This window comes from Lasioglossum baleicum, chromosome 3, assembly GCF_051020765.1.
Source record: "Lasioglossum baleicum chromosome 3, iyLasBale1, whole genome shotgun sequence".
NCBI classification, from domain to species: domain Eukaryota; kingdom Metazoa; phylum Arthropoda; class Insecta; order Hymenoptera; family Halictidae; genus Lasioglossum; species Lasioglossum baleicum.
Window position 1 is genome coordinate 11,276,589 of NC_134931.1, and position 925,064 is coordinate 12,201,652.

The window sequence follows — 925,064 nt, forward strand, 5'->3', positions numbered from 1 at the left end:
AGAAGACCATCGACGTGACCTCGTCGGTGCAGAAGGCCACCGAGGAGATTCTGATCCAATCTGCCGCACATTTGTACCAACATCACCGCATTCCTGCCTGGGACCTTCCTCTCACCTTACTATATGATACACATTTAATATTGTAATTTTTTTGGTGAAAAATAAAGAATTTTAGTTAGAAAAGATAATGTATTCTTTCCTCCCCCCCCCCGGACATAAATATTCGATAGTACAATTAGATTAACATTTTCGAAAATTTTTTAGCCGTCTGGCTCAACGTTGAGTTGTACTACTGAATTTCGTGCCACCTCTATACTCATAATGGTCTCCTAATACAAATCTCGATTTTTTCGAAGCTTTCGAAAATTTTCGACCGTCTGGCTTGTCGTTGAGTTGTACTACTGAATTTCGTGCCACCTCCTTCGATATCATATTCTCCTAATACAAAACTCAATTTTCGACGTTTCCCGAAAATTTTCGAAAACTGAACTTTGTATTAGGAGAATATGATATGCGAGGAGGTGGCACGAAATTCAGTAGTGCAACTCAACGCCGAGCCAGACGCCCGAAAATTTTCGAGAACCTCGAAAATCGACTTTTGTATTATTAGAACATGATAACTGAAAAGGTGGCACTTCAGTAGTGCAATTCAACGTCAACTCGGGCGGTCGAAAATTTCTGAAAAATTTTGTATTTATATTAGCAGAGTTCTATTTTCAAAGTTTTCGAAATATTTTTGGCGCTTCTGGATTTGTAGATACCTACTAGATTTTTCCATAACTTCTGCAGGGTGGGAAATAAGAACACTTTAAGTTGTTATAAAAATAGTCTTTACTTATTACCATCACATTACAATTTTAAATGTATAGATATAATGTAGGAAAAATTGCATAAAAATTTCTATAATTAATTTGTCGCTTAACAAGATACAACACGTTCCACAACTCAACATACGCTTGTCGTGACGGAAGTCGCAGAGTACAAGGCTAGTCGTGATCTGACGACAATGTAGAACCCAGACGTAGACTATCAATGTTATCTTTGGATAGATAGATGAATTCTTTTCCCTTAGGCTCTGTAACAGAAAGAACAATTCGTTTAAATTTATTCAATCAACCATCAAACAATAAATCCGTGTAATAAAAAACTAATATATAATATATAATAGATTAGAATATACAATAGAAAATTAATCATTCAAGTTGAATGTAAAATCAAAATTAATTTATACTAAAATTAAATAAACTTTATTTCAAGAGGAAATTATCGCGGGAAGGCAAGCATTCAAGAAAAAATTTAAATCGTTGAAAAATAAATACTTTACTTGAACACCGAATTAATTTCAAATGTTCAGAACGAAAGATTCTGTAGACTTCCCCGAATACAGTGATATGCAATATTAATATTGGATATCACTGCTGTATCTTTCGCTGTAAAGAACAATTCAATATCTTTTATAATAAAAACACAATATTTCTTTAAAGTTGAAAAACGTTTTTTTGCAGTCGTGTTTCTCAAAAACTATGCGTCTAGGAGAAAAATTAAGGGCAGATTAAGAAAAACTGTATAAGTACCACCCAACAGTAATTGTGGAACAAATTTGGTGTTGGACACTGTAATCGATATGGTTCTGTGACTATTTGCCTTCTCACCGACGAAAATCTCCTCAGTCGCCTTCTGCACCAACGAGATCACGTCGATGGCCTTCTGTTTCTTACTCCAGCCAGAATACATCCTAGAGGGCGTAAGAAAACACCGACAGCCTGCCAGCCCCTGTACTATTCAGCGGGACCAGTAAGCGGACGCGAACGGGCGCGGGGATAACGTGGAACTTACAGTGATCTGAAATACCACATCGCTAAAAGTTCTACCACCGACGAGATACTCGTCAAGTAGAAGAAGAATGATATAGTATAGAATGCTCACATTACCCATTCTGTAATTGCCTTATAATACTATCACCGACGAAATACTATCTCGTCTCTTTACCTAAATAGAACCAGACGATATATGACATTGTTCACGCCCGGGGCGAACCAGCTTGAATAATACATATATTTTGTTCTGAAGGAAGGTGAAATTGCAAAATGTTATGGAAGACACACAATAGGTACAGGAATAGAGTTTATTGAAAATCAACATATTTATTAAATGTGCAGCTATTAGCTCGATATTATCCTTTATTCATAAGACACTAGAAGGTCTTACAAATAAAGGATAATACCGATTGCCCAGGTCTCACCACGAGGAGGTTGCTGCACAAGAGACTCGAAAGGGAGTCAGAACGAATGCAATATTCCTTCTGGCTCCCATTCTTACAACGACGGACTTATACTAAATTACGCAAGTATGTCGAGTAATTATCGCGGGGCAAAAGGTGTGAATCGGAGAAGAAGTCTCCGATCCACGTGGGATCAAAGGCGAATCAGGCAGAAGGCTCTGATTCTTTCAAAGTGAGAAACAAGAGCGAACCAGAGCAGAAGGCTATGGTTCCGTGACGATTTGCCTTCTCACCGACGAGGATCTACTTAGTAGCCTTCTGCACCGATGATGGCCTTCTGATCTCCATTCAGAATATATCCTGAAGGGCGTAAGAGAACACCGAAATATTCGGGTGACACGATCTCCCATAAGGCTGGCAGTCGGTAGAATCTCGTATCTCGTCGGTGCCCGAGCGTGAGCCCTCTCATTTCCTCTCTGTTAATAGTATCTCGTCGGTGACTAAGGCATTTTCTACAGAGTCGGTAATTCAGAACCGTCGGCAGAAAAAAGCACTGCATGCAATGTCTGTGGGGATCTTAAATGTGTAGTGAGGACTTGCTGCGTCCTCTTCTCGTGGATCACACATTTTTGTGCGTCTGAATTTTTGAACGATTGAGAGCACAAATTAGAGATATAGGATCGTACTCTGTGATAGGGACATAATGGTTCTGAAAAGAATATGAAAACATTTAAAATTATCGATAATCCCTGTCCGTAAGTTTGGACAAAATTCATTCATATTTAAGGGGGTGCTTGGTATCAATTTTATAATGTATTCTCGTAGAAATGTTTGAGCGTTGGAGACCTTAAGTTAAAGATGGAGTATTTTGTAATTGGTGAATTTTGGTTAAAAGATAAATACGAAATTACATATGTTAAAAAATCGATAATCTGGAGCTCGGATAACATTCATTCGAATTTAAGGGGATGTTTGGTGTCGATTTTAGAATGTATTCTCGTGAAAACTTGTCACGTTCAAGAGCTTAAATTGAAGATAGAGGTTTGCATTTTACGATAGGCTCTTCTGAGGAAGATTCGAAATCATACATGCGAAAGTTTATATAATTTTCGACCGTTCTACTGATACCGTTAATAAACGCTCTAGCACTTTTTCTCGCGTTTATTTTGTATAGAACTAATATCTTGCCTAACTGAACTGGACATCGAGCAAAAAGGAATTCGTTATGCTTATAACGAAGTTGGACGTAACGTACACTTCAGGAACTATGTTTGCACTCTCTTTGGGAGGAAGAAGTGTAACAATTCATCGATAAATACCCTTTATTCAATCGGAGTAACATTTATACTTACTTAAAGCATGTCATTGAACTTATAATATTCGTACAACTTTATCAACGGCAACAATAATAATCGTAATAATGACGCGAACATAACGGCAATAGTGGTAATAATGACAATAATAGCAATAATATCATCAGAATGGTAACCTCGAGAAAATCGGACAGTCCGAACGCGACACATATATCTTCATACACCCGTTCTCCTCGACGTTCGCGTTTTACACATTGTTGAGCAAAGAAACAGATCTAATCACAGTGATAATGGCAATTAGAGAATCGTAATGAATAATGACAATGACAAGAATAATGATAACGTCGAGATTAATCGTAATCGCCGGCCGACTATCGCTATACTTTAATTTATTAATACCCTCACTACACGGTGTTTGGTTAAAGTATATTCCTCGCTCCTCCCACACGGTATCTTTGATCGCGTCTGTTTTTTCGACAGACAACTAATTGATTCGCCGAACTCCCACACCCACGAGTCGAACACCTTTTTCCCAATTCACCAAACCCATCCCTATATACAACTGTCACGCTCTAATCACTGCGACGAAATGATCTCAGTCTGCAAAATAAGAAGCACTGCTCGCCGCGACGTTACTCTATATCTTCGCCTCGTTGAGTCGTGTCGCCACGTCGTCGTATCAACGTTTTTCATTGTTTCTCCACGCGAAATTACTACCATGTTTAATTACTTTTGTTTCGTATACTTGTCGATACCAGTAAAACGAACCCGAAAACCATTCTCAAACCCGATTCACATACCGTTCTGAACTTATCGTAAACCGTAACGGCCTGTTCCTCCAGTACGGTCCATGTCAAAGCGTCAAAGAGGCAGAAGATATTCTCTCTTAGGATAGGCAATGCGTCGATATTTACACTCAGTCCCTCGTGTATTTTACAATTCATTAAAAAAGACGAAATAATCACGGGACACGTAAAGAGATCAACGGAAAATCGTAACAACCCGGCGCAGACGCAGCCAAGATACGTATATCACTGCTGCGTCGCGACGATACAAATCCTCTCAACGGAAAGACGAAAAAAACTATTGCACGCAACGAACGAGTACCCGCTGTCCTCCGATCGATCGATCCGCGACGATTACGAGAATCAATTTCATAGATGGTTCCCCTGCGATCGTCGAGCTCGCCGATCCTTAAACTAGTAGATTTACATCAATCGCAGACACGAAACCTGTCACTACCGATCACACAAACTATCTTTGCTACATACAGATGGTCATACGTTTTGTATCGTCTGGTGTATAATATTCTACCGGACAGTGTGAACATTCAGAATATCGATCTGATCGGCACTGATCGGACAGGTTCCCGTGCGATTCATAGAAATCTGCTTCTGGAAATTCGATAAATCCGCCACACCGAGATAACGCGAACGATCTCGAACTCGAGACACGCTCCAGAGTCTCTACGATCGATCCGTCGCGCAGCTTCAATCGGCGATCCCATCCACCGATCCATCGTATAATATTCGTATCGTTCCCCCCCCCTTTTTTCTGCGACCGTATGTACACCCCCTATGGACAATGTGTTCGTATGCACCGTTCGTAGTCTCGTTGATAATATAAATGCGTCGGTATACTCGTCGCTATATATCCTATATCAGACAGTAGTAAGAGTAGTGGTAGCAATAATAATGATTGGATTAATCCTAGAAACGATCTTGGTGGTTGTAACAGTGACAATAGTAGTAATAATAGTATCTAGCGGTAATGAGTACGCAATAATTCATAATCAAGTAGCCGTCGGTTTAGCAGAAGCAGCGTTTTGTTCAGCGGGTTCTTCCATATCGTCCTCAGTTTTCTCCTTAGTTTTCTTCTTTGTCATTTCATCTTTGTTTTTGCGTTTTCTCTCGTTTTAACGTTAGTCGCTTAACGGTTACGTAAAACAGTTATACATTGTTTTTCTTGGTATGAGCGATACGATTCGATATACATCTAAGCTAAATCCATCCGTTGTCTCCGGCCATACTGTGTCCATTGTATGTGTGTGTCTAAAGTTTTTTTACATATCTTAGAGATGAGATGATCACATCAACACGTTTCTTAAATGATAGAAATATGGGATCCTCTTTCTCTCTCACACATACTCTCTCTCTCACACACACACTTTCTATCTTTCTCTCTCGCTCTCTCTCTCTCTCTCTCTCGTTCACGCGCGTTTTATTTACATGATGACTGCGCGGCGATCGGCGCCGCCGGCCTTAATACTTACGTGGTATAAGTTCGTTATGTACAAAAGATATCGCTATGAGTTACGAGTCCGTGCGCGATCGGTCGCCCCGACTGATTGATCACCGTCGGTGGCTGCATTTTAGATACCGTTGTAACATTTACTAACAGTCTATACAGTCGTCGGCGTGCGCTCACCGACCGACGACACTCGGATCACCCGATAATTCGTAAAAACATTGTCTTCTATCGATTATCTCCCTTTGCGTGCGGGAAGCACAATAACGTGCCACCCACTGACCGGAAGTCCTTGGTACCGGAAAGAAGAGGACTCTCCTTTCCATCGCGACCGATTACCAATTCCCGACATTTTACGTTCACGTTCAACGCCACAGAGTTCGTTCGAAGATTGGCAATCTCGCGGTTCCATACCGTCCCAGCTAAACGGTATGTGTATTCATTGTTCGTCACAACGATCGGTCACTACGCGAAACGCGTCCGAGACCCGTTGTAACCGATCATCGAGCTTTAAGGATGGTCTCAGATGGGTGTCGGTAGGACCGTGAAATCCTGAAGGGCGGTCTTCACCGTCTCGTATATTGGCCTGTTCGACTCGTCCGCGCAATAACCGTCGGCGGTACACAGCGTCTGTAGCTTCGTCAGGTAACTGTCGAAGTTCTCGTGGCCCATCTTTTCCTGCGGTCCGCCCGGGGCGTTCGGTATTCGCACGTGCTCCAACAGCGTGATCATGTTATCGCGCAGCGACTGGAAGTACTCGTTCACGTTGGTGTTTCGCGTGGAGATCGCCGTTGTTTCCTACAGAGAACAAAAGCCCTAATTTAAAACGACGTCGCGCAATCTGTACCGGCGACTGGTACGTGGACACTCTACCTTCGCTGTCGCAGAAAGCTGAATGTCCATCGAATAAGAAATCCCGACTTCGAAATCTTCATTCATAAATCATCGATTCAACATTTTACTACAGTGGATGATTAAATTGTTAGAGCCACATAGATCAACAATTTTGCATTAAAACACATCAATTGTTGAATGGAGTACTTGTTGTTGATCTCCTATGATATATTAATATTTTCTCAAGATACGGCTTTAATAATTTCTCAGTCTGTAGTTAGGCAATAAGGGGTGGAAGCACGAAACTGTTTTTGATTTTGAGTTAACAATTCCTGAAGATTTTGAAGTTCCTCGGATTCAGCGTGTTTTCTGCATTGTTAGTCACCGGAAGTGTTGGTGTCTCCGGTATCGTCGCACGGTAATAATCGATTACCGACTGAGCAAAACCGTACTGACCTTTTCACCTTGCTTCAGCTGATTCTCCATGGCGGTGATATCGGAGCGCAAGCGCAACATCTGCGATTCGACCCGAGCGTTCTCTCTCTGGAGCTCCGTAATCTCGGCCTCCAGTGTGTAGAGATCCTCGCCCTGACCACTGGCGGTACCGCTACCACTCGTGTTACCCTGACCCGTACCCACCGCACCCCCGTGAGCCGGACCACTGGTGTCCACTCCTGAATACAGGACATACATCGTCCACTTTTAACAGACTGTCTGTCTCTTTCGGACATGTCGTTTTCTCTACTTCCAACAGTTTCCTCTACGACCACGTGTCCGTCGTGATACATTACGTTCGATTACAGAGATTTATACCATGATCATTACAATGACCGTCGAGGACATTCGTTGTCAAGGGAAACCGTCGGAAGACCAGCCTTCAACCCAATCACGACTCGAAGCTCGTTAGGCTCTGTCCACGGCAGTGGCTCGATGTTACAGAGAAATGTATAATATACGATCACGGTACTTAACAGGTGTGCGGGAATCGTAATGGAGGGTGTCCCACGGAAAAGGGTTGCATCTTTTAAATGGTTTGAATTGCGAGGTGAATCTGTACAATCGGAAACTGGATATGATTCCTGACGCTCTATCGTCGCTATCTTGTTCGATAACTTCTGCATTCGTGTCGAATGGAGTCTCATATCTTTCCCGAGTAATTCTACTTAACGTCACAATATACCGTGTGTGTCTCTTGAACGATATTCGGAAGATTTGATGAAACTGAAAGGCATTATGGTACTTTCCGTGATGTACAATGTGAGCAATAGTGTCTCGGGAAGGGAGATATGAGTTTCCAATTGCAGAAAATGTGCACGAGGATTGTTGCGACTGCATGCATGCGCGTAAACAAATGATAGTGAATATATAGGAAGCTAGAGCATCAGAAACCATCCAATCTTGGCTTTTTCTATCGATGAGGGTGAAACCTTTTCAAAGACAAAGCTCGTCCCTAGTTCTGTGTGACACCTTGCAGATACACAATAAGATGCGAGAATGTGGCGAGCATGTAAGTAGCGCCGGGAAAGCTTCGGACAGCGATTTGGGTTGGCCCGGTCGAGAGAAACGTTTATATACGTATAAATATATACATATAATATAATATATAATATTTTCGGAAAAGAATTGTTTCGAATGGTTCGCTATTCATGATCGTGTTTGCCAGGCAAGTATACTACTGTAATTGGTCCCAAGTCGCTACATTAGGATTTGTCTGAAATATGGGATCGGTACGGTTTCTTCTGCTAATAGTTCGTGCTTGACGTGATACAGAGACAAGTCTGAGGAGTTTTTCTTTTGTTCTTTTGCTCTTTTTACAAGATCTTTTTTCCTCATGAACCGTCATCGACAGGCGCACGAACCTGACAGGAGTGCCGCAGGAGCAGAGAATGATCGGGAACGATGTTAGGGTGTTTGAGGTAGCGTGAGGTGCCATCATACCAGATAGAAGAAAAAAATGGGAGACACCGAGTGCTGGCCTTTCGCCTAGAATCATTTTCATAGACTTATCTTGTCACGAAATACATGTATCTTTCTTTTCGGTTGCCATTGTCAGGCTTTAGTAGGACTAGAAAGAAGGAACCAGCGGCTGCTCGTCAACACTCGGTTGTCATCTCGTTAAAGAAAAAATTACTGGTGTGTGGATTCTTGTATGTAACACCGAAAACACATAGAAAACAAATGGCGAGTACGTCAGTCCCTTACCTTCAAATGTAAATGTTCTCCTCAAAGGTATATGGCAGGAAAGGAGCTGATCGTGATCCCAGAATAAATCAGAATATATTATTTTTCATTAATATGACATACGGTTGCTTTTCGTTCTGTTTTCGTTTGGCTTTACATTCTTTCGTTTCTCTTGCACATAATAATCATTGTGGGAGAGGTGGGCTCTAGGAGGAGAGAGAGAGAGAAGGGCGAAGGTAGGTAGGTAGGTAAAGGGTAGAATTCATAACCGGAGGAGGCAATAGTGAGCACAAGTGGATTTCGGGTACGTTCAGTTCAGGTGTATCTCTCTCAGGGGGAACAAGTCTTTCCTCTTAGTATCCGGTGACGCGGACACGTCACCTGGACACTGACTTCTTATCGAAAAAACGGGGAAGCGAGAACTGAACGTGACACTCAATAAGTAAAGAACGACAACAGAAGTAACTGAATATATATATACAGGTAGATAGAAGTGGGGGCTGGGAGCAGGGAGGAGGTTACTCTTGTTGGTATGACAGCACATCATTGCGTGAAGAGTAGAGTATGGCATAGCACGGGATCAAAGTCGGGGGTCATTTATGCACAAAGTTTACAAATAAAGGTCCATAATTTTCTCACGGTTTCGTCGTCGACACTCGTCCAAACATTTCGGCGAGCTTCACGCGCTCGTCTTTCCATTCGTTCGGACATGTCAGTCGTCAATTTGTTGCGTGCACGCGTTTGGACAAGTGCGACGCGGAAGCATAGAAAAGAATAAAAGGCAAACTTCGGATGACCATGCCTACTAGATATATAACACGGGTGTCCCGTCTACTTTCGTAGGCAAATCAATCGTCAAAGAATCCGCGCTGTTGGCGCCGTCACTCGGCGTGAATGGAGTCCTCGATCCGCGTGCATGAGCTCGGTAATCGGACAACAACATAATTCTCATCGACGACTCGCTTCACGCAGAGTCGGCCCATCAACATTATCACTCCCATCTCTCGATCATCAGCGGTCGGGCATCGATAATCGGTCACATCGATCATCACGTCAGAAGCAGCTTGATCCTCACCGGGGATTCCTTTGCTGTACATGGTCGACATGTCGTCGAACTTCGGCTTCTTCGCTCCGTAACCGGCTAGAGGACAACCGGACAGGGACCTGTGGGTCGAGAACGAGCCGTTTATGTGCCCCATCCCGTCACAGCCTGGTGTTGGACAATTAACACCCTCAAACTTCATCGCCGTTGCTGCAGCTACTGCTGCTTTGTGCTGCTCCACGGTGCCCCCTGACTCCAACAGTCGCGATTTATTCCTGTTCGCGATCGGGCAGCCGGACGCGCTGCAACAAGAGTCCTCAATGTTAGCATAATCAGGCCTGTATCCGCTGTGTCGCGTCTTTTCGTCGCCAAACTTAAGGAAGAACCCAAACCTTTCTCTCGAAACTGCTTCCCGTTCCTTGATTTTATCGCGTAACGATTGATCGATAGCCCAACATAAATTTTTGAAGACTTCATTGGATTTTAAATTGTAATTGCGTCGAGTGTTTTGTTATAATCTTTCGTATCGTCTAAATTATTTTATCGCGCAGAACAGTTGAAAGCGAAGGAGAAATACAAAGTTTTCGCTCGGAGTTGTTGTTCCTCGTTCGAATCTGATGGCAGCCCTAATTTCCAAAGACTTCGTTGACTCGTTTTATTAGTTATGCTAAATTCTTCTGATTGTCTTTATTTGATTCAAGTAATTTTATTCTTTGTTGAACAAGCAAAAACGAAGTAAGAATGTCAATTTTGCTGTCATATTTGTCCATAGTTCTATATAAATTTCTAAAGACTATAATTTTTGCTTTCACTTTACAAATATATGTATCAATGCACTAGAACAAATGGACATCGAGTGAGATTTCAAACTTCTCTGTAAATATTGTTTATTTTTATAAATTGAGGATATTTCATTTTAATTTCAGCTTCTATCGTATTAAATGCTTGAAACATTCCGCTACCCGGTCGGGACAATTGTTTCGCAAACGAAAATAAGTTTGACGATGTTTACTCGAAAGTTTGCTACTGTAACGAAGCGTACTTGAAGCTTGTTCAAACGTGCTCAGACTACGGAAGTGTTTGCAATCAAGGGAAATTTCGAAATTCAGAGAAATAAGTCTAAGAAAGCGGACGAACGAAGGAAAGGTTTTATTACGGTAGAAATATAGAAGTCATTGTATGATTCGTTTTGGAAATGCTAGAAGGCCGAGAGCGAGACGACGCGACGCGACAGTTCGCGAATCGAATTTCAGCGAATTTTGTTCTTCGTTTCCGCGTCTTGAATACAATTAGAAATGTTCCGTAGATGTTCGCGGAAGAAAATGACAGAAAGTCTTACCTGCGATGGGACAAGAATTTGCCAGTAGCATGGCCAGACCCGTCGCAACCAGGGATTGGACATCTGTAGTCCGAAAAGCCAACACCACCATTACCAACACCATACAATCCATCCACACAGAGAGCGAGCATGAAATGAGCGGAAACCGCTAGTTATTAGTCAGCGTCTTCGTCTTTGCGCGCTTGGGAAATGGACGGGGTTAAAGGGATATACGCGGAAAGGGTTGGTATAGCTTCCCTTTTCGGCCTGCTGGCGGATCTTAGTACGTGCAATGTGGTCAGGAAGATAACCACGTAGCTACGTGCAACGTGCGAACACGGTGAAAGCGCAAATTGAGATCGCGATTACGAGCAATACAACAAGTTGCAGAGTTTGCAAGAGACTGGTATCTCCCTCGATTAATTCTACGGCTGTCTGCCGATAAGATCCGAGTCAATTGCGCTGATTTCGGATAAGCTCGAGAATTTTGTCGGCGACAGTTACCTACAGCGGTTTCAAAATTAGTAGAGATCGGCTGAGAAAGCAGCGAGGATTATAGGGGATCGTTTCATTTGGAGAAAGAAAGAGACAGAGAGAGAGAGAGAGAGAGAGAAACAGTGTGTGTCTGTGAGAGAGAGAGAAAACAATGCTGATCACGAAGACAGACCTTAGAGGTTCAGAGTCCTGTCCATCCCGCGGCTTGCTCTTTGGTTTATTGGCCCGAGGACATCCGGATAAACTCCTGTGGGAGGAATAGTTCCCGGTCACGTGTCCAGATCCGTCGCAGCCTGGCGTCGGGCACTTCAGCTCCTGGGAGTGTGCCTGGATCTGCGAACGATCGGCCCGCGGACAACCGGACAGGCTGTAAACGAAACAAAAAGGCTGCTGTTCAAACTCGTTCAAATTATACCATGACGATTCTGCGCTACTCGTCGTGCTTCCCGATGAAAATCTCTCGATCGTCGTGCGATCGCGTTCGATGATACCGATCAGTAGCGCACTAATCCCCATGGTCAGAGCCACGAACGCACACCTCAGATACATCCAACGATGGCTTCAGCAACACATCGCATGCAAGTTACGCGACGTTGCCAAGAAGTCTCGGGTACTTACGGCCGGCCTCCGGGCGTCGAAGAGGATCTCGATGGATCTGTTAGAATCCCGTTTCGTCGGTCGCGAAAATGTCGCTATTAACCCTCGCGCGCTCCTCAAAAATAATTACACAAGAAATTCCAGGGTCGCCCGTTATTGCTTTGTAGGTGTCCCATTTTTTAAGATGTAGACTATCATAATGAACGTTTTGCCGTGTCTAGGTATGGGTGAATTTTGCTGCTGAGGAGTGTACGAGGGTCGTGGAGAATTTAGCACACCGAGATCGTCTAACTTAGGCTGCTGAAATCATCGGATGGCAGCCTACTACACAGTATTTTCTTGGACGACTTGCCTTGCGTCCAGTTCGAACAAAGACATTGGAGAAAGGCTCGAGACTCGACGATTTTCCGTCTGTTTCGAGCAACGCGAATGTTTCTTAGATCCCAACAAAATAGCTACTCCCGGCCAGTCGTGTGAATGGTAGTCGCACAGTTGAAACGGGCAATCAACGATGTATATTTATTATAGGTATATATATAAAGATTATATATATATATTTATTATAGGTATATACATATAAAGACTATATATATATATATTTATTTATAAAATTTATATATAAATATGATAGCATGCAAATGGCAACGCCGTGTTCCAGTTGGATCACTCATGAGGTGTCGCTCGCACGATCGATGGCATCGCGTTCACGGGGTTCGTGTCAATACAAGGTTAGCCTTACTCTAGGAACACTGAAGGGGAGAGCAGGGAGCACACTCACACCTGACCCCAGTGAAACTCGTCAATTGCCAATTGTTTCATTTCTCTGCGGTTCCCGCGAGTCGACAAGTGAGCACGCGTTTCGCCGGACGTTTGCGGTGGCAATCGTTCGATTTCGTGAACTAAACAGACTGTGCGTTTCTTTCAGTCCTGGTCTTTACTTTTTATCCTCGGTCACTATCACGGCTCTGCTCTGACATGGTCATTGACAACAGTTCGCTACGAGGCTGCCCACTCGAGGCTGGCGAAGCGGTTCTTTAACGGGCGGGTTTCTTTTCCTTTTTGCGGTGAGATTCGTATTCGTACGCGAAGCGTGTCTAAACCGTCATGAGACAAGTATCGGTCCTCAGATGTCCACCATGGCATCAGCACCTTCTATTTTACCGACTACATACATATATTCGTGTCGACTCGGTCTAGCTGTCACGAACTATCTCACAGCCGGTTTTATGCAAACTTGATACTAAATTTTCTGTTAAACTTACAGAAAAAATCCGACAAAAACGTTTAACAAGGGCAAACAATATGTCAAATTTGTTACTGAAATGTCCCAAAATGGCCTAGAGAAAAGGTTACCCACGTTCAGCCTGAAATTGGTTGATGCCTCACAATAATGCACCGTCTTGCATTGCAATGTTAGTCAACGAGTTTTCGCCTAAAAAAAAGGTATTCCTGTGGTTGCACAGATTTGAGTCCACGCAATTTTTCTCTTTTCCAGAAATGAATGACGTTATTTGGACACCGTAGATAACATTTAAAAATTTTAAACTGATCAACTGGAAACAGTTACGATAGAAGAATTCCAGCACGGTTACCTGGGAAATAACTTTGCAATGACGTTCTCTTGAAGGGGATAATGCTAATTTATTATCAGCCGAGGCTTAAACGTTATCACCAAGCTAGTCTCATAGCTTTTTAGACACACTTCGTCCACGCAATACGTCGGCTGCGTTTGATATGCGAATATCGAGCGTACTTGAATCGAAACAAAAGTCAGACTTCGTGGAAGCATCGTAGACGTGTCTGGCCATCACGATCGCAGTCTTCCAATGATTTTGCCATCCCTTTTCGTAGGGGTCGGGTCAAAACAGGGAGCAAACGGTACTTCATTCAACACGAAACTCATCTACACACTTTGATATAATAGTAATCGTAATCAACGCAGTGAGAGGGGGGTGTGTGGGCGGATAGTGAAGGCGGGGGTGAACGTGAGAGGGCTATTTACGTACTCAAACAAGGTACACAAACATAGTGAGAACAGTGGAAGAGATCAGAGAGACAGTCCTCGGAGAAAAAATAAAAGGAAACAGAAGAGCGAGAGAGCGAGAGAGAGAGAGAGAGAGAGAGAGAAAGAGAGAGTAAACAAAGGAAAGTAACCGTATACAGTTGCTGCTAATTATACCAACGGGTGTCGTACACGTATAATATTATAATATAGATATATGCAAACAATATCGAGTGGGTAGTACAAGATTGGTTCAGCTAGGAATGTGGAAGGTGGTCGGGGTATATTCTAGACAAATAATCAGTGTCACAAAACACTTAAGAAGCCACTACGCCACGGAACCACCAATATGCATCGATGCAAATAAATCCATCTATGTATAATAATCTCGCAATTCTCAGTGACGATACGACTGATGTGAGTTAGTATGTGTGTCTCTGCGTGTTCACGTGTGGACCACTCGTTGCGCACCGTTGCAAAACGTATTCTCGCTATAATAGGATCATACTACTTCAGGATGTCTGCGATTGGACCGAATTCAGGGGTAGGCTAGGGAGTGTTCCTTTATCTACGCGTGTGTGTCTGTATGTATTGGGTCGTGTAACGTGAAATGTCAGATTTCAAACCATCTGCAATTTGATTGTCCAAGTGATTTTTTATTGAACGTTGAGAAGATGGATATATCCGAAAAAGTAATCCATGAAAAACTTTTTTATTTCTAATGAAATTTTTACCAACATATTCGTGAGACGGGAGTGTTCTGATAATAGAATGAATAACTCGAATTCACTCGAATCGTATACATGTGAAACATTCCAAGAATTGAGCAAGTAAATATGCTCCGAACAATGTCCCGTTTCGTATTAATCAGAAAAATGTCGCAAACATATTAGTAAAAATTTCAGATATCTCAGCAGATATCTCTTTCACATGTATATTGATATTACTATAATTAGAGCGATTGGAGAATCCTGCTCATCAGAATTGTGCGTCAGCACAAACCGCTTGACATTCGAACAAAAAACCATTTGAACAATCAAATTGCAGACGATTCGAAGCCTGTCATGTCATATCACACGATTCGGTTCAATGTACGAACGTGTCGTGTTCGTGTAGAGCGTGCGTGCGTGCTGCATCGCTATATCAATATAGAAATATACACAATCGGATGTCGTCGTTCATGTAAATGTCAGTGTCAATTGCCAATGCTGCCTTGCCTTCTGTGGGTAGCGTAGTTTCCTGAGACATGACCCATGCCATCACAGGACGACGTGGGGCACTGTATCAGCTCCTTGCCATCGCGACCACGAGGGGCGGGCCGAGGCGCAAAATTCAACGAATGCCGCCTCATATTCATACTGCACCGAATAACATCATCATTGAATAAAACAGACTTCAACGCGATTGCTCGTCTCTCGTATGCCTGACCGGTAAAACACGCGAGAACCGTCCCGTTGCTTGTACAGGACAGTTCTATGCTCGCTAACGACGTTACGCGATGGATCACGATTAATCGTAGAGGGGTGCGACAACCCGAAAATGTCGGGTTCGGGCGGGACAACGATCTTATTCGGGATCGGGACCTGCGCTCGAAAATTTCGAGATTCTCGAATATATCAGGATTCCCATATTCGGGTACTCGAATATATCAGGATTCTCAAATATTATAGGGAGTCCCAAATGTTCTTGGGAATCCCGATATATTTATTTGAGGACCATCGGGTACCCGACATTTTCAAGTTCTCGCACACCTCTATAACCACGTCCCATTTCAACATGTACTCTTCATCCACGAGAAGAATGGCACGCGAACTAACAGAGACGCAACGTGATATCTCCGAGACATCATTCGTAACACTAGCACAGTTCTGTTCCAGTCACACTCGACTTGTTTCCTTCGTCAACCGATCCAGGCTATTGCCAAATACAGTAGTGCACAATTAAGCACAGTCGGACTGAACACGTGAGGAGGTGACTTCAACCGGAAGAAGGAGAGGTGTTGAAAGGAAGGGAGGGAATTAACCAAATTTGATGTGGATTTTTAGGATACCGAATGGTTAAAGTATCCTCTGTTATGATAGATTTGGATTTTATAGTTTTGATTCTATTGATTAGATTATTCTGATTTGATATTCGTTACTTAACGTGTCAAGTGTGCGCTACTGTACTTGTAATTAGAAGTAAGAGGTATCAGGGGTTCTTAAAAGTTTCTCTGTGTCTTCTTTTCATGGAAGACGAATGCTACTGATCTCCCATGGATTTTATTGTGATACACCGTGCTGCATCGCGTTACATCGCGTTGCACCGTACCGCGTCGCATCGTTAGAGAACGGGATGGCAACCCGGAAAGTTTTATTGCGCCTCTCGCAACTTTTCCTTACTCCGACGCGGCGAAGAGGGAGGGGTGCCTCGTGTATGATGGCGGGCGTGATAGCGACATATGAGATAGAAAAAAAACATTCTGAAAAGTTCGGCTACGGTGGAGAAAGAGCAGGAAGAGAGCCGCGTCGAGAGGAGAGTGAGAGGGAGAGAGGGAGAAAGAGGGATGAAGGGATGGGGAACGGAAGGAATATATGCGCGGATCAGAGCCCGAAAGCAGTTTGCTTCTGCTTTTTTCTCGTCTCCTCGTAGTCTCGTAGATGAACGAACTACCGCCGGCTATGAGAAGCCTCGAAAACCTCGATGGCCCTTGAGTGGCCACGATATTGCCGGGCAACCGAGCCGACGGATGCGGACTTGAGTGCAATCCAACGGTACACCCCTGGAACGCTCTACCTTCGTATTTTCCCAACCTCCGTCTAACCGCTTTCCTCTGCCTTCGAATAAATGATAAGTCGTGATTCTTCCTTGTCCGTCCCTGTATCGCAGTTTATTATCGGGAAAGGTTATTACGGTGTAAAAACCCTGTTGTTGTTAAGGGTGTGTATTCCGAAATATTTGGTACTTACAACTTTGAGAATGGATAGCAAGTGGACTAACAGGATTAGACATTTTTCAGGCTGAATCAAACGTGTCGTTGTTAATTTAATATACACTGTTAGAGTATTATATGACGGGCAACGTGAAAATGGTAAAATGGTACTTTAGAGACATTTTAAAAATTCAGGATAGATGTGTAACATTAAAAATTCAGTGTGTGTAGAGTCTCTGACTTGACTGTCGAATCGTTGTCCTTTTTCATTTAATATATACTATTAGAGTAATTTCCATATTATAGATGATGTGCAAATGGTAAAATCTCTGAACTCAATGGTACTTCTCTAGTGGTCACCATTGCACTGCTTGGGTACTCTAGATAAGCAATTTCGATAATTGTGTCGTTTCTTGTTTAGAATACTTTAGAAAAGAACTAGTTAGCTTGAGTCTTCAAAATTGAGACGAATCCGTATTGTTGGAAACTCGAATGTTGGCATAGTCTGCGATTGATTCCCACTTTAATGACGATGTGCGTGTTCAGATGCATAGAGGAAAGCCACTCCCACTTCCTTCATTGGTCAAACGAGCGCAAGCAATGCTCACTGAGTGACAGAGTATACTTTTCTACCGCCTGTGCGCCAACTCCTGAGCTTCCAATAATGGTTATCTAAAATTGCAGCTTATTAAAAATAAATATGAAAAATATAAAGGACGTGGGTAAGCAATCAGTAAGCTCAATCTGCCAGGGTTAATTTTGCGACTTGAACGTTTCCTCGGAGGAACCAGGTCTGCTCAGAGGATGTGTTTGCCGGGGTCGATCAGAGAATCGAAAAAAGACGAGAGCAGTTTCGCAGGGCGGTATCCGAGGTGCATTTCAAGGATCTAACCACGACGGGACGACGGGACGGGATCTCGACCCATAATCCAGTGCGGTGGCAACTGATTATACCCCACCTCCCCTGCCGACCTTATCCACCCTTGGCAGCTCACCGCCTCCCACACCCTCGTTCCACCTCTCGCCTTATGCGCCGCCGAACCGCGCCTTCTCCACCATACCGCCCAAGCTTTACGTCAATTAGAATAAGGTTGGCACTTTCGGTACGAAGAGTAATTACTTTAATTAACAAAATGGAGGTAGGTATGCGCGACCTGCGCCTCCTCCTCCCTCTATGCCGATGTTAGCCGCCCCCGCCGTTGCCTACGTGCCTTTTCGGCCGCGAATATACAATATATTTCGCGAGAGAGATTCGCGCGACCCTTTCCGCAAGGCAAGTACCAAATCCGCGACGCTCGCATGCACGGTGTTCCTCGTGGACGTTTGTCCGGCTCATTTGGTCACCGTCGACCCACCAGAATTGAACGTCCGCTACGATTTTACTTCTAATTCCATTATCTCTCATTCTACTACGTTACCCATGATTAGGGATACTTGCGATGTCGTCGAATACACAGTTTTTAAATTCTTGATCTTGTGTTATTTCTTGACATGGAGAAAGATATAATGAACTCGGGACTCTGTTATTTAACTTGTCTTGAACATCCGGTAATTAAAAAGACAAATACCTTTGACTTTAACAGAATTTTAAGACTTCAACAGTTTTTCGTAAGAAATACATCCTTATCAAAGTGAACACACTGAGACTAGTTCTTTAATTTACCATTATTGAGATCAATGAATGTATTTCTTTGAACATATACTATATGATAAAAAAGCTGAAAGTCAAACTAAAATGTATTCTCGTTGAAGGATCATCGTCGTATACTCTTTAATTAAAGATGGTTCTTTATGATATAATAGCAAAGATTAAATATAATCTCACGAAAGAGACACAATTTTGTATTTTTTACAATTTCCATAAACTTCAAATAAAATCTTTCGAGATTTTCATCAACGAAACGACATCGCAAGTGTCTCTAACACAAGATCTCAAAGAGCAAGAATTTAATTTGATAGATACAGGATTTACGTTTAATGAACCGGAAACGTCATTTTAACAACCGCGACGCTACGATTTAGGGTAGAAGAAGTCATTATGTTCCTTACCTATCGTCTTTACCGGCGGGTTTATCAAGTGGTCCGACCGTGTGTTGCGGTGGCGGCATACTATAGCAAGGTGTCGGCGTGTATCCTGCTGGGATTTGGTAACCGGAAGTCACAGGTCCGCCGGGATAAGTTGCACCGCAATTGTAGCCAGTGGTGGGATACGGGGTGTAAGTGTTTCCAGGGTATTCTGGTTGAACACCTGTCATACCGTAACCTGGATGCGGGCTCATCGGTCCATATCCTGTCAACAAAAACAATTTAATTCATGATTACTATAATTTATAGTTCTATATTTAATTTATAGTTAAATTATAGTTTCAGTTTCAGAGAAAATTACATTCTGCATCATTGTTCCTGCATTTATCTGGTTACTTGTCGACTTTTGGATGGACCACAAAATTTTGTCGTTTCGTTTTTCGTTTATGCATGTATGATAAAAACGGGTGGGTGTAAATTGCGATAGGAGGAAGATTAAATGAATTGGAGACTATCAACACATTGTTTACTACTTAATGAAACTGCAAAAGACAGACAGAGGCTCCTAGTTGGATCCTATGACCTAAAAGTAATGCACAGAATTTTTATAAAAATGATCGAAATAAAAATGAACATTAGAAACGGACAGGTACATTTAAAGATGTTATAATTTTCGAAAATTGAATTGCATTCATTTAGAGAAGGACATATTTTTAATCGAACGAAGCTGATCCGGTCGTACGTTTTTTTGACTTCTTTCAAAGAAGTATATGAATTTTTATACATTTCTTTTGAAGGTTTGATTTCACAAAGCAGTAGCAGCATTTCGGTAGAAGCGCAGAAGAAGATGTAATTTTTTCGTCGGAAGAATAGAAGAGAATGGAACTTTTTCACTTGGCACGGTGGACGCGATTATCAGCTCTCGCAGTATAATTCATTATTCGGGATGCACCGGGAGCGTTTCAATTTGACGAGGATCCCTTAATATGCTCGCGGGCCACAGAGAGTTGGCGCCGAGAGGAAGTGCAATAACGAAGCGAATAAAGAACTGTAACAAAACAGGAAGCGGTTGGCGAGCGGTGGAAGTTCCAGGGCGACCCGCGCGGCTTGATTAACCGTTGTAAAATCTACGCATTTATTTACTGGCAAGAATTCATTTCGTCCGCAGTGCAAATAGCCGTCGGTCGGGGAGGGCCGGCGTGGGTGCGACGGTCGCTTGGACACGACGACGTGCCGAACGAACGAAACGAAACGAACGAAACCAACCAACGAAACGAAACGAACGGACCGACGAACGAAACGTACATGCCGGTGTGTGCTCGAATGTTTCAATTTCAATAACTACTCCCCAGCGTCGGAGTCCGCACAATATTGGCCGCGCCGGACTTTTGCCGGCTACGTGTACGCGAAATATTGATAATTAACAATGGTCGTGTACTGCCACAGGGGGGATGGTCCCAGCAGGAAGGGTGCCCACGCACATCTACGGGAAGGGTGGAAAGAGGATGAGAGGAGTGAAAGAGACGGACAGGGACGAAGAGAATGGGCTGTAGGTTTGGAATGCCAAGGCACAGAGAGGCCGAGGAAAATGAGAGTCGGGGCCATAGGTGCCTATTATGGCAGTCATGTACTGTTCTGGCGAATTTTTATTCGACCATTGTAACCGCGTATCGCTCTCTTTCTTTCTCGCTCTATCTCCCTCTCCCTCCTCCTCCTTCTCCTCCTCCTACCACACCATCCCGGCGCCACCCCCGAGGGCGTCGAGCTCTTTGTCCTCTTTCGGATCCCTCATCCGCGAATCTCCTCGCTCGCGCAACCCCCTCATATCGTTCACCGTTACACGTCGACGATGTAGCGACATGCCGCCTGGCTCTCCTGTGTTTCGTGCGTGCACACCCGATGAAATTTAGAACACAGTGGACACCATGGTAGCTACCTGCTTCTCCTACCGTACACCGTGGCCCCGTGTTTGACCTCCAAGATCGTTGCCATAATTCACTTCGGCGTCTCTCTTCTCTGTTCAACACGATCCCCCGATCGCTCGGACCATAACCACGCGAACTTGAGAACCCTCTCGTTTCTTCAGAGCTGATAAATCGCGCAAAATGATCGAAAGAGCCTGGAGATGTCAACCACTAATAGGTAGGTGGCCTCCCCGAGGGGTAGACAATTTTTTCAAATTTTTAGACTGCGCAATTTACGCGTTTATGACGACAATGGATGAAGTTGCTCCGAGGGCAAACACTTTTTTACTAAATTATTATACAAGGAAATAGAATCGAAAAATTAAAAGATTTAGAGATTTTAATTAATTACAGTTTGTCTCTGGACTTTCGTTTTTGAGAAAATCGAGATTGAAAATTCGTCGGTGACGCGTGCTATTACTCATAGTCGTTAATATTAGTATTAATATTAATATTATACATATTGTATTAATATTAGTCAGACGTGTTTGATCATGACCAGGCAATACTACTTCCCCTGAACGCTAGGACTCGCGTAGCCGTTATGCAATTGTTTTCTGATACTATCTTTGTGGTATGTATTGTATGTATATTATTAATTTCCTTTGAACCGAAATTACATTGTATTTTTTGTTGCTATCGATGTAAAATAAGTACAACCTTCCTTCTTCATTTAAGCAATTGTGAACAAAAAAGGAGCTCTAATCACTGGAACCGTAAAAACCAATCGTAATGCGGGGGGTTAAAGAATATGTTAATTTCCGGAGCTCTATTATCTCCCCATCGAACCCGGTGATTGAGTAATTACCTAAACGACAACGGCGCGGCGCGTTCCAAAGGCAGGTTGTCGGCGCAGTTTAAACGACAAGGGAGTTAACAACGACTTGCCAAGATGAATGTTCGCGATAGGATGCTCGGGACAGTCGCGGGTCATAAAGCGTTACCGGGAGATGGATGATGAGTTGTCTGCCAAGTTAAGCGATAAACAGTGATAGCTCACCGGTGGGATCACGGTAGGCGTCCATGTAGTGGGAACCGCCACTGTCGGGGGTGCTTTCTCGACTGTACGCAGTGACGTGCACACCGGGTGGTGGGAATCCTGGTACAGGCCTGATTCCTGGACCCCCGCTGAAATTCACCGGCTCGTTCGCCGTCGAGAAGTCTACCGGCTCGGTTTGCTCCTCGATTGGTCTGGGTGCTGGGAATCCCGATCCGACCGGCACCGCAACAGCCTCACCGTGACCAGTTGGATACTGGGGGCTGGGCGCGCCGCTGTAATCAGATCACAGTGATGTACGACTTAATACATCTTCCTGCTACTGCTGTTGTCGCAGTGTTTGTTGAAATTCCAGAAAAATAAGATCTCTGAGACCTGTTCTTTGAAATTGAATTTTTAAAAAAATTAAAGCTCTGGTTCAGAAGTTTATAGGACTTTGTTAGAGATTATTGCTCGTGAAAATCTGTACTTGTCTTATCTATACTGCTACTGCATAAGTTGTTGCATATGGAATATCCGATTTTATGATGTAAACGTACCGAAGGTTTTGATCAAGAAATATTATTACGATGTACAGGTTCATTATACACCATTTCAAGGTACAAAGCTGATCTTCAAGGATTTCTCTTAAAGTTTTATTTAGATATATATATATATATATATATATATATATATATAAATATACTTTTATATAATGTTTTGATACGTGTGTAAAAGTGATTTTAGCTATGATTCAAAAGATTTGCGATTACCTGTGGAGCCTGTTCACACTGAGATCTAGGGTCTGTCCCTGCGGACTCGGCACCTGAGGACTCGCCGTCAAATGTGGACTTGCTGCCGCTTGAGGACTGCCACCTACAGTTTGACCGCCACCGTACTGTGGGCTTAGACTGTTAGAACCGTATGGCGGTGCCTGTAAACGGTAACATTGATTCTATAAGCGTTTCAGTGACTCGAAATCGTTTATAGTTTCGTGCAGTTACAAAATAAAGACGGACCTGTGGACTCGTGGATGTGACGCTGGAAGTTGACAAGTCCATCACAGAGCCGCCTGGCGAAGTTGGAGGGCCTCCAGGCTTTTGCATCTGCTGGACCTGTGCTACTGTGACACATTTCACTGTAACAGTTATACATTCATTTTCTACATGACTGTGTAAACGATAAGATCATCAAACTTGAAATTCAGTAGAGCTTTAACAGAGTGATTGAATGGCATATGTTAAATTAATTAAAAAGTCGAAACCAGATGATGAACGCAATAAAATAACGGGAGGACGATAGGGGATATGGATTAACCTAAAGATCAACCTAAATTAGAAATGGTACCCGAACCGAACATCGTTCCCAGCTCGACAAGACCACAAGTAACCATAACAAAACACAGTATCAAATAAGGAGACAGTTTAGAACATCGCACAAGTATCTCACCATCCTCAGTCTTCATCATCCCAGCAGCCGTGGCAGCAGCCATCGCCATCTGATGCTGTTGCGCGGCGGCCGCAGCCTCCTGATGGTACACCCGTTCCTGTTCCTCCGGCGTCATCCCAGTCTGCCCCAGATAATACATATTCGTCCTAGAATGCAGCTGCTGTTGCTGCTGCTGTTGTTGTTGCTGCTGCTGTTGCTGCTGCTGCTGCTGTTGTTGCTGTTGCGAGGATATAGGTGGACAGCCTTGAGTATCGTATCTGTCGTACGCAGATGTGGTACCAGGATCGTAAGGCCGATGATTGGCAGCGCTCGCCACGGCGTTTTCGTATCCTCTCGCTGTTGCGATCTCATTCGAATAGGACACGACCGGTCTGGCGATATTACTCGTTGCCGGGTGCATGTAGGCTCTTGCGTGTTCCGCGGACCTGTGATGATAAAGTTCCTCGCTGGTGGTAGCAGCCGCGGCTGCTGCCACCGCCATCATCGCTGCTGGTTCGTATGGGGACCTTTGGGACATCTGATGGCTCATCCTCGTGTCTTCTACCATCGGCATAGGGTACGCGACAGTGGGCTGCATCGGCAGGACGTGGTGCGTAGGATGCTGGCTTGGATGATGTATCGTCGCCCCGATGGATCCCCTGGATCCCATGGCGTCCATCGAGGATAACGACGAAGAGTTCGAGTCTTGGTTCATGTACGAGTCATAAGTGGGTCTCACGGTAGGAGGCGGGGGTGGTGGAGGTGAATTCACTCGACAGGAGGCAGTGTCTTCCGTTTTTGGGACCAACAAGTCCGACGTCGTCTGGCCTCTGGCCGGCAACGTGTTGCAGCAACTGCCGCTCGGCGTCATGCTTTCAGTTTTAGGGACTACTTTCGCGGTGCGGGAAGACGGGCTCTCTTCAGGTGTCTTCGGCGGCTTCACGTTGAGCCCGGTGCCCTTCGTTGTCGCGTAGTAGTCATAACTCAGGCTATTCAGCACAGGTTTCGTGTCCTGCGTCGTGGAACCGTACTGGGAGTAGCTCTTGCAATCCATCGATGGAGGCAACAGGTTCGTACTGATGTACTCTGGCGGGATTCCGGACACTGGGGTAAACAGACAATGTTTATTTTGCGTTTATGTGAATGATGATTATGTTCATGGTTGTATTGAAATATTGTTAATAGTGTGTCGTATTCGCTACGCAGCAAGTTGAAATGAAATCTTGCAACTACGGTGGCGCATACAGTGGTGCGAAGGGCGTGCAGCCAGATGCTGAAAGTGAAGCTGTGGGGATGACGTGTTGACAGCTGTGTTCCATTCTTTTATCGATTCTTTGAAATATTCGAAGGACTAGCCAGACAGTAGTTGCCTTTGGTTCCAGATGATACGTGACACAAGATTCGAATGTTGAAATATTTTTATCGGAGGGTATTTATTCAAGATTAATTCAAATTTTGCACCCTTAAATCTTGTTTTTTCGAATTTTTTAGCCGATAGTATTTCCCGGAGAGTCATGACCGGCATTCAAATCTCCACGCTACGATCAATTGATCAAAATGTTCGATCCACATCAGTGTTCCTCACAGCTTCATTCATCTCCCCTGGAATTTTCCGAGATCTAACATTGACATTTCATTGATCCGGACCTTGTTCATATAAAAAATACGCGAGATACCCAGGAAGTAAGTTCCAGTTGGCCATATAAAAGTAACGAAATTTTATATTTTCAAAATAATCATCCTTAAACTATGTTTGTACGTCATTTCCAACGTTAACGAGATCTTAAGATCTCGAGTCCGATCTCTGTACAGTAAGTCTCCTGTTGGAATTATTTTCCCAACGTTACTGAATTGCAGCTAACTTTGTCAGCATTATTTTGTCTGGTACATGTCATTTAACCCTTGATAAAGCAGCCACGAAGCATGCTTGGGCAACGTAGAAGGAAAACAGTTTCAGAAGGATAAGGCGCCCACTGAAAAGCCTTCTCGATCGAAGCTGTATGGGCGAGGAAAGTCCGAAATCTCAGATTATACATGCAGCAGTTTTTACTATTGAGGCTTTTTGGGTAACAGCCGTTTCCTTTTGGAATTATTTTCACTACGTTCCTGAAGCATTCTAACCGTTCATGAAGCTAGCAACGAAGTGCAATGCTTGCGAAGCATTGTAGAAAGAGAACAGTTCTAAAAGTACTCGGCTTACAGCCTGAAGCCTTCGCAGTGGAAAGCGTAGGATGGCGTATGGGCCGTGAAAGTCCGAAATCTGAGATTACACATCCAGCTGCTTGAGGAATGGCGTTGCTCGGATCGGCGATCGCAATCGGCCAATAAAAAAAGCGGCGGAAAACTGTGGATCGCATGAACGGGAGAACCAGCACGGAACGATCCGGGGTCTCTCGCGGGCGGATTACTTAGCCCGGTTTGTGTGCTGTGGAGCTTAAGTCCCCCGATCTGATTTCGCGATGGGGTCGTGGCCACACGCGTGGATTTACGTGCGGGCGAAATTCCAGGCACGTTTGAGGGCCGGTTGGTGCCAATCCGCCTTACCTTGAGCCTTGTGTCGTGCCTCGCGTGCGGCCTGCTTATTGGCCGCGGCAATGGGACATCCGGACAGGCTCCTGTGCGTGTTCCGGTTCGAGCTGACATGGCCACGGCCGTTGCAACCAGGCGTCGGGCATTTCAAAATAGTCTCATGCATCGCCAGAACTGCGAGAACCCAGAGACACGTGGCGTGGTTACAGAAACGTTCCTCAGAACCGTGGGCTCGCTAGAACCGTCGAGCCACATCCGCGCGCACATCGAACACGACCGGAAGGATTTGGCGATATCGTTCCTCTCGTATGCGTTGAGTATAATTGTTCCGAGTGATCGTTCGTTTCAGACACGCTCTTTGTCAACGGTATAGACAGGAGAGAACCAAAGAGAAACAATAAGGAGGAGATACAGAGAGAAAGAGAAAGAGAGAGAAAGAGAGAGAGAGAGAGAGAGAGAGAGAGTGTGAGAGCGAATAAAGGGATACAACAAACGTCACGGGATGAAATACAAAATCAATGTGTAGAACAGTACAATCAAGTATACCGAGCGGGTAGAGAGAAACTCAAGTAAAGACATAATCAATCCAGTGAAAAATTATAAGACAAAAACTTGCAGTCGGTGTATACTGTGGTCGGGCTGTGTTCTGTGTCGGGACAGGTGGTTCAGAGTCTCATCGGACGCTGCATGTTACGTGCAAGTTCCTCAGCTTCACAAACAATACGTTCATGAAATCAATCAATCCGAGAAATGTCTTATAAATCATTGTTCTATCATTTCGAAAGCGTTCGAAGTTCAAACTGTAAAACGGGACTTGGTTTTAACACAAAGGTGCTATTTAACTTCTTTGGAACGAAACTGAAATGTAAGGACTTCAGAGTAGACTACGGATTTTACGCATTTGTAACAACAAATCTATAGTTGCAACTTGAAACAGCAGCAAGATTAATAGAATTTAAGGATATTCATCTTTCTAACATTATTACCATTAGAATTAGCGAACTAGTTAAACTGACTGGATCCTAACTTTTTCCTTCACAATTAGTGAAATTATAAACACGTTACCATAAAAAATTGTTGATCCTCTTCATTAACGAAGATATAGCAATAAAACTTGTATAAAGCTTTGTGATTATTACAAAGCAATATACTCGGTAGTTCTAGTGTTAAGGACAGAAAAATACTTTTATTAGGCTGCTATGTCTCACGACGTATGCAGAATGTTTTCGCATAAGGATCCGCAGTCTGCTTGCGAGTTAAGAAACGAGGAGTTTCATCTGGACTAACTGGTCCCATGTATCGTTCTTAACGAGAGAGGAGAGAAGGAGAATTTACAGGTGTTCTCTGACTGATTTTTCTGTGGGGGGGGGGGGGTCCCATACGGTTCCCGAACGTGACTGCAGGGGTTCGCAGGAGTGTGTGATCGCCGTTTAATTATACTCAATCGCAGATATCCTCCGTTCGGTTACTGGCGCGCGCTAATCACGCATCTACCGAGTGACGGTGCCACCCGTGTCTCGAGTTCTCCAGACGGCCAACTTAACCAAGTACGTAAAGAGTGTGGTGATAATTTTCTACTGATAATGAGTAACTACGAACAGAACGATAAATCAAAACGGAAGTGAACGCAATCAATAAAGCTCTCTACCCCGCAAACTGAAAAGCACAAAGAACGTAACAGACAGACACATAGACACACACAGAGACGGGCGATTACGCGCCCGTGTATCATTTTCATTTCTTTTCTTTTCTTTACCAATTATACGTCACGGTGAAGCAGATATCTTTCACTTTCGTTTCGTTGTGTCGCGTGGCTGTGTATCGACCGGAAGCGAGGAAGCCTCGGAATTTAGACGAATTTAGAAATGAACGTGTACGCGAGTAAAAATGAAAATCACGTGAAACTATTCAAGATGTATCGGTGGAATTACGTTGGATGGTGCTGATTAGAGGTATGAAAAATGTACGCAGTATTCCCTCGCTATGGTCTCTTTGATCAGAGAATTTAGAGAGCAGTAGATATTGTTGCGGGATTGTTTCATTGGCCGACGGATTGAGAACGCGACATTGGACCCGCCCACTGCGAGTTGCCGTTGGTGGGGGTAGCGATCGTACGGAGAGTTCGAATAGTGGAACTATAGGGAGGGAATACTGAACTGTGATTGGCGCTCGCTAGTTTGCTCGCTCGCTCACTACTGCCTTGCCCTGTCGCGTGTAAAAGGCGATCTCGCAAAAAGAAGATGCATCTATGTAACTACGATAAGTAACAATGTTTTCGGTGCAGGCTACTTACTTTCTGGCGTCAGTTTATCCTTCCTTGGACAACCGGACAGGCTGGAATCACAATAATAAAAAACGTTGAGGCTTCCTTGTAATTTACGTTCAGCAACAAACATTTTAAAATTACGGGAATACTACAAGAATCCTATTATATAAAATTTCGAAACGATGACAATACTACATCGATTATCAAATGTTTAATCTGAAACGTTTTCAAACATATTCTCATTCATTTGATACTAAATTATACATTCCGGTTTGTTCTCATCGTATTTTTAAACATACGTTCACAATTCAGAAATCATTCAATTTATCAGCCAAATATTCCACGAACTCGTCAGAGATTAATTGAAGGATAGTTTATATGGGCTCTCCCGATGGTATCTATTGCAAAATCGACAATGTCTATTGTAGTAGGATTCGGTCACGATTCGATGTACCAAATCGGCTTTGCCAATGTCGGTAACGATTCACACACCGCTCGGGCGTCGGTGTTTCCCTCGTAGCGCGTAGGTGTCTAATCGACCAGGGCAAAGTGCAGAGCGCAGGTTAATTACCGATAATTGCTTACCTGCGGTGGTGAGAGTAGAGCCCGGTCACGTGACCCTGCCCCGTGCAGCCTGGGGTCGGGCACTTGTTGCCCTCTGTAACAAATCAAATCACCGCAATCGGTCAGATCTCGTATGGCCAATCGCCATGCTTTTCATCATGGACTTTAAACACAAATATCTAGTACGCCCTCCTTCTATTACCACTCTGTTCCTGAAGAAACTTTCTTTTTATTTTCTTGGTACAGTTAGTAAGCCTCTAACGTATTAACTACCATCAATTAAAACGAAATTCTAAATAATTACCCTTACTACGAAATAAATTTGGAAAAATACAGGAGTCTCGGAGAAATATTCAGATCTAATTAGTAGGATAAATTTTTGCTGATGGTCTTTTTTTAGTATACAGTAGAACCTGGATCATTCGAATACGTGTTATAGACGCGGGCAATTTAATCTACATCGATTCTCATATGCAACACGACTCATTGTTCAAATTAATAAAGAGTTAAATTAATAAACTGCTGTATTATCCGAACGCTCATATTCTACTGATTAGTATGAGGTTCTGCAGCAATGAGAATGCGTTTAGAAATGTTCCACTGTGTTCGGTAAAGCAGCATTATTTTTCTAAACAACGCTTCCCAAATTTTTACGTGTTCCATTCACATCGTTTCACACGTGCGCAGCACATTTAAATTCGCCGCGAATGAAGAGGAATTCGCAGCGATGGCATTCACGTGTACGGACTGTTAACGCGTGCCGTTCCACTGCGAATAGCGGACGCAACATCGATCTCATTGATAGCGAGCCATTTAATTTAAACTAACAGCCCGGGTCGGTTTGTTCGGACGTAATTGTAGTTGCCAGATAAAGCGTGTCAGTTCCGATTCAGCCAACGGCGGAGTTTAAATCGGTCATATTGTGCTCTTTAATTATTATCGATTATGCGTTGCGTAATTGTAATATCGAGTAAACTGCAGTAGAGCGCACAGTATTTTCCGCGGTGCCGTCGTCGTTTTCCAGCTGAATTTAATGACCGCGACAAGCCGGTTTGATTGTGAATAAAATACGTATCCGCTCATCGTATCGGAATTTCGGTTGAATTGTTGATTGTACGAGTGACAGCGGGCTCCCGATATCTACCGGGAAAATATTGTTACTGCGGACGGTCTTTGTACTTTGTAATACGGACAGCACATGCGACACATTCCAATGTCCACTTTCTCTCTGACCGCCAAACAAATGGTAAAAATTGATATCCGAGAGAGTATTCGTAATAAGCGTGCAGATCCCGCGAATCAAACCGAATAAAAATAAAATGTCTGTCGATCTGAAACTGCCACTGTGACTCGCCTAATCGAATCGGAATGCACTATCATATACTACGATATTATTTATTAAAACTCGCGTGCAACTTGTGTAGTGCTCGTTCACGGTGTTATATCTCCAAACAAATGTGCTATTTTCTCCGTCATGTTTCAGAATTTTTCGGTGAGTATCTTCGAACCTTTAAGACTGGAAGAGGTACCGAGGAAATTAATATATTGATCGAGGGGATGAAAATGTCTGCGTGTGGCCATCTTGGATTTCATCGCACGATTTATGCATTTGCGAGTAACCACTGGGATTTCCCTGCCTCGTAACTAAACCACAGAGATTAACACTGTACTCACGATCGGTGTGTGGCTATCTGTAACAGGAGGAAGCAATCCCTTTGCTGTTGTAAAGAAACCGAACTATTAAATATATGAGCCACAAATATTTAATTAATTTATGTTATAGTTTCTGTAACTCTTCACAATTATTAAACTCCAAGCCAATTATTGTATTGTAAATTTTAACCCTTTGCAGTCGAAGCTATTTTAACCTGAAAATTAAACATTCTTCCAACCCATAATAATTCCGTTGTATATGATTTTTTTTCATTTTATGGATATGAAATTGATGTAATGCCTCATACAATACTTAAATGTGTAGTAATTGATTGAATACCAACATATTTAATAATGTAAACAATATTCTAAACAATGGTACAACAATTTTTAGTGGTGACTCTGAGTCCCTCCTCGACTGCTAAGGGTTGAGACCTTCTTCCAAGAATAACCACACAGTTCCTACGAAGGAGGAATTCGGCATCTCCTAAAATGTTGTGAGACAATTGCAGAAGATTGCACAAGACAAGTGGTAATACACTTGATTAAACTAAAACTGTTTACTTTAAGATGTGACTACTTCCGTGTTATTCTCAAATCGTGCACGAATTATTGTAATTATCCAATAGAAGAAACCATAAAATCTGTGGTAGAAATAAAGCGAAATAAAATTACACAGAAGTTTCGAAAATTAATACTTGAAATTTGTGTTACCGATTGTACTAATTTCCATCAATTAAAGCGTGCCCGAACATAAAATCTGCTCGCAAAATTTTAATTCGCGTGGAATGATGAATGCTCGCGCAGGCATCGCCGGTAATAAAACGTCACAGGCAGCAAATCGCCGGCTGTTTCAATCTAAGTGTCGAAACTTTCTAAAAATCCTGTCCAATTTTTTCCCCGAACCGTTCTTGCGACCGTCACGAAATTGCATCGGGGACATGCTCAAGCAACCTGCACCATCTGCCGTGTACTGGCTGCAACTTAATGGCTTGTATGGTGCACGTCACGTACGATCGTGTTCGTGTTCTCGGGCTGACCTCGCGTGACCAGGCAATTATAGGTTTCCAGCACCCTGTACGTAGCCCAGAAGTACCAATCCGCTTCGGATGAGACCATCTACTAGCTGGCCCTTCGTTCCTGCCGCGATTCACAACCTGATCCTAGCGCGAATAACGCTTTTCCGTGATGATTACCATCCCGATTAAGCCTACCTATGTCCAACGAGAGTTATAATTCTGATCCGTGAAATTATAGGATACGCGCTGCTCGTTCTCAGGTAAAGACTTCCATCGTTCACTGGCAACTTAACACTCACTTACGAGCGTGACATAGATAGGGTCGTAGAGCCATCGACGGTTGCAGTATAGATAAAGCTAGTTTGCTACCGTGAACTTTTCTGTGTGAAATTACTGTCCACTTTCAGCTAGTTTTATTTCTTAAAAATCTTTTACGGTAGATACGCTCGCTCACAAGGTTTATTTTATCCTTCATTTTTGATTAGCAATTTATGTACATGTAACCATTACAATGTTCGGTTGTCATAAAAATTAAAAAATTAGCATTCATTATTTATTGTAGCCTAGGTTGCGTGTTTGGATTTCATTAGAATGTTCAATTCATAGCAAATATCAGACTGTAAATTGTACGGATTATGATAGGAATCAGTATGTCCCATTTATAATAGGAGAAAAATGTATCATATAAAATTTAAAAATATCAATGAATTATTGTGAATTTGCTGAAATGATCAGTCCAGTCATTATAAATGTGACCGACCTCAGTGCAGTAATTCATTTGATTCTGCAAAGCTGCACAATGCACAGCAAATGTCCAAGTCCGAATTAGATCCATAAACTAGCTTCTGTTGTCTGATCCGAACTCGGAGCAGCTATGTGACGTATTCGATTCCACGATTTCGGTGCGATAATCCCGTTTCAGCGGAGTTTACGATCTTTATCTTACGTATTAAGTCATTTCATCCTACGTGCGGGGCCAGGTCGACGTTTGTTAACACGAGAAGCACGGCTCTAACGGCGAATAGGTAGGTTTGTCACGTGTGCTAGAGGGGTTGTTGGAAGGAACCTGAAGGGGAGTGGTGGGCTTTAGGTCGGTCGCGGGGGGTTGTCCCTTGGAGTGAGCACACTTTTATAAACTTTGTCGTCGACTAATCCTCCTCTGGCCCTGATCCCTCTTCCAGCCAACTACGGCCGACCTCGAAACGGTCACCAGGATGCTGGGAAACTTCATCAGCCCGTCATTTCGCGTTCCAGAAGGAAAAGAGGGAACCGATTCGATCCCTGCTTAGACGCTCTCCTCCTCTCAGTCCACCTTCCCGTAAATTGGATTACGATACGTGCGTCATTAGCGACATACTTTATTCGGCGAACCGAAGGAACATGGAAACCCCGGGCGCCGTTAATGAAACGAAAAATTACGGAGCCCTGATTTTTCATCTATAATTCACTTTGGTTAACGAGCACGGTATTTCAGGATGCGAGAGGAGTCGCAGGAGTTATGGGAGTGATATAGTTTGGCGTTGTTTCAATAGCACAAAGTCACTCTTCAGGTTGAGTTTTAAATGTTTTATCTAGACTTAATATATAATCATATTGGAAACTGCTCGATGATTATTGATTAAAAAAGCAAAATTTACATATAGGAAGCAGATAGAAATATTACTTGCTGCTTCATTACGGTATAAAGCTACCAGTAAACGTGTCTGACCACTGTCTCTTTTCACTTATTCTACTGGATTCACTCAGCTACTGCTGAGCTATCTACATATAATGTCAGTATAAGCAGATTGAATTAACACTTCTACTCACGAGCAGACTACGAACAAGAAGATTCACTAGTTCAACGCACTTCCTGCTTAGTAATCACACCCACGACTATATGGTAACACTACATCATCATTATGTACACAATATGCATTAGCACGAAGAATATTGACCGCAAACCGACAGGAAAATCGTGGCACGCGCAGCCACCGAAACGTTGAGAAAGGAAGCAGGACTCCGGCGAAAGAACGATAAACCGGGATTCCGGCGTTTTAATTAGTGGCAGAATAAAAAAAGAAGAGAGACAGTGAGACAGAGAGGGCGAGAGAAAGAGAGAGGGACCGGTAAACCGGCTAAGTGAGGGCGAGCGTGGTCGGCCGCCGGCGGGATTAATAAATTAGCCGTAAGGTTTTAAAACGGGTGGTCGGCGCCTAAGCTCTGGCGAGGAGAGAACGACAGAGAAAGAGAGGAAAAAAGAGAGAGCAAAGGGGCAGATAATGGTTCCGGTCAACAAAATGAATACCGGCACGCGCTGTTCTTTCCGGATCTCTGAATAGACTTGTAACGAGTCGGTCGGACCTCTCCGTTCTCCCCGTTCCAAGGCCCCCACCTCTTTTCCCTACGGGATCCCATGGCGGGCACGTTGGTAGGAGAGGGTCAGAGGGAAAAGAGGAAAAAGCGGATCCGAGGGGCGAGAACGGGGATGAGCACCGGCCGTGGCGAGGGTGAGGCCGTGGTCGAGTGTGTAATTGTGTTATTTTGTTGCCATTTCACGTGAGGGTCACCGCGGGAGGGCCAGAGGTGTACATAAACACCAGGATTGTTTTATTCATTCGGCCTGGTGACCGTGCGACGCGTGCCACGTTGTCCTGTATCTCTCTCTCTCTCTATCTACCCCCCTCTCTCTCTCTCTCTGAATCTCTCTAGTCCTCTTTTACATTATTCGCGCACTCCCTCTCCAGCAGAATCGCAGAAACTCTCGTGTGAAGAAAGAAGAATCGCCGCGAAACGTCACCTTGGGACTAAATTGCGACGATCGGAGTTCATAAATAGGGTCACGTTTATTTTAATCACCCTATACCGCAACCTTTCGCTGCGTTCTTTATAATTTATCGAAGAAGAAACGAGCAAGAATGTGTGCGTAAGTGCGAGAGGGTGCGAGGCTAACCCTAGAACATTTAGCTTGGAGACTAAGAAATTTATAGGTGTACTTCGCTAAACATTCTTTCAAGAATATCTTGCCAAACTGTCAGTTAGTCCCCGGCACACGGCATAGGGTGATTCACTGGGTAGTGTACTCAATGACAGTGCTGCCATCAAACCATCACAACGAGAAACGCGTTTCTTTGGCTACATTTAACCCCTTGGATGCGATGCGCTTTAATGCATTATTATCCGCTTCCTATAATTTGACAGTAACTAGGGAAAATATCAGAAAGTCTACATCACCAAGAGATTATTGTAACATCATATAACGTCACTCAAGCAAACTAAAAATCCATCGTCATCCCCGAAGGGTTAGGTGTCGGCGAAGAGACCGACATCACTTTTTCCGTCATTGGAAAGTTGTCGACGATGAACCGCTACAGACGGTTGTGCGCGTGTATGTTAACTGGATAATCCGAGGAAAAGAGAATATTTACTACCCAATGAACTGCCCCGTTGTATCGAGGCTCATGAAGAATTCGCGAAGAGGAGACATTCTAAGGAGCCGCGACGAAGACATCCTAACGGAGGTTCCAGCAATCACTTCTCGGACTTGGTGGACGAAGGAGTCTAAAAAAAAAAGAGTAAGCGGCTCAGGGACCAATCACGAGGCACGTATTTACACGGGGCGGCGCGCGCCCTTAACGCAAGGGTAGAAGCCCCTGCGCGCGAGTAAAGGTCCTTTTTATGCGTGCGGTCGCAAAGGCAGCGTAAAATTGAGTTACAGGGCAGTTTATTTTTTTATTAGCCAGGCCAACCCTGCCTGCCGCGCGGCGGTTTCAACGCGGAAAGGGTGGTGTTTGCGGCCGACGGATTTCCCGATAGCGGTTTTATGGCGTGTCAACACGCTCTTACGCGGCCTGGTGTGTTCGCGCGCGCGTCCAACGGAAAGGGAAAATAAAAAACCGCCGAGGGCTGAAGGGGAGAGAGAAAGAGAGAGAGAGAGGGGTAGAGAGGAAGAGAGACGCAACCGGTGCACGCGAACCGACGGCTAAATCGAAAAGATCAGAAGCGGTGCGGAGCGGAGAACGAGCCTGCCGATTAAAACTACGGCTCCGCCCGGGGTCCGGCCAGGCCTGTACCGCCGTCACGCTTGTAAGTATGCGATTAATCGTGGCCACTTATCGCGGGCCTGCGTTTATTCGCCGAGATTTCCGTGGCGGTGGATTGCCCGAGCAATCTCGGCCTCGAGATCTTTTAATAATCGACCGCGCCGCGAGATTGACAGCTCGACGGTGAAAATTCTCGAAAATAAATCCTGATAATTTAACTTGCCTTTGGTTAATTATCACAAAAGTGTTCCACGTGAGGCCCAGCGATCTTTCGTGTGATCGATGCACGAGAATTTTTGCTCGTTCACCATTTCGACGAGAGAGGATTATGCGCTACGGAATATCACCGTATTCCAAGATCATCGAAGAGTACTGGCACACGACACGTTCCCTCTACGCGTCTATCCACGCCAATTCACTTCAGGAATGTTCATTTCCGCAGGTTCAGCCAGAGAAAACGCTAAGGGGATAATGAGGACAGGCAGCGGAGCCGCACGGTGGTAATAAGGTAGCGTGGTGCGGCCGGGATGCTAGTCACGTTTCTAGCTGCTGACAGCTGCGGCTTATACGTATGACGTGGTATCAACCCCAAATTTCACCGCCTAAGCACATCGTGTCATCACTGCCCTAAGACCCCGGAATGCACTCGAACTCCCACCTGTCACACCACGCAATACATTCCTCCACGAAGCATGCAACATTTCTTCCCGATCCATCCTTATTTTTCCGTCTGACTCTAAATCGTTCCCTTGGTCCATTTATTTCAGTCAACCCCTTCGTAGTCGTTAAAAATCTATAGTAATTATTAAAACACGAACTTTCTGCGTTTCAGCTTGCAAATCGAAAGTCGAAATAAAACGAAATGATATTTTAATTCTTGTTGTCTCATGATAGCATAATAATGAAGTCTGAAATCATTCAGATTATCGTTCAGACACAGAACCGTAAGGGCAAGAAATTTTATTAAATCATTTAGCACATATTTTACATGAATATGCAGAATGTGAGAAAAACGACAATAAACTCATAGCTAACTATCTTTATTAAGTACGAAGTGTCGAGATTCTCGGTGAACAAATAAAAAATGAAAATTGAATGAAGTTTCAGAATAGACTCTAAGAGGGTCTCTAGAAAGTCGACAGTCAGCGAGTTCCCATGAGCAGCACTAGCGTGCACGGTAGCGCGTCGTTCCACAATCGAGCAAACAGCGTCGACGCGCTGGTAGAGCCGAGGACAAGGTAGCTATAGAGAGCGTAGGATATGGAGAATAACTTTACTTTGAGAGACCTTGATTTCACCATTTGAGTCATCGCCCCTTGCTTCGTAATTATTGATTTTCCGCGCTACCCTAACTGCCCTAACTTCATAGAGAAAGTAAGAGAGAGTGAGCGAGAGTGACAGTAAGCAACAGAGTGAGAGAAGGCGAACCCGACCGGGATAGAGCGAGATCGAGAGGGCGACTAAAGAAGAAAGAGCACGTGGGTGAGTCGAAAATGCGTTCCTCCCCCTGTCGCAGGGGACGGAGCGTACGAGCGGTAACCCTACCGGAATTGCTATAGCCCTTATCAATGACTGCGCGAATTTCTTAAACCGTTCTCTATTTACCTAGAAGAGGATCGAACCAGGGGACGAGCGATTTCGACAGCAGCCCGTATTTGCTGTCGTTAAAGTCTCGAGACGGGTAGAGTGGAACACGTTCGAGAGACCGAATCCCCAAATCGCTGGACTCGGAACAGGACTCGCGGGGGATGGTTGAGATTCCTTCAGCGTCGGGGCTCGGTACGATAAGAGATTGGAATTCTCACCTCTGCTGAGACTGGACGGAGACATGGACATTCCCGGCCTGCTTCCGTCAAATGTGCCAGGCCTCTCCGGCATTTTCATGACATTCTCTTGCTGACCTGATCCACTTCCAGACAATACGTCGGCGTTGCTCGTCGGGCTGGACGTTGTCGTGCTGGTCGAGACAGCGGTGATACTGATACTGGTCACATTGCTACTGTTCCCGTTACCGCTGGGATTCACGTTACTACTCGCGCTACCACTACTGTTGCTGCCGGTGCTCTTGGCAGCAACGTTGCTGCCACAGTTACCGGCGTTCCCGGTCCCGTTGTTGTTGTTGCCATTCGTCGAGGTAGCGTTCGTGGTGTTACAACTGGTCACGGCGGTCACACTGACCACTCCCTCTCTGGCTATGTCCTGAATCGCACTGGCCGCCCTGGAGCCAACCCCGGCCGGTTGGAGAATGGTATACTGTTTCGAGGAGTCGGGACTCGTCACTGCTGGAAGAGAACCCGTGGGACTTTTGGTCCCGGGAACAGAACTTGCAGGAACCTCCCGCCTCGCCACGTGATGAGTCTCCTCTTTCGAGGATTTCAACTGCAGTAGCGATACTGTGGATGGATGTTTGTCCTCGGTGGAGGTCGACATGCCGGTAACAGGTTGTGGCGTGGGCATCGTGGGCCCTGGACCAGGTGTCGGGTAACCCACGAATGTGGCTGCTGCCGGGTACGGGCCGATGGGTGGAATTGCTGCGGAAGGCACAGCCACCGATGGTGTTCCGCGGCCGGTAGCCTTCGAATGATCAGTATTCGGTGGCCTGAACGCCGACGTCGCCGAGAACGGGGAATTCGTCGGAGGAGACGACGAGGAGGAGCTCGAGGTAGCTATCTGCAGAGCCTTCAAGTTGCTTTCACTGTACTGTCTATGATAGTTCGCGTAGAGCTGATGCTGCTGTAGCCTCGCCGCGTTCTGAGGCGACTGGCCGTTCCTACACGTCCGATCCCTGTCCCTGTCGTTCATCTTGTCCCTGTCCGCCTCGTCTTTGTCGGTGGTTGGATCCGACATATCGATCTCCAGTTCGTTCGAAGAGTCGTCCACCAGTTCGTTGAAGTCAGGAGGATCGTACCTGGAGTACTTATCTACCTGGCGACCATGAGGATCCACGTGACCGCCCACCAGATTCCTGTCATTGCGTTCTTTGTTCGATAACGATCTCACGGGTACCGGTCGGATTTTGCCTGGCTCGTTCACATTGTTTAAATGACCCGCACTCTCGTTTTCTGATTTTATGAAACTGTCCAGGTCTTTCTTCACTTTCACGGCATGTTGTTGCTGTTTGATGGCGTCCTGTTGCTTCAGCTGTTGTTGCGACTTTGCACTCCGGTCTTGTTGTCCGCGGAAGGTAATCACGTCCTTCAGAGAGCAGCCGGCTTCGTTGCTGGTCGTCGAGGAGTTAGACACCGAGGACGGCGACAATTTCGGGTTGTCCTTCTTCTCCTCGAACAGGTTTTCGAAGTTCGACTCATATTTGTCCTCGTCCGAGTTGCCTCTCTGATACAGAGATCCTCTCGGGCCGGGCCAACTTCCGGACAAGCTTTTCAACGCCGCTTCTGTCTCTCTGATCAGAGTCTCGTCATCTTCGGGTTCCTCGGAGTGCTTGCTCGATTTTCTCGCTGGACTGCCAGAGTTCGGTGCATTGAACGCCCGTTTCTTTTGTGGCAACGGTATGCTCTTGCTCAGCTCGTTCGCCTCGAGCAATTTCCTCGTCTCGTCGTCGCGCACGCTTTTCCTCCTTCGTTTCGCAGCAGCATCAGCTGTCTCCATTTCTTGCAGTATGGTCGCTTGCGCACACTTCTTGTTGTTCAATGGTTGCTGAAACTGCGGCAGTTGTTGCTGTTGTTGTTGTTGTTGTTGCTGCTGCTGCTGCGGTTGCTTAGGATTCGGGCTGACAGACTCTGCTTCCAACTTCCGTTTTTTAAGATGAGCCATCGCATTCTGGCCACCCGGCACGCTGGTCAGTTCCACCCTGGAACACAAAAATTCCAGAGGATCAGGAAATCTGCTCCCTCATCGAATGCACGGATGGCAGTAGTGACCGGTTTTGAACTGTTTTTTTTTGTTTTTTTTTTACGTGTGCAAGCTTGTCGCTCAAGGTCGGCCGCGGTCTAACGATACTTTCAAAGTTCGTAGATAGAGGCTCGAGGGGCCGGTTCTGTCGGTTCCAAACACGATCTCGGACCAGCCGAGTCCGTCCTCTCCGTCTGACGAGACGTCGACTGTTAACTTCGAAGATTCGCGCACTCGAAAGCCTACGGGACGATCGCTTTGTGTTTGTTTTTTTTTTGTCTTTCAAGAAACGTCACCTGAAAGCCGTCGAGGGCGGTCGAGGGCGATCGCCCCGAATCCTGGGACCGCCCGTTCCATCCAGAGTCGAGACGTGTCCAGTGTCACCAGCCGGAAAGAAGAACCGTCGCTCGCCGATTCCCTCTTCGTCGGTCGGGGGTGGCACACTTCGGACGCCGTGGTCTTTCGAAGGTAAACTCGGCCTTTCGAACAGCCACGATCCCCGCTGACACGAACGTGTACAACAGTACGTGTATACGTTTTAGCGCGGATACGCACGCGCGCGCGCGCGTGTTCACGCGTCGCGTCGGTGACACGCGTGCTCGCCAAGTTGCCGTACACGTATGGACGGACCTTTTGCGTCGGCACGGGTGCGCGTCGAGCCCTTTCCAGAGAGGGTGCTCGCGAGCTACTGTGCTATGTTTAAGTCCGTTCGGGGGTGGCGATCTTCCTGTCCCAAAGGAGGGGATGAAGGCTTGCGCGAGCAACCGGCGGCTTCTGCTTCGCCGCGAAAAGTGGGGGCGGGTTCTGCGCACTGTCCACCCCTTTCAGCTTAGCTGAAACGCGACTCCCAGCCTCTCAGCACATCCCCTTACTCACCTCACCTCTCCGCCGAGCCAACCACCCAACCACCCACACCCCCCGTTCGCGATAGCAGAGGAGGGAAACACGGCCCCCGGATGCACACCAACCCAGTCAGTGTATTGGGGATACGTGTGCTTGCCGTACACCTTCGTCGCCCCTCACACTCACTCACGTCTTAACTTCCACCGCCCCCGTTCCACCACCTCCACCTACGTGTACCTGTGCTACCTGGTTCTCTTTGCTACCTTAAGAGTCCTGGCAACGCTGGTTCCCGGCCAGGGACCTCTTTTTCCCTCTCTCACTCTCTCTCTCCCTCTCTCTCTCTCTCTCTCTCTCTCTCTCTCTCTCTCTCTCTCTCTATCCCTCTCTCCCAAGCTCGTTTTTTCATTTTTTTCCACCTCTGCTCCGCTTCACTCCGCTTCGATTCTGTCTCGTGTAACGAGCAGCCTCGAATTAATTCAGCATTAACAGCAACTTTCGAGGCGATGCTTTGCCCAGCGTCGTTCTCTATTTACGCTCGATACTACGCACGGAACGGTGAACACAAGGGTCTATGCAGTTTTACTGGCAACTGCGAGCTGGAACATACTGCCCTGACCTGTCTATGGTATACTGGATTTTTCGCGTTTCCCGTAGCTTGGTGGACTCGCTTGCTCCAGGCCACTGCCTTGACCTGTCTTCGATTTACTAGTCTACTGAGTTTCGAGTGGAAATTGGTGGAAGCTAGTGCCTCGAGTCAACTAGATTTTGTAGGTTTCTGATAGTCTAGATCCGTGCGTTTTATAATAACATTGTCTACTGAAAGTTAGTGCCTTGAACTGCCTGGTTGGATAGTCTAGTTAGAAATAGTTCACTGATGTTAGTACCTTAAAGTTTCTAGATTCATCTAGAGTTTTCAGATTGCCGATGGTTAGGGTCCACAATGTTTTGTAAAGTAATTTTTTCGTAGAAATTACTGCTTTGAATTGTCCAAGTTCAGTGAACTTTTTATAGCTATGGTCCATAATGTTGTATAAAGTAATTTTCTGTGGACAACTAGTGCCTTCAACTGTCTAGGTTGACCCTCGAATTGTTGCTTTTTAAAAAATGAGAGTGGTGTAAATGACGGAGTCACAATCATCTAGGATGGTATATATATATGTGTGTAAATTGCGCGATTTTTCTTTCCACAATGAAATGATCGTGTAAAGGTCTGTTTCCAATCGCAAGACAACACCCTGCACGTAAGGTTTAGAGCGATAGCGAGGACCTCCGGTTCGAATTAGATAAACCCACGTTCCAAGAGGCGGTGCAGGAAGAAGAAGAAGAGCAGGATCAGCGTCAGCGCTTAGCGGAGCTTCCAAGGATCTCGAGAGTGAGAGGGCTTTTCCTTAAACCCTAAACCCACCTCAGACCACGGGAGCTCGGGAGTTTAGAGCAACGAACTCCTAGAAAGGACTGCGGGAAGAGAATGTGGTCTCGACTAAAATCGGAAGTTAAATCGCGCCCGGCGGCTTAAGACATTATCACTTTTCTTCGGCGGCCAGTTGTGCTTGGTCCGGCGGCGGCTGTCGGTAGTCGATTTCGAGCAGCGACAGAGAAAGATAGAATCGGACGGGAGCAAGGAACAGCTTGAATCCCTTCCAGTCAGGGATCAATGCTTCCTCGTCCACCCTCCAATTACGTGTCATCCCTTATGGCCTGTGGGGAATAATTAGAAAGCAGCCCTTCTCCGGGACCGAGTGCCTACGAGTCCGTCGACGGATCGTGAAAAGATTAGTTTCGTTTTCGTTGCGTTAGCGACGCTGCTGCTGTTCAAGTCTCTGGCTGGACTTCGAGGGCTCTGAGGACTCTTTAATCCCGGGCAGGACGCGAAAACAGCATTTGCATAGCACACAGTGTGTAAAGATGAGTCGCGAGCGTGTCTGACCACTGCCCCCTTTTCTACTTTGACATCGCGTTATGTCGTATCGATCTTACTTCCTGCGAACTGCTACTGTGTGAAAAACAATCGTGGGAAACAGATGAACAGATTAAGAGTTTTACGGAAACTAACAAGTTGTAAGTTGGTACAACTCTCGTTTTTATTTACAGCACTCTTGATTGCTTTATGCTCGAGTATATCTATTTCTTCACATTATTTAATTGCTGCAGGGGATCAAGTAGGAAGTTTACGGGGATTTTGAAGTATTTTGGTGAAACGTCAAGCTCGCGAGTCTGCGTTGGCAGATAACAGTCCGCTCTCTCAACGGACATGAAGATCTCGACACCTCGAAATCCGTACTCGTCAATTAATTAGCAAGTGCCGTTCGCAGTGGAGGAGATGGTTACCCAGGAACACCAGGCTGTAGAGCGGACGATGGTGCCTCCACTGAAGGGATTAGAGTATTAGGCGACGTCACGTCACCAGAGTCTAAAGGAGCCTCCTTGGAACTGTGCTCTTAGAGATAGCCAAACTTACACACCCCTGCTTTACCGATGCTTCTTTACTCACACTCTTGTTCATCTTCAGTTTCTCTCCCCTCCTCTCCTCTTCTGCCCCTTCTGCCCCTTCCATGGTTCCTCTCTTTTGGATCGTAGCGCTTTTAACTTTGTCTTTAGACTTTCGTTAGTTTCTCACCCTACGGTAAGTGTACGACAAAAGATTCATTTATGTGTTAGTTGGTGCTTAGCAACTGTGATATATGTGGTTTCTGGGATTTTTCTACCAACCCTCACTTTCTCTCCCATGCTTTCTATCTCTCTTCCTCATCTCTCTCGTTGCTTCTTTTTCTTTTCCACCCTTTGGGGGTTATAATGGTTCTAACTTCCTCTTTCAACTTTCTCTTCTTTCCCCTCCTTTCAGTATACGATGGAAAATGTATTTCTAATTTTCTAGGTATTCGTTAAATATGAAATATGAGCTTCCCAGGATTTTTCCATCAACCCAAATGAATCAGAATCTTTTTCGTCACTTGCGTTCCGGCTGAACACCCGGCGTGGGTGTTCTCGCGAAAGGAACTCGTACATCTTTTTCTCGCCGACGTTCAAGGCAGGAAGGGCCGGATGCTGGATAATTTAGGGGTCTCTCACGCGTGGATAATGGGGAACTTGGCTAATGCACCCCACTTGGCACCGCGTGGATTCGCACGAGCTTTGCTCAGACTCTTCGCACTACTCCCATAAGCCTTCTTCTTTACATTTCGACTGCAGACCCTACGTGTTCGTAAATATATGTGCAATCAATCGCTAAACATTGATAATAGAAATAACAAGATACAGATCAATATTCCAAAAATCTATAAAAATTGCCAATAAGACCACAAAAAATTTCAAGGACAAATTGAAAGGAAGTATTGACGAATTTAAAGAAAATTTCAGGGGAGAATGAGCATGGACGTCAAGAACACTTCTGTGATGCGCCAGGAGTAGTAGCGAGCGGCATTGTCTGACCGTGGACGATGGCATTCCACTGAACATGATTCGCGTCGGAGAAACCTAACGAATTAGCTTTATTTCGAAAGGGGATTGCCGTGATGCTGGCCGGTATTCTCTGCCGAGCGGCTTTCATGGTATCGGGGGCCGAGGGAAGATTTTAAAGCGGACTCGTGTCGTGGCATTAGTGCAAGTGGAGGAAGAACGCTGTGACTGGGACAGCTGCCGGGTTGGACATCAGTTCGCCGGTCGGCTCCCGGGAATACCTCGTCCCTTTACTAACTATCCGCTCTTACGTCAACCACTCCTCTCTCTCTCTCCCTCTCTCTTTTCTCTTCACTCTCTTTCCTTCCTCTTCCTTTTCTTCCCCTCCTTAAATTTTCGACGTGCGGTACCCTCGCCGATGGACTGACGTCTTAAACCAATCGAATTCTGATCAAATATTTAACGCTGCCGGGACCAACGCTTTAAGTGGCTCTTCCATCGCTGGACCCTGTTCCTCTCTACGAAACACCTTACATCCTTGCCTTGTCCCATCGGGTTCCTCTTTTCCAAGCCGTTCTAAGTGAGAAATATAGTCCCTTATTTTGGAAGTTTTAAGTGTTCTTCCTCGAGCAGCTAGAACGATTCCAATGACCCTGCCTTGCTCACTGACCTTACATCTTCAACTACTTCCCGGAGGAAGATAGTTTCGACTGGAAGCGGTCGTGGAGTGGAATTTTGTGTCACCGACATCGACAACTATGCTACTTCTAGCTAATTATACATAGTCCACAGAATTTTTCAATTCCTTGGTCCTTCTGGAGGCATCTTTTAGCTTCGTTCACCCCTCGTGCTAATTTGATACAATGTTCACATAATTTGTGCCGCGAATAAATTTATTCAATTGTACCTTGGTCTTGCATGTACAAATAAAACATTTGTCGAGATAATCATCTTTTCATTCTAACGATATGTTACCATTGTGTCAATTTAACACTGATGGATAAATTAAGCTAGAAAACTGACTGGTGTATACAGGTCAAATAATCATCAAGATAGTACATTTTATATCATTCTACTGGAGATAGCAACAATAGTTTCTTAACCTCTTGTCGCACAAAATTGAATCATTGAGTCGGGACTCGTTATGGAGATCTCAAACACACAGACTCCACTAAATATATATTACTCATTTCTGTTAAATCGAAGTACAATTACATAATTTTGTTATTAACGTTCAGCGATTGGGCTAAATGTAGGTACACTTTATTCACAACACAGAAATTGTGAGGCAAGTGGTTGACGTACCTTCAAGTGCAAGGGGTTGAAATTGATCGTCTTTGGTTTAGAACATCACGGTCCCGTTTCCGTCGATCCGAGAAGGTTTGAGGGTTTCTGGGCCCGGTACAATGAAAACGGTTTTTCTGTCTCTTTCAGCATAGTGCTGTACGTCACGGGTCCCGGTTTCGGGGCGTAATTAAAGAGAGCGCAGAACAGCGTGACGCCTCGGGCCTGCCTGGGGTAAGGAGCGGGGCGAGACGGTCGGGGAACAGGGTGTGGGGTATAAGGGATGTGTTTTACCGAGGGATACTTATACCATCCCTACGCGGCACATATTTTCATATAACAAAACCATCTGCGTGCCGCGCATAACAAATTTCAACTGATTTATAGTGAGGCTGGGGTAGGCGAACGCAAATTTTCGCAGTTACGTCGACGTCGACGCCGACGCCAGAAGAAACTCTGTACGAGTCTGTGCTTTCTTTTGTCGATTTATACCCTTGCGAATTCGGTTCTGCACGAAGACGATACTATTCAATGCGTCTACGAGTTGATACAAGCAACTCTCCAAAAGTCCTGATCAATTATTATCATTTTTATTGGAGACACTTGGTAGATATATTCTATGTTCATTATGGTATTCAGTGGTACTTCAAATTAGATAAAAATGAAAATGGAAACCTAAGTATTATAAATACATATGTTTGATCCGTAGCAGTATTTTAATAAAAGTAATAAGTTAAAGTAGTTCAGAGACACGTACAGAGTTTCCAACTCAAAATTAGAGTCAATTACAAAACACATCTGTACTTCCTTGTAGTACTTGATTAATCCTATGCATTTAAAGTGCATTTAAAAAGTATATAAAATTGAAAATATTCTACGTATGAACGAATACTAACTGGTGTAAATGAAGTGTGATTAATTCTTAAATTAACGTAAATTTATTCTCGAACATAATTCGTATATATTCCAGCGTTTCAACCGCTACACGCACGAGAAATCGAAAAGGATGCCCCTGCAAGTTTTACAGTGATATCTGTGAGGAACGCGACCCTAAAGGGTTGCACGAGGGGGTTGCAAAGTCGGGTATGTACAGAGTAGGACAGGGATGGTTGGGGGGTTGTAAGAAGGGACCGTACTCTGACCAACCGACGACGGACCGAGCCATTGGATCGATAATGTCATAGTGACAAGTACCAGCATGTGTTTCCTTCTTGTGCTCCCAGCCATACATATATGTAATATACATATATACGAATATATTCAAATTCTGTTTCGTTGTTTTCTCTTTGGTCAAACGATCTCCGAAAACCACCAAATAAAACAGTACATCAATAAATATATTGCTTATAATAACTCTTCTAATTTCACCTTTTTAATTACCTCTCAAGGAAAATCAGACTGCGTTTATCGAGACACCACACAATTATTTGTGTCTAGCGAGTATCTACAGAAACATTTTTACAATCTCAACAATTGTGCAATAAAGAATCTTGACTCGGTCATTTTTACGGGTTCGTCAAAGTTTTTTCTCTCTTTTATTTTGGAATTCTCGCTTCAACATCATACAACAGCTGAGTAATACAAGAATAATTTTGTTGCCACGAAATTGTGGAATTGTTGATGAATGTGTAAAGAAATGAGTAAATGGGTGCAAAAGTTTATGTCAAATCCAGCTCGGCATAGGACCGGAAGGGTTCACGATCAAAATTCATTTCTTAGAGCGATATGGAAGGGATATCGAAGGGTACATTTTCCGAAGGATTAACTAACTTATGATTGACAATTCCGTGACGGCCAAAGAGATAGTGGCATCTGTAAACGCGGCGAAAACTAATGCGAGTCGAAGAGTTCTTCCTGTAAAACGCGGCGGGGTAGTAAATCCTGAAACGAACCTGGAATAAACTGTCCGAGGTACGACCATAATAATATGCCTCCGTCGCCTCCGCCGCCGCCAGATTGTTACGGCTTGTTGGAATTGCCTCTCCGAAAACCAGTCCGCTTCGCAGTGTTCTTGGATTACGATGCAATTTCTCGAGCCTCATGGGCTTGCACTGATGACGGCCCTTAAAACTCAAAAGCCCTTTCTGGCCAGGCTTTCTCCGCGGGAATTATGTGTAGCCGTGTGTGTCGATGAATTCGAACGATGCCCTCGGCTGTTTCCGGTGTCACAAAACTTTTTCGACGAGTGCATCTCATGAATAAATGAATCAGCCATTTCGTCCTGGTCATAACTCCATGCCCCGACAATGTGCTCAGTTTTTGTTTCCCCGAAAAATTTGTTCTTCGACGAAAATCTGTCGAATTAGTTTTTGTACTGTAATTCTCCCTCCTACATAAGAAAATAGGTCGAAAGTATGGAATAAACTTTTTTCATTCGATGCCTCGTTCTCGAAAAAGATAAGTATAAATGTCAGACACGTACTGATTCTAGTTCTCACTAGGCACGCGAACTCAACTTGAAGATTTTCAGTCTCGAGTGAAAAAATTTATTTCATATTTTCCATTGATTTCCTCGCGTAGAATCATCCACTCCACGATTGTACCATCGATACGGGGGGACACTCCGTATAATATCCCTCCGCTATAATTCCGACTGCTCTGTTTTCGGATCATAAATACTCGGACTTCGGCAACTCTCTCATTTAGCAGCGCGAAGAGTGTTCTATGTGCGTGTACACGGCCATAAAGTGAAAAAAGGTCCACCGCCGTTTGTTACCGGGAGCAGTTGTAACGGAAGGGCACGTATCGGGTAACATGATTACAAATATATCATAACCTCCTTCGCCCTTTCTACGGGAACGTTCCCGGAGAAAGGGCCCGAATACGGGAGAGCGTGTCCTTCGACACGCGATACACGTGCGTCGCCTGTCGATGCGGCTTTATCGCAGCAAATCACTGCCGACCCGAAGAAATAAAGACAAAGGGCGAGGGGGTGTAAGTGAAAAGGGCACGTAGCACATCCCTCTGCTAAATCGAATTGACACAGCTCCTTGTTGTGTACACTACAAACGAAAAAGACGCGCCGCGAAACATTTTCTGGAGACATTGCCTGTTGAATTTGGAAACAGCTCCCTGTGACGACTTTCTAACATCCTCCCGAGACTATAGTGTTCTGCGGCAGCTATAGTTGTTAAATCCCTCGTTAATTTTCCATGAAGGACATTTGTCCTTCTTGTAATCAATTTTATATTTTGAGTATAATTGTAGAACGTAAAGGAGCAGTACATAACCTTATTGTATGTTTAATGACAACATTAAGATGCTAATAATAACGTTATGTTATGAAGGACCAACCAGACATTTACTCCTATTAATGTACTGTATTATTATATATTATATCATTAATGGAGCAGATAGAAAAATAAAATTATCAAGTTCTAGCTGAAAAATTCATGTATTCCCTCCATAAAGCCCGCAGTCTACTAATCACAATCGTCTAAACCGAATGAACTAAATACACGAAACAGAACTCAATTAACATCCGCAAAATCAATCTACAGATCAGACAAAGAAGAAGTAATCATAATTGCCCCAGATTCCGCGCAATCGGGCAGATTGTTCAGCCAAACCGATCGTCTTACAACTAATGAAACGTTTGCCCCAACGGAAGAAGATAATTTGTGTGAGAGCAAAACGATCCTACAGAGCATACGTTCAGCCATACGGGATTAGGGGTCGGCTAATATAAGAATATTATGGACAGGGGAGTAATCATCGTATCGCGGATCAGCGTCCCGGAAACTGGGACCGCTCCGCAAGCCAGACAGCTAGATATCTCGGAATGTTTTACACCTCATTAGGCAACAATGTGTTGTTGCCAGGGTGAATTATATCGGGCATGAGACGCCCGTCAAGACAAATGGCTCGAACCGGAGGTAATTGTGGGCTTTTATTAGCTCTGGTTTCTCCTGTTGGCTGCAAATCGCGCAACGCGCCTGGGTCGCAGACAAGGAGGCAGCAACGCACCGGCTATGCTGGCAGGCAACCCTTCCAGCTCCTTCTCATCTATTTTCCTTCTCTCTATACGCCTATCCTCGTTCGTTTTCGAGATTCTCGTGGACTTCCTCTTCGTCTCTCTCGATAAACGCCCCCGCGAGTCGCGAACGCTGCCGCGTAATTACTCGCGTGACAGTAATACTGGAATGCGAATCTCGTCGCTGCGTATCCTGTTGTGTCATCCTAGACGCTCTGCTCGCTGCTGACGCCCTCGATCCGATCCATCTTTCCGCGTTTCAGATCCCATTTTCACCTTTAACCCCTCGCCTTGTCATTTATTCTACGACCACTGTGATTAGGATCTATTTGACGTTTGTCAAACTGCAAGTCTGTACTTTCTTTAATGATTAATCTACAAAAAGATAGAATTTCATTTTGGGTTAAAAGAACTCGATCACTGGACTGTGAATTTTATGCATGTATTATATTTACGACAAACCTAAATAGCTGTGCTTTAAAATAGTAGCAGGGTTGAAAGGGTATTTAAAGGCTTACTTCAATCCTGTTTCTTGCAACAGGTGCAAAAATTTCTATTTTGCATAAAGGTCCCCAGTCTATTAATGCTACATACATATGTATAATAGATTGTACTCAATCTATGTTGTGCTCAAAATTGTGCTTAATCTAATGCTATAACTAATATTATGAAATATTGATGCTTCTTCGATTCAGTCTTTGAAGATCGTAGAAGTTTGTTGAAGTGATTTACTCTATGTATAAGCGTTCAGGTTTTGATCATAGAAAATTTCGATCTAAAAGGACAGAGACACTTTTGTGATTATATTATTGTTTTACCAGGAATAACAGAAGAAATCTGATAAAAGTTTTCGATGAAAAATACAGTGAACCTGCCGATGTTTATAACTGTTGTGTACAGGAAGCGTTTCGAAAGACCAGCCACCCTCTCCCCCGCATTTATTTCGAGGGGAATAAACTTCCAACAAATTTCTTAGTCGCCGCAACCCCGACCACGCCGGTGTTGGTGGACTCTATACAGGTTTTGAGTTATTTGCGTGAAAGCGGCGAAGTGTAGCCGTCGACGTTGGTTAAAGTATGCACGAACGGATCGGCAAGATTAATGTGGTCAGCGTGTTTCTTGAGATATTTCACATACTTGCAAGGTTAATTACTTCCCCGCGGAAAATTGTTGCGGCCAAGGCACCGCCTGTGACCAGCTCCAAAATATTCGTCCACTTCGCGCTCTTCAATTATCTTGTTCGTCAAAGCTTTGGCTACTTTGCTCACCGAGATTCTAACCCGTAAAATGTGTACAGAGAACCCTGCCGAAGTTTCTACGAACAACCAGCTATTTGATTATGCATCTCTCAGAAATATTTATTTAAATATTTAGTAAGCAGAACAATTATTTTCTTCGTTGGGAATCCGCAAAAAAAGCCACGACTTTAAATATTGTATTAATCTCTTGGAGGAGAAAGTGTACGATAAAAGGTTTTTGTAACTTATCCAACCACTAGACGTTTTTGTATGGTAACTTTCTGGACATTCTTATTAATACTTGTCTCCCACTTTACCCCTCCCCTTCCATGACGCCATTTCCCCTCTTTCCGGCGGCAAGCATCCCCACGCTTCCGTCACGGCCTGGTCACGTGACGTTATTCGTTTCTGTCGTGTATATGTGACACTGTCGCGTGACTAATCTGGTACCGTCAGAGAGAGGGCAACTTTTACCCCTCGATTTTCGAGTCAATTCCCCTGATCTGACGACTCTGGATACAATCTCGACAATTCAGTGTACTTCTTAAGAAGAGAGCGTACAATAAAAGCCTCGTGCAGTTTATAAATGTAACCTAGAAATTTTTATTTGAATTCGTACACTGTAATATCTAGGACAATTATGTTCTTTATTGCAATTCAATAAAAAGAAGTCAGGACTTCGTGCATCCTATTGTTCTCCTTAAGAAGAAAAGAAAGTCTACAAATTCTGTATCTGAAACCCTTCAAACTAATAAAATCCTGTCTATTTTACACGATCAATCACTTCCGCGTGAAGTATCTTTAGCACCTTGCTCTGTCTGATTAAATTACACTATAGTAAATTGGTAAAATCTAAAAATTTACTGAAAATTGTTGCAAAGTGGCTGCATTCTTTTCGTGCGAGTTTTCAAATAGGGGATTTGTCGAATTAAAAGTGCAGTGTGGTTTAACGATTCGGTTGCCAAGGCGTTTACCATAAATGCCGGCGCGAACCCGAAAGTAATAAAATTCTCTGTCATTTTTCATCCGAGCGAACGAGTTCTCCCGGTCGAAATCGCAGTATTTTTTCGAGTGGGGGGACCAGGACATTCCGAAAGGCCGCATTTTCGCGAGAAGAGAGCCTGGTATCCACGCGTTATTACGCCTCTAGGAGGTACAACTCGCTCGAGGCATATGCGGGCCAACCTTATCCCCGTCCCTCTTTATCTCGCAGTTTCGCCGTGGTTCATGTATTTATGCATTTCCACCCACCCGCTGCTTCTTGACTAGACTCGACGCACACACAACGATACAGCATTGTATGCCAGACGATTTACATGTATTGCTCCTCGATGATGTGCCGTAAAAGATGGCCGGTCGAGGGGCGAACGTGTAGTCGAGGAGTTAGAGAATTGCTTTTAAATTAGCGACACGCAGTTTCTGTCGTTTTAATGTGATTTACCGTTGGCGATATGAATTATTACACCTGGGGACGAGAACAGTTCGATTTTCGGAGGAACGAAGTCCATTGATGGCGATTCGCAGCTTCCATTTGCCACTGGACCGTGGATTTTATGGATTTATGGTTCACTAGTACGAGAGAGACACATTGTCTTTATCTGTATTGAAAATTCTATTCTATATATATTTCTATCCCTTCACCATTTGACGTGCCATTAGTCATCAATAGACTGCAGATTTTATGCATTTATGACAAAAACGGGCACGTACAATTTAAAGCAGTGGACGAATTAAGAAGATTTAAGGACATCAGTGGATTAATTTCAGCTGAATAAGACAATTCAAAGAAGAAAGGAAATTCTATTTGGTTCCTGTGTGTTACAAACAATACAAATATTTTTTATTTTGCATAAAGATCCGCAGTCTAGTCATCAAACAACTTCAACTTACAGATCTACATCCATATTGAAAATTGTACTACAAATATTTCTATTTTAGCTTCCCGATTATTTTCGGCTCGGGGAACGTTACCCATCATCTAACAAGCAAATGGTCCTCGAATAACTTCAGCGAATCCAATTAAATAAAATTGAATATCTGGGAACGGTGCGAGTCATTACATAGTGTCACAAAGTTAAATCGTTCGCTTACACTCGGGCAATTAATTGTCACACATCGGACCATTAATTAGAACACGCTGCTGCTCCCAAGTTCGCATTATCGCTGCTAATTTAATCGAACTCTTCCCGAATGCTATCGTGAAAATTGTTATCCGAAATTCCTCGGGATAAATCTCGAAAGACGACCGCGTAATGCATGCACAGCTGCGATATCATAGTAGTAATTTTCATCCCGGATCTCTCTTTCATGAGGGCTGGATCCACGGTTGCCTTTCATTATTCGACCCGCCATATTTACTCATTGAATTCAATTCGGATTCACTTACGGTATGATTTACTCTGCGGAGGCGTACCTGAGCATGGAGATGGGGATTTATTGGAGACGGAGGTCGTTCTCCGAAAACGGGAAAGGAAGACGCAAACAGCGGCGATGTAGAACACCAGGGAGAGGTCGAGAGCCTGGCGAAAGGGACAACGGGCAAAACCAAGGGAGAGGAAAGTAAAGGGCGAGTCCTTTTCTCATATTCTGTATCCCATATGGTCCGTCGTAAAAGTTACAAGAGCATCTTTTTTAAATTCTGATTTACCGTACCCTTTCGCGGCCGTTTCGTCGGGCGATACATATACACACATCTGCCTGTGTTTAGTATGAAACATCAGCATTCAAAATTAGTGTAAAATTTTAATATTAAATTGTATAGCTGTGCAACCATTTTTTAGAATTTTCAGACAATTAAGAATTAAATCAGAATTTTAAACATGTAGTGTCAACTCAATTTTAGATGTTAAAATGATGTTAAAAATTGGTATTTTCCTCAATTAAATATACAAAATATTCTTATATGTGAATAAACAGAGTTGAATCGATTTTTCGTAGTTTAAGATGATGAATAAGTGGACTTGATTTTACAGTTACTGGCAAAGTAACTTCAAAAGGTATTTTTTATAACATTGTCTGACCAGAAGTGATTCTATGGGTGGTCTTCGGACAATAAATGTCAGTCCAGCGCCTCTATATTGCTCTGAACGCGAGGGATATAGCTTTATTGGCGAATACTGAATTTTTATTCGACCCCTGCGTAAATAAAGCCATGTAGAGCTATCCTATACAGCCATTTTTTAAAACGTCGCTCTTAAATCAAGCTAACAATAAGTACGTCCAGTAACTGGACACGGCTAATCGATCCAGGAATATTTATTAACCCGAAATCGAGTTGACAACATACTTAAACAGAAATTCTCGACAACTATGTATCTCAATCTTTCTATTTTGCGAACAGCTTCAAAAAATTTGATCATATTTCTATCATTTTTCCTTGCTCTATATTTTGCAGGAAATATTAAAATGTCCGTTGTAAATGCAAAAACGAACAAGAACGCGCAGCAATTTAGACTAAAATCTGGTCGATCAACATGGGGCTCGGAACGCCACAGGCCGAAGCGGGGGTGCCATGGGGGTGGTTGGAAGAGAAGGGAAGGACACCCCCCCGCGAACTCGAACATGAATTAAAGTTTTAATTTCTCTAAATCACTGTTCGCCCTCGAGCGCTTTCCACCAGACGGTCCGTTACTTATAGCCTTTGCCCTTTTTACCGCCTCCTTTTTTGCCATTCGCCTCGATCTTACCACCGACCAACCCTCGCCAATCGGGAGAAATCGATATGCACTTATCCGATGACTCTTGAGACCCTTCTTTCTTTTTTTACCGTAGGCATAACAGCCAGCCATGGTTTTCCTTTTGAAATTTAAATATCTCAGGCCAAAATTATCTTCGTTATCCGAGGACCATTTTGATTTATCCGATACAAAGCCATTCTGAATTAACCCTCAAATAGTGCGTATCCCAATCATTTCCGAATGATATTGCTAAAATTAAGTTAATTTTTTGGATGTATAAGTTTTTCAGACATCTTTAGTCGATATTTAAGTATACTGTGTTTCATTGTTAGGGGTCCAGAGTTAGGGATCCTAAAGTTTCTTAAGGATCCTAAAAGGATAAAGTCTCCCTAGCACGAGGACAAATCATGCGTAAAACAGACATCCAGTCTAACAATAATACCAATCGTACATTTGAAAATGCAATTTATAATACTATTAGTTTGTAAACACCTCCATATGCATAATGCAATGTATTTCCTTAAAAAGAAAGAATATACATACACAGTTTACAGTGTCTAGTATTCTCCTCACATTTTAATTTTTCAGTTCCAGATTTCTTTAAGGATCGAAAGCAGCGCTACAGAGGTTCCTCAGTGAAACAAGGACGACAAATTTCGTGCCAGCAGGATCGATTGAGGGAAACACCGATAACTGGATCCGAATTCGCCCCTTTCCGTGGGCTCGACAGCCCGAGACCGGCGTTGTTCATTTAAAATCATGACGCCGAGCGTAGGGCGCAGTCACGGCGGAGGCGTTAGTATTAACGTTAGGTGCCACCGGGCCGGGCCATCTACAAGAACTTCGCGCACCCCCTTACCACCGGTGACATATTGTTTCCATTCTGCTCTCGGGCTAAAGCGCAATAAAAAACTGGCATAAATATCAGCCCCCTTGGCCTCACCACGTCCCGCAGCCACCGATGCCATCCGAGCTCGGTGGCCCGCGACACCGTTGCTACAAGCAAGAACACTATGGCCCCGGATACCGGCGGTCTACAACTACGTGGAAACGTTCTTTCCCGCGTGAGAAACGCCAAGGACTAATTTGTCTGAGTGGCTTTTTCGACGCTCGTAAGGGCAATGCGGATTGCCAGCCGAACCCGTGATCTTTGCCTCGGTCGCCAATCGCTAGGCTAAGTATTTGCATAAACTAGTCGATTTTTAATCATCAGGGTATTAACTGAAACACGTTTAATTTTATAATTCTAGGTTTCATTGATTTAATATAATTATTTTTTTATTTTAGGCCCCAGTGGATCTTTAAACTAGTCGATTTTCAGTCATCGTGATGTCCAATGTGACAATCTTGTTTTATTTAAAAATTGTGTCTTCCGTTCATTGATTTCACTTAATTATTTTGTTATTATTTTGTCTTGTTAGTTTGGGACATTTTTTTCGGACATTTATCTGGTACTTGAAGTACTTGAGGTACTTATCTTAAATCAATCGATGCATCTTAAAAGTGTACACGATTGTCTTCTTTCCCCAGCATTTTCTGTACGGAAACTTGTACACTTGCTAAGTGTTTTCCTCTATTTTTTCAACCGTAGCAAAAAAAATGATATGCAGAGTTTAAATTAGATTTTACTTACAGCGTGACAGGTTCCTCAGGGCTCGAGGGTGAAACTGAGAGTGACATGGTGGCAGTTAGACATCGTGACGTTCCTGGCGACCTAACTCGATCGTTCACCTAAAACAGAAAGGAAACTGTAAGGAGCATATCAGAGTAACAATGTTTAATCATCTACAATCGTCTTCACAAATTAATCTACCTTGAAAAAATGAAATTTGATCCTAAACATAACTTTGTTCCAACAACGATCCACCCCTTATATTCTTAAAAATTGAATTATTTTTCTCCTGGAATGCATGTATACATGCAATAAATGCATAAATCTTCGCAGCAAGAAAATGACATTGTGAATTCTCAATGGTATTTCAGAGACGTTTCCGACCTCAGGATAGAACGCACTCCGCTTTAAGAGATTATGCACACGATCGAATTGAAAAAATACAGAAGAGACATTCCTCCGTGTAACTTCCGAATTCTTTGCACGACTCTTGCTGTCGTCGATGGGGAATTGAGCAACAGGTAGAGCAGATATGTCCTCGAGGCATCATGCTCGACAGAGCATACGCGTGATTTACCGTATAAGTGACTCATCGAAATCACCCTTTTTTTCTCTTATCTTCGAGTCTCTGCTGGAAACCAGAACTGGAGGAAATAATTCTTTCACCTAAACGGTCCGAGGAAGGGGAAACAAGGATTTATATTCGAGGGTGGTATCCATGTGCTCTGATAAATTGTCAATTCCAGAGCTATAAAATTTTTGTAATATGCTGCAGGACCGTCTCTTAATCCACTTCCGCGTTTTGACGTTCGAATGTTTATACAAAAACCTTCTTTACCAAAAAAGAATGTCAGCAATCGGAAAAAGCTAAATATATTCATCAAGTTGTTAAAAATAAAGATTGTAAGTATCGATGAATATACATATCTCACTCAGAGTAGTTATTACTTCTAGAAGAAATAGTTCACAGTAACATTTTTGTATTGATAATAACAAGTGATTATGTCTCGAAAATAATTTAAAAAGAGGTCGTATTAAATTAATAAATACAATTATTACTGCATGAAAATACAGCTATGTTTCCATAAAAATGGATCTATAGCACTATTAATGTGTCTGAATGTATGCAACAAATTCACATTGCGAGTTTATATTTTACTGAGCGATAGGTTATCCATGAATTATAACGATTACCAGCGAGATATCGCAGTGATTTTCTGAATGAGGGCACTCGCGCGGCACTCGAATCAACGGGGGCGGATAAATTCGGTCGGAATTGAGCGGCCCTCGCTCAAAGAAATATTACACCCATATTTTTCTCCGGTGAACGATGACTGAAGCTCTCCCGCGATTTCCAAGGGATTAATAATGGCAGCAGACCGTTCTACGACAATCGTAGAGCGAAACAAATGCAGCCCGGGGCAAGTGGACCAGACTCGCGCCGACATCAATCTGAACGAGCGAGTCGCACCCCTAACGAGCCACCGAGTCATATAAATTTTATTGCCATTTCATAAATCCCGTCGACTGCCGCGAGTTACCGTTCCGCGGCTCTCCGACAGAGATTATCAGGAACGTATAAAGTTGTGGATCGTTGCGCCGGTTAGGGCTTGATTTTGTCTCTCGCGACACTCATTTCGGGCCCGAGTTTCGAAGGGTGGCCGCAAGAAATATCGCGAAAATGTTTGCATAATATCGCCATTTCACTATCGATCCCGTTTTTTCTCCATTGGAAATAAATGAGAGCAACTAAAACTCTTGGTACAGTACCCTAGATTCTTTAAATTACTTAACTCTGAACCAAACTATCATAAAAATATATAGAAACTACGGGTTTTCAATTTTACTAAAATTGGGTTACCAGTTTTTTCATTGAGATCTTTCATTTTTTATAACTATTCCCAGAAGCAACTTTCACATTTTGGTAGGTTAAGATCTGTAATTTTTTATCTCAGTTCTGCTCGTTTCGGAATAGTGTAGGACTGGTTGCGATAATATTTGCATGGGGCATGCAAAATGCACCTTGATCCAGGAGATGTAAACGCAAGGATAAAATACACGTCGAGCAAAACCGCGGCGGCATATAGATGCCAGGACTACGTTTATAATAAATAAGACAGAAGTCTGCACGAGGAAGATGGAGACGAAGCACACAGTTAATTCAGTTTTATACGACAACACTTCCGATCCACGGTAAGCCGGCGACAGTCTCGAGCTCCTTACCCTCGGCGTTCTCTTCATCTTAACGCAAAGACGAACCAAAACCTGATTTACATTTCTCTCTCTCCTCGCTATAAAAATTCTGCGACGATAACTTCCTTTGTTCCACCCTCTATGGTCGTAGGGGCGAGCAACCCCTGCGGCTGGGAAGCCACGGGGAGTCCCCATAACCCCGACTAGTTTTCGGTTTACATTACATTCTTTTCCTTAATTAAAGGCATTGCGCACTCGGGCTCGTTGGGTGCTTTATCTCACTCGCGGAAGCGTTCAGCTTTTCATTTTATCGGACGTTCTATTGAAGGTACAAACTGCGAAATATTAGAAATTATTTGAACATGTAGTCCCCCCCCCCCCTCCTTGTAAAAATATTTTCTTGTTAAATTCTCTAGTCTTTATTCAAGTACGCGTGACCATAAACATCCCACGAAATCTGAATAAATTCAATCCTGTTAATTATAAAGAATTATAGAGCGGTCTAGTTTAGGGCTCTGTAGTTCTAGTGTTAAACTAGGACCAATTCAGCAGGCGATTGAAAACTATGAAACTATTTATAGTTTGCTTTTAGCTGGATGAGTACAGATGGATTGTCAGTTTGCTTCTGAATAGTCATTTTGATATTTTCTTTACCTATATAAAAATCTGACCTTCTGCAATCGATTGTGAAAAATTTCTAAGAGTCGGTACAAGATAGACTATAATATAACGAATACCGTATTCTTGTAAAACAAGTGAAATATATTTCACAGAGAATTAGTACGACTGTTAAACGATGGTTGATCGTATTCAAGAAGCAACAGTCAGTCGAAGATGACGATCGTTCATTCAGCAGCAGAGATCGCGTTCGTCGTGTAGGACGAGGGAGCGAAGAGGGCTAGAGAAGGAGGGCTAGATAGGATCGAAATGTAATTAAGAGAGCAAATAATCCGAGCCGAACAAACTCCATGAAATGGATCAAAGAACTGGAAAGCGAGAGGGAACGAGATGCTGTGGGGATAGAGAGAGGGAGAGGGAGAGGGAGAGGGAGGTACATGGTACCGATAGAAGACTGAAAGGTAGCAGGACGAACTACGACCGACTGATTCTCCCTGTCGTCGTCCTGTCTAGCCCGAAGGAGTAGGGCAACGAGCGGGGGCCTCGGCAAAGACCCTCGATAAATATTTCCGTCAAGTGACCGGGGTTGGAATTCAAAGAGAGCCGAAAGGTGGAATCGAGAGCAAAACGAGTCCATCCTCTCTTCAACGGCGGTTCAAGGGATGGCCGACGGTGGATGGGGTTCGAAACTAGGGGGTGAGAAGGGGCGCTCATGGGGGGAGAGGCAGGCAGCCAGTATATTTGCGTTACGTTACGTAGTTGCGCGTTTAATCAGCCGTATACCCGGAAAGGGCGCGTGTGAGTGGGAAGAAGGAAAAGAGGGACGGGGACTAAGAGGAACCGCCTCGACTTCCGGATACTAAAGAAGGACAGGGGCTAAACAGCATCCTACCTTTTGTCAACGCAAAGAGACCAGATTCTGTTTGCCGGCGGACTCTGTCCTCTGCGACCTCGTACGACTACCTTCACAGAATGTCGCTTGCTCAGCTCGTTTTTCTTTATTCGCCTTTTTACCCTGGCAAACTACAAAGCTGACGACCATTTTCGGATTTTTTACCGAGGAAGTTGAAAACGTTTCCTTTTGTTTGTCCAAACTTCAAACGGCATTCCGACTTGCGGACTGCCGCTGATTCGATATTGTCAGATCATTCGCTGTGAAGAATTTATTGCGAATTGAAAGCGCTCCGATTTGTTCAGTGGTTTTCGAGTCGATTAACTTCGTTTCTGGATTTTTCTCGTATTTTTCAGATAGATTATTCGCGTTCTTATCTTACGATTTCGTGCCAGAAAGTAGAAGAGGAGAAAGGCCAAGGGAAAACAGAAGAGTTGGCGCCTACGAGACGTCGATGGCGTGACAGATTGCCTCCAGTATTTTCCACCACATATATCATCGGCATCCGCCAACCCTTAGTTCTAGTTCAATGCTCACCACCGTCGTCTCCCTTAATTGGCATCACCTATACCAATCTACCTGTGCCATGGCTCAGAAAATTTCCTACCACAGTTAATTACAACAGATTATATTATATTTACGCAGACTTGCTTCCTGTTAATATTACACAGTCAACAAATTACACATACGTATAACCTCAACAACGTGTTTTACATGCAGAAACGGTGCAAACTATCTTATTCAGCGTTCCACTATCTGTAATAACAACTGATAGTTATTAAAGGTAACATGAATAGTTATAAACAATATTTTTATTGAAAAATATGTTAATTAGTACTAGATGAAGGATATTTATTCAATCAAACCCTCTGAAGCGCAAGAAACGCACGGAGAAATCGTATTGAAATTAGTTAACACATAAATTGTTGTAACTTTCTAACTATTTGCACCATTTAAACATACCTTAGATATTCAGAGAGCGTGAAGCCTGCGCTTTACAACAGTTTTTGTTGCACTAAAATACGATGCTTCGTTCTCCAGATATCGTCGTGTAAAGGCAAACGTATTTTTTAACATTTGACTATCTCTTTCTCTCTCACACACTCGTCACTGACCTACCCTCACGCACCGTGAGTTGAGGCAGGTCAGTTTTACTATTACTATTACTGCGTACGCACTTCTAAGAAATTATTTACGAATGGAACCCCATTCCATTCGACTTACTTGAAAATTTTGATCGCTTATATCTCGAGAACGGATTGAGATATCGAGACGGGACAAAATGCATTGGGAAGAACACCGACTGTACTTGCTGCCGCGCGGATTAACGGTGATAACGTCTTTGCGCACACAGTTGTGATATAGTGTAGCACAGACGGTATTAACGCAGAATAAAATTTATTTCCGGGAACATAAACTGTATCACTCATTATAATTTTCAAACCGACAAACATAACTTGATTTTTCATCGCCGTATTGTTTCTGTGGCAGAAATAAAATATAAATTACTACCTCGCGTATCGTGAATTCAAAAGAATAAAATTATAAATTCTCTTATTTTAGCAATGATTGTGAATTGAAGTTTTATTATTGTTTTTGGTGAAAATAGAAGGTCCATTTTCCTAAACCCCATTTATCGCGCGATTGTTACTCCCGATCTAGGACTTCCTGTGCCCGATAGCCACGATCATTAATTATCTCCACGCCTACGAGATTGGATTTCGAATTAAACTAAGGAACCGAGTAATGCGGCCGGGTGGATAATATATCGATAACAAACCGAAGGGTCGGTGACAAACTGCAAACCGCACTTTCATCGTCAGGGATACGATTAGGGAAAAATTCGTCCTGTTTTAATGGCCAGTGAAAATTAAATACCGCGGTGTGTCCACCCCTTTGGTCCGGCCACCTAATAATTCATACGAGGAATGTAAAAAGGGCGAGCCCTTTTTCGGGAAACCCCTGCGATACCACCGCCGCGGAGGAACACCGAGTACGAGAACCAGAAAAGGCAGAAAAAGGGGGTAGGAAAAATACGAGCTCGTGTTTATCTTGAGATTTGTAGCCGGTCCTGTTCCTGATATTTATTGGCTGAATAGGGAGACGCACGCGGCTTGACGGACCGTTAAATTTTATTATGTTTTTTCACCGATGCCGAAATAACGCGTCGCTGGATACGGCCGTACAGGCTGTAAAGATAAATCCTGATCGTTCGCGGATCATCGTTTCCGCGAGGAAACAGACATCGTAACACATTTGCTCCGAAGGCTCAACGTCTAGCATCCGAGCTGCACGCTAACTGTTTCTAGAGTCGACCTGGCACAGTTTTCTTACCATAATTGCAGTTTCAGATTATTTAGTGCTTGGTAATCAAATTTTTCCGAGTTGGACACCAAGTGGCCCACGATCTTACATTTCACAAATTAATATGTTGTTGTTTAAAATCATTGTAAGAAACATAATTTTCGGAGAGGCTATAATTTCTTGTGCTAAATTATTTTAATGCATGTTATGGCGCGTGGAGTTATAGAATTCCTTGGGTTTGAATTCCCTCGATAAAACGAAAAAGAATTTTTCATGGAATACGTAATTTGTTTCTGTCGAATGTGTGAATTTATTAGATGAATACTGGTGGAAGAATTAACAAATAATGTTTGATGGCCACGGGGTCACTAAGAACAGGAATGAAGATTTATAGGACCAGTGAGCATCGACGATAACCCGCGTCTTACCCCAACGAATTCATAAAGAAGGATCTCGAGGACGCGAGGGTACACGGAACAGCCTAACTGCCTACCGAGGTTATATTTAGGATTAAGGAGGCGGCGGTTGCAGCCTCTTCAGGGCCGCGATAGTTGCGAGACGCAGTGGAGACTTAGACCTCGTTATATCGGGCCGCCCATTATCTTAACAAATCTAATCTCGCGGTGGGTGTTTATAAATGTCTTGTTTTCCAGCGGAACGACGCTGCGAGGCGCGAGGGCAATGGAAACGCCACGTTTCTAACCGCATTTCGGTTCCTTCGTTAATGGAAGGGCTGGCGAGAAATGAGGAATACATTTGTAAACGTAATTTACCACTGCCTGGGGACAGCTTCGGTTATTACTATCGACGAACCTCCGAATTTTTCGACGATAAATGGCCCATCTAAATAATGACTGCGGACATTCATGCAAATTGTCGTTTCCGTACGCAGCTTTTGAGAAATGCAGTCGAATTTTATTTCGCCTACCGGGTGAAAGACAACCGAAATCTCCGATAAATTCTATTCAACGCTGTGATTACTGTTCTTCGAAAACTTTGACGAGCTATAAACTCATAACTAGTCTACGGATATTTATGCTTTTTGTCACACACTGGTTTCGAAGGTTTAAGCAGACATGCATATTAATGAAATTAATAATGCTTCTCATTTGCTTTTTCTCCGAGGAATCTTTAATTGACTGAACGAAAAACCCTCATTTTTATAAGTTCTCGTAAAATTATGGAATGGTACCTGAAATGGCAACATGTTTCTTGAGTCTAAAAACAGCCCCCATAGAATCCTTCTAAAAGTTTTACGAAAATTTACCAAAGCAAGTTTAAGACTACAAAATCCAAACGTTTGAAAGAAGTTAAACAAACATCTCATATCTAGAATTATTTTGAAACAAATTCTAGAGAAAATATTGCTGGGGTGGCGAAAAATCTCGGTATTTTATAAAAATTTGCATAGAAATTCCTGTTCTACCATCCGGAATGAATCGAATATACATAGATAGAAATGCTTTATCCCTATCCATTTCGTGTAAAATCAAATTTCTTTTCAATACTACGCGACCAAGCTTGCTAGCCCCTTATTCGCCGATTAACAGTGTGTCAAGGAATTCAACAAAATTCTGCGAGTATGCTGCGAGAAGCTAAGACCGTGTACGGGCGCGAATACTGATAAACGTGGAGCGGAGGCTGCCGGGACGAACACAACTATGGCATCCGGGAAAGGGGTGGATTCTTGTTATTATAGGACGGAGAGTACAGCTAGCCGCAAAACTGGCGGCCCTAATCCCTTAAGAACAATAATAAGAATCCTTTCTCTGTTACTCCTGGATCCAGCATTAAAATTGCCGAGGTGTATGGAGGACAAAGGCGGGATAGAGAGAGAGAGAGAGAGAGAGAGAGAGAGAGAGAGAGAGAGAGAGAGAACGTTCCGAGACTTAATTCAAGGCCTCTAGGAGGTTGCGCCGTAATCTCCTATTCGACTCCCCTTCAGATCCTCCGAGACCACCGACTAAACCTCCGTTCACGCTTTCTTTTAACCCCTTCTTACCGCTGTATCTTACAACGCTTTTCATATTTTAACCGCCGCTGGGGATTACCTAACGACAGACGATTCCCCGGGTAAACGAGTGCGATTTCTCTAAACACCGTCCTTGTAATACTAATAACCAAGAGATTCTCTGTCGAGCAGGCTCAATAAAAATGGAGACCCTCATTCGTTCAGAATGAGGTCCGGTCGCTGAGAATGGTAAATGTATTTCATGTAATCAAAATTAAAAACGAATTATTTCTTGTCCTGGAACCTCTTCCCCCGCTTTTCGTTTCTAACATTGATTTACAATTTTCTAACATTTCTTCCTACAAGACAAATTTTGCAAATGTGTTGTTCAGTCACTAAAGATTCTCATTTCTTTGTCATTGCTCACGATTAAGTCTGAAGTAGTGATTGGATCAGATTCAAATGATGATATGATACGTTCTCCTTTTACTATCGCAACGAAAAGAAAGTTTATGAAAAATTATATCCGAATTTTCAATTCGAGGTACACACACGTATAACGTACGTGTAGTCACTGCTTCAGGTAATGTTCACAAATGAATAAGTGTCTAGAAGAACAGAGCATGTTATATTTTACACCGGAGCACGTAAAAACAATTCATTTTTCACTGCAGCAACAGAAAAAGCAGCTGGTGCAGCGCCCTTCTTTCACTTGATGAAATGAAATTCTACGTTGTCTAAAATTTTATTTCAACAATGTCGGAAGCAATGATTTTCATTCACGACTTTATGTCTACAGTTAATAAATTATTTTTCATTGTTGGAATATTACTTTTATATGAGCTACTTATTAAATTGCTGCAGAGAGCAATGAATTCTTTCTACATTCCCCAGTAAATTTTATGAAATATAGCATACGTCCTTCTGTTAGACATTTATTATGCCTTTATGAATATTACATGAAGTTACTGTACAAGCATGCACACATATGAATCTCTGATTAACTTATTATAAATTGAATTATAAAAAAGAAAGGGGCGGTCATTTAAAGCGACAGTTTTATTTGTAAAAATGTCCGCCTCAGTTACGTGCATATTTTTGACACGCATGATTCCCTCCCTAAAGTCTTCAGATAAATCTTGCGTAAAATCGGCGTTGAAATCAGTGTTGTTCGTCTCCCTATGACTCAGTGACATATTTCGAAGCAGTAAGCGCATTTACAGCTGAATAAGTGAATTTTAATTCAATCAATTTCTGTTCTTTCTTTTGTTCATTGCTTCACCGCGGTGAGACGCCAACGCTACGCTCAGTAAAACCTGCTGCCACTCTACCGGACTCTCCTGCCTATCGCTCGCCGAGGCCGCGCTCTGATTGGTCCGTGTTTTTCGTTACTAGCTCCTTAACTAAGCCGAGGTTGACAGTTTTGCAAATGAAAATGTTATTTCAAATGATCTCAGGAACCGTCCCTTCCAAGGCTGGAAGACATTTTTCGGACACCCGTATATATTACGGAAGCGTTAGAAATTTAGTTATTCAGTGGCTGATCCTTTTTCAAGTGATTTTTCACGCAACCTTGCGGTTTCAATCAATATTAACAATGAAAAAGAGTTTAATCAGGCTTCCAGAGGGAGGACGACCATGCCAGGAGGAGAACTCTTTCGCTTTAAATTTTCATTCGGCTCTCGTACTAGGAGGCTGCGTCAGGGACTTGTTTCATCCATGAAGCCTGGGCTGAGACTCTCTTCTGCGTCCTCGTCCTCGGCGTAATTTGCACACAAAGTACTGAAGACGTGTACTGCTCGGGTACCACGATACCAGGTTTATGTGTTGTGAAGACACAGACGTGTTCACGTACGTTATGTATGGTACGTATTTGAAAACATTATGCTAACGTTCCTCTCGTCTATCCGATGCGTTCATCTAAATAGTTATTGCTTGACTATGAACGATATCGTATTTCCATGTTAACGTGGTAATTAGAGAGAAACTTTGTTCCATTCCGAATCTAGCAAACACGCTCTCGGGTCTCTTTCCCTTTTATTCTTTCGCTTTTTTACTGAATTTAGTCTCTAAAAGATAGCTAACGTTTGAGCACTGGAGGATTGTGCACACTAATGCACTACTTGATATTATTCCAGCTACGTGTCTGACTATCAATTTTAGTAAATAAAAATGTATTAGAATAATTGATAAGTCTGACTTTCAAGTAAAAGTTAAAATCCTCCCCGTGAAGGTTTGAGAACGTACATTTCATAAACAATGCTTCTTCTTATATGCTGTGTTACAAAATACCTGCACTGGCTCGTATAATCATTGGAAGACAGTAGAAAGTCTCGTGAGTGATCAGACATTAAAATTCATTGAAAACTCTTTAATTCTGTCGAAAATGATGCAAAAGAATTATAGTTATATTTTTAAATTTGAGGATTTATATAGGAAAGACTGATAAGTTTGGAAATTTGACGATTGAGATTGAAAATAATTTGGTATGCTTTCAAAGATTGAGATTGGGAAGACTTTGGTATATTTCTGAATAGCGTGGTCCGGAGTAGGTAAGCTGGAATATTTTCAATCTAAAACTGATTTTCCAATTTGCCCTCGGCAACGCTAATAGGGAATTAGGTGTGTCGCGTATATACATAGCTAACGAGCTCGATCAGTCTCCACGGACGAGGAAGAAAGTCTTTCTATCAGATAATAAAAAACCTGTCACGTAGCGGCGGGTCCGCCGAGGACCACAGCCCTGAAACCGGAGGGTAGTCGGGAAGAAGGAAAAGAATACTAATTCATTATTCAATCTGGGTCGAGTGATTAGCATGCGCCGGTACCCGGCATCTTCGTCCTCGACTCCTTCTAAATAATGTAAGACGTACACCACCGCAAGAACGTGGTGGTACAGGCATCGTCTCGAATCCCTGCTGCCACCCTTACAATTTTGCACTGCTTCAACGTTCGCATTTAAATAATTATGCGCGACGTTCTGGCAACGTGCATGGGAAAAATATTTCGCGGGCTGGGAGACGCAGAAATTAGCGCTAAAAACGCCTGAGCGAATCTCGCGCGTCTGAATCGTAATTTTAGACATTGTTCAAATTTAGACAATATTCATATTTAGATATACAAATTATTCACAAGCTCACTAAATTTACAATTATCAGGATGGATTTATAAGTTCACAAAAATCGGTGTAGCACCAGTTCCATTTTTGGATAGTCAAGTATCCAAAAATGCTTCACATGTAAATAGATTAGTTAATTTAATTTAAAGCAAAGTATTTCTTGCATAAAGCAATAGAGATTGAATCTAGCTCTGTAACTAAACAACTGCTCTAATATACGGACGTTCATGTTTCCCTGTTCAGTACAGATTAATCGAAGTGTATATGTTGTCAAACTTCGCTATAACTTTTTATAACTTCAATGGACATCGTTACTATTCTAACTTCGTGTATGTTCTTTCTACATTCAGCCCGTAGCTATAGGAGGATTCAATTCTCTGTCTATATGTTGTAACATATTCGTACCACTTGCAGAACGTTTCTGAAGATAAAAAGGGGCGCAGAAATGTTAATTTGCGCGGCTAAATGACTTCGGCGCGGCAACGGCCGAAAGAGAAAAATCCGGCCGATCGCGGCGGTATTAAAAAATACCGTGACCCGCGAGGAATTCTATTTTCATAAATTTCGTCGCGGAAAGTTTGCACTATTACACGGGACCCGCGGCGAGCAAAAAAGCCCGAGGAAGCGGAATCGCGGGCTGTCTGCGGGCATTAAATCAACCTTCGTCAACGGGAGAGGAGAGAAAAATCTCGGGACGGGTGAATTCCATGGGGCGAGGAGGAGGAAGCGGCAGCGCCGGCCAGAGATAAAGCATTTTTAATACAATTAAGTGAGAATCTCGACGGTATCCGTTCTTCTTTCCTCGTCGTCGGAGCTGGGAGCGTCACCCGGGGGCCCCGGTGGTCTCGGTTCGAGATCTGGATGTAAGAAGGGTTGTACTCAGCTTGCCTCCGGGGCATGTTAATGCACTCCAAGATCTTAGCACTTACACTCCAACACGCCCGTCCTCCTCGTCGTCGTTGTCGTCGTTCCTCCCGCCCTGCTTTTCCATCCCCAACCATTTTCTCTTTCTCTTAAACTAGCCCCGACCAAGACTCCGCCGCCTCCAGAGGGCTTTCACGGACGACGCCTTAAATCCGGATCTCTACCTTCCTCCATCCCTCTCTCCGTAGTACCTACCCCACCCACGCAACCCTCCCACGATTCTTATTCAGCCACCTTCTCAGCCGCCTGCGAATCCGACGTTTCTGCCGCGATTTTCTTCGCTGGAACGCCCGTGAATCAGGTTTTCGAAATGTACGGCTTCCGCCTGCTCCATGGCACCCCCTCCGCAAATTCGGGATGCTTCTACAGATTCCCACAAGCTGAAACGGTGCCACGGGTTCTGACCAACCTGGCTTGACGGGTAATGGAGCCCGGAACCGCTCTGCCGCCGCGCCGAGAAGGTATCGGGCATCGTGTTCGAAAGAACGGGTTGCTTCGAGGGTTGAAGAACTGGTAGCTTCTTGTGGAACGTCTTGATGTTTTGATAAAAAACGATTTTTGTTCGTTGATGAACTATAGGATGGAATCTTTGTTTTATTAATTTCAACGTCGTACTGATTTCGCAAATTGTATCCTGCTCGAAATTTGTTTGTACAACCCGTGGCACACACTAAAGTGAAACAATCGAATCAGATCTTCACTAAGGGTTCTAACTATTTAATTGTATTCTGATCTTCACTAACACAACCCCTATCATACGGTCAATCTCGTGATTGATGGCACCTGCTTCAAATCAGAATAACTGTTCTCTAAATGAACCAAGCGACTTTAGTATTTCTGTCCAGCTAGATGGATTAGTTTACTAGATGAAGTGCAGTGAAAATTTAAAAAAGTAGTAAATGTTGCTTTTGACAACTTTTTTATCCGGACATTTAATAAAAATTTGAAAAATGTGCTTCGTATATTCGTATAAGTCATGGAAATTGTTCAATTCGATAAACTGTAGGTTTGGTCCATCTATAAAAAAGTTATTGATTTAAAGTGTGCCATCAATTATGAGACTGACTGTACATAAATATGTTTCTATCGTCACTAACGAGCAACATCGGAAGGTACAAACAGATCTGTTCGAAATGAGTAAATCTGTTACACAAAATGAAGGTTTTATATACTCTTTGGCAGTCTGTCCAGTGAAACTGAAGGTGACGAGGCATTCAATGGTGGCGATTTTTCATAGTCATATTCACTTTACAGCGTCGTTCTCCTCGGACTCGCTAGAGAATCGCGGCGTTAATCAATCCGAAAATCCGATTAGGGTAACATGAAAATCGATGACGCGCGCTTGACACGATGAAGAGCCATCAATCCCCGTTGAATCAAAATTCCAGCGCTCGCCTACATCAGAATCGTTCCAATTACCTCTAACGAACACGCGACGCGGCTTTCGCTGATCGTTTCACGCTAGTGGCCGGCGTAGAGCGATTCGCGTAAAATCGGATCGCTTCGCCGTATAAATCGGTGGTTTTCCACGGTGGAAGCTGAACGAAGTGGAATCTGTAGGGAAGAGAAAAGAGGAGAGAGAGAGGAAAAAATTGGAGCAGAGATCCCGAAGAGGGACGGCTATTGCCGCTCTGCAGAAAGAAATCTTAATTAACGAAGCCATTGTTTCGGCGGTGGAAACTCGACGAGAGGCGACAGCCACGAGGATCGAGCGTGGCTTACCGGCCTTGAAGGGGTGAGAGTCTCGCTTTCCGGGGGTCGTTTCGTTCGTGGCTAGGGGTGGAAAGGAAAAAAAGGCCGGTTTTTTTCAAGGACGATGGGCACACACCGGCCACACCGACCACCGCCGGTGCCGCGCACGCCGCTCTCTTTCTCTCTCTCGCAAGGGCATACAAAGCCCTTGACGGATGGGTAGCCACTAGCCTGTGCCCGCAACCCTCACGGTTACGAGTGACCACCTGTTGAAGGTCCTGCACGCACCTGTCTACGCACACACGGGCTCATCCTACGAGCTCCCCCGCACCGGACCTGCTCGCTCCGGATGATATTTCCATCCGTGATGACCGAAGAAACGGCCCGGAATAACGAGTGCCGAACGTTCTGTCCGACACGCGTCAACCCGCTCGGAACACGATCTGGTTAACAGCTTAGCTCTGTTTGACGAGCGTACTCGCCGTCAAACAATGTTCGCCGTTTTCTATTTGCATTGCAACTCTTGTAGAAGCTCTACTGTACTCGTAGCTTTCAGACATTTTACCAATGCACAGCAACACTGAACTGTGAACGGTAAACCGCGGATCTTTCTATAACAGTTTGTGAATATTATAATATTATTTTCAATATATTCAAATGGTTACGGGTAAAAATCAATTTCTATGTCACTATGGTTCTTGCAATAGTTCCTTCACACATTTGTCCTTGATAGAAAACTATTATTAAATCTGTATGTACTTTGTTTAATATTAAACATTGTAGTTTTTAGATCCAAGAGACTTCCAAAAGATTCTTAAATATTGTAACATTGAAAATATGTACCTGTTAGGTAGACTAGGTGATTGCTCATACAAGGGTTGAAAAATTCTAGACCTCCGTACCACAATTCTCATCGCTAGATTATAAATAACCAACAAGTTACGAAATTACACTAATCTACAGTCCTAATCTTATTTCATCTATTATATTTTTTCTAAACCTGATTGAAGGACAAACAGATTTAGAATAGACGATCGCGCACGAAATGGCATACCGTTTGCATCTAACGATCAGGAGACTGGTCAGCGAAGGATAAACTGTAGGATCAATTGTGGCAATCTCTTCGGGATCGGAATCGTCAGAGCGAATCCAGAAAACGGTCGGTCCACTCATCGGGGTTGCTGGAAAAGTGGTCTGTCGTTTTTACCGGTCGAGCGCTCGTCAATCTGCAGATCGAGGGAGGTTTTGTTTTATTCCCTGTCCCATTTCCCATCCCTGCGTCAGTTCTCGGTGAGTGAGCCACAACCGGAGGACGACGGGAACGCTTTATTTCCACCCCCGTCGCGATCATTCCATTTGTTTCGCAGTCGGCATTGCATGGCTCGCGGCGACGAGCATTCTCTCTTACTTTCTCTGTTTACCCACCCCTTCCACTAGTCTCTCTCCCTCTCATTCTCTCTCTCTCTGTTGTATCTCTTCGCGCTGGACGCAGTTGCCCATACACCCCATGGCAGATTCGACCGGTGGACGAATCGTCCCAGCGTTATCTCGACGTATCCACAGGTATTCGCTTAATACGTCCCGCCGACGTATTTATTCACCGAAACACTCTTCCACTTTGATGAATGACGTGTCCGTTCGACCGCTTCCAGCGTATTTGCGATCCCACTCGCATGCGACCGTTCAACTCGCATGGCGAACCATGAAGCACCGGAATCACGGACCATCGGCTGCTGAAGAGATCTTGAGTTTCAACGGATAATGCTCGTGGAGCTGCTGGATTTTTGTTACAAGCTAAAATTTGTGTTTCATTGGTCTCTTTTTTCCACAAAATTTTCAGTTATTTCATCATGCTATAAAATAATGTACAAGTTTGCACAAAATATGATTTAATAGTTAATTCTGCTTATTACAATACTATTAGATTCACTGCGTAAAGCTTTTTTTCTTTCTAGTCCATCGGTGGTATTATTTACTAGAATAGAATACATAACAATTTGATTAATTTCAATTTAATGAAGGAGAACTCTGAAAGACCACCGGTTTCTGAACATTATGACCATATTTGTATTTATTGACCATATTTCGAACAAAGTTAATATTCATGAGACCATCATTTATATTACTAGACTCCGAATCTTTATGCAAAATAAAAACTTTGTGCATTAATTCAAAGACACTGGAGATAAATATAAATTTGTATTTTTCACTAATCAGTTTAATGCAGTGAAAATACTATATTAACACTCTTAAAGTCTTTTAATATTCTCACTGTTTTAAATTGCACCTACTCGTTTTTCGGAGTTAATTTATTATAAATGATTTTCTGTTTCCGTTTTAGACGTACAATTTTCGTCCACCACGAGCGTAATTAATGGCAAGATTAAGTGTGCGAGATAAAGAAGCAACGGGTGACATAGATAAAACGATTGGCACCACAGGGCCTTGAAATACATCGCCCAGAGCGATGCTGATTAGTAATCCGAGATCGTCTTAGCCATTACGCATTTAGACTCCGAGATAACCTCCGAGATGCTATTCCCAACCCCCCATTCACGTTTCATCTTCTCTTTGGCAATCCTTCGTCATCGGTCGGAACCACCTTGTCGTCGCGTAAGACCGAATATTACGGTGCTTGAGGACGTAGGCACGTCTTCAAATTATGTTCGCTCCTGTCATTCGGTAGAATATGCTCCTGTGATTTTATACGAGGTACACGTATGCTTGACAATAGACATTTTCATTAATTCACTCGCTCATGTTTCTATGTATAAACTTAAAGATACAGTAGGATACGTTATCTATATCAATGAGTAAATCATTAAAATTTATAATGCATTCCATTAATTAGACTGTGGATTGTATGTATTTATCACAGACACGAGTTGTAACGATCTAAAACAGTAGAGAGATTAAAAGATTTTTAAAATGTCAATATATTGTCTTTATTTATTAAATTTATTAAGATCGTTAAAGAAGAAAATACAAATATGAATTCAGTAAAATTTCACAAATACTTACGCAGTCAAAGTTTTTTCTTTACATTTTGCACTGAAAATATGCAGGGGGTGTGAAGGTCACGTGAAGGTCAACATATCGTAGCCGTGATGAAAATATGTAGTACCATTTTAAAAAACTTCGATGACCTCGAAATCTCGAAAAAGTGATCTAGAGAAAATGTTTTCGAACCGAATACTTTATTCCTCTGACCTCTTTCCTATTACAAAAAAAATAAGCGAGATATTTAAGATGATCAAGTTAGGCGAAATACCCAGAACATGTATGCAGAGTGATGGTTAAAAGAAATTGATAAACACCCGAACAGACCAAAGTATTTCTTTCTATGTATAGACCAATCCATGACCGGTTAATTTGCGACTAACTTCTGCCGTTTGCGTAGGAATTCGTCAAAGCGGTCAGAGTAGTTCGAGGGTGAGTGGCTGTCAACGCCGGGGACCGGCCGGTTGCATCGAAAGGCAATCGACGAAGGAAGTGGCACGAGTGGGCTACCGGTCGACCGGCCAAGCTTTTTCAACTTCGTCGTTCGACGGAGGAGATCGCCGTTTAAGTGGCGGCCCCGCTAACGATAGTCCAACCCTTCGAGGACTCGACGAGCCGGCTCGCCGCGGCCTCTCGAAGTCGGCCTGCATCTGATGGTAACTTCAATCCGTTAATTGGTGTACAACTTTTTCCCCGTGCTTCTTCTCTTCCTCTTGCCTCCTCGGCCCACCCCCCTGTCACCCCATGTCGCCCTTTGCCGTTCTACATCTCCCTTACTCCTTTCCTCGTCCTCATACAAGAGGAAGGAAAAATTTTATTAAATTAACAGACGACAGGCGACGTCGTTCGGTGGCTTCACAGAAAAAATGCTCCTCTGCTCTGCAATCCCTCTGCAGCCCCTCTATACTTTTGCTCTCTCTCTCTCTCTCCCTCTCCCGTTCTTCGTACCATCCGCCGCACACTTTATCCGGGCGGCCCTCGCTCATTCTCGACGTCCGTCGCTTGAAAGAACTTCGGAAACTCGTTTAATCGCCAGGCGAGTAATTTTTAAGCCTTCTCCGGCTGGTCGCTGGTCAGCAAACGCGACTTCACCGGCTGGAACCCTCTTTGACCGTGGAACGTGAAACAGAAAGTAGGTATTTCACGGGTTGCGTCACAGAGCGGGCTCGTCGATCGTGTCACCGTATAAATTATATATAGTGCCCGGACCCCGTGGATTTTAATATTAATTAAAGCGACCGTAGTTCCGAATCGTCGCGGATCAAACGCGGATAGAACGAGCTTTGAGGCATAAACGCCTGGAAGTCGGGGAAATGGAGAACGCGGGGGATGAATTTGTAAAGTGTATTTTTTTACTATAACTTTTTACTCGAACTAGAAGACGAATATGGATGTATTATTACCTAACGTGACAATAGTGATTTATTGTCCCGAATGAAATGACGATGAAACAATTTTCAATTCTCAAATTGAACGCATGAAATCGGGGAACGAAGTCTTACAGAAGTTAGCCCCCCACTTTCAAAATTACGTAATTTCAACAGTTGTGCTAAGTTTGTGCTACATTGTGCTCGAATATTAAAACTGTAATATCAAAAATGCGATAAAAAGTAGAGAAAAACGGTTTTTAGAATTTTCTTGGCATTTTTTACTCGAAATGGAAGGCACAGTTGAATGTATTATTAATTTTTGTTAGATTTATAGTTTGAAGAATGGATAAATTACTAATGGGGGAGGTAATGTTGGAATAATGACAATATTGAAACGTGTCGGATTATATTTATCGATTTTCGCTCGCCAGAATGATCACTTAGCAATGCTAACAGAAACAATCGGCGTAAAGAGGGACAGAAGCGGCGTGGTTTCGAATCGATTAAAGAAAGAAGTGGATATCACCGGCGGTATTCAAATCGATTACAGGACAGCCAATGTAAAAATTATGCAAATGTCGTTTACAAGTGAATGGGACCCTCGCGACGAGGAAGGTTACAATTAAGCGGCAGCCAATTCAATATCGAGGTCCATTCGACGGAATATTCAACGGGACGGTATTAAACGTCGACTACTCCATTTGTGCGAAAATGAATCGCCGCTCAATTATTATCGATGACTGTTACACATACCTATCCTATATATAAATTACAACATGTAAGTACTTTATTCTTTTCGATAATTTATAATTATCTGTCCTGTAGAAATTGTTGACCTAAATAAAATAGAAAAAAATTCATTTTTATACGACAGACATGCTACTCATTTTTAGCACTCGGTAAGTTTAGTATTGAATGGAATACTTCCAAAAATTATATTCAACAATGTATTGACATTGGAACTAGTGTGTTCACAGCTTACAAAAATGTCTTTCACAATTTACATTGATAATCAATATTTACATTGACGTAAATATTGAATTAGGGTTTATACGAAAACCGACTTTTTAAAAAACCGGTTTTCGGTTTTAATTTTTCCATGAAACCAGTTTAAACTGCTTTTGAAATTTTATAGATAGAAAACAAGACATATTTACAATTTAAAATAGAAGCTTTCAATTTTTTTTATTGATAATAATTCAAAAATACAAAAAAGGAAAAGTAAGATACATATACATACATACATAAAATTATTAAATGAAAAAATTAACAAAATAATACCCATAAAAATCACAGAAATTAACAAGTGTTTTATATTTATGTAAATTATTATGTTACTTCTTTCTTTGTTTAATAAAATATGATTTCAAAAAGCAAAGAATGTCAATGGATTTATTGCTTAGTCGTGTCCTCAGTTTGGACACAAAATTTCCAGAAATAGAAAAAACTCGCTCACTTGCTACTGAACTTGGCTTAATTGTCTTTAAAGCATTAAATAAGACTCTCGTGTTGGCGACTACAGTCAGCATATCACGTGTTCTCGTGCAGTCGCACTCCACTAAGCCAACAATGTTGCCAGACCTTTCTCCGCTATACTACTAGCTGTGTACTTTTTGAATCCCATGGGTTTTTTTCAGTAAAAAACCGGTTTTCGGATTGCAAGATTTTCTTTCAAAAACTGGTTTTTAAAAACCGACAAACCCTATATTGAATAGTATTGCCATCAATCAGTGTCATTTTGTTCCATTTTCATCTTGATTTTACTTCACTCTGCTGGGAGTAGCATTCCCAATGAAATGCAATCAAAAACGCATTAACCATCGATGTCTCGAACGCACGTCGACTATCAAATTCTGAACTCGGCCGAATAAAATTACATTTCGAGAGAACGCCACTATGTAAGATTCCAAGCACGGATACATCTCTTAAGCAGGCTTTGCTTAAAGCATCGATGGAATTACCGGTGGCTGATGAGTTTAGCAGAAGGGATAGACAAGATGAGAGGTCTCTCTTCCCTCTTCACCTTCGTGTTTCTTCGCATATCGGTCTTGCCCTTCCCGTCTGTTCTATCTCGTGGCAAAGCGTGTTCTGCCGCGTCAAGGAACCGCGTTGATATAGGCCTCCATACCCTCTGTCTTTATATTTCCTCGTTAATATCATCGTAGTACCTCATATTTCCCAACGCTTCGTGACTCGAAAAGAAGCCTACTAATTGCTTCCACACACAACTTTAACACAATATAATAGACAGAAATATTTTATAAAATGTTATACACTCCAACTGGTACAAATTTATATTTGTCTTGAAATTAATTTAATTCTAATATGAAATGTAATAAACATGTAGGAGTGGAAAGAAACATTATTATATGCTACTATATCATAATATTTGAAACGATTGTTTCCATTAATACAAATATTTATTTAACCCGCTTTACTGGAATGCCGAGATCGGCTCGTCTTGAACTACAGTCGTTAAGAATTATTGCAACAATAATCAATTTGTTGCGCAACGTAATTCTAAGTATAGTTAACCACTGCTCTGTAAATCAAAGAAACATCAAACATTCTGTTGACATCATTGCCTGCAAATAAATTACAGTAAGCTTTACTGTAGCTTGCAGAAAATTGAGAATGCATTCGGCAGAAAATATGGAGATCCCACGGTGGTTTTCGATAAGCTTAACGATTCGATCCTGAAAACGAACGATTTAGGTCCTCCAGGTGAATCCTTCGAACCTATCGCGATATTATAAGCCTCTAGCTCTCCTCGCGCCGACCTTCATCTACATATGTTCTCGTCAGCTGCTCTTTGTTTCCGGAATAAGAGCTCATTACGAATGCAAAACCGTCCATTCATATTCAAAATTTTATATCTCGTCCGCGTTCCCGCGGCGGGGCTAATTTATTCGGCTTCGATCCGCGCCGCGACAAATCCAACGACTCTTGCCGTTCCTCTCGAACCACGTTTCTCCTCCGTTTCCCTCCGCTTTATTTCGACGCGGCACTCGCGGCCATTAATAACGGCCTTTTTTATTACATGACTTTCAGATCAGATCAATTTTTATGATCGAAGGAATTGATGCCAGCTGACGTCCTCCTTGAATCGAATGGATCTCGAAATCAAAGCAAATGCGTCTTAACTATTTTGATCTGTTCCGACAATAATTCCTAATGTAGTTGTTTGTTCAGTGTATAAGCATACATTACCCACAGTACCAAGCCACACTATACAAAGATTTTCATTGTAAGTTTCATTGTAAATTCAAGAGACTGCAGATACTACATTCGCCACAAAATGTTGCATACGATAAACAATAACGAATTAATTCACAGAATGCAATTTAAGTGTTCAGTGAAACGAAGCTGCGATAATTAATTTCGATCGAATAATGCGCTAATCCAACAAAGAAGGAGATTACGATGTGCTTTCGATCCCCGAGCATGATCGTCGTTGAATGTCAGCGGCGTAGACGCGTGTAAACTAATATTCCTCCGCGTGTCACGCGGGAAGGACGAATCGTGAGGGGTAGGTTCCGCGGGCGCGCGCACGGCAGAATCATTATAAATAGTCATAATTACAACAGTCGCGCGTGCCTAATTCAATTAGGCTGATTAACGTTGTACGTTGCAACTTCTCCCCGGTTTCGCCCTTCTGCCGGAGCTTCGGTAGGCAACCAGCGACGACTAGAGAGAGGAGAGTCTGGCTGGCGTGTTCTGGATGGTGTATGTATATATAGCAGTGTGTGCGCGGCCAGGCAGAGCGCGTAAAATATACCCCGTATCCTGGCCAGGATCCCAGGACCACGCCGCCACGGTATTATGCTTATGCATAGACAAGTTATAGCCCGGTTAATATGATTATCTCTTCGACGAGAGGCAAAGCGAGTTAAAGAGAAACGGAGGGAGAAAGGGAAACGAGGTGCAGAGCCCGATACGTTGCCCGGGATCTGGTTCAACCGCGTCGAACCCGAAGAGTTAGCGCTGCATGCATATATTATGCATGCTATGTGCACTATCGAATTCGCCATTTTCTCGGCGACCGGCCAGCTGAATAGTGACCGACTCGGTTTTTCGCATATTCTTTCCATTCGTGTCTAATTGTCTCGGTACCTACATTTAATTTGAGAGAGAGTTTAAAATTTGGTGTACATTCTTGTCGACAATTAGTGAAATTGCTACTCGATCTACATTCTCGGATAAGTTTGAATCAATCTCCTTTTGAGGCATAAGAATGTGAGTTGAAGTTATGAAGACTTATTCAACGTCGTATAAAAATTTGGGTGTTGATATGAGGGTTAGAAACAAGTCAACATTCTTTTGAGAGACTACAGGCTATACTGTCTTTTAGAGCTTGCTGAAGTAATTATGATCTGTTTCCTATCTTGCATTTGTCTTTCGAGGTATTGTAGAATAGAAATTATGATAAGTAAAAGTTTAGCCTGCTGATAGACTTATGTGTGTCTACTTAAAGAACGTGTTACTGTTAGTTGATTCTTGACATGTAAAATAGGAATGTCAAGGCTGTACCTTTTCACATAAACTGCGCCAGGTGTCTGAGGAAGTCGCAGCTTGACTTGAATAATTGCAAAGCGAAAAGCTGGGCGAAAGAGTCGAACGCGTTTTTCCGGCAAACAGAGAGTAACCTACTTATCTAATTTGCTCCCTCTTTGGCCGTAAAGATGTGCTGAGTAAACGTAGCGTGATAATGAAAGCGGGTGTTTAGTCAGGACTTCCGGCCGAGTCGTTCTCTTTGCACCTTTCTCTTTTAGCCTCCGGGTGTGTTTACATCCCTCTCTACCGTATGTTCGTTCTCCCGCTTCCTCCGTCTCTACAGTGTCGACGGGCGGCATGCATCGGAAGTCGTACTTCATTAAGTCGGTAACACTTCTTCCAGCCGCGTTACTCATCCCTTTCAGGAAGACGGGACTCTATGAGCGAAGGCGAGGATTGAGAGGGAGTAAGATTAATTGCATTCCGTCAAGAGAGGAGGCGTATTTTAAACGAAACCGCCGGTGCCTCTCGCTGAAACGACGACGCCGAGGTGGTTGAAAGGAACGGGATGAGACGCAGGAGAACGGAGGGGGAAACCGACAAGCACCCCTGAAGAGAGGAAAGGAGAGATGGAGTCGTGAGCAGAGCGAGATTCCTGCCACCGATGATGGAAGAAGAGGACCCCGTTTCGCGCCGCCAAAGAGAACCCCGGAGAAAGTGAGGGTGGGATCCGCAGCAAAGAGAGGAGACACCGCCTAAGGCCTTGTTGTATTTATCATATAATTACCATAATAGAGCCTCGAACCGCCCGTCGCCACCTCCCACTTCGAGAACCTCCTCTCTTACCCCTGCAGGACCAACCGCCGACCCCCCACCCCTCAGTTCTAACAGCCGCAACCGCAAATTGGAAACTCTCGAATACATTTTCCCTTCGTTGCTCTCTCGTTCTTCTCACCCGAAATTGTTGCCCGTAGGATCGGCCCGAGGACGACCGAGAGGATGTTAACGACGCAGGATCATCGACGTCGACCCACTCAATCCCAGACCGCGAATCTTCAATTACCTCATTCCACTCGAATTATTTTTCTGTTTATATTACGCATTCATCACAATGGCATTTAATGCTAGTAATCGGCCATCTTAAGCGACGTTATTCTTACAGTTAATATACTATTTTCTGAATGTTTCATTTGGAGAGACATGAGGGTACACATTGGAAGTAAGGGAATTGGTGGAGCATTGTGCTCGTTGAGATGTACAGAGTGACCTAAAAATGAATGAAACATATTTAGAAAATTATTAGAAAAATTTATTAACTAATTACACCCACCATTTCTGAATCGTTATTCGAAGCGAGTTCACGTGCCGAGGTGACGTACCCCCAATCTAACTTCCGCGTTAATTCCGTCCAGAATCTAAATAAGCAATCTCTCCAGGCGAGAGAGAGAAAGAGAGAGAGAGAGAGAGAGTGTGTGTGTGTGTCAGGGGTGTGTGTGCTTTTGAAAATTTCATTTCTCCAGAGGATTTCGTCCACGGCCGACCGTGGCAAAAAATCGCGCAGCTCTCTGATCCTTCGAAACCTGGAGGACTCTTCATCCTCGCAGGATCTCGCGACGCATAGGTTATTTTTCGAGTGCGAAACTTTTCGCGAGTGGCTTTCTTTCTTCAGTTTGACGACGACGGAAAACGAGAACGGTGGCGTCAGTGAATGGAGCAATTTATATCGATGGCTTATTCTCCCTGGCTGCGAGCGATCGGTCCCGAATCTATTCTCAAGGTCTATTTCGAGTCGTTTGTATCCTTTCCTCGCGATATTGGCTACGACATCGGGCTAAAGCACGACAGGGCTCCGAAGATGGCTGCTTATGGTTCTCTCGTCTGGTCGTTTCGTTTCCAACCACCCTGCGATCGAGTGGCACGCGCAATATCCTCCGCTCCTGATAGTTCTCCACGGTGATTCCTTTCAATAAGGGTATTTTTCTTCCAGTTTTCTTACTACTGTTCCATTAAGGCGCCGGTATATTCTGCGCGCGGATAACTTATCGGTGCTTACGGACCTCTAAATCAACTTTATTCCGCGGAAATATGAAGCCGCTAGCCGGTTATAGTCCGGGGGAGATTTAAAAATTTCGTACGGTTCACTCGGGAATTTTATAGATCAACCCGAACGGCATTATTGATCCAGAAGTTATGCGGCAGATGAATATTTTGCAAATCCATCTTGGCAATCCTGTATTTCATGCCAGGAATACTTCGTCGAACTTCAACTATTATTTTCTTCCTTCCCGATAGAAAATATAGACAATGCCCATCACTCAAGACGAAACAATCCTGTGCTAATTACCATCCCCACTTCTCGTGTTGTCTATTACGTAGCCAAGAAAGTTAGAGATGTTTTTATCAGTAGAGATGAACGATACACAAGAAGTGGATCAAGCAATAACTGATTCAGAAAAATTATAATTACACTGAGGGTTTCATAAATGTATAGCAAATGTGTGTAAATATATTAAATAATGTAACAATATCCTCAAACACTTTAGGTACCGTCATTGCTCTGTATTTCACTTACACACTTTTGGTATAAATGCATGAAAACAGTCGAATCATTAACTAATAGAGAAAGAAAAAAATTGTCCACATGTCTGATACTAAATGAAAGTTTCAACTCGTAAATGATTCCATACCAGTTATATAAAATTAACAGACTCGTTTTTACTTGCTACAATGTGTGCACGTATATTTTCAGAATGATAAAAGCTGGAAGCAGCACGAACTTTCCCGGCTGGCTGATAATTACAGCGTTTATTCATCTACGAATAGACAGGCTAATCAGAGCGTTCGCGATGCAAGTTTATCAGTATCGATTACTCGCGGACGTATTCACACTTCCTTAATTTCATCTGCCGGATCAAGCCAACTAACTTTGAATGCGCCGGCCAGGGGCGAAGGGAGAAAGAGCGAAAGACGGTGGAGAGACAGTTCTTGAAGGAGGGCAAGAGGTGGCTTCTCCGGTTTCTTCGGCAACCACGAATCACCACCTCGACTCCTTCCCCATTCAACCCTCTTTTGGATCCCCGGGCCCCCTCCTTTTCTGGTCACCGATGTGCAGCCGCTGGAAAGATATTGCAGCTAAACACTCGGTTCTTTGATACCACCTCAGCCACGTACACCCGTCCCTAGACCCGAGCTTGGCAGATAATTAACGTTAAAGGTTAATCCCGCGGAGAACGATGGCCAGATAAAGATAGATCCGCCAGGAGGAGATTTAATAACAGGGCTACCTTTTGCCCGTGTCCGTCACCCGTAATTTAAAGTTAACGCCAAGTTCCTTGCAAGCAAACAAATTATTCACGCACGTCTCAGCACAAAAATATGACGTGAATGATATTACGCATTTGTGACGTGATACAAGTTACAGTATAAACTCCACAAGAGTTTACTACTTTTGTGTGTGTGTGTGTGTCCCGTCTAATATATCAAAATTATTTAGAAGGGAAATGCATTTCTCTCTCTCTCTCTCTCTCTCTCTCTCAGCTTTCAACGTGTTTGAAGAGTGTTCTAGTGGTCAACTCGTCACTGCAGATTGTATGCATTTAAGACAAAACGGATTGGACAAATACTGATTAAATTTTTATTTTGCACAGAAACCCAGTCTAACAAACGGCTAGTTATCCGCTATATTTACTTTAACCTTAAAACAAAAATTCTACAATTAATCATTTCACCTCGCTCGATAATGCTAGTATCAGAAGACTCCACTCCTAATAAAAATCAATTTGGAACGATGGAGCTTTCCGGGCAAGAAAGTCGGGTATCAGCGCCGGTTTAAGGCTCGGTAACCGTGGTGTCGTTTACACTGAGGGATTTGTATATTCGCAGGTCGCCGTAAACACTCTCTTTTGTTGGTCGCCGGGAGTTAAGCCGAGGTCTCCCATTAGCGCCGGCCAGAATTACAAAAATAACACTTGTCCCTGCAGCGGCGCCCCACGGGTAGCCCCGGTGTAGTTAAGTAAAATTAAGCTAAAATTTCCGTCGAGCCGCGGTGTATATTCAACCCCTTTTCCGGTAGCTCTCTCTCGCTCTCTCTCTCTCTCTCTCTCGGGCGGTGGCCAGCTCTGGCCAGGGACAACCCCAGTCCTCTCGAAAAACCACCCCCGCCTACCCCATATTCCGGACACTCTCTCTCACGCTCGCTCTCACCTCACTTTCCGCGTATACGTTACACTTCACGCTGCCCCTTTCTGCCACGACGGCATTAAATATTTACCTTTCAATGAATATGCAAATATAATTATTTACGCGCAATTTAGACGTTTTTACGCGCTTCGCGCGCCGCACCGACCATTTCTCGACCGTTGGCGATTTCCAGCAGGAAGAAACGCCCGTGGCCCGACTCCGATCCCCTAAATTCAGCGCTTTTTATGATTCATTAATTTCTTTGTTTGCGGGCCGCGCTCGTAATTAACTGCGATCCGCAATATCGCTACTTCCCGAGTCCCTCGACGGTGTAATATCTTGATTAGGTCTCTGTCCGAAATAATCAGACGCTGCTTGTCTGCCCGGCGTTCGCATATCCTCTATTAATATTCTCTTATAATATCCTTCATTAAAAATCATTAGGAGCACTTTATTTGCACAATGTCTGCGTTCATAGTAGCATTTTAATACAAACAAAATTGTTTAATAGGTACACTGTCGACCAACTCCACATTTAATTGTGAATGTATTTCTTGATCTAGCCTCTACCAAAAATAATCAGAATATGTTTGTCTATTTGTGTTTAAACTATCACGTGGATACAATAACAATGTTTTCATACATTGCCAATGAATTATAAATTTATTTGCTAATTTGCAGGATGGATCTATTCGTTGAATATTTAACACGGTGACTGTCATATCGATCATATAAGGATGACACCTATTATTCTAGAATACGTCAACGAAAATAAAATTTTATTAGAATGCAGAAGAATTTTAAAAAAAGACTGATAATAGAAAATCAAATATTTTATTAGAGTGCAAAAGAGTTAAAAGACTGATCACTATGATACAGTTTGCCTTTCCAGTTTTGATCTGCTCAAGCAAATCACTTCGACTTGATGTATGTCCTAGGAATTCTAACTGTGCGATTAACAAATTAAAAATTTACGAACCTCACAAATCCACTTCCACGTTCACCGAACCACACGTTCCTCCCAGTATCGCGTTCGTGAGTCGTTGGCACGACAAAAGGCGCAAATCACCGTAGGTGGGAAATCAATTAAAAGTTTCGGGAATATCGTGGCGGCGTAACGTTTGGTTTTCAGCGAGGTGAGACTCCGGCGAGCAACAATGCTCCGGCAAAAACGTTTTCCCTCGGAGAACGAACGAACGAAGTATGTACACGTTACTCAAGAAGACGTGAAAGGGACGCTGATGAGATTCAAGGGAAAGTGTACAGGCATCAAGCGTCGCAAGTTACAGAAGCTGGGACGCGTATCGAGCGTGAATATTACATCGATCAGGGTTTGACGATGATACGCTGCCTGGCTAAGGGTGGGCTAGGGGGTCCGAAGGGAGGTCACGGGGAGGTAAAGGAAGTGGGGATGATGTCGCCTATTATCCGGTGAAACACCTGAGCCCCCAGGTTCTCGGTTACACGTCGCTCGTGCCTCTCCCATCGTGACAGAGTGTATGAAAACCAGCACGCACTCTCCAGCAGGGCGATGCCGGGCGTCGACGTCGGCGTCGGCGTCGGTATCGCGGCTAAATTACATGGGCTCCGCGTATTATCCGGCCCTAAATTATTCCCTGCTAACCACAAAAATAGCCCCTTGCCGCCCCTATTTCTCTTCGCATGGTTTCCCGGTTTTCTCCGTTCTCACCGGTGTCACCCGGCACGGTCATCGTCTCAACCGCATCGACAGTATATTCTACGCGGTCGGCTGCTGAGACTTCTTCGGCAAAATTTCCCACTCTCAGGTGGCTGCACCTGCTGGCTAGGAACCGCTGATTTATCCTCCGGTTTCTCATTTTTATACTAACAACGCAGGTTGATATAATTCTCAGCTAGTGTTCTCTTCGTGCCAGACAGTTCAATATTATTTTATTATTCCATTTGATTGCACACAGCGAACCAATAACATTAAATTAATAATAATAAATAAAGAGGGCAATATCATTTTAATATTTACACTTATCATGGACAGCTACCTTAAAAATTCTATAAAATCAATGGAATTGATTGAATGAAGTAAAGATTGTATACTTTTTCAAGCTTCTTACATTTTATAGATCCAAATTTAATACAATGAATACATTAGTAGAAAAATTCATTTTTCAATCTGGACAAATAATGTCATCTCTAGAAGACGTGACACTGAAAAAGTTAATATTATAATAGTTTGCAAATAGAAATGATATTAAAGTATCCAAATAAATTTCTTTAAAGTAAAAGATCCCACAGGATTATAGTCGAAACCAAACGATTGCACAAAGAAGTGCTTACCAGGTAATTCAGAATGGGTCTTCCCATTCCCACTAATTTTCCAAGAGCTATGTTAATTAAGTCAATTGAAGTCTGAGTAGTCGAGTGTTCATATTGCACTAATGCGAATTGTGAAGGAACAGAACGTGCCAAAGTGAATAGTGATGCTAAAATGAATGGTGAAGAGAGAATGTGGTGATGGAATTACCGTCTCCATGTCCCTGGTAGTTAGAAGTTTTACGAAGGTATTATTCCATGTTGTTAGCATCGGACCGTCAACGTCGAAACACATCCCACAAATAATGACGTATTATCATGACGTCAGTCGGGCATCGTGATCGCATCTAACGTGCATCAATAATCGTTAACAAAATTCCCAGCACGTCCATCGATGTTGAACTTTCTCCTCGGTGGTATCGGCCGGCACAGGTGAATATTAACGAATGTTTGCCTAGGGGAACGTGTTCTGTCCAGGCATGATGGACGCTTTCGAAGGCAGAAGTTCGGATAGAAATAAGCTTCTGACGTCCAATGTTCGACCCCTGTTCGACAAGAGATGGATCATCCAATTCCCAGTACACTTATTTCCTCAAAAATACAGTCACCCGCACAATTGATCTCCATAATTCGGACCTTGATATTAAACCGAACAAACTATACGATTATTATTTTTATCACGGATTAAATCGTCAAGCTATACGAGAAGAAGTTCCAATCTCCTTACGTCTTCACGTGACGAACTGATAAGTCCCAGGTTAATATTAATAAACTTGGAGACAGGATAAGCGCACACACACGAGACAGACGAAAAGTTTAATCATAAAAATTGAACGTGGAAGCGGACGGCTGACCGGCCGTGTCCGATAAAAGATATATCGCTCGAATCTTGTTATATTTTCGCGGGATGAAATATTTACGCGACACTTCCGCGAGAATTCCTGGCCACTCGGAAATTGTTAGAGAAAAGGACGTGCCCACCGTCGCGTCGGGGATACTATACACGCCAACAAAACCACGTTCTTATAGTATTTAGATTTTTAACATATTTAGATCAATACTCTGTCTGTGGCCATCATTAAAATCGTCAAGTTACTTAAAATTGGTAAAAATTTCACTAAACTTTGATATCTCTTTCCTTCTAGAAGAAAACAGACCAATACTGTGCACATAAGACCGCGTGATCGAAGTGAAAACTTCTAATATAATAAAATAACTTCTAATCTCGGCTCCTCGAGTTTACCCGAATAGCGTTTCACATCGGAGCGTGACGGAACAAACTCATTCACTGCCCAGCATTTGTGTACACGGTGCGCCTAAAAAAGTTTTCACTTCAGATAATTTGAATCTAAAGTAATTTAGATACCAACCCATGACTGATGTGGCAGTGAATGTATTAATATTTGTGGATTAGAAGCCACGTCATTGTACCTATTGCTCGCAAATAGTGAGTAATGATTAAATTACTTAAGAACATTACAATGATTAAAAGAAATCTGCCTCTGGATGAAAGGAATGATTCACTGAATCTGATTTTCCTGAAATAAGCAGATTGAAACTTGTTTGAACATTTATGACCCACTCATGATTGAAATGATTTTTCTACGACGAAGTTAAGCGTTGACACTAACTATCAACGCACAGATGTCACTGGAAACGGAAACCAGTCTCTCTCGAGGCAACAGTTGCGCGCAAAAACATCGAACTATCAGGTTCGATTCGATAAAAGATGGATGATTCGACATCGAGCGTAAGGCCGATCGGTCTCCGAGCTGACGCACTCGAAGATGAAATGCACCCTTGGCGACGTCGAAGCCGACCCTAACGCCCTGTCGGCCGAGAAGAGTCCTCTCTCTCCCTCCCTCCCCTCTCTCTCTCTCTCTCTCTCTCTCTGCCCCTTCTGTTTTTGCAAAAGCGAACGAACAGGCCACTCGACCAAACCAAACAGGCATATTTACGAGAAAGACGCGTGCCCCGCGTTGGAAGCTACGATCATCCCTTGGATATGCCCGATTTCGAATACAAATTCCTCCATATGTAACTTCGAGAAACGGTTATTGGACCAACTAAAGGTTATTAGGTCCGGAGGTAAATGGACCCTTTCCCGGTGACCAAGCGGGGCGTACTGACGCCATGAACTGGCCAATGTGTTCCAGATGCAAACACTTTCGGTTTTATTTATCGTGTACCGTGCTGGACCCGCGGAGTCGGGATAATGGTTTCTCGTTTCTAGCATTTGCTCCTGGGAATGATTTCCCGTATCGAATATTCTAACATTTTTCGATCATGATTCTCCGAGATCCTTTTAACTTCTTCAGATCTTATCAATATAGTTTTAAACACAGACAAATCTATTCTGCAAACATGCTGTCGGAAATTTCAAAAATTTATTGCAAGTAGACTCCACTAATGACGAACGTAAAAATTTAATTAAGTGATTCAAACACGAAGAAAGTATTTTTACCTGTGAATATAGCGAGGAGAACTTAATAGTAACAAAGAGCCTAGTAAAATTAATGTTACATGTGTAATTTGCTTACAGAATAATCATAGTGGTTGGATTTATTTCTTGAAATTCATGAGTTCAAACCACCAGATGTGGGGTGGCATTGTTTATTTCTTTTTGTAGCTTTTAGAAGATTCACATCAGCAAATATGTTCCCTCTTCTAGTGTTCTCTGTTCTAAATCTAGATGTATATATAATTTTATATATTTAAAGCACAAAAATTTCGTATGTCTTCAGGAGAAGCTTCCTCTATCTCTATCGATATTCACCTTCATCTCCCATAAGCTGCGATAGAGTTCTACAAACCGAGAAATATCAAATCAGCCATAAAGAATCATTTCCCCCAGGTATCGATAATGCTCCTCGTTCTAACTTAAAGATACATAACGAGTGTTCGGGCGAAGGTGTAGCAGATTTATATGAAGGGACAAGAAGGAGTATAGTCGAAGAGGGCGCGAGGGGTTTCTGGTTAGCTTTCGCGAGGTCCCCGCACGACGTCGTCCGTGCCGTAGCGCAGCAGTACATTATTTCTTGATGTCAAATAAAGCAATTAGCATGTGCCCTGACCAGGGTCCATGGGTTCTAACCCGAGTAATCTCGCCCAGGGTCCCCGGCGTGTGCGACATCTTCATCAGAGACGGACCCTCCTCTTTCCACCTCTCCTTTCTCCGGCACTTTCCTATCCTACCGCCCCCTTTCGCCGGACGATACGCAGCTCACGTGACTATCCTGCACCCCCAGAGACGAAGGGACAGGCTCACGATGGCCTTGGGAGCTGGTAGGTAGAGTCTCGGTTAGAGGAAAAGAGCGAGAGACATCCTCCGAAGTGGAATTGGAGTAGCGGAGAGGAGGAGAGACGGGGTGCGGAGGGCTTGGAAATGGCAAAAGGCGGCGTGTCCGACCACGATGCAGCCGCTTCCAAGGGAAATTTCACAAAGGCTGACCCGTTGCTAATGAATGTTATATAACCCTTTTAATGCCTTAAGCCTCTTAGATTTTTCAGAGAGCTCTCCACGCGCCTCCTTCTACGCCCCCGCAGCCCCGAGGACTCTTTCCTTGCGCGGTGCACCAGAAGTGGTTCAACGCCACGGGAGAAAAAGAGAGCCGGCCGGGTCGTGCCTCGGGGGTAGGTAATTATGTGGCGGACGTAAATTAAGCTTGTTTAGATTGGGATTTTTATTAAGGTCCTTTATGAAAGAGTGCCGCCACTAAATGGCGCCCGGAACACTTCATCCCTCCGTGCTCCTTTAAATGCTGCTTTAACGGAGCCTCGGTGCTTTCGCGCGTATTAATACACCGGGTTCTCAGCACGATCTACTCTCGTGCATTAAATTTTATTTTTGTTGTTATTAATGTATCTTTTTCGGGTTTCGTGGTTCCGTTCTGGGACGGTTTTCATCTTCGAATCATCCTCCGGATGTCCCAACAAAGTCGTAACCAATGATCAGGAGCGAGGTATATAAAGGCGGAGCAGGATGTACGCGCCGGGGCGAACGGAAGAAATAACTAAGGGTTAGTTTAATCGTGTTTTAGGAGCCGTAGGTTTTAACGTTTTCCTTATCCCCCATTTACGGAGGGTAAGAAAGCACTGGCGAAACCCTGTGGAAGCAATAGCGACCCGATTTTGTTTGCGCCGTTACCAAAAAGACCCGTTAATCGATACCTTTACAGTCTCAGGAAAATTATAATGTCTTTAACCCTAGACAAACCAAGGCGGAGCTCTTGGGGCGTAATGTGGAAGATATGCTACATTTGATGTCGACATATTACTGTACATTTTATAAAAATTTAATTCACAATGTAGCCACTCCTGCAAGAACACGCATAACAGCGTAGGAAATCGTGGGGAAACTCAATTTTTACGAATCTTAATTTCTGATAGAAAGATGGAAAAAGAATAGAAAGAAAACATATGAAGTGTTTATAGAAAAAAGGGGGAATGTGAATGTTAAAGAATGTTCTTTGCCTTTTTTTCTCTATCTTTCTACCTAGAGTTAAATTGCAACAATTGCTGACCCGCGATTGTACATAGAACCGGTTGTTTCGAGGTACCAATCAAGAAAACCGTGTCCACTAACGACGAAGCTAAAATCTTGCGAGCAGCATAACGTCGAGACTTGCACGTCAGTGCAGGACCCGCTAGCAATTCACGATCTAAACAACCGTCAGCATGCGCTTCGCTCGCGTCTGTCGTCGGCCATTCGCCTCGGAGTATCGAAAATCGAAATTCAGCAGCGTCGATTTTCTTGGATAGCTTTCGCGAGGCGAGCCAGGGTATGCTCGCTCGTTCTCTCGATTAGGCTTTGCCGTCATTAAAAGTTTATAAAGAAGCAGAGCTACCAGCAGCCGGGGCACACAGTGGTGAAGAGGAACGAAAGGGGGCAACGTTGGAGGAGCCGGAGGGGGGAGCCGAAGGTGGGCGTGGGTGGGCGAAGGGATCAACACCACCCATCGTCGAATAGGAGCGGAGGCCGACGGCCTTGGTAGAACGAAGAGGGAAAGAGATTCCAAGGAAGTTTTCTCATGTACAATGCATAATGAGGAAAGGCAGACGGCGCATAAAGGGCCTACAAATGAGGCACGGGTTATACATATACATTCCCCCGGGTAGATACGCGTAACAGACGCACACAAACACGCCGGATCCTGGCGTGAAGGACTTCATGTAACATCCCGCCTTCTTCCTTCTACCACCCCCCTCCTCGTCTGCTCCTACGTTACAGCGTTACCGACTTCTAAGCGTGCAATGAAGTTAAAAACTTTTCCCTCTGATTTTAGTTATCCCCGGCAACTTCGAAAACGATGGACTCGTAAAGTTTTCTGTTAATCTGCTGCTTATGCAACGCATTGTATCGGCGTTGTATCGCGTACCCAGGCCACGGTGATTTCTTCGGGAAATATGATTCCGGTGCATGTGGAATGTTTACGCGAGAATCGATTCGTTCCGTAACCGGTCGCGTGTGCCCCGAGAGCAGCGATAAATGTTCTGCGTAAAACGAGGTCGCACGGAGAACACGTTTTTCTTGCAGACGACGCTATTCTACTGAGGTCTACGGCTTAGCCTCCTTTGTCTCTTAGTAGAATGTGCTAAATAAATTTGACTACATCGTCTGTTGCTGCAGTACGCTTCTGTAAATGACTTTCGTAAGCATTCTTTGTCGTTCATTAGAGTATGTTTCAGTAAATGAATTCTGTAAGCGTTCTCCGTGTTTTATCTAAATGGATTTTACAATTTGTCTTCGCCTAGAAATAAACGTTGCAAGGCCAAAACGATTAAATAAATAAACTGATCTGGAAAATTATTACTAAAGCCTAAAGCCGTATTAGCGTCTTGTTGGATTCCAAAAGGAGTTATTTGTGAATTCGTCCTGTTCGCGTGCAACAACCAAGTAGCAGAGGTCCGTAGAATATTTCATACGGATCCGTGTTCTACCAGATTTCAATAATCGGCCGGGATATGGGTCGTCGAGCACCGTTACGGCTCTATCAGTGGATTTTCACTCATGAAAGCGTTGTTGATTGCTTGGCACAAGCCACCGAAGTAATAGCAAGCAAAAGTACGAGCACGCAATGAACCGGGGTGGGGGAGGGGGTGGCATGTTGCATGAAAACCGATTAAAGGTGTTGGATCGATCTTCCCTAGTAACTGACTCGCTTGTACTCGCTGATGGAAGGTGCAAATCGTCGATCGTGCTGGTGGTAACCGTGGCGCGCAACTTCCCCCGTATCGAAGCTAAACACGTTGCGCGCCCCTCTTCCGAGAATCTTGCGCTGATTTCGACGCTTTTGCTTTCCAATTATTAATCAACCCGTCTGATTAACGTCGCTGCACTTACCTTATTCATGATTTGGCGGGGATAGTCCCGCCTTGCGAGGGCCGACTCTGAAACAAACGGAAAAGTTCCCTTTATTCTCCAGACGTTCTCAATTATAAATTCGAAGCGAACAGAAATATTGTAAACAGATATACAGGACTCGTTGTCACCACATGTTGCAGATTTTAAAAAGCAATTCATATTAGTGGACTGTGCAAAATAAAAAATGTTTGCATGAATTGTGGAGCTATATAGACGTGTGTTTATTTTCTTAATAATTCAAATGAGCTGAAATTAATACAGCAGTGTAAATTTAAATGTTCTCACTGTTTTATATTCTACCTACTGACTTCGGTCGTAAATGCATAAAATCTACACCCTGCCTATTAATGTAAATAATTTGACCACAAACTTAGTGTGTACTACACAGTGTGCATGAAGATCCATTCATTTACAGATCATCTAATAAACGTGAAGTATAGATTACATTTCTATAATCTCACTTCACATAGAATAGTTTCTTGTCTCTCAGCTGCTAACATCACTTTTGCCTCTATTTCTTGCTGAACTTTTTAGAGTCATTCTGTTCGCGATATTTGTAATAGATTGTTGAAGGGAAGTTAGTCGTATTTCTGGTAAAATTATCTTTCCAAGTTTTCGGCAGCCCGGTTCTCTAACGACAGCTAATGTGTGCAAGGTTTTGGTCCTCGATCGTGCACACAGTCCCGCATTTTCACTCCCCGGAGTCCCCGGTGCCCCCTTCTCAACGGGTACCGCCGAATTCCCGTAATCTAATGAATGGCCTAACCCCAATATCCTCTCGGTTCAACCTCACCGCCACCTACCCTCTATATACCTCGGCAGAGTATGTACCATGCATGTAAATACGTTCACGGGCGAAAGATTCGGGAAGCGGTATCAGGTTGGAGCGGCCGTGTTGCGACTTCTTCAAAACTCTCGAACCCTCGAGCGATAATTAATTATTTTGACATTATCGCGAGCGTAGCCCCTCGATCCAGCCGAGAGCATCGAACTGGACGTTCGGCCGAGTTGCTTCGCCCTCGATCGTTACTTCACGAAGACTCTTTGGCGAAAATAACAAGCGTTGATTACTGACAGGACAAATTAGTATTATAGACTTCAAGGGACACGAGAACAATTCAGGAAAATCCTTTGGGTTACAATTGGGTAACAATGAGTACAGGATTCTTCAGTGCAGTTGGATGCGTTAATTCATGAATGCTGGTACACCAGACGAAGGTCATCAGGATTATTACGACCCAATAAACTTCCTAGGTATACCATTAGTCAAATTATTTTTCACACCACTCAATTTTTTTGTATCTAATAAATTACTAATGGTCAAATACAGTGAGTAAGCTAAGTATCTCCCTCTTTCTCTCTCTAAATTATCAAAGAGCTTTTGGCTACCATGAGTAAGAGACCCCAAACATCCCTATCTAAAATTATGCCCCAGCAAAATGGTTCCAGCATGAAAGGGATAAAAATCAGCGAAGACACAGTAGCCAGAAAGTCGAGCACGTGCGGATCTGTAGGAACGCGAATCCGGTTCGCAGGGACAAGGTCTAATTACTGGTGCAGCAAGGCGAAGTTCTTTGGTCCAGAACGAGGGACGGACAAGTCTAGCCGGCGGCGAGGGCTGCAGGCTGGCTCGCAAGAGGGTAAGGAAGCGCAAATGTGTTTATTTTCGGGGAATAATAAAAAGGGTCTCTCTCGTGCAGCGGGTCGGTGACGCGACGCGGGCAGCGATCGTACCAAAGTTGCGAATAATGTTTCGGACACGACGCTCGTCTGGCTTTGCCCTAGCTCCTCCACCCACCTACACCACCACCCCCCTCCCTCCTGGGCTAGCCCCCTGGCTGCCTCCCTCCGATCTACACCAGCCTACCCTTATACGCGTGTCCGCCGCAGATTCAGACTCCTAATTAAGACGAGGGTGCGAGAGGGGTTTCAGGGGTTTCTCCCGGGTTCTCCCCGAAGGGAGGTGGGAGGATGTGGGTGAGGGTAGTAGAGAAGGAGGGTTTTCACGAGGTAAGGGGCACCCGTACCGCGCCGGAGGGGTAAGCCAAGGCAAAGGGGGTAAGGAATATTGATCACGGGACCACCACGGCGAGGCAGGGACTGCCCGTTCTCTCCTTCTCTTTCTCTCAGGAAACTTCTCTCTCTCTCTCTCCTTCTCTCTTCCCCCGCCCCTCTTTCACTCTGTTTCTCTCATGCTATCTACCTCGTTCTATCTTCCTCGCTTCCAACTTCCGTCTCTCTCACGTTCTATCGTCTTGTTCTACGCTAACCGTGTCCCACGCTCTCCAACGTAACCGTGGTCGTCTTTCGTCCGCTCCTCTAGGCGCGCAACCGGCACAGGTCCATGCCAGACTAAACCACCAAACGCCAGATGCGTGAAATCAGTCGGTTAGAGGCTGCCCCGCAGCCTTTACGAATTATTGACGCTGAAACCGCGACCGCGGAACAGATGATGCTGCGCTGCGAGCTGTTTGCCGTGCTGGAAACGCCGACGGAAGAAGGACCGACCCCGACATCCACCACGCGGAAGTATAATAAATGCGAGAGGAACAGTGACATCGGGCACCGACCAACGTCTCGCGGTGTTGACGCTATTATTCCACGTCGACTTCAGCCGCGATTGGAACAGTTGGCGCCGATGCTCGACGAGCAGATTAAAAGCACCGGCTCAGGCTCGGTTGGGTCGAGATTGGTGGAGGTCTTGGAGGAGATTCGAGGCGAAAGGATTTGGTTACCGATCCTGCTTAATTATTGTTCTCGCTCGGAGGTTCTTATTGCAATTGGTACTCGGGGATTGTGTTCTCAGAGGCATCTGAAATTTATTCCCGAAATTGGGACACTTATTTTAAGAATTAAACTGGATTGCAGTTGAACATTGAATGCTGCAGAAAATCTAGTTCTTAATTCGTACGACATTCAATTAATTCATGTATTTCAGCACAAATAATTGAAAGCTGCACTAGGATTGAATGTGGAAGGTGTCAATTTCCCAAGCACCTCCATCTGAGGAAAATTTTTGTTCATCGTTGTTCATCAGTACATTTCTATGCTGTACTATCATTGTACTGTCTCCTCATCAGCAAGTAGAACAGGAGTTTTGAACGAAGAACTGTATTTCTCGCGTGCATAATTAAATAACCTAAAGTAATGGCAACACAGTATGCGCGTAATTATTAATTGTAAATGAAACCCCATTTTGAATACGCCATTTTCAATGTACATTAATCAAACCTGGTAACTCGGACAATAGGTACATGTTTGACGATTGAAGAAATACGTTCGGAACTTGTTGAGTAACTTGCCGATTTCACCGAAGGGAAGGGAGCCTAAGATTCGCAAATAATCACGCCAGCTCCCCGACAATTCCGTACAGGTGAGCAACATCCTGATAACGCGGTCCGGGCTCCCGGTACAAGGTCCGTGTAATGTCGACAAGGGAAACAGGACCGGTTGGATGAAACTTCAGCTGGCTGGAATCGGGGTGGGTGGCCTGACGAACTTTGACGCACACGCTCGGTCGGACAGATCTACGTCGTAGACGTGTGCAGCGTTCTCACGAGTTTTCGAGAGATCTTCTAGAATGGTAAGAAGGATGGAGGACGGTCCCGTCCCCGAGGCTACGACAGGGAAAGAGGGAGAGAGAGAGAGAGATCGGGGAACGACGGACGGGCTCGAGTTTACACGACGTAGCGACTCGTCTTTCTGTCCGTCGTCGCTCTGCCTTAATTAAATCTCTCGACCCTTCCCGAAGAACTCGCGGGCTTCTAGCAGGGTGCTAGAAGTAGAGCTCTGCTTTCGTCATTTCTTGCCTCGACTTGCCTCGCCTTGTCTTGTCGTAACGCGTCAGGCTTGCGGGATTTTTCCCGCTAATTGCCGGGACTGTTTACGAGGACGATGAAGTACCGTCAAATTATCCTGCGAGTATGTCTCACGCCGCGGCGCCGCGTGCGCAACTTTCCGTAAGAATTGACATTTCTTCAGCAGATAAGATGTTCGCGTTATTACACGGCGCTACGCTACTTAGATGGTTGTGAAATGTGTTGGGGCAGAACATGTACGTTCGAGTTTGTAAAAATAAGATCAGTGATTCGAGAGAAACTTCAGGATTCTACATTTGAACATAATAATAAGGCTGTAATAAACAGAAACAACCTGAATTAGCAAATAATAGCTTTACTGTATTTGTTCTTACACGTTGGTTCTTTATATATATTAAATTTTTCATAATGAAGATTCAAGTTTTTAATGCAAAGTTACCGGCTCTCTAGAGTGTAATATTGCTACTCATTATAGTACATCACTTACAGATTGTATTTTGCTGTGATTTATTCGCAAGAAACTGTCCTCATTGCGATATGTTCTCAAAATCCAGTCACTCAGAACACTGTAACCTAGTATTATCTTCCGAGATTCTTATTTAAAACAATATTGCGAAGGTTCTGTTCGATGTACCATGTATCAATCGTTTAAAAACCTGCTGACAGGTGCACTCATAGAACTTGGATTCCCCTGGAGACATATGCTTACATCAACTTTGCAGATGGGAAGTTTATCAATTTTTACAGGTTGCAAATGAACGGGCTAGCTCCAGGTCCTCGGAAACGGCAAATGACAATTACGCGTGTGAAAAGGCAGCGGGCACCAGTCTCGGATATAATGGCCGTCCGATCTATGACGGGCCCGGTCTTTTCTTAGCGGGGCTCTTCAGGGATTCAATGCACCACCATTTTCATGGCTCAAGGTGCCGTTATTCGGTCCGGTAACGAACGTCAAGGGCGACCTCGACGAGACCGGAAGAGATCTCATTGTCCAGGAGCGGAGGCCACGATAGGAGGGTTGCGCACTGCCGGCAACCAGCCAACTCAAACTTTGATATGGTTTCCTAAATAACCAAGGCGACCGATACCGCAGCACGATAGTCCTCTCCCCTTGGCCATCCCCCCGTTTGCCCCCTCCCTCGTTCAGGTCTGCATCCACTCTGATCTATGGCGGGTCCAGGCTGGGTATCGTAACTACTGTCGAAGCATATTGAAACCCTCACACCATCGATGACCTAACTCGTCGCCCTCCAACCCTATCTAGCCTACCGACAGGACCGCATCGATGCCCTTCCGTGCAAAACCTTCGAGTGCGTTTGTCGTTCACACCATCCGCAAAAGGTTTGCGTGCAGTCCTTCCACAGCTCGATCGACCGGTCACCAGTTTTAGCAAACGCGGTCCGCGTCTGAGCAATTTGAAAGCGGAGTGACAGGCAATCTGCAAGGTAGCCACGCTAAGATGAGAACGGAGGGGACTGCGGGACACGCGTAATGACCACCGATTTATCCGACCGGGGACGAGTGAAGAATTTGAAATTAAAATCTCCGCTCGTAATTGCACGGACAGAGCTGCGCCCGGAACTCCCGGCCCGTGGGAAACTTTGTTAGCGACCGGTAGCGTTCCACCGAACGAAAAATTAAGGGAATTGTCCTCTCTATTAGTTCAACGGATTCCACTAATGCGCTCGTTGCCTGGAGAACTGGCACCTTCACCATCGAAATTGATTACTAACTCTGGGGTTAAAAATTTCTTATAGTTTATTCCAATCGAGTGGGGGAAAAATTGGACTCCAATCTGAGAGCTAATATCTGAAGGCCACTATCATTAGTAGGAACCAATTATACAGGCTTCAATAGTTACTTTTCTCAGTTGTATTTTTGAAGGAACAGGGAAAAAGGAAGGGGTAGTTTAATAATTTTACAAATTCAAATATCTCTAGCGGGCTTAACAAATTTTTTGTTGGTACTCCGAGACTACCGAGGATTTCAAGATTCAAGACTTCTCACCGTTTTATCACATATTGAATGAAATTTGTACCTTGATACACCATGAAAAGTTTGATAAATAGAAAATAGAATAAAAGGCAATATGAAATCGTAGTACGAGTATAGTTATAATGAGAAAACTTCAATCGTCGAATACATGGGTAAATTTCATCAATTTAATTTATAATTGAGTCAAGTCAAGAAACCGGAGGTAAAGACTTTATCCTATAAAATGGACTCATCAGCTCAAATATATACTATTTTTCGTCTAAGACTTAGCAATCCCTGATTCGAGAACAGGACATTACAGAATTAAAAATCGATTCCCGTAGCAAGTTGGCAGAAAATTGAATTATGGCTCGCAGGGATGACGTTCGAACAGAACTCATCCTGGAGAACCTCAGCATCCGGGGCTTTGCTGGTCGGATTATTCGCGACTAATTACCGACGAGAAAAATTTGGCTGGTCGAACTTTTCCACCGACCTAATGCTCGTAGGTCCGTTAGTTTCGCAGGCGGAAGAAGTGCATGATAAGAATCGGGGGCAGGAATTCACGTGCGCTTGGCTTAGAATATCTTTCGCCTAGACACGGTCGAGCGGCGAGCTGTATCTGGAGGTTAACTGTTTGTCCGCTAATTAGAAGCTAACAGCGGAGCTAAAGTTCGGAACTTTAAAGTTTCTTGCCTCTGCAGGAGCCTCCTACGCCCAGCCGGTACCCTCTTTAGGGGGGCGGACGCAGACACCCCAGGGGCGAACACCCTATCGTCCTTCCAACTCTTCCTCTCTTTTACTCCTTCCTCCACGACCGGCTAGCGTTAATTACTAATTAATTGTTTCGCATGTTTGAGTTTTAAATGGATAAGTTAAACAGCGCATAAGAGGCCTGTGGACCTCCGAAGATCGAAAGAGAGAGAGAGAGAGGGAGAGAGAGAGGGAGAGTGTTAAAGCCAGGTTCCCGCTTTTGCTCCGATCTCTCCTCGTCCGTTCTTCTTTCTTTGTCCCTCTCTTTGCCCCCTGAAACTCACCGCGTCTCTTCAGCCCCCTTTCGCGTACGATTACCCTGCAAACGGTGTACTGTCGGTTAACGAGGTTAGGATGACCGTGTGAGCGAGAGCCGGGCAACCGCGCGCTCGTCCGTTTATTCGTTTTTCACCTCGTCATCAAAACGCCGCAACCCCGCGGGTTCGTTACATACATAACTCTCGTAGCTGGAAAACTTTGATGCGGCCGCTGTATCGCGTGAAAAGTAATGGACTGTGTCACGGCTAGGGTGCACACGGGTCCCTTTGACCACTGGCTTTTTGCGGAAAAACACCGGCCTGAGCAACGCCCGTATAGAAATTGAATGAAGATTTTTATACAATGATTGGCAACAAATTATTACGAGCTGTGCATTTCCTCCTTGGAAAACCCTTTCCATTCAAACTGTGCAAAATGTGTGCTAGTAAGACACTGTATAATAAAATTGAAAGTAACAGAACCAAAGTTACAGACATAGTGTGAAAGTAAAAATCATAAATAGAACCAATGCAACAGAGACAGTATAAAATGGAACACCACAGAATCAAAGCTACAGACACAATTTATAATTGAAAATAGTAGAACCGATGCGACAGACACAGTATGAAATTAAAAATCACGGAACTACAGACACAGATTAAAATTAAAAGCAGCAGAGACTCCTCTGTTAACGTCGTTACCCTGATCAATTCAATTTCCGCAGCTGATTCGATCCGACAAATCAGCCAGCGTGCTCCTGATACCTTCCCGCTGATACAAATTGATGTTTCAACTTATTCTCGATCAAAATCCTGATCCCACGGGAACGTAAATCCCCGACGACTCGCGTGTGTCGCGGATCTACAAATCGTTTTACCTCAATCTTGCGCCTAGGTGGAATCGGGGGCGGTTCACCCCTCGGAAGCGGTAACAGGCTTCCCGCAGCTCTAATCGGCGCTCAAATAAAATGCCGTAATGCCAGATAAAACATCCCATTTGTCTAACGACGATTTTTCTCTCCGAGGCAGCTTCTCTCTTCCGCGGCCGGTGGGGGATGAGGCTCGAGAGGACGCGGGATGGTAATCATCTTAAACACCATTGTCACAGACACCTTGCGCAGCCCCGGCTCTGCCACTCGGTGCCACGCCACCTGATTCTTTCGTAATTGAGATGGATCGATAAGGACAGTCCCCCCCTGTCCGAGAGAGAAAGAGAAAACCAGAGGGTGCTGCTTTTTTAATTCGATGAGCTAATGTACCGACAGTTACATTAATGGTGTCTCTAGGGTGTCGCGCTTTTTTTCCACGGTGCCCCGATCCCCTCAAAACAAAATCCTGAAAGCGGTCCCTTTGCATATTGTCGAGATCCCAGGAATTGAGGATATCATTTGTAAGTTATTATTCTGATTGATCTGGGATTATAGCGAATGTATGTATACAGGGTGAGTCTCGTAACGTGATGATCTCAAATATCTTTGTTGTTTTTAAAGATACGTCAAATGCCTGAAGGACAAAGTTGACTCGTATACAATACAAAAGAAAATTTTGTTTTTATATAATTTTTTTTAGAGATGAAGGTCACCTTCATTTTTTTAAAATGGAATGTGGTATTTTTTAACACATCAATCGATGCAGCTGGACATTCGTTATAAAAAAGTACTAATCTATATATGTCGAAAAGTTAGTAGTTCAGGAGATATTTCAATTTAAATCACCATTACTGTCGTACTAACAATAAGACGTTAGTGTTTACTTAATTGTGTAACGTCTTAGTGTTTATTTACTTGTCTTAGTACGACAGTAATGGTATTTTAGAGTTATTTAAATTGAAATATCTCCTGAACTACTAACTTTTTGACATATGTACATAGGTTAGTACTTTTTTATAAACAATGTCCAGCTGCATCGATCTATGGTATAAAAAATACCTCATTCCATTAAAAAAATGAAGGTGACTTTCATATCTCTAAAAAAAATTACATAAAAACAAAAATCTTTTTGGTATCGTGTGAGCACCATTTTACCATTCAACTTTGTCCTTTAGACATTTGACGTATCTTTAAAAACAACAAAGATATTTGAGATCGTCACGTTGCTCTACAATAAATATATTGTGAATCCCAGCTGATTTCTTGGAGGAATAACTTCTTTTTAATGTACGTATCTAACTCAAAGGTATTTCTGAATATTTTATCTTATCCTTGTGTTTCATCTTAATTTTAATCCTTGTCTTCAAATATTGGAGTATGTCTGTAATTTAAGTACCAATTAGTTATAAATTTTGATCGTTCATGATTATGTGAGTACATCATTTAATCCTTAATGTAGACAAATTTATTTGACTATTCGAACACGCAACTATTTTATTTCAAGTACCTAAAAAAATCAACGTACGACGAACGTAAAATGTATGTAATGTGATTCATATTAAAAATTAGCTCCACATTTATCGTTAAGGATGAAGAACAAAAAGAGCGTTCTATCTCGATGATCCAATAAAGCTTGCGAAAATGTGTTCGGTGAGTGTTCGCCGGAATAGAAGAAGGAGGCTTGCGGATTCGAGTAATTGTGAAATAACGAGTCCGGTTGTTTTGGCGAGTGCCGGGGTAAAAACGGACGCGCGGGCGTAATTCCTTCAAGCCGGTTTGGTGTCTGATCAGATAGCGAATAGTAGGAAGGAAGTCCGACGTTGGTCGTTTCGCGCGTTCCCTCCCTAGGAAGAGGAGGGTTCGGTAAACGCGTGCGAAAGCTTCGACGAGGCCGTCCCTCGGCAACGATGGTCCGTGTCACTGCGTGGCCCTGACAGCCGGCAATTAACAGCCGCGGACTCTCGCCTCTCGTCCTGGGCGCAACGGTAGCGTCGCGCTAGAACGTCGTACTAGACGCCCCGGTAAATAATTGTCCCCCCCGTCGGCCGGTTAAGACACCGATCCTTCCTGTCCCCTCTCCGTTCCCCTTCCTCCAGACCCTTGTTTTCTACCTTTATGCTCTAACACTCTCGGCAGCCCCCGCGTCTCCTCCTCTTTTTCCACCCCTGCTGGTTCCTGCACGCCAGTCAATAACAGACCTCGATTTCGACGACCCGTTTTCCGATCATTCGAGATTTATCCCAGGGCTACCTCGCCCCCATCGTGCTCTACTCTATTTCGCCTTCATTATTTACTCCGGATAGAGAAGAAGCCTATCATCCGTTTTATCCCACTCGAGCAACCGTTGTTACGGTTACCGGGCCTAGAGAACCGAGGAAACCGTGGCCTCTCGGCTTCCGGTGCCACGGGTTGCAACAACTTTTATTAAACCCGCTGATAAGTGGGGACTACTTGACGGACTCATTATCGAACTGTTCTAACGTCTAACTTAAAATACGCAGTTATTGACTGTTCTAGATAATCAGCTTGTTAGAATGTTCGTCGAGACTTACTGTTTTCTTCATGTCCACCTACATTATACATGTTACACATTTCTTATTATCTCCTTCTTAGTATGTGCAAAAATATACGTGATGCTTCTTTCTAAAAGCTGTGTTTCCTACAAATTCATAGACATCTTGTAGTAAAATAAAAGAATAAAAGGGGCCGGTAATGTTTCGCACGGTTCTCTAAAATTCATTGGGTTCCTAACGAAGTAAATCCACACATAACTCCTTCATACTATACGACTCTAATTCTTCAATCGTCGCGAAGAAGATTACTTAATACTTTATCTACCGGAAGCCTATAAATAGGCTTTTCAATAATTGTGTTGAAAATCTACTACACAATAATCCCAAACAAAATTATTAGATTACGTTATAAGTAGCTCTTGCTGTTGTGGGATCTATTAAATAATCCGTAACCATGGGATATAAAATTAAAGGAAATATGGAATAATCGCTGGTAGTTAATGTGTTATATGAATAATTATGAAGAAACAATTCACGTTCATGGTTTGCAGGAAAAACAATTGTGTCACAGAATAAATGAGAAATCTGCGATCAGAGCCAGGTTCAATTTATCGCGAACCCTTCGATTTCTCTTCCGGGTAACGCATAAAGAGGTAGAAGGGCGGCAAAGTTGGGCGCAGGACGTAATTTGAACGTTGACAGGTATTTATCCTGCGCGGCAGGAAGCGGTGCTATGTCGGCGGTCGAGAGAAAGTGGGAGGGAGGAGCGGAGAAGTAGCGTGACGACGTTAAGAGCATTAAGGAGACGTTTTCCGCCCGACACTTAGGTTTTCGTTCCCGCGCCCACTCCATAGATTCCCGGCCTATCGGCTTAGCGCTTGGCGGGCGGTCCCGCGCCACCCCTGGCTTCCTTTTCCACTGTCTACTACCAACGGGCTCCTGTGAGCTTCCGAGAGGAGGACCACGGTTTGTTGCTGGAGCCGCCGTTACTGTTTCTCTCTAGGAAATATTTTCCTAAGCGTAAGAACTTAAGTACTCGGGGGCATACGGTGCTTCCACTCATTAAAGAATTTTCTTCGCGGAATAACAACGTTCTGGCTCCATAGAAGGAACCATGATGAAATTTGAAGCCACCGTCGCGTCGTGCTACGGCTTGTAATTGTTGGTGGCGGTATGCTTTCCGATGTGGTCTGAGAGACTCGGAGTCTTTGAATCGAGTTAATGAGGGAAGAACAAAAAGGAAACTTAAAGGCTGACTTGTACTACTTGCTTTGCAATCATTGATCTCTGCCACTTTGTCTGATCGTGACTGCCCAATTTTATTAGGTCACTCATGGCCGATTTGTTCTGTTTGTCTGACATGGCTGACTTATACTACTTGTTTTGCAATTCTGTTCTATACTACTTGCTTAGACGCTGATCATCTCATTTGTCCACCTCATCATTGCAGATCTCGTCTACTTGTTTGATCATGAATCGTGTACTTCGCTTATCAGATTATGACTGAGCTATACGACTTAAGCGATCTATTAAGAATAGTTTTATCAAATCTTGCTGTCATTCTACAGAGATTTTGGACTCTCTCGGCTATTCCTATGATACTTTCAGGATATTTCTTACGTGTTTGTTTCCTAGCTTCATACTTAATTATAAAACAATTACAATCTACAGTATATATTTATATTTTAAACAAAGAAACGGTTCGGCAGAATCGGTAGGAATGCTCTTCAATCGTCGAAGAATTTCAGGAGACGTTCGAGAACTCCGAGTGCGTAAACGACTACCGATTGGCAACACGCGAGACTGAGCACGTCATAACGGTGTCTTGGCTTTCGTCTGGAACTGATAGTCCTCCTTTCCCCTGCGGGAGGGCTTCGTTAAGCACGATGTTGGCGCGCTTTCCCGCGTAAATCGCGCGGCTGCCGGTGTGTGTGTTCGTTCGTTACCCAACTGGCAGTCGAGGCCGAAGGTGTTTGATATATAACTCGATGTATCGGATAATAATGCGCGATATGACGCGTGAGTTGTTAATTCGCGCGTCGCGTCCGTTGCACATGACGCCAGGAGCTTAACCGACTCCGATGAGGCAGCTCGAACACCGCATTCGCGAACCACGTATTCTTTTCTCTCCGATCTTTCCACGCGAGTTCACGCCAATGGGGAAGCCCTTGTGGATCTCTCGATGGAACAAAAAAAAGAGAAGGAAGAAAATTACCGGCAAATCGACCGACGAGCACTTCACCCCCGGGGACATGGCTCTCCTCTGACTACGAGGGCGATTAAAATCGGATTCCACTTTGTTATGGAAGATGGCGAGATGATTTTTTAATGGAGCCCTTTGAAGAGCTCGACGCGCGGCGACAGGTGGCTGCTCATCGTAGCACCTCTTCAGGATTATTGCGGCTTTGATCTCCTCATTTGGATCATCGATAGGCTCCCTCAGTTCCTCCAAATATTTGCTTTGGTTACAGGTTATATATGTAAATTTTTTTGGCTGCGACGGAGGTAGCAGTTTTAGTTGGTATTATGTATCTTCAGGATCTACAGTTTCGAATAAACGATTCTGTACTATAACTTTTGAACTTTAAAAGAACATCGAGGAGCATTCGAATTTCACGTCTCTGTAAAGTTTCACAGCGATTTTCAAAGATCAAGCTTTGAATTATCTGTTACGAGGAAAATTATGGAAATAGATAGAAATCGAGAAGAAGAGTGCAGTCCTGTCGCGGTTAGACGAAAACCAATTCGCAAAGGGCGCTGTAAGTCGTTGCGCCATGGAGGCCGAGACTGCCTCTAAAATAATGGGGCTTAAGTAGCCAATTTGAAATGTAAAGATCCATCAACATAAATTAAACATGGAGCACCAACGTAAAGGATTGCTTCAGTTTCACTGATAACCGCCTCTGTGAGGGAAAGGGTTACACCAGAATTATTGAGAATGTTTATACCATACTTAAAAATGCAATTTGCGCTATAGAGTACATCAGAAAGGCATACAAATTTATGAAATATACACGATCTCAAGAATTACCTATACATGGCTTTGAATTTAATGTACATGTTCAGTGCACGTGTCGCGATTTAATTAATTTGTAGAAGCGATTATGTACAAAAGCATACTGTGTCCTAAATTTTGATGAGTATGCCCATTAAGAAATTTGTAAACGTGACTGTAATATGTATGATTGTATTCGTAAATCTTTTCTGCAAAGAGTGTTATAATTTGACTCCAGAGCACCCTCTAACATCTTCCAATCTCTTCACAAAAATCCTAGAGGACTTTCAGTCTCCGGCGAACAATTTAAATGATTCTAAGGGTACGGGGCACCGCACCGTAGAGATGATTTAGTCGAATCCCGCGGGCTCGCAGGAGCACTCTATAAAACACAACTAACGCTCGCCGCAGGATCGGCATGTTTCTTCGAATATTGATCGGCAGAATCGTCAAAACGAGAGGGAAAAGCGGAGCCGTGAGCAACGAGAGCTCCAGCAAGAGGTGGCAGAGGTGGAGGAGGTTAGCGTTTCGCCCGAAACTGCACGCGTTGAAAAGGGTTGATTAGGGATTCGGCGTGTTGGGGTCGAACACGTCGGGTATGTTGAAAGGATGCTGGACCGTGCTTGTAGGCATCCGACGCTCCGCGTCGGTTCGAGGGCGCCCGCCAGGTTCGGGGCAAATGGCAGCGGGATGATTGATCGCCCGGCTAATTGGATGATCGATGACTCAAGTTCATCAGTGGCTGTTCAGCTCCTGGCAAAGGATGCCTCGTTCGCACGTGAGCTACCCCGAGCGTTCCTGTGAACGCGTGTCTGTGCGAGGCGCATCACGCGTCTGTGTTCGATCCTGTGCCGGGAAAACTGGTTCGATGTCTCCGGCAACCGTGAAACAAACTCATGCTAACTGAAGGTCCCCTCCTTCTTCATAAGCCTTGAGACTTTCAATATTCCTTGAAACAGTCAATGCAGACAATATTTTCAACCAGATTGTGATTAGCAATTTTTATGTAGAATTATTACGCTAAATTAATTTGTTCAGATTTGTAACGTTGAAATGCAGCTTTAGTGTCTAATTTAGTACGTAGACTTTGTTCGACTCGTTTAGATTCTGTAGTTTTAGAATAAAAGCTAAATGCAGTGCATTTTGTCAGAGTTGCACTTTCACCTGGTACAGTATATCAATTTAAACGCAGTTATTTGTCACGTTGAAGTACAACTGTAGTACCTCCTTTGATACATAGACTTTGTCTTAATTGGTCAGTGTATATAGTTTAGAGTAGAAGCAAAAGGCTGTGCAGTTTTGCTAAATTAGATTGTCAGGGAAAAAATTGATTCGATATTCATGAAAGGACTAATTCTACGTTTATTTAAATATCGTCCAAAAGTGGTGATACATAGCTGAAGATGTTTGAATCAATTTTCCTCACGAGTCAAGTTTAAAAGGAGATTTTATAGATCCTTTTACATTTAGCATAGTCATTGAAAATCCTACTAACGAACTTCCTAAATTGTTTAAGCTTGGTTATCAAAATGATCAGCTGGATATTTATAACATTCAAGAATTGTAATAAAAATAAAAGAAACATCACATAAAATGGCTGAATTGTGCGGTCTATAACTCAGTCTCCAATTAAGAAGCTCCACAACAAGAATAAAATCAGTATCCCGAGCATGCATCGACTGAAGAAAGTCCAGTTTCCCAGAATCCTCTGGTGCGACAACTGGGCAGAAGTTAGGATAAAACAAAAACGATTGTTCTTTCCTCACATGCTCGTACAATTTCTTGTAGGGTGCAGTGAAGTGGATTAACAATCCGTGAACTAACGGGCCGGACGGTGAGCGAAATATTATCTGCTCCGCCTTTAAAAAGGCCAACACCTCGGTAAACGGTTTCGGGTTGTACGAAAGTAGATTCCAGAGAAGGGTAACGTAACCGGTGGAAAGCTTAGTTCACGGGTGTATGCATGATATACGGTTGGCACGTGAATGCAAATCAGACCGTAAATCACGGGAACAATGTCTTAATGTCCCGGTCATACGACGCCCACTGGCGCTGCAAGACAACAGCCTTGGTTTTCGCGGGAAGGAAAGGGTGCCTTTTCGGATATTCATAGGGAAATAAATTAGTAGGCACACGCGTCGCCAAGGAGCCATTACCGTTACCCCTGCACAAGTCTTTTGCCTCGCGGAAGGGCCTAAAACTTGCTGTAATTACACCCGCTTTTATCACAAAGAAATTTTACGCTTCTCCTCGCGGAGAAGGGTGCACAGAATGCCGGAAGATTTAAAGAAGAAAAGGAGGAATGAAAGAAGAAGACTATCTTTCCCGCGTGGTGTTCGTTTATGCCATTTAACTTGCAAATCCTTCCGCCGGTACCGCTGATACTCGCGGAACATGTGTGGAAACTGAAGAAAACTCTTAGCCCTGCCTCGCTCCGAAGAAGTATCAAGAGGGTAGACTGTGGCAATGGAAAAAGAGAGACAGAGAGGTGGGCGTGTGAAAAATCCGGAGGAACAAAGGTGCACGGATCTGTCTGCAGCAGTGGAAAGTAGCGATCCTTAACGTGGGGATGCTGGGAAGGGATAGCGATACGTCGCGTCGCGTCGGATGAAATATTTCTCGTGTACAGCGACGAATCAAACGGAATCACTAAAATGTCGACCAACTTCTGTGTTAACAACGGGTCCTGTTCCCAATCTATATTAAGACGAACTGGACGACACATTAAATTTTTCAATATAATTTTTGCAATTTTTTATCGATTGGTCAGCTCATAAAGTCGTTTACAAGAACTCTGAATATAATGACTAGACAGGAGATCTTTATGCCAAATAAACATTTTCTATCCGCATTGCAACAAACTGAAGTTCAGTCAGTATTTCTAAATTCTTCTAATGTTTTCAGTGTTTCAAATTACGCCTGCTCATTTTTGTCTCAAATCCATGATATCCGCTGTCGAATAATGACTACGTAACAAATTTCATTTTATCTCCCGATGGACAAAAGAAATATCAAAGTGTGTACCCATAAAAATGGGTCCAAAAATCGTCCACGACAAATGATCACAGAAGGACACCATGAAGATCCAAGTTTTGCAACATATGTCAGCCAAGACAGTGACATGTTCAGCGATAAAATCGTGTCGATGGTTATCACACCGCAATGGCGACCGTAGAAAATGCATTGGCGCGAAAAATTGCGCGATTTCTCCGCGTTACGACTGACACACTGTACAACTGTGATCCCCGTGGGCGGCGCGATAATGATATTCAACGGGGATGTCGGTTTTACGAGCGATTATCGCCACGGAATCCTTCCTCCCTGGAATACTGGTAACGTTAGAAGGAGGATGCAGCTGAAGAAGCTAAGATTTGGCGCCGGACCCGCGGCGCACGTAAAGGGAATCGCGCCATCATCGTAAACCGACTAACCCCCATACCCGCGGCCGTTTCAAAGAAAGAGGATGGGGCTCAGTGAAGACTCGAAGCACCTCGACGTAAACTATCTGGCAACCGACTCTGATCGCAACCACTTCTCCATCATCCTCTCATCTCCGCTAACGGTGGAGTGCTGTTATAACGGGGAATCTGTATAGCTGATGCACCCTTAGCAACCCCTCACCCCCGTTACATTCTCATAGAATTCTTTCTTCGAGTCTTTGGTCCCGTCTCTTCATGATCGTCTTTCTGGATCGAGCAATGTCCAGATGCTTTTTTAATTCCTATTTGTAATATCTAAACTCTGGATTTTATGAATTTACTAAGAAATTAATATTTTATTCTACTATTATATTAATAATATAAATATATTATTCTTCACTCTCAATAAAATTGTTCACGAAACAAGACATTTCTATGTTCCATCAAATTAATACAATTATTGATAATATACGCAGGCTAGACATATTATACAAAATTTTTCTGTGGATTTCAACACTCTTTTCATCATCTTTACATACTGTACATTTTCTTTGCTTGAACTGAGACTGGTTAACAGTTCTATACACAATGATAAGATCTTTACATACACATGTATTTCTTTTCAGAATGATTGTATTTTATTAGTTCAATACAATGTTACAGTGTTTCTAAATTCATGAAACGTTTCTACTGATTTGTATTTGATCTACATCAAATTCGCAGTAATTATTGTTTTGTACGAATGTATTTTAGTATGTGAATGGTAATTTATTGTTCAAAGCACGTAATGAATTGGATTTATGGTAAAAACTTCTAAACAACCAGGAGAGTCTTGACGCGTCGCTGACAAAATTGGTATAAATCGAGCTTCATCCCCCCTGCCGTAGAAGAACTACCGCCGTTGAACCGTGCGGTATCAATTTTTACTGAACCGTGACTCTCGACGTCGAAACTTCTTCGAATATTAATTCCCATCTCGAAGACGATATAGCCGGAGCTTTTTACAAGCGTGCTCTCGTCCTCCTACTTCCGTTTCTTTCAGTCTCGTCTAAGATTTCACCGTAACGGCAGAAATTTCCGCCGATAAATCCACGGGCGCAACAAAAATCTCCCTCACTGAAGGCGAACGGGTAATCGTATTCCCGTTTTAAATGTATTCACCGGGCTACCCCCCTTTCTTCGCGTCAACTCTCGTGCGCTTGTATCCTTCTCGCTGTATGCACACAAGGATGTGTGCCTCGCGTTATCCGTCTAACGGCCGAAGGGAGAAAATGGTATAAGAAGGTAACAGGTTTCGCAGAGGAGACCCAGGTCTCGCGCGGAAAACACATGTAAGGGCTGCAGAGGGTCGGGGTTAAGGACGGCTGCCGGAGGTTTCGACGGAGGGCAAGAAAAGAGGATTCGGACGGCTTGTAATCTCGGCTCAAGGTGTCGTTCGTCGCCTCGATATCCTGCTGGACACGGAGACGAGCTTGAGAACCGTAGAGATTAAGGTGTGTTTATTCTAACCCTCGCAGAAAGACTGAAGTCGACAGGGGAAAAGTATCTAGAGTGAGAAAGCGGATCCTTACACTCTATATCTGGACTTAAGACTTGGTACAAATAAAAAAGACGTCCATGATAAATTGACATTATAAATTAACCCTTTGAGAACGTCTTGTATTCAATTTCCCGATGGGTTATATACTCATATTTTAACATGAAAACTCTTACATAAATGTATTTTATAGGAATTATACAAGAATTTTCTAATATTGATTCGTACATGATAAGATATTACAGTGAACACGCTAAAAAATATTAGTCAGAAATTTCCTAATAATAATTCATAAAGGGCAAGATTATATTCTTGGCTACATAAAATTGACATCTTGCAGTAAATATACCACAAAATATTCCCTGAAATTTCCTAATAATAATTCATAAAGGGTAAGACCTTATTCCCAGCTACATAAAATTAACTTCTAGCAATAAATTTGCAAATTTCCCGGGTCCCCGAAGACGCACTAAGGGCAAATAGGAGCGAAAAAGGCGAAGCTCCGTTGCCTAAACTGCAGACAATTTTGTACTTGTAAATAGGGTTCGCAGGGGGAGGCATAAGTAAATTAGGCCGAACGAGACGAAAGGTTTTGATAAGGATCTCTCTCCCTCGGCTTTCTTTTTCTTTTTTTTTTTAGAGCTGACTCCCTGGGAATTGAGACGTCATCACGATGCTCTAGCTCGTTTGCCTTGGCTTCCTTACCCCCTGGCCGTTCCGCCTCCTTCGAGGGCCGTTTAATGCCAAAGCGACGCGCGTTTGCCCTCGCAATAGAACGCTCGCGCCTCGTCCTTTGTTTCGCCTTCATGAGATTTTTAAACAGCGCGAAATGAGCTTCGCAGCTCGTCGCCGGGAACGAACGATTATCGTCTCTCAACCGGCTGACTTAATTTCTTCTTCCGTCCCCCTTCGAGAACGACGAGGAATTTAAAAAGGTGGCCCTTCCAGCGAGTGCGTCGTGCCCTCGCCTTTACTGCAGCGTCTGGTTTGGAGGAAGGTTCGATTGGATTGGACAACGAACTTTTTCATACAAGGTATCATTTTTACCCTTGTGGCATCAGCTGAGATCTTCTTGGGCATCCTAGCACATCGTAGTCGTTCCTCCAAATATCAGGTCGTTAAGTATGAAACTTGACAAATATGTTTGATATTTGTGTTTCATACTTAATGACCTGATAAAAAGTATATACTAATTGTTCAAGAAAAAGAATCCTTTAAAAAAAAATTGAAAGTTGGTATCCAGGTGTCAAAGCGTCGATATAAAGATTAAAGTGGAAGCAAAGTGTACAATAAATTACAAAATAAAATTTCTGGACTGTGATTATCTTTAATAAATGCTCTAGTGACTTCAAACACTGTTCTCCAAATCTCCAATGTCCGTACAAATAGCCTTTGCAATATTATGAAACTAAAACCAGTATGAAATGACGTTAAAAATTGCAGTTTTCTCTAACTCAACGCCACCATACATCCACAGAGAATTTTATATCACAAATTTATTCATCTGCCCATAAAGTTTAGAATGGTTTAAAGTCTAGACCGAGGTATCGTGCACCAGTTAATATTCAGCTCGCGAAGTGGGCGTTCCTTGCGGTATGGAGCTAGCCCGATCCGCCAAAGGCCAGTTAAAAATCAAAGACCCAAGTTTCCGGGCGGAAGAATCGGACCGGAGGATTCGGTTTTGCGGGGGTGGCTGCAAGAAGAAAGGATGGGAGCCGGATTCCAAGCATTTGTATCGTTTTGTCGTACTTCAGTGTCGGCACGCGTATCGTATGGCATCGCATTATTGCTTTTATGGCCAATAAAAGGAAGGCCGCTCTCCGGCGAGGCCAGCACTGTGCCTGTCCACGGCAACGATCGTCCCCTCGGTCCTTGGACCGTTCTATCCTGAAACCATCATCCACTATTCGCTGCCCCCTCTGCCCCCGGCGGTGGCTGCCGCTGTTATTGCTATTGGGTCGTTCGTTCGACCATCGGAGGTGTTGCGATTGGTTTCGTATTTGGACGGGAATATAGTCCGGGGACTCCCCGGCCCAGTTAACCGTTCAGTCACCCTTTGGGACGAAGGAAACGACACCTCCCGGACCTCTGACACCTTCTTTCTCTATCCACTCTATCGCAAACACGGGTCTTCTTGGTCAACATTTACGACACCTCGGACATCCTTTGTTCTGTGAGCTTCCTGATCTCTCTTTATGACCCCGTTCAGACACGGTGGAAATCGCGCGTTTTCGATCGCACCATTTTTGTTTTCGATAGTTCGAAAATTGTTCGAAAAAATGATTGTTGTGAACGAATACGAAGACGCTAATGTAAATAATATCCGCGCGGTCGAAAGAACGAAGTTTCAACCGTGTCTGAACGGGCTCTATCTTCAATTCTGATCTGCGATTTTCTTGTACGTGGATTTATATTATATTTTTCAATTCCACTCTCATCTTAAAATCAGGCAAATTTTGCCCGAACACTCTGTCGAGATTTATTATTTGCAAAATGACAGACACACACACTCTGTATTTCTTCTTAAATCTCAATGCACCTATTACGAAGTAATAATTTAAGTCTTCAAAAGTTCGAAAATTTTTAAATCAAGCAAGCTCGCGGCCGAGATTTATCAATTAACTATGACTACGAATTTCTTCCTGAATCTTAGTATACTTATCACAAAGCAGGATCCTGCACCTACAATTTAAGCTCACAAAAGTTTGAAAATTCCTAGGAGAATACATTCTAGAATCGAAACAAAAATCATGGAAATCGTGAAAATTTTGTCCGAGCACGTGGTCGGGATTTCTCGATTTCTCAAAATGAGCCTGCATCTCTTCTTGCGTCAAACTGTACCTGTCACAAAGTGCAACGCTACACCTTTAATGTTGGTCCTCAGAAGTTTAAAAATTCCAATGGAAACTCATTCTAAACTCGATTCGAAGAGATCCATTAAAAGAACACATCGAGGATCACATTCCGTCAATATTACAATGAAAATATTTGAACAAAAGGTCCGCAGAATATTCCGAACAACCTAATATAGCAAGAGGATGAAGATTGTGGACACCGTGGTGAAGCAATTAAAAAAAAACTAGTAGTAAGTCTAAACAATTAAGTTCCCGTGTCAGAGGCGTCGACAGACAATGGTGGACCGCTTATCTCGCGGGGCGCATAAAAGAGGGACACTCGCGAGACTTGTTCAAGGTAACGTCGTTAAGGATAGGAGCGTTGTCATTCTTGCAGAACGCGAGCTCGTCTTTTCGGAGGAGAGTGGCAGCTCGTTGCACCTACAGGCAAAAGATAACCAGCTCGTCCCCGAGACATCAAGCACCCTCCTACCCCCTCCTCCCGGTTCGAGCTTCGTTGTCCCGAGCGACGATATATCTCCCGGCCCGGCGTCCGCTTTCGTCGTCATTCGTCTCGACTGCCATGCCACGCCATCGCCTTCCCGGAGAGTTCCGATGCTACTGGCGAGGGTGCACGATGACACTCGGTTACGACATTAGCGACGTTTCCCACACTGTCTATGGGTCTACTTCGTCAATGTCAACCGGCACACGGCCACCCACGCAACGACTTTTCTCGAGTAACTTTCCAAGAAATAAACCCCGAAAATTGGAAAGCGTCCGGCAGTTGGACTTCTCTTCAACAGCTATGGTCTGGAGAAGATGAAAATCTCTGTTGCGATTTATTGTAAGCCACACCTGTTTCGTCATCAAATTTATCTTCATTTAGGTAGTTGTTCGTCAATGTTTTTGAAATATATTTTGAATGGGGTGCATTCGTGTCTAGATACATTGATCTCCTTATTGCACACAATGTATAAACGAGCATAAATAAATTAAATCACTAAGATGCCTTTGAAGCGCTAAGTTGAAATGAAACTCAATCAAATAGGACCTCGCCATACCAATGTTAAATGGTAGAGATTAAGGTATGCTTGAAGATCTTGTATTAATATTGTTAAATATTAATGTTATTGATATTATTATTGTATTAAAGCCTACCTGACTATACATTATTCTAATTATTTTACTTTTATTCATTCTCTCAGCTCTTGCTAAATGTGTATTAAATCTTTTAAATACTCAAGAATGAAACAATCAACTACATACTCTGAAACAGCAGTTTAATATATTCAGTAACACATGACCGTCTTAGAAAAAACAGATTCTCAGTTTCTTGAAGTGTAATTCGCATGAGAGATTCAGCTATCTCAGTATCGACAATACGTTTGAACAGTACAAGCCAGTTTAATGAAAGTCGATTTGAATCGTCGTTTCCGGTCTTGTCTGCCGAAGCCTGTACCCGTCGACGTCTGAGTGTTTAAAGACCACAATTCAAGGAGTCGAAACGAAGATCTGTGGAGATTGATCGCACAGATCAGAGGGTTTGCATCAACCATGCCTTTCGACACGACAAATTAAATCCCTCCCGTCTGTCTCGTTCTCTCTACCGTGCATAGAGGAATCCAGGGATTTCTAAGGAGTTCCGTTTCGTCCTATGCTCCTTTCTGACTTTCTCAGGGGGAGACGCTGCTCCATTCCTGGGCTCGACAAAGACGATAATCGATACGCTTGTTGGTAGTATGATTGCCAGCTACAAACTGGAAAGGACAATCAAAGTCTATCCCCTTCCGAATAAAAATTCGTTATAAACCTTTTGCGTTTGAAGCTGTTTAGCACGACGAGAATCGAGATGATGAAGACAACATGTTTTGTTAAAAAACGTTCTCAAACACCAGAAGACATTATTAAATACTAGAAAACATTTTTAAACACTAGAAGGCGCTCTTGCACGCTAGAATACATTCTCAAACACCAGAATATCTCAAACAGGACTGAGTGAGATCACTAAGAAAGTATCAACAGGGAAAATCGTAGGTCCAAGCGTGATCGGTGTCTCGGAGAAGAAAATCAGAACCGCGATGGCTTGATTTACGTGTACAGGCCCGAGGCGAGAGTCGCCTCGACTCTCGGTCTGATGTAACAGTACCACTCTGATTCCAATAACCATGAATCTATCAGACGTCAAAACGCAATCTCCACCTGAAAGCGGGCCGCCTTCGGCCGTACAGCAGCGCGCCCAGGCGACCACAAATCTCGCGGTATCTGCGACCGTATATCTTCTACTTACTGGCGTGCAACACAGATGTAAAAGAGGCTAGCCCCCGTCGGAGCAACGGAGAGAAACCTATGAAAGAGAGAAAGAGAGGCGGAGATGCGAAACACCAAGGGGGGAAAAAAGATGGAGGGACAGAGTCCGCCAGGATTTCGCTCCGTTCGACGCCGAACCGAGGAGGAAAAGCCGGGGAGATTGCACGGAACGCCGGAGAAAGTTGCAAACTCGAAAACTTTCCGAGGCCCTATTATCTCCGACGAGACCACCGTCCGGCACCAAGGGGGTTGTCCGGTATACCTCGATCTCTAAATACTTCGCCTCTCCACTCTGGACCCACTCATCCCTTTCGCGGTTTATTTCGGTGAAAAACCGGCAAATAGAGAAACGAATGCGAAAAGGTATTTTGGGTTTGGCTATACTCGCTGTGACGAGGTTCGAAGATGTTCCCGATGGTTTCAACATATTGTTTCGACAAACCTGTCTATGTATACATTTTCAGCGTTAGTGTGCACACATTTATAAAGTTACTCGAATGAAGAAGTGGAAAGTTTGAGACTGTATTCCTCCATGTGGAAATTTGGGAGACAGTCAGGTTTGATGGGTCAGTTTTAAACTATCGCAACATTTATGCTCATGTTTAAAATATTATAATACACTGACACTATGACGAATAAAGACTATAAAGAAGGATGTATGGCTTGGCTGATCAATACTCGCTGTTTCTACTTAAAATCTTCACTCTGGCTGTTATTATTTTATATAAATGCCATTGATTCATACCAGAATAAACTGCAACTAAATGCATTATGAACATTCCTAATTGCATTTATAAGATCGAAGTACTTAAACTGTTTCATTCAACAAAAATCACGTTGAAACTTTGTATGAATAATGTCTAGAATAATTTCGCTTATTACAAGATTCTGTGTGAACGATAGAAGAGGTGTGAACAGAGGTTGAAAATATTGCAATAAATGAGCGATGCACCAAGCAGACAATAGGGTTCAGGGAAAGTTCCTGGCTGACTCCACGACGTCTGCAGAAGACGGTATCAGCCGGTTGCGAAGAAAATGAGGAATGGTGCCAATGACAGTGCTAACGCTGTACAAATGAATGCACACCGAGGCTTTGACGTGCGATAATTTATCACCTTATCCTGCCGCACCCTTCCTCGGCTTCTTCAGTTAAGAGAAAGCGGGAGAAAAACGGCTGTGGAAAGGGGAGGCTGAAATCTGGCGACGGTGATTGGGACACATATAAATAAGCCAATCGTTGCCCCTCCTGCGAATTTCTTACATTCGTCTTCTGGGAACGAATATGTAAACGCGGCTTAACGGATCTCGTTAATCCTGCGGGAATAGAAACGAACGCGTGACGACTTACTGCTGTTAGAACGGTAGGGTTATCATGATCATTCTCGATGAAAAATACTAGAATATTTGTCTTTTCTGATCCTCCTTCGAAAATGGGGTTAGAATGCTACAATTTAATGCCTTGATTTTAGTACATTTTTTATAGCTTCTATTTAATGATTGTTTAAATATATTTGTGGTTGTCAGGAAGAACGCCGCATGTTTAAAGTTGTGATCATTAATGCTGTGACATAGACATCGGTTAAATTTTAAAATGCAGGATTATTTTGAGCCTTTCGAATTTATTTTGATGACTTTTTTCTGGTGAAGACGTAAATCCTAAACTATAAAGTTCAATTGATGCATAAACTTAAATTTTTCGTAATTTTGACATGTGGCGTTTTTCCTGGCAACCACAGGTATATTGCCACAGAAAATTTCATCATAGTGGGTCTGATTTCTTATTATTCTGGCTTATAAAAAAGCGTGAACAAATTCTGGAGTACTTATTAGCCTTTAATTTATTATTCCAATGACACCTTAGCCAAATGTTTAAATCTTTATGCAACAACAACACAAATTCGACTGAAAGTTGTCAAGCACTCGGCAGTTGCCTGGACCCATTATTTAGTCAAAGGGTTACAAACAAAGTGTATAAATTATTCTGCCAATGAGTGTTTTATACATTTCTATTCTCCACTTCATTAACTTTTATTTTTCAACCGAGACATTTTAGCAGAGAAAAGATGATAATACTGAAATATTTTTTGCAATTCTGGGTTCAAGATTTCTTTTTATCAATGAAATACGTCGCCACGAAATTCCGGCAAGGATAAAAGAATGCACAGTATCATAATTTCACTGGCAAGCCGCGGAATCAGTAATTCCGACCGACCGGAATGGTTTTCCATCTAGAACGTGGCAATAAATGACCCCATAGCCGTGACATTGCGGGACACCGTTCCTCCTCGGCAGCTTCTGGTCGCCACCTTTTCTCTCTTTGGTGCCAAAAGTTTTTCCAACTTCGTATAATCATTTTTCCCGGAATGTCCCGACGGTGCCTCCCTCCAGCTCTCCCACCAAACCACCCCTAAGCCGTCGCTTCCTCGGCAACCCTCCCCCACGACCGCTTATCTCAGAGAAATTCTTTTCGCGGTTTCTTCCAGGGAACACAGCCGGTTCTGCCCCCATCCGCTTGCAGGTTCGTTGGCGCAGAAGAATTTTAATTCTTCCCCTACCCACAAGAAAAGCTCTGCACAATTTTCTTTCCCACGAGCATTCGTACATCAAAGGATTCTCGCGTTGCTTTCGCGGGAAAAATGTTCTTTGTTTCAGCGGAGATCGTTTTTTAATTGCTGATGAAGTTACCAACTCGTTGAAGTCGCTGCTCCGTTCTGATTTCACGCTGTCCAGTAAATAAACAAGTTGATCCAAGAAAAAATATTTCCTTTTTGCAGTTCAAGAATGCATCTAGAAGTCCCAAGAGAGTTGAGCCGCATTTTGTCGTTTTTGTTTACACAGACTCTTCACAGAGGTCCATAGCTATTCATAGTCTGCAGCTATTCAAGATTAAATCAACAGCTGAGAGAAGTATAGAAAACATAGGTAACAATAATAAGATGAATTTTTATTTGGAAAGTATGGCTATGTGAATTTGAGTTTAGAGGGACAAGAAAATTTCTTCCGATGTTGGTCCCCATGAAATGAATAGTAAATGAGTGATATTCTTTCGACGGTGTATAAAGAGCATCAAATATGCAGGTGTCTCGAGGAAAAGAAAATATAAGACGGGACGGGGGGGGGGGGAGGGGTGAAAAGCGCGTGGTGATTAGATAGGGGAAGGTCCGGGACGTTGGGTTTATTAACGATATCGCGAGGCAACGAGGGTGGAAGAAAGGACTCTCGATAATTTGCTGGCTCATGCACCCTTGAAAGAAAATCCATATTCTGACGTTAATGAGATTTTATAGACCGGCGTTTGCTGTTGGTTACCAACGAAGCCGGCCGGATACCGCAGAGATTAGAGAGTATAACAGATCGGCCCAATAATCGTTCCTGGTTACTGCCTTCGTTAATTGTTATTGCGTAAAACGGCGAACTCGATTCACCCGGTGGGAAATTATGCCGTGTATCGCACCAAGGATTCCATAATGTTTGAATTAATTTTGACCTGGCTACTCCGCTACGTCGTCGCTTCATCTTCACTATACTGTGTTCCACTCCTCACCGAAATCACTAATTGTATTGAGAACCCCAAATCTTATAATAAAAATTCTGCTGTTATGTAAAAGCAGAGTACAGTTTTCGCTTGAATTGTATTCCATATTCTATTAAAAATTATATTAAGTCTCCAATAGAATGAGAAGCCTAATAAAATCTATTAAATTTTTAAACAAATTTTAGAATATCGCGTGCACTAACTAGCAGTCGAGGTGCGACTCAGAGAGTCACCACTAAAAATTGCTGTACCATTAATCACAATACTGTGTACATTGTTGAATATGTTGGTATCTAATGAATTAGTACACATTTAAGTATTGTATGTGGTATTATGTCAATTTCATATCTATAATAAGCGTGGTAATATAAAATGAAAAAAATCATTTACAATGTAATTATTCTAGCTAGAAAGAAATATTTAATTATTAAGTTAAAATAGCTCCGACTGCAAAGGGCTAAAATCTAATTCTCATGGAGAACAGAAAGATCTCTTATGTATCGACGTCACGAATATTTAAATTCAACATCTTAAGTGTTAATCGTGATTTGGATTTTCGAAACTGATTTCAATAAAATTACGTGCATTTAGGCAACGCGCGCGGCCGCATGCATAGCTTGGGTTGGAAAAGAAAGGAATCGTTCTCGAGACCAGTAACCGCGGGTTCTTTCGTCAAAGGATGAGGACGACAGAGGCCTGGCACCTCCTCGCAGCGACAAATATGGAATTTGCATATAAATCGGGTATTTCCATCTGTGGCCCTAGCCCTGCAACACCGGTTGGTTCGTTCGTTCGTTCGTTCGCGTGATACAGAAATGAAGAGATCTCCCATTTCCTCTTACCCGAGCCAGTTTCCCCTGCTCCTCTTTCCTCCTCGCCGCTCTGCTCGGAAATACTAACCTCTAGATATTATTAATAACCCGAGATGAGATCGAACGCATCCCTCTTCGTCGTATTGAGGGGGTGGAAATTGGGAGGAGCCCAGCTGAAATCAATCTGCCATTCGCTCGTCGCTTCTAGCTGCCCTTTTTCCAATTCCCTTTATCGAACACGCGATCCTGCTGCTGCTCTTTCTGAACCGCTTCAAATTTTACATCAGCAATTCACAATTAGCCAATGATATTACTATTTTCATAGGAACATTTCACTTAAAGTCATCGAGTCAAGTGAAATGAAAAGAACATTACAAAGTTGATACGTAAAGTCGCTGTTACAGAGGGCATATGATCCGAGATTGACGGCAAAGTTTTTTATCTACTATCACAGATAAGTTCTTGAAATGAATTTTAAATTGCTTGATTAAATGATTGTACATTTAGATATGCAACACGAGAATCGTAAAATGATGAATACAATTCTCGCTCTTTTTGTATACGAACAAAGTGCAGGTTCATAATTGTTTTTCGTAATGACAAGTGGAATAAAAAGCGGATACAATGGACAGGCAAGTTGCTAAGATGATCGTGGACTACTCAAAATTATTTCATATTTAATTGAGCTATTCTTATATGCGCCATACTTGTTCAACGCGGGAGAACAACGTGCACATACAGACTGTTTCACACGAACAAGTAGACTAAAATGCGCAGACGAGTTTAAAACTGTAGGGCACTCCATCACAATCACAGTACAATTTCTAATTTTCTATGCGCAGGTGCACGTGTATAGTAGTTTCGCAGGAACAATTGATTTGCATCGATCGGCTATGATATCGATTGAAATACATTATAAAATTCGTTTGGGGTCCGAGGAACGGCTTGATCTGCTCGCATAAACGGCAGATTCCATGGCTCTCGAGATTTCAGACGAGAAGAGTGGTTTCAAGATCGTTCAGCTCGAGATCGCGTTACACCGTTTGCCACCCTCGCCGTCAGCTCACGGTGAGAAGCTGCAGCTCTTCGTTCGCGCTTTTTTCCTCCTGGCAGCGAGTGAAAAGGAGCAGAAGAGGGCAAGCAAGCCGGGCAAGGGCGTCAAAGAGCCAGGGGAGTAAAGCAGCTTTGTAACCGAAAACCTTCTCCGGGCTCTCTATCATTTTTAATCGGGAGAATAAATCGTTTGATTCAATTATCAGGGGGCATCTCTCTCACCCGTGCCGCCCTCGAGGACCTCCGACGAGTGGCTCCCAGTGAATGGGAAAAAAACCATCTCTTTGTCCGGCTTAAGATCCTCGGAGACACTTAAGAGGCTTAGGATCGGTTAAGGTCTGACGTTAAACACACCGACTTTCCCGGCTCCGTTACTCCTTTCCCCTAAAGATGCCGTTTTCCTGATCGTAGTGCACCTATCCTTCTCTTCGAGGTATAGTTAACCCTCCCGTCTAGGTACATTCATGTTCGAGGTGTCATAAGCAGACTGCGCGGATCTTTTCTTCCGATCTATAATGATCACTTCCAGTGAAAATAAGATTTTATTGGATTCCACTTTCTTAAAATTTGTCCACAACATTTGAAAACTGCATAAATATCGTAAAGATGCGTTCTACTAGTTTGGAGCATGTAATTTCCAATGACATAGCTGAAAAGTAAAAATATTCTTGAAATGAACGAATATGAAATTTCGAGATAAATGGCTTCAACATTTCGTTAGGTTAGGTTATAACTTCTGTAATTATGCGAATGTTTACATGAAATTTGTTTTAGAATGTTCATTAAGAATGAGACTATTCAAACGAGCAATAAAAGAAAATCGATTCTTTCTGTCTATACTGTTCTACCCTTTTAAACGAGGCACCAGCGAACACAGTTTAATGGAGACATTGATATTGTAGAGGGGGTCCTCCAAGTTGATCAAACTGTGTTGTAAGAGGGCGAACGCAATTTTTTTTATAGTGCTCTTTCGAAAACGTCTTTAGAATGTCACGTTATAAGGAGGTGGAGTGTGTAATAAATTGTTTCAGAAGCAAGATAACAGCGATTGCAGCTCGGAGGCCACTAACGAAGGATAAATTCGAGCATAAAAAAGGCAGCCACGTGTTGCAAGGCGGCGTGTGCCCACCGATTCTCGGAGGAGCGTTTCGAAGACGGTACGGGGGATTAGACGGAACCAACCGGAGTCTTTTCCTTATTTTTATCAGGTTTTCCAAGGGGATGAATATTTAAGGGAAGCGGACTTAATCTGCGCTCGGGGATTCGCGGCAGACGCGTATCGCAAAACAGCCGATCCCCCTTTTTTCTCCTCCCCTTCTTTCTATTTATCTATCTTTCTTGCTCTTTTTTCCCCGCTCGTTATTCTCTCGCTAGCATCGGGTAGGAATAGGGGGCCGAGGAGACTGTACCGGAGGTGGAGAAATAACGAAGAGCATCCTGGAGGATGGAGCACAGTCGCGGTGCATGTTTCCCTAAATATTTTATAGCCGTTATCGGCTCTTGACCGAGGGAATTCCGCTGGTAATTTCAACCCCCGTCGGCGGCGTTTGATAGCGAAAACTGATTCCGCGGTGGGGCCTTAAATACGCGGCCGAATGGTATTCAGAGAAACATTAACGGGAGAACAATTAAACGAACGTTTTGCTAAACTGAGAACGATATAAACTCCACTGTATGTTATTCGGGAACTGCGGTACGAGGTGCGGTTAAGTTTCAACTGTCGTGCAGACTGAGCCTTGCATCATCGAATAACACGCTTTATTATCTTCTGTACACTTCTATACGCTGCACGGTGCGGTTCATGAACGCTAAATAACTTTCTTTGGGAGATGACCCGCGGGGTAATAGCATTATGGGCCGAGTGGTTTGTGGGAAATGCGCACTAAATGAAGATAATTGGTAACAGCACAATCATTAAATGTTAGTATCATTGTTTGTTATGTTATTTTTATGTAGTCTAAGCTCAAGTGAACAAAAATTTCATTAATTTTAAGTACTATACGAATCTGACGATTTACGTAATTTCCCTTGTTTGATGTTTAAAAGTGTGAAGGGGAGGACAATAACAAACTCAATGAAATCACTAATATCTATGATGGCAATTTTATTCAGAGAAATATAACTTCTTCCTTCTACTAAACAAATGATTAATCTCTAGAGCCACTTGTTAGTATTACAGTTTCTAACATTAGAGTGCGAGATTTGAAAAATTACAAGACAAGTAAGTCTTTATAATCTGAATAATTGCAGAATGAATAATACGAGATCCATAATTTCGATGAATTCAGCGGTTTCAGTGTTCACAAATAGCAGATAGGTAAATGGTGTAGTTTTGTGCAAACGGCTCTGACCACTGGAATCTTCCGGAGTCCAGGCCGGCGAAGCGAGGCGAGGCGTCGCAATAAAAACATTTCTCACTCGGGGTAAACGTTTTTCGTTTCGTATTAAAATGTCAGGCTCGTTGATCCGTGGGCAGGTCCGTTTCTGGGCCGACGCGACGCGACGGGAAGCTGACGGACCGGCGACCCTCTGACACCGAGACAGGATCCCGGGGCTTTCCCTTGCAAATTCTCTCTTTACCACTTCTCTGTAGCCCACCGCCGGAGGCCCCGACTACTCTTTCTCTCCCGGGGGTTTGTTTTAGCAAGAGCTCGCCCCCGAGTTTTCGGATGTATGTATGTATACACGTACACACGCGCATATGCATACGCGTATATGCACGCGCGTCGGGTACCGAGGGATCGGCGGAACCTTCACCGCAACCAGCGGTTGCTGTACGGCCAAGCATGCCTGCCAACCTTTATTGGTTTTTACCAAGCAACACACAGTCCGATATTTTTTTATTACGACAAAGCACGCGCTTAACCCCACCCTCGACCGAGCATAGCCCGGCATTCAACGCGGAAAAGCCAGCCCGGAGGAAGGAGTTAACGTGCCTTCGCACGAGAAATGATAACGGGGGCGAGCCGCGATCTTCTGGAATCTCGGGAACCGAAATTTTTCAGGCTCGAGTGTGCTCGGTTTTCGGTCGTCCTCTTTGTTTTTCGCTTCTCGCCTTCTGCACAGCGCTTTTGTTTTTATTAAAACACAAGAGGAAATGCGTGGCTCTGCTGTTTTATATTCGAGTCCTCCATAGTCACAATCGGGGTAAACAATTTATTAAACGTTCATTAAGATTTTCATTTTACTATGGGCAACACGTTTGTGTATCCTATTATTGTATAAAATTCACACTGTGATTAGCAAGTACTTAACATGTACTGGAACATTCGATGTATATACTGTATTAGAATGTTTGATAAACTATAGCGTGCATACAGGGTGTCTCAGAACGGCGCCAATGACCGTGATTCTACAAGAAATACTGAGTAAAAAGAACGAATAACTTTCCTTTGGCCGCCGCTTAGGTTTCGAGACGATTGAGTTTGAAAATTCTCAATGTTCGCGCGAAGTAGAATTGGTTGGTTGTGCTCAGACGCGTCAGACGATTTCTATCTAATAGTGCGCCTAACGAGATGCAACAGTTACAGTTTTAGAACTATGTTTTCTGGTTTCGTCTGAATATTAAATTTCTTATTCTCTATTATAATGGAGAGTACAACGAAATTTGTTTGTCTTTATGTTGTACACGATTTCAGAAAGGAATTATCGTTTCGGGACACCCGTTGTGTATATGATTTTGACTTTTCCGAGCGTTTCCGTTTCCGAGGTTCTGCGAGGGCCGTTGAAAGTAGCGGGCCAACCTTTAGCCATGCGAATTACGAAATACTTTTACAAATTAAATACGCGTAGGTATACAAGGGTAGGTTGGCGGTGTTGGCATCCATCGGACCGCAGTCTCTCGACAAAGTATTTCCAACAAGGGGGCGGGAAGCCCTTTTGGATCGTCGTCTCGGCCGCCGCAATTTTTCAAAGACGGCTGCGCCGTTGCTTTCATATATGTAAATTAAATATTAATTCCATTCGTACAATTACATGAACCACAGATTCTTAAAAATTTTGAACAATTCAGTCATGTTATGAAACTTAAACTTTGCAGATAATTAAAATGGCTCACTTCTTGGCTTCGAAAACATTTTTAAATAAATGTTCATTCTGCAAGAAAAGTCAATGACTTACAAGCATATCCGATGTATTGTTTCCTTCATGTACGATGAAGACATTGTTGAGCAGTAATAATTCGAAGGAACCTTTTACGAAGTCATAAAGTTTCTCTTAAATAGAATCTTTTTGAATGAAAAGTTTCCACTCACCTGAGTTACCTTTGTGAAAATCACAGTTTTTTTCGTATCTACTAGTCATACACTTGAAAAGAATTTCAGTTGTAATTCTAAGTATAAGTAGCTACGAAGTACTCAGCCCTTTGAGGATGAATATTGAAATAATAAGGTTTGTGTATCAAGTACCAAAAGTTGCAACAACTAATTGAATTATTTAAATGTAGACGCGAAGATATTTTTTTCAAGTGTAGCTGTCTGAAAAAATATTTTTTACATTTCAGAAATTCCAGAGTGGATTAGAGTAGCCTATATTACTACATATGACAAGCATATTAAATCTCGTACACAATATAATATAAATCCAGTACAATTTAATTAATTTTCACATAGTATTCGTTATGTGTGTGGCTATAATAATACAGGCATACATCCTTAACCACACAATTCTGATCGATATTTAAATAATACCTCAACAATTACAAACCTACCAAGAGCTCCACTTCTATATATTATAATAAAAACGTTTGACCAGCAGAAATCGCAAAAAGCACTAATAACGACAACATCCGAGTACCCCATCCCGAAATGAACTCGACATCGAGCGTCTAGCAGTGCTTCAGGGGTTTGGAACTAGGTGGGTACACGGCAGCAACAATGACAATCTCGCAGCGGCTAAATTCGTTAACTTTTCCCGTAGAGTAGCTCTGAAAATGAGCAACACGGTAACACACAGATCGAGTCCACGTGCGAGAGAAAGAGCACCATTCGTCTTTTTAGGGCTGTATTGCGGGAGAGGGAGGGGAAAGAGAGAGACAGAGAGAGAGAGAGAGAGAGAGAGAGAGAGAGAGACAGAGAGAGAGAAGGCAGGAAAAAATAGCGGAGCATTAAACGCAAACAAGGGTAGCAATTTCGGAGGGGACTCGAGGAGTCGAGAGGTCGCGAGCAAGTGGAAGAGTGGAAGGTGGATGGGAAGGAAGAAGGGGGACATTGTACACGTAAACCCGGGAAGGGAGGATCAGCTAACCCAGCAACCTGGGAGAGGGCTAGGAAGGATCGAGCGAGAGGGTTAAGGGGCTCGTCCAGGGTTAAGAACGCTTTAAAGGGAGGGCCGCCGTTCTGGCGCAGTCACACGATACTTTTTAATTTACTAAAAATGCGCATTCAACCCGTCAAGTGCCTCCGAGTTCCTGAAAGGGAGCCCGGAAACCCTCCTGGGCCGGTCTTCGAGAGCTCCTGGACCAACTTCAATAAACTTATTCGGATCGAGCCACTAACTACAGGGCCAGCGTCGAACGATCATGAAGGTGCAAATGACACAGATTTATCGGATTCGAGAACTTCCGTTTTGTCCGGATGATTCACGCGATACGATCATTCTTTCAGAATTAAGAACCGGCCGACCGGAACGAGGGCCGTTTTATTCTCCCGCAATGATCATATAAATTTTCCTCTCGAATAAGCGAGAATCGCCGAGTCGTTCTTTGGTTCGAGTAATTCATCCGCGTTCCACCGGCTGGAACTCGCGTATTGAATAAATTATAATTACTCGCGTTGTGTGTGTGATCACGGTAAATCACAATTAACACGGGGATACGTGACGCGAAACTGGATTACGAAATGAAAATTTTTCTTACGAGACCCGTGAAATCTTCCCCTGCCGAGTTTTTCGTCCCCCTCGATGACAATCCGAGCGGAAGAAGCGATCCCGACCCCTGTGTCCCGCCGCCGGCCACCCACGCAAAGACAACCTTCTCCCGTTTCCACCGCCTTTGTTTGAAATCACGAGGTAAAAAGCCAGAATGGCCATGTAATTAGGTGTATTAAACCTCCGAGAGTCGGAATCGATCCCGTGTTTTCGGTGTCAACAACATTCCGCTCGGCTCATTATCGCTCTCTCCTCTGTCGAACTTGAACGTTCGTAACTAGAGAATTCACCCAATGTTACAGCTCTTCAGACAGGCTCTCTTCGAATGAACAATTTAGAAAACTATAGCAGCGAATTTCTGCAACAGTTTCAGATCGAAAGAACAATATATTAGAAATTCGTTTTACTTCAATGAAGCAATATGAAAAATATACCAGTGAATTTCTAGAACAGATTCGTTGAACTAAACGATATTAACAATTTAATAGTCCATTTCTGAAGTAGTTCTCCTTTGAAGGAACATTATTAAAAATTTAGCAGTGATTTTCTAAGAAGTGTTTCACTTTGAAGAAGCAACATTAAAATGCACAACAGCGAATTTCCGAAAAAGTTTCACTTCAATGGAACGATATTACCACATTTTGCATTATTTTGTAAAAATAACAAGAATGTACGTATCCAAATTTTTAGCCGTTGTTTTTATAATATATTATATATCTAAAGAAATAAATTCATTGAATCATTCCTCATGAATGCATCTTTACGGTCTCAATAATCGTAAATTTGAAATATTACCTACTATTAAAAATATAGCATCAAATTTCTGAGATAGTTTTACCTCTTTGGAACAACTTTTCTTATATGAAGCATATGAATGAATTTTCTAGACATAAAATTAAATGATAATTATCTGGATAAATAATGTGTAGTCAAAAACGCTCGGACATGGGTCTGTTTGTGTTTGCTCTTGATTCACCAGAAAAAGTTTCATAAAAATCCACGAGCCCACCACTGTGACCTCTCCTTGTGAGTGTAAGAATTTTTAGCTAACTATTTAAAAGGCATGGAAGCGAAATATGTTTGATTCATGAAACAATTTGTGCCGATCGACTGTTCCTTTGGATCGGATGCTAATGCTTACGACCTTGCGGATTATCGACTAAGGACCATATAGCAGAAAGGGTAGACCGCGCCGAAATAGCTAGGGTGGAAGATAATTCGAAGTAACCGCGACAAATTCCAATATCTGGAGAAATATGCGGCGTGGCGCGTCGTTACCAGCCGCCACGCGTTCCTCGCGGTTATGTCTAACCTTCGTCTTATTACGGCTGAGGCACGAGTCGAGCCCGGCTTCCCTTTTTTATTCTGAAACTTGTGTGTTTCTGATAGACACGGCGGGATTGCTTCCCGACCGAGCTACTGAAAGAATGTCGTGATACTCCAGTCAGCAAATTAAAGAGATTGAACATTTTAAATTACACAAAGTATCCCGGAGCTCCTCTTCGCATTAAAATAACAACGTCTCTGACTTTCCGTTTGCGTCTTTAAGGTAAAGAAAATACAAGATGGAAAATTATAATGGATATAATCAATGTGCTGAACTATGCTGAAGAGAATCTTTAGAATGCGAATGCTGAGCTTGGTAAATTAATTTCTCATATTTTTCGAGATATTTCAAGATTCCTTAGCTTCTTGTCTTTGTATTAACAGTTCTGATTTTAATCATCAATTAGAGTTAAAATAGTACATACCAATTAAAATAAATTAAACTAAAATTTGATCATATGTTTCATGAACGAAATTTTAATGAAATCCTTTATATCTAGTGTACAGATTAAAGCGGTTTGAACTCCAGGTTTCCAAGAGAAAAGAGAGATACGAATAAATGAGAATAGATAAAACTTCGCATTTTTAATTAAGGGTTAAAAGATTTTGGAAGAAGAAAATCACATTAAGTCAACTACAGATGTAGTTTAAGTTTAGATTAAGTTTCGGAATGCTGGTCGAGGAGGCCAGTGTGGTTTTTCTTTCTGAAAATCTGGAAACCTTCAGTCGGTCTCGACGACGCCATCTTTTCCCCCCCGATCGTCCCATTTGCTGTTCCATTCCCGATTCATTCCGTACACGTCACAGTTTGCATTGTGCCCGCCAGGCCGATGTGCCCAGCGTAAAGCGATTCCCCGGCGAAATTTAATTAAAACAATCAAATTATGGAAGGAGACGACGGCTGAGCCGTTGAGATCGTGAAGAAGAAAGGAGAGAAAGGAGGAAAAGTGACGGGACAGGCCCACGAGACTGGAAGCTGGATAAGATTTTCTTCTCTTGCGTTTATTTTCACTCGGGCTTGCCTTCCCCTTCCCAGTTTTCTCCTTTTCTACCCCGTCTCTCTTCATCTTCCTCCCCGCTCGACATCTTAACCACACTGTGCTTCGTCGATTTTCTTAATAAGTTACTCGGCCGATGATGCAACCAAAATATTTTGAGATTATTAAATGTTATCAATGCCCGCGGCAAAAATATTCAAGAATTCGTAGATTATGACGAACACGTTCTTGAATTTTTTATCGTAGTGAAACTAATTGTGACATTTCCTCGTGTTACATAGTGTAATCTCGAAACAATATTTAAACGTAGACAAGCAAAAAATTGATAATGTTTAAATTACATTGGAGACAAACAATTTTTATCATTTTTCTATGAGTAATGGTCGAACAATATACACGGATCCATAAATATCCTTAGTTTATGTTATAAACAGATTGCAGATTTTATGTAAAAACATTAGAAATGATTAATCGCAATACGAGAAAGTAAATTGTTTATTAGAATTGTTAATTGGAAGAATTAAAAAATACTGTTGTATTTTTTTCAAGTCATCACAAGACATAACTTTGCATGTATTGTTGAGACGCAATATAATGCAAGACCCACGGAAGTGTCTCTAGAATTTGACACAAAGTCCCAAAGGCTTCGACCACCCGACTAGAAGCAATAAATTAGTCTAATGTATCATCAGTTGTCTGCAATCAATGCAGAGGATGTTTATTTCACATAAAGAAGTCTAGTTTAAGTTTAGTCTAGTTGTGAATGTAGATTTATTTGGCAGTCAACTAGTTGCTAGCTAATGTCACAGGATAGCGTGCAAGACATTTGAGAAATCGTTCGGCAAAGTGTTACGCAGGAAGCCTGTTGAAGAAGTTCTCGTTACTGCGTAACTTTTTGAGAGTTCAGTTCGTCATTATACCGGAAGAAACTTTCGGTGAAAGTTCAAGTTCGTATTCGAAAGTTTGGACCCCGGGAAAAATGAATGCCGGTGAAAGTTCACTGAAACAAAGTGAAACAATGCGGAGGCCGCGGATACGCTATTAGAATTGCATCTCCATTTTAAAATCATAACCGGTCTCGATTTGCCGTTTTACCGAAAACGAGACGAGACGCGGAGCGCCGCGACGACCAGTCCGTAAACTTGCGGTATTATTTCTTCAATTAGTTTGGTAAATATGTAACAGTTACTGGAGCGTCAGTGAAGTTTGTCCCTGTCGGTGAAGTTTCTGTTGGCGGTGTCTCTGCTTGCGTGTTTGCTGTGATAACTCCATTGTCTCCGATAAGTTAGCGGCACTCGCGGGAATAAACCAGACATTTTTGCACCGAAACGCTAAATATTCCTCCGGCATCCGTACACATTTTATCTCAACAATTGTCTTTTTATATCGCAAAGTTTCAAACTTGAAATCTGCTATAGTATATATTACATGCAAGAACAAGATTTGGAGTCAGAGAACAATCAATCTACACATTCTTCATCTTAATCCACACTTTTCTTCATATTCAAGGTCAAAAGGATAATCATTTTTTTTCATTGCGTCACATTCTAGCCATCACAAGGATAAAAGGTGCTGTATAAACTTGAAACGAATGAGACTAATGAGTCTCTAAGGAATGAGACAAAGAGAAGTGGAGATATAGAGTAGAAATTAACGTGTAACAAAGAACATAATATAATAAACGGAAAATATACAAGTTGTGAAACAAAATTAGAAAATATACGGAAGACGGAGAATATTTGGTGTGGAATCGTGACGTCTGCGAAGACAGGTTTGAAACATGCTGAGCAGTCAAGTTTTTTCGTTATCAAACCGATTTGATTTATATTATATTTTCAATATATTTCACACGCAAAGACTCCATCTGACTGAAAAATTAAAATATTATATGATATAATATAAATAAAATCAGTTTTTTTGACAATGAAAGTTTTACCACAATTTTTTAATCTTAATTAATAATAATCGTCAATTTTATGCTTACAATGAATAGAATTGGATGCCATCAAAAAAATTATTGACCTTTTAACCTTGCAGTTCAAGGTCAAAGTTAATTTTGTGGCAGCTTCCTTACATCAATTTCTACCAAACCGAGGGCATAGAATCTCGTTATAATGATCAAGACATATAATTTATATACACCCTGTATGTACGTCATCCCGCAGAGTTATACACAGCCATGTTTTTTTCTAAAAACTTGCCTAATCGTTCCCATTCTTCGCAATAATCCCAGACCATCGAAGTTTACCCCAGAATTAGATGAATGCTCTTCGGTGCAATTTCAGAGCCTGGCGGTCTTTGATATGCGACAAACGCGTCGCATCTGTCCGGTTCCGGTTAGTTGGCCTGCGGCTACTTAGCAGCTAGGTACCTACTTTATACTTTGTTTGCTTCTGATGGCATTAACCCCCGGGGGTGATTGCGGAGCCCTGGGTAGCCCGTTCTAATACTCGGCCTCCGCCTCCGCCTCATCCTTGGTCTTCCGTTGTCTGTCTGGCCGGGGCTATCTATCCTCGAAGGTGGGATAGCTTTTGCTACCAGCTACGATGCTGTTAGCATTGCACCACGTGCTCGGAAATCCTGATCGACACCTCCGCCACGTAGCCGCTATCTGATCCACGGGACCTGACCGTTCGGCACCCTCCACGACCCCTGGCACTCGACTCTGCGAATTGAATTCGCCAGTTTGCTAACCAGGGGAAGTCTAGTTCGGTTTTCGGTCGAAACTCCACCGGCGCGGTAGCGTGGCCAACATGCGTTTTACTTATTCATCGGGAACTTTCCTCGCCGAGGCAGAAATAAAAGTACTGCGTTAAATCATTCGACGTTGCCCAATGATTTAATAATGAGCATAGATGATGGTGTGGGTGGCACCGCGACGAAATGTTCGCCGTAACTTCCAAAGTGTCGAAAGGGCGACTGCTGCACCGTTGTTCCCGACAGGAGATGAAATTAAACGAGCGGAGAGCGATCGATGAATCAAAACCTCGACGCACCGCGTTTTTCGGTTGCCGATGGAGAGATCGGATTGTGACAGCCTGCGCGATAATTAGAAGCAAGATTGGGTAACGTTGAAAGTTGGAACGTTAAACCGCGGATTTTGACTCATTAGCTGCCGTTATTATCCGATACTCGGTCGAATTTCGCAGACTCTTCGTTGCGGCCGGGTCGGAGAAACCGCACACGAGGTATACACGAATAATCAATGGATCCGGTATTAACGGGAATATTTAATAAATTCGTGATTAAAAATATTCCCCGGGCGAAACTTTTTTTATCGTATTTAATAGCATCATCGTCGGCGCGCATGACGGAATCAACGGAGGATCTATATTTTGCCGGGGATCCATGCCCGGGCACCACCGGGGAAAAACGAAGAACTTCGAAGAAGAAGATGGAGGCGGAGCACGGAAGGGAGAGGAAAGAGGCACCACCGTGAAGAGCCTCGGTAGCGTTATTGGAAAACGATGATTTACGATAATGGGGGTTTTTCCCTCCTTCGGCGAGTGAACGGGAACGGGACGGCGGACGAAGAGAACGAGACTTTAGATGCTGGAAGAACGAGAGAAGAGAGAGAGAGAGAGAGAGAGAGAGAGAGAGACCGAGCTTCCACCTACCTCCCCCGGAGTTCGAAAGGTGGGGCGTTAATAACGTTAATTAATATTTCGCGAGAGGTTTGGCGTTTCGCGAGGGGCCGATACCAGGTCTACACGCTGCCAGCAGTCGTAACCGGCGCGGCAATCTGCCAGTTGGCAAACCGGCCACCAGTTTAGGATGGCAGCTAGCTGGGGAACCGTCTAGGCCTACTGACTTTTCGTCTATAATTGTCTTTCGAGCTCTAGATGAGCTTGTTCATGCTCAAGATCGTTTCCCTTACGTAGAAAGATCTAGCAACGAAAAGTCACTGAAGATAGTATTTTCTTACATCTTGGACAAAAATGTACAAGTTTCGGCTAGCATAAGGTAGACTTCTGAGTGCTCTACCAAGTTGGCAGCGCCATGAGACGACTGGGCACCGATCCCGGTGGATCCAGATGGATCTCTACAGGATCCCCGTGGACCTAGAGGACCCTGGCGCAACTTGTCCTTTCCTGCTCTCTTTAGGTGATTTACTTTCCTGCCCTGGATCACCCACCTTCTTCTAGCTTCCTTAGAGAGAGAGAGAGAGAGAGAGAACCCTCTAGTTCCTCTGGATCTGTCCACCTTCTTCTAGCTTCCCTAGAACCCTCTACCTTCCCTGGATCCATCGAACTCCTTTTTGTGTTCCCTAGAACCTTGCCAAAATCTCACCACCTTGACTAGATCCTTCTCACCTTCTCTAGATCCTTCCACGTTTCCTAGATTCCCTACATCTACATATAAAGGGATGTGTGTATTTTCCCTTATACATACCCCTTCGCTTAACATTCGTTAATACCAATTCTTATTGATACGGCAGGTTGCATATGAAGTGTATGGTAATAATACTCAACATTGCTTGTAACATACAACTCCGCCGAGACTCGTAACCGAGTTAATACTCCTCAGCAGTTATAAACGTACAACGCCAATCGAAACATTAAAGTGCAGTTCGCTTATATAATATTGATGCCATTCCCGCACACGAACTGCAATGAAGTTGACCGCAAAAGGTTAGAGCGCCACCCTACGGGATCGACGGAACTATATCTGGAACAAGCACTAGAAACCCAGTGCCTATCGCTGGATCGCGCATCAAGCGTAGGAACACCTGTTCACCCTGCGATGACTAGGTCTAGAAGTGTTACATTCCGCTGTTGACCCGGCACATAACGCTCGGCGTTGTTAAAACCCCATAAACGACAGGCGGATACGGCTGCTGCTAGCTAGTTTCGAGGTAGGACAGAAGAGCCTGCCGCTGTTTTAGGCTTGCGGCGCACGTACCGTTAATCCTGGCCCCGGCGCTTATGTATCGTATTTCGTCTTTCTCATCCCCGAACCGGCAGCGCTCTTGAAAAGGAGACGCTGCCAGGACGGCGACAGGGTGCCATGGGGGTTGGGTGGGGAGGGAGGGGTCTCACTCGGGCCTCCACTCGACTCAGCTCGGTTCTCTCTCGCCTCTCTTTCGGTTGACACTTAATTTCCGTTATTCGTACGCAATCCTCAGTACACCGGCTTTATGTCACCTACCCATCCCTCAGAACCGGTGCTCACCCCTTCCACGGCTCTTCTTCAACCCCTCGGAGCTGTCTCCTTCATTCTCTTAGTCAACCACCCGATCCCCCGCGAGTCCTCGCGTTACACGTTCTTAGCTCAATGGCGTTTGCCAACGTGAAAGAGAGATCCGCTTTTGAAGCTGTTCTTTCAATCCATTCAGTTCACTCCCCGTCAATTATTATACTTTCTAGATTTTGCCGCGCCATGATTGAAGCTAGAAGCATGATTAGGTTTCTCAAGGATCTTGACCTTAGGATGCTAAATGTTTCAGAAGGATTAAAATCAGCTTAAGGGTCATTTAGCTGTAACCTCTTACACAAATTCTTCTTTGAATAACTAACGTTTTCCTCATACGGTGTAAAATTGAAAAGTTGGTTCTATGTTCTGAGACATGAAAATTGATTTAATACAACTTTAATAGTCCACTGATCTTTGAAAAACGCTAAATCCTTCAGGGGTGGTTCTAACAAAATTTATTTTACTCCTTCATCACAGAAGACTTCGAATTCTTTGATGAGAATGACTGAAGCGTAAAGCTATACGCAAATCAGGAATAAATGCGGGATTCGATATTACGAGCTGACGACAACGCGATGGTATTCAGAACGGCGGAGACATGGTTGAAGATAAAAATCACCCTTCATCGTGGACCACCGTGAACGACCATCGGGGTCTCGACTCTGGAGGCGTCGCCGCGATCGTCGCGGTTGTGAGGATTACATTGTCATAAAGTCTCGAGAAATTTACATGAGGAATGCCCGCAATAAAACATTGATGCGACGGATTTGAATGCGCGAGGGCTAGGACCAGTCGTTTGATTGAACTCCTGGTTCTTACGACGTATTCTTTCGTCGACTGCTTTGGCTGCAAACATTTGATTAATTTTTATGGTCCACCACGTTACCATAGAAGAACGATAAAAGAAAGAGAAAAACGCTGCCTGAAAATGATTGTACACTGTAGACTCTAACAATTTATTCCTATTCATGCATTAACAATTTCAATCTGAAAGTGTCTCCCTACTTTCTACGGGCCTTTGACCACAATTTAAACAATTACCTAGCTCACTATTATAATTTTCAGGTCCCAAATAATCATCTGTGTGCCCAAGAGATTAGTAAATCAAAATTGCAAAGGATTAACCACTTTACTCCTTTCTTCTCTCCAACACCAACTAGGTAAATATTTTTTCCAGTGGTCGAATGATAATTTCTGATTGAATATTGTAATATCGGGTCACCATCAGGATCGACGGGAATCGAGGATTCCCGAAGCAATGGCAAAGATAAAGTCGTAGTCGTAACAGGAAGGCAGCTGCTAGTAAAATCTTCGATTTAACCCGGATACCGTGGAAAAATATAAGAGGAAGGGTTAACCGTGGCTTCGATTGAATCCAATAAGATCGTCGTAAAGGGAACAGAAGACGGTAAGAGACAACGTACAGTAATCCTACGTGAATAGCCCGAGGGGTTAGATTCCATGGGGCGATGCCACCAGAGCCAACCGATGCTCCAATCATATTTATGGGTTCGCTGGCTCCTCGGTGTGGATTCCCGTGCCTGGATTACGTGGCCAAATAGGATACCTTACGGTATCCAGGCCGACATTCCTTGCTTGCCGTTTTCCTTAGCCTGTCGTAAAGAAAGAGTAGCCGGTCGACCGTGCATGAACCGTGCATGGATAGTGACTCAGCTTGATTCGACGAAAGAAGTGACCTTAAAATATTCGTACTATCCACCAACAGGCCATGTCCGTATCCTTTTGAAGTAAATTCAGTGATGATAAACTCTAAGATCGGTTTATTAAGAGGGAGGCGTAGAAAAATGATCTTTTCGGTGTTTGATGAAAAATATACCCTTATGCATAGAACACAATATTTATAAACTTTTCCTGGAAAATATATTCGTTGTTACATATGTTAAGAATTTCCATCATCAACAATTTCTGATTGCTGCTCATTTCTAAAGTGTTTCTATTTTAATTTGTACGTCTTCGTTAGAACAAGTATGAAGTTACAATTAATACAAAGTTTGCTGACTTGAGAATAATTAAGATTTGGACATTTTAGCTGCACACCGTACTATCAGGAATGTCACTCTTAAAAGGGAGGGATAGAGAAAGAGAGAGGAGACACACGATACTTTCAGGAGACGCCTCACCTACCCACGAACGATACGGGGCTGCGATTAAATATAATTACGTTTGCGAGTGTCAGTAAAATGTGGAGAAGAGGAACAGGGAACAGAGACGTCCTCGTGGGACTAAGAAAGCCGACAGCTCGGTGATAATGATTCACCCGACGCGGAGCGCCTTAAGACTCTTCATTTGTATTTTAATTAGTGTCGTTATGCTAATTATGCGCCATTGCTTCTTGTCTCTCGACGTTTTTGTTTTCCGTCGCCTTCTCGCGATATTTGACGAAAAATATCGTCGGGGAACCCGGGAAATTGCATTTACCGCGTAGCTCACAATTAACGCAAATTGATGTTAAAAAAAAATCAAGGAAATAACAACCCTCTGACAAATCAAGTGTGCACAACCACGATAATCATTAGACAATAAAGGTTCAAAAATAATCTAATGTAGTTTTATAATTTTTTCTTGCGCTCTCAAATGGCTACTAAATCAGCTCCTAAATGATTAAAATAGTTTTTTGTGGCGTTTGTCTTGATAAATTGTGTTTTGATGGCGTTGGTAACCATTAACACATTTTAATTTATGCTGAATAACCATTTGTATTCACGGTAACGTCTCACCCTTAAATTGTTGAAGTGACCCATGAAAGATTTTAATGTATTTTCCACCTTTGATAGATAACCCTTTGCATTTGAAGCTATTTTAGACAACCTAACCCACGTCAGACATGTCTGCTTGGGGTTCCACTTGGTATTTATCTAGATGAGAACAACTATGCTGTTATATAATATAAAACTTGGTTAATATTCGACCGATCCTCGTAGGAAACTCAGTAAACATAAGCTTGAATCATCAACAGTTCATTCGAACAGAAAGTCTGCACAATTTGCGATCGTTTATTTACCATCCCATCCGATAAACAGAAACTTATTTTCACACGAAATCGAATCGTCGCCCCCGCCCCCGTTTTCACGGCCGCCTTTTTGTCACGCTCCGCCCCCGGTCTCACCCCGCCGACACGTAGCCCGACGGAGCTTGTTGCTTTTTCCACCCCCGACGTGGCCCCGGAACTTTTTGTTATAGTCGCGCGAACTTCTTTAATAATGCAACTCTTTATATTCACGGGCGTTTTTAACAAGCGTCGGTCTCGAGATTAGGTGAGAGGAGAAAAAGTGAGTGGGCGCGAACCAGGAGGGTGCAAGACGGGGGTGGAAGAGCTGCGACCGAGGGCATTTAAGAGAGAGAGAGAGAACGTGATACTCGCGCGCCGAATATGCTGCCGTTACGATGTTTCTTAATTATTATTATTGCCATTGTGTTGCCACCGAGCTAAATGTGACCTATCCCGCCACCGACGACGACAGTAACAACCGCGCGGCCATGAATTGCTAATCTCGCACGAGCCGAAAACGCAACCCTCGTGCGAGACGCAGTCTCTCGTCGCTAAATCTCGCCTTTCTCGAGACGGGAAGGGCAATTCCAACCGTATTTTTGTATTTCCTGCTAATGAAAGGGCCCGCCAGTCGTTCCCGTCGACAATAATCTCGAGGAATCTCCTAACCGGAGACAATAAAGATGATTGCGTCACCGAGAATCTCGCCAGCGAACGCGAAAAAATCTGACCGCTTTCCCCGGGAATCGTGAAATTGTTAAGCCAGATGAAACGACCTCGTTCAATTGGCGTAATCGAATGAGAAACTCGTGAATTGGTGAACTGCGGTGCAGTTACACAGCCAGCGGGAAATGGCGAGTCAATTGTCAAATAGAATTCGCGGTCTCGCGTGGAAATGAAAATACAGAGCACCGTATGTGCGGGTGAAAATGGTTGTTCAAATTTTTCGGCTGGTTCAAGGTGACCAAATGGCGAATATGGAGGTAGAATTCTTCAATGAGAATCGCAAATATTCGGTTTGGAACGTTGAGTATACAAATTTTATTGTGTAGTAATCTGCGATAGAGGGTCTGGCTCGTGACGGTCTCAATCTACTAATGTAGACACTCAATTTTAAGGTCCAATAAAACTCTGTCTCCCTGTTATCGACATTTAATCATCAACCCCTTGCATTTAAATATCGTGTCAGACTCGTGATGAAGATTTCCAACAGTATCTGCTAAATATACCTATGTGTTATTAATTATTATAATTATCCTTGAAACTGGAATAAAATTATATTTCATTTTTGTGAATATATAGACAGTGAAGAATAAATAGGTATAAATAGAAATTTTCTTCTATTTCTAAGAAATTATAATCTACAAAGAAATACTAATCATTGCAACCGTGAAATAAATCGTAATGCGAGAGGTGAATGAAAGTATAGAAATACGAATTATATAGTTTTAATTTTCTTACAGAGATGAATGAAGGGCAAAGAAGTTCCAACCCCTTGCTAATTGCGAGCAACCCCTTAAGAATTCAGAGCATTTTGAAGAATTAAAAATTTTTCGCGAAAGGGGGGAATGGACGTGATCTTGCTAAATATTATTTTTTTGTGCAGCAGAGCTATTTCAGTGGATTGATCGAAGGACGATCATTCGGACGAAGGGAGTCGTGGAAACGGCGGAAGAGGAAATTCAGGTTTTTCGCAGCGGGCCTCGCAGGGGCAGGGGGGTGCCGCTTTTCAGACACCAAAGCGATTATGGATTTCTTTAATAAGAGGCCGCGTTTAAACAGCTTTGATCAATTCACCCGGGCTAATTCCCACCCGCCGCGACCACCACAACGACCTTCGTTTCCCAAACCTCCCTTTTTCCCTTCCGGTCGACGCTCTGTGACGTCTCGCGTTACGTGATTTAAGGGGCTCTAAAAACCTTCCTCTGATTAAGCGACCGGCTCTGCCAGAGCGTCGCTTGCCCTTTTCATGGGCCTTCGCCATCACCGCCCCCCTGCTCTCCTTCTTTTTGCGACAGGCGACTTACGGACTTCGTGAAAACCCACCCCTCTGCCCGATCGACGAAAGTCCATTACGTTTCTAGCGGAATTTCAATGAATGAACCTAACGACCGACGTGAAAAACAGTATTCCGAGGGATGGGGGCAGATTTATAAACGTAATATGCCTTGCGAAGGCTGGATGGTTTCAGACACGAGATCCACAAATTATTTCAGAGTTTGTCGTCAATTTTTAGAAATATTCATATCATTCACACCAGAACGTTCGTATTCAAATTTGTTTAGTTGAATGTAACCTCAGAATCTACCTTTAGAGAATGCTAATATGCCCTCAATGGATACTGAGTTTTATAAAAATAGTGAAAGGCTATAATATTATCAATGATGGTACGTACCACTTTGATGGTACAATGTATTTTTAAAAACCAATGGAGTCTATGTAGCTTTATGAATGCTGATGAATCATCAATTGATGCTGCCAAGCAGTTCAATAAAAAGTAAAAGAAAAGTACAAAAATATTTAGTTAAATGAGAAATGCAGCACAGTTTTTTATAATTTGCTTCCACGACGTCAATGATTTTTATGAAATAATGAAATGTATGTAACTTTAATGAATGTACATACCATCTAATGGATAGTGGGTTCAATAATGATGATAGAAGGTACACTAATATTATAAGTGAGAACCGTATGAGTAGTTTCATATTAATACTAACCTTCTACAATCTCGAGTCTGTCGACAGGGTACGCGAGATTCGAGGAACACAGAGGATCTATAGCTCGAAGACAGAAAATGAGGATGAGGCGACGGAAGAGGTCGATCCATGGTCGTCAAGTTAGTGAAATGTCTTTGCGGTGATTGAGCAAATATTTGATGAAGCCAGCGAGCCCTGCTCCTTCTGCCTCGGGGGATGAAACGTGCGGACGCACAATTCACTCCGCGATGGAGAGGAACCGACGAATCGATCGGCATAAACGATGTTCAAGGAAGAATGGCATTCTGATACAAACGGTGAAACTAATTCACGCCTCACGAACCCTTAAAATTCACAAAACTTGACAAATACTTCACTAAACATATTTACGAAGATTGCAAACATTTATCAATGGTAACATTCGTTAGCTATTGTGAAAAATTATTTCAAATAATCGAAAGAAAAGTTATTTCTCCGTTCAAATGACATAACACGTGATTGTGGTTACTTCAAATAACATGTAGTCGAACAAGATGATGTATTGTCTGAATTATTATTTTTCAAATAATTCATCTGCATAATGCCCAAGTCTGATAAAGACACAGTAAAGTAATTAAGCAATGAGTCAATTAATGAGTTTGTTTAGAAATGCGTTTCTACGTTCGTAGTTCCAGCATCAACAACAGAATGCTCTGAAAAAAGAGCGAAAAAGTCGAAAAGGTTCCACGGCCGAAGTAAATTGAGTTTAATTTATCCTAATGCTTATTGCCGGCGTCTGAATGGGGAAAGATACAGTATAAGCTTAATGAAAGGCCAGATGGAAGTCAGGAATCGCAGGACCGGTCTTTTCCCGGCGTTTCACAAATTAAAACTCGCGCAATTAAGCGGTCAGGAAGACCGGGGCTAAATCTTGCCTTCCTGTTTACGGTTGCGTTCCTCTTTTCGTTGGGAGCCTGCGCCAACAGATTTCAGATCGGAAGGACACGTCCTGACCCTTTTTCTTTTATTTGGTTTAGGGAAAAAAGAGGGAGCGAAAAGTGGACGCACAGCGTCACGACGGCGTCACCGCGTCGGCTGGCTTCGCAGCAATTATACAATTAGTTAAAGTATCTGGCCGCGTAACGGCCCATAAAACAAACATGATTGCGGGTGCTAACTGCTAGATACAGGGGCAAGGGTTTCGTTCTAATTGGCACTGACAAGGTAATAACGGCTTAATGATTTTATTGACCGACCTTTCCGTATACTCGCGCAATTTTTACGTTATATTGTCATCCACTAAAGCTTAATACTAAACAAGTAATAGGCTTTTTAATTGAAAGCTGAATTTCTAACACACAGCAAGTATGTTAAAAATATTATTATTAAATCATTTCCATTAGCCTCATTCTCGCGGATTATTCATTTTTTGACACAAAATCAATCTAGCTTCTGGCTTCTATATAAAAATGGATAAATTTGGAATTTTAACCGAACCAAACAAATTTAATTTAACCCAGAATTGATAGAAAAATAAATACTATTCCACAGAGATTACATATATTGCATTGTGAAATAAATTGATTATGTTGTAGATATGAATATGCTATAATTTTAACGGATTAATTACGACTCATTGTAAATGTGCGCAAGTGTGATTGGAAAGAAGTCACTTGCAGTCAAAGATTATGCAATTTATTGAATATAAAATATATATAATTTTAAAATTATTACAATTCATGAACGTGTGAATATTTCAACGTGCAGTAAAATAAATGAACAGTATTCTTTAAAACGAGGTATGTAGTTCCATGTTTTCTGATCTAAGTTTAAAATGCCTTACTATGAAAATGACGCTATTACGTCAGCTGTCGGACTCTATAATTCAAAGGAGCTTACCGAGCTCCCTCGTGATTCAAGGAGAATCGATGGCGTTTGCCACAGCCATAAGGAGTCTCGATAAATATTTCAAAAAAACATAAACACCAGGCTCGTGCAAATCCCCCAGACGTCACACGGCGAAAACGCAAAGTGATATTTGAGCGAGAGCCCGGTGGACACGGTCGCCCGAAGAATTTTAACATTCTTGGTGCGCGTGCTGTGCTTCCGGGCACCCCACGACACTCGTGTATTATGCATGGCCTACAGATCGCATTTCCACTTCAGAGGAAATTCGCGAACTCGCGAACACCGCAAACGATCTGCGATACCGCGGCAAATGTCCCCGATGTGAAACCGAGCGAATGAAGTGGCTCTCGGAACTCTTCTTTCCCTATGTCCTCCGCTGCCGAGCTGAAATTAACTATTGCACGAGTACACCGACCATTGTTACCGAGTAGAAATGGAAAAATAGTTTTGCGCGAAATTCTACTGAATTCGCGAATTGAGTGTTAGACAGTTTTATCACTTGAAAACGGTGGTTATTTAAAGAACCACTTTTATGATGGATAATAGATTCAATAAGGAAACCAATTTCATTATAAATTAATAAATTAATTTTAGTAGAATATAAAATCTTTTTATATAAATAATGCTTCTGAAAGAGCTTATTATTTTAGAAATAAGAAGAAATTAGCATCTTTCACGAGCGAAACTTGAAACAATAATGGAAAGTATAAAGATATAAATTCAATGATATACTCAACAATCTTGTTACAACGAGTAACTATTTTAGCCATTATGCCCTTCTCATTATATTAAAAACACAACAGTCGCAACAAGACTATAATGTAACCACAATGAACAAGTGGTTTCTTGTTAATCATATTCATACTCCGAACGAGTATAACGAAATACTCTACCCGTAGTCGACCTTATTAATGTTACATCTAATAAATCGTTTTAACCTTTGCAAGGTAATGTGGGTCTCAGAGACCCCAGCTTCAGATTTCTGAAAAGAATTTTTATATGAATAAAATTAAAAATCTGTTTGTTTACTTGTTATCCTGTTATTCTTTATCCCAAATTTATTAAAAACGAGACTATTTATGAAATTCATTTGTCAGGGTCTAAGAGACCCCATCTTATTATTTATGTGTTGTTAGACCTTACCTTGCGAGGGGATAAACATGGATAAAGAGAATGTCTCTTTTTTAAAACAATATATACAGCATTTAGTTCACAGCTCCAGGAACAGAATAGCGAATTTTATGTAGGATGAGTACCATTGCACCAAGTTCATGACCATCGAAATCGGTTTTCAGTTAGCGGCTCCTTCCGGAAGCCCAGGCGCATATACATAATGCATAACCGAACGCATCATCGTATCTCCATTTCGTCTCTCTGCAGGCGGGAAAGAAGCAGCGGCAGTGTTGTATCGAGAAAATGGCAGAGAGGCCGTCTTTTTTCACGTTGTCCCCCCCTCGTCGACGTTAGCGACGGCTGTTACGGGGCGACGGAGGTGACGACACGTGTGCCAAAGTGAAAATGTATGGCCTGCGAGCACGTGAGCTGACTCCCCCGCTTGCAACGTCGCTAAAAGAGATTCTCATAACTAGATTCGTGACAGAGGAGAGCCGTGCCACTAATCTCTTCTCGATACCGCTTTACAAAAGTCCTCTTGTGTTCGGGAGCGTTGAGTGACAGCCGATTCGCCGCGAGTTCCCGGCGAATTTTCAGTCAGGCGATGCTGAACCGTCTATAGTATCCGACAGTGAACGTCTAAACGTTGTATAAACACTGTGTTCATAATTTAAACGCATACTCCATGATTCATAAATTAATTGTTAGAAAAATATCTTCCTGTCAAAGTTTCGATTTATGTGTCTCTGTCAAAACACACATATTAACAACCGTGAGCTTCGAATTGACAAAACTTTAGAGATGTTCTTTCTACCGCGGTTCGAACCAGTGTCGCCAGACTGAAGAAATCGAGGGGAATACAGGTACCCCCTCTCTGATGGCCAGTCCAGTCTACGGCACGGGCACCGTGGTTTACGGTCTTAGCGGGTGACGTTGGAGTGTGCACACGGTGCTGGAATAGGATAGCGGAAGGGGAAAAGGAGGAGAGGAAATGAAGCCACTTTCTACCTCATCTGGCGACACTGGTTCGAACGACACTGATTTTACGCAGGATTTTTCTCAAGAGTTTAGGAAGGGCATCATGCATATCGAACGACGCGGTGGCCAGACAAAAAATAGAACACGATAACGACCGCTGTAAGACTAGAATTTATGGCAAACACATGTTCCGGTTTTTTTTTGCAGATTGGTACGTAAAATCGATGGGTAACTGTTCGAAAAAAGTCTGTGGAAGCCGGTATGCCTGCTAACTCCACCACTGTGACCAGTCCTAGGGTGACGGGAGAGGGGGTCAGGATCTCGACCGAAAGTCACGGACCTCCCTCCTACCTCATGACATCACGGGTCGCTCGCCCGGTCACTCACCCGGTGTCCCCTCTCTCGCAGGCCGCTCGGCTGGGCTCGGCGGTCCCCGGATCCTTCTCGTGTCCTGCTTTTCGTCTAACCTCACCTCAACGCTACGCTCAGCGGGACCTGCCGCCTACTGCGACTCCGCGTTTTTTGTTAATAACTCCTTAACAAAGTCGAGGCAGACAGTTTTGCAAATGAAAATGTCACTTCAAATAACCTTGGGAACCGCCCTTCATGGTGTACAATATGTACCTCGATTGTGTATATTTCTCAACTGTGATTTCCTCGAACGTCTTACAATTCCGGGTCCTTCAAAGTCTGTATAATTTGAACAAATGTTCAAGAGTGACCAAACGAGAAAATCATACTTGTCGCTTGTTTGTCGAAACACCTTTGAGACTTTTAGAAAGGTGCCGTCAGCCATATTATCGGCAGATCGGAGCGCTGGGTGCACGCTGGCGAGGCGAAGTCTGCATAAATAAGGAGAAGGAAATTTGCAATTATGAATCGAGACTATATATATATAGAAATACACGACTGCTGTCCTGAGCACCTAGCGACCTGCGCCCCCTCCCCGGCGATCCCGAACTCCTATCCGCCGTGAGTGCATACCCGCACCGCCGAGTTTCCGCAGAGTTTCACAGGAGGGTGTGTCGCAGGAAAAGTTGAAGGAAGCACAGCTGACGAGTATGCAAATGCGAGCCACCCCCTGCTCGCACCCTCCCCCCGCCTACCCTCATCACACGGTCCTCCCAGACGCCGAGCCGAGCCGCGCCGACGAAACAGTGCAATCCCTATGTGCGGATTCGCATTAGCGAGCAACTTTCTGGAGAGCGGTTTGCTGGGAGACTGAGGGAAACGGCGGAGAGCGGCGGATACGGTTCCGGTGTCTGTCGGGGGTGGAGGCCGAAAGTCGGCAGGAGTACAGAGAACCATTGATGTTGCCGGCTGATCTCACTGTTCGCTTAAACGCGCCACGGGATGAATCGCGACGCAACTGTCTGCCGATTAATCAAATCGAACTCGAAACGAAGCTCGAACGCCTCCGAGGTTTTCTGGCCGAATTCGCTTTGTTTATTTCCGAATGTCGAGTGATCTCATTTAGTCGCATTTCTACTTAACTCTGCGGCTGTTTATTCAGTTTCGGTTGCTGTTAGCAAATTGCGCAATCACTCATGATTATTAGAAATATTTTCCTTTTTTTAATAGAATACTTAGTATTTCATGTATTGAACGCCTCCGAGATTTTCTATCCTATAGATCAATTTTGTCTGTTGCTAAACTCCGTCTGATTTAGTCTATTTTTTACTTAACTCTGTTAGCTGCAACGTAGAATTATTGGAATTATCTCCAGGATCTATAAAAACACTTTTCTCTAGTAAGAATTTGATTAATGCTAGAAGACAAAGCAACCTATTCTTAATTGTTTACAAAAAAATGCGACTGGATATTTGTGTGAAATTAAAATTTTAATCAAAATTATGTGAAATTAAAATTTTGTGCATTGTTTGCAACAAATATGAGTTAAGTAGACATTGATTTACTTTCTTATTAGGATTAATAGATTGAATCACGTATGACAGTATTTTTAAATTCACTTGTTTTAGCTTTTTTATATTCAATCTACTCATTATTGTCATGAATGCATAAAATCTGCTATCTAGTAATAACATCAAGGATACGAAAGATTGAAGGTAAATGTACGATGCAAAAAGGATTTCTATTGAACCGAGTAGCAAGTCACATTTTCTTTGCACAGTCTCGGAGTGCAGAATTCTCGAAGTAAAGACTTTCAAGGAGGAAGAAGAAACTCCGGAGATCGGTCGCTCATTTCCATATAGGTTCGAACCATTTAGTTCAAACATTTCTTTCCATTCGCTAAAAGCATCCGCGAGCCCGGGCCACATCTCTCGATGGCATCTAACTTACAATTTAAATAAAAGCAAACACACGTACGTAGGGCCGTCACCCTCGGCTATATGAGTTCGCATACTCTTTAGATACCTACCTATTCGAATGCGAGTGAACTTTCAATGGGCTCCGAGATAGAAGACGTCCCCGACAGATTCCGGAGGGTGTGATGAATGTTCTTTAACCTCGTGGCTTTTCAGTCTTCTTCCCTTGCATTAAAGATCAATCGTGGGTGAACGCTTGGGACTTTATCAGGCAATGGCTCGATAAATGTATCATAACGGTGACTGATTACGCGGGCTCCACGGGGCACCAGCTATTTAGAGACAGTTTAGCAACTTTATAGAAGTTGCATCACTGTTTTAGATTTTGCAGAGTAGCAATCTTACTACTTCTTTAGATTTTCGCATTTGTCGACTAGCAATACATTAATTTCTATGTCATAAAATACAAATCGTACATTAAAAATGACTGTTCAAAATAGTTAATTCAAATATTTCACATGCAAAAGTTTTTTTAGTTTTAACAACTATCGAATGGAATGTATAAAATCATTTGAAAATTTGACTCGTGTGCACTAGTCTATACATTATTTAAATGCAATAAATTGATTCATCCATATCAGCTGAATTAAATACAAATTAAGAATGTCATTCTTGACATAATTTTTACATAGGGTAGAGAGTTACTGTGAACCACATTAATAATCGGACAATTTTAAAAAGACGATAACTTTTTTATAATAATATCAGATCGGTAAATGCGGAAAAAACTGCAGGCGTTGAACGATGTAAAAATACTTAGATTTATTTAAGTTATAGGCCGAAAATCGTAACAAATTGCGATTTTCACCATTTTGAAAGCCCATATAAAAAAGATGTAAACAACTTCCAGCATTTTCTCTGTAATTCCGATCAATTTCAATTTTCTCAAAAATTTTGTTATGTCTTGCAGTAAACTAATTGCTCTAACTTCTCAAAAAATATCCAAATCGTTTGATCTAATACTAAAACAGTTATCGTCCCTTTAAAAGTGTTCGAATATTACTATGGTCCACTGTATGTTTCTTGGTCAGAATAAATCTTAATTTTGCCAGTAGTCTAATTGTCCACAGAAACGACAATATTCGGGTCCAGTGTAATGTATCGTAACGAAATATATCTGAAAGACAACGCAGTATGGTTTGATAGAATATTACCCAGAAGTTTAGCCCCGCGTGGGGCTGTTTTATCCGTGATCTATCAAATTGACCCAGGCAGTTCGGCCCTTTCTCAGCTATATACGGGTCGGGATGATCCTAGTAACCGAGCGGTCGGATTGCGAATTCGGCGCTCGTAAAATTAACGAACCTTGTTGCTTCACTCACTAACTCCCTCTCTCTCTTTCGCTCTTCCTCTTTCCCTCTCCACTGTCCCTTGTTTCTTCTCTCCTCGCCAAAGATCGAATTCCTCCTTTGAACGCCCGCCTACAGTGCTCCGAGAACTATTCACGAACTTCTTTGTGCGAAGCAATCAGGAGCTCCGCGTATAAACGCTAGATACAACCGGCACGTGCCGTGAAATTCATTGTCCGCGTTGCTAACGACGGTGTTTAACCTTTCATTTCTCGAATTGATAGTGGCGCTACACCATTTCGTGTATTTGAAAATGATCGTTACAGTTCATTGCTGGTAGTAGGCATCTTATTATACCTTCTTTTACTGTCAAAGATCCAAATTATTTCCTGCGTAAATTTTGACGATGGATTTATTTAGTATGATAAAAGAAGGCACTACGAATTATTTCAAAATGATTCAAATAAATTCACTTGTCTTTGTCTGAAATTAATAGTGTCTACTGGGCTGCACTGTTATATATGCAGTTCTACGAACATCGCGTCTGCTAAAAAATTCAAACGAACACTTCGTGTCTAAATTTTAACAATGAATTCAGAAAGGACGCTGAAGGAAAATCGTACAAAATTATTTTAAGATGAAAGACGATTGTATGACACTTGCACTCGTTTAAAGATAACACAGACCGCCACGCTATTTTGTTTCAAGAACTTCTTTTCTTAAATAGTAGAAGCGGGTACTATCGAGCCAACAAGGGTGCAATTTGGGGGCGTGCATATTCAGAAAATTTCGCGGGGCTGCACTTTAGAGATCACGTGTCGGTTATTGCAAAGCGACAAGTTTCCCCCAGTGGCAGTATCGCGCAATATCTGCCGGCCAGGTCAATTTCGCGGAGAACACGGCCGGTCTCTATTGTCACGCGGTCAGGCCAGGGAAGCTGGTGTCGTGATACGACAACTGGAGAAAATGGAGACGGATGATTTCCTTTTTCCTTGCCGGGTTTAATGGGTCGCGTGACAGCTATACAGCGAGCTGTGACACCCACGCGAAAAGGTTTCGCAAGGTAAACGCGGGACGCTTACCGTGATTACGGTGCTTAAGGGTCGCGCTCACGTGTCGCGTGTGTGCGTAGAACCATGTATGCCTCGGTATATCCGCGACAGCCGCGTTGCTTCTGAGCATAATTTAACGCGATACGTTGGGGTTGTGCTAACTTGCTTAGCGTAACCTCAAATAGAACCCGTAGGTCGGGAAATTTGCTTCTGTGCGGAGCACCGAAATCGACGGGGGCATCGCTTGCCTGCGGAGAATCGCGAGAATCCTAATTGCCGGAACGATCATTTAGAGGGAAATGACGTACATAATTAACGAACGCCGTCTGATTTATTAAATCAACCCTAGCGCCATGCGCGACCTTGCGATCCGACGCGTAAACCGATCTTCCGTGAACGATTTCGGGAAAATCTACATCACCCGCCAATTCGAAACATCGACTTTAGAATCGCTTATGAAATACTCGGGTAGGGGAGACCGGAGCTGTCAGTTCCGATTTTGAAGAAACATATAAAATGACGTAGAAATAGTATAGATATTCTCATCTTTAACGGGTAATTTATTGTTAAATTTATTATATTTTAAAATTCTGACTTCAAAATTAAAATATTGGAATAGGATTTTCATATTTTTTCATTTATTTGCCGTTGAACGAAGCTGAATTTTTGTCCCGTTGTAGGGCAAGTTGTTTTTACTTTGGGACGAGTTATTCACACAAATCCTAACATACAAACATATCCGAATAACAACTTGTATTAAAATGAACATCAAATACCAAGCGACAAAGAGTGCAATTATTTTTGCATCGACCTAATAAAATTATTTGTCGTATTTAGACAATTGAATGAAGAGTCTGATCAGAATCATTAAGTGTCTCGCTTGTACTACCATTACTGAATTCTACAAGACTCTGCAGCTTTTAATAAACGTCTGCATAATTTAACTGAATGATCGAATTGCAATATCGTCTAAGATAGATCGTTCATTATCGATTAGCGCAAGATGTTGGGACTTCACCCTATGGTTATTGATGACGGCAACATTAAGTCCGCGGTCCTGAGATGGTCGCATTCAAGACAGATTACTCGGCAGATCATTAAACGGGTCGAACAGCGGTACACATTCAATGGGATAACCAGCAATTAGGCTGGAATCGTAATCATTCGATCCCGGAACACAGTGACGAATCAAACAGCAATGATTTGACATCGACGCGTGTAATTATGCGACTCTATTTAACGATCGCACGCGAATCTAACGGCCAGTTAACAGAATTACACGATGCTTAATGTATCCACTGTCTGCCCGATAACTATCTCGCTTTGTGATATATCGGCCGTGCTCGTGACACGTCGTAATCGATCGTCATGCACGTCGCACCGCGAATACATTATCTTCGCGTGATTAATTTGGCCGACTTGCCAGCTGGATCTAAGTTTCATGTGAACAATTAATAAGACATTCTGGTTAAAGATGCTTAAATTTCATCGAAACAAATAGTTATTTAATTCCAGAATTTTCCCTCATTCATTACACGAGTCATTCTCTACGCCAGTCACCTTGCAAGCAATATTTTCAATTATGATAGTTCATCAAGTTCTACCTTTACAATCTATGAAGAAAGATTTTATCCGATGTTACTCAGACTAAAAACAATGCAATATATTATCTGACTTTATTCCGCCTATACTTGTATATATGAGAAATTCAAGATTTTGTCTGATATACGCAGTCTGCAAAAATACAAAATTTTGTCCGAACCTACCCAGTGTATAAAAATACAAATTTTCCATAAAAACAATCATGTAGTAAAAACGATCACTAGTAAATATCGTATAAAACAATCATCGTAGCTTCTTAGATCTAGAACCTCACTTTAATCTGTGAAGATTCACAGTTTCTGCACGAATATGGAAGAAGATGAACAGACGTTAAATCGCTTCAATTAACGAAAACTCAAGGAAGATAGTTTTCAGGCTTTCGAAGTTAGAGAAGCAGTCGAGCAGCACGGAGCCATGAAAAGCTGTTCGAATGCGGAGACTTCAACGCTGCGGGAAGAAGCCCTCACGCCAAAAACTGGAACCTTGTAATCTGAGCCCGACAAAACGGCAATGAACGGGCGAGGAGGTCGCAACGTCGGATCCTCCGTGGATAGAAACGGTAGCTAGCGCTCGTAGGAGCTTTGGGGCCTATAATCATGCGTCTTGATTAATGCCTCGCGCTCAGTGATCATCCCGAGTCTCTAATGCTTCCCTCCCACGCGTTCTAGACGGCCCTAGCCCCTGCTACTTCAGGCTCCTTCCTAACCCCAGCATAGTAATATTCCTTGCCTGGCTATCGGCTGGATCAACTCACCATTGTTAATAATTTCGCTTAGATATGTAAACAAATCCGATTAATATTTAACTTATGACGGAAAGACTCGTTGATTACAGATTGACAAAGAAGCTTGAGATCCAAGTATCAAATTCCTTTGAAATAAATTCTCTTTAGATCTCGTTTTTAGATTTAGTCTTTCGATCTAGAGGCTCTGGAGGCATATAATTTTTTTAGGCAAATACAACTTTCGTTCTCAATATTTGGACCGTTTATTTTGAAAGTGGTGTAAGTCCATTTTTGAAAAAAATGAGATATCACGTAATTCATGCTTAATTTAATGTAAATTTTTTATGTATAACTAGCCCGTGTTTAATTTCTTAAAAAATTCCCATGTTTTGTACAATTTAAAATTGGTCGGTAAATGAAATTGCATAATTTACCGTTACTACAAAGACAATATTGACTATTACAAAGACTTACTACAAAGAAAACGTAATATTCTAAATTATGAATGTGGGATCCTATATGGTCCAAAGATGAACACTGAAAAGAAGCACTTAATGCTGGTACAGGTGTTTCCTGCAATATACAGCGAAATAAACAATCCAAATAAATCTCGAGTAAGAAGCGAGTGTCTCGAGATACGATGTAGAACGAGCTGAACCAGTGATTTGAGAGACCAAGGACACGATTGCTGGAACGTGACTGGACGCCGGTAAATCAGCACAGTCTCGCGGCGGTCGTGGAGATAGTAATTCGTGGAATACTTCCCGATCGGTTGCCGAATAAAGCCCGTGGTTCAAGTATATCGGCGGTGAAACTTGAAAGGGTGGCTTCCCGATAGGTAACCAAGCGTAACCACGAATAGTTGTAACCATCGCTAAGTGGAGTCGTAACTACGTGGAGCCGCGGGTCTGGAAAGTCCTGGCAAAGCGCAAGATTAAGCAAATCGACGGTCGGTCGGCGTTTAAGGTCCTGGTCAATGGCGCGGAAGAGACGCGGAAGGAGGGCCGAGTAAGCAGGTTATAGCTCGAGCACCGCGCTACAGATGGATAGGTAGATAGAGGCTGGTTTGGGTGGACCAAACTGATACAATTAGATGTGATCTTAACGCCATAACTCAGGGCTAATCTCGGGGTCTAGCCGAGGCCCGGGTGAATTTCGCCTTCCGGCCAAGGCGCGATTCACTTCATTATTCATCCCGTTCTGCTGCCGGCCTAGTTATCTCTGGCAATCCGAACCGGATGTACCGTCCAACCTATCGACCTATCGACGCTGACCTGACCATACAACGAACGTCTCGCAGCTCTACCTTCCAGCCAAGACACCGGCTAATCGGGAATCGTAACAATTATCGACGCTTCTCGCTCGGACGACGATGGACCCGAATTTGGATCACTCGATCCGGAATGCTACTAATATAATACACCGATTTGATGTGTTGCATTTGCAGCTTCTGTAAATGCAACGTACTTACTGACGATTTTCTGTTACAACATAAAATGTTCTTTTAATTGCTAGAGTAATTTGGTAGAGGGATTTGCTTCACATACGAATTAAATAAAATTCGATGTGACCAAAGATACTATTCACTTGTAACTTTTTACTTAAAAGTATTGTCTTAGTAATGAATTTTCTAGTGGTATTTGACCTTAATATTAAACAATATAGTGAATGTGTACATTTGCAAACACACGCCGTATCCAAGACGGTTTTGTACTTTTAGATAAAAATGTGTGATTCGGTAGCCATAGTGTTAAGTACATTATTATGAAATTAATGCTATGTACAGGAATGAAATTGTTCAAAGAATGTTTTCAGAGAGGTGTCGTATAACGTAAAATGTTGTATTATATCGATCTGTGTTACCTTTCATTAAAAAAAGAGGACTTGTGCATCCCCTGCAGCATTTCTCAATAAACTAAATATACCATCGCAGACGAGACTCGTAACAGTTCGATAGAGAGTCGACTCCGACACTTTTTTCCTTTAATAAACCATAACTCCGTTCGCCATGAAAACGAGAGTTACATTAAAATCGTGCCCGCGGACGCCTCTCCCTTGTTCGTCGGTTATTGACTGACTTCGCTTATGTACTCTTGGTTTACGATGCTAGTAAAGTCACAGGAAGGAGTCCGGAATCGGTCTGTTAAAAATAAAACGGTCGCCCCCTGTTGAACGTATTTCCTTGAACTTTTAACTGTGACCGAGGAAGATTCGATACGATCGTCGCAAATTTTCGGGAAGATGCAAATGGAAGTCTGCATTTTATTCTCGAAATTTTTATTCCGAGGGATGCTATCATTATATAATCGAGGAATGAGAAATCCTGAGTTCGAGTCTCGATCAAGAGAATTTCTTCGTCTAACGAACAGTTTAATGACTCGAGTACGAAGTTCGATGGCCCGGAAGCGCAGGACGATAGTTTCTGACCCATTTACCTAAATCTATCGACGAGAGGATATAAATGATCCGAGCCCGCCACGAAAGGAAGCAGAAAATTTAACTCTTCAGGAACGACGAGCGATAATCGGTTTCTATCTATTTGATCGACAGATTTTCACTTCTTGTACTGTAACATCCAGTCAGACTTGTGATGAAGATTTCGAACAGAATAGGTGTAACAAATATGTTATTAATTTCCTTTCAACCAAAATAAAGTTCCATTGTCATGAATATATACAGAGTGTCCAACGTAACTGTAGCCAGAAAATTCAAAAATTAAATTTGTTCATGAAAAATGAAGGTCATCTTAATAATATTATTGCTCAATGTCCTGTGACCATGTGACCTTATCAGTAATGCAGGCTGGAGTTAATAATTCTTTCGAGGGATCAATTTCTTGACCAATATGTCAACAACTTAAGATCATATCAAGGTCATTGTATACTAGGCCGTTGAACCAATTCTAATCACTGAAATCGTAAAATAAATCGTAGTGCAAGAGATTAGCATAATCTAGACAGCAAAAATGTCGCTCTTGAAGGGTTAATAAACAAAGCAGAGTGGCACACGTCGACAAATCCATTCCTGAAGAAGAGCGCCTTTCGCGAGGATCAAACGCAAATTGAATCGGCAGGGAAGGGAACACCTTTCGGTAGCCCGGAGCCGTTTCGCAGATGAGACCGTGCAAATAATGAGGCGGTGATCGCTGATTAAACGTAATTCTCGCGTCGTTCCTAACCAGCCAATCAAGGGAATCTCTCTCCGGCTGTGCTCTCACCGCGTTTTCCGCACGGTCCCGCGTCGCAGGGCCGCGACACGCCGAGTCAGACCGAAATTCAGCTACCTGTGGCTTCGCCTAGTTTCACCGAGAAATACGACAATGGCGCGAATTAGCGCTGTTGCGCATACATACGTCATATCGTCTGTATCATCAGCATTTGATGGTGCGGAAGGTGCGGCGAGGCAGCCGCGCCATGCCACGCCATGCCGCGCCGTGCTGCGCCGGTTTGCCGTAGGGGAGCGGGTTGGCCGCTTTGTACCATCAGGGTGATTATATTGCTGTTCGGCGAGAAACATCGAGTCACATGAGCAACCGAGGGGAGAGCAATGAACGTTACACGCGCGCGTACACAACACCGCGCGTACATTCGTTCTCTCTCTCTCCCTCTCTTCTCCTCTTGAAACCGTTGTTCCGAATCCTGTCCGGAATACAGGGACGCGTCTTTTGTCGGTCGCAGGATGAATGCGGATACCGTGCCTCGCGATATTGTCGTTCTTCGCCTGGCGACACGCTAGACATTAAACAATGCGCAATAACGAGCCGAAGATCCGGAATTGCCGGACGAAGAACGCCGCCGTGAGGATTTAGCCGACTCGGGATACTCGGGGACCATTCTCGCCGGAATTGCCGGAATCTTAATCTCCAGGAATATCTCTCGAGTGTGATTTGCAACTGAGCACAATGGAACTATGTTGCCACCCTCTGTGGTCGATAGACGCTCCAAATGTTTTCGGAACTTTTTTCGATAGAATTGAGCTTGTGTGAGCTTTCCACAATATCTTCACTCTTTGTGGATGTTCCCTATTATATGCTCTCCTGTTAGTCTTTGGTAAACGTCAATTTTTGGCACCAGGTTAAGAGGCATGAAATATTTTATCAATTTTGGAAGGTTGAATTGCTTCAACCCTTGATAATTCAAGTGTTGATAATTCTCAATATCGATTTATGAGTTTGTTCAAAGTACTTCTCGTAGACCCGTTAGCCTCTTTATTGTTTCTAATCGCTTGAAACTGAGTGTCTCTATGATGATTTGAATAGTATCGGTAAAAATAGGCCCAGGTACCGCTGGCAAAGAGATAAATGTAGACATTTGTTACAGAATTCAGTGAAATTACTTTAGCACCGAGAATGTCTTCACTACTGTTTTTAATAGAATGTTTAGATAAGCTTGTGTTGGTCGCACTCCTTGTTTCTTCATTCGTTTTATTATTATTCAGATTTGCAGAAGATATTCCGTGAAATGTTGCGATAGTAAGGATTAGGACCAACCACTCGGACGTCAAATTAAACAATCGCCATGCGAATTCGTTTAGCAAGCATTATGTATTCAGCGAACAGCGGTCCCTTGTCGCCACCAGTTTCTCGTTGTACACCGTTAATAACTCCAATCAAAGAAGACTCGAAGCATCGTAAAGGCGTGTACAAAGTACAAAACTCCGCGGGCGCGCAGATGTTGAAAGACGAGTCCCTGGAGTAGCTGATAATTCCTACGGAAACTATTGCGAAAAGTCCTCTTACAGGCACTCAAAGGGATGCCGCGGCACTTCGTAGGAATTTTCTCGGCTCGTCGCGAGATTTCTCGCAGACGAGACCCTCCGTACCTCTGACACCCAGGACCCTCTTCGTCTCAGCGCGGTTCTCTTCGAACAATTCACCAGTCAAGCTGCCGAGAGAGAGAGAGAGAGAGAGAGAGAGAGAGAGAGAGCGAGAGAGAGAGCGAGAGAGAGAGAGAAAGAGAGAAGTCGCGGAGAACTTCCTCTTTACACCGAGAACACCGGAGTCTTCCTTCTACACGGCGGCTGTAGAAGAGAGCCACTATTCACGCCGCTTCTGGAACCCCTTTCTTTCCCTCCCTTTCGCTCACAGTATGCCTGCTCGAGACAATGATATCGCAGGAAGAGGAGAGAGAAGAGCGTCACGGACCCGCTTTACAGCTCCCACTGGGGTTGCCTTTACCAGGGCAAAATTAATATCATAAATAATATCGTAAAAAAAAGAATACAGCCCGCCAGCGTCACGATGGCCACCGCCGCAAAACGTTTCTCTCGCGGCTTGATAAAGAACGGGGGTGGGGCCGAGATGGGGTGAACGATGGAGACAACCACCCTCGGGAAGGAAGCTGGGTCGACAAGAGACCCTGGATTAAAGAAAACGAGTTACCGCGGGCTACCAGTGTATTCCATTTGTTCGTAGCTCGTGGAACTCCTGATTTTACCGGATTCGAGAAAATATTGCCGGAGACCGTTGATAGACCGCTGCTTTCTTTCAATGTCCTCCATTTTTCCATTTCCTCCATTTCATTTGTCCGCAATTTTTTCCCGCGGTTACACGTACTATTCAATAGTTATCTCCTGGTGTGTCTGACCATGGACAACCAATTCTACTTGTCACGAATGCTAGGAGAGCTGCTGCATTTTTTAACACTTTCTTCGAAAACGCAGCGTCAAACGAGAAAATATGAGACACCCTGTATAAATTGTAGATCATTGTTGCTACAGATCACGATAAAATCGAACAAAAGTATGTAACATCGATCCCCACAGTACGCCCGAGAAGCTCAGGTCATCGCACAGGAATCAGAAAAACTTTCTGGCCCTCAGTGGTAATCGCAGCGATTCCCAGAGCGACTCCATCAATTCCCAGGGCGAGTTCGAGCATCGATGCGTTCTTCGATCAAACCGTACGGCCGGATTGTTCAGAAAAAGGGGGTTAGTCGCCCGGGGCGGTCGCCGCGCAAGTAAATCCAACTCCCACGGATAAGTAAAATTTAAAACCGTTCCCTCCAGTCCTCAAATTACTTTCCGGAGGTGGCGGAGAAGGCGGAGAAGGAGGATAGAAACGGCTTCTCGGCCCCGTGGAAACGAGACCGGATGATGGTTCGCGAGATAAAAGCAAGCACCCGGGGAGCTTCGGTCGCCACACCGAAAGCTCAAGGCCGCATTAATCTCGGTAATTACGTCACCTCTGTTTATCCCCCCGTGACGTGCTTGTTTCTCTCTTCCGTCGCGTCTCTCACCCCCGTCCCCCGGGCCGCTTTCCCCTCGCCATGGTTCTGCAGGTTGGATCTTGCGGTCGAATCACTTCCGAGGGCACCCTTGAGCGAGCTCGAAAGCAAACCCGGTAAAGGGATGATGGAGCGGTGACATTTTTCAGCCGCCTTTAATGTAGCCAAGAAGTAATTAAGCGACGCCCGCGAAAAAGGCAATTAGACATTGTAACGCGGGCACAATTGCGCCAATAAGCCCGGTGGAGAGCAGCTCTGCCGGGTTAGCTGGCTACGAATGGAAGGCAAATTGCCGGCGATTCTTCAGGGTGTCTGCCAGCCGGAACCCCGTGCTTGGAGGAACGTATGGCGACGAGCAAATGCCGAGCGTTTTATGAATGAACTCCGGGAAAGGTTCAATGTTGCGTCAGCGGCGAAAACGTGATTGTTTTCAGCGTGAATGGGAGCCGGGAACTGCTGCCGCGGAAGAGGTGTAAATGTGGAAAGGATTTAAGGGTGTAATTAGCGGGGAAGTGCTATTATGAACGAGCCACTGAACGACTTGAAAGAAAGAAACACCGACTCTTATTTGCTCGTGTACTACGCTCGCTTCACTCAATGAGCGCTTGACATTCGGGGATCTGGGCTGGCAATCGGATGAACTTGCACCTTCAATTTTCATTTTAAATATCTACATTTTTCAACTATATCACAAAATCAACTTTGTACCCCGTAATTTATGTACATCTATTAAAGGTCACTTTTGACATTTAAAAGTTCATTACCATTTCCACCGAGTCAAGGCAAAATAATAATGTCCTCGGCAAACAAATAGTTAAATAAGTGCAAGCTTGGGAAATAGTAAGACATTAACGAAAAGGGGATTGCATCATGTGTGTATGCTTATGTCCCCTAACATAACCTAGTGTTTCTGAACTTATTCTCAATATTCGTCTTTAGAATGAATAAAATAAAAATACTGCGGGGCATGGGGGGTAGTTGGTGGAGTAGAAAAGATAATAAGGAATGGTTAATGTTTGGGATACTTCGCATAGTTGGCGAGTTAGGCGGAACAGTTTATCGGCAACTAGGCGACTGGCAAGCGTGATTAGATTTTGTTCGCACTGAATGTGGAAAGGAGCCACGAGCAGGAACCCTTTGCGGAGCGATGTTGTCGGAACCGCGTTTTCCCAAGAGAAGCGAAGAGGTTACGGGGAAGGCAGCGTTATGGTAGACCGCAAAACCAACAAACGATATGCGCCAAGAGACTATGGGCCCACATATGGGCGGGCACTCTGAGGCGTGTGCAGACGAGAGGCTGTGCGCCGTGGATTTACGATCGCGTAACAGCCTTGTTCTAACGTTATTGGATGCGTAACCACGTGCGGTTATTCTTAAGAACATACTACAAGTCTTCAAGACTGAAAGGACTCAACAAAAAATTCCATAACATTTTTCAAAAACGCAGAACATAAAATACTGAACTTGAATTATCCAATCGAAAAGAATTAATTCGACGATTCTAACAATTGCGAGGAAATTATTGAATGGAGGAGGAATATAATTCAATGCTGCATTTATTTCACTCTTTACAAAACTGATCTATGTATTTGTAAAATATTCTGTTGTTCGTAGATTGTATAGATTTTGTAAGAATATAATCTACATATGATAAGACGACTTTCTGCTAGCAACTGGAATTAATTTAACCTTTCGAATTGAATTTAAGTAAATTTTTGTTCTAGATTTGTAACATATCTTACCGTTGAAAATGGTGTGAACAGGTGAAACACTTTCTGCGATAGTAGAAGCCATTGAGCAGAATCGAACGCACTTACAGCTGCCTGGTATAGAATAGATCAATGTAAACGCCCACCTATTGCACTAAATTCGTATAGACGGTACAAACATAGAAGGGTGTGCTTCGAAGCGAATTGCCCCTAATTCAGCAATAGCGTAGCTTAACCACAAAGCCAGCTAATATGGCGATTAGATGCATGTACAAGCTAGCAACGTTTGCTCGAGGCAATGTTTCGACTTGCGTGACACCGATACAAGGATTGCTTACATTGATCGCGGTAACATCAAATACTTCATTATTCGTAACAGCTTCAAACCTGCCAAGAAGCGCCAGAATCAAACCATACAATCTAAACTAACGCTTCCCAAAATTGAAATTAGACTTAGTCTGCAAATTCATTCAAGCAAATGTGACAATAAAAATTCTTTTTCGATTTATGCATAGATGAGATAATAAATCTCAATTTGTAATATTCAAGGGATACTTCAAAAATATCCAGAGAATATACATACAGTGAATGAACAAAGTATTCGTACACCTCTTAAAAACTAATAATTTTTTTATAATAGTACCAAACGACATGATTTTTTATAATCAATTAGAAGCATTGGTTTGCGAAATGATATGCAAACAAGATTTTCAAAAAATTATAAATTACAAGGTTACATGCAGAAATAAAAAAGGGATTTTTTAAAACTTTTTTATTTGTGCCCTCTATGAAAATTTATGTTTTGTAGATCTATGTTAGATACACATATGTTGAAAATTTCATCGAGGTCGGTTAACGAACATACGCGAGCTACGAGCGGTTAAAAATTGTGATCAATTTCTGCTTAAAATCTACAGAATCGTACATCTTTCGATGCGTGTCGTTTTTCCCTGCGTCAAGTGATTTTGATGAAATTTTCAGCATGTGTATAACTAACATAGATCTACAAAACATATATTTTAAATTTTCATTGAAAGCCCGAATAAAAAAGTTTTAAAAAATGCCGTTTTTATTTTTGCATGTACCTTGTAAATTATAATTTTTGGAAAATCTTTTTTGCATATCATTTCGTAAACCAATGCTTCTAATTGATTATAAAAAATCAGATCGTTTGGTACAATTATAAAAAAGTTATTAGTTTTTAAAAGATGTACGAACACTTTGTACACCCATTGCATATGTATGGGATATATCTTTATTCGAACAAAAGTGGCAATAGAAATTTTGTATCGTTTTAGATTTCTGCACAGCTGAGGAAATTAGTCTTAATTAATCTGATGTTAATTAAAGCACTTTGAACATACCTAAGGGTTATCTTCGAAGTTTGTACCTTAAATTTGAACAATTGGGGAAGTCGGAAAGCCATCAGTTTCATTGGAAGCGCAGGGTTGGCGAACGGGCGCGATTGCAAGACGCAGCTCAGATTTCGAAGATATCTGGTTCCGGTATTCCGTAGCTGCCCTTAAGGGCCTGTCCACAGGGCAACGGTCAGTCGTTGCGGTCAACTACACAGCTTGTCTGACTTGCCTTCGTGCTTCGGGTCCTTTGGTGATTAACGAGAGGTCAAACCTACCACCACCCGAAATACGAGCAAATACTCTCTCTCGTGAAATTGGGTTCCAAAGCGAGTCCTGATTGAGGTGTCCACTATTGCGGCCTTCACTAAGCTGACTACTTCATCTGGAGCCTGACTATCCAGAAACGAACGGCCGGGGAACGCGTTAGAGAAAATTTGCGCCCAATGTACACAACGGTCCGCCCTACGGTACGTTTTAAACTCAATATTGCGGTGAGATGGTCCCCCGAAGCTAAATCGATTCTATCCCTTCGGCTAGACGACTTCGAACTACGATTCTAAAGGAAACCTACCATCACGCTCTTTCGTTGAAAACAGTGCTAATTTTTAATTTCATTACAAAAGCGAATAACATATCATGCGCGAGTATATCGCATGTTTTAAAACTCGACGTCAAAGCTGCGATAACAGTATCGATTAATCAAACTTCTGAGTCACGAGCAAACAATTTAGCGCAACTGGCGAAAATGTCTCGAGACTTTTCTCGACGAAATAAAAATTTTTGTTTCAGTGTTTGCGTGAATAACGTCACACGCGAGAAACAATTTCGCAGAGTGCTTGATTCGACAGGAATTATTCACGGACATCGAATAACACGTTCCGAGACGTAATCTCCGAGCCGTCCTCGATGCATAGCCATATATCCGTCGGTGTCGTAGCGGAAACTCGTAATAATACTTAACGAAAGGAAGCCCCGAGGAAAGTGCGAACGACGCCCGTAAGAAACGAATCTTCGTTAACACGGCAGCCCGGGGACCGGGGTTTATTAGTCAATATAGAATACTTAGCGTCATATCCCATCAAACGGGATGTCGGCGAGAAGAAAGAGGTTCGTGCGAGCCTGCCACTTTATCGGATTAGTCAGTCGCGGTAAAAGCGTCCCGGAAAGCGTACCCTCCAATTCGTTAATTCGCTCGGCCTCGGTCGTTTCTTTCGCGCTGATATTAATTGGCCCCGGCGTTCACGAGAGTCCCTCAATCTCGGAGAATATCGCGGCCGTACACGCTGTGCATTATAAAGCAGTCTCGCGTTCGCCGGATCTCGACCCGAACTCTCGAAATACGAGTTCGAGGAAGCAAAATCAAATAATGTATCATATTATAGTTTGGGAATTTTCTTAACGACACAATTCATAGTAACGTATAGCATTATAAAAAACCTTGAAATTGGTCGCTGAGAAGAATCTTCAATTCGACGTCCCCCTATAACTTTCCATTTAATCCCATTTAAAATTCAATAAGACCACGAAGTACATCAAGTTTTTGGGAATCACTTTAATGAAGAAGCTTCAAATTTATGGTAGATGTAATCACGAAAAATTCTTCAATATTTTTAGACATGTGTTAATTTGTCGCTTCTTGGAAAATCGGAAATCTAGAGGACCTTCTTGGAGCCACTGGAAACGTTTTCATAATGAAATATATTATTCATGTAAATACGAATATGTTAAAGACCGCATTTCATCTCCTACAAATTCTGTACAAAAATAGTACATAAAAATGCAAAAGGACCCAAGTGCGGTCAATGGTTCCCGAAAGCATGCATAGCGTGAGCTAGCAGTGACGATTGGTCCAAGAATACTTTTGGGGATTGCTATACGGGATACTTTCGCTATCGATGGTCGCGTCGCGATGAGACGAGCAAGTTGAACGCGGTGGCATTGTGTCGGAAAACAAAATCGTGCTGGTCTGAGTCGCAGCGGTCCCCGATCTGGCGACGTAGCTGGCGGCGGCGATCATTTTTTCCCAAACACGTTCCCAACCGGCGAACTTTTTTTCGGGGGAGTATTGTTTATTCAGGAGCGTATCAGCGTTGCCGAGCGGAGGAGAGGACGGTGACCACGACGGGAAGGCGGACGAAAGCGAGAGGGCCGCGTGAATGGCGCTTCCGGTGGGACGACGGGTTCCGAGGTCCGTAGGGCTTCGCAGACTCTCGCTTCCGGTCAGGCGTCCGCGTTCCTACCCCATCGAATACAACCCAGTCTCCGGATTTCGTTGTGTCCGATCCTCCTCTCCCCTGTTGCACCCTCTCGGCCGTCGTTCCACCCCCTTCTACGCCCAACCACCCACCCTTCCTTCTCTCCACGGGCAGGAGTTCGCTTGCACATCGGACCCACCGGCGTTCGTTAATTAAGATATCGATTCTTATTGTCCGCCGGCTGCCGAGTCGAGCGGACGTCCTGGCCGGCGTCCGATTTCACGCCCACGGTGCGCGTTGTCGGTCATCCACGGCAACCAACCCCTATATTCCTCTCGTTCGCGTCGACGCTTTTTCGCCCCAGGATTTTCTGCACGTTTCTCCGATTTTTTTTTGGGCACGAGGATTCCTCCGCGCTCGAATCTGCCGGAGGAGACTATGCTGTTCCTTTATTCGGCTGTGGAAATGCTGGTACCTTCGGTTCATTTTCACGCAGAGCAGCGAAATCATTAATTAAACCTCCTGTGTACTTCGTTTTCTCAGGTTAAACCTTTAAGGATGATGTATGTGCTTTGTTACACACGAGGATACATATGAACAATTTCAGAAAGTCTAAAACACCAGAAAATTACGGTGACATCTGTAACATTACACGACGTTGAAAAGGAAGTAGTAGTAGTGCCTGAAGGATTAATTTTGCCCCTTGGTCGAAGAGACACAATGACAAAACATGAACGTGATAGAAAGATGAGTACTAGCTTGTAAATTTCTTCTTTGACTAAACTCAGATCTGAGGAAAATTGAGATGTGTTCGTACTAAGATGATTAGCGCAATAAGCGTCGTAATAAGCTGATAGAACAATATGTGAGACAATATGTGAGACAATATGTGAAATTGATATAAGGGATGAAGGTTCAGAGTTAAGTCGAATAGTTACTCAAATAGAACTGTGAAACAACCCTGAACATTGTAAATTGTTCAGTTGCCAAAAAAGTTCCCCGTCCAAGGGTTAATCAATTTTATTATTTATTGTATTAAATATTTCAATGTTTCAAAATACTAAACCACTCAAGACCCTTTCTATTCACAACCGTGATTTCCATTCGAATCTCAAAAAATAAATAACAAAACAATAAGAATCCTTATTATCCATCGAGATGCACATACAAGCTACATACCAAGAAAAATAAACAGCGAAGAGAAGAGATAGCGGAAAGAAGAGGTAGCTGGGAGAAGATCAGGTGCCATAAATCGGTATCAATGAGCAAAGATTGTGGCGAAACGGATTCAAGGGTAGTTATTCTCAGCTCACTCGACCTGTTCGTCCCTTTGAGGAAAAGGTTCTGGAAATCTCGGCGAAGAGAAAAGAATGCGCAAAGGGTCGTGTCACGAGCAGCGTGGCACGCGACTACTGCCCCGAAGGGTGGGTTCGCTCCGAGACGTCGTCCGTGGAAAACCTCAAGAAGGGACGGATCGTAAAGGATGACCAGGGTTGTCACCTGATAAATATCTTTATGGCCGAGCAACCGAGAGTCTTCCCGAGGTCGCCATTCATCCTATTCCGGTGCTTTCCTCCGAAGGTACGCCACGCAGACGGTGCGAGGTTCAAGCTGCCGTGTAAAAACGAGATACAATGGGGCCCGGGGAAGAAAAACTATATCGGGTAATTATGAGGATTAATCTTAAGTCCCGTAAAGTCCACCACTTGTGGAGTCTATCCCCCTTTCGCTACGGTCATTCGACCCTTGGCGCTTCCCTCGTCCACGGAAACGATGAAAAATCTGTTCGGCTGACATGGTTCGTGTAATTCACCTGTTTCTTCCATTTTACACTGTGCTGATTTAATAGTAATCTCAAGATGGCAGAACTTGGTGTATTTTTGGCTTATTGTTAGTTTTACAAACGTTTTAGCTGACTTAATTTCTTAGTGGTCAGTTTACATTATTGGTTGTTTTGTATCAGGCATAGTAGAAAGATCAACGTTGATTTCGAAGAAGTAGGTTCGAAAATGTATAAAATAAATTTGGTTAATAGGAAGGATCTACTCATTGTTGCCATAATATCGTCAACAGGATCCACCTTAATGGTTAAAGAATTTCTATGTCCTTCTGACAAGTCTTTGCAATGATCTCCATTTAAATCCCTCCTTGCTTTGCAGTACTCTTTGCATGATCACCATTCAGATTCCTTCATGCGTTGCAGTTTTGAGTACCCTTTTGTGACAATATAAATAACTTTACGAGCAGTTCACTTCATAAAAGCTAATAAATTGATTTGGATTAGACGAGACCAATTATATCTGAAGCATAAATTTGCGAGAAATTAAGTATAATAAAAACATAACAGTCTTAATACAGGGTTAATCTGCTACTGATTACACGACGCATATATGAGCCTGATGCCCAGGCCGGATATTAAGCGAATGAATATGTAACAGGAAACAGAACGATCACGGACCACTTCCGTATCTTATGGAAATCTTGCCGAGTGATAATTTTTTGCCCCTCGTTTCCACGATGGGCACAGTCGGCGTACGTACGCACATACATATGTAGAACGTCGAAGCTACAGGTGTCAGCGAGAACAGTATTTTTCAGTGAGCTCTGGGCGAGGGTGTAGGTGATAGAGGCAGAGGGAGGCCGGGTAAAGAGCAAACCGGGCGGAGGAGAGAGAGAAGAATGGAAATGGAGAGTGTACAGAACAGAGAACGCGAGAACGAGGCGGACAGAGAGAGAATGATTTCACCGTGGGCAGGATAGCAGCCATGTGCCGGCACGCACGTTGAATCTGCTAAACGTTCCCGCTCGTGCGTGAAATGCCTCGATATCACTGTTTTATTTCGGTTCGTTCGTTCCACGCCGGCTCTCTCACTTTTGAAATTCTATCCTTTTTACCCTCGACCCGTTCGCGAGTCGGACGAGCAACCCTTCCTCGATTCTCGTACTCGTTCCCGTGCTCGTTCGTGCGGATTTGATGACCCTTCCTGTTCGATTTCATGATCATTTAATCGTTCACAATTAATTAAAACCCAACCGTGGCTAGCTGATGCGGTTCGAACATGGCTTTGACCGTTTGATGGATCTTCTCTGTTTGGCCGACAAAGGACTCATTGCGGGTGGAAAGACTGATGCTAGAGGCGATTATAAGCAAAGGTGCCTAAGTGGGATATTATTATTCCTTCAGAATATGCAAGTCTGCTAAATGGGGACTGTTTGATGAGAAAAAAATTATTTGTGAAATTTCTAGGATGAACTTAGAACTCTGTGATTATAATGTCAAGATCCAGAATTTTGAGTCTTTAGGTTTAATTTAGGAATCCCGCAACATTACTGGATTGGATCACTATACATATCTTCCAATAGGTCTCATGAACCTTCCTACGCAAAATTGCATTGTATAAATACATTGTTCCAGATTTTTAGTGTATGAGAAGACATAACCCAACATTTTCCAGAGCCTCCTGTAGCAACACAGTGCAAGAGGTTGCCGATAAATCGATAAATCGCGAAGTGGTCCGTTAGGTCAATTTAATTAATAATTATCGACTAGAAGAGGAGCACCTTGCACAATGGCGATACTTCCTCCTGGCGTAATCCTTGGAAGATTAACGAGCCCGCGTACCAGGAGGGACTTCCCTTTCCCTTCGTCCTCCAGCCACCCATCTCCTCCTCTCTCTCTCTCTCTCTCTCTCTCTCTCTTACCCTCTCTTACCCTCGTCCATTTTCTCTTCTCCGTTCACCGGTCCTCGCCGTCCTGGTCCCTATCTCTCTTACAGCCGCAAGACGCCATAGCGCGCCTTGCGGTGGTTGCGGCAAGAACCGTCGCCGTACCCGCATTAACGCAATTATGAATTTGTCGCGTTGGGATCTGACAATACAAGATGTCGCTACCACTCCACTGCTCTCCCAACCACCCTCGCCGTCCTCCGACACCGTGAACCCGCCACTCCACATTTACACTAAAACCAATTCTCGACTAAGCAGACGGAAAGAACCTCCGGCAATATCCACTTTTCCTTCGGCAACGATTCTCTCAGAATTAAATATGACTTTATACAAAATGAACACTGCAGTCTGTATCTACCAAAATTTTTTTGAGCCATTTACGAATTGCAATTATTCGGTTAGGGATTATTATTCTTATAAATTATATCATATTGCAATGAATACAAAAATCTTGTAATATCCTTCTTAATACTTTAAAGTACTTCTATTCCTCTTTTAGGGCATCAAAATAACAAAACTAATCTACCCATCTACATATACACCTCTACAGGTCAAATTTGGCATAATAATTCTGTAAAAAATCATTTACAATTTTTCATTAAAACGTTCACTGTCTCCTATGTTGTGATACTAGCAGACTAAGACGGTAAGAAAAACTATGACTGAAATAGCTCACAGAAGTCACGTCACCATATTATTTAAATCATAAATATTTGCGTTAATAAAAATATGCAGACTGTTTCCAATCCGATGGAAGAACCGGAAAAAAGTAAAACGGGGGTTGACGCGTCTGACCATAACCTGCTCAATCTTCTTCGTACGACTATCCGATGCACGAGTACCTGGCCCAATTTCAAAGCCGATTTTTTCGAAAACGAAGTCTTGTTCAAAAAAATTTTCGACATGTTTGTTCCTATAGAATGATCCTCTTCCTGGCTGTACCAGGATGTATTGTATTCCAACTTGAAAAAAGACATTTCTTACAACCTAGAATATTTCTATACCACACGAAATCTGTCATATTATAAGAAATATTTCGGGTGATGACTATATATAGACTGCGGATCTTCATGCAATATAAAAAGTTTCTTCGTCAATCATAAGACACAAGAAACCATACAAAAATTTCTTCCTATCTTTAACAATTTTAACAAATTGAGAAGAACATATGAATATTCTTAAATTGTCTTAATGTTTTACTGTCTTAAATTACATCCACCCATTCTTGTCATAAATGCATAAAATCCGCAATCTAGTAGTAATATTCCCCCAGAGTCGCCATTCGAGTGCTAACGGTTAATCTATGTTTTAACAAATGAAGCTCTATTACTCTTCACCGAAAGCCAGCCGCTCGACATCACACATCGCGCAACAGCGATCTAAAAGATCCATTTCTGCAACAACATAATAATTGATTCCCGATTCTTGGCATCATGCAATGGGTAAGATCTACGGACAGAACACGGAGTGTAATCTTCACCATGATATCGATAGCGGATGTGCATCGCGTGCCTCCTTGTTAACCGCGCGACCGTTTCGTGGCGAGGAAAGCGGGCGCAGTTTCGGCCGACCGAAGTTAGTTTCGAAGGGTTTCGACGCTATCGTCGCCGGGGACGATGTCCCCCTGTAGCGTGCGGTAGCGTACAATGGCTAGAACGACGGAGGATCGTTGCGGCTGGCCGCAGGCGACTGCTGCGACCGGTTTCTCGCGACAAATTCCTCCCAGTTCGAGGCGTTTCGCTCTGCTAACCCTCTTCCGTTTCCCTCGGCGTGGCACAAACTCCGTTATCACGGGCTCGTGTTATCCCCCCGCGATTCTGCACCGCGAGAAAATCAATCGACCCTTGGGGGGTTGAACCTGGGGGGAGGGGGTGGCTCTGAGAAAGTCCAGTTTACTGGATGCAAGGACCTCTCCTTCCTGTCCCGGTCTGGACCGGTCAGGATCCTCGAGGAGGTTAGAGAGCTAGCTCTAAACATCGAGAACCTCCAAGGGGGTTCTGAACGGGGGTGTTCGATGGCGTTAACGGTGAATGCCTAGTCAGCCCTTAATATCGTAAGAGCTGGATCCACGCAAACAACCCTGGCGGACCTAACGCAGCCAACGGTTAAGCACTGGAAAGCCCCAGCTTTAACGTTCGACCGCCGCTGGCCCTATTATCGCTAACTAATAAGGGACCTAATTGAAACGTCGGCCTTTTGTTTCCAGTACTCGAGCGCGCTGCTCGCTTTTCCAACCGCGCTTGTATACGCCGCTGTTTGACCAGGCTGACAAAGAGAGAGTGGGAGAGAGTCAGAGAGAGGGGGGGTAGGGAAGGAAGGCAAGGCTCAAGCTGGTAGCTCAAGTACGGATTGAAATTAATTTTCGAACTGGAATCCCTCGAATGAATGAATTTTCGTCCAGCTCCTCGAATGCCCGCGCAAGATCGATAGTCTCCGGGGTTTCGAGCGTTCCCGTTCGTTCGTCGCGCACTTTTCATCGTAGCGATTGTATCGATGGGTTTCGATTCGGAAGTTCACCCGGGAAAATTTATAAACTTCAGCGGCGATCCTGATCATTACAGCTGTAATGGGTCTTTTTGTAGTCTTCGGTGTCTCATGGTCGAATATAACCGTTGTGTTTCGATAGGGAGGTAAGGTAGACGCGATTATTATAACCATCAGGAAAGATCGGTTTCACCCTCGGCGGCGATTCACGGTCAGTCGAGGAGAATCATTTTCGTGGCCCCATATTTCGTATTCCACGCATACATCCCCGGTGCCCAGTCCGAGCAGGACATTATTCCTGCTGGTTGCAATCATATTAGTTTCCGAAGTTATTAGAATATTTATGCGAGACCGACGTGGGGTTATGCATGATGCCCGAGTTCCTCCTCGCTCGCTACCGTCCCCAGTGCTGCTCGACGTCGCAGACGAATCGTACATTCCGTGGAAATCCTTCCGATCGATGAAAATGGGGAAAATGCGTGGATGCGGCTTCCATGCTCGTTGAATCACTCGGAACGTCCCTCTCTTTGATCGCTCATTCTCTAAAGAAATTACTTTCATTATCAAACTTTCCAAATTTACTTTCTGTAAATCAATTCGCCAGAACAAGTACATTTTCAGTTTTTAGTTTCTACAACATATTGAACGAATTCTGGGGTGCATCGTCTATAAAAAGCAATTAGTGGACGTTTTTACCAAGTTGTCACTGTTTTTTCCTAATTTTTTAAATAATATTATGCGATGTTGCACATCTCAACATTCTGAGAAAGATGTTTAAAAGTTGTTTTAGGTTATTTCAAGATTATTAAATTTACATCTTTCTGCAATCTGTCTTTTCGCAAACAACAAATCAATTAAAACCGCAGCCTCACTTTATCCCCGCGGCTACCGGAGGGTAGTTCCAAGAGGCTTAGCCGTTTAAAGAGAGAAATGGACCGATTAAGGTGGCATCGTAATTGAGCGCAGGTCGCGAGAGGAGAGACCTGTGTTCTTAAGAAGAGGTCCTCTTCCGCGCGTGCGAGCAGACAATTAAAACAGCGGCGACGATAAAACCCTTCATGCCGGGCAATAAAGTCTCCGGCGCGTTACAAGACACGGCTCGAAGATTGTCGGTTGGGAAAAGAAAGAAGTGAGGAAAGAAATCCGCGAGACGTGTCCCTGCGGACGTCGTCGCCGTGCGAAGGACACGCGGTTCCTCCGTTTTGTTAAAGATCCACTGCGAGAGGCGGCCAGGATCGATATCTCCCGTATCGTTAAATCCAAGATTTTGGTGCTAAGTCAGTTTATTGTCGAGCGATCCTCTTTGTGCCGTTTCCAACACGATTCCTGTGCGCGAAAGTCCGTGCTAGTCAGCTTCTAGGCACGAGTACAGGTCGGTCGGAGTGTATAGTGCGGTAGGACATCGATACTCGGATGAAAACATTAATTGAAGTTCAGGTTTCATTTAATACTTCATTTTCCAATTTCTTTGCAGTCGAGTCTTGGATCTAAGAATGTTAGTAGGGAGGGTCGACTGCAGCAGGACCTCGATAGATGCACAGAGACGAAGTTAAATGTTTAAGCTTGTCCTATTCCCTCATTTTGTATTTTCTTTACTCGCAATTGTACCGTTGCTTTAGGAGGATTAATTTAGAGGGTTTGACTGCAGTAGTACAGTTGCAAGAGTACACTAAGAAGAATCCATGAAATACCTCGACAACTGCACAGAAGCGAGGTCGAATATTCAAACTTTTCTTTCTATTCTCTCATTTTCTATTTTCTTCACTTGGTACCGATGACTTAGGAAGAGCAATTTAGAGGGATCAGACCTCTGCTGGAAGACCTCAGTAGTTGCACAAAATGACAATACATCAAAGCGCCACTTCCTAATTTTTTTAATTTTCTTTGGTCTATCATTTGCAGCACGTGCTGTGTGTTCATCTTCCGAGGCAGTACAGTATTTCGAAAGCGAAATCGATAATTCCCTGCGGTGGAAATGGGCCCTGTTTCCTCTCGAGGATTCGCTGAAATTGTCGAGAGGACTCCTTTTGTGAACATCTGGAGAAAACAATGCCACTTTGGGCCTAATGCAAGCTACAAGAGATTGAACAGAAAGCTACACCACATTTTACAAATACTAGAATAACGAAACTGCAGTTCATATTTGTGTCAGGCCTAACAAATGATTTGAACTCGTCTCATTATGCTTGTACATATAGTACGTTGTTTGAAATATAAGCAAGGGACAAAATTAATTACCTCTACCATAAGAAATTTGATGATCCATCGAAGAAATCCGTCCTATGAAATGATTTATAAGAAAGAATGAGAACGCGAAGATTCACAAAGGGTATATTGGAATAAAACCGGAGATACACAAATCGTTCGAACCAAAATTAGTGGCACGGACGAAACGTAGAAGGTCGGTAGCAATTGGCCATTATTTCGCTGTCAAATATTTATTCCAACCGAGTACGCACGAAATCGGCAAAACTTTCGAAACGTCGCTTGCATTTCGACTGTGCCTCGACTGTTCGGCGCACGTATGAAGCAAATATTCGCCGCTAGAACGTTAAATGGCTGTGTTGCCTGCGAGCGTGCCGAACCGAGAGAGAGAAATGAGAAAACAGCAAAGGAAGCGGCTTTACCCAGTCGTCGTGTGGTAGGGGAATGAATCTTTTCAAATGCCGCCAGAAATTCGCAGACAGTTTGCAGCCGACGAGCAAAGCCAAAGATACTCGGTAGGAACGAAGGTTGTTGAGAGAAACGGTTGGCCAAAGTTGATGAGCAAAAACTTACCTTGTTGACGCGCTGTTGGACTGACTGTTCCTGGGAGACTGTGCTGCAGGTCGCACGAAAAGCCGCTCTGCCGTGACTTGCTCAGATACAGCTGCAAAACAAAAACAAGAAATATTCTTTAATAGTGTCCCTCTTCATTCTTGACTTCGTCTAAAGTATATTTATCAATTCTTTCTGCTAAACATACTTCTGCTTTGTGTACTTTTCATTTTACCCGCCAGGAACGACGCTTAATTGTCGATTTATTTCTGTACGATCGACGTTGCATGATAGTACAGCTGTTATCACCAGATTTTAATACGAACTAGTTGCAATTTAGAACAGTAAAAGCATTTAAAGAATTCAAAAATACTGTTCTATTATTTCCAGCTTACTACGATTATTAAGGAAAGAAATGAATATCCACGAGGTTCCTATAGCGTCAAATTAATGTAGACACTTTTTATTTTGCATAAAATTGCATTAAAATGCAGTCTAGTTATCAGAGATTATTTATACTTTCTGATATCTTTCATAGCTAGCTCCAATTTCTAAAAAAATTTCTAAGCAATAACGAATGGAAAGTGTATCATGTCTCATAATCTGATCACGTTTAATCAATCTTGAAACATGTTGTAGAGTCAGTATGATGCATAGACGTCATCCCTTAAAGGTTAATGACGGCCAATTAATGATGGCAAAGAAACTTTGCTGCCTTGAATCGAGTCTAAATGAATATTTTATAAATGTTTAATATTATTAGAAAGATCAATTTGCAAACTCCAGAACGTTTAACAGTCGATGACGGTACTTTGTCCCAAACATTCAAGGCAGTCCACGTGTCACATCCATGCCTCTTGCTCATCTTCCCTTCGAAAGCATCGCCACTCGACTTTCGTTCTGTTCGCCAATAAGGAACAACCCCGCGTCCGATCAGAGAATTTCGGTATCCCGATCACGCGCTAAGGGTGGACCATCCCCTTTAATATTAGGACCAACTCGGACGGCCTCGTCTTGGTATAAAATAAAGGGCTGACATGTGAGCACAGAGCGGAGAGAGAGAGAGAGAGAGAGAGAGAGGGAGAGAGGGAGAGAGAGAGAGCTGCAGTCGCGTAGGGGAAGGGAAGTGAAAAGAGAGCCTCCAGAGGAACGAAGATAGAATGAGCAGGGAAGACAGCCGAGGGAAGGGTGGCTTCACCACCATCGTGAGGGATGACTGAGCGAGTCGGTTAAACGGGCGTCTTCTTTCATAAATTTCGAGGGGCCCCCGGATAAAGGTTTAGAATAAATCGTTCGACTTGTTATCCACTCCGACGTCGGCGGATAACGCCAGCCAAGCGCTACAGTTACTTGAAGTATCTCAGCGATTTTAAGAAAAATTTCATTATCTCTTCGCCGGTTGTCTGAAAGAAATGCGTGTACAACCTAATTATAAAAACAGCAACCAGTGGGAGAGTTAGAGTAAAGCCATGAGATTTTATACTTCAGCGCTTTCGCTTGTGTATCCAAACAGCACATTTGACTATTACAACTTGTCTGAATAAAACGTTACGCGCGTGCAAGTTTGAAGTAACACCTACCACTTTAGCTACCAGTAGCCTATTAAATAGACGTTCCAGTGGCTGTATTGTATCTAGAAGAAGCTCCATACTGACTTCTTGAAATGTATTATTGAAACCAAGAAGTTAGATCACCAAAAGACGAATGGCACAGCTCTAGAAACGCTCAAAGATGAGCACACCACTAAATTCACTTATGACACACGGTTCGAAAGACAAAAAATCCAGAATAAATCGCATTCTCTCCGTGTTGCAGGCCGATTACGCCGCGTAAGCCGTCAACGTTGCACTTTGCACGCCATAACTCAACCGCCTCGGGGAATGGTGTACGCAATATGAAAGTGGAGGAAGAAGAAGAAGCGGGTCTGAAACGCTCATAAATACGTCCTCGAAGATCGCACAAATCGCTAGTTCGAGGCCAATCCCCTTCGACGTTCCTTGCGAGAGATACGAGAGGGAACCCCTCTTCGTCTCGCGGAGTACTGGCTACAAGTACATATATGGTTCACGTTCATACATGTATGTATGTATATATGCGCAACGCGCCGATATAACGTCCATAGGCACTCGCGATATAGAAAAGAAGCATCGGAGAGGTTCGGAGGGCTTCGGAGGGAGTAGAGAGCCAAGCAAGAGGGTAGAGGAGAGGGCAAACCAGCCAGAAAGCCAGTCCAATTTCTCAAACCTGTCCAATCCGTGTCGTATGCAAAATCAATCACGCTCCGGCATCTCTCTCGCCATGGCAGCATCCCGTCGCGTCCCCGGGAACCCCACGATTTTCAAATCCGACCGAAGCCACACGGTAATCCAACTCCCGAGGCGAAACTTCTCACCCATCCGCGATCGCCTGGACGCAGAAACATCCTCTTCGTTCCACTTTTTCCGATCTCATTTTCCAGTCGTCCTCCGGCCGTGAATCTTACGCGCCGCAAGCCCCTCCCGCATTGTCGAACTTAAATTCGCGTCGGCCCGTTCCAATCCAAAATGAAAACCCCCTCTCTTTCTCTCTGTTGGTCTCTTATTTTAAGATTGCCTCTTCTGCATCGTCCGAAGCTATTTCAGTCCTCGAGCAAGAAAATTTTATTCGATGCAGGTCTCATTCTTCAATTTTTGCATGAATTCATGAAGATAAGATACATTCTAATTGAATCGAAACTGGGAACGCTTATCCTGTCTCAATAATCTTTTCGATGCTGCTCTAAAGCAATTTTATTCGGAAGACTTTGCAGAAATTCAACTGGATTCGACAATAGTTGTACTTTACTCGATGCAGTCCTTGTTCTCCAGTTTGTATACGAACTCGTGAAGAAGGGATACGTTCATCGTATTCAACAGTGCTGTATTTTTATCGGTCGTTGGCCGGGGATGCAATTTATTTCGCAGAGAGCTCGATCATGCGTGCGAGAGAAGGTGAAAAGAGGAGGCCCGAAACCTATTAGAAAGTTCCTTCGCATGTCCGGCCGAAGCCTACCCATTGCTATGCATCACCTTCGATCGCAGCTGCAATCATTAGAGGACTTAAGGGAGAGCCGGCTTGGCTAAGGGTGCGAAGGCCACGGTGGCAGCCTCAAAAAAGTAATTTGTCCTTTTTGGAAGGGGTTGGGTGGCGCTGGCGACTTCAAAGTGCTCACGGGACATTTGTCCCAGGCTTACTCTGACGAGAGCAATGTTCTACTTGTGCACCCTTTCTACTTGGCGGGGCGCATCAGACTTGCTGATTTTTCAACGTCGGGACATTGTCCGGCGTCGGTCCGTGCGTCAAGGGCCCCCGGTGTCGGAACTCGGACGACGAAGGAGGGCGAAAGAGAGAGAGAGAAAGAGAGAGAGAGAGAGAGCGCCTGGTGGCTACCGAGGGGTGCGAAAAGTTTAGCATACGCATTTTGTACATTGAAATCCCGACACGCTCGTCCAACTTTAAATTGAAACCCGACTGCCGCGCGCTGCCACCGCCCTAGCGTCGATAGCGCGCGGTCTGTGAAGCCTAGAGGAGACTCCCAAAAACGAAAGATCTCTGACACCCCCACGTCACTGTTCCGATCAATCCGGTATGGACAGGGAATGGCCTTCAGTGACGTCACCTTCGATTCCCAGGACGTGGTCGTCGGTGATGCATCAGAGGATACAACTTGAAGAAATGCGATGCTGGATGCTGTATGGATGATGTGCATCCTCATCTTTGGTTCTCATTGAGTTCCCAGGTTATAACCCATTTCGAGAACTTCCTTAATATATTTGTTAACAAATAGTAAAATTATTATAGATTTTTATGTTCTTGGATGATCGCAGATTAATTTACATTCGAGGAATAAAAATGTGGTAGAAACACCGGAAAATAGAAATTGGAAGGACATTATGGCGCTATAAATCTCAATATGCAGAAACACTGTCATCTTCTAGAGAACCGTCACAAATAGGGGAGATTATACGAAGATTACACGCATCTTGTGCTCCAACTGCAAATTTATTCTTACAGAGAATTCTATGAGTGTTCTGGTGGCGTTTCTAGAAGATGAGACAGCATAAACAGCCTGATTATCGCCAATCAAGAATGCAGAATAGAATGCATAAGACAACACAGATATATATATATATACTCACGGAGGCGACGCGACGGTTTTTAGCGTTCGACGTTGCAGTAATCCAATTTACAGGCGACTTCCCTTGCAGCGTCGGTCGGTCTTTATGAGAGGTGACCATAATGAGACCGGGCATTTTTAATTAAATAATACTAATCACGGAAACCCTCTTACGCGGGCAAATCTCATCTGGTTGGCTCCTCGCCGTGGCCCGTTCCCCGCCTATCTTTCTTCCTTCCTGCCTCTCCACCTCTCCACCTATCTTCCTCTGTCTTTCGGCGCCGCGAGTCGTCTCTCTTTTAGACTTCGAATTGTAATTAACATTTGGTTCTCCCATTAGTGTAATTAAAGTGCCATTCCATAATCTAGGAGGCCGAGAGAGAGAAGAGGGGTACCTTATCTTTCAGACTTCAGCCTCGGCTTGCGGGGGTCGTTTTAACCCCGCCGGGCGTCTCCAGCCCCTTTTCAGGAGAGAGAGCACGCCGACGCTGCGCTGGTGTGCCTGTAGCTTCCTTCGCCGATAACTCCTTTCTGGAAAAGGACTCTGCTAAGGGACCAGCAGCGGGGAGGGGAACGGAGAGAGAAAATTGAGGGATCAAGGGTGGGGATGAAAAAGAAAAACGGCGATTAAAACGTTTGGAAATCCGATCCCAAGCCCGTTCCTTCGCCCTTCGAGGTATCCAGGAACCTGAAACGCTCCCGGGATTCCCCGTTGCGCATTCGAATGGCTGACTCCCACTCTGATGGACCCGATAGGACGGCAGAGATTAATTTTAGATCCTCCGCGAGAAGTGATTCTGACCGGACGACCGTTATAACGCTGCCAGACTCCCTACATAATTTTAGCCGTGCGCATATTCTATTCAGAAGACGACGCAACGAGCCGCACAGAAAAATCAAGATCTTCGATTGAGTAAAACTTTTATGACTATGCCAGTTCTTACTTTCTCTGTTAGCAACAGTCTAATTCCAGCAGCAACTTGATTATTTTCATCATAAAATACTCTTTAGCTTTCCAACAAAAATGTTTTTTGTTTCACAAATATTATTTTGAACAAGGAATGGACACGATTTACCACAAGGAGGTGAAACAGCACAGTCTACCTTCCCGAAAACAATGTTTCGAGCGTCTTGAAAAAAACCTTATGTAGAAGGGGTTAATAAATTCTTGAATTGACACGATTTACCAGAAGGGGGTGGAAAATTCTTTACCCCCGAACAAGCTAGAAGATAAAGGCGGCACGAGCCACGCCTAAGGGAGACGAGACGGGAAGCGGGTGTCGGCGTTAAAATAAAGAAAAGCAAGGAGATAAGGAGCCGGGCGGCGTTGACATTTTCCGGTGGTTGAGTTAATAATGCGCACGGTACACAGACCGCCGAGTCAGAGGGGGTGGACCCGCAAAGTGCCACCATAAAGAGGCGCGGATGTGTTTATTCGGGAATTTGCCTTTTTTCCTTCCTCTTTGCCGGGCAAGCCACGGCGCTGCGAGATTTTATCTTATTTTCGGCGACGATCCCGAAGGATTTATGCCCTCTCGGTCGTGGTTGGAGGAAGGAGGACAAAGTGGGAGCGGGATCGCGATGCTGAAGACAGAGGGTGCGACCGGGACAGAGGGCGAAAGAAAGGGGTGGGCTACCGGAGTCGGCCGGAAAAAGCGGAAGAATCACGATGCAATTATTTTCGTTCCAGCTCGTGAACGGATTTTAAGGTCGTCCGGAGCAAGCCGCTGGACCGAGGAGGAAGGAGAAGGAGGACCTGAAGGCCAGAAAGAAGGATTAACCTCGTCAAGTGGGAGAGTCCGTGACAAAGACGTTAAAGTGGTCGAAGGGGATGAGATATATCGCCCGAAAATCTGGGGTGAACGTTCACATCGTTCGACCGTCCTGGGACGTCGAGACACTAATGGCATTTTTATTATTTCTCTCCCGGAGACCAACGCCGATAATGGGCCGCCTGTATGGTCCATTGGACACGTGACAGCCCTGACAGCTTCTCACCTTTTCGCCTAGATCAATGGTTAAAGCGCCGCAATGAGACACGTCGCGCAAAAAACACGCCGTGCCAACCGGAATACCGAAATCCCTGGATACACATCTGACTGAGGGAAGATATATCTGTTGCTTATGATGATATCCGAGGGTCAGCTAACTTTGCTGTCGTCCGTCACTGTATCGGATCTTCAATTCTTCTATACGCTGATCCTTCATTTTGTATTCGATTCAGTTTTAGCGAAATACCTGTTTTCAAGGTGTCACTTGTTGGTCAAAGTATGAGGAGCTAACGTACGTATCAATTTTTGTAGTGACCTGAATTAGACATGTATCTAATCATCAAGATATTTGTAATTTAATTTGACACATGTCCTCTTACAATTTCTTGAAAAGATTGTACAGTCCACTAATTACAAAAAAAACACAAGACCAATTTCTAACGTAGTAGATTATTAATCACGATTTTTTATTATTTCATTATTAAAATCTTTAAGCATTGAATAAAATGGGATAAGATTTTAATAAGAGAGCGCCAGTGACCATATTTTATTTTTCTCTCGGCATCATAAATTGGCCACACGTTCGAACTTCAGGATTAAAATAGACGTCGGCGGGTGGAATGATAAAAATTGTAGAAGTCGTAAGTGTATCGTAAAGAATACTGTCGACGGTTTCCGAAACGTCTAATGCCGTAAGATCGCAAATCCTAAATAGCACGTCGGAATATATGACCCATTGCGAACCCGTGTACCAGAGGAGCCATTCGGCTCGCTGGGTTTTGATGAATGAGGCTCGCATAAAGCTAAAGTATGGTAAAAGCCGCCGCGGCTACTGCTGTAATATTCTACCCCGGATGCTTTTAGAATCACTAATGACTAATGGCACCAAAAGGTACCCCTCGACGATGAATGTTGCTGCACCAGTGCAGATTTTTCGAAAATGGTCTCTACTCCGGTTCTATATAATCTAATTTAATTTTTCACCGTCCTCACCTGCTCTAAACAACAAATATAATCGCGTAAGTGTAGAAAATTAACAAAAATGTTTAAAGCATTGTCCATAAAGCATTGTGTACCTAGCTTAGGTAAAATTGAGTGGTTTCAATTTTTATCTAGTCTAAAATTGTTAAGATAAAATTAAAATTGGGTTTTCTGCCTTCTCAATGTTAGAGAAAAATAGGAAGAAAAGTAATTTAATGACATGAATTCTTTTCTACTGTCATTTATTTCTGTATACCGAAATTTATTATAATCAATGCTGTCTAAAAGGGAAGAAGATTAAGCACACAGTATTTTGGCAAGTCAGTTTCAGTTATTCTAATAAAATTTTCACTGTGTTAAAACAACAAATTTTTCATTAGAACAAAATTGTTTACCTCGCACACAGTGCCTTCCTTGAAAAACAAGTTGGAAACCCTTTTTCGATGAAACGTGCACGCGGTTTAATTACATCGAAAAGAAGCGAAGCCATGATTAATGCCTGTAACCTGACCATCGTTATTGCGAGCGGCGAGCTTATCGCAGTGAATCGCGAACGAGTCAGCAGGACCATCACGTGCAAAATACGCAGGAGGCTTAGTCGAGGCTTACGATTACTCGCGATTCGAATGGCAACGAGACCGACGAGAGAGGAAGAACACGAAAGAGAAAAGAGAAGTAGGAGGAAAACGGACGGGGGCCACGAGGATGGGGAAACGGAGGAGAGCGTCGGTCCAGAGCTCCGGATTGGCGCGGAAAGGAAAGGGGGAATCGAAAAGTACTTTAATATACGGCAATCCCCTTGGCTTGGAACTCGCAAACTCGGACCGACTAGCTCTCGTTGCTGCCTTTCCTCCCCGCTCTTTGTCCCTTCCCAAGCTGCTCCGCGTGTATTTCCTACCCGTAGTAGTCGTCGCATGGCTTCCGATGAAATTTCACGTCTTCCTCTCGCGGTCCGCCTTTGATACTTGCTGCCATTCTAATTGCTGAAACGCGCAGGAATCGGCTTCCATTTGCCCGCAAAAACTATTCCCGCCGTCGTCGCGTCGGTTCCTGGTAGACTCCATCTGATTGCCAGCTTTGTGGCAGTTGCTACACGATTTTCGGGGCAGTGGACATGTACGGTCCATCTGCAATCTCATCGAGATTTAATTGGTTCGGAAAAATGATCGATATATGATCGATGTATCCATTAATAGCTAATTTTTTAAAATTCACACTGTCAGTATTTTACTGAAGTAGGCACAATAGTCACGTGGCTTGTGTCATAGGCCTAGTAATCAGATGAGTATTTTCTAGTTTTGCCCACTAACATTGAAATTATCATACTGTTCTCTATCAGCAGTCTGAATATTTTCACTATTTTATTTTCTATTTTATATGAGGATTAATGGATAGATGAATTGTGGTAAAAAGATAGCAGACGGGATGCAATGGGACGTGAAGAAGAAGCAGAAGAAACGAACCAGAAAAATGGCGAATGGCCAGAACGTGAAGAGAACATGAACACCACACACACAAGTAAATCTGTTTACAGCAAATAATAGAAGTAAATGAACGCCACCGTAGAGATTGAAGCAGCCCAATAACGACGAAATACCGAAGACGAGGTGGGAGACCAGGTCCCTCTCACTCGTCCCTTGCTTCTTCTTCTGTATAGTGACTGATTTCGCTGGCGAGTCCCACGAGAGCGTAACACCAATAGAAACCTAAACCGATCATTTATCCTTTTATCGAGCTCACTAATTCGGCGAAATTCGACGGTGCTTCGACTGGCCTTTGCAATCTTTCTTTATTGCGAAGAACCAGCGTCCTATTATCACAGAATTGAAGTTTGAGAAAGCAGAGTCCCACTATTCATATTTAAGGAATGCGTTCGTATAATTCTGTTGCTTGTTCGTGGGACTATTTAATCGTCTAAATAAAAGTTGCTTTCACCGCGGTCAAGTTTTGCAGTCGCAAGGCGCGCCCGCTTCAAGATATAATTCAGCTGAAACTTTGCTAACAAGATTTCCCCGTAATTGCACCGGTGAAACTGTTCGCGTGTAATTTGTTTATCCCGGTCAAGCTCTTCACGTGCGGCGCCAGAAACCCCTCGATTATCGCGTCTGACCCGAGACTTCCGCCTAGAAAACCGTGACCTTATTCCCATAAACCTAGGAAGTCGTTGCTCTTAAAGGTTTTGAAGTGAAAACTTCTCTAGGCGCACAGTGTACACAATTGCTGGGCAGTGAATCCGGGTAGTCTGATCCGTCACACTCCGAGGTGAAACGTTATTCAGGTAAACTCGAGGGAGTCGAGTTTAGCCGAGCGAGCCAGAAACAGAAAGGATTGCGATACGACGCTGACTTTTTGCTGTTCGGGTATACTAGACAGGTGTGCAATCGCCATACAAGTTTTCACTTCGGTCATGCGGTCTTATGCACACAGTATTGGTCAGATTTTTTAATGTGCTTACAGAATTATGTTTTTACATTACAGAATGATTCGGTTTTAAACAAATGTTAACATCACAGCTGCGTTATTCGTTTTTTAATATACTCACACAATGATGTTTGCAAAGTGGTTCGGTTCTAAAGGTACATTTATGCTGGAGCCGCGAGAGAAGCTGTAAGAGTCATCTGGCAAGCATTGTTTCGCTCGTCGCATCATTGTGAATGCTTCCATTATAAAAAAATACAATGTATTTCCACGCTTATGTTCTCATCGTTGCGTTGATCGTTTGTGATAGCTCTAACGTGAACGTACTCTGCCATATTCTGAAAAGCGAGTGAAACAAAACACGTTCTAAAATAAAATAAAAATTTTAGAAAGGAATGGTTAGAAGACAATTTTAGTAAAACTTTAATTCTCTATGATCTGTATGCAAAGTTTTGGTAAAATCAAATTTTATTTCCTATATTAAATAATGAGTATTGTCAAAAACGCTCACACATGGGTGAGCTTATTTTTGCTCTAGATTCACCAGGAAAAGTTTCATTAAAATTGACAACCCCACCACTGTGACCTTTTCTACTAAGTAGATTGAAGATGCTTTCGTGGTGGGAATAATAGAAAATATAAGCAGATTAATGTATTAATGTAATTAATGTAGCACGAATGTAGCTTCTGGCTGAACCGGTACTATTCTACCGGTACTATTTGCACCATCGACACAGATTTCCGTCTCTATTTGATATTCCTGATGGGTATAATTGAAAATATAAACGTACAGACAAATTTAGGCTCCAATCACGTAATTCGCTCGACTTTGAAGGGGTTGAAGGGACATCCGGGCTGGTGGAAGGCCTCCCCGAGGATGTTCCATAATCAAAGCATGGTCTCGATCGCTCAAAGACGAAGAAACCCCACCGGGGACGCCGAGAATCGCGGGACAACGGGGCCCGGACGTTTCTTTAGTCCGCGGTGGGGCGTAAACGGCGTAAAAGCGGCACCACCCCTTATCTACATATCAAAAAGGCAATCCGGAGAACTCGCTTATGTAAACGGCGTGGGTGGCTTCGTGTCCCAGCCGGGGATGAAAAGAATTCCGAAATCCGTGCGCTAATAAACCTGCTCTCTGCCACCACGGACCGACGTCGGGGGAAGCTCTGACGAGATATTCGTGGGGTTAAGCTCTTTAAGCCGCGGATTAAGCGAGCCGGCATGAGAATTTAAAGTTCTCCCGCGGCCGACGTCGACGATGACGAGCCGAGCCGAGCCGAGCCGAGCATAGCCCAGGCATAGAGAACACCGGCTCCATCGGCGCGTACGTGGAAAAATAAAAAATTAAGAGTATATTAACTTCCGGCGAAGTTTTTACATACACGCCAAGCGGATATTAACTTGTACGGATAATAACGAAATACCAGCCGACAGGATGAAATTCTATCCCGCCGAACAAAGTTGCAGTGCCGACCTCCGTGTGCACTTACTCCGCGTTCGTTTACGAGCGTAAGCCTCCTTCTGCCTCGATCTTTTCCCTTCTTCGAATATTGCATTTCACGATTTTATGCTTAGTCCGATTCCTATTCCATTTTAGAAACTTTTCGACGTTAATTTTTGAGACATTGAAGGTTATTGTTCAGGCGGTGGAAGAAATGAATTTTTGTGTGATCTATGCAAGGAAAATTGATTTTTACAAAATGGGCATTTTAATGCATAAATGGAATTTTCGGCTATCAAATAACATTTCGTATTAACAGAATCTTCGTGAATTTTCTATATCAGATTCTATGCAGTTCCGAAGGAGAGTAACTGTAACCCTGGCATTTTGAAAGATATTGCAGTAAGGGGAAATTGCTATAAATTACACGATATATGTACTTCTAAACAAGATTTTTATTTTTAGAAAGGTTCTGCTACTGTCCGCAAAGAAAAATTCTCAAAAATCACGCTTGCGTCAGGTCATAGGCGTGAGCCCATCAAGAATGCATTCATATACGGAAAAATTATTTTGGAGGCAACAATCAGTGTAAGATAGAAACCAGCTGTCCAAGGAATTTAGTTCGAATGAGTTCGACCATGAGCCTCGTCGGCAAAAGTGTGGAACACGGTGGTACGATTTAATAACTCTCACAAAGCAATTCACGCACTCGCGACGCGGGGTTTCGGTAATCACGGTCGGAAGAATTTAATCAGCTTGAGGGCTGGGCGGAGTATTTTCAAGCAGGAACACGTCTCTCAGTTCGGGCCCTGGTCTCTTTGGGTTCACCTCCGATTTCCAGGGCTCCTCGAAAAGCGGCTCCACTCTTGCCGGCAACTCTTGGCAGCCCTCTCGCCTCTAATTCGAGCATTCGTCAGGCTGCACACACGAGCCATTATAGCCGAAAGTTTCGCCGGCATTAAATGCTAATGAGACCGGCTGGATTTTCCGGCGGTCAGAGGCCACCACTCGTACCGATTACGATTCCCAACAGATTCGAGCAGACCGCGCAAAGCTCCCGTCCTTTTACTCACCGTCAAGATCCGATCTCAACTATTATTTCGTCCCGAAAGCTCTCCGCACCGAAAGCGTGGATTTTCCGGGACCGGTCCGACTCGCTCGTTTAATTGATGCTTGATCAAACGATGTTTCAACCCTTTTCTCTAATCGACATCCTCCGCCGCGAGAGGATGCTAATTTCATTAGAACGAACAGCCTCGAAGAACTGTTTTTGTAGGTTCATTTATGGTTTGTTCTTCTGACTTACAATCGCGGTACTCTGCCCACAGGAGATTATTTCAAAGATAATTTTCGTTTGCATTTTCGATACACATGAATTTCTTTATTCACAATTGTAGATTTGCTTTCTCATTAAACCAAGACAACATTCTCTAGACAAAATCTAAAGCGCCAATCTTCACCTTTAGAATTACAATTAGAAATTTATAGTATTAACTTCTCGATCTGCAGTCTTGTTATTACAGATTTAATTCAAGACAAGGCGAATTTTTGTAAACTTCGTGAAATATTTACGACAGAAAATTGGCAACCGAGATTTTTCGCAGCGAAAGGAAAAAAAACACGGTTGAGAAATATTAAATATTTTACGAGCCGGTGATGATACCGTCCCGAGGCTGAAATTTATTAAACTATTAATGTCTTCTTGCCGGCGCGATTAACTCGCGACCTCAGAGGCGGGCGCGATTAATTAATCACCGGCTGGGAAATTTGCAATTTAAAGGAAGGAATTAACTTCACGAGCGGCATATAATTTAATTAATCTTCTCTCTTCGATTAAACCGGTAGCCGTGCGTGAGCCTTGAGCCTGATACACGATTAATTCGAGGCGTTCCCGATAAGACGATGCCACGAGACAAAAGGGTGGTACAGGTGGTAGAGCAATATCTACCAACGCAACGGCGCGGCGCGATTGAGAGACCGGCCAATTAAGTGGACCCTGGAAAATTGGTTTTTAATTGAACGACGAAAACTGATGATATTAATTACAGAAGTCGATGGCTACTGCGCCGAGCATAATTAACGAAATTTTCGCCGGTGTTATGGAACAACGTAACCGGCGACATTACCCCGGGAAATTTAATAATGGCTGTCCGATCCGGTGTAAATTACATGCTCGTTGAAAGAGCGGAACAGTGCTTTCAAACGAGCTCGAACTATGTCTGGATATCTGTATTGTTTCGCCTTTTATACAGCGTTGAAACGTGAGTTTTCTGTAACATACAATTTCTAGAAGTGAAGTTTTTAAACCGAGCAATTTGTATCAATTAACACTAAACATTAAAATAGTGTAGTCACTTCTGCCAGAAAATATTCAATTAACATCGCGAATATAATTATGAAATGATAGAGTAGAAACATGTCAACAAACTCATGAATGCTCCTGTCTCTTCACCGAACATTAAATAAAACATTGTTCATGGTAGTAACTTAGTAAATCTGAGAACGTGTGGGAAAACTGGATACTTGTTAAAACATATAATGTATTTGCAACGACGATGACGACGATAGAGACTATCAAAAAAATTCCTCAATGTTTGAAGGTGATTGAATCCTTAAACAATGGTATTCATTTTCATTCGTGTACGTCGAATTCGACGAGACTTCGACGAGTAATGCTGGGAAGGAGCACTAAAACCATTTCCTCGCGTAAAACAGGGAACACCTTTATCTCGGACGAAGCTATTCGGTGCCAATGAGATGCATAAACGTATGCAGGTAATGCAGTCGTAATTTTACTTAGCTGAAGCCATATCCAGCGGGCAACGAGTCTCGTTTCCAACGGCACCCCGTCGCGTCGTCCCCAAAGCCTGCAGACGCAACAGCCCCGCTGGCCCCTCGCAGTCGCTGTTCACGACGCTGGCTAATGTCTTTTCTGTGTTGTGCTAGTCGTCGTCCCTCGACTGCGAAGACTCGAGGTCCTGGCCGAGGTATTATCCTATTTCGCGTGCCGTTCTGTCCTCAACGTGGATAACGCGCCCCCGCAACTTTCCAGAGACGCGTTGCTGACAACGGAAGCGCAAATGCAGACTCTGGACACTGTCTATCTAGCTTTCGCGACACTTTTCCCATTATCATTTTCTCTCAAACACTAAATAGTCAAGCAGCTTTGTTTTGCGAAACTTGAAATTTTCATGCTCAATTGCTTTGGGAGGAACGAAAGCTTGTGGTGATTCTTAGATATGGATATGGAGAGACAAGATAGATAAGGCATATGCCTATGACGTATGTGGATACCGTTAGTACATTGGTAATCATCAGACAGCGGATTTTTATGCAAGATACAAATGTTCTGCCTGAATTGCAACCAACTATGGTGAAATGGAAATATATTTTCTGTCTTAATATATTTAATAGGTTGGAGAATAAAGGATTCGAAACAAGTACAAGTGATTTTCTTGTGCGAATATTTTATGCTTGGCATCTTCATTGTATTTGGTTACTGATTGAGTAATTCGTTTCAGGAAGAAGCAAAAATTCTCGTTGTATAGCTTGAGTAGGGTGTTCATTTGAATCTTGTACTTTTATTTTAAAAAGTACAGCAAATGGTTCATATTATCAAAAAGAAGTGATTGAGAAAATATTGAGACTAAAGGGGACCCAGCTCCGATGACCTTCATCTTCAGATATGTTGTCAAGGTCAACGATCCGAATAACTTTTCCCTATACCTACATATGTATACCCGTCGCTCGGTCTTAGTTTCGGTGATAACTGCAAAAAACTTTCGTTAAATCTAGAGATTACAAGTACACTTTATCCTCCTGCAACCTGTCACGGAACGGTAATTAACCCGGTTGGGTTGGGAGGGAGGGGGTGGCTTCACCCAACGCAGAAGCTTACAATGTTTCGCATTTCACATGGATTTCTGTGTGTATTGTTGGGCCGGTCTAACGGCCCAGATCTAATCCAGAACTAACCCAGACCTAGTCCTAACGTACTTTAAATCGGCAAGGTCATAGACAACCGGCCCGAGTACGCTTGCAATGTTCCGCATTTCACATGGATCTCTGTATGCATTGACGGGCCTCGGAGATGGCCGGTCGTCAGGCCCTCTCTGCCGCATCACGATCTAATCACAACCAACTCCAAATCAGTAATGTCATAGCTTTTCTAAAAGTTCAACAAAAATTACATTTGTTTTGATGTATTTTTTTTAGATAATGAGCAGAATGAATGCAATAAACGTTTGATTGAAGATTCAAGGTTTTTACACAAATTTCAAGGGCAAAACGATCGGATTTGGGTCTCCTTGTGTCAATATTTACCAGACTTTGTATTGACTGTTTCATTAGAAATCATACCCTAAATGTCGAACACTTATTCAACCCAAAAAAGCATAAAACAGAAGCTCAATTTTAGTTTTGATTGAATCCATAAAAGTTTTAATACATTTAAGCTCACGAAGCAAATATCATGGGTTTAAATGTTACGAATAACAATGGCTATAAAATGTTTGGGGTTCGAAGAATAAAAGCTGCATTAACGAAGCATTTTCCGGAAGCTGAGATCAAGTTCCTAGGAACACTTATTAACAAGATGGCTGATCGAGCCAGCCCTGCATCTACTTGCGGCTTTAAAGACGCTGGACCAGGGAAGGGCCACACTGGATCACGCTGTAATGTAAGAACCAAGCAATTTGTTGGTATCAGGTGCACCGGGTATCTCAAGTTGTAAGCCCCCCGGTTTCGCCCGCTGCCGGCAATTAACTCCATTACCACCCTGTAACGTCGTGAGCTGACTTGCCTTGCACGAAGTACGCGCAACTCGTTAAGCCTTCGGGTTTTGGACTTGGGCCCTTTGTTGAGCCCGTAGGGGCACTAGATGGGATCCGGGCTCTAAGACTGCCGTAAGTCTGTCAAGCGGCGGTTTACAAAAATACGGTCAGTTTAACTCCTTAGCAAAACTCGATTATTCTTACATATTATTCTTGCATTCATTGCCTCAGAAACTCAGACGAATTTCGATAGTTATAAGAATACTCGCGAACAGAATGGATCCGTCAAAGTTAGCTGCAACTGTTGCAATGTACTTAATAAAAACATGAAATATTCCAAAAAGAGAAAATGCTGGTTTAAACCATGGATGGTGCTTGCGATCGGATCTAACTAATGAGAATATTGTACGAACAATACTGCTCCTGGAGTCTCCTTGGTATGTATTTGACAATATATAATTGTAATAATTTGGTAAATTCATCTTTTAATAAAAATTGAAAAATCGGTGTTGATATATAAATACTTTCAAATTGAGGATTTCTCTTGAGGACTTCTGTGTCAGACCATACTTTCCCGCCCATCGTTCGATTTATACACGTATGTATAAATATATGTACTGTGTAATGACAGAGAAAACTAGCTAGAAGACTCACAGCTACACGAATGGTGTTCGTAACCTGTCCATTTGCGAGATTCGAGATTCTCCGAGAGTTTTTGTGCAGCTCTCCGCTAACACGCTCGGTACCATGTACACTGACGAATTTGACTCTCGAGAGTAACTCGGAATAGTTTTACTCTCACAAATGTGGACACGCACCTTTAGCGAAGCAACAACAAACGAGAAGCATCGTGCGCGTACCTCGCATGTCCGAGGAATAAAATAATTCAAGTAGCGGACCGGAGGGTGAATTATTTCGGTTGTCGCGAGACAAAGTGTAGCGTACACTCGGCGTAGCGAGATACATTCGCGGTAATATTAGCGCCAAGGGATGAAACCGGGACACGGAGCGTCTCGCGACGGTAACGTATGACCGCAGACCCCCACGAGTACCACCGTCCATATAACTCCGTGGGTTCGATTCATATATTCATAGGGAAAATGGCAAGCAAGGCTCGCGCAGGAGGAGTTGGGCTAGTTTGGGTGGGGTTTGTGTGTACCGCGATTGCTGCCGGTCGCGACCTCATGCATACATCACGGACAGAAAGTGATGGAACGCACCCCCGACACACGGGTCACCTACGCGGGCAAAACTGTCAGCCTGACTGATTGCCAACTCCCGCGACGTATACCTCCGCCAACGACTTCGAACAGTCGCCGACTTGTCGGCAAAATACCATCACCACCACCACCTATCCTATGGCGGTTCCTGGAACGGTGAACGGTGCCCAGCAGGCGGCGGAATCATCCCTGGTCGCGGGGATTAATAACGAGCGAAACGTGGGAATGGGTTTTGCTGAACTGCACGGTGTTTCGACAACGTGACACGCTGCGCTTATGATAATACCGAGCTTGGAGACTGGCTCGTGCTTCGCCAGTAATTTACTTGTCTTGTCCGGTATTCTCGGCTGCTTAGCGACGCCAGTCTTACTTTAGTTTAGCTATCGACCCACAGGAATTACAATCCTTTTGCGTTTGTTTAGCCCTGTCACGATTAGTAAATTACTTGGGAGAGGTGAAACCGATGAATTGAAGACTGTGCGAACGAACAGTTAAAATGTGATGCATAGGTTTATTAGGGAACTAAACGTGTCGTTGGGAGTTTAGAACTTGGCTGAAGTAAAAATATAGAAGGTTATCCTATCTCTCGAATTGTACGTCCCTGAAGACCAGTTTTCACTGAGTTATCTTCGCCGAGATATTCCTTCGTTTTATCTTTCAATGTTAATGATCCTTTGTCTAATAAAGGAAATGTGGTTGGCTTCTATGCATGTATCTGTACAACATAGAACATCCTCAACACCTTGCAATGTAATTTATTCATAGACGATAATGTCTATAAGTAAAATTTAATTTTTCTCAATTTTATCATATAAAATTTTCTCGCTAAAAGAAACGGTTTGGAAGAATAATTGAACACGTCAACCTTGAACAACTCTTGCTAATTGCAGCTCGTCATTACACAGATCATTTAATATAGTCATTTCAGTGAAATATTTGAGATGCCACCCTAACTTCCAACGATGGATAATTTTCTAGGAACGCTGGCATTTTGCTTTCAGTTTGAAGTAGAGTGATAAGGTAGATTAGGCAATAATTAAACGTTGCTAGTGAGATTTAGATGCAGAGGAAGCCCAGACTACGTGACGCCCGACCATGGCACAATTTGTAAAACACTATACCACGCCGCGGAGAAGCATAACCCGCGCGCCACCAGAGAATATGACGTCTTATAAGCAAAGACGCGCGGCGAAAGAGGAGAAGCGGGAAGACGTTAGAACGTTTACGAGCGGCGCACCATTAGACGGATGTTGTCAACGCGTAATTGCCAATGGAGCAGTAACTCACTTCCTACGACTTCGCGGCTTTCAGCTCTAACGACGCTTTACCGGCGTCGCCGACAATAACAAATAACACCGGCTGGATACCGACACCTTCCGCCAGGAATCACTTTGCGCGATCAACTATAGCGGAGGGCATCTTGATACAGACCGACTATAGTCATCTTGCAATATGTAATTACAGAAATCTTTTCTGTAACATGTTCACGCCGTGGGTACAAAAATGGAGAATTTTCATTGTACCAGATTTAATTTTTTTAGTAGAACATATTGTAATATTATGATATATAGTGTAGTCTTTCTTACAACCCTAATTAATGATTCTTATCAGGAGATTAAGTCTATTCTTGACGAATAATCATGGATATATCTCTACAATCTCAATAATCGTGAATACAATATAATGGAACGCGGTCCTGTATACCTGGCGTTAAAAGAAGAAAAATGGTGAACTTTTCCATCGTAAGGAAAATATGAGAGTTCAGATCTATCTGGTAAGTATTAGGTTGTCCCAAAAGTTTCTTCCGGAATGTGATCCTTTAATATTGCTAAATAAATATTAGGTTGTCCCAAAAGTTGGTTTTCGATGCATGCACATAATGCAAATTCATATTAAGAAGTACTAAAATATTAACATAAAGATTATCGTATTGTTTGTATTTATTTAGCGACATTAAAGGAACACATTCTGGAAGAAACTTTTGGGACAACCTAATATTTCAGTAAAATCCAATGCTGTTTCCCAGTTCGAATAGTTAGAAAATGTTCAGAATTCTGCAGCTCGAAAAAGTCTCAGTGGAACTCGGCACAACTCTTTTACATATTGGATGAGTCTTCCAGACCGAGTCTACCAATCCGGTTAATCCACGACTATTTCCGTGGCCAAAGACGGTGAAAAAGTTGTGCGAGGTAACCTGTTATCAAAGTCCCGGTCGTAGGACAGTGTTCGTCAACGGTCAAAGTCTGAGCGTTCCTCGAGACCCGCAAGTGACCATCGCGAAAAGGGTGTTCGAGAGCACGCAATGCTGGAGGTCAGACAACGAGGAAGGGGATCGAGAGAGAAAGAGAGAGGGAGATAGAGGAGATAGAATGTGTGAGAAAGAGAGAGAGAAGGAGCGCGAGTGGAAAGCGTAGGTCGAAGGGACGGATCGAGGCCTAAGCACGTTCTCACCCTTGGCGCTGCTTGTGAGGACCCTCGGAGGGCCTAACGAGCGGCTTTGTCATTTCTGCGTCTTCCTTCCCGTTCTCCCTTGGCCGTGGCCGCTTTCTCTCTTAATGACGGTTCCCAATACACGTAAATAGGTCCAAGCCCCAAGCTCCGCGTCGACTGGAGTCAGGATGAGCGCCAGTACACGCTCGTCTTCCGCCGTTAGCCACTCAAGACTGCGTTCCCATCCACGCATGTTGGTTTATCCGGGGGACGGTTTGAATGCGCGTTAGTGGAAATTCTACGCGAGGCCGGGACACTTGTATTATCATTAACGACGATTAAGGCGCGTGCCAGCCGCGGTGATTTCGATGGAAACTGCCTCTCGACCGCACGTACGGTTATGAATACATTACCAACCCGCCCGGGGTCCCCAACGTGCGCTAGAGGTGGCTTTTCCTTGCTAAAAAAAATATTATTCCTCTAGATCCCTGCCTCCGAACAAGCGATTAGAGTGTTAGCAAAATGATCAAAATGACGCGACCTGTCCGCTTCAGTTGGCGATCTTTGTGAAAATGCGCCAGACACACAAGTATTTTACTATTATTAGTATTACTTTACACATTTTACTACTATTTACTACTATGCTTTGGAATTAAGTATTGTGACAGTAAACATTCATATTGAATAATTAAGAAGTATCTGAGATCAGCTATATATTTACGTCAATCCTCAATAAACCAATTTGTTTTAAGTCTAATTCGTGTAAAATTGCAATACAAAAATACTTTGTATTCCAAACATATAGTAGAACGATGGAATACTGTGCTAAATTCTGACGATAAAATGAACAAAGGCTTGAAAAATGCAAATAACAAACGCGTGACTTCAAAATTACCCGAAGGGTTGGAAGCATTGCAACTTCGAAGAATTGAATAAGGCAAATCACGAATGCGTGACTTGAACCTCGCACAGACTTACAGAGGGTGAAGATTTAATTGAAAGCATTGCAACTTTGAAGACTAGAAAAATGCAAATAGCGAATGCGTGGCTTGAAAGCTACACGAAACCATTTTTAAAGTTGTACAGACAGCCATCTCTGTTTTGTAAATCGTTCAGCTTGATTACTTAGGATCAAGGGAGCTCGATTAAAGAGTCAGGGATATACAGTCACGAGTAAATACATTGTAATAAAATGGAGGACCTCGGTCGATCGAGGAATGAAACGGTTTTGAACGATCGGCGATATAAATGGCGGAACGCCGTCAGATTTTTACGTATCCGGCCTGGAGTTTCTCGGTACACATTCCGCGATGCAGGAAACGCTGATTAGTATCCGGTAGGAGAAAACTTTTCGAAGGATCGTTGTACAAGTCCGCCTTGAGATTCTAATGGATTCTCATTTAAATAGAAATCTCATGCCGATACACACAGGGGTCGGGCCGCCGCTGTATGCGTCCAGGATGGAAGGACAAACCAACGGGTCCAAGTGTGTTTGCCATCCGAGTAATGGCCACCGGAGGGTCCTCTCTCTTGGTCGGCCCGCCCTGGTCAGACCCGGTCAAGGATAACCATGCAGAGAATGGGCGTGCAAACAAGCCACCCATGACCCCATGTCCGTGGACCGTCTGCCCGTACACATTTTTGATCGTTATTCGATTCCACTATTTCACCGATGCTTCCTCCATCTTGCCGTGACAATAATAGGTCCATTGTGAGACAAGGAAACCTCTCAAACACACTGCAACGTTTAGATCCATCTTATATTAAATAAATGTCTGTATGTTTATATTCTCTTTACAGTATATTTAGAGAAATTTTGAAAAATGTAGAAAGTACCATTAGTAATACTGTAAACATTTTTTTCACATGATGCAGACCTGAATCAGACCCAGAGCATAATTCATGGTCAATTGACAGCTTCAATAGTGCTGCATGTATTTATCTTTTTTAAGATGTAAAAGCTCAATGTAGGCACAGATCCATATTAAGGTCATCTGACTACGTGTAATTAATCTTGGAATATTAATGTTATGTGAAGAAAATGTTTAACGCTTGGCAGACCCAGAGTCACCACTAAAAATTGCTGTACTAAAGTATTCACAATATTGTTTCTATTAAGATAATTGGTATGTAATCAATTACTAAACAATGGAGTATTGTATGAGGTATAAAATAAAAAATATCATATACAATAGAATTACTCTAGGTCGGAAGAAATGTTTAATTTTCGAGTTAAAGCTTCGAGTACAAAGGGTTAACAATTTTCTTTTAAATGGAAAATCAGGAAGAAATGATTAAATAAGGTCTCTTGTAATAACATGGTGATTTCCAATTGAAACTGCTATCGTTATAGAGTAGTCCTAGTCACTAGTGCTTTCCTGAAGACTATTGAGTGATCTCCAATAGACGAAGAGCTAATAAAATTGAAAATCGTTAAATTTGTAATGGGTACCGGCAGAAGTTGGAGTATCGAGGATAGTCGCGATCGACACATGCACCAGAAACGAATCGGAGGCTGTTAACTGGAACGAGCTTTCTACAGTAAGAAAGCGTCAAGCGTCTAGAGATATTTCTGTACGTGTCTCGGTAACAATGCTGTTCCCCGCTGCTGGCGAACGCACCTATATATACATAGAAAACGTTCCTCCTGGCTTTTTCCCCGCTACAGAATTTTCACCCCATTTCGCAAGCATGTCACTTCCTGCCTAAGTTCGTATCGGTCTGCGGGCAAAAAGGAGCACGCAGAAACGTCGTCGGAACGTACGTATGCGTTCGTACGTTTCCACAATGGCGCCGACATCCGTGGTCAGTCGACTGTTGGTACTTTGCATGCAAACAGAAAGCGTTACATCTCCTCCTACCATTCTGCTGGTTGGTCAAAGGGACAGTAAATTCTGAAAACTACCAACGTCGGGCCACTACTTATCGCTGATCTCGCCCTTTTTTTACATTCTTTACCGTTGACCCCGCTTCCGAACGTTACGACAGCAATCGGAAACAAATTCTACCATGAACGTTCCCCTGGGAAAAAATCAATAGTTTGCAGATCCCAGGCAAACTTCAAAAGGTGGATTCTAGTAGAGAACCTCATTGACCAGCTTCAAAAACTTCGTTCATTTTGCTTCAATGAATAACTGAAAATTTAGAGATCATATCCCTGAAATGACGACCCTAAAGATTTCCAAAGAAACATCTTCTTGGACCGATCAACTTTAACTGTATATTAAAGAATGATTCTTTTCATATTTGTCGTACAGACAAGACGATAGACTTTATATCTTTTATTAATTAACAAAAAGTTCAGGCAAATAAACATTTTTATTTGAATTTTGACTGACCCGCTGGAAGTCATTTCTCTATGTTGATTGTAAGTAAACAGACTAACAATTGGAATTTTTAATATCAGTACAAACCGTATTTGTAAGCAAACGAGGCTGAAAAAATGGTATAAAGCGTAATAATAACATATAAAAAGTTTCAGAAGAATTAATTTCAATCCATTTTCGTAGAAAAGAAATGGGAAATCGCGGGTTAAAGTGTGGGAGTAATATTGGAAACGCTAAAGACAAGCTAGCTCTCGGGTTTCCAAGCGAGCAAATGCACGGGGGCACAACTTCCGTCAACAATTTTCCCGGGCAACCGGTTCAATTAAACTGAATCCCGGGACCGGTATCGAATTCCGGAGTCATACGACCGGAGACATTTCTCGAGTGTAATGCTCCCGTCCGCTACAGATTTGTTGCGTCCACGATACGCGAAAAAAACGACAGCGAGCGGAATCAAATCAAAGTTGGGCTTGCAATTGGAATCCTAGAAGGAACGCGAGACACAGGAGAGGAGGAAGGCGAGGTGAGGGTGGTTCTGGGTGAAAGAGAAACAGAGAAAAAGAAAAAGACGAAGAACACCAAGGATAGGGAGGAGAAAACGACGGAACGGCTGGCTGGTTGTTCTCGCCGATCAAATTTCCAGAATGGCTCGAGCTCCATTAAACAGGTCCTACTTTTGCTCCTGCATCCCGGAGAAGCCGGCTAACCCGTCGCAAAGCGTTCGAGGAATACCTCCATGGGCTGCAGGGAGCTAGTTTCCCCTTCATTTTTCTCGTGCCGCGAGTCGGAAAGTCGATCCACGATTCCAACAATCCCCCGGGTCTCACACGATTGAGCTCAATCCTGTGTCTGTTATTACCCATCCGCCTCGATGACACTGCCTTTCCGAACGAAAGTCAGTCTGTATTCCACCGAAAATTCCGGAGAAACCACTAGAAACCCATTCCGTCGCTTTAACTGCTGACTTGTTCTACTGGCGAAACATAAAACCTAATGCTGTTTTCAACTTTAACTTGCTTCCATAAATAATCAGAATATTTAGATGTATCTAAATATGATTATCCAAGAGTTCCTAATACTTAACAAAGGAAGATCCTAATACTTAATAGACTAACTATAATTATAACAACTCTAATCTTTATGTAAAATATAAATTCTCTACAGTTTTGCAAGGAACAAAGCTGCTTCGGAATTTTCGTCGTGCTCCTATACCTTTAGCAGGTTGAAGCCGGTTGAAGCAGGTTGAATATATTAATACTCATGAATTCTTATAATATTTATGCTGTTTCAAATTGTAACTAGTCATATTTGTCATAAATGCATAAAATCCGCAATCTAATGATGGCCATTGAATGGTCCACTCTGTACGTTAATGGAGTTTAGTGTTCAATTGTTTCCTCTAATTAAAAAGTACAAACACACAAAGAATTTTATCAGAAGTTACGTTGAACTTACGAAAATGAAAACTATGGTCAGTATGGGAACATGTTAAAACAAGAATGATAATTTCAAAAAAAGATAATACAGCATCTTCTGTCTGGATAAACAAAAACATCTGAGATCCTGGGCAATTGCCAGCTAACTGATACGTTATCAGCTAGCTTCGCCATTTTGTAGCGACGGCCAGGTAGAAGTATCCTTCCCCGTTGTGACCGGCTCTGATAACCAAGGATTTCGCTCGGGTCCGAAAGTTTGTCTACTCGCGTTACCTCGAGCTCCATGGCATCTCCTCACCTATCCTCCTTGCCGGTATCAACAGCTACTCCGCTTCGCCTCGATATTTCCCTGGTCCAATATCCGCATTGTCTCGTCTTGTCTACGTCTTCACGTGTGTCTAAACTAACCCTTCGGCATTCAACACCACCTCTTTCCGTTTCCCTCTTCTTCTCTTTCCCTGGCGTGTTAGCTGAGTTTACGCTCGAAAATCATCCGGTGGCCCCTTCCTACCGGATCCTCGCCCCGGGATAAAGCTATCAAATGCACGTTGCGTCTTCGAGCCGAGTCGGAGCCGGCTATGACGCACTGGGACGATCAACGTTGTTATTCTCGATGAGGTTCGTTCGGATTTGACCCCCTCCTGGCGTGAGAAGCGAAAAACTAAAAATTAACACGGCTACCTTCGCAAAGGACCCATTCCATCACCCAAAAATATTTCGAAGTTTCGATCACTGATTCCCATTTGGAGGTTCCAGTAAATAAGTTAATTTTACACTCTCAGCTTCCGAATGTTCCCGATGATGTCATACAGCGAGTTTTGATTCTGTCAAGTTGAAGTAACGAGATTAGTTGGTCGTCAGTCGACGAAAATGTTAAGAAATCACCAGGTTGGCAGCCATCTCTATGAACAGCGTTACAAGTTATTGTCTATCACCCCGGCTGTCGTTACACAGTATTCTAATATTCCCTCAGAGGCAGTCGACGGGGCCGTATAAACCGAGAACGGCTAGGTATCGGAGTCCCGTAACCTGTAAAGAGTTTATCGAAGAAGAAGAAGGACTGTTAAGGGTAAAGGGTAGTTTTGCGAGCGCGGTAGAAGAAGAGCAGAGGGGGAGAGGAACGAGGATGTAGCACGCCGGTGAAAAAGAGAAGGAGAGGGACACTGTAGCGGGACAATCTCATCTCGATCCCATCGTACATCGTGCCACCCGAGGCCCTACATCTCCGGCCTCGTCCTGCGTCCCTCTGAGGAACCCGAACACCCTCCTACGAGTCTTCGTCCCCATCCCCGGGAACCCGTTTCCTTTACGTTCTGGTAGGTACACCGGGCTCCTGCGACCCTCGACGTGGCAAATTGAGCACACTCACCCCTTCGAAGAGAGCGAGCAGCGTTACGAGCGATATATGTGGACCATTCGACAGACAAACGGCTCTCTTTCCCTCTCGGATCCTCTCGTATTGTACGTCTTTTCTCCTTCTACCCCCTGCCGCTCTGGATCGAGGCGCGATCGTAAGTCGAGCAACGCGAGTCGATTGAATTACGAGTCGAACGTCCGAGCACCCCGACGACAAATAGAGACGTTGCACAGTGGGCTGGATCGAGAAATTTGGTGACATTTTACTATAACTTTTGAACCGTAAGAGATATGAAACCTCTAAAATTCATTTAAAAATTATTCCTATATACTGGTAATTATCGTAATAAATATACATGTATTTTGTAATAAGTTTTTAATTCGTTGTTCAAATTTTATTGTCTTAAAATAATATTTAAAAATGTTTACTTGTTACTTATTTAGTACTTTTGCAGATGATTTACTTGGAGTATCTGAAACGATGGCCCACGTGACAATTATAAGTATTATAATTATAATTACATTATATACAACATATATACATTATATACAAATTATAATTATAGAAAACTCGAAAAATGGCCACGAGATAGCGCTCTATTTGGTAATATCGGATTCGACTCGGGACATTGTGAACTACGTGGGAAGAGCCGAAACGCGTCATGGGCCGGCCCGTGGCACGAGCATGGGGGAATAGCGTTTGGGAAGGGGAAAGTGCGAGACAAGTCTCAATTTGGTGCGTTGCTCTGGCAATCCCATACCAGACCAAATTGCTAATAAGTTGGTAGTTTTTGTTTAACATGACGTTGTACAGTTCGAATACGATTAGTCGAATTGTGAAAATAGAAATGTTTAAATTAAAGACAGGAATAAGGCAGTTGCAAATATGTGCTATAGTATCATTTTCCTAGAGCAGAGCCGGAAACTGGCGGCCCATGGACCGCACACCAGATGAGTTATTACCTAAATGGAAATTATATACAGATTAACCGGATGAGCTACTTTGGGAAACATTTTCTCAGAAGAAAATTTAAAATAGGTTAGCCAGATGAGATAGATTAGAAACTTGTTTCCCAGAAGCGCATATTAAAGACAGGCTAACCAGATTGGTTAGACGAGGTTTTTCTAAAACGGTAGGACAGATTTTCAAGTTGCTGACGCCACAGCGAGTCTACGGCGACAGCGTTATCTGGTCGAAGCTCTCTCTCAATTTGAAATTTCATGAAGAGAGAGAGAAAGAAAAAAAAACGCTGAGCCCGAGTTTGTCGCAAAATGAAGGCGGTAAGAAAGAGTGGAGCAGGCGGAAAATATCCTGGAAGCTTTTCATAAATACTGAACGATACCCAGGGTGAGCCCAGACGCGACGGAGGCCTCCTGAATCGGGCTCATCTCGCGCCAGCGCGAAAGCGGTGGTTTTCACTCGGGTCTAATAAAGGGTTAATTAATACGCTTTAAACCGTCGCTCTCGAAAGGGGTGCCTAGGGTGGAGGTACGACCTACAAAGTGCTCGAGAGAACCGGAGGGAGAGAGGGGAGCAAAGAGAAAGAGAGAAAGAGAGCAAGGGAGACGTCGGCTGTCGCCTTCACACCGTGCCGTGGCCTCGAATCAAATCGGTAGGTGTTATTGCGTGAATCCCCCCTTTTCTGACACTTTGCTTTCAGAATGCAACAAATGCCGTTCTGGAAGACTCCGCAACTCCAAGAGTCTTCTTAGAGCTTTGGGGGAATGATGTTGCCGAGTATTTTGTGGGAATCTGGCTAATTTGGATGGTGGGTGGGTTCCTGTTGCGTGGCACGTTCGAACTTTATACAGCCTGCTTCTATTCAACACTATTAGTCCAATCTAGTAGTGACGTTTGATATTTTAATACACTATAAACACTGTCACAGACATTGATGAAATACTAAGAGTCTTCTAGTCAGCGTATAAGTGGATTATAGTATGAGCGACAGAAGAGAAAGAAGAGCAATCTTATCGAACGTCTAAATCATGAATCCCCAGCGTGACTATCATCCTACTATCATCAATTGGTGATATCTCTGAGAAGATTTTGGAGACGCTAAAATATCAGTTTCTACTTATTATAATATTCAATCTAGATTTTCAAGTTAAACAACAGAGACAATATGTAACTTGAAAAGAACACTGTTCAAAAAATAGTTTAAAGAGCTGACGAGCTATTATTGAGCTGACATCTTGTTGCGACCAAACAGGTGTCCATCATGAACAAAAATCGTGGTAAGATAGGTTAGTTACGGGCCAATGGTTGAGCAGCACGGTCACGCGTGAAATTTCGCCGAGCGTCTAGCGGAGTCTGCATAATTATCTTCTTGGTGACAGGGTACCGTAAAATCAGCCGCGTTACCGGCAAATCCGTACACCGGCAGTGGCAACGGAGACTCGTTGTAGCGGCGGAGAAGCAACGACGCCTCTTCCACAGTAAACCCAATTTATTTCGTTCCGGGCAAGGGAGGTGAGAGCGAAACGAGAAAGCCCTTTTCGGGGTGGGCGCCAAACGGTGATGCCACCGGCGACTTGTGAACCACTTGTCGCTGTTACGGCCCCATAAATTCACGGCGCCGCCGACACACCGAAGATCCACCTCTCTCTCTTTCTCTTTCTCTCTCTCTCTCTCTTCCTCAGCTTCTCTCAGACTGCTACTCAGAGTCCCTTAGACGCGTGTTTGGATGCCTGCTTACTTACGTTTACCCCACGCCCAGGATTCACCGCCACGAGGACCCTAATCGAAATCAACGTTTCCGCTCGTTACACTATTCTATTGTCGTATCCTAACGGGATTTGGTACCTCCCACGACTACGGGAAAAAGCAGACCGCGACAGGGATCTTCGACGGATAAGGCGCTCTGCTGATGCTCGAACATCTTGCTGTGGGGACAATTTCTGACGCAAACAAACTCGTCTGTCGCAGAACAGTATATCAGGCTGTAACGTGAATTAGTTCAGTTGAGAATTTTGTTACGACTCCAATGTATATAACTACGATAAACAGTTAAATGATTCGATAAGATCATAGCTCTTGTTTCAAAAGAAGTTAGCACGTTGAACGCCATGGCAACCACCGGTGACCGACACTATTGTGTTGCTTAAAACTGATTGCTACAAAATTGATGGCACTGGACATCAATTTATTACTGCCGAAATTAACCAGATTATAACGTAAGGTGAGAATTCCATTATCCAACAGCTAACATGAATGAAACTTGTGTGAACGCGACATTCAACGTGATAACCAAAGTAGCACTCTGTCTGTAGCCTCAGGCTCTTCAGAACGAAAGACCACCCTGAAACACTGATTTCTATTCAGTTCTCAATCGGATCGTCATTGGCACAGTCACGGCCCGCAGGATTGTATCGCCGACGGTGTTCCGGTTGTCCTAAATTTCTTTGGCAGCGACGCGTGAAGGGGCTCGACGGGGGTCAGAGTGCCGTTTGTTTCCGCGACATAATCGTCTTGCACGGTTGCTTTTCAATCTCGCCTCGTAGATCGGCAACACACAGTCCAGTTGGCCGAGGTAGGACCTGGCGCGATACGGTTCCACAGAGAGAGAGAGAGAGAGAGATACGGGCGGGACCAGGCCTTTTCCCTTCTCCCTTCACCCTTCGGATACCTCACTCCTCCTGGTGGCTCTGGTCGTCCTTTGTTGACGGTCTCCGCCGTTCCACGGAAACAGTCGCCAGGAAGCGAGCTAGCGCAACGACGAGGACGCCCACGACCGTGACGTCATACACCACTGACTTCATCTCGTTATGTTACGTTCCACGACGAGACGTCGGATGCAGGAAGCCTACCGTTTCTCCCTATCCCTTTCTTCCCGGGCGTCGTCATTTCCATCGCCCTTCCACCACTATCACCATCCTCGTTTTCTCTCTTCCACCCAAGTGTCTCTGTCACCCTCTAGCCTGACCCTCTTCGTTGCCGGGCTCTGTGTTCTCCAGCCGTTCAACCCGTTAGCTCCTGGGTGGCCCGCATGGCGGACTCGGAAAGCCGCAAACCCTTCGGGAAGACAGATACCGGGGATCGATACTGCTTAAAGGCCGTCCAGAAAAAACCCTTCCTCCTTCTGATCTCTAGACTCTGATGGACTGTACACGTGGGATGTTAGGCAGAAAGATGAAAGATGTATTGTATTGGTTTTTGGAAGACGACACATGGAGACGTGTTGCATTACTGACTATCATACTGTTAAGTCAAACTTCCAATGTAGGAGCAAAATGGATGGTCATCCTCAACAATTGTTCATCAAACGATATGAATCGTTGTGTTGAAAGAAAATTGAGATTGCACAATGAATGTAACTTAATAGAAACCTATGCGCTTTCCTAGGTGACAGTATGCGATGCGACTGATCCGTAAGTAGACCACCAAGGTCTACAGTGTTAATCTTGAATGTAATCATCTTTAAAGGTTTGGCTAATCATCTATCATTTACAGTGTCTCACTAAGAAGCACCGCTAAATAAATTGAACGACTTCTCGTGAAAATCGTTTCAAAAGTCCATTTAATGGTTAAACAATCTATCTTGGGTTATTTTTCAGACATGTCGGGTTCGCAGACCGCTAGCCAACGGTGTCTCGGTAGTTTCGCGTCAGCCTCGGGACGACGACGTCGAGCGGGAGACGAAGAAAAAGGATCACGAGGAGGAAAGACGGGGCAGCGCGGGGTAGTAGCCATATATACGGCGGCCCCCATTGAACGTCGTACTTTGAAAACTTTGGACGTTAAGAGAAAGGGTAGCTGGCTGCTCAGGACGTATTGTAAAGGCTCCGTTGCCGGGCGATGGAGATGGTTGCGCTGTGTCGGTGTAGGGTGGCGCTGCTGCGAGAGACCTCCTAGACATCGTTTCGATTTAAGGAGTGCCAGGGACCCATGGGGTGTGCAGAAATGCTAGGATTTTGGATTCTATCAGGGCGGAGCCACCAATCCGTGGGACAAGGGGGAAGCAATGAAATGCTTTCATCCTGGTAAAATCTTCGGACGAGGACGACATCGGGGTAGGGCGACGACGGGATTCACGAAAACATCGCGAGACGAAATAGGAATTCCTTCGAGATCGATTCCGTTTCGTCGAAGCAGGAATCGGAGAAGTGCGTGCCGGTGATTTGACGGGACGACATGATCGGAAGTCGTCCAGCGTCGCGCATTGCGCCGGAACTTCGAAGGTCTTAAACGATTCGAGTCCAATACGCGTTAAGCGCGATGCGAATTTCCCCGAAAAGCCTATCAGCGCAAACATTGGCGAAAAGGCGAGACAGAGATTCTGAGACTCCGTAGACCCTTTCGAAGAGATCCGGCAGCTACCGTGAAAAACTTGCTCGTACTCTTCTCAAAGGATCGTTCCGCTTTGCTTAACAATTACTCCAAGAAAAATAGCGCGACCGGTTGCCGGAGCCGTGATTCTCGCGCAAACAACCGGAAGATCGATCCCGCGAGAAAGAGAGCAGCCACGAGAAACTACATCACAGACGAATGCAAAGGAGGATAAACAAGTTTACGCGACCAGCCGTTTTCGAACGAAACTTCGCAAAACGCGAGAGTTTCGAGCCGGGTTCGCCGAGCTGTTGGTTCTAGGGCCCGGGCTGAATTCGCCAGCGTTATTAGGACAATGGTCCATCAAGGCTATCAGAAGGAAGTCGTTTCGCGCAGTACCATTCGAAGACTGCTTGTGTTCTCTCTCGTAATAACCGCTCGTCCATTTTGTCAGCGTAAAGACAGCTTTTAGCCATCCACCCACCTAAGCCGCGTCGCGCCGCTGATGGCAGGGAATGGTTGAAACGCAAGGACTCGCGCTAATGAAGGACGAGCAGCAGCACGGCTGCCTCGGCACAACGACAGGCCGAGCAAAGGCCAACAGGTCGCCATTAGAGCATACTGTTTCGAACTACTAATAGCCAATTCATGCGCCGCCCGACCGAACCCGGTCCGTCGGTTGCCCCTGCAGCTACCGCGGCCAAGATTGTCGCCCCACATAAATAGACAAGGCCGCTGGGACTGCCCTTCGTCTTTGCCGATTTCTCTTCCTCAACATCGTCCCACGAAACGCCGCAAAATTTGCAAAATATTTACCCCTGGGTGGACCAGTGGGCCCGCGGAGGTACTGTTTACATTCATCCTAACAATTATTTTATGTTACTGCATCAGGATTCACCTAAGCACTCATCTACAAAGTCAAATTCTACTTGCCAATCTGGTGAAAACGAATGTTAAGTATTTTCATTGGCTTGCTGCATTCTTTAAGTTCATTTTGAATGTTCATGCAAGAGTTGTACTGTTTTCTCCTCCTTTGGATGAAATCGTGGTCGTACTTTCTTATTGTGCAGACGAAGAACCCAGATAATATGATGCCAAACATAGTTAAACATCTACAGCATATATCTTCTAAGGATTGTTTTGTGTTCAATGCACGAAATTTTGCAACCATTGCAGTCATCAGTTCCTATGTATGCATAGTTCCGTATAAAGAAGAAAGATTTAACACACTAGCAAATGATATAATTTATGTCACCACTGAAATATGACTACATTTTTGGAGTAGCTACAACAGGAGAAAGATAAAGAATTGCAAGCGACATATTGTATATTAACCCTTTGCGGACCAGATATAGTCTATCTTTTTCGCCTATTATCTCTATGAAACAAGATCACAAGCTAAAAAGCTAACTATAACAGTGAAATAGTGTGAAGAAAGTTAATGAAAATCGGTTTAAAATTATTTTAGAATTGGTTGAACTGATGTTTCACACAAATAATGGACGAGTTAATTTGGTTTTTCCCTAGTTAATAGCTCCCTTGGAGTATTAGAATATTATAGAATCAACGAAAAGATAGACAAATTTCGGATCGAGGACTCGATTTTCTTGGGTGTTTAGAACGCTTTATAGTCAACAAGAAGAGAGAAAATTTTTTAAAGGACTCACAATTTGAGTTTCTCGAGAGTCGAAGATCGCCGAGGATTAATGTATTCTACCACGCAGGTATTAGAGCTCGGTTCGCATTAGGATTCAATATTCTTGATTTGTGAAAGAAAGCGAGCGGTAGAAAAATATCGGGAATCATTGGGGCAGAACTGCAGCGGCCGTAAGTTTCGAACTTCGCGAGGATTGAAGAATAGCGGGCGATAGAATGCCGGCGCGATTATCGTCAAACTTTCTTGCATCTTATTCCGTGGCAGCGAAGAGCTTCGACAGGAGTTCTATACATTGGCTTGGGCGGGTAGCTACCCGACGGATATACGAGGTATTCCCAGAGGTCCGCACCCTCCTTGGTACAATACTTGGTCTTCGTCTTGCGCGCTCTGCCCGCGTAATTACGAGGGGAAAATTAAGCACCGACACAGCCGCCGGTCGGTCGACCTGTCGGTCCTTTCGCTCGGTTAACGAGAGTAAGACAGTGCTCTGCCTGGGAAGAGAGAGAGAGAGAGAGAGAAAGCTGGTGCTGCTCTCGAGTAAGGGACGAGGACACCAAGGAGAAGGAAAGGAATCACGTTCCTGGGTGCTTACACGAGAAAGACGACAAGGAGACGGGGCCTGTGCCAACCAACCGCCGCACCGCGCACGGAGCCTTCTTAGATCTCGGCAATGGATCCAGCCACAAAGCGACCATTAAAAGATCATATCATCCCCGGCGTTACGGCTTTTGAAATCCTTCATCGAGATATTTCGCCGGCCACCGAAAGGGCTATTCATCCATCTATTCATGATTAAAAAAGTTATTGTTAGCCAAGCGCCCCGTGCGCCGTTCCGTATTTAAGGGTAGGCAGGAGATGGGACTCTTTAAAGACGTCCCCTGTCTCTCCCTTTTTATTCTACCTCGGTTAAATGCGACTCTCTTTCATTTCCACGACTTTGCTCCGCTGGATCCCGATTTTCAAACGATCGTGCAGCTCCAATGAAATTTCACCACATTCTTCTTTGGATGCACTAAAGTACAGTTCGTGGATCTTCATTTTACACTCGCTGCTTCGGATACAGCATTGAAATCAGTGACAGTATTGCTTGAAGGAAGGCTGGCTTTGAATTTATACATAAGATATAATTCGTTTATTTTCAATGTGATTTCATTGAACATAGAATCTTGGGACAATGGAGTATTGGGATAGAAACTTGAACATGTTTGTCATGATCATACTGACGAAGTTACACGCTATTACAGGAACTAGGAGCTAGCTAGAAGAACAGTCAGAGACAACAGTAAAGTAGATTCAGAACAACTCCGAAAATTCCATTGGTGGAGTCTTCTCCGGACGGAATACTTTCTGCGTCGCCTTACGTATGATTTCATTGACGCTGGAAACTCGCAGGCTCGCTAAACCGGCGAACTTATGTGTCGGGAAGTTCCACGGGGTACGGTTATGCGACGGCTTATGGAAAAAGCCGCTCCTCCTCGCAGTAATCGTCCTCTTCCCGATGCGAGTCTTCCTTTTTTCGGGCTGCACCGAGCGTCTCTCCACTTTCTTAATCCGTTTCACCGCGCGGAAGATTATTTTACGAGCCTGCGGTGCCATGGTATCAGCTGCGTCTTCGCCGCGACCCCAGCTCACCGCGACGAACACCATACAGAGGGAAAAAGAGGACCGAAGACACCCAGCGCTCTAATGCGAGTTAATAATACTCCCCTATTTTCCGAGAGTTACTATTTTATTTATAAGACGCAGTCCCATACGCGTAGAGTAATATTTACCAGGCAAACGACTACTATCTCACTCCCCGGTACGTTCGGTTCACCGGGGGAGAGACAAATTTTCGAGGACGATGATCCTCCCCGAAAATTCTGTGCTTCTTCTCCGAAAGTATAGCTTGTGATTCATGGAATCGAATTTAAAATTGGCTTAATTGTGCTGCGACAAGACTTTGAACTCCGAATTTTATTGCAGCGATTGCTGGTCTAGAAACGTGAATCTGAGAACCTTTATGGAATACATTGTAGAAGTGTTTTTTATTATATTGTTATTGTGTGGTGGTCATAGGGATTTTATGCATCTATAGCAGAAATGGATGAGTACAATTTAGAATAGTGAAAAGATTAAGAGAGAGAATTTAGGAGCATCCAAATATTATTTTCAACTTATAGAAACTGTTAAAGAAGGCACGAATTGTTTACTTGGCTCCTATTTTTGAAGATTTATGTACAATATTTTTATTTTGTATAAAGATCCGCAGTCTAGTAATTGTCAAGTAAAATATAAAATCAGTAGGTACTCTATATTTGACATTCGTTCAAAAATGAGTCCAACGAAGCCTGATCTCAACGTATCAGCTAAGTAGTAGATATTTTTCATTGTCTTGACAAAATTCCTCTTCCTACTTCTTGCAGAATGATTTCTATAGAGTATAGAACAATAAAGAGGCTCCCGGATAGTCTAACACTTCTCCAACTACTATGACTAAATATCTAACCTCGAAATTGTGTTTAACAAAGCCTGACATATTTATCGATTTCATCGAACTAAGTCTGGGTTAAGTCGATTTGATCGAACAGCAAATGGTCACAGACAGTCTGAAGGATCCCCAGGTTCGGTAGCAGCCACGCAAGCCGTGCTATAAAAGGTTTTCCTTGGAATTGGCGGACCTGGGCACACGTTCCTTGGACTTCCAACTCGCGGTAACAGTAATAGGCGGAAGGTAACGTTCCAGAAGGTACGTTTAACGTCTGACAAAGGGGTCGACGTGAACAGGAGGAAACCTTGGTGTGGTAGAAGCAGGACAAAAGCGGTCGCTGCGGTAATTATCGTCTACATGAACGAAAGGCGAGGACAAGGAGAAGGCGCGTCCATGTGAACGACGCGGTCATCGTCGAGCTCCGCAACAACGGTGAGGACGAGGACGAGGACGCCGACGATGGCCGGCAGGGTAGCTGACTGGGCTTCGCCGAGTTTCTAGCCAACCAAGCAGCCATCCAGAGTGCTGGACAAAGTTTCCGTTGGTCGTCGGGGCTTCCAGGCTTCTGGAAACTTTCGGCCCAACCCCCGGCGGACAGTCGCCGTGGATTGGGCTTCTCAGTCCGCCCACCTGGTCTGACCACTGGGTGCAAACACGGCCGCTGCAGTAATTGCAATAAACGTCTATTCGTCGACGGTGAATTTGTTCGGGTTCGGGGAGAGACGAGTCGGTGCGCAAGGAAATCAATTCCGTTCCTTTCGAATCAACCGATCCGTGGCAAACGGGAATTGCTGGCTTCGGAAAATTCGAGCGGCGAGGGGAGAGTCCTCAAGATACCGACGGAAAGTTCATTTTCAAGAAAAAATTGTATTCGAGATATGAATCGCTTCATTTATTCGGTAATTGGTTCTCAGTGTGGATCTGGATTGCTGATTTACGTTGCTGAAGACTGATTATCTGTATGTACTTTCGGGAAAGCTTATAGGTTTAGAAACAGATAGTGCTCGCTATAAATTAATAGCTATGAATCTATTGCCCGAAAGAAGTCACAATAGCATCCACTTCAATCTGACTGAGCTATTATGATTTTTTTTATTGGTTATTTTATGTCGCACTTGACTGCCAGGGTTTTTTCGCGACGGACCTACAGTTTTTATAAGGTGGGTTCCGAACCACCTTGGGCACCACAGTTTAAATGGCACATGGAATATTTCCAGCGGTGCCGGCTTCGGGATCAAACCCGCGACCACGGAGTCCGCAGTCGCGAGCTATTCTGAAGTCAGGTGTATTTATTCGAAAAAGAAACAATTAGTAGCTTTATACATATTCATGATTTACCTGCACGAAGCTACTATTTATCTTTCGACGGATGGAGATACTGGAATTCATAATAGCTCTCCATCTTACTCCTATTATTTCAGTTTTGCAACAGGAGTAGAGTTGGAATGCTTACGACAGAAGGGTGCAGCTATTGTGACGTCTTTAAAAAAACAGCCCTATTATTTCTAGCAATTTTCATGGTCTAGAGAAAGAGGTGTACCTCTTCAACATGAATAAATGGGAAATGCTGCCCTCGAATAAACAAACCTGAACTGTCATGCAATTTGATACATGCAATTAAAAATTCTTGCTACTTCAGGAGTTTCGAAACATCTGGAGTTACCTCCTTGTTTCCTATGGCCCCTACGCAAGAAAAAACAAACGCATAGTTCGAGGGTGTTCTATCCAAGCCTAATTGACTAGCGACGCCGCGCGCCGCGACACGAATTTTCCGTGGAGATCTTCGGATTCCGAGAGATCCGTCGCGAATCTCAGAATTCATCTCTCGTCTCTCGCTGGCAACGCAACCAATTACAGTATTTTCCGGCAGAGCGACGCGGCTTCTCGAACGCGGCGTGTACTCTCCTCCTCATCCCGGTGTCTCTCTTATGGAGCGTATGTAAATTAGACTGTCTGTTCGAAAGCATAGCTTCCTTCAGAATCTCGGTGTCCCTCTCCATCCTCCATCTTTCTCTCCCTCTCCCTCCCACCCCCTCTCTCTCTCACTCTCTCTCTTTACTCTCCGCGAGCACATGGGGTCCTAAGACCACGAACGCCGCCGCTGATGGGTTTGTATTCTAATTTCGGGCTTTGGTTTTCGCCCGGCTTTCCTCGCGAGGCAAGCCCAAGGTAACGCGGAGCAACTCGAAGGAGGGAGGGTAGCTACGTTTTCCTGGCTGCATCCACCCACGAGGATGAAATCGCTTTCCGACTAATCCCAGAGGAGCGTTCCAGCCATCCCTGCAAGCCGCGCGCAACCACCCCCTCGCTACGATATCCACCTTTTCTTACGGCGCGCGGAGCCAGCCTCTCGTTCTGGCCCCGTCAGCTGGGCAACTGAGGCATTCTGGATTTTAATACACGTAAAATTAAAATTAGCCTCGTATTTGCATCTGGTAATGGGAAAAAGAATGGTTCGCCCGGCCGCGAATTCCCGTACAACAGAGGTGCTCCGGGAAAACACCTCACCCTGAAGGATCCGGCCTCGACGATGTTAGGGCGGGACTACACACCGTACTCCTCGCAAAAGATTGGAATTGGATGAATCTTGTTTGCGGGTGAGACGCCTTAATTCCCGCGGTAACATTCTAATCACGGGAAAATTGACTGCGTAATTTCTCCAGAAAAATGCTATATCTTCCTCTCCCCCAAATCGGTACCATTTTCTATTCATTTTGCTGAACGGAAACGGATGGAGCTCTTCCACTTGTTTTACCTTCTCTAACAAGGTAAATAGGTGTACTACCCTTACGCTCTAAAGTTGTGACTCTGATTCTTGGAATATTTCTTTGAACGAATATTAAGAATGGGAAAAAGTATCACACATGACCAATCCAATTTTAAAGGATGTTCGTAAATATTCTTGGCCCCATCATCAAATATAATATAATGTCTACCACTGTCTACAGCCATGAGGAAATTATTTAAAAATTTACGTACTGTGACACGGTATCAGAATACATTTTAGTATATTCATCAACAATACAAACTACAAAAAGAAAATTTGTCAGTACTTCAGGGATGATTCTACCCTTCCTCAAATTAGTGTTAAATGTTTTTGTACTACATAAACGCATTGATTTTTATGGATTCCATGGATAGTCATGGAACAGCGTGAATGTGTCCGAAGTGAACACCCTCGGTGATAAACATTGGGGTGATTTGTGAAGTGTAGAACGAAATTCTGAATAAACAAACAACAGAATCTCCCGCGAGGTTTCACTTGGTTGTAGGGCAAAAATTCAACCCTATCCGATGTCTATTTTTAAGACATCGCGATGTGGGACGTGTTCAGGTTTAACCGAGCCGCGGAAGGTATATCGAGGCGCAAAGACCTGTGAAATGGCCTCTTTTCCCCGAGTGACCCGCCACTGAATGCGCAGAGCCCCTTTTTCCGTGTGCCGCAGGAAACCGAGCCCACTCATCCTTGCCGTCGAACCCCCCTCAAAAAAAAATCGTCCGACAACCCCAACGCATCTCTTCCTAGTCCCTTCCTCTTCCTGTTTCCCTCTCGCGCTTAAAAATAAACACCGGGAATCGATTCGTTTCCCGAAATAATTAGCCACGCATCGCGCAACGTTAAAAGTACTAAATTCACCCTTCTCGCCGCGTGGCTAGCCAGCCGGAATGAAATTCTTCTACGCCACCAAGGAACGCCTTTGAAATCACTGCCTGTATTCACGGAATACACGGTATTGACGGAATGGCAATCTGGATGGACAACATTCGAGCGATTTCATTACGTCAGTTGATAATAATTACGTCTTTTACAAGAATTACTTAATTCTTGTAAAAATAAATTCCAAGGACTATTTCCATTTCTAGTATTATCTTCTTCTCATAATAATTCACTTACGCCATCCCCTGAATCTTACAAGAACTGTTACATCAGTGTATCCTGGCTCATTCTATGTAAACATTTTTTATTTAACAATCTAGATTAGAGCTGCCATTCGTTGAAGATGTAGAAGAAGATTTGTTCAATTGTTTGTTCAATTGTTTGTTAATTCTTGCTAATTAAACCACATGTCTGGGACTTTATATAATTGGCAATGTACATATACATATGGATTGACTGAATACTCGATAACGAAAACTATTTATTCAATCAAAATAGAGAAATGGAAAAAAGAGAGAATAATGCAATAAATCTAGTTTCCTCTGCTGTAAATTCGAAGAAGATAATCATTATTTCGCAAAAAAAATCACGTATATTCCTCGAATGGTGGTTAATGAGTGTAGAAAGTTTGACATCATTGTGATCGATACTGTTTCCTGAAAATATTCGGAAAGTGTCGATGTAATCGGAGCGTCGAACTAGAGAGACCCCTTAAGTCAGCCATGCTTTAATTCGCCAGGTTTATACGCGCGGGGATAGGCGAACATTAATTTAGATTACGCTTCTAGCCGGTTGTGGCTAGCGAGGATAAGGGACGCCGTCCCCGGAATTGAAACCTCCTACGCGGCTAGCGGGAGATATATCGGCCCATAATTATGAAAGTGGTCTGGGTAAAAATTTCAAAAAACTCAGTTTATCAGTTATTTCACATCACATTATTTTAAACTAAATTAATTCATTGTAATTTTTACGATATTGTCAAAAATGAACCGTTAGATAGTACTTGTTATTGCAATATTATGTGGAATTCATTAAGTGTTAATATTCTTTTTCTTTAAATATCTTGAAACAAGAAACATATGATTTAGACCACTTTCATAATTATGGGCACATATACGCTTGCACACCTTTCGCTATTAAGTCGCCCAGGTCCTGCTGAACTTCGGGATATGATGTACCGCATGGCGTAGAGGTATTGAGCGAAATCCTTATCGTCAGCCTAAGGTGTACGGGCCAGATTCCAGATAGGGAAACGATACGAGGAGTAGGGCAAAAGGCCCGTGTCTATAGAGGTTCGCCGAAGTCCTAACCGCGGCCTAACGACGGCTATCACCGGTATATCGGGAAAGGAGAGGTGCAGATCTTATCGGTGCGTTACCACCTAAGCTGTTTGCGTCTTGTAAACTCGAAGATTACCAAAGTGCTCGACGTCTCTCTCTTTCAACGTCCACCCTCTCTGTGTCTCTCTCTCTTTCTCTTCCACGGCGTCCTTCTCCTTCGCAGATAGTAGATAACGTGACCGTCGAGGAAACTGTGGACGAGGGTCCAGAAGTGGATAGAGCCGGAGGAACCTTCGACGGCATTGAATGTGTGAATTGCGGGGTCTCGGCTCTCTGTGCAGACCTTATCCTCGGTCTCGTCTTCTCGTAGGGCGCGTGCGAGACCTTGCATAGGGATGCGACGCGGTTTCCTCGATCGCTGATAGAGCAGATGACGGAATTCTGATTGGTCTCCTTCGCTCTCAGGAGAAGCGATACGGCCCGGGACTTTGGGATGTCTTTCCTTGATGGTTAACTAATTTTTCTTTGGTAACTGCTCGATTAATATTGAGCTTGCAGAACCTTCAGGATATTGTCGAGTTAGTTTAGAAACACTTCAGTGGCGAAGCTTTATCCAAACTCATCAGATCATGTGAAGTTCACTTAGTGAAGTAGTAAAACAATTTTTTGAACTGCTCAAATTAACAGATAACATGAAATTAATAGCTTTTTAAACGTGCATTTGAAACGTGCATTTCTCAAAAATGAAGCGTTGATCGTAAAAACGTCTGTCCTACTACCTTTTGCACATAGAATCAGCCCATGTTTGTTCGTACTCCCGGATCATCCAAATTTTTGTTTCTTCCGAAGATCATAGACTGCGGATCCTTATACAAAATAAAAATGTTCTGCATCGATTGTAGGAAGCAAAGTTAAGTGAAAATGTATTTCTTCATCTAATAGCTCTAATAAATGGAAAAACAGTGCAATAATTAGAGCCACAGAAGTTTTTCGACAGAAAATAAGATATTTCCAAATCTTTCTTTAGTCCTAAAATTGGATATTTTTCCTTCCACTTAAACTAAAAAACAAATAGCTTTGATCTTCCAGAATGTTAATAGTTGCGGTCTGGGCAGTTTTAAAATGGCGCTAGTGTGGTGTCACGGTAACATTCGTCGGCCAGAGAGAATGAGCTCCTCGAATCTATCCTAGCGTCACGTAGAGACCGTCGATATGCCGGATTCACGGAGGCATTTACTATGCAAAGTAACGAAGTTTCCGCAGCTCGCGGCCTGGCTGGCGTAGCACGCCGGGCAAGGTGGAGCCGAAGAAGTGTAGGCAGAATAGGCGAGCAGCGGTGCGGCGTCCGTGGAATCGCGGATTTGCGGACCAAGTAATAACCAGGAGGATGCCGCGGGTCTGCCGCGGTATCGCGTTTAGTCAACACGTACGAAAGTGGATAAGCAACCGACGGGCGAACTTCATTCGCGTACTGACGCGCTCGGAATAGGTTATAGGTAACACGAGCGCGTACTCCGCCTTCTAACTCGTCCCCTCTTTGTTCCCCTTCTAACAGGGAACTGTCCTTTCCTTTTAGCAACGATCTCCCTCGTACGAAAATGCAATAACAACTGAGAGTTGCTGCACCTCCTTGAGCTCGCACCCGAAAGACGCCTTAACGCCGGCCCTGTGCCTCGTAGTTAGCCCACATTAGTAATCTCCCCTAGGTGTTCCTGGATTCTATGTCCTCGACGTGTACGGCCAGTCATCGCGGATTATTATGAATTCAAGTCCAAGTTTCTGGCGGGTGTGGGGCCACCTATCGGGGATCATTATTGAATGCGGGTCCTCGAGATACACGCCGGGTCTAATGATATTAATACGGGGCTCGAAACATGCGACTGAAATGTGATAACCAACCCCCTGAAACCTGATAATTTTCTGTCCTTGGCACTGTTTCGTTTAGTTCGGCATCTTTAAAATTCGTGAAGAAATAATTACGGGGAAAAACAAGTTGCTTACACTTTTTAGGATTGGATGGAGAAGATGAACGTCTTGTCTCGATGTGAAATTGTGAATATTTTAACAGTAAGTTTCGTGTGTTTGATAGTTATCTTAACGTCTCAGAAAATTACCAAGTCTTTGATTCACCTTGACCGAACACAATTTTTCTAACACGTTGATTATAATATGTGTACTTTAACACGATGACATTATTCATACATGATTGCTGTGATTAAAATTAAATCTGATAAAATTGCTGTGATTAAATCCTTATGAACCAATTTTATTTTACATATTCTCGAACCAATTTAGATAGAACAATCGTTAATCTTCTTATTGGCTCTGATATAAATAGCTAATAATTTAGACTAGCTGCTCTAGATAATTAGAATTTAGATACAATATTTGTAACTTTCGTCAGTGGATGGTTAAATAAATTACTTTCATTTACTATTAGGACAGTAGTGAACATTATAATTCATGTACATACCTCAGGAATAACAGCATAGATTTTTATATTTGATGTAACTTGATCTAGTACACTATCCTGAATCGAAAGATTAATTTCGAACAGCTTCAGAATACAACCCGCTTCAAGCCGAGTGAAATTAAGGGATCGTTTCTCTCGCAGTAGTCCGCATTTGTCCCCACGGCTCGGCCGACGCGGAGTCGCGGTCGGAGAGCCCGATAATTAATTAAAATCGCCAAGATTATCGTTATTGCGAAAATAAATCCCGCGAGGGGCGGGGGCTCAGCTCGGGCCGGTAGGAACGGCGAAGTTTCGTGGGGCGAAACTCTTTTCCACCCTCGTTTCCCTCGTGAATCGCGAGCGTTTTTCTCCAATCTACATGCCACCCCTTCACCTCGTTCGCAGCCACTATCGCCGTAACAACTGTTACAATTCGCAAGTCCGCCGTTCCACGGTCACGAACCATTTACCCGCACACTCGTTAGTAGCGGGCTAATTAATACGCGCGCCGGCAAGTATCGAGCAAACGTTTCCACTAGGGTTGTTGCCGCATTAAGCGTTGTCCACAAGAAGAAAGAGAGGCCTTCGGCTCGGTTCACGACGGTCTTACCGACGAGGCTTGCCGCGAAGATTATTCGTCGCAATCGTGTGTCCGGCGAAGGGAAACCGACTCGAAATCGGTATGTCGGCGATAGAGTGGAGACCTCGAAGACCCCTTCTGTCACGAGACGAATACGAAATCGACGAGTCGGTCTCCGGAGGGTTGAAGGGTCGTTTCCATCGCCTTACGGGTTCGCGCCAGACCAAATTAACCATGAATGGCCAATTAACCTGGAGACTGTGCCAACTAACCGCCATGGCCGACGCCACCCGTGCACCGAATTGATCGCCGTCCCACTGGTCCGGCAGTTAATCGCTGCCGACTGTCTAACGAGTGACCGGGAAACGTTTCCGCAAACAGGACCACCCTAACTACACTGTCACCTCTTCATTATTCTTTCAATCAGACGATCCCGATCTAAATACTCCTCCCGAAATTCTATACAATGCTTGAAAGGACATCACCTTCAAGAAATAAGTAAAAAATTGCAAAACACTATTTTTCCTATTTTTCAAACTCGTAAATTACCTCTCCGGTGACTATGGGAAATCATCTCTGACGTAGCATTACTTTTCTAAAGAATTCTATAGGAAAACAATTACATCGCAAAGATAACAAAGCGAAAATGTGAACTAGAATTGTTTCAAAGATTAGTTTCTAAATAGAATTTTAACTTGTTCATAATTAGGTGAAAATTATTGCATAAAATTTTTAATAAGACCCTGTGTACAGTGAAAACATTATTTACAAGTATACTAACAGGTACACTAGTACGTAAACCAATGTACGATGTTTTTGTACACACCGCGGGAGTTTCGCAAAGGGTTGTGCGTATTGCTTAAACCATCAGGGCGCCATCGCCTCCGTTAAAACACGAAATGGTACCTGGGGTTCGAGAAAAGAAGCAACCCCTAATTCCCACACCCCCGAATCCCCGTCCTAAACCGTCTTCCGCGGAAGTGGTTGGGGGCTACCGTACCACGCGATGGTACATTTTTAATTACTTACACCCACGCAGCTGCATCGCGCGATGACTATAAATCAACCGGAGCGCCGCCCAGCAAAGTAATTACAGCTTGAATTTTAGATAATGTTGCCGCAAGCACGGATCACCGCCGTACGCCGCCTCGATCCCCCTAGAACCCTCCACAGTTTTATCCCGTCTGGCCCTCATTTTGGCTTGATCCGTTGTGAACAAGTCGGTTTCTCGGATCTTTTTCATTGACAACTTCTTTAATTATAATCATTTAACCTCGCGAACACGTTTCAAATCATGTATTTGCGTTCCGTCAGAAGTAGTTTGCGGATTCGATGCATTCATGACGAAAATCAGTAGATCACGCAAAAATAAGAACAATCTGTGTTGTTTCCAACTCAATAAAATTATTAAGAATGTAATTAATTGTTTACGTAGCTCCTGTGTCTTATAACTAATACAAACAGCTTTTATTTTTCATAAAAATCCGCAGTCCAGTCATAAGAGCTAACTTGAACCTAGACTTGTTCTTAAAGAAAATATGAGTAAATCCACCTCGTTGAACTGCCTATTACAATAGTAATATGACAGTGTTCTCTACTAAGCTATCATATGTATATAAGAAAATATACAATAGAAAGGAATCGTTAAACGGTGTGCTAATTTTTGCAAGACCTTCTGGGACTCGTGGCTCGTACAGTTGCAGAAATCTCCACTAATTGCGGCCTCGCTAATTTCGTCCCGATTTCACGTGTCCCCCGGTCTTCCGGGGAATAGTTTCGCGATTTGTCACGGCTGATGACACCGGTAAGTATAGAGTAGTCACGGTTAAGCGAGGACGTTTGAGCCGAGGGGCAACGGGGGAGGGCGGGAGTGGAACGACGTCGGAATTGTTTACATAATTATGCGCCAATTAAGAGAGCGGGGCTGAAGGAGGCGCAAGGAAGAGGAGCTTCGCCGAGGAGTGGGAGTATCGGTAGCGAGTGGCTGGCGAGGGCAGCAGCCATCTCGATTCCAGCGCAATTAAGGCGCGGTTGAGAAAACCTAAAAAAAAATACTCGCGGCACGCTAGGAAAGAGTGGAATTTAATTAGGAGCTCGTGCTCTCTCGTATTTCCAGGCAGCCATGAAGAAACGAGACAGTGGTAGCGAGCGAAGTGTAGACGTCCACGGGGAGGAAAGAAAGAGACGAAGGGTGCGGAATCGGAGAAAAACAGAGGAGAGAGGGAAGAGAGACGATGAGAATTATTCAACCGTGTAATTCGACGGTGAGAGAGAGCCAGAGAGACAGAGGAGAAGAGTGAAGGAGACAGAGGTATCGTCGGCAAAGACATAACAATCAGAAATATGATAACACGCAGGATGGATGCTTATGTTCACCTCAGACCTCCTCCGCAAGGATTCTCAGCAGCCGAGCTAAGGTTGACGGAGAGGGAAGTTGAAGTGAGATGAAAGATGATGAGTGAAGGAACCGCGGTAGGGGTAGGAGGCGCTTAATTAGAGCCAGACTTCCGTAGGATGCTTGAGGCTTCCCTACGCTCTAAAGTTCTATCTTCCCACAGTTTATCCCTGTAAAGTGGCTATCTCGAAATTACCCTCGAAATTATATCGAATTTCGGACCGGGTCCGCGAAACACTTCTGTCATATTTTGCGCTGCGCGAATCCGTTCACGATGGCCTTTCTTGGACCAACACCTTCGTCTATTAAGCATCAATCTTCTCTCACAATGCGGTAAATGTCGGTAACTAATATCAAATTTACTAGATGATACCACCTAACGCACTCTGTATCGTATATCAATTAAAAAGCAGTGGAGAAGTCTAGATTTATACATTTGACAAGTTCAAAGGAGCCTTCAGTCACTTCTACGAGAGATTATAAAACAGTCAGTTTGACACTTGACTTGGAAAAAATTAATCCTAAATAACTCTAGATACCTTTTTCTATTTATTCACAAACATAATTTACCTCTGAAAGAAGCGTGACAAGTAAAATACAAAAATTTGTTATCGAACTAATCGAAACATTTAGCAGATCACCTGATATCAGTGTCAGAATATACCGATGTACGCTGTATAAGAGTGCTGCCCCCGTAGGGTACATTGTGAAAACATAGGTTTGTAGCGCGTGGGCTCTCGTCGAAGTTGTATCAAATATGTATCAAATATATATTCACACATAGTTATACGTTAAATGCGAAGTGTTCTTTTAACCCTACTGCCACGAGCCATCCCTGACAATCAGAAACATATAAAGGGCTAGATATTTGGGAATGAACCTCGGGAGTACTGCTATTTCGTTGAAAATACAATTTTGTAAATTTCCATCTTACTTCCTCCCAATTGCGGCGGATTTCGGCGAGAATGAAGTCATTTTCGGCGAGGGTATTTCTTGCGAGCAACAGCCGCGACGACAAGCCGATGTTTACTTTATCCTCGCTAATCAAGGGACGTATTTGCGTTTTATAATCCCTGGTCGACTAAGAGGGTAAAATCTGAAAGCTTAGTGGAATCTCCTTTCGGTCGGATGGGTAATCCTAGCTTCGACCCTCGATTCCTCCGCCGCTGCCAGCCCTCCGTCTTCCACGGCTGAAGAGGAACGCGTCTTCGTGGAACGTCTTCGTATAACGGTGGCGAGGAGACAGCCGCCGCTGACTTAATGGCTTATTTTATCCGGTAATATTGCTGTCCGATTTCCAGAGCGCCAGGCGATGAATTATCGGGACGATCGGAATTCGCGCGGCAACTGAACGAGTCATTGAACGCGTCTTTTGCTGGCGCCTTCGTGCTCCGACCGATCTCATATTCGATATACTGCGGTTCGTTATGCGATTTAAAATCTCCAGTGCTTGCTTCGTAATCCGAATGTAATTTTACAGACAGGAAATTACACCACAGATCAAATATTTGTACTTACAATTGAAATCGTGCGTTCACAAGCAAATATTTCTGCAGAATTTATTTTCGTTTCAACACGCAATTTTTTATATTTCAGTTAGTAGACGACCGAAGCTCCCATGCGTAGAAGATACATCGAATAATTAATGGGTAACGAGTACATCAATGTCCAGACCAAAGGAAACACGAAAGGGACGAGCGAGCGGTCTGTCTTATCGATAATTCACTCGATCTGACCGATGTAGAACGATCTGCCCGTACCACCCTGTAATTCCATCAGGTTCGTCGTATTTATATGATTAATGCGTTTATAATGGCTATACCAGCCTGCGTTTCCACTGACTGAACAATCCAACCCCCATCCCCTGGCCTTATGTGATAGAATACATGTCTACCATCCGAAGAGTTCCGAAGACATGTCGTCGATATAATTTCGCAATAAAACCAGTGTTTACATGTAGTAATAGCATCCTGTAATACCATGTTACGGCAAATTGCTGAAGATTCGCTGCGCTATTACCGCAGTCTGCGACGAAGTACTGACCATAGTTTCTGTGATGGGGTTCTACGAATTCGTTCCAAGCAGAGTCTACAGTGTTTGTGTTTGCTAACCAGTCTGTGTAAAACCGGGAACGAACCTTTATGAATAAAATGAATTCCCGAGGTATTGTTAGAAACGAGGTACGATGAGTTTGTTAAACAAGGAAATTGATATCCTTTGAGAAAATTGTGGTCAAATGAAGAGCAATTTTTCATCAAGTTACTTAAAAATCTGAACATACCTGTATAAATAAAATTATTTTCATATGAAGTGTGAATTTTCTTGGATAAACTTCCAAGCGTTCAGATAGAAAATTTGAGGGTTCAGAAAGATGAAGTCCGAATGGTCCCTGTGGAAGGGTTAATGGTTAATCGCGATCGATTGGTGTAAAATTTCTCTTAGATGCCGGAGGGGCATCTACAGTTCGAGCCCGGTGAAATCGAGCTATCGAATCGACATCCGTCATGCGAACGTCAGAAGCTATACGTGTTCTCCTACTGGTAACTCTAGCCACTCGACGGTAATTCTCTGGCTGGCATGCGACCGCCACTCGAACGACACGACATCACACGAACCATTCGACCATTCTCTCTTTTCCTTTTTTTTCCTCCTCATTTTTCAGTTCGTCTCGTGCGGCTTTGGGCAGCGCGTGCACGAAACGAGACTGCGGAACAGAGAGGCCGCGGCAAGAAACATTTCGAGGTGCATAACCGCTCGCGCAATTATATTTCCCTTTGGATTTTATGGCCGCGAGCTGCCGCGCCAAAATAGCCGGCTTTTCGCAGCTGGATTTTCATCGATCTCGGACATTAACACTTTGCCTGGGGTTGTAACATTCCGTCGAAAGGCGGGGGTTCGGCTGCTTTTCCTCGACGATAGCAATTTTTAGAATAAAGGAACTTCTGTTGTTCAAAAGAATTACTGGACGGTCTTAAAATATGTGTAATCAGTATACTGTGGATTTTAATGAAAAATTATTTGAAAGAAATACAAGTTAAACATAAACGAATTTCTTCTTTTAATAATTTTGAAAATAATGCAATTGTATATTTATATTCTCGAAATTATTTTTATCATAAATGCATAATTAGTTAGTTAAAGCTTATAGTTTAGGCTAAATTAATTCATTTCAATGGTTGCTACGGTTTTCGAATTACATATGTTGATTCCAGTTTGAAATTATTATTAAAAAAAATTATTTATCTCTGTTCAAAATCTTTCGATCATGTTATTCAACCTTTAACTACTTCGTCATAGTATTTCAATAAGCTTGTTCCAAGTATTATACATTGATTGGAAAGTCGGTTCTAATGCATGAAGTATTGAATTAAAGCTTGCATGTCAAATTAACGCATTTTAGTGATTACTATTTTTCCAGACGCGATCCACATACAATGGGATTTGATTCATAATTCAAGATACTGGTGCGCGTTCGCGATTTTTCTATATTTTCATGCGTCCGTAAAGCCATGTATTACTCTCCCCCAGGCTCTCGAGGCATTTTTTCCTGCTATTCGTCGCAGTAAACCAACCGCCAATTACAACTAACCACCTAGTAAAGGAGAGCGTACTATAATTGAGGAACATTTTGCATTGAGTATTACCGCGGCGGCTCTTTTCCAAGGGTACATAAATGATAGGGAGAAGCGCATTCAGATTTGATATTGTGCAAGCTGAAATTTAAACTCATACAATTACACCTCGAAACGCGGTAAATCGAATCATTTTTCAATGAATTATGACGATTCCTCTAAACCTGTATTGATGCTTCCCGAAATATCCTTTTAAAACGCAAACAAATTACAATATCCCAAGATCAAGCGATAATGATTTCAAAGCTGAAATAAAGTGAAAGAAGATCAAACGGACTTACTCTTATTCTACCGGAAAGCAGTGTTCGTGGTTCACGCTAGGTTCCTGCCACTTCCCGTCTCAAGGCGGTCAAACTTCCTCCAACTTGCTCGCGAGTAAACATGCCTCTCAAAGGAACATCTAAATACCGGAACAGCTTTCGAAAGGCAATCTCGTAAAACTATCAAGACACGTAGACAACACTAGTCCTCCGAAAAACCCGTCGGAAATGTTTCTGTAAACATCACAATTCTAGACGATTAACTGATGAAACTTATCAGACACCACTGTTCCAAACATATCTAAACTACAGTTCAAACATTCATTTTGACCATTCTCCTCAACATCCATCAAACCCGTTTACCGAAGTCTAACGTATTCTGCCAATAACACGTGGGGTTGTTTTTGTTCTTCCAAAATTGTAAAAATTTAATTTATGATCACTGGGAGTCACTTGTACGTCTTTTAGCAGCAAGACGAGGCTGAATAGGCTGTCCCAAAGTCCACGAATCATCTAGCGTAAATTATTGCGCATTTTCACTGGGGGGTGTGAGAGGTGGGTGCGATTAGGTGCACAGTAGTTGATGGGAGCCGCGCGGTAAATTCACGAAGCAAGCCTAGCGACACGTATGCTGATCTACAGTAAGCGTGCCAAGGTTCAAAACAGACTGATCGCAGGTCGCGTCGGATTGACATGGTAGTCGTGGTAGCTACGCCGAGGCTCGGCCGCGGGTTTACGCGCCACGTGGCGTCTCGCGGTGCAGCGTTCGCGAGCCAACAACGTGACAAATGTGACAGCGAGTACAGAAATGGCTACCTCCTCCCTTCCCATTCCACTTTCCTAAGCGGTAATTCTAAGCGAACCGGCTCTATGTGCTGTTAGCCGCCGCCGCCGGCGCGAGCGGTGTACGTGGCTTACGAGCACGTGGGAAAATGCGCGTGCGGAACCACCGTCGGCAGGCGGCAGCCTTTACAGGACTGCTTTCATAATAGATGCCCACGATATACGTCACCGCACGTTGGCCTGCCACGCGAAATAACACACATTCGCGGCTAATTTCGTGGACGATCACCGACGAAGGTTTCAACGCCGGATGACCCACCCCCTAACCGCGATCCGAATTTCGACCCCTATGCGTCGTATTCGGTTTTATGCTTTTTTACTTCCCCTCGTTCACCTGCTAATACCGCTCCGCTACCGATCGATACGGAAATAATGAGTTCATTTAACCGGATTCACCTACATGTCGCGTCGTGCGTCCGTACGATGGGGGTGCGTACATTCTGCGGCGTAAATTGTTCGAATCACGAGTATACATTCCTGGCGATTGCAGTTATTTAAACTTACTTATAAATAGTTTCATTTCTGTATGAAGTTATTACAAATTTTCGGAGATAAATATGTTAGCTTTTCCGGTGGACTTTTATTGAAGTGCGTGGTTTTAAATGAACATAGAGACTATACAATGAGGAATTGAAAATGAAATCATTTTTGTGGTGGTATGTACACACTGTTCGTTGTAAATGGTATAACATTTATGGTGTGCATTCATACCGTATAAATACAATTGTCTGATACTGTGAACAAGATCATAAGAATTTGATCAACCTTTTACCCCTCTAGTGCGTGGGTTCAGCGAGCACAAATTTTTATTTATGAACATTGCTTTCAATACACTAAAATTCTTTTAGACATAATGAGAGTGTTACATGACTACAAAAAGCTAATGAAAAAAAGGTTTTATTGAAACATTCTGAGATGGATGAATGAAAACGAGAAGAATAGGCGTTTTTTCTTCATAGGTTCGCCAGACCATTATTTTGTGTAATCCATAATGAAGTACATAATAACATTCGAGTGCATAAAAATTTCCATTCGCCTGAAACCAGCAGGCTAATAATACTAAGTGTTAGGTTCACCGACGATTCTAGATCTCCGAGTGAACTTTGAATTTCTCGGTCAGAAAATGCGGAACACTATGGAAAACGATCACACTATGGTATGAACAGCGAGTAAGGGACGGACACGTTACCCATGTCGTAAGCTATAACGCCGCGTGCCCCACAAGCGTTTGGAATTGATTTTTCTTATAAGAAAGCGGCAGGTATCAAATTTCAAGAATGCACGGCAATATCCCAAGCACACGTAAACCACCCACCGTATACAAATCTACAAAATATTTAAAACTAAAAAAAAACTTAGGATCGCGTAATTCGAAAGATCTGTTGGATCGTCGAGCAAAGTTGCGATGTATTTGTTTGTAACGAGCGTTCGAGATGTGTATGCGACGACCCGCGAGCGGCGCAGCGGCTGGCAAATTCGAGCTGGCAAAAACGAGACGCGTGAAATCTGAGAGCTGTAGCGAATTGTCTTTGTGAATAGCTGAGCCGTCTTCCAATATTTCAATTAGTGCATTCCAGTGCGCGACACCTCTACCTTCTATTCCATATTTAAATACCTTGTACGCCTTAAGCGTACCGTGCGATCGAAAGATCCCACATAAATAACACAATACCGAGCGAAGTGGGTCACACAAATGGTAAACAGCCTTCAGAATCAAGCCACAATGACGAAGGTACATAAACAAGGGTGGGGATCGATGGTTGGCAATTTTAATGACAAACGAGCAGTGATTAAGGAATGCGATTCTCGTTCGCGCTGCTGGTGACCGAATCGATAGCGGAAAATATTAAACAGTTTAATCCACTTGGCGGGGCAGCGACTCGGTCGCGACAAAATTCATCGAGCAATTAAAAGTTCATCGTTTCGCTTCGATTTGAACAACGAGTGACACGCAAGACCGGACGAGGTGAAAGAGAGAGGAAGAAGGGAGCGAGCGAGAGAGAGAAAGATAACAGATTTATCTGCCGCGATTCCTCGCGCGGCTCATATCCGTTCGACGAAAACCAGGTACCGGCGATAAATTAAAGGACTGTGGGGGAGCGTGACGATTTTTAAAAGCCATGATTTTCCGATGAAAGCTCGCGTTTCATGGTGGCCGCAGAAGGGCGAGCCGAGGCAGGCCGAGCCGCCTGCCCCGTTTAACTGCAACCTGGCAATTACCTGTAGGGCATAATTGTCATCCCTTACGTTTCCCAGGCCGGCATCCCTCCACCCTGCTTCACCTGACCCGTTCTTCATGCTCTTTGCCCAGGGCCACCCCTGGGGCCACCCCAACGAGGCGTCGGGTCACGCGAGGCCGTGCCTGTCGCAGAAGTCCACGCGACAAGCACCGCCACGCAATGCCGAAACAACACCGACTTACCTTACCCTGTATCAGATTTCTAATTACTAATTTACTCCCTCCGAACACCCCCTCGACCTTCCTTGGCTCGACACACACCACCTTTCGAACCCACCTCGACGCCGCGCCAACGACGACAACGGAGTCTCTTTCCAGGTTTCGGCCTCGCGAACTTCCTCGCCAGGCAAGGAATTTATTAATTTTTTCGAAACGTGCGAGCAAGCGGTTCCGTGCACACTCGATATCGTCGGGTCGCCGAAACTTGCGATCCGCGGCAAGTATTTTCAAGCTTTAGACTTACCCGACGGGGGATGGGCGGGCCTCGAGCGATTTGCGACTCTCATGCGACTATGGCCGTCTCGTGGTATTTACCTGCAACAGAAATGTTCCCAGGAATTAGTATCGTGGAATATTACAGTGTCGAGACAGACTCTTCAATTTATTATTATACTGAACTGTGTTCAGTGTATTCATTTTCAAAGTGCACCAGCTACATTGTAAATACATATTTGTGTACATTTTAACACTAAAACTACCGAACACTGAAAACGATTGAAATGTTTTAACTGATAAAAATGACAAGGCTCTATTTATTTCGATTTTGTGCAATTTTTATTGCAATATGCGCTTGGATAAAGAAATTTGTCAAATCATTTTCCACGTAAGCAACGTCATAAATTCAATAATTATAAAATTAAGAAAGTAAAACCGGTCATTTGACCGACAATGGTAGGGTTAGTGTTAATAAAATACGTTTTTATTTTTTCAACTGAAAAGTCTTATTTTTAATGCATTCAAAAATGTACGAGCTGCTTTATTGTACAATTCTGAAACTAACTGTTCTATTATCCGAATATCCAATTAATTCGGATAACCAACATTCGAGTGTACGTACGAACACTCATTTTATTTCTTCTTCTTTCATCTTTCATAGTCCTTTCATTTTTTTCATTTTCCTATTTGTAAGACTATTCAATGAGGCTATACTGTCTTTCGTAATTTCTCCAACGGCTTTAAACGTTCGTCTTTACAAGAAATTATAGATTTTTTAAAAGAGGCGCTTCGAAAGTTTCAGGTTGAAGTATTGAATGTGTGTAGTTCAAATAATTACGTGGGATACTGTCAATCTAAGACCAGTAGTCGAAGGAGGGCCACGTAGATGACAAGGGTGAGGTGTGGCGAAGGGGGAAGGAACGAACGCAGGCATAATTGCGAAAATTAATTATTGCCTTGCACGAATGTCATGTGTCTGCCTGTTATTAGCCTGCGGGCATAATTTAAAGGGAAGCCACTTGTTAGTACTACAATTCTCTTCGCAGTTCGTTCCCAATCTGAACCTGCACGGCAGGTGGTTCATAAGAATAATTGTCTGTTAATGTCGAAATTTTATTGAAAACCAATCAAAAAAATTTTTGATATTTCTGTTTCTCTGAAGCTGAGTATCGTTTAAGAACAATCAAGTTCAAAATTAACCGATAAAATATCCTCAGTTAAAAATTACTTCTTATATACTGCAACAAGAAAGAAAGCTCTGCTACCTCAACGCTGCTATCACTTGATGAAACAATGATAGGACATGAAGATCCTTTATATGAGTAACGATGCTTTGACGACGCTCTGACAGCGGTGCCCGGGCTTGTTTTGACACATGGTATCAAAATTGAATATCTAGCTATTGAATCAAATGAATAGCTGTTACATTAGAAACAATAGAGGGACTAGTCTTCTCAATTCAAGATTGGAATTAAAAAAGGATCTAAGTGCCAACGCCAAAACAATGAAATAAGGCTGAAAGTTCCCTGTCGATTGGTTAGAAGTTTTGATTTGGTTACAAGATTGGTTATACAGGGCGATCTTACAAGTTTTACATGGATTATCTTCGGAATTTTTATTTTGGCACTGACAGCCTTTTTTAATTCCAGTCTTCAATTGTATAGTTACAAAAAGGGTCTGCCTTCCAAGGGATAAAAACAGATCAATACTGTGCGCATAAGACTGCACAACCGAAGTGAAAACTTTTATGAAGATTACACACATGTCTGTTTCTCGCTCGCTCGGCCAAACTCGATTCCCCCGAGTTTACCCGAACAGCGTTTCACCTCGCAGCGTGACGGATGAGACACATTCACTGCTCAGCAATTGTGTATGCGGTACGGTTTGAAGTTCTCGCTTCAAAAAGGGGGCACGTAATGTAATGTTAGAAAATATTACATGATCATAATAGCACCAAATGAAACTGGTTGACTGGAAGAAGACCCTAAGATCACAACAGGCTTGATACACATGAAAAGTCATAATTTACATCTCGAACCATCAAGTATATCAATACCGATAGATGCTCCAGAACGACCTCAATACATCTGAGGGCACTTCAATCTACCAAATCAGAGCTTCTACAGATCGGGAACCGCGGCATCCGCTTCGGCAAACATTATTCCACCGCTTAATCCTAATTTCATAGCGCGCGGGGTAGGGTTTCGCGGCGTATTCGCGATGCATTATCATCTCGCGGCCGGGTGTCTTTGAAGCGGCATCGCAGTCGGGGCACGTTACAACATTTACTTACTGCCGTTTAACCACTTATCACGTCGGATCTCAGGACCCGGGTGCTTCTGCAACGCGCCTAGAGGCAGATTTCCGTGGATAGAGGAACGAAGAGAGCACATCGAGGCGAAATCGAGCGGCGGCAGCGGCGCGGCAGTGGAGGCGGCTGCACGCCATACCGTCGGGGGGCCCGGTTGCAGCCGAGCTGCGGGGGGCGGACAGGGTGAAACACGTCGGTAACAGGTCCGACAGAGAGAAAGAGAGACATCAACCAGCGCATATCCATTACGCGGTGCGCGTGGGGGCGTTTAACGCAGAAGCGTGCGAGTCTGGCTGAGCGAGTATCGGCGTCCTTTATCCACCAGCACGCGTTACACGCCTCGCATGCTTCAAGGACATATCTGCTGGATATCAAGCCGACTACTCGATCCGGCTAACCGCTTACACACCCGGCCACCTGCCCCCCTTCTTCACCTCCTCCTCCTCCTCCTCTCCTTTCCTCGTTTCAACCCTCCCAAAGCTACCCTCTCCTCTCTCTTTCTCTCTAGTCCTTTACACCAGCCGAGTACAGATATTTACAGATTCCAATTGGTTTCGTGATTGCGTCTAAGTGGCTGGATACGCGGGTTTCGACAGACACCCCGCGACCGCTATCAAGCAAGACTGCCCGTAGAACGCGACCCCTGGAAAATCGGGGACTTTGGGTGAGCGGATCGATTACCGAGAATCTTTGGCAAATGTGAGGAATTGACAAAAAGTGCTCGAGCGTGCAGCAATTGGGTGAAACAGCGGCTAGGTGGCGATTCTTTGCTTCTTGGTCAAGTAGTGGTCATCAAGTATTTGATATGGGTCTCTTTTCGTGGAGATAGTTCGAGTTCATGAATATCTGAAGATTATATTAACCCTTAGCACTCGAGTGGTGACTCTGAAACACCACTAAAAGTACTGTACCTATATTTACAATATTGTTTACATTATTAAATATGCTAGTACCTAACCAATTACTAAACATATAAGTATCGTATGAGGTATTATATCAATTTCATATTCATAAAATAGAAAAATAATTTTCGAGTTAAAGTAGCTCCGACAGCAAAGGATTAGTAATAAAACATTCCTGGTTGTTTGATGTATGTGATTTGAACAGTTAGTTGAACCCTTCATCTTGCAACATCGCATTCAACTCGACCAGAAGCTTTCAAACAGAATCTTTAAGGATATTTCGGTCTTGGATACACATGCAAATTTTGTAAAGAAGAAAGCCTGGTTGGAAATGATAGTTGACAATATTTTCGCAATATTTTCATTTAACACAACGACTGTCATCAATCATCCCATAAAAGTCGCACAAAATTAATGTGATTAAGTCATTCTAATGAAAACTGCATAGCTTGTCACAGCAATTGCTCCAGGAACACTTTGAAGTCCTAATGAACTTCAGTTTAAGCATGTATATCATATGAGAAAAATTAATTTTACAGACAGTGAAAGAACCTAATGCTTTGTATAAATCGAATTTAGAGATCCACACACGATGATGTTAATAATCTTGTCAACTTCTCAGTTCGCTTGCTGAAATAATGATCCAGAATCGAGGATCTCATCGACCGTCAATTATCCAGAATTAAGACATTTAACATATTTCGATGTTGTCAGAGAGGCGTTGCTGAAATCCGACGCGAAGCAATGAGTACTAATAATCCGTGCCTGGAAACCGCACGGTACGGGGGACAGCTGCAGACAATGAAATATGCATCTCGTATTAAAACTTTGTGTCGCGCGGACGGCTGAATGAAATCCGTGAAGGATTGATCATCAGAGACCGAAGCGCTCGCGGAGCGTCGTAAATTATGATAGATACGCGCGGAGCGAACCGCGCCCGGAGAGAAAGGGTTGCAGGTTAGGTGAATATGCCAAGGGCCCTTTCTGGCTGGCTCTGATGTGGTCTGCGGCCTGAGCTTAATAACCGTTGGCCCTCGGCCTCCTCAAACAAACGTTTCTAACCATTACGCGCCTCTTAGCCTCTGGCGCCGAAAACTCTTCATGATGACATGCTTAGGAAAAGAAGACAATGCAAGGAATTTTGGAACTAGCCCCTGATACGCCAAACTGATCCACCATCTCTGCCAAACTATTTGAAGATATCTCAGCTCGTTATAAATATAATCACATCAGCATATTAAATATAAATATCGCATTATATATCTTTCAAGCCCTATTCAAGTTGCGTATTTTTCGTTCAAACATGAAACAATTGCAAAACAATGTAGACTGTAATCGATCGAGATTTATGAGTTAGATTCAGTGCTCCTCAACCTTTTTATCGCCGCGGACCGGTCAACGATTGATAATTTTACCGCGGCCCGCTGAGGGGGGAAACGTTGATTGTTTATACTTTAGATTGTTTTGATTTAATAATTTTAATTTAATTGTATTTAAATAATTGTATTTAATGTTCCTTGGGCGGCCCGGTACCATTTGATCCACGAACCGGTACCGGTCCGCTGACCGGGGGTTGGGGACCACTGAGTTAGATCACTGTGTTCGGTCGTAGGTGTTGGAAATTAACTGTTACATTGTTATGCGTTCGGTCAGCAAGGGGAGTGGTTTAATTAAAAGCATCAGTTGGTACGATCAAAGAAAAATACAGGAAACTACCGTTTGTGTAAAAAGTCTCGCAACACCGCGAATTCCGGAGCGTATTAGCGCAACATATCCGGGTGGTCGAGTCTCGCAGGAACTTGCGGAGCCGTTAACGAAGAAGTGCATCGTCCGTGGACGGTTGGTTGAAAAATGCGGGGGAAAAATGTAAACGTTCGACGAGCGAATCAAATGAACGCGGTCGGAAGCATCGCGGTTGGTAAAAAACGGGGTTGATACGTGTCGAGAGGTACTCCGGTATTAAAAACGCGGGCAACAGTCACGAGGAACGAGGTACCGGATTATATCGTTGCCCCGAGCACAGTCGTGTGTAGGAGGCAATGCAAGAAGAGCCATGAAGAGGCGGGGGTGGGCGGCGAGTGGCTCATCGACTGGTACAGGCTAGTACCGATATTACCCTGCACCCCCAAACCAGCCAACTAGCGAGGCAGAGAAAGGGAGAGAACCAGAGTAGAGGAACTAGAGGCTCTCTCTGTGTGTACGCGTGTTCGTAAATGTACAAGAAAGAGAGAGAACAACGGGTGGGAGGAAGAGAGAGAGAGAGCGAGAGGGAAGCACAGAGGAACATGTAAGCTCGCGTAGGTATCCACTTCCCTTCCGCGATCAATTAATTCCGGACACTAATGCTTTTCTAAAGACACACACCTAGCCAGGCTTACCACTCGGATAACCAACAACTATTCCTAGAGCCGTCCGTCCGAACCATCGAATTACACGTCACGCGATTCCATCGCAACTGAGCCGCGTTTCCCTCTCGACGGCTTCTATCCTGACGGGAAAGGCGATCGGATATAAATTGGATAACACTTTTTGAATTGCATCCGCGCTCGAGACGTCGAATTGACGAGCTACACGTAAATCCATTGACCAGCTCCTGTTAAATTCTATGGATCCTTCACACCTCTTTGAGACACGAATTTAAATGCGGTTCTGGTGTTTCTTCGTGTTTAAAGAAGTGTCTCTCGCGGGCATACGGTGGTTCTATTAAAAAAAATAAGAAAAACGAAATGAAAATAATTTTCTTAGTTGACGCTTCAGCATTCACAAAAAGTAGAATTGATTGGTCATGATCAGACTCGCAGACGATTTCTATTCCACATTACGCATAACCGCCAAATATTCAGTTTTAAGTTTTCCGAAAAAGAAGCATTTTTATACACACATTTTCAAATAGAAAGAATAAAAAACTTTTAAATCAAGAACTCAGCCTCAAAATAATTCCACAAGAATATCTACCATTTGAATACCCTATGAAATTTTTGAAAAAATTTCAGGACCACTGTAAGCCAATTTTTTCAGGAAAACAGGATCGACCGATTGTGGCGTGGAATTTGTTCGAAAGTTATTAGCATGTTCCAATCTCCGAGCGATTTTCCCGGCAAACCGCGCCGACCCTCTGACGATAAAATCCGTGGCAGTCCGATATCCTCGAGTCAACGATATTTCCTGGAGGCGTGGGCTAGATTCGTTCGGGAGATGCGCATTCCCAGGGCACAATAAATCATTATCCCGTCCCTGTCTCGCCCACACCCTCGCTATTTTCCGAAAATCGACGACGGCTCCCCGCCTTAATAGGCACCTATCTGCACGTTACTCTACGACTACGGGGCCGGCAATCCCCCTCTCTCTCTCTCTCTCTCTCTCTCTCTCTCTCTCTCTTGCTCTCCGGAGTATTCTAATTGTGAGAGACAGTCCCGGGAAAATACTCGACGGAAGTTTCCGCCGGGTTCGCTTCGCCGGCATATCGCCGGTATTTCAATGTGCCACCAACACTATCCTGCCTGCTACCGACGCGACGCGGCAGGTCTTACCTCTAGGTAACACCTACGCCGTTTCCCACCCACCGAGTCCTCCGCGGCGGAATTAATTCCGAAAGCAAAATTAAGTACCTACGAGAGCTGGTAAATACAGTCGCCGGTAGGTTCCAACCCCGGCTGGAGACTGAAGGTAAACCCTGAGGCTCGTGTCCTACTTCAACCCGCCACCGGATGCATGATTTTCCAAGCTAATATCCTTTCTCACATTGCAGCATCCCATAGATTTCATATATCCAACTTAAAAAATCTTCTGCAACCCTCCAAGAACCTTTCTTCATCCTTTAGTGAACAATAAACAGTTAGCGAAAACTTTATTAAATTAAATTTAGACATGGACAACTACAAGAAATCCTCTTCTATTAAGGAACTATTAAAAATGAAATTGTTCCTGCGAGTCTAGTCACAAAGTACGTACGTCACTCGTAAATGTTACTCAGAAATAGTTGCACAAAAGATATAAGATGCATTAAATCCACTAAAGAATTTATGTTTTAATACAGACAGGAAATATATTACAGGAAATAGATAATACAGTTTCTGCAGACATCTAAATTCACCGCAAACAGATACATTAAAGTGTACAGCCTCAGGTAGAGTCTCGTGATAATTCTACAAACGTAGAGGCTAATACAAAAATATTTTAATAAGATAGTTATTAAACGTTTAGGTGTAGGAACATGTCTATTCCTACTTGGAAAGTGACCTGTACAGGCACTGTATCATGCACTATTGAAAGAACATTTTGGAGAGTGCAAAGGAACATTTTTTTAGCGCAGTATTTCAAAGTGACATAGTTTTTATAAACATTGTGCTGTGCAGTATTGACTGAACAGTTCAGGAACATAAAGAAACGTTTTTTTAGAACAGCGTTTTAAAATCATATGATTTTGAGAATCATCATGCTATGCACTATTGGTAGAACATTTTTTAGAGTCTGTTGGAGCGGTAATTGGACGGCGGCGGCAGTGTGGAATTGAGCAGTGTTTACGATTCCGACAATTACCCGACATGTTTGGTGACAGCCACGTCGCCAAATTCTTTGATAATGCGCGCACCATCGTCGAGGCTTTTGAGAAGTTCCCGAAAGTGACGTTGATCCCTCTCCCGTTACTCGTTGCGAATGTCGCTCACAATTAACCGTCCCGAAGGATCTACCAGCGAGGAAGAACAGAACGGAAGGAGTACCGAGAAAATAGAGGAGAACAAAATGAAGACCGGGCGAGCAAGATAGGGGTACGAAGTGACTGCTACTTGACGGCGCATCTTACATGACAGTCTTTGTACTATCGGATAACTTCTTCCTGCCAATCCTTTGGTCTCCCGCGTTTTCGTTCGTTCCGAGAGTTCTCCTTTCCGAGTTGTTTCACAAAAGTAGTTGCGACAAATGAAACTGGGAAAAGTACCACCGACAAAATCAACCCAGACTTCGTCAGCGTAATCGTTCATTCTTGAAAAAGTGCAATTATACTCTTAAATGCTTAATAGAGTGTGAAGGCTTCGAAGCAAACTACCCAGCAATTACTAAAGTAGTCCACGACTCTTATCATCGTTAAGTGGCCTTTCGCACTGTTGTTTCATTAATCAAGGACCTATACTACTGTCTATCGGACGCGTTTCTGTTATCAAAATTAGATATATTTATTTGAACAAATTTTTAATTCAGCATGGAACTAAAATTAGCAAAATACTGTCCCACTCGCAACCATGATAAGCTTCGTGCAGCGTTACGTTATAGATTCGTGCCAGCTATTATCGATAATCTAAGCAGTCGCGCCAGAAACCTACGTCCACTTAATTATTGATCGAAACTACTTCCTGCAAGCCTCAAATTGTAGACACAGTGCGACATGTCCGTGGTTTGCGTACGCGGAAACATGCTACAGTCAATGAAATAGGGAAATGTCAATTGGCCGACACGTTTCAGATCATTTTCCGCCACTTACAGCTGGTGGCTATATGGTCGCGTAATTGGAAACCGTGATCGAAAGAAATAATTGGCTTTGTTTTCAACGACGGCCGACCATCTTTCCTCCCCGCGTTCATTTTACATCAACACACTTTTCGTCACATTCGCCGACGCTCAACCACCGTCTGAGGAGACCGTGAATGCCCAAACGAAGGTGGTTGCGCCGTAGGCAGGGACAGCTCATTAATATTTAGACGTATTTTGAGCGGCGAGCCACCACCACCATCGCCATCACCGTCGCTAACTCCGGCACCATCGTCGTCATCATCTTCGCCGACGCCTTTATACATAATTATACGCGCGAGATTGGCGAGTGTCGGAAGAGCATCGTCTAAAGATTCCTCGCACACCCTGCCTCGCTACATTTTCGCCACGCAATTCTACGCGACCCTCCAGCCCCAACCAAATAAATATTCTTTGAACCCAAGCCTTAACAATTCGATTTTATTATTTTATCAGCAACGAAAGTGTACTTTAAAATTGTATGGCTTCCGGTGATCTTCTAAAGGAGTAACCTAAAAGTTAACATCCCTTTTGTACTCTATTTACAACCATTAAAAAAATTATTGATGCACATTGTGACATCAATCACTTCCTTTAAGTCAAAATAAAATTCTATTCCATTAGGCAATAAACTAAGTCCGGACATAAAATAAATATAAATTTCCTTGTCTTATCACCAAATATTTGAGCACAATTTTCAATCATTTCAGATATGAACAAAATCATACAGCGATGAATTAACCCATTCCAATTATTAATATAAAAATAGAATTTTATTTTAGCTATTGTAAGCTTCGGGATTCTAAACTACTGATGTCGTATTTTGAGTAAAACATTCACGGTCTAGTAGTAGTTATATTTAGTATGTCAACCTTTTTGTCAGTGATTGTAAAACTTTGCAACTCAGTTGAACGTAGTACGAATTTATTTTTGCCACTATTTATAGGTTCTATTTCTGTCGGCGTTCATGAAATTTCTAGCTGGTTTCACGATGTTTATCGAGCTTAGTCTTAGTATTTTAACTGATAAATTGAGGGTGAGTGTGGAAGATTTTATAGAAGTTCCCTTAGGAATCCCAATGCGGAAGAAAGTACTGAACTATTTATCCTGATACGACATGATTAGAAGGTAGGAGAGGTACGCGCGATGGAAGAGAGAGAATATAACAGTCTGGAAAGTATAATAGAAGTACGGTGGAAATCAATATTTGTGAGCTACCGTTTTAAAATAGACGACGTACGGCAACGTGTATGTAGACAGTTAGTGAAGTTCGTACCTGCAATTTGCAATCAGATGTAACAAAGCATTACGTGTTACCGTAATTCGATAACTGTGTCTCATTATCGGGAATCTTTCATTCCAAGTGAAATAGAATTAGACTTAGAATGAAAATATATTATTGATCGAATACTGACAGAATAAATTTGTGATCTTTTAAGATTACTTGAATGACAATGGAGATAATTATAATTGACCCTCCTGACATTCAATATTAGCTACCATTGTCTCGCCTATGGAGCTCCAGAAAACGTTGAAATCTACCGGAGAAAAGGAGAAATCGTTGAATCAAAAAGTTTCGATAGTAGACGAAAATAGTTTCGTTGCCGCCTTTAGAACCGTTCCCCGTGTAATTTCCCGTGATCATGTCTTATTCACTTGGTTGCTGTTAATTAACCCTTTCCCGTGCCTCCCCAACGCCAGAAAATGTTGATGGAGGATAAAGCAGACAGACTCGAGGGAGCTCAGATATCTTGTCCGCGATATCGTTAAATTTTCCGATCTTAAAAATATCAATCCTTGCACAAATGCTGGCGAGACAAACTTCCACCTATACAATCTATTATTACTGCAACTGTGAATGACTTCGAGATATTTAAAATGTAATAACTAACAAACTTCGCGTCGTTTAGCATTACAACAGTTGGTGATAGATTTATTTGTTATTTGTATATTTATTAGGATAACTTCATTATGTGTGTGGAAAAGTCTCTAGAACACACATTAATTACGACACGTCGCATCGCCAGAACAATCTCGGTAGAGTCGTCAAATCATCAAGTTTATTCCTCCGAAACCGGTTAATTCGGAACCGACCAATTTAGCGACTGCATTCTGAATACTTGCCAATTCCCAGCAACTAAATAACGTTCTAAAACCCGTGAACATTGGCTCCTATCAAACAGCTGCAATTTGACCGATAATACAGGAATTTTGGCAACAGCTCGAGTCGATTGCTCCGGAATAATCGCTTCTCAGAAGATGCAGCGTGACTAACATTTCCACTCGCACAAGGTTATTCATTACTGGTTACCAGGCTTTCGTTTGGCTCGCGTTGATCAGCCAGACAGTTCGGATTTAAGAATCGATGTCCAAACGTTTGTACCATCCTATCCAACTCACAAGACAACCCGTAGCCTTCTCAAAAACATTTTTCTATCATTCACCATAATATCAATCCCCATTTTAATTCAATCACTATTTTCTCGAGTCTGCTGTTTTTGTTATTAACAAAATTGAAGTCAAATCAAGGGAACTTCAATAAATCGAAAAGGGATGATCAAGTAGCTCAAAAAGTGATTGAAAAGCCTGATGAAACACTGTAAAAGTGAACTAGAATTCTTTGCTCTCTCGCTACAGTAATCGAAATCACGAATGACCCGCGAGAATATTGAGCTAGGAGCTTTATTGAAAGATCGAAAGGAGCGCGTAGAATACAGCAAGCTAGCGAGTTTGGTTCCACCGAAAAGTCAGTAAAAAACTACTTTGAACTCTTTAAAAATGAACTACAATCTTTTTTAGGATGAATCAAAATCGAGGATGATCCTTGGGGGTATCGAGACAAGGACGCGGTTTAAGGGAAGATTGACAGGATCGCGTGGAAAGCGGCTGGCTAGCAAGGCCTTCTTTTCTAAAGTCCCTAATCGATTGCCACGGGTTTTAAAGTTTATGCTGCCAGCGCGATGGTCCCCTTTCGCGCCCTCAAGCCGTTCTTCCGTTTAGTTCGCAAAGCCGTCGGCGGCAGGACGAAAAGAAGGAGAAACGGTGAGCAGGACAAGAAGAGAAGGCCAAGGACCGAAAGGAAGCACGCAGCCGGTGGAGAAACAGTGAGACGTCGGGAGGCGCGCAGAGGGAGGGGGCGGTGGAGACCGAGGGGGCGAAGTCTGTAAATTTTCTTACATTTTATGAGCCATCAGAATTTCATAACCTCGAGCCAGTCCGCGTGGTACTTTGCACGGGAAAAGTTTCCGTTGGCTCGGTTCTCTTACCCGGCCGTTCTCGCCGCTCCTTTCTTCCCAGTTTTTCGCCCCCGCGACCGCTTCCTCGCGGCAGAAAGAGAATAGAATCGGAAATAACCGAGGTAGATTGCAGCGCGACCGATGCACGCAGGAATGTGGAAGAAGCGCCGCGAGATTATGGTCTTTGAAGATACCGTTCCTCCCTCCCTGACTTCCCCCCTTGGCTTCCTCTGCGGCTTTCAGCTTCCTCTTTCATTTTGGAACCAGAGGAACGCACGGGAGCGAAGAAATTGGTTGCAGGAACCAAGAGAACGAACATTTTTCACTTTCTAGAATGTCAGAGCGATATACTATTTCCTGAGGTGCAGCATTCTTTGAGATAACTACTTTGAATGTCGGTCTTGTGACCGAATATGTTAGAACGTTGTAAATATGACATTTTCAATAGACTGTCTAGAAAACAATAGATTGTCTTGAGCTTTTGTGTCGAGTTTCGTTGTTCAAAACTCAATCGAGTGAGAATACATTGATTCTTCAACAGCTCATCTTGTACTATTATTTAAATTGATACTATTGTTAAGAATTTACAAAGATCGAGATCCGTATGTGTACTGAAAATGTAGGATCTACCTTCGATACTAAACAGATGTGGCAAAATGTGAAAGCATGAAGCGTAAAATGATGCCGCACTTGTAAGGTCCATCCGTGGGCGAAGTAGAAAATGCGAGTAATGGTCAGACACATTAGACAGCTTCGAAACACACGTACATAAAAGTGTTTCAAACTTGACCACCTCAGAACCATGTTTAACGAAAGTTTGACCAAAAGTGTGAATATAACTCCCTGTGTCAATACATCATGTAAGTAGTAAGAGACTACAAAATTCAACGAAATTAAAGATGAAACAGACCAACAGATCTAAATATTCTGAAGAGTTCAAAATAATCTATGCATCTCATAAGATACTCTGTTATTTATCTTATAACATTCCTCCGATTTGAACGGTCTAGAACAGCGCGAAGTCTGGTTTCTAATCGCCGAACGTCAGAAAGTTAATGAAAATCACTCGTCTAATCGTTTTTCGAGTCTCATTTGTTACAGCATTAACTCGCACGGATAATGGCGGCGTATTAATTGCGCGCACGTGTACGCGGCACAATGGGAACAATACGCTTGACGATCAATGAGCGACGAAGAGTATTAACGCGGCGTTTCTATAACGTTGCCGCGGCATTCTCTCATTCACGGTGCGCGGTGTCACTTTCTCCTTCGATTCATTGATTCGTTCGTACGCGTTTGCCTCCCTATCGGCGTCGCTATTCGTCATTTCGCGGCGACTTCTCCGCCGCGTGTCCCCCGTTTCGTTTTATCTCCGCCGACAGTCTGTCTCCGCTCTGCTCGGACGATTTTCGGCGGCTCGCCGATTAGCCGACTATACACATACACGCGAAACACTATAGTAATCCCTCGACGAAATGCTCGCGTGTCCCGCGGGTCCCGCACTCGCGTGACTGCGTGCTTAAATGGCTTGACGTGCTTGACGCGGCCACGTCGATCGCGGACTCGTTAACTCGTATCTGCCTGACGAGTTCCTTCTTTCGATGCACAACACTGTTTTCTTCTTTGGCTGCGGCGACGACGCTGCACGAGCATTAGCCGCATGGAAATTGATTCAGGAAGTTCGCGGGAATCCCTAAGTTTCGTGTTGTCTCGCTCGGCGTTGGTGCTTTTTGCGTGCTTGATCGTTCTGGACAGTGGTATGCAGCTTTCGAGCCTAATGATGTTGAACTTCTCAGGGTTATGTTCGATCCTTCAAATCGTGCGTTTAACTGCCAGATTCTTTTTTATTATGCAGTTTAGAATCGGTCTGTCCACTTCAAAGGAAAAGAACTGAAAAATTCGTCGCTGTGCCTGTACATGGCCGGTTAATTCTACTGACAACGAACCCCTTACTGTATATTTTGTTCTAACACCAGAAACTATTTTTAAATTCTCCATGTCTACCAGCCGATTGTATCAGTAGATACACCTTAGCCAGTAAATACGATTGGAGTAAAAATGCCCAGCAATAGTCAAACATAAGAGATCAAATGCAAATAATTGTGAAACGATATCGAAATTTCTGTACTCGAATCCTTTCACGAAATCGAGTTCAGCCTACGGCACGTTAAGAATCGTTCAATAAAAATTGTTAAACAAATTCGTGAATATGATAAAAAAAGAAATGTGTATTTTTGGATATTGAATGGTAAGTTGACAGAGTAACCAATGAGGAAACGAAGTGTTTCGTTGGCCACTGTGAAAAATGGCGGTGGTAAACTTCGCCGAGGAGAGCCGGTGCACCTTTTTTTCATTGAAACGAATTCACGAGCGTCCCCCGTAATAGACGTGGTCGGCCTGCTCTCGTCTCTTTCTTCCGTTGGATATTGCTTCACAAGATAGGCTGCGAGTGGGCGGTTCTCGATGCCGTGCAAGCGCCGAGAATAGAATAAAGGTCGTCCTTGCCAGACGATGAAAGCGCAGACCGGCGAGTAGAAGAGCTAAGAGACGCGCTCGTCGGCCATGTTGTCAGAAAACTTTCGTCCTCCCTCTTAAATATAAATATATACGCGAGAGTCGGAACGATAAAGCGCCTTCCTCCCGTGACTTCTACGTAGCTATAGTCCGCATTATCTTGCGGGAACATTTCTGCACGGTCTCCGGATGATTGAGGGAGTATCATAAACGCGCTGGGTGTCGGGAAAGCGCGAAATACTGCCAAGAAAAGCTTAATTGCATGCTCGCTGGAAAATCCTACAAACAGGAGTCTCGAAAAGGAAACCGTTATCAAGACCATAAACATTCTAGACATATTGAAGCATTTTCAATGTTTGACAACTTTTTGCATTGATTCTAGTAGCTTTTAGTACTTTTAATAATTTTGAAAATTGGAGAGATTTCAATTCTTATTGGAAATCCTTGTTTCATGTAACTCTGTGAGTCGAATGGTAATATTTTAAAAAAATTGTCTATTCTGAAAGGGTAGTTTTTGAACAGATTGTTATCGCGCCTCATCGTGATTTTCAGGTATTGTTTGGTAATAGGTCCTGTTTAAAATATTACACGAGCTCTCCTTTTGATAGCGACTTCTAAACGACCCAGAATTATCTCGTTCAAGTCAATATAACTTGGACCGCATTAGGTGCGCGTGTATCTCGAGGTCTTTATCTCCCTTCATCACGAAACAGTTTCGCCCAATCGGCACTGGCAACACGCGCCACGAAATAATTGCAGTCATTCCGAACCATTCGGTTTATTGGCCGAGATAATCTCATCGCCTCCAGTCCACGTTTTATCCATTTCGTCGTAGTACGTGACGTCCGACCGACTTAGAAAATTTTCTCGATCGGAAAGACTTTTCGAAAACAGAATCGACAGGAAAATCGAACTATTCAGCCATAAAGGGTCCTTGGTTTCTCTCAGCTTAAAAGTAAATGAAGAAGTAGTGCTTGTACAACATCATCGAACAGTAACTAAGCATGAAACGACGTTGTCATTATAAACGGTTGAGGAAAACTTAATTGTACATTTAACTTAATTTAACAATTGTACATTGTACTATATAAATTAACCGCAGCTGCGATTAATTAATCTTCAAACAAGAGCTGTATTTTGTAAACACTGAAATAAGCCTTTTGTATCCATCCAGCATCCCTCCTAACAACTTCCATTCATGAAACTAAAGGAAAATGGCATGAACGTGGACTAGAATTCAATTTCACCGGAGAATCGATCGGATCATTGGAACACACTTTTCGAAATCAGCGTCGGCGTCTATTCCGAAGCAACGATCACCAAGAGCCAAGGCAACGAAATACCGAGCGTTTATGGTGCACGGTACACGGTTCCCATGCACAACGGAGCAGAAGCAGTAGAAGTGTCCGACAATGTTCAGCCAAACAGCACGATTGAACGAACGACGCGGCGCGGCGGTGAATGCGAGCAAGCGAGCGAGCGAGCGACGTTGAAGGCACACGCGTACACGTATGGTGCCAGTTCACCGCGAGACGGCTGGCGATATTTCACCAAGGCAAATCGGGTGAAATGGTTCAGAAAGGATCGAATCATCCGCGTTTTGGTCGAGCGATCCGAGCACACCCCACTGTCGTTGTCTTTATCTTTTATCCCGGGTTGTTCCCTTTCTTCCTGACTTTCTACCTCGCGCACAGGTGTTTACCCGACCGTGCGCGCCCGACACACTACTCTTTCCCCTTTTTCCCGGACTGCTCGTACGATCATCGTCGGATTGATCTCTCATCGAGCGGAAAACAATCTGCTGCCGATTCGCAGGACACGGGACGATCGGCTGAGAAACCGACGGACTTTGCACTGTAGTGTACGATCACCATCGACGAGAAATCGGAGGTTCTATAGGCGATCGTGTTACTGAAACGGAACGTTCACCAGTAGCGCACCAATCACAAGAGACTCTCTGGACACAGTGGTGGTTGGATAACGATGAATAACAGAAAGAAAACTATGTTTCTCCTACTTACTGTAAGATCGCGGGAAAATCGGTCGACCGAACGACCGAAGCACCTGGGTGTTCCCCTCCTTCTCGCGGGCGATATCACGCCTGCCGTGTCCGCGCTCGTGTCCAGATGAGCGCAATCAATCGTTCGGTTCCGCGGAGGGCAGCATGTCGTGCGCTACCGTGGCGGATGGTTTGGGACGCGTACTCGCGCGGAAATCGTCGTGGAAATCCTCGGCCGTGGATATCCTCGCAGTCGGTCGTACGTAACGATCCCCGCTCATGCCGTGAGAATCTCTCGCGGCCACTTGTCTTGGGTAGCCGCCAGGAGACGCGGGGGCTTCAGAGAGAGGAGGAGAGGCCGACGCTCACGCAGAAACAGGCGGGAGGAGGAGGATGGCGAGGCGGATGAAGAGGAGGAGGTGGTGATGGCAGAGGTAGGAGGAAGAAGGTGGATAGTGGTGGTGTGCTGGCTCTGGAGGTAGCGGTGATTCCAACCTCGCGGAGAAAGGGGGATGAGAAGAGTCGCAGGAGGTAACGCGAGTGAGAGGGCGGAGGTATTCTGCCCCACCCGTACTCGCCTCTGATTGGACCACCCCCGCTGGCTCACCCCGGCCGTCCCTCTCCCCCTCTTGTCCCCCAGCTCCTCTTCGTCCTCAGAGTCCTCCTCTTCCTCTTACACCTCTTCCTACTCCTCCCTCGACCCCCTCCCACTCCTCCGCCGCCTCCTACTGCTCCTCGTCATCCACCTCATCCACATATTCTGTAGCCGCCGCCGCCGCCGCCACCTCAACCTCCTTTTCTCTCTTCTACGGTGCCTTCTAGCCGCCACCGCCAGCACCACCACCGCCGTCGTCGTCGTCGCGCGCCGCGTCGTTTCTCTTCTTCTTCTTCTCGTTCGCGCCACCTCGTTCTGTCCGCCGGCACGCGTAAGAACGCCCGCCTCTTTTTCGATGCACCGGAAAACAGGTGCGGAAGCCGGTCGTGGGGATTCCAGGATTTCTACTGGCTCCGGGGGAACCATCGCCCTGCTCTGTTCCCCAGGCTTTATTCCCCGGATCTCGCGCCGCGCGGCGCAACACCAGGGAACACCCTTCTCTCACCCGTTTCGTCGCGTTTCGAAAATATACCGAGAAGACCGAGTCCGATGCAACACACAGCTCACCAGACCCGTCTCTTCTCTCTTCTCGAAAACCCCTGCCTACCCGTACCCCGTGTATCGCGACGCTTCGCCGATCTGCCTTCGGTGCATCCCCGCCCCATCCCCTTGTTGCTTGCTTTCTAACCCCTCTTTCCTCTCTTTCCTCTTTTCTCTTTCACTCCGTTCGTCCGTCGGTCGATCGGTCCTTCTCGGCCGCGTCTCGACGTTTTACCCTTTATGATTATTTATTTTTATCGGGATCGATAAAAGGGCGGCGGAACCGAGTTCGCCCGCTGCCAATTGAACGCGTCTATCTTGGAAAAAGCCCGGCCGTGCCGTCGCTCCCAACCAATGGTATTTGGCTTTTGGGAAAACGGCAGGCACGACTTCCGGGCAACTTCCATGACGGCAAGTTCCCTGGGAATTCGGGTGAAACCAATTACACGTTGATCAAAGTCGCGATTTTATATCGGCGGACGGCTATCGATCCGGAATCTTGTTTAGGGTCATTGTTTGCTGCCGGTACGGTGACCAGCTTACCAATGACCTGCACCTTAGGGGCTCTTATCAGGACGAGTGGGAGGACTGACCTATTTCTACTGGGATGATCACTGTGGGACCGAAGGCTTTCAAACGGTCTATGATAAAATTGGGCACGACATATGCGAGATGAATAACTTGAGGTGCAACGATCTGACTGGGCCATAGTATCCTAGGTAGCTTAAAGAATGCACATGTGTCTATCTATTTAGTAATTTGATTCTTTTGGCATCGGGGATAAATTGGTAGCAACAATTTCATTTTTATTAATAATCACGGGCTGGAATGAGTGTTGGAAGAGTAACCTGGTCTGAGATACTTCAACTAAGTTGTTAGCATTCTAAGTTGTTCGAAGCGCAAAGTTCAAGTACGAAGCACAAAGTTCCAGTCTATTTAATTCATTCTCGCGATCCTGACATCAGGAAGATAAGTGATACCAACAAGTCAACTTTTGTTGCTTCATAAAAGCAGGTGAAACTAGTAATCGAAAACGGACGTAAACTGTTACAACTAGAGCTTAGCTCCCTTAGCAGTATGAAAAGTATACAAAATGGGACGTGGCACCTTAAGTAGTCTGAAGAAACAACAAAATTGGTCCGAGCACTATCTAGTTCAACAAATACACATCGGCCAATGTGGCACTGGTTTCTCCTTGGATCAAGGAGCAAAATGCCACATCAAAATCTGCCTTTTTGAATGCATACAACGAATGAACAGTTCATAGATCTTCATGTAATCCTTGCCCCAAATCGATAAAGACCGAATCGCAGTGATACGTTTCTGGTCGATTTGGGAGTAAACAAGACTTATCCTGGAGAGCTAGTCTAACTCCCTGGCCCTAGCAGAACAGCTATTCGATTCTCGGTAGGTAGGACGTCCCCGAAAGGAAGCACAATCGTCGTATTTCGAGCGGAATAAACGATTCGCGCGTATCGACTATAAATTACGGCGCGTTTGCGGGGTGGTTGAGGGGTGGTAGTCGGGGGTGGAAGGCATCCAGGACAGGAGACGGACAGGGAGCATGGCGAGGATGCCTTAAGGCGACGGCATTTCGATAATTGGAAACCAATGAGGCGGCAGTGGGAGGGTTTTCGGGGTAAAAATCAACCCTTCCACCGTGGCTCCGAGCCCTAATGAAGCGAACCTTCGCCGTTGCCTGCCGACGTGCATGCCTCCGCGTCGTATTAATTGCCTGCCCCTTCGGCTTCCCGTCCCTCGGCGCGTCGCCTATCGTTTCCCTCCGTCCATCCCCTGCGTCATCGCAAGCCCATCTACCCCTTTCGCCCATCTACCTCCTCTTCTTACGCCGCGCCGTCTCGCAGTTACCCGCGATAGCGCATTCTTCGACAAATTGGATCACGCTATCGTGCGAACGCCCGACGGTTCCACTACTGAGCCAGGATAACCGGTTTCTGCTCGATCCGCTCGATCACGATCGGCCAGCGTGCGGATTTCTTCCTAAAACCAGCGCAAGTCACTTCTGGGATACTAGTTTTTTCGTTTGTAGCCAACACCCCTTTTCGGAAGGCGTTGAAATACCTTCGAGACGAGGCTGTACTTCGAGATTGACAAAAGACTATAGAATTGTAGATAGTCTCGAAATGAGTGTAGAAATCCTTATTTGTGAATATGTAATCAATGGTTGGGATTTTACTGATGTTTGTAATATTATGGTACATTAAAGTTTGAGTCTAGTTTGGATTATGTCGACATAGTACGAATTTACTCTAATCAAGATCATGCATCCAATTCTCAGAGATGAAAAGAACTTTATTGTATGAATAACAACAGATCAATGCTTAGTCACGATTTCATCGAAGATACACGATTTCATTCCTAGTCTCATTCGTATAGGGTCAATCTTTGAAATGGCTACACAGAGGGATTGCACAATAAGCAAGAATTGTTTTCCCATGGAAAATCCTGTGCAAGAAGAGAAATATGGAATTCATATTTCATGATAAAATCGTATATCGAATGAACGCGATCGAGTAACCCGTGCACTGAACAAACAGAGATTCGTTTCATTAGAGTAAGCACGTATTTGTATAAATACAGATGTTTTATTCAATAGCTCCCGGTGAGAATTGCATGTTGTCGAATCCGCGTTAAAAAAAGTTCATGGAACGTGCGAATATTAGCTCCGCAGGAGTACCGTAACAATCTGAAATTTGCATAATTGACCGAACGTGGTGGTCGATAATATCTCCCGGCGAGAATAACGCCAATGCATGCGATTCGCAACAGAATACACGCTTCCTTATTGTTTAATCCGGGACGTTTAACCGACAGGTGGTTTATCATTCCCGGCGTGTGTTTATCTCGCCGATAAAATACCATGTAAACGAATTAATATCGACCGTCAATTACTTCGTCCGAGACGAAACACCCAACACAATTTTGTCACCCTATTCATAAAAAGAATACGTTTCACACTCCACTTTCTCATCTTCGGGAAAGACAACAAATTAAATGTATAAGAAACCTCGAAAAAGAAGGATAAATCAACTGAAGTAATTAATAATCTAGCTAATTCATGATCACAGTTCTAGCTTTTTGGTAGCTGACAACAATACAAACTTTCATTTTGTAAAACCAGATCAATTTCAAACACGATAAGTATTTTATATCGTTGTACACGAGATATTCATAATAATGTCAATGGCCAACCGAATTATTCAATGGAACCAAATTTACAGGGCTAGTGTCCGATAATTTAATGAGAGTTCTCAGGATTATTGAATGTCATACAATGTCTAAACAGTCCAAAATTTATAAGATATTTGTTAGGGACGTAACAGAAGAATTATGAAACAGAACGCAAGTGTTGCAGAACCTTGCTAGGACCTTCAAAATATCGGACGACGGCCCTTAGCTCGTGGCTTTAAGGTTGTGCGAGGTTAGGGCTACTCTCGAAGTAATTCCGTTAGGTAGGCCTCGAATCGATATAATCAGCGAACGCACAGGGGGTGAGTTTTCACCCCTGCCGGTTGCTTCACTACGATTCTTCCTCCTAAATTCAAGCCCCGAACGCCCTGTAATCTTCGGACGCTCTCCAGACCAACCCCTATTCCTCTGAAGGGTGCGCCACCCGACACGAACCTGTCCGACGGTTTGAACTGGTGTCACCGGGAAGAGCAGTGTCACGAACATCAGTCCACAAAACACTATCGTATGCCAAACACATTTCATTATTTCGACGTTAAACTCCAGTCATCTCCACAATTGTGCCAAAAATTCGAGATGGAAATTTAAATCAAGAAAATTAAGTCTTCTCGATCAAATATCCCATTATTATCAGTGAACAATGATGCTTAATCATCAAAATCAAACAGACAATCATACAAATTCTATCAAACACTAAATTCATCCTAGGGTATCAGGCGATGGTCAGCTCACGCTTTAAGAATCAAGCAAGTATTTAAAATCACCTCTAAATCTGGTAGAAGACGATAGTCAGTTCTGCATTGCGACCGCCACTGAACATGTTAGGTGACATTCTATACTAAAAGGATCCTGAATGTATCAGGCGATGGCCAGCTCACAATTTAAGAACGAAGAGACTTCCAATTAATTTTCTCTTCTGAGTCGACTGTAAATATTATATTGTGATTCAACATCCTCTGTTAATCACGAATGAGACATCAATTCTTCTAGTAAGGATATGAAAAATACATACACGTCAGACGACAGGTAAGGTTCCACAAAAGGTGCACGAATTGAGGATCATTTGGTGACGGTAACCACGAACAGCACACATGTAACAGGGTGATGGTACCGCAACGACAGCACACAGGGGTGGCGCACCCCGTCGACGCGAACGTGCACCGACGGCGACGTCAACGTCGAACGTGTAGGACGTTTTGTCGCGGACGTTGCGCGGATTAGATCCGGGAACGTAGTCGCGGCGAGAACGCTCGCTGCCGTCGATGACGAAGTCAAGACGCTGGGATGAACATGGACGCGAGATGTGGCACACCCCGAGACCTAGACACTACTGAACCAGCCCCATGGCAAACCTTGTTAACGGCAGTCGACAACCAAGTTTAAACTTCGGGTAACAATTCCCCTACCGACTCACTCTCTCATTCTCTCTGTCTCCCCCCCTCTCTCTCTCTCTATCTCTATCTCTATCTCGGTTTCTCTCCTCGCGTGCTCTCTCCCCCTACCCCCAATCTGCGCCAAGGCACCCTCTCTCACCCCCCTTTTGTCTCCCGAGCCGTTCGCGGACGAAAGGTGATAGAGAAGAATTCTTAAAGAACGACGAGTAATTAATCATGCGATCGACCCAGGGTCAATGGAACCCCTGCCGAGTCCCTGTTAAAAACTTTGCGAGACGTGCCTCGGCAAGTTGTGTTTTAGGGGATCCGATCCTGAATCGCTTAGGAACGACACGGGGACATGGGACCGAACTTTGCTTTTTATGGGCGTGTGTTGTAATTGATACGGCAGACGTTGGAGAAATTTGGCTCCTCGGACTCCTAGAATTATGTCTCCCGGCTGGCGAAGTGGAGTGAGGAACGTGAGCTGAGACAATAATATGTCTTTGTGGTTCGACTGTTGCAATTGTCAAAGTTGATGGTAAAGCATCAAGATGAAATGTTTTATAAAAAGTAACTAGAAATGTTCCGGTGGTTCAAAGATACAGTTAAAGATGCTAGGAAGTACGATTGTCTCAGAACTTTGGCTTTCTATTGTTTGGACTGTTTTATGCTTGGACTGGTGCGGTGACACCAAGGCATATTTTCTAATCAGAAAATTATGGAGAACCAAATTTCTCGACCCCGCCAGTTCTGGATTGTACTGGCAGCTACTAATAGCAGCTGGGTCTTGCTACTAGCAAAGTGGAGCAAGAGACGTGTGCAGCGTTGCGAAAACAATAATAGTAAAGCTAGACCGTCTTAGCGCAGATGGTACAAGAAGGAATGTTTACAGACACAGAATGTTACGAAGAACCAACTTTCTCCATCTTGTCGGATCTAGCTTATATCCCGCTGCGAGCAAACTACAACAAAGAACTATTGTTTGAATAATCCTGATATGGAAACAAGAAGTATTATCAGCTAGAACTGATCGTCAAATTCGAAGATGCAATCTGAGATGCTAAAGCAAAGTAGAATAAGAGTTCCTCTTGCAAAAAAGAGATCCTTTCATCTCTTCAAACTAGAAGAATGGCAAACTAGAAGAATGATAATAATAGATTTCAAACAAATCAGACTTCTGCCACGAAATACCCAATAGGCCCAACTCGGAACGACTACATAAATCTACAACGCAAACACCTTTTTCCCGAAGTAACATGTCATCGAACCGAGTTTAGAATGACTCCAAAGTATACGTAGCTCTCGATAATCGTCATGCCAACACACAAGAAAGGGATAGTTGGGGCCAAACAGAAGTTCGGAGTCTCGGTTACTGCTCCGAGTAACTGGAAGCCTAAGTTCAGGCGGAATCAAGTTAAGACGACGTCACGAAACTCTGAATGGTACCAAAGAAGTCCCCTTGTACTTGGCCTTGATCGGGTCTGTCTTTGGAAACCAGGACGAAACACGCCAGCTGTCGTTAACCCCAAACCCCGGTGATCCTTCGTGGCCGAAACGGGAAGAGAGAGAGTGAGAGAGTGAGGAGGGAGGGGGAGACAGAAGAGGGGCAAGGGGTACCAAGTTCACCGGCGCAACCTTCCCTCCTAAGCGGGCGCGTTGGTGCGAAACTTGGTAGCCGCGTAACAAGAAAGAAGTAACTATCGTTGGAGCGGACTAGTTTGTTCAATGGCACGGGCACACCGGGCCGCGAGCAGAGCGAACGCTCCGCGGGGGCAACAGAGGAGGCCGGGGGCAGTTCGCAGGAGAGTGAGGGGGAGCAAGGGGGCCGGGGAAGAAGGGGTGCAAGGGAAGGTGAGCCAAAGTTCTTCGCAAGAACAAGAACAAAGTTCCAAGCCAAAGCGCTCCTCTCCCGCCACTTCTGATCCTCTCCCGTCGTCCCTCCCCATTACGTATCCGTGCACCCTTGCAGATGCGCGCACTTGCCGCGACCGGTTCACCTTGGAAACTTTGACAAAAATCAAATTCCAAGTGCACGCGTTGCCCCAGTCGAGGCCTTCTCCCGCGAACTTCGAGGGCAACCTCACCCACTTGCGAACCCCGGAATCGCGACCCCGGTTGCAACGCTGCAACGCCTGGAACTCGCGATTTATGATATATTGGCTCCACAGTTGGGGTCCGTGATCGAAAGTGCAAGTGCTGTATTGTGTCTCTACTGTCTCTACTCCAGGAAGAGACTCGTGGTATCCTCTGGGAGAAGTCAGAGTACAATGCTCTTCTTCTGGGATGAAAACGTAAAGTGACCGTGGTTAGGAGAATGTATCAGAGCGTTGTACCATCCTTTCAGTAACTTATTATGTACCAGTGTTAACTTTGATTTGTCGAGGATGTATGGAAGATTACGGAACATACCCCATTACCTCTTTTGTAACGCCTTTAGAAAGAAACTATTCGAAAATCAGTTGTGCAAAGTTCTCGGACTTAGCACTTTGTTACCAGCCTAATTTGTTACGTACACTCTGTTTGCGCTGCGGAAGAAGCTTGACCAAGAAGATTCGAATGACAATAACACCAGAATAACATAGCTTCTGACTAGGACCATGTAGCAATCACTTCGTCAGGATTGATCCTTTCCACCTCGACTGTGTCTTTGACCTTACGATTGTGTCCCAAACTACTTATCCGTGAAGGATTCAGCGATCTCTGAATGAGAACGGTTTCTTACGGCGATGGTGATCAAATACACAAAACCGACAGATGACGTAAACTGAGATGAAGTATAGTCTGACGGGTAGCCAGCGCAAACAGCGAGGAATCGATGGTGACAGCTAGTACTTACTTGAGGGTCCGAAGTCCTTCAGCGGCGACAATGCGGCCGCACGGCGGTGGTTCCGCGCGGATCCCGGCGTCGTCGTCTTCGTCGAGTAAACGCGGTCACTGGTGAAGACCGAGAGCCCGGTGGTTAATTTTCGCCGGTGTGGCTGAGGAGCGCGTCCCCGTGGACGATATTCAAAAGAGGAGCCGATGGACCCGTGATCGACGTTAGCCAGCCGAACGAGATCCGTCCAAACCGTCCGCGCCGCGCCGTCGACGATGAGCGCCGATTTTCCACGAGCAACCCCGAGAGGTCGTACACGGCGTCAGTAGGAGGTCGCCGTAGGAAGAGGAGGTGGAGAACGGTGAGACGGAGGTGGAGGTGGAAGGAGCCAGAGGAGGATTTTGAGCTGGTATTGGTGAGGAGAGGTCCGCCGCGTCGCTACACCGTCGGGACGCCGGTTTGGTTGTGTGGGCTCGTGAGGAGTTAGATTAGAGGAGAGAGGAGAGACTCAAGAGAGAAAGAGAGGCTCGTGAAACACACAGACGAGAGAGAGAGAGAGAGAGGGGGGCGGGAGGAAGTTCGATGCGCGCTACCGTGAGCTGGTGTTGGTGAGAGTAAAACTTTTCTCGCTTGTGTTCGTACGCACGCATCGACTCGCCTTCGAGGAAGGGAGCAAGGGGGCAGGCGGAAAGAGAGAGCACAGGGAGAAGAGAAGAAGAGACAGGGGAGAGAGAGGCGGATAAAACCGGAGGAGGAGGAGGAGGAGGAGGAGGAGGAAGAGGAGGAGGAGGAGGAGAAGGATAGGGCGTAGTACGATTTTGCTGGTACGGAGACGAGCTCCCAAGCAAAACGCGTGGTCCACCTCCGAGTTATTTCCTTTTCCAGCTATCCTCGACCACCCAACGACACCCCCGACCCGTCCCTTAGGCTCCCTCCAGACCACGGCGCAAATTATTACCCGTCGCAGGTGCATTTTTTCTGCTCCACTGGAACAGCGCGCGTTCTCGCGCCCGCGTTGCGCGCTTCCTTTTCTTTTCGGCCGAGGACATCAACTGCCTGACGGAAAGTCCCCGGGAAAAACTGTCAACCGCAAGCTCTCGTCCCTCGTAATTGGAGACCAATGTAAATTCGAGCGAACGACGGATTTTATTGATCAGGTTAAACGCTTTTCCCTGATACCGTCCGCTTCGTCTCCACGATACTTCCGTGGCTTGTTCATAGGACTTTCCCCGCGGTTTGACCTTAAACGGTCTGAACTACTAATATCGGTTCCCTTCTTTCGATCGAAGGTATTACTACCTCCTGCGCGACAGCTATACATCTGAATGAATGCTGGTGCATAGCTCGCTAGTGCTCGGTTCGAGAATTCCTCGATGAACGGACTATAAATAGACTAAACTACTGTGCTTTTGTTTCTACAAATTCAAAACGTTTACGGGAGATTAGACTAGACTGGTTGGAGCACTGTTATTCTTGTAAAGACAAGAACGGTCAGACCTAACGGCGATACGTGGCCTTGCAGTCCGTTGTCTGACTAAAACGAGCAAGTACTACTGATTTTATTAACCTACTCTCGTGTACTTGTCGGTAGAGTTTGGAGTCGACAATATTGAGATCACCCGCAACAATGGTGCAAAAAGGGATTAAGCACTTTCAGTGTAGATTTATAGTGAAATTGTTATTGTAGGGGTCAGAACCGTTAAAGGAGTCAACGGTTAAGCGAGCGAGAACGGAAAAGCGGCAAACGTTTTGCCGAATAGGTCGCCCGCGAATTGCCGAAACAATAACACGGGGACAGGTGAATGCCCTACTGAGCGATTGCGAGAGAGCGAGCGCGTGAGTGAGAGAGAAAGAGTCGTAAGAGGCAACGACCGCGAACTTCATGTGTGAGATAGAAAGTATGAATGTTTGCGTAATCACAGTAGGGTATAAATATGAGGTAGGTCGCGGGAGCGACAGAGTTATCGTTGGATTGTCGAAATACATAGAGAGGAAGATAAAGCTAGAGAGCTAGTTAGAGAGAAAGAGAGAGAGAGAGTGAGAGAGAGAGAGAGTTAGAGAGAGAGAGAGAGAGAGAGAGCGTTTCGGCTTAGAGAAGCCAGCAGTGCAAACTAGTGTATTTTTAGTAGTGTTATTCAAATTAATAAACGAATTGTTCTTCGTATCAAGTTGATTTCGACCAGCCTGACACAAATCCCTACAAATCTTGGGGGCTCGTCCGGGATCAGTTCAGGCCAAGTCAAAATTAACAAGAGAGTAGAGCGGTGAGCCGCGGGTACCAGTAGCACAAGTCAGTCTACAGACGGAAGAGTATCATCGCGATGGAGCAAGGAAGGTCCGCGGATAGCTTCTCGATCACAGAATTGAGGGAAATAGCAAGGAGACGAGGCATATCGGCAGGAGGATCGAAAGCCGACCTGATAAAGAGACTCAACGAGCAAGATCCGTCAGGCGCGTGGACGTCAGACCTGGATGTAGAGGATGATCCTCCCGACGAGGTAAAGTCGCGGTCGTTGGAGGAGAGCCTCTACAGGCAGCAATTAGAGATCCGCTCTAAAGAGTTGGAGCTGGCACAGCGCGAATTGGAGATCGCGAGACGCGAGATGGAGGTAATGCGTGTGTCACAGTACGGAGCTCACGAAAACACGATGGTGACGTCTCAAAGGGTGAACGTGACGGCGTTGGCCGACTTACTTTGTCCTTTCAGCGGTGACTCGAAGGAATTCGAAAATTGGGAAAGGCAATTGGCGCTTATCAGAGCGACGTATAAGCTGGACGAAGGTTTGACAAAAATACTGATGGGAATGCGGCTGAAAGGAAAAGCGTCGGAGTGGCTACACTCGAAACCTGAACACGTAGAGATGTCCGTAGGCTCGCTGTTAACAAGGCTAAGAAGCGTTTTCCATTTCCCACTTAGCAGATTAGTCCTCCGGCGACAATTCGAGGAGAGGACATGGAGGAGGAGCGAGTCGTTCCAAGAATACGCACACGATAAAATAATTCTTGCCAATCGCGTGCCAGTGGCAGAAGAAGAAATTGCGGACTACTTGATTGAGGGAATCCCTGACGTACGACTAAGAGATCAGGCCCGGATGGGAGGATATAAGACCGCGTCGGAACTGCAGAAGGCGTTCGAGAGAATCACGCTACGAGAGGGAGGCCAGCCGAGCATCGTGAGGAGAATGGACCGGCCGGAAACGAGGAGCAGCGGGCAGTACGGCGCATGGAGAGAGCGGACGAGTGTAGAGCGGCCAAGAGAGCGGCCCTGTTATAATTGCGGCATGCGCGACCACATCGGGGTGAACTGCCCCACAAAAGCGGAGGGTCCGGTGTGTTTCCAATGCGGCGCGCGGGGTCACCTGGCATCGAGGTGTCCCAAAAGAGCGGGCGGACAACCCAAAAATGTATGTGCGGCGAGTGAGGTAAGATCACCGAAGTTTAAGAAACGCGTAGAGATTAACGGTCGCGAAATAACGGCGCTCATAGATACCGGGAGCGACCTTTGTTTAATGCGTAAAGAGCAGTACGTCGGAATCGGTTCTCCTCCGTTGAACTCTCGCGAGGTCAGATTTCGCGGCGTCGGGTCGGGCGAGAACACGACATTAGGTGAGTTTAAGACAGAAGTGCGAGTAGACGGGAATACCTATCCGATCGTCATTCGAGTTATCCCTGATGAAATCATCGAGCATGGGTTTCTTATAGGTGCGGATTTCTTAGACACGGTAGACGTCATGATGCGAGCGGGAAATGTGTACGTCAACCCGTCGCCCGAGCAGTTCACTGAAAATCTTCCGGAAGTGTTTCAAATAAACATAAACGAAGAGGCGTCGGACAGGGACGTAGACGTCGCGCACATACCGCGTGACGACCAGAGGGTCGAAGTAAAAAAGTTAGTTCGGGAATATAGGCCGGTTAAAACACGAGAGGTAGGCGTAAAGATGTCAATCGTTCTTACGGATGACGTGCCGGTTTTCCAGAGAGCGAGGCGATTAGCCCAAGCAGAGCGCGAAAAAGTAAACGAGCAAATAGAGGGATGGTTAAGCGAAAAAATAATACGGCCGTCTCTGTCGGAATACGCGAGCCCCGTCGTGATAGTGAAGAAAAGAGACGACACAATACGCTTGTGCGTCGACTACAGACGCTTGAACGAAAAGATAGTTCGTGATCGGTATCCGCTACCGCTTATAGAAGATCAGTTAGACCTGCTTCAGAATGCGAGATTTTTTAGCACGTTGGACTTAAAAAACGGGTTTTTTCACGTCGCGTTAGAGGAACAGAGCCGAAAGTACACCGCTTTCATTGTCCCCGATGGACATTACGAATTCCTCCGAGTCCCTTTTGGCCTGTGTAATTCGCCATCGGTATTCCAAAGATACATAAATGCCGTTTTTAAAGATCTCATACGTAACAAAACCGTAATCACATATATGGACGACCTTATAATACCTTCACGGGATCGCGAGACGGGAATAAGCGGGCTGAGAGCGGTGCTAGCGGTTGCGAGCGAGGTCGGACTAGTCATTAACTGGAAGAAATGTTGTTTTCTGCGAGAAGAAGTAGAATATTTAGGCCATATTGTGCGAAACGGACACGTGCGTCCGTCGCCGCGTAAAGTAGAAGCCGTCCGAAAATTCCCTGAGCCGACCAGCGTGAAGCACATTCAAAGCTTCCTAGGATTAAGCGGATATTTCCGAAAATTTGTGCCGTACTATTCCAATATAGCACGCCCATTGAGCAATTTGTTAAGAGCGAGCGTGAAATTCAAATTCGGCGAGGAGGAAAGGGCAGCGTTTCTCAGGTTGAAAGAAATACTGAGCAACGAACCCGTGTTGCAACTGTACAGACAAAACGCCGAAACTCAGTTACACACCGATGCATCAATGCATGGCTACGGCGCGATACTCCTCCAGAGAAGCTCGGAGGACAACGGGATGCACCCGGTATATTACGCGAGCGGGAAAACCACAGCGGCGGAGTCAAAGTATACGAGTTACGAGCTAGAGGTGTTAGCGATCATAAAGTCGTTGCGGAAATTCCGAGTGTACTTGTTAGGCATACCGTTTAAGATTTTCACAGATTGTCGGGCGTTTGCGTTAACGATGCGGAAAAAGGACCTGTGCGTCCGTGTGGCGAGGTGGGCCTTACTATTAGAGGAGTTCCATTATGAGATAGAGCATCGACCAGGGAGAAGCATGACACATGTCGATGCTCTTAGCCGTAGCCCGCTGCCAACCTGTATGTTTGTAGAAACATGTGACGATACAATAACCTCACAGTTTAGAAGGGCGCAGCGCGAGGACCGAGACGTAGAGAAAATTCAGCACCAGCTGATTACGACGGGCATTCCGAGAGGGAACGGTCAGGTAGAGCGCGTAAATCGCACCCTTATACCCTTGCTAACGAAATTAGCACACCCGAAGCGCGAGGAGTGGTATAGATGGTTAGAGCTAGCGCAGCAGTGCCTAAACACGACGATGCACCGAAGCATAGGCACGACGCCGTTCCGCGTCCTTTTTGGTACCCACCCCAGGCTACGAGACAGCCCGGAAGTCCGGGAACTCCTAGAAAGAGAATGGATCGGCCAATTCGAGACCGAACGGGACGAAATACGGGACCGTTCCAGGAAAAACATTGAGGCGATACAGAAAGAAAACAGGAAGGGGTACAACAAAAGGAGAGTGGTCGCGAGGGAATACCGAGAGGACGACTTGGTGGCGATTAAGCGCACTCAGCAGGGGCCAGGGTTAAAGGTGGCCAATAAATTTCTGGGTCCATACACAGTCACGAGGAAGCTGCGAAATGATCGGTACGTCGTCGAGAAGGTAGGAGACCATGAGGGGCCCTTCCGAACCTCGACAGCAGCGGACCACATGAAACCCTGGGCTCGATCGACGGACGGAGATATCAGCGAAGATGAGGCTGGAGACGATATCCGGGGTCGGATATCAACACAGGATGGCCGAGTGTAGGGGTCAGAACCGTTAAAGGAGTCAACGGTTAAGCGAGCGAGAACGGAAAAGCGGCAAACGTTTTGCCGAATAGGTCGCCCGCGAATTGCCGAAACAATAACACGGGGACAGGTGAATGCCCTACTGAGCGATTGCGAGAGAGCGAGCGCGTGAGTGAGAGAGAAAGAGTCGTAAGAGGCAACGACCGCGAACTTCATGTGTGAGATAGAAAGTATGAATGTTTGCGTAATCACAGTAGGGTATAAATATGAGGTAGGTCGCGGGAGCGACAGAGTTATCGTTGGATTGTCGAAATACATAGAGAGGAAGATAAAGCTAGAGAGCTAGTTAGAGAGAAAGAGAGAGAGAGAGTGAGAGAGAGAGAGAGTTAGAGAGAGAGAGAGAGAGAGAGAGCGTTTCGGCTTAGAGAAGCCAGCAGTGCAAACTAGTGTATTTTTAGTAGTGTTATTCAAATTAATAAACGAATTGTTCTTCGTATCAAGTTGATTTCGACCAGCCTGACACAAATCCCTACATTATTATGGAGGAAGAATTGTCACCACCATAAATCAAGCTCTACGAAAGTAACCCCATAAGTAGCATTTCAAGAATATTATCTATACAGCCAATGTGTGATAATTCAATTAAATTGATCGTTGTATCACAAGAGGCTACGATCATTGAATAAAAGACTCAATGTATACAGAAGAAATTACTTCGAAACTATGATTACCTCTTTGAATGAATCATGTATACGCTCGGACTATGGCCTGGAGACATGTTCACGCTCTCAGAGTGCGAAGTACGCTCGCGTGTAAATTAACTGTTCATGTTTATCAACCGATAGTTTAGCAAAGAATATGATCGCATTTTAGCGAATGCACCCTACAGCTGTGCTTGCGCACGACAAGCATTGGATATGGAATAATATATTCTACATACCTACACATAACACAACTCCTGTGTCAGTTTCGGTCATCAAAAAAGTCTTTCAAGCTCTGTCTCTTGAAGAGATCTGAACGGATCCAAGGTTCTGCAACCGTGCACTAGTCAGAATCGTTCGATCCTCCGCCTGGAAGTCCAGACCGAGTTGCTGACGGACACGGGGAAAGAAAGATGGGATCGTGCGTGAAAACCGAAGATACCTTATGATCGTGGACAGCAGCTCGTTCATCGACGGTAGGCGGACTACCGAACGTCGAGTTTAATGCAGATTAAGGAGCGCGGGGGCTGGAGGGTCCTTTGTAGAACGCGTTTCGTTCGGTATTAGCTGGAAGTAGCTCGTAGAACCGTGGTATTACCTGGAATTACGTCTCAATCTACCGTGGCCGTCGACTAAACTAATATTAAAACTTTTAACGTAGTTAGAGCGCGGCCCGTGGTTGCTTTACCGTCCGTGAAGCTGCTCTCTCTTTCTCCCTCTTCTTCCTTGCCTCTCCTGCTCCCTGTTCCTTTAACCCTCGCTCTTCCACCGCCTGACCCACCCCCTCACTCTCTCTCTCTCTCTCACACACACACACACTCTCTCTCTCTCACTCACTCTCTCTTTCTCCCTGTCTGTCTTTGTGTACGTGTGCACGGGTTGCATTGACCGTTACTGAACTTTGATGTGTTTCCTGCGCAAAATTCACCTCCGAAGTCATAAATTAGCTACGGAGACCGATGCGTCTCTCCCTTTGGCCGCCACCCTTCGAGCTGCACCAATACACCGGGCCTTCGCAGCACCGAGCAGAGACGCTGGTCAAAAGCAACCGAGGCGGCGCGGCGTACACGTATGCATCTCCGACGGATCCCTCGAAATTGTTCGAGCAGCCGCCCACGGTCCCGATCGAGAGAATAAACTCACTTTTCACCCGGTTCGTAGAACGCGTTCTTCCACCCCTTCTCACCGGTGAATATTTATCGGCGACGATGAACGACGGACTCCTCGCATATACCATCCATCCATCCAGCACACCCCTTACTATCCTCCTCATACTACTCCTCCTCCTCTCTTTTCCAGCTCGTCCGATCCAACCCCCCTTCCACCCCCCGGTGTAGTTTGCATGCGCCCGTTTACCGGCTTGCGAATACCATCGGCTATTTCGGCCTGCAACACGTTGCACCGACCAGCCTGGACCGGGTTCCACCGCTTAGAATTTCATATTTTACACGGCGCGTCGCTTTGCGGCCGGATCGCAAATTATTACCACGATGTTTTTACGTTTTCAAGCCCACCCGCCGGTGGTCCGAGTTCGATAGGGTTGCTGGGTTTCGATTTTTTCGAACGAGAACAATGTGAAAGATCTCATCTTCCTGAATGCTACATTTCGCCACCTCTGCTTTTTTATAGACATGTCACCACTGACACACAGATTAGCCTTACACGAAAGTTATTTTATTATTCCTAATAGCTATTTAACCATCTTCAAACATTGTTATCAGTGGTTCAATATTTTAAGAAAACAAAAACAAGTTGCACATGTTTGTCTAACAATGTGTATCAGCAGTGTTGTCCAAATGGATAATTTCTGAATGTTGCCCAGAATTTTTTGTTACAGTTTGTCACACCTGTAGATTAATTGTTGACGCTACCCGGTGATCGTCCACTTTCCACGTATTTAAGCCGGCGGCCGTGATTTTCATAGAACTCGCCGCGTGGTTCATTTATTCAGCGGTTCGCCAAAATTGAATTGATTCATTAATGTCGACGGTTAAATCGCGAGGTTCCAGGGAAATACTAGCGTGGTCGTTATCTCTCCTCTGAACAGGACAAGAAGTTTTTATTCCGACGCTTAAGAAACGGTCATGTCCTGCCAGATCAGAGTTACTCCATTTAGAATCTATTAAGTGGATTAAGTTCCACCAATGAAGTACTCCTTTCAACTTCGTCTTTCTCTCTCTCTCTCATCCTCTTCCTTTCTTCTTCTTTTCGCCAACCGTTGGTAACTTCTGCTCCTTTCAGCTACCTCCGAAAGTTCCCCGACGAGGAATTGCCGCTGGTTAAAGGGTGGAGAGAGAGGGGGGGGGTGGCAGGACGGGAAGACGCAGAATTGAAAATTCACGCGAAAATTTACGCAGGGAAACGTGAAACCGCAAAGAAGGCGGAAACGAGAGATCTATTACCAGGAAATGAACGAACGAGAAATTATGTGAGGAAGGAAGCGACAAACTCCGTTTCAAAAACAAGCTATCCAGCGAGATATACTTTCGGCTCTTCATTTTGGTACTTGCAGTTTTTACTCGCTACCAGTTGCGAACATTTCTCCATTAGCTGTAAAATACTGAGCTTATATGTCGTATTACATATTTTAAAGAGAATTATCAGAGAGACAGACCTGTTAGGGAAATGTTACACAATTGTTGTGTTTGGAAATGTAACAATAATGTTGTATCACCGTTGAATTCGTCTAACTCTGTTTGTAGGTTATAGCAAGTTACATTTTCAGTAAGTATAATAGCAAACACATGGCAGAAGTTAGAGGAAGAGGGATGAACTATCGTCGAAGTTTCAGGGAACGATAGAACAAACTACTCTCGTCTTCTAAATCAATTAAAAGTAATCGTTGTCAATGGAGGAATGTTCAAAACTTTTCTTTGTCATTTTCGCAGAGTAATTGCACTTTTTAACGTTTATGAAAAAAAGTAATTTGCAAGCGACGATGATAATGCAATCAAATTAACTTTCTCAGCTGTAAATGCTATCAGTGCACTGTCCATAAACATGACACAGTAAACTGAAAATATATAATAGTAGTTTGTCTTTCTGAAACGCCTGATTAATCATTGGCTACGATCACTAGATTCTTGTGAAAGAATACATGAATGTGGTAATGCATGAAATTCCTGTAGAACAACAGTTTCTAATAACTTTTCGAATAATAGACAACTCGAAGATGTCAGAAATGGTAATATGAAAGCTTTTTCAAATGCTAAAACGAAGCAATAATTACTCTCTCATTACACTGCAATTGAGTCAAGATTTTCAAACCAGTTCTCGGCAACGATCAGAACTACAGCCGCAGCTGCTCTCGTCATCTTACAACCGACTTATATCGATACTTTCTAACTCGTAGAACCGGCAAATGGCCGGGAACAAGAAAGAAGCCGACGGGTGGGGGAAACTTTCGAATCTGAATCGCTTTCAAGTGAAATGTTAATGACTCGAAGAACTAGTTGCTGCAGCTGCTGTCCCCCATTATGATCGCGGCGAACGTTTCGCATTATCAACTCCGCCAAGTCGGTCAGAGACCATTAATTACCATTAATTAACGATCGCCGGGGTGGCTTATAAAATCCCAAATTACTGGGATCGATTCCCAAAATCAGCCGCGTTCGTTCGAAAGTCACGAAAATAAATCTTGTTACCAAACACGTTGACCCCGTGCCAAATAAAACGAAGAATCTTAAAATGAAATTGCTGGGGGAATGTCGTAATCCTGTCCTGATAATTCTTGGACACCAGGGTGCCTCGTAACATCTCAAATTATCGAGAATTGATCTCCAAAATTACACCTGTGTCATAAATAAACAAATAACAAAAACAAATTCCACAAAAAAGTACATTGAGTAAATTCTTGAAGAGAACTTACATGAGGATCGTTGAATCATATTTTGCCGATTCCCATTCCCCTGAGTGGTTTATAAAATTGTTACAAAATAAGTACTGTGGAGAAGTGTATCAAGCAACGACGCACAGAATAAAAATAACAGAGAGGATCTTGAAGTGAAGAAGGCTATTGTGGCCCTATCACGACGACCTTCAATTGCCAGAGAGAGTTTAACAATCTCAAATTGCTAAAGATCGATCTTCAAAATTGTCTACACTCGCATGGGCCGAAAATAAATGTTGCAACGAAATGTGTGGCGAGCGACTTAGTGCGAAATAAAAATAAAACACAGGATCTTTGAGCGAAATAGCTTATTTCGGAGATCGGTCGAGCGCAGGATCGTGGTGCTCGCGTCCCCGATCTTCGAGGAGGAGTGCTGTAGTCCTGCCCCGGCGATTCTCGACGTTCCTCCTCGCGCGGCCATCCCAGGCCACTGGGAAATTCTAGAGGTTTTCCGTCTCTCTCTTTATCTCCTCCGTAATATCCGCAGGCCGTCTCTGTCCGCGAGTGGTTCGCGCAGGCGTCCTCCCCCGCCACTAACGAAGCTCGAACTTTCCGGGGTGAAAGAGAGAGGGAGAAAGATAGAGAAATAGAGACGGGAAGCTAGAAGGAGAGAAAGAGCGGGTGGGCGGCTGTGGGGGTAAGCGGGGGTGGCGCGCAGGGTAAACCTCCACGATCCACGCCTCCCACGATAGGCTTACTTTCCTGTAACTTTTTACCGTTGTTGTCGTTGTCGACGTCGTCGTAGGTAGTCGTGGTCATACGTGCACGAGCCACGAGGAAAAAGCTCTCTCTCTCCTCTCTCTGTCTCGGAAGAGCATTTCTGCCCGGCGACCAACGGTTTTCCTCTTTTTATCCGACCTCTCCTCTCTTCCACACCCTCCTCTCTCTCTCTCTCAATCTCCCAACTCGCTCTCCCCGTCTCTCTTCCTCACTCTCTCCTTCCTCTTCGCCCGGTTCTCTCGAAATTTTTTGCTCTTATTGTCGCCGCGTCCTCGGCTATCACGAGCAATAAACGTCTCCGCTCGCGAAATTACCCGTTGGACGATGCCATAGGGAAAAGATTTCCTCGGAACTACCGGAAGAGTGTAGCAACGTGTCCGACGAAAATGAGATTCGCCAACGGACGATTAGGTTCGGAGACGTTTGTGTTCGAGCGATTCTCCTTCGCCGCGAGCTACCAGCTTTTTATTTTCTTTGATTCTACGTCGGTATTCGCATGCTTACTGGGATTTTATGGTGGTGAATTATTTTTGGGAATTTATACTCTTCGCACTTTGACGCGTTAGGTGTGATCTCGTTAGACTACTCGCCTTTTTTTTTTTAATTTTCTGACTCTTTGCTGTTAAAACGCTTCATCGATTATTAAACACAAGTTTTAGCAGGTTCTTATGAAAGTGATCAATATACTCTTGCTTTTCTATGGAATGTTAAATTACAAGTAATTTTCTTATTGTCTACAAAATTGTCTTAAATAGAAAATCTCATATCCACGCATAATTTAGCAATTACTCCAACATTATCATCTTTCACTTCGTGCTTTCGTTTTAATTACACAAAAATGAATGTTTAAACACTCGGGAACTTTCGAGATCCACAATCTTTTTGAAAAGCATTTCAATTATTTTAAAGAGGTGCGTCAATCACACAATTTTTACATACGAATTACTTGCGAGTAATAATAATATAATTTCGCATTACATTTGCAAATAATGACGGATTAATATGCACTACGAGTGCTACATGCCGCAATTTAAATTTCCAACCCTGCAGATTTATATTTCATTCAAAAAAATGATCAGTGAGGGTTGACCTTTTCACCGAGTAACGCGGTAGCCCGGGACCAGCGGACGTACAATTATGCAAATGGTGGCCGAAAGTAGGAAAAATGCAAGAGAGAAGTATGTTAATGGCCGAGAGTGAAATAAAACGGCCGCCCAGTTACTCGACCGGCAAAGTTCAAAGTTTGGTAACCCCTTCTCCTAACTTCGTCCCTCTCTTCATTGTTACCAGACATCCTGTCGTAGCCTAATGATTTACAATAATCCCATTACGGTAACTGGAACACCAATCTCAATACAATTTTCTACCCACATCTCCGTACAAAGTCCACGAATATTTTCTAAATTTTGTGACCCTCCCAATTCACCCTATCATTTAAACTTTACTGTTTCATTTCTCCTCAAACTTCTTCGTTCGCAATGCATACAATTGACGAAATTACTTTTCAACCGTCAAGAGACTAAAGAGAATGATTGCCGGTGATCTTGCTAGTCATATTTATTCTGAATATTAAACAAAATTACGTGAATGTGTACAATGAATATAAGGACTTACTATTCAGAAGATACAAATCTTCCGCAAGTGTTGAAATTCCGAGTGTGACCAAGTTCCACGACAGAGTACTATCAAGAACGATAGGACAGAGTGCGAAACATTGTTTATGGAAGGCAGAGAAAAATCAACGATAGCCCCGAAAGTTGCCCGTCAAAGTTAAGAATTTCACTTCACGGATATTTACCGCGGGTCGAGTTCCGCGAACTTCTGGGATCACTTAGGTCACCAAGTTGCTCATTATGTTTGAAGAATAACTTTAGCCGAAGTTCAATGAATCGGCTGCTCGCGAGTGAAACACTGGTGAGGGGGTGGAGAGGAGGGAAGAACGCGGAGCCACCGTAACCGATGGGAATATAACGGTGCGGCGGCGCAGCCGATTGCACACTCCTCCCAAAATCCTTTTGTTGCGCCCGCTTTATAAACGATAACTTGGCAACTTTCAGAAATATCGTTCCGGCTACACAAACAAGTTGCGCACGCAATCCCGAAAACTGGAGGACTCGAATCAGATGGGGATCCACGCCGTTGTTTCCTACGTGACTACATTCTATTTCGCTCCTCGGGTAATTAATTCCGTCGAATGAACGATACGGTGATTGCGGGCCGAAACGTTACCGAAGGTTGGAAGTGAATTTTTCCTGGCCGAAACCGACCCACCGTGTGTGTGAGCATTTTTAAATAATCCACCAATTGAACCTTTCTGAAGCGTTTTGACGACTGCCCGAATAATCGTTTAACTAGGAGAAAAGAATTTTTTATCGTTTCCTGTGTTTGCGTCCCGAAATCGTTTTTCCAATTTGTAATTGTATCGGGTCGTTGTAGAATTGAATGTAATTTGAGACCTCGGGAAATCAGTGGTTCGTGATAGTACGACGAAGAACTTTAAATAAATTTTACGTACATCCACGTAAAACACCAAATCAAAAGATAAGATAGTTCCTATAATGACAGAACGAATATAAATCTATTTCTGATTTGAATCAACATCAATTCTATCAAAATACGAATAGTCTCAAAGAAGAAAACAAATACTTTCAAAGAGGAAAACTTGTTCTCCATCATTTCCATATTTCCCATTTCATGTTTCATAGGACTTCGACTAATTGGGTCTGCCATGGCCCGATTAAAATAATCAGGGATTAGTCGCAGCTATACTTAGCAGGATGAACGAAGAAGAGTGTTATGCTAGTGGAGGGTGTTACTGATACAATTCCGGAAGAATTTCTCGGGGAATTTTCGGGGTTAGCCGGGAGACAGGACGAGATATGGCAGATATAAGAAGGCAAACACGAAGGACATGTGTATACATATCGGTACACGCGTATTTGTACGTAAATACAGGAACCCTGGGCGTTGCGTAACGGGGTAAACATCCAGCAGGGAAGAAATCGAGAGAGATAGAGGCACCAGGCCGTATATACAGCCGCCGTATATCTATCCATTGAGGGGGAGAACGATGATGCCTCCTAGTCCGAGACATAAATCCATCGGTTTGTTCTCTATCTTTGCGACCGTACCACCTCGAGGCGTCGGGGAGACTCTTCGCGGAATCAACCTTCCATATCTCCTCCCTGCAATTTTTATTGTCTTATAGACTGCAGACGCGGATCGATCTTAGGGTCAGAAGAAATCTGCGAGAGAGCCGCTCTTATCTTGAACACCGAATTCCCTTTGTCGAAGACGAACATTGTCTCTTGCTAAGGCAAGGATGGAGAAGTAAAACCTCTGCATTAAATTTCTAATACAACATTATATCTGAAACCAGCCTTCTCTATTATAAACTTTTAACAAATACAATTGCTACGTAAATGCATAATTGCATGTAGTTTAGTCAGACAAAATTTAATCAATGAGTAACTTATGTCTCTTGTGTTCAATTGAAAATTGTAAGGAGTTAGTACTGGTGTATCATTCGTCATGTCTTAAGCTTAATTTTAATAAACTACATAGATGAAACATTTAATGTCACGAATCTTGAAGAAAAGCATCGACGTGCGCATGATCAATTAATATGCCTTCGAATGAATCAGTGATAGACGTCTGACGGACGTCTAACGCAGATGTCGATAAAAAATTAACACGCTAATGATGGTGGGGAAATCAATGTGAATGATTGTCGCATTAACGTTTAGGCCGGGTTCGAGTATTACGAGGTTAACGAGAGCGTTGCAATCGAAGGGTAAAGAAAGGAACAACGTCGATGCCCGGCATCACGATATTAATTGACGCAAGAAATTAGGTCCACGATCCCTGGAATGATTGATCGCGTAATGAGAAATCCCTAATAATGACTCTGCCGTTTGGGGGGTGGAACGAGCGACGTTAGCCAGGCGATGGAAAGGGTATTAAGAAACGACATTAGATTATAATTTATATTAAAATCTGTGCAAGAAGATAAAGAGAGGAGACACCCACCGACGGTCGATCTGAACCCTTCGGCATTGGCGTACCTTGCGGCGTTGAAACACCATGGACCACATTTAGATCTCGGCGAAATTTCAGGCCATGGGATGAAGCATAATCAAATAATATAATCCGAGTTACGGAACCTGGATAGGAATTTTTTAACTTTTTATTTTGATCAAGGAAATATTGAGCATTTTTATTACTTTTCTGTTGAAATTTTACTGTTGAAAGACCATCAGGCCATGGGAAGCATAATCAAATAATATAATCCGAGTTACGGAACCTGCATAGGAATTTTTTAACTTTCTATTTTGATCAAGGAAATATTGAGCATTTTTATTACTTTTACTGTTGCGGAGTTAATCATTAAAACGCTAGACTAATGTTTACGAGGTGTTCGTAGTTGGATGAGTACACTGATGTTGGCGGGTCACATGGAAATGGGTGATTGTAGCTGGAACCGGAATTGTGATCGATATAGACCGAAAGAGGCTTTTTAATTAGGCTCTACGCCTATGGAAAATAATCGAAGGGGAAGGCCAAGGGGGCGCTTTATGGCGGAGAAGAGAGAGAGAGAGAGAGAGGAGATGAAGGTATATCGCGTGGAGCAGGCGAGGCAGGAGAGTATTATAGTGATGCAAAGATGGGGTTGGGACAGTATGCTTAGACGTAATGGGGTAGAACTTCGGACTTATTCCGGTTAAGATATTAAGCGTGCAACAATACATGTTCTTTCTTATGGCGAATGCAACCGAGCATCTACGAAAAAAGTATATCTTAAAAATTCTGGGAGTCTTATTATGTCATCTATCAACCAAAAATGCAACCCACTATGTCCACAAAATTGATTTCGTCATGTAGACTACATTCAAATCAAAATGTGGATAAAATTTTTACAAAATTCTCATTGAATCAAATCTGTATTCGTCGAATAACAGCATCGATCCAAACAAATTCAGCTAAAATGGTTACAAAATTCCACTAGATTCCAGATCGGCAGTGTACCATCTCGAGACTGATCAACGAAATCAGAGTTTGTATTAGGACGATTGGTCGTGTATCGGAAACACGTTTCCCAGGCGTTTTCCCAGAATGTTCAACCCCAGAACCGGGTGGCACGCTGAAAATAGACGAACCGATTCCCGTCGTTCTTTCATCTCGCCAGGGTGAATCCAGCGGATAGGATTATCGGCGGAACAGCGGCGGGGTACTAAAAATATGCACCGGTCAGGTTTGAATGGCATCGTCGAGACGAATATGTGTCAGCCCGACTCTCGGTTGCGCTCCCCCCTGCATCACGTTCCCTACTGTCGGGGTTTAGGTTCTCTAACGAGAGCGTTGGTTCTCTGGGATCCCTCGCTTTCCGATAATAAAATGCATGATTTACCTTTCCGTTTGCGCGAGCGAGCCGAGCGCTCTACGCTCCACTCCGCCTTGCTCTGCTCTGCTCTGCTCGGCGCACGAAAGCGCAACAGCAATAGGAACGGGAGCAATAGCAACACCGAGAAAGACCGACCCTCTTTACTCAGCAGCGACGTTACGAAAGGCGACCCGCGTTACATTCGAGCGACAGGACGACGCCATGAATTATAAAATGACGGTAAAAGCGAAAGTTTCCCGGCGGTTTCGCGGAAGCACCGAGTTAGAGAGAGAGAGAGAGAGAGAGAGAGAGAGAGGATACTACAGAGCTAGAGAGGAGGGGAAGCGTGTGAGAGAGAGAGAGAGAGAGAGGGGAGAGGTTGACTGGCTGCCGGTCTGAGGCAGGCTGCCAACGAACCGACCAACCAGCCAGCCTCCTTCTAATTTAATGAAATAGCGAAGGGTTAGGCTCTCCTAGCAGGTGAAGCACCGAGCAAATGTTTAGGCAAAGTAGCCCGGGCTACATGACGTGCCGGCGAATGTGGAAGTGCAACGTTTACACGTTCAACCACGTCCCACGGCATCTCTCGACTTTGCCTCGCAACGGCCTGTCCCTCCCATGCCTCGCTATCGCTACTGCTTCCTCTGGCCTGCACTCTCTCTCGTACTGGTGCGTGTGCGAAGTCTCCATCGCTATCTTTCTCTCGATCTCTCTATCTATGTATCTCTCTCACTCTCTTGCTTCTTCCATTTCTGTCTTGCTAGCTAGTCTAGCCCAGCTTAGCTTAGGACATAGTGTCTTCGTCTGTCGCACCGGGAATCCATTAAAATGGATGCGAGACGGTTTTTGGGCGATGGCGATGTTGGTCGCTCGCAGCATCCTCGCCTCTCCCACCCACGCCGGCAATCTAACCCACTGCCTCCGAGCGAACATGCAAATTCGGAACCGGTTACGCGGACATTTTCACATCCGGAATGACGCGGTAACGAGAGAAATCCAACGAGACGTCTCCTGGATAATTTCCTTTCTGCGACAGACGAGGATATTCTCCAAACGCGGACGATTGTCCCAGACCAAGGGGTGGAACACGTTCTTTGGCAAGATCCAGAGTTCTACCTGCCACATTTTTAGACCTTCTTTGTTTGTCAGGATTGCATCTTGGCGGAATAGCAAGAATACTCACTTGCTCACACGTTGCGTCTTCGCTAAAATCAGTACACATGCCGAGACGTTTTTCGGATATTGTCGACAGGAATATACATAGATTATATGCATAATATTTTAGAAAATATTGATGGTGAAGAGGAGTTCGTACAAAGGAAGTGCAAAGGATCAAATGAGAATTCACGGTAAGGAACTGTCGTAGTTCAGTTGGGCTTTCTTCCACATTAACGCACTGGAAACACCAATGTCATGGTTGTCAACTTTATTTCTGTTTATAAAAAAAGAAAGTTAAGTTAGCTTAAGTAACCAAAGAAAGTTGCAACACCTGCAACAGAGCTGTGTACTTGAAATGCGTTAATATGCCTGCAAATTATTTCACATGCAAACATTGGCCATTATACGTAATTCTCATCCTATGAAATTGTATAACTAAAAAACAAGACGTGTCTCAACCTTTCCGAGAGTCCGTTATATGTATTCACAGTAACTAGAACGATTTTTTTAAAAATGCTTTTGAACTGTTGAAATTATATAATTCTAAAAGTGGAGAGCTAGTTTCTAGGAGGCTTTTCCAACGCTGTCAAAGCGTCAGAGATAGCCCACTTACAATGTGTTAAGTGCAAAATGAAAGAGGCATTTCAAAGCAGAACAATACATTGTTTAAAATAAAAATTTTGTATTGTTGTCGAGTGCTGAATCTAGTGCTGACCGACGTCTAACATCTGATAATCGAATGTTAATTTAATTCCTACATGTTCTTTTGGGGGGGGGGGGATATTTTTATAAAAGATTATTCCTGCCATTTTTAATACAAATTGTCATTTCTAGTCATACTATCTGGAATCCAGTGTTAATAAATATGAATTGCGTCGGGATTGCCAAAGCCACTACACAGCGTGAAGCAAGATTTTTAGTCAAAGTTGTAACTGCTTAGGAGTTACAATGTAGCGTAAGATGAAGCAGATGGACTTCCCGGGTTTTTTCCAAAGTATTTCCTCAGCAATTGCGAAATGTTGCTAGACTTCGGTCGCGGAATGTCAGACTTCGCGATGTTTCAACTTCGGCTTGCAGTCTATGTTGCAGTTCGCGCGAAGTACTCGACTAGTTAGCTTCACAAATTCTGCGCTTCAAACTTTGGCCTATTAAAATAATGTTGCCCTTTGCACGATGGCACACTGACCCATTCCTTTCGCAGTGACTGTGCAATTAATCGCGCCCGCGCGAGTCCACGTTCGACCTTCTAGTCGGCGCAACAAATAAAACTTTCAGCGATGAATTTTAAAATGGAAGTTTAAGACAACGTTTAATATTTCGAAATCAAAGTTGGGAAACGCTTCTAACACCGGCGCGGTTTCTATTAGTTCTAGATGGCTAGAATAAATATGCGAACGTAGGAGGTAGCAGTTTGATTATTCTCTTTCCTGTCCAAACTATTATACTTCAGGATGTTAGTGTACAGCAAATGTATGAATTGTGTCTTCCACTAAGAGAGAGTTTTAATGTAACGTCGAATTATATTATATTGGACATATATATATAGCAGTCTACACTACAAAGTTTAATAATGTTATATATATATATATACAGTGTAGACTGCGGATTTTCAAATAGTAAAAACATTAGAAAAATACTATTACATTATTTTCGACCTATTGAATATATTAAGGAAAAAAATTCGATTTCACTCCAGTAGAAGTTGAAGTAGAATATTTTTATTTCGCAGAAAGATCCGCAGTCGAATGATGATGCAAGTAAAACTGAATAGAGCTAAAATTGTCTTAAAAAGTACCCCTACTTTAAACCTATCTATATTCTTGTTAAAATAACACACGTGCTAAGTAAACAAATTGTTCAACACCATTGAAATGTTAAAGAAATAAAATGAAGACATGTGTAAAAAAGATATTCACAGTAGCATTTCAATAAAAATGGCATTACTCAATCTACTTTGAAGACATAACGAACAAGCTCCATACATAAATTTGCTCTTCCCCTATTGTTAATTATCAGCATTGTACTCGAAGACCTCTATCAAGCGTTTCAGCATTAGAATGAAGAGGCGAGCTGTCCTACCCGCAATAATCGCATCAGCTCGTTGAAATGGACATAGCGGATGGTTCAGTTCATAGTAAATGGCGTCAGATAGCGGCAGAAAACTAGGAAAACGTCCATCCGGGTGAAAGAGCCCGTTGGCTTAGCTGGTCAAGTGAAAACAGGTGGTCCAGAGGCTGGTTCTAATGCAACGTCATCCAATGGCGACACAGGATCGAGCATCTCAACGTCTCACGGCGAAAAGCCGCAGGAAACTGTCGGTAACCGTGGACGGTTCCGCGCGGTTATCCATCCACCTAGGAAGCTCTCGGTTCTGGGATATCCTCGCGATATCGTCGCGAAGGTCCGGCGAGGCGACGATGGAAACGAATGGAGAGGATGTCGGACGGCGGTAGCAATCTGGAGGTATTCCCCGGACAGCGAGAGGCGCGTGACGCGGGGATGAGAAGGCGCGATGACTATGCGATAGGCAAAGAGAGTGTCAGGCGAAAGGGGAGTGTGAGAAAGCGACACAGAGGGAGAGAGAGTAAGAGAGAAAGTGTCAGAGTGAGAAGGAGAGATAGAGAGGTGGCGGAGTCGTGATTACAGTGCCGTGTATTCAAATGGTCAGTCGGACCCACACCAATCACAACGAGCAGCACCCCCGAGCATCCCCGATACCCTTGTCTAATGCCAGAGGGACTAACGGCCGGTGTACAGACCCGGATAGCCTGGATGTGTGCGTGTGCCTACGCACCGATGCCGTGTCCTGTTCCTCGCACATCGAATCGAGAAATGGTAATATGCAACTTGGCCGACAAGCTTCCCTCCGTCGACTGGAAAATTCGAAGGACCTCCCCAGAGATCGGGGCCGGCCGTAGCGCGACATCGAAAGACCCCGAGCTCTGCCCTTTCGTAATAACACTGGACGCTGCCCGCCTCGCTGAAAGATGGTGCACGCACCGACGATGACGCGTATCCACGAAATTGCGAGCCACAGGCAAACTTTCTTTCACGTCCGATGATATTTGTACTTGGACTGCGCTGGCTCCCGTCTGTGCATCGGAGTGGACGGAACGTGCGCTATTCCTCTCGCTGAACCATGATAATCCCTGGAAACTGAAAAATTTATTTGTGGAAGAATCAGGATTCAAAGGTGAAGATTTGTCAGGATGAGCACATTCTTGAACCCTTCCGTAACTTCTAAAATCAAAGAAATCATACGTTTGTCACGTCATCTAGATAGAAGAAACACTTAATTGCATCAGTTATGCATGGACGATACAGTAGTTGAATTTTGAATGACGATGCCAGGATCCATTTTTACCCAGCAGTTTAAAAACGTCACCTACTCAGTTATCTATTCAGCTCGTAGTGATCATTTTAAATTCTAGGTTGTTTAATTGGGTGAACAAAATCGATGAATAATTTCCTGAATGGAACTAAGTAATGGCATTCGTACAATACAATCAGCAAACGGATTCGTCCTTTTAACGATGACTAAATAAAACGGGAAGAAACGAAGCAAGAAGATAATACAATCAAAAAGAACACTGCGCGGTGTCTTTAAATACCTACGTATTCATCAATTTCCATTTGACCTTAAACAACCATGATCGTCAAAGTCATCCCAAAAAGAGCAACCAAAAGTGACCAATAAATGTAGAAAGATGAAAATGGTCTTTGTATGATATCTATTGAGGAAGAAGGCTAGCTAACTTGGGAGTAGCAATGTTTGTGCAAGTAGAACGATTTGTTTAAATTAAGATTTGTTTGCACCGAAGTTGGCGGTCCGCGATGAACACCTCACGGTTCCCAAACATTATGTAAATCCGGCGATCGGCGAACGCGAGGCGAACGCGAAAGATAACCTCCTTGTCGACAGGCGTGATAACTTGTGGGTGGCAGACACGTAGGAGGACGAGAAGGAACCGGCGAAGATGGCGAGAGGTCGCAGGACGACCCTAGTTAGTCCCGGGTCTATGAATCGTTAATGCTAATCAGGATCACCAAGCCCGTGTACCGTGGACTAGGTGACGTCAGTCCTTCGTCAGAGATATGGCTGCGACGAAAGGGACTTGATCAATTAACCCCACACGATATTGATAAACCCCGAAACGAACCCGCGAAATCCTTCTGCGGTCATTCCGAGTAGATCAATGTTCGCTGTACCCGTTCAAGATCCTCTCGTAGATTAACCGCGGGATTAGGATGGCGGACCCGTGGCTCTTGAATAATTCCGTGGATAGTTCGACCGTAGACTCCTACGAATTAAAAAGCTAAGTGCGGGGAAGAGCTCAGTTACTTCCGATAATTAACCCCTTGACCGTGGCGGGCGGATACATGTGCTCTGATTGGTTATTTAACATTCCGGATAAATTACTTGATTATTAATGGTACATTCAAGATCAGGTCATCGCATTTGTTTGCATATTCACATGTATTTTTCATAACGCGACGTGGTAGTCGGCGTCTAGACCAATTCAACTACCTACACACCATGACCTTGAAGGAGAAAAATCAGTTTCTCTGTTGGAGGAATGCAAAAGTACTAAAACGAAAAGAGTAATATCATCTTATTTCTTATAAGTCTGCAATGTAAAAGAAAATGGGACCAGCAAAGAGCGTATTATCACTGATCAATAACTAAAGCAGAAGATTCGAAACAGAGAAAAGCATTAAACAATTGTAAAATAAATTACACAGGACTGTGCCAGAGGAATTCCCCATTTTCCCATAAAAATGTCATCGCGCAGCTACCCAAAAGGTGCATAATCTTCGGGGGGCCGAGCGAGGTCCAACGTTAAAATAATCGGAAGTTCGTAACGACAACGTTATAGCTATTACCGATAAGCCGATCTCGTAATCGAGGGAGTACAGCGGCGGGAGAGAGGCGCACAGATTAGTAGAAAATCATTCCCCTTTCCGGAGACTCAGCAGAATCTACGATACCCTAGAACAAACATTTCGTAAAAGGGTGGACGTAGGTTGTGCGCGGGGGTGGTCTCCGTTCCACCCTCGTCCAGTTTAGCCGCGACGTCGACGCCAACCGGGGCCAGATAGCAAGTGTGCCTTATCTGCCGGCGAGAATATAAATTTCTGCGGAAGGCCGGCAATACGTTAGAACGTAAGCACGCACGCACAGCCGATCTGCCATCTCCCATTATCCCGGCGATGTGTTTGCTCCGCTCTTGACCGAAGATTAACGCTCGTCGCCGGACATCGATCGCCGCGTGTATGCACGCACACGCACACGTGCCGACGCGATGTATCCTCGAAAAAACGTGTATCGGGAGCTGACCGCCACGGAATTTATCGGAGAAGAGATGCTGGGAAACCTGTGGCTACCGAATCACTCGTTTCAAGTATTTAGCCTAACATTCCTTTAAAAATCAAATACACTGCATTTTTACAAATTGCAAATGCTGTCTAAGCATCTTATGAACATAATATCTTTTACAAATGTGTACGTTACGTTGCGTACGTCATAGAGGCACGTATCAAGTCTCTACGTGCATCAAACACGAATCAATTATACACCTTTGTTGATCGTATTGCTGCATGTTAGGCGAATTTGTAATTGTTAATAACTTAAAGACGACCCGACAACGGAATTCATTTTCGTCTTATATTATCATGGAGAACCATCCCTGCAGGGATCAAAGCGAGTTGAACGACGACGTGGTACGAAAACATTCGATTTTAAACGACTTCATCTCTGGTTGGTTCATTCCTTTGAATTATTTGTGGTTGGTCAAATGAAATATATCATTTGAAGAAGCCTGAGCGATTCATAATCAACAAACATCAGGTTAGAATTTCGGGTTTGGTTGCCGATCAGCCGACCGTTTGAACCGTTGCGTTGGTTGACTGAACGATCCCCATCCGGGAAAACAAGCCTCCAGATCGTACACAGGTAAAACACGTTCGCGCGATCACCGTGAGTCAGAGTTCACGGGATTTTCTTCGGGACGTCTTAATTACGGGCTACCCTCGTGGATCGAAGTTTCCAAGGTTTCCGGCAAGTTTCCCGACCGAAGTTTCCGCACACAGACGAGCGTATACAAGGTTAGGTTTAAGTTCAATCTCATAGATTCAACCACAGCGAAGCCTGTTTTGGAATGTGAGCGTGTACCTTGGTTCACCGTGGCTGACTGGTATCAGGGATTGTCGGGGATTAAAAAGGATCCGCGGTGACGGGATTCTTGTAGTTTCCATATGGTTTCGATTCTCGAGTACTCCCACCGTACGTTTGTTTTTTGGTTCAGAAAATTGGGCTTTCCTCGTCTGACGTTTAGGCTCCAAAAAATAGTCTATGTTAGTAGACATCAGACTGTCTTTGTTGTTATCTATTAGCCGTACAAATTAATTCGTAGTCGTTCCTTGAAGTAATTGTTGATTGAAAAAATAATTTCCATCACTTTGCGCGCATTTACTCGGTCTCATAGATATTATTGAATCTTCAATTTGGTGGATAATAGATCTGGATTTCAAATAATGTTACAAATTGATCACAACTTTTTCACACGGTGAACATCTCCCATTTGCTATGTACCATATATCTGTTATAAATGGATAGCGGATTTAGTCGAATAGCAAATTATTTTCATTCTTAATATGTTTAATAGATTGAGAATAATATAACAATATGTTTAAATTCTTCTAATGTTTTTACTGTTTTCTAGTCTAGTTATAAATCTACCAATTCTTCAGATCCAAAGCTTGAGAATCTGCAATTTAGTTTAGTTGTCATATCTGATGTAAGATAAATTTAACGACTTTGTTTTAAATTTTACATTGAATATAAATGTACAATCGTATGTTCACCGAAGTTTTATTAATTGAGCTTGTTTTGGTCGGCGCTGGTCAGAAGGGCCGCGTGTTTTAATGGAACGAGAATAACTCGAAAATTCTGGTTTTCCTCCACGACAGGTAAATAGACAGTCTTGACCAGCTCAACATCGGCAAAATTTCTCGTGCGTCTGTTAACTAGGGGGCTAACGAACGCAATATGTCGAATCCGAGCGAGAGGGCGGAAAAGCAGCGGGGTCGAAGCGAACCGAATGGTTCGGGGCAGTGGCTGCCACTCATTGTGAACGAGAAAACGCGCGGCGAAATGAAGCCGAACAGCCGGCAGCGATTTTTGTCGGTTATTCAGTTATTAGTTCCATTCAGGGAACGGGACCTGTGTTAGACCCGTTAGACGCTTTCCCATTTCGACTAGCGATAGCCTATTGTTTAGCCGATGAAATCTGCGGGGCTTCGTTCGAAGGTTCTGCTGGAAATGCTGGACTACAAATGTAACACAAGATGGCTGATTCATACCATCCCCGAAAAATACGGGGAAAAATTCGAAAAGCTATATTTGCCTGCTGAAATATAATATATTTACTCGATCAAATACTAAAATATCCTGAAAATTATCGCGCAGAATTTAATCAGCGCCATCCTAATTATTGTTTGGTAACAGAGGAAAAACTGATTTAACTTAAATTACTGTTTATTCTAGGTGGAATTGATTTAATCATGATGTTTTTATGGATGATACGAACAATTTAAATGTAGCAGCTTGAACTGTGTCTTGTAAGAGAATATTACGCGAAGAGTCTCCTGCAGTTAATGGCACAGAGAAGAAATATTGTGCAAGTGTTGTTAGAAGTTGCTCGTTTAGGGCACTCATGAGACGTCGATCGACAGGGAACCCGATAAATTCGAGGAGACAAGAAGAAGAGCCCTAGTCGATAACAATAGGACGATCCAATGATAAAAGCAGCGACATTAATTGAGATTTTAGATACAGCGTGGTGACTCGTAGTTCCAGGAGACTGAGTGTCAATGGCCGACCTCGAAACTTTGCACGAAGCTACGAGTATTGTTAGATCGAAGATAAAATATTATAAATGTATCGTCATCTTACGAACAGGCAATATGATTAAATTGTATTATACAACAAATCGTTGAAGAATGGAGGAGAGACGCGTCCGTTGTCATCAACGTGTAAGATCAAAGCTAGGCCATTAAGTATTCCAGAAAGACGAAGCTGTTACCGTGGCAAAATAAGTTACAAACCGGATAGAAATCTTAAGGTTGAGTAAGGGGGTGGTTTTAATGGGGTGTCTCGGGATCTGAACAGCGTGCTGCCCTCGGACGACGGCGAAGCAAAGCTAGAGGGTCGGCTCCTTTGCATTTTAAGCAAGAACGTGCAGTTTCTTAATAGTTTCGAGCATAATCTGTGATTGATAAGTCCACTGCACTCTTGGAAGCCTTCTTTGTAGACGTGGAACCGCTACCACTACATTCAGCTGCATAAACGCAAATACAACTAGTTTTGATGAAAACTCAAATTTCTAAATGTTAGTGCTTGGTTACCTTCGAAACTCGTCCCTTGGAAATGATTATTGAATTTATTTATAGTTAAAAATTTGTGTATAGAAAATTTGCATATATTAATGTTTTTTTAAAGAGTATAAATAGTACATTATCTTCTCGGTCAATGTACCATTCATTATTATCCGCTTCTGCATCTATAGTTATATTTCTGAACAAACTGCAGCTCCACATTGTTGATGTGGACTTTCTGTATTTTCACTCAAATTAATTCGCTGCGCGTCCGCAAAGTTGATATTATTCCTACTCGAATTCAAATAACAAGTAGTAGCAGGCATGACAAGCATCTTAATGTAAACTTGGCAACTTTCATCTTTACCTTAGTCAGTTGATCGCTCGCGTCAAGTGAACCGAATATATTTATTACCGTCATTAATCAATGACAAACAAATATCTTCAAATATTCCAGACGAGAGAAATAATAAATTCGTAATATATCACAATTATTGAACTTGAGGAGATCCGTATGGTCATTTTCATCCAATTTTTCGGATCACAGAAGTTAAATCGCAATTTCTGTCTGACAGCTGCGCACTTGAAATGCGCTAATATAATGCGTTTTGACTTCATTTCAACACTTACTTTTCAGAGTTTTTGGGGTATCCCAACTTATACGGAAAATTATTTTGTCTTGAGAAAATTGGCTATAACCTTTTATCCGTTAATGCTATCATCATACTTCCTGCAGTGAAAACGTGGCTGACAACTATACCTTTCCAATGGTACAAATTTTTTTGCTTAATTCTCATCCTATGTAATTTTATAGCTAAAAAAACAAAACGTGTCCCAACCTTTACGACAGTCTCTTAAAGAAAACTTGCGGAGGAATCTGCGGTGAAGCAGTCGCGCGTTTCAATAATGAAGCGGGAGTCAGGGATCAGCAGGGCCGCGTCTGAGGAGGTATGTAGTGGCAGTTTCGTCTAATAAATTTCGGCGAGCGGATGTATTCAGGTAACGGAAGGCTATTACAAGGCGATATCTATCGAAGAGGGGTGGACGGGAGGGCCGCCTGGAGAGAAATAAAGAGCGATTGCCTCGGTAAATCAGTGCTCCCTCCCCCGTCTCCGGCATCGGGCTCGATCCGGTTCGCTCTCGGGCCACCTTCTTCGTTCGGGTTGCCGTGCTGCATACCAGCCACGAAACGAAGAACACGAAGAACATACGTATCGGGGCATTAGCGGACCTTTGTCGTCCCCGGCGGTCTCTTTTCCTCGCGTCCAAGTCCGTTTCAACCCATTCGAGGCTCTACGAGCGCGACGAAGCCGTATTACTCCACGCACTCGGCCCTCCTCCGCCTCCTTTCTCTCCTGGCCGAAGTATTTCCCGAACAGCGATAAAGCCGTGCTATGCGTCATCCGGCCACGGAAATAAATTGTCCTCGAACACGAGCGGAATCTTCCCGTGCTTATTTTTACCGGGCCGCTAAACCGAGGATTTCGGGAATCGGTCTTCCGCTCGGAGTTTCGCGGCCCGGAACAGTTTAATTTCGCCGGAGGACTCGCGGCTCCGGACGATAATCTCCGGATTGCGGTTAAGTGCCGTTTGCGGAAGACAAATCGCGGCCGTCGCCGCTGCTGCGTGCAGACGCGTGTCATGAACGGTTCGTGCTATCGCAGAGTTTGTCCGCTTCTTCTTGTCGAGATTTCGTTCCGCTATGAAGCATGCCGCACGTATCTCGGCGTACTTTATTGCTACGACTGCAATTATTTATATGGCAGTCAAGTAAAAATAGTTTTTGCAACGATGTGTACAATTTTTTAATAAAAATTTCTAGAAATTCCATACTTACTGTGGTTGATTTCCATCATTGTTGTACGAACCTTCAAATTGTATAAATCAAATAAATGTTAAGAATAAATATTTTTTTAAATTATAAGACAGACAAATACAGGAAGTGACAATTTAGGTTAAACTAAATCAGACAGTTAAAGATCTGAACATGATCATGGTACATTAAAGTAGGTACATTCAGGGCTGTAGTACTACAATGTACTGATAAATGTGTCCGGCCATAGCTTGCCATTTCCAATCGTTTCTATCGGCGAAACCGATATTGTTTTAGCAGCGGAACGATTTTGTTTTACTAGCGAAACGATATTGTTTTACCAGCGAAACGATATTGTTTTACAAGCGGAATTATTTTGTTTCAGCGTTGTTAAATTTGCGTACAAATGTCAGAAATTTTCGTCGAAGCTGGCTGTGTGAATGAACATTCGATTCTATTCCCCGTGATCATTGTTGCCGCAGCAAATGGAACTTCTCCAAATTTAGATATTTATTCTACAACATGCATTACACACTGAAACTCTACGGAAGCCGAAGGTGAAATTAAATAGCATTGGCTTCGCAGCGGAGCGAAAGTTTCGGAACAGTAATGCAAGTAGAAGCAGCCAGCGATGGTCGGACACGGAAGTGTCTACTCGAATCCAACAGAAGCAAGCGTCCGACCGTTTCGTGTAGTTTGAATGTACAAATTTTGCTATTTTTTCCGTAGCCTTCTACCGTAGATTGTTTCGCATGCAATAATTTTTGGGTCGGTTTACGATACAGGGGCGTGTTTCCCTTGATCCCCACGGAATTCGCCAAGTAAACACGCAGCGAGGAACGCGAGCAATAATTTTTCGAACGGTCCGAATTCCTCCTGGGATTAACCAGAGAGTGCACGCTCGCGCGTGTCTCCGATACGTGACACAGTTATTTAGAACGGGAAGAATGAACATGCGCGAGCCACGCCACGATCAAGCTTTTCGGCCGTATCACATCGGAACCTTGCTCACGTAATAATAAATCGACCGATCGTCGTCGATAAGAGCCGCAAAGATACGCCGTTATCTCGCGCAACGACCGGCGCGCGGCTGTTTTATACACAATTTATCGGTTAAGCAATTTGTAAGGGTCCGAGCACTGCGGGAGGAGTCTGCTGATAACCACTCACTGTTGGTCTACCACCGTGTTGGTTCATAGATCCCGGAAATTTTCATTCACAGCTGATCGTAGCAGCGAAATCATCGAGAAAATTGAATTCGCTTGCTCACACAGAGCCCTTGTCTCTAAGAAAATGTTATACAATAAATTATCCAGTTAGGTTAATAATTCTTAAACCTCTACGTTCTACTGTATTCTATTAACCTCTACATGAATAAATCTAAAACCTCTACACTTTACATTAACTTTAAATTACAAGCAAACTTCACCTTTGACCAACTAATGTTGGATTCAGTTTGATCTGATGCTGTTCCAATAGAGCTACCTAGTGTCTCCATTTTTAATCCTCCAACTACAGTGAACCACGGTTCTATTCGAACACGTTTAAAAGGACATCCTGTAGTAAATTAATTGTTCTAACTTCTCAAAAAAATCCAAGTCGATGATTTGATGTTAAAAAAGTTATCGTCCTTTTAAAAGCGATAATGATAGCGCATATCTAGCTTTAAGAAATTGTTATGACTAGACAGCGGATCTTTGTGCAAAATAAAAATTTGTTTAAAAAATTGGATGAAATGGAAATTTATTTTCTTTCTTAGTATGTTTAATTGATTGAAAAGAATACAACTGTATTTTTAAATTCTCCTAATGTTTTTACCGTTTTAAGTTACACCTACTCATTTTTGTCATAAACGCATAACATCCGTTGGCTAGTTATAGATCATGTTGTCCTATCTTCAGTAATTTCGAAAGCTGCGTACTCCGAAGGTTAACAATATTCTGTTGAAGCTACCACCACAGGAAATAAAATGCAACACGATGCTAGTTTCCTCAGACTTAGGCAAGTTAGTTCTAACAAGAGTCATTTTATTTCCCTGCCACTTCACAAGTGACCCGTTATCCCCTAACGAAGTAAGGCGGATACGTAGCGTGCAATTGTTATTTCTAGCCTGATTCGGACAGGATGCGCGGCGTTCACATCAGACGTCAAAGAAGTCAAGGGAAAAAGCGAGACGTGGAACTTCAAAAAGTTTCAGTCGCAAGCTGTAGGCAATAGGCGGTAACGGACGCGTTGACAAGCCGGCTAAGTGAATGAGAAAGCTCGCGGACAAGAAGCGAAGCTATAAAGTACGCTTGTCTGTCGATTCGAGTGACAATAGGAAAGTTGCTTTTTCTGTGGGCGGATTTCTTTGCGATACTTCTTGCAGTGCACGAGAACGAAATAGAAAAATTGTGTCTTAATTTCACGAGACTTGTTTGGAGGATAAAATGAGAACCCGAGATCAGAAAATATGAATCTGCATTTTCTAGGTTCTGAACCAATGGATACTTGTCCGCGATACCAGCGGTGATAGCAGCGTCTAAATTTCCGCGGAATATTCAGACGGCGAGTGGAACTTCGAAATTATAAACTCGTCAGGCGTTTACGAGGAACGATTAAAGCCAGCTCATGCCGTTATCATACGGATCACCGTAAGAAGAAGAGAGGGCTAAACCGAGGCAGAGAAGAGGTATATTTGCGACTGTGTGCACGTGGTTTACGCTGAAGCTAAGCTCGCGATGGCTGCACCACGCACGTTCTCGCATTTTCTCAACGGTTATACCATCTCTTTCGCTACACGCACCTTCTTGCAAAATAACTAAGAAGCAGCGAGACCCTGAAATCTGAATCGAATCTCATCGATTCCAAATCTATCAAATTCTCAAGTTCATTCTTCTCGATTCTTCTCACTCTCTCAATACATGTAAAAACGGTTTTATAAAAGAAGTACGTATGAATTAATAAAAAATTATATGAAGCTAGTGAGGGAACAAATTACTATTGTTTATCACTTTGGCAGTTTTATCTCGACTGTCGTCTGCATTAAATTTTGGCAGTGTTACCCGGGACACGCAATAGATCAAGGAGGTGGAAATGCGGCAACGTAACGGCTTATTCATGCGCAGGGATCACCGGCGGGCTTCTCGTACGGCGAGCTTGCAAGCTCGAGGAATTACGTACGTGGACGACGCCTTAACGACCTGCCTCCCTGTGGTCCGACTCAGGATTTCACGGGATTCGTTAAAAGCCACGTTAGCGTTCGTTTCATCGTTCTACGACCGCGACCGCCCTTTTTCTACCAGAAGATTTGACAAGGGTCCTGGGAACTTGTTGCTTGGGATTCAACAACTAACTTCATTGCTCACTCCATTATACGCGACATTATGTTGCCAAACAATCGGTAAGTTCCTATATTCACCAACAACGTATCCAAGCAGTAATGAAATTTACAAAATCTTCGTATATTTTTCAACCGTCGTATGTTCGAAACTAATGAAAGTTGTACATCCTGGACTGTTTGAATTTCCTAAACTGTATTTCGAGACCGAACTCAAACAACTCGAAAACTCCAGCGGCAGTCTTCACCTTCTACTCGGCGAGAAACTCGCGAAACGCACGAACTTCCATTCACTTTTATCAAAATTTCAAGCGTCCACAAAACCAGGAATTCTTCTGTAAAAACATGACAACGCGTAAAATATTCATTATTGGTCGCGCGGTCTCCGGCCGGAATTCGATACCGCGGCGAATCGAAACAACAACCGCAAAAATAAAAGCGAGCTGTTCCGCGAGGCATGCAAAGATTTATGGCGGTTGATTCTTACTCGTCTTGCATCGAGGATCGATCGGAACTGGGAGCGCCGTGATCAGAAGCCATCTTTTCCTTCGCGGCAAACACGGGCCACGGACTTTCCAGCTACGTTGGCTCGCGAAACTTTTCCGAATATCGGATTGACGTATCGCCTCGAAAATAGCACCCCGAGTAAACAACCGATACGTATTCGCATCACACGAAACGTCCCGAGGGATGTCCGTCTTCTGAACGCACTCGCGTGTTCCGCCGCGCCGGCTGTGGCTGAGAAAACAGAAAAGAGACGAGCTGGTCCGGATCGAGACTAGCTTCCAAGAGAAAGCATCCCGAAACATGTTCTCCACGCGACAGGATAGCTTCCTCCATTGAGCATCATTTTCCAAATTTGTGTTTCCTGATGCACAGTGGAGAAAATGCCCAATCTGGCTGAACAAAGGTAATTTTTCTCAAGTATTCTAGTCGTGATTTTGAGGGTACACAGTATTACTGGAAATACCCAAGTACACTATTGTAACGAATATACTTGCTTTTTGCCCTTTTTACACATGGTAAGAACTAATGAAATGCATCAAACATGCGACCTGCCGAAAGTACGAACCTCAGTGTCGCACGGAACGTTGAGTGTTCTAAGTAGTCACATGCGAAAAACGAAAAAACCCACTTCGAAGCTACTACCCGGGGCACTTTCCTTGTTGACGTGTCCTGGAGAATCTAACGCTAGCGACACTAATGACACTTACAAAAGGACGAGTGCTGATGATTCAGAACGTTCTGATAGCAATTATTGAACTTACATAAACAACTTATTAAATTTACATTGAATAATTTCCTAGAAAAAAGTAAACTCGTAAAAAGTATTTCTTTTAACAATTAAGTTTCAAGTATGAACTTGAAAGATGCTATAAATACTTCCACGACACTTTTATCCAGCTAGACATTTTTCCCACAATATGACGAGGTAGTTTTTTCTTAAATAATACATGCAGTAGCATCTCGATGGTTAGAATATACGTTACGCAATGATTTCGGGTACAAATGAATTTTTCAGCAAGTTTCTCTTACAAATGTCCACCGATCCAGAGGTGTAGATTCACTCCTAGGACGGATGTCCATTACTTTTTTTATACACCCTATACATCCTCGCTAGTGTAGTATCATTATGCTACATCTATATCACGATGTACATCAGGCATGTCAAACACGCGGCCCGCGGAGCAAGTAGTCCGCGGCCCGACCAAAAAGGAACCTATATGGTAATCTATATTTTTTAACATTTGATAACACTGGATGTCTTAAAATTAGAATTATAAGTTCATACGTGTATTAGATAGATTGTCTATTTATAGTCTGATTTTCGAGAGTTGAGACCCAGTGTGCATAGTCGCTTATAGGCAATAGATCTCAACTCTCGAAAATGAAATTACAGTTACACATATGTAATATATATGTATTTTTGTAATATTATTGTTTTGTAGATATGTTATTTTGTATATGTAACTCCAATGTGTCAATAAAAAATGTGTTTCTTCTTTACTTATCGAAAGAGTAACTTCCAAACATCAACAAAAAACAACTTTCTCATTGAAGTGTCTGAAAGAACAACGTAAAAAATATCAACAACATCAACAACAACAAACTGTCTGAACGTACACTGAAATTGAAGGTCGAGGATGTTGCTCGAGCACGAAACTCGAGTGAATTGCGAAGACCGGCGCGGAATATCCGAAACAAGTTGAAAATGAAACTTTCCGCGATAATGTGGCTTTGAACTTTGTTTCCCCCGTCCCCGATAAGTCGATTTCAGCCTGTTGACGTGCGAAAAAAAAAGATGAAAAGAGGGAGCCGCGAAAGTTTCGCTCGAATTTCTTTGGCCCTGTTAAAACAAGTTCGCGCGAACTGGTCAGGAACCTAGTTGTTCTCCAGCAGGAGGGACACCGTGTTCGTTGACAATTGAAAGAAGAAGTTTCGAGCAAGTTCGCGTGGCGAACCGCTTAATCGCAAGTCTCGACTTGGCTCGACTCGACTCAACACGACGCGACGCGAGCCTCCCGCAACTATGCACGCAAAATATTCCAGTTAGGGAAAACGCGCCTTCCAAACTTCTGCCCCGAGAAACTTGCATTCAAACTCATAGTTTAGCGTTCTGCTGAGTGTGTTCAAAGTAAACTAGTACCGGGTCACCGGTAAGTCTCCAAACTATCGTCGGATTCAATGTCGGTGGAATAAATTTGCCGAGCACGTCAACTAACGCGGTTAAGAAACAATCGCGTCGCGTTATAGTATCGCGGGATACTGTTGACATTGTTCCCAAACACCTAGCAACCATTACGGAACTCCTCTTCATTCTGCACAACAATTTTTACATTTTCTATTCAACCATTTTAGACTACAGTTCTGTGAAAAATTTATAATGTCGCACAGTGCATTATTTGCCTCGAAAAGTTGGCCAAAATACGATTTTGCAAATCTTACGTAAGACGAAAAATTTTGGTTGTCTGAGTTATCGGAATACATAAAAACAGGGTATCAGTTTTATTTTCTTATTTATGTACTCATGCAGCGTTGTTATGCATTGAAAGCATAACCTTCTAACAAATTTTCTAAACAGCAAATAAGATTGACTCAAGATGCAAACATTATCGAAAAAGAGTGTGAAAATCATGGGTCTACGGGTGTCCTAGAATACTGAAAAAGTAGAATTGGTTGGTCATGATCAGACGCGTCGGAAGTGTCCTATTCAACAATATGCATAACTACTTTTCGTGTTCGCTTAAACTTGTTGTTGCACATACAACTAACTCAATCATTTCTTTGTTAATGTATTATCATTTCCTAAGCTTTCAATTATTCAATCGCTACGTTTGCTTGCTTCTAATTTTTATTTTTAAAGAGAGCGATTTAAACATATTGTGAAACACGTCGTTCGCTTTTTAATTCGTTTTAGAGCGGAGGGGCGAATTATAATGGTATCATTTCGCAACGACGTCGCTACAATTGCAATCGCGCGGGGGCCGAAATTTTCGAGCGCGTCGCAAAGTTTCAACGAGGAATTAAGCGTCTACGATCTGTAACTTGATTGGCTTCTATCCGCAGCCCTATGCGAAGTCCGTGTGACTAATTTAAAGCTGGCAAACACGGTAATACGACGAGCCGCGCACAGAAAAGCGGCTCTAAATGTCATTACCTTGTCGTCAACGTGGAATGCTCCGAGTTCGCCGAGTGTCGTCGACGCCATTTATGGGGGAATAAATATTTTATTTCCATATTTTCAGTGATACGAGTCGATGAATTACCCAACGTACCGCGCTCGAAAACGGGACGCGATTTCGAACGGAGGTAGTCGATTTTATTTCTCGAAGAAATTCGGAGATTGAAGACGAAAAGAAGAGGGACGTTGATCATTAAATCTTATAACTCGTAATATTCAAACAACTCGTAAAATCCTTACGGACAGTCGAATTCAACGGCAATTTTCCTAACGGCGCCATTATGGACGCACTTTCCACGGTTTACGAGCAGTTAACTGGAGGCATCAAGAGGATATTGGATTTATTGTCATCGGAACTGTTTTTTCGGACGCTTGGATGACACGTTGGCGTTCGTGATGTTAAAGAATGGGATACTGTGAGATTTTACTAGAGGTTTGGATATTATGACATTAAACAACAGGAATACTTTCAGTTTTTACTAAAGGTTCGAAAATTATCTTCAACATTTTCTCTTGGCAACATATAAATAAATACTCCACTCAGAATATTGTTCTATCGTCGTAAAAAAATTATTTAAACAACTTTTCTCGAGTACAGAAAATGAAGCAAAACATCTTTTAGTGCTGATCGAAGAAGATGAACCTAAAGTGAAAGTGCCAAGCTAAACTGATACAGTTTGACAAGATTTAAGGAAAATAGTATAAAAATTTGAATGGAACCGGTATCTGACGCTCAAGGGATTAACTCTCATGTTACCCTTGTGCATGATCAGACGATTAGTATTGAATTTTAATTTTACCGGTGGTCAGTACTGAGTATTAACAACCCTAAAATCTTTTTAATCCTTGGAATTAGCGAATATTCCCAGCAATCGAGGCAGGATATCACCCTCGCAAATACATGTCCTGGAATCTCTTTTCATCTGTTCCATACATCCCGTAATCGCCGGTCCGTCTAACGCGCTCGTTTTCTGTCTGGTCTACAGTCCCGAGGTTGGACATCAGAAAAATTGCTCTGGCCGGTAGCAGAACCGTATTAAGGAGGGGTGCTTGGATAGGCTGACCGCATTAGTTCCGGCTCGTATGTACAGGAGAGAAAGTGGAAGTAAAGGGCCGACTAATCATAAAGGACGCGGGAACGAAGTGAATTAATCAATGGATTAAACGCGGAACTACGATGAAACACGTGGGAGTGGGACACACGGTTGTAACACAGGGTGGGCGAGATGCAGGGGGGATCGAGAGAGCGTTTTGACAGGGAGTGGGGTGGCGTAACCCTGACATCTCTCGTTTGTCACACAAATAACCGAGCATTTGGCGGGAATGTACCTACCGGTCTCCGCTCGATGGACAAACTACGCGGAGGATGACGAATCCCTACGGGACCCGTCTCGCTATTTCACCGGAACTTCCTTGTTTACTTGCCACGCTGGCAAAAGTATCGTTCGAAAACTCGATTACCGATATGCTGCCAGAGAACTTGCCGCTGGATTCTCGAAACTCGCGATTTTCATGCAAATACCCTACTTTCGATCCCGGGCTCTGCTCCTTGGGGTTAGTGTTCTAATAACAGCGTCTGCACCATGGGAGGCTTCATTAAGATTTTTATCTCGGTCCGTTCTTACGGTTTGGGGATGCTGTATGTACGTGAAAAATGTATTCTTGGAAAGGTGTGCTGAAAGTGATTAATCTGCTGTAGAATTTCTAGGACAATTTTTGTGGTACAGTTAATGAAATTGAAATTAGAATCGAGTATCTTATCTATCAAGAATATGATGCACATACTGCAAGAAGAATATTCGTATCTAACTCGACTACAATAATACACACGTTTGAATATCGTTTTAACAAGGCTGTAATTAAATCTATGGAAGATTTAATAATGATCAAGAACTTGTGACAGAATATGTCAAGAATATGTGACAGTCGCGATTATACTATGTACTTTCCATAAAGAAAATCGAATGATGCGTGTCGTTCTTTAAAATTATACCTCGACGGTCTTATTTCCTTCCTGTGTCGTAATGTTACAGTGTTTGTGTTCATATGTCACAAGAGGATACGTAGCATTTAATAGGAAGTTCTAACTTTACGTATGTACAAACTGTTAAAATATAACAGAATGTATCTCATTCTGCATATTAACAAACTTTAATGGATTTTTATGTCCGTGTCACTGAAGTGTCACTGAAGAAACAAATATTTCCGTGATTTCAACTCTTATAAAATAGCCTTCAAAAATGGTGATTCTCATGAAGATCCACAGTCTAGTTAAAACAGCAAAGACTTGCTTAGATCGAACGTATCAGAAAGAATTGTTCTCGAATGTGAGCCAACATCGAAATCACTTTTGCAGTTTAAAGTGGCCAAATCAATTTCGCCGGATGACAAGGGAGAACTTGCGTGTGATTAGTCCCGGCGGAATATCTCTCTTGCGGTTGATTCAGGGTTTGCTAGTACGAATGGCGATACCTTGCCGTCTTCCGGCACGTAGAAACGGGAACCTAGGGCGAGGTGGAGAGAAGCGAAGCAACAGAGAGAGAGAGAGAGAGACAGAGAGAGAGCAAGAGAGGATGGAGTGGAACAGAGAAGAGGAGACCCGAGAATTCAATATGAAGCAACACCGCAACGTATCAAACATCCGTCGGTCCTCATCTTCCTCGTCTCTTATACCGTAGATCGTCTAGATACGCTCATATAGGAGATATCCGCAGTCGCACACACTGCCAATGAGCGGAGACGTCGGTGGCACGGTCTTTGATGGCAAAGTTTTCCATCCGGCAAACATCAGTCCGCGGAAATGGATCGAGCTTCTCGCGCACGCGGAGAGCCAAACACGACAGGAAGTTGCCTTTAATCGAAGAAAAAGGAAACGACGGGAGCTGCTGGTCCGAAAGGGTAGCTTTCACGACCGTCAAAATTCGGAAAAGGCTCCCGGCTCCTTTCGATGGCATTGTTTTTCGCTTTTGCGTCCGCGTTGGCTTCGAGGACCATGCTCGACAGACTTATTTTTCTCGGCAGTGTGCTTTTTGAGACAGCAATAGCTGAACCCTTCGAAATTGTACATTGTTTTTATGTGAGATTGTGCGGTCTTGTTGTGTTAGTGTATTGTCATGTGAACTTACTTCTTCGATTTCAAGTGTGCAATCACTGAATATTGCAGAGGATCAAATTTATAGTTCATGTCTCTGGAGAAATTGTGAGAAACTTAAATAATGAATTAGATACATTCTAATCAGATTGTTTCAAGGAATCACTCACCCTGTTCCTTGTATTTTGTTGCAGCTTGAAGAATACAGAGGGGAATCAAATTCTATAGTATTAGTATATATGCAATTCTATTACCATATGAACTAGAAAATAAAATACGGAGTCGTTAATAGTGTCGTTAACGCGGTAAACCGCACAGTACGAATATTTAACGTATTTATAAATACTTCATTAATTTTAGCTCATTAAAATTGTGAAGAGAAGAAATAAAAGTCCGCGTTGCTCCTGTGACCAACAATTAACGTAGACCATTTTTATCTCGTATAAAATTTAGCAGTCTCTTCTAACATTTATTTTACCATAACGAAAAGGGCACGACTTCGCGGCTAATATTTTATTTTTCCGGGGGATGGTAAGCGGGCAAAGATTTGAAGTCCATCCATCACCGGGATAGATCTCATAAATTATGTAGGAGCGGGATCAAGGCGAAAAATATCGTAACAGATGTTCTCCGTCGGTTCTGATCAAGGTCGACGGTCGGAAACGCTAGGAGCGCGACTGCAGACCGTCCGGGGAGACAAGGGCCGTCTAATGGCAGTAATGGCTAATAACCTTCGAATCTATCCATGCTAATGACCAATGTCCTCTCCAGTCGGAAACCACTTGTACCTAATACGCTTAATACCCATGGCGAACTTGGCACTCAAGCCAAGTTCCGACTAGCTCGAGGTGAGTTCCGGTCGGAGTGCCAAGAAGACACGCGTCACATTACCTATCCGCCACAGAGACAATCCCACAACGTGGGAAACCGGCTACGAAACGGAATACGAGGTGAACACCGTGAGCGAGAGAGGAAGGGAGAGAGAGAGAGAGAGAGAGAGAAACGAAGGTTTAAAGAGCTGGAACGAGGCGATAGGGACCAGAAGACCGGCCAAAACGGAGACGATGGAAACGGAAGAACAAAGTGAGACAAAGAAGCCGATAATGACGCCATCTGGCTCGCGTCGCGAAACTTTCCAAGAGTTTTAATACTCCGCCGACGACAACGTCAGAGCTTTCCTCTGTCGGGTTCGATGAAATAAAGACTGCCTCGCTTATTCCGACAATTCCTTTGTCCCTCGCGTCTGCATTCGCACGGAAGAGGATTAAAAGTCGATCGTCCAAGTACGGAGCTTCTATTCGAGCCGATCGATCGGAACCTGTGATGAGCACGCTCGATGTTTATTGTTGTTTCCCTGGGAAAATACCGTCCCAGCATGCTCGCGGAGAGCTTAAAAAATTTAGCGACAGTGGACGAACGATAATTCAACCGGTGTTACGTGAAAAATCCTCTACTCCGTCGCGAGTCCCTCTCCGGCTCGAGTGAAAATTTTAAACGCGCGACTCTACTCTCAACGCCAGACAGATTGCTGCGCAAACTTTCGTGTTAAGTGCAGCGTTATGAACGATCTATAAAACGCAAGAGATAGTAGTCTTTCCGGGAGAAACTTCAAACGTTCTTCATTCTGTACCGCGACGCATTATATCGCTGGGAAAACGCGCTTCTCCAGCCTACTATAACCTGCGATTGCTTCGCATGGTGATTGGAAACAATTATGCGCTTCTGTGTTGCATTTTGATCACCATATTGCAGACTATAGAACATTGTATTTTCTTCTGCATGGTTCTTAATTGATTTTCAACAAGTCTGTCTTCATAGATATTGTTACATACATTCACCAAAAACGGTGACACTTTCCTAGCTGTGTTTTAACGACGGGCTTAAAACGTTTTGGTGTTTCGAATGAATTTTTAAGCTGCACAGGGGAGCTAATAGTCTGCACCTTATCGAACAGGGAAACGAGCATCGGAAACCCTCGGAGAGCGCATGGAATTGTTCTTGAATAGGAGGAACGAGGGATTTTTAAGGACCGTCGAGATGACGGGCTGTCAAACGGCGGGCGGAAGGAAATTATTGAGCTAATTGCTGATAAGTTGCCAGCGAAACACTCGAGCCGAAGGTGATGGCGCCGTCCAGGAGGAGAAGACAGAATGGAGGGAGAAGCAGGCAGCGCCGCTACAATCACCCAGAAGGAGAGTTTTTCCTCTTTTCCGCGGGAGAGACCCTCTCTCCCGTTTCTGTCCGCCTCTCCAGACAGAAATATGCGAAGCCGCGCGGGCCGACGGTCGAAAAGCTCGGACGCTTAATTGGACAAAGCCCCAACCTTACTTCGGTGAGGGCCGAGCACTCAGCCTCGGTCGCAATATGCCAAAAAAAAGAAGAAAAATATATATGAATCACTTCTCGCAGGAGCTCGGGGTGCGTAAGAGTGGATGACATTGTGCCTGCCGTCCGGGGGTGGAAAAAGAATTAACAGCCTGGACAAAGAGCGAAATTCTAGATGAGGGCTTATCTCGAGGACGTCTGATGGCTTTGCGCTGCTCTGTCACCGAGACTGCACCTGGAGATCGACTGTGTAATCACAGGATCCTCTGATTCCTCATTTTATTAAAACATTTATTACGTTTCTGAAAAAGTCCTGATATTTGATAGAAGTGCATTATGCCGGTACATCGTTCTCCGGAACCAGTGTGCTTCCATGAAGCTGCCTGTGCATGAGGAGTAAAAAGGTTTGAAATGTCGTAAGCAATGGTTGAAGAATAAATCTATGTACGTACCGCGCGAGATCTTATCCTGAGATCATGAACAATAATCGTTTTACACATTGTGTAAGTATAGTATTAATACACGAATATTAATGACAAAAATTTGCAGACATCAAGTGGACTTACAAGTAGAAGTATGTATTCCAAGATTATTCAGGAATATGGAGTAAGAATTGTTATCATCAGGATAGACTGTTAATGTTATCATAATCAGCGTAAAATGATTCTTCTTGTGGATATCAAATGAATTTCTGAGAGGAAATATGTGATCCAAAAGCGTCTATTCAGAAGTCAGGGTTGCTTCCAGCCTTATCAGGATAAAGTCCGAGTACTAGCAGACTCAAAGTAGAACGATTGCGCGCAGTATTCCCTAATGAACTATCGTCGTGCAGTCCCACATGGGAGCCCGCGTTAGGTATAATCTCGCAGGATATAGGCCACTTAGCCAAACTCTCCGGTTTCATTTACAGCGTGGCGCGAGTGCCGATTTTTCTCTTGCGGTTGGTCCTTCTCTACCCGAGCATAGCTCCATAACATCCTCCTCTGGTTGAAACGAGGTGTCGGTGGCTGACTGTTCGCAATATCAGCCGCTGCCTCCCGTCATCTGCGAGAAGTGCTCAAAGAGATATCCGCGAAACAAGTTTTCCCGCAATTTTCCTTCTATTCCTTCGGGAAGGTCCCGGAAGGATCTCTTCTCTCTCCCTCCGCCCCTCTGTCCTTTCCGTCCTTCGCCCCTTCTGTGTCCTCGGTGATCGAGCCGAAAGGATAGAGAGCATGAACCCGATGGCGGTGCAGGCGACCAAAGGGAGACAGCCGGTCAACAGAGGGAGAGAGAGAGGACGAAAGTTTGGGAGAAAGAAGACAGGACCCAAGAGATGACCGTGCCAGGCCGGTGGCTATAATTTCATTAGCCGCTACGAGACAAATGAGCGAGCATTGCGAGACAAGCCGCGCCGGTTGGCCGGGAGATTTACTCCCGCCTCTGCCTCTTTTCCCGTTTTCGAAATAACATAACGCCGGATCGGGATAATAACGCTCGTGGCAAGGGACGCACGCGTTTGCTGAAAATTAATTTTCACGCCGGAAAAATTGCGTTAACGCCCGCGTCCGATCCCGACACCGGAGTTTGACAGTTTAATCACGATTCTGCGCTGTACTCGTACACTGTATACCCCAAAATAGAAGCGCAAACATTGCACGCGAAGCATATTTAATATAAGAAAAGCTAGAATATTATTTGGTTGAAAGCTTTCACCGACCTCCACATTTCCAGCCAGTATTTTATCAATGAAGTCTAATTATATATGCACTTTGAATTTTACATATTTATGACAATAATGGATAATTTGAGAGACCAGGAAGATAGAAAAAATTGAAGAGTATCAGAAAGATATTCTTACGTAGGGAGTAGACTCGTTTCCAGAATTGCAAGGGTATGGAATGTGCCTTCTCATTTCTCGATAATGCAAAGGTAGGGTTTCCGGTAGTCAAAAGTGCTAGATAAAAGATTAATCTACGCCGCAGTTGCCCTCAAAAGTCCATTTTTACGTTTATGAGGTTTAATTTGCATCATTCGGCAGCATGTAGCTTTATGCTTCCGAATAATGCAAATTACGCCCGGTCAACTTAAAAATAGGACCTTTGAGGGAGACTGTGGTCTAGGTTGATTTTTTATTTGGCGTTGTGACTACTGAAAAACCCCATCTTTGCATTTTCGAGAAGTGAGAAGGCGCATCCCGCACCCTTGCAATCCTGGAAACTGGGCTACGCCCTTAATTAGTGATTCTGCACAAAAATCCGCAGTTTTCAGTTTCGAGTTTAAAATTAGAAGCACCGTCAGAGAATATAAAAATCAGCTAGAAAGATCATGATTTCTAAGGATCTCGTCTGTAATTTATTTTAAAGAGCGAGTATTAACCAGGATATTTTGTCATTCGAAAGAGCGTAATTATGTTTGCACGGAAGCAAAACGAGCAAAGATTTATAAGGTAATTTGGCACATGGAGTTTCATTTAGCAATGGAACTTACATTCAGCGTGTCTTGCTTACATCTCCGAGGCGGACACCTGACTTTTTAAACGATAACACAAATTGCGAGTTCAAAGTTGTTCTTTAATTACATAAAAGCGGACGGGTTCTGCAGCTCCCGGGGTGCAGCGATCATTCCCCTCAATTAATTCACTACAGCGTCGAGTCTTCTTTCTTGTGCTTCATTATTGCCCGGGCCGTCTCTCTTTCGCCGTCAACTATTTGCCTTGGTAATTACCGGCACACGAAATACATCGCAAGAAAAACATTAATATCAAACGACGTGGCTGCCGACAGTGTAAATACAGTATCTTAATGGTGCGCCAACTTTCGAGCGATCTCGAGACGCGGGAGAAGGAAAATGAGGAAGTATGTCTATCTGCTAACTCTTCTCACCCTTGATGTTTGCTTTCTGTCGGTTCTTATTTAGCCTTTCGGTAGTCGTTAATATTTTATCTCCGCCCCCGGCTAATTTCGTTTGGCCTTAACGAACTCCCGTTAAAAAATCAAAGGCCTCCGTGCGTTGCCGGTCTCGAGCATCGAATTTCTGCAATGCGAGTGCTAATTAGGTGACACTACTAGTTTGAAATCGCGTCTTACATTTCGGGATACGCTGAAAAGGAATTTAGACATTCGCCTGCACTCCAGAATATACAAGGTGAGCCATCTAAGACAAGCCACCTGAATAACTTCTACATTTTTTGAAATAGGAAGAAATCTTTCAGACAAAAGTTGTTTGGTTTCGAGGGGCCCATTACGTGGTGTACATAACTTTTTTCAGGTGAAGGTGCTCAGGAGATTTGAAGGTCAATCTAGTTTTTTAAAATGGAACCACATATTTCTGAACTCGTCTGTAACCGTTTAACACCAAAACTACCGAGCACTAAACACGACTTAAGAATTAGAATGAGACTACGGATTAGAATTAGACAAAACTTGTCAGTGTCAGTGACTGTGAAAGAGCAAATCTAAGAAGAAGATTAACGAAAGCCACCAAAAATTGGTAAGTTTCTGGATGGTATTTAACATAATATCGTAACTTATATTTACAGTGTGGAGCATCGCGTAATCCCGAGATCACGGAATTGCCTCGACGTGTCGTTTGCCACCCTAAAGCTCAAACTAAAAAAAAATTACACCAGCATCCCCGGCCGCTTTATCAAGATATGTTAATTCCGGGGGAGGATGGGAGGTATATATTGCAGGCCCTTCGGTGATACTAGGCAGCAGTACTTGCACGGAACGTTAACCTGCCGTTCGTAGGCCAGGCGTATCCCGGAATCCAGTTATCAGCTAATGAAAAGAAGAGCGAGGCCGCTCAATCTGCTCCGTTCACAGTGGCTCGTAACTGCCTCTAAGAATCTGCCGAGGGCGGGGTTAAAGGTTGCCCCGAGAAGAAGGGCTTATCTTTGCGCCGGATTTTTTAAGATTAGCCTCCTGTGTCGTATTAAGCAAGGACCGCTTAAGTTTGCCTCGTACGAATTGGGGAGGCGAGCCCTCGAACTCCTCCCACGGTGGAGTTCTGCCTTCCAACACCCTCTCGAGGAGCGCGATGCTGCACGTAAATAGCTACTTGTCGGATCGTTTTGGAAACCTGCATGCAGATCCGCTGCCGGCTGGAAATTAAGACCCCCATGGAGTCGCGTAATGGCGAAAAATTGGAGCCGAAGCCGATACCGGCGCAAATTGTCCCGAAGGGCTCTAAGAATTGCAGTGAAGATAGGGCTGGCTTTCCTGGTCTTTTGGCAAGCAGGATTAATCCCTTCCGGGCAAACAAACTCTTTACAACAATTAATCATTAAGTCTGCAGATTATTTTACTATAATATAGGCGCCAGATCAAGGGAATTCACTCGGATTGAAGGGAAAACTACTCCTCTCTGCTAGTACCGCATTAGTCACGTGACACTGTGACGCATGCACGACAGAGACGTAACGCGTCACATGACCGGGCCGTGGCGGAAGCGTGGGAGAATAGTCGAAGGGGTAGGTAGAGTGGGAAGACAAGTCTTAATCTAACGACTCTGATTCGAAGAGTTATTGTCTTATCTTTACTAATAATTCAAGCCCTGTTCATTTTTCTGAATGTCAACCCTTCACATGTAAGTGTATCTCAGAGCAATATTAAACTAATATTATTGCTCTTGTAGCTACCGAAAACCTATTGATATATTTTGTGTAAGATACATTTAATGTGATTTCCTCTTAGTAGTCTGAAGAGAAATCATTGTATTATGTTATTCAAGCTAACTTGCTTGGTTTACGACACGAATGAAACTTCTACAGCTGTTGAACGATCTATTAAGAATTTCTTGATCGTCGATAGCCGTCGTTTTGAAGGCCTGTTAGACAATTGAGGGTAGCTAAAGCACAAAGTACCTTAATTCCAAGACTCGTTTTAATAACCATCCATAGAATTCCATAGGGTCCATAGAATTTTCTAAACGCGTTCGAAGCGGAGTCCCACGGAGAATGCGAGAGTTAAGGGGTTGCGAACGAGCCGCGGGAACCAAGTCGAATAAAAGCAACAGTCGAGAGTACAGTCTTCAAACATCGGGAAAGTTCACCGGTTTTTTCGCGAAACATTAATATTATTATTTCAACGATTGAATGCGCCGACGAGAAGCGGGCTCTCATTTATTTTTCTTTCGCTTTGGAACGCTCGCGTTCGAGAGAAAGATAGAGAGAGAAAGAAGAGAGAGAGAGACCGAGAGAAGCAGTCCCTTTTCCCCCGGTTGCAAACCGCCCCTCCGCCACTTTCATCCGTTCGTGGCAAACGGTTTTTCCCGCAATTTCCTCGGGACTGCTTTTACGCAAGTTTTCCACCCCAATTGACTGACCCCCTCCTCGACCAGATTATTTTTATAATTTTTCTTGGCGCCCGGCCTCTCGTCGTGGGAGCAACCCTTTGGCCGCCTTGCAACCCCTCGTGCAGGGCCGCGGCACCTGCTTGCCGTTAATTTTTATTAGGCGAGCGAATGACGCGGGAGCACCTCCGGCTCGATTAACAAAGCTGTCTGTAAGGTCTCCTTCGCCTCGTATAAGGCGTTTTAATTACACCGGCTCGACGAGGAAACTTTTTTCATTTTCGCCGGAGACGTCGCTCTAAAAAATTCAGAGGAATTAATCTATTTATGAAAAAACACGCCACCGCCAGCCCGAGTCGAGCAACACACTGCCCCGTGTATTGAATGCGGTTCTATACAGGATATTGTTGCGCCGCCACCGCGTAATTTCGCCGGATATGAAACGCTTGCGTGCACACAACAACCTCGCACCGCCGACACTGAATCATAAAGTTTTACTCTGAGTTACGCGAGAATTCGCGTCTTCGCGCTGTTTTAAATCGTCGAGCTCCGTTCAGCGCTGGACCCACCAGCAAACTTGAAGGTAAATACATTTTATGTTTTTGTAGTAGTTCAATTAAAATAAGACGATGTGAATTATACAGTCTGCATTGACAAACTATATTGTCAATATGATATTTTGGACTGTCTAAAGTACCAATATGAGAAAGTGAAGCATAATAGTGACAAAGGTTAGCAATTCCGATTTATGGTTACAATAAAATAACGAGGACTACTGTAAACTTTTGTATCTCCTCGTTTGAAGTAGCTCAATGCAACCGTGCGCGTGGCTCGGTGTTTCCGAGAATTTGCGAGTATATCGAACATTTGAGGGCCCAACAGAAGGGGTAATTGCAGCCGGGGAAATAATTCCGATTAGCAGCGGGTTCGCCGATTACGGATTTACTTTTTTCTCCGGTCGAAATACTCGGGAAGCGATCCCGTCATGCGAATGAGGGCAAGCAAGCATGGAGAACAATAAAGTAATCAGAGGAGGTTTTCAAATCGGGCTGGAGGCGGCGGAAGGAGGACGAGGCAGGTGGTCGGAGGTGGAGATGGTGTAGGTGGAGAACGTTCATGAAAAACTCGACGGAGGTTTAAAATGTGGGCAACCACTCGAGGTAGTGGGGTTGGGAGAGCCCGGGCGAGAGAGTTCCTACATTTTACGAACCATTGTACACGCTCCTTCCGCATCGAAAGAATTTTAATATTTGCCAATTTAGCCCGGGCGTCCAGGGAGGTAAAGAGGCGAGCCTCTACCCTCGGCGCGATAACCACATCAAGGCGCCTCCGTCGGTTCAACTTTTGCCTTTGCATCGGTCAGTTTGCACGCCGGCCCGAAGAAAGAACCGAAACGAACTCCGACGAAATAACCCGAGCTCGAATTCAACCGCGCGTACACGCTGATAATAAAAGGAAGCCCCCGGCCTTCTGCCCGGCGGGGCTCGAGAACGATCGCCTTTCACCGGCGAATTAAACGCCGCGGCAAGACTCGCGCAATCGTTTCTGACAACTATTCCCGCGATTCGCTTGCTCCGCGGCGCGGGAATCCCACGCGCTTTCCTGATAGCGAATTATTAGGTTGCCCCGAAGAGTTCCTGACGGCTCGGTGCGTGGATTCGCGTTGATCGTTCCTACTTGTTTCGTTTTGCCATTTTGCCAGCACTCTCTCATCTATTTTTACTCACCCGTTTCATTCGCAAACAATTATCTCAATTATACGCTGCTTTACTTGAAAAAATTAGCTCGTTTCGCCTCTCAAACTTCTCCTTCATTTTTCAGCGATTCTTTCTAGGTAAGGGGATCCTTTGTGCAGCTTCAGTTGTTCAAACTTCCCCGTTAATTTCGGGGGAAACGGACAATACAGTCAGAAATGTTTCTTAATAATCATTAGTTCACCAAGTCGAAGAAGGTTCTATTTCAGTCATAAAATTACCTTTTAGATTAAATTATTTTATATATACAGGGTGTCCCAGCTAACTTTATTACCCCAAGTAACTATTGAACGATACATTTTATGAACATTGTGAAACATGAAACTTAAATTGCTCCGACGTGCCCATCTCATACAGCACTTGCTTTTTGTGCGTGGAGGTGTTCCAGATATTTCAAGGTCACCATCATCATATCTCGTTAACTATTAGATTTAGGACATGTGAAGGACAATACATTTTTACTCAGATGATTTCGAAAGAAGACGAACTCTGTGAACACAAATATAAGGCACAGTAAAATAGTATATCGGCAACGCTTTTCTTCAACTTGTGAAGCGCAATTTCCTCGACCAAAAACTGTCTTAGGTCCACCAAAGTAAAACAGCTAGCAAATGTCTTGGTCGCGTAGACTTCCAGCAATCACGCAGCATTTAAGCGTGCAAGGGCATGCTATTGGTCGGAAAGCAGCTGTCATAATTGCCGGGGAAGCATCAAAGGAGGGCCATGGCATCGGTCGGAATTAAAAGCCACGGTGGCCGATCGTCGAATGAAACCAGAACCGGTGCTCGCCGTTACGGAAGGATCCTGCGCGCAGGGGTGGAGCGGGGTCGCTGTCGCGGTGAACTTTGATATTTCGTAATTCCATTGCTTGCAATTAGGGCCGGTAATTACCATAACCATTAGCGGGCCAGCGGGACACAGCTCCGAGAAACTACCCGGAACACTCGGGATACCCCGGCTGTGTCCCGGACATAAATACTGGTGGTCAGCCCGCTGTAGGAATGGCCACCATCCAGTGGCACGAACGCCAGGGAACTCCGGCGACGTAGCCGGACACACAATCAGGAACTTGTCTGAGGAATGCAACCACAGCCAGTTTCTTAGGACGGCCGAATTAAACTCGTTCCACGCGCCAAACCTCCGGGAACGGACACCCTCTGGCCGAAAGGGGACACCCAGCTCGGAAAGATGTCGGAGGTTCAGACCCGGAAACGGTGGAACGCGGCCAAACCAACACCCTGATCGGGGGTGGACCCTTCGCAGAAAGGGTGCGTGCCGATTCGACGTGTGCCCGAACGTGCCAATTCGGGGAACACGATTTGCGAATTCCGAGGGAATAAGAAATCCTGAATTTGGGGACCGCCGCTTCTGACCAGTTGCTGGATTCTCGAGACTATGCTTTCGGGCCTCCATGAATTCAGAATCAAAATTTTTCATCTTACCATGGTCAGATGATCACAAGCATGTCTTTTATGTTCCACTTGTGACTTATGAATGGTGTTGACAGCTTTTTCTATTCTTGTCTTTATTTTATCTAAACTGTTTTGAGGCCTAACCCTACCTCTTATTTCATACAAGAGTTATCATTATCAGATGAAAACTAAAAGCGACCATTTTTATAAACGAACATCGTAGAAGTATCAACTGAAAAATAACTATTGATCTAAAGAGGTACTTGGGAGTATCCCCAACGACTGGTTTGCTCCTATCTCCATTTCCACAGATTATTTTATAGAAAATAGAATAAGACGTTGCTTCTGGTAAACATAAAATAGTTCGTTAATGCACAAATCTTTTTCTGCCATAAGTGCATAATGATCAACAGTTTAAACCAGTGGTACTTAAACCGTGGTCCGCGGACCCCTGACCCTTTGCCGGGGGTCCGCAAATCAATTTTGACGTCAACAGATATTTTTGCTAAAAAAGAAAAGATTATTCAAATCATTTTCATGTACAAAATGTTTCATGTTTTCACATTTCCATGTTTCAAATGAAGTCTCAAGAACTACGTAAAATGCCTAGGGTTGGGATGGGGTCCGCAAAGAAATGTTCAAGAGGGGGGCCCCGGACTACATAAGTTTAAGAACCACTGGTCCAAACAATTCCATAGAACCCAGAGCTCTGATAACGCTAGTAAGTAATACACCTTAACCTCGCCTCACCCACAGATTAATCCGGAAAGGTATCCGAATAATTTACACGACCAAAAAACCTGAGCCGGTTTCCACCGGCGCGGCGTGTTGCCAGTGGGCAAAGCCAGGGATCCAATTAAAAAAGTCAAAGGTACGCGGTGGAAGTAGGTCAATTAGTAGCACCTTGATGAAAGATTTAACCTACAATGTTCGAAACGGCCGTGGTCCTCGATTAGCCGGCTCATCTGTCGCGAGCCTCGTGTCCCATGGAAAGGGACCGATTAATAAATCCGGTGGTGAGAAGCGAGGGTGCTCTCGGTGCGGTGGCGCAATTGCAGGATGCAACTATGCAGGGGAGTAGTAGCGGCAAGGCGAATTCAATTAATCCAGCAAATCGACTCGGAGGTGGACAGGTATATCGAGTAGGCGCCTGAAATATCCAATTTTCTGAATGGAAAAGCACATTAGCCGAATGTTTAATTGCTATCCCGGGATCAGGAGTGGCCGTTGGCCATGCGAAGAGAGAGAACGCCGTTCTCCCGGCATCGTAACTGCATTTCCCCTGCAGCAGCCCAGCAACTTTCGCCTCCACCTCCTCACCCTGCTTCTACTTTCCGTTGCCTCCACGCGATTTTCTCTTTCTCCGCCGTCTCCGTCGCCCTTTCCCCGAAACCACCCTCGTTTTCCTCTTCTCTTTTGCACACCACCGCGCACCCACGCTCTCCGCCGTTTGTTTCTCAGTCGCTCTCCGCAGCGGTATCAATTAATCTCCCCTCTCTGACCCTCTTCACCGGGGTGCGTTCACCCCGCGCGCGCGACGGCATTTCCGGCCGAAACTTCGTTTCGTAGTCTATGGCCTGTGCCCGCTCACCCTCGTTCTACGTTTTCATTTCGCCGAGAGCGCAAGGCTCGGTCTGGACGTGCGAGAAGAACAGTCATCGCCGCGCCGTATCACCTGCCAGGCGATTATCGGCGCCAATACCGCGGGAAATTCAAATATTTTTCACTCAATCACTCATTTAACTCTTTACACCTATTAATTAGGTATGACTCGACTCAATTTTATTCGTGAAAACTCCTGCGACAAGTGCGAATCGGCATTTTCAAATTGCCAGTTAAAATGCAGCACGTATCAGCACGAGTGGCACAGAAAGCATAGGGTTGTTATATTTGCAAAAATCAGTAAAAACAGAACGAATAACATTTTCTCGGTCGACGCTTCGTTACCAAGAGAATCGAATTTGAACATTCAGCAGGCTATGTGTGTCCTTAGGGTCGTGAAAGTAGAATTGATTGGGCATGGTCAGACACGTTAGCCAACTCCTGTTCAGTAGCAGACGGTACCGTCGAATTTTCTGGAAGATGTGACAAAATGGAAATAGTACAAGAAGAAGTAAAGCCTAGAATAAAATGGAAATAATATAAAATGTAGGATACAATTAAAAACAAATGTGCCACTGCTTGGAGAGAAATAAAACTGTTAGACGACAGTGTTCTTTACAATATTACAATTGTAGTAAAAGTTTTACAATATTTTTCACAAAATCGTCTGTACAGATATATTTCTTCTAAACTTCATTTCAAGGATTATATTTTCACAAACAATCTGACTGGAAACCTTGCCAAGAATTTGTCCGTTAACATTTTTATTTGCTAACCAGTCGCATACCTTTACTTGCACCAGTTAGTGTCATTTAAAATAAAATGTCTATTCGAAGCTGACGCGGTAGACACTGTAAAGGATTCCAATGCTGAAAATGAACATTCGAAGCGTAGCAAACGCAAGTTCGAAGTGAAGATTGCATGGGACGAATATACTTTTATGAATATTTAACCAGGTACAATGGCCCCGCGGAATATCGTGCAGAATGTTTTAAGAGACCCAAGGATTTTATAATAAAAACATACGACTGGTTAACAATTCAGCTGATACTCCCGACTTTAGCAGCAGTCCATTTCCTCGATCCCATTCCGGCGGGTTCGTAAGTCCCGCGGGATGTGAGATGTCCCGAAGTCGATAGTGATTAAAACTTTGACTTAACTCGCCCAGCCAGAACTCGGCTGGCTATTCGGGGATCGATTTGGTATTCCGGATATGTGACATCTCGCGAGTTCGACGCAACGAGACGATCCGTTGCGCGAAGAATGAGAATCGACGCGGACGCGACGGTAATAATCAATGCCGGCTGCAGGTGCATCCCCTGGTTTCGACTGTATTTGCAATCAGGGAACATTATTTCGTTCTGCAAAGTCTAACAATTATACCACGACAATTAAATTTAATTTCCTTTTCTTTTAACGCCGTTTCCATAGAAATTAATTTTTTCCGGTTCTACTCTTACTGTTATTACTAGACTGCGGATTTTATTCATGTATGGCAAAAGTGGCCAAGTGTGATTTTGAACAATAAAAACATTACAAGAATTCAAAAGTATCAAAACATTTTTTACAACTTAATAAAACCAGTAAAAAGAGAAATAAACCAATTGTTACCCAAGTTTTGTAATTACTCTATACGATTTTTATTTTGTAAAAACCATCCGCAGTCTAATTATCACGTTTATAGTACTAGAGAGATGTACAATTTTGTTGTTTCGAATAAGTTGGATAAAAACATGGGATTTCGAATAAGTTGGATAAAAACAAAGATCACTTCAATGTATAAACAAAAATTATTTCTTCAAGAGAAAAGAATGATTTGATGATTCACAAAGGTTTTATTTTATTTTTAGCATTCAAGTTAAAAAGATAAAGATAAATGCCACAACATGTCGACTCTAGACTTGCAATTAGACAGATTGAAAATTGAATGTGCAGATTGTATAAAGCTCGTAGATTTCTTTAAATATTTTAGCCAGGAATATATTGCTCATTGTCAGATAATTTCAGTGTATCTCTTCAGGAGATTCATTGTTGGAATATCCGTCGGCAAATGATGAAACACAACGAAACATTGTATTGCTGATGACGGGAGCCGGTTGTTTACGTTATTAAGTAAATGTACGAAGATCGCACTGTGTATGGGGGTCTCGGGATGCGGGCCTAAACGCCGACTAAGCACCATGAAATTCTCATCGATCGAGAGCAACGACGTCGAGGTAGACGTCGTCGTCGTCGGTGAATAGATAGGCGCCAGGAAGGCCGACACGCCAATTTATAACGCACTAAAACCGTCGATGCGTGTGATCCACATGCGTCACGCACGCCGCAGCACGCATCCACAATAAACTCGGTTCGCCAACCAAAGGACTACCTTCGAACCGATCAAGCCAGACTGACGAAATTCTCAATGAAAAATCCAATCGCCCGGCATAATTACGGCAGTTCTGTTCCTCTTGCAATAAAGATCTCCTAGTAAAATGAAACTCCATACTTGCTGCTACTTAACACAATTTTATACAGCCTAGTAAAATTGGAATCACTGTGCGAGTTCGAGGATCGCAGGGGGAGGGAGATTGCGCCCGAGTACATGATGGGCACCCGAATTAAAACTGTCTTCGATGTGCAAAATGTTCCGCACGATCTACGAGAGAGATCGTCATTTACGGAAACATTTTTGCAGCCTCGGATATCTCCGGGTCTCAAATCAACGTCAAAGGGGTCGAGTCGTGTGTATTCGCGGGGGTGGCCGATCCAGCAACGTTTCGCATAAATATTTTTCATCGCTGCTCCTCCGCGTACCCCCGTCGTCCCCGAACAAAACCGGGAAATGTTCATCATGCATTACCCTGAAATAGTAGGGGGTGGGGGGTGTGCCGGAAGCAAGTGGTAGGGGATACACGGCGTAGATACATTTGTTAGGATAAATTCCAGCTGTCTGCAGGAAGGAGAGACGGCCGCCACGAGAACCGGACGGAACTTTTGAAGCATAACGAATTACTCGGATATTTAATGTATATACGTGATTTCGGGATTTCGTTAGTGTGGAGAATAGTTGAGAACGAGGGGTCCGGTTTAGCCCGGGTATCAATTACCTAACTGCGCCAGCCAGAAAAGAGACCAAAAATCCCGGACTCGACGGAGAGAGTGACTCTCGCGATTGTCGCTTGAGCGTCGTCCCATTTGTCTGTCCCGCAGTTTTTAATTAATAACATCATAGAGCCGAGCGCCGGGAAACACGAGCGGATCCTACTAATCACCGACATCGGAAATTGATGATTTTTGCTCGACCGTGAACTTTTATTCACTTCGCTCGTTTGCTAATTGAACGAACCGATTATTTAACGCGGAAATAAATATGTGTATATGTCGGCTTAAAGGTGGAAGTGAATTATTTTTCGTTATCGATTATTTGTGTAATGCATTATCGATTTTTTGTATGTTAAGAAATTGTATTCATCGCTTGTCTATGTTCATTCTACTAACTTTCATCTGTGCACATACAATTATATCATGTGGAATGATGATCGGAATATATGACCTTCAATGGTGGACACCGTGAAGTAAAGCCTTGACCTAAGAAAACGGAAACCGCAGGATTTACGAAAATAGAATATCTCCTCCGCTGCGGGGCATGCACCGCGAGGACACAAGAAATAGGAAAACCACAAGATCTAAGAAACAACACGGATCCGAGGGTTTTTCTTAGATCAAAGCTATACTCTATATTGAAATAAAGTAAGAATTGTTTCTGTCTTCCAACAATTCTCAAACAAATTGATGTTTTTGATACATAATTGAGGATGAACCTATTAAAAAAACTGCTATTTATGAATTTGAGCGATACGTTTCTAAGAGTAGATAACATTAATATATTCTGTAAATTAAAAGAAATTACTGCAATTCTGAGTTACTTCGAGCAAATACAGTTTACACAGGTGAACAACTTGTGCAATACAAAAACCCCTGCAACTCAGAAGTATGATCATGCGAGACATATATCTGTATGTCCTTTTTACTTCTTTTAATGTGTTAAATTCTCCAATAAAATCGGGATATATCCTTGTGCAGGGAATAAAGATTGAATGAATTCGTGATTGTATATCGGACAGGTGGAAACTACGATTCCGGGGCCGGTAACAAGATTAATCTAGTATAAACTAGGATTGGACGTGGTCTCACGGGTGTCGATATGGACAGCTGCCGCGTGTCGGAATTCTCTTCGAGGTCCCCCGTTTCACCTGCAAGGTGAGGCGAACGAAGCGAGAGCAAGGCAAACTTTTGCGACCGATCCGCGGTCAGGATCAGGGACGGCTGGGTTGCGGGTGGCAGATCTACAAACCGGAATGGGATCTGTCCGCTCCAGACGTTACTACCCCGCCTATTCCATCCAAAAGCAGTACAAGTCGCCTCTACGTACCACCCACGATGAGGAAATGGAACGTCGACGATGGCAACGCCGAGAAACCTCGTCGTGGCCAGCTGAACAGAGCCTACTTCCATCGTACGTGCGGCCTGGACGAATTTTCGGGAAACTGCATCGTCTCCTCGGCTTCCAATTTGCGAGTCAACTGTCCATGAACCTCCCACAGTATTCTCCGCCACGAATAAATACCGGTTCGCTTATGAAACATTATTTCCAACCACTAATTACTTTACGGAAAAATTTACGTGTCACGACAATGAAACTAATTTTTGTGAATTTTTTTCCGACTAAGTATTAACAATATTCAACTAAAACTTTCAGGGATATCAAGGTAAAGTTTACAAGCACAATATTAATTTTTTTTAAGGTAACCCATCAAATTCTTTATTAAATATTGTGTGCATTCCTCCTACTGTACTACCTGCAAGAACAGTTCCACCCTCGAAGAGGATTACAAGATACGGATAACCTCACATGTGAACCACCAGAAAATTGGAAATAAAGAAAATTACAGTAATCAATCGTTAGTCAAGAACAGTTTCACAAGAGTATTAATTTTGTAGCTATTTAAAATTATATCGCATTATAAGTATGTACCAGAACGTGTTGAGTTGAATTTCAGTGTTCGAAGTTGGTTAAAAAAGGAATCTGAAATGTATGCAGAGTTTTAATTAAGGAAAAGATGTGTAGAATCAATGGAGCGTTTACCATTTCACCCAAGACGCTCTCTTGTTATCGGTATTTTTACAGACTGCTGTATCGGTTGCTTCAGAAAGAAGCGGCAAAAAGTCTGCTGAAAATTTTAGATAATTATTTGAAGAGAAACCTTTCTCGCCGCGAACCGAAGTTCAAAAACTTCCCCGGCATTTCCGACCGCAACTTCACCAATTAACTGCCCCGTACTTCTTCGACCGAAAAACTGAAGAAACCGATAACATTCTGGAAAAACCGGCAATGATTGTACAAAACTACTTTACGATAATTACAAAAACACTTAGCTGCGTCCGAGTATTTGCTGCCTGTAACCGGTATGGTAGAAGCGACTGAAGAACCTGAAGAATCATGAAATGAATGCAAACAGTTGAAAAATTACATAACAAAATGTAAAACTACAAGCACCCGGAGAAATAGTGGGCTTGCACACGAAGTGCAGGAATTGAATTTGAATTGGAAGGTGAACCGGGCACTCAGTCCTATGGGACCATTGTACCCGACACGAAGTGCAGGAATGCAGAAAGATTATTTGTGAACATTTTTTCATTCAAGAACCACCTAATGAAGCTGCACCAATGGTTTAAATTTTCGATTTACAATTTTATGAATAAGAACATCATCAACGCCGAAAGTTAACTTTTCTGTGGCTCCTGTGAAATTTATAGTGAGTCTCCAGCCAACGTATAATGTTTGAGACTGCATGTTACTCTCTCTCTCTCCCTCACCCCCCCCCTCTCACTCTCTTTCTGCCGGTACCGAATTAGTCACGTGACATTGTGATACATGCACGACAGAGACGGAATGCGTCATGTGACCGGACCATGGCGGAAGCGTGGGGGAATAGCGTTGTAGAAGGGGAAGGTAGAATGGGGACACTGGTTGGAGACTTCCACAGAATTTAATGCTATATTGAAAAACCACATGATCGACGCCTGGGCTCGTAAAAATGCCGCCGCACTTCATAAACAAACGAGCGCGGCGTTTATTGTGCCGCGAACTATGATGTCGTTGGCAACATGCTCTCGCTGGGAAGTCATTTTAATGCAGTCCTCCCACGACCCGTGAAGCAATGGTTTTATAGCCGGACTTTTCTCCCCTTTTTTTTCGTCTTTCCCGCAATTTCTCGCGCTGTCTTCCGACGATTCAACCCCGCGACGTTACGTACACTGAACACGTAGCGGCACGATATTAGCCTTTCATACGGCGGAGACCCCCACGCTCGATCTACATATCGGTTCTTTGTGTAAAAAGGACTGGCAAACAGAATTTAAGGTTATTTCTCGGGAATAAGAATGCGCGGACGCGGAAACCGCACGACGAGGTCCTCCAGATGCCGAGCAATTCCTTCTCTATTCTCACGTTCGCGGGTTAGGTGTTCACGAACTCGCAGATGAAAGTGAACATGACGGGGAATGATTCTTTTCTAAAAAATGGCCCTTTGTGCCCAATTTATATAAATTTCTATAAAATTATTTTCGAAAAGTACTTCGCTCTGCCTTTGTACACCAAACTAGAATCACTAGACTGCAAATCTTTATCCATCTATATGGACATCAATGGAAATTAATAACATTTTAAGCTTAACCGTGACTGTAAGACACTTTTAGTAAATAAAAATAATCTTTATTTCACTCGAAGTATCGTGACATAAAATACAAAAGTGGGAATTGATACAAACATACAGAGTTTAATCACGAATTGATTCTACTTAGAAATTGTGTGTGTGTGTGTGTTCTAAAACTGTTTCTTAAAAAATATCAATCACGGAGATCCAGAAAGTATGATACATTACAAATGAATGTACTGCATCAAGATATGGTGTAGTACCACTAAAAAATAAAATAATATTGTATAATCCACTATCCACAAGACAGTATTAAGGTTTATCTGATACAATGTCTTTGACAAAAATTTTTTACAGTCGAAATACAGTAGAAAAGTTATGGAGATTTGTTAATTACAACATTTTCTTGTATTTCACAGAGTTATGAATTTCATAAATGCATAACATGTAATGATTTCATACAATCTTTATCATGATGATATTTCGTTATATATTGAGCAATTGTTAACTGGGATTCTCTTCTTTTTGCATATAACAATGTAAATGCATGCATACACTCCTTCCACAAAACGTCTCTCAACCTAAGTAGAACAAAGCTGAATAAAAACTGAGTTGATCATGAACTTGAAAGATATTTTCAAGGAACTACTTCTGACTCAATAGCAGAAAATTACTGTTACAGTTTACAGTATACTATCTCCTGCCGTCTCAGAAAAATTGACGATCGTTCACCAGTCCTTTTCCTCACTTTACTACGTCTGTAAGGTAGCATTCATCTATCATCAATCTCGAGGGAAGGCATTTCATTTTCGCGAGTGCGTGGGCGGCCGTGTGTGTTCCGAAAATTTATGAACAGCACCGTGTCGCAGACGCGGTCGGGTTCGTGAGATTTCGCGGCGAAAAAACACGCGGCACCGATTTTACATGTGACTTTACGAGCGAACGTGCTCGCGAAACAAGTCGACAGTAAATGCGTCCTCCCTCGAACGAATGACACGTTCCGGGTCGCTGGGTGCACAGAGTGAAACACGTGTGAGTTTGATGCACGATTTTATTGCAATCCTAGAACGAGGAATACGGAAACATTGCAAATAAAAGGGTGAACGCGACCGGATGCGTTTTTGGTTGTTCTGGGTGCTGAATAACTCCCTTCGACTCGCTTTCTTCCATATTGTTCAGCGTTAGGTGCGCTTCATTTGAGTAATTGCAAATTCTGTGCGGTTCTGTGCCACATTTAAGTAACATACAACAAACGAGAAAACAAGACAGGAAATTATCCGTTGGAATTAGGAACTCTAGATTTCCCTGACCGAGCTGCACCGAATACATATCTAAAGACTAGCAACATTCTAGGGCAATCCTCACGAGATTGTTCCAGTTGCAAACGTTCCGCTGTGCTTCATTGTTGCGCGGTCATGAAAATTGAAACTGTCCATTTATAATAAAGATTTTAATACAGTCGATGATGAAGCTCTGAGCTCCCAACAGTATCACTTCCCCGAAATATTAAATAAATGGCCATAGTAATAATTAGACAGCGGATTTCCTGCATTTATGACAAAAATGAGTAGGTGTAATTTAAAACAGTAACAACATTAGAAGAACTTCAAAATACGTTTATATTATTTTCAACCTATTAAACATTTTGAGAAGATCCGCTGTCTGGTGTATAAATACAGTTTATAATAGCATCGATGTGCAAAAATGATCCACACTATGTATATCATAAGAGAATCGAGAACTTTTCCTATAAGAATAAATAATTCTTGTATACAAAGTCTAGTAGCACTCGAGTGAATAATACAGAATGAAAAATTGTTTGAACACCTGCAAGTTTCTGTTAGACAAACGATTCCTCATCGACACAGAATAAAGTGTGACCACAGCAAAGTTTAAGAGAGATTGTTCTTATATGGCAGGGACCGAGTACTGTAACTTCTGTCAGATTTGGGAGACGGGTTCCGAAATTCGGCATATTAGGTCAGATTGACATTCCGAACGCGTCCGTGTTAATCGTCTTACCATCTCGGTTTCCGGCGATCTTCCACGGGATATGACAACCTGGCGGAGGGTAAAAGTGTCACGTTGACACGTCACGCGACGACCACAAAGGAGCTGCTCGTAGTCATATTTGCGGATAATATTGACCAGAGCTGTCAGACCCTCGCCCTCTAACGAATTTCATATTTCCTCGTCGGGGGGTGTCCTTCGCCCTTCCAGCAGCTCCGAGTGTCGGGATCACCATAAGATTCTCGTACATTATTTTCCTTCTGACTTGCCCGCGTATTTACACACATAATCCTCGCGTTTATCTGACTTAATACTCGTAGGGGGCGGAAAAATATTTTTTCTCCGAGCGACTCCGTCGGAACGCCCTGCACTATACGTAAGCTCCTTGTCAAACATGACCGCTTCCACTTAACCATTAATATCGTACATATTGAATAAAAATATCGTATGGAAGTGGCTGGACCTATTTTCCTAATTGGTAAGTCAAACGAATAAAGGAGATATATTCTAGTATCAAAGAAAGAAAAGGTGATATAAAATTAAAATGCAATTATTTTTCTGATTATCAGTTTAAGTTCTGAACGAATAAAGGAGTGAGGCCTGCGAAGGAAAGACAATATCAAATTAATAGAATTTGCGCATTCAATAACGTAAGGCGCAAGTGCTTCTTTTTAATTAAAATTTTTGTGAAGTGATGGTAGAATTATTGTTACTTGAATAAAACAGTTGGAAGAAGAGAACGATGTTATGTTTGAACGCGAAGGAAATGACACGTGCTCAGCTGCAATATTAGCTGTACTACCACAAATACCAAGGCCGCCTTTGCGCGGTTTGTTCTTGTTGTTGTTGCTCGGCAAACTGCTGGAAAATTACTAGCTAGTGTGGTCACCGTTAACGATATTTGTAGCGGGACTGGACTTGAACTTCTCGGAACCTTCCCTCTCACCACCATCTACGATGGCAAAGGACTCACGACAGCTAATGGTCAAGTCTCAGCGACCCGAATGACCACAAAGTGATCGCCTTCTCCACTTCCTGACTTTGCCTAAAGTGTACTTGCCGTATTGGCGGTACACAAAACGGTTGGGACACTGACTTAGCACGAGCGAAGTCGTACATTTTCCACTTTGAACAATTATTTCCCTGTGGACAATTTTATTTTTCAAATTTCGCTAGAGTACAACAATCATGGGTAGCAAAGAATAGCTTTTTAAATACAGTCCGATCTCTTCCATGAAATAATAAATTTACAATAATTCTAGATCCAGGCTTGCATAAGGGCTGCCCTATTAGCTGCTACTATTTCTTATCACGTTCAAACAAAAATCAAAATGGTGATAGTAGGTAGTGAATAATGGGTGTCTTACTAAAGGCAGTCTGATTCTACTTAATGAGCAAATTCACTACTATTTCTTAATAACACAACGTCAAACAAAAATTATGACACACACTTGCTAGACTTCTACTGCTATAAATTCGACATCGCGGACGACGATCCGGTATAAAATAAAAATTGCAAGACAGAAGGATCCTCGATATAATCCCGTAGATGGTGTGGGGGGCGGCCGATCGTCGAATTACGAGGGAAATCTCTGTTCTAACAACCGATTAACGATCCGCGGCTAATTGCAATTGTGTCGAGCCGGCGGAGGCACGGTGGAGACGAAGGGATTAAAAAATGTCCCGATATAAAAGCAGCAATAGCTGGTCCGTTGCGTTCTTGTACGCACTATACCGGGAGAGGGAGTTAACGCGGGAGAACGGAGGAGGAAATCCAAGTAATTAACAACTTTTTGAAGCCAGAGGATAATCTCTGGACGGATTCCCTTCGTTTGGCTGAAAGAGTTTTCTCCAGCGTTAAGCCGTGACCATTTGGCCGACGTCGTCCTCGTCCTCGTTCTCGTCGCCGACGTCGTAGACGTCGTCATCATTCTCGTCTCTTTCCCGAACATCGGCCTCCTCGTTCTGCCCCGGTGTTTACAATTAAACTTTTTTCCTACGGCCACCCTCCCATGGCTGTCTGTTCTCGTCACGGTTCTGCTTAGTGATTCTAATTGTCGCAGACCCGTTCCCTGGCTGTTCTTTTTACTCCTTGATTAGAAGATCGATTCGCGAATTTTTCGGTACGTTTAAATTCCGTTCCAACTACCTTATTTTGGAGTGTATAACAAATTGTCTATAACAATACTAATAGTGAAACATCTTTTAAAATAATCCTCGTTTGTTCTTGATTAATTCATTGAATCGTTGAGATGAAGAATTGTATATGAGAGTGACTAGAATCTGATATGAGGCTTCGAAAATTCATAAGGATTGATAGAACAGTGCTTGGGTTAATAAGGAATGCTTGGGATCTTTGGAAATTTCGAAGTCTACATACAAAGATTCATAACAATTAATAGAGGAGGGCCTAGTAAACGTTTTTTCAAATCAATTATAGTTTGTAATAGAAGTTGTAAAAATAGTGCTCGCTCCCTTACAAAATTTGAATGTCCACGATAATCCATAGAAGTCGATAGATTTAAAGTTGATGTCTGTCCCCTGGACAAAATTGTTCAAAATCCACGAAATTCGTGACATAGCTCCAGGTTTTACAGCCGCTATAAAATTTCTCGATCGCAATTGAAATTGTCAAACGTGACTCAGAAATCGCAGATTCGAAGAAGGATCGGTCCAGCAACGATTCAAGTGTAAATTAGAATCTTTGATCTAAATCACCGCAGCGAACGGTGTCAAATGTAAACTTTCGCGAAGGTTTGCTAGGTATGCCTGAAACTCTACTGTTATTTTACAACCCGCCGAAAGTTACCGAGTTTTGGCTGTCCCTCTTTCCAGCTTCGAGAGATTCCACTCTCTGTGGACGTTGAACCGTTTCCACGATGCATTCGTAACGAGTTCGAATCAAATGTATTAATGAAACAGAACGTTTCAGCTGAAGTTGGAACTGGGAACGTAAGAATCTCTGGCAACGTGTATTAATCATATTTTCCAAACCAAGCACTTGTTAGACGGGAAAACTGGCAACTAGACTGCGGAGCAACATTGAATACTGTAAAAATATACAGTCAACTTAATAAATTGAATAAATTTCCCACTTTGTTGCGCGATGGTATCCACATTAATATAAATATCGCACTTACGTGGATTATGTTGATATTTTTTATCTCAATTTTACTAGTCTTTCGTTACATCTTCGTAAGTGATCATTGGACAGCGGATCAGTATGCAAAATAAAAATATTCTACTTGAATTACAAGATCTTGGATTGAAATAGAAAGTTATTTTTTGCTGAATATGTTTATTAAGTTGAAAATAATGTAACAGTGTTTCTAAATTCTTCTAATTTTTTCGCTGCTTTGAATTGAAGACTGAAATTAAAACAGTAAAACTTTAAAAATCATCTTGCAACCTATCTTGTAACTAATAGTCAGGGACTTACAGCCTTTTTTAATTCCAGTCTTCAATTACATCTACTGTGATTTTTGTTATGCATAAAATCCGCTGTCTAGTGATACCTAATATCTCTGAAACTGGTTGTCTGGGTGAAGAGAGAGGATTTTTCGCAGGCCCTTTTGGTCGAAACCCGAAGGCAACAGCAGGCGCCGGGGGTCAAAAGATCGCGGACCCTTGGTTTTCACTCAACATCGATGTTTTCGAGGAGAACTTTTAATACCTTTCATAGATGTATACACAAAGCTCGTTGCGGCTGCTTAGCTGTTTACCGTCTGGCACGTCGTCGACAGGGATTGTTCCTGGCCTTTCCCTCTTCCACATGTAAACACCCATGCACGGACACAGGCCCGCGCATAATACTCGACGCTCGCATACAGACGACAAACTAGTTACAACTTTGGATATGTAATAGCGCGTGTGGGCGATTAGGCGGTGGACCGGCACTGCCAGAACCATCGAAGTGTCGGATTACAACTTCGCCTGTACGCCGGCAAAAACGGTCGACACCCGATGAAGATTACTGTTGCTCTACCTTACATCTGGTCCCCCTGGCAAATTTCTTTGCGAAACTGTCGTTACAAATTTGCGGCATTATCATTAGAAACCGTACACCGTTCCAGACACTAAAACGTGCAATCTCGAAGAGCTTAATCGAATTATCTATGCGCGCGAGGCTCTATTTTTAAGTCTGGACGTGCACGAAAGAAAATAGTGATGTTTAAATATATATACTGTACGTCACAGTGAAAAAGGTCGAAAGTTTTCAGAAAGCAGTTTAAAATTACTTTACGCAGGCACGTGTAAAGTATGCTGTGTCACCTGTATCGTGCCCGACAGTCTTTTTCCGTCACGCCAGAATCACCCATAACTGACGCAACGCTTCGAGTAGTTGAATTGGTTGGAAATTAGTTAGCGACGTAATGGCAAATTAAGGAATTTGTTCCGGTCAGGTGTCACGAGCAAATCGCGTGAAAATCCATTAAAGTTTCAAAATTATATCGAAATAGTCGCGTGAGCATGGCTGGCCCGTTTGAACGAAGACAAATTGTGTGGATCGCGAAGAATTGCTTGATGGTCGCTTAATAACTTTCCCAGAAGTCCAACTGTTTCGAGCGGGAACTTTGTTTCTCCTTTTCCCTGTAAAATACAACCTGTCCTTCCCTAATTTTACATGAAATTAAGTGCTTGTATATATACAAAAATATATCAATAATTTTAAAATATCATGCTTTGGGACAAGCTATTCGATGGAAGAAAATATTGATGGTATTCATGGCAGTGATGTACTAGTTTGAAGCCATCTTTCACCGGGGTTGTTCTTTCTTTCGGCGTCCGTCTGCTGGCAATACGTCTGTGCGCGCCTATTTACCGAAGTTAGACGCACACAAGGACCCTAACAGATAGGATTCACGCGACACGACGAATAGTTCTTCCATTGTTGGTCGGCTGTTAATTAGATGTCTAGTCCCACCGCTCAAATTCACCTTACGCGCTGAACCAGCCAGCCCATTGTTGCAGCTACTCACGCTGCTCCTACGCCGGTCGACAGCCACTATACCGCAACCAAGTGCTCCGGCTATGAATGGTCGTAATATTACAACAGCAGAACGTGATGTAAATCCGTGAGAAAGCCACGTAAGGCTTTCACCTTGGGGGCGAGTGCGTTGCTCCTTCCCCGTGAAGAACGGCTTTCGAATTTTCCAGCGAATCGCCGTACAACTCCATTAAATTGTTCTCGCTGGCCACGCTTATCGATTGTCTCTTCTTCAATTAACATTATTCGACTCTAGTTAGCGACTATTTATCGACGAATTTTTCAAATGCAATTCGTATTATAAGTCTTAATTAGAATTGAGAACAAGTTTTCAAGTTGTTACCATTTTTTTCCAAACTTGTAATTACACTGACTATTTTGTACATTTTTGTTTTGACTGTTTATTGCCAATTTTTTCTGTTATGACTCTTCTTACCAGACTTGCAATTAATTTTCGTGGATTTATGAACCGTGCAATTTTATATAATCATAGAAAAGGTTTATTAACAAACACTTTAGCTGTTACTATAAATATTTCCTTTGTTTTATAAAATAATTTATAAAAGTGGACATTTCTTCGAACCATTTCTTACAGTCTTATAACTCTTTTGACAATGATAAAATAATACATGTATGCAATGAATATTAAGCCTCGATCGTGGAATATTGTTTTCTTGGTGAGAACTATAATGCTGCTAGGATCTACACGTAGCATATGTATTAAAAAATTCAAACTTTCTTTTCTTCGTTGTAGGTCGTACACATTGAATCGAAGTGAGATATCGATCATTTTGCTATCCAACTTTAGAATGTATACAGAGTAAACTGCTATGAGAACCGTACACAACACTTTCGACACAAGTAGGTGTAGTTTTGCAGCAAATAGGTAAAGACTTTCTCCATTTCCATTCTTGAAAATATCATTTTTACCTTGAATAAAGAAGTATATGGCGAGGTAATTATTGCGAAAAGGTTACATACTCCGATCTTGATGAAATTTAAATATGTTATGCAGCAACACATTCTGAATAACTTTTTCCTCTTCCAATATACATAGGCGTGGGGGGGGGGTCGCTTTTAGTTTTCGAGATATTCGCAAAAAACTATTGCTAATACTGTATTGAATTTTCTGTATTCTTGCGTGTGTATATATATATATATATATATATATATATATATATATATATATATATATTTGTATTCGAATCACTCTAAATATCTAAAACCGAGTTCACCCGAATAGCGTTTCACTTCGGAGCGGGACGGATCAAACTCATTGACTGTCCAGCAAAAATTGTGTACGCGGTGCGCCTAAAGAAGTTTTTACTTGAAAGATTAGGTATTGATTTTGAGTTACGAGGTAGTTGTAGCGTTCCAATAATAAATTACAGGGAGCCGTACGGAGGCGTGTTTGAAATTTGAAGAGAATAGGGATGGGAAAGAACGAAAGAATAATATGCCATAAATCTTGGGCAAGGCGCTGGTCGGAAAACAGCCGTTCACGGTCTGAGATAGCATTAACGTTTCGTAAAGTTCGCAACAAAAGCGTAGCCGACGTCGGTAACCACAACCACGGCACCATGGAAGGGACTTAGCCGAAGACCATCCGCTAGTTCATTCTGCGGGATGGCGAGGAGAAATCGAGAAGCGAGGTAACCGGGGAACGCGGGTATATCCAAAAGGAAAGAGGATTCCTGTATCGTACCCTCCGCGGCCTAACCCATAGAAATTCGTACCGCAATTACGTGCTGTGGCCGCGTTCACGCGGATCCTGGCTAATCCCGTGAATGCGACAACCGAACCGTGACAGGACGACTCCCGGGGGCTGTTCAACCAGGACGACAATGGACGAATCGCGCTCCGGGACAAAGATCTCGGGCGCCAATTAATGTCCAACGACGATTGTGTCCTTTCGCCAGCTAACGGCAACGATCTCTCCTCGTCGTTAAGTGCGAGCGTAACTCGCCGCGACGCAACGCGAGCGCCGACTCGACGTCGCACGCTAATTAAAAACGGGGGCAATTACCGCGAACGAGGCGTAATGGCACGCGGACCTCTGAACGGCCCGCGCGACCCTTGTGTTACAAAGTATAATTGTTATCTCGCCGATATTCGAACGAGTTACAAATTAATAATCAAAAGAGATGAACGCCAACAGTGGGGTGATCTCTGAGGTTTCCTTTAAAGAAACTATACTAAAGTAAAGGATACATATAAAGATTTATGTAGGAACTCACCAGCGGAGATGCAAATGAATAATATGAAGATGAATGGAGAACTTCTAAAAATGCAACATTGACAAATTCGAAGGATTTATGGGATCATGTTTTATAAAACAGTAGACATGGCTTTCTGGTCTTCTTAGTCTGAGTAAGAAAAAGGTTTCAGAGAGGATTGAATAAAGGAAACGAAGATGGTGTGCTTCCCTCGGTGGTCCAAACAGAGAAATGAATTACATTATTTGCCGTTCGGCGTGGAATAATTAAAAGACGGTATGACGGTCCGCGCGGCTGGTCCCATCGCTTTGCAATCTGCAACGAGGAGGGTGGAAAGATTGACAGTGAATTATTTAGCTTTAGCAATTAAACACGGCTAACCGTTCGGTCTTTCTTCCCCCTTTTTAATCACACCGTTGATTGTACCTAGGACTATATCTTTTTTGAGAAAAGCTAAAAAAAATAGGTTCTTTTATAAGATGTACTGCTAGGGAGCTTGTTGTATAAAAATCCATGCATCAGTGCGAAATTATTTAGTCGGTTTTTTACAGAAAAATATCAGTGTTCGATCACCGTCATATGTATGTCGCAACTTTGAGAAGCTATCCATCAATTACTCGAACGAATGCGAATAACATCGGAGACTGTTCGCTGATGGTTCTTAATTACGAGGTGTAATCGTGGTTGAGCGCACACCGGGAAGAAAACATTGTAAACGTCGTCCCGGTATACTTGCACAGCGCCCGATGCGCTAGGATGCGAATGATGCATAATGGAAATTGATGAGATAATCGAGGGAGCCCATGACGGGCGCGGCAAGGGCTGAGAAATAGGATAATATTGTTTCAAAGGTATATAATGACAACGAGCTACCTAGGAGGGCCCCGAAATATAAAGGCAAACGAGCTCCTCCAAAGTGACTTTGGCTAGGGCAAAGGATCGTCACGGTGGAACTGCTCCTCCTCCAGTTATCTATGTCAATCGAATTTTCTCGGGAAATCTCATGACAATTATACGCCCAAACTGAATTTCTCCCAAGTTCCCGACAAAATACTCGGACGGTAACGGGCAAATATTTCGCGATTATAAATTTGATTTAACTTAGGGAATCAAGGAATCAACTCTGAGAACCAGAGAATCAAAGTTAAGAACTTTAACATCCAATGATTTGGCCCTGAGATCCCATTGGATGCAATTCTAGCGACCATAAGACTTGAGAATTCAGCTCATGATCTCGAAAATCCAAAACAGAGGACTTCTGAGGATCTAGTTTTGAGACCGGGGAACTCAAGTTTACAGACCGTGGGTTCTGAGGATTTAATTTTGAGAGTAGAGGGCTCACGTTTAGAGACTTTGGGATTAGAAACTTCAGACCTGGTACTCGTAGAGTGTAGATTGAAGATTCAACTCAGAAATTCAAGGATCCAAGTGGTCAAGGTGAATACTTTTGAACACAGCAATGTAACGAGTCTACGATCCAAGGATCCGAGATATGCAAACCTGAATTTAAGGACTGTAATTCCATACTCACAGAAGGAGGTATTATCGGTGCTTAAAGAACCAGCTCAGATAGAGAAAATAACGAAACCTAGCTATCGCAGGACACTGTACACTCGAAAAATCGATAACCTGAAGCTGACCGCGGCGAAATCAGTGGACGAACGCGAAGGAGCTCGATTTCCATGGCTTGGGAAAACTTCGGTTGTTCATTTAATCTGGTTCACTGAATCTCCGACTTCGAAACAGCCGATAGAATAATAGCAGATCAACGCGTGGCAACGATCCAGTGAAGCGACAAGTTCCTGTCTAACGAGCAATCCCCGTTACGCGGCTACCCTCTTAATTAATGCAACTTTTATTATTGTTTCCTTGAATAATCCAGCGGCGCGTGCTGCCCTCCACGTAGCTCGATCCTTTTTGCTCGACGTCGAGACCGGCTCCCTTGGAATATCTCCATCACCTCGACACACTGAATGCTTGGGAAGCGCGGAGTATCATTCAAACAACTTTCGGAACGAACAGGTAGAAAACGGCGGAGGACATATCTATCGGAGCGTGAACCGCGCGCCGCAAACAAAAGTTTCGAGAACATAAAAGCAATCCAACGAGTTCGCGCGCATACTCGAAAGCCCTTTTTCTTTTTCTGATTTGTCTCTCGGTCTCGCTCTCTGTCTTTTTTTTTTGTTTTTATCCCTCGACACGTTAATGATATTTTTCGTGCGACGTGATTATCGTGAGGCGAGAACAATTCGAAACGACGTCTCGACGATACGCGCGTAACGAGAACAGTAATAGTAATGCTCCTTTGATATAGAATAAAATTTCGGGACACTGATAGGAGGCTATTGCAACATAATAGGAGCATGGGAGGAGATTTATTACATTCGTCACGAGCCCCTGACAAAAAAATCTTGAGACGTTCAATAAGATATTCATCACTCGGATACATTAATTTCCCTCGAACAGCCAGCTGGTGGAAAGCTTATTTCAATTTTATTTTGATGAAAATTAGCGTGTCACGACGACGATCAATTTCTCTTGTGACGCTATGGGGATTTCGTACAATGATTATTCATTTGATTCATTTTACTCTACAACGAATATTTAATCATTAATAAACAGTTTGGTGGATTATCAGTGATAGTCACAAAGTCGTGATTATGGTTGACCTATTCTACTTGAAATATAGGTACTCCGAACCATCGATACGAACAAATGAATTGATTACCTACCGATGGAGGAAACTGTAGTCTCGGTTCATAAATGACAGAATAATATAAATTTGAATGGAAATTATTTTTCAGTGAATCCTGCCACCTTCTCCGAACCAGAAAATTACACCACACCGAAGGGAAAGAAGCGCGACAGACGGAATGGAACGAGAATTTTTTAACGTTTCAAAACTTTGCTCATTAGTACTATGACCTTTTGCTTTTTTACTCTAGATTGCTCCTCTTCCTCCTAATTAATTCTACCTACGATATCCACGTCTATTCCCCGCAGCATGTGATTTTAGTCTACCACATACTTCATCAGCAATTACGGTTTTTAATTAAATCCTGAACGCGTTTAGCGAGTTGGGTTAGAAGAGGCACTCGAACATACATAATTAATTACGCGAATATTCGAGTGGGCTTCGACACAACCAGACTCCACAATGTTGCAAGTGGGGAACATTCAACATATTCCACGAATCGATTATAAAATTTGGTATTACAGAAACCCTGAAGTATAAACGATCAAAATATGTCGCTGACTAATGCGAAATGATAAGTAGATTGAAATTCAAATGACTAAGTTAATTTTGTATTCCGTGACAATCGCTCTACACTCGGTTGTCTTGAATCGCAAGTACCGCAAACTTTTCAGTCGAAATTACTTCAGGGAAGATCCCTTGGATCGTTCGACTGAAGTTCCTTCCACTTCTTAATTTCCAAATACCTCCTAACGTGAAAGAATATGGCGGTAACGTTCTATCTGATCAGCTAAAACACTTTACTAAATTCTACAAACATAGCGAACGAATGTTAATAAGAAATTAAATGAATACACAACGTGGTGAGAAAGCAACCCTTCGTCTAATGTATGGCGGTTGCCACTGGACACGATACGATTTCTTGAATCGGCAGCTTTCGGGGACAGCGTTCATCCTATTCGTGCGTTACGTCAGTCAGTTGTTGGTGCACGAAATTGAACGGAAGCTGTTTACGAGGTGCGAGCGAAACGCCTTCGTCCGGGTTTGTTCCGGCGTTGCAGGGCGAGTGTGTGCAAGGGTGGTGGTACGTGAGCCGTGAGAGAGAGAGAGAGAGGGGGAGAGAGGGGAGGGAGAGGATAGCTGATGGGTCGGGCAATAGGAAACAATGGTCGAGCGAAAAACAAAAAGATCATCCCTCTCACAGCCGACCGGCTGCCGGCATACGAAGTGCTCCTCGTTCTCCGATAGACTTCAATTATGAGCTTCCCGAGCATAAAAGAAATCTCAATATTACTGACAAATTTGAAAAGTTTCATAATTGATTCCTCGCCGGCTCTCTCGGTCCTTGCCGCTCCCCTTTTGCCACGGACGACGAGCGAGGCGCGAACGCGTGCAAGTGGGAGAGAGGGGAGGAGGAGAAAGGATGACGGAACGAGCCGAGGGGCGAAAACAGGGATGTAAGAGGACAGAATGAAGAGCACCGGCAAAAACAAAGGCCCCCACTCGCTGCCACCGGCTGTCCGATCGAAAGGATTGACGCTTCAGCTTCCGAGATATTCTTCGAAGAACTGACACCTTTGTCTCCAGTCGGAGCGGACGCTCCGACGTTCTTTTCTCCCGTCGCTCGCTCGTTTTATCTCGGATTGAACGGACGGCAGCCAGCCGGCTCCTATTAACCAGAATTCCCAGAGAAATTGCACGGCAATCGTCGAGTGTCTTTAAACGCGTCGAACTACCGGCGATTCAATTCTATGTGGACGGAAAGTGATTGGGAAAAATTGTACCAGACGTCTTCTTGAAGATTCGTTTTAAGAATTCAGAGGATTAATTAGTTTTTCTTTCAGAGGTGAGTTAATAGTGTAGGAGATGCAACGAGGAGATTGTAGAAAATAGGATCGATACCCAATGGAATGCAGTCTAGCCAGCTTCAGATTTATCGTAGCAATTACGAGGATGTAATTGATGGTCATTAACGTGTCGTTATGGCTGCTATACGTCCCACGAACGATTTTTATTAGGGCGAAATCGTGCCTTCTCACGACAGTCCGCGATTGTTCTCTGGGAAGTATTGTCTGTCATTAATTATGGTGAAAATCGATATTTGTTGCGTTTACGATGGGAATTGTTTACAAATGTATTACAGTACGTGAAATTTCAAACAAAATATTACGGAATTGCTTTTCATTTTTTTTAGAAGTACGTGTCTTATATTACATAGACTTCCTGGTCGTTTGTGATAGCTTGGACTACTTAGTTATTTTTTCTTCAAAAATGAATATTGTCTGAAATTTTTTTAAATATGTTATACATTTCAGTGAACGATAAGAGGAAGATATTACACGAATTTTAAGCTATTATAATATCTGAAATAATCATGCTGGTATTCTTTAGCGTTAATCTACGTTAATGAAAAATTCAACGAATCTGCTATCATTACTCGTTTCCTTCGTATCACTTTTTAACGGCCTCTTGCCGGCACTTCAAAAGTTTCCTCACGATTTCTCTGAAGGACGGGCGGTAATTAGGACGAGCCTCGTATCTCTTCAAGAACCGGAAATCCTGCGGGTTATCAAACGGTCGTCGCACTTCCCACCCAGCACTGTCACTTCGATGTGCGAGCGTAAAACTGCTCTATACGATTCTTCATGAAAAATTTCTGTTGCCTACTTTTTTACCGATTTGCCCGAACGAAACCAAGATAAAAATCAAAATGGAACAGCTGACTGACACTTAAAATCATGCTTCGAAATTTGTACGAATCGACTTTCTATCTCTTTATCGTTTTAGCAGAGACCGAAACAAAAATGAAAATTAAGTGGTTACTTTTACGTATGTACATCGCCCGTTACAAATCAATTTATCGAACACCCATTACATCAGACAATTTTGCATAGTCCAACATAACCCACCATCGACAACACATGACAAACAGCTTTTACGTGACAAACAAAGTGCCACTCTTCGTTGTCCATACAAAACTCCCACACACCTGAAGTCAAAAGCATCGTACAAACGTGTTCGTCAAACATATACCACGACATACAGATTCCTCCACGAGCAACAGACCGTTCATTCGTACCCGCGGCAAATTTCTATTTACCAAATATCAATCCCCGTGAAGCATGGAACCGGATCCGTCTCAGAGGTAGCGGGCGGCGATAAATTTTACAATTTAAATCGAGGCATTTCTCACCCTTCGGCGATGCCGCGAGGGAATTTTCCAAGGAGCAGGAGGAAGATATCCTGGACGTAAGGAGACGAAGGATATTTCGAGGGCCCGACGCGCTCGGTCACGTTTCCAGTCCGCGTGTCCGTCACGTATGCATATCTTGGGACACCGTACCGAAACTACCCTTGTGTCGAGCATCGGTGACCGCTTGTCTCCGTTCAACCTCTCCAGGTTCTCCTCTTTCGATTCTCTCTCTCTCTCTCTCTCTCTCTCTCTCTCTCTCTCTCTCTCTTTCTCTCATACACACACCTCTTGCCACCCCTCTCGCCCTCTTGGCACCCCCTCACGGCCACTCCCGTGGGATCGTGGAGCCGAACGTACGTGGTCAACGCGGACCAAACTGTCGGCGAAGTTACGTAAAATAGTTAGCGACACTTCCAGCTGCCCTGCACCCCTCGAACTCCACCCACCGAGACTGGCAGAACCCGCGTTGGCAGTGTTGGAGCAATGCTACGGACAGGCTGCCCGGCGCCTCCAGAGTAAAAGGAAGACGACCGATAGAAAGAGGAAGGCCATGGGAAACGTACCGTATCCTGTCCGCTCGTCACTGATGTATGGCCAGCGCGGGGACCTTGCACCCTGCCTGAGATACAACACGTACGTGACCGATATAAGCGAGATACCCAGCATCACAGATACCACTCGGTCCCTCTACACACATTCAGTCGCACATGTGCAACCACGTCTACACGTGTTTGCTAAAACACACCGCCGAAGACTTCGTTCCCTCGACCTGTCTCCGCAGCAGTTTCAGGTGTTCCCCACCACCGATAGTGAATGCAATTTAATGGCCAATCGATGCTGATGCCTCCGTGATGCATCAAGCGAGGATAAAGTTCCTGCTATTGGTTCCATTCACGGTTTATTTTCGGTTGGGGCGAATACGTTACATAGGCGATGATTGTTGTTGGGTCTAGGTGAACATTGCTAGAGGATGTTGCGAGTTGGATAGATTTTTTTGTCCGGAAACCTGATGAACATGAGCATATTTTCTCATGATGATCGTTTTGTTTTGGAAGTGTGATGAATTTTAGATTTTTTTAAAATGGTAATTTTATTTTGAAAGTCTGACGAATTTGAGAATATTTTTTAATCATGGTAATTTTCTTTTAAAAGTCTGACGAATTCGAGAATATTTTTTGAAGATGCAAATTAGACATATTTACGGTTCAAGTTTGTGGATAAAGGATGTTGATGAGTCACTGATACATCGAGTATAAATAATTAAACATTGACGACTTGTTTTTCGTTGGAACAACCTGATGCGTGTGAGAATAACATGGACTGCCTATTTGATAACCCGTTGAGCACCCATGGGACACGTTGAGATTAATATGGAGGTGACAAAATAAGATTCAAAAAAATTTGAAATAGACATTTTGGCAGTTCTGATAGCGATTAGATACATTGTCAAAGGCAATGGTTAGTTCCTCCTGCGATATGCATGTCCATTGAATCTAGCCAAAGCTTGTTAGAAGGAACTACAAACAGTTAATTTATTTTCCATTTAATAGCCCAATAAATTCGAGAATATTATTTGAGGTTAATAGAGGGTAGCAGACCACATTCAAACCTGAGAATAGTTGAATGGTCCATGTTGACGCTACAGTAAAATATAGGGTTTAGACGAACATTGTTAGCGGGCGCAGCGAGTTGTGTCGATGGTTCAGTTTTCGTTTCAAGCTGACTATGATCTGCAATTGAAGTCCATAACTATGAGGGCTCTGAATTAATGAAATAGCACATACTACGAATAATTGAAACAAAATAACTGGGCGCGTGTAGGAGCGCTAATGAAGATTAATGGAGCTTAGATTCTGAGTAGGAAATTGGGAAACAATCGTAGTTCTAAAAGTCCAATTAAACGGCTTGAGAACGCTATACCATAAGGAACATATGAACAAAAATTAAGCTGGAAAAGCACTCGTCGAATAACATCGGACGACGGACGTATGCAGCGGTTCTAAATCAAGGTTAAATATTATCCTGCCGGAAGAAGGTGCACAGGGTGCACACGTATGCATGTCGGGCAAACTGTGGAGCTAGTTTGATCCCGGTATGGAATCGCACCTTATCCACTTGGAGGACAGTTCGTGTAAACATTTGCGCTGGTAGCGAGCGCAGATAACGCGCGATTTTCAGAGCCGGAGAAGGTACACCGACGATAAATCCAGCCGAAGTATCCCGGAGTCGAAACGCGGCTGTGGATGCGGCAGAGGAAAAATTTGTCGAGTCTAAGGATAGGTTGCGCTTTGAGGAAATTCTAGGGAGTAGGGCTCCCGGGCCCATAGAATGAGAGTCAACGAAGACAGGGAACGAAGCGGACAGAAGCGAGTTAATTGCCAACTCATTCGTAACGGGAAGCAAGGCCTTGGGATGTCGGTTCTCCTGGTGCCGCTTGTGTTTCTAGGACGCGGTCCACCCTCTCGCCTCTTCTCTTCATATCCCCGTTGTTCCTAGGAGCTCCGCAGACTGGCTCGGAACGCCCGAGGCAACGGTGGTCCCGGGAACCATGAGCACAACTTGGCTCCCACCACCCGACAGAACCATTTTATTCCATTGACTATAACGCGAAACTTACTTGGCCGGGCACTAACCGTTGCTGCCACCACCGCTACCATTGCTCAGTCTCTCTTCCACCCTCTCTCTCTCTCTCTCCCGCTCTCTTGCTCTACTATATTCTCTCTCTCTCTCTCTCTTGCTATTCCTCTACCGTTTTCGGTTACACGAACATTCCCTCTCTTTCTTCGTCTTTCTCCTTTCCCTGGCAGCGACGCGGAACCAGGCTAAACAACAAGTTCAACGGTACCGTTGTACCTCCATCTCCCGGGGATACGGCAGACCCCTACGAGGAACCACCGAAGGTGCATGCAACCCTTTCCACGACCACGACGCTCTGCTGTCGACGGACTACCACTTCAACCCGTTTCTGCAGCAAAACACCCCCGGTCCCACTTACGCCGCGCTGGGTCTCGTTTCGCTGATCTCCGAGACAAAATCCTGATGGTTTTGCTGCTTGCCTACGTACTCGACCACCTGATAGCATTTTACGAACCATGAAACTGCTCAAATCGCCATTTCAGCTTTCCGTTATTGCGTCAATCTGTTATTCCTACTAAACGAAGTTCAATAGTTTAGGAATATATTGCATAAATTTCTCCGATGTGTGTATCCATGTCCATAAATATTATTACCTCGATGCCACTTATACTAGAGCAACACGCATCGCTCCAAACCCACATAACCCAAGAAGTGAAACAAGACGCAACAATTTAACAGAAAAAACGCTGTTAACACACTCGAACGTCTGTAATAAAATTAATTGATAACTATTCAAAATTATTCATCATCAAAATTGTGATGATCGATGTTTCTAGAATTAGACATATCGATTGGTTAAATAATTGTTGTAGTATAATTGCTGTGTCAGGAATGGTGTGAATCTGTTACCAAAAACAATTCTCACGAAAACGATGAGGGATGCAAAATCTGAATCTTTTCTCGTTTCCCTGAACCACCAAAAAACCAGGAACCAATATCTTCTTTCTAAGCGGTTCGCAAATTATCCGTGAGAAAGTTTCGCAATGTCGCGATAGCGGCTGTCACAGGGGCGTGCAGGGAAACTTCACGGAATCTGGGGAGCACAACGGGACTCTTCATTTCCACGGGCACACGGAGGAAGTCTCGAAACTTTGGTATCGAGCCGGGGAGAGTCTTCGTCGGGGGCGATATTCAAGGCCGATCGGTGCGGCAAGGTCAGGGCACGAGCAACGTGCAGATAGGTCAAGGCTGCGATGAAAAAGGTGCGGCGAAGAGGGCACCGGCGACGGAGCCCGGCGGCGTGGCGCGGCGCGGACGGAAAGAAAGGATCGGTGCCAAATAAATACAAAAGACGGATAGTCGGTCGGAGATGGAGAACTTTCCTGGGGGCTTAGCCCCGTTAAAATATTTTTTACGACACTTTCCATCGCAGCGGCAGCCGCCGCCGGCCCGGGGAGAGAGAACCGAGGTTACTGACAGTCGAACTCCAGCCGAGTTTGCCAAGTTTCGCCATTAGACACGGTTAAAACTTTGTTCGAAACACTTTCGTCCGCGTGCCGTCCGCGACCGTGAAATAAGCGCGCTAAATTCTGAATATTTTCTTCGTCCGCCTTACCTCAGCCTTCGTCCGCCAGTCCCAATGCCATGGGGCCCCCCAATTCCCAACTTCCGTACGATTCGAATGCTAACTCGTCGGCAATGAATTTATGTAGTCGCTAATTTACTTCAGAGGTGGGGGAGGACGAGCGTAAACGATCTTTGAATTGAGAGTATTAAGTGGAAGATGCTAGTTCCGAATTAAGTTACCCTCGCTTGAATCGCTTAAGAACTTTTCGGTTTGTCCGGCGGTTAATGTACCGTCGTTCTTTCCGGCTTCTTCGCGCACTCAAGTATGCTAATCACTCTGCACTTTGTCTCGACCGTGTTTCTGTACTACATGCACGATTTTCATTTTTACAAATCGTATAGTGCAAAGGAATTATCAAGGAGAATCATATTAATTCTTTTTTAATAATCGATGAAAACTGTTTCGTTATTTTCAGTTTAGGAACATGATTAAAAAGAAAAACAAATTTCTGTGTACCTTCTGCTTCTTGCAATTGATGCAGAATGTATTTGCCTTGCATAAATGTCTACCGTTCAATCATGACAATTATTTAAATCGTTTTTCTTTTTAATTTCACTGAAAAATTGTTCTTCTACTAGTTCAACGCTAAAGTTTTATATGTTTGTATTGTAAGATGCCTTTAGTATTCTGATCATTTTTATTCGGAACCCAGTGCCCGTCAAATGTCGACCATCGCTCTTGTTCGGCCGGAGTTTCCAGCATTTTTCAATAAGGACAGCTCGGTTCTTCCTGTCCGTCTATAAGATAGGATTTTCGAAAGAGTCCAAGATAAAATACCGAAGCAGCAGCGCCGCGTGTTTCGTACGGTTGTGCTTATTCCATTGTACCGACCCCTGCTGTGCTATAAATATTTTACGTGTTATGATTTACGCACACCACAGTGACCATTGCGCTCTTCCCCCAGTTTCATGTGCCTTTTTTTATTCTCCGCGCGGGCAGCGTTTCTGAAGTGGGGTAAAAAGCGGCGCTCATATCATCTTTTTCGAACTCGAATCAATTTATACACGATCCTGAAAAACACTGCCTTCCAGAACATTATGCACACTATATTCCAATACAAAATTATTTACCCACACAATTGAATACTTCGAACAGCTGATTGTGAGTTATCTTCTATAGATAATTTTTTATTTTCAACATTCACCATGGAGTCCACTGCTGAATAAAATTGCATACATCTTTTTCTGTCGCCTCTTCTTTTTTGTTATCTTCCTTCCTTAAACTTTTGAAAATTGCATTTGACAGTTTTATAGCAGAAAGGTTTTGCGCACGATGATACACATTTTGCAGGATACGGTGACTTATTAAATGGATCGCCTAGTAAACGAGGTCACGCACAGCGTTGGTTAAAATTGAAACGGTGATTATTACCAGAGATGTTTTCAGGGACGAAGGGAGGCAGTATTTCCACAGAAGAGGGCTAATTGTCGTCGAACGAAAGGTCCGAGGGGGTGACCGCATCCCCCACGGCATCAACACGGTAAGGCACTCAAGCTCGGTCGTCTTTTAACTCGTGTAGTGCGCATTCCTTCACCGTACGAGAGGGTTAAATGCGGAGTTACTCCCCCTTTAAGCCTGTTATATGTCTCGAGGGGGTAGTCCGGACCTCTTTCCTATTTCCTGCCTGGCTGCAGAAACCAAACGACCTTCGCATCTTACACACACGACGCTCCAGATTTTCGAATCACCAACGGGAACAATTATGTAAGTAACAGTAATGAACAATTAGCTACCGTCTCGTGTAAACGAACTAATTCTTGGCACTTATCGCTAGTAAATTATCCGGTTGATGGACTTATACTCTCAAGTCCATTCTTCTTGCAATTTTCATTCTATCTCGATAATAAGTTCAGTTTGATCTGCTTTCAATTTTGCAAAAAAAAGATGAATAGATATAGTGATCTTTTGGGATGTAGCGACTGCAATGGACCATGAAAAATTGGGGAGTCTTCAGGATCGTAAGAATGCTTCCTCGAGGTAACTAATGTAGCGGTTTCACGCGTGCGACTAGTGGATGTGCTACGTCCGACGAAAACAAGCACTTTCAGAAACGCGCAAACAGATAAGTCAATAAAACGACCCGGTCAACACTGCGATTGGACATGCACTCTTAAATTACAAATGAATTGTTCATGTTAAAAGTCACCCCAATTATCGTTTGCTTTCTGAACAGCGTGAAACACTGACTCAATCGAAGCGGAAACGAACACCTCTAATTGGCGTACCTGTAGTTACCTATAGATTATATTTTCCTTCTTGATCACTGACCACGTAAAATTTTCATAATCTAACTCTCGTGGTACTCCTCAATGGGAATTTTTAAAACACATGAGACCGAAAAGATACGTTGCTCATGAACAAAAGTATCAATTTCAATTCATCGTACTCGTTCAACCGTTGTACGTTTGTCAAGTATTGAACAAATCTCAGGCAAATGCGTCAAGTTATAACACCATCATAGAGAAATGAACAATCTTACAGTGATTACTGGACTGTGGATCTTTATGCAAAATAAAAATGTTCTGCATCGATTGTGGGAAGCAGTAGCTCAATAAAAATTCATTTCACCCCTTATAATAGTCTCTTTACGTTGAAAACAACATAACAATATTCTTGAAGTTTTTATACATATTTTTCACTGTTTTATATTTCATCCAGCTAATCCCTTCATACATGTATAGAAATCCGCAGTCCTGTAATTACAATAGAAAATGGGTGAAGAGATGCACATATGGAGTACATGGGGTTACGCATTAGCATACAAAAAAATCTTTGTGCCAATCAGTACCTATCTATTAAAAATTCATTGCTATTTTTCTATGTTTCTCATTATCAACTCTGTTACATAGACACAGAATAAGAAAGAAATTGGCTCAGGTGATGAACGCCAATCTTAGAAAATGTTACTCACAATTAGTCTCCTTTAAAAAATGTGCACTCCATGAACAGGTCGATGCAATATGATGTTCGAAGCCTCCATCGGGCATCCAGCCAAAGTAGATCGCTTACGATCTTCAGCCCTAACATCGTCACGTAAGGCAGCGTCATGTACACCGGCAACCAATTCTATAACTTCGTTTCCTCCCGACTGAATAATTTGTCCGGGGCATTTAGCCTGGGCGAAGTGCTCCCGCCTCGGTGATCAGGCCAGTTAAACTATCGAGCTTGACGGCGATTAATCCAGTATATCGCGCACCGTTGGGAATCATTAGTCGTTGCCGGTTCCGCCCTAAGGACCGTCACCGAGGACCGGTATCGGTCGTCGATTCTGGGAAGGTGGGCTTCGGACCCGGAGCAAGAGCTCCGGAGCCCCGCGAAGAGGCGGAGGCCGCCTATGGGCGATGCCTCGACTGGATTAAAGGCGCATTACACCGCTCCAAAGGGCCCCTAATTAGATCCGGAAAGAAGCAAAGGGTTCCCCGAGTCGCGTAACTCGGTTTACCGAAGGGAGAACCCACCTCGGCTCTGCCGGCATTAACGGCTTTTGCGTCCGTTGAGACGCGACCTTTTACCGACCCCCCAACCTGTCCCTTTAGTCATCCGCATATTCTTCGATCTTTCAATGACTCCGTCTTGCTGCCGCTCGACCAAAAATGACGATCAATCGAGGACACTTCTGCCTGACTCAATGATAGTGTGGTTCACGATTTGTTCAGATCTCGAGTAAAAATGCTATTGTTCTTAGGGGATCAGCTTCACTGACCTTCCCATGTGTTCAGGGTTATGAGGGTGTTCAAGGATCATCAGTGGCCTCTAGAATTATTAAATTTATACAGGATGGTAAAAAGTAAGGTCCGATATTTATAGGACTTATAGTACTCACCGCGAGGAGTAAAGAATATTTAATCAACATAGGTTATGAGAGCAGTCCTTTTCTTGTAAAATCAACTTTTGTTACGTATTACTGTCCCATATCATAACTAGTTCTTCTTGCAACACATCGAATGTATCATAGACATGGCTGAAGATTTGTACTATAATTGTGTTTACAACCTTGTGCTTACGTGTACCTCTTGTGTTTAATCTTGAGCTATTACTTCTAACTGATCTGTGTCGAAACCAAGATACACTAATATTATGACGAATGAGAGCTTGTAGATCGAACAGCGTTACGATGAAAAATAACAACAAGGCAATGTGTGGTTGCTTAAGTGTTGATCAGGGTTCATATTTCTCTAATATGTGGGTTCTAAGAGTTGATGTTTCTTTAGTGTGTGGCTTCCTGAAACTCGATCAGGACTGATTTTTCCTTAATTAAGAAAGCAAAGCCGCGGTGCATTCTCGGGTCTATTTCAGCGGCCGTTCCGAACCAACGAAACGCTACTTTTATCGAACAAAGTTCGAACCATTCGGTTTTATGGATGCCTAGCTAAATACGCGCGAGGACTAAGTCCGCTGTTACGCTTCAGCGTCTGATATGAGGGGATCGGAATCGGACGGGCGAATGTGCACGAGCTGCCGTAAGTGATTGGCAAACAGACCGACCGGTTTTTACGACGTTGCCCTCAACATCCCCGCCAGTAACCCTGTGGGTTGTTCGTTCACCAAGTTGGCCGTTGATCAGCTTTGGGCCCCGGCGAATCAACCGAAGATCGTAAATGATCGTAAACCTGAAATATTGGCGTAACGCGTCATTCGTGACTCTGGACTAAGTATACAAACTGTCTTGGCCTTCTTCCTTTCAAAAATACGAACCTTGACAATTCACCTTTATTAGGTAAGGAACATGTTGATGAAGATCGATGATGATAATAAATCGAGCAGGATAAGATGTTACAGAAGTAATATATTTAAATGATTGAGGTTGTTGTATGGAAGTTATCCGTCGCCTGTCCCTTATAACAATTCAACACATTTTTCATCACTTCTAATTTGTTACTTGCAAACTTGTGTGGTGAGAATAATTTTATTTTATTTATTTCTGAAACAAGAAATTAACAAATTGAATAAATCATCTATCCACCACAGCGGCCTTCTACCACTGTGCTAATATTGCACCAACGACCATATGTAGGTAAGAAAATAAGGGTAAATCGACCCGTATCAAATAACGTTGAATCTCGGCAATGTAAGCGAAGTAGTTCAAGAAACTTCCCGTTTCCTTTCCAAAGAGCGAAGACCAGTTCGAAATTGTGCAAAATAAAAATGTTCGAGCTGGCGGATGAAATGTCTCGATTTTCCCGTAGCCTGGTAGAAGGCAAGAATACCGGTGAAATATCGGTACACGTGACCGCGTCACGCCAGCTGGAGACTGGAGGCGCGAGTATGTGACCGGCAGCGGGCGGGCAAGGTGCGGGGAAAAAGGCAGGAAACATCGAAACACGTACGGTGTACGCGGAACGGAACTGCTCGGGAGTATCGTGACTCGGTGTGGCGCGCGCCTTGGTAACGGTCGAAAAAACGAGCAGAAGAAAAGAGTAAACGGAAGAAGAGGTAGAAGAGAGCACGGGAAGGCGTATCTGCCGCCCACGTACATGCCATCCGGCGGGTTTTGGCGGATCCTGGGCGTTCCTGGTACCGTGGTGGAAGCCCAATCGTGGGTTCGAGGTTTGAAACCCGGCCGGCGCACTGAGGACGCCGACGCCCACCGTCCTCTTGGCCCACCTTGTGCAGGGCCGTAGTGCGCACAGCGTCGCGCAGGCGAAAAACGCGCTGACCTCGATACCACCCCCCTCTCGCCCCCTGGCCAGCCATCCCCCGGACACCCCACTCGCACCTCTACACCCGTGGCACCCTGCTCACCCCGTCGGCCGCGACCACCTCTATCGGCCGCGCGTCGCCTCCTGTCGTTCTAATTCTCGCCACCTATGTACACACGTACGTAGAACGATTTCAGGAGCTGCCAGCTGCTTGTCGTCGTCGTCGTCGTCGTGGACCCTCTCTGAGGCGGCCGTCGGCCCGTTGGACGCGCTGATATGGGTCTCATGAAATCTCGTTCCAGGTGACTTTTCTCGATGACACGCTCGTCCCGAATACATTACCGCTCTTTCACTTTGCTGGGAATATCGAAGACGGGGACACCCCCGGCACCGTACGACTACGATATTGAATTTCTACTTTTAATTCCGACGCTCTGGACACCCGGGCTTACGGACTTCATAAATAAGGACAACCGAGGGGACGGGGAAAGGCTTCATATTCCGCCGATCAGTATGCCATTTCCCCGCGATTTCCACAAAGTTACACACGGCATACACATCCAGTGTATATACCTCTTTCCCAGCATAGCCGATCTCTCTAGCCCAGGCCGGTGGCTTCCTGTCGAGGGCCACTCGATCCCCGCTTAATTCGACCAATAACTTCGGTACTACCGTGTGGTTTTTAATGCGGCAAGTACACACTGAAGGAGACTTAAAGTTGCCCTCTTCCCTCCTCCCGGCGATTTTCAATTGGAATTTATAAATTTACGGAAATCCCGCTCATTAAATGCTAAGCCGTGCGCCCGGCCGCCTATCCTTACCCGATGGAGAACATAAGCAAACAGACTCGTGATCCTAATTTAATTCGAACGGAAATCCTATTAGCCGTGGCGGTAGACGTGTACGGACGTAGTTCGCCGGAAAGGTCCTTGAAAAACATGATCGCTTCGCAACACAAACTGAAAGAGTCGGCTGTGATCGTTCCTCACATTTTAGGTATAGAAAATTGTACAATGCTGCCGAATAACAAACGCGAAAAAAAAGATCTTAACTAATTAACTTTCGCATTAATCCTGGAACAGTTACATGGATGCCAATCCTTTAAAATCTCACAGTTAATATTGCCGTTCTTTCATTCAACTTTCCATTGAATCCTTATGTTACAAAACAGATAAGTATCTCTCAAGCTTCACTGTTTAAAAATTTTCTCAACAATCTTTATCTTGGAACTATAAATAAATAAATATTATAATAAAGAACTATAAATAAATAGTAAATGAGCACACGCTTGTCAACAAAAATACACAATTCAAATTAAATCAAGTACGAATAATGTCATTGCAAAATCTACAATGAATAACGATTTGGATCCATCACGAGTACTACAGGGTTAATTGCCACCACTTAGCATTGTGCGCATTACATATGTAAAAAAAATTATTTAAGTATTATTTAAATTAAAGATGTCTAAATAATAAAATCACTGTATAGTACCATGATCAGCCGAGTCTGTTTTAAGATGAGCCTCTAATTGAATCCCGAAGACCAGGTGAAGAAGAAGAAGCTGAAGCTCGTCAAGACAGGTCCGTTACCACAGCATTAACTTCGCGAAGCATACATCCTGTAAAGTTCTCGCGCGAGCCGATTCGTTCACAGAAAAGTTACTTTCCCGTAAACAACAAGTAGTTATCTACTCGAGAAACGTTCTGGGAGAGCACTTTCGTCTGTGCGCGTGCCGTGCTGTTCCCTTGCACGAACACGGGGGACCCGAGCCCGTGAAAGCGTAGCGGATGTCCGCGAAAACTGGAACTCGTAAACCAGCGCCATCCCCGCGCCGAAAGTCGACAAGTTCAGGCTCGCGGGAAAGAACAAGTCGAATTCGTGTCGTCGAATGCGTTTTGACGAACGACTGTTAGACGATACGACCTGGCGACGACTTGCTACCAACCCTCCGAACCCGATCGTAAAGATTTCAGTCATCCCGCAAAACCGATGGGACCCCCGTAACGATTGTATTTTTCCGGGGTCCGTGAGAATCGTCGATAATTTTCTGAGAGAACGTCGACCATGGTTCAGAGTTGCCAGAGACTCAAATCGGAACGGTGATTTTAGTGAAACTAATATTTCTGCAATTTTTTCAAAATGTTCTGATAGAAATATTTAAAAATATTCTTGTAAAAATGTTTTTACCAAATTAGTCGGGTTGGATGTGTATAGTTTGTGTCATTTAGGATGTGGTATTACTTGTAGCAAGACTGAAACCGTTTCTGTTGAGGTAGATCATGGCCATAGTTGTAGGAATACGTACTTGTGTCGATGGTAAGATGTCTGACTCTGTACTTGCATCTACTACTTACTCCAGTCAAGCATTATGATTATTCATTTTAGTAACTGAATAGAAGGACTGTGAATGTACATATGATTTTAAATAAATAAAAATACAATGTGTGATTCATTTCATAACATATACAGGATGTCCAATTGTTTAAATTCAATTACAACTGTCCATAATATGTCGGATCATCCTAGATGCAATATTCCTTCCCTGTCATATTTTTAGAAGATGAAATGTAGAACCAGAATCACAATCATTACTCTTGTATATATTTTTCATAATTTTCTACAATCTGCAAAATAATTTATAGAAGTATTCACCCTCCTTTAGGAAAGAAAATTTTTAATACTCATCGAGTGATCTAATACATTTTCTACGACATATAAAATAATATAAAGAAGTATCATCGTTCAATTTATGAAAGAAAATGTTTTATACTCGTACAGTGACACAGTTGTTCTCTGCAGCCTATAAAATAATGTACAGAAGAATTTCACCCAGCAAATTTATAAAAGAGAACTTTTACTATTCCTGAAGTAAGCTAATAGATTTTGTACAACCTATACACTAATGTATGAAAGTACTTCACTTCATAAAATTATGAAAGGAACTTCACATTACTTCTCAGAATATCTAACACTACGTCTTAAGACAATAGTTGGATACCAGGTAGCAGAGTTTTTGAGGGACCTTCCACGGATCTTGTGCAGCTCGGTTCTCGATGGTAAGCTAATGTCACCCGATAAACAGGAAACATAATGTGGCATCGAAACTGGAAGAAGTAGGAGCCGATGGTTCTGGTAACGATGGTTCGCGATGGTGGTAGTTAGAGCTGGGGCGCGTGGCGACGGGGTCGGGGAGGCGGCAGCGACCATCAGTCATTATTTTCCGCAACATTTAGCAAGCACTTCAAACTGTTTCGCGCTCCCTGCTAGGTCCGCTATCCTGCCGCAGGTCCGAAACTTTCTCAAGTATGTGCCATAGGAGAGAACAGCGTGCCGCTCTTCCGACGGGCACCTCTCTCTCTCTCCCTCACGTCTCTTCTTCCTCACCCCGTCGACCGACGAAAAGCTCAGGTTTTTTCCGTTGCCCCCTGAAGATGAGTTATGAACCGACAGGTTGGTCGAACATGCTTCCTCATCGGGCTCGACCCGAAACGAGGACCCGGTAGTAATTAAGAACAACCACCAAAAAAGGCCGCGTCCGCGCGCGAGCGCGCTTTCCACGAGATACAATTAAGCGGGCTACCCGCGGAAGAGATCTTGAGAGGGCGTGTTTGTTAGTCTTGTTACCGGGAAGAAAAATGACCGGCCCCGGAACGTGTTCATTTGCCGTGGAGAGGTTCGACAGCGAGCATTAGCTGTACTCGTGCGTGTTTTAAACTGTAAGTGTTTGCCAAAAATCCTAACGATTGTAATGCTGCAGATAACCCTACTGCATTGGCGCAAACGACGCCCACAAAATTCTGTTCCAGAGATCACGACAAAAAGGAATGACTAATAACCAGACTGAGTCTTTATGCAATCATAAATTTTTATGAGTTATTTCATAGAAAACAGAATCTTAAAAAAATTCTTTAATCACTCAGGGGCTTTATTATTTTCTAATAAAAATAAAAATCGTATTAGACTCCTTTGAACATTCTTGCGCACCAACCTTCAAACGACAAAACGACATTTTCTTTCTAGTTCTTTACCATGAATAAAATTAATTTCCATTTCCCAACGATTTTTATTGTAACCTTGAGATACGAGTTAAACGAAATACGATATGGACAAAAATACCATTTATCATCTAATTTGTCATTTGTGTAAACTTACCAAGTAATATTCGCATCAATTCAATACAGATACATTTGTAGAATGTTAATAGACATGTTGCTGATAATATTTGCTATTGATACTAAATAATATCTTGCCTTCATTTATATGGCATAAGAAACGCGACATATGTATATGTGGGACGTATTCAAACGTGAAGGAATATACTATGAAAGTACAGGAAAAATAAGTATATATAGGGGGTTGCATACAAGCACAGAGAATAATTTCAAAGAGAAATAGCAAAAGGTCAAGAATTATTTAGTTCGTGTTTACTATATTTTCGAACTTTTCGTCTCGTATCCCCCACGGTCGGAAACCAGCGAGGACCGTCGAAATTTTAATCGAATTTATCGCAATGCTATTCATGAGGGAAACAGAAAGAGAGATAGGGAGGCTGAAGAAGAAGAAGGGACGAGAGGGTCGAATAGGAGGCAGACGAAGTCGTATATCTCGACGTCACGTATAGAGAAGCCAGGAGAAGTAGCATCGGATGTACTCGTCTCGCGAGCACGGTGATACTGGCCATCCCCTATCTCTCACCCTCTCGAGACTGTCGAAACGTGCAAGCCAAAAGTGCCGCACGCTGCACGTAAGTTTCCACGAAGTAAGTTTCCTGTCTTCTCTTTCTCGAGCACACCGAGCGCCGACTAATCGGAATTACAAATGCTCGTCTCCAAGCCCCTACCTACCCCTACCCCTCGCGCTACTCACTGACAGTCGCCTCATCCATTCCTCGTATGGACAGAATTCAGATCCCGTGAAGTTACTATTATCGGGCTGCTTTAAACGCTCCGCTGGCGAAATAGTTCACCAATTGATCGATGCGACGGCTGCCGAGAAAATACTGCGAAAAGAGCAATGTATTCGCGCGAAACAATGATCGCTTCGTACGATTAATTCTGCTGATAATCCTTTTGCAGGATTGGATCTCCGGATATAAATTCTCTAGCCTGCAAAGAATAATTGACACACTCCTGCAAAATTCTGTTTTAAATAAATTTTTTACATGAAAAGACAATGCATATAAGAATAAATACTGCTTTTACTAGCTATATTTAAAAAAATGTACTTTATTCGTTTATCAGAATAAAGAGCAAATGTCTTAATTTGTCAGCACATCAATGAAAATTGTGCGACTATAAGAAATGTGCTAATATGTGGAGAATGTTTTAATAGATTTTGCAGAATGTTGAAAATTAAATCATCGCGAAGAATGTTTCCCGGAAATATAAATATCTGTGAATGAAAATGATTGAAAACTCACCATTTCGGTGAACCAGAAAGTAGACTATCGTTCCAAATTTTGTAAAAGCCTAGGACGTTACCTGCACGAAATAAAGAACATTTATTAGCAATAAGTGTGTAACAAAATATGTATTATAGAAGTTGTTGATTAAAGGAGTGGATGTAAAAGTGTTTAGCTTTCTTGAATTAGTTGTCGTAATGACGTTTGCGAGTGCTGGACAATTATTGATTTGCTGTGTCCACTCGCCCTAACACCTGGCCAGTTTATATTGCCTTCGCGGATGAATAGTACTATTGGCGACGTATTTAGGGTGGGCAACTCCTTGCGTAAATTCGAGCAACCAGAAGGCCAGGAGAAGGCAAATTGATTTTGCACGGACCGTTGCAGGAACTTGGTCGATTTATTTGATTATGGTGCGCATGATTAGCAATATTGACAAATTAACTCTCGGCCAGTGGCTCGGACACTTGGCACGCATACTGTTTACCCCCGCTGAAGTTATCCAACCTCGTTTACTCGGCTCGTTTTGCTCAATACACGAACCTTGCCACCGCCGTGACCTATGACCAACTTCGCCTCGTAATCCCTACAAAAAGCGATAATCCTGCGAAAGTAAACTAATACGCCGCAATAGCCACCTTCAATTAATCTACAGCATGTCTCCAATTATTTAAAATTGATCCGATACGACTAAAGAAAAAATTCTGAACGAAACATGGAATTCTATTCTTGTGTGAAACATGAATGTAGAGGAACAATACAATATAAAATTTGATTAAATTGGTCTTTTTAATCGTGTGACATTTCACTTATGAACTATTATGAATACATACTGTAAAACAAATAGAATTGACGTTAGAAAAATGTTGCGCCACAGTCAACGTACAAACAAAATACTGACCAGACTGCGGATTTTATATGTTCATGACAAAAAATTAATAGGTGAGATACAAGACTGCGAAGAAATTAGTAAACGAATTTTAAAATGTTGTTACATTTTTTCGATTTATCAGAATGATCTGTTGTATGATATGTTTTAATTTATATTCTCTTCCCTGCGATTGATTGACTAGAGTAAGAGAATTATCTGTTAAATAAAAAGAAAATGATAAAACTTAAAAGGATGATAGTGAACCTTAAATTAAACTAATTAACTGTCAACTTCAGTCTGAAGAAATCGAACCTAGAAATTTTTATTTTGCATAAAGATCTACAGTATAACTATGACACACGAGAGTAAGAGAATTGTCTGTTAAACAAAAAGAAATGGACAAAATTTAAAAAGATGATAGTGAACATAAAAGTTAACTTTCAATTTCAGTTTGAAGAAAATACACCTGGAAATGTTTATTTTGCACAGAGATGAATACAGTCTGAAAAAGATAATCATCGAGAGAGAAGCAGTGATTTGCAGGTAGCAGAAGTTTTTTTTATTCTGAATCTGGATGTTTGGAATCGAAATCTGTTCTTTGTCGAGGCCTGCAATAGAGAGGAATCGAGAGGGTGGTGCGCGGGAGTAGGCTTTTTAGCATATTGCCCCGAAAATCGGACAATCTTAAGATTAAAGCCCCGGACAAATCAGAGACGGTTCTGTCACCTAAAAGAGCATCGGGAAAGTCGGCGGAACGTTCGCCTCGGAGACGAGCGTCGCGAGGAAGACGAGGAAACGAGATAGGCGGAGATATTCGACTCCATATCCATATCCACATCAAACTTGTACCTCGCCCCCTCGAAGCCAGACCCGAAACTTTTCCTCGTATGTAATTCGGTATGGAAACGAAGTGGGAAAGGGAACTTGCCAGCAACGAAGAACGCCGCTCAGAGACGTAAAACGTCCATGCTGATGCATAACCCGTGCTCCGATTCAAAAATCCCTCGTCTCTCTTCGCAAACGAATATTTTTCAGGTCAACGGAATCCTTCGATTTCGCGGTGGCGAGCGGAATGTATTAATGCCATTCGTCGAATGACGTTCGACTGACGGATCAACGTACTGTGAAACCAAAGGGGATCGGGCGAGTTTCAATCTCCGGAAATTCATTTATTTTTCGGCAATGAAAGGGACGATAAAATTCCTTCAATCTTTCCACTATGTTCTCCTCGTGAAAATAGTTTCTGCTGAAAATGTTCTAAAATGTTTCTAAATATAGAATAAGGGACTGTCGTAATGGTTGGCACACGTTTTGTTTTTTAACTATAAAATTACACAGGATGAGAATTACGTGAAAAATCTTATACCGGTGGAAAGGTATAGTTACCACAGCTACGTTCTCACTACAGAAAGTATAATGACAGCATTAACGTATAAAAAGTTATAGCCAATTTTCTCGAGACAAAAAAAATATTGTCGTATAAATTGGGACACCCCCAAAAATTTGAAAAGTAAGTGATGAAATGAAGTCGAAACGCCTTACATTCAATGTTTATTGAGTATTTATTTTTGAAATCATGATTTGACACAACAAAAATATTCATAAAAATGACATCTATATGCAAAACGAAGAGAAGAAGTTTGTGTTCCAACTTATACGGCACGAGTGTTCCAACCTTTACAAAAAACGCCATTTGGAGACACACAAAAACAACAAATTCACATTGCAATAAGTGCACAATTCTTTTTGCACATTCAAACAACATTAAATTTCCGACAAATTAGATATCTTTAAGCAATCAGGGTTGAAAGATTTTCAGTTGAAAACGAATCCATAGCAAACACAATAAAACTTTTTAGGACTTATTTTTAGCCTTTGCTTGGCACAGCTACACTGAACATGACTTGTTGCTTGTAATGCTCATGGAAAGTTTGTTAATAAATAGAATTATGTTGACAACCATAACATTGGTGTTTCCAGAGGGTTAATTTGGAAAAAAACACTGTCCCAACTTGTACGATGTCCCAACCTGTACGACAGCCCTTATATTCAGAATAATATTCGAAAATGCTCTAAATTCACCCAAAATGTTTTTAACTTGTAAAGCAAAGTATATGAAGTGAAAAATAAAACACAATTTGATGTGTAAAGCGAAGAAGGATATTATCTTAGAATCATTTAAAGAATTAATTTTTAATTTTCATTAACTAAAGTTTTATTTTAATGAACTCGTCAAGTTTCTGGCGATCATTTCAACGTTATTTAATTCCCTGTTGCGTGGGGAAATGATGTTAAATGTCCCGGGAAAATCGGCCCTCTGCCGAGCGTTTGATGGAGTATTATAATGCAGATTCGCGGGGAACGATTTATACGATTGCATAAAATTGCGTACAGACGGCGTAACGAACGGCGGAACACACGCGTGGCGTTTTAATGTCCCGCACGATGGCATTCGATGTAACATCGTGTAATTTGGGTCCGGTCATGAGGATCGTTAAGGCGACTGCGAAGTCGTGGGCACATTAAACGTCGAGTAAACACTATTTACTGCCCCCTAAATAAGTTTACGTCCTGTCGCGATTCTGTTTCAGCGTTGCGGTCTTCGGACGGTTCGAAAGCTGGACTGTCTTCTGAGGGTTGCTTGCATGGAAATTAAATTGTTGCATGAACCAAATGAAAATGTTGATTTCTGTAGTTGACTCGCGACGATTCGAGAATTTGGTACCTTGCCAACCCATTCATTTGAAAGAAAACTCGCTTTAATATAATATAGCTTGGAAGCCTTTTCTTCCAACAAAAAACTGAAAACTGATGATATAATGTAAATACTTTTTCACAGTTCTCAGGAATTTTGTCAGATTCGAAAGACATGGAGCAATGCCAGTTGTTCGAACGTTAATTCGCCACATAAGTAGTTAGCAGATACGTTCGATCGAGCTGATGAATCAAACGAGAGCGGAAAAACGGAAATAAATCGTGGATCGGGACAGCCAACAAAATGGGCGAGACATAAATCGTGTTTGTCTCAGCCCGATCAGATACATCGTATTCAGAAGCTAAGTACAGCTTCAGGGATGCCGATACTTATGTCCGAACGGCTTTATACCCGACGAGTGACCCTCGTTCGCTGCTCGTACACCAGCTCGTGAACGTAAGGGCGTTAGATCAGTGGGGTTGGAACGAAAAGGAGTCTCCTTAGGGCACTTAAGGGCGTCCTCGTGCGTCCCTGTCGACCCCCAGGACCGGATTCTCCAAACAACTTCATGATTTGCTTGATTGCACCCGCCGATAACTGCTCCCGGATACATGCAAGGAGATTCCCGAGAAAGTGGAGGCGTCATCGTTCTATCGCGGGCTTCGAATCTATCGAAATCCTGCCTCCGATTTTCCAGATCTGTCCGCAAATGCTCCTTCCAACTTCCTAAGATTTCTCATCAATCTGACAGAGCCGGGCGAAAAATAATACTGCCCGCAAGAGAATTTTTTAATTAGTTTAGGGTTTTACAATGAGCATCGAGGATTTCAGATCATTTCCTGAGGGTAGTACTGCTATTTATAATCCGGAGAAGTTGTCGTTCAACTATGTATACTACATATGACCAAGTTCTTAATTCTTAGATGAAGTTTACTGAATCCATTTTAGTCAATTTAAATTGAATGCTGTGAAGATAGTTTAACTGTGTAGAATGAGCAGATCAACGAGTCTAGCCAGTCTGTCTATAATAAATCTAATAATTGTTATATATTATATGCATATGGCCTTAGATCCTTTTCCTGAGAGTTGATGCACTTTCAGTTGATATTGGACTAAACACGAGTACTAACAGATTTGTAAGATATTGATAAGAACTTTATACACACATGATTTCAAGAACATGTGAAGAATATTGAGGAAGGTGATTGGTAGCCCTAAGAGAAATCTCGAAAACGTTCAGTGAGAAAGACACTACAGTGATAGCTGCAAGAAAGCTTAGAGTAGCCATAAAGAACAATTGTGACGTCTTCGGTTCCAGAAGAGAATGTCTTGAAAGAGTTTGCGGGAACAGCTTTTGGAACGTATCATGGCGAGTAACAAGGTCGTTCGCGGGTGCTGATTGCAATAAAATCTCGAGCGGATCATAGGTGGCCCCCAGGCGGAGGCAGAGAGTCGACCGGTCGGTCAGTCCCGAGGCTAGTCTGGTTAGCTCGGAAGCTTTATTTCCCAGCTACCGTACGCTACTTACGTTACAGGCAGCGTAACGGGAGTTGAGGAACGCACGTTTACGTTCCCGGACTCGTACGCGGGCCGTGTATGTGCGTGTTCAGGAAGGACGCAGCGGGCAAAGTACAAGCCAGCCTTCAGCCAGCGTGAAAGGCCCTCGGCCAACCAGATTTACTACGCTCTCCTGTAATTATCATCATAAAGTCGACTTTACGAGCAGTAAGAGCCCTCGTAAAGGAATGCTTCATTTCGCCCTCGCCCTCCCCCGCCGTCCTCTTCCCGACGACCCTCGGGCTACATCACCTACGGGAAACCACCTTGGCCATCTCTCGGCCACTCTCTCTTACACTTTACCCTTCGAACCGGTAGTCTATCCTCTCCATGCCGAGCGACGCTCTTGTTACCCGCTCCTCGCTCTCTCTCTCTCCTTTCCCTCTCTTTCTCTCCTTCTGCCGACCGCATTGGGAACGTTAAAACCTGCCGAGGGCTACCTTTTACTTGCCAACCGACCGGTGAGATACCCGTGGATCGCGGCATCGTCGACCTCTGTAAACAGCCCTATCGAAGCCACCGGGCGTTAATGGCTAGCGAAACGATGAGAAACGGCCTGGCAATAATTAGCGCCGGCCTACGCGAGAATCCGCTTTGCCAAAGCAGGAAGAACTTCAGGTTCGTCATAAGGATGATCGGTGCTGGAAGTTCGATTGTACTGGAGAGATTAGAATACGATTTCTAACACAGTGACGGTTAAGCGTGGTCCTAAAAACCACGTTAATTGTTCATGTGATCTTATACATCTTCGTGTGACTAATAACTAGACGGATGTTTATTAAAATTGAAAATTGTCTGTATCTGTTGGTAGTCCATGACAATATAAGATAAAAATGAAGAATTAACAAATTGCTATATTCGCTTCGTATTTTAGTTACTAACAATCAAAGATCCGCCTTCTCTTTTTTTTAAAAAGGTGGTGGGGAAATGCATGTTCCGCCCCCCCCAGATTACGGTCGGTGGGGGGGGGGGTAGTGTAGGACTCACCTTGCCTGAGAAAAACAAGAGGCGAAGGCATACCCACTAATACCCCACCGCCCAGAGGCCTTTTTAAGGACCCAGATCTCCTTCCTTCTTGCCGGAGACTACACAACTCTCGCCGACCCGCTTTCCGTATTCAGCGGGAGTGTTTCCTACGGCCCAATATACCAAACCTGTTCTTGGCCATAGAGTTGGGCAATACTCGACTAATATTTAAAAATGACTAATAGTCGTTTTGAATGTTGGTCATAGAAAAACAGTCATTAGTCAAAACTTTTTGATTAGTTAGTGATAACTAAATGGCAAATAGTTAATCACAGCTCTAAGTAATCGTTAGCTATTGCTTATTAGTTAATTAGCAGTTGATGATCAGTCATCAATCTTTAGTCATCAGTCACTATTGTGCGATTAACATACATTAATATTGATAATTAGTTATCACTAACTAATCAAAAAGTTTTGACTAATGACTATTTTGCTATGACTAACATTCAAAAAGACTATTAGTCATTTTTAAATATTAGTTGATTATTGCCCAACTCTGCTTGGCCATTAATCAAAGATCCGTCTAAAATGCTACAACCTGACCGACAGTAGTGTACGTCACATGAGTACGTATCTGTCACTTGATCCGCCTTTGTTGCACGCGCATATGTATAAATGCAATGTATAAATGTGAAATGTGTACAAATGGCACAACTGTCAAATGGGTAATATTATTGTCTTAAGAGATAATTATGAAATGAATAGACTGATTTGTGAACGTGGACGAACTACACAAATGTACATGTTGGAATTAAATATTGTAACTAATGTGAAATGAAAATGTTAGGATTGCACAGGACAATAGACAACAGTGACGAAAATTAGAAATTTTGATGTGAGAAATGCTTATCAATGGCCACTTGTTAAGTGAAAATTCGAGAATTGAAGACCCTCCGTTGGCAAATGAAATGTAACAGACCCAGAAACAGTAGAATCAGCTAGGAAACGTGTATATTTTATTAACATTATATTTACTGGTCGGCTAGCACTTGTTTACTTACTAAGACACACAGCACCACTGTCTGCTGCATAGGGAAACCGCCCTAGTAATATACAGGTTTCCATTAATGCTTTGTCGTTTAACTAGACTAGCTCCGGAACGCCTTCCGCTGTCCATGGAGAATTACGTTTACCCAGTGGAGAACGGAGTGGTGTGGGCTGTGCTACCAATCATAGCTGTTTATTGACTCTTCAACTCCCTCCTTCATGTAAAAATTCAGCTTTACTTCGGCATTACTCTCACACGTAAAAATTTAACAAAAAATGTCGATGGCTTCCGAGTTTTGTTTCTAAAATCCTTTTGCATTAATAAAAAGTTAAGAAATCCCGAAGAAATAAAACAGTTCAAAATGCATTATATCGTTTGTTATACAACATCTTACTAATATCAGTTTAGATTGTGAGTGGTTTGAGAAGAGACGCTTTGGTAGGGCACCCCTCGGCCACGTTCCCCCGACATCATAATTAACAGAACACCGGGCAAGGATGTTTTCGCGTTTCAAAGAATGCCGTTCTTTCAGACGCAAATCCTTAAAACAGTCCGGGTCATTACCGTGAATTTACGAGCAGCCCTAGCGGGGCCGGGGCGAGCCTTTTTACTCTCCCGGCCGATATTGCCATGATCGAATTAACGATCGGCTTTGAACACTACGTTTGGTACCTGTCAAATACTTTAATGCCATTATCTTCATTAGCGGCGGAACCAGCACGGATTACAATACCTAATGAACCACCTCGTGGCGGGCAAGAGCAACTTTTTCCAAGCTTTCTCTTTGCCTTTCTTCATCCCTTCTTCGCTTCCCTCTTACTCTTAGCTTGCAACGTCGTTCGAACCAGCAATCTCCCTTTTTCTCCTCTCTCCTCCACTCATCTTTCTCTTGGCATGCTGAAGGGTGGTGAAAGCTAAATAAAAATAAACAAATTTGTTTTTGTATCGCAAATGCTGCCGGCCAGCGAGAGGCCCTTTGAGCTGAGCGAAACGGCCAAGTATGCTGGTTAACTCGGATTTGCAATTTTAATTACGCGCCGCGCCGTGACGAGATGTGCGAGAACGAAGAACGGGAGGCAGGAAGTGGCAAAGGGAAGACGAAATTAGCTGAGCAAAGCGGAATCGTACGACGAAAAGAAAACTTCGGGACGTCTGACGCGAGCCCGTTTTGTCCGGATTTTCGACGGACTCGCTGGAATCTGCTGCGAAGTCCACAAAAATTTGAAAGACTGGGTAGTCGACATCTGATCGGAACTGCCTCTCGATCTCCAGGAGAAACTCTACATTTCCTCGTAAAGATTAATTTTTTACGAGGACCGATGTCTTCTTGTATACAGAAAGATGTAAGACATTTTATTGAACATCTGTTATCTTTTCTAGAAGACTAGAGTACGGAAAAACGATATTTATTCATGAAAAATGAAGGTTACCTTCATCTCTTTAAACTGCACTACATATCTTTTAGTAAATAATATAACTGTTCATGCAAAGGCGAGTTCAACGGCCTAGTATACTATGATCTGGACATCGACCTTGAACTCAAAAATGCGAAATCAATTACATGTTTCCGTTAATAATATGTTTTCAGTGCTTGACACCCTGTACATAAACAAATTGGGTCCTTTATTCTGTATTTTTGCCGAAGAAGATCCCACGTAGTACAAGAGATGTCCCCTTAATCAGGCCTTTACACAATATTGTAGTATATTGATCAATTAATTAATAGGAAAACTACGAGAAAGGTGTATTAAAATTCAACAGACACTTTCTGTAAACTTCAGGCGAACTTTCTAACCAGGCACTACCAGGTTGTAAAGGAAGTGGCCAATATTCAAACGTACTCTGAACGCATCATGGATGTCTCGTAACTACCGCGCTTGTCCTGCGAGCCGGTGTCCGTCCAGCCGACGGCCCGAAAGCTGCAAAGTGAAACGAAGTTTTCTGTACAACAGCTTCTGCGCTATTAATCGATGCCTTTCATCTGCTCGCCGATCTAATTACCGTCGCATATAGTATACCTCTCGCGCGATGGTGAAGTGTCCTTAACGAAGGAACAATTTGGGAACGGTCCGTCATCAGATAATTCGCCCGCGAACTGGCGAACTCGATTAGCCGGATATTGCATTACGCGAGAAATAATGGAACGAACGTAATCTCCCCCATCGGTTTTTCTGTACGTGGATGGGACGAGGAAAATGAACGGAATCGAGGGGGTTTAGGGCGGTGCGGTGGGTGGGAAGAGACGCCTTTGCTATCCTTTGACTCGTCCTGCCGGCTGCGGTGCATTAAGAAATACCGAAACAAAGGACAACGGAGACGACCGGAGAATGCTCTCGTCGACTTTTCCACCGGCGAATGAACGAGAGGGTCGTCGCGCTATCGGCGAGAGAGACTATACGACTGTCTCTCCCTCGCTCTCATCTCTGTGCCTTTGCCTTTGCAAGCGTTTTAAGTGGCAAGTTGTCCTGGCCGACGCGACGTCGCTCTTTTTGCCCTTCCTCCGTCGATTCGTCAAAGACGAACTTTGGGATACACGCAACCAGTCGAAAATGACCGCTACGCTCCGCGACTCCTTTCAAGGGGACCGGCTTTTTCCGAAGCCTGGATCTCCACGCAAGCTTCCATCAAATACCGGCGCAAAAACCACGAAAAATATACGCCACTGAATGGTCGCCTCACTTGAATTTTGACGCCGGGACTACCGGACGCTACACGCAACTGGTTCATATCTTGTATACAAGAGTTGACTTGATAAGCTTGATGATTCAGCTGAACGATTGGGCGGAAGCGTGGGAGAATACCATCGTAGAAGTGGAAGGTAGAATGACAAAAGGGTAACCCCAGCTTAGTCGCCAGATTTAGACTTGTGTACCCACTCTACCTTCCCCTTCTATGACGCTATATACAGTAAATCCTCTATAGTCGCAAAAGCCTCGGGAGGTCCGTTTGCAAAGTTCGTAGACGGACACTATATTTTTTTGAACTTCAAAGACCGAGCCCGACGCGGACAGAGACTCCGCGCTCTTTCTTTTCCATAAGCTGTTCTTCCTTGCGCCCGAAACTTTCATCGTCAATTAAACCACTAAATACAGTTGAAATTATATCGTGTTTGGTATTATTTTAATCAGAAAAATGTCACAAATATAGTGGTGAGAGATTCATAAAAAAATAAGTAATAATAAAAAAATTTTTATTTAGTAGTGGTTCACACCGATATACCCGAGCCGAGATCAGATTACTACAGTGGAGGGGATATATTTTTTGCATTCATCGTGTATGACCTTTTTGCTACTATGGAGGATTTACTGTATATATATGTATACATATATATATAGAGAGAGATGGTCAATTCCCCTCGACTGGCGACTCTGACCACGGTAAGTAACTGAGGTTCTACAATATCGTAAATTAAACGAATAGACTTAATTGTGTCATGTTTGGTACCATTTCAAAAAAAAAAAATGTCACCAATATATTATGAAAAGTTTCATGAAAATATTATTAGAAATATAAAAGTATTAAAAGTGTTTAAAAAGTGACATCTCGATCCCGCAGTTCGAACATGTATTGAGATATTAACCACATGGTTGCTTTCTAATTTCGCGGTTCTTATTTTGGACCAGAGGCATCCGCAGAGGTGTCTGTCGGTGCCATGTGTTTCACACTTAATTTATTCCATGTTTATCGCGACCGCCCGGAGAAATTTGACTCGTATCTCTTTGAAAACTTGGACAGGCCTCGCAAACTCCTATTACTAGCCTGCCACGAGGGACCGGACCGTCGTCTCTCTCGCGGGTTCATACTTCACGCTGGGCGTCCAACGGTGTCAAACGTTGTAACGTATCGACTGTTTCCCCGGGACTGCACCACCTACATGCTAACAGTTAGCTCCAGTTTGTATGACAGTCGACGTCAGCCCGCACAATCGAAGTTCAGACACTGGCCATCGAAGATTCCATCGACAATTGGATACCATTAACAGGTGCCTTTAGAATGCCATACGCGGAACACGCGCGGGAGCCGTGCGCTCTCCTAACAAGATACGCCGTGAAAAGTATCTACGTTTACATTGTAACTGTGAGCACCAGCCCACCGGTATAGATTACTTTTAAAAACGTGAAGGCACGCGAAACGTACCTATCGTCAAGGATGAGCTTCTATTCCATGTGCTAAGAAATGTGGACTAGATGGACTAGACCGTATAATGGAGGCTTAGCCAGTGGTCGGATAGTGTATTTCGTGTACAAGTGATCTGATGGTATATGGATGTAATTGACTCTGAATTGGATGTGTAATTTTTGGACTTTGGATTTGTAGAGTTTAAACATTCAATTTTCTTTTATTGATGTCGTGACAGGCGTGTTTGTTTATGTGGCACATAGCAAGTTAAAAGCTAAATAAAAAACAAAAGGGTCTGTATTCTTTCTAAAATTTCTTAACGATGTCCGAATAGCCTAGGGCAAACAATAGATATTCCTATAAACATTTTTGAAGACGACATACAAAATATCACATCTCAATAAGTTAATCATCTGAAATAAGTTCTGCAGAATGAAAGAAAATGTATATATACTGAACACATAAAGACCTTTGAATTTGTTTATCTAAAAGCACTTTCTTTGAGCATTAATATTACACAACTTTTATTCCAGGTGCCGTCGCCATTAAAACAAGACCCATGTACTTTTATAAATCATTTAAGAATCGATAGATTTGAATGTCAAATTATTACTCAATGGAAGTACTGTAGTGTAAAATAACGTTTTAAAAAATGTTTTCAACAAGAATATATTGAGATGTGGATGCGAATAAGGACGGAAAGAAGAAGAAGAAATATCGAGAGGTCGAAAATAGTCGAAGGGCACACAAGAGACATTAGGCGCATTTTGAATAAGATCTGAAATAGAAGAAACAGGGAGGTGGATGGGGAGATGGCATCCCATTGGGAAAAGGGATTCGAGGCCCTATCTGCGAATGATTTGTGAATATGCAAGGGCAATGGGACGCCTCCTTCGGGAACTCGACGGTCAAGATAGTCCCCGATTCCCCGGGCACCTAAAACACGGAAAATATTCGAGTGGACAGCCGCAAATTTATCGTTCACGGCATCCCTAAATTTTCCATTACACATCGAATCCCGAACATGTCGAAAAAGAATGTGCTTGGAATTCATTTGTCCGGCCCTCGTAGCCTCATCGTAAATATTCGTATCCTGGTTCTGATTTTCATACGCGAATTTAGTCCTGGAACCGTCCTGAATTATAAAAATTAATGTCGTCAAGTTCTCGTAAAAGTTCACAATTAAATAGAAAAATACAGTGTCATTTTTAATGGATAATTAATTGTATAAAACGAACTCTTTTAAACAATAACCCTCAAACAACCAGATTAATAATAAAGTAAATAAAGCTTATGTGACAGTGAAATGTAGCAAATGATTTTTTATGCTCAGAGTACTAAAAACGATTAATACTATGTGAAAAATGTATTGAGTGAATTAATAACTTAGTTTTCATAAATATGTTGTAACACAAAAATTGATTACTTCTTTTTTCCAACCATTTTTCATTTGTGATCATGCTTTTCCGGTCTTTTACGTTGCTCTTTTGTGGTAATTTCAGGGTTAATATACATTGCAAAACGTGTTTATTCGAATAGGAAAGACTGCTCCGAATTTTTCTTAGACAATATCAAAGAATGAAAAGATATATATGTTGCACATAAATATTAATTAATTACGCAATATGCAGGACCAGACTCGTTTAAACAACAGGACATATACTGAATCGCTTCTAAAATCGCAATATCCTATACAGCAGAGCCAGGGAACTTCTTCCCTGCCAACGCCGCCCGACTCTTCAGCACCACTCCTAGCTTACTGAGCGAGGAAACTGGCACGCAGCGTCCCGCGGACCGCACGCTATTTCTTTCATAGGACGCTGGTAGGCACAGAGAATAGGGAAAAGAATTAATGTGGGGCCCATGGGCCGCTAGTTTCCCAACTCTGCTGTAAAAGATGAATAAAAATGTGTCACTAGAGGAATAATTAAAATTGAGCGAATCCAGGGAGACGGATTTAAGCGATTCCCTCGGGATCGTTAATTTCACAGCCTATCACATAAATTGTCCATAAATGGACCAGGGCCGATGGCGACGATAATGAAAGGAGCGTGGCCGGTGCGAAACTGCATTTATCGTTCGTAGAGAAAGGGTTATTTCTTTCAGCCGTTATTATGACTGTTAGAGTTGTTAACGCCTCGCGGCGAGCAACGCGGGGCCCGGTAATAAAGCCCTAAGAATACAGAGCCGATCGTAAAATGATAATTGCCCGCAGTAAAGCTAAGTGATATTGAACTTGATGTCGACGCCGCGACGAAACGGCCGAACCGAGCGGAACCGAAACGTTATGTGCGAGGCGGCGCGGGGCAGGTGGCTTCCTTAAGGATATATAACGGCTATTGCGTTCCTACAACGTCTCGCCACTAAAATAATCATCGGAAAAGAACTTTCCACGGGGATTCGGCAGGCGGTTACGACTTCTCGTCGTGTCGGAAAGAATCGGCGGAATTACGGCTTATTAAACAGGCAGACCGGCGCAGCGTCTTAGAGCAATTAGCCCACCGGGGCCCTTAAAAGGACTGCCAGTTTTCGTCTTGACAAACTCCAGGCATCAACCGTCTCCGTTAAGAACTCGGCGATCGCTTTTCTGTGAAACTTAAAGATGCAAGGTTGATTGTAAATAAAGAATTAATGATTATCGTCCACTAAAGTCTTTCGGACACAATAACGAGTTTTATGCAATTCAATATTGTTGGTCTTTTAACACTATATAAATTTCTTACAATTATTAAAATTATAAGTATGCTTTCATGGGAAATCGATGGCTTTCTTTCTTCTGAGAATCTAGTAGAAATTTCTTTAATCTATCGCATGTATAGGTAGTGTTAAAATCAGATTATTGAGTAATGTAAAAATCATGTAGCATTTTTTGAAATGATTAATAAAACAAATTTTTAGGCAGCAGATGATCTATGTGTGCAACATACAGCCACAGTCCAGTTTTCAAATAAAGGGGCAATAATCAGAATGACGTCTGCTCCATTACAAACTGGAAGTGTTTACAGAGGAAATAAGAGTTGATCAGAAGTAACATTTAATAGACTTCCTTTTAACAAAATCTCGATAGGGTGAAGTCACACTGAACAGAACGTTATTTCGAGTCTCTTTTTTCAAAAACCAAACAATAACCCTCGTTTCACCATGGCTCTGAAAATTTGTGCACCTCCCTCGAGGCAATTGCAGCAGTAAATTTTCATTCGACGAGCTATAAATTCTGTCCCAAAGAAGTCCTTCCCACTCTTTAACCCTTCTTCTCTTAGTTCGAAAGTTCGAGGCGAGGCCAGCCGTAATCCTACGCTCTCCCGCATTCATTCCGCGATCTGGCCCTTCGTACCCTTCGTGCCCTTCGTCTTGGAGGCCGCGTACACGCACGCACCTCCGCCCACGATCAACCAACACGCACATACAAATACATGTGAACCGAAATCGAGGCGTGATACACACGCGCACACGGTGGACCGGCTCGACGGAGGAAAGTTTCCCGCAATTTTGCGTCTCCTCGACAGGAATAATTCATCGTGTCCCGAGGAACTTTTAAGATTTCCACGACCGACGTGCGACGAGTCCAATCGGAATCCGAGGGTAGAGATGGCCCGGCGGACGATCGACTCGAAAAGAAACGCGGAAACGTGGGAAAGGGATGCACAGAATGGGAGAAAGGCGAGGATGTGGGAAAGATACGCGAAAATGAGAAAGGGACGTGAGAACGTGAGGAAAGGGCGCGAAAACGTGAGAAAAAGATACAAAACCACGAGAAAGGGACTCCAAATCGCGAGGAAAGGACTCAAATCGTAGACAATGGAAGCAAAATCGTGACAAAGAGACGCAACGTCGTAAAGTGGGGTTTTGGCCTTAGAAGTCGAAAAATTTATTTTGTCGATATTTATGTGGTCATTCATAATATAGTAGGTTGTTTGCTCTGTATACCTACTTGGAAAGCTTCTACAATGTAAAAATTTAAACTTGAAAATCGCTGATGAATGAACGCTATTTCAGAGACTGCTTAAGAACGCACACGAAGTGTGCTATAAAATCCCTGAAGTGCCCTACTTCGATATACAAATAAAAAAAACAAGGCTAAACTTCCGAAGACGTGCATGCCCAGAATTGAATAAAATTTTTAGAATAGGTTCCTTTTTGACTAAAATAATGATAGAAAGATTTTTGGCGACTCGAAAAAAAATTGTTTGCAATTTTAATGTGACTCTCAACCTTACCGACACAGTCGCAGGCGGCCCACATAGTTTCATACCTGTATATCTAATTCAATTACTTTGTTTCGCGCACAAATTCCTAACCCAAGGCCAGACCTAACCCAAACCTAACACAGCCTAATCCTACAAAAAACTTTGTCGATAAGATAGTGTAAGATATCCTTTTGACAATCATTATTTTAGTTAAAATGGAACCTGTTTCCAAAATTTCATCCAATTCTGAGCATGGGCGGCTTCGGAAGTTCAGCCAAAAACAATACTGAAACCTTATTCTTCAGAACTTCAACTATGTAGGTTGTGCGGCAAAAATTGTAAGACTTGCGCAGAATTTTGAAATTGACTTTACTTTCCGACTTTTCGAGCCAAGTATCCCATCATTGAGCGTCATGAGAGGAAAACGCGAGAACGAGAAAGAGAGGTGAAATCGTGGAAAGGGGCGCGGCATGGCGAGAAAGGAAGGCAAAGGCATGGGAACGGAGTGTGAAAAAATAGCGCGTTGATTCGAACGGAAAATAGTACGTATTCGAGGTGTGCTAATAGCGAGAGCACGAGCGAGTCGGCGCTGATATCGCGCGTGGAAGGGAAACGGGGACGAGAAATTCGTTGAATTGAAACGCGTCGCCGACAGACGTAACGAACGTGACGAGAGCCACTGGAAGTTTTTTAATGTGAGAATGTTGCACGTGCGATTATACGTGTCCCGGTGCGCAGTATGCATATTGTAACGGGCAAAAAACGAGCAGATGCTGGCATTCGGGGAAAGTTTCCGCCCGTGCTACAGGCACGTAGATGTTTTACATTTAAAATGGATACACGGGCCTGGTGTTCGCGTTATTCTTCACGGCGACGGCGAAACCCACGCCGATGTTTTTTAACGGGGCCGCGTCGCGAAAATTCTGGATGCCTTCACGACGGAATATATATCATAAAACTCCGCGTGCTGGCTCACGGAAATTGTTATCGGCTGTTGTCCGAGTCTGATGTAATTGAAAGCGGCACGGAATAATTTCGAGCGGAATACCGCGATTATGCGTCGTTGTAAATATTATTAATTGCATGCGAAAGAGAAAATTGATTTATGGTAGACGTAAGAAATTTTATTTTAAATAGAGGTGGTTTTGAAAGTGTTGTATCCGGATTTGTTAGGGGGTAAACGTGGTATCCTACCCAGTCAAGATTGAATGTATTATTTCATATTGCTCAATTATTTTTATTAATTCTTGTCACACATCTTATTAATTCCCAATTCCATTCTTAGTCAATTGATCCAGGAAAATCAATTGTATTTTGATGCATCAGTACACATTTAAGAATCGAAGACTTGAATATAAAAATGGAGTAAGTATATTTTTACCACATGTTTAGACATACTGCTTATGGCGTGGTGCGATGTTTAAACAATTTCCCGAATCTGGAGTTATTTGGTTCTCGAACCAAAGTCTTTTTGTTAATTTAAAGATTAACAGAACTTAAATCTTGAATGTCACAGATCCCCGAGTAGAATGTTATTTAAAATAAAAGTGGTCATGTGTGGTTTATTCCTCCAAAAGAAATTTCAAGAGTATAATGAAAGTTTGATCTTATTCAGAGGGGGATAAGTTCGAGTATGTTCCGGGATGAATAAAAGAGGCGTTTTGGACCGTCGCAAATTCGCAATAATATTGATCCCGATAGTCGACGCGTTAATTAATAACTTCTGTTACGGGAAGTTCGCGCGGGAATTAATAGTTTAGGGTGTAGCTTTACGACCTGAAATTTTCATCGAAGTTGAACCGGATTGCGATCGAGAAAGGCGCAGGGCACGGAAGGTGGTGCGCCGGAAAAGGGCGGGAAGGATTAAAATGGGCTATGTGTATAATCTACTTTGCATTTCCACGAACCCTTTCTAAGCGCGGCGACTAATACGGTAATGCATCGGAATCCCCTCAACAGGCGCGGTAGTTTCCGGTAGTCGTAAAGCCGGTTTAAGTAATTCCCGATAGAGGGAAGCTTTCTCCGTGCAGCTTCTGCTCCGAAATCTCTCAGCCATGGTACGACTGAGATACTCGTGTACCAATTTGCCGGATTTGTCTTTATTGAAATTCGGAAAAACGTCTTCGGTAGCTCCAACGAGCCTAAACCCTGTTTCGAGCATTATAACACGCTGCTGTATCCTATACAACGCAGTATTAGTTCGAAACTGCACTCTATTCTTCGAAAGAAGTCACTGGACAAACGATTTATAAACAACTTATAAACGAATTTAAATGATTTATAAATAACTTTCCTAAAATTTATCAAGTACATACATATATCTCTCTTGTAATGACTTATGTCATTACTAATTCATATAAGGTTTTCGAAATAACACAAACGGACAGCTTTAATTTCCTACAGTGTAAGGTTTGGTACACAACGAATCAGCATTTCTTATAGTCGAATGATTAAGATGGCACGATGAAGAAGAGCCTGATCAGGGGGAAAGAATGAAAGAGAAGGCGCGACGTCATCCGAGGCTTCAGAAATTGTTTAACTTTTGCGGAGCGGCAGGCGACATCGACGATACAATAATGGCTCTCTGATGCGATTTTAACTTTTCACGCCCCTACGGCGTGCTGGATTCCATCGCTGGAATATCGGGCGTGCTATGATAAAGCACTAAAACGGTGGTACCGCGCCACGGCTGATCCGTGAAAAAAGTTCGTTGCCGACGTTCCCCGGATTCTGACCTACCGAATTCCTTTGGGACGGAAACGAAATTCCGAAGAACTCTCAGAATATTGTATTCCGCGTTAGATTCCGTCTCTCGGAAAATCGGGCTGCCTCGTGTTAAATTCGTGAAATCCCGAGATTAGTTCGACATGTAGTCTGGGAAATAATGTTATCGGTAAAATTACGGAAGGAGCTCCTTTTTTTAACAACCTCGATTTTTTTAAATATTTTACGAAAAGGCAAATAAAACTAAATTAATCCTCTATGTTCGATTTGTTAACAATCTTCTCAATCAGCTCCGAAAATCTACATAGTTAGATACTGTAAATGTTCTTGTACAGGGTGTCCCAAAAACATTGTACTTCCTTGAAAGGGGCGGATTCTAAGGTCATTTGAAGTAACTTTTTCCTTTGCGAAAATGTTTTCCGCAGCTTTATTTACAAGTTATTAACGAAAAACGCAGACCAATCAGAGTGCGGTCCCGCTGAGCGTAGTGTTGGCATTGGCCGAGCCGGAATCCGTCGGCTGTAAGTCGCTCTCTGATTGGCCCGAGTTTTTCGTGAATAACTCTTGAACGAAGTCACGAAGAACATTGCCGCAAAGAAAAAAGTTACTTTATATTACCTCGGGAATCACCCTTTTCAAGGAAGTACAACATTTTGGAGACTGTATAACTTCCTCAAATTTCTGCTGGATGCTTAAGAGACATAATCATTGTGCTGTACTAATTGAAGCAAAATGGAATCGATTTTTCCAAGTTGTTAAATGAGATACTCCCTTGATGATAAACTATAACAAGAACTTAATTTCGTTCCAATAAGCAGGAAAAGAAGAAGCAACGAAAATGTACAAAGTTGAAGATTCGCTGTTACTTTCACAAATGCTGCAGCTTAAAGAAATATTATGGAATTACAGGCGTCGTGGAGCAAAAAGATGGCTGTTTGTTCAAAGGGTCGGATTTTAAATCATTCCAGAGGAGTAATTAACAGATGACAAAGCTCCGACACGTTCGATTATACCGGACGTCTGTGTTCGCGCGTATTTTACTTCTGTCCTTTACAAATGGCGTTGTTTGAACAGGATTTTCGAAAGGCGACGCGAATGGTATTATCAAAGAATACCTGCCTCCGTCCAGAACAATATTTCCTGTCGTAATCTGCGCGAGGTACTTCAGTTAAATACATTACGTCGTCCCGAGGAGGTTTTTCTTTTGTCTCGGAGCACCTTAGCGTGGAGGTTCCGCCGTTAACAATTTATGGCTTAAAAAAGGAGGGGAGCCACCCTCTGGGAGCAGAGGACAAGCATACCGGTGTCGAATTAGACGGTGACTCTTTCTCCTTCTTCTCGCTGTCTTGGAGGGTCAAAGTTCTTGTAAGCGATAAAGGGGACACCTACTCGTTAAGTCGTTTCGTTAGACAGCCATTTGTACCCAGTATTTCCAATATTCGATCTCATAAAATTATCTTCGTGCGACACACATCGACATAAGGTGAAACTTTATTAATCAGATATAAAAATGCAGGCTGCTTAAGAATGGTACAGGTGCACGTGAGGTGATTCTATTTGCAAAAAATAACATTCCCTCGGTTGAAACTTCGTTTTTTAAAAAATTAAGTTTGAAAATCGATGGTTATGTGTGTCCTATCTCTCACGAGAAGTAGATTTGGTTGGCCATGATCAGACACCATGCAGTGCACCATCAGTCCTAACACACCCTGTACTGCATTGTGAGTAAGATAAACAGTTTTGTAATGCTGCAAATAAGAATTTATTTGAATAGAAGAATGTTTGAAATTTTAGTTCCATTCGTGTTCGATTAGATGTGTTAAACCATAAGCTAGGTGCTCAAGATGAATTATAAAACGATTAGCTCTTTTACATAGAGAATTGTAATAACTTTTTCGAGGATTCGTTTATTTTATTGAACATTTTTCATTTAAAATGAGCAGTACTATTTTTTTTACAGATCGACATTTTTTAAGGGAACGGGACCTGGCAGCGTCCCGCCCGGATAAATAAGATTTCAATTGTAGCCTGGGCGGTTGTCGCGGATGTGCTGAATCGATGGAAACACGGGGCAAGGTGGAGTGTTCTTTCGATTGGCAGAAATCCGGGGCACGAGGACGCAGGTTCGTGATTTCGGTGTTCCCTGCCGCCATAGATCAACCATGTCGTGGCAATTGAGTTAGGAAGGAAGGAACCAGTTCAGCAAACACTGCTGTCTCCCTCTCCTTTCTTTCTTAACTTGCTCCCTCTTAGCCACGAAATTTATGGCTTAAAAAACTCTCGAACGGGCGAGTCGTTCGCTTTATCTGTAATGTACTGATCTTGCCTTCGTCGAGGAAGCCGCCCCTTGCTTTGCCGCTCCTTGGACTATGCCCTGGACCAAGGAGCCTACGATCTGGATACGGGATCCACCCCTGACCCTCTCCCTCTCTCTCTCGGTCTCTCTCTCCTACCCACTCCTTGTCGGTACATAGGGGTGAGCCACCCTGCAGGTCTCATGATTTATATCGACGAGAAAGACGGAACGTGCGAATCGAACAAACAGTCCAACATACGGGGAAAGAGCGGGGGAGACAGAGAGAGAGAGAGAGAATCGGGAAATCAACGGCAACCGTCGGAGGAGTTAGGACCTAGCACAGTTTGGACTACGTTTTGATAAGGGTCTACGATTCGCGAAATCCTGTCGGAGGCACTGGCACAGCAGCTGGATTTCCGAACCAGTCCAGAGATGGAGGATCTAAGCGAGCACAGAGTGGGAGAACGATCAGCGGAACATAACTGATAAGACGCCGCTCTAATCGAAATCGTTTCGAGGTCCTAAGAATACGATCTGAGCTACTTCATTCGGAGAATCATTTAGAATTCCCTTGCCATCTTGTTTCGATCTGTTTGCAACATTGAAATTATTATTCACGATCATCATGTTGGAAGTCTTCAATGTCAGCTAATTGTAAGCATTTCGAGTCGCAGTCGAGGAACAGCAGCAAATTTTTCTTAAAACTACCATGATATATACTCGATTTTTTAACCACAATCAATTTGCAAACAACAAGGAAGTCTTCCCAAAATGACAAGAAATATCAGCACATTCATCGCAAAACTACTACTTTACATACTAGATTTTGACTATTCTTCATTAAAGCAACTATCTGGAGTTACTTTGCAATAAACCTTCTGATATCACCACGTTATTCGATCAATCGAAGATACCCGTTCCCAGGATTCTCAGGCTGACAATTTCCAATAGACCCGTGTAAATTGTGTTGTCAGCGCAACCATGTCCAGGTGAAAAAGCTGAAAGTCTTCGGGGAATGCCTTACAAGTCCGTCCACAGTGAAAAAGCAGACGAGACGCAAGGAGCGACGACACAAGAGAAGGAATGTCCCTCTCTAACATCGGAGCGCTCGCTCGAAAGGCTGTTCTAGGTTTCCCAAAGGCATCCGACGTTCGTAAGAACTCGGGAAGTACAAAGTTCCTTCTGCTCGCCGTGCGTGAGGGAAATCTCGGGGAGGGAAGAGCGAGAAGAAGGACCGGGCAGTCTCGTAGACGAATCGGATGGTCGTCGTCGTCTCAAGGCGTGTGCAATCACTTAGGTAAATATTCACGCGCAAATGCATCTTCAGCATGTGGGTTGCTGTCTTGTTGGACCACGGACTACGTGTGGGTCATAGGGGTCCCTAATTGGGGTACCGCTACCACACACCCTCCTGCGAATCGATACCGTGTGTACCTATGTGTGGTACTGCCATGTACCGAGTATTGTGTTCTCACTCCGAAATAAACGCTTTAAAACAATCGTTCTACCGAAAAAGAAACTTACGGTACAATTTAACACTAACCGTACCAGGACCGGTCAAATGACCCGTTTCATATTTTTTATTTTTTAACCCTTTGCACTCGGAGATATTTTTACTCGACAATGAAACATTTCTTCCGACCTAGAATAATTCGATTTTGTGTTAATTTTTCTCTTTGTATGTGAATATAAAATTGATATAGTACCTCATACAATACTCAAATGTTTAGTACTTGATTAGATACCAACATATTTAATAACGTAATCAATATTTTGGGTAATCGTATAGTAATTTTTAGTGGTGACTCTCTGAGTGACCAATCGAGTGCTAAGGGTTAATTGTGAAAAATTTAAATAAGTTCAGTCTTGTAATTTTTATAAAACAATGTATGTATATCTGACACATTTTGTACTTGGTACGCTTAGTGTTAATCAATACCAATACTAGTAGCTGGAACGAGAAAGAAATTTTTATTCTTGCATATACACCAGGCAGTTCCAACCTATTCCCCTCCGACAACTGCAAGGTCCCCCACCATCGAACCTCTTTACAATGTATGCGTGTGCATCACGTCTGTCGCACGCGGCTCTCGTGGTGGGAGCTTCCCACTACTATACATATATTATAACGATGAAGTCTAAGAGTGGGGGAAGCATCTGAGCGGGGAAGGTGCCTCGAAAACCACCGGTGCTACTCGTTGGAACTGCCTGATATACAGAATCATATTCTCATTTCTTTAACCCCATTCTTCAACCATTTTATAATATTCTTTTCACCTAATTAAGGCATCTCTTTATCAACGATACGTTTAAGGAAAGTATAAAATGTTATTTGAAATCAATAATTCAATCGTAAGAAGGTTCGTAATACAGGATCTAAGATAGAAGTTCTGGCTTTTGTCTTGACTAACTTGTTTTAAAAAGGGCAAAGTCTAGAACAAAGAGGTAACGAAAGGTTGGTTTTGGAGATCCCGTGCAAAGAAGGGCAAACTGAATAAAACGGGATGAAGGAACTGTTCGATTAAGTCTAATGAACGATGGTCGCCTAGCGGGCCGCTTCAAAGACGTCTCAGACACCAAACGATTCATCAGGATACTCAGGGCTCAAATCTCGAGGTATTTGCGGTTTGGCTTTCTTGAGGTTGGTTCCGGAAAGTTCGCCCTAAGGACCAGTATATCTGGCTCCTTAAACCTGACCTTCCCAGGTAAGTAAGCGTGATTCCTTTGACGATATCTCCCCCGGTCGGTAAAGAAAAGGGCACCGCCTTACTTCGGCCAGGTCTCGCCAAAGGCGAAGATCTGCGAAGTAAGATCTGTCGGTGATTCGATTGGTTCTTACAGGAACGGGTAATGCTTCCTTTGGCATCGTAATCATCCAAATTAATGGTGAGCATAAGCGTGAAACGAGAAATTAAAAAGGACCACTTGCGATTGTCTAACAAAAGGATGGAAAATTGTATGATCGCAAATAGAAAAAAAGAGCTAGGGACATACGAGACACGTTATTGCTGCCTCTTTCATGAGCGAAACAATGAACCCGCAAAGTGCACACTCAAACTACACATTTGGTCTAAATGGGAGTAAAGCTTTCATGAATAGATTTTGTTACACTGGCATTCAAAATGAAAAATATAAAGGAACAACCGGGCTACTACACTTCTTTACTCACTGTCACAATACTGTAAAATTTTAGCTTGCTTAGAAATGTACTATTAACATTAGGTCTACACTAAAGGGGACTACATTACTTATCCAAATTTTTAGCCATTTTATTTTTGCAATATATACCCAAAGAAACAGATTTGTTGAATAATTCTGCATGGATGCATCTTTACTTGTATTGCTAGTTTACTAGTAAATTAATAATATTATTATAAAATAAGAATTGTTTGCTACTATATGGACGTGTTGCTGCTAAGTTATCTGTGTGTGTCGTATTTTGCAAGCATCACGATTAATATTTCCAATATGTTTGCGCACGGGGCACCGGCGTTCCCGGTTCGTGACAAGGAAACAGCGTTCGAGGAATCGTTCCTTAGCCACAAGGGACAACGGATCTTTAACGCATCTGTCGAGCACGATAACGGCGATTACTTATGCGACCCGTGCCCTCTCTCGCCAGAAGCTTCCTCCGTGTAGCCCTTCTGCTCTCTTACCAGGATGTAGACGACGTGGGATGCAGGTGGAAGAACAGGGGGGGGAGGCGAGTGGAGGAAGAGGACGCGCGCAAGTTAACGCGAACATATAAATTAGCAGGACATCTTAGCAGGCCGCTTGCAACTTAGTCACGTAGCGGGTTTAAACTTGACAAGAGGTGGATCCTACAACGGCAAGCGTACGCCACCCTCCTCGGCTACTACCCCGTCACCTGGTACCTTTCGTGGCACGACTGGCCACGTGGAAGAAAATCCGGAAGTACCTTGATTTTCAACCGCGATGCGGTTTCGAGCATTTTAACGTTGGAGGACCCATAATTTTATACCGTCAAACATTGTTAGTCCAAAGACGTTGCGAATCTTTACGAGTCCTCGACAGCATTGAAATGGTGCTTATTTAGTTCAATTATATTATCCTGAAAGTTTTATGTGAAATGAAGTTTAGTCCAGTTGGTGAACTGTTTTTCTTTGGGTCCAATTTTAAAGGAAGTAAGGGTACAATTGATCTAGCTCTGCCTATTTCAAAACGATTGTCGACATATGAGTGACGCCAGGACTAGGCATCTAATTCATGAAGAAATCACCAGATAGTTTCCATTTTCCCCAGGATTGAAGACTTTGACACAAGATGTAGTTCTCTGAAATGTGAAATCGTGGTTGTCACACATATGTGGCGCTGGTAGCGAACCTTAGATAAAATTCGAAATTGGAGGACGTGTTCAACACAAAACAAAGATGATCAATACCCAGCAGAACGCCTAATTCCACAGAAAAATATCAACGGATTGCGCGTAACATGTTTCCCATCCTGCAATGGGGAGCCCGGCAGATATAAATCACAACGATAATATATCTTAGAAAGCGTGATTTCAGACGATCCAGGTGGTAATCCCGCAACTGACGAAGTCTAGCCAGAGGCGAATCGCAGCTCGATCTTATGTTAACGCAGGTATACGTCGATAAGGGAGAATGGGGTACACGGTACCCTTCGGGGAAGCCTCGAACTTTCGATTTATGGGCCGTCGTCTCGAGGGATTCCCGGCACTAGTCCCCGGGATGTGGTCAAAGTGACAGGGTGGGCGATTAGGTGCACAATACTCCGCAACAGTCCGAAACAGCATCTGCGCCGTTCATTGATCAAGCTCGAGACCGACACTGGAAGTCCACGAAAGGACGCCCGAATATATCGGGAGAAAGAGAGAGCACGTTATGACGTGATCATGTTAGATCCCAGTTTCGAGGGGCCGTCTGGTCGAAAGGATGGCCGACGCCGTGTCCGCCGCAATTGAAAACTCCCCTTTACGCAGTCCAGATCCTCTGCACCAACATCTGCTTTCTTCAACTTTTTTACTGGCCCCTATATCCTCCGTTTTTCCCAGTTCTTCAACTGTGATTTCTTCGTGTCTGTCCTCTGGAACTTGTTTCGGTGTCCATAATTGCGCGTTCATTGAATTAACGCGTCAGCTACCTACTGTTATTCAGTCCTTAAAAATAGTTTAATTAGTTGATTTTTTGAACATTGTTAATTGTTCGTATTATTTCGTGATGAAATATTAATCATAAATGTGAATTACTCCCAAGATGACCAAGGGGTCATCTTGTTCAAGCTCGTCAGTTATGAAATTATGAGGATGTATTATTCTGTCTGTCTACAAGGATTTGAAAGAGCAAATAAAATCCTCCTCACCTCCGGATTTTTGAAGAATATTACAAAGACATTCGTACTCCAAGGTTGGTAACCAAGGGATTATTTTGCCAGAACGAAGACACAGCGCCGCGTATGTCAAAGAACGTATCCTGCGAAAAGGGAATCGCACCCCCTTGATTTTACACTCAACAAAGACCCCTTGCTTCGACTTCACCGACCTAAGCTAAACCAGCACCATCATAGTAATTGCAACCTCGCGTGTTAGTGATTAATGCTGCTTGTTATTAGGATAACCCTCGAACATCTTCGAGGGATCGTCGTTGAAGAGTTCCTAGGGGGTTACGTACCAAAATAATCCGACCCCCCCCCCCCGAGTCAAACGTTTTGCATTAATCCACCTTTCTTACGCGATCGGTTGCAAAAGCATTAATATATTTTTCTTGGACAAGTTTGAGGTTGGCCGTTACCAAGAAAATTTCTGGGACAAGATGGGAAGCCGCAGAACAACGCAGCTTCGCAGCTTTGGAATACCACTGTCCGCACGGACGGTCACGGGACAATGTTTTCTTATAATTAATGAGTAGGATATTCTGAATGGACCGGTGTACCGCCTCGAGGAGAGAAAGGGTACAGCTAAGAACGTAGGAGCTACCTTCTAAACTCCGAAAGCATCCCAGGAATTCTCTCTCTCCGTCTATCTGCTCCCCTACTCTCTGCTGCAAGGCAGGAATGCTGCGGCATTATTGGCTACGTTTATCATCCTCTTCGCAGGACACGCATGAAATCTTTGCAAGGTGACTGCCTCCCGGATCCAACCGCCCTCGGAGTCAAACCGTTCAACTTCCGCGAGGGAACTGCTTTCCTATTATTCTTGGAGCCCGACGCCGCGTCTTTCCGACGCAAAACCCGGACCACCCCGACGTCCGAACGATATTCGACGGGGGATATTTTGTTCCGAGGCAACATTTTTCCTCTCTCTCTCCTCTCCGAACATCGTTCTATACGCTCCCGTCCTTCTCTTTCTCTCTCGCCGGTCTTTATACATCCCTTTTCCCTTCCTTTCTCTCGAACGGGGCTCCCAGCTCTGCCTTCGCGAAATTGCACGGCGGTCGAATTTAATTATGTCTGGAATTCGGCGCTAATTAAGTTTGATCGAACGAATCCGCAGGTTTGTTACTGAGCTTGCCCGGCAATGCTTACGAAACAAGGATACGCCCCCGCTGCGAGCATAATATAAATTAAATTATCCTTTATGCAGGACCAGCCTCGAATTCTACCGTGAGCGTAGTATAGTAATTTTTTTCCTGTGTCTCGACCGAAACCGGTGCAGCGAACGCGGAAGGATAATATGTGATGTAATATGCATTCCTTCGATTCTTTGTCAGGCTCAATAAAACTACACCTGTCCCTTAATTTACGCGTGTATCTGTTCTACGTGGATTTGATTTACGTGAATAAAAATCCTGCAAATTGAATCTGTCGGTGCTCCGAGCACTACGGCCGTCACTGGGACCGAAACGCCCGGACAGGAGAAGTGGGGGTATCCGAGAGGTTGCCTCCGATCGAGCTAGTTCTGTCCCAAAATTCCTGCACATCCCGGAAATGGGAGGTTCTTGAGACCATTTCCGGGATGTGCATGAATTTTGGGACACCCTGTACATGTTACGGTAAATGTAATGAATTGTGGTGATTATATATGTATAATAACCGGCAAACGTAGTAGTGATTATATATAATAAAATCACATTTACCGTAACATATACATATCTTACTGCGTAAAATAAGATCGCGTAAATCAATCCTGCGTATAAAAAGTTCCGCGTAAATTGAGGGACGGGTGTAGTGAGAATGCGTCGCGAGGCTGCACTGTACCTTGGGTAACCAGAAATTTTTGCCTTTTTCTTATATAACCCTGTAGATTTTAGCGAGAAAATACAAAAAGTCCAAGTTTCAATCCTAGGAGATCAGTGGCTAAAAGTTATGAGAGTTTGAAGTTGAGCGATTTTAGGTTTTTTGACATTTTCTTTTTGAACTTCTTTTTGACGGTGAAGACTCTTTTGTTATATTATGCGTGGAAAAAGAATAAAGTCACTGAACAAAGCAACATAATATGTGTGTTGTGCTCCTCATCTTATTAGAAACAGGAATCTGTAGGTTTGGGGTATCTTTTTGACTTTGTCATCATAATTAATAAAGCATAACCCCTTTTATGTCAGAGTATACATTCAAAGTTCTTAAAACCTAAAAATTTATAATATATGTCTTTGATTTTGTCCTTAATAATGTCCCTCTCTTGCCAGAGTATACTTGTAGAGCTCCAAAAAGACTCTAACTACAGATATGCTAACAAATAGAGCGACTAAATGAAGAAATTAATATCGTCGTTTCTGTTAATGAACAATCGTTCGAGGAAAATGCTTTCTTTGAACTGGGGATAGTGTAACAGGATTCCAAATGCCGCGCTTCGATTCTTAGAGCTGTTCGGCCAATTTTTTCCCATAGATTCTTGCAAACGAACAAATATGCAGTGGGAGTGTGGAGGTCAGAGGGAAAAGGGAGTCGAAGCCAGAGGCGACACCCTCGGGCACGCTGGGTTCGCCCCCTGATTGAATGAATATTAAATTCTGGTCACCAGCAAACAACCGCCCCTCGTCCTGCTTGCTTCTTCGGTTACGACGATTGAAATATGTATCCGGCGCAAAGTCAAACATTCCGGCGAAGTGTATGACCCGCTACGTGGCCCGAATTTAACGGGCGATTTTTGCCGAAAAGAGGAAGCATATTCACCCATTAACTTGAAAATTAACGCACCGAATCTTTGGCTTCTACATTCTCATACAAAAAGAAAGTGGTGCGTTCCGTCGATCGGTGATGTTCGAGATAAATTAGAAACGATTCTTACGCCTTCGGGGGTTGTAATTGCTGAGGATGAGACGGGACTTTCGAAGGAATGCAATTTTGTTTTACATCTCGCCGGTATTATTGATCGTCCTCGGGAAACCGCGATCATTCGCGAGGATGAATGGGCAATTACCTCCGACAAATTACAGAGGGATGATCACAGTCTTATGCTTTCGGAAACCTGTGCAATGTTACATTGTTACAATTTTTTCACAAGTTCCATTGTAGTGTTTAGTCGGCTGCCAATATTGAATTCCTTCAATTTTGTTCCGTTCCACAGGAAGACTATTAATCCTGTATATTTATAAATCTTTATTTATACAGGGTGGGTCACCACATATTACAACTTCGATGTACACACTGTTATGATGTAAATGATCATCACATTGAACTTCACACACACACACATATCCCTTAAAAGAAAATTATTTTTTCACAAAAGTAGGTTGACACTTTCTTGTACAGAATATCAAGCTGCGTTAAGTGGAGCAATAAAAAATATACGTCCTCTACGCGACCACCTACACAAAACTGTTAAGTCAGAATGTGCAACTCTTGTTACCATTCAATTTTACGTGAACCATTTCCACTACGAATAATAATAGTCATGTAAATTGAAGTGATAATATAAGTATGAATTAGTTTATATAAATATATACACAGCTCCTATATCTTGCAATTGTTATTTAGCATAAAAATCCGCACTCGACTAATGAGTGAAGCAATTAAGTGCAAGAATCAGTTACAGCTTTCAGGAGCGCGAAACGATGAAAGTGCTCAAGGATGACGCGGTAGTTTCAAAAGAATGTAATTTCCTTTTTGCATTTCGCAGCCGGCCGGGATCGTCATCAATCGCTTCCATAAGCGACACAAGCCGGGCGACGCTTACGAAGATGAGGCGGCAATTATCTGCGAGAAATTAAGGGCGAACGGAAGATACGCGGAGAAGCTGAGGGGATGAGGCAGGGTGCGGGTGGAAGTCTTGACAGAACAGCCGTATTTCGGCAAGAAGGGTGGGACGCTTAATTTCATAGACGTGGCGCATGGGGCCATGCAAGCAAGAACAATCGAGCCCGGCAGCGTGTGCGATGGAAGGTTGGCCAAGGGTAGGTTCCACGCACTCCGAAGGGATAATTACAATAAGCAACCCTCGCTGCCCTTACCTCATCATTGATCTAAGAAATCCACTAGCGTAATTCCCCATAAATTTCAGCCGGACCAAAGTCGCAGCCGCTCCAAATTTCTACTTAACGCGTTCGCGACCGGCATTTATTCCGGCAATTGTTGCAATATTCTATCGAATACGGTGCGCCCTCTTGGAAAATATGAAAAAATACTGTCACTAAACCTAACCAATTGCACATTTTTTGAAAAAATAGACGTTGTTTAAAGAAGTGCTGCTCGTAAAATTCGAAGTATCTGGGATTGAAAACAATATATCGTATTCTCTGAATAATAATAAATGTGTGTGCTAAAAAGGAGTTACCCGGACCTCACCGACAATCATTTCATTGACATTTCACCGACACGATTGTATGTAGTCAAGAGTTTATCTAACAATTAATACTTCGTTCCACCACACCGCATATTTAAAAGAAACATGCAATGCCTCAGAAATGAGCTATTAAAATTAATCCATAGCAAAGATGACTGAATTTTTGTTAGCTGCTATATGTTGACGGTTCTACAAAAATGATAGGAAAAATTTTGAAGCATGAGAAGCGAGGAGCATTTAAATTCGATTATTCGCAATTCGCCGCTTTGCGTTTTAGAGCGAGGCGAAACCCTCCATCCAGCCCGATTCCACGAAACGTTTATTCGATTTCGTTAAGGGTAAATCCCCATAATTCTTGCACGTACACGCAAAACACGCCTGCCCGATATACTTTCTGCTACGAACGCATCGCAAAGTACAAACTTAACTGCGCGTCGCGCCACGATAAAACATCGGCGAATTCGCGCGATTGAATTACAGTTTAATTAACTCGCGGGCAATTAAGGCCCCGCCCGCTACCGTTCTCTGCCCCCCCCCCCAATCCCCGTCTTTCCTGAAGGAAGCCCGGCACCGTCGCCATCCACCCAAAATGAAACCGTTTCCGCTCACCCGTCGAATCTCATGCATCCGCGAGTCCGACCGTTTCAAGCTGCAAGTTTCGAGGGTACTCGCGATTTCATCGGAAACTTTTGCACGCTTTAATCGTTTCTTTTTTATTGTCTCTCCCTTTCTCTCTGTCTCCCACTCTCTTTCTCTTTCGCTTCGGCCCTATCCCCCTCTTATCTACATATCTCCGACTTGCTTTCGTTTCCCTCGCGTTCTCAAAACGAGCGCAGGTGCATGCCGCCCGATAATCGACAAGGGAACGATGCTGTTTGTCAATTAAAACCTCCGTGCCGCAGGTCACTCGCTTACGAGTAAAAATGAAATAACTGGAATAAATATTATCGTACTACATTAATTGATAAAATAACAACATTGTGTTACGGGAAGAAAATTGTGGTCGATCTGAATGAAAACTGATCGCTATTCGATAGAATCGGGGATAAAGTGCGACACGCGTGGGCGTATGTGCGACGGAATTAGACAAGACAACAGTGCGGCGACATAATAAGCGAAACCGAAACCGTTCACCGACAAACACTAATCCGCCATTACATATGCAAGCATCCTAGTAACACGTAGCCAGTATACACGGTACACTTAGCCGACGGGAAGCCGTAACTGCCGCGTAGGCGGCCGATTTAACGACGAGTGAATAATTATGGGGCTTTACGGTCCGATGCAGGAGAGGTTTGCCGAATGGAGAAGCGCCGCTATGCTCGTAGTTATATTTATGAGCCGACAATGACAGCAATTTCGTCCGTGGAACCGACTACGAAGCTGTTCCTAATCGAGAGTTCTGCATCATGATTTCATTGGCCCGTCTTGAGTCGAAGGAAGAATGAATCAGCGGATGTGAAAATGGTAAGCGTTCTTATACGATGATACTTTCTCTCGGAGGGAGAAAGAACTATCTCTCGGGGGGATCGTTAATCTGTAAATTCATAAAGCGTTTGATTACCGGTGCCCGAAGGCTAAAACTATTTCATGGGCGCGGAACGCGAGCGATGGTTTGATGGCTCTTCGCGAGAAGACGCGTGCCATGGAGCAATAACACCCATCGAAGAACATTACGATCGTTAATGTTCAATGAAACATCCCCTGACACTGGAGCCACTTCGTGGAGCCGAGGGATGGGCCCACCCTAAAAGGGACACTGCTACTGCCGATTTTATCGTTGTTCGTTCCGTCGTTTAAGCGTCGTTGCGGCCAAGAAAATTGTTGCGGAATCTGTCCGAGTTTAGAAATTATATGTTGCGTCTATCATAGCGTGATTCTATACTCTCGGTTTGGCGGAAATCGATGTAAAATTAAGTTTGACTTTGAATAACAAGGTCACGAGGTCAACTTCTTTTTGTTGCATCATATTCTACTCATCACAAGAATAAAAATTGCAAAAGGAACCATCGATAAAAACTCAATCGTTCTCTTAAAAAATTGTGGTGGTTTTTCCATCTTCAAACTAATTTTATTTATTGTATATTATATTTTCATTCCTCAGTCAGATGGAGTTTATATGCATAGCTTGCTGTTGATGAAGCCGTTGGAAATTATTTCTTTGCTCGTGAAATTCTACATCGAAAATATAATATAAATACAATCAGGTTGATAATAAAAAGAACATTTGATACGATTTTTACCAGACAGCAATTGATCCCGCTATCAACAAAGTAACACCAGAGACAATGGAGAAGCCTTTTCAGCATTGGAACCAGTTTAAATTCTAACATATGATTCCGTGCAACCCGCTCCAGGGTTCGGATTAAACGGAAAGCGGGAGCTAGATAAGTTCGTCCACGGGTGCGAGCATTTATAATTAAATGGCGTTGTTACTTATTACATCGAAGTTCGCGAAGAAGCGAAATAGGGAGATTGTTAGGCTTTGGTTACTTGGATAATCTCCTTCATAATGTACGGGGGCAAATAAAGAGGCGCCGAACGAACTTCCCACCTTATTTCAATGGAGCCGCGTTTCTTAAATAAATTAAAAATTTGAAATAGTGATGAGCCAGCCGGAAAGTCCGAAGATTACGTTGTCTGGAAAGTATAGTAACTAAACATCGCATAAACCCGACCAGAATTTAATCAATTTCAAACCAATAATATAAGAGACGTATCAGTTTGTGAAATTTTGTATCTGTCCCGTTATGTCCAGCTAAAAATCTGTGAATTTTAATTAATTAAAATTTAATGTGAATAATTGCAAAAAATAAATTTTGTTTAAATACCACGTTTAAAAACGGACTAAAAAGTATAAAATAATTTAAATAAAAATAGATTTTTAAAAAAATATGTTTAAAAACCGGACGAAAAAGTATAAAATATAATTTTTCCCAGCCCCATACAGGTTCCTAACCCCACACAGATTCCTAACCGCATACAGATAGTCCTGAAAATTTGTGATTGTGAATTTTAAATAGCTATGAAAATACTTGTAAGATTTAAAACGGGAATTTAGTTTAAAATCCATTTCAAAATTACCGAATAGACAAACAGACAGACAGACAAGAAAGCGAGCTAATAAAAACGTGGTAATGAAACATCTGGAATCGGCTATCTGACTAAGAATTGTAAGATTAATTTTTTAATTGAAACAGTGATTAGTGACGAATTTTAAATACAAGTACCTTTTCTATTTTATCGTGGGGGCTGAATGTTCCCCAGCGATTTCTGTCACGAGTGCAAGCACGTTCTATGTTGGTAAAAAAATCGGGCCGCAACCCATGCCCATTGTTCCGCTTATTAACCAAGTCGTGTTGCGTCGCCTGGAACGACATAAGTCGTGGCGCTGTCGGAAAAGTCGATATCGAAAGGCACGGGTTTGCGGGGGTGGAAGTGAGGTGTGTGTCGCAAGGGTGTCGAACGCCCAGGTCTCGTGACAAATAGAAGCTTTGTGCCGCGACAATGGGGAGTTTATTTCCGGGCCGGCTGGGGCTACAATGTAGGCACTATACTGTAATTAAATTCCCAAACCCAAGGATTCGGAGGTTATAGAGGACCAGAAGGAGGAAAAGAGACGGCGAGGAACGGAGGGAGACAGAAAGAGAATTTCGGGTGGTAGTAGACAGGGGTAGCGCGAGAGAAAAGCAGAACCTTAGCATATTGCATACTGACCGGTCCGCAACAGTTTGGGTTTCTCGTGGCTGACGCCATATTGTTTGCTCTATGTTCATTCCTTCCTACCTTCCACTACCTTCCCTTCCGCCGAACCTTCGGCCCAAGATGAAACGAATTCCACCTACGGATATCTTTGTCGATTCGAACAATGTGATCGCGGGGAGACTCTTTCTTAGGTTCTGATTGTTTCCTTACATCTGATTTAGGAACAAGTGGGACATTGAAAGTTCCTTGATCTACTGGTTCTCTATATTAAATTACAAGCATGCAATTCCTACGAACACGTTGATAGTCGATTACAGGAAATAGAATTTTACATTGAACAGTCTTCGCTTTCATAACACGAAATATCAATAAAAATGATTGTCTCTTAGCTGATCTAGTGGTTTGCAGTGCGCCCCACAATTTCTTTCTTTTCATAGATACACTTCGAAATTTTCATCGAGGCCAAACGTTGAAGGAAGTTCAGTATATTTGAAACAAGTGACACCACGATTTGGTTAAAAAGAAGCGTGGAACAGACGAAATTCATTGGTTTATTTAAAGAATTTATTGATCCAAAGATGAAAGAAAGATAGTGTTGTGTAAGAAAGAATATATAGTATTGTCTGTTATTTAGAGAAAGATTTCTTAAAACGCGGGTACCCTCTATAAAATATCGGTTACCCTCTCGATTATGAGAAAACAAACAGAGGGTTGATAACCCAGAATGGGCACAGAAATACCCAAGTCCCCGAAGATCCCCGAAGCTTAACAGCTTGCTCGTACCAAACGATGAGCAAAGAACGCGACACGGTGTTGGAAGTGTTAACTACAGATATTTCAACTTCCAGACAGATGGTGGCCGTTTGACAATAAAGAACGGGAGGAAGAGTTCCAATGGTTGCAGTACAAAGTTTGATCCGTCAATTAGAGGAGATGGATCTTAATAAAATATTTCCATGTAAGATGACCAAATGAATTTACTCTATGATGCAACAAGGATAGCATTTCGCAGACCATTCAAGAATGTGTAATCTGCGACGCAGTTTCGCAGTTGCTAATCTGACGAATAGGTTCGTGTAATTGGATTGATTGCTTGGATAAACGAAGCTATTGAACAACCAACACGAGGAGAGAGAACGAGGGAGAGGGACGGAGGAGAGAGAAGAGATGGACAAAGCATTCCTCTAAGCGAGCTCGAAACAGCTATGCGTCTGAAGACTCTAAAGAGGATCTACAGAACGGGAAGACAGAACTCTGGATCACTTTCCAATAACTCGACATCGCAAATCGCATTAAAACTCCCAATTCTAGTATAACTAAAACACAATACCATTCTCAAACGCGTGGAACAGAATAATCAAAAATTAAATCCTAACTGTTTTATTAGGTCGAGTCATAAATAACTACCGTTTTTACAATAGATTCTACCTCGCTGCATCGGAACTTATTTATGACCCGACCTAATAATAAAATGATCGTAAGGTCCAACGCGATTTCTGACAGAGTACCGGGTAATGAGTCTCCGAAACTATAAGGTCACTGTCCTAATACTATTTCTCTCGATCAGCGCTCCATCATCCGCCGTAATAATTTGAGTGTCTTATTTCGATATAATTGTCACAATACATTTCTCAAAACGCATGCAACAGAAATTATCGAAGAACGACTTCGTACAAATTTAATAAAACGATTGCAAGACAACGTGATTCCCGACGGAGCGCACGGATAAGTAACCCCCGAAAACTACTTATGCTCCCGATCAGCGCTCCACCATCCGCCGTAATAACTTAAGCGTTCCAGCGTATGAAAAGTAGATCTTTCCCGACGCTCCGTTTCCGTCGGAGTTAATAACTTAATCGCGACGCACCGAACCCTACGGCGGGGGTGTCTTGAGTAGAGCAAGACAGCGGTTTAATGCAGGGCAAACACATGTATAGGCGTTCGCCGAACGGGAGACCGAAAATGGACTTGTCTAAAACGAGTGTAAGAGAGAGAGAGAGAGAGAGAGAAAGAGATACAGACGGGGGGGCGAGCAGGAAAGTTTCAAGAATAAGAGCGCGTGAGGGGCTGAAGGGGGAGAGGCGGGGGATGAGGATCGAGAAAGAGAAGCAGACGAAAACGTTCGTGCACGGTTTGTCAGGGCGGGGTTGGCTAAAATGAAAGTTGGAACCACGGCTTGCCGCAGCAAATCCGGCTTGATTAAAACACCGTAGGAGGAATCCCTTACCCCTTTAGTTCGTAGCCACCAGCTACGACCCTATACCACCCCCACAGTCATCCGCCACCGCCCGCAGCCCCCCGTTTATTTCGACCTTCTTCGGTCGCCAAGGAGCGCGCGCGGCAACGTATAATCTTAATGCAGTCTTATACGAAGCGGAACGAGGCTATATTTCATTATAACCCCGCAGTCCTTCCGGAGCCCTTCGCGTGCAACCCTTTCCATTTCGACTACTATAAGCGCGAGACCGACCGGGATTTCGCTTCGAGATATCGCTCCGCGGAATGGGGGTCTCCTTCCGCACCAAACCAGATAGAAAACCGGAGAGGGTGCTACCGTTTCGAATAGGAGCCGAACAGGGGGGGGGGGCAACGAACAGGGCCAAGGGTACCGACGAGCCTGTAAGTATTGAAACGACGACATTGGCTAAAGTGCCTCGCCAGGAATGCTTTCCCTAATCTTTTCCCCATCCTGACGAAAAACTACGACCGCTCCCGGGGATCGAATTATAATCCCGGATCGCATTTTATAATCAGGACGCCGCCGCGCCGTGCCGCGGAAACACGGAGGAATCTTAGAGCGTTGAAATCGATTTGGGCCCAGTAATCTTGCTTTAGCGTGTCTTACAAGTATGTTCGTACACAAATCGTACAAGTTTTATAACATGAACCTTGCCAATGATGGTCCTGGGTGCTGCTAATTTAACCTCCATTGAGCTCCAAGCTCAAAAATCAGAACACAATGACCCATTTTCTAGCTGGTGAATGTGAAACACGCTGATGGAATCGTTGGCTTTAGCTCCATTCCAATCTGTGGATATAAAAAGAGACCCAATTGTACTTGACTCCTATGAAAGGGTGGTCTTACGTAGAAGACAACCTTTTTGTACAACCTCAAAGATTAGAATAGAAAGACCTTTGTTCTTGCCACTAGGTGTGAATCACAGCAATAGAAGAGTTGGCCTCAGCTTCATTTCAATCTATAGATCTAAAAGAGATGCAATTGTGCTTGATTCCTCTGAAATGAGATGTCTCAATGAAAAAATTTATATAGAAATTCAAAATTTGTCCCTTTGAAGAAATTACGCTTCTCCTAGCCATTAGATGTGACTCACAGTAATGGCAAACTTGACTCCAGCCTAATTCCAATTTATGAATGTTGAAGAGAAGCAATGATCCTTAGAACAAGTCTAACACAAAGCAATCTTGTGATTGAACAAATAATACTGACACTTGAGTTGAATAGATTTTTTTTAAGTTCTAGTTTGCACCCCACAGAAAAGGCCTGAAATTTCAAAAGGGAGTTTAAATAACTAAAAGCGTAATTACTTTATTTCCGAACATTCAATCCAGCGTCGGTGACAATGGTTCGCGGAGTTACCGACCGACAAACGAGAGAATCGAGGGAGGCGTCGCGACTTGGAGCTCGGGGGGTAAAAAGAGAATGTATTTACGACGTTACAATACCCCATGGGCTAATCCTCGCCTCGAGCTGCGCCTAGTACATCCGATCGACCCCTCTCCTTGCTCTAAACATCGCAATCTCGGCGCGAGAGCGTAGAAATCCCGAGGAAATGGGAGTGCTTCGTCTCTTTCTCCGTTAATTCGGTTCATTTCGAAGGAACCGGCCGGGATTTAATTGGCACGAGTTCGTTCGACAAACAGAAACTCAGAATCCGTCTATCGTTGCTTCTACGTATTCGTCTAGCTCATTAGATTTCTTATTGGGATTATTTTTTAGTTAAGTGTCGAATACAAGACGCAAAATTTTCGTGAAGAGCCGCTCGAAATGCAAATCGCTTGTCAACGATCTCTTCATAATGCGAGCTTTAAAGCCCTCGCCGTTGGAACACCTTACCCAGCTTGCCTTTCTTTCTCGAGGCCTAATTGACACGATTTTTATAAACTCCCCTCTGGTTACGGAGGGTTAAGCCTTCTTTTGTACTGCCGCTAACACTTTCCGCCGCAGCCCCTTCCGCAAAAGAGTCCCTTTGTAGCTAAAGAGTGCGACGATGTTGGTGCACAATTACGACTTCACATCCCACGCGAAAATGTTCAAGCCCAGTGCAAGAAGCGCGCAGCCCGAAACGACGATACACGTGGAATTATGTTGGATCGTGATATAATCCTTTTAAAGGATTCCCTCCAGCGAAATGTGCCAGCGAATTTTTCACCGTGCATTTTTTGTTGCCGTGGAACATTTACGAAATCTAGCAAAAACCCAGGAAACTGGTCTGAGAATAAAATACTTGGAATAGGCAAATGGTGTTGGGAGCAAGGGTTGCTTCACACATAAAAATTTCGTTGCGCGTTTACTGGATCACGAGTTGATGGTTCGAGTTTTTTTAGACTTATTTACTACGAAGGGCTGCGTTTTAACGACAACACCGTTCCCTTCGAGTTTGATGGGGTAACCGTTACGAGAACTTCTAATTGAGAGTCACTGACGTAAATATAGGTACAAGGGTGAAAACAGGGTGCGCATTCCAAAGCCCTGGATCTACGTATCCTCGCGCATTCATTCATAAAAATTCACTCAACCGCGTGGCTACTCCCACTGAGAGAATTGGAGGGTTCGCTCCAACCCCGATCAGTATGACAGCTCGACACAGTTAAAGGGTACGAGCGCTTCGTCTTCCCAGCTATCCTCTACAGGAAGTGGCTACCGATGCTGTCTTACAAGATTGAAAATCCTTCCGTGTACATGAAATTTTAGAGAAGCTACTTCTATTAAACGTTCCTTAAATATTTCAAACTCCGAGTCATATTGTACTGGTTATTCCGCAACAAGGTCTGCAAAACATTTCTTGATTGGACACTAACAATATTCTGCAAACCTCGACGTTCATGGAAATTAAATTAGAAAGTTTGTTAGACCCTCTTATCAAATTCGGTGGTTAATGTGACAATTTTTTATTAACAACGATAGAAAAAGTCTTGTTAAAATGGGGGAAGAAAGCAAAGACCATAACGTTCATCGGCGTTTGTGTGAACCAGTGTTGGGCAAGAAATAAATTTATTTAAATAAATAATTATTTAAATAATGATTTAAATAACAAGTTATTTGTAATTTGGATATTCAAATAAAACGTAAAAATAATTATCTATTATTTGAGCAAGTCTAAATGAATTTATTTAAAATAATAAAGTTAATTGTTATTTACAAATACAATTTGCAATTATTATTTGTATTAGCAAATCATAAATTAAATTGTATTTTCATTCATTAATCCGCCCTCCGAACGAACCGGACTACTCCACTGGCGGTATACCTGAAAAGGTTGCTTTAGCAGAAAAAAAACGCGCACGGATCAGCTCCGAATCGGCCGATTATTTAGAACCACCGCGCTCCGACAATTTCAACTCCGACAGATGGACAACACGTGCAACAAACCCAAGCAAATTGGTACAAAAAATAGTTGTATTTACGTAAATATTATACATACGGGTAATCACGATATTCATTTCGCCACGTGTTCATTGTCTACATACATATACAAAATACAAGAAATAAGAGAAGACCAAAAACTATTTAATTGATTTCCACCTCAGTCCAAATAATAAATAATCTTTTATTTGCAAATAAGAAATAATAAATACATCATTTTTGGAATTATTTAAATAATTTTTATTTAAATAAAAAGTTTAGTTATTATTTGCAATTAAAATCACACGTTTATTTATTATTTAATTATTTATTATTTAAAATAAAATTTGCCCAACACTGGTGTGAACTAGTTTAAGGAGGATTAGACAGCAATGGTCAGCCACCTGTGGCAAACATAGCGGACGTGTTCACAAATTCGATTGTGTTGATACCTACTTTTTTATACAAAAAAAATTTCTTGTTATCTTGAAACTATCCTAATCAAATACACTATGAGTGCTTCAATGACTAGAGTCATAGTTGTGATGGACAACATTGAATTTTGAATTTCTAAACATGAATACTTCATAAAAAGATAATTAGAATTCACAGCTGCTTTCATTTGCAAAACAATCGTCTTAATGTATAGCCATGAATTTGTTAAATAAAAATGTCCATGAATGGAATGAATCACATTACTATGAAATGTTACTAGAAATGGCCACGTACGAGAGGAAATAATTAGTAAGAACGATTTCTCAAATGGCGGAGCTTAATTATCTGTGAAAACGAAGGAGCCCGAGGAAATCCTGAAAGAATATTACACCGAAGCTGTAAAGGTTCTCCTTTAAGAAGGATGACTGCTCATAATCGTAATCGTAACCGTAACAGCCTCGCCAGTTCAGTCGGCGGAGATTTTAGCATTAATATTCCAGCAGCGCGCAGCGAATTGCTCGGAGGTTCGCATCTCGGGACGTTTATAAAGAAATCAGTAGCGATTTCGAAATGTCTATCACTCGTTGGTTTTTCCCACTGCCGAGAGGACGAAGGGGAAGAAGGAGCATCGTGCTTTAACGCTGTTGACGATCTTTAACGATCGTCGGGGAGTTAGCACCAATTCAAATGGACTTAAAATGTTGCACCCCTTTATGAAAGCATAAAATAACACGACCCCTTAAACCTCATAGTAGAATTTCGTAATGGTGTCCTTTCATTGAGGCGAACTTACGAGCACTTGGGTGTTTATACACAATTTATGCTTTACTTGTATCACGTACATTTTACTATTTTCCAGAAGTTAATATTATATTTAAGTAGCATACTTCATTTTATCAAATGCGAATGAAAAAGATGAAATATTGTTCACAATTGCATTATCAAGTGCATATTATTAAGTATATTTTCAAATTCTTAAGTGTACATTTTTTCTATACATTTTTGAACATACATATTTATTTTAGTTCAGCTATTGTCAGACCTAATATGAATGTGTGACAGTTTAAAGTAGCTACTAAAAATTGAAATTTAGATGAAATGTTTGCACCCCTAGGTCGAAGTGAACCTAAATGCCACCATCCGAGAGATAATGAATTTATTAGAGTTACGTTCACGATTTTTTTAATATACATATAGGTTGAAGTGTTTGAAATCATTGATTTAAATATTCTAATGAACTAGGGTTGAAATTATTTTATTTACCTCGAGACTTGAACGTACCAAACGAGGGAAACGAGGGTAGATGTACTAGTGGCACCCTCTGTAGCCGCGTTCTCCAGATAGGATGCAAGGTACGTCCATTATTGATTTTTAAAAATCCATATTTTACATTCACGTTTTATTTTACCAATTTTTTATTCTAAATACATATGTAATACAACCAGAATTAAGGGAAGTAGAATCCTGCCTAGTTCGTATTTCATGATTATGAAAAATCGTAAAAGCAAAATAGTTTAACAAAAACAAGTTTTGTACTTGGAATATAAGCTATAAAATTTTAATTCCAACAACCATAATACTGTATATAGTTCTCTATTTTATATTATATATAATATGTAACTGTTACTGAATGAAAAAAGATAGGTTTTTCGAAATAAGGTAGGAATAAAATGAAAATTTTTTCCTACCCGACCTTACAACACAGACAAGTTGTTCGTCTATGCTTACAACGTCGACTTTATCTTATTCACGGTCTCACGAAATCCCTTGGCCTCATTCCGTTATGCGCGCCGTTGGCTAAATAGCTAACTTCGCACAACTATCCCAATAGATTATGATTATTGTGGAGGAAAGCTCTGATTTATGCAATTATCATAAATTCAGTTCCGCCCACCACCTTGCGTATGCTTAAGACGCCTCAGACCGTAGTTCCATTCACAGGAATTCAATAGCAAATTATTTTCCCGTAAAGCACGTGCATTCACCCCAACGAAAGATCCTCAGCAAAATTCGAATAGACATTTTGTCCGCCAGCTTGTGTATATTGTGAAGACACAATCCATAGATTGTTGTTCTGCATGCGAAAAGATAATATATTTTACCTTTTTCATTTTCTTAACACTATGGATAGGTCTAATGTTCTGATCTTATTATTATGCGAACAAGTATAATTATTACAATAAGCAATATTTTTAAGTGTTGAAGAAAAAATATTCAATGTTTAAAATTGTGTGCATCGTAACATATACACACCACAAAAGTAAGATTTCTTTAATAAATTGTCTAGGACAATTTACAGTGACTTGAAAGAATTCATTAATGTGTATATTTTTTTGTGTACGAAATAACCATTCATCAATTAATAAGAAACCGTAAATATGTGTTAATGTTCACTGTTTATCGTAAAGTCATCACTAAGTATTTGTTTTACCACTTTTAAATGTGTAAGTACATTTTCAAAACATTGATTGTCAGCACTTGTAGCGCACATCCCGTGAACCTACTCTGCGAAATCCTGTTCAGCAGGATTCGTCGATAATAGAAGATCCTTTCCTCTGGGAAACTCCCTTACCGACGTATTTAAACGTGACTGAGTCGGTATACTATCAACAATATCAGACACGTAGTAAAAATACAGACAATGCATAATAATTGACAATTGTGTAAGTACAGATGAGATATAGGAATAGATTTACAATATAATGAATGTGTTTTTGTGATGAGGGGTTGAAAACCTTCATTAACAGTCGGTGTACCCTCAAAGTTTACCGACAGAAAATATATCGACAATTGGTCTGGTTTTAGGTTGAATAGAAAAAGGAAGAAAATGGAAAGTGTATACATTTTTTGGCCCAGCTGACTTCGAGTTTTTAAGATTTTCCAATACGATTTGACATAAATACTTTGTTCATGCAGTTACCATATGGGAGATTACCATTCATGTCAGCTTCGTTGGTAATGTATCAACAATGTGTGTGATTCAATCCGAGCTTTCGTAGGTATTGTAATATGGTCAGAAGTGGACTGGGAACGATGAAATACCTCCGCTGAATGCGAAAAGTGGGACAGCGGAGGTATGCAATCATCGTTTAAAAAAAAAAAAGGTAGTGTAATATGGTAACATAAACGAGATATACATAGAATTGAATCACAATCACAAGATGGAATTTTATGTCGTCTAAAATGCCGACATTGACAGAACACATTGTTGATTCCATTACGTAAAAATTGGAAACAGTTTACATCATCCTCATTTTATGGACCATAGTAGTATAAAACACAGTTTTGGACTTATTGTGATACTCTCTTAGATACAGGACATTTTTGTGCGCTTTATCAATCGAGGGATGTCTATCCTATCACCAGGGGTACCGATGTATGTAAGTCATCGATGGAAGTGGTGGAACTCTGGTCAACTCCCTTGCATTTCCTTCCCTCCTCCACCTTTCTATCCTTCTTCCTCAGTTTCATTTCCCTTCATCCTTTTCTTTCACCCTATCCCTGCACCCTTTTTCTGGTTCCCTTCCCTATATCCCCTCTGCACCCTACATGCTGCCTTCCCTTTCCTAGATCCCCCTTCTTTTCCTAGATCCTTTCTTCCTCTCTATTCCCCTTTCTTCCTCATTGCCATAGATCCCTTCCTCTTACCTTCCTTCCCCAGATCCTCTCCTCCCTTGCCTTTTCCTAGGTCCTCTCTTCCTTCATTCCATTGCTCCTCTCGTCTCTCGTCCCTAAATCATCCATTCCATTCTTTAAATCAGGCCTCCGCGACGGCCCATTTCCGAAGGCTACGCCCCCTCAACACGGCCGCACGTGCCGCTCCCCGTGGTGGCTCTAGTTCTCGAGCCAGCTCAGGCGCGTAACATAGGTACTATGTTCCCGTAGATTTTTCCAATTTGTCAAGCACGTCTAAACGTGCGCGAAAATCAGGTTATTCCAAATGTTAATTTTACACACACCTTTTGTGTTGCAACGTCATGTATGGTAGTACACTAGCTGACCGTTCAATTTCGATAGAGTCCGCTATTGTGCCAGAGCAATTTCTACAGAGTCTATGCCATTACAATGACACTGGATTTGTGTATGGATGATGCCAAAAGTGTTATATAAGTATTACAATCACAGACTCTCTTAGTGCAATACAAACTTTAACAAGTAAAAATATTAATGTTAAAACTAATAATTATATTTTAAAAAGTAAAAATAAGCGGAAGTAGAGGCTCGTTTTTCCAGGATTGCAAGGGTGCGGAATGCGCGATCTCATTTCTCGATAATGCAAAAATGGGGTTTTTCGATAGTCAAAAACGGTAGATAAAAGTTCGATCTAGGCCACGATCGCCCTCAAAAGTCCTATTTTTTCGTTTACGAGGCGTAATTTGTATTATTCGGAAGCATACAGCTGCGCATGTAGCTATTTTCATAAAGTTGCGACAGCTATATGCTTCCGAATAATGCAAGTTACGCCTCGTGAACGAAAAATAGGACTTTCGAGGGCGATCGCGACCTAGGTTGATCTTTTATTTACTGCTTTTGACTACTGAAAAACTCCATTTTTGCATTATCGAGAAATGAGATGGCGCATCCCGCACCCTTGCAATCCTGGAAACGAGTCTACCCGCTTATAGGAGAAATGTACAGACGACAGTAAAGTAGAATTTATGTGGATTCCTTTGCATCGAGATATCGAATGATATGAAGTTGTAGATTGCTTAGCAAAAACAGCGATAATAACTGATTATAATAAACAAATTAAAATTCCTGATACAGATTTTAAGCAGATATATAGTGAACTTTGGAAGGCATTTAAAGATAATCTTAAAAATCAGTTTATTACAAAAATATATTACATTATGCAAGATTCTACGAAACAAGAAATAAATTATGATTTCATAAGAGTGAAATTACTATTTAATTGTAAGAGGTAGCAGTTTAAAGGTCAAATCATTATAATACTAAAGAATCATTGGTTAGAAAAGGTATAATAGAAAGTTTGAAATATGTATAATTGTGGATCTATTGGACAAAGTATGCATCATATATTATATTATGGGACTGTCCATTATACCAAAAGGGCAAACAAGAATTTATTAGAAAATTGGAAAGAGTTAACATAAAACCTCCGGTAGATGTAAGTTATTTTTTAAGCAAACCAAAGACTAAATTATTAAAAAAAACTTAACTAATACTATGATGTAAACGATATTAGAGTATAAGATAAATGTATTAAAAGGGCAACTAATAGCATGTACATAAAGGGGCCTATTTACGATCAAGAATTTGGCGTAACAATTATTGTGTAACATGGTGTTACGCAAATCCAAATTGTATTCAGGTTGACACATAATTTGAGCAATCATTCAGTTTTTCACTTATTGTTAGTAGTGATGAGACTCGTCTGACAATATTTGTGCAACACTGCCATTCACAGTACAACGCAACCCATTTGTTGTGCACAAAATATCAGGAAATTCTGATTTTACACAACAGGTTGCGCAATCAGTCAATCACTATCATTCACGATCAATCATATTGCGCAATAGGCATTGTTGCGCAAAATGCTTGATCGTGAATAGGCCCCTTCAGTCTAATTGACATAGATATAAGTTTACACATGTATTTGTAAATAATGGATCCGAATCGATTCAAGTCTTTTATATATTTTTGTTATTACTCTTAATAGAAATAAATATATTTATAAAAAAAATTCTACAGAGTCAGTCTGTACGGATCTTAAGTTTGTGACTGACCTTAAAGTCTGTGACATGAATTTCGTTTGCGGTAAAGGGCTTGCGCCCTAAACTACTGCGGGTAATAGGAAATTTTCCGACCGTCGCGTCGGTAACATAACACAACGACGTATCATACCTCGCAACTAGGTGTATTTTTTAATCTTTTTAATTTATTTATATCCACCACGTCAATGTATTAACATTTTAACACCCAGTTAATATCTCGGACTATAGAATATTTACTGTACATTAGTACGATAAATTCAATAGTTACCTTCAGCATATCTCGTGCTATAAACACAAGTTTGCATACGATTTACATTTTTGGAAATCGGAAAACATGGACATATTTATTATTGATAAAACTTAAGAGGTTTTTGAACCATTCCAATATGTTATTGAAACACTAAACGTAACTTCCATATTACACGGTTAAGGGAAATTCCTTTCCTCACCAATTACGCGGTTCAAACTTTGCAAACTTCGTCGGCGAATCTCGGGTGGGAACAGGTTTGAAACTCCTCGAGAAACTTTAAAAATCGTTATTTTACAGAGAAGCCGAAGCTTCCCCTACAGAGTTACGTGAATCCCTCTTCATGACTCGCTGTCGGATAAAATAGAACGAAAAGGAAACAAAAGAGCAGCCGTACACCAACAAGAAAAAGTTTTTCAATCAGCCAAAATAGATTTTCTAGCGCGTGTTTAACGTTATGTAAAGAATAATATACACATCGCCCTCCATAAAAACGCAAACTCCTTCTTTCTTATCAGGCAAAGTAATATTGTGCTTACTGTACCGAATCGACTGTTTATAATCCGACTACCTATGTTTTTGCAAAAGGAAAAGTTTCTGCATCAATTACAAGCAACTCTCTTTCTTTTATAATTTTAACAAGTTGCAAAATAATATTATACAGCGATTCGCTGAAATTCTCTTACTTTTGCTATTATATTAAATATCGATTCGTTTTTGTTATAAATACATAAAGACCGCCGTTTAATTGTAATCAATAACACATACGAACGGGAATGTAATTAATCGTAGAAAATCGGATCACAAATTGTATAAAAATTTATCCACTCAATCGTAGCGCAGAAATTTGAACTCGCATCGACGTTTATGCGGGCAATAACAAAGTTCCACGTGCCGAATGATCGATAAAAAAAGCCACCGGGGTAAAGTAAAACGTCAGCAATTTATGCGGCCACAATGGTTCCACTTTACGCTTCTCGTCAAAACCCACTTTTTCCACGTTCAAAAGATAATTTGCTCGCTGTTCATTTCACTTATTTTATTTAACGCTACAAGCAATTAAAACTGCGCAATCTCACGGCAATTTTCTGCATTACAAGTAATTAGTACGTAATCGCATTTCGGGATGAAAGTTATCGGAAGACGATTCTTGAAACTGCCCCCGCTATTTTTTCAGGAGAATTAATCGCGTTCGCGGCATTGTAACAACGATTATCGTGAATGATAAATAGAAACGTATACATATTTGATTAATATAAATTACATTCACGAGTCATTAATTCAAAATGTTCACATTTATGCAGCCACGTTCTAACTGCTAATAAATGCTCGCATTTAATTTAAGAATATATCTGGTGTACCGTGCTTTTTAAAATTTCCCTTTGATCATATTTAAAGCGGTGCCGCGCAAACTTCAGAACTTATCGTAAAACGGCGAAAAATCTGAATATTACATTTCATTCGCTACAACCCGCTCTTGCCTAAAATGTACGTATCATTAACAAAACTAATGAAATCTAGAGACCGACGGAGAAACCCTACTCTGCCGCTTCTCAGTTTTTATATAACGAATACAATTCGTTTCAAAGTAATTACTGGTACATATTGAAAAAATGAGCGCGAGATTGACTTTTCTTGTAAAAAATCTCGTTGGTCTACCAGGGCCATAATTCCATTAATTTTTAATATTCTATTCGTCGCAATTCCAATGCAACTGTACTCAAATCGAACACCGAATTGGTAAATTTATTTATTCTGCATTGCAACATCATAACAAACAGCATATTGCGTGATTGGATTATTACGCTCGATACAAAATGTAACTGTAAACAATTTAAAATCGCGTTTATTACTAGAATTCGGATAAATAGATTTTGAAAAATTACTTTCTTTCCAGTAGTAAATCGGCCGAATAATTCGGTTTGAAATAATTACTGATATTCAGAGATGGAATTCAAAATTGACTTTTTTCTGGAAACTGTCGTTATCCTCCTACCTGATGCTATCATTTCATTAATTTTTCAGCTTCTGCGAACGAGAAAAATTATTTTCATGTTCATTGAAAATTTCTTTGGAAAGAAGTATTTTTCTACTGTTATAGTATATGTGATTATAGAATTATAAAACCATCGTAATGATGTGCACAGTACAATTTCGTTTGGTCGGAAGGCAGTGTAATCGTGTAAAGTTTGGAATCAGTGAGTATGGAGGATGGTGAAATTGGAGTAAGTGAGACCAGAAAAATGTCTTTCTCCAGCTGCTGTAAACCAGAGGATCGCTTAATACGGATTCACAGTGTCCTGCGATGGTATAGGGATTGGTCGATACGTAATGGAAGGAGTCGAAAAAAGTAATTGACATTTAGGTTTCTGCAAATCGAATCGCGACAAAGAGAGTTTTTCATTCGAGTACACGTTCATGCTTCACTTACCTTTTTCGGTGAGAGATGGAGGACGGTAACCGGGACTTGTCGAGGTGTTGGAACGTGCGGCGTTTGGGTCGGCTCCTTGGTCGAATACAGCGGTAATTTTGTCTCCCTGTTGGTCGGCAGCTCGAGCAAATGCTGTATAGAATGGTCCTGCCTCGTCTTCTTCGATGCCATGCTACGAAAACAATGAACTATTCAACAACTTCGGTCGAGAGATATGTATTCGCTGCCGGGCGTTTAATGTAATAGCAACCGGAAATAATGCGACATACATATCGATAAATAGCATTTCAATTAGTAAGGCCATAATAACCGTTTTAATTATTACAACGAAATTTATGACAGATCACAGTAATGAATAATGAATAAACACCGAATGATTTCGTTATCCCTGTTAATTGCATTAATTAGCCGTTTCTATTGATTTTTACCGCGTCGGTGGCACGCGCGCTGTTGGAATTCGTTCCTCAAGAGAGGAGTTGTATACAAGATTTAGAAAAGATTGAACTCGTTTCGATTGTTATAGAATACAGAACACAGTTATAATTATAGTTACACGTAGTTATGTTATAATTATTGTTATACGTGATTATACGTTATAATTATAGTTATACGTACTTACATGTTATAATTATATAATAGTTATAGGTAGTTATACGTAGATATACCTTATAATTATCGTAGATATCGTAGATATCCAAATTTCAACGTAACGACGAGCGCGCGTGCACGAGCTCGAATTCCCTTTTTCCAGCAGTGTCGTGGAGCTGGATATCGGATAAAACTTTCGCATTTAACTTTTCCGTCCTGCAGGGGAAACGGCCAACAAAGCTCATCACCGGAAACTTTTCCGAGACAAAGAGGAACGAATGGGAGCAGAGCGAGACGGAGGATGACGCGCGCCGCGACGCTGACCACGATATAAACCTGCTCTACGACAGTATCTTCCTACCAACGTTTAAACCAACGATCGTAATCAAACTATTCACTATACAGTTGTCTGTACACAGCGAATCTCGATAAATCGATAAACGATTCCTCAGACAAACGACAATCGGTCTCATCGATTTTCTAACCGAGAATGTTGCATTTTATCAAGCTATCACAGCAAAAATAATTTGAAAATGCTACGCAAATATTAGCCGGGGAATGCTTCCTTAAAAATCGAAACAAATAGCACACCGTTTGGACTTTTATATTTGCGTAGTATTCGTGCAGATATATGATTTGAAAAATAATTTCTTAATTAATTTATCGATTTTTTTATACGTGAAAAATAATGACGACTTCCTACAAACCATTCATCGAATCGTTACATAAAATATGATAAAACAGCTTATTTATTTCGTTTCCGAGAAAATCGAATTTGAAGATCATCAAGTATGCTATTTACTGATGACCCTGATCGGGACCTGCCGATGCTACTTCGTACAAGTACTACAGCACATGGCCTTGACGATTTTTCTAATATTCAATATTAATATTTGATGAACTTATTTAAAATATAAGATTACGAATAAAATATTTAAAGTGTAAAATGAGAATGGACGTACATTAACCAAGAGTTTTTTGTGTAACTACAGTGGGTGTTCAGACTCTTGGAGCCACAGTACTAAAAATATATTTATTACCCATGTGAAGAATACTGTAGCCTATACTGTCGTTACACCTATATTTAAATTTTAATACTTCATAAAATTGTTCATAAAAATAACAAGATTCTAGGATAGCTAGACCTACACATAAAAATTGATTTAATGTAAACTCATCAATGTATGCAAACGGCTATAATAATTTGATCACTCACTGTATTTTAGAGGAACGTGTGGTTCCATAAAATAAAAGTCGTTACTTCAATGTCATTTCAAATAGAAAAAACTGACGTGTCCAGGCAACGTACCTTGAAGAATAAGTTTCCAAAAATAGACAAACGATGTAAACGGCGTTCAGTGTAATAAAGCATAAATAGGTTTTCGGTGCGCAAAATGTTAATGGCGCATGGGAATTTGCTGGTAGAATTGATTCGGATCGCTGACAAAAATGACAGACTTTGAGATTGCGTCGGAAACGACTCGGTTTTCCCGCAACGGCGAACAATTATCGAATTTGAAACGCTCGTCGATGGGGACGCAGTGTTTCACGTTGCGAGCGTTGCGAGCGTTTCGATCGCGAGCGAGAAGTAATGCTCTTCAATGACCCAAACCGAGCAGACGTGCGAGCGTGTCTAGGTGCGTTTAAAATTGACTGCACGTGCTGGTGCTGGTGGTGGATCGCTCGGCGCGCTTGTCGGCCACCGGGAACGCCGGTGGGGTGGTTCTCACCCCCTTGCAACCACCACCACCACCGCTGCCACGAAAGTTTGTTCTCCCCGTGTGTTTACGCACGCGCCGGATCCCTACACACACGCTCCACCGAGTGCTCTTATAGCACTGCACAATGTATCAGCGAACATTACGACCGTGACCTTACCGGCCGAATTCGGATAGAAAAACCAGGGAAAGTGCGAGAACCCCGCATATCACTTCTGGAGTAATCAGTTATCCCGCCGATGAATGAACGGGATACCACCCCTGCCACGAAACATTCGATTGCAAACGCTATTGCTCAGAGGATTATTCGAATGCCCCAGAACACAATCGCGACACCATCAGCTTGAAAATTGAGATAATTAACACCTTATGATTGTCGTCTCTAAGGCACCCCTAAAAATTACTGTACTATTATTCAAAATAATTCATACATTGCTAAATGCCTTTGTGTTTAATGAATTGCTAAATGTTCAAGTGTGAAACGAGTAAATATAATACTTCCGATTTCGTACGATCAGATGAAATGTCCGAATTAGGGTGGAAGTGGAATCAATCCCCAAAATTCCATTAAAGGCAAGGAAAATTACGTTAAAATTATGAAAAAGATTTTAGTAGTGTGATCACGTATTAGAACACTTTTTAATTACGATCTGTTTGTACGAAAATAAACACACTCTGAAAATTTCATTTTGCTAAAGATGTATGTTTCCAAATAAGTTTACATCAGGATCCACTTCGAATTAATTTAATGGTTGAATTAAATTATTATGGTCATTATATATTAAATGTAATGGTCATTTTGTTGATGTTGCTTTCACATCTCGGCATACCACTTTTTTATCTTCCTCTTTACATATGTATATCTCCCTCCTTGTCTCGTTAGAAAATAGGACACGATGTTTCTAAATTATTAGTAGCATCAACTTGGTACGAGTATTTTTGTATCTGTCTCTAAACACGAAATCATCGTCTACAAATGAGCTTGTAGTTGACGTCAATAACCAGATTGCTTACTAATTGATAGCTCGTGGTAGACAGTCAACGTTATTAGTGGAAAAATCAGAAAATTATTTATATATAGACCCCAGAAGAAGTAATTGCATTACGATATTAGGGATAACTCGATAGTTTATTCAATCGTACCAAAAATAAATTTGGTTACAATGAATATTATTTTCTAAAAGTGGCATTCTCATTGAAAAGCTGCAAGTGTCTTCCTGTTAATCACAGTTATATACGTTAGCAATGATAACCAAATTGTTAGAATTAGAACATGTTATAATCAAATTCTCCGCAGCAGAATTTTAGAAGTTGAACTTGTTTACACTTGCAACTAAAATTATTCATTATACAATTTAATGAAACCGTCATCTAGAGATTTATAACGAAATCCTCAGCAGCAAACAATAGATGCTCAAAACTTTTTAAATAACTGTCGGTGGATGGTGTGTTTAAAAGATTACATGTGTGTAGGTGATATACGGAATAAAAGGATGATTTCTGGGATTGGATTGGAATTTATATCTAGAGTGGCAGCAGACAATATTATCTGCGTATTGCATCAGATATTAGATTATAAGATTGACCTATCTTTCTGGCGCGGTCCATCCGTCTTCGTATTCGCAGCGGTCGATTCGATACGTGCGCTGCAGTAGATGCAGATGTCCTTTTGTCAGACGTATAAGTAGTATAAAGTGGAGATGGTGCAACAGCAAAACACATCAAGCAAATTAATGCCGTTATGCTCGCTGCAGTTGTCTATCTCGATGCGAAGTTTACAGTGGAGACAAATAAAGTTGTTCAAATAAAAAACGTCCCCAATAAACGAATAAATTTGTTACTATAATCATTCGCGGCATTAATACAGATTTTATTTTTCCGCATATTTCAATTCAATTACCTAAAAACCAATACAGTAAACATACGTACACACCCAAATGTCCATGTATACACTTTGTGCACAGTAGAGATGAAATGGATATTGATTTTTGTAATTCCAATACTGATATTCCTCGAGAGCACGCTCAACTACTGTTACTTAAAATAACCGGTGCTTTCACAGTGCTAGAAATTTCAAGATAATATGATAATGATTGCAATTACTGATAATGCATCCCATAACGAGTTTATTGAAATTAGGAAAATTACAACAGCATGTGGACCTACGAAACTCGATAGAAAATAATACTATCACTCCCAATATCAAACATGTTCCAATTTCGAAGGACCAGAAGAGTTTCGCAGGTGCTACGCTGTTGCCTGTCTGAAACTATACGATATATGTATGTATAATACATAAGAAAAGGATATTTGTGACACTTTTATCTTTCTTCTGATCCTCTAAGTATCTTAGAGATCCTGCGAGTATCTCAAAACCTCTGTGATCTCGGAATCCCCAAGAATCCCCAAGAAAAAAAAGAGAACCTCGACACCTTTTTATAAAAGTAGGGTTCTTCTCTTGAAACCTTTAAAGTCTCCCAACTGTTTGCGACATCGGTGCCAGAACTAAGGAAAACTCCGGGTCTAGCAGATCTCTTGACAACCTAAACATTTTGAGATATCCCGAAGCCCTCGAAGCAGCCGGCAGCTTCCCGGACATTGCAGATTCTCCAAGTTCCCAACACTTTAACAGGTCCGCGGGCTTTCACGGGTCCTCAAAAATCCTTGAAACTTGCGTTATCTTGAGAACCTGGACAGCATTCAAGAATTGATCCTAATTTTCGAATTTCTTGGAACCATTTCAGCTTCGAATAGCTCCGTACCTACGAATCCTGCGAATCAGTGCCCGAGTTCGATCCTACTGCGCGGCATCCAATTTGTCGAGAATGATTCTAATACAAAGGGAATGGTCGGCATGGCGTCAGATGATTGCTAAGTTGCCCGCAGGCTCTGTGTAGACGATACCGGAACAGATAGTATCAACGTTGTCGGGGGATCAAATGTATTGAGTCTCGTATTGGCAAAACTCGTGCCGCTTAACTCCCGACATCTCGTTCCATATTTGCACTTTATAATCCCTAAACATTCTGATAAAACAACGTACTTTTCTCGACGGTTTTCCCTTGTTAGCATCTTGCGATTTGGGGACGCGGCGAGACGATATCGAGCAACGAACGCTATTGGCCGGCGATTCGACGTTGTCACGAGACTAAAGACAAAGTGGGATGCTATTGGATGAGCTATCGAGTGGCGGGGATAAGTGCGGGATGCTAACAAGAGAAAACTGTATACTTTGAGCACAATGTCGAAGTACGAGCCGGTCTACGAAACGTCTATTCTTACCCGATGCCACCACGCGAACTAATTAATAAGTACATCATTGCGGAAGTATCGGGACTTAGATAACACAATGGCCGTGCCCCAGGGGGAAGGGAAGAAGAAGAAACCTGAACGAGAGAGGCAGAATGGACGGGGAGGCGGCGGTAGGTACGTATTTCAGTCATCCGGCCAACTTTTGCAAGTTTAATGCCCGAGCGCTCGAGTAATTTAACACGACGAAATTAACTTTTCAGTTTTACCAAAGTTTCCTGGCAACTTAACCACGTTCCTGCGTCCCTTTCCACCCAATCGCGCGTTCTCGCTTCTTCTGGCTTCTTCTCCCTTCTTCTTCTTCTTCTACTTCTTCTTTCACCGGTTCTTCTGCCCCCCTCGTTTCACGAGCGGCGGCCACCCACCCACGTACGAACACGAATGCCCCAAGACCAACTTTTAAAGCGCTCACCGTGGTAACAACTGCGTGGCTTAGCGCAAGCTCTACTCAACTATAATTCCACCCTTAAGACCCGAAGTTTACAACGTAAACTTCCTTCGCTCGCTCCGGCGGTGTCGGGACGCGGCGCTGATGCCGATACTTTGATTTCGGGGATCCGGGGAAAACAAGGATGGCCGGCCGCAACGATGGAATACACAGCCGCGCTGCGATATCGAAGATTTCTAAGCGAAAACAATTGGATCACCCCGCAAGGGAAATTCACCGAGTCACCAGTAACTACCTAAACGGATATCTAAAGACGGCATTACCGTTCCACGATCCCTCACTTATCCCGCCACGGAGAGGGATAATCGAATCGCGTTCTGGAAGCAAGCTCGACGCCGCGAAAAATCCGATGAAAATTTCACCGACGATACAACTTCGAACCTCCTATCTTTTTTGCACTATTATTTCTGCACCGCCGCCGTCGCTCAAACGAGACCGCACCTCTGTTGCTCTTCCCCTTCTTGCAGTTTATCGTTCTTCGATAATATGATTTTACGGGAATGTTTACACTGTGTTTATATATGAATAAAATAAATATTAATAAATACAATATGTAATAAAAATAAATAAAAATATATGAATAAAAATCACAGAATAACACTAGATGGGTGAGGTACTTTACCGATCATTGGAACTGTTCAGAATTTTTATTCTCTACGAATCTGTTCGATTTTGAGCGAATTGCAAAATTGCAACTTCGAATGATTTTTGTACAGGGTATTTACGATCTGGAGTAAATTAAAATAAGTTGAAAACGTCGAATGAAATTTTGTTGTCTGAGGTTTCGTTTTTGAGAAAATCGAATTTGAAGGTTATGCGTCTGGCCACATGACCTGCCGATACTACTTCCTGTAATTACTGATACACGAGAACCTGTAAAAGTTTATTCCACATTTTCCTCTTACTTCCTTTCTGCAGAACCACCAAGCAAACACAGTGTGTCCAGAAAAATTAGGGAAGCTTTGTGCACATTTCAAAAAGCTTCTGTAATTTTTATTCATAATTCATAATTTATTTATAAATGCAGCTTTAAATATAACGATTTTTATATGATATTATGACAGAATGTGAACAGATAAATACAAAATTTTCTACAATCATTATATGTATAATGTAGAACGCGAAATAAATAAGAAAGAAATAAATTGTAAATGCAGCTCTAAATGGGATAATATGTTTTCTCGATTTGCAGCGATTTATTAATAGAAATTGTTGTATTATCGCAGCTTTGAGTGTAATCTCAATAATTCTATAGAATTGTGATAAACTGTATTAATTAATTGTATTACATAAAAATTATGGCACTCAGCATTGCAAATTATACGTCGACGCGTGGCAGCTTCTTCCGAGGTAAATCGATTTATGGAACGCCAATACGCTCGCGGAGTTTTGCCTGTGTATTATAGCCGCACGAGTGGCTATCTGTTACTTCCCATTCATCTGTCCCCGCATCCGCAACTTCTCAACGTTTTTGAGCCTTTTCGCCAAGAGTCAGCACGAAAACCAGCGAGCGGATACTGGAGCTTGAAATATTGTCTCCATTGCTCATTCTAAATGCCCGTGATTTCAGTAAACAGAACGTTTAATGATCGAACACGCACCTATATTTTCCATTGCTCGGTCAAAAATGGTCGATTGTTTGTTATCGATTTATGGACGACACCGAAGAAGCTACGATACACGTTTGTCTGCTAAACAATAACTTAAACTTATGGCAGATGCGAAAAGAAAATAGATCGAATAAACGACGCGATATTAACTTTTATCGTTGTTTATATGTCGCGTCTTTGGCAAACATGGCGTCGACGTAGGAGTTCCGAGGAGCTGGAATAATCAAATACATTCTATGTGTAAAGTTCGAGACAGGTTAGCAGTTTCTTATCAATTTTTATTTAGTGTCCAAGTTCCGAAGTTCCTCCGCTATCCTTCTCGTTATAAAAACGATAAATTTACGTTTGAGAAACTGTCCGAATGTTTTTCCCGCGGCCGAAAAAAAACTTACGTCTACCTAACATCCTCATTAGTGTGTATAGTATCGGATGAAATGATTTCGGTGACATTTCTTTTCGTATACAGTGCATATTAATGCATTAAACCAGTGTACTAAACCTTAACATGAATGCATCATGTTTTAAGTACCTGCACATTCCTGGCAGTGTTTGTTGCAAAAATGTGAATTCCGAAATTCACGGTACGTTTCACTCGTTACTAAATGGAAACGTGTAAACACTCGAGGCAAGGAAATTATAACGTTATGAATTGTATGTCATACTCTATTCAGAAGAGAAGAAAGAGTATCTAGCACCGGGCATAAATTATACAGAATATTCTCTGCAGAACACAAGGAAATTCTTTTGATTCACAAAACCAGAATCCAGTGGCCGAAAATATGAAGATCTACAATTTTATGTTATAAAATGCGCTGCGTGCCAGACATTTTATCGCTAATTACGCTGCGTTTTATATCGCGCAATTTTACCGTATTTGTCCTCAGATACTATTTAAAAATCATTGTCGCGCTAAGTATTGAATTTCTAGGAAAGTTTGCAAATATCAGATTCAATGGAAATATTCACTTGCTCTTTTACAGGTACAGAGTGTCCTCTTAACAATTAGCAAAACACTAATATTGAAATTCCCTGATTCCGGTTTTACATAAATTATCATTTTGTGCTTAAGGTCAATTAATTTTCGTTGTAAATGCATCGAAGGTAACGAAGGATGTCATCTCCTCCTTGAGTTGAAAAGTTCTCCCTGCTTATTCGCTTGATATTGATAACAAGATTCTATTTGATTACCATTCCGTTAAGTAACTTCAACATCATTCAGCATAAGTTTTGAACTAGTCAGCGATGTACAAACATATTTTAACGCATTTATTGGTTTATAGCTAGCACGGTTACACGATGGTGTGTAACCCTCCATTACTTACGTGGGGCATCTGATTGCCAGTAAATTAAAGATATTGCTTAAAAATTAATTACTTAGTCTATACATAGTCTAAAATGTCTCACATAAATTTCAAGAATTTTACAAATGAGCAGAGGAACTCCACATAAATCTTAAATATTCCTTATATGAGCAATGAAAGGTTAGCACTTTTGAAAAATAAGCCCTTAAATTCTTTTTACTATTTTAAATCGTAGCTACAAATTTTGTTACAACTGCATAAAATCCGCAGTCTATTGATGACGAATATTTTCTGTAATCATTTTTTAATAAAGTGTTCACCTATATATATATAAGAATCGGAAAGAATTTATTTCTCATTTTTAGTGAGTGAGTGAGAGAGAAAGAGAGAGAGTGACAGAGTTCTGAAAACAATGGTATTGTTCGAGCGCGATAATAACGTTTCTGACCACTTCCTCGCAAGACAACAATAAATGTGTCCTGGCAGATTTCAACGCACTTAATGAGTGTCTTCTCCCGTTGTTAGACGCGTGCCGCGTTCGCCTTTTGCGAAAGGGGGCACCATAGACAATGATACAAAGCATCGGGGGTTGATTCTTCCGGGTGATATTCGCGCGTACACGGTAAAAAAGTGGCAACGGCGACGAAACACCGAATTAACTTCTAGCTGCGTTCTTGCGAGGCGCGTCGGAGAAAACAACAGGAGACAGCCAGGATTACGGCATGACGTCGTTGACGACGACTTCAACCTCGACGATGAGACGCACGCGCGTGGAATTTGAGTTGAAAGGCCTTGGACCACGCTTCGGAGGATCCCAAAAGCCCCGGCCAACAGCCACTTGGCGGAATTCGAAGCACAATGCCAACAACGCGGAATTACACCGCGGAACCGTAATGATACCGGCTTAATTAGTGTCTCTCTAGTTTTTCATACATCGGGCTGCCTGCGAGGTGCCACTAAACGGGGACAGAATACCACATTGTGCATTAAAACTCAAGTAGTATGCTTCGGGTTCATCGGTGGCGCGAAGAAACTTGCCAAAATCAATGTTTCTTCTGTAAAACGTGTAATACTCTCTCGCGGGGATTTCTCTCCGGCAAAATTAAAAAGATTCACGAAGCTATAAGTCCATGAAAACGCGCGCCACCGTTTGAAATGCGTTTTGCAACAGGAATGAAACCCCGCACAATTTATTCTACGAGCTGCAGGATTTCTATTGAAAACCGTCCAGGGGATAAAAAAATTGTTTTAGCTGCGACGCCCGTTCTCTATTTTCATAGCTGACACGTTTTCTTTGAATTAATTAGCGATAATTATTATTCGCGAATTACCGCGGACGGCGGAACAGCCGCGCGCAAGATTGCACGCAAATGATGTCAGACTGTGATAAATTATCTTTTAATTGTATGCAAAACGGCCGGAAAGATTGAAAGAACTTCTTATCCGACGCCTGGCTTTCATCGCGGCCGGAGATCGCGGGGCCTACGCGGCGAACTCTCGGGGAGAGATTTTCCTACTAAATGTTTTGCATGGATTTATCATCCCGAATGGGGCAGCGAATGTTTATACGTATGGCTTCTTCAATTATGCGCGATTCAAAACGCGGCGTTCTCGTGGCCACGCCGGTATACACGAATTCTTTTTCAGAAAAACTGCCGAGCGTAATTTGCGCCCGCTCTTTTTTCTCGAAAATCATTTTGATTCGCGTACGGGGGGAGTACGCGGAGAGGAGTGGGGGGAGGGGGGGGAGAGGGAGTGGGAACGCTTTGTATTCTTCCCCGGTATGACATAGATTTTGACAACTACCCCGACCGCTACGATATTTTATGTAGTTCCGAGAACACGACGTCAAGTTCCATGCCGTGGGGATTTCGTGCTTGAGCTAGGCTTTTTACCAAAATGCGTTGCTTCGAATTTAATGCCGGCAATCCATTTGTATGAATAGGAGATATCGCGAATGTCGCGTGTCGAGTAAATAAAAAAAAATACAACACGAGCAAGAGAAAGAAAACAAATAAAAAAAACGGGAGGATAAAAAAAGAGAGAGGCGGAAAAAGGGGAATCAACGTTAATGGACACGGATGTAAATGAAAGGGGGGAAAATGTTGTGTATATCGAAACGAAATAATCACTGAAAGAAAATTCAGACGCCGCGGGTTACGCGCGCGCGGCCGACGATTCAGCGCGGTTGTCAGCGGCCCGACATAATATTGAAACGCTTCGTGCGTGCAGAGCTTAATATACACATCAATGCAAAGTTCATTATATTGTATCAACACGGCGACTTTTCCGCCCTTTCCGTATTCGAACGATCCGCGCGGAATGGAGTGAAACGCGATGTGAGGGTCGAATCGCGCCAATCGTGCAACGCAACGCCGGCATCCCGTGAAACGACCGTCCGAGTTAAAAACCAGCTCGACGCGTTATGGCCAACGAAAATCACGGTGGTCGTTTCCGTGAACGCGAACAACCCTCTGTGCGCCCCCGCATTTACGTACGGCGACACGCAAGAAACAATTGGCCTGGTGTGTACGAGCACGAAATTTCTCGGTGCTCGATCAAAGCCCCGCAGCTGCGGGGACTGCGAAACTTTTCGACGCTCATGAAACTTTCGAACGTGCGACCGGCGGCCCATGTATTGGTAAGTTCACAGCGGAAGGGGTGAGCTCACAGAGGATTAATCTCACATTGAGTCTGCGCGCTCGGAATCCCGATAATCAAAAGCGTTGATACTCTCACAACAAGCAATGTTATATAGTGTCTGGTAAATGATCAGCTGACCTATTCCGCTCGTGGAGGCGACTCGCGGACGGATGACGCGACGCGGATTGAAGAATAACATCTCTAATCGGGGCTGCCGGCAGCGAAATCCCAGATGAACCGATTTAGATGAACCCGCGCTTCGAGATCTGCCGGTTTGAAATTTGAAAAGTTCGCGCATCCCGTCCTCCATGAATGAAGAAAACCGTCAGATCAATTCTGGATCGCTCGGATCGTTGACCATTGCCGTAGTCGCAACTGGTGGATACGTACGTGATTTGTAAGTTGTAAGTCGATTGCCGCGATCATCCAGTAATCCTGTCTAGTCTAAAACACAGCTCGAGCATCGTGTCAGCGGATGCACTCTCCGCGATCGAATCCGATCACCATCACCAGCTCAAACAAGTAGTTCCGATTGTCACTGAACGTTTCGGCGGGCATCGTCACGGGAACGTGTAATCCGTCTTGACGCGCCTCCTCTGATCCTGATCCGCGCGTTTCATTAAATTACGCGCGGGATCGCGGTAGTCGAATCGTACGGGAAAGACACGTTCTGCGAGTCGTCGCGATCGAACGCCGTAATCGCGGCTGCCCGTCAGTTCCTATACCACTTGACTCTCATCCCACTGTCACCGTAACACGCGCGACACGTTTATCGCTGGCACGCGTCCGGCGTTACCGACAGAGCAAACTCGTTACTAGGTTAGAATTCGCTGAAAAGGGATCCCGGTGAGCGCACGCTACTAGAAAGCGGTCTCGCTTTTCCCCTCCCACGCACAGACTCCCTCTCTCCACCCGCAACATCGCTCGTAGTCTCTCCAGGATCTCGGGAAAACTTTACTGGAAAGCGGCGGGCGGCACGAGCCCGGGTGGGGGTTGACAGATACGTGCACCCCCGTCCAGAGTTTCGGTAGGGGAAACACAGTTCCCCTCTTCGACCCTCTTTGTCTCTGTGTGTAAGCATGAACGCGGTAAATAAAAAAGTTTCAAGTCACTCGCGGATCCGCCGGCCAGCAATGCGCAGGAACCAAGATGGCGGATTACTTCGCAAAACTTTGTTCGGATATACCTACGAATTCCCGAGCAGCAGCCCCTTCCTCCGAGAGGGTGGTCGAGGGCGGGAGAAGAAAAGTATTTATTTAAGGAGTTCGACGCGCAACAGAGGAAATTAATCTGAAGTTGGGACGGGCGAAACCGTTGATTGAATCGCGCTGGAGAATGATCGAGGATTGTGTGCTCGACGAGCAAAGTATATAGGGGAAGTCAGATTGTTGCTAATGTGTGGTTCCGAAATCGATTCCATAAACTAATTAGGGAGATCGGCTTTGCGGCTCCTTTGCGAAAAGGGCACGCGCTCCGGGCTAACCGCGGTCCGATTTGCAAGTTGTACGATTGTCACGCTCGCAACTTGGACACTTTGTCTTAGGTCAAGACGCGGTTGCAACATTCGAGAATTCTTCCGACGATGCGGCGTTAAAGTTTGCCGTTGGACTGCGGCCGCGTTAGCTCCGTGATAAGACTTCGACTGGAGCATATTTGATGTTCGGAAAATTTCCGTGGACGGACTCGAGAGACACGCGAACGTGAGTAACACGTGGCGTGGCGAGGAGCGTAGAGAAAAGCGCGGCATGATTCGAGTTCGGTGCAGGGCTTGCAGCAGCTGACCGATCGACACGACGCGACGCACGGAAGCGTCGAGGCGGACCATTTTCGAAGTCTCGGGGATCTTTGGGCCGCTGAAACTTGGAAAGTGCATACTCGACACACATGCGATGATTTCCTTCTCATCGTCGGAAGCTGTCTACTCGCGGAGGTAGCCGTACCTGGTTGCCTGCCGCCTGCCCTCGTGGGAGTCAGCTAAGGGAAATCAATATCTCACTAGGGGTAGAGAATACGAGAAAGAGAGAGACAGGAACCGACGAGAGTAGGAGTCCGCCGAAGGAAAACCAGGAGAAAGAGGAGGCAGAGAAGATGTAGGAGGAGGCGGCCCGGAGGAGGGTGGAGGATGGAATCGGGGAAGGAGCGGAGAGCAGAGACGGAGCAGTCGTCGCTCATGGGTGAGAAAGACGCAGTCTGCGCTCGTCGACGTCGCACGCTCGCGGCGGCCCTCCGCTTCCTCGCGGCCGTAGTACCACGCGTGAATTCGAGTACCACGGGGTAGCACGCGTGTAACGCGTGCAACAATCGCAACCCCCTCGGCACCCCTTTTTCTCTAGATCCCCTCCACTTCTATGCTATTTTACGGACGTTATTACCGGCCGCGCTCGGTCGGTCACACACGCCACCACGGGCCGGACGGTTCTGTCGGTAGCGCGTGCCGCATGCCGCGTGTGCTCTTTCGCGCTGCAAACAACCACCCTCGCACCGCGCACGCTACCTGGACAAACACGTTCACCCCCCGCGTGTGCAACCGTGTACAGCCAGCTCGTTCCAATCCTGTCGGCCGCTTAGCGGGAACTGGAGACGAAAACCTTGCCCGCACCGCGTTGCCGTCCTCCGGACTCGCTCCAAACTCACTCTCATTCTCCATCCCCCCGTCGCTCCCTACCTCCAACCCTGAGACCGTCCTCGCTCTTATTCTCTTTCTCCATTGAGCCCTCTCTCGCTCGCGCCGCGTTCTCACACTCCGCGCGCTTCTCAACGAAACTTTCCCGGCGTCGGGACACGCTGCCACCACCACCACTACCACCACCATCGCCACCGCCGCCACCGGTACCGCTACCAACACCATCGCTACCCTCTACCACTACCATCACCCCTTCGTCTTTTCTACGTTTACCAACACCGCGACAACTACTCGATTCTCTACACATCGACGAGACGACCGTCTCTCTCCACCACCGAATCTATCCCTCCTTTCATTCCAATTCTACACCCGTCGCACCCTCCAACCTCCGAAAACCGGTCGCTCTCTTTTCCTCGTCTATGCCGCTACTTCCTTCTCTAGTTCTCCTCCAAGTTTCGCTCAACTTTTCCTCCCCTCCGCCCCGGCTATGGAAAACTCGACACTGCCGCGACGACATACGCTATATTCCGCGCGCGCCTCCGATCTTTTCTATCTTTATTTCCTTTCCGCTAGCTAACTTGCGAGCGTGCAAGCGAGCGAGCGAACGACCGGCTTCTTGTCCGGGCACGACGCGTTACACCCCGAAGTGCGCTCTCACACGAACACGCGTCAACGATGGAACACTTCGACGGCCGTACACAAATGCGCCGAACTTCCGAAAGTGGCGGAACGATCCTGTCGGGCACCGATTCGCCGCTTCAAAGACCGGTCAATTTAATTGGCACTTGTGTCGCCCGCCTCGGATTCGACGAATCATTCGGCAACTTTTCAAACAAGGTTCCGAAACTGTTGCGAGAAGACGCGACTTCTTTCCAGCTGGCGATAATTACTTTTCCGCTAGTTTAGAAATTTGTTTTCTCTCATTGGCTGGGATGTGAATTCGAAATTTTCCGAAGACACTCTCATCGCCTTTGGACAACTGAGAATTTGTAAATAATTCATCGGAAATTTTAGTGATGAATTCACCATAGGGAACATAATCCACATTCGTTACTTCCGGAATTAATTTTCAAAGGAAGATTTTCTAGAACGTAGTCATTGAGGATTGTACTAGTAGGCTTCCGGTAAGTAACGTGCTAAACGAAATAATACGAAACGTTTCCAATTACACGAGATCCGCGTTGCGGCGTTAGGGACAAGTGAAAGAGACCAGGGAAGCTCAAGAAGGAATGCTTTGACGACTCGTAAAACCTTGAAGAGCAGTAGTTCGCGCGAGAGGAGTTTTACGTGTAAATCATAATGCGGTAGACCTCGTAAGCTCAACCGACTGCGTCGGACAAGAAAACGTCTATTGTAGTGCATGCCTTAAGCAGCGGCACGCTCCGACAGGGGTTCGAAGGGGGTAGAAAACGGGTGTGCGCGTGGCTGGACGTCGTGACGCCTGCGTCAATCTGCGATTCATTGCCCTGGCAACGGCGACGCTCACTGACATGCCTTTTTCTCTCTCTCTCTCCCTCTACCTCTGTCTCTCTACCCCTCTATATCTCGCTAAACTCGATCGCCGTTTCACTTATCTCTTTCGACATACGGATATCTCCATTTTCCTCTTCTCGTGACTTTTACCCCCTTCTCCCAGCGATCTCTCGCTTCTCCTTCTCAGGGTCTCTTCTTATCCCCGCGTCGCGCTAACAAATCGTTCAGGTTTCCACGACGTAACAAGTGGATATTGTCATTTTCTATACGATCATTTCCTTCGCCTAAATCTTCGTCAACGCATCACCGAACTGTATTGCTTTCGTTTCAGCACTACGGGATGAACGCCATAGAAGTTGATGACTCCGGGTGAACGCGCGAGAGAAAAAAGGAGGGAGTGAGACAATTGTTTAAACAGTGCCTGCAATATTTAAGGCGTATCAAAGTGTAGTTTAATTCCGACGCAGTTAAAGGGCGCGAGCGCACGGCGTCGTACCTCTATTCCCAGGGGAACATAAAGTAAGAATCTATTTTCCCTCTTCCGACTTCGTTGCAAAAAAGGAAAGACAGGACAGAGATAGATAAAGAATCCGATGCACTCATTTTTCATGCTCTCCAAAGAATATACATATTTTCTCCTTTTGATAAGTTCGCAGACAATGTCATGAGTTATTTCTAAAGAAACATCATTCGGATACGGTGTCTTTGTGCTCTCCTGGACCAGGCATTACTTGTGCACGAATGCCGCGACACTGGCGATACAGTTAAAGCCCGGTGAATTATATAATAATCTGATGCCGTCTCTGAAAATTCATCTCCGCCGTCGTCCGAAAGATAAAGCGAAAATCATTCCGCCATTAAACGACGCGGATAAAATCTAATAAACCGGGAGTCGCGAAGAGCCTACATATTTCATGAAGCGACCCTAACGCCGGCTGGTAAGTGACGCGTGACCGAAAGGAGGAGCAGAGCAGTTCTCCAAATCTGCCGACCCGGGAGCTGGAGCCACGTTTACGTTTTTATCGACTAACGGACGAGGCTTGCTCGGAAAAACACGCAACTCCCGCTTCGGTCTACACACGCCGGGCTGCATTCTTCTATCCGGAGAGAAATCCTCAAAAACGTTTCCGAGAATACACGTGCACCCGGCTTGGAGAGATTACTGAGGACGTGAACCTTCGTTGTTCTGTTTATCAAACATTAATTTCGATAAAATACCACGAAAATCATGACTATACGTATACGGAATGGTGCGGCCTACAAAGTGTTGGAAGTGGTCATCGATGACTGGCGTGAGATGTAACTGTAACTTCACAGACTGGAGAGACTACGCCAATGCTGTGAAATTATATTATTTCAATAGCGACAATGCGTGCAGTAGTAGGGGAGGAACCTTCTATACCTAACCATCAACTGACGGACGAACAGTACGAGCGCTAAACGTATAAAAGAGTAGTCGCGTTGAGGAAGCTGTTCCCCGAAAGACGCTCCCCCATTATAGCCGGTGCGGCTCTCTCATCGATTGAATAACGAAGTCTCCCGGTCCCTTTATCGCGTATAAACTTCTCTGTCATAATAACTTTGGCGTCTCTAAATGGTACGTATATCCGTAATAAATTGTTCTCGCAAAGTTTCTGGATAGCAAGCTATATAAATAGTCTCGCGGATTCCCCCACCGTGCCGCGTCGGCCGATCCATGCGTTCCCTACACACACAACCCACTTTCACCCCGAAACCAACCCCAACCCCGTTCGAAACGCCGCTGTACTACTCTTAAAGATGCTTTTCATTGCACTCCCGCACAGCGGAATCCGATCGATGCCCCTGTCCCGTTCTAGCAAGGTCTGCTCGTTTCGTTCAATGTCCTCCTCCGGCAAACCGGACCTCGGATCCGACTGTACGCATTCCCCATTGTGTACGTCATGCCGCGACCTTATCTCCTCTCCTCCCCACGATTCTCAAAAATCTCTTCCACTTTTCTACCGTTTCCTTTTTTCTTCCTCTTTTGCCTCGTTACTTTCGAGCGGACCCCTCACTACCCGGCGTGTCATTGGATACGCTGGATTGGCTCCACAAATTCGAGCCTGATCTTCCGAAGAGGATCACGTGTGGTTCGTTGATTTCATCGTCGAATCTCCAGGCGCGAACCCCATTTATTCTCGGGCCCCGCATCATCGTTGATCGCAATTTTCCTTCCTCGGCCGTTCTAGTTGTTCTCCTCGTCCATCGGCCTCCACTCGTCAACGTTTTGCATCGTCGTCGACTTAATTGACCTTTGCTTTGCCGCGACATCGAAGCGGGTCCCATTGAGATGGTGCCGGGTCGGTGTGCGAGCGTGTCCGCAAAGACCCGGGACAGAGTGTGCGAGTCCCTTGGCCGAATATCGACAGTCGGCGATTTGAATCGCTGTGGAACTTAATCGGCGCGTAGCGAATAGATTATTCAGAGAAATGTAAACGAGTCGTGGCTGTCGGCAAGAAAAAATTTGAATAACCTCCACTAATAAAATATTATTGGCGATCCCGTTCGGCTCGAGTGCACCTTTAACACCTTTGATCGTCACCTCTTTTCAAAAGGATTAAAAACGCTCCCGGCCGTCTAAAGACTTTCACACCTTTGATCGAATCCGAAGTGCCTGGCAGCGTCGAAAGTGGATGGGTCATCGTCGTTCGTTACGTTAACTCTATTCTGATCCGGCGCACCGTTTCCAGAGAGACCTCCACCACCCTCCCAACCCCCGCCCAACCGACCACGGTAATAATAAATCCGCGAAGAAACGTGCAACTCGCGAAGAACCCAGGGTATAATTTTCGCGAGGTAAATTCATGGAAACTGCCTATTCATTTCCGGCTCGGGAGACTTTGTACCTCTTTCGGTTTACCGAGGAAAGTTCTGCATGCGCGGCCAAAGTTTTCACTCGTAATTACTTGGGCATCTAAACTTGCCGAGCGGTAAGAAGACTCCCCTCTTATACGTACCACCTGCTTGCTTGATTTAATGAGATGAAGTTTCCTCAATTTACTGAATAGAACTTCGAACAATCGCATTACTAATATAACGACAACAACGTTGATACTGATATTGTTAAAAACAAGTGGTTACAAACTCGTCCGCTGAGATCTAACCTCAGTTACAACTTCGCATTCGCTGCATGAAACTGTATCATATCTGACACGTTTTACAACGAATTAGTTTATCTGACTCAAATAAATCGTACGGTTATAAGTTTATATTATCGAAAAATGAATACGAAATAAATAGTTATTTGATCAAGCAAAAACAAATAGAGCAACTGTACGATTTTGATACAGACTAAAACACGTTGTAATAGCAACCTGAAACGAACGTTCGAATTCAACAAAAAACGACTGGGTTTTGGATATAACAACTGGTGCCGGCGGAAGGGGAGTAAGTTATTAAAACGAGTTTAAAAGAACATTCAATTGCTCAGTTGTGACCTGGAACTAGTCCAGCCATTACTCCCGTAATTTGTCAAGTCTCGAAACCCCGACCAATCATAAAATGGAGAATAGCAACTTTTAAATAATTGGTGCACGCTTTCGTTTCCATAACGAAACTTGCTAAAATCGCTGAGGAACGACCAGAATCGAGGGGAAACATAAATACTGGAAAGCAGATCTATTAAACGACGGAAATAGCACAGCCGACAGTCAGAGTTGGGCAAAAATTTTATTCAAATAAAAGTTTCGAATAAAGTGGGTTTTTTCCAAGTGAATTTTAAACCCACTTCATTCGAAATTTTTATTTGAGTAAAATTTTTGCCCAACTCTGCCGACGGTAAACCATAAAGAAATTTACAAGAACAAAAGTAATTGACGCGTAACTTTTACTTCGCAACCTAATAATGTTATTAACAATCACAATAATTATTATTGTCTGTATCTTGCAATTATTACTGATACTAGAAAATGTCCGAAATGAGAAATTAAAATGAATTTCAGGCGTATCTTTTGCGTAATGCGGAGACTTTTATTTTTGATTATGAATTTTGAATATTTCAGCCTTTACTCTATTGCAATGCAAGTATCGAAAAAGAAAATCACTATACATTATACTCAATAATGTGACAAATATGATGAAAATTCGAAACAATTGAAAAATTTACTGTTTTAATACCAAATTCGGAATCTTTTATTTCTAGTCATAGTTTTCAAATATTCCCGCCTTTCTTCATTATGATAGAAGTATTGGAAAATAAACCAGTATATACAATATTATTGATTTTTATAATGAATGTAATGAATTTGAAACATATTTAAGGTTTACTTTTGTAATAATAATTTTGGAATTTTTTTTCTGGTCATAAATTTTGAATTTTCCCGCTTTACTCTATCGCAATCCGAGTATCGAAGGATAATTGTACGTAGAACACATAGCAATGGTTCTTAGTACTCTAATTAATATATACAAATAGTATAAAATGCTATGAAACACACTTCCTCAAACATAAAATACAAAGATCAAAAGGGACTTACCACTCTGTATCTTTGTATAATGCATGCAGAAACAGTCATAACTTCCTCCTCACGCAATAATAATGAAATCACATTTCATACAGCAACTATCATCATAATGAAGAGGAACATGAACTTTTCATATGTATATCGTTTGTGTACCACAAACTTCCTAAATTATATTACTTACAAAGTCATCCATTCCTTTCGTCACACTCAATCCTAAATTCGAACGTGTAATGCTCACGTACTCATGCCATATCGAATACAACGTTTCTAATAGTTTCGACTATTCTAAAAGATGATTCTTAGTGCAAATATTTCACACATAAAACAGGTTAATTTCGCACTATTTTCTTGCCTTTCTGCATCACTTATTAGCGGATTATACTAATTGACACGACAGCTAACTAACCATGTACGTTGCAACTTGAGTTTCACCGAAGTTTTGAAATTTCTATCTGAATTTTGATTTGTTTGCGCAGAAAGTGGTGGGGGTTGTTATGAACGCTCCACAGTGCTGCCGCACATGCTCATTTGCGAAGTTCCGTTACATTACCTGCGCTGGTGTTACAGTTAGCAAGCGTATTGACCATCTGCAAATATTTATCAAACCTTCATATGGTAAAAGTGTTGCACATCATCACAGACGAGAAATATCGGTGCGCTAGCACCCCATTTCCGTCCGTATCGACGGAAATAATATTTGATATATATATATATATATATATATATATATATATATATATATATATAATATAATATAATATAATATAATATTATAATATTATTTTTCATAAGGTGTCAGGTCTATTCCTATATCTCGTCTGTGCTTAAAGCACCGACGAGATACTATTAAAGACTGCCAGCTCCTGTGTTATTCAGCGGGACCGGTAACCGGGCGCGACGGGCGCGGGGATAACATGGAACTTACAGTGATCTGAAATACCACATCGCTAAAAGTTCTACCAACGACGAGATACTCGTCAAGTAGAAGAAGAATGATATAGTATTTACCCATTCTGTAATTGCCTTATAATACTATCACCGACGAAATACTATCCCGTCTCTTTACCTAAATAGAACCAGACGATATATGACATTGTTCACGCCCGGGGCAAATCAGCTTGGATAATACATATATTCTATCTGAATGAAGGTGAAATTGCAAAATGTTATGGAAGACAATAGGTATAGGGATAGAATTTATTGAAAAATCAACATATTTATTAAATGTGCAGCTATTAGCTCGATATTATCCTTTATTCATAAGACACTAAAAGTTCTTACGAATAGAGGATAATAACGATTGCCCAGGTCCCACCACGAGGAGGTTGCTGCACGAGAGACCCGAAAGGGAGTCAGAACGAATGCAATATTCCTTCTGGCTCCCTTTCTTACAACAACGGACTTATACTAAATTACGCAAGTATGTCGAGTAATTATCGCGGAGCAAAAGGTGTAAATCGGAGAAGAAGTCTCCGATCCACGGGGGATCAAAAGCGAATCAGGCAGAAGGCTCTGATTCTTTCAAAGTGAGAAACAAGAGCGAACCAGAGCAGAAGGCTCTGTTTCGAAGGTGACGCGGCGCGTACAATGCTTGCAGTGCAGCTCCGGTCAGAGCCGATACCTGACGTGTCCTCACCAAGAGGAATGGACAGTGAGAAGTGTTCAAACGTAACACCATCTCTCTGCCAACTACCTGCCACCAGGCAACGCATTGCATTGAGATGACGTGGGTAGGATGACGAACAGAGAATTTCTCTGCCAACTACCTGCCACCAGGCAACACAATGCGTTGAGATGACGTGGGTAGGATTACGAACAGAGAGAATGGCAATACGAGTGAACAGGTCTCAATGAACCACCCCTCTCAATGTATCGACGCCGACTACCGGCTCCAACCGGTCTGGTACATACAAGCAAGGTCCGACACAGCAGAAGGCTGTGTCGGAGTCAAAAATACGAGTCGAGTAAAGTGACGTTACGGCAATAATTACTCGACATATTTAGAACGACGATATACAATCTTAATAACTAACGCACGCAAGTCGATGGAATTATACTAAATTACGCACGCAAGTCGATGGAATTATACTAAATTACGCACGCAAGTCGAGCAATTATCGCGGAGCAAAAGGTGTGAATCGGAGAAGAAGACTCCGATCCACGGGGGATCAAAAGCGAATCAGGCAGAAGGCTCTGATTCTTTCAAAGTGAGAAACAAGAGCGAACCAGAGCAGAAGGCTCTGTTTCGAAGGTGACGCGGCGCGTACAATGCTTGCAGTGCAGCTCCGGTCAGAGCCGATACCTGACGTGTCCTCACCAAGAGGAATGGACAGTGAGAAGTGTTCAAACGTAACACCATCTCTCTGCCAACTACCTGCCACCAGGCAACGCAATCCATTGAGATGACGTGGGTAGGATGACGAACAGAGAATTTCTCTGCCAACTACCTGCCACCAGGCAACGCAATCCATTGAGATGACGTGGGTAGGATGACGAACAGAGAGAATGGCAATACGAGTGAACAGGTCTCAATGAACCACCCCTCTCAATGTATCGACGCCGAATACCGGCTCCAATCGGTCTGGTACATACAAGCAAGGTCCGACACAGCAGAAGGCTGTGTCGGAGTCAAAAATACGAGTCGAGTAAAGTGACGTTACGGCAATAATTACTCGACATATTTAGAACGACGATATACAATCTTAATAACTAACGCACGCAAGTCGATGGAATTATACTAAATTACGCACGCAAGTCGAGCAATTATCGCGGAGCAAAAGGTGTGAATCGGAGAAGAAGTCTCCGATCCACGGGGGATCAAAAGCGAATCAGGCAGAAGGCTCTGATTCTTTCAAAGTGAGAAACAAGAGCGAACCAGAGCAGAAGGCTCTGTTTCGAAGGTGACGCGGCGCGTACAATGCTTGCAGTGCAGCTCCGGTCAGAGCCGATACCTGACGTGTCCTCACCAAGAGGAATGGACAGTGAGAAGTGTTCACACGTAACACCATCTCTCTGCCAACTACCTGCCACCAGGCAACGCAATCCATTGAGATGACGTGGGTAGGATGACGAACAGAGAATTTCTCTGCCAACTACCTGCCACCAGGCAACGCAATCCATTGAGATGACGTGGGTAGGATGACGAACAGAGAGAATGGCAATACGAGTGAACAGGTCTCAATGAACCACCCCTCTCAATGTATCGACGCCGAATACCGGCTCCAATCGGTCTGGTACATACAAGCAAGGTCCGACACAGCAGAAGGCTGTGTCGGAATCAAGAAAACGAGTAACGTGAATTTAAGACAATAATTACTCGACTTACTCGGGTGCGGCCTATCGGCGATTCGGGTACCCCGGGGACGCGACACCCCGTACTCACTCACGGCACCATCCGTGAGTGAGCCCCTGGGGGACCTCCCTCGGCGAATAAAACTACAACTTCGTGGTACGTCCTCTTCTTGGTGTGTCCTCTTCTTGGTGTGTCCTCTTCTCGGTGTGTCCTCTTCTTGGTGTCTCCTCTTCTTGGTATGTCTTCTTCTTGGTATGACTTCTTCTTGGTGTATTCTAGCTGAAACAGACTAATAATATAGTTAGACATAACAATACATAACCCTGCACACGAGTGCAAACCTAATACCCGCTCACGAGAGCAAACCTAACACCAGCTCACGAGAGCCAAACAAACCCCGCACACGAGTGCGAATCTAACCAGCTCACGAGAGCCAACCTAACACCAGCTCACGAGAGCCAAACAAACCCCGCACACGAGTGCGAATCTAACCAGCTCACGAGAGCCAAACAAACCCCGCACACGAGTGCGAATCTAACCAGCTCATGAGAGCCAACCTAACACCAGCTCACGAGAGCCAAACAAACCCCGCACACGAGTGCGAATCTAACCAGCTCACGAGAGCCAACCTAACACCAGCTCACGAGAGCCAAAATTACCCCGCACACGGGTGCGGCCTATAGGCGATTCGGGTACCCCGGGGACGCGACACCCCGTACTCACTCACGGCACCATCCGTGAGTGAGCCCCTGGGGGACCTCCGATCGGAGGAATACCAATTTCAGACAAAATATGAAAATGTTTCGAAGCGGGACTTGTGAAAGTCCCGATGCAAACAATTGGAAATACAGAAATACAAATTGTCGAGATCACTGATTGAAATAACGAACTCAAGGCGGGCCAAGGGTAAACGCAGAAAGCATTGATGTACCCTTGGCCGACAGCAAGCTACCTCAAAGTAAATTCACATACAATTTAATGAAATACATATGTTTCTATATCTCGAAAGTCTTAAATTCTAGTACACAATCTTATCGAAAATTGTACATGTGCAATGTGCAGCTATTAGCTCGGTATTATCCTTTATTCATAAGAGACTAGAAGTTCTTACAAATAAAGGATAATACCGATTGCCCAGGTCTCACCACGAGGAGGTTGCTGCACGAGAGACCCGAAAGGGAGTCAGAACGAATGCAATATTCCTTCTGGCTCCCTTTCTTACAACAACGGACTTATACTAAATTACGCAAGTATGTCGAGTAATTATCGCGGAGCAAAAGGTGTAAATCGGAGAAGAAGTCTCCGATCCACGGGGGATCGAAAGCGAATCAGGCAGAAGGCTCTGATTCTTTCAAAGTGAGAAACAAGAGCGAACCAGAGCAGAAGGCTCTGTTTCGAAGGTGACGCGGCGCGTACAATGCTTGCAGTGCAGCTCCGGTCAGAGCCGATACCTGACGTGTCCTCACCAAGAGGAATGGACTGTGAGAAGTGTTCAAACGTAACACCATCTCTCTGCCAACTACCTGCCACCAGGCAACGCACTGCATTGAGATGACGTGGGTAGGATGACGAACAGAGAATTTCTCTGCCAACTACCTGCCACCAGGCAACACAATGCGTTGAGATGACGTGGGTAGGATTACGAACAGAGAGAATGGCAATACGAGTGAACAGGTCTCAATGAACCACCCCTCTCAATGTATCGACGCCGACTACCGGCTCCAACCGGTCTGGTACATACAAGCAAGGTCCGACACAGCAGAAGGCTGTGTCGGAGTCAAAAATACGAGTCGAGTAAAGTGACGTTACGGCAATAATTACTCGACATATTTAGAACGACGATATACAATCTTAATAACTAACGCACGCAAGTCGATGGAATTATACTAAATTACGCACGCAAGTCGAGCAATTATCGCGGAGCAAAAGGTGTGAATCGGAGAAGAAGTCTCCGATCCACGGGGGTTCAAAGGCGAATCAGGCAGAAGTCTCTGATTCTTTCAAAGTAAAAAATAAGAGCGAACCAGAGCAGAAGGCTCTGGTTCGAAGGTGACGCGGCGCGTACAATGCTTGCAGTGCAGCTCCGGTCAGAGCCGATACCTGACGTGTCCTCACCAAGAGGAATGGACAGTGAGAAGTGTTCAAACGTAACACCATCTCTCTGCCAACTACCTGCCACCAGGCAACGCAATCCATTGAGATGACGTGGGTAGGATGACGAACAGAGAATTTCTCTGCCAACTACCTGCCACCAGGCAACGCAATCCATTGAGATGACGTGGGTAGGATGACGAACAGAGAGAATGGCAATACGAGTGAACAGGTCTCAATGAACCACCCCTCTCAATGTATCGACGCCGAATACCGGCTCCAATCGGTCTGGTACATACAAGCAAGGTCCGACACAGCAGAAGGCTGTGTCGGAGTCAAAAATACGAGTCGAGTAAAGTGACGTTACGGCAATAATTACTCGACATATTTAGAACGACGATATACAATCTTAATAACTAACGCACGCAAGTCGATGGAATTATACTAAATTACGCACGCAAGTCGAGCAATTATCGCGGAGCAAAAGGTGTGAATCGGAGAAGAAGTCTCCGATCCACGGGGGTTCAAAGGCGAATCAGGCAGAAGGCTCTGATTCTTTCAAAGTAAAAAATAAGAGCGAACCAGAGCAGAAGGCTCTGGTTCGAAGGTGACGCGGCGCGTACAATGCTTGCAGTGCAGCTCCGGTCAGAGCCGATACCTGACGTGTCCTCACCAAGAGGAATGGACAGTGAGAAGTGTTCAAACGTAACACCATCTCTCTGCCAACTACCTGCCACCAGGCAACGCATTGCATTGAGATGACGTGGGTAGGATGACGAACAGAGAATTTCTCTGCCAACTACCTGCCACCAGGCAACACAATGCGTTGAGATGACGTGGGTAGGATTACGAACAGAGAGAATGGCAATACGAGTGAACAGGTCTCAATGAACCACCCCTCTCAATGTATCGACGCCGACTACCGGCTCCAACCGGTCTGGTACATACAAGCAAGGTCCGACACAGCAGAAGGCTGTGTCGGAGTCAAAAATACGAGTCGAGTAAAGTGACGTTACGGCAATAATTACTCGACATATTTAGAACGACGATATACAATCTTAATAACTAACGCACGCAAGTCGATGGAATTATACTAAATTACGCACGCAAGTCGATGGAATTATACTAAATTACGCACGCAAGTCGAGCAATTATCGCGGAGCAAAAGGTGTGAATCGGAGAAGAAGACTCCGATCCACGGGGGATCAAAAGCGAATCAGGCAGAAGGCTCTGATTCTTTCAAAGTGAGAAACAAGAGCGAACCAGAGCAGAAGGCTCTGTTTCGAAGGTGACGCGGCGCGTACAATGCTTGCAGTGCAGCTCCGGTCAGAGCCGATACCTGACGTGTCCTCACCAAGAGGAATGGACAGTGAGAAGTGTTCAAACGTAACACCATCTCTCTGCCAACTACCTGCCACCAGGCAACGCAATCCATTGAGATGACGTGGGTAGGATGACGAACAGAGAATTTCTCTGCCAACTACCTGCCACCAGGCAACGCAATCCATTGAGATGACGTGGGTAGGATGACGAACAGAGAGAATGGCAATACGAGTGAACAGGTCTCAATGAACCACCCCTCTCAATGTATCGACGCCGAATACCGGCTCCAATCGGTCTGGTACATACAAGCAAGGTCCGACACAGCAGAAGGCTGTGTCGGAGTCAAAAATACGAGTCGAGTAAAGTGACGTTACGGCAATAATTACTCGACATATTTAGAACGACGATATACAATCTTAATAACTAACGCACGCAAGTCGATGGAATTATACTAAATTACGCACGCAAGTCGAGCAATTATCGCGGAGCAAAAGGTGTGAATCGGAGAAGAAGTCTCCGATCCACGGGGGATCAAAAGCGAATCAGGCAGAAGGCTCTGATTCTTTCAAAGTGAGAAACAAGAGCGAACCAGAGCAGAAGGCTCTGTTTCGAAGGTGACGCGGCGCGTACAATGCTTGCAGTGCAGCTCCGGTCAGAGCCGATACCTGACGTGTCCTCACCAAGAGGAATGGACAGTGAGAAGTGTTCACACGTAACACCATCTCTCTGCCAACTACCTGCCACCAGGCAACGCAATCCATTGAGATGACGTGGGTAGGATGACGAACAGAGAATTTCTCTGCCAACTACCTGCCACCAGGCAACGCAATCCATTGAGATGACGTGGGTAGGATGACGAACAGAGAGAATGGCAATACGAGTGAACAGGTCTCAATGAACCACCCCTCTCAATGTATCGACGCCGAATACCGGCTCCAATCGGTCTGGTACATACAAGCAAGGTCCGACACAGCAGAAGGCTGTGTCGGAATCAAGAAAACGAGTAACGTGAATTTAAGACAATAATTACTCGACTTACTCGGGTGCGGCCTATCGGCGATTCGGGTACCCCGGGGACGCGACACCCCGTACTCACTCACGGCACCATCCGTGAGTGAGCCCCTGGGGGACCTCCCTCGGCGAATAAAACTACAACTTCGTGGTACGTCCTCTTCTTGGTGTGTCCTCTTCTTGGTGTGTCCTCTTCTCGGTGTGTCCTCTTCTTGGTGTCTCCTCTTCTTGGTATGTCTTCTTCTTGGTATGACTTCTTCTTGGTGTATTCTAGCTGAAACAGACTAATAATATAGTTAGACATAACAATACATAACCCTGCACACGAGTGCAAACCTAATACCCGCTCACGAGAGCAAACCTAACACCAGCTCACGAGAGCCAAACAAACCCCGCACACGAGTGCGAATCTAACCAGCTCACGAGAGCCAACCTAACACCAGCTCACGAGAGCCAAACAAACCCCGCACACGAGTGCGAATCTAACCAGCTCACGAGAGCCAAACAAACCCCGCACACGAGTGCGAATCTAACCAGCTCACGAGAGCCAACCTAACACCAGCTCACGAGAGCCAAACAAACCCCGCACACGAGTGCGAATCTAACCAGCTCACGAGAGCCAACCTAACACCAGCTCACGAGAGCCAAAATTACCCCGCACACGGGTGCGGCCTATAGGCGATTCGGGTACCCCGGGGACGCGACACCCCGTACTCACTCACGGCACCATCCGTGAGTGAGCCCCTGGGGGACCTCCGATCGGAGGAATACCAATTTCAGACAAAATATGAAAATGTTTCGAAGCGGGACTTGTGAAAGTCCCGATGCAAACAATTGGAAATACAGAAATACAAATTGTCGAGATCACTGATTGAAATAACGAACTCAAGGCGGGCCAAGGGTAAACGCAGAAAGCATTGATGTACCCTTGGCCGACAGCAAGCTACCTCAAAGTAAATTCACATACAATTTAATGAAATACATATGTTTCTATATCTCGAAAGTCTTAAATTCTAGTACACAATCTTATCGAAAATTGTACATGTGCAATGTGCAGCTATTAGCTCGGTATTATCCTTTATTCATAAGAGACTAGAAGTTCTTACAAATAAAGGATAATACCGATTGCCCAGGTCTCACCACGAGGAGGTTGCTGCACGAGAGACCCGAAAGGGAGTCAGAACGAATGCAATATTCCTTCTGGCTCCCTTTCTTACAACAACGGACTTATACTAAATTACGCAAGTATGTCGAGTAATTATCGCGGAGCAAAAGGTGTAAATCGGAGAAGAAGTCTCCGATCCACGGGGGATCGAAAGCGAATCAGGCAGAAGGCTCTGATTCTTTCAAAGTGAGAAACAAGAGCGAACCAGAGCAGAAGGCTCTGTTTCGAAGGTGACGCGGCGCGTACAATGCTTGCAGTGCAGCTCCGGTCAGAGCCGATACCTGACGTGTCCTCACCAAGAGGAATGGACTGTGAGAAGTGTTCAAACGTAACACCATCTCTCTGCCAACTACCTGCCACCAGGCAACGCACTGCATTGAGATGACGTGGGTAGGATGACGAACAGAGAATTTCTCTGCCAACTACCTGCCACCAGGCAACACAATGCGTTGAGATGACGTGGGTAGGATTACGAACAGAGAGAATGGCAATACGAGTGAACAGGTCTCAATGAACCACCCCTCTCAATGTATCGACGCCGACTACCGGCTCCAACCGGTCTGGTACATACAAGCAAGGTCCGACACAGCAGAAGGCTGTGTCGGAGTCAAAAATACGAGTCGAGTAAAGTGACGTTACGGCAATAATTACTCGACATATTTAGAACGACGATATACAATCTTAATAACTAACGCACGCAAGTCGATGGAATTATACTAAATTACGCACGCAAGTCGAGCAATTATCGCGGAGCAAAAGGTGTGAATCGGAGAAGAAGTCTCCGATCCACGGGGGTTCAAAGGCGAATCAGGCAGAAGTCTCTGATTCTTTCAAAGTAAAAAATAAGAGCGAACCAGAGCAGAAGGCTCTGGTTCGAAGGTGACGCGGCGCGTACAATGCTTGCAGTGCAGCTCCGGTCAGAGCCGATACCTGACGTGTCCTCACCAAGAGGAATGGACAGTGAGAAGTGTTCAAACGTAACACCATCTCTCTGCCAACTACCTGCCACCAGGCAACGCAATCCATTGAGATGACGTGGGTAGGATGACGAACAGAGAATTTCTCTGCCAACTACCTGCCACCAGGCAACGCAATCCATTGAGATGACGTGGGTAGGATGACGAACAGAGAGAATGGCAATACGAGTGAACAGGTCTCAATGAACCACCCCTCTCAATGTATCGACGCCGAATACCGGCTCCAATCGGTCTGGTACATACAAGCAAGGTCCGACACAGCAGAAGGCTGTGTCGGAGTCAAAAATACGAGTCGAGTAAAGTGACGTTACGGCAATAATTACTCGACATATTTAGAACGACGATATACAATCTTAATAACTAACGCACGCAAGTCGATGGAATTATACTAAATTACGCACGCAAGTCGAGCAATTATCGCGGAGCAAAAGGTGTGAATCGGAGAAGAAGTCTCCGATCCACGGGGGTTCAAAGGCGAATCAGGCAGAAGGCTCTGATTCTTTCAAAGTAAAAAATAAGAGCGAACCAGAGCAGAAGGCTCTGGTTCGAAGGTGACGCGGCGCGTACAATGCTTGCAGTGCAGCTCCGGTCAGAGCCGATACCTGACGTGTCCTCACCAAGAGGAATGGACAGTGAGAAGTGTTCAAACGTAACACCATCTCTCTGCCAACTACCTGCCACCAGGCAACGCAATCCATTGAGATGACGTGGGTAGGATGACGAACAGAGAATTTCTCTGCCAACTACCTGCCACCAGGCAACGCAATCCATTGAGATGACGTGGGTAGGATGACGAACAGAGAGAATGGCAATACGAGTGAACAGGTCTCAATGAACCACCCCTCTCAATGTATCGACGCCGAATACCGGCTCCAATCGGTCTGGTACATACAAGCAAGGTCCGACACAGCAAAAGGCTGTGTCGGAATCAAGAAAACGAGTAACGTGAATTTAAGACAATAATTACTCGACTTACTCGGGTGCGGCCTATCGGCGATTCGGGTACCCCGGGGACGCGACACCCCGTACTCACTCACGGCACCATCCGTGAGTGAGCCCCTGGGGGACCTCCCTCGGCGAATAAAACTACAACTTCGTGGTACGTCCTCTTCTTGGTGTGTCCTCTTCTTGGTGTGTCCTCTTCTCGGTGTGTCCTCTTCTTGGTGTGTCCTCTTCTTGGTATGTCTTCTTCTTGGTATGACTTCTTCTTGGTGTATTCTAGCTGAAACAGACTAATAATATAGTTAGACATAACAATACATAACCCTGCACACGAGTGCAAACCTAATACCCGCTCACGAGAGCAAACCTAACACCAGCTCACGAGAGCCAAACAAACCCCGCACACGAGTGCGAATCTAACCAGCTCACGAGAGCCAACCTAACACCAGCTCACGAGAGCCAAAGAAACCCCGCACACGAGTGCGAATCTAACCAGCTCACGAGAGCCAAACAAACCCCGCACACGAGTGCGAATCTAACCAGCTCACGAGAGCCAACCTAACACCAGCTCACGAGAGCCAAACAAACCCCGCACACGAGTGCGAATCTAACCAGCTCACGAGAGCCAACCTAACACCAGCTCACGAGAGCCAAAGAAACCCCGCACACGAGTGCGAATCTAACCAGCTCACGAGAGCCAAACAAACCCCGCACACGAGTGCGAATCTAACCAGCTCACGAGAGCCAACCTAACACCAGCTCACGAGAGCCAAACAAACCCCGCACACGAGTGCGAATCTAACCAGCTCACGAGAGCCAAACAAACCCCGCACACGAGTGCGAATCTAACCAGCTCACGAGAGCCAACCTAACACCAGCTCACGAGAGCCAAACAAACCCCGCACACGAGTGCGAATCTAACCAGCTCACGAGAGCCAAACAAACCCCGCACACGAGTGCGAATCTAACCAGCTCACGAGAGCCAACCTAACACCAGCTCACGAGAGCCAAAATTACCCCGCACACGGGTGCGGCCTATAGGCGATTCGGGTACCCCGGGGACGCGACACCCCGTACTCACTCACGGCACCATCCGTGAGTGAGCCCCTGGGGGACCTCCGATCGGAGGAATACCAATTTCAGACAAGATATGAAAATGTTTCGAAGCGGGACTTGTGAAAGTCCCGATGCAAACAATTGGAAATACAGAAATACAAATTGTCGCGATCACTGATTGAAATAACGAACTCAAGGCGGGCCAAGGGTAAACGCAGAAAGCATTGATGTACCCTTGGCCGACAGCAAGCTACCTCAAAGTAAATTCACATACAATTTAATGAAATACATATGTTTCTATATCTCGAAAGTCTTAAATTCTAGTACACAATCTTATCGAAAATTGTACATGTGCAATGTGCAGCTATTAGCTCGGTATTATCCTTTATTCATAAGAGACTAGAAGTTCTTACAAATAAAGGATAATACCGATTGCCCAGGTCTCACCACGAGGAGGTTGCTGCACGAGAGACCCGAAAGGGAGTCAGAACGAATGCAATATTCCTTCTGGCTCCCTTTCTTACAACGATGGAATTATACTAAATTACGCACGCAAGTCGAGCAATTATCGCGGAGCAAAAGGTGTGAATCGGAGAAGAAGTCTCCGATCCACGGGGGTTCAAACTTTTAAACCATGAACATTCGCACGCATTAATTTATTCGATACAATTGACAGATAAATTTATTATATCTGGCTGTTTAATGTTTATAACAATTCCTTTTTCTAACGATGTTAACGAGCACTCCCTTGACCACCTTGCCATCTAAATTTTTCGTAAAAATACTCAATAAAACTCGAAATATAGAATAACTTTTAAATCATGAACATTCGCACGCATTAATTTATTCAAAATTGATTTTTATTATATAGAAGATAATGCCATGAGTCATTTATTAATTCTAGCTACATAATTAATGTTTATAATAATTCCTTTTGCCAACGACGTGGACAAGTACTCTTATCTTAAGAGAATAACTATAACCCCGCACACGAGTGCGAAAACAACCAACGAAGCAGCTCACAAGAGCAATTATAATCCTGCATACGAGTGGGACGCTCAAAATGTAATTTTTATAAAGAATAAAATTGATAAATTTGAAGAAGACTCAATAGTCTTCATTGAAAGTCTCGATAAACATTTCAAAAGTATGAAGGACGAGTTTAAAAAGACAAAAGAAGTTTTGAAAAATATTAGTAATCAAACTTACCGTTGTTCCTTGAATTGACAGTTGAAGGTAGGCCAGGGTAACTGTAGATGACCTCTAGTCCACCTCTGGTCCACCTCTGGTCCCTCCGGTTCTCCTGGCGCTCCTGGTCCCGCAGCACGTCCGCTCACACCGCTTCCCCCGCCCCGACTGACTGACCACTGGTGAGCTCTCGCCGATCTGCCGAGCTCGAGCGGCGCCCCCCACTGCGCCGAATATCGATCGATGTCGATCGCCGTGACAATTATTGAAAAATTTATTATTTCCAGCTGGTTAATGTTTATAACAATTCTATTTGACAGCGATGTCCACAAGCAATCCCTTGACTATCTGACCACCTAATTTTTTAGTCAAAGTGGCTAATAGTTTTCGTGATTCGTAATAACTTTTAAACCATGAACATTCGCACGCATTAATTTATTCGATACAATTGACAGATAAATTTATTATATCTGGCTGTTTAATGTTTATAACAATTCCTTTTTCTAACGATGTTAACGAGCACTCCCTTGACCACCTTGCCATCTAAATTTTTCGTAAAAATACTCAATAAAACTCGAAATATAGAATAACTTTTAAATCATGAACATTCGCACGCATTAATTTATTCAAAATTGATTTTTATTATATAGAAGATAATGCCATGAGTCATTTATTAATTCTAGCTACATAATTAATGTTTATAATAATTCCTTTTGCCAACGACGTGGACAAGTACTCTTATCTTAAGAGAATAACTATAACCCCGCACACGAGTGCGAAAACAACCAACGAAGCAGCTCACAAGAGCAATTATAATCCTGCATACGAGTGGGACGCTCAAAATGTAATTTTTATAAAGAATAAAATTGATAAATTTGAAGAAGACTCAATAGTCTTCATTGAAAGTCTCGATAAACATTTCAAAAGTATGAAGGACGAGTTTAAAAAGACAAAAGAAGTTTTGAAAAATATTAGTAATCAAACTTACCGTTGTTCCTTGAATTGACAGTTGAAGGTAGGCCAGGGTAACTGTAGATGACCTCTAGTCCACCTCTGATCCACCTCTGGTCCCTCCGGTTCTCCTGGCGCTCCTGGTCCCGCAGCACGTCCGCTCACCCCGCTTCCCCCGCCCCGACTGACTGACCACTGGTGAGCTCTCGCCGATCTGCCGAGCTCGAGCGGCGCCCCCCACTCCGCCGAATATCGATCGATGTCGATCGCCGTGACAATTATTGAAAAATTTATTATTTCCAGCTGGTTAATGTTTATAACAATTCTATTTGACAGCGATGTCCACAAGCAATCCCTTGACTATCTGACCACCTAATTTTTTAGTCAAAGTGGCTAATAGTTTTCGTGATTCGTAATAACTTTTAAACCATGAACATTCGCACGCATTAATTTATTCGATACAATTGACAGATAAATTTATTATATCTGGCTGTTTAATGTTTATAACAATTCCTTTTTCTAACGATGTTAACGAGCACTCCCTTGACCACCTTGCCATCTAAATTTTTCGTAAAAATACTCAATAAAACTCGAAATATAGAATAACTTTTAAATCATGAACATTCGCACGCATTAATTTATTCAAAATTGATTTTTATTATATAGAAGATAATGCCATGAGTCATTTATTAATTCTAGCTACATAATTAATGTTTATAATAATTCCTTTTGCCAACGACGTGGACAAGTACTCTTATCTTAAGAGAATAACTATAACCCCGCACACGAGTGCGAAAACAACCAACGAAGCAGCTCACAAGAGCAATTATAATCCTGCATACGAGTGGGACGCTCAAAATGTAATTTTTATAAAGAATAAAATTGATAAATTTGAAGAAGACTCAATAGTCTTCATTGAAAGTCTCGATAAACATTTCAAAAGTATGAAGGACGAGTTTAAAAAGACAAAAGAAGTTTTGAAAAATATTAGTAATCAAACTTACCGTTGTTCCTTGAATTGACAGTTGAAGGTAGGCCAGGGTAACTGTAGATGACCTCTAGTCCACCTCTGGTCCACCTCTGGTCCCTCCGGTTCTCCTGGCGCTCCTGGTCCCGCAGCACGTCCGCTCACACCGCTTCCCCCGCCCCGACTGACTGACCACTGGTGAGCTCTCACCGATCTGCCGAGCTCGAGCGGCGCCCCCCACTCCGCCGAATATCGATCGATGTCGATCGCCGTGACAATTATTGAAAAATTTATTATTTCCAGCTGGTTAATGTTTATAACAATTCTATTTGACAGCGATGTCCACAAGCAATCCCTTGACTATCTGACCACCTAATTTTTTAGTCAAAGTGGCTAATAGTTTTCGTGATTCGTAATAACTTTTAAACCATGAACATTCGCACGCATTAATTTATTCGATACAATTGACAGATAAATTTATTATATCTGGCTGTTTAATGTTTATAACAATTCCTTTTTCTAACGATGTTAACGAGCACTCCCTTGACCACCTTGCCATCTAAATTTTTCGTAAAAATACTCAATAAAACTCGAAATATAGAATAACTTTTAAATCATGAACATTCGCACGCATTAATTTATTCAAAATTGATTTTTATTATATAGAAGATAATGCCATGAGTCATTTATTAATTCTAGCTACATAATTAATGTTTATAATAATTCCTTTTGCCAACGACGTGGACAAGTACTCTTATCTTAAGAGAATAACTATAACCCCGCACACGAGTGCGAAAACAACCAACGAAGCAGCTCACAAGAGCAATTATAATCCTGCATACGAGTGGGACGCTCAAAATGTAATTTTTATAAAGAATAAAATTGATAAATTTGAAGAAGACTCAATTGTCTTCATTGAAAGTCTCGATAAACATTTCAAAAGTATGAAGGACGAGTTTAAAAAGACAAAAGAAGTTTTGAAAAATATTAGTAATCAAACTTACCGTTGTTCCTTGAATTGACAGTTGAAGGTAGGCCAGGGTAACTGTAGATGACCTCTAGTCCACCTCTGGTCCACCTCTGGTCCCTCCGGTTCTCCTGGCGCTCCTGGTCCCGCAGCACGTCCGCTCACACCGCTTCCCCCGCCCCGACTGACTGACCACTGGTGAGCTCTCGCCGATCTGCCGAGCTCGAGCGGCGCCCCCCACTGCGCCGAATATCGATCGATGTCGATCGCCGTGACAATTATTGAAAAATTTATTATTTCCAGCTGGTTAATGTTTATAACAATTCTATTTGACAGCGATGTCCACAAGCAATCCCTTGACTATCTGACCACCTAATTTTTTAGTCAAAGTGGCTAATAGTTTTCGTGATTCGTAATAACTTTTAAACCATGAACATTCGCACGCATTAATTTATTCGATACAATTGACAGATAAATTTATTATATCTGGCTGTTTAATGTTTATAACAATTCCTTTTTCTAACGATGTTAACGAGCACTCCCTTGACCACCTTGCCATCTAAATTTTTCGTAAAAATACTCAATAAAACTCGAAATATAGAATAACTTTTAAATCATGAACATTCGCACGCATTAATTTATTCAAAATTGATTTTTATTATATAGAAGATAATGCCATGAGTCATTTATTAATTCTAGCTACATAATTAATGTTTATAATAATTCCTTTTGCCAACGACGTGGACAAGTACTCTTATCTTAAGAGAATAACTATAACCCCGCACACGAGTGCGAAAACAACCAACGAAGCAGCTCACAAGAGCAATTATAATCCTGCATACGAGTGGGACGCTCAAAATGTAATTTTTATAAAGAATAAAATTGATAAATTTGAAGAAGACTCAATAGTCTTCATTGAAAGTCTCGATAAACATTTCAAAAGTATGAAGGACGAGTTTAAAAAGACAAAAGAAGTTTTGAAAAATATTAGTAATCAAACTTACCGTTGTTCCTTGAATTGACAGTTGAAGGTAGGCCAGGGTAACTGTAGATGACCTCTAGTCCACCTCTGATCCACCTCTGGTCCCTCCGGTTCTCCTGGCGCTCCTGGTCCCGCAGCACGTCCGCTCACCCCGCTTCCCCCGCCCCGACTGACTGACCACTGGTGAGCTCTCGCCGATCTGCCGAGCTCGAGCGGCGCCCCCCACTCCGCCGAATATCGATCGATGTCGATCGCCGTGACAATTATTGAAAAATTTATTATTTCCAGCTGGTTAATGTTTATAACAATTCTATTTGACAGCGATGTCCACAAGCAATCCCTTGACTATCTGACCACCTAATTTTTTAGTCAAAGTGGCTAATAGTTTTCGTGATTCGTAATAACTTTTAAACCATGAACATTCGCACGCATTAATTTATTCGATACAATTGACAGATAAATTTATTATATCTGGCTGTTTAATGTTTATAACAATTCCTTTTTCTAACGATGTTAACGAGCACTCCCTTGACCACCTTGCCATCTAAATTTTTCGTAAAAATACTCAATAAAACTCGAAATATAGAATAACTTTTAAATCATGAACATTCGCACGCATTAATTTATTCAAAATTGATTTTTATTATATAGAAGATAATGCCATGAGTCATTTATTAATTCTAGCTACATAATTAATGTTTATAATAATTCCTTTTGCCAACGACGTGGACAAGTACTCTTATCTTAAGAGAATAACTATAACCCCGCACACGAGTGCGAAAACAACCAACGAAGCAGCTCACAAGAGCAATTATAATCCTGCATACGAGTGGGACGCTCAAAATGTAATTTTTATAAAGAATAAAATTGATAAATTTGAAGAAGACTCAATAGTCTTCATTGAAAGTCTCGATAAACATTTCAAAAGTATGAAGGACGAGTTTAAAAAGACAAAAGAAGTTTTGAAAAATATTAGTAATCAAACTTACCGTTGTTCCTTGAATTGACAGTTGAAGGTAGGCCAGGGTAACTGTAGATGACCTCTAGTCCACCTCTGGTCCACCTCTGGTCCCTCCGGTTCTCCTGGCGCTCCTGGTCCCGCAGCACGTCCGCTCACACCGCTTCCCCCGCCCCGACTGACTGACCACTGGTGAGCTCTCACCGATCTGCCGAGCTCGAGCGGCGCCCCCCACTCCGCCGAATATCGATCGATGTCGATCGCCGTGACAATTATTGAAAAATTTATTATTTCCAGCTGGTTAATGTTTATAACAATTCTATTTGACAGCGATGTCCACAAGCAATCCCTTGACTATCTGACCACCTAATTTTTTAGTCAAAGTGGCTAATAGTTTTCGTGATTCGTAATAACTTTTAAACCATGAACATTCGCACGCATTAATTTATTCGATACAATTGACAGATAAATTTATTATATCTGGCTGTTTAATGTTTATAACAATTCCTTTTTCTAACGATGTTAACGAGCACTCCCTTGACCACCTTGCCATCTAAATTTTTCGTAAAAATACTCAATAAAACTCGAAATATAGAATAACTTTTAAATCATGAACATTCGCACGCATTAATTTATTCAAAATTGATTTTTATTATATAGAAGATAATGCCATGAGTCATTTATTAATTCTAGCTACATAATTAATGTTTATAATAATTCCTTTTGCCAACGACGTGGACAAGTACTCTTATCTTAAGAGAATAACTATAACCCCGCACACGAGTGCGAAAACAACCAACGAAGCAGCTCACAAGAGCAATTATAATCCTGCATACGAGTGGGACGCTCAAAATGTAATTTTTATAAAGAATAAAATTGATAAATTTGAAGAAGACTCAATAGTCTTCATTGAAAGTCTCGATAAACATTTCAAAAGTATGAAGGACGAGTTTAAAAAGACAAAAGAAGTTTTGAAAAATATTAGTAATCAAACTTACCGTTGTTCCTTGAATTGACAGTTGAAGGTAGGCCAGGGTAACTGTAGATGACCTCTAGTCCACCTCTGGTCCACCTCTGGTCCCTCCGGTTCTCCTGGCGCTCCTGGTCCCGCAGCACGTCCGCTCACACCGCTTCCCCCGCCCCGACTGACTGACCACTGGTGAGCTCTCGCCGATCTGCCGAGCTCGAGCGGCGCCCCCCACTCCGCCGAATATCGATCGATGTCGATCGCCGTGACAATTATTGAAAAATTTATTATTTCCAGCTGGTTAATGTTTATAACAATTCTATTTGACAGCGATGTCCACAAGCAATCCCTTGACTATCTGACCACCTAATTTTTTAGTCAAAGTGGCTAATAGTTTTCGTGATTCGTAATAACTTTTAAACCATGAACATTCGCACGCATTAATTTATTCGATACAATTGACAGATAAATTTATTATATCTGGCTGTTTAATGTTTATAACAATTCCTTTTTCTAACGATGTTAACGAGCACTCCCTTGACCACCTTGCCATCTAAATTTTTCGTAAAAATACTCAATAAAACTCGAAATATAGAATAACTTTTAAATCATGAACATTCGCACGCATTAATTTATTCAAAATTGATTTTTATTATATAGAAGATAATGCCATGAGTCATTTATTAATTCTAGCTACATAATTAATGTTTATAATAATTCCTTTTGCCAACGACGTGGACAAGTACTCTTATCTTAAGAGAATAACTATAACCCCGCACACGAGTGCGAAAACAACCAACGAAGCAGCTCACAAGAGCAATTATAATCCTGCATACGAGTGGGACGCTCAAAATGTAATTTTTATAAAGAATAAAATTGATAAATTTGAAGAAGACTCAATAGTCTTCATTGAAAGTCTCGATAAACATTTCAAAAGTATGAAGGACGAGTTTAAAAAGACAAAAGAAGTTTTGAAAAATATTAGTAATCAAACTTACCGTTGTTCCTTGAATTGACAGTTGAAGGTAGGCCAGGGTAACTGTAGATGACCTCTAGTCCACCTCTGGTCCACCTCTGGTCCCTCCGGTTCTCCTGGCGCTCCTGGTCCCGCAGCACGTCCGCTCACACCGCTTCCCCCGCCCCGACTGACTGACCACTGGTGAGCTCTCACCGATCTGCCGAGCTCGAGCGGCGCCCCCCACTCCGCCGAATATCGATCGATGTCGATCGCCGTGACAATTATTGAAAAATTTATTATTTCCAGCTGGTTAATGTTTATAACAATTCTATCTGACAGCGATGTCCACAAGCAATCCCTTGACTATCTGACCACCTAATTTTTTAGTCAAAGTGGCTAATAGTTTTCGTGATTCGTAATAACTTTTAAACCATGAACATTCGCACGCATTAATTTATTCGATACAATTGACAGATAAATTTATTATATCTGGCTGTTTAATGTTTATAACAATTCCTTTTTCTAACGATGTTAACGAGCACTCCCTTGACCACCTTGCCATCTAAATTTTTCGTAAAAATACTCAATAAAACTCGAAATATAGAATAACTTTTAAATCATGAACATTCGCACGCATTAATTTATTCAAAATTGATTTTTATTATATAGAAGATAATGCCATGAGTCATTTATTAATTCTAGCTACATAATTAATGTTTATAATAATTCCTTTTGCCAACGACGTGGACAAGTACTCTTATCTTAAGAGAATAACTATAACCCCGCACACGAGTGCGAAAACAACCAACAAAGCAGCTCACAAGAGCAATTATAATCCTGCATACGAGTGGGACGCTCAAAATGTAATTTTTATAAAGAATAAAATTGATAAATTTGAAGAAGACTCAATAGTCTTCATTGAAAGTCTCGATAAACATTTCAAAAGTATGAAGGACGAGTTTAAAAAGACAAAAGAAGTTTTGAAAAATATTAGTAATCAAACTTACCGTTGTTCCTTGAATTGACAGTTGAAGGTAGGCCAGGGTAACTGTAGATGACCTCTAGTCCACCTCTGGTCCACCTCTGGTCCCTCCGGTTCTCCTGGCGCTCCTGGTCCCGCAGCACGTCCGCTCACCCCGCTTCCCCCGCCCCGACTGACTGACCACTGGTGAGCTCTCGCCGATCTGCCGAGCTCGAGCGGCGCCCCCCACTCCGCCGAATATCGATCGATGTCGATCGCCGTGACAATTATTGAAAAATTTATTATTTCCAGCTGGTTAATGTTTATAACAATTCTATTTGACAGCGATGTCCACAAGCAATCCCTTGGCTATCTGACCACCTAATTTTTTAGTCAAAGTGGCTAATAGTTTTCGTGATACGTAATAACTTTTAAACCATAACATTCGCACGCATTAATTTATTCGATACAATTGACAGATAAATTTATTATATCTGGCTGTTTAATGTTTATAACAATTCCTTTTTCTAACGATGTTAACGAGCACTCCCTTGACCACCTTGCCTTCTAAATTTTTCGTAAAAATACACAATAAAACTCGAAATATAGAATAACTTTTAAACCATGAATATTCGCACGCATTAATTCATTCGATACAATTCACAGATGAATTTATTATATCTGGCTGTTTAATGTTCATAACAATTCCTTTTTCTAACGATGTTAACGAGCACTCCCTTGACCACCTTGCCATCTAATTTTTTCGTAAAAATAGACAATAAAACTCGAAATATAGAATAACTTTTAAACCATGAACATTCGCACGCATTAATTTATTCAAAAAAGTAAAGTCTTTTCAAAATATTTCTGTCCAGATCGATTCTTGGAACATTTATGTATAAAAAAATGAAAGGTAATAATTCTCGTTTATGAAATGTTTTGAAATTACAAACTGAGGTGTCTCATATAAAATTTGAAATAGGAATAGTTGATTTTCCCAAAAAAGTATGCTTCAATAATATATTTCTAAGAATTTTTGTCCTTGAGTTTTGCTTTTAATATTGAAACCAACATCGTCTGAAATATCTGCTCGGTACAGAATGTAACAATTCATGATGATCAATATGGTTCCGTGACGATTTGCCTTCTCATCGACGAGAATCGGAGAATCTCCTCAGTAGCCTTCTGCACCGACGAGATCATGTCAATGGCCTTCTGTTTCTCACTCCAGTCAGAATATATCCTAGAGGGCGGAAGAGAACACCGAAATATTCGAGTGACTCGATATTCCATAAGGCTAGCAGTCTTCTGGTCGGTGGCACAGGGCACCGACGAGATACTATCTCGTCGGTGCTATCTCGTCGGTGGGTGAACTGCCGAATGTCGGTCAAATCGCATTGAGCTAAAATTTGCACACAGGTGTATTTTGCATAAAAAACATGTTTTGCAAAGCGATATTTGCCGAGTCAAAAAACAATTTCTTATCATTTTAGTGTCATTTTCTACGTTATCATGTTTACGTTTAATAAAAATTAAATATAATCATATCCAAATCTAACCCAGAACTAACCCAAACCAAGGTAGAAAACACAGACTTAGAAAATGACACTAAAATAATAAGAAATTTTTTTCGAGTCGGCAAAAATCCTTTTAGGAGACATGTTTTTAATACAAAATAAACCCGTCGATGATAAACCTATGTGCAAAATTTTAACTCAATCCGATTTTACCGACATTCGGAGGTTTACCCAAGTTCGTTACCGACGAGAGACGAAAATTCAATTCAATACTAGCAACACCGACGAGATACTATTATCTCGTCGGTGCTAGCAATATCATTTTGCGAATATCTCGAAAATTAAAAGAGACCCACTCATATGAGAAAATGAAAAAGTTGTTCAAAATGTCGACATCTATAACATATTTAAGTTTTATCCAAAACGGAGAGGAGTAGCTTTTTCTAAATAATTACCGTAATTTTTAGTAAAAATGTCATGTTTGCATAGTAGACACACAGGACAGGGAATAATGAATTGGTCGGTCGATTTCAGTAAGATATCATTTTTATTCATCGCATTTAACACAACTGTGGCGCACGTGTTTTGTATGTATGTACAAAAAAATCAGCTCAGTATACAAATGAGTCGGCGACGCGATATACAGATGAAATCAATCGTAGAAAACTACACTTATCACGGCTACACGATCGAAGACAAATAGAGAAAAGAATCATATGAACGCGAGATTCCGTGTCCCCGAGAAAACGGAACGCGGCATGGCACATAGCGAATGGGAAACGCAAGGAAGATTGGCGCCGATATGAAAAATCATTTCGATTGGCGCTGGCTGAACGCAAACTTCTGTTTGATTCCGTGACGTTCGTTATTACAATTAGTCCTTCAACGTGAAACGCTCAAAGGCAATGCACGGTCTCGATTATACATGAAATGAACCAATAACTGGCTTGCAATTTAATGGCGCACGTTCCACGGCCTGTCCTACATTACGAAGTATAAATAAAATCGCCCTTGCGACGCAGTCGAACGACGTGTTCTATTTACGATCTATACGCGAGCGAGCGCGCGCACGCACTTTTACAGAACAATGAACAATCCAAAAAGAGTCGAAACGGAAAGAACGGGCTCGACAGTCAGAGACCATTGGAAGAAAATGACACGGGTGTACAAGTTCAATGATCCGAGGCAGGTTTCCGAAATGTCGTGCTTCCAGATAGTCGACTAAGTTAACGATTAAATACAACGGCCTGCGACCCACCGCGGCAATTGCAAAAATGATTCGACTATTATTCCCGCGCCTCTAAATAACCCTAGAGGAAGAAGCATATTACATTATTCGTTCTTTGTTATAAAATTCATATAGAATACATTCTTCAATAACGACAAACACGAATTACATATTCCCCGCTGTATTTACAACAAAAATAATTGCACGTGACGCATCGACGCTTTCGAGACCGTCTTCGAGCGTTGTCAAACACTTCAAGCTCTCCCTCCCTTTTTCTCTTTTTCTTTCTCCCCATTTCCTGTCGTCGGATAACCGGTTTGCGCGTGTCTCGTCGTTTGGAATATTCGAAAAGCAATATCGCGAAATCATTTATATCCCCCCCCCCTGCCAGAGCGTACGGAATAGAGATTTTTTTAGGACCGGGAGTCAATATCGATTTTCTGTTTGCTCGAAGTTTTAAGATGCAACTGAGACTCTATATGGGAGAACTGTCTTGGTAAGCAGCCGTTTTTCCGAACCGATCAGCGACCGGTCGCGAAAGCGTTTATTATCCAGACGATGCAATGTCAGAGACTCTACTTCCATTGGCGGCAGTTGGGTGCTAAACACACAGGCAGATTTCAGGTGACGAACTTGTATCTCAACGCGGAACGATCTCGTTTTAACGAGAACCGTCCGGTCGACCCCGTTTCGGTTTCGATTTCGGTTGATACAAAAACAATTGTCGAGCGTAGCATGCAAACTATGGACGCGTTGCTCCTTTCCATCGCTTATCTCTTTCTCTCTCTCTCTCGCTCTCTTTGTTTTTTCTTTCCACTTTTTGTTTCTCGTTTCTACAGTAGTTTTATCGCATGTTTCGCACGAGTTTCGCAAACCCCTCCGCGCTCGTGCGTCGAAATAATGGTTAACAAAGCATGGGCGCCTGTCGATATCCGACTATCTGATGAGCTACTCTCAGAAACGGTATTGACTGCCGTCGTCATTGCATGGTGGAAATGAGTTTAGCACAAAATATATCGTATGTTACGTCTATATGTATATATTTTGTCGTCGATAATCGCGTTCCAGGCGCACGGCCGCGCCCCGACGCCATAGGGGGCCGTCGCAGCCCGGCCGTCAGCTCGTTTTCCATTTATTTTTTTAAATCGTGTACAGATTATAGAATAAAAGCTTTCGTAAAGAATACGGTAAATTCATCGGATAAACTTGTGTAAAACTTGAATACAAATTAGGAGCATGTGACCCGAACGCCGTGCGCAGGATCGATCATCGAGACGGTGACGGGGAACTTGGCGCGAACGGGCTCAACTTTCTTCACCGGTCTCTCTTTCTAGTGAAATAGAATCGTAGATTAATGTGTGTATATTAGGTCGTAGCACATGTTATGCGGTTTTTCGGACAGGTCAAGTCGAAGTACCGTGGTTCCACGACGGTTTCACTTACCTGCTCGACGCTCACTGCCGCTCAAAGCAAGCTTCGACAATACGAGGCTCAGTCATATATTAGCCGGATTTTGTCATGCGAGCTGTTTTAGACAAAAGTGATGCAAGTCAATATTTATCTGTTGCGCTTAGCACTACACCTCAAATAGTTTAATAGTTGTTAATGGACTGAGAATTTTATGACAAAAATGAGTTGGTGAAATTTATGCTCCAAGTAGGAACCTCGATGCACTATTTTCAACCGCTCCAAATCGTTAAAGGAAGATAGAACTTTTTATTCGGCGTCCATTCCAGTTTCGTTATTAAGTAAAATAAATGCAATACAATTTTAACGTGTCTTGCATAAAACGAACGTGACATTCTTTGATATTATTGTGGTTTATAGAAAGCGTATCTAATTTCCTTATTATCGAATGATTAACTGTATCGACTTGCATAATTTTTGCAGCAAACCCGCATAAAGAGGTTGCACGACAGTCACATCGATTGATATTGAAATAAATTAGAAAAAAAAGTGAAATTAGATGTGTAAATAAAAATTGAAGATAGATCCTTCAAGATCAGCTTTGTATGTACCTTCAAATGATGTCTAATAAGTACAGCGGATCTTCAGGAAAACTAAAAATGTTGTACATCGATTGCAAGGAACAGGAACTGCACAGGTATTTATTTCTTCTCTTAATAATGCTAATAAATCACGAATGATACAATCGAATTCTTAAGATCGTCTGATATTTTCTCTATTTTGTGTTTCATAACGTTTGTATTCATAAATCGGGCATTTCATATGCAATAACCTGATGGGAGAATAACTCGTTGGTCTTTCGAAAAAAAATCCACTGAAATAAAAAAGTAAAGGAAAAGTCCGGCGTATATTTGACTGACCCTGGTACTTCCGTTTCCGAAATTGTCTTTTACGCGAACAAACGTTTCATTGGATCTATCGTTTCGTTGGAGCGATGACATGGTATCGAACTGCAATCAAAAACGAAAGATACGCGAGATTTTTGAACGGCAGTGCACATGCAACATTAAATTCGGATTCTGTGTATGGTTATGACGAGCTTACGTGTTTTCAAAGGAAACGAATCTATACAAACGAAATAAGCACTCGTATAATATTAACGGTAGTACTTTTAAAGTACTACTAAGTGAAAAGTATCCTTTAATAAACCGAAAAACCGAATTACTTACGGCGTGACCTAATACTTTCGCAGTGAAACGTCACCGGAATGAAAACGATAACTTCGACGAAAATAAACGTGAATGCGAGACATTTGCGAACGATGCTGAAGCGGGATTCACGAATCGATCCTGCGCCCCTCCCGATTGGGCATTTGTATCTTTGGTTTATTATCTACTATGTTAACCGTTAATCGTTAATGGTATCCTTAAATTCATCGTATTATTGTATATATTTGTTCCGGAAGATAATACAGATGTTTTATTTGATCGCTCTACGTACGTATTCGGGTCTTTCCATTTGTCGCATTTACGCTCTGTTCTCGTTCGTCCTCATTCCGTTCGGGCGGAAATAGCGGAGCTGATAGGATGTTACCGATATTTTCTTTTACTATTTTTCATTCGAATCCCGATTCGCGCAGCACAAGCCACCTCTCGGCTTAAACATTTCAAGCTGTTACCATTCCTATCTGTTTCTCTCGCAATCCCCCCCTCCTTTTCGTATCTCTACTTTAACAACGTGATAGTCATTTGTTATTCGTTCTAAATTCATTTGTACCTCAACCCTTTAGACTCGTGGCAATTTAAACCCTGTGTGTTCAGTCAGTTGAAAATCGAATTATTCACTGGATTCGCAAATAATTTTTATTGATTTCTTTCGAGTAGAAATGTTGAAAGTAAATTGTAATCGTGCGCGATCCGATCGACATGACAGCATTAGTAACAATACTGTTGCAACGGGACGATGTAATGCCATAACAGATGGACGCTGACTCGCCGTAGGTGAGTGTAAAACATGCGAGTGTAAAGGGTTGAAATGATAATTTCAATAACTCTATGAAAAATCGTAATAAATTCTAGCGTAACAGCGCCGACTGTGTGGTTGATTAGGATCAAAACGCAACGATCGATCGTCGTTCAAGTCAACTTCTGTTTCATGTTGGTTTTTATTTTTTTTATAATATTCATTTTATTATTCGTTTATCTTTACAGTGTCATGGAACTTTCTTGTGCCGCGCGAACGCGATTCCACTTAAATCGATTGAAACCCCGTCTGGGTCTGGTTCGCCTCTCTCTCTTTCTCTCTTTCTCTCTCTCTCTCTTTCTCTCTTTCAACTTAACGCTAAAAACATGTCGGATCGTGTCTGTTCGCACCACAACAAATGTCGCTTTGCCTCTTCTTTCTCGTTTTCTCTCTCACTCTTTCACTCTCTCACTCTCACACTCTCTCGCTCTTTAACATTGGTAGTAATTGTAATATTTCTAGGTAAGGATTCTCTTAAGCGCATGTACAGAGATAAAACTTTCCTCTACAATTTGAGCATACCGCGCGGCTTTATTTCTTACTCCTTATTTTATTATTTATTATGTATCCCCTTCCTCGGCTTCGCTTTTGTGCAGACTGCGCACCCTGCCTGAACGAGAACTTTTTAATGATTTTCTTTTATAGGCATAATATTCTAAACCACGTTAAACGCCTATAACGACTCAACGACTAGAGTATGAGAAAAACGAACAGCGGCGGCTCGAACGGCAAGCACTCTAGTTTTCATTTCTCTAAAGTGTGGAATCTTCGATTTAACCGGTTGCGAAAAATATGCATCACGTTTCATCCGCTCGATATACTTGATTTCCTAGTTTGCCGACCTGCGAGAAGAGTATAGTTGCTTCTAGTATGTATTTCGTCTCGAGTTTAGTTCGTTCGATCAAATTCTCTTCGAACGCGAGAATGTGCGGCCGACTGCGTCTTCTAGATTTCGATAATTTCTACTTTAAAATAAAAAACAGAATTTTCTCGAACAAATCAGTGGATAGTTTGACTAGAATTGCTGATTAAAGCGTTTCAAGTGACCGGTATGTCCGGTAACAGCGTAGTATCTACTGTGGAACGATATTGTTCAGTCTCGGATACTGTTTCTCATTTTTTTATCCAGCTAATATTAGATAACGAATAGAATAGCAGAACAGAATAGTGTGTCTAATAAGTAAAGCAAGTAATATCCGGATTACAAATTCACCGATGCACGAATATTAAATCTTCGAGATCAATTTCACTGGAGATAGCATTCTATCGTTTTCGCAACGAATTTCGACAAATTTCAAGGCTCATCCTGTGGAGTACCGAGCAGCCATTGTCTTCTCGCGCAGGCCGGATTGCCATGAAGCGAATCGCAACTATTCACAACGGATTCGTCTCTCGCCGAAACGCGGTTTCCGTTCAAGCGGTCGCGATTCGTGCCGCCGCGTATCGCTCGGTTTCGCTTCGCAATTGCGGTGTTCTCGCGTGTGTATGCGTGTAAGGTAATACATAATATGATCGTATGTGTCTTGTACGTACAGAGAGACTATATACAATGGTCGGTAATGCCCGAGATGCAGGTTTCTTTTTCTCGGTTCGGTAACGATTAGTCGTCATTGTGCGTCGTTTCGAGTGGCATGCAATGAGGCTTCTTCTTTTATGTGGATAGATTCGCATGAACTCCGATTGACGAGGTGGGGGAGGGGGAGAGGTGTATGGAGTAGGATTGGAAAGGTGAACGAGCAGTCCTCTTTTTTTTGTTGGTCTTTGATTCGGTTATTCTCCGTGTAAACTTGTTTCGTTCGTCTCTACGGTTCAGGTATGTTTCACGTAAAAATGAAGAATGGCATACACGCGAGACGACCTCCGCCCCTTTTCTTCTCTCGTCTTCGCGCGGAAGCGACAGCGAATGGCGTAAGTATACAGTACGGTAAACGTTTTGTCCTGCGTTTTCGAGCAACGGAGAGACAGACTCGTGCCTCGTCCTCCGAGGATCGTTTCCTTTTTATTCTCCGTAGATTCGTCGTTTTCTCGTGATTCGTATGGCTGAGCGTTCATTCTCACGTGACTATAAGCCTACCGTTAATAACATACGTACGTATCGTGTGTGTGTGTGTGTGTGTGTGTGTGTGTCGGCACGCATTTATGTGTTTTTGTGTATTTATATAAATGTAAACAAAGGTATCCTGTTGGACTCGCTGGCTTATTTTTTATCGACGTAATCCTCGACAGCCCGCAAAACACCCCTGCAAGCTCATCCCCCTTCCCCAGGAAACAAAGAACGGAAGAAAAGGGTACGTTCGCAGCCGTACGGAAATAAAAATAATCCCAGCGAGTCTATTATACGTATATACAGCTTCCGGTATATTTGTATATATTTCGAGGATGCGGGTCGTAGTCGTCACGATTAAACACCGATCACAGTACTTCTTTTTTTCGCAACACGCACTCGCGTTCCATTCTGCGGCTCGAGAAACGATGAAGAACGATACAAAAATCAACCCCCGCGTGCACGCGCGCGCGCGTTTTTCGTACGCGTGACTGCAGAGAATAGGAACAGAGACGAATATGGGGACAGACTACCTGGTTGCCCGTGTAACCTAATTCAATTCCTTTGTATTTAGTTCATTAACGACTCTCTTCTTAGTATTACAACTTATTAACACTTCGCGGTTATCCATTAGTTTAACTTGTTTCGAATCGTGGTAGCGGTTCCTATCTTTCTCTCACGAGTAACACGATAATCCATCGTTCTTACTTTCTTTCTCTCTCTCCCATGCACACATAGACGTTCTCACTCTTTCTCTCTCTCGCTCTCATTCGCTCACTTTCTCACCGAATCAGACGCACTCATGCACACTGCTCGAGGGCTTGTTAATTATGTATATAGAATTTATAGAATTCATATTTATGTAACGTATCACCTAAGCAAAACGCCTATTCATAGTATTTATACGTAATGAATATAGATGTTATCTATACATATGCGCTCGCGACTATTTTATTTATACGTATATTCGTGTGTTCAAAGTATGCGTATGTATAGTTATGTATATAAATTACGATGCGCTTTACAAAGAAACTCTTCTTCTTTCTTTTTAATACTTCGTCACGTCTGAAAACGAACTCGCTCAGAGTGTAACAAGTGCTTTTATTATGACCACGCGCTGAGTCTCGCCATCGATACCGGTGCCATCCACCATCGTAACGTATACTACACCCAACCGTTTTCTGCACAACCATAATCAGAGCAAGTCATACAGTGGGAACGCAAGAGTTGCGAGAAACTGTGTTTCCGCCTGGGATCAATCGGATGCGGAGGATTCGTGGCCCCTTTTATATGTAGTCAGAATTACGACTGCCCCTCTGCTCCGCTGTTACGAGATCTGCTTGCAGTGTTCGAAAAATCGTTAAGTAGAAGAGTATAATTGCCAGGAAAATGAAAAATTCGATCTAAGCTCGTACGAGATTCATATAGTATTGAAAAAAAGAAATACTGAAATATTAATCCACAATTGTATGTATCTGATTCGCCATATTTCCAAACAGCACAAGTTCTAATAAATATCACGAATATCGAATAAATTGTGCTATATTCATCATCGATAGAAACACCGTTGAAGGGTATTTTGACGATCGGTAATGTTCAAAGCACGCACGGTATTGAGAGTATCAACCCGAAATTGCCTGGAAGCCGGCTAATTAGACGATGATTGCGAATTTCCACCCTAAGCCTCGTTATTTCCTGTATCTGGCTCACCTTCGTTCGTCAAGCGGAGTTCCTCGTAATTGACAGCAATTAGTCACAAATGAAGATGCGTTAAATTCTACCACGTAACCCGCGACCAAAAGGATCTGGCGATTGTTAATCCTCGAATACCAACGTAGCTTTATGAAGAGTTTAGTACCATTTATAGAACAGACCAATATTTGTGGAATAATTAAAAAACAAACCTGTTCTGATAAAAATATGCACAAGAACAAATAACGTGTTGAGAAGCGAAAAAAAAACAGTTTTAGTTGCCAAAAACGTTCTTGTGACTAAAAAGAATATTCATTCGGATTGCAGCTCTTTCAGTGAGATTCATATCCGATTTCGTTTTAATTCTGTATAATTAAGATTTTACCATAATATATTGAAATGAGAAAGTAATACAACAGTTAGAATCAGGTACTTTAATATTTATTAATTAAAAAGAATCTGAGAAGAGATTGGCTCTAGTTTCACAAAACCTAGGTGTCAATCAAACACGTTTGGTCGTGTACAAGGGCCTTAGAGCATTGGGCTGGAAATACACACCTGTCCATGACTGGTCAGACCTGTTCGAGGTCATCCATTAGTAATATTCGAATTCTGGCCGGTCCAAATCGAACAATGCCGTTTTACGCGATGCGTTTTCTCGGGCAAATGATTCGATGTATCGAAGCACGTCGACCGCAACAAACACGCTCCATATCGAGGAAACGATTTAAAACGGTCGAGCGACGATGCATTCGCGGAATCGAAGAGCATAATCGGCGAATAAAAGAACCGGTCTTCTCCGACTGGAAGTTCATCTCTTCGCGTTTGTTTATCGGGAAAATTCGATTAGGGAAAATTGATTAACAACGTTCAACATATTTTTTTCAGCACGCACACATTCTCGTTTATCGCCAGACCGAGCAACGTTCTCCGACTCCGCATCGTTCGGAACCAGTCTACTGAAAATATGCGATTGAACGCGGCGATATTGATGTGCAGTTCATACGTGCGACGCAAAGCGCACGCTGCACTCGCGCGAAAAAGATACGCGTTTCGAAATAACACTGTAAATTGATCTGATTTTTGTGGTCGTTGCATGGAATTTAATGCTTAAAGGATGTTCTGAGATTTTAGAATATTTTATTTATCTAAGCGATCAAATCTAGCAAAATACTTGAAAGTTTCTCGAGAACGACACTGGAGCAGGAGGCGGTTCTACTATGAAACAGGGGTTCGCAACCATCGGAAACATAACAAAGAAATGCTCTGATAAAACTGTTTCGTAGACAAAAGTGGAACGTAAAACGACTTTGATGAGATACCGGGAATGGAAAGTGGTTGACCCTCGATCCTCTAGAAAACCGTGATTATAAAAGATACTCCTTAGAAAATAGTAATTCTAGAAGGTACTCCTTACTGCAGTATATGTTTCACTGTATCCATATAGTCTCTTTAAACATCTAAGTACGTGTGCGTTACTCGTGATAAATTCGAGACAGGTTTCGAATCTGTACAAGCATCGAGAACGAAACCGGAAACGGTCGTTTCAATAAGAAGAACTGCACGGAAGACCAAGGTGGCCCGACAGCACCGGCTTCGATGGGGTATTCATTTCAGGGGGTTTCGCGTTCGGCAAATGGTTAATAATCGATTCTTATCACAGAAGTTATTTACACGATCCCGCGTTATATATGTATATATATATATATATCGACCTCTCAAAGGATCGAGAGCCTCGCGTCGAACGGATTATTCTCCGGGTTCTCGTTCGCGTTCCTTTTCCTTCTTTGCATTATTTCTCCTTTATAAGAAACAGAGACAAGAAATCTAGTCGTCCTATCGGAAAGAGACTCGAGAGAAAATTGCGCGTCCTTGCCCGTCGCCGTTGCCGATCCTCGTTCTGTTTTCCTCCTGCTTTTCTTTATTGCGAGGACGCGACAGGGAACACTTTGCTCCCCTCGTTTCGTTCTTCGCGATCAAGTACGCGTGTTTCGAGAATTCGCGAGCTAACAACGAATGTACACTTCTTCACATTGGATGTATATCGCGGACGAATCATCTACAATGATCATGAACGATGCAAATCAGAATATCATCGAATTCGATTCATTAGAAAATGAACGATGAACGTTTGGAGTTGTCACTGCTTTTTCACTGTTCCATTTGTGGCCGAATCATTCTGATGATTTGTTCACTAATTACTTTGAACGATCATTTTTGATGAAACACAGATGACTACGATCTTTACAGCTTCCATCGTTGACGAATCATCCGCGATGTACACATACAAAATGAAGAAGTGTAAATTCGATCCTATTTTGTTCAGCAATTAGTTTTGATGATCATCTCGGATAAAACACAGATGATAACGATCTTTACACCTTCCGTTGTGAATGGACCATCCTGGGTGTACAACGTGCAAAGTTTAAATTCGTGAGCTAACCCCAAGAGCAAAGGGTCAATTGTTTCAGTTTCGAACGACCAACCGTGAAAAATTTCGATCCGAAAGGTCGGGAAACGTTTTCGAGTATGCTCACGCGTTTTTCGGGGATTAATTCGAAAAACCTTTCTTTTAGAATCTTACGCCTACTATGCGCACCACGGGTGTCGTTCCCATAACCGGAGCGAAAGTATTCGTAACCGTGAAACGAAACTTTCGACAACGATGCTTCTGATAACATTTTACTGTTTCAACGCGTAGCATAATTCTTCGACGAATTTCACGAACATCTCTTTTGAAGTCGTGTCTAGATATGTATATGTGAAAGATGCCAACGAAATCGCTGCCATTGCCACGCATTCGAACGAATGATCTAACATTAGAATTTCGATTAAAACGAAACGATAATGTGCATACCTTGTCCAACGAGACGAGACAGTCGAGTACTAGCGTGCGTTTATGTTTACTGTTTCGTCTTGTTGGACAAGGTATAGATACTCGCGCGACTCTCGTTTTGTTGTGAGAAGTACAATAACAGTTACGATAACGGGAGAACAATGATGACGATGGCAGTAGCAGCGATAGTAACAATTAGACTGCGGATCTTCACGCAAAGTAAACATTTTTTAAGTCAATTATAATTCTTTTAATAATCTCCATATAGTCATATACGAACAATCTTAGATTCATATAATATCTTCACATTTCTCTGTTTCATTTATTCATTTCTATCGTCAACAAGTAAAATCCGCAGTCTAGCGATAATAATAATAATGAAATAATAATAACAGCAATAATAGCGATGATGTTGATGAACGTGATAAGAAGAGTAACAACGAAACCATAATAACAACAATAATAATAACAATAATAATAGTGTTTTATAGCACTAGCAGTATCTGGTAATAGTATTATAGATATAATAGTAATAGCGGTAATAGTAGTATCTGTAATGATAGTAGAGTCAAATGGATGCGTTTTCGGGAACAAAACGATAAAATCGTTCACACCGGCGAAACGGTTACCGTATGTACCAATCATTAAATCTTACTCGGTACGTTACACGGACGCCATCTTAGATTCATTTTTTGTGTGTGTCTGTTAGAGCAACGATAGATTAATTTTTCTGTGAAGAAGACGCACGTTCGATCCCTTTCAATGAATACGAATAACATTCGACATATTTTGTAGCTTTTAGCCGCTAGTCTTTTATTAATGAGCATTCGTATTAAAAATGCACGCGTTGTCGTACGCTTCATCGATATAAAACTTTGTTCCTTATTTGTTTGTGTGTTTGTGTGGGTATGTGTTTTTTTATACAGCATTATAGAATACGTTACATTCTATTCTCGTTAACGGTTACGCGTAGTTTATCTCGTCCGTACCGATATTTTAATCTATATAGTTGGTCTGTCTTTTTCTGCGACCGCGCCTCTCTGTCTTGCCGATTTGATGCTTCGAACTCGGTGTTTCCGATGGAAAAAGACGATCGATCGATTGATCGATCGATCGCTCCGCGACGATCACCGAAAATATTTCGAACGAAAAACCGTCGCGACAGCGAACGCGTTTCAGTGCTCAGCAAGCCGCGCCGCGATTTAGAAAATTATGCTAGGATTGTGTAGATGAAAGCACGTCCCGATTATTCAAAATGTCTCTCGAATTCGCGTCGACCGTAAACCGTCGATCCCGGTCCCGTTCGATCGCGCTCGAAACGTGTTATTCGCTAAAAATTCATTTGTTCGTTGTTCTCGAAGCTGTCCTCTCGTCGCCATATCGATTCGTTTTTTTTTCATGTTTCTGTTCAACGAGTAAAGCCCCCTCGGTAAGGAACTATCACAATATTGCGTTCTGCTTCTGTCGTTTTCTCGCGTCCTGCTTAACATGATTGTCGGCTGTGTTCGAGCAACTGTCTCCGAAAAACCGTTTTCCGAGACGAGAAATTTTGATAAGTCCGTTTTGATTGAAAGCACGCGTTCCCTCGGCGTACGTATATGTCGATATTTGCTGTTCTCGAAACGACGACCGAACGGGAATCGACGATTTCGTTAAAAATATGAGAACCTCAAAGAATCACTAATTATACATATGTATATTCAGTTTTGTTTACCATTACCGCCGGAAAAATGTTAATCGTTACATTGGAAAATCCTCCGATCCTGTTCTCAGATCGAAACTCTCGTTTCTAACTAGTTCTATATTTATCGTTTTATTATCTATCCCTTAGACTTTATCTGATACTGCTTTTTTTTGTTTAAATTTTTGATACCTATTACGTCGCTATGATGTATTGAGTCCCACGACATGCAAACATTTTTATATGTACATATTTTATTTGAGTATTTAATCCGAACACCTCGAGGTTATTCATTATTATGTTTTTCCCGTCGTTTTAACAATAAATAAGTACTCTCACAGTCCGTACAGCTCTGCTACTTGGAAAATAGAGTACGTTCATTTCGTAGATACGTAAAGATTCAACGATTTTTGTGCGATTAGAAGATCAATGACTGTACTACTGTGACCATGCACGCCACGTTAGCGTCCACCATTTTGCTCTTTGCCGTTTTGACCGTGCATAGAGACCGTATGGAAAACGCGGTCGTGTTCACGATGATCGAGTATAGTATGTATCTTCGTATATTGTTTAACTTTACATTCGTTGTACGATACGAGGAACGCAACTGCCGTGTTATGCAATCGTCTTACATTTATCGCTTCTTATACAATAGTTAGCTAAATGTCATGAGCGAAACTTAAGCGGGCTAATGAATCGCCATCTTGCACTTCGTTTAGTATTCATTCGTATCTTTAACAAATTTCTCGAAAAACATGGACTGCGCTTGCAATTCATTCTGTGATATTCCTACGAAGATTTTGAGTGGTTCGTTCATTGTTGATCACTAAATTTTCCGAGTTGGTTCGATGAGATTTTCACTCGAGGTTTCTATACTAACTAACTCTTCGAATCGGACACTATCCTTTGTGAACGCTCTTTTTTAAGCATTTTGATTTTTCTTTGCGTCATAGTCTAACTGCTTTTGGTATTTTCAAAGTCGGTGGTGTTACTACGAAGAAGTTAAGATTACAAATTTTGCAATAGTAACGTTGGTTGCTTCTGACGACATTAGAATTGAGTAATATCTTCAGGAATATAAGAAATTTTCAACGATTTATGTACTAATATATTTAACTTAAACTTTCATTCGAATGAGTACTTTTAGCAGGTAACTTTGCAAATAATCTTTTACATTCTAAGTTTTTATTAGAAGGGCAGAAAAAAATGTCATCCACATTTAGATTAGTAACTGTAAAAATTTACACTACTTTTTTATGAAAACAATTATGGGACACTATTGTAGATTTCGCGAACAATGATGACGAAAATCACGTTAACCAATTCTAACGTTACATACAGCATTATAGTGAACGATTTATCGTGTACGAGAGTTGTCACTGCTCACTGATAGTACAAAAGTCGTTATACGCGCAACGCGTCATTAAGTGTCGTAATTTTCAGCGAATCTCATGGTTAGTACGATCGCGCTTAGTATGTATGTACGCATGATCCATTGCGCATCATCGTAATTCTATGTGACGTCTGGTGGTATCCGCTTTGCCGCAAGAACGATCGATAGATTTATCGGGCTTTGGAATCGTCTCTTCAGGCAGATTTTTGTTCGGATATTTAATAGCGAACCAAAAATTGGATCCTATTTTCTAGTCGGTACTTTGTTTCATGCATTGACAGTCATGTGCCATTTTTGTCTCTCTTTTCGTGAAATGTGGTGATTATAGTATACTATTTTCTTATCAGTTAGTTGTCGTGTTGAATATTCAAGAAAAATTGCGAGTAAGAAGTAAATGAAAGATGTACAAATATTGAGCTTACAATTATTTTTAAGCTTCTACAATTTGTAAGAATGAGAATACTTGAATACTTTCATTCAATTTTTGAGGAAACATTTGAAATGATCGAACATTTTTACAGAAATAGGATAGAAAAAAATATTTCACCAATGAAAAGGAATGATGAAATTAGATAACATTTTACACCCGAATCAGACTATTGTAAGACGAATTAACTCATGTTAGGCCAACTATTTATCGAAACTCTCGTGTTAAGCAAGTTAAGGATCCAGAGGCTGAAATAGGACCAATCTAGGTCGGCAGACTCGACCAGACTAATTCAGACCGACATACATCACTTTATGATCAATAGACTCGAACTAGATCAACCTAAAGCCGAAACTAAAATTATGCTAACCTGCTCATCGTTCAAAGAGGCCTGAATTAAACAGACCCAGAATCAAGAGAGCCGAATTCGACAAGTCCGGATAAAAACCAGTCTAGGATCTAAATCTCAAAGTGTTACATAGCAATCAAGATGATACAATGATTAAAAATTGAAATTAGACGATTCTCAAATCCTAGAATCTAAGCTATTCGTAAAAAATAGATATTGGATTCAGAGACATAGCGAAGACTCGGGGAACAAAAACGTAATAAAGCAATTTTCAATAAATACCTAGAAAAATGAAAAAATTTTTGCAGGTATCTAAAACTTCATATCGACGAATAATCACTTAAATACATTATTCGATCTTTTTGATTATTTGAACGCTTTTGTTATCTCTGTTTACAAGTGTAATTTTGATTTTACTTTCATTTGTCTTACATCTTACTTTTACATGTCCGCATCCCTAAAATTTGTAACAAATAGAAATCTCGTGCCTTAATGGCTCGAAGTTATAATCAACTAACAGACTACAACAGAAAAAAAATCGAACTGGATTTATTATGAACGTTTAAGAAATAATTTTTCCTATATAGAAAACATGATAAATTATAAGTAAACAATTGCTGCTGCTTGTGGAGGGTTAGAATAGAAACAAAAATGTTTACAAGGAACATCGTTAACTCTCAACTGGTACTGGCATTTTCTGTGTATTCAATTAGGTTGTGACATCAACAAGCTCAGTTGAAAGCGTATAAGTATTCTAATTTTAAGGATTCAGTTATGACAATTATATAATCAATCACTTCTGTACTTTATTAGTGAATAAATGAATAAAAAAGATACTGAACATAATGTATTTATGTTACGACTCAATAATTTCCTCTCTTAACCCTTGTATTTAAGACTCCTTGGCTAAATCATTATTTTAAAACCATAATTTGAAGGAACAGTGCTCAAAGAATGGGCTCAAAGAATATTCCAAAAAGTTCCTAGAGTTTCAAAGACCCCAGTTAAGAGTTAATAGGAAACAATGCGGTAAAACGACCTCAGAAATTCCACGGCAAAAGGATTGTGATGATCGAGACGAGGAACCGGAACGAGACGATTGCCAATGTTCACTTGATCATAGTACAGTCATTGAAAGCTTCCGTGTGGTCGTAAAAGTGCGATGGCAAGTCTGCCAGCGCTCTCGATCTCCCACTTTTTCTGGACGCCAACGAAACCAATTATTACGGATGTCGATGACGCTCGAAGAACTCGAATTTCATGTGTCTGTACGGAAAGCAGAGGTTGTCCAACTTGGCAGTTTTGTCTACTAAACCAGTCCCTTACCAGTCCTCGTCGGTGACCGCGAGATCTTTGCAATCACGACGAAGAGACAGTATTCAATTGGTGGTATCTACGCGTTTCGAGGAATAAGCTTAACCAAAGACCCGCGTGTTGTCGCTGCGATTATGCTGTTTCCCATGCTGGTCGTCCACTAATCGAATACCATTTCCATCCCGGCTAATTGTAAACGAACTGCACGTCCACGCCTCCACGTCTGTAAAAAGGTTGGACACCCCTGTCTCGAGTTTGTTCTATTTTGGCAGTTATTTAAAGACCGTATCGTTCCCAGGAGAGACCCTTTAACGATCGTGACACGTCCGCACACAAAAGCGATTATCGTTAATAATTATGTTCTCCCATCCGTCGTTTCCTTAACGTACGTATAGTATATCGTTAACGGTAACGTTATCGTTAGTATTACTCAATCGGTTTATTAAATTATTCGTATCCGTTACCCTTAGCACTCTATCAACCATTATTATTACGATTATTATTGTTATCCTTATTATTATTTAATCATTATTACTATTATTATTATTGTTGTCCCTCCTCTCTCATCCGCTCGGATCGTTACTATTTTATTTTATTGAAAAGGCCGCGACAACGCTCCCTCGAGGAATATACAACACCGCGTCACGGGATTCTCCTCTTCTAATCGCCGAACACTCGTCCCTCGTTTATGTATTCGACCTACGCGCGCGTTTTACAATTAAACATTACACGATCGGCATTTTACGGCGAAACATCGATTACCTATCTTTCGGAGAGAAAAGTGACAGCGGTCGATTAATTAGGTATCGTGTTATTTGTTCTGTAATTATCTCTTTGTTTTTTCTTTAAACGAAGACAGCCGAAAGAAGTGAACGCACAACGTGGCCGTGTATTGTCAGCAGTATGTCGAGGCGCTATTTTTCGTCCTCCCTCTGTCGCGATCCCTCTTCTCGAACAATCACCTTGTGTTTTTCATTTCGCTCTAGATCCGTACCCCTAAATCCTGTTTCTCGTCCGCCGGGTACCCTAAGCGTCGGCCGTTCGTCAGGATCGACACGGGGCGCGGAACGGAATTATACTTACTCGAACGATTTCGGGTTCGATTCGCTTAACTCCTAAGTCAATGTGAGGTAAAAGAGAACCGAACAGACGACGATCTCTCTCTCTCTCTCTCTCTCTCGCTCTCACTCTCTCGCTCTCCTTGACACGCTGATCGGGTTTCCCTTTCCCCCATCCCGATCTTTCTTCTTTTGTCGCGTTTCCCTGCTTTTTGCCGTGCCGCTCGCTCCTTCCCTCTTTCTTTCTCTTTCTCTCTCTTGATCCTCGCGTTGTTCCTCTGCTTGCCGGCTGTTCCCACGCGATCGTTAAACCGAGGAACGTTGCACGCGCAACTCTAACTTCCTCGCTTTCGGTTTTCCTCGTTTCCACCCAGGTTTTCCCCGTCGACGGAGGAAAATCGAAGAACACCAGGCCCGAGCCGGCCCGAGACCCGAGAAGAAAGGAAATGGAGAGCAACGAATCCGTGTCCTCCTCGTTTTTCGTTGCTTCGTCCCGCCGTTGCTGTCTCCTCGAAACCCACGCGTCGTCGTTTCTACGAGAAGATCGTGAAAAGTATTAATGATCGAATAGCTACACCTCCATCAACCCGTTGCCTTAAAATTCAATTACAAACTTCTGGATTATATCATGACTTATATCGTTTGACGCTCCAAACACGCATCCATGGAAAATAAAATAATTTCTATTGCTTTAACATCGACGTAAAATAGTTGGGTTGCTATTACATATGTCTATCCGATTATAATAAAATATTACGCTTGCACTTTAAGGCAAGGGGTTAACGCTTTCATCAGACGTCGAAAAACAATAGAACTATGTACTAAGCTACGTTCACGATGAAGCAACAACGAGCAACTTTTACTTGCCGTTGCATGTACCTCAAAAAATTGGCGATGAACTTTGCGACAAAAAATCGCTCAATGTTGCCTCAGTGTGAATATAACGTTAGGTTGCTGCATATGAATTGATTGTTGACAATAGCGTTAAACCAACGTAACTTCTCCTGATAAAATCTTGCTCATCGAAGCGTGCACCATCGTGATCAACATATTACGTCAACGAACTACAAGCTTCTTGATTTAAAGTTGTCACTTGTACCTCGATTTTAAAAGACACTAAAAGGATGAGATATTTGAGAGTGTCTGCCAGCGGATACTTATTAAGGAAGCAAGTTCCTTCTTCCGGTTCCTTTTGTTAGGGAGAAAGGATTTGCTGGCAGCTTGGGTATCTCAATTGGTCAGAGCGGTAGAGCGGTAAGAAAAATATCCGGATCCGAATTCCGGACCAGTAATCCAATCGAACGATTCTCATCCTACGTATACAGAGGGGTAGATAAGAAATTGGCTGATCGTTAGATTGGATAAGGCGAATTTACACAGAACTTACAGAAATGAAGGATGGAAACTCCCTAAAGCCAAAGATTTAATAGTGTGGCAGAGAGCGAGTGACTATTTTAAATAATCGAGAAAGTTAACGAGAAGTGTAGACATTTATGTAAGCAGCTAATTATTAAGAATTAATTTCTTAGATCACACGACATTTTATAATTAATAAAATTGTGGGAATAAATTTTTAAAGATATACGAATAAATATTTAGAGAAGAATTTTCTCTGCGGATCATATGAAACGCAGCTCGAGTGTCTGAAGATTTAATTTCGTCTTAACGTCGATTTTCACCTTACTCATCAATTATTCGTGGAAAATTGTACATCACTCCGTGGAAATGATCAACGTCACAATACATTGGCTGACCTCGTTACGTAAAACAAATTAACGTTCTCGCAAGCAGTACTCTATCAATTTTGCTTTCTACGTGTCCCCTGTGTCATGTAAAGTTTTGCGTTATATGGTACTCGTACAGAACAGAATGTGTGGACAGCGTTATTACAAATTAATGTGTCAATCTCCATTTATAATTAATGGCTCGACAATTATTTTCTACAATTTGTGACTTACAGTAATACATATCGGATTAAGAATGGAGTTTTAATATTTTGATTAGCTAGAATCTAAACATAATTTAATGATGCGTCTGTGTAAAATATTTCTGCATTGAAATTGATTTAATCGCGAGACACGAACATTGACGAATGAAAATTCTTTGGTACAAAAATATGTCACTCTACATTTTTTACTAAAGTTCATTTCCAAATACATTGACGTTCAAAATGTTGTGTCTCGGCAAAATGCAAACTTCATCGCTACAAAAATTGCAGTTGGAATTGCCCAATTATTTTTTCATACAGTTTCAACCTTTTTCAGTTTGTGTTATCAATTTTTTAATTAAACGATACTATCAGGAACATGTGAAAATATGTTACTATAAAATTCTACTTCAATTACGATGAATATTTTTTCACTCTCAACTGCCTTCACATAATCTCAAATACCTCATGGAATTTCTTGGATGAATAATTATTCAGATTTGTTGAATATGCAAGCTAAATGTTAACGTTTGGTTGGACAGAAAGAAAATGTGTAAGAAAAAATTATGGTATTTCAGAGTCTTCCTCGGCCGTTAAGAATGAAATATTATTATGATTATTTAATGAGATATTACCGTTGGTATTTTTTGTGCTTTGTTTCGGTGGCTTGACCGGGGCAGTCTATTTACTGGACGATTATGTGTGGCGCACGACACAATATTACTATTGTAGCCAAAACTGTGAATATCGTGAAGATGAACAAGCAAAGCCTGCAATTAAGAGAGTCAAACATGTATTTAGCAGTTTATTAAACAAAAAAAAAAATGGAGTAAATAGAAAATAGCAATTCTAACTTAAAAATAACGTTGCTTTGTGATAATTGTATTTCACAATGCAACTTATGCTGCAGAATAATTTAAAAGATCAATCTTATAACTGTATTTTTCGAACAGAAAGAAATTGAAATAAATGCGAATATGTCGGACCTGTCCACTACCATAGCGGCGAATTTCCAATCACTAATAACATCCTCGCCATCGTCCGCCTTTTTCATACGATCCGTAATAAATCGCAGTTCCTTAAGGATCATATGCAATTCCTCTTGCATACCATTTAAAGGTAACGACGCCGAAGTATCTTCGACCGTCGCCGGTCTTCCTGTAGATATCGGTGTTCCAAACGCCGGCCTATTGTTGTGTAGAGCAGATTAAAGACATTAAAAAATATTGTTATATTATTTTCAAGCCGTTAAATTTATTACGAGAGAGAATAAATTGCAATTTGATTGTTGTTTGTTGCAATTGAAGTAAATTATTTGCATTATGCATGAAGCTCTGTAGTCCAGTAATTAATATTATTACTAGAATGCGGATCTGTATGCAAATTCGCAATTTCATAAATAATCTCATGGAAATTGAAAGCAAGAAAAGTATTTCAAATATTCGTAGAAATAAAATATAGAATAATGTTTTCTAGCGTAAAGGTTTTCTTATATTCTCGAAACTGATGAATGTTATAATATATATATGCATAAATATTCGCAGTATAATTATCAGTCCTCCACTGACGTAGTATTATACATATTTCTGCATCAAAATTTGCATGAACTGTCTTCTGGATCGAAAACTATATACCCCGTCATCTCAACTATGTTAATTCGAAATCACGCATGGGTAACGCGCTGTTCACTTCCAACGCATTTACATATTCACGATTTTGATGCAGAACTTGCTATTCTATTATATAGTTGCAACAATTCGAGTAACTAAGTTGATAAATGAATTGCTGCTTTTTCGGAAGAACTTCTCTACACCTAGATTGCAAAGTTACAGCTAATATGATTTTCATTAGACTACGTTGCTATATTTATATAAAATTAATTAGAGCCTATCATATTTAATTATTCTACTTAATATTTCTATTGACGATTTAAAAACAAAAGACATCTTTGGTAGAAACGGTGGAATATTTTTCCATATGGACAGAGCTGATCCTACTTAATTGTATCATTCTAAATATTGTTTTTGAATGAGGCAAGATAAAATGGAAACGTTCGATCGTGAAAGTTCCACTTTATCTTATTTGTAATTGGGCGACAAGAGCCTTTACATCGTAATATATTTCTTGTTATAAGTTTGTTTTAATGATATGTTGTTAGACTGGTCTCATGATAGTAACTTCCGCGACGCAACTTCGAGGAAGAGATTATCTAGACAACGTTGCAAAGAACTTAAGAGGTACAACTTTAAGGGATTACGTTACCTTATGTATCCGGAAGGAGGATTTGCGCTATTTTTATGACAAAAATCATCGTTGATATCTAAAACGTTTGCCAGCAAACTTTTGCTACTTCTTTCCTGGAGCTCCATGTCCTTCATCCGGTTGCCCATGAGAATATTTTTCTTCGTGGTTTTCTTGCCCGGACGACTCATACGCAGTATAGATGGCAGCCATTTTAAAAACACTGTTTTTACCTATATGCAACGCAGAAAAATCAATTAAATTTACGTCCAATCATTCGTCTTAGTAAATTGTATGCTAGGCGTCTGTAATGTTAGATCGATGCAGAATTAATTGTGGTTTATTACTACTTCAAACTTTGACCATTATTTAAGATGGATTTCGCTTTATTGGCTTGTGTAAATTGTTTTCGTAGCAAACGTTAAATCCAATGTAACAGAAACTGCTTCATGCAGACTTCAACAGTAGTTTACAAACTGTCAAAAGAATATTAATTGGAAAGTAAACGACTTTGTGATGTTGTTATGCCACTATAATTTAATGCAAGTCGAGATTTTTATTAATTAAGAAGCAGCACAAACTCCGTGGAAGATTTAATGCGCTTCAAAACTTTGAAACTCTGTACATACTATTAGAATAAGTAGACTTGTTTCTTGTCGGAAAAGATATACATATAGCTGTCAATGGTTTCTATTTGTATTAATAAAATATATTTTAATCAAAGGTGTAGTACTTCAAAGTAGATGATTTAAAATAACAATTACTTTTGCATCGGCCTAGTAAATAATACAAAATGGCAAAATGATAGATAACTGACAAAACTTCAGGTTTTTACCACGCGACGCGACGTGCCACAAAACGGTGTACTCACGACCAGTAACAATAAATTGACATTGTTAATTAGCATAACGCTAGTGATGTTCATGCAAATCCGTAATATTTTTGCACACATTGTACTCAAAGAAAATGCAAAAATCTCAATTTTCTGAAAGTGAAAACCAGAATACCCCGTTAATACAAAATGATGAAAGCTGTGTATGTTTTTTCCTCTTTACGTTTCAGGCATTCCCTCAGACCACAAATAAATAAAATCCGCAATCCTCCGGAGGGAGCCGGTGAATTTGAAAGTTTAATTCTGGCAGTCCAATCTTCCGAACAACGTGTACCGCGCACTATCTATTTTTTTACTGTTCTTTACATGAAGTTAGGTCTCTTCGGGGCTCACTTCCATTTGAACGTAATGGCACGAAAAACTACCACGGGGAATTTTTTGTAGCTGAAGGATTCTCGTCTCCGCTTCGAATACGTTTCTCCTTGGTTTATGAAACTTCTAGTAATCAACGGTCAAGAGGAAGTGCTAACGCCTTGAAGGCGCTTTTAAACTTTCAGCAACTAAAGCGCTGTCTTTAGAGGCCGTAATGGCTACCGCGGATAAGACTTGCCGTTTTATGGACTGAAACATGAGCCATTTCCTTCTTTTCCCTTTTTTTGTGTAGTTGGTTTCCGTTGCTAAAATGCTTTCGCGGGTTCGGCAGAGTTAAACAAATTTCAGAAGCTTGTTACTTGATTTGCTGCGAGTGCCTTCTACCATCTGGAGTTTTTTAATTGAGCACGGCCAAAGGGAACTCATCGTAGAATTATCTACTTTGCACTTGCTCTTTGTCGACATATTTACCGAGAAATGGTCTGCTTATTTTCATATAAATGAAAGCTAATATTCTATGAAATAAAAACTCAACCTTCGAAAGTATTGACGAAGTACAGTAAAGCCATGATCTAAGAAAACGGGAACTGTAGGATCTAAGAAAACTTAATATCCCCCTGCCACTGCGGGCATATCCCACGAAGCGGCAAGACGCTATTTTCGCAGTCTGATAAATGACACACAGCATTTCATTGATTATATTTTTTCGACATCTATGACGAAAACTCTACGTCATCTTCTCTCGGAGCACTGATTGCCCCGGTCTGGTTTAAATGACAGTATACAGTACGTTTCTGCCGTGCGGTTCGCGTTTGCACGCGCTATCCTCTTCTACGTCCGGCGCGGTTACAAAGAAATAGTAGAGTCAAGGCTTTACTGTAATTTGTACATCACATTGGCACTCATTGCATGGGAAGGTCCGCCTTTCTTCCAGACCTTCATTCAATTAACCAAGTCACGGAGAGATGCTGATCGACGTCTGAAGGCAGGGAACCAATAATGGAAACAATCAATTATTCATTAATGACTTGTTTTCATACCGAGGACGTTGTCCTGCTTTATATTTAAATCACCAGACGTTTCTTTCAATTGCCGCGCAATTACGAATTTGCACAGACACCAGCATGAGATTAACATGTAAACGAGTTCCTTACCCACGTCGGCATTGTGTATCTGTCTGGCGATCTGTGATGAAAGTTGAGCACCATCACCGTTAGGACTACGCTGCTCGCCACCATGAACATGATGCAATTGAAGTACGACCCTGAATTCGGGGTGTTCCCGAAGTTCCCCCGAAGAAAAAAACACAGAAAGGAAGCGATTAGTCACGGTAATGGATAGGAGATCCACTCAGTCAGTCGCTAAGGATGAAAGACAATTGGGGTTTCGCCGGTTCTTAATATTCTACTTTCGCAATCTTGGACAGCTTCGGCCCAGATGATCTTTCATCATTTCACGACTACGTTCATTCTTGCTCTCGCACCACAACACGGGAAAGAATCACTCGCCTCGTTCATTCACACAAAGTGATGGACAGAGGTAACAGTCGATCTTGTGCGTTCTTCTTGCTGCATTCATTCGCCACATGCCAGTCACACAAGTTTACATACGCATATACTATGCATATTTGAGATAGAATAATTATATGTATAGAAGTACATATTAACATTTAATATTCTCATCTACGATATTTCGAAAAATATTGCAGGTAATCTTTTGTTCTCTTCGCAACAACGACTCTTCGTGGCAATACCCAGAGACATGTAAACTGGTGTAACTGTACGTCGAACAGGCAGTGCGATAGACCACCGACAATGTACTCGAGACAGTGGAACCGGACTCAGTAAATCACGCAACAGGGAGTACACGTTTGTCCACCGGTTGCGCGTGCAAGATCGTAATTCGTGGATCGAGCCCAAGAATTTCGGAAGCGTGTGCGCCGATGATGAAGAGTCCGGAATTGAACGCGCGGCTAATTAGTATCCGGTTAATCGACGTTCTATCGCAACGCGTGCATACGGACGCCCAGACGCTCCTACAGCTTATCGATTCGCTCGGCAGGATTTCGTGCAAGAGGTGTGTCGTGTTCCACGGGATATCCGGTTGCCTTCTAGATCCTTAGATCTTCCGTTTGCAGAGCTCGCGGAGCTTGCGTTTTCGCAGGGTGTCGTTTCGCGCACAAGTATTCCTCGCCTGAATCCGAAGAGGTCGCCGATTCTTTGCGGGGATCGTTTCTCGTTACAGCGAGAGGGGGAAACACAGAGAGAAATAAAGAGAGAAAGAAATTAGACGGGCGGAGAGAATGTAAGCAAGATCGTGAAAAAGCGCACAGAGTGTGCGTGTGTATGTATGTGTGCCACACGGCCAGAGGTAGTAGAAAGAATCGGACTAGCCGTAGACACGGAAACAGAGAAGCGTCACAAGCGTGCTCGTGTACACATCGCGAACACAAATATTATATTTTGTATCGTTTCGAGGGAAGTTCAGCCGCGGCCAGGCACTCGCTGCGGACCTCGGGGAAACTCGTTAACGCGACAGTTACGTGCTTTGTGACAACTTCGCCGCGTTTATGGCGTTTATGGCAGACCAGCTGCGTGACAGAATTTTCATTCTGTTCTGAAAATCTCTTTTCTATGCTTCCGTTTCTCTTTCGAATTAGGATTTTTTTGTTTTTAAATACCGTCGATTTTTCTACCATGTTTGTCTAATATATACATTTAAACAATGCTCTTTTCCGTTTTTAATATACTCTCAAACAACTTTTTCAACAACGACATTCACGATTTTGATCAAATCGACATGATCAGACGCGTTGCATTATCTTTAAAATCGATAAATAATCTAAATTTTGTAGGAAATGAGCTCGAGCTTAACCAAAATTGTGTATTTGTGAAAACTATCTTAATAATTCTAATCAAACCTCTGAATTTATGACTGTCTCGAAGTTTATTTGTGGTTTTGTTCAACATTTTGTTGAGCAGTTGATTCTCCGCACACTGTAGGAGCACAAGCTGATAAGATCGCTCTTATAAGGGGTCTCCTGGAATAGTTTGCAGCGATATGCACCGGCCAGACTGTTACTTCGGCAGAGAAACATCTAATGCATTGGCATGCAGCTACGGAATGCAATTACTACGAGGATGCATCGTGCGTATTAAGGTACGAATATTGTTACAGTATCCACGGCGTCATGCGCTCCAAGAGAAACGGAGGACTCACATAAGTGTCCAAGCTGGTTCCAGAGTAATAATTATTAGTCACATTAAATCGTGCTTCGTTTCCTCCTTCGAGAGAAAGCTGAAAGTGCAGGTATAGCGACAGACTTACTGGAAAGATGTTACTATATCCTTGAATCACAGCTTTCTAATTGATGTGGGTGTCTAAAGATCATTAATCGACATTCTGTGCGGTTTGTTTAGGTAGATGTGGCTCGTTTTTATTCGCTGGAAACGTTCGTTTAAATAGCGCTTCAAATATGTTCGAGAATATTTTGTGTGGTGTAACAGAATTATCGGCAATAATGCATTATAGATTTAGTTCGAGAAAGAAGGATAATATGTTGTTGTGTTGAAAGGAAGAGTAGTAGATCGAAAAATTGTTATCTTTTCATATAGAACATCTAAGACGACCACAGTTAAGATACAGATTCTCTAGTTCAGATAAGGCTCTGATCTATAAAGGTTGTATATTATCGTATATTTTGATGTTTTATAATATTGGTTAAAAAAGGCAAAGTGATCTTGATTTTTCATTGAAATGAAATTTGTCACAAATTCCTAATAGCGCAAGTTTAAAAGAAACATTTTTTTCAAAAAATCGTGATAACTAAATTGTATATTACCCTGTATACAGTTTGTTTCGACAATTGAATGGAGATCTCGAAGGGTCTACGTTATACAGTTTCTCGAATTAATATTCGGACGCTCTAAAAAAGACGATAACTTTTTTAATATTGTACTATACGATTTGAACTTTTTTGGGAAGTTGGAGCAGTGTTGGTTTACTGCAGGATGTGAAAATTTTTTTTTCAAAAGTAGCAATTGATCGGAATTGTAGAAAAAAATACTAAAAGTTGCATTTTACAAATTTTTTATGTGGGCCTATATTGAAAATTTAAAAAGTACGTTTTGTAGGTCTGTGTCTGCACTGTGAAAGTTTCATCGAAATCGGTTGATGCGGGATAAAACGACAAGCATTGAAAGATGTAAGAATTCTTAGATATAGGCTGAAAATCGTGAAAATCCTGCAATCTTTACCATCTTTAAACGTTTGTAGCTCATTGCAACGTCGACCAATTTTGACGAAATTTTCAGAATATTTACATTTTCAATATAGGCCCACATAAAAAAGTTAGAAAATGCAACTTTTTGTATTTTTTCATCAATTCCGAACAATTCCGATCTATAGTAAACTAATTGCTCTAGCTTCCCAAAAAAGTTCAAATCGTATAGTACAATATTAAAAAGGTTATTGGTTTTTTTAGAGCGTTCGAATATTGATTCGAGTAACTGTATGTAGTGTATGTATAATGCAAACAACACAGCGTAGACCCTTATTCGAAGTTTCAATTCAATTTTTAGATCGGGTTACATGGGACTCTGTGACTCTTTTCCCTTTTGTTCTCCGTTTGCATTCCAAGACTTAATCCCACCCTTTTTTACCCTCCCGCCAATCGGAAGTTCATGATAATGCAAATCCATTGTCGCGAACAGCTATTCGATCGAGGCCACTCTGACACGGCGAAGAACACGATGAATTCGACAGGACACGACGTTGTCGAAAATGAGGGTGAAAGAACGAAGTGGTAATCTCGGTGATGGCGGCACGAGTCGAGCGTCGAAGAGGCGGCGTTAAAGGAAGGGGTGGCTTTTAAAATCCCCGTTATCTTCGCGGTCGCGTTTAACAGCTCCATAAAGGCGGTGGCGTCACTGACGTGATTAATCGTCGGCTACGAACGAGTTTACCTCCGCTATCCTCTTTATTAATGAATCTCAAATTCAACCCCAAGCTATATGCATGCGTACAGGATAAGGCGCCTAGGATTAGAACCTGAAATATCGCCGTTGTTTTTAATGACACTGAAAAGAGTTTACTATGCAAACATCATTTTTCCCTCCAAGAAGCTAACCGTCGCGTCGTGATGAACATTGTTTCCTGGATGTCGTATTTTCCAGGATTTCTCTTCGTTTCTTATCATTCAAGTCTTCAAGTCATCTTTCAAAATGAAACTCGGAGAACGTCTCTATCGAGATCCAGAATATTGTCTTACCCCAGACAATTGTATAAATAAACAAAGTGTAAAACGAACGCCTTATCTTATTTTATTTTACTTTGCGGCAAAATCCGCAGTTCACCAACAATATTTCAGCTATGAAACACTGATGAGTACCGAAAAAATTTGGCACCAATGACGTTCTACGGAAAATCGCGCGTGCTATCGGAAATAACGCGGCCCGAGCAAATAAAGCCATTATGAGTGAATTCCCGGTTAATTGGTGGCCGATAATTTTTTGTTTTATAGCGAGAATGATGTTATGTGAACTCGGACCGATGCTATCAATGGAGAGAGCCGGTATTCCACGGCAGAAATCGCGCACGGTTCAATCGACACGTGTTTTATTTCGCATTTAAATATAAATCGCTTTCTCGTTCCTTTGTGCAAATATGGAATCGCCGCGGATGACACTCCTGAGAATGCAAATGCAAAAGTGAATTGTATCATAGTTCCGTTCTAACATACTAATCAGTATTTTTATCAGACGTTAGTAATTGGTAATTTCGTTTTTAATTTAAAGACAAAATAGTGAGCCAACCAGAGGAAATGTTTGTGACTTTCTTCTTATTCATCGTGGTTGTTGGCAGATTAAACGAATACGAAGCAAGATTTCAAAAGTAATATGCGGAATCTGCTATCTAGGGCAGTAGCAGGGCCACGTAATATTTATTACTTTGTATCGAACAGATACACGCAAAACCGCTCTATGTTTGCTCGCGTTCGACAGAGGATTTAACGATTCGTTTCGGAACGGTCGATATTACGCGTTCCGAGTGACCATGATATATGTATATCTTCGAAATGGTACATAACTGTATGATGTCGTCATTTCATATAATTCAGATTAATATGATTTGTGGAAATCATGTATTTCGTTATGATCGATACAAAATGAATAAAGAATAGCACTGTAGAATTTTAAGGAACCTGTAACTATTATTTTATCAATTTCATTTGACGTTTACATCCGATCTAAATTTACACAAAAAGTCTTGTCACTTGAAAATAAATAATCTCTGTTTTTATATTTTACACGTGGAAACTATTATATTTTTAATAATTTAGAACTGTTAAGTTTGTGATGAACGTACCCCTCAGTTTTGCTACGTAAGACTTCAAAAAGCATAGGTCTTCAGTTTTCACGTACACTTCGTGTTCTAATTATGCAGAATGGTAACTTTTGCATTATTCATGAATACGTATTTAAAATGGTGTAACGTTGAAATTAGCTTCGCGGGTCCGAGTGATTTAATCTTTCTTGCCAAAATTAAAACATTACGTAATACATGAGAATACAATTATTTAAATGACATTCTTAAAGGAGTACATTTTAGTTCTGTTAGAAATTACACGAAATGTTTTATGTACACTGTGGCATATAAAAATCAATGCCATACTTTGAAATGTACACAAAATGGATGATTTGAATAAGACCATTGTATTCTGTGAACTGTCACGTATTTAATATATTTCCAAAGTATTCAAAACCGTCATTACGTTTTGTAAATGAAACACTATCATTAATTCAGTTCACGAAATACAATGAAACATTTCACTTTATATTTTTCATAGTATTAATAACTTGAATGACGTAAAACGGATAAATAGTAACCATGGATATCGTTCTTCGTATATCTATTACTAACCACACTATATCCGCGAACACGAGACAATAGATGCATTCGGATAATAAAACTACGGATGCAATTTTTTACCGTTTCGAAGAGGGACAGTTGTCGATTTAAATGTGAAATCCCTTTGTGGAGACTCAATGCGCGTGTTTCATTTCGTTACACGTTCATTTATAAGTCGTGACCAGATTTGAATGCGATCAATTTTTTTTTGTGCCAACCAGTTCACTCAGAAATTTAACGGATACGTTACCTGATACGCCACTCCGTTTAAATGCGCCTTTTATCTCGAAAAAAACGTGAACGAGTTTCAATAGAACACGCGGTTAGCGCTTGGAACGCAAAGAACATTTTCTAAAATTGTATGTAGTTTCATCTCTTCGGGAGTTTTATCTCTTCAAGTCTCTCTCTTCCTCAGTCTTTTACTGATTCTTTGAATGTCTTACCTTCGTTATATCGTTACGAAGAAGATGCTCTCTTGTCTTGTATCGCTTGCATCCATTTTTTCACCGCCATTATCTAGCTTTCCCTTGTTATCTCACTGTCCCGAGCAGTCACTCGGAATTTCATTCGTTGAACCTGTTCCTTGATTACTTCGATTCAACAGTAGCTATCCCTCTCCCCGTCTTTCTGTATAGTAAAGGCCTGTCTTGGCCGGATTAGTTCGACCGAGCAAATCCTTAATCTCGCGATTTTAATGACGCTCGTGGCCCGTTCTTTGACTGCACGCTCGAGTTCTCGCTCAATGGGCTGTGTGCGTTTTGCGATTTTTCATCTTGCCGTCAAAGCGGTTCGAAGTTTCTTTACGCTGAAAGCTATTCGGCAGCCTCGTCTTTCGACACTTTTTCGTCTACTTCTGCTCTCGGATGATGACACCCATCCTCCGACCAATTCAAAGTTCATTCCCGATTAGAGAAATCCGTGGCTCTCCTCTTCAAACTTTCGCTCTGTCGATTGCCCGTTCTTTTTAACGCTGCGCTGCCGATGCAGTTTAACGCGAAGCAGTCTTCAACGTTCACCTTTCACGCGAGTTTCTATCAAGTACTGGAATAAGTTTCTGCCGTTCTTTTCGTGAACAATAGTCTCTTGTTTCAATAGAAAGATAGACAATATTTTATTCAAAGCATTTCCCATCGGAAGTAATAACGCAACTATAAAATAGTTATAAGACTGAAAAGTGAAATAAGTACAAGAATGATCTTCATTTAACTGTGCCGCGTTACGAAAAGAAATTTAGATTATGATACTATAATTTAAGAAATTTTACACATTTTTAGAATCTTATTTTGCTGGAAAACTATCTCGCATATATGCTATCCAGACTGTTTTCCCAGAAGCCAGAGTTCAAAATTCTGTTTTCGCACAATACATGCAGTTTCGGTGGTGCATAAATATGCTAAAACAAATGTATAATTAATTATTTTTCTTTAGCCGCGTCACGCGATGCAAAAATGTTGGTTTATACCGCAGAATCTCTTATTTGCATACCGAATATTTTCACGTGATATTTTTCCGTAATTAATTCCTTTTCGCGTGAAATTCATTTTAATTAAGTGAAGTTACATGCGCTGACGAAACCGAACGGGGAAACTTTTTCAACCATAAAACGAACTGATACAACGCATTATCAACATCGGACACATATTTATATGTGAACGGCGATAGCAATCGATTTAAATGAAATAAAATTGAAATTGATTCGCCGGTTTCGCTTTGACGAGCTCGAAGGAAATGGTGTTTCGCGGATAATCGATTTTCAAATTGGCATTATATTTATCGCGTCGTGTCGTCAATCATGGAAGACATTAAAGACTTTTAATCATTGTTGCGTTTCATTGGAAAAATAATTTAGAATGAAATAGCTTTTCCGATATTATGAAATACCTACCTTGACTATTTTCGCAAATTGAAGCTCGAGTGCACGGTTCTGTTAGAGTAAAAAATTATTTCAAAATTTCGTGATCAATTAATTGATTACATTCTTTGGATTTTAATGATTATTCGGTAAACCATTTACAGTTGGAAAACGTTTTAAGTGTCGGCTGTAATTTTATGGAAATAGTAACGAATTCTTTAATCTCTTGATTTCCGCCTGCTCTACCGTAGTTTGATTGCAGTTTGATTCTCTGGTCCAATGCGCACGCTTCTGTTATCCTCACGTAGAAGCGTTTCCTCATTCCCACCAGCATCAATATTTTCCACCAGTCCGTTTCCGTTCTCTTGTTTCACCTCCCTTGTTTTCGCGGTTTGTTTTTCTAGTACTCGGCTTCGTGGCTTGATTTCACTTGAATTTCAAACGGAGGCCTTCATTTTAAACTTCTTTTTAAGTATTATTGTTTAATTTTTCATGTCCGTTCTAAGTATTCTTATCTCATTCTTCGTGTGCCCTTTCTATATATTCCCACTTAACGTCACTTTTAAAATTATAATTAAAGTTACACGACAAACAAACTTCTGGGAACGGAATCTGCCAATTTGTATAAAAATACCACAGGGACTAGAATTTTCATTTCAACACTACAAAGAGACTGAATGTAATTGAACATTCTTCTACATTTGTTACAAGATGATATGGACCGTTTATTTTGAAAGTGGTGTAAGTCCATTTTCTCTTGTTTCGAGAAAATTAAAGGTTAACATAATATGTTAATTAAAAAATTTAGGCAAATTATATGAAGTCTGGCAATGTTTCTGTTAATTTGTTTTTCATAGCGGAATTATCTTCATCCTCTGAATCTAAGATTATTCTTCTGTTTAAATTCATGGGCTTTATTTCTGTGTGAATTTATTTAAAATTAAATAAAATAAATATTTTCAATTGTCACAAAATAATATTGATTTACCATTTGTTCTTACCTATATCACTATCTAATGTTAATATGAAGTTATCCATTTTAGGCAAAAATAGAATAAGTAACCTAAACTAGTAACTCTTGACACGTAATATAAAACAAATGTAGAATAACAGGCTACTGATCTCATCAGCAACCATCTGCTAAGACACCTACCTCTGTCAATTGGACTTACACCACTTTCATAATTGATAATTATGCAATTTCATTTACCGACCAATTTTAAATTGTACAAAACATGGGAATTTTTTAAGAAATTAAACACGGACTAGTTATACATAAAAAATTTACATTAAATTAAGCATGAATTACGTGATATCTCATTTTTTTTTCAAAAATGGACTTTCACCACTTTCAAAATAAACGTTTCAAATATTGAAGCAGATGTAATTAAACAGGCAACCGATTTTTGACATTTCTTTTTAAAAATTCATACTTCTTGAGGTTTGCAAGATTTCCCATTTCCAACAGTTCCAAAAATATTCGACTGAATATGTTTCTCAGAATTTCAAAGACGTCGTAACGACGTCATTTCTATCCTTTCCGTTTTCTTACAAAAATTCTCAGTTCATTGAAATCGCAGAGCGACGAAGCAAATGGTCTGCTGAAATTAAAACACTTTTAATCAACTGCCTTCTGTCAATTGGACTGAATACCGATCAGGAGTTTCTTAGTTGGATCCTTGTCTCACGCTCTTCATCCCTTCGAGCCTTCCCTTTAATCCTTTAATCTGTTCTGTTATCGAGATACTTTCCTCAGCTGCGCGAGGACAGAACTTTTCAATCCACGAATTTTCTTTGGGGAACCAGGAACAAAGGGGACTTTCATGAAAGTAATTCGGCGAGCCAGTAAATTCGTTTCAATATTGTTCCGGCCAGCTTCTGTCTGCGTCTGCTCAACACTTTCTGGGTTTAATATGGTTTTCTGCTCGTTAGCACAAATATATCGAACATTTCAAATATTCTTAAACACATCATGCAACGTACTCTTTGAAATTCACTCAATTTCTTCTCTTCAAATATTATTTTTGTAAAGGATAGAGTTTAAACATTTTTAAATATATTATGCAGTGTTCGGTGCATTTGTGTGGATTTGTGGTTTCAGAGAAATTTCCTAATACGTTAATTCATTTTCTGTGTTCCATTAAAAGGTGATAAAACTTTATGGTGGCTCAAGTGGATAAGTAGATATGGATGCGATAAAAACTGAATTATATTTTAAAAATTTTTTCATGCATAATAATCTATTTTATTGGAAAATTTTTCCTGCTATTTAATAGTATATACTTTTCACTTTTTAAGAATATGATATTCGTCATTCTTCTTTGTTTGAAAATTTATACTGTAAATTAAATTTTCCAGTATTCACTGCCGCTTTCATCGTTACGCGAATTTGTTTCTGCGTATAAGAATAAAAGACAACAGTGTAACTAATTATTAGACTACAGATCTTTATGCGAAATAAAACTTTTCTTCGTTCAACCGTTTTCAACTATACACTTTCTTTCTTTCTCTAATAATTTCTCTAAGCTGAAAATAACTCACAAGTCATAAATGCATAAAATCCGCAGTCTATTAATTACAACATTTACGGACAGAGAGAGCACCCCTTTTTTGCATAGATCTCAAATTGTCAAAACCATATTAAGGTGCTTTCCTCTACGCTTCCCTATATTAAAAGAATTCCACAACTCTTTCGATCCCCGGGACGAACGAATCATTATCGGTTCACACGAGGAATTTTCCGGGAAAATAACTAGAAGGGAATGGGCGTCAATTAGTTTCCCGGTTCTCGAACGTCACGAAGCTACGGGCTTGCAGCCCTTCGGTTCAAGTGTCTTTTTCCCGAGACATCGAGTGCAACACCGAACGAGCTTTAAGGAGCTTTTCCGAGGGGAGAAATGGATCGTTTTTCACGGCTGCAGCCGCAATACCGTCGCAGCTGCCGCCTCGGGGAAATGGGAGAGCAGGAAACGAAATTGTCGACTAGCACGCGCACCCGAGGGTAAACAGCGAACGTTCGAGGGACGGTTTCGTCAAAGTTCCTCGACGAGAACGTCCTCGAAGATGTTCTTCGGGGGCCTTGTTGCATGGTTGCAAACAAACGGTGACGGCAGTGAGCTGTTGGCTACAGTGAAACAGAACGGAAACGGGCTTCCGCGTCGCTTTTTTTACGTTTTCCTAATCCTCTGTTCTCCTCGGTTCCTCCGCGACCGACTGGCGCGTGTAGGATTAAACATGACGTTCCTTAGACACTTCCATATCGTGTTGCTACCTTCATATGAAACTCTGTGCAGTTCTGATCCAGTTTTATTTGGTATTGCGATTTCATTGCACTTTCTGTGCACGGGTCAAGGATAACACGCTTTAGCTTCTGTATTACGATGCGTTTTCACCAAACGGACGAGTGCTAGTTTGGCCCCCACTCCGACAAAATTGATAATCGAACGAGTTTTCGTCTATGCTCGTTAAAGTAATTTCCCCGAACGTTCAGAATGATCGAAGAGTGCTACGTTCGCCGAATGTTCAGCACAGTAGACACCCTGTCGTCATCGTTGCATAAAAGTAGATACATTTACATACACATTAACGGATTACTAATTACAGTAAAGCCTTGATCTAAGAGAACGGATACCGTAGAACCTACGAAAACATAGATAAGTAAAATATTTCACTGCTGATGGAACAGGTTAAGGAAAAGGGTGTATAGTGGAATGTAAGTGGGAACATTGAAAATATCATACCAATTTACTGTTTCATTAACCACCTGTTGTAAAAAAAATCGAAATTTCTCAATTTCGAAAGTTTTCAACAACTCCAATAAAAAGGCTCTGAACTTCATGGAGAGTAGTGTACTTTGGACCTGCGCTTATGTTGTAATATTCGCGTATCTTTAGAATAAAAAATATACTTGCATTGTGATTAATGTTTGGAATTGATTATAAATTGGGTCAGTATTGGAAAAACAGTGATCCGATATATAATTAACAATGTTACAATCAATGCGACACCATGTTCATAATTACTAATGATTACGATTCCTAAATAACCCAGAATTCATGATTATTGAATAACTGAAGTAATCAAAGCAAATTTAATCTGTATGCACGATTAATTGAATAATCGTTGTTAACTAAATGATTAGTATTATGAGGACGGGGTGTTCGGCAACAGTTGAGAGAATTTCAGGAGAGCTTCAGGGAATTTAATTCGTCAGTAAATGGTTTTTGTAGCCTAAACTTGTTCCTTTCACATCGATAATATTCACTAACTTTTCTATAGCATTGTCAGTCATTTTACCAAGACACCCAGCCTCTATGGAGCAACTTATAGAACGCTATGTTCTTTCTCAGTAGAAACGGTTTGCCATTTAGAACGCCGCCTCGGAATTTCGCGAAACGGCGCACGTTTCGCGATTCCGTGGCTGTGGATTCCGCATTATCGTGCCTGTAACGCGTTTTCCGGACGGGTTACGATTATTCCCGCGGTTCGTTATGATCTGTTCGGTTCGCCGCCGAGATTCCGAGAGACACGTCGCGAAATTACATTTCGCGGAGTTCCGCAAACGCGGCGCAAAACCGGTCGGATGTGAGCAAACTTCCTGGTTTATCTCATACCGTTCAACCAGAACTCTGTCAATACACTGCGGATGATCGTCTTCGGGTACGTTTATGTTCGAATTGCGATAGAATTGCAACAGAAATCAATTTTCCTAGTCAACGCTTTACCCACCGGCAATTATCTACTTGTCGTCTTTAACATTAATCACCGGTCAAAATGACCGGTTCCAGATTTTTTATTTTACGATTATTGATATAATAAAAATAATTTCATAAGATATGATGGTATAGATATTCTTCAGTGGAGCTTCATTACAATAGGAGCTGCACAAAGACTAAATAAAATCAATCTTGTCATTTTTATTAGGGAATATGTACCAGTTACTTTTAAGGCTCGGTAGGTTTAGTGTTAATCTAAAAATCTTTGTTTCTAGTACATGTTTTCAATGAAATTCTTCCAGTTGGAACTTTGTACAACAGTGTTTCTTCTATGGGTTTCACTCTAGAAACTTCTGGATGTGTACTAATATCCTCCTCGTTAAGTTAGGACAACGTCTCCCATAACATTGCAACTAGGTTCTAGGGCATTGAATGAAACAGTCCCATTGTCAGTGGACTGATCGATATTCCAACCAAGTCAGATGCGATGTTATGGGAACGTTGGAATAATATATTCAGAAGGACATGGCTCCCACCACGAAGCTTCAACAGTGGAATTTAGGTTGCGACCATTTTCAGTATTCTTGCTCGAGATAATTGTGTGCTACCCGTGGAAAAAAGTATTCATTTCCGCCTCTTTCGTAAAAGAAGGAATAACAAAAACGTTGTAGAAGTTTTCTAGAATTTAAAAATGTACAGAAACAATCCTTATGGCATGTTTTATTAAAATTTTGAGAATTCTTCTATTCTATTCCCTCAACATATATTTCGTTTATTAACATATTCAAATTTCATTCGTGATCAGGAGACTGCGAATGTTTATGCAAATTCTCATTTCTATACATATACTTCGAGAAAGCGAAACTAAGTACAACCATACTTCTTGTAGCAACGGTTCCCATGGAATATAATCAACCTAAACTCTTTCTCTCTCGCTCTCTGCATTTTATTATTACTTGAAAATTTGTACGAGTAATAAATTTATAAATATTCCAGACCGATTCTACTGAACTCGTCAATCACTTTAATTGAACAGTAGACTGTGGACGTTTATGCAAATTGCAACTATTATTTCCCGTAATAATAGCCGTCGTAAGGTAAAATCAAGATAAATCTGTAATGATTAAATTGCATAGAATCTGCAGTCTAGTTATCATGATAGACTTGTGTGATCTAATACTTTTTTTAGAGGTAGCACACAAAACAAAATTTTCAAGATTTTGGTTCGAACAATGAGACCACCGCCATTGACAGCGTCCTACAGTACTGAACAGTTCAATACGAAAGTGGTGTAAGTGTTAAAATAAGAAGTCGAAGAACATCGTCTTTTTGGGGAAGTTGTCCACCGGTCCAATTTCGAAAATTGCTGATAAATCAAGCATTGCTTCACTTTGCACGAAAACGAAAAATCGATGGAGTAAATTGACGTACACAACTCTTGCATTAAACGGTTCAGTTAACGATTGATTCCCAGGAGTTCACCGCAGAAAGCGGAACTCGGCTGGAGCCGAGTCGATCGATCTGTTTCCGATTTCGTTCGGCGACACACGTGGATCGTTTCTCTTCGACCGAGAGAATGGAGTTTCCTGTACAATTCGGCACGTAAGGGAGCTTGTTGATTTTAGGGAGTATCCAGCACGATTTTACCCGGCACAGGACACGGGGCGGTAAACTTTCCTACCGGTTAATTGAAACGCTCGACCGCGGATTGTTTAATCTGTGATTCGGACGCGCGTGACTCCATCAGCGACGGAACAGCCGATATGAGCTGCAGAATGTACCATTGGATTAATGGAACAAGAGTCGATTTTGAAGTCTATAGAAATTACTGCAGTATTCAATTTAATATTTCGTACGTAACTCGTTTCTATATTATTGTTTTTAAACGATTAAACATCCCTTGAAAAGGAGTTGATTTTACATCTCGCCGATTTACTGGCGACCCTGTATAAACAACGACCGAATTCGCCGTTCATTATATTTCCCCAACCACAAACAACGGCAACAAATTCAAAGAACGCGAACTCCAAACATTTTCGCGTGCAACGCCCATTGTTTTACTAATTCCGGTTACAAATTCGCAGCGAAATAAACAAACAAGGACCACCGACAAATTGACAAGGATATCGCTCCGCCGAACATAATAGTCGTCACTGAGCAGACGTTTCGCGAATTATTTCGAAAAGAGTGAACTGTGGACGGGGTAGTGAGGAAGAGGGAAAGTCAAAGGAAACAAACGGTCGAATGCAAAAGAACGCGAAGGAACGGTTCGTGCTGACATTCGCTAACAACGGTGCTTTTCCGAGCCGTTGAACAGAATGAGTTCGCAGGAACGACCAAATTTAGGAGCCGGAGAGACGGTCGGCAAAAAGATTTCCCGCAATTAGTCTGTCCGATTTCGCTTGGCGGCCGAGCAGGACAGTTAAACAGCGTTAAATAACATTATTATTTGTTCGGTGGGTCGAGTGCCGGGCTGACATCGCCGGACAGGAAACGTTCGCGCGGACTCTCAACAGAAACGCTCGCTCGGTCGACGTAATTTCGCAATCTCGCAATTTCGCTACTTTACTCGAGCTTCACGGTAGGTAAAGTCGCTCGAGCCGCGAGGGTTCAGCGGTGCCACTTGGTGAACAGAAGCCGTGAGTTAGACTAATGAGAACTGGTTACAGGACGCGGCGGCATGGCAGCAGCAGCAGCAACAACAGCGGAAGAAGAAGGAGGAAGAAGAAGAGAGGTTAGAAGAAGCTCGTAGAAGAGAAACAGAAGAAGAAGAAGAAGGATAGTCCGGAAGAGGCGATGCAGAGTTGCTGGTAGAGCGATACGTCGTCCAACAGATATGCTCCGCGTGTCCTTTCAACGTTGAAGCCGTAAGTTAAACTAATGACAACTGGTTGGAAAATGCAGCAGCGACAACAATGAAAGAAGGAGAAAGACGTAGAAAGGTTAGAAGATGCTGGCGGAAGAGAAACAGAAGACGTAGATCAGGCGATGCAGAATTGTTGGCAGAGCGATACGTCATCCAAAGCGTCCCTTCAACGTCGACGCCGTGAGTTCGACTTATGACAATTGGTTGCAGGACACAGCAGCGACAACAGCGGAAGAAGACGGAGGCAGAGGTGGAGAGGTTAGAAGAAGCTGGTAGAAGAGAAACAGAAGAAGAAGAGGAAATCAGAGGAGGCGATGCGATGCGATATGTCATCTTGCAGATATGCCTCGTGTGTCCCTTCAACGTTGAAGCTGTGAATTAGACTAATGAGAACCGGTTGCAAGACGCAGTAGCAGCAACAACAACAGCGGAAGAAGAAGAAGGGGAGATCAGAAGAGGCGATACAGAATTGCTGGTACAGCGATACGTCATCCTATAGGTACGTTCTGTGTGTTCCTTCAACGTTGCAGCCGCGAGTTAGACTAATGAGAACTGGTTGCAGGAAGAAGAAGAAGAAGGAAGAGGTAGAGAGGTCAGAAGAAGCTGGTAGAAGAGAAACAGCAGAAGGAGACCAGGCGATGCAGAATTGCTAAGGGAGCGATACGTCATCCAATAGATATGTTCCGTGTGTCCTCTCGACGTCGGAAACAATATCGCAGCGCACCATGCACGACAACTCTCTACGTTCCAGAATCCCGTATATATCCGTCGAGTAGCCGTATCGTCGGAGGCTAGTTGCCACGTGATGGATGTGCATCGACCCCGGTTATCAACCAGCCGGTGTCACAGGCCGAGGCTAAGGTACCCGGAATTCCTAGACCCCAACTAACTCCCCCCGGCTTTTGCACGACTACTACATAGACAAAACGGCGCCGAGCGGTCTACAACTTCGCGACACAGAGTGTCTCGAAAATACCGTTTTCTGTACACGTTGCCGGGCTTATTTCGGCCCGACGACGATCTTCGGTGACAAGAACTTTGTCTCCTCTAATAAAAAACACCGACCGCTCACAACCTGCACCGTAAAGTTGCCTAATATGAGATTTCTCATATGACACTGCGGCTCAATTCCTGTACAGGGTCCTCCAAAAATCCTGGGCCGGTCAACTACCTTCGAAGCAAGCATTTTTGATAGAAATATTTCTTTCCAACATGTCTCATATTGGACAACATTACCCAACTATTTTTGTTTAAGGGGAAACGTTTTTCGGGCTGGTTTTCAACATTGTCTCCCACATCGATGCACATTCAAAACGCCATAGTTCGCGGTTAGGTCTGAAAAGCCAAACCTTCGAGCAGCCTACTACCACTTTGCATCGATCTCGATGACGGAGCGACGCGTGTGCATATTTCAAGAGAGAGATTTACGATCGACTACCACCAAAGCCCTTCTACTGTCAGTGAGGAAAGAAGATTGCTTTGCAGAGTGATTGAACTAGCCACACAGCGAGAGCGAGAATAGCGACGACATACAGAGTGATCAGCCCAAAGTCTCAACCAATGTACTGTCTATGAGAGGTTCAAACTTACGAGTACAGAACGACAAGATGTAGCGCTACAAGTAGTAGAGGAAAGTATGTGATCAGACAAAAGACAGAGAGAAAGAGAGATTAACCCTCGAGTGGTATGAAGAGTGCAGTCTCGAGTGAATGTTCTTTACGCCACTGTACTATGTACAAGTACAAGCACATCATCGAGTTCAACAAACGGATGGTAGATTCATTTTTCTGTTAATTATTGCGCAAATGAACATTGTTCGCGCGTTACGTTGTTGCGCAAATGAACAACGTTACGTATAGTGCTTATTTATTCAGATTAATATTTTCATTTCATCATGATTTTTTTGTATGTTATGTAGCATGTAAATGTTGAAGTGTGTAAAGTTTAGTGCTATAGATTTTTTAGTGTTTTATGACTTGATGACCGATTAAAAATCGATTTGTGTCAGTTTTAAAGTAGAATAATATACATTTATATATTTCGATTATTTTTAGTCGTAACGAATGCTAATGATTGATTACTAAGCATCGTTTGTAACTATTATTTATAAATAGAAAGAGTCATGCATTTAGTGAATCATTGACAGATACATTAATCAGTATCGTATTTAATAAAATATGTATGGTAACATACGAAATGGAGGTAGATTATGTTCAAAATCAAGCTATGGTCAACGAATTGATCAAAGTAGGATTATTTGCCATTTCTCTGGTTATATTACTGCCATATTCATTTATGTATGATATGTAAATACTTAAATTCTATTATCATGTCACTGATAGAACTTCGATGATTGAGGGATGAAATTAATGTGAAATTAAAATACAATATGTACTATGAAAACACAATATTGAAACGCATAGCTCATTCAACGATTAAAATAACCGCGACCCAGAAATTGGAGTTAATTTCCCATGAAAACATGGTTTTAACAACTGGTTATTTCATCGTTTTGTGTTAATTTCGCATTTTTTAAAACCCCTTCTCCATTAACATTTGTTTCATCTGAAAACAGATGGAGAAAACTACCACTTGAGAGTTAAAATGCACATCAACCCTGCGGAGGTTAGGATCTAAAAATTTATTTTACATTGCAATCTATCTACACACTGGAAATTTCAAATTTTATACTTCCGAAAGATTTATATAATCACGCTTGTAGAGAGAAGAAAGATTGAACAATGTTATTAAATTTAAAATACTTAAAACTGAGAAATAGTAATCTGTAATCTTCCGCAGGGTTAAAGACAGCTCGACAGAATGAAGAAGAGTACGGAAGAGAAAGAAAGACCAAGTGCAAACGGTGCTTAGAGTAAAGAGACAATTTCTTTGCCACAGCCTTCGGTGCATACCTATAATATTAACGACACATGTAGCACTAATTTGCATTTACGTTTGCACTAAACCGAATCGAGGCGTTCGCTTTCCTTTATAAAAGTCCGCGGGAAAACGAGTTCGTGGATCGAGATCGAATGAGACAATTACATCGATATGTGCCGACCATATTTTCGACATTTCTTCGCAACACTTTGCGAGGTATTTTCGAGACTAGGAAACGAGATTCTCCACACGAAGCTACAAAACAAATTTTTTTTAACATTGCCGTGGAAAGAAATTAGGTTTGCATAATGCACAAGTAAAAATTCACTTTTTAATGGCTGAGCTGTATCTAAACGAAGCTGAATAATTTTCTCTTTGTTTTTGGGCAACACTAATTAAGGAATTCTCAACTGTTGTAGATTTGAAAAGGACCATTAGAAAATTTCCGATAGATAAAGTGTTAAATAGCTGACAACTGTTCTCCGATGTCGCATTTCACGAAAATTCGTTCGCCTCATAGAATTCCATTGATGTTAAATGAATTTCGCATATCATGTTTCGAAGTATCTGCCGTAGTACATAGACACACACATATATCGGTGTGCATTCGTCGCAAATATTGGTCCCGCCGCGACAGGGGTTGATACACAGGTTGAAACGTGCGCGCAACAATTTGTCAATGGATTATGGAAATAAAAATTTGTTTGCTCTCCATAAAACGCGCGTCCGCGAAAGCCCCTGCGCCAAGACATACACACAGGAGTTGCATTGCCCGGAAATGCACGAGCCGAGCCCGGTTTTGTAGCGCGATAACTTTGTAACTCGAAACTTAATGCAATCTTACGGAGCCGGGGCTGCACCCGATGCACTTTGCGCCGCGCCGCACCGTTCCCCGTGTCATCGCAATCCAACTTTGTTGATTTAACGACACGGGACCGAGAAAACTTTACGTCCGGCGCCGTATGAAAGATTAATAGAATACGCGATTAGGGTAAACGTACGTAGGCGATTTTTACGGCGTGACGCTGTTCCGCGACACTAAAACTTTGTTTTATGGGCCGCTCGCGCTCCCTTCGGCAAATAAAAAACGAATTCCGGACGTGATACGCCGCCCGGCTCTCTACTTTATATTTATTATCGTTCCGGAAATCAATTTGAACCCCGCAGGGTCTTCAACTTTGTTTTTTTTCGGGGTGGGGGTCGACGAAGTTACGTACATTTTAATTGTATCGATTCCGACGACCATGATTAGACTGCAGATTTTATGCATTTATGATAAAAACTTGCAGAAAGATTTCAAAAATTGAAGAACATTAATCTATTACCGCCGACTTATTAACACTATTGAAGAAAGAAAAGAATTTTTCTTTGGCTCTTGTTTCTTGCAACGAAAGCTCGAAACTATTATGTACTTCGCATATAAATCCACAGTCTAGTATCAAGGAAAGAATAGTTCATAATGTGTATATTATTAACATAAACACAATTTATCATAATAAATACTCCACCTCGATGTATCTTTGTAAAACGTATACATCTCCCACAGCAAAAAATAGAAAAATGTTATGAACCACCGAAAATAAAATACAAAAAATTATTCGAAATCATGAGTACTAACTTAGTATTTACTAATGAAAATATTTGTAATTAATTTCATTGGCTTTCCACTTTTTATCAAGTACTGCTAAATGTGCATTTTACAATTTGCAGCCTTAATGTACGAATTAATTACACGTACAATGTGACAAGAATATTCAGTTTAGGGTACAATTACCTGTTAAAAACTAGAACCAATGATTTCACTGTTAACGAAGTGAGTGATTAGCGAATGCAATTATACTTATTGCGTGCGTGCGACGCGGTGTTCGAATTAAAATGGTTTGAGGCAACGTACGTTCCACAATTTTCGATGAATTCATATCGTTGCGGGCTGGAAATAAATCGATTCAAACTCGGTGCATCGTGGAAATAATTTCTCGTTCGAAATGTTTCGTGATTCAGTTGGTTCGAGAAATTGCGATCACCTCTCGTCGACGGAATATATTATAAAATTACATCACCCCTGACGCGTTTGCACGTCTCTTGCACTGTATTTCTGTATGACATTTTTTGTAGGAAATTGTTCGCTTTAATACAATAGCGATGCAGAGTTAGCTTTAATTATTGTCGTTAAAAAGGTCGCAGCATTCAGCCTGACGATTCTATCAGCGAGGAGAGAGAATTTGTATAAAATAAATTATCACGATGGTACCAAAAATTTGTTATTTATATTAATGTATCAAACGATTCAGTATTACTATTATTTAATTTCTTGGTAGACAAGTTCATTAATCCCGTTTTAAAATTTTACGTTAACAGTTTTTTTTATTCACTAATTCTACTAAACATAGTTGGTTTCGATTGTGAAGAATTAACATAACCAATTATGTCTCATCAAAGGATTGAATTGCCATAGTGTCCGACTTTCCATTGACAAATATCGAGTAAGGTCTTTTCAAAAAGTCAGTTTTAAAAATATTTCATATTGAAGCCTCTTTCTTGGCGAAAATATCCCTTGAAAAATTTCTAAAAATGTCGAACTTAAAATTTTTTATGTATTTATATATAAAATGTAAATCTCTATAATTCACCGGAAGTTTTTTAAAATTTGTTCGTATCTAGGGATAATAACGTACTACCTTTTTGCCAAAATTCACATACACCGTTTTCAATAACCGGGATCCACTGCAAAATTGAAGTTTCCAAGATTGGCGAGAATAGCTTTTTTGTTCGAATGAAATTTGTCATGGATATTTCTGGCATCGCCAATTCCAAAAAGCTATCTCGTGCAAATTGCATTGCTACCATTTTTCGAACTTCTGCAATACACTGTACAGATTACTGATATTTTCGATTGGAAAAAAATAATTAATTGGTAGAATATCATTTGATAAATGAAAAACATTCTCCAATATATATCTTCACTTTTATTGTTTCTGTGTGTAAGAGAGATTTAATAAGAGAGTATTAATATTTTCGGGAGGTTCTGTTTTGTATGGATGAAATTCGATCGCGTGGCTGTTATTTATGAACGGAGTTCCATATTCTTCAGCGATGCTCACAGTCAACACACATTCTCATCCAACTTAATGCGTTCGCGCGTTAATATGGATGAGATGTGCGAAAAGTCCGGCAAAAACAGCCAGAATTTCATTCTCTCTTTGATCTTTTGCGACAGCTTGTGCGCTGTCCGCTTTGTAGCAAAAAAATTGTAACAAAGAGAAGAAAAACTTCTCGTGAAACTATTGAAAGACGCGATCCTTTGCGTATTAAGATTCAACGTGGAAATGACTTCCTTTAATTACCCCCAAGTGTGAGAAAAGAGCCGTCCACTACTATCTACTAGCTGAAAAATTCTAGTTATAATTGACTTAGACGCCATACATGAACTCCGATTTCGCGACAGGGTCACTAGTCGCCCAGCAAATGAAACACTAACAAACGAGTCTGATTATCGGTTTCGCGTCGTACGAATTTGCGCCGGACACGTGTTACAGGATTTTCGGGCACGGAAACGCGGACCGGTTTGGACGTTTCGTTGCCAGTAATAATAATTAAACCAGTGTGTGTGACCGTTTAACGCGTTTCGCTAAAACGCACCGGGGATTGCTACCGCGAGTCCAAAAACCGTTCAACCTAGCTGAATATCTGCGTTTGGCTGTGCACGCACGTTCTGAAATAAACATCTCGATCATCTTGTTGGAAATCAACAGATATACGTGTATTAGGTTGGTGTCTTAAAGTCAACAACATATTGTTATCTTAAAGTGAACGTATTGTAATCGTTAAGAGAAGAAATAAGAAGTCGAGTAAAAAGCGAAACGGCCCTTTTAGCTCAACAACCGAGGAAACGCTTCTCAGGACGCTCTTAGCTTGTTGGTATCACAGCACAGTAGACGTCATTAACCCTTTGCAGTCAGAGCTATGTATATTAACTGGAAAATTAAACATTTCTTCCATCCTAGAATAATTCCATTGTACATGAATATGAAATTGATATAATGAATCATACAACACTTAAATGTTTAGTAATTGATTAGATACCAACATGTTTCATAATTGAAACAATATTTTGAATAATGATACAGCAATTTTTAGTGATGACTGTGAGCCACCCCACGACTGCTAAGGATTAATTGTAGTTCGCAAAAATTGTAGTTTGTAGCGCCATATAACGTAATACAATACAGTACAGTGAAAATTGTAAAGTTTCACAATTGTACGATAGTACATGACGCCCTGAAAAATGAGTGAACAGCTCCGGAAACTGACTGCAATAATATATTGTCATTGAAAAATTTGAGTTTTCGGTGGACGTATCAAATAAAAGATTCCCATAGTCACCTCTATCGATTTAATTACGTGTTCATATCGAAACTGTCGATTTGCTTTAATTGTTGGTAACAATTTTTATAGGAAGCATTCAAACATGAAATAAAAATACAACGTTCTTTGCATTCTCAAAAATAAGTAGAAAATTTTTTTTCACTAAGTCGAACGTATTAAATTGCAACATGTCAAATATTTTCTCAAATGAAACATTAATTGTACGTAACTTCGTTTAGACGAATTGACGATGTTACTGAAGGTTAAACAAAATCTGGAAAACGTTTGTGACGAATTTCCTGATGTAAAAGTTTGAATTGGCATTGTAGTTGATTTGATTGATGCGCGAGTTTTACAAAACGAAAAATAAAAGCTATGGCAATATTCTTTAGTTTTTTCGATTATATCTCTAACACATTTCCGAGCTTTTAATCCTCGCACGGTGGTTGCGGTTTAAAATTGGATGCAACATTAATTTAGCCTCAACGCGTTAGCCTTCAACCCGGCAGAAGATAAATACAAATACACGTTTTTTTGGTCATATAATTAAAGGATAGCATTACGGTATTTCTCCAGGTTATTAATTCAATACTTCCATTAATTCCGCCTATAGTTATTAGTTTATTATAATTAATGGACTACTCTCTGCGGGAAGTGCGCTTATTTCAATAATTCTGCGACTGCGTTAAAAGAATCATCGTACTTCGAATCTTTCTCTAACAGAATTAAAATTATTTGGCATTAACAGGTTCACTATTGTTATTACAAACGCTTCTCATTTCATCTTCTCGTTTTATCCGACGCTTCTGCAGCTGCTAATTGATAGTAAATAAGAATTGTCCATATCTATTGCAAAATGTAGAAATTGAATGAAATTATATTTTCTGTTTTAATCATTTAAATTTACTTTTATCATTTTTGCTGTAAATTCACAGAATACACAGTCTATTAATTAACTAATGAATATATAGCAATAAACGGAATTCAAATAGAGACCAAGGAGTAGTTCCACTGTCCCCAGATGCACTATATTGATTTTCTACGAATTTAATTAAATCAATATTTGTTCACTCCATATACGTATCCTAAATTAATTGTATGCAATATTTACTATTCGAACATTCAACTTTCCTCGTTCTCCTATAATGGAGGAAGAGGTGGTACTGTGGGGCTTTATTACCCTCAGTTGTGTAAAAGGTCCAAAAATGATTTAATTTCACAATACATATTGAATTGTATGAAATTATTTTTCCTTTACTTCCGTCTTTTATTCAGAACCGTACCATATTAGTTTACCTACATTTTAAGCAAAAATTCAAATGAATTTAAATTATGAATCAAATTCTACGAAGAAATATGAATTTAGAAATATGAAAGAAATTACCACCCATTCCTCTATTAAATTTCGAACAGAACAGACAGCTGGCATTAATTCAATTCTAATATTTTATAGCAGACTTGTGTAAACATTGATTGGCTTGTTCGAGTATTGCGTTTCGCGCGCGAAAAATGTACAAAAATTCGCGGCCCATTGATTTATGGTATTTACCACCGAAAAGGTGCGTACATAGATTTTGGGTATCAGTGGGACCGCTGACTGATGTCAGCTTTCACTGCCATAAATTTCAAAGAATGATTCGTTGCGGTTTGGAAGTGGACGTTTGCAAATTTGATGGTCAATAATCCAGGGTACAGTCTTCAATTTCCGGGGTTGCTGGTTGTCAGTCAGCCAGTTTTGCTAGACCCGATTAAATTTCTTAAGCAGATATGAAAAGTTTAAACGCAATTTGGAAAATGTATTCCGCCGAAGTGCTGCAACTCGAAGCGACGCAGTTAATAATGCAATGAAGAAACTCGAATCCCCATTGTCGATATGTGACCACGCGAAATTTCACGATAACGACACCATCTATAACCTCGTCACCCACTTTGCGTTCCACTACTTCCGTAGTTCGGACATTTTTCAATTTACAACCGTATAAACTTTTTCCCTTGAATTACGACTCGTTAACCTTCCTTCCTAAAGCGATTCTTCGCGCGTTATTAAATGTCGAGGCGTTGCCACCGTTTTGGATAGCTTAAATGTTATGTTTGAATCGTTTCAATGATTGTTTTACTTATGATCATATATCTGACTTAATTGTTTCATGTTCTTTACGTTCGAGTGACTCGATATTTAATGCAGTTGATTGAAAAGTCGCTTTTGTCACTGATTGGTACATACGAAAGTATTGGTTCAGCTAGTTTTTAATTACATGTATAGCTGTAGTATATATAAATGTCAAGAACAATGTTATACCGTAAAGCCTTGATCTAAGTTGATAGTAGAACTACGCGATCTAAGATACAGCACGAACCCGAGGGTTTCTCTTTGATCAAGGCTTTACTGTACTTGCTTAGTCTCTTTAAGAATTATAATTATTATATTTATAATCTTACAATAAGGTATTTTTATGTTTAGCAATCTCAAACCAGAGGGAAACAATATTTTGTATATCAAGATCCAATTTTGTAACGACGAAAGTATTGACACACTGTTAACATAGTAATATAATCTCATTCAATTAATTTATTTAATACTTTGTAACTAGCCAGAATCAGTTCATTCCTTATATTTACATATGCAGTTGATTAATTAAAAGCTAGCTTAACATTTGTGCTTCTATTCGTACCACATTTCCATTTCTAAGACGTGAAAAATTAGAATAAAAACGGGTCGTTTAAAGCTATGACGTAGTTCCAACAGCATTTGTAAATAAAAGAGTGGTCGATATAAAAATAGCTGAAGCTCTGAAAAAAATGATTAATAACCTCGAGTTCTCTAGGTTCACTAAAATCCACACGAAAACGCGAACGCCAAATGAAAAATGTTTCTAAATAAACAAACGAAAAGTTTCAATGTTTTCTCGAATGAAATATATTTGAACACTAACATCAAACGATTCGGAGGATAAATTTTAAAGACTCAAGGAAAATATAATATGCGCACACTATTACAAATCTAACTGAATACATATTTTCACGTTTCAGTTACCTATCCGGGTTCATGAATGCAATCGTTGGCGCGAGAATATGTTCGTCCGTATGTCGCCATTTTTTCTGGTTAACTACGACGGCGCTTCTCTTCGGAATTCTCGATTCACGTTGAATCCATCGTTTACTCAGAGAATACGATTCTATCCCCAGGATTATTCTTTAATTGAAGCATAATCCATTCTTATATGACTAACTACAATGGAAAGTAAAAGAGACGAGAATGCAATTTTATTGAAACGACCCGGGAAGCTTTAAAAAAATTCTCGAACGCAAACTCGATTACCGTTTCTCTCTTCAATCACGTTTATTTCGTGTTTGAAGATTTAGAATTTTATTCGGATGTGTTTGTTTAAATTTAATGAATATATAGAATGATATGTACTCTTTGTATTGTTGTCATCGTAAATTATGTCGATTTTGGTCAATGGAACGTCAAGACAAGATACATTCATTGTTCAACTTATTAGTGGTAAAGTGGTTCTCTATTCTAATTTTAAATTGGCCTATTTAACTTTGACTTGCAATTTTATAATTTTTTCATTTTATCAAAATGTTTAATAAAATCAGTTATTTCGACGTTATTTGTCACGGAATCTTCATTTTCTCGATGAAGAAAGTTAAGTGAACTTAACTCTTGTTACTTCATATAATTGTCGTAACGTACTACTATTTAAAATTTAATATGATAAATTAGTGGAAGATGTAATTGGTTATTACTAACACTCTCTTCGCTCTAGTAGTATTCAAATCAAGAATATTCCTAATATGTATATTGTTTAATGCAAAAAAAGCAGTAACGTAAAAATTTTAGACTGAAATAAGGCAATGCTCAGATCATTGTATGCACATTCATTGTATACTGATTTGATACTGATTTTGATGGAGTAGTCGAGTTACTGGATTGACGAAATATGTATACTTGGTCACTCTAATCGAGATAATGTAATGAAATATGAAATATGAAATACAATTCATTCCAAATGGCACAGTTTATACAAATGACATGCACAAGGGTTAATTTTGTTTCTCCCGTTCTTATAAAAAAACATTTGAACAGAATTTAATCACAATCGATTCTTCGCAGTTTATTCTACCAATCGTGAAAATCATAGTCTTAAAACACGCAAATAGTTGCAATAGCTGTCCATCCCACCTCGAACATCCCACGAGAACTAATTGAAACAATACAGACACCTTTTACAACCTCCAATGCACTTAAAACATTATCTCTCATAAACCAGGCTACTCTTAACAACAACTAACAAACGATCATCTCCTAAACCAAGACTCTCAACCATCTCAATTTCCTCAGTTAACCAAGTACTCATTTCGTCTACCTAGTTCTAACCCACCATTTCCAATCAGTATCTGAATCCTTACTAAAACAAACAATCAAAACCAAATCAATACCAAATCAACGAAAGTTCTAACCCACCAGTTCCAATCGGTATCTGAATCCTTACTAAAAGAAAAAAAAAACAATCAAAACGTCAGTTGTACTCAAGAAAAATTGAAAACCAGGACAAAAGACCAGCCTCTATCGTCTTCAACAAGTTTCCCCGAACGGAAAACATATGAAAGACTAAGGCCGTCCACACACGGGTCGATCGTCGATTCGGTCGACGCGATTCCAGTCGCATGCGATTCCCCCCTCCACGTGACTTCCAATGCAAATGAATGGAGAGCCACACACGGGTCGATTCGTAGTCGACTGAAATCGGCTCGACTGAAATCGCGTCCGTCGCATGAACCATCCACACACGGGTCGATCGTCGATTCGGTCGACGTTATTCCAGTTGCATGCGATTCCCCCTCCACGTGATTTCCAATGAAAATAAATGAAAAGCAGCACATTGAAATCGCCGCGATTCTAATCGCGTGCGATCGGCAGCGAAGTTGGAAAATCGCGTGGATCGTACGATTCGCACGACTCATGGAGGTAAGTTTGTGCAGTTCATGTAATTTAAATGATTTGGCCATTATTTTTTGTAGTTTGAGTGCATTGCACTCTTCTATGTGGTCTATGTATTTAGGTTACATAGGTTATTATTTATTTATTATCTTTTTTTATGTTATTACGCATACTAATAACATTAAGGTAAGCTTTTTATTTACATAGTTGAATATAACCATGTAGGTTTATGAAAAACAAAAGGCAAAGTCTTCTCAGGTCGATTTAATCCGGAAGTATTACCACTTGGTATATTGAGCGAAGATTGAGGGAAATCTGTTGAACTTCCACCAACCTCATCTATGAGGAGCAATGCTCATCTGAGGAGTTACAAAAGGAGAGCTTTGCTCCTCATAGATGAGGTTGGTGGAAGTTCAACAGATTTCCCTCAACCTTCACTTAATATACCAAGTGGTAATACTTCCGGATTAAATCGACCTGAGAAGACAACTCCCTAAGAACACTCCCACTCCACAGAAAATTGTACAACAGTTTATCAATCCCTGTTACTTCAATTTTTTTTTACTTTGCCTTTTGTTTTTGTTTTTCATAAACCTACATGATTATATTCAACTATGTAAATAAAAAGCTTACCTTAATGTTATTAGTATGCGTAATAACATAAAAAAAGATAATAAATAAATAATAACCTATGTAACCTAAATACATAGACCACATCGAAGAGTGCAATGCACTCAAACTACAAAAAATAATGTCCAAATCATTTAAATTACATGAACTGCACAAACTTACCTCCATGAGTCGCGCGAATCGTACGATCCACGCGATTTTCCAACTTCGCTGCCGATCGCACGCGATTAGAATCGCGGCGATTTCAATGTGCGGATCTTCATTTATTTTCATTGGAAATCACGTCGAGGGGGAATCGCATGCGACTGTTCATGCGACGGACGCGATTTCAGTCGAACCAAGTCGAACCGATTTCAGTCGACCACGAATCGACCCGTGTGTGGCTCTCCATTCATTTGCATTGGAAGTCACGTGGAGGGGAATCGCATGCGACTGGAATCGCGTTGACCAAATCGACGATCGACCCGTGTGTGGACGAAATCGCGTCCGCCGCATGGATCGTACATGACGAGCAAGACGTACGAACTTCACGACGCGATTACAATCGACCCGTGTGTGGACGGCCTAAATGATTCTCTTTCCTCAGAACCTGGACGTCTCGACCGTGCCGATGCGCCGAGACCTAAGAAGATTAATGTTATCAGCGTGTCGTGATTGCATCGTGTCTGTACGTGGACAGTGTAGGTAACAAATCTAATCGCAAAGTAGCCGACAGCGACAGAGGAGAAATAGAGTCAGACAACGAGCGAGCGAGACAGAGGCAGAGAGAGAGAAAGAGAGAATTAGAGATAGATAGAGTGTTGTCGTTCGGCAGAAAGGGATAGAGATAGAAAGACAGACGAGAGAGAGAGAGAGGGGGGGAGAGTGAGTGAGAGAGGAGAGGAGAGGAAGAGAAAAAACAGAGGGGCGGAAAGAAGAAGCACAGAGGCGGAAGTCGAAGTGCGACTTCGCATTGGTCGTCTTACCGTTCGCTCGGCTTTTGCACCGAGCGAAACAATTTTTCCGTAGTGATCCGCGACTAAGCACGATCTTGACCCGAGTCTATGTTGAACGAGTAGGTCAACATCTAACCGGAATTTCGCCGGTCGAATCGCCAAAGTATCAGGAAAAGTCGCGCGAAACGGTGACGTCGCGAATCCTCTTAGCAGAGATCGGAAGTTGCCGAGCTGATGATGATTCCGATTCCTCATAGTAAAATACGATTGCATGTACGGTATGCGTATTAAGCTGATGTACGTATTATCGTAAACAGTTAGAGCAGTTAGAACCCTTTAGAGGGGATTAGCTAGAGCTAGAACGCCACTTCCCTTAGCCCTATGCTCTGTTCAGTTTGTGGATGCTTGGCAACTTACGATTCTGCACAATGCCTGAGCTAATGCGACCAAGCCACGGTGTGTGTGCGTGTCTCGGTATATAACAAGCAACAGCTGGCATCGCATACGCTAATTTCGTTTAGCAACCATTCGATTCGGATTTGCTTTCGAAACGTTCCGATCGCTGTTTGACGATTCTACAGTGGCGGAGGATACATTTGACTGCGCTCAGCTGTTCGATGGTCGTAGCGCTTTGCGTGCGATCGCACTGATATACACTGCCAGTTGGGTATAGTTCATTTTGTATTAGTTATTTAGAGAACGGTGGAAAATGCACGAAATGTTTCTCGTTGATTCTTTGTCTTTGATTTTTGTGTTCAAGGAGTCGTTTGTAATTTATAAGGCCACCGCGTGTATGTCAGTTTGCTATTTTCTAAAATCTGTATGTCGACCTTTCATTACCATGACGTAAGTTGTGAACGTGCCAATTACGAACAGGATAAAGGACACAGAAACAGCGAAAAATGTTTGCATAATAACGTACGTCAATTTTGTTTTCGAATTTTTTCCAACGGGATAAAGCTTTGAATATATGTGGACGTTTTTACCAGCGAGCCAATGGTTTCGTAATATCTGAACGAAATTGTTGAACGATTCAGCGAATTTCTCTTTATTTCCATCATTTTTATAACGATTTAAAACGTTATCAAAATGTTGTACCTATCAAATGTTACAATAGTTTCAATTGTTTCTACCGGGAATGCTCGTGCCGCGTGTCAGGTATGTAGACATGTCAGGCGTTAGCATTGCACAAGCGTTTCTGCAATATCTACGTTCTACTACGTGGAATTGCAACTTTTGATACGTGTGAAATTTTGAAAAAAGTTTCAACTTAAAATAAGGTTAAATAAAATTTTAGAGCTTTTATCATTGTTTTTATTCACTCCTGAAGTGGGTCCAATGTGTTGTGGTTGTGTGTCCAATGTATTTCCTGTTTAGATTTGAAAAGTGAGCTGACTCTTTGTATTCTAGAGCGTTTCAACAGAAACGAGCGTGTGCGAAGCCAGCCAAAAACAGCGATTGCACTTACACTGGTCGACAAAATTAAACTTTCTTTTTCCGTTTTTCTTAAACTGGTTTGTTTCAGCATCCTCAGCTTTTGAGAAATTTAATTTCAAAGAAACCATCAAATTTTCAGCTTTGAGAATTTGTTCTTTTTTAATCACAAAAGAAGTGCGGATCATTCTTTCACAGAACGGTTCTGCATGCTTTTCGAAATACAAAAGCGTTCCAATTTTCATCGATATTTTGCGAAGGGACAAAATGTGCTCTATCGCATGGTATAGTCATATTTTAATTAATTTTACTTAAAAATAAGAGAGAGAGAGTCGAACAACGTCTGAAGCGTCTCGAATTCTTTAACACCCGTATAAACCCTTTGAGATTGCTGGATCGGTAGTCAAAGTGCAAAATATTATTCGCAAGAAAACTATTGACCAGTGTTGTCAGACATTGCCTGTAACGCGAGCACCGCGCACACAAGTAGCCTCAATCGCGCGTGATGCGACTATACATAGACACCCCTTACCATCAACTATACCCGCGTGCTCACAATGTACCATTCACTCGTCCCTTTCTCCATTTTATTTAGGCAGCACGAGGAGAGAGGGTCGCGCACGACTCCGCGGTTTTTCACGAGCCCGCAGCGAAGGGCGTTTCAGGAGATCAGAAAGAAAGCTGCTTCTCCTCGTGCCACCTTCTTTTCTAGTTACTCCGGCAACCTCCTTACCGAACACGAACCGCGGTTGCAGGTCCTCTCGGCCCTTTTCATACCTAGTTTCAACCACGCTCCCTTTGTTCAACGCCGGTTTCTACAAGTTCGTTGTTCCTTTTCCGAAAAATCCGCCTGTACCACGTTCCTTTCCTCTTTGTCCGATCAGACAATCGGAAAATTCGAAACAGACTGCGGATTTTTATGCAATGCCTAGATCAATACAGGGTGTCCCAAACTTGATGTACTTCCTCGAAAGGAGCAGTTCCTGACATCATTTGAGGTAGCCTTTTCCTGTACGAAAATGTTCTCCGTGCTTTGTTGGGGAGTTATTAACGAAAAACACGGGCCAATCAGAGCGCTGCTACAGTGGACAGATTCTGATTGGCCAATGCTAAAGTCGCGCTCAGCGGGACCTTTCGCTGAGCAGGAATCTGTCCACTGTAGCCGCGTTCTGATTGGCTCGAATTTTTCTTTCTTTCACTCCTTTCAAGGAAGTACATCACTTTAGGGACACCGTGTATATTCGGTGTATCTACTGCCCGTAGTTATGTTTCTTCATCTAATACTTTATGAGAATTGACATTGACGTTAATTCTTTTGATGTTTCTCTGTTATTTTCATTTTTTGGCAAAAATATTCAATTCAAAGCTTCCAATTTTTCTCCCAGTTACTCTCACGAGAAAAGGAGTTTGCATAAGCATCCACAGTTTGCCAGTAAGGAAGACGGTAACAGATGGTTTTGTACTAACATTGTACATGGTAATCAGCAAAAGTTTTCGCTTTCCGAAAACGGAATTTTGTAATATTGATTATTCCATACTGCAAGCTAAACAACCGCCCCACTGTGTAAAATATTTTATGATTTAGAGCCCGGTGGTTGGGTAAGTTAATCCCTAAATGATGAGCTAGGTTCGGTACTCGGAACTTTCTGCATTAGATCATAGAATTTTAACATTTCTCCCAGGGCAAAGCATTCAAGCCAGTTTACGGAGTGTATTAAAACAAATAACGCCGGCGAAATTTTATTACTAATAAATATAGCGAGGTTGTCACTTGTTTCGAAAGTCCCGCGCTCAATTAGCCCACTTCATCAACTAGAGGTTAACATTAATTGAGCCGTACAATGCAAAAGTGGTGTAAGTCAACGTTCATTTGTGTGTTTAACACAAGCTATCAAGGGTTTAATCTTAATTTTAGCGTGGCTTACATAGAACGTTTACTTAATCCATTATTATGAGTCGTTTTAATTTTGAATGACTCAACTATTGGGATTTTGCGTTGACCGAAGTTATTTTGCACAATATTTCCGGTTTCCATTTTTCGCCACGAATATTTTCTGAAGAATCGAAATTTTCAACTTTTGACAGTAATTGAAGCAGATGAAGAATGAATTTCTCGAATAGTTCGAAAGCCAAACTCTACTCGTGTTCGGTAAGAAAATGCAGGAGTGTTAAGTGAAACAATTTAGGCTACTGAGAAGGATTACGTGTAAGCAAATCAGAGATAGAATAAATGACGAATCACCTAGAACACGAATTCTACTTGTGTTCTGTAGTAGAATCGCGAGGGAGACCACTTCTACAACGCGACTCCATTGGAAGCAAGTTGCTTCGGTCTCTTAAGAAAAACAAGATGCTCGCGACAATGGGAGCCATTGTCACTTTTAGAGCGACTAACAGAAAGAAGAAACTGACAGAAGAAACGCAGAAAGATAAAGGATAGATCAGTTTGGTAATTCTAACGTAAGGTTAAGAGAACGGGTGAGGAGTTTTCTTGAGCTTACTTGCGGAAACCTTTTAGCGGACAAATGGCGATCTTAAAGCACTCTTTTAGCTAATTTCTCGGCTCGCTTCTTTATGCTTTTATTACGACTCGATCGTTATTCTACGCTGATTTCTTTTAGTTAAACGTTTCCATGAAAAGTATCTTTATTTTCACTAAAAGGTACATTTTTTCTTTCTTTTTATGTCCGCATATGCTGTTCATTCGATCCGTTTGTTACGTATAGCAACGTTAACCGATTTCAATGAAATTTTAGCCGTGTATATAATCGACATAGATTTACAAAACGCATTGATTGAATTTTAATTACAAGCTCTGATAAAAAAGTTGAAAAAACTGACTTTTACTTTTTCCTTCGCAATACATATCAATTTTCTCAAAATTTCAAATAATTCACACAATCTCAACTAATTTGATTAAATTTTAAGAAAATGGTAGTGAGTGGCGCTTTATATTATATGAGTGGCGCTTCCGCGACGCTCACGCGGCACACAGATTGAAAAACACTGTGTCAACTGTGAATAATCATACTGAACCATCGAAGACGCGATTGTGTTCACCGAGAAAACTCCTCGCCGCGCGTGAGATTTCACGAAGGGGGCATAGGTGTTCTAGGAGAAGGTGGATGTATCGGTACCTATAAGTGGCACCGCCTCGGAGGTTCGCGTCAACACATGGGCCACCAGCAGGGAAAACACCGTCTGTGACAACAGGATGGTCACACCTGCAACATCGTACACACAAACACACACACACCGCTGATTCGGTGTCCTCGGACCAGCAGCACATCGTAGACGACGTGCACGCTTGTGCAGAGGTCTACGCTCGTGCAGAGGTATCTACACGCGGATCGATCCTCGCGTGCAACCCCGTTGAAAAACGCGACTCGTGGGCGGAACACGTGCCAGCCCCGGATAAATGTTTTGTGTCGAAACCGTTGAGATTCCCGCGTGAAAGGTTCTCGAAAGACGAGCAAGGGGGACGGGGGTTTGGTGGTGGTGGGGGTTAGGAGGAGAGGGAGAGGAGAGGAGAGAAGGAAAAGGATCCTTTTGTTCAAGACTGCGCGCGTTGTTTGTCCGTTCTCGCGACGACCATAATACCAGAGACACGAGCATTACCGTCGGAGTCCTCTGCAGTTTTCCTTTCTCCTTTCTCTCTTCAACACCCCCGCGACTTTCACCCCGATCTCCCTCTCCCTTTGTCTTCGTCTACTCGCTTTTCAGGTCCTCGTCTCCTCTCCTCTCGTCTCCTCTCTCCGAGTGTCAAACGTCGCGATCGAATCCTTCGCGGCAACCACACGAAGAATCTCTCCAGGACCATTCCCAAACCGTGCCCAAGGTATCACGGACAAATGACACCGCCCACCATCTGGCGATCCGGTTCATCTAGCTTGGTACGGGGACGCTAATGAACTCGGCGAAGGCGATTTGTTACCCGGAGGAAGAGATTCGAAGGATGGTTTTCGCCGACCCACCTCTCGCTAGCCAGCTGATAATGAATCTTAATCCTCTATGATCCGTGCCCGGTTCGCCCCGGAAACGATTTAGATCGGTTTTCTGTTTGCTGCGGACTTAATCCCTTCCCGCGGTCACGCTATACTGAGCATCCTGACTTAGCGTGTCACGGGAAAACTGTTTTCCTGGGGCTCGATCTGGAGTATTTCTCTGACCTTAAAGGGAAGGGTTTCGTACGGTGTACCGTGCTTTGGTTGCGTTGAAATTCGATTTACGGAGTGTCTCACCAAATATTACCGCCTTGATTTCCAAGTCATTATTATTATTCTCAGTGAGAAATATGTTGATGGACGCGCGGATTCCGCCGTGTCTGAACGGGGCCTTAATGGTATCAAGAGATGCATATACTGGGGTCATTAGTTCTTTTTTGTAGGTGGACGATTGAAAGATTTATGAAGGTGAACTCTGACTTGTTAACCCTTTGCGGTCGTACGTCTGCTCTCAGCCACCAAAACTTTTTTTACCGTTCCAGTCGTATGTCTGCTCTCAGCCACCACAGCAAAGAAACATACTGATCTTATAATACAGACTATTGTAGGTGATTTTCGTGATGGAGCATCTTCAAAATCAGAAAGACCATCGTCCTCAGATGAAGAGGAAAGGCTTAATGGCAAACTACACATACATATTGCGGCACTGTGAAGATGTAAAGAGTAAAGATTGTTCTGTATGTTCAAACATAAAAATTAAGGGCGGAAGACGCCAGACTAATTATTTTTGCGACACATTTTCTCAAAAACCAGGGCTTCTTATTGGAGACTGCTTTGAAAGATACCACACGATGGAGAACTATAAAATATAATTTTTACATAAAATTAAAACATATTATTGCGTTACATATATCCAAAGTTTAAAAAAGAATTAATAAATTTTGTTTTTCCTTCATAGTCTTGCATATTATGCATTACTGTTCAACGAAAATTAATTCCGACCAGCATGACACCTACATATGTATAAACTTAATACGACCGCAAAGGTTTAAATGGAATCGTGTATTACCTAAATCAAGCTGGTAATATCTGGTGAAACACCCTGTAGAGGTGTTTTTGTATGGAGAACAGCTAAGAAGTGTTTGTGAGCATGATGATATTTGTGTAGAGACCTATAGGGTTACAACGTTTATTTACATGTACAGCTAAGTATTTTGTATTTACCAAACAAAAACGTCGAAATATTACAACGTTAACGACACCTGCTACGGAAAATGGCGTGCCCGTCGGAGGATTAAAATCAGATAACCAAGAAAGTTGTTCCTTTCTCAAGAAAAACACGAAACCCTATTTAAAATAAAATAGTTTTCCAATCCAACTACTCTTCTATTCCTTTTTGGTTTTTTTATTATAAAAGCTTGTGCTCCTGATATCAAAAAAGTGCTTGAAATGGTGACAAAATCGTGGAACACTCCCTCCAAATTTCGAAGCATAATTTTCCGTTTCGGCTCATCACGGCCTATATACTCTTCCGTGTATCGCCAGCGTTTTCCGTGAAAAAAATCGAGACTGCAAGTGAAACATTTCAGGATATAGAGGATTAAATTTAATGGTCGTCCCCTTCGTCTACGACTGTCTACATTCGTTACCTACACGTGTCACCGTTGATGCATGAAAAACTGTCTGTGTCAGCTTTCCCGGAACTTTCGGAGCATGTGCAACAGTTTACGCGAGAACAAAATAAAAAAACGCGGTAGCGCTCGAGAGTGAGAAAGGGAGAGAGCAGTACGAACAAATACGAATTTTCCAATTTCGCGATCGCCGCGAACGAAGCAACAACGCGACGCGCACACGGCGCGGCGTCGCCGTTTGCGCGCGCGCTGCGCCAGCCGGAGCAACGAAACAAAACAAAACGAGACGTGAAACTGGTAAACGGGTGGAGAGGGGAGGGGAGAAAAAAGTGAAGAACGCCGAAAATGAAAATAGAAACGGACACAATCCTATGCCCAGATATCCCTTGCAAAAACATTATTCCACGATTACTCGTAGGAAGTAATTCCGGAGGGCGATTTTAATCCGCCTGTTCGCGAATCGAGATTTTGCGCGGAGACGAGGTGCGGCGGATTGAAACGTGCCGGCGACGTTGGACTTTTAGATTAAACTTTATCGGACACAGTCCGGCAACGTGTCCCTCATGTAATTCCGTTGCTCCGCCACGGAATTTCGTGAGGATCAAAGGGATCGTGCCTCGATTACATTCACGATCTGCCAACTTCGCCTAACCGGCCCAGAGACCGCGCGCGTATGTACTTGAAAGTTCACCGGATCGGAAAGTCGAGGACACGCGTCGGCAACGATCGTTTTCCGCATACCGCGATTCGCACCGGTCGACGTGCCGCGAAAATTACATCTCCCCTTCTCCCTCCGCCGCAAATCCTTACGAACTTCCGGTTCATTCGTTTCGTCCGCCTTTCATCCTTTTTCGAATCTCGTTCATACGAGAAGTGGGCTTCAAGGGTTCTCTCTGGTTTGATCGGTTGCAAAACTCTGCTTCTGTATTTATTTTTACGATTTACTATTTCAGAAACACGTTCTCCAAGCACATTTTCCGATTCTGCGTCGAGCCCGACTCGACATTAAGAATGAAGTTGCCACCGTGAACAATGATCATATTTGAATAATATGCAATTAGAATTGGAATCGAAAAAATTGTCACCGAGACAAAGGGAAATATTGAACGAGGGGAGACGTATAATTCGATGACATGTCAATACCTTCGGAAAAATCACTTTGAAATTCTGCCCCGAGCCTCTGTCATATTGAACAATTTTGAAAGTTAATATTGGCAGAAAATACGATATCAGGGACTCTGCATTTCACGATTGTTATCTTCGCGTTGTCACCGACTCTTTCGCGAACGGACAATTCGAAACCTTTTTCCGCTCACAGTTTCGGCAAAACGTGTGACACGGTTGTCGATAAAAGCCAGGAATTAGACGTCTATGCGCTTAAGCTCTCGTCAGAAAGTGATGTAATGAATTACCAATTACTGTGAATGCTTCTCTGGGGCTATCGAGAACTATTACAGGATTGACTTGTCGTCTTCGTCGTCTTTGGAAACCCCCTCGTCTCCGTAAGTATCCGAACAATTCTCAGACCGTATTCTTTGTCCAGTTACGATCTGAAGAACGAACAGTACATTGTCAACTGTATTACCTCTATGATGACTACGATAAACATTGCTTTCACCGAGAAACAGTTATGTTGCCGTAACACGAACACACAATTTCTATGAACTTTAATGTGCTCGGATACTTATGGACGCGAGCATGTATTCAAGTGAAACGAACGACTTCGTTGGTAAACACGTTACTGTAAATGCGTGTTAAGGCTACCTTTTGCGAAGATACGGTGGAAGGTTGCTCACCAGTGGTCCAATCTATCCCAGATCCCTCGTGTTAGCCCTTTGTCCGAAATCGGCAATTTTCGCACATCATGAGGCGCGACACGCGGAGTTTTCATGCTAGCCGCTCGTTCATGTCGCGCGATCACGCGATCACGTTTTTCGTTGAATCTCGGTGGAACGGATTCCCCTTTCCTTCCTTTCTTTTTGTTTCTCTTTTTTTTTATTGTTGTTGTTGATGTCGGTGTTGTTTGTCGGTCGAACTGCGAACGTTGGACTTGCATCGTCAAGGATTTACGACTGATTGACGGCGATGAAGGGTGTATCGTCGACGAATCAGAATTTAGGGTGCTCGGACCGGGAACAATAGAAGGGACCCATCGAAGTAATTGTTTGTCCCTCGGTGGAGTAATTCTTTTTGGCAGACTGCGCTCACGCGATTTCGTGCATTCGTTCCTCCGCGATTTACACCCGCCTATCGCCGGCGCACGGATTTCGCGCTGTGTATTGTTTTCAGACGATTTTTTTTCGAGGATGCTGGGCTTTTTGTGCCTCCGGAATGGTTGCTAATCATTACCGATGTGCAGAATTGGCCACTTGAATCGTACCCCCGTGTATCAGTGGTTGTTTATTGTGTGCGATGTCTGGTGACGAATATAGTGGTTTTTGCAGTGTGTCGTTTCTCCATAACAATCGTGTTTTGGAGTAAACTTTACTTGACCGGACTCAAAATTTGTGCCTCTCTCTCCTATAAATTATGATGTATTTGGTATGTGATCCAGTAGATTTGTACCCGGGGCGGCTGCAGATCGAAGTTTCGATCCTGTCGGATCTATAGTTCAAGGGTTATGCTTGCTTAAAATTGAGCAATCTGCAGTGTTTTTGACAGGTAAGTAGTGACGATCGCGAGCCGCTTACCAAGCAGAACTGCTAGATGGCTGCACGGGCACACCGTAATATCGCTAACATAGAGAAAATATCTCCGAAAATGTTTGAGAAGAAATATCGTGGAAAATATTTATAAAAACCTAACTTAGACCAGTTAAAACGCAACATCGTGGCCATTTCATCCAAAATTCAAACAACAATCGCAATACCCGCTCTATATTATCAGCATTAATTTTCTAGTTTCTGCTCGGTAAGCGGCGCGCGATCGTTACTACAAACCAATATGGCGGCGCCCTTACCTGTCAAAAACACTGAAAAATGTACAATTTTAAGCAAGCATAACTCCTAAACCATTGATCCTACAGGATCGAAACTTCGACCTGCAACCGCCCCGGGTACAAATCTACTAGATTACATGCCAAATACATCATAATTTATAGGAGAAAGGCACAAATTTTGAGACCGGTAAAGTAAAGAGTAGCCCAATTGTGTTTTGTGCTCTTCAAATTGAATCGAGAAAATCAGAATTGATGCGACTTTTGGCATTGCTTGCATAGTAATTTACTATTAATTGCGTGGTTAAATGAAACATTTTATGCAGGCTACTCTAAATCAATTTACCTTCAGTAAGAGAGCCAATTAGGAAATTGCGATAAAATGAGCTATATAAACTATCTTATAGAAACTTTAGAGCAGTATGTACGTGAACGCGATACGGTTCTTTAATGACAATAAACTAGAAACTGTTGCGCATTAAATGTGTACGCTAAACGACAGTCGTTGGTCATTACTAAAATGCTTCGCTACCATTAGTTCGGAATGGAATGATTACTTTAATGATGAGCATACTGTGTGATGTAAAATTTACGTATCACAGAGATAAGGAGAGTACCTACTGTTATTTTGTATTGTTAAAGTGATTTAATAGTGACATGGCAGAAAATAAACGAAGTTATGTGTTAGAGAAAACACAAACGTCTGGGGAAAATGAACAAAATCTAGTATGATCCACTTAGTAATAAATATTACATTGAAATAATATTAATTAAAACGGTAATTATTTTTTCAACAACCTGATACATGATATTTATAAAGAGATTGTGGATCTTTACGTATGCATGAAATTTGCAAATTTATAAAAGACAAGGATGCAGTTAGTAAAACGAACTTTAAGTATTCTGCTTTTCGTGACTTACCCGGTGTGCCAACAGATTCTAATAACCCTCTCGGCGAGAACTATGAATGTTGAGTACCTTCGGCACTCGCGAAACTGTTAATCCTATCAGAAACGATCTTCGTGAACGACGCCTTATCCGTCCTCCTATTGCCGGTTATTAGGGATGCGTACTATCTCTGTGAAGGTGCGAGTAAAGAGCCGAAGAGGAGATAGAGGGTGGAGAACGACTATCACTGGATAGAGTGGGTGGTCGAGATAAAGAGAAATGGCGCGTAAATAGGGAGGAGCATCGAGTAACGGAGTTAAGGAGACAGGAGAAGGCATGGGCGCTTGTGCCGGCTCGATAAAGGTATGTTTACACTGCCGCGACAAGGCACGGGCACAAATATTCGGCACTTTGCTTTCTTCGAAGCTCCGACAATCATTTATTGTACGTTCATGTACTGTCCGAGGATTTAGGTAATTTTTCTTCTTTTTAACTACCGTTCAGAATGGTAAGAACTACGAGTTTGTAGGTTGAATATTTCAAAAGAGGACTTGATTAGTGTCGAACGGTTCTCCATCTTCCGTCTTCCGAAATTAACACTCGGCAAAGAAATACAGGTTTATTTGTTTTCCAACGTCAGGCTATAGAGACTGTTTTCGACGGAACAGGATCCGCGCGCATCGTCCGTTGTTTCCATTAAAATCATCTGCTTTCAGACAGGGTTTCGAGCGTGTTCCGTGAACAGGCAGGCGGCGGCAGTGTAAATGCGCCCTTAGGAAAACAGGGACGAAACTCGACGGAGCACGATACTTTGAAACGGTGATGGCACAGATGAGAAAATTACTGAAGTATGTACAAGGTGAGTCACCTAAGACGAACCACTTGAATAACTTCCATATTTCTTGAGATAGGAAGAAATGGCTTCTCTCGAATGTGGGGAATGAGTGGAGGCCGTCGCGATTCGTGCTATGTAGTTACCCTCACTATTGATACGTAGATGAGACAATTCTTGGAACGTGACGTCATGTATTTCCTCAGAGGGAATTTTTGCAGCAACGTTGAACACACGCACGGTAGAGATATTATGAAGTAGTCAGTAGTGGAGGAATCGGAACGCTGGTAGTGGGGTCGTGAAGCGACGGCGGGGAAGAAGTTGTCCAGGCCGGTTCTACTGTATTCAGGTAGCTTGCCTTTGGCGACCCACCCTGTATATCGCGTTGGAGGGCGGTGGTGGAAATGAAGGGTCGCAAAGAGAGGATTAAGCGGGGAAAACGATGGAAGTGGTTTCAGCAGGCGGAAGAAGAATGTAGAAATGAAACGTTCGCCGGGAATCGAATGAACGTAAAATGCATGAAGGGATGAAGCGCGACGTGGCTTTACCAGCAGAGACGTGAGAAATGGAGTGATTCGAAAGACGATAATGTGTGTTATCAAAGACCGAAGCGAGCACTTAACAATTGAAGAGGTATTAACGGGGGGGGGGGGGTTGTTATGCGGTTTCGGAGCTAATGGGTTAAAATTAGAAGACCGATACGCGGAAGGAATTAATGATGAAGAAAATTAGCTGGCTGGTAAAATATGCAGCGCGTAGAGCACAAAGAGATTAAAATGATCATGGAAAATTCTATTGGGACGTCCCTCGTCGGTCGAATCGAAATTCATCAATAATTCTTCTCTGATCATTTAGAATTAGAAACGGCTGAATGTTTTTAATGGATCTTTATAAAGGACATACAATTTTTATGAATTAATTTATACAAATTGAAGGACGACAAAAATAAATCTTGTTTACTGTAGCAAGTTGTAAGAAATCAAATATAAATGCTTCAAACCTGTTTTTATCAATCCTCGTAAACTTTTTCTTTTAGCGAGTCCATGAAATATCTGTCTTTCGCCCAAATAAATTACACGAGAATGTTGAAAAACAAGTCGAGTATTGTCTCGCATTTCTCCAGAAGGTTTAATCAAGAATTTACGAGTCTATGTTTGTATAAAATTTTGAAATCCTTCGGGACTCGATATATATCATCGTCTGCGAGTACCTTTCTGACCAATTTTCTCAAGAGAAAGCTCCGTGTGCACAACGAGAGCTTACCGCGGACTTTGTTTCGCGTTTTCGTTTAAAAATGGCTCTCTATTTGGTCACGTTATCAGTTACAGGACATCCTGAGCAAACAGCGAACGAGGGAGTCTTTGGCGAGATAAAAGTCTTCGAGTTAAGATGTCTTCTAGATGCCTCGGAGGAACATTGGGGAAGGAAGCAAGAAGAAACACAGAAATTAAGAGTGATCACGATTGAGACAAAACGATAAGGTGGAGAGAGAAACGGAGAAAGAAGAGAGAGGGAGGGAGAGAGAGAGATGGTTAGAACGCTTCAGAAAAGGGTAGGCTTGAGCCAATTTCATTTACCTGCGCCGGTAATTTAGGCAGGCGCCGCGCCGCGGCATATTGCACTAAACGTCGCCGTCGAGACGGAGAAAGACAGACACGGTCTATAAAGTCTGAATTAAAGCGCCTGCGTAATTGCGGCCGGTTCGCGTAATTATTTTCCTAGTATGCGCCGTAAAGTCAAAACTTTCTGCCCATTCCGAAAGCTGTGCCAAACCGAACGATCCCCTTTTGAGAATAATCGATCAACCACAGAGTCTTTCGCGATATGACACACCAGTTGGGCCGACTTTCGAATTACAATACTCCACAGTTAAATATTCTACGTTCGGGAGTCGGCAATGATATTTTCACGGATAGGGTATTTTCATTCATTGTACATTGTATTTATTCTCTCACTAAAAAAATCACGATTTTAAAGTAAATGATTTGTTATCCTAAGGCTTTGCTTGTATTAAAAAGTTTGCAAAATGTCATAAATGCATAAAGATCTATAATTCTATCATAATCATGTATCTACTTAATGATTTCGTTTTCCTTATTCTACTAACGAGCTTCATTAACTCAAAATTGAAATAAAAACATTTTTTCCTTTCTATTGTAAAATGGAGTGATAAATTGGAGTTGGTGACAAATTTTTCTTCATGTTCTCGAAGAACGTTTTGTTTCTCGCTAACAATTGTTTCCCCAGAATGAAATCCAAACAAATCCACAGAAAATAATTTCCCGTTTAAACGTTAGCACTTATACCTGATAATCGTTCAGCTTTCTAATGAATTATTTTCGAGCTTGGTTAATTAGCATCGTTAACATTTCATGAAACGCGGCAAAAAAGTGATCCTGAGAAACGTGTGAAGAATATTCGGCGGAACGTTGCAAGTTTTAACCGACCGCCAGAACGATGCGCCTATTCTTTCCCGGAATCATTAAAATGTTTCGCATTACCGATAGCTCCATTAGAGAGAATTAAAAAACAAAAATCGCGTTCCAGTGCTGTTCATTAATGCATTCTATCCCACCCCCACCCCCATCGGTCGTTTAACCGGTAGGAAATGATTGCGAGTCTTTCATACGATCTAACCGGCGCTAAATATTTCATTGTGCATTGTTGCGGCCACTTTATATCACGATTAATATACGATCGTCCGTATTGGTTATGTATTAAACGATCGATGCGCACTGCGGTTTTTTTATTCGCGTTCAGCGAACGAAGAACATCAGGATATGTACCCGCGTATCCATAAAAGTATATCGCAATACCGTGCATGATGTTGGTTCGAGATATCATATCATCCGATATCCTTAAGTATGCAGAAGTTAATGTGTATATACTCGCGCGGCAATATATACGCATTAACGCATACATTATATACAACCAGTATAAATCAGCTGCCGTATATATAATATATATGATTATATATTTATAGTATGAATACAGTACCGTTCATAAATATCGAAACGACAGGACAAATTTTACATTTTTATAAGGTACTATGCAATGTATTTCGATTCAATGAAGATTATGTGTTTCAGATACAAGGATATACTAAAAATGTTGATAACATTGATACTACACAGAAATTTGTTTAAAAGTTACCGAATCATATTTTTGTTAAGGTTTCTTCATATTGTTACTGGATTCGTAAGCTTACCACTCTTCGATTATAGAATTTTGTTTGCAGAACGGTTCTGGGTCGTTCGTACAATTACCAGCGGCACTGTACGCTATAAATATATAATTGTATATATTATCCATACATATGTATATGTCGTATATATTTATAATATACTATATCGTTCGTACGAAACATACCAACATCAATCAACAGACATTACACGTGTATAAGTACTTAACGTAGATGTGGAAAGCATATAGTGTTACAGGCAATGTCCGAGTATTACAGGCACTTTCAGAAAACCCAATGAGCCAGCAGCTTGCATAGACGAAACCAAAATCAGAATAGATAATTAGCGAGGAAGATGGACAGAGCGATAGAGAAACAAAGTAAGAGAGAGAGGGGGGGCAATAAACGAAAAATAGAGAAATAAAGCGCACGAGAAAAGTGGAAATGAAAGAAAATCTCGTAGATGAGGAAACGAATAGAAATCGAATAAGAAATAAAGGCAGAGTAAAACAGAGGCGGTACAGAACGAGAAACACAGGTAAGAAGGCGTACAGAAAAAAGCCTAATTATTATGAAAAGAGGACGGCGTAAAATACAGAAACGTTCGACAATATTCGATATTTAGTTTATGTGGCAGTCATTATGCAACAGCAGGTCGAGACGAACTAAAAGAGACGACAGGAAAGAAGAGAAAAGCTCGTCCAGATACACAAAATCGATCAGACCATAACCAGACAACTTTCGTTTACATGAATAATCGTGAACGTTCGTGTTTCAACAGCAACAAGATAAAAACATCATTACGAGTCTGGCTGTCTTCTTTCAAACGCTAAGTGAGTGTGTCTCGAGTTAATAAGAGCAACACTAACAATAATAATAATAATAATAATAATAATAATAATAATAATAGTAGAAGAGAAACACAGTGTAATTAATAATAATAGTAATACAGCACGACGTCATGCAAGTGAGCAAAAGATCCTCAGAACTATTTGGCAGTATATGTGATGCGAGTAGCTTTCAAACGAATAAAAGAGAAACGATTCTTCCCTACGCCGAACGTCACCGCGAATCCGATCGAATCTAGCGTGTGTTTCATTCGTGAATGACTTTTCTCAAACGTCATCAAACGTCACCACAGCAACATGGTGAACGTTCAGAGAATCGAAGAGCTTCAATGAACCTAAGGTCGAGTGTTGCAAAATTGGACGACGTTTCGAATAATGTGCATTTATCGAGCACTCTTTTATATTATAATAGATGTTCTAACATAGTACACAATTATTCGTTGGTACACCTAACAGCGTAAAAATCCTTTCTCGTAAATGCAGAAGGTAATGGAATTTAAAGAGTATCATTTCTGTTCCTCGGTACACGAATTACCAAATTTTTAACGTAAATTTGACAGAATTAGTTCATTATTAATTCTTATGTAACTCAAGCGAGTGATGTATGTACAATGTTTCTACGAGATTTGTACAAAAATTTGTCTTACGCGATTTTACATTGTGTTCTTATTTATTGACCAATGGAATTACAATAAAGCCTTAATCTAAGATAACGAAAACCGTAGGACCTACGAAATACGAGTATTCCCTCCATTGAAGGGTATACCGCGCGAGTGGCCGAGAGCAGCTCGAGCTGTCGCGGTCGCCGATCAGTGTAAGGCCGTGCTCACAGTGGCTCCGATATTGGCCGATTTAGTCAACGTCCGACGCATCTGTCTCTTTTTTCGAGCTCGCGAAAAAGAGACACAACGTCGGATGTCGATCAAATCGTGCGACATCGGAGCTACTGTGAGCGCGGCCTAAAGGACCAGTGTCCGGAGCAGGGTTGCCATATGCGCGGGCCGCCAGGCCCCATACGTTTCCGTCCCTCGCCTAGATGCTCCGTCAAGCCTGCCTTCGCTTCTCCCACTCTTACCACTACCGCTGCCGCGTACCGCGTGGAGCATGCTACCGACCCGGTAGCATCTAGGCGAGGGACGGAAACGTAAGGCTCATATGGCAACCCTGGTCCGGACCTGTCTCGCGTTGAACTGTCGGGTGGGAGTACCCGATTCTACGTCATCGACTCTCGGAGCACCAGTCGCCCGAGCTTGGTTTAATTGACGGTATGCAAGAAGTATGCGGCCCCGCGGTCCGTGTATACACGTCCTGTATACACGCTGTCCTTTTCTGCGTTCGACGCGGTCGGTGAGTTCACAAAAAGATAGAACTACACGATCTAAGAAACAAAGTTTTTCTTAGATCAAGACTATACTGTACTTGTTTGACTCGTAGTGATTTATACAAAAAGTGTTATCTAGTATTACACATATTTATAACATATAAATTTTGTAATAACGGGTCAACTTGATTACCAGCAGAACCGACAGGTTCGAAAGTAATCTTTTCATCTACGACACGGAGTCGAGGAACGTTCAAAGGGAGAATGAAGGCGGACACAAAGTACAGTAATTTTGGAGGGAAACGTTTTAGCGTCTATCGCCCTGGGAATGTAATTACAATTAACGAAGATGAGACACGATTCTTGCGAATCGATTATTTCTAGGCAGCTGGCCACTGAAGATCCAAACCGACAGACACCTTTCTCCCAAGTGAAACAACGTCGTCTTTTCTTTCCTCATTATAGAACCTGGGAAATGGGGCAAGTGCGACGAAGTACAGCGAAAAATTCAATCTTTTTTTGCCTTACTCAAAGCTGCAACGTTACCCTGACCCATTTCACTGGCGACGCCTCGCCTCGAGCTTGTATTTAACATCGAATTCATTTTTATTCGATGCCTCCGCCGCCTCTAGCCAGCCGCCACCGTAACTACAGCCTGTCACAAAACGAATTTTTCGGCCCGATATAATTTTAACAAAACATCCGGCAACGTCACTTCGTCGAGGGTGCTCTCGCGCGAGCCATTGTGAACTAGAATTCAACGTTATTTTTCCTGTCGTTCGAATAAACGAGATGGATTCGGCGTCGACGAGTAACAAAAGCGTGAACAGCCGCGTTCGGGTTCTCTCGCTGACTTCGAGTTAGAATTAAAAGGCTTTCTGAAAGCTTAAACAACAACCATACATTTGCATGTTTGTCTTTCTTTAAGTATAGATTATTAAAAATTTATTCGGACCGTTATTGTTAAAATGATTAGTTAAAAACCAATTGTAAGTGACTTTCCAGTGTTGCAGACTTTCAGACTTTCGATCTTTCCGAAGAAGGTTTGCTCTAAAATTAATTTAGTGTGTACGTAGTGATAGTAATTCTTATAACAACGTTAACAATCTTGTGATCAGTAAATTAATAATAGCTGCAGCTACATGATGCTTTTTGAAGAACAAAACTATTTGATCAAAATGTTGTCATGAAATTTTCTAAGAATATTCTATGTCTTCATGTTTTCTCATGTATCATCAAATAATAAAATTATTTCATTCGCGACTTCGCATTTTCGTTTCATTCTGTACATCTTTCAGGATAGTGCCATGGTTTTCTCTACATCCTGTGCAGTAGGTTTGTAATACTTGAGTTTCATTGTTCTACATTCGTACAAAGTGTAATAATAATCTTTCTCGACTAATATTTTCTAAAATCAAAGTCAACATAATACAAGAAGGTAGGACCAATTAATTTCAAGAGCATTTCCACATAGTCAAGCTGTTTCCATATCTCAGAGACTGTGATACGATGTATCTGATTTAACGTACACAGAGCAACATTATCATTTATTTTCGCAACAGTATTTTGTTGCTGTGAATCGCCGCGCCGCGTCTCGTCTCGTGAATTTCGAGTGTAATTAAATTTCATTCAACGCGCGAGTAATTAATACTAACTTCAATGTTTCCCGTAAACGATGTAGTAATAAATTTCAGGTGGCTTCGTATAATCTACTTTACGAGTTTCTGTTATTGCGACCTCACTGGTCTCTTTTAATTGTGCAGCAATCTTTCTCAGTTGCTGAGGGGGCCGACACGAACCTATCCAGAAAAGCTGTAACTTTAACAGCCGAAACAAATTAGTACGAAATTATAGACTTTCAAAATACAACGAAATCATTAGCTCGTTTCGCTAACTTTTATAAGAGAAGGAAACACGTGTGCATAAATAATTTCATTCTATCAAACTTTCTTTTCCCTGAAGTGGTATATTCACTAACGTTATATTTCTCAAAACTGATCGCTAAGATAGGAAACAGCACATTTTGTATTTGTAATCTGTGTTTGAGAAACAACTTCGCTCCGAATCTAAGATGCACGTTTGACGAATTCTCCTCAGGAGTCCGATTGCGGAATTAGGATGCGTTACACGTCGAATTGTATTCGGTCAAGCGATTAGAGATTAGAGATCGTGAAAACTGAAGAACTCTCACGTACACACTGTTGCGCTGTCCTTAACAGGTGGTAGGACATTTTGATACTAACCCGATTTATCTCCGAGTGACCATTGATCAGGATAATGAAGGAAATCACGAAGATGCGAAGCCTCGTAGCACGTTCATTGCGCGTTTGATTAGCGTCATTTACTATTAATGAAAAGTCGGTGAACGCCGGTGGACGTTCGTCCACCTCTCTTTGCGTTTTGCATCTCTGGGTATCGCTTAATCAGTGTTCGACGGAATAATCCGATTATCTGCACTGGAAGAAGGTGCACTGAAATGTTCAAATGGGCACGTTTCAACGAAAGTGTAACATTTCTACGCCAGTAGTTACATTCTAGCACGTTTGCGATCCTAATCCGTCATTATTTACGGCTTTAATCATCATCTTTTGTGTTTCAAATTCTTAAAAACTATTTAGCAATTGCCTCTTCATTTCTTTGAGATTTAGGAAATCAAGAAACTTCTCTGCAACTAAATTAAATAGGTTTTCAATGAAACTAATAAACTTCATTGTGTTTTTATTTGCAACATTGTCCTGTCAAATTCACGTTAGTTGGTAATTCTTTGTGAACCTCTTTACTGTAACATTTTCCAATTTGCTTGTAGTCCATCTTTGTACCATGATATGAACACTCTTTGATTTCCGTTCAATGTCGCTGTCAACAATTTTGTGATATTATTTAACACTGAATTCGCCATTTAATCCTGTCAACTTCACGTTAACTATTAGTATAGTTAATAATAACACGTTATTAATATTAATAATGACACGTTAATTAAGTAGCGCTTATTACCTTCTATATACATTGTATATAGCTATATTACCTTCTGCTCTACTTGTGTATGTTGAACATTTGTTTGTAAAGCTCTAGTAATCGGAGTTTATTCCCGGTAAATGTGATTATCAGAAAACGTCTCCAACGATAATTGTGTTTGCCTCGTAGCAACGTAACCTTTGTGTACATACGTATGCGATTGTGTTCGCAATGTGTTCATATGACAGCGACATATTGCTCCACAAATATAACAATACGAAGCGAACGAACGAAACAACAGCGCATGTGAGTGTATTGTGCATCTAATACAAAGGAAACGAATATTTACGCAATTCGAAGAGAGATAGAGAGAAGAAACGAAGAGGAAGAGATAGAAAAAGAGTGAGAGAGAGCGCGAGAGTAAGAGAGAGGGAGTAAAAAAGATGGGAAAGAGGCAGAAAGAGACAGAGAGAAAGAGAGAGGATTAGAAAAGCGACAGGTCAATTTTTTAAAACTTCGAGAAAGGAAAGGTAAGTCGGTGTGACAAGAAAGAATGCGTCGTTTGTCTGGGTAAGCCTGGATTCGTCCTCGTTCGAACTGCATTATTTTAATTAATTTCTCGTATTCTTTCAGCGTAGCGACACGTTACTTCAAAAACGAATTTTGTAATCTCTTATCTCATTAAACCTTCCAATCCGACTGAATAAGCTCGTTGTCCTTACTCGTAATTGAAAAGAGCATTATAAGAATGGTAGCAATTTAAGAGAAAGTATATTTTTCTACTTCGGATTGTCTTCTAGATCCCCTCGAAGAAAGAATTCATCTTTTATGCACGAGAATCGATCGATATCACGTTGTTGATGATATTACTACTGATAATTGTAAATGGGATATGTATTCACTCGCTGGGATTGCAAATCAATTTATACATGTAATACACAGTTAAGTGCCTTGATCTTAAATGATGTTACTTGAAGTCTTGCTGTAAACTGAATTAAATTAAGCGACCAGTTGTATTTAACTGATATTCTACTGCATCCAATTTAATTTGCTCTAATTGTATAAAGATCTCGGCACTCATTGTGGGGCATTTAAGGGTTTTCAGCGTAATACTATTCACTTCAAGCGATTCGAAGGCATTGTCTTTATTCCTTTCACATACAGAACCCATCAAATCCGATTAAGATAAAAATCATATTTATTATGTTAAAATCTAGTTCTGATCTAATTGCAATATTAGATATTTTTGATATTTTTAAATCGTAATTCTCACTTTGACATTGAATAAATATATAAATTTCTTTTCCTATAGGGCGAGGATCATGGTATAATTATAATCCAGACGGTTCTTCATACACGATCATAATCAAAATGTTAATTAAATTGTTATCGCGAAAATCTTCATTTTCGATGAAGCCTAATTTGTAATTCATCGAGCACACGTGAATTAATATATTGATTATTTCTACTTGTATTAATATTTATGAATGTTAACAATGGTTTGCTAATATTGGCATACCGTAATGAGATATAAATTAATAGAGATATCGTCAGAAAATGCGTAATAACGAAGCGGCGAGGTATGAAATGCTGTTTTAAGTAGAACAGTCGAAAATTGGTCAGACATCGCTGGAAATTGTACTGATAATTGTGCGAGATACATAAATAGACTGCGAATTTTATGCATTTATGACAAAAATGGGTGGATGTAATTTAAAACAGTACAGATATTAAAACAATTTTACAACGTCCATATGTTATTTGCAATTTACTCAAATCGTTAGAAATAGAAAGAATTTTTTTGTATGGTTTCAGTGTCTTGTAATTGACGAAGAAAATTTTTATTTTGCATAAATATCCGCAGTCTATACATAAACTTTTCAAATGGATATTCACCAGAATAAAATTTTTTTTGTAAAACGAGAGATGACTGTTTATTTCGATCTCTGATTAATAGTATTAGCAGCATAAGTTAAACTGTTGCCTTTTCCTCGCGAGGTTGTTGATTATTTACGAACAATCATAATACGAGGACAAATATTGACGAATTAATTTGTACTACTAATACTTTTTTGAATTTTCAAACTGGGGACGAGCAAATGTTTTTTGGCTGTGGAATGCGCAGTGCGTCAAGCAATTGATTTTCAAAGCCAGTTAGAGGAAGATCAAGGAACTCAAAAAACGGTCAAGTTCGTATCCAGCCGGCGTTTATGATCGCGTTAACGAGCTCACGTGGCCACGGGAAGACCGGGATCCGGGCACGTGTAAAATACGAATGCCGCGAAGTCGAGAGATACAAAGGCCGGAAGGAAAGTACGTGGAAACGAAGGGAAGAAAACGAGCGTCAAGTGTTCTTAGTGGCAACCGAAGCGAAACCTGTCGAACGTGACTGGTAACCGAACAATGGCATCCGTCGCTTACCCAGGGCCCCGCCGATTCCGAGGCGGATCGAGCCAGTATTTCTTTCAACTTCTCGAATGCACTTTTTACTCTGGACCCTTATTATGTCCAAGAGCTCGTATTTATTTACGCGCGCCTGACCCGGCGCAATCGAAACGGCTGCATCTGGGTGCTACACGATAGGAATTAAAAATGATTCGGTCCCTTAGCTAGACGCGGCTTGGACACATTCCATTTCGAATAAAAGAAAAAATATCGATTTAATTATTCCATTGTATTATTTCTACTGTGTGACTTATACGGAAAAGAAATGGTATTTTCTGTGAAATTCAATTAAGTTATTTTTAAACTGACGTGTTCTTGGAATTAAATGAAACGATTTAAGCCATTGAATTACTGTAACCACTTTGTTATTTCTATTTTGTGAACTATACGGAGAAAGAGATTTTATTTTCCATGAAATTCAAGTAAATCATTTATAAACTGTATTCTTGGAATAAAATAATAAAAAATAATGATTTAAGACGTTGAATTATTTCAAGTTAAAATTCTTAAGTAATATAAAATGTTCATTGTGTGGATAACATGGAGAAAGAAATTTGAAACAAAGAATTATTTCATTTGATAGCCACGTAATGAAATTAGTCGGAGAAAAATTCTTTTTGGTCAAATAGAGTGATATACCATTTAAATGATCATTTTCAAAAAATTTTTTTTAGTAACGCGTAAGCTCGTCTACACAAAGCCAGGAGAATGTAAAGAATTCAGAAGCGTTAAGTGATAGAACTGTAATTAACGCGTTGAATTATTCAACCAGAAAAATTCGTCAGAATCCACGTAAATTATTTAACACGTTCGCCGCGCATGTGTACGACCACGATATAGCATTTCACGCGAAGAGAGTCAAATTAATTTGATATGCGTTGCTGCACTTGAAATCCATAATGCGTGGCGTAATATTCGGAAAATGCATTACACTTCTTTGCCCCATTTTCTTTCATATTTCGTTAACAGGACGTAATGCATTTAATACTGTATTGCAACTATGAAGACCGATAACGAAATAAATGGTGGTAGCACGTTATTATTAATTATAATTATTATTACGATAAGTTCAACTCGTTTGTCGCGAATCTATCGAAATTGTGCGAGTAGTGCGACAGTTAACGTGTTGTGTACGCTCATTCTACAATATGGAATTTATACTGTTTGATAATAGAAATTTGTATGCATAATCTGCAGTTCAGGTGTTCTCGAAAACACTGGCAGTATTTTGAGCGAATAAGAAAATACACGAAAAAGGTTACGCAAACATAGATTTGTAAATATGTTACCGACAATTTTTCGAAGCAAACACATGCAAAACAACAATCGACAGGTTGTTTATACGATGTAAATACAATAGTGTTGAAATATACGATATTAATCTAATTTGTTTATATAAATTTCGTTGAATTGCAATGGCTGAAGTTGAAATAATAGTATATATGTATTTGCAAACTTCGTCGAGTAATCGATAGAATGATTTCCCTGTTCATAATTATTTTACATCTTAGATTTTCAAACGCTCACTAACATAAGACTATCGTGTAATTGATTACGCATATTACTGTTGATTCTGTAAAGTATCACCGCCTGTGTACACATGTGATCTATGTATACATGTGACCAACGAATGTCTATATAATCTAATTCCATTTCTAGCGAAAGCGATTTTGCGAATGTGTAGAATTGTTGCATGCAAGTATATCGTTAAACAATAAGAAAGAAATCGCGTGATAATGTTGTAGGACATCACAGGTTCGATTAAAGAAGTATCGTTCGAGTAAAACACAATGAAAGTCGTAAAAGTAATAACAGCTCGTTATTCCTGATTGACTTCCGGCAGGAAGGTTTCAAGTTCTTCAATATGTTGGTAGAAAAATTCAGTTGTTCGCACACGCGTTAATCGAGCGACGATAGAGCCGCTCGCGGAATGCTAGGAACGCGACAACTATGATACGCGTACGTGAACTTTTGATCATTAGCAAATATTGAGAAGGTACGATTACCCTCTCGACGCAGTATCGCGACGAACATTTGCCTGCTGGAACATGTTTCGACGGCGGTTGCATCCTTGCGATCTCCTCGCTTTAACAAATATTCGCACGCGCGCGTCTACGGGGCCTGGCTTCACGAGAAAATCAATTGCTCTTAGCGTGAATTATTCCGTTGCAGGAACACGCTCGTCACCCATGCTCACAGGACCGGAGAACACTTGATGGGAGATCCTTGTCTCGCGGAAACACCGTACAAACTTCGAAACCGTGTTGTTCGAGCATTCAACAAAATCGGGGTCGCCTGTTCGGTCTGCTATTAAACAAATTATGCTGCTGAACGGCTACAGAGTCGGCTAATAAATAATGTCGGACTTTTCCATAAGAGCTTATTCATACCCTTTTCAAAATAAACTGCTACGCGTAACTTATCAGTCCGTCCAGTAATGTGAATTTTCTTTCGTATTTCTGGAAGGCGAAATACAGAAAGAAAATTTACAAATTTTAGTCATTTACATATCGTTTACTAGATTACAGAAAGTTTAGGAAAATGTGTAGAATACTGATGACAGTGATGATGTTTACGGTGACATTTTTATGCAATTATGACATTTTATTTTTGCAAAAGTGAAATAGTGGTGAAGTAGCAAACGAGATCTCTAATGTGCATGACAATGATGCTGTGCATGGAAGAATGGTGCAGTGATAGTTCGAAAAGTTTCGTGATGAAGATTTTAGTTTTAACGATGATAAATATTTTCGCAGAACTACCGAGATTGTTAATGACTCAATCGTCTATCTAATTAAAAATAATGACCACGTTATATTGTACGATCTACGGTTGAGAGATGTTGGCATTTATTTTTGACGGAAATTTCGAAATTACTTTTTGACTAATCCTATGTTTCCTTTATATTTCAGCACATAATAGGAAAGTTAATTATCGTAAAGAAACCCTTAAAAGTCTCAGAAGCCGTAAAAGAGCTCTGTGTTCTTAGAAATTGGGAGGTAGAGAATTCTTGTCTTTCGAGTTTTATTTCCTACTGTGACGTATACCACGTATCTGTGCAAAGTATTTCCTATTTGTTTAGTTGTCCTTTAATTAGCGCATCTATATTTGCAATGTTCCTAAAATTTTCGTATTATAGAAATTGACAAAAATCGTTGTGTAGTTTGACAAGCCTAAATAAATAACTAAATAAGACTGAATAAATATTTATGTAAACGGAGTTACGAATTTGATGGGTTGGTATGCGAGAAATATTTCAGTCAAAACATTTTTCATTAATATTAAACGGACATTCCAATTTTTAAATCGAACATACATTTTGCAGAGAATTTCGTCCACAGCACAGCAATATCAATTGAATAAAATTCTTGCGATAAAAGCAAGAGTTTCGAAATGAAAAAATACTTGATACTCCAAACTTAAGTTTTTTGTGTAGATTCCTTTTTAATTGTCACATAAGAAGATCCTGTGCATTGTCCAAAAATTGTTGCACCCATTTTAAGCATTATACATTGTAGAACTTTGTGCTCAACGCACTTGCACTCCTCATTTCCATTTCACAGAGAGTGGAACGCTACAAAACTGAATTTCAATCTCAAGGGGATTGCATTGTAACATGTAGTTTAATAGTTGAACAAGGGTTCGAACTTTTTCAGTCGAGAAATTGAGACGAGGATACAAGCGATTCACAGTAACAATAATTGATACATGAACTTTCGTTTCGAAATAATTTGTTCTTCCCTGGAACCATCGCATCGTTGAAAGTACGAGCACCGTGGACTCGGGGCCAGTGGTGAAACAATGTTTCAAGGATCGCCTGTAAAACGGTTCCGCGATTAAATCCGTGTATCAAATATGACACTCGGACCGTTTGGCTGATCATATAATTTCTGAAAACACGTTTTCACCATTACCGCCGTGCATAAGACCATCGATGGACCGCACGTGTTTGTGTAAATTCCAATTTTCATAAAGCGTATCAGAGGAACCAAGATCAAACAAAATATTTCATTCACTAATTGAAGGGGTCACTGAAAAAGTTAAAACAAACGTGACTTTCGGTCTCATTAGCCCGATTGTTTCGCTTTTACGCCCATGAAATTGGCGCGAAGACATAGAATCTGTTCATACATTAGCCAACTAACCGACAGTAATTCCTTCGTTGTTAATTTCCACTAATTAGGTGTATCCTCAGTATTGATACGCGAATGACAAATTAATTCGTATTTCGCGGATAGTTAATGATAAAATTTAAGTGCCATTAATGTCGCAATTTTGCTTCGGAAGTTCTTTGGTCGGTCGCCAGGAAGTATCATGCAACGAGAGCAAAAATCACGTTTTCATTTATGCGAGCCGGTTGATTCCCCGACACCGGGACTGCTCTTGAAAAAGAGCAATTGGAATAGTAATCACGGGACAGAGATTGAAAGTCGAAGTGAAAAATGATGGTACGTAGCTGGAGTTCATCTGCCGTTGTTATATCATCTCGGAGAGACACGAAGCCAGGCAATTATCGCTCCCGCGGAGATAGCAAAACGAAGATTTGTTGAGGAACAATCAGCCGCGTATGAAAACAACGAAACAAACGGAAAGAACCGGTGGGGTGGTGGGGGGATGAAAAGGAATTGTATTCTCGTTGCGACAACGACGAGGGGGCTCCCTCGTCTCGGAAGGATTTCTTCCAATTGTTCCCAGAGTTTACCAACGTATTTATTTACAGGACAAACGGAAATGATCAACATCAACCGTGAAATATTCTACGCGACCCCAAACGGCACGATCTTTAGAAACCCGCATTAAATGAAACCTCTATAATTTGCCGGATTATAGAGTTCGAGCAATTATAAGGCTGCGAGAGCTGACATTAACAGGTGAAGCATAGATTCTCGCGAACTGTCTATCGCCTTTGTACCGAGGAATGAATGACATACAAATTGCAAATTGTGTCTCGTGGTAATTGATTGCAGGAATGCTTCGATACATGTGTGTGAAAGATTTCGGTCGCGAATTTTGCACCTAGATCGAGGCATTACTGTGGATAGAATGATGCACTCGTTTTTCTGTAATTGTTTTTTATATTTGACACTTTGTGTACAGTTTTCTGAATACATCATGATCGTATGTGAAGAAATATGACAGCACCATCAATACTTCAAATACTTGAGTTGTTTTCAGCAGAAATAATGGCAAATAAATTGGTTAAACTTTGCCTCAGGAAACCAGAAATTTTTGACTTTCTTTTATAATATAATCGTGTAGATTGTGGCGAGAAAATGCCGAAAATCCAAGTTTTAATCTTAGGACTCCACTGGTTCAACGTGATAAAGTTTTCGAGCTCCTACGAAACGTTGTTCGAAGCGAGACGAATTCGGATAACAAAGCGAACGATGGTTTTTGCACGAATCGTCATTGAAGGCGCTCGAATGAAAAGGATCAGATACTGGGCGAAAGTGTCAGTCGTGGTTCGTGGCAAGTGGCGCCGGCTTTTTCAATATAATTGAAGCTCTTCAGGCACGGGCGAGGAAGCAGTTCGTGCTTTTTGAATTCGCACACGAACACAAAGGCCAGGATAATTAAAGTACTTGTCTCCGAGCGGAAACGGCGAGATTCTCCAAGAAATAGATGGCGCGGCGTAATAGCCGTCACTAAAAAGAATACTAATTGAAAAGAGGTTTATGAAAACCAGTAGAGAATATTCACTACGATGTTCCATCCGGATATACTGATCTTTCGATTTCAAGTGTGCGGATTCTCTGGCGAAATTATTGTAGATCACATTTTTATCTTGTGCAGAATGTTCTTTTTTTTTAAATCAGATGTATCATAGAAAATTGTTTGATTATAGTCGTTTACTTTGGTGTTTAAAATGTTTTATTTAGCGTAACAGAGTAGAAACGTTTTCATGCAGAAGTAGGCCATTTTTGTATATTTTATAAGCTCGTGTCAATTTGAACTTTTCATTATTATATATTGATTTGTTGTTGATAGTAGTATTTCAATAAAGAACACGCTGAATTAATGATTTGTACCACGATCAACGTATGATTTTATATTAATTGCGAAATGTAACGAAGACTTGCTAAAAGCATTTTCCGCTTCGCCATGTTATTGTAATCGAAACTCTCATGTGCAGATGACCAAGTTAAATAAAGCATGATATTGCGTAGGATTCTAATAAAAAAATAATTATAACATTCAGTGAGAACGGGGCAGATTTGCTTAATGAAAGAAAAATATGTAGTTTTTTATAGGAAGCTTGACCACAATATCGAAATATGCATGAGAAAATATTTCATTTCGCATTGAAGGTCCGAAAAGTAAAATTTAAACCACTCCGCATGAATATTATATTATCTATGGAAGAAGTATCACTAATTCTGAAATGCAATAATAGATTGATCCCTTACTTTTAGTATTCAGCAGAGTAGTTTTCAACTATGCTTTGATCGATCTTCTTATTAGCAGAATTTGTTCAATTCAAGAGTTACGTTTCTGCCGTCTCAGAAATTTCTGAATTTTTGATCTGTCTGACGATCGAAGGCATTAGAGGCAGGTCTGTTACATCGTTTGAGAGGTTCCATCGCGAGACAGGAGAAGAGTAAATACATTTAAGGTCACTTTGCCGGTACACGTCCTCGAGCTAAGTACGATAATTAAGTGAACGTATCTCGCGACGCGTCACTTTGTACACCTTTCGAACTTCTCTAGAAAGCTGCATGGTCCGACGTTGCCAATTAAAGGGCACTTTGTAACGGCGAAGATGATTTTCTGCGGAATTATGCCAACTTGATCGGACGCAATGCGAAACGTCGAAATGAAATGAAGCAGCAAGGCGAGCTGCTTTTGAGAGAATTTCGCTGCTTCAGTTGCAGCCATGTATTCTTTTATTTCATGGATCTATGTTTCGCCATTACGAATGTATGAATTGGCCCATATGGGGGACCGTAATTATCATTGTAGGTATACATTCACGGAACTAGGTTACACGAATAGTCATTGCATAAACTAATGCTTTAATGTAATTCCGACTTAATGCGTACTAACTGATTATGATTTTCATGTATTGCAGTATCATTTTAACGGGAACTATTGTATAATCACAGAAATATGTTACCACGAACGGGATTTATAAATAATGATTACAGGTCGTTGTGCAATGTTACTTACTTCATTGGTAATGTTGCAATTTCAAGTATTAAAAGTGTTTTGACACAGTTTTGCCGAAATAAAAAGCTTACAGAATTTTTCAAAATTTTCGTACATTGTAGGTGCGTTAGCAAAAGTTGTTCAAATATTTCACTTCGTTCTTTTGCGTTAGAATCGACACACTTCCTGGCATGAGTTATTCCAGTAACGGTACTAAAAAATGCACTAAATGGCTAAATGCACTACTGTGTGAAACGTTGGAAAAATATAACAATGAAATCCCATCAACCGCCTGAATTTGACACTGTGCGTTGAAATCTTCAACAGCAGCGCCGCACAAAATTAATTTGGTTTTTTCTACCCAAAATTACGATCGTTGTAAATTTGCGATATTGGAAAACGAGACAAATTGGCGTAGGAAAAATTTGTTATAAAAAATCAGCAAATATTGGAAATATCTTATGAACTGTTGGCTAAGTGTAATTGAAAAGAATTAGATGCATTTATGATGTGCATCTTTGCATTTATGAGAATAACGACATAGTCCAGACATAGATGATTGTCGATATCCAACATTACACTTTTCATCTTCGGATTTGCTGATCGCGTTGCTTCAATCGTGAAGGAACTTTTAGTGAAGAGCAAAATTGAATCAATGAACCATTTTTTCGGAAATTCATTATTTATCAGTTCATTAAAACAGGATCACAAAACATTCAAGGGGTACATGATTTTACATAAATGTACCAAACCTGTATATATGTAAAAACATGTGTCCCTTGATTTTTTCGCAGTCCTGTTTTAAGAAACACGTAAATAACGATTTTCTGAACAAATGTTTCGATTGGTTCAAGACTGCTCTTCACTGTATGTCAGAGGAACGATGCATAGTGTACTTTCCGAAGACAAATAACCGAGGTCCCGTTTTTCCTAGGTTCTGGCGGCGTGTCTTGATTCCGTTTAATTAATTTCTCGTTCGTTTGGCGTTCCAATACCGGCGAGTGCCATCCGTTACGAAGGAAGCGACGTTGGTTTCTTTGGGACTGAGGCGTGAAAGTTAAGGGGTAACCAGAGGGTGACGGGAACGCGAAATATTGACCGGGTCGCGAACGGGTGCAAGGGAACGCATCACCGAAACAAAGACGTCGGTTGTCAACGAATTCATAACGATGGGTACGACCGAACCGTTTTAATTTACTTCGATCGACGATAAAACCGACGTCGAGGTGAACGGAGGCGAGACAAGCTGGGAAAGAATACGGAAAAACGGTCCGCGCGAATTGACAACTGTCCGACATCTTGAAATTCGACTTCGTGTCTCTGTTTCTCAATGTGTTACCGCGTTATGCTTGCAGATCATAGTTATACAGTCAATACACAATTTCTGAATTCTGAAATCATTCGCGATGTCGGCATTCTTCTTAAAATACACTGGAAAATTGCCGATCGTTGAACTCCTGTAGCTTCGTGTAACAAAAATCTTAAGAAAAAAGAAACTGGAAGAAATTATTTCAATCACGTAAATTTTCCCCTTTGAAATGAGCAGAATATTTTATGATTTCTTACACGGAGTTACAGGAGTTGAAGGATCAACGATTTCTCGGTTGTAAATACTGTGTGAGAGTAATTGCTCATCTAAAATTTGCATCAGTCTAGTGCCAATAGTTTCTGAAATATTCAACAAACTGTTTCATCATCACCTAGCTCGCTTCACAGATATGTATATTTGGCGTTAAGAACTACAAGATCACTTTGAAAAGCGATCGTACCTACTTATCGAGTTAAAATTTATAGAAATTGCTGTGGTATGTTCAAGATGCCCTCGCAAAATTTCGTGTAATCATTTTTGCATAATAATGGATAGAGAACACTCTGGGAATATGATCGTCCTGAGGTTCCAGCAGATTGAGTAGGCAGGTCTAGGAAGGGGATAGACGAGCGATCAAACTTTGTTGGGATATCCTTTTGCATTTAAACCACCCTATAAGTGAACCATGGCCACAGCTTTTAAGTAAGGTTCCATGTATTTGCATGTTAATTGGGACCTAGTTCCTTTGCTTGACTTGTTAGAAGCGCCGTGCACGCCGACGTTCATTTGCAATGAAATAGAAAAAATGATTTAGAATAAGGAATTGTCTTTATTCCATGTATATATATCTTTCAAAAATTTAATTAAAAAAGTATTAATCTTCATAATTCTATAATTTGTCTCCAGAGGAACAGAATATCCAAATGTCTCGATCAAAACATACATATAAAATAGAATTTTTTTATTAACGTGATTTTGGGCATTTTTCGACGTTATTACGAAAGACGTATCTTTAACTTTGTGATTTGCAATCTGGTATACTGTGAGCTTACGGCGCGGCGACTTGGGCTTAAGAATCGAAATTCGGTCACTGGATACATTAACGTGTGCAATTTGGTATCGTGAGACATTGGGTTTTATTCCTGCAATAACGTATGCCGTTAACAGGAGATGACTTCCATTAAATTTTGAGGCAACGTATACCAGTTTATGGGTAGGTACATTGTATAACACCATGCCACTCGGAGAATAGATATCGTTCTGATTTTTCTAACCTTGTCGAGTTGTTACCTCGACTTGCCTCGATATCAGTTGTGCCAACATAACATTAAGAATGTATAGCATTGATTAAAACAGATATAGATGATGTAGATCTACAGAAATTTTGGTGTCCGGCCAAAACCGTCCTAATCTACTTGCTGGCAAAGTGACACAGAGTTTAATGAATTGTGGAATAGTGATTTTCTATAAAAGATTTTCTGCACTACTTCTGCATTCATTTATCTATTCATTTTTCCATTACTTTTAAATCAATTATTCGCACTGTATTCTTAAGTTTATTTACCAAAGAAATTTCACAACAGTGTTTAAATGATTGGAAATTTTGTATAAAAATGTTCGCGTTGCTTTTAGACAATTTTTTTAATGTACTTGACCGTTAACAATAGGTTTACGTTTTCCTTTGCATTTCCATGTCGATTTAATTTTGAGCTTGTGGAGATTAGTGTGCAAATGTTTCGCGAATGTGAGGAATAAGAGATAATTCTCTCGTACAGACAATACGAGCTCGGCACGACAGAAACGAAACTGATCGAGGCTGTTGCTACTTCAGATTTGTATACTCGGTAGGAAAACGAGCGATAAAGCCCGACCAGGTGTTCGAGCGTGCTCGGGTTACTGGATTTCCGATGGCGCAAGGTGACACCGGCCTGTCTCGTTTCAGGCACGAACTTATTCAATTAAATCCTGGCAAGTTGGCACCGAACTTTTCGAACTACGGCCGAAGGAAAGTCGTTCGAAACTACAGAAAGGGAATTCCTGCTGACACTGTTTGTTTGTTTGTGTCTCGCGGAAAGTAGCAATGTGTGAACTCGAACATTGTTACCAAGAATTTTCACCCGTTAAGAATCCCTACTGAGCCCAAGAGAAATCGTACAGTGAGTTAAGAAACATCAAGAAAGGGCTAACAAGTTCTCCTGCAGTTTTGCACCACATTCTTGTCAATTACCTATGCTCCATACTATACTTCTGTATACTTCATACGAATCTTCACAAGTTCCTCTGTATTTTACACTGCACACAAACATTTACAATTTTATTCTTACATTACACTTTGAATTTATTAAAAAAAAAAAATAGATTATTATCATGATCGTTAACAGTATCGATTATATCAATTTTATTAATTTATATACGCAGACCTTTTTAAAACACATATTTAATTTTTGCAAATAAATGAATCAATCTATAAGATGTCTTGAATCACAAAAATGCTAATTTTCCTTGCAGAAATATCTGAATTTCCTAATTAATTTGTCCAATGTATACATTGTTCGCGAGACCAACGTTTCAAACGTATACACAATTAATCAAACGTTACTCTCAGCATCAAATTGATCACTTACACGGAATCAATGAAACCCAACGTAATTAAAGAGACAGTTTCGCAAGCTCTCGAGTTTCAGAGCAATGTCAAGACAACGAGTGCAACATTCCATTAAAATTACCACATTCCTTCGAAGCGAGTCGTTACGCTTCATCGATCAATGTCGCGCGCAAGACAGAGGGGATCGAAAGAAAAGGAGCTCCTGTTCGTCAAAGAAAATCCACCATTCGATCAGAATAATCCAACAGCAAACACCGACATCGCACGCAAACGGTTCAAGCCAAAAAAAAAAATAATCGAAAGAGCGACAAAGAAGGGAGAATCGAAGGGGCTGCTGCAATCAGACAATTAAAAATCAAGTACGCTAAGGTCTGGATTAAAAAGCTAAAGCTTTTAGCAATCATTTTAACAAGTTAAAAATGATACAACAGTATTTTCAAATTCTTTAAATGTTTTTTCTGTTTTGCATTTGATTAATTGGACCAGACTTCACAAACACGCAGTGCTGATACCAAGAAAGAAACTACACTTTTATTCATAAAACAGACAGTAGAATAAAAATAAAAAATAGAGCTGCCTCCTTATTGCTGCAAACCCTTCAACTGCGAAAATCGAGTTAGTGAGGCTGTGCTCTAATCGAGGGTCGGACAGCGACAAAATCGTTATTGTCCGTCTAAACAACCAGCATAGCACATGTTAATTACAGTATGCGTCACTGAAGCATCAAGGAGCTTGATGTCCCTAATTTCTATTCAGAATCGCCACTTGTTAGTAACACAAGTTGTTACGGAATGTTGCTCCAATTTTCTCAATATTTCTGTCGCCAGCACCAAACATAGTAAAACAGCTGCAACCAATGAATCTGTTCAGTCATCGTCAGACTGCGGATCTTTATGCAAAATAAAAATTTTCAAGAAATACACACATATATTGAGTCACATCAATTCAAATTGATTCAAATTACAGCTACCCATTGTTACCACAGACGCATAAAATCTGCAGTCTAGTCGTGATTGACAGTTTGCAACAAATTAGTTGTGATTCGATCAGCTTGTCGCAATCAACAGGCACAATCTGGGACCCCCAACATTTCTAAAAGTGCTTGAAGCATTTAGCATCGCACAGCAACAAGGACCAACAAGAAGCTCCTCATCCTCAGTTGGGGTATAGCTTCCATCGAAATAGGCGGTATTGGATTCGGTCGCTGCTCGACATTCAATTAGGCGATGGCCTAACTGACCGATCGGACTTGTTGACGCGGAGGGGCAAAAAAGAGAAGAAGTCGAAGAAGGAGAAAGGGGGTCAGGAGTATAACGGAGAGAAGCGTTACCAACCACGACAGCAGAGACTCACACTGACACACGTTTAAACTTGCAGAAACTCAATGTACCTAACAGGGGTATAGCGTCGGAGACCTGGGGCAGGGTCTCGGCGACGAGGTTCAGGAACACCGTCAGCGATAACAAGATGGTCACTCCTGAAACAGTCGTAGCCCAGCTTGCTCAATGATCCGTTCAATGATCGCGTTCGGAGCAAGTAAGCCGACGATCGTGCTCACCCATTGGCACGAGCGTCGTTCCTCGACTCTTCCTTTGCTGATCGTCCATAGACGGCTGACAATCCGGGGATCAAGACCGTAGGCGAATCCCCGGTTTTAAAACAGCCGCCCGATAAGGTGAAGAATGGGAATCGAGGAGGTTTTTCTGGGGATCGAGTAGGGTCTGATACTTCAGAGAGAGTGAGAGTGAGTGAGACAGAGATAGATAGAAAGATAGAGGGAGAGAAAGACAGAGAGAAAGAGGGGATGAGATCTTAAAATGTCCCGCCGCTACGGGAATATTCTTTAACGTTGAACACGAGATCGTTATAACTTTACGGCATCGTTGGTACTCGACATGACTCGATTCGAGGCACGAACGCGCTGCTTTATGGCCAATTCGAATTGTTTCTTAAGGATCGTGATTGTGATTGGATGATGAAGGCGCGACAGACTTTTTGGTTCAGTTATAATAGCTGGAGCGTTCGCTCGTTTGTAAAATAAGCATGCAATGTTTCCGTACAATTTCCGATTTGTTTGTTGTCGACTCTGTGATTCAGTACGCATGGTCACTTACTTGAGACTCGCTGCTGACCAAGAGATCTTTCTGACTCCTGACACTGATCTTTTGGATTGTTGTGGAGAAGGTAGCGAGATTCGCGTTGAGTTTCCAACGAACGGCGAGAAGCCTTTTCAATAAATTACTTTGACGATCGGAAGAGCTTCGATGACTTTGAGACACCACAACCTGAACGTCGAAGACTAAAGCGAACATGACACACCGAATGATGGCTAAATCACTGTCATTTCGTAAACTCTAGAGCCTGGTTATTACGAAGAATCATGAAATTATTTGTAAACCTTTGTGAAGGTATTGTGGATTTTATTAGATCGATTGGAAACTAAAACAATTTATTAAGACTGACATTACACGCTTATATTAGATAATAAATAACAACTTCTGCTGGCTACTGCAAGCACCGCTCTAGCATCGTCGGCATTTCGCCTCTTTCTTCTTGGAACATGTTAATCCATTCTGCTTCTATTAACTCTCGGATTCGCGGTTCTTCGCGCATCTTCACGTGTGTTCCAAACAGCAATTTACATGGAGTAATGTTAATACTTCAATAAGGCACCGCATTTAAATATTTCTATGCTACTTCGAGATTTTTAACCATTCACTCGTTGGTGTATTCCTTCTTCTTTACAGCAGCTTTTAAACTCGCTGCCAAACTCCATTCGGTTTTCACCAAAATTGCAAATTGTTTCTTCAATCGACCAATCACGTCAGCTGAATCTGTACTCCTTGTAGCGTACAACCAACGCTTCAAGCTCGTGACTTGAGTACTTTTCTTCGGCCGGTGTGGTCTTACCACTCGCAAAGTATAACGGATGTATAACAAGATCGCACCATAACCCATACTAGACGCATCAGTATGCAACTCAGTCTCAACACCCATACGATACAACTTCAAAACTGGTTTGCTACTCAAAATTAGCTTCAACTTTTCGAATGCTATCTATTCTTGCGATACAAACACAATTGACATCTCTTTTGACGTCTCTTTACAAATTCGATAACGGTCTCGCGATAATTGAATATCGGTGCAGAGATTTTCGAAAATATCTTGTCAAGCCCAGGAAACTCTAAACTGTTATGTTGTTAATTCTTATGGGTTTAGACAGTCCCACAGAATTCATTTCAGAACACCATAGCTTCATTATTTTCCTTCTAAAATGGGGAAACCCATGTCGTATGCACCAACGAATAGAGTTCCTAACAACGATCGTTGATATCGTTAGTATACAACAACTGTAAAATGCATGAATGTGATAAAAGAAAGTTGTCCGTTTAAAAACTTTGTCCCTAGAGAGTGTCAACGAGGTTTCGTTCTTACGAACGAATTTTCCAGTACAGAACTTCAACGATCATACGATTCCTCTGTTAAAAAAATAGAGTTGAGAGCACTACTAAATATGCCAAACTCGCTGTTTGATTGTTAAAAAATTTAGCTATACCATTTCATAATTGCCATAAGTAATAAACGTTCATCAATTTGAGAAGACACACACAGTAAAGTACCTTCTCATTCCCATTATATTTATTGTTTCAATCGACAAATTAGGGAAACGACGGAGCAATTGACGAAATTAAGCATCCGTGGTAACAATTTGTTGCGCGCAAATGTCGCGGAAATTTTCGTACGGAGAGAGAACGACTAATTACGTTTTTTCCACACTTTTTCCGGCGTCCTAGATTGAATTATGAATAATATAGACAGCATGGAAGGAGTCTGTGCAACAAGGCGAGCTCGTCGCCGCCGACTTCGGCATCGTAGCATTTTTATTCAGGCGAAATTATCGTTACGACCGTGTTATTCTTCAACATTGTCGTTTCTTTTCGAATCTTAATGCGCGCAAAAAGAAACCGATAGAATTCAGCTAGCCTTGGAAGAACACCGTTCATGTTGGACAATTTATTTCCCTTTTCGTTGGTATCCTCGTTGGTATCCTAGTTGGAACCATGCGATATTTATAGAGAATACGTTTTTCGTATAATCATTAACAATGGAAGCGACAATCGATACACTGCGGTAAAATAGGATTTCGAAAGTGATTGAATCGATACCGGGTCACAGTTAATTCTAGTCGTTTCTATAAAGGGAATTATATCTGTTTCTGCGCAGTTGTCGTTGTACACCATGTGGTACAGTTGTTTCCAAAAATTCCAGCCGTAGCAATTGATCAATTGTAACTTCGTTTCTAAATTAGTACCTGGGTTCGTCTTATACGATATACAGTAAAGATTCGATCTAAGAAAAACTCTCGGGTCCGTGCTGTTTCTTTTTTTATTTTAATAAGAAAAGTGCCCCAAATGAGTTGGTTAAAGACCCATAAAAAAATGAAAAATGAAGGAGTTTTGTAATTGTCTTTCTTAGATCGAGCAGTTCCCATTTTCTTAGATCAAATATTTACTGTAGTGGGTAAGCTTACAGAAAATATTAGGAACCATTTTTAAAACTGATAGTATTTTGTGTTCGTAAAGGAACAAGAAAATGAGGAAAGAGCTATCAATTAATTTGCACATAATCTACATGTTGTGACTGTTTCAAATTGCGTCGTAAGTAATTAATTTCTGCAAGCGCACCGTTCGAAAATTCCCGTGGCACGTCAAGTTTGATAAACGTTGGTTCCTTCGAATTCATGTTTAGTCGAAATAAATAAAAGAGCTAGCGGAAGCATTCCCCGTTTTATGTAAACGAGGATCCCGAGTGTCGTAGAATTAATGACGCATTTGCATCGGAAGCGGTTTTAGGCGGTCCGTAAAAAATTCGAGAAAAATCGTCTACACGAGAATGCACTGCGTTGTTATCCCGTTCGACGACAGCCTACTATTTTCATTCGGGTTCCCGTATTTATACAGTGAAATTTGTTAATATCGGACTTTTATCAACAGCGGCGATGTGTTTCCCTCTGTCAGGTCGACACACAGTGGATCCAAAAAGTAATTCAAGAAGTTCTCGTTCTCGAGAAATTGTCAATATTTAAACTGTGTTAATTTCGTTAAAAACAAAAATAATTAACAATTACATTTCTTTAAAAACAATAATAATTAATAATAAATTAATGGCTTTAAAATGAGTCGAGATTTATTGTTGTACTATTTTTTTTTTAACTGAATTATCAAAGTTGGAATGTCGACAAGTTCTTTGGAATATATTCTAATACCTTCTGGATCCACTTTGAAGCCGTCATGTCGACGTGCTACCATTTTTCCGGTAGACCGTATTCACAATATAAATGCAGATGGTGGGGTCTTTTACGAAGGGTGGGGGTTGAGTCGAGATTTCGAGATATCGAATTTTTTTTTTAATTTTACGTCGCTTTTGTGAACTCCTTCCGGAATTATTTCGCGACGGGACCTACAGTTTTTATAAGGTGGGTTCCGAACCACCATGGGCACCACAGGAGATATCGAATTCGACGAGATAAAAGCCAGAAGAGTGAATTCGAGCGGCGAGGGGGGAACTGGGGAGAAATGAAGGGGAAAAAATGTAAAAAATAGAACCGGAAACGACGCGACAATTAAATTGCGGGGAAAGGGTACCGCTGAACAAAGAATTGTTGTGATGAGAATATCGGGAACTGGAGGAAACCGACTAATTGAAGGAAATGGTAAAACTAAGCAAAAAGTACGAGAATTGACAGTAGTACTGGCATCTATTAAAATAGTTTTTAGAATGCCTTCATTTTCTCGCCTGCTGGAATAATATACAGCGAAACCTGTTCGGTGGAATCAACCTGCACATTTTTGTAGACTTTGAAATTGTTAATAGAGATTATTACAGAAAAAAAATATATACTGTTCAATGAAATACATTATTATTTTTTTTCGGAAGACCTCGATGTTACTTCAATTAAATAAGAAAATGTGAACATTATGTAGAAAATATACATATATAACCTAAATACCCGATATAACCGAAAATATATAAACACTTTTACACCATTCTTGAACTAGTTGTTAGAATTTATTTCATAACTATAGAACAAAATTAATCTATTATTTCTTTAGAAGGAAGGATCGATTGGACCCTCTACCCTCAATTGTTCATAGTACCGTTGCTCTTCTGCATTTGCCCTCAGCGTTCCTCATTTGCGACGTTTCTTTCGAAGTATATAAACGTGCCTCTAGTATCGTCTTAATAAACTTATAGTTTTACCCATGAAGAGTGTGTAATATTTATTTACATTGCAGTATTATTACATCTCTAAAAAAGATATTTAAAAGATAAAGAAATGAAAAATTGTATAACGTAAAGCCGAAAATAGTATTTAGATCGTTGATTTGCATCGTTTCACTCTGAATCTGTACGATGAATCGCCACGCGGAACATGGAGATGGCAACGCGGCATCAATAAAGAAAAAGTTACTGTTCAGTTTCAGAATTGCCATCAATACGATCTATTGACCTCGCACAAAAATTGTTTCTCTACAGCAGGAGTTTCAGTCGCGATACGTGGCATCGAGAGTTTCCGCATAAAGGACTGTCAGTCTATCGACAAACTTTTTCGCCGGGATTAGCAAACTACACTGTTGGCCGGAAGTACAGAGCCAGGATTCATGTTTAATGAAAGAGTACAATATTACAACGGGGTACTATGTAGCCGGCGGAATAGAGAGACCAAACTCTGCGGATTAACCAATATTGAGACAACAGAAAAACCATTTGCTATTGGAACGAAATCTGGATATAAATAAATAAACCGTGAACGTTTACCGTAGTCGTCCAATACATAACTATCTAAAATTCGATATTTAAAAGAGATTAATCAAGCACACTGCGATTTTATTGTTTACAAAACTATATTTGTATGTCTATAGTAATTTGCTGCGCAAACTGTCTACATATTTCCTGTCTAAATAACATTTTTGTCGTAACTGCATAAACATCTGCAATCTAGCACTCACACAGAATTTAAACACAGAATTGAAATTCTCATTAATAATCGGATGAACGGGATATAAATCTTGATGAAGGTGATATATATATTTTGCTTTCTCGTTATCAGAAAAATCCTGGCCCAACCTCCCAGCCAACACTATAGCGTCCAGTGGACACGACTACCAAATTTAGTGACGGTGTCTAGCGTGTTTGTCACGGAAGTGATTTAGTATCGCACAGGAGCACGCGAAAAGCGTTAGTCTATCCCTGATTGATTTTCCCATTTGTCCGCGAACACTGGGTTCGACTGCTACGGTTAAGTACCACCTGGTCGTATTACCTAATCAACCTTAATTTTATACAATATTATCCAACTCCTGTTTCCCTGCACTTGTACATTTCATATCAGCTGCGATTCGTCGACAAAGAGCAAATAAAAAACAGTGCTGTACTTTTCAAAAATAGATAACGTTTTAATATTTTTTTTTATTGAAAGCTTAATTGAAACTCCCCATAGGGTTCCATTAAAAATCTATCCCATATTGAGAGACAAAATTTCGACGCATTTTTGACGACACGAATGAACTTTATTTCCTGATGAACAAAGGCAATCTACGTATGTTCACACATACACACATCACGCTGCGTCGAAAGTCCTCCAGTCATTTTTCTTTCCGCACTCCATTTTCAAGATCCGGATACGACATCCGCAGCGACATCACGTTTTATATACTTCATAGACACTGCAGCGCTAAAACGTACGGAATGAATAATGAACCGAATTATTCATTCTACTTTCGGAGTGCCTGTACTCGACTTTCGAAAAGGAGCCGCCTGCATCTCGTTAATAAATTTTTAACTGTATCAAGCTGCGTGGAAGTTTCAGCTGTAAAAGCGAGCAATTTCGCGACATTGTCGCTGAAATCGTTAGAAGTTGAAGTCCTATGAATTTTCGCGCGAAGAAATACGAATATTGGCGCGGAAGAGAATGTGTATACGCGTCACGGTGAAACGAGCGCAAAAAGTTCGTCGAGTTTTGGGAACGTTCTCTCCCTTAGGTCGAGGAAAAATGAAAAAAAGGGAGCTGTTACGGCGACTTCGAGATAAGAGAATTCTCTATTGACACCCACGGAACTGTCGAAAGTTTCGTCACGAAAATGACAAACGCGAAAGATCACCGAGCGTGAAGGAAAATATTTTGCTCTTAAATTTGATAACGCTGATACCGTGGCTTTGTGCGGGGAAAAAATGTTGCTCGAATAGCGTTCTTCGGGCGTAAAAGTTGCCGGGAACTTTTACGGTGTTATCTGTTGACTTGCTGCTTTCTTTTCCATATTTTCAGAAATATTTCTGGCCATTTGGAAATTAAGTTCAACGTGTTAGAACATCACACATTTGTGGTAATTTAATTTTTAATCTACGGATTGGACTCTTTAAAAATAATTGAAATATAATGCACGTGTCAGTGGTGAAACTATCCGAACGTCGCCGCAAATTTCGAAAACCACAGGGAGCCAGTGGCAACCCTATTTGAAACTATTTCCTGATATAATTTAACCAACCACTGTATTCCATTACAATTCAGCCAATGCCGCTAAATAAATGCCTGTCAATAGCTTCGCCGGGCTAGTTCCGATCATTTTAAATTCTTGTGACTTCAATTGATGGAACCTAACCTCTCTGATCGGCGTAGCCAATATTCGGCCTGCCGGTTATTGTTCATCATCTCTTTCCGATGTTTCCATTGGCAGACATTAAACACAAAGATCTAATTTTTGGTAATGATCCACAAAATATTGTAAGATTATTAGCAGTATTATTTTGTGCTGTTATTGCATTATTATTTCTTACTATCATTTTAGCGCGTAAAAGAGACAGTAATACTAATATTAATGTTTCGTGGTTTAATCGACGATAATAAATATTAATAGCATAATCCACACGAGAAGCGTTAATTTGAGGAACGAGGCTCGAACGAACTGCGAAGATGAAGCGAAAACGGACAATTCGCGGAGTGAAACGTGACCCGTGAATCAAGTCGAAGCCATCAACCGGGGAGTACTGATTCGGCTTAATCACGACAACCTTCTTATTAATTCAATGAAGTCAGTTACCATCGAAAATCAACCGGAATCTGTTCTTATAGAAATTCGAAGTGACACTCGTGCTCAAATAGCTTTCGCTGCCACGGTATGTATATAATAACATTCAATAACACGGAGAAAGAGATTGATCAGCAAAAGGAACTCTATATCTACGTGTAAGTGACTCTCTTACAAAAATGATGGGTGTCCGATAGAAACGCTTTTTAGATGTCGATGGAGTACAATTCAGAAATGATAGAGAGCTGATCCCTTTCAACACTAGCCTTCGGGCGCGAATGTCCCAGGCTTTCAACACCATAGCCCTGAGGCGAGTACGTATCACAGAACCAGGTAAAGTCGAATTGAAATGATCGAACTGTATCGAAAAGTAGTAACTAAGAAAGGAACATTGCTGTGAACGCATATCGTACTGTTAATACGCTCCCCTCTGGTTCAGATTCTGTTTTATCATAAATTTGGGAAAGATAAAAATCGCCCAGTGGTTTCGAGGTTAGAAATTGATGGTTTCAGTAAATATTTTTCATTCGTAGAAACGTGTGACACTAGTCGAGAAGAGCCCGGTATAGATCTCTGTGCTCGAAGCAGGAGAGTAATTATAAAAGCGTGTGCCAGACACTTGAGCACATGATTAACACGTAGTTTACGCGGAACTTCTACTAATCGCCTATTAGTTAATCAAAAAGTTCGAACTAAGCGTGCTTAATGGAGCGTGTACTGTAGGTTGTCGTTTGACACGACATGCATTTCCGGTTTTGCGTTGAAATATGCACGCGCCTGCGGCCGAAATGCTGTTTTGAATAATCGTTTGAAGTCGACGGCACGGACTAGTTTGTATTTATTTACCTATGCGAAACGCTCATTCGAGTTTAAGCTCGAACCGTTATGATAGTTGCTTTTCGAAATATTCATTTCGAATTAGCATTAGTTTTATTCGAATGGAAAGACTCCCTGCTCGTAACCGAACAATAGAAGTATTATTATGGACTATTGTGGACTATATGTAATGAAAATTTATTATGGACTATTTTATGATAGCCTATCCAATGATGAACCGTTAATCAATTTTGCGTTTCTATTGCGAACGAGACGAGGCTCGCAATGCTTAAAGGACGAAGCGATTGTAAACGATATATTCGTTAAAAAGAGCAGCACGCGATCGTTCCCCTTAATCTTCTAATTAAGACGCCTGTAATTATACTCGTTCCTCGATTTACGTGGCACTTTTTATACGTGGTTAGCTTTTTACGAGGTAGATGATACTGTTTTTTACTCGGTTTCATCTCCTGTGGTCAGAAAATATAATACTTGCTGAAGAGTTTTCAGAAATTATTGTATGATATGTAGTAATAATATGAGGATAATAATTTACAACCAATTGAGGGGGAGAGGTTGAGCGTTTTAGAATAGATCTTAATATTTGTTAACAATATTTCAAAGCAAATATTTCAGCAAAAGGTTCTTTTTTTGTATTTCACTTACAACAGACAGAATTCACGTAACCAATCTATTTGTTGACGTTTTAAGTAAATTTTTTACCGACGAATTTTCTCCTGACTCTTTTAGAAAACTTGGTTTATGTAACAGAGTGACAGGGACTTTTAATAGACAGCTCAAATTGAATTTTAAAAAATTTTATAAAATGGTCGATGGAAGGATAAATATGTGGTACACCTCCATGACAACATCCGACCCTATGTCTCGCAAATGAGTCGTGGAAGATCTGCGGAAATTGAATGAACTGTGTCTTTAAGAGTCTTTACCTCGCCCAGCTTATTCGCCAGAGCTCTTTCCAACTAACTACTACCTTTTAAAGCACCTAAACAAGTTCTTGCGGGAGAAGATTTTTAATAACTAAGGAAACGCCTTTACCTGAGGCTAAAAGCGTTTTCGAATCTTCTGTTTACTCCAGGTTTTGAGATTTCAATGTCTTTATAAATGCACCTGCTTTTATGGGCGAAAATCTTAAAATGTTGATAAAATACACTCTAAATCAATGTATAAAGAGTGATCTATAGAAAGTTCAAATTAAATGGAATGAGAGGATTAACCCTTTACACTCGGAGCTATTTTAACTCGAAAACTGAACAATTTCTTCTGACCTAGTAGATTTTCATTATATATGATTTTTTTAATTTTATGTGTATTAAACTGATGCAATTTACTCATATAATACTCAAATGTTCAGTAATTTATTTGATATAAAATAATTTACTAACGTAACAATTATTTTATGTTACTGATATAGCAATATTTAGTGATGCCTCAGAGTCGCCACTCGAGTGCTAAGGGTTAATTGTCTCGTGGACAATAGATTTTTCTAAGATGGTTGCTAGAAAAATAAAGAGAAGGATATATTAATTCTTTTCTATTCAGATAGTTCCAATCGAACTGAATTATTTTTACTTTGACCAATTCCAGTTATTTTGAATGGTTAAAGAATTATGATGAAGGGACGTTCTCAAGGGAAATTTCCCGAATGCATCGAAAGGTAACTGAAACGAACAAATTCTTCGATCAAGAACTATTTTATCAAATATTAAAAAGGCACGGTTCGTCTTCAAAACATTCACGTATATACTATTATATTTCAAACGTTTTTGTGTGAAAAATGACTGGTGCAAATTTTATGTTAAGTATTACCAAATACATAGAATCAAAATTAAATTGGAATCATCCATTCAAAAATGTTGATAAATAAATGATTTTGAACATTTAGTAAAATAAATCACATCGTTCTATTTGTGAAAGTAGCGATCTTGGAGAAATCTCTTGTACCTACACTAAATAATCAATCTCCATGTCCCATTTAACCCTGGAACGACACCCTCGGGTTGCCGGCGACACCATGAAATTTTAATCTTGCTCCCGGACGAGAACTTATTTACCATGCATTTTGAAATAACTCAAAAAGTTTAATTTTCATTCTTTCAGTAGATGCTGCAACGTCTGGGTTTATTGTCACGATAAAAATTGAATTTTTCAGACATTTATTAATCTATTTCTCATATTTTTGCCGATAAAGCAGCAAACCATATTCTCATACAATTTCTAAAATCCATAGAATGGAACACAGAAGGCCGATAATTCCGGTTGTTTCTATATGTTTCACCGTTCAAAAATGTGAAAGAAAATGCGCATTATAGGATGAGCGAATACTTTCGCACGATCCTAACAATTTCCGAATAGATACGTAGAAAGTAACCGGCAAACAGAAGTGCGTTTTCGAACAGAGACATCCTTGGCAGTCTGTCGGAACGTAGGAAATTCGTTCCGAGCTCGTGCTGAACGAACGGGGCGTAAAACCGATCGCGTCACGAGACATTAAGTCGAAATATTCGAAGCATCGTTCCGTCAGTGTCTGTCTTCGTTTCCTCGGTCTCTATTACTCGGGATCGAACACAGGCGGGCTGCTAGCAATCGTCTGTCAGCTAGAATCCGAATCAACGGCGCGTACGCCGCAGGAACGTGTTCGTTGTTGCGAAGGAACACGGGAGAACAACCGGGAGAACGGATGGAAATCTCTAAACGTCGAAGATCAATTGACAGTATGAAAACGAGCGTAACGGAAGCTGGTCACGTTCGCGGGATTGATCGCCCTCCGGCAGATTGGCCCGAGAGTAGTTTTCCATGCGAAATGTCGCGTTTCTGCATTACCGAGACATCTATGCGACCATTAAAATCGATTCGGCGGACGTTATTTGCGGTCCCCGAACGACTGTTGCCGCTGCGAATCGCTGCCCGGGCTGTCCACCGATGCTACCGATTGATCACGGAGTTTAGGGAAACGCTGTGCATACATTCGAATTACACGGGAAATATGAAAATAGACCGCCATCCCATACCGAGGATCGGTCCTTACGATCAGAACGATGCGGGTGTGTCCAGGCTCGACGACGGCGGCTGTTATCTTGACTCAAGTATAAGTCACATTATTGTTAGAAAAAAAACTCCGTATACGTATCGCGGTTCCAAAAACACACGAGTAACCAAACATGTTGACAACCCATATTATAAAATATGTAATCTGGATTAAAATCCAGATTAGATCTCATCTATCGCGAAGCTAATTAGTTTCGCAAAGTTCCCATCGACTTCCCTTCAAACAAGGGTCGAGATGTCGGTTCGACTCAGCAAAAAATCGTTCAAGTGCAAAGGGTTAATCCCCCAAGTGAGGATCCTCGCGTTGCTAAGGCTCCCCGTTTGGCAACGAAGTGTTTCAAGAACGAAACTCTAAACTTCGAGAATTCACCGGGAATCCTGGAGATCCCCCGGAGTTTCGGAATTGCTCGATCTCTTGAAAGTACTCTCCATGGGTTTGTTACAATCTAAATATAATCCTCTCGGCGTACCTAACTCGAACCTGTGCATAGCGTGGCAGGTGTAACCGAGAACCCTCGGAAGAGGGTACTCGGGGACTTGTAAAGGTATTCCGATTGGGATTTGCCCCGTGACAATGAAGGACGACAACGCGTCGCCACGGTATCGATATACTGGCCTTGAAGTTTCGTTCTGCCTTATTCCCCCGATATCTTTCCAGGGGCGAGAAGATTGAATCGCGCGCCGCGCCGCGCCGCGGTCCAAACAGTGAATTATGAAACTCGATTATCGAGACTTTTGTTACTGCATCGAATATCGTTCTCCATAATTCTTCGATCAAAAGCGCTGTTTTGCTTGACACTTTGTATTTCTTTTTGGAAATTGGAGGATATATCTCTTTTATGATCCTCACAATTTTCTTCTTGAAACTGTTATTTTAAAGAAACTTTTATCAATATTTGATTAAAATTGTTGATTAAAATTTGTAGTTAGAATGAAATTTCTATAAAAATTCTCGCAAAATTGGCTATATTTCAATTATGATGATATAAAATATCATAAAAAGATACACAGCTGAACGTAAAAGTTTTTCTCTCGATGCATATAAGAATAAAAGACAACATAGTAACAAATTATAACGTTCGCGAACAGAGGGCACCCCTTTCGCATAAATTTCAGGCCGCCCGATATTCGAAACCCTCCCCACAATATGCTACTTTCCTCTACAGTTTCTCTTTGTTATCGAATTTGCGGAACTTTCGCGAACAGAAAAACTTGGGCACGCTGACACGAGACGAGTCCACCAAGACGAGCGAAAAATAACTCAATGCGTGGGTCTCGATCGAGGGAAACGAGGGGATATGTCGCAAAAAAAGCGGCACTGTTGCAAACTGCGAAGGACCGAAGTCGTCAAAATCGAATAAGTTTCCCGGGCGATATGTCGTCGAGGGGCGCTGTCCTCTGAGAAACAAGCGAATAACTTCGGCGCGAATGGAAGTTCGAAAGAGGAACGTTTTTCCGGGCATTTCCCGCGAAATACGATCCTGTAATACCTTTTCCCGCGCAGGGAGATTTCCACGTTCCAGTCCTCGAAGTAAATTTCTTTCGGCCGCGACACGCTAATGCCCGCCGCGCGCAATTTAATCGTTTCAATTTCGCACGGCCACTCCCGGCGATCTGTTAGGGACGCGATTTCCTGATTACGTTTAAACTGGATCGAGGGCGTCAGCGAAAATCTAATTGCGTGTAATTTTAAGGCCGAAGCGCGGCTTTCGGGTTGAATTACCGTCGAGCATCGCGAATTCCTTAATATCCGGATCCCTTCACTGTCCGGATATTCTGCTATCCGAACAGTTCCAAGCAAACAGCGTAACCATGACATTTTAACTCTTTTATCCTCCGCGAAAATAATTGCACAACAGATCCAATTGTTTCTTGTATTTCATTTTTAATCTCGAATCTTAAGAGGGCTGTCTGGTCTAGAACCTTAAAGAATCGATTTTTGTTGCGTTTTCGTAAAAGACATGTTTTTAAAAATATAACGGAGTTGAGTAAGTAAGAAAATATTAATTAATAGAAAGAATAGGCATTGATAGAAACCAATGTTACGCAGAGGGGATTTTCTTAAGTTTTAAAAATATTTCCACATTATTTTGAAACAACGAGTTGCGCAGTTACGAGACCACGAATTTGCAAGAAGATTTTCAGTACAATTATAACGATCCAGTACGAAATTCTATGCAGTTATTTAAATGCACAAATTTATAATTTAAAATCCGGAAGGATACGGGGTTTATAAATATTTCAGTAAACTGTGTTTGAGTGTGTGTGTGTCGGTCCCTATGATTTCTGCTAAAATAATGCAAGGGATCAGAAAAGTTATTGCGGCATATCCGAAAATTCTTTTATCTGAACTTTTTATCTCCCTATTAATTTGGATAAGGGAGGTTCTACTTTACTTTTTACCTGGTCTTCGTTGCTACAGCTGACGCGGGGAATTTCAGAATTACATTTCACCAGCCAAAAAAGAACCAGAAAAAGTTTTGCAAGGGAAACGTAGGATAATGTATCGTACAAGAAATTTTTTGCGCTTTTGGTGATATTTTGTTACAACGCATAAAAGCGTGATATATTTCGCTAAAAGTTCTGATTGATGCAGGTTGGGCGAGAAAGTTAATTTAGTCTGTTTAAATTACGGGAATGATGGTTAGAAGCTTATGCTATTTATGTTTGTGGAAATACTTTAATGCGAAAGTTTCGTTACGTGAAAAATGTACAAAGAAGGTAACTTATTTCAATTACAAAATAGAAATAGATATTATATAGTGAGTGTACAAAGTTTGCGTACACCTTTCAAAAACGAATAATTTTTTCAAAATTGGACCCATCAGCTTGACTTTTTTTCAGACGTTAGAAGGATTGCTTTACTAGCTAATGTATAAACAATTTTTTTTAAAATGGTTATCGATCGCAATTGCGAAGGTACAAGTAAAGGTCACGATTTGTAAATTTTTTATCTGTGCCTGTAATGAAAATTAAAAAAACATATATTTTGTAAATGTAAGTAAGTTGTTGTTTGTGCATGTACAAAGTTTCATTGAAATCGGTTGATGCATTAATGAGCTATGGGCATTGTAAAATGTAAAAATATTGGAATTCAGGATTTGCGATTCATTTAAATCGCAGATTCTTATAATTTTTGCTATTTTCAATGAATTATATTTCATAACAACCTTGATCGATTTCGATAAAACTTTGTACATGTACATAACTTGCTTATTGTTAGACCTACCAAATGCACCTTCTACATTTTCATTACAGACATAGATAAAAAATTTTAACATCGTGACCTTTACTTTTACCTTCGCAATGGCGGTCATTAACAATTTAAAAAGAAATTATTTACATTATTTACACAGCTTTGTGCCCCGTACATCTTTTGTTCAGTAGATCATAAGCTACAACATATGAAAAATCCAACTGATTTTACCGGGATAGATTTTCCATATGATTAGTACGGGGTTCTTTGGAATTTAAATTTGATCAGAGCATAAATTGAGTACACGACGATTTCAGTATGATTATTAATTCGATTACAAATTCATTTTATTTATACAATTGTTAATTGAATATTACATTCCTTTCTAGAATTATTGATTACATTGCCAGTAGCTTACGCAAATTTCAATCGCAGGTTAGTCGTAATTAATGAAATTATAGACATGCAGCGAAGTCGAATTAACTATTTAATCGTTTAAGCGGTATCAGTAACGTGTAATCAGATTATGCGTTGCCCAATTCTCTTTGCAACGAAAATACGTAAGCGGTTTACAAGATATTAATAGAGATTGCAAACTCATCGGTAACTGTGTATTAATTTCTGTCAGCGACTACATTAGTCGTGCTAATTGTAAGAATAATTCAATGCATCAAACGAAGAACATAGATGAAAATCTTACTTTTAAATTATTTTCTAAATGCATACAATTCACAGGTTAATTATCATGTGTGGGTATAATGAATAAAATACCTGAAACAATAGTATATATTCACAGTAAATATGTACTTTTCAAATAATGCAGAGTCTAGCCCTGTAACCGATCAACCCTTTGCACTCGGACGGTCAAACATGACCGTACAACAAGTTAAAACAATTTTGTCATTCGTCAACTTGTTTGTACTTGCTAAGTTGCTAAATACATCAGTGTGGCGCGAGTAAATGCGTTCAACTTCGAATGCACACATGAAATGGATCATAAACGATGAAAATGTGCCGCATTGGATGAAACAGAGGGTTAAACTAGATTGATTTTCGTCACACGGCAGCTCCGTGTGTATCAAATCGACTGCTTTGATAGTTGTATCTAACTTTGTTCTAAGCTGCTGCGGATATATCGCTGTTGGCGCATGATTGTTTATACGGTCGCCCATATTTCGCAAAGTTTTTACACCGTTCAATTTCGGCACACCGACCCGAATCTCCAGATTCAATATCGTGGGTCCCGAACTGTGATGGAAATTGAAATTTGCAACGCGCAACGTTTCTGCACAGGCGAGTGAGTGCTCGGGTGCTTGTATACGGTTTGCACACACTGCGCCTTGCGGATTCGAGTCGAATAAGCGAAAAAGATCGAGGGGGGCACGACTTGAGAACCGTGCCACGTTTTCGTGTTGGATTATGGGTAATCCACAGGGACTGAGTAAATATTCGAATAAACTACAAAGAGAGGGGGAGGGGGAGAGAGCGAGCGAGAGAGAGAGAGAGAAAGAGACTGTAATTGGAGAAGTTCGAACGCGTCGTAAAACGCGTTCCAGAAAATGTAAAAGTCGCGGCCAGACCGGGCACTTAATCTATTTAAGTTCGATAGGTAGCAGCTGTTAATTGTTCGAGTTTAAACGTTCACGGCGGCGGCGACGGTGGCGCTCGCTTACTTATTAAACTTTCACCGGGTGGAACTTTCAAGTACAAGCCAAGTAAAAGTCTAATTAGTCATGGAAAATTTCAAACGTGCCACGGGTATAGAGCAGGAGAGCGCAGAGCGCGGGAAACGTGCTACTAGTTCCGGAGAAAAAAAAGAGGATTCGAGTATCGCCGCTACCTCGAGGACGAGGCGGGTCGCTTCAAGATTTTGTCGCGGAGATCGAAACGTTGCGTGGCGTCGCACAGAAAAATTTGTAATCGTTCGGATTAGTAGAAACGATGCGACGTCGACGGAGCCTGCATTATGCATTAGATATTGATAATCCAGATAAGTGTGTATAGAGTCCTTTATCTGTGGCTGTGGGAAGGCGCGCGCATACCTTTTACAACCCCCGTACTGCAACAATGATGGCCTGTCTTCAGAGACGAGCGGTTATGCGCTCTGTCGCGCGCGCGGCTCCGCATAAATTTGCATGCGATGTCGATCAGGGCCGTGTACGGGCCGCTTTAAAAAAATATCAGCACAAAGCGGGCCGGTTCGTCGACCGTGTATCAGCTTTTTCGTTCGGCGATATTTCCTTGCCGGAGTTATGCATTATTCTATCGCGTATCGAGCGAGTCCAACGTGGAAACTGGGTTATCCCGCTCTCCCTCACTTTTTCTCTTTCTCTCTCTCTCTCTCTCTCTCTCTCTCTCTCTCTCGCTCCCCCTCGGTGTCGAATTAATAAATGGATCGCCATAAGAAGCAAATGGAACAGATAAATGGCGCGGCAGAATGATTATGAATTTTTTCGCGTGCACATGCCTAGATCCATCCCGGCTGATTGCACGGAATGACGCGGTATTGATAAAACGACCTGATACCGGGCTCTCAAACTCGAATTCCGACGGATCCCTTGCTTCTCGCGGGTCTATTGGGCGGTGCATCGATGCAAGTGCAACTTTCGTGTCGCACTCTTCTCTAGAAAGTATGCGAAGAAAGTGATTCAATGCACCGCTTGCTAATTGAGAGAAGCACTTTGCAGGACAGTCGTTGGAAAATAAAAATTGTACGCCGTTGTCAAATATATAGTTTGGGAACGAAACCGACCTTGTTGCACATTCTGGTGATATTCCATTGGAATTATCTTACTGAAACGTGTCCAGGAGGAATGCGTTTCCAGTGTGGCCTCACATGCGAGTACGAGCAATTTTCGTTAAACGAACGCGCGAACAAAAGAGATAAATATTCTAGAGCGGCTCGAATCCCCTTAGGAAGTATTTTTCGACGAGTTTCCCGATCGCCAGCATTTCGTTTTCCAATAGCGGAAGGCAGAGGTCGGCTATCCGCAGGATAACATTAATTACACAGGACAGGCGCCATAACGAGAGCCTGAGAAGTCATCGGTTGGCTTTCTCTCTCTTTCTCTCTCCCTGCGTGTTCCTCTCGTTTTCCATTGTCTGATCGATGACTTTGTTTACCGTTCCGGTTGCGACGGCTGTGGTTATCGAAAGAGTCTTGATTTATGGCCATTTCCATTCTGCCACTACGAAAAAAGGCGGCAGCCGGCTATGAATTGCTGTCTGTGGCCCAATTGAATATCGAATTGGCGAAATAATGGCGTTTCATTGTCTCATCGTGGTAACTCGACAAAGTAGCTGAATGTCAGTTACACATTAGCAAATCGAACAATTAAAATCCTAACTCGTGTTGGTCACATCTCGGTGGAACTAATTTTCGTTGTTATTAGACTGCGGATTTAAAAAAAATTGATCTCCTTTTTTAATAGTTCGTTTGATAAATTGAAAATTAAGTAATAATAGTCCTCAATGCATAAAATCCGCAGTCTTGTTATTATGTATTCAAACGAACCGAATTTTGTTAGAATTTATAGAACGCACCAGGATTGAAATGGTACTCGATATAGTAAACTTCAACGTTCCTGTTTCGGCTACGTTAATTAAATAGCTCTGATTTTGTAGGTATTTTTGGGATTGATCGCGTTTCACAGAGGAATTCGTATGACTCGTGAAGGATATTAGTGATGGACAGAAATATTAACACCACATATTGACACGAGTGATTTAATTTTTGTTTATAAATTTGTTGTTTCACTTGTTTCTAAAGTATAAGCTTCAAACATATTTTCTAACACTTCTTTGTCTATTCTACAAAATTCTGTGTGAATACCATCTCTGATAGATCGTCAACAGGATAATGCTAACAACAAAACTTTCCAAACTCACTGAACATCAATGCATTGAACTTACAATACACAGAGATGATTGACACAATCTAAAGATCGATAGAAAAATGATACGCAATAGTATCATCACAGAAGTCCCAAAACTCTTCACTGTCCTGGCTTCAAAATTCTCTCGTATCGTCGAATCATAAACAGAAGAAAGTTTGCGCTTTAGAATTTTCAAACAATGGAACGTATCAAAAAATCATAGTATCATGGCGATCCCAAAACTTTACTGTCCTGGCTTCCCAATACTATCTCTCTCTCTCTCTCTTCTTAATAAAACTGCAACGATGCTCTCGTACCATTGAATGTACAAGAAACTACATTTCCAGACATTTAAACGAAAAATCATCATGATAGAAAAATTCCAAGAGACTGGTTTCCCGATACTCTCTTCCCTGAACAACCTTGCAACGATGTATTACCAAATCGTAAACAGAAGGATCCAATAAATCCGCGGTTGCTGATTGGCCGCGGAATTCGATTCTCATTAACAACACACCGCCGGGAAAATCGAGGCACGACACAGAGCGGTAGGAATAACACTCTGCCGGCGATCGGAGCCCCTAAAAAACCGGAGGTTCTCAGTGATCGCTCGTTAGGAACTAATTTCACGCGGCGGGCGTAGCTAATTGCCTGGAAAAGAAAGTTCGCCGTTTTTTCCGGGGCCCGTGTCGGCGTGTCGTAGCTCGTGCTAGGCTGGGAGCAATTATCGCGAGTGTAGTTGCATCGTGGTTACCGGTTTCCATAGTGGTTGGTGCGAAAAAAGAAGCAAGATAGAACTAAGTAAACCTGGTCCTACGGAAAAATCGAAGACTCGAATTGTGACGACTGAAATCGTTCCATATTAAGGACACCTGAAGTTCCAGATGTACAACTGATGAAGCTTCGTGAAATACATTAACCCCAATTGTCATAAAATGAACGCTGAATATCAATTTATTAAGACTATTACGAACTACAGCGTAAGCTGAAGACTTCGTTATCAAGTAACAAACAATTCTCATTCATAACTTTGATCGATACTACGAACGAAATACGTAAACCTTGTGTTAATATTCATTCGTTAATCATATATCATCTTTATAGAAATTCCGACCACTGCACTGCAGGGGAGCAGGAGCCAGACACGATCGGCAAAACGAGGACGAACAACGACACAGTAGCATCATCAAAGGGAAAAAGATTGTCAGGCGAACGGAGGAGTATCGATCCCAGGGGGACTAAATGCGAATAAATGCTTATCCTTCGCAGGACAACCGCACGAGGAACACATTCGCAGCCGTTTAGCGAGCAGACGCCGCGCGTTCCGAGACGCTACGGCCGTCTTCTTCCTGCGTTTAGCCCGTTGCTCGCAGGATTTAATTAAAGTTTCACCGGGTCGAGCCGGCTGTTATTCCGAAACGGAAGCCAGGCTACGGTTAATATTTCTCTCTCCTTCTCTTGCTGCTGCTATCCACCGTCACTTACAAGGAGAACGCACGGGTGTTGCTGTCGCGTTTGGAACGACAACATATGGAGGTGGTAGTACTTATGTAGTATAACCCTAAGAAGTTTTTAGATATATTGATTGGAAGCTTTTCAGGTGTCTAACAATACATTGCACCTTCATTAAAGTAAGATGTATGGGTACGACGGTAGCACGTCAAGTTGTCACGATGCCGATTTGACACGTTCGCGTGCCAGTTTTACCCGAAAATTTGTTCCTTTTTTTCGCAATATTTGTCATGAAAATATACTTATATGTATATTATGTACCATTGCCTCGCTCTCTTCCTTGATAAATATTTTCAGGAAGCCTACAGCACCTTCGCAGAAAACTTTTTTAATGTATTATAATATTTCTGTTACTTGAAAGAATCTTAAATTTTTTCTCTGGGCTCGAAAGTTTTATTTCTCAAGCGCTAAATTTACCAAGACAGTACGCAACTCGCTCTGGTCCTGGCTTATTGTTAGCCTAACTGAAAACTTCCAACACGTCTTTCCCGAAATCGAGAGAAGACCATGTGTCGTTGAAGTTCTCGCTATCGATCACTGAGCTGTAAATAAATTACACTTTCTACATAATGCATTTTACATGTTTACAAGGGAATACAATGAAGGCCGTTCAGATTAACAACGATTTACAGAGAGACGGGACACGGGCCATTCAACGCGAACAGAAAAAGAAATGTACATATATTACTCTGTAATGCGCACAATTTCGACTATATCGCGATTCTTCGGTGAAGGAGATATCGATAAACATATATATAAAAATGCATCGAACGCGCGTACTCGAACGAACACTAATTTTACATTGCAAGAGAATTCACTGTACCGATTCCCGAGACTATTATTGTAGCAACAGAATCGGACTGGTTCCGAATTAGTTTCCATACGTCAGGTTCGTGAGTTTCTGTTTTAACAGACACAGCCGGGTTCGTAGATTCAATATTGATCGAGGGATAATGTTATTTTTTTGCGTCTTTTTGCTCTACCATTGGAGAATAAACTAACCGGAGCAACATTCGATGATGTTAAGACGAAAGTAGCGCATATCTGCCAGTGAAATTTAATTTACTGTTTATACGAGTTTTCCGATAAACTGATAGGATATCCCTTGCTAAACCCCCATGGGGGAACGATGGACTATGAGTAAACTATGGGTCCTTTCAACAAGCAATTAAGACAGCAATATACCTAGAAGTTCAGTGTTACCAGTAATTCTCTAAATGTATTATATGACACAGGGACAACAGGGGCTATTAGAGTCAATTAAAGGTTCTCCTCTAAACATACGAACTCTCGTCCGAGTATAACAATTAGTACAATACACCAAAAAACGGGGACCGTGCATGTCTCAGGGGGTGACCAACTTCAGTACCAGCATTACAGGTGCCTAAGAAACTCGATCACTCGGCAATATTAATTGCAATCATTCTACTCTTACCGACATCAGTGAATAATTTTAATCCTCTATATACAGTAGACATTAGTTCTATTGTCTGTCGTCACGTCATTTATTGAATTAGTTGTATTAATTCTACCATTCATAGTTTCACTTGAATGTTAAACAAACAAGTTTTACGAGTAATAGCACAGTCAAATATTTGCATTGTTTAAAAACGATTTCGAAAAGTTATTTTGTTAATAAGAGAAGAAAGTTTCGTAAGCACCTGAAGTATTTAGTACTCGACATGGAGTTACATCGTGGAACGAGATAATACTCTAAACATTAATGTAAAACAAGCTAGAGGGGTCTGTTCTTGTACAAGGGTTTAGAAGGGAACGTTAAAGGAAGAAAACCACCGATGTGAATGAAAATAAAGAACCGTCGTTCTCTTTCAGTGCTCTGCCTGCTTGTTCTCGATCTTCGTTCCAAAAGCTGCTGAAGAAATGCTGCGGAAGTGAACTTTCAAGTATAATGTCGAATTCCATTAAGGTTGGCCAACTTCTGTTAAAAACATGAGAAATGCAGGAAACGTATCACTCTCCGGATATTTTAGCAAAGTTCACGATTAAGCCACTTCGCATTCTAATAATTGCGACGATGAACAAATATATATATTATTATTATGAAATTTTCATTATAAAAAAATGTATATAAAAAAACAGACCAATATTGTGCGCATAGGACCGCACGGCCGAAATGAAAACTTCTACGGCGATTGCACACCTGTCTGTTTCTCGCTCGCTACGCTAAACTTAATAGCGTTTCACCCCGGAGCATGACGGATCCGAGGAATTTTCACTTCAGAAAAATTTCTATCTTTCCCCCTTGGCCAACGCACTGTGCGCAGTGTAGTCCTCCACACCAGGGACCATAACTGTTATAACTAGACAGCGGATCTTTATGCAGAATAAAAATTTTTTATGCGAATTACAACAAATTAGAGTGAAATAGAGATTTATTTCCTTTAAATTACGCCTAATAATTTTTGCCATAAATGCATAAAGATTCGCTGTCTAGTTATAACCAAAAAGAAAAAAAGTCATAGAATAACAAGTAGTTCATCGACTAAAATCGTATTGGTTACAGATAAGGATTATAAGTAACCGATCATTTTTTCTCTTGTTGGTAAATGTTATCGTTGAGACAAATTCATTTCGATCACTTATAACAGTTATCAATGAGAGAAATTTATTTCGGTCGCTCATAACAGTTATCAATGAGAGAAGTTCATTTTGATCGCTCATAACAGTTATTGATGAAGGAAATTTGTAATAGTTATTATTAAATGGTACAACTTCCAAATGATCGACAATCAATTATTTCATAAATTTTTTATTGGTAAAATTAATTGCTACAATCAAAATTTAACGTGACAAAACAAACAGATTTAGTGTTGTTCTTATGGTTTGTTGATTCGTCTTGTTGTACGAAACCTTCTCAATGAATTTCACAGGCTTGCTCCATCCGAAAAAAACTAACCCAATAACTCAATAATATTTCAGTAATACATAGTAATAGTAACTCAATAATTAAATAAGCAACCAAAATGAATTTTCTCATCTATAATTATTATGAACAAGTGAAAAGAAATTCAATCATCGATAACTATTATGAGCGATCGACATAAATTTCTCTCATCGATAACTGTTATGAGCGCGATCGAAATAAATTTCTCTCATTTATAACTGTTCTGAGCGATAGAAATAGATTTCTCTCATCGATAACAGTTATCGAGGAGGATCCAATTTTTTGAGCACTAATACTAATAACTGTTATTTGTAACCAAAAGAATAAAAATTGATATTTTTTTATTATTTTGTTCTTCGAATTTTTTTTCTTTATATTTTGTGTATATTATCTTAAATTTCAATAATAATCCATTTTTTATTCATGATCTTTATCGCAGAAAATTTTAGAATAACTTATTTTTGGTCCCTGCTTCACACGTTAAAGCTAGAATGTTATCATTAAGCTCCACGGCAGACTCAATTGTAAGCACATCGTGTCTTCTGCTCTATTAGATATCACGATCAGAACAACTTGCCCCGGGCACATTTAGCTCGGTCATGAAACAGTGTGAAATTTTTCGGTTATGAGTAGGTAGGGTTAACGGTCGAGAAACATTACCAAAGACCGTTTACACGCGCGGTCCATTCCGTTACATGGTATGTATCTGCGAGCGTCCGCGCCGTGAATTTCGTGTTTGGCGCGCCACGGAAAGGATTTGCAGCGAGTAACGAGAAAGTTGTTCGGCGTAAACGCGTTACAACTTTCGAGATAGTGGCCCCGGTGTGCCATCGTGCTGGTCCTTAAAACTTGTGCACGATTTTATATGATAGTGGAATATCATAACAGTACTGCACCGCGTGCCCGCGAGAAACTCTTTCTGTTCGAGGAAACGTTTACGAGCCACGGAGCCGGTATTCCCCTTCGATATTTGATCATGGTTACTGGTCGCTATTGGAAACGGCGAATTTACTAGCTGTTTCACCGAGCTCGCATAATTTTGAACTTTTCTTTACGACCCGGGATATGAACAGGGTCGTTTCGATGTTTCAAGGTCGGTCGAATTATGATTAGACGCACGGAAATTTGCGGAACGAGAGTTCTGCTTGTGCCAAAATTTGATCCTGCAATCCGTATAGGTTTTCACTATAGTTTGTCCCCAATTTTATTCTGTCACTAAGATTTTGATTGAACTACTTACGAAGATTGGAAACCGCGCGCGCGCGTGGCGATTAATTAAAACATGATGTAATTAAATAATTTATCCAACAAACGGGAACTATACGATCTAAGAAAAGCGCACTATATATATATATTTTTTGCATGTCAATCAGTCACTATTACAAGTACATTGTTTGTAATTTTTCTATGTGTCTCATTATCAATTCCGATGAACAAAAACATATTTTAAAAGGAATCTGTGAAACTGACAATGAGTTTTCGAAAAAATTAAAAACCACTATGGAGGTTTGATTTCCGTAAAATATATAAAATATTATACGGAGAATTTTGCCTTCGTTTGCCAAGAGTTAAACGAATAAAAAAGAAAGCTTCTATAAGTTAAATGTATTATACTACATAGTAGATAAGGTTTTAAAATTGTATGAGAGTGACACACACGGGGAAATCCTCGAGAATGACTGATCAATGACAGGCGTTGGGAAAAGTGCTTTCCATGTCTGTCGAACAATATCGACATTCCCGTGTGCATACTGATCGACTTTTCCGGCCCTTGGGATTTAGTTCTTTGCCGAGAAGATTCCAGCGTGCGCCGTTTCGTAGATGTAGGGTTCTATTGCGCCGTGTAAACTTGATAATGGGAGCTAATTAAAGCAAGGCGTGCGTTGTTAATTAAAGCAAGAATTGCTTGTATTACTGTTGGTTAGTGCCGGCGCATTCCAATTGTCGAGGCTCGCGCAAGAAACTCAGGTGTTTGGTTAAACTGCCGACTTAATTTGAAAACAGTAGAAGACGGGACGCGTGGTGTATCCAAGAGAAAATTCTCGGTTTAAAAATTGTACTGTATCATGTTCCAGCACGATAAAGCGTGGAAACATATCCCAAGACTTCAAGGTTGCCTGTATCTTCTGTAACGAATAATTTATTTGCTTTTCTTTTTACCACATTAAATCATTTTTTTAATAACACTGAGGATGAAAAAGCATGAATCTATTTGTAGTTATCTCTGGTACTAATTGGAAATAAATCCTTTTGTATACAACGTCCCTGATTAAAAAGAACTTTTCCTCTCTCTCGCGCGCTCCCTTCAACTTCGCTTTGAAGCTGTTTGGCGAGAATAATATTTCACATTTAATTCACCCTCTCGAGCGACACGTTTCCTGCATTTTCATCCGCCCCGTTTGTTTTCATTCTAAATCATCGGGATGATTCATAACTGACAGATTCAGCCCCGTCTTTCGGCATAACGCGATTTTCGATCCTGCTGGAAATGGAAAAATATACATGGCGGACGTCCATGGTACTTTACCGGTCGTCCGTTTCAATGAAAATTAAATTCCTTCGCCAGCAGAGCTCCAAATGAAATTAAAGTTTGCCGCCCGGTGCGGATAAAATATGTAAAAGATTACAATAATAAAAATACATTGACGAACATACAGTTTTAATGATCGTGCCAATCGTTGCTCATTTATTCCTATAAATGGTCTTCATAATTTTACATTAATGGAAAAGATTCCAACTGAACGCACAAGATGATAAAATAACAAATTTATTGGAACTTATCTTTGAACTATATTCCTTTTTACGATAAATTGAAATTTTATGGACAAATGACCAGGTTCATAAAGTATCATTAAGTTTGCAGAATTTAATATTCATGAGCTACGTAATTTTCATTTTCTACTGCCATTTTTATTTTACATTATTTCGAACATTTAAGAAATTCTTCAAATAGCACACTGAATAAGTTTAAATCATTACATTTCTCAAAAGCATGTAGCGCGTAAATTAAACTAAAGGAATTTCATAATAATTGTAAGCACATCCGATTTAGACCGCCCCACTGTTGGTACCTGTTATACGCCATTTTATTCATTTCGACGATGTGAATACGAATATGGCTTTCGTTTTTCGCGGAAATTACAAGTTCCCGAGATATTCGCAGAAAACTTTCACAAAAGCATAGCTGACATCGACGGCAGGCTTTCTAAACCAATACTCGTTTGATTTCGGTTTCCAATGTGGCTATGCCGTCAATGTGTCACAAGTGCACACGTATAGGCAAAATGCAGCGACCTGGTAAGAAAGTCTTTTGGAGATATCTCGGTAACTTGTAATTTCCGCGATAAATGAAAGCCGTGTTCGTATTCAGCATATTGAAACAAGTGAAATGACTTATAGCAGGTGCGAAAAGCTTGGGGGAGCAATTCGAAAGTCTTACCGCAGACCGAAGAAAGAACGTCGTAGCAATCGTTGATCGCGAAACCATTGGAACGAAGATTCTCGGGTCAAGCAGGTCTCACCCGTCGCCTATTAAGTCGAAGAATAAAATCGTATCTCGGTGGAAAATGGCCGTGTAATCGTCGGCCCTGGAGCGAGCGAAGGAGTGGTTCGGCTCCGTTGAGGCCGAAAAATAGCTTACCGACGGCCGTCGCCGCGACGAACGACGACGGCCGTCCGACGATAGATTGTCCTTTTCTAACAGCGTCGGCCCTGTAAAGTGGACTTCGCCGTCTCTCGGCTCGAAAATAACAAAATTGTCCCGGAAGCCTGAACGACCTTCGAGGTTCTTACCGTCCCGCATGATTTCTCTTCGAACACGCGCTTTCTACCCTTCCGCCAGCCGTTTCGCAGGTCGGAAAGGGGGATGCTTGAACGACAGGCACAAACACTTGGTGTACGATATAATATATAGAAATATTTACACAGACATCGAAAAGAACAGGTAGAACACAGGCTTGCCAGAGCCGGATGCTTAATTATCGTGGTGTGGTTGTCATAGGTACCTATTAGAGGGACAGCGTCCGAGGTCGTCGGCATGCTTTCTGCCACGAGGTTCAGGAATACTGTCAGCGACAGCAGAATGGTCACCCCTGCGATAGTCGGAAAGAAAATATGCACGTATCAGGATCAGTGTTTCGCCGTTCGGTCTTGTTTTTGTCGTAGCCGATCCGGGACCACGAGCTACGCAACATTGTTCAGTCCACGCTCTGACTTCGGTGATGACGAATACACAGACACACCTACAGCTACGTTCGCTTCAAGTGCATTCGCGATTTTTTGGTGGAGAGAAAATCGTGAACGTGAACTATACTTTGGGATAAGGGACGTTCGTGTATGGAACTCCTTCAAGAGGAACTCGTGGTGGCTAAAGAGTCTGCGGGTGGTGTACATGTTGCAATCCACTAAGAGGTGTACCGAGATTGATGTCTCGTTGGTGCGTGGAGCTCTCGGGTGAAGAGGAAAGTTGATATTTTTCTGTAGACTAGATATGAGAACTCGTGTGGCAGGCAGACATTGACAATTGTCGGTCACCTGTCACTACGTTCTCTCAATTTGAACTTCAAAGCTGACTGGAATGTAGGTCACTGGATGAATGCGAGTGCAGAGTGAAATTTATGTTCTCTTAACATACATGTACAGGGTGAGTCAGTCAGAACTACTATCTAAAATAACTCGCTATCTATTGCCTTTATAATAATACTTTTGAATGTATTACGTTGCATTTTAAAGGACGCATCGAATAAGTAGAATTTGATTTTTGTATATGTATATAATTTTTTCTAGGATATCAAGGTGACCTTTATCAAAGTTTCCTTCAAGGTCAACTCAAGGTCATCGTATTAAGGGTTGCAGAATTCATCCTTTCATTAAAACAAGGTACATTGACTTTGAGAAAGGTTACCTTAATATCTTTGAAAATAGAGAGAGAGAGAGATACATATATACAAATAAAATTCTACTCATTCGATGCGTCCCTTAAAATGCTACATAATTCGTTAACACTAACTGGTCAAAATGACCGGTTCCAGGTTTTTTATTTTACAATTAGAAAAGTAATAAAACTTATTTCATAGGAAACGATTCTATAGATATCTTTAATAGTGCACTTATAGGAGTCGCACAGAGATGTAGGAGCCGCACAAAGTCTAAATAATATCAATCTTGTCATTTTAATAAGGAAACATGTACCAGTTACTTTTAAAGCTCAGTAGGTTTAGTGTTGAGCAGTTTTTTATACAAGCATAGATACCGGATTAGTTTAGATAGCATTTCTTGCTGACTCGCCCTATATTGTTGTATATTGTGCAAGTATTTACAGTAATCTGGCGAGTTTATGTACACATACAAAATGTTGGAGCACGATAGAAATTTATTATTTCTGATAAGAGACTGTCAGGACTTTTCTGTACTCTGGTTTGTCATATCAACTATCCTTTTCCTTTAGCTTTGATTGTATGTCACGTCAATTACAAGGTCGAGCATGTTGTCTTTTGGATATGATTTTCAGTAGAGTGTTCGATGTCCAATCATGTTAAACAGACGGGCCCGTATTTCGAGTTTGATTTGCTCATTGTTATGAGCGACTTTTTATTATGTAGTACCAAAGTTTTACATCACCTTATGGTACGCTGGGTTTACTGCGTCCATTTCAGGCGGACGTATCGGAAGACAAGATGGCCGCTTAACATGAATCCACAACACTATCATAACGGCTTCGACCGAGGATGAACTTCCTTTGCGAATTAACTATTATATGTTGTCCGTGTGGAAACGTTTAGAAGGATCGATGCCATCGTTTTAGTTGTTGTAATAGGATATTTTACGAACTCAATAATTGCAGATAGACTGGTTTTATTCGAACAATAATAATTGTGTAAATAACTGACGGATATTAATCCTCATATTGTTATTTTCCCCGCAGAGAATACGAAGAGATACCGTGTTCCTGTGTTTTATAACAAAATAACATAATATGCGTTGGTTTTATGAAACATAACAATCATTTTTCACGCGTATACGATTTCGAATAAAATAGTGCACTTTACGAGTACCACATTTCATCTTTTTTCTGAAAGTATTCCGAACCCGAGCTGTTGATGTACGCTGTTACATCAGTCATAAAAAACAAGCTAAACCGTTTTCCTTTTTCATTTTCCTATGTGTTTATAATTTACGAGGAAAACACTGGCTAGAGAGAGTAAATAACGCAAACACATTGTGTACTTTACGATTAAATCGCCCATTGAGCCACGATATGGGATCCAGTGCAACGTTCCGAAATTGTTCGACACCTTCTCATTGTGTAATCAGTCTACAATTTTTTCTTCGCAAGTCAAACACACATGTTATTGTAAGCAAATACAGGATCGATCTGTCAAATATTGAGATATTCGAATTGTGCGGGAGTTTATAATCTGTTGACATCATTGAAATGGGATACAGACGTTTGAGTTAGTGAGAATTTTTGGTATTGTTTGTATGCTAATTATGGAATACTATTTTCGAAAGAATGTGTAAATATTTAGACAGTATAATAACGTACGCGTACATTTCCGTTCCAAAAATTATTGAATTATTAGGAAACTGATAGTCGTGTAGTCTATGAACTGTTAAATCAACTATTTCCAGTACAAACAAGAAGAATCGTGTAATCAGAGAAAGACATCACGATATAATATGAAACGTAGTAGTTTATTAATATTTCTTTTAGGGTCATTCCATGCCAACTTATCTGTCTTGGCGGACATTTTCGCGGTACAATGGGCTTGCGTTGTACGCGTTGAACAGCTATCAAGTTTCCCAATTCGCGTAGTTATTAAATTAAAGCCCGGCAAGGGCGAATTACCAGCGGCAAGTCGAGAAACCTACGATTCGAACCCGTCACGTATCGCGGAACGCGTCATTAGCAAAACCGTAGGTTATTCATTCAACGGGAACCTCCATTCTACTCCAAGTGACAGTCTCTGCTAGATCAAAGGGAAATATTTTCCGCCATTAGCCACTATTTTTGCACAGGTCCCCGGCCCCGGTGACTGATAAACGAGTCGTTTAACGTCGACAAAGAAGCCGGCCGACGAATGCAGCTCTTTAATCACTGTTACCAGTGCGACGTTACTATAACACGGGTCAAAGAAAAGTTCGACTTGGCTGGAAACAGGATTTTCGCAACGCTGTAACCTTCTCTCATTTCGTTTCGTTACTGTAATCTTAGATATTACGAGATCCTCGTTAATAATGTACGGAAGAATAGGGTAGACGCGATCAGCTGCAATGATGATCAGTATTATTGTTACAAAATGACTTTTCTTGTTTACGTCTCATTATACAGTTCGCCGCACGCGTGTACGGTCGTGTGACGAACATGGAGGGTAAAATTATTATCGCCAGGCTTATTTCTGTAATTTTCGCTTCATAAACATTTTCGGTTTTATTAATGAAATTGAATGTTACTTTTAGGTTTGTGCTGTCCAACATAAGCGTCGATTTTTGTTTGTAGCTAATGTTTCGAGGTCTGAATTCCATGTTATGTGTAAGAGCATCAGTAGGAACGTTATACTACAGACTATAGACAAATAACTGTAAAAGCTAAGTAAACTGCAGGTTTCTTTGATAGGGTGATTATAGTAACACTTATTCCGTCTTATTGCTACCATAATCATAAAAATACAAAGATGATAACACAGATAGAACGATTTGAAGGTTTTACTTCGGGTTAAATTGTAGCATCTCTGCTAAGAAAATTGTATGTCACAACGTCCATGAGACATTATTGAATTATCTGAAGCAGTTTTAACTATCTAGCTTGTTATATAATACCCGTACCTTCTTCATACACTTTCAACCCCATAATAATTGAAATGCTTGTTCGGTGAAAGTGTTATATCAACGAACAAATACGAATGTGTATTATAAAACGCTAGAGACTAACCAAATCGCGTTTACTATCCAAGAATTTACATGGAGGTGGATAAACAGTAATTGCCCGTTCACGTTCAACAAATATTGCGCCTATCGCGCAAACACGTGCACAGAGGAAACTACATGTAGTAGATTTGCATAATTTCCGCGAACGAGAACTCTGGAGACGGATTAACACGTTCCGGTTATAGCATTTTGAACGGGTGGACATTTCAACCGCGTTGGGTCTCTTAGTTTCCGGGGACTTGAAGCGTGTATTAAGTTCCTGCGAATCTCTGAATTTGCTTTAAGACAGTCGTAAGTTCGTCATGCAGCGTTGCCTCGTCGCGGCCTCGTTTACTCCGGAACAGCAACAGGCATAAATATGCGAATTACGTAAAAACTAACAACATGAATCTTATTTCTGGATACTTCTTTAAAAGTAGGATAAGTATCCGGGAACAAGTTTCATGTTCGTACTGTTTACGAAATTTTTATAAACAATTTGCAACAAAGGGTAAGAAGAGAAAACGTTCACAGTAGAAGACGCCCTTATGTAAACGGTACCAGCGACAACCATCAAAATCAGACCTGACGTAAATCGTAACTAGACAGCGGATTTTATGCATTTATGACGAAAATGAATAGGAGCAATTTAAGACAGCAAAAATATTAGAAGAATTTAAATAGACTATTATATTATTCTCAACTTTTATTAGACATATTAAAATTTTTATTTTGCATAGAGATCCGCTGTCTAATCATAACGAAGATCATATACAGATCATAAATTCCCGAGATTATCACGGAATTGATTTAGTATCGATTAATTACGTACGCATTGCCGCGCGTGTCTGTCGGTTCGCGGCTATAGAAGCTTGCTCAATAAACACTCGGAACTAATTGTAAGGAACTAATTGCCGGGCATGCCGAACCTCCCCTAACCCCGGTCATCCCACTCGCCGGCCAACAACTCTGAATGTTATTGGCGGTTTGCCACCTGCATCGGATGCAGCTTGTCGCGGTTTGCTTGCCGAGATCTCATCGAGAACGTGACCTCGAACTCTTATCCGAGTCCGTGTCTAAAACAGACTTTAAACGAATTAAAGTTGCGACTGCGGCGACCAGAAGTCCGTGTCAACCGAATCATCGAGGCCTGCACCTGTTGGATCGAACCGGTGCAGAATTATTTGCTCGGGTTTCGCCAGATCGGAATGGAAATCGTACAGGAACCGCTATCACGCGAAACTTTCCCAGTGAAACAAGATGTCACGTGTTCAACTAACTCGGAAGCTCTAACCCTCTCTCGTCATGGATTAAATGATCTCAGTTTGAAACTACCTGTTCTCACGGAATCCGTAGGGTGTCCTAGACCGCGAATTTTGTGCGCTTATTGCGAAAATGTGCGCGCGAACTCTAGACAATACCCTGAATTTCAGATAAACTTGATACAGCTTTATTCTTTCCACAATTTATAAATCTCAATTCTTTAATGTCTTCGACATTCTTCCTGCCTTTGAAAATTAATTTTGTTCATGCTAGCTCTATGATTCCTTATACATACATATCTGTTGTTGTCAGGAAGAACGCCGCATGTCACATAATTTCATTTCCGAGATATTACCGTTTAAAGTTTTCATCACTAAAACTTTGATGTATGTAGGACATCGGTTAAATTGCATTATTTTTTTCAGCCTTTCGAACTTATTTTAATGACTTTTTTTCTGGTAAATACATAAATCCTATACTGTAGAGCTCAATTAATGTATAAACTCTAATTTTTTGAAATTGTGACATGCGGCGTTTTTCCTTGCAACCACAGACATAATTCGGATGAACTATCTTTTAAAAAGAAGTTGCAAAAACTTTAACAGCTTATATCTCGATAACTATTTGTTTGCGACACGTGGCTTCTTTCAAACTTTTTCTCTTCTGGATGAGTGGAAGGTGTTGATGTAAAAAATTTTGCGGCAAGTTTCTCTTACAAATGTCCACCGATCCAGAGGTGTAGTAGATTCACCCCTACAACGGATGACCATTACTTTTTATACACCCTGTACATTAACGCCAGCATTCGTAACTATTTCACAACTTGATGTAAACAATGTAATCTATATTTATAAGCGGCGGGTTATTCTGGCCGAAAATTATTTAACTAGAATAATTGGTATGTCGAATTGCTTAATTTCTATTTCGTTGATTAAGTCATGATGGCAATTATTTCCATAAAAACGTCTCAGAAACGTGGATTTATTAGAAAACGGGCACAGAGCACAAATAATGCATATGCATATCCAGCGTGAATCTTCACATTAGTTTTCGCATTTAGAGTCAACTAGCCTGGGCTAATGTTATTAATGACTCGGACGGTTGCATGCTCGTGGCATCGGCACTATTGTGTCCCTAATACGGCGTATTAATCTATCTTCGGGCATTTCGTCTTTTCATGTAATACAAATTGCGTGTAATTGTTTCTGTCACGAAGATTAACGAAGGGCTTGTTTATTTTGAAGCGTGGCCGCTCGAGAGCAAGAAATTGACACTGATGTTCTATTTCTTTGAGTATCGACGCGATAAAACTATTTTTCGAGAAACCGAGAAAGCAAACATATCGCTGTATCAGATTTCTTCAGTTCATGGGGGACACCTGAGGGAATGTACAGGGTGTTCCAAAAATGTTGAAGCTCCTTGAAAGAGGTGGTTCCGGAGGTCATTTGAAGCAGAGTTGTGCAGAATTACAATTGAATTACTGCAGGAATCATAATTACAAAGTAATTTAATTACTTTGTAATTCAGTTATATTGTAATTTATAATTCAGATCTTCATTCAATTAAATTACAATGTAATTCGTAATTGCAATTGGAGTACAATTATAAAATACTTTGTAATTAAATTATATTAATTATAAAATACTTTATAATTAAATTATATTAATTACGAATTACGATGTAATTAAATTAAAATTAAACATTAAAGCATAATAAAGTAATAGGTAAGAAGAGGTTGAAAAATCCATGTGAAGGTTTCAAACAGAAGGAATTTATTAATTATAAATTTATAATATCTGAACAGAAATAACTTCTACGTTACACATTTTTAAAATTTCAACAATATACATGAAATAGCGTGGTTCATAATAATGAACAAGGACGAGGAACAGAAAGTACGCTACACAAACAGCAAACAAGTATATGAAAGAAAAACACAAAAATATATCGCACTTCTTCAAAGTTCTGGGCTATAATTTGGAGAGCTGTTTTTTATTATATTGTATTTCTCAATTACACGTCTGATTAAAATACTTAGTAATTGAATTAATTGAAAGGTTTAAATTATGTAATTCAGTTACGACGTAATTGAAATACAATGTAATTCAATTGCGTAATTGAATTAGCACAACTCTGATTTGAAGTAACTTTTTCCTTTGCGAAATTGTTCTCTGTGGCTTTATTAACCTTTTGCACTCGGTTATCACGTCTGAGGCGTCACTAAAAATTGCTGTTCCATTATATATTGTTTACATTATTAAATATATCGGTATCTAATCAATTACTAAACATTTAGGTATTGTATGAGGTATTGTACCACACAATTTTATATCCAAAAAATTTCAAAGATCGTAGGGAATGGAAATATTCTAGATCGGAAGAAATGTGTAATTTTCCAGTTAAAATAACTCCGAGTGCAAAGGGTTAAGAAGTTATTAACGAAAAACGTATATACTCCGTCCGAAGTAGCCGCGCTCTGATCGGTCCGTGTTTTTCGTTAACAACTCCTTAACAAAGCCGCGGCGAACATTTTTTCGCAAAGGAAAATATTACTTCCTTAAATGGCCTTCGGAATCAACTCCTTCAAGGAAGTACAACATTGTTAGGACACCTTGTGTAGTCGTGCAATGGGTTAATTTATGCCGAATTGATTCCGCGAAAGTTGAGGCGCCACCGTCGCGGAAATCTCGGGGATTTATGGTTTTAATTCTGACTTCGGTTGCCGTCGCAGTAACCGGCATCCACTTAAATTCCGCGAGTGTTTTATTCTGCGTATCACGCTCGAATTCGGCGAATTTCCGCGTAAATATGTCGCCGGAATAGATGCTCAACGAGCGCGGGGCTAACGAACTGTCGCGAAACTAACAAACGCGCGGCGCGAGTATCAAATAAAACGAATCTCCGACGAGTTACGCAATTTCACAGGTATTCGAAGGAGTTACGATATTAGTTTCGAAGCTTGCTTGAACATCTCTTACAGTTCATTCGCCCCTCCGCCGCGGCACACGATAATATTTCAAACGAAATTTAAACAGAGATGCGCCGGTTGTTATCACGGATTGCGAAAATGAAAATACGGGGATGCTGGTTATCCAAAATTCATTCAGGAGTCTCGCCTTCTTATGGAATTGTAACTTCCGCAATAATTCGGTAACAGGCACACGTGGATTATACGTAAACGTCCCCAAATGTAAACTAACCTTGCAGCGGACCTGCATAGTGTACAGTGCGAATTCTGGAATATGTTAACAACCGTTTTCTTTCAATTTTGACGGCATCGAAAATTTTTTATTTACATTTTATTGTGGTTTAACCATTAAATTTATTCTTCAAAATTCGTTATTAAATTCATTCAACTACTTGAATATTCTGTAGCCCAATATCTTCGTTATAGTAGGCATACTACCACGTTAGAATCAACCTCTGAGAAGGTATCAGATATTCCTTCTCCATTCCTTCGCTCAGATTTCTCGGAGAAAAAATGTAATCCTCGACTTGCTAGGATCACTTGATCTGTCCGCGTATACGCTCGCGAAAAATCTTTGATCTCGATATCAATATGTACAAGAGATTGCGTCTGTTTGGAAGCGGATCTCGTGAGGATATGTCAACAGCAGTTCCATCAACAACCCCATAAATACATCCGAGTAAAGTATTTCGCTTCAAAGGTGGCTGCATCACAAACGTGATAGAATATGCTCGGCTGTAAAAAAAAAAGAAAAAGAGTAGGAAAAATAAAAGAAACCAGTTCGCCCGTCCCAGTTTCATCGAAAAGGTCGGAGGTAAGAATTTGCAGTGTTATTGAAAGACTCTCGCAACCCTCTATCGAGAAGCTTAGTTGTAGCCTCAGCGACGGAGGCATCGTTGCGATAGGTTGTTTCGTATCTTATTTGACAGCTTCAAGGAGGCCGGTGTTGCCCGGATGGCTCTACAGAAAGACCACTTCATTTTCCAGACCTAAGTCCATTAGGATCCTCCGGTCGGGCTAACATGAAAAGCCTCGTTCATTCTGATGTCTTACGCCCGACACGGAGAGGCGGTTGATAACGTCAACGAACGAACCATTCACGATATTACCAGTGGATACACACCTTGTTCGACATGCTGGATCAGCGGTATTCAAATTGGGAGTGTCTACGGTGAATGGAAGTCTGGTTACTTGAGATGACCAATTTTGTTACCATTTTTACTTATGTATTACCATTGGTCTTGTTGTACACAAAACAAGAATTAACCCTTAGCAGTCGATATTGTTTGGATTATTAAATATGTCGATATCTAATCAATAGACTGCGGATACAGGGGCTAAGTGAACATCGATTTTCCTCGTTAATCGACCGATCGGTCGCGCGATCGGTCGCGCGATCGGTTAAGGACACCGGACATGATGAAACGAAAATCTGGGCTCGTGTAGAACAGAGAATCGGAAGGAACCGGCCTGTGAAAATCGTGTCAAGGTGACAGATTCGATACATGACGACGGCGCAGCCGTGCAAGCAAGGCCGCTCCCGTGTGTGTACGTTCACGGTCCAAGTCCTTTGTCATGGTAATGTTCAATCAAACACACTTTTCATGAAGAGTATAGCGCCGCTTTGCGGCCTTAACGCGTGGCGTTGCTTGTGCGTTTCCTCCGTATTTATCCGGTTAATGAAATTCGCAACGCCCGCCACCGCGCCCGCGCCACCTCGGAATTTACAACGGCATAATATTATGGAAATTTCATTCATAGACGTCGCAATAATGCCCCGTCTAAAGAGCTACATTTTTACCCATAATAATAAGCTCTCAACCACGGTGAAAATTGTTCCCCGGAGGATGGCGGAGCTCCTCGGACTGGAAAGATCCGGTCGCCGCCTAGAGCTTTCTTTTCTCCCGCTGACGCAAATACATGCACCAATTAATGAATAATAAAAGGGTCGTTTATATAAAAACGATTGGATTAATTAAAAAACTTTCATGTTTGATTGCTCTCTTCTCAATAATTTCAATTCAATTTCAAAATGTATCTGCATTTCATTGAAATAGAACTTGGTATAGACTAATTGATATACAACTTATAATACCACATTGCTCGAAGTGTTTAATGTCACGTGACAGGTTCAACAGAATTCTTCGAATGTTATAACATCCGTCGAAGTCGGAGCAAAGAATACTGATCTACCAGAGTCTGTAATAGGTTTCACAGAAACTTTGAAGACCTTTAATTTCTTTTGCTCCTCTAACGTAAGAAAGTTTCAGCTGACATTAAACTGGAAAGAAAGGTTCCGCGAAAGGAACGGACTCTGCTGGTGATTAATTACGGACCAGAGGCAACAGCATTTTAAGAAGTAAAAGAATGGGTCAAGAATGAAGAATGATGGAATGTGATAAATCGACCTGCATACAAATATTATCTTAGAGAATTTTTTTGCACTGTGTAACTTTCAATACATTTGTATTAATATGTAAAGTTATGGATTCCACAGATCCACTTGGGAAATATTCGTCATTTAAAAATGTTTAGTATTAGTATTGTTTAATTCTTTGTCGTACTATAATCTTCTATTTTAAACGAGCATTATATCAATTTATAGATACTGTACTATAGCTCGATGTCTAGTAATCAGGAAACCAATAGTCAATAACTAGTAACCAAGAAACCAATATTCAATAACTGGTAACCAAGATGCCAATAATTTATAAATAGTAATCAGTGAACCAATTTGTATAATAGTACTTCTTATATAATCTTCCTATAAGATAAGAGATTGCATCCTCTAAATGAATTTCCTTTTGTGCTTGTTTTTCTTTTACGAGATATTTTAATTTATATATTGCATGTTTCAAAATTGTATCTTGGTTGTACGTATGGTTGTCGTTACCATCCCTACCAAAAGAAATAAATTATCTTGCAAATTGGCAAAATGGTGAATGCTTAAAATGCGTACAGTGGTACCTCGGTATACGTCTGCTTTGGAGTACGTCCAATTCGGAATACGTCCTGTTTGGAGGTGACAAATTTTGCTCGGTATACGACTTCTGTTCGGTACATTACAGAAATATATTTTGTGTAAATTTTGCATCATTTTACAATAATTATCTCGGAGGAAAAATTAAATTATATTCGGAGTTGATGTATTATTTTATTAACTGACTGATCATACAAGTAAGGACAGTCAAACCAGTTGAGTCTAGTGAAAAGCGACAGAAGACGAAAAAAGAAAAAACACCAGAATGTTAGGTTTTATTGCAAGGGGACTCTTCTTCCACAGAATAGAATATCGTTTGTTTCTTTTTGTATTTTAGCATTAAGCAGAGTTTAAATTTGAAAATCTAGAATATAATCTCATTTTTTTATTTATGTGTTTAAACAGTGTTTAAATTATTTTACAACACCATTAATGTAGGTATAATATCAATAGGAGTTAGTTAGTCATCAGTAGAACGGATTAATCATTTTTACATTACTTCTTGTGGGAATGGTTGGTTTGGTACACGTCCTATTCGGTATAAGTCCAAACATCAGGAACGGATTAAGGTCGTATACCGAGGTACCACTGTATTTCGAAATTTCATACTTTTTCCCGCAATTGTTTAATAAAAATTGAGTATGAAAAAACTCATGTATTCATGTGAAGTGTGATAAATTCAACGTAAAAGTGTTCGTAGCAGATCCGTTTGCAAGAATATCATGGATGTCTTATTAGCTTATCACTGATTAGAATCGTTATCTGAACAGATGAAACGCTTGAAACTGCTGCTCAACGACTCGATGAAATTTGCGGTGATAAAGTAGTGTACGCTAGAAAACCAAGTGACTCCGAGAAGAGGTTGATGAGAAAATTGAAATATTTAACGAACCGTCGTCCGTGGATATTGGCAGCACCGGTGTGCAACGGAGTATAAAACGAAATAATCTGGCGCGCGGAGAGGGAGAGAGACGACGCAGCGCATCGTGGACGTTTGATGCTCAAATGGTTTATCAGTATGACACAGATTGCATTAGAATCAAGAGCCTCTTTCGTAGAAGTCTCCAGGCAGATATTTCATGAAAAGGTGAGCGAGCAGTCATGGCGATGCCGGGAGACGCCGTAGATTATGTATCCAAGTAATCATGCGCGGAGAATGAGCGCCTGTTGGTGAAAGAAAACCCAGGACAGAGCGGCTCGAGTGGTTTAGCACTGGGAAGGAGAGTAAAAGTGTCCACGGGTAAAAAGGTACAGCCAGCCACTCGAGAAACGGAAAATTTACTGAAGATTCAAGAGCGTTGTAAATTAATCCGCCGCGCCGCTGGAAATTCGAACGAATCTGCATAAAACGGCAATCGTGGCATAATGTCCCCAATATCGAAATTAAAACGTCCGTTCAAAATGTTTACTTTAAATCGTGTAAAATTGATTTCGAAGTAGTCGGTAACGGCTTGCCGTTTGAGCAATTTGAGATAAATAAATGGAAAATACTTTGAATAAAATATACTCTCTATTTTCCGATTCGAACAAAGGGTTTTTATTCACCGAAAGAACGTCAGAAACTCATTGAATCACCCAGTAGTTGGCAAAACTATTTAATACCGGTGAAATAACACCGGCGGATTTCGCGGAGTTCCCGAGGCTTGGATTCGCGATTCCCGGCGCTAATGGAACGTCTGTTTGAGTCCCGGGACAGAGTTTAACTGGCTGACAGACGTGCAGGCGACGTGAAGTGACAACAATGGCAGAAAACGCGGAAGGATAAGGACAAAGACGAATTTGGAAGACGAGCCCCGATAACAATGCCCAGCGAAGTAGGAGAATGAGGCGAAGACAAGGCCGCAGATACCGCGAGATTCGATCTTTCTTATTCGGATATCTCCGCAGGAATCCCTCTTCCGGCGAAGCTAACTCGAAATTACTGCGACCGTCGAATGTGAATGGTTATAAAAGTTGTACGTCCATGTTTAAAATGCGGTACGACGAGAGATTTCTCGACTTGACGGTAACAAAGAGTGTCGGAGTCGACGGGAACAGCGTTTTTCCTTTCAAGAGCTTCCAGCTTTTCGTATAGGCGTTTTATCTCGGAGAATGACGCGCGAAATATTATTAGAACCATTTATTTTTTACCGATCTAGGTACCCGCGTTTTATATTCGTTACCATGTGCGCGTTATTAGTGTCAGAATTGCATTCGTGCGAGGTCACTCTCCCCTAACAATATATGCAAATAGTGTCACTCCATCGGACAATTTCGAAATAAAGTTTGGCCAGCAAATGCGGCGAACAGCAGAAATAAACAGATACAATGAAAGTATCGAAACTGCTTCCGGTTTCGAACGATGTAAAATTTTCTGTAGTTCGAGCTGCTGTTGAAAACTCTCCCCGAATCGAGAGCAGAATCATAGAAACTGTGCGCAAGCTTTTTGCGGGCGAATCAGTGAAATTTTTCATATACAGCGAACGCTCGCGATCCAAGTCGGTCGGCTTATTAACAATTCAAGCTACGTACCCGACACACATAACCATGCCACCAACACATGCTCGGATTCCACCGTAGCAATTGGGACTTTTCACGGTACATATGTCTTGAGTGGTACCTTGATTCAATTAGGTTGAAGCACGCCGACCGAACTTCCTGCACGAGGTTCTCTCGTGTCCGAACGCCAACTGCTTCTAAAATAATGTGCAGCTATTCAACGAGCTCTGATGAAGCAGTTTGGTTTTAGTCGCCCATCGGTTGCAGGAAGAGCAAAAACTCTTCAAATTATAAAACATTCATTATCCGAGAGCAGAAGGTCCGAGATAATAAATAATAAAATGTTATATACCCCGACGCTCTCTCTATGATTTTCAATGTGTAATTAACCCTTAGCTTAGAGAGTCGCCACTAAAAATTGTTTACGTAAGGTATTCTATCAATTTCAAATGCATAAAATGAAAAAAAATCATATACAATGGAATTATTCTAGGTCAGAAGAAACGTTTAACTTTCAAGTTAAAATAGCTCCGGCTGCAAAGGGTTAAATAATATCTGCGTGCTAACAATGTAGTCAATGGGATAAACGAATTCTTTTCGGCGTAGAGTAATTCATTAGATATGGAAGCTTGAAAAGGTGCCTCGTATTCAGTAAATCGCGCGGGCGCGGCGACAATTTTTAATAAGTCTCTTCTCTAACCATCCGACTGTAGTTCTGATATACATATATATATATGTACACGCGCACAGTCCGACAAGTGACCCGCAGTTATGTTTTAATTGCCCTGTTCCGACCATTTCCAACTCTGTACACCCTGTTCTTTGTTAACGCGCGAACACACATACACCCACGCAACACGTGAACACGTGAACACGCTCGCAGCAGGCACGCGATTATATCCCGTTCATTCTTCAAAGGGATTTGGTCATTCAACAGTTGACGTTACATTTTTGACCGTGTGGAAAACTACCCAAGGTATATGCAGTTCAGCATGTCTGAAGCGTACAGCTAATTTTCAAGAAATCTGGTTGTAATTGCAGTCTCAAATTCTTAATCACAAAACAACGGTGTGCACAAATGTCTCGGTATAAAGTCTGACTGCAAACAATTTTTACTGGATAAGCGAAGCACAACCTGTTATTTTCTCATCGGGAATAAATCGAAGAATCAGGATGTTGCAATATCATCCCTTGGATCTCCGAAAGGATGAGCTTCCGCTGACTAATCGGAATTTCTAAGAGGAATCTTATTTTTGAGCAAGGTTCGAACGGAATTCGTTTTACATCGAGTCTACCCGAAGCTACGGCAATGATGAAACTTGGCTGGAATGGAATTTCTACGATATCAGGCTCTCTCCCTCGTTCATTGGTCTATAGTACCTAGTGGTATTAGAGAAGGTTCGCACACTGGTATTATCAAAATGTTTCGGAAATTCGATAATTCACGGCCGACCACGATTCATTCTGATATCTCATCAATATAATTTATTAAAGGTGGAATGAACCAGAAATGCACGAAATTCTTGTAATATACTGTTGAAAAGTAGAGTGTTGCCATTTCGTAATGAAACATTCAAGTTTTAGTAAAATAAATCAATTATTGGTATTTTGTAATGAAACTTTTCATTGAATTATTTTACTACTCGTATAATGCCAGAAATATGTAGAATTATTTACTAAACTGTTATACAAGCGTTGTTGCATACGAAATGTCCGATATTATTACTGTGGCCTTTTCTTATGCTATTTTGTAAGATGGAAATAGAAAGTAAATATCGTTTCATATTTGTTTCTATTATACCGACAGTCCGCAGTGTTAATTGGTACCACCAGGAAGGGATTTTTTTTCATTTTTGTCGTGCGGACATAACACGTCGAACTTTGGTCCAGCCATAAATTATGGAAAAGCTAAATAGCAGCGGGTTATCTGCCTTCCTACTGTCACCAAAATACGTTGCCGTTAACACGCTGTGTCAAACTAATTAGTAAATTATTCCAACGATTTCAGATATCCATCGATAACTGTGTTGACAGCCATCAATTTGATAAACCGTCTGTCCCCTGCACATGTATTATGGTAAAGCAAGTGGAATATGATTTCAAACGAGCGAAACTTAATTCATTAATTCCTCAGCAACCATTAGTTATACCACAAGTACCCCCATCATTATTTCAGAATGTAGAACTTCTTTCATCAACGAAACAGGAAGAATGGGAAGAAAAGTATACGTTTCTCTTAACATAGTATGTGTAATTTTTACACGAAACATTTTAAATGAATTTTCATATAAATAATCAAATTTTTTTTGTAGAACAGGTGGGGCAAATTAAAAACGAAACAAAATTTATTGTGCATGACACAGTGATATAACGATGAAGAGAAATAAAATTGTCCGAAAATGGCATCGTTTTCAATTGTTCAACAATTACAATTTTAACTGCTTGACAATATGTAGTTACAGGTGTTTAACTAGCACTTTAATAGGTATTTCACGATTTTTAAGGTACAACGTTCCACCAATCGGGCCATTCTTTTCCGATGATCCAGTTATTCGCCGGATGCACGTCAACGTGCTTAAATTTCATCCGAGGCTGACAATTCAAGCGACAGATTCGACAATCGGTCCGATGAAAGTTCATTTAATCCTGTGAAGTTTGCGGACTATTTCAGAGGTAGCGGTCATTCGAAATTTGTTCCGTGACACTAACTTTTAGGGTAAAAGACTTTGCAACAATTCCACTCGCGTCGAATGCTTTGGAGTTAATCCCAATGAATTGAAATTAACTTGGAATTCATTTAACACTTCTCACAAAAGCATCTTTATAATCCCTCTAATAATACAATTGACAATTTGTAATCTACCATCTCGACTCGTCTTGCAAGTCTAGTATTAACTCTTAAATAGTTAAATGGACAATGGGTTAATTCAGTCCTTTCGTATTTAATAAACACAGATCATCATAAAAGTAATATTTACTGTTCCAACATTTTTAGGAATAACTATAGTATTAAACCGACTACGATCTCCGCAGTTAAAGGTTAAATGTGGATCGTAACCATATCACAGAAAAAGTTCTGGTATCCCATGTTCGTCCCCCAAAGGGAGCAAAGCACGCGAGACAGACTATTTTCACGGTGTTTTCTTAGTCGAATGGTGTTCGGGGAATTATACACCGATGCGGGCTCACGGGACACAAGGTATGCAGGACACGTTCGTGTTTGTACGTGTATATATGTATGTATACATATGTATATGCGCGGCCGCATGGATAGCGGCAATTGAACATCAGGAACAACACCGACGAAAGCTCGAATCCCTGCCAGAATCGATCCGACCTGTCATTATCCGCGAAACATCGCGCCGTTTCGAATGAAAACTGAATTTCCCCCGCTTCCTGTTTGAGATCAGTTTTTCAGGTCGGTCTGTCGACCCCTGTGAAATCGTTCGTCACAAGGAAGCTGTGTTTCCAGCACTGTTCCCCGTTTTCCCCTTCTTTCCCCCAACAGGCTCGAGGAAGCTGTATATCGAACAAAATATTTGTCCGTAGAATAATTCGAAGCTAATTTCTTCGAACAGTCTCGAGAAGAAAGTATCAGGTTGTGACATACGTACAGACACTCTTTAAAAACTTTTTCAAAATTGATCATATCTCAGCTTCATTCACAATTGTTTATAATTTCTTGAACAAACAGCAAGTATTTTCGGCCACGATCGATTGCTGAATCTCTTCTGCAGAGGTAAATTAAACTCTCGAGACTGGTATGAAAATTGTCCGTGGACCATACTGAAGGTAATAAGGGGCATAAGTGAGGCTGACAGCGAAATAGGGCACACAAGACCTTAACAGCTCATTATGACGTTAATATTAATAGCTCCCTCCTGAATCAAAGCTTATTCCGTTGCCGAGACTTCAAAGAATGTCATCATATCGTTTTATATTCTTGAAATAGGGTTTTCCATGATTAGAATTAGCAAGAATTTCCTTTCTTAAGAGACCTCTCTTAACTTTATATGCATACATCATTGCAATATTAAATTTTTTAATAATTATCATGTTTCACACTTAAATTATACCGTCTATCGTTTACTTCAATTATTATTCAAAAAATATATTGGCGGAATGTGCATAGTATTTTTGATATTATTGATTTGTCTAATCTTTTCTCAAATTTTAAGTTACAACGAAACTTCCTAACGAATTGTGTTTGCAGTTCGAAATTATCTGTGACCGCGTTACATAGCTGTTAATAACATCAATGAACCGAGTGATAATGTAATTATTTGTAGAACAGATCGCATAATTATTTGACCAGCTTTAAACGTTTGCAACATGGAATATTACATTTACGAAATGAAACCATTTTACACCGCAATTTATAATAACTATTATTTGAAACAATCTCTGATCTTCCTTGAATTAATTCTACAAACTTCTCCGCTAATTTATTTCCTGTATTTCGTAAATTCTTTAATGTGCTATCCCGCTTTACGGAAAGCACAATTTCCATTTTACGACCTAATTCGTCCCATAAGATTGTTGGCAGAAGTAAAACCCGGCAGCCGGGACTTAGGATGGATGCAATTAAAGCCATTATGCATTAAAAAGAAGTGTTAATTATTCTAATAACGGGCCGTGTATACCAACGATAGCGTGGGACGTTTACATATATTCATCTCTTAAAAGCAGGGTAAAGTGTAAAATCTCTGTTGTTTGAATAATCATGAGCGGCGCTGAATGTATAATTTTGCTAGATGGATATACGGATCATCACGCACGGTCATTACAGTGTCATCGCCTCTGGGGATGCTACCCTCCCCGTGCGAAGGCCTCTAGCTGTTTTAGGGTTGGTACGCGCTATAGCGTGTTGAGTATTGTGCGAGGCGTCATGGCGTGAACGTTCCAAGTTTATTTAGCTAATAACATTGCAATAATTACTTATTTCTACTCTATTATATTACATACAATATGTATAATTACATACAATTTATTTAGTACAAATTACCGTTGTAATGAATATATCAAAATATTATATTGAATTGCCCATATATAACGACTCTTACGCTAAACTTATTAAATATAAATTATTGTATATATAACTTATTCTTTCTAAAGATTAACCAATATACGTATAACATGGAATTCAGTAATAATGCAATACAAAAATTAACGGAATCCAGTGGGGACGCTTATTTGGGACAGCGAACTATAATGATATACAGGGTGTCCCAAAATTCCTGCACATCCCGGAAATGGAAGGTTCCTGAGACCATTTGAAGCGACATTTCCCTTTGTAAAAATGGCCGCCGCGGCTTTGTTTAGGAATTATTAACGAAAAACACGGACCAATCAGAGCGCGACCTAGATGCGAGTTGGCGCGCCAACTGTCCATTGGCCGACTGCGCCAACTCGCGTCTAGGTCGCGCTCTGAGTGATCCGTGGTTTTTCGTTAATAACTCCTAAACAAAGCCACGGATAACATTTTTGCAAAGGAAAATGTGAAGTGTTTTGTAAAGAACAATGTGTTTCTTTTTTCCATAAATATTGTATCAATCAATCGAAAATAATGTAAATTCAATTCAATTTTTCAGTTCAATTTTTCTAACACTTTGACAATTTTGTATTTGACCTGATCGTTTTTGTCATAAACGCAAACAATCCGCAGTGTAATAATAACATAGAATAGAACGTGGCTTCGATCCTTTCAACGTTTCCATAGTTAAAACCGTAGGTATTATGTTAGAGTGGCGTATAGGGAACGCGTTCTTAATTCGCTCTAATTCCTTCCAAAAATAACACAAGAATTGCTGATCATACCTCCGTTCTGTCACATTTCGAGCTCCTTTCAAGTTCTATTTAAGTCAGCACGGCTCTAATGTCGAATTCGTGTCGCGCAGCGACAACAAGATTGACCTCCTGCACAGTTTCTCGACGAAGATATATCAAAATTGATGATGCGATCTTCCAATATGAACACAAATAACTAGTCATTACCAGAGTATCAGCGGGAGAGCTTCCCGGCATTCGAAACTTGGAAGTCGTAACCCTGTAAGTCCATTTCCAGTAAATGCACGCTGACGACTAAATGGTGGATGATTATACGAGAAATCGTGGTACTATCTCCACGTCAGGAGCCTTCGAAACGAGGGAATACCGAGAACACGTCGAAAGTACATCGTCTTCCACTATAAGACCGCCATAATTATGAACGTGCCGTAAATAAGCTATGTCGGACGGTGAAGCATTTTATTTCTAGAAGAAGATTGAAGTATCGAGAATTGGCTGCCATAACGACGGCAATAATACCGCAGTATTTCATGTTAAAGAATGACAGACCCAGATCACGTCGATAAATTAGCTCAACCACCCCCATTCCTCGATCTACAGACTGTTCCAAAATCGTTGCCATGAAAATCTATTTACTAGAAAAAAATTAAATTTTTTGAACATGAGAGACCATAGTGCCCCATTATCGACGACGGTAATAATACCGCAGTATTTCATGTTAAACAACGACAGACACATATTACGTCGCGTCGATAAATGAGTTCAACCACCCCTAGTAATCGATGTACAGGCTGTTCCGAAATTACTGCTATGCGATACGATTTTTGATTTTGACGCAGAAAAGAAATGAATTTATTTGGAATATGCATACAGTGGAAGTTTTAATGAAACGCATTCGTCGAACGATTTGGTTGCTCGAATATTCTGCTTTTGTATTATTACACGTGAAATGCATTTGCATTCGAACAAGTAGAGCATAAAATAGTTGAAAGATCTCCAAGCTAGGGAAATAGTAGTTCACTATCAGTGGTTAAACGGGTCATGTGAGTAATTGCTCGCTTGTGTGTCTATAATTAAGCACTGTTTATGCATTATCAAAAGAAAATAGGTACGTAGAAATTTACACTGGTCTTTGATCTATTCTATCAATATTATTAGGTTTGCAACTAAATTCGCGACCTTTTATTTCGTAATTCTTTTATTATATTATTATAACCTGATTCAATGACCATTCCTTTTGAACTGTATATCATTGGAAAGTTCTGAATTTTGCGATTAATTTGATATAAAATACTGGTGCTTAACAAATAGATATAAATGACTTTGTTTGAGAAAATGTGGAGGTCGCGAACTTAGTTGCCAACCTAATACTATGGGAATTACATTTGTTGCTATCTGCTTTTCCTTTTACTTTTCAAATATTTTCAAACCTGAGTTAAAATTTTGTCCTGTAAGAATCAGGAATGTTAAGTATTCAGGTATAAATTTACGTAGACTAACAAGCAGAGAAAATTAATCATTTTATGAATGAATTAGTTATGATCAAGTTTAGTTGTAAGACTGTTTAAAAAGACAATTGTTTCAAGATTAATGTGTAATGGAAGTACGGGTTTAAGAACATACCATACCCTCTTTAGTTTTCCACATGATGGCTCTCAGGAGTGCTAAAGATAATGAATAGACCATGCATGGTCCTTCAGAGAGCACTTACCATCTCCACTCTGCATACATAACCAGGAAAGGTTAGGTATATACCATATGTTATCTTCCACAATTTTTCATTGCTTTTCCATACTTAAGCAGATGGTTTTTCATTGGAAAACATCTTTAGATTTAATACAATAGCGACAATTTAGATAGTAGAAAGAATAATAAAATACAGTACACACACGAAACAATATGTTTTATTTGTAATTCATAATTATTAGACTGCGGGTTAACAATTTTGGAACATCCTGTACCCAACCGAACATGAAATTTATCCTCGTGTGCGAACTCGTCGTTTAGGTTCCACGTCAATGTTTCGAGCGGGACAGTTCCCATTAGAACCTGCCTTGGTCGAAGATATGGCCACCGGTTTTCGATTATACGTTTTATCGAAAATCAAGAGCTAAAATCGTGTGCTTGGTACGTCGATAATTCTGGCCCGAAACACGAAAACTAGGGGTGTGTCGGTACCGGAGCCTCGGGTCGGGTACGTTCGGGTCAGAATCCCGGAAATTTTCAATATTTTCATTCGAGGCACAGATGAAAAAGTTAAAAATCTTCGAAATTCTGAGCAATAGCAATTTCATAAACGTTTTTTTACACATTAACTAGTGAACTAATCCTTCTAACATCCGAAAAAAATGTCAAGTAGTTTGGTCGAATTTTAAAGCAGCTATTAGTTTTTAAAGTGTGTTCACACTTAATTTTGTGCGCCGACTGTTGGCCACCTCTACTTCAATCCGATTCGAACTCGAAATTTCGCGTACCAGCACATCCCTAATGAAAACGAAAACGAGCTGGCAGCCACGGATAAACACGAAGCTCTCGGACCGTTTATTCGGGAGAGAAGTTTCTTTGCGTCCGTGAAGACGAGGGAGAAGATGAGTCGGACGAGGACAGCGACTTTGTGTAATTAACCCTGGATCCCGACTTCTGAACACCAGCATCCAGCTTCGACGTTCCAAAACTTGCGAACCGGCTCCAGTTTTCAAGGACTCGTTGGAAAGAGAACAATGCTAACCTCCCCCCTCGTCCGTGCAATTCGCAAGTTCCCGACGCGCTAACCGTTGCGGTGATTAAGTGACTTATGGAAGATAAAGGGTCGCAAAGTGATTCGGCGAATTCTATTACCGAATTCCATTAGCGAATTCCTTTGGAATTGATTTCGGGCAATTTATACGCCCTTGAATCATTTGTTTTGAGCCAATATTTGTATCACGCTTGTTTCGAAGAAAATTCAATTGTCGCATTGTACAGGCAATTTCATCTAATCAAGAGGCGTGAGATGATTCTTCAATATGAAACTGCTGCTTTCTTCCAAACATACATATTCTTGGATTAGTTAAATTTGTATTAATCTTGTCGATCTTGTGCAATTTGATGTTTCGACTTGTACGATGCTGTGGCAAGATGAATATAACGAATATAGACTTTCACTAAAATACTGAAAGTTAATATTGAATATAGAAAAAACACTGAATATAGATGAATATAATTATACCATCCATCAAAAAACTAACGAGAGGAATTAGGATCATTTTAAGCCCACAGCTTTTGAAATTCTTCATTTAAAATTCCTTTTAAAATTCTTCTACCTTACTATCTAGAACACAACACTATACAATTGTGAAAAAGGAGAAGAAATACACTAAATTCAATAAAGAGAAAAGAACTCGACGAACCCAGCCTCCATCTGAAATGACACAATTCTGATTTATCTGATATTTTGACTCACCTCCAGTTCGTGAAACGTGGAGGTTCTACCAGAATATGGGAAACGTTCTTTTGGACGTGGTCCAAGGAACGATTTGCAATGCAGCGACGTGTTGTTGCGAACGGTTAATTTGCTGTCCACGCGTTGGCAGCAACAAATCCAGACTCGCGTCCCAGAAGGCGTATTCGAGTGAATCGATCCAGCCCCGTCAAGGATACATCAGATATATCAAAGTTGGCTACGTAGGTGTGTATAATGCACAATGTGGCGTGCGGTATACGGATTTTCGAAGGCTGCGATAGCTGGAGGATAGATACTATCCAAAATTGAAGCCACGTGACCCTCTCGATGAGAGCCGACCGCGTTTCCTGATCGTCACACAACGGAAGCTGGCTACCAAACAGAAGGTCTTTCTGCAGATAGAGATCTCCATAATTTGCTGTGCGTTTACTCCATCTTATAAATGCATTACCGAATCTTTAATTCGGCGGATAAAAGATTTGGATTTAAAATAAACTACTACTACTAAATGATTGCAAGGGCTACGAATTAATTCGTACACCTGATAGTGTGTAAGATAGTACTTCAAATCTTTGTAATCTTCTGTATAAAAAGAGGAGGAGACACATTCCCCATATTGGAGTGAATCCATGACGGCGGATGTATGTCGGGTATCGATGCACGCTGTGCAAGGAATACGAATGCAACTCACTGAGTTTTCCTGTTTACGTGCGTCTCCTATTCCCGAGACATGTCGACGGAATTCATCGGAGATAGTGGGACAATCACGAAAATTCTAGGATCCCGAGATATCGTTCTGCCGCGGAGAGAATTCGTGATATAACTCTCAGAACATCCGATGGACGAAAATTGATGAACATATTGTACCGCTGGCCTCTCAATTCGAGAGAGTTTTTTTGAGAGCTGCAATAGTTAATAGACTGCAAAAATCCTTGCACACCTTTGTACGAAACCCTAAAAAATAATATTTCATTTTATTATCTAATGACTAAATTAATCCTCATACACTTTTTAGATTGCATTAGCCTGTTCCAAAAGCTTCTTTCGCGATGTTTAATATCGTTAAATAATATTGCATTTTCATTGAAGCGACGACCTTTCACATTGAAATACAATTCCAGCTTCGAAGATGGAGTAAGTACAGAAGAACTAATATTCGCTATTTCATTGTGAACACCTCTACGAATTTCTGATAGTGATTCTGATAAATGAGATCCTTCAAGGGGCTAGCTTACCTAACAATCTGAAAATAAGGTAGTCTTTACCTGTTTTGAAAGTATATGTATATATTGTTTATCTTATAGTAATTTTTCTGCAGCCCAATTTTACAAAATGCTCGGCAGCAGCCATTTTCTCAAAAAATGTTTTCTTAAAGACGCTGCACGGTTTCTAAATGTTTGGATGAAAAGGAGTTGTCAGTGAACAAAGAACCCCTTCATTTACTAGATAAGATCATATATGTATTAGCGGCATCTTCATGAATTCCTTTACTAGCTTACTCTAGCTTCAGGAAAATGTGTTCATCGTGCAGAGTCTTCGGAGAAACAACTTCTGGAAAAGAGGTTGTAACATCGACATTTTTAAAGATCTTGCCGCAAACAAATTACTGCAAGTCGTGCAATATATGTACTTTTAAATAACGTACTCCTTCAAAAATGAAGTCCATCAATTTTTCCAGAAAAAATTCCTGAAGGTCACATATTATTCGAGTTCTGTAGTTTAATGCAATAACTAGACTGCGGATTTGATTTTATTCAAATTATTAGAAGAGAAAATACATTTCCGCAGTCTAGTACTAACAAACCCGGTTCAGATTGAACATATCGATGAGAACGACGGTCGAGCAATGTTGATCGGCTAATTGAACGGATTTCGCGATCGAAGAAATCCGACACCATGCTGGCTAGCCTTGAACGAAGATTGATGAAACAATCAGATGTTGCAGGAATAAACTGCAACGTCAGAATCCACTCTCATTAACGCCGCTCGAAGAAGGTACCGGATGGTACCGTTCCGGCATGGGAGGCGACTCCTATGAAACAAATCGGATCGATCGATCCTCGGTTCGTGAATCGACTATCCCCGTGTCCCCTGTGATCTACGATTCGTAAAAGGCGTGTCTCTCGAATGTCGCCGTTCGAGGCTTGTTCGATTTTCAGCCTTTCGTTTTTGTTTTTCTTTTCTCGAAATCAATCGAAAACGTCGTCCGACGTAATGTACATTCGCAATGTCGTCCGGCCGTCAGTGATCGAGGGTTGGGTTCGATCCCGTTTACTTCCCCTTCATCGTCCAAACAAAAGAAACGCAGGACAGTCAGCGTTAGTTGCCGATAGGTTCAAAGTATCAGGAACATAACCCGATTAAAGTCAAACAGTCGCAAGACTCCAAGTGTATGAGTACATACATACAATATACAGATAGAAATAGATATATGTAGAGAGATAGAGAGAGAGAGGGAGAGAAAGATAGATGTAGACAGATCTGAATACATACAGGGAGGTGACGAAAATACTCGAACGAACGGTCTCAGTGGCTATCGACCTCGGCGATTGACTATTGTCTTGGTAGACGGGTTTCATTCTGGTTTTTCGAATTTACATACATTCAATGAATAGACTGCGGGCCTTTGTGCGAGATGAAAATTGACTGCAATTAAGGCTCTTACTATTCGGATATCCGAGTAACCGGATTACGAGTTATAACTCGTAATCCGGATTCAGATCCGGATCCGAATATCGGAATAGTAAGAGCACCAGTTCGCATATTCGGATCCGGATCTGAATCCGGATTTCAAGTTATAATGAGTAATCCGAATACTCGAATATCCGAATAGTAAACGCCCTAATTGCAGTCCAATCATCTATCGTACTTGTCTCAATCGTTTGAAGAAAATATAGCAGGGTTCTTAGATTTTTCTGAACTGACTGAATTTTTCCGACTACCGTACCCACTGTCGATGACTATCTGTTACAGAGATGCTTTGCTTTGATTTCTTATTGTTAGAGTCGAAAGACTTTTTCGAAATGGTACACACGAACAATGAACTAGAGAACAAGACGCTGGGTTGCAGATCATCGAAAATGCAAATTTCGACCGAAAAGCGTTTATTGAGTACAAGTTTGACCAACAGTATTAATTCGCAACGGCGAATTTCCCAATGATCGCGTTCCCATTGGTAAAACATCAAAATATTCATGTGCATCTTATTCTTGCATCATGTCGGTGTACGTATGGAAGTTGGTGTCGATCATATTGTTGTCGATTAATGCCGGTGTCGGTCAAACTCCATTTCAGTGAATTCATGTCAATCAAAACAGTGTCAATAAAATCTGTGTCGATGATTTCAATGCAACATCTATCGATCAGTCCTTTCAACAGCGTCCAATACTTGCGAGGACGTGTTTCGTGATCATCGAGTAAACTAGAAATCGCACTAACTTCTCAAAAAATGAGATTCCAGTCACTTAAACCAATTTTTAAAAAATTTTGAAGAGCGTACAAACATTAATGAAAATAAGTGTATCTATTTTTCCTAGATAGTATCGTTATTATGTTTCCACACATATTCCACAACACTTGTAATAAAAAAAAACGCAAAAAGGAGAACAATCGATTTTTCTAAAAACCAGAATAGCCCGTTAAAAAAATACTTGGTGGAGTACGGCACGTTCGCGATCCTTGTTCGAGCAGTTTCGTCGGGAAAGAATCAACGGAAATAAGATAGTGAGACACAGAAGAGATAGTTGAAGGACAGAGAGATACAAACTAAAAAGTATAGACGTGTCTGGCTGGTGTAATATGCAGGCAAGGCATGCTACGAGTTACGTTACCTAGGGTGAGCTTCTCCCCGGAATCCGGCGGCAGCGTGAAGCCCAGGAGTGCCATACTCGATATCAGGACGCACGGCACGATCAGGTTGAAAAAATAATAGAGCGTCCTCCTTCGGATTTGGATGGTGAAGGTGATGTCGACGTACGGTTCCGGACAGCACTGATAGTTTATCGTGTTCTTCTTGCCCGGCATGCCTGCAACGAAATCGCCGTGCAACGTTAACACGAGCCCGATACAAGCGTAAACCTAAACACGACGGGAACTAATGGCCGCTCGAACGACCAGCTGCGGAGGAACACCGAAACGACGGTTTGTCCTGGTTTGCGGCTAACAAAGGTTCAGAGGGTGCGAGCAGCTAACGCGGGCGTGTAATTTGTTGCGGGGAAATTTCGATACACGTTTAATCACGTGACAGGCCATTGAAACGCGTCGATTGCTCGACTAAATGAAATCCCCTGATATTATATACAGAAATGCAGACAGGTCGAATCGTATGCAGCGTTACGAGCCGATTTCTCCAAAACCACTACGCACACCAACAGCATTTTATCAACAATATAAGGATTTCTACTCACCATGCCGCAGGCGTGCTTTTCTCAAGTTTTTTCTCAAATATACAATGTTCTAATGCCTCGCTATTAACCCTTAGCAATCGAGGGGTGACTCAGAGCAGGGTTGGGTAGAAATTTAATCAACGATTGACGAATAAATTTCTACTTCAATCGTTAAGCGCAATTAACAATTAATCTCTATGTTCGGACTCTCGATCGGCGCGGTAGACGCAGTAATAAAAAAATAGTGTCCCTACACCATCGCCGTCCGTGCAGAACACGGCTGTTGTGGACACCGATTGAAGAATTACTGTACATTCCTTTCAATTGTAATCGTGAATCGGATAATTGATTAATGATTCACTGCTGAAATTTCGAAATGAAATACGGAATCAAAACTATATGAATACTGAAAAAAATGTAAACTGAGTTTAGGTGTATTGTCATTTGATCTATAATACAAACTCTGTTTACATGCTTTTATGTTTTTTTTTCGATGATTTCTTTTTTTAATCAACGATTGACGATTAACTTCATCAATCGATTGAATCAATCGTTGATTTTTCAATAATTACCTTTTTTAATCGTACACATTAATCAATCAATCTTGATTAAGATTTTAATCGATCAATGCCCAACTCTGCCCTAGTCAACACCAAAACATTATTCACAATATTGTTCACATTATTAAATATGTTGGTATCTAATCAATTACTACACATGTAAGTATTGTATGAGGTATTATATCAACTGTAAAGGGTTAAATATTAAGTATTGTAATTCTTCACTATACGGATATAAAGAAGCGTTCCGGATAAATGAAAAAATTAAAAAATGATAAACATTGAAGAAAGCTGAAGTGACCTTTTGAAGAATCGCAGTGGTTTTTTGTGATTTTGAAGAGAACGGTCGTAATACTTTCTTGGTCAAGATTGTGTGCACCCTGGTTTGAATGTTTTGATCATTCATTCTGGTCTCTATTGATACAAACTGCAAGAATTATTAGAACAGTCTGATACGAGTCCGACACCACTTTAATTATTGATTAATGCTCCACCCGGTGCAGCGTATTGATTACATCGTAATTGACCTCCGATTGTGTTCGACGCAATTATTTAGCAATTGTTTCATTAAGGCCGCTCGTGGCTGTAATCGGACGTTTTGTCTGGACACAGATTGCAAACGCCTTCATAATTGCACAGCAATTAGACCGACACTCTTCATGCGCTTTTTTAATATGATTTTAATTATCAATGCCCAGGAATATTACACGGAACTAATGAATGTTATTTAAAAGGACAGAGTCACATTTTGTGCTGATACTAATCGTAAGCTCAAATTCTCAGCATTAAACCTAAATATTTCCACTATTCATAGTCATACAAAAGAATTCGTTGGAACAAAGCTGCAATATTTTAAAAGTACATACAGCATGGATGTAGTTGATCGTTCTTTATAAAAAAAGTGTTAGATTACCTGTGCCAAATAACAATCTTTACACTCTGAATAAAATATACGCTGACAAACATGGACTTGAAAAATGCAAGCGTCTCTCAAAAATGTATGATTCTATTCCGAAAAATATGATTGCCGCATAAAAAATTCTGTTTCTTCGATTCGATCTGTATTCATAAACGATGACGTTACATTTTTCATCTTACAAAGGTGCATGAATTATGCAAATTGGTTTCTTTTCTCATACTTATTAAAAAGAGCGGAAATATTTTCGGTTCCAGTGTTAATTAACCAGTAGACACCAATGAATCAAAGGATCTTCTTTAATCGATTTGTTGAAAGTAAAGAGGATTATTCGCATATTGCAGATTAATCGCAAATGGTACTTACCAGTGAAAAAGAAAACTTCTGTAAACGGAATAAACTTTAAAGTCAAAGTTCGAGTCTCAAGTTCACCGCCACAAATTACATGCGCCGCGAATTCGTTCGGTACACGCGAATACTTCCTCAACATTTCGCGAGCATTAACGCCGCGCACGCAGCACGTGTTCTCGTCGTTAATGTGAACTACGATGTGCGGTGCACGCATCGCGAAGTGCAACCGGAAACTCTACTGTAATCACCGGCGAACTTACCTTAAAAATACAAAGATATTACGTTTGCTTTCTAGCCCGCAGAGGCTCATGCCGCGCGGTGCTGTTTGCGCTCGTAGAAAAGTTTCGGAATTTAATCATTACTTTGTCTGGGTTTCAGAACACACCGACTATTTTCTGACACGAACTGCAAACCGTTTCATAAAAGACCACCTTCAATCTCAGATGACAATCTGCAAAACTGTGTTGTGCAATCATTGGTCAAATATAAAGTATTTCGAAATGTTTAACGTGCACATTTTGATTCGAGTTCATTTAATTTGCAGAACTCGAAAATCTGTTTACATTGACACGGACCTGTACGATTTAACGCGGTCTTTCGGAAAACGATTGTTGAGATTTCACGTTGATTCTTGTAAATTATATTAATTAAGACATGATGGTATTATATCAGATGGGCTTCACCTAAGACAAACCCTCGGGTCCGTGCTGTTTCTTACCTGCATACCGTCAAATAAAGCAGGCCTGGGCAACTGGTGCTCTGAGAGTCGATGACGTCGGCTACCCCCACTAACGCGTTGGCTGGCTGGGTGGGGATAGCCAATTCTTCATCATTGACTCTCGGCAACCAAGGCAGCTCGAGCTTCTCAGCCCCTCGCGGGTATGTGCCGCAGTTCATTTTCCATACATCCTACAATTTCCTACGGTAATAATTTTGAAGATCGATGCAGATATAGACTCTAATTTGAACGATTCTAACGTTGATCACGTTAGAAATCTCAAAAAGATTGAGTGTAATAACTAACATAAACAGTCTAGCTCACAAACAATACTGACATCCATTAGAAAATGTCTCGCTCGAATCAGGAAATGCATCTGAAAATTTTTGATCCGAATAATTCAAGATGTTATTGTATGAGCAGATCAAAGTCGGTTCAAAATGTACTTCAATAAACCTTGATAAAATCAACGTGAAACCAACAAATAATTAAACGTTTCTTACGTACTTATGGTTAAATACTTAACAAGTAACACTCGAGTGTGCTTAAAGTAACAGGACACATACTTACTCGTCCTTGGTCAAGCACGTCAATAATTGCGTTAAAGGGGTTCGCTTAAAATTAATTTCGTTGTCGAACGGAGTCGTTCCGATCGGATCCGATGATTCGGATAAGAAAGCAAGTCGGTCACTTGTTGCTGCGCCGGTGGGGCTCGTTTCCCGGCTATTTTAAAACTAATTTCGCAAGTAGTCCGCCCGTTCTATTTAGCAAACCCTACGGAAGCTGCACCTGCGACTATTTTATTCCGGTGGTCGTTGTACCTTCATCCTTAAACTCTGTGTGGGAGATGCGGATTAATTTTCTTCCCTCTGGCTCCCTGCACGGCACTACACTACTCTTACAAATGTTTCTGCACAGCTAGGACCTTTCACCCTCGTGCGCTACTCAGAAACAATCGCACCAACGATCCTAGTATAATAAATTCACCCATTTTTGCTCCACACTTCGAATCAACAAATTGTGTTTCATTTACAGAAGTACGTCTCGCGACATCAACAGAAAGACATCAATTATTTGACAATATGTAACCATAGTAAATCGGTGAATTTTCACACCAAGGAACGTGTGGGTGTTGATTAATATGTACGTTCGCAGAGGCTTTTTCGTGCATCGAGATGAGGTATCCGCGGCTTTCCAAAACAAGATTGCATGAATTGAAAATGATATGTGACGTCAAGTTAGCTTGAAATGAGTAGATAAAACAGAAATGTCAGAAAAATGTATAAATACCGTTATTTTTCACTTTTTAAAATGATTAATCAGGGACCATAACTGTTACAACCAAAAAGAAAAAAAGTCATAGAATAACAAGTATTTCGTCGACTAAAATCGTATTGGTTACAAATAAGGATTCGGTTAATTAAGGTAAATGTTATCGTTGAGAGAAATTAATTTCGATCACTTATAACAGTTATCAATGAGAGAAATTTATTTCGATCGCTCATAACAGTTATCGATGGGTGAAGTTTATTTCGGTCGCTCATAACAGTTATCGATGAGAGAAATTTATGTCGATCGCTCATAATAGTTATCGATTGAATTTCTTTTCACTTGTTCATAATAATTATAGATGAGAAAATTCATTTCGATCGCTCATAACAGTTATTGATGAAGGAAATTTGTAATAGTTATTATTAAATAGAACTACTTTCAAATGGTAGACAATCAATTACTTCATACATTTTTTTAACACTAATAACTGTCATTTGTAATGAAAAAGTATAAAAATCGATATTTTTTAATCATTTTGTTCTCCGAATTTTTTTCTTTATATTTTGTGTACATTATCTTAAATTTCAATACTAATCAACTTTTTATTAATCATTTTTATCGTAGAAAATTTTAGAATAACTGTTATTTTTGGTTCCTGGTTTAAATACATTTGCATTTGTCTCTCTTTTCTGACACTCGATGTTGACAATTTGTATGTATTTTGTTAAATTAAAGGCGACACAAGAAGTTTGTACAAATTTTGGGCACAGAAAGATTATTTAACCTCCAAGAAATGTTGAACATAAACATGTCCAAACTGGGCTGATCGCTGCGAGGAAATAAGTTGGAAAATGTGAAGAACTTAATTCGTTCAAAGGAATCGATCAAATCTTATGAATTGGTTTCGACGAAGCAACGAAACGACGCGCCATAAAATCCACAATATATTTACATTCGACATCGCCGTATCCGCGAGAATGAATGGTAAGTTTGGACGTGGAACTTTCGTGAAAGTGTCGAAGGAATCTAAATTTATTAATGCAATTTCACATTTCACGCGGAGAAGTTCACCGAGATTCCCTCCGCCGCCGCGCCGCGCCGTCGGCCGTTCTTCATCGGCGTCGTTTCGAATTCCTCTCGGTTCATTTTCATGGGCGTAGTGGTCGAAGAGTTTCCATATAGTGGTTGCGTCGGAGTTGTTGTCCAGGGACGGAAATGCATAGTGAAGAAACCGGTGAAAATGGAATGTTAAGAGAAACGGTGACGTTAAGAGCGAGATGCGACGTTAAAGGAATCAATTTGCCGGTTTATAGTCATGGTGGAGCATCAAAGCGGGCAGAACCACGCGGGAACTGGTCATTTGGCGTTCGTTCAATCGCTGCGTCGATTGAACAGTTTATGAAACGCCTGAAAAAGAGCTGTGAACCCTTTCAAGTATGGGATCGTCTTCGTGATTGCCAGCTCGTGGGAAATTCTTAAAGAGTTCTATCAGCATTCTTTTACGCAACGGCGACGCTGCGCGATTTGGGAGGCATGGCGCATGACGTGCCAAAGTGAAAAAGAACGGGACGCGGAGCACATGAATTCACGAGGCTCTGCCACTCGGCCGTTGAAGATGCTACATTGAAAAGTTTAGCAGAGTACGAGTATGAAAGTACTTTACTATTTCTTTTAAACCTGTGCAAAATTAAAGAGTGACCCAAAAATTCGACCCTTTTGGGTCCCTTGATTTTGGGACTTCTGCTTGTGCCAAATGATAGCTAATATCAAGACATGAAACGGTGCAAATTTTCAAGTTGAGTTGACAAGTTTATTTGATAATTCGAGGGATCCAAGACTTAGGTCGTCGAAGATGCTACACATACGCTTGTACAGAATCCAATTTCATTGTAGTTGTGCAAATAACAGTTTGAATTGTATGAACTGTTTGAAAAGTTTTGTTTCAATCATGAACGCGATTAAAAATTACATTTATTAATTAATTATAAATTACAATCGTGAACGCAATTAAATTATAATTAACTTAGATTTAACACAAACAATGAATGTGGTTGTGCTTCTAAAACATTTCGAACATTTCAGTTTTTAATTAAAATAACTGTACAAACAAAAATACGAGATTCTATGTTATTGATATTGTCGATTAAGTAAACTGGTCGATATGTTAGCACATTTTTCGTAATTCTGCAAAATACATAAAAGAAATGGTTGAATTAACATTTACACTAAAATACGTAACGAATGAAAGAATGTCATAACAATTGATAAAAATCTGAACAGAGCCACTTGAGTTGTAATCATGAAGTCTGTTCCTCGTTACGTCATATATTGACTCGTACTACTAGCTTCCCAGGCACTATATCAGTTGTGGCATTCGCCACGAGACAGATTAATCGATGTACGCGTTAACTTCCAAATTTTTTATTTCAAATTTAAAAAGTAATGAATTGTTTCCTAGTCTTCAGATTAACTAATTTTAAAATGATGATAAAATATGGTGTTCCGGACACGATTTAAAATCGAGCTGCGTGTCGAGGGATTTGATCACGGTGCTTGTCAGGTTTCGCGTGAAAGCTGAAATTTGACGCCAATCCGTGAAGTCTATTAACGTGTCGAAATCGATTGTAGAACAGAAAATGGTTTTTCGATAATCCACTATTACGCCAAACATGGCTACGATTCGCAATGTAATTATGTTGTAGAGTGCCTCGTGAATGGTTTACAAATAGTAAATCGCTTGTCAATTGCACGTATTAGGGAATCACAGTGAAAAAATAGAGAGGTGTTTTCGATCACCAATAGAAAAAGTGGTGTTCAAGAATGGCTTCTCTTCAAGATTTTATTGTTCTCGACATTCATTATTACCTTCGATCGAAGCTTTATAGAACAGGGCCTAAAGGCAGTAAAGAAATCATAACAAAAGCATAAGGACTCATTTGTTCAATCGAGCAGTAATTGTTCAATGCTATAATTGAACTAAAATCTAATCATCGAATAACGACACAATACTGGCAACAGTCGCTTATCCTCACCTTGATGCACAAGCGAGCTTCATTTTAAACAAAATTTTTGTTCATTTAAACACACCGTTTTAATTACTTCGTTAATTGAGGTCCGCATCTCCGTCGCACAAGTAACCGCGACTTATCGAAACGATCATCCGTGGTTATTCGCGCGGCAACGTTGATATCTTACGACTGCCCTAACGAACTTACGTTCACAGAAACTCACCGATGAGGTACCATTCCCCGTTCTTGATGAAATCGGACAAGTCACCGCCCTCCATCGAGTTGAGTACCAGATCGAGCTACCAAGGTCAAAGATTGATTAAGACACGCACATATCTACGTTTCAGGGGATCCGCTAGGCAAGAGGAAGCAGATGCATGCGACATGCGACAGATTTTCTTTACTAGAGCTTCTACGGGGCCTAGGATCTACCTTTGTAGCAACACAGATTACGCAGCGAATACGTTTGGGGATTGCGACGCAATAAATTGTGGGAGGAGATGGCTCTGGGGACGATGGAATGTCGCGAACGGTGTTTCGTATGCTTATCTGGTGCATAAAACGGATGGCAGGTTCGGCGAAGATCGACAGACAGAGCATGAACATTCCTCTTTGTCACTGAGACAACGTTCCTTCGGAAAAATGGTTATCCAAGCGAGATTATCCTGCGAGTCCTCGTTAGTCACGTTTTGGAAACACCTTTTCTCATTTTTGCAACTTGTGGTCAGGCTGCTAATAACAGGCTGCCGATGGACTTCATTCAAAAAAATTTTTCCATCTAGTATGATTCTCAGGACACACAGAATAAGAGAAAAACACATATATTGTATAATCTTGAAAGAACCAAAATGCAGCTAGAAAGAAAAATCACCCGATGCTTGCGCCAACGCATTCCATTCCCCGGGAGCTCGCAAAATTTCCTAAAAGTCAGAGCGTTCAGAAATTCCTCTCTAAACAGAGCAATTAAAACAGTAACCGAAACTGAAGCATTTCATTAAATTTCGTTCGCGAACTGATTACTGTTTCATGCTCGGCGAAAGTTGAACGCGGGGCGAACATTTCGCGAACAAAACGGATTATACATGAACGAAAGAGAGAGCGAGTCCGGTGTATTCTGTTCTTTGCTTCCTCTGTCGACGTCCTTGTTGCGAGAGATAGAAGTTGCTACCGAAGAAAAAGTCTTCGAGTGAGATACTTATTCGTTTCCGGAATGCTCTTTAAACGGTTTCCTGATTTCTCCAATTCCGCAGGCATCCCGACAGACTCACCCCCCTCGCCCGTCCATCTGTTGCTCTTTGATCGAGAGCCAAACGAGATGCGGTTTAGGGTTAACTTTCATGACCTACATTTTCTGCCAGGCAACCGTTCTTAAGGGGCTATTCTGGTTTTCCTGTTTCAAAAAATCGATTTCGAAAATCAATTAAGACATTTGTTTCGGACATACTGATATCTCGAGCACAATAAAGGCGAGCTTACGTAGAGGGGAAGAGATCAGCCGTCAGCACTTTCCCAGTGAAATTCAATAAATTTGTCGACGAACCGTAAGAAGTTTTTTCATAAGAACAGAACGGCGCTCCTGGAACTCGCAACGAAAGCGCAGTTATTACATTCGAACTTTCACTGAATACGGTTATTGGCCAAGAACTTTGAGCTATGGCTGGTGTTCAGTCGGAAGCTCGAAGACTAAGCGATTTTTGCAAATCTTTTTTTCTCGAAAACAGTAAGACTGTGTTCGACGAAGTATTTCAGCATTTAAACTGGATTATTATGTTTTAGTGGAGCAAATCTTTTCGTGAAAAAATGTGTGCTTTTTAATTCTTGTAATTAGATCGTGAAAATGTGCAAAGCTCTTAATCTCGGTTCAGCTAATGTAACACGAAAGAAATATCCGCGCTTCTAGCAAGAGAGGCGGACAATATTTTTGGAACGTCACCGAAAACGGACGACGGTCAACCGGACGAGAGTTTTCACGGAAAAAAAGCGCAGAGAAAGTTATCTACAGCGAACCGGTATTTGTTCCGCGTGGAAAAAAGACCAGGGATTTTTTAGGTCTCGCGTGAACGGGCTCTATATTATTATTGCTTTCTCTTCCTCTCTTTTTCCCGGATTGTCAGTGCAGCTCCTCTTTTTACAATAATTCAGGGGAGCCTGAACGGGCTAAACTTTGCGTTCCACGGACTTGAAATTCGCCGAGCGTTACGACGGATACACGCGGCACGACACGTTCGCCTCTCATAATTCATCGTCAGACGTATATTTCATGAAAGCAGCTCGATTCGAGCGTTTGTTCCCGAGGGATTTGCGGCTTAGACTACGCCCGACGCACTGAGACTAATCGTCGACTGCCGATTTCGCTGGTATATGCCATATGCTCCCTGTCCATACCTAAACAGACTTGCGTCTCGTGAGATCGACAGTGCGTATGCACTATACACTCGCGTGCATGAGTCACGGGACACCAGCTTTTGCCATGGAGATTACCTCTTGATTATTATACAGTCCATATGCAGCAAGAGTTGGTAATGTGCCCCTTTGCAATTTTGATATTGCAGTCGGAGTTGGGCAAAAATTTTGTTTAAATAAAAATTTCGAATAAAGTAGGTGTTTTCCAAGTGGGTTCTAAACCCACTTAATTCCAAGTCTCTATTCCAATTAAATTTTTGCACAACTCTGATTACAGTAAAGCCATGATCTAAGAAAAACCCACGGGCCCGTGCTGTTTCTTAGATCGTACAGTTCTACTACTTATTTTACATTGGCTAAAAAAGTTGGAAAGACTCGAGACAAATAGACAATCTCTCTGAATCTGAAGTTAAGGAAGAATTAGTTGAGTTTAGTTATTTTAAAACACACTGACAGCATTAATGAAACGATGTTCGAGATTGTCTGCCTGATAAAATTAAATTCATAGAGAATGAACAATTATTTTATTAAATTTTCGATTCCGTTCCATTTTACATATACCGAAATGACTGTCCAGTACCTTATGGTCGAGACTGTACGCGTCACAGGAAACAATGAACGCCGAGGTTATGCGCGCTGAAACGAATCAAATCTGCGAAATGAATTTTTACTCTGGCTGTTATATCGGGAATCGGAATGTTCTGGGGTGTTCGATAAATTAAATGTTCGTACCAAAAACTTCGACGAATGTTTCTACGTTATAGATGTAGATCAATGTAAAATTATTCAACAAATGGGAATTTGGAAGCGATTTTTCAGCGGAGACATAAAGAGACTTCCGAACGTTACTAGTGAGCGAGCAAGTTCGACATTATTCAATATGAAACTGCATTTAAAAAACTTGGTTTTACATTATCGTAATAATGCATCCCTAAACGAGATGCGTTTGAGAATATTAAACATTTTCATTTTATATCGTTGCTTTCGAAGCTGCTTTAAACAACCTTTTCATGTTTCTTTGCATTGTTCGCCCGGTGTTCGACGTTATTTTCGACGTATTTGTTTGTTGTATTCCTTTACTTTCGTAGGAAAATGAAAATATTGACTCTTGCATGTTTAAATTAGAACTTGGTTGTATGTATTTTTTAATTCCAATTTCTTCCACTTTTTTTCTGAACGCTCTAACAAGAAAAATTTCCTTTGTATAATTGAAACATTCTTCATTAAAATATGATTTGACAAATGTACATAATAGAAAAAAATAGTAGTTGTCATTAGAGAAGATCCTCCGTAATCAATAAAAAAGCTCTTAATTCACGGCGACAGCATAAAAAAACAATGAATATAAATGTCGTTTGTATTCTTTCTCACGATTCAGTTGCCCAAAGTTCACAAACAATCCCGCAAAACATTATTCGCTCAACTGGCTGCATATCAATCCACGAGATCATAAAATCTTTCGGGACGTTAATTCGACCGCCCACGCACTTTCATTCGAATCTCCGGCCGCGATAAAAACACGACAGCAATCGCATGTTTCGCAACAATTTAAAAAGATGCTTCCATAAACGCCACGGCGCGACACTTCACGGTAAAACACGCGTATCGATTTAATTGTCGTTATCAACTGCGGCCGAGGAAAAAAACTGTAACAAGCCCGTGTCCGCGAACTGCGCCAGCCTGGAATTTATCGCGGCACGCGCGATAGGTAATTAATTCTAAACCGGTGACAGATGACTTGAACGCAATCTACGTCGTCCAGTGCACGGGTTTTGTCCCGGCACGTCCGTCACGGCGGACGATCAACTCCGTTCCTCGATAATATCGACTAACACTATCTCCAGTGAAAAAGAGATGTGTCAGGGAAACTGACAATTTCATATTAAATCGATAATCTGCCCTATTTCTCTGATCCACTGACGTCTTTTCAACGATCATCGTCAACCGACGCGATCGCTACCGTCGACGATCTGCACACGTGTCGATATATTGCTAGACACAACCGTGGAAACGTGGAGAACATCGAAAGAAAGTCGCAGATTTTTTTCTGTAAATCGTGATTTATACGGGTTGTCCCAGTATTGATGATAATAACCGTGGAGAACCTGATTCTCTACATGAGAGAATAAGCTGAAAATATATGGAATAAACTTTGTTCGTCTGACCCCCCGTTTTTGTGAAAGTCGAGGTTGAACATTCGGCGAATGTGTCTGTGCATCACCGACCGATTCTACTTCTTGCAAATGCTAGGCGGATTTTCAAAGTCGATGTTCTCGATAGCGAAGCCCCGAATGAAACAAAGTTTATTCCGTATTTTCTCACGTTGAATCACCCCCTCCGCGGTTGTGCCATAAATACTTGGACACGCTGTATAGTCACGAACAAAGGTATTGCGACAGCTAACTTTTAATTGCAGTGTTGCAGAACAGTGATGGCACAAAAACATTTAGACACGCTATGAGTTCTCACAGTTATGAATAAAAATTAAGCTAAATTGTTCGGTTGTTCAAAACGTGTCTGAACAAAATCAATTTTATTTTCTCATACAAGGTATGTGATGATGAATGTGACGCGTGTGCGTCATCGGTAACGAACGTGCAAGGTTTGGCAGTGATTAGAAGTGTTGGTAAAGCGAATAGAAATCACCGATTCAAAATTAACAGCGCGTGCACGCGAAACGTAATTATTATCAGAAGGGATTTCCAGCGAAGGAGACTTTATGCGAGCACATAAATATATATGTATGTATGTGTAGGGGATCAGACAATGGAGCATAATGGATGTTGGATTTCACTCGCTTACGAATATTCGCAGGGGGCATTTGCATTGTTAAATACATGGATCATACTGCGAAGAGCTCGCTGATGAGGACAATCGACTATTTTACGTTATACGCCGACGACACATACGCGCGCACACAGTCGAATACGGCAGCGAGCATGTTATTTGTACATGTACATGTATATCGTCCAGTGACTTAACTCGTCGAGTGAATCTGAGAGATTTTTGCTGGTAGAATATTAAACTTCTAGATATATACATATATTTCACGATATATATTTATATCCGTAGTATGTGGACAATGTTCGTTCTGCAGATACGACGTCGATTGTTCGGACCGCTTAACCCTCATCCACACGGGCAATTTTTTATACAATTCTGCATGAATTTGAAATAGGTACCCGGGTACCACGTCGTGTGGATGAGGGTTAAACAGATTTAAATATTTTCTCGGTGTTGTATGCAAGGTGACTCGATAAGAACTGTTATCTAGAATGCATCGTAGAGAATTCTTTGTTGTCGCTAGAATCCATTCAATGGAAGCAGTTTCTTCGTTTTATATCTGCAATTTTGTGAAATAATACGAAACCTTGAGTCTGTTTGATGCTATTAGATTTTTTCATCGAACGCAAACGGATTCAAAAGTTTTCCATTCAATGTTGATGTTCAAGGTTTTTCTTAAATTACTCTCTTAACCCTCATACGCTCCTCAAAATTAGTTGCACAAAAGAGACTGGGATAATAAATTCACCCATTTTTCTTCTACACGATAAATTGGCAAATTACGTTTTATTTGTAACGTCATATTATAAAGGAATACATCTCACAAAATAGACATAAAGAGATCAATAATTACACAGTATGTGAAATAAGTAAATGGGTGAATTTTCACCCTGAGGAACGTATAAGGATTAAAGAAAATGTACAGCGATATTAGAGAAAAATCTATTGTTACCATGATATTTTACAGTGTACAAATAAATGAACTAGAACGCAGTCACTAGAAAAGCTTTTCGAGTACACTGTATTTCATGAAAACAGTTTTTTATGGAAAGAATAAATAACGTGCTTTTTTAGAATAACAGTCTTTATTTACTCATCCTGCATTGTTCACAGAAATATATATTACGCTGGGCATAGAACAATATTTATGGTAGCTTTCGGAACGAATCGTTGCATTTGATCGATGCGTATTTGCCAGATAAAAATGCAAGGCATGTACTTCGCCCTAAAATAGAAGACAAAATTCTGTATTGTTGATGAATAAAAAATAAATAAAAAATATTATCACTCTTCGCGCGACACGTGGTTAATAAAATTGTTGGATAAACTTCCGAAAAGGACATACTTCCGATCTTTTTTATACTCTGGAGTATTACATATTTTGACGTGCTGATTACGAATATAGTGATAATATAGTGAAAATTGGCGCAAATTTTATTTTCATAGCGGAAACCATGAAAAAACCATAAAATTATAGATTTTTCCATTTATTTCCGTAAATAATGGTAATTGTGAAAAATACTTCAAATAAAAGTTGTGGGTATGTCCTATTGATTTTTGTCATAAACACGATACTTTTTGAGAAAAACGATATTAAATGTTCAAAACTCCATATAACTTACAACACAAATCAAGAAAAAAAATTTTTTACCATTTTAATTTCACTCTCTACCTTACCGACACTAGTCCTGGATTTCCGTATGCGTGGACGGGCCCATTCTAGATATTTAATTAATTGGTTTAACAATTGGAATTTCGAAAACACCCCGTCCTTGTGTGTGTTCTATTCTACATGGATATTTTTCATATCGTATAAGTCAATAATTATCTATCATTTTTCTCAGAAAGTATTATCCTTATGACAAAAATCAATATGACATAAAATGTGTATTTTAATGAGATCAACAACTCTTATCTGAAGTATTTTTCAAAATTCCCATTATTTACGGAGGTAAATAAAAAAACTATGATTTGTATGGTTTTTTTCATGGTTTCCTATGAAAACAAAAATAAAATTTGTGCCAATTTTCACTATGATATTCATAGACTATTAACAAAATCGAAGGTATGTCCTTTTCGGAAGTACACCTAAATTGTTTAAAAAATGGTAAAGAACAGCGTTTTTTTATAATCTAAAATGACAATTCTTTATGGAAGACAGTGTATAAGAGATATAGAAAGTAGTTCGCAGTTCTGTCTTGCGAAGATCCTGCAAAGATCCTGCAGAGATGCTGTGGCTCTTCGACTTCAAGGTCAAAGTACGTGCCGAATCTGCGAATCCAGCTGAACGTGCGCATACATCGCTCAAATCTACGACAGAAACATTGCTCACACCCTTGAATCCCGCGTTACACAATCCCGAACCTTTTAACCTCGTATCGATAACAATGGGACACCACTGGCGACTGAAACGTGGTATCTCAATGTTCCCGGACAAAACTCGGGCACCGTTTTAAACTGTCTCCCGGAGAATTTCCGAAATTGCTCTAGTCCCGCGTACCGGCACGCTGATGGCACACAATGAAAAAGACAGAAAAAACAGACACACACGCACACACAACCAATGTACAGAGCAAAAAAAAGGTTACACCGACGAACAACGCGGTGCTGTGAACCGGCTAGATCCACACAGGGAGCGCATGCAGTGGCACATCGATCGAGTAGATAATTTACACGTGTAGATGCGCTCGGATGGGGGCGTATGTACATGTATACATATACATATATATGTACATATAGAAACAGAAACATGCGACACACACGCTGTACACTTATATACACGTACGGTGGATCAAAAACGTATCGACACTCGAATTTCTTTCTGTGACGCAAGCTTGAAAGTATTGGCAGACTGCTGATTTGTATCGTAATTGTAATACGCTTTTAGAAGATTTATGTTATTAGTAGACTGCGGATATTATGCATTTATGACAAAAATGAATAGGTGTAATTCGAAATAGTAAAGGGATTAAATGAGTTTAACAGTGTCGATTCACTATTTTTAACATACAAAACGTATTAATGAGGAAAATAAATTGTTACTTGGCTTCTATAGATCGTAATTGATAGTAGTTATTAGAAATACTACTATAATAGAATTTGCTACCATTAATAACAAGTTTACTTTCTCGTAGTAAACCATTCAGGTTTCTAAACCATTAGTTTCACTCGCGTGTACAATAAAGTACTACAAAAACCAACTTGCATCGGTATGCTACATTATCAGATTTGAGACCTCAAGAGCAAACCGTGCTCTTCCAGAACTTTTTTTTTCCAATGTCTCGCAATCAGAGTGTTTACATTTAACACACTGTGAACATACTGGTGCGTTTCACCAATAGATTGGGCACATAACATGGCTAAAATAAGCAACTAAAAGTAAAACGTGAATCGAAACGCTCACACCTATGCTATTCGTACGCGTCTCAAACGCACACGTCGTGTAAGGAAGCCCTAAATTTCATCAGTATAATATCTTCGTGACTTAAATTGTTAGAAGAAATCCGAGTGAGAAGCAATACTTGATCGATCCACTGTATTTGTCCGCTTGATCGGCGTCGAGCGTGTTTCGTACAGGGCTTGAAACCGTTCCGAAAGTAACTGCTTAAATCTGTTATACAAAGGTTTCGATTAAAACAGTTACGATATATACAGCTACAATGTAACTTTTGAACCAGTGAATTCCTACGATTAAAACTAGTATTTTCGGCATTTTCTCTTCAAAAGTTATAGGACTCTGTAAAAAAAAATTGAAAATTTCTGGTTCCCTCAAGTTTCACCGTTATAACATTGTTTCGGTTCTTCTTTATTATTATTTCTGCTTGAGATTGTGTGTGTGTGTGTGTATGTGTGTAATAAATCTATTTCTTTGAATATACTGGATGATCAGTGGTACAACCCAGAAAGGGGGTGATTCTACGAGGTGTGCTACTCGCGGTAGAAATAGTGTGAAGAACCGAAATCGATACCGTAACAGTTTCCAAGCCCTGGACTTTCGTAGCGACGTTGAAGCGATAGGGACGACTACAGGGTCTGCGAATTCGGGTAGAACAAGTGTCAGGGGGTGCGTGTGAACGGTGTTTCCGGAACAGAATCTTCCGTTCTCCTCTTTCCCCCTTGTTTCCTGAGCCCCCTATGTTCCCGGGAATACGGTTGATGGGGTTTCGTGGCGAAGGGGGTTTCGGTGGTGGGGGATTGCGAGGGGGGCTGGGGGCATGGGGGTTGGTAATATTGGACGCGTAGTAATCAATGGATTGATTATGATGTTGCCGCGTATTTATACCCCGGATTTACGTGTCCCGCGTGTTTGAGCTGGCTCTTTCCTCTGTTTACGCGCTCGTACCGTTCCGCTTAATGCGCGTATACACGCGAGAGTCCGCGCGGAAAATGCCGGTGAATAAACGGGCGCGGCCCACGGTAATTAAAACAGATAAGCGGAACGTCGGGAATGATCCGTTGGCGAACTCCATTACCGCGCCGCGCGCCGGTAAAACCCGAGCGAATTGCTGCTAACGCGTTCTTTCGTGCCGCCCCTTCGCGCGACAATGTGCTCCCGATTTTTACCGAGTTCGTAAACACCTTCGCCGATTTGCTCCTCCTATCTACAACAAAGATTTTGTTTCGTTTGCTTCCCTGTCTGATTTTAGCGTTAAACTGGCTTTACAATGATCTGGCAGCATTTCCGCCCAGTGATCCAGTCCAGCACTAGATCGTAACTGGGATAATGTAAGCGATGTTTTCATTCCAGTTCAGTGCCCTTATTCCGTCAAATAATCCAGTCCAATGACTGGATTGATAGTGTGTACGTACGTACAGTGGCTAACAAATTTTTTTGAAATTTAAAATAAGATTTAAAAAACTGCAATTGCAAAAAACTTCATTGAACTAGGATGAACGCTTACAATTCTTCAGTAAAGTATTTTCGGACATACTATTTGTTTACCTATTTTTTGGACACTGCATACCAAAAACAAAATTATACTATCACTGTCTCGTTCGCGAAAAAAAACGGATTCTTGTAAAACCGGATGATTGTAGAAAAACGTGCGTGGGCTTTTTAACACTTCGCGGAGCGCGCGTCGATTCGCCGAAAAAAGTTGTTCGAAAATTCTCAGTCGAATCGTTTACGAGGAAACACGTTCCAATTTCGGATCGGAGTTGGTTACCGCTGAATTTCGAACTGTATTCTCGGTTCACGGAATACGGGAGCTCGCGGGACGTGCACGAGAGAAGCTGGGCGCAGTTGATGGCTGCAACAAACGATACCCGAACTCTTTAGGAATTCGACGATCCGCAGTTCGCTCGGATAGGGTGTTGCCAAGAATTCCCGGTGAATTCGCCTGATCAAGGAAGAATGTCATTACCGAACGAGATAAGAAAGAAAGAGAAAGAAACAATATGTACTTCGAGAAAGACTGCTGTCACGACGCGCCAACACGTAAAACAGAGGCGGCTTATGGTGCCGGTGCCACAGATGGTGCATGGTAGATGAATTTAGCGATTTTCTCTTTAGAATCCGCAGTGTGTTACTGTCTGACACGCATATAGATGGGTATCGTGGCGTGTTTTGGAGGTGGGGACGGGAGCAAAAAGTCGTCCGTTTCGGCGTCCATCTCTATCCCAACGAAACGATCCCCTCGTTACCTATTCGAATTAGCTCGGCGATACGTTTCGGCCGAGAGAATTCATATTTAAAAAGCTAATCACGGAACAATAAGTTCCCCGAGGCTGAACGCGTTCCTAGCGATTTAGCGGTTCCCGTATTAATTAACAGGCGCGTTTGGAGCGGCTCGTCGCATGCGGCTATCGCGTGAATCCTCTCTCTCCGAACAAAAAAAAAAAAGAAAAAACGGACGAAAAAATAAAAAACGATCGAGCCGACTGCGCGCGAACGAATGCCACTCGATTTCCGCGGGTATCAATTAACCGGTGCGAGTTTAATACACGTAGGACAGGCCGATGAAGCCGGAAACGGTCGATTTTCGAACGGCTGGTTATTTCTCTATATCGAGTTGCTTCGATTAAACACACTTATGGTCTAGGGTGAACACAATACTTGACATATTATCGAGATAGGTCGTTAAGGTCTTCGGAATATTATCTTGCGTGAATGCCCTGACTCACATTCGAGGTGTTTTCCATAACCCCCTTTTTTTATTCTACTGTTTTCTTGTTTTCTCTTTCGTTTTCTTTTCCATCTTATCTTTTTGTTCGTTTCGCTGTACTGTTTTTTTTTCGTATTTGTTTGTTCTTTTTGGTTTTATCACGTACCACGTAGTTCCTGTTTTGCTCTCTTTTACTGTTGACTCGTGCTCGATTGCAGCGAGAGGCACGCAAGCAAGAGCGCATCCGAACGGAATGAATTTGCTTCGCACACACACGGGCAACGTCGGCAGGCTTGGTATACACGTGTCTCGTATGTTCTTGGACTTCGCTACTTGGTGTGGGAGTGACTCGGAATATGGTGTGGGGAAGAGTTGTTAAGTAGATCGTCGGATTATTTCTGAAGTTCCCCCCGGTCCGGCGGAAGTTTATTTTTTCAATTTCCTTCCGGCCCGGCGGGGAACGCTTGGAAACTGCTGCGCGAGGACGGATTGTTTTGAGCACCCCCGTGCGCACGGAACCGTTCCCGTTTATCTCGTACAAATTCAAGTAGCCAAGTATCTCTTTAGAAATGCTAACTCGAAAATAATTGTCGCGAAGTAAGTACGACTCGAAACGGTCGACGTATTCTTATCGCTTTTAATTGATGCGTCCTCGTGTAGCACCTCGCCTCGGCTCTTATACGTTTCGCGAACCACCTCGTCAGAGAATATCAAAGAGATCAATGTGTTAGCAAAGCGAAATGCTATAATGCTGGTTCTCTGTTATTACTTCCTTTGCAAACAAGCCGTTCTCAGTGAAATCAGATCGGTTCTCTTCCCGTATGAAAATCTTTCCTTGTTTGCCTTACTGTAATTCGTGAAGTATTACTTCGGATTTATTGTAGTTACAGCAAATATTGCAGTTTCTACGCACGAAAATGTATTCATTATGTGTAATTGTGTGTGTGTACGAATTTAGGTACAAGCTTCAATTGAAATGAACGTGTGTAAAATTGAGTTTAGATGATTAAAAAGTAGTATGTCGCGAGTCAGCAGTACACCGATCTCTTCGTCCCAATTATAATCGTCAGTTTAGAAGAGTTGACGTTTGCAACATGTTTTAATTTTATTGAAATGGCAAACACTCTCGAGTTTGCATCGAAATATAAGACGATACACCGTTTACCTGTATGAGAAGATTATATTAATACGAAGGAATACGACAAAACATGGGAACATTTATAGTTAGACTGCGGATTTTATGCATTTAGAACAAAAATTGGTACGTACAATTTAAAGCAGTGGACATACATAAAAAGATTTAAGAACATCAACGTATTAGTTTCAGTTCAATAAAATAATTAAAACAAGAAAAAAATTTTTATGTAATCTCTGTGCCTTGGAATCGACGTAGACATTTTTTATTTTGCATAAATATCCGCAGTGTATTTATAATATTATGAACGAAGAAAATGACGATAGAAAATGCTGGTGGACTTTCTTGAAGAAAATGAGGTCACAGTATCTTCAGTTTTTGTTAGTATGGTAATAAAAAATATAATATGCATCAAAAAGCATGTGATTAATTGAATCGCGTTGTGTTTTGAACTCTACAAAATATTTTAAAATATTCAATAACCATGGAAATGACAAATATCGAACTTATTTAAAAGATGAAATCGGTATCACAAAATAATTTGACTGTATTTTATGTGAACGAATTATTGCAAGTCTAACCGAACAATCAAACATAACATTCATTTCTATGCATGACAACGAACTGACGTTTACCGTTATGATTAACCAACACATTTTCCACGTTCTATATGTAAATTATCATTGTGATACACATGTTAAACAGAGTTTACGTTAGGTGGATACAACAATTTCGGACAACACATATAGGGTGCTATGAAGTATGGCGTACAAAAGTTTCTGATAAGCCATTTTAAAAATTAAAAGTGGTACCGAAAGGTATTGTTTACAGCACATGGATATAACAATAAGAGCGAAGAGTCTAAAAATGAGAGTCTCTTCTACCTGGTTTTCCCCCTTACGTAACAATGTAACTCCTTAACATTTCCAGTGCCACGTTAATGTTCATAAAAGTCAATCAGACATTTATTTCATCTTATTTATTTCATTTTATTTATCAGTTATTTTCGTAACATTCTTATACCTCATGGATCCTAATAGAACTTTGTTTGTTTGCAAGATATGTTTCTTAAATAGATATCAGTAGAACCAAGAAAGTCATTAAAGCTGAATAAAAATATTGTTCTGTATGACGGAGCACTTAAATCAATTAGATAGAGAAATAAGTTAGGAAACGTTTGCACGCCATTGAGTTTGGTGCACTTACACAGACAGGTAGACAGATAGACAGATAAACAGACAAACAGACAGACAGCACAACAAAATCGCGTAAAATATGCATTCGAGTCGAATCGGATTAGCGAACGACGTCGTTGGATGAAACTGACAAACAGATTCGGACGTTGGGAGTGAAGGGGAGGAAAGTTTCCTCGGGGCGACGTCACAAGGAACGACTTCACAGGTAACGAACTCGCGATTCTCATGAAGGATGATAGGCGACAACTACGAAGTACTTTGGGACTGGCACGAGCCACTACATAGAACGAGGAAAGAATGAAGCATCTCGAGACGTCGTCGTCGCACCGGTCGGAACATGCATGCAACAGGTGCAAGTTAGGTATTGAATGCCTCGCTTATTCCACGGCGTTCGGTCGTGGGGGGCCAAAGAACATTTTATTGGGGGTCGCCAAATATTTGCCCAGCCTCTACGTGCGAGATCAGTGCAGTGCGTGACGTTGTGTGCGCTAGAGTCGTCGCCGATTTTCCCGAACTACCGGCTGTATGAAAAATTAGGTGAGCGTGTCTGCTCGCTGACGATCGAGTCGCGGATCTTTGCATTCGTCAAGTGTAGACGAAACTTTAACGCTTTGAGGACGATCGTCGACATGATTCTTACAATTGCAAATATACAGGGTGACACCAAAATTTTGCGCTTCCATTGTTAGGTGATTCCTACGGTCATTTTAATTAGCTTCTTCCTTTGCGAAAATATCCTCCGCGGCTTCGTTAAGATCAGCGAAAAACACTTTTCTCTTGGTCTGTGTTTTTCGTTAATAACTCCGTAACAAAGCAGCGGAGAACAGTTTCGCAAAAAAAGTTACTTCGAATGACCTCAGGAATGACCCTTTTCAAGGAAATACAACATTTTTTGGACACCCTGTATAGTTCAATTAGGTACATGAGGAAAGTATAAATTGTTTATCAGCAGAGGGTTAATTGCAATCGGTAGACTGCTGATCTTAGGCACTTAATCGAATCACAGAAATCGATAATTTAAGAATATTGTATTAAAATGATTAAAGCGGATTTTGTTTTTTGCATAGAGATCCGCAGTCTAGTGTAAATGTGTAGAATTAAATTGTCTCGTGGAAACTTCTGATGAATAAAGGTGTTCTTTCAAGTTTCACGAAAGTATGTGTGTGCGTATTATGAAAAGTATGCGTTCAACCGAGTTAACATAATTCACAGTATGATAGAATTCTCGATGAAGTGAGGTGAAACTTTAGTTGTGTGTTTTCCACTGGTGCTTGAGCACCCGTTGACAGGGAAAAATGTGTATTCATAGCTTGTTTCTTGGAAAATACACAGAGATCCACACAGTTGATCGTCCAAAGCTTATCTGCCTTGAATGTTTAAATTTCGTTTCAAACTTTCTACGAAATCGTGTTTGATGTACGACGTTGATACATTACTGTTTTCAGCAACATAAATGTTTGCGGATGAGAATAGAAATGTTAACTTTGCTAATTTGCATGATGCTAGTGTGAACCTTCTCGATTATTCGAAGTATCGAAACTGATTGTAATAAAATAATAAAGGTTGGTTTGTCGATCCATAATTTATGGATATAGTATATATTATTTGCTTCTCCATATTAACGATGATTTGCACAAATTTTGCAGAAGCATAACGTAAGTATACAAGACGGTTAATGCAAATTGCGAAAATCTCGAGGAAATTAATTCTGTTACTGCAACAATTTTCAAAGTTTCTCTGGTCTAATGAAATGTAAATGTTTTCTCATGCGTTGAGTAAGCGGCGGCGAAGTACATTATCAATTTGCATATTTAGGAGTCCCGATATAAGAAGTGTAACGTCGCCAAAATCAGCGAGAAAATTATTTGTTTGGAAATATTGACTTTCCTCTGTGTGCCATATTTGTGCTCATACCGGCCATGAAACTCATAATCAATTAATATACTAAAATTATAGAAACGAGAGTGTGCGTGTTATTTGTATAGTTCTATGCAGAATACTTTCTGCTGTTTGTCGTATTTGCAATCCTACCGATCATAAGACCCTTAACTAGTTAATGTGGTAACAATATAAGATTGAGTGCGTGTTATTTGTGTAATCGTTCACAGAAAATTAAAAATCGAATTTCAATTGTGAACAGGCTGTTTCAATACACCATTTCATGTATTAGGAATATGAATTAAGATGTTCCAGTAATAATTGTCTCTTTATGTTTGCACTTAATTGTGCGACGGAAACAGTTCCGATGACACAGACAACCATAGAAGTTTAACATTCGACGATCCACTTATTGCAATGCAAATGCTCTACTTTGTACACAGTGGGGCAATATCGAGCATTACTTTTCGCATACCAAACGAACATCATCGTGACATACAGTAATGAGTGTGTGTGCGAAACAAATACGTACTTAAGCCTAAGCTTTGCCAGTCATCCACTCCTGAAATTTTCCGTCAAATTGAACCATCGATACTCGAAAACTTATCACGATAATCTTTTCGCCGTTGTACTTACTAAAACCTAGTCAGTCCGAGAACAACAAATTAAGAACAAAGAAAATAGAAAACATCATTTTCCGCTACCTAAAAAAGATGTCTTGAAAATGAACAAACGGAAGGAATGTTGAAATGCATTGGATCGAATTTAATATTACGTATTACGTGAGAACGAAAGGAAAACGCATCGTAAAAGCGACAAGGCTAATAAATTTCTTCATTTTCGCTTATGCTCGTGGAAAAGTGTCGTATCTCTCCCGCAGTAGAAAAGTGCAAGAAAGTTGCGGGAAATATTACTAGTCTGTCGTAAAACTCTCACGGACAATGTATTACGGGTATAATAAAACTCGATCACTTATTGAAGTGTAGATAAGTTTCATCCAGATGCAGGTCTTGATATTCAATTTATCTCCTGTCCTTAGAGGACTTACGAATACGGAGACACATTGTATCTTGATTTCTACACACACACGCGATCCTCTTGGCAGCTCATCGATTTCTATTGCGGCGCGCATTTCTGCTCTGATCTGTTTCAGATAAATTCGTTTCTGTACTAATCACTCTTCAAACTTCGTTCGATATTAAATTCACACAATTATCATCTAAATCATCCGAAAAAGGGCATGTGAGGTTTTTTAAATTTTATAGGAGCGCAATTAGGAACTTAATTTGCTTTAACATATAATGAAACAAACCGTAAGAAGTCTTTCTGTTTTCAGTATTTTTCCAATAGAAGAAGGATAAAATTTAAAAAACCTAACATAGACCCGTAAAATGATACTGTCGATTTTTTACTAGAACACATTTTTGATCAAAATGGAATGGAATGGAATTTTGATCAAAGTCGAATGGAATTTTGTAGTTTTCTAGGTTATTCGATAAGTTTTGAATAAAACGAATAAAAATTCAATTTCCGAGTCGATTAAAAAAAAAATGCGTAAATCTGTGAAAAGCGTGTAACACGAAAACTGCGGAGGAATCAGCGAGGATCGCGTCGACCCGTCTCTCGTTGGGAAATTATTTGGCAACATGGAAAGCGATATCGATCGATTACACGTCTATCACATTGTACTCGGTGTAGCCGAAGCGTGATTAGATAGCCGATGAATCGGTTGGCGTATCGCAAACAGATCGAGGCGTACGATATCTTGATCTGATTGCGTGCAGCATCAAACGAATAGTTTGTCAGTTTCTGCGCCGGGACACTAAAACGATCCACTGTCCGGTAAGGATAAACGTGATTAACAGTTTATGATGAATAGCGACGGATCGGATAGGGCCAACAAACAACGGCGCTATCTCCCACGCAGTTTCGCGGATTTACGAGGTGTCTATCAGCGGTCTTGTGACAATCCTAAACCGAACTACGGGCCGCCCGCGTCGGAATTCTCGTAAAACGCTAATTGCCTCCTCGTTACGGACGTACGAACGACAATCCGACGGAGTAAATTAATTTTCGTCGACGAAGCCCAATCGCCACGCAGTTTCGCCCAGCTAATAGAATCCGTTTTTTATTAAGGCCCATTGTGGTTTTTCATCTACGGAAAATCGATTTTTCTCTTTTTGCATTCTCTTCACGTATAGGTGTTGTAGAATGTGTGTGCCAAAGGATTCGTTTGAATCAGGAACGATAATTGTTATAACCAAAAAGAAAAAAAGTCATGGAATAACAAGTACTTCATCGACTAAAATCGTATTGGTTACAAATGAGGATTATAAGTAACCGAAAATTTTTTCTCTTGTTGGTAAATGTTATCGTTGAGAGTTTGTTTAGATCACTTGTAACAGTTATTAGTGAGAGATTTTGATTTGGATCGCTCATAACAGTTATCGATGGGAGAAGTTTATTTCGGTCGCTCATAACAGTTATTGATGAAGGAAATTTGTAATAGTTATTATTAAATAGTATAACTTTCAAATGGTAGCCAATCAATTATTTCATAAATTTTTTATTCGTAAAATTCACTGCTACAATCAAAATTTAATGTGACAAACAAACAGATTTTGTGTTGTTCTTGTGGTCTGTGGATTCATCTTGTTGTACGAAACCTTCTCACTGAATTTCACAGGCTTGCTCCATCCGAAAAGGAGTAGACAACTCAGTAATTAAATACGCAACCGAAATGAATTTTCTTATCAATAATTATTATGAACAAGTGAAAAGAAATTCGGTCATCGATAACTGTTATGAGCGGTCGAAATAAATTTCTCTCATCGATAACTGTAATGTGCGATCGAAATCAATTTCTCTCATTGATAACTGTTATGAGCGATCGAAATTAACTTTTCTCATCGATAACTACTTTGAGCAATCGAAGCAGTTTTCCTTCATCGATAACAGTTATCGATGAGGATCCAATTTTTTGGACACTGATAACTGTTACTTGTAACCAAAGAGTATAAAAATCGATATTTCTTAATCATTTTGTTCTTCAATTTTTTTTATTTATGTTTTGTGTAGATTATCTTAAATTTCAATAATAATCAACTTTTTATTAATGATTTTTATCGTAGAAAATTTTAGAATAACTGTTATTTTTGATCCCTGGTTTGAATTCGTAAAATGAAAATTGATAGTCGAGTTCTAGTTGGCCAATTCACTTGAAATTTTGAGAAAGTGTTCAGCACACACCTTGTGATCGCAGGAACCAACATTTTTTAAATTCGTTAATTTTTTCCCTCCTTTTTTTATGGTGCTAAATTTTGTTAAAACGGTTTCCTGAACACTGCGAAGACTTTCGATGAGCTGCTTCGGAACACGAAGTAATATAACGAAATATGAGAGAATATATTTGTCACGTAGCACCATCATCTGGAGAAAACTGTAAAATATGTCGACAGTTGAACTATTTTCCACAGTTATTAATTCTTGCTCATTAGAAGACAACTCTGCAAATCTTTTAACATAATATTCTCAAAAGACAACTCTACTTTCATTTAACTTTATATTCTATTCTGGAAAACATTTTCCACAAAAAAAATGAAAAACTGCTTTCTTCAGAAAAAAGACTCGGCATGATTTTATATTTTACGTAAGTGAAGATTCGCAAAAATCTGAACGAGCGATAAGCAGTGGACATCGAAGCGGCTGTTTAAAAATCATCGAACCAGCAGTGGTTCTCCATAAAATCATTTGGTTACTAAAACAGCAGTCTAATGCCACACCGATCGATTACGACACTAACTTCTAAGCGTGTGCTGCGCGTTGATCAAACACCAAAAGACATCGAACTACAAAAACAACACACACGTAACGAAAGAATAAGTGCTATCCAAAATGAAAGAAACGAATGCAGAAAAGAACAAAAGCTAAAGACTCGCCGTAGCCTGTACCAACGGGAGAAAAGTAATCGGTAAGTATTCTACGCGCGAAACCGATACATGCAAGTTTCGTTTGCATATATCTCGGAACCTAGAAAATGTCAGGAGCGAGTGCTCGCTATTGGCTGGCATGGAAACGTCACTCAGCTATCGACTCCGCGATGGAAACTTTGTGTAGGTTCTGGACAACGGATCGACAGATTGAAAATAACTTGATCCTGATGTCTGGTACGCAGACAGTTTATTCGGTGTTGAGGAGAATCGTGAAGAAAGAGTGTACAGAATGGAGGAAAGAATTCGTGGAAAAGGGTGCGAAAGCCCGAGTAATTCAGCTGCAGATGGAATCTGTTTGCGAATCGTAAACTAGATGCTAGGGAGCTTATGACAGAGATCGACGAGAAAGAAATATAGCTCCCTTCAACTGAGAGGGGAGCAGTTGGATCTTAGAGGAAAGTGAGTCTTGGCATTTGTTTATTTAGTAAAATGTTCATTTTTTTCATACTTTTAGCGTCTTGCTAGGCGCCGATTGTTTGCAAGAGGAATCAACTTGGAAGACGCGGATTTAATTGGTTACATTCATTACTAAAAAATCTTTTGCACTATCTCGATTGGTACACTATGGATTTGTACAGCAAAGGTAATATAATTAGCAATATTAGAACTCTTTAGTACTGACACGTCTAGTTTGTATATCAGATATTATTTGCTCGATACTGGCTAACATTAACAGTTGTAATTGAATTTTATGTTAAGCAGGACTTACACAACATAGATCGAAATGTACAGGGTGTTCCCAAAGTGACTGGCCAGAGACTACTGGCGCGCTTTGTTCATCAGGATGGGTGTAGGAAAATATAATAATCGTATGTTTTAATAGTAGATGTAAAATACTTACACTACATAACATCATCGAAGACAGAAAGTAATCGATAAATTGTGTTGTAACAATGGAAAAAACTTTTCTTTATGTTTGTAAACGTTTTAACTGATGCCTGCATAAAAATTCTGTGGCACTGCTGTTTATTGCTAGTTGCGACTACTATGCCATGCCATAAGCACTAACGAAAACTAATGTTATTCTTACCGTTATTTAGTCATATCGACTTACGATTCCGTTTAATCGTTTATCATAGTATCGAGTTTATGTGAAAGCTAACATATTTAACAAGTATATGTTCTTCTAAAATCACTATGTTGAATCAAACATTCTTCCTTTTTATTAATATTTCAAATGTAATTTGGCTGAATTCTCGGGGTACGTGTATCATAAACTTTCGATTCTACTAATTACCATATTGAGACATTATTTAGTACAACACACGAAACAATTAAATAAACAATATTAAAAAACCATTTGTCTATATGAACGATTCCTTCAATCTGCTGGCAAACGATAGATAACCAAGCACTTTAGGAACACCCTGTATACAAAGTAGAACCAGTGAGCCGCATCTATTCGTAAAAATATGAAACATGCTGGTGTACTTTTAAAAAAAAATACAAAGCTATCATCCTGCGAAACGGAATCGATGCGAGAGAAACAAATTCGAATAGCTTTATAAGCCTCTCTCAGAAACAAAAACAAGAAACGAAAGTGATGACAAAAAAAAAACAAACAAATCGAAAAGTTTAGCGCCAAACGCAAGGCCCACCTTCCTCCGGCGATATTGTGATCGTTTTTGCGCATGCATGCGGCGACAAATTCGCAGAGTCTCGGGCATGCATCTTTGTTCGTCAGAGAAAACTGGTTGAAGCGGGAACAGATCGAGAATTTGTCTCGATCGCAACAATATTAATGGAAGAAAAAGGTGAAACGAAAAGCCGAGAATATAGAAAACACGAAACTACAGAATGAGAGGGAGACAGGGAGAGAGGGTGAGAGAAAGAGAAAGAAAGAAGAAACCAGGTGTATCGGAATTATGTTCGCGAGGGACGACCAGTTCAGGATAATCGTTACGGAGTCGATAGTAGAGCGACGCGAAACATTGACGTTCCATGCAAAATTCGCAATTTCCAGCACAGACATAATCACGTGGTCCCTGCTTTGACTGGTCGATGTATTTGTGTGTGAGGCATGTATAAGTATATTCTGGGTCATTGTGTTTCTCGGTCATCCTGTCCCCTACGTCCCACAGTGGGGTATTTGGTCGAAAAGACGGAAAAAAGTCGTTTTCTAAATTTTCGCGTACGTCATAAAATTTTTTCTGTGCGACGTAGTTAAAGGTCTGAACCGTTTTAAGGAAAACTGTGTGAATTCTTGCATTACAGTCCAATAAACCAATAAAAGTTGAACAGTATTTAAAAACATGTACAAACTTCTACATATAAAATTTCGAAAAAAAAATCTTTTTCGACAAATATCATTTTGACATTTTACATGTTGCAATGCATTTTTTTCATAATGTTATAGCTAACGTCAAGACGAATTCAACGACCTACAAATGTTAGGACCTTGAGCCCACAAATATCGCTAAAACTGTGTTGTCCCGCTTTTCTGCCAAATATCCCACTGTGCGTCCGCTACTTCTCTCTCTGTTCGTTCTTTTTCTTTTTTCTATTTGTTTTTCTCTTTTTTATCCATCTCCACGAGAGAGGTTGGGGGAAGGTTGGGGGATTCAGTGTGGGTGGTTCGGGAGATATACGGAATGTATATATGTATGTTTCCGAGAGGGGCAGGTGTATGGGCGATTAGGGGGTGGGGCGGGGGCTGGGTCACCGGTATCTTTATTCTTCGCTTGCTTCTTTTCTGTTTTCCTTTAAGCCTGCTTCCCGTACACGGCCGTATATCGTTCCCCCCGTGTAACACACGTATTATGTCTATACATAATATAGTGAAAGCTCGCGCTCGATACGTTCCGCGGAAAAGCCCGTGAAAGCAGGAGACACTGGCAAGCGACATCAGCCTATCGCAGCAGCCCCCTAACTGACGGGGTTAATGCTGACATCAGAGTACGAATAATGTACACCACATTTAGAGCCAATTCATGGGGCCGAGATTGCATTCACGAATTTGTTATGCGTGCTATCTTCCCGGGAACGTGTCCGAACTACGGAGTTGCCAGCGCTGTTCCATCTTGTAAACTGTGGCATAGCGGTTGACCTCTCAAACGAGTTACCTTAGGCACTCGTTTTACAAAAAATTAGTGAAGTTATAATTAAAATCGATACTTTACGTAGATACTTTAATCTCGTCATTATGAAGTAGCTATAGTACGAATAGTTTGCAATGTTATGACTAAAATCGATAAAAAAAATACTCCAATCCCAGCATTACAGACGTGGTGTTAGCACGAATACTCTGCAATGTTAAGATTAAAATACATCTTAGTTTAATGTTTTTTAAAAAACATGAACAGCTGAAATTGTAAAATCTTGTGTGAAAGACTCGATTTAGAGAAACTATCACTCCGTCGAAACCATTCGTCACAACAAGATTGAACAATTTGTATCTGTAGATTAAATTCAGACAGCTTGTATGTGTCAAATGTCGTTCACGTCGTCTAAATTGTACGTTCTCAATTCATTTTAACAAATCGAATATTTACAGCACGCTTGCACGACGCTGTGGATAATTTCCGAGAAAAATTCATTTCCCAGGAGACGTGAAACGTTTAAGCATATAGAAAGGACGGTAAACGAATGCACGCATAACAAATTTTCTCAGGCCGTTTGAAAAAGATGTCGCCAGACACCGCTTTGAAGCAGACCTTTCACGATTAAACGAGTGCACATTATCGAAATTGATATTCTAGACATTTCACATTCGTGAAACCCTCGAAAAGTGGGCGGAACTTATCGGCAAAAGTCTTTGCACTGACGTTCATCTCCTTCTTGTCGAGTTAATAACTCCCTTTTGTTGTGTGGAGGAGTGATCGATAGTCCTCTCTCGCAATTTAAAAATTATCGAGGATAAGAAATTTTTATGAGAACACGGTAGAATCAGGGATTTTATTAATATTCTCATCGTGGCGCCAACGATTCGCGATAAAATCTTCGTGTATCGAAGAGATTCTTAATCCATTGGCATGGTTGTCTAACACTCGAGTTGTTGGCATGATTGGGTAACACTTGATGGCCTTTTTACGACTTCCGAAGCATTGCATACGTGCTATAGCTTGCAACGAATAGCCCCGATATGCTCACAAATGCATCGATAGAACACATATTCGTACACACTTTATTGAAATTAGAGAGATTTCTACAACAATTTATTTTCAAATGGAACCCAACTTATACATAGAAATGTAATTTTCTAAAAAATTCTTCTCGTAACATACAAACTATTCTTGCTCCACTAATATTAAATAATAATAAATTATTTGATTGATCGTATTCATTAATTGTTACTTTGAGAAGCGAATCAGTTTCATGTTATTCTGTCCTTTCGAAAAAATAAATTTCGAACAAGAAACCTTGGCATTAACAATAATTGATAGATACTTTAACGTCTTCCCAAAAGTGCAAGTGATACATATATTACTTGAGGATCAGTCTGATTCGAGAAGGAAACGCTGATCACTTGTGACGTTGACATATCTTAAAATGAGAGTTGAAACGGACAAAAAAAATGAACCGTGATTTCAAACACCATAACTCAAACGGGATTTTACGAATTCCGTACAGATACTGCATCAAAACCCTGATTCGAACAATAAATCGTCCACGTTTTATGTTCTGCACTCGTCACTTCCGTTACCCGCGCGTTATCATGGGCGCGGGCACGTTCTTTGGTCGTTTGAAACGATTACCTAACTTTACGACGTACCTGCCATTTCATAGTATTGTTTGTTCGACATCAAATATCCAAATCAATCATTTCTAATTCTTGATGCTTTTAGCATTCGATTCGATTAATTCGAGCCGCTATTAGCACGATACAGATTAATTAATAATTAATTCAGATTTTTAGACAATCCAAGTTCAAAATTTATAGAATTCGTTGATATATTTAAAAACTCATCGATTTTTTGCACCGAATGTGTAAAAATCAGCTAAAAATGCTAGTTTTACTCGCCTTTTTTCAACGAATACATTTTAATTTTGCTAAAAAATTTCTTCCATTTTTCAATGCAGTTTCTGGGAACTTATTACTATCAAAATTACGTGCTTTGACACGACTGCTATCATTATTCACGAAAATGGAATTTATAAAATATTTGCATAGAAAAATTTCTCAAATGTAATATTACTTGTATCGTACATAATATTTGAGGAATCTATGACTTTTCATTATTAAACACGAATCACACGGAGAGGATACGTTGCATTTAATGAAATATTTTTAAATGAAACTATTTGCGAAGCATTCGTTAAATCTGATGCTTTTTAATAATGCATCTAACAGTTTGTGTTTCGCTAAAAATCGAAATACGAGAAGTCTAATTTAATCTGAAATTCTTCCGCTTTGGCACAAACACATACTACTAATGCTCAGCGTTCAGATGCCTCTTTCACATATCGCGATAATTATTCGAATCTCTCGAGGTTACTATCTCTCTCTTGCATCCGACGGTAAACTGTTATTGAATGTGCCAGTAATGGAGTCGCCACAGCTGTGGTATCAAAAACGTTCATTGCGATTCATGAATATTCCAGTGATACTTCTAATTCGTTTCTAAACGCGTGCTGATCTTTTTCGGAACTCTGACGACTACAAGAAAACGCGTACCTAAATCTCTGACTGGTGTTATATAAACATCAAAGTCAGAATTGAATCACTGTTAAATGTTCCTAATCGTATCCAACGTCAACTACCTTATGAATTTTATTAAAAACGTTCTTAATCTCACAGAAATTTTATGGAGCATTACAGAAATAATTAAAAACGTGGTCACGGTAAAGAATCGATGGAACTAAAGTATTTAACACTAAATCTAGCACTGCTGGTCAAATGGCCAGTTTTTCATTTTCCATTTCACAATTATTGAAATTATGAAGTTGCTTACATCGAAATTGATTCGATAAATTTCTTTATCCAAGCACATATTGTTATAAAAATTACACAGAATCTAAATAAATAGAGTCTTGTCATTTTTGTAAGCAAAAACATTTTAATCGCTTTTAGCGCTCGATAGGTTTAGTGTTAATCAATTTTCTAAAATTTAGAATAATATACATTTGTTTACCAATTCTTACTTGGTTCGCAGGAAATATTTCCAGTTTAGCAAATACGATGCGCGATATTGAAGTGTGCTCTAAAGTGTCGAATCAGCACGCGAAATAATCCTGCCCATTTATCTGAAAATTTGTCGTGCTCGATTTAGCGTGATTTAAGCAGACGAAATAATTATAATGTGTCAGAAAGAGAGATCCGAGCGTGAGAAATTCAATTGCAATGTTGGGTATTGCGCTAAATTGATTCTGATTGATATGGAGAGGCACCTGATACTTCGGCAAATAATTGTATGTGTTGCCGTTAATTAGCAGTCGTAATTAATTCACAGACCATTCCGTACCGGTCACTCATTATGTTATTGATGTTTATACTAAACAGAACACGAATATCTTTGAAATTTCTTGTTTTCGTTGACGACTAAATATTCAGGTAGTGTTGTTTTCATAAACAACTTATCACAATTATTCACATCACCTGGCCAACGTATTTAATAAAATTACTATAAAACTCAATAAGTACAATTATCTTTTGGCTTAGAAACTCAGAAAGCAAACTCATTGTTCTTTACACTGTGGAAGGTGCTCCAGGGCTTCCTTGAAATTCTATTACAAATCGCTTGGACTACAAATTGACGAGTACTTTTCGAATCGCGGATGAAACTTTCTGATTAACGGTGAAACACTGTCACGTGTAGAAGCATGCAGACGTCGTTCCATTAACGGCGATTATCTCAACTTCTCCGAAATTCGGTTACACTCGAGTAGAGCACATTTAACGAGATTTAACGTCGGTCGAAATCTGCTGCGCTGTAAATGCTGTAGCGCGCAGTATGTTCAGCGAAAGAAATCTGTAACCTCGGTTGCGAACGGCACCGATCTCTCACATTGTACACCTTAAACGTCAAGCAATGCATCTTCACCGAAAAAATATACCAGCTTGATTTCATCGTTCGTTGCATTTTTTGAGAATACTTTCGATACGTACAAGATTTAATATACGTAATATACATGGAACTTGTGTAACCGTATTCACCGATCGTCCACGTTTTATTCTGCCAATTGACAATTAAACATGTGTCGATCCTCAAGAGCAATTAGAGAGTTCCGTATGTTTTCGGTAATATCGAAACTTGGGACTAGGAGCGCGACAAGCAGCAGCAGGTGCTCGCCGATGAGCAGCGCGCTGTTAATTAATTATCCGGCGCGGCAGCGTCTAATGAAGCGATTTTCTTGCGCGTCCAATTATGTTCAGAAACTAACGTTTGGCCATCGACGCATCGGTAAGAGCCGGCGAATGTTCCATTAACGATGATTGCCTCAAGTTGGCCGCAATTCGGAAATAATTGAATACGACGAGTTCTAATCCGACGATGGTTCACGCTATTACCACATTTCCGAGCGGCAACCCGCCCTGAAAGTGGAATACAATTAACGGAACCGCACCTGCAAATACTGTGCTATCAGAATCTGTACACGGCTCGGCCGAGCGCGAGCTTCCGACAAATTCGAGCATTAAATAATACACGCGAGTGTTTAACGTCAACGACGCGATGCGGCGAATTTAATTACCCGGCCCGGCCGGGCAAGGAACGATCGTAACCCCTCGCGAATCCTGTGCAACTCGCCACAGTGGAACGAACAGGCATTTCAAGCGGAAAAACTCGCCTAAACGAACCGATATGTCTTCCAAAGCTTCCGATATGTTTACCGGGGCCATCGAGACCATTCAAAATTAGTTTAGTCAACGTTTGCCTCGGGAAGCGAGCGCAACGAAACTTTCAACCCCGGAAGCGACATTTTACATTTATTTTGCATTTATTTTCGGCTACGGGAAAATTTAGGTAACCTAGTTACGAATTTCAAAGTTGACTCCGTCACACAGTGATCCGGACAGCCGATGTAGCAGTTCATTAAGATTTTAGTACTATTTAGCAGTTTAAGGGTGTAATGATCTTCAAAAATTAAAGGTGACCTTGATTTTTAATAGAATAAAAATTTTTTACAAAAGTTTTTGCTAGATCGATCGCCCGGGAATCATCGTGCGTCTAAAAAATCTTAGAAATTCAAGGTAATTCGAGCTGTGCTGAAACATTTATGACAACACTGAATCGGTAAAACATGAGACACATTATTATTTATAATTTCTGTTTCTTACGATTCGGCAGCCGGTTTGGTGTATTCATGGAAAAAATGGGTGGGTACAATTCGAAAGCATTTACGTGCCTTGTAAATTGAGGTTGACAATTTTTATTTTGCATAAGAACTAGTTCCAAAATGTTTGAATGCATTATGAACAAAATGATCTACGAATTTTTTCGTTCCACTGTGAAGCGGCCGGGCTGGCGGACATTCAGGCCGCTTGAGAAGTTAAATTTAACGTTTGACGTTGAATTAATTGAAATTTAATTGCAGAGAATGCCGCAGCGAGTGCCGCAAGGAGATAACTCGTACAGAATGGAACGTCACGTGACCGAGGAATTTTTTCGCGAGTCCTTTGTATGAAAGTATTAATTTTTAGAATAAGGAAGCGACGTTTAGCTTCTTCGAAGGTTTCACCGTTTTTTGGTTCGTCTACTTCGCGATACAAATATACGAACGGTCAATGCGTTCATCTTTCCTCCGATATCATAAATCAGCGGATTAGTCTAATTCCTCCTTCGGGATACGTTGATAACGTGCACGAACACGTTCCACTAGAATCCACGTACCAGATGCACTCGGTGTTCTAGAATTTATACGTTTACATAAGCATAAATAGATTGGTCGACGGCGGTTCCCCAAAACAAATTCGATGCCTCGGTTCGGCAGCATTAATGAAACCTTTACTGCATAATTGGAGGATGCAGAACACCTTGTTTGCGCGGAAGCTGCTATTATAGTCTGCTATTTTAACAAAAACCAGAGCAGAAGAAGATCAAAATTCATTGTAACACTAAACCTGCCAAGTTTTATTTGAACTTTGTGCGGTTCATGTTATAATATATATCTGCTCTACTAAATATATTTATTTAATTACTTATACCAAAAGAAAACATCTGGCTGCTCTTTACTTTACCGGACTCAAAATTTGCGCCTTTCTCCTATAAATTATGATGTATTTGGTATGTGTAATCCAGTAGATTTATACCCGGTGCGGATGCAGATCAAAGTTTCGATCCTATAGGATCAATGGTTCAAGAGTTATGCTTGCTTAAAGTTGTGCATATTTCAGTGTTTTTGACATGTAAGGGCGCCGCCATATTGGGTATTGCGATTGTTGTTTGAATTTTGAATGACATGGCCACGATGTTGCGATTTAACTGGTCTGGATTAGGTCTGGGTTAGGTTTTTGTAAATATTTTCCACGATATTTCTTCTCAAACATTTTCGGAGATATATTTTCTCTATGTTAGCGATAATACTGTGTGCCCGTGCTGCCATCTAACGGTTCTACTCGGTAAGCCGCTCGCGATCGTCACTACAAACCAATATGGCGGCGCCCTTACCTGTCCAAAACACTGCAGATTGCCCAACTTTAAGCAAGCATAACTCCTGAACCATTGATCCTACAGGATCGAAACTTCGATCTGCAGCCGCCCCGGGTACAGATCTACTGGATTACATACCAAATACATAATAATTTATAGGAGAAAGGCACAAATTTTTAGTCGGGTAAAGTGAAGTTCACCCAAACATCTTTATAATTTCAATAATTGTAAAATCATAAATCTGGAACCGGTCATTTCACGGTGGTGGTAGGTTTAGTATTAATATCTTCAAGAACTGTTCTTTCATGAAAAACTGTCCATCTCATGCAACAACCCTGCTTTTTATAATTACTGCATTTATGTTTTTACGATCCGTCGTCTGTTTATATCACAGTATTTTCTTACAGGGGTTCTTTACCATGTTTGTGTTAGATCTTCACAGATTCTCTTAAAGGCAACGTATCTTTTTATAAAACGTGAAAGAAAATATTGTCTCGTGGATGTCATAAATTCCTTGAATATCGTACGTTGTAATTAAACTACGGATTTTACAAATGTATGACAAAAATGTTTACATCGAATGGAGCATAGTAAAAACATTTAGCCACACTTCGGCGCAGTTATCCTTACGCAAAGGTTCAAATCATATTCGGCCGATCAAATACGTTTCGGAGCCACGGTATAAAACTAACCACACGCGTACGCATACGCGAATTTTACACAGTCCTGCGAAACGGCTGCGAAAAACAAGAATATAATCCAGTGCGAGAGAGGACATTTCAGATTCCAGCCCATTGCACACGACCACGGCCACCTTTGTCTCTAAATCTCTGTTTCCCCACACTTCTCGATGTTTCACGTGTACTGTCACATATGCGTGTACGTATTACACAGGGTGTTTCCTAACTCGTGGTACAAGCATCCGATCGGTAACTCTACATGCAGAAACAACTTGGAGAAAAGAAATAATTTTTCGCTTGACGCGCCTCGTCTTGGAGATAATCGAGTTTGGAAATGCAGCAAACACGCGTGCCATTAGATAAGAATCGTTTGACGCGTCTGACCACAACCTACCGTTTCTACTTATCGTAAGCGCTGAGGCTCCCGAACCGATCTTCAAACTCGTTTTTCTCGAAACGAGACGTCAAACAGAAAAATATTATTCCTTCTTTTCGACTTGTTTTCTCACATAGAATCACCATCGGCTTGTATCACAATTTCGGGTTACACACTGTATATGTACCGAACAGTGTAAACTGGTATATACTGTGAACACGTATATACACATTTTATATATAATAAGTATATAATATAGATCTATATATGTAATCGTAGAATCCTGCGTTGGATTGATGATACCGCAGTGACATATATAATATATATGAATATCATATTATATTAATATACAGAGCGTGTGTATAGTAATATACATATAAATATTATATTATATTATGTATATATATTACGTATATATAGATCTGAGCTGAAGCTACGAAGCGTGAGAACGAACGGCTATCTATGGAGCGTTGCTATTGTGTTGCACAGAGTTCTTGTGTCGGACAAAGAAGCCTCGGGGGGGTGGGAGGGGGCTGGCGGACGGGGGTGGATTTCTCACGGGCGTAGGATCAAGGGGACTTTTCTTTCAGCGGGTAAGGACGGGCGAAGACGGGCAAAGACGGGCAAAGACGGGTCGAATATCGCGGCAATAAGGATTCGTCAATGCCGGAACGTCTCCAAAAGCGTCTCCATTTACCGGAGAGAGGACCGCGACAGAATCACCACCGCCATTCCATCTACGAGAGGCAGAGAACCGCGGAAAAACCAGCCCCGGTTCACCGAGGAAAACGTTCTCGCAGAATCGCGCACTGCCTCCGATTCGATTATTACGTTCACGGTAGTCGCCGACGGAACGACGTCGTTACCAACTGACTGCGTTCGTTGACTCTCCGACGATAAGACATTGTCACCCCTTCGCCGATGAGAATGTCTTCGACCCTTCGCTGCAATCTATTGGACGGATTAAAGGAAGCGTGTTTGCGCCGATCCCGATCGTTTCTAGACTCATAAGTTACGGCTATCTTCTTTATTCAATGATCGGATCGAGACTAGATTGCGAGAATGTAAAATATGTCTTTTCGAAAACGGTTGTAAAAGTTGAATATCAGCACTACCCCAAAAATTATTCGATCAAACAAATCGGATGTCTATCGTTGTAATTATTCGCGTTTCTAATGCAGAAAGTGTTTCCATAAACAATAGAAGTAAGTGCAATGATTAAACTCGTCGTATATAAAGGAAATGTACCTTTTTTCATAATGTACAACTAAACAAATTAGACACTGATTTAACGAAGGGTTCAATCATCTCCGAGTATTCAGAATTTTTTTTAGAAATATTAAAAAGTGATCTGCTGCCTTGTTATGCTACTTTATTTTTTCTTTTGTAAAGGGGTGAAGGAGTTCATCATTAGCTTTTATACCATATTTGTTTTTCATGTGTAGTATGCATTCCAATAATTCATTCAACAATCGTACTCGCGATTTTGATCGAATATTTTTCGCCAGGGGTTGTAGAATAAAGAGTAAAGCTTATTGTTGGCTATGAATGTAGAACTATTCGTTTTATGGTCGTATAGTTTCAGAGATAATTAAGTAGAATGAAGAGCATATAATTTAAATAAATTGTTCGTTTTGCAGATGTATCACTTCAGACATAATTTTAATGTGAGTGGAGAACATAAACGAAATAATTAGCTAAGAGTATGACAGTACTCGTTATACGATTATATCTGTTCGCAAATGATCATAATGGAAGTGGAACAAGGAGTACATCAGGTAAACAGTTTGGATGTGATTGCGTACTTATCGTCCTTATTATTTCGACTTGAATTTTGTGAAGAGGTTCATGCTATCACGTACTTTGTTGTTCCATTTTCCATTTCACGAAGTGCTTGATCATCGTGCAATTCTACAGCGTTCCTCAAGTATGAATTTCATACTTAAAAAACGCTGCATACCTGCAGACTAAACACTTACTTAGTGGAAAGAACAGGATAACCAAAACATTCCGAAAATAGCAATGGCAGTAAATATTAGGTTGGCAACTAAATTCGCGACCTTTTGTTTCGTAATTCTTTTATTGTATCATTATAACCTCATTCAGTGACCACTCCTTTTGAACCGTATATCATTGGAAAGCACTGAATTTTGCGATTAATTTGATATAAAATACTAGAGCATAAAAAATACAAATGACTTTGTTTGAGAAAATGTGGAGGTCGCGAACTTAGTTGCCAACCTAATAATTTGCTTGCAGAGAATATCAATATTATAATTACGATTTTAAATATTCATTGGAACTGAAATATTTCCAAGTCAGGTACAGTCGAGGCAAACTTTACCTATCAGTATGTCCATAGGATTAGTAGTACGAGTTGTTTCTTTCGATTATGATCCAAATGAGTCTAGAAAACGACTGTGCATTATATCATAATTGTGCATAACAAGTCCAGGTTGGTTTTGCCATTCCCAACGAAAGAAGACAACGATTCAGTCAGTGGGCACCGAAGTTCACGAATTGAAAGGAGTCGAATGCAGTTGGAGCACTTTTGACACCGATTCTCTCGATGGCGGTGGCAATGTCGGCCTGAAACAACGCTTTTGAATGGTTCGCTGGGAGTTTCGGATATGTTGTACCCTCCAAGGACAAGTACGGTCGAAAAGTTCGGGACTAATACGAGACTTTGGTGCTCGGTGTGTACTTTGAGCGTGTTTATCGTGTAGTGGAGACAGTAGTGTACCTGGTTGCCGTCGTAGGTCCAGGATCCGAACTTCATGTTACAGTGTTGGTCGTCAAAGGGGAACCAAGTGATGTCTATCTTGCATGTGCTCTTGAAGATGCCCGGAGGGACGTACAGGCAACTGCCGTTATGCGTGACCACCACGTTCGTTTGATACGTCCCGTCGAAACCCTCATCCGCACTAACGTGTTCACATCATACATCGTTATTAATCCTCGTGATCAACGGTCCCGTTGTTTCATTTTTTTTTTACTCTTTGCAATTCACCGAAATTCGCGCTAACAAGATCAAGTTGAAGGAACGGTTTAACATTTTTAATTAAAGAATGGTGCAGGACAAAAAACCGTTAACCATTTAACAGTCAATCATGTTTGCCAGTGAACTACGACACGTATGTACATCCATGGTGTCATAACAGTGTCATATGACAATATTCGAATCAGGCCTGGACAATTAGCGGGTCGTGATGCCTGTTCTAAAGGCATCAGTAGACTGCGGATCTTTATGCGAAATAAAAAATCTTGTGCATCGATTGCACGAGACAGAGTTACATAAACATTCACTTCGACTCCAAACCATTTCAATATGTCGACAATAATACTACGATATTAAATTCATCTAATGTTTTTCACTATTTTATGTTTTCAGTAGCAATTTCTGTTCGAAATACATAAAATCCGCAGTCCGTTCACGAGGATTCGCTACTATGATGGTTCTCTGATTGATTTGACGTTTTCCCGGCTCGTTTCACCGAGCATGAGCGTTTCTTAAAAACGATTACACCTGTCGGTTCACGCTAGAGTGGAGATAATTGAAGATCGTCCCGTGCTCGTTCGAGCTGGCGTAATGTAAGAGTTCGTACACCAGACTAATGCAAACAGCGAATATTGTCAAAGCCATTCCCGAGATTAATTCCATTACGATCAAGCCGTTATGTATTTAAATGTAAATTATCCGCGGGAAAGAGGTTCAATCGAGGGATTCCGCAATTAAGAAAATAGGGCAATTATAAGTTCGCTCGTGCTAATTTCCCTTTGTGGCCGCTCTCCACTCCATGTAATTCGTCTCGTCTCGCAATCGACAAGAGATTTTCGAAATCACAAAGTAAACTTTGGTCGCGCAACCTTGTCAACAGTAAGCGAAGATTACGCTCGTTTCGAACGCCGGGCGGGTTTCCCAAGAAATTCAATAAATTTTGTTGACGTTATCTGCAAATGAACATGACAGGCTGGTGGCATGACTCTCTGACAGTGTTGACAATTTATTTTCGTTCGACATTTATTTTTCCCGTAAAAAGAAACGTTTCGAGCCAGCTAAATGGTTCTCGGTGGCATCAGTTGTGTGTATAGGAGATATCGATTTCTATTAAACATACATTTATACATACATATATGTGTATAAATGATATATATCGTTTAATATTTCAGCAACTGAAGCACAAACTCTGAGTGTTAGCAAGTAAATAATTCGAATTTAAGCTGATTAAGTCCTGTACCGCATTGAGTACGTTTGTTCTACCTAAAAATGCTACTAATCTGCAACGAAAAATATAAAATGAAATCCGCGTTCTAATGGCTCAGTTCTATTCCTTTTAATACGGGACGTTTTGCAGATCGCTTTCGTTAATGAAAGATCAAACATTTCACGACAGAATGAATATGGTATCACACAAAGACATTTAATATTCCGTTTCAGTAGCAAGTTATTTATAAACGAACTTTAAAATATGTACCCAGAAAAATTGAATTACCTTTTTAAAAAAACAAAAATATCTTTATAGACATTGAAAATGGATATCGTGTGCTTCCTTTAAATAAATTGATATCTCGAAAGGTTAAAGAATTAATATACTAAATATATATTTTCTCAATGTCAACTTTGATAAGGAATACGTGAAGAAAGTATGACGTTCTAATCATGTCTATGTCTGACTTTAGAATTTGTTTTATTGACCCCCCGCGAAATAAAAAAATTCTTCGTATGAATTCTGTATCGCGACAGCGTGAGTTTTATTTCCCGGAAGATTTATTTGCGAAGGCTTCTTAGTGTGGTCTGGGGAATATTTCAGGTGAAATGCGCCCAAGAAACGGCATAGTAATATGCATTCTTTTCACGAGACTCGACGAACGTAAACATTCTTTTATATTCTGTCGACTACGCACCGTGAAAGCGTAATTTTACCATTTTTGTTAGCATATCCTTCGATCGAGGACAGTGGGGCCACGGAAATGTGAAATATTCGAACACAATTTATAGTTGAATTATTTGCTGAGAATGCGGCTCTATATTCAGCAAAATAAAGTTCATTGCTTTCAAACGTCCAGTATTAAAACACAGAAAACACACTTCTAATTCTACGCCTGAAATTATAATTTGTTTTCTAATACAAAATTTTGTTTAATTATTGCTGTACTAATTTAAGATATTATTCCACAAAGTTTCACTTTTACATCGCTTTCAAATGTTATTTTAAGTTTTATCGTTTCCAGATAAGTAAAAGTATCTGTTTGTACACGTTAAGAATTTTCTTTAACCATTCGCGCAAAATCGCAACTGATTTACTTGCATTCCCGCTTTGTAGCGCCATTTGTGGCCAGATTTGCGTAACGTGGAATCCTCTACTATAGTTACCAACGTTCAGAATCAATAACTACGTAGCTAAATTTGCCTATACTAACAAACACAGTGGCTTAACCGTCGACTTTTCTCCCGTTCGAGCACGCTGAAATGATGTTGGCGTACAAATAGGTAAACACCTGCCAGAGACTGTTCAATTACCAACGATTACCTCAAGTTATTAGCGATTTGATGTGACAATTATTGTTTACCCGCAACGCGTTCCGATATAGCTGTCATTAGAAGTGCGTAATAGCTGACTAATTAGAATTTCTGGCCGGAGCTATTGCGAGGTGTAAATAATCTCTGTGCTCACACTGCTGCTTCAGACACCTTGTGAGTAGCACATGAAATGATTCGGCCTTGCAATACTCTACGTTAAAACTTCAATTATTTTTCTTTTCGCGGCTAGACAAGAATTCAGAAAGGGAACGCAACTTTCATTTCTTTAACGGCGAAGATAAAATTGTATGGTGTTAAAGCAAGTTCTGAAATGGAAGAGAGATAGAGAGCACTTCGGACCACAAAGGGTTAGGAAAAATAGAAAAAGTCCGGGAAGCTTCCCTGCTTATGTTCTCCTGACAGGCTACTTCTTCTGCCAGGTGTTCCGAGCCAGCCATGCCAGGTTCCAGCATTGTCCCCGAGCCAATCGGCTTTTCAGTTTATAGGCATCGCCTCGCGGTTTAGTATCCTCGTAGAGCGAGCCGACAGTATGTTCCTGAAGGTGCGCTCGCGGATACTTGAGCCATTACGTCGGATGCTTATTGCGACACAAATACGACACCATGGTAGATTAAACCGTGCGGAATGTTCTGGTCGTCTCGGCCCAGTGATTCGCTCAATGAAAACACCGGAGCGAGAAAAGGGGACGAGATAATACACCGTTCGAAAGTACTCTGGCGCGGAGCAAAGGGAATTTTGTCGCGGGGCACCTTTCAGAGACAAGCGTGCACCTGGACGGGAGCGTCGTCATTGCTCGCCGGCAAGTTAATTGACCGTATATTCGAGAAAAATGAAGAAAATTAAAATCCGATGGAAGAATAGGATCATCGGGAGGAATGTGAGAGAGGAGCAGCTCGGAGAAAAGTGTGTTCGATTAATTCTCACAAAGGGCGGCGGGCCGAGAGAGCGTTCCATCAAAATCACGTTTTACGTTCCTTTCAACTTGATCTTGTTATATATATGTGTATATATATATATACATATATATATATACACGTATATAAAGTTTTATATATATCGGTTTTCTCGACGGAATAGTTTCACGGAGACGAAAATTCCCCCTGCGGGAACGGTTTATCGTCATCGCGCGTAATTTTGTTTAGAATCACGTTTCAGATTTATTATCAGGCCTCGCGCGATTCGTCCACGCGTATTTTATTTCCGCGCGGCTGTGGGCCGCGTTCCCCACGTTGGATGACGGATCGTTGAAATTACGGCCTCGCGATTCTGCTCGTTTAACGTATCGACTGTGGTTGTCTCTGTTTGTTATTGCGCGCCACGCTGCCTTGCGAACAGCTGCGCATGGTAACTGTAATGCGCGTCCAATAAACGTCTGCTACCGTGGCAGATTTATTTCGACCGCTAAACTGAGAGTACGTGTCTTCTCTCGGTTGCAGAAATGTCCCGGTGAATGTCAACGATTTGATGGCTTGCGGAATTGTGGACAATAAGTAGGTCTTTCAGCCAGGTGTTTCGATATGCTTCGAAATTTAAAATACAGTGAAACTCCGTACATATATCAACTAAATTTTAGCAGTGCCTGATTGACGGAACGTCTTTTGGGTGAACGGAAACTCCTATTACATGTACGGAACTTCATAATTAACGGTGAGAGACGGGTGGAATCCTATTAAATGAACCACCCGAACCAACCGTGACGAATTTGCAGTATTAGTGTCTCTTATATTTGTATTAAATAGAAGTTTCATTTGAGAAATATAGGCCATTGCAGGAAATTAATCAACGCTTTTGACATCATACGCACTATTCTATATTTATCTTAACTACCCTAAGGATTTCTGTTGTTTCAGCAGTGTTCACACTACATACCAACATGGCGGCACCCTTACGTGCCAAAAACGAATAAAATCGCTGAATTATAAACACCCACAACTATTGAACCCTGGATTCCTAAGATTAAAACTTGAAGTTTCGGCATTTTCTCGTAAAAATTTACAGGATTGTATACAAACTTTGAAAAGTTCTGGTTTCCTCAGGTGAAGTTAACAATACAAAATTACGATTTACGGTTCGAGATTTCCGAAACAACGACGTTTATGCAAAGATGTGCCCCCGAAATTGCAGGAACGTGTTCGATTAAAAAATAAACTTGAAGTACTTTGACCAGTTTGGTACTCGTTATTTATTATACAGTGCACGCCATATCCAGACTTGTACGTGCAGGAGATAACGAACAAAAGGAACCGCAAAGCGTGCGCAACACTCAAAAATTATAAAACGCGAGAGCGAACAGAGATTTTAACAACTCGCAGTAATTTAGCTCGGCAGAATAATTCTTGAGGTAAACTTTATAATGAAATTTTCAGTGCGGAGGATGAAAGGACCGCGTGCCGGTGAAAAAAAAATATATAGAGACCTCAATACCGTCGTAATGGTAAGTTCCACGGAGCGGACTAACAGGCGGATGTTGTTGTAAATTTCACGCTTTCATATGCATGCAAATCCCACGCGGCGCACGGGAAAATAAGGATAACGTCAAAGTTTAAAGCGATTGCCGGCTCGTGTTGGGCGGCCATTACCGAATCACTGGCAACTTCTGAATTTCGTTCTTCCCGCCGTTAATACTTTCGATCGTGCAGATAGTTGGGGAAGTTCGGCTGGAAAGTGCGCTCCCAACAGGAATTAAGTACTTCTGAGTACTACTTTTGTGTAACGGAGTTTCGACATTGCCTGCTTAGCGAATAAGTTCGGTCGCGGGTAGTTACGCAAAACGCGAAAATGGAAAACCACGAGGACATCGGGATCGATCCGAGCAATTGGTCGCGCTGACTTCGATTCGAACTAATTTCATTTCAATTTCACTTATTCTGCTCTCGAGCAGAGCAAAGTGAAAACAAATACCTTCAGTGGACGATCAAATTATTATCGGACATTAAAATGCTATTTATTTGTAACTCTTTTAAGAGTAACTCTTATTGGTGCAGTTTATGTTATTTAATTTGTCAACGTGTGAAATCTTCGCTCTTCACTGATTATTTTGATTTCATATTGCACTGTGTATCGAGTGCAGAATATTTGACGGAAAATAAACCAGATATCTCCTCCAGTTATTATGATGCAAGAAATATTTCCTATGCAACTTGAATGGTGGATATGAAAAGACGAATATTCTTTTCGCAGTTTTCACAGCCACTTCTACGACTACGTTCTATCGTCGCCGACGCTTGAGATATCGATAGAAATAAAATTTATGATTGATTTCATTTTTAGAAGTGAAAGGCTGTTTCATCGTCGTATTGTCGTGCCTCGTTGAATCAGTTTTAATATCACAGTTACGATACACTTAGTAGAATAAATTATATTTGCAAACGGAACGAAAATCGATCGCCTTTCCTCAAATTCATGTAAAATATTTCTTGTATTAAAATCGACGAAGATATAACTTACTAGACTGTCATAGATTTTTATAGACTTGTTTCGATCATCTGAGTTACATTGCAACGTGGGTCTTTATTTAATTCAGAAAAATTAAGAGAACTATAAAGATTAAAGAGCACAAATGTAATAGACGTATCTATGGAATAAATTACAACTTTCCATGTGTACCGAAGCCACGATACAAGTGTTTCGATTACCCGCTCATTCTGTACAGAGTTGGTTCGAGTAATTGAGATTCCGCTGTACAATATGAAACGCCAGTTAAATTCGATTGCCGCCGTTACATAGCACAGTGCTAAAGCAGTACAGAATCACCCTGCACTATTTTGCTCGTTTAACGCGGATCGAGGATCAAACATGCGCTATCAAATCTCGAATGGCGTCCGGTGCGAAAAACGCCTCAAACATCTCTAGTTTCAAAATTCTCTCATCAATGGAAAAACAATGGAGTAAACCCGAAAGAGGGAGGGCGGGAGGTTGCAGGGAGAGAAAAAGTATAATGTTGGAGTAATTCAATGGGAAACGGAGGAACGGCTGTAATTGACACCAGCGAATTCCTCGGTTTTTCATACCGGCGCCCGTTGCATAAACGGCCGTCTTCCCTTTTGTTCTCGACCGGTGCGAGGATGCATAGCGCCGCGGCAAAACAATCGCGATGCATCGCGTGGGTATATCTCGGTGCATTTATCTCGAGCGTTGTACCTTTCGAAAAATAAAAGCTCGCAATACAACGGACTGGAAGAGAGACAGAGAGAGAGAGTGAGAGAGGAAGAGAGAGAATATAGAAAGGGGGCTGGCTCGTTATAGAGATGTTATGTTCTCTGTTTATATCGCCACGTTATCGCCCGGCAGAGTAATCGACGACTGATACTGCACGTTCCTGCCACACGGTTGGACTTTTATCGGTGCCAATTAACGCGTTGATTGCCGCGTCACTCAAAAAAATAGTGATGCAATTATGCGGCCCGATTTAAAAATTAATTTTCCCGCTGACGTAATCCACCGAACGGAATTTAGTTAACTGCGATGCGCGACAGAATCAAATGTGTAATCACCCGACTGTCAATCTTTATTTACGCACGTTACGGTAGATACCGGAGAAAATACTATTCAGTTTTGTTAATGTGTTCACCTGCGTTCGGCTTCGTTGGATTTTTTATTTTTATTTTAAGCATTTTAGTTTTCAACTGAGATCTATTTATGCTGCACCGAGGTAAATTACAGTATACAGTCTACATTAAATCAAATTAAAATTCGTAGTTTACAGTTTTTTAAGAAATTAAAAATGAGAAAACAAGCTTTACTGTTGGGTCGGGCAACTAATATTTCTAAGCTTAAGGGTAATTGAAGTTTAATTTTACACAGTTGATGAATTAGTTTAGACCGCTGCAAATGTTCGTTGGATTTTGTGGTTCGTTAAAAGAAGCACTACTCGTGCGCGTGATTTGACTTGAAATATTATTAACGTGTTCTGAACCGTTCGATAAGCGAGTTGTATAATGTACAGTTAGTTCAGGAAATTTGTCTTTGTCGACTGCAGAATCTTCAATCATTTTGCGATAATGAAATTTGATAAGAACGAGTTTGTTCATCGGCAAAGTGAAGTTCCATTAACATTTATAATCGGCTTTACATGCGCGCAAAAGTTCAGGATCAGCGTGCGAAGTAATACTTTTCCATCCGGCACGTACACACAGGAAATTACTCGACGCTATCGGCTAATTGATCGATTATAAGGTAATTCCATTAATCGTATTAAAGTATTTTAATGCATGGAACCGAGGTACACTGTGGGCGGAAAGTTTCCGATTACAGTAGAACCTCGATTAACTGGCCTAATTGGGAAACAAACGAGGCGAATGAATTGAGACCCGGCGAACGATCGAAGCCCGATAAGATATTATGATGTAACCGTTAAACGAATCCTAGTGCAAACTCAAAGATAGAGGAACAGTTGTGTCACCAATATATGATCGATATGCCAGTCAAAATGTTAAAACTAAACACTAGATAGAAGAACCTAGACTGCGGATTTGATGCATTCATAATAAAAGTGGATAGGTGTAATTTCAAATTCCGAAGATCAATACATTAAATCCTCGGTAGTTTTGGCATCGATCCTCGGTAGATTTAACGCGAAGTGGTCCGCGACATTTGGTCGGGAATTTTTGCTGGTTCGCTCGCAGTTCGGTTGCGTTCGCGTCGTTCTAAAGCGTCGTCGCGGCGTGCGGCGCCGTTTATGAATTCTAAGGGGTGCACTTTCGACGATTGTTCCGTCGTGACGATCTTTGCATGGCCGGGTATTGTCTGGCTTCTGGATGAACCCTGTCCTCCAAGATCGCTGACCCTGCCCGTCCTCTTCTCTGCCACCCTTTCTGATCTCCCTCTTTTGTGCGCGACTGTCGCTTCTGGATGGCGATATTCGCCAGAGAAGAGGCGTCGAGACCCAACCGAGCAACAAGTAAGTCGTGCTAGGGGAGGCATTCTCCGCTTTTGTTTCGCGAACAACGACCAGCCCGCCCTCCATTATCCGCGGACATTGTGTATCCTTAAATGATATTAACGCGATGGCCACTTTGCATCGATTCAACGCGAACCGCCATGCCATTTCGACCCCGGGATTGAAACTAAGCATTTGTAAAATTAATGCGGAATCCTCTACCCCTACCCTCTCCAAGAATCCGTTTCCGACTTTCAATACAAATTTTCAAGACTTCTCGAGCTCGCATCGCTTGCAAAGCAATCGGTATCAAGGACGATTCGCGAAACAGTTTCTACCCAAGCCAAAAAGTTTGCAATTGAAGCTGTTAATTTGATCAACGGAAAAATTGCCCTCTCACCTGCGGAGTACGATTTTGAAACTGTACAGATGCCACGTTGCAAAAATAAAGAGGCGATGAGCACACTCGTCGAACATGGAGTACTTGCAGTAAAGGTGAATTAAATTATAACGAAATAGCACTTGATCTGCTGAAAATGTAGTGGATATAGCGTAGTCGTTCAGCGTTTAACACTTGTGTCAATAATTAAAGGCTCGTGCTATGTACAATGTGCTCGAAAGATTTATACTTGGCAGTTTTGCTGGAATAATATGTTATACTGGATATGCTTTGTAATACACGTTTATATAAATACTTGTTAATAACTATGTTTCTTAAATTGTGTTTTCTGAATAGACTCAGACAATCGAAACTATAATATGATTCTTGTAACGGGATATATATTTTGTATGAAACGCTGATGTAACGAGTGGTTTACTCGATATTAGATATAATAATATCTTTGTCAAATTTCGCTGCGAAACAATTACCGAATTAGAGCGAACCTAAATGATGGTTCCAGTAAATCGGCAAATTGATTTCGTAACATAAATTTCCACGCTAATGACCCATATTTCTCACCTTTATAGTTGCTTTTTACTTAAGAATATATTCCACTACTTATTGCCATATTCCAAACACTAAGCTAATAATTAATACTAATCTGCTGACCATATCATCAGGAAAATCGCCATCTAGTTACAAGTTCACTCTGAGTTAAATCACTCAAAATTTTCTTACCAACAGTTACCAGAAGCAAGCTGTCACACAAATGAGTCAAATAAACTTCCCAGCTGTGTTCTTCGACATCGCAGCAGACAACTTCAATTTCCCAAATTAAATGGCACAAAGAAGTTGAATCAGTGCTCGACAAATTTTTCTCGACTTCCAAGTCGAATCGAAGAAACAAATTCAGACAGCTCTTATCGAGCATTCACTTGAAACATTTCATCCTTCCCAGTCCCAAATAATTAAGAAAAACGAGTGAAGCCGACGCTTCTAGGATCTCAAAGAAACCATCTTGTAGAAACGTGCTTTGACCAGCGTGTGAAGCACGAACACGTTTCCCACCGCAGAATTAGTGGCTAATTTGCGCGGCGATTTCGCGTTACCGTTCGATTGCAATCTCTCGTCTTCGTTTGTGTCGGTTTACGTCCGACGCGAGTCGCGTTTCAGGGATTTAGTTCGAGTTTCTCCGACGTTGCTATTGCCGCGAGGATTAAGTCCGTCTCCCGGCAGGAGACGCGTACGGTTTTAAGTGGATAGTTCCCTTAGAAATTCGGGCGGTTGAGGTTTCATCGACCATGCTATGGCACCCGCCCCCTCCTCCTTTTTGCCTTCTCCTTTCGCGGAAACTTATCTTGCGACGCTCCCACGCGAATCCGAGCCACCTCGCTATCAAATCCCGTATGTTTCGTGTACGTGTGCATGCACGAATTAACCCTGGAATGACTAGGAAGGTAGAGAATAGAAAACGTCGGAAATGTGTCGAAAAATCCATTCAATTATTGATCGTAGCTCATTTCTTCAAAATCACTGCTGTATCACTGATTTCGGTTTAATAAAGAACGTTCTAACCTTGATATGGTACAAATGTTGTTTAGAACATTTGTTCGTACGATTTATTTTAATATAACTTGATCTTGAAGGCGTGAGCCATGATAAATAATTTTATGAAATTTTTTGGAACAACCGAAGTTTTTCAACATTTTCGATTTAGTGGATTTGGGGAGTGTGTTTTTCAGTCTATGACGTCGAGGAGGATTTTTAAGGTTTAACGAACAAGCACAGATGTGTAACAATTACACGGATAGCACGTTGCAATCGAGGATCCGATGGCAACGAAGACGTTTCTCGATTTAAGTAGTTTCATTTCCGGCTCCGGGAAACGGCCGCTACTCTTGTGGCAGAAATTTATATCCGGCAATATTTCGCGAGTTTCGTAGCAAAGCGAAACCACGCTCGTTGGATGATACCCATGCACGTACGCTTTGGTACGTAAAAATGTTGTAAAAAGCCTTTTTCGTCTTCCGGCGAATCGGTTAGCCGCTTTCCTCGAATGCCCGGAGCATTCTGCGATTCCTGACCTAAACCGCTGATTGATATCGTTCGCCTAAGCTCATCGTGTGTACCTTATTTCCAGAACGATGTAATTCATTAATGTTAATTCTCTGATGACACTTGAAGGTCATTGTGTCGTATATGAATGAGTCTATCTTGACATACGCTTTCATGTGATATACATAGAAGAATATATAGTATTCCATTTAAACAATGGAAGGTCACCTTTATTTCTAAAAAATAGTGTAAATACAAGAAATTACATACGCTAGTAATAACGTGAACACCCTTTATATAATAGACCTACATGGTATAATTAGTATAATAGAATTTCTGGATCGAAGCGTTTCATAACATTTGCATTCTAAAACGGAACATTTCATATGCAGCAACCTAATAGAATCGCACCACAAACGTTGCAACTATCGTTCGATGCAACCGACGTCGCACAATAATTAGTTTCAGACTGTAGACCGATTCAATATAGTTTTGACAGTCTATTTACACAGTACAGTTTCGTTCAGTTAAAATCACTTACAGTAATATTATTCGAACACTTTTATTATGGAAGGACGATACCTTTTTTAAGACTGGACCATAAGACTTCAATTTTTTGTAGGAGTTAGAACTGTTGTTTCGCTACATAACGTGAAGAAAATTTTGAAAAATTTGTCGGGGTCGCAGAGAAAATACCAAAAAAAAGCTTCCTTCACAATCTTTTTATGTGGGCCTATATTGAAAATTCAAAAAATACGATTTTCATTGTCTCAATGCCTGCCGTGTTTTTTCACATCAACCGATTTCGATGAAATTTTCAGGACACATATACATAACTGGCACATATCTACCAAAAGCGATTTCTTAAATTTTCGATCCGAGCCCAGATAAAAAACTTGTAAAAGAAAAGAACTTGTAATTTTCTCAAAAAAAAATTTTCACGTCGCGCAGTACACACTAATGCTTCTCAAAAAATTCAAGTCGTTTGTTCGAGTATTAAGAAAGTGATTGTCTGTCTGAAAGTGTCAGAATGTTACTACAAGTGGCTGTAGCTCTCTGCTCTCGCCCAAGAAGGAGCTCGAGAAAATACCAGATATCAATGTCGCATCTTCCCGAGCGCCATAAATCGTCTTCGACAAGAGTGAGGCGGGCTCGCAACGGTCATGCGTGAATTTCCTGGCACGCCCGCGCGGATATGCGTATTTATTCAAGTTGTTATACTCCCATGAGCAAACAGTTCCGACGACATAACGTGGCGGTGCGGTCGGCCGCGCTCTAACGCGACCGTCATAAATGTCGGGCAAACTGTCGGAAAGTTAACGGCGGCAAATCACCGGTGGCACACGCCTATGCACAGCGGCGTCGCATTAATTTCGCGGGGGCGTGTTTGAAACTTGGCCGGTGTTCCGATCCGCCGTCGTTGTTGCCGGCGCCGCCGCGAGCATCGTTTCGAAACGCGTGCTTGGATATTTTCAAAGGATAATCTGATATTACACGCCGTCAAGTGGAGCACTTTATGCCCCTGCATTTTACAGGCGAATTGCATTACCTCACGCAGTAGTAATTTGCGACGAAAGGTACGGGTTCGCGATCGGAGCGCGACCTTCTCCGTTCTCGCTTTTTCCCCGTTTTATGTTCCGTTCGTTCAATTTATCACGTTCCCAACCGAAGATCGTTCCTCCACCGGATATTTCATATGGAACTCGAGCTTCCCGTTAGCCGTGAACAAGATCTACTCATACTACAGTAGAGCCTCACTCGTTGCAACCTCCTTTATCACACGGAATCCTTGTAGGTTGCATACCAGCGATTCCCACCATGAGTTGTTAAAAGTTCTGGAACTCGTGGTGGGGATTGTGGTAGCTATGTGGAAACAAAAGAAGACCGACACTACAGATCGCGTGATTGGTCGCCCCTAGAGGTGTCCGTGAGCCCGGAAATCTCGGGTACTCAATGGTCGGGACGGGTCGAGATTCCCTACGGAAAAGGATAACCCCAATGAAGCGCAGAAGACCCGATAAGATGAGTCGCTCACCACCACGGGAGTACAGTTTTCCCACGATTGTTGTGAGAACCTCGGGGGTATCGAGTCTCAGGAAACGAAATGGTACTACGTCTTTTTTTACGTGTACCGAACATAGATTTCTTGGATAATTTTTTCAAGTGTAAACGACGATCCTGGGTAAACAACGGTGCTAAGCGGGAAATTGTTGTATCGTACTAATGCTGTTTGTAACGCGATCGACCGCCCAAGGAGGAACCCCCTAGTAGCAGTGGCGGATCTAACGGTAAGCGGACTAAGCGGCCGCGTGGGGCCCGGGATATTATAGGGCCTCAAATTTTAAATAAACCTATGAATTTTTAAATGAAATTATTTAATGTGTAACGGCATGTAATTTTTCATTACTTTTCTGTTTTGTTAATAATTTCTAATTTGAGTTTGAGGGCCCCAAAATGTTTACCGCTTAGGGCCTCCACTTGACTTGAGCCGCCACTGCCTAGTAGTGCGGATAAAATAGTCACATCATCCGCATACCCGAAAGTCACATCAATTGCGGGAACCCTGTAAATGCGAAAAGTAACCCTGGTGGTGGTATATCGGGCATAGTGGAGAAGGAATAGGCTCTGTGCGGTGGAGTTTTAGAGAGTATGGGTAGGGATATAAGTCCCGTCCCCCAACTTCCATCTAAGGGGAAGCCGAGTCCCACACTATCCCCCGAACTTCATCTTAGGGGGTGTACGTAACACCATTTCCCCACCGCCCTGAAACAAAAAAAAAAGGGACGGGTCGAGATTCCCAAGCACATTCGAGAACCCGTCCGATCCTGAATGAAATTCTCGACCCGACATTTCCGGGTTCTCGCACACCTGTAGTTGCACCTCTTTCGTTGCACAACCTCGATTTTTGCACGCATTTCCAGTCCCGTGTCGTGCAACGAGCGAGGTTCTACTGTACCAACAATGCACAAGATACTAGACATGCGTCGCCTATAATTCGATAGTATTAATCGGATTATTCGTTTTAACTGTAAGGATACAAGTTGTATTCCACGATATCGCTCGTGATTATTCAAACGACATAGACTTTATGCTTCTCCGATTGGCACGTCTCTTTACCGGACTGCTTAACACGCTTTTTTTATTGTGCGAAATCTCGATCGTCGTTTTACTGGCAGTAAGGTCTTTGGAACGAATTACAGAGCTGCAGAATGTATTCAGAGAAGGGAACGTATAACAGAGATAATAAAGAGCTATAATTATATAAATACCGAGAGAATCGTTAGTGAAATCTACCAGATTAATCTCAAATCTTTATGTTAAATACAAATTTTCGAAAATAGTGTGAGGATGTTCTCAAATTCTTCCAATTTCTTCACATGTTTATATTTCTTCTAATCGTGTTAGCAATTCGAAAATTCCATAAGAATGTTTTTAAACTCGCGTTTGCACGAAATCCGCAGCCTAGTAATTTTTCACCAAGTACTACTATGTTATTCTGTGCCTTTCCAGCAGAACGTTTTTCGAACGTCCAATGTCGTTTGAACAATCACGAGTGGTACCGTGCGTATATTATTCTACCAATTTGAAGTTACAGCATAGTATGAGGCAGTACTTGTAACATTCGAAGTATTACTGTAAAGAATATCCTTGCGTTCAGAATTCGAGAAAATTTACAGTGTCGCAAGAGGGTATTCTAACGTAATAAAGTAACAACTCAAGATCCAAGAATGCAATAATACAAGGCAACTATTTCATAGAAGCTCTCACGGTCGTTTTGATTAGTGAAAGTCATTGGCCGAAGCTATCTGTACATTCTATGAAGCACTCTATGTATTCGAGAGTAATAGATAATTCTATGTACAAGGAGATTCGTAATGCTTAGATGCAGGCGTGTGATCGATAGTAGGAACAGGAGAAAATGATTGACAGTGTCGGAGAATTATTTGTAGTTCGAGTTTGTTAGTCCTAACTAGAAGAGTAAGTAATCTATCATCTAAATCAGTGATCTATGAACGAATGACGAGAAAACATCTCGTTAGAAATGACAGTTTGATGACTCGATGAGAGAAACCATGTTTTGAAGTGTGACGCCGAGTTTTGGATATGAATTTTCACGCGTTTTCGAATCCTGTCGGGCGTAAAAGATTTCGAAACAGGGCGCGCAATGTATCTTACTTGAACGTAAACAGTGTTGAATATATCGCAGCCTACTTATACTCGCAGGGCTTCTGTTACTTCAGAGGCTCAGAATTTATTAGCCGGGTATCATCCAGACGAGTACACTCAACCGGTGAGTAATCTCAACGTTCTCCTGTTCTTTCGTTAAACACCGGAGCCAGCTGTGTAATCTGTTAACCTTTCTCAATTAATTAACGTGCACGAGGTTTGTTACACCCCGAACCAGTGGTGACGCGCGTCTATCCGGAAGCGTGTACAGCGATCACAATCGAGTACGCCATTTATCGTGTCAGGCGTTATCGTACAGTGTACGTGTTCGTTTAATGTGGTGGTAGTGAGATCGAAGTCTGTTCATTTCACATATTTTCGCAAAACAATTTATTGAGTTTACTCGAAATTTACTTAAATGGGTTAAGGAACATTCAAATATGCAAATATTGTCTGCTTTTTAAATATTCTTGAATGGTATCAAGTTATCAGATTGTTTTATGTTGTCCCAATTCAAGGAAAAAGACGACTTTTGATAATCTACAAGGAAGGATTATAAATGTAACTTTTAGAAGACGCTTTGCAACATTGGGAATGCTGTAGTACAAATAGAGAGTTGAAAATGTAGAGGAAATACCGCTTTATTTCAAAGATAATTGAATATGTTGTTTGTGCGATCTGCAAAACGGAACTCGCAATTAGCTAATGTGTGTGCTCATGACTAATGTATTGCCAACGCGAATGGACGTACAGTCAGTCACATTCACAAACTTCTGACAATTTTCGAATATTTCAAACGGAGAACCGAATGTTTCCAACAATTTTGCAGTGATCCTCATGACGGCAATCTTTATAACCTTTAAAAGCTCTACATTTTCATCTGAACTCTGCGTGATTGTTGCAGATTAAGCAGACATAAAATCTGGAAATTTTCGACGGATCATTTTCATTAAAAATGTCTATGACTCTAACAACAAAAAATTGACGCGATACAAGAAGCTCTACATTTTCGCGAGCCAATTTCCTTAAAAAATGTGTGGCTTTAAAAGAAGGACGACGCAGGAAATGCCGAATTCTCGTCGGTCAATTCCCCACAAAATCGCTAGGCGTTGGTTTCACCATCATGAAAGCAGTGCGCATGTGTTTCGGTCCGCAAAGCTAACAAACTTCGAGCTCACGAGAGGCCATCGGTCCGTCGATCTGCATACCTGCAGAGAGTCGGATCGTCATCGGTGTATGTCGTTGTATGTCGGTTGGTGAACGTGTGTCGCGTGTAGATAGGTTCGTAGCTCGGATCGGCGTGGTCGCGAATGCTCTAGTATAGCCGCGTTTGCCGGCATTTTGGCAGCTCCGCAGGAATGCCGAAATGTTCCTACGTGTTGCGCGTGTTTGGAGGGGTTGGGTGCCGGGCCCGGTGCTGCGGTGGCCCGCAGTGACGGGGTGGCCTGACGTCGCATCTCTATTAATTATTCACATAATTACAGCCGCCGCCCGCTGCGAACCGAGCTCGCCGGCGTCGCTGCCGAGCGAGCCCGCACTCGCGCGAGAAAGACAGAGGCCGAGATAGAGACACATGGATAGACCAGATAGAGACAGAGATAGCAAGCTGTACGATTAATAGAATCGCAACGGGAGGATGTTGGTTTATCGGTTCCGTGCACGGCAGTGTTCGCTCGAATTTGCTAAATCCGTTACACTTTAATTTCTACGACCCATCCCCTATCATTCCAGACAAGGAAGGAGAATAAAACTGTTAAAGGAAAGCAGACATGCTATACAGAAAATTTAGAATTTCGTCATTTTTTGTCTTACCTCTTCGAACGTAGTGCCAGTGGATTGTTGGGATTGTTCCGAGTAAACGAGTTCAAACACGAAAACTATAAAAGTAGGCCGATGTACGTCGTGTTTGGACTCGTTTTAATCGGAAGAATCTAGACGATCCATTGCTACCACGTTAGGGAAAGTAAGGCAATCGAATTGCAAAATTTCTTTATTAACTGTGTGTGTCTCGCTTTCGCTCACTGTATCTATTCTCTTTACTTTGTCGAGCTGAGCACGAGTCGATTCCTCGAAAAGGAACGCTACCCTGTACCTAGCGTTACCAAATTCAGGAATTCGGTTGATAAATAGTCAGGGAAATGCAATAGGTAGGACTCGAGTGGCGTCACGAAGCTATGCAGAGTAGTCTATAGGGTGAGGATGGGGATCCTATCACGATCCTACAGTGTGGATTGTGACGCCAGTAGTTGCCCCCACTACTGGAACGTTGGTGAGACAATTCTCGGAGCGTAATGTCATGCGAACCGTTTCAGGGCCTTTTTGCGACCACGCTGAACATCACGTGCTGACAATTTTTCCCACCAACGTACCAATGCTGGGGGTACCTGGTTGCGTCACGATCCGTATTGGTGGATCGTGATAGAATCCCCACCCTCACACTATGGACTACATTATACAGCATAGTCACGTCACTCAGGTTATGACTATAGCATTTCCTCCACTATTTATCTCCGAAATCCCTTTGGTGACGTCAAGTATCCCTTTGAGGGACTTTCTGCGGGCAATTTTGGAAATTTAAGCGAGCACTGCTGTACACCTGGTATAACCAGGTAGCTGCCGGACATCGAGCAGATTCGCCTAACTTCGATACCTCCGCTCCGCCGCCGCGACCAACGATTCCAGGCCTCGCATCCTTAAGCCGATTAAGCCGAGTGATTACCGTTGGAACGACGAGTAACGCGATTATGTCGAACTCACGATCGGGCTGCGATGTCGCCGCACCGACGCGTTAACTTTTCAAGGAACGGACGTCGGGAGATGCTTTGGTCCACAGGGTTTACGGGCCGAACTGCAAGTCGTTGAAAATTTCATGCGATCCCTGCGCGAGAAGTTTGCAGAACCGACGGCCAACGGCACTGCGACCGGCTTTGTGAATTGATTTCCGTGAGATAGTGCCCCGGATACCCGAACGATCGCCGAAAGTACTCGGGCCGAGTTTCTGTTCCCTGAGTTGTCACGCCAGGAGTACGCGAAATTATAATACCGAGGCATTGTGGGCTAACTGCTCGGGAAATAATCCGATAAATCGGGAAGAGTGGTGGGTTGAACGGTCGGCTTTTGACGAGCACGACTTAAGGGATTACATAAAACGAAGGTGAATTGCAACTTTTTTTACTTCTTTTTTTAGCTGTTACATACATTCCAAAACTGTAGGAACTTTTAACAATAGATTGTGAAATTTTCGTGGGAACATTCGGAACAGAACCGAATGTGTAACTTCCCCAATTTTTATAACAAACCAGAAAACCGAAAATGTTTTTGAAATAGTCGTACAAAACTAGTTTTGGACATAGCGGGTATTTTTTTTTTTAATTTCTTCGCGAAATGGCTTGAATGTCAATATCACAGTTTTATTTTAGAAAATCCCAGGTCGAAAATTAGTTTTACACATACATATATGTTCACTTCAAAAACATTTTCGGTAGAAAATAAAAAGTGTAGTTTCGAAAAAAACGCGTGTGAGTATCGTTCTCCTGCAATCGTCAACTTCATAATTTCACTGAATTTCAGTATAAAATGATGAAAAAACATTTTTAATCTATTTGTATGCTGCAGAATTCGTTGCACAAGAATAGAATGTTAATTCATCCTCAGAAAGGGCGTTAAGCTTATATTTAATCGGTTTAGTTTGGAATGTTCATTGCAAGTGTAAGTCGTTATTATACGGTAAGGGGTTAAGGATTTTATTATTTCGGCGCATGTCTCTTTGCGCATTTGAAACGATCTCTAACGCGAGGAATAGAAAAACGAGCACATTTTGACAGCGATTGTGCCAGCACTTAGAAAAAGGATTACAGTAAGTCGTCGACTTACGCGGGGTTAATTCGTCCAAGCACTTTCCGCGTAAGTCAAATAGTGCCTGAGCGCCACCGCTGTAAGCTTTTAATTATTAATACGATCTGCTGTGTACGTACTGTACATATGTATGTATGTACTCATTTGAAAGGGGAAAATTCAAATTAACAAACTATATCAACAAGCTTCCATTCTGGCAATCGAAAAACAAATTTCACAGTTCCGAATTGATTTTCTGATTCGCTTCGAAGAATCCGCGTAAGTCGGGGACTTACTGTCGTCGAATCGCGGAATCAGTTAGTTTAGGGTACACGTACACCGAAAGTGTACTTTAGAAACTTTCCGATAGTTTCCACTGTCTGCATGTCAGAACGACGACCATTCGAAGGCCACGAAATTGAACAAATATTGCTAGAACCAGCACGATCGAATAACAAAATTTGACGTGTAATCCTGTAACATTTCCGTGTCGTACGTATGCATGTAGGCGGGAATGAAATTTACCTCGACAAATATGGTCAGTGAAATTCACTTGATCAAACGCCGTGTGTACACGGCCATATTAACGTTATACAACGTAGCCCCAGGTAACAACTTGTTCTCTGGAAATTTTGTGATAAATTCAATTTGACACCGTCCGATTGAATTCCATAATCGCTTTCCACCGATACGAATTCTACGTTGCGCGCATGCACACGAGAAGAGATCAGTTTCGCGTATCGCAAGGAGACACAGGAACCCTTTAGCTACCTGAATTTGCGACCCTTTTGAAACAATATCTGCCAGCATATTGTTGCAGCACACTGAGCACACCCTCCAAAACACTGATCAACAATATTTACGACGAACAAATACTCAATTTATCCGTAGAAAATTTATAGCAACGCGATTATACTTCTTCGAAAACTGGGATGGAAACAATGGTTCATTATATTTTTAATTCACTGAAAACACTCGTGGAGGCGAAAGAATTTTGGGCACAAAATTATTAAAGAGGATTCTGAAGTCTCTCGTGAAGATAATGCCGGCCCTCTAAAGGTTAATATGATTTGAATTTGATTGAAATGAAATTTGGAAATATTTGTTAGGCGATGAAGCAACAATTCGGCGAAAGAAAGCAGTGTTCGTTTCCGATTCAGCTGTTGCAAGTTTCATAAGTAGCCAGCTGGTTGGTGGTCGTGTCGTGGTAGAGACAGGGTTACGTACATCTACGAAGGTGTTCGGATGAAACGGATTTTACGGGCTATACGCCAGTCCCGAAGCTTTAACCTCCAGGTTATAGCAGCTTAAATTCAGTAGTACCGCCTAAAAGTACCTTGGAGCGGGATGCTCGGGATTCGCTTTACGGTTTCGCAGGAAACACCTTTCTCTTTGGAAGAACTACTCGTAGTTACTGCTCCCCGGGGTATGTACAATGTGTTGCTAAATGAGTACACGCTCCGATACTATTTTCGCTCTCTTCGAGATTTTTGACGACAGAACAGATTCCATTAAATTCGTCTTAAACACTTGTTTCATCCACATTCACGATCATATTTGATTCAAACTTTTTCAAATTGCGTTTAATAAAGATTTTGTCAAATTAGATGTTCTTTTATATACGTTTTGTCAAGTTTACGAATATTCTCAACAGATTTTGAACTTTCCTTGATTTTGTTAATTTTTCCAGAGCAGGAACATCGAAAACTGAGTCGTCTAGTCTGCAATGACTGCTCGGTCAAGAAGGGTTCAGCTAGGCGGAGAGCCAACTTGACCCTTTTTAAGGCTTCACTAATTTACGACCTTCTATTGAATCGACATACCTCGCATTGCACCCCGTTGAACTCGTCGCAAAAAGTCGTACGATACTCGAAATAAAAAATCTATCGTTGGATTTACAAAATGTTGAGTTAACTGTGAACATTTTCCACTGCTCTCATAGAAAAATTGTACAGTTCAAATGAATAAAAATAAATCGATTTTAATATTTTTCTGAAGTCGAAATTTTGTTGAAATCGAAGAAATAATTGTAATATTATATGTGAAATTACATTTTCTCTTTTTTTATTGTTTTATTTTCGTTCTTTCAATTTTGTGAATCTTATATTAATTTTAAAAAATGAAATTTTCAATGCTCAATCCTTCTCGGACACAACTCAAGCTATTAATTATTACTTCGTTCAATTAAGATTACAGTACGAGATTAGCAGACCAACGACGTTAATTTTTCAATTAATCGTCCGAGCGCGAGGCAGCGGTCGCATTTTCGACTAGTGGTTTACATAAACAATTAGAATGCAAAACTTCGTACTCCATTGGCAATGCAAATGATCTCGTAAATCATTCCTTGCACCCTGATACTGAATAGGGACCGTCCACGATTTAGTACATTAGAAATTCTGGTCCAGTCGGCTTTCAACGATACAATCGAATGGCTCTCACAATAGTATATTGTCGTGCTTCGTATTGGAAACAATGAGTATCCATTACAAACGGATTCCAATATCTGTGGAAAGACGAAGGATCAATTCCAGGCTCACGAAAGTTATCCCTGACACGGCACAATCCAAACTTGATTAACCTGCTATACAAAACGTCCTTTCCCGCCCCTTTCGTTCACGGGAAATGCTTTCGACAAACCCGCAAAAATAACAAACACAAACTAGGAAATTTCGTTCATGAATTTCACATTACTTTTTTTCTATTCTTTTGTCGATTCTGTCTGCATTTATTCTTTCATACATCAAGAGGTATTTATTTGATTTATCAAAAATATTGTAAAAAAGAAATTTAGGCTGCTGTTCGGTTTAGGGGACCACAAATTTTGGACTTTTTACTTAACCCCTTGTCCTACGATTTATTTTACGGTTTCAGTGATTGGAACTTTTTTGTATATCATAATTTCGTAAAAGAGAAGAAAATTTATATCACTGTTGTATGCCTATACGTCCTCCGATGTACATTAACAAAATCACAATAGAATTTTATTTCAGTTTCAAGGAAATTATTAATATACATTTTTATTAGAATCTGTTCAGAAGCTTCATCGCGAGTCAGATACGATATTGTAAGGCAAGGGGTTAAGACTATGGTAAGATAAAAAATTTTCTCGTCAAAATCTACAATTGTTTATATAATTTTCCATGTAAATATTAGATTATTTAAAAATTAATTGTTTAACTATTTCAATAAATATCTCGAAAATCACGCTCCTCTAGGGGTACCAAAAGATATTAAGATTCTAATCTGCATCTAGTCACAGCTTACGGAAGTATGTCTCAAAAATAAGTCAGTAGGGAACACAATGCCTCGATAAAAGAAGGACAAAAATCAATATACAGAGTGTTTCCAATCGAAAGGTGCAAACAGACCAATCTGAAGATGCAAAACCAGTAAATCTGAATGCAAAAAAAAGGCGAAAAAACGTGTTATAAAATGTTGTTATCCACGGTATCATTTTCTAGAAGAATAGAATGTAAGAACTCATTAGACCGCGTGTCTGACCATGTTCTACCAAATCTACTTCTGGCAGACATCAACACACGAGTAGTACTCGTCGAGTACCTAACAAACTTTCAAACCCGATTTTCTCGAACACGAAGTCTCGTTTGAACAAACTGTACTGGATATTTGTGTTTGTCTGTAGCACCAGATCGAAAACAGCCTGTACAAACAGTAAAATGGTGACTAGAATTGCTTGGACATTTTGCCGTTCGTCTTCGACTGAAGCCGGAGCGCAAAGTATGTCCGTGAGATTGCATTAATTGGTTGGCATGGACATCAGTTTACCTGGAATTCGCGGGTCTCGTTAACTCCCGGTTGACCAACTTTGTCAGTTGTTAGTCGGTGTTGAAAGAGGATTCAGCATGTCCTCGTCCCCGGGCAATCCGATCCTGCCATTACTCTCGTTGCAACGGTGCACCGGGCGCGTCTGCAATGCGCTGCGCTTTTTGCAGTTCGCCGAAGCGACGCCACGGTTTTCCGGACTTTCGGCGAGTTATCAAGGTTCCAGGGAGTTTCCCGGAATGTCGGCGGATCAACGCGATTACGTGAATCAACCGATTCTCTGAATAAACCGGCGGATAAAGCTGAATGGAGCTTGCCACGGCGTCTTGCCGACTACGGCGCTAACAGTTACGTTAAATTGAATTTAACGTTAAAACTCAGGTCTGACTCCTGGGAATTACGTTCGCGGCGTTATATAGTCGAAGTTTCCCCGTTAAGGACGGTAATTACTCAGCTTTAAGAATCATTCGCGAGCAAGAAATCGATGTTGCGAGGGAAACTTTACTCATTGTTAAGTGCTGGTACACAGAATGTCTCAGTTCATTTTATCGTATAATATACACCCTGCTCTTATAACTTCGCGAGAGTCTTCTGTGAAACGGCAGTTTTATGGCGCAGATGTTGCACGATGCGAAAATGGTTTTTCCGAAATTAATAATTACGCGATGCTTTCAAAGTACTTTGTCGCATTCGTTTATTGTATTTAATAACGATACTGCTTCCTTTGATTTGTTCCTTTCGATTTAAAAGTTGTCAACTGCCAACATTTTCCCGGATACACCGAAAACACTTTCAGCCTGTAACACGATCGGAATCATTGAAATTCAACGACGAACAATCTCTGCAGCCATAAAACGGGATCAAGCGTGGTACAGTTTCAAACGATGGACATTCTGAGTACTAGCCAACTTTTCGACCAACGGTGTGTCATTCGTTGTTAAAACAATTCCGAAAGTACGTGGATGCCTCTGACCCGAAAGCCCGAACAGTAAGAACTGGCTGACAGCGGGACTGCGAAAGTCTGAAACCTCTGATTAGATATGACCCGTTAGGGCAACTGATCCTAGGTGTTCTGTTAGTCGAGAAACCGTCAAATCCTGGGTCGCAGCGGTTTCCAGCGTGGCTCGTTTGGTTAATCCATTATTCAACGGTCGGCTCGGAACCGGCGCGGCGCCTCCGGGCGATTCGCGCGCAAGATGTGACACGGTTTCGCCAAGGAGACATACTAATTCGGCAGAATCGCAGAGATGGCGACTGTATTTAATGTGACGGCTGATTCCGGCAGCGATGGGAGATCGGTTGGCAGCGGAGCAGCGGCCCATTAATTTAGCGGAGAGGAGCAGACCGTGGAACATCCGCGAAGACGTTCCGCGATTTGCTCCGACGCCGCGCGCCGTGCACACAGTACACGGCCAATTATTACCTATAATTATATCATCTAGAGGTTGTGTGATCAGTGGTTTATGACTCGGAGCCTGCCACGGCGTCGTTCTTCAATGAATCGCCCCAAACTCGTCTAATCCGTATGCATTAAGTAAAACGACGTAACAAGATTTGCTGCGATCATTTCTTCAGCATGAAAGGCTAATAGTCCATCAAGTCTTTTCTGTCTTCAATCTGATTCGTACTCTTTTTGCTTAACCTTTATACGAACTTAAAAAGCTACTTTAAAAAATAATACTCTTGTCCTCGTTTCAATGAAAATCACACAATGAATTGATGCCATATGGTCCTCAAAGCTACTGCTTTGTCAACGCGACAATATATTGTTATAAAAGAAGATGTTGTTAGTCGCGTTCTACTAATTGCAACAGCGTACCAGGACCATTACGTTAACATCGGTTGGAGTTTTGTTTAACAAGTTTGTCGGCAAACCATCGAACACGACGCTGCGACGCTCTCCGCTTTTGCAAAGATGACCATGACTTATGTATATGCAATTAATGTTTTTAGCGTTTTCACAATTCATGTAGAAATGTATGCACGGATTCACGCGAGTCGGCCCGCTTAACCGAGTATCTTTATTGAAATTGTATAAGACAGAACGCATGTTGTAAATTTGATTTATTAAGCCGGCCGACTCGCGTCGAAGATCGTTGTCTACGGTTTAGGATCGAAAAACTTCTGTGGGAAAAATATATATATATGTGACTATCGTAATATGTATAAATATGTACAGAAATGAAATATATGGAGACAACGAAAATTCGAAAAATATACAGGTAAAGTACGTACTGGATTTAAATACTGTGTTGTATTCGGGTTCAAAAAAAAAAAAAGAGAACGCATGCGATTTCGAACATTTCCATTACATATACGTATATAACGTGTATCTAATATGTTAAATTATATCTCATATGTGTAACATGTGTTGGCACGTGTATGTATGCGTGTATTTGCGTGTAGGTATATAATTAAAATGCGTCTTAAGATACGAAGCAGTATACTGGGATAATGTTTACGTACCCTGGCCGTTTAAAATCTATAACTCGCAATCAGAAAAACTTGATGCGAAAAAGAAAGAGAACATACGTAATTTGATTTACGCATCGACGACCTACATATTTAGCCGCCGTGGAGATTTCTGAAACATTCTCAAAATTTTAATTCCACTCTCCAAGGTTTCACGAGTCTTTGTCCCACGGCTATTTAATTTCGCCGACTTCCGTGGTTTTAGCGTCGCCGTGTTTTTATATCCGTCTCGATTTTTTGTTATTAACGTTTTTTAGACCGTTCTTCTTCCTTCTGCGAAACCGTTTAGCCGTCGTGTTTCGTTCTTCATGTAACGGTGCTGTTGCCAAAACGTTCTTCTCGCGACTTCCGAGCACCGAATCCCGGAGCTAATTTGGATAACGACTGTCCGCGTGAAATATTGATGATCCGAGCTCGGATACGAACATTAAAGTCCGGCTCTGTAACATCCGCGAGCCGGTACACGCAGTTGCTGCACGAATGTATCGGATTACGAGAGTGCGCGCGCTGCGTGTACCACAAATTAGCTCGATTCTGCCGGTCTCGAATTACGCGCTCGCAAAAATACAACGGAATTCACTCGCTGCGTGCGTTCCAGTTCTACGTTCTATCGCTCCAACGTTTCAAAATTTCCGGCTAGCTAAATAGCATCAGATCGATACCGCTAGTTTCAAAAACGCAACCTGCAAATCGAAGTCTATAAACTTTATATGCACTTCTCGCAGAAATGCTTTATCCCGCTGCGAAATGTTTAATCTCATTACTAGACTGCGGATCTTATGCATTCATGACTAGACTCTGGATTTTATGTACAGCGAGTGTCAAAAGTATTCGTACGCCCTTTGAAATAGAACAACTTTTTTATAGTTGTGCCAAACGACCTGATTTTTTATAATGAATTAGAAACATAGATTTACGAAATAATATGAAAAAAAGATTTTCGAAAAATTATAATTTACAAGGTTACATGCAAAAGTAAAAAAGGCATTTTTTTAAACTTTTTTATTTGCGCCCTTAATGAAAATTTGAAATACATGTTTTGTAGATTTATGTTAGTTATACACTCACTGAAAATTTCATCGAAATCGGTTGACACAAGAAAAACGACACGCGTCGAAAGATGTAAGAATCTGTGGATGATTTTATGCAGAAACTAATCAGAAATCGTGTAAAACTACAATTTTCACCATTTTTAACCGCTCGTAGCTCGTGTGTATGTTAATCGATTTCGATGAAATTTTCAGCATGTGTGTAACTACTATATATCTGTAAAACATATATTATAAATCGTCTTTAAGGGCCCATATAAAAAAGTTTTAAAAAACGCCCTTCATATAATATTTTTGCATGGAACCTTGTAAATTACAATTTCTGAAAAATCTTTTTTGCATATCATTTCGTAACCCAATGCTTCTAATTGATTGTAAAAAATCAGGTCGTTTGGTAGAATTATAAAAAAGTTATTCTATTTTAAAGAGCGTACGAATACTTTTTACACTCACTGTATGTATGACAAACGTGAGTAGATGTTATTTAGTGGACAGATTAAATATGTTTATGAACATCAATGTACTAGTTTTTGCCTGTTAAATCATTGAAAAAAGAAACAAATTTCTACTTGGTAGTTTGCATAAACATGACAACAATTAGTAGTTCGAGTACAAGACAGTAATAAAGTATTTAAAGATTTCCTAAATACTGCAACATCTGTCCCAAATGATTAAAAAAAATTAGAAATATGTCTATGTATAGCTCCTGTATTTTTCAAACAAGGCAGACAATATTTATTTTGCATGAAAATCCGCAGTATACACTTTTCAAAAGCAAACGACACCTCTAAAAATTAACACAGGTAAATAATGTACGATAAATTCGTCCCATATTAATAGAAAATTAATTCGGATTTACGACACCGTGAATATTTCGCAAAATAAAAATGTTTGTACATGAAATTTGTTTCGACTGTTGTTTGCTGTATCGCAATTTTTTTCTACGTTTTGTCTATGAAATCGAAAATGCAAAAATCATCGTATTGGAAAAATGTTATACAGTTGTCCAGAAACGTCACACATATTTACGCACGAATAGCGGCGGCTATGTAAATGTTTGTCTGCGTTCGTTCCGAGAGCACCAAAATCGAGGAGTTTGTGATACACGGTATAACATAAACGACACGTGGTGGTTTAAGAAGACCGTGTTCCGTTTTATTTTCCTTCTGAAAGATAGAAGCCTGGTGCGTACGCGAAACGTTCGTAGCCGTGATTTATCGGGTCTCGCAAGAAGAAATTTGTTTAAAAACACGTTCTAAAGCGTGATCGAGTTTATTATCGGTTACTCGCGGAAGAATGAGGCGCATATTGCCGACCAATATTTTTAGTAATTTTCTTTTATGTCGATAGACGCCGTACCGATTTGTTTAAACAAGTTTATCGCTTGATTAATTGGATTTTCACCCGCAAGTGTAAAATCGATTCGTGTTTCTATTTTTAACGGTGAAGCATTCGGTTAACGTTTTATATCTCGATCGTCGTGTTAGACCGCATTTATTACGTGCGTCGATTTATCACGCGGAATCATAAAATATTCTCCATGAGAATGTGACAAGACCGAATTACCTGTTGTACATGAGGATGTCTGGTTTCCAAAGCTTGTTCGGAGTGATTCGAAGATCCTTCACCCCTCCGTAATCGCTCTGGTTCCACTGGAGATTGTAGTCCTTCCACTCCTGAGACATAAAATAACATTTATAAGCTTAAAAATTTCAGTATCTTATCAGAGATCTAACAAATACGACCAAATAAAACTTCCTTATATTTTATTCTTTTTTTATGGCACTCCCACTAACTTATTTGTGGCATTTTTCTGATTAAAATAACGGTAAACACGTTACATTTCAGCTGTATTTATTGGTTTATTTGACGATATGCTTTCGTTGAATTTTAATGAATTCAAAGGAAACTGTTCTCGCAACAGTTCCAACCAAAAAATTATTGTTTTAAAAAAATATTTCTTCGTGTCTCCACTGTGAAAGAAAAGTTTTCTAGGTGTTCTGATTTAGGCGTAGCGCCGCAAGTGTCCAGTTCGATTGTCCTTATTCCCGAGGAGAGACGAAAAATCCGAAATGGACAGAAGAAAAATGTTGGATATAATTAATATTCACGTCCCGGTACTGAATATAATTCCAACCAAGAGGAATATCAATTTTCTGTGGTCTGCCGAGGATAATGAAGCTCGAAAAGCCCGGGGAAACTTCGCTCGGACACAAAATTGGTAAAATTAATTAATCCTCGTTAAAAGGAAGATTAATTATTCGCGGAGATTCGTTTCTTCGAACGGCCCGGGGGAAACCGCGAACGAAAGTCGCTTTGGGACGTGATCGGGCAAATGCAGGTAAAAAAACAAAAAGAAGGAAGGAACGCGCATCGTCGAACCATGAATTTTGTTTTCGGGATTTGTTGGTATTAGCTTGTGTAAGACCGTTAAACCATTATCTACCTCTCTCCTTTCGTTTCCCTCTATCGTTCGAGCATGGTACACAAGCGAAAAGACCTAAGAGTATTCGTGAGCTATTCACAAAGTACGAGATTAGGGGAGATAAATTCGCCGCGAGCACGAGAATAGCGAAAATCGGCGCTGGCGTATTACGATCCAACGTCAGCAAGACGATTCAAAGGTAGCCTGGGTAATTGCGTTGCTATTATTACAATCGGAAAATATCAAGGAAATGAATGTGCCGTGATCTGACGGGAAATGGGGCTTTTGAACTGAAACCGTTAAAATAATCTTTGTAACTTTTATCCCCCTCCGTGCAGAAAAACGAATCGATGTAAAACGTTACCAGGTTATAGATTGCTTTAAAACGATGATATTTCATAACGCGGGTACCTGCAGAGTATATTCCCATTATTCGAATGATAGTAATTTTATATTTCAGCCTCTCTCTGATTGTCAGAGATAAAATAGAATCAGAGATAGCAGTGTTGCAATGACTATAAAAGTTCTTTGATTTTTCGACAATTATTAATAACAATGTAATTCTAGTTGTCGAAGCTATGAGCCGAATCGTACGTGGATTGACATTATACAAAGGGTAATTGTACAAAGGGTGGACCAGCTGAATACGATCGCCTAAACCCAGATGGCGCCGTATATCCATAGGATGCACATTTCACGTTCAGTTTATGTGCGAACGTTCTACGTTAATTTTGAATATCGCTGGTTCCACTTGAATTCGCGCGAACTTCGCGGATTTATTATTCATCGTTAAATCGTTAAACAATTTCTGCGTCGAATACGAATCTTTCTAGTCCGCGTCGCCGCACACTGGGCTGAACCAAAGATTGTAGTGACATTTTACCAAGAAATGAACTTTCTCATATCGATGTCTAATCAATTGGTATAGTCTTTCGAATATCCATTGACCTCGAAAATGGAAGAATTATGAAGAATTAAAAACTAAATGCAAGTTATAGTTGTACCGAACATTTAAAGTTGAACATTTTAGAATCTGCGATCGACACCCGGAAAATGTTTTCTTTTTCGCGATATTTTAACGATCCGGTTCAATCAATTTTTTCTACAGTAAAAACAGCATTATTCTACATTAAGATATTATAATTGCAGTTACAGTTATCATATGCAATGTATTTAACATGTAATGTCGAATATAGGACAAAAAATTGTCAAAATTTTTATAATTGACAAGGAATATCTTTTGACACCTAAGAGAACGCACGTTGGGACCAACCGCAATGTGTTCACGACACTTTCCTTTACATAATGTATAAAAATCACGCCCTCCACGTCCACCATTCTGAGTTATTACCGTTTAAAGTTGGTAATGTCCTGTTATTTCACATACGTTCGGTAGCTACCATCAGTACTCTGCGAAATATTAAGACATCTTTCTACTAACAAGTTCAATAAAAAAGTATTATACGTTCTTTCTTTATTATATTGATGCGTTGTTTATTTATTTATTATTATAAAGTTTTAAAATTATACAAAACCTGAAAATTTTAAGAACAGCAACAAATAAAAACATACTTTATACTTTACATTCTATTATTAACGTCTGACCCTCGCGTACCAACAATAAAATTAATATCATATAAAAATTATATAATTATACAATTAATAAGTACTGCATAAGTGTTCGTGTATAAATAGATAAAGTTTTGCAGATAAAGGTATTATACTCTAACACTTCTGAAAAGAATGCTTGTTCTTTGACACTTTCAGGGTTTTTTCACTCGAGTGTCAAGTGTTGAAACAAAGAAAAACAAAGTGGCTTAAAACAGACAAGCATTCGGTTGGAATAGAACCATAGTGTTGAGAATAAACTTTTGTTTTATTTTCTTACATTTGTCTCAACCAATTATATTTAAAACATGGCAAAAAAATGTATTATATAATAAAAATAACTATTATCAATGCGATGTTAAACCACACTACTGACAAATTTTTTATATGTTATTAAAAAAGATAGCATTCTTTAATATTTTTCTGTGCAAACCGCATTCTGATATCTTTAATGGTTCAGTAGTTATACTAGAATGTCACTAAAATCTTTGATCCAGTTCTGTTTATGTCCGAATGTCCTACGTTCATTTTGAACATCGCTAGTTCAACTTGAGTTCGCGCGGACATCTCGAAATCGTTAAACTATTTCTGTGTCGGATATGAATCTTTTTAATCCGCGGCATTGTGCCGTCCACAGAACAGTAGTTCCCGACAGTAGAGCATTGCAGAGAGCCATTTGAAACTCGCAGCAAACACCGTAAATCATCGCCGGCTGGTCTCCGCGTCCTGGCGCGTTCATGGCCAAACAAAAGAGTATAGCGATTAAGATTAATATCATATTCCCGGTGAAATTACAGCGCGGCGACGACGACGGTGACGACGCGACGTGGCCACTACACAGCAAAGGAGTAAATAGAAGGGCGCGGTGGGTAAAGTCCTGTATATTTAAGAGCAGCGACTTTCGAGGAATGCGCGACCTGGTTTTGATAAAGGTGGTGCGCAAACTGCATAGAAAAGCGCGACGTTTTATAATGTATACTTCAATTTCCGGGGCTGGGCGGCGAGTCTCGGCGTTTGCTCATTAGATTACGCGGCTGAATTGCACAAACGAGGAATTCAGAGGGTGAAAGTTTCGCCTTTCCGTATATCCTGGGACAGAGCGGGACACACAGTGGGACACAAAGTCGCGACCGTGTCAGCCTCAAGATTCTCGAGTTGCTTTCCCCCGATCCGACGACGTAAGACGCGTCGCGTCGCGACGCCTTCCTCCGCAGTCTACACGAACCCGCCATGGAAAACGGGGCGTAACGAACGATCCTTCGGCGCTTTTCCCTCTGAAAGAAGTTTTCGTCCCCGCCAAGCCGCGCGCCGAGTGCTTTCCATTTGCCGCCACAGCCGACACTGCCGCTAAGACGTTCCGCGTTTTCGGGAATTAAACCATCCTACTCTATTTATTTCACCGGCATCGAAACGACGCATAGTGGGGTATTTGCTCCGATTATGTGGTCAAAATTCAATTAAAAAAATTTTACATAAATTGCTCGAGTTAATTGAATATCTGAGGAACGATCTCCAATCGTTCGTTTTCCCATTCATATATCCATAAGGCACTGAAATTTGTCGGAAGTTTGAAATTCTGTTAACACGTTAGTTAACTGTTATACACGCCTTCATTTCTCAACGGGTTCACCTATTAGTAGTTTTTACCTTATCTACATAAATTAAATAGATTTTTGTTTTATAGAAGTTTTTTTTAGCTAAGTATAAGGTATACTTTTAAGAGAATTTCACTTTTGTACTATATACATTTTTGTAGTTATTAATATTCAAAGATAACCAACGGGATTCAGTCACTTTTTTTTATTAATGATTCTAAGACTTTCGTAATGATTTGGTTATACTTGAGGGTGAGTCCCGGTGTTCATTTCAGTGCCATTGCGTTCTTTCAAATTTTATTATCAAAATGCAAGAAGAATTGGTTTCTACTACGTCCAACTCCGTGTTTTATAGTTGATTTATGAAAAAATGGCCATCGAAAATTGCAGCATTTCTCGCATTTGCTATATCTCCGTATTAACTTAAGTAAATACTAAATAATAATAATAAACACAGAATATACACTAAAATAAGAAAACAGTACAAACATAAAATTTAAATAATATATAGGAATTTTTTAAAAACACTTGGATAGCTCTCACTGCACACGTTACTCTTTGACAGAATGGTTCCAACTGAATTCAATCAGAACGAAGAGGCTTAGCCGAATGCTTATCTCTTGTGTAACATGAACATCTCGCGAGTACGTAATCTAAAGAGTTTCTTCGATGGGTCTCGTAGTATCACAGAGCCAAAGAACAAGCGGGTGGAAAATGCATACTTTTCGCCATGGCAATATGTTTAATTATCCTAATTGTTAACTTATTCTTAATTCTATATATTCTTAAATATAATTACTTATTAACTGACTCTTTGTAATAAGTATTTTAAAAAGATATTTTAATTGTAAATGAGTATACTTTTCGATAGTGTACATAAAATAGACGAATGACATTAAAATATTGATTATAATCCATAGTACATGATTGAAAAATAGCTACAACCTTTACGATCTGATACGCTCCTCTACATGGACAGACTTTGCACTCAAAACATCCATTTTAGTGAAATCGGTACATAGTACAAAAAGTAGAAATGTCAAGCTTTAAAATGGTTGCTTTTTCATCAAATTTGGATAAATTTTAGCAAAGTTACAGCAGTTTAAATATTAAGCGAATTTTGAAATAACTTTGACCGCACAAATCCGGCAAATACGACGCGAATACCTCCAACCGATCAGTAAACTGCAGATTTTTATACAAAATAAAAATCGTTTATATTAATTGCGAGAAATAAATTCCATGCCTCTTTTTAGTGATGTTTATTCGTAAAGGTTGAGTGTCGAAGTATTAGTTACAATTTTGTAACAGAGTAGATCGGAGAGCTTTTGAAAAATAAGCGAGATAGATTTAAGATACTCAACTTAGGCGGGACACCCTGTAATAGGTACAGAAAAAGTTAATTGAAAAGTTGTTTAAAATTTATGACATAGACACTATAGACCACAAAAAACAACACTTCTTTTAATTGAAATTTTCTAGTGTTTGTCTAGTTAGTTTGCAATGTTTTGTAGTTTTCTTAATATCCAATTATCAATATTGACGAAGTAGTTCAGTTGGAAAATATTGGGTGTGCTTTTTATCAATAATTGTTCATTAATAGACCAATCAAGACTCCAACTTATACAAACATTTCCTGAGGCCAAATAGTGCATTATGTATAGGTAGAGTCAACTCGCGCTGAAAGGTTGACCGTGCTATCTGAATAATAATAGAGAATACATAGCAATATTTCACATGACATGACCGAAACAAGTTCGTTCAATGTCGAAAATAATATTAGCCTAATACTGTGTGAAATACTATGTGATATTAAAGGTATGTAATAATAAGTACTTAATTGTTCTCCTTAGAATTTCAATCTCCACGTACACGCAGGACTTGTCAAAGGCTAGTTATCTTTAAGAAAGATAAAAGTCGGTATCTATATATAGAAGATTCGTTCGGGGTATCTTTAAGTTCCTTATTGTGCTCGATCTTGCGCATGGATACATGTTTTAAAAAAGCACGAGTCATTCTTAGGAAGAAAATATATTTCTGGTCAGCTTTTTATAAAGTACAAAAATACAGGAAGCTTGGTTGACGTTCAGTCTGCAGAAAAATCTATTCACTTATCAAATTGGTTTATAATATAGCTGGTAAGTGTGCACTATAATAATGGGTTAGTAAGCTGTTATTGAATTCGGATTACATCACTGGATATTTCGATTAAAATTTCTACCGCGAGCCACAAAATAAAAACCATTATCATCGAATTTAATTTCCGATTGTGTTTCGATTTGCAATTACGGAGTTTCCGCTCTCAGGTGTCTTACTCCTGCGATAATGTCCACCGGAAAACTTTATGGAAAAACGATTGGATCGCGTAGCAAATGATTACAGGGAAGAGTATTAGAAGTTCGCGAGCAACGTGCAACGTTATATAAGTACAATACATTAAAAATAAAAATACATGTTTAAAATTAAACTTATATAACTACAATACATTAAAAATAAAAAAGACATGTTTAAAATTAAAACTAACAAAATTAAAACGTAGTAGGATTTAATAAACAAATATCATGTTCAATATATTTTTTATTGTATATTAAAACGCTCTAACGCATCGGTTGTCGATTTGAATAATAAATAATTATATCTTTGTGGCACGATCCTCTTCTCGTCGTCTTAGATTGCGAAATACGTAGTAGTATACATAGTAATTTTTTGATTTGGGTGCCATCAGTAACGAAAGGGTTAATTCGATTGGGTTCACCTTTTCAATGAGGCTTTTCGAATACAAATTTCTATTACGAGAATACGATAGATATTAATGAATTCATTATAATTAAATTAAGTTATTTATATGAAATGAAAATTTAGAACAGTATCTGGAGTTCAGCTGGATAGTACGCCACAGACATAAACGACGATAAATTATGATAGTTCAATGAGATTTTCGTGCATATGCGGAGCCATTTGTATTACGAGAACAATAGCAATGTTTTACATAATAAAAACGTTCCCATTCGGAACAAGCCATACATTTTCGTGAACATCTCCGGGAATTGCGACAGTCCGCTCGCGGTAGGATCGATGATCACGTAGAAAAAGGGTGCATATCTCAATCGTGTTAGTCTCTGTAAACGCCCGTCGTTCGAGCTGCAATGGATTGCCGCATTCATCTTCGGATGACCACAATAGTGGACGTATGCGCTTGACTGGCTCTCTCGTGTGCATTAATGCAACGCGTGCTTTCGGTTAAGGCCGAGGCGGATGGCGATCTTCTGATACCACAACGCTATCACTGTTCTATGTATATGCCTGCTTGTACGTTAATCGAAGGAGCCAAACTGAGGAAATCAGCTTATTCGGGGAATATTTAATGCAATCAATCCGCATACTGTAAACCAACGCTCAACGTTAACGTGGAACTATGTTTTTCGTTGCGACACAGTGGACCAGAATTACGAAAACCAAGACAGAATTCGTGTCTCCGTTAGTTATACATTCTTAATAACTAGACTGCAGATCTTTCTAGATCTTTCCAGATCTTCTTATGAAGAAATTAATTGGGTGAAATATAAAACAGTAATGGATTAGTAAAATTCAAGAATATTGTAGTGTTGTTTTGTAACGTGAAAAAGTCATCTCAAATGACAAATCCCCATTTTTATTATATTCCTGTTTTCCACAATCAATGCAGAATATTATTAATAACAAATAGAACGGTGTTAGGGATTTTTTATTTGCTAGAATGGGAAAGTATCTTTGTAAAACTACCCTTGCAGCTGCTAATTAATTTCTCGTAAGTGAATAGAATAACAAAACAATATTCTTTAAGTAATCAATGTTACAGTGAAAGCTACAATGTTGCCACTTCGTTTCTTGCTTTGCGGGTGCACTCTGTATCGACTAGTGAAAGGATGGTTCAATTTCGCAAATTAACACGAATCCTCGCAGAAAGTCATACAAAAGGAGTGTTGATGTTGGAGGGCCACCAGGTCCCAAGGGACCGAATAGCTTTGCAGTGAGAAGGAGGAGGCGTATTTTGGGTCAAGGGGTCCTCGGGACAAAAGCTGGCGTATTGATGACACAGGGCTGCTCTAGACCATCAGACCTAGATGCCTAGTAATGAAAATGGGGGTCTTGCTGTTGCAGGGACGCCGGGACTTAGAACCAAACGACAACTTCGCGAACTATCCATTTCCGCGATTAGAATTCACTAATAGACTGCAACAAAATCGGTAAAATTATGGAATTCGGAACTAGAATACTTCCTTAATGAGGACGTTCCTTCTCGTCGCAAATGCCTCTAATTAATAGTAGTTCAGTAGCGATCACACCGCAGGACACGGCATGGCAGTTCCCTTTCTTTGTGCCGATCGGTTTCAGTGACGCAACCGTACAGAGGGATAGACGCGATTCCGAAACGGTCTTGTTGGCTGCTGGCTCTGGCTTTGTCTTCTCTTTATTCGAGCCATCGCTCTTTACGACTTGCCACGGGCAAGTCACTTTATTGTTAGTTGACTCCTTTATCTTCGAAAAGGCGAGACAGGGAGGTAGTGTCGCATCGGAAATTCAATGGACTGCGGAAGGCCGACGGAAAACCTAGAAATTGTTTTATCACCGGTCCCTATGGTCAGTGAATTTTCAACAGCTCGCCGAGATAAGATCGGAGACAATTAGACAATGAATGGAACACCGCGCTGACAACTGTACGAATTTTGATCTAATTACCACCGTCACACGTGTCTGACGACCAAGATCCCATAATTCATATTAGATAATAGTAAAAGTTGCCCGATTTTCAGAGACCACAAAACCTTTGTCCTATGTCCAATGCTTACGCTTTGACGGCATATGCTACGTCAGACCTGTGCAAGTCCGGACTCACTCGGACTCGTGACGTCCCGATGTTTTGTTTTCTCTTTTAGACATTTCGTACGAGAATATGAACGACGACCAAAGGGAACGAAGTACCATTTGAATCCTAAAAAAGAGATCTCGGTATATGAAATTTATCAATCGTGAAGTAAATTTTACAGTCGAAGGAATAGGTGTTTACACATCTGCATCACGGTACCAGCGGATGTAAATTTTTTCCCGTGCAAAGTGCAGTCCGAAGTCTTCAGTTTATTCATGAATTTTTATAGCTTGAAAGTGGAGGAAACGTTGCTTTCAAGGAAACGTCATGTTCAGAGGGATCTGCTTGTAAAACCTGGCTCTGACATAAATAAAGCAGAACAATAATTCAAGCTAAGAGACCAATTTAAGCAGAATATATGTGCTTTGCCCATTTCTTCTGAAGCGCGTTACTAGTGGAACAGGTTTTGCGAAAATTTGAGCGTGCGTCCAACACTTGTACCCTTGTGCATATTTACGTTTATATATTACACGGGTACGGTGTTTGTGTACTGTTGCAAACTGATTTATCTGTTTACCGTGCCAAGGTACTAAAGTTCCGTTTTTATATTATTATTTGTTAAGAAACGTACGTTGATAACATAAGAAAAATATAATTATATTTTATTACTGTTTATGAAATATTTAATGAACTGTATATTAATATTGAATATAATGAAATGTATGTGTAGTGAACTGTTGCGTACTGAATTTTTACATTTACGTTACAAGTACATAAATTATATTTTTATACTGCAAAAATTGTTGAACTTATTAATGTTTCACAACAGATGCAATTTTTACCACGCTTATATTAACTTGCAGTGTTGTTGTATGCGTCAAATCTTGTAATCGAATTTTAAACCTCTTCCCATAGTCCAATCTTGCTGAAATTTTGTATACACACTTGCTTCCGATGACAATAAAAGTAGAAAATAAAATATATAAAAAAAACTTTTTAAAAACCACGCTTATATTAAAATGCACTCAAAAGGAGAAAATAATTTTTTTCCTGTTTCTCCATAAAATACCGAATCCAGTTAAATGATTAATAATATTTTTCCCCAAAATTTAAGCAATTAGTTCAAAATTTCTTCTGTTATAAAATTAGTGTCAGAATAGATAGAAAAATTTAATATGAATTTAAATAAAATTATGACATTAGTGACTATAAAAATAAGATTACGTAATTATTATTATTTTCTCCTTTTTAGTGCATTTTTAAAAAGTTTTTTTTTATATATTTTTTACTTACACACGTACCAAAAACATAATAATTTATAGGAGAAAGGCAAAAATTTTGAGTCCGGTAAAGTTTACCCCAATATTTCATGGGTACGTTAAAAATCCATACAAATTTCAGCGTTTGCCCAGTAAAAGGATCACTGCGGTTACACCGTCCACGAAGGGACGATCTAGCTCGATACAGCTCGATAACACATCTCACTACGTAAAGAAGTGCCGGCTTATAGTTTTCTGACAAACATAGGAGGAAAGCACCTGTAGGCAGCGACCAATAGAGAGACTAGAGGAGCGTGCACTCGAAGCGCCAAGGGTTAATAAACTCGAGAGATCTTCTCTGTCTGAAAGCATTTAATCGAAAGGCAGAAGGGCGTGTACAGTCTGTAGCCTGGGCATGAGAGGGCGTCGTCAGACGAACAATTCGAGCGACATACAGCATGTCCTCGGGTACTCTGGCCATCCCGAATCCCGTCACCTCGTAATCTATCCAGCGCCAAGCTGCACACAAGTTTCCTGCCCCCCTTTCGCCGAGGCAATCTCCTTCGCCACATAACCCGATAATTTTAATTACCCTAACAAGATCAATAATTTCTGTCGGCCTCGACGAGACGCGCGGCGCGGCGCGGAGCACACTGCCTCGACGCGTAATCGTCCTGAGAGATTTCTATCGGCGCCCGTGCTAGCCTAGTTTCGTTGATCTTCGGAGGGGCAACTTTGATTACACACACGTACACGTGGCACAGGTGTACACATACACAGGGAGAAACAGGCCACTCTGGGATAGACGGGATTTCGAACGGCCTGGATCATATATTCAATTATCGATCGTATTTCATTCAAACCGCCCTGGCTCCGGCGCGGCGTGCACGGTTCAACGAAACCTGCTTTCATTACCGACCTGGTAACACCAGAAATTATGATCGTTCCGGTTGACCGGAACGCGGTGACGTTTGCGTGGATAATTTGTTGACGAGGAACCGGCCGAAGCGCCAAGCTGAATGATGGATAGGTTTAAACAGACTCTCTCATGTACACGAGTCGGAAAATCGATTTTTTTTTTGCAGTCTTCATAGTATCAATTGAGAGTCCAATATAAAATTAGAAATCAGAAACTCGGAAAACGATCACAGTCATGTATGCTGTTTGATAGAATGTTTATGAATTTTGCCGTCATTTTTTGTTGACCAGAACGGAAGAAATAGTGCACAGTTTATTAAGACCGTGTTCACCTTAAAAGAATTTACAAGTACTCCCTCTGTCCTATAATAATAGTAGCAATTGATGAATTTAATTTGTCCCATAATAATAGTAGCAAAAGAAAATAAATATAGAACGCAACATTTATTATCAAAAAACTAGATTACATGAAACAATAAATTAAAAATATTACTTCTAATTTTTATTTTGAGTGTTCGGATAGCTTCTGAATTTTTTCCTTGGCTGCGAAGCTTTGCTATCCATATATGCGTGAGCTTAAAATTATTGGAGCCATTGTTCTTCATTGCTTCCAGCATACCTTGTTTTATCCATCTTACTTTTACAATGGATTGATATTCAACTGAAATAAAACTTGAAAATACAAATTGAAAGATGTGTCAAAACAAATGACAGATGTCACGAAACTTGAATTTTCATTGATGGCTTCGCAATTTTGCGCTACAACATAACTTACAGCTGCATTCGCCAATAATTCCCGTTTAAATATTCACTTGCTACTATCATTATGAGACAGAGGGAGTAATTTATGGTAACAGAGTAAGTTGATTCACTTTGTATACTTGATAAGAATTGGGCACATCAATTCTACGTGATTGTATCATTGAATTTGAAAAGAAACAGTGAACTGCGGATAAATAATAAATTCCTCTGAGTGGAAAGGAGTTTCAGATCGCAAAGCGATAATGCATTCCGCCGAGGTGACATTTTATTGCGCGACATTTTCGCGAAGGAGTTCGAGGATATATAATAACTCTGCCATAAAATAGCATGGCAGATTACAAATTGATCCAGCTCAGACGATTAATGCGAATAGTGGGAGTTCCATTATACTCTGCCACTTTCATCCCGCATGCTCAGTCGTGCTTCCCCTTCTCATGGATTCATTGACCTACCAAAGCGTACCACCTGTGCCATGGTCAGCGTAGAAATTGAGTCAGCGCTTTTTCACTATTACTACCACTCGTCCCGTGTGTATTTCTGCGAGTAAAGCTAGCTCACGTGACCCCTGTCAGTTTCGCAATTCTTCAGAAATTTCACGGTAGGTGACCTGCCCGGTGAATGAACGGCTCCCGGTGAATAAACATAATTCATTCTAAATAGTTCATCTTGAAATTTAGATAGAGTAATTTTCTTGGAAATTTACTGATGTCTCGCTACAGAGATCCTCTTTTTCATCACCTATCAGAAACTAATTTACTTAGCCGTTGCTCGATTTCTCTTTTCTCGTTTCTCTTTGTCAGTAGATAGTATTATCAGTCCACGTGGAGTTCCCAATAGGGCACTACCAAGGGTTCCCTAATATGGGTATAGCTATTGACATTCTTGGTGTGAGTGCCGAATATGGCACTAGGTGTCATTAAGGGACTCAAGGTGTACCATATCAAAAACCCCTTCCGCTGGAACCTGCAAATGACACACCACACAAAAAAACATTTCTCCCAAGCTGTATTAATTTTTGAACAAACCTCAACTGGTAATTTTTTGGACGGAAAAGAGCATTCTACAATAATCAAAAAATGACATCAACAAAAGGTGGTTCATATTTGGGCACTTTACCCTATTATCGAGACGTTTCGTGCAACGAGAGAGGTACTACCGTACAGTCACCTCTAGGGAGCCCTTAAAACTAACTGGAACACCTAATAAATTCGTTTGCAGGTGCGGTGGTTCGGTTACTTTCACACGGGAGGATTACTCGCGTTGCATCCTTCTGCTGGGTATCGGTTTCCGAATGAACGATAATACACGCGCGATTGTGAGCGTGTGTGCGCACACTATGCTGAATCACCACGCGACGTTCGTCGATCCGCGCGAATCGTTCAAGAATTCACGCTAAGCTGCGCTCTGATTCGAGCGCAATTAGCGGCTTGATTCACGCGCACATGTGCTCGCGTGCATGTATCACCGCAGGAGGATTCCGACAACTGTATCATGACCGTACGTACCCCCCACCTCGTCGCGTCATCGCTCTCGGCGTTCACGGTTAAACGTAGGTCACAGGTGTCCCGAGTTAAAGGAGAGACGCGAGGAACGATTGCTTAGGGGACAAAATAAATGCGCCGCTGTTCAACTTAACGCGTCCCCGGAATGCAATAAATCGCGGGAATAAAGAACGTGCACGCCCCCGCTTCTCGGCCGAATCGAATTTTCGCGCGAGGCGGATGTTGTTCGTTGCTGAAACGGGCACGCGATTCCTCTGTCGAGGAAATAGAGCAACATGTCGCGCCGCGACAGTGAAGCGCCTGTTTCGATCAGGTTTCAGCCCTTTCACGGTTATTTTTGTAAAGAATTAGATAACTATAAATATAAGGAAAAAACGAAAGAAGAAAAATCAACACTGTTTTCTGCAAGCAACGTAAAGGCGTATATACTTTTTGAAGTGAAAATTTATTTGGGCGGACCACGTACACAATTGCTGGGCTGTGAATGAGTCTGATCCGTCACGCTCCGAGGTGAAACGCTATTCAGGTAAACTGGAAGAAACAGAGAGGTGTGCAATCGCCTTAGAAGTTTTCACTTCGATCGTGCAGTCTCATGCGCACAGTATTGGACTGTTTTTTGCCGAAGTCATTTTAGAGATTTCTTGGTTATCAGAATCGAGGGAAAAATTATGCATAATGCAAACCTGCAGAATTTTCTAGCAATAAACTAATGTTGTAACAACGTTAACTATAAAACACAACATCGATGTTGAAATGATAAATGTGTCCAATGAAATAAAGAAGAAACAGACTATGAAGGAAAACAAAATAATTCGATCGCAAGAACAATGCGTGTCGTGATTAGTTCCGATAATCAAGGTTCCAATAATCGGTTGATCAGCTATACAACATTTCGCCGAGCAGAGACTCCGTTGTACTGCGCATGATCAATATTTCAGTACGAGATCAAGTGCGTCGAGAACAATGATAGAAAAATTAGCGAGCACAGAGAGAAAGATATAAAATTTCACCGTTTCAAACGCTTTCAATCATCCACGCGTTACGCTCTCGCAGGAAAACGAAGAGATTGCCCAACAGAGGACGCGTCCTCGCGGAAGTTAAAACGTTGTAATTAAGATCGTTACCTCTCCCCTAAAGCAGTTAATGACGCAGAGCGGCGCGGCGCAAGGGAAATTTCGGTGCCTTAAGTAATTCCGTAAAATCGTGTCCCTCGCGAAAGACTTCAAACGTTTGGAACCGTTTACATTCGAAATGCCGGAAATAAATTTTACGGGGTGCGCGGTCGAACACCCTGCTGCGAGGTAATCACAGGACTACAGGTGGCCAATCTTTTAATTGGCGAGCGCGCGTGTCAAAGCAAGCGGCAAGTGACGAAATTGTGGCGGGAGCTCGTTTTCGAATTAGTAAAAATTTCAAAACCGCAGCTTCAGAACGGTGGACGCAAGAGTTGACGCTCCGACAGATAGACAACGACATTCGTCCTATGCATTATTTTCTCAAATAATTCGAATCGTTGCACGACACTGTTTCCTCGCTGAAATCCATACAGCGATCGAGTGACAATGTTTACCGTGGGCTGTGATTATGACAACCGAGAGTTTCAATAATTGTATGAATGTTCCTGACCCATGTTTCTGAATACAAAACACTTTACGGGCCGATACAACTTCGCACGGTGACGGTCAATTTAAATTAAAATTACAATCCAAACTTCGAAATTAAATTAAGAAGCGCGGACCGTTCGTTATATATTTCCTGTTAATTGCAGCACGTATTTCTGTTGGTCGTGTTAAACCGGGAGTTTTTGAACAAATAGAGAAAGTAGTGACATTTATTTAATGACGAACATTCCTGAAACTGATTTTCAATCAACGCTTTTAATTGTTCGAAAGTACGAAATTTTCAATGGTTTTTTAAACAAGCAGAAACTAACGACATGATAAAGCACTGATTTAATTCGCGCTCATCCAACATGCTCTGGAAATGTATCACGATGAAAACGGTTAAAAATCCGAATCGTATCATAATAATGGTGATCATTCATGGTACTATTATAAAGTACAGTAGAACCTCGCTAGTTGCCAACAAGTGATTCCCACTACGAGGTGTTCAAGGTTCTGGAACTCGTGGTGGGGATTATGGTGGGAGCAAAACCAGATCGACACTAAATTTGATGCAATTTTCAGAATTTGTATAATTGGTATTCTAGTTGTCAACTAGACTGCGGTTTTTATGCATTCATGAAGAAATTAATAAATGTTATTTTCAACGTAAAAAATCTATTAACGGATAAAAGAAATTTTTGTTTTACGCAGGTAATTACGTAGTTAAATTTTTATTTAATTACTGCTTCCCACAACCGATGCAGAATATTTTTATTTTGCAAAAAAATTCAAGTGCGATATTAAACGAATCTATTAAAGTCGTTTTAAAGGTGTCCGACTACAATCGTGATTTCGCTGTATAGTTCTGTTTGCTCCATAAATATGAGACTCGGGTACAGTTACCAGTGCAATAGTAGTGCAATAGGAGAACCACCAATCCCATAAGAAACTGTTCTCCCACTCCCGTTCCCGAACTTTTTGAGCACTCGCTGGCAAACGAACTAAACAGTCAACGTACCGTAAAGTATTCTCTGAAGTGGTAATTATCGGGGAACAGGGAGAACGTTCGTCGTCGATGGAACTTTTTAGCCGGGACAAATAACCGATGAGGTTCGCCGGTAAAACAGAAACGAAACAATCGTCGCAACTTTCGACGTTTATACTCCGCCCGTGAAAGGTTTCCGTTGGCGCTGGTTGTCTCTCGCTGGGACGTATTTCATTTTCGAGCCACGGTTTTCCTCTGTCTCTCTCTATCTCTCTCTCTCTCTTTCTTTCACTCCCTCCTCCTGTTCAAATATGCAATTTCTGTGGAACGCAATGGAAGGCACCTGCGAAAGTCACGATCGGGTAAACTGTACACCCACGATATTCTTCCATGTCCATCCTTGTTTCGCGTGCAATACGCTAGCCCCTGTGATAGTGAATTTTACAGGATACACGCGGCTGACAGGGATCTTTTTTCACTGGCGACCTTAGCATGCCGCACGTGACGCCGGTGGATTTAATTTTTTTCCCCTCCAAGGATATCGGTGGCCACGATTGCATATCTAACACGCGCACGTGCACTGATAGAATATACGCGTGCACCTGGCATCACACACCTATTTGCATGCATTTCCGACCGACATAACGTACGGGCGTGTCTAGAATCAATTCCCCTGAAAGGGAAATTGAAGGATTTGTCTACCCTGCTTTGTCGAAGAATAACTCAATCGACTATGCAGCGACTATCCAACTGGGCATTGTTACAATAAAATTTCACTCGAACAAGAGCAAGTGATAAACAGTTATTCATTGTTTGATTATTTCTCGTCCGAGTTTTTGATCTGTGCCTACGACGAAAATTTAAAACACGCCTTTTGCGAGTCTATGTAAGTTATATGTACAGTCAAGTCTTGATCTAAGCCCGATCCTCGGTTCCGTGCTGGGACATAGATCGTGCAGGGCCACTATTCTTTCACGACTGCGTCGCAAAGTACAGCGAAAACTTACTGCACAAGTACAGTTGAAATGATATCGTATTTGAGATAAGGAAGTTTTGTAATTGGATTAGTAGTGGTTCACACCGATATACCCGACTGTTTACACTACTCGACGACCGAGATAGCTTGAGCTTCTTGACCCCTTGCGAGGTATGCCCCCGGTGAAGGAATTAGGCGAACGGACTAAGACTGAACTGTGAAACTTAACTTAACAATTTCATTGAAATCGTTTCATTAAATAAATCAGGTATGCCATCTTTTTGTGCATGGTGTGTAGGTAGACCACAGTAGCCACGGGTTGAAGTTACGCTCAAATCGTCAAACAATATTTCAACGCTGAGCTCTCGCATGAGAGAAGAGCGACAGAATATTAAAGGTGTAAGCGGCTCTCCGCATTCTACGAATTGTTTAAATAAGATCTGTCGACGCTCCTAAACCGTGCTCTGGCGGGATATAAACGCGATGGCAACGGCCGGTTGAAATTGCATTTCACCTTATCGTATATTTTTACTGTATGCAAAACGGCCACACGAAATGCAAGCGCACGGATCTCCGTTGACATACACAGGCGAGCTACTACGTGTTTGTGTATGCAAGCATGTAGTCTGCGGATCTTCCTTGGGGAAGTTGCGCGAAGGAAGCGGCAGCATGCTCGAAAGGAGAGCCTTGTGTATAGGTCCGAAAAGAGCGAGCTTTTTGTTGTCGGAGAAGTCATATTGTTCTCTGTTTATTTTCTGTGCCCCTATACCGAGCGCAGAGCGCCGCGTCGCGTCCGTCACGAACCGGTGCGGCGCGGCACCACGTGACAGCGGTAGATTTCCACTTGTCAAAGCACCTTTTTGCTCATGCAGCCGCCTCTTCATTGTTTCCAGCGTTGTTTTTACTGCCGCCGGTTTAAAAAGCAATGAACGCGGCAGGCTCGCAACACGCCAGATTTAATATGTTTCTAACATTAACAAAATATGCACGCGACGAGTCGTCTAACAATTCAATCTATACGGGGTGGACCGATAACTTTCACTACCTTGAATACTCCCGGCATTTGTAATAATATGAGAACATGATACATACAAAACTTGCAACGTTGTAAACGTTCACGTGTTAAAAGTTACTATCTAAGCAGCTAGAAATGATTTTGGTCGATGTAATAATGCTTGGGAATATTCATGTGTTAAAAATAACTCTGCATCTCCTCTTTTATTAACTATTTTTACTTCTAGTTAAGGGAATGTCTAACAACGTCGTCGATGAAAGGAATTATTGTAAATATTAAGCAGCTGGAAATAATAAATTTATCGATCAAATTAGTTCGGTGTAATAATGTTTGGAAGTATTCAAGTGTTAAAACTAACTTTGTATCTCCTCTCCTATCAGTTATTTTTACTAAAAAAAAATCACATGGAAAAATAGCTGAGAGAATGTTTAATAACATCGCCGGTGAAAAGAATTCTTGTAAATATTCAGCAGTCAGATATCATTTTATTGATCAAATTAGTTCGACGCGGTGATGCTTGGGAGTATTCACGTGTAAAAGTTACGCTGTATGTTTTCATTAAAAATTGACATGGTGAAATAGTCAAAGGAGTGCTTGACGTACATCACCAGCAAACGGAATTGATGTGAATATTAAGCACGCAGAAATAATACATTGATCACTTGTTAATTACTGCGGCGATCATCAGCTCCCAAAATCAGTCAAGCTTGAAATCAACCTTCGATTGGCAGCGTCGATTGGATGCGCTTCGATGCGCACCTGAGCCCAGAGAGCGCTCTGAGTTAGTCAGTTGAGCCGAGGACCTCTGGCTGGTGCGAATGGGTCCCATGAACACCTTGGACTAAACTAGGGGTCATTCACAATTACCTTTAGCTACCCAAGTAACCATTTACTAGAATTAAAATTTCTTTCTGAATCCACTCAAGTACGATCTTCCACTTGCAATTTAAGCTTTGGAAAGTTATTTGAAAAGTAAGTGAAAATCGTTTCTTCTTTGAACGAAGGGTATACATAGAATATACAATGACTACTATTATCGTTCAACGAAGCAGTGGAATGTTCACGAACAATACCAACGAAAGAAATAGGATAATATTTCAAATATTAATTACCACGCGACGTAGCTTCGAGGTCGAGTTTAAATGGGAAACGGTTTCATTCGCAACTGGTTGGTCGATTCAGCATTATATGAATTTTTAACGTACTCTGTGGTGTATTATGTTCGCATGAAACTCGGCATATTTGCCTCTGTTGTCGGTTAACCCACAATTTATCCAACTAGATCCGCAAATGGTAGTCGGCGCTTACCAAATAGTTACAGCAACGTGGTTATATCCTACGCTAGTTCTCTTTGAGCATGTTTTCGGTAGAAGTGAAAGCTCTAAAGTGAAATGCGTGTAGTCATCGTTCTGCTTATTTCCGAATCTGCAGAACGTTCATCTCTGAATCTTTATTCAAAGGACTACAATTATTACAGAAAATGAAATTGTGATCCGATACGATTCCCAACTAGGAAAATCATTTTTCCGAAGCACAGCGAACGGGTCCACAGCTCAAGTTTCCATTACGAAGTTAATTATGTACGTCCGTCGTGTCATTTATACCGGGCACCGGGAGGAATAATTCCATGCATTTCAAAGCCAAGACCGCGGTGAAACATGAATATCAAGCTGCGAAGGAATGGCGGCGGTGGCGGCCTCGGCGAAGCGCAATTCGCGTAATTGGTTGAAAGCCGAAGACGGTGTTCCGTGCCGGAAGTGAAATAGCCTATAACTCTTCGTAAAAGCTCCCAGGCCCTGATTGCTGAGATCGGTGAAAAAATTGAAAGATGTCCCGGAGAAAATCGTAAGTGAAATTCAGTGTAGAAGAACTTTAATTCAGCCCCGGTGACTCTAAAAATCTCTCATTGATGTCGAGAATTTATCGGGCGGCATCGAAAAATTGCTTTCCCTGGGTTCCCGCTAAATGAAAGCTTTTTCAACGGAACAAATATTTGAAGGATTCACCAAACCCCCCCAACCGTTCCCCCCGTTCACGGGAGCTATTATTCGCGCTTGTGTAACGAAAGAAGACGAAGAAGAATTTCTCATTTCTCGGTTGCCGTCTTCGGGCACGAAGATTCCTAAATACCTTAGCCAGATATTGCCTTATCTTGGCGTTCTGCCGTTAATTTCTCCCATTTCCTCTCGGTTATTTATTTAAAACAGCATCAATTTTCAACAAATACTTACGGCTGTCAGTTGAAATATTCAGGTATCAAACGTCAAGTTCGATCGATTATAATTTCGAAAATCGAAAGTACCTTTGATCGCGTTACGAAGGCTAAAATTAAAGGTGCTTCAGGGTTTTAAATAATACGCTCACGAACGTTTCGCAACACTCACACATTGTTTAATCACGAGCACACGTAGACGCACACACTGTGTTATGAGTTTCGAAGCACGTGCATTAGCGCGACCAAAGAGCACTACTCTTGTTCCGATACTGTGTACAGATTATACTCGTAGAAATGGCGTTTATGCGAAAGTTTGCGAACTCTGAAACAGTAATGAATTAACGCTTCTCGTGTACGCGGCAGTGAAAACACTTTTCAACTTTCAGAAAAGAATGTCTGCGATATAGCAGACGCGAAAAGAGGAACTCCGCATCCATATTCACTTCGACAGATGTTACATCTCTGCCTCGAACTATACGAGGCAAATCCATGCGCATATTCTTGAGCAAGCTCATCATTATGCTTGTACGTATAATGTCTCTATAATGTCGAACGTGATTCGACAGTAGCTATAACGGAACATCGTTGTTACTATGCGCATTCTGATGCTGTACAATAACACTGTATCTTTAAAACAAGAAAATCGATTTCAATCTGTGAACCGTTGTTCCTTCACCTGTCATCAACTATTGCTAAGTATATCAACTATTAGTTTACGATTTCTTATAAATTTAATAGGAAATGGAGGAAATCAATAGTTCAAAACTCCTTCCTCATATTTATAATTATTTTTTATTAATCTGCGTCATTTATGGTAAAGAAGTTCCAGAATGCACCATTACGATGTGAACATTATTTTGGTTTTTCGTTGTTCCGCTATAATTTTGTTTTATCGTTTGTTAAATTTCGATGGAACACACGTAAAAGTGGGTTCGGGGCATTGCTTTTTCAAGTAGAATAGCTCTCGAACCGCCAAGAGCCATTCATTTTTCACGACGCGTTCAAATTCCGTAAAGAGTCAAATGCGAAAGCTAATTGATTTTACTTCTCGTTGATTAATCTGGAAGCATGGATCGTGAAATCTCACGATATCCAGATAACGACACTCGTCGAACGGATTCGTTAGCGGACAAAAAGAAACAGGCTTTCAATTATTTCTGATGAATTGATATCGCTGGGGACGTCGACGCATGGGTGCTTCGCGTTTCATACGTGACGAGTTCCTACAATTGTAGTACAGTAAAATACCTTTCGACAACGCCGCGCATTCTACTGGGCACTACCTAACTATGAAACACATTTTTCATTGTTATAACTAGACCGCAGATTTTATGCAATTATGACGAAAATGAATAGGTATTATTCATAATAGCAGGAAGATTAAAAAAATTTTAAATATCAATACATTACTCCCAACTGATCAAAATTATTGAAGAAAGAAAACACATCACATTTTTATTCTGCATACAAATCCGAAGTCTATATCAATAACTATTTTCACAGTTTTTATTGTGCAATTATTGAAGTTATTGACAACTAATTTTTGACGAAGTTCAGAAATTAATTTTTATTATCTACTCAAATAAACCAGATTTGATTAGGATTGTTACGATGCAAAATTGTTCAAGTAACACGATCATTTTGAACTTTAAAAATCGTTTTAAAAAAGTTTAAAAATCCAACAAAATGATGAACGTTGTCTAGTATTGAAAAGAGATATTTAATGTATATCAATTTCATACAAGTGCAGTTGCGCCTGACGGAAGATTAATATTTGCAATTAACGGTTAATGATTGAATCCATCAATTTGATAATTTAATCTTGACATTCGATGAAAATTTTCTTTCAATCTCTAAACTCGATGCTGGCGAATATCAAATGTATTATATATTATAAGTACCGTCAATTTGTGATATCCGAATATTATATGAAATTAGCAACATTTAATATTCGCGTGGATAGCCGCGAAGTTATTAAACAGCCTAGCAAAAACAGAACATTTTGAACTGATTGGTCGATCTGAAACAGATCGAACGTTAGGTTAGTCTTTGTGTACATGTAATTACATTAATGTTTAAATTTTTGGAGACCTGGCAATTTAAGCTAACAATTAAACAACAATATTGACTCGTGATTAATTTCACGATAGCCAGCGTCCAATAACAACGTCGGCAGCAATCGTAACAGGATTTACGACTCGATATTCGGAAAACGAATTGCCATATTTCAAGTTCTGCAATATGCGTTTTCTCGAAATGAAATTTTTGTAATTAGCTGATACGATATCTCAAAAAAATCATCGGGTTTATCTGATACTTTGGAAATGTATTGCACGGAAGATCTCTTATCGTTCGAACTAATTGATTGATGAGAACCAATTTGATTGTAAATGGAAAAAATAAATGGAACTTACGTACACATAGAATATTAAAGAATCTTTTATTATCTGTATCAATCCTTCTTTTTAGTACCATGAAATTGAAAATTCTGGCCATTATTGTTTCGGTTACGGCTGCCTTATCGATTCTCATATCGGCTCCAGCTCTACCATTAATCTTTTTATTCAATTTCAGTTCGGTTAAGAATGAGAAATTTGAAACACAGAAACTGAGTAGCACCCACATGGTTAAATTAAACAATTTAAACTAAAAATTCAACGTTTCCACGTAACTAAAAAAGTACTGTAAATTCAAACGTCTCCAAAAACTATCAAAACTTTTTCTCGTTCAAACCTCGATAAAACGTCTAAAGGCACCGCTCTCCTCAATCCTACGCTCACCTCACCGCTCCACCATATTCCCGTACAAAGAAGAATCGTGTATCAATTTTTAAGATATCGCTGTAAAGAGATAAGGTTTTTTTTAAATTTTTTATTGAGAGCTTAAGTGGAATTCCCCATAGGGGGTTATAAAGCTATACATTAGTAATATACATCTTACAGTTATACATATTAGTAGTGTGGGTACAGCAGAATATAACACATTAAGTACATAACTTGAAAGCTTTAGATTACATTTTGGCAAATTGTTAGTAATTTTTGAAACATTTATTAAATGGAGAAGTGGACTTAATACACCTCCTTGAGGGTCAGCTTTGAAGACAAATCTAACTTCATCGCCTGTCGAATTTGTGAATATTTCTCTTTTATATGTTAGAAATTTAATAAATCGAATTAAACGGTTAGTGCAACCTACAGAGGCCAATTTGTTCAACAAAATATCACTATTCACGTTGTCGAAAGCACCTTGGACATCCAAGGCGGCTGCCAAACTGTCTCCTTTCTCTTAAAAAATCCTTCTTCTGAATACATGATCGTCCTTTACGGAAACTCGTTTGGCTAGCTGGAAGTAGATTTTGACGTTCGAGCCACTATTGTATCCTATTTTTAATAAGCGTTCCGAACAGTTTACAGAAGCAAGAGGGAAGGGCTATTGGGCGGACACTTTTTTGTCTGATTTTTCAATGAAATGAATGTAATATTGATTCCATTCATGAGCAGAGTCATTCGATAAGTAAATTTCGTTATAATGTCTAGAAATAATAGTTTGTACTGTAAAGATAAAGTTTTGACAACTAGGTAATTGATCTTGTCAAGGCCCGGAGCCGAGATAGAGTTTCGTGAAGGTAAGGCAACGTTAAATTCGATTAGATTGAAACATGCGTCAACCATTTGGAACGTAGTTAGGATCGGAGGCAAGCCATGGTGGTCTAATCTTGATCAGAGCAGACAGAATGTGATTTTCATTTTGGAGATTCTCAGTAATGCTCTTTGGTGACGAGAAAAATTTCTTGAAAAATCGGTTTTCTCGAAAACGAGGCGTTAAAGGAGCAAATGTTATTTGTTTCCTTCGACTTATTTTTATATGTAAAATCATCCCCTGCCCGGTTGTACCACCTGTCCGGGCACACCCTGTATACCCTGCGGAGAAGTTATCTAAGAAAGGATTTCCGCGAGCGTAAATGGCTACAGGTAATTGTAGGCCAGCTGTCAGGATTGTCAAGTACAGTGTCACAGTGGCGTTTCCGGTCCACAGTAAATCTGGTGGCTCGTTAAACGCGGCACGATCGAGATTATTGTTCCCTCGCTGCAGTGTAGCGCGTTTAAAGCCGACCGCGGGACCGTGAATGTCGCGTAAATCTAAACGTGACGCCCCTTAGCTTTTGCACGCGATCCCGGGTTTCTGGATCATTTGGAGGGGATCTGTTGTGGTCACGTGGACTGGACCATCATCGCCGCTCGTACATCCAGTCTTGGTCATTATTGGGAGAAAGATCCATTCCGCGATAAGAGTAAGGAATAAATAATAGTATTCTTTGCTCGATTACTTATCATTCGAAGTTTGTCGTTCATCATTTCCTATTTGCGATTACTAGACTACGGATTTTATGCATTTGTGACAAAAAGAGACACGTACAATTTAAAGTAGTGGACGAATTAAGAAAATTTAAGGATATCAGTGTATTAATTTCAGCTTAATAGTATAATTAAAAGAAGAATACAATTTTTATTTGGCTCCTGTGTCCTGCAGCCAATGCAAACATTTCTTATTTTGCACAAAGATCCGTAGTGTAGCGATTATTTATAATTCATGTGGATAAAGATCCACATTAACACCTTTATTCTGCGTACATATATTCTAATGTTAATCCTGTACTGGATAAGTATGAGTAAATTAAAAAATTTCATTGAATATATAACAATCCTCTATTAATAAAAATAATCAATTTAATATATTCAATTTTTTTTTTAATCATGTACGAAACATGTCGGAGATAGCATTCCTAAAAGAACTTTGGACATTTTCCATTCGGTAACGTTTCATGTACATTTTTATTGGTCTGGGGTGCGTTTACACCCCCCTATACGCAGAGTGAAGTTTAAGGTATGTCGTTTACGTTACATGTAGTATGTACATATTAACTCACTAAGGAAAGGTGTGTTAAATATTCGCTTCGAGAAAAGGTGTTGATTGGATACGTTCTATATGATATTTCGAGTGGTAAATTTCATTTTTCTGTTCAGAAACCGATGATTGATCGAAAAGCCACGCGATCAAAGAGCATAAAACTCTCAACAGATGCTGCGCTGCGCTTTAGTTACTATTCGGAATCGTCCATAGTGTTCGGAATCCGCTTTGATGGATTTGAAGAGTGATTGCTTTGATCCGTTCAACGCGAAACGAAATTTTCTCCTCGCAAGGGAAGAGTTTTCGACGTGAAAGATGTATTTTCCACATGATTTCCATTGGATTGGCGGCAAGATATCTATGCAGAATTGATTATTAATGAACAATCAATTTCAAGATGAAAAACATGAAACAACCTTCATAAAATATTATCATTAAAGTTATTCAAGAAAGAATGAAATATTTACGTAGCTTCATATATCTTGCAACTAGTTCAGACAATTTTTCTAATATTTTGCATAGAAATTCGCAGTCTATTCTGCTTCCTGTGCATAGAAATGCCCGCGTGCTCCAAATAATTATTAAATTTAATTTCTCCCATCCTGGTTGTACTATAAACACTGTGACACGGTGTATAATCTTATTTGTATCGCTCCAAGCTTTACATAACACCTTAACATCTCTATTACCGAATAACGAGGGATAGTGTTGCGGTCTGTGGTTGATCTTTCGGTCGGTCAGGCGTTGGTGGAGTTCGCCCATTGTGTAACCTATGTGCAACCTATTTGTCCGAAGAACCACCTTTCACGATGAAGGGACTAATAAATCAAAGTGTAACTAACAAAGATAATATAATTTATCTATCTCGAATAGTTTGCATGGTCAACCGAGATTTAGAATTATGCACGGTGTTCATAAATCCTTAACGATGCTCACAAAATCGATATATAATATCACCGAGTAATTTCATAACAAATACTAATGAAATATCATCGCGTCATAAATACTTGAATGAAGGTGACGATATTATGTAGGCTTCGTAGTGGAGAGGATATTCGATTTTCTTAGATCGTACATTTACTAAGGTGGAGTGGGGTAAGTCTATGTAGAATAGTTCATACTAACTTATACTACATTAATCAATACAAGCTAGAGAAATTTCGTTCTTATTATAATAAAAATAACCAATTAACAAACTTGCCCCGTAGACGGACTTACCCCACTCCATCTTATAATTAACTTCGACCTCTACTCTAATGACTCCTCAATGACCATAAACAACTCAATAAAATAGATATTTTACAGGAAGTGCCAAACTAACGAATTGTCGAAAAATGTGAAACTACCTAACCAGGACCGCAGAAATCACGAACCAATTTGTCAAAGTTCGGCTGCAGCGTCTCTTTTACTTCAAAGACGGTCGACTTCCAAGTGTCAGGAACTGCGGAAGAACTTTTTTAAACAGACAGCTTAAAAGATCCGTGTCTTATTTCCTACCTGGCGACATAAATCACGATCAGCCTTTAGAGTGTCCATTCGCCGGTACTTCTAATTTTGAAATGCAAATCGCGGAATTTGCAACGCCACGAGCCTGTCGCGGACGCATCGAAAAATTCAATTTATGAAAGGGGACCGAACGTTATCACGGTGAAGTTGCGACTAATGAATTTATGCAGAAGCTGTGCAATGAGATTTTTGTTAAGAGAGAATTGCCGGACCTGACGGGGCCGCGAAAAGAACTCGTTGAAAGTTCCCGTCGCCGCACCGCGCCGCGGCGAAAAAAGGCAAAGGAAAAAGGAATAAAAATAGGGAGAAAGTCGAAAAAACTTTCCGCCACAGACAATAAAGACGAGGTCTCCGACAAGTTCATACCCGATGCCGCTGCGAACTTCGACGCAAACGCTGCCGCTCGTAAAACCCGTCCGAGTGCGTATATTTTTTCACATGTAATGCTCACGGATTAGTATTCCTGTAAAGACATTTCGCTGGTCCAAGCACGTCGCGAGATGCGGCATGAACTTTTTCCACCTGTCGGCAAACTTTCAATTTATAGCGACCAGCCTTTTTTTTAGATACCATTACACCATTGCCATTTTTTTCCAACTATGGCTAAATCCATTCAAATTTTTACACATCAATAATTTCTATAGCTTTCTTTAGATATAGAACTATCGATCGACTTTCGTTGTATTTCGCGGGAAAAGGCAGCTATTCGGCTCGACGTTGTCGTTGAGCGAGCCGATAGTTTATGGGTCCCATAACGTTGTCCGGTAGACCATAAAACGGTAATACGTAATCACGATATACATAGTTGAAAAGTCGATTTCTCGGTAGACTTATCCCGAGAAAATATCAAAAGTCACACAAAAATTGCCTTTTTATAAAATATAGACACAATATCTAATGGAAGAGAAGATTAATGCTTACTGTTTAGCGCTTGAAAAAAAAAATGGAAAGATTATTTCCGAAATCGTCATGTGTGGTTAGACGCTGAAGTAAAAAGATTTGGAAGAATTTTCGAGTTTTTCTACATATTCTGGATCGATTGAGAATCATGTATACACCTCGAGCATGATCGATGGAAAACCAGGCTTTCGTATTGTCGCATTGTAAGTTTATTGGCCACGTGTCTTAAGCTCTCGACCTCGAGCAGGCCGGTTTCCTCGGATCGTTTCATACCGGCAGAAGACAATAACCGATGGGGTTGGAAGTTGTCGAGGGGGGAGGGTTGTAGGAAAATCGCGAAACTCATAAAGCGCAATAGCGGTCTATCAAGTTGTGGTTATCAATACCCACAGTTAGAGCGTCGCCGTCGGGACGTCGCATGGTAGGCAGTTTTCCTGGTGGTTTCGCGGGTGGGAGAGGTCCTCGTGGCGTTAAGGGCTTCAAATGCAGACCTCGAACGTAAGTGGGCCACTGTGGCTGCACGCTTTCGTCCCTTTGTCCCTCTGTGTAGGCCCGCGAGTTGCACCCTCCCCGTTGCACCCGGGGAGAAGGGCAAAGTGCATTGCGACAGAATGGAGGCGGACGACGAAAGCGAATAATTGAAACAGAGGGGAAAGACAAAGAAGCCGCGCGGAACACGGAGGCTGAACGGGCCGGGGCAATGACGAGAAGGAGCCGGGGATTGTTTACTCCCCACGAGTGAGATGCACTTGAACTTCTTTCGGCAGTTTCAAGAATGTTGTGTCTGAAACCTCGTTTCCATTCCATCGGTTAACGACACATTCAATGCCAGACAAAGGTGATCGTTGTGCTCGCGCGCGAGAGAAAGAGGGGAGCGGTTCTTATTCGCCAGCAAGTTCACCGGAGTTCTTCGGGTAATAGATTCGAGGGGCTTAGACGCGCGCGCTGTTCGAACGTGATGAATCGAGATTATGCTATCCCACTTGTTCGTCTCTTTGTCTGTCAGGTGTAAAAATGAGCCGTTCAATGCAAAGTTAGTGTAACTTAATTGTTCGACAATTTGGTTTTACACCACATCTCCAATACTAAACCTTCATTCTAGTAGGTTTGTCAGTTAATTCTCGAGTCTAACACTGAATTAGCTGGTGCACTCATTTGAACAGGTTTAAGTGTGAGACTGTATAATACCAATTTATCGAAACAATGGAATTAGAAACGAGAACAATACAAAACGTGTTTTCGGACATGACAATTGTAAACAAATTCTTACGCGGTAAAATTAATAACACGCGTCTCTGAAGCAACGAGAGTTATCTAACACGAAACCAGCAAAATAAATTATTCGAGGGAGGGTTTTATGTGCGCGGTTGCTCTTCTGAAAATAACCTGTCATCAGATAAAACGGCGGAATTAAATGTTGCTCGTAAATGTATACACTTAATCTTCTGCTCGGACACATTTAATTAATCAATCAAATAAATAGTATTTTAATTGCATTCGGTAATCCCATTTTGTTGGATATAAATATGTATAGGATAAGCAAATATTCGATTAACTTTGGTACCTTTTAGAGTATCGATTGCTCGTTTAAGGAACATAATTTTCTTATGCGTGCCAATCATTTGTCACGTTATTGTTTAAGCATAAACGACGCTTTTCAGAAATTGACCTTCATCCGTTGAAGGTCAAATATCTACGCGTATTTAATACAAGATATTCGTGTTACCATAAGCAACACCAGAGTTGAAATTGCATTTTCCATTTATTGCTTCGTGTATTACATTCCCCGATTATTGCTTCAACATTTATACAATAATATCGTGAGAATCGAATTCCGATAGCTAATACTGTTCTCCTCCATTATTCAGTAGCAGTTGCTCGAGTTAATTGTTTCTTGCGTTCCATTAATTTCTTGCTTCTTCAAATAATGTTCTTCTTGATTTATTCTAGCCACTTTTACGCCGATACACTCTGCAGGAGTTACAAAGTTTTAGCTAAAAAGTTTTTAGATATCAATTTAATATTGTCTTTATACAAAATCGTATTTCATTCGGTAAATACTTGGTAAACGTTTTTGCAAGAAAAATGTATTCTATACTTATCGCTTGTTAGATAATTTAATTTTTGTTGTTGAATTTGTTAGGTTTCATGTACTAGAAAGGAGAAAATAATTTTTTTAGGCATTAGTGATTATAAATAAAAGCGTGGGCGCTAAACTATATTGATGTAATCTTCGCGGGCGCTCCACGCTTTTGTTTATACTCACAATTGCCTAAAAAAGTTATTTTCTCCTTTTTAGTGCAATTTAATACAAGCGTGATTTTTAAAAAGTTTTTTTTATATATTTTTTTATTTTATACGTTTTAGTCTCTTTTAAATGGAACGCAAGATATAGTAATACTGGCATAAAATAGTAAGATATAGAAAAGCAATATATGAAAATACGCGAGATAGAATGAGGGAATGACTCCGAGAGACGACGTCTCTTGGTGGAGTCCGAAATTGTCCGAAATGGAACTGAATGAACTGAACACCACACTGGCTGGAGTAGAGTGCAGATGAGTCGGAGTGGGGACGCGTAGTGGAGTAGGGAAAGCTGGCGCGCGGAGTGGGGATCGCTGAACGCGATGGCGTACTATTGACAACGAGTGTCGCGCGATCAGGTGTGACGGTTAATATTAAAATCTTTTTTTTCTTCTGAATGCACAGTTTTCTTTTAAAATTTGTTTTTTAATATTGCATTGTCATCCAGTTCTGAGCTATGTTTAAAGTTTCAAGTCTCTAGCTCATCGAAATGTGATTTAAAATTCGATTACAAGATTTGACGCATACAACGACAACATCGACAACTCGGCAAGTTAATATAAGCGTGGTAATAAAAAATGATGCGCAGTTTGCGTTCAAATCTTCAGGGAGACTTTTCAAGAGCAATTTCTTGTATGGATTTAAGTGTACGGTATATTTTTTATGTGCCGTTTCGAATGATCTGTCACTCTTAATCGGGTACCTACAGGGTGTTGTTAAAGCGACAAGTATTAATAATCCACGATACAGGGGAATTAGAGTGTCCAGAATCACCATTGCAATTCGTTTCGTCTAGATCCCCAAGGGATTTTCAGTTGGATCCTTCTTTCCACTGTTTCGCTTAGAAGCTCATAAATCAGTCTGCCGCGACTACTTGAATTCTCCTGCGAATATCGGAAGCGGTATAACAGAACGAATTCCTTTGTATGCCAAGATTTACTCCATGTGGGTATCTTTTCACGATGTATCGATTAAAGATCTGTGCCCTCTTATATCGCCCGCCAATGGAATCCGATAGAATCAAATGAAACGTCAGACAGGCGTTCCCAGCTAAGAAGAAGCGACACTGAAAGCGCAAAATTTAAGACAGATTCTAAAAATTTGAGGATTGCGAATATGCATCTAACAACGCTGCGGTTAGTTCATCGTTCATCACATATCTTTTTCTTCTGCTTGCAGCAGGACGAAACATACTGCGGAAAACATAATACACCGTTACAGAATACGGCAATCCCACTTGAAATATCGCAACTGGAGGGTCGTTAAACTGAAACACAGGATTGCACGAGGGCCATGATGGATCAGGCTGACCGACGTAAGAATTCTCACGTCGATATCGGCGTGGTCGGCGAACCTGTAAACCGTTGGTCCGTGGAAGTCTAACAAAGAATGATGAAAAGTTCCTTGGCTAGCGAAATGTTTTAGATGGACGCAGGACTATTTATCCTGGCATCGCTTAAGAGGTTCCGATGTACCATTGGATGGTTGAAAAGCGAGAGAACTTCAACAATTTTACACTTTTTATATCATATATAAAATTATGTTTCGTTAATGTATAATAGTTCTTTCTATGTTTCTGTATTATTTGACATTTAATTTTAAATTTTAGCTGGGTGAATTTCCGAATAAAACTTTGGGAGAATATTCTAGAGGAATCGTACTTTATTTCAACAAAGTGTGTGTGTATGTGTTTATGTAGCTCCTTAACGTTCAACGACACTTCACAGCATCCGTGAAGGTTTCTGGAACTGCACCAGCAAGGCGAGTTTCCTTTATCACTTTTACAGCCGGGGGTAATTCATCGTGTTTTGTTTGTAATGGCCGGGTCGGTCCACAGGAGCGACGAAGAAAATTTTAACATGGCGGTCGTTTTAGCACGCGCCATACGTTACACTGTGGCGAGCAACACTGTCACGTTAATATTGATTTCAGTGTGCGCCGGTCTGTATAAATTTTACGTAACGTTCCCTTTTAGTCGCCTAAGTCTTGTCGACTTGTCGATACCGGTGGTATTAAATATATTGCAAAATTTACTGTTTCTTCCCTTTAGTATCTATCCCGGCCGCCAGGGAATACGGATACACTGGCGTACACCAGAGAATATCAAAGCGTTACCTAGAAATACGATAGAATCTCTTACATCCGAATTTACGACCGTGCGGCCAGAGAAATTTCCAAGTTGCGCTAAACAATCGTTTTTTGAACGCTTCAAATTGTCCATAAAACTGACAGGCTTTCTTCAAATAAATTTTAAACAGTTTAAAATTTAACACTCATTTGCCACAGGAAACAAATGAAGATTGAGCTTGAAAATTTGTATAAATAGAATTTTCGAATTTTCTTTAATTTCTCCAGTGCCTAGATTTATGTTATTGTGTGTTTTTGACTGATTGATTATTTATAATAGCTTTCTCAGCTATTTTCCTATAACGAATTTCTTCAGCATTCTCTTAAATATGTCTAAACTTTCACAGCGTTTTACTTCGACTGGTAACGCATTATACATTAATACTCCTTCATAAAATAGACTTTTTTGGGCACTCCTCGTTCTACGAAATTCAACTGCAATACACTCGCCGAAATTACTATAAAGTCATTCTGTTTTGTGCCCGTGCGAAATAAAGACGGGTCTGTTTATGTACTTCTTTAAGGCCTCGTTTACGTTACATTTTTGTCCAGAAGAATTTAAAAGTTGTTGCACACGTCTTATTGTTACTGGGAGCTCCAATTCAGCTCGAAATGGTGCTGCATTTTTCCTTTCCTTAGCCGCAGACCTCATTAATAATGAATGTTGTCTCCTTGACAATTTTTTATTGCCACCTTGAAAATGATTTTTTCCGTAATTTTCACGTACATTGAAATAATTATTCATCACAGTATATGACCGATATTCTTAGCAATTGCGCGATTAGAGCAGCCCATATCTTCATAAGCATCGATTGATGCTTTTTCTTCACTTGTTAGTACTTTTCCTCTCGGCATTCTAGTACACGTGAATCAGATTATAACAAACACGAGTTCTAAAACTAATACTTTTAGAATATTTGCAATTTTCCGTAGTTCTCTGCTCAGAATACAGAGAAACATTAAGTGACTTTATATGTAGAAACTTCGCACTTGTGTTCTGCACCACACAGAAAAAAAACAAAACATACATACGTAAATAGTAAACAAAGCGGTCTAGAGTGCGCAGTCCCTCTATCCGAGTGTCAACAAGGCATACGACCAGATACGCGATAGATCATCAAAAATAGTGATATTTTTTTAAAATATCTATGAAAATGAAGATGATTTTATAGAAATCTCGGCCACTGTATTCCCAGCTTGCCTTGTTCGCATTTCACTTTCATCGCCTACTATTCTTAACCTATTTCTTAAATGCTGTAGTTTTCTAATGAAATTGAAGAGAAAGAATGGAGTTTTAATTAGAACGACAGTATCATTTAACAGGCGTTCAAATTGCTTGACACAGATGTTCAAACGCCAGCATCGATATTTATTGACCATTTATGTACACGGTAAGTGAACAATTTGATGGCACTTTTTACGACATTACCGTGACTCAAATCTCTTATCAGAACCATGTCTCATATACTGTAGGTCGTATATAAAAATTTTATTCTCGCGTTTAAAAAGAACAGAGCAATCTGTACAGATTATGGACTGAGCTATGACCGATTAAAAGGATCGAAGCTCAGAAACTGGGATACTAAAGCTTGAATGTTCTAAGAGCGGAAGTTGTAAAACAATTTATTGGAGGAAAACTCACAGCGTAATGAATTCTTTTAATGCACAAATAGATGAAAATGGATACGCATCGAAATGCAAATATGTAACCACACAGGATTCGACCATGTATTTTGTTTCCTAGCGAATGAACGGCATTGAATGGCCGATACGTCTTTGATCTACGATTCACGGCACTTTGCAAAATGTTTCCAGGATTCTAACACGTTTTTCACGGGTCTGACGTATAGCTGAGCTTTCCGCTATAAGTCAAAGCCACATAATAAAGTTCCCGCCGTTGGCCATTGGTATTCGACAGAAAGAACGGCGTAAATCGTGCCGCTGTCTATCAGATTTGATGGTCGACTGATCGCGAATGGACGTTGCGAGAATTTTTCGAAGACAGAAAATCGCTCACGTCTCCCCGTTTTTGGACAAAACATTTCCTGCTCAAACAAGAAGAAAAGGTAATTCTGTCGGAAAAAAATATCGTTGAAAGCGTACATTAACATTTTTCCGTTTCACATCTCATTTTCGAGGAAATCAAGTTCGAATGTTCATTGAACAAGTACCGTGCCCCATTTTCGAAAAATTCGAGTTTGATCATTACCTGGTGAGAGCTAACTGTATGTGTTGCTGCAAATTTTCGAAATGAATTCTCTCAATAGCGAGCAAATTTTGTATGTTTCCAACTAATACTTTCGTTTTACAGTGTTGTGATTGTGCTCCTGCCTTTCTTATTTCAAACAGAACCGTCTTTTACTAGCGACGTAGTTCTTAGTTAGGACGAAGCCCTTTGAACTTTATTAAAACACTTTCCGTCGTCCCGTTCTCGAGGACAATTAACAGCATCCCGTGAGACTCTGCAATTCAAGGACATTCAGAAGGATTTATGGATTTGTTCGTCTTCGAGCTAAGTATCTGCAGACGTTGTAGGTTCGAGGGAAACGTTCACCTTCTTATTGGGACGCAATTGCATCTACCTTCGAAGAACATTTGGTAGGAGAGTCGTAACTTGGATGAGAGAGATTTTCGAGACTCCGGGGAAGAATCTTCTAAATCTTCGAACAAATCTGTCAGACGTTTTCTTTGATCGTCCAAGTAATTTCAGGACATTGCTTTTCTCTTATAGACGCGCATGATTCTCCTGGATTTTCAGATTGGACTGTAGCTCGTTTTTTGTGCTTTGTTTAGCGCTAGTGAAGGGAGTAAATAAATACTACCAAACAAATGACACTTGAATTACACTTTCGAGTAATTTGAGTAAATCAATGAAAGGCAATTAAAGATACAGTACTGTGTCAAATAAATTTTTACGTTGTATATGAACTCGATATCTTTTTCACTACTCGAATTAATGCAATTTAAATATTGGAGCTACTTTTGTACCAAAGTAGAAAAAGATAGTAATCATTATACTGCGGATCTTTATGTAAAATAAAAATTTTATGCATCAATTTTAAAAAACACCGGCCAAGGAAAAAGTTCTTTCCTTCATTAATAATTTTAGTGGGTTGAAAATAATACATTGGTGTTTCTAAATTCTCTTCGCTTCTAAACTTATTTAAACTGGACTTACCCATTTTTGTTATAGATGCATTAAAATCCACAGTCTAGTAATCATCCATTTAATCAGTACTATAAAATATAAAGACTTATGTGTTTAGAAATATACTATAATATTTTACACTATCTTTGCGCAATTTGCTCCACCTGTTCATAAAAATTTGATCACCCAATGTATAATAAGAACAGTGAAGTCAATTAAAGAAGACGTCATGAAACTTTCCGTCGACTTTTTTACAGTATACAGTAGAGTAGCTGTATTGAAAGGATGGTCAATCAATAGTCAATCAGACAGACTTCCGTGCTAATCACTTGCAAAATGACTTTACTATCGACGGAACTATTCGGTCCGTTCCGGTCTAGCCGCCGCAGATGCAGATAGGTGTTCTCAAGGGCAACGAAGCCAATTTGCATTCAGGATACGAACTTGCCAAGTTTCTTAACCCTTTGCACCAAGGGGCTTGTATCTGTTCTCGACTGTCTACTTGAAACGCGTTTCTCTGGCGACTAGTGATGATGCGTCTAACATAAACCCGGTCAAAGGTGTTTCCCAGACTTGCAGAGTATTCCTATTGTTGTAGAAAATTATATTATGCACAAAAAACAAGTACACACTGAGAACTGGAAAATTAAAAGCTTAGGAAAATGTAACTTCTATAAAATAATGTATATTTATAATATATTATGTATTATGTATTATATATTATGTCACGTGGGGGGGACTCGACTAAAAACATAGGCATAAATAAAAAAGGTTGTGAAAAAGAACTTTTAGTATTTTCTCTGCACTTTTGTCAAAAATATTTTTCACATCATGTAGTACACTAATTGTTCTACCTTTTTGGTGCAATATTAAAAATGTTATCGTTTTTTTAGGAGTGTCTGAATGTTATTGCGAGTGACTGTATGTGTTAGCTTTCAAATTTTTATTAGAAATAATATTAAGGACGGGTTATTGTTAACTGCGCCACGGTGCTCATGACCGTGCGTGATTTAAATAGCAAGTAATGATAGAAATTCCATTGTCATTGAACAGAACCTGTTGCACCGAAGTCACTATCGCGGCCCATCATTCGATGCCAGCGGATTTCCTTACCATCGCAGAAACTCGAAAGCAGCGTCGATATCCAGGTCACGTCCGCTCGTGAACTTGATTTGCATCCAGGATCTTTAGCAATGACGAAAGGAAATTCCCGCTGGACGGAGAAAAGCCGCGGGTACATTTCATTCGCCTTTTTTTCTGCTGAATCGCGTGCTAATGCTACCTCGAAGTTCAGTCTCCGGGAAGAACTGGGGTTTCAGCGGGCGACGCGAGTTTCCGAGTGCATTTTCCAGAGTTTTGGATCTTTCGAACAGTGTCGTCCATCATGGAGAAATGGCGCGGCAGTGAGAAACATTTCTTAATATTCTCGAACGATCCGTTTATCAACCAAGAATTTGTTTTTACAAACGTGACATCAGAACATGTACATATATTGAGTATTTCTGAAGATATACAGTGGGTGTACAAAGCATTCGTACACCTTTCAGAAACGAGTCCTTTTTCAGAATTGAACCCAACAGCTTCAGTTTTTTTGAGACGTAGAAGGATTAGTTCACTAGCTAATATGTAAATAATTTTGTATTTAAATTGTTATTGGGGGGCCGCAACTGCGAAGGAAGAAGCAAAGAGGTCACGATTTTTTAATTGTTTATCTGTGCCTGTAATGAAACTTTAAAACATGTATTTTGTAAATCTAAGTAAGTTATGTACAATGTCCAAAATTTCATTGAGAAATCCGTTGACGCATAAAAAACCTATGGGCGCTGTAAGATGTAAAAATCTTTGAATTTATATATGTATAGGATTTGCGATTAATTTAAATCGCAGATTCTTACAATTTGTGCTATCTAATATAACATCTATATAACAACCTTGATCGATTTCGAATAATTTCGATAAGACTTTGTATGTTAAACAATTTTTTAAAAAATTATTTATTGTCGGGTCCAATTTGGAAAAAGTTATTCATTTATAAATGGTACTTCGACGAATACTTTGTACACCCAGTGTAATCTGCTAAGAGAACTTCAAACGTGGATTGCTTCTAAAGAAAGATATTAATTTCGAGATCAGTCTGCTTCATACATTAAATCGTCCAAGTCTACGAAGGTATCTTTACGTTATTTAAATTTTCCTTTGACCGTGCTCCCCGGTGACTCGAATTCCTCTGTTCCCAAGAAGACAAGACATTGTCAAGAATTGGTATATTAATCACGTCTAGGATAACTTTCGCATTGGACAACATGGCCTGATTGCGGTGCATATTGTACGAAACATAAGTTTATCAAAGAGCTTTAACGATGCTGTGCCGTGATACCCACCGCAGGAATATTTGATAATACAGCTGAAGGACGATAGCATTAACATGACATTAATATTTATTGTCGACTATGTGGAAATTGGTCGAGGGAATCGTCAGAGCGATTAATGTGCGGCGTCGTAGTGCCAGCCGATTCAAATTCGCAGATAACCATTAAACTGCACAAATTGTTCCCTTTAGCAGCATCTCGCGCACTACAACCACAAATTGTTGCGTGAACAACTTGATGATTAATTGAATAATATAAACATAAGCCGAAGTGCTGTAAAAATCTGCCTCGATGCTATTGAATCGAAAGAACACGCGTTAAAAAGTTTGAACATGTTCATAAAATTGCATTGCAACAGGGCCGAGCACGAGGTCGGAGGATCAGATTTAACAACGCAATGAAATGTCTGCTACAAATAGCCTTATTTGGATGTGTCTATAGCAGGGCCGCGCACTTAGAATCAAGGAGGTCGAGGTAGTTCTGCTTCGATGGAATTGCTTGTTTTGAACTTTTATCGAGTGGCCAAACGATAATAACAGAGCTATGTATACACATAGAGCGAAGCTCGAATAAACGTTCCGCGCTCTTTGCGAAAAGCAGATAGCGTTGGTTAATCCTAAATGTGCTTACCAAGATAACACTGCACGATATACGACGCAAATAACACGGGAAACCGCCTCATCCCCATGACAATCATCCATTGTCGTTTCAATTTCTTTATCTCCAACCGTAGTTAACCACTGTCTTCGACAAATTGCTTCATCAGCTTCCACAAGGAACAAACTCTGTCCAGTCAAATGGTTTTACGTTTTCTTCAATTTTGTCAAAAACAAATTATCAGGAGTGAAACATCAAGACGTTTGCTATTTTTGCTAACTTAAGTTAAAGGGTTAAAGGGTTACACACGCATGTGTGTAATTGTCGTGTGGAAATTACACGGCGTTGTATTTTCCGAATAACAAGATCCTCTTCCCTGTTTACACGGGGAAATGTATTAACAACATTTAAACACTATTTATTCCAACATCGACATTTTACAGTTTTCGTAATTTAAAGTTCGTTTCAACTTTATTTACGTTTTAACCCTTATCGGTCGAACGATGACTCAGAGTCGCCACTAAAAATTGCTGTACCATTATTCACAATATTGTTCACATTATTAAATACGTTGGTATCTAATCAATTACTAAACATTCATCAAAGGAAAGAATTCATATATACAATGGAATTATTCTAGGTCGGAAGAAATGTTTAATTTTCAAGTTAAAATAGCTCCGACTGCAAAGGGTTAGCACTATTTGCTAAATCAAACGATCGATAATATAGATTTGTAAAAACAGAGTTCATCCATAAGTAGAAAAGACAGAGATAAAGCAGACACCGTTCCACTTGACAATGAGAAATAAAGTTCACGAGGGTCGAGCGATGATGGTAAATTTTCATACCGACATCAAATGGAGTGATGCGTTCAAAGTAAGATTCTTGTCTGAAAACTTTTACGACTATACTGTCCACAATCTACCGCGACCCAAAGTCGCCAGGTCCGACAAACAGATAACGATAACTCCTCATTCTAGATGTTTTTACAGATTCCGTTATAAACGCGAGAGCACGGAAACCGAGCGGAACCGCTTGTTTACCGGGAGAACAGTTTCAACAATTCCAACATGTTCCGAATTTTATTATTGCGCTTTGGATACCGGGTCGTAAACAGGAACTTTCGTTCTGAAAATTGTTTGCTAGTTAAATATTATTCTAATACTAAGCAACCCCTCCTGAAAATCCGGCAGCCAAGGGTTCTGTTGTTCACTTTGTTTGTTGAACTTTGGTAGCGAATTTAAATTTCCCATATAGTTATGAACTGTTGCATCTTTTCAGTAAAAAAATATAATAATCAATCAATCAGTAAAGAATAATATTTGTGGAGAAGGAACAGAGATTGTTAGGATGCAAAATTGTTCAAGTAACACAATTATAAATTTGAACTTTAAAAATCGTTTTAAAAAAGTTTACAGATCTAACAAAATGATGAACGTTGTCTGGTATTGGAAAGAGACATTTAATGTACATCACTTTCATACAAGTGCACTTGCGCCTGACGGAAGATTAATATTTGCAATTAACGGTCAATGATTGAATCCATCAATTTGATAATTTAATCTTGACATTCGATGAAAATGTTCTTTTAATCTTTAAACTCGATGCTGTCGAATATCAAATGTTCATTATATGTACCGTCAATTCGTGATATCCAAATATCATATGAAATTAGTAACATTTAATATTCGCGTGGATAGCCGCGAAGTTATTAAACAGCCTAGCAAAAACATGATATTTTGAACTGATTGGTCGATCTAAAACAGATCGAACGTCAGGTTAGTCTTTGTGTACATATAATTAAATGTAATTTTTAAGTTTTTAGAGGCCTGGCAATTTAAGCTAACAATTAAACGACAATATTGACTCTTGATTAAATCCGGAAAATCCGGCAGCCATTTTTCTGTTGTTCACAGTTGTGGTCTCGACTTTATGCATTTGTTGAATTTTGGCAGCAAATTCAAATTTTCCCGTATTTACAATACATTTACGGTGACCCGAATTAATATTCGGACGCTCTAAAAAAGACGATAACTTTTTTAATAATGTACTATACGACTTGAACTTGCTGGGGAAGCTGGGCAATTAGTTTTATTACTACAGGATGTGAAAATAAATTTTTTCGAAAATTGCAATTGGTCGGAATTATAGAAAAAAATCTAAATGTTGCATTTTACAACTTTTTTATGTGGGCCTATATTGAAAACTTAAAAAATACGCTGCGTATATTTGTGTCAATTAAACATATTTTGAAAATTTCGTCAAAATCGGTCGACGTTGCAATGAGCTGCAAACATTTAAAGATGGTAAAAATGGCAGATTTTCACGATTTTCAGCCTCTAACTGTAATAAATCTAAGGATTCTAACATCTTTCAATGCCTGTCGTTTTTTAGGTCCACATAAAAAAGTTGTAAACTGCAATTTTTAGTTTTTTTTCTACAATTCCGGTCAACTGCAATTTTTGATAAAATTTCTTTTCACATCCTACAGTAAACTAATTGCTGTAGCTAAAAATATCGTTATCAATCAATCAGTAAAGAATAATATTTGTGGAGAAGGAACAGAGATTTTTGAAATGAGAATGGTAATAATGTGAAATGTATTTTTACTATCATTCGTTCGCTAACAGCACACAAGAGCCAATTCGTTATGTAAAACGTGGACATTGCGGTTACAAACACATTATTATGTCAATTTCATTTTGCAAATGTGCAGAACGGACAGGAATATTACGAATGCAAAGTGATTTTGCACAAATGCGAATGCAATTGGGAGCTGTAGAAAACTTAACCCAGCTTTTGTAACGTTTGCAAGATATGTCAATATTTCCATTTCATTTTAATCCATCTCTCAGAAAAGAAATTCTTAAGTTCAATATTATTTCGTTGTACAATATAGTTGAACTGATACTACATTTCCTTTCGTTTTTGTAAATGCATCATCAATAATGTTCTGTAGGATATTTTATTACCCCACGATTTAGGCGATTTCCATCCACCAAGGTTTTACATTCTTCTATAAATAACATTGGGGCTCGCAGAATCGATAAATTAGGGTCAAAAACGCAATGACGTAGTTTAAAACTTAATAATACTCGCATAGCATTTATACGGTCAAACTACGTGCAACACTGCACAGCATCGTTTCTCTAACGCAGTTAGAAAATCGAGAAAAACTCCGATTCAGAATTTCATTTGCAGCTTTATACAACGGAGCTCTTAATCGCCGAATTAAATGGAGAGGCGTGAATTTCCGGATGAAAACGGTCATTTTCATTGTAGATAAAAAATATGAAAAAAAATATATGCAAAATGGCATTTGCAACTATACGTTGATTTTACGAATTCAAATCAATTCGTTTGCACGCAATATCTACAACAGTGATATGTAAAGAATATACAAAAAAAAAACGATTTTCAAAAATGAAAAACCATAATGTCATGAATCAGTCTTTAGGAAGAAATATAAAACTGGAAGAGCACATTACCACCCCTTTCTCTGTACATTCTCCGAGGGACATAGGCGGTGCTCGATTTTGAAAACGCGTGTCTTTGCCGGGTGGTTGGTCCGGTGTATTGTTCGGGGCTCGCATTTCATTTATCTGTGCGTCTAGACAGACGATAAATGGGATGCGTCCCCAAAATCGCGGTAGGCTGATGGTTGAAATTTTTCGGAGAAAGTTGAAAGCGCGTATTCAGCCGGAATCTGTTTGGCCGTTCGGCTGTCGGACTGTCGTCGTGTGCATCGGAGTCGCCGTAGTTTGCGACTGAACCTTTTGTGACCGGGAATGTTTTCACCGGACGAATTCGACGTTTTGTGTCGCAGGGAGAGAACGTAGACCTCGGCCTCGAATTATTCGGCGACTTTTCGCGCGCACAAGCGGCCGTTTAAATGCGGCCTTTCACTTCTGCCTGTACAAAAGCGCCGCTTTTCACCAGACGATATTCGCGTGGCTTCTGTGCCTCTCACAGAATTATTACAATTACTCCTCTAATATTTCCGTCGCGCTTTTCTGCGCTCGCTCAAACCTTCTCGAACCCCGATACAACAACCCTTCCGTCGAGCAACCCTTTTTTCCCCGAATATTTTACGAGTAGCGACTCGCACAGCTGACAACCATCGATTCTATTATCAAGATATTTTACAGCCGAGCGAACACTGCTGCGAGAAATATTATCTAGATGGTACTCGACCGTTTCGAGTTGAAAAATATTCATTTCTACAATTTCGATGGGACGCGATTCTCTGTCAACGTTTTTCGAGATCGCTATCGGGATCAAGTTGCTATTTCCGATGTTTTATTTTTTTCGTGCGATGTAGAATGCGAATATTTCAGCTTTGAAGTGCAGATGCAGATAAGTTGAATTCCACAGTTTCTTGTACTTGCTTGAATTCTTTCTCAACAAATCGTGTGCAAGTTTGATAGAAGGAAAATCGCAAAAAGAACACTTTCCAAACAATGTTCATTACAAGAAAACCCTTTGGGAGCATCTCCCGGTTTCTTTGGTCTCTCACAAGCAGTTCGCAGGATGTTAAATTAGTTTTGAAACAATAATGGTTGAAAGTTATATTAGCCAACCTAATAAGAAATAATGGATAAGCGTAATTTACTTAGGTAATTCTGTATCGCATGAATGGAGCCAGCCAGCTCGCATAATAAACCAGACAGGAGAAATGCGAAAAGCGGGGCCTCGTCTGGCCCTCCAGCGAGCCAGAAGTTGAGGGAGGAAAAGGCATTATAAGACAAGAACAGAGGCGTGGGAGAGATCCAAAGCTATGTGAGCACTGGAGTAATGCGAATAGCGGGTCACAGTGCTCACCATTCTTTGATCCAGTAGGAGCTGGATTAGGTCTCAATTTTAAGTCCTGGACTGTTAGGTATTTTTTTAATGGGTATGGGCCCGGTACATTCGAGAGTACCGTGTCGAGTGAATGTTTCTGGAAAAGTAATCCATTGAAAATTAATCAGCCAATCGATACAAAAATGACATAAGGTGACAGAAGACGACCGACAAGTGAAGTTTCTAAAACTCCCAAGAGAGGTTCTCGTGGATCGGGCATCGAAGAAACGAGGTTCCTTAATTAGCCGGGTTCTTGGGCACGTGGAATGACAGCCGTCGCGCATCTGTCACTATGAAACACCCAGCCAATAATTAATCCTTACTGCAGCTGTCGGTTCACGAGGACTGACACGTAATTCTCGCTGCGGGGAACGTGTTACCCACGGCCTCGTGCGCTTCGCTCGCGGAATATTCGAAATTTTCGGTAGATTCGGTGCATTAAATTCCACTCGGCCAGTCTAGATTAAGTTCGCATCAATTCGTTCGTTTAACTGCGCATTTCCCGCTCTTTTCACGACGGGAGAACAGAAATAACCCGGTCCCTATTCAGTCGCCCTCATCCGAGGATGACTTACAGCAGTTTCAACAGGTCTCGAAGTTCCGCAACCAGTTGCCGTCTAAACGGAAAGACACACGGTGGTCGAAATATGTCTGTGCGTGTATATATATACTGTTTGAAGCAGTGTCTGTGTGTGTACCTATATATGAAACTCTGTGTCCATCCCGAGGCGGTAAATATTTCATACTATCACATGAATGAGGCCAGCCACGTCACGTTCCTGACCAACTTCGAAATTCTATTTCGCTTAATGCATACGAAAGTCTTGATTGGCCACGTCAAACCGGCCGACACTGCGGGCATTAATATGTACACTTCCGCGGAACATCGTCATTAGTCGAGAATCCCGCCTTCGAAATTTCATGAGCGAATGTCTAAGGACCAAGATTCTCGGCCAAAGAAACCGTTCGAGCTTGCCGGCTGCTCGACATTTTCGACAGTGGCACTGGGAACTTTTTAGCAGAGAGATCATAGTACAGGAAAGTAGTCCAACGTGCGGAGGTTTTTTTAACATTTTTTATTGTGATATATTTGGATGTGACAATTAAAGCTTACGAAATTGCGATTTTAATGTAGCTGATTTATCTGACATCTGCGATAGCCACGAGAAAGTTTCGTTCAGTTAGTAACATCTTCGCGAGCAGATCAACCGTTTAACGTGCACCTATTCAAATTACGTTTTCGATTCGAGTGAATAGAATCGATTCATGTTTATTAATGATCCTCCGTTCCTCACCGTTTCAGCTCTTTATCTCCGCCTTAAATCACATGATGTCGATATCATCCGGCTTTTGGGTTTATAGCTATTTTATTGTCTCCGAGGAATTGATTTCTAGCCACGGTAGTTTCCTTCCTATGTTCGTTCCACCAATTCGTCACAACGTTTCTTATCCCCTTTCACTTCGTCACCCTTTTTCTTCCCTCGAACCTCCCTGGAATCCGATTGTATCCGGGTCCCTTTCGCTCTGCTTTTTGTTTGTCCGCTCTTCCTCGGCAATTGTCGGGGAAACTTCCGGAAAGCATCGAAATCCGTCTCGAAGCTGCCGCAAGATTCGAATAGTTGGAAAAATGGTTAGGAAAAATTCCTGGAGCAATCAATTAAGCAACCAGCCGCGCGTGAACGCTGAGAAATTTAACTATTTCCATGAACTTTTCCAAACTCACGGTTCCTCTTACGTTATATCTTTTTGCAATTGATTTAGCTCTCGTCGTACATGCGTATAGTGTTCAAATTACTTTTTGAATTCACTGTACACTAGGGTGGACCTTATGTTAGCTATACCTGGTGAAATTTTTTTTGCGAGATTTTTTTCACGTCCCCCCTCCCTAAAATTGTGCCATTGGGTAAGAAAATAATTCCTGCAAAAGATGAAGTTGATCGGATTATAAACAAGAACGTTTGGTCATAATCAAAAGTCTTTCCTTCAGATGTTCCCATTCCTATAAAATTTCATGTTTTTCGCAACTTCAACGTCAATGTGGCACGTCTTCCCCTTATCAGATCAACTTCATCTTCTGCAAGAATTATTTTCTTACCCAATGGCACAATTTTAGGGAGGAGGGACGTGAAAAAAATCTCGCAAAAAAATTTCACCAGGTATAGCTAAGGTCAACCCTAATGTGACACGTCTTCCTCACGTCCGATTCATCTAAAACTTTGGATATACACTACCGCTCATAAGTGTTTAGGCAATCCTCTTTCATGATACCTTTTTTAATATTGTACTATGCGATTTGAACTTTTTTGGGAGCTAGAGCAATTAGCTTACTACAGAATGTGAAAAGAAATTTTTTCAAAAATTGCAATTGCTCGGAATTGTAGAAAAAATACTAAACGTTGCATTTCACAACTTTTTTCTGTGGACCTATATTGAATATTTAAAACGTACATTTTGTAGATCTGCGTCACTTATATGCACTGTGAAAGTTTCATCGAAATCGGTCGATGCGGGAAAAAACGACAGGCATTGAAAGATGTAAGAATCCTTAGATTTATTGCAGTTACAGGCCGAAAATCGTGAAAAATGGCAATTTTCACCATCTTTAAACGTTTGTAGGTCGTTGCAGCGTCCACCGATTTTGACGAAATTTTCAAAATATGTTTAATTGACACAGATATACAAAGCGTACTTTTTAAATTTTCAATATGGGTCCACATATAAAAGTTGAAAATGCAACTTTTAGTATTTTTTTCTACAATTCCGATCTATTGTAATTTTTGAAAAAATTTCTTTTCACATCCTGTAGTAAACTAATTGCTCTAGCTTTTCAAAAAAGTTCAAACCGCATGGTCCAATATTAAAAAAGTTATCATGAAAGAGGAGTGCCTAAACACTTATGACCGGTAGTGTATCATTTTTTCATGAAATGTAACAATATTGGGGGGTGTGCCCAAAATTTAATGGTTGAAAAATAAGGTACAACCTACTGCACACGTTTAACCTTCTTTCTGTGTATAGGGTGCAAATGCACCACAGGTTGAAAAATTTTCTAGAAATGCTATATGTTTCTAGAAATGCTAAATGTTTTAAATTTTCTAAGTATTGTGTACTTATATTCTAAAAATTAATAAAATGCCACAGATATTTGTGCAGACAAATTTTTTCTTTCATTTTGCTCGAAAAATATATGGGGTTCAATTACCCCCGTCTACACGGTTAACATTAGAATAGCAGTACACAGAGAGAAGGTTAAACATCGTATTTTGCAGGCGTAGATTATAATTCTGACGGCGGACTGCCTCAAAAATACCAGGATACATTCTAGTCATAAGTTCAACTAAATCTAGGTTAGTCCGAATATTTCCCAAGCGCCACTGGTTTTTATGGCTCCTCGGACAATTGAAAGTTTCTTTCAGTCAAGGAAACTAGAAAATATTTCGCGTATCCTCGACTATAGATGGAACTCGAAAATTCCCGTACGATTTCGGAACAAACAGGTTTGGACGTGAAATATGAAAGTCGATTGTACTTCGAAAATGTTGCTAGTGTTGCTAAGTTGGCGAACTTACGAGAACCGCTTCCTGAAAATACGTTTTTGTGCTTCAACTATAATGCAGAAGTAGTTTGAAAGTACGACAGGTATGAGTAATGTCCGAACGTCGTAGATTTTACAGCTGAACGTGAGAAACGAGTCTTCGAAGTTTTACGGAGTCGTTAGGCTAAATACGACTTAATCTTTTGTTCGGATATCGTTCGGTTTAAGTGCCTGATTGGTCTATTTATCCAGCAGTTTATTTTACCACGAACTGATGTAAAATATTTTACACGAAGCTCGAAAAATCTGCAAAAATCTAATCGAGTTGTTTGTAAATGCTCATAAAACGCGCATATATCACGAAAGTAACTTTTATGACAACCGGCACTGTATTCTACCCGAATTTCGGAAGAGCTGTTTGCGAATTTGCGGTTGACAAGTTGCGGTACGAAACTTTCGGCAGTGTGCACGCGCTAAGATCTGACAGTTCCGAGTAAACTTGCATTACTCGACGGAAACGCGTTTTTCGGTAAGCCACGGTAATAGAGAACAGACGTCGCGAGACGCTGCATATCCGTTGGAAATGTTTCTAAGGGGCCGATAATAAATAATGCATAGTGTCGCGGATCCACTGAGAGCACTGTGGATATGTAAATAAATTTCCAAGCACTACGCCGCGCATCATAAGAAGACCGAAATGTCACCGACACGCAGGCCAGCCTGCCTCCCCCAGGTTTCCGTTGCCATTCCTTGAAGCAGCAACGTCAGAAAACGTACCCGGTTCTTTTCATCTCGATCCAACCGAGGCAACAGAAAGATAGAAGAGTGCATCATTCTGCTATCGCGATTTTCTCAAATCCTCTTCACCCTGCAACCACCCGTACCCTTTTACCATGTTTTCCCTCTTACCACCCATATCTGGCAGCTACCTTTCCTCTCTCTCTCTCTCTCTCTCTCTCCCTCTTCCTCTCTCTGTTCCTAAATGTGACGTATTCCTCGCGCAACACGGAGCTTGCATCGTGCAAAAGAAAATGCGAGAAGAGTGATTGGAGTTCCGTAAGTCAAGCGTAATGCAGGCGCGGCGCGTTGCTCGCCCGATCACGGATTGGTACATAACGCTCTAAACTATGATCAATCATACCAATCTTTTTTTCTATGCGAATGCAACCGATGCCTGACCGACAGGTTGTTCCTTCGCTACGTGAATGTTGACATTACGATGTCTGACCATTCAGTGACATTTCTACTTACAGTAATCGGAGACAGGCTTAGAGTGCGAGCACAGTGTATCCGTTTTCGTCCGATTTGGCCGACGTCCGACACATCTGTCTCTTTTTTCAAACGTGTGAAAAAGAGACACAACGTCGGACGTTGGCCGAATCGTCCAACATCGGATCCACTGTGCTCGAACCCTTACAGTGTTATCTGTTTAAACACTAATTAACTAGTGCCCCACGGTGTTGGATCGATTAGGTGGGAAAATGAAAGCTGTTACCTTTTCATTCTCTGGCATTCTTTTGTTCGAAATGGATGCAATTTCCAGATACGTCGCGTCGTGCCCATTTCATCCCAGTAAGCAATATAACATCTATAAACTGGAAACTGTTATGTAATTTATGTTCTTCAATGTCTGCTCGCTGCAATATTGCGTGCAGACGTTCAGTGTTTAAACGAATTTAAGTGTACACACAATATTGCAGCCGTATCAGACACAAACACACACGAATCATATAACAGTTTCCAGTTTATAGATGTAAGTATATTGGTCGCCAGAAAGAAATGAGCACGACCTATCTGAAAATTGCATCCATTTGGAACAAAAGGATGACAGAGAACGAAAAAGTAACAGCTTTCATTTTCCCACCTAATCGATCCAGCAACGTGGAACACCTTCCTCGGAAAAAGCGAAGAAAACTGTAGCCAGCATCCGATACGAAAGGAACTAACACCGACAACCACTCTCGCGTTTCCGCTTCATCGGTCAACCGTCCGACGAATGCGATGTAAATGAAAAATCGATTCTATTAGTCGGCAACATTTTCTTTCTTCCTTCTCCTTTTTTTTTGTATTTTTTCCTTCCAGTCTGTTCCGCGAAATCTGCCATTTGCATAAAGATGGAAATGGTATATTCGCCACGTGTCGCTCGAGGTCTCCGGGCATTCGTATTTTCACGGAATTGAAATCTCGACTTGATCCAGAACGCGACAAATGAAACTTCCGTTGCCGCGGATGCGAAACCGATCGTGACTGATTCGCGGTACAAATAGAAAACGCAAAACCTGGAAAACATTTTTCTGCGACCGCTACTCCCTGAACTCGCGACACGAATTCAAAATGCTCATTACGAGATGCCGGTGTAATTAATGTACAGGTATAAATCCGACTTTCTTCTATCGTTTTCCTCTGAATGTTATTAATAAACAGCGGATCTTTATAAAAAATAACAATTTTCGGTTTACACTCACCAGTTTCAGCCACGCGTTTGTCGTCAGTATTTGATTCTTCTCATCCTGAAACAGAGATAAAAAAACCAATGATTAATATTAGTTGAACCAAATTGTCCTGTGAAACTTGACTATCTGCTTCGACACAAATACAAAGTTATTGTATCTGCATACAGTGACTGTATACAGGATGTGAGAAGAAATTTTTCCAAAAATCGCAAATGGTCGGAATTGCAGAGAAAATACTAAAAGTTGCATTTTACAACTTTTTTATGTAGGCCTATATTGAAAATTTAAAAAATACGTTTTGTAGATCTGTGTCAATTATATGCACTGTGAAAGTTTCATCGAAATCGGTTGATGCGGGAAAAAACGGCAGGCATTGGAAGAATCCTTAGATTTATTTCAGTTAGAAGCCGAAAATCGTGAAGATCTGCAATTTTTACTATCTTTAAATATTTGTTGCTCATTGCAACGTCGACCGATTTTGATGAAATCGGAATATGTTTAATTCACACAGATCTACAAACGTATTTTTTAAATTTTCAATATAAATCCACATAAAAAAGTTGCAAAATGCAACTTTGATTATTTTCTCTACAATTCCAACAAATTGCAATTTTCGAAAACATTTCTGTAGTGAACTAATTGCTCTAGCTTCCGAAAAGAGTTTGAATCGTATAGTTCAATATTAAAAAAGTGATCGTTTTTTTAGAGCGTCCTGAATTCTTGATCTAAGAAAAACCCTCGGGTCCGTGCTTTTTCGTAAATCGTGTAGTTCTACTATTTCTTGACTCCGACAAGAAAAAGAGATAAGAGTCAAGTAATCAATAAGTATGTAGTAGATCGTTTTTTACGAGATGAGTGTGCAAAATCTATGCGGGAACGAAGGCAAGCGTTAGAGCGGGAAGCGAAGAGCAAGGCCAGCAACTCGTAAAATTCATGCCAAAAACTGGGGGAGCCAATAACCGCAAATTGCCAGTGCAACCGTTCGTTTTCCAGTGCTCTGCATGGAGGCGCGGCGCCGTCCACCACACTCATCCAAACTTCAAAGTGATTTATAAATCGAATATACTCCGATCGTTGGCGTCAATGGACAAACCGCTTTGTACACCTGCGATCACTCTGAACGAATTAGTTACCGCACACTTCACAGGTAAACCTGACACATTCACTTCTTAAATCGCGTTTGGAACTTCGTTGGAAAATCAAGAAACGCCGCTTGCAAACTATTATAGGGAGTATTCCCCTAACGCCGCACAATCAGATGAACCGACTTTGACGGCAGAGCTGGGAAACAATTTTAAATAGTTTCAGATAAAAACTGAAATATTTCCACAAGCACTATTTGAAAATACTACTCCCTCTGTCCCATAATAATAGTAGTAAGCAAATATTTAAACGGGAATTATTGGCGAATGCAGCTGTAAGTTATGTTGTAGCGCAAAATTGCGAAGCCTTCAATCAAATCAATGTTTCATGACATCTGCCATTTGTTTTGACACATCTTCCAATTTCTAGGTTAACCTAATTATTACGAATTATAACTATTTTTCTAATTTCATCCGCTGATCGAAATTAATTGTTTTATTTCAGTTGAATATCAACTCATTGTAAAAGTAAGATGAAAAGAAACAAGTTATGCTGGAAACAATGATGAACGATGGCTCCAATAATTTTAGGCTCACGCATATAGGGAAGGCAAAGCTTCGCAGCCAAGGGATCCTACCTACGGAAAATCCAGAAACTATCTACACTCAAAATAAAAATTAGGAGTAATATTTTTAATTTATTGTTTAATGAAATCTAGTTTTTTGATAATAAATGTTGCGTTCTATATTTATTTTCTTTTGCTACTATTATTATGCGGCAAATTAAATTCATCAACTGCTAGTATTATTATGGGACAGAGGGAGTATTTCATTTAATGCATAATTTTACAAAATTTTACGATCTAGTTAACCAAGAAGATCTTGTACCAGAAGCAATTAAATATACATATACATATGTAGCACTGTTTTAAATCAATTTCTGTGTGGTTCAATAAAGGCAATGCAATTTTTCATCTTCACTAAAACTTCTTTTACCATTGTTTAATGTAAAGAGAATTATTATACATGTGACCCACTAAGCACACACATTTTATATTACAGCCTAAAGACGAACTATTTACTATTTACTATTCATATTCGCATATAGAAAATAGAGAATATGCTACATTGATTCTGCAGTTCTAATATTTAAAATGAAACGCTCCGCAGTTAAATCGAAATTTATAGCTCGATTTCCAGTTGAAAGTTTAATTAGACTCAAGGTCGATCTTTTATCCGGATCAAAATGAAATTAGCTCGACCAGTGGGGTGTGCAATTTTCCAGTCAAAAAGCACATCCGCTAAAAATATCAAACTAGAATTGAAATGTGTTGAACGCCGGGTGGATTCTAATTCTAACGGTTTTTCTTAAAACACGACGTCAGGAATACGAGAGATTACGAAATTACCAGTCGAGAATTCGTTAGGCTAAGTAAATTACGCGTGTTCCGCAGATACTTTCCCCTCGTGTTAGTTTGGAACGAATCCCATATAAAGTTTGTTGCTTGTACAGCTTGGTTTAATAGAATAACCGCTCGTTAAACCGAGAGTATCATGAAAATTATACGCCCGCTTTTTTGCTCCCTGAACTTTCAATAGTCTGCTGTTTCGGCATGAAATCGATGTTTGCTTTATGGTCGATTCACTGGTAACGGTTGACCATTAAACTCGACTCGTTTGAAAGATTATTGCCGTGGTCTTTGTTATCATTTATAGTAAACTGCAATCTGTTGGTTCTGGGTTGCTCCCGATACATTATTCAATGCACCAAAAAAATTCGTTTTTCTAGACGTAACTTTATTCCAAGCAGCTCTTGTGATTAGCCGGAAGCAATGAGCGCTGGCGAATTTATAAAACTGAATATTTTAGATAGATGAAAAATCAAAGTTGAGTTCACTACAATTTTATTGAATTTAGAAGAGGAAAAGAACGTATCCAAATGGCTAATCATAGATCCAAATTGTTCTAACAGAGGGACCTCTAAATGTACGTATAGTTTTTTCCATTTTTTATTAAAATCAATAGATCGAAATATGAGTGCTCATATTCTGCAGTGACTTCTTCCATCTCACGGTCCTGCGCTACTCAGATCCATATTTCATCGGCAGGCACATTAGGGACATGACTCTACATCTGTTTCCAAGGACCAACAGGTGAATTTCGGCGCAAAATAAAGGAAGTATTGGCTAGGGAAACCTCGTTCAATATTCTCCTTGATATTAGTAGTTTCGGTAGCCCCACAAAAAGGTCTCGGCAGCATACGAGCTTCCATATTCCGAACCAGTATCACTATAAAACAGAGAATCTAGCCAAAAAGGCTATCACTGCATTGCTTAGTTCTTCTAAGTTCGATTATAAATTTCATGTTCTTAAATCAAGTTGAAATGATTCTAGAGGAAGCTGACCGATTACAGAGCGATTTGCATTGCAATATAAAAATTTGTAACGTAATAGCAAGGTAAATATCGACGGGAGCATGATTAATTGGTGTTTAATAGATACGTTCTGATGCGAAAGAGCAAGCAGGATTATTGAAAATCGATAAGCCGTCGAATTATCCAATCAATCATCGTGAAACAATTCACACTATAGATGTCTACTCTAACGAAAACGGTTGTGAAGGCATTAGATACATACTTTCCATCGTAACTGATGCGTAAGAGTAACTGATACATAATATTTTTCGTCAAGACTAACATCTGTACTTATTTCTAAATGAGCTTCACAGGGTCTCTCATTGAGTAGTGTTATTTCAAATTATAAAAAATGCTGCCTTTTTACAATTAACATTTCTTTACAATTTTACTAACCACGTGTAGAAGAGTGACAACTCTAATCTTCAAAAATAATACGAATGAGACTACCTCTTTCTTGGAAAATGTATTAGATTGAAAATTGTTCAACAATCGATGGTAAGAAGTATCTGGAAAGCTGGTGGCTTTTTGATTCGGTGCAAAATTTACATGAAGCAAATAATAGAGGTTCAAATATTGTATGGATCCATTCGATCCACATTTGACGTAACTGAGTATACATCATTAAGTAGGGCACGCCGAGTGTCGAAACTAATCGAAATTGTTTCACGTGGACGCCTTTGGTCACGGGCTGTGCGTCGCTCTAGCGTAATCTGCGACTCCATTCACCTCAAAGCAGACACCAATCGAAGATATCGATTCGAACGAATCAACCCGACGACGACGTGACGCGACGTCGCATCACGTTGAGATTTCTACCAAACTGTAGGGGAATACCTCGTGGAACGATTAGAATGCGATTTTTCATGACTGGTAAACTCTCATCCCTAACATCATACAATAACAATAAATTCATAATGGTAAGCTCGCGAATGTGATTTCTTTTATTCTTCTTTATGTATTTGGAAATTTTGTGAACCCTGCCTACATTAGGCTACTTTCCTCAATTCGTGCAAGAGCCAAATTGAGATGCAGCGTTCAGTCTTATCGTCTCTCACAATAGGTAAGCCAGTGCCGCTCGAATTAAACATTTTGAATACACTTAAAGGTATACCTATTCGCCGGAATTCTATTAGGGAAAGTGTGGGCGTATAAAGGGCTTAATCAAATTGTCGGTGAGGAGGGGCGGGGGGTGTAGGAGTAGAATTGCGAGTAATTACGCGACGAGCGAAACGCAAACATCGGTGGGTTTGGGACAAGTCGATCAGCAACGAGTTGTAAATTATTCTCGACCGCGGCGCTTGTCCCAGTCGATAAATGAAAACGGTAAATCTCGTTTCGATACCCGGTGCCGTTTGACCATGAACTCCGTATTTATGGTCGGCATAATGGAAATTGCTCCGGCCCTGTTTCTCTTTTCGTTCGCCGACGAGCCGGGTTCAGCCGCGCTGTCAACTCTTCGTAATCTATCGAGATTTCTCGCCGATTTTCAGTGCCCCGCCTCCTCGACCCCCCACCGCCCGCTCCACCCAATCCATCCCGTTTCCTCGGACCGCCCACCACGTCCCGGTTCCGCGTTCTTGTTTCGAGGCACACGAACGAGTCCTTGTACACCGACAGAGGCCTGGGTCCGTTCAAAGGCGCACGGCCACAGCAACGGCGCAAAGTGACGAGAAGCTTTTTCATCAGCATCGCAATTATAAAATGGTAAAGCGTGCTCATCATGTTACCTCGGCCTACGCCATTTTCGCGTGGACGTTGCGCATCGCTTTCAATGAGGAGACTGATCAGCGAAATTTCCTACCGCGCGCGGCATCCTTACTTTTTACTTTCCCTTGCCTTCGCCACTCCCGGGTGGGGCTTCAACCCCTTTCCCACCACCGTGCTGACCCGTTTTCAGTTTTATGTTTCTCAACTAATTTCTGCAGTCCCGTGTAAAACGAGAGTTTAATTCGGGAACGCGCGCGACATTAACGAGGTTGTAGTTCGCCGAATTATTGCGGAACTCCCTCGGCTCCTCTTTCCGGCACATTAACCCGAAAAGAAGTCAATTGAATCCACGGAACTGTAAGATCGATGGAAAATAGAGATAACGCGGCGCCAATGAATTTTCGATTTAGCGCGATTCCCTCCGACCTAGCGCCATGGAAATTCAAATGTTCAGGCTGGTTTGAATACGAGTTTCGGGTGAACGGTTCACGCTTTCATTAAATACCGGCAATGATGAAGGTTTTCTAACTGTTCGCGGATGACGCGGATGAAGTTTTTTTCCCGAAATTTGTAAACGTTCGAAAATATGAAAACGAAATATTTCACAATATTACGTGCAAAGAGTGTTCGAACACATCTTTGGATAGAAACAATAATAAAATAAAAGACAATCATTTTAATTTAACACATAAAAACAATTTTTTGATCAATTTCTTTTAGTTGCGGACGAAAAATCTTTATTTTGTTGATACATTAAATTGCGTTTGAAATGCAGAAGCCTTAATTACAAGTGAAGAATGGATTCCAGTTTAAAACATAAACCATTAATATCTGAATGTGCTGATTACCCGGCGTACAGTCAGGTTCACCTCGGTCTCGCGCCGAAAAAAAGCAATAGTAATACGACGAGCACGATGAAGCCGCTAATTAATGCCATTTGCTAAAAGCACAAGTTCGGTGCTGAGCTTTTTTCGGCGGAACACATTACACTAGCTCTCCCATTATTTGACGGTCCGTGTCATCTTTTTGCCCGCTCATTCAATCCGACGCTTTCCAACATAAAACAAGATGCGCCGAACAGGAACTGTGCACCAGAGCAAAAGATATTTCTAAGTGGAGCAAAACCAGTTTCATTACCTAGCTGGCTTTCTCTGTGCTCCAGCCACCGTTCTTTCTAAGTCACCATTACTCAAGCTGGTCTCAGGTTTTGTCTCGTGGCTTCCGAACGATCTTCAGCGATTCCGAGCTTTGCGAAATCGAGTGTCTTTTATTCGAAATCGTTCAGTTAGAACAGCTTACTTCATAATATAAAAGTAGAAAAGTGCAAATTTAATAAAATAAATATCACTTAAAAGATAAAAATCACTTCTGCCAACTTCTTTCCACCTAGTGAAAGCCAACAAGTTTGGCTTACGTCAAAGTGACTGGCATGTATTGCTTTATAAGATTCAGAAGACTGAGTTGCACATAACAACACATTTAATTCTTTGCTTAATCATCTTTGCAAGTTGAAAATATTCTACTGATGTATTTAAATTGCACCAACTCTCAGTTTTGTTATAAATGCATAAAATCTGCAATCTAGTTACCATAGATACGAGAATTTTTCAACTAACACGATACAATTTCAAATTAGATTTTATTTATACGTCTTTCACAATTTTTGCAAAAACATATACTTACGTAAAGCAGATCAAGAGGAACATTAATAAATGTCTTAAAACGTGAAAGTTATTGAAGTATTAAAACCTGTAGTTCGTAGCTTTTGTAGTTCGTCAAACGAAAACATATTGGTTTTTATATCACTGTTTTATTCATACGTGACAGCCGTTACCATTTTATATACCATTGCCAGTAATGAAAATATATTCCACGTCCAATGTACGAGTATTTATTATGACAGAACTGTGGATGTTTCTGCAAATTTTAATTTCCACTGATTATTTTATAAAATCCATGTTTGTATAAACAGCACATTAAAACATTAATTGATGAACGTCTCGACAACAGAGAAAGAGAGAGGATAGTGGAAAGAAGACTTTTTTCTCAATTCAATAACAAATTGCAGTCTAATTATTTAGAAAAGTCCAAAAAGAATGTTCGTCAATTGATGGAATTTCTCTCCTACAATATAACTTTTTGTAATATTTGTATACATATACATATATGTATATGCGCGTGTACAATTGCAGAAATTTATGCATAAAAGATTAAACGATAATCCACAGTAATTAATACTGTATATGAAAATCGATGAATAAATTAAATTTCAGCTTACATTACGTAAACTCGAGAACGTTTTATTGTAATCTCTAAAATAATTTTATCATCAATAACATGAATAATATCGTTTTTAACAACAAATCTTATCCTCCTCCGGGTAAGGAGACTGTAGTCACAAATCCAAGTGGAAAAATCGAGTTGCAGTCCACGTTCGTCTATAAATTTCCGCAGTTTCACTTTATCCGGCATTCCTGCCCCCATGTCTGACCGAATCTTGAGCCACGCCACTGGTTTGCTTCCAATCGATGCATTTCTAACAAGTGCAGAATATCAAAATAGAATTCGTTCATTCCTTGTTTAACAAACAATTGCTAAAACTAAATTGAATTTGATTTACACGTAATCATAGTTTGGTAAATAAAATTGTTTGGAACATTCTTGTCAACGTGAAGTGCAATTTGATTTTTCCAGAAGAAAGCGTATATTATTATATATTTATTTACAAAAAGATTGATAATTATTAGACTGTGAATCTTTAAGCAAAATATAAAATAGACACAGGAGCCAAATAACAAATTCATTCTTCTTTTAATTATCTTATTAAGGTGAAACTAGTACACTGGTGGCCATACATCTTTTTAATACCTTCACTGTCTAAAATTGTACGTATCCATTTTTGTCATAAATGCCTAAAATCCGCATTCTAATAATTATAAATTGTATCTGCTTGGATAAAAATGGACGTTTTTATAATTAACAAATTCACAATCCTGTAGTGCATATTTGCATTCCTGTCAAACAAGATATAGTTTCACAACGATTTGGAAAAAGTATCAAACATTAACAGCACACAAACGCGATTTCTGTGTAAGGGGCACACTGTTGTGGCCCCTATCACGCGCCATCTGTTTTGGTCACGAGTTCAGACGGATTTCCGGCCAACACGTACAGATTGGTCCACTGGAGTTCAGTTTGCTGCACCACGAAATATCCAATTAAAAAAGTTTCGACTACCGATATAAACGAAATACAAACAGAACGTCTGTTCTTGTGAATTCGTTTGTCAACACATGTGACGTGCCACGGTTGGACAATTTACATGCTGTAGATAACAGAGTGCGCTTGAGCTCGTGAGGAAGAATGCCTCGGAACGTACGAACCATTTAAACCTTCAAACTACTTTAATTTATTTGTATTGTACGTCGCATGTAATTGTCGTGTGGAAATTACACGCCATTGTATTTTCTGAACATTTCTGAATAAAAAGATCCTCTTCCCTGTTTACACGAGGAAATGTATTAACAACATTTAAACACTGTTTTCCAACATTAACATATTACAGTTTTCGTAATTTAAAGTTCCTTTCAACTTTATTTACGTTGTAACCCTTTGCAGTGGAGGGGGGACTCGGAGTCACTACTAAAAATTATTGTACCATTATAAATATGTTGGTATTTAATAGATGACTACACGTTTGAGTATTGTATGAGGTATTATATCAATTTCATATTCACAAAATTAAAAAAAGGGGTTAATACTCTGCCATGAATTTATAATATTAACTAATGCTGTACCTATATATTCGCCATTACATTATTAATTTTCTTTAACTTCTCTCCACTGCACATTTGCTTCTTTTTTTACGTACAGTGGGTGTACAAAGTATTCGTACACCTTTTAAAAACTAATCACTTTTTTATAATTGTACCAAAAGACCTGATTTTGTAAATAATAATTTTTGGAAAATCTTTTTTTCGTATCATTTCGTAAACCAATGCTTCTAATTGATTATAAAAACTCAGGTCGTTTGGTACAATTATAAAAAAGTTATTAGTTTTTAAAAGGTGTACGAATACTTCGTACACCTGTATGTGCGTTGTTAATTCTACTCGGGGGACTCGGCCTATTTGCTATTCGGAGAGAGAGGACGAGGTAAGGACCACGGCCGCTCTTGGTTAGCAGTAGCACCCCGGCAGGAGAGTACGGCGATAATACCTGGACGCCTGTCGAACGAGAGAGAACGGCTCAACTCCTGGCCGCCCAGGCCTCGACAGGAGAGTACGGCGATAATACCTGGACGCCTTGTCGAGCGAGAGAGGACAGAGCACCTTCTGGTCGTTTGCGTAAAATACCACGTAACCTAGCTAGAGTACACGTGTGATGAGAGAGAGTTTGCATGATTGTGATTTACAATTCGAACAATTGAATAATTTTATATACTTCACCTTCCTGTACCCATGTTCCTAACCAAAATAAATTTGTTTGTCCAGCATATCCTGTTTATTCCCTAACGATATGGCTACAGTGTGCTGTTTACACAACTTTATATGTTTCAAATACAATCAAAAAGTGTTAAAAATTCCAAAGAATTCGAAAGTTATGAAAAATTTCTTAATAATATTGTTTTATTTATCATTGTCTAGCACGAATGTATCTCGATGAATTTATTTTGTATGTACACGTACAGTTTACTGTGCAAAGTATTGATTATGGGGAAAGAACGAAATTATATATCTGAAAATTGAACAATCATGGATACATTACACTGTCCAACAAATTTCAACTTTTTAAAAGTATTTCGATTCCCACTATGCGATTATTATAGAGTTTTCCGCGCTGATTCCGAATCTGTTTTTAATTTTTTTCCTATACGTCCAGTTTTTGAGAAATTGAACAATCATGGATACATTATTAGCGAAGCACATCGAATGAGGTTCTGTCGGATTTAACGAAGCTCTATGTATGCTGTATACACTATATCGCGTTTTCTCGGGTAAAGAGAAACCTTTTTTTCCTGCGCCAACACAGCGCACCTTTTTCCGCATTTATGTGGTCCGCGATTACTTTCAATTGAATTGCAACGAACTCGTCCGTACCGGCAGTTTCACATTAGAATTTCTACTCTTCCCGTACGTGTACTCAGCAAACAAACCCAGACACATAAGCACGGACAAATATGGGACACAAAGAGACGCTTGTTGTCTGCAATAATTACGTTCCACGTACTCTTACATACCGAGCACATCTTATATCAGAATTTGCTGGCGCTGTTTACCTCGCCCTGTGCAATCTTACATCGGAACGAGGGATATTTGCGTGCCGACACTAATTGCACTGCATATTTTATTCTAGAAGTCTCGTCGTTTCGATGTTATCATTAGATTTATCAAAAAAATGTAGAGACGATATTTTAAACAGTTGAAAAATTGAAACGTTTAAGAACATCAGTAAATTATACGCAATTTATTCAAATTAATAAAGACAGAACGAAATTCCGAAATCGATGCAGAACATTTTTATTTTGCATCATTCGCAAGACTATCAGGTGGTAGGGATTAACGGTGCGGGATTCACGTTCGCATTTCTCGATAATACGAAAATGGGGATTTGCAGTATTCGCAAACGCTAAATAAAAGATCGATCTAGGGCGCTATCGCCCTTAAAAATCCAATTTTTTCGTTTATGAGACGTAATTTGCATTATTCGGCAGCATATTCGGCGCAGTTGTATGCTTCCGAGTAATGCAAATTACGCTGCCGAATAATGCAAATTATAGCGCCCTTATCTAGAGTTTTTGACTACTAAAAATCCCCATTTTTGTATTATCGAGAAATGAGAACGCGAATCCCGTACCTGCAATCCTGAAAAAAGGAGTCTACTCCCTTAACAAGATTTCAGAAGTCTTTATTGTTTTGCATTTGATCTACTTGTTTTTCTAGTCATAATAGTACATTTTCGGAATCTGCCATTAACGTCGAGAATAAACTTGCCGCATATTGTTAAAGCATTACTCTGCGTTGGTATTATGTCATTGTAGCTCGTTTACGTGTTTCCGTGGCGTGCGCAGTGGATATAGGAGAAAAGAAATTCGATCGAATGGTAACAGACAGCATTCATATACGATCCAGGTAACTTCTCATATGTGGCGAAAGAAAGAAGAGGGTCATAATAGAAATCTTTCATATCGGAGTTCCATCGATGGAATTGTGTACATGTGTGCGAACCGACTGCATTGTGCAGTTTGCCAGCAATGGAAGCGAAAATGCTTCCGACGTAAATCCACTCTAATGCGATTTTCTTAAGACAACCGGGAAAGCCAATGTTGTCTACCGTGCACGCAGTTCCTTCGATATACATAAACGTTACTGCGCTTTAATCGTTCAATAACCTTGGAAAATTCCAACGTAAGCTGCGAATTCGATACACGTAAAACGCTTCGGTCACCAATGAAACTTAACGAGAACTGACACTTTATAAATCGCCGAGTAAAATCCACTATATCATTGTGTAACTTCGAAGCTTGTCGTGTGCTCTACTTTCCGATATTTGCAAGAGCGTATGGCTGTCACGAACAATTTAATAATTCTCTTAAAATAAAAATTGCAAGATATAGGAGCTAAATAGAAATTTTCTAGTTTCTCTAATCATCTAAAAAACTTGAAAATTGCATATCGATGTCCTCTAACTCTTTTAAACTCTCTACCGTTTTAAATCGTAACCGTAAATCGTAATACCATTAACCGTGTAATTAAGAACTTTAAACCACAAGTGAGAGTTTAATTGATATTTGGTTATGTGAAACGAAAATGTTAAATAGAGATAAAAGGAGAGAATATTCTGGAGAAGAATTTTACTGTTACCACATTCCATTAATCCTAATGTGCTCCACAAAAATACAGAGTTACACAAAGCTGCTAGGATGATATTTCATCTGTTCTCGCATTACAGTGCAATTCAACAGATCATGTTTTTTATGGTTTCATACTTTTTCAAAATAGTTCCACAATTTTTCAATTAACCCTCCCTCTGTAACCTTATTTTTATCAACGCCCTCTGCATACCGGGTGGTTTGTGTTCACGACTAACCTTTTAACTGTTCCAGGCTTTCAAAACAGCTAAAAAAGATTCTAGCAATACGTATTGAAGTCCCCTATCTTATGTATAATTGATAAGAAAATGTGGAGGCGATGCACAGTGGTCCGGACGCCGATCTAGTTCATTAAAATTTTAGCATTATTTGGACGTTTGAGGGTATAAAAATGTAGGTCAGAAATATATAATGAAGTCAAAAATATATATTCATCGTTGCAAATTAAAGTTGATCTTGATTTTTTATAGCATAAACATTTTTTTCTAAATTCTTTGCATTGAAATTTGCAAACCGCGAAATGTTGACCAACTTTTGTTTAAAACATTTTTTTGTTTGATTATCGGAACTGTCTGAACTAATCATGTTCAGTTTTGAAATAAGCAATCCATAATGGTATTCACAAAACGTTTATTTTTATAAATGCTTGTTCTAATTATAAATTTTATTCAATTCCATTAATATCAACGTTTTAATGTAGATGCATTAAATGCCGATATAAGACAAGACATTTTTTACCAAATGAACTGCTAGATCGGTCGTACAGACTGTGCGATATGCTGTTATGGTTACCAAAAAAATGACTTACCACGTCTATGATCTGCTGCAGCGTGATGCCGAATTTCACCTCAAGAGGCTCGCTCTCGTTGGCGACCGGCCTTTCCAGAGTGTTGTACGACGCCAGCAAGTCATTCAATAAACGTTTCTCATGGGGTCCACACAGGCTTCCTGCAACCAGAACAAATTATTCGGAATGACGGTGAGAAATTTCACGAAAGCTTTTCGGTGCAACATCCTGCATCATAAAGTCACTGATTAAGGAAATTATTCCGGGGGGTACAGCACCGTTAACGTTTTATCGTGGGTCATAAATGACCCGACCTAACCGCATCACTATGGGTCATATACCTGTCTATGATGCTCTACAGGCAGGCTTGATACTATCAGTCAGTTAATCAAGTTGTTAAAAAGTAGTACTCATTATGCAGGAGCTTATCGATGTGCTAACTTACTGTTTTGTGAACCTCATTTTAAAAAATTGCGTATTCTTTTGTAAAACACCTCATTGGACATAATATTATAGTAAATATGGGTACACTTTACTTTACCGGACTCCAAATTTTTGCCTTTCTCGTATAGATTATTATGTATTTTGGTATGTAATCCAGTAGATTTGTACCCGGAGATCCTGCAGATTGAAGTTTCTGTCCTGTAGGATCAATGGTTCAGGAGTTATGGTTGCATAAAGTTGAGCAATTTGCAGTGTTTTCGACAGGTACGGGCGCCGCCATATTGGTTTGTAGTGACGATCGCGAGCCGCTTACCGAACAGAAAACCTAACTCAGACCAGTTAAAACGCAACATCGTGGCCATATCTTCCAAAATTCAAACAACAATCGCAATACCCGCTCTACATATATAATATCTGCTTTAACGCGTGCCCGTGCTGCCATCTGGTGGTTCTGCCCGGTAAGCGGCTCGCGATGGTCACTACAAACCAATATGGCGGTGCGCCTACCTGTCAAAAACACTGCAAATTGCTCAACTTTAAGCGCCCATAACTTCTGAACCATTGATCCTACAGGATCGAAACTTCGCTCTGCGGGTTCCCCGGGTACAAATTTACTGGATTACATACCAAATACATAATACTTTATAGTTGAAAGGCAAAAATTCTGAGTCCGGTAAAGTAAAGAGCAGCCGTAAATATAATTGCTAAGATTCAATTTAGGAAACAGTCACTGATTTTTTATTTAATTCATATGTTCCATTGATCAATGGAAAACTGCATACATAATTTTTCCATCCGAAACGTCTAATGCTAATTACTTGTTGGTGTTGCGAAACAACGCCAACCAAAAGATTCTTTGGAATTTCTCGGATTACAGTTTCTTCCCGGCATTATTAATTGCTCAACTCCTTCATATTAACTTTTGTTGTTGCATGAAATCCTCCTTTCAGCGGAAGTATGTTCGGAAATTCCTTGAACCACGGCGAGCATCGTAGATCGTGTAGCAGACGCGGATTCTATATATTACCCAGCAACGATAGCGGGTAAGCCACTATAATCCCTTGGCAAACCTGATAAGCTAGAGCACATTCAGCCTCGGCCAAATTGAAACTATACGCATTTTTAATCACGTTAATGCGCGCGTAAAATTCACACTCATAAGCACATTAACCGTGTGCCTTACGTTATAGTTCATCCCCATCAGTCTCTCAGAAGTTACTTTGGTAGCATTTACACTCTTCTATGTACACTTTTATGACTAGAAGACAATCATACAAATAAAAATCGCCTGGTTTCATTGCTCGTTACTTAACGGACGATAAAGAAGTGAAAACATTTTTTACGTCACTATAATTTATCTGATATGCGTTTATACTCATTCGTGTAGGTACACTGTGAAGGCTGAAAAACAGTCACACAAATAAAAATCGGTTTCGTTGTTCGTGACTGAACAGACCATCAAAAACTAGAGAGAGTTTCGTTGAATCGATGGCTGTTGACGGAGCGACAGTTAATCCTTCTCTTAATCCTTCGCTTAATCTGACGCTTGTGTCGCCGATTCCATTGCAACGATATTGTGTTACGGGCAAGGCCGGCCTAAACAGGTTCGGAAACCGGGCACGGTGCCGCGGTCGAATGCAAAATGCAACAGGATTGTGTCTGTCGAGAGAATAATGGCCGTAGCCCGGCCGAATTCGGCGCACGTGCACCCATTGAAGACAGACCGAAATATTGTTGGCTTACGACAAATGCACTTGTGCTCGCGAACCACTCTTACTACGTCCGACTACACGGACACGATTCAATACGCCTCGCACTTTTTGTTTCTGCCATCTTCCTGTTTCTCCTCTCTTCCCCACTCCATCTCTTTTGACTCTACCCCCCCCCCAATCCCTTCCCCTTTATCCACGTTTTCTTTTTGTTTGCTTCAGCACATTCAGGGGAACATTCTTTCCTCGTGCCTCGACATGCTCGGTTGATCGTGGCCATTGAAGTGATGCTGTATATAAGAACTGCTCATCTTTTTGTCTTCCTCCGAAGGATATTCCATTCTGTTGCATAAATAAATGAATATAGTGTGCCGGAAAATCTGTGCAACGAGAGACAGCAGTCCGCGAACCATTCCTCGAGGTATCGAGGCAATTAATTTCTGGAGCTTTCTTCATTTTGAAAATGATCCCCCTCCGTTTTCTGTACATTTACCTCATTGGCTGAACTTTCACTCAGGGGACCAAAACTTTTCAACTTTTCTGAATACAATATTGTACACAGAGAGAGAGTTCAACGAAAAAATTATAAAACTTTAAATTCTGGTACGAGGAATCCAAGTTTCAGTGTGCGGAGTTCATTCGTTAAAAATTTATACGCGGGTGAAGTTGCTCGATTTCAAGCGCGTTTGCCAGGTTATATTGGATATGGGTGTTAATAAATGCACACTGGTACTTTTGAAATAAAACAAGTCTTTATTTCACGGCGCGAGAGGAAGCTCTTTACTAATCGAAATCTTAGCTTCGACTGACGCTGAGAGGAAAACAGTTGGAATCCCGAAAGGAAACCAGGGTCCTGTCGTATCACCAGACTGTTTAGGTTGGGCTTCAAAGTCCGGCTCTTGAAACAAAGTATCGAATTGGATACTTCGAAACCTCCGTTTAGAAACGATTCTGAGATCGCTTCATCGATACTTCGTAATCTGTGATTATTAATACGATTCTGAGGTCGTTGATTCATTATTGACAAGGAACAATAAGTTCGTTGTGCTGGTAACTTATTCATAATCCAACAGGTTAAAACGCTGCCATATTAGTTTGCAGACATAGGCGCGGGTATGATGTAGTGAGCGGATCCGCTAGGTCTGGGATAGGTCCTGGATTTCTCGCACTACAATTTAACGTTTTATCATTTTTTTTCGTTGAATTTTGTAATATTATAATACATACAGAACAGTTGAAAATTTTTGGTTCCCTGAGTAAAAGTTTAACCCCTTCATTTAATGTGAAAGCCATTTTTTCTCAAGAACATATAATATTTGCCAAGTGAAATGCCCGAAGAATACAGCGTCTGAAACGTCAACTGACAAAGTGCATGTACACATTGTTCAAGCAACGAAATGTAGCAAAATCGACGGAGAATTTACGTGGTATCGAAGATGCCATTTCGAAAGGAAAGATAGTTCGCAAAGATCGTAGATGGAGATTTGAGCTTAGTGCATGAGCTCCATTTAGGAAAGCCGATGATGATGTTCCGCTCTGGAGTTTCGAGCAATTTCTGTGCTCAGGATCGATACCGCGAAATATTAAATACGGCCCAACAAACAATTTCGGGTCACGTTCGATCAACTAGAAGATAGTGTCTTTAAGTAGTTTGCAATGGACGCCGCGCCGCGCCATCATCGCCGATGCGGTGGTCAGAACTTTCTTGCGGACCAGGTAGAAACACTATTCAGTGAAACAGCGATGAAAACAGACGTATTTCGAAGCTAATTTAAGTACAATAGTTCATTATGTCGAATGGAGCGAGTGCTTTCAACAAGACCGCGGAGGGCGACAATAATTTATAATCAGAAAATTTCGTCGGATAAATGAGCTCTGTGTATAGGACATATTTAGAATGGTTGTACAATATTTTGAAAAAAATGGACTCCGCAATTACTATCTGAACGTATGCATACGTAATCAATAAAAAAATTGTACTAGAAACACGTGTGAATGTGAAATGATTTTTTAAAAAAACATTCAAAGAAGGTTACAGAAGGCAGTACATTGACGATTCAAATTAAATTCGTGTCTGTGAATATTTTGTTTGGATTGATTCATACCTAGTAGTATAAAGAAAATTTCGTGAAACGTTTCCCCGACGTTTCGCAACTGAAATGACGCTGTCAGGATGTTACTGATTGAGCGATCTAATATTTTATTCCCTCTGTCTACTGTTCCGCCGACAACATTTTTTCGTCTCTAACGTTCGCATAAATTGCTGTTGAGTTCGCATCGGTATTCTAGAGATCTCGTTGCCATGAATATTGGCATCTAAATCCTTTCGTGGATAATTCAGATGCTGAAACTTTCATCCTATCAATCGTGCCGGAAATATCTTCGTTTTGATACTTGCACGTTGACCATTGCACCATCGATTCCGTGAGAACTCATAAATTTCCGATGCTCCTGGCGCACACCTGCTGTGCCCATGTTTATGCAATCCGTTCATAGTCTTTCATATTAAACACTTAATACGTGAAATGAATTGATATTATACTGGTAATCTTGGATATTAGAGTAGAGCACAGATAGTATCGTTCAAGTAAACTAATAGTAGTAATTTAGTTAATGGCCGCTCAGAGAACAAAGATTTTGCTTTAAAAATCAATTGGAAGTGAACATTAACATTCACCATTTGAATTTTTGATTCAATTTTTATATTGTTGTTTTATATTGTATTATTGTGAATTTTTATATTGTGTTTTAATTCTCTATGAATTATAATTTTTCCGTTCTAATTATTTTCGTAAATCGTGAATCTATTAAATCTTCGATGCATTTCTTGTTTCATGGGAGACATAACGAATTGATTAGTGGAGGGAAACTGATTCTGCTCGTTTCAGTAAATTTATGCACTCGGATGCAAGTTTGCAGAAGATACCACAATTTAGTTATTATACAAACGTGATACCATTCGCTGAAAGTTACTCTATGTACGTGCGAGGTTGCGGGTGTGCGTGTGGATTCAGATTCGAATAGTTCTCATTGTTTACTAACGACAGGTATCGAGATCGAAGCACGTGTTCCGTGTTTGGTATTACAAAGGTGATTAATCAGTGCAATGCAATATGTCGGTACTATATAAACTAGAGTTCAACATTGGATCAATAACGCGTAACACATTTGCCTAATCTGATTAACGATGCACATTGATTTCGTTCTAACGTCGAAGATTCTCCTTTTGGTAAATTTCGATGAACGTAAGAATTTTAATGTACTGCAAATGTTCAGGCATTTTAAACTTGCCCATTTTTACGTGATAAACTTCTATAAAAATCCATAGCTTTTTTATGAAATGTTTAGATACAATACACGACTACAAAATAGATGATATAGGCTGTATCATTCTTACAAACTCCAGGAAGATTTTTAACAATTTTGTCAGTATCAGATTTAATTATAAACGTTGCCTCTCCTCAGTTGATCATCCAATCGTGCTAATTGTTGAAGGAAGCCCTCGTTCGGTTGTATAAAGCGATTTTTACGGACCAGCCTAATAGTATCAGCAGCCAGCATTTCTTTCTTGATCGTTAAATTTTATAAGTTGCACTTCGGGACATTCACAACATGCAATGCACAAAAGTTTTACCTGTGAAAAATTGTATACCGTTAGATGATATACATTTCTCATTATTTTGTATAAAGATCGAACATGAGAATAACCTCCTGTAGAAACAGCCTCGTCTACGAAGTCTGCAGCAATATAAAAGTATTTACTAATATCTGTAGTGCGAAAATCTGCGAGAGGTAAACCGATATACTTGATCGTTGTATCTTTATATTTAATAACTTGCATTGGTGTTCACAAATCCAAATCTCTTTTCCTCTGCGGAATTAAGTAAATGCGTTATACCCAATATTTGAAGATATGTACTCTTTATTCTTTGCTGTGGCACTGTAGAGTATTAAATGTAAATTTGTTTTTCTTGATAAAGTACGGAAGAAGTGAAATGTAACTTTTGAAGATATTTACGCATCGCCGCGATCTATACCCCTGGATATACTTCGTCGCAATCGATGTTCTGTTGAACACGAAAATATTCAGCATCGTCTCTATGAGGATCGAATCCTGGCATGGGCTTTTCTCTGGTTGTGTTTTATATATGTATAGTCTCTACTAGGTGAAATTCGAAAATGTTTGACATTGGCTTTCACGTAAATTTCGATGAACATAAGTCTTTTCTGAATGTCGTTTATCCCAATAAAAACATAAATATGTATTGGATGACCAAATTATAGTTTTGAACACGCTCATATTGCGGATCAGTGTCCATTATGTATGATTGAGAATGATTGATTGAGTATGAATGATGAGAGTGTAGTTCAAAACCACAAACCTTTACTGAATTTATCTTCGCTTCTGTCTGTTAAGTTAAAAATCTGCTGACCGTTATAATTGCTATACTATTTTTCGTCCGAAATATTTTCTTATTCATTTACTAACAGTTTGAAGATACAACATTATGTTCTGAATAACCGAGAAGGTGCGGTTACTATTTAAACGGAAGCTTACGTTTGACAGTGATTAATCCGTAGCGGCTGCATACCAATCTTTTAATCCCGCTTTCATAAAAAAAACGTATAAGGGATTTAGCGTAAATTGCGTATGAATGCTAGCAGCACCGACGAGCATGGGATAAGTTTCACACCCCGTCACGACACTCAGGAAGATGTTTGTGTCAGTATTAAATCCTTTTTGTAGTCATGGCAACGTCTCAGTCGGTTTAACACCACAGGTACGCAAAAACAAATTAATTATGCGTTGATTAATCGTGACAATGATGCCCAAGTCGAAAATTTCACACACTGACACAGTCAAAATGCTTTCGAATTTGAAATTGTACATTATATAACGATTCCAACGTTAAACAATTCGTATGAATTGGTATGGTACAATAAAAATGTTCATTGAAACAGTGTTCGAATATACAGTTGACGATTCTGTGAAAATTTAAAATGCCGGGCAATTTACCATGTATCTTTGACCGTGTGCAAGTTGTCAAGCTAGTCTTATTTTCCATCAAGGTAAAAGTGTGTCTATAAATAAAGACGATAACGATCGATTGATTCTGGGTCACTGTAAACGATCCTCCTCCGGAGATTAGTTCGATTGAAAGTTCGCCCAGAAACCTTGGATGAACGGACAAGAAGCAGGAAGCCTGCGGAACAACTAGTTCGCCCGGAAGAAGTTACTTGTAACTTGTAATAGATGAAACTTCGCGAAACAGAGACCAAAAAAGACAAATACCGGCGAACTGTGTTTCGCCCTGAAGAGACTCTCGATTTGCATGCCAACGCATCGCGGTGAACGGTGACAAATGAAACGGAAATTAAAGCAGCAGAATTCTTTTTCCCGTTTCGTTCGCGTAAACAGAATGCACGCGTTAACGACTAAGTTGCGGCAAATGAACGTCTACCAACGTGGACGCATTCTGAGTGGCTTCTAAGACACTGACAAAAAGGTTAGTCACTCTTTCTGTTATCGAATGTGGCTCGTTAAACAAATACAAATGTGTTTCTATACTATTGGTTTGTCAAAAATGTAATTACGGTATTTTAAGGTGAAAATGAAATCCCAATTTTGTTATTCAATATGACAGCTGTCACAGCTTTATGAAAATGGCCAATAACTTTATTAAGCTACCAGAAAGATGGAAAAAGGTCATCGAACAAAATGGAAGATATTTGATCGATTAAAGTTCATTGCTTAAAGAAATTTTTATTTCACCTTAAAATACCGAAATTACTTTCTTGCCAACCCAATACTTTGAGTATATTAAAATACATGCAATGAAACGAATTAATATTCGGACGCTCTAAAAGAGACGATAACTTTTTTAATATTAGCTAGAGCAATTAGTTTACTGCAGGATGTGAAAAGAAATTTTTTCAAAAATTGCAATTAATCGGAATTGTAGAAAAAATACTAAAAGTTGCATTTTACAACGTTTTTATGTGGGCCTATATTGAAAATTTAAAAAATATGTTTTGTAAGTCTGTGTGAATTAAACATATTCTGGAAATTCCGTCAAAAATTTACGGCCTCTAACTGCAATAAATCTAAGGCTTCTTACATCTTTCAATGCCTGTCGTTTTTTCCCGCATCAACCGATTTCGATAAAACTTTGACAGTGCATATAATTGACACAGATCTACAAAACGTATTTTAAAAATGTTTAATATGGGACCACATAAAAAAGTTGTAAAATGCAACTTTTAGTATTTTCTCTACAATTCCGATCAATTACAATTTTTGAAAAAATTTCTTTTCACATCCAGTAGTAAACTAATTGCTTTAGCTGTTCAAAAAAGTTCAAATCGTGCAGTACAATATGAAAAAAGTTATCGTCCTTTTTAGAGCGTCCGAATATTAATTCGTTTCACTGTTTCTTCTAAACAAAAGTGGCAGTACGTCTCTTGCCTTTCTCTGAGAGAAAGAAAATGTTGAAAACTATGTACGTTCCCCTGCTACGACGCTATTCCCCCACGTTTCCGCCACGGCCCGGTCACGTGACGCGTTTTATTTCTGTCGTGCGTGTGTCGCAACATCACGTGACTGATCTGGTACTGGCAGAGAGAGGGTAACTTTTTCCCCATCGATTCGAGTCAATTCCCGTAATCTGGCGCCTCCGAACTACGCACGATTCAGAGTAGGGCAATAACCAACTAATATTTAATTTTTGAATGTTAGTCATAGAAAAATAGTTATTAATCAAAACTTTTTGATTAGTTAGTGATAACTAAATGGCAAATAGTTAGTCACAGCTCTAGTGAATTAGTAGTTGATGATCAGTCATCAATCTTTAGTTATCAGTCACTATTGTGCGATTAACATACATTAATATTATTAATTAGTAATCACTAACTAATCAAAAAATTTCGACTAATGACTATTTTGCTATGACTAACATTCAAAAAGACTATTAGTAATTTTTAAATATTAGTTGATTATTGCCCTACTCTGCCACGATTGACGCCGATCTATCATTTATTTTTCGGGGGATCAGTGACTGGTTTTTCCGTCAAAATAAATAATTCGGTTAATCGGTCTCATGAGAATGCGGCTAAACACCGACAGGTGATAAAAGCGAAAAAATATCGGAGCGATAAATATTTTTACGACCGCACCTGTTACAGTCCCGACATCTGGGCCGCGTATTGAAACGTAAATATAAATCGCGGTAAATCTCGCGATTGGCGAATTCGCGAATATTTCTTGGCAATCCTTTTTTTTTGCTTCTGTACCCGGGCGCGGAGCTTTGTAGAATATTCCACGAACCCCGCTAACCAGACTGCAGATGAGCCTTTTAATAGTTGGTCACAAAGGCTGACTGAAAGAGGATCGCGGCGGCTTCATTCAGACGAACGTTGTCGGCGTCGATTTAGATTAATGAGAATGACTTTGCGAGTGGTTGGGAAAAAGTCGTTGGAAGGGTGAAGCAACGGAACTAGGTATAAAGGAAAATAGGAGAGAGGAGAAAGAGAGGGAGAGGAACAGAGAGAGAAAGAGATAGGGTGAGAAAATAGAGAGCATAGAAAAAAGACCGATATACGTCGTTTACTGACTCGTTACGAGGCGCTATATGCCTCGGCTAAATATGTGTGATAACGGGTGTCAACGTGAATGGGTGGTTGGTGGCTTTTTCACAGCTCCGATGTCAACGTTCCTCGTGCCATTGGTCGACGTACCCTGCCTGCGGGAACCGCCGGTATGAATGCTACTCCCTTGGGAATGTAACGACGGAATATGGGACAATGATAGGAATTGATTGAGCCTGTTGTTCATTTAACAGCGAAAATCGGACGGCCGCGGACAAGATCATTTAAATTCTCGCCAAATCGATCAATCCGACCACTTTTTCGCTAAATATTTGGTCACCAGCTGCGACTCCTACCTCATGGGACACACACGTTTTTGATGAATATACAATACTGTACATACAGTTGTACATGGTTTGTTCCTCTGTTTAGGTACAAAATCGTTCATTTATTTTTTCGAGCGTATTTTTAGTTTGATATTTAGTTAGACATCTAAACACGCTTGTCTTTCTAAATGAAATTTTATTACATTTTTGGTAATGATCAATTGCAATGGCCAATTTTCTATTTCTCACAGATCTGATTTTATTTTTCTCCATATTAAATATTTCAATCAGACAATTATAATATTACATTATCGTTTCGATAGTTTCAATGTAATAGCTGTAATAAGAAAATATGCCGTGTCTTAGGCTTCACCGGGAAAGAAGAAGGATTATTCGGAAGATGACAATGACGATGTTGAATGAACATTGTATGGTCACCTGTTCCCGGAATCCCAGGAGAATGGATTAGGTATGTAGAATGTCAAGATTGAGCTCGCGCACATAAGCCGGAGGTGATGACAATGACAAAGACATTGCTTATCTCTGTGACACGTGTAAATACCATCATCCCTTGGCTTGTGTGTTAGAGCAGGACATATCTGAAATTATTTTCGTTGTGTTCAACTTCGAAAATTGCTTTAATGTATCTTACTGTATACGTAGAGCAGAGTTGGGCAAAAATTTAATCCACGATTGACGAATTCTACTTCAATCGTTAATCGCAATTAACAATTAAACTCCTACTTTAGTCGTTAATTGCGGTTAATGATTACATACTTTTCAATTGTAATCATCAATCAGATAATTGATTAACTGCTGAAATTTCGAAATGAATACGGAATCAAAATTTGTATGCATACTGAAGAAAATGTAAACTGAGTTTTTGTTCAGATATATTTCTCTCTCTTCCTCCTTATTACAATTTATGGATAAACCGTGTGGCGATTAACTTCAACAATTGATTAAATCAGTCTCCGATTTTTCAATGATTTCTTTTTTTAATCAACGATCGACGATTAACTTCATCAATCGATTGAATCAATTGTCCATTTTCCAATGATTACCTTTTTTAATCGTACACATTAATCAATCAATCTTGGTTAAAATATTAATTGATGCCCAACTCTGACGAAGAGCTTCAACAAGTACAATTTCACTGAAAAATGAACAATTCCGGGTATGTTTGCAACAGTCTTCAATTTAGACTTTCGTCTGTGAATGATAATTAAATCTCAAGGGAAGGTTTATGAATGAGAGAAACGTTTTCTCTCGTATACAATTTCGCGAAAGTACGCATAACATAATACGGGGTAGATTGTCAATATCTCATTCCTTGTGCGGCAGTGGAGGACTTACAGGGTTCTACGTGACGCCTATCTCATCGTGGAAGTGCCCAGACCCATGGGAGGAAAGAGACGCTTCTGAACGTGAACACACCCACGTAGATTCGCACGCGTGGGTATTATGTACGCGTTTTCCTGTACGTAGTACACGCTCGGGCGAGCGTAGAATGCAACGAGTCACGTGCATGCGGTTAACATGAACAAACGCGTTGCAAACTTACGAGTTCCTGTTCTACGCCGCGTATAGACTCGCTCTAATAATACCCGGCTCTTGAAGAATTATGATAAGCCGCGGGATTTTATACTCGTTTCACACTAGAATTAACCGAAACTTAAAATTAAACTAAATTACTTATTTCTGAATGATTCGGTATTCAATTTTCTCATACCAATCTATTTAAACCACACCGGTTTAATTTTCTTTTCTTTTCTATTTAACACTAAACCTGCTGAACTCTAAAAGCGATTAAAATATTTCAGCTGATAAAAATAACAAGGCTCTATTTATTTAGTTCTGGCGCAATTTTTAATACAATATGTGCTTCATTATTTCAATAATTACAAAATGAAAAATATGAAACCGGTCATTTGACCGACAGTGGTAGGTTTAGTGTTAAGTTAAAATTTCGAAATTTAGCCTGAGTTCTCTTTAGTCCGAGTTCTCGTCCTCAGGGATTTACACCGACTGGTGTGAACTTCTTCATTTAAGCAATTATTATAATCGTATTGCAACGTGCAATAGAAGAAATGTTTCCGAAATAATTTCTTAAAGTTCGTATATTTTCGCACATCTTTCGAACAGAACGATATAGTTTAAACTTGCTGAAAGATAAATTCCCAAAGTAAATTCCGGAACATCCTCGAAGAGTTAATCCAGCGACGATGAAGTCAACAAGTAGTATGGCAACGAAGGGGTAATACTTGTTTCTAAACACATGCGCTAAACGCATCCAAAACACATAAACACGAAGTACAAGTTCAAGCGCATAATCTCCTCGCAGTGTAGCTTGGATTACTCTAATGCCAGCGCGACACTTTCCATTCAAAGTGCGATGAAATGGTGACAACAAATCGTAGATCAGATTTCATTTAATCGTTCGAAAACGGACGCTCGAATCTGCGAATCCATGGTAATTAGAGCCGCGAAAAAGATTTTACAAAATTCTTACGGCTGTATGAATATGTATGCGAATTGAGAAAAATACTATCTTTGGTTCTTTGTCTTCTTGATTCCAGAGAAGACGGCTTCTCGATCTCTTGGGAAAATGGTTTATTGTTCTCCGATTTTTCTTCACCAAGTAATTACGAATTGAATATTCGCGATTTTTCACTTACTTGGGTTGATCCTTTAATTTCGACTGCAATTAATTTTAGTTTTTTCGTGTGAACATGCTGGTGAGTTTCCAACAGGTACGTTATACACTTTTATTTTGCAAAGCGATCCGCGGTCTATAAATAATAATTATAGTTGTTCTATCTTCAAAAGCGAACGTTCTGTGATACTAGTGACAGAGATGGATGCCACCTAACCAAATTTGGATTTATAAGAATCTCGCCCTTGTAGTTTTACTTGAATAGGGATTCTGCCCACGTAGATACGACTGCCCCTGGAGTTTCCTTCGCTTCCGAAATTTCTCGGGTTACGTAGGAGCGTGAATTTGGCGCCAAGTAGCTACATTCTGAAAAACTTACTTCGGGTAGTTCCGAACTTCCAACACCCACTCGTTTTGTGCGAATTTGTCAGGAACTTTCGTAAATTTTGCGCTTTAGTGCACTCGAGATTGTTGAGGATGGTTTCGCCAAGCCCTTCTAACTTCCAACACTTTTTAATGTATGTATAATAATAAGTGCACTTTTCCGAATTTAAGGGACCATCTTGAACTACTTCGTATATTCCGTACACTCAGAATAAATAAAAAGCTTTCCGACAAATATTTGGTTCCCCTAAAAGTTTATAGACAAACTGTTGTTTAATCTTTTATTATTTCCTGAGCTCTCCCCAGCTTAACCACGGCATTTGTTTCCTTTAAACGAACTTTCGGGACAATAATAATATTACCATGTTGAACGCCGCAGGGGTGAGTTAAAAACAGGGATCACAACTGTTATAACCAAAAAGGAAAGTCATAGAATAATAAATGTCATCGTTGAGAGAAATTCATTTCGATCAATTATAACAGTTATCAATGAGAGAAATTTATTTCGACCCCCCTCATAACAGTTATCAATGGAAGAAGTTTATTTCTTGTAGATTATTAGTAGTTAAGTAGATTATTGTGTAAGGTGAAAGCTTCATTATGAAGTGACTAACAATTATTCTTAACAACGGTGGTCGTTTCTATGATTTGAATAGACGACTTGTATGAAACGCTGAAAATTCGCACAGCATTAAATGCGTTAAAGGTTAACAATTCATATTGAACAATAGAACAAATACGTACGATGGAATGTAAGAGATTTGATAGTTGTAACGAGCATGTCAACGTTAGGAGATCTCGAACTGTGAAGCTGCTAATAAAGCTGTTTCAGAGGTAGACCTGTAACGTGAATGATGATCATCGTGAATAAATGCGCTAATTAGTCCATCTCGCGGATCAGATGTATAGGTTGACAGCTGTGATTGGGTAAGTTGCATTCATGGGCTCTGAAGATCCGCGAGTCATGCGGTTTCACTAGCTTAACTCGAATATACCGCTCTTGTTATGTTGTCTATCGTGCTACCGTAGCCGAAACAAACCACAGACTGTGCTAGAATTGATTATCCTGATGTCTAATTCTGAATCACGGGGAACTTTACGTTTGCGCCATTGTGTAAAACCGTCTTTGTCACAAGATTCAATTTCAGTATTACATCAGCGACGGAACAATGGCAATTTGCTATTGTGTTGTCACGGGAACTTATACCCGCATAGGTTCGAGATCATTTCCATTGTTCAAACATTAACGGGCACCAATAATTATACACGAAAACTAGGGCTCTGTCAAAACAGCACTTAGTTTCCCAAGGCTGCGTTTCAACTTTCCTAAATCTTGAAAATTAAACCTTTCATCTACACACTTTCTATCAGCATCGTTTCCATTTCACGTCTGAATTTTTGTGGAATAAAACAGGTTCTAAATATAAATTTGTTTGTTTTTCCTAAATATAAATGAATTGCAAAGAATGTAACAATATTTTAAAATTCTCTTAGTACTTTTGCTATTGCGGACTTTGCCTAGCCACTTTTGTCAAGAATTGAATTGGTGTCTGGAGCAACGTTAAATGTGAGATTTCCTTAAGATCTGTTTTAACTTTTATTGTTCCCCCATAAAATCCTGCTCTCCTGTAAAATTTGTACTTTAAATCATCCAACGTTGTTCCAGCTAACAATTTAATTACTCAGATCTGCAGTCTACTGACAAGAATTTCTTTTATTGAGAGAATTAATGTTCTCATGAATTTGTACGATTATTTTACGATGCTTTAACACGAATTTAATTAATGCGTGCCGGAACAATGGTGAATTTCTTCGAAGCATAGCTAACGCGTTCAAGCTCAATGGATTTCAGATAAGGCTGCTTGTCAAAGCCGCGCGAGCTGTTTCATCCGCGGTATTTTGCGTTTCGTTCGAGGCGTGAAACATCGGCGAAAGTTACTGTTCCGCGATACATATGGCTATAACCACTTTGTTGGGAACAACACGGGAACTCCTATCTGGGAACGTGGACCATGCTGGCCATCGAAACATCTAGAGAATTACACAAACTAAATGCTGAGAATGTTTCGAGTCGGATCCACGTTGTCCGGCAACAAAGACGAACCATTATATCCAAACAATGTGCGAAATTTATATACACCAATATATTCATACAGAACTGCATTCGGATAAGAGTATGCGCGATCCATGTATTTCTCGTTGGTCGACATTCGGCCGTTTCGCAATGTAACCACCTTGCAATGCGACCGCTGGAAAATGCTTCGAAGGCATACTCCTCGCAGGCTTTGCATGGTTTTGAATTATACAATTCTCGAGCATCAAAACTAATATGGTTCTCATCCTTCTTAGCCGGATTTCACGTTGTTGAATATTCTTCGGTTTACTGAATAAAACCCGTTCTGTTTATTCTAATTTTCGCTGTGCTACACGCTTCGTTCACTTTTCTAATCATTCAATTGTGCGCGCAGATTGCTAGAGATTTTCGAATGCGTTCTTATGCATTTATAGGCGATAAAAGGGTTGAATGTTCAAAAGAATTTAGTATAATTTCCATGTATTTGTTACATATGAGCCGTTTATTTTGAAAATGGCCTAAGTCAATTTATGTTTAAATTTAGATATTTAAGAGTTTGCGTTTCAATGAAGTTAAAAATATACGAATAGGATACCAATATGTACCACACTCCTTAAGCGTATCCAAGAGAGTTAAATTTACAATTCCTATCAAAATAATAGCAATTATTGAGTGAATAATATGTGTCTTCTTACCAAGAATGGACTTGAGTCACTTTCAAAATTAACAACTAGATTTGTCATAAAATTTGAAACAACCCAAGTCCATTCGATATAATCTAAATTGCTTCTAGTGTTGAAAAAACAATATATTCAATTTATTTTATATTTCATTACAAAACTTTGAAATCACCATTTATGCAATTCAGGAAATCTTCTAACTATATAAATTACATAACAATTTACTCCTCATTTACAATTTTGCGTATGCGGGAGGGATTTGAAGAAAGTTCATTGATTTTAAAAGATAAGCGTACAACACTTTAAAATTTTAAAAAATACCGCAGATGGCATTCCTAGAAACGCTTTGGAAATTTTTCATTCGTCAACTTTTTATTTCCGTTTCTATCAGCCTGGGGTGCATTTGCACCAACCTGAATTAATAATGTTCAATGGAGTAGTTCCAGAAGTGACGCTCTAAAAAGGATTAATATGTTTTTATTATGATAATGCAGGACTGAATTTGCGATGAAAATCATTCATAAATTGAGAGAGCAGTTAACGATGCAAGGCACGCTCGTTACAAATTGTGTAAATAGCTTCAATCAGATTATGTGCTAGGGATTTGTGTAAAGTTTTGTTTCATTTTGGTATTGCATACATCAGGATAAGCCATTTAAAGCGCGCAAGCTGCATATTTTAGAAATGCAGTGCGAAGGCAGTGCCAATATTTATTATTTCCGATGGTTCTCTGTGAAACTCATCTTTATTTCACACTTAAATCACCGAGTCGTCGAAATAACAAATTTATTACTTTAAAGTGATCCCAACTGCAAAATACAAATACGCGTGTCAAGATTTTTTATCCAACTTAAAAATTTAATGTTTACAATGCGAAGCAAACGACATTTTATCGATTTTAGTAGATACAGAGAGTTTCATCACAATGATACATCTTTAATTTTGGGTTCGTTTTTCGTTAAATGAACTGCTGTGGTTTTGTAAAAGTTTTAGAATAGATTTAGTTAACGGGTTAAACGGACTGATGATATACATATAAGAAGATAACATAACACACCAGCTTTACCTTGGAAGGTTGATATTATTCAATGTGTAATGCGCGCCACCAAGCCAGAGAGAGCGTTTATGGCTATTGGTTACACAGGTCAATTGATTAGGGCAGTCAATCAGCGAACAGAAGATTCACATTCCAATCGCTCCACTAAACCGTGTAGCTGATTCTCCTTGCGTTAGCAACATATAGCTAAGGCTGTGAATACCGTCTAAATACGTAGGAAGCTCAACCAGTAAGTGGAAAGACAAATAACGTGGCAATATCGTCAATCGCTATATTATCGTATAACTTGCGAAGCCTACTAATTTCAAAAATGTTAGATAAATAGGAACAAATCGCGCTGTAATTCCTGTTTCTTTGCATTCGATTAAAATATTTTCATAGCTAAGGCTGTGAATACCGTCTAGATACGTAGGAAGCTCAAGCAGTAAGTGGAAAGACAAATAACGTGGCAATATCGTCAATCGCTATATGTATTATCGTACAACTTGCTAAGCCTACTAATTTGAAAAATGTTAGATAAATAGGAACAAATCGCGCTGTAATTCCTGTTTCTTTGCATTCGATTAAAATATTTTCATAGCTAAGGCTGTGAATACCGTCTAGATACGTAGGAAGCTCAAGCAGTAAGTGGAAAGACAAATAACGTGGCAATATCGTCAATCGCTATACATATTATCGTACAACTTGCTAAGCCTAGTAATTTGAAAAATATCAGATAAATAGGAACAAATCGCGCTGTAATTCCTGTTTCTTTGCATTCAATTAAAATATTTTTGTTCTCCTTCATATTTACTGAAAATCGATTCTGCTGTAACGCAACTTTAACCTGTTCTTTTTCTTTCAGAATTTTCCTGGCTAGAACTAAAAACCTAGAAATTGTTCGTGCATCTATCTTGATCTAAAAATAGATACAGGTACTAAAAATCAATGAGCAGGGTAATGTTGCATGTAAAATGTTAATGCACCGATACCAAACGCTGCATGTTTATAAACGACGTTCTAAAAATTGGAGAAAACGGGTAGATTTACGAACTAGCACATTTGCTGCACTCGGTTCCGTTCCTGTGGACGAACATTAAGTCCTTTAAAGTCACATTCGCGGTCGAAACGAACGCAAGAAAACGAATGGAGGAAAAAAGTCGTCGCGGGTAACGTTCAGAAGATTGTTTTCTGGAACTTTATTGGAACAGGCGACACGGGCACGGGATATACATGTCGTTAAACTGGTCGGCAATGCTATTGTATCAAGCTTCACTGAAGTTGCCAAAGGGACTGATCGTTTCACAGAGTCGTTGCATAAAATATTGTGTTACGTGAAAGACTATTAAATTACTTCTGAGAATTTGTTTGCTGCGAAAGGTACGAGATTGCAGGGGTATTGTGACAGGTGGAGAATGGAAAACGTAGAAATATTCAGCAGAGAGAGCAGACGATGATCATTGATATCCGTTATCTAACAAATTACAGATATAATTTAAGTAACGCAAGATAAATATGAAAGCCCGATTGCTTCACAGTGAGGATCGTTCATTGAAATACAAATATTTCCATCAGATTTTAATTATTTATTCGTATCATTACCATTTTCGCGTTGTTTGTTCAGAGAAGTTTTGAACACGAAATGAATTTTTCTAACGAGTTCGAAATAAAAGCCAACTGCACGCAACTCAATACACTTCCTGTCAATTAATATTTGATTATGTGATTACATTATTATCGAATCAATGTCTTCGAAGATATTTAAAAAAGTCCTGGTTCGTTGTCGTGCGGTTCTTTTTTACGAAACTTTTCATTTCACTGAAAACAATGTCTGTACGATCAAAAGAGGTAATAAATTAATTATCTGTGTTCGAATATTTTCTTACATACACGTGTGCACATTTAGAATTAGCATGTCGAGCACTGTCGATGAGGTAAGTTTCAGTGTGTGCAGAATATCCACAGCCTCCAATATCACACTGATTACGAATTGGCCAGCACACAGGTACACGCAGGCTCACGTGTGCACATGTGTTTGCGTTGTACATAACACAGCGGGGCGTTGGTGTGATATATTCTTGTCACGAGAAAATATTGTGCAAGAAAGGTAATGATCGATGAATCACTTTTTTTACTAGAAAAAGTTTCGCGCTCCGTTAAACACCAACGGCCAAGTTATATCACGTACAATGTAACTTTGAGCGGGCTGTAAATAATATGCGCATCAGGTTGACGTTTCCTGGCGATAGCACTGGTTGTGAATAACAACGTTTTTTTTTTCTTTGTGAAACACGACTAACGCACCATTGTTTGGAACGTGGCAAGAGACCATTATTATTTAGTTTATCGATCGCCTGGCGGTGCAGTTGATAAGCGTTCGCTTATCAATGTGGACAATTTGTACGTCGATTTTATAAAAACGCGCGTAATTAGTTGCGCGTATAACAATGAACTGTGAAGCTAAATGAAACGCACTCGTTGAATTTGATCATTTCTACCTGGCCGCACAAATTCAGCGAAAATTAACATACGTTATTATGCATTAATTGCACTATTTATTCATTTATTATATAGTTATGCACAATTTATTCATTTATTTGTCTATTTATGGATTTATAAATTATTTATATATTTTCTTTGTCTAATAAAATTATTCTTCAGAATTGCGAACACTTCTCATTAAATCAGCTGATAACAATTAATGCGGATATTCACCGATTCCGATTTCCCTGAAATAAGGGGACACGTCTAGATCAATAATGAATGTGAAGCTATTACCAATTGGATTACTCATGTGCCCTCGCAGTAATATAATATGTATCGACGCAGCCATATTGAGTAACCTAACCGTGTTCGTAGTCGACAACGATTGTCATGACTTTCCACGTTGAATCGAGGATCAAATTTGACGTGCTCGTCCTGCCTAAAGAGATTGTTCGCGGAAGGTTAGTAATTATCTAATTCTAGAATGACTATTTTCATCAGTGTTTGAGATTGGTCGATAATATCAAGAGAAAAAGACCGCCTTTGATACACGAAAAGCGAGCTACTTTCTGGGGAAAAAATCAATACCTTGGCTTTCAACTGCCGTCACATTTTCCACAAAGCAATTTTTTAAGAGCTCCACATGTTAAATCCTCGATAATGTAATATATTGTCTAAAAATTCTGAAGTTTTTATTTTCGACTATGAACCGCTAAATGGCACCGTTCGGACCAAGCACTCTATTTTTAGAACGGGACTTTTGGGATATGACCTACATCTTGTAAAAATTTTCTGATTTTTTGTTAAAAAGAATTACAACGTTCGTTCAAAAATCCACGATCATCCTATTCTACCCTAAACTATTGGGCATGGGAATAAGTTTCCGCCCCTTTTTGTTGAAAAGAAGCGTATAAACAATTCCCATAGCGTGAAAACGTTTTCCAACAGTAGATCGATCGACGTTTAATTTAATTGACAGTTCTGCAAGTGTTTGACGTGGATTTCTATCAAGTACTGCTGGGAAATCTGTATCTTCGAATTTTTTGGCACACCATCGCAATCTTTGCCCTTACGTCGAAGTCATGGTTTATAAAGGAGCATCGTCCCCGTAAATATATAATAAATATAATATAGTGAATATATGTATAACACCTTTCTTTAAAACAAAATAATGCAACATGACTTCCCTCAAATGCTGCTTACTTGGAACAAAAGTCGACATTTTTCACGCGAAAAATTGACTGCTGTTCACGCTCGAAACAATTGCCACTAACTGCGTTTTGAAGCTTAGACATAGATCTTTCAAAAACATGTACTACGTTCCATCAAATACGCGATCGGTACTTAGTACAACGACATCTCCAAAAAGGCGGAAACTTATTCCCATACCCAATAACAAGGGAGCTTACCCAATCATAACACGCCGATGGAATTTTTGTATAATATAGAACTCCAAAAAGTATTTGTCAAGTATTTTTTTAGCTGATATAGCCCAAAGTTGAAATTTCAAAATCTAATTTGTGCGTCTTTGAATGACGAATCTTTTAGTGCAAACTAACTTTTAACAAATGAAAAGAATCCGTGGTGATATGCTGTGGCTCTGAGTTTAATTTGGAACATAATACAATATAACTACTGTCAATATTTTTTTAAAGGTATGTAGACTATGTATACAAATTTTCATGAAAAAATTTTGCAACAAAGAAATAATTTTTAACATATTTTTTGAACAAATTATTTTTTAAAATATTAGTTTAGACTAAAAGATTTGTTATTCGATGACACACAGATTGGATTTTGAAGTTCACGTCTAGGCCTAATAGTCTCAGAGATACTCAGTAAAATAGATTTTTCAACCCCAACTTTGAGGGTTATTTAACCCCTTTAACACGAATGTCGGCAGCTAAAGAAAATACGTGTCAAATATATTTTTTGAGTACTATATCATACAAAAATTCCATTAAAATCAGCTTGCTATGATTGGGTAACCTCCCTTGTAAGTTAAATAATTTGGTCGAATTTTCAACAAGGTTCTTGGAGCCGCGTCCAAATATTAATGAGAGCCGAAGCTCGCATCGATGCCACTGTGGCAGGCAGGCAGATCCAGCGTTGAAATTCAAGCGAATGAAAACTGATAACAGAATTTGCATTGCGTACAGCTCTGCTCGCAAACAGGCAAACCTTCCCGAGGACTGTAAACATGCAACCTGTACTTGGTCGACGGATCCGAGACGAGGGTGGCGGCGACAAAACTTCGCAGCAGAGAAATTTGCTGAAACTAACCCGACCCGAACGTATTTCTACGGGCCGGCGTGTACTTACTGACCACGTACAGTAGTTGCACGGCCGCGGACCGGAACTACGCCACCGGAAGGCATCTAACAAACGGGAATTCGGATTTCGGTCCAGACTAATCAAAAGCCTTAATTGGGTTTCTGCCAGCGTAGAACTGACACACTGACTCCGCGCACGATCTGTCTGCGCACGGATTTTCTACAGCGGTGCCGTGATTTCATCGGAAATTCGATTATTCCAGCTGGATGGAAGTCACATGATTATTAATCTCGCACCGCGACCGAATCTTTCACCTGGAATTCAACGTCGTTTCTCACTTTCGAGTCTTATTCTCAGCACGGTGTACGGCGTACGGTCGAATAGCTTCAAAAAATTATCGTTGCTTTAGTATCATTTTTTATGTAGTCTATTTGTTTCATTCATTAGGTGTCGAATACTGAATTTCTGAAAACAAGTTAAATAAACCGAAGTGAAAACTTCAATAACTCTAGTGTACCCGAATAGCGTTTCACCTCGGAGCGTGACAGATCAGACTCATTCACTACCCAGCAATTGTGTATGCGGTTCAACTAAAACAGTTTTCATTTAAAAAACATCGATCGATATGTACAATAGAAAATATAATCGTGAAAATACACACACGTGGAATTGTTACATCGAAATAAAATAGAAACTTCTACAAGATGGAGTTGATATTTCAAGGTCCTTGTGCTGTTTCATAACAGAAGTATGAATTTAACAATGTGGATTACACGAGTAATCGTGGTTATATAGACGTTTGATTACGGCGAACTCTTAGTTCGCGCACAAAGCCATAGCTTGTATTGTTATTATAATCCGGGATATGCGTGATGGCGATATACTAACTATGAAACCGGAAGAGGGTTACCAAGCGTCAGTAGAAATTTCAGCTTGAACAAGTCAAAAGCCATAATTGGGTTTCACTAAAGATAAGCCTGGCATTCGCCGATCCGCTTCGTGAAATATAGACTTGCCATAATTTGCGTAGGTATACTTCTGCTAAGCTAATTGTGATTGGATCGAGGGGGCAAGTTAGTTATCTCAGTGTTATCTCAGTATTATCTCGTGATCAATGGAATACCATTCAATAGACGACAAATTAATAGAAAAGTAAAATGTTTCCTTAGGTATAATACAATAAGAATATTAATGAGAAACAATTAAATGTGCTTAATAATCCTAACAATATACATAGCTACATGTAAATCGCCTTCAGTAATTTAATGTATAATCTCCTGTCTGCGATAATAACGCTGCGTATATAACATTATTTGTAATTACATTATTGAAGTGTAAGACGTTTAGTATTATAACTAAAACAGCCACCCTATTAACCTGGTTACCAACCTGCCATTTATTTAAAAAGTGTATTAAATTTTGTAAATAGAATACACAATATAAAATCTTCGCGTTCGTGTGAAATTATTGAATAAACGGAAACGCTCGCGGGTATAGTATCTCGAACGATAGTGTCGACAAATATTTTCACAACTAAACAAGTTTGCCAGAGATACGTTTAATTGATAATTATGTGCTAGAAGAAGATATCGGAACTCTCACTGAAAGCTCAAGTACCATAAGTTATGGAACGATACATCGTATAGAATTCAATGCACGGATTCCATTCCCCAAACAATTTCATGCTCCGTGTTTGCACAATACAATAGCTCTTCAAATATATACTCTAGTTTCACAATACGTTTAAATTAATTGTTAATTGTTCCGCGTAATTGGAAATACTGGATATATAGGGTGTCCCAAAATTCCTTCAACAGCCGGAAATGGGAGCTTCCTAAGATCATTTGAAGCAACATTTTCCTTTGCAAAAATGTTATCCGCAGCTTTCTTAAGGAGTTATTGTTAGCGAAAAGCACGGACCAATCAGAGCGCGGCTACTGCAGACGAATTCCGACTCGGCCAATGCCAACGTCCCGCTTAGCTGTCGCCGCGCTCTTATTGTTCCGTGTTTTACGTTAATAACTGCATAACAAAGTCGAGGAGGACATTTTCACAAAGAAAAAAGTTACTTTAACCCTCGCAAGGTAAGGTCTAATAACACATAAATAGTAAGGTGGGGTCTCTTAGACCCCGACAAATGAATTTCACAAATAGCCTCGTTTTCAATAAAGGGATAAAGAATAATGCATTATGAAGAATTAGAATTATGCATATAAAAATTCTTTTCAAAAATCTGAAGCTGGGGTCTCCGAGACCCCACATTACCTTGCAAAGGTTAAATTACTTCAGGGATCACTCCTTTCAAGGAAGTACGACATTTATGGGACACCCTGTATTTCTTGGACAGTATTTTGGACTGGTAAATCAGATGTAAATATAAAATCATGTGCCCCTTGAGTTTTTTGTAATCCCGTTTCAATAATAATAAAATAAATAGTAAATAATGATGTTCTGGACAGAGATGGTTTCGTTGGTTTCATTTTGCTGTACATAAATTACAAACGGCGCACGATGCGCGAAAAGAGAATCGAAAGTGGCGCGCGTTCGCAAAACTTAAATTAGAATTTGGTCGCGGAAGATAACAACAGGGCGGAAATACAGAAGAGAAAGTAGGAAATAAAGGGAGAAGAACCGGACGGGAGTCGAGTCCTCTCGGATATCACAATGGAATTGAATATTCATTGGTTTCCAAAGAAATCAAAGCCGGCCCGAAAGAACATCCGATTGTTCCGGACCTTCTTTGACCCAGTTAGTGTCGCGGCTCGTACCGCGAATTTTAAATCACTCGACAGTTGTAACTGACTTACCGTGTATTCGGGACTTCATTTCGAATTTATGGCTCCAGATCTCGGCTAATTTGAATAGCCACTTTAACGACGGAATGTCACATAAATTAGCAACCGGTAACGCTCGCGGAAGCGTAATTAAAGCTCGCTTCGAACGGAGAACTCGTAAGACACTGTTCAATTGTTCAAATTGGAGACTGCTGCGGACAAGTTTACAATAGGAGTTAATAGAAAATGTACTTGCTATAAGAAGAAACTCAGGAGCTGCTGATATATATAATTTAAACTAAAAATTAGTAAATGACACTGTTGTATTATTTTTAGTTTATTAAAATCAATAATTTATATAAAAAGCAATTGAGAATATGTGTCTGGAAGAAGGGCTTATGATAGGTTTTTTAAATATTCTAGGAGCGCAATTTTGAACTCAACCGTGAATTGCAATAATAAAAACCAGCTGAAAATGACATAGGTCCTTCTTTAGAAAAAGATCTCTCCTCTATTGGAAAAAGACTGAAAACTGAAAGACTTATTTACGGTTTATTTTATTAAATGTTAAAGCAAAATAAGTTCCTAATTGCGCTCCTATTAAATTCCTTCCTTCTTCCAGACACCCATTCATTTATTCTCTTTGCTAGTGATTGATACGTTGGCTATGGCTTCCTATGAAAAATTGTAACCAGCCAATCGTCATAGGCGCATCCTAAGATCTCTCGCATAATCGACCTTTCTCCAGAAAATTTCACCGGGTCGTTGAAACTGATGAAACACTCGACATGTTCATTACGTATAAGAATCTACTCCGGCGTTCCTTCATTTCGCGCGAATAATTCTCTACATCTTAAAAGATTAAAAGCAACGTGAAGGACGAATTACGGACGACTTGTATCATCCACTTTAAGCTTATTTCCCCGTGGCATCTCATAAATATTAACGTGACTGTGTTGCAGCTACAGGCTTTTGCAATTTATATCGTCGAAACTAGTGTACCGGGCGGAATGCGCGTCCGTATTCGGGAACATCAGAAGTGTGGAATATGCTCTATGAGCTGTATTAGCGAGAAATTAATTTTCCATGCTCCCTAAATACTGCGTCTTCGAAATTTCGTTTCGTTGACAACTGAGAATACTTTCGCGTAGAATATAATCGACTACCATCGGCTGAATAAGAGATGCCATGAAAAATGTACATTTCAAACTATACATAGATCATAAAGGAGGTATTTTTCACGATCGTACTTTTTGAAATAGTAATTATTTTCACGGCGCACAGTTTCGAACTATATTTATTTGTAGAAATTGATCGAAACTGTGCGCCGTGAAAATAATTACTATACATAGATCAATTTAAAAAATTAAGGGAGACGTGGAAACGCATTAATATAATTGTAATAAAGTTAACTGGGTCGAAAGTAACGAAAATACTGTTTCCTAAAAGTGTTAAAACATTACGAAGTAAAGAATTATTCAAAGGATTTGAATAAGAGATAGGATTGTTGGATGCCATGAAAAATGCACATTTCAAACTACACATAGATCAATTTAAAAATTAAGGAAGAGATGAAAACGTATTGACATAATATAATAAAGTTAACTGGAGCGAAGGTAACGAAAATACCGTTTCCTAAAAGTGTTAAAACATTATGAAGTAAAGGATTATTCAAAGCTGAAAAGTCAACTGGCTGCTTGAAACTCCAAGCCAAGCTGACGTTGATGTCTTAAATACTCTTGTGTATTCCTTTTCAAGTTTCGCACTTTTAAACTTTCGCAGAGGACGCTTTTTATAAATTACTATCTGCTTCACGTACAGTAACAGGAAACACACTTAACATAATATTGATATATAAAAATATATTTCCTATAATCAGAAACATTTTTCCAAGTAACAACACGGCACTGAATTGTTGCCATGAAATAAACATTAGAGGCTGCTCGTATTTTGCACAGAACCTGTAATGCACGCTCTGCATTCGGACAACCAGTCGTCTTTGTCATCGTGTCAACTCATATAATGGTGAACTCGTACTAGGTCACAGGTACAAATGGGGACTCTGACTCCAGACTGTTGACGTATTTCCCTTGGATCAACCACCATGGGGATTATGGAGCTGCAACCCTAATCCCGGCGGTACCGTATGGACTGCAACTTCCCAATTCCGCGCAATTAACGCTACATGATTGTTATTTAACACTTCGAGTGCCACGCCAAAGCCCACAAAACTCACACAAAATCAGAACAGCTTATTCAATAACAATCATTTTTGTAACATTTACTCACACTTCGCAAATTTTAATAAAATTTGATTTACCGTCTGGATTGTTGTAAAAATTGATTTTCAAATTTAGAATTTCGTTCACACTTGATCTCTGTTTACATGTGAACTTTTATTCGATGCATTTAAACGATTCAGTTTATTGAATGCACTTAACGTAGATTGATGGAGAATTTATGAAGGGCAGAATCAAATTGTACAGAATAAGTGAACTTGTAAAATAAATGATAAATAAATAGCATGAATGCGAATACAATTAAATACAATTTCGAAATTAAACAAACTACGTACCGTGCGTTTGACTCGCTTAAAGGTGGTGTATTTTAAAATTGTTGCAGGAAACATTCTTCGAAGTACAGATTATTTTTGAGTACAGAAACAATTTGGTGAACGTCATCATCATGAAATTCTCATTGTTTATCCGTCATCTGCAGATGAAGTTCATGTCGTGATGTGCATTAACATTTTAGGATAGCGTCAACGCACGAACGTTCACGAATGAAAGTGACGTTTGATTCAGAAACTTGTCGCGCGTGTCTATGTTTTGAAATATGTAGGCATGTCTATAGAACTTTTACGGAAGCTAGCGTCGAACTAATAACAAACAATCCACAATGCGGAACTTTCAGAACGTCACCGTGTCGGCAAACAAAAAGAAGAAGCCCGCTTCTGAGTGCATTTATCTGGTCACCGTTCGTTCCAAGGCGGACAAAGGACGGATAAATAAACGGACCTTTGCCTTCATCGATTTCTCCTGAAGAGATTCATTAAATTCGATTCTCTTCCCCGGCTATAATTAGAGCCCCGACTGACAAAAATTCTGGCCGCCCAATCGCTCAACGGTGAGTTTCAATTTATCCTGATTTATATTCGAGAACGACTGCGTCCTTCGGGAGCATTTGGCGCTAAAGCGTTTAGATTTAAATTGATTGTCGAATAATTTTAAAATCGATTTAAAAGGGGCAAGGTGGATTGAAGTTTGATTCCATCGATGGAACTTCGGTTATATCAGTGGGACTTCGCTCCATTTCTTTCCCCATGGGACGACACTCATAGTAACCTTCCCCTAGCGAGATCTGGCCAATCAGCATTATCCTCGACGAAGTATTGTAAATCGGGAGTTCAAGCCAATGGCTCTTAAACTACTGAATACTCATTTCTGCTTTAAGCTTGAAGTATCTTAGCACGTTCTGTAATGTGTAGCCGAGTATCGATCGCAAAATTTTAAAATGTTGTTCCATCGACAATCTTTATTTTGCATAAAAATCCGTGGGGTTAATAACTTCGAACTTCCCTACGAAGAGACTTTCCGACGAACCCAAGGCGAACAGAAAATTATATAATAGAAGCAGCAGATCCCCGAAAAAAAATTTGAAGTCACGTAGCGTAGCTGGCGCGAAGTATTTCCAGGTGAAAGGGAAAGATTTTATTGCTGGAGCGAAGGGTGCTCGGTGGTACGAGAAAAGTCGCGGCATCACGTTCACAGAGCGTAGTATGTATCTCGAAAATTCGCGATTCCGTCGTTGTGTCGGAGAAATTTTCCCGTGAAAACCGACGAAAAATCCATTCTTGTCGCAGCCTCGCGTCTCTACGGAGGACGGGTGGGTGGAGGGGCGTAGAACGAACGTATCGTAACAACTTTTTATTGCTTCGCTTGACACAGTTTTCTCCGTGTATGCACGTATGGCACAGTGAAAAAATTAATTAGCCGACTTTACATTAACGAAGCCGCGGCACAAGTACATAGTCGGTACGTACGTGGATTAATGTTCGTTCCCTCCACTTACCTCGCGACAGAATGCAAAAACTTTCGTTCGCCCGGCTTCTACAGGCTGTTTCCGATACTGTGCCACAGCAGAGAATGCAATGCAGAACTTCGATTATCCGGACCGGCTATATCCAAAGTCTCTGGTGTCCCGACAAACTTCAAATTCAACCCTCAAGTGGCACGGTGCTCACTCACAAGGGAACACGTTCAAGTTACACGAGCCAACTCGTCATTTCTATCGGTCGTCGTCAACATTGAAGGGGTGCGAACAGCCCTCAAAGTTAGGGGTCGGAAACATATTTAATTGAATATCTTGACAACTATTGGAGCTAGAGAAATGGTTTAAATTCCAGCAATATCGTAAAAATCCGAATTTTCTTGCAATTTTTAATCTATTTTTGTACAAACTCGTATTTGTAATCTATAAATGAAAATATGGCATACATGTTTTTGGATTTTTTTTTTGTCGTTTAACGATAATTATGACTTCATAATATTTTCTCATCTCGTGTGAACGTATTCGGACTTGTTTTGTAGATGAAAGCATAATCTTTTATTGGCTGTATCCACCAACAGATTGGGAACAGCCTGTATTTGCCGTTCGCGCGAGGGTTCCGCCGTTAAAGCGATGTAACGAAATGTCGTTAACCAGCCGTCTCAGGAGAAACTGATATGATGATATAAATAGAACAGGCAGCCTAGCCACGGGGATCGCGTGTGTGTGCGAGTGAGGATAATGTTTTCACGACGAGAGGGAAATTTCTGTGATGAGTTATTACCTGAAGCATCGCGAGAGAATAAAGGCTCTCTCGTACAACACAAAGCATTCTTCCTTTGTTTCTTTTTTTATTCCTGCCCGCCGAGAGAATCTTTGTGGCGATACAACGTTTTTTCTTTCTCCGCCATCTACCGCGATAAATGCTTCACGGGGAAATTCAAAACCCTATCGACTGGGTCGAATTACTGTTTTTTTTTTTTTTTGGTAGCTTCCTCGATAGTTAGCGATTCACTCGATGACGGATTTAGTTGATTAGGGACGTCTCACTCAACCCTAGTTTCTTGGATACAATTTTCTGTAAAGAAGACGTACCGCATGTTGCGTTGCTATGAGAAAAGTGCACACTTAGGCATGCAATCTATTCAACGATATCACATACTTCTCGTGCACTAATTAATTAATTATTTATTTATTGATGCCGTAAACCTAGTTTGGTTTATATAACATACAACTTCGTGCATTATGAACTGTCGAGGATTGGACAAATTTATAGGTCGGATGCATATTTTATAAACATCATTACAGTGTGTTTCTTAAGGTTTTGTACAAATTTTAGTGTAATACGTACACGAATGAGTCGATGCATTTGATAAACTTTTTAAATAGATCATTTCAGTGTATCGATAGTTGGAAGTTTTATGTGATGGATTGTGCTGAATCAGTTGCAAATTATTGTGGGTAACATATGAAACGTTCTACATGTCAAAACAGAGGAAAATATCGTTTCTTTAGTACCCGCATACAATTTCAACGTTTCTTTTGATAACGTTCAGGTAAAAAGGAAGACGACTTCTGGAAATGTCGGAAGTTAACGCAACAGAGACATCAAAGGGCAAAAGAATAACTGCAGCACGTGCTGGTGGAGCATACGTAGTAGTTCCAGCATTTCATTGAGGTAGCAATTGGGTAATTAGTATTCTGTTAGCTCTAAGTGAGTAGAAGGTCGAAATTTCTCTCTAACAAACTTACGCGTCGAAAGCGTTACTCCATTTGAGTCTAAATGTACACAAGTGCTTTACCTCCACGTACCCAAGGTAGATATTTACTATCTGTGTATTTATTATACATATACACCAACTACCATGGTCGAGTATTCGAAATTTATCAACTTACATCATTATATACGTACTACTTCTATAACGAAAACCACGGCGTACGTTCCGCAAGTATTCTAAAATGCAACTATACCAAATATTAACAAAAATAATAATACTCCCTCTGTCCCATAATAATAGTAGCAAAATAAAATGAATATAGAACGCAACATTTATTATCAAAAAACTAGATTACATGAAACAATAAATTAAAAATCTTACTCCTAATTTTTATTTTGAGTGTTCAGATAGTTTCTGGATTTTTCAATAATTTCGTTACTGCATTTTAAACTTGCAGGTAGGATCCGGATCTGGACAGAGGGAGTAGTATTTATGTTAATTTATTTATGTTAATGTTGTTGTGCGAGTCTTCTGTCAACGATGCAAAGTATTTTACTCTTAAAGAGGTTCAAGAGAGCGAAAACTTTCAAATGCAGTTTAAAAGTAGACCTTACAATTTTCACAAAGCTCACCGATCGTTCTAACGCATCCAATTCAGTGTCCAATGGCCGCTACTTGTTGAACATGTACTCCTCACATACAAATTTCAAGCAGAAATAACTGGGTCTCGCAGAAAAGAACTTTCCCAGGCGTTTCCTCCTACACGATTCTAGTTTCAATTTTAACTTTTCTACGCGCCGTAAAGTCACAATGCCGACAAGAAAATGTCCGCATATTTTGCCACGTTACATTCAACTGTTACGCCTCCTTTACATTGACAGCTGGAGGCATTTTGTCCTGCATAGCAACACTATGAGGCACACGAAGCATATCGGGTTTCACGTTTTCAGTTTAACTATAGCATTTATGCTGACGCAATTGAAATTGATAATCGAATTAAAAAATGCAATATGCATTTGGAAGAGGAATCGCAGATTTCAAAATGATATAAAATGAATGGATAACAAGCATTTATTGTCATGATAAAATTGTATTTAGAACAGAAGCGACGGGGCTTAGTGTCCATCAATAAACAAATTCGAGGTTCTTTAGTCTGTTGAAATTCCATTTATTTAACCAGCTAGGGTCAATTCAATTCCACAAAACTGTTCATTTGCACAAATTTGCAAATCAGTTTGGAAATGGTATCGTAGATAGAGGAACGATCCAATTTTATTTAGTATTATTTAGTATATGTACATATATCTTATTTACTCTCGTCAAACATGTTGTTTAATACACCATGGTTGTTCCAAATGATTAAAAAAATCTGTGCAAAGTTTGAACTCGATCAGATAACGGGAAAACGTGCCCCAAAGCTCTTAAACATTAAAATAATTAGTTTAGGGTGCTCAAACTTTACACTGATTTTTTCTAATTATATTTGGAACAATCCTGGGGGGTGCCGTAAGAGAAATTCGAAAGTCGAAAATAAGAGCCACCCTAGTATACGTAGATAGCTCGTCTATAGCCATCTGCGGTTAATCAATTCCCACAAAACTGTGCGTTTGCAGAAATTCCGACGGACTGGTTGGAAAATGGTTGAGCCGTGGATGGAGGAGCGAATGGAAAGTTGGCAAAGAAACCATGCAAAGCGAGGAAAGTTCTGCGGGCCGCTTCAGGGTCAGATTACAGGTGTCTGCAACCACGTGCGGATGGCAAGAAGCCATCGGGTCGGTGATAGGAGCCGCGAACTTCCCTTCGCCGTTCCGAGGTCAGGCCGATTTACGGGCAACGTGCCAGCACTCGACGATCATAAAGTCTTGTATTTCGATATACTGCGATGCCTCTGACCAACCGCTATCCCTAGCCCATGCTTCAGATATCAATTCTACCATTGCCGCTCGAATGATTCCCAGAGGAACAGCCGCCATTTGCATTCACCAGCGCAAGAAGCGTCCTTCCCTCCACGACGCACGCTCCTGGCTGCCTTCTCCCCGAGTGTTCAATGACACCGTTCATTCCTGAAGATTTATGTCCACTTGGGACCGCGTTCTTAATAACTGACGCCGGTAAAATATTCTCGGAATTTTTCTTTCGGTCGCATTGTACGCGTTGCCTTCGCGTTGCCTTGCTGATATAAGTCACGGAGTCTATTAATATGGAACACTTGTGTTTTTTGAGTAACATTTTCTCAAATGGATAATATCCATTTAGAAATAAAGCAGGAAACTCGTGGAAGCTAGTGGTTTTATTTATTTTATATGAGTTGTTACAAAATTCCTCTAACGTTTTCATTGTTCTACAGGGTGTGAATAGCAGGATATCTCGGAAGGCGTTGTCGTTATCAAAAAAGTGTTCGTACAAAAGTTGTTTGGTATGACGAGCTACATCACGTAGTATTAATTGTTTTCTTGTGGTTTGGCGTAGTGGAGGAGATCCGAAGATCAATCTACTTTTCTTAAATGGAATATCATATTTTTTTCTTCAGAAAATAATAGGAGGCACTGAGACAAATCCAAAAAAGGTGCTATATGATATTATTCTGAGTTGGTTAAAGGTAAATCGCTAACTTACGTTGTGCATCGACCGATGGCCAACAGCTAACAACTGCTGCTAAGTGGCGTCGAATGCGTCGGTACTAAATTACTGCGATAAGAATCGATATTGTAAACAAAGTTCGAACTTATTTTCCACGTGTTTTTTTCATTAGTTCTTTCATAATCTACAAATTAGTTTGAGACATGCATTCAGTGAGCGAAGAAGTCAAAGTATCAGTATTTTTAGTTCAAAGTTATTATTATTTCTGTTTAATTATTGTACTGTTCCGTGTAGCTCTGTTAGTGTACTGCTTCAGTTCTTTTCTTTTAGCGTGACTGTTTTGTTTAATCTTTTTAGTGTGTTGTGTGCCTGTTTAATAAATTCGACTGTTTCTAACTGTTAAACAGAGTTAAATTAATTCTTCTACGGGGTGATGGATACCTACATATCATACAGTCAAGTCACTAGTAAATTCCGCTCGCATGCAAATCAATATCGGAGATCAATATCGGATCAATACAAATGTGTATTTTCAATGATGGTGGACACGTAGAAGGATGAAAAATTATTTAACTAAAATGTGAAGATTATAATTGATAATTTATGGCATCGACAATAGTCCTCAATCTGTTTATAATATCATAATTGCAGTAACTTGATACAGACGGTGCTCAGCAACACTTGCTGGCTATATGTATACAGCATAAGCTAACAATTTACCTTTATCAAAATCAGAATAATATCATATAGCACCTCTTTGGATAGGTCTCAATACCTACTGTTATTTTCTCAAGAAAAAAATATAGTATTCCATTTAAGAAAAGTAGATTGATCTTCAGATCTCCACTACGTCAACCACAAGAAAACAATTAATACTACGTGATGTAGCCCGTCATACCAAACAACTTTTGTACGAACACTTTTTTGATAACGACAACGCCTTCCGAGATGTTCTGCTGTTCTTACTTGACCAGGACACCCTGTATATTTCAGCTACCAATTTCTGGAAACATTAAATCTCTTTGCTCACACACGAATTCTATTACACCGTAGTTACCATTGAAATACACTGCGGCGTTCCACCATAAATTCAACAAACAAGAATTGAATGTAAAGTTAACACCGATATGAGCTTGTCTTCGGCCAAACGGAAATATTCTTCCCGAAAATGGGTCGAGAGGAGCGGAACGTGATTTCGTACGAACGCCTAGGATATTAATCCGACCGTTACCACACGGACTATCTTCGCGAAATTACGAGAATAGCACATTTGCATGCAGAACAGTCGCAACGGTAAGCACACGGTAAGTACCGAAACGATTCTCGAAGTCGAAATTCGAGAGTGAACTTCGTCTTATGCGTTACCGATTCTGCTATTAACCCGAATAACTTCAAAATATATGTAAAGCGTTCCTTCAAGTGGTTTTCGACGTAGCATGAGTGCTACGGGACATAATGTGTGCACAGACTGGCGATTTTGTGACCTCGTAAAAAACCGTTTCTCGGTAAAGGAAAGCCTCAGAATTTATTTAAACTTTTATCACTTTATCCGTACACCGTGGACTAAATGAAAAATCCTACGAACCGGGAAATTGCTGGAAAATTTTCTGTAGTTCAGCAAAATTTCGGTATAAAATATTTACACCAGAGGATGTTTGTTGAAGTAAAATAAAGTAAAAATAAGTTTTGTAAATGAGCCTGTTAAAATAAATACTTTTCTGTCTTTCACTTATACTAATTCCAAATGTTACCCTTCGATTTTCAATATTCTTTATCTCGTTTTCTTACTTACCATCATCCTTTTCGTTCTTTCACCCATTCGTGACAAATCTAATTTAAGAAATAAAGTCCTCGAAAATGAAAAATGCATGATTGACTTCTGAAACGTATTAAAAGTGTTAGAACCGGTTAGGCAGTATTATTAGTGTCACAGCGGTTTCATATGAATTTATTAAATAATTTCCTGTATGTACTGTGATATTTCAATTCGATTAATGACTTATGGAGCAGAGTCTGCTACAGGAGCCGGAATATGCATAAGTTGTGCGAATTCCGCGAGTGTCAAGCCTCTGAGAATTTGTTTGTCAAATGTTCAAAGACCTCGTTACAAACTTTAGATTTTCAAAAGACAACATTGCGCTCGACTCTAATGGTTCGCAAGAACCGGCTCGAGAGAAAGCGGAAACTAGAGGAAGTTCTCTGATGTCACCAAAGTTCTGTCCATTACCAACGAGGGTCTGTATCCTTGTGACTGTTCACTTATCTCTTTCACAAAAATCCTCTTTCCTGACAGAAGGGGAACTCCACGGAAGAAGAAACATAAGTTTGCAGACGATCAGCATTCAAGAACCTTTGAAAGCGATGGCCAGGACAGCGTCGATCAATTATAGTTGAAGATTCTGGCGAAAAATTGCATTCGAATATAAATCGAGTTATCAATCAATCACTACGTTATAAAATAAAATTGTTGTTAATTTAGTCCTGAATTTCAATTGTCTATTTAATTATGTATACTATATTAATACGCATTGCAATATTAAATTATGATTCTCAACAAATATTACGTGCAATATTTTGTACGTGGATTGAGTAAACATCACAGATTTCTTTCATTCCAATAAATCATTGCTTCCTATAAGAATTAATATACAGTTTGTAGCATTATTGTGTGGCATGTATTCAAACACATACATTATGGATGAAAATGTAGGATCGATGTAAATCTTTATTTATTATTCAGTACGCTAAAGGATTCGATAAACATTTTCCCAAATTGTAGATACATAGTTAATATTATTTTAGCATTGCCCCAAATGGTAGGTATGCAATAATTCATGTTGTTTTGTAGAGTACTTTCGAAATCTTCAATACTGCACCTATGAAGATGTTGTAAAGAAAATTACTATACAGACAGAGTGCAGCATAAAAATTAAGAATACTTGTTTGAACTAAGACATTATCCAATATCTATCTAAAGAAATGATTATACGTAGACGTGGACTGGCCCATATTTTTTGCTTATATCGAAGGATTTTAATATTTCTTTTTAGTAGATTTGATTGATACTTAATTATTTCGTCTTGGGGATGTGTTCACCCACGCTTCGTGTGGACAGAGGGAAACGATAACCACGTGTCAACATCCGAACTCACCCCTTTGGCTTGTACTAGAGAAATCCCAGGGTGACCGAGGGGTCCCTGAGCTTGATGAGATCGATGAGATCTTGTACATCTTACTCACAATCAGGACCACTGCCCCAATTAACCCCTCACTGTCTTAGTTTTTGTTACATTTGTCTATGGCCACGCCCTAATTATCGTAGTACAGCAAATTATAATGTTCGAAAGACCTAATTATAACTAATGGGTTGTTGCATATGAAATGTGCGATTTTAGAATACGACTATTATGAAACGTTTCGATCAAGAAATGCTGTTACAGTCTATAGGTTTATTATATCAAACTTTGAGGTACAAAGCCAATCCTTAACACTAATGACATGACTGGTTCCAGATTTTTTACTTCACAATTAATGAAATTATAAAGATGCTTTCATAAGGAATGATTTAATAAATATGTTTATTAAAGCACATCTTATAATAAGAACCGCGCAAAGTCTAAATAAATTAATTCTTGTCATTTTTATAAGGCAACCACGTGCCTGTTGCTTTTATGGCTCGGTACGTTTAGTGTTAATATCCTATGTTCGATTTTAATTGAGATGTATAATTTTACTTTTCAACGACAACCAACGCGACTGTCGTGTATTCCTTTATGTCTGGAAAAATAACTTTTACGTGATCTTTGGTAAAAATGTGCCGATTAATTAACTTACTAGTCGTTGATGGTAAAAAAGATATACAAAATCAAGATAACAATCTTGTAAATGAAAAACGTGAATGACCATAATATCCTATTTTTATCGTAATACAATCAAGAAACTTGTTTGTAGATTAAATACATTGGATACAAAATTGCGTTTGTGTCGTGTCATTGCTAAAAATCGGACATTTCATATGCAACAACCTAATAGACAGCGGATCTTTATGCAAAATAAAATATGTCTGCGTCGATTCCAAGACACAGAGGCTAAATAAAAATTTCTTTTTTGTTTTAATGATTTTATTAAATTGAAACTAATACGTTTTGAGGGTCTTAAATTTTTTAAATATGTCCACTGCTTTAAATTTTACGCAGCAATTTTTGTTATAAGTGCATAAAATCCGCAGTCTAATAATAACTTTTAGAAATGATTGTGAGAACATATGCAGGGCCGGAACTGAGGCGTTTGATATTTGTAAATATTTAACGGTACTCTGTTTTGCATCAGAGAGTAATTAACATGCGCTTCGATGTCGAACCAAAAACCAGAACCCAGTAGAACTGTCAAACGACAATGTCTGAAGGAAACCAATGCCCTTCGTCTTGCATTATTCGATCCAATCAAATGCCCTAACAGACATCCCGGTCACTTGATAGGTACTATATCATTTGAGTACCTACCTCTAGCTTATGTTTGTGTACGCACACAGTTCCCAGTAGGAGAGCCGTCAACTTATCGAAGATCGATCATCAAATCGCAATGTCCCCGTTGATTGTCAGAGTCTGTACAACTCGGGTAACTAATCACAATGATCCCAGAAACACGTTTTCCCATTTTGACAAAAGTGATGAATTTATTGTAACGATGCCACAACATTCCCTGGCAATCAGCAAAAACAATACCACACAAAAGATCATGCGAGGTTTCTGGCTGAGAATGTTTAATAACGAATAATTGGACATTGTCTCAGATCAATGTTCAACTTTCAACCTAGTACTGAATTAATGAACAAACACATCTATTTTCATACTGATCACTTAGGAATCGTGTTATTCATGAATAAGTAACGCGACTCTTTGTTGACCTCAGACAATTAATTTCTATGCTAATGCATTCAGTAAATCAAACTTCGTTAAACCCTGCTAGGTGCGAGGAGATTACGAAAGCAATTACTAGACTCCGGGTTTTATTCATTAATGACAAAAGTGGAGTAGTCAAATACAAAATTGGGAAGACGTTAGACGAATTGAATGATGAAATTATTAATTATTTTACATAAAAATACACAGTCTAGTAATTACCGTGAAAAATATAATCCATGTTTATAATCCACGTTCCGCGAAAAATAAACTGATCTCGTTCGAACGAAAGCAATGGGTGTCCTTAATGCCTACGTACGACACAAAGCACTACCGTTCGATTCGCAGCTGATGTTCATAGTGTATGAACGGCATGCAGCAGCGAGTAACGCCGCATTATGCTGCACGTTTCACCTGTATTGTTTCTATGCCGGTTGCGTTATTATCCATGACTGACTTCACGCTTCAGGATACCGCACAGACTGATTTCCGGCGCGTTGCGAGAATCTCGCGTCAGCCATAAACGCGTGTCGCTCGCTCTGCATTCCATGACCATTAGGATCGTCGATTTTCCAAACCGGGTTAAAAAATCACGTTTACAATTTATCTGAATAAATTTAGTTTACTTAACTAAAACAAACTGTAGTACAAAAATCCACAGTCGTATCGTATCATCTCTTTCAAATGAAACGAATATGGTATTTTATCAATTGCAGATTTTAGTATATTTTTTAATTTTTTTCTTTTCGATTGTACACAAACGTTTAGATTTGGACACAAACAATTTCACAAAACGGCAAAATATTCTAACCTATGCAATTAAAAAACATTGTGCACGGGCAAAAACGAGTAAACCTGCTGCGCTAATAGTTTCAGAGAAGTTTATAGCTTCCGGACAATGCAAATACAGATGTATTTCTTGCTTCGTGGAAAGTGCAACAGCAACAGCAGCTCCGGATGTTCATATTTTGGAGGGTGACCCAGTTTTCTTCCAACTATGTTTAGATATTCGGAATTGGGTCGGTTTACAACCGAAAATGTTTTGTTCAAATCGATGTACGAAAGACAACAATCTCGCTTAATTCGCATTATCATTCAAGTGAGAAACACAATAGAATTATAAATTCAATTTTCGTTTGTATTCATTAATGCCGATTATAACAATGAACCGGCCGGCCATCCATTATTGAAACAGCACACGGCCGTGAGATAAATACACGAGACACTCGATATTAAAATAAACGAATGTATCTGGCGAATCGAAACGAATGTTCCTGGGAAAAAGCAATCGGGAATCCATCGCGCGTTTCGCGAATCTATCGCGTGAGAAAGGACCTAGAAAATCTCCGGACGAAAATCATACCCAAATAGAAATAATGAAACTTTCAGATCAATGAAAAAAAATTGGAATCTTTTTACGTATTATTGAAATGACTTCATTCTCTGAAAGATTAATTTGCAGTGATTTTGCACGTTATAAAAGTGGAGAATTCAAAGCATTCGATGGTTATAACATTGTTAAATACTACTGGATTATGAGCGCCGACTTTAATGAAATATCGTACAATATTATTTTACCATAAAACTGTATTTGCAATTTCAACAACCATACAATAAAACATCTGAATCAGTCATTTTGAGTGGTTCAAGAATTAATAAAAACTGATGGCAGCTGACATTGGAACGACTCGCTGGCGTCACTCTAAGTAGAATAAGAAAGCAATGATCAGACAGGCAAGCCTTGAGACGTATGAGCATCAGACTTATTCTTTAACTCCTTAAAAGAGCTCAAGTCGAGTACAATTTTAACCCTCTCTCTCTTAGCAGTCGAGGGGTGACTCAGAAAGGGCGAAAAATCGCTGTACCATTATTCTAAATATTGTTTACATCATTAAATATGTTGGTATCTAATCAATTACTGCACATTCAATTTCATAAAACGAAAAGTTCATATAGAATAGAATTATTCTAGGTCGGAAGAAATGTTTAATTTTTCAAATTAAAATAACTCCGACTGCAAAAGGTTAGAAAAGTAATTTTATCGTAAAACGTGTCCGGATACATATTAATTCTGGTCACTGTACTTTGGAAAAGTCGAACGTTCGGTTCTACCTAATTGCATCCAACTCTATATGGTTACCATGAATGGGAATCACTGATTGGAAACAATTTATCATTGCCAAACGTTACAGTCGGCACGCGCGTCTTCCAATTGCCCAACCAAGTGTCCATTGCGCTAACTGACGTATCGTAAACTGTACGTCAAACCGTGCGTATTCAGTAACGTTATCAGATGTGCAGGTGGTAGACCCAATTCCACAGCACCGTGCACCACTTCCAGATACGTTGTAATGAGGTGGTAAACCCAGCCGGACCATAAACAGAAACTCTTTACGGTCCAGCTAGTGTCCACGAGCTCGGGACCTCTTTAGCATTTCAGACAAATTTTTAGAGCCGGTCTGAAAGGAAAAGTCATTTAGAAGAAGACTGCTTTGCGCGTTGCTGGCCTCACTGCCTCTTTTCTACCCCCATGCTGCACTTCGTTCGCGTGCTAACCGTTCCTATTATCCAGACATTATTTCATACTTGAAGTACTATACATGGAAGATATTTACCTTCAATAAAATCGATTCTTCGCAATCATGTGGCGTCTAATTTCTATGCCTACGTTATCTTTTCATTCTGAAGCAAATTGCAACTAATATGTTTAAAATCACAAAGATTTTGTAAAAACGAAATTAGCTGGTTAATAGAACGATACAAATTTTTATTTTCAAAGTGGCCCGAGTCCATTTGTCAGTTGACAGAGACTTTGGCGTCGTAGAAATATCATTAAAGAAAAATAGTTTACTGTTTGTCCGCTAAGATTATTATAATGTTACCAAGAAGTGCCGGAAAGGGAATAACTTTATTTTAAATGAAATGAGACAAGAGGATTTCATATCAACAAGATTTTTGGAGGATGCAACTTTTAAAAGGGTAAAGAATTCTAACGGAGAAATAATAAATTGGTTAAAAATATGTTGGATGCGTTTTCTGAGAAATGATACATATAAAATTTTCTATAAGATATCGATGGATGAGAATGCAGAGTTTAAAATACTGAATTTATTAGCATGTCAGGGTAGACCAAGAAAATTCGAAAATATTGTATCGACATCACTTTATCAAAATATATGACAAATTACAACAGCGAAATACAAGGGTATGATGGACTTACTACGATATATACCACCGGAGCACCATGACTTCTTCAAATCCCTCCCGCATTCACAAAATGTAAAATGAGCAATAAATTGTTTTGTAATTTATATAGTTAGAAGATTTCCTGAATTGCATAAATGGTGTTTTTCAAGTTTTGTAATGAAATATAAAATAAATTGAATATTGTTTTTTCAATTAGAAGCATTTTAAATTATATCGAATGGACTTGGGCTGTTTCAAATTTTATGACAAATCTATGATAGTTATTAATTTTGAAAGTGGCGTAAGTCCATTCCTGGTAGGAAAACACATATTATTCACTTAATAATTGCTATTATTTTAATAGGAATTGTAAATTTAACTCTCTTATTGTTAGATACACTTACGCAGTGTGATACATTAGTATCCTATACGTATACTTTTAATTTCATTGACACGCAAACTCTTAAATATCTCAATTTAAACTTAAATGGACTTAGGCCACTTTCAAAATAAACGACTTATATGTAAATTGATTCGATAAATTTCTTTATCCACAAAGTCGATATAAATAGAGCAGGTTTAAGTGTTAATGAAGTACAGAAAATTTATGTGCGGTATAATAGTTGTAAACTATAGTCTGTAATGTACATTATATGTTGTAATAAAGCGCACAGGAGATTTCCTAATAAAAAGAAAGAAAAAAATATAGTGCGGTATAACCAAATGCTGTAACTCGAAGAGAGTGCATGGATTAAAGAAAAGTTGTGTCTACACTGAGCAGTAGGATCGTAACATGTTAAGAGAAAACCATTTAGCCTGCGTTACCCAACCAGCGTGGCCGGAGAAATGGAAAAAAAGGGTAAATCGCGTTCCGGGCGGAACCTAATAACGCTCGAATTCCTTTTCCGTATTGGTGACTATGTTTATCGTGATACAAAGTTTCATAGCCGGGATAATAAAATCTTTTATGACAACTGCTTGTCTTGTAAGTTTCGTCGAGTTTATGGGAGCGGAGCAGCGTGTACGCGATCCACTGGTTCGCGAGCAGGTATGCTTTTAAATCCGCAGGATCCCCGAAGCCTCGAACATTTGGATATCGATCTGCACGCATATACATTTCTCCGTTTCGTATCGCAGTCCTCCCCTGATGTCGTTCTTCAATAGAAACGTCCGGGGCCACGTATCGTGCTGGTCCACTCGAAAACCCCTCAAGATTGGATCACAGAGTGCATCCTATTGCAGTTCATCGATCGAATTACGTGGACAGCATCGGACTTAGATGATACCCGTAGCCTCCCGCCAGTAATATTTGACTCAGCTTTCTCATTCCCGGTTTACGAGTGTTAGACACGCGTGGGATTAAGTTTAGCTGGATTTATACTACTATTTTGGCTGCTCCGTTGTCTTGCGGATCGAACGTTTGCCGGTTTTTATTAATCCTGCACACACACGTATCACGAATGACAGATAAAAGGGGAAGCTCGATGCAATCAATTTGCAGCCTGTGCCATATTTCTGGTTTATTCGTTTGCGAACGTATTTTGTTAGGTATGTGCATCGCACTTCGTACATCGCATAAAAATTCGTGCCAAGATTGTACGCTATTCATGCTGTTTTTGAGAGTCCGTGAATTTTTATATTACCACATGTACACTAAAAAAAAATTGTTCCTTAAATATTTAATCAAGAAGACCAGTGAAATCAGAAATTATTTCAAATATAACCAAATGATTAAATACATTAGTGAAAAAATGGATTTCTAACTAATACACGCTTATCTCAAAGTAAGTTGAAATGTTGCTCCAATCCTCATTCTCTGAATAGAGTAGAAAAACATTTTCTGAGAAGACAGTAAATGGTCAGTGGTTATCAAGAATTTTTTGAACTCATTTATAAGAGGACCTACTGTGCATTTGTTGTCAAACAGCACATTTCGAACGTGTTATACGTTCTAGTATACTATTATGAAGTATTTAATGTGCAAGCCGTTAGGCAGAGTATTTGCGATCGCACGGTGAACACTCGTTTTAAAAGCAATCGTTTGCGACCGCGAAGTATGGCGGACAAGGCGTTTAGCACGCATCACCGGACACACAGGGATTACAGTAGTCTCTTCATAAAGGCTTTGAACCGTGCGACGCAAGCTCGTTGTCAAATTGAACTTGGCTCAAGTATTCGGGCGCAATCGAATATACTCGACTAAGTCAAATATCTCCGGCAACTCGCGAGCAGTATTTGAGTTAGGCCCGTCACTGGTTACGTTTAAAGGGTTGCACGCGTGCGGTATAGGTAGGAAAGCGAACAAGGTAGGTATTCCACCCAGCATGGAGTACCTGAATAACCTACAGACGCCCCTGTTCTCTTTGTATCCGTATGTATCGTGGATGAAGGTAGCTTGTAACGTGCGTATTATGCGCTACTGTTGCCGTTGATGTTCTCGTTACTTCTCGACTCGAGATATTACGTGACAGAAGCTCAGATGCTTCTCCGCAAGAATGTTTAAGCAGTTGTATTTAACTTGCTGCGTGATCCAGTACGGATTTCATTACACGTTTGGAAATGCTCGTTTCTCTTATTAGCCTACTATGTATCTTGTGGGAGAAACCTGCCATTTACGTACTAATCATCTACAATGGATCCGGAAAGTGTCTAAACACTATATTTCCAATTCTAGTTAAATCATCGACATTTAAATTATTATATTTCTCGTAAAGAAACTGTACAACTTGATATGAGATTCTTTTTACTCCAAGAAACTTCATTTACATTAAACATCCTGAAATTCAGTTATTGCAAAAATGTTTTCAAAATCATTCATGCAGTACGATATTGATCTCACACGTTATCGAATCGAATGAATTGTATTAGAAAATTTTGTCAAGACCACTATACTTGTTAGAGTATATTCTACACTAGAAACAATACGTTTATGAAATTTGGCGTGTTGCGCGTTACCGCTTGTTCCCATTTTCATTCACGCCATATCTGGCACTATGTCGCACCGCGAGAAAACGAAACGAAAATAGAAAAAGTTCACGCCACCATCGCGGCCAATTGGTATTTCAGAATTCTGCACTCCGCGAGGACTTTATAGGCAACAATCTTTTTTTACCGCCGTCTGCCGAGTCTCTTCCCCACCGAAAAATCGAACAATTGTATTTATTAAAGTTTATACGAGCATACCTGCCCGGTATGTGTGTTACACGCCGTCGCTGCACCACTACCCGCTACTTCTATTACTTCTGTTACTCTCCACTGATATTACGTTCCGTAGAATATGGAACTGCTTGGTGCTTGTAACCAGGAAACTCATATTCGGTGTACACGGGGTCTGCGGCTGCTTATTGCTCTCAGTGACTTCGAGTGTAAGATGTGGGACTGCAACTTACTGTGTCGTCTACATTGTCTTTATTTCTCCGCAGGAAAAATGTACCGTTCCGCTGACAAATGACGAATTAGTAACTGTACGAATGTAAGTAACTGTTCGCTTTAATTAAGAACTTGCACTATACCATAGTACCCTTTCAGTGTTACTTTTTTTTTAATTCTTTGCCGCATACCTTGAGCACTTTCAATTTATTGGACGCATAAAGTCTGACTTCTACTACTTCCTTTATTATGCAATTTGGTCACGGTGCTGTCGCACTATACATAGATACACTGGACGATAAATCTCTCTTCGTTCTGTAACTCATCTATTTTATATATCAAAAAGTTTCAACTTTTTAACAGGATTTACTTTTACAGAATCTCTAGCGAACGTACCCACTGTTATACAATTAACTCGTTGAAGAACAGAGATTAATGTAAATCTTTCACATTAGAATCCCTTGGCAGATGTTCTGCATAACCATCTCTATGTTATCAATGTGTTTCGGTTTTTTTCTTTTAATTAATTCAATTAATTTCGGTATTTTAAGGTGAAATAGAGCCCAATTATTTTATTCAAGCAATGAACTTCTTGGATGATCTTTTGCAAAAAAGAATAAATAAGAAAATATTTTATTGATTAAAGTTCATCGTTTGAATAAAGAAATTCGGTTTTATTTCACCTTAAAATACCGAAATTACTTCCTTGCCAACCCGATATTATTCTAAATACTTGTGCTAATGCGCATATGGTTGCCAAATGTCCATAATTTCTACGATACCGTAATACATCACGCTCGAGATTAAACTGCCAGAAAGCAACTTGAAAATTCCAGTTTTTCGCAGCCCCATTACTCGGCCCGTGCTCCCCAAAGGACCGGCAAACAGAAAATACGGTATTACCACGTTCTTCTATCCAGCCAGCGGAATCGATATTCTCCACGTATGTTATCTGTCTTCTTCCGATTGTTGTTCCAAACTGGGTTCTAAAGTTCGAACCGTGGACTTCGGGAACAACTCGATTGCTCTCGTTCTATAGTTCTTCCCACCACCACCACCACTACCACCCTCCACCCACCCCTATTGTTGTCGATCGTTAATCCTGTCAGGTACCGAAACGCTGATTTTCCTTATCAAGCCCGAGTCACGCAGCCGAAGTCTTTGAAGGCAGGATCCACTGGCAAAGTCCTCGGGTTCTCGGGGTGTCTGCACCCTTGTTCACCATGAACGTTACGCAACAAAGGATTATGACGTTAGTCGTCGGTAGCTTCTTGCCGAAGAAGTTACAAGCCGTGTGTCTGCGGCTACACTTTGTTCTTTGTTAGGCAAGTTTACGTATAAGGAGGCACGCCGCTGTCTCCCGCGGCATTGTCTACGCTTTAATTGACCTGACACTAACGAATTGAGCTGAGAGGTGAGGATGAGACCCGCCATCCACCCGGTAAATGAGATTGCAACGGCGCATCGACCACCAACCACCGCGCGTGCACGGTTCACGTTGCAGCTGCGTCGTCCTCTTGCTCTGCTTAGACAAACGATAACCGCTTTATATATACTTTCCTGTTGCAACTGCAACTACCGGCGCAATCACGTTTCGCTTCGTACGTCCGATGAGAATTTCTGTTGGTTAGACACGGCGCACAATAGTCCGGGCGGCCGATCTAGCAGTTCATTTAATAAAAAATTATATTATATTACACTCGAAATGTTTAGCAATGCCGAGGATATCGGTATTAATGAAATTTAATAAAAATTATAATTAGAAAACAACCATTTAAAAATGAACCCATTTAATATCTCTAAAAAATTTTCTTTTTTAATAAAAAGTATTCTTCTACCTTGAAAATGCATACCTCAAATTTAGAATTACAGTTCGCGCATCATTTATTAAATAAATCATTCGTAATGGACTAATGAAAGTTTTCGAAGTTATTTCGCTTTGACATGCGTGCTAATTATTGCTAAATATGATAAATACGTGCTTATTATTGCTAGATATGCAGGATACGTTTGAAACATTAATTTCATGCATGAAAGTGATGGAAAAAGTTTAGTTACCAGCAATTTCTGTTTCGCAAAACAACCTGCGACAACGATGGCGAGAGAGCCCTGCTGATTGCACCCTCCGTTGTTCACCAACTGACCTAATATATCCTCGTGTACAATACTTTTATCCGTAAATATAGTTTTGAAAAGTTACTTTCTGAATATAACACGAACTAAAAATGTTCCGTCTCTATCCACGTATCCGGAAAAATAAGTTAACGTGCTATTGACACAAGAATTAATATACAACTAATGCAAGAGTGTAATATATAACAAGAGCGCAATTTAAAAAGCACGGGATGCTGTGCTCCCTGAGATAAATCACATAAAATTTGTGGTTTTTTTTCAGTTCGAATGATAATCGCACGCGCTACATTCATAAATACGGACAGCAGTAGAAACATCCGGCGATGGCCAGACGCAAGAAAACTCCGTATCGTATTCATCTCCGATTGAAATTTTCCCATAGAACGACCGGCATTTCGTTCAGACCGGCAACTCGGCGACATTTTATTTTCCCGGGCCGGTCGGTAAATCCGCACCGTTTAATCTGCCGTGTTGAAAAATTGTTGCGCCAACAATATACGCTGTTTGGTATGCGTTGAAAAACAAATTCGTGGAATTTTATGGTGGGCGCACTGGTCGCCGCCGACCCCCTGTACACGTAGAGCAATTTGTTGCATAAATCCTGGAACGTAACTTATGGTATCATGATTGCAATTTATTACGGTTCGTGCATGAGATTGTGCATCTCCATACTTCACGGATATTCCGTGGCTCGTGAGAATGAAGGTGAGCTCGGAATTAAGTGGACGAAATCGATAGCACGAGAACACGCGTAGAAAACATTCGGAGTTAAGGCGAATTTACACTTCCTCACTTTGGACATACGTAGCGGATGAATCGGGTGTATAAAAAGTAATGGTCATCCGTAAGAGAAACTTGCCGCAAAATTGTATACACAACAAAGAAAATGGTTGTTAAAGATTGTTTTTACTTCTACTCATCGAGAAGAGAAAAAGTTTGAAAGGAGCCACATGTTGCAAACAAATAGTTATTGAGATATAAGCTGTGAAAGTTCTTGCAAAATTTGATTGTGTAGAATTATACATATGTATACTACAGTCCACTCGACCGTGTCGATGAGACAGGGTATAATCGTGTGCGTGCCTCGAGACAAACGAAATTTAAAGGGACATTCGTCGCTAGTACCTATACGTATAAATCTACACGATCAAATTTTGCAAGAACTTAACAGCTTATATCTCAATAACTATTTGTTTGCAAGACGTGGCTCCTTTCAAACTTTTTCTCTTCTCGATGAGTAGAAGTAAAAACAATCTTTAACAACCATTTTCTTTGTTGTGTATACAATTTTGCGGCAAGTTTCTCTGAAAAATGTCCACCGATCCAGAGGTGTAGATTCACCCCTAGGACGGATGACCACAATGAATGTGGCAGATGGAAACCGAAGTACAGTAAATATTAGAGAACGGGAACTATACGATCTAAGAAAAACGTACATCCCCTCCACGTTACAGAGGTCACAAAAAATAACAGAACTGTTTCATTGTGGCTGAACCATCCAGATGTACACACACGTAAACAAGAAAAATGAATAACTTGAGACGTGTTATTTCTGTAATAATAATAATAACCGCCATTGCCGCCTGACCGCGATTACCCTACTCTTCCCTACATCGAAAGCGAAAAGTTCTCCTTTATCGTCTACCGGAAGGAAAATCGCCAGGAAATGTCGAAAAGTCTGTCAGCGATATCGAGAATGGTTCTCGATCGAATCCTTCCACGATGGTGGTTGGTTACCAGCCGAGAATTGCGAATTTACACGACAAAATGCACGAAATTGGATCAGCTTCAGATATCGCGGTTAGTAATTACCGAACGGTCATCATTCCAAACGGCATGCAGGATACTTGTTCGATTTTTTTTCCAGCCCCCAAAGCGTGACCAATACCCATCCACGGTTAATGAGTTTGCTAATTGCGAAAGCTGACGTGCGATTACTTGCTGCGACCGACTCCGCTGCATCAATAATTTACACACCTACGAGATTAAAATTAAATGACCAAGTTGCCGCTACGCGTTATTTAGTTTACTATGGATTAACGACCTACACTTACTTCGGCGGCCCTCGGTTCTTTAAATTTTAACCCTTTGCAGTCGGAGATATTTTATCCATTTGCAGTCGGAGCTATTTTAACTGGAAAATTAAACATTTCTTCCGATCCAGAATATTTCCATTCTCTACGATTTTTGAAATTTTATGGATATGAAATTGGTATAATACCTCATACAATACCTAAATGTTTAGTAATTGATTGGATACCGGTATATTTAATAATCTAAACAATATTTTGAATAATGGTACAGCAATTTTTAGTGATGCCTCAGAGGGGACAACCGAATGCAAAGAGTTAACTTGAAAATTAAACATTTCTTCTGACCTAAAATAATTCCACTGTATATGATTTTTTTCATTTTATGGATGTGAAATTGATATAGTGCTTCATGCAATACTTAAATGTATAATAATCGATTAGGTACCAACAAATTTAATAATGTAAACGATATTGTGAATGATAGTACTGCAATTTTTAGTGGTGACTCTGAGCCACCTCTCGACTGCTACGTTTTAATTAAAAATCCAGGAGAAACTGGATAAATGGATTTCGGTAGAAAGAACAAATTTTCGAATTTCAGAAAACACTTGTTCGTCTTAATGAAGTGGAGGTCACAGTTCAGTGGTACAGACGGGTATGCATGCGTACTGATTTTAGAAAATAAGAATATTTCCGTGGGAAGGACGATTTTATCAATTGTTCACGTTTTGATATTGGAATCACAGATTTATCGGTCAATGAGAGGTATGCACGTGGCATTAAGCAGTAGGAGGAAGGAATAATGAGCATCTGTACTCGAAGAGCCAGTTCGATATTACCAAATCGGTCACCACTGGAATTCTGTGTGATTGGATTGGTTTCTACCGCTGTCGGGAATTTAGGACACGCATGATTGTACGTGTGAAATTGGCTCTCTGTGCGACCATGACCCGTAATTACGGCCGAGTTATCACTATTTTCTGATGAGAGCTGATCAGAAGTTCGCGATTCTGCGATCCCCTATATCGCATCGACAGAAGCCCCGGTGCCGCGAATTTTAGAATAATGGAGGCACGAACCCGGAAAATTCAGAAATACAACTGCCAGCTGGAACTCATGAAATTCTTGTTAAATGGTAGGCAATTAAATATTCCACTATATGATATCAGCTCTTTAACATCGAAATTTCTATTTGCTGATTTTTATATCATCATTTCAGAGATATAACATACATATAGAAACGTTAATGTTTCAATATTTGTGCATGTTTGATGGATTCAAAGCGATAAATAATACATATACGAAAGGCTGACGATATATGTATTTCTAATTATCGGCGGACAAACGGGAAATTAATGAGGAGAGTAACAAAACATCAATGTAGGTCTTTCTAATATACTGATGAATGGCGTTAAACTGAGCACGCCGCGCCGCAGCAAGAAATTGATGTTCATTCTCTTCAACGGCCGTGCTCGTCCTATGCGAAGAAGAACTGACACATTGGATTATTAATAACATCGTTCGCGTAGTCCATTAAAATTCATAGTCCATCATACTAAATTCATTTTCCAGAAAACATATTTGAAATTAAAATTCAAGCTAATCCGTAAGGGTAACGGAACATTTAAGAAATGATGTCTTGTCTTTACCGTAATTAATGATACATTGTATTGATAAGTGATGTACATACATATTTAATATAGTGAAATATCGAGCATGTGATAAATCGAAAAATTATATCCACTTGCTAATCGAGGCACGCACATATTCATCGAGTAAATCAACGTATTTTCACGTGGATTTTCCACGCACGCCATTTAAATTGTATAAAATTAATAATTGAATTGTACAAATATAAATTTATACACAAAATTAATTATTCGAAAATGTTTTGTATTTCTCAGAACGAAGCTTTAATATGTTTGCAATATTTACTGTCAGACAAAGTAGTAAAAAGATAATCCTTAATATTTTTAAAACATGTTGTCACAATAATTAACGAAAGAAGTATTCCTCATAATTATGTCCCCGCTATTCTATGGAATGTTCGAGGGGAAAATGAAATCATTTAGTAGTTTTATTCAAGCCATTCACGCTTAAACATTGAAAAGAAACGTTGAGCAATCATCCACTCTGTAAAAACATAAATCTGCGCGACTCCTTCCGCTTGCATGACATGGAAAAATGTAAATCTGCTCAGCCCATCCTTTAAGAGTTAAGCTGAGATTATGAATGTGTGCCATTATGAATCTCGCTCTACTTTGTCGAAAAAAGTTTACAAAAGAGGGACTTCTTCTGTATGTTCTTCGATGCTCCATGAAGCGAAGAAAAATGAACAATCACGTCATTAATTAATGAACAGTTGCGCGTTGCACGATCTATCCAAATATCCGATCAAGTCACATCACAGTACGATCAACGTTACAGCACAAAAGTACATACAAAGAGTAAATATCTAAAAATTATTCTCAATGTAAATACAAAAACAACAAGGATCGGATAAACCAACCAAAATGATTTACAATTGATCCGTAGCAGGGTAACTGGGTGTACACGCGTGATCGCGTCGATCTGTCGTAAAGCGGTCGAAGTTAAGGCCTAGATAATGAAAGGTAGTGCGCTTTCAAAGTCAAAACGACACGTAAGAGCGGTGAATAGGACCTGTGAATAATCGATAGTATGCACAACAGAATGAATTCTATCCGTGGCAGACTCTTCCGCCAGCAAATCGACGGACTCTCGAATCCGCTTACAACAAAAGCCGGCTGCTCCGGAATAAATTGAAGAGATACGCCTCTTCGTCGATCGGCGGCGATTAACTCGAAATCGTCCAACTTCCGAATCGTTTCTCGAGTGGCTTCCAGTTCGATACGAGCCCGTTCAATAGCTTTCTTGATACTCGTCGTGGACAGTTGACTTTTAATAGCGACGACTGTCCAGGAAATATGGAAATCCTCGGATAAACTCTGTTATCCTAACTCAAATGCACAGCGAATTCCACTTACGTTGAAGCTGACAAAACATCGTTGACATTTCGCTGTCAAATTAGTGAAAAGCACGCGCGAGGTTCGGGCATGCAATGAATGTGGAAGATGAAAACCGGAATACAGTAAATATACGATCTAAGAAAAACGAATAACCCCTCCATTGCGGAGCATATCTCGCAAGCGGCCGAGGAACTCGAGCTGCCTCGGCGTGAACCACTACTAATTCAATCACGAAACTTCTTTATTTTTCATTATCTTTTATGGGACTTTCATCAATTTATTTGCGGCAGTTTCCTGATTAAAATGAACACTAAACACGATATAATTTCAACTGTATTTACTGGTTCAATTCAGGCATGGGCAACTGGTGCGCAGAGTTGGGCATTAATCGATTAAATATTGAATCAAGCTTGATTGATTAACGTGTACGATTCAAAAAGGTAATCATTGAAAAATCGACGATCGATTCAATCGAATGATGAAGTTAATCGTCAATCGTTGATTAAAAAAGAAATCATCGAAAAAAACATAAGAGCACGTAAACAGAGTTTGTATTATAGACCAAATGACAATACACCTATACTCAGTTTACATTTTTTTCAGTATTCATATAGTTTCGATTCCGTATTTCATTTCGAAATTTCAGCAGTTAATCATTAATCAATTATCCGATTGACGATTACAATTGAAAGGAATGTAATCGTTAGTCGCGATTAACGACTAAAGTAGAAAAACCGTTATTTCCAATTAACGAATAATAAGTATTTCATCGTTAACTGCAATTTTAATGATTAATAAGTATTTAATCGTTAACCGCAATTTTAACTAAACTAGGAGATTAATTGTTAATTGCGATTAACGATTGAAGTAGAAATTTATTTGTCAATCGTTGATTAAATTTTTGCCCAACTCTGCTGGTGCGCCGAGAGTCGATGACATAAAATCGACTACCCCCACCCGGCCAGCCAGCTCGAGGCCTGTCCATCGCCTCTCGGAGCACCAGTTGCCGGGGCCTGGTGTTCTCTCAGTTGAGTTTTCTAAAAATAATTGAAATTAGAGTCCCTCTGTGTTAGAATCCCTTGAAAGATGTTCCGCATAAACATCTCTGTTTATTAATGTTTTTACTATACAATTTATCTATAAAAGTAGCATAAGGTAAGGTGGGGTAAGTTCGTAAACGGGACAAGTGTATATACTGGTTATTTTTATTATAATATGAGCGAAATTTCTTTAGCTTTTATTTATTAATGTACTATAAGTTAATATGAACTACATGACATAGATGTCGCACACGAATAAAAGTGTTTTCCTCACTTAAATCAACCAGTGCTAAACAGTCACGTGAGAAGTTCATATACAACTTTGAGGTTTGTTTAAAAATGAATAACTATAAAACTAAACAATATAATTGAATGCAATAAAAAGCATTTTATAGCAGGCTTGTTAATAATTCTTGCCCCGTTGCACATGAAACAAGATTTTAAAGAAATTTTTAACTCTAAGTTACGCTCTTGCCCCATTTTCGGGGGAAAGTGCAGAGTAGTTGACATTTTGTACAATATCCTATCAAAATGAACATTTTCAAGAAAAATTAGAATCCTACGTACTATTAATTCAACAATATTAACTGTGCAAAGCGTTTGATACCGAGTGCGTTAAGTATTTGCATAGGAGACTGGAAATACATAAATTTAAAATCCAACTTTACAAAAACAAGTCTGCACTTACCCCACTTCACCTTATGGATTAAAAACGAACGAATTTTTGTTTCCCGTTATAAAAAGCAATACGAATATCAGATTTTGTAGAGTTAGAAAATTTAGAATTTGTAAAGTGACATATCAGATTATGTCGAGGCAGTTGAAATACTTTTTCAATGAACTGCAAATCGATAGCGACCGAAATTGCATTAATGGAGAGTGAGAATCCAGATGTATAGGTATTTCTGTATCCACTTGGCCGCATTACGAATTAGCGTAATTGATTTCGTGCAATCACTTATTATAAACTAGATCTATTATATTATGTTGCTATCCCCACATTTTGATTATTTCAGTCATGCTGAAACGGTTAAGAATTGTTATTTCATTTCAAGATTTCTCTATCACTGTATGACTCTATTGTCTTGCTATTGATGCAAAATCTGCAAATCTAGCTATAAATTATAGGAGATATCATTCCGAAGCTTGTAGAATCGTCAAAATCGTTTTGCCACTGTGTTTCTATAATAAAATATAACTATGGGAAAGTGTGTCAAGAGAATCAAATATTTGGAGCCATCGACATACGGAGAGCCCATAAGGCGTGTCGAATTTCTCAGGAGGGATTCCTCCTTTCCGTTTCCGCGGGAATATCGTGCGAAAAACTCTGCCTGGAATTTCGCATTGGAATTGTGTTTCTAAAATATAACTGTGGGAAAGTGTTAAGCGAATCAGTGTTTGGAAGCCATCGAGATAAGGAAAGCGCATAAGGCACGTTGAATTTCTTAGAAGGAAATAATGCAGGCTCTCCGTCTCCGGAGAAATATCGTGCGAAAAATTTCCGCTGTCGACTCGGGTCGCCCATAATTCTATTAATATTCGTCGGTATTAAAACATGGAAACACGGGTTCGAACAAGCACTCCGCGAGGTAATACGTAATGATTAATCGTCTGTCTTATGGCTGAAACTGATACTGCAACGCGGTGCGTTTCGAATATCATTACTGCGAAATGAAATTCGCTGGCCGGAACAGAAAGTTATTAATTTAGCAGCGCGATTTGCGCACGGGACGTTGCGCCGATTTTCACGGTTATATCTAGATTCCGCGTGAATATCCTTTCGCTGTGCGTCTATTTGCAATTTAAACCTCGTGGGTAATCATTTCGCCGGATTTCCCTAGGCCAGGCATATAAACACGCCGTATTTTGCCAGCTTGTACTCAGACCGGGCCAGACAAGCTTGTCAAATATCCTGTTGATATTAAATCTCCGAGCGCCTCTGAAAAAGCCCCGGGGTCGCAAATAAGTAAAAACCCGAATCTTTTCTAGAAATACTGCGACGAGCTGTAAACGAATCCGCTGAAACTATTTCCCCCCAGACATCATCTCTCATCGAAACTTATTCAAGAATTTTGCAGCAAAGAAATTCGATGCTCGCCGCGCTCGAATTAACGAGCAGCCCAACGAACACTTTCGAGCGAATTGTTGATCACAATGGTTCATGTAAAATGTAAAGAAAATATGAGCGAAACATTAAACTACGATCTCTTGCTCTTTTGATTATTTCAATTAAACGGGATGTTCATTGAATAATTTCTATCATTGGATGTTCTCGTAAATTTTTTTTTCTATTCTGAATATGAAAGTGCGCTTCAACTTTCTCACTGGGGCAATGTAATATTTCATGTAGATTTGTGTGTTGAGTAAAAGCTGCTTGGGGTGTTAGTTGGGCAACTGTAATTCAAGAAGCAGCTGGAGTTGCAAGTTGCAACCCGATAATGAGTCTCTACCGTATACCTATTAAGTTTGGCAGTGTTAATTTCCGTAACTGTTTGCAATAATAGATTAATATCCGAATAATATTCTTGTTTAATCACTTCGCTACCACGGACGAGTTATCTCGCGACGCAATACCGTCCGTACGATGACCACAGACGAGCTAACTCGCGGCCATCGTACGAACGGTATTGCGTCGCGAGTTAACTCGTCCTTGCTAGCGAAGTGGTTAATATACATCCAGTTTCATTTTATATTTTAACTCCACCTACTATTCACGCAGCTATATCAAATTACACAGAGAGAAGTTCGAAATATTGATGCCGGAATAATTACAAGAAAACACGAAATTTCACGGAATATAAAATATAAATTAGACGAAGTTTCACGAATAGTAACGAGATGAACGCTTAATTTTTGTACCTCTCGCCAGGATTTTCGCAAAAATACTATTCCCTCTTCTCGGATAATGAACCTCTAGAATCAAACTAGAATTTCCGCGTTTTTATAATAAATTATTACGGACGAGGAAGTCTTGATGGTCTCCAGTTGTGAATGAAATCGCAAAGATTCGCAGGCCGATAGTTAAACGGAGGAATCGTGAAAAAAAAAACGCGGAGCTCTGAATAATTCAGGTCATTAGAGCTCGCTTTACCGAAGCGGATTCATCTTAACAAATTAGCGAAGTGCCTGATCGTTAAGTTCATGAAAATTTATGAGATGTTGAGGTAATAACATCCTTATTTATTGCGACCGCCTTCTCCGACGTGTCAAGAGAGAGTGTTGCAGCTATCTCCGGGGCAAGAAATTTCATGCGAGAACTTCCTCGGAGTCTGGAGGACAACTGATGTCACGTAGCGTACGTGGCACGTCATGAGGGCGTATATTAACTGCCGAGGAATTTACTTTATCTAGTAACGCCTTTGTTCTCCTCTTATGCCGTGATTCTTGATCAAGTGCTCCCTTGGGCGTGCAACCGACTCTATCGTGTGAAACGCGCGAAAATGCAATTAGCTTGCCGTGAATATTCGAGAGTTCTTCGTTTGTCTGCTACTCACTATTGCACTGCGGATTCTCATGTAAAAGCAACGTTTTGTCAAGCTGCCACAAACAGGAGTGACGTGAATATTTATTTCTCATTCGAGGAATTTCAGTAACTCGAAATGATTAAACCATTCCATATTCTTTAGTAGTCTTTAGTGTTTATGAAACTCGAAGTCTGCTTATTGACAATGCCATCTTCAGAGATTGTATTAAATAGAAATTAAATTGATTTGATTTTATGGAACGTTTGAAGATGTAATTAGATTCTCTCGAATATTCATGATTTCCTTAATCGTCTGCAATTAACCATTGCACTGTGGGTCTTTATACAAAATCAATATTTTCTGAAATGATGAAGTTAGCTAAGGAAGAACCGTTTTAATATGGAAGTAAACAAACACACAATTGCTTAAAAATATAGTTCAGAGAGATAAGATGACACATTATTTGAATGTTCGCTTTGCCTATTTATTATTCGAGTAACGTCTAAGCCAGCTTTAGAATAGTCGCGCTAGATACAATCTGACCTTCCGTTCCATTAATATTAATGATTCAGAGGGAAATTTCCGAAGTTAGCCGTCTATTAAACTTCTTCATCAACCGAGTGAACTATATTGATCCTGACACGGGAACACGTAACCTACTAAGCACCCTGCACAAGCGAATAAACTTTAATGATTGCGTTACTCCCATGCGAACAAAATCAATGGAAACTATCGTTAATGCACCAATACCGCCACACTCTGCACGCGTAACCGTTAAGAACAATGGAGTTTAATCAGTGAACTCGAGAAAACAAAATTAATAACAGAACCCTGAATAAGGATAACAGAGTAAACAATTTTCCAGTCGGTTCTCCAGTCTCGGAAAATACAGTGGGTGTACAAAGTATTCGTACACCTTCACAAACTAATAAATTTTTTATAATTGTATCAAACGACCTGCTTTTTTATAATCAATTAGAAGCATTGGTTTACGAAATGATATGTAAAAAAGATTTTCCAAAAATTCTAATTTACGACATATATGTTTACAATGTAAATATATGTAAATACAAAATTTATATGTTTTGTAGATCTATGTTATTATAGTTATACACATACTGAAAATTTAATCGAAACAGGTTGACGGAGGAAAAAACGACACGCATCGAAAGATGTACGATCCTGTGGATGATTTTAAGCAGAAACTAATCAGAAATCGTGTAAAACTACGATTTTCACCATTTTTAACAGCTTGTAGCTCGTGTGTATGTTAATCGATTTCGATGAAATTTTCAGAATGTGTGTAACTACTATAGATCTACATATAGATCTATAACATTGATTTTATAAAACATATTTTAAATTTTCATTACTGGCGCAAATAAAATAGTTTTAAAAAATGCCTTTTATATTTTTGCATGTAACCTTGTAAATTATAATTTCTGGGAAATCCTTTTTGCATATCATTTCGTAAACGAATGCTTCTAATTCATTATAAAAATCAGGTCGTTTGGTACAATTATAAAAAAGTTATTTTGTTTTAAAGGGGGTTCGAATACTTTCGTTACCCACTGTATATGTATGTATGTATGGTCTGAAGGCAAAATTTTTCGGCTGTGGACTTTCCAAATTTGCGAATTTATGGAAGCGAGAATTAAAGTACAAATTAACAAAATGTTCATTTTAATGGGATACATTTCTCTGTGATTTTGTCTTTAGGAAAGTACAAATATTAGTACAAAATGTATATAATTACGTTAGTCTATACGGTTGATGAACATTTCTAATTAGATTTTAATACTATTATAGTCATCAGTGTATGTTTTAGCTTTTTTAAATTTTCATTATGGACCCAAATGAAAAAGTTTTGAGAAATACCTTTTATATTTTTGCATGTAACCTTGTAAATTATAATTTTTGGAAAATCTTTTTTGCATATTCGTAAAGGAATGCTTCTAATTGATTATAAAAAAATCAGGTTGTTTGGTACAATTATAAAAAAGTTATTAGTTTTTAAAAGGTGTAGAGAATACTTTGTACATGCACTGTACATAGATCCATGAAAGTTCACGAGTGCTCATTTTGAGCTGAAGTTTCGAAGCGTGCCATATATTTTTCGGTGAGCCAGATAATTCCAAACAAAGATCATCAATATTATTGAAAAAGCGTCTCTTCAATTTAGACGTAGCTGGCATGCCGTGCAAGTTGGAACGAACAGAAATATGCGCGAATACACATTGGCTGCGAGAGTTGTCCATTTTTCGTTTCGATGTATTGAAAGTTTCGCGTTCCAGGGTGGATTAAACTCTGTTTAAATGACACAATTGCCAACACGGATTTAGCGACTCGATTACCCACTGTTTTGAATATTGTAACATACGCCGGGCGCGAGCCACACGGTCCAGACTATCTCAACCAGTCCATTCCCCCACGATGTACTTGAGTCTTAAGGGGGGAACCTTCTTTCATTGTATGTTTAAATCGATAGGAAATTTCCTCAAGAATATGATAAAAAAGTTAGAAAGTGATCAGAGATGTTCTTGTACGTTATTTTCAAAATAAAGTTAAGTGTTGTATTGAGCGCAGCGGCTCAGGCAGTCGCGGACCCTCGTCGAGCGCTCGAACTTTAAACGCATTTTCCTCGAAATGCAACATTTCGCATGTCGTGCATCGTAGCTCAAAAACTGATTACTCGATCTTTATGAAACTTGGTGTATATGTATGTTCTATAAATGATTGGACTCAGCATGACGAGTTCCGATTTTTTAATTTTTTATTTAAAATATTGTTGTTAATAATTGTTCATAACAGAGACAATCCGTTTTCTTCAAAACTTCGCCATTTTTGCAATTTTGCAAATTTTAACGATTCTAACGATTCCGTTTTGATTTTTTTTGTTTCTTATCATCTTTGCGCATTGTACGCTGCACGGCCATTTACAGCATGCTATCTTCGAGTCGCCATTGCATCATTGTTATCAACAATTAAAATTTATAAAACATATTTTTTTACATTACGACATTAATAAATGATACCACAAATTTTAAATCAATCTACGTGTTACATTTTTCAAAAAAATTCGTGAAAAACGGGCCATTTAACAATGAAATGTACATTTATTATGTACATTTTTCTAAACTGTGTTGTACAGCACCACTACGTTCCACAGCATCAAAAATTGTAGGGGGCTCTACGTAAATATTTATCGATCATTTTCCGGTGCTGGCAACATTTTGTAACATAAATATAGAAGCCCAAGCTTGGAAGACGGACAGAATATTCCCACGGACCGGGATAGTTTTGCTTTGAAAGTTTAAATTTGCGGGTAAGGGGAGGATTGGTTGGTGTTGAAGCGGATCGCCAGAAACTGGAGACGTGGTAGACCAATCGTTCAACTAATTCATAACATCTCCTGCGGGGATACACTGTCCATGGACTGACCCTGTATCTTGTCAGAGAAACCGTTCCATAAAGGGGACACAGGTCGCCTAATATTTTATTATCATCTCGTTAGCGCATCGTGTCGTTAGGGAGAGAAGCGTAACGTGAAATATGCAAGAGGACAGGGACGGTGGCCTACGGATAACGCGCTGACAACGCCAGGCATAAACAATACATGGTGTCCCTTGACCTCTTCTATCCCCCTTTGCCACCCCTCTCTCTTACCCACTCTCTCTCTTCCTCACACCGTCGCGCTCACTCTCTTCTCCTGTCGACGATTCTGCTTGTATGTGCTTGAATCTGACGAGGCTCAGTCACCGACGCTTTTATCGTGGCCCCATTAGCACGAACAGCGAATCGAGCGTAACTCGTGAGGCAGAGCCCACGTTAAACGTAGTTTAAACTCGTTACACCGCCAAACTTCCCCTCGAAATCGTTCTTAGTTCGCGGCCTGTCGGAGAATAATAGAAGTCTGTCTACCGAGTTTAATTGTCACCGATTGTAACGGGAACCGTGATGAAAGCATAATTACTTTCCTAGGATTCGGGAGTTTAAGACCAACCGGTATCGCCGACGACCCGCGAGTGCGTTCATTAATCCTTATCACTAAACCTACCGCCGTCGGTCACATGACCGGTTTTAGATTTTCAATTTTACAATTATTGAAATTATAATGGTGTCCTCATGGGAATTGATTGAACACATTTTTTATTATACAATACACACCGGTCACTTTTGATGGTCGGTAGGTTTAGTTGAGGAATTTGGGGCGAATCGGAGGAACAACAGCACTATGAAATTATGTCAGTTGATAAGGGAACTTTCATGGCAAAAATTCGACGAATTTCATTTGGTACGTTAACTGGGTACTTCGATCTCTTTAATTACCTTCGCTTTTGATTTAGGAGAAAAAGTTAGACGAATTTCTATCGTTAACGACGCCCCGCGAAGATGAATAATCGATTCGGTAAATTCTTAAGTGGCAAAGTTCCGTAAGTATCGCGAGTCTTGCAAGTTATGAAGCACTATAAGTGGCTAGGACAGTTTATGTCTTCAGCTATTACCGGTGATTTCTATCTTCGAGTCGATACCGCCGGAAAGGCAACGTCGAACTCGGTTGTTGCATTAAAGCATCATTCTCCGGTTCCCGTTTGCAGAGGACTCGTCAAATGTTTGTGTTAAAATGGAATTCAAAGATCTGCATACGTTCGCCCAGTGGTGGTTTTGCGGGGAATCGCATAACAATGGCCACACGAATTACAATTCAAAAATCGAAACCAGCCGACCGCTCTATTTGCGTATTTACGAATAACCGGCGGATAAATCGTTTCGCAGAATCCCGTGCGGCGAGTTGTGTTTTCAAAAATCAAAAGATGAACGAAAAGTCAATAATGGATCGGTGTTTCTGTTTTCCTTCGCATCATGAATCAATATTTGAGCGAATTCTGATCGTAATGAAAAAGAGGAGCCGAATGAGCATTACAGATCTTTGTATCGAACTTCATTAACACGCACGTACACTGCCACCTCTGTGTTATAAACAAAAAATTATTTATATTACTTCTACTACTTACTATTAAATCGCAACATTTGGTACGCAGAATATACCAGCGCAAAAATTCACTTTTAAATCTAGACGAATAATTCGCTCTCTCGTTTCTGAGAGGCGCAGTTAAAAACGCGGTTCAGATTGTTAATATATGCAAAACGCAAATTCATACACCTCACTTTTGCATATTTTTCGAAGTCTTACATAGTATATGAACTACTAAAGCTAGTAAGGCGGACTCGGTGCGTTGAAGGAAAACGAGGAATTCATTTTACTGATTTAGGTTAAAAATGAAATTTACGCAAATTAGTTTGCAATTGTTTCGCTTGTTTCACTTTAAAACGAGTTTCAAACTATATTGAATTTCTTCTTGAATTTCTTGATTATTTCCGAACAATCAACACTTTCTCTATTTTGACTCCATCTGATAAATAAATACTGAAAAAGCAATTATTTGTTGTAATTTTGAAGAATCAGATTTTAGGAAAAAATATAGAACTGAGGAGACGATTTGGGGTTACATTACCACCCCTTCATCTACTAATTAATTGTGAGGGCCACGAATTAATTTGTACGCGTAAATATAACGAGTGGACATTTTAACCCTTTGCACTCGGAGCTACATATTTTAAGTCGAAAATGAAACATTTATTCCGACCTAAAATATTCCCATTCTCTACGATATTTTAAATTTGGTGGATATGAAATTGATATAATACCTCACACAATACCCAAGTGTTTAGTAATTGAATAGATACTAACATATCTAATAACGTAAACAATATTTTCAATAATGGTACAGCAATTTTTAGTGGCGCCTCAGAGTCACCACTCGAGTGCTAAGGGTTAATAAATGTTTCCAGCGACCATTCCAATTACTGTTACTTGGTTTCCGTGACGGAGAGAACGTGTTAATGAAAGTCTCTCCGCCGAAAGTTTGGAATAATGAAAAAGGCACGTCGACGTTTTATTCTGGAGCGAAATTTTTGAAAAGGGCCGAATATCAATATCGCGAAAATGTAGCAGAAGGCGACGATCAGTAGCTTCGGCCTCTTTGAAGCGGGAGAGTTGCCAGCTCGTGCCTCGATCGAACGGCAGCGGCAGCAGGCAACCCTTTCATTGGTTTTCTGCCAGCGCACAGTGACTTGTTGATACTTGGAGGTAGCTAGTGGGGTGGGTAGCCAGGGTCGACAGAGGCTGAGCAGGTTTTCCACGAGCTTCACACAGTCACGTGATCGAATATCGACGTTTCAATAGATCACCTTAAGTCGACTCCGGACGCACATTGAATATTTATGACTTTATTGAGTATAGTTGGCCTTTAGGCGTGTACTCCACCAGACGTGATGGGAACTGAACGAAACATTGCCGGCAATTCCAGTTCGGGCAACTTGCTATGATTCTCGACAGTGCGAACTATAAAATTGATTACACTTCGCGCCGCGTTAACTGCTGTTGCATTCCCGTCAGATTTTATGCCTGTTATCGAAGAAGCACACGTGACGGGAATGGAAACAATCTCGCAGAGATGTTTACGTCTTTCGAATAACGTATTGACCGCTTTAGTAATTATATTATCTACAGGGTGTCTAAAAAATGTTCTACTTCCTTGAAAGGTATGGTTTCTGTGGTCTTTTGAAGTAACTATTTCCTTTGGGAAAATGTTCTCCGCGGCTTTCTTAAGGAGTTATTAGTGAAAAACGCGAACCAATCAGAGCGCCGCTACTGCAGACGGATTCCGGCTCGGCCAATGCCAATGCCCGGCTCGTGTTTTTCGTTAATAACTCCTTGACAAAGCCGCGAAAACATTTTCGCAAAGGTAAAAGGTCCTTCAAATAACCCCAAGAACTTCTCCTTTTAAGAAAGTACAACATTTTTGGGACACCCTGTATAATTACGGTAATAATGTTTCAGATTTTTGCTTCGCAATTATTAAACTTGTAGAGACACCCCCACGCAATACTTAATAAATCTCATTATTCCAGCATTTTTATAATAAATATCTCTCGAGCTGTCTACAGATTCATGTTTCATGCACCCATTTTTGAACCATAAACGGACAAAATCCGCAGTCTAATGATATTATAAAACATCTTTCGTGTCATCGATAACGCAGTGAAAGTAGATAAACATATTAGCCGTAGATATTCGTATTGCAGTGGCTGACAGCATCCAGCGAGTTTGAAAGTTTAAACAATCCAATATCAAAGCACCGAATTAGCACTGAATAAGATTAACCTAGGACTAAAGGACTGGAGCTGGATCAATTCAAGACATGAGATTCGACTTGAACCAATAAAGGACAAAAGGACATGTACGGGATTCAAGTTAGAACCGAGGAACTCGGATGGGATTAAACCAGGGAACAACGTTCTCGCTCTAGACAAACACAGAACCTAAAGCACGAATAAGGACAATCAGTGCTGGGATACTCGAATCAGATCATCGAGAAGTTACGTACTAAAATCAAGGGACCTACGGACACCTAAGCTAGACGGTTCGAGAGACCATAGCGTTCCAATCAAACGACTTCATAGCCAACGAAACGAATCTAAACATGCAAGGTTAGATTTTGCTTTAGCTATGATAATTCAAGCTAGGTTACGTTTGGAGCTAGATGCATAAGCTAGAAGATTCCTGGATCTTTAAGATCCTTAACACGAGGACCAAGATTCTCTTTCGAAATGACTTTAGTCCAAGGAACCTAAGGTTGCAATGGGACCCGACGCATCTGCATTCTGGAATGCAAACAGGTACCTTTGGTTTCATTCAGTCTGTTAGTGGAGCTTCAGGTATGCGATCGTAGGTCCTCAAGCTCGCTAGTCAGTCGATGGTTTTAGGAGAACTCTGAACTGTAACCTTCGATCTCTGGTTAGTATAACAGGAATTCCTCAATGTATAATTTCTAATATTTAGACTTCAGTCCTATCACATTCATTCTTCAGGTTTTTGACTTTAATCCCTAATCTTTAGACTACGAGTCTCTAGTGTTTAGTCTTCAGTCTCTAATCTTCAGTTCCCTTAGTCTTTAATATCGTATTTTTCGATGCTTTAATGTTCTATGGTTTAGATTCGTATCCTTCGGCCTTAGTGTTTAGTTATCAGCCTTTAATTCTGTGCCTTTATATGTACGTTCAGCGCTAAGCCTATGTGATTCGTCGGTTTCCGATTCAACTAATTCGAGGTTTCCAGTCCCAATTTAGTTTGTATTTCATTCCCCAACCCCATGTTTCCTCGTTTAAAATAAGTCTAACTCAAATCCTTGAACTTTGGATTAGACTAATTCAGCTCTCAAGGTTCTAGGTTGATCGGATTTGAGTTCTTCAGTCTCGGCAGTTGATTTGATTTCAATATCTCGTTTGATTCAGGTTTCTAGATCAATTATTAAATGAACTAATTGTAGTATGCCGCTTCTAGATTAGCCTGGACTAAGATACTTAGCTTATGAACACTTATTATCGACTTGTCAGTAGAAACTGAATTTTGGTCTGATAGAATCAGTGAAATTCCCTTGAATAGTTTTCAAGTGACATTTCTGATTTTCCAGATTATTGTAGGATAATATTCAGGTCAAGAATAACAAGAAATCGGCAACGTAATTGGTGTCCAATTTTTATAATGTCTCGTGCTATTTAAACTGCAACGGATCTAAATTACCCGCTACAGGGAATGGCGTCAAAATCTCAAACAGAGAACTACTGGTTCGAAAGTTCATTACATTAACTTTGATCTCGACGGTGTCCGATGAATCGGAAGTGTCGATAAACGTAGAGACAGAAAGTGTGACAGACAAAGTGATTATAGATAGCTCGAATTGAAAAAAGGAACAGTTAGAAATAAAAAGTCGTTCACATGGGAACATCACGAGATGAAACCATCAATTTATGCGGAATATTATCTGGAACACTTCACACATAAGCTCCGAGCAACTTTTAGAAATTTTAATATGCATGAATGGTCGCGTGATTTTTAGAATATCGAACGTTTAAAAGATAACATCGAAGTCTATTTAATTACTGAGAATAATAATTCAAAAAATATATCAAAGAATTTTTCTGAATTCTCCTCGTTCCGCGCATTCGTGCGAAATATCTTCAAACTTGTCGAGCTATTTAATTGCATAGAGATGGTGTTTTTAACACTAAACCTACCATTGCTGGTGAAATGACCGGTTTTATATTTTTCATTTCACAATGATTGAAATTATTAAGTTGCTTGCATGTAAATTGTTTCGATCGATTTCTTTATCCAAGCATATATTGTAATAAAACTGATTCATGTCATTTTTATAAGCTAAAACATTTTCATCGCTTTTAGTGCTCGGTAGGTTTAGTGTTAAATTTCCGAACAGTGAAAGCTGGTTTTTTCAAATCCATAATTTTAATGTTATTAGATATACTACTTTCAGATTTATTCAAATGACATATATTCGTTTAATATGGAACATAGAATTCATCCTAACCACTGCCAATAAATGCATTCATGCGATCGACAAATAAAAAGTTCATATCGCGGAGCCTGCTTATACATTATTCTCCTTTGAATAGTAAAGAAACATGAGTGAAATATCCAGTTTACGTTTGCTCTACAATATCATGCTTCACGTATAGAATTTTATATGATATGTTCATTCTCCTCTATATTCATACTGCTAACACAAACATTGTATTCTTCTATCTCATATTATTTTAAATATTGCAAAGTAACACGTTAAAATGATCCAAATTGTATACGAATTTGTGAACAGCAAAGATGTGTTGCTCCTGTTAAATAATAAAAGACATTGAGTGACACATTAGTCACTTATTCAGCAAGTCGATAATGATTTTAGGGCAGATTCCTAATTATAGAATGGCCACGAGTTTCTACCTGCAAATAGACCCGACTAAACGCGAAGGAAATTTCCTGACAGAGAGTTCAATCGAATTCGTTAACGTGATATCACTGGAGAAATTATTTAATATTATCTAGAGCAGTAGTACAAAATGATTGCGAATATCTGAGAATTTTCCCTCGCAATATTGTCAATAAATGTCTGTTCTAAAGTGATAAACATCTCCTTTTAATATAAAACCTTTTGGAAGACCGAGAATCACATTTTTCACTGATACAGTATATCCTTGGAATATTTCGCAGACACAATTGAGAAATAAGATACATACGTATCCTCCCGTTCAGAAAAATTTCAAAAATCGCGATTCTCACGCACTGAAATGTCCTTTGAAAGTTTTATGCATTATATTTCTGCATTCACGCTTTTATTGCATTCGTGGCCTCAATTGTACCTTACGCTTGAATGAGCACATAAGACACCGTAAGCTTTGCTCCATGGAACTTAACATACATCGCTTTGCCGTATAATTCTGGAACAGTTTCAGGGATACAGGACAAAATGATGATTGTGCCTAAATCTCCGTGGAACTTCGAAATTCTGGTGATACCGATTTCGATCGAACTTAATCCGGCGACAGGAAGTTCGTTGATGCGTGTAACAATTCATATAGAAAACACAGCGTTCCCTGCAAACATAGTTTCCGTACTAGTTCCCCAACATTTCGAATTGATTTGAAATTGTTAGCAAGCGAACGAGTTAATCTACTAATCCGTTTATAAATATCAGGTATTTATTGACCGTGTATGGAACAAATTTATTAATAGCCATAATTTAATTGTAATCTACTGTTCCGATCGTATTAGATTATCCATAATGCCACAAATAAAACGATCTATATTTTCAGAGCAGAAACACATTTCCATATTATGCAGTACGAAATGGTACTGGATCATGCTGCTTAAAGTCGAACATTTCAGACAATATTTTGTAGCTTAGTGCTTCGTTAAATTAACAACGATGATACTCTGCTAGTAAATATCCATACATATACATTCTGCAACACGAGATTTCTTTATTACGTGAGCTTATGTGAATAGGAAGCTTTAATAATTAACAAGACGATATTAAAAAGCAGGTAGTACTAACTAAACGAAGAACAACGTTTTATTTTTATTGTACTTTAATAGCTGTACGCTGTTTGAAACTTCATATAGCGGGCCGTAGTATCGATTTCAGTTATTCGCTGCAGAATACCAACAGGAAGTTAATAAAGGACAAAATTACAAAAGTTAAATGACATTTAAAATGCAAATTTCTAACGATATTATTGTCTGGGATTATCATTATATTCTGATGGAATTGCATAGTTCTCGACGGTATTATATCTGCTTGCATATGCGACCATTGGGATAGATATTAATGATATCAATGTAGAATAAATAGTTGCAGTAAAAAATAAAAGTGACATTAAAAAGTTACTTTTCTGGACAAAAGCTAAAACATACACTGATGACTATAACAGTATTAAAATTTAATTAGAAATGTTTATTAACCGTATAGACCAACGTAATTATATACATTTTGTACTAATATCTGTATTAATATTATTATATTAAAACATACTTTTGTAAAGACAAAATCACAGAGAAATGTATCCCATTAAAATGAACATTTTTGTTAATTCGTACTTTAATTCTCGCTTCCATAAATTCGCAAATTTCGAAAGTCCACAGCCGAAAAATTTTGTCCTCCAGACCATACACATGTATATGTTCTCAGTACAGCATTTGGTTAGAATACATTCGCACTGGATCAAATGGAAATATTTATCTAAAACTTTGGTAAGCTTAAATAAAACTTGATTATCCCCATCGATAACACGGTCCAACATATTTCAACTTTTTTTTGACGTTTCGATTCTCACTATGCAATTCTTATAGTTTTTTCGCGCTGATTCCGAATCTGCCCTTAATTTTTCTCCTAGACGCACAGTTTTTGAAAAATTTGAGTTTGAAAAAAAGACATATTTTTCAACTTCAAACAGATATTGTGATGTTATGATAAAAGATATTGAATTGTTCTTTACAGCATAAAATTCTGTAGACTTTCCCAAATACATTGATATGCAATATTAATACATCATGCTGTTTAAACATGTTTAAACAATCATTAAAGACGGAGAGACATCACTTTTGCACGAATTTTGGAGGATATTTTTGAATTTATCTCAAAAAATAAGGATCCAGCAGAAAATCGAACTATATCACGCGATAGAGCAGACTTTTATCTTGAGAAACCACCCTTTCAAGTTTGGAACGTCGACGTTTTTTTCGAACCAGAAAGCAAAATATCTTCGCCCCCGACATGAGTTTCCGCCAGTGGCACTTCACCACTAGAACAGTCGTTCGACGGAATACGGCGCGGCCATTTGTGTAGTAATTTGCGCGTAGGACGCTTTCAGTAGGATTTATTGAATGTACTTGAACTTTGGGCACTACGAGTGTAGTGCAACACAGTGAGATAAAAAACACTTAGATCTTAGATGATAAAGATTCCGATAGTGCCGTCACCATACACGCAAGTACAAAATTATATAATAAATACGTCCGGCCTCAGCGATGACGCACGCCAAACTCGATCTGCACAGGTTAATCGAATTGTTTTTCCCCTCCGAACTGTTTTTCGTCGAACTAACTCTTGTAAGCCAAAATGCTAACGAACAACGACTTGATGAAATTTCGAAGCGTTTGAGGGGAGGAAGTCCGTCATTTTAGCGGAAGCTTCGATGCTAAACTTCGTTTACATTGTTACTCTTGCATAGATACGAACGGTTTCATTAAATTGAACGAGGAACAACAATATATGTAGGATGTGTATAGGTATATTTCACTGTTCGACAATGAATTTTACCGTCAATTTGTCCCGACCTCCCCACCGAGCACGCCCAATTTTTAACAACGTAATTACCGTATCCGATCCCGGTTGCCAAGGAATTGTTATATTGTCAGAGACCAGTCACTATGTTTGTTTTTACTCACGGTACATAGCAATCAGAATAGGGCAATAATCAACTAATAATTAAAAATGGCTAATAGTCTGATTGAATGTTACTCATAGCAAAATAGACATTTGTTGAAACTTTTTGATTAGTTAGTTATAACTACATGGCACTAGTTAGTCACAGCTCTAAGTAATCGTTAGCTAGTGCTTATTAGTTAATTAGTAGTTGATGATCGATCAGTCATCAATCTTTAGTCATCAGTCACTATTGTGCGATTAACATACATTAATATTAGTAATTAGTTATCACTAACTAATCAAAAAGTTGTAACTAATGACTAGTTTGCTATGCTATGACTAACATTCAAAAAGGCTGTTAGTCATTTTTAATTATTAGTTTATTATTGCCCTACTCTGGTAGCAATGTTCGACGAGATACGGCGCGGCGAACGACCGTTCTAGTGGTGAGCGCCACTGGCGGTAACTCATGTCGAGCGAAAATATTTTGCTTTCTGGTTCCAAAAAAAACATCGACGTTCCAAACTTGAAAGGGTGGTTTCTCGAGATAAAAGTCTGCTCTATCGCGTGGTATAGTTCGATTTTCCGTTGGACCCTTATTTTTTGAGATAAGTTCAAAAATATCCTCCAAAATTCGTGCAAAAGTGATGTCTCTCCGTCTTTAATGACTGTTTAAACAGTATGTAGTGGGAAATGTATTTGGGAAAGTCTGCAGAATCTTATGCTGTAAAGAACAATTCAATATCTTTTATCCTAAGGTCACAATATTTGTTTAAAGTTGAAAAATATGTATTCTTTTTAAACTCAAATTTCTCAAGAAATGTGCCTCTAGGAGAAAAATTAAGAGCTGATTCTAATAGATAGATAAACGTTCTTTAGATAGAAACGTTTTTTGGCTGATGGACAGTGTAATTTCAACGAATGATGTATCCTTCATAAATGAAGCTAACAAAACCGTTCATTTCTCAAAAGTCCACACAGTTTCACAATTTAATCTCGACGCAGTTACACACGAACGATTTTCAATTGAAAGTCTCGCAAAAGTACTGGCGAGCCGAGAGCAATGGCGGGCATCGTCCTAGCACCGTGTTGCCATATTTTTTATCGTCCTCCGGTTGGCAGTTGAAATTAACAGGAAGCGTCGGGAATAAAATAAACGGAATATTTTCACACAGCCATCGAGTGTGCAACAATTTCGCGAAGTGTCTGCACCGACCATGTACATTACGTTTACTGTTCCGAGGAACGTCGAGTGTTGCGTCTATGAAATTACTTCGAATCGAACGCTACACGTTTCACGATACCCCAGTCAAACACCACTTTGCTTCTCTCGTCGCAACTCTTTTAAAAGTGTTTGCTGATACATTTTCTCTCTATCTCTCTCTCTCACTTTCTCTCTCCTGTTCTCTCTTGCTGACGTTCGTTGCAAAATCGAGAGCCGACAGGTCGTTACATCGGCTTCAATCAAGGTATCGACGTTTTGTCCGCGGGGGTGGCCTTCGTGGGGGTGGGATTAAAATTATGTAAGGAAATACACACTTATCCGGGGAGTCAGGGACAGCTCATCAAGCCTAGCAAACAGAAACTTGGTAGAGCAGCTTAAACGGGTCAAGGCAGAGTAAGGAAATATTTCAACCACTCACGGAGTCGATGGAACCCTCGTCCCACTTCATTAATGAAAATCGATCTCTGTTCTCCCGAGGTGTACATTCTGGTGGAACGCCGAAACGGAAATCCTCCATATCTATCCCCCGTTAATTTTATTCACCGTTTCGCACGGCAAACAGAATTTTTATTGATTCTTTTCTGTCACGTACCGAATTCTGTATCCCGCTGCCCGGGAGAAGCTGTTATTCTTCTGATCAAATATTTATCTTGATCGAACGACCCGTGCAACGTTCGTTTACCGACAGAAATGGTTCAGTTATGGAAGGCTACATTTTTCATTCCGGTTCATCAGGAACGATACAACTTCTCGCTACGGCGGCGATCTGGAAAACTCATGTGAACAACAATGGAATCGACGATTCGCGATGACAGGAATTGTTGAGAAAAGAAGAAAGAAAATGAAGGAGAACAAGAAAAATGAAATTGTATTTTCCCTCTCAATGAATTTAATAAGTCTAAAAAAATTTATCACACTTCTTCTAATATATTTACAGTTTCATTTTTCACTCGTCCATTTTTGTCTCGAGTGCATCAGACCCGCAATTCATTAATAAGTAAACTGCGGATGTGCATTCAATTTTTAATTTTTGTAGACGAATTTTAAGAAAGTGCCTTTGCAGTTCTGAAATAAATGAAAATTATACTAAAATCTGCCAAATTTTATAATTCAGCATTTTTTGGAAGCCATAAATGCATAAAGATCAATTTGTGCGGAACTCTTGGACATTTTGATCGCATTGTAAGCGGACTTATTGTAGACTAGTGTACTGGCAAACAAAGCGTTCATTAAAAATGCCGCGAGAGGAAGCGACACGAACGTTCGCAACGGTATAATGTAAGATAATGCTGCTGAGAGTAGAAACTTTCTAACTGAACGGAATTGGACGCGATGTTTCAAATGAAAATCCGTACGTAAAATGGGGAACACCTTGCGAGCCGTCGTCTGCTCCTTCCATTCCCATTCCCATTTCGCTTTTTTTCTCTTCGCCTCGCGATTACTCGAACGATGCAACCGGCCGGTAGATTAAATCGTGCCACAAGTGTCATCGACGACATTGCACCGTAGCGACGAACTAGCAGGAACACGGTGGGTGGTATATTTGGAAGCGAGCCATGATTTCGTAGACGCGGCCTGAACGAGCCGGAGAACGCCGAGATAAGCGGCCCCGTTGTTTTCGTAAAAGCAACACGAACTTAGGTAGTTTCGTCTTAATGTCTTCCTTGCAAATTTAGAGAGCATCGCATTACGACACGTACACTCTCGGACAGAATTTACCGGACATCTGCGGACTTGGGTCCTCACCGAATTGGTCTTCATCACTCTTCGCGAACAGCGTAATTTCATTCAAACTAAATTTCCTTTGGCATTATACAATATCTCCGGCGAAAAGGTACTCGAACAAATAAATTAAAGAGACATTCTGGTATTACGGGACCCTTCCTGCACGAACTTTTAAGAATTTTTTTCAGAAAAACTATCGAACCATTTGCATTGGGATTTTGCACACGTATCCACTGGCATTTGTAGTAGACGTGTGATTTTTTCCAAGTTCAAATGATGAAAATAATACGCATTTTCCGTATTTGTCAACAGCACTGTTCTTCGGAAGAATTTAAAGACTAACTTCAAATTTTTTTAAATGATCACGGTGCTATTGAAAATAATGCTTTTTTGTAAACCGGATTAGAAAGCTACGCTGGTTTTCCAACGTGATTTATTCGTGTTCTGGTAAGAGTTTAAACCGATTCTCTGGCTTAACGATTGTAAAAAACAGAAAAATGGGAAAATGGAAGGACCATAGAAACCAGATGTCCGATGACTTATGAATGGGGGTGTACCGCATCATGAAAGATATAATAAAGCATGAGAATGGTCGGTAAATCCGGAGTACGGTGAAATCGGTGGTACAATAAAAAAAACGAACGATTGCTGGAACTGAAAAACAAATTTTGTTTGATTTTTTCAAATAGTGACGGCTGGTCGCCTTACTTTTGGAGACAGATCCAGCGCATTGCGAAGTCTAAAAATGTGTAAAACGTACGAGAGTTTAGCGTACTGCATACAAAACGTTCGAATGCGTTCAATATTTTTGAATTGACTCGCCTAGACAAGCATTTTCCGTGCAGCATGACATACGTAGAATATAAATACACTTGTGCCCCGATTTAAGCTGTATTTTATATACGAGAAATTCGTTCGTGCAACAATCAATCGATTCGAGCGATCAATCTATCTGCTAGTCTTGCAAGACTTTTTCAACTCGGGTTTTTTGATTCTTTTCAAAGTTTCGACTATTTAGCGTTCTTTTCAAAATTTCCAAAACTTTTATACGTAATTTTTTAGCCCCGCGAAGTTAAAAAATTATGGCTAATATTTGGCATTCGTGGGTGTTCTTAATTTTGAGAATTGATTTCATTGACGACTGAATAACGCGGAATTTAATTGTAAAAAGGCTACGCTCGAGTTGCTTTGAAGGGCGTAACGAAATCGATGAAAAAAATTCTGAATACGTCGCGTCGATGAAAACATAGTTTCATCCAGTGCGTGCCGCACGAAACGCAACCAGCCGATTGATTGCAATGATTACATTGCATAGTATCTCTAAAAACTCTATTCGCCCGGACCAGTTGGAAGACAAGACTCATTCGGATAATTAAAATACAAGAGTAATGCGAATCCATTAACTCTTCGTTCCATTGGCGGTGCATTCATTCGTACAATTGAACGTAATCTTTGTGTAACAGCGTTTCTAGGAACAGAGGATTTTCGGAAAAAGAGAACAATCAGAACTCCGGACCAGTGATCTCGAAATTCAAATAGCTGAGCATGTTTCAGCAACCACAAAGCCCTCCGGATTCTCCTAATTTCTAATGGATCTTTACCTTTCTATTGAGTCCTCCTAATTGCTACATCGTTTTAATGAAATGTATTATTTTGATCATTTCTACGTTTTAATGATTGTCTGCGTATTTGTAGATTTTATTTTGATTGAATTGAAATGTGTAAAGAACAAATAACGAAAATTGTAAATATTCCTTAGAGGACCATATTGACACGAGCACGTTATGCGGGTCGAGCGTCTAGAGGATCACACATACGGAAGATATCCTATTTTAATTTCCTAGAATGTGTGTGGCTATGCTACTATACTCGATCTCACACGTAACTGATAAATTGTGACGTCTGACGTCATTAGGAGATAACTGCCCATAAGATAAACAGCTATTAGGACATCAGATATCGTTTTCTGAAAAACAGGTAATAATTGAAAACTGTGATGAATATAAATAAAGGTTTAAACGTTCTAATTTTAGAATTGCTATTATTCGATTTACAATGTGCAGCGTTTATGGAATTTGTTTTCAACAGATCCTGTTCCATTTTATCAAACATGTGAAGCGTACGAAAAAATACCCGTACTTACTAATTAAAAACAGCGACGTGACAAACACAAAAAGTTCAGCGTCCACCAAAGGCACTATTATTAAACGTAATACAAGCAATCTGTATATAATTTGTTAAATTACAGATTATTTTCAACAGATTCTGCTCCATTTCGTTGATCACGTGAAATGTACATGAAAACACCCTGTAGTTGCTAATTAAAAGCAATGGCACGACAAACACAAAAGGTTTAACGTCCACCAAAAGTGCCATTATTGAAACGTAACACAAACAACCTGTGTTGAATTTGCTCCTAACAAAGCCTATTCCATTTTATCGAACATGTAAAGTTGAGGTTCCGTAAGCAGTGATATAATATAATGTCCTAATTGAAACGGTTGTCGCGAAGGTTGACCTTTGTGTGCACCATATACCTTCACAGAGATGAAATGTGGTGCATGTGTACAGTCCGTGACACAACACTGTTCCATAAATACAGGAATCTCGGTGGTCAACATTCGGAACCGGTGAAAGCACTTGGAAGCATGCCATAACTTTAAAGGGGTGCAAATCGTAGTTGCAGAGCCAAAAAGAGCTGTAAACTCACAGGAAATTCACGGCGCGGTACGAAGTGAACAAATCTCGAACAATCCCTTTCCTGTCCCATACAATTTTTACAGGCAAAATACAAACGCTTGAATCGCGATTGTGTGGTGTTGAATCACAAAATCATTGTAACTTTGTCAATGAAATTATAATTTATCACAGAAATGATTTCTTTAACAGTAAACATACCAGTGCCGCCGGTCAAATGACCGGTTTTATATTTTTCATTTCACAATTATTGAAATTATGAAGTTGTTTATCAATTTCTTTACCCAAGCACATATTGTAATAATAATGGCACACGATCTAAATAACCAGAACTCTGTCATTTTTATAAGCTGAAACATTAAAAGCGATTTTTCACCCCCAACAAATTCTGATAAAAATTGATTTAGTGAAATATGCCACAATACAAATCAATTTCAAAACCTGGATAAAGGACCGTGTTATTTGCATATGATCGACGCGACAGTCCACCTGTTAGTGTTAGTATATGAACTACCAACAACCATCAGGAATATATTATGTCTAATCTCGTGGCTGAAGAGGAGCATCTACGGTCCCAGTCAATTTTACGTGGGCCATAGAAATTCCAAACGTCTCCTCGCATCAATTTTACGGTTCTATCCGGAAGATACTAAAGAAATTGGCCACGAGAGCGCGTCACGGAGGAAGAGGTATCGGAAAATAATTTCGCGAGGCTCGTAACAAAGGGTGACAAAGAAGCCGAGGCTGTTTCAGGCGTCAAGCACGAACAATTGATCCTCGCGTGACGGCGCGCCGTACATTTCGGAATTACCGCGCGTTCCATGCTTGAATATTACACCATGGGTCTTTGATGAAGCGCTGGTCCGTGCGAAAAAGAATGCAAAGCGCACAGTTCCGCACGGAAAGAATGCTCGGTCGCGGTCGTCGGGGTTGCGAAGTCACGAAAAACGAATGGGAGAACAGAGACAGTGAGAGAGAGAGGGGAGAGAGAGAGTTGGGAGAGATGAAAAAAGCAGCAACGAGAGAACCGAAGCACAACGAGTGAGATCGATGCGGTCGCGAGAAGAAACGGCGCGAGGTGTAGATTTTACACGTGGATAACGGTACCGTACGAAACATGGCTGGGTGCCTTTATCATCGGCCGTTTAGACCCGGATGGTTGCCATAGCAACAAGCATTCCCCAAAATTCCCTTCTTCTCTTTCTGGAGCCTTCTGTCCTTCCGCGTCATCTTCCTTCAACACCGTTTGACCCCGTATATACACAGTTGGCCTCTCTTTCGTAATCTCTCACTATCCCCCGATCCCTCGAACTCTGCTGTTACACGTAGCCCTTCCTCCCCTTCTATTACCCTCTCTGGGAGAACGTTCTCTCTCTCTATATATCTCTCTCTCTCTCTCGATCGAGGGGTGGAACGGTGTTTCTCGCTCTGGAGCCCGCTCGATTTATTCGGTCATTGCTGTCTCGGTTCCGGAGCCGCCGCGCATCCTTGCCTCCAGTGTTATCGTTCCTCCCTGTCAATCCGCCGCAATTTCTCTACCCCTTCGAACCACCCCCGCGCAAACACACTTCAACGATAGTTCTACCGTTCGCTCGCCCTCTTGCTCGCCTCCTTTGCTCGGTACACTCTCTCTCTTTCCCTCTTTCGCTCTGTCTTTCTCTGTTTTTTTTGCCGTTTGTCCGCGCTCTCTTCAGCCTCTACCCGCGACGCTTTTCACGGCAAGTTTGTCAGAATCGGATCGAGGGCACGGGAAGCGCAAAGAAGAAGAGACAAAAGGAGTAGAGAGAGTCGAGAGGGAAGAAGAAGCAGCGAGAACATCGAGGGGAGCGAGAAGAAAGGATCCTTTGGCTGCGAAACGAAAAGAGAGAATGAACAGGTAAAGAGAAACTTCAATTCCCGTCCTCCTCGATTCCGAAGCAGCTAAGCTCGAGATACTCTTACCGTGCTGCGTCTTCCAACCCCCTACACCCGCCCTTATCCCGTAACGTCACCCTCTTGCCGCCTCTTTCCGCAGACGTCTCCTGATTTCGTTATCACCCCCGTATTCCACGATCTTGCCCTCCTCTTTCTCGTACGAAACTCGTCTTGTCACTCTGTCTCTCTCTCTCTCTCTCTCTTCGTTCGCCGCGGTTTTCCATCAGTTACACTCGAGCCCATTCAGCCTCAACCTTGTCCTTCGATCTTCACCCTCGGTCTAATCTCGAAGCTACCAACCAGGCCAATACAGTTTACACTGTTCGAGCGAGCGCACGCCAGATTTCACAAACTCATAACTAGACTTTGGCTCTTTATGCAAAATAGAAATGGTTGTCATCAATAAGAGAAATAGAAACCATATAGATCTTAATGTTCTTCTTTAACACTCGCACGCGGCCGTGCGGGTTTCTACACTCAGAAATCACAGGTTTGCTCTCCACGCTTTTCTATGACTTTGAACAATAACGTAATTTTTAGTATTCCTTAAATATCCTGTGAGACACCACGTGCCCCGAAAATGTTCCAAAAGACCCTCCATGCAAGTGTTAACAATCTTAGCACTCGAGTGGTGACTCTGAGAAACCATTAAAACATTAAAACATACAGTATTAAATATGTTGGTATATAACCAATTACTAAACATTTAAGTATTGCATGAGATATTATATCAATTCCATATCCATAAAATGAAAAGAAATCATATAGAATGAAATTATTCTAGGTCGGAAGAAATTTATAATTCTCAAGTAAATATAGCTCCGACTGCAAAGGGTTAATAAGTGGTAGACAATATATTGACATTCTTAAACTTTTTCAATGTGTCTGTATAGTTTTGAACTGCTCCTACTCGTTCATTATCATAAATGCATGAAATCTCCGATCGACTTGTAATACTTTCAGCGCTGAACTGAACACCGATGCTCTTCGATTGGTCTTTTAGCGAGAAATGGAAACACTTGCACGAGGAGCTTACATCCAAGTAAGTGTGTACACGGCGCACTCGATGCAACATGGTTTCAGTATGGTACGGTTGACTTTCTGTTCCCGTGATTGCTTTTCCGAATGCAGTCACTGAAACTGGTGGACGATTGCTGAAGCTTGTGTTCCATTTGAGGGTAAGACACAAGGAGTTACACTTTAAAGTAAAGTTTTAATCAGTTATTCTTTTATGTAATAATCACCTGCATTTTCTGCAATTGTCTCTCAGTGTTTTACAAGATGACGAAGACCTGTTTGCTTGTTGGTTAGTCCAGCAGTGTACCGAACAAATCACAAAATAATGATCGACATGTTCGTCGAGACGACAATCTAAAGAGTTCATTATAAATCTTGTGGACGATTGCTGAAGCTTGTGATCCATTTGAGAATAAGACACAAAGAGTTACATTTTAAAGTAAAGTTTTAATCAGTTATTCTATTATATATATAATAATCACTTGGATTTTCTGTAATTGTTTCTCAGTGTTTTACAAGATAACGAAGACCTGTTTGCTTGTTGGTTAGTCCAGCAGTGTACCGAACAAATCACAAAATAATGATCGACATGTTCGTCGAGACGTCAATCTAAAGAGTTCATTATAAATCTTGTGGCAGAAGTTTCTGCACTCGGCGGACCATTGCAGTTCGTTTTCGCCTCGCTCACTCTTTGTTCATTCGTTGGGGCAGCAAACTCGGCGAAACTGTTACCGGTTAATTAATTCATCAATTCCTTTCAGAAATATGATTCCTCGGCGACTCCCGCGATGTCTCGCAGAAACTTCCTAAGACCGCGTTTGGAATACGAACTATACCGAGCCACTTCTAAATAAGTAATCGACTTCGGCCCGTTCTTGTCGGCAGATCCCTATGAAAATTTCAGGAGAAGATTAAAACTGGATACGTTCGGAGTGATCTCCCTTCCATAATTACCCGCCACTTCGACGTATTGATTACCAATACCCGAGCGGAACACTTTCACGGATTTTTAAAAGCTCGCCCGCGGATTCGATATCTCGTAAAATAAACGCGTCGAATAAAGGCTTCCTAGCTCGGCTCTGGATAAATTAAACGTTCTCCCGGCAAGGCTAGTCATATCTAATGTACACCATTTCTTTGAGAAAGAAGACGAACAAAGAATAAGGTAAAGGTGTGACGTGTGTGTCACCAGAGTTGGACAAAAATTTCATTTCCAAGTGGGTTTTAGACCCACTTTATTCCAAATTTTTATTGAAATAAAATTTTTGTCCAACTTTGTGTGTCACAAATAATTGTCAACAAAAATCTCGACAAGAATGTTGTACAGCTTTAATACAAACTGGCAATGTAAGAAAATGTAGATTTTCAAACGGCATGTTAAATGAGGAGTTGTATAATTTTGTGGATCAGTGTGTTCCTTTTCACATAGTGTGCGAATACTTTTGTCTCGGTATAATTTGAAAAGAAACATTGAATAATCGTGAGTAATGACTTGACGATAAAGCAGCTTCGATGGTAGTCTCCTTTGGAGATCGGAAGGCGAGGTTAATGAAAAAGGTAATTGAATGGAACCGTCGAAAGTAAAATCGATCGGGGGCCACGTTCATTGGCCCTTGTTGATACAAAATATTTTCGGGGATCATTCTACTTGAACGGAGGGGAAACTTTGGTCCCTCGAGCAGCCCCGATATCGTCGCCATAGCAACAGCGAGGGCCAGCGCTGCGCAGTGAATAGAAAAGAACATGAAAAGCAACGTCGCGTCGCGTCGTCGTCCAGCAGGATACGGTTTTGCTTGTCCTTTTGTCGGGCATTTCAAGAAACTCAATCTTCAAGACTGCTCGCCACGGTACGTTGCCGCCTACGTGTTATCGACCTGGGCTAACAGAGTTATTCTCTCGGAAACGGAAGTGGCACTTGACTGACCGTCGTGCCACGAAATTACGCGCAACATCAGCATTGACCTCGATTTTCCCCTGGCGAAACGAGGAAAAAACGAGCCGCCGTGCCTGCTTGTAATGAATTCGAGCCATTCGCATTTAAATGAAGCGCAAACCGATCGGAAATGTCTGCAACTTCTGTAGGCTTTCTCTACAATCCTGCGCTAATGAACGCCTCAGCATTTTACGAAGTTAACGTGACGCTCTCAATTTGTTAGTTAGTGCACATGAAATGTCGCATTTCATTTATTCGTGAAAGTTTGTTCTACAGAACTGCCAATTTTTAAATAAATTGTGTGAAACATGTATTTTGCTGATATTCGTGTAATTTTAGTGGTTTAAATGCGTACTCTATCTAATTATTACAATTGTGGCAAACGTAAGAAAAATTTTTATCAGTGCACTCTTTATGTGTGCCCGATTCGTAGTTCCCTTGTCCTATAGACAGGGTATCGTGCAAACAGCAGAATATGTAATACTCTTTATTTTCGTCATCTCTAGGCTCGTTGTTCCTTTTCTTGTAGCGGTCAAAAGAATATCTTTTCAATCTCTGTTCTATATTTTTCTACATTCTTTTCTCTTGCTTTTCTTTATTCGCTGGTTTAATCTTTTCTGTTTCATATCGGTGCACGTGGCAGACGTCTTTTTCTTTTCGACCTCGTTCGAAATTTATTTAAAAAAAGAGAAGCAGAGGAAATGTAATAACCGATCCTGACTACCCACGTTGGAACGCTTTTGAACTAAAATTATAAATTCTGAATAACGAAATGAAAAAGCAAAGATTAAAAATGTATAAAGAGTATATCTATGAAAGAAGAATATACAAAATGAAAATACCAGACTATTAATATTCTATGAATATTGATGAACCATGTCGTTAAAATAGGTAAGATTGAGAAAAAATCAGTTCAATCGGTTCATCTAAAAACGTAAGCATTGGGAAAACAAGTTTCATTGTTACACACCAATAAATGTCTACATGCGAAGTCGCTCACTGTCTATCCACCGTAAATTGAAAAATGATTAAAATTTATATATAGAAGACCAAAGATTTCCCATTTTCGTCAGCTTCAGAACCCCCGAGCTCGGACAGCTACAACCACGAAACGTTCGCCTCGCAGCCATAAACGTCAGAGTGAAAGAACGCCGTATAACTTGTCCTATGAAATAGGACTATGATCACCGCGATGGAAACGCCAGATCAAAACCGAATCCCGTTCTAACGGTCTTAACACGATGACAGAGGGCATCCGTGTCTTTCCTCTGAGTGACGTATCAATTAGTTCTTCCTGTGATCCTATCGTAAAAGGAAAACCGGGGAAAAAAATATTGTACTGACAAGACCGTTTAATTCAACTCGAAGCGAAGTCGTCGAACGGCGGCGACGCTTTAATCTTCCGACTGATCTCTTTTCTCATGGTAAACGCGCGTTCTGTCCACGATAATCCCAATTTACTTGCTGCCAATCTATGAGCGCCGGGGTTCTTCGTAACTGTCAATAGTGAAATTAAAATCGGCCGACGCAACGCGACGATGGCACGTCACCATTTATTTCGTTTGGAAAGACCGATCACCACAAATGAACTCGAGCTCGATGTATATTCACGAGTGTCTGAGTTTTCATTCGATTATTTTCGATCACTGCACAAACGCAGTCAAGTTTCAATGAGCATACTTGTAATTTAATCATCTTGTACAAGTTGCTTTCGAACCCTAGAATGAGCACCTTCAAGTCTTCAGTATACTTGTAATGTAATCATTTTATCCAAGTTGGTCTCGAACCCCCTAGAGTATCTTCAACTTTCGAAAATGTACTTCTAAGTAGTTTGACGTTAGAAGGAATCGATCCTTTCACAAGTAGCACTCAAATCTTGAAAATAAGAATTGCAGAACTGGTTTAAAGCAGTGTACTCTGTATAATGGTTGTAAGTAGATTGTGGATCTTTTTGTGAAAAATAAAAATTTTTCCAAGTTGCATGAAAATGAACTTTCTCTTTGAATAATTTCAACGAATCTGAAATAATGTAACGATATTCTTCAATTCTTATAATGTTTTTACAGCTTTGTTGCTTTATTTGTTCATTTTCGTTATAAGCGCCAGATACTCCAACCCATTGCTGCCAACGTTTATTCTTCCCAGTTTTCGAGGGAAAAAGTACCAGTCGATGCATGCCTGCCAATTCTCCAACGGGAAAGGAAAAGTTTCGCGGCATTAATAAGGTACGGAGTCCGGTGGATCGAACTTCCGAGAAGTTCAAGAAATTATGAAGCTCGATGGCACCGGCGTTCGTTCGACGCGATTACTACTAATGTCCGTCCAACGTCTTCTAGTTGGAATGATGTAATCCCCGCCGGAGACGACCGTCCAACTATGTAACGTTCACTCGAACATTACCGTTGACGCGCGTTCGACAAATTAATAGGAAATATTAGATGCTTCAGAACTTGCTTGAAAAGTTCTTAAGCTTACTTCAAAGAGGGTATTTTCAACTTCGAAGACATTCATTATTTAAGACGCTTACAGTCGGTGCCCTGGCCACGTTAGAATACGGACGCTGTCTCGTCCCGAAAATGTTGGTTGCCCTAATATGGAATTCTTCTTTTATACACATCCAGTTACCTATTTGTTGCTGCAGAAGCTTAAAAGTCACGGTTTTTTAAATTTAAGATATAATTATAGATTAGAAAGTATTTTTATTACTCACGAGATCCTAAAAATTCACTCTGTTTTCGAAGTGGAAAAACAAAAATGAATATCGCGGCTGACAATAATTTGTTAGACCAAGGACAATGAAAATTGGCATTTCACATGCAAAATCAAACACTAAATATAATAGATTTCATATAAATTACAAGAGTGTAAACGCGAAAAATTTCGAAGATCCGGCGAAAAACTCGGTGCTATAAATTCCACAGAAACCTCCTTCTTTGGCATCTAAACGCGCCTGATTAAAGTTTTGTGTTTTAATACTTCCCTACGCTTTCTCCGTAGTGCCAGGTACGTTTTAAAATTTTCAGTACATTCTACAAATACACGATGTGGCGTAGGCAGCGCAGCGTCAGGGTGTAGTTCGGTAGTATATTTTTAATATATTTTTGTTTGTGCTAGTCATAGACATATAGAGATAGACTGCGCGGCCTGTACGAAGCGCTGAAGCCCACAATGGCGGCAAAAAACAAAAATAAAACATCAATAAATACATCAATTGGAAAGAGAGCGCTATGGACCCCGGCTAATGCTCTCTCTCTCACTCTTTGTACCGCGCGCCGCCATTGTGGGCTTCAACTCGCCCATAAGACGGCGCAGTCTATCTCTATATGTCTATGGTGCTAGTGTAAGGTCTGAAAACGAGTGGAATAACGATATCGGTGTTTCTACAGCTATAGCTGTGCAGTAGTGTTACCAACCGTGTATTGCAAGTTCTACGTTGAACTAGGAGAAGAAAGGAAAACATGTTGCGAAATTAATATAGTCTCTTTATGCATTATTAAAAAATTCAATATAAGAATATCTTATATATTGTTTTAATTAATTAATATTTTGAATATATAAGAGTGACATCGTTTCTGTTCTGCTGCGCAGCTGGAAAACAGTCGCGCAATTACAATGCTGAGAATGGCGCGAGCACGGTAGACATTTTCACGCATAGATAATACCATGTATACTTAGGTTAGTCACCTTTGAAAAAGTTTACCTTTCAAACGCCGACACGCGCATGTGCTGTTGACAGAGAGCTTGTCACGTATATCAACGATGCACGAGATTATTTGCTCGACGGGATAGATAGGTTACACCATCGCATATTCGATCTGGTCATATTTTTCCTGTACTCTTGCCACTAGGGAAGCGTAAACGACCCCAGGAATCTTTTCCCCGACTATGGCGTGTGTTATTTGTCGTCCCCGCGGTTTTATCTAATTCTGTCTTTGCCCTTAAGAATCTGTTTATGATCATCTCCTAGTTCGATATCAAAGCATTTTTTAAATGAAAACTTCTTTAGGCACACCACGTACACAATCAGTCTGATCCGTCACGCTACGAGGTGAAACGCTATTCGGGTAAACTCGTGGGAGCCTATAATCGGTGACAGATAATAGGTACATTGTGTGTGTGTGACTGACTACGTAATACAAATTCATTTACAAGAGAGCGAAATTTATAGTACGTCTTGTTTTTTGTTACCATCCTCTGTTGTCATCTATTTCTTGCAAACATTTAAGACGGAGTTACATGGTTCTCGGTCGAGAACTCTGAGCAGAGTTACATTATCATTATCTGTGCTCCGACGTCGAAGACTAAGGAGGAAGGAAGGCGATGAAAACGCTGATATTTACCAGTAGATAACCTAATGATCTTCGCCGTGATTTCTAATTTCCCCAGAGTCCCTATCTAACTTCGTTACGTATCTGTTCGGTGAAAATACACAAATCGATGCTTGCCAGTCTTATCGGCGGACACTCCAGGTCATAAATTATTAAATGTCTTTCCACAAACGTCAATCCCTCTGTAACAAACTGGCGGATATAATAAAATGTCTGTTTGACCCGCGTTAACACTAATTTTTACATTTTACATCATGCTTTAAATTAAATTCTTAGCACACGAGGAGTGAGTCACCACTAAAAATTACTGTACCATTATTCACAATATTGTTTACATTATTAAATATGTTAAATATCCATAAAATGAAAAAATCATATAGAATGGAATTATTCAAGGTCGCAAGAAATGTTTAATTTTCAAGTTAAAATAATTCCGACTGCAAAGGGTTAATAATCTAGCATTGTAATTAAGTTCTAACTGTTCTATTATAAAAACTCGACAGCAAAAGAACTTGGAACGTCAAATTGTTATCAGTTGAGATTAAAATATCATTCATTTATATCGCAACAGTCAGAAAATAACGGTGAGAGCAAATTTTGGCGGAGTAGAACGATTTGGTATTTATGCGAGGGAACGTCAAGTGGCAGCGATGGTCTCGCATTTGTTCGCCTCCAGTAATTCTCTCTTAATCCAAAACCGGATTATACGAGACATCTTAGCAGCTATTTGACAAGAAACAGAAATGAAAGGATGCTATCTCGAGCTGCTTTGTGCCTTCAAATATTCTGGGAGAACAGCTCTTCACATTTGAAAGAGCCATTCCTTCGTGCAAAGCAGAGAATAACGTTCCTTTTGGCTACAGAATTTTTATGAAGGTTTCCGAGAAAACGATTGTTGTCTCCCTTCTGTATCATTTTTATTGTCAATCGACACTGTCGGCAGACTTCAATCGTCGACTCTCATATTTTTGAAATTGCAAACGTGATTCAAAAATTTGTTTCACTGTTCAATATTCTCTCAATGTATTCTCGACTGCTCAGCTGTTCACTCGAATCTTATGGCTTTTTCTAAACATATTCTTGGACCTTCAGCGAGAGACAATTGATACGAGAAAATACGAGCTGTACATAATATACAGATACAACATAAGTATGTATGTAGGTAAATATAATATATGTATACAGTGGGGGGGGGGTAACGAAAGTATTCGGACGCGCTTTAAAACAAAATAACTTTTTTATAATTGTACCAAAAGACCTGATTCTTCATAAGCAATTAGAAGCATAGGTTTATGAAATGATATGCAAAAAATATTTTCCAAAAATTCTAAATTACAAGGTTACATGCAAAAGAAAATTTCTAAAACTTCTTTATGTGTCCTCTTAATGAAAATTTAAAATATGTGTTTTGTAGATCTATGTTAGTTATACACATGCTGAAAATTTCATCGAAATCGATTAACATACACACGAGCTACAAGCGGTTAAGAATAATGAAAATCTTATTTTTACACTGACTTTTGATCAGTTTCTGCTTAAAATCCACGGAATCGTTCATCTTTCGATGCGTGTCGTTTTTTCCTGCGTCAGCCGATTTCGATGAAATTTTCGGTATGTGTATAACCAACATAGATCTACAAATCATATATTTTAAATTTTCATTAAAGGCCCAAATAAAAAAGTTTTAAAGAATGCCTTGTTTTTATTTTTGCATGTAACCTTGTAAATTGTAATTTTTAGAAAATATCTTTTGCATATCATTTCGTAAACCAATGCTTCTATTTGATTATAAAAAATCAGGTCGTTTGGTACAATTATCATATAAGAAAGTTATTCTGTTCTAAACAGCGTTCGAATACTCTTTCGTGGTTCACTGTATACCGAGGCATCAATTTTACATAGACCCGCTGTTTTAATTCTCGAAGTTTCTTACGCGAGTAACCGAATTCACTTCTTTAGTTAATGAGACCAGCGTTGGCAACGTTGTGCTACGAGGTCGTCCAACGAAACTTGTAATTCGAATTAAGGATTAATTCGGGGTACAAGAAATGGTATTACAGCAAATCCTCTATAATCGCAAAAAGGACATACACCGTAAACGCAAAAAAATATCCCCTACACTGTAGTAATCTGATCTCGACTCGGGTATATCGGTATGAACCACTACTAATGCGTCTCTTTAGACACGCTGTCCTTCTCTGTCCTTTGAAGCTCAAAAAAATAGAGTCCGTCGACGAACTTTGCAATCGAACCTCCCCGAGGCTTTTGCGATTATAGAGGATTTACTGTACTTATTATTACGCTGTGGAATTTATGCGTTTATGACAGAAAAGCACAAGCACAAGAAGTCCCCGTGAAAGGAAGGCGAAGCTGATCCGTGCGCGTTAGAGTGGAGTGGGGCGCGCCTCATTTCACACGCATTTTCGGCACGGATCGCACTTGTAGCATGTGACGTCAAAGCTCAAAGAAACAAAATAAATAGTGGGGATGAACTATCCGTTTCGAGACCCTTCTGTATGTATTTACTAGTTCTACAAGGTTCGACTGTAATTGTATGAAAAGTGATCGTGAATAATGTTTCTGTTGAAAAGCATGAAATATTAATTTTTTTATTTCAAATGAACTTTCATTTCTTCTTTTATTCCACCTTTAAAAACACTAGCATTTCATTTGATTAGAGAATGCAGAGGAGCTTTTCCACGATTAACGAGAGGAAGAAATTGAAAAAGAAGACATTAAAACTACGAAAGGGTATATCAAGAGTAAAGCGGACTAACTTCGAAGGGAGAGAGCTCCGCGAATTAATAATAGTTACTCTTGGACCGTTCGCCTGTAGAGCGAAGATTGGCAACGTAAAGAAGATGGATGAGTGGGATCCTCACAATTTAAGTGACGTTCGAAAGCTTGAACGAATGGATAGTCGCTGCTCCAGGCAAAAAACAGCAACAATTTAGTACCAGAATAAATCACTAGTTTCCGTTAATAGACAGTTCAATTTTCAATGTTCGATTTCGACGGAAATACACCGGGCACATACATCGATCTTAAGGTACGCGCACACGTGCTCGCGCAGCAAAATAATCTCGTTACGGAAACTGCAGTCGCTAAAAAGAACAATGAAACATGCTTTGCGGCCTGATCCATGGAATAATTGTGATTTCACGTTTCGCGAAATCGCAGATCGTTTTCGGGCCGGATCGTACGGTATCGCAATCAACACAGCGCGAGCAATAAGGAATTCTTCCGTAACCGGAAATTTCCCAGTAGTTCAGAATCATCAAGAGCAAAGCGCGAGAACGATGTTGCGAGGGGCTGGTTGATATTCTTCGCGGGAATATTTCGCGCACGGAGAAACTGCAGGGCGATGCTTTAACGAACGTATCGGAGCTGGAAAGGAGTACGATCACGAGGAAGGTGGCGAGAGAAGGAGAGGAGAGGGGAGAGAGCGCGCGGGCCGGTGAATAAGAAAAAAAAATATTTCACCGACTCTGGCTGCGACGGAAAAGCAATCGAGGCAATTTCGTTTTCCCTGCAACTGCAGCTGCTCCGTGTGCTTTCCGGCGTTGCGCGCGCCTCCAAAGAAAATACTGCACCCACCTCCGGAGGGCAATTGCTATCTACGGACGGTGAACCTTGTCGCGTAATTACTCGCCGTTTAATCTCGCGTCGCTTTTCCATCATTACTGATACTCCCACTTTGACCGTCTGTAACAGCGAGCACGCATCACCGGAAACATGACAGGTCTTTTGGGTGCGCGGAACGCTAGCAATCCCTCTCTTTGTGACCAAAGACAATTTATACGCATCTTCGATCTGCTATACAGGATGTTCACGCTATTACTAGCCAGCGTTCTTCTTGCAAATAACATATATTTTTAAAAAATGAAAGAGGAAAACGTAATACTATTTTTGCAAGCAACGTAATGGCGTTTGAAATTTTTTTGTGGCAGTTGTATTTTTTTAGAAATGAAGATGACCTTCAATGTTTTAAATGGAAAACTGTGTACTTTCTTATATCATATGTAGACTGCGGATCTTTATGCATTTATGAAGAAACTGGTTGGGCGAAATATAAAACAGTAAAAGATTAGAAAAATTTAAGAATACTGTAATGTTGTTTTTGATGTAATGAAGTCATTAAGGGGTGAAATCAATTTTTATATTATTCCTGCTTCCCACAATAAATGTAGAACATTTTTATTTTGCACGAAGATCCGCAGTCTAATCATATGACAGTGTGTGTCAAGACAAATTCACTCGTATACGACGCAATGACCTTCAGTGTCATTCAAAATTACCACTTAAAAAAAAAATCGTACCAATTCGTAGCCCTTCCTTCGTGAACTTATTGATTGCTGGACTGTGTATTTTTATGCAGAATAAAGATGTTCTATCTTAATTACAGCAAGTGGGAGTTCGATAGCGAGGTGTTTTCTATTTTAATCATTTTAATGAGTTGGAAATAATGTAACGGTATCTTTAGAGTCTTGTGATGTTTATATTGTTCGAAGTTCTACCTACTCATTTTTCTTATAAATGCATAAAATCAACATCTATCGATTACTTACAAACAACTATAAAATACATTCTGTTGTAAAAACAAAATCTCCATCACTTTCTATGCGTCTAGTGTATCTTACAAGTAATTAATGAACCTTCAACGATCATTTTTCCGTCCGTAGAAAGACAAACAATTTCACTTTATCCTCCGACTGGAATAGAATGAAGAAATTAGTTGCTATAATGAAAGAGCTAACAGTGTTTTTATCACAAACGAAGTGTTCTGACCTCCGAGCGAATAAACTAATCCGCTACCTGCTACAGCCCATATTTGCTTTAATTCAAATACTCGTGGAATATACGAGACAGTTGCGTTGCTATAATTTTAATTAGAAAACGGACAAAATTTATTTTGGACTGGAGTAAAAGTTCTGACTGTTTTTGAAGAATGTTCTCCCTTGAATTAAATATGAAATTAACTAAAACTGTAGGACCAAATGTTTGTTTAAAATTACTGAATCCGCTCAATAGTATAGCTTCGCCTTCGGTGTTCGCAAGTGCAAGCGCTAAAGTGGAACGAACAAGCATTTAAATAAGATGCGAATAAAATGGGAGACACAAACGCGGATCAAGTTTATGACTCAATCGGCGATATATTACAGAAGTTCTCTGAAACGAGTGCCTTTCCCTTCAGCGCGACGTTGGCGTTTGTTCAAAACATCCTTTTACGTAGATTTATTGCCGAATGAGACGCGGTCGTATTTCGGTAAATGGATTTCCAAGGAGTATAGCGGGAGTTACACATTTCTCAGCGTGTATGTGTGTGTGTATGCGGATACGGGAAAGCAGGAGGACTGACATGAGAAAAATGAATGCTTAAGGGACGGTCTGCATTAAGAAAAAATAGAAAAATTTCCGCTCCTCGACCGGCACCATTCTGATAGATAGTTTTTCCGCTTTTAGAGACGTGAAATAAGCAGATAAATGAATCGTCCATTTATTAGAAACTTTAAGTGTCCGATAAAACGATTATAAAGCGTCGAACCGGTACTTTAACTATTCCTATTAAACTGGGGAACTCAAAGTTTGGTTTATTGTCTTCCGCCATATTGCGAAATAAATAGGAAAACTCGATGCGAAAACTGCTTGAGCCAAGTATTAAGCCACTTATGTTAAAATGCACTTGAGAAGACCATTAAATTGTTAAACTCGGTTAAAGTCGAAACGTATTTTCGAAATTCCCAATACAGGTCCAAAAAACAAAGTCATAGTAAGTAACAAGTAAATTTTTCCGCACTTTTTCTTACACGTCACCGGGTACATCGATCCGTCTAATTTCTCAAACAATTGAATTACATACGGCCGGAGACAAAATGAAACGGACACTCTTCAAAAACTAATAACTTTTTAAAATTGTACCGAACCACTTGAGTGATTATTTAATTTTGTCCCCGACTGTATACGCGGTTGAAGCAATTCCCGAAATAAAAGAGAGGCAACATTTTAGACCGCAAAAGATTGAAAATGTTAGTCCGATTCGAAGGGTGTTCGCGCAATTACGCGAGTGACTATACATATGTAGAAAATGTTAGAGGCGGATTGAGAGTGGTTATCCGGGTAGTGGTGCAGAAGTAGGAGATAAAGAAACGGATTTACGGAGAGAGCGGATCGCAAAGTGAGCAGCACGATCGTAACCTTCGCCGTCGACGGGGCTGTTTGGCCGTAGTCAGGCTTTCTCACCCTAACGAATCCGATACAACCGGCCTTGCAAGCGACGCTGCTGCTACACCAGTTTTATCGCCGGCCGCTACTCACACATCGATAATCGTCGGTTGAATGGCGGTGTGGCGTCGGCCCTGCGCCAGCGAACGAAGGCAAAGAAGGGAAGAAGAGGAGGGAACGGAATGGCGGTGGGCTTGTTGCTGGCGTGGCACCGGAATGTGGAGCAGTGTGTCAGAACGACACCCTTCTGTACCGTTCCACCGTCACCCGGTCGCTTAGTTCTCTTGCACTTTTCACCCCCTTTCACAAAGACGGCTCCCTCCTCATCCTCCACGACAACTACACGCGTTACATCCACAGCTTCACACCCCTTCCTCTCATTCCCCATAGTTCACTGTGGTACCCACCACTCGGCAACCCCCGATCCTACACCTTTTGCCTGCGATACACACCGACCAAGCAGGACATCGACTTTCTTACTTCCCTCCTAGTCATCCAACTAGCTAACACTGGCCAATTGCTTTCGTCACTTTTCACCCCTTTTCACAAGGACTCTCCTCGTCCCCGACACACATGTGATTTCGAAAAGTTTGTCTAAATCGAAAAATTGTTGTTTGCTAAGATAGTTAAATAGATGAAAGATAGTGTAGCAATCTACAGGTCCACACCCCTTCCCCGCAGTATTGTGCACGGTGGTAGCAACCCCTTGGCAACGATACACACCAACCAAGAGGGACATCGACTTTCTTATTTTCCTCCTAGTCATCCGACTGGCTTCCAGTAGCCAATTCGTTCCCCACGCTGTCTCCCTCATCCTCTAGTGGGCACCAGCATTTGGTTAATCCGAGACCCCTGCCTCTTGTTTGGGTTTGTTTCACGCGCATATTGTTCTCCTCAGGTGCTCCCTCCTTGACACGTTCCTCGCCGTTTACCTTCGTCTTCGTGCTCCCGTTCTGTCCTTTATTTAAATTTGCTCTCTTTAACCTTTAGAGCGCCGGGGTTGCCACTGTAGTGGCCAAGGATAAACTTGGGAGTTTTGTTTAACATCTTCGCTGTATGTCATATATGGCTGATAGGAGAGTTTCCCGAGATCATTTGAAATAACTTTTTCCTTTGCGAAATTGTTCTCCGCGGCTTTGTTAAGGAGTTAACAACGAAAAACACGGACCAATCGGAGCGCGGCTACAGCTGCTCCCGATGTGCGCGACGTTGGCATTGGCCAAGCCGGAATCCATCCGCCGTTGCCACGTCCTGATTGGTCCGTATTTTTCGTTAATAACTCCTTAACAAAGCCACGGAGAACATTTTTACAAAGGAAAGAGCTACTCCAAATTTTTGAGACACCGCGCATAGCGTAAACTGTACTATTGCTGGCACTGCAGTAGTTATTGGCACTTTTGAGATTTAAACGGCAAACATTAAGAATTCGGGTTTCCCTGAGTTCGTCGACAACTCATTTCACCGACACGATTTGACCGACACTAACTTTCGTCGACACTATGTTTTCATTGACATGGTAAACCGTCGACAAATGTCTTCGTCGACATGATTTGACGCGGTCAAGTCGTTGACATACAGTGACTCGGATTAATATTCGAACGCTCTAAAAGAGACGATAACTTTTTAAATATTGTACTATACGATTGGAACATTTATGGGAAGCTACAACAATCAGATCACTACAGGATGTGAAAATAATTTTTTCAAAAATTACAATTGATCGGAATTGTAGAAAAAGTACTAAAAGTTGCATTTTACAACTTTTTTAACCGACTTCGAAAAAGGAGGAGGTTACTCAATTCGATTTGTGTGTGCCTTTTTTCTCGCTTTTTTACCACGTTTTTTTTCTATGTACATTCTACATTCACCGATTACGCCGAGATGGATGGACCAATCGGAACGAAACCTTTTGCATCTTGTAGAGTATGTCCCCGAGGTGGTCCCGTGGAAACAAATTTTGCATTTTATAATTCTTTGCGGTTTTTATTGCGAATAACCAATAAGACCGAAAAACCATCCAACGGTGTTCTACAAATTCTGCTGGTTCCACTAAAAAGTGTGAAATAAAAAATTTGATAAAAAAAATTAAACCGACTTCGAAAAAACGCACTAAAAAGTATGAAATAATTTCCATTTAATTTATGCGAATACACACGAACTTAAATACAAAAGAATCTTTCCCGAGCCAAATGACAGATGTTAAAGAATTAATGATTTCGGCGCCAGGTTCGATCAATTATAAACATACAGCAAATGTGCAATTATTTAACCATGTATCTTGACGACAGATGTTAACTTGGAAATCAGTAGGTGAGAAGAGAAGATACATTAATATGTGAAAGTATGTAGAAGAATTTAAGGATTTTTGTAATTTCCAGTGTCGAAAATTTTCAATTTTGCGCCACCTCCGAAAAGATTGTATTGTATTTAAGTTCGTATGTATTCACATAAATTAAATGGAAATTATTTCATACTTTTCAATTAAACATACTTGTCAATTAAACACATTCTGAAAGTTTCGTCAAAATCGGACAACGTTGCAATGAGCTACAATCGTTTAAGGATGGTAAAAATTGCAGATTTTCACGATTTTGGCCTCTAACTGCAATAAATCTAAGGATTCTTACATCTATCGATACCTGTCATTTTTCCCGCATCAACCGATTTCGATGAAACTTTCACAGTGCATATAATTGACACAGATCTACAAAACGTATTTTTTAAATTTTCGATGTAGGCCCACATAAAAAAGTTGTAAAATGCAACATTTAGTATTTTTTTCTACAATTCTGATCAATTGCTTTTTTTGAAAAATTCTTTTTTTACATCCTGTAGTGAACTAATTGCTGTAGATTCCCAAAACAGTTCAAATCGTATAGTACAATATTAAAAAAGTTATCGTCTCTTTTAGAGCGTGCAAATATTAAACCGAGTCACTCTATGTCAACGATTTGACCGCATTGATGAAAACATAGCGTCAGTCAAATCGTGTCGATGAAAACAGTGTCGGTGAAATGAGTTGTCGACGAACCCAGGGTAACACAAGAAATCCTGGTATAGAAAATCATTTCATATTGCTTCTTATATATGTTTCAAAGCAACGTTGTAAGTTTTCATAACAGAGTTCCACATATGACTGTTAGCAACGCTGGTACATCCAGTAAGGCCGACGGATGCCCACAGTGCAGTGTAAATAGTGTTTTATTAAAATTTTCGTTACGTGTAAGTATACTTTATATCACTTTATAACTTAATTACGGACTGTACTACAGATGTAATAAGTGCGTATATGTTTAATTATAAAACAAATAGCCTGTTTAACGTTTACTTCTTACTGTGCCAATGACTGTACTATTTGTCTTACGATTGTTATTCACTGAATATATTTTATAATAAAAGATTTATGACTCGTAAAACTGTTCGACTTTTCTGTAAAATTTCTATTAGCTTATAATAATAGCAAGCTCGTTTAATCATTTCAAAAAAGATAAAAAGATTTTTACTACGATTTTGGCTTAGGGCGCCAATCATTGTACAGTGTGCCCTATATCAATTTTTCGTAATAAACCACCACCGATTTCAGATTTTCTGTTTCACAATTAGTGAAGTGGCAACTACTTTCGGCTTTTCATTTTATCATGAATTATTATCGAGTGCAAAGAGACGAGTCTATAGATTATAAGGACATATCCTAGAGGCTGAAGTAACGGTTCTATCCCCTTATTGGGTCAACCGGTATATGCGCATCGACGTTTAAGAAGCCGTGGATATCGAGGCAGCCTTGGCTACTCAAATCACAGAGGCTTACGTCTCTCGGATAAACACTTGGGTACCGCTTTTCAACGTACTCCTCTATCGATTCCCACGTCTTGTTGCCGTCACTCCGATTGCTATCGCGGAAGTGCAAGGAAAAGGCGACAGCTTTGATCAGCAAATTTATAACGCGAGAGATGACGAGAACACAACAGAAAACTTGCACCTCTTACTTAAACACGCGAAAGAGCATATCCCAAACTTTAATATATTTTCTACGTGCCCGACGAAACATTATAAAAAGCCAAATGCGCATGTTATAAATGTACACGAAATAGTTTCTTTCTTCAATTTAGTTACTAGATTAAAATCATATCCCTCGAAAAAAAAGAATCACTTTTACAATTGCCCATGTTTTTGAGTATCTTTCGTGTGTATTCTTATTGACGGAAATCATGATTTTAATTTTATTATAGAATAGAATAAAACTTTTACAGATTCAAGGACTGGCAAACGAGATTTAGGGTACGCGCGATCGTGATCATACTTAAAAAGAGTGTTAGGTGCTGTAATATAACATCGTTTGCGGTAACAGTAATATGGGTTTACTTTATCCGGGGCGCAGAATGTTTACGGCAATAACAGTAGATTGTAATTAATCGCAATAGAAACAGGCTGCTCAACGGAGATAATCAGAATAAAAATGAGACGTTAATCACAACGGTAAGCACACGGCGCGATGTGCATTTTTACTATGAAATCTTACCCCGTGTGACCCATTTTTGTAAGCACATATTTCGCAGAATACGCTGTACCTACTCTGAATTAATTTAACGAGGAGCTAGAAACTTAATGTGTAACGCACACATACGGATAGAGTATAAAACGCAACTGCAAATACAGTTCTCGCTCAACGATATGTATAGGGAAATATGTATAATAAAATTAGAGGAAATCGTCGGAGTCAACGTGGACGTAAAACCGCGACGAGCGATTTCTTTGGGAAACTTTACGAGTACAAACTAATTAGAAACAACGTCGCGGTACTAAAATTGTTATGATCCCGCATACAAAGTTTCTGGTTCATTTTCGCACAACGCCGGGACACCGTACAAGAAATTACACTTTACGGGAGAGTCATTAATTTCTTACCGTCCAGATTGCGTAAAAGGCTATTGTTAGCAATCTCCCGGTAACCGAGACATAATTGTGCCTCTGTAGGAGGCTGCTAAGTCATGACGAACATCAGGAAACTCTGGAGGTAGCAGACGACAGATGTTGCTATCCATAATACTCCTATTATGGAAGAGGCAATTTACCCTACATACATGCTATCTACCGAAAGCATAGGTCGCGCGAGCCAAGATTGAAACCCATTTGCTGCCAGAAGGAGAAAAACCGAACCTTCTCGCAATTTTGTATCTTGCCAGCCAACTTTACAAAAGTTTCGATAGAGAAATTTGCATTCCCATACAACACGGTACTCGTTGTATAAATAAATATGTGATCATATCTTCGTGAAGTTGTTCATTGTGAACCACTACCAAGCCAATTACAAAACTTCTTTATTTTTCATTATTTTTTATTGGATTCTCACCACCTTATTTGTGACATTTTTTTTTTATTAAAACGACACTAAACACGATATAATTTGAACAGTATTTAGGTCATACGACCACGCCGTCCGTGTTTACATGCGCTGTCCTTTTCTACGTTCGACGCGGTCACAAAAATGGTAGAACTAAACGATCTAAAAAACACAATAGACCCGGGGATTTTCATAGATCAAGACTTTACTGTATACAAGTTAAAAATGTTAGAGATCCTTTTCTTTTTATTGTTGTATTCGCCAAAACCAATCTTTTTACAAGTTCACACTATCATTTTCTATCTTCTTGAATGAATGCGGTTTCATTTTATGAGATGAATAACGTAGATCTGAAAGGTGAAGAACGCTTTTGTACGTGTACGATTCGCGCGATCTAGAACACGTTGGCTACGAGTAAGGTATATACATAGCTTTTGTTTCTATAATTGTTCAGTTATTGTGGCTCGTAAAGAACTTAACGCTGTTATTGAATCCGAGGTTACGTCGCACGTACACACCTCCATTATATGATACTAGCAACTGCAGGTAATACGTTATCGCAATAACCTTGACTCGAAAGCTACCAAAAACGTGAAGGCCCTCACATTCCCTCGTTGACCCGCAAGCTTTTCATAGAACAGGGTTAGCTTTTATAGTGGCGGACCAGAAAATACACTCAAGGTATCGCTCGTCTAGATCCGAAACTCTATTGTTTATTATGATGAGCTGTTTCTACTTGAACTCAAATATTATTTCCAGTAAACTGAGTCACTTCGTTTCCCAATCCGTCAGTTCCCAACGCCTAAAAAATGACGGTACAGAAAATGGGTAACAATAGACGCTAGAAATAAAGTAACGAAATCGCATAGACTGGAGATTTCTATGCAAAAGGAAATGCTTCGACAATAGACGCTAAATTCTACTAAGAAGCATCGTTTTTCAAGTGATATAGCTTAAAGCCAACCATCAAAATGAAATATTTTTAACAAATCGTCTATTCCGTGCACGAGTTTTTTTGCACTTTTAATTAAAAACACTAAGGAAACTTTCAATTTTCTCGGAGTTTTCGTACTCGCAAATACGTTCGTTCCTGTCCAAACACATATTAAATTTGAGTTTCCGATCGAGCTCGGAATTGCATGACAAAATTCGAAGCACGTTTTGTATTAACGTAACCGGATAGTAGGAAACTGAGCATTCTCTCTACTCTTTCCTGAATACATTATTTATTCGAACAAGTACTCGCATATTAAATTACGCGAACTTTCCGCTGGAGCCACACAAATGGCCAAGGCACAGAACGACCACGTTACCTTCCGGCGAGTATCGAGGCGGTTCGGTTCTCGGCGCCATGTTCATCTTTGTCGCAAAAAAAGAACAAACTATACCAAAAAAGAAGGATTCAAGGGCTTGAACTGACAGTGAAAGGCCAGTCTCCCAGCATAATTAGATGAAATGTAATAATTGGGTGGTGATTAAGGAGCACATATGTACCCCGGGGCCACATTTACGCGATCTAAAGCTCGCTCGTTAACCTAAATGCAATTTTCTGTTTCAATTAAGTTCGCGTTCTACCTCGCGTTGCGTCTCTGTGGTGAATTTTGCGCATTAAATGTCTTCCGCTCAGACGACGCATAGCTAATGTCATCAAAACCGTATGCCTGTGAAGTGTATCGATGGTCTGCTACCCTCCCTCTGTCGAACCGAACCGTTTCATGTTCTTTTTCTGCTCTTCTGTAGCCATTTCATGTCGCTATTTAATCGCTCCCGCGATATTGCATAGAAAAAATAAAAAATCCGAAAACCTTTCGAAGGCACTATAATCGAAAATTCTGTTTTAAACTTACGATATCATACAATCTAACGATTGTTTATTTTGCACGAAAACTTTCAATCTAGTCATTAAGTTGTTATTAGGAGAATGCAAAGTAAACGTGAGACAAATGAAGACGTAACTTAGCCGTCATCCTAACCATCGTCAACACTCTAGCTGTAAAAAGATCGTCTATCACACAAGGATTAAAAGTTTCTGCATTACTATTTTACTTCAAGCGCCGATAAACGCCGCAACACGCAGATAGCCAAACAACAACCCATAGCTGCTGAAAGCATCGAGAAACTTAGGCCGGTGAGCATGCTTCTCGTATCGAGAACACGCGCTCGATTGATAAGATTAAAAACAAACGAAACAAGCTTACTCTGCTCTCCTAGCAGACAGGCAGCCTGCGCTAAGCTGAAGCGTTCATCCACTTCGAAGAGCTTGCGGAGTTGAAGTGGCTAGCTGGTTCTAGAAGCGTGGGGTCCAAAACGCGTAGAAGTTCCGCGGCATTACCATAATGCTTTGGGCGCGAGGCTAAGCTCGTGGCAAGTATCACCTGGCCAGTTAGTATTGACTAGCAGGTATATCCGAGGACCTCTATTGTCCGTTCGCGAGAAGATCGCACGCGAAGTGACAGAGGGTCAAAGCATCCTTAACCTTTAAAGGGCCATACATAGCCAACATATTACTTAAAGTTCCCAAGTTTGTCCCTTATTGGTTCTTGAGGGGTTAAGAGCCTAGAGCAGGAGTGGTTCCGGAGCCGGAGGACAGACTTTCGTGTAGTATTGCGAATAGCGGGCCAACGAAAGTTTATAGTCTCCGGCTGGAGTATACTGGAGGACAAGGGACCTCAGAAGGGGCCCCTGCTCGGTGGGGTTTTAATGGGTATGCCTTCGCCTCTTGTTTTTCTCAGGCAAGATGAGCCCCACACTACCCCCGACCGCCATCTGGAGGGGGAGGGTGCGTATAATGCATTTCCCCACCGTCTTTAAACAAAAAAAAACAAAAAAGGTTCTTGAGGGGTAGCGAGATATCGTTGACGCGTTGCTCAGTTTCAATCACACTTTAGTGCTTTAGCCAGTAGTGTGCCCTCTTCTCATGGACAAGGTAACTCGTAACGAAAAGTGGTTATATCAAGTAGTGGGGCACAGATACCTGAAAGTTTCTCGTGATCGAAGAGTAGGTGTGTTTATTGAAATCGTTCCAAGGGTGCGACGACGACGCGTCGTTTAGACTCGCATCATCCGTAGAAACGTGGCTGGCACAAGGGATTCTAGGTCGGTCGGAATGTTCAGGAGCGGCTGGCTAACAAAAAAAGGTGTACAAGGACGGTAACGGGTTGCCACGGATCCGTTCGTATAACTGAATAAGCTCCGTAACAACGAAGGCGGCTAGTCTCGAGGCGGGAGCCACTTGCTCATTCGCTCCCCGGATTGTTGGACAGGTAATTAGAGGAGCAACGCTTCGCCCGTGGGCCTAATTATAAAAGGGATCTTTCCGCTTCTCTCTTCGTCAGCCTATTTCCGTCGCTCTCTCCCTGGAGCGGAGCGGAGGCTGCTTTCCCTTTGCAACTTCGGCGTCCACGCTTGAGGAGAACAAGGGGGAGCAAAAAGGAAGGGAACAAGTCTCATGGCGGCAAGCTCGAGCGGTCAGGTGCAAAACCACCGAGCGTCTACCGCCGAGCTGACCGATTATGATGTATCGATATATCCCATCGTGACCGACGCCGACGCCGACGCCGCGCCGCGCCGATCCGGTCTATCGTTCGACTATCGGTTAATAACCAAGCCTTTGCATGAAAATGGGAGCTAATATTGGTAACTACGCTCGTGTGCAGTGCCAAGAGATTGGGTGAATGACGTACCCTGGAACCGGGCACAGTGCGATGCACTGGGTCGCGTGTGCGCCAGAGCTGATCGCCGGAATATCGAGTGCCGTTAAAGACGCGACACCGGTATTACCGCCTATATCTGCTATCACGTAAGTTTTCGCCATTCCTGTCTCCGGTATAACACAACCCAAATTACCCCAGCTAGTTATTCCCAGGCAAACCTGACGGAAATTGATTCTTAAGTCTACCGCGCGGAAATTACCGTCGTGGATCCTCGCGCGCAACACACAGTGGTCCGGCTTCTCTCAATAGTGTCAATCACGGTTTTACGAATTCAACAATTTCGCATACCAATTACAATTTTGCTTACCAATCTTACCAATTACTACACATTTAATGAAATGAAAAAAATCATGTAGAATGGAATTGTTCTAGGTCGGAAGAAATGTTTAATTTTCACTGCAACTCGTAAGCAGAGCTATCCTATTTAAATAATCCTATTTAAAGGATTATTATTATCCTCCAATAAGTTTTTCAAATATTATAGTATTTTTGACGATAGCGCATGTATTTTATTTGAAGAATATTGAGAATATTTGGATTTTGTCTTGAAATATATTGGTTGGCAAGAAAGTAATTTTGGTATTTTAATGTGAAATAGAACCCAATTCTTTTTATTCAAGCAATGAACTTTAATAAATAAGAGATATTTTCCCTTTTGTTTGATGATCTTTTGCAAAAAAGAATAAATAAGAAAATATTTTATTGATTAAAGTTCATCACTTGAATAAAGAAATTCGGTTTTATTTCACCTTAAAATACCGAAATTACTTTCTAGCCAACAAAATATTTTAACTTAACCCAATATTAATAGTATTACTTTAACCCAATAGTTGCTGAAAATAATGATTCGTATTCAATACTTTTATGAGTATACATTATACAGTACATATGTTATGGTAGTAATTACTATTGTATTAACTGTAGTAGTAAATTCAATAAGCACAAACACATACATATAGTAGAGTATACATGATGAAGGGTTTCTCTCGAGATACAGTGAAACACTTGGACCGTAATCACGGTGCAAGCTTCTTTAGCATTTGCATAAAATTACCTGAACAGCTTCGATCGCCAGTGGTCTATAAAGGCTAAAACACACATTCGAGAGCCCCCATTTAACGGAGACGTAGGGATTGAGGGCAATGTACAATGAGGACCCGAATTGATTACTTGGCTGTTTGGAGTAGTCTCAAAGTAAACCAAAATTCTCATGAACGTAAATTGGACTTCAGTAGAAGACTGTGATCTCGATTACAAGGCACTATTAACTGTCGGAAACGGTCCGCAATGAGAAATTGTTCAAAGTGTCCATTGAATTTCAGGAAATACATTATGTTTGGACGGTATACACGTACAGAGAACTATCTAAAAATAGACCGAATAAACAAACGAACGAGTGAAAATGAATACAAAAATATTCACGATTTTAGAAATGCAAAGACAATTCCCAGAGATATACCCTTACTCGAAACTCAATTCCATACAACCCTTCGAGGTGTTAAGAAATTCAAATTTTAATGCCTGGTGAACCATCCTCTCGAGATCTGCTTGCTCTGGAAAAATGTTTCATTCATCAAACAGCATATCTCTAAGACACTGACGTCAAATTTTTCTGGGTCAGGGAATACCTGTCATTTCCATGGTGGGCGGAAACATTCGCCTAAAATAAGCTAAGTGCCACCAGAAGACAACATCGTTACAGTGTCAAAATATTTCTTCATGGAAATCAGTCAAAAATTCATGTCATTCGTTCCAGATTTTGTTTGAAACATACAAAATGATTGTTTTAATTAAAAAATTGTTGTACGCATCGGTCAGCAGTTTCATGAAGATTTCGAATATTCCAAGAAAATTACAAAATACATCTCAACAGCAAGCGAAGCAATTCGAATACCTTCTTAACCCGCATCGTGTGCGAGCGTACATAAATTACTGAGAATATCGAAGTCGGACCGCAGATATGGCGTGAGAAATTTCGCCGGGATGAAAAATAGAAGCAAGCGTTTCGCGTTCGGCATTTCCGACCATTTCGAACTATCGGACGGCATTTAAATTTTTCGGTGGCCATTGGAAGGATCTCGCCATTGCGGTGAACTTTCCGCAGATTTTTCAAACCGCAGTTCCCTGACGTGCGCTGGCATTTCGCAAGCCGTTAACTTTGAACACTTGCTCCCGCGTCGCGTATCCGTGTGAACTTCCGTCGAGCATCAGATGTCATGCGTACAGTTCAAGTTCCACACAGCTGGGCGAACTACATGGAAAGTTGTTCGGTGCACCGATCGGTGTGTAAGTCGTATATTTATTCTTGGGACACGGTAATATTTCTTGCTTGAGCATCTTCCAGCCGGGCGGATTCCAGGCCTCGTGCATATTTACTTCATACGTTTGGCGGTTTGTAAATAAGCCGGGCTGCTCGAGAATTATTGCCGGAAAGTTTCGGGGATGTCTGGCAAGCGAAGTTCAACGGCGCGAACCTACAGGACCTTTCCAACCCGCGCCGCGGTTCTAACAGCGGAATCTATTAGTTGAAAAGCTACCCCGGCCATCGGACGCTATTTCCACGGGTACGCACTGGTTTCAATTCAATTTCTGCAAGTGGTCCGAAACGACAATCAAATAAATTTGCCCTATTTGTTAGCCGCGCTGCTTCTATGCGGATTAAGTTTTAATTGTAATGCTCGCGATCCAAAGCAGTTCCAAACTAATCCTTTAGCAGCTAGTTTCCACGAGGTGTGCCTAAAAAGTCACGGGACAGATGCCGGACGTGCATTCTCCGTCAGATGACGCGTACACATTTTCACTGAACTAGTCTCATTCGGTAGATGCAATTCCTTTGTAGTCGGAGCTATTCTAACACTAAAGCTAACGGTACCGGTCAAAATGACCGGTTCCATGTTTTTTATTTTACAATTAGAAAAGTAATAAAACTGATTAAATAAGAAACGATTGTATAGATCTTTAGTAGTGCACGTATTACAATAGGAGCCGCACAAAGTCTCAATAAAATTAATCTTGTAATTTTTATAAGGGAACATGTGCCAGTTACTTTTGAGGCTCAGTAGGTTTAGTGTTAACTCCACTAAAATTCCATTCTATATGATTTTTTAATTTTATGGATAGGAAATTGATATAACACCTCATACAAAACTGAAATGTTTAATAATTGATTAGATACCAACTTATTTAATAATGTCAGCAGTATTTTGTGTGTCTGGTGCGTTTGATTCTGTATGGTCGACGTTACACGATATTACAAATGTTACAATAATCTCTTGACGATTTAGACCTTTTCTTCGGTTAATATTTTCAAAGACAATATTTTATTTCTGTCATTATTATACTTCTATACCAAAATAACATTTTGTTTTATTCAGCACAGGCAATCTTCAAATAATGTATGTATTCGAAAGTTAAACCGTTAGCGTTTTAGCAGCTGCTGGGAAATTTCAAACTGTGGGCACCTGAACATCGGTTGCCGAGACTTCACGTACAGACTACGAAATTTCTGTAACAACTAAGGTACTGTAACCAGTTCGGAACAAGATTTACGGTGCCTTACCGGGCCCCGTAAATTAAGGGACCACACGGGACTTCGCCCTTGTAATCATGAGGGCGAGTTCTCAACCGCTAACGCGCGGTTAAGGCTTCCTCTCAATGCCCGAAAGGAAAACAGGAAGTATATTTACCATTGAATATTAACGAATATGGTTTTTGGACTTAAAACTCAATCTATGTTTTATCAGGGGTAAGGATCAAGGTTAAATTATTAATTTATTCGAACAATTAAAAAAAATTATTTTCCGATTCATCGAAGTAGCTAAATCTTTAAAAATAAAAAATATATCTTTGACTACCATTGCCTATATCCATCTAGGGACCGTAAAAAGTAACCTTAAATATTTTCTCCTGCATTTTGAAAAAAGATTTTTTCACATCCCGTAAGAATTCAAGCCATTTAGTTCCATCTTAAAAAGTCTTTTTAGAAGTGTGTGTCCGAATATCCCCGCGAATGACTGAATATGAAAACAGTAGTCACAATATCTTTGACGCGTCAGAGGAATCCGCGTTACACGGGAGCATACCGTGTTCAAGTGAAGCGTTATTATTATGAATGTATCGGCGAGATCTTCGCCATCGATGTCTTCGGGAACGAGAGACAAGCGTGAGCTATATGAGAAGAAACGGAATTGGATCCGCGTCGTGTTATGAATAAACGGTTCAAATCGGAACATTGTCTTGCAACGTGTCTATCTCGGCTGGCGAGTTATACCAGAGACAGGTTCTATAGAGCGAAGGGGAGTAGTTTGTCGATATTTTCGTCGGTGCCGTTGACTGTCAGCGGAACGACGACGACCCGAAAACCTTTCGGGCTCCTCTTCGAAATTGTTAAAAAGCAGAGGTGTCGGATGGTCGGACATAAATCACCATTAAAGGGCACACGGGAACGTTCTTGGACGTTATGAATAGCCGCGATTTAAATAAAATGGATTGGCAGGGGATGGCTTCCTCGTCGTTTCCCTCGAAATGAGCCCGAAAAACGGACGACGCGCGGTCCGAAACTGTTCGCATTTCTCACCCGAGGCCGCGAAATTTCGGTGAAGGTTTGCGAGCGCGAGAACGAGATGATGAAGATGCTGCAACGTTCTATAACCCAGTCCCACGGGTATTTCTAGTTTCACGACAGATTATTAATCATTTCGATGCTGCTGGAGGCCAACACCCAAAGGAACGCATTTAGAACTTTCGGGAATGAAATTTATACTGTCATCCAGAATAACGTATAGGGAGCGAGTTAATTTGGATCGTGATCTCCATCTCGGCACGTGAACGACAAAAGTTTGTATTAGAGAGCTCCGAGATACAATTTTAATAAGTCCCGCCTCGTCTCCAGTGAACGATACGATAATTCACAGCGCGTACCTCGCAAGATCACAACTCGATATCGCCGATGCCAATTAAAATTTCATTAACCACGCTCTAGAGGATATCTCCGATTTTGCGCCGATACTTGTTGCCCTTTTTTTCTTTGTCCCCCGGGAGCCTGGCACTTATATATAGATAGCTGTAGTATAAATTATTCGATGCAGTCGACACGGAACAGATTGTGCCAATGAATAAGAAGAACTGTGAGCGATCGCGTGACGTCGTTCACACAACATTTCATTAACACTCGTAAGGTTATATCATTTCTTACCGTTCGTGTTCAACAGCTGTTTAATGAATTTCTTTGATAACACTGGTCAACAAATTTCAACTTTTTTTATGTTTCCTAATTACTGTTGGGTGGTTCTTATAGAGTTTTTTGCGCTGATTCCGCATCTGGCCTTAATTTTTTCTCCTGGACGCACAGTTTTTGAGAAATATGCCTTTGAAAAAAAACATTTTTCAACTTTAAACAAATATTGTGATGTTATTGTAAAAGATATTGAACTGTTCTTTACAGCAAAAGATTTTGCAGACATTCCCGAATCCAGTGATATCCAATAAATCCTACTGAAAGCGTCCTACGCGCAAACTACAGTAATAAGTGGACGCGCCGCGCGCCGCGCCGTATCCCGTCGAACGATCGTTCTAATGGTGAAGCGTCACTGGCGGCAACTCATGTCGGGCGAAGACATTTTGCTTTCTGGTTCGAAAAAAACGTCGACAATGTAAACTTGAAAGGGTGGTTTCTCAAGATAAAAGTCTGCTCTATCGCGTGGTATAGTTCGATTTTCCGCTGGACCCTTATTTTTTGAGATAAATTGAAAAATATCCTCAAAAATTGGTGCAAAAGTGGTATCTCTCCGTCTTTAATCATTGTTTAAACATGTTTAAACAATCATAATGTATTAATATTGCATATCACTGGATTCGGGAGTCTGCAGAATCTTTTGCTGTAAAGAACAATTCAATATCTTTAATAATAACATCACAAAATATTCGTTTAGAGCTGAAAAATGTTTTTTTTTCACAGACATGTTTCTCAAAAACTGTGCGTCTAGGAGAAAAATTAAAGACAGATTCGGAATCAGCGTAAAAAACTCTATAAGAACCACCCAACAGTAATTGTGGAACTTTGGTATTGAACAGTGTAATACGTTGGTTCACATCTTCCAATGTTCAACTGCTTCTTAACCCCTTGCCGTAACATTCTCTTTACAGTTACAGTGATTAATACGTCTGTATCCCCAAAAATATCGTAGAAGAGGAAAGAAAATTTGTATTTTTTGTATGGCTACATTTGTTTTAATGCTTAAATATTGATTACAAAGGAATCCAATTTTATTTTATCGAGAAAGAAACGCACAACAATCATATGTGTTAGACTTTGTTAAAATCCTCATCACGAGTCTGATTGGTTAAAATACAGCAAGGGGTTGGTAATTAACTAATTTTCATTGATTTTCCAGGATGAGAAATAAGTAGAATTACGTTTGAATGAACTGTTTTCCACATGAATGGAAAACGTCGAAAGCATCAAACGACGTCAACGAAGGATATTAATCAGCTCGATGAAAGCATCGTAAGAAAGAAAGGGCTGGAATTTCTGTCGAGACACGTGGAATGTTCGTCGCCATCTTTTTTCTCTCTCTCCTCTTTTCTCCCTTTTCCGTTCAAACTAAAACCCATTTGCTGATCCCGTAACGAACAGCTTTTCAGTTACTCTCGTTACGCAATTACATTCGCGCAGGTGGAAATTATAACTCGTCATAAAACCTCAGGCCAAATTTTCATTATCAGATCCGCGGTCAACATGATTCACCGTTGTAATACCAATTGAATTTTCGATTTGACCCTCCCCGTCGATACGAGGCGGTTGATTTATCAACGAGAGCTCTTTTTTCAATTAAATGAAACAACTATCTACTTACACGGACGCTCCCGAAAAACAAATCCATCGCGCGTGTTACAGATACTGCCGTGTTTGTGTCAAATGTAACGTGGATCCGTGTAAATCCATAGTCCGATAGAGAATTTTACAAAACCCCCGTGTACATCGGTGGATGCAGCGTTAAGTTTAATTATTCAACAAACGAATAATTCCGTACAGCGACGTAATTGCGCAAAATATTATAGAAATATCACATTATTAATTTATCCGTATTTTGCATTCCGCTGTGTGCGTTGCCCATGTTTACGGTTTCAACGGTTTACAAATTTATGCGCGGAACAGACCCTCATTTCGCGATAAGAATAGACATACGTTACCTCGCAACGCATTAATTCCAATTAAAGCAGTCAATTTACGAGTGAAATTTTCTTGCATCGCCAATAATATAATTCCCATAGAACGGTTTACGCGTGTTTGGCCAATGAAGAGGTCGGATAACCGAGGTTCCTCCGTATACAGTAGAACCTTGATCTAAGAAAACGGAAACTGTGATAATTTGAACTGTATTTAGTGGTTTTGTTCAGGCCTGGGCAACTGCTGCTCCTTGAAAATATTATTCGTTCGGATCTGATATGTTGATGTGAAAAACCCACATCGTTGTATACGCTTCGGGAAAGAAGTTCGAATACACTCGTTAATATCAATTTGAAACATTATTTTCAAACCGATGCATTATTCGTTATACACAATTTGCAGAATGAAAATGAATGACAGTAAAAGGGGACGTGTCGTTTCACACTTGTCCAACTAATTATCATAAAAGTTCTCTAATTATTTACACTTGAATAAGGCACTCTTTTAGCACTCCAACTATTTTTCGATGCGTTCAGTAACTTTATAACGAGGCTCTAAAGGCTCTTAAAATTCGTTTTAAATACACTCCTGTTGCTTTGCTTTATTCTAATGTAAATAAAAGTAGTATTTTCAAAAAGAATAATCAAAGGGAGGGAATAATTCCCATTCCGCAACAAATCTTTCCGAAGACCTAACGCAAAGCTGTGAACGTAGCAACTTCATCCGCGGAAATGCAAGTGTGAGCTACCGGCATCACAAAGAACACGAGAGAGAGAGAGAGAGAGAGAGACGATAGGTTAAGCTGACAAGGCTTACTATCATAAAACAGAAAAACATTTTCCCTCTTGACAAGCCTCGGTCGCAAGCCTCTCGAGTAGTACTCCTTTCAGTTAATGCACGCGCGTACTCGCACACGCGGTGCCACATGTGTGCTCAGAAGAAAGGGTGAAGCTTGCGCTTCTACGAATCAATATCGGTCGTTATGAATGTTGTTTCCAGTCTGCCAGTACCACGGAAAAATCTTGACGACCGAGAACCGACCTCTGCACTCGCAGAACCGCGCTAACTGCTTTTAACCCTCAACCCTTAATCCTTAACCTTGTGGAGGTCGGACTGGTGCGATGAATAATAAGTATTCAGTTCCAATAGTTTTCTTTCCCAATTATACTGACAATAGCTAGAAACGTGTATATATTGTTTGTCTCAATAAAAAAAAAATATTTTCAATATAGCGCTCGTGCACAAGAAAAACGTCACAACTCTGAAGTTTTCAGTTTTTCTTATATAATTATTAGGTTTTACTTTTTTACTTGCAGCCACAGCTAGTTAAACTATCAAAGAACTTTGAAGCGCTCTCCTATAAAATTTGTATTTTTTATTTGTGACGTTTTTCTTGTGCATCAGCGATTGTGCATCAGATGTTACTAATATCGTAATATCTGGTTTCAGATATTTAGCTCAATGTTTCATAAAAATTATTATGTAAATAAAAAATGATTCTCGGCTTTTTCTTCCGGTTAAAGGTGCAGCCCTTTGTTTTATAGGTTTGTGCAACAATCTACACAACGGTAGCCATTAAGAATAGTATACTATGGATTGATACATAATAACGTAAAAATTGCTTCACTATCCCATTAATTTATTATCCAGTAGATGTTTTCGCTTGAAGAAGTAAAAGTATGTTAGATTTTCTTCTTGAATATGTTTTTGAAGCCGCGCGCCATACCCATGTTCCGAGATTGATGGCTGAATACGATACAGAGCGACGCTGTGAAAGAACGATAAAAATTCAGTCTAATTACGGTAAAACGATTATATAATGCGCTTATAGTCTGGCAAAAAAGAGCCTCCACCCGCGGTGAAATTGAATTTACAACAACTGCGAATATACAATGGCGGCGCCACATGTTTTCAAAAGTCCATTATGTTTGCGTCCGGACATTAACATTGAAGTGTATCCTGAATGTACAATACATTCTGAAAAAGTTAGATTTTCCTGTATGAATTTTATGCAGTATATAAACACTCAGTTAACCACTCTATTAGAAGTTGCATAGTAATTATGTATATGTTATAGACTACGAATTTTTGTGCAATTTTTTCGTTAGCGTACCACCTTTTCACGAAAGCAAATTTTGTTAAGAATATTTTTCCTACTTATTTGTTTTAGATTAAAATAACTCTCGATTGTTTGTTTCTCGATCCAGTTCATCTAATACGTATACACGCAATGTAACGAGAAGAATCGATCGGTTTAAAATAAATACACTGCCAGGTTAAAAAGGAAAGGTGAGACGTGTTCTACAATATATTCTGATCATTTTTATTTTAATACGTTTCGTGTTGGTACATATATGGATCGTTTATTTTGAAAATAGTGTAAGTTCATTTTTTTAAGAAAAATGAGATATCACATAATTTGTGTAAACTGATTTGTGAAATTGATTAATTTAGTGTAAACTTTTTATTCATAACTAGTTAATATTTAATATCTTAATAAATGCCAATGCTTTGTTCAATTTAAAATTGGCCAATAAAAGAAATTACGTACGATCAATCGTGTTCAATATAAAATTCCTTATCAATTGTAGTGTAAAATAATAAGAACAATTTTAAACAGCTTTGTTGTTTAGTCTAAGCTTATAATAAATAATGAAGGAACAGTATAACCATAATTCATGAGGTTGTCACCGTCAACTCCGATCGATTGCCGAAAATTGCTTACAATCTAGCAATTCTCGAAACGTTCAGCTTCGTCTGCTTCCACAGAGCTAATTGTCTTAATTAACGCATGGTTCGATGAAGACTATCGATGGCCCAAGACCACCGGACAATTCGCTACCCTATTTGTGACTGTTTACATTGATTTGAGATTCCAAATAAATCACGGACGCTTGTTGTCGTTACAAGCAATTGAAACAGGTATGAACGCTTGTCGACTTGTGACTGTTGGTAAAAGCAATTCATCAACATAGTTAATTAACGAGCAACGAAAAGCGGTAGTGTTTTCGCAATACGAATCGGACATGCTGAACTGTGTTTAGCATAAATTTAATTTGGAAAATCAATGCTCAGTTCCTGTTTCTCTTTCCTGTCATTTTTTTTGACGTAATTACGTAAAGACCGTGTATGTAATACTGTATAACATAACTTCCGCGAGAACAAAGCACCTAATAATACGAGGGATTTATGTAATCCAATAAAGATTAATAACTTCGTGGGACACACACGGTGCAGACATGTCTCATTAAAGTGAAATATGACCTGTTACTTTAGAGTTCTGCAATATGTTTCCTCAGCCAGAAAAATCGCCAACTACGGTAATACGATTCAAGGACGATTAGGCTTCACTAAAAACTGGAAGGCTGATTATGCAAATATAAAATTTTTCCCTGTTTCACTTAAAGATAATTTTTGTTCCTTCTCGCAACACGTTCTTTCATTTTGTAAAATATTGACATACAGTGGGTGTAAAAAGTATTCGTACGCCCTTTAAAACAGAATAACTTTTTTATAATTATACCAAACGACCTGATCTTTTATAATCAATTAGAACCATTGGTTTACGAAATGATATGCAAAAAATATTTTCAAAAATTATAATTTTAAAAAAAGGCATTTTTTAAAACTTTTTTATATGGGTCCTTAATGAAAATTTATATGTTTTGTAAATCTATGTTATTTATACACATGTTGAAAATTTCATCGAAATCGATTGACTATGAACATGTACGATTCTGTGGATTTTAAGCAGAAACATATCAAAGGTCGTGTAAAACTATGATTTTCACGATGTTTAACCGCTTGTAGTTCGTGTGTATGTTACTCGATTTCAATGAAATTTTCAACATGTGTATAAATAACATAGATCTACAAAACATATAAATTTTCATTAATGACCCAAATAAAAAAGTTTTAAAAAATGCCTTTTTTTATTTTTGCATGTAACCTTGTAAATTATAATTTTTGGTAAATCTGTTTTGCATATCATTTCCTAAACCAATGCTTCTAATTGATTATAAAAAATCAGGTCGTTTGGTACCATTATAGAAAAGTTATTCGTTTTTAAAAGGCGTACAAATACTTTGTACGCCCACCGTATAAACTAGTATCAATATTTTGTTGAAATAAATTATTAAATATCAAGTCTGTCAGAATTGAGAATTTAGAAGTTGTAGTTTCTTGAAGAGGTGCATAAGGAAGTGCAGTTAAGAAAATATAGGAAAAAGATCGAGTTTTACAAGGTTCTAAACCAGAAGACTTTGTACAACATTACCACCTCTTCGTCTACCATCGCACAGTGGGCGAAAATACCTATCTAGCGGGTCAAAACTATCTCAGCATTGTGTTAAGATTTAAAGCCATAGTAAAGTAGGTTAAGTAGATCATAATAAAAAATGCATAGTGGTATTGAAAAAATTTAGATGACCATAATTTTTTATTAACTCGCTGTGTGACGACTGCCCGCGATAGCCGTAACAAAACAAGGGAAAGACAATGAATCTCATAATTTGTCAAAAATGCACTTTAACGTTTCGTATAGCATATGATTCCAGCTTTCAATTGAGATAAAAATTAACAGTGTATAAAGTGGTATAATGTGTTAAAAGTCTAGTTGAAGTTCAAAGTAGAGATAAAATTACATGTTAACTATTATGGAGGTTTAAAATGTTAATGAAACATAATGTGGACAAAAGACATTTACAAATGTATCTTCAATAGTGGAAGATAACGACACATACAGTGACTCCCACTAATATTCGGACGCTCTCAAAATGCCGATAGCGTTTTTACTATTGGACTATACGATTTGAACTTTTTTGAGAAGCTACAGCAATTAGTTTACTACAGAATGTGAGAAGAAATTTTTCCAAAAATTGCAATTGGTCGGAATTGCTAAGGAAATACTAGAAGTTGCATTCTACAACTTTTTTATGTGGACCTATATTGAAACTTTAAAAAATACGTTTTGTAGACCTGTGTCAATTATATGCATTGTGAAATTTTTATTGAAATCGGTTGATGCAAAAAAAAACGACAGACATTGAAAGATGTAAGAATTCTTAGATTTACTGCCTTATAGGCCGAAAATCGTGAAGGTCAGCAATTTTTACCATCTTTAAACGTTTGTAGCTCATTGCAACGTCGACCGATTTTGACGAAATTTTCTGGATATGTTTACATTGACACAGATCTACGAACCGTATTTTTTATATTTTCAATATAGACCCACATAAAAACGTTGTAAAATGCAACTTTTAGTATTTTCTCTACAACTCCTTTCAATTGCAGTTTTCGAAAGAATTTCTTTTCACATCCTGTAGTAAATTAATTGCTCTAGCTTCCCAAAAAAGTTTAAATTGTATAGTCCAACATTTAAAAAAGATATCGCTTTTTTTTAAAGAGTCCGAATATTAATGGAAGTCACTGTATTTTTTAGATAGCATTTTTAGATTCGGTACTACGCAATTAAAGAGAATTTAAAAGCCATAATACAGGACCACAATACTAAACGAACTAAACTACATTTTTAAATACTATTAATATATCATGATAGAGTATATTTGGTATATTCTACTATCGAATTCTAAATTTTGTCCAGCTAGATCGTGGAAATAGCTCACTGTGCATCGCTTCGAACGAAAATTCGCGAAAATTGTTGAATTTTTCAGGATTTATATGTGACTGCTCCTTAAGCCTCGGATTGTTACTAGGGAAAGCAAGAACTGTACCAAACCGGAGACGCTTTGTCGCCGTATAAAAATCGCCGTGGAATCTGCCACGGATCCTTGTCCGAGTAAATAATTGAGAAACAGCTATCGGTCGGTGTAAACCTTAAAATGGAAAAATACGCAGTGTCCCGGCCAGTTTTGCAGGGAGCTTTCCGCACTCCGCGCGGAAATAACTCACGATCGTGAACGGTACCGAGGTAGATACCCCTGAAATCTGGTCCCACCGAGAGGATATTTCAGCCGAAGCACGGCGATAAATCGGATGACTTATTATCGAGAGTAATCTCCCAACTAAACGAAGAAATGTGCACGGAAAATATATTCTTCGCGAGGAAACGCTGTGTCTTCGTTAACGCTACCTAACTATTGGAAACTGAAACAAAGCATTAAACACGACGTTGGTATCGCTGGTGTTCCCATGTCCCACTTTACATATTTATACTACTCATAATTATTTGGCAACTTTCAACAATTTTGGACTTTTATCTAATTAATTTTTTGTGACCCACTCGAATACATTATACTTCCAAACTCTCCTGTACAACATATTTATACTGGTCGTGATTATTTGATAGATTTAGGTGATAGAGATTTTCCACTCTACCCCAATTTCGTTTTTTTCATTCCTTTGTTGGTTTTTATTGCACGTGCCTTACATCTAAACGTCAAATTTAGCTTCTCTTCATTTGTATACTGTGTCTGCATTAATATATGGAGCAAAAATAAATTTTTGATTGCAGTTAGAAATCGACACATTTTCCCACACAATACTTTTCTTATTTTACTTAAAAATGTATATCGTTATATTTAATAAAAAAACGAAAATGAAATTCAGAAATGCGTTCTATTTCGTTACATGCAAGGGTACATGTTTTTATATATTTCTATGTGTTTTCTTCCACGTTAATCTGTTTATTGAGTTATGAGATTAAATAGCAATCGTGGTGCAAATATAAAAGTGAAAATAATTGAGATTTCAACGATCGTCTATCGAATGAATTTTTTCTCTCTCGCGTGCTTGTGTTTTCATTGTTGCCCATTGTGAATAATACAAAAAGTGACAGTCTTCTTTCGGGATTTCAGAGCGCGGGTCAATTTGATTGCACCGCGCTCCAAATAGATTAAAATTATAAACCTCGTTCAATCGTCGTTCGATCTCATAAAACTTCAAAAGTTTGCGACGTATTTCAATATGATTAATGTCGGGATTCGTTTCGCGGTGCACGTATCGCTGAGATTGAAATTTTTCCCAAATACCTTCAGTATTATCACGTTGATATGATAAATTCGTTGTCCAGTGATTTTAATAAGATCAATGCCATCTTGTGGCAAGGTTTTCACATTCTCAAGGGTCGACAACTTTTTCCAGCCGATTAGCCTATCTTATTTTCTCTGTCAATACTCGATGTTCAGTATAGATTCAGCATTTCCCGTTAAGTATCATGGAATCAAATGTCAGAACCAACATCCTATCAATAGTCATTCATCCCAACGGCTTCGTGACTGGCTTGATTCATCGAAAATTGTATGTGCGTTCGTAAATCATCCTCTTCATCAATGTTTTTCACGATTCGCGATTAAGAACTTCACGTAAAATGCTGTACACGTAATTGCGCGTTGTGCTTGTAATTAAGTGAATAGCCAACACATTCAATTTAAAATGTTCTTGAAAAATTACCAAGGTTTTGGGATTTTAGACACGTTGCACACTTGTCGATAAAAATGCGGAAAAATTTCATCAAACCATTTCCAAAACAAATGCTTGTGAAATACATCCAGAAGAATTATTAACTTTAACGCGTTTTATTGTATACATATTTGACGCACGGAGTAGCATCTCCATCACTAAAAAGCAACGGATGGAACAATTTCCTTAAAATTTTTCTACAAATCCGTTATAGTTTACAACATTTCCTAATAATGTTATAACATATTATAACATACAGTGACTCGCATTAATATTCGGACGCTCTAAAAAAAGCGATAACTTTTTTAATATTTGACTATACGATTTGAACATTTTTTAGAAACTAGAGCTAATGCAACTTTTAGTATTTTCTCTAGAATTCCGACCAATTGCAATTTTTGAAAAAATTTCTTTTCACATCCTGTAGTAAACTAATTGCAAAAAAAGTTATCGCTTTTTTTAGAGCGTCCGAATATTAATGGGTGTCACTGTATTTATACTCGGAACTGAGCATATTTGCTATAGGTTACAACCTAATTCGAATGGTTTTCCTTAATTTGTCAACAAGCTGTTTCCGACATACAAAGAGGGCAATTTAGAAAATGCACGACCACAGATTTTCGTCTTCGGACGAAATCCCGGCCAGAAAAACCGCAGATAGAGAATAACAGAGGGCCAGCGACATCCTGATGGATTAAATCGGAATAAAAACTAAGTGTTTGCCATTTGCAGAGAAGTGAAATGCGGTTTCGTCGTGACGGCATATCGATTCAACTTGTAGGTAGTAACGAAGAGAAGTGAGACTGATTTCATTATACGCTACACTGTCACCGGGCGTGCTGCCCCTAATCATGATTGACGAGACGATGTATTATACATGTTGCCAACGACATTTTCAATATAACCAGCTATTCGTAAATTACAGAACAGCGCACGCGGCGCTGCAATATCACGGTCGAAAATCTGCCGAGACTATTTCTAGTAATGTCTGGTAATAAACGCTGAGAAAAACGAAAGAAACCCCTCGTTCCTCATCTATCATCAATAAAATACCGTTGGCACTATTGTAAACAAACTTCCCAAACTCGGGCGAAAGTGTATGCATTTATCGGGCAATCTCCAAATATAACAGAGAGAGTAGTAGAAAAAATAATTCGAAAAGAAAGAATGTTTTTTCGGGAGAAAGGAGTTCGAAGGTCCGGTGGGTTTCTCGTGCCGTAATATTTGCAGGAAGTAGAAGCCGAGTCCTATCTAATATAGTATTTTCATACAGAATTTTCGAACTCGATTTTCTTGCAAACTAAACAATATTCTTCTTCTTCAACTTATTTTTCCATGTAAATGGTTGTACCAACATATCGACGACAACCTGGTACTATTGTTAAATAGAACCGTCATTAAGATGTTGCAATCACCTAATAGATCTCGAAATGGAATGAAAAGACGCGTTTGATGTGTCGGTAGCTGTCTGTCGGCTTTTCGGTTAAACAAATTCGGTCGTCGATTCCGATTCCGAATTGGAAATTGCCGATCGTAAAATCCGCAGTCGGAGAGGACTTACCTTGAGGTAGGACGGTGAGCAAAAGGACTATTTGGAGACCGGCGCTGACCATACAGAGGTTTATTCGCATCTGCGGCAGGGCTCTCGTCTGGTCCGCCATGGCAAATGAATTTTGCAGACTCGTCGCGGTCGACATCTCTTATTCGCAAAAGGTCGGCTACCCGAATTCGCCTGCTCGTCTTCTAGTATTCCGAATGGGGGCTCTTGTCCGTTCTCCTGTCGCGCGGCACTGCGGAATTCCGTGTGTCACTTCTAGCTGCGATCACCGTCTCGCACGTCGCCCGGGAACTCTTCGTCGTGTGCTCTTTCACTGATTATAACCATGACACACCACCGGGTGTCGGCCGAGTGGTGCGGATCGCGAAACAGTTCGCCAGTCAGACGAAGAGCGCATTTATTAACCGTGTTCACCCTACTCAGCCGTCACAACCGAACGTTTCCCCATCACTTTCCGCGCACGACAATGTACATCGGGAACTTCGGCGAAGTCCTCGCTCGTATTGACAGTGGAGTTCTAGGTCCGCCTCGAATTTTCCCACGCTTCGGGCATGCTCCTGTTTAACTCTCTGAAAATAATTGTTCCCTAATGTCAGACCGGCTCGCCGAATCAACGCTCTGGCTGTTAATTAATATTTTCATTCGCTCTACCAAGCGTGACTATCTCTTTTCCTTATCTTTCTTTCACTACCCCCGGACAGCCATTCTAATAGAATTCAAGCGTTCCATGATTTCGCTGTTCCATGACCGAACTGTGACACGCGTATGCTTTTATTTCGGTACCTACATCGCCGATCTGCTGTAAACCGTAATTATCGCGGCAATTCATTCGAGACCTCTATACAAATTATTTTATTGCCCTTAACGCAGAAGATTTTTGACCCGGTCTTATATCGAATGTCTCCGTGTCTCTTTTCGAAAATAATTCTTTCGTAACCGTGATGGATCAGTTAATCAATTTTTACAGTGTGTGCGGTTAGAATTCTGATGCTACTATTGCTCTCGGAACAGGTAGATTTACGCTTCAATCTGCGTTCTCTGCAATTCTCTCGTAATTAGATTGATTAGTTAATTAATTTCTACTGTGTACACCGTCAAAATTCAGTACTGTGTAATTCATAAAATTTACTATGGCCTGCCAGATGTTGACACTCAACTAGTAAATATAACAGAGACTCACGATACGAAATATATTCTACTTGTTAATATAAATTTAAACTAATAGAAAAATTAAATCTTGCCTTACTTTCATTTGATAATTCGTTTACGAATATAAATTTCCAAATAATACACACTGTCAAAAAATGTATTTCAATGAAGAATAATTTCGTTAAACAAACGTTATACATGTTCGACTATTTTAATCATATCTCAGAATAAAATAAAGCAGGAAGTAGGGTATTTATAATAGGTCTGCCGGAGCGCAGTAGGTTACTGGTCCGACATATGGCTGACTCATACTACTAACCGCTTTAGGGGAATACAATACGTTTTCTCACTGAAAACACATACTACTGGCAAACTTACTTTCACTTTTCTGTAAATTTATTTAACACAACGGGTCGATACGTCCAATATCAATGTAAAATATATTCTGTACATTTTTTATTTTCTCTCAACATTATATTTTGTGCGCCACTTTCATACCTGAAACGAACCTCATGCATTGTTTCTTTTTATCATTTTGTTCTAAACCGTTCGAAAATAGGTGAAATAACAATCCTTCAATTCTGAAACCGTAGAATATTGAAAATCGAAATTCAATAGCAACAGAATTCCCTAAAGCCTTAAAAATTCTAGAACACAATGCAATTTTGCAATATTTTTATAGGAAACACAGATTAACCGCACTAGACTCTCTCGATTCGCAATACGATACTTTACTATTTCGCTATAAGTGGAGAGGGATTTCGCGTGTTCCCATCGGAAAGACGTGCTGCGACTAAAAACAATTTGTTGCCGTTGGGTCAGTAACTGTTGTCACGAACACCACACATTATTGTCGAGATCGCGTCTAGGGTACCACAAAACGAGAAATCCGTGTAAAATCTACTTCGTACCTAACCACCAGTGGATACCATTACTTAACTAATATCTTTGAAATCGAAAAATGTCATTCTCGTTTAAATAACCGTTTCGAAACAGCTCGTAGGGACACAATCGAAATAAAAGATTTCGCTTCGGACAGAAGAATGAGCGGAAATATTTCCGATTAATATCATTACATGCATTACCCGTAATGGAATCGGTTATTCGGTAAGTTTTACACATGCTGGCCATTCCGGAGTTCACCGAAATTACATTCCCGAGATACCCGATCGCGGGATAGCAAATTTCCCGGATTTCATTCGGCGACGAGCACAGAGTGATCGGCGAGTCAAAAAAAAATGCGAGTCATGGAACATGGAAATCACATTTCCTACCTGCCGCGGCGTACGATCTGGTCGGAACTACGTCCGGAAAATTTCAATACTGATTTCTACCTTGTCAATACGAACGTACCTACGGATTGCGTTCGGCGAGACTGTCGCCGGGTATCATTTATCAGTAACAACCGCCAGTGTTTCTCTAGCCTTGGTAACCGGACCTGTCCGGTCCGTGGACAGGTCTCCGAATCTTTCGGTTCACAGGTGTCCGTATTAGATACGCGTATTCGAACGTGTGAACGCTGGCTCCTCTTCAGCCGGTGTTGATTCACCAACCGATCACTGTCACGGTTAACACTATATCTATCCGGTTCGGGCGAAGTTCAACCGACGAAATCGATCACCTGTTTCTTCTCCCGTTGCACTCGGGTCCCCTCGGCTCGGATCTTTTTAACATTCCTCATTAGTAATCCTGCGGAGCGCGAGAACGAAGACGATTCGCGCGACAAGGATCGTCGACCCGGACACCCTATCTAGCACCGAAAGGTTCGATTCCATAAACGAGAAAGAGAAAGAGAGGTAGAGGTAGAGTGATAGAGGCAGAGAGAGACAAAGGAAGAGAGAGAAAGATTCGGAGAAGAGTTTTCGAACAGCTCTCCCGCTATCAGATGAACGTCGAGCCGCGGTCGCGCCTTATACCGGCACTGTTATCATACGGGATCCTATCTGAAGAAGACAGCTATGCTATCGCGATTCTTGGACGCACCACGAGCCTGCGTTCGGTGGCTGATCGGCCTCGTGCATCGTCTTCTTCGTTCTACCACTGTCCACTGGATCCTCCATCCTTTTGGGTATTAGCACCACCTTCCACCTCCTTCGCTCTGCCTCCTACTTCACCGGAGCGCAACACGGTGCTGCCCGTATCCAGGCAACTTGGCCAAGCGTGCTGTGCTCACTCCCACTTTTCCGTGGAGTTTCCTCTCGCATCAGATCCTCGCGGAACACTTCATCTTCCGTTGTGCTCGTTGCTCGCACAGCCACCTCCCTCGCTCCTGTAGAAAATCATTCTCACGAGCAGGTGCTGCTGCTTGGTCCGACCGCCGCCGCCACCCTCTCTCTTCTTGTTTCCCTCCGTCTCAATCACATCCTTCGGCTCCCGGAGGATATCGGAACACGACGACGCGACGTCTCCTCTGCCTTTCACGCTGGCAAATGATCACCTCGCCATGGTGCGCGTTAACCCGGAACGCCGGGGTTACTGTTTCGCGTTTTCCGTTTCCCGTTCCCGTTCCCGTTCTCGTTCACGTTCTCGTTCACGTTCGCGTTTCGCTCTCTACCCTGTTGCTGGACACCACAAACACCGCCGCCTCTCTCGTTCTCGGCGCTGCTCGGCTCGGCTCGGCTCGGCTTCGCTCGATCACTCAGGTGTACGCGCGTCCCGCAGCTAGCCAGGTGTAGCAGATATACGGAGGATGTGCAACGAAACGGGGACGTGATACAACGTCGCTGCTCGCACCGGCTGCTATAACGAAGATAAAGTCAGGCCGGTGTCCCGGGGCCACCTCTCTCTCGCTGGACTCGGGGGTGAGAACTGTCGGAGAACAAACAGGCCTGCGTTTTCGTCGGCAAACACTGTATCACACGCGAGACCACGTTGGTGGCGTCGTCGTCTACAGGCAGGCGTAGGCGACTCGCGGTAGACTGAGACAGCGGTCGAGAAAAAGGTGAAGCGGACAGAAGCGAGGCGTGTGCGCGGGTAGAGCCAAAGGGGCAACAGCTCGGCGGATGGTAGCGAGGGGGGAGAGAGAGATCGAGAAAACGGGAAAGAGAGACTGTGTGTATATGTGTGAGCAACGGAGACAGAGAATGGGTGTGAGAGAGAGTGAGATAGTCAGTGATTCCAGGGGTGAGAGAAATGGTCGGACCGTGTGTGCGAGTGAGAGAGAGAGAGAGAGCGAGAGAGATAGAAAGAGAGAGAAAGAGTAACAGCAGAGAGAAGGGGAGGGAAAACCGCCTCGTTCTGCGATCGGGTACCCAAACGGAACTGAAAATACCCTGAAATGAGAGGCGATCGGGGTCGTGTACGAGCTGCCGGTCGAGCTCTCGCGACTCGCAGCTACCGCCGCGATATAGACGCGAGGAAGGCTCTCTGAGATGGGTACAACCTACCCTCCGCCATCCCCTATCCATTCTACATCCCTTCCTCGACGGAATCCCCTACCCCCGAGGTTCAGTCCCACCACGATTTCGCGGGAAGCTGCGAACTGGACCACCACGCAACTAGCGTCCTCCCCACTACCGGTTCGGCTACCAGCCGGGTGCCCTGGTGAGACAGAGAAGCAGGATCGGAAGAGTGGGTGGCCTGGGTTGGAGGGCTCGAGGACACCATCCCCGAAGCCCACCCCACAGATCAATATTCTGCCCACCACCGTGTACCGGAGAACTCTCTATTCCTCTCTCTCCTTCACCGTCTCCTGGATGCTGGATCCTTGCCTATCCCCCCTCTCTTTCTCTCTTTCTCACTCCGACCACCTCTCGCACAAACCCCCATAGTTCACCCACCCGTTACCGTGTAACTCTCAAGGTGTGCGTGCCTGTGCCGTGCATCCCCCTTCCGCTCCTCCCGCGAGGTGTATGGATTCATGCGTGGACTCGGAAGTACTTTTACATATGTACCATCGGAGTGTGTACGTTAAGTGCGCGGCCCCTCTATATATGCAGCATGTTGATTCCGTAGCGACGACGACGGAACGACGCGACGATCCAAGAAGGATGCTCCAAGCATGGGTCCAGGACCAGCGAGAGGAATTAGTGCACCGGTCCATCCGGGATCCTAAGACCGATGTCGGATCAACGGCATCGAGCCGTCTCTTCGAGTCCTGCCACCATCGGCTAAAGCGAACTCTCGGTATAAGTAGAACGTACCGGGGTGACACGGTTGATGAACCAATCGATCGATTTCGCACCTGTGTGCATTGAACATTAACGATGATAGCACTAACGGATTACCGATCGTCGACGATGCTCTACGGCCTCTGCCTGAGGGAGGCCTGTGTGCCACGTAAACGACGGTTGTATGGTCGATGCAACCATCGACTTCGTTATCACCGTTGCTCTTGGTCAGTATTTCGATTAGAACAAAGAAGAAAATACTGTAGCACCGGGCATATGCACGCTTCGGTACTTGTTGCACATGAATTCGCCAGGGATGAATGAAATTTGTTAATAACAGGCTGTGTTTTCTGGGCTTGTAGCCTGGGATTCTGGGAGAAATGATTGATCCGAGGGGACAGGGAGGCTGGACAGCTGGAAAATTTGCGGATGGTTTGTTTATATTATTCTATTGTTGCGAAGATGATCACCGACGACGTGAAGGCGTTTTTATCACGGTATTTAAAGGAGATCTTATGGGGTTCATCTTTATACATATTCGCTAACATCTTTTAATTAGCTGAGTTTCGACAAACGTATTGCAAATATATTGATTACTGAAAAAATATTTTTGATATGGTATGTAGAAAATTGTAATTATTGAATCATTTAAAGTCACTTATACAAGAGCCACTTATCCCTCATCCGTTCCTCATTTCACGATCTGAATCCGCCTCTCGGTGTCAAATTGATACAGTGGTAAAAGGTTGATAAAATAACAAGGTAAATAGTTATTTCTCAATATTTTCTTATTCAAATTGATGAGTTAACATTTACATCTTAGGTTTTTCGGCTATGTGTTCGCATTAAAAAAATAAAAGTCACACGAAGTTTCGGGGAAATTTACTTACAAATAACAGAACACTATAACTTATTTCGGGAAAATTGTGTCAAACTGTGGTCATTGCGTAATTAGAAATGCACAGATTCTGAAAAAGTGGCGATGACCCCTACACTTGTTTGTCAGGAAATGTCATGTAAATAAATCGGTAACACAGAGTGTATCGTAAATAAAATTTGTTATTACGATTGTTACGATTATTACATTGATAAATTTTATTCACTTTGATTTATTGAGAGACGCTGTTTGTGAATTTTGAATGAGATCGTGTTTTTGGTTCATTTATGTTTTTTGTATAATAATATAAATTACTGTCTAATCTTAATCAATATATATATAAGTGGCTGTGTGTAAAATGTTAAAATCTCTTGTTTTATTTTGTAACAAATATTTGAAACTTGGTACGTATATACATATAGAATTCTATGATAAACTTTCTACTTTATTAGTATTACGGTATTGTATTCTGTGATGTATAATGTATACACAATAACAATGTGTACACAATAAATAATATAAAATAAAACTGAAGTGTGTGAAACATTCAAAATTAAAATCAATTGTTCATATTAAAATCGTTAACGAAGGTATTCGTTCACTCACAAATTAATTGAATTATCATTTCATCAAACTTAAGATTCATGGATTAATAAATTTTAAGTAAAATGATCGATGTTGAAAGATAATTTTTGACATAATACTTCAAATAGTTTAGTTCAGATCGTGGTTTTATTAAACGTCATTAAACAATAAATTCACTGCGCAGATTGAAAAATTAAAATACTGCTATCTCTCAATATTTACGTACGGCGAGCATAAATGAATTATACTTATAATGCAAACGATGAGCTCAAATAGTGCTAAAATGAAAATTGCTGCACTCTATACCTATTAGCTCGTATCATAAATAATTCCCGTGCTATCAACAAACTAATCACTCGTCATACTCGAGCCATATGATAAATAACAACGAGTGATCGCAAATAATTGCGAATGTATAATTAATTGAGACTTCATTCTTCCTTATTCTATCAGCGAATAAAACTGATGTACTAAAATGGAAATTATTTTTCTTAGAAAAATTTATATTTTCCACAATGCATTTATCAAAATTTTCGAAAAATTTTGGTAGAAATTACTTGGAAAGGAAGTACTCTTGTCTACTTACAGATGACAATACAAAGATTGCTATTACTGGTCTTCGATAATTTAGTGCTCTTCTCTCTGATCGGTATTTCAGTTCCCATCTCGTCGGATTCCGTTTCCTGCTAAAGATGATGTCGGTTCTGTTCCATGTTAAAGACAATGTAAGTTCTGTTCCATGCTAAGAATGTAGGAAATATAGTGGTATCACTGAAATCCCAGGCGTGAGCACACTCTCATATACTCTCTGGTGGTACTGATAATATCAGTGCTCTCTGGTCACATTTTATTTGCACAAGTTGTTCGTGTTATTTCACACGTCATTATACTGTCTGATCAGCTTTATTCTCCTAACTTTATCTGAAAATCAAACGACCGTTTCCGATTGTAATTCGCACAGTGTTAAAAAAGTGAAACAAAAAATACGTAAGTATTTGTGGATCGAAATTGTACAGTGTATCGTCTATGCCTATACAATAGTGCATCGTATGTTACCGATGTACGCAAGCTTCATTGATAATTGTTTACGACATCTAAAGTCAATGATAATTTTATGCGGCCCTGTGTGCATGTATCCATTTTATGCGGCTACGTGTGCAGTGACTCTGTTACTTATTCTATCTTAATTCTTAAACGCTAAAATACGAGATGAATTTAAGGCTTGGGAATTAACTGCTCGACCCGAGACATTTTTGAAGGCTATGCCTCTATGTACCGTATGAACTGCGCGTACTGAATTAGGGTGACTCTCGTATCGATAAAAATTTTATCGGTAAAAATTTTTATTAACTTCCCGATTTTATAGGGAAGTTATTGTAATGACCCCGAAAATCGAAAATCGATTTTTTAGCAGATCTTCACGTTTCATGGTCATTGCAGTCATTTTAGACTATTTTCAGCAAAATGTTCGCGCGCGCGCGCGCGCGCGTGTGTGTGTGTGTGTGTGTGTGCGCGCGCGCGCGCGTATGGCCGTTTCTATGTGATCAAAGTTAACGTTTTCAGAAAAAGTAACAACGCGATCAGGATGATGAATGATGCAATCGATGTGCCCCGCTGTAACTTAGAGCTGATTAGATTTTGGTCCATTTTGGTCAAGTAGTTTTTTAGTTTTTTTAGTTTTTTCGAAAGAAGTTCATTCAACAATGCAATTTATACGAGAGAACGGAAAGTTTCCACCGAAGAAACAAACGTAATTATATAAAAAAAATTTTTTTCGATTTTTTTAAAATTAAAAAAAAATTTTTTTTTTAATTTTTTTTGTACCTTACGATGATGTTTCCGCTTTCAATAATCGAAAATTATCCCAATGCAAGAGTGAGTTAATCATCTCTACTCCCGAGAATACACTTTCAAAGAATATCGATGAAAGTACAAAAAAAAATTTATATTACAATCTTTAAAAAAACAATCAGTTAAAAACGAATTATTAACTGAGATTAAATTGAAAATTAATATAAACTATATGATAATTATTAATAACATTGATGTTGAAAACCGATTGGTTATTGGAGCACACACACATGCGGAATATTAAAATTTATTACTTTTCAAGAAAATACTAAAATTCCGTCTATATTGTGGTTAGATTTTCAATTGGCCAGAGTAGGAGTGAAAGTAAGAACTCGTTATCGTGATTATATGAAAAATGCACAAATATTGATCAAAATTTTACACCAATAATAAAAATATCGAATCAAGTAAATATGTAGAGTGAGGAAAAATATCAAATCACACGTAGTCAATTTCCAGTGGTTCCTGCTGAAGCGATTACGATTCATAAAATTCAGGGACAAACATACGAGAAAAGTATGTTTGAATTTTAAAACATCAGAAAAACGAACTTTACAAATGTTGTATGTAGCACTGAGCAGAGTTTCAAAATTGAGCAGTTTATATATTTTGGGATAATTTAAATTAACAGTATCGAACAAATCCAAGATCAATACTGCAAACCCGGATAATGAGAAGTTGTATCGTTTGCGAAAAACGAATTAAGACAATTTATTTTGCAACATTAGTATGCTATAACAAGGAACCAAGCGAGCAACGAGCATACGATGTTAGTTTAATGCGACGCCATATAGCAAACATTTTGATAAGTAGAAAACTATTAAATTTCCCTGAAAACGTATAATCTTCTTAAAACGTACACTTAATAATGATAATAATATACTGCAAATAACGAATCGGGAAGTTCTTTGTGTGGATCGTGGAGAGTCACACACTAAATAAAAAAAAACATTAATAGCTATAGGTACTACTAGCCATGCGTATCACTAACCCTTTCGCAAGAGCAGTCCTATCCGCGAGCTCGCGAAGCGAGCGAGCAAAAACAACCCTAATTGCGAGCGAGCGAAGCGAGCGAGCAACAATAACCCTCTAGTTTAAATAAAAATTTCGAATAAAGTGGGTTTATAACCCACTTGGAAAAAAAACAAAAAACCACTCTATTCGAAATTTTTATTTAAATAAAATTTTTGCTCAACTCTGCCCATGAGGTACTGTTGTCAATGCGTTTTTTTTGTGAGTGGTATTTCCTATAAGCCTAAGATTGAAATAAATATCTGGCAATTCTATTTGGCAAACGGGGCGTGATGTGGGAGAGAATGAATTTTGGGTTTTCATTGGAGATCCCTATTTCATGTATAAATATACGTGGTACGTGAACCGTGTAGTAGGAATTTAAGGATCTGTAAATACGGATCCGTTCGACACGTTCGAGTCCGACTACTGATGTTTTATTGTTATTTTCGATCGAATTCTTTTTCGATCCATGTATACACGGATCCGTATTCAACTACACGGTTCACGTACCACGTGTACACATGCATTTTAGTACACGTTCAAAACCGCGATCTCTAGTTTTCATCGGGTATGATAGCTTTGGCAAATATGTAAGAATACATGCATAAACCCAGAATGCACATGGAGAATTGTTTCCAAAGATATCACACCATGGTGAATTACAAAATTTTAAATTTACGTTTTATTTACAAGAGAAAAATGCATATTTATAGAATGAATAAAATCAAATAAATTCACAAGCACATGTAATATTTTCCACTCAAAATAAACCTCCTTTTTTCTCAGACGCTCCACTACGAAAATGTGCCCGAGTTGCTAGTATTTAGTCATAAGATAGAGAATCGAGAACGAAAAAAAATATTTTAAGTTTACGATCGATTAAAAATTGTATGTATTCTTTTCCTTCCATTTGAACTTTGTACTCCACTGACTGATAAAGTAATCGAATATCAAAAAATATATATCTTGCATAAACATAATATTATTCATAACAACATAATTTATATCATACAATGATATAAATACACATTTGTTCTTTTTAAAGCGTTTTTCTACTTATTGTTACTTCATCTTACTTCAATATAAATTTTCGATTTGCTATTAATAATATACGTTAATTATTACTTAACCATTTATAATTGTTACAATTGTTTACAATATACGTAGGGAAATGTTACCACCAACATACGTTGAAGGGTTTCACGATTTGGAGGCTGTGAAAGCAATGGAATATCGGCCACTCGGCAAAACCGGATTATTAGTCAGTAAATTGTCACTTGGTGGTGGACCCTTTGGTTGCCATTATGGGTTAGTATCAATAAATCAGTACCAATTAAATATGCAGGAATGTCCGGAGTGAATTAAACAATCTCTCAAATCATACGGACCTGCTTGGATGATGCGAAACAACGACGTAGAACTATTCTGTATACCTTGGATCCGAAGTCGGTGAACTGTATAAGTATTTTTATAATTTTATTTCACTTAAATTTTAAAAAATGACTATTTAACCTAAACTTAAAGAACAAATAATAAATTATCTTTTCAAGATCTTTTCGTGTTATTCGATATTTGAAAGTATAATATATCAATCGTGATAAATACACTGCGGTACTCGGAATAAAAACTTTTGAATTATAGCAATTAAACGATTTGTATTTTAATTTATCAATAGTACGTACAATGAGGAAGAAGCTATTGAGGTGATACGTCAAGGAATAAAGCGGGGCATTAATTATATCGATACTGGACCGTGGTATGGAGGAGGTCGTTCCGAAACCCTAATTGGAAAAGTAATGAACAATTTTTCAAGAGAAAATCATTTGACGCTCATTCCTATTTGGAGACTTTCATGCTTTAAAAATCCACGGTAAAAGTGTGCAATTATTATATGTCTCTTATCAATGAAATGATAACATGTTGCTTGCGGTATCGTAAGTAAACTAAAGCAAAACAAAAATGTATTTTGATAATATTATCATGAAAGTTTCAGCGTTATCATGCGATAGAAGAACTATCTCAAATATTGGTATAATCAAGAGACTGAAAGCACATTTATATTTTATATGTATTATACAATCAATTTTAAGGAAATTAATTTATTCATTGTCCAGAAATCATGACAGCCAATTTGTAAAATATAATTTTTTAAAAATGTCATTTCGCCATATTTATGGATGAAATCGATGTCCGAACACTCCAAATAGGAATCCCTTCAACAAGATGCGGTGACAAATTGTTGTTAATATTAAATTTTTCTTTGCCAATGATAGGCTTTAAAAGGTATTCCAAGACAGGCATATTACATTGCGACGAAAGTAGGAAGGTACGAATTAAATTACGAAGATATGTTTGATTTCTCGCAGGAGAAAACTAGGAAAAGCATCAAGAACAGTTTAAACCGTTTAGATTTAGATTACGTCGATGTTATTCAGGTAAGCAGGAATTTCATCGTTTCCGCATTGAATATTTCTAAACATTTCTAATTTTACAGGTTCACGATATTGAATTCGCTCCAGGTTTAGATATAGTAATTACGCAAACCCTACCGGAACTATCGCGTCAAGTTGCAGATGGCAATGCGAAATTTATCGGTATCACCGGATATCCTGTGTCCATTTTGAAAGAGTGCATCGAAAAGAGTAATATTAATATATCTTGTATATTAAGCTACACAAGGCTTACGCTAATAGACGATACGTTAATGGAATATATTCCGTTTTTCAAGGTACCATATTCTATCTACATTTTCCATTAATATTTTCTTCGGTTCGTATCATTAAAGTACAAAATAGGTCAATTATTTCTATTAGTTTCTATAGATAAACTTTCTTGTAATATTCTAGGCAAACAATATTGGCATAATTAACGCATCGACGCCATGTATGGGACTTTTAACTAATAATGGTCCTCCAGATTGGCATCCTAGCTCAGAGCAAGCGAAAAAACTTTGTGCAGACGCAGGAAAATATTGTAAGGTAAATCAATTGGAATTAACGAGAACGATAAATATATTATACGAAAAATGTCGAATAAATCTGATAAAATGTTAAATTTTCAGGACCATGATGTAGAATTTGCAAAACTAGCCATATGGTATGGTCTGCAATATACGGATGTATCCATGTGTCTCGTTGGAATACAAACTTTAGAACACTTAAAAATAAACTTTGACGTTCTATTAAACGGCATTACGGAAAAAGAAAAAATTTTGCTAGCGGAAATTCAAGAAAAGTAAGCTGTTTCGTGTAAAAATAATAAAACTAAAAAAGAATACTCATAAAATAATATGTATTTTAGGTACTTATCTAAAATATCAGAGAAGCACTGGGAGGATAAAGAAGTGCGAATGTATTGGGAACATATGAAAAAGTGAGAAAAATATATTTATATAAATGCTTTGTACAGATACACCATACTGGAATCATCACTAATCTTATATATGTAATAATAAGTGTGACTTTCCAAGAATTCTTAGGAAATGCACAGTCAGACTTGTGGATGTCATATAAACTATATTAGTCGTATAAACTATATAACTATAATGCTTATTTATTGAGCATTGCTTTATTGTAAACAGGTGGCACATATTCGTCTTCACCAGGTTTAATCTGATATGTTAATTCATATGTTAAAATAGTTACAAAACTACCCAAAATAGGTTTGTGGTACATCAATTCCAATTCAAAACCCCTCTTAAGGCACAACTTCCTTCCATGTTCTGTATACTCTGAGGCAACAATGTTAGCACAACCGTACCCTTGCTCTATCGCGAACAAAAGAGCAACATTAATAAGGCACGAGGCTATTCCTTTCTTCCTGTATAGATGGTGCACATGTAATCTTTTAATCCATGCACCTTTGTCTGATGTGTGACTTTTGCACAAGGCAACCGTACCTACGATCTGTTTAACTCGAGATGAAATATCAATGTTCGAGTTACGGAATTGTTGCTCTGTCATAATGGTATATTGTACATTTTCTGGGCTTTCTGTCATTAGGTACGGGTTGAATGCCTCGGCAACCCAAAAACAGGAAAAGGCATTGGACATGTAAATCCTGTTGCAATAAATGAAGAAGTATTTATAATCGTCATTATAGTGAATCGATTTATGCTCACATTGCTAAATCATAGATTTACTTTCATAGTCTTTTACCTGGGTATATTAGAAAGTTCTTCATTGACTTCCATAGCTTTTGTAGTAAAACCTATGTAAGTTCCAACGTACACAAAGAAAACAACGAGAGGTACAACTAACAAACAAACGGTCAGAGGTAATCCAAAGAAAATGAACATAATAGCAGCAAATAATATCATCATTTGGAATGTTAATTCTTTGAAAACAATTCCAAAGAATGTTAAATTTAACGATGACATCACGCCGGCTTTTATTATTTCTTTGCAACTTATTTCGTCTCCCGGCCTGTAGCTTCGTGTTACTATAATGTGACTCATTTCTGAAGACATTTTTCAAGATTTTATAACCTTGTGAGTAATTAATCAATCATAAATTGAACGCAGACAAGCTCGCATACTGTCCGACTATACATATTCAACAGTTTAGTTTCAATATTCTTGTCATCTGTAATTTATACAAATAATATTTACTTGCGAGAATTTTTCTTTATACATACATATAAGAACGGATTTAAACAATACCTCTCTTCTTAGAAATACACACCACAAAAGGGTTTTTTTTCAATCTACGATCACAACTACGATCACAGTTACGAAACTGAATTCATTTCATGTATGTCAAATTATATCAACAATTAGAAGGTATCCCCTCTGTTGGAACTTTGGAACTGTAGAAGCGTAGGGCATAGACTTGTCTATGGTTGGAGTTGGAAGTGATTGGAAGTTGGAAAACGTGTGGTGATACCATAGCCATAGATGAAGGATAGGAATTGATAGGAATAGACCAGTCACCTTATGGGATATCGTGTCGCACGAGCTGCACAATCGCACGAAATACCGATATCGCGAAAAATCGATGGCAAAGACACCGACCACCTAAATATGTATATAGACCACCCATCCACCCTCCACTCTGGTGGAGACGTGGAGAGTGTGATTTTTATTGAAAACTAAAACAATTTTATTTTTGAAACTGATTCGAACGGAGATAATTGGAGATAATTCGAATACGCTCTATTGAATGGTGGTAGTTGCAATTTCCGGTACTAACCGGAAATAGGATTTCCAGACCGGAAGTCGTTTTTTAAAAATGGGGTCTGGAATTTGTTATTGCATATTCAGATTGTGTACGCAAAAAAAGTAAGAGTTTTATCTCAGACGTTTTCCTCGAAAATGCGTGTTTCAATCACAAAACACAGAGATGAGCTTTTTCAACCGCAATGCTTCGTGCGACATTACTGGACATTACCATATTGCTAAAAGCAACATTACAAATTACAACCACAACAACCACCGACGAGATACTATTGAAGGAGAATGTATTTAAGACTTGATTAGTGTAAAACCAAATGTATGGAAAGATTTTCAATAATGAATTTGTAAATATATGCATATTACTTATGCCTGGATATTTTACACCTGTTCCCTTCCATAACATACTGTAACAAATTAAATATATAATCCTGTAATAAAATAAACTATTCATGCTGATTCAGTTGATTTAATTAATTTGATTTTTATAATAAATGAAATGAAATTCATATAGCAAATCTTGAACTTTTTAAATATATCCAAGATCAGCTGGTAAAGTTAACCTAATACCGTAATATGTAATTTGTAATGAAACGTGTACGAATGAAAGACAATGCGATATTGTGAATGAAATTACATTTTCAATACATTCAACGTCATAATTGATTGACCATCATGAGCTACAGGCAGCTTACTCAGATTCGAAGCCATAAATTTACTTCAAAATTAAAAAATTCAATCACTGATCTCTCACAAAAAATACAAAATTTTGAAACACCAGAAAGACTAAAAGGGACATTTCTTGAGCGATGGGGTAAGTAAATTATAAATAAATTATATAAAAACAAAATGTTACAAACATTTCGTTTCATTAAAGTGTACTTTTAGGACGATATTGGAAAAATGTTTACATAGATTATAAAGAAGTAGCAGATAATGTTGTTACAGAATGTAAAACACGACCGTTAAAAGCTACAACATATGCCACTCGTATGTATTATTTATAATCGATGAGATATGAAATTAAAAATATTATTATTGCTATTTAATAATGTTTTCTATTAGTTATAGCATCCTGTGTGTATTTAAATAAACATAACTCGGATGAATCTACCTTTCAAGAACAATTATTACAAAATACTATGAAATTAATGCAAGTTGGAGAAGCAATACGAAATCCAGTATCTGAAAATCATGTTAAATGGTTAGGACAATGCTACAACGAAGGAATTCTACGACGATTCAACTTTGGTATTTTTTCAATAATGTGGGTGGACAATTATGACGAAGCATGTTCCTTGTATAAAACACACTGTTCTTATTTAAAACCACAGTATATAACGTTTTACCAAAGAGTAGTGGATATAGGATGCTTAAACAAATGGTGGATCTTGGAGAATAAGATGAAAGATTATGATATAAATGAAGTAGAATTTAGCAATGTAATATATGAACAACTAACTTAAATTAATGTGAAAATAAACTGTAATAACTGTGTGAATCCTTAATGTAGAAATACCAAAATCTCTAATTTATAAAAAAGGGGGCTGATACAACTTAATAGAGCAATATTCTTTTAATAGAATGCAATTTATTTATACTATATATAACGATAAGTATACAGTATAACATTGTATTGATTATACAATTTCATAAAATATATGATTTTATTATATATTTTGTATATTAGCAATCATAAAGATTATTTTTCAAATTATTAATATTGGGAATACAAATTAAATGAATTAATATCAACTTGGGATTTTATATTATAAATAAATATTACAACGTTTTAAAACATACCCATTTTATTAAAAACATTTGTAGATGCTGAAAACAAGTATCTAAAAATATAAATTCTCATAATATATATATATAGTTTCACATAACATTATACAGTTTCTAACACTACGAAGATTAATGAGTAAATATGTATATATGTATATGTGTGAATCCATAGGAACATGTTCTGAATAAATAAATGTGCATGTTCATGTTGAAGTGTAATACGGTAAAAAGTCATGTTGAGTTTCCAAAAAGAAATTTGTACATTTCTATGAGTATAACATTTTAAAAGATTTTGGTTGTAAACTTTGGTAGAAAAATAATTTCATTCTATTTGTACATAGGAGACTTAATATCAGTTCTTATTTTGGCTAGGCTCATCAAATGTGATCACGTTTCTAAAAGTAAAAGATCAACATTAAATTACGATTATTACCAACGGTAAAAAGCAATGTTAATATTTTTAACGATCATACCTCGGCCATAGACAATTGCGGTTCGACATGGAATGTAAACCATCATCCTGTTTGGATAGGCAGAATGTCCTTCTGGCATCGTAAAATGTTTTACACTTGTATCGACACGATCTTCTCCGCCAAACTCTTTATTATCGCTGCTTAAAAGAATTTTATAAGTTCCTGGATTCTTTACACCAATAGCATAATCAGGAAATGATTTCTCTGGATGGAAATTGAAAACAAATATAAGATCAGCACGATCGAAAACGATTACTTTGTCGTCTTCGTGCTTCCAGCTTACATACGCCTGTAAAAATTAACAGTTTTTATTAGAAGTACTATGAAGGGGGTAGACTCTTGTTTCCAGGATTGCAAGGGTGCGAGATGGGCCTTCTCATTTCTCGATAATGCAAAGGTTATTCAGTAATCAAAAGGGCTAGATAAAAGATCAATCTAGGCCGCAATAGCCCCCAAATTTCCTATTTTTACGTTTACCAAGCATAATTTACATTATTTGGAAGCATAAAGCTGCGCATGTAGCTATTTTCATAAAGCATAAAAATAGGTCTTTTGAGGGCTATTGCGGCCTAGATTGATCTTTTATGTGGCGGTTTTTACAACTGAAAAACACCATCTTTGTATTATCGAGAAATGAGAAGGCGCGTCCCGTACCCTTGCAATCCTGGAAACGAGTCTACTCCTTTAAACATTTAAAAGATATAAATATTAGAGGTGTGCGAGAACCGGAAAATGTCGGATCCCGAAAATTCTCAGAAATCCCAATATATTCGAGACTCCGAAATTTTGGAGTACCCAACTTATCTCGACGCGTCCCTACCATCGCATTCTCGCACCCCTCTGATACATATATTTTTCAGTCAAAATATGTATTTAGACTTTACAGGATGAGCATGTAACCATCCATATTTTGCTTCAAGAGTATTTACGGCACGATCCCAGTTATTCATAAATTTATATTTTAACAAATCCTCGTCTACCAAATTCCATTGTCGTCTAGCATAATGATAACTATCTCCGTTACCAGCTCGAGGGAAATCCAACCATTCAGGATGACCAAATTCATTACCTAATAGTTTATAATCCTTCAAATTAACCATAAAAATAATAAATATTTTAAGCTGCATAATTTGATTTTGAAAACAAACCTATGAAATTCAAGTAAGCTTCTCCTCCTAGTGCATGTGTAATCAATGTAATAAGATTATGAAGAGCAATTCCGCGATTAATGATTCCACTAGGTGGACTTATTGTACTCATATGCGTGTACATTTCCTTATCCATGAGCCAAAATGCAATTGTCTTGTCACCCACAAGAGCTTGATCGTGAGATTCCGAATAAGCTACAGTTTTCTCCATCCATCTTCGGTTGGTTAATGTCCAGACAATTTCGCCAATCTTCCAATCTTCATCTTTCACTTCTTTCAAAAGTTTAATCCATTTATCTGGGATAGCCATAGCTAATCGATAGTCAAATCCTAAGCCACCTTCGTCAACTGGTCTTTAATATTAACGAAAGATAATTATTATACTGTTAAAACTAAAATATTTTAATGTGAAACAGGATCTTGAAACGAACAAATGTTTCTACAAACACTTGTAAAAATCAATACCTGCAGACTCCAGGCATTCCACTGACATCTTCCGCTATTGTAGTGATTTCTGGATACAAATGATGCAGCATATAATTTGCAAGCATTAAATAGACTAAACCTTCAACATCAACATTAAGGCCGAAGTATTCATCGTAATGACCACTGAAACCTTGTCCAAATCCTCTTGAATGATACAGCATTGACGTAACACCATCGAATCTACACGAATATCATATATTATAATTCGTATAATTGATAGATTATGATGAAACAAATTTTTCAAAGATCATTACCTAAATCCATCAAAACCATACTCCTCGATGTACCATCGTAAATTCGAAAGTAAAAATCGGAGTACTTCGTACTCTCCGTAATTAAACAGTCTACTATCCCAAAGTGGATGTTGTCCACGATGACCAGTATGGAAGAAACAATTATCAGTACCATCGAACATATTTAATCCATCCAATGTATTTTTGGATGCATGAGAATGCACCATATCCAATAAAACGTATAAACCATGTTGATGTGCTGTATCTATTAATTCTTTTAATTCTTCTGGAGTACCATAGCGAGATGAAGCAGCATAGAAAGAGGTCACCTTGATAAAATTGATGAAATCTTATATAAATATACATGATATACATGATAAATGAAAATATACTAATGAATATAATATAATAATAATAATGAATAATGAATGAAATATACATGAAATATTATTAAAATCCTTTTAGATAGAACAGTCATTGTTAGAATACGAATTTAATGCAATTTTTTCATAATTTCTTTTTTACGTTAGGTAGTAAATTAATTGTTCTAACTCCTTTAAAAAAATCCAAACGATATGGTCCAATATTAAGAAAAGTTATAAAAGTTCGAATATTATTCCGAGCGACTATAAGTAATAACTAGACAGCAGATCTTTATGCAAAATAAAAACTGTCTACATGAATTACAACAAATTGGAGTGAAATAGAAATTAATTTTTTCCTTAATATGTTTTTAATCAGTTGAGAATAATATAACAGTATATTTAAATTCTTAACTAAACCTACCATCACTGGTTAAAATGACCGGTTCCAGATGTTCTATTTTACAATTATTGATATAATAAAAATAATTTCATAAGAAATGATTGTATAGATATCTTTAGTGGAGCACATATTACAATAAGAGCTGCTCAAAATCTGAATAAAATCAATTTTGTCATTTTTATGAGGGAGCATGTACCAGTTACTTTTAATGCTCAGTGGGTTTAGTGTTAAATGTTTCTACTATTTTAAATTACACTTACACATTTTTCTCATAAATGCATAAAATCCGCTGTCTAGTAACAGCTTACGATTACAAAGTGCGAAAGTGTTAAACTAATATTTAAAGAGACAAACCTGATAGCCAAAGCTGGCATAGTAAGCGTGCTCCATAATAGCCATTAATTGTATAGTATTATATCCTTGTTTCACGATACGAGGAATAATATTTTTAGCAAACTCCAAGTATGTACCGATCTTTTGTTCCTGAGTTCCAATGCCAACATGACATTCATAAATTCTAAGACTCTCAGGCTTCTTCGGTTTCGGGTGTTTAAACTTATAAACCTGTGTAAAAAGAATATTGTTTTAAGTAATTCGTAATCAATGCAAAACAACTTTTACAGACATAGATATAAATGTTGTGACATACATTTTCAGGTGATGGGTTCCACAAACGTTGTTTATATAACAAGCTGTCGGCTTTGTTTTGTGTAACATACGTAGCCCATGGACTTATCCGTTCCAATAATTCGTTATTATTGTCTCTTACAATTAGTTTCACTTCAGAATTATGCTTTATGGGACAACCGCCGTCGGCGAGAGGAGGTAAATGCAACTCCCATTTCCCGTAGTCTAATTTCTTAAATGAGTTACTTGTTCTACTCCAACCATCTAAAAATTAATTTGTAAATCATTAAAATAAATTGATTAAATAATGTTTTTCTAATCAATTGCTATTATACACATATTATTTCATTTGTTCATTTAGAATTTTTAATAGAGCATACGTTTACCTTGATCAAGAATTTGTAGACAGCGGATCTTTATGCAAAATAAAAATTCTCTAATTTGCTTTCCTAATATGTTTAATAGGTTTAAAATAATACAACAGTATATTTAAATTCTTTTAATGTTTTTACTGTTTTAAATTACACCTACATATACCCATTTTTGTCATACATGCATAAAATCTGCTGTCTACTAATTTGTTATTTATTTATACAGATTCAAGACAAACTTAAACGTTAAATATGAAAAATCAGATAACGAACATATTAGAGAATGTAATAAAATAATAATAATTTAACATTATTTTGTCATGCTATAGCTGACTAAAGTAGAGATTGGAGATTCTCATCTATATGTAATGTGTAATTTGAAATTACTTACTAAAATCTCCTGTTAGAAATAATTCCTGTGCTCCAGGTGCCCATTCTCGTACAGTCACACTGTTATCTTCGTTTATATGGATCCCAAATTTACTATATCCTTTCGTAAATTTTTCTAAACTGCCGTCGCCAGATTCTACTCTCTCAATATAATCTTTAAATAATGCATATCTGACAAATAAAACGATAGATTGTAACACAAAATAGATCCAACGAACGGCTTACTTGATTACCATGCTTTCACGACCGATAACAATTAATTTCGGTTTGTAGTGTAACAAATGACAAATAATCGCAGAAAAAGAACGTTAAACAGTTCTAACTAATAATGACACAGAGGAATGTAAGTTGGCAAATGTAGTTTCATACAATATACAACTTTGTTAATTAAAGTATAAGATACCTTTTACGAAATTCATTTTCATAGGGCTTCAAGTACGGATCTCTTTCTAACATCGCCTTTAATTCCGGTACTTCGACTTGGGAAGGATCCATACTCGACCACTTTCCTCCCATCTTTACTTCTTTAACAAAATCTTCGCTTACAAATAGTAGAAATATTAAAAATGTCCAAACACGATGGAACACCAAACCCCGCTAAAATTTGAATGACACTCCAAGGTGAAGGTGACCTCCTTTCCGTGCCGCAGTTGGACTGTTGGACTTAGAAGAAGGCAAGAGTGGCTACCAAAAACGAAGAAAATCCAACGAAACATAATGAAACAATTTTTAAAGAGTGGAAGCATTATGATTGAAAATTGTCTCTAATATGGCGATTAATCCGGTTACATAAGTGGCGCTAGTTTCAAACGAAACTTTCAGCCATATTATGCATAACTTCTTGCCGCGCCAATAATTAGGGAAATTAAATATGATTACTAATCGTAGAAAAATGATGTAAGGAGCAATAGAATTTTCGTACGGGTGACAAATAAATAATAACAAAGTTACCCATATTGGTTTGTCTTATTTATATGTAGATAAATTACTGTATGTTTTGTACAGATTTTTATTCACATAATATCGAATATTCGTTTTCCATATCTTACATGAATAATATGTATACAGATTCTAATATAAAGTGGAAATTCGCATAATATTACGTATTCACTTTTTATAGCCTAAGGTTTGATGTACACATCTTATCATAGAGAAAACATCGCATTTCTTTTAACACAGAATTATGTGTTAAAATAAAATACATACATGTATATACTATGAAGCATTACGTGGGGCGGATTTGTAAAAAAATATTAACTCATAAGTGATATAATTATTAGCTTCTTATTTACAAATCTTAAGACACCATTTGACATTTGTAAAGTACAAGAGAATAAATAATTGTCTTTAAGCATAATCAATTACTAGACCTTTAGAAGGCTGGAAAGTACAGATAATGAATATTTTCAAACTTTGGTCCATTGTTTGTTTAACTAAATAATCATAATTCACTTAATAAAAAAAAAGAAATATAATTCGCTAAGTTATCAGATTCGACAGATATAAATAAATCACACAATTAATAAGACGTGTATTTTAAAGTTCTCGATGTTTGTTCTATCGTACTTAATAATACTAAGAGCAATAAATGGACATTTATATATATATATAAGACAAGTGTGTCCTCTCACATATTGTATAAAAGCGCTAAATTTCTTTTAGAAAATATCAATAGTGATAAAGAAAGTGAACAATTCAGAAGTCCCCAATCTGTGTCTATCTTCATCAAAGATTTTGACTTATCATTTCGTAATAAATGCAAGGCTTCGTTATATTTGCTGAAATAAATTAGCGCCTGGCTAAATATTTAGATTTTTGCCTTATTACTGGTACAATAAATTTGTTCTTTTTTTTTAGAAAGTTATTTTTTAGTGTAATTGATATTTCTGTGTAATTTGTTAGTATAATTTGTAGTATTATTTAATGAAGTACTATCCATGGACGCATCTGAAATATCTTCGCTACTACTACTACGAATGTCACCCTCCATCTGTAAAATTACATATACTTGTATAAAACTGAAAAAATTTTACAGTACATTTAATACGGATTTACTGTAATATGACGTACTTGACCAGCATAGAAAGCGTTGTATGCAATTTTAAGAATTAGATACGTCCAGATCATATGAAGGAATAATAATAAGATTAAAAGAGAATTGAAAATATAATACGCTGGAAACATTGGTACTATCTTAGGTGCTTCTATCGATGTGCTGTAAAATACAATGTAATTTTCAGGTCAAATGTAATCCGAATGACTCTTTACTATGCTGCTACGTGTTTTAAATTACATACCTATAAATTATCCAAAATGGATAGAAACCAATACGTGTAATAATCCACAAAACTGTGAAAATACCAAATATACAATCGCATAGTTTTTGGTAATTAGCATATTTCGTAATCTTCGCAGCCTAAAATACATATATGCACAGATTAATAACAGAAATTTTTACTTTCTGCTTATATATGTTTGCTCGTATGTATAATACTTACTTCTAGAAAAATATCTGCACAATCGTGCACCAATAATACTAGGGAACCAATCCTGGTCAAGTTCCCAACCCATGAAAAACACATTAACAAGATAGTAGCTATATGATGAATAAACATTTGCCAAAAATCTTTTCTTTTAATGTCAAAGAACTGGGAGAAACTTAATGACCAATAAAATGCCATGGATATCATATAGTACCACCATATGTCATTGGAAACTGGATGATATGGATAGTTATAGTAACATTGCTTTATATCCCACAACCATGGTTTATTCCATAAAATTATAACACCATAAATGAAGGAGTATATGTAATAAACACACCTCCAGCTGTAAGTAAAATATATTTCAGGTACAGTGAATATTTTATATAAAATTTCCAGTTGCGATAAACTTGAATAGTATAAGACTGACCTATTTTCACAGAACTTTGTAAGCGTAGATGGTTTGTCCTGAGCACGTCTCAACCGTAGCCACCTTTCTACTTGTCGTTCAGACCAATCTAGTTGTTTCGCCAGTGCCAGGATCTTAAAAGAAATTCATAACATCTAATTTCTCAACTACCCTGACTTAGATTACACAAATATGTTTCAACTACCTGCTATTAAAGACGTCATTTAAAATACAACATTACTATTTTAACTATACATTAAACCGATATTGACTTTCGCTTAAGGAGGTAGACTCTCATTTCCAGGATTGCAAGGGTGCGGGATGCGCCTTCTCATTTCTTGATAATGCAAAGATGAGGTTTTTCAATAGTCAAATTTCTTATTTCTACGTTTACAATTATTCGGAAGCGTAATTTGCATTATTCGGAAGCACAAAGCTGCGCATATAGCTATTTTAATAAAGCTGAAACAGCTACATGGTGCCGAATAATGCAAATTACACCTCGTACACATAAAAATAGGACTTTTGAGGGCAATCGCGGCCTACATTGATCCAGCGCTTTTGACTACTTACAAACCCCACCTTTGCATTATCTAGAAATGAGAAGGTACATCCTGTATCCTTGTAATCCTAGAAACGAGTCTACCCTCTTAAAATTTGATTAGTATAATCTATATATGCTTATACGCACGAATTCTTCAAAGCTACACCGAAGTATAATATACTTACTTGGGTATTATTCTTAATTTTCCGACTAACATAAGCTTTCTCTAAAATATCATTTGGCGTTGCTTTCTTCGTTCTTGTATTCTTTATACCAAGGGATTTCCCAAATGGTGAGAAACAATACCTGAGACAACAACCATTGTTTAATATAATTCAATCAACGCTATAACACTATATACATTAACAGTATAGCTGCGTATGCGTACTGAATTATACAATAAATGTATATATGTATATATAATATGATTACTATATATATATCATACTTGCGTAGTTATAATTCAATTGACAAACATGCTCAACAATTTCATTATACGAAGGGATTCGATAGAAAGAAAATTTTGCACGACGCGCAACACAACTGATTAAATAAATGTGGTATAACCTTAATCAAAAGGAAACTCTCTAAGACTCCATGTAACAAAGATTCATCTTTGGAAAATGTGTAAGACAGATAATAGAACGATTATTACCTTTCGAGGGCGTATCTGATCACCAGAAGGATGAGTGCCATGGGCAAAGGGTAAATTAAGTGTTGATAATCTGCATATTTGTTTTCTGGAGTCGGTTTGATATCGTCCCATGTTATGTTAGGCGGTAACCAAACATCCGTCGACCAAAAAGCCGACGGAACATTCTTTAATATATTCATTGTTTCTACGCCTGTAATTATTCGTTTACATTTAGTTAGAAGTTCGTCGATTGTTCAGCGAGGAGATCACGTTAAACAGAAATCAGATCGAACGAATACCCACTGAAACCGCGTTTAGAACACAAACTTCCAACTACCTTCTTGCTAGCACACGCCACCGGTCGAAGACTGCGCCCGTGCTTTTGGTGTAACGTCGCTCAACTTTTTTTCCCGTGGTAATTAGTAATTACATTCAATCCTAGCACGGAGTGACAGTGGAACCCACCGCGTTAATTGTTTTCCCTTCGGTTCTCGTTCAAATCTAACCATTGGTCGTGCATTCAATTGTACGCCAACGAGTATTTTGCTATATATGCATTGCTGCTGCACAATAACGTATACTTTAGTTATACAATCAGCACGTACAGTACAAACGTACGTTAGGCACGTTGTAATCACTCCAATGATAAATGTTTTGCAATGTAGTATCGATTGTATATGTATATTATATGTATACACATTTAAAATTGAAATTGTTTCATTATGTTTGAGAACACTGTTTTAACGATACTATATCTTTAATTTATTTGTATGCAACTATGAAATATGTGTGCACGAAACGATGACGAGTGAAATTATAAAAAGTATGGTAATAATTAAGGATCAACCTTGATTATAAAACATTCACTTGTATTTTATTTACTATCTAAAAACGATAAATTGATAAATTAATTACAAGAAACTAATAAGGACCAAATAGAAATTTCTTTCTGGCTTTATTGATTTTAATAAGCTGTTACTAATATAAATTCTGCCCACTACTTTAAATTGCATGCAATTTAAGTGCACTTATTCGCAGTTTTGTCATAATAAAATCTGCAGTCTGCTAATTAGTGATAATTGGGATGTGCTTATATTATTGTATATATATATATATATATATATATATATCTATAGATGTTGAGTTTTATTTTTTAAATTAAAAAATTATTATAATGCGCGGAGAATCGTAAAACATTAACAAATTGGAAGGAACTCTCAATTGGAAGGGAATCTCTTTACAATAATTTACATTTTCACAAAAATAAGGACACGTTCTTTAACACAACTATATATATACATATAATCATATGTGTAGTGATTAACTTCTGCAGTTTCTGTATATACAGTGACTCCCATTAATATTCGGACGCTCTAAAAAATGCGATACTCTTTTTAATATTGGACTATACGATTCAAACTTTTTTCGGAAGCTAGAGCACTTAGTTCACTACAGGATGTGAAAATAAATTTTTTCGAAAATTGCAATTGGTCGGAATTGTAGAGAAAATACTAAAAGATCTATTTTACAACTTTTTTATGTGGGCCTATATTGAAAATTTAAAAAGTACGTTTTGTAGATCTGTTTCAATTAAACATATCCTGAAAATTTCGTCAAAATCGGTCGACGTTGCAATGAGCTACAAGCGTTTAAAGATGGTAAAAATTGCAGATTTTCGGCCTATAACAGCAGTAAATCTAAGAATTCATACATCTTTCAATGACTGTCATTTTTCCCCGCATCAACCGATTTCGATGAAACTTTCACAATGCATATAATCCACACAGATCTACAAAACGTATTTTTTAAATTTTCGATGTAGGCCCACATAAAAAAGTTGTAAAATGCAACATTTAGTATTTCCTCTACAATTCCGGTCAAATGCAATTTTTGAAAAAATTTCTTTTCACATCCTGTAGTAAACTAATTGTTCTAGCTTTCCAAAAAAGTTCAAATCGCATAGTCCAATATTTGAAAAGTTACGGTGTTTTTAAGAGTGTCCGAATATTAGTGGGAGTCACTGTACATTTTATGTCGATACATGTATATATATATATACGTAGATAATATTTATTAGGATATTTATATATTTGTTATTCTTAATAATCATTTATTTTATTACTTATTATACTTTACATTTAAATTACATATGTATTTGTGTAAGCGTATCCTTTCAATTCAGTTCCTATCTAATATAGGAATTCATTATTACTGAATTAAAATATATTATGTTCCATATTGTACTTTGTAAAAATAATGATATTAATAAAACGGTGTGATAACTTTCATATATTAGGTATTAAAAAACTATTTTTTATCCAGTATCAAAGTACTTCGATCGACCACCAATTTGTATACATATTGTATATCTCCGTTTAGCTTTAGCGTATCAGGGCGCGCATTTACGGTTGGGAGGATATTCTTTCAATAGTTGTTTAATTACACGCTGATAGATCCGAGCGTTCCTTTTTTCGTGAGGTTTCAAGAATTCTTGCTTCGCCACGTCAACTTTTACCGTTTTCCGTTTGATACCTGGTGTATGAACTAAAAAGGCACCGTCTAGTATGACCAGCCGATAATTGAGAAGACACATCTCGAACATCTGTATAAAAAACAATTATTTATTAACTTCAGTTGCAATTTTTTCGCATTTATGATGTTCTACAAACTTGGCACCAAAATATTTAGCTAAACACAGACTTCATTTTAACTGAAAAATGATATAATTTTTATCGCATAATTCCCAAAGATAACGAGAAGATTAAAACACTTCACTTATTCATTGGTTATTTTCTAAATATTGAAATAAGGAAAAAAATTTATTTCGTTGACAAGTAAACTTCGATGAAGCAAAAACAATATTAATTCTTGTTAATACACATGATTCCTTGTTTGTTAAAAATCTATGTATCCCATAAAATCGCTAGACGCGGTCTAAAAATAATTTTTCCTTACTCCAGTGACCTTGAAGATATTCGTGAGTCACTATACATATGTTCTGAAGAGATTTTATTTTCAGATCATTCAGAGAATATTGCTGGTTCGCCAATGCGGTTTAAAACGATATTCTAAAAGATCTGAAAATGGGTGTGCGCGCTTCTTATAATCTGTAAAGTGTGGACTTCTTAATCTTTTCGCGAAAGATTTGAGTTATCGAAAAATTGGTAGTATGTACACCTGAGTCATTTTATCTTGTCTGCCTTCCCAAGACATATCTTCTGTATAAAAGGGATCATCACGAGTCCCGATAAAAACTGGCTCCCACCTATGGTGCGGATACTCCCTTTTGGTAATAATAAGTGGTCTGACTTTGCCTGGGTCTGGTCTAAGCATCCATCTAGTAAGACCAGGAAACCTCTGGCAATGTGAACAGAGGAATCTATGAAATAAAAATAACGCGTGAGCATCTCGAAAAATATTCTATTAATATCAATATCCAATATCCTATCAAGTGCAGTAGAATCACGTGCATTCGGACACCACTTCAGTAATGCTCGATAATATAATCCACACAACATCAGTGTTCAAAGTGATTAGATAAACTTATAACATGATTCGTCGATGTCTTAAATACTGGGAACAAGAAAGATGTGTATGTACTGTTCTTTTGTTATATCAGTGCAGCAAATACAATTAATTTTATACAGTAGAATCTCGATTACCCGAATTATACAAGGAAATATGAAGTTGAGGAATACAGTAAATTCGCGATCTAGCTCCCTGAGGATCTCCACGATCACTGCCCTTCGCCTACCCCTTCCACTGGGGAGCATTCCCGCGAGGGGTCAAGAAGCACGAGCTGCCGCGCGGTCCGTGTGTACATGCTGTCCTTTTCTACGTTCGGCGCGGTCGATGCAGTCATAAAAAAATAGTTTCCCTACACGATCTCTGACCCTGCTCGGAATAGGCGATAAGAGCTAGATCGCGACTTTACTGTAGTAAGTTACTACCTCTACTACTACAATCGAAGTTCTATTGCACTTGATGGATGCATAGAGGACTGTAATCGAACGAACATTGTCGATAAAAAGGAAATCAAGTATCGGTCGCACAGACCTATGAAAATATACGGCAGTGCCAGCCCTGGTAGCCAACAGCAATTGCTTTTTCGTCGAAGGCGGCTGCCTGCGGGATTCGACCTCAAAAACTGGCACGACGAAGGCAATTCCTTTTTTCGGTGGCTTTCCGCGTACCATTTCCATGAAACCGGAGGCGAGTTTCTTGCTAGGCAAAAGTTCAATGTCCGTCACGAGCACACGGCTGGTGTTCGCCTGCATTCTCGCGACATTTCTAACCACGTTAATGGGGTAAGTCATGCTTATCCGTTTCCTTTCGGTTTCGGCTTCACCTCTTTGGAGATCTGACGCCGCACAGTCGCCCTCGGTTCGAGTACTTTGACCCAACGTGGGCGGACGACTCGTCGGGAACACCAAGTGTACGGAAACCTATAAAAGGACGTAGATTAGCATAATGATCAACCAATTATGTCACTCTTGCATCTTCGTCTTAGATCGCCGATTCTCGTTTCAGTTAATCGCTAGTGGCTATCTATTTTAATACACCTATGTCTACGCCAGGCTTGGGCACGTTGCATTTGCAATAAAGTAAATAATGTCAATTTGGAATGATTTGTATGATAGAGTTAGACGTTATTTCACTGATCGATTATTTCAACAACACAATGTAAGACATTATTTCATTCATCGTTTCTTTAAAAAATCAAATAAGAAATTGATTTCTTCAAACATCAATTGTAAGAAATGATTTCGTTCATCCTCCGAAAAACGAATAGGAATTTATTTTGTTCATTGATTCTTCAAAGAATGAAGTAAGAAATTATTTCGTTTGATAGCTAAACAATGAAGTAATGCAGAGAAAGAATCAATTTCATTTGCAAATAAACTACAATTATTCAAAAATAGCATCTAGCCAAACAGGATAACATACTACTCGTGGCAGAAAATATTCGATCAGAATCGTAAATACGATTGGTTAATAGAATTATTAACTAGATTCAGTTAAGGCATTAGTAGAATTTAAAAATATTGCTACACTATTCCCGATTTATTACAATTACTGAAAGAAAAGAATTATTATGATTTAGCTCCTGCTTTCCACAGTCAATGCAGATAATTTTTACAGACCTTACCGATACCCGATTTTTTTGATGGAATACTTTATGCCAGAGACGTATTACTCAAATATATTATCCGAACGCTGTCCAAGCCTGGTCTACGCAATATATATTTGACAAAACATCGTGAAACGCACTATTGTCCCGATATTGAATTAAATTCAAGAAGCCGGATTTCAATGCAGCGTTGCTATGTCCGTAATGAAGCTGTTTGTGCGCCTGTAATCGTAGTAACGAAAGAAAAAAAAATAGTCTCATGGGTGGAAGAAACGTAGTTGTAAGTTAGCATACAGAAAATGTGCGAGATTTATATATACAATTGTATATGTACATGTCTCAGATATAGACGCTATCGTACGCGCTTGTTATCGCACAAAGTAGCCGTGACTTAGAGTGCAAATGCGAGGGTCGTCCAGGAAGTAATACCTATACTCTTTTATAGTTTATGGGAACTTCGCTTATGGTCACTTAGCTCCACTCACAATGTAGACATGTCATATCAAATTTTAAACAATGATTTCATACGTTCAAAATGGTAACGAGGGATCGAAATGAGTATGTGCCTCCAAAAATGAAAAATCTTCAGCATTTTAAAATGGGATATGATCCGTGTATAAAAAATTTAGAAAATAGTGTATGAAAATCTTTTTTTGAAAAACAATCTCGGGAGAAACGATAGGTTCGCGTTCCTTGCAATCAGTATAGGCAATCATTATTAGACTGTGGATGTTCATGCAATTTGCAATTTTTGTAGTCGAACGAGAGCGTGGTATAAAATAGAATCTTATTTCCGGTGGAAGTAGCCTTTGCAGATCTGAAGTAAATAAAAATTCTATTAAATTCTGTCGAATTTTATATTTTACAGAATATTCTTTGAATCTTATTTCTATTCATCCATTTTTATTTTGCATAAAAATCCGCAGTCTGGCAGTGCGTTAAGATGGCTGACTACTGGACTTAAATAGTCTGCTACTGGACAATTACAAACATGTATAGAAGTACATTTGCTACTTCAGGACGTAGCTTTTTGGACGAGGCCCGTGTTTAAATGGAGATCAGGAAATTCCGAGAAAATGAAAACGGTGCAAGTTTAATTCATGGATCTGACTGAAGGATCACTGAAGGTGCGCTGAAGGGTCAAATGATTGACTACTGCGTAGAATAAAAAAAAACTTGTCTTACTTTGTCGAGCGAATCGAGTCAGAAAAGGTAAACGAGTACACGCAGTAGCCACTTGAGAGAGGGAGGGAATGAAGTTAGATTTATAGTTGGCAAAGAATGCATGCTGGTGTTACTGACCGGTCTCGTTGGATCGAGTAGCAGATTTGTTAGGTTAGAATGTGGCTTTCTGGACGAGCCTCGCGGTCAGCGGTGATCAGGTGGATCGTTACGTTAGCGTTGTTATAATAATCATGCTTTCTAGCGACCCGTTCTGACAGCGAGTGCGTGGGGAAACCTTGTACATTTCGGGTTCGCATCGACAGGCCCGATCGAGGAGAGCAACGGCGGTGCCGGCGTCGAGGCCAGGTGTAAAAATGGCCAGACTCAACGGTCCCTCCCATCTCTTGACCAACTCCACAATCCCATAGACATGATCTGCAGTGGCGTGCGTGCAGAGGGTCACCTGGGGCAACTTGTTCCTCTCCTCGGTTCCGACTAATACAAACGGTAGGACTCTGTAGGGGCTCTTCTCACCGATTTCCGGGCTCCAGGTGACTTTCGCAGCCGGATACGACATAACGTCTGGCAGACCGTGGTACCATCTGCAAGAATTGTTCCTGGGCTGTTGACCCGCCATGTACATGCCTGCTACGAACGCCGGTGCCCTGGTCACAGGTTCTTGACGCGGGCTTGTCGCACTTTCCTTCGACATAGGCACGTTGTTGTTGTTGAAGTCCTCGTTGTCTTCGTTACCGATCTCCGGGATCGTTGTAGGATAACCACGATTCACCAGCAAACGTCCAACTAGAATCAGAGGGACCGCTACGGCCAGCCACACCAGCAGCCTTCGACCAGAGCAACGCATCCTTTTCTTGTTTACACGGCACGCGTTTCTCGATTTTTCGATTCTCGCCGTGGTCAAGGAAACGCTCTTCCATATTCCGTACGCGATAGATTCATTGAACCTGTGCCTCCACAGCACACTGCTGGTCTATGCGGAAGGGCGAAACCGCCAATTACGGATCGATGCGGCGCAAGCGTGTCGCGATTCGAGACCGCTCGCGCCCGCTGCAAAAAAGTCCCCTTTATGAAAGGATTCGCGAGAGATCCGATTAGATATCAGACAGTTGTCGTTATTAACCCGCATCTGTCTATCAACTTAATTCGTTACATGGTGTCGAATTGACGTAATGGTGACAAATCGATATCATGCGATGCAGAGACGGAAAATTTTTGCAAGGCGAGACAGGATCCCCTTGCGTTTTCATGTCGAGTCTTGGGACGATGATTTACTAGCAGAAAGGATTACTTGCATCGTTTATAGATAATTAATTGACACAGAAAATGTTTTACTTCCTTAGGAGCAGCGGAAAATGGGACAAGGGACAGATAAAGATTGATCGAACGACTTCTTGTTTATAAATAGCTGCGTCAGCTGCATAAAACGGTCAGAGTCGAATTATTCAATGGTGACAGTATTTTCAAATTTCTGTTGCCACTACCATTTCGTTTATATCGTTATAAGTGAAAAGTAATTTTGTAAAGATTAAATCTCGAAAGTACCGTTCGAAGAGTAATGGTTTTAAAGTTTTAACAAATAAGACGCTTAAATGTATGTTGATGTCTGCACGTGCGAATTGCGGATAGACGCGGAAGTAACTAATTGCGTTAATTTGCTTGCAATCAAAAAAGTTTTCATGGACGTCGAGGAAACAAGCGTAACGGTTGCTTGCCATCGTACGTAGACTAATCGTGAATTGAATAATGAAACGCTTCGACCGAGGGAATAAGGTGTCCAGTACCATATTCGAAAGGAATCACAAATACACGTGAATATGTAAGAAAGAAATTTCTATTAAACATTTCAACATTTAAACATTTCTATATTAAATTTCATTTATATTTACTTAACTTATTTTAAATGCATTACACATGTCAATGAGAATATAAATAGTTTTCTACAAACGTGCTATATACATTTGTTAAAAAAAAGGAGATAAAAAGATGTGAACATTTAAATTAAGCTGTGATTGCAGCACGTGTTTTCCTTAATGAGTGTGCGACGACGAGCTTTATGTAAAGTTTGTGCTTTTTATCTTAAACCAACAACTCGTTTATCTCAATAATGTGTATCTACATCCTCGACCACCGTTCTGCCAAGGACATCATCGTTAAAGTATTCTAAATCTAACTAGTATAGCTAATTTATTGGAAAAGTGATACGCGCAAGAATAATAAGCTTAATAGACATTGTTCCTTCATAATTTTCCGACGTATAATATCTGACGTTGATGTGTATAATTCGATACACGCGATACACGTTGTACATATTTATAAATACACTCTTTATCATATTTTCTTGCTCGGATCATTTGACGCACACATGGCCATTGACGGAAAGCATGCCCGTACTATAATGGTCAGCTCGTGTCAAATTCACGTGATTCGAATTGTAATATATAGCCATTAGATTGTAAACTGAATCCTTCAAATTAATTACTTCAACATTTTACGTACCGACAATGACGTAGTAGCTTTCTAAATATCAAAGATTAACAATTAAAGTCACCTAAATAAATTTCTTTGATGGCAATAACAATTTCTTTAATGACATATAGTCTAGTCATTTCTTTCGGAAATTTTATTTAGAAGAAAATGACTATGACCTTATACTCCTTTCCTGAAACGAACGTAATAAACAAGTTTATTTTTGATCACACGTTATGAATTCATGAATAATACCGTGTTTATCATTGATATACTAATCTTTCTCTTTTTCCACCTCTTTACTCTTTTCATAATTACAATGTACTATCATTGTTTCCCAATTGTAAAAACAAATTACATTGTAATTTAAGCGAATAAGAGACCAGAATTACATCGTAATTTAATTAAATAAGAGACTCGAATTACAAATTACATTGGAACTTAATTGAATGAGAGACCAGAATTACAAATTACATTCTAGCTTAATTGAATGAAGCGACTGAATTTCGAATTAAGAAATAATTGAACACAATGTAATTGAATTATTTTGTAATTATAATTCGTGAAGTAATTCAGTTATAATTCAACAGAACTGTGGAGACCAGTTTCGAAAGGCGAGCGAATCCTCGAATTCGGAATGGTGTCGCTCGTGTGACACGAGGTCAATACTACTAGACGCACACGCGATGTGTACAAGTTTGATCGAAGAGTACTAGCGGGTATCAATTTATAATAAACAACAGAAACGCCGTTTAAAGTCGGTACAATCTCCAAGGCTGCATTCTAATTTTAGTGTGTGCGATGGAACGGCCGTTTGCGCCATCGCGGGTTCCGCCGTGACTGCAACGCGGCAAATCTATTAAAATTCAATTCTGTAGAGCCGGTAGTTTCCAAATTGATCGAAGAGCCACGGTTCTCTGGATATGCATTCCGGTTTCACGGGGATATACCTACGGTTCGGTGCGGTGCGGTTCGGTTCGGTTCGGTTGGCCGTTTCACTTTGCTCACCGGCGTGCAAATCATTTCGTGCTATTGTGCGGCGCTGTGCCAGCAACGGTGCGAAGTGTAAAGTGTCGTGCACGAGCGGGAACAAATGTTATCTCTCGATTCGTACAATACGCGATTCTATCGAAGTACGATGCGCGGTTCAACGATTGTTCGTAGGAGAAAAGACGACGGGTAAACGATGCTTCGCGCGGACATTATTCGTGACCCGTGACAAAAATTCTTATCAGTTTCGTGATTCGAACCGCGTCTCTTGGAAACACGCTCGGCGTCTGTGATCACAGGGCTCGTTAAAACTGAATGTCCTCTAAGCTTCTTCGAGTTACGGTGAAACCGTGAATTTTCACACTGCAAACGGCACCGCGTTACATAAACAGCGAACAGCTAGCCGTGTTTATCGTCGAGTCTCGTGTTTTACATTTTCAGGAAGTTTCGTAACTGCTGATCATTTGATTTGCAGTTTCTCCTTTGCTCTCTGTTCTCTTCGCCGAGCAATTTTTTCTTTTCGTTTCGCCGATTGGTTGTACGATTTCTCCATGCGTGTTCCGTTTGATAAGATGTCTAATCTGATTTATATGAAGATAACTGGTAGACTGCTTATGCAAAACCCATGATTTTAGACTCGCAATTCAATTTTACACGGGAATATTGTAAATTTATAATCGGTTCTAACGCGATAATCGTCGACGAAAGTTGCCACAGCACTCTTGTAATTGGAATATTTCATTCTGACTGCCGCTCCTGGAATTCTGAACATTAAAAGTATTAAACGATCTGCGGGTGACCTACATTCGAAGTTCTTGAATTTACTATGATGGGTATCCTTCAAGTATGATAGAGAAGTTAGATTAGTTTTCTGTTCCGTATGAAAGCGCGTGTTTAGTTTGCCATGAGTCATAACGCTACTGCAATTTCAGACTGATGGTTTTTCAGCACTCCAAGGGTGTTACCAGCGAACAAAGCAAATTTTTAGAAGTACAATTATTAGCAAATGAAGATGTGTAATGTAGAGCGAACAATTGGTAAATCAATAATTTGTAACCGCTGCTTGAATTATATGATGCATAGGTGTATGTAAGAGGTTGTTCTCTTTATGCTAAGTGTCCACTTTAGAGTCACTTGTCGATACAACACCGAGATTGACTAATTATGCTACGCCCCACAGTTGGCAGGTTAAACGATAGTCAAAATAGATTGGCAACGTGATTCTTATTTGTATTGAGACGCGCCTCGAGTGTCAGTTTCAATCATGCACAGCGAAAGACACGGTGAAAAGAATTTCTTTTTCTACATTGTTAGCCACACTTCGGTATTCATGTAATCGCGCAGTGACCACGTCTAAACGAAATAATAATAGATTTACAGAAATTAAAATTAGTTACATTGCATAAATCCGTTTAGAACTCTTATCAAAGAAGATATAGCTTCTTTCGTTTCGCATTCTTACTGTAAAACCATTTTTCCGATAATGAAAAATTGAGTACGACATAAAGACTCTCTCTATTAATAATAGTGCAGAGACAACAACTACAGCAAACATTTGCAATTTTAACAACCGGTAGTACCGTGAACATGATCTGAAATCGTGAACGTAATCCTTGTGCAATGTTCTTCGGATATCAACGGTTTACTATAATCATACCACACTCGTCTACGTTCATCAAGGATGCAGAATGAATAGCAAGATACGTTTTTTCGAAACATTTCTTGAAAATCATACTTAGCCTGCAGATTGTTATGCGTTTGAAGGTATGTACAAGATTTATAATTGTTAGTTTTACTTGTAGAAATCTTACAAGTTAATAATTACAAAAAAAATTGTAACATAAGACGCCTATCATCATTTTGAAAAAAACTCATGAAGATTGTAAAATTTTGCAACTTCCATGGACAAACTGAGCAAAAATTAGAGTTAAATTCGCGGGACCCAAGAGAGGTGAAGAAAACTCTGAACATAAACGACCCAGGCTGCCCACGGAGGGTTGAAAGGTCATTGTATAAATGGGGGTAGTCTCTTGTAAACTTTTTCCGCGAACGGGGAAGCTCGGAAAATAACCGGACGCGACCGCATTGTAATTTATAGTGACAGTCAACTTGACCGTCGTCGATGGACGTACCCCATTTCCCAGCGCCACCAACCCTGAAGGGTGCACCGTCACCCCTTAGTGACGTGGTAGATGTTGCGAAGTTGACACGTGTTCCGCTGGCCACGCTCGCGTGTCCCCGTGGGCGACATGTGTCAAAAGGACGCAGGACTACCAGGATTCGTAGGATACAACGTTCTGCTCGCAACAACTTGGTTCACCCCAAGCCGAAGAATCAATTTCGACAACGTGTCACCGAGTTCCGTATCACGATGACCGAACGGGACCGGAACGATGACGACGATGACGATGTTGTTTGCGCGATCGGTACGGACATTCCCATCGACTTCTATTCAATCATGAACAACTCTATTTAACAAGAACAAATACCTAATTAACACTGAAACCGCTCAAGTCAAGGCGACTTGTTTTTTCTCGAATAATTACAAACATGCATTTCACGATGTTCCATACAACTTTTGAACTGTACAAAATAAAATAATTTTCATTTTAGCGTGGCTCGCATAAGACAAACGTAAGACCTTTCGATATTATTATGTTTTGTAGAACTTTCACTTAATTCCTCATTATTCAATGATCAACTGTCTTGACTTGCATCATTTTTGGCGACTCTTGTTGTCTGATAAACGAATGAATTTATTTAGTAATCATTTCAATAATACGCTTGTATCCGAAGCGTACCCAGAAAGTAAGTGTCAAGTTGCAGTATAATTGTTAAATCACTTGTTGCAATGGTGTATCCGGTAAACTGTTAATATACTTATTAATAGAGTACTTATTATTTACTTTCTGGAGGCGCGTATTTCGTTACCGATCCAGGAAAAATTTTTAAACGATTGCGACTCTGTAGGCCAGATAGCTTTTGAAGGACGAGGAATGGAAAGGCATTTTCAAAATTCTTTAAACTTTTTCGTAACAGAGGAGGAACGCACCAAAAATCCATACGTTGGAATCGTAATATTGGCTGTTTACGAATAATGTTTTCCGACAAGGTGATCATACGCTTTGCGCTGAATTCTCGTACTATGTACTTCCATATCGTTCACGATCATGACTTTCACGTACTGACTTTACAAAGAAAATCTTAGATTTCCCGAGTAACCGAAGGTCCATTTGACCTTTTCACACATGTAGTGTTTGTATTAGAATGAAATTAGATGTAGCAAGTAACAGTAAATACTAAATAAATAAATGGTAAATGATAGATCTAATCCTATAATGATAAACACGTTAGAAATTAATATTTACGTGTTTGACGTGTACCTACGCATGCATAAAGTATAATACATATAGTTAGCGCGTTATAGCACGCTCGAGAGTTTAGTCGATAACGCAATTATATTGATTAAATAAATAAAGTGAACGAAACAGCTAAGTATGCTAGCAATATTCTACTTGAATAATGCAAAAGTTGGGAGATTCTATTGAAGACTATAATTCCAATTATAAACAATGAAACTGAATATTGCTACGTACATAAAGCGAACATAGAATTCCCTTGTTTAGTAGATTTAATTTATTGTTCGTAGATACACCCACAACGGTTTCGGAAGAGCTCTCGTCACAGCATAGATCATCGGTGGAATTTAAAAAATCAGTGCAATCAATAGCCGTCCAAACTATAATTGGTCTACCACTACGATTGCGAACTTTCCCGTCTGTCAAGGATATTGTTGAGGATGATCCTAGAGACCCAGCGAAAAGAACATCAAAAATATGGAAGCAAATTAGATTTTTAGGAAGGCTGTCGCTTTCATTATTCGGTAAACACTAAGTTTTATTATGTTTACTATGTAAGATATTGTCACAGAAAAATTAATTTGAACAAAACTAATTTTCACGTACAAATATTGTGATCGTCACACGTATGTGACGTTGATCGCGAACGTGTTTACTATTTTATATGTTACCAAACGTGTTTCTCTATATTAGATCTGTACCGGACAGTCTACAGTCTACAGAATCGAGAATTGTGGTACCTTTTGCTAAATACGACTCGCGTGTTGCAGGGTTGTCCTGGCTGCTCACGATTTGGGCAGTTGTGGGCGCAGTTGCGTTTTGCGCGATCGAGGGACCACGGGAGCGTGAACAAGTTTTCAAATTAAAAACAATGCAAAGACACATTGCGATTAGTTTAGCGACAGAACTGAGGCAGCTGCGTACCGAGAACGAAGAAGACTTAGAACCCCTTTGGGCCGATAAGATCAATCAGTATGTACTGAAACACGAAGAAGTTCTGCTGCTGGCTGTAAACGCCGGATATGGCGAAAATGGAAACAGCGGACAACTTTGGACATTTCCTGGCTGTATACTCTTTTCCATCTCACTCCTCACTACTTTAGGTATTCATTAACATTCCTCCCTCTATCGTGAAATTGATCATGTCTTGTAGCTGGATACCTGCGTTTGCCTGAAAAATAAATCTGTCGAAACGTGATTAGTAGACTGCGGGGTCTTTATGCACACGTAAAATATGCAAAAAAGCATATGCAAATATGCACATAAAATATGCAAATATGCACGAAAAATATGATCAGAACTAATACAAAGAGATATTTACCAGTTATGTTTTAATTAACAATTCATTTATACGGAATCACCATAATTTGCGTTACAATAAATTGCTAGTAACTTTTCCCTGTTTGTAACACTTAGTTAGTTATTGCCGTTTGTCAGTTAATATTAACTTATATGCTGAAGCAGTACGTTTTACATCACAGGATGTAATGGTTGCATATTTATATTTGCTCCAACAGCGTTGTGGTACATTAATTGACACATTTTCATCGCTTAATATCCTTAACATGGTAGAAAACATATGCAATATGCAAAATAATATTTGCATATCGATCGATTATATATTTCGAAATATGTATTTACATAAACATCCGCAGTCTAGTGATTAGTTAAATGGCACAAACAATAATCTAATCAAGGCATTTTGAGTCACAGAAATATTTCTTACGATAGGTAGTTAGTTCTTCAGCTTGACTGTTCGTTTGTTTAATTTGTAGGTTTCGGTGCCCCAGTTCCCCGTACAACATCTGGTCGGACAATAACTGTTATTTTCGCGGCAATCGGAACACCAGCACATTTTCTTCTAATCATGAATATTGGTCTTATACTAGCACTGCGATTACAAAGATACGCCATATCCAGAGAAAAGGCTAAATACGACGAAGAAGAGCTGAAATATTTGCTACCAGTACCCAGATGGGTTAAAATATTACCCTTCGTTTGTATAGGTAATTATTACACCGTAGAAAGTATTTCATTCGGATCTCTAGCACATTCTATCATTCTCACTAACCACTCTTTTAATATAATCGTAAGTTGTGTGACAACGAAAAGCATATCGTACAGGAGTTTGGTAATTCACCGAAAGAAATGACGAAATTACGAATCACTGTAGTATTGCAGAATGAACTCTTATCTATAAAAACATTGTATTTGTCAACTTGAAATTACGGGAGACAAAAGTATATCACGTTTCCATGTGACATTTGATAAAGCGAATAAACGACTGAAATAAATTTAACGTGAATCATTGTACACCATAAGGTCACGTTTGTCGTAAATCTGAGTGTAAGTCGCAGTTACGAGAGTTACAAAAGTCGTGGTTATCAGTCGATCAAAGGAACGCTGATTGACAACGAATAGAGTTGAACGAAAATTATTCTAAACAATATTCTTGTTCGAAACTTCTCCCTTTCTCAATTTACCAACTTGAATATATATATAAAAAGAATAAAAAGTTAGATTGTTTTAACGTTTAAAACGCATGTTGATCCTAAGAGTTCGTATTCAATGACGGCGGAAAAAATGACCTATGTTTTATTACTAACTAAAACGGCAGTAAAAGTCGTTGTAAATATTATCGGTTATACATGTTGTCGACACTTTAAGAAAATTTGCGCAACATTTGAACATTGCGTCAAACAACCCTAATAAAATTGGGCTAAACAACAACTCGTTATTCTTTAGCATTATCGTGGCAAGCTTTTGCCTTCAAACTGTCTGACAAGCACAAATATGTAGGAAGTCGTCAAATATGACAACCTTGATTGCTGTGGCTGTTGCGCAACATAGTCGACCTAGAAATGCTGTATAGAAGGTTGATGGATTCTTTAGCTTTAGCTGCATGCACTCCATGATGATTTCGTACGATATAGTCTTTCCTACTACACTCATGGAAGACGATCAATATCTTAGGCTTGGAAACGTACACACCCATTGCTTGAAATGATTTCGTTTTTGTCGCGCGTTCTACGTATCCGTAAACAACCCCGATCATAACAAGTTGAAAAGTATACTATTCTTAACGCTCTGAATCGATAGTATCACCTTCGGAAATGGACTTGAAGTTTTTATTTCATGTATGTTGAATTTATACGATCGGTACGAGTCCAAAGCACCGAATTATGAAATCTAAATAAAGACTATGACGTTCAGCTCGCGAGAACTTGGAGGTATAGGCAGAGAAGAGGGAAAAATCAATTGTAGCAGCAGTATGAATTCACTGATTTGTAGTAATTCTAACTGCACCTGTCCCTAACCCTGGATTACTAAACTTCATTTCGCTTTCCTCCACGGTCGAATTATTCAGAAGAAAGTATTCAGAGCCATCTCCCAATCTCTCGCTGTTATGTCTTCAACATCCTCCTCAAGCTGTGCACACTCTGGCAATCCACTATACACTACTTCATCGGGCGCAACGTCTTCGTTTAGTATCTTCTCAATGGCCCCCTGCAAAGTATAATCACTGGACTCTTCCGAATCAATTACTTCGCCCACCGAGACCTTAAGAAAGATCTTGGCACACTAAATTACGAGATATTCGACCACGTTTCATGAAAAGATCACTGCAATCTTTAACCTTGTAACGGTGTCCTAGGGTCATGGACCTCCATGCCTAGGGTCTCCGACAAAATTTCAGTCATAAATTACACACTTCAAACTATCTCAGTGAATTTTTACAGAATTTTAGAGAAGCCGCATTGTAATACTTCATAGTCTGATTGTGAGTAAACTTGGAACCCTGCACAAGGGTTAATATTATAATCGATTAGCTTCGTTAGGGAAAGTCAACGTTCTCCGCATTAGGGGGTTTCAGTAGCCAAAAGCGCTAGATAAAAGATCAATCTAGGTTGCGATCACCCTCAAAAGTTTAATATTCACGTGTCGAGGCGTAATTTGCATTATTCAGCAGTGTAATTTGCATTATTCCGTGTATATGCTGCCAAATAAAAATAAAATAGGACTTTTTAGGGCGATTGCGGCCTAGATTGATCTTTTATCTAGCGCTTTTGACTACTGGAAAACTCAATCATTGCATTATCGAGAAATAAGAATAGGCGCATCCCGCATCCTTGCAATCCTGGAAACGAGTCTACCCCCTTAATTTACAATGAAAAATTCTTTTCGTTAGTGCAGTCGTGATTTTATTTTTGCAAAAGCCGCGTCACGGTTGACGGTAAAATCAAAACGCAAAATGTGTCATCCCCTAAAAGCTCGGATGGTAACTCGTGTACCCTACAGTCATCGACGAACAGGAGAACATCACCGTCCGGTCCAGTCATCGACTGATGCCTCTGGACCAATACTTTAAAATCATTTTCACGCTAGTGCGCGAACGCTGTTCTATCTATTCAAGCATTTCGCCGAGTGAGACTTGTAGATAACGGATAGCCGATCTTTACAGTATTCCGATGCTCTCAGGCATCGATATACTTGTAAACGAAGAGCGAACGAAGTTTACAGATGCTCTTCGTATTCGATCTTGCTGTAACTTTGTTCCCTCCATCCTTTATTCCTTTCTTTTTGCGTTGATAATAAATTAATATATTAGGTTGATGCATTTTATTATTTTAAGGTATAAAGATGATCTTTAAGTTCCTATCTTCCGTTTTTATTTTGATATTTAATGTTCAATATAATTTATTTCAATGTTAATCTACGTGATTCTTATATATTCTTTTACACGAGTAAAAAAGTTGCAGCCGTTGTCTCTTTTATCAGCTTCGTCATAAATGGTCAACCGATGAATTCCGTGTTGATCTTTTACAACCAGCCCTTGTTAGCTGCGAAAACTGATGGATCCCTAAGCTCGTTGTTTTGCTAGGACGCTTTTCCGTGGAGAAATCGTTGTTCGGAGGCTTGTCCAGTTCTCTGTGTCCCAAAATCTAATATTACGGTCTTTTAACTCCTGATTCATTAGCTTTCGCATGCTCTTCTTGCTCGATAATCCTTCGAATGTCGAGACACCTCCACCAAGTTCTGTTGGATTCGCCGGATAGTGGTGACGTGCACTTTGTAGATAACTGAAGGTTACTCCGCTGATACATCCCTGCTCAAATTTCCGATGATCTTCAAACGGTCATCGATGGCTAGACGAGATTAGCTACTTTTGCGTTTCCTCGACGTGCTCGTCTTTATGGTTTCTTGTTGCTCGTCGCTGTCCATGCTGTCACATGAAATTATCTGTCCTGTCACGTGCATCGCTGTCTCTTGTAGACAGTGCAAGGGGCTATCGCAATGACATTATTGCATTTATTTATATTGTTAAATACATAAAAAACAAATAAATTTGTGTATTATTAAAATCTTCATTTTTAAATAGCCTAGCCTATTAATTTTCATGTTCTATTAGTTTAACTGAATTAATTTTAGAAGTTTATTGAAAACAACATGGCATGCAAGTGGATATCCGAATAATGTTACTTGAAGGTTCTTTAGAGACCTTCAACGAGAGAATCATCCTGCACATTTTAATAAGTTGATGTCAGCGTGTAAAGTGGTTGATACACAGCTTGCATCACTAGCGCCGCATTGATTTATATGACACATACTATGTATCATGTGTAGTAGTATGTAGATGGAGAAATAGGCTACATGTTTTCTTACATTTATAATTAAACCGATGAAATTTCTTTGAATGAGATTTCATTAAATTAATCTGTTCTGTGTTCTAGCCACTTACTACCTGATGGGAATTATGTGCTTCGGAGTGGCCAGATCTAGGCCGTTTGCAGCAAGTATTCTGTTCCCTCTAGATTTTACCGCTGCCGGAGGTTTATCAACAATACTCGGCTACGTACGAATATTGTACGGACTTTATCTAGAAGGTGCAGTTACTATTATTGCTGTTGCACTTGCTGTGTTGCGTGTATCAGCTACGCAGAGTTTGAATCATATCGGTTTGAAGTACGGTCTACTGATCGAAGCTTAGATAAATTTTTATTATAACTTACTTAAAAGTCATTAACTAAAGGAATTGAATTCGAATCAATTTCTATACAGTTTTATAGAATGATTTCATAACTTTCAGCTTTGATCGATCATTTTGTAATACGAAAAATTCAAAAGAATAATCGTACTTCAAAGGAAAACACTGTACAGACTATCTTTGTAAATTTATTATTTTACTCTCTATACAAAACAGTAATATTTTTCATTGTTTTTGTATAAAAATGTTGTATACTTATGTAAGAAAATAAGCGATTGATTAAAGCAACAAGAGACTAGACATTATAGTAAATTCAAAATTTTGTTTCAAGAAAATGTTACTATTATTTAGTTTAAGTAATATGTAGTTAGAAATGTTCACATTTTTAAAGTATATCTTTTCTTATAGAAAAATAAAATCAAACTATTTAACAAAGATCTGTTGTTACAGCTAATAAATTACCCTTATTAGTGAACACTAATAGGTTTCAAATTTACTGTTTTGCATTGCTAAAATTTGTATTTCTCAGAAAATAAAATAGATACGATAACGTAATATACATAGAACAGTATAATAATATATAAAACACGTAAGATATTCTTATAATTTCATTTTTATAGTAAAATAAAACTTCTCAACTCAATTTTTGAAATGAAAACTGCAAATCTAACTTTAGCAATAATTTGTACATTTAAAAGTGGAATTACATGTATGTCCTCCAAACATATATATGAGAAATGTCAATACATTAATAAAATGATTGTATTTGTATAGAATTTTTATATGTTTTATCAATTTATATATTAAATCTATTTACAAATAACAACATACATGAGATACTGAGAATTGTTATATTTATGTAGTTGTTTTGGTTCGACTACGAAGTAAAGAACCTAATGGTTCAACATAATTTTTATTCATTATATAAATGGCATACGTGTTTTAATGGCAATATTCTTTGTTCAATCTTGCTATCGATAGATTTATTTGGTAGGTTGCATCACTAGTAGATTTACTTGTAAACCATATCAACAGTAATACTAACAGTGAACTGTATTTCCTAATACCATCAAATTAGAGTCAGTTTCTTTAAGTTCATTGATAATTTTAGCACAATTAGATTTATTAACTTCTGACTTTATTTATTTCACGACTTGCAAAAGCGAATATTCGTCTAACAATTGAAAAATCTAATCGATTAAGACACTTCTCGTCTTCGTTTTTCATTGATATCTTCGTTTTGGGCACTGCTTTTCCTTCTAGTATTATCTTGAGGCTGATCTCCTGGTTCCTTAGGTTCAAGAGATGGAGACTCTTTGTCAGAATTATCTTCGTGGCCTAATGCTATTCGTATAGATTCAACTAAATTCAGAGGGCCAGCACAACTCGTTTTCGTACCTATAATTTAAAAAATTTATTTCATTCAAAGAGTAAACAAAAAGATAAATATAATTATTTTTCTATGTGAACAAAACTTAGTACTTTCCGCTTAAGTGTCCAACATGCAGAATCAAAACTTTGTATTCAACATTTTTTCTAAATGATCCCTCAGAAAAAGTTAAAAAAAGAACAACAGACGCTACAGCGGGTAGTACAATGTTGTCCAACTCACCATTTCATATTTCAATTATCCAAATATGGCTTTCTTAATTTTACTAAATAGACCATCATTTTCATGGTATGATTCGTTTTCGGTACTTTGTCTCGCTTGAGTTTTTACCTTCGGACCTGCCGTGCCTAAAAGAACATATGGCTCATTGATAAAAATGTTTGGTGGAAGAGTATGTAATTTAATACTTCATGCCAAACTGGACAATTAGACAGTTTGTTAATATTCCATATATTTTTTACAGACAAGCTGTTTATTTCTACCAAACGCCAATGAAACGCATATATACATTTTTATATCTTTATTTAATTAGCAAGGGCAGGTACACGCAAAGAAACTCAAGCGACACAAGTCTAATTTTATATAATTTTACCAAAGACGAAGATTATTTACAAAATATTACTTAGGATGTATGTCAAAGAAGTTTTAATAGAAATAAAGTCTTTTTAGGTCTGTGTGCCTCATTAACTTTAATTATATAATTTTTAGAATAAAAATTTATTGTTTCTTACCATCTGTTTTGAATGTAATGCCGTATATACTGCCAGGAGTATCCTCTTCAAGTTCTGCATAGGCTTGGAGTAATGCTGTTTGTTTATCATTCAGTTTTGTGGGTACTGATATTTTAATTTGTACATAGTGATCGCCGTATCCTACTCCGTTCACTTTTTTCAAGCCTTTGCCCGTCAGTCTAATTTTCGTGTGAGATGAAGTACCAGGCCGAATTTGTATGGTGTGATCCTCGTAAACACCTTCTATTTTTATTGTGCCACCGAGTACAGCTTGCGCTAATGAAATCTCAGCATCTGTATGTAAGTCTGGACCATCTCTTCGAAAGTATTTCGATTTTTCCACGCGGAATGTTACAAATACTTCTTTGTTACCCACGGACATTCGAATCGTTTGACCGTCCTCAATACCAGCGGGAACTGGAACTGTTACTTTTCTACGTTGCACCTGTTTCAAGTGAAATACGCGTATAAAAAATCATTGTAGTTATGATACAATTTACTTAATGATTGTGTTAGTTCATGTAGACGAAAATGTTCATACCGATTGTCCCTTTCCGTCACATTCAGTGCATGGGTACCTATTAAACATTCTAGTTCCATGACAATAACGACAAGTAGAACGCATTACAAATGGACCAGTGCTAATTGTTTCCATTCCAGTGCCATTACAATATTGGCACTTTACTGATTTTGTTCCTGGTTCGCATCGGGAGCCTGAACATTTTGGGCATATATCCACTACGTTCAGTTGAATGTCTTTATTTACTCCTCTGGCTGCTTGAGAAAATGTTACGTTCATAATAACCTGAAGAAAAAATGAAAAGAATATTAATTCTTAATATATTATCTACTAGCTAATTATTCTAGAATATTCTAGATAATTATAGAATAATATGTTTGTTCTAGCATGTTTTACTACATTTGCATATGAACATGTACCTCTTGTGCTGCGCCGAAACCATATTTAGATTCAGCATAATCTTCGAAGTCGCCGAAAGCACTGCTTTGGAAAGAAGCATCTCCAAATATTTTTCGAAATAATTCTTCTGGATTAATAGTTGACCTAAAATGCCAGTTTTGACCAAAGTTTTTGGCATGATCAGCTCTGCCCTGACCCATTCCCATTTGTTCCGACGTTGCACCCCATGTATCATATTCTTTCCTTTTAGTGTCATCGCTTAATACCTCGTATGCTTCAGAAACCTCTTGGAACTTTTTACTAGCATCTGGATCCCCTTTGTTCGTGTCAGGGTGATATTTTTTAGCTAACTGGTAGTAAGCTTTTTTAATGTCTTTCGATGCTGCATTCTTAGATACCCCCAATATCTCGTAGTAATTACGTTTTAAAAGACAACTCGTGGTATGTATACTTCTTTGTGTCTGAACAAAAGTCTGTAGGTCATCTGTAATTATATTTAAAAATATCAGTGTCGTGATATTTATTATAGAAGTATTGTAATTATTTAAAATAACGATCTTTGATCGATCCTTTAAAAGTTTTTCCCAGAAACAAAATATGACACTAACAAATTATTCAATATAAATATATGTTAATTGGCAAATAATCTTATTGTAGATATATTTATCTACATTGTTAATACATTATTTATGTAAGGAGACAGTGAACTATGGAATTTAAGTCAAGGCTAAATAGCTAACAATGTAAAAAAACTTATATTTCTTTAATATTTATTTTCTTACAAACTAAAAACGGATTTTAAAAGTTATAAATTACTATTTTAACTGCAACAGTTAATTCTATTAACGTGTATTAATTTAACCAACAGATGTTAGTTTCTTTTCACATAATTGTAAACAAATGTGACTAACGTTAAAACGAGAAAGCATGTGAGAAGTAAGGTTAGGTCCCACTTCAAAAGATACTTCGTAGAAGGAAGAAACTGTAAGACATTCGTGAAAATCTGCGTAACTGGGAATAGGAGATTCATCTACGATGTCAGAACTTATTTAGTATTTCAATCAATTAAAAATAACGAGTAGATTATCATAAAAATGCGTGATGTAATCTCTACTCTTCGTAGTAGAAGTATACATTACTTTTTCCTGGTTTCTTCGTGTTCCAATTACCGACACTCAATGTAACTGTTGCGATGGACCGGTGACATGTGCTACATCTTTGTATGCTATTACATGACAATTTATTTAATGTACTACTATTGATTAAACTAATAGTCTTCGGTCGAAAAACGATTCCAAGTCCTTTGCCGGTCGCCATGTTGAGTAAAGGATGCATAGCTGTATTGTCACGTGACAAGTAAAGCAGACAACGGTGCTTTCTAGAAACTTTACACACATTCATTGGGAAGGATATAACAAAATAATGTAATGATAATTTTTTATCGTTAAAGCAAAAGCGTGTTTCATACCATAGGCAAAACCACTCGGCAAATATTCAAGGAGAAAATTTTCATCTTGAAGCGGGATACTCAACGCGAAAACTGTTTACAATCGATATTTTACATATTACATACCGGTACGTAACGGAGGAATAAATATTGACTATTATGTATTATCATTTACAACAAGTAAATATTCTTTGTTGCGTGATACATTCATGTATGTAAAGTTACACGCATTTGAAACAGTTCCTTTTTGTTATTACTATTACTTATCCATACGAGGTGTCTATAAATATATATCTACCTATTATTATTGTGAAGCAGCTTTCTCATTTATTGCTATTATTTATTATGTGATGGAGAGCCACCATCTCTGCATAGTTTAAATTGTTTTGTGGCATTTTTAGACATGCATTGGAACATTTCCGCGGCTATATGTCATTCAAATTCAATTTACTATATATCGTCTGCTCAGATTAAAATTTAAATTAGAGCGTGTCGAAATGCACCGGTCTGACACGCGACTGCTCCCTGATTGATTTATTTTCTATTTAATAAGTCCGTACCTATACATATATTTGTAAATGTCGTTTTTATTTAACAATAAAGCAAAATTTGTAAAAGTCGATTTTGAATACGAAATGAATAGGTAATTTTTGTTAACAATACATAATTAGTTTCTATATTGTTTGTAATTTATATATATTATCTATTAGAAATATGAAAATATATTGTATAACCAAATAAATAAAAATAGTTATTTCTCTACATGTGGCAATTTATAACATTTATCATTTCGAAAATAAATTGTAGGTATAGCCATTATGTATATACTCACTCGCTATATTATAAGCGCTCAAATTATCGAACGTAACATGAAACAAAAATTTGAATTGATTTGAACACTTTCGTAGAACATGTATATGGTAAAAATACACCGCCATGTTTGATCAAAAGTAATTTATTTGTTTCTTTAAAAACTTAGACGTGGAATGCAACTTCTACACATGTGACAGGTATAATATGTAAAACTACATACTACTATATTCATAATTTTTTACGGCTTTTAGAAGATCAACATAGTATACTTTATTATGTATAATTATAGCATGTCTAGCGTCAATAGCAATAATCCTTAAATTCCGTGCTAACTATTGTGTATATCCCCTGTACTGATTTCTTTACAAATGAGTATCTGATTTCTGTATCGTTCGTTATCCATATTTACTCTGACATACAACTTATCGGATATTTACAAATATACAGAGTAATTTAATATCGCATATTTTTTTTCAATTTGTTAATCAGCTTCGCTCAGTCACTTTTATGTTCGTCTTCATATACTGCACATGACATCCACATGCGTTCACACATATACCTACGATTCTCGTAAGAACAACCGAAGAATACTATTAAACATAGTACAAGGATAAAAAGAAATGAAATTACTTCGTGTCATATTTACTTTCTCGGACTAACGAAAGTGTCCGAAAAGTCTTTTTAAACGATATTTCAACAAATGAAAAAATCCGAATTCCGTTATGACGTTTTGCTAGGTACATATACGTTAAGTAGAAATATCGGCCAATCGGATCGAGAAGAAATCGATTAAGTAGCATTTAAAAATTTGTTTAAACGTTATATATTACTTTATATACTGCTCACATTTTTGGATACGGTATTATACAATGTACAATATTCGTATAAAACTATATCTACACCGTAATGTACTTAACTCTCGTTTTTTGGATCGAAAACAAGCACGAGTGCGGTCATTTAATTAATATTGTTTCCAAAAGAAATAATGCGTAATATTCAATCTTTCATGTAAGCAGAATATATGAGAATCGTATCAGAAATTAAAACGTATTCGATGAAATTGATCGAATGAATTGCTTAATAGTCACATTGCATGCGTTTGTATTGAAACAAAACATTGGAAGAGATAAGATATTACGAATGCATATGAAATCTCCATTAGAGAGGAACAACGAAGGTATACTATACATTTTTCATTCGAATCACGCAATGAACGAATTTCGAATTACAAACGGTAAGTAAATTATATATATATATATTTACTTCATATTTCTCATCTTTTATGTATTGTGGCGGCGATTTTTAGAAAGTGGCTCAACTTTGAAACAATCTTCTACACGTAAAAAACAAATTCTAATACTGGGTCTCTTGATTTTGTCTACGTAGAAGATTTTTTTTGTGCAGTTAAATTAAGTTAAATTAAATATAATCTTGTATGTCTTGTGTTTCGCCCACTCAATCACGGAAATGAATAATAATCGAGAAATGATCTACGTATACGATAACCGTGAAAAATGAAGGATGATTAATGATCTCCTAAATGGTATTAACGGAAATCAGATTCGTGGTCACGAATTGATTATTGGTAGTTTCTTTGCGGCGAACAGAGTAAAGGCACCTTAAAGTTCACTGTATTCAATGTCCAGCACCTATATTTTTTAGTTTTATAGCAATTTTCTGATTTTCCTCTAACAATCATAAAAGTCTTCTCATTTTTTTTTATAAAAACAAACGTATTGTCAGTGTAGCGACTAATCGAAACGTTCGCTTTATTTGTATATACGCACGTCTATGTCTACATTTATAGCATTCACGTACTGTTCAACGCGAAATTAGAAAGAAAATTTCGGGATATTTGAAAACTAAGTACTTGTTATTCAAAATGATCGACAGATACAAACGAAGTAAAAATATATGAGGCTGCGTAATGCGATCGGAATAATGTGAAAATCTAATGAGCCCATTCTAAATTATAGAATTCGAATTCTAACAATAAAACTGAGAAGACTTTTCATGTTGGAAACTAGCAAATACTTTGACTTCTTAAATTTGGTCCATTTTGGAAGACAATCGCTGTACGTACGTCTTCAATAAATGCTCACGCCATGCATCTGATAGAATAAAATACGTATAAATGAATCGTAATTAGTTTTCAATTATCAATCGGATCTTTATTGTTCGTTATTATTCTGTTCAAAGGCGTATTGTTAATAAGAATTCTGCGAAATTAGTGCCCCACCGGTTGATTTTTCACACGACTGCTGTACATTCAATCTTTATTGTGCCCATTGGTTGCATAGATTGTGCATATGTGCATTTTCATTAATATATTTTTTTACGAATACGTTCTCCATGCTATTCACAATGTTACAATGCAAGAAAAACTGAGTATTAACGTAGAATTGAAAATATTGATGGAAGTATTTGTTGCAACATCATATTTTAATGTTGTCATTGTGGAATATATTCGCCATTATTAAATACTAATTATTCTGAAATAATATACAGTACAGCGTGATTGTTTCAACAAATGAGTTCAAAATTTGTTAGTCGTATCATATAATGGCTATAAAAGTATCTAACAATAAAAACTCAAGATTGTTTTACGTACAAAGAGAAAAAAATGCGATGTATTATAACAAAATATTTTACTTTCAGACATTAACACACTATTGTAACCTGATACATTCTAATTGTTATCAATCAATTATAAATTTGTCAGCATATTTCGATGACTCTTTTGAGAACAGAATATATCATATTATTCGAATGTACTTTTCACAATTGTTCAAACTGTTAGATAAGAATGTATATGCACAAATCTACACGGCCAAATGCTCGTACATTACTAGCGCACATGCAAGTCCTCAAAGCTATTCATTAATTTTCAAACTTCTTTTATTGTACTCGAGTGGAGGAAGTATTAAGGTTGTGATAAAGTTGTTGAAACAACTTTCGCGTATCAAGGGTTAATTATTAAGTAAACTAAATATCAATAACGCAAAAGTTTAAATGTACATACACACACACACATATATATATATATATATATATACGTGTATATAAATATATATGCATATTTGTTTATCGATGCTCATACCTTCATCATCTTTGTCATATAAATAAAATTTGTTTAAATAGAAAAGTTCTAGTACATAGTGTTTCGCCAGCAATACATTATGACAATTGGACTTTTCATGGGAGACATGAAAACACGCACATGTGACCTCGTTAATACATACCCTTTAGAACCTCAATACAATGTTTCTCTCACTCTTTAATCAGTACATAAGATATCGTCCCCCCGTCGTCTATTAATAAAATATGAAGTTTAAATAGTTTAAATATACAGAAGATCTCCTGTTATTAAAGTATTTAACGATAATGTCAGTGTTAAGAACTTTCATCTTATTAAATGGATAAGGATAAACTGCAAAATAAACCAAAACCTTCAACTCACGCAGAATGTTCAGTGTGAAATTATAAATAATTTACATTTACACTTTCTCTTTTCAATATGCATGTACATATACATGTATAGGTACACCACATAGACTCACATATGTGTATATGCACATACACATGTATATGTAGTCATATAGCATGCATTCGATCACACACGCATACATGCATGCATACACACATTTATATATGTACATATGTATATAACTTAAACATGATTCGCTGCAAAATGATTCTCTGAATAATGTATTAATCTATATACAATGTACAGCACTAACGTGCTAACCATTTAATTTCTGATCACAAATTTGTACAAATTTTGTTTTGTACACATCGTATTGGTCACCTATTCTATAAATATCTACTCACTTTTTCGCTTTCATACTCAGCAGTGTGTGCGAGACGCTCAGAGACTTTATATAGCAAAATAATTTTTGCGAGTCTGTATCAGAAAATGTTTTCAGACGATAACCATTTTCACAACTGTAACTTCTTTTTTCTTTTTCCTCTTTTCCATTTTTTTTGTTTTTTGTTAAGACTAAGGCGCTGTGTATAATTGCATGAAAATGATGATATAGCAAATCCTTGATTGGTAAAAGTTCTAACTGGTCTTTGGATATAACACGGCAATTACCTTTACTTTGGTAAAGTCTGATACACTTTTCTTTTTATCATACTTTGTATATTGGTGCACATCTCGTATTTCTGTAAACTTGGATATATAACGCAAAATTTCACTACATCCAAATCAATTAGAGTCCATACACGCGATACCATCGACGCGCGAATCCCGTTTGCACGCGAATCTCTTTTTCTAACGAGCAGATTGTACTACGACTTAAAACAAATTTCACCTTTTCACGTTGACACGACAGTACTTGTCGTAGATGATTGAGCCACTGTTGTCACTGTTATCATACTTAACGTACTGTCAAGAGTATTTTGTTCCGTCGTCCCCGTAACGTCCTTTTCGATACACGGTTTCTTCGGTTCCTTGTGTTCCTCTGACGAACTGGACTTCCTCTTGTGATTCGAGCTCGACGAATGGGAACGACTCGATCCCGACTCATCTTTCGATGAACGACTACTCGACGACTTCTTTTGACCGTCTCTTCCATGACTGTGATGCCTCTCTCTCCTTTTCTCCGATTTCCTTTCACTGTCTTTGTTATCCGCACGATCACTAGATTTATTAGAAACGTTATAATCTCTAGGCAGGGTAATGATCTCTTTACTGCTACTTTCCCCGATTTTACTATCTAATTTCCGTTGGGACGACGACGGACTCCGATGACGATGCTTTTTGTGTTCTCTGTCGCGTCTATCACGATCCCTTCTGTCTTTGTGACGTCCTGTCTTGTCGTCCTTGTGCTTCCTTTTCGACTCTGAATGCGACAAATGCGACGAATGCGAATCTGATGGCAATTTCGATGAATTTTCGTCGCTGCTACCATTCCTACTGTTACTGCTGTGCCTTTCGCTTTCTGTTGTCGGAGATGTAGATACGATTGAAGAACAGGAAGAAGAATTAGTAATCTTTGCTGCTGACGACGAATTCTCCTCGCACGAATTACTAGCAGCTGTCGCGCAGACCTTCTCTTCATTTTTCGATCTCTCCTTAGCTTCGTCCTCGGCCATCTCGATTAATGCTTTCACTGCGTTCTCAGTTGCGCACTCCATTTTCGACGTGAACGCCAATGTTGTTTCTACCTCCAGTAATTGACAATATTGCTCTAATTTTGATATATCATTTTTGTACTTCTGTTCGGCGATTTCAAAGCTTTCCTTATGTATCTTCTCTAACACCTCTTTCGAAGCTTCCGCGACACCGGTTCGCAAAGACTGGCAAACTTCTTCCACATCAGTCTTCGACTTATAAATAGCAATTTCTAAAGCCTTGTCAACAACTTCCGTCGCGTACGTCTGCGCTATTAACTGTCGCTGCGCTAATATGTCCTGTTCAAGAATGACAACGTTGCAATCCGAGGTTGTACCGTGCTCCGAAGGGCAGAGGTCCGAGGAGCTCAAACGTCTTTTACTCTCCTTCGACAAAGAACTGGAGCTACTAAATTTGCTGACGGATTTCGATTCAATAGCCGGTGAAATACTTTCCTTGCTAGATGTAGTGTTACTGCTACATCGATTGTGGTGACGATGATGATCTAATTTGTGACTACTGCAGTCATATTTCTTCTTATCCCCAGAATGACTACTGCTGCTGCTGTGGGAGTGGTGACTGGATTTCTCGTTCGATCGACGACGATCTTCGTGTCTCCTTTCTGACCTCTTATCGTCTCTTTTCTCGTTGCTTTGTTTTTGTTCCACTGAACTGCTCTTCGACGATTTATTACCAAAAAGATCCGTGCAGTTATCATTATTTTCCTCGGACTCTCTTCTTTTACTGGAGACGGAAGAATGTCTCGTGTGGTCTCTGTTTTTGCGGTCCTCTTTACGTTTTCCATGTTGATCAGATTTTTTCAAGTTCCCCTGATATTCAGCGGCTCTTTCCTTCGCTTTCTTCTCTTCGAGCGAGTCGATAGAATGTTTTTGTTCCACTCGTTGGCGATTCGTGTTCTCCTTCTGCTCGTCACCTATACTCACAGCTTCCAAAGGCTTCTTTTCTTTTATACGATGAGACGACTCGCTTGCAACGCGAGTGTGCCTAATGCTCGCGTTATGTTGCGATTCTGGATAATACTGTTTTAATCGGACATGCCATGCTACACTTGAAACCGCCGAGACCGTTCGAAACTGATGAATAATGTTGCGCGGTAAAAAGTATATGTCATTATCGTATAAATTTATTCTTGCATAGCGAATACCCTGTCTACGCAATTGATTCAATTTAGCATCTTCGATCCACTGTACACACTGGGATATGGGTGGTTCGTGAAGATCCAGTTGCAATTTCTCGACTAGTTCAGGGAAGTCACCAGCGTAGAACGCCACTACGTCCTTCGTAATCCTATTGTACTCCGTAGGTTGCCCACCATGGACTGCTTTTAATATACCCACTGCAGCTGTTGTCATTCTATCTAATCCATGACCCACGTGATCCGCATGAGCTTTGGTGCGATCTTCGAACATATATTCACGGGCTTCACTAAGACGAGGTAAATATTGTAGATTTCGTAACTCATTAATTCCCGTTCTGCGCCTCTTGTACGGACTTTTATTTATGTCTGCTGTTGGTACTAACTGCTCTCCTGGTCTGATCCACAAGATTGGACCATCGTTTGATTCTTGCGGTGTATCCATCTTCACAACAGACAGTGGACCCCAAGGCATAGTCTACAATTAAAAGTTTTATTACGCTCAGAATAAAATACACATCTTATTTGATATAAATATTATTAGACACAGTAGCTAAGTAAACATTTATCTCTCTGATTAATAATATTAATACGTTGAAAATAATATATCGAGAAGTTACAAGAGAATACTAAACTACGAATTTTTGTACAATGTAAATATATATGTAACACATAAATTTAGGTAGAAATACAAGAGAAAGTATTTGATATAAAACAATAAAGTATGTTTTTTCTATCTCTGTGCTTACCAGTTTTAAGAATGGGTTTTCTTCTAACTTCTGTAATAGATCCGGAAAATATCCACCAACTTCTTCATGAACAGTTCCGACGATACTTATTTGATGAAGGGGCCCATACCTAATAGTGCCATTACTATATGATTTACAAACTTGATCTTTGTACTGAGCCATAGTTGTAGTCTCTATGTCACTATTTCTTCCTAACACGCCGTTTTTAACCGTTAAAGTAGGATAATTGTCTGCCATGTAATCTAACAAATCAGGAAGATACGCAGCAGCATTGTGTACTATGCCCATAACGTGATGTGCATTTCCATTTTCGTCTTCACCAAAAACTACCTGCAGAATCGAAATATTTTCTTATGTTTACCTTATTCGAAAAAACTAATTATAATATTAAATGTAATTTTGATACATTCTATTGAACATGGTAAATTTCGATTATTCTATCTGGACAATAGCTTTTTAACTATTATTTCACTATTATCGTTATACATACCTTGAAATACTCTTGAGCTAATTCCTCTATTTGTTCGTGTGACAATGCATCAATTTCATCTTGATACATATGCACAACAGTTGCACCACCATTAGGATAGGTTTCTATATGAATAAATTTCTTGTACTTTAGGCCTTCGAGTAGTTCACTTTTAAGTGGTGGATTGTGAAGCATTTTATAATTTTTTGTTTGCAAGTTTAACCTGAGATTTTCATTTGTAGATTTTGAGAGTACGTGAGACACTGGTTTAGAGCTTAACGAGACCATACTACGGTCCCGTTTGCACTGTACTCCGATGCTTGCTCGTTTTATTTTGCTACGTTTATAACAACGTGAACAAACGCGTCGCTCGTTATGATCCTTGCTTCGCTTGTCTCTCGAAGATGAGTATGATTTTGAATGTGAACTCGAAGATGTAGAACTAATAAAATTTACTGATTTATTGTGAGATAGTGTAGCATCGCTTTCAACTATTGTTGTAGAAACACTGTTAGCAGTCCAATCCGATTTAACATCTAATTGTTCTTGAGGATCTGTCTGTTCTATTTTTACTTCAACAACCTCTGTTTTGATATCTCTATGAACAATATCAAGTTGTTTATCTCTCTTCTCTTTCTCGTTCAATTGTACTTGCGTAACGGCAACTTGTTCTTCGGTTTTCTCTAATTGTTCACAAAAAGAATAAGGCATCAGACTCTTATTAGCTTTAGTAGTTAAATCGTCTGTGTTCTCTTCATTGTATGTTGCTGTATCCATTATGACAGTTGACGTCGCTATTGCTGATGTCATACTACTGGGAAATGTTGTATCTGGACTATTTGGACTGTCAGAAACTCTTGGAGGATAGTCTGGACTTCTGGGACTATTAATCACTTCGCCGCTACTTTGTGGACTCTCTCCTAACTGAGGTGTGTTAGTATTTTCCAAATTTACATATCCTTCCAGTTTTGTGGGTACTGTGTGTACCCCTCCTGGTAGCGTTGCATCTTTGTTACATGCCGAATCAACCTAATAACGACAATTTCAACATTTAATAATTTCATTGTTATGTATTATAAAATACAGTTTATATACAAACAATGAATACGTATACATACGTGAATAGCATGCTGAACCGGTTCTATTTTAGGTTTCAATAACTCATTATTGCAATGATCAGGATTCCCTATGATAAACAACAAAAGCTTTAGAACATACACATGGATTCTATAAAATATGTAAAATACCGTATTAATCATAAATTAAGCTGATTCTAACAATCTATGTTTAGTCATTCGATGTTTCTCCAACTTTTTCCATATTAACAATTAAAAATTATATATTATTCTTAATACTGTGTAAAGATTCTATCTTAAAGAGAATACATATATATCTCACAATGATCAGTGAATGCTGTTCAATTTCCAGTGTGTGTTTTGTGTGTTGACGTAAGAATTTGTTAGACAAGTTATAAACAATAGATTCCATAATACAAGGGTCAATACAGATTCGATGTTGAAAATAATTGTTAACGTGCGATTTATTTGATGAATTGATCGTAGAGATGTATGTGTTTACGCGAGTTTAAATAATAATAAACGATATTACCATTTGGCTGATCTGCATGGCAAGCAACATTGTCCAATTCATTTCTCTGATTAGACATGCTGTGTGCTTCCAAGGATGGTACGCGTAATGTAGTATTGATAGCAAGTTTATAGGTAGTACGTTCTTCCACATCACCAGAAGAGCTCATGAAATTCACGTTTCTCTGTAATCCTTTCCCTTCCGTGTTTGCATTAAACGATGACGCTGTAGAGAAAATCGTGGGCGTCCTGATCGAATGTAACTCTAGATCGTCCGTAAACTCGTTTGTCTCTTTAATAACACTATTCCACGCTGTTCTGGACACTTTTACGTTGGTTGTTTCCCTTCGTAGCGGCTCGAATACTTGCTGAATTGTATTATTTACATCACATCGCTCATTTGACACGATACTTGTACCAGTTTCGGATGCCATCTTGATTCTGTGAGCAACATCCTGAACACAACGATACTACGCAACATTTGATTGGATATTTCTTCGCCGCCTTTCGAACAGACCTTATTCTATTCGTCTGAAATTGGATGAAGAGTAGGGGTAAGACCAGTAGATATAGAGGTACCATATACATTTTTATTCATGGGAATCTTCGATCTCCAACCTTGTTTTCTCCGAAATTTTTTGATCGCAAAAGGCCATATGTCGTTTAGAATTCTCAAATGCTCTAGATATTATATCCGCACAAGCATTTAAGCGCAGAATGTTGTAAGTACTTTATAGCAAATTGATTGGAATAAACTGGTCTACGTATTTACAAATATATGCGCGGCTTTACCGCGAATATTCAAATCTTTTAGCTCAAATTTAAAAATCTTGTTCCTTTGCGAAGTATTTCTTGCACTTGAAAATTATTTAGTAAAAAATAATAATAGATAAAAATAAAGTTTGTCTATGGTAACGAACGTATTAGATTAAAGAAAAGAAAGTAAATTGAAATGTAACAATCATATTAAAATACATAACACGTTTATAGCGTTCTGTGAACCTCTATAATGTATCCAAATCGATATAATTATAACTTGAACTTTGTTTTTTGTTAACGAAAACAATCATCGTTTCATTGTTTTGATTTGTGTAATCACCATTACTTATTGTAAACTGAGAAATCAAACGAGAATGTAAAGTATATAATACTGTTTTAACCAATATTTGTTTTCCTTTATCATTTTCGTGATATAAACATTGTTTGTTTAAATTTTAAGTATTACTAACTTCTTATTAACCAATAGTCGAACTGAAAATTATTATACATATTATGTGACATTATTGAGTTCATATTGTATAAATAGAAACAATATACAAACCATAAAATCAGTTTCAATAACACTAAATACATAAATATTTATGTATAAATATGTATATATATATTATGTGCTGTGAAACTATTTATAAGGAAAAATTACAAAGATTTTAGCGATCTGAATTGTATTAAAAAATATAATGAAAATAGAATATATCTATACATACAAACAAACTGGTGAGTTTGTATTTTTATTCATTGTAAGAACAAATATATATATATATATTTTTTATCAATTGTAATATTTAATATTAATTTTTCTAATTATTGAAACAATAGGGTACAATAGGATATTGAAACAATAAATGATGTATTTGTTTTTAAAAGCAAATTTTTCTTAAAATCCATTCGTCTTTATTGTGAATATTTCATTGCTGTAATCATTGTTATCGTTATTATTACAATTAACTTTTTAGTGAAGTTTCGATACAAAACTATAAAATACAAAGTTATTTATTTAACTATTTTCTTTATTGATTCTAATAGTTTCGACTTTATAAGCCCAATGGTGTTATATTTATAATGTATATCCCAATAACAGAAAAAAAGAAATAATACACTGTTTAAGTTATGCACAACGATATATAATATATATTACTTTTCATACTTTGTGTAAAAACCATATTAAAATTAATCCCAACAACTTTAATTTCTTGAGATTAGTTCATTGTTTACAAGCTTACAATTTTGAATATTACATTACATTAATACTTATCATCTAAATGAAGTAAATTCTAAAAAAGCACAATTTTAACTTAGTTCTGTATATCGAAATCAATAAATAATGATTACAACTCTTAAATTTTACTATACCCCTCATTTAAGTATCCATTCTTATCACATTGAGACCCAATTGCTTAGGTAGATTCCTGACATTTCTTGAGTTGGATAATTACATTTATATCTTTACAATGTTATCACATGTAATAATTAAATCATTATTTCAAATAAATCATGCTATAAATAATTCAATTATATTACAAACAATATCTAAATTTTCTTTTTCTTTATGGAATTTATTGTCAATCCGCATTGTCAATCTATGATACAGATAAATCTATGCAAACAGGCTTCAATGTGGTAAGTGGTATATTATTCGTTTTACGTGAAAATATATTTCACACTGTATAGTACGCACTAGAAATTTCACAATCGTTTGAAACTAAATACGCGAAACATTTTTATTTCGAATATAAGAGGTTTATTAGAAAAATAATCAGAGATGTACGAATTATTATTACAAGTGCAAAACAATCAGTCACGTTTTTACAACCACGATCGTAATGGCCATTAATTATGGAATTGTCTCGAATACATTAAATACAGGTGAAAAAATTTACACTTTATACGACTGCGCAGTAGCATCTGCTTTAATACAAGAGAAATATATAGTTTTTCTTTTCTACATATATTTTAAATTTACATTACTAATTTTAACACGCTGACTGCTATTTACAATTCACACACTATCTTCGTATGAACTTCTATATATATAATTTCGTAGCATTAAGTTTGTAATGCATTAAACGAAATGAACAGTGATTTTTATATTTACTAATGATTAACTTCATACTCTACACATACTCTATGTACACAAGTAATGTTTTTTTATTTAATGCGTGAATTATGATTTCTCGCGACAAAATTAAAAAAAATCTTGAACAAATTCATCTAAAACTAATCTTTTTGAATTAATTTTGTTTCTAATATTTTTTAATATTTCTTTCTTTGTATTTCTTTTATAATGGAGAATATATAGGATATATATTATTACCATATAGGTTGTTGTTACCAATGACCATCACAAACAATATTTGTTAAGAGCTCAACTGGTAACACCTGTACACGAAAAATTTTTGTTTAGATTGCAAGCAAAGGTAAAAATTAGTTTATCAACACTAGAAAAGCTAACTTTTGGTTGTGAATTGCACAATCTGAGAAATAAATTATAATATACAATTACTACAGATATTATGTGGAAATGTTTATTATAATTGCAGCAGCAGCTTATAGAGGAAAAGAATGTAATAAGGCAAAATAAATGGAAACTTATATTTCTACTGAATAGTGAATTAATCACATTATAATATACCTATTAAATTAAATATTAATGATGATATATAATTGTTTTCCTATTTCAGCTCATTATTTTCTTACTCCATACATATTCGAATAGTTTACTAAGGTAATTTAGTAGAAATTAAATGAATTGCTATATGTATATCGATGTTTATTCAAGCGATAACCACTGTTTTATCCATACACTAATACTTATATTTTGTATTACTAATTTCTTAAAGAATCTTTGTAACAGCCATTTCTTCAATAAAACCTTACGAGATAAGATTATTTATGTACAATAACTTGAATATTTTTCTTAATAATACAGAACTATAATATAGGTATTTGCGAATTCATTTTCAGCAGTTAAAATGAGATAGTAATTTTAACATTTTTATCAAGGGTTCCATAGAATCGTGATCTGTATAAACGTATAAAACCGGCAGTATACTTATTTGTAGGTGAGATTCTAACATCTTAATTTTTGAGATGGTCATGGCTGGATGTCGCATACTCAATGTTTTGTTCACACAATTTTTGTATAATTTTGTTCTCTCTACACAAAAGAATGTTGATAAATTAACTTGGAAAAAGAAATTGACAACAAAATCGATTACCTTCAAATTGTTCAGCGATCAACGTGTTAAAATTAAGTTGCTTTGAACCTGTGATAATGATCACAAAAGGTAACACTTTTTAAGTCAATTGAATTGCACTATCTTTCAACTTCTTACTCTTTTTCTTTACAGTCTTAACTTTCATGAGAGTCTTCCCAGCTTTCCCCTTGATGGGCATAGTTTTCTCTTTCAATGACTTCATTTGTAACTTCATTTCAGTTTTCGATAATTTCTTATTCTTTAAAGTTCCCACTCTGAGCTTGCTGTTCTTTTTTACTTTGGTAGAGGTTTGAATTGCTGGACCGGATCTTACGCAAGACCCGGGTAGCTTGTACTAGGCTGTAACTTTAACCTTTTTCTTCCTCTTCTTCTTCTTTTTGTCGTGGTGTAGCTCTTGCTTTTTAGCTATACAAAAGCGGCAATACCAGTTCTCGCTGGTAGCTGGTGGTACTTGCATACCAACACACACCCTAAACGATTAAAAACATATGAATTAAGTAACATGGTTAGAATAAAAAATTCTCCGTATAATGTAAAATATGAAGTATCAACGATTGTAATGTATTAAGTAACAAATTGTATTATCATTTGCAACCAGTGTTGAAATCAATGTTAAGTTGTATGATTGCTCTGGATTGTTGCTACAAGGTGGAATTTATAGTGTTTGTAATGTAACTATTTAAATAGAACTGTTCTTTTAGTCTTAATTGAATTAAAGAACTGTAGGAAAGAAAATGTGCTGATTACTTATACAGGGTGTTCATGAGATTACTAGTCAGTGTTTTTCTTGCAAATAAGTAGAGATCGTGGTTTTGTACGTGTATTTAAATATGTGCACGTTTCACATGTACTATTTCGTGTATTTCACTACACGTATTTACAGTAACTCGAATTAACATTCAGACGTTATAAAAAAGACGACAACTTTTTTAGTATTCTACTATACGATTTTAACTTTTTTGGGAAGCTAGAGACATTATGATAGCACGCCGGCTCGATTTTGGCCGGGCCCCTGTGCGCGCATACCACCTGCAGAAACTCGAGCCCAGGGCCTGCAGGCCGGGCCGGTATTCTGCCCATTTGCAAGATTGCAAGGGTGCGGGATTCGCGTTCTCATGTCGTGATAATACAAACACGGGTCTTTTCAGTAGTCAAAAACGCCAGATAAAAGATCAATCTAGGCAGCAATCGTCCTCAAAAGTCTTATTTTTTTACTTTAACGACATCTGCCACATTCATGCGACCCGCCCTGTGTTTTGTATACCGGCATCGGCCTGATAGGCTACATTAGTGTGACCGTGCTGCCCTCTCAAAAACAGGCTAAATCCTGACCCGGCCTGCAGGCCCTGACTCGAGTTTCTGCAGGTGGTATGCGCGCACAGGGGCCCGTCCAAAATCGAGCCGCCTGGGCCTCGAGTAGCTCCAAGCGTAGTGTTGCCCGTAATCTGCAGGTCAGGGGCTCTGCAGGCTGGGCCAGGTGGCAGGCTGTGCTGACTGGGTAGTTTAATATAGGATGTCGAAATAAACTTTTTCAAAAATTGCAATTGATCGAAATTGTAGAAAAAATACTAAAAGTTGCATTGTACAACTTTTTTACGTGGTCCTATATTAAAAATGTTAAAAATACGTTTTGTGGATCTGTGCCAATTATATGCCCTGTGAAAGTTTCATCGACATCGATTGATGCTGGAAAAAACAACAGGCATTGAAAGATGTAAGCATCCTTAGATTTATTGCAGTTACAGGCCGAAAATCGTGAAAATCTGCAGTTTTTACCATCTTTAAATGTTTGTAGCTCATTGAAACGTCGACCGATTTTGACGAAATTTTCAGAATATGTTTAATTCACACAGATCTACAAAACGTATTTTTGAAATTTTCGATATAGGCCACGAAAGAAAGTTGTACAATGCAACTTTTAGTATTTTTTCTACAATTCTGATCAATTGCAATTTTTGGAAAAGTTTTTTCGACATCCTGTAGTAAACTAATTGGTCTAGCTTTCCAAAAGAGTTCAAATCGTATAGTACAATACTAAAAAAGTTGTCGTCTTTTTTGGAGCGTCCGTGTACTTAAAATGACACGTACTAAAGTATGTGTACATGAAATAGGGATCTCTACAAATAATCAATATTAGAAAAACAATGAACCGGCTAGTAATCAAGTGAACACCTTGTATGCAGTTGCTAAAAAAAGTCCTAAATAATCAATTAATTTTATGTAGTTTCGCTTTGGTACGGTTACTAAAATACAGTCACATGTCAATTTTCGATTTTATCTTGGTTTTGACTCGGTAGTGACATTTAAATGTTCTGGGCATTGTAATAGGTGAATGTATTGTCCTGGAATAAATTTACAAAATTCTCACTTACCAATGATACCACGCGTCACAATCATCACAACCAACCATAGGCGATCCATCATCCTGGTTGCCGCAAGCAGGACATATCCACACTTGACGACCACCTTGATCCTGAAAGACTCATATCACGATAAAAACACAATATACAATGCTTTTACCATAATTATAAATAACCCAACCCATCTTTCATGTTACAAACAGTATGAAGTATAAAACTGTATCGAATCATTTAAAATATAAACAATTCATTATTACAATGTGATTGTCTTGAATTTATGAAGTTGAATAATATATATGCAATTTTGTGAGATGACTCGTACGCATTGTATGAAGGTGTAGTAATATGTAGGAATACAGTACATTAAAAATAGCAGTGGTACATGATAAATGCTTGTGAGTATGCAATTATGTAAAATGTTTATAAAATTCAATGAATGAGGAATGATGGATATATGATGGAAAAAAATCTTTCTTGAATTAAATGGTCATTGGCGATTGTTATTAATATTCATGATTTATAGCACTATTTACAGTACTATTAGTTATAATATATGAAGGTATATGATCTACTCCTGGTATTATTAACATGAATACTAGGAAAGGATTAGTATGATTTATTCAAGAATTATGGCTTTGACTTGCGGTAATTAAATAAATTTTCATTTGGCTCACAAACTAAGAATATTTCATAACATACTGTTACCTGAGCTACTTAGCAATTGATTTAAACAGGAACGTTCATTGAACCCAGATTAATGATTTTTGTAAGAACATATGATTTTCTCAGATTTGTTTGAAATTCAATGAAATCTAATTCTGCTCTGAAATTTGATGTTACTATAATTAGAACGATAGAAGAGTGTTTTGCGTGTAGATAATTCGTATATTAGATAAACTTTTTTGGATATCAGGGATCTGATAATATTATTGTTATTTCCGAATTTACTAATTATCACATAATTGATATTACGTGGATAGTCAGTATACTGGACACTTAATTATTGATCATGTAGATCATGTGGGTCATTTTAAATAAATGCCCAGACAAAGCAAATCTATATATTACAATAAGCTTGTCTTCCATATATAGTTATATTAGAGAGAATTGGCTCCACAATAATATAAGGTAGAAAATAATCATCGTTTCCTAAAGTAGGGCAGTGTTCAATTATGTGGACATATAATCCCAATTTTTAAGAGGTTCATCAATAAATTCATTTATTTAATTTTGGGTATTAATGTATGTTTATATTGAAATGTATTATATTTTTATATTTTTTCAAATAAGTAATTTATATTATTGCTGTATTTAGAATTTGCAAAAGCTTATGAAATATCCTACAATATAAACTTGTACCACAATTATATTATTTATATTTCATTTGACTAACATGTCAAGATGTAAGTGTTATTAAAAATATAATCTTGTGCATATTTCAAAAGAATTCGGTCGAAGATAAGATTCCAAAAGTTAAAGTTGTAAAGTGCCTAAGGGTATTTCAGGCAAAAGCTGGAGACATGGCAGAAATTTGAATATCTCTATAATTTCGACTAGGTAGAAAATAGATTAAATTATCATTGTACAAAGAATACCTAATGACTTTTTTTTTAGAATGGGAATGTACTCACCACAGTAGTGGTTGGTGTTGTGGGCAGCACGATCCTGCCATTTTCTTTGTCTTCTTTAGCATCATCCTTTTTAAGAGCTGCATCTGCTTTCGTCTCTGTGCCGTTAAAACCGTCCGTTATATTCCTAACTGTTTCGCATGCTTTCTTTAATGACAACATGCAAATTGCATGCAATCAATCAATTCTTCATTATTTTGGTGACTGTTTATTACCTCCCTTTTTATATTATAATAGATTTTTCCCGGTCACTGGTCTTTTATTGGTCAACATACCATTCATTTAAATCGACTAATGTTACTGTACTAAACGAAGGGAAAACTGTTTAAACATTATTTAAAAAGCAATTGAACTTTTATGTCATCAGTATTAACTGTTCTTCATATACAAGATTCGACCAAGTTGAAAAAAATAGATCTCTATACATATATGCACCCTTAATTGATCAATATATTTTTCTGTATGATATACTTGATGTGAAATATAATTCGTTCTACAACCAAAAAGGAGGTGACTCTATGTACGTATAGAAATAAAATATTTTGTAGTTCTATCTTTGAAAAAGTAGAATAATGTCTCTCATTAAACACTATTTCTATTCACAGAATTTCAATTCCATATTATTACTGTGATCAATTAAATAAATAAATCGTTAATTTGTTTATTAATCAATAGTGAGAAGAAAGTTGATATGATTTTTTCAGATCACTCCAACTTTAGTTGTACCTCAAACTACACATGTCACGTATATTATTATTATTTATTATGATCTATAATAAACAGGATCTTTAATGTTATCGAAATTGATTATTTTTACTTCACTATTGAAGATAGAAGTATAGAACATTTCAACAAGCATAAGTTTATACAATCAAAAAAGTTAATGTGAACTGCTATGCACTATTAGCGTTTTTGCAACCATGTGATAGAGCAAAGTAACGAACTTATAGAGGATAGAGAATACAGTGAAGTTGTAATATAAAAATAAGATCAACACTGATGTAAAACCCAAAATAATATATAGCTTAGCTTCGATATTGCTATTATCATATTGTATCCTACAAGGATTAGTGTTGTGATAAAAAGCAAATAAGATACCTAATCACAGGTACTTTACTATACCGAAAGTCGTAATACTGTAACAGTGATTTTCAGAATTGTAGAACTGATCGATAATTGTAACAGTAGTAATACTGCTTCTAAACATGTTTTAATGCTTTTTATTAGACATTTACTTTTAACTATTCGATTAGAAGAGAATTTGTTTATGCTATTATTAATTTATTATTATGAAATTATTTTTCGTAGATTATTTTTCCTATTGCTTGGTAGTTTCTTATAATTTTTTCCCATTAATTTTTAATTTTTACTCTTCCTTGATTAAATGAGGTGCACTTAGAGTCTTTCATATACCTTATACCCAGAGAAAGTAGTTTTCTTTGTTTTGGAAATTAACTCGATATCAGACGAAACTATATGTGAGATAGAGCAATTTCCGGTACTTTAAAAGGTGCAGTATACAGTCTATTACTCTAGCATAAAAATTAGCCCTAGCAAATCTCATCATTTTTTCAAAATTTTTATCAGTGATTGAATAAGATTTTCTTCATAAAATGGGTATAAATAAAATTTTGTTAAAATTGTTCATGGCACTCAATTGAACATGAGGCATTGTTTGTGAATACATAAATTGAACACGTAAAATAAAAAAATCTGTCCATAGGTAGGATTTCAAGAAAATTCGAATATAGCATCAGATACTAATTACATGCTTGCGAATACAATGAAAGCATTTGTAATAGTATTAATATGCATAGATGGAAGAAAATAGACATAATTTATGTTGCAAGGAGCAGTTACTACAAACTTAGGGATTCGAATATCTCTCAAATAAAGTCAATTGTCTTAAAGGTGTTCTAACACAGATATTTTTGTACAGAATAGATTAAACCATATAGCTTAATCTATTGGCAACCATAGAATTCAGAGATATGCACGATAAACAAATAAAAATGACTATTTTTTAATATTTTTTCAACTATACAAATTAGAGAAGATCATGTAAATCTGACAATTTTCTCTCTAACTTCCATAGTTCGAAAAAGATGCAAGATGGTAACATTTATTGGTTTCCTACATATGTAATACTAACTTGATAAGTTGCAATACATCAAATCATACAATACGGTTCCACAGTAATATTTCTATTTGAAAGTGATCCACTCAAGTATTATGTAACATCTCATAAAATTGTAAAAAGTAATAATTTAGTTAAAATTTCTCTTAACAACTTTTTTGTCTACATCTTCTACAGTATCAGATATTTTGTTCAGATATCTGCAGTTGATATTAATATATAATTTCATATTCGAGAACAATACTGCAATAAGAAACGATTCTAAAAATTTTAGAAGATTTCAAAGTAAGCAAATTGGTCACATAAAAAAGATATAAAATATCATCTACAATTTGTTGTTTATTTCCCCACCATAAATTGCAATTTAATTATTTGCTCCTAAAACTAAAATAACTGTATTCAGTTGTGTAAAATATTTTTTCCAGTAAAATAATGTTTGTAAGCGTCTTAAAGTGTATTGTAAGTGCATTTGCATTGCAAGAGAAAATGTCATGGAAAAAGAGAAAGTTTAAGACCCAATAAGATAGTGTAATATAAGAAAGGTCTTAGAACTTGGTTCTTGAAATTAACAACATGTATAGGACGCGTTTATCAGACAAATGCTGGCATTATAAAATATCATAAGATATGTTGTAAAACGTTAGGTTTTAAAATATTTAGAGTAAATAAGTTCTGAGACTTCTTTCAATGTCAAGAAATTCACCTGAATTAACTTGATAGAAGTGCTAAAATTTGAAATAAGTAGATTCATAATTGCAACACGAAATACATAACAAGTCTAATATAGGCTATGAAATTGTTCTACAAATATACTTTAGACAAACGTAACAATACAACAAAGCAGGCCAAATGAAAATTATACCGTCACCGCAAGTCATGAATGCATAGAAAATTAAAAATGAAATGTTGGGAATCTGGAATTTTTGGATGAGCTGAAATTCGAATGGTATCGATGGGTTGAGTTACTATTATTATAGTAAAAGTAATACCAATTATATAATGATATACTATCTATATTGTTTAAACAAAGTTTTTTGTTCTATCTGTACCTTTTTCCTTATCATTAATTATGCAATGTTAATACTTTTATGTATTATCTTAATAATGTTGGAACATACTATTTGAATCAAAGTACTATAATGAATAAAAAAATAAAAATTGACTAGTATGACTAGAATTTGAAACTCGCGTACAAAGAAATTGAATGGGCTTGTCACCAAAGCTTATTTTATAAATTATTAAAATTGTAAACTGTATCTAATTTCAAATGATTGATATTGTTAAAAAAAAAAAAGAAAAACGTTAGAAACTGTGTACGAAAGTAGAGCCAATTGAAAAAACATTAATGATCTGTATATCAAGACCGCGTAAATACTTTAGTAAACTTAACTAATATAATCAGATAAGCATTAATGTACAAAAAGAAAATATTAAAATTTAGTAATTGCATTTGATGCAACAACCTTTACATTGTATATATAGATCAACGTATTAGAAAAATTATCCAGACACGTAGAGATAAAGTGAACTAATCATGATTACTTGTAAATTTCGTATTTTACAAAAATTAAGCGGTGACACTCCCATATATATGTATAAATATATTTTAAAAATGAATTTTGTAATCTGTAAATTTTGCATATAAATATTCGATAATATGTATGATGTTTCTGTCTAATTTGAAGTATATTTGTACTATATAAAACGTACTTACAAAATAAAACGGTGGTTGTTGTTCCACCGAAGGGATGTTAGGAGGAGGATCAAAATGAGGTGGAGGAGGTTCTCTCTGAGGTAAGGCTTTGAAGAGAGATTTCTTTGCTCGAGGAACTGTTGCGAGTGGCACACTAGTAAGATTGGCAGAGAAAGTATCTGTAGGAAGAGCAGGGCTTCCATCTAATGTTCCCTCCTCTGTTTTCTTACTTGCCGACTTTTGCTTTGGCGGTCGCGTTACTAATGCTGATATTTTCGCCAATTCTGGACTGGGTTCCCGTTTCGTCTCATCCTCAGGTTTTTTCACTACTGTTTTTATCGTTCTATAACACATTTCCCTAATAATAACGCATGTGTTATTATGTGTGGTACAATATATTAACGCATTGTTTACTTTAGTTAAACTACTTCATTCTAATAACTCATTCTTTAATAACTCAAATTATTAAGAAGATAAATCATAATCGATGTAGTCACTTGCAATAGCATTCGGTCACTTTTAAAAGTAAGGTAACTTTTTAAATGTTAGACCATACAACTTGAACCTTTTTGAAAAGTAAGAACAATTAGTTTCCTATACATATGACGTGAAAAAGAAAATTTAAAAAAGTTGCAATGGTTGGAATTTAAGAGAAAATACTAAAAGCTGTATTTTTTAAATTTTCAATATATGGGTCCACGTAAAAAAGTTATAAAAAAGAACGTTTAGTATTTTCTCTGCAATTTCGATAAATCACAATTTTTTGATAATTTATTTTTCACTTCATGTAGTAAGCTAATTGTTCTAATATCTCAAAAAAATCCAAGTCGTACGATCTACTATTAAAAAAATTATCATCCTTTTGAAAGTGACCGAATATTATTGCCAATGACTGCATGTTCAAAAAGTAAATAACGAGCAAAATTAAACAGCGTTAATATAATGACTCAACTGCGCATCTTTAAGCATTTACAATACATCAAAAATTCGTCAAATAGTATTTCGTTACTTTTTATCCAGAAATATTACCACAGAAAATGGAAACTGGATTTCATAAAAAATGGATAAACATTCGCAGTCTACTGATCACATGATTTGTAAAATAATATAATATTCGCAACGAAGTTGAAATTATTAATGAAAAAATAAAATAAATCATATAAGCTTACAGTTTCTTCATTGGAACAGCATCTGGGGTTGGTGGTCTTGGAGAAGCTGTCCCTCCTAATTTTAAAGTTATTTTTGGCACAGCTTCAGAATTTTTATCTTCCTTCTGTAATTAAAAAATTTTATCAAGTTATAAATTAAAACTAGAGCCAAACTAAAAATTTTCTTTGTTGTGTCAACTACGAAAATTTATACATATAGATAAAGCTGATTTTTGACTATACCTCTTTTTCTTTTCGTTTATCTTTTTTCTCTTTCTTCTCCTTGACTTTCTCGATCTTTTCCTTTTTGTCAACTTTTTCTTTCTTTTCTTTCACTTTCTCTGGTTTCTCTTTATGTTTCTCCTTCTTGTCTTTTTTCTTTTTCAATTTGTCCTTCTTTTCCTTTTTATGTTCCTTCGATTTCTAAAATTACAAGTAAAAATATATTAAATATTACAAAGCATACATTATGTAAATCAATTGAAAGGCATACAGTAAAAGATTACCTTTTCATTTTTGTCTAATTTTTCGACTTTCGTATTTTTCGTGGGTAATAATGGTACAGCGGGTACAGGTGGAGGATATGTAACTGGTGTTAGTGTGGACGCTGAAGGCATTGTAATAGTATTCATAGGCGCAGGTATAAGTATTTCTTTATCTTGTTTAACTATCTTCGGCTTCTCCTCCTTTTCTTTCTCCAATTTCTCATGTTTCGTTACCAGAGGTACTGATTCATTTAACAAAGGTGTCACAGGTTTCTCTCGATCAACAATTTTATTTTTCGATACGTTGGGGAAGTCTTCTGATTTTACAGGCAAATTCATGAAACGAGGCGGTAAAGGTAAATTTGGCATTGCTGGATGTGGGCCAGGACCACCCCTTCCTAAAGGCAACGGAAATCTGGGGAACATAGGATGGGGTATTAAACCAGGAGCCGGAGGGAACGCAGAGAAAAAGGGGAACGGAATTGTAGATGGAAAAACTGGTTCTTTGGAAAGTGGAGGTTCTGGTGCCTGTGGGGTTTTTGGCCGATCTAATATATCCACCTCCACCGGATCGTTGGAAAGCTTTGTCTGAAATACGAAAATCATTTTAGAAAAAAAATAAGTCGGGTCACTTTGTCCAATTTTAAAAAAGTTATTGTTTTAAAGGGCGTTCGAGTACATGTGTACACAATGTCTGGAAATAAACAAATTTCAACTGACCTTTTTAGGACTAGTACAATGTTTCGGGCTTCTCGACTTGAGTTCCTTCTTTTTACTAATCTTTTCTTTTCTCTTTTTTTTATGATCAGTGGGAGTTGGTGGCATGTTCAGTTCCGGTGTTCTAGGTGTGCTAGGTGTTCCTGGTGGGGACATGTCGTCGAACATATAAACATCCGATCCTGGACTTGGCAAGTCAATTAATTCCCCTCCATCGGGATGAATATGTACATCTGGCGTATGCGGGGCCTTTTTCTCCTCATGCTTTACTTCGGTATCATTGCGAAGCGCTTGTTTGTCGTTGTTTTCATCAATTATCAAACCCGGAGAACTCTCTCTTGAATCGAGTTCTTTGTATTTATGCTGCTCCGATGTATCCTTTTCTTTATCCTCTCGTGGTTTTGAAATCTTTTTGAAAATATTCAATTTCTGCTTATCAGGTTCCGATGGAAGCTTGTCAATAGTGTCTTCTTTTCTTTCTACTGGTGGAGGTCCAGCTGCAACGTCTATTACCTTTTCTGGCTTAACTTTGGGTTCTGTTTTTTTCGTTAATTTGGGACTACCAGTTGTTTTAGGTGATATTATCTTCGGAGTAGATGGCCTACTAGATGAACCTTGTGCAGTGCCTTGCGATTTCCCACCTCCTGGCTTTAAAGCTTTTAATTTGGCTAACTCTTTCATTCCAACTAACTTTTTAGTTTTATTATCATCCGCCTTGTTTGGTTTGAATAACTCTTTAGCACGATTTTTCTTTTTATTCTCCTTGTCAAGCTTGCCATCTTCTAATCCTTTCTTTATGATCTTCTTCGGTTTCTTATCGTACTTCAGTTCAGGTGGTACCATCGGATAAGAACTGGATTGTGGTGAGTCTGGACGAGTCTGATGCGGTGTCCTTGCTTCAGGCAATTTTCCTTCCCGCGCAGGTGATAAAAAACCCGAGGTGGTCATCATTACACTGTGGATTTCACGCAATGGTCTGCCTTCTTCTACTACCTTCACACGTTTTACTATTGGACTTTCAAACGATACAGGATCTCCTGGACGCTTGAAGACTACTTGCGGGGACATTCTATGAGGTGACGCACTCATAGAACTATTGGTAGATGTTCCATTGTTCGATGATAAATCGGATGACCCATTTAGTAAAGTTTCAGATTTTTCTGTTATGTAATCTTCTGTAACATTACGAGTTAAGTTAGTAATATTGATTCAATGTAAAAATAGAAATTTTTAGATTAATTTTAAATTAATAGTTCTTTTTTTTTAAAAACTGCAATATATTTAGATTTAATAAAAATTAAATATTTAAATATATTGTTATTCAGTATTGTACCTTCGGTGTTAGGATACATAGCTGGTAAATGTTCATGAACATGCATCGGCCTTGTTACAACTTCTCGACTCCCTGGTTTGAGAAAATTTAAGTGACTTTCACGTCGAATTGGAAATTTAGGTACCGCCATAGGATACGGTACTGCATCTACATTTTTAATGTAGTCTGATAGTTCTTGCATGTCAATATTCATATGTTGAAAAGCTAACCCTACGTCATCAAGATTTGCTTCCGTTCTTCCCACTAAAACAACAATACGAATGAATACGATATAATAAGAAAGAAATGAAAAACACATACGAGTTTTTACATTTACATAGGATTCGTCCAATATTTAGGTCAAAGTACGACAAAACTCACAAATTTCTGCATACTGGTGTGTCAGTTTTGCTGTTCGCAAAATGTATTCTTGCATGAGATCAACCATAAACTCCAATGGCGTTGAATTAATTGAATGCCACCCAATTGTTTGACAAATTTGTGCGACAACCATTTTTAAAACACTTCTACTATATTCTGTTGACATTTTCAACTATAACAAAAAATGGTAGAACATTTTATTTGATTATAACGTTTGCAAATTGAATACATACCTGTTTTGTAAATGTTGTGACACAGAAGTAATAACATTTAACAAATTATTTACTTGTACTGTAAGCTATGCACGAATTATGAAATGTGAAGTTTTAATTTTACTTACCAATGAAAAAAGAATTGTACAAAGGATTTCTAGTTCTTCAGCTTATTAATCTAAGACACATACATTCTTCTTACACTATTCAACCCCCTTCAGCACTTAATCTCAAGTCATACAAGTCATTTTGATTCTAACACAGATTTTACTCGTTAAACTTAAGAAAGTGTAAATGGTAGAAAGACACAGAACGCAATGCGTCCTCACTACCTTCACATTTTCCTGTGAACGTAGTTTTGATCCTTCGTAATCATCGCTGCATATTACAATATATACGACATACCATAATGGCGGAAAGACTACAAGCCACTACAAGCTTACAGGCATGAAAGTAAAAAAGACAGTTTTGTTTGATGTCGTTTACATTATGTAGACGGATAATGAGTGTACACGTTACAAAATGTATGTTTCCGGTCACTTTGCCAATGATATCTTCTCGTTAACTACAATAATTACATTTCACATATATTATGCATTTTGCGTAGACGATGATATTTTTATACCACAGATTGGCATCGGGTGAAATCAGGTGAAATGTACTATCTTGGAAAGTGTAATGTTCGTAAAAGCACAACTTTTCTCTTGATACGAACATTTCAAAATAGTACATGCCATGTTCCTTTATTTTTATAATAACAATATTGAATAATAATCTGTATTCAACATCTGACTGGTAAATATATATAGATATGTGATTTGTTGTAAATTGCCAACTTATAGTGACTAAAGTTATCCAACCAGTTATCCAACCTATCCGACATCTGCCGACCATAGACCAACCATAGACTTATAGAGATAGACTGCGCGGCCTATACGAAGCGTTGAAGCCTGCCATGGCGGCCGGGGTATAAAGAGTGAGAGAGAGAGCCTATTGTGGTCGTAAGGCGCTCTCTTTCTAATTGACGAGTTGGTGGGGAGAGATTCGCCCAATGAAAGTGGGGAGTGCGTAGGAAGAGAGAGTTGTGTGCGTGTGTGTGTGACTGGCTCGCTGCGCCCCTTAGACCATATATATGGTCTAAGCTGCGCCCCCACCAACTATCGGTGTGCGAGTGAGATAGATATACGACCAGCCGCCATGGCAGGAAAGTGGAAAGTGTGACGTCACATTTTCAAAAGATGTATTATAAGCAGAGAGGATATCAGAGGATATTCTCTGTATATATCAGTGCCTTAAAACCACAGTACTCTTGGTATTCTACAGAGGAAAAATGCGTGAAAAGTTGGTTGAGACTCTTCTGCAAGTTGGTCTTATTGTAAACCCTAGAAATGTGCATAATCCTCAATAATCCTGGTTTACTGATAGATGCAGTTGAGAAAGAATATTTGAAAATTGTTAAAGACTTATTGAAGTATGGTGCCAATGTTAACATCCAGAAATGGAGAATTTGAAGAATTACTTTCCCCTCTACATAGTACAGTCAAAAACTATCAAGAGGAAATGGCCAAGCTATTGATAAAGTATGGCTAATGTTAATATTGAAGATCGTGAGGGAACAATTCCAATAGTTTACGCTATTAAAAATAGGGCTATACAAATGAACGAACTGCTTTTAAATAATGGAGCTGATATAAAAGAAGATCCAGACTTACTATGTACTGCTGTTATATTGAAGTATGAAGTATGGTGCTGATGTTAACATGATATACTGTACAAGATGTAAATAGAAAAAGGATGTACTCTTCTACAGTGTGCAGTCATAACCCGTCATCTGAAAATGGCCAAACTATTGATACACTATGGAGCTGATGTTAATGTTAAAGATGATCTGGGAACAACTCCAATAGTTTATACTGTAAAATATAAGGTTAAACTAATAACCGAACTGCTTTTAACTAATGGAACTAATGTTAATGTTCAAGATGATCGGGGAATAACTCCATTAGAGTGGGCTATTGAATATGGTGATACAAAAATGACCAATCTGCTTTTAACTAATGGAGCTGATGAAAAAGATAATTCCAAGTTATGTACTATGTACTGCTGTTAAGGATGGATGTCTGGAACTTGTTGAATGCTTATTGAATGTTTAATGCTAGCGATCTGTATGGAAGATCAGCATTAGCTTCAACCACCGATCAGATACTATTATTTAATAGTTACTATCATTTAATAGTACGTGGTCGGTGGTTGAAGCAAGTTCTGATCCATGCCACAGATTTAATAACAGTAAAGTGGGTTCTGTTTCCTGCTAAAGATGGTGTAGGTTCTGTTCCATGCTAAAGATGTAGAAGCTGTTCAATCCAGGCTAAACATGATGTGGAAACAAAAGTGGCACGGTCAAACCCTGGGCGTGAGCGTGAGCACTCTCATTTCCTCTCTGCTTATAGAACATTATAGAATAGACACTGATATATATATATATACTCAGTGTTCCGATCAGAGTCGCCAGAAAGTGCCCAAACCAGCACTCGAGGGCAGTCGAGGGGGTACATCATCTCACCGCGACTCCCCTCATCTGGCGATACTAATCAGTGCAGAGTCAGGTCAGTTAGTGTCGCCAGTTGAGGTAGAAAGTGGCTTCATTTCCTCTTCTCCTTTTCCCCTTCCACTATCCCATTCCAGCACCATGCGCACCAGTGTGTCCAGACAGGGGTAATCGAAAAGGAATCGGGGGGAATACAAGTACCCCCTCTCTGATGACCAGAGTAATATGTGACACGTTGCGCGACGAGAATAGAGTGAGGCAGAGTGAGGCGAATGGAAGACACGTTGCGCGTGCGCGATAGGGACTGAACGGTGGAATAGGATAGTGGAAGGGGATAAGGCGGAGAGCCTGGAGGGGGAGAAGATGTTGGTTTCAACATGAATCTGGTCACACTGATGCGCACACTCAAACCACGGTGCATTATACAGGTGTACCGACTTAGCATCTCTGTAACGTTGACGTTTTGTGATAGATGGGTAGTAATTCTCTGGCCGCCGCCAGACGGCGCATGGTCGTAGGTACCATACGTGTGCGAATGAGTTTGTGTGCATTCAGCAGCGCGCCCTTAGACCATATATACCCATAGACCCGGCATAGGTATAGTATGTGTATAGGAAAACCGAGAGTACAGCTCGGAAAAGATAAAGGACGGTGTGACGTCACAAGATAAGTTTTAAGCAGTCTTAAGATAATTTCAAAATGGCTGAAACGGCAGACCGACGCCGACGCTACGCCATCATACACTTGCTCCGTGTAAATTTTGTGTAGCAATACATCGATGGCAAGAAATAGAAATTAAATTGAATGTTATTTCTTCCCTGAATGATTGTAATAGAGCAGAAATCATGTATTGACATTTTCAATTTTTCAACGAATTTGAATTTCATCTACTCAATTTTTTTGTAAATGCAGAAAGATCCGTAGTCTAGCAATAACTAATCACAAGCGAGGTAAATGTAAATTGTGTAAAACTAGCAGTACTACCTTAAAATGTTGTAAATGTGATCAATTTATATGTAAAAAACCATTTTGTAACCTGCGATTCCTAAAATAGTTAATATATATAATACTATTATTACTTTATATCTTAATAAAACATACAGAATAAACGTCTGTATCTCAAATACAGTTTATAATAGATAATTTCATGATACAATGTCAAATTCTTTGAAATTATCCTGTCCATTCTTCCCGCGTACTGGGTATGTACATGTACATGGCGCACCCGCTGATCCCCCTCACCCCCCATATAAGCCAAGCGTAGGCACTGTCGATGAGCATAGCTTATACATCTTTCGAGAACGTGACGTCACACCGTCTTTATCTTTTCCGAGGGCCAAATTATCTGCGCCGGGTCTATAGGTATATATATGGTCTAAGAGCGCGCCCGAAAACGCACAATCTCATTCGCACACGTACGGTACCTACGACCATGCGTCGTCTGGCGGCGGCTGGAGAATTACTACCCATCTATCACAGTTTTCTGAGGGAAGTCGGCACAGTGCTTCGATTGTGCCCAACCTTTTTCATACGATGATTTTAGATGATTTCATACGATAACGTATCTACTATTGGGTAGATGAAATGGGGTTCCTTGAGCACCCCGCAGAATTTAAAAAAAATTATATGATTTGATTCTGAAAAATGAATGTATAACAAGTGTATTTGTGTATATTTTGTAACTCGTAGGACACGTCCTGGAGTCTTTTTGTCCGGTAAGATTATTTCGATACATTCCCGCCATTATAACTGCCTCAGGGCTCTGGCCTCTGGCCGCTCTGCTACCCAATAGTAGATACGTTATTGTTTTTTCCGCGCAGCGCCTCTAGCGGCCATCCATCGTATGAAAAAGGTTGGGCACAATCAAAGCACTGAGTCGGCACACCTGTATAATTTCGGAGAGAAGTCCGAACATCTCTATAATACACCGTGTTTGAGTCTGAGAAATGAATGTATAACATGTGTATTTGTGTATATTTTGTAACTCGTAGACGTAGACTGTAGACACCAGTGTTCCGATTGAACCAACCGTAACTCGCGCATGCGCGGCCAAGACAGTAGCGTATCTACAATGACGCAGCCGAGCGGCCAGGGCCCTGATGCCTTGAGGCAGTTATATTGGCGGGAATGTACCGGTGTTATTAGCGGGACGACTGATGGATGAGAGACGTGACGCGGAACGTTAATATTTTATTATAAAGTGGCAGTTAATAGTGAAGATAGACTTTTTAAAAGTCTGTGGGGTGCTCAAGCTACCTGATTTCATCGAAATAGTTACGCTACTGAGGCTGAAATTGCCGCGCATGCGCGAGTTACGGTTGGTTCAATCGGAACACTGGTAGACACTCGTAGAACACGTCCTGGAGTCTTTTTGTCTGGAACAGGGATTGATTTGGATCAATTTAGATTGATTCGGTACAGTCCTGGTAATATATAACTGCCTCTGGGGTCTGCTCAGGTCTGCTACCGCTACCTCATCATCTGCTCATCATCCTAATATATATATTTAGATACGTTACTGTTTTCTCGCGCATGTGCGAGGGAAGTTGGGCCGAATCACGGCCGAATTGCAGCACTGATGCATAGTACTATAGTTAATAGTACAGTATATGTATATTATATATCAGTGATATAAGTATCAATCAGTATCAATATCAACCAGTACATATATCAGTGCCTTAAAACCACAGTACTCTGCAGAGGAAAAATGCGTGAAAAGTTGGTTCGGACTCTTCTGCAACTTGGTCATATTGTAAACCCTAAAGATGTGGATAATCCTGGTTTACTGATAGATGTAATTAAGAAAGGATATTTGAAGGTTGTTGAGGACCTTTTGATATATAGAGAGGAAATTAATATGTTAATCGATGACTATAGTACAGGTCTGACGCCTCTACATAGAGCAGTTAAGTGGAAGCAACTACGAATGGCCAAATTATTGATAAACTATGGAGCTAATGTGAATGTTAAAGATGGTAAGGGAACAACTCCAATAGTTGACGCTATTAAAAATGGGACCACAGAAATGATCGAACTGCTTTTACATAATGGAGCTGATATAAAAGAACATCCTGAATTACTATATACTGCTGTAATGAATAATAATCTAAAAGTTACTAAACTTCTATTGAAGTATGGTGCTGATACAAGAAGTAGAAAAAGTCGTACTCCCCTACTATGTACTGCCACTGAGAATGAAAATCTCGAAATTATTGAATGCTTATTGTGGCATGGTATTGATATTAATGCTAGCGATCATGATGGAAGAACAGCATTACATTATACTGTTGTATGTTATTGGTACGATTACTGTAGTTTTTGCGAGAATGGTTATAATAGTTGCTATAACAAAGAAATTGCTGAATTGCTGCTAAGTAAGGGGGCTAATGTCAATGTTGCAACTAAAAGTGGTATAACGACACTTTCTGCTGCTAGTCGAAAAGGTTATAAAGACTTTGTGGAAATCTTGCTAAAATATGGTGCAGAAGTTGATCCTGGAGCTGAAGACGTTATAAAACCTCTTCATGCTGCTGCTGTAGGAGGTCATTTGAAAATTATTGAGAATCTCATAAAATTTGGTGCTGAAGTTGACTCTAGAGATATATATGGTAGAACAGCACTTCATTTTGCTTCTAGAGGAGGACACAAAAAGATTGTTAAGACTCTTCTAGAATATGGTTCTGATGTCAACATTATAAGTAAAAAGGATCATACACCACTTGAGTATAGTAAGTTTATTAAAGATTTTGATAACGATGGTGAGTTAGATGATTATCATTACGATTTTGATTCTGATGATGTGGATAATGATGAATACTTGTCTTATGTATATGATTCTCCAACTACTAAGCTACTTGAGCAACACATGGTTAAGATGAAAATTGCGGGTTTACATGTAAGCTACAAAAATTGGCAGTGGATTACTGATGATCGTAGATATGATAATTTAATAATTGCATGTGAAGCAGAAATAGAAATCATGAAGAGCACGAAGATTGATAATAGCCATGCTTCTTTTCACGATATCTTGACAAAAAATACAAGTCAATTAGCAAAAAATGAAAGTATAGTACAGGCTTTGAAATCAGACAATTATAAGACAAAATTTCCAATATATGCTAGTATGATAGATAGTCGATTTAGAAGGGGGATAGAAAGGAAAGAGTTACTGGTACAAGTTAGGGATAAGTTTTTAAAAATCCTTCCCAAATTACCATTTCTTTGTACTGAAAAAATATGTAGCTACCTAAGCGATAAAGATTTAAGAATTTTATTAGTTAATTGTAAACCTTAGGATGAATATATATTGTATTATATTGTATTTGGCAAACATTATTTGGGAAAAGTGTACAGAATAAAATTTCTTCTATAAAAACGTACTTTTGTTGTTTATAAAGTTTCAACAGCCAAATTGCAAAAAAAATCTGTACGAAGATGCGGAATAATAGAGAGAATATTTCAACACAAAAATGATCAAAAAATATTGCTTCTTCGCTTCACGAAGTTGTAAGTTCATCGTAGACTCAAGCTGTTTCGAAAAGTGTGATACATGTTTAGGTCGTATTTCTCTGACGACCGCTAGAGTGCGCACGGGCACGGAGCACTTACGTACCTTACAATTAGATCATCTAAATCTAAGATCACGGACGAGGTATACATAGAAGTTGGCCTTAGAAGTCTACTCCTATACTGTCCTATACCTCGTCTGTCTCCTATCCAAAACCTATCCAGAATTTTTTATCTCAAATTAGGCGAGGAAAAGCTAATTTACCTGTAAGTAAATCCACAATTAGATATGTTAATTTGAAAGTGTTATTTTGTATATAAAATGCATTATTTTGAAAAAGTTGTTCGTCGAATTTAAAGTTAACGAGGTAACAAGCATTTCCTAGAAGAGTTAGGTAAAGGGACATTCCTTTGCCACTTTCAATAACTATCGGATTTTCAAATCGAATAATCAATACCCCCGGATACGTGTACCACTGCGAGTTGCTATGAAGTAAAAGTAACAGTTACCTTGCATTATCTTCTGTGAGTGTAGCTTTCAGTTCCAACATAAACGCCCTTGTCTGCAATGTTCGCAAAAAAGTTACATGATAGTTACAGGCTGTTAGATAATAATACGAATGTAATTACATGTGTATTTTATACAGCGTCTGTTTATGCTACACCTACAATTATACACACGTTCTGCTGGGATTTTTGAAATCGACGATCAATATCGTTTGAAAACTGAAGATTTTTACGTATACATGAACTTATTATGAAATATTATCATAAAAGATTTCATTTTGCTTAAAAATCCACAATTTATTAACAATGAAAGAATAGACTTCCATTTTGACTTAAAAGGAAGCAATAACATAAAATTTCTTTCGCTAAAAAATACCGGCACTTTCGAGACGAGGTTCAAGGTAGCAAGTCGAAAATCGAAGGTGTGGGTTTATAAAACTGTGGATCGCGATTGGGGTGATGTCATTTTCAGTAATGAGTCCTCCTTTTCAAATTAGAATCTCATTAGTCGTGCCTGGTTTATTCATGGCAACGCCGTTGTTCACAGAACTGCAAAGCATCCACTAAAAGTGCATGTTTGGGGTTGCTTCAATGCACGGGGTTTCGGGACTTTTGTGCGTTTTTCAACTATACTTCATACTATTATACTTTACTTACTATACAACAAGTATAGTAGCAACAAGTTCCTCCGCCGATCATAGTTAGCCTATTTAGATCAGAGCATGTTAACGAGAGATATACTAGACGTGATTTACTACTTTCATAACCCTGCCACGCTTTTTCGAGACTTTTTCGATCTAATTATGTCTTCACTTTTTCAATACGCGTGCGGTTGCGACTTTTTAGATCTATACTTCATCAGTGTAATATACTTATGCAATTATGCTTGTATTGTACGGTAATCGGAAATACTTGTTTTACTTCGCTATTACATAGCGTTCTCCTTAAATGTCGATGTAAAAATGTGTTGAATAATGGTTTTTACAATAATTTTTGTTTTTAATTAATTTTAGCAGTACAGAAGTAAAAAGATCGAAAGAGGTTCATCTTGAATTTTTTGTGGCATTAAGTTTAAACTATGTAGAACAAAATTTAATAAAAAACGAACTGAAATTTTAATTTTAGATTTTCTTAAAAAATTCAATTTTGGTTAGGAAAAACGAGTTTCCAGCTCACTGTGCGGCGGTCCAAATTCGGCTGCTTCACCCAATATGTTCAGATTATCACGGTCCCCACTTAATTGCGTATCAAGAATAGTAAAAAGTTCTACGATCGATCGGAGAATCCTGAAAAAGAGATTCGGCTTCCGGTGCGAAATTATTTAGATCATATAACAGGAGATTGAAAGCGAGTGCCGGCCTCGCATACACACTGTAGTATATGTATACGCCTCTATATAGTCTGCTTTTCTTCTGACCGATTACCTTTCCCACGGGCGGCTTATAGGTGCATAACCGCGTTTATATTACAGTCTGCCGTGCGCACTTAGTCACACGAGCGTGCACGTACACGGCCAAACTTAACATACGGCCTGCTATGAGAAATTCTCATTGCGAGGGCGATTGTCTGTTGCAATCGTAAAACGTCGGCACTGATCCAGTTTGAAAATCAAACGCACAGAATCTCCTCTCCGTGTGTGTGATTAAACCGACGGTAAATCGGCTTTTATCGCGACACGCGGAGGTATTTGTCTGTCGATACTGCAAACTCCGACTGCTCGTTTAAATCGGTATAAAAGCCGGTATCCGATCGACGATATCCCATGCTATCCTCGTCCATCGAAACAATTATTACGATTATTCGACGACGTTTTATGATCACGCACTCACAATCTGATATGTTATGGGAAGAAAAACAGACGCAAGTTCACTGTGACATAATCTTTACGAGATTGTTCTTGACTTTCGCGGAATCAATTACCCAATGGGTGATTGTTTTTTCTGGCGACTGTCAAACTTCGATTTCCACGGATTCGAACGCCCCGATTTTTATTACCGAACAACCGAAATATAAACAAGAATTTATGTAGAAGGTTGTGTCACGCGAAGATGGGAAAGCTAGACTTTCAACATGAGAACTTTGTTATCTTAATTTGACTTTTTTTTAATGATATTTATTATATCACGATGTTAGTCTACCAACCAAAAATTAAATCATATCATCATCGTCACATAGTTGTCGTTAAATGTATAGCATTTGTATTATACATTTCCTTTAATGCAGTTATATAAAAATGATGAGAAGCACAACAAAATATGAAATATAAAAAGATTTAGTCCTATCTTTACTTCTACGTTGATATATGAAATTTGTTATTTCAAAAAGTAAATTTTTCTGGATACAGATCTACAGTCTATGAGTAATTGACAGAAGGGAAGAACTTTCACGAAGCCCGTGTAAGACGCGTGTTTTTATCATTAAGTCGTGTACAAGAATATTTATTGTTCGTGTCACAGTGCAAAATGGTCTCCATTACATCAGACGTTTCTATTGATACGGTTAGATTTATTCCTCCTATTCTATCTTTGTTTTGCCGTGTTTCCAAATGGTGGTCCAACTGTTAGTGACCCGGTAGTTTCCTCTCGAATTTCTTATAATACATTCACCGTGCAGCGTTCACCTAAGCGGACAGAGTGTCGTGCTTTCCTTTCGATCGACTTTGCTGCTACGTAGGTACATATGATTCTTGTGGTACTAGATACATGCTTAATGTTGTTTTTGATAGTGACTTTCCGCGAAAACAGCCTCGAATAATATAAAATATTTTCCGATAGAAACAATTGAATATTTTTAAATTATATTTGTTGTATGACAATAACAATTTTTAACGATTCTGTTTGTCATTTTTCATCTGTGGTACATTATAGAATTTGCATGGTAAATTTGAGTAGAAAATATACTTGATATTTCCAGATAGAAACTATTGAATATTTTTGGAAATTATATTTGACGTGTATGACAATGACAATTTTTAACGATTCTGTTTGTCATTTTTCATCTGCAGAATTTGCATGGTAAATTTTAGTAAAAACTGTACACGGATTAATCTGTTCGCAAGAATCGATTGAAACAGTAATTGGAGCCAGCTGATAGTGGGCAGCGTCGTTGTTAATTGGGTGCTTGTGTCACTTTATTATGTCATTTTCCAGCCTTGTTAACAAGCAAAGTTATCGCATCTGGGGCAGTGAAAACCTGAGCGAAATCCAAGCCAATGCATCTTTGTGTCATTGTTTGTGGTTTTGCGCAAGAACGCCTCTCGCATGTTCTCTTCTACATTTAACTCTGTTTGATTAAAAAGAAACATGTGGTAACACCCAATGGAAAATCCTGTATAGTACAATAAATTTCGGATTAGATCGCGAATGTCTTAGGAAATGTCTATATTTATGGTGTTCGGTAACTGGAATTACTAATAGGCAGTTATTTATAATAATTCCTTAAACGGAGAAGTAATTAAAGTGCAATATCGAAGTATGTAATGTCTGGTAGATTTCCAGTTAGTCTAGTAGATGTCTAGTTTATTGATTTCCCCGAAGATTAAGTTCAAATTTGTAGTAGATTAACTAAAAACATTTTTTAGAGACGATTCAATTCGTAGCATTCTCGATGAAAAAAATGTCCTCAGTTTTTCACCTGCTTTATCACGTAAAACGAGTCGAAATTTATATACTAATTTTAATTATCATAGTTAAAATATTGCTAATTTGTCGAAAATAGGAAATTTACTGTTCACACACTTTTTGGAACCACTGTATTTGAGAAAATGACCGATTTTATTGATGACAGTCACTTTACGTTCGATAGAAATTACTGTACTATCTACCGATCGACTAGAAAAATGTAACTTATCAAACGGTAAAATCAACGCGCCGGTATCCGTGACCGACCCGTTTTATGTCACTATTTTACATCCTGTATTTTGAACAGCACGATTGCTCAATCTATCTGGAGCGAGTGTACACCTTTATCAGTCGTTGCTGCGGGTTTCATGCGATTTACAGCATGAATGAATTAATCAGGCAAGCAAAGAAGATGATTGAACGGCGTTTGGTTAATTTCTTGCCTTATTCCCAACACAACACGCGTCGACAGCATTTCAGTTGTTCCATAATGTAACAGTTTTGTGTAAGAAAATATACACATACATGCCTTGCTAGAGTAATCTATTTAGTAATACAAAACATCGAATGTACGGTAAAGGAAATTTTTTTCGAATTCTAGTTTTTACTCGTTAATGCTTAGGGGTTTGTAAATATGTCACAGTTCTTTACGTTCGAATAATGCGACCGCAGAAAGATTTCGAAATAGGTAACACGAAGCTTACATATGTGTTCATGTGCCTAAAACGAACTCTCCAATTTATTGATGTATTAGTGTCATGTAATAGACTGATTTTCATACATTTATAGCACATAAAGATCTTGACAATTTCAAAGACAACTAGAAATTATGTCATTTAATACAATGTTGTTATATATATATATTTTCACTCCAATAAAATACTTAACCAAAGATATGAAAAATTTTCCATCTGCGTAAAAATCCTCCTGTAACGTAACACATATGTTTACGTTGTCGATGAGAAAATTTTACATGAAATCTTACATGGAAATTTCTGTGTCACGAAGGGATGAAATGCATTTTCATTTCATTCCCAACGCATTTTCATTTCATTCCCACAACTGATGCAGAGCATTTTTATTTCGCATAAAGACTTTTGGATAAAGTGTAGTGATCACCAGCAAATTGAGGACATCTTGCCTCGTAAGATCTTCCGTGCTTTATGTCCCCGTAATAATCTGCAGATTTTCATACAAAATTCGAGGACTCGTATAACGGAGAGCGTTCGAAATTCTCGAACGATGCTCGCCGTGAACGACGATCGCCGGATTCTAATTCATTGGTACAAGGAATAACGCGTGTTGCAGCACCGTGGTGCATTAATGTCTTTGTTTTCTGCATTTCGTGTGCCCGGCGATGCTCACTTGGAAACAGTTCGTTGTGGAAAAGTGGTTAACAACCCCACCTGGTCTGTTCGGGCGCGGCCTTTCCCCTTCGTCTATAAAGCGACCAGGAATCCACTTCTTCCGAACATTCACTCGTCGCTTCGTCACTCATTTGTTCACCATGCGGCTCCTTATCTTCGCAGGTGAGTAGTGCGCTACACATACACACATTCACGAACTTACACGAAAAAACACATCACCACATCTTTCATAGAACAAGGACGAATATTTTTGGTGTTTCCATCCGACAGCTTGTGATCTTCCGCATGTTCTTCTCTTTTTTTTTCTGTGCGAACTGTTCGAGAAACTCGACGGGGAAAATTCGAACCGCGTACGATGAAAAAATAACCGTACGCGTGTGCTGCGACGATTGTAAATCGCGTGTGACCTTACGACCGATAGATCGCAGGATAAACGATCGATCTGCTGCTCGACAACGGCAGTGTTGTGACCATTAACACGTTTACACGTCCGGATGTTTGATCTCGAACAGAGAAGAACAATCACTATTATTTAGACCGACACCGAAACGGTCTTCTTTTACGGACTACGCAACTGCGTTCCATTCGCGGAAATTGTTACTTTGAACCCTTAGTGGGCAATCTGGGTCATTTATGTCCGGAGCGAAATTTCACTCTTTTGAATTTCTTCCTTCCCAATATTTATCTTTTCGCATTAAAACATCGATACGTGCTCCAGAATTTTTTTAGATTTTTTGAAAAACAGCAAACGAGTTGGCCACAGAGGGTTAATTACATACGAGCATCAGTTTTTGCTTAGAATCGTCGTGACCTTTTTATAGGGCTGTGAACGTGTTAATAGATGCGTAAAGTCATTCCTGGGAAAAATCGTTTTTAATTTCTATAAATTTCTATAAATTGTACGAACGCGATTACTCGAATAACTGTTCATTCTTTCGTGTGCGATACTTGCATGTATGTATATTGTATAGTATCTTCTAAATGGTTTAATTAGTTTTACGAATGTCATGAATGGAGTAAGGGAATTTTCATGTTTGAGAGATAACCATGTGAAGAGAAATTGTACCATAGTGAAGATTATGTGATGCCGAGTCGGTATTGTTCGTTTTGGGAATATTTTTCATAAATTCTATGTTTAATCAAGTTTCAATAAATAGAGAGTTTTTGGCGAGAAAAGTATATAGAGCCAGGGATGGCCAGTGTACTCTACTCCTTAAAATTAAGAGCAGGCAGCACGGCTTTCCTTGATTCGCCAGATAAACTGGTGCGTACGGGCATTGCATTCGTATTAGAAACTTGCTTCCTGAACAACTTGGTTCACTTTCGCGTTTCGGTTTATACAAATATGCAGTCCGTTACTTTCATAGCGGGATAGGAGGAACCAATCTTTCTTTCACAGCTGTGGTTTAATTAACGCGATTCAGAGATTGATCGAAATTTGGAAATTCTAAATTAGGAAGAAATATCGTGTTTCCCCCTTCGCGTATTTTAACTGCGTATTAAACTGCTTTAATAATAAAATTGTACGTACGCTAAAAACAGACGCAGATGAATTAACACGATTCGGAGATTGATCAAAATTTGGAAATTCGAAATTAGTCAGAAATGTCGTGTTCCTCCCTTCGCGAGACTAAAAAGTCAAACTACAAAAGAATTGTTAACTTATACTTTTACAATTTTCCAATATTTTTGTAGATCTGCCAGGAATTTATAGCAAAAAGATTTATTATCATGCGATTATTGCAATAAAGAATTTCGGTCCATTCATTTTTATTTGTCCAAAAACTTGTAACGAAAAATAAAAGTATTTGAATAATAATAATAAAGATGATATTATCATCAATTTATGATTTTGGTTACATAAAATACATATAATTGCTGACGAAAAATGAAGTTATTTCTTAAATCTACATTATTGTCAATTCCCACTTTTTTCCTTTCTGATTTTACTTTCAACCTTGACATTAGCTTCCTAAATAGAGTTTCGTTTGAATCACAATTATACTTGTAAATATTTTGCGTGATCTAAATCTTTAATAAATTATGTATCGTGGTATCAATGTATCAAGATTGTGTAAACTTTCTCTGGCTTCGCAACGTAATAATTATACTCGACATTAGTGAAATCCGTTGTGGGAATTAAATGGGAAAGAAGACATTGTTATTGTTGTGTGTGTGAAACTAACTAATGAGTTTCAACACGTGTGAACAATTCTGCATAAAACCTTCAAACATCCACTTAACACAAATCTAACGAATATTGCGTTCTCGTAAGGTTCACTTTAAACAAACTAAAACATTGTAATATTTATGAAAATGAAAATATTTATTTAAATTCAATAGCAAATTCCAGTTTACCATTTTTTGTTGTAAAATAGTATTTCAACACTTTCTGTTTTTTGTGTATAGAATACTTTGTAAAATGTACGCGATGCAAGAAGTAACGCTGCAAATCTTCATCTTTATGAGTTACTTTATAGATAATAGAATAAGAGAAAAATATTTGATTATTTGACTGAATAATCGATGGCGGTAAATCTAAAGGAAAAATATTATTAATTTCCATAATGTACATCACAGTAATGTACATAATTTTCGTACTTTCCTACTTACATCACGAAAATGACAGCATTAACAGTCGTAAACGATTTGTATAATTGACGGTAATCGAAGCGTAACCAAATCGAAAGGTTTAATCTTTACCTTTATGGTTTGTCTTTGCTGTCCGGTTTGTTTGCGTTTAGTTTGTCAAATCGATTTCATGCCACGGAAATAGCAGTCCCGGAATGTAAAATAACGACGACGAAATGGACATTGACATTTCCCTCTCCGTCATTTTTTCCCGCTTAAATCGAGGAAGACCTGTTATGCTTCGCGGAATAATTTCATTACGCGAATTGGCTCCGTAAAATTAGATTCAAACCGTTACTATTGATGTTCTTCTTAAGCGGCGTGTTCGCAAGCCAATAAGATTTATCAGTGCAATGGGCTAATGAAGGTCGAGTTAATTGATCCTTGGTATTTCCGTTTAACACGTAATTGTCATGCTGTGCGATTATTTATTGCGAGAGCAAAGTGAGTCACTTGTTACTTCGAGATATGTAAGTAACCTTCTTCGAAATTGCATAGTTCGCGTAATCGTGCATAATGGATTGCTATTGGCACACAGATCGTTGCAAACAACGTAACACAAGGAGCTAAACCCAACATATTCTTCTCATATTACTGTTTGATTTTTAATCGAATTATGCTCTTCACTGTGTGGAAAATATGTTGTAATTTTTAAATTTATCTGAAAGTCTCCTAGAAGAAGGTGCTCCTAGTATATTCGAGTATATTAGAATATACATTCTAGTGAATTATAGTATATTCTAATGCACTGTGCCCGAAATTACCAAAAAGCCACCTGATTTTTTGATGAAATAATTATGTCATAGTAATGAGAAGCTGATGCACGATAGCATTTTGGGATTAATAAAAGAAACCATTTACATGATTACATTCTTAGATATATTATTCATTTACAGAAAAACGTAAAGTTACATAGTTTAACAAAAAACGAACTGCTAAATTTCCATAATATAATATCTTTTATCAATTCTAAAATGCTATCGCGCATCAGCACTTCTCATTACTATGACATAATTATAAGATTTCACCAAAAAATCAGGTGGCTTTATGGTCATTTCGGGCAGTGTATATTCTAGTATATTCTAGTATATTTATATTTCGAGCACGCTTCATATTTTCTATTTGTCTCTTACATTTTCCCGACTGCAAAAGAAATCACATTTCGGCGAAGCAGTTTATTAGTACATAACTTGACTCGAATATTATTTCAGCGTTTTTCTCTTATGTATGGTAAACAAAAGCCTGCGGATGAAAATAATTGCGATTCGATCGAACGTTTAGAAACCGTTCCAACCGAACAGAATTTGTGCAATAAAACAGTGCTTTCGTTTTCGAGGGAAATCACAACCTCGTCCTTGGAGGTTTCTTATTAAAAGAGATTTTGAAAGAGCCGTGGCGTTATTTCCCGTCGATTACGACTCGATTCTGAGGTTCCCAAATGATGAGAGAGTAGTCAATTAGTCATAATAATGAGGAGTAAGAATGTACGGGTCGTCGTGGATCGACGGGTTTCATTGACTTTCCAAGTCATCGTCCGATTGCACTGGCTTCCGGTAAAGAGTTTACAGGATTTGTATAAGGTTTCTAATTCTGTATTCCCACTGCAATATTTAATGTAAATCGATGATAGATAAATGATCTGCCAACGATCACTATCAGCAGATTTGCCAACGATTCCGTTTGCGAAACTTCGCTTTTAGCACGACCCCGCAATCGCGGTCTCTTAATTTCTTTATTTCGATTGCGCACACCATTTCCATCAACCTCCATTATAGTTGATCGGTACGCGGTAACTGGTTCATGGATGATAATCTTCATTACGTTAGATTAATACCGAGTGGATTAATACCTATATTCGGTAGTGGAAGATCAGTTGTGCGTCAATTAAAGGATTGAGCTAAAGGCAAAGCGACGTAAAAAGATGAAAGTGTATATCGCGCGCGCGGATTGTAATTTAGCGAAGTTTGTCGTGGTTCTCCGCCGCAAGAAACTACATAAAATTGAAAAGTCCCTTTCATTTATCCAGTGAGCGGAAAAAAATGTGGAAAGAACACTTTGTTCGTACAAGGCCGTGCCCCAGAAATATTTGAAATAACTCCGATTTGTTTAAAGTTGCCGTTCGTAATCAGGCCAACGATGAGGATTTAATGAGGAACGATCAGATCAGTTCTCCAAATTATCGCGATCATTTTGATCGCTACCGAAAGTAACCTAAACATCGGTCAAATTGCGCTGCAAACGAGCTTCATGCGTTTTTAAAATGGACTTTCTCAAAATTTCATTTGACCAAATTCGAATTTAAATCTCCAACTTACTACAAAGCTCGAGACAAATTTCAATACTCAGATCTCTATTATTCGAAATTGTACTTTAAATATCTGGGGTGAATACATATCTTATAAAAAATATTCTACTACTTTAGGTTCGTGCACAGACAATAGCTTTGTGTTTTTTAAAATGATAAGTAAGTTTTAAAATGATATATAACAAGCAACGTAGTACAAGAATTCAACTTGCAAAGCGAAAGAATTCAGCCATTATTTTTACACCGATGTAATAGCAATAAAATGGTGCGTGGTTGTTGAAACAGCATAATACTGTTATGAAGATATTTCTTTACCCAGGAAACTTTGTGTTCACTTGAACGAGGATTAGTTTATTCCAACAGGAAGCTACTGAGACTGTCGAATGGGTTTTCAAACGAGCATAATGGCAGCGAGCTGCTGATGGAAAAGAAAGTGAACCAAACTGGGATATTCACGCAGTATTTTGCACCTATGTCACTTCGGATTGAGAAATCTGCGGCGGGAAGCAAAATAAGTAGACATTATGCGCGTACATACACAACGCGATACCACCTTTCTAACTAGCAACGGGCTGTTACATTTGCGGTTCACGTATCTGCCGGTTTTTGATTAATTACTGAACCGTAGCAGAAACAAGTAAGACTCCTTCATGCAAATTGATCGAAGTATCACAGCGGATTCGTATCCCGTATGAAATGAAATCGATTTCTTTCGATCGTTAATCAAATAAGAGAAGGATCGAAGGACAACTTTTCCTTGCTCTCGAAGGAGAACAATTTTTACCTACGAACCTATTTTAACCTAATTACAGTAAGACCTCGATTAACCGGATCCCGATTATAAACGAATATGCATTTAAACATGATTATATTATGAAGGGAAATAAATTTTCAAAAATAAAAAATTTATTTTGGGACATAATGTACATTTTAAGTATTTCTCTCGAGTTTCGATTATCCATCGGGTCTTAATTTATCCGGGCTGTTTGTCTCCCGATCAAGCCGGTTAATCGTGGTCCTACTGTATATCGAACAAATCAATGGAAAACGATTTTGACCAGTGCATTGGGTGCAGGATTTACGAAACCACCGTAGGATCTACGAAAAACTAATATCCCCGATACGGGGTCGGATATAGATGTGAACCACTACTAATCCAATTACAGAACTTCCTTATTTTGCATTATTTTTTTATGAAACTTTTGCCACCTTATATGTCGCATTTTTCTTATTAAAATGACACTAAACACGTTATAATTTGAACTGTATTTAGAGGTTCAATTTAGGCCTGGGCAACAGGTGTTTCGAGAGTTGATGACGTAGAATCGGCTGAAGTAGGTCCGGCGCCGGCCGGCCGGGTGGGAGTAGCCGATTCTACATCATTGACTCTCAGAGCACCAATTGCCCTGGACTAAGTTTCCGATCGCGTGGTCGACGAGGTCACAAAAAATGGTAGAACTACTCGATCTAAGAAATAGTACAGACCCGAGGGTTTCTTTTTAAGCACAGTAAACAATTTTTTTGATATTATAATCCCAAATGAATGATGTTATTATTGATGTTAGATGATGTTAGATGATGTTATTGGGGATGATTTGTTGGTTCACAATTGAAATTTATGTTAATGGATATTATAGGAGACTTTATAAAATATTTGCCGGTAGGTAATGTCTTAATGAACAACAAAAATTGCCAATTTTCAACTCGAATGCGATTTTCATTACAGAAAGGGACATTACCGAAACAGTTCGGTCGGTTTCTTCATAAGCATTCTGATGTTGACCGTTCGGAAATGCGTGCCACTTATTCTCGTGAAAAATGGAGAAAGACCATGGTCTTGAGAAACCGTAATTGTTAAACAGCAAGAAAAGCGACCGGCAATGAAAGGTCGGTAGCGCGGCAAGCGATTTGCTTTCGCTAATTTCGCTTCCGAGCTGATGTTTGGATCTGCTAAACGCATTGCGAACGTGATTTTGAAAGATCCGCCTCCGTATCTCGCCAATTAACCTCTGATCTAAGCTCGGGGAGCTTGTGTCGAGACGATTAGCTTCTTCGAATCGATTTTACCTCGTGGGTTTGCCTCCGCCGTCGAACTTTTGCAAAACACTGTGATTTCCTTCGACGATGGAGGCTGTCCGCGACCACGCAGACATTAATTTCATTTTTTCCCCTCTAATTAAATAGCATTCTACTCGCTCTCGTTATTCTTTGTCACCAGCCGACTTTGTCCTCCTTTAGCGAACGAATGTCGCCTCCAATTAAATGTCAATCAGCGGCAGCGAAATGTCTTCAAGTATTTGAACGCGGGAATACACGTTATGACAGACACGCAACCTGTTCACCGTTATGCAAAATAGTTCATAAAGTATTCTATCCGTTTTAAATTTAGCTTCTGCGCCACTTTATACACATTGAAACTGCATTAAGAGAAACCGCGTTCGAACTGAAGCCATGCAGCGCGGATTTTTACGCATTTGTGCGAAGCACAGGTGCCGGGAATGTAATCGAAATGAATAATGTTCGAGGGTCGCGAATTAATTTGTACACCTAATATATTGCTTTATAATAATGACAAGACTGAGCTCCAATGAAGAACTTTAAAAAAATTCTCACGAAATTATTTTTATAATTTCAATAATTGTAAAAGATGAAATTAGAAATAAGCTCCGTAGTTGTAGTGTTACTATCCTTTATTTATTGGATAGAAGTGTGAGAAACCTTCGCGATGGTCCAAAATGGCGTCCGAAATGGCGCGCGGCTCGTCGCGAAACGACTCGACGGGGCCCGTGTCATTAAAATTTGACATAGACGGCCACGGGCGAACGCGAGGCGTTAATTAAATAAGATTTGTTAACCGGAGGTTGTTACTTAATTGTCTTTCGAGCTGAGGACGCTCGGTTTATTACTCAACGCGAGCAAATTGCTCGTATCCGCGTAATTTCTCGCGCGGTAACAAAGGAAAAGGAGAGCCGCGCCGTCGGGTTTCCTTTTTCTTCGCCGGTTTAAACAAAGATTTTCCAACGAGGAAAACACGTCGAGATCGATCTAAGCTACGCGCAGTATGGAAACGATTTGGCAATCTTTCCTTAGCTTAGAAGTTCTCACAATTACTTCTTTGGGCATGTTCACAGCTTCAAACAAAATGGCTTCGCCGGCCGAGGCGACGTGAAAGTGAAACGAAGTTTTAGGACCTACCGCTTACCCTCGCGTCAATTTATTGTTACACTTTACGTGAAACCATCAACATTTTATCGGTGACTTCACCGCGGTTGTGCAATCGTTGCGTGAGTTTTTTGCAATTTAACCCTTACGTCAATAACGATCTGCCTTTTATTTACAAATAGCGAGATTATTGTAGATTTTAATGTTTTTTTGAACGTTTGTGAAGATGACTTTCAATAGGATTAATTAGCAATGTTCATGCATTAAAACGACCATTTACGACCAATTAAATTGACCCAAAAACTAATTAACACGCTGTGGACTCGTCTAACAATTAATAATATACCTTTTATTTAGATTGCGAAATTTTATGCAAAATAAAAATTGTCACAAATGCATTCAGTTCACTGTCTACCATCTTTCATTCTCCCGCAGAATGAAAATGTGTAATTATCTTAATATCACTTAATAATTCGTTGATTTTATTGGGATGGTGGTGGATCGTGTACTGCGACGAAGTAATGATTTATAAGAAAGTTATGCGCAATGAAATTGCAGTGATATTACTGTAGCGTGGCGCCCAACGCGAAATAATTTGATGCTTTCATATTCCAAGTCCTACTGTCTTCATTGTACGTCCCGTACTGTGCATAATACCTACAATTAAATATCTCCGGTAAATAGCGTGACAGTACGAGTGGCAATTGTAAAATTATAAGCGGGCATAGTCCTTGTGATTTCATGTGTAGAGAAAGTTGATCGTAGAAGCGATGCATTTCCCGTCTGAAAGGGAAGTGCGGTCTTTTTATTAGTTTGCCAAGAAAGAATGTTCTTCGACAATTATAGAATAACTTTGATCTTGAAATGAACTTTTACTTTCTCGGTTATTAACGGGTTATTAACGGGTCGGTAAGACGGAAAATGGCAATTTATATGGTCGGTAATTAGTTAGCAATAAACTGTAATAGTGATTAATTGCATCACTCGTTCGACACTGATACTAACCATGTTCTATTTATATCGCATTATAGTTCCTAAAAGTTTCTCTTGTATGTTCATAAACTTAGCGAAATTATTCCCGGCAGTGTTTTCCAAATGGTAACCATTATCTCTCGATAATGAATGGACCCATTCATCTAAATCAAAAATGTCCGTGCTCCGACATATGTAGATTGTGTAGGGCTATTATTTTTTTTTGTGACCTTACTGACTGCGCCGATCGTCGAAAATTTACTTCATACCGTCAATTAAACCGGGCCTGGGCAACCAGTGCTCCAAGAGTCAATGATGTAGAATTGGCTATCCCCACCCGGCCGGTCAGCGCGAAACAGGTCCGGACAGATCTCGCGTTGGCTGGCCGAACTACGTCATCGAATTTCGGAGCATTAACACTGAATGGCCAGTTCCAAAGATACATTGAAATGAAATAAAAATCAAAAAGCTAAGGAGTAACTCTAACAAAGAACGCTTTTTCATCGTTCTGGTATTTTGCATTAATGCAAAAATTCCTTTACAAATCTGTTCAAATAATTCTATCTCCCATTTCTGGTAGACGCGACACTCGAAGTATTAATTTCTATCTACCAATTCAGTAACAATTAATGTTATTAATGGATAGTGATAAATATATTTTATTGTGTGGGCGTAGTAAAAATTAATATTACGTATGTACATTATTGCATTTGTAAAGGCTATTTTTGAAGTCCATTTGGAGATAGCCAAATTCGTGTATGGATTAAAGAATCATTCAATCGAAGAGAGATAAATATATTTTATTGTGTGTGTGTGTGTGTGTGTGTGGGAAGACGCAAGGCTTTAATTCATCGACATGTCGTCCGTGGGGGATAGGTTAATTAAGCGTACCTAATTACACACTGTATACTGTCTACGTTTCTTGGTACTGTACATATAAATAGCTATTTGCAGCGGTCAGCGGTGGTTGTTTTCTGAGGAAGACCGGTTTAGAGGCGCGACTACTAAAAGATTATTATCATTACGTTTGTCTGCGAGGAAAGTGCGGTCGCTAGAGTATGAGAGAAATTTCCGGTAGGTTCACTTTCACGATTGTTTGACACTGATCGACGAAAGTAAGGTCATTTATTTTTACATAACCGTTTCAAGTTTAACGACTGGTTTATCTTCTCGGATGAACAGGAGATTGTACATAGCGCACAGGATTCCCAGCGATTCCGAGATCGTAAATCAAATATGTAGTAATAACGTTAGTAGACGAATACTTGTTATTCTTGCAATTTACAAAATGAGAATTACATTTTCTGTCACTGTCTCTTTTAATAATTATTTACGTTTAGGTACACAAATAGTTATTAATCCTATATCTCGTGCTGAAAATGAAAATCATGTTCTCTGTTAATGTTTCGTTTCATTATCATTTGGCTAATTATTATCAATTATTACTTGCGTTAAGGTACGCAGAAGTACTTGTTAGTGCTGCATCTCGTGCTGAAAACGAGATTTATGTTTTCTGTTAATGTTTCTTCTAACCATAAATGTCTTTTTAATTAGTACGTCGAGTCTAGTTGAAAATGACCATTCACACGAGTTAGGATAGCGTAACATACAATTTCTTAGGCTTTTTATGTGCTTTCTTGATTTTTGTCGCTAATTAGTGACACAATTCTATCGAAAGTCGTTAGCTAAAAGTATGGCATGGTTTTCGATATTCTTGTTCTCGCTTTGCAAAAATAATTCTAGAATCCTGTAACGTATGCATATCGAGTCAAACGTTATCGATTTCTTAAAAAAATAAGAGAAATTTTATTTTTCTGTTATCATTATGTATTTGTTCAGGAAAATACTAAGAATTTCTTTTAAATATAAAGGAAGTTGATCACACACACTGCAGCTCTGTATACAAATTTTTTGATAAATTCGCGTATTGTTAGGGTCGCTATTTTCCATGTGTATAAATGAAACATAAAGAAATGTTGAAGTTAGCTTCGCGCCAAAACAGTCTAGTGTCCGAAAGAAAAAGACATCTGATTCGATGTTGCCAACCGTGAGAATCCCTGTACGATGATTTGCTTAATTTTTTCATTAAACTTGCTCCCCTTGGCTGCAGTGTATGCGATCGCGCCTATTATACCTGGAGAACTGACTTCCTTGTTAGTCGCATTAAATCAGAGTAAAACAACATCAAAGAATATTGAGCCCATAGGAAAGTCTTCCGGGTTTGGCCGGTGAATAAGTGTTATGGATACCCGCGAGCACTTATTCAACTGATGCAGACTTATGGAACGGAGTATGCGTACGTGCATGTAGAAATGTGTCTATCATTTATCGCGAAATTGTTATTATTCCCTCGGGCCTAATCCCAACTGTCTGCTTATGGAAAGTATAATACAATGCGATTATGTCATTGGTCTTCGCCGCGTTGTCGCTCTCGCAATCGTTGTTACCACAAGAAATGAGGAATCTCAATTATCTGCTACGAAATATTAATTAGACGATGATTACACTATCCGTCCCGTCTTTCCATTTCTTTGAGAAGTCGACATCGTCGGAACAAAGTAAATACCGATGGCCGAAAGTAAGCGTCTCGTTGCTGTTGTTCAGTGAATCGAATAATGAATCGGCAGTTCATGGCCATGCAAATAGACATTTCGCTTGTGGTCACTTCTGTTGCAAGTTTTGCACAGAAGAAAATCAAACAGTTTTATTAAAATAGCCTTCGAATAGTTTCTTCTTTATGCATTACGCTTGAAAGTTACGTACTAGAGTGTGCCACAACCGTACTTTCTTGCGATTCAATTACCTACTTTGCAGACTTAGAGTGAGCATAGTTTTAATATGCTAAGTTGGAATTTTCATCTATTGTATCTTAAAAGAGACGATTAGAACATACTCCTCGAGACAGCTTGTTCGTTTACGAATGAGATCACCACCGTCAATGAACAATTAAAAATCTCTAGAATTATATAACATCGATTCGGAAAGGTCTATGAAGTAACTACCGGTCGGCAAAGTGTTAAACTATCGCATTCTAATTTTTGTAATAGCGTGCAGTTCGCATCGCCCCTTGAACAGAATCTAACAACGAAAGTTTCCGACTTGTGCAACCGGGGCAACAAGATTTGTGCGTTAAATATCGTACGTTTCTTATTGCAATCGATTGTCTTGGTACTCCGATTTGACTTGCTATCGACGGAAGGTTTCATTGAATAGCGAACCTCGAAAGCGAACCTTGTGGGAAAAGTTTCTCAAGAGCGCGTAACTTTCTCTGCGTTAGGCTGCTTTCCCAACTCCTTTCCGCCTTCGGACTGCACACTCTCAGTCAACCAGAACGACATAAAAGTCACCTGCGAATTCGTCCTTCCGCAATTTCGCAGCGTCGAATTACAAATCAGAATAATTCCTTTAATATCCGTGTTCCGAGCTCGCCTGCTGGAATTACCGCAGCCATGGTGTACCGATCCTATAAAATAGATGAAATATGAAATGTTTCAAAACTAAAGAAATATGTTGAAAACAGGTCTTTTCGTAAACGAACATTCGGTCGAGATAGACTGCAAACATAGTGAAGATCTAGTCTCCTGAAGCAATGTGTCAGCCAGTTTTCTTCACGTCTCGAGTGTTCACGTTCTGTTTCCAAGCGAATATTTTCTTGCCAATTAAGAATGGATTTTTATAGTACAGTATCTGTTTCCACGAAAAAGCTTTTATGTATCTACCTCCTGGTGAAGACGTAATTCACCATTACACATTGATCGTGGAAAAATTTTGGTCATGATCGAAGTAAAAGTCACTCAGTTAAAAGGTTGATAATGTGTAATTAACAGAGTCATGACTTTTGCCGGTGGCTGCAACGAACTGCTCCACCGAGTGAAAGTTTTTAATCAAATTTCCGAGCACACTTTGAAAATTCCTAATCGGGACCTCCATTAGCAAAGTTCGAGGAGGTCGACCTAATTCCCTGCTATTGCCAAGCGAAAGTTTTTAATCGAATTTCCCGTCGCAAATCCCCGATCGTTGCCACTACATTCGCAAAGTTCGAAAAGGTCCAATTCGTGGCATCGTTCCGATCGATATGCAACAATGTTCCATGCAACATAATGAGCAGGTCGTGACCCGCGGTTCGCATAAAGTTTACCAATTATAATACAATTTGCAATTGTTCGCGAAGTGTCTCAACCAGGCGAAACCATAGCTGTGGAACGATGGGAGATAGAACGAAAATTCAGAAAGGGAGATTAAATAGTCTTGAATGATTCATCGCGTGCTGCATAACATCTGACGCGAAAGTGAACGCGTTCTAGAGATTTCAAGGTGATGCATATTTCTTTGAAGGAAACTGTATGCACATTCTTTTATACACCTACCGGTGGTTACGTTTTATTGTACTTTGCAAAAAGGTTGGGCACTTGTGTCGAAAACACTTGAACTTGACCATTGCATCAGACTATACGTCTCTGCTGTACACAGTTTGTGGATTTTCGAGTACGCAGTTTGAGCATTTACGATCCTTCTAGCTTCTAAACAAAATTATTTCCGTTGAATACAGTCACCCATAGAAATCAAGCTTTTTGAAGATTATGATTATAATTGTTGTGACTCGACGTATAAGTTATGCAATTTTCCATCAAATTAAGAGAAGAACGGACGAACAATTTAGAGCATGGTCTTGTGCAACGTCTGCTGACCTCGTGACTTCGTTTTCTCACGCAGGACGTTGCACAAAGATCCCTTGTTCAAGGAACGGATTAGTGTCGCCTATCCGCTGCTCAATTGTTGTCGAGGCCAGCCTGTTTCCCTTTCCAAAACAGGACCGTTATGTCCTAGCCATATTCCAGGTCCTTAACCCAGAACTTGCATCAGCGTCGATCGATGCATCTGTATTTAGACGTGTTGCTTTGCCGACGTATTTAGATCATTTTACACGAAATTCACACTTAAATGTTTTACAGTGGTACCTCGGTATACGTCTACTTTGGAATACGTCCAATTCGGAATACGTCCTGTTTGGACGTGACTTTGCTCGGTATACGACTTCTGTTCGGTATAGGAGATCAATTTTTTGTGTGAATTTTGCCTCATTTTTAAATAATTATCTCGGAGGAAAAATTAAATTAATAATCAATTACATTCGTAGTTGATGTATTATTACATTATTAACACTAAACCTACCGAGCCTTAAAAGTAACATGTTCCTTTATGAAAATGACAAGAGTGATTTTATTTAGACTTTGTGCGACTCTTATTGTACTGCTCTAGTAATTTTAATCTTAGTAATCTTCATCTAGTAAGTCTTGTAATTTTCTAGTAATTCTTAAACTATAGAATTTAAGAGGAAAATTTTAAATTAAAATATAAATTAGTAAATTTGTTGTATATTTATTATGAAATTTAAAATTGAGGGGAAATTTTAAATTAAAATATAAATTAGAAAATTTATTATAAAATTTAAGGGTAAGTTTTTTAATTAAAATATAAATTAGTACATTTATTATAAAATTTAAAATTGAGGAAATTTTAAATGAAAATATAAATTATTAAATTTATTATAGAATTTAAGAGGAAGATTTTAAATTAAAATATAAATTAGAAACTTTACTTTATTGTAATGCTCTACGAAAGATATCTATACAATCATTTCTTATGAAATCATTTTTATTATTTTAATAATTGTAAAATAAAAAATCTGGAACCGGTCATTTTGACCGGTGGTGGTAGGTTTAGTGTTAACTGACTGATCATACAAGTAAGGATCAGTAATGGAATTACTGTATGATCGCGAAGCCCGCGAAGACACAACACAGAGAGATGAAAGAAAATGATCAGTGGATCGAGTGTACCGGTTTTGATACAGAACGCGAGCTTGATACAGAATAAACGATATAAATATAAAGATATAAAGATAGATTTAAAAATAATAAAAATAATAAAATCTCATTTTTTATTTATGTTTAAACAGTGTCCAAATTATTTTACAACTCCATTAATGTAGGTATAATATCAATAGGAGACTTTTTTACATGAGAACGGATTAATCATTTTCACATTACTTCTTATGCGAAAGGTTGGTTTGGTATACGTCCTATTCGGTATAAGTCCAAACATCAGGAACGGATTAAGCTCGTATACCGAGGTACCACTATATTTTATTTTATTCATTTCTTAATTACTCGTATTAACTAATCAACGAAATCACGAAGAAGTACACCTAATATTATATTATTTCTGTGGCATGTTTTTCTGCGAAATTAATCGGAATGTTGTTGTTTGCTTGATAAGGTCTTTTAGCAATTTCCCTTGGAGAGAAGACGGTTTCCCCCGCAGTTGAAAAGGTAGAATCCTCTTCCGGAAATGCGGACGACATTGTCATGCTGGAAATCGACGTAAAGGAACCTGTGAAGAGATCACCGATACAAACCAGCCCCGATTATGGAGCTAATCAGTACAGTCTTCAGAGTGCTGACGCTCAGCAGGTAACGAGTCAATTTACATTTACATACCTCCCCGAAAAGTTTTAAACAGTTCTCGAGCTTTGACCATTGTTCTTAATTAAAAATTTACAATTTAGAATCAACGAGTCACCCCAATTTCCATAATTTTTAGTTAGAAAGCTGAAAAAGCATTGGAACCTTGCCCCGACAATTTTTCATTAACACCTATACATTTTCCAAGGACATTTCCGAAAGTCAGCTGTTACATAAAGAGTTTGATCATTCTCATTTTGCAAGAAAATGTATAATTGACTTTGAAATGACCTTGACCTCTTCAGACAGGAAAACTTCACCTACATATTCTAATGTAGTGTTCGAATTCTGCCTTGCGATAATTTGTTTCTGACACGTAAGTGTTGATAAATTAGGTCGAGGTAAATACCAGGCTATCATGTATTAATATCAGTTTTTGATGCAACTCTTGCAGAGAACATAAATCTTAAATTGACTTTATTCAGAACAAGTTACAAATTTGTATTTTCACCATTGCCCATTTATTTGTATCTGCGACGCACAGTCATTTTAGTTACTAATACACCTTGTGTATTTATCAGATATTTGTCAGTTCAATTTCACTTTGATTTATAATAGTTTAATACTTTGAAAAATTGTGATAAATCTTAAGCGTTTGCAATTGGAATGATTTGAAACAGTCATGCGACGTTGAACTTTAGAGGAAGTATACAAAGTAGAATCCTTGACCGAAGATCAATGTCGCGAAGTAATACTATTACTCTTATCTATATTCGATATCGTACTACCGTTGTCTACATTCCGATAACGTAACCGAGCAATGTCCCATGATGTTAATGAACTCGCGATTGTCCGCGACTATGAAGATAAGCAGTTGTCAACAACCTTTGTTCCTGCACTTGACACTCCTTGGGAGGCGTGATTAATTGATTATGCTAAGGTACGATCGGACACTCCACTGCGAACTTGTATATGTATATGCTTAATAAACTACTCATCATTTCGTTTCAAAATCCATACACAGAAACAAAAAGGATGACATTTTTTAAATTAACAAATATATTTTCCTTCGTATTTTATTGTGAGAATACCAAAAACTCAACGATACACATGTAGCTAGTAAAAATTACGAATTACTTAACTAATCGAATAAGCAATACCATTATAGTGCTTCTCATGTTCCTTTTAGAAAATGACGACTTCGTTAGAAAGCAATGTCTTCATAATCGTCTAAGAATGAGCACTTCTTGTTTCGTAGTTTGCTCGTGCGTGCCAGCACATTTTTTGAAGTTTCACTATTCACTCACAAGAACTTTCATCTAATAGTCAAGTGACGCAATACAGGAGTAATCAAATTACACAATTACTAATTGACCACTTGCAATCCTAGAATTTCATATATTTGGACTAGGGAGAAAGAATTTTCTTATGAAAAATATATTTTCCCAAGGATTTTTTTATAAATGTAAGCAATAGCGTTATTTAATCTGTTAACAATGACTTGAAGATATTAAATTGAGAGGAACGAAATCAAAGGAATAACTAACGATCGGTATTTATGAGTTAACGCAATAGATTGACAGAATATATATCCTTTCAAGGATAACATAACAAATGACCAATAATGCCGCCATGTCTGCCTTTCTTGTCCGAAGACAATAAGTGTTCCTAGAAACGGGCAACATCATTGCTCTCGGTCAACCGTGACTATTGGCCGCCTATCACTGGCCAACGTAGTGACTAACTTCGTAAAGTGTAGCCATGAGCAGTCGGGATTTTTCTTTTCCATTAGAACGGAGGGGTCCGCCTTCATTATCTAGATATTTCGTTGCGACAACTGCAATTGGTTCAATACCATTCGTTTCCATACCTGCGATTACCATTGTCACTTCACTAATCCGTAATACCTCAACCACGCTCGAGAATTTGCACATTATTGATTGCAACGTTTTTACAGAGGATGGACATTCCTCGTAGTCATTTTTACGAATATCATTCTTGTTGATTCACAAATTATAGTGCAATTATAATGCATAATATAAATTACGAATTATTAAGGACGTTCAACTCTTCTGCTTTTTCGTTGTATAACATTTTTTCATGTGATTTTTGCATTCTTCCAAAAATTATATTCACATTCTTAAAACTAATTTTGCCAAGTGCCATTCTTTATGATATATTCTTAAATATTTCTAAATAATAATGTATTGTATAAAGTAAATTATAAATTGTTAAGGGACGTCCGATGTTTCTGCTTTTCTTCATGTGACATTATTTCATGTTACTTTTACAAAAATTTATTCTCCAGTATTGTAAGAAAGATAGTACCTACAAGCTCAAATTATATCTTACACAAGAAGCATGATAACAAATATTAATCGTTTCCTGTTTAAGGTAAACCATAATGTTCGATATGTAACTTAATATTTATTTCCACCTTACATAGATCAATACAAGGTGTATCGGCCGGAATCACAATTTCCCCTCATTCTTCCATAATAATCTAGGTTAAAATACTTGAGTTATTTGAAAGTGAGAGGAACTGAATTCCAGAGTCGAGGAATTCACGAAATCGTAAATCCTCCTTCTAGAGCAGGTTGTGGTATAGCCAATTTGCTGTGCACGGTAGATCAACGAAATGTTTTTTAACTATAGCGGAAAAATCCACAGTCTATTAATATCTAATATATTTATAGTAGATCCTGTTCGAAATCATCAACCCGAGTCTGACTCGCTGTCATAGTGCGTTAATATAAAAATTTCATGTAGAAAACTACTGTCTTACGTAAAAAATGGCTTTATAGAGTGTGTCCTTTTATGGAGACAGTCTAAGGTCCGAAAATGGATTCGAAAATCGCGTGTAAAACTGCGTCGAGAAAGTTTAGGAGCGTACTTTCAAGAACGAGGGGAAAATCCGGATTTAAAATAGAAGAATGAATCATTGATCTACGGTGCTTTAGTTTCGAAGGGGTTCTTGTGTCTCTCTACACCTACACCCGATCCTGATTGTTTAGCCGTGCTAAACGCGATCATGCTTTCTTGCATAACTTTTACCTTCTAATCGGTTCGACCTGACAAAACCGGTAATACCACACCCAATGATCGAGAGTATATCCGTCTGCAAGTCTCGGGGGCCCTAGATACGTTCTCCATATGGTTCACGGCCTTGTGTACCGTTACCGTGACGAGTTGCTTTGAATGAATCCATCTTTACTCCCATTTATAGGTCATCGACTCATCCGCGATGCTGACAATCCATTCATGGGAAGATCCCTACCATACTCGTGATTTTTCTCGTTCAATACAACATTAACATTCGCTGAACGCGTTTAATAGAACATCTCGCTGTTACATAATTAACGTTGCGTTAAATTACATAATTATCAGTTTAGCTGTTTTGTGGTACGCTAAAAACTATTATCTCATAACGCGCGACAGTATTTTTGTTTGATTTCGAACGTGATGGAGGTTCTAACAGAGTGAAGGATTGACATCAATTTCTTGTTTGAAGAAAATTACATTCTTGGTTTTGTAAATTCGACTGTGAATGCATGGAGACATTTTGCGAAACGACTTGTAGTGTGGGCGTTAGTGAAAGTCTGTTTGGCAGAGGTGCTTGCAGTTCCGGATGACGATGCATTCTGAAGTTTTCACTTCTGTTTGATAACGATTGAGAACTATTTGTAACAGTATTGCAAAAATAAACGGTTTTAAAAATTTTTATAATATCTTTGATTTTATCCGACATATTTTTTTTGTGCATACACAAAAAAAATTTTTATTAGTCGGTGGAAATGTTTTCCTTAATAAAAATCATATTTTAATATCATTAATAAAACTCCCCCATTTTACATGTACATGTCAACATGACGAGATATGGTCTCAAAGAGTTCGAAAATCCTACTTGAAGAAAATTGTTTGATTACTACAATGTTTGCCTCCTCCCAATGCTTGCCTACCACCAAGCTGACACCGTCTATATTTCTAGCTGTCACCGGAGTACTTGTCAATCTTGCAAGAATACGCGCAGGAGCAGCCGCAACCTGCACCGCCTCAGCGCAGACCGCAGCCCGCGTACGCGAGACAACAGCAAGCTTTGCAGCAAGCTTACTACAACTTCCGTAAGCCAACGGTAGTTCCCCCTCGACCTCGTCCTCAGCTGCACCCTCAAGCTCTAGCTCAAGCGGAGGTAGCCGCGGAGATTCAGGCTCAAGTGGACGCTCAGAACCGTGCGGAGGCGATCCGCACCGCTCGCTTAGGCTCACCAAGCCCATCGGCCACGGACACGTACCAAGTCTCGGCTTATAGTCAGCCGAAATTGGGAACGTTCGAGCAGGAGCTGCTGCAGCTGGTGTCAGCGAACCAGGCGCAGGAATTTAAGCTTTTGCCGACCCAGCCGAAGGGTGGTTTGTCTGCATACTCTCAGCAATTGGTGGGTTACCAACCGCAGTACGAGAAGCCAGCTGCCGCAGCACCCCAACTTCCTGAACAGTATCACATAGAGACCTCTCCACCAAGGGCCTACCAACCACGGCCGATACCCGCTTATCAATCGGTGGAGGAGCCTCAGTATCAAGCTCAGCCCGCAAAGGCTTTTCAACCCTCGCCACAGTATGATTATGCAGCTGACGACGCTCATTTGAAAGCCCTGGAACAGGCACAAGCTCAGGCCCAGGCTCAAGCTCAAGCTCAAGCGTTAGCATTCCAGAAGGTCGCTCAAGTTGAGTACAGGCAGCACACGCAAAACGCCCTGGAACACATAAGACTGACGAACGAGGCGGACAAGCAGCGGACAGCTCTGGAGCAGATCCAACAAGGCGCGCAGGTTAGCGATGCAGGACGCAGTTACCTGCAGGAGCAGTTGCAGCCTAAGAGCGCAGACGCTGCATACCATGCCAAAGTCAAAGCTCAAACCACCGCGGAGGTAGCAGAAGCAAGGAAGTTGCATCAAGCTCAAGAGTTCAAGGCTCACGCGGACGCCATTCGAAAACTGGAGGCTCAACAAAGAGCTCACCTGAGGGTGCAGGAGGAGGTGCGCAATTACGCATTGAACTTCGAGAAGAACCAAGCGAGAGCTCAGGAACTGGCGCAGGCGCAAGCTGAGGCTCTGTACAAGGCGCAGCTGCAGGAACGTAATCAGATTAACAAACAGATCATAGCGATCTCGAAGAACCAGGTGGAGGGGAAGAAGGCGCACCCGGACTCCCCAGTGCAGCATTACACTCTGCAACGCAACAGCACTCCTCTCCCCGCGTTGAACAGTTACTTCACCAATGATGAGCTGCAGAAGTACCAGGCGTCCGGGTCCTCTTACGTGCCCAGATCGGTACCGAAACCCGATGCCCAGATCGAAACCGCTCAGGTGCAACAACCCGCCATCACCCAGCCCCGACAGGCACATAAGCTCAAGCTGCCCCTCTCCCCGCAGTCCGTGTACGTGTCTGAATCCGGGCTGCTGAAGAAATCGCCGATCAAGTCGATCACGATCGAGGAGGTGGACCCGGAAGTTCACAGCCGCCAGATCTATCAGACCGCTACGCCCAAGGCGCACACACTGACCGAGGAGGAGCTGTCCGCTCTGATCAACGCCGGTTACACCGTCACTCCCGTCCCGCAAACCGCGAAGTCGGATCAGATATTCGCGGTGGAGAGCGCAGTGCCTGTCGGTTACTACACGAAGAAACAGAAGCCGCAGGCCTCCAGGCCAGAGTACGTTACCTACGAGGAAGTGATACAACGCCCGCATAAGCTTATCAGAAAAAACGGGCCCGTTCTGAAGCAGAACGACGGACACACCGACGCCAGCGAGAAAGTCACCTATCTGCTACCTCTGGACACCGCCTACGGCACGAGACAACCCCCCCTCAAACAGGAAGAGTAAGGTAGAAGAGAGATGCTCCCCGTTCGGCGGTGTTCTAACAAGTATTAATCGCGCAACATGCAACTGGAATATGCAGTCTGTCCCGCAAAAGCGTCGTCAGACAGGTTCTACTATCGAGGTTTTCGGTCATGTTCTCTTGGGATTGATCCGTCATTGTTTCGCAAGCATTCCAGCCAGCTTTGTCAGGACGTAACACCCTATCTACCGGAAGCCTATTAACAGGCTTTTCAATATTTAATTAAATTAAATTAAATCAAATTAAAGCTCGATGATGATTCTTGATGAAGCTAGCTGCAATGCTTGCAAATGCCTCGACTGTAGAAACTATAAGAGCGGTGTGGCGATGTCTCTCCGAAAGGTTTGGAAAAGATGTGATATAGATTGAAAATGTATTTTGAAATGCCATATCTGATACCGAGTTAATAATAGAATGAAAGCAAGTTTTTTTGAACAACTGGAACGAGATTTTGTTAAAAAAATTATAAATAAAAAAAAGACTTGAATCGTTGAAGCCATATGTGCACGAAGTGCAACATAGAAAACACAGCGTTGTGACCGAATGGCTATCCTAATCACCAAATGCAGATCCCATGAAAACTGTTTGGTCACAAGGCTGGAAAAATATAAAGGTTCCATACAAAAATGTTGTACATGAAATTGTGCATATGATTTTAGAATGCAAATGTTATGAAGCGTTGGACCCATCAAGTAAAAGCGTATTAGTGTCTTCGATGTACTTGCTATCTACATTAAATTTTACACAAATATGTTAATATTTCCAGAGATATCACCACTACTCTTCTGTGGGACAGACTGTAGCTCTCGCATTTGGTCCCTACAACGTGTCCTTTGATCAAAACGCGGCGCAGAGGCGTGCAAATTGTTAGCTCGATGGTCCATAACGATTTGCCAGTGCGTCATTGAAATTTTGCAAAATTTACGAGAAATCTACTCCATGTTTTACCTGTACTTTAGATGTCTCTTCGAGTTACAGATTAGACGTGGCGTCTAGAGGAGGAGAACAATGTTCAAACTGCGAATTTTGTTGTCAGAACATTATGGAATAAAACACTTAATGAAGGTTCATTAACGTTTTCATTTTATTTTGGAGTAAATCGGATGTTTACCTTCTTATAGCCTAGAAAAGTTTGCTTCTTATACTCTTTGTCTTGAAGACCGGATGGATTTCGATCATCTGCTTTTAGTTTAATTATTCGTGTATTTATTTTCATAGTGTTTTTCTACAGAGTATATCTACGTTGTTCCAGAGGATTCATTAGTGTTTTTGTGAAGTTTACGCAATACTTTAATGTAAGACATGCCTAATCTGCACATGGCATCATGTTGAAGCTTCGACGGAAAAGGTTTTCGAGTCTTTGTCGATGAAACAAAGATTGTTTGCGAAGAGCGTTTTCATTTCTTTGTTGCAGTTCGAGACTGATAACTTGCAACGCCTCTGTATTTTCAACCGCCTGGTTTTGCAACATTAATCTGTCGAATAGCGATCAGCAATATGTATACACTTTTCATTCGTTTTCATTTATTTATTTAAAAATTCATCTGTCGAGTCCTGACACATTTGGCGAAATTACATTTTGCGCGTGTGTGTTGTATTAAAATGATTTCCATTCGCATACAATCACATCAGAGCGTTTGTGAACGCGATCCTCCTGTCGACAGGTTAATTTTGCGACACTTTCATTTAAAAGAAGCGTGAAAAGGTAACATTTCATAAAGTCACGAATTATGCAATTATCGATGATCATATATTATTGTCACTGTACCATTTTCTCATGCGTTCAACTTTTTTTAATTTACCATACTCCGCTTTACCCGAGTAGTGTCCACTGAAACGTTGAGACGGGAATGAAAGTATTCGTTGATCAAGTGTCTACATGTTCCCTTGTGCAGTAAATAACTATTAATTATAGCGTAGCAATGATTTACTTCCTAGTTTCGATGCGGACGTTTCCTTCCGTATTCCTGAATCTATATTTTTCGTTAAACGTTCAATGTTGTTTATCGCTTCGAGCCACGATTCAAACGAGCCAAGCATATTGATTGACAAACTGTTGATAACGAAAGTTCTAATCACTTATTTATATTCACAAGCGTGCGAGAATAACTCGATTCGAATAGCGCTGATAATAATGAGCTTGAATCTGCCTTGATTCGTACACGGTGTCAATCAAGATGAGTGATCGAATTAAATTGCCGCTCATTAAGCGTGAGTATAGATTGTGGAACAATTTTCTAGCGTAAACGAGTACGACCAGTACAGATTTTACGCGATATTAATTGTAGATGGTATGTGCGACGGTGCTAAGTCGATTATTAATTATTAATTTATACCTACTATTTGTATATACTAGACAATAAAACAGTTCAAAAGTCCCGCTTCGCGATGTCTAATACATTCCCCTCAAATGCTCATTGTACGAACTATCACATTTTGAATGGAAATAAAAATTTCGATTTGTTATTCCAAAAATCAAATTCGGTGTTTAGGAGTTTCCATAATTATTTGATCTTTGATCGTATGTAAATGACATTTTAATTTGGCACAACAGTATCTTTATGCTTGTGAAACGTCATCGAAATTGAAGTTACATCATTTCGAATTAATTATTAGGTTCTAGAGAAAGAAATGCAGGATTTTTGTTCCTTTGTTTTAATTGTAATTTTGTACCAATAAATATTTACCTTAATTTAATGACTTATAATGTCATTTTAAAGCTTGTTTTACACTCTATCTAATTATGCTTCTGATATTTAATTTTGTTCAAATTTTTATTAAACTATTTGGCTGTCGTTGCATACCAGCGCTGCACTGTGCACTCGTTGACACTTCCTTCGCCCCATACTTCGTATATGGTCCGAGCCGCTTGAGCGGTACTTCGGCCTAGTTTGAACTCATAGAAAAAAGTAATGCGAAAATCACGTTTTGACATCCTGAAATATAAGCCAAATAATTGAACAAACTTAAATATCAAAAGCATAATTAAATAAAGCGTAAAACAAGCTTTAAAATGACGTATAAATGAAATTAAGGTAAATATTTATTGTTATAAAATTGCAATTAAAACAAACGAACAAAAATTCTGCATTTCTTTCTTTACAACCTAATATATGGTCTATTAAATCGGTCGTTCGATTTAGTGTAACTTTTCCAAATAAACTACATATATAATACTTTTAATTAATTACGTCTAAAAATTGTTGCGTTGCGTTTTCAAAAAATGCAATTTTCAAATTTCTTTTATGACTAAAATAAAATTTAGACTAATTCCGTTTTCATAAGGTAAATTAAACCTGGCAGACTAGAACATGAATGTTCATACTAAAGGTAGGGAATTAATTATTTTAATGCGAGCTGAAATAAAAAGGTTAACAAACAAAAGGAAACGAATTTAAACGCAGTGTTAGAAATTATAGTAAGAATTTAAGCAATATTGTTTTTATAAAAAGCAAATAAAAAGAATTTTGTTCACAATCTGAATAAGTGATAAAACATTTGAAGAATTCGTCATGCTCGCGAGTATCCGACTTCGATTATGTCTGATTAATATGTCTGCTTATCACTTACTGACTCTGTGTCCAATGAACCTAGATGGCGGTATGTCATTGTCTGCTTTCACTGGCTGTACTATGTATTTCCTGAATGTCGGTGCAAGAACACGCGTACAGTAAATTATCGTGGAAAGTTGAAAATATTGTTATAAAAATAAAACACATAAAAATATTTGTGAAACTACGACATCACACGGTTTTCAATAGCATAATTTATTTTGAGATAAACTATGTGTAGAACAGTGTAATTAATATTAATATAATGCAACATAAACATTAACAACATAACAACATAAAAATTAATACAAAATTTGAGAAGGTCCAACGAACTGTTTCTTTTATCATAAGTGTAATAACATTGATAAATGTTTGGAAAACGAGAAAATTGTATAAATGGAATTCAAAAACTTCTAATTTACAATTTTTTAAATATTGTTTCAGACATACTTATATTATACACAGATACACTGCGAAGATAATA

General features: G+C 40.4%; 14 protein-coding genes, 1 long non-coding RNA gene and 1 pseudogene across 52 annotated transcripts; 6 read left to right on the forward strand and 10 right to left on the reverse strand.

Annotated features, from left to right (window-relative positions):
• Positions 1-3,525: 3,525 nt before the first annotated feature.
• Positions 3,526-401,955, reverse strand: LOC143207473 (uncharacterized). Of its 9 annotated transcripts, XM_076420989.1 has the most exons (21): positions 397,526-401,955; positions 395,544-395,983; positions 383,537-383,708; positions 170,081-170,171; positions 90,847-90,893; positions 55,501-55,598; positions 37,413-39,415; positions 28,935-29,007; positions 28,377-28,417; positions 26,099-26,257; positions 23,576-24,658; positions 23,146-23,264; positions 22,900-23,060; positions 22,151-22,422; positions 19,211-19,451; positions 15,468-15,608; positions 11,824-12,018; positions 11,178-11,240; positions 9,872-10,140; positions 7,072-7,289; positions 3,526-6,579 (listed from the first exon to the last, which is right to left on the reverse strand). In XM_076420989.1, exons 3-21 carry the CDS (start codon positions 383,705-383,707, stop codon positions 6,304-6,306), a joined length of 5,721 nt encoding a protein of 1,906 aa, XP_076277104.1. In that variant the 5' UTR covers position 383,708; positions 395,544-395,983; positions 397,526-401,955; the 3' UTR covers positions 3,526-6,303. The 9 variants fall into 9 exon arrangements, with proteins under 9 accessions (XP_076277104.1, XP_076277103.1, XP_076277102.1 ...); XM_076420988.1 differs by having other exon boundaries at positions 395,544-401,955; XM_076420987.1 differs by lacking the exons at positions 395,544-395,983; positions 397,526-401,955 and adding an exon at positions 384,202-384,622.
• A 24,579-nt stretch (positions 401,956-426,534) lies between these two features.
• On the reverse strand, positions 426,535-816,946 carry Nachralpha6 (nicotinic acetylcholine receptor alpha6). Of its 10 annotated transcripts, none has more exons than XM_076420937.1 (16): positions 816,801-816,946; positions 814,883-816,337; positions 812,384-812,949; positions 697,417-697,556; positions 684,544-684,588; positions 635,699-635,808; positions 607,711-607,891; positions 575,116-575,191; positions 567,513-567,707; positions 540,864-540,950; positions 513,794-513,880; positions 449,984-450,093; positions 447,647-447,858; positions 446,371-446,571; positions 446,020-446,154; positions 426,535-443,990 (listed from the first exon to the last, which is right to left on the reverse strand). In XM_076420937.1, exons 3-15 carry the CDS (start codon positions 812,517-812,519, stop codon positions 446,070-446,072), a joined length of 1,665 nt encoding a protein of 554 aa, XP_076277052.1. In that variant the 5' UTR covers positions 812,520-812,949; positions 814,883-816,337; positions 816,801-816,946; the 3' UTR covers positions 426,535-443,990; positions 446,020-446,069. The 10 variants fall into 10 exon arrangements, with proteins under 10 accessions (XP_076277052.1, XP_076277056.1, XP_076277055.1 ...); XM_076420941.1 differs by having other exon boundaries at positions 814,883-815,192; positions 816,801-816,817; XM_076420940.1 differs by lacking the exon at positions 816,801-816,946 and having other exon boundaries at positions 814,883-815,192; positions 815,513-816,786.
• LOC143207470 (uncharacterized) lies at positions 779,964-812,377 on the reverse strand. The gene is made up of 2 exons (XR_013008675.1): positions 793,041-812,377; positions 779,964-792,985 (listed from the first exon to the last, which is right to left on the reverse strand). It is a non-coding gene; the product is annotated as an uncharacterized LOC143207470 (long non-coding RNA).
• Positions 816,947-819,879: 2,933 nt separating the features above from the next.
• On the forward strand, positions 819,880-826,549 carry LOC143207467 (uncharacterized). 2 transcript variants are annotated; one of them, XM_076420964.1, is made up of 9 exons: positions 819,880-820,087; positions 820,664-820,850; positions 823,133-823,273; positions 823,641-823,758; positions 824,239-824,400; positions 824,460-824,693; positions 824,812-824,943; positions 825,027-825,199; positions 825,266-826,549. In XM_076420964.1, the coding sequence occupies exons 2-9, from the start codon at positions 820,804-820,806 to the stop codon at positions 825,339-825,341; spliced, it is 1,083 nt and encodes a 360-aa protein (XP_076277079.1). In that variant the 5' UTR covers positions 819,880-820,087; positions 820,664-820,803; the 3' UTR covers positions 825,342-826,549. The 2 variants fall into 2 exon arrangements, with proteins under 2 accessions (XP_076277079.1, XP_076277080.1); XM_076420965.1 differs by lacking the exon at positions 820,664-820,850 and having other exon boundaries at positions 819,881-820,087.
• On the reverse strand, positions 825,331-826,433 carry LOC143207468 (N-acetyltransferase family 8 member 3). Of its 2 annotated transcripts, XM_076420967.1 has the most exons (3): positions 826,123-826,433; positions 825,864-826,024; positions 825,331-825,731 (listed from the first exon to the last, which is right to left on the reverse strand). In XM_076420967.1, exons 1-3 carry the CDS (start codon positions 826,431-826,433, stop codon positions 825,514-825,516), a joined length of 690 nt encoding a protein of 229 aa, XP_076277082.1. In that variant the 3' UTR covers positions 825,331-825,513. The 2 variants fall into 2 exon arrangements, with proteins under 2 accessions (XP_076277082.1, XP_076277081.1); XM_076420966.1 differs by having other exon boundaries at positions 825,331-826,024.
• A 567-nt stretch (positions 826,550-827,116) lies between the features above and the next one.
• Positions 827,117-828,632, forward strand: LOC143207469 (mitochondrial import inner membrane translocase subunit Tim29). Its single transcript, XM_076420969.1, has 3 exons — positions 827,117-827,949; positions 828,024-828,125; positions 828,201-828,632. The coding sequence occupies exons 1-3, from the start codon at positions 827,811-827,813 to the stop codon at positions 828,599-828,601; spliced, it is 642 nt and encodes a 213-aa protein (XP_076277084.1). The 5' UTR covers positions 827,117-827,810; the 3' UTR covers positions 828,602-828,632.
• A 293-nt stretch (positions 828,633-828,925) lies between these two features.
• On the reverse strand, positions 828,926-834,152 carry Agbe (1,4-alpha-glucan-branching enzyme). The gene is made up of 10 exons (XM_076420936.1): positions 833,820-834,152; positions 833,418-833,587; positions 832,678-832,919; positions 832,383-832,592; positions 831,285-831,592; positions 831,010-831,210; positions 830,545-830,897; positions 830,281-830,465; positions 829,397-829,685; positions 828,926-829,318 (listed from the first exon to the last, which is right to left on the reverse strand). Exons 1-10 carry the CDS (start codon positions 833,930-833,932, stop codon positions 829,311-829,313), a joined length of 2,079 nt encoding a protein of 692 aa, XP_076277051.1. The 5' UTR covers positions 833,933-834,152; the 3' UTR covers positions 828,926-829,310.
• A 259-nt stretch (positions 834,153-834,411) lies between these two features.
• On the reverse strand, positions 834,412-838,133 carry Schlank (ceramide synthase schlank). Of its 3 annotated transcripts, none has more exons than XM_076420963.1 (8): positions 837,786-838,133; positions 837,508-837,697; positions 837,038-837,158; positions 836,330-836,442; positions 835,915-836,245; positions 835,714-835,832; positions 835,487-835,631; positions 834,412-835,406 (listed from the first exon to the last, which is right to left on the reverse strand). In XM_076420963.1, the coding sequence occupies exons 2-8, from the start codon at positions 837,684-837,686 to the stop codon at positions 835,278-835,280; spliced, it is 1,137 nt and encodes a 378-aa protein (XP_076277078.1). In that variant the 5' UTR covers positions 837,687-837,697; positions 837,786-838,133; the 3' UTR covers positions 834,412-835,277. The 3 variants fall into 3 exon arrangements, with proteins under 3 accessions (XP_076277078.1, XP_076277077.1, XP_076277076.1); XM_076420962.1 differs by having other exon boundaries at positions 837,824-838,132; XM_076420961.1 differs by having other exon boundaries at positions 837,790-838,131.
• A 1,310-nt stretch (positions 838,134-839,443) lies between these two features.
• On the reverse strand, positions 839,444-844,876 carry LOC143207464 (beta-1,4-glucuronyltransferase 1). The gene is made up of 4 exons (XM_076420951.1): positions 844,077-844,876; positions 841,543-841,931; positions 840,664-840,865; positions 839,444-840,088 (listed from the first exon to the last, which is right to left on the reverse strand). The coding sequence occupies exons 1-4, from the start codon at positions 844,644-844,646 to the stop codon at positions 839,876-839,878; spliced, it is 1,374 nt and encodes a 457-aa protein (XP_076277066.1). The 5' UTR covers positions 844,647-844,876; the 3' UTR covers positions 839,444-839,875.
• Positions 844,877-845,238: 362 nt separating this feature from the next.
• On the forward strand, positions 845,239-857,581 carry LOC143207465 (uncharacterized). Of its 8 annotated transcripts, none has more exons than XM_076420956.1 (8): positions 846,890-847,447; positions 848,191-848,295; positions 848,675-849,022; positions 849,357-849,684; positions 850,908-851,141; positions 851,388-851,720; positions 852,393-852,623; positions 856,350-857,581. In XM_076420956.1, exons 4-8 carry the CDS (start codon positions 849,381-849,383, stop codon positions 856,604-856,606), a joined length of 1,359 nt encoding a protein of 452 aa, XP_076277071.1. In that variant the 5' UTR covers positions 846,890-847,447; positions 848,191-848,295; positions 848,675-849,022; positions 849,357-849,380; the 3' UTR covers positions 856,607-857,581. The 8 variants fall into 8 exon arrangements, with proteins under 8 accessions (XP_076277075.1, XP_076277068.1, XP_076277067.1 ...); XM_076420957.1 differs by having other exon boundaries at positions 848,207-848,295; XM_076420953.1 differs by adding an exon at positions 849,104-849,262 and having other exon boundaries at positions 846,888-849,022.
• A 138-nt stretch (positions 857,582-857,719) lies between these two features.
• Positions 857,720-861,251, reverse strand: LOC143207463 (dnaJ homolog l(2)tid, mitochondrial). Of its 3 annotated transcripts, none has more exons than XM_076420947.1 (6): positions 861,112-861,251; positions 860,783-861,028; positions 859,664-860,127; positions 859,266-859,529; positions 858,725-859,169; positions 857,720-858,001 (listed from the first exon to the last, which is right to left on the reverse strand). In XM_076420947.1, exons 2-6 carry the CDS (start codon positions 860,976-860,978, stop codon positions 857,802-857,804), a joined length of 1,569 nt encoding a protein of 522 aa, XP_076277062.1. In that variant the 5' UTR covers positions 860,979-861,028; positions 861,112-861,251; the 3' UTR covers positions 857,720-857,801. The 3 variants fall into 3 exon arrangements, with proteins under 3 accessions (XP_076277062.1, XP_076277063.1, XP_076277065.1); XM_076420948.1 differs by lacking the exon at positions 861,112-861,251 and adding an exon at positions 858,216-858,340 and having other exon boundaries at positions 857,862-858,001; positions 860,783-860,987; XM_076420950.1 differs by lacking the exons at positions 857,720-858,001; positions 861,112-861,251 and having other exon boundaries at positions 858,711-859,169; positions 860,783-860,987.
• Positions 861,252-862,029: 778 nt separating this feature from the next.
• Positions 862,030-871,655, reverse strand: LOC143207459 (uncharacterized). Its single transcript, XM_076420934.1, has 5 exons — positions 871,005-871,655; positions 870,515-870,582; positions 869,418-870,425; positions 868,928-869,257; positions 862,030-868,656 (listed from the first exon to the last, which is right to left on the reverse strand). Exons 1-5 carry the CDS (start codon positions 871,414-871,416, stop codon positions 866,224-866,226), a joined length of 4,251 nt encoding a protein of 1,416 aa, XP_076277049.1. The 5' UTR covers positions 871,417-871,655; the 3' UTR covers positions 862,030-866,223.
• Positions 871,656-872,630: 975 nt separating this feature from the next.
• On the reverse strand, positions 872,631-887,850 carry Taf3 (TBP-associated factor 3). Of its 8 annotated transcripts, none has more exons than XM_076421003.1 (11): positions 887,179-887,850; positions 886,839-887,010; positions 886,479-886,721; positions 885,149-886,320; positions 884,450-885,016; positions 884,187-884,366; positions 883,965-884,068; positions 883,030-883,138; positions 878,969-879,063; positions 877,350-877,450; positions 872,631-875,447 (listed from the first exon to the last, which is right to left on the reverse strand). In XM_076421003.1, the coding sequence occupies exons 2-11, from the start codon at positions 887,002-887,004 to the stop codon at positions 875,383-875,385; spliced, it is 2,802 nt and encodes a 933-aa protein (XP_076277118.1). In that variant the 5' UTR covers positions 887,005-887,010; positions 887,179-887,850; the 3' UTR covers positions 872,631-875,382. The 8 variants fall into 8 exon arrangements, with proteins under 8 accessions (XP_076277118.1, XP_076277116.1, XP_076277112.1 ...); XM_076421001.1 differs by having other exon boundaries at positions 883,026-883,138; XM_076420997.1 differs by having other exon boundaries at positions 882,817-883,138.
• Positions 887,851-888,157: 307 nt separating this feature from the next.
• On the forward strand, positions 888,158-891,329 carry LOC143207239 (uncharacterized; annotated as a pseudogene).
• A 621-nt stretch (positions 891,330-891,950) lies between these two features.
• Positions 891,951-893,978, forward strand: LOC143207476 (uncharacterized). Its single transcript, XM_076421005.1, has one exon. The coding sequence runs from the start codon at positions 892,306-892,308 to the stop codon at positions 893,890-893,892; it is 1,587 nt and encodes a 528-aa protein (XP_076277120.1). The 5' UTR covers positions 891,951-892,305; the 3' UTR covers positions 893,893-893,978.
• A 5,626-nt stretch (positions 893,979-899,604) lies between these two features.
• Positions 899,605-923,408, forward strand: LOC143207475 (uncharacterized). Its single transcript, XM_076421004.1, has 3 exons — positions 899,605-899,760; positions 914,948-915,141; positions 919,121-923,408. The coding sequence occupies exons 1-3, from the start codon at positions 899,739-899,741 to the stop codon at positions 921,011-921,013; spliced, it is 2,109 nt and encodes a 702-aa protein (XP_076277119.1). The 5' UTR covers positions 899,605-899,738; the 3' UTR covers positions 921,014-923,408.
• The last annotated feature ends 1,656 nt before the right edge of the window (positions 923,409-925,064 follow it).

Excerpts from the sequence above, each read along its gene's own strand:
- LOC143207465 (XM_076420960.1), top strand. The coding sequence starts at position 849,381 with ATGGACGTACCCCATTTCCCAGCGCCACCAACCCTGAAGGGTGCACCG. Across the intron at positions 849,685-850,907 it reads CGATGTTGTTTGCGCGATCG|ATACACCCACAACGGTTTCG; the intron begins GTACGGACATTC and ends TATTGTTCGTAG. Across the intron at positions 852,624-856,349 it reads ATTACCCTTCGTTTGTATAG|CCACTTACTACCTGATGGGA; the intron begins GTAATTATTACA and ends TCTGTGTTCTAG.
- LOC143207464 (XM_076420951.1), bottom strand. The coding sequence starts at position 844,646 with ATGCGTTGCTCTGGTCGAAGGCTGCTGGTGTGGCTGGCCGTAGCGGTC. Across the intron at positions 841,932-844,076 it reads GCGAACCCGAAATGTACAAG|GTTTCCGTACACTTGGTGTT; the intron begins GTTTCCCCACGC and ends GTCCTTTTATAG. Across the intron at positions 840,089-840,663 it reads GACAAGATAAAATGACTCAG|ATGTTCGAGATGTGTCTTCT; the intron begins GTGTACATACTA and ends TTTTTTATACAG.
- LOC143207468 (XM_076420966.1), bottom strand. The coding sequence starts at position 826,433 with ATGTCTTCAGAAATGAGTCACATTATAGTAACACGAAGCTACAGGCCG. Across the intron at positions 826,025-826,122 it reads GAACTTTCTAATATACCCAG|GATTTACATGTCCAATGCCT; the intron begins GTAAAAGACTAT and ends TTATTGCAACAG.
- LOC143207473 (XM_076420987.1), bottom strand. The coding sequence starts at position 384,326 with ATGCGAAAGTTTTATCCGATATCCAGCTCCACGACACTGCTGGAAAAA. Across the intron at positions 26,258-28,376 it reads GGATAAACTGACGCCAGAAA|TTCTGGCGATGCATGAGACT; the intron begins GTAAGTAGCCTG and ends GGGTTCTCGCAG. Across the intron at positions 11,241-11,823 it reads CAGGACTCTGAACCTCTAAG|ATGTCCAATCCCTGGTTGCG; the intron begins GTCTGTCTTCGT and ends TTCGGACTACAG.
- LOC143207475 (XM_076421004.1), top strand. The coding sequence starts at position 899,739 with ATGCGGCTCCTTATCTTCGCAG. Across the intron at positions 899,761-914,947 it reads GCGGCTCCTTATCTTCGCAG|GTCTTTTAGCAATTTCCCTT; the intron begins GTGAGTAGTGCG and ends TTGCTTGATAAG. Across the intron at positions 915,142-919,120 it reads AGAGTGCTGACGCTCAGCAG|CTGTCACCGGAGTACTTGTC; the intron begins GTAACGAGTCAA and ends CTATATTTCTAG.
- Agbe (XM_076420936.1), bottom strand. The coding sequence starts at position 833,932 with ATGGGAGGAAAGTGGTCGAGTATGGATCCTTCCCAAGTCGAAGTACCG. Across the intron at positions 833,588-833,819 it reads GAAAATGAATTTCGTAAAAG|ATATGCATTATTTAAAGATT; the intron begins GTATCTTATACT and ends TTTATTTGTCAG. Across the intron at positions 832,920-833,417 it reads ATTTCTAACAGGAGATTTTA|ATGGTTGGAGTAGAACAAGT; the intron begins GTAAGTAATTTC and ends ATTAATTTTTAG.
- LOC143207476 (XM_076421005.1), top strand. The coding sequence starts at position 892,306 with ATGCGTGAAAAGTTGGTTCGGACTCTTCTGCAACTTGGTCATATTGTA.
- Schlank (XM_076420963.1), bottom strand. The coding sequence starts at position 837,686 with ATGAATATATTAAAGAATGTTCCGTCGGCTTTTTGGTCGACGGATGTT. Across the intron at positions 837,159-837,507 it reads ATCAGATACGCCCTCGAAAG|GTATTGTTTCTCACCATTTG; the intron begins GTAATAATCGTT and ends TTGTTGTCTCAG. Across the intron at positions 836,443-837,037 it reads AAATTAAGAATAATACCCAA|ATCCTGGCACTGGCGAAACA; the intron begins GTAAGTATATTA and ends ATTTCTTTTAAG.
- Nachralpha6 (XM_076420937.1), bottom strand. The coding sequence starts at position 812,519 with ATGTCGACCGCGACGAGTCTGCAAAATTCATTTGCCATGGCGGACCAG. Across the intron at positions 567,708-575,115 it reads CGGGGAATGGTACCTCATCG|GCATGCCGGGCAAGAAGAAC; the intron begins GTGAGTTTCTGT and ends ATTTCGTTGCAG. Across the intron at positions 513,881-540,863 it reads GGACGCTGTCCCTCTAATAG|GAGTGACCATCTTGTTATCG; the intron begins GTACCTATGACA and ends CGACTGTTTCAG.
- LOC143207467 (XM_076420964.1), top strand. The coding sequence starts at position 820,804 with ATGCAATTTATACGAGAGAACGGAAAGTTTCCACCGAAGAAACAAAC. Across the intron at positions 824,401-824,459 it reads ATTACGTCGATGTTATTCAG|GTTCACGATATTGAATTCGC; the intron begins GTAAGCAGGAAT and ends CTAATTTTACAG. Across the intron at positions 825,200-825,265 it reads CTAGCGGAAATTCAAGAAAA|GTACTTATCTAAAATATCAG; the intron begins GTAAGCTGTTTC and ends TATGTATTTTAG.
- LOC143207463 (XM_076420947.1), bottom strand. The coding sequence starts at position 860,978 with ATGCATCCTTTACTCAACATGGCGACCGGCAAAGGACTTGGAATCGTT. Across the intron at positions 859,170-859,265 it reads GTGACGGAAAGGGACAATCG|GTGCAACGTAGAAAAGTAAC; the intron begins GTATGAACATTT and ends CACTTGAAACAG. Across the intron at positions 858,002-858,724 it reads CATTACATTCAAAACAGATG|GTACGAAAACGAGTTGTGCT; the intron begins GTAAGAAACAAT and ends TTTAAATTATAG.
- Taf3 (XM_076420996.1), bottom strand. The coding sequence starts at position 887,004 with ATGTCAACAGAATATAGTAGAAGTGTTTTAAAAATGGTTGTCGCACAA. Across the intron at positions 884,367-884,449 it reads AATTAGACAAAAATGAAAAG|AAATCGAAGGAACATAAAAA; the intron begins GTAATCTTTTAC and ends TTGTAATTTTAG. Across the intron at positions 875,448-877,349 it reads TGTGACGCGTGGTATCATTG|GGTGTGTGTTGGTATGCAAG; the intron begins GTAAGTGAGAAT and ends TTAATCGTTTAG.
- LOC143207469 (XM_076420969.1), top strand. The coding sequence starts at position 827,811 with ATGAGCTACAGGCAGCTTACTCAGATTCGAAGCCATAAATTTACTTCA. Across the intron at positions 827,950-828,023 it reads GACATTTCTTGAGCGATGGG|GACGATATTGGAAAAATGTT; the intron begins GTAAGTAAATTA and ends GTGTACTTTTAG. Across the intron at positions 828,126-828,200 it reads AGCTACAACATATGCCACTC|TTATAGCATCCTGTGTGTAT; the intron begins GTATGTATTATT and ends GTTTTCTATTAG.
- LOC143207459 (XM_076420934.1), bottom strand. The coding sequence starts at position 871,416 with ATGGCATCCGAAACTGGTACAAGTATCGTGTCAAATGAGCGATGTGAT. Across the intron at positions 869,258-869,417 it reads TAGCTCAAGAGTATTTCAAG|GTAGTTTTTGGTGAAGACGA; the intron begins GTATGTATAACG and ends TCGATTCTGCAG. Across the intron at positions 868,657-868,927 it reads AAAACCCATTCTTAAAACTG|ACTATGCCTTGGGGTCCACT; the intron begins GTAAGCACAGAG and ends TTTTAATTGTAG.